Source organism: Schistocerca gregaria, chromosome 8 (assembly GCF_023897955.1).
Source record: "Schistocerca gregaria isolate iqSchGreg1 chromosome 8, iqSchGreg1.2, whole genome shotgun sequence".
Classification (NCBI taxonomy): domain Eukaryota; kingdom Metazoa; phylum Arthropoda; class Insecta; order Orthoptera; family Acrididae; genus Schistocerca; species Schistocerca gregaria.
The window spans coordinates 202,571,105-203,724,537 of NC_064927.1; the positions used below are offsets into that span (position 1 = coordinate 202,571,105).

General features: G+C 42.0%; 6 protein-coding genes and 1 pseudogene across 17 annotated transcripts; 3 read left to right on the forward strand and 4 right to left on the reverse strand.

Annotated features, from left to right (window-relative positions):
- The first annotated feature begins 657 nt into the window (after nt 1-657).
- On the forward strand, nt 658-75,798 carry LOC126284688 (WD repeat-containing protein WRAP73-like). Of its 2 annotated transcripts, XM_049983810.1 has the most exons (8): nt 744-996; nt 14,602-14,784; nt 19,641-19,820; nt 38,411-38,635; nt 47,013-47,142; nt 57,029-57,241; nt 66,520-66,695; nt 75,720-75,798. In XM_049983810.1, exons 1-8 carry the CDS (start codon nt 841-843, stop codon nt 75,753-75,755), a joined length of 1,299 nt encoding a protein of 432 aa, XP_049839767.1. In that variant the 5' UTR covers nt 744-840; the 3' UTR covers nt 75,756-75,798. The 2 variants fall into 2 exon arrangements, with proteins under 2 accessions (XP_049839766.1, XP_049839767.1); XM_049983809.1 differs by lacking the exon at nt 75,720-75,798 and having other exon boundaries at nt 658-996; nt 66,520-72,794.
- Nucleotides 75,799-107,966: 32,168 nt separating this feature from the next.
- On the reverse strand, nt 107,967-602,301 carry LOC126284441 (bicaudal D-related protein homolog). Its single transcript, XM_049983362.1, has 9 exons — nt 601,784-602,301; nt 149,248-149,463; nt 140,738-140,854; nt 135,949-136,095; nt 130,147-130,356; nt 128,297-128,437; nt 117,997-118,218; nt 114,060-114,317; nt 107,967-108,603 (listed from the first exon to the last, which is right to left on the reverse strand). Exons 1-9 carry the CDS (start codon nt 602,033-602,035, stop codon nt 108,448-108,450), a joined length of 1,719 nt encoding a protein of 572 aa, XP_049839319.1. The 5' UTR covers nt 602,036-602,301; the 3' UTR covers nt 107,967-108,447.
- Nucleotides 583,441-583,558, reverse strand: LOC126285512 (5S ribosomal RNA; annotated as a pseudogene).
- Nucleotides 602,302-656,480: 54,179 nt separating the features above from the next.
- On the reverse strand, nt 656,481-687,378 carry LOC126285000 (uncharacterized). Of its 6 annotated transcripts, none has more exons than XM_049984292.1 (9): nt 687,142-687,378; nt 686,530-686,650; nt 673,772-673,939; nt 667,223-667,585; nt 666,571-667,140; nt 665,766-665,893; nt 662,908-662,967; nt 661,259-661,743; nt 656,481-657,222 (listed from the first exon to the last, which is right to left on the reverse strand). In XM_049984292.1, coding segments are annotated over exons 1-9 (1,998 nt in total). In that variant the 5' UTR covers nt 687,244-687,378; the 3' UTR covers nt 656,481-657,221. The 6 variants fall into 6 exon arrangements, with proteins under 6 accessions (XP_049840249.1, XP_049840254.1, XP_049840251.1 ...); XM_049984297.1 differs by lacking the exon at nt 661,259-661,743 and adding an exon at nt 662,093-662,179 and having other exon boundaries at nt 687,142-687,320; XM_049984294.1 differs by lacking the exon at nt 673,772-673,939.
- A 54,556-nt stretch (nt 687,379-741,934) lies between these two features.
- Nucleotides 741,935-794,781, forward strand: LOC126285415 (tryptophan--tRNA ligase, mitochondrial). Of its 2 annotated transcripts, XM_049984776.1 has the most exons (8): nt 741,959-742,179; nt 742,374-742,420; nt 742,592-742,756; nt 755,293-755,391; nt 762,232-762,395; nt 762,505-762,626; nt 790,747-791,017; nt 794,216-794,781. In XM_049984776.1, exons 1-8 carry the CDS (start codon nt 742,056-742,058, stop codon nt 794,400-794,402), a joined length of 1,179 nt encoding a protein of 392 aa, XP_049840733.1. In that variant the 5' UTR covers nt 741,959-742,055; the 3' UTR covers nt 794,403-794,781. The 2 variants fall into 2 exon arrangements, with proteins under 2 accessions (XP_049840734.1, XP_049840733.1); XM_049984777.1 differs by lacking the exon at nt 742,374-742,420 and having other exon boundaries at nt 741,935-742,169.
- A 12,146-nt stretch (nt 794,782-806,927) lies between these two features.
- Nucleotides 806,928-821,416, reverse strand: LOC126285419 (ATP synthase subunit delta, mitochondrial). Its single transcript, XM_049984783.1, has 4 exons — nt 821,329-821,416; nt 821,080-821,223; nt 808,257-808,454; nt 806,928-807,245 (listed from the first exon to the last, which is right to left on the reverse strand). Exons 2-4 carry the CDS (start codon nt 821,200-821,202, stop codon nt 807,078-807,080), a joined length of 489 nt encoding a protein of 162 aa, XP_049840740.1. The 5' UTR covers nt 821,203-821,223; nt 821,329-821,416; the 3' UTR covers nt 806,928-807,077.
- On the forward strand, nt 821,374-987,720 carry LOC126285416 (inhibitor of nuclear factor kappa-B kinase subunit alpha-like). 5 transcript variants are annotated; one of them, XM_049984778.1, is made up of 17 exons: nt 821,384-821,446; nt 821,745-821,834; nt 844,399-844,523; nt 844,607-844,809; nt 856,010-856,168; nt 864,216-864,331; nt 886,347-886,445; nt 899,559-899,666; nt 912,586-912,712; nt 916,389-916,589; nt 928,743-928,957; nt 938,195-938,331; nt 950,926-951,100; nt 962,289-962,447; nt 973,715-973,859; nt 974,935-975,233; nt 985,909-987,720. In XM_049984778.1, exons 3-17 carry the CDS (start codon nt 844,409-844,411, stop codon nt 985,997-985,999), a joined length of 2,349 nt encoding a protein of 782 aa, XP_049840735.1. In that variant the 5' UTR covers nt 821,384-821,446; nt 821,745-821,834; nt 844,399-844,408; the 3' UTR covers nt 986,000-987,720. The 5 variants fall into 5 exon arrangements, with proteins under 5 accessions (XP_049840737.1, XP_049840735.1, XP_049840736.1 ...); XM_049984779.1 differs by having other exon boundaries at nt 821,745-821,822; XM_049984780.1 differs by lacking the exon at nt 821,745-821,834 and having other exon boundaries at nt 821,374-821,446.
- Nucleotides 987,721-1,153,433: the final 165,713 nt, after the last annotated feature.

Here is a 1,153,433-nt window from a genome sequence, read left to right on the forward strand (position 1 = left end):
CGTCACGGTTCACGCTAGTAAAACTCCGATAAAAAGCAACGAATTCACAGAACAAAACAAATACCGTAAGTATGCATTTGCCCGGGCTCGTAACCTGATGTCTTTAATTATGTTTGGCAGAAAATCACAGAGCGAAATACGGTAAATTGGAGTGAAAGTAACTTATTGCTCCTTTCTTTATTGCAACCAAAAGTTACACCGTAACCGTAACAACAAAACAAAAAATAAAAACAAAGATATAATTTTATGTCACGCAACACGGCCGCACACAGAATGAACATAAATATCTGGCGCATTCACACCACGAAAACTGAAAATGAAGCCACTAAAAAAGAAAGTCAATACAACATGCTCTGGTCTCGCGGTTCTAGGCGCGCAGTCCGGAACCGTGCGACTGCTAAGGTCGCAGGTTCGAATCCTGCCTCGGGCATGGATGTGTGTGACGTCCTTAGGTTAGTTAGGTTTAAGTAGTTCTAAGTTCTAGGGGACTAATGACCACAGCAGTTGAGTCCCATAGTGCTCAGAGCCATTTGAACCATTTTTTAACAACATGCTCACTGCTGTCAATAAACCACGACCATGAGAACGTCTCTCTCTCTCTCTCTCTCTCTCTGTAGAAAAATTAAAGCATAATTCCTGTTTTGAGCAATCGTCAGAAATAATTTGGCAAGAGAACAAACTTGTGACGCTCTAACTTACATCGAGAAGCCTGTGTTTTCCCGCACACGAACCAATCACTACTTCGTAAAGTGGCGGGACGGACATCCTTGTCAAAAGTTGTTTACAATTTGCTAGCCGAGTGTTTTGTAGTGTTGCTACCGATGTCAGCTGAAATTTGCCATGAGATTTTCTCAGACGTTTAGGACAAGTGGGTGGCATTGTCAATTGTCAACTAATGGGGGATTCATCGCTAGCGCACACCAACATCAGCTCGTAGTTAGAAGGTCAGAAACCGGCGAAATTGTTCAGTCCTTTACGTGTGATGACGCTATTGAGGTTAGTATGTGAGATGTTTTGTGCGATTTGCGTATTAATGTTAACTGTGACGAATAAAGTAGTAGAACTTTTCATCTTTTGTAGTCCTGTCTTCCTCAGTTGCGTCTATTATTACGGTACGTTGATAATATTTACTTTCTGACAGCAACTGAATGAAACACAATTTTAGTTTCGCTTTTATTTTCTGCAATGCATCTACAGTGGCAGGTTGCATGGATGATTTCCTACAAATTACGCTCATTTTGCATTTTTGGTGTTGTCATTGTTCTTCTTGTAAATGCCAATTTGCGGGTTTTCCCCCACATTTCACAGCACTATGTACTTGACACTTGTTTCGATGCAAGTGTCAAGTCTATATATGAGTCTATATTAAAAACAAGTTCCAGTACAGGTGAGCTCTAGAACGAGAAAACTACCAAAGAGAAACAATGAGTTTTTTATGGTTGGGTCCAGGGAATCTCCTTCGCCATCAGTGCCCGCTCCCAAAACCATCAAGCAGTTAGCATCATGTGTTTGTTAGCCAACGCCAAGTAAAAGAGTAATTCACACTTGAGGAGTTCACAAACAGATATGAAATTGCAGAACAATCAGTTTTAATAAATACCATGCTTTTTAAGAAATTATATTGATAATTTGAATATTCTTTTAGGAAAGAACAAAAACATTACATTGTATGTTAAAGAATTTTGGTTAAGTGAAGATCAGTTCGATTTGTATATACCACCTGGCTAACTTTGGTATTGCTAACAGCCTTTACACATGACCAGAATTTCTTTGGGTTCTGTGAAAGCTCACTTGATAATATTTTGCTACAGTAGTCACTGAAGGCATCGCACATTGCTGCCTTAACAGCCAAATTCATTTCATTCAGGATTTCTCTATCTATAGTCTATGCTTTGTTTTACACATGCAGTAATCTCTGTTTCTTTAGCAGTTTCTTTACAGTGACTGTATACCATGGAGGTTCCCTCCCATTATGAACTGTTCTACTGGATACATATCTGTCTACAAACGTGAGCCAGAGATCCCGTACATGTTCTTGACCTGTGCTGAAAGTTTCAAGTTTCTCATTTAGGTTCCTCTATTGCTACTGAGTCATAAGGATGCTATCTCTCCCCTATAACATTCTGAACACGTTTTGTCTGCATATGAATGGAAAGGGGTTCATTTAAGTAATATTATAAAATCAATTATAAAATTAAGCAGCTCAAAAGCAGAAGACATTTATGGTATATCTAATTTTGTTTTTAAAGAAAAGTAAGAGTCATACTAGCCTACTGTCTTTGTTTACTTATAAATTGGATATTTACTAGTGGTTGTTTTCCAGCATGTTTAAAAATAGCAATGAGCACACTTGTACACACAATCTTCTCCAGGACACAGTTAAATAGTATTGGTGATAATCCATCACTCTGTTGCCCACCTGTCTTGAGTTTAAATGGTTGGAACAGTTCTCCCATAAACTTCACTTCGGGGGTTATGCCTGTTAAGGTTTCTCTGATAATGTTTTTGACTCCAAATTCTCTGATGATCCTATCTAGGGTCTGTCTATTCACTGAGTCAAAGGCTTTTTGAAGTCAATGATGGATACCACTATATTTTTGCCATTCAGCAGTCGTGTTGGATTGTTGATTTCAAATTAAAAAGCTGTTCAACACAGGAGTGACCTGTTTGGACCTACCCTGTTATTCTCAAAGTTTTTATCTAGGATTCCTTCAATTCCATTCAGCAGTACTGTTGAGAAGATTTTGTAGGTGGGTGGGAGTAGTATCAAGCATCTGTAGGTTTTCACCTTTCTGATGGAGTGGGTGGATCAGTGCCATTTTCCATTCATCTGGCAGTTTTTCTGTCTCCCATTGCTGGAATATTCTGTGTAAATTGTCAATGATTCTCTGTTTTGCCCTTTTCAGCATTTCTACTGATATTGAGTCTTCTCTGATCGCCTTCTTGTGTTTGAGATATTTTAGGGCTTCTTCTATTTCTTCTTTTGTTGGTCGTGTATCGTCTTCTAGGTTCTCAGGAGGAGCCAAAAGTTCCAGTTTGGTGGCTGGAGATGGGCAGATGAGCAGCTCCTCGTTGTATCTGGCTTGTGTATTGCAATATTCTTGAGTGTTCAATCCAGTTTTGCCCTGTTCATTTCGGAAGCTTATGCTTGGCAGCTGGTATCCTTTGAGCTTGTCTTTGAAAGTTTGAGAGGAATCTCTTTTGTTATTTTTTGTGGAGTTGTTCTGAAAATTTTGTAATTTTGCATTCTCAAGTGATCATTTTACTCTGCGGAATATCCTTGCTGTTTCTTTTCTCTGTTTTCTGAATTGTTCCCAGTGTTCCGTATTTTCTGAACTTCTCCATCTTTATCATGTGTTGACTCTCTCTTCAAATGCTTTGTCACATTCATCATTCCACCAGATTGTCCACTTTGTCTTTTCCGGGCAGTGTGTTTTCTTTGTTGCTTCATTGGTCCCTGTATGGAAGTGTAGCCAGGTCTCTGTTCTAGAGGCGTGGTTTTCTTGTATGAAGTTATTTATAACGTCTTGATTGATGTTCGTTATATTTGGGGGGGGGGGGGGGGGAGGAGGGGTTTCTCTTTCGTTTTGGTGGGAGAAAACACATTTTAACTTTGGAGAGGTAGTGATCAGAGTCGAATTTACCATTTCTGATCACTTTAACATTCATCACTTCTCTATTGTTTGTCCTGATTATTGCTACACAATCTAATTGGAATTCTCTTAGGTTGGAATTTGGAGATAACCATGTCCTTGCTTTTCTTGGGAGTTTGCAAAAATGAGTTGACATTAGCTTCAACTGGAAAGTTTTTCAGTGTCCAGTGAGCCTTTCTCTGTTCTGATTTGTTCTCCTGTGTGCTGGATAGTCTCTCACTATGTCTCTATACTTTCCTTCTATCCTAATTTGTGTGTTGAAGTTCCCAGAAGGATTTTTATATAATTCAAAGGTATATGGAAGATTTCTCTTTCCAGCAGATCCCAGAAGTCATGTACAGGGTGATAATAATTAAAGTTACACTTTCAAAATACTGTACAAATAACACCACTGATCAGAATGACGCCAAATTGCAATGAAATAGTATTGGAGAAGGAGAAAAACGTATGGCCGAAGGAAAAAAATAGTGTGAAAATTGATCAGTGGATGGCACTGTATGCATCAGAGTATGTAAATGAAAACACCTCATGTGCACGACCTATTGAACTGGGTACACATCTTTTCCTCCTTTCACATCTGAAAAGTTCACCATGACTTTCTCAATGCAGGATCACGCTCTGCTTGTATAGCTGCATTACAAAAATGATGAGTGTGCACACATCACTCTGCAGAAGTTCCAGACACTGAAGTGTTTGAAAAGTGGCATTTGTCCGATGACTGCCGTGGGTCTAGAAAAAATGATACGGAAATTCGAAAAGACGGGTTCCTTTGTCTGCAACACGGGGGAAATCAATAATTCGACATCAGTGGAAGCAGTGGCCACAGCAGTGCAGGAGGAGATGAGTGGTGGTGGTGTGCAAACGTGTAGTGCATGGAGAATTGCCCAAACATTGGACATACCTGTGAGCATGGTGCGTAAAATCCTACGAAACATCCTCCTTTGCTTTCCATTCAAAATTACCTATGTGCACCAGTTGCTTCCTGACGACCTGCCAGCAAGAGAGACCTTTGCTTCAAAATTTCATGCTCACATTGAAGTGGCCAATGATTGGCCGTCGTAGATTTTGTGGACACATGAAGCCTACTGCTATGTCACAGGATATGTCAATGCATAGAACTTTGAATATGGGCGACGGAAAATCCACATGCACCAGTACCAGTTTATCCTGAAAAGATCACTGTATGGTGCGGGTTTACGACATCATTTATCATAGGGCCGTATTTTTTTTTTTTTTTTGAAGAGACAGGTGCTTCTGGTCCTGTTACCTATACCATCAGTGGTAAGCACTGTGAGTGTCTTTTACACAACCATGTCATTCCAGCTCTCCAACAGGGTGGATGTGATCATTTTTATTCAAGATGGCTCACTGCCGCACATTGCAAATCTGGTGAAGCAGCTGCTGAAGTGCCATTTCAGAAGTACTAGAATTATCAGCTGCCATTTCCCTACAGCCTGGCTGTCCTGATCACCTGATCGTAATCCGTGTGACTTCTGGCTGTGGGGCTATCTGAAAGATGTTGTGTTCTATGTTCTGACTTAGCTGCACTGAAGGCACGCCTTGCGCAACGCATTCTGAACGTGACCCTGGAAACGCTTTGGTCAGTCATGAAACATGCTGTTTCTCGATTTCAACTTATTGCAGAAAACATTGGATGGCATACTGAACATGTTTTGCGCCAACCACACAGAAATTAATAATCCGATTTGATTTTGATTTATACTTTTTATGTAGTTTTTGACCTCGGGGACAGTTAAAAACCAAAGTGATTGATGCTTTTTATGCAGTTTTTGGCGTCAGGACAATTAAATACTGATTTTTCCCATCCTATGTGATATGACCCCCCCATGAACCATAGACCTTGCCGTTGGTGGGGAGGCTTGCGTGCCTCAGCGATACAGATGGCCGTACCGTAGGTGCAACCGCAATGGAGGGGTATCTGTTGAGAGGCCAGACAAACATGTGGTTCCTGAAGAGGGGCAGCAGCCTTTTCAGTAGTTGCAGGGGCAACAGTCTGGATGATTGACTGATCTGGCCTTGTAACAATAACCAAAACACCTTGCTGTGCTGGTACTGCGAACGGCTGAAAGCAAGGGGAAACTACAGCCGTAATTTTTCCCGAGGACATGCAGCTTTACTGTATGATTAAATGATGATGGCGTCCTCTTGGGTAAAATATTCCGGAGGTAAAATAGTCCCCCATTCGGATCTCCGGGCGGGGACTACTCAGGAGGACATCGTTATCAGGAGAAAGAAAACTGGCGTTCTACGGATCGGAGCGTGGAATGTCAGATCCCTTAATCGGGCAGGTAGGTTAGAAAATTTAAAAAGGGAAATGGATAGGTTAAAGTTAGATATAGTGGGAATTAGTGAAGTTCGGTGGCAGGAGGAACAAGACTTCTGGTCAGGTGAATACAGGGTTATAAACACAAAATCAAATTGGGGTAATGCAGGAGTAGGTTTAATAATGAATAAAAAAATAGGAGTGCGGGTAAGCTACTACAAACACCATAGTGAACGCATTATTGTGGCCAAGATAGACACAAAGCCCATGCCTACTACAGTAGTACAAGTTTATATGCCAACTAGCTCTGCAGATGATGAAGAAATTGATGAAATGTATGATGAGATAAAAGAAATTATTCAGGTAGTGAAGGGAGACGAAAATTTAATAGTCATGGATGACTGGAATTCGTCAGTAGGAAAAGGGAGAGAAGGAAATATAGTAGGTGATTATGGATTGGGGCTAAGAAATGAAAGAGGAAGCTGTCTGGTAGAATTTTGCACAGAGCATAACTTAATCATAGCTAACACTTGGTTCAAGAATCATAAACAAAGGTTGTATACATGGAAGAATCCTGGAGATACTAAAAGGTATCAAATAGATTATATAATGGTAAGGCAGAGATTTAGGAATCAGGTTTTAAATTGTAGGACATTTCCAGGGGCAGATGTGGACTCCGACCACAATCTATTGGTTATGACCTGTAGGTTAAAACTGAAGAAACTGCAAAAAGGTGTGAATTTAAGGACATGGGATCTGGTTAAGCTGAAAGAACCAGAGGTTGTACAGAGTTTCAAGGAGAGCATAAGGGAACAATTGACAGGAATGGGGGAAAGAAACACAGTGGAAGAAGAATGGGTAGCTCTGAGGGATGAAGTCGTGAAGGCAGCAGAGGATAAAGTAGGTAAAAAGACGAGGGCTGCTAGAAATCCTTGGGTAACAGAAGAAATATTGAATTTAATTCATGAAAGGAGAAAATATAAAAATGCAGTAAATGAAGCAGGCAAAAAGGAATACAAACGTCTCAAAAATGAGATCGACAGGAAGTGCAAAATGGCTAAGCAGGGATGGCTAGAGGACAAATGTAAGGATGTAGAAGCTTATCTCACTAGGGGTAAGATAGATACTGCCTACAGGATAATTAAAGAGACCTTTGGAGAGAAGAGAACCACGTGTATGAATATCAAGAGCTCAGATGGCAACCCAGTTCTAAGCAAAGAAGGGAAGGCAGAAAGGTGGAAAGAGTATATAGAAGGTTTATACAAGGGCGATGTACTTGAGGACAATATTATGGAAATGGAAGAGGATGTAGATGAAGACGAATTGGGAGATAAGATACTGCGTGAGGAGTTTGACGGAGCACTGAAAGACCTGAATCGAAACAAGGCCCCCGGAGTAGACAACATTCCATTAGAACTACTGACGGCCAGTCATGACAAAACTCTACCAGCTGGTGAGCAAGATGTATGAGACAGGCGAAATACCCTCAGACTTCAAGAAGAATATAATAATTCCAATCCCAAAGAAAGCAGGTGCTGACAGATGTGAAAATTACCGAACTATCAGTTTAATTTGTCACAGCTGCAAAATACTAATGCGAATTCTTTACAGACGAATGGAAAAACTGGTATATGCGGACCTCGGGGAGGATCAGTTTGGATTCCGTAGAAATGTTGGAACACGTGAGGCGATACTGACCTTACGACTTATCTTAGAAGAAAGATTAAGAAAAGGCAAATCTAAGTTTCTAGCATTTGTAGACTTAGAGAAAGCTTTTGACAATGTTGACTGGAATACTCTCTTTCAAATTCTGAAGGTGGCAGGGGTAAAATACAGGGAGCGAAAGGCTATTTACAATTTGTACAGAAACCAGATGGCAGTTATTAGAGTCGAGGGGCATGAAAGGGAAGCAGTGGTTGGGAAAGGAGTGAGACAGGGTTGTAGCCTCTCCCCGATGTTATTTAATCTCTATATTGAGCAAGCCATAAAGGGAACAAAAGAAAAATTTGGAGTAGGTATTAAAATTCATGGAGAAGAAGTAAAAACTTTGAGGTTCGCCGATGACATTGTAATTCTGTCAGAGACGGCAAAGGACTTGGAGGAACAGTTGAACGGAATGGACAGTGTCTTGAAAGGAGGATATAAGATGAACATCAACAAAAGCAAAACAAGGATAATGGAATGCAGTCAAATTAAATTGGGTGATGCTGAGGGAATTAGATTAGGAAATGAGACACTTAAAGTAGTACAGGAGTTTTGCTATTTAGTAAGTAAAATAACTAATGATGGTCGAAGTAGAAAGGATATAAAATGTAGACTGGCAATGGCAAGGAAAGCGTTTCTGAAGAAGAGAAATTTGTTAACATCGAGTATTGATTTAAGAGCCAGGAAGTCCTTTCTGAAAGTATTTGTATCGAGTGTAGCCATGTATGGAAGTGAAACATGGACGATAACTAGTTTGGACAAGAAGAAAATAGAAGCTTTCGAAATGTGGTGCTACAGAAGAATGCTGAAGATAAGGTGGATAGATCACGTAACTAATGAGGAGGTATTGAGTAGGATTGGGGAGAAGAGAAGTTTGTGGCACAACTTGACTAGAAGAAGGGATCGGTTGGTAGGACATGTTTTGAGCCATCAAGGGATCACAAATTTAGCATTGGAGGGCAGCGTGGAGGGTAAAAATCGTAGAGGGAGACCAAGAGATGAATACACTAAGCAGATTCAGAAGGATGTAGGTTGCAGTAGGTACTGGGAGATGAGGAAGCTTGCACAGGATAGAGTGGCATGGAGAGCTGCATCAAACCAGTCTCAGGACTGAAGACAACAACAACAACATGTGATATGACCTTGCGTGATGGATGGGCTTACATAACTAACAGTATCACACCTGTACACCCACACACACTGAGTAGTAAAGTTTGTTTAACATCAAACGTACACCTTTGGCATTGTTGTATGATTCATTTGTCTATTAAATGATGATAATTATAGTGCCATCTAATGCTGCATTTTTTAACTTTTTAGTTTTCTTCTGCCATATGTTTGCCCTTTCTCTGATTATATTATGTTGCAATTTGACATCATTTTAACCAGTGGTGTTATTTCTACAGCAGTTTGAGAGTTTGACTTTAATTGTAATCACCATGTACTTTCTGTGGGTTCTTCTTGTTTTTGCACTTGATTGTCAGTATGAATAATCTCTCAGATTTTGATGAAAACTTTATGATGCTGTTCACTATGGCTTTGCTTATGTAAAAGGCAGTCCCCTGGAGAGGGGTGTTAATCATTATCTTTATTGCAGGCTTTCCTTTGACTATTCTATAGTGCTGTGTGTCTATGATGTGATTGTCCAGGAACCAGGTCTCTTGTACAGCGAGATCTGAATTTCTTGGTTATCCAGGAGCTTTTCCATTTTTTTTCTGTTTCCTGACTCAGAAGAGTGAATTTATGTTTATGGTCCCAATGAAGTATTTCTTCCTAAATTTCAGTTTGGAAAGTGTTTCAAAACACTCTGACACATGTCATATGCAGGTGGTGGGACTCCCCACTTGTAATGGTGGATTCCTTTTTCAAGTTCCTCTCATTTAGCAACATTTCCATTCTGCATATGAAATTGTTTTGTGTAGGTGGAGGAAATAAATTCCAAAGAAAGATCAGATTGTTGGTCCAAAGTGATTGTTTTTCGTAGTTTACTCCACTTGCTTGTTCCACTCTCTCACCTGTTGGGAACTGTTTTTTTATGAGGTCGTTACTTCTCCCCCTCCTCCTCCCTCATCTCTTGCAAATGGAGCTCCAGGCTAGGGACCGGCATAGCAGAGTTAAAATGTCTGTGTTACATTTTTTACCTTTTTTGTCATTGCCAATCTTACAATTGTTTGGGAACTAGTTTTGATTAATTTTATGACAGAAATTCTAGTACAGTATATGTTCAGTAATTTTTTTTCATTGTTTCATTATTGTCATGTAAGTTATATTGGATCTCTGTATAATTTGACACATTCCACATCCTTAAGATTCACAATTCATTCGCTCCCTTGCTCTACGGAACACTAAATAAATAAACAAAAGAGAGAAATAAGCATTATTTATATTTCCAAATGATTTATGTGACACAGCGCATCTGTTGTGTTCATGTTGTTCCAAACTTGAAACTGTTACTTTTGCTTTAATGGCTTGCTTGATCCACAAGATATTTTCTTTTGTTTTACGTGTCTATATCTGCAACAATTTTTGCTGTTCACTTAAGGGCCTCATTCTGTGTAATCTTCACAAGTAAAGGAGAGTACTCACCGAAAAGCAGAAGCATTGTCATTAACAGGTGCATGAAAAAAAGATAGAAAACTTGCTAGCTTTTGGACGCACGTGTGCGCGCGCAGACACACACACACACACACACACACACACACACACACACACACACCTATGCCCCCACTTGAGCCGACTGGACGTAAAGTGCCAGTGGTGCATTTGAGTGTGTGAACTATGATGGGGTGGGGGATTGTATCAGGTAGGTGGGGGAGAATCGGGCAGAGGGATGGGGAGTGAGTGGCTAGAAGCTTGCAGAAAGGCAACCAGTTTGCCAGCTAGGAATGCAGGAGTGAAGGTAGGTAAGTGCACATTCTAGACATGGGATGCACAGTTGTTGGAGCCAATGGGGAGTGATGTAAGCTGAAGGTGACATGGGGATGTGTACTGTTGGTGAGGGTGACAGGATGGAGGAAGAGAGAACTTGTTGGGTGAAAAGTGTGGAGACAGTGAGACATCTGAGGACCCTAGTCCAGCTGCCAAAATACAGCACTGTATATCCATATAAGTATATAGTTCTGGCAACACCGGCCATGACCTCCATCTTCTGTGCGGATGCACACATATTCCCCGAACTCTTACAGGACTTGGTAGGAATGTCTTCCACGAGTAATGAGTGTGTTGGGGTGGGACACTACGAATGTAGTGTGTGGAGGACCATATTCTCGTTCTCAGAACGCATTGAGGCTGTGGCCCGACAAAAATAAAATCTTAAAAAAATCAGATGTGCCCCTGAGAGTGTGTTCAGATCATTGGTGTTAATGTTGTACTTTAATGACATTGCAAACAATATTAACGGTAACCTCAAAATTACTGCAGATGACACCATTGCCTATAACAAAGTACTATCTGAAAGAAACTGCACAAATATTAAGTTGGATATTGAGATTTCCAAGTGATGCAAAGATTTGCATCTTATTTTAAATGTTCAGAAATGTAAAATTATGCACTTCACAAAATGAAGTATCCTATGATGACAATCAGAAGTTCACAATTGGAATTAGTCTACTCATACAAAAAACCTGGGTGTAACAGTTTATAAGGAAGTGGAACAGAGTAATCAAAAAGATCAGTTGTAGGTCAAGCGGGTGTCGGCTTTTAGCCATTGAAGGAATACTAGGGATGTGCAATCACTTTACAAAGGAGGCTGTTTGTGAAATACTCATATGACCTGTCCAGCGTTCCAGATCCATAGCAAACAGGACTAAAAGAAGATATTGAATATATATAAAGAAAGACAACAGGATTGGTCGCAGGTCTGTTTGAACCATAAGAAAAGCTTATGGAGGTTTTGAAGAAAATTAACTGGTGGTCACTTGAAGGTAGATGCAAACTATGTAATAAAAGCCTATTTACATATTTTCATGAGGCAACTTAAAGTAATGAGTCCAGGAGTATTCTACAACCACTAGCATGATGCTACTGTAGGTATTGCAAGGATAAGATTAAACTAATTACAGTTTGCACAGACACCTTTAAGAAATCCATCTTCTCTCATATGTTTGAATGAAATAGAAAGAAACACTATTTATTGATAAATGAGAAGTACTCTCTGCCATGCACTTCATAATAGTTTGCAGAGTACAATTGTGGGTGTAAATGATTACCTCCATTGAAATTGAATGTGGAAGGAAATTATGAAGTCTTTCTAAAGTCATTTAAGAGAATGCACCAGTGCATAAACCTACATCACTGTACTCCAGAAGCCACTGTACTGTGAGTGTGAGATAGTATGTACTTCGTCAGTCAGTCATCCCCCCTCCACCTCTTTTCCCCTTTTCCTGTTCTGTTTTTGAATGATGTTCAGGAAAAATGAATGATGGTAAGCCTCCATATCAGCTCAAATTTCAGTGATGATCCCCATGATAATCTTGCAATACATATGTACGAGGGGACTTTGAGCCCTCTTGGAATTTACACTCATGGTATTTTAACAGTAAACCTCTTAATGATGCACAGTGCCTCTCTTGTACCATCTGTCACTGAAATTTGGTGCTTGTTTAGGTGACATATAACAACTCTATAACTCTCACTTGGGATACATTTATGTATGATTGTTTCACCATGTTAGAACTTGGCAAGTCATTTGGAACTCCTAGAATGTGCTGAATATATTCACAAAGCTGGTCTGATACTTCCTAGGCTCATGATTTGTTCATTAGGTTACAGTGCAAGACCATCCTAGGAGTTATAATGTAGTGACTACTTGACTTTGTGGACAAACTTGGGAAACTGTTTTCCACAAGTTTGCTGTTTGTAGAATCTGTATTGATTCCTAAAGAGGAAATTTTTGTTCTTCAAAGAGGACATGAGCATAAAGTGTCCCTTAACTCTGAAAGAGTTAGATGGCAAACCTTTAGTTTGTGCATTTGTCAGATGACTTGTGTCTTTACCAATCATTGGAATGCTTTGTTGCTCCAGCTCTTTTGCATTAGCTATATTGAATTATTCTGGTGTTTCACCACCTTCAGTTATCTTTCCTTCAAGCCGTTTTAGATGACTTCCTATTCTGCAATCACTTCAAACATCGGTCTTTTCAGTGTGTATGCAATGTTCAAAAGGGGCTGTTTTAAACCCTTTTGCAGTGTCCCTTTTCTGGAAGAGGAATTCATTATTTCATCCTATTGTTCTCCCTCTCTCTGCCAGAATAAGTGAGTGACTGTATGGATGACACTGATTCATTTATTGACATTCCTTAACAGCAGAAGTCATAATTTTTTTCATTAAAGCAGCCATAAAATTTACACCTGTGACTCACCTGAGCATTTCCGTCTTTCACACCATTGCATGACGTGTAGATGTTTACAGCATATTGTACTATATTTTTCAACTGTATCCATAATACCCCACATCCTCATCATCAGAGATGTTTGATGTTGGTTGCTCAGATAATTTGCAACTGTTTTCTATTGCGCTGGTTAAGAAGGAATATTTTGTTGCCTATTGTAACATCCCTTTTGCTATTTGGTGTCATTGATGCTATAATATCCTTAGTGCCACATATCATGCTTATGGAATATTTACCTTAAAAACTGTATGCATATGACGGATACTATTTATGTATATGCTTTGTGTGGAGAGCCCACCTGAACTCTATTTAATAGGACTCTGCAATAATCCTGTCAATAGTGGAATCAAGAAATCTGCAGGTGAGATCATTGCATAATTGTCAGAGTTTCTCGTTCAAGCTCTCTACTTGATTCTGAACAGGAGAACAATGATTGTTCGTGGACAAGGTGCTGCAGATTAAGTCAAGAAGGGGGCTATGATGATTTGTAGAGGCAAGTGCTATGCCGGAGCCAAGGTAGCCCCCTAAGGGCTAGCAACCCATATTACACCACAGAGGCCAGGGTTGTCTATGTCCAAGACGTACCAAAAGCTCCATGGTAAACACTGGCTTTTTACATACAAGATAATGGAAACAGACATTCTAAGCACTACTTCCTGCAGGGGGAGCTCAGGACACAGCCTGCAGAAAGTATCAGTAAGCCAAAAATTGGCTGGTTACAGCTATTTAGGGGCTTTTACGTGTGTGTGTGTGTGTGTGTGTGTGTGTGTGTGTGTGTGTGTGTGTGTGTGTGTGTGTGTGTGTGTGTTAGTTACCACGAACCTTTGTGGAAAATTAGAAGTGACCTTTTGTTTGCCTCAATTCTCAATTAGGATACTTTTACTGGCATCATTATTGTTACCTTTCTTTCGTTTTTCAGTCATCAACCTTGTAAACTTACATAAATAAAAGCTGTGTTTGTGAAAAATTGCAAATTGTCAGTCACAACAGTAAGTACTTAGAATTTCAGTAATTTGCAAACACTGAGCTATTGTGTAAAAATGTTCCTCCATTAGGCTGAGATCTGCAATGCAAAAATTTTTGAAGAGTTACAATTTGTAGTGATAGTTTTATGTTCAGAACTAACAAAATGAGATTAAACAAGGCAGCATTTATCAAATTAGGAAGGTAGCAGTAGTATTGCTTCAAAGGACTGCTACAATGAAATGCAGTAATTCGGGATATCACCTGGTTAATTTGGATATTTTACTTCATTGTTGATGGACTGAAGTCACTGACTTACAACTGTATAGAACACACTATGCCAAAATGCATCCCTTTATGGCAACTTGATCAAATTTATTAACTAATTTCCATAATGTCATACATGAGAAAAATATGGATAGTATGAAATAGGATAGATTGCTACTAGATGTACCTATCTTTCACTCAATGCTTGATCTATATGGTTACCTGCAATCTATCTTATTTCATTTTGTAAGAAAAACTGTGGTGGATTGTATGTTTTTTCACTGGCAAATGTTTTACTTTCCAGTCCCATTGTTGATAAAGCTTTTTTTTTTTTTCTGCAGAAAATTGCATGGTCACCGGATTCTGAATACTTGCTGTGTGCACTCTACAAGAGATGCAGAGTGCAGATATTTTCCCTTACAGATTGTGACTGGAGGTGCAGAATAACAGAAGGCACAAGTGGCCTCATAGATGCTTTATGGTGTCCTGATAGCAGACACATTCTGACCATAGGTGAATTCTATGTAAGTTTTTCTATCCGTCTAGCTTCATAAAAAATTTTAATATTGCAATGTTCTGAATGAAGTGTGAATAATGACCAAGAGAGCCTATTTAGCTTTTAGCCGAAATACTAAATGTAAGAAGTATTCATGACTCCTAGGCTTTGTACATTAGAGTGTAGACACATGTGCGGTAGTGCTTCACTCAACAGACCTGATAAATAGATTGTTTTTATCTTGCCTGTCATGTAATGTATAATTTATTGTCAGTTTACAACATTATTGTAACTGAAGGAAATTAAGTATGTTGTGTCACAGAAATGAATCAGGATTTGAGCAGGCACTACAGTTGTATTCAGTACTTTAGAGTATACATTTTTGCTAGGAACTTACGGTACTAAAGACATATTGGCCTGTTCTTGCATAATTTAGAGTAGGATTAAAATTCCATTCCAGTATATTTATACTTTAGTGAAGGTAATGGCAAATAACAACTCTGTTTTGCATGAATTGTGATGTGTGTCACCGCAGTACAAAATATGAGAAGTATTTCTGTTGTCATCTTACATACAGAGATTAGACATATGCCTATTCAGTTTTCACAGACTTTATGTCCATCATTTCCTTGGTCAATGAATGTCGATCCCCTTTCTTTTGAGTAATTGTTCAAGATATTCTTGGAAAGTCTTTAATCTTCTATTCTATTCACATGTTTACATCTCTCTCTGTATTAAGATGTTTCCTCATGAACAGCATGTACATTTAACTCATTTCAAAATCAAACATAAACCAGGTGATATGATTGAAGTATAAAGCTAGATAATGTGCAAAGGGATATTCCCAGAAACTGGCACATGATTGTGAAGAAACTTCTTCACCTGTTGATGTGTATGAATCAACTTGTATTCATTTAGCTTTGAATGGAGTGTGATATGGAAATGAATCAATGTAATATGGAGACTGCCTTCTATCTGTGGCACTCTCTCCACTATTTTATGATAATGCAAGATGAGCTGCCCTTTTTTTAACTTTGTCAGTGGTCTTTCTTAGGCCTACCTGATGTGGATCCTGCACCACACAACAGTACACCAGAAGAAAGTGGACAAGCATAGTGTAAGTAATCTCTTTAGTGGCCCAGGAGACATTGATGTTCATTGTTTAACATTGAGCTATGTCAGTACACTAACAAGTGGACTTGTTACCTGGCCATCTCACTGGCAAAAATCTGTTGCCAGATCTAAAACAGAAGCAGAGTATGCAGCAGCATCTGACTTAACTGCTGAAATAATGTGGCCTTGCTCATTCTTACAGGAGATCAGTGTCAACATGGAGCAACTAGCTCAGATCTTTAAGGACAATCAGAGTACACTGCAGTTGTGGAAATAATAATGAACATCACAAAAGGACTAAATATATGGACATAAAGTTTCATTGTATTCACTAGAAGGCAAATGATAGTTCTATTCTTTTGTCCTATGTCAAGTCATATTAGTTGGCAAACATGGTTGCAAAAGTAGTTACCAATGAAAAGTACAAAATTATTTGTAGGTCATTATCAATTGTGTTTTGTTCTAATGATGTCAGAAATCTATACAATAATCATCTTTCAGCTGTGAAGACAAGTGCTGGTACGTTTCATTTCTTCATTGTATCAGAAGGTGTCAGACAGGGTTGTGTTCTGCTCCCTTCCTCCCCCAATCCCTCTCCATCAACTGTTCAACATCTATGCAGAACATGTCATTAGGAATGCTCTTTATGGTTAGACTTGAAGGCACCCCAATCACCTCAATTGGTTGTAGAACTATTAACAACCTGTGATTTGCTGATGGCAGCATGCTTTTAGCTAGCGGCTAAGATGGACTTGCCAAACCACTAACAAAAGTAAAGGATGTTAATCTATCTTGGATTAAACACCAATCTCAACAAGTCCAAACTCATGAAAGCTGATTAAGGAGCAAAGCTTCAACTTAAAGGGTGATTAAAGGAAATGGAAACCATGAATTCTTTCATCTATCTTGGATCAAGCATCTGCAATACAGGAATCAGTGAAGATAAGATGGCAGATTATGTTAGTGTGAGTGGGTATAAAGAAGCTTCCCAAGTTCTGTCAAAGAAGAACAGTACCAAACACCAAAAATGTTAAGCATTTTGAAACACACACATTTTACCATCTCTTTGATGGTTGCAAAATGTGGACCCTTAAGGCCAGAGATAAGCAGCATATTGATGCATTTGAGCTTTGGTACATGCTCAGGATGGTGTGTATAAAATGGACTGAAAGAAGAACAAATGTGTCTGTTATTGAGCACTCATTATTTTCAGGTGCTTTTCATCTCATGTCAATCATAGAGTTTTCTAACTCTTTAGCAGCATCGTGAGAAGAGATGGAGAAAATCTAGAAAATGTAATCGTGGAAGGGAATATCCAGTGCAATAGAGTGAGGGGAAGAGTAGTGAGTAGGGGATGTAACAAATTAAAATTATCTATGGTATACCCTGTCAGCAGGCTGTAATAAAAGCTGGTAACCATCTGGGATGGAGATGCCTGGTTCATGGGGTCACTACTTTTGGTAATTAGTATGATGACTTGCGATATTGATGATCAGTTGTGTGTTCTAAACAGCAAAAACGAGTGGAAGGATTATGTAGTAAGGCATGTTCTGCTGATTATCTTGTGATGTCTGTGTGCAGGTGGACAATATCCTTGTTAGTGCATCTGATATTTTTATATACTTCCTACCTCAAAATGACATGGGGTCACTACTTTCGGTAATTAGTATGATGACTTGCGATATTGATGATCAGTTGTGTGTTCTAAACAGCAAAAACGAGTGGAAGTATTATGTAGTAAGGCATGTTCTGCTGATTATCTTGTGATGTCTGTGTGCAGGTGGACAATATCCTTGTTAGTGCATCTGATATTTTTATATACTTCCTACCTCAAAATGACATATCTTCTTTTATTCCTTTAATTGAGTCACTTCTGCATCTTGCTTTTGAAGTGTATTTTTTCTTCTATTCAAATAATAAAATTTATTCATCCCAAAGTGAAATAACTTGAATACAGTCTGTTAAATATACTGAAAAACCTGATTTGATGGGCACTTGAAGATAGAAGACAATGGGCCCATTAAAGTTTGCTTACAAAGTTTGAGAATCAGTATTAAGTGAAGAATCAATAGAGATATTCTTCAGTCCCCTACTTGTCATTCTGGTAGGGTAAGGTAGGTAATGGTAAGATTGGGCTATTTCAGCTTGCTCAGAGCCCTTTAAGCAGTCATTCTTCCTGTGCTTCATACACTATTGAAGAAACTTAACACGTAGTACGTTGCTAAGTTTTCTCTGTCGTGTACTTCATTGGTTTGCAGTGTGTGTGTGTGTGTGTGTGTGTGTGTGTGTGTGTGTGTGTGTGTGTGTGTGTGTGTGTGTGTTGTTTGTTTGTGTTTGTGTTTGTGACTATAAAATGATGTAATGTAACATCCTGTGAAAGCGGAAAATGTAGAAATAGACTTATTGGACCAGTTTACATACTTACACAAGTCAGTAGTTGTATCTTTATGTTCAGGAGGCCACAGAATGCTCTTCTTTGTACGTACCTTGCTTACAAGAAATTTTCCAATAGTAGCATTACCATAAATGTTTCTGTACCTGCATTTTACACTCAGCAGAGATTTCTGTGACTGTGGTGTTATCAAAGATTACAGTCCTCTTTAGTGTCCTCATGTCTCTACTAGGACATTGCATTTATGTTTCACTATTGGATTTAGTGGACAGAGATATCCCATGAACCCTGGATGCTGCACTAGGTGCAGCAGATCTAGACAACCCAAGTGGGTTGGTATTGCCAACATAAATACAGTAATTAAGCAGGCATTTGCAACATACCCTTGCATTGAGATCGGTAACGTCTGACATGAAAGTAAATAAACACACCACATTTACAAATGTATTTGGGCTGCAGAAAAGTTCTGAGGCTATTGTAATACAAGTGTAAAGAAGACTGTGTATGTGGGTTGCAAATAAGTTGTAAAAAGAGTTCCTGAAGAGAGATGTTTGTACCAGAGTGTTCATGTTACTTTATCCATCCTGTGTGAGTGTAATTTAGACTACAACAATTGTTTTTGACAAATGTCTAAGCCACCCATCATTAATTAATTAAGCCCAATTCATTCATTCATTCATTATGTTCTGTAGGTCCCATTACGGAGGAGAATTTTCAAGGATTTGTAATGGGTTAAGGCACACGTAACAAAGTGGATCAGCTGTTACAAACAAGATTAAAAGTTAATCATCATTAAACTACTACAAATTGTTTTAATTACTTGAGCTAAGTTTATCATAAAAATTCATATGAAAAATGTTACCTCACAATTGCTCTAAAGAAGCAGTTTATCTCCTCTGCATCTCATAGTAACACATGTTTTGACCCATTTCATATTTATAGGGGCTGTTCTTTGTAAAGTGGTCTACAGATCACAGTATGTGAATGAACCCATTAGTATTGTTTTAAGAATTTGCTAACTGTGATTTGAAGTATGGTACAGTGATTAGGTTGGAGACTTCTGTAGTGACAAAGTTCATCAACTGAAAAATATCAACTAGTAAACAGAACAGTGGGATGACACGAAAAACACACAAAGTGGAGGCTCACAAATTAAATGTAGCCTTACAAATAGTGTATCTTCAAAACACAAAAATAATTGACTGATACTTGAATTTACTTTGGAATAATATGTACTGAAACTATCAAATACCGTACTCTAAAAATGGGTGTCTAGAATCATTGTGCACATAACACTGCAGGAGACTTTAAATGAGAAAACACTGTCATCAAAGGTATTTCTTGTGAATTAATTGTTAATTTAATGTTTCCATTTTCAGGCATGTGTCAGCATCTGGTCACTTGTAAACTGTTCTGTCTTGTATATACACAATCTAAAGTCGACAGCCTCTCCTGCTTTGTCATTTAGTCCTGATGGCAGTTACCTAGCAGTGATAGAAGACCATGGCTCCACAAGCAAGACTTCATTCTTTGACCCGGCAGCCTGGAAACTGATTAAGGTATGAATTTATTTATTTATGGGTGTCTGGTGTGCACACCCCACAGACACCATGATATTACTTAAGTGATAAATTTGATTACTAAAAGAAATTTGTAGAAGTACGTATAGAACACACAGTAGACAATAACTGATGATACCAACACATTCTGATAAAAGACACCTAATAAAATTCTGCTTATGGTGAGGGGAAAGGTGTGTGTGTGTGTGTGTGTGTGTGTGTGTGTGTGTGTGTGTGTGTGTGTGTGTGTGTGTGAGAGAGAGAGAGAGAGAGAGAGAGAGAGAGAGAGAGAGAGAGAACGTAGTAGAACAAGCACATGAAATTGTTCTGAAGTAATATTATGAAATCGTCGTCTGATTACACAATAGCTTCTTTAAGATAAAGGTTACAAATATGACCTACACTCCATCATATGGCACAGAAACTCTCTGTAGTATTAGACTCTCAGTAACGTCTGTGAATTACAATTTCCTAAAGTTCATGATAACTTCATAAGTTACTATATTTTCTGACACAAGAGTAGGTGTGGTGGAAGTGGGAAACATGTTTTGATTTACGTTATGAAGTTTCTGCAGTGGAAGCCATCCTTATGGTGGAAGTTAGGTATTAGGCCATATGTCTGATCTGCAAACCACAATCTATTGAGTTAAGCAGGTTACAGATTATGGCACTGGGAATGTCTCTCTGCTGTCACGTATCTTGCTATTCTTTTTCTTTCTGTGCATTACAGTTCCCATTTTAATTTTGGAGATGTAGTCAAATGCATTGACATCCGGGACAAGTAAATGCTCCTTGTCCTCATTCTATTGGAGACCTTGATGCTATGGTACCCAGATAAAGTTCATCAAACTTCCATAGCTCAGCAGCCCAGTCATCTTCTTCATTATGTTCATAAGACAAAATTTTTTCCTTCATTTCTGGGGCGTTAAATGCTAGTAGTACATTTAGGGCCGATTGTATAATCGTCGCAGAATAGAGATAAAGTTTAATCTTAGTTCAGATAGTGTTCCCAATCACATATTTGCTATGTTGTATGACTCTAAATTTGAATCAACTGAATCAACTAAAGTATTCATATAAATTACCATGAAATAAGCTCGTGATAATAAAACAAATTTACAACTGAAGTGGTATTTTCAACCTCTAGTATAATGCTCAGTTGCGGATGTTCGTCCAACAGGATTGTTTGTACTAAATTGGTTATCAACAAGAATATCACACTTTGACTGCAGAAATTAAACATGTGTCATAGAGGCACACTATTTATCATTGCTAAAATGGACAAAAATAAGTGGAGAAACGTGCATTCTTCAAACTCCCCCATAACACAAAGAGATCATAATAGTAAGATAACCATAAAGTAAATGGAAAGAAAGATTATAATGCTCAGTGTCAGGCCTATTCAGGCAGTGTGTTTTCAAATCAGTGTTGTCAGAATTATCTTTATAAATAATTTGTGGAGAATACATCATTTTGCAGCTGATAATTCATGGTCACTTGGCATTGGCCATTAGGTAGTGTGGCTGATTTGACTGTAAACACAAGCTGTTGATGATAGTGGCATTTCATCAGCATTAAATATTATCTGTCAAGGTGTTAAATGGCTTTTTTTGTAGACAAAAGTTGCAATAGTTCACAGGTTTTTAAAGAATTGTTATCACTACAGAAGTAGACATTTGTATTTTCTGCTTAGGAAGAGCTCTCATCACTCCAAATGTTGGTTTGACCATCACAGTGATTACTGGACACAATCATTTTTTAGGTGATCAGGGTATATACACCCTAGGACAACTGAGAAATCCGGGAAATACCCGGGAACTTTTTCATCCAGGAGAAAACTGGGAAAAACCCAGGAATTTTTCAGAATTCTGTGAATTTTTAACTGTTTTACTTTTGAGTTACATTTTTGTAATTTTGACTGGTAAGAACTGATACTCTAACAAATAATTTTACTTCAGCTCTCTACTGTAGAATGATACTGCAGCAATAAAACATAAATGAGAGAGACACACCAATGTAAAACTTACAGCAAAATGTCAAAGGCTTCAGGATGAATATTATGCAATGCTTCACAATAACTGCTTTTGATGAGTGTGACATCATAAAAGTTCAAACACATAGTGGGAAAATATTGAAAATGATAGTTTTCGGAAGTGGTACTTACAAAGTAAATTTCCTTTTATGCAAGATGAATTATGTTATGTGTGAAAATGTGCAATGAATTTCTTAAATCACAGAGTGATTGACTCTCATTCAAAACTTAACTCTTTCAGGCCAAGTAGATAAGAAATTTATGTCATCATTCAAAATTTTACTGGCACATTTGTGTTTGATATATCTTAACACTCGCAAAACAAAAAGAAGAAGAAGGAAACAGTATTATAGGGTGAAAGCTTAACTTTTCTTGTAGCTATACTACAAGTATATTAATTTAAACCATAAACTTTTCCAATTTGTGTATCCGTTCTACTTGACAGTGATGTAGCTATTGGCTGACTGCATCAGGTATTCTGTGTTCTGGATATCTGCTTTCACTTGTTAGCGAGATAATGTGATATGAGCTGTGATTGGCTGATAAAAGCAAATCACAATCTGGATTTCAATACTTTGGATACTAACATGCTGTGTTTGGTAGAATTTGTATTTATACTTCCGTAATATGAAAATATGCAGCATACACGTGACTACACATAAAAAATATTTTCTTCCTTTTCTTCCTTTTTTTTTTTTTTGCCCCTAATGTGCTGTGAAGTGGTGTATAAAACCTTTACCACTCAAGGAATTGATAAGTTTTACAGTTCTGAGGGATATTTTCACCCAGAAAAATGTGTATTTTCACCCAGGAAAAAGTGTATTTTTATCTGGTAAAAGTCCGGGAACTTTTTTCCTTTTCCGTGTATACACCCTGGATGATGTACTCTTGCCTCTGTTAGAACTCTGAACAGAACAGCACCCATCTGTGATACAACTCCAGATTTTTCTGATTAATAAACACTGCCCGAGGTAAAAGAAGTGATATGTGACAGGGGTGGCAGGAATGAGACCAACCAGGAATCGAAATCCAGACATTCGGACCTCTAGATCCAGTCTGTAACCATCGAGGCACAGCGGACCAACACATTGGCCAATGAAGATAACTTGTCATAAATGTACAAACTGTTTCTATTCATGCACATGCAGCTATAGCAATTTAAGCACGTTTGGTACGGATAGTAAAAATATGTAATTACTGCTTTTCAAACATAGAGAGCTTATTTGAAGAGGTGTTCAGTCATTATTGACTACTGCCAAGCTCCATGTACTTAACTGTTCACTGTTACTAAGTTTCTACCAGAGTTTGGAAACATACATTACAAAAGCTACTAAGTTACAATTAAAGTTACTTCAGAGGAATATATTAAGCATCATCATAGCTCTTGTTAAAAATAATGACTGTTACTCAATTGTAAATAAATTATGAACCCCATACTTTTAAAAAGGAAACAACCATTAATATCAATCAATAATTAAATACTTTGTCTACAGCCTCTTCTATGTCAGTGTACCTCAGCTGAACTGCTTCTTCATTTGCAATGAAAGTTGTTTTTCAATTTTTTTCTCCACCTTATTTGACCCTCACTGCTCTCAACACAATATCAGTGATACTGAAAAATCTATGAATGCACTGTTAGGTATGCCTGTATTATATTTAATAAAGAGGGTCTTGACTGTGGAAAGCAAACTGAGCATCTGTATATCTGATGAAGAATTTAGGGAAAATAATTCAGGACCCTGTTGAGCACACGAGATAATATATATTTTGTCTCTCAAAGCAAAAAAATTCCCTCCACATTCTCAAGTACCTACTTCTGTTTGCCCTTGGCCGACGCCTCCCTCCCCCCCCAATCTTCCCCCCCCCCCCTCCCCCGCCCCCTTCAGGAGGGTCACGGTTCTTTTGTGAGTACATGCGTGACGCCCATGATGCCCGGAGCTAATGCAGCCCATCTTTCCTTCCCGGGCTGCATTTCTGTTCCCATGCCTCTCCCGCCGCACCCTTGCTCCTTCCCCACTGCCTCCCACCTTTCCCAACTTGGTGTTCTTATGTTGACCTTGCTATCCACCTGGTTTCCTGTTGCACTTTTGTTCTCATTGCCGTTTCTCTGTCATCCTTTTTTGGCGTTTTTGGTCCCTCTTTGGGTTTTGACCTCCACTTCTAAATTTTTTGTCTGTAGTGTGAGCCATTTGGGGAAGAGCTCCTTCCCTAGCGTCTACAGTGTGGATTCCTCTCCCCTCTTCCTTCCGTGTTGTAGGCCCCTTCTGCTCCCTTAGATCACCAGCATGTGTAGCCAGTCTGTGGCGCAGTGCTGTTTTTTACCCATCTGGCTGAGCCACCTGACGACACAGGAATCGCACTTTCTAAGGTGTTGCCTTACCACGTATGCCTAGGAATCATTGCTTGTCATAGCAGAACTCCTGGCAATGGCTGCCCTGCCAGACGACCCTTGTTGTAACTGGGTGGCACCCATGGGAAGAGCACCTGATTGGAATGGATGGTATCAGGTTGAATGCTTTGTGCATGAAGTGTATCAAGCTCCAAAAATCTGGCCATTCTCCTACAGCTGTCCCCTTGAAGGTAGTGGATCATTGAATCTTGCTTTATATGACCCTGTGGCCTTCCCTTCCCTGGCTACACACTGGGAGGAGGGCCAGGCTTGCCAGCTTGGGGTGAAAGATTTTCTCTATTCTATTTTTTCACATCAGCATTGTTCATAACACTTGCTGAAAATGATAAACAAAAATATAAATGACAAGACTGCTCTTCACGGTGGATGGAGCTGTGTGAGGGCAAATGCTGTCATAATTGGCACCCAATGCTAGCAGCAGAAACTGCAAAATTTAGCTTCACCACACAATTTTCCTACACAAGCATGAAATGAAGGTTAATTTTGACATGTAGCCAATGACAGATTAAGAAAATAAGTTATGAGAATATTGCATGACAATGCACCATGTACCCAGTTGTTAATTAACAACACAACAGTTGACCAAAAAAGTATTGTAATAGAAGCTATTCATCTGCACAGATATCGATATTAATGTACAAATTTTTAAGTTAAGTGTTTTTCTTTCAGTTATTGCTCTAAGGGGAATAGGCAGGCCATTAGCTTTTTGATTTACAGAATATCTAATAATAAATCTATACTTAATCAAACAATGGAAAATCCAGGATAGAATGTAAAAATACGAGAGAAGGAAAGTTGCTACTCACCATATAACGGAGATGCTGAGTTGTGATAGGCCCAATAAAAAGATTCACACACTCATAGTTTTCGGCCATTGAGGCCTTAATGGGCTGAAAGCTATGAGTGTGTGAATCTTTTTATTGTGCCTATCGCGACTCAGCATCTCCACTATATGGTGAGTAGCAGCTTTCCTTCTCTCGTATTGTTAAATCAGTACTTAAATATACAACTCTAAAACTGACAATATATTTACAATTTGGTTTTGGTGGACCTTCTTTGTGGTGGCTGTGGACACCCACTCCATGAGCATGCCCCTGTGTCCTGCCATAGGTATGTAAATTGCCATGACCGTCACTCTTCACACTCAACAGATTGCCAGGCTTAAAAGAAATAAAAGAAGATGCAAGAGTATAAGTGTCTGGATCGTTTACCTTACACTGAGGCTCATCAGAAATTTGACCAACTTCATCCTGTGGTTATGAGTTTTACTTTTGCTTCTGTTACATTCTTTCCCTCTTCTCCCTCTTCCTTACCCCAGTCTCATCCCCCTCTTTTCTCCCTTGCCCCTTGTGGTTCCGACACCATTCCCTCCGGATGCCACTCCCACTCTCATGCCGAGAAAGTGCCCCCCTTCTTTGTAACCCGCAGAAAGTGCCCCCCTCCCCCCTCTTTGGCACGTACTGGTGATGGGGCTCTCTCCCAGGACCCCTGCCCTGGCGTGTCTCAGGCCAGAGTTCTGTTAACCACAACTCAACTATAGGACACACGGTCTGTGCGCCCCAAGGTCGCCCACTCTCTTTTGGTTCCAGATCTTGCAATAGCCCGCTCTTCCTCTGTGCCCTATCCTTCTCAATCTGTCAAAGAGAAGAAGAAGAAAAAACATAAGTGCCACGAACTAGGTCTCAGCAGTGCTCCAGAGATGCCATCTTCCACCTCGCAACCTGAGTCTGACGTCATTTATGGCTGTCATCCCATTGTCATTGGTAGTGATGGTAACCCAGTGACATGATTAGCTCCAGCCCATTTGCCTCCCATTTCGGTACACACTCCATGATTATTCAATAGAACTGTAATGGATACTTCAGCTACGTCCCAGAGTGGCAATCCCTTATTGCCTTTTACTCGACAGCTTGTGTCATTCTCCAGGGATCTCATTTAACTGACACTCACTCACCAATCCTTTGTGGGCTCCATGCTTTTTTCAGAATGGGGTCGGCCGTTTGAGCGCTTCCAGTGGCATCTGCACATTGGTCGGTACAGATATTGTTAGTACATGGATCCCAGTTGGTGCACCATTGGAAGCAGGGTCCACTTGAACTCTGCCTTCATGGTTTGAGGTCTCTACATCTGCCATCCTATCTACCCTCCTTCAGCAACTCCCCCCTGCCTTCTTCCTACTTGGAACTTTTAATGCCCGTCACTCTTTGTTGTGCAGTGCTTCTACATCTCATTGGTGGCTCCTCATTGGCAAGTTTCTTACGGACCATGACCTGTGCCTTATTAATAGTGGTTCCCCTACTCATTTTAGTGTGGCATATAGCACTTTTTCTACCATTGATCTTTCACTCTTTTCCTCTCCCCTTCTTCCTTCCTTACACTGGATGACACACATTGATCTCTGTGATGGGAACCACTTACCTTGATTCTCTCATTCCCTTCTGACCTCCCACTGATGTTACCCCACTGGGCTTTTCATCATGCTGATTGGCCTCTATATACCTTCCAAATCATGTTTCCACCTTATTTGTCTGGTTGTATTGATGAAGTCATCTGTGATCTGTCCAGTAAGATAATCTATGCTGCTGGCATTGCCATTACCCACTTGACAGGCCCCATGTGCCGTTGGCCAGTTCCATTGTGGAGCATATCCATTGCCACCACTATCCATGATTGTCGTCATGCCTTGCAACATGTTAAGAGGCACCCGTCCACCTCCAATATTATTATTTTTTAACTTCAGATCAGAACCTGTTGCTTAAGCAAACAGAACGAATAAGTGTGTTGGGAATGCTTTGTATCCTCTGTCGGTTTTTCTGTTTGTCGTCACGCACCCTCCGAGGTTGTCAACGGCAGTCTGCTGTTTTGGGTCTTGTCCTTCCAGGTGCCCTCTGTACAAATCCTTCAGTTCTCGTGGAATACCTCACTGCCTGTTTTGCAACAGCATTGGCGTCAGCCTCCAGTCCAATTGCCTTCCTCCTACTGAATTTGTTTCAGGGAATATGGATGTTTGCTCTAAACGAAATTGAGAATTGAATATGTCAACTTTTGCAGGCTTATTGTTATAGATGTTTAGGATATTTCTTATTTAAATAAAACAAAATACTTAAAACTGACTGCAAGGAAAAGTCTTTTTTTATGTTCACTATGGAGCTCCAACTGCTTTATATTCTTTTCCCACCAGCACACGGTTTGTGATGAAAGGAATAATTTTTTTCCATCCATTTTAGTGTAAGCTGCCCAAGGTATGCTTGTCTCTGCTTCCTTCTCCATGTCTGAAAGATGTGGAAATGAATGTAAATCAGGGACTGCATGTTATTCATGTGAGATTAGTTGCATGATTGCGGTATACTCATTGTTGCATATGTAATTTTCAAATAAAAATGTTATGAAAAAACGAACATGAATTAAATGCCATGATGGCACTAAAATTTATAATTGGAGTTCAGACACTTCCTGTACGTGTTTTAGAATATGATGCACAAGTGACAATAATTAATAAGTAGCAGACACAGTGTTGACTAAGTGACATCAGGAAGAAACAGATAGAAAAATATGTGGAATAATAAAATGTCAGTGAGGTGCAATGTGCAGCTTAGATGTGAGAAGGAAATGTCACCGGAGGTCACAGTGAATTCAAAGGTTTTCAGCAAGTGTAACACACTCATTGTTGAAAAGTTTTAATTTTGAACCAAATATTGTTTTTTTCTCAAAATGAAGACCCATATTATACTTTCTTGAGATTCTCACTACACGCAATAAAAAAGTAATGACACTTTCATTATATCATTACTTATAAAAGTAACTTAGTTCCAACTAAAGTTACTGTATGGAAATAACACTCCCATTACCCTTGAAATATAACTGTTACTAGTAATGGCATTACTGGTAATGGTTTCTCTGAAATGTCATTAAACTTTTCACATTTTAATTAAAAGTAGTCTCCAAGAATTCTTATGGGAGCAATCATTAACTGCACTCTTTGACTCAGTGACACGTACACCTGACATTCTCCTCAGTCTAACTTTCTATATCAAAAAAATTATACTGAACTTATCTTCTTTTCCTGAACTTATATTTGTACAAAAGGAAAGCTGTTCTTTTTTTAGTGTCACTAGGCTGTGAACTAATGATTGCATTTGAACATGATCTGCGACTTTCTGATAGGAAAGTTGATCCCAGTTCACAGTGAAATAATCTGAAATTAACATGTACACCATGCAGATTTCTGAATTCAGCTTGATCAAAGTTCATTAATTTCTGATCCATGATCAACAGCTTTATACAATTCACCTTTAATGGCTTACATATGATAGAGATTGTTCAGTCCCAGTGGCCTGATTAACTGGAAAGCTTGCATGAAGCCCACTGGCATATTCTGAGGCAATATGGACAAGATGCAGTATTGCCCACAAATTATTGATCAGTTATTTTTGACCTGTCAGTGAATATTTAAATGACGTTTTGCCATGGCATTTGCCTGGTTGTCATGAATATGTTGTTAATATTCAGCACTTCATATTTGAGGAGCAAATGAATATTGTACAAGAAGAGTAGCCCAGGAAAATGGCATTCCAAAGTGTTGATGTTTCTGATTAATAGCATAGGAGGGAAACATTTACTTTACAGCAGTACACTTTTGTTTTAGTGGAGAAATGATGATTGCTCTGGAGGTACTCCTGGGACTCGAAAGTATGGCTTCTCCACAATGTGAATTGACCTGCCAGAAACTTTCAATGAATGTGAGGTAGCATTCCTGCTGCAAAGCATTGTTTGAGGCAGGCTGTGGGTTAAAACAGGTATGGGCTGCCATACAGAGAATGTTTCTCATTTGTTCTGGCCCTGACAGATGACATATGATAAGGGTATACTGCTTCAGCCATAAGCTGTATCTTAATTTCAGGAACTGCACAGTTTAAGTTACTGACACTGTATGGTCACCTAACTTTATCCTTAGAACAAAGTGCTGCTCACATTTATGAGTAAATGCCAGTACTCTGAATGTGAAGGGCAATACTGTTAGCCTGCTTTTTTATAAGCCAGCTATCAGTGTGAATGCAGGTATACACCATCTGTATATTGTGGTACAAGGGCTATTCGTAAAGTAACCTCAGGTAGGCTATTAAAAATAAAGAAATACTTATTGATTCATTCTGCTCTCGTGGTTGAAAAAGGAAACATCAGAGATCATGTTGTTTCATTCAGCTGTCTCTGTCACAACAAAGATAAAAAGTCAGTTGTCAACTGCACAAGAAAAACGTTATTTGGTTCACTTTACCAGTTTCAACAGTTTAAACTCTCAATTTCTGGCCCCTCACAGGGACTAACCCCTCAATCCATTGAATTCTTACCCCACCCAAACCACGGACCCCCATCTTTTATCTTCTTCATAAGATCCTCAAACCCAATCACCCTAGTCGTCCAATAACTGCTGCCTTCAAAGCACCCACTGAATGTATATCTGCCTTAGTTGATCAACACCTGCAACTTGTGTACAAGTATTTTCCTCCTGTATAAAAGACACCAACCATTTTCTAGATCATCTGGAATGTTTTTCCAATCCACTACTACCACACACGTTTGTCACCATTGATGCCTCCTCCCATTACACTAACATCCCCCATGTATATGGTCTGTCTGCTGTTCCTCAGTCAGTGCCTCTTACAACATCCTTTCTGCTTACCTTAATCAACTTTATACTTATCAACTACTACTTTACCTTTGAGAGGCAGACATACAAACAGATTAGGGACACAGCCATGGGAACCAGGATGATTCCTTCCTATGCCAGCCTCTCCATGGGTAACTTAGAGGGGGCTTTCTTGGGTTCATAACATTTCAGTCCCTGGTGTGGATTAGATACATTGATGATGTCTGTGACAGGTGGACTCATGGTGAGGCTGACCTGTTAAATTCTTGGAATTTCTAAATGCACTCTCCCAGTTAAATTTCACACAGTCATATTCTGAGTCACAGGCCATTTTTCTTAATGTTGTTCTCATCCTCACCAAAGGTCAGCTACACACTTCTGTTCACATTAAACCTACTAACAAACAGCAGTACTTACATTTTGACAGGTGTCATCCTTTCCATGTCAGATGTTCCCATCCATACAGCCTTGGTATTCAAGGCAAACATATTTGTTCAGATGCACACTCTTTTCAGCAATACACCACCATTGTCACCCAGCCTTCAATGGAAGTAATCACCCCACAAGCCTAGCTCGAAAGCAGATTTCCCAGGTCATCACAGCCAATCCTGATACTGCTGATCCCTCCAAAAAAACAACCTCGGAGTACACCACATGTTACTCAGTATCATCCTAGTCTTCAATGTATTAATCAGCTACTTCAACCAGATTATGACTTTCTAAAATCACTGCCTGAAATGAGGTCCATTCTGTCTGACATTTTGCCCACCATGCTTAGAATAGCTTTTCATCACCCTCCCGATCTCTGCAATATCCTTGTACCCTATGCTCCTCCTGCACTCATTTCCTGACCCTATGACTCCTACCGTTGTGACTGCCCCACTGTAAGACTTGCCCTATGGACCTTCCTACTACCACCTATACCAGTTGTGTAACTAGTGAAACATATACTATCAAAGGGAGAGCCACATGTGAAATAACACACGTTCTGTACCAACTGTTATGTAAATACTGTTCAACCTTTTTCATCGACATGACTACTGTGAAGTTATCAGGACGAACGGGCGTAGGTAGAAGATGTGTATCAGCAACACACAATATCCTGTTGCAGAGCATGCTCTGACCTCGGTCATGACCTCGGTGCCTCTTTCACCATATGTGCCACCTGGATTCTTTCCCCAGTCACCATTTCCTCAGAACTTGGTAGGCAGTAACTGATGCTGTAACATGTTCTTGGTTCTTGCCACCCACCTGGCCTTCATTTACATAAATTTGTTTGGTCTCAGCATTTCTTTACAGTACCTGTTCCTTTCTTCAGTGCCTTTCAGTTTTCTACATCTTTCATTTTCTGACCTATCTTCTTTTTGCTGTCCTCCTCCCTCCTCTATCACGTAATGTGCACATAGCTCTACACTTGTATTAAATCATGCACAATGTTTTAGCAGTGATCTTTGTCTTGCATATTACCCTATCTTCCACCTTTAAGCTCTCAGGTTTTCCAATGTTGTCTGGTGCAGTCTTCAACAGTCAGTCATTCCTTCTCATTCTGTCTGGTAAGCTTCTCCTGACCTGTGGTTCTGGGTGACTTATCCGAACTCTGCCCATTTCCCTTAATCTCATCAGTCCTTTTCCTCCACCCCTCTTCCTCCCCCTTCAAGCCTTCTGCCAGAAGAAGGAGCCACTGGTTCCAAAAGTTGGCAACCTTAATAGCACTACTTGGTGAGTAGATTTTCTATCTATCCAATTACATTGTACATTAAGCAATTATGTTAAAAACAAATGAACAAAGATTGAACAGCAGAAATAAAACAAGTTTGTTAAAACAAATGTAAAGTAGTTAAGCTTGAAAGATACACCATACCTTTTTCTACAGAACCAACTATATAGAGGCTCATTGCTAAAAATATAATATCTATGATGAGTAGCAAATAATGAACTGTCAAATCGCAAATCGTACATTGTATGTGCGACAAAAGTCAATCGACATACTGGTAACATAACGGGCATTGAACACACCTATCTACAAAGTGGGAATGCTAGTGTACATATAACCTGTAATAGCAATGGGGGTGCATAGAAAGTAATTCTCTGTGATGCAGTCAAATTAAATTGTTTGAGAATCGACAGAGGATTGGGCAATTGTGCCCACTGAATTTTCCATCTGGTGTGTGACAGTATTCTGACATGGCCATATTGTCTGTTTTTAACCAGTTTTATTTCTGCCATATGACTTTTGTAAGTGCTGCAACTGAACAATGCACAGAATGACACTGAGGCATTTCCTTTGTATTATTTCAAGAATCACTTGATGCTCATATCCACGTGTTTCTATCTGAGATCCATTTTCTCTATGGGCTGCTGTTTAAAAATCTTGAAATGCTGATCTTGGAGCAACAGCCCAAGAATGTCATATATTTGGCTACGTATTGTAGGGATAGTGAAAAGTTTTCCTTGGAATGCTTGTAGAAGGTGCTGTTCCCAATGCATCTATGGCTAATTAATTTGTGAGGGAAAGTGTTATTTACCTCTCTTACTTGTGTCAAATTGTCTTCCCAGTCAGGTCTATAAATGCTTTATTTGCAAGCTCCTAACTGTCTAGAGGAGAGAAGGTGTGTCACAGTGATCAGGATGGGATAGTAATTGGGCCCCGTAGTGTCTTTCAGGACACACCAGATGCACAAGAGAGCAGATGGAAATAGGAACAGCTCAGTTTGTTTGATAATGTGAAGAACCATCTTGGTTGAAAATTTCAAGCTTTAGGTCTTCCATTAATGAAAGACTATCTAAACCATTTTGATCTGTTGCATAGCATCCCCATACTGTTGGAGGAGCATTATGATTAAATTACGCAAGATTGATGGATCCATGAAAATGTTTCATCCTGTGCATAATTTTTTATACAAAAATGATATTTATGCATGAAAAGTTTATGTGCTGCACACTGTTAAAATCCTGTAGGTCATAATTTCAGTAAACTATGAGCAATTTCTGTTTTAGATTCCAAGACTTACCAAGCGGGAAAGCGCCGGCAGACAGGCACATGAACAAAACACACAAACACACACACAGAATTACTAGCTTTCGCAACCGATGGTTGCTTCTTCAGGAAGGAGAGGGAAAGACGAAAGGATGTGGGTTTTAAGGGAGAGGGTAAGGAGTCATTCCAATCTCGGGAGCGGAAAGACTTCCCTTAGGGGAAAAAATGGACAGGTGTACACTTGCGCGCGCGCACACACACACACACACACACACACACACACACACACACACACACACACACACACATACATATCCATCCGCACATACACAGACACAAGCAGACATATTTAAAGGCATATTTGCTTGTGTCTGTGTATGTGCGGATGGATATGTATGTATGTGTGTGTGTGTGTGTGTGTGTGTGTGTGTGTGTGTGCGAGTGTACACCTGTCCATTTTTTCCTCTAAGGGAAGTCTTTCCGCTCCCGGGATTGGAATGACTCCTTACCCTCTCCCTTAAAACCCACATCCTTTCGTCTTTCCCTCTCCTTCCTGAAGAAGCAACCATCGGTTGCGAAAGCTAGTAATTCTGTGTGTGTGTTTGTGTGTTTTGTTCATGTGCCTGTCTGCCGGCGCTTTCCCGCTTGGTAAGTCTTGGAATCTTTGTTTTTAATATATTTTTTCCCATGTGGAAGTTTCTTTCTATTATATATATGATTTAAATAAAATAGAAAGAAACTTCCACATGGGAAAAATATATTAAAAACAAAGATTCCAAGACTTACCAAGCGGGAAAGCGCCGGTAGATAGGCACAATGAATAAAACACACAAACACACACACAGAATTTCGAGCTTTCGCAACCGGCGGCTGCTTCGTCAGGAAAGAGGAAAGGAGAAGGAAAGACGAAAGGATGTGGGCTCCAAGGGAGAGGGCAAGGAGCCACCCCAATCCCGGGAGCGGAAAGACCTATCATAGGGGGCGCGCGCACGAGTGTATACCTGTCCTTTTTTCCCCCTAGGGTTGGTCTTTCCGCTCCCAGGATTGGGGTGGCTCCTTGCCCTCTCCCTTGGAGCCCACATCCTTTCGTCTTTCCCTCTCCTTCCCTCTTTCCTTGCGGGGGGGGGGGGGGGGGGCGGCAGTCGGTCGCGAGGGCTAGAGGTTTTGTGTGTGTGTGTTTGTGTGTTGTTTTGTTGTGCCTGTCTGCTGGCACTTTTCCGCTTGGTGGGTCTTGGAGTCTTTGTTTTTAATATATTTTTCCCATGTGGAAGTTTCTTTCTATTTTATATAAAAAACAGGGATTCCAGGACTTGCCGGGCGAGGGGGCGCCAGTGGACGGGCACAGTAGGATGGCACGCAGGCACACGCGCAGGGTTTCTATCTTTCACGGCCGGCGGTTGCTTCTTCGGGGGGAGGGGGGGAGAGGGAGGGACGAAGGGATGTGGGTTTTGGGGGGGAGGGTGGGGAGTCGTTCCGGTCCCGGGGCGGAGGGGACTTGCCTTGGGGGGAGGGAGGGAGGGAGGGATGGGTGTGTGCTCGCGCACACGCACACATGTCCGTCCGTGCATGTGCAGACGCGGGCAGACATATTTAAGGGCTGTGTGTGTGTGTGTGTGTGTGTGTGTGTGTCTACCTGTCCGTTTTTCCCCCTAAGGTAAGTCTTTCTGCTCCCGGGATTGGAATGACTCCTTACCCTCTCCTATAAAACCCACATCCTTTTGTCTTTTCCTTTCCTTCCCTCTTTGCTGATGAAGCAACCGTGGGTTGCGAAAGCTTGAAATTTTGTGTGTGTGTTTGTGTGTTATTTTATTGTGCCTGTCTACCAGCACTTTCCCGCTTGGTTAGTCTTGGAATCTTTGTTTTTAATATATTTTTCCCATGTGGAAGTTTCTTTATATTTTATTTACATCATATATAAAGTTATAGAATTTGCTTCACCAAAGAAGAAGTTTTATATATACTGTATCACTGTTTCATAGTAAATGCATTCTCTTATATTTACGGAATAAGTCTTTATCAAAATATAGCCATAATCCAGCAATGTTATACATGACTAGTCACAAATAACTCGCACTAATTTCTGGTTATTTGCTAACAAAGTTCTTTTATATAAACTGGAAACACATGATTCAATTTTCTGTCTGACTACATGCTTTCTACTCTTTTTCTTAATCTGAGTTAAATTTTAGTTTGTAGTTAGTCAGATATCTAAATGTAAATCATGCTTTTTTCATTCCAACTTTTGTAATTATTGTAGCTTTCTTATAGATTTTCTTTTCGCGGAAGGAGAAAGATATTATTTTTGTTATTTGTATTCTTTCTGGGTAATAGTAGGTCAGACTGAGAAACAGAAGTTAATTATATTTTAGTGCTGTTAATGCACTTATAAATTTGTCTCTCCAGGCACACACTCATTGCTTCCAAGCTCCACTATGTTCCCCAGTGGTAGTAACTTGACATTTTCTAAACACAGTCTTTTATTGCCACCACTACTGTAGGCCTATCACTTACAGATTTCAGTAACAGATCTTGTCCATTTCAAGTGTTGGCGTCTATCTAACAATAATGGTTTGTGGATATTTGAAGGAGCATGTACATTAAGTTGAAATTAATGCTTTTCCCAGTTATTCTATAGTTCCACAATGCCACTGATGAAAGAGGTAATTTGATCATTTCTAGGTTGTGTTTAGTATTAATGGTTCAAACGGTCCGGTAAACAACAATAGTGACCTCTGTTACACCATCAAACTCTGAAATTTATACCACATGCTTATAGTTAAACTTTCCATATTTAACACATTATAACATGGAAACTAATTACCATACAGGTACCAACCTTGGTAGCATTAACGTCCGGAGTATGGGGTGCATGATTTCCATGTGTCACAATGCCACCATCTAGCTCCAACAATGACCACCACATGCTATTATCAGTCACTGTGATTCGTAGTCACAAAACGCACCCTGACCAGTTGCAGTTCACTTGATGGTGTGTGAACATGAGCCTGGACAAAAGGAGCAGGGCATTATTGGTGAAGCTCTGTTATCAAAACAACAGTAATGCTGCAACTGCACTTCAAGAATATCACCAGCTGAAAGGATTCTGGAAGGGACCTCTTTCTGCACCTTCTGTGCAGAGTATGAAGGAGAAGTTTCAAATCAACTGGAGAACTGGATGTTGCTCCAGGGAGAGGCCAGTGACCGGTTGCACCACAGGTGGTTGATGAAATCACTGTTGCTATGGCAGACAATGCTGCATGCAATTCCCGATCGTTAGGCAGCGCACGTGGTGTGTTCATGACAGTTGAACATCCTATGGTCCAGTGTATGGAAGGTGCGTTGATCTATTGTCAAACAGTACATGTACAAGATCCATATCATACAGCAGCATGTACCACAGGATGCACAGTGACTTGTTAACTTTGCTCTCCACTTTCTCACAAGGATTGAAGTTGATGAATGCTGGCCATAGACCATCCTATGGACAGCTGAAGCTCATTTTTCTCTGACAGGTGAGGTGAACATACAGAATTGCCGTGTGTGGGGATCTTCACCTCCAGGCACTGTGCATGAAGTTCTTCTGTATGACGAGCCTGTCACTGTGTGGTGAGGCTTGTGTCACAGTAAAGTATGGCTTCACAGCTACATTCATTATTGGCCCATTCTTCTGAGGACAGGTTGGCGCACAAGGACCAAAAACGTGCAGTGTAACTGGCCAGTGTTACTGCAATATGCTTTGCCAGCATGTCGTACCTGCCCTAGGGGAGAGACACACTGAACTCAACGTTTTTCGTGCAAGATGGGGCCCCATCACACATTGCTCATGAAGTTCACCTGCTTCTCTGAAACACGTTTGGTAATGATTGAATTATCAGCCACCTCATTTCCAAATGCTTGGCCAGCATGATCACCTGACCTCACTCCCTATGATTTCTACCTGGAAGACAGGGTTTACCAGGAGAATGTTTACACATGAGCTTATCTGAAGTGCAGCATATCAAGAGAGGCAGCCAGAATACCTATGGACATGCTTCGTTCTGCTGTGCAGAACTCAGGCCTGCACTAGCAGACTCTTTTGGACACTGATGGATGCTATATTGAGCCCCATTTGTAGCAGTAATGGTACCAGTATGGAAGGGTATGGTGTACTGTAGTAACCCATTAAAAGTGTTGAAATTTAAACTGGTTCTGCATTGTTTCTCTTCCCCAAGTCCTTGACATTAATGCTTCCAAGTTTCTTTGTCATACGGTAATTAGTTTCCATGTTATAATGTGTTAAATAGGGCAAGTGTAATTGTAACTACCCAGTGCTTTCTCAGCGCTCAATTCAAACACACTGCTGTTTTTTCCACACAAAAAAGAAACGGTAACTTCTCTCATTGGATAAGGGTCTGCCAATGCATAGCTGCCTTAAACTGGATAACAATTGTATATACTACCCACCAAAAACTATTCCCATTCAAACAGCTGTATCAGTGGTTTGAGACATTATTGATTCAGTGATCACTCTAGTTTTACTCAACTGAGAATTCATTTATCTGGATTGTCCTATACTATGATAGTGAAAGTCAGATCACTGTGTTCTGAAAAATGTGGACATTTCATCAGAAAAACCCTTATGGTTGAGACCGATCTATAGCTACAGAAGATAATACTAGAATGTTCTTCACAGAATCAGCAAGGAAAGGAATATATGGAAAACACAGACAAGAAGACGGGACAGGATGATAAGACATCTGTTAAGACATCTTGGAATAACTTCCATGGTACTAAAGGGAGCTTAAAAGGGGAAAAACTGTAGAGGATGACAGAGATTGGAATACATCCAGCAAATAATTGAGGATGTAGGTTGCAAGTGCTACTCTGAGGTGAAAAGGTCGACACATGAGAGGAATTTGTGATGGGCTGCATCAAACAAGTCAGAAAACTGATGACAGAAAAAAATAGTTGTGGTTGTGGTGATAGTAGTAGTAGTAGTAGTAGTAGTAGTAGTACAGCTGGAGCAGTATTTTCAGTCGTGAACAATTTACAGAACAGTTGTGGATGTCCCACTAGCAAGACTTTACATATCTGACTCACCCATTCTAGTGGAATCCCAGTCCAAACATAAGCTGACAAAAAAATAAGTTCTCTGTAATACCTGAACAACAAAGGGACACTGTTATTAATATTTTTAATAATAATCATATTGTAGGTAGTTGCTGTTTGTGTTTCAAACATTATTAGTATTTTATGTGATGTGACTATTACACTTGTGACAGTAAGTACTAAATTGTGGCCTGGCATGCACTTTGTACTTGACAGTGTTCATTCCCTTCTTGTCAGAGTGTTAACTCATCTGTGTTCATTTGTGGCAATCTGTCTAATGGCACCCACTCAACTTATACCCAATCTATAAATTTAGTGTGAAGTTGGTCTCTTGAGACCACAAAAACACTTAAGAAATTAGGTAGAAATATTGTTTTGCATATTTTGCTGAAGCAAAAATTATTATTTTTACTAATTTTTAAACAATGATTTTCAGCATGTCTCGTGCGATGGCTTTCTGGATGTTGGTGGAATGTCTTGGTCCCCTAATGGCTCAACATTATGTTTGTGGGACAAGAAGCTCCAACAGTGTTCTGTGAAACTGTTTTGCATGGAAACTGGGTCATGGATAGGCCAATATAAGCACAATTGTCTTGGTGTCAAAGTTGTTGCATGGTCACCATTAGGACAGCTTCTTGCCGTTGGCTGCTGGGATGGCACTGTAAGTATTATATAATAGCTGTTCCAAAAATTAATGTGTGGTTACTTCTAAGATAGCTACCTCCGACGTCTATTGGTTAAGGTTGTTTATGAAAGGGAAAGTTGTTACTCAACCATATACAAGGGTGGTTAGAAAAGTTCTCGGAATCACCACAAGTCAGCACTATCGCAACGAGTTGGTCACGTGATATTCATAGGACTGTTGCCTGTAAACATGTGCCACGTCAGTGCTCTTTTAAGGGAGCTGTGGTGGTGACGTGGCTCTGTTGTTGCTCCCACTTAGTGATTTGCGAAGATGGAAAAAATTGAGATTTGAGCAGTGATTAAGTAATTTGTAAAGAAAGGTATGAAAACAAAGGACCTTCATGCCGATTTACAGAATACACAGGGGGTCTCTGCTCCTTCATATTCAACTGTTGCCAAGTGGACAAACAAATTTAAATTTGGTCGGGAGAGCTTAGATGATGATCTGCACAGCGGTTGGGCAAGATGTGTCACTACCCCAGAAATCATTGCAAAAGTGCACAAAACGGTCATGGAGGATCGCCAATTAAAAGTGTGTAAATTACTCATGCTTGCCTGATGCAATCTGAAAGGGTATATCACATTTTAACTGAAGAACTGGAAATGAAAAAATTATCTGCAAGATGGGTGGCACGACTCTTGATGCTGGATCAAAAACACATGAGAATGGAAATATCAGAACAATGTTTGGCCCATTTTAGAAGAAACAAACAATTTTTTTTTTTTCACCGGTTTGTTATCAGAGATGAAACTTAGGTGGACCACTATACCCCAGAGACAAAACAACAGTCAAAGCGGTGCAAACATGCTAATTCCCCGCCACCAAAGAAAGCAAAGACAATTCCTTCGGTGGGAAAGGCCATGGCATCAGTGTTCTGGGATGTGAAGGAGATTCTGTTTGTAGATTATCTTCCCACTGGGCAAACAATTGCTGGAGAATACTATGCTAACCTCCTGGACAAATTGCAAAAAAAAAGGGGGGGGCAGGTTTATCAAGAGAGAAAGTCATCTTCCCTCAAGGCAGTGCCCATCCGCACACGTGTGTCCCCGTGGCAAAATTACATGAGCTAAGGTATGAATTGTTGCCACACCTGCCTTTTTCACCTGATATGACTCCATGAGACTTCCATATTTTCCCAAAACTGAAAATTTTTTTCTGGTGAGTTAAGATACACTTCAAACGAAGAATTGATAGCCGAAGTTGACAACTATTTTGCAGGCCTGGAGGAAACTCATTTTCAAGATGGGATCAAGGCACTGGAACATCGTTGGACCAAATGCATTAATTGACAAGGAGATTACATTGAAAAATAAAAAAAGGTTTCAGTGATGTAAGTACTTTTTTTCTATTCCATTCTGAGAACTTTTCAAACCACACTTGTAGCAGAGATGTTGAGTTGCAGATAGGCACAACAAATGGACTGTCACATATAAGCTTTCGCTCAATAAGGCCTTTGTCAAAAATGGACCGGGTATAGGGTTTACAGGGGCTGAGCGACAGCCACAGGCCTTTCACATCTAAGTCCAATGCTCTACTAGTGGTCTTTCTTGGTTGCACTAGGTCACTTGTCAACATAGTGCTCCAGCAGTGTAGTAAGTTCCTTCCCCTTTCATGTTCAGTGCTAAATTCTTAATCTCTCCAGTAAACTTATTGTCACCACAATAGCAGTTTATAGCAAGAATGGAGGACAATGTGGTCTTTGGAAATACAATTAATCTTACAGATCATAATGTCCATAAAAAGGCAGAATAAAAGTAAATTTATTCATAATTTAAACTATAATAAAAAAATAATGGTGTAGTAAATGGGTATAGGAAAGAGATGAAGGAGTAAAATGATCATATTAAAAATATTAGAGAGCAGAGAAGAAGAGTTTTGGAAGTGGTGAATGATTAATACTTTATAATTTTCCTTTTGCACTCAAAAGATGAACATTATTCTTCAGTCCAAACGTTTTCAATAAGTTATACATTACCAAAATATATTAGATTTGATTGTTATTAAATGTGTCCAAAGGAAAATACACTCAAGAAAACATTTTCTGACCGATACTTACCTTCAGGAGAAAAACTATTTCATTTTGCTGATACATATAGAAAAGTATGTATATTATTGCTATAAGACAAACCCAACTCATGGTTCATACTACCAGTTGCAGATAGCCTGTCTTATGGCTTCCAGGAGCAACAGAAATTTCATTTTCAATATTTCATATACTTATTGACTGAATTTAAATATTTAAATTGCTGTCATGATCTACTAATTAGCAGGTGTAATCTTACATTAAAGGTTTAACAAAATAAAAGTATTACAGTTGGAAGCTTCGTGTATATCTTGAAGTGACGTAACTGACGGCATGCAAATTACACCGACCATATTCATCAATGTTTGAGAATGACACCACTTAGTGACTTTGAACAAACTTTAAACATCTTCCAGTAATGTTCGGGCTTGCAGCCGGATCCTATCAACATTCTGACACGATATTTCGGATCAGATACATCCGGCCATCCTCAGGTGAGTAGACAAAATACTGAAGAGACCTGATGCAGTCATTGTATTTATAGCAAATTCTGCACTTGCGACATATACTGGCAGTTTACAGTGCATGCATTAGGAAATGACATGCGTGAGGCAGCCAAGTTGTGTGTGCTTCCCTCAGTGGTGAAGTAATAACAAACTAATTGCTGAGTATCGACTGAGCATGTCAATTCTGTTGTGACCGTATAATTTTAATAATAGGATTCCAATTTTTATCCAGCTGAAAGCCATTATCAAGATTTATTAAATTATCAGCAAGACGTTTTTTCCACAGATTCTTTGATTACAGAGTTCCAGAAGCTGAAAACCGGTGCTAAAATTGTAGTATTATTGTATTTCATTGAATGTCCCATGGAAATGCAATGTTCTGCCACTGCTGATTTCAAAGGTTGCTGCAGATGGGTGTGTCTTTCATGTTCTACACAGCATTCCTGGACCATTTGTGATGTCTGATGTATATATGCAGAACCACACTCACAGGGAATTTCATAAACACCCACCTTCCTCAATTGTTAATCTTTTTTAATGAATCCAATGGATCCGATGAAAGCCCTGCTCTTTGCTGGTGGGTAAATGTACTACATTCCTTCCATATGCTGGGATCGTGTCTTCTAAAATAGGCAGGTTGCTTAGGAATAATAATAATAATAATAATAAGAAGAAGAATGTCATTTTCCGTCCACCAGCAGAGGGCAGTGCCTTAGTTGGATCCGTTAAAGACTATTTACAGTTGAGGAAGGCGGGTGTTTATAAAATTTCCTGTGAATGTGGCTATGCAGATATACATCAGACAACATGAACGGTCTAGGAATGCTGTATAAAACATGAAAGACACATTTGTTTGCAGCAACCTTTAAAATCAGCAGTGGAAGGACATTGCATTTCCACTGGACATTCAATGGAAAACAATAATACCAAAGTTTTACCACTGGTTTCCAGCTTGTGGGACTCTGTAATTAAACAATCCATGAAAATACGGCTTGCTGATAATTTAATGACTTGTGATAACTGCCTTCAGCTGGATAAAAATCGGAATCCTGTTATTAAAATTATGCAGTCACAACGGACTCGACAAGTTCAGTTGATATTCAGCGATTAGTTTGTTGTTACTTAACCACTGAGGGCAGCACACACACCTTGGCTGCCTTGCACATGTCACCTCCTAATGCATATACCATGAACCGCCAGTACGATTCGCATGTGCCGAATTCGCTATAAATACCATGACTGCATCAGGTCTCTTCAGTACTTTGTCTACTCACCTGCGGATGGCCGGACGTCTCTGGGCCGAAATATCGTGGCAGAATGTTGATGGGATCTGGTTGCAAAACCCGAAAATTACTGGAAAAAGAAATATGCCGGGAAAATTTCAGAAGTCACAACTTTAAACATAATTTCAAATCATTACAAAACTTTTTATTGCTGACACTCCCCACAAAATGATGTAGTAAAAATGGTCCTCCTTAAATTTTTGCTGTTCTTGCAGTAAAACTTCAGTGTCGAACATGATGTTTTAATTTATTACTTTTTTGCTAACTATTTCTATTCACAAGACTTTAGCGGTCAGTAACTACATATACCGCTGAATATATTTGCAAAATTATATCACTGTACAAGACATAGTTCAGGAGATATGATCTCATAAATACTAGATGTGTGGAAAACTAGCTTTTGCTTAAAATGGAACTTCTGACAAACTTAAAAAATAATTTCAAATCTTTTCTAAACTTTTTCTCTCTTACATGCTAAATGTCAAATACCTGACACATTAACTTATTAATAATGTAATAATATGTTTCAAGGTCTTTCATAAATGAGAATTTGTATCTCTAAAGATGTATTTATTTAGCAAATAAATTAATTAAAGAACCAGGGGGGTTGCTGATACTACACTATATTAGAGAATAAGAGAGTTCAGGAGGGAATAAAAAAGGAAGGGCTGACTATTAAGATCCTAGGATGAGAGGGACTGTATCATGAAGAGAAGTGGAGAGAAGAATGAAGGGGATGGCTTCAGAGGGCATAGGAATCCAAAGGTAGTACACTGGTAAGGACTGTACCGGCTTCAGTCCAGATGATTCCTGTCAGTGTTCCAGTGTCTTTGGAAATTTGACCCCTAGGAGGCAAAATGGGAGGTGAAAATTTTTATGGAAACATTTTGTTATGAAAGCCTTTCTGAAGCTAAATCTCTGAAAATTTGTATTTGGCTTTTCAGCTAGAAATAAAAAATGTGGTTTTTCCTGTTGAAAATTCAACCCATAAGGGGTGAAATAGGGCATCAGTTTTTTTAGGAAGCTATTTCATTATATTAAAACATTTTTAAAGCTAAATCTATGAAAATTCGTATTTAACTTGTAAAGAAATATGTGTTAGGGGGTGAAGGTTTCCATAGAAATATCACCACAAAAACTCAAAAGGCAAGATTAACCCAGACCTCTGTCTTCAGCTACCAGAATTGGATTTGATCAGAAGTACCTTTGGAAAAGACCATGGTTCTATGACATTAATCAGAACGAAAAGTGTAGATGATGTTGCAATTTTTAAACAACATAAAAATTCAGTTTAAAAAAAATTGTGGCGCTTGTATAGTCTGCTTGAGCAAAGCGGTGGTGCTAAGTTTCATAACACATACTCCTTTACTAATACCATTGTTTATATTTAACCCCAATTTTCCACTAAAACAACAAAAATCATCATCAATGTATTGATAAAATTAAAACTACGAATTTCTGGCTTCTACTAATCTTTAGGAGGCAGAACATTTAACATTGTGAACAGACACATCTGAAAGTATATGACACTGTCCTACCTTTTGGAAATATTTTGGGGATGAGAAAGGGTTAGTATGAGAGGCACCCACATGCTTTGAGCACGAAGGGGGTAACATCAGAGTGTGAGTAGGCACTGAAGCTAGTACATTGGTAACCATTGTGCCAGCTACAACACAGTGTGAGGTAGAAAATAAGCGGCTGTGGAATTGGAGAAGGGGGGTGGGAGCAGGAAGGGAGAGGATGAAGAATAAAAGCAATAGAGAAAAAAATTGATTAAAAAAGACTTGAGAACCCAAATATAAATTTTCTTGCACTTAGTGTTAAAAACGTTCATAATGAAATATTTTCATAAAAATTTTCGTTCCCTATTTCACTTCCTTAGGGGTTGTATTTCTGAAAACATTGAAAAACTTTTTTTTAATTTCTTACCAAAAAGTCAAATACCAATTTTGACCAGTTTTCATAGATGTAGCTTTAAAAATGCTTTAGTAGTTCTTTAACGTGGTTTTATTTTCAAAGAAAACTTTCACCCACCATTTCACCCTCTAAGGGGCTAAATTTTCAAAACTGCTGAAACATGTATTTATTTATTTCTGGCAGAGAAACCAAACACACAATTTTCAAACAATGGAAAATCCAGGACAAAATGTAACAATGTTATGAAAACAAAAGTTGCCACTCAGCGTCTTCGCTATATGATAAGTGGCAACTTTCCTTTTCATAAACACAAAATTGTCGTATTCTCACTTCATAATTGCATTAATAACAACATTTTCCAGCTTCTTAGAGGTGGAATTTTGAGAAGTCCCTTCTTAAATGATGCCTGCAATATAAGATAAACACCCTCTCAAAATTCAAGTTTATGTCCCTAATGTTTAGGCTAGGTGGTGATAACTTAGTCAGTCAGCCAGTCATTTATATGTATAGAGATGAAATGTAGTCGAACCACCTTTGTTTTCCTCACTGTGCTGCCTGATAAATTTTAACAAAAAATGAACAAGTTTAAAAATAGACCTGAACATTAGTACTAGGATTTAAATAATACACAACAAATGTTTAAAAGATAATAGTACTATTAACAATACTCATAGATCCGATGTGTGTGTTTTTATTTAGGGGAGTTGAAGGTGACAGGCTGGATATGAATAAAAGTAAACTGAAGAGTAAAAGTGCTTTTGGAGAAAGTAAACTGGTTTTCCAAACTTAAGTTACATATGTCTAAAAAGGAAAGTGTATGAAGAGGTTTTCTTAAAACAGTGAAATATGGACTTTCAGTGTGAAAACATTAAAAACTTGAGGATTGATTACTGAACAATGAGACATATTTGTGGCAAATTACTTTGAGATACAGGATAACAAAGAAATGCATCAGGAAACAGGCTTGAATGGAAGACATAATTTGTTAATGAGTAGGTCAGCCACATAGCCAACTAAAAAGATAGTGTATCAACCAAGAAAGTTCTTTGCTGGATTTCAAGAAATAAGAAAAGGCAGAGGTGATAATCTGATAGAAGTGGGAATATGGGCTATTAGACTATCTGGAGAAGCAATATATATGCATGTAACTGAAGGCTAATGGATAGAAAAGGCTACAGGAGGCCTTCATACAGCTGTGGTTGCTGGCGGCAGTGACAGCTGGTGGGTAAAGACAACCACTCACTGCACAGGGTAAGTACTGACCAGTGGATGGGCACAAACAAAAAGTTAAGCCTGTTCATGTACAGAGGGTGAAAAGATAAAAGTTTTAATCTCAATAGTTCAAAGACTCATTACACAGAAGACACAGTAACGAATACATGATAGATACTGAGTGTTGTATTTGTTGATAGGGAATGTGTACTTTGCCATGTGTGATTCAACCTTTGATATTGTGGGTTTTGTCAGTGAAAAATCTGGTCAAAGGACATGCTTTGGGACAGGTTTTGCTGCAGTAGGAATACTGGTGTAATTATAGTAGTTAGGGGATATCAAAGGTTTCAGCTTAGTAGTAAATATTTGCAGTGTGATTAGAGATAACTGGGTTTTGTACCAAGACTAATCATATAATAGGGATGATCTCATTTTTAAGTCTGACTTGAGGAACCCTCCCATCTATTTAATGCTTTTCTTAGGTCTGTAACTTTGGTTCTGCTATTTGGCAATAGATGGCAGTAATGGTGAATGGTGGTCCAGGTGGTACCAGTGGGTTGTAAGTGTCTTACAGTTAGCTTAGGCATATGTAAACATAACACCATTTAAAAAAAATAGTAGAGTTGTGATTGCACCATAAAGTTATTCTCAATTGAATATGTCACTTTAAGAACCCAATTCTCGTCATTTGTAAGAAGTTTTAATTTTCTGCTTTAACTTGAAGAAATCTATGGCTGAGGCTCCTAAAATGCTGGGTAAAATATATGTTGAGGCACCTATTAGTGAAACAACAAGCAGAGAATGGTTTCAACACTTCAAGAATGGTCATTTTGGCATCAAAGACTGGCATGGCGGTGGAAGAGGTTTTTGAAGCTACTGTAACCAATAGAAACAATCAAAGGAATTTGTTATTAAAAGCAGTTGATGCATTTGGGCCAAACAGTGAAAGTGATAGATATGAAAAAGTGATTTTTCAGCATGACAATTCTTGATCTCATGTGGTAAATCCTGTCAAAACAGACATGGAAAATTTGGAATGGGAAGTTCTACCCCACCTGCCATATTTTCCAGACATTGCTCCCTCTGACTACCACTCTTTCTATCAGTGGCACACAGACCACCTGACCAGCACTTCTGGTCATATTAAAAAGTGCAAAATTGGATTGATTCATGGATCTCCTCAAAAGACACATAGTTCTACTGCCACAGGGTTCACATGCTACACAAAAGATAGGAGAAAGTAATTGCCAGTGATGGCTAGTAATTTGAATCATAGTTTTTTTGTAAGTTTTCACAATAAAGCTGTGAACTTTGAGAAAAATGGCAGAAACAAAGATATAGACCTAATAGTTCACCACACTTTATATTTTTATTCTAAATAGCAATTCTTATGGTTGGTTTGTATCTGACAGGTGCTGCTGTTGAATTATATAACATGGGAACCTCTTGTAGTGATCAAACATAGCAACGAGCTGAGTGACTCAGGCTGCGCCATTTACAGGCAACCAGTAGATAAGGAGAAAACTGATCTCAGCTATAGCAGTAAGTACATAGGAAATTTTCAATCTTTCATATTAAGTCACACTAGAATTGAAATAGTTAGCAGTAATTCAAAATCAAGGTCACAATGTTGCAAATTTAGACAGCGCTCAGGAAAACCCTAGGTCTGGACTTGAGCCCAATTCTGCTCATACATTTAATATCTCATGAAGATTTCTTAGTGCACGCACTGTACTGCTGAGTCTAAAACTGCAAAAGTCACTCATTCAGGATTGAGACAACCAGGGTATTCCATTTCCTTGCGCACATTGATGCTGCATAAAACATCTAACTCATCAACCCGTAGTCATTTCACTAAAAACCGGCACTAGCTCTCTCTCTCTCTCTCTCTCTCTCTCTCTCTCTCTCTCTCTCTCTCTCTCCCGCCACCTCCCCATCCACCTCCCTCTCTGCCCTCCCCTCCTCCCACCTCTCTCTCTCTCTCTCTCTCTCTCTCTCTCTCTCTCTCTGTGTGTGTGTGTGTGTGTGTGTGTGTGTGTGTGTGTGTGTGTGTGTGTGCACGCAATTCGGTTGAAGGCCTTTTTACCTTACCTGTTGTGACAGTCTCTTTGTTGTGCTTACCTGCAATTCAAAATCTCCAGTATATGATATCACTCCATCCTTTTCAAAATACTGTCAGATCTAAGCTACACATATGCTATAACCCTGAGGGGGTCTTTACCTTCTTAACAATTTCCTTCCATACTACCCTCTAGTTTACTTTCCTTCTCCATCGTCTTATTCTTAGGGCTATGATGTTTTCTTTCATTTTGTCCAGCCATCGTTTATGTAGTCTTCCTGTTAATCTTTTCCATGACAGTTTCCATTGGAAGACCTACTATGTGTCCGCCTCCTTTTGGATATGCCCCAGCCATGCTATTATTGTACTTTTAGTTAGCCTTATAATATCAGCTCCTTATATGAACCAATTCAGCTCGTAATTGGTCCTTTCTCTTCAGGTACCATTATTATTTACTTTATTAATATTAGCCTCTAGGCATTCAAAATCCTCCACATGCCAAAAATTTAAACCTGCTGCCAACCAGTTATTCTGGTCATTGTCTCCTGTTCTATTAACTTTCATATATTTAGTTTTCAATTCGTTAACTTCCTGTGGCCTAGGCTGTGTGGCTTCTTTCATTTCTATCACTTGACATCCTCCATCTGCTAATAACTGTAACATCATCGGCATATGCAGCCACCTGTGAGGTCCTTGTACCTATGTATTCAGATATGTGGAGTTTTTGGATCATTGCTTCTGAGATCAAATTGAAAATCATTGTGGAAAGAACATCATCATGTCTAATTCTTTATTGACATTGTAACAGTCGGTTAACTCCCCATTCACTCCTACCATTGCCTTGGAACCTGCTAAGATTGCCTTAAAAACTGAAATATATTTGGATGGTATGCCAAGACGTTTGATGTCTTCTAACATCTCTTCCTATTTAGACTATGAAATGCCTGCTTTGAAGTCCTTGTAGATATTGTAGAGTTGTATATTATATTAAGAAATGACTTCACTGTGCTATGGCTTGCATACATAGCTCAGGTTTCTGATCATTAAGTGAAATTGCCTTTCTTTACAATAAAGCATAACAAATTTATGCTACACATATGCTAAGGATTGATTAAAATGTTAATTATGGTACGATTACAACACACAATAAGTTCAGAAACCTGTTAATTATTTGATAGGTTCCAAATTGGGGCTAAATGCATTAAAACCAGCAAAATAGTTTGTATTACTGTAGCAATGTTTTATATGTATTTCATTTGGCTAAGGAAATCATTTTGAATTTTATTAATTTTAGATTTATTGAAGATTTGAAACATTGTCCATGGATCCTTCAGCAAACAAATGTTTTTATGTAAAAACATAATCTTTCCAACAAGTTTTGTGCTGAAGCAAATATGATAATCATTTATTACATATGGTAGCCTGCATTTGAAAAATGTCCTTTCCCAAGGCTGTGATTTTCCAAGCACATGGAATCTAGAGTGCATGACTCTTTCACAATACTGGACAAGAGTTCTGGTCAATTTCTGTATCTATAATAAATCTTTGTCATTGTGAAGGTAGTCTTCCTTCAAATAGCAATTCATTTCTATAATGGGAGTAGATGTGTGTCACTCAAATGTAATAACAAAAGTGGCATAATAAAACAAAAGTATTTATAACAGGCATATGAAAGAATTCTTAGATTTGTAGCCAGTGCTCTAAGGACACAATTATGTTATCCTAGAGCTACTGTGTGTACTTGTAGGTTTTTAGTGGTAATCTTCTGTGGAAACCTTTCCAAAAGCAAGAAATTTCCAATATTTTCTGAAATCTTTGCTTGTTTATTCTTTATTGTATAATCCGTTCTCATACAGCATTCATAAACGTATTGTATTTTGCTGGACCATAGTTCAAGTGCTCTTTCATCAAGACAATGCCTCTCTGCACATATAAATTTAAAATAAGTTCTTCTAGTTTCTTTCTCAGTTTTTAGGTTACCAGCTTGAATTGTTGAGGAATATGCCAGGGATTCATGTGAATAATAATCAACAATGTGTTTTGAAGAGTTTTGAAGCTGCTGATTATCTTATCCATTGACATCATCAATATTATCAGAAACAGCACTTGGTCTGATTAATATGCAGTTACCCCCTGCGGGTTCGGGGGCAAGAATAGGCCCGCGGTATTCCTGCCTATTGTAAGAGGCGACTAAAAGGAGTCTCAAACTTTTCGGCCTTATGTGATGGTCCTCTCTTGGGTTTGACCTCCAATTTTCAAAATTTCCGTTGTTAGTGCGTGCCATTTGGGGAAGGACACCTTACATGGTGTTTTTCTATTGGTCCATCGTACACCACCATCTTGCATGCTATCTATTGTCGTGTGGTGGGATTTACACCCCATGTCTTCTGGGTTGCCTCCTCCTCGTCTTGTGCGCAATCCCCTTCTTAGCGCCCACGACAACTGTGGACCCTTTCAGCACCTAAAATCTAGCATGGTAGCCAGTCCGTTGTGGTGGGGTCGTCATGTACCCTCTTGGTGGTAGCCCCCTGACCATGCAGGGATCGCACTACAGATGCCAGAGCTGTTTCCTCCCCATGCATGCCAAGGAGTATGTGCCCATCTTGTCTGGGGCACGGGGACTCCGGGCAACGGGATATCGGCCAGGTACCCGTTGCTTTGGCTGCTTGTTCGGAGGAGGTGGCATCTGGGCAGATGTGGCGCAATGAAGCGCAATAAATCTCACCAAGCTGGTGGTCGCACTGCCACCAGTGTCTCTAAGCGAGGCAGAATTGAATTTGATGCTGCGCAATATGACCCTCAGTCGTTCCCCTCATTGGCTGCGCCGTGGGAGGGACGCAGATGTAGTGCCAAGCCGGAGCCTTATGTACCACAATACCTTGTCTGCAGCAGGACTGATGGTGACTCCTTTCTTACGACAAAGCCTCTTTTTTTTGTGGAACACCTGGCGGGTAAGTTTGGGGAAATGGCGGGGTTGTCTAAAATGAGGAATGGATCCATCCTCCTCAAGACATCCTCCCCAGCTCAGTCACGGGCGTTGCTCTTGTGTGATAAGCTGGGAGACGTCCCTGTTACCGTCATTCCCCACAGTAGCTTAAATATGGTCCAAGGGATTATTTACCATTGCGACCTCTTGTTACAATCCGACGACGAGCTGAGAGCCGACTTGGAACGACGTGGTGTGCATTTTGTCCGTCGTGTACATAGACGACCCAAGACTAACGGGGTGGCCACCGGTGCCTTTATCTTGGCCTTCGAGGTTGCTGTATTGCCTGAGAAGGTCAAGGTAATGGTTTACCGTTGTGACGTCAAGCCATACGTCCCTCCCCGGATGCGGTGCTTCCAGTGCTGGAAGTTTGGGCATATGTCCTCCCGTTGCCCATCCAGCGCCACATGTCGAGATTGCGGACACCCCTCTCATCCCGATTCTCCATGTGCGCCTCCACCTGTCTGTGTCAACTGTGGGGAACACCACTCTCCGTGCTCGCCAGACTGCCCCATTCTTCATAAGGAGCGGAAGATAATGGAATTTAAGACCTTGGACCAGCTTACTTATCACGAGGCAAAAATGAAATTTGGAAGGTTGTATCCTGTCCCACTTCGAACATCTTATGCTGCAGCCACGTTATCGTCGCCCTCGCGGGCGGCAGTTGTCGCCTCATCTGTGCCACCTTCAGTGGGTCCTCGGGGCCATACATCTTTGTCTGCCCCCCTAGTGTCTGGGGGCAAGCCTTCCTCTGTTGCCCCCTTAGCAGTTGGGGTCAAACCCTCTTCTGTCACTCCCCCTGCGCATGCTTCGGGAGTGACATCTGCTCAAAAACCAGGGGGCTCGATCCCTCCCCCTCCCCCTCCTTCTCCGCCGGCATTGCCTCTGCCGGTTCCTCTCCCGCGGAAGGGGTCCCTCAGGGCCCTCCCTTCTTCCGTTTCTTCTCCTACCCAACCGGATGTCAGCCAGTGGCTGAAGGTTCCGCCACTTGCTGGTCGTAGGGCTTCTGCGTCGTCGTCAGCCTCCGACGCTCCTTCAGAGAAACTCTCCCAGCCCTCTAACCCAAAGGACAGATGCGAGAAGAAGGAACGGAACGTGTCCAAGAAGAAGGACATTCCGGCGGTTTCAGTACCGCCTGCTGTACATAGTTCTGGCTCTGGGGATGAGGTGAAGATCCTCGCCTCTGCCGCGGATCTTGCCCTCACGGAACCCTTGGAGGCCTCTCCTGTGGATGCAGCTGACTCTCGCCCGGTGTCGGCCGTTGGCTCTGAGGCGCCATCTGCCTCTTAGTCGCCTTCATGCCCTCCCAGTCCCTTCGTGCTTCCATTCTCCAGTGGAATTGCGGCGGTTATTCCCGCCACCTGCCTTAGCTCCGGATGCTTCTGAGTGTTTCCCCTGTTCTCTGCACTGCTCTTCAGGAAACTTGGTTTCCAGCAATGCGGACCCCCGCCCTTCTCGGTTATCGAGGATACTATAAGAACCGTGCTGCCTGTCAACGAGTGTCAGGTGGAGTTTGCTTCTTTGTTCACCACTCTGTCTGTAGCTCGCCAGTACCCCTTCTGACGCCTTTAGAGGCAGTCGCTGTCAGGATTGAGCTCTCGCCGGCTATTACTGCTTGCTCTGTTTACATTCCTCCGGATGGGGAGCTCCCCCGACATGTCTTGGCTGTGCTGCTGGCTCAACTACCGCCACCATTGCTGCTTCTGGGCGATTTCAATGCCTACAACCCTCTATGGGGTGGGACTGTCTCCGATGACCGTGGTTGTGCCGTGGAGCATGTGTTGGCTCAGCTCGACCTTAGCCTCTTGAACACCGGTGCTCCCACGCATTTCAGTGTGGCCCATGGCTCGTTCTCGGCCATCGATCTCTCTATTTGCAGCCCCGGACTTGTCCCATCCCTCCACTGGAGAGTGCATCCTGACCTGTGTGGTAGTGACCATTTTCCCGTCTATTTGTCACTGCCCCAGTGTTATTCTTCTGGGCACCTGCCCCGCTGGGCTCTCAACAGGGCTGACTGGCCAGCTTTTACTTCCGCTGCCACCATTGCTTCTCCCCCACAGGGTGACATTGACGAGGCGGTCCGTGCCTTGACCGTGTCAATTATTTCTGCGGCTGAGGCTGCCATCCCCCGCTCTTCTGGACTCCCTCGGAGGAAGGCTGTCCCCTGGTGGTCACCGGAGATTGCTGAGGCTATTTGCGACCGTAGGCAGGCTCTCCAGTGTCATAGGTGGCACCCGTCTCTGGAGACCCTCATTGCCTTTAAGAAGCTCCGTGCCTTGGCTCGTTGTCTTATTGCACGGCATAAGCAGGAGTGCTGGGAAAGGTTTGTTTCATCCTTGGGCTCCCGTGTCTCCCCGTCGCTCGTGTGGTCCCGCATCCGGTGGATTTCTGGATACCAGACCCCTATGGGTGTCCCTGGAATCTCCCTGGACGGCGCTGTCTGCACGGTCACTGCCGCCATTGCTGACCACCTTGCCACGCACTTTGCTACTAGGTCTGTGACTGCAACTTACGCTCCCCCCCCCCCCCCCTCCCGCCCCCCCCCCCCCCCCCCCCCCCCCGCCCCGTCTTTCGCTCTCTAAAGGAGCGCGCTGAGCGGATGCCGTTATCATTTGGCACGCGTCGTTCTGAAAAATACAATACTCCTTTCAGCGAGAGGGAATTCCTCACTGCCCTCGCCGATTGCCCTGATACAGCACCAGGACCGGACTGCATCCACGTGCAGATGCTGAAGCATCTCTCCAGGGACTGCCAGAGACACATCCTCACCATCTTTAACCGCATTTGGAGCGAGGGCATGTTCCCGTCGCAATGGCGAGAGGGTGTTATTGTCCCCATCTTGAAGCCCGGTGCAGACCCTCTGGCGGTGGACAGCTATCGTCCCATTACCCACACCAACGTTTTGTGCAAATTGCTCGAATGTATGGTGGGGCGGTGTTTGTGCTGGGTCCTTGAGTCGCGCGGTCTCCTCGCTCCATCCCAAGGTGGCTTCCGTCAGGGCCGGTCTGCTGCGGACAATTTGGTGCGGCTGGAATCTGCTATCCTTACGGCCTATGCCCGCCTACAGCATCTCATTGTTGTATTTTTTGATCTGTGGAAGGCATATGACACAACATGGAGGCATCACATACTTGCTACATTACGTGAGTGGGGTCTTTGTGGTCAGCTCCCAGCTTTTCTTCAAAACTTTTTACTGCGCCACTCTTTCCGGGTGCAAGTCGGTGCCGCCTCTAGTTCATCTTATATACAGGAAAATGGGGTCCCGCAGGGCTCGGTGTTGAGCGTTTCCTTATTTCTAGTGGCCATTAATGGTCTGGCTGCAGCCGTGGAGTCATCGGTGTCTCCTTCTTTGTATGCCGACGACTTCTGCATCTCATTTAGCTCAACGACTACGGGAGTCGCCGAACGCAGGCTGCAAGCAGCCATTCGCAAGGCAGCATCATGGGCTCAGACTAATGGATTTCAGTTCTCTGCAGCCAAGACTAGAGTTATGCACTTCTGCCGGCGTCGGACGGTCCACCCTCATCTGAAACTTTACCTCGATGGCCGCCTACTTGAAGTGGTGGACACTAGCTGCTTCTTAGGACTCGTCTTTGATGCCCGGCTCACATGGGTTCCTCATATTACTCAGCTGAAGCAAAAGTCCTGGCGGCACCTCAACGCCCTCCGCTGCCTGAGCCACGCGTCTTGGGGTGCAGATCGCTGCACGCTGTTGCAATTGTACAGAGCCCTTGTGCAGTCCAGGCTTGATTATGGGAGCCTGGCCTATGGGTCTGCCTCACCCTCCGTGTTGACGTTGTTGGACCCCATACACCACTGTGGGGTTCTGCTTGCAACTGGCGCTTTCTGTGCGAGCCCCGTGGATAGTCTGCTGGTGGAGGCCGGGGTTCCCCTGCTGCGGATTCGCCACCACCGACTGCTCGCCGGCTATGCTGTCCACGTGCATTGCTCACCGGGCCATCCCAATCATCGCCTGCTTTTCCCCACCAGGGTCCTCCCTATGTCTGACCGGCGACCTAGGTCTGGGCTTTCCATTCCTGTCCGCGTCCAGTCCCTGCTGTCGGAACTGGGGTCATTCCCTCTTCTGCCACCCTTCCGGGTCCGTGCACCCACGCCTCCTTGGTGTATGCCCCGTCCGTCCGTCCGTCCGCCTGGATTTGGCACGGGAACCCAAGGACTCGGTTTCGCCTGTGGCTATCCGTCGCCGTTTTCTTGCGCTCCTCGCCTCATTTTCAGGCTGTGAGCCTGTATGCACTGATGGTTCCCTGGTAGATGATCGTACTGCCTATGCTTTTGCTCACGCTGCCCATGTAGAACAGCGCTCCTTGCCGGCTGGCTGCAGTATTTTTACTGCAGAGCTGGTGGCCATATTGTGCACTCTTGAGCATATGCGTTCCTGCTCAGGTACGTCCATCGTCATCTGCAGTGACTCCCTGAGCAGCCTCCAGGCTATCGACCGCTGCTATACCTCTTCTTCTCTGGTATCCTTTATTCAGGATTCTGTTTTTGCCATTACCCGCTCTGGTCGTTCGGTGGTCTTTGTTTGGACGCCAGGTCACGTTGGCATCCCGGGGAACGAACATGTTGACAGGCTGGCCAAAGGGGTGATCGACGTCCCCGCTTCGGAGATCGGTCTCCCGGCTCGTGATCTGCAGCTGGCGTTGCGCCGTAAGGTGCTTGGGATGTGGCATGACGAGTGGCGTAGCCTGACATTGCCGAATAAACTGCGGGCTGTTAAGGAGACGACCGATGTGTGGCGGTCCTCCCTGCTGGCTTCTCTCAGGGTCTATCATCCTGTGTCGGCTCTGCATCGGCCATACCTACCTGACGCACGGACATCTTTTGCGTCGAGAAGTTCCCCCCCCTGTGTCAGTGTGGGTCCCGGTTGACGGTCGCCCACATTTTGTTGGGGTGCCCTGACTGCGCACTCTCCGGCAGTCTTTTAATCTCCCGGGCACGTTGCCTTTGGTTTTATGCGACGATGCCTCCATGGCTGACAACGTTTTAAATTTTAATCGTGGTAGTTCTTTTTATGCTTCCATTTAGGGAGGTCCTGCACCTTTCCCTTTCTGTGTCTCTTGTCCTCGAGTCTCTCATAATTGGTTGCAGATTTTAGTGTGTAGTCGGATGGTTGACTCTTTGGGGGGCGTCTCCTCTCTCTTGGGGTTTTACCTGCTCCGTAAATTTTCGTCTCGCCTGTTTTTGGAATGAGGGACTGATGACCTTAGCTGCTTAGTCCCCCTTAAACATCCCAACAACCACCACTAATATGCAGTTACCATACTTCTTCTGTGAATGAAACATATTGTTCAGTGCCTTCACTCCACATAGGTTACTTGCAGCAATTTTGAAAAATCACGTTTGGCCACAAATATCACAGTGCGTAATTTTGTAATTTTCATCTCGCATGGAAAAATATCTCCACAAATAATTAGATTTTGATCTTTTGTTCATGGTTGGCAAGCACATACAAGCTACACTCAAAATTGAATGTAAAATTTATATATTTCTCTTTCCTATATCACATTTCTATAACACATGAATACTGGCTTGTAGCCAAGAATGCGCAACACACTTTGAGCTGTAAATGTGTGACAGCTACCATATTGGAACTGACACTGCTTGTGCAGTGGATCAATTGTTAATTTTGCAATTCTCCACTATCAACTGTTACAGAAGGAAGAAAGATATTGCAGGCGTGTGAGTAACACCCAGCACAGGAGGATTCCGAAGGAGGGAACACACTGAAGCATGCAAATAACTCCCTGACAGTACATGCCTATCAGTACATGACACAGGACTCTGAGACTGCCTATTTCAGTAAGAAGGCATGAATGATATTAATTCATTTAAATTTAACAAGAAACTGGTGGGAGTAACAAAGACTTGCTTTTCTGTTGGTGAATCCTACCCCATTCAAAAATTAACAGGATCTATTATGGAATATAGTATTTGCTTAATAGATATGACTTAGTAACAAATATATTTCAGTAGCTGTGGGGAATATCACCCATCTGTAATATTTACCTTAACGACTCAAAAGCTATTCTTAGTAAATTTGATCTTCTAATTTTACAATAGGTACAGATGCATTAAAATATTTCACATCTAACAAGACCTTTCTCATAGGCAACTGTAGTATATTGACCATCTAAATCAAAGAATAAATTAATGTTTCATTTTTGTCATGTTTCTGTGCATTTTACAGTTAAAATTTATGTGCTTTGTATGCATATCATTTTTCATGTCTGTAATTGTCATTATTGGCTATTTTTGATCAAATTTCATCATTTAATCATCCCTCATTTTAATATGCGATGAAATTTTATGAATTCTATTGGTGAACTGCCTGTCACTACTACACTGTAATTGAATTGTTGCAGCTGAAGTAGTAAAATATCGCCCAGTGACAGTGATACCATTGGCCTGGGACAAGGGAGGTGACAGCTGGAAAAACCGGGGTGTCGGTGTGTTGAACTTCAGTAGCTGTGGCTCATGGCTGGTGACACGTGATGACAGCATGCCTGCTCTTGCATGGGTATGGGATTTGAATGGCTGCCTTGTCAGTGCTGTCATCCACAATGAGCCCATTACAGGTCAGTGAGATTTAACACCCTTCTGACACCTTTGTAAAAGTAGCAGGGGAAGAGGAAGACCAAGTCAGGTTATGAACAGTCAATCTTGGAGCTCTATCCCTGACATGTATCCCTCTAACTTCTGATTTATATCTCTTGTTCCCTGCCCCATTACAAGTACACGTGGGGAGGTACAATGGCATTTTTAGGCCACTCAACAATTTGTGTGCTGGACATGTCATTGTCATTGTGGAGAATGCATCCCTATTTGATTTGGGGAGCCTAACAGAGTTGTGCTGCTAGATCAAAGTTTTATTGCAAAATCCTGGAATCGTCATACCAAATGCCTGTTGTACACTTCAGAAAATAAGAGTATGTATAATCTGTCATTCATTCTTGAAACATGTTCAGCTGCAAGAAGTGTGTATGGCATGAGCGGCATGGACTCCCCAAAGGGCATGTTCAGCCACCTAATTGTGAAGGTTTTCCCTATACTTAATGCCATCAGGCACCTTTTTGTTGTGAAATGTGAGATGTGTATGAAAGTGTAACTGACTGAAGTGTGTGTGTGTGTGTGTGTGTGTGTGTGTGTGTGTGTGTGTGTGTGTGTAAATATGACGCGCGGATTTGAAGTGTTGCTGGCATTTGTGTTGTTAAGTGCGCGCAGGCGTGTGTGTGTGTGTGTGTGTGTGTGTGTGTGTGAAGAAAGGGGGGGAGAGAGAGAGAGAGAGAGAGAGAGAGAGACGTAGTGTTTAGTTTATGTTAAAAATGATGAGAGAAGGGAGAGGTTGAAAGCCTGTGCCGACCCGTAGCCTACTCCTTGTGGATAGCACAAAAGGGGGGCCAATGAACTTAATGTCCCTTTCCGACAGACGGATCACCATCAGTGGTGTCACATGCCCTCACTTCGTGAGAGACTGTTGACTTGTTCAGAATTTTATCCAACACATTGGTGCAAAGACTGATGATAAAGAACTTTATGTCACCACCTCTCCTCCCTTTGCTGGCCAAATAATGGCAGTGAAAATTTCATCCACCAAGGATTTGAACTGGCTCACACCCATATTGAGTGCCACTGCACAAATGTGTGTTAATGAAATTGGCCACTGAGGTGGATTTGACACACAATGACTACATTTGTGATATGTGAGCAGGACTGCTTAATCTACAAAGGAGAAATATCTTTAAGCAAGATCTAGCACCATATATAAACATACCAGGACATGTTCCCAGCATGACTGACCTTCTTGTAACTTGGATCATTATGAAAATATGAAAAGCAGTATACACCTTAATTTTCTTTTCTTTTTCTCATAATCCATTTTCTGTCCTCAAGACCTGTTCAGAATCATATCACAATGTACCATTCATGCAAGCATGATGTTAAATATGTAACACAAAAGTTGTCTTTGACTTTCCTGTGATATCACATATTCCAAGTATCCAGAGTAATGTAACACATTCACTGGAAAACACAAGAAAACACTGGTCATTCAGTCAATCATCTTCAGTTTAAGATTTGTGTACATACAATATACACTAATGAAGAGAGGGTAGAAATGTAAAAATGTAAATGTCATATGCCATATTTACTCGAATCTAAACCGCACTTTTTTTTCCGGTTTTTGTAATCCAAAATACCGCCTGCAGCTTAGAATCGAGTGCAAAGTAAGCCGAAGTTCTGAAAAAGGTTGGTAGGTGCCGCCACAACTAACTTCTGCTGTTGAATATATGTAGCGCTACACAGGCATGATTTGCAGGCACAAAGATAAATACTGGTGCCAAAACCTCTGCGTCAGTAAATACATTTAAAAAAAAAGTGCAAGACGAGCTTTTTTCTCTTCCCCGAGTTCCGACCTCTGCACTTTCATACATTATCCAACGAAATAAATATAAATTCCGTATTGTTCATCTTCGAATGTAGCAACATTTCAATGTGCTACAAAAATCCAAATGGCAATACTTTTTGGGATATTTGTCAATTTGGCCAATTTTTCTGAATTTTTTCCTATCTGTGAGAAGAGATGGTTGAAAATAGGAACTTTTATGAATTGTGAATCACATGCAGTGTTCTCTTCACCATAAGAATAATACAGACACAAACATTTTGCCATGTATTGTTTCGTGTTTGCTGCTATCTCATTTAAATCCTGTCTGTCTAATAAACTATGAAACTAGAGTGAGACAACAGCAAACACGAAAGAATATACATATCATATCATGTCATGTTTATATTCGTATTATTCTTATGTATAATAATGATACAGTCAGAAATGAAGCATAGCAATTGACTAGATTTTTAAATGTAAGACGACTCTAATTTCTGTGCAGAACGTTATGTACTAAAGAGGCGTCTGCAAAGATTTTCAAACGGAGAAAAATTTTCGTTAAACACATCTTCTATCGTACGTAGTCTATTATTTGGTTCTTGTTGATCATTATCAAAGAAAGCAGCAGTGTAAGTAACAACAAATAGCAGTCTCTTGCCATTGTTTCGCTAATGAGACAATTCCTCTCCTATTTTTTAATTCTAAGTGGCGGTAGCGTGCGCAAAAGCAAGCCACGCCACAAGCGGCGACAGACCGTAAACACTCATTATCACAATGCGGCAAACAGCGCATGACACAGTACAGTAATGCATTTTCAACTTAGAGTGATGTAAACACCTATAATAAAGAGAACGACACTTATCAGATCAAAGAAAAATAAGCAATCAATTCAAACCAGGCGAAGTGCGTGAAAAAGGAAGGGTACCCGTATAAATACGAATGGAGCGCCTGACGCATAGCAATGGCTACCTGGTAAAGCTTAACTGCTAAGCTTACAACTGAAACCAAACTACTATAGCTGTACCGTCATTCATTCGACCTAAATTGTCTCACATATTACAATGGACCAACTTTGTTTCGATTTGGAAGTGTGGCCTAAAACTTTTCTCTCCCCTTGAATTTCGAGTCTCAAATTTCAGGTGCGGCTTAGATACGGGAAACTTTTTTTCCTTGATTTTGAGTCTCATTTTTCAGGTGCGGCTTAGATTCGAGTAAATACGGTAGCATTCCTTCAGTACTGACTATGCAAATGTAGACAAGATGTGGCTCAAATTCAAAGATATAGTAGCAACAGCAATTGAGAGATTCATACCTCATAAATTGGTAAGAGATGGAACTGATCCCCCTTGGTACATAAAACAGGTCCAAATACTCTTGCAGAGGCAACGGAAAAAGCATGCGAAGTTCAGAAGAACGCGAAATCCTGAAGATTAGCTAAAATTTACAGACGCACGAAATTTGCCACAGACTTCAATGCGAGATGCCTTTAATAGGTTACACAATGAAACATTGTCTTGAAATTTGGTAGAAAATCTGAAGAAATTCTGGTCATATGTAAAGTACACAAGCGGCAAGACGCAGTCAATACCTTCGCTGCGCAGTGCTGATGGTACTGTTACCAACGATTGTGCTGCTAAAGTGGAGTTATTGAACACGGTTTTTCAAAATTCCTTCACCAGGGAAGACAAACAGAATATTCCAGAATTTGAAACACGAACAGCTGCTAGCATCAGTTTCTTAGAACTTAGGGGTTGCGAAGCAACTCAAATTGCTTGATACGGGCAAGACTTCGGTCCAGATTGTCTACCAATTAGGTTCCTTTCAGATTATGCTGATACAATAGCTTCCAACTTAGCAATCATATACAACCACTCGCTCACCAATTGATCTGTACCTACAGATTGGAAAATTGTGCAGGTCACACCGCCGTTTAAGAAGGGTAGTAGGAGTAATCCATCGAACTACAGACCTATATCATTGACATCGATTTGCAGTAGAGTTTTGGAGCATATACTGTATTCAAACATTATGAATCACCTTGAATGGAATGATCTATTGATACATAATCAGCATGGTTTCAGAAAACATCGTTCTTGTGCAATGCAGCTAGCTCTTTATTCGCACGAAGTAATGGCCGCTATCGACAGGGGATCTCAAGTTGATTCCTTATTTCTAGGTTTCCGGAAAGCTTTTGACACCGTTCCTCACAAGTGACTTCTAATCAAGCTGCGGGCCTTTGGGGTATCGTCTCAGTTGTGTGACTGGATTCGTGATTTCCTGTCAGGAAGGTCGTAGTTCGTAGTAATAGACGACAAATCATCGAGTAAAACTGAAGTGATATCAGGTGTTCCCCAGGACAGCGTGCTGGGACCTCTGCTATTCCTGATCTATATAAATGACCTGGGTGACAATCTGAGCAGTTCTCTTAGGTAGTTCGCAGATGATGCTGTAATTTACCGTCTAGTAAGGTCATCCAAAGACCAGTATCAGTTGCAAAGCGATTTTGAAAAGATTGCTGTATGGTGTGGCAGGTGGCAGTTGATGCTAAATAACGAAAAGTGTGAGGTGATCCACATGAGTTCCAAAAGAAATCCGTTGGAATTTGATTACTCGATAAATAGTACAATTCTCAAGGCTGTCAATTCAACTAAGTGCCTGGGTGTAAAAATTACGAACAACTTCAGTTGGAAAGGCCACATAGATAATATTGTGGGTAAGGCAAGCCAAAGGTTGCGTTTCATTGGCAGGACACTTAGAAGATGCAACGAGTCCACTAAAGAGACAACTTACACTATACTCGTTCGTCCTCTGTTAGAATATTGCTGCGCAGTGTGGGATCCTTACCAGGTGGGATTGACGGAGGACATCGAAAGGGTGCAAAAAAGGGCAGCTCGTTTTGTATTATCATGTAATAGGGGAGAGAGTGTGGCAGATATGATATGCGAGTTGGGATGGAAGTCATTACAGCAAAGACGTTTTTCGTCGCGGCAAGATCTTTTTACGAAATTTCAGTCACCAACTTTATCTTCCGAATGCGAAAATATTTTGTTGAGCCCAACCTACATAGGTAGAAATGATCATCAAAATAAAATAAGAGCAAGGTTTAGGTGTTCGTTTTTCCCGCACCCTGTTCGGGAGTGGAATGGTTGGGAGAAAGTATGATTGTGGTTCGATGAACCCTCTGCCAAGCACTTAAATGTGAATTGCAGAGTAATCATGTAGATGTAGCATTGTTGGCTGGGATATCTCACAGAACTGTCTTTCTCAAAGTGTTTTCTTCCTCTGTGCACATTGGCTCCTTCCAGTGGGGATATGTGAGAGCTGTGTCACGCATGCATTTGTAGGCTGTAGGCAAGTGTAATGAGAGTATCTGTAGTGTTGTGTTATGTTTATTGTTTGGCCATAAGGTAGAGGGGAGAGGATGAAACACAGTCTGGCACAGTCTTCTACTCTCGAATAGCACAAAGGGGGCTGCTGGGCTTAATATCCCATCCAATGGACTGAAAACCATCAACAGTGCCACATGCCCTCACTTCATGAGACACTGCAGAGAGTTTTGATATTTAATCCACAACACTAGTGCAAAGATTGGTGGTCAGGAACTTCACACCACCACCTCTGCACTCCTTGCTGGCCAAATACTGGCAGCGAAAATTTCCTTCACCTCAAGGATGCAAATCACCTTACCTGAACATTGAGTGCCCATTGTAGGTGTGCATTAGAGACCTCTGTTGTGAATGCGTGTAAGGTAAAAATGAAAATGCTGATCATCTATGGAGAATTAAGTTATTAAAACAATAATTGTGCTACTGTTTCCTTATTTACAATGTGGATTCATGTATTACAATACTGTGAACCATATGTTATGGATGAGAAAGACAGTCATTGATTAAAAACTGCACCATCATTAAGGTTTTTCTTTTCCTCCTGTATTGAAGTTGAAGGTAGGTGTTTGACTGTCAGTTGACTGAATGACTCTTAGTGTTAGTGGATGGGTGGTAAAGAAAAAGATAAACAAATGCAACATCCATACATCATACCTGCAAAACACTGGATACCAATACTTTGCTAGAATATGGTGAGACAGTGGATGTAGTTCTTGGTGAAAAAGAGAGCTATAATATGTAGAAAAAGTAATTTTGACACTGAAATGTTCAATCTACTTGTTTTTTTTTTTAATTTGTAAATACAAAAAAAGTTTAAATAATTTTTATTAAAATTTTTGTGATATCAGCTTCCATTCTGTTACACCCTCTTCAGTCCTCTTCTCCCAGATTTCCTTACCACAACTAGGAAAAAAAAGGAAAGGAAAGATTATGAAGGTTATATTATGTTGCTGGAGTATTTACAGACTACAGGTCTACAGGCTGAACTTAGTCAACATTCTGTCTATGACTCTGCAGTCTTTTGAAGCAAGAGAACATCAGAATGGGAAGACAGTTAACTAAGTTATTATTAGAAGCTACTGGAATGTTATTTCCTTCTTGCTGTTCAAGTAAGGGTGCCCTAGGATGCACATGAAAACCCTCTTCTGCTCTTGTCATCCAGTTTGACAAGTTCATTGTCTTAAAGCAGTTTTTCTACCTGTAATCAGTTATGCTCACATTTAACATATGTTATTTTAATTTGTCTATAATTGTAGAACTGTCTATATATTTTAAGGGATAGATATCGTACTGTGGAAGTACACTCATGAAAAAGTGAATTAAAAACACCAACTACTATCTTTTAGTGTGAGCCATAGCATAGCAAATTCTGCAGTTCCAACAAAGGCACTCTTTCATCATGGAAGTAATTGCAGCATGTAATTCCCTACCATCAACTATAGTTCGACAGAGTACAAGAACAATTAAGAGATTAACATTATTACATTGTCAGAATACAATACTTCCGTTGGACTTTGAAGAACAATAAACACAAACAAGGATCTTAGAATCATTGTGAAATTTACAATGCTCTGCTTCACTGTGTTACAAAATATTGACAACTATGGCATTAGAGAGGTGGCATTAAAGATCAAGCTATAAGGGCAGTGTACATAAAAGTAAAAATCACACCATTCCTTTGTGACAGGGCATTACAGCAACCCGTTGCAGAATTATTTAATGTCAGTGTTGTCATTTAATGTCAAAATTGACATTAAATAATTCCACAAACAAGAATTTTTTTTAAATTTTGAAATAAGTATATAAAAGTAATGAGAAGGCAGTAGGTGTACTAAATATGTTGGCAATATATCTCTAACTATTTGGTTACCTGTAAGTTTTTTGGGACTGTGCTTGACTTATACAGTAAGTTAGTAACTTGTTTCTGCTTATATTAATGTCATATGTTATTAACTTCATAGGACATTAATGCAGAGCAGAAGTTACTGACATTGTTTGATTAAAAATATCATACTATAAGAAATTAAAGTTCTTACTAGTGTCTGTAGCAAAGAATTTTGCAACTTATGTTTCATTTACTAATTATTCCTAGCTCTTTGTTATTGATTAACTGGTATTTGATACAGAAATTTATGCTCTTTATTTTACCCAAATGATGAGGAAACAAACTTACAGTTTAACATACAATTGACAGTGAGGTGAAGTTGGAGCACTACCTCAGGTTGGATGAGGTTGGTTTCTTGCTGAAGGAACCAATCTGGAATTAAACTAATTATTTAGGTAAATTGCAGGGAAATTTCTTCTGGGGCCAAATGAGAATGTAAAGCACTGCATACAGGGTAAGATTCCTTGTCTGATCTGTGGTACTGCTTGGCTTGGTCATGTTTTATCAGAGTTAAGTGATAATCCATTTGGAAACAGGAACTCTATAATTGTTGTAAAAAGTTTACTTACTTTGCATTCTGATGATGCATCATAAAAATTTATAAAAGAAATTCCAACAGATATGGTGTTTAACAATATACTGAGTGGCACTTTACAAATGGATCCACATAACTTGTATAAAATTAGTATCTTAATTTCTGAGGAAAAATAACCACAGTGCAGGAGAGAGTTCATAAACAAAACAGGATTTGAAAAATGTTTAACATTAAGGAAGCAAGAATAGGATTTGGAAATCACGTTACGGAGCTCAATAACTGTTGCTCAGTGTTTCATTGTTGATTTTATGATTAAAATGTGTGGAAATGGAACTTTAATAGGTTTCATTGAATATTAAGTAGTAGTTACAAGGAAGGTTGTAGTAATAACAAAATGTGATAATCTTTGATAAAACTCTGAAAACATTTCAGTAAGCCACTAAGTATACTAACAAACACAGTTACAGCAGATAGACTTCCATGTCTTATTGAGTCTATTGCTGATTTCAGTTAGTGTTCTATCCAACCCCCCTTTCTACAATAATCAGAGACAGGGTGACGTTGTTTTTTTTTTTTTTTTTTTTTTTTTTTTTTTTTTTTTTTTTTTTTTTCTTCTAAAGTGGGGAAATTTATTTTTCTCTAGCTAAAGAAGTATTGTTTTGTATCAAAAGGGAAAATTTTCTTCAGAATTCACTTGCAGTGACATGGAATTGATTGGTCAGTTCTGCATCTACACATCAAAAGTAGAGGAAAAATTGTTCCTAGCTTTCAGAACTATTTGTTTTGAAAAGAGGGAGAGGTTTTGGGAAGGAGGGACATGTCATTTAGAAATGAGTTTGAGAGGGACACATTGTACTGAGTGTTCAACAAATGTCCAGTAACTTGTTTCTCATATCCAGCATCAAATGTGTGCTTTATATATAATTCTGAAGTTTGTGACAGCTTTTCTTATTTACTGGCTTGCACCATACTGACATTTTAAATTAATCAATTTTTTTAAAAAAAAAATTGCCATATTGGCAACTAGAAGTAGATATTTGTAAATTAGATTAGATTAGATTAGATTTGACACTTCATCTAAGATGAATATAATTTATATATGTGTAAGTGATCATTGACTTAATAAATTGTTATATCAGCAAATTGAAGTAGTGGCTAAGTAGTGGACCTTTTTTCACAAAATGAGTGCAGTCCAAATTGTGGTGCAGCCATCCTTATTTAATTTTTCCTAGTTTCTGTGAATTGCTTTTATGTTCCACTATTCATAATTTATTTGGTATTTGAGTGTTCTGCTTGCCCATAAAAATTGTATGTTCCTGTTGTTTCCTATGTCATTTATTTGTTGATGAATGGTACTTAGATTAAGGTATAAAAGAAAGTATATTGAGACTTTGTCTCTTGAGAGTTGTTTGTTGCTTACTAGTCCCAATCAAAATACTTTGGGGCCCTCCTCTTCTAACTTTTATTGTTGAGGAGAAGACTTCAGAAGCTCATTGTGTGCTTGTTTACTTATAGTGTTTTGTGTCATAGAAAGGAATATCGTTTGTACTGCCCTCTCAGAAGACAGTCAATTTAACTGCTTATTCAACTTTTATTGTTTCTGATGTACCAGGTAATGTTTGATGCGAATTAATTTTACAAATGTTTCCTTCGTTGCATTTTAGGGATGATCTGGGATCCACAGAAAGCATGTTTGCTGTCAACTACTAACACTTCTACCATCACCATTCTAAATATCACTAAAGGAGCTAAATGCATGACAGTACCCAATGGATCAGCTCTTGGAGAAGTTTTAGTGAAGAGGATATTGTGTGACCCATTTGGGCGTTATGCTGTCCTTGTAGGTAGAACTCGATTTGTCATTCTCTATTCAAAGTAAATCATCAAGACACTTGGAGACTCCTTTGTACTGATGACTGTTTTGACTGAACCGTTAAAGTTCTATTGATTATCTGCATGATTTTGACAGTAGATGGCTTTTGATATTCTTGTTGTTAGGGATTTTATTTTACTGTTCAGTTTCAGTCGTTTAGTAAGGTGATACTGTTATTGATTTACTTAGTTTTATGGGTATCTCGCTTGCATGTTTTGGCTTGTTCATGCCTGTTTAAAAGATATACTACATTCTATTTACAAAGCAGTGTAGGCAATGTATGAGTCACTTCAACACATACATAGCAAATGAGTTGTTTGTGTTGTGTCATTGTTGTATATATTTTTTCTCCATGAATCATGAAACAGATGGTATTTACAAAATTCTGTACATATAACAGCAGTATTGCAATAACTGTACTCTGTTTTCAAAAAATAATTAATAAGGAAATTGATACCTCCTCTATTTAGTGTTAGATTGCAATACAGACGCCATCCCCTTCGTACATAATCTCTGATTCATAACATAAGCAGTATTGCACTACTAGAATTGCCACGTAAAATTATTTGAAAGAATACAAATATTTTTCAGTTTGATTCTCTCCCAGGACTGTATTTCATTTTTGTTTGTAATCAAGTACTTCATCTTACCCATCCTTTTTATGTGCTGTTCGTCGCTAATTTTAGTTATATTTTTTAGTTATATCTAACAAATGTTCAAAATTAAATTTTTTCAGGGTATTTTTAACATCACATTTTAGTGTTCTATATTTTTGTTTATGTGTAGTCATTGTGGTAAATGGTAGTACATTGGTTCATTTGAAATGATGATGTTTTTGTTGTGCATTTTTGGTAATAAGTTCCTATAACCTTAAATTACATCACTGATTTTATGTTAATAAACATCATTTTCTCACTAAATTAACAAGTAATAATCATTTTTCATTTCATACACTTTTATTAGAATTGTTTATATTACTGTATTCAATGAGGCACCTAGTTTAACTGTAAGGAATGTGAACCTTTGTTGGACATTTTATTCTTGCATTTTTATATTTATGACATTTTTGTTGATGCCTGAGATAAGCTGACTTTTACCTCGTGCATGTGTTTTATCATATTTCCTGGTATTAACAAGTGGACCACCCTGTTGCTAAACATGCCACCAAACATGATATCCTTCATTTCAGTGACTGCTTCACAGCCTGTGCCATATGGATCCTTCTCACCAACACCAGCTTTTCTGAGTTGTGCAGGTTGAAACTTTCCCTGCAAAACGTCCTACACGTGCGGAGTTGTGTGTGTGTGTGTGTGTGTGTGTGTGTGTGTGTGTGTGTGTGTGTGTGTGTGTGTGTGTGTGTTGTCTATTTTTGACATAGGCCTTAATGGCTGAAAGCTTTAATAGTGAGAGTTTTTTGTTGTGCCTATCTGCGACTCAGCATCGCCGCTATATGGTGAGTAGCAACTTTCCTTTTCATAATACTGTTATTGCCATCCTGGATTTTCCATTGTTTGATTCCTGGTATTTTCATTGAGATGTCTAGAAACCCTTCAGTTTTGGAGAACAATAGGGGAGCAAGTAATATTTGGATATATTTTATCACTATATTCACTGAATACACCATATCTATTTGTCAAACTAATATTTATATTTGATATGCTTCGAAATCTTACATTTCCACGCCTTACTAACTTTCTCAATTCCTTTCTTTGAGTGGATCCATGTTTCCATATCAAAAGCAAAATTTTGTTTTGCGCTCAACTCAAGATTACCTCATTTGTGATTTTTCCCAGATTTTTCACAATTTCTCATATCCAGTGACATCAATCCGCTTATTGGTATGCTCTAGTTATCTAATATTTTGAAAAATCTCTTCTGATAAAACTATGGTAATATTAGTGTTATAGTCCTTATTTTTTACTTTTACTCTTAATGATCTTCATTAACACTTAGAGGACTGAGTGTGAGTGTGGACGCTCAACTGGCTGGTACTGAGCAATTTCACAATTTTTCTGAATTTTCTACAGCAGATTCTATACCACAGAAAATAGATTGGTCTTTTGCATTTAACAACTATGTCCATTCCCTTCAGAGTACTGCAAAGAAATAAACATTTATGTTAGTGACAAGGGTTGTATATTAATTTGAGAGTATGCTGTTTTCACAGTGAAAAAAAATTTTTTTTAGGGTTTAGGGCCTCTAAGGGACATAGGAATGAAGTTGTTGGTTTTAAATGAATAACTGTTGAAATAGGAACTTTTATTTTATTAATAATTACACAGTTACATTGGCTTTTGTATGAAATATTTCGAAACATTTTGGAAAACAAAGCCCTGCGTCACAGGTTTCATAATAATATCGCATGTCTTTCCTTGAAACTTTAACATATCTGGCCTTGCTTGTTTCTGCGCATACTTTGCACCTTCTCTGAGGTCACTTAGACAATTTTGTGGGTGGAATTAATTGTGGAAAATGTCTTCCACTTGGTCTGTTGATGGGTGAACTATTCTGAGAAGTCCATGAGTCTAAGAGGCCACCTTTGTGAACCAAGTTCTCTGCTAACTCTGTAATGTATTCAACCAGATGTTTGCTTGTATTTCACAACATTTTGTACAAAAGTATGAATTTACAGTCATGAGCCTGAAAATGTGAAAGAAAACTTTTTTCCACCACTTTATTTGTTTTCGTTCAAAAGGATAGTACAACATTAGCTGGTCGCTATCATCCACACCAGCTTTTATACTATTGTAGTCCAAAACACAGTCTGGCTTCATTTTTTCCACCATTCCAATTTTAGTTTTTACACTGACATTTGTTGCCATCATTTTATGTTTTGTTGTCAAAAGAAAAACGTCTCTGTTGCCCTTCCATTTTACAAACAGTAAGTGATCTCGTCTGCGAAACGAAAGTTCACTTTTTTTTTCTTTTTTTTTTCTTTTTTTTTTTCTTTTCAGTTTCTGGCCAACAAGATCCTTTTCTATTTTTCTGCACAGTGCCAACTGCTTTAGTTCTTTTCCCCCACAAATAATCCAGTAAATCAGGGCTGGTGTAAAATCGGTCCATGTATAATCTGTGATCTTTATTGTGAAACGAATGACACAATCTGTCTACAATGTGTAAGATGCTGTTATCAGCATTAGACTGTTTCCCAGAATAAATTTCACAGTTAAGGACGTACCCACTTTCACATAGCATAAACAAATTTTACGCCATGTTTATTAGGCTTATTTTTCATATACACTCTAAAACTCAGTCTGCCACAAAAAGGGCAAATTCCTTCATCTATAGTAATGTTTTTGCCTGGCTTGTAAGCCTTTCCACTTTGGGTCACGCATCTGTCGAATATAAGTCTTACCTTATGAATAGGATCGTGACCTACCTGGTTTTTAGGAATGTATGTCACGTTATCTACGAGATGTAACATTAGTAGAATTGACAAAAATCTATCTCTTGGCAGACACTTTGCCGCAAATGAGGACTGCAACATGGGATTTGTTGACCAGTAGTCAGACACTTTGGTTTCTTGACTAGGCACATATGCAAAATAATACCAAAAAATTTATACAGTTCACTGAGTTTCACTGTTGTCCACTTATGCCACACTGACTGAGGCTTCAGTTTTCCTGTAGCACTTAGTGTCTCTATTGTCATTCTAGTGTAGCAGTTTGTCTCTCGTTTGATCAGTCTCACCAGTTCTTCATCTAAAAAGTACATGAAACAATCAAACACTGAGGAATGTTGGTCAATCCCATCGTGAATTCCACAGGATTCAGAAAAAAAAGGAAGCTGGGGAGTGATTGTATTGTCATCTGTCCACTGGCCATAAGAATATGGCAAATTGCAATGACCAGTTGTGTTTGTTGTGACAACGATGTCAACAGCATCATCTTCAAGTCTTCCTGAAAGTTCACCGTCCGAGGGATCATTTTCATCTATAAGAAAATTCGTAAAACTATCTTTTTTCTGATCAGGAATAAACCACATAATTACGGAACATTTGGACAAAAAATAGCTTACCATCACTAATGCCAAAATCTGCAATGTCTTCATCTAATTATGAACCACTATTGTTAAAAAAAAACTCTATTTCTTCGTCTCGCAAGACCATGACGAAAATAATGCGCAAAGCTATCAGCCGACAACCATCTAAAGTTTCAAACTACTGCGCGCCTGTTGTAAGTCGAGCGTGAGCGCGGCGAAGCAAATGACTCAAAATATACTCCTGTACCACCTCCAACAGTGACATATGCTGCCATATATAATTTTTTCTTGGTACTAGGATAAGCAGAGAGAACTTTTAAACCTACAGAATATGAAAGTAATGTGCTGGGAGTCATTAACATCGCTGATAATCGGCCGACGTAGGAGCTACGTCGATCGTCTTTTGGGGTACTGTCAGACCGAAGTAGGAGCTACATCGCTTGTCTCGAAAGTGTTAAATCTTGTGCAAAATCATATCTTTTGCACTGGATTTCCACTTAAATGTTTAAAATAAAACATTATTATGATAAGGATAGGTTGCTACTCACTGTGAAAATGACAAGTTGAGTTGCAGACAGACACCATGAAAAGATTATTACACATTGAGCTTTCAACTGAAGCCTCCTGTAGAAAAGAATCACACAAATCACTGAAGTAAGCACACCCAAAGCACACATGACTGCATTATCTGACCTCTCAGGGCCAGCCAGGGTGGCCGAGCGGTTCTAGGCGCTTCAGTTTGGAACCGCACGGCTGCTATGGTCGCAGGTTTGAATCCTGCCTCGGGCATGGATGTGTGTGATGCCCTTAGGTTAGTTAGGTTTAAGTGGTTCTAAGTTCTAGGGGACTAATGACATCCAATGTTAAGTCCCATAGTGCTCAGAGCCGTCTGACCTCTCAGGCCAAATTGCAACTGCTGCATAGGACAAAAACAGCAATCTGGTATGGGGCAGAGAAGTGGGAGGAATAGCATGGTAAGAGTGTGAGAAGAGAAGAGCGCTGTCTGGCTAACCATGCAGGGACTAGAAGATGGCAGGATAGGGGTACCAGGCACAGTGTCAGGAGGCTGGGATGGAAAAGGGGGGCAGCAGAGAGGGGAAGAGACTTTGTGACAAAGCAAGCTGGGATATTTTTACTTCCCTTTGTGTTTTGCCATCTGCCTCCTTAAATTCATTAGTTTTAATTAATTACCTTTAACATACAATCAAACAATGGAAAATCCAGGATGGAATGTAAGAATATTAGGGAAGGGACGTTGCTACTCGCCATATAGCAGCGATGCTGAGTCACGATAGGCACAACAAAAAGATTCACTCAATTAAAGCTTTCGGCCATTAAGGCCTTTGTCAGAAGTATGTATGAAATTGATTGTCTAATTTATTTCGGCTATGCCTAGTTAGTAACTTTTGTTATAAGGTGAAATCAGTTATTGTTTTGTAACTTAAATATTATTTTTATTTATTTTATTTATTTATTTATTTATTTATTTATTTAACCTGGCAAGATTAGGGCCATCAGGCCCTCTCTTACATCTAACCAGGTATTCTACTTATTTTACATTCATATGTTTTAGTAGGCATGTTAAACTACATCTAATACAAAAAGTGAAATACACAATTACAAAGGCACGTTTGGAAAAATACATACATATAGAGTTTATATTTGTAGATGATAAGTGCTGTTATAATTAGACATTATGAAAGAGACAGATTTTAGATAGGAGTGCTAGCAACAGGGAGACTGATGGTGAACGGAGGAGAACATAATTAAGGAAATATAAAGGAAAAGAAGATTGTGTGGCTAATAGAGATAGATGAAGAGGAAGAAGAAAAAGGACCAAGATAGGAGACACTAGCTTTTCTGTTTGCCAGAGAAGAGGATTGGCCTTGTACATTAATTTTGTGGAAAGCGTTATGAGGATGATAGTAGGAAATGTTTCAACTTCTTAAAAGCAGCAGGGGATTGAATTTTGCACAAGGTAAGGCACTGTTAGGATACCAAATAAGAGTGACATCGTGTTTTGATTATGATGGCATGAAAGGTGTTTAATCTCTGAAGCAAGGTACTGGGGTCCTTGCGCGACAAGGAGTCAGCGAAGTAGACGTAGAGTGTGGTAGTCACACAATTTGTCCAGCCGCAGCCACCCTAGCTGGGGGTATGAAGCACTAACATGATCATATCGGCAAATGTTGCAGGTATAACACACGCAGGCATTCATGGTTAGTTCTAGCCATCTTTTGTTTTCACTACTCATGACTTGTTGAATTACATCACAATAGTGGAGGTTCGGTAGAACGAGTGGTAGGACAAGCTAGCGTTTCAAGTTTGTGGAAATATGTTCCGAAACTTTTTGAGAGCATAGAGACAAGTGGACGTCTTCCAGCACACTGTGACTGTATTCTCTGCCCAGTTGAGATGCTCATTCAAATTTAGACCCAAGTTCTTAACTGTTTTCTGATATGGTATTGGAAAACCGTCGAGCAGAATAGGAGGGAGCCATTCGCGGAAATCTGAACTTATTAATTGCTGATGGGCTATTAAGATTACTTGTGTCTTTTTTGCGTTTAGTTTAAGCCCCAGGTTTTTCACTCGTGTCACTACTGAAGACAGATCATCATTCCTCTGAGTGATTGCAGTGTTTATATTTTCAGGTTCGATGCTCAGGTAGAGCTGGAGGTTGACTTATAAACAAATATAAATTCTTGATATGAATATAATAGAAAGAAACATTCCACATGGGAAAAATACATTAAAGAACAAAGATGCTGTGACTCACCAAACAAGAAAGCACTGGTAGACACACACACACACACACACACACACACACACACACACACACACACACACACACACAAATTTCAAGCTTTCGCAACCCACTGACACCAACCTATCAGAACTTGCCCTTCAATATATCCTCTCTTCGCATTACCCACCAGGCCTCAACCTCCGATAATTTCAAGTTGCCGCCCCTTGTACATCACTTGTCACTCAACAACATCTTTGCCTCTGTACTTCCACCTCGACTGACATCTCTGCCCCAACTCTTTGTCTGCCTGTGTCTGTATGTGTGCGGATGGATAAGTGTGTGTGTGCGCGAGTGTATACCTGTCCCTTCTGCCCCCTAAGGTAAGTCTTTCCTCTCCCGGGATTGCAATGACTCCTTACCCCTTCTCCCTTAAAACCTATATCCTTTTGTCTTTCCCTCTCCTTCCCTCTTTCCTGATGAAGCAACTGTGGATTGCGAAAGCTTGAAATTTGTGTGTGTGTTTGTGTGTTTTTTATTGTGTCCATCTATCAGCACTTTCTCGTTTGGTAAGTCACAGCATCTTTGTTTTTTCAAATATAAATTCTGTACTAATTATAAAAATTTGGAGGACAAAATACTAGTAATCTTAAAGTATCTATTTGGCTCTCTTTGAAAGCGTGTTAGTAAAACCAGCCCTTCATTAATTCCAAAGTAATTAACAGTTTTGTCAAAGCATTGTTTACATAACTATTTATTTTAATTTCATAATTTAAACAAATAATTCAGCCTAAACCTTGTGGTAGAAGAAACTGTTAAAAGGAACAATTTTTTTGGCATGTACAGTTGATTTAATGAATTAAGTTTTGATTGTAATTACTGTAAATTTAATTTCGAACAGTGTACAGTTTCAGTACCTATTATTGTGATGATATATAAGAGCCCGATTTTTGGTCATGAGATAGTCAGTCCATGGCAGAGTTTTAGACCAGGAACCTGTGTTGATTAGAACAACAACAGTGCATCAACTTAACAGTGTAATAAGTGTTACACAATAAGGCCCTGTGTTAAAATAGTAACAGTGTCTGCACCATGTGTACCTTTATATTCTTGAAGAACTGTGAACTTCTTGGTTAGGCTTTTACTGCTCGTAGATGTTCAATAGTAAACTATTGTAGCAGTATGTTCAGGTTTGCCTGCACACTATTAATGAGGCTTATCGAAACTTAAACAATAGTGCACTCGCCATATAACTGTGTATTATTAGGGGGTTGTGAACAGTGGAATTAAAGTACTGTGAAATGCAACTGTGCACTTGTTGGCTACATTATTTACAGTAGTCAATGTCGGAATCCACAACTGATTTTTCAGCCAGTGTAGCAATGCAGAACCACTACAACTGGTGGGTACATTGGCCCACAGCGAGGATGAGGGGACGTGAATCGGGAGGAGATGATAGGATAGAAACTGTTGGTGAAGTGTATGGGAACAGTAGGCTATCATAAGTTGAGGCCGAGATAGTTTTAGGTGCAGAGAATGTGTTGTAAGAATAACTTCCACCTGTGCATTTCAGAAAGGCTGGTGGTAGAGAATAGGATACAAATGGCTTGGGTTGTGAAGCAGCCATTGAAATCAAAGGTGTTATGTTCAGCTGCGTGTTGTGCCACAGGGTGGCCCACCTGTGAAAGCAATCGTGTCCTATATCAGCTCTGCTGTAGTCCAGCCCATTCCACTCACCCAGCACTTCCTTTCCCATTCCTGTCACAGGCTTATTCTGCCCTATCAGAGGCTGAGCTGCCTGTGAAAGCAGCCTTGTCATATACCAGCTCTGCTTCAATCATTCACCATGTGGGTGAATGTAATATTTGTAAAATAATTAACAGAAATGATTACAACATTGTTATTGATGTACAGTTCACTTAACTGTATTATTTTGACATGCTAACTATTTCAGGAAAATTGTAATAAATTATAAGGCCACATTCTGTAATCAATTTTGTGAAACCATTGAAATCATAACTGTAAATCCAATTAATGTCTGTTTAAACAATTCCTAATGTAATTTTGTAGTTGTTGGAAACTACATAAACACCCATGGCAGTAGTTGTATTACGTCAGTGTAATATTATTTGTACACTAAATCAATGTCAGTTTTGTCTGTATTGTGATTCAGTAAACTCACTTAAAAAATATAATGTCCATTTTACCTATGTTATTTCTTCGTTAACATGACATAAATTGCCTCATGTGTGTAAAACTTGATCCAGGTATTGTTTTGGGCGGAGGAACTGCAACAGACCTGAACTACATATCCCATTCAAATCATTGATGATCAGCAAGTTATGTAAGTAAAATGTACCCATGAAAACTGGTTGCGTTTTACAGTGATTGTGCTAATGGCTGTGTAATACGCTACAAACAAGAAGGAAGAAAAAGACTGATTTGCTATGTATCTCGACAACTTAACAAAGCGCCGGCCGTGGTGGTCTCGCGGTTCAGGCGCTCAGTCCGGAACCGCGCGACTGCTACAGTCGCAGGTTCGAATCTTGCCACGGGCATGGATGTGTGTGATGTCCTTAGGTTAGTTAGGTTTAATTAGTTCTAAGTTCTAGGGGACTGGTGACCATAGATGTTAAGTCCCATAGTGCTCAGAGCCATTTGAACTTAACAACGCATTAGTTAACTAGTGTACTACTGAGTAGGAGCTATTAGCTCTGGTATATGGTGTATATTATTTCATATGCTGTCTTTGTGGCAGTCATTTCACTTAAGTCTATGACCACGTGATAGTCCTAAGGCTTTCAGGCAGAGAAGACCCAAGTAGCTGATTGATAGAATGGGTACAGAAACTTAGTCAGGCAGTTATGAAATTCGGCAAACTACATCAAAATGCCGATGTATTAAGTAGGAAGGCTTTCATGCTGCAAATAGGTGAAGTGCTTGTAGCGGAGTTGGAAGAAACTCAAAGAAAATGTGAGGTATTCTGACAATTTGCCACCTAGCCGGAATATGTTTCTTAAAGACTGTGTTTTGTACCACAAAACTCTACAAGGAAACTAATTTGTTATGATGAAAACACCCCAGAAAACTGCAGTGTCTTGACAGTATTCAAGCTTATGATAGCGGGAACCTGGCTAGAATGCATGTGTGACCACTAAGTCTTGGTGGAAAAACTGACGGCAAGACATAGAGGAATCTATTTGCAGTAGAATTCACTTTGCAACAGACTAAGCATAGGATATCATCACAGCTGCTACTTGGAAGTTACCAGGCCATTTGAAATTGTTACTCTATAATACTTGGGTCCATTCCACAGCCCCAACTAAACAACGAAAATATATTATCAATGATTGACCATTCTTCACAGTATCTGTTTATGGTACCTACTGCTCACATTACAACAAAACCTGGGGCGAAGGTGTTCATTAAAAACTTGGTTCTGCCTTTTGCAAGTCCCAGTGAAGTTCTCACAGACCAAGGGCCAAATTTTGTGCCTTTGTTACTGTCCAAATTTCAAAACTATTGATAGTCAAAATGTGGTGGACAACATCTTTTCATCCTAAATCATAAGGAATAGCAGAATGAGTCACTAGAACTGTAACAAAGATACTTTTCTATATTATTAGTAAATCCCATACTGATTGGGGTAGGCTTCCTATATTGCTTGAATATTAATAAAACCAACAGACTGCAGGGACAGATTCCTGACTGGAGATGGAGAAAAAAGGTCCTATGAACATGTGTATGGAAATGCATTGTTGCCATGGCAGAAGGCACTGATGAGTTAAGGTTCCTCTGACTGTGTGCCATGATTTCCTTGTGTGTTGCAGACAGTGTGATTGGGACTGTGTACTGTAAACAACAGAATGTTCCAGTATTCATGTTGAGAACAAGCTGAGATGATGATTGCATAGGCCAAGCAGATTGAAACGGTCATGAGGTAACATAGCTAAGCCATCAGAAGTACCCTCACAGACACCAATCACATCACTCGATATTTTAAGCACAAGTTGTTGTCATTTAATGTTACTATGAATAAGTTTTATATGAGGTTGTATACTCATCGTTGCAGACAATCTGTCACAGCCGTAGTCCTGGTTTCTTAGACAGCTACTGTAAAATTTAACTATAAAGTTAAATGAATAATTAATCCAGTATAATGTTTCACTAGAGTACTTATTACGATCTCAAGGTAAGTCAAAGCATCTTGACAAAACTGAAATAAGTAGTAACATACTTACAGTAATGAAATGCTTTCTGACCAAATTCTCACAAAGTACTGACTCCCCATTCCAACATGGTTGACTAATATATTGTTACAAAGGGTTTTTTTAATAAAATTACAGTTTGTTATCCAAATATTAATGTCCAATTCCATCAGTTGCATTGGCACTTATAGCACAAATGCGTATAATGAACTATAACCATTTGATATTTTATAAATGTGAAAATACTCCAATGTGAAATATTAACAATACTTTGGATGTTTTTATTAATTAGAGAAGATTTATACTGAAGGTAACATTCCTACCATTTACAGGACCTACACTCTTCCATACAATTTCAGTGTACTAATTATCTTATTAGTAACTATTCCACAAGTGCATTTTTATCTACACCCCTATAGTATTTATGTCAGAAATTTTCTGTTTATGGTTGAAAATACTTTTTAAATCGGTTTTAATGGACTGTCATGACTCGCATTGCACACACACTGTCCATTTCTAGACACACATTCATAGTACCTTTTTTCCTCCTTTTTCAGTCAGTAATCCATCCCTATAGTTTGTCGGTTTTGTTAACGTTCATCCTGTATATTATCTCTGCCTACAACACTAGAATACATGAATCTACCAGCCACTACTCATACTTTGAAATTTGTGTATGTGAGGAAAATCGTAGATGATGTCACTGGATACTGACTCAGGTGAGGTGAGAAGATAAAAGCTAAATGGAAAATTGTGCAATAGAATAATGCAAAAGCAGCTGCCAGATGAATAGAAAGAAGTAATACCACCTTACAAACCAATTTACTGAGTCTTATAAGGGGCAGTCAAATGATAATGAGACAGATGGAAAAAAAGTAAACTGTTTATTATTTCAAGAGTAATTGCCATTACTATAAATATACATATTCTACTTTGAAACAAGACAGTCAATGTCTAAATGGAAAATTGTTTGCCATGTTTTTACACAGGCATGCCTCTCTTTGTCTGAAGTAAATAGACAGATATGGCTCTCATCCTTTGTTGTAACGTCAAGTTGAACACATACATTTCAAAACAACACAACACATGTAAGTTACCGAGCAAGTTGACAAAGCAAGACATGTGAACACGTTAACATTCAAATGAGCGGCCGCTGGCTGGCCAGCCGCTTAGGTGGCATGGCTGGCAGACAGCACCACATGTAGAGGACGCGCATAATTGCGCGGCGGCACTTTGAATGATCAGCGAGTCACAACATCCTTTAGGGTTCCAACAATGTTGAAAATGCATGGGGAGAGATTGGCACTGTATCAAAGGTGTGTAAGGGCTACCCCACAAAATTTCTGTAACATAGTCAAAACAATCTTGGTAACATGTAGATGAGCATATTGTTGGTAAGTTGTTTCTACTATGGTACAGAAGTTTCACTAGAAAGCACTTGTCCATCCTCTATACAGTTCCAATATCTCCACATGTGATTTCCATATTTTTGGAACCCTGAAGGAAGATCTATCCACTTTGCACAAAAAGGTGTGTGCCTAGATAACTACTTTTGACATAATAAACACTTCACTTTCTTTTTTTTTCATGTGTCTCATTCAGCTAACTGCCCCTTATATTAAGAAATCATGCAGTCAGAAATGGGAAAACTAACAAATCCTCTGCAACTTATGGACGATCATGTATTTTGCAATTAAGGTCTCCTGTCAATATTGAATTACAGCATCCCAATTGGAGCTTAATAGCTCATTGTCACTGTTAGGTCCTTCAGTCAAGTTGTAGCCTTTTTCACTGCAGAAGTGCATTGAATTATACAGTTTTGTTTGTGAACTAACACAGCTTCTCATAAGAAAAGACTTATTGTGAAATTCCTCTGTGATCTTTAGTTTAAACTCCAAAATATTGTACATGTTTGTGTATTTGTCAGGCACAGTTCTGCATTTTAATAACCACTTAGGATGTACTTGTGCTGCCTTTAGTATGGATAGAAACTGTGATTGCTCTGTTCTGATGCAAGTTGACTTGGTGACCCTCTGCTCACATTTCCAGGTGGTGCTGGCTTTGGTCACACAGGTCAAGGCTGTTGCCAATGGGCATCACTGTGAAGGCCCGGATGTGGGGTTCCTATGGATGTCTAGCACATTCCGATTGGTCCACTGTTGTGGCTGCCCCAGGTACTGCCTGCACTGAGGTTGACTCCTCACCTGTGCTCAGGTGTGAGTGATTCCAAGCTGTGACAGGCAGTGAAGGACTTCCCAGGGGGCCGGTTGGAGGACGTCCCCAGTTTATCTGATGTACAGGTTTTAGGCATTGACTGTGTCTGATAAACATCCTGATCCAGATGCAGTCACTTACCCTTTTTCAGGGGCTGCCTCTTGGCTTGCAAGATCTGGGCAGTCATAAAGATGGAACTACTGGTTGCTGGGAGCTCCAATGTTAAGCATGTAATGCGGTCCCTTAGGAATGCTGCTTCCAAGGAGAGGAAGGAATCCAGAGTGCACTCTGTGTGCATCAGGAGGAGTCATTAGAGATGTGGAACAGGTGCTTCCAGATGCCCTGAAGACAGAGGGTGCAGCGAACTGCAGCGACTCATGCCGATACTAACAGTGTGTGTAGCTTTGGATTGAAAGAGATTCTGTATTGTTTCAGGTGCTAGCTGAATTGGTAAAGACTGTCATCTCACATGCAAGATGAAAGCAAAGCTCAACCTCTGAAACATCGTCAACAGGATTGAGTGGAGGGACTGAATATGAGGCTCATGATTCTGCGGCCATGTAGGCTAAAGTTTCCTCTACTTGTGCCATATGGTGGTTGGTTCTGGGGTTCCACTTAATAGGTCAGGGGTCCACGACACATAGGTAGCAGTTACACGGATAGCAGGGGCTGTGTGGAGGGGACAAGGCAGTTTTTTTTAAGTTAGAGCATCTTGGGGAGAATGTAGATAGAGGTCGTCAGTCTAGAAGGGTGCAGGACAAACACAGAATGAGGGTAGACCTAACAAAAATCAGTACGGAAGTTGTAAACTGTTGTAGCTATTTTTGGAAAGAACCACATCTCCAAGTGCTAATAGAAAGCACAGAAGCTCACATCATTGTAGGTATGGAAAGCTAGCTAAAGCTGAAGATAAGTTCAGCAAAAATTTTTGCAAATGACCTTACTGTGTTTGGAAAAGATAGATGAATAAATGCAGTTGGTAGCAGAGTGCTAATTACTGTCAGAAGTAGATAGTTCATGTAAATTAGTGTGGGTAGAGATTATAGTTGACAACTCGAATAAATTAATAATTGGTTCCTTTTAATAACCCCCTCCACACACAGATTCAGATGATGCTATTGCCAAAGAGTTTAAAGTAAAAGAAAACTGGAGTCTCATTACAAGTAGATACACCAGTCATACAATTATAGTTGGTGGTGACAGTAATCTACCCTCAGTATGTTGGCAAAAATGCATGTTTTAAGTCGGACGGATCGTGACTACTAAGTTGTTGTAGCAAGACTGAATACCATAACATCAAAATCCACCAAAAATAAATGCTGAATATATCTATTTAGAAAAAGGAGCTGAATATTGGTTGACACCTAAGAGACAGTCTCCACTCCTTCCGGTCTATGTAAGCATAGACCAGATCTGCTTTAAGTGCGCAGTAATAGTACTGACAGTGACTATACCATATAATTTAATAAGAGATGGTACTGATCCCTTATTTTACACATAACAGCTCAGAATATTGTTGCAGAAGCAGCAGAAAAACATGTCAAATTTAAAAGAATGCAAAATCCCTAAGATTGGCAAAAATTTACAGAAGCTGAAAATTTAACATGATCGTCAATGTGAGCTGCTTTTAATAGTTTCCACAATGAGACACTATCTGAAAATCTGGCAGCAACACCCAAAGTCCCCCTGGTCATTTGTAAAGTACATCAGTGGTAAGATGCAATCAATACCTTCACTACATGATAGTAATGCCAATGTTACTGACAGCAGTGTCACAAAAGCAGTGTTATTAAACACAGTTTTCTGAAACTCCTTCACCTAAGAAGATAAAGTAAATATCCCAGAATTTGAATCCAGAACAACTGCCAACATGAGTAACTTAGAAGTGTAGCAAAGTGGCATAATCACTTAATATATGCAAGGCCTCTGGTCCAGATTTATACCAGTTATGTTCCTTTCAGAGTTTGCTGATACAATTGCTCCATACCTAGCAATCATATCCAACCACTTGCTCATCGAAAGATCTGTACCTGAAAACTGGGAAGGCACCTGTACCCAGGAAAGGAAATAGGATTAGAAGGATTAGGCTACTGTTTTTTTGAGTCATCAGTCTTCTGACAGTTTGATGCAGCCTGCCACAAATTCCTCTCCTGTGCCATCCTCTTCATCTCAGAGTAGCACTTGCAGCCCATGTCCTCAATTGCATGCTGGATGTATTCCAATCTCTGTCTTCCTCCACAGTTTATACTCTCTACAGCTCCCTCTAGTACCATGGAAATTATTCCGTAATATCTTAACAGATGTCCTGTTATCCTGTCCATTATTCCTGTCTGTGTTTTCCAAATATTCAAACAATGGAAAATCCAGGATGGAATGTAACAATATGAGAGAAGGAAAGCCAAATATTCCTTTCGTCTCCAATTCTATGCAGAACCTCCTCATTTCTTGCCTTATCAGTCCACCTAATTTTGACATTTGTCTTTAGCACCATATTTCAGATGCTTCAAATCTCTTCTATTCTGGTTTTTCCCCAGTCCATGTTTCACTACCATACAATGCTGTACTCCAAACCTACAGTTTCAGGAATTCCTTCCTCAAATTCAGGTATATGTTTGATACTAGTTGACTTCTTTTGGCCAGGAATGTTTTTATACTAGCACTAGTCTGCTTTTGATGTCCTCTTTGCTCTATCCATCATTGGTTATTTTCCTGCTTAGGTACTAGAATTCCGTATCCTTACCTAATCCATGACTACAAATCCTGATGTTAACAATATTATGAAAAGAAAAGTTGCTACCCATCATATAACGGAGATGCTTAGTTCCATGTAGGCTCAACAAAAAGACTGCCACAATATAAGCTTTTGGAGAATAAAGTCTTTGTTGAAAATAGACAGGAAGAGCGCGTCACACACACACACACACACACACACACACACACACGCTCAAATGCAACTTACACACACATGACTGCACACTCTAGCAGCTGAAGTGACACTTTAGCTGCCAGAGGGTGCAGTCGTGTGTGTGTGTGTGTGTGTGTGTGTGTGTGTGTGTGTGTGTGTGTGTGTGTGTGTGTCCGTCATCTATTTTTGACAAAGACCTTATTGGATGAAAGATCGGTTTTTGGAATGTACGGATGTTGAGAGAGGCAGGGAGGCTAAGACAGGTTGAAAAGAGATGGAGAACTACTGACTAGATATATTGGGACTAATTGAAGTTAGGTGGCCAAAATGTAGGGAATTCCAAACACAAAATGGTGGAGTGTTGCTGAATGCAGGTCAGACAGGTGAGGACGCGATGCATAGGAATGGTGTAGGGCTCTTACTATCTAAAAGCAATAAGAAGAGCTTACTGGAGTGGAAACCAGTGTCAGAACGGATAATAACCACCCGCTTTAAAACAAATGTGTGATATGTCACTGTAATTCAATGCTATGCACCTACTGAAATAGCTAAAGGAGAATTAAAAGGTGTATTTTATACAGAGCTTAACGGAGTCCTTAGACAAACAAATGCTAGGGACATAAAAATTTTAATGGGTGACTTGAACGCAAAAGTTGGTTCAGAAAATGAAGAGCTTGAACATATCATGGGCGTGCATGGAATGGGGATCAGGAATGTAAATGGTGAAATGTTGATAGATACATGCACTGAGCATGACCTAGTCATTGGAGGCACATTGTTTCCACATCGTAACTGCCATAAGATAACATGGGTTTTTCCAGACCATGTTACCGAAAATCAAATAGACCACATAGTTATAAGCCGCAAGTTCTGACACTCTCTGTTAGATGTCAGAAATAGATGAGGGGCAGACGTTGGAAGTGACCACTACCTAGTTTTGGCGAAATTCAGACTGAAGATAGTGGCAAATAGAACCAAGCTCAATCACAGGTGCAAGAAAATAGATGTGGCAAGATTAATAGGCCAACAGATCAAAGAAAAATTTGCCCTTGAACTACAAAACCGATTCCATGTCCTCTCTGAAGAAAACTTTATGGAAGAGGGAATTGAAACATGCTGGCAAAAAATCAAAGACAGTTATTTAGATGTGGGAGAAAAATCTTAGGATTTAAGGCACATCAAAGGAAGGAATGGATCTCTGATTCTACACAGAATGAAATCAGCCACAGGAAAGAACTAAAACTTAAGTTAAATTTTTGTAAGATAAGAGCGCAGAAGAGTGAAGCGCATAAAGAATACATGGAGGCAAACAAAAAAGTGAAAACATTGCTACGTTGAGATAAAAGGAAATGGATAGATGAGCAAGCAAAATTAGCAGAAGAGGCAGCAAGACAAGGAAATATGAAAGAGCTCTACAATATTACCAAACAGTTGTCAGACATGAAGAACCAGTTAAGAACAAGGATGGGGTGATGCTTACAACTCAACAGGCACAGCTATAGAGATGGGAGGAGCACTTCAAGGAACTGTTAAATTGTGAAGACAACCAAGAGGAACTAGTAAGAGATGTTCCAGAGGAAGTCGAAGAAGATCAAGACATAAATTTGCAGTGCCCCACAATGGACAAAATTAGGATTGCCTTGAAAACACTAAAAAATACAAAGGCTCCAGGCCTACACAACATAGCACTGGAGCTCTTAAAAGCTGATATTGAAAATACTGTTAAAATGCACCATCCTTTGCTGAAGCATATTTGGCTTGAAGAGAAATCTCCAAAGGAGTGGAAAAATGGTTTGGTGGTAAAGCTCCCAAAAAAGGGAAATTTGTCAGACTGTAACAACTGGCGTGGTATTACATTGTTGTCAGTGCCCAGTAAGGTCCCAACCAGAATTATTTTAAACAGAATTAAAGAATCCCTTGAAAAGTGACTGCATAAAGAACAGGCCGGTTTTAGGGCACAACACAGTTGTATTGATCTTATTAACACTCTTAGGATCATTTTAGAGCAAAGCAAAGAATTCCAAGCAACCATGTACCTGGCATTCATTGATTTTCAAAAGGCCTTCAATTCTGTGAAACATAAAGTGCTCTGGCAGGTATTGCGGAAGTATGGCATACCACAGAAGATCTTAAACATCATAAAATATCTATATGATGGCTACAAATGCAGCGTACTTCACAAGGGAAATATGACAGAGCCCATAAAAGTAACAGCTGGAGTCCGTCAGGGTTGCCTTTTGTCACCAACACTTTTTCTACTCATTCTAGACTCTGTTATGAGAAGAGTCACAGCAGGCAGGAGACGAGGAATCCAGTGGGGGATCCACAAACGTCTGGAGGATTTGGATTTTGCAGACGACATAATTTTACTAGCTCCAAGGCTGACTGATATGCAAGCTAAATTAAACTTGCTGAAAGAAGAAGCAGAGACTGCTGGCCTCAAGATAAATATAGGCAAAACAAAGGAAATGAGAGTAAATTCAGGGAACATGGAGGTGCCATAGTTAATAAGTGAGCAGTGGATGGAGACTGTCAACTCATTCCTGTATCTGGGTAGTATAGTGGCGGAAAATGGTGGAGCTGGAGATGACGTGAAAAACTGCATTAAAAGGCAAATGCTGCCTTCATACAACTGTATCCAATATGGAAAAATAGAAATATCATGTACAAAACAAAAATCCATATTTTTAATAAAAATGTGAAGGCTGTCCTGTATGCCAGTGAAAGCTACAAAATGGATAAAAAGATAACATCCCAGTTACAAAGCTTCATAAATAGATGTCTTCAACGCATCATGAATATCTGGTGGCCAGAAAAAATATGTAATGAGGAGCTCTGGTGAATAACAAACCAGATGCCTATAGAAGACCAGATACGAGAGAGAAAGTTGGGCTGGTTGGGGCACACCTTAAGAAAACCAGATGGAGCCATCGAGAAAAAGCATTGGAATGGCATCCCCAGGGAACAAGGAAGAGAGGAAGATCAAGGGGCACATGGTAGAGGACAGTGGAAGGGGAAGCAAAAAGAGTTGGCAAGACCTGGGCAGAGTTGAGGCAAATGGCCAAAGACAGAGACGGATGGCGAGTTCTCCTGGATGCCCTATGCCCCCATAAGGGCCAAAGGAATTAAGTCAAGTATTACATCTTTGATCATTTTAAATATAAAAGTGTTCCAAGGAAAGTCTTTCATTCTATGGTTTAGTTAAGTGCTAAAGTTGATGATAATGTGGGGGAGGGAGGGCAACAATGGCAGGGAGAGAGGTCAGGGGTACTAGCTAATATCTAATTGCACTCAGGGGTAACGGTCTCACACTCTCTCTCTCTCTCTCACACACACACACACACACACACACACACACACACACACACACACACACACACACACACACACTCCCTCATTGCTTCTTCGACATATACACCGAACACTGGGAAATGAAAGTTACATCCCTGTCTTATACCCTTCTTAATCTGAGCTCTTCATTCTTGGTCTTCCACTCTCATTATTCCCTCTTGGCTCTTGAATGAGTTTTATATCACCTATCTCTCTGTATCAATATTATGAGAAGGAAACTCACCATATTGCGGAGATGCTGAGTTGCAGATGGGCACAACAAAAAAGATTTTTATACTTCAAGTGTGAGGATTACGGGAACGTAGGATGTATTGCAGGGAAAGTTCCCACCTGCGCAGTTCAGAAAAGCTGATGTTGGTGGGAAGGATCCATATAGCACAGGCTGAGAAGCAGTCATTGAAATGAAGTATATCATGTTTGGCAGCATGTTCAGCAACAGGATGGACCACTTGTTTCTCGACCACAGTTTGTCGGTGGCCATTCATGCGGACAGACACCTTGTTGGTTGTCATATCTACACAGAATGCAGCAGAGTGGATGCAGCTTAGCTTGTAGACCACATGACAGGTTTCACAGGTAGCCTATGATAAGATAGGTGATGTTAGTGACCGGACTGGAGTAGGTGGTGGTGGGAGGATGTATGGGACAGGTCTTGCATCTAGGTCTATTACAGGGTATGAGCCATGACGTTTTTGTTTTTTTTATTTACTTCTCTCCTTTTCCACTCCTCCACCCCCCTTCCCTCACACCTCTCTGTCCAACCTGCAGCAATTCACTGTCCACCGTCCCCACTGTAATATCCCTCCCCTCCTCACCCCAGCCTCTTCCCTTCCCCAACCCAGTCGCCACTCCCATCATGCACTGGTGCTGGTGCTGCCGCAGTTTTGTTTCAGTTGCCTGAGACTGTAGTTGCGTGTGTGAGTTGCATTTGTCTGAGTGTGTGTGTACGTATGTGTGCCTGTTGTTGGCAAAGGCCATTGGCTGAAAGCTTTAAGTATGAAAATCTTTTTGTTGTGCCTATTTGCGACTAAGCATCTCCGATATGTGGTGAGTGGCAACTTTCCTTCTCATAATATTGTCGCATTCCGTCCTGGGTTTTTCATCTCTCTGTATAGTTTACCCTTAATTTCCTGAGAATTACAAACACCTTGCACCATTTGACTTAGTTGCATGCTTTTTGCAGGTTGACATATCCTAAGTGTGTGTCTTGATTTTTGTTTTTAGTCTTGTTTCCATTATATTGGAACATCAGAATTGTCTGTCTGGTGCCTTTACCTCAACTAAAAAAAACTGATCTCTTCTGCCTTATTTGATCTTAAGTCTTCCAAAGCTCTTTTAAATTCTGATTCTAATACTGGGTCCCCTCTAAATCAACTCCTTTTTCTTCTTCTATCACACCAGACAAATCCTCTCCTCATTGAGTCCTTCAATATACTATTTACACCTCTCTGCTGCATTTAACAGTGGAATTCCTGTTGCACTTGTAATGTTATCACCTTTGTTTTTAATTTCAGCAAAGGTTGTTTTGACTTTCCTACATGCTGAGTCAGTCATTTCAACAATCATTTCTTTTCTATTTCTTCACATTTTTCATTCAACCATTTCATCTTAGCTTCCCTACACTTCCTATTAATTTCATCCCTCAGCAACTTGTATTCCTGTATTCCTGAATTGCTCTGAACATTTTTGTACTTCCTTCTTTCATTGATCAACTGAAGTATTTCTTCTGTTAACCATGTTTTTCTTTCCAACTTCTGTGATTGCCCATTTTGGCATTGTCCATTCCTCTTCAACTGTACTGCCTATTGATCTATTCGTTGTTGCAGCATCTCCAGCCTTACAGTACTTCAAGCATATCTCCTCATTCCTTGGTACTTCTGTATCCCACTTGTCTGTGTATTGACTCATCCTGACTAATCCCTTAAACTTCAGCCTACTCTTCATCATTACTAAATGGTGATTTGAATCTACATCTGCTCCTGGGTATGCCTTACGATCCAGTATTTGATTTTGAAGTCTCTGTATGACTACATGTAATGTAACTGAATTCTTCCCATATCTCCTGGCCTTTTCTAAGTATACCTTTTCTTCCTGTGATTCTTGAACAGAGTATTCACTATCACTAGCTGAAATTTATTGCAGAACTCAATTAATTGTTCTCCTCTCTCATTCCTAGCACCAAGCCCATATTCTCCCATAACCCTCCCTTCTAGTCCTTCACCTACAGCCACATTCCTGTCCCTCATGGTTATCAGATTTTCATCTCCCATTACACCCTGCGTTACTCATTCAATATCCTCATATACTTTCTCTCTCTCTTCAACTTGTGACATCAGTATGTATGCCTGAACTGTTGTTGGTGTTGATTTGCTGTCGATTCTAATGAGAATAAACCAATCCATGAACTATTCACAGTAACACACTCTCTGCCCTACCTCCATATTCTTAATGAATTCTACTCCTGTTATACCATTTTCTGCTCCTGTTACTATTACCTTATACTCATCTGAACAGAAATGCTTGTCTTCTTTCCATTTTATTTTGCTGACCCTTACTATATGTAGATGAGCCTTTGCTGTTCCCTTTTCAGATTTTCTAGCCGCTCTACCATGTTCAAGCTTCAGACATAGAACATTTTCCTTTTGTTGCTTATTCAATCTTTTTCTTAAGGTCACCTCCCTCTTGGCAGTCTCCTCTCAGAGGTCTGAATGGGGAACTGTGTTGGAATATTTTGCCAATGGAGAGATCATTGTGACACTTTATCAATTACAAGCCACATGTCTTGTGGATACACAATATGTGGCTTGAATGCAGTGGATTTCATTGCCTTCTGCATCCTCATGCTGTTGATAACTGCTGATTCTTCTGCCTTTAGCAGCAGTTTCCCACCCCATGGGCAAGAGAGGGCCCTGAACCTCTGCTTCTCCACCCTCTTTGACAAGGCCATTGGCAAAATGAGGGTGACTTCTCACGCCAGATGTATTCAGCCGCCAATGCTGATTATTATTAAAAATTTAAGTGGGGGTGGAGTTTGAACCCAGGACTGAGGACGTTTTGATTACTAATCAGACACATCCTCTAGATCAGTAAATTACAGACCTATATCACTAACATCAATTTGCAGTAGGATTTTGAAACATAAATTGTGTTCAGACATTATAAATTGCCTCAAAGGAAACAATTTATTGCCAAATAGCCAACATGGATTCAGAAAATATAATTCTTGATAAACAACACTAGCTCTTTATTCTCTCAAAGCAATGAGTGCTATCAACAGTGGATGTCAAACTGATTTCATATTTATAGATTCCCAGAAAACTTTTGAAACTGTTCGTCACAGTCGACTTCTGATCAAATTGTGCACCTACCGAGTATTGTCTCAATTGTACGACGACTCATTATTCCCTGTCAGAAAGACTACAGTTCATAGTAATTGATGGAAAGTCATAGAGTAAAAGGGAAGTAAATATGTCATTCCCCAAGAAAGTATTAATAGGCCCTCTGCTGTTCTTAATATACATAAACAATTTAGGAGACAATCTGAGCAGCCCTCTTAGGTTGTTTTCAGATGTTGCTACACTTACTATATAGTAAAGTCATCAGATGATCAAAACTGATTGCAAAATTATGTAGAAAAGATATCTGTATGGTGCAAAAAGGTGCAGTTCACTCTAAAGAATGAAAAGTGTGAAATCATCAATATGAGTACTAAAAGAAATCTGCTACATTTCTTTTACATGGTAAATCACACTAATCTATGTGTGTGAATTCAAGTAAATACTGAGGGATTACAATTGTGAATAACATCAATTGAAGTGATCACATAATGTGAGGAAAGTGAACCAAAGACTCACACAGCACTTAGAACATGCAACAGGTCTACTAAGGAGACTGCCTACATTACACTTCCCCATTCTCTGCTGGACTGTTGCTGTGTAGCATGGAATCCACATCAGATAGTACTGACAGAGAATATTGTAAATGTTCAAAGAAGGGCAGCTCATTTTGTCTTACCAATAAATATGTGACAGAGTGCCATGGATATAATATGCAAACTGGAGTGGCTGTCATTAAAATGAAAATGTTTTTCATTGCAGCAGTATCTTTACATGAAATTTCAATCAACAATTTTCTCCTCTAGATGCACAAATCATAATAAAATAAGAGAAAGCATAGCTTGCATGGAAAGATTTAAGTTTTTGTTTTTCCCACACACTATTGGAGAATGGATTGATAGAGAAATAGCTGGAAGGTGATTTGATGAACCATCTTCTAGGCACTTGGCTGTGAACTACAGAGTAATCATGCAGATGCTTATGTAGATGTAATTGAAGCTGTAGTGGTTCCTATCAGTCCACTAAGTGTTAGCCCTGGCACTTCACAAAAGACTAAATTGCATAGAAGTTTCCATCTTCCACACTCTGCTGATACACTTTGCCCTCTAAACAAACGTTCGTATGAATTAATATCAGAATATTGTAAACTGGTGTTTGTTACTTCTTGCTAGTTTTCATGTTCATACGATTCCTGACTTTCTTTCTCTGTTTCTGCCTTCTTCACACTGTATCTTCCCTTTCCTTCTTATTGACACCTTTATAAGTCATTGACTTTGTATGCTCATATCTTTACTGTCAGCTTTGCTATAAATATTTGGCTGACTCTGCTATAGTTTTGAAACACCATCTAGCAGATGTAACAGCAAGGCTGAGAGTCTGTGCAGTATTGTATTGAAATGCTGTAATGATAAGATGCATTGACATCCTGAGATGAGGTGAGCATGTTGCATCTCACTACTCTAATAGCCATGCAAATGCACCAGAGAACTGAAGACTCCCTTTTTATTGCTTATACTTGCTTAGCATTTCACACATTATTGTGTTTTCTTTCTCAGTCAATTTTCCGCTCATCTGCTTGTTCAGACATTACATACATTTAAGAGCTCACTTTATGTTCTGTAAACAAGTGGAGAGATTAATCTACCCATTTTCCTGGGTCCTGAGTTCCATGGCTGTGGATAATATTACTTTAAGAAATACAGCAACTAGTTAACTTTTTTATATAACTTTATTTATATAAATACATGTTTCAGGCATCTGCATGTCATCAATTGGTGTAATACATCTTTAAATCATCAGATAGCACATCATCAAGGACACTGACTGCACTTTTGATGCTGCTGCTCTCCTATGCAAAGTAACAATTATTTTGTAAGTTGTAAATATACAATGTATTATGTGTTAGATGCACTACTTTCTATTCTGTTTTTACTGTTCCTATTTTCCACATTTACACAAAAACTTTTTCTTCGTGTGATGCACAAAACAGCTGTCAGCAACATGGTGAAGGCTGCACTATTTTTCTGCATCATACAAATGAAAAGCATTTGTGCCCTGCTTATAATACAGAATATAGGAATAATTACAACCAAAAAAGAAAGTAAATGCATTGTAAACGTACAATGCATGAAGTGTAGGAGATAAACAAACTTGTTACTTTGTGTGGGTCAGTTACAGCAGCCAACTAGCATTTCATAGTTTTAACAACATATTAGCTGAAGATAAGCAAAAGCTGAAAACATGTATTGGCATACATGAAAATACATAAAGTGGCTGATTGCTGTATTTTTAAAGTAAAACAAGTGGATTTTTGCAAATGATAAAATGGTGAAGCCTTAAGACATTGTATGCACTGATGTTAAGGTTGCTTAACATGTGACATATTACTGCTACCAGTTATTCGTTTACTCAGTTTAAATAAAAAGTCTTTAGAGGGATTCTGTTTAGGTTTTTACAGTAGTTTGGGAATTCCACTGCTGTTGCTGTGAGGAACTGCAATTCATTCTTCTGGTGTTGTAGTCACCGGGCATTAGGATATGAACCCCAATGCCAGTTTATTTTTTATGGGTGGGCTTCCATTTTATACAATTAACCAGTTCTCATTTCTGCCCAATGTTTCTCTCTTCAGCTTTGTGCTGTACAAAACCTATTTTTTCCCATATTTTCATACAAAGTACTTTGAGAAATCCAATTTATCAAACAAATGAGGTTTGAACCTGAGAAAAAAGTTGGGATTTGAATGCACTATCACTCAAAAAATACTCTACTTTTTCCCTCAGTCAGTACCAATGTTGCAAAATTGAAACATTAGGTATAAATTTTTTGAAGTTTGCTAAGAGCTTGTGCAAAATTCCCATTTGCTCCGATAGAAGACATATCTGCAGCAATGTTTCAAAATAGCATCCATAAATGATGTATGTTGGAGTCAGTGTGTCATCACTGAAATTCTCACTGCAGGAAAAGAAACTGTGGGGAATATTCACAAATATTTGTGTGAACTCTGTGGAGCATCTTCAGTCAACAGGAGTAAGTACCATTGGTTGGTGGACACAGGTGGTGACATCATCAGAAATCATTTCGATAGAGCTTCATGACTTACAGCAAGTGAGGAGACAATCCATATTTGTCATCCAACATGTTGCAGCCCGCTGATGCTCTCATTCACAAAAACTGATGCATTATGACTTGTCGGTTGGCACTGCTGCTGTCAATCAGCAATTATGTGTGTCCTTGGATACTGAGAGGTGTGCAAGATGTGTTCTGTCACAACACAGCCCAGAACCCATCACGTAACAGTGCTGGACAGTGTTATTCCATCTACCCTACAGTCTTGACCTAGTTCCCTCAGATTTCCATTTGTTTGGGCCATTAAAGGATAGCATTCATGGAAGGCATTTTGGGGAAATGAAGAGGTGGTTTGCGCAGTGAAGAAATGGCTCCCTAGCACCAAGACAAAATGCAGCTGCAGTCTGCAAGTTGTATGCAGAAAGGCACCTGGACAGAGATCATCCAACCTGCTGCACATTTGACAAACATCTACAAACAATTTCCTCCCCATAAACCTTGCCATTGGTGGGGAGGCTTGCATGCCTCAGCAATACAGGTAGCTGTACCGTAGGTGCAACCACAATGGAGGGGTATCTGTTGAGAGGCCAGACAAACATGTGGTTCCTGAAGAGGAGCAGCAGCCTTTTCGGTAGTTGCAGGGGCAACAGTCTGGATGATTGACTGATATGGCCTTGTAACATTAACCAAAATGGCCTTGCTGTGCTGATACTGCAAATGGCTGAAAGCAAGGGGGGTAACTACAGCCGTAATTTTTCCAAAGAGCATGCAGCTTTGCTGTATGGTTAAATGATGATGGCCTCCTTTTGGGCAAAATATTCCGGAGGTAAAATATTCCCCCATTCAGATCTCCGGGTGGGGACTACTCAGGAGGACATTGTTATTAGGAGAAAGAAAACTGGCGTTCTACAGGTCGGAGCGTGGAATGCCAGATCCCTTAATCGGGCAGGTAGGTTAGAAAATTTAAAAAGGGAAATGGATAGGTTAAAGTTAGATATAGTGGGAATTAGTGAAGTTCAGTGGCAGGAGGAACAAACCTTCTGGTCAGGTGAGTACAGGGTTATAAATACAAAATCAAATAGAGGTAAAGCAGGAGTAGGTTTAATAATGAATAAAAAAATATGAATGTGGGTAAGCTACTACAAACAGAATAGCAAATGCATTATTGTGGCTAAGATAGATACGAAGTCCACACCTACCACAGCAGTACAAGTTTATATGACAACTAGCTCCGCAGATGACGACAAGATTGATGAAATGTATGATGAGATAAAAGAAATTATTCAGGTAGTGAAGGGAGATGAAAATTTAATAGCCATGGGTGACTGGAAAAGGAAGAGAAGGAAACATAGTAGGTGAATATGGAACGGGGGTAAGAAATGAAGGAGGAAGCCGCCTGGTAGAATTATGCATAGAGCATAACTTAATCATAGCTAATACATGGTTCAAGAATCATGAAAGAAGGTTGTATACATGGAAGAAGCCTGGAGATACTAAAAGGTACCAGATAGATTATATAATGGTAAGACAGAGATTTAGTAACCAGGTTTTAAATTGTAAGACATTTCCAGGGGCAGATGTGGAACCTGACCACAATCTATTGGTTATGAACTGTAGATTAAAACCGAAGAAACTGCAAAAAGGTGGGAATTTAAGGAAATGGATAAACTGACAGAACCAGAGGTTGTAGAGAGTTTCAGGGAGAGCATTAGGCAACGATTGACAAGAATGGGGGAAAAAAATACAGTAGAAGAAGAATGGGTAGTTTTGAGAGATGAAATTCTGAAGGCAGCACAGGATCAAGTAGGCAAAAAGACGAGGGCCAATAGAAATCCTTGGGTAACAGTAGAGATACTGAATTCAATTGATGAAAGGAGGAAATACAAAAATGCAGTACATAAAGCAGGCAAAAAGGAATACAAACGTCTGAAAAATGAGATCGACAGGAAGTGCAAAATGGCTAAGCAGGAATAGCTAGAGGACAAATGTAAGTATATAAAGGCATATATCACTAGGGGTAAGATAGATACTGTCTACAGGAGAATTAAAGTGACCTTTGGAGAAAAGATAACCACTTGCATTAACATCAAGAGCTCAGGCGGAAACCCAGTTTTAAGCAAAGAAGGGAAAGCAGAAAGGTGGAAGGAGTATATAGAGGGTCTATACAAGGTTGATGTTCTTGAGGACAATACTATGGAAATGGAAGAGAATGTAGATGGAGATAAAATGGGAGATATGATACTGCATGAAGTGTTTGACACAGCACTGAAAGACCTAAGTTGAAACACAGCCCCGGGAGTAGACAACATTCCATTAGAACTACTAATAGCCTTGGTAGAGCCAGCCCTGACAAAACTCTACCATCTGGTGAGCAAGATGTATGAGACAGGCTAAATACCTTCAGACTTCAAGAAGAATATAATAATTCCAATCCCAAAGAAAGCAGGTGTTGACAGATGTGAAAATTACCAAACTATCAGTTTAATAAGTCACAGCTGCAAATTACTAACGCGAATTCTTTTCAGACGAATGGGAAAATTGGTAAAAGCCGACCTCGGGGCAGATTAATTTGGATTCTGGAGAAATGTAGCAACATGTGAGGCAAAACTGACGCTACACCTTCTCATAGAAGATAGGTTAAGGAAAGGCAAACCTACATTTATAGACTTTTAGACTTAGAGAAAGTCTGACTGGAATGCTGTCTTTCAAATTCTAGATGTGGCAGGGGTAACATAGAGGAAGCAAAAGGCTATTTACAATTAGTACAGAAACCAGTTGGCAGTTATGAATTGAGGGGCATGAAAGGGAAGCAGTGATTGATAAGGTAGTGAGACAGGGTTGTAGCCTATCTATCCACAATGTTATTCAATCCATATATTGAGCAAGCTGTAAAGGAAACAAAAGAAAAATTCAGAGTAGGAATTAAAATCCATGGAGAAGAAATAAAAACTTTGAGGTTTGCTGATGACATTGTAATTCTGTCAGAGACAGCAAAGGACCTGGAAGAGCAGCTGAAAGGAATGGACAGAATCTTGAAAACAGGATATAAGATGAACATCAACAAAAGCAAAATGATGATAACGGAATGTAGTTGAATTAAATCGGGTAATGCTGAGGGAATTAGATTAGGAAATAAGACACTTAAAGTAGTAAATGTGTTTTGCTGTGTGGGGAGCAAAGTAACTGATGATGGTTGAAGTAGAGAGGATATAAAATGTAGACTGGCAATGGCAAGGAAAGCGTTTCTGAAGAAGAGAAATTTGTTAATATCGAGTCTAGATGTGCCAGGAAGTCATTTCTGAAAGTATTTGTATGGAGTGTAGCCTTGTATGGAAGTGAAACATGGGCAATAAATAGTTTGGACAAGAAGATAATAGAAGATTTAGAAATGTGGTGCTGCAGAAGAATGATGAAGATTAGATAGGTAGATCACATAACTAATGAGGAGGTATTGAATAGAATTGAAGAGAAAAGAAATTTGTGGCACAACTTGACTAGAAGAAGGGATCAGTTGGTAGACATGTTCTGAGGCATCAAGGGATGACCAACTTAGTATTGGAGGGCAGCATGAAGGGTAAAAATCGCAGAGGGAGACCAAGAGATGAATACACTAAGCAGATTCAGAACGATGTAGGTTGCAGTAGGTACTGGGAGATGAAGAAGCTTACACAGGACAGAGTAGCATGGAGAGCTGCATCAAACCAGTCTCTGGACTGAAGATCACAACAACAACATACAAACAATTGTATGCAGCAGGTATGGTCATAACACAAAAATGTGTCTGTAAGAGATCCATCATAGGAAAAGCAGGTGCAGTTGCTGTGAGCCCTGCTGTGGCCGTGAACCCACATGAGTTCACTTGACATCGGCAGAGGGAGTGCAATGAGTCAAAGTAATGTAATGCGCATACTTCAGTGTCACAGATTTCACCCGTATCATGTGTCCTGCATCAGAAATTACATGGACATGACTTTAATAATCTAGTGAATTACTGTGAATGGGCATTAACAGAGAATGTATTGCAGTTCTGCCTGTTTACTGATGAAGCAGGTTTCTCAAACCATGATGCAATGAATTTACGAAACATGCATCACTGGTCAGTGGACAATCCTTGCTGGCTTTGACAGGTAGAGCAACAGTGACTGTGAAATGTAAAAATATGGTGCAGAGTAATTGGTGACCATCTCACTGGTCCTCACTTCATTGAAGGCACCCAAACAGCTGCAAAATACATCAAGTTTGTACAAAATGATCTGCTAACATTTCTAGAACATGTCCCACTGGAAACGCTTAGACGTATGTGGTATCAACATGATGGTACTCCTGCACATTCTGCAATGAATACTGGGCTGATCTTTGACAGAATGTTTGACAGGCGTTTCATAGGATGTGGTGGACACACAAACTGGCGAGCCTGTTCTCCTGACCTTACACATTTAGACTTCTTTCTGTGAGGTATGTTAGAGAGAGGATGTGAAACATTGTATTGAGGCAACCTGTGGCAACATTACACCAGATGTACTGCAACGTTTAAGACATTCATTATGCTGTAGATTGCAAACGTGTGCAGCAAATGATGGGCACCACTTTGGACATTTATTGGCCTGAATTTGTCAGGACACCCTATTTTACATTCTGTAATTGAAAACAAAAAATAAATTTGTAAGTTTAACTACATTCTCACATTAATGTACATCTTCTTCTAACAAATCAAGTGATGTACAGTATTCTTCAGAGAAAAAGACTAATAAAAATATTAACATGTGTACGTAACATGCTGTTCATGTCTCTTCTCTACCTACATTACATCACTGTTCTTTTTCTATCCCTAATTAATTCGGTTCTCTTCTACACACACGATTAAACTGCTGAGGAATTGCTCAAGTGTCAACTTTACTTTACAAATTACAAATGTAATTAACATTTTATAATGTAAGAAATTGTATTGTTTAAATATTTGTTTCCATTTTCAGTTTTGCTAAAAATAATAAGTTTCCATTTTAAAAAACGTAACTGTGTGTTGAAAATCATACTTCCGTGCATTTCTCAGTGGTTTGTATTAACGAATTACACCAGCCCCTCTCCTCACTTGAATTGTTTATTCAGTGTTTGTTGTGGTGTGGGAGTGTTTCCAGTGATAATATTAGGTGACTCACCCTGTATACGGATACACTGCACAAGGTTGAACTTTTTGTAATTGTGCTTGTAATTTTATATTATAAAAGCTAACTGGTACAGCTGCACCAATGGAAAATGCACTCAGCTTGGCTGATACTCATGCGAGGACAGAAAGTTGTTAGTTCATGCTGACAGCATGTGCTTAGTGTTGTACTGTCCCATTCATGGAATGTGCTCTGCTAACAGGGCAGCCATCTGTCTCACACTGGATGCTGACCAATATCTGGTATGGACCTCTTCAGCCAGCCTTTATCTGCTGGCAATGCTTTAACATTTTGAAAACACACAGCTGTACCAGGACTGACTCCATCAACTTGTAGGTACATGTAAATGTCGTGTGATGGGGGCCTCCCGTCGAGTAGACCGTTCGCTTGGTGCATGTCTTTTGATGTGACGCCACTTCAGCAACTTGTGTGTCAATGGGGATGATGATTAGGACAACACAATGCCCAGTCCCTGAGTGGAGAAAATCTCCGAACCAACTGGAAATTGAACCTGGGCCCTTACAATTGACATTCTGTCGTGCTGACTACTCAGCTGCCAGGGGGTGGACAACTTGTAGGTAACAGTATGCAACGATTTCTTCTACAATGATTTACTCAAGCTCTCTCTTGACACTGAACATTTTTGGATTCAGAGGTGCGACTGTAGGTTCTATTGATTGAGCCTGAGGAAGCACTAACTCTGAGCAAGCACTATACTCTGACAAATCAGTCTATATATTTTTCAAAAAATAAAAGAAGAATTGAGCCACACTTCAGAAGCCAACTTACTGTGAACACTTCTCTGTTGCATCACAGAGAATACTTGGTGCTCTTTGTTAACAAACTGGCTTGTATTGTGCTAATCAAGCCAAGAATTGCATTTTACATTACATGATTTTGAATTACTACTTCATGGTGCTAAATCTGTATTGCCAAAAATTTTGGTAGTATGCCCTCTTTACCCACCCAGGCCTCTTCCTTATGTATTTAAGGGAATTTAATGTGACTGACAGTGACACCTGTTTCTTTTATTACTTCTCAGAGTTCACAGTGCCTGGAAAAACCATGAATGTCTTGGTGGTTTTGATATGTGCAATTTTCATTGTAAAACTTGATGATCAAGTTATGTGTTATGTACATTTTGTCCTCAATTTGACTTTCATTAATATGGCTTGGCTTAGCTTAGCTTATCTACATGGGAAGATGGTTAGCTGTTAACTCCAAGTAATTGCCTTTCTCGAGGCATGTCACAGTACTTATGTTTGTGTGTATTTAAAATAGTAGTGTCATTGTGATGTTAGCAAACTGTTTTTCATGCCATTTTAAAAATATTTTTGCCAATTTAGCCTTGGTATGTGTGCTTGTTAGGGAATTAACATTTTTCTTTTAATCTCATTGTGTTTCAGCTCTTAGCCTTTGATGGATTCAGTTACCTGTATTTTGTAATTTAATTAAGACTATCAAAACATGCTGTTAGATTTTGTCACAAGTTAGGTTTTTGGATGTGGCGAAACTCATTAGCTTAACTGATATTTAATGTTCGAACTGAAGTATTGTATAACACAAAATGTTTCCATAATAAGTACACTCCTGGAAATGGAAAAAAGAACACATTGACACCGGTGTGTCAGACCAACCATACTTGCTCCAGACACTGCGAGAGGGCTGTACAAGCAATGATCACACGCACGGCACAGCGGACACACCAGGAACCGCGGTGTTGGCCGTCGAATGGCGCTAGCTATGCAGCATTTGTGCACCACCGCCGTCAGTGTCAGCCAGTTTGCCGTGGCATACGGAGCTCCATCGCAGTCTTTAACACTGGTAGCATGCCGCGACAGCGTGGACGTGAACCGTATGTGCAGTTGACGGACTTTGAGCGAGGGCGTATAGTATGCATGCGGGAGGCCGGGTGGACGTACTGCCGAATCGCTCAACACGTGAGGCGTGAGGTCTCCACAGTACATCGATGTTGTCGCCAGTGGTCGGCGGAAGGTGCACGTGCCCGTCGACCTGGGACCGGACCGCAGCGACGCACGGATGCACGCCAAGACCGTAGGATCCTACGCAGTGCCGTAGGGGACCGCACCGCCACTTCCCAGCAAATTAGGGACACTGTTGCTCCTGGGATATCAGCAAGGACCATTCGCAACCGTCTCCATGAAGCTGGGCTACGGTCCCGCATACCGTTAGGCCGTCTTCTGCTCACGCCCCAACATCGTGCAGCCCGCCTCCAGTGGTGTCGCGACAGGCGTGAATGGAGGGACGAATGGAGACGTGTCGTCTTCAGCAATGAGAGTCGCTTCTGCCTTGGTGCCAATGATGGTCGTATGCGTGTTTGGCACCACAATCAGGACTGCATACGACCGAGGCACACAGGGCCAACACCCGGCATCATGGTGTGGGGAGCGATCTCCTACACTGGCCGTACACCTCTGGTGATCGTCGAGGGGACACTGAATAGTGCACGGTACATCCAAACCGTCATCGAACCCATCGTTCTACCATTCCTAGACCGGCAAGGGAACTTGCTGTTCCAACAGGACAATGCATGTCCGCATGTATCCCGTGCCACCCAACGTGCTCTAGAAGGTGTAAGTCAACTACCCTGGCCAGCAAGATCTCCGGATCTGTCCCCCATTGAGCATGTTTGGGACTGGAGGAAGCGTCATTTCACGCGGTCTGCACGTCCAGCACGAACGCTGGTCCAACTGAGGTGCCAGGTGGAAATGGCATGGCAAGCCGTTCCACAGGACTACATCCAGCATCTCTACGATCGTCTCCATGGGAGAATAGCAGCCTGCATTGCTGCGAAAGGTGGATATACACTGTACTAGTGCCGACATTGTGCATGCTCTGTTGCCTGTGTCTATGTGCCTATGGTTCTGTCAGTGTGATCATGTGATGTATCTGACCCCAGGAATGTGTCAATAAAGTTTCCCCTTCCTGGGACAATGAATTCACGGTGTTCTTATTTCAATTTCCAGGAGTGTATATTCTTGCTCTTGTGGCATCAAGTTCACACATTCTGTAAGTGTGTTGCAGACAACCAACTATTCCTGTTGCTGACATCACTCAACTACTGTGGATGATAGAAAAATGGCTCTAAGCTCTATGGTACTTAACATCTTAGGTCATCAGTCCCCTAGACTTAGAACTACTTAAACCTAACTAACCTAAGGACTTCACACACATCCATGCCCAGGGCAGGATTCAAACCTGTGACCATAGCAGCTGCGTGCTTCCAGACTGAAGTGCTTAGAACCGCTCGACCACAGCGCTGGCTGTGGACGATAGCAACTACCTTCACCCCCACTTTTGCCCTCAACAATAACTACAATAGCAAGTCAGATCAGTAAACACACACACACACACACACACACACACACACACACACACACACAAGCATAATTCACACACGTGACTGCAGTTTCTAGCTGCTGTGTTCTATATTCATTCATAATTCAGTGTGCTCTACATGCCAAGTAAGAAAATTGCCCATTTGGGCATCTGACATTCTGCCATCTATGCCCTTGCTGTGTATAGCCAATAGGGATTTTGGAAGAGAAGTCACACGTTGACTGCTGCCAAAATCAACACCATCTATATTTTGTATATAAGACTAGGTTACACAGCAGGTTTTTGTTCAAAGCTCACATTTCAGTTACATTTGTGAGAACATCGTATTACATCTTATCTAAGGAGATGAAATGCCTATCATCAAGCATAGAATTCAACAGTTGCAGGATCATGGCCTACTGACTGCAGTTTATTTTTCTATGATACAGTTGCTCATGTTGGTTTGGAATAGAATTACTGTAAAAGTTTATTGTTAGGAGTTAATTACATTCTATTCTTGTCTGTGTAAGTTTGTAATTGGTTCCTCTCATGACACCCAATTTAAAAGATTTTACATGAAAGACATTTGAGGGTGTTGCAACAGTTTAAATTTGCATGATGTCCATGTATAGTTGTTAAGTCCCTCTGACAATCTAATATTTTTCATTCGGTTGATGTTAAAAAGATTAGTAGAAATTATATTATGGGATGTCAAAATTTTTGAAAAGTTGTCCTTACATAATATTGGTTCTGAGTTGAGTAGAAGGATTGAACCAGAGACTTCGAAGACTCTGTGGCAAATTAGGCTGTGACTTCCTGGACTTTTGCCATAGGGTTCCCCTAAGTGGATCATGTGTGTGCACTACACACCAAAAGCTGCTACTCAGGTAGCTGACTGTTTGTAGGGTGCCCACAAGAGTGCAGTGAAGCAGTGAAGTTCATAAAACATTAGGTACAGAAAGCTAGCTGAAACCTGAAATTGGTAGCAGTGAGATTTTTGGGAAAAATTTAAATGTTTATTGAAAGGATAGGTAACTGAGAAATGGAGGTGATGTATTTGTTGCAGTAGACAAGAAACTCAAATCCACCTAGATAGAAATTAAAACTGCATCTGAGATTGTGCAGGCAAGACTCAGTATCAGGGCCTAGGCATAAAATAATAAAACCCACCAGACTCATCTCCTGATGTAACCGAAAACTTTTAAGAGAAAACCTTGGTTCACTTGTACATAAGTTCCCCAATCATGCTGCAATCTTCAGTGGCGACTGTCATCAGTCAACAGTTAATTGGGAAAATTAAAGTCTTGTTAGTGATGGGCATGATAAAACATCCTGTGAAACTTTACTAAATGCCTTCCCTGAAAACTAACTAGAACAGAGAGACAGGAACTCCACTCATGATGGACACTTATTAGATCTAATGGCAACAAACAGACCTGATGTGTTTGAGGATGTCCACATGAAACTGGTATCTGTGACCATGACATAACATGGCAACAGTAATTACCAAAGTACAACTAAATATGTTCAGCAAAGTAGATAAAAAACTGAAAGTGTCATATTTCAATGAGGAACATGAAACATAGGCACAAAACAAATTTTAGGGCTATAGATGGAGACATGCTGAATGGAATGCATTTGGCTGTCGAGAGAGCAATGTGTGATGCCTTCAGTGACTACTATAGCAGAATATTGTCAAATTATCTTTCACAGAATCCAAAGAAATTCTGGTCATATGTAAAGGCTGTTAGTAGCACTAAAGTTAGTCTTCAGTCCCTAGCAAATGAGACAGAAACTGAAACTGAGGGTAAAAAGGAAAAGCCAGGAAAATTTGCCTAATTCAATCCTTGTACCACTGAAAAGAGGAATGAAACAAGTATCAGCATCAGTGGCACTGAGAAACAAATCATGGAATCCCTGTCAGATTCTGTACTGTATTTGCAGCTGAGTTATACTCTCTTATAACTATAGTCTAGCATAGATCTCTCAAACAAAAAACTGTTCCCAGTTCTTGGAAAAAGGCATGGGTCACACCTGCTTACAAGAAAGGTCGTAGAAGTGATCCACAAAACTACTGTCCAATACCCTTGACATTAATTTGTTGTAGAATCTTAGAACTTATTCTGAACTCAAACATAATCAGGTATGTTGCACAGAATGACCCCCCTCAGGGCCAACCAGCTTGGATTTGGGAAACAATGATCATGTGAAACCCAGCTCGCACTTTTCTCTCATGAAATCTTCAGATCAAAGCAATCAGCCAGATTCTGTATTTCTTTATTTCCAAAAAGTACCAAATATATGCTTATTGTCAAAAGTATGATCATATGGAGTATCAAGTGAAATTTTTGATTGAATTGAAGACGATTTGGTAGGGAGGATGCAGCATATTATCTTGGATGGAGAGTCATTGTCAGATGTAGAAGTAACTTTGGGTGTGCCCCAGAAAAGTGTGTTGGGACCCTTGCTGGACATGTTGTACATTAATGATCTTGCAGACAATATTAATAGCAAAACAGATTTTTTGCAGATGACACAGTTATCTATAATGAAGTACTATATGAAAGAAGCTGTACAAATATTCAATCAGATATTGATAATCTTTCAGAGTAGTGCAGAGATTGGCAACTGTTCAGAAATGTAAAATTTTGCACTTCACAAAACAAAAAAAGGAGATGCCTATGACTGTAATATCAATGTGTAACTGTTGGAATTGGCCAATTCATGCAGATACCTGGGTGTAACACTTTGCAGTGATATACGAAGACAGTAACTTGTTCTTGAAAGAACAGTTACTGTTGATGACCGTGCAGCTTTTCCCTGCAATAAGTGATGACTAACTGAAAACCTCAGCTGGTGACAGGTGTTGTTGATATACCTCGATGTGGACAGCTGAAAATGTGTGCCCCGACCAGGACTCGAACCCGGGATCTCCTGCTTACATGGCAGACGCTCTATCTATCTGAGCCACCGAGGACACAGATGAATAGCGCGACTGCAGGGACTTATCCCTTGCATGTTTCCCGTGAGACTCGCATTCCCAACTGTCCACAATTCTACATATGTATTGTACCTTATAGACATTTGCCCACTCACTCATTACTCGTGCACACTTTGGCGATTCCCGTAAGAGTCTGGGCAACCTGTGTGCATTCGCACAGATGAAGGTCAATGGCTAGGTAGCCTTTCTCTCTCTCCCTCTCTCACTCCCTCCCTCCCTCTCTCTCCCCCCCCCCCCCCCCCCCTTCCCCACTGTGTGGGTATGGGTGGGCAAATGTCTATAAGGTACAATACATATGTAGAATTGTGGACAGTTGGGAATGTGAGTCTCACGGGAAGTGTGCAAGGGATAAGTCCCTGCCGTCGCGCTATTCATCTGTGTCCTTGGTGGCTCAGATGGATAGAGCGTCTGCCATGTAAGCAGGAGATCCCGGGTTCGAGTCCTGGTCGGGGCACACATTTTCAGCTGTCCACATCGAGGTATATCAACAACACCTGTCACCAGCTGAGGTTTTCAGTTCGTCATCACTTTACAGGGATATGAAAAGGAATGATTACAAAGTTTCAGTCATTGATAAAGCTGTTGGTAGACTTTGGTTAAAAGTTACTCCTGTGACCAGTTCCAGAATATTGCTGAAGTGTGTGGGACCTTTACTAGGCAGGACTGACAGAATATATCAAAGGTTTGTTTTACCTATGGGAGAGTGCCACAAAGATACTGAAGGAACTGAACCAGAAGACTCTTGAAGATATATGTAAGCTATCCCACAGATGTCTGCTAACAAAATTTCAAGAACTAGCTTTAAATGGTGGCTCTAGGAATATACTACAAACCCCTACATACCACTCACATAGGGACTGTGGGAATAAGATTAGAATAATTATTATATGCACCAAGGCATTCATACAATCATTCTTCCTTCTCTCCATACATGAATGGAACAGGAAGGAACAATAATAACTGGTACAATGGGGTGTACTCTCTGCCATGTACTTCATAGTGGTTTTATAGGGTGGTGGTAAGTTCCTATGGGACCAAACTAACTTACACTAAGGACAACACACACACCCATGCCCAAGGGCGGACTCGAATCTCTGACGGGGGAAACTGCGTGAACCATGGCAAGGACCCTCAGACCACGCAGCTACCCTTAGCGGCATGGTGGTTTTCAGAATATAGATGTAGATGTAATACTGCAACATCACTCATGGATGCCAAGATAGGATTGGGAGAGGTTGCAGACAACAGCTGCTGGGAACACTTACAGATATTGATTTGGTGGTCTGTTTTCTTCGAGATAAAAAAATCTAAGATTTATTCCAGCTCTAACACCTGGACTTACAATAATTAGACAGGTGTTAATACTAGAGGTAAAAGCTGGCTGTTGTTTCCTACCCTTTCTAGAGAAAGTGAGATTTGTAGCTATGGTTCACCTTTACACTTTGGTACCTTATCATGAATGCCCTTTATAAATAACTTTACCCAGAGAAGATGGAACCCCACTTTACTGAAATATTCCCTAAGATCTCACATTCCAAATCCTTATGAACTTTCTTTCCAGAAGCTCAACTGGTGACATTTAAAGAGCAAATAATGAGTTGTAGGTGTTGACTCATTAAACTAAACATTAAGAAAACACAAAACTTCTATATAGAACTAAGACCAGCTATAGAGCAAAAGACTGCATTTTTACTCCCTTTATTGATTGCTGTAACATGGCATATGTGGTTAACACTAACTGTATTGATCAGTACCAAGTCAACCTGCATATTGGATATCACAATTGTGTGATGTACTTGTATGTTGTGCACATTGACTGATTTCTATATGCATGTTGTTACTTCTGCATAAATTGTAATTTGGCTTCTATTCAGTTTCTTTATGCAAATTAAAGAAAATTCTTGTAATTGTCAACATATCAATAATTGTGGAATCAAATCTTAACTTTTTCCACACCAGATGTTGTACATGGAACAGAATGCACTTCACACACAAAAACTGAAATTATTATACTAATTAAATAAAATGTTCAAAGTAATTAAACTGTAATCAAATCATGAGTTGAAAGTATCGTTAACGAAATTCTCATGAAACTGAAACATATTCTTGATTGAGATTATAACAACGAATTTCCTACAGCATACGGTAGTTCATGTTGTTTGTAACTTTTTGCAAAACTATAATATTTCATTTATGATTAGTCTGTATAATCTTTTCCGTAATAGAAGATGGACCCATTGAATAGAATATTTGCAATAAAATGTTCTGTAATGTATGCCTCACAAAATCTGTTCAGTTTACAGTATCTAAAATTTTATAACTATGATGTTAATTTCCAGAAATTTTGTGGCTAAAATTTATTAGTTATCTTAGCAAAACTATAGGTAGAATCAGTAAAAGTAATGTATTTTGTTGGAAAACTAACACTGCAAATATATACTTGGACTTACTCCGTAGATGTACATCGTAAGATGCTAAATAAATAAATAAATAAGTACATGTGATGACAGAGGGTATTTGAGATGACTTGGTAGAGAGCACATGCACAGTCTTTCTGAAGCTCAATTGATTTGTCTATCCCAGTGAGTGTAATTGTTCTGAAGAACAATGTAATTTTTTTCAATATATTGAAAATTAAGAATAAATATCTGGAGTATGTCATTTGGCAGTTAGAATGCTACATGCATATTCTAACATATGGAAATGAGCTCATGTACAAAAATTTCAACTGCAGTGGTGATACAGATGAGTTATTGGCTACTGGCAATTGTTTGAAAGTCCAAGTCGTCCAAGTCAAAATCAAAATTCTAGTAATTTCAAGCTTGGTGTATCTTGGTGGATCCTAAAATATGACTCAGGGTACTTAAACTGCCTTGTGTTCCTTTTGATTAACTAATGCTGTCACTTTAACTGTACAACATACTGCTCAAATGCAGGTGACCATTTGCAGCTAGTTCTTTAGGTTAAATACTAGTTACTAATTTAATTAAGTAATAATTTATGTATCCTGTCAATTGGGCTCAACTTCTATCATAAACCTGAGTTGTCTTTCAGAGCATTGTTGAACGTGTTGCACTTGGTGCAAAAGCTAACTTGCATGTAATACTAATAGGAATATAGTAAATTTTACTTTATGATGAGCTTGTTGAGGGCTGCAGTGGTTGTGAGTCATGCAGACAGCAAAAGTATTTGAGGTTATAGTCTACTTTTGAATGAGACTTTCTGGCCTCAGGAATCAGCAGTAACTCTGACAGGCCAAAAGATGATTACAGAGAATGTGCATTCCTCTCATCAATAATTTGTTAACACCAATATGTTGTTTAATCTGGCAAAAAAGTAACCAAACTGAAGCCCAATTGTTGAAGTAAGATGACAATTTTTGTCATATTTCATTGCTTCTTAAATCCATAAAAATCATAGTAGTAGTAGCTGGCTTGTATCCCATCTGTGGAATAGAATTGTGACTTAGTTAAAAACCAAGCAGAAGTGTTAATAGTTGTAGGTACTTTTCATTTGCAACGTAATTCAATGAGGTATCAGTTTTTCTAGGTTGTAAATGGGACTCTTAAGCCAAGTTTAATTTGTAGATGTATTAAATCTTTTAATGTTAAACATTTAAGGTAATTATTCGGGATAAATACTCTGATTGTGCACATACAGTTCATGTAATAGTCATAAACATGTACAAATGAGAAATTTAATAAAACAGTTTAATCAGATTTTTGCATACTTAACAAAGTTATAGTAATTGCACTTGTGGTACTTTAATAATCTAAGATTTTAAGAATCCAGATTATCTTAAATTTTTCACATTTTTTTGTACTCAATGCATTTTAGTTAGAATGTAATGGCTGTAAGCCACATTTAAACTGCATTTCTTTGATTGCATACCTTCAAATCTAAAATGTGATTTAAAACAATTTCATGAAAAAGTGAATTAAAATTAATTTATTTACATAAACTAGCATAATTCTATGCTAGATAATTTGATATACACACTAATTCTGCCTATTGCACACAGATAACATTATTAAATACATATTATTACATCATGTACAAAAATAATTTATATGGTACAGTAGTGTTCGTAAAATGTTTCAGCTTAAAAATAAAAGTGGAACCTTTTGGTACATGGTAAACTTTTTGTTATCAACGACAACTATACAATCTAAATCCAATCAACAACAAGTAAGTAACATTTTGTTTTATGTACAATGAAGAGATTTTGACTTTCCATGTTAAATAGAAACAGTTTTATTTTCTGATGCTGTGGTTTTGAGATCATTTTTGTATTTTTATTCACTTGCCAATAAACTATATAAATACATACAACAGTTAATTATACCATGGTTGGTGCTCAAGTTCATGCTTGCTGCATTGGACATATTCAGTAGGATAATCTTTAATTTTTGTCTCATCGCTGGAACAGACCAAAGAGACGACGAGAGGGTGCTCGCTTCTTGCTAGATGAACTGGCACTACTAGAACTGCTACTTTCATAATCGCTAGTGTTAGCTTGGTTTGTTAACTTATGTTTCATCTGCTCATCAAGTAATGCTTGCATATCCATCTGTAACAGAAAAACATGAGAATTACAATTTTCAGTAATTGGTTGTCCAAATGTAGTTATTTGCTTTTTTAAATTTTTTTTCTACAGAAGTCACAGTAACCAGTTCCCATACATTTTTTGCAGTCAATGTATTTATTGTAAGGGGAAAGATGATCATGCCAATAACAAGTTTTTTCGTGCTAACCTTGTACCTAAAATTGTTTTAATGAAAGTGTAATAATCTATTATTTTCACATGGAAATGTGTAAGAAACCAGAATTGTTTCTATTTTTTTACTATTGTGATACCCGCTCTTCCTTAACACAGCAACTCAGTGCGTCATTATTTATTAATGTTTGTATAATAGGTGACTCTTTTTATAAGCTGTCTGCATCAGATAACCAGAATTTAAAATTAACGACATAAAAATAGTCCAATGTTCATGGCATAAGTCCCTCATTAAAGTCATAATATATGTCACTGAAAATATGAATCCAACCACAGTATGTCCCATAAAAATCCAAATCACGCTAGTTCTATAGTGGGAAGAGATTTACAGCTGGAATACCACATCACATGCAGTTCCAGCATCTTAACTGTTGCATGTCATGAAACAGTAAAATGTTTTTGCCTTCTTGGGCTCTGTAATCACAGAAGCACTTAGTACAGTGTAACACTAGTTTCTCATCTGCAGTGTGCATGCATAGTTATAAAAAGTTTGCAAATAAATTTTTGTTGTAATTGTTGTCGTAGTCTTCAGACCAGAAACTGGCTTGATGCAGTGCTCCATGCTACTCTATCCTGCTCAAGCTTCTTAATCTCCAAGTAACTACTGCAACCTACATCCTTCTGAAACTATTTAGTGTATTCAGCTCTTGGTCTCCCACTACGATTTTTACCCTCTACACTGCCCTCCATTACTAAATTGGTGAACCCTTGTTGCCTCAGCACATGTCCTACGAACCAATCCCTTCTTCTAGTCAAGTTGTGCCACAAACTTCTCTTCTCCCAAATTCTATTCAGTACCTCCTCATTAGTTACGTGATCTACCCATTTAATCTTCAGCATTCTTCTATAGCACACATTTCAAAAGCTTCTATTCTCTTCTTGTCCTAACTATTTATTGTCCATATTTCACTTCCATACATGACTACACTCCATGCAAATACTTTGAGGAAAGGCTTGCTGACACTTAATTCTATATTCAATGTTAACAAATTTCTCTTCTCCAGAAACGCTTTCCTTGCCATTGCCAGTCTACATTTTATATCCTCTTTACTTTGACCATTATTTGTTATTTTGCTCCCCAAATAACAAAATTCATTTACTACTTTAAGTGCCTCATTTCCTAATCTAATTTCCTCAGCATCACCATATTTGACTACATTCCATTATCCCTGTTTTGCTTTTGCTGATATCCATCTTAATGAAATTTTGATTCTGGTGCTGAAAAAAATGTGTACCAGCCTTCCACCATGATAATAGTGGACAGCCACAGTCGGCAACAGCCAATTGCACTCATGTATTCAAAATATGTGACGTCATACAACTGCGTAGGAGCTGACAGAAACGGAATTTTGCTGTAGACAGTATCAACCCAGAGTGTGAATCTGACATTCAACAAACCTAAGATCCTCTCTGAAAATCAGGTTTTAAAGTAAAATCTCTTCACCATGGCATAATAACCTGGAATATTTTATAAATTGTAACAATTCCAGCCATGACAGTTTATTTGTAAAATGTAAATTTTTACATCGCTCATAAAATGTGCTACCAAACTTTAGGAAAAAAGCTATGTTTCTTCCCAGCAGAATTTTGGCAGTACTGCACAAATGCACTCTCAGCTTTGTGTGCAGGTGCTGGCTCTAACTCTAGTTATGTGCTGGGACAAATCAAACTTCAGGAAAGACATTATAGTTTGAGGAAGTTGCAAAAGCAAGGATGATACATATGACTGAAATTAACTTAATATGACAAATGAAAACACGAAATTCATAGGATAATGGAAATGTGTATGATCTTCAACTTTGAGAATTATTTTCTTGTTGGACTCCTGAATCTCATGGCATGAAATCAAGGAAGGTATGGATATGTTTCTGTGTAATTCCCTTCTACATGGAAAATCCAGGGTGGAATGTAACAGTATTATGAAAGGGATAGTTGCTACTCGCCATATAGTGCGGCTGCTGAGTCGCAGACAGCCACACCAAAAAGACTGACACAAAATAAGCTTTCAGCCAACAAGACCTTTGTCAAAAATAGACATCCCGATGCATACACACACACACACAAATGCAACTCACACATACATGACCACAGTCTCTGGTAGCTGAAGCCAGACTTTGAGCAGCAGCAGCAGCAGCAGTGCATGGTGGGGGACGCAACTGGGTGGGGGTAATGAGGCTGCGGTGGAGATGGGAAGAGAAAGTAGGGTAGCAGTGGGAGATGGTGAAGTGCTGCTGGGGGTGTGCAGGAGTTAGGTGGAGAGAGAGATAGTAAGGCAGCTGGGTGCAGTCGGGAAGCTAGACGGAGGGCAGGTGAGAGGGGCGGGTGAGAGAGACAGGGTGGGGGGGGGGGGGGGAGGGAGGGTTAACAGGAAAAGAGAGAAGTAAAGACTGGGTGCATTGGTAGCATAGAGGGGTGTGTAGTGCTGGAATGGGGACAGGGAAGGAGCTGGATGGGTGAGTAAAATGACAAAGTCAGGAGGGTTACAGGAATGTAGGATATATTGCACGGAGAGTTCCCATCTGTGCAAAGTTCAGAAAAGTTGGTGTTGGTGGGAAGGATGCATATGGCACATGTTGTGAAGCAGTCATTGAAATGAAGAATGTCATGTTGGGCAGCATGCTTAGCAACAGTGTGGTCCAGTTGTGTCTCGGCCACAGTTTTTCAGTGACCATTCACGCAGACAGACAGCTTGTTAGTTGTCACACCCACATAGAAGGCACCATTGTGACGTGTGTGTGTGTGTGTGTGTGTGTGTGTGTGTGTGTGTGTGTGTGTGTGTGTGTGTGTGTTTTATAAAGGCCTTCTTGTTTTATTTTGTGTCAGTCTTTTTGTTGTGGCTATCTGCGACTCAGCATCTCTGCTATGTGGTGAGTAGCAAATATCCTTTCCAAAATATTGTTACATCCCCTTTTCAATGGCTTGTATAAGAGAACATGAAGCATTGATAGTGACTATTGGAACTCCAAGCCAATGAACTATGCCAAATATATTTCTTGAAGAAAGGTGTGTGTATGTGTATTAAAATTTCACCCTTGTAGACTGAAGCTGGTTGCACCAGGAGCCAATTTCACATAAATCCCGCAACACCCTCACCACCTTCAAATCATTGTCCACTTAGTACTTCTTTAAGCATCCTAATCATATGAAAATCACAGGACGATAGGTCCAGGCATTAGGGAGGATGATGAAGCTGAGTCCACTACATTTCTTCAAGTTTTGAGACCCTTAGAGTTACAGTAAAGAGCCTGGAATTTGTAAGAGGGTGGCCTTTCACATCGGCTGGTCTTGTCTTTTGTGGCAATATGCATCCCTCGTCTGCCTCAACAGCTCACAGTAATAAGAAGCACTTGTTGTGCCTCGCTGGTGCAAAAATTCAAAACCATGCCAGTTGAAGGAAACAGTTAAAGACAGCCTTGTCAGCTGACACTTGAGCCTTGGCTTTCATTGGGGCTGACTCCCCTTTACTCGTGGTGTACCCATGTTTTGCCGCAAGTGATGATCTCAACTCAAAAATATGTCATACTATTTCACAAACCTTGCTGTGAGCCTCTGATAGACCTGCAAACTTCTCAACTTCTGATCTACAGTCAAAAGGTGAGGGACCCATCTGATGCAAACATTACAAACTTTAGAACATTTGTGATGATTGCTTGATAGCTCCCCCAACTTATTCCAACCTATTCCTCAATTTCATCCATCGATCTTCTTCAAGAACATCTTGGACTGTGGGATTTTATTGTCTGTTATGCTGGGCTGTGAGCAGCAATTGTGCTTCTTATTTCCCACTCGTTTTCACCCTTTCTGGTGCTCTTTATGTCAACACACAGCTACTTGACAGTGCCCAGACTGTGTAGTCGGTCTCTGAAAAATGTCCATTGCTTGCTTGAGCTCCTTCACTAGCAAGAAATTTTATAATTATTCATTCTGCAATGCAGGGAATGTTGAATGGTCAGCTCTGCCCCCCTTCTGATCCCTCTCCCTTCCAAGCTTTCTAGAAGTATCGGCCCAGTTCTGCCAAACATAGACACTCATAAACCAGATTTTTGTTCCTATTTGACTTACCCTTGTAGAAGCAGATAGTCATAAGTACTCAATCCAGTTTGCCACTCATTATGTCTGCCATGGGATTTGTGTGTCCACTGCAATCTTACGTATTTATAGTGTCTGGGCTGACCCTATGGCTAACATGTCACCAATGCCAGCCGCAGAAGACTGTGTCAAACTGTAAGCCCCTACACGTTCACACCTATTGCAGTCTGCCAGTGTAGTAGCAATGCTTTCTATGAAACGATGTGATATTGGATGGTTCAGTATCCCCTCATTGTTTTATATTGCGCTCCATCCACTGGTTCACATGTGTCACTGTTATACCAAAATACATGGTATGTGCTGGGGTTTCATGGGGCGCAAACATATTTCCTGCGGGCCAGTCATTCTACCCCATATGAACTCAGTAACATCACGATATCATCACAATTGATGTTGCGTGGTTGACAGGTTCTCCCTGTCATATTTCCACTTAATATGATCAGTGTTCACCTTTTCGGTCTCACAAAACTGGGTGCTGCAAATGCCTGCACATAAATCATATTTCTGCAGTGACAGGTACACTGTTCCACACAATCTCTAAGTTAGGATTCATTTTTGAATTTTCAGTTTTTTCCAAATATTGATATAGAATCTCTCGTTTCAACCTCTGGTGTCTGTGAAATTGAGTACCTGAATATGTTAAGTGCACTGTCTAGAAGAATATTAAAAATTTTATTTCTAATTTATTGTTCATTTACTTTTGTCTCATAATACTTCACTCATGTTGAAAATAGTGGATTGTATGCTAACAGTGGTGTGACACTGACTTGAAGGTTTCAGTGTAATGTGATCTTCGCCATTACCTACATCATCATCTTAACCCCAAATTTTCAAGGCCTCAGAGAAGCATTTGACATAGACAAGTTAGAAGTTAGCTTGATATTGGCGCTGAATAGATTAATTACAATAGCAAAGAAATCACAGCATATAGAGATACATCATTGAACCAAAAGAGAATTGGAAGCTGATAGGGAAAGATATTATGTGTGACACACACACACACACACACACACACACACACACACACACACACACACACACACACACAGAGAGAGAGAGAGAGAGAGAGAGAGAGAGAGAGAGAGAGAGAGAGAGAGAGAACAGGGTTTTGCCATATGTCTATACTGAAATATTTTGCTTTGTTGATATATAATACTTACCTGCCACTGCTCAAGTTGTTGGCTGAGTTCCACTTTCTGCTGAATGGCTTCCAAGAGTTGACTGTTAACCTGCATCACATCGATGCGAGTGCGGGCCAGTTCCACCTCAGTGGCATTCTTACGTGCAACTGCACCATCACGTACTTGCCATGCCTTATTTATAATTTCATCACGTGCCAGGTGTGTATTTTGCAGATCAAGTCTGGCCTGATCACGTTCCTCTTTTGCTGCTAGCAGTTCTGCTTCACGGACACTAAGCTGTAATAGAGTTTAATTTATTTCCTCAATACATTTTCTTATGAAAATGCATCCAGTATGCTAGTGTCAAAATTAAGGTTTCAGATACAGCATGTTGGTAAACTGAAAGTGAGCCACAGTGATGAGAGAAAGTGGCGTTTCACAGAAGAGCACCTCACCTGCCTGCCATACAGGATGACTAAGAATCACTTTGCTGTCTAACATAGCAGTGCATTGTATGGTAGTTTATATAGATTTTGTTAACATGTGTTTCTTGCATTAGTTACTAATTTCTGTATTATGTTTATTGTTAACACATTTAGGGCCAGTATAAGACAGTGAAGCAACCTGTAGTTGCTCCTTGTGATGTAGCTGGGTAGAGAGAGTGGAGACTTTCCTGCTCACACTTCAGTTTACTCACAAACTAAAATTATTTGATAATTCTGAAAAATATGAAAATTAACAGATATGTAATATTTACACGCTTCAGTCAAATTGTCAATAAATCTGTATTTTTAGTAAACTGTTGAAGGATACATAAACATTGGATGGTGTTATATGGCACTGGGTATTATATTAAATTGCACAAAAAAGCAATGTTGGTGTCTAAGAAATAGATGCTACATTAAGAAAAAAATATTGATCACTCTGTTTTGAAACAAATTCTGATTCAGTCACTACACCCCAATTTTCATCAAACATACTCATGCTCTCTCTCTCTCTCTCTCTCTCTCTCTCTCTCTCTCTCTCTCTCTCTCTCTCTCTCTCTGTCTCTGTGTGTGTGTGTGTGTGTGTGTGTGTGTGTGTGTGTGAGTGTGTGTGTGTGAGAGAGAGAGAGAGAGAGAGAGAGAGAAAATTCAGAAATACATACATTTCATTTTTTGTGAAAGAGAATATCTCTGTATCATGTGAAATCACAGGCTGTGTACTATTGTTAGTCTGGCTGCCACATATACCACTCAGATACATCATCATCATTTAAGACTGATTATACCTTTCAGTGTTCAGTCTGGAGCATAGTCCCCCTTATAAAATTCCCCCATGGTCCCCTATTCAGCACTAACATTGGTGCCTCTTCCGGTGTTAAGCCTATTACTTCAAAATCATTCTTAACCGGATCCAGGTACCTCCTCCTTGGTCTGCCCCGACTCCTCCTACCCTCTATTGCTGAACCGAAGAGTCTTTTGGGTAACCTTGCTTCTCCCATGCATGTAACATGACCCCACCATCTAAGCCTGTTCGCCCTGACTGCTAACATCTATAGATGCAGTTGCACCTAAAACACAGCTATCTATATTGTTGAGGCATGCAAGCCAACCTGATGTGGCAGATTCACAGTTCATGGAAGAAAGGGGGGAACATAAAAATGTAGCAAGTGAAGTGGCAAAAGGAAATAAAGACATCTTAAAAATTAAACTCGTAGAAAGTGGAACATGACCAAGCTGTAGAAGCATGTTGTGTACAGGAAAATTGGAAAAAAACCTGTGGAGAAGATAAAAGTTATGTTGAGCAATAGTACGCAAGAAAGCTGAGATCAACTTGGTGCATTGCTGAGATTGTGGCAGCTCTAAGTTTCTTACACTGTCTACCCCAAATCAGCTACAAATTTAAACATGTGTTCTTCCTGCATTGCTGTATAATTGCAATAATTAGTGTTTTGGTACTTGTTTCCTTCCTGATGTAGCAGTTTTAATGGTCAATAGTGCATATAGAAGTGGAAGCAACTCTAAGACAGTATTACATGAAGGAAAGAGGAAGTGGGTATTAGGTGAGCAAGATATATGACACTCTGAGAATAATTTGACACAGCAGCTTTATTAGGCAACTTTTCCTCAATTATAATAAGATTCTTGAGAGAACTGATCATGCCAAAATTGTTCTATCCTGGTCTGCAGGATACATAAGACAAATGAAATACCCTCAGGTTTCAAAAAGAATGAAATAGTGTTAATTCCAAAGCACAAAGATATATTACTGAACTATCAGTTTAATGATCAATGGTTGCAGAAGGCTAGATTGAACAGGTAGAAGCCGAGTTTAAAGAGAATGTTTCAGTTTTGTTGAAATGTAGTAATATATGAGGGAACACTTATCTCAGAAGATAAGACAAATATAGACTTATAGCTTTTGTACATTTAGAGAAAGCTTCTAACAACCCTTTACCATTGAACATCAATGCAAAGTCAGTCCTATTTGCAGATGACACTTCAGTGCTGACTGAAAAAAAATAGCTCTGCAGAAATCACTGACTGTGTTGTAAACACTTCAGATTCTCTGGAATCGGGTTTCCAATTAAATGGTCTGAAACTAAACATTACAAAAACACAACTCACACACTTCAAAACAAAATGATCTAAACCAAATCAGATCTATGTCCTACATAAAAATGAGAAAATAGAACCAGCAAGAACAGTGAAATTCTTAGGACTGAGCTTGTACAAAAACTTAAGCTGGCAGGCACACTCAGAATATTTAGTCAACAAACTAAGTAGCCTTTCTTTTACAATGGGAATATTACATGATGTAATAGACATGGACAGCCAAAAAATTGTGTACCATAATTACTCTGAATCTGTCATTTTTTGGGGTAATTCAAGTTATATGGTATGGATATTAAAACTTCAAAAAAGAATCATTAGGAAGATGTGTGCCGCACATCCAAGAACCTCATGTCTCCCATTGTTTAAAAAACTAAATATATTATCTGTCCTGTCACTATACATTTTTGAACTCCTAATTTTTCTGTACAGTAAACCTGAACTTTTCAAAGAATTTCACCTCAAGCACACTTACACAACTAGACAAAAACAAAATTTTATGCTCCCTCCACAACAATTAAAGCTATATTCTTTGACTCCTCAATACATTAGCATGAAAATATACAATTAGTTAAAGGGCTGTGATATTCTGAGCATGGAAATTGGTCATCTAAAGAAAAAGAGAGGAGGAAAAGACTGTAGGTGCATTGGTCTGATAGGAGGCATGTGTGGAGTGGGAGCAGGGAATGGGATATGGGACAGGGGCTAGTGAAGGTTGAGGCCAAGAGGGTTACAGAAATGAAGTATATGTTGTAGAGAGAGTTCCCACTTACACAGCTCAGAAAAGCTAATGTTGGTAGGTATAATACAGGTGGGAACTGTCTCTACAATACATCCTTTCTTACTCTCTGTCCTCCACCAACCTTCCCCCACACCAAAACTACACACCCCTTCCATCTCACCAATGCACCTACATACTAGTCTTTCCCCCTTCTCTACTTCTCTATTCCTCTCTCCTCCACTCTCCCTTCTCATTCCAACTTCTGCTCCCCCTCCCTACTTCCCTCCAGCACAACTTTCTGACACTGTATCTAGTGGCCCATCCTGTCCCCAACATGTCCCTGCACAGCTCCATACGCAGTACAGCCTCTTACCTCACCCCTACCTTGCTGCTACGCCTACCCATTCCCATCCGATGCCTTTTCCTTACCCCCATCACTCTCTCTAGCAGACTTCTGCTCACATCAGGTATAGTTAATCACAGTCTTGAAAAATAAAGATTTTAATTAGTGTGCAGTGGATTCATTATAGAACATTTTGGATGTCAAGTTGGTTATCATTGTCTTAGAATTATCTGAATTATTTTAGTACCAGTAACTGAAAATCATTTTTTACAACATACACATACTTTAATTTTTAACCAGTGTAACTGCCATACATACTTTACTCTTGAGTTGCAGCACCTCATCAGTTCGTTTTCGCAGGTCTTCGGTACGCTCTTGCAGCTGGCGCTCTGTCTTTTCAAGTGATTCACGGGTTCGGTGAAGCTCGACTTCCATCTCCAGTACACTGCCAGTACCACTGCTGCAGCTGGACTCTCGTCGTCCCCCTGGCTCGCAAAGTAATGTCATCAGCTCTGACATCGCACCAGATAACATTCCGGGCTGAAATATGACAATTTTTAGTTCACCAGAAGTAGTATTGGAAACAAAAATGAAACTTCTGAATTAATTCTTTAACATTGGCAGTAGGATCATTTGAAAGTTAAATACATGCATAAAATATAAAACTGCAAACCATGTCCAAATTTGAAGGTTGGAGATTACTTCTTGGAAGCTGCAGGCATGATAGCCTGCAAGCTAAACTGTAAATGATGATTGTATTTCAATTGAAATTATTAGAGCTGGAGGAGGCACAAAAATAAAATAAAATAACCCCATCACAAAATTGAAATTTTCTGGCTAAATAAAACTTTGGTTTGGAACATGAACATACAGTCTTGCCTATCACAGGCAATTCTCTTAGTGACAGCTATCCAGGCAGCCTCAAAACTTCACTTTCTCCAGTACTTCTCTCCTACCTTCCATATTCATAGATGCTGGTAAGAGTAACGTTCACAACAGACAAGGTTCCAAGTTCCAGTACCAGTCCAGTGCACAGTTTTATTCTACTTAAGTTTCAACAATGTGCACAGTACATTGCAAAGTGAAAATTTTATGCTATTTACAGAATGTTTGTTGAGGAGCACAATTCTTCAAAATTATTTCAGCCCAGTTTAAATTGTTACCATATAGGATAGACAGAAGACATCAAAGAGGTTCAAAGGAGGAAAGCTCACTTTGTATTATTGTGGAATAGGAGAGAGAGCATCAGAGGTAAGATATGTGAGTTTGGATGGCAGTCATCAAAACAAAACATTTTTCAGGTGCCAAGATCTTTGCACACAATTTCAATCTTTAACTTTGTTCTCTGAGTGCAAGAATATTTTGTTGAGTCCCACCTACATAAGGAGAAATGAGCATTGCAATAACATGAGGTAAATCAAATTTTACACTGAAAGATTTAGGTGTTTGTTTTTCCCACATACTATTCAAGAGTGAAATGGTTGAGAAATAGTCTGAAAGTGATTCTGTGAACCCTCTGCAAAGCACTTAAGTGTGAATTGCATCATAGCTATGTAGATGAGAACATTGCTGTAATTGTTATGCTTCCCAAGAAAGGAGTCTAACAAGTAAAAAAGAACTATAGAGTTACTACCTTCTTTTCTGTGATAAGCATCAATAACATCTTCACCAATTGAGCAGAAAAACTATCAATTTTCAATCAATCAAAGAAACAAATTGGCTTTTCAATTACTCACAGTCCAGTGGATCATGTTCAAGTAATGAAGAAATTACAGAACATCATAATGAGCATGCATTTCACCCTCAGTGTATGATCTAAAAAAAATCTAAGAAAGCTTTATAGTCAGTTTCAGCAAAAAACTGTAGTAACAGCTCTGGACACAACATATTGCTTCAAGTTGGTTTACTGGATGGTATACAAGGATCATTCAAAAGGTAAAGACCATTTTGAGCTTATGAGCCATACAATTCCACTTCCATCCTGACCACCAAGTCATAGACCTTCCTAATCATTAGTACCAATATGATGTTAACAAGCAGGAATGGTCATTGACTGTTTATTTGTTTGATTTTGAAATGTGCGACAAAATTAATGATATTCTAATATGGTTTCTGAATGAATAAAACATTCTTGGTTTTCCAGCCGCGTCAATTCAAATAAAATGCTCTAGCTTTCGATGGCCATCTCTGCCATCGTCGTCAGGAGGTCACTGACTGCTGGGGCTGTTAGGGTCTCTCGCTTATAAAGGCATGATGACATCATCAGCAGCCAATCAGATCGATCCAATGTGGCGGGTGCACGTAAGTCGACCCGGGCAGCTCGTGGCAGCACCGGTGACATCAGGTGACGCCACGTTTGAAACTGCTGCTCCCGCATTGCGCATCTGTCTCTGCTTTCTTTTGATGTCCAACGCCCATCCCCATGCCCTGCTGAGTGTGTACCCTGGTCTCTCAGACATAAGATACAGTTCGAAAATACAAAAGTGTTGACTCGTGCTTCTACATATTGGGGCTCCGTTATAAAGGAAGGGGCTGACATTCACTTAAACAACAACAATTTCAACAGAGACCAGGGATACACACTCAGCAGGGCATAGGGATGGGCGTTGGACATCGAAAGAAAGCAGAGACAGATGAGCGACGCAGGAGCGGCAGTTTCAAACGTGGCACCTGCCCCTGGCGCCACCTGACGTCACCGGTGCTGCCACGAGCTGCCCGGGTTGACTTACGCGCGCGCACCCCATTGGATCGATCTGATTGGCCGCGGATGATGTCATCATGCCTATATAAGTGAGAGACCCTAACAGCCCAGGCAGTCAGTGAACTTCTGACGATGATGGCAGAGATGGCCATCGAAAGCTTGAGCATTTTATTCGAATTGATGTGGTTGGAAAACCGAGAACGTTTTATTCATGTATGCCATCGCAAAAGACTCCGAGGACACATGGTTTCTGAAAGTCCATCCTATCAAAATTTACAGACCAATAATTGAATTTAATGGAAATATGATGAGTGAAGCTTCAGTTCTACAATGGTGCATCACATTTAACAGCAGATGAATGAATATTCATGTTGATGTGTGATAGGCCGACTTCCAGCAGTGCTTGACAAGGGCAAGACTTGAGCTTTTATGAAATTTCATGCTCAATTGTTTATCAAATTGTTAGTGGTGATGTGAGCTATAGAGAAGCGTATGCAAGGTAGGTTTCTCAATTTCTGACAGCAGTGCTTGACAAGGGCAAGACTTGAGCTTTCATGAAATTTCATGCTCAATTGTTTATCAAATTGTTAGTGGTGATGTGAGCTATAGAGAAGCGTATGCAAGGTAGGTTTCTCAATTTCTGACAGATGAGCACAAGAAACAACAAGTATCAGCTGCGTCGACTTTTCTGACTTGGTACGAAGATGATGATGACAACATGTTTTTGAACCACAGAGATTGATGAGACCTGGCTTTCACACAAAAATCTATAAACAAAGTGCCAGTCAATGGAGTGGCATAATTAATGATTCCAAAAACCAAGAAAAGCCATACGGTATCAAATGGGTGTCCCACTGATTGACTTTAGCCCAGAGCGGAGACCATAAATGCTGCTCCATTCAAAACAAACTGCGTGGATAGTTGTCCAGAGGTATTGTACTTCTTGATAATAACATTTGCCTGTATTCTGCTGCATTGGTGAAGGATTTGCTTTGGCAGTTTAAATAAGAAATTTTTCAACACCTTTCTTATATCCCCAATTTGGTCCCCTGTCATAAGCATCTTTTCCCTAAAACAAAATATTTTTTGTATGTAAAGTACTACAGATATTACAGTGAACTGAAGAGGACATTAATGATCATTTCAAAAACTTGGTGGTAATTGAGTATGCAGAAAGTATTGGAAAGCTTGTGGAACACCATGGCAAATGTTTAAATTTTGGGTGCATCTATGTAGAAAAATTGCTAAGATACCATAATATGTTTTCTTTCATTATCTCAAATAAAAATATCTGGACAAAACAAATATTCTTTACTTTTAGGATGACCTTTAACTCATTAATGCTAAAGTATCCATTAGGCTTCATCCAGATAGCATGAAATTCAGAATTTAAAGAGGAGTCAGGCATGATGATTCTATACCAGCTAACTGAGTCTCAGCAGAGCTAGAGGAAGTTTTGAAATTGTTAAAAGTGGGAAAATGAAGGAGGAGTAAAAAGTTAACGGAAGGTATGTGAAGTACCTTCATTTTTCTCTTTGTATTCTACTTTCACATTTAAACTTGCACAATTAATGGGGAAATTGTGACTGTATGCTTGGAAATGAAGTATAATCAGGTTAGTATAGTAAAGGACAATGGTGGAAAGTTAATATGTGCATATAAAGTCTTTACGGTAGCATATGAATAAAATACTGTAACAAGCTTTTCAAATACTGTTCAGAGAACTGTTGCACATTTCCAGAATGGGTTGGATTTTACATTTTTCACCATTATAGAAGTAAAAATAAATGTATTGTCCCTAAGTGTACATTCTTCTTTTATTGGTTTATGTATCTACTTATTCTGAAGCTTGGATGTGAACCATTTGTATGAGGTACATTCAAAAAGATATAAGCCAGAGGCCATAAAATGAATACCACTAAAAGGATTGTAATGATATTGTCTGCAAAGAAAGGCATGGTTCCTGTAAGAGTGCAGAGATGTCTCTAGTGAGACATGGGTGCGCAGCCACAAGATGCTAGAAACAGTGAAATGAAGGCTTCAAAAGAAGAGCTAGGGGTGTATCACATTTTGTGTGGTGGGGATCCTACATCTTCCACTGGAGACCTGATCATTTGGACTTGAGTTCGAAATGCTGAAACCATGTCTCGTCTCCACGTATCCTTCATGACAGGCATACTGCTGCAGATGTTCAGAGAGAGTTTCATTCAATATGCTTACTGTGCTGGTTGAAGACTCAAAGGCAGCCATTGAGTGATAACTATTGAAATATCAGTCATTGACGATGGCACAAATATTTTTGATGTTCAATCTTCACTCTGCAGCAATGCCTACAACCATCTGGTCTTGAATAACGACAGCCTCCAGTTTCTGGACAATGGCATTAGTAAAGCAGTGTGGCATTCCAGACTGCGCAACATCAGCCAATGACATCCATCCTTCACAGATTCATTTGTGCCATGCCTTGACCCTTCCAACAAAAGTGAAATGATTTCCATACATTTATGAAATCCTTCATTGAATTGTCATTCCCTGCACTACTTTTGCTATCAGGAAATGCACTGCATCCTTTTGCTCTTCTCCTGAAGCTTCCATTTCATTGTTTTCAGCAAGAATGAGTGCAGTGGATGCATATGGCCACTCTGTTATCACATGGGTACACACCTAAGTCCCTGTAATGGGGAGTGCTCTTATAGAGACCATACTTTTTTCCGCCGGCAGTGGCATTACAATCTTTTCAGTGGTTTTCATTTTACAGCTTCTGGCTTATTTATTTTTGACTGCATCTTCTTGTTGTTGTTGCTGTTGTTGTTGCTGTCATTGTCTTTAGTCCAAAGACTGGTTTGATTCAACTCACCACACTACTCTATCCTGTGCAAGCCTCTTCATCTCCAAGTAACTGTTACTACTTACATCTTCCTGAATGTGCACACTGTATTCATCTCTTGGCCTCCCTCTACAGTTTTTATCCCCCATGCTTCCCTCCAGCACTTAACTTGTGATTCCTTGATGCCTCAGTACATGTCTTACCATCCAATCCCTTCTTCTAATCAAGTTGTGCCACAAACTCCCCAATTCTATTCAGTACCTTCTCACTAGTTCCATGATCTACCCATCTAATCTTGAGCATTTATCTGCAGCACCACATTTCAAAGGCTTCTATTCTCTTCTTGTCTAAACTATTTATCGTCCATGTTTCACTTCCATACATGGCTACACTCCATACAAATACTATCAGAAACGACTTCCTGACACTTAAATCTATACTTGCTGTTAACAAATTTTTCTTCTTCAGAAACGCTTTCCTTGCCATTGTCAGTATACATTTTATATCATCTCTACTTCGACCATCATCAGTTATTTTGCTCCCCAAATAGCAAAAATCCTTCACTACTTTAAGTGTCTCATTTCCTAATCTAATTCCCTCAGCATCACTGGACGCAATTCGGCTACATTCCATTATCCTCGTTTTGCTTTTGTTGATGTTCAAGACACTGTCCATTACGTTCAGCTGCTCTTCCAAGTCCTTTGCTTTCTGACAGAATTACAATGTCATCAGCGAACTTCAAAGTTTTTATTTCTTCTCCATGGATTTTAATACCTACTCCAGACTATTCTTTTGTTTCCTGTACTACTTCCCCAATATACAGATTGAATAGCATCGGGGATAGGCTACAACCCTGCCTCACTCCCTTCCCAACCACTGCTTCCCTTTCATACCCCTCGACTCTTATAACTGCAATCTGGTTTCTGTACAAATTGTAAATAGCCTTTTGCTTCCTGTATTTTACACCCGTCACATTTAGAATTTGAAAGATAGCATTCCAGTCAACATTGTCAAAAGCTTTCTCTAAGTCTAAAATTCTGTAAATGTAGGTTTGCCTTTCCTTAACCTATTTACTATGAAAAGGTGTAGCATCAGTATTACCTCACATGTTGCTACATTTCTCCAGAATCCAAACTGATCTTCCCCGAGGTCACCTTATATCAGGTTTTCCATTTTTCTGTAAAGGATATATGTTAGTATTTTGGAACAGTAACTTATTAAACTGATATTTTGGTAATTGTCACATCTCTCACCACCTGCTTTCTTTGGGATTGGAATTATTATTTCTTCTTGAAGTGTGAGGATATTTCAGCTGTCTTGTACATCTTGTTCACTAGATGGAAGAGTTTTGGTATGGTTGGTTCTCCCAAGACTATCAGTAGCTCTAAAGGAAGGTTGTCTACTCCTGGGGCCTTTCTTTTGGCCTAAGCCTTTCAGTATTTTGTCAAATTCTTCATGCAATATCATATCTTTCTTCTCATCTATGTCCTCTTCCATTTCCATAAAACTGCCCTCAAGCACATGTCCCTTGCATAGACCCTCTATATACTCTTTCCACTTTTCAGCTTTCCCTTCTTTGCTTAGGAGTGGTATTCCATCTGAGCTCTTGATACTCATACTGGTGGTTCTCTTTTCTCAAAAAGTCTCTTTAACATTCCTGTAGGCAGTATCTATCTTACCCGTAGTGATATGTGCTTCTAATGCTTACATTTGTCCTGTAGCCATCCTTGCTTAGCCATTTTGCACGTCGTGGCAATCTCATTTTTTAGACATTTGTATTCTGTTTTGTCTGCTTCATTTATTAAATTTTTATATTTTCTCCTTTTATCGATTAAATTCAATATTTTTGTGTTACCCTAGGATTTCTTCTAGCCCTTGTCTTTTTACCTATTTGATCCTCTGCTGCCTTCACTATTTCATCTCTCAAAGCTACGCATTCTTCTTGTACCATATTCCTTTCCCCTGTTCTTGTCAATCATTTCCTAATGAAACTCTCTATGGCCTCTGGTTCTTTCAGTTTGTCCAGGTCCCATCTCCATAAAAGCCTGCCTTTTTGCAGTTTCTTCAGTTTTAATCTGCAGGTCATGACCTGTAAATTGTGGTCTGAGTCCACATCTACCCCCTGGAAATGTCTTACAATTTAAAACTTGGTTCTGAAATCTCTGTCTTACCATCACTTAATCAATCTAAAACCTTGAGGTGTCTTCCATTTATACAACCTTCTTTTGTGATTCTTAAACCAAGTGTTAGCTATGATTAAATTATGCTCTGTGCAAAATTCTACCAGTTGGCTTTCTCTTTCATTCCTTTCCTCCAGTCTATACTCACCTACTACTTTTTCTTCCTTTTCCTACTATCAAATTCCAGTCCCCTGTGACTATTAAATTTTCATCTCTCTTAACTATTTGAATAAGTTCTTTTATCTCATCATAAATTTCCTCAATCTCTTCCTCATTTGGAGAGTTATTTTACATATAAACATGTACTCCTGTGGCAGGTGTGGGCTACATTAATGCATTCACTATGCTGTTCGTATTTGCTTATTTGCATTCCTATAGGTTTTGTTCATTATTAAACCTACTCCTGCATTACCTCTCTTTGATTCTGTATTTATAATGCTATATTCACCAGACTAGAAGTCCTGTTCCTCCTGCCACTGAACTTCATTAATTTCCACTATATCTAACTTTAACTTATCCATTTCCCTTTTTAAATTTTCTAACCTACCTGCCAAATTAAGGGATCTGACATTCTATGCCACAATCCATAGGATGCCAGTTTTGTTTCTCCTGATAACAATGACTTCCTGGGTAGTCCCTGCCCAGAGATCCACGTGGGGGACTATTCTACCTCTGGAATATTTTACACAAGAGGACGTCACCATAATTTAGCCATATGGTAAAGTTGCATGCACTTGAGAAAATTTATGCCTGTAGTTTCCCCTTGCTTTCAACCATTCACAGCACCAGCTCAACAAGGCCATTCTGGCTGATGTTACAAGGCTAGATCAGTCAATCATGCTGACTGTTGCCCCTGCAACTACTAAAAAGGCTACTGCCCGTCTTGAGGAACCACACGTCTGTCTCATCCCTCAACAGATACCCCTCTGTTGTGGTTGCATCTCTGGTATGGCTATCTGTATCACTGAGGCACACGAGCCTCCCCACCAATGGCAATGTCCATGGTACATGGGGGAGGGACTGCACCTAATAATATTCTTTTCATACAGCAGTTTTCCTGTAGCTGGATAACTAAATATTAACAGTAGGAACATTGTGTTCCATTGTGTTTCTGTTAATTAAACAGAAGACGAATGTGAAGGTTTTGCTAAGTCAAATATAAACTTAGCAGCTGTTGTTAAGTTTGAAGTACATATGTGCTCTGCACACTTGTGGAGTGAATCAATATATTGAGAGGAGTTGTAGAGCTTATGCTGAGTTTCATCTGCTGGGTGCATTGCAATAAGAGCCCAAGTATTTGTCACATGTTACAGGGAGGGGTGGGACACCTGTCTTATGCTGTTATGGCTACAATATAATTTATTGTATGTTTACCACAATGTAAAGGTGTTTTCATCATACAAAAGAGCACTGTTATACACACTAAAAATTCATCAAGCAGCTTTTGCACCAAGATTTCAATCAGAAGTAAAATTTGGAAATGAGATTATCTCTTCTAATATTCTTTCTGAACAGATTTTTGTTACCGACTACATTGTAAAGTTGCATGCCGCTTCTCACACTTCCAATGCACTTTCATTACAGGTTCAATCTTATTCTTCTACATCCCTGAACTGCAAGATATGCTCCATCCATTCTTGTGACTCCAAATTTTCCAACATTATCATGGCAAAGATTACGGTACCCTTGAAACTGCACAATTGTTATAACACTTCATTTTCTCATTATATTTAGCACACTTGAGTGACACTACTTACAAAACATATAATTTATATTTGTTTAAATATGAGATACCATCAGTTTGTATGCATCATTAAACAATGAAGATAAGGAGAACAAAAGCATGCATTTGCTTAGTGAGTCTACATATAATTTGTCTTGCAATAATAGTGAAAATTGTGAGACAAAATTGCTGGACAGTGATTAAGTTCAGGAGAAATGTCAGTACTACTGATATATACACATAAACGAGTATTCTGAACAATAGTTCCTTCCTTGGGGAAGATAGAGTGATAGACTGAGGAAGGAAGAAAGATTAGGGTTTAATGTCTGGCCAGCAGATATAGACATAAGCTCAGAATGTTTCAAGAATGGAAAAGGAAATCAGCCATTCCCTTTCAAAGGAACCATGCTGGCATTTGCCTAGAATGATTTAGGAAAAATCATGGAATACAAATTTGGATGGCCAGACTCTGATTTGAACCACTGTCTTTCTGAACACACATCCACTTTGTGAATCACTGCACCACCTTGCTTGGTAGGAATACACTGGGGAAGGAAGGGCAGGATGGTAGGGACCTACCCCGTAATTAGAACAAGGAAGCAAAAGTTTGATTCCTCTCACCTTGAGGTCTGAGTGACAAGCCCTTCCTTTTAAACCCTCCGAATGGTATCCTCCTCTCCTCTCTGAGAAAGAAACTATGAGTTTAGAAAACCTGGATTGTGCATGTACTTTTATTTGTGACTATTGATATTATTGGCATTTGTCCTGAAGGCTTATACTGTCCAACAGACCTGTATCATAACTTTATATCTTTCTTAAGAGAATTCTCCTTTTGATATGATAGTGAAAAGTCCTGTTTGGAATGTATGTAATGATATAGAGGGCAGAACACCACTAGTTTGTCTTAAATGTTTCATGTGTCAAACAGGGTCATAAAAAATAGGTTTACAAACTTTAGTTTATGACACACACAGGAACAACACTTCAAAAGCCTAACCATTGTTATCAATTTTGTATATGCCTGTGTGATACTTGGCACTTTGTCATGAACACAAGTAGTATCCTGTCTGCTGTATAGTTGTGCGTTTCAATACATTGGCTAAGTCTCACTTTACAGAAAAAAAGAATGTTTAGGACAGAAAACCGAGTTACAAATAAACCTGTGCTATGTGTAAAATTGTTCTCACCTTTAAGATGTCAACTGGTATACTGTCCATGGGCAATGATTCAGGATCTGAAGTTATTGAGTCATTTCTTTTCCTGTCCCATTCTGCACATAGTCTCCTCAGTTGCAAATAAACTGAGAAAGCTTCTTCTTTAATTTTCACCTGAAACATAAAATATTTATACCATTAAGAACACTCCTATTATTGCTAATATATCATACAACAATGTACACTGACCAGCACACACACACTAGGTACGAGTTTGAATACACTTGTTTTACTTACTATCTGCTTATTATTTTTCACAATGCTATTACATTCAATGAACTGTATCAACTATGCTACTTATGTTTTGATCATTTTTATTGCTTTTGCCTCCCCATATCCTCAATCCACATTCATCTCTTGTAATTTTGTGATGACTCATTAAAACTTAACATAATTTCTTAATGGCCTTCTACAGATGAACAAAAATTGTAACATAGCATATAAAGAAACACATACTTTCCTGATAGCACAAAATTTTGTACAGTGCCCTTTAAGAGTTTGTGTACTGATTTTGATGACCAGAAGTTCAAATATGTCATAAGAAACTGTGGTTCTGCCTTGAGCAAACTTTTTTCTTGTTTTACTCCATCTTCAGTGAATTTTATTTAAACAATGTACAAAGAATTTATGCATTGTGAATTAGCAGTTTTTGAGAGTATAGTATTTACATTACTGTGAAGTATTGACAGAAATATTAACATGAAGAATGAATATATACTTTATTATTGATCACAAGTTTGTTTGGTATTTGCAGCACAGCTGTCATTACGGCTTTGGAATTATGTCATCTGCAGTTAGTAAGTGTTTATTATTTTTGAATGTAATTTTGCAAAAATGTTTTAGTCCTAGTATGATATTATCCATTTTTCAGATTTGTTTTTCCCCTTTTTCTATTGCTCTGTTGACACTTACTATTTTACTCTTTGACTAGAAGTTTTTAGGTTAAAGTAGTATTTTTCAAAGAAATGTGTTGAAATGTATACTGATTATGATTAGGCTTTATGAAATGTCGATTGGAGTGCGAAGCACACTATGATTTCATGAAACCTAATCACAATCAGCATATATCACAACACATTTTTCCAAAAAATGGTACTGTAACCTAAAAAACACTAGTTCAAGAGTAAAACCATGAATCTTTGTTTACCAATCAACATAATAGTAATGCAATATAAAAAGGGAGAAAAAATAAAACTGAAAAATCGATACCATCATATTATGCACAAAACAGTCAAGAAACTATGTTTAAAAAGTTGATAAATGCTTATTAATTAGAGATGAAATACTGAAAGCAATAATTATAGCAGTGCTGCAAATACCAAGTAGACTTATGAACACCAATATGTAATAATAAAGTATACATTTATTCTTCATGTTAATATTTCTGTCAATGATTATAGTAATGTAAATACTATAATCACAGAAACTGCTAAATATCGCAATGTATAAATTCTTTGTATGGTGTTCAACAGATGCTAAATGAAACCCACTGAAGATGGAGAAACTTCTCCAAAGCGTGAGTGGGTAGTAAAACAAGAAGGAATTATGTTTGCTCAAGGCAGAACCATATTTCCCAATAACATATTAGAAAGCAAGGAAAGAGCTTTGAGTAAAAAACAGAAGTTCGAAACTCACATGCAGTTTGTGACTTCTGTATCTCAGAAAAAGGTTATTTTAACTCCAAGAAAATCTTCTCTCTTGTGTCAGATGTTTGCAATATGAATACATTGTACCTAGATGATATGCTGTGACAATGAATATACAGATAATTGAAATCACCACTGAACTACAGCAATAAATACTCTGTTTTGAAATGTACCTACCGCATCTGGTGTAAGTGTTCCAAGGAGTGGTGATGCTTCTCCATTGGCTTCATTTTCACACTCCATTTCGGCAAGTAAGGAGCGATGGCCGGCAACTCCGGAGCTGTTATTTGAGGACGCTGCTGCTGTGGATGCGAGTGCTTCCAGTCTCTCACCAAGGGAGCCATTTGCTGTTCTGAGGTGATCAAGTTCCCGTTGTGCATTCCTAAGCTGTAACATGAATAAGGTTTCTTCATATCTTTTGTATCACTGTGCAACTTAAGATGAAGGAAGCTGGGATACTTTTACTTCCCCTCTTGTTTTGACATCTGCCTCCTTAAATTAGTTTCTTCACTTCTAACTAATTACCATTAATTTACATAAATATAATATGCATTTTTATAAAAGAGAAAGGTAGGCCCTCAGTTTTAAAGAGTATAACACCAGAACTAGTTTTGTGCTTAGTTTTGTCTATTTAACTGATTATCTAATTTATCTTGACTATTCATAGTTAATATCTTTCTTTATAGGGTGAAATCAGTAATTGTTTCATAAGTTAATTTCTATTGTTGACTTATAAACAAATATAAATTCTGTACTAATTGTAAGCATTTGCAAGGTGAAACACTGGCATTCTTTAAGTATTTATTTGACTCTAAGAGAAAACATGTTAGCAGAGCCAGCTCTTAATTAACTCCAAAGTAATCACCAGTTTTGTCCAAAGTATTGTTTGCATAACTATATCTGTTAATTTCTTCATTTAAACAAATAATTCAAGCTAACTCTTGTAGTAGAAGGAACTGTTAAAAAGACAGAATTTTTCAATGTATTCAGTTAATTGAATGAGTTGAGTTTTAATCGAGATTTCTGTAAATTAAACATCAAACAATGTATAGTTTCACTGCCTATTATTGTGAGGACATATAAGGGCCCAATTTTTGGTCCCGAGACAGTCAGTCCCCAGTCGAGTTTCAGATGAGAAACCTGTGTTGGTCAGAACAACAACAATGCATCAACTTAACTGTGAAATAAGTGTAATAGGATGTGTGTTAAAACAATGACAATATCTGTTCAATACATACTGTAATATTCTGCAAGACTTGTGAAATGTGTGGTTAGCTTTTTACTGCACATAGATATTCAACAGTAATATATGGTAGTGGTATGTTGATGTATATCTGGAAACTATTAATGAGACTTATCAAAAGTTAAACAATAGTGCACTGTCCATATTAACTGTGTACATTGGGGTGTTGTGAACAGTGAAAGTAAAGAACTGTGAAATGCAACTGTGCACCTGTTGGCTACATCATTTACAGTAGTCAGTATTGAACTTCCACACGCCATTTTTCAGCCAGTATCACAACTTAGTACGATGACACCAAGAACTATCAACGAAGAAATAAAGCAGGCAAATGTCCAGATTGTTGCACAGGTGATGACTAAATTATACAGTGAATAACTGGAAGTAAAGTAATTGTTCAGGAATAATCTTCACGTGATTATGTTTCAAAAATAGTTGATTGCAAATATTCAAACTAATTATTTCTCTGTGTTTTACTATCAATGCTTGAAAGGACAAGAGCAACCTAAAAAGAAAATTTTAAACATCAGCACTTACGATCAGAAGAAACGCCAGTATTGCCTATAGACATGCATGGAAGTACACAGCCTGTTCTACCTACTGGAACTAATAGTTCCTTCCTGGGAGAGGAGTGGATCAGGAAAGGTTAAAAAGAAATGACAGGTCACTCAGACCTGAGGGGATGTTTTGGCGCATTTATTGTGCAGTCCAGATCTCATGCCAAGTAACCCACATTCTCAAAATTGAGAATTTCCTTTTTTTGTAAGACTTATGCAGATGAAGACACAATTCAAGAGGCATTGATTAATTAGTTGTGAGAGGAGGCAGAAAACTTCAGAGTGGTTTGCAGGTGTAAAGTAACTAAATGTGGATGGAGTTAATATGAAAAGATGATGTTTCAGGTACATTTATGCACAGTTTTAGTTCTTTAGTTCCATTAAGATAGTAGCAAGAAATATCAATTGCTTTATGCAAGCTATATTATGTGAGGTCACATTACAAGGTGCTGAAGAACATATTACCTTATGGAAGAATGGTTCTTTCTGCTAAAGATATGGTCTCATTTAATTTTTGATGAAATAAGTTACACATTACAGCAGAGAGAATTCATTTTAACTGAGCACATTAAACATGCAAGTTACACCAAGAGTACCTTCATTGAAAAGTATGGCAAGGATGCATCAAAATAGTTCAGCACCGAATGGCTGTCCAAACTTCAGAAACTAAGAAATACATTGGAAATCCAAGGTAGGATGATGTTAGATAAAATGTGCATATGGGTGTATTTCCAATTTTTGTAGATGAAAAGGTTGGTAAAGTATGTTTACCGTCGTGGAGATGCCAGAGTGGCCTACTGCCAAGGGGTTGGCAAGTTTGGGAACAAAAGAGTTTCAAAACAAGAGCACTGCTATTCGACAGAGCGAACGATAGGCCTGGCTATAGTGCATTCTTGCTTGATCACATGACTAGGTACAACCACATTCCAGTTCAAAGGAGTGTGCATTGTTACCTCATAGTGCAAGTACAAAAAGTGATAACAGAAACTGTCATCATGAGCAGTTTTGGCAGGCTGCCATTAATATCTTTAAATTTATTGATGCTGAAAAGGAAGAAAGGGTTTCTGTGCAGGGCAGAAAAGTAATAGAATATACATGGAAAAATTAGCACTATGGTCTGCAAATTATGGCAGTAGGGAATTGATGCTTACAAATCAGCAACCTGTAATTTATGAGAATTGAGTGGCCTTTGTATAAATATTAAATGCCACATACCTTCATAAATCTAGTGAGGACTTGTCGAATCCAGGCCACACAGAATCATTGCTGTAATGTGTTTTTCAAGGAAGACCAGTGAACTGTTAGTCAGATGGTGCTAATGTTTTGCCTCATCAGTGCAAATTATGTGAAACTACAAGATGCATTCAATAAGTGATAAAACACATTAATTTTCTGAAAGCAGGAGGCTTTTATTCACGATTCCAATACTCCATATTATTCCCCACTCTTTTGGTTACAAAACCCTATTTTTCATCATAATCTTCATTCAGTGTGATGGTCTCCTGATGCCTTACTGAGGGGGTCTGTGTGCCCGCATGTTACCAGTCTTCTGGTCAATATCACAGCCACTGTCTTTCTGCACCAATAATCTCCCCCATCATCCATGTACTGCTTCCGGCCTTCATTGGGCCAAACAGATGAAGTCAGAGGTGCCAAGATCTGATAAGTATAATGGATGAGGAATAACAGCCCAATGAAGTTCTGTGAGCTCCTCTTGGGTGTGCAGACTTGTGTGAGGTCTTGCATTACTTGTGTTGCCATGGACAAGGAGAAGTTCATTTGCATTTTTGCAGTAATGAACATGCTAAAGTAATTTCTTCAATTTCCTGAGGGTAGCCCAGTAAACTTTAGAGTGGATCATTGCACCATTAGCGAAGATAAGAAACAGAATATTGTCTTCAGTGTACCAGAAGACTGTCACCATGACTTTACTGACTAAGGTTGCAGCTTTGACCTTTTTCTTTGGAGGAGAGGTGATGTGGTGCTACTCCACAGATTGCTTCCAGTTTGAAGTGATAAACCCACATTTCACCACCTGTGAAAATGTTTGACAAGAAATAGTCACAATAATCCTCTTAACACACAATCAACTTCACACAGATGGTCCTTCATTGCTCTTTACAGTCTTCCATTAGGCAGTGAGAAACCCAGTGGATACACATCATGTCCAGTTGAGCAGCAAGATGTTCGATTGCGATCAGTAGATCATCTCGGATGAGGTTGTCAACATGTTCCAACATTGCAGGAGTTACATCTGTGTGTTGACAGCCAGCATGCAGAAGATCAGAGAGATTTGTGTGATGTTGTTGTGATGATGACAGAGGCCTCACCCAATGATTCACTGTGCCTTCACCCACTTCCGGGTCTCAGTAAACAATCAAAGTGCCCATTAATCTGTGTGATGCTATAGTTTTCTCACGAAAGTAACTCAATGACATCTCTCTGCTTGGAGCGCAGCTCCATTACGGACGCCATTTTGAATGCTACATACGAGGGGGGACCCAAAAGAAACTGGATTGTTGTCCTAAAAAATGTATTGATGAACCTTTTTACAAAATTACTTCAGTCACCTCCAAAATACTCTCCATTACATGTGATGCACTTGTCAAGTCTCTTTTCCCACTGTTGGAAGCATGTTTGGAACTCTTCAAGTTTGATATTGTCCAGCGTCCTTTGTGAAGCTGTTTTTACTGCCTCCACGTCGTCATAATGCTCCCCTTTTAGCGCTTTATTCATTTGTGGAAATAGGAAAAAGTTGCACAGGGCTAGGTCTGGTGAATACGGAGCGTGGGGAATGACGGACCACCTCTGAGATGCCAAATAGTGGGTCACTCATAAGGCCGTATGTGCTGGAGTGGTGTTGTGATGCAGAAACCAGTCACCTGATTGCCAAAGTTCTGGGTGTTTCCTGCTCACATCCTCTCGCAGACACTGTAAAATATCCAAGTAAAAGTGCTGGTTAACAGTCTGACCAGGGGTACGAATTCCTGATGCACAATTCCAAGAACATCAAAAAAGACGGTGATGATCGTCTTCACATTTGACCTCACTTGCCTTGCTTTTTTTGGTCTGGGAGAGCTGGGAGCCCTCCACTGGCTTGATGCTTGCTTGGTTTCTGGCTCATACCCGTAACACCAACTCTCATCCCCTGTCATGACTTTGTTCAAGAAGTTTGGATCACATGCAATCTCTGTTTTCAAGCCCTGACACACATTCATGCGGATGGTTTTTTGCTCCTGTGTGAGAAAGCGCGGAACAAATTTAGCAGCAACACATCTCATGTGCAAATCCTCACTCAAAATCTGCTGGCACACGCTCCAACTGATTCCTGTCTCTGCTGAAATTTGCTCGATCGTTTGGCGAACATCCTCGTTGATCTTTCAGCGGACCTTTTCAATGTTCTCCTCATTTCGCGATGTGGAATGGCGTCCAGAATTAGCTTGGTTTTAGGCAGTCTGCATTTGTCTGCACCTGTCCGTACCAGTCTACAGTAGTCTGTACCAGTCTATAGTCAAGTTTAAAGTCTGCGCCTAATAAGATTATCATATTCCTGTACATAGCCATGAGGATAAATGTATAGACAATTTGTCAAGTATCAGAGATATGTGAGAATAAGATTAACATACCAAGACCAAAGGAACTTCAGATTGTCAATTGTAAACAGCATCCAGAATGAAGTTACGTAATATCTATGCTTTTTATTATTTTAATAAATGTGTGTGAAAATTAATCAAGTTCTGTTTAAAGTTGGTCACCGTCAATCTGCAACTCTAAGCATGCAAGTGGCATTTCTATCATCTGACCTAACGGCAGAAGATAAACACACCACGATAAGACCATGAGACATATTGCTGACACACGCCTACTTTGTTAGAGCGACAAGTCAAATAATCTGATGGTGTGTGTACCAAAGGTCTTACAGTATGCACACCACAGTGTGCTAGGAGTATTGTGAAACAAAAGTATTGGCCAGTGTTTGATTGCTATTATGCTGTGCATTGGCATATAGACGTGTACCGTGTGGCATCACTCCACTTGTAAGAACACTGTAGTGTATGTTGTTACTGTCTCCCCTACCTATTTTTGTGTGTATAAACGACGGTGCAACCATCGTCCCAGGCCACCAGTTCACTTTGTCAGGTGATATGAAATAAGCGAGTGGTGTATAGATTTGAAACTCACCTGCATCTCCTGGTCGCGCACCTGGTGCTCGAGCAGCACGACACGGTCTGTGGCGTCCTCCAGGGCTGCCCTGATGGCGTCCCGCTCCTCCAGCAGTGTGCGGATGCGCCGCTCCAGGTCGCTCTTCTTCTCTGACAGCAGCTGTACCTGTGGCCGTGGTTCATTATGAGTGTATTACGAGGGCAGCCAAATCATTTTTTACAGAAATAATGAAAAAATCTGTTTTTTGCACCGTCAACTGGGGCAGCTTTGCCAAATGGTTCAACTTTGCCAGTTTATGAAAATGATTGCTCACTGCTCTGCAAAACTGAAGGACGAGCTAGATAAAATAACATATTAACTATTGGGTGCAAATTAATGAAAGAGTGGGAGCATGTTGCCATAGGTCTTCCAGTCATGCACAGAAGATTGAACATCACAAGGTGTGACGTAAGAGTAACTGTAGTAGAAGGACAGGAAAAAGACAATTTGTATCAATCAGAGAGCCATTAAGGTGCAGTGTGGCAGTTTTTCTTCATTTCAATACGGTCTGAAGACAACATATGGATGACTTCACTCGGGAAAGAATGATTGGGAAACTGGAAGAACGATGAAGTGTGACGAGTGTAACCCTGTAGTATTGTTCATAGCATTGTTTCACGTGCATGGGAAGCATTCCAGACCACAGATACTCCCACACAAAGGAGAGGAAGTGGTTGACCTTGGTCAGCTACAGCAGTAGATAACTGCAACATTGTGCAATAGGCAAGAAGTGACCCACGTTCAACAGCAGGTGCAATTGCAGTCACATTTTACAGGACTGTGTTGGATGCTATCTCACACACTACAGTTGCACGGCAACTGAATGGGGGTGGTCACTTTGCCTGATGACCAGTATATTATGTTTTGTTGACACCCGCGTATCAGTGACACCGTTTGCAACAGTGCCAATAGCACAGAGACTGGACCAAAGAGAAGTGGGTTGCAGGCCCTTCTCAGATGAGAGCAGATTGAGTCTGGTTAGTGATTTTGGACTTAATCTCATATGGTGAGAAGTGGGAACAAGTAGTGCATACAGTAACATTGTCAAACATGATTGTTTGGTCATACAGGTGTTATCGTGTTTGGGAAGCATACTTTTGCATGAGTGTACTGTCCTCCAATTCTTTGAACACTGTACGCTCACTGGTCAATGTTATTGTGACTGTGTACTCCTACCCCATGTGTGTCTCTTCTGGGATGCATTCAGCCCTGACTTTGTTTTCATGGATGACAATGCATGACTGCATTGGAGGAGGAGTAGGTCTTGGAACGAGAGGATATTTGGTGTATTTATTGGCCCGTCCAACCCCCCAACTTAAATCCCACCGAGCACATGAGGGCTGTGTCGGGGGCGACGCATTGCAGAACCTCTGCATGGATCAACGAACGTCCAGCAGTTGTCAACTGCGGTACTGGAGCAATGGAAGGCCCTTCCGTAAGAACTCCGTAATAACCTTGTGGCCAGCATGGGAGCATGTTGCAAAACATGCATTTTTGTCTATGGTGATCACACTCTCTATTAAGAACCATGTCCTGGCCTTTATAAAGTCCAAGGAGCCATCATGGATCTCAGTGACTTCATTATAATTATTGTCTTTGGACAAAAGCGTCAGTCTTTCTGTCTCATTGCATGTATCTTTCAATTATCCTCTGACTATACTGTACAAGTTGCTAAAATGTAACGTCCAAGTTCCATTGAACTATGTTACTTCACAGTGTCACATCATGCAAAAGTCAGTTTCTTCCTTCAGTTTTACACACCAGTGTGTTTAGCGCTCTGTGAAGTCCCTGACCTAACCAATAGAAGCACCACTGTTCACATAACATGTAAAATACAGAGTGTTTATAAATGAATATCGGGGTTTTAACATTTTATAATATTTATTAGATTAAAGTTACAGTAATAAATGATATGTCAAACGAAAGAGCAACTCGAACAGTTTTACCAAGAACTTTATAAATGCTCATTTTGAGCACCATTTGTCACACGGCACACATCAAGTCTATGGCTGAGTTCTTCCCAAACATTGATAAGTGTGACTTCAGTGATTGTAGCACAGCTGCTTCAATCCGGTTTCTTAATTCAGGGAGTTCTGCTGATAGCGGAGGCACATACACATGATCCTTGATGAAGCCCCAAAGGAAAAAAGTCGCATGGCGTTAGGTCGGGTGAACGTGGAGGCCATGCAAAGCAAGCCCTGTCATTGGACGGGCCCCTTGCGGCCTTTCCAGTGCTTGGGTATAGTGAAGTTCAACCAATTGCGTACTTCGCTATGCCAGTGAACATTTATAAGGTTCTTGGTAAAACTGAGTTCCTCTTTCATTTGACATATTATTTATAACTGTAAGTTTAATGTAATAAATATTATAAAGTGTTAAAACCCCGATACTCATTTATAAACACCCTTTACATTTAATAACGCCATTTTGCATTATTTCGGTGTTGTCGCCTGTTTACAGTTCTTTATCAGTAGTTTTTTCTTTTAAGTTCGAGGCTTTTTTTGTCTACATAAGTGCCTTGCCTACTAATTCATATTTGAGTAAAAAATACTTGCTTTGCTTACTAGAGCATACAATTGCCTTTCAGAACTGCGTTGTAGATACTTATATCCATATTATGTTTCACATTATTCGGCAGTGTTGCACCATGATACTCAATAGAAACAAGACAAAATTCCAACTACGAATTTATAATTTTTTCCAGTATTTCTGTAAATCAACTCAGATTACTCATTTCTCATTTTATTTGACACGTTAAAATTTCAAGGTGGATCAGGACCAAGCTGAGAGACCTCGGGTACCATTGTAACAATATATTGCTCTGCAACTTATGTCTGTGCAGTGTTTAGTAACCAAATGAGCAGTGGAAAAGCAGCTGAAAGGTATACTATTTTGCTTGGAACCATTAAGAGACAACAGGGTGCCAGACTGCATTGAATAATGATGAGGAAGAAGAGACCCTCAAACCGGCCCTTGTCAGCACTGTGTAGAAGCTGAGTTCAAAGTATCTCTTTGAACAGCTAATGGAGGGAAACGGTTTTATTTCCATAACATGCCTGATGAAGATTTACACAATGTGCAAGAAATTATGTATATACTTGGCCTGTACAATGAAATCTAGGAAAGATCTGCCTTTTCTGACAAACATTCCAGAATTTTCTCTGAATTCTGAAGTGCCAATACTTATTTCACAATAAAGGGTACAGGTATTCAAAGTTTAAATAATCTCTTCTCTGACGTTGATTGTTTTAACACAGTTTGCAAAGTTGACCTGTTTTGAGGTAACTTACGCATCGCTGTTTGCAAATTTTTAATGTAAAAGTATTTTATTTATTTCTCTAGTTTCCAGAGACTGAAACTAGAGGTCAAGCCTAATGATTTATGACCATCTCAAAGCATTTTTTTTGGGAGGGGGGGGGGGGGTGGTATCAGTTTATACATCATCTATAAGAAAGAGAAAGATGTGGCTAAGCTGTTCTTGTTGACGGCGCAAACCATTTATTGTCTCTCAAAATATTTGTCTTTGCAACGTAAGATGCTTCTGAATTCATTCAGCCAATGCTGGAAACATTAATTTCCACCCATATTGATATGTCAAAGACATGGTTTTAGAAGGCTTTAATAGGCTCTTGGGACAGATGAAAATCTTTCCCCACTTATTATTTGCGTGACATAAGGAGAAAAATCTAAGTCATTACCGTAGGCAATACATTAGGTTAATATGGGCGGTTAAGCATTAATTCGAAGTTTTTCCCCGTCAAATAACTGACTGTTTCACAGGGTCTGTGACAGCTTGGACTGGCGTGATGATGAATGATATGACGTTTTCAATTTTTCCCCTGATTTCACCAATGACTTGGGGCAAACAAGCATTCAGACCTAACTGTATTTCGATCCTTTTAAGCAATGAAGGCCAAGAATTCTGCACTGCTCTCGCTTGTGTGCAGAATTCTGTCGCTGGCTGCCCACTGCTAAAGGAACGGCAGAGTGGTCCCAAGGAGGACAGAGCAAAGCCGAGGGACGCTAAGTCTAACATCGTAAGCACGCAACACATCATGCACACGTGTAGTTTTGCATGACGTGACTGAATCTACTTTAAAGGAATGGTCACCACGTGTCCAGTGTAATCAAATGAACAAGCAACCATTTTCCTTGAGAATGCTTCGTGGGCGAACCACATTCATTGGTTTCGGTTCATCTCCAAATACCGAAGAAGCTGGCTGTTAGCTTACTTTTTGGCTTGTGTAAATATGTACATGTTTCGTCTTCTGTTACGATGTACCACTTCGACGGTCGAATTTTTTGAGCATTTTCTTAAATCAGCTCCTTACGCGCTTGCTGCTTACAGCGCCATATTTTCACCTGGTGGCAAAAAGTGGAACTATTATTTTTCAGCATACTTTGCGAGCGCACCAATTAATGAACATACCTATGATCTTTTAGTGTTCTGCGACGTATACAGCCCGCACTGCAGCACTCGAAACTCCATCAGTTTAATTATAACCATGCATAATACAACGAAAAGGACTACGTGTGTCCACATTGCCTTTATCGAGTGTGCATACACTCCCATTCTTCCGTGTTTCAGTCACCTCATTGAAACTACATATGTACACTTTAATGCTGAATAAGAGAAGAACGTATGAAAACCAGCAACTTCGATTTTGGGAAAAATCGCTAAGCTTGTAGTTAGTTTTGAGATGCCACGAGGGTGGCATTCTGTCCAGTGAACTTTAGCGAATGTAAGTAGTCTCTGAGGAAGGCTTACCTCATCCCTGAGGACCTCGAGGCTGCTGACGTGGTCCTGGAGGCTGGACTTCTTCAGGTTGCACTGGTCTCGCAGGCCCTGTAGTTGTGACGTCAGCTGCTCCTCCGTCCTTGCAGACTGCACCAACACAGTTACACAACTCAGTTAACAGAAAGACTCAAACTATACGGCAATACACAGACAAGTAATTTGGAGTTTACAACAATTTTTTAAGCACGTTATTGAGGATTTTATGAAGGTGACAGTTAACTGCCTACTGCAATTACCAGTGCATAGTAATTTACGTTTCTAACTGAATTTTCACGGTGTCCGCACAATTTGTTTGTCTGCCTTCAGGGTGCAAAACAATAACTGTTTACGACGTACCACAGTACTACAGGGAACATTCGCACGAAAAATTTGATAAAAGAACTTTTGGTCCATCCAGCCAGGGAAAACCTCAAACTGTCCTACGAAAGGTCACCTAAGTTACAGCACATGCGCGCCGCGCGAAATTTTTAATCCCCTCCCGCCCCTTTTACGCCACTGGATTCGTCGAGCATACAAATTGTAAAACTGACGTTTGTGTAAATTTTAACTCACAATTTTGTGAATTCTAAAAACGCGAAACAACTTTTTTTTTTTCGCGGCCAGGTTACTACGAGCCAACTGTTCTTGTAAGTATTAAGTTTATATCGAAATGGAAACGTAATTACTTTTTGCATAACTTGTTCGAGAAGTCTTTTCTGTTTATTACCCACACAGGAAAGGTTAACATATTAACGTTAACGAAGGCTGGTGTCATAAGAGAGCGAAAGGATATTCAAAACCTCGCGTGGCATGCATGAGCAGTAGGTTAGGTGATTTTTGTAGTCCAATTTGAGGTGTCCCCTCTCCTCCCCCCTTTCATGGTAAGGTAGGTTGTGTGAAAGAGTCATAAACAAATAAAACCTAGAAGGTAGGCAAAGGAGAAGTATATCTTGGAAGAAGGATATAGAGAGTTGAAAAAAGCTTGCAGAAAGGCGACAGTGGTGATTCACAAAATCCAGTAGAAAAAAGTGGACATCGAGAAGTGTGTAGCAGATAGTTCTGTGAGAGGGCAGGTAAGTTGTTTGAAGTAAGAAGTGTTGATATTGCAAAAAATGAAAAAGATGGATGAAAGAAACGAGCTAGTGAGTAACGTGGATTTATGGAAGAACGAGAAATAAGAGGATTGATGATACACATGGCAAAATGCTGAGAGAGAATGCCTCAAGATGAGAGAAAAAAAGAGTAATAAATTCGATGAACGACGGGAGACAGGACGTGTAGAAATAGCAATTACGATGAATAAGAGGAATGTTTTGTTTTCCATCATCATCCTGGATTAATTTATCAAACCGCAGCATGATATATATGATCAAAGGAGCGAGGTGATCGCTCTACTGAACCGCAAGCCAGTAACAATCAACTTCTGTCTTTTTCATTCATGATGACGAAAATAAATGGCTAACAGATATAAAACATTACCTGGAGAGAGGGATAGTAGGGTTTAACGTCCAACCTACGACAAGGCCATCACATAATTTCTTATTTAAGTGTCTTCGTCACAGAGTTTTACTAGAACAGAATTGCCGATTTTGGCTATACAATAGCGATCTTCAGAATCTCTCATTCTGCTGTATTGCAACAAGTCATAAGTATGTAACAATGATCTGAATTCGAGGTGTGACACAGTTACATAAGAGACATGCGACCATTTTATACGCATAAACTTCATTTATTCACCTCTATGCCTCCTTTTTTTCCCTTTAATCGATATTGATATACCTAGCATTCACAAATTATATATACAGCCTGTGTAAATCAAGTGAGTACTACACTTTATTATCATTTTTTAAAATGCAAATTCATTTTGCAATGGTATATTTCAACTAGCACTTTGACAATAATTTGTCTTCATTCAGATTTTGGCACTATATAATTGCTTATAAAAACAGATTTTTTTTCTTCAAATTTCGCAATGTAGTTGCAAACGCATTTCCTTGTGCTTTTTGTCATTGTTATCTATTATTAAAATTGTATTTTTTATTACATACTGTATTATGTTATTCACTGTTTGTGAGTGTATGTAATAAACAAAGGTTGTCAGTGATCACCTACTTTCCCTTCCTCTTCCCATTCTTAATTGTAGCCGTACGAACTTTAATTTAGCAGTGCAGCTTAATAAGATTCAGTCTTTTGTAAAACGTAATGTTATGTATTTCCCTTTTTTCAGTAATACGACACATGAATCCTGTGGCACGTAACTTTCATTTGTTTTCTCCCCAGCCCTCATTCTTTATCTTAGATGTCGTTTTTATTTTTGTTGTCTTTAGTCTTGTTTTTGCTCTGTTGTTACAATTTATTTTAAAGTCTTTGGTATTTAACGTCGCCGGCCGCGGTGGCCGAGCGGTTCTAAGCGCTTCAGTCCGAAACCGCGCGACTGCTACGGTCGCACATTCGAATCCTGCCGCGGGCATGGATGTGTGTGATGTCCTTAGGTTATGTGTGACTGTAGGCGTTCCCGGAGTAAACTGTAGATGAAGGTTTGTCGGATCTCCAGTCTGGTGGTAGCGTTGATATCTCGCGACGTTTCGGGATGTGTCATACTGCCCATCTTCTGGCGAAGACCCGAGAAACGGCGAAGATGGGTAGTATGACACTTCCCGAAACGTCGCGAGATATTAACGCTACCACCCGGATGGATAGCCGAGAAACCTTCATCAACAGTTGTTAGGTTAGTTAGGTTTAAGTAGTTCTAAGTTCTAGGGGATTGATGATCTCAGATGTTAAGTCCCATAGTGCTCAGAGCCATTTGAAGCCATTTGCATAACGTCCTATTTGATATTCTTTGTTTTTGAATAATTTTACATCTATATTTGGCTTGTCGAAAGCGTTTAGCACTACCTTTTGCCACTATTCACGCCACGTGTTGGTCATGTTTGTTACATTGTAACATCATAGTCTCTCAGTTGTACTCTGATTGTTTCTGTACATGACACTATTCCATGTGTATAAAGCTCCCTACTCCCTTTGGCATGATATTTTAATATATGCTTTTCTTAGCTGTTGTCAGTTTTATTATTTGGTAATTACTAAAAATAAAAAGCTGTGTTCCTCATGACTTTTGTAACCTTCGTGCAGATATTCTGAAGACGAGTTTTGATTGGTATTATTGTTACATACTAACGATTTATTGCAGTGCAACAGGAGAGATACTGATGATGGTTATTCTGTTCAAAAATCTGCGATCAAGAGAATTCAATTAAAAAATTATGTACATCATATGATCGCTTTTCTCTAATTTTATGTCAAATTCTGTTCACGGTCATAGAAGAAGGGGCACAAGCTGGGATGGAAAAGAACCAATCGGCATTTACCATAATCGATTTAGGGAAACCGCAGAAAACAGATCTGGATGGCTGGTCGGGGATGTGAAACACCAATAGATGATTGGCGATCTGTTTCGTTAACCAGTGCATCATCCCAGACGATGGAACTTGATCGCTAAAGCAAATTAAGGATTTTTTTACCTAGCGTTTATCTTGCTGTAGAGGTTCAGCTGTTTTCATGCTCTGATAAATTTATTTTTATTTTGATTTAATGATCGGGAGCTCTTTCCGTCGCCACAGCAATTGTTAAGCGAAGGACGCCGTCTGTCCTAATTCTTGTAAGCTTTGCTCTGAATGTAGCACATTTTCTGAGGCTGGGTCTGGTTGGTTTGGGGTGCTGGGGGCGCAAGCGTGGAAGGGAAGGGTATTAGGGGATTAAACAATGATGTCATCATTTCTCCTGCGTGGGATAGTGCACTTGGAATAAATGGCATCAGCTCTAGAAACTGACTGGCTATCATGCTGGGCATTGGGTGATCTTCCTCACATCACCTGCAGTTCTGCGAAAATTTTTGAGAAGTAAACTCAGATCTGGGAAGCAAAAGTAACTTCATCGAAAGATTTTAAGATAGCAGCAGAGGAGAGGAATAAGTACTGCAATGGCTCGGGGCCAATGCTCGCCACCTACAAATTCATAGAAGGGTTGTGAGCTACCTAGAGGGAGGGGTGGGAGGGGGGGGGGGGGGGGTGCCGGGAGAGAGCTAGCGCACCATTTACCTACAGGAGAGTGCAAAACCACTGAAAACTATACTCAGGCTGGCGAATGTACCAAACTGATGGTCGCTTAACTGCTGGGCAGATTCGATACGACACTCATTTACAGCCTTATCCTGCAAGTGTGTGTGCCTAGTGATAAGCTCCACGATAAGGTCGCTGGGAAATAAAGTACTTCAACAATAATAATGAGGAAGTTATACATGTAATATCATAGCACACAACTGGCCATTAAAATTGCTACAGAAGAAGAAATGCAGATGGTAAACGGGTATTCATTGGACAAATATATTATACTAGAACTGACATGTAATTACGTTTTCACGCAGTTTGGATGCATAGATCCTGAGAAATCAGTACCCAGAACAACCACCTCTGGCCGGAATAACGGCCTTGATACGCCTGGGCATTGAGTCAAACAGAGCTTGGGTGGCGTGTACAGGAACACCTGCCCATGCAGCATCAAAACGGCACCACAGTTTATTAATAGTAGTGACTGACGTATTGTAACGAGCCAGTTGCTCGGCCACCATTGACCAGACGTTTTCGATTGGTGAGAAATCAGGAGAATGTGCTGGCCAGAGCAGCATTCGAACATTTTCTGTATTCAGAAAGGCCCGTACAGGACCTGCAACATGCGGTCGTGCATTACCTTGCTCAAATGTAGGGTTTCGCAGGGATCGAATGAAGGGTAGAGCCACGGCTCGTAACACATCTGAAATGTAACGTGCACTGTTGAAAGTGCCATCAGTGCGAACAAGAGGTGACCGAGATGTGTAACCAACGGCACCCCATACCATCACGCCGGATGATACGCCAGTACGGCGATGACGAATACACGCTTCCAATGTGCGTTCACCGCGATCTCGCCAAACACGAATGCGACCAGCATGATGCTGTAAACAGAACCTGGATTCATCCGAAAAAATGACGTTTTGCTATTCGTGCAACCAGGTTCGTAGTCGAGTACACCATCGCAGGCGCTCCTGTCTGTGATGCGGCGTCAAGGGTAGCCGCAGCCATGGTCTCCGAGCTGATAATCCATGCTGCTGCAAACGTCGTCAAACTGTTTGTGCATATGGTTGTTGTCTTGCAAACGTCCCCATCTGTTGACTCAGGGATCGAGACGTGGTTGCACGATCCGTTACAGCCATGCGGATAAGATGCCTGTCATCTCGACTGCTAGTGATACGAGGCCGTTGGGATGCAGCACGGAGTTCTGTATTACCCTCCTGAACCCATTAATTCCATATTCTGCTAACAGTCATTGGCTCTCGACCAACGCGAGCAGCAATGTCGCGATACGATAAACCGCAATCGCGATAGGCTACAATCCTACCTTTATCAAAGTCGGAAACGTGATGGTACGCATTTTTCCTCCTTACACGAGGCATTACAACAACGTTTCACCAGGCGACGCAAGTCAGCCGCTGTTTGTGTATGAGAAATCGGCTGGAAACTTCCGTCATGTCAGCACGTTGTAGGTGTCGCCACCGGCGCTAACCTTGTGTGAATGCTCTGAAAAGCTAATCATTTGCATATCACAGACTCTACTTCCTGTCGGTTAAATTTCGCGTCTGTAGCACGTCATCTTCGTGGTGTAGCATTTTTAATGGCCAGTAGTGTGTATTTACTGCAAAAAGAAAAGCTCAAAAATGTCATGGTAATGCGTTATAACACGGGAGTGATACCAGAGTGCCTCTATGCAGGTAAATACCTTCCATTGAATTACAAAGTGCTGAATGCTGAAGGGTTCCAAGACAGAACTGGTGGTAGGTGATCTGAGGAAAGAAAAAAAAAAACAGACAGGGGATAAAGACTAAATAAGTTGGAGGAGAAGAGGGAATGGGTAGGAACTGAAATTATCATGTGGTCCCTAGAAGGTCGAAATGGTAGGGGGAAAAAGAAAAAAAAGGAGGAGGAGGCTAAGTAGGCGTACAATAATGCCATAAAGCCCTCGGCACACGGACCGTGCATCCGAACGTTGAGCGTGCCGAGTTTCTGACGTCATAGCGTAGAATAGCACGTTCAGGAGTCTCTCCGAACGTGCAGAGCAATATCTGGCATGTCAGATATTCTGAGTGTGCGTGTGAGCGATGACCAATGAGATGGCACAACGCCACCTACGTCACACGCACGCCGTCTCCCTTCAGTACAGACTTGTGAGGCGTCATATTGGCATTCATTTCAAGTCTATATGTATATATGCCGTTTTTGAGCACCAAAAAATTGAGGATTACTGTAAAATCCGTTGTTACTTGTGTGATTCGTTCCAATAAAATAATGAGAAACATCGTATTCGTGGCAAAAGAATTATTGTAACTCTCGTATTATGAGAGTAGGCTATTTGAACGCAGCGACACACTGAAGATACACCCAAAACGCATTGTTCTTGGTACAATTAGTTATAATTAAATTTCAGTTAGTAACATAATTATCTACGATTAACGTTTTTAGCAAGGGGTAACACAATATGATTAAATACAAGAAGTGTCTTGTTTGTGTAGCAGTGCTCCGCGTCTTAACATTTCGAAATTTTTTTCCTAACATTGGCGTTTTTATTAGGCTCTGATCCTTTATTATTAGTTTGATATAAGTACAAGCTATAATATTTGATGTCATGTAAATATAAGTTCACCCTTTTTTTGAGGGGTGACTTTGTTCGATTGGCTTAATCTACAGGACAGCTTGCGCTACTTGTATAAAGGTATTTTGCTCATTTTTCCTTTACGCTTGGTAATTCATACGTTGCAGAGAGTCTGCGACTGGGTAGTAACGGTGATCAAGTAAGACTGACCTTGGGGTTTTACTAAAATGTGGGAATGATGAAATAATGTTTATCTTATGTGGAGAAGTATTTGAAATCTGTACCGCACTGTTTGTAATGGAGCTTTTATAAGCCTGTGTCCTTATTATTTGGACATGATACTTTCCTTTTCGTGGACGATGAAGGAAATGTGCGTTTTAATAGAGCTAACCTGGGAATTTGACGTGCGCCCGTTGATTAAACTGTGTTATTTACGAACTAGAAACATCCCTCAACTGCCGCGGGAGTGCGTTGCGATCGCGTATAACACGTTGGGGCCCACGTACGGTATGCACGAATCGCATCGTTCCTGAGCGTTCAGCAGCATGTTGAACTTGGCATGCTCAACGTTAACGTTCGACAGCACGGTACGTGTGCCGACGGCTTAAGATATGCAAAGGTCAGCACATTTCTCAAACTGGGGAACTATCAAGAATGGGGTTCCACAAGAGTCGGTCTTGGGTCCTTTCTCGTTCTTAATATATATTTATAACTTACCATTCTATATTCATGAAGAGGCAAAGTTAGTTCTCTTTGCTGATGATACAAGTATGGTAATCACACCTGACAAACAAGAATTAACTGATGAAATTGTCAGTAATGTCTTTCAGAAAATTACTAAGTGGTTCCTTGTAAACGGACTCTCACTGAATTTTGTTAAGACATAGTACATACAGTTCCGCACAGTAAATGGTATGACACCATTAATAAATATAGACCTTAATCAGAAGCATATAGTTAAGGTAGAATAATCAAAATTTTTAGGTGTGTCCATTGATGAGAGATTAAATTGGTAGAAACACATTGATGATCTGCTGAAACGTTTGAGGTCAGCTATTTATGCAATAAGGGTCATTGCAAACTTCGGTGATAAACATCTTAGTAAATTAGCCTGCTGCGCCTATTTTCACTCATTGCTTGCATATGGCGTCATATTTTGGGGTAATTCATCACTGAGGAATAAAGTATTCATTGCACAAAAGCGTGTAGTCAGAATAATAGCTGGAGTCCACCCAAGCTCATCTTGCAGACATTTATTTAAGGATCTAGGGATGTTCACAGTAGCTTCTCAGTATATATACACTCTTATGAAATTTGTTATTTACAACCAAACCCAATTCAAAAGTAGTAGCAGTGTGCATAACTACAATACTAGGAGAAAGGATGATCTTCACTATTCAAGATTAAATCTAACTTTGGCGCAGAAAGGGGTGAATTATACTGCCACTAAAGTCTTTGGTCACTTACCAAATAGTATCAAAAGTCTGACAGATAACCAACAAGTACTTAAGAAGAAATTAAAAGAATTTCTGAATGACAACTCCTTCTACTCCATACAAGAATTTTTAGATATAAATTAAGAAAAAATAAATAAATAATAAAAAGATGTTATATTAACTTAATTATGTTGTTAAATTAACTTAATTATGTCATGTATTGGAAAATTTGAGTCGTTCCACATCATTACGAAATATCGTATTCGTGATCCATGGAGCTAGTATTAATCTGCTCTAGTCTAAGGCTGAAGGGCGTGGTGCAAGTCTTCCAGCCGCAGACGTGGGGGAGACGGGATCGAGGGTGGTGGGTGTGCTCGCTACCTCCTTGAGCCTGGCGGCGAGGCGCAGGTTCTGCTCGGTGAGCTCCGCGACGAGCGCGGCCTTCTCGCGGTCGGTGCGGCGCAGCTCGGCCTCGCGCTCCGCCAGCTGGCGGGTGGCCGCCTGGAGGTCTGCCTGCAGCTCCAGCAGCCGGGACTCGGCCTCCGACCGCGCAGCCGCCAGCTGCCGCCGCAGCTCGTGCCGGTCCTGCTCCAGCCGCTGCAGCAACAAACACACAGACACATCAGCCTTCTGCTCTCTGCGAGGGCGCCGCACAAAATGGGAATATCTCAGGTGCAAAGCGGGGAGGGAGGTTGGGAAGGGGGTGGGGCACTTCCCCCTAATAATTATCCAAGGCTATCTCATTCTTATAAACTAGAGAAGGTTCGGTAGTTTTGGAATAGTACATAAATGACGTAGTAAATCGTATGATTACCGGTAGTATTCATTGCGCTGGTAGGGCAACAAACATAAACGAATGTGTGAAAGAGAACCAGGGAGCCAGTGATTTCACTCTGTTCGCTGATGACCTTGCTGTTTAGCACTCTCCACCATAAATCATCCACCATTCTCTCTGTTTTTTGTTTGTTTGTTCATTAGGCAACGGCCTTGCCTCAGTGGATACACCGATTCCCGTGAGAGCATCTAAGTTAAGCGCTGTCGGGCGTGGTCGGCACTTGCATGGGTGACCGTCCAGGCCGCCATGCGCTGTTGCCATTTTTCTGGGTGAACTCAGCCTCGACCGAATAGTAGCGGCTTCGGTCAAGAATATCATCTTACGACCGGGAAAGCGGTGTTCTGACCCCACGCGCCTCCTATCCGCATCCTCCACTGAGGATGACACGGCGGTCGGATGGTTCCGCTAGGCCACTCGTGGCCTGAAGACGTAGTTATTGTGTATTTTATATCCTTAATATATATATGTGATCAAAACATACGTTTTTCATATTAGGTGCATTGTGCTGCCACCTATTGCCAGGTAATCCACATCAGCGACCTCAGTAGTCATTAGACATCACGAGAGAGCAGAATGGGGGCTCCGCGGAACGCAAGGACTTCGAACATGGTCAGGTGATTGGGGTCACTTGTGTCATATGTCTGCAAGCGAGATTTCTGTGGTGTCACCGCCAGACACCACACTTGCCGCGGTCCGTTACTATACATCGGACCCGCGTGTCGCAACTATCAGTGATTGCAGAGCGAGCGCCGCCACACGGCAGGTCTAGTCTAGAGAGACTCCCTAGCACTCGCCCCAGTTGTACAGCCAACTTTGCTAGCGATGGTTCACTGTCTACATACGCTCTCGTTTGTAGAGACGACAGTTTAGCATAGCCTTCAGCTACGTCATTTGCTACGACCTAGCAAGCCGCCATATTCTTCAAGAATGTATTCGGAACAGATAACATTGTGAATCATGTACAGTCAAGAGCGACGTTCATCATTAATGGATTAAAGTTAAGTATGAAACTAATTACGTCCGTTTTCTGAATTCTAATTCCTTGTTATGTTCCAGACCTCTCGTCAGTATAGTTCTTCCCTCCTCACGCCAGCCTGCGTGAGCTAAAACGCGTTCATTTCGGCCTCCACTAGTAACACGGTGATGGCTCTTCTGCCAACACAACACAGTCATCCTTCTCTCTGTGAGGGCGGCGCAGCGCTGCGCAGAAAACTGCCACACAAAATGCGAAATCTCAGCTGCATAAGAATCCGCGTAGTGGGGCGGAAGTTGGGAAGGGGGTGAGGCACTTCCCCCTTATAACAATCCAAGGTTATCTCATTCTTATCAACTAGAGATGGTTCGTAGTTTTGGAACAGTACACAAATGACGTAGTATATCGTATGATTACTGGTACTATTCATTGTGCTGGTAGAGTAACAAACATAAATGAAAGCGCGAAAGACAACTAGGGAGCCAACGACTTCTCTCTGTTCGCTGTTGACCTTGCTGTTTAGCGCTCTCCACCATAAATCATCCATCACTCTATCTGTTTTTTGATTGTTTGTGTCGCACTTAATTAGAACTGCTCATCATTCTGAGGTAGTTCATTGTGTATCTACACTCCTGGAAATTGAAATAAGAACACCGTGAATTCATTGTCCCAGGAAGGGGAAACTTTATTGACACATTCCTGGGGTCAGATACATCACATGATCACACTGACAGAACCACAGGCACATAGACACAGGCAACAGAGCATGCACAATGTCGGCACTAGTACAGTGTATATCCACCTTTCGCAGCAATGCAGGCTGCTATTCTCCCATGGAGACGATCGTAGAGATGCTGGATGTAGTCCTGTGGAATGGCTTACCATGCCATTTCCACATGGCGCCTCAGTTGGACCAGCGTTCGTGCTGGACGTGCAGACCGCATGAGACGACGCTTCATTCAGTCCCAAACATGCTCAATGGGGGTCAGATCCGGAGATCTTGCTGGCCAGGGTAGTTGACTTACACCTTCTAGAGCACGTTGGGTGGCACGGGATACATGCGGACGTGCATTGTCCTGTTGGAACAGCAAGTTCCCTTGCCGGTCTAGGAATGGTAGAGCGATGGGTTCGATGACGGTTTGGATGTACAGTGCACTATTCAGTGTCCCCTCGACGATCACCAGAGGTGTACGGCCAGTATAGGAGATCGCTCCCCACACCATGATGCCGGGTGTTGGCCCTGTGTGCCTCGGTCGTATGCAGTCCTGATTGTGGCGCTCACCTGCACGGCGCCAAACACGCATACGACCATCATTGGCACCAATGCAGAAGCGACTCTCATCGCTGAAGACGACACGTCTCCATTCGTCCCTCCATTCACGCTTGTTGCGACACCACTGGAGGCGGGCTGCACGATGTTGGGGCGTGAGCGGAAGACGGCCTAACGGTGTGCGGGACCGTAGCCCAGCTTCATGGAGACGGTTGCGAATAGTTCTCACCGATACCCCAGGAGCAACAGTGTCCCTAATTTGCTGGGAAGTGGCGGTGCGGTCCCCTACGGCACTGCGTAGGATCCTACGGTCTTGGTGTGCATCCGTGCGTCGCTGCGGTCCGGTCCCAGGTCGACGGGCACGTGCACCTTCCGCCGACCACTGGCGACAACATCGATGTACTGTGGAGACCTCACGCCCCACGTGTTGAGCAATTCGGCGGTACGTCCACCCGGCCTCCCGCAAGCCCACTATACGCCCTCGCTCAAAGTCCGTCAACTTCACATACGGTTCACGTCCATGCTGTCGCGGCATGCTACCAGTGTTAAAGACTGCGATGGAGCTCCGTATGCCACGACAAACTGGCTGACACTGACGGCGGCGGTGCACAAATGCTGCGCAGCTAGCGCCATTCGACGGCCAACACCGCGGTTCCTGGTGTGTCCGCTGTGCCGTGCGTGTGATCATTGCTTGTACAGCCCTCTCGCAGTGTCCGGAGCAAGTATGGTGGGTCTGACACACCGGTGTCAATGTGTTCTTTTTTCCATTTCCAGGAGTGTATATCCTTAACATACCGGGTGGTCAAAAAGTCAGTATAAATTTGAAAACTGAGTAAATACGGGATAATGTATATAGAGAAGTACAAATTGACACACACGCTTGGAATGACATGGGGTTTTATTAGAACAAAAAAAATTTACAAAGGTTCAAAAAATGTCCGACATATGGCGCTTCAGCTGATCAGAATAGCAATAATTAGCATAACAAAGTAAGACAAAGCAAAGATGTTCTTTACAGGGAATGCTCAATATGACCACCAACATTCCTCAACAATAGCTGTAGTTGAGGAATAATGTTGTGAACAGCACTGTAAAGCACGTCCGGAGTTATGGTGAGGCATTGGCGTCGGATGTTGTCTTTCAGCATCCCTAGAGATGTCGGTCGATCACGATACACTTGCGACTTCAGGTAACCCCAAAGCCAATAATCACACGGACTGAAGTCTGGGGACCCGGGAGGCCAAGCATGACTAAAGTGGCGGCTGAGCACACGATCATCACCAAACGACGCGCGCAAGAGATCTTTCACGAGTCTAGCAATATGGGGTGTATTTTTGTTTCTAATAAAACCCCATGTCATTCCAAGCATGTGTGTCAATTTTTACCCCTCTATCTACATTATTAAGTTTTCAGATTTATAGTGACTTTTTGATCACGCGGTAGATATACTATGTGATCAAAAGTGTCCGGATACCACCATAAACATACGTTTTTCATATTAGGTGCATTATGCTGCCACCTATTGCCAGGTACTCCATATTAGCGACCTCAGTAGTCATTAGACATCATGAGAGAGCAGAATGGGGGGCTCCGCGGAACTCACAGACTTCGAACGTGATCAGGTGATCGGATGTCACTTGTGTCATACGTCTGCACGCGAGATTTCCACACTCCTAAACACCCCTAGGTCCACTGTTTCCGATGTGACGATTAAGTGAAAACGTGAAGGGACACGTACAGCACAAAAGCGTACAGGTTGACCTCGTCTATTGACACTCAGACACTGCCAACAGTTGAAGAGGGTCGCAGTGTGTAATAGGCAGACATCTATCCAGACCATCACACAGGCACTCCATACTGCACCAGGACCACAGCAAGTACTATGACAGTTAGGCGGGAGGTAAGAATATTTGAATTTCATGGCCGAGCGGCTGCTAATAAGCCACACATTACGCCGACAAATGCCAAACGAAACCTCCCTTGGTATAAGGAGCGTAAACATTGGACGATTGAACAATGGAAAAACGTTGTGTGGAGTGACGAATCACGGTAGACAATGTGGCGATCCGATGTCAGGGTGTGGGTATGGCGAATGCCCGGTGAATGCCATCTGCCAGCATGTGTAGTGCCAACAGTAAAATTCGGAGGCGGTAGGGTTATTGTGTGGCCGTGTTTCTCATGGAGGGGGCTTGCTCCCTTTGTTGTTTCGCGTGGCACTATCACAGCACAGGCCTACAGTGATGTTTTAAGCACCTTCTTACTACCCACTGTTGAAGAGGAATTTGGGGATGGTGATTCCATCTTTCAACATGATCGAGCACCTGTTCATAATGCTTGACCTGTGGCCGAGTGGTTACACGACAATAACATCCCTGTAATGGACTGACCTGCACAGAGTCCTGACCGGAATCCTATAGAACACCTTGTTCGTAACGCTGACTTCATTTTCAAGCCTCACTCGCCGACATCAATACCTCTCCTTAGCGCAGCACTCCGTGAAGAATGGGTTGCCATTTCCCAAGAAACCTGACTGAACGTAGGCCTTCGAGTGTGGAAGTCATCAAGGCTACGGGTGGGCCAACACCATATTGAATACCAGCATTACCACCACGAACTTGTAAGTCATTTTCAGCCAGGCGTCCGGATACTTTTGATCTCATAATATAATATAAATACACCAGTATATAGTGTCCGTTTCACTTAACAGCTATGAACACTTGCTCAGTAGAGGAGATGTGTTTCACATTAGCGAAGATAAACGAATGGTCATAGCTCCTCAGATAGGCAATTTAGAGTCCACGTTTATTGGACATTTTTTCTCGTTTTTGTCCACAGTACCGCCACTGAAAGTTACCAAATCTACACTCTTCGAAACAGAAGAATCACTACATGTATTCAACTGTCAGAGGTATCATAACGGTTTTCGTTTGTAACTTCCGACTCGTTCGTTTCCGGTACAGGTATCCTTATTTCAAAATAATACATTTATCGTTCTCCATCATCCTGGAAAGTCTGTAACATTACTGCGGAATCACCCCGTGTATACGTACATTTACAGACGCCCGCGCCTATAACTTCGACGCTCTGTAGTCTCGTTGGATGACGTTTCCGGACATGGGTTCCTACTCAAAATACGATGTACTCACTCACCTCTACGGGATTTTCCGACCACCCTGCATAGAAGTAATTAACTCTTAGGGGAGTGAGCACCTTGGCCACTTTTTCCGACCGGGCGCTACGTCGGTATTACTGGTTCACAGGTGAAACTATCAAACTGAAAGAAACAACAAGGAGCTACATTCGTAAGTCAAAAGAGGTTGGGTTAGATAGAGTAGCAATCAGTCGTACCCAATATAACCACAGGCGTTGCGTGCACCCACCCCATGGAGGGCACCCTGATCAACAGAGGTTGTTTAAACTCTGCTGTTGTAAAACAGCATTTCTCTGTGTTTGAGCGTGGGAGGAAGAATAATGTAAATGACTTACATCGTATCACACAGCTGAGAAACAGACAAGTTTTTACTAAAAAACAACGAACAAGCTTTCTCTGTCAAATTCACTGATAGCAATGGTAGTGTACAGGGTCTCCCAGAAACGTAATGACAAACTTCGAGGGTCTTAGAGGATGTTTTCCGAAAAATCGAGGTCTGGTACTCGTGTCCAGAAAAATCATCCAGCGACACTACATAGGTCTAAGTTATAGGCACCAGGCCCTGCCACTATGCCGCCCCTTTGGCAGCAAACATGACACTGCAAGGTGACGGACCATAGGCGGAACGTTTGGCAATATGGAGCAAATGGAGCTAGCTGCGTAGGCAGGCTACCGAATGCGATGCTGTGTTGCCTTAGTGCGTGACGGCTCCGGATGCAGTTTGTTATTATTCAGAATACAGAGAAATATTGCAGACGGAAATCGGTGTCCGAAACCGATCATCCACCGAGGAGGATTCGGACAGACAGCGAGAGAGAGAACAGACAACTAAGTGATCTTATATGGTTTCTGTTTTTACCGATCGACGTACGGAACCCCAAAAATGGCAGTGTTTGCTAAATGTCTCTCAATACGTTATTGGTGAATTATTACTATTGTTTTGCCTGTTTTAAAGGCATGAAAGGCGTTATGAGAATGTCTAAGATTTAGCCGATTTTGCGGTCTACTTACGGATCAGCCACACTGACTGCAGAGACCTACCAGGAACGAAAGGGGCTCCGTTTATTCCCGGGAAACTACACAGCAGTGCTGACGAAACCCGAGCTGCCAGTCGGCAGGGGACTGGGCGTGGTCGCCGGTCGCATCGCGTGGCAGTCAACACGCGCCTTCCGGGGGTGCCGGCTGCGCAATTACTCAGGGCGCGACGCGGGTGAGCCGAGGTGTGCCGGATCTCCCGCCCCCACGCTACTGACCTCGCCCGCACACAGCCAGCAAGGGCGGGTCACGTCCTCCCTGTCTCGCCAGAGCCCTTGGGACACAACGGCGCGCCCCTTTTCGATTGACCCGCCCTTGAATGGCGTTGCATTAAAGATGGGTATCCCATGAGTCCGGTGCAGTTAGTCTACGAAGCTGCCACGGGAAGCGCTCTTGCGGCAAATGACACAAGACTATCTCTTTAACTTGCGACGCCTCCGCTTGGCGGCGCGAGAGTGTTTGTAGGCGAAGTCAACCTGTAGCGGGAAGTGCAATTCTGCAAACCATCGTGAAGTGCATGGAAGAGAGAACGTCCCATTGCAAGAATTATTAGGGCTTTTCCCACTTACATTCACAGCGGAAACATGGGAAGCATGACTGTTAAAACGCCTCTGTGCCAGCTGTAATTAATCTGATACTGTCCTTACGGTCCATACAGGAGCGATACGTAGGGTTTGCACTACATTCCCAGATTAATAATTTAAAGCCGGGTCTTTAAACTTTGAAAGTTTCGAATTTCAGTTCTTTCAGCATTTCCGAAACACTCTCCCACAGGTCAAACAAACCTGTGACCATTCATGCAGCCCCTATCTATACACGTTCAATGTCCTCCGTTGGCCCTATTTGGTGCAGGTCCCACACACTTGAACAATATTGTAACATGGGTGGCACAAGTAATTGGTAGCAATCTCCGTTGTAGACTGATTGCCCTTCTCCAGTATTCTACCAATAAACAAAAGTCTGATACCTCCATTACATACGACTGAACCTCTGTGACGATTCCATTACATATCCCTACAAAGTGTTCCACTCAGGTATTTGTATGGAATAATAAATGCTATCTGTGGCTTGTTAATCTTATAGTCACAGGATACTACCTTTTTTCGTTTTATGAAACGCACAGTTTTACGTTTCTGATTATTATAGCAAGTCGCTAATATTTGCACCAGTTTGAAATCTTTATCCAGACCTGATTGAGTATTTGTGCAACTTCTTCCTTCTAGATAACTGCATCATCCGCAAAAATTCTGAGATTGCTATTAATACTGTTGGTTGGTTTAAGGGGGGAGCGGGGAGGGACTAAACTGCTTCCGCAAGAGTCCCAACACAAACTTACTTCTACATTTGTCGATCACTCTCCATCCAAGATAACCTGCTGCGTCCTCCATACCAAGCAATCCTCAATCCAGCCATGAATTTCGCTACCACACGATTGCACCTTTGACAATAAACGCAGATGTGGTCGTGGTTCAAATGCTCATCGGGAGTCGAGAAACACTGCAACTACCTGACTGCCTCGATCCAAAACTTTCATGTGAGGAAAGTGCGGCTAGGGTTGCATATGATCGGCGTTTTGGGAATTAATGTTGGTCGGCGAGGAGGAGGAAGCGATGTGAGATGCAGCGGCCTAGCGGTTGTAACAAGACATCGCTCTGACAAATGAAACCAAATCAGTAGTAGCTTTTTATTTGTTTCGTGGCTAAAGCGAATACCATTTCTATACATTTAATTTGTAGATGGTGAACAGTGTGGTGTGAAGCAGTGTATAAGTCGGACGAACGCCAGGAACAGTCGAATATTAACTATTTATTATAGTTTTCTTGACATTCCGAAAATAATCTGAATCGTGCAGATAAAGTTTCTTTTGTTTTATTTCGTATGTCCTGATGTCATTTCAATTTTTGCTACTGGTATATTCCTCGCTGAAGTTGGCAGACTCTAAGCTTTGAATATATACATATTCTTCAATGCGCCATTGTGGACCAAATACTGGGGGAATCCAGTAAACTTATTTCTGCACAATCTAAAACATCAAAAATCTGAAATACAATTTCACAACAGCTGATTTTCGAAAATGAAACACACGCCTGCTACCCTGATACAACACGTAACTGATTATCCCGTTTAGAAACACTACGAGCTGCCCATTATCAGATTTATATTCCTTGACCTTCATTTTCGATAATCAATAATTTGCCTTGAGGATGTCAATAAACTGTACTAAAATCAGTCTGTAAATATAAACCGTGTGGCCTGTATTACTACATACATATCTCACAAGACGAACATCGTGGTTCACATTAACAAATAACTTTCCGTGAAGAAGACATTTCTGTTGGACTTTGTCAGCAACAGAGATTATCTAACGTCACTGAATTTCTTGGCCGATCGGTTCTAGGCGCTACAGTCTGTAACCGCGCGACCGCTACGGTCGCAGGGTCGAATCCTGCCTCGGGCATGGATGTGTGTGATATCCTTAGGTTAGTTAGGTGTAAGTAGTTCTAAGTTCTAGGGAACTGATGACCACAGAAGTTAAGTCTAATAGTGCTCAGAGCCATTTTTGAACTGAAATTCCGCGCTCTGCTGAATGTCGCCCCACGAAACCTCGAGAAACGTGAACCGAGAAATACACTGAGGTTATAAATGTTACGGCATGCCTCCTTTTGCGCGGCATAGCGCAGTAACTCGACTTGTCATGGATTCAAAAAGTCGTTGGAAGTGCTATGCAGAAGTATTGTGCCAGGCTGCCTCTACAGCCGTCCATAATTGCAAAATTGTTGCTAATGCATGATTTGCGCGCAAACTGACCTCTCGATTACATCCCATAAATCTTCGACAAGATTCATGTCGGACAAGCTGCGTGGCCAGATCATTAGCTCGAATTGTTCAGAATGTTCTTCAAAACAATCGCGAACAATTGTAGCCCGATGACGAGGCGCTTTGTCATCCATAAAAATTGAATCGTTGTTTGGGAACATTAAATCCATGAATGGCTACAAACTGTTACAAGCAGTTGGACGTACCCAATCCATTCCATATAAACAGAGCACACATCATTATGGAGCCACACCAGCTTGCGCACAGAGCCTTATTCACAACTTGGAGCCATGGTTTCGTGGGGGCAGCGCCAAACTCTAACCCTGCTATCATATCTACCAACTTAAATCGGGATCGATGACCTCAGCAGTTTGGTCCCTTAGAAACACACACACACACACACACACACACACACACACACACACACACACACACACACACTACAAGTAACGCATACGTTCGGCGTACGTCCCACTTGATTTTTGCGGTTATTTCGCGCAGTCTTGTTTGTCTGTTAGCACTGACGACGCAATGCCAACGCTGCTGCTTTTGGTCGTTAAGTGAAGACCCTCGGCCACTGCGTTGTCCGTGGTGAGAGATAATGCCTGAAATGTGGTATTTCTCGGTACACTCTTGACACTGTGGATCTCGGAATACCAAATTACCTAACAACTTCCGGAATGGAATGTATTATGCTTCTAGATCAATCTACCATTCCGCATTCAATATCTGTTAATTTCTGTCGTGCGACCATAATCACGTCGGAAATCTTTTCACGTTAACCACCCAAATACAAATGATAGTTCCGCCGATGCACTGTCATTTTATACCTTGTGTAAGCAATACTACCGCCACCTACATATTACCATATCGCTATCCCATGACGGGGGTTTTGTCACTTCACTGCAGCTACCTGTGTTCATTAAGGAAGGACGCGAGTTAGATTATCCATCCTTTGTTTCATTCTTGCTGTCAGTATTCCACTGTCCGCCCCCGGTAGCTGAGTGGTCAGCGCGACAGACTCAATCCTAATGGCCCGGGTTCGATTCCCGGCTGGGTCGGAGATTTTCTCCGCTCAGGGACTGGATGTTGTGTTGTCGTAATCATCATCATTTCATCCCCATCGACGCGCAAGGCGCCAAATCAAAAGACCAGGCAAGCGGTCTACCCGACGGGAGGCCCACGTCACACCATGTTGTTGTTGTAGTATTCCATTGTGAATACCATTTTATGCGAAAAGATCTCACTGCACTATAATAGCCGTCAATGATGATTAAATTTTGGACTGCGTCGTTCAACGGAAAGGGAAGATTTTCGTTTAGCATCTAGTCAACGACAAGCTCATTAGAGATAGAGCACGAGCTCAGATTTGAAACCAGCCCGGAATTCACCTCAAGTTGTTTATGAAGGTGTTCGTACAACGAGTAAGTTCCGGAAAACCAGCAGTGCATAAGTTATTTTTCGGAATGTGCCCCAAGAAGAGCATATACTGCCTTAAGTTCATATAGCTGGCTGGCGGTCGCGTGTTTGTCGGCTATAGTCGCGGCCTCTGGTAAGTCGATATTTGGCTATCGATTGCAGGCCAGCGACCTCGGCGTGCATTTGCATGAAACTCGTTCGGTCACCCTCCGAGATGGCCAGTACTTACAATATGTTGAAACTACAGGCAACTGCAAAGGAGGAAGTCGCTTACGTCCTCACAATACCGACGCAGTTACGTAATTCGTTTGTTTAGCTAGTTTCCAGGACGGAATGTGCACCGCGCTCATTTGAGTCTATTTCGATAACAGTCACTGAACTGTAAATTAGTCGGCTAGTGAGGCATGCGACTGCCTTTCGAACACGAGTGGAACACAGTCACAGTAACATTCATTAACTTCGCACATTACTTATTTTAAAATTAACCGCCATATGAAAAAAAGTGTAATACACGTACATACTGCAAGAAGGCTGAATATGAGGCATCGCATCCGTGCCCAGAATTTGGCACACTCTGTATACCTTCTAATACCGGCCCCATATAGTTGAAATATGTTTATGGCCTCTTGACCAAGCTCCTACGACGTACATCGCACTATACAGTTGTCTTGATTGCCAGAAGCAAGTATTCAGGACGAAGTAAAAGAAACGCATTTGTAAAGTAGTTACTGTCACTTGGAAAGGAAAAAGAAATGGATATTGTGAGCAGTTCCGGAGAGTGAAGGCGTGCAGTAACTATAGTTAAAATTGTTTTCAGCGAGTAAAAGACGAAAACATGTCGGCGAATTGTAAAAATTTTCTATTTTCTGACTACTTTCACGACGGGTAAGGAACAACTTCCGTGCAAATGCAGGGAAATCACCACACCCAAAGAGCCATAGCTAAGAACAAACATGTGATAAACGAGCAGATATATTTCAATACAGACTCTCTAATAAACGTAATAAAAGAAAAACGACAAAAACATTCCATTCATTTGTACAGGATGCCATATTGAAAAATACACACACACACACACACACACACACACACACACACACACACACACACACACACAGAGAGAGAGAGAGAGAGAGAGAGAGAGAGAGAGAGAGAGAGAGAGAGAGCACAGACACCACAAAAACACTTTCAATAGCGGCACTTCTGTACAAGACTACATGCCAGAAAAACACCTCCAGAAAACATTTCATAATGGGTGTTAACAAAATTCTGTTTACCAGAAACATTTTTCTTGCAACTGACAGACTGCATTTTTTTGACCGATTTGAAACAAGTGGCACTCAGGCGTCAGATATCATTCGGGGACTTCTCTAACGCGCCGGTCGAATCACAGCGTATGCAGTGGTATTCTGCAACACATACAAACACGATGTTATTTTGTTCAACATGAATTTGTATCAGAACTTTTACATTGCGTGTCTCAAGCTGCGTGCCGACAAATCGTATGTTGAAGGAAGCTTACGCTGAAGTTCACCGACGGGAATTCTCTGAGTGGTGATATAAACCAAGAGAGTGAAAAGTTTCGTAGTTATGTGTAAGGAAGCTACAACCAATGTTGTCCTTCATCTGCAATGAAGACAGTTAAAGACATTAAATGTACATAATACATCAAAAAGGTAAGTTTTTAGGGATCCATCAAAACGGTTAATGCTATTTTGGTGTAGACATTTTTTTCCATCTGTGTGTGTCTGTCTGTTAGAATACTACTCAGGCTTGGGAAGTTTAAATTAAAGTTTTTTTAAATCACGTGTTAAAAACTCTGCTTAATAGATTTTCTAAATAAAATATGGCTTTACTAAAATGTTTAAATCAATGTAATTTTTCCAAATAAAGACATGGTTGGAGACTGTGGCTGTTACAAGAAATAAATTGTTGATGGTGTACGGCAGCCAGCCACAAATTCGTTCTACATTAATTTATTCAAAAAGCATCGTTACCGGTTTCGAATTTTTCCCATTTCATCAGCAGACGGTTTTTTCATGATTTCATAGAAAAAATTATACATTCGTTTGCTGTGAGTTGCCTTAGAATAAACAATAATTCATAGTTACAAGCTTATATCCAAAATGACTTCGCTACATATTTGCGATGGAATGCAACTTACGTAGAATGTCCATTTGGCGCATTTGTTTTTGCAGTATTCTTGCAATGAAACATTCTCAATGAGCACTTGCCCGCGAAAGTCGAAGGTCCCGAGTTCAGTCTCGGTCCGGCACACAGTTTTTATCTGCCAGGAAATTTCATTCTCAAGGATGTTTGTATTTTCACAGTCACAGACGTTGCACTGCATTGTAGACCACTTTCGTTCGGTGAAAAAACGAATTCTGAATGTGCATCACGTGTTCTGATTTACAATATACGAAAGTGGTGGTGGTTTGTGTTTAACATCGCGTCGACAACGAGGTCATTAGAGACGGAGCGCAAGCCCGGGTTAGGGAAGGATTGGGAAGGAAATCGGCCGTGCCCTTTCAAAGGAACCATCCCGGCATTTGCCTGAAGCGATTTAGGGAAATCACGGAAAACCTAAATCAGGATGGCCGGAGACGGGATTGAACCGTCGTCCTCCCGAATGCGAGTCCAGTGTGCTAACCACTGCATCACCTCGCTCGGTTACAATATACGAAAATGAATGCACAGTTTACAAAGTACATGAGTGTCAAAGATGCTGCAGTGCAGTGGTACAAAGATATGGCATATTTTGGAAAGGAAACGTAAATTACTGTTACGTTGGATTGAAAAAGTGTTTTACATTAAATCTAGGGCATTAACTGCAGACAGAAATGACAAATACTTGCTATTTTGTGAAACATTGAACTACAAACTTATTTTACATAACGACAGAGATACAAATGCGGACAAGAAATGCGTGAAATCTTTATGTGCTATTTGAACATCGATTATGATAATACATCAAAATTTTTTCAGTATTTAGTACCATAAATAATACTGACTTTTGTAGGTACATGTAATATTATAAGATTAGTTACTTCGTGGTCGTGAGGTAGCGTTCTCGCTTCCCGCGCCCGAGTTCCCGGGTTCGATTCCCGGCGGGGTCAGGGATTTTTCTCTGCCTCGTGATGGCTGGGTGTTGTGTGTTGTCCTTAGGTTAGTTAGGTTTAAGTAGTTCTAAGTTCTAGGGGACTGATGACCATAGGTGTTAAGTCCCATAGTGCTCAGAGCCATTTGAACCATTAGTTACTTGACCTGTAGACAAGTATACAAATATAATTTATATTGGAGCATACAAAGTATTTTCTCAAAGTTTTCAGGAAAGGAGAATTATCCAGTTCAGTCTGCTCATTAAGGATATTATCAGAGTTGGTGTTTTTGTGTGTCTATATCCTCTAACATATTTATAGTGGCTCCTTTTTCTACTAAATGTAATATTTTTATGTTGCTTTCAATGTCTGTTAGTGAATGGCTTTCTTCTGCAATGTCGGCTACAGATGTAGATTTATTCAAGTTTCCAAGCCTTAAGGCATCGAGATAAAGTACAAAGAACACCTTGGTGATTATCCTAGGGCAACTCATAGAAAACCAAAGTATAATTTGTTTCGATGAAATCACGAAAAAACCGTTTGACGATACATTGTGAAAAATTCGAGACGGGTACCGATACTTTTTCAATAAAGTAACCTAAAACCAATTTTTGGATTGTTGCTGTACACCATCAACATTTATGTTTTAATAAATGTTTAAAAAAATATATTTTTACGTATTTTTGACAGACTATGGGATAAACCTCACGTGACGGGGAGAGGGTGGCGGGGTGGGGAGGAGGCTGAGTACCATCAGATCTCAACAAACAGGAAATGAGGAAGCACAGGTTTTAAAGAAACTCCTCATGTAGTTACTGGTAGTTCCCTTTGAAGTCTCGAGATTGCATCTACATGTAGCGTGGTGTTGCATACGTATCAGGCGTTGGCTTCTTGCGTCCGTCCAGCAGAGGACTGCATAGGAAAATGAGCGCTCATATATACAGCTCAGAGCGGCTTAGATTTTAAAACTAATGCACATAGATTCATATGAGTCTGCGCAAAGACAAATCTACTGCGGTTCACATTAATAGATTAGTAGAATGGAAACAAAAACTGTAATAGAATTAGACTTTGGCTGTGGATGAGCAAATGATTTTGCTTTGAATAAGGTTCTTTACAGCCATAGAAACCTGAGGCCCATCCACACATCTACACCAACACATCGAAGGATTAAGATGATGTATATAGTTGTTCTCACTGGTATATTAGCTATCTCGGGGGTCAGATATTCAATCTGCCTAGGAAAACAATCATTACGACACCTGAGCTGCACAACAAAGCTTCTATACGCCAAGAAGCGTCTGGATGACCCGATAGTACCCACTCTGATTCCAAATCAGAGCTTGAATTACTGAAATACGTCTATAATTGACGAAACAATCATCCAGTGGCGTACGATATCACGAATCTGACAAGGCACGCTACTGGAAACCAAGGAGTTACCGCGTCAGGGGTACAAGCTTTCTGCAGCCTTCCTAGAAGGGAAACAGTAGACTATCTGGACAAAGGAGACACTTAAGACTGAGGGAGGGGATATACGAGAATCTCAGCTGCGGATCTCTGAACTGTTCTAAAACTAGTACCCAGAACGAAGTGGCAAGTCTCACCCAAATATAAAGGTAGATTCAAATGGTTCAAATGGCTCTGAGCTCTATAGGACTTACCATCTGAGGTCATCAGTCCCCTAGAACTTAGAACTACTTAAACCTAACTAGCCTAAGGACATCACACACATCCAAGCCCGAGGCAGGATTCGAACCTGCGACCGTAGCGGTCGCGAGTTTCCAGACTGAAGCGCCTAGAACCACTCGGCCACACCGGCCGGCTAAAGGTAGATGTTACGCCAATATAAACAGAGCCTGATGAATAAGTTCTGACACAAGAATCATCAGTACTCCAGAAAACTGAAGACAACTGTAATACGGTTTACTTTCACTCATGATTGCTACTGGGAACAGCCTCAACGAACAGGCTTGATGGCATTCCCAATATGTGACTGTGGTAAAGAAGAGAACAGTAGCAGCTTCTTCTTTGACTGTCCGAAAAAATACGAGACCACATGTGAACTACTACAGCATCCGATAAACGTGTCCTGCCCTCTGGCATCTTAGATAATCGCGCTACGCGTGAAAGGCTTTTTGTATTTTTTTTTAAATTGAACTACAACGTGAGGATGCAGAATGCAAAGGAAACCATTGCATTAATGACACACAACGTGTAGCTACAGAACACGTGTCAAGTAACTGAAAAATAAGTGTCATGACGATCTCCCCATTAGCAGACGATTCCGCATTAGTCATTATTCCACATCTGGGAGGGGGCTGTCAAGGGAGAGGCAATCATAAGAAAACTAATGAATAACTTACGAATACGTAACATTCTGCGATTCAGAACGTGGAATGTCAGAATATGAAACGTGGTAGGGAAGCCAGAAAACATGAGAAGGGAAACGCAAACGCTCAATGTAAATAGTGGGGCCAGTGAAGTGAAACGGAAAGATGTATTTCTGGGCGGACCAGTCTAGGGTAATATCAACGTCTGAAGAAAATGGTATAGCAATAGTAGGACTCATTTTTAACCGGAAGATAAGACACGCAGTGAATTACTGCGAACAATTTAGTGATGCTGTTGTTCTCATCGGAATAGACAGAAAACTAACGCTAACAACAATAGGTAAATTATGCAGATGGACATTGCAAGCAGAATATGGAGAGATATAGAAAGTATATGAGGATATTGAATGGGTGATCAGTTTGTAAAGGGAGACGAAAATCTAATAACCATGGAGGACTGGAACGCGGTAGAAGGGGAAGAAATATAAGACCGAATTATGGCAGAATGTGGGCTTCATAGTAGAAACGAGAGAGAAGTTAAGCTATTTGAATTACTGCAATACATTTCGGCTAGTAACAGCTAATAAATTGTCCAAAAATAACAAGAGGAAAAGGTATACTTGGAAAAGGCCCGGAGACTACGGAAGATTCCTGTTGGCCTACATTATGGCCAGACAAAATTCCGAAATGAAATGTTGGATTACAAGGAGTACCCAGGAGTAAGAATAGAGACGGGTCACAATTTAATAATGGGCTGAAGAGATTAGTCAGGAAGAATCAATACGGGAAGATGATGATGATGTGTGGTTTGTGGAGTGCTCAACTTCGTGGCCATCAGAGCCCATACAAAGTCCCATTTTTTACAGTGCCCAATTTTTGTACACACTCCAACCTAGCCACTATCACCAATGATGACGATGATGAAATGATGAGGACAGCACAAACACCCAGTCCCCGGGCAGAGAAAATCCCCAACCCGGTCGGGAATCGAACCCGAGACCCCGTGATCCAGAGGCAGCAACGCTAGCCACTAGACCACGAGCAATACGGAAAGATGTGGGACAATAAAGTACTGCTGAATGATGCAGTGAGTTTGGTTCTAAGGCAGTAAACATTGCGGTAATGAATACCACAGTAGACAGTTCATTTGAGAGGCACAGACATCTCTAAAAAGGGAAAGTACAGAACTAACGGAAAGAATACTTCACTTATTCGACTAGAAAAGAAAGTACAAAAATGTTTATTGGAGGAAACACTGGAATTCAGCAAAACTAGTCTCTTAAGTGCACGGAAGCCAACGGGAAAAGGTTGGTGGAAAATGGAAAAAATTAAAAAAGAAATAATCCTTGGGAGGAGTGACTCAGAAATAGAAAAGTCAAAACAATCTTAGGTGAAATCAAAGAGGAGGTTGGTTTCCTTTATCATTAAGACCGTAATAACAGTTCCACTGTTAAGCGTAGACGAGAGGGAGGACAGGTGGAAAGAGCGCACCGCAGGCCTCTGCGAGCCTGAGAACTTTTTCGTTGATGTGGTAGAAGAAGAAATGAGAGTCGATATGGAAGATAGAAGGGATCTAGTATTAGAGTCGGAATTGAACAGTGCTTTGGAAAGCTTGAGATCAAATGGGGCAGAAGAGATAGATAACATTCCTTCGGAGTTTCTAAGATCATCGAGAAAATGGTAACAATACGACTATTCAAGCCAGTGTGTAGAGCCTATAAGAATGGCGACATGCAATCAGACTTACCGGAAAATATCATTCACACAATCCCGAAGAATACAAGAGCAGGCAAGTGCGAGAACTATGGTACTATCATTGTAACGTCTCATGCATTCCAAGTCGCTGATCGGAAGAAGAAGAATGGAAAAGAAAATCGAGGATCTGTTAGAGGACGTCCAGTACGGCTTTAGGAAAGGTAAAGGAACCATACAGACATTTCTGAAGAATTTGATAATGGAAGGAAGACTTAATAAAAATCAAGATACCTTCACAGAATTTGTCGACCAAGGAAAAGAAATCGAAAATGTAAAATGGTGTAAGATATTCGCAGTTATCGTAAAAACAGGTATAAGTCATATGAAGAGGGGGGTAATATACAGTATGTACAAGGACCATGAGTGAATAATAAGAACGGAAGATCCAACAATGAGTTGCTCTGATTAAATACAGCGTACAACAGGGGCGTAGTCTTTCGCCTCTACTGTTCAACCTAGACATCGAAGTAGCAATGCCGGAAATAACAGAAAGGTTCTACAGCGGGATTAAAATTCGGAATGAAAGAATTAAAAGTAAAGGTGGTAACATTAAGAGTGCGACCGGAATTCAGTTGTTAAATTTAGAGGAGAGAGCGAATTGGTGGAAAGAGTAAACTGAAGGCCTCTATTAAAAGGAAGATTCATTTGATGAGATAGAAGAAGAAACAGGAGTCCATTTAGAAAGGGGATCCAGTATTAGAATCAGAATTTAAGAGAGCTTTGCAGTACGAAAGATCAAATAAGGCAGAAGGTGACGACAACATTCCATCAGAATTTGTAAAACCATTGGGGAAGTTGCAAATAAACGACTATTCACGTTAGTGTGTAGAATGTATGAGTCTGGCAATATACCGTCTGACTTTCGGAAAATGTCATCCACACAATTCCGAACATCGCAAGAGCTGACAAGTGCGAGAATTATCGCACAATTACATTAAATCTCATGCATACAAGTTACTGGCAAGAATAATATACAGAAGAATAGAAAAGGAAACTGAGTATGCGCTAGATGACGATGAGTTTGGCTTTAGGAAGGTAAAGGCACCAGAGAGGCAATTCTGACGTTGCGGTTGACAATGGAAGGAATGAAAAAGAAAGTTCAAGACACGTTCATAGGATTTGTCGAACTAGAAAAAGCGTTCGACGATGTAAAATGGAGCAAGATGTTCGAAATTCTGAGAAAACTAGGGGAAAGCTATAGGGAGAGATACAATATGCACAAGAGGCAAAAGGGAATAATTAGAGAGCACGACCAAGAACGAAATGCTCGGATTAAAAATGGTGTAAGGCAGAGATGTAGTCTTTCGCCCCTAGTGTTCAATCTGTACATCGAAGGAACAATGATGGAAATAAAAGAAAGGTTCAGGAGTGGAATTAAAATTCAAGATTAACGTGTATCGATGATAAGATTCTCTGACAACTTTGCTATCCTGAGTGAAAGTGAAGAAGCAGCACATGATCTGCTGAATGGAATGGACAGTCTAACGCGTACAGAATATGGATTGAGACTAAATTGAGGAAAGACGAAAGAATGAGAAGTAACAGAAATGAGAACAGCGAGAAACTCAACATTAGGACTGATGGTCACGAAGCAGATGAAGTTAAGGAATTCTGCTACCTAGGCAGCAAAATAACCAATGACGGACGGAGCAAGGAGGACATCAAAAGCAGACTATTACTGGCAAAAAGGGCAACTTCAAAGGGTCGTTCGCTTGATAGCTGTTTTCATTTACGTATTCTGACACATACAGCGTCATTTATTGATCAATTTTTCACACTACTTTGTTTCTTCTGCCATACGTTTTCCCACTTCCCCGATAATATCCCGTTGCAATTTGACGTCATTCTGACCAGTGGTGTTACTTCTACGGCGTTCTGAAAGTTTAATTATAATGTACCATGGAAGTCAGACCCTGATGTCTTAACAGATGTCCTGTCCATTCTCCTTGTCAGCGTTTTCCATACATTCCTTTCCTCTCCGATTCTGCGCAGAACCTCTTCATTCCTTACGTTATCAGTCCACCTAATTTTCAACATTCGCCAGTAGCACTACATCGAAAATTCTTCGATTCTCTTCTCTTCCGGTTTTCCCCACAGCCCATGTTTCACTACCATACACTGCTGTGCTTCAATCGTATATTATCAGAAATTTCTTCCTTAAATTAAGGCCAATGTTTGATACTAGGGAATGTTGACCCCTGTCATTTATGGTCCGTGGTAGACCACAGTTGCTTTGGCGCCAGCTTTGCCATGCACGGTACTTTAACTATGGCGAGACGCGGATAGTTAACAAACTCAGCTGTTTCGGAAATGCTTCCACTTTTCAGCTGGATACAAGACGCCAGATAAATAGTTCCGTTTCCGCATTCTGACAAAGGCGGCATTCTTTCTGTATCGCCCTACTACGCTTCCTGTATCCCACACTTCTAGTGCTACTACCTGGCGTCCGCGAGAGATTGTTCCACGTTGACGTCGAACATAGATGGTAGTTACATTAATGTGACTGGACCGTGTATGAGCCAGGGAAAAGCTAATTCCACATCGAATTGAAAAACAAAATATGCTAAAAATTGCGCCGGCGCTTCGTGCGTCGTTCACTTTTGAATACCGCAGATGCTCGCTGCAAAATCAGGAACGAAATAATGCACGACGCTCTCAATCAGTATTACACCATGCCTCGCATTTGGTAGGAATTTCCAAAGAGCGAGTTAAAGCTTAATGTTCTCGAGTGCCAGCAAGTCTTGTTTCACGATCTACATTGGATTTTCGAGACCACATAGTCCTCAGTCATGTAGCCATTCTGGTGTATTGAGAATGAGTCGGCACCAGAGTCACAACGCGAATTTAATACAATCTTTTTTCCTAGAAGGGAATATAAATAAAAACTACCAAACGAATCGAAGGTATGTCCTTGAGTTTTTAATATACAAAGGGAAATCAGTGAATCGGTATATCCTACCCAGGTAAATTCTGTTACTTTGTATTCAGAAGGGCCAACGGCCTTGCCGCAGTGGTAAAACCGGTTCCCGTCAGATCACCGGAGTTAAGCGCTGTCGGGCTGGGCTAGCACTTGGATGGGTGGCCGTCCAGTCCGCTGAACGCTGTTGGCAAGCGGGGTGCTCTCAGCCCACACGAGGCAAAGTGAGGAGGTACTTGGCAGAGAAGTAGCTGCTCCGGTCTCAGAAACTGGCCATATGCCCCTCCACATCCGCGTCCAGTGACGCCTATGGACTGAGGAGGACACGGCGGCCGGTCGGCACCGTTGGGCCTTCATGGTCTGTTTGGGAGTAGTTTAATTTTTTGTATTCATAAAGATAATATTGCGGCTGTTAATTCTGCCACTGATGTAAGCTACCAAAGATACATCTGTTGCTAACTTAAAAAAAAAAAAAAAAACTTAGTGTACTTCGAAAGTAACAGCGTCATCTACTGATTCTTTGGTGTATGACGCCTGATGGTTAAACATCTGAACTATTATGCTGAGCAGACGATGTTAGACAAAATAGCGTAGGATATCTTTTTTTCCGTGATCCGCTTTTGATGAAACAAATCCTACGCTCAAGTTACCAGAATTCGTCTAGTGGTTTTGAAGATTAGCGTGTTCAAACAAAAAGACAGAGAGGCAGGCAAGCAGGACTGTCTAACAGTTTTATTGTTAGTATCCGTTGTGTACGGGAAGCCTTGCAATTTCTTCCGATTGGTGACAGAAAAGCCGAAGAACGAACAAGAAGAGTGCAGACAGTAGGTTGCATGGCAGGTGGTTGGCCTAAGGCGGGACGAGTCACAGGTTTCGCCCACGGCAAGGAGGGACCGTGCAGCTAGTGGCACGACCCGCTAGAGCTCTCGGCCTCCGCAGCGTGATGCAAGCAGTGGGGCTGTTGTCCGGCTACTGGTCCGCCGCCAGCGCCCTTCTGCCCGTTCGCCTTGATCCCGCCCACGCACGTCACGAGTGTGGCCGTATGGCCAGCCCCGACACACACTCAACTCTGCCACGTCCTCAGAGCACTGTATCAAGCTGCGGAACCAAATAGGAACGAGACCCATTACTGTGCGATTACGCTACTGGCGATAAACGAATGAAAACAGTAAATGCGGTGCAAAAGTTTGAAAATCTTTCAAATGTTTTGCGAAATTAGTTGTTTAAAAGTAAAAAAATAAAATGTATTAAAGAAACATTTGACATGCCCTTCAATCATGGTTGAAATCATATATAGCAGATGAGCAGAATAAATGTTTCTCTAATCTATTTATTACTTTGAGACAATTTGACCTTTTATCCAAATGTTTTCTTTATGCCCGCATCTCGTGGTCGTGCGGTAGCGTTCTCGCTTCCCACGGCCGGGTTCTCGGGTTCGATTCCCGGCGGGGTCAGGGATTTTCTCTGCCTCGTGATGGCTGGGTGTTGTGTGATGTCCTTAGGTTAGTTAGGTTTAAGTAGTTCTAGGGGACTGATGACCATAGATGTTAAGTCCCATAGTGCTCAGAGCCATTCGGGTCTTCATGTTTCGTTCAGAAAGCGTGAAATATAATAGGCTATATTTAAATGTAGACTGGTATTCTGTTGTTATTAAGAGTAGTTAGGTCAACAGGAAGCAAATAGAATTCAATTTATATCTTAATCGGTTACATTATTTTCTCAACGTGAAAGGAAGAACTCCTCAATTTCTACACCTATAAACTTTGCAGGCGCAAAATATTTGGACCTTGAGCTTTTTGGCGCTTTTTTTACACAACTAGCAGCAGGTGTTCGTGAACTATTTCAATTTCCTTTCAAAATTACTAATTAACGTTTTCACAAAATCTTTTACATGGCTGCACGTTCAGAGACCGCGAATAGTTACAATTGAAAGAAAATCAGCCCTCGGTCACTATTTTTAACAAATTAACCTGGTTTCGACACTGCTAGGAGTGTCGTCCTCAGAATTTAAATCAAAGAATGAAATATATCCTATAGCATGGTCACAGAATTATGACTAAAAACGTATGATGGAGTATAAGTACGGAACCGTCGTGAAAGATTGGCAGTACTTATATGTAATTTACAAAATAATACATATGCCAAATGGGCATTAGTGACAAAGAGAGTTAAGATAAAGGAAACTGTGATGGCGAGCCACTAAGGGTGCAGTTTGCAAAACGTTTCACATAAAACTACTTGTAGCAAAAGCAGATGGCAGACTGATCTCCACTGGAATAATCTTAAGGAAATACAACTCATCACAAGTAGCTCAGATGCCGCTTGTAAGACTATCTTTACAAAGAGGCTGGATGAGAGACGAAAGGTTCAACGCACCCTCTTGCCCTAGAGGTGGAAAACGGAAGACACAGGAAGGATCAATGGAATCAGGATGCAGAAGGTCAAGCAGACCACTGCATTAAAGACAATGTATATCCACGGGGCATGTGGCCTGCAACTGTTGACATCTCCATCCGTAGAAGATTCCAGATTAGCCACCCATTTGGATCTCCAGTAGGGAACTGTAAAGTAGCAATTGACAATGAAAAAAAAAAAAAACCTCGACAACCAATAAAATGGGAACATACTACTAGTCACAGGGTGGAAAACCAGATATCTGAATGTGATAGAGAAGCTTGACAATCTGAAAAGGAAACTGCAAATGGTCAATCTAGATATAGTGGGGATCATTGAAATGAAATGGAGAGGAATGATAATTAAATGGACACCCTAGCTGCAAACAGGCGTTGATATACTCATTGGTGACATGTTGAAAATGTGTGCCCCGACCGAGACTCGAACCCGGGATCTCTTGTTTACATGGCGGACGCTCTATCCATCTGAGCCACCGAGGGCACAGAGGATAGTCCTCCTGCCGGGTCTTATTCCTTGCACGCTCCCCGTGAGACCCACATTGACAACTTGTCCGCACCACTACATTCGTAGTGCGCCTAATAGATGTTTGCCCATATAAGCAGAAGATCCCGGGTTCGAGTCCCGGTCGGGGCACACATTTTCAAGATGTCCCCAATGAAGCACACCAACGCCTATTTGCAGCTCGGGTGTCCATTTAATTATCATTACATTCTAGCTAAGCTGCATGGTCATCAACGATAACTGTTCTTTCGCGAACAGATACTACCTTAATATACAGGGTGTCCCAGCTATCTTGTCCACCCATAACAGCTATTGGAAAACGACTTTCACCGGTATCAATGTAGGGCTGGGGCCCATGAATGTACATATTTGGAAACATTCTAAAACGAAAGCATATGTGTTTTTCAACACAAACATTTTTTTTTTTTTTAAATGGACCTCCTATATTTTTTCTTCAGCAATCCACAGCATGACAAAGCACATACACAATGGCGTTGATTGCATCGCAATATTCCCATTACATCCCGAGATATTAAGATGCGAAGTTGACGCTTGAAACACCCGACATGCGCTGCTAGCGCACGTCCTGAGGCTCAGGCGTGAACCCCATGTTGCCCGTAATCGCGATGTGATTGACATGCGTAATCACACTTCCATACTTATCAAGAGGTCCGAAACGAATAATACGGTCTGTTGCTATTCTGCTGCGATTACGGGCAGCATGGGGTTCACGCCTGAGCCTCAGGACGTGCGCTAGCAGCGCATGTCGGGTGTTGCAAGCGTCAACTTCGCGTCTCAATATCTCGGGATGAAAATACTGTAGTGCCAAATTAACTTGTGTTTGCCTCCGAGCGCACGTGACCACGTGCAGTTGATCGTTTCAAGAAGGGTAAAATTTTGGGTCTGCGCGCAGTCAGGAAAATCCGGAGGGGGGAAGAACAGTCTGATGACGTGACGGAAAAGGAAGTCGAAGTGCAGGTCGTAGCAAATCCGGTATTAGTGTCCGATTTTAACAGAGCTTCTGTTCTGTTATGTTTGTGCAAACAGCCGTGCACAAATACGATAAAACAAAAGCACTTCATAACTGAAAAAAACAACATTAAATGTCTTATACCCTACCGGTTGAGAATGAGTCATCGCTAGAAACCGCTAGCAACAAATGAAACATAAAAAAAACAGTTTTGGTGGATTATTGTTACAACAATATGTACTTCATACTCAGGACTAGTTAGAAGCAGATTTGTGTACATTGTGTTTTACAATTAGTAGCGATAACTGACACGGATGGAAGTGTACGAAGAGAAGGAAGGAGGGGGGAGGACGCCAAATGATAAGTCACTTGCGTAGAAAAACTTCCTCGAACTGGCTCTGTTCACACTATCTATATCGTTCAACTGCTCTTCCAAGTCCTTTGAAGCCTCTGACATAATTGCAATATCATTAGTAAAAAAAAAGTCAAAGTTTTTATTTCTTCTGCTTGAACCCATATTTCCCCATTTCAAATTTCTCCTTGGTTTGCCCTTTTCACATTTCTCCTTGGCTTAGTTTAGTGCTTGCCCAATGTACAGACTGAGTAACAAGAGAGTAGCTTACAACCCTGTCTCACTCACTTCGTAACTACTGTCCTCCTACACCCTTCTACACTTTAACTGCAGTTTGGTTTCTGTACATATTTTATCATTGCTATTATCAAAATTTCAGAGAGCGTAGTCCAATCAACATTGTCATAAGCTTTCTCTAACTCTTCAAATGCTAGTAACGTAGATATGTCTTTCTTCAATTTATCTTCTAACGTATGACGTAGTGTCAGTATTGACTCACGTGTTCCAACAATTCTCCGGCGCCGGGCGCGGTGGTCTAGCGGTTCTAGGCGCTCAGTCCGGAACCGCGCTACTGCTACGGTCGCAGGTTCGAATCCTGCCTCGGGCATGGATGTTTGTGATGTCCTTAGGTTAGTTAGGTTTAAGCAGTTCTAAGTTCTAGGGGACTGATGACCACAGATGTTAAGTCCCATAGTGCTCAGAGCCATTTGAACCAATTCTTCGGTTTCCAAACTGATCTTCCACACAGACAACTGCTACCACCTTTTCCATTCTTTTGTAAATAATTCTTGACAATATTTTGTAACAATGAGTTATTATGATGCTTCGATGATATTCGCACCTGCCAGTACCTGCCTTATTTGAAACTGGAATTACTGTTTACTTCTTTAACCTTGCATGTATTTCATGTGTTTCACATGTCTTGCATAACATCTAGAATAGTTTTGCCAAGGCTGGCCCACTCAAGGATCTGAATAATTCTGAGGGAATGTCGTCTACTCCAATGGCGTTGTTTCCACTTAGCTTTTTTAGTGTTCTGTCAAATTCTTCCCACAGCATCGTATCTACTATCTCACCTTCATCTAAATTTTTCTCATAATACAGCCCCAATAGCCGTTATTTAGGTCTTATTTTTAGGCTACTAGTTTCGACTCTACGTTAAGTCATCTTCAGGCCTGCTTAAGTCTAGTAACCTTCGTGTTACAAAACCCAGAAGCACTGTAACTGGTCTCGAGAAGATTATTTCACACGGGCATGCGTGCTCCTTGGACCGCTGTCAGCAACTGCCAGCTACAGGAACTCATTCCCCTCTCGAATGTATTGCATCAAGTGATCGAGGCTCATTCCCATTCGTCCTTTTCTGAACATACAACCATTTGACATGATCTCTTCACCATGCACTGAATCTAGGCGTTCATGGATGACGGTCACCCCAGTTCTATGTGCCCATGCATACCGGATAATAGCATGCATATTCATTGGCGACAACGCTACGAAGTTGTCAGTATACGTCCATCATCTTGATGTGGACTCGAGAAACCTCGGGCATGACTATCTGCTACTGCTACTCTCTCTTCTGCTAAGCTATGTGCTTCAAATGGCTCTGAGCACTATGGGACTTAACTGCTGTGGTCATCAGTCCCCTAGAACTCAGAACTACTTAAACCTAACTAACCTAAGAACATCACACACATCCATGCCCGAGGCAGGATTCGAACCTGCGACCGTAGCGGTCACGCGGCTCCAGACCGCGCCCAGAGCCGCACGTCCAGAAGCTATGTGCATGTGACATTCCTCCTCTGCTGACACTGCTTCCGTCGTTGAACCAGCAACGAGTGTGGATTCGTATACTGATTGATTGTCTCACCTATTGTACTATCTTCTCTTTCAAATACAATGACAAAACTTACTTTCAGAATGTCCTTCGTACATGAGTTGAGTTCTACATCTAAGTGATTACTCTGCTATTCATTGTTAAGTGTCTGGCAGAGGGTTCAATGAACCACCTACAAGCTCTCTCTCTCTCTCTCTCTCTCTCTCTCTCTCTCTCTCTCTCTCTCTCTCTCTCTCTACCGTTCCACTCTCGAACAGAGCGCGGGAGAAACGAGCCCTTAAATTTTTCTGTGCGAGCCCAGATTTCTATTATTTTATCGTGATGATCATTTCTCCCTATGTTTTCGCAATCGGAGGAGAAAATTGGTGATTGAAATTTCATGAGAAGATACCGTCGCAACAAAAAACGCCTTTCTTTTAATGATTGTCACTCCAATTCACATATCATGTTTGTGGCACTATGTCCCCTATTTCGCGACAGTACAAAACGAGCCTCCCTTCTTTCAACTTTTTCCGGTAGGCTATAAGACCTGATGCAGATATCACACCGCACAGCAATACGCCAGAATAGGGCGGACAAGTGCGGTGTAAGCAGTCTCTTTAGTAGTAAGTGTTCTGCCAACGAATAGCAGTCTTTCATTTGCTCTACCCACGTCATCTATGTGATCGTTCCAATTTAGGTTACTTGTAATTGTAATCCCTAAATATTTACTTGAATTTACAGCCTTCAGATTTGTGTGACTTATTGCGCAGTCGAAATTTAGCGGATTTCTTTTAGTACTCCTGTGAATAACTTCGCGCTTTTCTTTATTCATGGTCAATTGCCACTTTCCGCACCACACAGACATCTTATATAAAACATTTTGCAATTCGTTTTTGTCATCTGATGACTTTACAAGACGGTAAATGACAGCATCATCTGCAAATAATCTAAGAGGGCTACTCAGATTGTCTCCTATGTCGTTAATATAGACAGGAACAATAGAGGGCCTATAAAACTTCCTTGGGGAACGCCGGATATTACTTCTGTTTAACTCTATGACTTTCCGTCTATTACTACGAACTGTGACCTTTCTGACAGAAAGTCACGAATCCAGTCACACAGCTGAGGCGATACACGGCAGGCTCGCAGTTTGGTAAGGAGACACTTGTGAGTAACGGTGTCGAAAGCCTTCCGGAAATCTAAAAATTTGGAATCAATTTGACATCCCCTGTCGATAGCACTCATTACTTCATGAGTATAAAGAGCTTGTTGTGTTTCACAAGAACGATGTTTCCTGAATCCGTGCTGACAATGTGTCAATAAATCGTTTTCTTCGTGGTAATTCATAATTTTCGAATACTGTATATGTTCCAAAACACTACTACAACTCGACGTTAGTGATATGGGCCTATAATTCAGCGGATTACTCCGATTTCACTTTTTGGGTATTGGTGCAGCTTGAGAAATTTTCCAGTCTTTAGGTACGTAACTTTCTGTGAGCGGGCGGTTGTATATAATTGCTAAATATGGAGCTATCGCTCTGAAAGGAACCTGACTGGACCGGCAGCCTTTCGTTTATTAAGTGATTTAAGCTGCTTTGCTACACCGAAGATATCTACTTCTATGTTTCTCATCTGGGCAGTTGTTCTTGATTGGAATTCTGGAATATTTACTGCGTCTTCTTTGGTGAAGGAGTTTCGGAAAACCGTGTTTAAGAACTATGCTTCAGCGGCACTTCAGCGTTGTTATCGCGCAGTGACATCTGTTTGTAGAAAATTTGTCGCTATTAACGGTACACCTTTGGACGTAACGGTAGTGTGACATAGTGGAGAACTGATGTGTACGTTGCGGCGGTGCGTGTTGTGAGCAGGGCAGAGCAACAGAGGGCGATGGCACCTCGGGACTTGGCAGGGCGTGCAGGCCGCCAGCAGGGAACTCACCGACGCGTTGCCATGGCGCCACGCCACAGAGGTAGCTCTTCATCTACCTGCTCTCGCGGCTGCAGCGCCACCCACCTGCAACAAACAAACACAGCCTCATCACTTCCACCCTGAACAGCGCCCTCACATGAAAGCAGCAATGCGCTAACTCAGCAGCAGAAACCATACCCTAGGAAAAAATGTAGGCTAGCGACTATGGCAGAGAGGTTCTAGGGGCTAGACCACGCGGCTGCTACGGTTGCAGGTTCAAATCCTGCCTCGGGCAGGGATGTGTGTGATGTCCTTAGGTTAGTTAGGTTTAAGTACTTCTAAGTTCTAGGGAACTGATGACCTTAGAAGTTAAGTCACATAGTGCTTACAGCCATTTGAACCATTTTTGAAAAAACTGTAGGCTTAGATTGGTACGCCAAACTGCAGATACTGAAAACAACAGCAGTGACAAGTTACTGAAACCATTTCTAATGAACTAAAAAGCAGACCACTAGCTGTTGCAAACGAAAATACAGATGTGAATCACTGCAGCATCTGTGGATGAGCCTACAAATCTTCTCAACAAGTTGTGAATATTGACGAAAAAAGTGCTCAATTTCTATTTATTGGCCGGCCGGTGTGGCCGAGCGGTTCTAGGCACTTCAGTCTGGAACCGCGCGACCGCTACGGTCGCAGGTTCGAATTCTGCCTCGGGCATGGATGTGTGTGATATCCTTAGGTTAGTTAGGTTTAAGTGGTTCTAAGTTCTAGGGGACTGTTGACCTCAGATGTTAAGTCCTATAGAGCTCAGAGCCATTTGAACCATATATTTATTGGTGACATACACTGAAGCGCCAAAGAAACTGGTATAGGCATCCATACTCAAATACAGAGATATGTAAACAGGCAGATTGTGGCGCTGCGGTCGGCAACGCCTATATTAGACAAGTGTCGGGCGCGGTTGTTAGATCGGTTACTGCTGCCACAATAGTAGGGTATCAAAATTTAAGTGAGTCTAAACGTGGTGTTATAGTCAGCGCACGAGCGATAGGACACAGCATCTCCGAGGTAACGATGAAATGGGGATTTTCCAGTACGACTATTTCACGAGTGTACCGTGAACGTTAGGAAACCAGTAAAACATCAAACCTCCAACATCGCTGCGGCCGGAAAAAGATCCTGCAAGAACGGGACCAACGGCGACTGAAGAGAATCGTTCAACGTCGACCATTAGTGTGGTACCATACAGGCCCTGCCAATACGGTGGCGTAAGGCTATCGCAATGAACGGAGATTATATCGAAAAATAGTGTTTGCAACCAAAAGAAAGGGAAATGATAGGATGTAAATTAGGTTTCTGAATAAAACTAACCTGCTTTCAGATATAAAACGTGTTGCGTTACTAAGTGAACGCCCTTCGTACTTCAGTATCCTGAAACGTCGTGTCGAATTGTACCAGGGACAAATTCAGTTGACAGAAAGGGCGGTAAAGTTCCATTTACTGATGGTAAAACTCACTCACTTTATCTTATGGGACCAAACTGCTGAGGTCATCAGCCCCTAAGCTTACACACTGCTTAATCTAACTGAAACTAGCTTACGCTAAGGACAACAAGACACGCCCATGCCCGGAGGAGGATCGAAGCTCCGACGGGAGGAGTCGCGCGAACCGTACAGGACGTCTGAGACCGCGCGGCTATACCGCGAGGCCCTATTCTGAAATGTCTGTGAAGTGGGAGTCTTCCTTTGAGAGCACTTGGTTAGGCTACATACTTGACATGCACAAGTTTTTACGTTCGACTCTCCTCAGATGGTGGATTTTTTTTCATTTTAAAATCTTTCTTCAAACAACTTTTATCATAATTTTTATTCAATTAATTAGTTTAAATGTATTCTTTTTTAACCTCTAATCCTTCCTCACATCATTTCAGTCCATATGTTAACAAATTAATTTGCTCTTCTTTTTTCTTCCCATCATTCGTTTCTCATTTAGAAACTTTGATCGTGTGATTTTATATTATTTTTATGTATTTGATTTAATTTTTTCCGTTCTATCATTTCGTATTTTCGTCCATGTTGTTGCATTCATTATTTCTGTTCTTCATGCTGCTTGAATTTCGTTTGAATCTTCATCTGCATTATTTTGTCCATAATCTATGTTTTGAATGTTTATACGACGACTACACTCCAAAAAAATATACGCCTTGCAACGAAAAACACATTTTTGACACCATTGCACATCCAGTGTAAATAGATTGTTTTTGTTTTTCTTATTTTCACTGATAGATCAGCATTTTCTAACGTTTACATTTTAAGACAGATAAATAAAGTAATTAAAATCCCATGCACAAAGATTCCAAGCTTTTTTTTTTTTCAAGACAAAATAAGAGCAAATGAAATAGCTAATATCATGATTAAAATGGCGTCACAAAAGATTAGAATTTTAAAAAATACATTTAAATCGATTAATTAAAAATAATTATAAAAATCATATTAATAGAGATTTAAAGATAAAAAATATTACACCTGACAATATTCTGGACGTTAGGTACGTACCTTAACCACTACGCCACAAAAGCGCTGTGTGTGCTGTCACATATTTTTCCCTGTATATTGTTCTTATTTTTAAGTCGGCGACTGTCGGACCGCACCATGGAAGCTCAAGAGCTGGACGGCAAGAAAATTTTTGAAAGTATAATTTACTCAAGTAAATTATTTGAAAATATTTTTCTTTAGATAACAGTACAATTGAGCGTCACCCTTGTGATTCTCATGGCATTTTACAAGTAATTGTTTGACTGATTTGATTATTTGACGGTTAGTAGGGAGATAAAATAAATAGTTGGTATGCTGTGCAGTGCACGAGAGGGCGCCGGAAAGCGAGTACGGGGTGGGGGGTGGGGGGGAGGGGGGCAGGGGGGGAGGGGGGCGGAGCATGCTCGCCGGCCGGCATAGCGTGTTACGTTGATCCACATAGAAGCTCTGCACATCCGACACCAACACAGGAATTGTATTTAAGGAAACGCGAAATTTCATAAAACGCTCTCTGAAGCTGGCAATCTATGAAGCCTCTTTTAATCGGAACAGGTATATTACTTTTAACACAATTTTTGTGCTCATAAGTCTTACGAAAGTATAATGCCACTGTACGAACCTTTGATGTGAATGACAATTTTACCTTTCGGGCGGATATACGGCAGCGACCTGTGACTTGGAAGCGTATTCTTTGCGGCGTGTCGACATACGCTTTGTTGACAGGGAAGCAGCTTCTTTTGGGTGTGTCAGCACGGGCTTTGTGCCTAGCGGTGGCATTTTTTTTTTTTTTTTATAAAAACGAATCTAAATAGAAGACACATATTAACACTTCGTCAGTAGTTGTTGCGATCGCGTGCGGAGCTGTTTCTCATTTGTTTTATTACTGTCGAGGCTTATAACATTTTTTGCATCGGTAAAGATACTAAAAAGCGTTGACAGTGGAGACAGGAAGTTTTTGCTTTGGTGGATTGAACAGAATCGTTTTAAGCTGCCTGATACGCCTGGAGGTGTCCCAGTTTGCCCCACATGCAAGAAAACTGACGCTCTTGTTGAAAGAGCCTATTTAAAGCCACACTACGAAACACCCAATCAGAAGTTGCATGCAGATTTTCCTTGAGAAAAACTTCTGGCTTCTTAAAACAAAAAAAAAAAAAAAAACAAAAAAACAAAAAAAACAAAAAAAACAAAAAAAAGCGGTCTTATTACATTGCTCTATGAGCTGGCAAGGAAAATCTGCCAAAGCAGCACTGCATGTGTTGGTTGGTTTAAAAGAGGCGGAAAGGGACCAAACTAAGAAGTCATCGGTCCCATTTCGTACGCTTAATAAACGCCAAAAGTCGTTTTTAAACTTAGACAGTAAAAAAAAAAGTGTTTTGGAAGCGACCGCGGCATTATTTGAAGAGAAAAAGGATGTTATCGCAATTCAAGGTATTCCATTGTCGGAAAGATGCAATACAAGAACAGAAATTTTGGCTGCTTAGAATAAAAGTATTTTGCTCGAACTTCTGCAGAAGGCGCCTTGCGACGCCATAACACTTGACAAATCAAGTGGCATTGCTGCTGAGGAACAAATTTCTACTTTCGTGCGTTTTTGGAAAGTAAAAGTAACACATTAAGGGAAGAACTGCTAGCAGCATTGCCGTTTAAAAGACAGATGGAGGAGATTTATTCAAGACTTTCGACATCTTCACGGCAAATAAAAGATTAATTACGACAAAACGTAGTCTTACAACTGACGAGGCCCTAGCAATGGTCGGCAAAGAAAGGGGACTGATAAAGAGAATCGATTGTAATCTGGGCTACTGTTTTGTCAGTGCATAATTCAGCAGGCAGCCCTTTGTGAAAAATCTGGTGCCACTATGAAAGAAGCAATGGATAGCTGATTAAGTTGATTAATGTTACGAGATCTTGTTCTGTTTTTCAGCACAGACACTTCACACAGTTTCCATGTGAGTATGAGCATTCTGACTTACTGCAGCACAACGATGTTCACTGGGTATGAAAAGGCGAATAAAAGATGTAGTAACCTAATTCTCAGACAACCAGGACACACAAAACGAATGGAAGCATCTGGAGTTCCTAGCAAACGAATGCAATACGTAAGCTGTAGCTTTCAAAATGGTTCAAATGGCTCTGAGCACAATGGGACTTCACATCTGAGGTCATCAGTCCCCTAGAACTTAGAACAACTAAAACCTAACTAACCTAAGGACATCACACACATCCATACTCGAGGCAGGATTCGAACCTGCGACCGTAGCGGTCGTGCTGTTCCAGACTGAAGCCTCTAGAACCGCTCGGCCAGCTGTAGCTTTCTGAATTATTTAAATGTGCTCAATACCGAGCGACAAGGGAATAGGAAATTAATGTGTTCTCTGGTACAGAACGTGTCTTCTTTCCGCAGCATGCTTGATATCTTTGAAAAATACATTGCTTTTAGAGAATTTATTCATTTTCCAACAATTCTTGAGTATAAAAATAATTCTGAAATAGACATAGCAGTATTTTCAAATTTTATATCAGAGCTTAGGGCGGAATTTACAGCAGGATTCCAAGACTTCGCAGAGAGAGAGAGAGAGAGAGAGAGAGAGAGAGAGAGAGAGAGAGAGAAAGAGAGAGAGAAGTTGTCGCGATTCTTAAACTCGCCTTTTGAAATTTCTCCAGCGGCAGAATCGGCTGATAAGGCTGCGAAGTTGTCCGCCTTTCAAATCCTTTACTCCAAATGAAGGTAATAGGCTTGTAGGAAGACATTTCCATGCAGACGTATAAAACGGCATCTCACGAAGATTTTGGAGTAAACATGTTCCAGAGAAACATGGAAATTGCAAAAAACTAGCATGATATGTTGAGTGCTACTGACAAGGGATTTCAGATCGATTCCGTATTTCCGGAAGGCTTTTGACACTGTACCACACAAGTAGCTTGTAGTGAAATTGCGTGCTTATGACATATCGTCTCAGATATGTGACTGGATTTGTCATTTTCTGTCAGAGATGTCACAGTTCGTATTAATTGACGGAAAATCATCGAGTACAACAGAAGTGATATCTAGTGTTCCCCAAGGTAGTGTTATAGGCCCTTTGCTGTTCCTTTATATATATATATACGAATTGAGAGACAATCTGAGCAGCCGTCTTCGGTTTTTTGCAGATTATGCTGCCGTTTATCGACTAAGAGTCATCAGAAGATCAAAACAAACTGCAAAACGATTTAGAAGAAATACTGGAATGGTGCAAAAAGTGGCAGTTGACCCTAAATAACGAAAAGTGTGAGGTCATCCACGTGAGTGCTAAAAGTAACTGAAACTTAGGTTACATGTTAAATCAGTATAATCTAAAAGCCGTAAATTCAACTAAATACCTAGGTATTACAATTACGAACAACTTAAATTGGAAGGAACACACAGAAAATGTTGTGGGGAAGGCTAACCAAAGACTGTGTTTTATTGGCAGGACACTTAGAAAATGTAACAGACCTAAGTAGACTGCCTACACTACGCTTGTCCGTCCTCTTTTAGAATAATGCTGCGCGGTTTGGGTTCAAAAATGGCTCTGAGCACTATGGGACTCAACTGCTGTGGTCATCAGTTGCCTAGAACTTAGAACTACTTAAACCTAACTAACCTAAGGACATCACACACACCCATGCCCGAGGCAGGATTCGAAGCTGCGACCGTAGCAGTCGCACGGTTCCGGACTGCGCGCCTAGAACCGCGAGACCACCGCGGCCGGCTCGCGGTGTGGGACCCTTACCAGATAGGACTGACAGAGTACATCGAAAAAGTTCAAAGGAAGGCAGCAAGTTTTGTATGATCGTGTACTATGGGAGAGAGTGTCAGAAATGATACAGGATTTGGGCTGGAAATCATTAAAAGAAAGGTGTTTTTCGTTGCGAGAGAATCTTCTCACGAAATTTCAATCACCAACTTTCTCCTCCGAATGAGAAAATATTTTGTTGACACCGACCTACATAGGGAGGAACGATCACCACTATAAAATAAAGGAAATCAAAGCACGTACGGAAAAATATAGGTGTTCATTCTTTCCGCACGTTATACGAGATTGGAATGAAAGATAATTGTGAAGGTGGTTTGATGAGCCTTCTGCCAGGCACTTACATGCGATTTTCAGAGTACCGATGTAGATGTACCTGGCCACAATGTTTGACTCCACGTAGATTTGGGAAACTTCACATCCAAAACTGAATTTTTGAAGAACTTATGTCGCCCAAGATTAACAGCCCCCACCTTGAAGACTCACTACACATAAGCCGCTCCCCGTGAGAACCTAACTTTAAAAAACTAGCTGAAGACGGCAAATTTAATATCTGCCACAGAAGTTTTATACCACTGCGGCTATCTATTGTATTTCATATTAGTTTATGTATCAAAATGAAAATTAAAATTAGTAAGGAATGAGAGTCGTTTTGGAACTCGATAAAAATTTCCAAAAGTATCAGGTCTCAACCTAAATTTACTTGCCGATCCTGCTGTACAATATCACGCGAAATTAACGATATTTTTAATCGTCGATTACCCGCATACAGCCCACCAGGGTGAATTTCTGTATCATCGTATATATGGTATCAAAACACTGATCCCGCACCTGCGGACCTCTCCTCGTGAGTCACCGAGCCTCACGAAACCAGCTCTAGTGACTGACATCAGCTGACGTGTGACAAGTCAACAACAGAAAAATTGAGTCACTTGATGTGATAACAATTTCATACGGCTCAACAGCATGGTGCAAGTCTTTCAACTGGACGGCGCTTTGGCAACTTACAGGTCCGTGAGCCAATGGCATCCACTGTGCCCTGGGTGTCAACCATCCAAGTACTCACCTGGGGCCGACGTAGCTTAACTTCGACGATCCAGCGAGATCCGGCATTGTAGGTCGTTGGCATCAATTGATGAAAACAAATTTTAGCAAAACTTATTGCTGTAGTTTCCTAAACAATTCTCACTCTATTTTCATTTTAATTTTAAAATTCAATTTTCTTTCATTCTCTCATGCTTGACCGGCTGTGTAGTCTGGAACAGCATCACGGTGAAGTGTGGGTGAGCCTCGATGCGGCACACCTGCTTGCACGTTTATTCGAGAGAGAATTTTCACTAACTAGATGTCGCCAATGTAAGCCCTTTTCACGCGCTTTAAACTCTCGGTGGCGACCACTTGTTGGACAACGGCAGAGGGTAGTAGTCCGTTTTCAAGGCTTTTGAATGTCTAAATTTATCCTTCCGCTAAAGCGACCTCGGAAAACTAGCGCAGGGCTTAGAAACCCTACGAGCAGCGAATGCAGCCACCTGTTGCTGCCGCTGCGACGGGATTTGTCGGTCACGTGTGGACGACGCAGCCGCAACAAAATTCACGTGACGCAGTACTCGCTGAAACCGAGCTTGTGTCTTATTTTAACTGTAATTATTTTTTTGTTTTCTAGAAAGCGTTAATTACATACGCATTGAACTGACAAAGTTAAGTGTAACAAATCAAAGACTTTATCATAATACAAGAACCAGTATTACTTTATTCTTACCACAAAACAGACTAGCAAAAACAAGCAGCAATCGTACTTACATGGCAATCAAAATGCATAACAACCCAAGTAAACGTGCCACAGGCATACCAGTCAGATCATTTAGGAAAGGTTACACAGTTCCTTGCTTGATAACCCATTTTACTCTTTAGAATATTTTTAATGTAAATACGTATTTTGTAATATTAATAAGTAAATGTACTGACGAAGTCCATTGCATATACAAATGCTGAACCCGAGTAATAAAGAATATGAATCTGAAAAACATGTACACAAGCACTACGTTTATTTTGAAAACTAACGAATGGTTACCTGATACGAGTAGTTGTAGGAGGCAATAAAAATACCGATACACAAAAACTAAAATCAGATAAATGCCTCTAATAGATACAGACACTACTTAGTCCTTCTCATTGGAATGGTCCACAGAACCTGCAGTGTCACTGGTCATGTTAATCTTGCATTTACTTCTGCTTCTACATGGATACTCTGCAAATCACACTCAAGAGCCTGCCAGAGGGTTCATCGAACCACCTTCACAATGATAGTCAATTATTCCACTCTCGAACAGTGCGCGGAAAACACGAACACCTGTATCTTTCCCTTGTATTTTATTATGATGATCGTTTCTCCCTATGCAGGTCGGCCTCAACAGAATATTTTTGCATCCAGAGGAGAAAACTGGTCATCGAAATTTCGTGAGAAGATCCCGCTGCCTTTGCTTTAATGATGTCCATGCCAAATCCTGTATCATGTCTGTGACACCCTCTCCGCTACTTCTCGATAATACAAAACATGACGCCCTTCTTTCAACTTTATCAATGTACTCCGTTAACCCTATCTGGTAAGGAATCCACACCACGCAGCAGTACTCCAAAAGAAGACGAAGAAGCGTAGTGTAGGCAGTCTCTTTAGTAGATCTGTTCCATCTTCTACGCATTCTCCACAACATTGTTTGTGTGATCTTTCCAATTTGAGTAGTTCGTAATTATAATACATAGGTATTTAGTTGAATTTACGGCCTTTGGTTTTGATTGATTTCCCGGGTAACCGAAGTTTAACGGATTCCTTTTAGCACTTATGTGGATGCCCTCACATTATTCATTGTTTAGGGTCAATTACCAATTGTTACATCTTACAGACTTTTTTTCAGTTTGTTATGATCTTCTGATGACGTTACTAGACGATGAACGACAGCATCATCTGCAAACAATCTACGACGGCTGCTCAGACTGTCTCCTAAATCGATAAGGATCAGCAGACGGCCTATAACAAATCCCTGGGAACGCCAGAAATCGCTTCAGTTTTACTCGATGACATTCCGTCTGTTAGTGACCTCTCTGCCAGGAAACCACGAAACTAATCGCGTAACTTACACGATATTCCATACGAACACAATTTAATTAGAAGCCACTTGTGAGGTACAGTGTCGAGAGCTTTCTGGAAATCTAGCAGTACGGAATCAATTTGAAATTACTTGTCGACAGCACTAAACACTTCGCCTGTGTAAAGAGCTAGTTGTGTGTCACAGATACGAGGTTTTCTAAATCCGTGTTGACAGTATGTCAATGGATATTTCTCTCCGAGGTAATTCATAATGTTCGAACAATACGTGTTCCAAAGTCTTGTTGCATATCGAAGTTAATGATATGGGGCAGTATTTTAGTGGATTACTCCTATTGCCTTCCTTGAATATTCGTGTGACCTGTGCAACTTTCCAGTATTTGGGTACGGATCTTCCGTCGAGCGATCTGTTGTATATGATTGTTAAGCGTGGAGCTATTGCATCAGCGTACTCTGCAAGAAACCTAATGGATATACAGAATGGACCAGAAGACATGCTTTTGTTAAGTGATTTAAGTTGCAACACTACTCCGAGGTTCTAAGTTACTCATGTTGGCAGTTGTTCTTGATTCGAATTCTGGAATATGTACTTCGTCTTCTTTGGTGAAGGAATATCGGAAGGCGGTGTTTAGTAACTTTGCTTTGGCAGCACTGTCAGCGAGAGTATTTCAATTGCTATGGGACACAGAAGGCATTGATTGTGTATTGTTGCTAGCGTATTTTACGTACGACCAGAAACTCTTTGGATTTTCTGCCAGGCTTCGAGACACAGTTCCATTTTTGGAAACTATTATAAGGATCTGTCATTGCAGCCCGCGCTAAATTTCGAGTTTCTGTAAAAGACCACTACCTCTGGAGTTTTGCGTTCTTTTAAATTTGGTATGCTTTTTTGTTGTTTCTGCAACAATGTTTTGTTAATTTATTTGGTATAAATCCCTCAATTTCTGTCGATACTATTTCTTTGAATTCTAGTCATAGCTGGTATACACATACTTTATTAATTTGGAAGGAGCGCAGACAGTCTGCCAAGAAGCCGTCAAGGGAATTTTTATTTGCTTTTTGAACAGGCATATATTCTTTTATTTTTGGAGGATTTGGAAGTAGTTGTATTCAGTCTGGCTACGACAGTCCTGTGTTCACTAAACCCTGTATCCGTTTTGATGCTCGTTTTTACCTCAGGGTTATTTGTTGCTAACAGGTCAAGCGTTTTTGCACAACCGTTTACTATTGGAGTGGGTGACCGGTTCCACATCTAGAATGACTCCACCCGGTATGCACACGGAGTGGTTCAAATGGCTCTGAACACTATGGGACTTAACTTCTGAGGTCATCATCCCCTAGAACTTAGAACTACTTAAACCTAACTAACCTAGGGACATCACACACATCCATGCCCGAGGCAGGACCGTAGCGGTCGCGCGGTTCCAGACTGTAGCGCCTAGAACCGCTCGGCCATCTCGGCCGGCCACACTGAGTGGACATTGCCTTTCTTTCCCTCCTTGGAAACTACGGGTATTTGCGTAAGGCGTCCCACAACGCGCCTGACGTTGTAATTGCCAACTACCAATAAACCCATACTCTGTGTTCGCGAGGGTGTTGCTGAGAGATTTCCTCTGAAACAGGACAAGCGTCTGCATCTGGCTAAGGGATACTGTCCACCACAGATAGCAGCTGGTATCTGTTTGTCAGAGTAACCAGGAGACCTCACGCTCGGCCAACCGGAAAGTGCTTTGTAGCCTGCCACGTCCCGAAGCAAACTCGACGAGAGCAGTACCTGGGCTGCCATCGGTGCAGACAGATCGGCGCACTAGTGGCTCGTGCTGGACGTCCACTGGATCCCTACGGCCGGCTCACAGCAGTGAAGCCCGTCCTTTGCAGTCTCAAGCTGAGTAACCGTAGCCAACACAGCTTGGAGCTGACAATGAAGTGTCACCAATTCGGCTCGTAGCCACGGTCGCTATCGACACTGAAGACCGTGGAAGACTACACTATAAAAAAAAACGAACAATCGAGTATCAACACGCGCTACGAAACTCTGCTGTAGACAGTGACGAAATCGCGAGAAGTGTCTGTAATAAATTAGATTAATATGCAGAGATCCAAAAATTAAACTACCAAGCACGGAGGTGAAACTCAGTACACTAATGGCCATTAAAATTGCTACACCAAGAAGAAATGCAAATGATTAACGGCTATTCATTGGAAAAAAAATTATACAAGAAGTGACATGTGATTACATTTTCACGCATTTTGGGTGCATAGATCCTGAGAAATCAGTAGCCAGAACAACCACCTCTGGCCGTAATAATGGGGCATTTATTCAAACAGAGCTTGGAAGGTGTACAGGTACAGCTGCCCATGCAGCTTCAACACGATACCACAGTTCATCAAGGGTAGTGACTGGCGTATTGTGACGAGCCAGTTGCTCGGCCACTATTGACCAGACGTTTTCAATTCGTGAGAGATCTGGAGAATGTGCTGGCCAGGGAAGCAGTTGAACATTTTCTGTATCCAGAAAGGCCCGTACAGGACGAGCAACATGCAGTCGTGCACTATCCTGCTGAAATGTACCGTTTCACAGGGATCGAATGGAGGGTAGAGCCCCGGGTGGTAACACATCTGAAATGTAACGTCCACTGTTCAAAGTGCCGTCAATGCGAACAAGAAGTGACACCCCATACCATCACGCCGGGTGATACGCCGTATGGCGATGACGAATACACGCTTCCAATGTGCGTTCACCGCGATCTCGCCAAACACGGATGCGACCATCATGATATTGTAAACAGAACCTGGATTCATCTGAAAAAATGACGTTTTGCCATTTGTGCACCCAGGTTCGTCGTTCAGTACACCGTCGCAGGCGCTCCTGCCTATGATGTAGCGTCAAGGGTAACCGCAGCCATGGTCTCCGAGCTGATAGTCTATGTTACTGCAAACGTCGTCGAACTGTTCATGCAGATGGTTGTTGTCTTGCAAACGTCCCCATATTTTGACTCAAGGATCGAGACGTGGCTGCACGATCCGTTGCAGCCATGCGCGTAAGATGCCTCTCATCTCGACTGCTAGTGATACGAAGCCGTTGAGATCCAGCACGGCGTTGCGTATTACCCTCCTGAACCCACCGAATCCATATTCTGCTAACAGTCATTGGATCTCGACCAACGCGAGCAGCAATGTCGCGATACGATAAACCGCAATCGCGATAGGCTACAATCCGACCTTTATCAAAGTCGGAAACGTGATGCTACGCATTTCTCCTCCTTACACGAGGCAAACAACGTTTCAGCAGGCAACGCCGGTCAACTGCTGTTTGTGTATGAGAAATCGCTTGGAAACTTTCCTCGTGTCAGCACGTTGTAGGTGTCGCCATAGGCGCCAAGCTTGTGTGAATACTCTGGAAAGCTAATCATTTTCATATCACAGCATCTTCTTCCTGTCGGTTAAATTTCGAGTCTGTAGCACGTCATCTTCGTAGTGTAGCAATTTTAATGGTCAGTAGTGTAATTTACTCCTGGTTAGGTACTAATAAAATTTCGCAAAATCTGTTACTTCCTTGCTGCTGTTACTGCTGGTGTTGCCGTTGTTGTTTACCAGCCGACAGCTGCTGCCTGACTCCCATAGTAGATCGCCTTCATTCCCACCTAATACATTTTTTGCACAGCCCTTCTTAAAGCCGTTCACAACTGAAGCATTGTATCTTCGTGTCCAAGCAGTCTCGATCCATTCCGCAGTTAGAGATAATTCATCAACTTCCCGGCAGGGGTCACAGCTCGACCACCTTGTAGTAACCAGCTGCTGTACAGCTACTTCAAATGACCTTTAAATGTCTTACTCACCACCACATCTAACACCTGTGGTTGCGAAGTTATGCCTCCTGGTATGACGATAAGATTTGTGTTTAATTTCAGGATTCTGCCTTCACTGCTGGTGTCAGATGTCTCTTGAAAATATCAAGGATCAACGACCCTCCCTAGTCTTTAGAAGAGCACAGGGCCTGCTGCTCCAGGCTGTACGGAGATGACCTATGATGAACTCGTTGCCCGTCCATCCTTTTCGTTGCAATGAAATATGACACAAGGGGGAGTTTTTCCTTTGGCACAGTTTTACGACCGAGGAAGACACAGGGTCGTATCTTTGTTCCTCCGCCAAGCACACACATCATCACGATGATTCGCTATTTCTCAGTGCCCGTAGAGCGAACCACTGCACTTTTAGCGCCTTTTTCTTCAGCAGTTATACTGGATGGTATCTCGAAGTAAACAGCGTTTCCGATTTCCTTTAAGTAGTAAGCATGTTCCTTTCTCAGTCTTACAACGTGTCGCTGACACCAGACGAACTTCTCATACAGGCGATGCCAGAAGCCTCTGAGCAAGACACCGTGTTCCTGTGCAAAGTCGCGTGCTTTATTTCGTATGACATCGCGGGAAACTGCCATTCGTCTTTCACGTCCCTAGCGCACAATTGCCTCTACTTCCATTTCAGTATTTTCGAAACGTCCACTCTGTGGCCAATGAGAGCATTCCTAATAGACTTCGCATTTTTTTCATACGTAGATGAAGTGTGCACGTTCATTACGAGTTGTCAGATTGTGACACACGCAATTTTATTTGTGAGTGTGAGACGGACGTCTTATGCGCACGTACAAAAAGGTGTGCATTATTCAGGAACTCACATTTTCAATACATTGCCAGCAGCCATAAAAAGCTTAACGACCAATGAAATTCAGTTTAAGAGAAGTCTAAAGGATTTATTGGCGGCCAACTCCTCCTACTCCATTGATGAATTTCTCAGTAGAAAATGGTCCAAATGGCTCTGAGCACTATGGGACTTGACAGCGGAGGTCATCAGTCCCCTAGAACTTAGAACTACTTAAACCTAACTAACGTAAGGACATCACACACATCCATGCCCGAGGCAGGATTCGAACCTGCGACCGTAGCGGTCGCGCGGTTCCAGACTGAAGCGCCTAGGACCGCTCAACCACTCCGGCCGGCTTCTCAGTAGAACCAACTGGTGTGTGTGTGTGTGTGTGTGTGTGTGTGTGTGTGTGTGTGTGTGTGTGTGTGTGAATAAAATCTAACTTCTGCACCATATCAGTGCAGTAAGGTGTTCATTGTAAATAAGTGTTATAGTAGTTCTATTACATGTTTATTACCTTATAAATAAAAGAAGACTTTTTATTTTAAATTCAGTGCATTAGTGTTTGTAAAATGATTCTTTCATATAGAGTTCATTAAAAAAAACGACGATCTTTCCACTTGGGACTTGTAGAACGGTACATTGGCTTATTTGATTTGTAAATATTTGTCATGTATTATTGTTTTTCTGACATGTACTACTACCTGCAGGACCTCCTCAGTACGGATCAATTGGAATGAAAGTAAATCTAATCTAATCGAGTGCTGCAGTGGTCTGCGAAGGAGACGGCCAGTGACTCATACACGGCAGGCCCTGTGGGGAAACCGGCTTCTCTTCTACGCGCCGACGGGCGCCGCCTCTTCGTTTGTAGCGATCGCTGCTGAGTCAGACGGTACTCCGTCGCGGAAGCAGAGAAACTTGTCGTCGGAGGAACTGTTAGCGTCGATGACATGCAACGTAACGGACAGACGGGTCGCACCACAGGTTGTACGTAGCGACTTTACGCAGTACTTGGAGAGGAAATCCGCCTTATCCAAGACACCTTTGCAGTATAGTTTTCACCCAGACATGATTCAGCACTTTTTGGGCTATCTTCGGTGGGTTTGTTTATTTTCCTTCTTCAGACTGGTTGCATGTTAACGTTTAAAGAAACTTCTGGTACAACATATCTTCATTTGTAAACTGAGCGATTATTGTGAAATCCTGAGTTGAGCCATTCTATCTTTTTTATTTACGATATGTAAGTTTCTAACTTTTTGTACATATAGAAATAAAGTGGACGTATGAATTTGTTTACATACTTCACATGGAGCTATTGGATCCGTATGCTAGTAGCTTTAGTATACTACGCAATCTACAAAACAACAAAGTTATTTTATTTTTCTGATTAACTGTATTTCCGAGAGAGACTCACCATGTGTCGTGTTGTTTGTCGTGACTCTTACTTTTATATTATGTGGTGTTTTTACATTTTTGTGTCGAGATAACACGCTTATTTCTTTTATTTTTTCGTTATACATTCACTTTATACAATTTCCTTCCAAGCTCAGAGATTTCACCGCCGATACTTGTTGTTGTGACTGTGTAACGTGTGTGTGTGTGTGTGTGTGTGTGTGTGGTGAGAGAGAGAGAGAGAGAGAGAGAGAGAGAGAGAGAGAGAGAGAGAGAGAGAGAGTTGTGGATAGGCATGTAGAGAAAATGGTGTGCATTATGGAGACAGGAATTTAGAGTCTGATCGCGAGCAAAGAGAGTTTTATTACACATTGATCTGTATTGTTTTAGTACTTTCTTTCTCTAGTCTATTGGTAGTTCTCTTCTATTGTCAATTTTTGGTATAGGCTGTTACTAATGTCTCGGTAAAGACGTACTACAATGGTCTCTTACATAAGTAGGAATTTCCCTCGTGTTTTCTTAGCAAGCACGGAAATGAGAAGGACTGCAACATTCACAAGATGATCATTCAGACAGTAAGTTACACTTCCCGTCTCGCGATACGACCACAGCGCAATGCGAGTGGCGCCCTGTCAGAAGAGAGTACATGTTCCCGGACTCCCGCACACACAGTTCCGCTGCGTTACCGCTAACAGGTCCGTCACAGTGTGCGAGTGAGATGGAGCGGCAACTGAAGAAAGTTGATGTAACCGGCATAATACGCTCCCGTGGGCAGGACGTCTACATTGTACACTAATTTACCGTCAAATTCTAGCCGTATATGGATCAAAAGCAATGCCGTGACCGGCCGTAGTAAAACGGTGTCAACAATTTGACCATGGCCGCACACATGTGTGAGATGCTGATTGCGAAGGAAGGCCATCGACCTCGGCCACAGACAACCATCTCCAGGCAATCGAGAAACGAGTTCGCAGCACTCTCAGACTTACCAACGGTGAAGATGGTGTCACAGCAGCTCTCGAATGGCTCCGTGAACGAGCAGCGTTTAATATCGTCGAGGAATTAAACGGTTAGGTATAACATCCCGAGCATTATTTATCAGATACTTAGTGTTTAAAAATATAAGGCGGTCAAAAAGTTTACGTTTGATGGTGCTACTCCGATGCAGGTATATGAGCATAGACATGTATCCAAGGGATTAGTGTGGCATTCACCACTGTCCGACGTGGGTGTCGTAAATGAGGAAAAATTAACTATGGCGACGTTATTACCAAATGCGTCCAAACAAGACCAACACGTTAATATTCGTCTCGGGTGTGCAGCCGGGTCATAACGTCATCTTGACACAATATTTCAGTTGTCCAACTGGCCGCCATCTTCAGGTGAGTGTGCTGGTACACGATCTCGCCGGAACTAACTTCTCAGCGCACGCGGCGGCCCCTATACAGGGTGTTACAAAAAGGTACGGCCAAACTTTCAGGAAACATTCCTCACACACAAATTAAGAAAAGATATTATGTGGGCATGTGTCCGGAAGCGCTTAATTTCCATGTTAGAGCTCATTTTAGTTTCGTCAGTATGTTCTTCCACCTACGGTCAATGGAGCACGTTATCATGATTTCATACGGGGTTCTCTACCTGTGCTGCTAGAACATGTGCCTTTAGAAGTACGACACAACATGTGGTTCATGCATGATGGAGCTCCTGCACATTTCAGTCGAAGTGTTCGTACGCTTCTTAACAAAAGATTCGGTGACCGATGGATTGGTAGAGGCGGACCAATTCCATGGCCTCCACGCTCTCCTGACCTCAACCCTCTTGACTTTCATTTATGGGGGCATTTGAAAGCTCTTGTCTTTGCAACCGCGGTGCCAAATGTAGAGACTCTTCGTGCTCGTATTGTGGACGGCTGTGATACAATACGCCATTCTCCAGGGCTGCATCAGGGATTCCATGCGACGGAGGGTGGATGCATGCATCCTCGCTAACGGAGAACATTTTGAACATTTCCTGTAACAAAGTGTTTGAAGTCAAGCCGATACGTTCTAGTAAGGTCATCCGAAGACCAGTATCAGTTGCAAAGCGATTTAGAAAAGATTGCTGTATGGTGTGTCAGGTGGCAGTTGACGCTAAATAACGAAAAGTGTGAGATGATCCACATGAGTTCCAAAAGAAATCAGTTGGAATTCGATTACTCGATAAATAGTACAATTCTCAAGGCTGTCAATTCAACTAAGTACCTGGGTGTTAAAATTACGAACAACTTCAGTTGGAAGGACCACATAGATAATATTGTCGGGAAGGCGAGCCAAAGGTTGCGTTTCATTGGCAGGACACTTAGAAGATGCAACAAGTCCACTAAAGAGACAGCTTACACTACACTCGTTCGTCCTCTGTTAGAATATTGCTGCACGGTGTGGGATCCTTACCAGGTGGGATTGACGAAGGACATCGAAAGGGTGCAAAAAAGGGCAGCTAGTTTTGTATTATCACGTTATAGGGGAGAGAGTGTGGCAGATATGATACACGAGTTGGGATGGAAGTCATTACAGCATAGACGTTTTTCGTCGCGGCGAGACCTTTTTACGAAATTTCAGTCACCAACTTTCTCTTCCGAATGCGAAAATATTCTGTTGAGCCCAACCTACATAGGTAGGAATGATCATCAAAATAAAATAAGAGAAATCAGAGCTCGAACAGAAAGGTTTAGGTGTTCGTTTTTCCCGCTCGCTGTTCGGGAGTGGAATAGTAGAGAGATAGTATGATTGTGGTTCGATGAACCCTCTGCCAAGCACTTAAATGTGAATTGCAGAGTAGTCATGTAGACGTAGATGTTGTGTATTTCCATTCCATGTTTAATGTGAATTGAAGAGAAGTAATAAAATGAGCTCTAACATGGAAAGAAAGCGTTTCCGGACACATGTCCACATAACATATTTCCTTTTTGTGTGTGTGAGGAATGTTTCCTGAAAGTTAGGCCGTATCTTTTTGTGACACCCTGTATAGGCCGCCGAATGTCCACAATACGTGCGCGAGAAGGTGCAGAAGCTGCACTCTAGCACATACAGCTCCACATACAGCGCCCCAGTGGTGGAAACAGGCGAAATCGAGATATGGCTATCAAAAATTAAAAATGTGACTGATGGCCTCAGAAGTTGTCGCATAGTGCTCAGAGCCATTAAAAATTATTCCGACGATCGAAACACAGACCGTTGTTTTTTAATGTCTGATAACACCGGGTTCCAAGTCTTACTTAAAAGGTAACGCTTCTCTCTATTAATAAGATTATCAGATAATCGAATCTCTATGGATTCTCTTAAAACACAGTCCCAATAGCTAGATGGAGGGGCAGACATTTGTGTCTCGTCGTACAGCATTCTATGTCCCTCGGTGAGACAGTGCACCGCCACTGCAGATTTCTCAGGCTGAAGCAACTGTGTGTGCCGCCGGCGCTCAACACATCGGTCCTGAATGGTCCGGATTGTCTGACCCACAGTGGCAAGGGATCTTGTACACACCGAGCGTCCTCAAACCCAAGTCATCCTTAACTAACAAGCGTTCTGCTCTTGGCAGGCGGACGAAAAATACTTTTGAAGTTAGTTCCGGAGAGATCGTATACCAGCACTCTCACCTGAAGATGGCGGCAAGTTGGACCGCTGCAATGATGTGTCAAGATGACGTTATAATCCGGCTGCACACCCGAGAAGAATATTATCAATTATTACGCCGGGAAAGCCTTAGTAGTCACAAGACCAACGTGCTGTTATTCTATTCTTTGTTGTTGAAGTGCAACCACCGGTAGACATTCATCGGAGAGTGAAGAATGTCTGTGCGGCAGCATATCTGTCGAATTGCGGGATTGCGCGCCGGCGATCTGGGAGGCCAGCCTCATCCATTGAGAACAAGTGGGAGACACTCGAGCACCCGTCCTGTAGTCCTAATGATCTCCCGGCATACGATTATTACGCTTCCGGACCCTTAAAAAACAGACCTTGAAGGCGTTAACGATTCCTACCGGACGATGATGTTCAGCAGGCAGTTACAGACTTCTCACGCAGCAAGACACGGTGTTTTATCAAACGGGTATGCGCATGGTACATCGGTGGAGTGATGCCTCAATGCTCACGGTGATTTTGCTTTATTGGCATAGCTGCTCTGGTGCTCTTCGAATGGAAAGTGTTTGATCGCCACTTATCGCCTCATGTAGCTGTGTAATTTTGAAGTTTAGTCCAGCGTTCAATAAAAGCTACATGGCCTGCCATAATAACGTGTAACGTAGTAGTAGTAGTAGCATAATTCATTCGTAGATCTCTTTTTACAAGTATATAGGATATTTACAAGTTTAGATCCGTTTAAAATAAGCAAATTCGTATACACTTATATTTACGGACTTCTAGTTAGAGACAATCATTAGATTTAACCAAAACTTTTTTTTTTACAAATAACTTATTAAATAATGTAATGCCACACTGTTCACTCTTTATCTCACTATCAGTCACTGCACACACTATAGACACATTGTTTCATAACACACACACATATATATATATATATATCCTGAAAATCTGACTCAGCATCCCTCCATAATGAGTGAGATGTTGAGCTCAGAAATAGATTAGAGGTGTTAGTATTGTGCTATGCATAGCTTGGAGGTAAGTATTTCTAGAAAGCAGAAAAGAAGGGGAAAATATAAAGTGAAGGTGTTATGAGGAATGTTGGATGTTTTATAATCGAGAAGATCCGGAAGTAGTGGTGTTGAAGGCTGATAGTAGTAGTAGTAGTAGTAGTAGTAGTAGTAGTTTTATTCATCCGTAGATCTCTTTTTACAAGGATATAGGACATGTCAAAGTATTTACAAGCTTAGATCAATTTACAACAAGCTAATTCGTATACACATATATTTACAGACTTCTAGTTAGAGACAATCATTAGATTTTACTCCTGGTATACAATAATTTATTTACAAATAACTCATTAAATAATGTAATGCCACACTATTCACTCATCTTTCACTATCAGTCACTGCACACACTATACACACATTGTTTCATAACACTTCACTCACTACATACACACACACACACACACACACACACACACACACACACAGGTGATCCTTGGGCCATTTTCTGTACTGCAAGTTCCCATTTGCTATCCTGAAAAACTGAGTCAGCATCCCTTCATAATGAGTGAGATGTTGAGCTCAGAAAGAGGAAGAGGTGTTAGTATTGTGCTATGCATAGCTTGAGGGGAGAGTGTCTCTAGAAAGGAAAAAAGAAGAAAAATAATAAAGTGAAGGTGTTATGTGGAATATTGGATGTTTTATAATCATTATTATTATTATTATTATTTATTTGTATAACTTTTTTTATCAAACCCCTACTCTGTTTTATCTAAGTAATCCTTCAATGTATAAAATGTATTGCATAACAGGTACTTTTCAGCTGCTTTTTTAAATAAGTGTATTTTTGCAATGTCTTTTATCTCTTTTGGTAATTTATTGTACTGTTTTATTCCTTGGTAGAAAATACTGTTTTGTGTTTTATGTTTATTTTTTCTAGGTAAATGTAAGTTGAGTCTCTCTCTTGCTGCATGGTCATGGACAGAGCTGTTTGTGCAGAATTACCAATTTATTTTTGATGTCTTCTCGCAGTTTTTAGTGGCTAAATAGTATACTCACGTTGGAGGCCAAATTTTTTTCGTTACGTTTGAGTCCGGAATCACCATCACTTACGTTTCAGTCCGGAATCACCGTCAAAATTTACATTTTGCTAGTACCTCTCCCCTACTTTCCACACTTCACAGAATGTTCCCCGCATACCACTCTGGATTGACATTACTGAGGATAGCTCAGTAGGTAATAGCATCATCCATGAACCGTTCTGGATTTTCCCCCCTTTGGTGCAACAGGCTTGACCAAAGCTAGTTTTTCACAAATCTCAGTATTTATGATGTCATATCTCCTGAAACATGTGTCGTACGATAACGTAACTTTTGCAGGTGCATTCTGTGACATGTGTGGACACTGTCTACAAAACGAGCTGTGAATGGAGTTAGTAGTGAGGAAATAAAATTAAAACTTCATCCCTGATGCTGAATCTTTACTCCAAGAACAGAGAAAATGTAGCAAGCGATAAACTTTTCTGCCTTTCTTCATTTGAGGCGGGTGTCAGTGAGAATATGTAAAAGTTTGAAATTATGTGTAAAGTTTGCAGGAAGTGTCTAAGTGCTGCCATTTTTACATACTGTACTAAAACGTCCTGGGTATTTTGCGCGTCGTGAGTTACGATGCCTCAAGATATATACTGTTTCTAACTCTAATATTAGACTTATTGCATTAAACCTTCAAGGTAAGGTTATACCTCTTAATGAGTAAATGGTGACAGCATCGTACGTTTTTAAATTCTGTCAATAATTGTAACAGACATTGAAAACTAAATTCGTTTTGCCCCTGGAAGCAGTTAAATAACATTTCCCTATATTACTACCCTCTTAAATGCCGGAGAGCGGAGAGACTTTAAATTCACTGGTGTCGGTGAACCCACCCGTTGAGACAGCTAGCAGTGATAAACTGAGAGACGACTACCGAAATAATTCTGCCGCACGCGATCCTGCAATGTAGGGAAATAATTGGGAAATTATCAGATCGCACAACTCCAAAATACGGTTGTGATGGGCAGAGCAAGTAAATTTGGAAACACTCTGCATAGTTTGTCGCGTTTATCATCAGTGTGAATATCCAGATTCAATTTAATCTCAAGGTACAAAACCAGAAGTTACGATAATCGTCGCCATGACAGTTGTTACTCGTAAACCTAAGGACAATATTGTATCTCAAGTTTTGGTGATGTGTAACGCAGTTGACTGAACCTGGAAGACGTCTTCTTCATCGTAAATTCATTGGTTTGCTCGATAACATGTAGTATCCTGGCCATATTTTCATTTCTTGATGCGAGCATCACCCTCGTTACTCCCCCCCCCCCCCCCCCTCCAGAACTTCCGGTACAGCTCCCTACAGCACCATGGAAATTATTCGCTGAGGTCTTAACACATATTCTGTCATCCCGTCCCTTCCTCTTGTTAATCGCTATCAAATTCCTCTCCTCTTCTACGGAGAACCTCTTCATTTCTTATCATCCATCGTAATCCATCTCCGTATGTTACTACGTTTCAAGTACTTCGATTCCCTTCTTTTCCAGTACGCAGTCCATGGTACACTTACATACAACACAGTACCTCGAACGTACAGTCCTCAATTTTCTTTTTGGCCTGGAATGCCCTCCTTCCTTGTGATAGTCTGCTCTTCATTTTCTCCTTGCTTCGTGGGTCACACACTATTTTGTTTCCATAGGGGAAAAATCCCTTAACGTCGTCTACACCGTGATCACCAATTGTGTTGGCAAACTCATTTCTGCTACTGCTCATTACTTCTTCACTATCTTTATATTGCTGATTACATTCAACAACTCTTAACTTTTCTTAATTTTCACAGACGACAGGAATATCGTCAGTGAGCCTTACCATCGTCTTGAATTTTAATCCTATTTCTGATCCTTTTTACGTTTCCCTCATTGCTTCTTCGATGTATACATTGAGAAGTATCCTTACATCCTTTTTAATCTGAACAGTCCTCTCTTTGGTGTTCCACTGTTGTTGTTCCCCCTTCGTCCTTATGCACGCCCTATATTGGGCTGTACAGTTCCTGATACCGAAGTTCGAAGCGACAAACTTGCAAGGACATTTTATGGAAACAAAATAAATGCATGAGCATTGTGTTAGAGGAGTTGTGACATTACAAACCTAATTTGGAGGAGTTGTTAAGACAATTTAGAGAAGCTTATCGAGAATGTGTGTTTATGCTAATGGCATAAGATGTGCTAATAGTTATGATTTTAGGCAGGGTCGGTATCGACTTCTGTGGCATACATATTAGAGCCTCTGTAAGTAAAAACCTTAAAAGTCATACCTCAGTCGCACTGCCGAAGGCCCTCCTAGGAAATTGTCTCATGGTTAAGGAGGCATCCAATATTATAAGGTAAAATGGTTAGGCTTACAGTTGTTGCAAAAAAGAAAATATAACTTTCTTTCTGTAGCTGTGTTAATAAGAACTGCGTCCACTGGAGATCTGGAAAGATTCATAGGTTGTGTGAAGTACTGTATTTCACAGGATGGCGTCATACTACCTATCCAGAGAGAAGCAGCAAGAAAAATGTAGTCCTGAAGGTGATGCAACGAGAACGGGGACAAGGAATTCGACATCATAGATACATATTTCACTTCCGACTGAACATTATCATCAGCTTTAGGCTCACTACCACTTACAAGAACACCTACATAAAATGAATTAGTCTGAAAAACAGTATTTCTGGCACCACATGTTTTTTCAATACTTGTCCAATCAATAACACTACTTACAGGAACGGATTTCTCCGGACGACTATGTGTCACAAAACGATATGAATTTTTAACCAGTATACTTCTTCCATGGAACACTAGTAGAATCAAATCCTTGAATAATAAATTTACCAAGCTTATTACTAATACACAATTTAACTTTCTCCATATTTCCTTATTCTATAAAAAAAAATTATGAGCACTTTTATCCAACGTTAGTCTTTCAACCGTAACATTAATACGATAAACATGTTTTCACATCGTTCATGATTACGTTATGATATTTATTAGCAAAGAAAATTAATTTAATCCTTAATATTATATTGCCTAACACTCACTTTTCTAAGAGCTTCAAGTTTTTTGAATCATTTATACTTAACTGTCTTTTTATATCAGCAAATTTTATGAAGGTATCTTGGTTTTTTGTAATACTGGTCCCCCTTAGCAATTGAGACGTTAGAATTGCCTCAATTCTTATTTCTGTTCTTCTTCTTCTTCTTCTTCTTCTTCAGTACGAAGATTGGTGTGATTGAGCTCTTCACTATAGTTTATCCTGTACGAACTTCTACCTGACTATTGCACCCTGCGTCCATTTGGACCTATTTACTGCATGCAAGCCTCTCATTATGATGTGACTTATCTAAAGATGCCTTCTTTCAGACAAGTTGTGTGATGAATTACTTTTCTTCCCAATGATATTCAGCACATCGCCATTAGTAATCGAATCTTCCTGTTTACACTCATGCTCATAAATTAAGGAAAATTGCAGAATGTGGTGCCACACAACGTGGCACTACACAAAACTGGCGCTAATAGCATAGGCAGATCTGTAAGTCCACGGTATTGGTGATGAGTAACCGTCCCGAAACATATCTCCTACAAAACGTCACTGTTTCCTGCGTATGTAACCCGACATGAATATGGGATATGATCACCATGCACATGTACACAGGCCGCACAACGCATACTCTGGATCAGGTGGTCGAACAAGTGTTGGGGTACAGCCTCCCATGCTTGCACCAGTGCCTGTCGGAGCTCCTGAAGTGTCCTAGGGATTTGAAGACGTGCAGCGATACGTCGACCGAGAGCGTCCCAGGCGTGCTCGGAGGGATATAGGTTTGTAGAACGGGCTGGCCACTCCATTCGCCTGGTATGTTCTGTTTCAAGGTACTCCTCCACAATGGCAGCTTCGTGGGGCCGTGCGTTATCATCATCAGGAGGAAGGTGGGACCCACTGCACCAGTGAAAAGACGGACATACAGGTGCAAAATGACCTCCGGATACACCTGACCTGTTACAGTTCCTCTGTCAAAGACATGCAGGGGTGTACGTGCACCAATCATAATCCCACACCACATCATCAATCCACGACCTCCATAGAGCTCCCTAGTTCACGCCAGGTGAAAACCCGGCGAGAATCACTGTTCAGTCTATAAGTGGACTCGTCCCTGAACATAACCTGGGATGACACCAAGCTTTAAGGGATCTCCTGCGACCAGCAGTCCGCGGAATGCACCTTGCAGATCACTGTGCGAATAAACCATGTCTGTTCAGTCATCTGTAGACTGTGTGTGTGGAGACAGCTGTTCCAGTGGCTACAGTAAGGTCCCGAGCAAGGCTACCTCCAGTACACCGTGGCAGTCTGCGGGAACCGATGGTCGGATATAGGTCTTCTTGTGGTGTTGTACACTTTGGACGTCCCGTACTGTAGCACCTGCAGAATGCTGGAATTGTTGACATAATCTTGAGATCACACTTCGCACACTTTGTGGCTCACGGAGGGCCCGTGCAACTTCCTGCTGTGTTTGACCAGCCTCCAATCGCCCTAGTATTCTAACCCTCATAACGACATCAATATGTGTTCTTTGAGCCATTTTCAAAACATAGTCACCATTAGCACGTCTGAAAACTTACTCGCTGCACCGTACTCTGACAAGAACAAACACACCCCTGTGTATGAGGACTGCTGCCAACGCCACCGTGCGACGACCGCAGGTCAAATGCACTGCATGGTCATACCCAGAGGTGACTTAAACCCGCAAACCGCCCACCACAGCGTTGTTTCACTATGTATCATCATTATTCTTAGTTTATGAGCATGAATGTAGTATTCAGTATTGCTCATTTCATTGGGCGCATTCAGCCCTTGTGAAGCAAACCTAGGAGCTACTGGACTGAGAAGTAGCGGCTCCGGTCTTTTAAACTGACATACGACCGGGAGAGCAGTGTGCTGACTACATGCTCCTCCATATCCAATGACGCCTGTGGGCTGAGGATGACACGGCGGCCGGTCGGTACCGTTGAGCCTTCCAAGGCCAGTTCGGACGAAGTTTAGTTTTTATTCCTTATTTCAAATGCTTCTTTTCTGACTGAATTACTTATCAGCTATTTTTACCTTTCATACAAGGCTGCACTCCAAATAAATACGTCCAGGAAGAGACTTCCTAAAGCTTCAGTGTAATTTCTGTGTTAACAAATTTCTCTTTTTCAGAAAATATTTTCTAGCTGTTGCCAGTCGGCATTCCATGTCCCCTCTGCTTCCGTCATCGTCACTTTCTTTTCTGCCGGAATAACGTGCCTGCTTTGAAAGGTGAAACCCCTAATCCTGAAACGCCTAGTTTAACCTTGATGGCTGCAGTACGAGTGTTTCGGCGCTGTCTACCTGCTTCGACAAACGAGACGCGTGCCTGCTCTCACAGCTTCCCGCCGCTGACAATAAATCCTGCGCGGTTTTCAGGAACTGTGAAAGAGAAAGCGAACCTCCTGCACGGCAGCGGCGTTGTGTGCATGCGAGGCTGCTTCCTGAACTTAATTGGACACGGTAGGGGAGGGGGAGGGGGTGCCGGTGGGGAGGGAGGGGGATGATTGACAGCGGCGGCGCCGCGTCCGGCCATTGTGGGCCACCGAGTCGAGACACGCGCTGCACTAATTGCGCCAGGTCTTAGCATCAGCGGGGTAAGGTAAGCAGGCTGTGCCACAACGGGACACGGGCTTTTCTGCTGCTCCTCGCTTCGTGAAGTTCGCACAGGAACTGCCTGCCCTGCGAGCACTTAACTGTGCGCACTTCCTGCCCTCCCGCTCTAGAAGTGAGACCCGTTACCACTGGCGAGGCACACTCACAATAACGCATTTGCCTTCAGTGAGGATGCACAGTGCTCCAGTGGGAATCCATAATTAGCGAGCATGGAGGGGGCTGTGGATAGCTGGCGCTAGGTAGGAGTGAGTCGGCCGGGCAGCGTACCGAGATAGGCCGGACATATGCGATCAACACTGTGTCCGGGTGGCGCAGTGGTTAACGCAAAAGCCTGCTAAGCAGGAGATACCGGATTCGAGTTCCAGTCCGCTGATTTCACATAAAGCCCCCCCCCCCCACCCATCCCCCTTCAATTTACACAATATTTGCCATAAGGGATTGGCTAAGCGATGACTGAAATTTCCAGCGATCATTTTTCAGTCTCAAATCACATTTTACGAATTCACAACCTGTGATTCCTCCGCTTTCTACCAACATTAGAACATTAACGCTGTTATTTATGATTGTTAATATTACACTGTGATTAGTCACAAGTAACAAATAAGAGACAGTGACTAATGGTATATCTGGATAGGTGAACTGTGTGAACACAACTGAAGTCATATGTTCTCGCCTCTAAAGGCGAATACCTGTCAGGAGCTAATGTTGTAATTTTCAGTAACTCAATGACCAAAATATCTGCAAATCCTGTTCCTCAGTTGTTAGTTCAAATGGCTCTGAGAACTGTGGGACTTAACATCTGTGGTCATCAGTCCTCTAGAACTTAGAACTACTTAAACCTAACTAACCTAAGGACATCACACACATCCATGCCCGAGGCAGGATTCGAACCTGCGACCGTAGCGGTCACGTGGATCCAGACTGAAGCGCCTAGAACGGCACGGCCACACCGGCCGGCCTCAGTTGTAACACGATAAACATAGTTTATGTAAGAAATGGACACTTGTGCACACAGAAAATATCCGCCAAACAAAACAGTCAGTAGCATGATTCACATTTGTTCTTCCTTCGGCTGTAGTTATGAAAAAGTGGGAAAATGTTAGTAGCATGATGCTGAGAATCACAGCATAATTTGCGACACAGTACAGTAAGACTTTTTGCGAAGAATACGGATTCAACTTCGTTACGTTCAAGTGTGTCTGAACTACACTCATGCTCCTAAATTAAATATAATGCTGTTACATGGTGAAACAACGCTATGGTGGGCGGTTTGCGGGTTTAAATCACCTCGGGGTATGACCATGCGGTAAATTTGACCTGCGGTTGTCGCACGGTGGCGCTGGCAGCAGTCCACATACGCAGAGGTTTGTTGGCGCATGTCAGAGTACGGTGCAGCGAGTAAGTATGCAGACGTTTTCAGACGTGCTAATGGTGATTGTGTGTCGAAAATGGCTCAAAGAACACATATTGATGGCATTATTAGGGGTAGAATACTAGGGCGACTGGAGGTTGGTCAAACACATTAGGTCGTAGCACGGGCCCTCCATGTGGCACAAAGGGCGATCTCAAGATTATGGCAACAATTCCACCTGGCAGGAAACGTGTCCAGGCGCTACAGTACGGAACGTCCACAGTGTACAATACCACAATAATCTTACCATCAGTGCCCGCAGACGGCCACCGACTACTGCAGGTAGCCTTGCTCGGGACCTTGCTTCAGCCACTGGAACAGTTGTCACCAGACACACATTCTACAGATGATTGAACAGACACGGTTTATTCCCCCGGAGACCTGCAATGTGCATTCCCCTGACCCCTGGTCACAGGAGAGCCCGTAAAGCCTGGTGTCAAGAACACAATACATGGTCTTTGGAACAGTGCTCCCAGGTTATGTTCACGGACGAGTCCAGATATAGTTGAACAGCAATTCTCGCCGGGTTTTCATCTGGTGTGAACCTGGAACCAGATACAAACCCCTTGAAAGGGACCTGTATGGAGGTCGTGGTTTGATGGTGCATCACGACTGGTGCACGTATACCCGTGATGTCTTTGACAGAGTAACTGTAACAGATAAAGTGGATCGGGGCGTCATTTTGCACCAGTATGTCCAACCTTTCAGGGGGGCAGTGGGTCCCACCTTTCTTCTGATGGATGATGATAACGCAAGGCCCCAGCGAGCTGCCATCGTAGAGGAGTACCTTGAAACAGAAAATATCAGGCGAATGGAGTGGCCTCCCTGTTCTCCAGACCTAAACCCCATCGAGCACGTCTGGGATGCTCTCTGTGGACGCATCGCTGCACGTCTACGAACCCCTAGGACACTTCAGGAGCTTCGACACGCACTGATGCAAGAATGGGAGGCTATACCTAAGCAGCTGCTCGACTAGCTGATCCAGAGTATGCCAACCCTTTGTGCGGCCTATGTACGTGTTCATGGTGATCATCTTCCATATTGATGTACATGCGCAGGAAACAGTGGCGTTTTGTAGCAAGTGTGTTTTGGGACGGTCTTCTCAACTTATCACCAATACCATGGACCAGATCTGTGTCGTGTGTGTTCCCTATGTGCCTATGCTATTGGCGCCAGTTTTGTGTAGTGCCACATTGTGTGGCACCATATTCTGCAACATCTTTAATTTATGAGTATGAGTGTATATTTTCAGTCAATTGATACAGAGACAATTCAAAACCGTCACCACTCACTGGACGTCTGGTTGCGGTGCTGGAGTGCAAATTTCATCTTTGGTCGCCTATGAACAACAGTCAGCATGGGTCACAACCAGGCGCCTGCTGCAGAGGTCCGTACATAGCACGTTCGTTGTCCACTCGTGGGGAAAACACTGTTGGTAGCCCCTTTGTTCATCCGGGCGGTAAGTTGCTCAACACTTTCAGGTCTATCCGCCCGTACAAATCTACGCAGCCGTCGCTCACCCCTCTAATCTATGGCCCTTGGTGCACCACAATTGCCTTGGATAGCGTCATTTTTCCATGCACGGTATACTTTAAACTCCCCGGCACATGAGTATAAATTTAGCCTTTTCGGAAATGCTTTCACCCTTAGGCAGAAAGCCAATAATCGTGCCCTTTTTGGAAGTCAGATAAATTGCTTCGTTTCGGTCACTGTTCTGTTTTCCGCTTCCCTCGCCCCCCGACACGTTTTATATACCCTCCACTGCTAGAACTGTCCCCAGCCGTCTGTGAGTGGTTACTGCACATTGAAGTCGAACACATACTGTGGTCACATTAATGTGATTGGACTGTGTATATGCATTTTGCTGAAGGCTTATATCGTGGCCATTTTCGACTACAGTGGTGGGTAATTTGACCAGTGCCATCGCAACAGCATCATATGTGCGTTGTACTGATTTCTGATTACATTTTACATGATATTTTACTGGATATTTTAAACAGTACCGGGCGGATGGAGGACAGCATTTTGAATTTTTTTCAACTGGGCCAAATGTGACTAAACAAAGTATTAAATAACGTAAATTACTTTTTTCAAAATCGTCACAACCGCTGAAAATATTGGATGATAGCTTTGTATATGAAAGGGTTTAGAAGTCACTCTGATCATTAGTATTATACAGTGAGATATGCGGCCCCGGTAGCTGCGTGGTCAGCGCGACAGAATGTCAATCATAAGGGTCCGGGTTCGATTCCCAGCTGGGTCGGAGATTTTCTCCGCTCAGAGACTGGGTGTTGTGTTGTCCTCATCATCATCATCATTTCATCCCCATCGAAGCTCAAGTCGCCTAAGCGGCATCAAATCGAAGGACCTGCACCAGGCGAATGGTTTACCCGACAGGTGGCCCCGGTCGCACGACATTTACAGTCAGATTCTGTGATAATGTCACAAATTTTCAGGGATGATGGAGGAGGGCAAATGTATCAATTTGAGATAAGAGATCGTGATCGGGAAACGACATAGTGGAAAGTTGTAAGCGAAAATCACTCTGACAACTTTGACACTCTTCTACTGCAGGATCTTTGTTTTCCGTATTTTGAGCACTTGTTCAGTAGAAGAGATGTATTTCGCACTGACATATGTAAACTAATGCTCATAGATCTTAAAGTATGCACTTCAGAGCCTATGCTTATCTGATTTTTTTTTCTTGTTTTGGTCCATGCTGCCCCCTTCCAAAATATAGAAAGCGAAGTGCTGACAGTAGAAGAGGTACACTGTCGGAGATAACAGAACTACTTTCGCTAAGAGCTCTCGACTCTATCATTTCCGGAGCAGGATCCGTTATCTCAAACTGATACATTTGCGCTTCTCTATCATCCCTGAAAGTATGTAACGTCACGGAATCTCCCTGCACGTGATATTTCCAGCTGACAATCTGTTATTGTGATAAACATTTTGGCCACTTTTCCCCACGATTGGTGTGGCTACTTTTATCGATTGGACACACTGTCGGCATTGGTGAGTCACAGACCACACTATCAAACCGAAAGAAACAAGGAGGAACTCATTTTGTAGACAAAAAGGCGTTGTTTAAACATTAATATTGTAAAAAAGTATTATTCTACGTATATGTGAGGTAACAAGAATGGTGTATATGGCTTACATCCAACCACTGCAAAATCAAACCGAACAAGGGTTTTCTGTAAAACACACAATAAGGACGGAGTCCATTAGAACTAGTCTGATCAATTCCCGGCAGGCAGCAGCATTGTTCGGGGCAAAGGTATGCATAAGCTACTTTTTCCACCCTGGCCACTTTGTCCCATCTCCCCCTTCCTCATCCGATGACACCGTGGCAGAGGTCCTGATTGGCCCATCACGGTCGGAATACTGAGCTGTTCTTTGCATTACTTTCTTTAAATACACGTCACGTATCTCATAACAACAAAAAACTGTTCCACTAAAAATAAATAAGTGCTTGTTATAATCAGGGACCCTTGCCGTTGGTGGGGAGGCATGCGTGCCTCGGCGATACAATAGCCGTACCGTAAGTGCAACCACAACGGAGGGGTATCTGTTGAGAGGCCAGACAAACGTGTAGTTCCTGAAGAAGGGCAGCAGCCCTTTCAGTAGTTGCAGGGCAACAGATGATTGACTGATCTGCACTTGTAATACTAACCAAAACAGTCTTGTTGACCTGGTACTGCGAACGACTGGAGGAAAGGGGGAACCATAACCGTAATTTTTCGCGAGCGCATGCAGTTCTACTTTATGGTTAAATGGTGATGACATCCCCTTGGTTAAAATATTCCGGAGGTAAAACAGTCCCCCATTCGGATCTCCGGGCAGGGACTACTCAGGAGGACGTCGTGATCAGGAGAAACAAAAATGGGATTCTTTGGATGGGAGCATGGAATGTCAGATCCCTTAATCGGGTAGGTAGGTTAGAAAATTTAAAAGGGAGATGGATACGTTAAAGTTGGACACAGTGGGAATTAGTGAAGTTCGGTGGTAGGAGGAACAAGACTTCTGGTCAGGTGAATGCAGGGTTATAAATACAATATCAAGTAGGGGTAATGCAGGAGTAGATTTAATAATGAATAAGAAAATAGGAGCGCGGGTAATCTACCATGAACAGCATAGTCAACGCATTATTTTAGCCAAGACAGACACTAAGCTCACACCTATCACAGTAATACAAGTACGAGATGCATTCAAGTTCTAAGGCCTCCGATTTCTTTTCTAATTAACTACTCACCCGAAATCGATGAAACTGGCGTTACTTCTCGACGTAATCGCCCTACAGACGTACACACTTTTCACAACGCTGACGCCATGATTCCATGGCAGCGCCGAAGGCTTCTTTAGGAGTCTGTTTTGACCACTGGAAAATTGCTGAGGCAATAGCAGCACGGCTGGTGAATGTGCGGCCACGGAGAGTGTCTTTCATTGTTGGAAAAAGCCAAAAGTCACTAGGAGCCAGGTCAGGTGGGTACGGAGCATGAGGAATCACTTCAAAGTTGTTATCACGAAGAAACTGTTTGTGTAACGTTAGCTCGATGTGCGGGTGCGTTGTCTTGGTGAAACAGCACACGCGCAGCCCTTTCCGGACGTTTTTGTTGCAGTGCAGGAAGGAATTTGTTCTTCAAAACATTTTCGTGGGGTGCACCTGTTACCGTAGTGCCCTCTGGAACGCAAAGGGTAAGGATTACGCCCTCGCTGTCCCAGAACATGGACACCATCATTTTTTCAGCACTGGCGGTTACCCGAAATTTTTTTGGTGGCGGTGAAAATCTGTGTGCTTCCATTGAGCTGACTGGCGCTTTGTTTCTGGATTGAAAAATGGCATCCACGTCTCATCTATTGTCACAACCGAAAAAAAGAAAGTCCCATTCATGCTGTCGTTGCGCGTCAACATTGCTTGGCAACATGCCACACGGGCAACCATGTGGTCGTCCGTCAGCATTCGTGGCACCACCTGGATGACACTTTTCGCATTTTCAGGTCGTCATGCAGAATTGTGTGCACAGAACCCACAGAAAAGCCAACTCTGGAGGCGATCTGTTCAACATTCATTCGGCGATCCCCCAAAACAATTCTCTCCACTTTCTCGATCATGTCGTCAGACCGGCTTGTACGAGCCCGAGGTTGTTTCGGTTTGTTGTCACACGATGTTCTGCCTTCATTAAACTGTCTCACCCACGAACGCACTTTCGACACATCCATAACTCCATCACCACATGTCTCCTTCAACTGTCGATGAATTTCAATTGGTTTCACACCACACAAATTCAGAAAACGAATGATTACGCGCTGTTCAAGTAAGGAAAACGTCGCCATTTTAAGTATTTAAAACAGTTGTCATTCTCGCCGCTGGCGGTAAAATTCCATCTGTCGTACGGTGCTGCCATCTCTGGGACGTATTGACAATGAACGCGGCCTCATTTTAAAACAATGCGCATGTTTCTATCTATTTCCAGTCTGAAGAAAAAAATCGGAGGCCTTAGAACTTGAATGCACCTCGTATATATGCCAACTAGCGCCGCAGATGATGGAGAGATTGAAGAAATGTATGATGAGATTATCAGATAGTGAAGGGAGACGAAAATTTAATAGTTATGGGGTACTTGAATACGTTAGTAGTAAAAGGAAGAAAAGGGGTAGTTGTAGGTGAATATGGAATGGGAGTAAGGAATGAAAGAGAAGACGCCTGGCAGAATTTTGTACAGCGAATAACTTAATCAAAGCTAACACTTGGTTTAAGGGTGTCAGGAAAGAAGGTTGCATACGTGGAAGAGGCCTCGAGGCTCTGGATGGTTTCAGATTGATTATGTAATGGTAAGACAGATTTCAGAACAAAGTATTAAATAGCAAGACATTTCCAGAAGCATGTGTGGACTCTGACCACAATTTACTAGTCATGACCTGCAGATTAAAACCGAAGAAACTGCAAAAAGAGTGAAAATCTCATTCTGAAAACATCCCCCAAGCTGTGGCTAAGCCGTGTCTCCACAATATCGTTTCTTCCAAGAGTGCTAGTTCTGCATGGTTCGCAGAAGAGCTTCTGTGAAGTTTGAAAGGTAGGAGACGGGATACTGGCAGAATTGAAGCTGTGAGGACAGGTCGTGGGCCGTACTTGGGTAGCACTTGCCCACGAAAAGCAATATTACTTTCACTTATTATTTTGTAAGTTGGTGAGGAAAGTATCTTATCTGAGACACGCTACTGAGTGTAAATACATCGCCTGTACGTTAAAAAATGGCTCTGAGCACTATGGGACTTAACTTTTTAGGTCTTCAGTCCCCTAGAAATTAGAACTACTTAAACCTAACTAACCTAAGGACAGCACACAACACCCAGCCATCACGAGGCAGAGAAAATCCCTGACCCCGCCGGGAATCGAACCCGGGGAACCCGGGCGTGGGAAGCGAGAACGCTACCGCACGACTACGAGATGCGGGCCTCGCCTCTACGTGCCAAGGGTAGTCGATTGAGGCACGAATGTAGCTCCTGTAACACAGGCTTAACGCACCGCACGTGGAGGCTGAAGTCGCAAAGAGCCGGAGGTGGGGGTGGGTAGAGGAGTAATGGAGCGGGGGCGATAGATGTGGGATAGGTGGGGTCGAGTTCTCAGAAAGCAACACTCCATTAGTTGCGGCCGGCGCCGGAGAAGCGCGCCATTACGCGATTCAATTAAGGGCGGACCGCTTCTCGGAAGTTGTAGCAGATAGCCCGCGGGTCGATCACAGCAGCGTGGGCCGAACTGCGGACACCACGCGACGGCAGTGCTGCGAAAGCCATCTGTGCGCTTCACACCTCTATGTCTGTTGACTCGTTCGATACCTTAACCCTGTGGTGCATGAATTTCACTGCAGTGGACACTTTTAATGGTCAATTCTCTGGCGTTTTCAATCGGTCACGAGTCTGAAAATGCATGCAGGACGCAAAACCAGTAGGGAGTGCCCACTGCAGTGAACTGTGTGCATTTCCAGCCTCAGGACTGACTGAAAATTCCAAAGAAGCGACCATTAACAGCTGTCCACTGTAGTGGACGCTTTGCGCCACAGGGTTAAGAAGGAAACCATTTAGGCAAATATTTCAGAACTGCTAAAGCACACCTGACAAGAAATAGTTACCCCACACTCCCAAGAGACGTCACACTAACACCGTGAAACTTAGTATAAACCCTCGATACTGGCTTTCATTTGGCGAGGAGCAGTTTCCACAAGTTTCTTCCAGGTGTGCTTTATCGAGATGGAGCACTCATTGGCTGTCAGATCTCATAACGCTACCAAACTGAGGGGTGTTGGCTGCTACGATTTGCCCACTGTTTCAAATAAACTGTTGCCCAAAATTAAAGCAACACACAGCCATTTCGCCGTCCTGTGTCTAATTCACGATCAGTCATACAAAATGTAAACAGATGTCCGTACGATCGTGTTCTGCATTGAAAATGGCATTCCGGTCAACGGACAACCACGCTAACGATGACGTCAGGCCACCTATAAAACGGGGTAATGTGTGCGAGATAGTCTCACGTCCAAAATCGCTGTGTACAGTCACAGACAGTGCAGAATGGCACAGAGGAGACACCTAAAAGACACTCTGCGGTGGAATATCATAGGAAGAATGGAAGTAGGTCACTCGCGAAAACTGATGTAGCCCGATGGTTTAATGTGAAATTTTTCGTTGTTTCATGGATTTGAAGACAGTTTACGCAGACCTAAACTTAATCCCGAAGAGCAGGGCAGGCCTGACCACGCGTGACATCAGAAAGAGAGAGATTACGACGCAAGATTACGACGGTACCGCCTTAGTACTGCACCGCGACCAGCATCCGACCTCGCAGCATCCACTGGACGTGTTGTGTCGAGGAAAACGGTGTAAAGAAGGCTTCGGCAGAGTGGCCTTTATTCTTCACAGAAGGGAACGTCTAGAGTGGAGTCGTTAACATGCCACTGGGCGGTCTAACATGGGACAGATGAGTCCTGATTTGGTCAGAAGGTCGATTCTCGACGGATTCGCATCTGGAGAGAACGTGGAACACAGTTCGAGACCCAAGCATTGTGGGATGAAACCCGTCTCGAGGATCCCTGATGGTGTGGACAGGAACGATGTTCAAATAACTTCCTGAAATTCAGCCAGGTAACATTTCCAGCGACCGCCGATATTTCGGCGGCAGAACACCCGCCATTTTCAAGGCAAATTGCAACGGACAGGCGACGTACATGCAAATTTAAAACTGCGGTTCTCGGACTGATGCAGGAAAGATAACACACACACTGAACACTAGTGCCAGCAAATATGACCAAAGTCAGAGACATCGATAGTCAGACTACGAACTCGCAGGTGAGGTAGCATTGACTCAGTCCCTCTGTTTTTTGACAAGGGAGAGAGCCTAATTCCAAACAGAGTTTAAACAAAAACCTCCATCCCTGTTAACAAGGTTGCTCGCTAATTTAGTCTCAACTGCCTCCTTAATAACACTGGACAGAGTCAATGCTATCTCACCTGCGAATTCGTAGTCTCACTATGGATATCTCTGACTCTGCTCATCTTTGGTGGCACTAGTGTTCAGTGTGTGTGTTATCTTTCCTGCATCAGCCCGAGAACCGAGGTTTTAAATTTGCATGTACGTCGCCTGTCCGTTGCAGTTTGCCTTGAAAATGGCGGGGTGTTCTCCCGCTGAAGTACCGGCGGTCGCTGAAAGTATTACCTGGCTGAATTCCAAGAAGTTATTTGAAAGTTGTATACGCCAGGAGAAACTGAGTTCTCACAGGGACCACTGTCACACTTCTTCATGAAATTGTACACGTGAATCGGCAAGATTTAACTGCTGCCAGATCTTGGGACCTCATGTGCGATTGCTGCGAGGTGCTGTGAGCCCAGACTTCGTACTTACGAAAGATAATGTTCGACGTCATAGAGCAGGGTCCTTGACGTTTTCTTGGAAACGGAAGATATTGCGCGTATGGCGTGACCTACTCGCTCTCCCGATTTGAATCCCATAGAGCGTGTCCGAGATGCACTAGGGAGACGGACTGAATCAAGTTGGCATCCACCATCCACTCTCCGAGACTTGCGGGCAACTCTGCAGGAAGAATGGGCATTATTGCATCAACATGAGATTGGTGACATCATTCACAGCATGTCCTGTCGTTGTCAGGTCCGTATTGCTGCAGAGGTAGTCACATACCATACTGAAGAAATTAAGCCATTGTCGGAATGTGTGTGCTAATCCGTGAAGTTGGAAAAAACTGCATGTTGCAGTTGTTTAAGGAATATATAACATAAACAAATTAAGGAATATATAATATAATTTGTTTCTGCTTTACTAACACCTGTTCATACTACACTCATGCTCATAAATTAAAGATAATCGGAGAATGTGGTGCCACACAACGTGGCACTACACAAAACTGGCGCTAATAGCATAGGCACATAGGGAGCACACACGACACAGATCTGTAATTCCACGGTATTGGTGATAACTTGAGAAAACCGTCCCGAAGCACATGTGCTACGTACAGAGGCCGCACAACGGGTTGGCACACTCTGGATCAGGTGGTCGAGCAGCTGCTGGGGTAGAGCCTCCCATTCTCGCACCAGTGCCTGTCGGAACTCCTGAAGTGTCCTATGGGTTCGAAGACGTGCACCGATATTTCGACAGAGTGTATCCCAGGCGTGCTCGATGGGGCTTAGGTCTGGAGAACAGGCAGGCCACTCCATTCGCCTGATATCTTCTGTTTCGAGGTACTCCTTCACGATGGCAGCTCGGTGGGGCCGTGCGTTATCATCCATCAGGAGGAAGGTGGGACCCACTGGACCCCTGAAAATGTGCACATATTGCAAAATGGCATCCCGATACACCTGACCTGTTACAGATCGTCGAAGACATGCAGGGGTATACGTGCACTAATCATAATCCCCACCCCACACCATCAAACCACGACCTCCATACAGGCCCCTTTGAAGGGCATTAAGGGGTTGGTATATGGTCCCTGGCTCACGCCAGATGAAAACCCGGCGAGAATCGCTGTGCAGACTGTACCTGGGCTCGTCCGTGAACATAACCTCTCACTGTTCCAATGAAGATGTACTTTGTTCTTGACACCAGGCTTTACGGGCTCCCCTGTGACCAGGGGCCAGTGGAATGCACCTTGCAGGTCTCCGGGGGAATAAACAAGGTCTGTTCAGTCGTCTGTAGGCATTGTGTCTGGAGACAACTGTTCCAGTGGCTGCGGTAAGGTCCCGAGCAAATCTACTTGTAGTACTCCGTGGCCGTCTGCGGGCACTGATGGTGAGATTCTTGTGGTGGTGTACACTGTGGACGTCCCGTACTGTAGCGCCTGGACACGTTTCCTGCCAGGTGGAATCGTTGCCATAATCTTCAGATCGCCCTATTTGGCACACGGAGGGTCCGTGCTACGACCTGCTGTGTTTGACCAGCCTCCAGTCGCCCTAGTATTCTACCCCTCTTAACGCCATCAATTTGTGTTCTTTGAGCCATTTTCAACACTCAGTCACCATTACCACGTCTGAAAACGTCTGCACACTTACGAGTACTCTCTGTACCATACTCTGACATGCACCAACACACCTCTGCGTATGTGGATTGCTGCCAGCGCCACCTACCGACGACCGCAGGTCAAATGCACCGCATGGTCACACTCCGAGGTGGTTTAAACCCGCAAACCGCCCACCAGAGCGTTGTTTCAACGTGTGTCAGCATTATCCTTAATTTATGAGCACATTGTATTTTGTGGCAAAATAAACGCAAATGTGTAAAATTTCCGTTTGTTGCTTTAATTTTGTACACTGTCTATGCGGGTGTCTTAGCGGGACAGCTGGTCGAATAGTGCAATATACAGACCTGTGGGACTTTTGGACGTGACAGTGGCGAGATGTTGGAATGCATGGGAACGTGAGGACAATGCCTCGTCGTCAAGGTTCAAGTCGACCACGTCCGACCACCAATAGCGGGATTGGTGTATGTTCATGAAGCACATCGTAACCCCTTCACATCTGAGGCTGTCCTCAGAGAACAGGTAATGGAGTCCCTACAACATTCTTCGTCGTCTCGCTACGCTGGTCGATGGTTAGCAGCAGCCAAGGCTGGGGGATTACCGTCGTTTCGTGGTCAGCAATGAATCGCGATTCTGCACTATACCAGATGACTATCGTCGAGTATGGCGGCGACCTACTGAGGGATCCCATATTGTTTTAATGCAGTGGTTCTCCACCTGAGGGTGATTACCCCATGAGGGATAAAATTAAATTTTCTGAGGGGTGAAAACTAAACGATACGATGTTGTTTCCGTCATGCAACTAAATTATTTTCAAAATATCACTACCATTATCACAATTTGTGAGACACTATTACTGATTATATAGTTAGGAATAATAACCTTTTTTCAGTTTGTAGCATTATTACGACGGAGGTTACAGGTTCCCACACAGTCCACCTACTACACACACATATGTTGTGCTTTGTCCCGTACGTCACTGATAAAAAAATGTGAGATATATGCGTAACAAATGCTAAATATCTCAAGAAAATGTTGCCTCCATATTGTACATAGCACCTGCAATAGTCCAGCAACTGCTTCATTACTTGCTTCGAAAAAGGCAAATGAATTATTTGACAGCACTACACAGCAGTAACTAAATAAGGGCTACTATAGTGCTATCATCATTATCATTATCATTATCATTATTATTATTATTATTATCATTATTATTACTGCCTCCATATTGTACATAGCACCTGCAATAGTCCAGCAACTGCTTCATTACTTGCTTCGAAAAAGGCAAATGAATTATTTGACAGCACTACACAGCAGTAACTAAATAAGGGCTACTATAGTGCTATCATCATTATCATTATCATTATCATTATTATTATCATTATTATTACTATTAGTGTCTGTAGTCGCACACAAAGCATTAACAGCCTGAAATCTTTCAATTTGTGCCAGTGCAGAAGTAAGGAGTGCACCAGTCACGTGATTACGAACAGCAAGTATAGTGCACACACTTTAACTTGATTGTAAATAAGGTTGCAGTATGCAGGTCAAGTAAGTCCCCCATTGGGGAGGAGTAATGCAGTAAGTACGTTTTGTAACAACCGTCTTCCTTCACAGTGGATAGTTTAGCTTTCTTTTCATACACACACATGAACTAAACATCATTCGTCTTTCATACTAATACCTGGGTTCGTACCGCCAAATTCTTTGTAAATTTGACTCGATTTTCCTATCACTGAAATAACATCACTTGAATTCTCAATCCGTGAAGTTTCATTGTGTTTCCTACTCTCCTTCTGGGTACTTCACTTTTTGTCAAGCAGTCTATTTTTGTATGTTTGATTTCGGTCTTATATTTGTGCTTCTCACATTTATTTTGCTTTTCCACCAAATAAATAAGTAAAATTTGTCCAACCGCACATGCATGTTAATAATTATTTACTCAAAATTAAAGGTACCCAGTGACAATTTTCGTCGTAGATAGGATTCAACGTAGGACATTTCTACGGAGTCCGGGAAGTAGGAACTGTACGCCATTTCATCAATCACTTCATCTTAATTTTCATTAACACGTTTGACAACTTCGTCACAAAATCTGTGTACTGTATTTGCAAGAGCGTTTCTACTTCGGCAATGTGCGTTTCGAAGTCACCATCAGCGCTTCTGCTCTTATTAAGGACGTTCATTAAGATGTCAAGATACTAGAAACGAGTTGACTTCTCATGGACCCCACAGTGGTTGTCAGAAATCTAAGTTTCATTGTTTTCATAACCCTCATCTGGCAGCGTTAGTTAGCTGTTTGAAATGGCTTCTATGTTGCAGCAACAATGAAATAAGAAATAAAGCTTTAGCTTTGCTTTAGACCAGAAAACTTCGGAAGTTTTTGGCCGCCCCCACCCCCCTCTAACTTTGTAACTTTGTTCTATGTGTTATCATACTTTACCTGTTTGTTTAGCATATTTTCTAGGAAAATGAGGACGGGCCTAGCATCTACCTAACCGAGCGTGGAAAACCGTGTAAGAACCATACTCATACTGGCCTGTGTAGCAGTAGTTAATCCGCCGTTTGGATTCTATCCCCCAACTCGCAAACTAGATCATTGTACAGTGACTCATACGAGCAGACCATTCTTCCATTCGAAGAATTACACCGCACGGATACTATATAACAGAGAAGCTACTTATGAAGGAGAAAAAGCAATAACACACATTACAACAGTAATTAGTGAAACATGAGCGCTGAATGTTGTTGTAAATTTAACAGCATTCCCTTCGTAGCGGTTTATTTTTCCTCAACAGTTCAAACTGTGTAGGTATTTCAGGAGATAATCTTCCTGGTGGTGGTAACGTTTCAGACAGCTGTGATGAGAAATGGAATTACGATCCGTGTGACATAAACAGGGAGTACTCGAGAGCAGGATCATCTGCAATGTATGCTCTGCGGGTAGCCTATGGAGTAGGCGAGTCCAGCTGCGGGAGGGTTATGCAGTGTTCAGTCAAAACTGTTTTTAAGCTTCGGCAGAGTCCCACTCTGTGTTGATCCCCATTGTCTGCATACACAAGTCAATACCTACTGTCTCTTAGTACATTCCAGTCTTCCTAACGCGTATGTGAGTACAGCGTCACGTGTTTTTGATATTAGTTAGCCTGCCGCACAATTCAAGATCGTCTTCTCACACTCTACCGAGTTTACAGTTTGCATTGTAGGAAGTTATCCATCTTTCGTTGTGTACAGTGTTAAGCGTTCGGGCAAGCTCCTATCAACGACCGTACTTACAGTATCTTTTACAAGTATCGGGCGCGTCCATTGTTATCGTAGAATCGAATAACTTTTCGCGTACTTCGCATCGTATGCTTATCAGCTATCTGACATTTGGCGTTCCATATTCTATGCGCAGACAGTAAACGTCCACGTTATCAGATGTATTCCCATATGCACTCTGCGTTCGCCTCTTATTTTGGCGAACAGCTGCCTATACTTTGTTCAAGGAAATTTAAGAATTTCCAAGGATAATTTTGCAGTCACCGTTGTTAAAACCTCTTTCTAAACCTACAAAACTCATAAATTTCAGTTTGTGTTTCTTGAAAATATGTAAGAGGGTGTGCTCAGAAGTAATACCTCTGAAAATTTTAGTCTGTTCTCAATATCGGGTGAGCTCTTACATATCATGTATATTACTCATTAGACATGCCCCCTTCGTTGACGCAAGCAGCATGCTTCTGCCCCAACAGGGCTTCAAATTGTAGCGTGTAACATGGCGGTGTGTAACGTAACTACGCCGAGGGCAACAAATCGCGACACCTAGAAGGACCTGCGCGGCATAAACGAAAGTTGGTAGGCGTGTTTCTACATCTGAAACTTGATGTCAGATTTCACGCCAGTCGCCTAAGAGTGCTATGAGGATGCAAATCAGGTTTGCTTTAAACACATGCTTTAACCGTCGTGAGCGTTAGTTACCTTCAGGATTGGACGTGGTGAGTCGATGTTAGTCAAGAATGCCTTTAAGGCGGCAAATTCGCCATTATTAAAACCTCACTGAGTTTGAACGAGGTCGTGGCTTACGAGAAGCTGGTTGGCTCTTCTGCGATATTGCAGAGAGACTTGGTAGGAATGTAGCCACTGTACATGACTGCTGGCAGTGGTGGTCGCGTGGAAGTGCGGTCGCAAGAAGACCGGGCTCCGAACGGACACGTGGCAGGGAAGACCACCGTGTTCGGCGTATGGCTCTGGCGAATCTTACTGCATTTGCAGCAGCAATTTGAGCAGCAGTTAGCACCACAACGAACTGCTATAAATCGACTACACCAAAAACAGCTCCGTGGAAGATGCCCTATAGCGTGCATTCCGCTGACCCCAAACCATCGGCATTTCAGACTTGTCTATTGAGAGCTGACTGCAGGGCACGGCGGAGGTCTGTTGTGTTTTCTGATGAGAGACGTTCTGCCTCGTTGCCAGTCACCGTTGTATGTTGGTGAGAAAGTTGCCAGTTGAGGGCCTGAAACCAACCAGTCTGCATGCTAGAGTCACGGAACCTACACTCGGAGATATGGTTTGGAGTGCGATTTTCTATGACAGCATGACTGCGAAATTGTACGTCAATCTGGCGATACGACCTGCTGTGCTGCTATTCATGAACACCATTCCAGGGCGTGTTTTCCAACAGGATAACGTTCTTCCACATACCGCTGTTGTAACACAACATGCTCTAGAGATTGTAGATATGTTGCCTTGGTCTGCTCGATTATCAGATCTGTCGTAAGGGGTACACATATGGGACATCATCGGACAACAACTCCAGCGTCATCCACAACCACCATTATTCGTCTCTGTATCGACCGACCAAGTGCAACAGGCATGGAACTCTATCTCACAAACTGATACCTGTACAACACAACGCATGCATCTTCATATGCTTGCATTACACATTCTGGCAGTTACACCGGTTATTAATGTACCAGCATCTCACATTTACAATGGCTCATATAGTGCGCACATAGCCCGTGATCTTACAATAATGTGGGGCCACAGTCATATTTCTTTAAAGTCAGTACCGCCATTAGACTGTTTTTTTTATTTGCAGTATTACATTTACACAATCATGATTTCGGCTTCAAAGTGCCATTATCAAGTGTTTTAACGTTATACAGTGAATAAGATGGCATACTGTCGTATTTAAAATACACTATACAATGTGTCTAATACGAAAGTTTGCCACCTTAGGCACTGTATAACATTAAAACACTTGATAATGGCACTTTGAAGCCGAAATCATCATCGTGTAAATGTAACACTGCAAATGAAAAACAGTCGAATGGCGGTATTGATTTTAAAGATAAATTCCCGAAATCTCATTAATCTTCACTGATAATTTTTTGGCGTTGCGTGGGAAACAGCGTGCTGTAATCGACTTTCTAAAAGAAAGAGTTCGTCCACACATGGAACAACCTCTCCTAAAACAGAACACATGCGAACACTGCGACATCTGCAGCAATCTGAAACCCTATGTTCTGTGTCATCAATCATCCTCCACACAGTCCCAACTTGGTCCCATTTGATTTTCATCTGTTTCCACAACTTCGAGGACTTCGCTTTGATAGCGATGATGCGGTGCAAGCAGAGGTGAGGTTGGGTCTGTGAATAAAGTCAAGCATTCTACTGTAACGGTGTCAAGAAACTGGTCTCATGATGGGAGGAACGTGTTCGCCACCTGCGTGACTACACTGAGGTAACAAAAGTCATGGTATGCATTGCAATACCGTGTCGGACCCCCGTTTGCCCGGTGTAGTGCAGCAACTCTACGTGGCAAGGACTCATTAAGCCGATGGACGTCTCCTGCACAAATATTGAGCTATGGTACCTCTACGGGCGTCCATAATTGAGAAAGTGTTTTCGCCGCAGGATGTTTTGCACGAATATTGCTCTCCATTATGTACCATTAATTGTCGGGGCGATATCGGTTGCGAAAATATTCGCTCGAACTGTCCAGAGTGTGCTTCAAACCAATCGCAACAATTGTGGCCCGGCGACTTGGGGCATTGTAATCGATAAAAATTCCATCGTTGTTTGGGAACAATATATGACTGGCTGAAAATCGTCTCCAAGTAGCCAAACATAACAACTCCCAGTCAATGATCGGTTTGGTTGGATCGGAGGACCCAGTCCATTCCATGTAAACACAGCCCACACCATTACGAAGCCACGCAGTGCCTTACTGAGAACTGGGGTCCAATGCTTCGTGGAGTCATCAGACCATACCAACTGAAATCCTCATCTGCTCAGCCCACAGTTTTCGAGTCGTGTAGGGTCTAAACGATTGGGTCACGAACGCGGGACAGGCGCTGCAAGGCGATGTCGTGCTATTAGCAGAGGCACTCACGTCGGACGTCTGCTTCCATAGCCTACCAACGCCAAATTTCGTCCCAATGTCGTAAACGGATACGTTCGTCGCACGTCCCACATTGATTTCTGGGACTATTTCGCGCAGTATTGCTTGTCTTTTAGCACGGACAATGCTACGTAAACGCCGCTGCGCTCTCTCTCTCTCTCTCTCTCTCTCTCTCTCTCTCTCTCTCTCTCCCTCTGTCGTTCACTGAAGGTCGCCGGCCCCTGCGCTGTGGTGGGAGGTATTGATTGACATCTGGTATTCTAGGCACACACTTGACACTTGGATCTCTGAAAACTGAATTTCCTAACGATTTTCGAAATGGAGTAGTCCCATACGTCTAGCCCCAACTACCATTCCCCGTCCAAGGTCTGTCAGTTCCCACGTACGTCGAAATCCTTTTCACATGATGACATGAATCACCTGGGTACAAAAGAAGCTCCACGAATGCACTGCCCATTTATACCTTGTGTACGCAATGTTTCCACCATTGTATATTCGCATGTCGTCCCATTACTTTTGTCATCTCAGAGTATGTTAAGAAATAAATGTAGAGTGTTACGTTCGTTTTATTTAGAAAGCTTTAAGGGTTTTCACATAAAGAGTCCTCATGAATTTTCATTGTTTGCTACCGTGTCTGATGTTGCAGTGTTAATGGCCTCCATTAGAGGAGGAGAGACATGGGTGGCCGCGCCAGCATCCCGTGGCCAGTGCACCGCAGAGAGCTGCTGGTCGGGCGACAGGCGGAGCCACAAGGCCGCGGCGCGAGGTCGCGGCAGCGGTGAGCGGTAGGTAGGCAGTCCCCCGGGACAGTACGGGCCACGCCCCGCTACCGCCAATCGATGTTTCGACCGTCGACCTCAAGGTCACGCCAGGTGACACTGCTCTGGAGTACACGGCCTTGTCTGGCGGCTAGCTGGCCTGCGTTCCAGCGAGAAGTCCGGCACTTTTTCTTTAAATAAGTTCCGGTTTTTTGAGCCACAAGAGTGTGTGACAAGTCCTTGGACCCAGACACCATCTGCCGTTTCTGAAAACAGCTCAAAATTGCGAGCGCAGATGGCGACTTCAATTTAATGGAGCTGGTCTTAGCAAAGCCAAAGTTGACGCGCATGCGCAGAGCAGACGACAGGACACTCAATACGCTCTTCACGATGTCTGAAGCTTATATCTGTAACTCCGTTTCCAGTTATGGAATATACATTCAAGTGTGGATCCAACAGGCGTCAGATCAGTGCGCTGTCTGGCTTTGCGAGCGCTTGGACGGCTGACCGTCTGGGTCTGCGCTGTTGGCAAGCGGGGCGCACTCAACCCTCGTGAGGGCAAAAATTGAGGAGCTACTCAAATGAGAAGTTGCGGCTCCTGTCACTGAAACTGACAATGATGGGGACAGCGGTGTGCTGACCCCAAGGTGTCCCCCTCACCCTTCCCCCCCAAAAAATCCGCATCCACTGACGCTTATCGTCTGACGATGACACGGCGGTCAGTCGGTACCGTTGGGCCTTCAGAGGACTGGACGGAGAGAATTATGTACATGTGATATTTTTTTATTGTGACGTAAGTTCCTTCTGGAGGTGGTGCCCTCGAAAATTCTGCTGCCCAAAGGAATTTCCGTCATTATCGCAAACCTCACATCCACATCACAGTGCTATTTTAAAGGAGTATAGTCGTCTGATAAAGAAGCTGTCGGTCATGAACCGTTAATGGGGCTACTTTTTGCTAATAAATAGCCTTATTAAGATGGCTGGTTGGTGTTTTATACTTTTACATATATTTGCCACCATGGCTTTTAATTGTGACTAATGCAGCCTCCTCTGCCTCTTTAATGTATGCCTGCATCCTTGCACAATTAGCTTATTCTACTGCTAAATGGTTTAGATAGATTCATGAATCAAAACTTATACGTGCTAATTACTATGTAACGGCCGCGCGGTTTGAGGCGTCCTATCACTGTTTGCGCGGCCCCTCTCGCCGGAGGTTCGAGTCCTCTCTCGAGCATGGATGGGTGTTTTGTTCTTAGCATACGTCAGTTTAAGTGGTGTGTAAGTCTAGAAACCGATGGCCTCAGCAGGTGACTCACAAGGAATGACTGGCATTTTTTTTACCATATTGCAGCCTTGTCAGCAGCTGCGATAGACTAAGATATTCGAAGATCCGCCTCAGTTGCGCAAATTTTCTGGTCCTTACGCAGGTTTCGCCTAGAATAACCTAGCCTTCTTCAGAAGCTTCAGAAGATGGCTAGATTATTCTAGCCGAAACCTGGGTAAAGACCAGAAAATTTGCGCAACTGAGGTGGATCTTGCAATATCTTAATGACTCTGGCATTTTTTTATATTTCCTAAGGTTAATTGTCAAATGTGGGAGTAAGTCTGACAGCAACATCGGTTGCTTTTGTTTTGTGTTATTCCTCGGCAAACTTCAAGTTTTATTTGGGGCGATAACTGCTTTACTATGAATGTTGTTTATTACGTAGCTCATATAGAGGGCGCCACTAAGCCGACCTTCATTATACAGTAGGCTTTATGAACTGTGACAGGACCGACTATGGGATGTTTTAAAATTCTGATATACTGGTATGTTATCTAATGTACAAGCGATATAGTTTATACCACGAGCTGTAATTTTTTATACCGCCGATTACGTTGTTCTTGTATTTTTTACCATTGATAATGGCTAGTTGCTTGCCAAAATGTAGATTTGCTTCTTGATTGCTGTTCTCGATCATTTTCGATCATTTTAAAAGTCATATCACAGAGTGCATTCCACGTTCCTAATGGAAGGTGATTTGATGAGGTCTTTTAATTCTTCTTCACCTTCAGTGAGGATAGCAGAGTCATCACCGAATCTTATAGTTGATATCCTATCATCCCACTCTTGAACCTTTCTTTTATTTCTGTCATTGCTTTTTATATGTATATACTGAATAGCAAGGCGAAAGACTGCATCACTGTCTTACACCCTTTTTAACATAACCTCACACAAAAGTCAAAAGAGGTTAGGTCTGGTGAAAGTGATGACCATGATGTTGGATCATATCCACCGAGCCATGTGCTGGGAAGGGTTTCGTCCAAGAATCCATCGATTCGTCCCAGCGTGTCCCAGCATACTCAGCACGCGTGGGACAACCATTTGGTGGTGCAAAGCTTGCAGTAGTGTGTATGCGAGGAAATGCAGCCACTCGTGTAAAACAGGCAGCACAGTGCTCTGACAGATGCATATTTATTTGCAAGCACGACCCTTCGATTTCTGTGGACGGTGCTGAAGTGCTGTATGCGCGGCATCATTTGTGTCGTCACCCACTCCAGGTCTGTCCATCTTGCCGTCTCATCAACCCTGTCATTCTCTTTAAACTTTTTCCTACCATTCTTCGACACACTTCCACATACGGCAGATCTCAGCCGTAGGCACTCCGGAAATGACACTGAACTGCAATAGACTGTGTTTCTTCTACATTAATGTTATAAATACGAAAGTAACGCTGTCTTCTACGTTTTCACGACTGAACCGCTTAAGCGATTTCAATTAAATTTGTTGTGGGGAGAGTTTGAAGGCTGAGAAATAACATAAGGCACTTTAGAATTCAAAAAAAAAAAGAAAGAATCAACCCCTAAGAGGGTGGAGAACGGAACACCTTTTTTACATTAGTAAAATTATTAAAATTGTTGCATGATGAATGTGTTGTACAGCTACTTCGGTAGTATGATATGTAGGTGCGCACTGCTGCCACGCCCCTCTGCACGCACCGTTTGGCCGTCACACGACGCGTGACGCACGACGTGAGTTGGAGGAGACACTTGGCTGAAACTGACGTAACTGCACGTGCAACAGCTTACCTGTTCACCGCTAATCATCATTACAAACCTACTGGTATGCGAGCGGATCTATGGGTAACAGTTATTGAAACCACAAAACACGATGCACTTTCTTTTTCATATACGCCACTATGACTGCAGCACGCCTAAATTAGGTTACGCTATCTCTAACAAAAGAGAGAGAGAGAGAGAGAGAGAGAGAGAGAGAGAGAGAGAGAGAGAGAGAGAGAAAAGGGATCACATGCCTTCAGACCATATGTAGGAGTGTATCCATAAATACCTCATGAATTAAGCTACCATTTGTCGCAAAGTGAAAAGTTGTACATAGTACAAATTGCTCCATTCTGCTCCGGCCTGATGCAGTAACAGTGGTTCCATGTTCCAAATAAAAGACAACCTCTGTGGCAATGTTTGTTGATTAACAACGCGCTTCGCGCTCTTCTTACCACATCATCAGATTTTCAAGAAGTGACAAGGTGTGTGTGTGTGTGTGTGTGTGTGTGTGTGTGTGTGTGTGTGTGTGTGTGTGTGTGTGTGACGAGAGAGAGAGAGAGAGAGAGAGAGAGACACATAGGTATCATCAGATCCATATCTTTTTAAAAATATTTATAAAATTCTAGGAGGCACATGATCTATGCTGCGACTATTAGAACTTATTTAAATATTTTTTCCCTTTGTACTATTTTTCTAGCCATTTAATCGCAGCGACGAGGTATGTGGTTCCTCTTGCTTACTGAATAGCCGGCCGCTGTGGCCGAGCAGTTCTAGGCGCTTCAGTCCGGAACCGCAGTGCTGCTAAGGTCGCAGGTACGAATCCTGCCTCGTGCATGGATGTGTGTGATGTCCTTAGGTTAGTTAGGTTTAAGTAGTTCTAAGTCTAGGGGGCTGATGACCTCAGTTGTTAAGTCCCATAGTGCTTAGAGCCATTTGAACCATTTTCTTTTTTTACTGAATACATGGCGCCAAATATCAGCAAGGTAGATAGTTGGTGTGATTTGCCACTCCGTAAAGGATGTAGAGAGTACTGATCTCTGTGCCACTTCAAACAGATTTTTAATTATAATTACAATAAAAACAATATACTGAATTGCTATTATTAACAATGTACATGCATCTAAACCAATGGACATGGAAAAAGTTTTGTAGGTTCAAAATGATAGCCATAGTACTCATACAGTATTATATTAATGGATGCTTCATATTGGCAAGAAGGCAGGACCCATTTCGTACCCTCTGGGTCCGTATCCTTCACTGCTTCCTAGCAATCAGTTTTCAAATAATTCTCAAAATTGAGCAGTTTTCATAACGACTTGGTCCTTAATCAGCTTGCAGCCATCAAAAATGTTTTATACTATCGCCTTTCTATGTACTTGAATTTTTTTTTAAGATTGACAGTGGTTAAGCTGCTAGCCGAAATCGAGATTTGCTACTTTAATAAAGCTTGAAAGGAACTTACGACTGATTACTGTTCTCCATCATTTTGATTGGAAGACCTATTGAATGGAATGAACAGTATAATATATACAAAATATGGATTGAGAGTAAACCAAAGAAAGTAATGAGAACTAGCAGAAATGGGAATACCGAGACTCATAACATCAAAACTGGTGATCACGAAGTTATGGAATTCTATATCTTGGAAGCAAAATAACTTATGATGGATGACGCAAGAATTATATGAAAAGCAGACAAAGAGGGCATTCTTAAAAATGGTTCAAATGGCTCTGAGCACTATGGGACTTAACAAAATGGCTCTGAGCACTATGCGACTTAACTTCTGTGGTCATCAGTCGCCTAGAACTTAGAACTAATTAAACCTAAGTAACCTAAGGACATCACACACATCCATGCCCGGGACTTAACATCTGAGGTCATCAGTCCCCTAGAACTTAGAACTACTTAAACCTAACTAACCTAAAGACATCACACACATCCATGCCCGAGACAGGATTCCAACCTGCGACCGTAGCGGTCACTCGGTTCTAGACTGAAGCGCCTAGAACCGCTCGACCACTACGGCGGTCGGGCATTCTTAGCCATGAGAAGTCTACTGATGCCAAACGTAGGAAGAACTTTCTGGATATATACGTTTGATATACATCGTTGTATGGTAGTGAATCTTGAACTGTAAGCAAACCGGAACAGAAGGGAATTGAGGCGTTTGAGAAGTGGTGCTACAGAAGAATGCTGAAAATTATGTAGATTGATAATGTAAGGAATGAGGTGGTTTTCCGTAGAATGGGAGAAGAAAGGAACGTCTGGAAAACACTGACACGAAGAAGAAACAGGATGATGGGAAATGTTTTAAGACACCACGGAATGACCTCCATGGTTCTAGAGGTAGCTCTAGATAGTAAAAACTGTAGAGGAAAACAGAGATTTGAATACATCGAATAAATAATTGAGGACGTCGGCTGAAAGAGCTACTCTGAGATTGAAACTTCTTTGTTTAAATGAGTGTGGCTGTACTTAAATTGCTGAATGACTAAGACCCACAATATCCTAGCGCAATGCAATCTGACTTCCAATAATTAATTCAAAAGAATGAACCCGACTAAAACGAAATCCTAACAATAACCTATACGTTTCATTAAGCACTCACCTCACAAAAATCTTCATTATGTGAACTACTGCAATACAGCGAGCGTCAATACCGCCAGCTAAATAAAAGATTCTAACTACTAAAGCCACTAACTACTAATAGGTATGTGGTTATCAAAGGAAAGATTTTGTTAAAAAACCAAATAATATATTTCTTTACCTCAATAATGTGACATCCAGTTCAGACACGAATATACACTCCTGGAAATTGAAATAAGAACACCGTGAATTCATTGTCCCAGGAAGGGGAAACTTTATTGACACATTCCTGGGGTCAGATACATCACATGATCACAATGACAGAACCACAGGCACATAGACACAGGCAACAGAGCATGCACAATGTCGGCACTAGTACAGTGTATATCCACCTTTCGCAGCAATGCATGCTGCTAGTCTCCCATGGAGACGATCGTAGAGATGCTGGATGTAGTCCTGTGGAACGGCTTGCCATGCCATTTCCACCTGGCGCCTCAGTTGAACCAGCGTTCGTGCTGGACGTGCAGACCGCGTGAGACGACGCTTCATCCAGTCCCAAACATGCTCAATGGGGGACAGATCCGGAGATCTTGCTGGCCAGGGTAGTTGACTTACATCTTCTAGAGCACGTTGGGTGGCACGGGATACACGCGGACGTGCATTGTCCTGTTGGAACAGCAAGTTCCCTTGCCGGTCTAGGAATGGTAGAACGATGGGTTCGATGACGGTTTGGATGTACCGTGCACTATTCAGTGTCCCGTCGACGATCACCAGAGGTGTACGGCCAGTGTAGGAGATCGCTCCCCACACCATGATGCCGGGTGTTGGCCCTGTGTGCCTCGGTCGTATCCAGTCCTGATTGTGGCGCTCACTTGCACGGCGCCAAACACGCATACGACCATCATTGGCAGCAAGGCAGAAGCGACTCTCATCGCTGAAGACGACACGTCTCCATTCGTCCCTCCATTCACGCCTGTCGCGACACCACTGGAGGCGGGCTGCACGATGTTGGGGCGTGAGCGGAAGACGGCCTAACGGTGTGCGGGACCGTAGCCCAGCTTCATGGAGACGGTTGCGAATGGTCCTCGCCGATACCCCAGGAGCGACAGTGTCCCTAATTTGCTGGGAAGTGGCGGTGCGGTCCCCTACGGCACTGCGTAGGATGCTGCGGTCTTGGCGTACATCCGTGCGTCGCTGCGGTCCGGTCCCAGGTCGACGGGCACGTGCACCTTCAGCCGACCACTGGCGACAACGTCGATGTACTGCGGAGACCTCACGCCCCACGCGTTGAGCAATTCGGCGGTACGTCCACCCGGCCTCGCGCATGCCCACTATACGCCCTCGCTCAAAGTCCGTCGACTGCACATACGGTTCACGTCCACGCTGTCGCGGCATGCTACCAGTGTTAAAGACTGCGATGGAGCTCCGTATGCCACGGCAAACTGGCTGACACTGACGGCGGAGGTGCACAAATGCTGCGCAGCTAGCGCCATTCGACGGCCAACACCGCGGTTCCTGGTGTGTCCGCTGTGCCGTGCGTGTGATCATTGCTTGCACAGCCCTCTTGCAGTGTCCGGAGCAAGTATGGTGGGTCTGACACACCGGTGTCAATGTATTCTTTTTTCCATTTCCAGGAGTGTAAATCGTCATTGACATCTAGTACAAAGGTATATAATCGTGAATAATATTCAATCTCCAAGTCGAACATGCACAGATCGTTAGCCTACGCTAACACTTCAGACCTATACCGTCCATGAATGTTAACTTCTCACATTTAACATCCATCACTGCTGGCTGTTCACCTCCAACTGCCCAACAGTACTGCCATCACTGCTGGCGACTAACCTCCAACTGCCCAACACTACTGGCGATTAACTTCCAACAACGAGTCCAACCAGCCACAGAGTCTCTTACAAAGAAAGCGCAGTCAGGGAACCAATGTAAAGCGCTACACAGAGCTGTCAACACAGAAGCAGCTCACTTACAAGATGAAGAGGTTGGCAGAGGAAAGAAATAAAAGAGTCTAACTACTGAAGCCGCATCAAACCAGACAGGAGACTAGTTAGTCAAAAGAAAAGAAATAAGTCAGGACAGAATGTTCAGTTCACCGGTTCCCGATGTACAGGCTCTTATGGCACTAATACAAGATACTGCAGAGGTGGTGACGGAAGAAGTGTTGCCAACGACATGGAGACAAACTGAATATAGCCTAGGCTCCCTACCGGCAACAAACGAAGCAAATATGGAAGTGTATCTATAAAAAAAATTTACTATTTAACCTACCATTTGTAACAAACTGCGTAGCTGTATCTAGCATAGTTCCTTAGAAATAAATCTCTGTAACCAGGGAAAGACTTTACGTTCACCCTGTGCTTTTTTATACCGCAAGAAGGCCCCCGAGGAGACACTGGCTCAGAGCCTGGTTAGCAAACACACTGCGTCCGGCTTATCTGCAGCGCCGCTACGCTCCTGCAACCACCGGCGGCTTACGAGTCGGAAGGAAAGCGGCCTCAGCGATTACGTCACTGGTGCTCCACACGGCACGGATGCGGGCGTATCAAGATGGGCGGGTCGTGCCCCGTGACGTACGTGTCCAACATCACGCCATTGTCTGCACACGCGCCTCTGTTTCGCGAAACTACCCCTCTTAGAGGGCCAGGCCTTTGTTGCACTGCCGGTACTCTACATATCAAGTTATCTAGCACAGGATTTACGGTAGGTCGCGCACGTTCTTTCTTGCCTCTCTCGCTTTACCTACTTCACTCCCTCTCCTCCGCACATCATACAAATATTTACTGTCCTACTCCTCCACCTCCTCCTCACCCTCTGTCTCTTTCCCCATGAAACTTCAGATCAATGCGCCAATCACCGCCAAATAAACGGTAGTGATTCTCTATATGACAGTGGTGCTCTTTTTGTCATTGTTCACGATATATTTAGTCCAAAGACAGGGTTCAACGAGCTCTCAGTTACAGTCTATACTGTGAAATTCTCTTCACCTCTACATCCTGCTTACTACTAAGCCTGCCTACTGTAAATCAAGCATCAGTCTGCCTCCACAATTTTTACCTCTCATCTTTCACAAACCTTCGTCCATTGATAAGAACTTATAGAGGCCGACCTAGGAGAAGATGAGTTCGGTTCCGAGAAATGTAGAATCACGCGACGCAGTACTTCCGTATGGCACGTCGTACAAGACAGACTGAAGAAAAGCAAACCCATGTTTATAGCATTTCTAGATTTAGAGAAAGCTTCTGAAAATGCTGACTGGACTACATTCTTAGAAATTCTGAAGGTAGAAACGAGTAAAATAGAGGGTACGGAAGATTGTTTACAACTTGTATAGCAACCATACTGCAATTATAAGTGTAGGTGTAAACTCCATGATCATATTGTGTGTGTATGTTGTGGTTGCCTAATGTCGTCTTTGCAATGGAATTTTCACGCCTACAAATGATTAATCGACCCTGCCATTGACAACATATACCTAGGGATTTCCATAGAACGAATTATCGTGTTATAGTTCACTTTTGTTTAGCAAATCAAACTAATAATTCATATTGGGATGTTACTAGAATGAATCGCAACTTGAATACTGTAAATGATTTATTCTCAAAAAAATACAGAGAGTGCAAACCATTGTGTAAATATTCAATGTCAGATTCTATCCTGATTGTAATTTCGAGAGTGGCAGAACATATGTTTGACTCTCTTTCGACCGCGCCTCCCTTAATTAAACGGACACAAAGTTGACTGATGCAGACTGTCAGTGAGAAACAGATGACCTACACCCTGCCTGGCACTTTCAGGTAAAGCCCACTGGTCAAGCAAATGGAACTCACACATCGACCGTGAGCTTCTCCTATCGGCCGAACAGAAGTCCACATATCACCTACTGACTACCCACTGCATAGATCATGAATCTGCAGTCAATCACCTGAAGCTTCTACTCTTTCAGAAGATTTTCTAGATGTTTCCATTTCCCCTTCTACACCCGTAGCACTGTCTACTAAATAAATGTGTATGTTTTTTGGTGGGAAGTGTGTTAGGCACTGTAAGAAGATTCCTTAGAGGTCAGCTCGTGACCCTGTGCATTGAAATGGTTCAAATGGCTCTGTGCACTATTGAACTTAACTTCTGAGGTCATCAGTCCCCTAGAACGTAGAACTACTTAAACCTAACTAACCTGAGGACATCACACACACTCATGCCCGAGGCAGGTTTCCAACCTGCGACTGCAGCGGCCGCACGGCTCAAAACTGTAGCGATCACGCTTCTATGAGCGACCCAAATCTCCATTTGTACTGGTGTCTACTCTCCATTGTGCTCCCACTGTATTGCCGTGATTCTCGCGTAGGGTGTATGCTGTTTCCTCTCGTCTTGCTATGGCAAGAAATGGTACAGTGCAGTGTCTGAGACACCGCATTGATTATCAACAGCTGCATCCAATTAAGAATGAAATCGCAAACTGCGGTTATAGTTCCACATGGACTCCTAATCTGGTACAAGTTTTAATTTCTTCTGAAACATTCTACAGCTGATGCGGAACCATAACCGCGATTTGCGAGTTTCTTTACATAATACCTGAGAATGGCCAAAGTAGAGAAGATATAAAATGTAGAGTGGCAAAGGTAAATAAACCATTTACGAAATTGAGAAATTAGTAGGCATTGAATATAAATGTAAATGTTAAGAAGTATTTTGTTTGGGGTGCAACCTTTTTCGGAAGTGGAACACGGACGATCAGTAACTCAGACAAAGAAGAGAATAGAAAGTTTTGAAAGAATGCTAAAGATTAGATGGGAAGATCGAATAAATAACGAAGTAGTAGTGAGTCACACTGTGGAGAAGTTGATGTCACAGTTTGACTAAGAGAAGGCAACAGTTGGTAGTAGATATCCTGAGGCATCAAATAATCATCAGTTTGGTAAAGTAGGGAAGTGTCGGGCGTAAAATATAAAGTGGCAGACCAAGGCTGCGCCGCAACAGGCAGATTCAAATTGATGTAGGTTACAGTAGCTACACAAAGATAAAGATGCCTGCACCGAATAGACTAGAGTGGAGGTACATAAAACTAGTCTTTGCTGAAGACCACAAAAGCAACTCTGAAGCCGGAGCTGGACGTGGGAGTATGTGTGAGGTGACCTGCCACTAGGGAGCGCCCGTGTTTTCTACCTGGTTCGCCCACCAGTTCTTCCTTAAGCACTCAGCCGTCTCACCTCTCTGTGACTCTGCTGACGGAGACGACACGAGAGCTTCGAGGTCTGCAACCTACGCCGCCAACACCAGGGGCACCAACCCACTGGCGCTTAGTAACACTCATGATATTTACTAAAAAAGTATAACAAATAATGTGAATTGCAGTGTTGTTCTTTGTAGGGTGACTGATGTGCGGAGTATCATCTATACACCCATCCACGAGTTAATGGCTAAATGGTTCAAATGGCTCTGAGCACTATGGGACTCAACTTCTGAGGTCATCAGTCCCCTAGAACTTAGAACTACCTAAACCTAACCGACCCAAGGACAGCACACACATCTATGCCCGAGGCAGGATTCGAATCTGCGACCGTAGTGGTCACGCGGTTCCAAACTGAAGCGCCTAGAACCGCACGGCCACACCGACCGGCATAGTGTAGCTGAATAAGGAGAATCAGCCCGCATTCGCGGAGTCAGATGGAAAACCGCCTAAAAACCATCCACAGACTGGCCGGCACACCGGACCTCGACAGAAGTCCGCCGGGAGGATTCGTGCCGGGGACCAGGCGCTCCTTCCCAATCCGGAAAGCCGTGCGTGAGACCGAACGGCTAACCGGACGGGCTGATGAAGTGTTAGAAGAATAATAATTCAACACCATTATATATGAGATCTCATATGGCTTGTCAAGTAACAACGTAAATAGATACGAGATCGATGATCGGAGTTTTAGTGTTACTACTTTGATGAGACTTCAGTAAACGATACTGACAATAGATTTCCGAACTAATAAAGGTTAGTAAATATGGTTAAAATGTCTCTGAGCACAATGGGACTTAACTTCCCCTAGAACTTAGAACTACTAGGATTCGAACCTGCGACCGTAGTGGTCGCACGGTTCCAGACTGAAGCGCCTAGAACCGCTCGGCCATCCCTGCCGGAGCTAGTAAATCCTCATAGCTAAAAAACGCAGAGGAACTTTGAGGAGTGTAATGACTATTTAGGTAGGAACGCGATGTGGTGTTTGTGACTCATAAAATAATCGCTAGCTGACTATGCAATACAAATACATTTTAAGTGACTTTGAGGAATGTTAAGCCAGGCGTGTGATTCACTTTACGTTTAAAAGGCGGCGTTAGTGTGTGATTAATAGATTGGTGGACAGGGACAACACCCGGAAATGAAAGATAACAAGTTGTGTGTTGACAGAGCCAGAGATATTAACGGAGATGCTATAATCGATTAACAACAATTTATATTGTTTTTAAAAAAATTCGCAATTACAGTCGACGAGTTTTAATACGAATTTTTCATCAAGGACTTTTTCTTACTGATTTATTCTCGAAAGGAATTGCATCCCACTGATATGAGGAATATGATTACGAAGTGGTCGAAGATTGCCTGTTTGTATCGAAAGCACGGATTCTCGTGTTATAAGACCACTCACGGCTAGTGACAACACGGTCTCAACATTATCTAATTAAGGTAGCACTATAAGTCCTTATCCATTAGGCAAATATGTCGCAAGTAAGAACGAAACGGAGACTACCTCTGGGAGGGTGAATAAAGCAAATTCTTTCAGTACCTACCAACAGCTCCACACACCGCAGAGGAAACTTGCCCAGAATTCACTCTAAAAGGATCGGTCCTTCGTTTGTAAGATACCTTCTCACATACACGGTGTCTCAAAAAAAGGTAGCAGTACTATACATCAAAGGCGACATTCAGGCCAAAATGAGCCGATGGTTACAATGCAATGGTTGGACTGTAGTGTTGCCTCCACACAGAAAGTTTTCCTTGATATGTTACGCACTATTATGATGAAGGCCGGTACCGTTTAGTCCGCAGAGCTTTCTTGTGTTCATAGAGATTAGACAACAATAGCACAATAAAGAAGTTTAGAATTATTAAACGGAAAAGCTTAGAGCATGATATTAAGAAGTATCCTTCCGCGATCAGTGTCAATTACATTAAATCCTTCTGAGTGTTGTGACAGAACAATTATATGATGTTTTTCGTATTAAAAGCGTTATTTCGTTATGAGAAAGCGAACAGAAAAGTTATCGAAACGTACCAAAACAATCAATATGGTGGTCGAGGAAAGGAGACGAGACAGGTGAGAATATTTTTCGAGGGCCTTTAGGTACAAGAAATTCAAATCTACTCTCCCGTTGAATATTTTTCTACTAGTTGAATTCAAATGTAATGGCGACAGTTAAGTGCTAATGCAGACGAATAAGATCTGTTTTATTTTTGACCTGCGTAAAAAAATATACATATACGATGTGTCAGATTAACAAGTGAGTTATTAACAAGTGAATTATACATATGCTCAAATTTGTGGAGATATTTATACGTTTGCGTATCTGTTGTTAACAATTTTCTTAGTACTAAAACTATTATATTTACGAGGAACTGTTATTCACACTGTTTTATACCGAAAAACTGACCATTCTTCCTTATTTAGATTGTGTATTATGTCATTATGTGAAAAGAATTGTAAGGGATTTTTTTTTTGGGGGGGGGGGGCTGGTGTGTCACTGTATGACTATATGACTACTGAACATGCTTCTCGTCCGTCGCAGGATTTCCAAAGCGTGGCGCCTAGTTCCTCTCGCGGCCAGAATCCGTGTAGTCTTAGTGATGTGTGGCGCTCAAGACAATTTAAACTACGTCTGGCTTCCCAGATTTAATAAAGAACTATTAGCGGACCCAAAATAATTCTTCATGCTGGTACTCAGTCAAAATAAGGGTCGCCAGATTCGCTTTGACCTGCGAGACAACGCTTAACTCTACTCCAAAGTCAATGATTAAATTACATAATCTTTTGAATAGGAACCTATATCCGGGAAGGTAAACGTACAGTTTCAGGGCAACTGCCGTTTGAGAACATGTTTGCTAGGTAGGTATGCAAAAGGGTAGTCACGGTTTGGCGGGAGGGGGGGGGGGTTTCGTCGGATCTGCTGATGTCATTTGACCCCTCTGACCTGGTTCGAATCGGGCATCATTCACTAGCTGTGACTGTGTTACAGCAACATGGCTGACTACACGTTTGCGGAATACACTGACATGATATTTCTGAATAGCGAAATCCTCGACAGCGAAAGAGCTGCTTCCTCGACAGTGAAAGAGCTGCTCGTCGCCTTTACCATGATCGTTATCCAGAACGTCCAACTACATCGCATACCCTTTTCGCCACAGTTACGCAACGGCTTCTAGAGAAGGCACTTTTACCGTCAGCAGCCGTGACTGTGGTGCTCCAAGGAGACGTCGCACACCCGACTTGGAAAAGGCATCACGTTGAAGAGAACCCGTCAACGAGTACAAGAGCAATTTCTCTGGCTATCAATGAGTGTAATTGTACAACAAGTAATTTACTGGGCCAAGCCCAATCAATTACCTGTAAATGCAATTGCATCACCAATTTATTTTCAGATGACTGAAGCAGGGAAATGATACGTTTCTGGACAGGAGTTCCAGTTCAAAATATCATCTACTCACCCTCCTTTAAGTCCTAGAAGTTTGTAATGAAAATTTCCAAACACCCTATGTAAGGGGCGCGGACAGCGTCAGACGTAGATGAACAACTAACTGAAGGGCACGGAGATGCTACGTGCTCCTGTGAGACAGCAATGTCAGCACCTGACAGAGTTGGAAACGACCTCATTGTAGGTCTCCATTTTAGCAGCTGATCGAATCTTGCAATATCTCGATTTGTTACGCCTTCGGAAGTGACGGTGGTCCGATATTTGACTAGTTGGGTACATGAAGACAGGCACACTCGTCGTCTAGGCTCAAGTTAACCAAATTTGCACACCGCAAGGGACGATTACCGTATTCTGCAGCAAGTACAGATCAGAGAGAGCCTACCGCGCAAAGCCCAGAGGGAAAAAAAAAGTCTACGGAAGGTCAATGAAGGCGAGATAAGGGACAATAAAAAGTAAGGGAGACAGGATAAATTGGCAAACAAGGTGCCCCATCTAGAAAGCAACCAGAAGCTCCCCCATTCACTTACCGCAGTTACTGCACTCAGGACCTGCCTAGGAAAGATTAGCAACACGGACACGGAAGGAGAAGCTGAGAGGCGAAAAATGAACAAGTATAACTGACCACACGAGAGGGGGGAAGACGAGCACATCCGGACAGCTGCAGCCCAGTCTGTGGAGGGGAGGCAACAGAGTCATAACAAGTAACAGACCACTCCAACATTCTGTCGTCCCAGGCCATTGGATGGAGACTAGTAGTTGGTTGGAGTTGTTTGGGGGAGGAGACCAGACAGCGAGGTCATTGGTCTCATCGGATTAGGGAAGGACGGGGAAGGAAGTCGGCAGTGCCCTTTCAAAGGAACCATCCCGGCATTTGCCTGGAGCGATTTAGGGAAATCACGGAAAACCTAAATCAGGATGACCCGACGCTGGATTGAACCGTCGTCATCCCGAATGCGAGTCCAGTGTGCTAGCCACTGTGCCATGTCGCTCGGTCGGAGACAAGTAGCAGCCAGACTAGGGAACTGCTGTAGAACGTGTACACTGCTGTTAGCACCACAATACCAACTGCTGCTTTTGCTGTGCTGCCATGGCCAGGAAGCATGGACTGCTAATGAAGAATGTCGTCGCGTTTTGTTCAGCGATGAATCGTGGTTCTGCCATATCCTGATTGATTGTTCTCACCGAAGATCACAGTGACCTGATGAGAGGTTCCATTCTTCCAATGTTTTGGAGAGGCAAGGCGGTGCTACTCCAGGCCTCATTGGGTGGGCACCCATGGGGAATGACTTCAAGTCACGGCTGGTAGTGATTGAGGAAACTCTGACGGCACAACTGTACATCATGGACATCCTGCGTCCTCACGTGTTGCCTCTCATGGAACGGTATTGTGGTGCCATTTTTCAAAACGAGAATGCTCGTCCACATATGACATGTGTCCTGTGAGATGTCTTCATGATGATGAGGTACTCCAGTGGCCATCAAGGTCTATAGATCTTTGCCTGGTAGACGTTAGACGTGTAGAACGAGATGGAACTTCAGTCAAATCGCAGTGCCATTGTCCAGGATGTGAAGGACCCCTTGCAACAGTTGTGGGCAAGCTAGCGTCACGAAAGGTGCAACACCTTTGTAATACCATTCTTAACTGAAACAGGAGCATGCGTCCATCCATGCCAGATGGGGGTGCAACAACTTCCTTATAAGTGGGCTCATACTGCCAAATACTTTGTATATCAGGTGATCACAAAGTCAGTATAAATTTGAAAACTTAATAAACCACGGAATAATGTAGATAGAGGGGTAAAAATTGACACACATGCTTTGAATGACATGTTGTTTTATTAGAACAAAAAAAAGGTCTGTTAGACGCGTGAAAGATCTCTTGCACGCGTCGTTTGGTGGTGATCGTGCGCTCAGCCGCCACTTTCGTCATGCTTGGCCTCCCAGGTCCTCAGACGTCAGTCCGTGCGATTATTGGCTTTGGGGTTACCTGAAGTCGCAAGTGTATCGTGATCGACCGACATCTCTAGGGGTGCTGAAAGACAACATCCGACGCCAATGCCTCACCATAGCTCCGGACATGCTTTACAGTGCTGTTCACAACAGCATTTCTCGACTACAGCTATAGTTGAGGAATGATGGTGGACATATTGAGCATTTCCTATAAAGAACATCATCTTTGCTTTGTCTTACTTTGTTATTCTAATTATTGCTATTCTGATTAGATGAAGCGCTATCTGTCGGACATTTTTTGAACGTTTGTATTTTTTTGGTTCTAATAAAACCTCAAGTCATTCGAAGCATGTGTATCAATTTGTTCCTCTCTTTCTACATTATTGTCTGTTATTCAGTTTTCAAATTTATACTGACTTTTTAATCACCCGGTATATGACTTGATATTGTAATCACTGAAATAACATCACATACTCCCTCAGCCCGGGAAGATTCTTTTTGTTTTCTCCTATCCTTCGCGTGCTTTATTTTTCTTGCTAGGCACAGTATGTAAGACACAACTGCCAGATTAACTATTAGTAAGTAGTCAAACCAAAAAACCCAAGTTTTAACTTTCTATGTTCTGTAACGCCAAAATGTAAAATCCTTAAAAACACCAAAACGCACTGCCGGGAAAAAATTAGTACACGTGGAAAGACGACGACGATTTTGATCCTTGGCAGCACATGACACCTGGGGGATAGTATATGTACGCATAATGGTTTCGACGTCGTTCACAAACAGATAGTGTAGTGGCATAGCCACGAGAGCGGCATATGTGCCTAACCTCCAATAGGAAATGCTCACAGCCATAAGGCTCAGTGCGGTGCAAACGTGTGCAGGCAACTATGCCACGGAAACGCACCCCAGCTTCCTACAGTCAATTGAGCGAGTTTTAAGGGGATCAAATGAAGGCCTTCCGAGTGGTGGGATGGTCCGTCCAGAGAACTGCTACACAAGTTGGACGTGGTGCGTCAGTTGTGCAACGGTGCTGATGTCACTTGTGACGTGAACATTCTCACACCCATAGTCCAGGTTCGGGACGCGCACGTAGTACAGACACCAGCCAGGATCGCCATATTGTAGGGGCAGCAGTGACAGAACGTAAAGCTACCACAGCACGCCTAAATGGTCTTAAGAGTCCAGACGTGTGAACACGAACTGTTGCAAACTGTGTATGTGGGATGCCTCTGTGTTGGCAGCGCTGTGTAGAGCTTTGCATTAGATCTCTGGCTGCGCTTTCTTTGTAAGAGACTCTGTGGCTGGTCGGATTCGTTGTTGGAAGTTAATCGCCAGTAGTGTTGGGCAGCTGGAAATTAGTCGCCAGCAGTGATGGAAGTACAGTTGGGCAGTTAGAGGTGAACAGCCAGAAGTGATGGATGTTAGATGTGAGAAGTTGCCATTGATGGAGGGTAGAGGTCTAAAGTGTTAGCGCAGGCTAACAATGTGTTCATGTTGGACTTGGAGACTGAATATTATTCATGATTATATACCTTTGTACTAGATGTCAATGGCGTTTTATGAATGAGTGTGAGGAGTGTGCGCTCATATGAAACTTCCTGGCAGATTAAAACTGTGTGCTGGACCTTTGCCTTCCGCGGGCAAGTGCTCTACCAACTGAGCTACCCAATCACGACTCACGCCCCGTCCTCACAACTTTAATTCCGCCAGTACCTCGTCTCCTTCCTTCCAAACTTCACAGAAGCTCTCCTGCGAACCTTGCAGAACCAGCACTCCTAGAAGAAAGGAAATTGCGGAGACATGGCTTAGCCACGGCCTGGGGGTTGTTTCTAAAATGAAATTGCTCAGTTGGTAGCTCAGATGGTAGAGCACTTGCCCGCGAAAGGCAAAGGTCCCGAGTTCGAATCTCGGTCCGGCACACAGTTTTAATCTGCCAGGAAGTTTCAATGGCGATTTATGTTTGTGTCAGGTCTGGATGTCACATTATTAAGGTAAAAAAATACATTATTTGATTTGGAACAAAATCTTTCCTTTGCTAACAACATGTTTTTTAGTAGTTAGTGGCTTTAGCAGTTAGAATCTTTTATTTAGCTGGCAGTATTGACGCTCGCTGTATTACTGTAGTTATTGTTAAGATTTCTTTTTAGTCGTGGCTACTATTTTGAATTAATTATTTGAAGTCAGGTTATCCCTTCTTTGATCAGTCGCACTGCGTTGCTCTAGAATATTGTGAGTCAGTGTTGACATGATAAGAATAAGTAAAGTAGGTTGACTTGCATTGAGTTTCACTCAGCAGTTCCAGGAAAATATTTAATAAAAATGTTTCATCTGTTTACTAGCAGTGAGACTACGGGCATACACGCCTCTAGCCCGACTTCCACTCAAGCCACAGCACCGACGTGCGTGGCTCCACTGGAGCCGTCACGGCATCTCTTGGAATGGCGCGTCGTGGTCTTGAGCGATGAAAGCAGATTCTGTCTGGACGCAAGCGATGGTCGTTCGTGCGTACGGCATCCAACTGCCGAGTTCTGTCTCGTAGTGTGCATTCATCCGGGACACAATGGCCCCAACCCAGGCCTTATCCGTTGGGGTGCAATAAGCTACAATTCTCTTCCATCTTTGGCGTTTCTGGACGGGATCCGTTCTTTTGCAGTTCATGCAACAGGAAGGTGATGTGTTGTTACAACAGGATAATGCTCGCCCACACACTGCCATGAAACCCAACGTGCTCTGCAAGACGTACAGCTATTTTCCTGGCCAGCACGATCTCTGGAGTGGTCTCCGGTCGAGCAAGTCTGGGCTATGATGGGACGAGAAGTGACTCGCGCTACTCGTCAGCCAACAGCTCTTACAGATCTACATGAGTAGCTCGTCGGAGTGGCGTAACGTATCTCAGGACTGTTTTCGACTCTGTACGATCGACTGGATCCGCCTGCATTGCTGCCCGTGGAGGTTACATCACGTACTAATATGGGCGTCCGAGCATGAGTCGATGCCTCGTACCTCAGGACCGCTTGTGCAACTGTTCTGTAAATGTAGTAATTTCATGTATTCCATATGTACTGTTGCAAGAATCAATCTTGGGTGAATTGGAGAGCATACTATTGTTTGTACTGCCAGTGTAACTGACGTGTCGGCCTTGCTTTCTTCGAGGGCCTGAAGATGGTCCCTGCAATGCGGTCGAAACGCTTGTCACTGTGTTACTTAAAAAAAAATTATATTATGATGCAGCGTCGCCCCAATTGGGATATTAACGAAATCGTCTCTAACCTTTCTACTTAGCCAGCTTGTCGGCAGATGCACCACTTGACTAAACACGGTCAGAATTTGAGAGACATAGGATGCCATCCCGTTTGACTGACGTGCGCTAGCGGCAGTTGTGGTGGCCGTGACGGAGCGCTCCCGGGGCCTTGGACGGGCATCGACCAGCGGTCTCCTGGAGACGCGCCCAAACATGGCCGCTGACGTCAGTCGCTGTACGAACCAGCACTTGCGTCGCAGTGGGCGCGACTTCCGCCAGTCACAGACGTCACGTACACCGCCTCTTGATGACAAGCTGCTGTTGGCCCACGGCCCTTTATCCTACCGCAGAGCACACTGCCTCTGCTGCAACACTTCTTTCATGAAGGACAGAAGGACGATTGGCTACAATTCCTTCCAACGCAAAGGTCGTCAGACACTGACAGTTCGCTCACCTTCACAAAAATTACAAAACAAATCGGCCGTCATCTTGTACTGGGACCAGAGAGACTGGACGGTGGATAATTGGACGCATGTCACCTGGTCGGAGGGGTCACGTTTCGGATTGCACATGTCAACGGCCGTGTCAGCATATGCCGTCACCCTTGCGAACGACTGCTAGAGACATGCTCCGCTGCACGAATGCAGGTCGGTGGCGGCACTGTAACGCTATCACTGACATTCACTAGGACTTCCATGGGACCTGTGGTAGTAATCGAAGGCACCGTGAAAGCTGTGGCCTGCGTCAAAATTATTGTGAGCCACATACGCTTGGACATGTGCTCCACCAAAACTACAGTTTGGTAGTCACAAAACAAAGGATGAAATAGTGAATGATGCTATACATGGGCTTAAACCATAAAGAAAACGCAGAAAAGCGGAAGTAGCAGAAGTCCATTAAAAAAAAAAGAAAAGCTTTTCTAGCCAGTCATCTGACTAATACATAGAGAATATCACCTCGAAAATTTTGGAAGCAAGTTGGACAGATCACAAAACCTTAAAACTCTATCCATATTCAGAATGAGATTTTCACTCTGCAGAGTTCGAGTCTCGGTCCGGCACACAGTTTTAATCTGCCAGGAAGTTTGTAACCATATTCGTTTGTGGGCAGATGTGCTGGGAAATCTGCCTGTTATCTGGTCTCGAAATAAAACAAAATCTAGTAAAACGTGGCGCACGGTGGTGTCTAAGCCCAATCATCACATACTGGAGGGTTCCCTCGCCAGAGCAAGAAGCCTCCTCGCGTTAGAGGGCGAAGATGAGTAAAGCCGTCGGCACACAGACCGTGCTGTCGAACGTCAACGCTGGGTGTACCAAGTTCAAAGTGCTGCTGAACGCTGACGAATAATGCGACTTGTGCATGTGGTACGCGGGCCCCAACGTGGTATATGCGATCGCAACGCACTCCAGCGGCAGTTGAGGGATGTTTCTAATTCGTATATCACACTGTTTACTCAACGGGCGAGCGTAAAATTGTTTACTCAACGGGCGCGCGTAAAATTCCCACGACAGCTCTAATAAAACGCACATTTCCTCCATCGTTCACGAAAAGGAAAGTACCATGTCCAGTCAATAAGGACACAGAGTTATAAAAGTTCCATTACAAACAGTGCGGTGCAAATTTGGATTACTTCTCCGTATAAGATAAACATTATTTCATCATTCCCACATTTTAGTAAAGCCCTAAGGTCAGTCTTACTTGATCACTGTTCCTCCCCAGTAGCAGAAGCTATGCAACATGTGAATTACGAAGCGTTAAAAAAAAGGGAGCTAAATATCTTTATACAAGTGGCGCAATCTGTCCTGTAGATTAAGCCAATCGAACAAAGTCACCCCTCAAAAAAAGGTGAACTTATATTTTCATAACATCAAATATTATAATATATACTTATATTAAACTTATAATAAAGTATCAGAACCTAAAAAAAACGCGAATGTTGGGGGAAAAAATTTAGAAGTGTCAAGACGCGAATCACCGCCACAACAAACAAATCAATTACGGTCAATGACCCTACCCTTTTTTTTTTTGTAGTCTCATTTTGTTCGTTTTCGTTAGTTGTATCTGCTCAGTGCGGACGTCGCAAGACACCCATTTCAGTTCGTAGTTGATCCATTATCTTTTTATTTTTTTTTTATTTTTTACAGAGGGAAACTAACCCTATGACCGAACACGCTGAGTTACCATGCCGGCATACTCACTACGCTAAACCAACAACACACGCTCTTTATGTAATCATATTGTCTTACCACTTACTGAGAACCTTAATCGTAGATAATTATGTTACTAATTGAAATTTAATTATAGGAAATTGTACCAAGAACAATGCGTTTTGGGTAGATATTCAGTGTGTCGCTGCCTTCAAATAGCCTACTCTCGTAATACGCAACATACAATAACGCTTTTGCCACGAATATGATGTTTCTCATTATTTTATTGGAACGAATCACACAGTTAACAACGTGTTTTCCAGTGATTCTCAATTTACTGGTACTCAGAAACGGCATATATACGTATAGGCTTGTTATGAATGCCAATATGGCGCCTCACAACTCTGTACTGAAGGGAGACGGCGTGAGTGTGACGTAGGTGGCGTTGTGCCATCTCATTGGTCAACGCTCAGACGCACGCTCAGAATATCTGACGTGCCAGATATTGCTCTGCACGTTCGGAAAGACTCCCGGACGTGCTATTCCACTCTATGACGTCAGAAACTCGGCACGCTCAACGCTCAACGTTCGAATGCACGGTCCGTGTGGCGACGGCTTAAGGAGGAGGACCTCGTCCCGCCTTCGTGACAAAGGAGGTACGCCATGGCCGCATTGTGCGCATTACTGGACGTAGCTTAACACCTGTCACTTCCAGCCTTTCATCAACCCCTGGACGTATGACTCTGTACCTCAATACCGAGCAATAGGATGCACTGCGGCGGCACATTGAACTAACTTAGAATTGTAACACGTCGTCTTGGCAGCTGCACCCGCCCTTCAGTCCCCGCAGTACCTATGTGCCGTGGTACCCAACAGACAGACAACACCTTCCCCAGCCTTTCTAGTTGGAGGAGGGCGTTGTGGATATTCTGGACTACATTTATCGGACGATGTTGGGTGTGTTACCCTGAGATGAAAATGTTGGCGCAGGACAGGAAGTCTTGGTGGCAGCGTCAAAACTGTCCAAATACTGACAACACCCCCCCCCCCCCCAAAAAAAAAACAACACTGACGCGCTACGATCGTAACATTGCAATTCTCAATTATTATGACACCCCCTGTTATGTTAATTTTATAAACTCAAAGCAAACCTGTTGGATTGGTGCACGAGTTCGTGGCGTCTTTCCATAATAAACACAACAGACACACCAAACAGACTTTAGCCACTATCAATAATACATTCTCTTCCACTATTTACAGCAGTCTCCCAGCGCTGGGGGTAAGTTCCATTCTGCGACTGTAGAAACCACGTTCGGAGCGCATTTTCATTCGGAAAGAAGTTCTGTGAAGATTGTTTGATAGAGAGCGGAAAAGGTTAAAATCTGAGGGCGCAAGATCAGGCGAATAAAGTGGGTGCGGAATGACTTAACATACGAGGGTCGCTCCAAAAGAAATGCACCCTATTTTTTCTTTCAAATCCATCTTTTATTCTACATGTTTGAAAGTTTTACAGTGTGTAGATACATCCTTTAGGAACAATATTTTCATTTCTCCACATAATTTCCATCCCTCTCAACGGCCTTATGCCATCTTAGAACCAGCACCTGTGTACCCGTACAGTAAAATTCTGGACCAACCTGTTGGAGCCACTGTTTGGCAGCGTGCACAAGGGAGTCATCATCTTCAAACCTTGTTCCACGAAGAGAGTTTTTCAGTTTCTCAAAGAGATGATAGTCACATGGAGCCAGCTCAGGACTGTAAGGCGTGTGTTTCAGCGTTGTCCATCCGAGTTTTGTGATCGCTTCCATGGTTTTTTGACTGACATGTGGCCGTGCATTGCCGTGCAACAGCAAAACATCCTGCTTTTGCCGATGTGGTCGAACACGACTCAGTCGAGCTTGAAGTTTCTTCAGTGTCATCACTTATGCATCAGAATTTATGGTGGTTCCACTTGGCATGATGTCCACAATCAAGCGTCCTTCGGAATCGAAAATCACCGTAGCCATAACTTTTCCAGCAGGTGTGGTTCTGAATATATTTTTTTTTCTTGGGTGAATTTACATGATGCCACTCCATTGATTGCCTCTTCGTCTCTGGTGAAAAATGATGGAGCCATATTTCATCACCTGTCACAATTCCTCCATGATATTCATCTCCACCATTCTCGTATTGTTCCAAAAGTTAGCTAAATTTTCTTGTTTCTTTGTGAGCCACTATCAACATCCTGGGAACTAACTTGGCACCAAACTTTTTTAACGCCAACACTTTCAGTATTCTGCAAACATTTTCTTTCCCTATCCCAACGTAGCGTGATAATTCGTTGACTGTGATGCATCTGTCAGCAGCCACCAATTTGTTAACTCTGTGCACATTGGAGTGTGTGCTGTACGAAGCCTGCCACTGCGAGGACAATCCTCAATACCGCCGTGCCCGCTTTCATCACGTAACCTGTTTGCCCAAGACTAACTGTACTGCGATCGACAGCAGCATCTCCATACACCATTTCCAACCTCTTGTGGATGTTTGCCACTGTCTCGTTTTCACAGCACAGGAATTCTATGACAGCACGTTGCTTCTGACGAACGTCAAGTGTAGCAGCCATCTTGAAGACATGCTGTGACGGCGCCACTCACGTGAAAAGGTTGAACTAAGTTTGAAAACAAGCGGGAAGAATGTATGTACACGCCGTAAAACTCTCACACATGCAGAATGAAAACTGTACTTTAACAAACATTGTGTGCATTTATTTTGGAGCGACCCTCATACCTCGTCTGCAGTGGTTTTTGTCACTCCAGCAGACTGTCGGTGGACGTTATCGTGGAGTAGCGTCACTTCACACTTCGTAGTTTTCGGACTGCGTCTGCAGGAATGCTCTGAAAAGTTAATCATTCTGCATATCACAGCATCTTCTTCCTGTCGGTTAAATTTCGCGTCTGTAGCACGTCATCTTCGTGGTGTAGCAATGTTAATGACCAGTGGTGTAATAGAATTGGTGAGTCTAACGCCTTGTTTGTGACACCTTCCGGTATCTTGTGCAGTGTTGACGCGAGTGAAGAATTATGTGATGCATTCCGGGGAGGCAAGCGGTCAGGAGCGGCGGCCGTGCCTCAGGCATCTCTGTTGAGGCACGCGCGACGGCCCTGCCAGAGATTAAGGGACCAGGAGATGGGCACGTACACCGGTAGAGCCCGCAGGCCACAGCTCGTGTCAGCTCGGCAGGTCGCCCAACACGATGTCGCCTTTTGATCGCCGTGTTTGTGGCTCATCTGTTAGGCGCTGAGCTCGGCTTTCTCCTGGCTTAAAGGAAAAGAGAAGCGATGACGAAGTCATTAGAGATGGTATCTCAAAGCAGTCTGCGGGATAAACTAGCTGACAACCACGTGTAATAGTTTAAGCGTTACGCCGCAATCTGTAACTTGCAATGGATAGGCAGTTACGAAGAGTCTCACCTACATCTTCATCCACTGGGGTTACACAGAAATATGGAAACACTGAGAGAAAAGCATGCTTGAATATAAATGAAGATGTTTCCCTAACCTGCCGGTTTCGCAGTTGTGTGTGACCACCAACGATACCTTTGCAATATCCTCAACACGTTGCAAATGTCAATCGTGGTCAGGGCCGTGTTCCATGTAATTGTGAGTGAATTATGTCGGGGATGAGTGAATTCGAAAGTGGCCACAGTGTTCGTACCCGATGCGTTTGATGCTTCAAGAGGCATCGTATCGAAGATTTATAACGGACACAGGGAAAGCGGAGAAACAACATCTGCTAAGTCACAATGCCGGAGAATGAGAGTATTGAATGACTGTGACAGGCAGTCGTCGAAGACAATTGTGACGAAAAATGAGAGGACGAAAGCCGCAAAAGTGAATGCAGAGCAGCATGTGGCACTCGCGAAGCCTGTCAGAAAAAAAAAGAAAAGAAAAGAAAGCTCCATAAGCTGAGAATTGCAGGGCGAGTTGGAATTTTTAAACCACTCATCAGTGGTGCAAATGCCCACAACAGGAAAACATGGTGCCGAAATCATAAAACCTCGACTGTGCACGTGATTTCCTTAGATCACTCCAGGCAAATGCCGGGATGGTTTCTTTGAAAGGGCACGGCCGACTTCCTTCACCATTCTTCCCGAATCCGACCTTGTGCTCCGTCTCTAATGACCTCGATGTCGACGGGACGTTAAACACTAATGTCCTCCTCCACTATGGAGGAATCGAAGAAAGTCGTTTAGTGGGATGAGTCTCGTTTCACTCTGTTTCCAACTTCTGGCGTAGTTAACACCCCAAGAGTGAACATTGTGGCTCCGCCGCCAAGGATTAAGTGATCATTTTGGCTCATCAGGTCCATCCCACGGTACAACGTTTGTGACTCATTAGTGATGCTGCATTCCAAGACGACAGTTCAAATAGTTCACATCGCCAGGACTGATTTTGTGAGCACAAGGAAGGGAAATGGAGAGGTGAGAAACATAAGAAGAATGAACAGGATGATAGAATATGTGTTAACTTCCGCAACACTTGAGGGAGTTGTAGACGGTAAAAACTTTAAGGGGAAACAGGGACTGGAATGCATATGTCGAGACCTGTCTTTAAGTTTTTGATACAGTAAGAAACACAATATCAAAATTTAGTAACTAACAAGGGAAAATCCCTATTGCACCCCTCTCAGATTTAGTGGTGAAATGGCCTAGTGGATAGCCGCTCAGAAAAACTGAACACAGATCAATCATGAAAACGGGAAGAAGGTGTACTGAACTGTGAAAAAAGAAGCGAAATAGAAACAGAACGGACCAAGATGTGCAACATGAAGCGAAGTGCAAGAACCGTGACATCGTGGTTGTGTGGTCACCCTGTTGGACTGCAAAGCGGGAGATGCGAGTTTAGTTACAATCTCTCTCGTGCCCCCGCCCCCCTCCCTCCTCCTCCTTTTTTTAAAGAAAATTATGAAATTTATCTTCCGGTTCCATTACAGTCGCAAGAAAATACGATGAACAGTGAAGGAGATCGTGATGCCGCATACAGCTCTCACAGAAAGAAAAACAACATATAAATCGGTGTGAACTATCTAACAACAAAGGAATCCGAGAGTCAAATCGTCCAAAACGGAACACAAGAACCATAACATGTGGTACTTGCTTGTATTGTATTGTATGTTAACCGGGGGCCTAGAAACGACGGAGAGGCTCCGTCCCCGCCGCAGCCGCAGTAGTCCACGACGACTACCGCAATCCACTTCACACCTCCGCCGCCCCACACCGAACCCAGGGTAATTGTGCGGTTCGGCCCCCGGTTGAACCCCGCCCCTAGGGAACGTCTCACACCAGACGAGTGTAACCCCTATGTTTGTGTGGTAATAGTGATGTACGCGTACGTGGAGAACTTGGTTGCGGAGCAATCGTCGACATAGTGTAGCTGAGGCGGAATAAGGGAAATGAGCCCGCATTCGCCGTAGCAGATGGAAAACCGCCTAAAAACCGTCCACAGACTGGCCGGCTCCCCGGACCTTGACACAAGTCCGCCGGGCGGTTTCGTAACGGGGACCAGGCGCTCCTTCCCGCCCGGAAAGCCGGCCTACTGAGCGGGCTACGTACTTGCTTAGAACAAACACGAGATATGTACGTCTGGTGGTCCCTTCCTTACACCTCGCTGGTGCAAACGGACACAAATTTGAGTACAGCGAACAGACACGTCAGTGACCGGACGAAAATTTCGTAATTTTGCAGAAAAAAAAAGGTCCGAGGGATATTCGAACACGGATCTTCCCCTCTGCTGTCCAACACCCTGACCACAGGGCCACAACGTATTGACTATTTATGTTAGCTCCATGATGCACATTTCCAGCTTGGACCGTGTTTTCATGCATGATGTGTGTTCAGTTTTTGAGGGCATATCTACTGGGTCATCGTACCACTAAATCCGAGGGGGATGCGATGGGGAGTTTCCTTTGTAAGACACACTGAAAATGTGTTTTTAATACTGAATTTGTCCAGGCAGATGGAGAAATGTAAACCCCTGCCACAGCCGTAACAGTGGAACACGGCGGGCACGCATCCTTGATTGACGGCACATCGATAAACAGATAAGGTGGCACTAAGCGATCCTAGTATCTAAAGTGAATGTCAGTTCCCGTTGATTTACATCTACATCGATGGCCCGCAAGCTACCGTACGGTGCATGGCGCAGGGTACCCTATACCACTACTGGTCATTTCCTTTCCTGTTCCACTCGCAAACAGAGCGAGGGAAAAACTGCTGTCTTTAAGCCTCCGTATGAGTCCTAATTTCTCGTCTCTCATCTCCGTGGTCCATACGGGCAGTGTACGTTTGCAGCAGTAAAATCATTCGGCAATCAGCTTCAAATGTCGGTTCTATAAATTTTCTAAATAGTTTTTGCAAAAACAGACATAATGTCTTATGGGATAACAGCAATCAGTGATTTTATAATGTTACTTAAAAACCGTCTTGATTGCAAATTTTTTTTTATTCATATGACCGGTTTCGGTTCATTCAGAACCATCTTCAGATCTGTTATTTCAGTTACAGGAGTAACCCGTCCAAATCCAGCAATTTTCACATGCTACGTCACATAGTGTTTCTCGCCTTCCCTCCAGGGATCCCCATTTGAGTTCCCGAAGCACCTCCGTACCATTTACGTTTTGTTCGAACCTACCGGTAACAAATCTAGCAGAGCCCCTCAGAATTGCTTCGATATCTTCCTTCAGTCCGACCGGTTATGGATCTCAAAAATTCAAGCAGTACTCAAGAATAGGTCGCACCAGTGTCCTGTGTGCAGCCTCCTTTACAGGTGAACCACTCTTTCATAAAATTCTCCCAAGAGATTAAATTCGACCATTCGCCTCAGTTCTCACATGCTCGTTTCATCTCATATCGCCCTGCAAACTTACTCCAAGATGTTTAAACGATCTCACTGTGCCAAGCGTGACACTAGTAATACTGTATCCGAAATTTACAGGTTTGATGTTCCAACTCATCCGCATCAGCTTACATTTTTCCACATGTAGGGCTAACTGCAATTCATCACACCAACTGGAAACTTTGTCTCAGCCTTCTAGCAGCTTCCTGCGGCCACTCAACTTCGTCACCTTACCGTACACCACGGCAAGATCAGCAAACAACCACAGATTGCTGCCCACCCTGTCCGCTCAATTCTTTATGTATATGCAGAACAACAGTGGACGTAACACACTTCCCTGATAGTTTCTGGCAATTGTTCACAGTTACTGTTCACTCGAATTTGCAACTCACTTAATATCCATAATAGTTAGCGGCTGCTTTTGTGATATCGCCAGTTGCTAACAATAGTGATAAAACTGAATTAATTACCTTGTGTTTTCTTCGTAGATGCATGCTAACAGCAATTGTCTTTGTGCAGGTCCAGAGTTTCACAGTAATGTGGAATCCAGTTAATGTTTTCAACCTTGTAAAGATAGAATATAAAGCAAGTCGTAAGCAATCGAAATCACCTATTTCTCCTAAAGACCTGCTTGTGTTTTATTTATAATTAATTTCTTGGACATTCATTCGAATGACGCCGACATTTCGTTACAAATTGTGGGAACATCAGAGAAAACACGGAATAATTTTATCGTTTCTGTAAATTGTTGTTCGGACGATGATTTTTGTACTAATTTAAGTCCAGAACAAAAAGAGAGAAACTTCGAAGCCCGCAGGAAACATGTACAGTAATAGCTTTCAGTGAGGAAGAAAACGCTATAAAGTTTTTAGTTAAACGAAGGAGATTGAAAACGCTTATATGTAAGCAGTGTGCAAAGCCGGTTTCGTTTCGTGAATTCTGAACAAGAACTGTGTCAATGGACTAACGATTTACACGAAGTATGAAATATGCCACAAAGTGAAACTCGCAAAAGTACGAAAAAAAATCGAAGCATTTAGATGTACTCGAGAGAGTCAATGCACAATTACCAAGGAGATCTATGAAACTGCGAGCTCTGCAATGCAAGTGAGATGAACATTAGTGGTTACTTCATCCATTTTGGGTTCAGTATTTCCTGCAGTGTAACATTACTGATTTCTAGACTTTTTCGACCAAGTTAAATATATTCAGGAAATTATACGGAAAAGGAAGTCGCAATATTACGAAGTTTACCTCAAGAAAACGTGGAGAGGAAGCTTCATTAATAGGCAGTACTACAGAGAAATTCGTGATGATGTGAAGACAAAATTTCTTGTTATCCCTTACAATGCTGCGTATAAATCCAATCAGTCACGTTTCGTGCAAACCACAATTTATCACTTCGAGAAAAAAAAAAAAAAAAAAAAAAGAGTCGATGAATGCTGTGACAGATTCAGTCCTGTCAGTGGGTTATTGTTTTCACAGCTTCATATCTGTCTTCAGAGACATCACGGCAAATTAAGACAAAAAAATTCCTATTTATTTTGAAGAATCTTGTAATTGACGTAGCAAAATCCGTGAATACTGAGAATGATTTTCAGTGTTACATCTGAAACGTCTTTTTATCATTTCCAGAAAACAATCCAGTGATTCTGGTTTGATTCTTGATCTGGATATAGCGACAGCTCTGTCTTTAAGAGGATGGCGAAAAGACTTACTATAATTCAGATTCCACGCAGAACTAATAGCGTAATTCAGCCTCTTCATTAATAAAAAATTAAAAGTCTGTAGCATTTTTCAGAAAATTGTCAGGCAATATAATTTCCGTTACCTCTTTGACATTTCAGAACTATCAGCGGAATAGTATAGTTAAAAAACAGAGCCAATTTTGCGTTATCAGTTTGCATCACCACATTTTTCGATTTTGATGAAATATGTCTGGTAATCTGCACAGTATGCAGAACAACGGCCGTAACCATGTCTCACTCCATTCTAGTTCTGTGTAAATAAAGTTAGAATTTAGTGTGAAATGCCTGAATGCATTAATTTTTCTTTTATCAGGTGTGTCTGGTGTAATGAAAATGTTTTTCTTCATCGAACAGACATTTCGCATTTTTGACGACTACAGAGAATAAAGAAGGAACTGTTTCATTGTCAGCAAAACATATATTGTTCAAAAATTATCATAAGAACTGTGCTACAGGAACTGTTATAAAGTATTTAATGCCAGCTACTTGAATTCTTGATCGATGAAGTCATCTGTAATGTAACATCATGCACCGCCTTGATATTATTTCCTCTGCTAGTAACATGTGTTAAGAATTACAACAGTTTAGCAGTCGATATGAACTGCAAGTTGTTCAAAAAACTGATGGTATGAAAAATTTTTGGTACGCTTTTAAGTGCTTAAAATTCGAGTATGTGCACTTAGCGCTATGTTCTCTTGTCACGGTCGTGTCTGCTTATTCGCCGACTCACGCGCTAGGCAGGCAGGACTGTACACAAACCGCTGGTACATGCGGTACTTCGTGCGCCAAAAATGGGTAACTTTAACATTATTTTTTTAAAAAATACACGTACTTGCAATGGCCGTAGCAGTCAAAATTTTGACAGTGTATTTCTTTCGCTGTATTCTTCCTGTGCGAAAAATTGCAGAGTATGTTTCGACATGTCGGATTGGACCATACCCTTGTGAGATGTAGAAAATAATTCGTGGCAGGTTGCATGCAACCAGCCGGAAGGATGATGAAACAAACAGAGATTTATCTGTAACGATTGTACCAGTCCGTATCACGTCACACTCCTACGAGATATGGGGCAGCAATGTGTGTGTGAATTATTACGATATCCGCGGTGATGTCTGCTTGACAAGGACTTAAAAATACTTGGAACAACAACAACAACTAGACTTGGTGAAGTTAGTGTCTTGTCACCAATTTACGTCACAGATGCATTACTCTTTCCCTTAAGTTCTTTGATTTTTCACATCGCTTTTCAGTATCAGCTCTGAAGCTTAAACGATGGATTGTAATCGAAATTAGTTCTCCACTAATCTTATAATCGGATACTGTCAGGTTCTCTCTGTTTCTTATAGGCGTTATCTTTAAAATATCGGCAGCTGTCATTCAATGCACCAAGGTAAATTTTCTTACCATCGCCCAGCGACTATACTGCCTTAAAAGACAACTGAGACTAAAGTCAAGGTAGCCGCGTGTTGCAGTCGCCCATCGTCTCATAGAATGTGATCTGATTTTGTCCACTATAAATGGATTTTTGAAAGCCTGCGAGTTTGAAAACAATGTGTTTGTTTATAAATAACTATCTCCTACCAGTCTTGATTTTCTTTTAGTCATGTTTTACACGTCGCGTTCCGGGAAATGATTCCCATTTTCAAGTGTGTATTTCTTTGTATTATGCCATTTTTTCGTAATGTTTTCGATGTGTAAGGTTCTGCTTTGTTTTGTTGACTTTACTGCATTATATAAAAACGCGAAATTTTTAGTTAGTTGTCGATTTTTGTATGTAGTTAGTGGCGAAATTTCTAAGAACTTGTACTTAGCGTTTTCTTATGTTCCACTTGTGCAGAGTCTCACCCATGTTAAACATCAAGTTATTTTGTATCTTCCTTGGTGATACAAAATGTTGACGATATTTCTAAATGATACCACCATTGCACAGAAGATATCGTGAGATGATTCAGTGCTAATGTGTTGTCTCGGTAGGGAAACCAAGTAGTAGTCAGAAGAAGCTCAAGGTTGTCTGTAAGTCAACAGCTCATGACTCACAGGTTGCGCCCGTCCTGGCTGCTTGCTTAGTGATTCGCACAACTGATGAAGGGAACAATTTGGAAGACCTTAAGTTCTTGCAGGTAGTATATGTCGAGTTTTGGAAACAAGCACTGGACATAACTTTAATGCTAGACATAGCACACTGTAAAATTACGTTTTAAGGAGGTCTTAATGTAATGGAAATGTAACAGCTGAATCACCTGTTAGTGTCCCGTTATTTTCAGTCGCTTGTAGTACCAACCCAGCAAGACCAAGTGCGTTAATGTTACATGAGCAGAGAAATCATCCAGAGGCCTGTTCCCCCACAACTACTGAAAAGGATGCTGTCCCTCTTCAGGAGCCATGAGTTGGTCTGGCGTCCTTACAAATAACGAACCCCCCCCTGCACTGTGGTTGCATCTACCGGACGCCTATCTGTACCGTTGATGCAATGCAATCAAGGCACACGACGTTGGTAGTGGATAGTGGGAGGGGAGAAGTGGGAGAATTAGAAGATTACAAACGTATTTTGCATTGCACTGAAGATATCCTACCTATATTACTAAACGACTAACACAGAAGCCAATACCAGTTATACGTTGCGTATTTCAGTATTTAGCATAATTATTGATGTTAAAAATGTAAAATGCTGTCATCATATACTCATTAAGAAGTACGCTCTTATGTTAAAAATGCAGTATTTGAGAATGAGATCACTAAGCGAATTCCAACAAACTTTTGTGGAACATTTTCTCGATGATACCACACACAAAACGATGAAAGGAAGAATAGTTTATCGATTAATACATTTTCGCTGTTCATGCAGTAAAATTTCTGCATCAGGCACGAGGTTTTCATTCGTTTCTTCTTTAATACTAACTACTAACTACAACATTTTTGTAACTGAACCTACGACCAGCTTAGAGACACGAGTGATGACACTTTCTGCAGGACCTAACCATCATTTTGTAGGACAATGCCCAAGCACGTTCAGTGCAAGTTGTTACTGATTTGCAACTTCCTGGCAGACTAAAACTGTGTGCCGGACCGAGACTCGAACTTTGCCTTTCGCGGGCAAGTGCTCTACCAACTGAACTACCCAAGCACCACTCACGCCCCGTCCTTCACGGCTTTACTTCTGCCAGTATCTTGTCTCCTACCTTCCAAACTTTACAGAAGCTCTCCTGCGAACCTTGCAGAAATGATATTGCGGAGACATGGCTTAGCCACAGCCTGGGGGATGTTTCCAGAATGCTCTGTTACTGATTTGTTTGACTGATGGGATTGCTAAGTGCTATATCACCTACTGCATTCCGCTGACTTGAGCCCTCGTGAGTTGAACTCGATTTCAAAACTGAAGGAAACACTTCACGGCCTTCGCTTCAGATCTGTTACAAATTCGTCGGGCAATAGACCGCGCCGCTCGAACTGTCAACAAAACTGGCGCTGCTAAGAGTATCCTACGACTTCCACATCGCTGGCGACTACTTTGATGGCCAGTAAAACTTTGAAACACGTATCTATTTTGTACGAGCTGTAAATAAATAGTTGCACTATTAAAATTCCAACCCTCGTACATGGGCATTCGGTTCTTTAAAGAATCGAAGGTTTGCTGTTCGGTAATGTGGGAGAAGTGAGGAATGACTCCGTCAGTTGTAAACAGGACACAGAGGAGCAAGACAGTCGAGGTAGTGCCGGGCCCAACCGGTCTAAACACAGGCGCAGCGTTATTAGCAGAGCAGCTGACTCGGCCGTGGCGCGGCGTGCTCGGCTCTTGACACGTACCGGGCGGGGGCTGCTCAGCAGTTCCGCAAATACAGGTGGCGGGGACACTGAGGGAGTGATTCACCTTAAGGGCACCCACGTCACGGCGCAGTTCTGACGGCTAACTCAGCATACGAGGGTTGCGACATAGGCACTTTACAATGAATATCTGCAATTGCGTGTTGCTTTTGGGCATGACAATCAGAACTGGGAGAGAAACCTATTCGGAAAGTAAGATCACGAGGCGTGATGGAAGAGTGCAAAGATATTGTGAGCAGAACACATTGTGGAACTAAGTATTGTACAACAATTCATTTAATTCAAGAAAGAACTTACGAGCAGAAGTCCAGTGTGGAAAGAACGCAAGGAGACATTAAATTGTTTAGGAATCGCTGATATATTAATTTGATAATAATTACAAATGAAACTTCCTGGCAGATTAAAACTGTGTGCCGGACCGAGACTCGAACTCGGGACCTTTGCCTTTCGCGGGATAGTGCTCTACCATCTGAGCTACCCAAGCACGACTCACGCCCCGTCCTCACAGCTTTACTTCTGCCAGTACCTCGTCTCCTACCTTCCAAACTTTACAGAAGCTCTCCTGCGATGTTTGGAAGGTAAGAGACGAGGTACTTGCTGAAGTAAAGGTGTGAGGAGGGGGCGTGCGTCGTTCATGGGTAGCTCAGTTGGTAGAGCACTTGCCCGCGAAAGGCAAAGGTCCCGAGTTCGAGTCTCGGTCCGGCACACAGTTTTAATCTGCCAGGAAGTTTCATATCAGCGCACACTCCGCTGCAGAGTGAAAGTCTCATTCTGGAAATTATTACAAATGTTAAGACAGTCGATATATCTTTGTTCCTTGCAGGTTAACGTACACGTCAATTTCGTTAGCCGCATCTGATTATTCAAAGAATTTTAAGTTTAGGAGTACATGTTAGCACCAGTGTTAACAAGAACGCGTGACGGACTATCGCGCTTGCGCTCTCGAGTTTATAGTCAGTTCCAGTACACTATCCGTTGCTGCCGTATTGCGGTCGCCAAGTTGGGCCGAGGTTGTATCCCAGATAAGTTTCTGCATTGTGACGTTGTATTACAGTTTTTAGTTTTTGACGTTGTCCATTATGGACAAATCGTAGTTCATTTTATTCTGAAGAAGGTTGGGTTATCCCAACTGAAACCTAGGTAAATCTAGGTAAACATTGCAACTGAGGCTGTTGTTAATTTAAAATTAATATTTATACAGTTGCTGACAGGGCTGCGAAATGTTGAAAATATTTTTAAAAAACCTGATATTTTGTCGTGGAAATGGTGGCTGTCTTTTACATTGTAGCCTTAATGTTTTCTATGGCGCAATCGAAAAATCTTTTATATCGTCAATCTATATCGAGATCAATTTGCATCCTCAGAACGCTTAAAAGCTATGTCGGATTGTGAATAATCAATGGCTTATTAGACTGTCAGGCTGAGAAAGCGTTACTCCGTGACCATCCGGTGTAGCTTTTAGTCGTTCTGATGATGGCTAATTGAAGCCGATACCAGACAACGACAGAAAATATTTTCTTTGACACGATCTCAAAAACGTTAATTACACAGCCACGAAATTACATATGTGGAATGTGGCAATATATCAATGTTAAGCTTTGGCAAGAGAGAAACAACAGAGTGCCCTTAAAATTTTGTTGTTACTAGTAAATACTTAAGATCAGCCGGGAAGATATCAGGGGACATCGAAAATATGTTACACAAGAAACTCCTATTGAATGCTTCACGGCAACATGACACTATTTTTCCACACCGTAAACAAATCTCTCTCTCAGAAACAAAAAAAAAAAAAAAAAAAAAAAAAAAAAAAAAACAAAAAACGGGACGTTCAACCAATTGTTCTATGCCTCCCCAACATAAAGGGATAAGTGCCTGCAGTCGCTATATCTCCTGTGCCTTCGGTGGTTCAGATAGATAGAACGTCTGCCATGTAAGCAGGAGATCCCGGGTTCGAGTCCCGGTCGGCGAACACATTTTCAACTGTCCCCGTTGATGTGTAACAACGCCTGTCGGCAGCGTAGAGTCTTGATTTAATTATCATTTCAAAAATCTACAAACTCGCAGGGCTATTTTTAAAACACAACAGTATAATTGGAACAATAACAAAAAGCTGCTCGGGGAAGGAATCGACGGGAACGTCCTAACACATCGTAAATAAGCGGGAATGAAGATTAGGCTTTAACGTGCAATCGCCATCGAGACCATTAGAGGAGGAGCACACGATCGTATTGGGATAAGAAATCTACCGAGTTCTTTCTCAAATAACCACCACCCAAATTACCTTCACCAATTTAGGGGGAACAACAGAAATCCTAAATCTGGATGATTGGACAAAGATTTGAACAGCTGACCTATGTGCGCGACCAGTGTTTCAGTACTATGCATCTCGATCGGTGGTGAATAGAGCATTGGAATGGCGGCCTGGTACACACCAATGTTAGGATCGAAGCAGGATTGAAAATGAGAGAGAGAGAGAGAGAGAGAGAGAGAGAGAGAGAGAGAGAGAGAGAGAGAGAGAGAGAGCGAGCGAGCCTGGAATGTCGTTGACTGGAGTAGAATTCTCTTCAGTGATGAGTCCCACTCCGAACTGAGTCTCGATGACCGGCTAAGACGTGTCTGGAAACGCCCTGGACAGCGGTAGGATAACAATCTGACTGTCGCCCGCCATAAGGCCTGACAGTCAGGAGTGATGGTCTGAGGTGCCCTTTCTTTTTGTAGGACGACTCCTTACAGCAAGATAATGCCTGTCCTCACACGGTGAGAGTTTGTACTGCTTGTGTTGGTGCTTGCCAAACCCTACCTTGGCCACCGGATCTTTCCCGAATTGAGAACGTTTGCAGCATTATGGGCAGCACCTGACAATTAGCTCGGGATTTTGAAAGTCTAACGCTCCAATGAACAATTTGTCATGATGTGCCTCAGGAGGACATCCAACAACTTTATCAATCAATGAAAAGCCTAATATCTTTCTTCATTAGGGCCAAAGACCAGTATTTATTGACTCGCCCAGTTTGTAAAGGTCTTTCTCTTTAATAAATCATCCAATTTTTCTGAAATTGCAATCATAGGTTTGTCTTCCTTTCCATTTTGACAACTCATTCATGGTCCGTCTTTATTTCCTTTATTTAGGCATTTAGTTTTTTGAATGTATTAGTATTTATTCTCCTTTCGAGTTCGAAACAATGACAGCCTAAATTTTTCTCGAGACACGAGTGAATTAAAGACATTAGCTGCCAGTGGGCATTGATTTATATAAATGGGGTAAGCTGAAAAGTAGTGTCAGATCAGTATTCGAACCCGGGTCTCCTCCTTACTAGGCAGACGCACTGACTCCTGCGCCATCCGGTCGCAGCCATTACCACATAGGCACGGACTGCCCTGGCTCGCCTCCTGTCAGACTCAAACTGTCAGCTCATAGCACACACTACTGATGTAGTGCTCCTGCTCATTAGCTGCATAACCCGCGGCGCCTCGCCTATTCCTCCGAGAGTTCGAGCTTGGTGTGCATCTGCACTGAAGCGATCATTGGCCGTCATCGCCGTAATTATATATGTGGTGTCTGTTCTTTCGGACACGACCGAAAGAACACACACCACGTGCATATTTAAATACGATGTTGGAGTGCTTGTGTTGTTCTGAAGTTCAAATGTTTCAAGTGGCTCTAAGCACCATGGGACTTAATATCTGAGGTTATCAGTCTCCTAGACTTAGAACTACTTAAACCTAACTAACCTAAGGACATCACACACATCCATGCCCGAGGCAGGATTCGAACCTGTGACCGTAGCAGCCGCGTGGTTCCTGACTGAAGCGCCTAGGACCGCTCGGTCATAGCGGCCGGGTGTTCTGAAGTACTACGCACGTATGTACTTCAGAACTACACAGGCATTGCAATGTCGTATTTAAATATGTCTGCAGGCACCAGGTAAGCACTTTCAATTAAAATGTCTACTCTTTATGGGAATATATATCATGTAGGCTGCAAATTGTAGACACATGGTTGATGGCATATGGTAGTTAGGGTGGGGCCGCAAGTCGTGTTCGGGTACTCTAATAGTAAGCGGGAATAGGGAAATCCACGTTCGAGTCCCGGTCCGACACAAATTTTCATTTTCGTCATTCCATTGTGATGTTTGTCCCTATTCACAAATGCGAATATGCGTGATGCTTATTTAAATGTGTGTATCCGCACTCACTCGATACTGTTTTCAGAATCTTTGTAAGCAGCATTTCCGGAATACTTGACGTCCGAGCGGCTTCCAGTTACGGTTTTTATTTTTATTTTGGTGTTTTCGTGACGCTCTCCCTACGGAAACTTCGAGAAGATCCGGAAGTAGTGGTGTTGAAGGCTGATAGTAGTAGTAGTAGTAGTAGTAGTAGTAGTAGTAGTAGTTTTATTCATCCGTAGATCTCTTTTTACAAGGATATAGGACATGTCAAAGTATTTACAAGCTTAGATCAATTTACAATAAGCTAATTCGTATACACATATATTTACAGACTTCTAGTTAGAAACAATCATTAGATTTTACTCCTGGTATACAATAATTTATTTACAAATAACTCATTAAATAATGTAATGCCACACTATTCACTCATATTTCACTATCAGTCACTGCACACACTATACACACATTGTTTCATAACACTTCACTCACTACATACACACACACACACACACACACACACACACACACACAGGTGATCCTTGGGCCATTTTCTGTACTGCAAGTTCCCATTTGCTATCCTGAAAAACTGAGTCAGCATCCCTCAATAATGAGTGAGATGTTGAGCTCAGAAAGAGGAAGAGGTGTTAGTATTGTGCTATGCATAGCTTGAGGGGAGAGTGTCTCTAGAAAGGAAAAAAGAAGAAAAATAATAAAGTGAAGGTGTTATGTGGAATATTGGATGTTTTATAATCATCATTATTATTATTATTTGTTTGTATAACATTTTTTTATCAAACCCCTACTCTGCTTTATCTAAGTAATCCTTCAATGTATAAAATGTATTGCATAACAGGTACTTTTTCGCTGCCTTCTTAAATAAGTGTATTTTTGAAATTTCTTTAATCTCTTTTGGTAATTTATTGTACAGTTTTATTCCTTGGTAGAAAATGCTGTTTTGAGTTTTACGTTTATTTTTTCTTGGTAAATGTAAGTTGAGTCTATCTCTTGTTGCATGGTCATGGACAGATCTGTTTGTGCAGTAATTGCCAATGTTACTTTTGATGTGTACAACTGACCGTTTTGTTACCTCGTGGGTTGTATTTAGAGAAGATGTATAGACTACTGAGTGACACCATGTACAGGAAGATTGATCACGACCCAACAGCACGTGTGCAACGGAAGACGTGTGCACTTTTAAACTCTTCGTCGTTAGCTCCAGAGACCATCAAGCGCTTAAGACCACATGGCAGCGTACCACCTAGACTGTATGGTCTTCCTAAAGTGCATAAAGAAGGTCTGCCTTTACGACCTGTAGTGAGTGATATTGATGCACCCACATATGATTTAGCCAAACATCTAGCTTCCTTGCCGAGACCATTTGTGGGCAAATGTTCACATCATATACGGAACTCTGCTGATTTTATCGATAGACTGGGGTCTCTCCACTTAAGTAGTTCGGATCTTCTAGTGAGTTTTGATGTAGTTTCCCTTTTCACAAAAGTACCTCTTGGGGATTCCTTGTTTCTAATTGGTCAACAGTTTGAATCGGACATCACTGCTTTGTTTCGACATGCTCTTTCCTCAACTTATTTTATGTTTAACCAGGAATTTTTTGAACAGTCTGACGGTGTCGCCATGGGCAGCCCTCTGTCCCCTCTGGTGGCTAACCTTTTCATGGAGGATTTTGAAGAGAGAGCACTTGAATCAGCGGTTTGTAAACCAACTGTTTTCTGGAGGTACGTCGATGATACTTTCATAGTCTGGCCCCACGGAGAAGAAAAGTTAATGGAGTTTTTTCATTATCTTAACTCCATCCATCAGAATATTCGATTTACCATGGAACTAGAGAAAGATGGTGTCCTTCCATTCCTGGATGTTCTGGTTAAACGGAAGAGTGACGGCTCGTTGGGACACACTGTTTACCGTAAGCCGACTCACACTGATTTGTACCTGCATTCTTCCAGTTGCCATCACCGATCCCAAACCATGAGTGTACTTAAAACCCTTGTGCACAGGGCACACACGGTGTCGGATGCAGAAAATTTGCCTAAGGAACTTGCACATTTAAGAACGGTGTTCAGGGACAATGGTTACTCGACCCGGCAAATTAATAGGGCCTTCGCAACTAGAGCCAGGAACCGGGAAGTGGATAAAGAAGAGAGTGCGCCCGCCAAGTTTCTAGCGTTTCTTCCCTTCGTTGGTAATATCTCTTTTAAAACAGCAAGGATTCTAAATACTTTTCATGTGAAAGTTGTTTTTCGTCCGCCTTCTAAGATTTCAGATTTGCTGGGTTCGGTGAAGGATGATCTGTTGCTGCGGAAGGCGGGAATTTACAAAATACCGTGTCAATGTGGTATGGCCTATATAGGACAGACAACACGTACTGTGGAAGAGCGTTGTACAGAACATCAACGTTGCACCCGTCTACTGCAACCCAGTAAATCTGCAATTGCGGAACATTGTATTTCTAACGGACATTCAATGGAGTACGACAAAACTTCGATTTTGGCCACAGCAACAACTTTTTGGGACTCCATTATTAAAGAAGCCGTTGAAATACGCAGTGCTGGAAATTTATTGAACCGGGACAGTGGTTACCAATTGAGTAATGCATGGAATCCCGTCATCACAGAAATTTTCTCGAGACGAAGACGCCAGAAGACATCGATACCTGCGGCCAGCGACAATACAGACGGCACCTGAGTTTCGCAGTTCCACCAGCGAGGGCGCTGTTGCTGGGCGGTGTGGTTCTTCTGTCTCCGCGACTGCAACGCATGCGCGGCAGTACTATCAGCGCACTACTTAAGACGGAACGGAGAACGTCTTCGTCAGTCCTCGTTCGGCTCACCTGAAGATGGCTGGCAGTTGTCCAGCCGAAATATCGTGCGAAGAAGTATATGACGACCGGCTGCAAGCCCGAAATCTATTTGAACAACTTCTGAATTAATCGCAATCACTAACCGCAAAGTTTACCGACAGCACTTCTATGCTGTAGCATCTTAAATTTGATATCTCTCGTCTGCCCTCACAATACACACAAAACCACATCTTCCAAAGAAGCCGCGCGCGAAAACACCATTTTTTTTCAGTGTGTCATCTCTCGGGTTCTATTGCTCACATGGATAAGTGGTCGACTGTTTTGGATAGCCCATGGCCTAGCGACCATTCGTACACCTATCAGCAGAATGGGCGTACTTCAGCTATCCTACACTACAGGGTCAAAATTTAAACATTACACACTTCCTCCAGTCCTCGCAAACTGAGCAAATCGGTTGGATCTTTCGCATTATGTGGGGCCTAGGGCCGGCCTTAGACGGCAAATAACAGCACTCTAGAAAGCCCAGAAAAACCATGATTTTTAGGTGCCAAAAGTACCTTTTGCGGAGATAACGATTTCTATAATATCTACTCCTAGTAAATAATTGAAATTTAAACCCTATGTTCTTACGATAGTGTTCTCGAGGAACCCTGAAACTTTTATCCATGATATTATACGTTGCCGAGATCCATACGTTCAAAATGCTAGTAATGTCCGGTCTGAGGTGTAAACATAGTTAATTTTACAACGTATGATGTGTTCTGGGGCCATCGAAAGGGTTATGAGGCCACCGAGCTAATTTTAATTGCTTTTTTTCATCAATAAAACTTTATAACGCGCTGTCTGTGTATAATTAGCACTTCACGCACATGTTGTCTTGACCTGGAAATTATTCGATCATGTCTCCTGCTGGTGCAGGTCCGCTACAAAAAATAATTTTGTCCTATAAAATTCTTTATACCTGCAAATCAAATACCGCACTTTTTGATATACTGTAGTTGTAACCCAAAAATGTTCATTTTTATTTGAAGTAGTGTAAAACGAATTTTCAGAGGATGACACACATTTCGTTATTTTTACTTATTTGAATGTCTGAAAGTATGTAAATACGCAGAAACACGTAAAAAATGTCAAAACTTTACTGGCCTACAGAATTCTTTCTACGTTAGTAGCACACCCTGCTGTAATTGGGGGGGAAAATGTAACTGGGGAAAAAAATGCAACCAACTGAAAATGCTCCTGTCAGAGCACAGAAAAGGCGAATATGCACCTGCTTAAAAGACTCAAAAAAATGGGAAACCAGTTGTCTCAGTTCTCATTTCCCCTTTCTCAACAAAACTGGGCATGCCAACATATTCGCGCTTTTTGTGCTGAAAGGCAGCATTAGAGAGAGTGACAGTAGCAAAGAAAGAGAGACGAGACATGATGGTGAGAGAGGAAAAGTGCCAGTGAAACAGAAAGAGATACATGAAGACAATGGAAGAGGAGTCAAAGAAAGAGGAGATGTGAGGATCAGTGAGAGGCAGTGGATAGATGGAGATAGTATCAGGGAGAGCAAAAGAGAGAGGAGACAGGGTAAATGAAAAAGAGAGATGAGTGGAGACTGTACATAGGCTTTGGGGGGAGGGGGGGGGGGGATTGGAGGGTCTAGATCCTCCCAGACTGGCGAACAAACACGAAAAAATTTGCCCACTTTTCCCTATCCCCTATACCCACGACTTACTGTTTTCAATTCTGGGCTTCAAAAACCCAAGCGAGCCGTCCCCAAGGACATGTGTGGAGAGTAGTCAATGATTGACGAAAAGAAATACAGCAGACTGTAAGTGAGAAAGACAGACATAACGGAAATTGAAAAGAAAAAGAATGGGGCAAAGAAAATGGCAGTGGGATACAGAAACGGTGAAAGTGGCAAAGAAGGGAGACAGCGATAAGGAAGAGCGAAGAAAGGGATGAAGACAGTGACGGTGGAAGAGACAGACAGAAGAAATCCCGAGAAAAAGAGGACGAGAATAGACTTATATAGACACTGCTAGTGAGAGAGAGAGAGAGAGAGAGAGAGAGAGAGAGAGAGAGAGAGAGAGATATGCTATGAAGGCTTCAGCGGGTTCAGCGGCTTCAGCATAAAGAGAGACCTTGCAAAAGGATTAAGTATTTTCTGTGTTAGAACAACGCAAATATGTTCGCATGTCACAATTTTTGTTGAGAAAGGTGGAATGAGAGTTGAGGCAGTTGATCCCACTTTTCTGTCAGAGTCTTTTAAAGAGGAGCAAATTCACCTCTGTCTCTACTTGTATTAAACACTATGTATAGCAGTATGCGTATTTGATAGGGTCTTGTTAAGCTGTAATCATGCTAATCGAGATGTGGCGATAACAGTAGGTGGTCTAAGGCGCTGCAGTCATGGACTGTGTGGCTGGTCCCGGCGGAGGTTCGAGTCCTCCCTCGGGCGCGTGTGTGTGTGTGTGTGTGTGTGTGTGTGTGTGTGTGTGTGTGTGTGTGTGTGTGAGATTAGGATAATTTAGGTTAAGTAGTGTGCAAGCTTAGGGACTGATGACCTTAGCAGTTAAGTCCCATACGATTTCACACACTTTTTTTTTTCACATAGTAGGTGACTGCCGTAAAGTGTGGCATCACAGAAGAGCCACGTAAAATTCATCGTATCAAAGGCAGATGCCGAACAGATTCGTGAGCGAATCATTAGGAAGTGCAGTTAACCTACGAAAGGAGTAGTTTACAAAACACTCGTTCGACCGATACTTTAATACTGCTCATCAGCATGGGACCCATATCAAAAAGGATTGACGGAGGAAATAGATACGTTAGAAAGAAGAGCAGCACGTTTCGTAACGGTTTCCTTCAATTAGCGCGAAATGGTCACTCGAGACGGTCATCCAACTCTAGTGGCAGGCACTACAAGAGAAGTTTTCTGCACCAGGGTGTGGTTTACTGTTAAAATCCCGAGAGCGTACAGTTCTAGAAGTGTCAACCAACATTATGATGGTGCCTGTGTGAGCGCGTCAAGAACAGACCATGAAGGTAAAATTAGATCCCCGCGTATCATTCGCGAATGTAACACGAAGTGCAAACGGAGGTGAGACGGGGATGACGATAATAGTGGTATACAAAGTACTCTCCATCACATACCCTAAGATGTCTTGCGCAATATGTAAATGTAATTTCCACACTATTTAGCACCTACATCAACTTGGCTGCATGCGCTCTTACGTGTTACGCTTCTATCCTTCCGTTTTAAGCTTCTAATGTGGCTTATCTCTGCCTATTCCATAATCACAGCAGAGTCACGTGCTTGCACCAGAAGAGTCCAGGGACAGTACTGCCAACAGTCATAGGGTCGAAGCAACACCATATTTTAAATGTGTAATAATTACGTACTTGGGAGTACATTTACGTCACACTCCCTTACATATAAGCAAGGAAGTGCGTTTGGTAAACTAAGTCATCTACACAGATGAAATATAATTCCACATTTTATAGTGGAGGCATCTCAGGTGCTTGGCTCAAAACACGTCCTGGAGCACCTTACGTAAGCGCAACACGCTACAGATGCTCCATGTGGCTCCAAGGTTGCAAGCTCACGCTTAGCAACACGCTAAATCGCCAACTGAACGCTCCTGCTTCGACGTACACGATCTGGAAAATTTCATCTACCTAAATCGACTGTCCGCCCTTGAAATGAAACACTTGATGTTACTTACTTCCAAGTTTACGTTGTCTGCAGTGTAAACGCGAAATGCAGCTCACCTGTGAACAAAATAAAGAGGAGTCAATTTCATACAATGGCAACATACAGACACGAGAGTTCTACGCTAAAATTTCAATTTCAGAGGACGATTGTATATACAATAGTTGAATCTCTACAGACGTAATACTTCTACTATTTCTCTATCAGAACTGCGACGAAGTTAGAATATTTCTCTTCTTTTTTTGTGATATAAAATCCATAGTTCGCGAAGTTTTCGTGTATCGGGGGACCACACCAGTTTCTACCAAGTCATGTGGGAGTGGGGAGCGTTTTTAATTGAACTATACCCAACCATACACTAATGTAAATTTGTGATAGCTGGACTAAGGGATCTGCAATTGATTTGTCTGCTTCCAACCACTAGATCAGCACTTCAGTTTGCAGAATTATATAATATGGCTGACACCCCACCCGTCAACCCAGTTAAACCAATGTGTTTCCGACCATTAACGACAGCATTCTGTGTTGCAGCAGGTGATGTGCCAATTCTCTGATACTGCGGAACAATATCAAGACTTGTGGCCTTCACATCCGGTCTGCTGGTTCGTATTTGTGAAGTTCCAGTGTTAATCGATGCTGGCTGATATTTTCTTAGTGCGAAGTGGTAAATAAAGTTTTAAAATTTTAAAAGTCGAGCCTGCTCTCTTGACAATTTATGAGAAGGATCTAGCTGCTGGATGTACAACATCTAGCATTTTACAGCTTGAATAATAGGTCATTATTACGAGGATAAGTAAAAAGTCCCCCCCCCCCCCACACACAATTAATTTATCACAATAATACAAAATTCACCACATCATCATCTTCCCACACAGCCAGCACGCTTTTCAGTGCACTTGGTCCATTGCTGCACAAGGTTTCCAGCGCCTGTTTTTAAAAGTTTGTTTAAGCGTTTCGGGCGTAGCCCATCACTAGAAATTCATATAAAAGGATGTGATTCACAGTATTGTGCGTAATATGAATCAACGTTAACATTATCAGTTATTTAGAGGGCGCAAATGAGAAGGGTGTGTGTGTGTGTGTGTGTGTGTGTGTGTGTGTGTGTGTGTGTGTGTGTGTGTGTGTGCGTGTGTGCGTGTGTGTGTGTGTGTGTGTGTGTGTGTGTGTGTGTGTTTTACTCGATTTGTTGGTGAATCAATGTGGACTGTTCAATGTGTCTACAGGGAATAATGTACTACTTACAGCAGTGTAACACAACTGTCTACTAAATCATTTATATAGGCTGCCGGTCGGTGTGGCCGAGTGGTTCGAGGCGCTTCAGTTCGGAACCGTGCGACTCTTACGGTCGCAGACTCGAATTCTACCTCGGGGATGGATGTGTGTGATGTCCTTAGGTTAGTTATGTTTAAGTAGTTCTAAGTTCTAGGGGACTGATGACCTCAGATGTTAAGTCCCAAAGTGCTCAGAGCCATTTATATAGGCTAGGGACAGCCAGAGTCAACAACGCTTCCCTGCGGAACGGCAGATTTCATCTTAGTCGATGACTTTCCGTCAGTTACTATGAGCTGTGGATGCCTACATAAATTTTTATGGTTCTTGCAGGACATGTAATTTTCTTTTTATCAAGAGCTGTCTAGAGATCGACTTTTCCAGCAGTGCTTTTCTAGAGCACATTCGGAATTGGGCTGGTGATATGTCAAAATCTAATGTTTGTGTCATGTTAAGCTGATGGATAACTTGGCCACAACAGTGTTTTTCTTCTGAAACACTTGGGTTATGATAAGTAAGTGAAGTGGAGTTGGCTGTGAGTGTCGGCGCCGTGTACCCAGAGCGGCGCGGCCGCCCGCTGGCCGCTACGTGACCGCCGGTGCGTCGGCGGCTGCGCCAGCACGCCCCCGCGACGGCCTTGTAAGGGCCACCACAGGACGAGCGGGCCTGGTAGCCAGCCGGCAAATCTGAACACAGCGAGGTCGACACCGCCGCACCTTGACGTAACCCACAGCTGTGCTCTTTCGCCTTTCCAAGCGTACACTGGGCAGTGCCGCCGAAGTTTCTCACGCCTGAGTTTGTGACGATACTGTACTCGTGCCTAACTCGGTAAAAACCGAACCTTTATAGAACCGCTTTCTCCGTCTTTCTGTCTGTCTCTCTCTCTCTGTCAGACTGTTAAAAACCATTTTTCTCAGTAACGGGTAGACGTAGCAAGTTGAAATTTATATCACATACTAGGGTCTACGGTCCTTTGGTGGTCTAAAACGTACAAGCTTCTGTGTCAATGCTGTCAAAAGATACGGTCATTTAGCTCACATATTTTAATACTCGCTAGTGGGTACTTTTCTTTGCCGGCCGCGGTGGCCGAGCGGTTCTAGGCGCTTCAGTCCACGAACGCGCGACTCCTACGGTCGCAGGTTCGAATCCTTCCTCGGGCATGGATGTGTGTGATGTCCTTAGTTAGGTTTAAGTAGTTCTGGGGACTGATGACCTCAGATGTTAAGTCCCGTAGTGCTCAGAGCGATTTGAACTTTTCGTTGGGCTAGAATCATGAAATTTGGTAATAAGGAAGGTTTCACAGATCAGAGAATAAAATCTGAATAATGAAAATTTGTAATTACATGAAATTTTTTTGCCATTTATTATCTATCTGTGTGTTCGTCCATCTGTTGAGATCTGTTTTTCTTAAGTACGGGTACATTTCCAGTTGAAATGTCTCACATCCTAAGGCCTACACTCCCTCGGCGATCTAAAAAGGGAAGTCAAAAGATATGGCCATTTATGTCACATATTTTTGATACTCGAAAACTCACTCTTCAAAACATATAAGGGAATTCCCGTTGGCCTAGAATCTTGAAATTTGCCAAGAAACAAAGCTAGTCTTAGAATATTTGTTTTACATACAAACTGAAACGCCATATCTTCATGCAGTGACCTCCCCCAGATGAGTCATGGTGGCTAAATTCCTTAACTTGTCGTATAAGCAATGTAGTCTTCCATGCCCGTTGACTGTTGCTAGTGCAACCCAGTCAGCATGATTGGAGAACTACTGATTATTATAATAATAGTCTCTTGCCTCTTGCCGACTTTACGTCACATTTATATTATTGAAATTAAAACAACCTCGAAAATCTTGGAATCCCTGCGACCGATATCTTGGCAGTATGAACGTAGATATCGAGCAAAAATGGTAGAGATTCTCGATTCCCGGAATGGATGAACTGTCTGTATGCGTAATCAAGATTGCACGGAACCTTCAGTAAAAAATGAAATGACCGTGTGGCATTGATGGCCGGGAGGCCCCATCTGCGGAAGTTCGGCTGCCGGGCAGCAAGTCTTTTTCCAGGTGACGTCACACTGGGCGACTTGCACGTCGGTGGTGATGAAATGATGGTGAGGACAACACGACACCCGCTCCACGAGCGGAGAAAATCTCCAACGCGGTCGGAAATCGAATCTGGGCCAGCTGCATGGCAGGCGGACACGTCACCACCCAGCTAAGTAGGCGGACGGAATTCTCAGTGCGCGACTCCTACTCGCACCTGCCCCCTTTTTTTAAGGCAAAAATGAAATGATATCTGAAAAATTACCTTCAGGAACGAGTTCACGAGGCGGTTATAATTAAAGTGGAGCCACTCATGGAGTTCTAGTGTGGGCTGCAATCATCGTATGGCAGCAAAACTTGGTAGACGTCTTAATGCCTTAATGCGGAACTGTACAGCATCTCGTCGACGTCTCCGGTTCTCGCATTGAACAAACTGTGTAAGCGACTATTAATAATAAATTAAACACAGTGCCTTTGTCACTAATCTTTTCTGCCCACGTCACATTCCTGATCCATTACATATGGAAACATTACTATGCATCTTCCTTCCACTCAAAGTGCCAGATCTGCATCCGGTGGCCAAAATTTGAACTTTTTTCCGAAGTAAATAGGTTCCGCCTTAACGCATAAGAATATCTACCAAGTTTCGATGCCATGTGACGACACACACTGGACCTCTATGAGTAGCAGCACATACATTTGCTTCATTGCAATTAAACTATTTTCTTTCGAGGAGCAGTAGACAACTTGTTTTTTAAATATAATTCCACCCCCTACGCAGAGCGAGCTGTTCGAGTAACAATCTATGCGGAGTCCAGTTAAATGGGAAGTGAGCTGGTAGGCGGGCAGAGGAAGTATTGCTTTACAACGAATGGAAAGCTCCCGAAGACATTGGCCAGAACAGGCGGAACTAAATGTAATTTAATTTTATTCTGCGACAATACAGGGTCTCCACATGAATTATGCCAGAGTTCCCAATGCAATTGAAAAAAAAACTGTGAGACATGGAGACGTGCAGTTTTAGGCATCGTATAAAGCAACTCAAAAAGTTTTATATAGATTTTTTTCTGAACGATTCCTTTCGCTTGGTTTTAGGTGCTAAATAATTACCAGAAATGACTACAATTCAAGAGGGAGCCCAATGTTAGTGGCTTTAAGCGGACACGAAACCATGCATTGCTGTCCAAAGAAATTTTGGATGTTAAGTTCAAAGGAAGCCAACAGATGTTCAGAGCATTAAGGCTTAGTAAGACGAGACACTAGCCGTTAACAATGTAATCAGACAGACAGATTCTAGCAGCAAATGTACATCTGATAAAGCGGTAGAGAAGACCAGAGAGATTTTTCTAGGAGCCCATCAAAGGCAGTTCGCCGAGCATGACGAGAGCTAGACATCCATCGCTCAACAGCTCGCAAGGTGCTGCATGAACGACTTGGCTTACACGCTTACAAAGTTCAAACTGCGAAAGCACCGAAGGGCAGTGACTTGCAGGCTTGCCACTGATTTGCTGTTGAGATGTCGGATAGATTCGGGCAAAACCACAACTATCTAGGAAATGCAGTTTTCTCTCACAAAGCAACCTTCCCCACCTGTGAGAAGGTTCCTCTGGACATTTGCGTCTAGCGTTCGGAGTACCCTCCCGTTTTTGGTGACATGTCAGAGATAGCGAAAAACTGAATGTGTGTTGTGCAGTGAAGAAAGACAGCAAAGTTGGACGATTTTTTTTCATCTAGAAAATAGTAACAGAAACCATTTATCTGGGCACACTTGAGTGATTTGCTGCCCTTCAGCCAGATTTGACCTTCGGGCAGAATGAAGTATTACTGCAGTGGAATTTAAATGACCGAGACTCCTTGGACCGAACACTACCTCAGCGATGGATAGGATATGATAGACCAACCAAGTGGTTATCGCGACCGCGATCTCCCGACATAGGCCTCTGAATTTCTTCCCTGCGGTTATTTGAAAGATATTGTGTATGCCTCGCCTTGGCAATCTCCAAATAAGAGTACTGGATGCAATAGCCTCCACCACCCCAGAGACACTTTTGCGCACATTGGCTGAGATAGTTTCGTCTAGACATTTTACTGGTTTCGAAGGGAACACACGTAGAAGTTTGTCCCGGCGGAGGTTCGAGTCCTCCCTCGGGGATGAGTGTGTGTGTGTGTGTGTGTGTGTGTGTGTGTGTGTGTGTGTGTGTGTGTGTTTGTCCTTAGGATAATTTAGGTTAAGTAGTGTGTAAGCTTAAGGACTGATGACCTTAGCAGTTAAGTCCCACAAGATTTCACACACACACACACACACACACACATATATATATATATATATATATATATATATATATATATATATATAAGTTTATCAATTTCTCGTACAAAATGTTTTGAGTTACTCTACATAACGCCGCAAACAACAAGTATCTATGTCTCAGGTTTATTATTTTTTTTAAAAATTGTATTTTGAAATCAGGGGCTGTTCATGTCGACGTTCTGTTTGTCCAAGAAAAGAAATGAAAGTTTTGGGTATGTGACATTCTATTTGTTGATAAGTGTACATTATACCAAGTCTATGAGCTTCCCCACATGTGCTGTGCACTTTCGTTGCTATTTATCACAGCGGATGCTAACAATGACGAACCTTCCTCTGTAAATGGGATGGGATTAAATATTGCATTATCGCGGCAGCCACGGTATACACAGATCCGAGAATGAAGAAGTTTACGAGTACAGTCGGGTTCTTGGAGTGTGCTGTGCAGCTACCAGCCGACTGCAACCGTAACATTTCTCTGTTCTCAGCTGTGTAAACGATTTCTGTTGCTGTTTCCATCCATATAACATATAAGGTTTGAGTCTCTTTCCATCCACCCCCCCCCCCCCCTTTTCCGCTGTTCCACCCGATGAAGTACGTAATGCAGTATTTCATTTGTACAAGAAATTATCTGTGTCGAATCCTTGTAGAACCGATGTTCCTCGCGTCTAGTCTCGTAGAGTGCATACATCCAAGACGCGCTGGCTCCACGTCAGGTCCTGCGGTCTGGGGTGCGATAAGGTACAGCTCTCGTTCACTGATGTTTCTGGAAGGGACGCTAACCAGCGCTCCGTACGTGCTGAATGTTGTCAGACCCGTTCTTTTGCCGTTCATGCAACACCAAGGTTACATGTTTTTCCAACAGGATGATACTTGCCCACTAACTGCCCATGAAACTCAAAGCGCTCTGCAAGACGTGTAGCAACTTCCCTGGCGAGCACTTGTGGGGTATGATGGGACGAGAAGTGGCTCCTGCGACTCGTCAACCAATAATTCTTATAGAACTACGTGAAAAGGTGGAACACGCGAGGAATAATGTACCCTAGGACAGCATTTGCCGTCTTTACGATCGATTGGATGCCAGAATCAGCGCCTGCATTGCCGCCCGTGAAGTCTACACCACGTACTAACGTGGGTGTATCAGCATGGGTCCATACATGGTACCTCAGAGCCGCTCTTGCTATTGATCTGTAACTGTAATCATTTCAGGTAATCCATATGTACGATTGCAACAATCAGTCTTGAGCGAACTGGAAACCTCTAAAAGGGTGTGCTAATTTTTTTTCCGGCAATGTAATTGAGCCGTGCGTGGCTCATGTTCCCGCCATCATTATTTTACACCCTGTTTATGTTTTCATTTAGTGTGCTTTTGGCCACTTAAAACTTAAAGGTTTAAGCTTTTTTTGAATTTTGGAAAATCAACTGTGGCCTTTCGGCCGCTTAAAGCCTTATTCATAAAATTTCCCCTTGAGGGACAAAAAAAAAAAGTTCAAATGGCTCTGAGCACTATGGGACTTAACTGCTGTGGTCATCAGTCCACTAGAACTTAGTACTACTTAAACCTAACTAACCTAAGGAAAGCACACACATCCATGCCCGAGGCAGGATTCGAACCTGCGACCGTAGCGGTCGCGCGGTTCCGGACTGTAGCGCCTAGAAACGCTCGGCCACATGGTCGGCCCTTGAGCGAAAACATTGCGGCCTTCTGCTTTAAAGTTTATGGTAATATATTTTAAAATTTTGAAATTTAATTGTGGCCTTCAGCCGTTGGTATTGCACCTTGTTTATGTTTGTTCTATCCATTTTTGCCTCGAGGCTTTCAGCCCCGTTGTGATATATACATATATATTTTAATTATATTATTTGGAATTTTAAAAATTTACAAAAATGAGATTGACAGGAAGTGCAAAATGGCTAAGCAGAGATGACTAAAGCACAAATGTAAGGATGTAGAAGCTTATCTCACTAGGGGTAAGATAGATACTGCCTACAGGAAAATTAAAGAGACCTTTGGAGAGAAGAGAACTATGTGTATGAATATCAAGAGCTCAGATGGCAACCCAGTTCTAAGCAAAGAAGGGTAGGCAGAAACGTGGAAGAAGTATATAGAAGGTGTATACAAGGGCGATGTACTTGAGGACAATATTATGGAAATGGAAGAGGATGTTAGATGAAGATGAAATGGGAGATACGATACTGCGTGAAGAATTTGACAGAGCACTGAAAGACCTGAGTCGAAACAAGGCGCCCGAAGTAGACAACATTCCATTAGAACTACTGATGGCCTTGGGAGAGCCAGTCATGACAAAACTCTACCAGCTGGTAAGCAAGATGTATGAGACAGGCAAAATACCCTCAGACTTCAAGAAAAATATAATAATACCAATCCCAAAGAAAGCAGGTGCTGACAGATGTGAAAATTACCGAACTATCTGTTTAATAAGTCACAGCTGCAAAATACTAATGCTAATTCTTGACAGACGAATGGAAAAACTGGTAGATGCGGACCTCGGGGAGGATCAGTTTGGATTCCGTAGAAATGTTGGAACACGTGAGGCAACACTGACCTTACGACTTATCTTAGAAGAAAGATTAAGGAAAGGCAAACTACGTTTGTATTATTTGTAGACTTAGAGAAAGCTTTTGACAATGTTGTCTGGAATACTCTCTTTCAAATTCTGAAAGTGTCAGGGGTAAAATACAGGGAGCGAAAGGCTATTTACAATTTGTACAGAAACCAGATGGCAGTTATTAGAGTCGAGGGGCATGAAAGGGAAGCAGTGGTTGGAAAGGGAGTGAGACAGTGTTGTAGCCTCTCCCCGATGTTATTCAATCTGTATATTGAGCAAGCAGTAAAGGAAACAAAAGAAAAATTTGGAGTAGGTATTAAAATTCATGGAGAAGAAATAAAAGCTTTGAGGTTCGCCGATGACATTGTAATTCTGTCAGAGACAGCAAAGGACTTGGAAGAGCAGTTGAACGGAATGCACAGTGTCTTGAAAGGAGGATATAAGATGAACATCAACAAAAGCAAAACGAGGATAATGGAATGTAGTCAAATTAAATCGGGTGATGCTGAGGGAATTAGATTAGGAAATGAGACACTTAAAGTAGTAAAGGAGTTTTGCTATTTAGGAAGTTAAATAACTGATGATGGTCGAAGTAGAGAGGATATAAAATGTAGACTGGCAATGGCCAAGAAAGCGTTTCTGAAGAAGAGAAATTTGTTAACATCGAATATAGATTTATGTATCAGGAAGTCGTTTCTGAAAGTGTTTGTTTGGAGTGTAGCCATGTATGGAATTGAAACATGTACGATAACTAGTTTGGACAAGAAGAGAATAGAAGCTTTCGAAATGTGGTGCTACAGAAGAATGCTGAAGATAAGGTGGATAGATCACGTAACTAATGAGGAGGCATTGAAAAGGATTGGGGAGAAGAGAAGTTTGTGGCACAACTTGACTAGAAGAAGGGATCGGTTGGTAGGACATGTTATGAGGCATCAAGGGATCACCAATTTAGTATTGGTGGGCAGCGTGGAGGGTAAAAATCGTAGAGGGAGACCAAGAGATGAATACACTAAACAGATTCAGAAGGATGTAGGTTGCAGTAGGTACTGGGAGGTGAAGAAGCTTGCACAGGATAGAGTAGCATGGAGAGCTGCATCAAACCAATCTCAGGACTGAAGACAACAACACAACAACAACTACGTGTCTTCAGTCACTTGAAATTTATCTTGTTGATATTAAAGATTTTTTGTTTGGAGGCCTTCAGCCGTGAAAGAATTGGATTTTGAAACTCGTAAAGGTTCGGCTATGTGCCATTTTGGTTTAAATGTGTTGTTAAATTACAATTTTGAAGTGAAACTGACCGCCACCTTATGTAGCCCTTTCCACAATCCTAATCACCTGTTCTGCTCAGAGGGTTTAGCAGGCGTTTCAGTAGTTTTTGGTTTGTGTTACAACAGCAGTAACACATCTATACATGCGACAATATCGAAGCCACCGTAGCGTTTCTCTTTCTGTATGTGAAGACTAATCTAAGAAACTACTGCAGGGATTTTAATACGGTTTTCATTACTAGGTAAACTAATTCAAGGGGAATGTTTTTGTATACACTTTAATATTGCTACGCCATACAAGTCGTTGCTTGTAGATACTTAGTGCAGTCAGGGCATCTCCGTGATCTTAACTGTAATTAGCAAAGCAGTGCGGCACTGTTGCACATAGTAAGGCTTTACATTTTCATGGCGACTCACAAGGGTATAGTCAGTTTGAAATGTGACCACTGTTTGGAAGAAGAAAACCTTTAGACTGCTCTTAGTACTGTACCAATCAGTTCACAACTTTAGGAGCCAATGCTCGTGTACCATTAACCGGGAGCGGATATAATGGTCAAGTATATGGTGGGTCTGCAGCCTCTGCTGACTGCTTGGAAGACTAACGAACAGCGCCAACGCCAACATTATCGCCGCAACGTTGCTGTCGCTAATCGAATGGTCGGTTAGCGTGGTATCTCTGGTCACCTCACTTAGTCTCACTTTGTCCTCCTTTTGTTACAGAACATGCATCAAAAATTCAAACAAGGATATTTAGGGTAACATTTTCCCGAGTTGTTTATCCAGGTCTTATTTGTTGCAAGGTTTCAAAACCTACGACAATAATACCTGTAGTAGTAAAATTTAATAATTCAAGCTTTTCCCTGATGCTATGTAAACAGAAGGTGAGAAGTTGGGACAGAAAAGGAAAGGAAAGTATTGATGTTAGTTGCATCGGGGCGCAATGAGGAAACAGCGGCGATCGAATGAAAATGGCAGCCGGACCGAGAATCGAACCCGGGAACTGTTTACTAGACAGTTCTGTTAACCCCTGCGCCACACGGACACAGTGTTTATCGCAATTACGCAAACTATCTCGTCACGCCTCCCAGCAAACCCACACCCCCAACTAGCGCCACTTATCAACAGTCCCAGCCCATATCCTCTATGCTCGCAACTTTGAGATTCCCCCAGGAGGTCCAACGTATATGTGGATCCGCACTGAAGGTGGTTGATTCATCGTACAGTTTCCCAAATGAATAATGAGTAGCAAATGTGTATTAAATCATAGGCCACCACAAACTACTACAACGGTATGGTAATATATATGCATGGGAAATTCGAGCAAGGATATTCAGGGCAACATTTCCCGAACTCTTTATCCAACTCTTATTTTATGCAGGGTTTCAAAACCTACAATAGTAATAACTGCAGTACTAAGATTCAATAATTAAGGCTTTTCCATGATGTTATGTAAACTGAATGTGTGTGTGTGTGTGTTACATAAAGGTTGGTCCATTGATAGTGACGGGGCCAAATATCTCACGAAATAAGCATCAAATGAAAAAAACTACAAACAACGAAACTCGTCTAGCTTGAAGGGAGAAACCAGATGGTTGGCCCGCTAGATGGCGCTGCCATAGGTCAAACGGATATCAACAGCGTTTTTTTTTTTTTTTTTAATAGGAACCCCCATTTTAATGACATATTCGTGTAGTACGTAAAGAAATATGAATGTTTTAGTTGGACCACTTTCTTCGTTTTGTGATAGATGGCGCCCGGTCACGATCAATGAAAAGTTGTGTGTGGGAGTCGTGCTGGCAAATATTATGTCTGTATCTATTCATCACTTTGTTTTGAATGAGTGACTTCTTAGATGAACTAAATTGTACTCTTTTTGATTGTCCCTGTGTGATAATTTAACAAATGTCACTGTACTAAAATTAATTTGCAACTATAGCGATATTCCCGGCTGCTTGAAAACTGAACGCTGGCTCCAATAAATTTTACGTACCTCTTAAAAAAATGGTTCAAATGTTTCTGAACACTATGGGACAACATCTGAGGTCATCAGTCCCCTAGAACTTATAACTACTTAAACCTAACTAAGGACAACACACATATCCATGTACGAGGCAGGATTCGAACCTGCGACCGTAGCAGTCGCGCTGTTGCAGACTGAAGCACCTAGAACAGCTCGGCCACTGCGGCCGATCACGTACTTCTTAAGAAAAGCTGGATAAGAGACTGGCCAGGAGAAAGGTTTACGGATCCGTACAACAAACAAAGACAGAACGTGTCACTTTCTGCAAGTTCCAGTTGCTGTGTGCCCGCGGATCTCGACTTATTACATCAGAATGATCTGTCAGTGTGTGAGGGTACATTTAATTAACCGAGCATTATTTCTCCATTGGTACACGATGGTGGAACTTCCCATGCAGGCTACGTGTTAAGAAACTAATCAATAAATATCAAACCGAGACAACTATCGTATCATACGTATCACGTAAGTGATTTCCAACCACGGGATATCAACGTTATTTTTTCCCCCTCCCTAATTTCTGAGAAAAGCATTACTACGTTTCTTCGATGAAATGAAAGCTGAAATCATACTCTTGGATGTCATGGTAGTGGTGATTTAGTATCTAGGGACATCTTAAGGAAAAGTGTGCTACACAGTTACGTTACCTAGATTGACGGTGGCTTTCTTTCGGTATTTGTTGGCGTGGCAGGATTTAACACACAAAAGCAGTCTTCCCTTCCGGAAGCCTACAGAGGATTTCCGTGGAAACAGTGTAGGCCCACACACTCGAGGAGCTCCATCATCACGTCTCGTTTGTGAGACAGGACGGCCGTTTACTCTGCCGAGGCGCGCCGCTACTGTTTAGCTAACCCGGGAGAAAAACTGGGCCAACTCGCACCGACAGCCCGGCAGGCCATAATAAACTGGCCCTATTTGACGGTCTATAAATGCCTTCCCACTTCTCTGCTGCCACAGTTTTATTCAGAGTGTAGAAAAGAAAGCCCTCACGACTCGAAGCTGTAATTAATGACTGAAAAGAAACTCTGCCTTTAGAAAAACACAAACTGCACTATATATTCAGATTTTTTCAACTAATACTGTAAAACCAATCACTTTAATAACGGTTGTCAGCAGGATTTTTTGAGTCCTTAGCCTTCTGACTGGTTTGACGCGGGCCTCCACGAATTCCTCTTCATCTGAGAGTAGTGCTTGCAAATTACGTTCTCAATTACTTGTCGGATGAATTCCAATTTCTGTCTTCCTCTGCAGCTTTTGCCCTTTATAGCTCCCTCTAGTTCAACGGAGGTTGTTCCCTTACGTCTTAACACATGCGCTATCAGCGTAAACCTCCTTCTTGTCAGTGCCCTCCATACCCTCCTTTCTTCGCCTTTCCTCAGAGAACCACCTTGTTCCTTATCAGTATTCTGTACCGCCACAACTCAAACGCTTCGATTCTCTTATGTTCCGGTTTTCTCACTGTCCAATACTCACTACCATACAATGATGTGCCCAAATGGACATTCTCAGAAATTTCTTTTTCAAATTAAGGTCTAGCCTATGTTTGATACTAGCAGATATCTCTTGTCCAGGAATGTCCTCTTTGCTTGTACTTGTCTGCTTTTTATGTTCCGTCTGCTTTGTCTGTCGTGTTTTGTTTTTGTTTCCAAGGTAGCAAAATTCCTTCACTTCGTTTGATTCGTGGTTCGTAATTTTGATATTAAGTTTATCGCTAATCTCAATTCCGCTACTCGTTATTTCTTTCGTCTGGCTGATCCCAAAATGAGTGTTCATTGGACTTTTCATTCTATTCAACAGGTCATGTAGTTCTTCTTCACTTTTAGTGAGGGTAGTGACAATGTTATCAGCGAATCTTATCATTAACATTTTTTCACCCTGAATTTTATTCCCTCTCTGCGAACCTCGTTTGATTTTTGTCATTGCTTTCTCCACTGAACGGTAGCTATCTGACACCATTCTTAATCCGAGCAATTCGTTCTTGGTCTCCCATTCTTATTGTTATTCTTGTACACGTTGTATATTACCGCGGCATTCCCTCTGGCTTACACCAGTTTTTCTGAAAATTTCAAACACTTGTCACCATTTCACATTCTGGAAATCTTTTTCTAAGCCGACAGATCCCATGAATGTATCTTGATTTTTCTTAACTCTTGCTTCCCATATCAGTCGGAACGTCAGAATTGCCTTCTCGTGCCTTTATCTTTCCTAAAGCCAAGCTCATCGTCATCTAACAGTTCCTCGATTTTCTTTTCCGGTCACCTACACACAATTTTCGTCAGCAACGTCATGCGGGAGACGTTAAACTGATTGTTAGACAATTCTCGCACCTACCTGCCTTTGCTATTTTTGAAATAGTATGGATTATATTTTTCCGAAAGTCCGATGGTACGTCGGCAGTCTCTTACATTCTATACACCCAATAATCGTTTTGTCGTCACTTTCCCCAATGATTTTAGAAATTCTGGTAGTGTGTTGCCTATACTTTCTTCCTTTATTTGATCGCAAGTTTTCCGTACATTTTTTTTAATTCTGACTCTAATTCTGGACCTCCTCTATGACTTCCACATCGACTCTATTCTCTTATATCCCGTCACTGGACAAGTCATCCCAGTCACAGAAGACTTCGAAGTACTCTTTCCACTTATCTGCATTCTTCTCTGCGTTAAACGGTGGGATTCCAATTGCACTCTTGAGCTTACGAGGACGGGATGGGCCTAACTATATGTTGTGGATACATGGGCCAGTCATAATTTTTCAATTATCACCTCGAAAATATCACACTGCGGCTATGACATGTGGTGATGGTGTTAGTACTCCTAGGCATGTTCACTTCGATGCGAGACCTTTTTCCCAGCAGTGGATGTCTTGGTAGAAACCTTGGTTCTACAAGACTGAATTTCGGTTATCCGGAAAATGCTCTAAAACAAAACTAACCCCTTCGTCGTTATGGAAAGGCTTGCCAAGCAATGTTTTCTCCCTCCGATGGAAGAGGAAGAAGTCACTGGGGGCCATTTCAGTAGAAAAATGCGAGTAAAACAAAATTCGATAGTCCAAAATGGCAGCATGTGAGAATGTAACATGCTTAGAAGGAGCTGAGGCGTTTCTTGAAGCACCTTCCGCCGACGCTTTGTCATCACAGCCTTCGGTAATCTCATCAGGAGATTCTGGCATGGTGCTAATGTGCCTGTTTGCTCCCATAGGAGCACTGTCTGTTTCAGCACCACATCATGGAGAGGCCCAATAAGCACTCAGCATCACGTCTGATGTTGCTTGAGTCTCCGTCTCTTTCGGTGGTGGTCAATCCACTTGTTTCTTGTGGTTGGCACCTTTATCTCAGGGTCATAGCGATACAGCCTGCTCTCGTCCATGGTGATTAAGTGCCTAAAGAAATGACGTTGATTGGGTTAGCAGAGCTGCAACAATTTGGGTGCTGTCTGGGTTCGGCGGTTTTTTTAATGGCTGTGATCAGCGACCTTTGTCAAAAGGTCTACATCTACATGATTACACTCTGCAATTCACAATTAAGTGCCTGACAGAAGGTTCACTGAACCGTCTTCAAGCTATTTCTCTACCGTCCAGCTAACAGCACGAGGGGAAAAACGATCAATTAAATCTTTCGTTGAGAGTTCTCTGAAATCTCTTATTTTATTGCGATGATCATTTCGCACTATGTAGGTGCCCGCCAACAAAACATTTTCACATTCAGAGGACAAAGTTGGTCATTGAAATTTCGTGAAAGGATCTCGCCAAACCGAAAAGAGCCTTAGATTTAATGATTGCTATCCCTATTCGCGTACCGTATCCGTGATACACCCTCCCCTACTTCGTGACAATACAAAAGTAGCTGTCCTCCTTTGAACTTCTCAGACGTCCTCTGTCACTCCCATCTGATGAAGATCCCACTCCGTGCACCAGAAGAGGACGTACAAGCGTAGTGTACGCTGTCTATTTAGTAGACCTGTTGCATTTTCTATGTATTCTGCGAATAAATCGCAGTATTTCGTTCGTTTTTCTCATAATATTGTGGATGTTATCTTCCCAAATTAAGTCCCTAAATATTTAGTTGAATTCATAGCCTATAGATGTGACTGATTTATCGTGTAACTGAAATTTAGGGCATTCCTTTAAGTACTCATGTGGATTACTTCATACTTTCTGTTGTTTAGAATCAATTGGCACTTTTAGAAGCATACAGGTATCTTTCCTAACCCATTTTCTAATTGATCTTGATCATGTGATGACTTTACAAGACGGTAAATTACAGCATCACCTGCGAAAAGTCTATCAATGGGAGAGTCGTGCAACATACTGAAACTGATTCGTGACTAATTTTCGCTTATTCCACTATCGCTTCGATTGTCGTATGCTGGCCTTCAACTTCTATTGGGATTTCCAGTCCTCCACCGACCTATGGTCTGCTGGGTTGTTATTCGTGATTCAGGATCCTTTAATCACATTTAAGGCGTCGGCACCATCTATGCAGTGAGTCATTTACTGGCGCGTTCTTACCGTACACATTCAAGAACTCAGTATGGTTTGCCTTTTCATATATAGAAAACAAATTACCACACGACACTAGACATGGGATCCACCACTTTGTTTGGTCTCCTGTAGCGTTGTATTGTGGTGATGTTGGCGGGAGTTTCGGTGTATACCAAGAAAGCACGTGTACACCTCCCAATGAGACAAATTTTTATTACATACCTTTATTTTTTAGAGGTGATAACTACAAACGTATGCGTAGCTGGGAGCGTAATTAATAAATCTTATACTGACTATCGAATTAGAGGAATAACACAACAATTACGCTGATTACAACATCAAGAGATATCTGGCGGTGCACAGATCTTGTAGTATAAGGGTGGGGAGGAATATTCTGCGTTATTGCATGTAGTTCTGAGGATGTTACAATAAGTTGGACTCATCAGGACAAAACGAAACCTGTAGAATGGGTCTCTGGTTATTCTCCAATAGCGGAGAAGGTACTAATGTGACGCGCGGGCTGAGCAACAAGAGGTGTTTCCACGTATTGAGATAAGAAGCAAAGGTTAGTTTGGTTACAAGCTCTACAATGGTATGCAAGCGGCGCCACGCAACGGAAGACAGTGTCCAGCGAGTGAGCGTTCCGGATGTATGCCATATGGCGAAGTCATGTGCAGGCAGCGTGGCGGTCCTGTCGCCAAGCTGCTATCAGACAGAGGCGCGGTTCCCCTACGTGCGTCTGTGGCACTATCAGCGGCGTTGATTATGCTATCGCGAGAGTTATCTCGCATTGGGCAGATCTTATCATATCACGTTGGGGCGGAACATATTGCTTCATTGCATGTACATCTCAGGGCGTTACAAAGCTTTTCCGACAAAAGCTCTGCTTAAATCTCAAGTTTAATGTTTATCCTTGGAGGAGATGTCTAAGTATTTTAATGTTCTAATATAGTTATTTTTAAGTTAAAAAATATTTTTGATTTCATCAGGTAGACGATCGGGCTCTTAGTTCAGATTATGGTGTTAAGATACACTGACCGAAAAAAAATATTATTAGCTCATTGAAATAGCACACTACTCGCTTTAGAACAAGTAGATGGCGTACAAATACTATAAGGTTGATAGGTGGCCCACTGTCGCTGGCTGCACGTCATGGCTGCGAAATGGTATTTATTTGCCAGTTGGTGGTATCGGATAGGTTTCCTGATTGGACGTGCTCACAACTTCACCGTAATGGTGCTCGATTTATTTGCGTATGAACTCGCACTGACAAGCATATTTACAATATACCACTCGCAGCCATTTATTGGGTTGGTGCATAAGTTCGTAGCGTTTTCCCGTAAGTTTAATAATGACAACAGATACACATCACAGAGACTTTAGTCATCAACAATACATTCTCCTTCACTATATTCAACAGTCTGCCAGTGCTGGAGTAACATTCCGATTCCGCGACTGCAGAAATCGGACTCGGTGCACCACTGCAGACTCCTAACTAAGGTACGAGCATATGGGATTGGTTACCAAGTACGTGAGTGGCTCGAAGACTTCTCAAGTAATAGAACCCAGTACGTTATCCTCGATGGTGAGTGTATCAACTGGAGTGCCCCAGGGAAGTGTGGTAGGTCCGCTGTTGTTTTCTATCTACATAAATGATCTTTTGGATAGGGTGGATAGCAATGTGCGGCTGTTTGCTGATGATGCTGTGGTGTACGGGAAGGTGTCGTCATTGTGTGACTGTAGGATGATACAAGATGACTTGGACAGGATTTGTGATTGGTGTAAAGAATGGCAGCTAACTCTAAATATAGATAAATGTAAATTAATGCAGATGAAAAGGAAAAAGAATCCCGTAATGTTTGAATACTCCATTAGCAGTGTAACGCTTGACACAGTCACGTCGATTAAATATGTGGGCGTAACATTGCACAGCGATATGAAGTGGGACAAGCATGTAACGGCAGTTGTGGGGAAAGCAGATAGTCATCTTCAGTTCATTGCTAGAATTTTGGGAAGATGTGGTTCACCTGTAAAGGAGACCGCTTATAAAACACTAATACGACCTATTCTTGAGTACTGCTCGAGAGTTTGGGATCCCTATTACGTCGGATTGAGGGAGGACATAGAAGCAACTGAGAGGCGGGCTGCTAGATTTGTTACTGGTAGGTTTGATCATCAAGCGAGTGTTACGGAAATGATTCAGGAACTCGGGTGGGAGTCTGTAGAGGAAAGGAGGCGTTCTTTTCGTGAATCGCTACTGAGGAAATTTAGAGAACCAGCATTTGAGGCTGACTGCAGTACAATTTTACTGCCGCCAACTTACATTTCGCGGAAAGACCACAAAGATAAGAGAGATTAGGGCTCGTACAGAGGCATATAGGCAGTCATTTTTCCCTCGTTCTGTTTGGGAGTGGAACAGGGAGAGAAGATGCTAGTTATGGTACGAGGTACCCTCCGCCACGCACCGTATGGTGGATTGCGGAGTATGTATGTAGATGCAGATGTAGAAATCACATGGTTCTGAAGTGAAGAACCATTCGAGCGTCGGAGCGCATTTTCATCCGGAAAGAAAGTTTCTTGACGGTTAAGGTGGGTGCGGAATGACTTCCCAACCCAACTTCTGTACAGCGTTTCTTGTCGGAATGCAGGCGGGCGTCACTTCACGCCGTCCAACTGGTCGTTGTTATTGGCCTGCGTCTGCAACAAATCTCAATTGCTGCCAATAAAGGTCAACAGCGATGGTTACACCTCAGGCAAGCAACTCTTAGTACATCACACCGTCGCTGTTCCACCAGACGCATTACTTTATCTTTGGTGGCTGCGCGCAGGTTTTTGTACGTGAAGTTGCTGCATTGCTTGGGCTCAACCTGTCCTTTCTTTCCCTCGTCACCAGTAACGATACAATGTGCGAATGGTCGGTGTTGTTCACGAGGCAGTTGAAACGAGCAAGCAGAGTTGCACATATGAGCACCAGCTGATTTTTGTGATTTTGGGTTAGAGTATGCTGTACCCACACATCCGATTTTTAAACCTTCACCACTGCTTGCAAAAGTTGCACAGTGGTGGAATGATCACAGTTCATCACATTTTTAGATCTCAAGTACATTGACGTGGGTCATTATGGATAATACGTTCAAACGATCAACAGCAAACCCCGAAGGTGGGGAGTCACTGATGTTAAAACGATCCCCCTTCAAACAATAAAACCGTTTTCTAGCTGTGCTCCCCAAACAAGGCACATATCTTTCTGGCTTCCTGCACTGCTGCACCGCCTCTATTGAACTCAACAGAATACTTCGGCTAAGCTCCTATTTCTCCACTCTGCACTCTATCTTCTAGCACCCTCAGTTAAACTGATTATCTTCAAATGACAACATGTAAGCTCAAATACCAACACTGAATTACAAATAAAAAGCGACAGTCGATAAATAAACCCATAGCAAACGGAATATCAAATAATCATAACCGATAGAGGGGCCCGCGAAGGAGAGTCACGCTTTGACAAAGCCAGTTTCAAACCCTACAGGAATCGCTGCTGCCAGTGAATGTTGATCTATCTTAATCACCTTCCGAGCGAACTTCGAAAAAGCATTGCAAAATGGTTCAAATGGCTCTGAGTACTATGCGACTTAACTTCTGGGGTCATCAGTCGCATAGAACTTGGAACTAATTAAACCTAACTAACCTAAGGACATCACACACATCCATGCCGGAGGCAGGATTCGAAACTGCGACCGTAGCGGTCGGCCGGTTCCAGACTGTAGCGCCTAGAACCGCACGGCCACTCCGGCCGGCAAAAAGCATTGCATGCAGCGGATATTTGGAAACAGGCACCTCGCAATACGCCACGGCTGACAGCAGTACATACAGCTACACGTGTTCAATGGACCAAACTAAACAAAGTTGCTGGCTAGCTGCCTGTAGTCAAGTCCGACAAATCATGCATTGCCTTTTTTCAAATACAATGCTTCTAGTGTTCAGTGTTGCAGGAAGGTGGTACGCACACCACTGTTGATACACAACGACATTTCAGTTGGTCCTGATACAAATAAACAAAATACGTATTAGTAAAGTAAAATGATAGCGAGAAAACTGACTGTTAAAATTAGCCCTGTGGCAGACTTAGTTTTGAAGAAAGGTTATGAGGAGTACAATCGAGTGAGATTATGAACCCTTGACTAAAGATAAGTACCACCATGCTTCCAGATGGAACAAGGAGATGTCATTTCATCAGAATCTAAATTTGAAAACTCACTGAATTTGAACTCTGTTTCACTGTGAAAGTTCCATTTGTTCCTGGATTTTTTTTTAAATTGTAGTTTACATTAATCAGTTTATTACTCGCTTGCACAACTGGTTTATATTATTTGTGACGTAAAAGTTTAAGAAATATTTGAATGTCACTCTCTCACTCACTGATTATTTGTGACAGAATAGCTTAACTCAACTTCGTACTGTTTGCTGTAAGTAAATACAACATATGAACATGAACGACTCTGTAAAAAAAATGTACTTCCACGAAACATTATTGCCTGTGTGTTTTACATTTCTGCCATACATAGTAGTTGATCGGCACTACGCACAAACTGTATATGCAGTGTCAGCACTGAACAAGATGGCGAAAATTATACCCCCGTACCGTTGCTCATCCCTGCGACGGTCCCCCCCCCCCCCCCCCAATTTCTAAAATTGTAAAGCGGTACGCAGTGAGAAAAATTCTAGGAACCCCTGGTCTACTGTATCGACAGCCCTTTTTGAGTCACCAGTCCTCTCCTGTGCCAACCTTCTCGTCTCAGAGCAGCACTTGCAACCCACGTCCTCTATTTGTTGGTTGTATTCGAATCTCTGCCTTCCTCTACAGTTTTTACCCTCTACAGCTCCCTTTTAATACCATGAAAGTTATTCCTTGACGTATTAACAGATGTCTTATCACCCTGTCCCTTCTTCTTGTGAATTTTTTCCCCATATTTCCCTTTCCTCGTCAACTCTAAGGAGAGCCTTCTCATGCCTTAAGTTATCAGTCCACGTAATTATCAACATTCGTCTGTAGCACCACATCTCAAATGCTTCGAGTCTTTTCTGTTCCGGTCCATGTTTCATTACCACACAATGCCGTGCTCCAGACGTACATTCTCAGAATTTTTCTCCTAAAATTAGGGACTATGTTTCATACGAGTAGATTTATCTTTGCCAAGAACGCCCTTTCTTCCAGGGCTCGTTTGCTTTTTATGTCCTCCTTTCTCCGTCAATCAAGGGTTTTTTGCTGCCCTGGTAGCAGAATTTCATAACTTAATCTACTTCGTAGTCGCCGGTTTTGATATTAAAGTCAGTGTGCGTGGAGAGTGCAGTTCAAGGTAAAGGTAGTTCTGTGATGTTTCGTGGATGATACCATGAATTGTGCTCACTCAATCACGTAAGCAGTTACCATGAATATGAGGCGGGATACTCATTCTAACTTTGTCGCTGAGCTTCTCCTTTCCCCTACACCTTCATTACGAAAGTGGCGAGGACAGTTAACCAAGATTGCAACAGCTGTGCTCTCAAGACTACACCCACACGTTTCTGGTTTCACGAATATTTAGGAACCTATTGCACCTCCACTTGCCCACTATATCATGCGATCTTAATCCCGTTCAAGAGACCATGGACTGTTTGGGGTAGTGGGTGAATCACAGCTATCAGTATTCCCTCCTGTATGTAACTCTACAATATCTAATCATCAATGAGTAGATTCCGCTGGATAGGGCATACCTGAAGAAACGTGTCTCTTACCCTCTTCTCTAGGCTAAAGGACGTATTACTTGCTACTAGCGTGATACCGCATGCGGGGACTAATTTTTTTGTTGAGTGTGCTTATATACAGGAGACAGACAAAAATATAGAAACATCAAGAACGCAACACATTGCCAAGCCTAATTCGGGGCAGGAAAACAATTCCTGCATGATGTCGTAGCATTCTTTCTACAAAATAGTGACAAGATCAGGTAACGACTGCGCAGGTCGATAACGACCACTCACCCTTCCCTCCAAAATAAACAACGGAGGCTCAATAATATTGAGATCTGGTGACTGTGGTAGCCAGGGGAAATGCGAGAATACATCAGTTCTGGACGATTCGAGCTGTGTGAACAGGGGCCTTGTCGCCATGGAACACAGCATCACCACTGGGGGACAGGCATTGTACCATGGGATGGACCTAATAAGTCGAAATGGACACACAATTATTGGCAGTAATGCGAACTTGCAAAGTAACCAGACGGGCCAAGTAATACCATCCTATGAGTACGCAAATTATCACCCTCCCCCCGTGTCATTCTTTCACTCTTGGGACTCGGCCAGACTTTGTAAACAGTGTGAAACAAGACTCATCTGACCAAATAACTTTCTTCCACTGCTCTGTAGTCTAGGTTATGTGGCTTCGGCACCATATTTTCCTGTTACTTGCATTTGGATCACTGGTGAGTGCTTTAGAAATTCCACCTCGCCCTGCAATTTCCAGCTTATGAAGCACCCTTCACGTTGTTTTGCTGCTAAGTTTCGCGAGAACGACATTCAGTACAGCAGTGACTTTTGCAGCTGTCGTGCTCTTATTTTTTGACGCCTTTTCATTGACCGTCCGTCACGACCACTGAACGTAAACTTTCCTCTGCGTCGTGACTTTCCCTTTCGCCACTATGACTCCTCGATTCGATGCCTCTTGAAACAGTAAACACTTTGCACTGTTGGTTACAGAAGCACCAATCACACGAGCACCATCAATTTGCCCACGTTAAAACTCAAGTATCTCAGACACAGAACTCTGTCCTGACGCGACTGACATTTGGAACGTATCGAGGGCACTGTACACTTACCGTTCGTGTTGAAATATAATTGCGCAACCTGCAGACTTGGCTGTCATCTGCATTTATGTTCAAGCATACATTTCTCACGGTGTTTTCATATTTTAGCTCAACCTCTGTAGGTTAGCATGTTAAGCGTAATGCAATCGCAACAGGGTGTTTTTATGAAGCATGTAACCCAAACCCTTTGTCTTAAATATTTAGAACCATGGAACGGAGTACCTGATGCTGAAGGAAATTTAATGGTTGCGCATCTTTTCGAAATGTTGTTAAGCTCGAGATCGCTTCCCCTGGCAGCCGTCCGGATTTCGCTCAGACTCCAAAGTCTCCTCACAGGCAGGAAAACAGCAGAGCTCCGCATTACAGCGGGTAGTCTGTCTTGCAGGCGGCGGAGTAGTAATGGGTGCCACCGCCTTCACGCATGAGTGCAGATCTTTAGTTCCGCACGCATCAAAAATACAACGCTGTACTTCCATCGTAACGAAAATGTTAATGAGAAAGGTGTTTTGAAACAGTCGTTGTAAAAGGTTGTCAACTATCGCTTTTGTAGGAATGATTTGTCTCTACCCGTTCCATTGCATTTTGCGTCTACAAGTGAAATTCTGTCTTAATCATAATATTTATCGTCTCGTATTTCACAACCAAGTTTCGACTAGTGGTCGGGTCTAGATCTATAATGGCAAAGGAAATCTAGTCAGAAAGTTAACGCTATTATTATGATAGCTAATAGTTAAACAACATAATTGGTATTGCCGTAGAAAGACAAAAATAAAAACCCATGACCCTGCGTATTAATAAACTTGTGAGGTAGTCATTTTTCTGCTGTTGAGACAAAGGTCATAGGTTGAGTGGCAACCGACTTAGTTTCTGTTTCATGTGCAAAAGAACAGAGCCTGTGGCAGCAGCAGCTTTACTATAACGAAAACCAGGAAAGAATATTAAGTCTGTATTTTTGCAAGCCCTTATTTACTGTGCTTCACTTATATAACGCTTTCCCTCGTGGGAAACAGTATGTGGCGTGACCGTAAATTTCTCGACAACTGTCTCCGCCACAGAGCTTTGAGAAATCAATAACGACTGCAGTCACCTCCTACAAATTTCATCACAATTACTTTCTGAAAAGTGGCAGTCAATACAATACACACCATTTAGCGAAGGAAGCAGCTACATCAGGAAATATAAGGTCCAACAGGGTGTGTGTGTGTGTGTGTGTGTGTGTGTGTGTGTGTGTGTGTGTGTGTGTGTGTGTGTGTGTGTGTGTGTCGGCTCCCGCGCACGCTTTTGACATGAAGGTCGGCCGTTATCAGTTATATCAAGTGCTGTCTTGATCGCTGCTGTTACTACCGTGTTTATCTGTTTTTTTCATCAGCTACAAAACAATCGATCCATACTTGCGGGAGGGCGCCGAGTCAGTTTTGTTTTTCGTGTAAGTTGTGTGCTTAAGACGTTACGTAACAAGGCAGAATAATACATTAACCTTGCTACGAGCTAACGCCAGCAGAACTAAGAAAATACAAACTAACGAGAAAATATTATTACTATTGTATAATGACACTTCAGCCTGATATATATGGAAGTGTTCGCACACGAAGTAATTCATTACATGAAAGAAAACTTAATGGTGACTTTTGCTTACAATGAAAGTTGTAATAACAGAAGTATCAGCAACAACCTGCTCAGTAAGGGTAAGATACAGTATACAACAGTGCAGCTTTTTACAGCAATTATCCACTTATGGTGAAAACAGTGAAGAGCAGCATATATTGAACGATATCTTCGTAACGAATCCAGTCTTCATCCAAGACAGAGCTATAATTTAAATCTTCATGGACGGGGCAAATAAAATCTGCGGGCCACGTTACATACAGGGTGAAAAGTATTTAAACCGACAAACTCTGGGAGGTTGTAGGGGACATCAAAACAAATATTTTCCCCTAATGTCATTTTTTCCTATGAGGATTATTTAAACCGGTGGAGGCATTATTACGCTCTTCACTTGTTAGAGGCCATATTACGCTCTTCAGTTGTGGGCAACTGCTGTCCACCAGTGTAGTAGTGCATTGTGTCTGTTTGCTAATTGAGCGATACACTTGGAGTTATTACACTGATATGGTTGGTGCTTACTACGTAGCGCACCACAACGGACGAGCTGCACAGCGGGTTAATCAACAACAATATCCTAATCGCCGTATCCCGCATCATACGACCTTTGCTGCTGTGTACCAACGTCTGCGTGAGACCGGGTCATTTAGCAGATTACATGGACAGGGATGCCGTCGCACTGTAAGAACGCTGCAATTTGAGGAAGCTGTCATGCAGCATGTGGAGCAGGATCCTTCAATCAGCTCTCGTGCGATTGCACGTTAACATGGGGACGAATCAGACGAATGTAAGAACAGTCCTTCGAGAGCAACTGTTACTTCCATTTCACTTACAGCGTGTCTACAACCTGGAACCAGTTGATTATCCACCCAGAGCACAGTTTTCACAGAGGTACCTGGAACAGTGTGAAATACATCCTTCATTTTCATCCTCTTTGTTGTTTACCGATGAAGCGGTTCTTCGTTAATGTGTGGGTCGGTGTTGTTGGGGACTGTTTAATTGGGCCGTGTCTGCTACCTAGGCCATTAAATGGCAGTCACTATTATAATTTTCTCGCCAGAGCATTGCCAGAATTTCTGGAAGACGTCCCGCTCCCTACAAGACAACACATGACGGGGCGCCGACACATTTCAGACGTTGTGTGTGTCGATTCCTGGACCGACGGTTCCCAGAAACGTGGATTGGCAGAGGTGGTCCTGTACCATGGCCTGCTCGATCCCCAGATATGTGGGGAGAGATGCGAAACCTTGTTTGCGCAACTCCCGTTGCATCAGAAGAGGATCTGGTTTCCCGGATAGTAGCAGCAGCAGGAACAATTCACGATACTCCTGGGGTTTTTGCGCGAGTCAGACAGAACATGATCCGACGGTGTAACCTATGTTTACGTGTCAATGGAGGCATTTTTGAAAATCTACTGTAATTGAAATTGGTTTGTGTTAACGTGTGGTCTCTTGGTCATAAAAAAATGGAAAAGTGTTTGTTGGTTTAATTAATTTGCCGCCAGATAAATCTTCCTCTACCGGTTTAAATACTCCTCATACGAAAAAATGACATTAGGGGAAAATATTTGTTATGATGTCCCTACAACCTCCCAGAGTTTGTTGTTTTAAATACTTTTTACCCTGTATAATAAGAGCTCAGTTACTTATGTCAGTTGTACTATAGCTATAACTAATGCGATACAACTGCCGCCAACGAGGAAAGTTTCTTCCCCTTTAGAGACATGGGTTATGACAACACTACAAAAGTTCTGCCAAAGCATGTGGTTAAAACGATTCTGAAGCCCACTAGCAAGATTAGTGAAATTCTTGCCTTTAGAAATGCACTATGTCAATCGTTGGAGATAGATGTGTATCAGAACTTCTGCAACTGTAACAAACTATATATTGTATATATTGGAGTTACGATAAAATCATTAGCAGTCGTTTAGCCACAAACAAGAGTAATTGTTCTGTTACACAACCACATTGACTGACAAAGAAAGTGAAGTACCTAGAAGTCATGGTAGGACGTCAATCTAAAGTTGCAATACTCTCTGATGGGTAGAACATACACCAGTGAGTATTAGTGTCGTTCGTGTTTAGTGTTGTTACTAGGTCTGGTGCGGTATATACACTGAAGTGTCGAAGAAACTGGTATAGAAATGCGTATTCAAACACAGAGATATGTAAACAGGCAGAATACAACGCTACGGTTGGCAACGCCTATATAAAACAACTGTTGTTAGATCGGTTACTGCTGCTACAATGGCAGCTTATCAAAAGTTAAATGAGTTTGATCGCGCGGTGTTACAGTCGGCGCACGAGAGATGGAACACACCATCTCCGAGGCACAGATGAAGTGGGGATTTTCACGTACGACCACTTCATGAGTGTACCGTGAATACCAGGAATCACATAAAACATCAGATCTTCGACATCGCTGCGGTCGGAAAAAGATCCTGCAAAAGCAGGACCAACGGCGACTGAAGAGAATCATTCAACGTGACAGAAGAGCGACCTTCCGAAAGTTGCTGGGCCATCAGGTGTCAGCATGCGAACCATTCAACGGAACGTCATTGATATGGGATTTCGGAGTCGAAGGGCCACTCGTATACCCTTGTTGGCTGCACGACACAAAGCTGTATGCCTCGCCTGGGCCAGTCAACAACGAAATTGCACTGATGATGACTGCAAAAATGTTGCCTGGTCGGACGAGTCTTGTTTCAAATTGTATCGAGTGGATGGACCTGTACGGGTATAGAGGCAACCTCATGAGTCCATGGACCCTGCATGACAGCAGGGGACTGTTCAAGCTGGTGGAGGCTCTGTAATGGTGTGGGGCGTGTGCAGCTGAAGCGATATGGGACCCCTGATACGTCTAGATACAACTCTGACAGGTGACACATACGTAAACATCCTGTCTGATCACTTGCATCCAGGACGTTGGCAATTTCAGGAGAACAAAGTGACATCCCACGCGTCCAAAATTGCTACAGAGCGGCTTTAGGAACACTCTTCAGTGTCAGTGGCCCTATGTCTGCATGGGAACACGAGAGCAAGCATGCTCGTTTTCAAGATTCCGGTCGGCCACGTCGGATCAGCATAAGACAAGATCGGCGTATTTTACACCAATCATATCACATCTGTGTCTACCTTTCGACAATAAATAGCAGTTCCTGCAATGTTCTGTGTTATCCCGCGCCATTGGTCGGAGACTAAAAGCAGTTGGACTGGAGAATTAACGTCCGATGCATAGACTGCCGTTAACGCCACAACAGAATCGGCTGCGTCTGGTTTCGTGACTGGGAAGAATGGCCTGCCAATAAATGGAGTTGCATTGTTTAGCAATGGATCGGTGTTCTTCACTACTCTGCATGACCGTCGTCGGCAAGTATGGTGGCGACGTGGGGGAGAGGTTGCATTCTTCCAGTGTTCTGGAGAGGAGAGAACACAGCGTTGTTACTCGTGGTGTCATGGTGTGGGGAGCTACAGGGTACGACTTCAGGCCACGTACGGTTGTGACTGAGGGAGCTCTGACGGCACAACTGTACGTTACGTCTGAAGCGATAGTATCGTGGTGACATTTTCAAAAGGACAATGCTCGTCCACACACGGCACGCGTATCTAAGAACCGTCCACGTAAAGGTGAGGTTCATAATCAATAAGATCCCTAAATCTGTCCCTGATAGAACATGTGCGGGAGCTGCTCCGATGCCAACTTGGTCCAGTGGCAGTGTACAGGATATGAAAGACCACCTGTGGGCCAGCCTGGCTCAGGAGAGGATACAGTGCCTCATGACATCTCTCACAATCGAACCAGCGGGGAATATCGAGGCCAGAACGACTGCAACATCATACTCATAAGTGGAGTCAATACTGTCAAGTTCCTTGCAAATTTGACCCGATTTTGTAATCACCGGAATAACATCACATACATTCTTAACCTGTGACGTTTCTTCGATGCTGCAATTTTTTGACAGGCAGTGTAGTAAGTCAGACGTAATAAGACATGCGTTGCAGTGTGGAGACCTCAAAGTAAAAATTCACATGACAAGCGTTTAAGACAACCAAGACAACGCTCTTGTATAAAGATGCAATAGAAATTTATTAACACTGTAATAATTTTACGACAAAAGGGACATCGAGTTACACAAAATATCGTTGCCGAATTGCAAGCGACTGTATATAATTGGGTTCATGCTGGCTTTGTGTGTGTAACCACTTTTCTAAAACAAAAAGAAGAAAAAAAGAAAAACAGTTGGCTGCACAGGAATTGGAAGTCAAGTAGCATGCGTTGAGAGAGCTTGGAGGAAAAAAAAGTGGGGGGGGGGGGGGCGAGGTGTGGTAACCTGAGAGAATATATTACATTACCAAACATAGCGGTCATTTTGAAGGCGCCATCTTGGATGCAAGTCTTAATTTTCCAATGGAAACAAGGTCTTTTGATATATCAATTAGATTGAGAGAAAAACGATGGCGTCTTTTGTCTGACCATAGCTTTATTCGTTCTCGACATATGCCTCATTTTGTGCAGAAAACGATAAATGGTAGCGTAAATACAGGGGCAATGCGCAAACTGTGCTGTCGAATATATTGTAACGTAGTTGTTATCCACTATGCTCATTCCTCTCACGGACTTTTTAGGCAACACATATTCCGGAATGTAATCACAGTCCGCTCCCTGAGGGGTGTAAGGTTGCTGATCTTATCACACACACACACACACACACACACACACACACACACAATTGATTTCGTATGTCACCACAGACAGAAATGTAATGGGCTTCAATCCCAAGAACTTGGAGGCCACACCGACGGACCTCTACAGCGTATTTATTAGTATCTCCGTGGAAACTGGATATTCCGGTATGGTCCGGGCAGCTTGCCTGTAATGAGACAGCGCACCATCCTGCTGATCGATTAACGTTCATTTCCCACTGGTCCGCGCCCCCCCCCCCCCACCAACACCACCACCTCTCTCTCTCTCTCTCTCTCTCTCTCTCTCTCTCTCTCTCTCACACACACACACAGCGCCACAGATTTGTTCAGTTAGTTTGGCTATCGGTTACCGCAACGGAGCAGCTCGGGTTGCACTCGGACCAGTCCGGCTAGCGTGCTGAGTGGTCGGTGCTGCAGCCCCTGGACCAGTTTTCACTGCGACATGGTGGCCCACTGCCGGCGGGGGCCACGACTAGTTAGTTCCTACCTGCTGGTCCGACACGCCCCTCAAGAGCTGTTTAGGCGTCTCCGGTTTCACAGTCCCCCTTCGCCAGAGGATTAACGCCCTCGCAACATTCTTCGGTGCCTTGCATTCCTGCACGCATATGCTCCTGTGTGATTGTGAACGAAACCTGCCATCCACAAGTTGAAAAGCTGGGCAGGGACCACATATACAAACATTCAGGAATTTGATGTGACTGCGTGGCAGCAAGGCGCTGTAGCAGTTCATCGACAGTATATACACCACATGTAAGTCTAGCAGGGCAGATTGAAAAGGATGGATGTTGTCTTTCTTAGATGTGTTGGTCGGATGGAAATCGTATGGACAACTTGGACATTCTGTGTATAGAAAAAAGCGCCCCCTCAAAGTGTGCCATCCCCGTGATATATGGCAACAAACCAGATGCCGCCCTCTAGACATGAAACCGAGAGGGCTGCGACCTTGCGACGATGATGGAGCCAGTCATAGAACTGGATTTTATCCGAATATGACGCGGCAAGCTAACCTTTTTATCCAAGGACACCGCCGCGAAAGACCTCGTGGCTATTCAGGATTTTTTCCTAGTAGATGCAGTCATTTTCACTCACCTGGAGACTTGTTCGTACAGCTTACTGCACAGTGTACTAACTTGAAAGTGAGCTGGAATCCGGGCGATTAACGATCGTGAGTCTGCTAACTGGGCACTCTGAGAGTGGTGTTTTGGCCGTTTTCCACACTCGCTTATGCAAAAGCTGGGCTGGTCTCCGACTCATAAGCAAACAGTTAAAAGTACTAGGAAATACAGAACTAAGTTTACACGATTCACATAGAGCAGCTAGGACTACTTCGGACAAGAACCACCTTGGCACCGAGATTAATCATCTGACAACGGAGTTCAGAAGGCGCACGTATGCAGTGCTTGATGATATGTCGACGTTCTCGGGGAAACCAAGACGAAATGCCGCTCAAGAAAGGAGCATTGCATTCTGCGATGTTACACCTAGCCCTAAACAAGCAAGGAACCAGGCCCGTCTTCTGGCCAGCCAGGAAAACTAAGAAATGTTGTGACCTGTTAAAGATAATCACGGCATGAGAGTATCAGGAAATTATAATGTTTCTCGTGAATGTACCAACAGTTACATGGGGCAGTCTGTACCGACTAATGTCCATCTATGAATGGAACATCAACGTTACCTTAAATACAGTACTTTTGAAACATGAGTGATGGCTGAGCATAGTCTTAAAATAAACACGGAATTATGTTTGAACTTAAGAGAATCCTGGCTCACGCTTCGCTTAGATCTAACGGGATTCTTTTGTTAGGGTAGGCGTGCAAATCATTCTTCAATAGAGACACTGGTTGTGCTCTTATCAATGGATGGAAGTGTACTCTTAATTGGGGAAGATCATAGAGGGGGATTCCTCGGTTTATCGCCTCGCCTGTTATGAGTAGTGGCGCTAATCCCTGAAAGTAGAGTGCAATGAGGGAACATACGTCCGCCTGCCCCTGCCACTTACCAGATTGCCTTGGAAAGACTAGCAACACGGACAGGGCAAGAGGGGCGTAGGGAGGCAAAAGATGAAAAACTCTTACAGACCACAGGAAAGAGAGGAAGAAGAGTAAAAGACTAGGTAGGGCAAGGACCGTGGTGGGCTACAAAGCCCAGACAACCCCAGCCTAGTTTGGGCACAGGAAGCAACAGAGTGTTTTCTCAAACCCTTAATGGGCCGATAAGGTTAAGTGGTCCTCGGCCAAAGAGTGGTAAAAGCCCACATGACGAATAAAACTTGAAACTAAGACGTTGAGGCATTGTCTCTTAGTACCAGGGGTAGCCAGTCAGGGCGGCTATGTTGGGACAGCCCAGCCAAAAATGGACCACAGTCAAACGGGAGCTACGGCGACAAGGGTGTGCGTCCTCGTGACAGAGGAGATGACAATGAGTCAGCAAAGAATGGCTGATGCAGAACCGGTAAAGGATAAATAGAGTTCTGCAAGGAGGACCTCCACGGATTCGTAGCCGCCTTTAATACCTGTAGTTAGTTTTATGACGTCAGACTGAGCCAGTCCGTATTCCAGGCACCTAAAACTTGACGGCATAATAGCTATCGAAGGTCTGTTTCCGGAATACTGATATCAATAGTCGGTTTACTGGTAGGCAAACTATCGGCGAGTTCATTCCCTGGGATCCTCACGTGGCCCAGGGACAAACGTCACTGAGCACCGACTCTGTTCAAGGGTATGCAGGGAATCCTGCATAGCGATGACCAAGGGACGGCGAGGATAGTACAGGCCCAGAGCTTGAAAACTGCTGAAGGAGTCGCCGCAGATGAGAGAGAACAGGAGAGCTGAAGAACACGAGAGATGGGGACCAACTTCGCAGTGAAAACGCAATACCCATCGAGCAAGGAGCGCAGCTCAGTATGTCCCATATGAGAATAAGCAAAGCCTACATGACAAGCAACCATTGAGCCATCAGTGCAACCTACTTCTATACCTCGGATGCGCCAAGGATGGAGAAAAATTGGAGGTGGATGGTTGAGTCTTTTGGATCTTGTGATAGGTCAAGATGAAGCTGTGTCTGAGGTGTAAATAAGTGGATCCAGAGGATAGCTGGAAGAGGAAACACTGAAGTTAAGAGAGGAGAGACCAGATGTGGATTGCAATTGCAAGCCCTGATCTAGGTAGGCATTGTGGGAGATGGACTATCATGTTTGGAAGAAGGAGATGGTAGTTTGGATGCTTAGGGGAGCTGTGATCATGGGTAGTATAATTGACAAGTTGTTGTTGGAAGGATCCCCACGAGTAAGCTGTTGACAGGACTAGGTCGAAAGGCTCCTGTCGCAAGTTGAACCCCACAGTGATTGTTGTGTTTGTTGAGGTAGTTCTGGTTGTAGGTAAATGGTATAAAATCGAGAGGTAGGTCGAAGAAGATAACTATAAGGTGTTGACATTGGGCAAAAGCTGTTTGGTTGGTAGGCTCTGGGTAAACCAGATTATTAGTAGTGGAAGAGCCTCTATGAAAACCACCATAGGACGGAACCAGAAGACACTGAGACTAATGGAGCCAACACAGCCTCTGGCTCACCATGTGTTCAAGCAACTTACAGACATCACTGGAGAAACTTATTGGGCAATAACTGCACACCTCTAGAGGATGCTTACTTGGTTTCAGTACTGAGACAATGATGCTTTCTTGACATTGCGATGGGAACTCGCTCTCGCTTGAGATGTGGTCAAAGATGGCAAAGATATGATGCTACAATCCCTCAGTAGGTGCTTCATCATTTGGTTGTGGATATGGTCCAGCCCTGGGACTGCACCAGAGCAGTGGGCTAGAACACTAACTTCTATTCACTGAATGGAGCGTTACATGGCTGCAGGTGGCACATAGTAAAAGATAATTGCTTTGGCACTAACCACTGTTATAAAAGACGGGTTGACAAGTCTCAGATACTGAGCATTGAGCATAGTGCAGAGCAAAATGTTCGGCGATGGTGTCTGGGTCAGTGCAGACAATCCCATTTAAGGTAAGGAGAGGTATGTGCTGATGAGTGAAGCACAATATTCTCAGCGTTCGTACTTCTGTCTTTTTATTAGGTGGCAGACCTGAGCGTGGAGCCACTTCAAGGCAAACAGATGTTCCATCAATGGGGGCCGCTTATGGCGTTGCAGAGCCTGCAAGGGCCTATGCGATTTCTGATTACCACCAACGTATGGCCTTCCCTTGAGGGATCACTAAATCAGCTGCTGAAAGAATGGCTGTAGTTGTATTCTGGACTGCCTCATCGATATCGCCATGTGGCAGGGAGCCGAGGTAGATAACAGAGGTGGAAGCACCCCATTCAGCATCGTTGAGAACCCATCTGGGCAGGCATCCAGGAGAGTGATGGTTAGGGATAGACAGGAAGTGATCACTACCACACAGGTCATCGTGGACCCTCCAGTGGATTGATGGGAGAAGACATGGGCTGAAAATGGAAAGGATAATGGCCGAGAAAGTTCTGTGCGCCACCCTGAAGTGTGTATGGGTAGCAGTAATCAAGAGGCAAAGGTCAAGTACCAGTAAATTTTCGAGGTCTTTTCAGCGGCCAGAGATCATGGTTCCATCCCGTAAAAGGTTATGGAGTTGAAATTACCCAAAATTAGGAAAGGTGGGGACAGCTGATAAACCAATGCAAACAGTGTGTTCTGAAACACTTCGCTATCAGAAGGGAGGTAAACGTTGCAGATGGTAATGTTCTGAAATGCCCTTACCCAAACAGCCACAGTCTCCAATGGTGTATTAAGAGGCATGAGTTCACTGTATAGTCTGTGTAGAACATATGTGCAAACTCCACTTCACACCTTGTCGTAGGTAGCACGATTCTTGTAATATCCCTGGTATCCATCAAGGGCCAAGGTTTGTGTGGCTGGAAACCAAGTCTCATGAAGGACAATGCAGAAGGCAGGGTAAGTGCTTAAAAGATGCCATAACTCGGTCAGGTGGCGGAAGAAACCTGTGAGATTCCACTGGAGAACAATGTTGTATATGTACATGGAGGCTATGAAGGGACCAAGGGAACAGGTTATGCCTCAGAGTCACCTGATGCCTTTGGTTGAAGTATTATGGCATCAATATACACAAGTTTCAGGTTCTTGTCTTTCCTCTCCTTAGAGGATTTTGATGATTTCAGCAGATTCTCTTTCGACGAATGATGATGACGACTGCAGAGGCCTGTAACCAGTAGCCTGTGGCTCCTTCAGCCGATGGCTGGTGTCCGATCACAGACCAGTGGAAACCTTGGAACAAAGTTTCCTGCAGGACCCCTTCCTTGTGAGGGAAGCTGGAGGAAGGTGATTTGTCCATGGCTGGGATGTGGGGACCAATGTCCATGGTGGGTGGGAAGCCATCGAACCCAAAGTAGGAGTAAGAGAAGCAGCAAGAGGGGAGCCCCAACATTCATGGTGAAAGGCATGGTTGACTGGCCCTGAGGGCCCACTGTAGGAAGTGTAACAGGCTGGAGTACTGTCCCCATAGGGGGCACGTCATTGTAGCTGTAGCATATGGCATTTTTTGACAAGCTGGGAGCAACTGCTCGTACTTCTTCTTGGCCTCTTGGTAAGTGAGTTCTTCCAGAATCTTGTATTCTTGTATTCTCTTCTCTCTCTGGAAAACAGTGTGATCTGGTGAGCACAGAGACAGATGCTTTCCACAGTTGAAGCAGATGGGAGAAGGAATACAAGGAGGGTTTGGCTGTAGTGCTTGTCCACAGTCTCGACAGGTGGGACTAGTCTTGCAATGTGAAGACCTTTTCAGGCAATGAGTCGTCCTTAAAGGCCAAGATGAAGGCACCCACAGCAACTCTATTGTCCTTTGGCCCCCTTGTATACAATGGACAAAGTGTACACCACATTGCTCCATTTGGTGCATAGCTGATCATCAGATTGTAAGAGCAGATCTCTGTGAAAAATGATGCTCTGAACCAAATTTAAATTAAATCCAGCCAGCTTGTTACAAGTGAGCGGAGCTTGTGACTGGGCAGAGGATGTTGTTTTGATCAACATCGACCCACTTTTCATTTTAGAGATGTCTTGTAAGTTTTCCACAAAGAATAAGAGCTTTGTGGCCAAGAAGGAATCACCTTCAGTCCTTGGACAAACTGTTGCAGGGAGTATAGCTCTGCTTGCCACTTAGTCCTACATTCCTCCCACAGCACAGCCAGGGAAAGGAATATTTTAGCATTGTATCTCTCTGTCCTTACATAGAGACTGTTGCAATCATATGGCCACCAGTGGGAGATAACTTCATCCACTACATTTGAGCCTCATCCACCATGGTACCACCCAATCTGAATAGGGGCTCTCCCCATGGCCACCATCCAGCCTCAGCGATGGCTACCTGGTCAGTAATCCATTGCTCAGCATCCCAATGTCCTAGTGAAGATGAGCACTTACTCCATGGCAGGCACCAAAAATGTGATCCCTGCATGTTCAGGGGGCTACCATTATGCAGGTGCTTGACAACCCCTCTTTCCCAAAACAGAATGGCTAGCATGCTGGATTTTGGATGTGTTACCTTATTAAAGGGGTGTACAGATGGGAAGGCACAAAGAAGGAGCATACACCGGATTGAGCGACCTTCCCTGCAAGATCTGCACCTCTGAAGAATTTTGAAAACTGGTGGCAGATCAAATGCAACAATGGGGGCCATGTGTTTGTTTAACGGAAAGTTGTGGAATACGCTGGAAATGTAAACTCAAGGTCCAGTCATAAACCAGGTCCAAACAGGGTCAGATCAAAGAAAACCATTTGATGGAGAGGAAGGAATAGTGGAAGTATAAGCTTGCAGCATAGAGAGGAAATAATACTGCAAATGCTGGGGCCCTGTGCTAGCCAAGCACATACTCACAAAAGAATTGTGAGCCCTTTAGGGGTTCTAGCCTTCTTACTTTAATTTCCACCTAGTAGTTCATATGTTATGTTTCTTTATCAATCTCGTCCCTAACTTTTACGTAACAGTTTGTTACTCCCTCTCGCGTTAAGTCTCGCGGAAAGAAATAATGGGAAAGTCAGACAAATTAAATGTCACTCTGAGCTTTACTATCACTTATTTCTCCCACACACCATTCATGAGTGGCACAGGAAAGAAAGGGGTATTATAATGGTACCAGAAGTACTCTCCACCACACTCCGCCAGGTAGTGTGCACAATGTGAATGACGATGTAGGTCAAATGAGAGAGAGTGCTTTGTCTACGGCCCTCTCTATCCACGTCTCTGGAGAAAGCAAGTGCAGTAATTCGCTTCGGAGTGAGCGGGAGGTCACCACACGTAGACCTGCCCTGTGACTCATAGTAGCGTCACCAACCGGATACTACGGCCAGCGCAGCCAACTCGCGGACGAGGACCCACGGATCGACATCACTGTGCGCCGAATTAAAGACCATCGTAAATTTCCCCTCGACATTCTTCGTAGAAAATGGTACAAATATCAACAGAATCTGAAGGCGTTGCAAAATTACGAGAAAATATGTTAAAACTGACAGTTGCTTGGGGTCCACAATCTGTGAAATAAATGTGGGAAAATTGTGAGAAAAGTAAGTGAAAGTTTCGAGAACGAAAAAGGAACAAAAATAGGTACATTCCATTCCGTATAATTGGGCGATAGAACGTTTCTGTATCTTCTACACTACGTCGATCACATTCTCTATCACTGGTCACGTTGCGATACACAGTCTCCGAAATGGCGATCGCCTACTTTTTTATTTTTTGTCATTCTGAAAATATACCAAAGACGAAAAATAGTTTGCGCTCTCAAACGCTCACATATTGCTGTATCACATTTGAATGTCCAATTATTTTCTTCCAATTCCTTTTTTCTTTTTTAATCAATCTGTCGATTTAGTTCTTCGTAATATATAACAATGCATTTCTATGCTTTTTGCGCGGTTGAAAATCAAACATTCTTGTTATACTACCAACAATCCATATTATTTTCTGCCCATGTTCATCTAGACTGGTGCTGTTACTTTAATATAGCCGTGTACATGTGTGCGATTACCTACTGAAAAGCGTGCCTTATCAAAACAATATTCTAAAATGATGTATAATGCAGACTGAAGCGACAAATGACAATTTGTACCAAGGGCGGGATTCAAACCTGGTGTCCTGCTCATTAAACAGATGCGTCTAACCACAACGCCAACCTGCCACAGTGGCTTTCAACAATTGCACGGACTACCCTCGCAGTTCTCCCTCCCAAAACCAAATTCTCATTCACGCCTCAGTCCACTTAGTATTTCCCCTAAACTCTAAAACCGTTGCAGAGGCTCTCGAACTGTATTGGGAAAGCACCTCAGCATCAAATGGAAAGGGGTAACCTGTCTGAGACATATATAGATGTTTGAGAGTTGAAAAGGACTATGAACCACACAGTTTCATTTGAATGTTCACGAACATCACACTCCTCCTTCAATACACTGTCCTAATTGTATTTACCACCGAAACTAGAACAATTGGATATCCAAATGTAATAGAGCCATTTGCAATTATTTAAATGAGCAAATCATAGTTCGCTTATGGTAGATTTTGGAATTTTCAGAATGGCGAATAACGTTCTTCCTGCGAGTGGCAATTCGAAGGCTACATTTTTGGACATGATCATTTGTAGAGGTGGTGGTTAATGGACTGTACAAGGTACAAAGCGTCAGATAGATGGTCGAAAAACGTTCAGGTGTCCGGAGATGTGAAATGGATCTCCCCATTTTTATTTTCTTACTAACCGACTCCTTGGACGATCATGTGACAAATGAAAGTTGCAACTGCAGATGTAATAACTTCATACACAGATGATACGGAATTTAGGATATTCAAAATTATGATATTTATACTAAATTCAGATTTCAAATCAAAAGCATTTTTTATGCCTCAGACACGTTTCAACTCTAATGCTTGATCTTCAGTTGATTACATGAACAGTTTTAAAATGTAGTTACTGTACATTTTAATACTGTTTATGTAATTACGTATACTCATACAGTATAAACTGTAGCTATTACTACGTTTTAGAACTGATCATATAATTATAGTGTCAGCTGAGTATACAGCATGTTGATGTTGCGGTCTTCAGTCCAGAGACTGGTTTGATGCAGCTCTACATACTACTCTATCCTGTGCAAGCTTCTTCATCTCCCAGTACCAACAACCTTCTGAATCTGTTTAGTGTATTCACCTCTTGGTCTCCCTCTACGATTTTTACCCTCCACACTGCCCACCAATGCTAAATTGGTGATCCCTTGATGCCTCAGAACATGTCCTACCAACCGATCCCTTCTTCTAGTCAAGTTGTGCCACAAACTCTTCTCCCCCAATTCCATTCAATACCTCCTCATTAGTTATGTGATCTACCCATCTATCCTTCAGCATTCTTCTGTAGCACCACATTTCGAAAGCTTCTATTCTCTTCTTGTCCAAACTATTTATCGTCCATGATTCACTTCCATACATGGCTACACTTCATACAAATACTTTCAGAAACGACTTCCTGACACTTAAATCTATACTCGATGTTAACAAATTTCTCTTCTTCAGAAACGCTTTCCTTGCCATTGACAGTCTAGATTTTATATCCTCTCTACTTCGACCATCATCAGTTATTTTGCTCCCCAAGTAGCAAAACTCATTTATTACTTTAAGCGTCTCATTTCCCTATCTAATTCCAACAGCATCATCCGATTTAATTCGACTACAGTCCATTATCCTCGTTTTGCTTTTGTTGATGTTCATCTTATATCCTCCTTTGAAGACACTATCCATTCCGTTCAACTGCTCTTCCAAGTCCTTTGCTGTCTCTGAAAGAATTACAATGTCATCAGCAAACCTCAAAGTTTTTATTTCTTCTCCATGGATTTTAATACCTACTCCGAATTTTTGTTTACTTTAGTGCTTGCTCAATATACAGATTGAATAACATCGGGGATAGGCTACAATCCTGTCTCACTCCCTTCCCAACCACTGCTCCCCTTTCATGCCCCTCGACTCTTATGACTGCCATCTGCTTTCTGTACAAATTGTAAATAGCCTTCGCTCCCTGTATTTTACCCCTGCCATCTTCAGAATTTGAGAGAGAGTATTCCAGTCAACATTGTAAAAAGCTTTTTCTAAGTCTACAAATGCTAGAAACGTAGTCGTAGGGTCATTATTCCCTCACGTGTTCCACCGTTTCTACGGAATCCAAATTGATCTTCCTCGAGGTCGGATTCTACCAGTTTTTCCATTCGTCTGTAAAGAATTCGTGTTAGTATTTTGCAGGCGTGGCTTATTAAACTGATAGTTCGGTAATTTTCACATCTGTCAACTCATGCTTTCCTTGAGATTGGAATTAGTAACAGCATATGAGTCGAAATTTGTCTGAAGCACAAAAAGTGAACACAAGTAACTGTGTTTCCAAAGGCACACCTCTAACAACATACTCTTGCTTCTGAAGCACAAGTGAAATCTGGACATAAGTAAGGAACACCATAATGTTTGTAACTGACACGTCAGCCATTTGAGGAAATGATCTGTGTGGCATTGTTGGCCGGGAGGCCCTATCCAGGGAAGTTCGACCGCCGGGTTGCAAGTATTGTTTCAGGTGACGCCACATTGGGCGCGACTTGCTCGTTGGCGATGATGATGATGATGATGATGACGACGACGACGACACAACATCCAGTCCACGAGTGGAAAAATCTCCAGATAGCCCGGGAGCCACACCCCAGCCCGCTGCTTGGTAGGCGCACACGTTACCACCTAGCTAAGCAGGCGGCAACCATTCAAGGAACACACAACTGAGAAGTGCGACCTCGGACAGGACAGGAGACGTAGTCCGGGGGAGAGCAGCGAAGGCTGGAGGAAGTAGGAAACTGTGGCACATGCCGCAGAAGCCGTGCTCGCAGGACGCAGTCGCCAAATGAACTGGACCGGAGTTGTGATTGGCCCGGAGCTGTTAATTGCCGCAGTTCTCTTAGTGGGTGAGACCCGTGCAGACCGGACTCACGCTTTCTACTCCGCCAAGGACGCGACTTCCTCCCGGAGCAGATCTCACGCAGCACAATGCCGCGGGCTGCTTCCCGAATTAAGAGCCACAACACAGCATTCATTCTTTGGTGAGACTCCCAAAACACTGACCGTACCCAAACAGGAGGAAAAGGTGTGGGGGGGGGGGGAGGGGGGGGGGGAGAGACAGATAATCGAGACTAAAACAGAAAATTGAGGAGTGTAGTACAGTATCCCAGCACCCATAAACAGCAACACAGGCTTTTCACAATTTTCTGTGCACTCAAGAGAGCTGTGAATCGGTTCTTCTTTTAGTGATGTTTGGCGTTCGCGCGCGCATTACACCTCTTACTCTGTCAAAGCCGTTGCTGTTTTTGCTACTAGTTGTGGTCTTCATTCTAAAGACTGATTCGATGATGCCTATCCTGTGACAGCCGTTTCTGCTTAACCTGCAACCTTCCTCTAGCAGAGTCTGTTTACTATGAGCAAACCTTGACCTTCATCCACAATTTTATCCCCTCTACACACACCATAGGTGTGGATGCTCTGGGGTTCGAGCACCGACATAAGACAATCTTGTGGATGCGGCGGCACCCACAAGATTTTCAGTTTGATAAAAACAAAAATATTTCTCACTTGAGATTATCAAAAAAATAAATAAGCAATTACAATGTTGACATGTAGGATAACATTTCAAACCTTTAAAACATATCTGTTTTTGTTTCAAATATGTTTATGCAAAGTCAACTAAGCAACACACTCTACCCTTCCTCACCTGCCTCTGGCTAAGTCAAAACAGTTCCCACAACAACAACAACAACAACAACAACAACAACAATAATAATAATAATAATACAAGTACAGTGCGGTTCTAATTAAACTTTCGCTACTTGAGCCGGAGTAGACGGAAAACTATTTATCGTATGTGTACCCGACTCTAGAAACGATGTCAGACTGTGCTCTGCAAGATTTGCTTGCTTGTAGTGTTCGTGTCATGTTTTGTTCTTAGGTCCCGGTATTCCTACGGCAACGCAGTGTTGAAACACAAACATCAGTGTGCAACAGTTGCAGTCAGTCAGTATGGGTTTGGGCAAGGTTAGAAGGCATTCACTAGTAATGTTGTTTTAACAAAACGCAGCAGTAGTGCTGTTGCTCTTGGCGAGTATCGACACGAGAGGAGAGGTCCTCTTTCCTCAGCGGGGTTAAAGGACATTATTTGGTTGGTTTGAGTTCTTTTGGGGGAGGAGACCAGACAGCGAGGTCATCGGTCTCATCGGATTAGTGAAGGACGCGGAAGGAAGTCGGCCGTGCCCTTTCACAGGAACCATCCCGACATTTACCTGGAGCGATTTAGGGAAATCACGGAAAACCTAAATCAAGATGGCCGGACGCGGGACTGAACCGTCTCCTCCCGGATGCGAATCCAGTGTGCTAGTCACTCCGCCACCTCGCTCTGTGGACATTATTTGAAAGCTCGAATTAGCTGGTGATTTGAGAACTGCTCCGGGAAAAGGCCGAAAGCAAGAGAATGCCACACTCAATGCGCGATCTTCAAGCAGTGCACGAGTTGTCACAACAGCTGGGCATTCAGTAGTTCAGGACGCATCAGAGCAATCTTTAGCGCGGTTCCAGGTTGTTGTGGACGGAGACGATCGTCACATTGAGCAGCGTTTGTAACCTGGAACATAAAAGTGGTACGCAGTTAACAAATCCCTCTTATACGGAATTTTTTGGAAATTTGTGGTAAGGACTTATGGGACCACACTGCTAAGGCCATCGGTCCCTAAGCCAACACACTACTGAATCTTAAACTAACTAACTCTATGGACAATATACACATCCATGCACGAGGGAGGATTCGAACCTCCGACGGCGGGAGCTGCACGGACCGTGACAAGGCGACTCAGACCGAACGGCTACCCCGCGGGGCTATACGGAAATTAAAACGTGTTTCTCCTTACGAATGTTTACACAATGTTTAATTGTCCTAGGATCAATCATTTGTCATGGGGGCCCTCCAAAACAGTGGAAGTTTAATTACAGTCGTCCTGTGTATTGTGAATGGAATCCCGTCTTTTCGGCTTGCTTTGATGTTTCCTTATAAGTGACTCACTAGAGTACGCCCACTCCACACGTCAGCAATTATTGTTTTAAAATAACTACTGCCGTCATTGAGCACTATTTAGGAATAAACTGACTAGGCAACCAGCTGTGACCTACTACGTCAATAGCTAACTTTTTCGTATTTTGTTTTAGTCAGATAAGAACAGCATGGTTTAGGATATCAGTGTAGCTATTTTTATGTAATCTGGACGATTATAGTTTTGTTTGTTCTCGGTGAGACATTGGCTCGCAAGACGCGACAGCCTAGCAAATTGGGAAGTCCTGATTTTCAGAAAAAAGGGGCGTTACCGTGTTAGTAGTTACAAATAGAAGAGGGTTCACTGACCCGAAGCGTTGAGCGAAAGATCTTCGCCGGGGAAAATTTTTCACAGTTTTAAAATGTGGCACAATTACTGGACGCGTGTGGAAAACTGAAACGTAATACTGACTTTTGCTCCTTTAGACTATTCCCAGTCAAATAGTGGGGTTGCTAGTCGATGTGGACAAATTCGTCAAACGTCTGCCGTCGTCATCAAAGGTGGATACCACTGATACCTAACGCATTAAAAAGCACGTTTATTCAGAAATTAAGGAATCCGAGAATGTCTGTCAGTTCCTATAGTACATTAGCAAATATCAAAAAATCGTCAAGCAGGTCCTGCCATGAAGGATGGAAAAAGGCATTACTTGGTTCAATTCTTTGTCGTAATAGATCCAAAGTGTTGTGTAGTGTGCGTAAAAACGCTTTTGATGCCAGTTAGTGCTGTTGTTGTTGTGGTCTTCAGTTCTGAGACTGGTTTGATGCAGATCTCCATGCTACTCTATCCTGTGCAAGCTTCTTCATCTCCCAGTACCTACTACAGCCTACATCCTTCTGAATCTGCTTAGTGTATTCATCTCTTGGTCTTCCTCTACGATTTTTACCTTCCACGCTACCCTCCATTACTAAATTGGTGATCCCTCGATGTCTCAGAACATGTCCTACCAAAAGATCCCTTCTTCTAGTCAAATTGTGCCACAAACTTCTCTTCTCCCCAATTCTATTCAATAACTCCTTCGTTGGCAAATGCATGGCAATCAATGGTATCTGTTCTTTCGGGAACAGATACTAATTCATATATAATTAAAATATGGCTACCCGCCCACTGACCTTCTTGTGTGAACGCATATGCTATGTCCCAAGTCGTACAGGATTTGGTAGATTAATCTGCCACGAGTAATGAGTGTGATGGGCAAACATCTATTAGGCGCAGTACGAATGTAGTGCTTGGACATGAAGTTGGGAATGTGGGTCTCACGGGGAGCGTGCAAGGGAAAAGTCCCTGCAGTCGCACTATCCTCTGTGCCGTCGGTGGCTCAGATGGTTGGTTGAAATGGCTCTGTGCACTATGGGACTCAACTGCTGTGGTCATCAGTCCCCTAGAACTTAGGTTTAAATAGTTCTAACTAAGTTAAGGACATCACACACATCCATGCCCGCGGCAGGATTCGAACCTGCGACCGTAGAAGTCGCACGGTTCCGGACTGTGCGCCTAGAACCGCGAGACCACCGCGGCCGGCGGTGGCTCAGATGGATAGAGCGTCTGCCATGTAAGCAGGTGATCCAGGGTTCGAGTCCCGGTAGGGCCACACATTTTCAACATGTCCCCGATGATGTATATCAACGCCTGTTTGCAGTTAGGGTGTCGATTTGAATATAATTTCATTCTAGAGAAGCTGCATTGTCATCAATGGTATCTGTTGTTCCGGGAACAGATACTAATTCATATATGACTCAATATCATTTGGAAGACATTCGCCAAAGGGACTTGCAGAATTTCAATCACTACAAAAAGGCAACGATGATGGTGTTATAGAATAGATTTCCAGACCGACTTTGCGACTATCCTGTCCCACAAGATGGTACGTGAGGATATCACTAAAATCGTTGGAAAGTAACTACGACGTTTTGTTTAGATCACTTATTTTTCTGAAAATATTAATTTCATATTTTACCGTGACTGAACAACTTCATTCTTGTTTTCAGAAGAAATTCTTGTCATACCGAAAAATCAGAACTTTGGTGGAAACTTCGTATACAAATTTAGCTTGACGAAAGGAAGTATATTTTGAGTTGTGAAATGAAATCATGAGAAAAGCGGAGGAAGTTAACGACCTCTCACAAATGTAGAAAATTTAGCATTAGCATCACAAATTGCAGCAGAAGATATAATCAGCTGCTGCTTTAATAAGTCTGTTGGAGTGTCTATCGTGGTGTGACGTTCGTGACTAATGAGATTCCTTCTGGAGTTCTGTGTGTCTGTCTTTGCTGTAGCCAGACGCCTCGCCCGCTCTTCGCCTGAGAGCAGGCGGACACACAAAAACATGGAGTCCCGCAGTGGCCAGCGGTCCACGCCAGAGTCGTATACCATACTGCACTGCACTGCAGCAGAGCTGTAAACTCGCCGCTCAGCTCTCCCGCCTCAATGGACACCCCACGCGGGCGCTCCCGGCGTTTCTCTGGCCTGGGAAGCTGGTTTTACACTTCGCCTTCTTTCAGACACAACACCTCTTATACCATCTCATCATAAATCCATCCACCTCTATATAAAAGCCTCCTCTAGACAATTTCTTCCATTACAGACTTCGTCTATACACATCCATGTTGCTGCTGAACTTTTTCCAATGCCACCTATCAATTTTCCTTTACGTCGTCGTCTTGGTTGTTTCTTAGGAGAGTAGTCTGAAAAGTTCTTCGGCCTAACAGTGAAAATGGAAATTTATGTATTCAAAAACCTTTTATTTCTGAACATAATATCCTGTAACGTTAATTCACTAAATCTTTGCAGTGCACTTCCAAAAGTACTGAAATAGCTTCTCCGTTGGAAGCTGTCAAGCAAGGAAGACTGAGTTTTGAGAAGTTGCGGAAGCCAAATATGTGGAACAGGTCTGATGTTCGAACACTTCACATTGCAGGTTACTCAAATTCTCCGGAGCAAAGGCACCTTTCTGAGCAATGGCGCTGTCTGCCTGAAAGACGATACTTCCCACTGCAAACCACGACTTTTATTCGAACTTTTATATCCAGATCAGTTGGTAGATTACAATAATATTCCATTGCACTTAATATAATAATTGAAATTTTATTTGAAATACTTTGAAATATTTATATATTTTACGTATGTGGAAAAGTCCACCTGCATATTTGTAACGCTGAATGATGCTATGTGGCAAGATAAGTAGCTACAATTTGTGCAGAACTGTTATGCAGTAAGAGTCCACTATCACCAGATATGTGGTTAATGCTCCACACTGTCCTATTAAAGAGGCTTTTGTTATCAATACAGATTAAGATATACCTTTAGATGTTGTTGAAACTCTAAGGTGCTGCAGTCATGGACTCTGCGGCTGGTCCCGCCGGAGGTTCGAGTCCTCCCTCGGGCGCGTGTGTGTGTGTGTGTGTGTGTGTGTGTGTGTGTGTGTGTGTGTGTGTGTGTGTGTGTGTGTGTGTGTGTGTGTTTGTCATTAGGATAATTTAGGTTAAGTAGTGTGTAAGCTTCGGGACTCATTACCTTAGCAGTGAAGTCCCATAAGATTTCACCCACATTTTTTTATTGTTGAAACTGAAGCAAATTATCATCCCTTTTGTTGATCCGAAGTGATTTGACTTTTTTTTGTCGTCCTGATCACTTGCAACCTGGAAAAGCATATTCCTCACTTTCAGACTATATGAACCACAGAATTTTATTGATGTTTCAGAGCCAAGAAAAAATATATTGTTCTCAAAAGTATGGAAAAATACGCGAAAAAGCAATTCAGGTATTTTCTATGTCAACTAATATGGCTCACCAGATCAGAAACACACAAAATTTGTTGTAAAAATTGCCCAAGACGCATACCACATTCAGCTACAAATGTATATGTTAACAGTGTTATCATAGAATTATGGCAACACAAAATGAAGTCAACAAAGACAAGCAGATGGAACAAAGAACATTGCACTGGTACAGTACTTGGTAAATGTCACCAAACATTTGGAAAAAAATTGCCCTTCCACATCACCCAAGTGGGCATTAACACAGTCATAACACCAGCAAAGAATCAAATCAATAGAATCTATATAGTCTGCTGTTAATGCACTGTACATACCAGGAGTCTTCGCTCAACTACAAAGGTAACTTTAAATCAGTGAGCAAAAAAACAGAGCTATTTACACATGGTTGACAGAGCTTAAGCATCACTTGTGACTTAGATAGCATAATAAATAAACAGTTGTAGAATAACAACTTGAGTGTGGAAGTCCTGTACAGATCAGAGAACCAGATGAACTTGTTCGTTACTGTATAATCGTCAAGGAAATCAAGACACTGTTCAAAAACGGTTCAAATGGTTCTGAGCACTATGGGACTTAACGTATATGGTCATCAGTCCCCTAGAACTTAGAACTACTTAAACCTAACTAACCTAAGGACACCACACAACACCCAGCCATCACGAGGGAGAGAAAATCGCTGACCCCGACGGGAATCGAACCCGGGAACCCGGGCGTGGGAAGCGAGAACGCTACCGCACGACCACGAGATGCGGGCAAGACACTGTCGATATATACTTCAATAAATGGGCTGTGCAAGCATTGCAACCTAAGGATCATGAAATGTTGAAAACCATACGTGGAACCTACACTGGCATAGAGTGACAGGAAACTGATAAAAAAAAAGCATTCTGCAGATTTTTGCTTTCTACTTTTTGATATAGTCAATTATCGCATTCTAAACCACCGATGCCGTGACATTTCCTGCTGGCGACGTAGACTTAGTTTCCTGTCGAGCCGAAGTAACACTTCTTTCCACCGTTTCGGCTGTTGTTTTGATTCTCGTGTGTAGCGCCGAATCCAAATCTCATCTGTCATAACATGCAGAAAATAACTTTTATCGTTACGATGATTCGCCAAACACTGATCGTAAATTGTCGCGTGTATTTGATTCAGATTCGCCATGCTCAGACGCGGTACCAATCTTGCACAAAGCTGTTCCACGTTCATTTCTTCATATCAAAATGTAGTCGACGTGTTCTTTCGAACTCATGCAGTCTCGCGAAATCATGCAGTCACGCACCGAGATCATAACATGCACTTTCTCGACGATTTTCGGACGCTATTCACGTGGAGCACCTTGTACTCTTTCGCGGCTCGTTTAAATTGGACAACCCATTGCTTCACGAACGCATCTGGTTCACAGACAGCTACCTACAGCCACCAACTATTCGACGGAATGACTTTCACCTTCAAACGAAGGCTAACGCAAGTCGCACCAATGTCTAAAAAAAATGTGATCTATGGGCAGGGCCGGAAACTTTGAAGGCCGCTCTCGAGTCCCTTGCGATCCAGCCGATAAACACCGTGGCCCATCTGCCGTGCATTCGCCTGGCTGCTTGCCGCGCCCAACTCAATTTCGTTTTCATCACATTCAAAATTACATCTTTAACTTCGCTCTGTTCCCTTACCTATTTTTCGTTTTCCTGGTTCTCTTAGTAATTAGCAACGCCTGTTGCTCTGAACGGTTTTCATGTAAAAGGCCTATTCTGACTGACGTAAGCCGGAACTGACAGAACATGCAGATCATAAACTTTCCGTGTCACGCGCATCAAACGCTTAATTTTGGAAGCACTATTTACTTTAACTGAAGTGCTCCAGTGCACTTTTACTCATAATTTATATCTTGTTTTCATCCAGTCACGTCTTCAACTACCTCAAACACAAGAGATCATTAAATAGTTCGCAAAGTTATTATGTACATGTGCTCGTTGCATAATACTTCAATCTCATTATAGTTGATTTTCATACCTTCATCCAAATGTGCTATGTTAAGTTACTCCTCTGCTGTTGAAGCTATCTTTGCTAGAGGCAGTCAGTACAATGTCATCAGTAAACCGCACGTATTTCTGGTGTGTTCCATCAACATATCCCGTTTCTTCTAAGTGCGATTAAACGATTTTCGTGATACGCAACCTCCATTCATAACTGTTATTTCAATTCTGAATTTCCCACTACTCTAACAAAGTCTCCAAATACTTACGTTCGATTTAATTTAGCCTTTTTTTTCTTATTTTTAGTACGCGCTATACAGCGAGTTTCTTCACTCGATCAAAATTTTCTCGGTATCATCGCGTTTTTATTTGTGGAGCCTCTCTCTCTCTCTCTCTCTCTCTCTCTCTCTCTCTCTCTCTCTCTCTCTGTGTGTGTGTGTGTGTGTGTGTGTGTGTGTGTGTGTGTGTGTGTGTGCGTGTGTTACAAATACTATTACCATGTATCTTCTTTTGATGGACATTATGTGCGATCTCGATCTTTTCCAAGTCTTTTAACTCCTGTATGAACCATAACCCACTCAATAAGTAAACGATGACTCGAGCTCATAACCTTTGCTATTTACGTCCGTAATGAGCCGTTAGGAAGAAAGAAATGTTTGGGTGAACAATGGATGCAGAGGCGCACATATTAAAGTTATCAAGAAACACTATTGAATGAAGTAATATCAGAGAGTTAACTCAGACATTCTGAGAATGTCTCTTGTATATTACACAAGTAAATATTCGGAAAAAGGATGCAAAAATGCGGCAAGCTTTGTCACCAGGAGGTGGTCATTTAACTACTTTTCGATTTTTGGAAACATGAATGCATCTTCGTTTAGCTAACATTACAATTATAAGTGAAACAGAGTAATTGGTAAATTCATTTCACAATTCCTTGGCTGCGGTGGCCAATCATACAGGGTGACAATTATTGAACTATATGAAATAAAATCGTCATAACTTCTGAACGGTTTGCGTAAGGACGTGCTAACTACACGGTTGGCCAGGGGGCACGATGGGAATTAATATGTGCATGCACGTCTGGTTTAACGACGAAGCCCACTTTCATTTGGATGAGTTTATCAATAAGCAAAACTGGCGCATTGGGGGAATGAGAATCGGCATTTCGTGATCGGGAAGTCTCTTCACCCTCAGCGGGTGACTGTGTGGTGTGCAATGTTCAGGAACGGAATAATCGGTGCGATATTCCTTGATGGCACGGTTACTACCGTACGGTACGTGAAGGTTTTGGAAGATGACTTCATCCCCGTTATTCAAAGTGACTCTGATTTCGACAATGTGTGGTTCATGCAAGACGGAGTTCGACTCCATCGGAGCAGGAGGGTGTTTCACGTCCTGAAGGAGCACTTTGGGGACCGCATTCTGGCGCTGGGGTACCCAGAGGCCACTGGCATGAGCCTCGATTGGCCCTGTCTTTACTATAGCCTTGTACGATGTTATTGCAGATGACAAGTTGTCTATTGTGTAGCAGTACAGGTACCAAAATAAATGGACAATAACATCATGTGTGGCATCATGTTGTAAACAACACAAATGTTAATATGTAACAACAATTTTACAGTTACAAATAAAAGTTTAACCCACTGACGACAGCACAAAAGTGCTGAGACATGTATGGTTGAAATAAAACAGAAAAGGTGTCTTGCATAAGGTGGAACTTCTCATCCCAGCTTGCGGAAGTTTACTTGCTTGTGGACACACGCCTCAGCGTTGAGCTGCGTGTTTCTTCCATTCAGAATTCTAGTGCCATTTTCATTTCTCCTCTCTTTCCTGTCCTGCACCCTTACACTGGAGTTCAGCAGAACAATAAGAAAGAAATAAGTTGTCCACGTGTAGGGCACTTTAGTGAGGTAATTTGCCGCTGCGTCAGAAACACGGTCGCGTCTGCGTAACGGGTGGCGAAAGTGGTCGCGAGGTAAGCCGGCTACGTTACGGACCTCTCCAAGGTAGACAAAGGAAACTGCGCAATCTTTTAGAATCTCTTTACCGTTGTAAACTAGCGTGGAAAATCACATCCAAAGGACAAAGAAAATTGCAAATTAACCGTCCTTGCCTTTATAAAAGGCGTTTGTTTCCACAGTCTCGTAAAATTACCTCTGTCACCTCCATGGACATTGAAATTTTCTTCAAACGCAAAGCAGTTATTACGTTGCAACGACTTTAGGTTTCGTATCGTGGTTCTCAAACAATTATTTGAAGAAATACTGCCCGGTTATTATAGTCATAGTCGCTATTCGAGGCAAAACCGAAACATTGCTATCAATGGAAAACTTCATAATAAAAACCATGTACTATCCGTCGAATAGCGTTTCTATTTTGTCAATGTACACTTTAAAGACACATCATCTGGGCTTCACTTCTTATGTCAGCTCATTCAGTATTATGTTAAAACTACAGAAAATCGAATCTGTGGATGTTATAGAGCGTTCGTAATTGCCATTTGCGAAATTATGGCGGAACATATACAAAATTACAGATGAATATGTATACAATGTTTGTTAAAACTTTTTACATATTTATTCCTGTGTGAAAGTCACATGATTGTTAAATAACTCACTTATGTTTGTATCCTGTAATACTAATTCTCATGTTTAATTTCAACTATTTACAACAATAAATAATATTGCATGCTGTCACAGGCACTCCAAAACGTTTCGTCATGTAGTATCGACTCTGACATTCACATAGTGAAAGTAGTCTGATTTGTATATTCGTAATACTTGTGAAAGTGGTCGTTTCATTTTCGCACGGTTTTTGTTCGTATGAAGGTAGCAGACAGAAGTGGCGATGATGTTGCTATTTTAGAGAATACTCAGGATGATGTAGAGATTACTGCTAAGAGAGCGAAAGCATAATCTGAATATTATCTACGCAGTGATATAAGTCACACTCAGTGTGAATTTGGCGATGAAGAAGAAAGTAATGGTTTCCAGTCTATGACATGGAAATGACAGGTTTATCATGATGGCAGCCTTATCGTCCCTGCATTCAGTTCAACGACAGGGATAAGCACTTGTTCAAAGTGCTGGCCCAAATAGGACCAGTTTACTGACCAAGCGACACAAGCGAACACTTGGGACGTCAGGCTGAAAAGGGGCGCCAGAGGTGTCCAAGTGCACCAGGAGGTGAAGGAGGCGTTCCAGTTGTTGTCGCCACATAACCATCCATTACTGCACTTATCTCTACAATGACTAACGATTTCTGTCAAACACCAGTGGACCACCTCGTGAATTCTAACAAGACTGTACTACTCGCTGCTCCAGTTCTACTGTATCTACGAGATTGTTGATGGTTGAGGTCAGGTGATATTGGAGGCTTAGGTACAGGCTGTGTTCCAGCTATGCATCTTGCATCAGCCTGGAACGTAAGACGTCGTTTTTTTATTAGCAGCAAAATGTACCAATGCCCCATCATGCTTGTACCAAATTCAGTATTGTGCGAGCTGGGTAGACTGTGGGTAAAATTTGACGTTTCATGTACAGGACACTACTTGATACTAGGGTCAATAGTGATTTGTAATCAAACACCTGCCGTAATCTCGCAAACAGGTATTTTGAGCCAATGTTTGCTGGTTGATTATTCCTTCTATTACTGCATAGTTTCGCATGTTCAGTTTTTCCTATTAATTGTAATCCGTCATATATATATATATATATATATATATATATATATATATATATATATATATATATAACAACTGCATAGTTTCGCATGTTCAGTTTTTCCTATTAATTGTAATCCGTCATATATATATATATATATATATATATATATATATATATATATATATATATATATATAAAACAAACGTTTTATTTTAATGTTTATAGTTACATCCGCTATATACAGGGTGTCCCAGCTATCTTGTCCACCCAAAATATCTCTGGAACAATAACAGCTATTGGCAAACGACTTTCACCGGTATCAATGTAGGGCTGGGGCCCCTCGGAAACGTTCTAAAACGAAAGCATATGTGTTTTTTAACACAAACTTATGTTTTTTTAAATGGACCTCCTATATTTTTTCCTTCAGCAATCCATAGCATGACAAAGCACATACACAATGGCGTTGATTCCATCGCAATATTCCCATTACATCCCGAGATATTGAGACGCGAAGTTGACGCTTGAAACACCCGACATGCGCTGCTAGCGCACGTCCTGAGGCTCAGGCGTGAACCCCATGCTGCCCGTAATCGCAGCAGGATAGCAGCAGACCGTATTACTCGTTTCGGACCTCCTGACAAGTATGGAAATGTGATTACGCATGTCAATCACATCGCGATTACGGGCAGCATGTGGTTCACGCCTGAGCCTCAGGACGTGCGCTAGCAGCGCATGTCGGATGTTTCAACCGTCAACTTCGCGTCTTAATATCTCGGGATGTAATGGGAATATTGCGATGCAATCAACGCCATTGTGTATGTGCTTTGTCATGCTATGGATTGCTGAAGAAAAAATATAGGAGGTCCATTTAAAAAAAAACATAAGTTTGTGTTAAAAAACACATCTGCTTTCGTTTTAGAATGTTTCCAAATATGTACATTCATGGGCCCCAGCCCTCCATTGATACCGGTGAAAGTCGTTTTCCAATAGCTGTTATTGTTCCAGAGATATTTTGGGTGGACAAGATAGCTGGGATACCCTGTATCTGAAACATTTGTATGCGTGTATATCAAGAATCTTCTTCCAAACCCCAACATCGATTTCAGCCAAATACACTATAAAAAAGCAGGCCTCGCAGGTATCTGAGCTGTGGGGTTTCTAAATTCCTAGCTCCTACAGGAGCGGATAAATGGGCAAAAAGTGTTTTTCTCAGCTAATGGAATATAGGCTGATCTGCACAACAGGCAGAATGGCATCAGCCTGCCCAATCAATTTGTTTATCAAGGCAGCCCACATGTCAGGGGCAAAAAACAGTTTCCATACCCTGACATGTAGACTGCCCTGTATGATATGTATGTATGTATGTAGTAGTCGTAGTATTGGCATGCTTTATTGACCCACTAATGAGCACGGCTGGGGTAGACTGACATGGATAGAGGGGATGAGCAGAGTGAGAGGGAGGAGAGGGAGAGCAGGGTAGAGCCATAAGGCAGATGGAAGGCGTAGAGGGGTAGAGGACAGGTGGAAAAGGAAGAGGGGGAGAGGGTGATGGAGGCAGAGAAAGAGGAAGGAGTACATGATGAGACTGGGGGGGGAAGGACGATGACTACTGTAAGACAGGGAGACGAGCAGATGAAGTACACAGATAGATGTGGGAGTATAAGGTAGCCAGAGGGAAGAAGAGGTGGATGGAAAGAGAGGAAGGGAGGAGAGTGTTCAATATGTATGTTGAACATACATAAGCCACAGGGCAAAGGCTAGCAAGTATAAATGTTGTGTGGCTTACAGTTTAGTGCAAACATTTTCGTTTGATGCCATTTCACTGATAGGCGTGTCAGCTTAAACTAGTGCTGTCATCAGTAATTGAACCCAGTTCCACTGTGTTAAAAAGCTTTTACTCTACGTCTGAGATACAGATGGGATAATTATAAAGTGTGTACAAGGAGGAATGTTCAATATTCAGGGGTATGATAAGAGCAATCATTCAAAGCAGAAAAATTTTAGTAAACAAGGGTTCTAAAATACCTGTTTTAAAAGCTATGAACTTCGGTGGAAGTGATGTTCTCCACAGAAGCGAGAAAGAAAAAAGTGCTCATAGCTCGTAAGCTATGCATTTCAGAGCCCATGTTTACTAGATATTTTCGCACTCAAGTGGTCGTTCGTGTCATATCCCTGAATATTGACCATGCCTCCTGGGACATTCTGTATTTATGACATTGGTAAAATGAGTGAAAGTCCAAGCAAGGCAAGTACTTTGGGATGAAGGGAGGGGGAAAGGGCGTCAAATGTTACATCGTGTGAAAAAAATGTTCTTGAACCAGCTTCTTGCCCGACGATGGAAGTCAAATATTTCCAGCTCCTGTTACGTAAGACCTTATCCGAGAAATCGTGTTCGCTCCACTAACAAAACATTCATAGGGACAACGACGGAAAGGTGTTCCATATGCAGAAAGTCTCTGTTAGGCGTAATATCGTAGCTGTAAACTGAAAGGTGGTAACAGGTCAGGTGACTGGCTAGATCGAACCCCATCCTCAGAGGATCTTTTTGCTCGTTTCAGATTTTTGCGGACACATCTGCCAAAAAGGAACGGTGACTGAGGGAGAGGGCGGTTTGGGGGGAAAAAAAAACAGAGTGCTAGAGACAGGTGTTTCCGGGTGGCAGGATAGGGCAGCTTCCGGCACGGGCACGTCACGCCCACCCAGGCAGAGAGCGAGGTAACCGAATACACGCAGCCGGCGTCGCGCGTGCGTGGGTGGATGGTGAGGGAGGGGGGGGGGGGGGGGTCCCCGGCAGTCAGCACCTACCCGCAGCCGGCAGGGAGCTCCTCGCGGGACCACCGTGACGTTACGGGGGAGGGCGCGCGCCACGGAAGTGTTCCGCCGTCAAAGCGGCGGACGTGCGTAATGCTCCCCGAAGTTCCGGTTAAATCGCTTTCCGGTATTCCACAGAATACGTCTCTGGAACAGGCCACCACCATAGACTAACAAATACAGTCGTGACACTTCTGTTCACGGTTATTACACACTGCGGCAACAGCACTCCAAGAGCGTAGAAAGCAACACTTATGAAACGATATCGTAGAATTGCGAATAGTATTGCTTATATAGATTTGTAACATAGTTTTTACAATAGGGGACGCATGCAGTGCCATAAAAATGGGCAATAACTAAAAACTGTCTTTAGTTTCGTGAGGGCCCTGGGAGCTATGAAAAGCTACATCGCAAGACAATTTATTTACGATTCTCTTGTGACCTACAGACATTTACTGAAGAATGTCGTTTCCTTTTAAGTACCAAAGAATGGTTAGTAAGCAGCACAAGGCCAGACCTTTCGCAGGAAGACATCGTATATTAACAACGTGAAGTTTTCTTCACTACACTCGCAGTCAAATCAGTGAATGTGGACCGTAAGGAACTTTTATGTAATACCTACATTATCTAAAGTACTCGATATGCCACCGCAACTGTAACTGAAAGGAAAACCAAACACTCGTGATAATAAGACTTCAAAAATAATAAAACTGTTTCCCAACACCGATTTCAAAATTATTGGCACATCTGAGACTCACATGCTAAGACTCTTCTAGACATTCGAATCTGAAATAAAAGCAATTACATGTACAAAAACATTCGTGCATTAGATTACACACAATAATGTTACATGTTAAGGAAAGTGCCTAGTATAATAGGAACAGAAAATAAGAGAAATACATGCTTCTCATGCATGAAATGTGTGTTTATATTCTCTTACTTTCAGAGGAGTAACACACAGTTATACACATATCCGAAAGTATTTCTTCATCATTAACTTGTAACTTATGTCACTAAATCTGGGAGATTTGTCTATTTTTAAATCTATACCATGATCATTCGCGTCTCTTGACAATTTATTAATGCTTGGAGCGCAAAAGTATAACGACTATTTCGTATAATGTAAAAAAATAATTAAAAAGAAACATTAATATTACATCTGGCATTCTAGCCGCAAGGGACGTTCCAACTGTCAGACGGTAGCTATGTTCACAGCAGTGAGTATCCCGCCTGTGTGTATTAGAGTATGACACCACACTCACTGGTCTTATATCTATACAAAAATCATAATGTGTGTATGTATGTATGTATGTATGTATGTATGTAGGTAGGTAGGTAGGTATATTGGTAATAATTAAAGTGCAGCTACTCACAGAGGTAACTATCATATGACACCAAAATCTGCTAGATATTCTGATGCGTTAATGTGGAACCGATTTACGCTGGGAATGATTAGTTCCAATTTTGGCCACTAGGTGGAAATGTGGCGCTGTAAATGCAAGAATGATTGCTAAATGGAGGATTATGTGAACACGTTTTACATCATTGATTACTGCGTACGCTAGAGGAGCACTTCAGAGACTATGATTGTATTAGCATGACGATCTGAACCTAATGGAACACTTTTGGGATGAGATAGAGCGTCTAATTTGCTTCAGACTTCAGCGTCCAACATCATTACCGTATCTGGTTTCGTGTCATGAGGCGAATGAGCTGCCATTCCTCCACAGTCATTAAGACATCTCATCGAAAGTTCCCCAGTACAGTTCAAGCGGCAGTAATGACGAAGGGTGGACATATCCCATGTTAAAGTCTACTGATAGGTGTCCAAATACTTCAGACAGTGTATGCATGTTACTTATAATCCGTCTTGACTGCAAAAATGTTTATGACCGGTTTCGGTTCCTCTATAAGCGTCTTCAAATCTGCAATTTCGGTTACAGGAGTAACCCGTCCACACACAGCAACCTTCACATTCTGCGTCACATGCAGACCTGAAGATGGTTCTACAGGAACCGAAACCGGTCATGTGAACAAACATTTTTGCTATCAAGGCGGATTATTGTATAACCACATAACATTGTATAAACAGTGATTGCGGTATCCCTTCAGACATTATATCTGTTTTTGCAAAGTGTATGTATCATCGGTGTAATATGTATGTATATATCTAGGTATCATCCACATCTCCTCCTAAACCACAGAATCTATTTCAGCTTACTTTCGTAAACATCACTTACTAAAACTTCCTCGCAGATTGAAAGAGTGTGCCGGACCGGGCCGCAAACGGGAGACTACTGCCTACTCAGCTATCCATGCGCTAATATTTAACATGTTTGATTTTTTATTGGATTTATTTAATTCCTCTTACGAACATTTTAATGTAAACAGCGACAAGCACGCTTGGACGCTCTTCTAAACACATACTGTCGATATTTCTTTGCTGGAAACAATGAAAAGCCGCCGACAATCGAAGATCATATGCACTGCGCAGCCGTACTTCCCGCCAGACAGTCGTGCGCAAGCGAACCTGCTGTTCACGAGTACCCTTCACTCCTCGCGCACGGTAACGCAAACGTAAAATGTCGATACTGTAGTACACCGACTTACATAACTTTGTATCAGTTATGTTCGTTAAGATTTTTTTAGCTGCTCATGGTTTTATTTGAATCTGCCAATGTACTGTCGACAGAATGTACATGATGTCCGGGGGCATATTCCGATTTCAACCACATGTTCGGGGTTTTCCAAATCTCTGCCCGGTGTCGGCAGTATCAGTGATGCCAATCAAATATTAATGTAGCACCCTCACGATTAGAGCCAAGAACGCATTTTAACTATTTTTATTAGGCCGCTTCATTGTCTGTTCGGTACAAATTTTGCAATTGACTTTAAACTAAGTTCCCGATGAGATAGTGTCTTGAAATTTCCAGCACAGCTCAGAACTGGATGACAATGCAATATTTACTCGCTTTCTTGTCTGTTTTGTGACGGAGGGTACTTTCTGTACCGGTGCTATTTCCCCCCTTTTCCTGTTCTAGTTCCGAATATTTCGTGGTGAAAACAGTTACTGGTAAGTCCTCGTGTGAACTTGACTCTATGTAATTTTCGCCTTCGAGGTCTTTTCGTGAGATAATCGTAGGAATGTATTGGTTGATTAGGGTGAACAGAAATTGAAATAATTCTGAAATTTGCCACTCATCTCTCTTGGCATCTCGTGAAACGTTTGAAAAATTTGACACACACACACACACACACACACACACACACACACACAACTAAAAAGCGGAAAAAACTAAATAATAAGATTTTTAATATAACACGTTTCTAAAACATACAAAATTATTTCCGCTATTCCCAGAGACAGACAGTACTGAAAAGTATGTTTGTGAATTTTTAATAGCTATGAAAATTCCTGTAGAATTTAAAGCCAAAAAGTGGACTTCATGCGAAAAATAACTGATGAATGAATGGTTCAAATCCTTACTATTACCTGTTGCAGGACTATCTTCATCGGGTTAGGAATCTGTATGGAGCTAACAGAAATTATTTTTTAGCTTTTAGACCGTTTTAAAAAGAAACTGCTACGTTAAAAAAACTTAATTTAAACAATTAATAAGGTTGGCTTGCAAAGTTCTTTTGAGGAAACGGAATTCATGTGTATACTCCTAAACATACAGAATTTCACCTCAAAATATGATCGGATAAACAGAGTTCCACATTTTAAACACCAGGGAGAAATTTTGGAACCTTCTGGACTAGAAAAACAAATCTCAAGAAACTCGAGCACAGGAACTAAAGAGAGCCTACGGTCGAACTCACCAACTTTACAACAAAAAGTCCATGTCCATGCATGCAAAAATCAGGCGCTACAGCACTATCATTAAACCCGAGGTGCTAAACGGAAAAGAAACCTTGTCACTCCATAACAAGATGCTACTACAAAATCTACAAAAAGAAGAACGAAAGATCATTAGGAAAATCCTTGGACCACGAAAAACTGAAGCTGGATATAGACTGCAAACCAACAAAACTACAGAGAAAATTTCAAATATTGCAGCTGACACTAGAGAAAGACGCGTAAGTTTCTGTAGACACATACACAGACTCCGTGAGTATAAACTCACACACCAGGAACTCACAGTCACTGAAAACCTTAACGGTATGACATGGGCCGAACAAGTACGAAGAGACCGTAACATCTACAGAAGCAAAATAGACAAGTGGGAAGTCCAGCCAGAGACAAGAGCCAGTAAGACCGGTACAAAGTGGACGGATGAAAGAAAGAAAGCCATGAGCGTGAAAATGAAGGTCTCGTGGAAAAACCGCAGGAGGAACTGTACATCCAAAAAGGGACTACTACGTGTTTTATAATTATTATTGCCCGCATCTCGTGGTCGTTCGGTAGCGTTCTCGCTTCCCGCGCCCGGCTTCCCGATTCCCGGCGGGGTCAGGGATTTTCTCTGCCTCGTGATGACTGGGTGTTGTGTGATGTCCTTATGTTAGTTAGGTTTTAGTAGTTCTAAGTTCTAGGGGACTGATGACCATAGATGTTAAGTCCCATAGTGCTCAGAACCATAACCATTATTACTCTCTTTTAGGATAACATGCTAATAATTATTTCAATATTCGCACCCTTTTATGAAAGATCGTATCTTTTTAACAAATGACCTTTTCATTAAAGAATACCCCACTTCAAAAATTTACCATCTGTAACCCTACTTATCGGTACTATTCCAACTGATAAAAGATGTTTTTCTATTGAAAAATTGAGCACCGGGGATGAGGGGCCTTAGTATGTGCTACACGGATAAACCACTTCTGCACTCGGCATCATAATCTTTCGATCTCTGTTCCGCCGTGCCACATCCATTAGGGCAAACGTCAAATTATTCCCCATTAGATGGACGGGGCGTCCGCAGCTGATAGTGCCGCGGGCGCTCGTGTCCGCGGCAGCCGGCGCAGTTCGAGACAGCAGGCGGCATAACGCGCGCACATCCGCGAATCGAAACCGCTGGTTACGTCAGAGAGTCGGCCACGTCTCGCCTGTCCTTCAGAAGCCGCTGCAAGGAGAGCGGCGCCCCGCGCCAAATCCGGAAAGCACGCCCGGCAACTCCCCGGCAGCCAATAGCCAGTGTCAGTGATATCACCAGGCTCACACATCTACAGACGACGCAGCGCAGATACTGGGTGCGATAAGGCGTGCTAGTTATCCCATCTTACCGTGATAAAGAACGCAAAGCTGCGGTTGTATCGTATCGGTCTGTCTAGATACGTTTTCGTCGATGTGTGACTAACGATAGCCTACTGAGATAATATTCACTTTGTGCACTCGCTGCAGCCGTAAAAGAGACAGTCACTAACAGCTACCATCAATATTACGAAATGGATTCACGTTCTGCGAATATACATAGATGTCAGCTGTTTGTGACACCCGTAAATTTTGTACCAGACCGGGACCCAAACCCCGTGTACCCTGTGCGGTCGCCATAACCCCTTCGGCTATCCGTGAACTTCTCCAGAATCGACCCAAATCTCCGTATGTCACATTGTCCACAACACATTTCGTGATACACACATACGTAGGGACGAATACTTTACTGTCATTTTAGCCCGTCGAGGCATGTATACAGGGTGGTCATGTGCCCCTATGTGTGAATTTTATGCAACCAGCAACACCCTCAAAAACCATGGACACTATTTTCATATTCTCTCGCTCGTTACGTGCAAACTATTCGTTCTACAGAAAAAATAAGCAGGACCTTTTTGTAGGAAATTTAAAGCAGTTAAATTTCTTGCTGGGACACGTTTTCGCAGGAACCCATGATCTTCGAGTTATTTAAGAACAACGCGTTTGCAGGTCACTTTTGTATGTTTTTCTTGAATAATTCAGGCACTAGTAAAAATGTATACCGGTACAAAATTTAGCGACATTAAATTTGCTACAAAAAGGATCATGTTCATTTTTTTTTTTTTTTGCAGGACTAATACGTTGTTCGTAGCGATGGAGAGGATATGGAAATATCGCTTGTGGTTTTTTAAGGTGTGCGGCTGCGCGAAATCCATACGTAGGGGCAGCTGAATCACCCTTTAGTCAATTGCGATTACAATGTCTGTGCCTGTACAGCGTACGTATCTTTACATTACAATGGCCTTCAGACATGCATGACGATTACAGTTGTTGTAAACAGGTATTAACAAATGGATTCGCATCTTATTAATAGGTATACGCGTCAGCTACTTGCGAACCATGAAAATGCGTGTATGTCTGAAGTGCACTGTGATCATTGATATAGACTTGCCATAAATTGCAGTAAGTCTCTCTCTCTCTCTCTCTCTCTCTCTCTCTGCCTGTCTCTCTCCGACAGCTTTGCTCCTATTTAAAGACCACAGGGATAAGTCTACGCGAACAGATTTTAGAGAAGAGCCATTTAAAATGGTTCAAATGGCTCTGAGCACTATGGGACTTAACTTCTGAGGTCATCAGTCCCCTAGAACTTAGAACTACTTAAACCTAACTAACCTAAGGACATCACACAACACCCAGTCATCACGAGGCAGAGAAAATCCCTGACCCCGGCGGAAATCGAACCCGGGAACCCGGGCGCGGGAAGCGAGAACGCTACCGCACAACCACGAGCTGCGGACAAGAGCCATTTCAAAACTGAAAAGAATTCATTCAGCAATATTCTTCCGCCTGAAACCTTATTTTATTTTCAGGACACAATCAATGGAGTAATTGTACTGTACACCTTTTTTGTTATAAAAATGCTTGTATAACACCAAAAAATGCAAACGATATCTGACATGACTTACTCAGGGACAAATGATAATTTGTGTACAAGAGCGGCACCTATGCTACTTTATTTACTTTCAAAAATAAACTTTTTTCTCGAAAACTCTACTCTTCATCATATTTCTCTTCTGTCAACTTTAGAAACTGAAACTAAAACATATCGAAGACTGCTTACACAACACTCGTGCGATTCGTCCTGGAATAGTGCTTAAATGTGTAGGAACCTATACCACATAAAACTAATGGGGGATATTCAATGTATTCACGGAAGGGCGACTCGATTGGTAGCAAGTTTATCTGATCCATGGGACGGCGTCACAGCAACACTGAAAGAAATGAACTGACAGACGAAGATACGCCTAAAATATCCCGCGAAGGCCTACTTGGTAAGTTTCAAGAATCATCTTTAAAAAATGAATCTATAAATGTACATACTAAAAACCCCTAGGTATTGCTTCCGCACGGATCGTGCAGATAAGATTACTCTGATTACGGCGGGCACAGAGTTGTTTAACCTATCTTTCTTCCCGTGCTGCCGGCCTATGTACCAGAGTGGTTCTAGGCGCTTCAGTCTGGAACCGCGCGACCGCTATGGGCGCAGGTTCGAATCCTGCCTCGGGCATGGATATGTGTGATGTCCTTAGATTAGTTAGGTTTAAGTAGTTCTAAGTTATAGGGGACTGATGACGTCAGATGTTAAGTCAAATAGTGCTCATAGGCATTTGAACAACTTCCCGTGCTTTATATGTGTATGGAACAGACGAAAACCCTACTAATTTATAAAATGGATCATACCCCCCTATCATGCATTCCGCCGTGGTCCGCAGAGTATATATTGTAGATGTATCTCTAAGTTGTCGAACAACTTTCATTTTATGAATATCTATTGTCTGGAAATCTGGATACAAAGTTCACAGATAGGATGCACTGCTTAATTAGGCCGAAACCATTTGTACGTTCTTGTACCTTATTTCAACATCCAGCAACAGTTGGAGTAACTGCATTACTTACCTATCACGTACTACTACTATCACTACTAGATTTCCTGCTGCCTTTATCCCACAGTTTTCGCAGGTTAGGCAAGGTTACGAACGGATTTGTTAGGTTTACGTAGCTCTAAGTCTCGAGCTGTACCCGTGGTCTAGGGGTAGCATCTTTCATTCAAACTCAAAACGTCTTCGGTCCCGCGTTCGATCCCCGCCACTGCCTAAATTTTGATAAATAATCAGAACTGGCGGCCGAAGACTTCCGGCATAAGGAATCAGCCTCATTCTGCCAACGGCCTTGTCAAAGAGGGCAGAGGAGCGGATAGAGGTTCAGGGCACTCTCTTGTCCTAGGGGTGGGAAATTGCCCCTAAAGGCGGAAGAATCAGCAATGATCAACGACATGAGGATGCAGAAGGCAATGGAGACCACTGCTAAAGACATGCAACTTGTATCCACAGGACATGTGGCCTGTAGTTGAAGAAGTGTCATAATTATCTCTCCATCGGCAAAAGATTCCGGAATAGTCCCCATTCGGATCTCCGGGAGGGGACTGCCAAGGGGGAGGTTACCATGAGAAAAAGATTGAATAATCAACGAAAGGTTAATGTTTTACGAGTCGGGGCGTGGAATGTCAGAAGCTTGAACGTAGTAGGGAAACTAGAAAATCTGAAAAGGGAAAAGCAAAGGCTCAATCTAGATATAGTAGGGGTCAGTGAAGTGAAGTGGAAGGAAGACAAGGATTTTTTGGTCAGATGAGTATCGGGTAATATCAACAGCTGCAGAAAATGGTATAACAGGTGTAGGATTCGTTATGAATAGGAAGGTAGGGCAGAGGGTGTGTTACTGTGAACAGTTCAGTGACCGGGTTGTTCTAATCAGAAACGACAGCAGACCAACACCGATAACGATAGCTCAGGTATACATGCCGACGTCGCAAGCTGAAGATGAACAGATAGAGAAAGTGTAAGAGGATATTGAAAGGGTAATGCAGTATGTAAAGGGGGACGAAAATCTAATAGACATGGGCGACTAGAATGCAGTTTTAGGGGAAGGAGTAGAAGAAAAGGTTACAGGAGAATATGGGCTTGGGACAAGGAATGAAAGAGGAGAAAGACTAATTGAGTTCTGTAACAAGTTTCAGCTAGTAACAGCGAATACCCTGTTCAAGAATCACAAGAGGAGGAGGTATACTTGGAAAAGGCCGGGAGATACGGGAAGATTTCAATTAGATTACATCATGGTCAGACAGAGATTCCGAAATCAGATACTGGATTGTAAGGCATACCCAGGAGCAGATATAGACTCAGATCACAATATAGTAGTGATGAAGAGTAGGCTGAAGTTCAAGACATTAGTCAGGAAGAATCAATACGCTAAGAAGTGGGATACGGAAGTTCTGAGGAATGACGAGATACGTTTGAAGTTCTCTAACGCTATAGATACAGCAATAAGGAATAGTGCAGTAGGCAACACAGTTGAAGAGGAATGGACGTCTCTAAAAAGGGCCATCACAGAAGTTGGGAAGGAAAACATAGGTACAAAGAAGGTAGCTGCGAAGAAACCATGGGTAACAGAGGAAATACTTCAGTTGATTGATAAAAGGAGGAAGTACAAGCATGTTCCGGGAAAATCAGGAATACAGAAATACAAGTCGCTGAGGAATGAAATAAATAGAACGTGCAGGGAAGCTAAGACGAATTGGCTGCAGGGAAAATGTGAAGACATGGAAAAAGATATGATTGTCGGAAGGACAAACTCAGCATATAGGAAAGTCAAAACAACCTTTGGTGACATTAAAAGCAACGGTGGTAACATTAAGAGTGCAACGGGAATTCCACTGTTAAATGCAGGGGAGAGAGCACATAGGTGGAAAGAATACATTGAAAGCCTCTATGAGGGTGAAGATTTGTCTGATGTGATAGAAGAAACAGGAGTCGATTTAGAAGAGATAGCGGATCCAGTATTAGAATCGGAATATAAAAGAGCTTTGGAGGACTTACGGTCAAATAAGGCAGAAGGAATAGATAACATTCCATCAGAATTTCTAAAATCATTAGGTGAAGTGGCAACGAAACGACTATTCACTTTGGTGTGTAGAATATATGAGTCTGGCGACATACCATCTGACTTTCGGAAAAGCATCATCCACACAATTCCGAAGACGGCAAGAGCTGACAAGTGCGAGAATTATCGCACAATCAGCTTAACAGCTCATGCATCGAAGCTGCTTACAAGAATAATATAAAGAAGAATGGAAAAGAAAATTGAGAATGCGCTAGGTGACGATCAGTTTGGCTTTAGGAAAAGTAAAGGCACGAGAGAGGAAATTCTGACGTTACGGCTAATAATGGAAGCAAGGCTAAAGAAAAATCAAGACACGTTCATAGGATTTGTCGACCTGGAAAAAGCGTTCGACAATATAAAATGGTGCAAGCTCTTCAAGATTCTGAAAAATGTAGGGGTGAGCTATAGGGAGATACGGGTCATATACAATATGTACAACAACCAAGAGGGAATAATAAGAGTGGACGATCAAGAACGAAGTGCTCGTATTAAGAAGGGAGTAAGACAAGGCTGTAGCCTTTCGCCCCTACTCTTCATTCTGTACATCGAGGAAGCAATGATGGAAATAAAAGAAAGGTTCAGGTCTGGAATTAAAATACAAGGTGAAAGGATATCAATGATACGATCCGCTGATGACATTGCCATCCTGAGTGAAAGTGAAGAAGAATTAATTGATCTGCTGAACGGAATGAACAGTCTAATGAGTACACAGTATGGTTTGAGAATAAATCGGAAAAAAGGTAATGAGAAGTAGTAGAAATGAGAACAGCGAGAAACTTAACATCAGGATTGATGGTCACGAAGTCAATGAAGTTAAGGAATTCTGCTACCTAGGCAGTAAAATAACCAATGACGATCGGAGCAAGGAGGACATCAAAAGCAGACTCGCTATGGCAAAAAAGGCATTTCTGGCCAAGAGAAGTCTACTAATATCAAATACCGGCCTTAATTTGAGGAAGAAATTTCTGAGGATGTACGTCTGGAGTACAGCATTGTATGGTAGTGAAACATGGACTGTGGAAAAACCGGAACAGAAGAGAATCGAAGCATTTGTGATGTGGTGCTATAGACGAATGTTGAAAATTAGGTGGACTGATAAGGTAAGGAATGAGGAGGTTCTACGCAGAATCGGAGAGGAGAGGAATATGTGGAAAACACTGATGAGGAGAAGGGACAGGATGATAGGACATCTGCTAAGACATGAGGGAATGACTTCCATGGTACTAGAGGGAACTGTAGAGGGCAAAAACTGTAGAGGAAGACAGAGATTGGAATACGTCAAGCAAATAAGTGAGGACGTAGGTTGCAAGTGCTACTCTGAGATGAAGAGGTTAGCACAGGAAAGGAATTCGTGGCGGGCCGCATCAAACCAGTCAGTAGACTGATGACCAAAAAAAAGCTGAAGGGGTGGCCAGAAGCCCTTCCTACCGTCACCCCGTACCCCCCGGGAAGGAATCAGTGTAACCCAGCTGCCTGCGTCTAGTGTAAACCGTCAAATAGTGCGAACGTGTTTCAAATGTCTGCGAGTCGTGTAACTGAGGCGGTACGTGAGGACCAGCCCGTTATTCACCTAGGGTGATGTGGAAACCGCCTGAAAGCCACATCCAGGCTGGCCGGCACACCGGACCTCGCCGTTAAACCGCCGGGGGGATTCTGTCCGGGGCCGGCGGGTCTACCCGAGTCCAGGAAGCAGCGCATTAACTTACCTATCATGTACAACAGCAAGATAATTTCAAGGGTTCAGAATTCAGATAAACAACTCCATTCTCACTGATTAAGGTGCCTCAAGCGGATAAATTATGCGTTGGTGGAAGAACTGTAGAGCAGACGAAGTAGTCATACAATGCTTATTTGCTACATGACAATACGCGATACAAAATTATTCTTATAATGTATGCATGGAGTAACACCGTACCAATTATCACAATAAACAATGGTCTTTTGCATTTGGCTTGTACCGAGAAATTGTTCATGTTTCACACATAAAACAATCTGTACTACGTGTTATTCTACACGTGTCAGCGTGAATTGATTAACACAATTAAGTTGCGGTGTCTTATTAGAAGTACGTTTATTTTTGCCATACATTGCCTTTCAGTGGGTGTGGCTCTGTAGGTCACGTGTGTTAGGTTGGGTTGTATGTGAGATTACGAATGATCCATCGTCTCCCTGTAAATCGCGACTCATATGTAATCTACTTGTACTCCGGACCGTGATTGCTTACGTACACAAAGCTTTAGAGTATCTCCATTTGGAAACAATAATAACCGTGTATTTCTTGAGATTATTAGCTACTCCTTAAACACCTGGCTGAATCGAAATGCTTTACTCACAGATACGGAATGCTGTCGAGTTCACCGTTGCAATTAAGATAGCGATCTGCTCCCAGTCCGGCGCGCTCTCTTACATTTCTGTGATTTATCGTGTAACCGAAATTTAGCGGTTTCCTTAGATATACCAGAAACGAAACGTGGTTCGGATGCCAAGATAAACTGTAAGTTTATTTTTGGTATTCAGGGAAGGTGGTGTGAAGCTTTATATTTTCATTGGATGTGTGATATTTCATACTTGTACGCTAAACATTTTTCGAACAGAAGTTGCAGATAGTCGAAAAGTTACACCACTGAAGCTTTCCGTGATCTTTGATTGTCAATAGCATTGTTCTTGCTGCAGCCTCTCTAAGAGAAAGATAGTGAAGGAGTCGCGTGTTGGCAATGGCACTAAACTGTCTGAAATAGCTTTCAGAGAACATAGAAAAGGATAAAGAGAATGATGAACTGTGGAATATGATTGGTAAAGATTAATTTGACAAGAGGAGCTATATGGTAATATTGATGCTGCACTGCTTGCTTGCTCGTGGACCCGCCAGGTTAGCCGAGAGCGCTAATGCGCTGCTTCCTGGAGTCGGGTAGGCACACCAGCGCCGCATCGAATCCGCCCGGCGGATTACCGAGGTCGGTCGGTGTGCCGGCCACCCTGGATGTGGTTTTTAGGCGGTTTTCCACATCCCGCTAGGTGAATACCGGGCTGGTCCCCACATTCCGCCTCAGTTACACGACTCGCAGACATCTGAACACGTTCGCACTATTCCATGCTTTACACTCGACACAGACAGCAGGGGTACACTAATTCCGTTCCGGGGGAGGGGGGGGGGGGGGGGGGGGTACGGGGTGGCGGCACGAAGGGCATCCGGCACTCCTTAACACTAACCTTGCCAAATCCGTTCCTAACAATGCCGACTCTGCGGCAGCGCGGGACATGGCACCAGTGAAAGAAAGAAGAAAGAACTGCTTGCTTGCACGTGGTTATATGTGTGAATAACGGAAGGTTTTTATGGAAATTTTCTTTATTGGTTTGGGTTGGTTAGTTCATTGTTCAGGCAAAAATAAGTGAAATTACCAGTAGACTTTGCCTGTACTCAGAAGATATAGTTTTAACACCTTTTTACCATTTTCAGTAATTGATTTCATGACAGCTAAAATTTCGTTAAAGGATATTTCTTTCGTAAAATCATTGTATCTGTTCAGGAACGGCTATCAGTTTTTGCAATACAGTGTTTCAAAGTTCAGATTATTCTGAATCATGTAGTATGTTTAAATTGCATCGTCGTTTCCTCACGAAAGAATTTCATTTTTTCTGATTATGCATGTCGCCACATTGCTCTTTGTGGAGAACAGTAATACTGAAGCAAGAGCTGCTCAAAATAGATGCACGTCATTGCATTGCACTGCGCAAGGCGGTTTCTTTTCCTTTAGCTTGGCTGCTACAGCTGCGAAGCATATTTTATGTTCATCACTTCCGGCAGTACCGAGGGTCCGTTGCTACAGGTAAACTTGTTAGTTCCAGTCAGAATACAGTTAAGCACTGTTTTTCGAAATTATTATCGGGTACATTTTAGGTAAGGATTAGTTCAGGTTTCATTTGATACACAGACCGATTTCGCAGTGTAGCGTTATATTCGCGTGTGCGTTATTCTGTGTTTGGAATTTTGCGTACGTATATTCATAGAGAGTTTTCATAGAAAAATTTTTGATATTTTTCTGTCAATATTTGATTAGTAACTTTATAGAGCATTTTTATTTGTTAGCTTTGTTGACAGATGTGAAAATTATCGAACAATCAGTTTAATTTGTCACAGCTGCAAAATACTAATGCGAATTCTTTACAGACGAATGGAAAAACTGGTAGATGCGGACCTCGGGGAGGATCAGTTTGGATTCCGTAGAAATGTTGGAACACGTGAGGCAATACTGACCTTACGACTTATCTTAGAAGAAAGATTAAGGAAAGGCAAACCTACGTTTCTAGCATTTGTAGACTTAGAGAAAGCTTTTGACAATGTTGACTGGAATACTCACTTTCAAATTCAAAAGGTGGCAGGGGTAAAATACAGGGAGCGAAAGGCTATTTACAATTTGTACAGAAACCAGATGGCAGTCATAAGAGTCGAGGGACATGAAAGGGAAGCAGTGGTTGGGAAGGGAGTAAGACAGGGTTGCAGCACCTCCCCGATGTTATTCAATCTGTATATTGAGCAAGCAGTAAAGGAAACAAAAGAAAAATTCGGAGTTGGTATTAAAATCCATGGAGAAGAAATAAAAACTTTGAGGTTCGCCGATGACATTGTAATTCTGTCAGAGACAGCAAAGGACTTGGAAGAGCAGTTGAACGGAATGGACAGTGTCTTGGAAGGAGGATATAAGATGAACATCAACAAAAGCAAAACGAGAATAATGGAATGTAGTCGAATTAAGTCGGGTGATGCTGAGGGAATTAGATTAGGAAATGAGACACTTAAAGTAGTAAAGGAGTTTTGCTATTTGGGGAGTAAAATAACTGATGATTGTCGAAGTAGAGAGGATATAAGACGTAGACTGGCAATGGCAACGAACGCGTTACTGAAGAAGAAAAATTTATTAACATCGAGTATAGATTTAATTGTCAGGAAGTCATTTCTGAAAGTATTTGTATGGAGTGTAGCCATGTATGGAAGTGAAACATGTACGATAAATAGTTTGGACAAGAAGAGAATAGAAGCTTTTGAAATATGGTGCTACAGAAGAATGCTGAAGATTAGATGGGTAGATCACATAACTAATGAGGAAGTATTGAATAGGATTGGGGAAAAGAGAAGTTTGTGGCACAACTTGACCAGAAGAAGGGATCGGTTGGTAGGACATGTTCTGCGGCATCAAGGGATCACCAGTTTAGTAGTATTGGAGGGCAGCGTGGAGGGTAAAAATCGTAGAGGAAGACCAAGAGATGAATACACTAAGAAGATTCAAAAGGATGTAGGTTGCAGTAGGTACTGGGAGATGAAGAAGCTTGCACAGGATAGAGTAGCATGGAGAGCTGCATCAAACCAGTCTCAGGACTGAAGACCACAACAACAACAACAACAAGCTTTGTGTATCTTAATTGCAAGTGACGTATAGTGACGTCAGGCATTGTAACCGTGCTCACTCTCCTGCAGAATAAGTAGGTTCACAGACAGCTTATTTAGTTTAAAATTGTGGATTTACAATTAATTTCGCTGAAATTAATTAACAAACAGTTGTACAATTTCAATTTGGCTACTTATTTATCAGACAGCGTCTTCGTAACTACACCACTTGCATTGTTTAGGATTACAACACAGATACACGCGTTATAAAGAACAGCAGTTCAGCTTACTCCACTTTCAGTTAACAAGATTAAACACGGAAATGTTACAAGGTTCCTGACACCAAGTCATCGAAATAGCGTCCAGTTCAAAGAACTCGCAAACATAGCTCTTGGGGCTCTCAGTCAGTCATACCATACGAATTTACCATTCAATTTGCGAGAAGATCGTGTTAGTCCTCGTGTGAGCCTGTGAAAGAAGCACGTGTCGAACCAGACATCACGGGGATTGTGGCCTATCGAGTCGGCAGTTTATCTTTCCGCGATATTCTGTCCCCGTTGCTCGAGATATCATGCGGAGTTGGAATCGTCGGGCTCGAATGCGCCAGGCTCAGCACTGTGCAGGCATCCAATGGCTTCGACGACTAGCGCCCGAGAGGGCAGGCGTATCGACATATGTAAAAGTGATATCCGCAGTACTACAGAGAAGTGTGATAGGACTGCTGCTGTTTACAGTATATTTATGATCTAGTAGAAGGCGTCGGACGCTCTTTAAAGCTACTCGCAGATGATGCAGTTGTCTATACCAAAGTACAAACGCCAGAAGATAGTAAGAATTTTCAGAATCACCTGCAGAGAATTGATGATTGATGCAGCCTATGGCAGTTGATCCAGAACGTAAATAAATGTAATATATTGCGCATAAATACGAAAAGAAATCCACTACTGTCGAGCTACACTGTTGATGACAGGTGGAGACAGCGTGTGCCGTAAAATATCTAGGCGTAAATATCCGCAGAGACCGTAAGTGGAATGACCACTTAAAACAGATAGAGGAAAAAGCAGACACCAGACTCTGATTCATCCGAAGAATCGTAAGGAAATGTAACCTGTGCACGGAAGGAGTGGCTTATAAGGTGCTTGTTCACCCCATTCTTGAGTATTCATCTATCTGGTATCCCTATCAGGTAGGACTGATAGAGGAGATAGAGAAGATCCAACGAAGCGCGGCGCGTTACTCAAAAATGGTTCAAATGGCTCTGAGCAGTATGGGACTTAAAATCTGAGGTCATCAGTCCCCTAGAACTTAGAACTACTTAAACCTAAGTAACCTAAGGACATCGCAAACATCCATGCCCGAGGCAGGATTCGCTAGGTAATTTTATCAACAGCACAACACGTACGTCACACAGGGTTGTTCGTGACCGTTTTGTTACAAAAGATGACTTTCAGCGGCTGGTTTGCTACGCGGTTGTTGAGGTGGAAAGCTGTTCAGTTTCTGTAGGGTTAGGGAACAATCACCGACTTTTGTAACAATTACCGATTTTTGTAACAATCACCAAGTAGTCTCAAGTCTTATGTGAACACATTTTCTCCATCCTCTATGTGATTGCTCCGGATGCAATAGCAGTATCGAGTGCATAGCATAACTTCTTGGATACAGTTCCTGGCCTGTCACTTACATGCAGGTTGAACAACAGTGGGCCGGGACACATCCTTGAGATATGACTTGCTCGTTTTGTCATTAGGATAGAGTCGGAAATACCGGTTTTTCAACGTGTTGGACAACAGTGTTGTTAGCATTAAGCAAGGTACAGTTTACTTCAGCTTCAGCGTTAGTCCATTTAGCCGCACTCCATCATAAGCAGCAGTTACATCTCAAACACTACCGACTTTTTAGTCCTTTCTGGAAACCTTACAAATCTACGTAGACAGAAGCCGAACCAGATCTCGTATCTTTCCTGGCTACAACCTGCAGCAACTTTCCAATGGCACTTTTAAGAACCCTATGGTGTCACCGCCAGACACCACACTTGCTAGGTGGTAGCCTTTAAATCGGCCGCGGTCCGTTAGCGTACGTCGGACCCGCGTGTCGCCACTATCAGTGATTGCAGACCGAGCGCCGCCACACGGCAGGTGAGGTCTAGAGAGACTCCCTAGCACTCGCCCTTGTTGTACAGCCGACTTTGCTAGCGATGGTTCTACATACGCTCTCATTTGCAGAGAGGACAGTTTAGCATAGCCTTCAGCTACGTCATTTGCTACGACCTAGCAAGGCGCCATATTCAGTTACTATAATTACTTTGTACTCGGAACAGACAATATTGTGAATCATGTACCGTCAAGAGCGACGTTCATCATTAATGGATTAAAGTTGTGGTCAGTATAGTTCTTCCCTCCTCACGCCAGTTTGCGCGAGCTAAAACGCGTGCACTTCGGCCTCCACTCGTAACACGGTGTTGGCTCTTCTGCTAACACAAAAAAAAACCAACATCCATAAAACCTATAGGTGAAAGAAGCGGTAAGCGACAAAATCATACGACCACCGGGGAATCGAACCCCTGGTCTGCGGCTATGTAGTCCGGCACTTAGGCAGAGGGCCAGCGAGCCACAGCGATATCAGCAAATAGCTGTCCGGCGGCCCTTCTCCGGCGGAAAATGTCCTTCCAAAATTTTGCCACGGCAGCTGAGCGGCCTTGTGCTGCAGCTGGCCAGGCAGGGTGACGGTGATGGCTGGTACGGGCGCGGCCTTGCCACGGCCGGCGGACGCCTCCGCAAGGCGGCCTGAGTCAGCGGCCGGTGCCCGGCGTCCACGTCCGCGTCCAGCGCCGCAGCCTCTGAGGCAACAGCAGCGCTGACTCAGCCGCCTTTCACCGCAGCTGCCGTCTGCGCGTCCAGGTGCGCGCCCTTACCGTCACGGCGATCCCGAGTTCTGCAATCTGGCCACAGCAACTCGTTCCGCCATTGAGACAGCAGTGTAGAATGGAAACATTGCCCCTATTCCTCTATCTATGTTCTATACATTCTTCTAACTTCTTATGTTAAGCGAGGGAGCGAAAAGCTATTTACAGTTTGAACAGAAACTAGATGGCAGCTATAAGAGTCGAGGGACATCAAAGGGAAGCATTGGTTGGGAAGGGAGTGAGACAGGGTTGTAGCTTCTCCCGGATGTTGTTCAATCTGTATATTGAGGAAGGAGTAAAGGAAACAATAGAAAAATTCGGAGTAGGTATTAAAATCCATGGAGAAGAAATAAAAACTTTGAGGTTCGCCGATGACATTGTAATTCTGTCAGAGACAGCGAAGGACTTGGAAGAGCAGTTGAACGGAATGGACAGTGTCTTGAAAGGAGGATATAAGATGAACACCAACAAAAGCAAAACAAGGGTAATGGAATGCTGTTGAATTAAGTCGGGTGATGCTGAGGGAATTAGATTAGGAAATGGGACACTTACAGTAGTAAAGGAGTTTTGCTATTTGGGGACCGAAGTAACTAATGATTGTCGAAGTAGAGAGGATATAAGACGTAGACTGGCAATAGCAACGAAAGCGTTTCTAAAGAAGAAAAATTTATTAACATCGAGTATAGATTTAAGTGTCAGGAAGTCATTTCTGAAAGTATTTGCATGGAATGTAGCCATGTATGAAAGTGAAACATGTACGATAAATAGTTTGGACAAGAAGAGAATAGCTTTCGAAATGTGGTGGTACAGTAGAATGCCGAAGATTAGATGGTTAGATCACATAACTAATGAGGGGGTATTGAATAGCATTGCGGAGAAGAGGAGTTTGTGGCACAACTTGACTAGAACAAGGGATCGGTTGGTAGGACATGTTCTGAGGCATCAAGGGATCACCAATTTAGTAGTATTGGAGGGCAGCGTGGAGGGTAAAAATCGTAGAGGAAGAACAAGAGATGAGCACACTAAGAAGATTCAAAAGGATGTAGGTTGCAGTAGGTACTGGGAGATGAAGAAGCTTGCACAGGATAGAGTAGCATGGAGAGCTGCATCAAACCAGTCTCAGGACTGAAGACCACAACAACAACATGTTCATCTATCCTGTATCTGTAGACACGGTCCAGTCACATTAACATGCAATAACCACTCACAGCTGACAGCTTTAGTAATGGAGGATATATGAAGCGTGTCGGGAAGACCGGGAAAACAATGCATTCGATGTCGTAATATGGAAACACAGTGACTTATCTGACGTCCAGAAGGGCATCATCATTGGCTTCAGGGCCAATGCTGGAAGAATTTCTGAAACGGATAGGTTTGTCAACTGTTGACGTGCTGCCGTGAATGGCAAAGTAGCGCTATACAAAACCGGAGACGAGGCAACTGTGACGCACCATGGGCCATGGATGACGGGGGTGAACGAGGGCTGCAGAGACGTGTACGGGCGAACAGACAGGCTGAGCAACTGAATACCCAAATGAACCAAGGGGTTACCAGTCGTGTCTCCTCATCGGCCGTTCAGCGAAAGTTGCTGCGTATGAGCCTCCGCAGTAGGCTTGGCCACTGTTTCTATGTTTCGATACAGTGTATCGATACGTGGAACTGTTTCAGTGTTTCGGAACGGCTGTGGTTCACTGTTTCGAAGCAGTGGTGTTTCATTCCGCCCCTGTCTCGGGTAACCGGACCCGATTCGATCTCGAGCCAGACACAGAAACTGTATCGTTGTTTCAAAATAAGGCTGTTTCAGTCCACCTGTGCTTGGAACGGACTAGTTGTATCGAAACAGTGATGTTTCATTCCGCTGTGTCGGACGAGATTCGCGCTCGGCACAGGTACTGAAACACAACTTACAACTTCTGGATCATTTTCAAGACAAGCGATAGCATGAAGCTTAAGATATCCGAAAATAAAGCTTTGTTTCTAGCTGACTGCCCTATTCCGAAATGGCGCAACATCTGATTTTATAAACACTAACCAAACAATAAAACAACGCATACTATTCACATTCAAAGTAATAAATATGTGAAAATCATTCAGTTAAATTACACTTTTTTTGTAACATACGCTTCTCTGTTCATGTACAGTAATCATATTAAGAAACGCAAGTAAGCCTACAACATTTTGAATAAAAAAAGGCGTAGAGTGATAGTTATTAGACATATACATAAATGTTATGTAAGTATAATTTCAAGCAATCTGTTTGACATATCACTGGTAGTGTAATGGTGAACGGTGAGGGCTGGGAAGTATGGTGAATTTATAGTAACGGTTCGAAACACCTTGAAAGACAAAAATTTTTTCTGTTATATTTTGTTATTTGTTCGAATTATTTGGCGTTATTTGTGAGTCTACAGTCACTGTGCCTATTATCCACAATGATTCCCTTTGTGTGCATGGAAATTAGCAGGATGGGTATATTACCCATACTAACGGAATGTGGGAATCCCAGTAGCATATCCGTTGTTTCTGCTGTTTGCTCCCCATCTCCAGTTCCGTTCGTGGCGGTTCTTCTGTTTTCAGCTATGGCTGTCCTCAGCCAATTGAAAAGTATGAAAGTCACACGACAAGAAAGCAGCGCATTTGCTGCGGGAAATACGAAACTGCCAAGATGCCTAAGTGATAGTTTCATACTTTCTGCGATATGATTAGCGCTCTCGCACCTCATTTGTGTTTATATGGACATACTTATACAGTAGACATTCAAGATGATAATATGTGTACGTTTATTAGATTACAGAACACAAACTGTTTCACTGTTTCGAAACATTGTATCGAAACATTACATTGTACTGTTTCATTTGTTTCGAAACAGTTACGTGTTTCAGTTTGCCCATCTCTACTCCGCAGCATGGGGACCTAGTTCATGCACTCTTGCTGACTGCAATTCATCGAAATAGCGTCCAGTTGAAAGAACTTGCAAACGTACCTCTTGGGGATACTCCATGTCAGTCATACCATACGAATTTACCTTTTAAACTGCGAGAAGATCGTGTTAGTCTTCGTATGAGACTGTGAAAGCAGAACGTGTCCAAATCAAACATCGCGAGGATCGTGGTCTATCGAGTCGGCAGTTTATCGTTCGGCGATTTTGTGGCGCCGTCGCTGTAGATGTCATGCGGACTTGGAAGCGGCGGGCTCAAGTGTGTCATACTCAACACTATGTAAGATCTCAGAGGCTTCGTCGACTATCGCCCGATCGATACGGGAGGCATATCGATGGCCCGACCGTGCAGCTACGTCACACACCAGGAATTTGCACCCCAGTACCGCAGCTGGAAGTACACTACGTGGCGACGGGCGGCCTTTTCGGATAATCACGTTTTTTGATTCATCGGATAGATGACTTCTCGTCTGCGGTGTGAAATGTCTGAAACCAAAGCGGACCAGGCCAGAGGAGGGAACCTTATGGTCAGGAGAAAGTTTTCGTGGCATTCGCTGGTTGAACCCGTCATTCTCGTAGGCGCAGTGGATCCACACAAGTATACATCTATCCCACGTCTACCCCTACATGCAGTTTGTTTTGCCTTCGGCATGATGGCATCTACCAGCATGTCAGTACGATGTGTCGCACAGCTCGCAGTGTACCTGAGTGGTTCGAAGAGCACCAGGATTAGTTTACCATGGTCGACTGGCGATCAGGATCCCCTGATTTAAACCCAACCGATAATTTGTTGAACCACTTCCTCATCCGAGAAACGCATCGCAGCTGGCCACGGTTCAAATGGCTCTGAGCACTATGCGACTTAGCATCTGTGGTCATCAGTCCCCTAGAACTTAGAACTACTTAAACCTAACTAACCTAAGGGCATCACACACATCCATGCCCGAGGCAGGATTCGAACCTGCGACCGTAGCAGTCGCGCAGTTCCGGACTGAGCGCCTAGAACCGCGAGACCACCGCGGCCGGCGCTGGCCACGGCAATGGAGTCGACGTGGCTCCACATCTCTGTCAGGACCTTTCTAAACCTCATTGTCGCCGTCTGCACGTCTCGCAATGGTCCGCGCTGAGGAAGATGATCATTCAGGCTTCTGACAGGTGGTCGCTATAATGTGACTGTACAATATCTTTAATGTGACTGGACAATGTTGTAAGACATATCGCTGACGTCGCGGTCTCCCTCTGCTGCGATGTCAAGGGAAGCTGCGAAAATGGCAGCCATGCCGACAGTCCGCGGTGCCACAGGCGCCTTGCTGCAGACGATCCCATTTCCTGGTATGTGACACAGCTGCACGGTCAAGCGATCGATCTACGTCTGCATCACACTCCACAAGCCATCTAACGCTGTGTGGTGGAGGGTATTTTCGGTACCACTATCTGATCACTCCAACCCTGTTCCACGCGCGAATAGTGCGTGGGAAGAATGATTGTCGGTAAGCCTCTGTATTGGCTCTAATTGCTCGAATTTTCTCCTAGTGACCAACACGCGGGATGTGTGTGGGGGGAAATAATATGTTGTCCGACTCCTCTTGAAAAGTGCTGTCCCGAAATTGCAATAGTAAAACTCTCTGCGATGCACAACGCCTTTCTTGTAACGTCTGCCAGTGGAGTTTGTTTGGCATCTCAATAACGTGCCGCCGGCCGGTGTGGTCGAGCGGTTCGAGGCGCTTCAGTCTGGAACCTCCTGAATGGAGAACTACTGATTATTATAATAATAGTCTCTTGCCTCCTGCCTACTTTATGTCACATTTATATTATTGAAATGAAAACATTCTCGAAAATCTTGGAATCTCTGCCACCGATATCTTGGTAGTATCAATGTAGATATCGAGCAAAAATCGTCGAGATTCTCGATGCCCCGAATGGACGAACTGTCTGTACGTGTTTGTACGGAACCCTTAGTAAATAATGAAACGATCGTGTGGCATTGATGGCGGGGAGGCCCCATCCGGAGAAGTTCGGCTGCCGGGCAGTAAGTGTAATTTCAGGTGACGTCACACTGGGCGACTTGTGCGTCTGTGGTGATGAAATGGTGGTGAGCCTTTTGACTGTGAGAGTCCCACAGGATCCGATGATAAAGTGTCGTACTCATCGGATCTTGTGGGACTCTCACAGTCAAAAGGCTGCATTTTGACGACGACACGTACCCATGTGAGATAGTTTTATATTCTGACAGGATGTAACTTTTGCAGTGTTACTTGAAATGGCCATAAGGCCGAAACTGCAATAGTGATCATAAATATTTTATACAGTCAACGTCGATTATGATGTCTCTTCAGAAACATGAGCTTTTGATGAAGTCCTCAAAGCCTGTCATTACCAAAATATAGAAAAACAGGTAGCACATTTAATTGTATAGTTCGACCTTAACTGTTGAAGTTTCACACAAACGTGCATCGACACGGTTAAGGCGTATAGCACATACGGTTGGAGAAATTATAGAGAACATTTCTCGTGGAGAACAGCGGTTTTTCTTAGTACTTTAAAATGAACATAAACAGTCTCTACCGCAAGAAACCTTTATTTTCTGAAGTCTGAATGGGTCAGTAATTGACCGAAACCGGTAACCACAAAAATAAAGGTTTTTGCGGTCCAGACTATTTATGTTCATTTTATACCACACGGTTACGGTGGTCATTGCTTGTATGGAACTTCAACAGTGAAGGTCAAACTGCACAATTAATGGTGCTACCTGTTTTTCAGCATTTTGGTAATGATAATCTTTGATGCCTACACCAAAGTCTCATGTATTTGTATCTAAAATGTTATGTATTCCTTTATATAGAAGCTATTTGTTCTTGAATGTTGTTCGCTTAGAACCGACTTTTATACGACTTTTGGTTTCTGTAAAAAATTATAATGTAATGCCTGTGGTTTGTTTGTTTGTCATAGTCCGTCAGATGATGGGTTAAACCTGAAAAGCATCATGACAGTTGACAAATTTAGAGAAAACAGCAATGTTTTTACCCGCAACTGCAGATTTTTTGAATTCCTTCCAGTAATTATTAATTGTAGGTCGTTATATTTAACAGATTTGTAGTAGTGATTTTATTCTAATATTTCCATTTGTGTATACATCTTTAAAAAGCCTTATCAGAAGTATATGTACTAAACTCATCTAACAGATGATACAGTTTCTGGGACCCACTTATGAGCCAATAGTTCAATATTTCTTACGGTGAAAGTATTTATGAAATGTAGTAGTCATTCTAAAGACCTTTGTGTTCTTATAAACATAACTGGATACAACTTAACAAGAGCTTAACAGATTCAGAGCACCTCATGTTTCACTTGCATTGTGCATAATGCAAATCCTTGTCTGTTCCACTTGAAAGCCTTTAGTAATCATACTGATTAGCACAGCAGTTTCATGGTCATTTCTCTATTAATGCCTTCCAATTGTACAATGTTATAACCACCTCATCTCCAATTTAGATGTCCTCCTCCCACATTATGTGGTAGTGTGTAATAAACGTTATTTTTCTTGATTTTAAACAGACTGCGTACGTTAGTGAGAGTTTGTGCCAAGAAATTTTAAGCTTTCATCTATGTTGCTCATGAATAACTTCTTTACAAATACGTGCTAGAGTGTTCAGTTGTTTCGCATCCGATATACAAAACAGATTCTAGTTTAAAGTAAAGCCATACACAGCGGCTCATTTTCTTGATTAACAGTATATTTACCTGGAGTCATTTTATCTAATGAGGCTGGGTACAGTTTCAGTCACACAACTACAGTTTCAGTTTACAACCACAATAATGTTAGTTCGACCTCCGTAAAATTAACTGCTGCTCCTTGTCAAAACATGATCTTTCTGGTGACGGAAAATAGTCTGACACGTGCTATGTAGCTAGGTGTATGAAGTTAACGACACTAACAAGCGTAAACGTCGACCCGTTTTATGTTAATTAGTTCTTTTAATAAACTCGAAGCACGCAACTATATGTTACCGATATCTTTTCTCCATATTTAACCTACGAAAGTGAAGCACCCGGAAGACATGGTGCACACATTGTACTTACGTTCAGGGTCAGCTGCCAGAGACTGCACCATTCATATATCTTCTGTAGGTCATTCTGCTAATCAAGCTGTCTTCTAGCGTTGATTCTTTCTTATAGAAACCACATCTTCTGCGAATAGTCTGAAAGAGCCGATGTTTTCTCGTAGATCATTTATATGCTAATTTTAGCACCAGCAGATGTCCCCCTCGAAAATAATAAAATTTGGATTCTATACATTTTTTCGAGTAATTCTGGTTAGTCAACATCCTGTATACAGAGCAGAGCAGTCGAAAGTGCCCCCATGACAGACCAGTAATCTTAGGACAATGAAACTTCGTGGAAACATTTGTAAGGACATGCAGAAGATAAATAACGAATAAACTATAGGAAGAAACACATTATAATTTCCACGTGAGAAGGTAACATTTGTTAAGCCCAATGTAATGACAGCCGGCATCCACGACAGCATAGAGCCGCACTAGAGATTAACCTATCACTGTCCGAAACAACGGTGGACCATGGAATGTTAAGCTGTCGTGACACAGCTTGTGCACTGCTTGCAGATCGCACGTTGCGTCCAGCGTTCTCAGCCATGATAACAGAAACTTCTTCAACAATTTGTTGCGCAAGCCGCGCAGGATTAGCAGAGCGGTCTATGGCGCTGCAGTCATGGACTGTGCGGCTGGTCCTGGCGGAGGTTCGAGTCCTCCCTCGGGCATGTGTGTGTGTGTGTGTGTGTGTGTGTGTGTGTGTGTGTGTGTGTGTGTGTGTGTGTGTGTGTGTGTGTATGTGTGTGTGTTTGTCCTTAGGATACTTTAGGTTAAGTAGTGTTTAAGCTTAGGGGCTGATGACCTTAGCAGTTAAGTCCCATAACATTTCACACACATCTGAACATTTTTTTGTTGCGCAACTGTCCGTCGGCTTCCCCCAGAAGCAATCACTCGTTAATTCCAACTTCCAAGTTCTACTATTGTTTTGATAAAACAGTTTTATCAGTAAACCTCTGCTCACCTGGTCAACAAGACCCATGCTGACTTTCTACAAATGTAGAGCACATTGATGCTCGTATTTCATTCTCACATAGCGGTACCAGTACCGGCGCCTAAGGGCAAATCATGACACCAACACTATTAACAAGGCAAATCCTGTAGCGAACAGTTCGATCCTCATTCCTATAAAGTTACGTACCCATACTGGCTCAAGTAACGAAAGTTTCATTATAAGGGGTAATCAAAGAGTTTCTGCTCGGATGCCGTACACTCCAGAATCAGCCTGCCAGTCAGGCAAAATAGCCGTGCGCGTTGAAGCAATCATCCAACCGAAGCACCAGGTTGAAAATAGCCCTTTTGTACAGCACCACGTCCTGCTGCGTGAGGAAGTCACTAAACACCTGCTGCACAGCCTCGTCCAACAGGAATCCTCGGCCCTTCAAGGACTTTAAAGGACCAGCGGCGTAATAATCGCATGAGGAGAGATAAGCACTATAGGACAAGGGCACGATTGTCTCCCACTTCAATTGGCGTAGCTCCTCCGTTACGGCATTTGCGATTTGGGAATGTGCGTTATTATGAACAGCAACATACCTAGTAGCACAACAATAGTTTTCGACGGACATTTTGCCCCGTACACATTCTTCATTCTCCGATCGATGTGTACTGGTGTTTTTCCTTCGGCACCCTAGGTAATAGTAACAGCACCTTTGTCCTACCTGGTTGCATTTGGTAACAACGTCGCTACAGTTGACATATCAGCATGTATCAGACGTACGACGGAAAGACCCGAATGCTGCACTAATCCCTTGCCTACATCAACGCAGGTTTGGCCTTGTTACTATAGATTTGGCGATGTTAGTGTGAGAGGGTGGCCGGATGCCCTCCCTGTCGCCACCCCGTACCCCTCGTGACAGAATTAGTGTACCCCAGCTGTCTGCGTCTACTGTTAGCCACGAAGTAGTGCGAACTTATTCAGATGTCTGCGAGGTGTGTAACTGAGGCGGGACATGGGGACCAGCCCTGTATTCACCTAGTGGGATGTGAAAAACCGCCTAAAAACAACATCGAGGCTGGCTGACACATTGGCCTTCGTCGTCAATCCGAATCCCTTGCCTACATGTCTGTGCTTATATACCCGCATAGAAGTCGCGCTACGTTGCATATAAGCTGCAGCAACACCCTCAAACGGAAACTTTTTGATCGTCCAATATATACCAACTTGTAATTTTCATTGTATTATTAGAAGGAATCTTTTAGCATTGGAAGATGGTCCTTGGACGAATAAATAAATAAGATGCCGCGAGTGCCTTAGGTTGCATTATGAGCCTCTCAATGTCGTCTTATGAACTTACACAGTTCATGGTCTCTCTGCGAATGCGGAAGTTTAAACTGGCGACCCCTTGGTGCTATTAGAGAGCAAGGCAGGCGCACTGGTTAAGAAGCTGGTGTCGATCCTGGAGTAAGCAAGTTGCGACAGTCCTTCCAGCCAGCTATGAAGGTGAATCCTATGTTTGAACGCCACGAGTTCATTATCCACCACTTACGACTTTCTCATTGTCATAACAAAAAAAAACTCCTAACCATGAAATGCGAATGTCCGCACGAAGATTTCAGTCCTGCTGTTCCGTGACAGTAGCGCCACCCTCCTATGGCGTCAGCTCACTCGTGTGCTGGTGCTGCTGCTCTGGCCGTGCGGTTCTGGCGCTGCAGTCTGGAACCGCGAGACCGCTACGGTCGTAAGTTCGAATCCTGCCTCGGGTATGGATGTGTGTGGTGTCCTTAGGTTAGTTACGTGTAACTAGTTCTAAGTTCTAGGGGACTAATGACCTCAGAAGTTGAGTCCCATAGTGCTCAGAGCCATTTGAACCATTTTTTTGCTGCTGCTCACGGTGTCCAGGAGGGACCAGCGTGTGACATACTGCACAGATCTCAGCAGGAACCCCGGGAGAGCCTTTTGCAAAAGGCGACAGATGTGATTCCATATGGCACGCGTATCAGGACCACGCAACACGCCGAAGCGACAGCTGGCACTTGCAAGAAAGCCGAGGAAACGGTCCGTAAAGCTGCAGACTCATTGCTAAGTAACAACGTGCTCACACACCTGCTCCTAGTGCCTCGTTATGCCTCTGCCTTAAGTTCTCCTGCTGTGGGAGCACTAAGGTTGCAGCATATGTGAGTTTCTCATGCTGTAATACTGCTCCACTGCCATGAATATGACTCAAGAAAACACTGTCTCACTATTGACCGATAATCAAGATACTTTGTACAGCCGTGTAACCAAGAAGCTGAACGGCGAATATGTAACAGAAACGCAAGTAACATTGTTGTGCCCTAGGAAGCGCAAGAGGACCTCTGATGTTCTCATTAGGCATAAACGATTTATCAAATACGGTCAAGCAGCACTGAAAAATTGAAGCCTCGGCAATCGTAAGGAAATGCATTTGAACAAAATTTCCATTAATGTAATAAACGGAAGCTCCCTTAGATGGCTCATCTGTTCGAGTTAGTGTCCATTCCATAGTGAAAGAAATCCTCAGCGCCTGAGTTAGGGGTAAGTGGTGAACTCTGACGCCTGTCACACTGTTCACGTGTTTAGAGGTAACAGACTGAAGCGCCAAAGAAACGTATAGGCATGCGTATTCAAACACAGAGCATGTAAATAGGCAGAATACGCTGCTGCGGTTGGCGACGCCTGTGTAAGACAAAAAGTGTCTGGCGCAGTTCTTAGATCTGTTACTGCTGCCGCCGTGGCAGGTTATCAATATTTAAGTGAGTTCGATCGCGGTGTTATAGTCGGCGCACGAGCGATGTGACACAGCATCTCCGAGGTAGCGATAAAGTAGGGATTTTCCTGTAAGACTGTTCCATGAGTGTACAGTGAATGTCACGAATCCGGTAAAACATCACATCTGCGACATCGCTGTGGCCGGAAAGAGATCCAGCAAGAACGAGACCAACGATGACTGAAGAGAATCGTTCAACGTGCAACCCTTCCGCAGATTGCTGCAGACTTCAATGCTGGGCGATCAAGAAGTGTCAGCGTGCGAACCATTCAACGGAACATCACCGATAGCGGCTTTCGGAGCCGGCGGCTGCACGACACAAAGCTTTACGCCTCGCCTGGGCCCGTCAACACCGACATTTGACTGGTGATGACTGGAAACATATTGCCTGGTCGGACGACTCTCGTTTAAAATCGTATCGAACGAATGGACGTGTACGGATATCAAGACAACCTCATATATCCATGGACACTACATGTCAGCAGCGTAATGTTCAAGCTGGTGGAGACTCTAATGGTATGGGGGTGTGCAGTTGGAGTAATATGGCACCCCTGATTCGTCTATATACGACTCTTATAGGCGATACGTACGTAAGCAGCGTGTCTGATCACCTGAATCTATTCGCGTCCATGGTGCTTTCCGACGGAGTTTGGCAATTTCAACAGGAGACTGCGACACCCCACACGTCCGCAATTGCTACAGACTGGCTCCAGGAACATTCTTCTGAGATTAAAAACTTATGCTGGACACCAATCTCCCCAGATATGAACATTATTGAGCGTATCTGAGATGCCTTGCAACGTGCTGTTCAGAAGAGATCTTCAACTGAAACGTCCCCTTAGAAAAATTATACATGGCTGTGCTTAAACAGACACACAATATTTTTTAGCGCAACGCAATCTGACTTTTAATAATCCCTACAAAAGAATGGCCCTGACTAACATTAACCTATACCTTTCACAAATCACTTACCTCACAAAAATCTTCCTTACTCAAGATACTGCAATACAGCGAGCGCCACTACTGCCAGCTAAATAAAAGATTCAAACTACGGAAGGCACTAACTACTGATGGGCATAGTTAGCAAATGAAAGATTTTAATAGAGAGCAAACAATGTATTTACCTTAATAGTCATAATGTATGTAGCAGTTCATGACATCCAGTCTTACAAATGTACTGTTTCTGATGGACACACCTCCAGATTATCCATTCTCAAAAATCCGCCATCTCACTTCCCCACATCCACCACTGCTGGCGGCTCGCCTCCAACTGCGCAACGCTACGTGCTGTTAACAGCCGACAGCCCAACACTACAATAGCGAATATTACAACAATGCCACCCAGCCACAGACTGCACACAGCACAGCCAGTGATTTTCATGCTAGAGATGGGTCGAACTCGTTCATTCCTGTGAACTACTTCATTCATTTCACTCTTTGCCGTGAAGCGTTCAAATGAAGTAGTTCATTCATGAAACTCGGAAGGCAGGCGAAGTTGCCCAGTTCGCCGCTCAGCCGCGGCTACGCTCGCTTCGCCTCGCTGGTACAATAGAGCTTCGCAACACTCCATAATTTTACCAACAGATGGCCGAACTATGCAGTAACGCGCACGCAACGTTTTACGCTCTTAGAGCGTCTGAGTTAACTTAAATAGAGCATGGTCGAAGGGGACAAAGGAAAGATAAACAGAGAAGCCTCTCACATATAAAGAAGGTATTACATTTAATCTTGCTCGACGTTTTCTCATGAAGCACCCAAAAAAGTCTTTATCTGCCAAATGAAACAAACTAGGGCTGCCAACGAAATGCAGTACAATTTTATGTTCCTTTTTAAATTTAATCCAAAATAGAATTAGTATGTTTACAAAGTCTATATAAATATATGTTAAGTAATTATCAGAAGTTTTCCTGTTCATTTTATTTTTGTTGAGAATAACAACTCTCCAGATTCAAAACGTAAACTGTCACATGTACTCATTGGTACGATTTCAGGTAAAATCCCTCTGTAAGTGTTATTAACAAACCTTTTATTTTCATGTTGGCTCTGCGTGCTCACACAGCCAGCCTCTTCGTTTGTATCTTTAATATTCATTTGTCTGCAAGCACTGCCAACGGTAGGCTACCCGTAGACGCGAAGTTTAACTGCAGAAATAGTCACTGCAGGAAGCAGCTGACGCTGCCTTCCCCTCGCTCCTCACGTCCATAACCCCTCGTAAGCCTGTCGATCCCCACAAACACCGCGCGATTCGTCGACAGGCAGTAGAGGGAGGACTGAAGTGAAGGGAGTATGAGTGACGCAGCGCCGATGTAGTGGGAGGCGGGAAGAGAGTAAGTCAACTAGAAAAAAATGTGGAGTGTGCTATCTGTGAAGAGTTTGAAGTACCAGTTCATTGAAATAGAGTGGTTAGTTCACACTTCACTGGAGCGAAGCGTTTATTTGAACGACTCATTCACGAGCTCCCCATCACTATTTCATACAGAGCGCTACGTGGCGTTACCAATATAAAAACCTAAACAGCCTACTTACACAACCCCTCGTACCCTGCAGGATTCATGGTGTTAGTTCCCTCCAGCACGACTTCAGACATTAATAGACTCCATTCCACGTCAAGTTGCAGCACTTAACATGCTGACGGCTGCCCTGCACGATATTAGACAGGGGTACCAGTTTCTTTGGCTCTTCAGTGTATTACGAGGCGATATCAAATTACATGAAGTAATTATTAGGGAATGGATTCAAATGGCTCTGACCACTATGGGACTTAACTTCTGAGATCATCAGTCCCCTAGAACTTAGAACTACTTAAACCTAACTAACCTAAGGACATCACACACAACCATGCCCGAGGCAGGATTCGAACCTGCGACCGCAGCGGGCGCGCGGTTCCAGACTGTAGCGTCTAGAAGCGCTCGGCCACTCTGGCCGGCCTATGGAATGGAAGACTTCGATTTGTTATGCGGCAGCAAGGAAAGTGAGATGCATCTGTAAACGAAATCTCATACATGATGCTACTGCCAACAATTCTAGAGTGCAAATCTAGCACTTTCAGTTTTTATAAAGTAGGCATGAAGTAGAGTTAAAACAAATTCAAAGGCGATTCAGTAACTGTAATGCACTGTACAATGGAGTGACACGAAGTATTTGAGAAACAAAAGTTTTGCATCGAATGAGGGAGTGTGTGCAAAAGCACAAGTTACCAAGATTTACTTGGATTCAAAAATTACAAAGTGGATACACACACACACTTTTAACGTACCACAAATGCCCATTCCCATTTGAACCTGCTTAGTATACTGAAGCCGTAATCCCTATGTACAATGCTTGCCCCTAATTTCTTTCCATTATCAAAATGAGGATCGATTGATACCTCAGGATTTGTCCCATTAACTGATTCAGTGTGAAACAGCGTGAAATGACTGAGGGAAGGCCACGATGGAGGTTTGTAGTATCAGGGGTCCCACAATAATCAGTATTGGGCTCATTACTTTTCTCACTGGATGTTAATGATGTGTCAACTATTTTCTACCACTGCAGATATCACCTACACGCTGACTACCTTCCGTTATATTTAAGTGCAGGTCCAACACTTATGCATAGCCATCCAGCTTGTAAATACTGATTTACTTGTCTCATCTGAGTGGGTGCAGAGGATAGGGTTGAAACTCAAACCAACTAAAATGCAAGCAGTCTTAGTCGCTCACAAAAATCGTATTACCACACAGTTCAGAGAATCTCTTCCCTCTTTAATATTAAATGGCACCTTTTCCTCTTCTACGAGGAACTTGGGGTTGGTTCTGGACCATGGAGTGAAAACACAATTCCAGTCTATAAGGTGTCAGCGACACTTCATTCTCTACGAAAATATAAGAAAAGCATCCCTTTAGAGCTTAAAAAGAAGCTCGTGGGGTCACTAACACTCCCCATATTGATGCTTTTCTCCAACCACTTTCGTGCGGAAGCTCACACCGGCTAGAACTGGCGATGAATGCTTTTGTGCGATACATCTGTGACGTACGCTAATTCGAGCATATCACTCCTGCCTACGAACTTATCATGGCTGCGTGTCGATAGGCGTGGAGACTATCATACGTCGTGTCCTTATCGTCTTCTCAATCATTGCACTGCCCCTAATTTAACCTCAACTCTTACATTACTAACTCAGCAGCATAGCAGAAATATTCGTTCTCAACAAAGTAAAATACTCTCTGTACCATCATGTAACACTGCCATGTTCTCTTAATCATTTTCTGAACCAGTGACCCGACTTTGGAAGAAGGTTCATTAAAAAAAAATCAGAGAAATTAAATTCCTCCCAAACTTCAAAAGATAGCTAATGGTCCACCATGTACCACTAATCCATCTCTCCCATATACTACTCTTTCAGTTCACTTTCGTCAATACACGCTCCCCCATAACATTTCCCTCCTCCTTCTTAGCAGAGCTCTAAACTGAACTGTACCATTCTTAATGCCCTTTACTATTATTAACAATATTATTGTCAGTTATTATTATTGTCAATTATTATTATTGTCAATTATTACTATTGTTATTATTATTTCCAATTATTATTTTCATTCTTAGTGTCAATTTGTAATGTTATCTGTGCCTCACGGCCCTTTTTTTTAACTAATTTGTGCCTGATTTTATTCTGAGAAGCCCAGTAATGTACTTAAACACTGTAAATGTAATTCAAAAAGTACTCGAAGTGAAGTGAAGCGCAGCTGGATTGCAAGAAACTCTTTAGCGCGCAATCCCCGCAACGATAGTAGTTGTGAATCTTTGAGTATGGACTATAAAAAAAGACGATTTATTATTATTAAAAAAAAAGAATGTTAATCTGTATCTTGTGGAAAGGGGCCATGTTGCTAGGCCGTCGCTCAGAACATATTGTTACATTTAATGAAAATTGATATTTCAGTGAGTGAATTATGTGTAAGAGTTGCCAAAACATTTATGTACAGAAATTTGCTGGAAGTGAAGAATAAGAATATCTTGTTTGTGGAAAACTTCATTGTCGTCGCCTTCCATCAATCGGCAGAATTGTAAGTGTACAAAGTTCACTAAAATACGGGAAAAGAAATGCATTCTCTATAGTTTTCATTCAATAAGTAACAACCTCTCATAGTTTCTAAATTACAGTAATTGGATTATGTTTTTGTACAATTTTGATGTAGCAGGACGTGTAGTTTGAAGGAAGTTTGTGTGCCAAGCAATCTCCTTTTCTCATGAAAAGCAGATTGCTGTTCGATCTTATTTACTTACAACAGTGGTCCCTTAGGTATGAAAAGCTAAGAAAACTTGGGCTCAAAGCTATCAGCAGCACGGCCCAGTAACTAACAGAGTCGTATTTTAAACCTTAAAGGAAAATAACTTCCTCGAAATTATAATACGTCACCAACTTGTGCAGAAGCTGATCATTCAAGGTGGTAGCAACCAAAATTCAGGTAGCAGTTACGACTTAAAGTAAAAATCTCAATAAAAAAATCAATCTCTCTCTCTCTCTCTCTCTCTCTCTCTCTCTCTCTCTCTCTCCAAACACACATATTATATTCATATTATTAAGATAAAAGTCATTTTATAAATTATTATTTTCGTTATTAGCGTCTCTTTCTTTTTTCCTGTGAATTTTTTAATATCTGTAGTATGTGTTGTTCCTGGTTCAATGTAAGAGAAGCCCTTAAGGATACAATCAGGTTAGGCTAAATAAGCAATAAAGAAACGAATATAAGGTGTTTCCAATAGTAAGCGGTATCTGTGACGACTTTACACCCTTAACAAAGAAAAGCTTCGGTCGTTCGCGGCTGGAACGAGGGATAAGAGTTTTTTTATTTGCAGGATATTTCCTCCACTTGACTTTATATTGCTGTTATGATTCAAGCCTTACTAATATTCTATCAAAGTTACTTTTAAGACCATGTTCACTACACATGCAACTGCTATGTTGATGTTCATTCTGTGGCTCAATAATTCTATGGCTGGAAAACATGTTTCCTACCTGTTGCCATACATTTCGGTAATTTTGTGCTTATGTACAAGCTGGGACACCCAGTTCAATGGATCTTGGCGGTGACCTCACTCAATAAAATATAATTATACCCGACATTTTTGTACTTGATAATGGCCAAAGGCCGAAATCATGATATTCATATAAAATGTACACAAAATTTCCTGGCAGATTAAAACTGTGTGCGCGACCGAGACTCGAAATCCGGGACCTTTGCCTTTCGCGGGCAAGTGCTCTACGAACTGAGCTACCGAAGCACGACTCACGCCCCGCCCTCACAGCTTTAGTCTCAGTCCGGCACACAGTTTTAATCTGCCAGGAAGTTTCATATCAACGCACACTCCGCTGCAGAGTGAAAATCTCATTCTAAAATACACACGTTTGTACGGCTAAATGGCAGAAATATCATTAAAACATTGACACACGATTGTGGTCCAAAAATATTAAAAGATTACGGAATCATACTGGCTTTCAAATAAAGCATTTTAAGGAAATCATAGCCTGAACTGGACAGTATGATGAGGATTTTAAAAGTCGCCTTCCGAATACTCGGTCGCTGCCGTGAACCAATGAACCAGTTCGCTCGCAGAGTAACCCGTTTGAAGCTTGCGCAGCGCCGATTTCGCCGCTAGTACAAACTGGACCCAGTAATTAGATTCGGCACATAGGAACGAGAGAAAGAGAGATCAGTTTGTCCCCGTAGGTCGTGATTTGGGGCACTTCCGCGGCGTAGGGACGAAGCGAGAGGGCGGAGAGGCGAGACTTCCGCAACGGCCGCTGCCCGCCGCCAGTTGGGGTTTCTCTTGACGCAACGGTGATCACTCGGCAGCGGCGGCCGCGGCCGTTGCAGAAGCTGGCCGAACAGCTGGCAGGCCGCACTGACGCAACTCCAGGCGGAACTGTCGCGGCGGCAGCCTCGGCTGCAACCTCACTGCTGCACCTGTACGCCGCACGTCACCTTACGGTGGGGCGCGGAAGGTACTACAAGTAACGGAGCTATTGATAAAATATCGATATTTCCTCCGGATAGTATCAATACACATTGGCGATAGTTACGTCCGATATATCGATATCAAAATGGCAATATCGACTGCGGGTACTTTTATTATATATTATTTTCTTCACAGTTTTTCAAAAATGGTTCAAATGGTTCTGAGTACTATGGGACTTAACTTCTGAGGTCATCAGTCACCTAGAACTACTTAAACCTTACTAATCTAAGAACATCACACAAATCCAGGCCCGAGGCAGGATTCGAACCCGCGACCGTAGCAGTCGCGCGGTTTCAGACTGTTGCGCCTAGAACCGCTCTGCCACCCCGGCCGGCTCACAATTTTTGATAAATATTTCAAATTGTCGTGTTGAAGTTGTAGTAGGACATAATTTCACTTTCACTGTGTGAAGGAGTATCATTACGTTTTGAGCTTTCATCACGTCCTGTGACTGTGTCAAGCAAGTATGGGTGGCATAAAAGAAGTAGTCCGATTGCACTTGGGGGACGCGGGAGGCAGTGTAAAGGGAATAACAATATTTCCAATGTAAAGAAATAGCATTAAAGAATAACTTTTAACGCAATAGTGTACTATTTTGTCACATCGTCATCCTTCAAAAACAGCTGCTGAAAACGATGAACAAAAATCTAAACGACAAGATTGGCCTTTGACACGTGTGGGGGGAAATGCTGACGTAATCGTTAAACTAAGGACATCACACACATCCATGCCCGAGGCAGGATTCGAACCTGCGACCTTAGCAGCAGCAGCAGCAGCAGCACGATTCCGAACTGAAGCGCCTAGAAGCGCTCGGCCACCACGGCCGGCTCGCTTTTTTCACTGACGAGTCTTTTAGTAGCTGGCAACAAAAGAGCACTGGCAAATTTTTCCAAATTTAAGGGGCATTTTTCGGTCGCTTATCGGCGTAAACGTTTATAATTTGCTCTTGATCATGTTCCCTTCATTGGTGGAAGCATTCACATGTGACCTCGTGGCACGGGAGGGGGGGGGGGGGGGTACAGACGGGGGCGGTGAGTTGTGCCTTCTTTACGTTTATGCTTGCAGCCTGAAGCCGTCACCACAATTAATTTTGCTCCGGATTTTAAGAATCTCTGTCTCATAAACTGTATAGTTAAGAGTCAACTGGTACATTGAGTGACATTCTTTGGTGATGAGTATCGCTTCTGCTTCTGGCCGACAGATCGGCGGGGTCGATCAAAAAGTTTCCCTTTTACGGCGTTGCTGCAGCGTATACACAAGGTAGCCCGACTCCGGTATTAACGCACCGACATGTAGGCAAGGGATTCGTGTGACATTCGTCCAAACAGGAATAACGTGCCGATGTTGTTTTCGTAGCTGCCGAAGGACAAACACTGGTACACATCCATCGGAGAATGAATTATGCTTATCCGACAGCAACTCTATCGAAAACCATAGATTTGAGACGATTCGCCAAGAAAACCTGCAACAAAGATTGGCGCTGCTTTACGATAACGCATGTCCCCCACGACGCAATGCCGTAACGCAGAAGTTGCGTCAACTCAAGTGGGACGCACACTAGCACACGCCCTACAGTGTTCATCTCTCCGCATGCGATTGCCACGGTTTCGTTCCCTTACAAAAAGTCTTGAAGAGTCGACGATTTCTGTAGGACGAGAATGTGCTGCTGGCAGTTAAGGACTTCTTCAATCATTAGAACACGTTATTTTACGAAACGGGTATCTTCAACCAGATTCGTGCGGGGACACGATTGCCTCAGTGCTCTCGGCCATTTTGCCTGATTTCCATACTGATCCTGGAGTGTATGGCCCCTTATAATTGTCATGGGAAGGATAGAATGTTTGATAGTATTTGACAGGAAAAGGCAAACCCTGTTGTTCTACTCTTCGTTTCCACGGAATCAGAAGACTTACTGCAGTAGGATAATGCAACATCCCATACTTCTGCTCACACCACATCGAAAGAGTCCCCGATCGGACTTACCGACAGCTGATTTGTCATCCTTAGAGCAACTCTGGAATTGGATGGAAAGATGAATAGTTTCATAGCAAACTTTCTGAACTGACAGAGTATGTGTTCCAGGTATGCGAAATAATTCCTCAAGATGACATTCGGAGACCGTTTGGTTACGAGCCATTAAGAATATAATAGCGTAATCGCGACGGTGGGAGTCACACCTGATCAAATGGGTCAAATGGCTCTCAACACTATGGGACTTAACATCTGAGGACGTCAATCCACTAGAACTTAGAACTACTTACACCTAACTAACTTAAGGACATCACACACATCCATGCCCGGGGCATAATTCGAACCTGCGACCGTAGCGGTCGAGCGGTCTTAGACTGAAGCGCCTAGAACCGCTCGGCCACAACTGCCGGCCAGTCACACCTGATACTTGTAGTGACGAGAGATAGCAATTCCGAATGGCATGAAAGTTTGATCACGTAGCACTCGTTATGTTTGGTAAATGTCGAAATGGTATTTCGTGTCGCAACACCTCCCGTTGTATTCAGCGTATTTACGAACTCTAAAACGATTCTGACTCACGACGAATTTATTTCACTAGCGAAGGCAGGAGGCAGTTTATCGTTATAGCAAGTGAGTTATTTGTGTCCCGGCGTCGACGGGGCACTTAAATCGTAATAACAGACGTGGCGAAGACGCTTACACGTGTTCGCGTGTTGGTGGTGTTTTCCACTGCGGACGCAGGGGCGCCGGCCTCTGCTCGCAGCCTGCGGCGAGCCGCGACTCCTGCAATGCGGCAGGCGGCCCACAACGCAGCCTCCTTGGAGTCAGCCTTGCGTGTCCGCCGCCAGCCAAGTCCCGCCACACAGTCAAAGCCTCCATCAAAAGCTGCCGCTGCCGACAAACCGAGCCTACACGCAGGAACCTCTCCCCGAACCCTGCAGCTTTTTGCTCTCACCTATCGATGTCCACTGTCGGCACAAAGCAGTAAATACACTACTGGCCATTAAAATTGCTACACCACCAAGATGACGTGCTACATATGCGAGATTTATCCGACAGGAAGAAGATGCTGTGATATGCAAATGATTAGCTTTTCAGAGCATTCACACAATGTTGGCGCCGGTGGCGACACCTACAACGTGCTGACATGAGGAAAGTTTCCAACCGATTTCTCATATACAAACAGCAGTTGACCAGCATTGTCTGGTGAAACGTTGTTGTGGTGCCTCGTGTAAGGAGGAGAAATGCGTACCATCACGTTTCCGACTTTGATAAAAGTCGGATTGTAGCCTACCGCGATTGCGGTTTACCCTATCGTATCGCGACATTGCTGCTCGCGTTGGTCGACATCCAATGACTGTTAGCAGAATATGCAATCGGTTGGTTCAGGAGTGTAATACGGAACGCAGTGCTGGATCCTAACGGCCTCGTATCACTAGCAGTCGAGATGACAGACATCTTTTCCGCATGACTGTAACGGATCGTGCAGCCACGTCTCGATCCCTGAGTCAACGGATGGGGACGTGTGCAAGACGACAACCATCTGCACGAACAGTTCGACGACGTTTGCAGTAGCACGGACTATCAGCTCTGAGACCATGGCTGCGGTTATCCTTGACGCTGCACCACAGACAGGAGCGCCTGCGATGGTGTACTCAACGACGAACCTGGGTGTACGAATGGCAAAACGTCAGTTTCTCGGATGAATCCAGGTTCTGCTTACAGCATCATGATGGTCGCATCCGTGTTTGGCGACATCGCGGTGAACGCACATTGGTGGCGTGTATTCGTCATCGCCATACTGGCATATCACCCGACGTGATGGTATGGGGTGCCATTGGTTACACATCTCGGCCACCTCTTGTTCGCACTGACGGCACTTCGAACAGTGGACGTTACATTTCAGATGTGTTACGACCCGTGGCTCTACCCTTCATTCGATCCCTGCGAAACCCTACATTTCAGCAGGATAATGCACGGCCGCATGTTGAAGGTCCTGTACGGGCCTTTCTGGATACAGAAAATGTTCGACTGCTGCTCTGGTCAGCACATTCTCCAGATCTCTCACCAACTAAAAACGTCTGGTCAATCGTGGCCGAGCAACTGGCTCGTCACAATACGCCAGTCATTACTCTTGATGAACTGTGGTATCGTGTTGAAGCTGAATGGGCAGCTGTACCTGTACACGCCATCCAAACTCAATGCTCAGGCGTATCAACGCCGTTATTACGGCCAGAGGTGGTTATTCTGGGTACTGATTTCTCAGGATCTATGCACCCAAATTGCGTGAAAATGTAATAACATGTCAGTTCTGTGTGTGTGAAATCTGCTGGGACTTAACTGCTAAGGTCATCAGTCCCTAAGCTTGCACACTACTTAATCTAAATTATCCTAAGGACAAACATACACACCCATGCCCCAGGTAGGATTCGAACCTCCGCCGGGAGCAGCCGCACAGTCCATGACTGCAGACCGTTCGACTAATCCCGTGCGGGACATGTCAGTTCTAGTATAATATATTTGTCCAATGAATGCCCGTTTATCATCTGCATTTCTTCCTGGTGTAGCAATTTTAATGGCCAGTAGTGTACAATCATAGTTCCATGCCCTCACAGCCCATGTTTACAGCAATGTTTCCGCTAATGGTAACTCATCTCGGAAAAACTAAAAATACTCTGAGAACCTACACGTATCAAAACTTGGTACTACATTTGAAATCATAGTTACTTCGATATTACAGCACAACTAAGTCTGTAAAATTAATGTTTCGAAAGCAATATAATGTTGCTTTTGTTGTATAATATACTTCATAATGCAATAAGATACTAATGAAACTTAACAACTTAAAGGCTACTCTAGGTACTGTGAACATGAAAGCAGTCGAAATAATTTGGTGATTAGTACGAAATTTAGTACTGTTGGAGTTAGTTGCCTATAAACCATATTTACTAAAATTTTTATAAAAGTAACTTTTGCCAAAATTTTAGTAATGTCAAGTTTGTACAAAGCGATATGTTACTCAAATTTTATAAATTCGTAAGTTTTACTGTAAGTTTATTTTGGCTAATATTTCAATAATAGGTTGGAATATCGCAACTGTTATTAATTCGTACAGTGTCTTTGAAAGTCTTTGCCTCACACGTCTAGGGGTCACAGATCAAGTCATAGGGAACAACTTTTGTTAGAGACAGAATGTTCTTCCCAGCAACTTAGGCAACTTTTTATTGCATTTGCCAGCCCTGTCACGACAAGATTTCACCTACCCAGCAGCGTCTATAACAATGTCCCCAGCATCTGCTTACTACGTACACAAATAAATTGACTGTGATTTTCATCAAGAAAAAACTCAAGAATTAATGTCTCTAAGTGGAGAAAATATTTTAGAAGCGATCCAGGAACTTCAATTATAACCCTTTCAGACTGAGTAGTTGATGGGTCATAGGCAACAGGCCATAACTAGGGCGCCTAGTGTCACCCGGAAGCGACAACGAGCATTTTCTCTCAAACAAAGGCCTTCCCCATGATGTGATCTACCATCCTCAGACGTCTGATGCAAAGACTTTGAAACACACAGTATTGGCAATGGGGGCGACGCTCGTTGGGGGACAGTTGAGTTAGGCGATTTTTGTCTGCAGTGAGTCCATGTCAAGTCCTCTTAAAGGTTTGAATCATGCACATATAATGTGAAAAGTTGGCTTGAAAAGAGGAAACACACTGCAAAAATGCAGATAAAACAGCCCACTGTTGTTCCCCTTCTAACTAATTTGGTGGGGAGCATGAACGAGATCTCACACGCATGAATTCCCAGGCTAACTTTCTGCAGAGAGCACGTATTTTCAGCAAATATTCCATGAACGTATCCGAAAGAAGGGACACCATACATTTATCAATGAGGTGCAACAACCAAAAATCTGTTCCTTGAGTGCAAGCTTACGCCGTGCCCCATCTCTTGCAGGAACCCGAAATGGGTGGATGAACCTACAGGCTGGGAATTTGGGCTGGATGTGGAGCATGCAAGGAATTTTCACCTGTTACAACTGATTCATTTCAATGCCCAAATGAGGCTAACTTCTCTCTGTCTGCCCCCATCCCCATACCCCTCCCGCCGCCCACAAAGACACACACATACGTTTGCAGCCAGTTATCATGATGCGACTCTGGAGATAAGTATCTCGAATGTAAATATCTGTTACAATTTGTGTTTGTAATACGTTTCAAAAGTAGCAGGAGCAAAATACAAATTTATTGGAGTTTTCTTTCTAACGCATTTTAGTTTGTCGAGGATTGTTACAGTGTAGGGAATGAAACTTATTCTGGATGAAAAGGAAGGTGAGCATTATTTCTCAGTTAACATTTGACATCCAAATTTCGTAGATGAGTTTTTACCCACTTTTACACAATATCAGTTGAACCTGGGAATAATGCACTATTTTTCGTTCCGGAGCAGTTTGTTGAAAATTTAGAAAGTTAGATGAGGCACGCGGCACTTTACGACACGCAATGTGACGCAGTTATTCGAGGTGAAAAAGTTAGATACCACACCCTGGACTCTGTCGACTGAATTCAGTACAGCACGAAGTCTACAACAAGGGCGCAGGCGCTCGGTGATTAGGAGTTGAGCAGGCACGCACTGTTAACAGCGAGATTAGGCGCGTCCCGAGCTCACATTTTGCTGCCCGCAGCGGGCGTTCGTATTACGCTCGCCTGGCTGCAACACGAAGCCGGGAGGCTCCTTCCGACGCGCCGTTGGCGATTCTCGGGCCTAGAAGGACTTCCTGTAGCTCGCCTCTTCCGAATACACGAACGCAAATAGAGACTGTCACAACATGCAGCATCGGTCTGACATTTAACAAATGTTATGGACCTATTCATCACATAACCGATATTAAGTGGTTAAGCTTTCATTACATTCCGAACTGATAACCATTGTGAATATCAGTACCGGTGTCATCCCCACACAGGCACGAATGTATCTTGTACATCTAGTGGCGTGGAAGCAGTCCCTGAACGTCAGATTGAGGAATTTCTCGATACGCCCGAAACACTTGATGCGTCGTTTGTTGGAGACGGGTGGCTGATACGAAATCGCGTCCCAGGAATGTTCTATGCGAGTACCATGAGGCTTTTCGAGAACGATGCTGTTGCAGATAAAGAAGTCGCTACATTAGAAAATTGTATAGAAAGGTGGTAACACCTGCAGAGAATAGACGCTTGGTGCAGAGGCTGTTAGTTGAAACTCAACGTAAACAAATGGAACGTACTGCGTAAGACATTGTAAGATTATACGATTGTAGAACAATACTGGAACGTCATATCTAGACGTAGGCGTACAGAGCGATGTGAAGCGAAAGGATCACACAAAACTAACGCGGCTGCTACAGTCGCAGGTTCGAATCATGCCTCGAGCATGGATGTGTGTGATGTCCTTGGGTTAGTTAAGTTTACGTAGTTCTAAGTCTAGGGGGACTCATGACCCCAGATGTTAAGTCCCAGACGGCTGGTGTGGCCGAGCGGTTCTAGGAGCATCAGTCTGGAACCGCGCGACCGCTACGATCGCAGGTTCGAATCCTGCCTCGGGCATGGATGTGTGAGATGCCTTAGGTTAGTTAGGTTTAAGTAGTTCTAAGTTCTAGGGGAATAGCGCTCAGAGCCATTTGAACATAAAACTATGCGCGGGAAAGAAAGATACCGGAAGGAGATTCGTTGAAAGCATCATCAGGAAATGTAATTCGCCCACAAGAGAGAGAAATTACGAAACCCGCTTTCGTCTAATGCTTTAATATTGGCTGCCACTGTGGGATCAGTGCCGGAAAGGACTCAGAGACAAGAGAGAGAAATTACGAAACCGGTGTTCGTCTAATGCTTTAATACTAGCTGCCAGTCTGGGATCCATACCGGAAAGGACTGAGAGGGAAAGTGGAGAAGATCCGAAGAAGGGCACCGCGTTTCGTTACAGTTTCCTTTAGTAAGCACGGAAGCGTCACAAGAGATGCTCAGTCAACTCGGGGGGAAGACGCTGCGAGAGAGGCGTTCTGCATCACGGTGAGAGAGCGTGTGTTCCTAGGAGAATCAAGCAATATATTGCCTCCTCCTACTATATTACTTCCTCCTACGCATATCTAACGGAAGGACCGAGAACGTAAAATTTAAAGAAATTGGAGGTCACACGGAGAATTACCACCAATCATTCTTCTCGCTAACCATCCGAACTCTAGGAGCAGTAGGGGGAAATGACAGTACTCCACAAAATACCCTCCGGCACTCACCGTAAGCCGGCTTGCAGCTTATGGACGTACATGGGTGAGGGATGAGGGGTCTGAGCGGGCCAGTAATCGAGCTGTACATTACTGAGCGAGTTTGTGTCGTGAACCACAGCAAAGGGTCTCGCGATATCCTGCTGATACTTGCATATGTTTTTTCTGTCACACATCATACGTTAAACACACTTGTCGCGTTCCTCCCACGTTGTCGTAGAAGGAATGTCAATAATCAGGGGTGTGGTACAAACGATTATTCTAAGCTAAAAGTGTCTGGTAACATGGCTTCTAAGATGCATGCCTTAAAACCAATCAGTACTTTGTCTTCGATACTGTGAAATACATCTCTTCTACTGCAAGCCTTTGCTTTCCATATATTGAGAGGAAGTAGTATGGACCAAAACAAGAAAAAATGTCCGGTAAAAATGGGGTGTAAAGGGCGCACATTAAGAGCTGTAAACACTTGTTATCTTCGCTACTACAAAACACATCTGCTGAAGGGGAGCTCATAGCTCAAGGTAGGGCAGAGGGTGTGTTACCTCTTTAAGGTACGCATTTCAGAGCCCACGTTTACTGGACTTTTTTTTTGTTGCATGTAATGATCGTTCCTGTCATATCCCTAAATACCCACCATTTCTCTTAGGACACGCACATAATTCAGCTGCCTATTAGAGTATTCATTGTAGCAATAGCAGTGTCTTAGCATACAACGTTGTGTTAGAATTATATCGAACTCTGCGCTATTTTTATAAATCTGCGATTCACTGCTTCAGACGAAAACTCTTTTGTAAAACTACACATTAAATTATACGTAATATATTTTGTTCTAACGTAACGTAACACGCACTTACGGGGACTACGTAAAACTGCTAGAAACTATTCGCCCTCTCCATATCGGTCTTTTAATTTTCATTTACTATCTCTCCTTTCTTCCTGCGGTTCAACATCATACGTCTTACGTTTCACACATTTTTGGAAAAACCTTTGAAGCAACTGATATAGGTCAGTTGATGTTTCAATTGCTATTAATCTATTAAAACATCTATAAATGTGCATCGATAACACATTTAATACTTTGCCTCAACAAAATATAATTTTAGTTTCATAATCCTCTGACGAAATGGATTCTTTTGACGTACAACGCAATTGATTTTTATTTCGGCATTTTACTAGCGTTTTTTATTTTTCTGTGTTTCTAGTGCTTCCAGGCCCCTTTCAGTCCGGCCCAATCACTATATTATAACTAAGATTTGTGCGCAGACGGAACCATAAATTAGACGCACTGAATTACCCATATAATTGCTTAAAATTACATGAAATTTAATTTTATTCATAAGACACTTCGTAATTCTGACATAGGGCTTGTTTGACATCATAGGAATGACTTCACAAGGCATCAGATTACAAGGAACAGCCTCGGCTGAACGTAGGCAGTTGTGTGGACAATTTTGGAGTGTTCGGTTCCTTAGGCCAGTGATTCAGAATTTTCGTTTTATCAGATAATATATTTGCAGCAGTGGCTAAGCAAGTGCAACGTGCCTCTGTCTTTGAACAATAAAAACAAACATTACTCAAAGTATGTGCTTGCTGTTCGTAAGGCCAAGGTCAGCTCAGTGATAAAATGGACTTTTGCACCTGCAACACAGAATAACCAACTACAACAAGATAAGTATATTCGCGCGAGATGTGGATTTGAGAAACTACTATAGGGGCGTCGCTTTTCGAAAACCAAACAATGAAACACAGACAGATCTCAACCGCCCCAGTATCTGTATCTGTATCACGGAGCTGGATCGAGGAAGGTTCAAAGTTTTGACACAGCTGCACTGTTCGTCGTTTGTAACAACATGGCTATTACACTAAAAAAGAAATAATTTTGCAAACTTCCAGCATGCTCGAGTAGCTGAGGGTCAGCAACTTTTTTCAATCAGTACAACGAAAAACCAAGCAACGTTGCAAATTTCACTTTTTTATTCACTCGATAACTGGTTTCGGGCTGGGACCCATTTTGAAGTCATTTAACTGTGTTGCGACGATTTGAAAATGGGTCCTGGCCCGAAAATTGTCATCGAGTGAATAAAAAAGTAAAATTTGCAACTTTGGCTCTTTGTTCGTTGTACTGAAATCATTTGGTGTATTTGGAATTAGCTCGAAGTCAATCTACTGTTGAAGTGGCGCTTGCATGCCGCGTCAGCACAAGCAGATTTGTGACTGACATAAAAAATTCTTGGAAGCTGGTTGCATGCTCAAAGGGAAGAGTAGTGGTTGACTACGCACTTCTGCAGAAAACGTCGAGGAAATCCAAGACGCGTTCACACGGAGCCCTCGCAAGTCCACAAGACGGGCAGGTCAGGAACTCAAAGAACGGTATGTCGTGTTCTGAAACGACGCCTACAGCTGGGTCCCGACAACCATAAAAGAAGGTTGGCCTTTCAGTTTCCAGCATATAGCAGAGAACGCTTGTTTCGAACGGCTCATCTTTCGGAGGAATCAACGTCTCATCTACCGGGTAAAGTAAATCGCTATAATGTAAGAATTTGGGGGTCACAAAGTTCTGGAGTCATGTCGGACATAAAAAAGACCCACTGAAACTGTGTTTTGTGTCGATTTCTGGTTACCAAGTTTATAGACCTTTCTCTTTTGCGAAGGGAACTGTGACAGGAATAGCATACTTGGACATGCAGCAAAATTGGTTCTCTGCTCAACCTCACGAAGATTTGAATGACTTCATATTTATGCATGATGGCGCTTCACCTAAGTTTCACCTTGAGGTTCGGCTTAGCAGTCTAGGGTTTTTAAGTTCTGTGATGTGTCTGGACTCTGGCCTAAACTTTTAGGCTGGAGGTTTTAGTGTACTGCAGAGTGGCTGACTCCTCCCCTTTTTTCCTTGCGGTCAACCAGCCACTTCCATGTGCTACATTGTTTTAGCTTCCTCTATCATTTTCTTCCTGTGTTGTTCATGCTTTACTGCTGACGCTCTGCTTCATCCCACGCTTTGGTGTGGATGAGCACATGTTTTCAACGATTGTTACCCATGTTTTCTGTTCCGTTTTATATTCCTATTCAGGGATTTTTCTTGACACCCGTCTCACTGTGTTACTGAACGGGCGCTGAAGACCTCGCTGGCGTGCGCCCAAAACCCCTCTACTACTACTACTACTACTACTACTACTACTACTACTACTGTCACGCCAGTAATGTGCATCGAGCGAATCTTTGCAATTTAGTGAACGCAGTGAGCGCGATGGAGTAGAACAGCTGGACAGTACGGCTGTAGGTGGGAGGCTGCTCTAGCCCATGTTGGGATCCCGGCGAATGAACGTAGCCAAACAGGCTACGAGTATACCAAATGTGGAGATTGGCCTGCCAGAGACTAATCTACGATCGACCTTCCGCCCCAAAGTTTTCGCGATGTGACATACTGAAGGGCGCACCCAAAGTACACGAAATAAACTACCTGTTATCGAGAAGACAAGGAACGCTTGGCGGTCACCCATGCAAGCCACCCGCAGCGGCTCCGTTGTCCTTCACTGGTTCCGCATCGGCCACATTTGGCTGCGGCTCCTATATGACTGTTGTCCACATCTTGTTGTTGCACTGGACATTTTTCGTGTGTTGCAGAGTGGCTGACTTATCGTCATTTATTCTTATGGCCAGAATGCCCAGACCGTTTGCTCTATGGTTTTAATACCTTCCCCTGCTTTTGCTTCTGGTGTACGTTTTCCCCTTTTTGCGTTTGGCCCCTCATGACCACGCTGGTTAGCGCCCGTAAACCTCAAACCACACACACACACACACACACACACACACACACACACACACAACGTTGGAAGAGAAGAGGCGGACGGCAAGATCTTGTTCATTGCTTTCGGCCGCCAAAGTCACCAGAATTTCTTCTGTGGAGGTACATAAAAGACAGTCCTTGTCCCACCTATGGCAGCTGCTCTTTAAGAGCTGAGAAATCGTTGAAGCTGTTGATTCAACAAACTAGGACCTGTAGAATGAAATGGACTACCGTTCCAATGTTTCTCGAGAAACGTATGGTGTTCATGTTAAGTGTGCGGTATTGTGTTTGTCAAAACATTAAGCCTTGAACCTTCTTCTATCCAATGACACGCGTAATGTGTTTCTATCTTTCATAGTTTGTCCTGGTTGAAACCTTATTTCCTTTTGGGTCACCCTGTAAAACAGTACCAGGTATATATTCTGAATGTCAGGTTTTTTTTTCCTGTTTGCTTTAATTGACCTTATTTGCCGCTTAAGAAATGTCACGGACTACAGTGAGGAACTCGTACTTTGAAGCAAGCCGCCGGTGAACCGTGTTCTGCCATCTGTAATTGGCTGCACACAGTGACAAAGGAGAGAAGCGTGCACAGGTGGGAATGCGCAGGCGCCGCTCCTTTCTCTGGGCCGGCCTTGGAATCCACGGTAGCGCTCTGGGCGGGTGCTCACCCAGCAGGCGGGTTATACAGAGAGCGCCATGCGTCACAACAGCCGGCTGTTTCGCTAGAGGCGGGTGACGTCAGCGCGGCGCCTAGTTAGCGTGTCGACACCAAACAACGGGAAAACCTCTGTAACAAGAGGCGCGCCTCAAAAAGTCTACCATCTCGCTTCCGAAATGGAGGCGTCAAAGCCTTTCACTACAGGTAAACTAACTACTGTCCAGCCACATTAATCTGAGCACTTCCAATGTTCGACGTCAAAATGTAGTAATGATTCATAGACAGCAGGTGGCAGCGTTAACGGTGGAGTGTGTAGGAGGGGGGGGAGGGGGGGGGGCGGAAAACAGTGCAGTCGTTGTCGCAGTGTGGAAATGGAGCGATTTATCTCACGTCCAAACAAGCACGACCATTGGCTTTCGGGCCAAGGGTGGAAGCATTTCCGAAACGGCTAAGTTTGTATACTGATCGCCGTGGTTAAAGATACCCTGCACGGCAAAATGGCAGTATCCAAAACCGGTGTGTGGCACCATGGGCCATAGATGCCAGTGGTGAACGACGGCTTCAGACACGTATGCGGGCGAATTGTCGTATCGGTAGCTATAATGCCACGGCGTAGCTGCAAGTGCTAAGGTTGGCACTACGACACCGACACCGACGAAGCGCCCTCTAGCCGGCGCTGTGCAGCTCTACGAGCGCCACTCGGGATTCAGCCCATTTGATTCCGAGCCGACGACCAAGCAACATTGTTTCTATTTCATAGTGGGCGAGACACTACAGATGTTATATATGATGACAGTAACTGTTCTCGAAAGAACAGAATACTGTTGATGACCGTACAAGGGATAAGTCCCTGCAGTCGCGCTATTCATCTGTGTCCTCGGTGGCTCAGATAGATAGAGCGTCTGCCATGTAAGCAGGAGATCCCCGGTTCGAGTCCCGGTCGTGACACACATTTTAGGCTGTCTACATCGAGGTATATCAACACCTGTCGGCAGCTGAGGGTTTCAGTTAGGCATCATTTACTACAGATTTCGCCTTTGTAACTTCTAGCCGATGTTAAATTTGATTGACATCCGGTTTCGCACCTACGTGCTCTTCAGTGCAAAGTTATGTATTCATATTCTTCCTAAAGTAAAGGTGATTTAAATTCACATGCAATACCGAAGCATTTCGCCTTTTTTCTGCTCCTACTAACTTCCTACATTAGACCTACCCTTCAGTTTACAGAAGCAGACCCACACGCCGCCTTTCCAGGCGGGATACAAAACGAATAGACGTGCAGCTGTTGAGTAGCTGACCGTCCAGATGAACCATGGGGATACCAACAGTCTCCCCTCAACGACATTTCAGCGGACGTTGCTTCGTATGGGCGTCCACTGCCTGGTGATGCACCAATGCTGACTGCTGCTCATCGGCGACGATGTCTGGAATTTGTACCCCAGTGCCACAACTCGACGTCAACTGAGTGGCAAAAGGTGACCCTTCCACATGAATAATTTTTATACTTCATTGGACTGATAGCCGTTGGCGTGTACAGCCCTGCAACAATTCTCGGAAGTTTCCAGACCATAGAACGGAACGTTATGGTTTCGGGAATGTTTTCATGGCATTCCCTCGGTGATCTCGTCATTCTGGAAGGCACAACGGATCAACCCATATACGTATCTATCATTGGAGACCATATTGACCCCTATATGCACTTTTTTATTTCCTTCAGCATGATGAAGTGTCACACAGTTCTCAGTGTACGTGTGTAGTTCGAATGGCACTAGGATTTTTCCGTACTTCCCTGGCCACCAAACACCCCGCATTTAAACCCAATGGAAAATCTGTGGAACCATCTCGATCGCGTAGTTCGCACCATTGATCCTCAACTGAGAAGTCTGGAGCAGCAGACCACGGCACTGGAGTCGGCATGGATCCACGTCTCAGTCAGTGCCTTCCAGAACCTCACTGACACTCTTCCTGCACGTTCGTGCTCCAAAAGGAGTTCATTCAGGCGTTTGACACGTGGTGAAATTAATGTGACTGGACTGTATATCAGAATTAAGTACCAGTAAAAGGAAAGTAAAGGAGCGATCACAGTGCTTTGCCAGGCACGGTCCTATTGGAGGTACCTTCTTCAGACCAGACGGGGTGAGGTTGACGCTACAGTTTAGAGAGGACTCCGAATATGCTGCAGCTCGGCATTTTCCACATTAACAGACATTCATAGGGATGAAGGTATAAATAACAGATCACATTCCTAGAACTGGCCATGGATTAATCCGAGACCTTTGGATCCGTAGTCAGTTACTTTACCACTGAAATATCGCATAATAGGACATGACTTGAAAATACAAACTGCTGTAATCTTTCATATTATTAGAACACTGGCGTGTAAAAGGACGAAGCTAACTTGTGTGTGATGTGTCACTGCCAAGTTCGGCACCAAAACACTCCGAAAGTATGGCTAAACGACATCCTAAATTTTGACGGTTTTGTACGGATTTACCCTCTATGCATAACGACGCCTGGATTAAGCAGACTAAATTCCATGCGAGAAACAGGCCTACCGCCATAGCTCCAGCCTATCCAACGGGTTGACTTCGTTTACAACAGTGGTCGTCAAACTTTGCACTTCGTGAAATATTCGGGTGGGCCACGGTTATCAGCGATATTTTCCAATAATATGCATCTAGCAACTAACTGCCGACTCCGAAAATGCCCATCAGCGTCAAGAGCATCTTAAGCGTAACAAGCAAAAATACTTACAGGGTCGATAAAATTTTAAAATGTGCTACTTTTGACTGATATTGGTTAATCCGGCAGTGTGCTAAGTGAGAGAGAGTGGGGGGAGGGGGAATGTTTTGTTTGTCTTCCAGTACGACTCGAACCGATCAACTCCTACGACATAAATTTTGACATGGAAGTAATATGGATTCTTGAATGTGCATTACGGAGGTGGTTAGTTCAATGAACATTAATTAAGACTGTTCAAACAATAATGCAGTGTGTAAAGGTAAAATGACATTCAATACATTTAGCAAACATTTGTTGCCACACTGCATAATACATTTAAGTACAGCTAATTATCCAATTACATAGAAAACACGATAACACTTCCCCAGATAGTTATCCAACTGCCATGCGCCTGTGTTTCCCTAGATTTGTCCTAGTTTACTGGGCGTCCGGAGACGTCTTTGAGTGGGGGGGGGGGGGGGGGGGGGGGGCGGCGGGTGGTATCTAATATCTAATTTCTTCTCTCTCTCTCTCTCTCTCTCTCTCTCTCTCTCTCTCTCCCTCTCCCTCTCCGATTTACGTAAATTTGTTTCAGTTACATTGTTTAAGATTTTTTAACTTTTAACTTTTTTTTATTTATAACTCTTACCCATGTCTTGTCCCTGAAGGCGTGCTATACTCACGCTGTTAAGAGCCCTAAAACCCTCAATAGCAACAGCCTAATCCTTTTCCAGATGCGAAAAGCCAAAGCACAAATTCATATTTAATAGCAATTTGCAAAACAATTATCCTTTGTTAAAAAGAGGAGATCATGACTGGAAAGTAATCTGGACAATTTGAACCAGTTCAGTTAAAAATAAGGTACTCACGGGACGCAGTGAAACTGGAGAGTTACCGTCGGCAGACTGCATGTGTACAGGAAAATAATCCGATCTGACGGAAAAGTTTAGGATTTTTTAAGTCTTTGTCCGGAGTTGGCAATTTAAGTGACGGCAAGCCTAAGCAATTACAGCGCCACAATTTTGAGGTCACAGAGGGTGGCACAAATTTGATTCTGAACGGAGCCGATTTTTAACGGTGAGTACTTGGGGGCGGGAAGCCGACTTATAGCGTCCCTACTATGTCTAGAGTATTGGGGACTCGAAACATACTAATTTCTGTAGGTTACAAAATAATTATAAGATCCCACATATCGGGCTCCAGGTGTGGCTCCACATTGTCAGTGCTGGCTCTAGCGGAACTGTTTGACGACCACTGGTTCACAACATTTGTACATACGTGAATCCGAGTAAGACTGATTCAGCAAGCAACCTCGAGTCTTCGGCGTTATTTGAGAGCCTGGTGCGGTGCCGAGGGCACAGCGACCAGACAGGGGTGGCTACAGGTAAAGACCGGAGCTGACTTCCGGCCGCCGCAACTGCAGCCGGCTGGGTAGAACGCTTCATTGGACGCCCTTTGTTTTAATTTCTTTCCCGGCTTTTACCCCCACCAAAAAGCCAGCGGCAGCTAACCGAGTACGGTGCGTTGCCCTCTGTACTCTGGGAACGCAACCGCTCTAAAGCGATTTCATGAGTAACTGTGCTGATTTCACTCACTGTTCTACACTGAAGCATCAAAGAAACTGTTTTAGGCATACATCCTCAAATACAGAAACATGTAAAAAAAGGCAGAATACGGCGATGTGGTCGGCAACACATATATAAGTTTCTGGCGTAGTTGCTAGATCGGTTACTGCTGCTACAGTGGCAAGTTATCAAGATTTAAGCGAGTTTGAACGTGGTATTACAGTTGGCGCACGAGCGATTCGATACACCAAAAATTAAAACCAAGCAGGAATAAAACTGGGTAAAAGAAAACAAATCGGGTTGCATATGCAGACAATGTTGTTCTAATAAGTGGTACTACAGTGGTAGTACATGACTTGCATTTCATGAGAAGTCTGACAGAAATATTGCAAGGAAAACAGGTTTACACATTAATGAAGAGAAAACTGACTACACGGTCGTGAGAAAGGCACTTAATAATGGTATCCCATTGATAGTTAATAAAGTAACTATGAAAAAAATATACGCGTGTAAATATTTGGGATATATTTTTAGGGAGCAGTAAAGAATAGAAATAAAGGCAAGGACCGATCACGAAACATGCTGTGCGGTAGAACAGTTTCAAGAAGTTTTAAAATCTGATTTTACCACAGTGTAATTCTCCTTAGCTCTATATGGCACTGAAACATTTACATTACTCAAAAGAGACGAACAAAAACTGCTAGCCTTCGGGAGAAAGACATTAAAGGAAAATATTCGGTCCCAAAAGGGACGCCAATCACAGGAATGGTGGATATTGAAAGACCAGAACAGGTAGACCTATACTCACAAGCTGATATTGACCGAAGCATGGAGGAAAGAAGACTGGCGTGAGGAGAACACGTAATTACGATAGAAGAAGAAACTCTGACGCAAAAATCACTCTCAGGAACCCAGGAGGGCAGCAGAGGCAAAGGAAGGCCACGAAATGGATGGAAGTATGATATCAATAGGGATACGGAGGCAGTGGACCTAAAAAGAGCGGCCTACAAAAGCCAGGAAGAGAAATCACTGGAGGAGGAATGAGGAGAACGCATATGGTCTCACAAACCACAGCGACAATTAGGAAGAAAGATAGACGAGAATTTACTTACGTGAATAGGATAGGTGTAAAGTTTCAAATGAACGGTTTGAAAATAATGTGAAATTAGTGTCCATTGAAAGTAATTTTCGGAACTGACATTAAGCATGCTTTTTCACTTCTCTCGAAAAGAGCACTGGAGATCCGCCCTCGTCTGGAGTGCTGGTGTGCGGTGTGTGATCTGCAGCAGATAGGATTGACAGAGGACATCGAACAAGTTCACAGAAGGGCAGCTCGTTTCATATTACCACGGATTAGGGAGGAGAGTGACAAGGACATGATACGATGAATTATCGTGGCAAGCATTAAAACAAAAGAGTTTTCCTTTGCAGCAGGATATTCTCTTGAAACTTCAGTCACTAATTTTCTCCCCCGGTTGCGATAATATTCTGTTGGCGCCTACCTACGTAGGGAGACATGATTATCATGATAACCTAACTGAAATTGAAGCTCACACAGATAGATTTAAGTGCTCGGTTTTCCCGCGTGATGTTCGAGAGTGAAATGGTAGAGAAATAGCTTGGAGGTGGTTCGATGAGCCCTTTGCCAGGCACGTAATAGTGAATTGCAGAGTGATTATGTAGATGTACTCCAGTGATGATACTCCTGGCGGAAAGATACTACAGGCGCCTTGGTCAACGTAATTCTACATTCAGCAAGAATCATCGAACTTGCGCGCTGGCTTAGAAGAGACCGCACGAAAGGGGAACGTCACAAGAAAGTGTATTCCAAAGCTGCCTTAGTTAATAAGTACGAGAAATATAATGACCGAGCGTTCTTTTTCAAAAAATTTCAGCTTCGTAGTACAAAACGGTGCCTTTATGGCGACGCAACAATTTATGGCTTTGTTCTAGGTGTAACTTTGTGGGTTAAAAGAATGGCAAGGTGAGGTTTAGTGCAAGAATTGATTCTGAGTCCAACCGACGATGTTGGCGCAAAGCTATAAATAAGAATTTCACGAGAGCTCCTTCTGCAACGTGCCGCGCAATCTTCCGACCTACAGCTTGGCGAGGAAACTGTGCTCTGAATCGGATATTTGCCGAAGTCTACCATGGAGGCAGCACGCTACCATAGAAGCCAGGCGACCCTTAGAGCTCTAACAAAGAGTGCAACACAGCGGAAGGAGAAACTGGGTGTAACATGCCAGTGACGGGCTCACCCGTTATATCTGGGAAGAAACTACTGCTGTTTTTACTGCTGTAGAAGCTGTTACGTCAGTTCACAGCATTGTTCATTTTCACATACCAGAGGAGTAGTAAGTAGTAGTATTTGTAGTAGTAGTAAAGGACTCAATGGCAGGGACTGTAGTAGAAACATTTCAATATTAAAACTTTTTTTTTTGTCATCAGTCTACTGACTGGTTTGATGCGGCCCGCCACGAATTCCTTTCCTGTGCTAACCTCTTCATCTCAGAGTAGCACTTGCAACCTACGTCCTCAATTATTTGCTTGACGTATTCCAATCTCTGTTTTCCTCTACAGTTTTTGCCCTCTACAGTTCCCTCTAGTACCATGGAAGTCATTCCCTCATGTCTTAGCAGATGTCCCATCATCCTGTCCCTTCTCCTTATCAGTATTTTCCACATATTCCTTCCCTCTCCGATTCTGCGTAGAACCTCCTCATTCCTTACCTTATCAGTCCACCAAATTTTCAACATTCGTCTATAGCACCACATCTCAAATGCTTCGATTCTCTTCTGTTTCGGTTTTCCCAAAGTCCATGTATCACTACCATACAATGCTGTACTCCAGACGTACATCCTCAGAAATTTCTTCCTCAAATTAAGGCCGGTATTTGATATTAGTAGACTTCTCTTGGCCAGAAATGCCTTTTTTTGCCACAGCGAGTCTGCTTTTGATGTCCTCCTTGCTCCGTCCGTCATTGGTTATTTTACTGCCTAGGTAGCAGAATTCCTTAACTTCATTGACTTTGTGACCATCAATCCTGATGTTAAGTTTCTCGCTGTTTTCATTTCTACTACTTCTCATTACCTTCGTCTTTCTCCGATTTACTCTCAAACCATACTGTGTACTCATTAGACTGTTCATTCCGTTCAGCAGATCATTTAATTCTTCTTCACTTTCACTCAGGATAGCAATGTCATCAGCGAATCGTATCATTGATATCCTTTCAGCTTGTATTTTAATTCCACTCCTGAACCTTTCTTTTATTTCCATCATTGCTTCCTCGATGTACAGATTGAAGAGTAGGGGCGAAAGGTTACAGCCTTGTCTTACTCCCTTCTTAATACGAGCCCTTCGTTCTTGATCGTCCACTCTTATTATTCCCTCTTGGTTGTTGTACATATTGTAAACGATCCGTCTCTCCCTATAGCTTACCCCCACTTGTTTCAGAATCTCGAACAGCTTGCACCATTTTATATTGTCGAACGCTTTTTCCAGGTCGACAAATCCTATGAACGTGTCTTGATTTTTCTTTAGGCTTGCTTCCATTATTAGCCGTAACGTCAGAATTTCCTCTCTCGTGCCTTTACTTTTCCTAAAGCCAAACTGGTCGTCACCTAGCGCATTCTCAATTTTCTTTTCCATTCTTCTATATATTATTCTTGTAAGCAGCTTCGATGCATGAGCTGCTAAGCTGATTGTGCGATAATTCTCGCACTTGTCAGCTCTTGCAGTCTTCGGAATTGCGTGGATGATGCTTTTCCGAAAGTCAGATGGTATGTCGCCAGACTCATATATTCTACACAGCAACGTGAATAGTCGTTTTGTTGCCACTTCCCCTAATGATTTTAGAAATTCTGATGGAATGTTATCTATCCCTTCTGCCTTATTTGACCGTAAGTCCTCCAAAGCTCTTTTATATTCCGATTCTAATACTGGATCCCCTATCTCTTCTAAATCGACTCCTGTTTCTTCTTCTATCACATCAGACTAATCCTCACCCTCATAGAGGGTTTCAATGTATTCTTTCCACCTATCTGCTCTCTTCTCTGCATTTAACAGTGGAATTCCCGTTGCGCTCTTAATGTTACCACCGTTGCTTTTAATGTCACCAAAGGTTGTTTTGACTTTCCTATATGCTGAGTCCTTCCTTCCGACAATCATATCTTTTTCGATGTCTTCACATTTTCCCTGCAGCCATTTCGTCTTAGCTTCCCTGCACTTCCTATTTATTTCATTCCTCAGCGACTTGTATTTCTGTATTCCTGATTTTCCCGGAACATGTTTGTACTTCCTCCTTTCATCAATCAACTGAAGTATTTCATCTGTTACCCATGGTTTCTTCGCAGCTACCAACTTTGTACCTACAGCTACAAATAGCATTCATTTCTATCATTCGCACTCGAAATCATTCAGCCAGACATTCTCAGCCATCCGTACTTTAAAACTGTACCTGCCCTGAACTCTAGTAACGGATAAGTTAACAAGGACAAGGCTAAAACACTAAATTACGGTAGTGTTGTCGGCTGATTGTTTACATAATAACTGGGCGAGTCATGACCCTTGTAAGATCTTAAATTCTCGCTCAGTATCATTTAAAAAATAGATCAAGTATTTCGCAAAATGTTAAGATAAGTATCACAAACTCGTCTCTTCTTTAGCTAAAGTCAAGGACAGTCCGTTAGTAACCTCGTTGACACACCTCGACACGATATAAAACAAATTGTGGGCACAAAAATTTGTAGGACACAAGCACCGTACATTCATAGTTATAGGACAGAGACTGTGAATTCCCATCGCGCCTGTCGCTTGACGTCAACGCTACAGCCAGATGGTTCGTAGAGTTATCCAACGACACACATGCTAAGTAGGTCCTAAACCTAGGTTTCTTATCTCAAATTGATGCCTTTGTCGTCGTTCATCAGCACAGATAATTCGCATAATCATTCCAAAAAATTTGTATTATCATCATTATCGTCGTCGTCATCCACCTCATCATCATAATCCTCCTGCTCCTTCTCCTCAACAACAACAACAACAACGTCATAGTCAACATCGAAAATTTGTATTGTCAGTATGACAATTCACCGTTACCATGGTAAACTCCTCTATCGTTATTAAATGGTTCAAATGGCTCTGAGCACTGTGGGACTCAACTGCTGTGGTCATTAGTCCCCTAGAACTTAGAACTACTTAAACCTAACTAACCTAAGGACATCACACACATCCATGCCCGAGGCAGGATTCGAACCTGCGACCGTAGCAGTCGCACGGTTCCGGACTGCGCGCCTAGAACCGCGAGACCACCGCGGCCGGCCTCTATCATTATTACAAAAACATTCTGTTCTTGGATCGTCTCTTGTTACTATTTACTAGCATCTGTTACAGAAAGTATATAGCAAATAAAGCGATTTAACCTGTGCTTCAGGGATGTTCTGAGATTATATTTTTCTACTTTTCAACGAAAACTAGGTAGCACTGTATATTTACGACAGCAAAAGTTGTGGGTCCGACTGGGTGACTATAAAAAAGATGTGAAAGCTCTTATCCAAAATGATGAAGCATAATGCATAATATGCATTTATTTTCAGGAAATGCAGGCTCTAATAAACATAGTTCAGAGGAGATAAAGAGAGATTTTTTTGTGTGGCAAAAATGTCGCAGGTGGTCCGTTTCGCTGCTAGGGATCCATGGAGGTTTTAACACCAGTGATGTTCAGGGATGGTGTTGAGACTACCGTATAATGAAAATTGTCTTAGAGATATTGCTGACCTTTGGATTTCCTTTTGTGAATGTGGACGAAGCGTTTCGTGTGCAAGACATCAAACAACATTGCAGTACAGCTGGTTGCCCACTTCGCTAAAACTGCAGCAGTTATTCGTGAATTTTTTTTTTTATCGTGTTTGTCTATCGCCCCACTCTGATTCTCTCAAGTCTTCGAATTGTCATGTATAAAGTAATTTTTCACGCATATCAATGTTTATGAGCTGAACTATGTGCCACCCGATGATTTAATTTCTCCGGTACATTTAATGGCACATGCTAATACTGTCTGCAAATTTGTGAATAGAGCTAGTAGTACAGGAGTAATAAATTTTAATACCAGGCACGATGCCTAAGTTTCGCTGCATGGAGAACGAAACTGTAGTAAACGCTGCACTTCATTGCTTTCTGTTTTTGTAGAGCTTATCAGTGAGGAAAAGTTTGCAGGTTATGCTTGTTGGAAATCGCTAAGTGCTCTCATTCTGAAGTACTGGATGAATATAGACAGGGTAATTTGCACGCCATAGGGTACGCAGCGTCAATACATACACACTGTTTCTAACTGTATTACTTGTCTTCTTATACTTTTAATGGAAGGTTACATCTCTTTAAGAGTAGATTACGACTGCATTTAAAATTTTTGAATTCCGTCAATGATTTTATGAAATACTAAAAATCAAACGTTCGTTGCCCCTGCAAGCCGTTGGTTAGGCAACCAGCGACTATCACGTTGCTCTTTAGCAATATTCGTAGATTCGCACTCAAATGCCTTGTGCATTAATGTAAACGGATGAAATTTTCAGCGACCTCTCTAAAACAATATTCACCACATGATGTTTGGAACACCGTCTCTGGACATAACTAGCATCAAAACTTCATGGACGCATAGCGGGGAAACAATGCAACTATAGAATTTTTATCAGATAAAAAAATGTTTATTTTTCCTTCTGTAAACATTGGAAAATTTTGCAATTTTTTCATTTTTTTTCTACACCATGAACATTGACCACCTACCAAATGTATTACCACTGTTTTTAAGCTGTTAAAATTTGTTTAGCGCAACGAGTGATCTGTATCAATAATCGTCGAATCGACAAATAGTTGACCAAGTGCTTTTGGATTTGCTGTCAAACGTAGCACTCATGCACGCGCGACTGCTCCAAGTCGGCCACTAGTAGCTTCTTCCGATCGTGGGTATGAATTACTTAAGTGGTAGCCTGAGAAGGTGTTACGATCTGTATACGGGACTGGAACAATCAATGTCATCTCGGAGAAGGAAGAACGAGCGTCCACGCGATCATCAGAGCAGCTTCACAGTAGGAGCTTGTAAGGAGGATGTTTAGGTTTTTTTTATTGGTAACGCCACATAGCGCTCTGTATGAAAAATCACTGGCTGTGCTGTGTGCAGTCAGTGGCTGGTTGGCATTGTTGTAATACTCGCCATTGTAGTGTTGGGCTGTTGGCTGTTAACAGCGTGTAGCGTTGCGGCAGTTGGAGGTGAGCCAGCAGTGGTGGATGTGGGGGAAAGAGATGGCGGAGTTTTGAAATTTGTAAGACTGGATGTCATGAACTGCTACATATATTATGACTATTAAGGTAAATACATTGTTTGCTCTCTATTAAAATCTTTCATTTGCTAACTATGCCCATCAGTAGTTAGTGCCTTCCGTAGTTTGAATCTTTTATTTAGCTGGCAGTAGTGGCGCTCGCTGTATTGCAGTATCTTGAGTAAGGAAGATTTTTGTGATGTAAGTGATTTGTGAAAGGTATAGGTTAATGTTAGTCAGGGCCATTCTTTTGTAGGGATTATTGAAAGTCAGATTGCGTTGCGCTAAAAAAATGTTGTGTGTCAGTTTAAGCACAGCCTTGTATAATTTTTCTAAGGGAACATTTCAAGCTGAACTATTCGTGGTCACCTCCAGAGCCGCCTCAGAGCGTGCCTGTGGAGCTGTACGTGAGCTCGTCTCTCGGAACAGTTCCAGTTCTTCGGGAAAGCCGTGTGACTGCCCAGAGTGCGTTCCACCACGGCGGCGGTGTTGGGATGTGGAAAGCCGCCCGAAGAAAATAAAACACCGCGGGTACACAGGGGTCGGTGGGGTCGGACGGGACGCGGAACACGCCCCGGGGACAACTTGGCGTGCGCCACACTGCAATCCAGGTTAACTACCTAGCACTTCTAGACTCCACTTTCAATTGGGAGCAACCAGTTTTTCTTCTGGATGCTGTCTAAAAACCTGGCAGGAACGTCTGCCCTCGTGGGGAGTATGCGGCTATTACACTACGTTCTTGGAAAATTCTAGGCCGTGGGTCAAGGCCAGGCTTAATGGAAGAGTGATTCTGCAGAACAGAAAGAATTTTCGCGTTGTTAGCAAATGTCTGTAACACTGTGCTCGTTAGCTGGAAAAGCTGAAGTAATGTGTTCCTATTATTTTTTCATTCGTTGTCCCCAAGTAAGAAGAGCATTTGATCTTATGTAGCACTTGTTTTTTCTTTACCTCCCTCTGTGTTTCGGGTTCTTTGGCTTCCTTTCCTCGACCCATCCCGAAATTTTTCAGGTAATTATATATGAGTGTTTTGTGCAGCACATAGTGTTCCAGTAGGAAAGTTCACTATTCAAGGATACGACAGGAAAGCTTATTCGGAGCAAAACGGTCTAGTAAACATAGGTTCTAAAATGCGTAGCTTAAGAGATCGTTTCTTCATCTTCATTACTGTGAAAGAAATCTCTTCTATTTCAAGCTCTGTGCTTTCCACATTTTGAGATTTGGTAGTACGAACCACAACAAGGGAAAAATTGTCCTGTAAACATGCATGGCCTCCGAAGTGTGTGCCTTATGGGTTATGAGCATTTGTTGATTTGTTTATCTTCAATACTGTGAATACATCTCACAGCTATTAGGCATGTGCTAAAGATAACGTGTTTACGAGACAATTTTTTGTTGTTTTGGTGATACTACGTCCTCCTAGAATATGAAAAGCAAAGAGCTTAGAGTACAAGATATTTGTCTCACAGTATGGAGGATAAAAAAGTTCTCATAGCTCTTAAGGTACGTATTTTAGGCGTTTACTTTACTTCTTTGCCACGAATGATCGTTCCTCTCATATCACTGATCATTCCTCCCGGTGTACGCTGTATATCTGATTTTTGAGACCGTCTACGACTCTTATTTATGCAGCTATGCAGTGTCACCACTTGTCACTAATTTCTGCTAGTAGCTTCATCGTGATCTCAGTGACTGAGCGATGTACGACTGAAAATTCAAGCCTGTGTCACTTTCAGGACAGGAAGCAGTAGGGTATATATTTTAGTAAGGCCACATCTCTCAAGTGCATGTTGTCGCCAGATCGGCAATTGACTCTCTAGGAGTTTGGGGCTTAGCTACGACTATGTTAATACATCTTCCCCAAATATTTCGACATAGACAAACTGACGAGCATATATATGAATGGATACTGCTCAATGTTTCATTGACGAATCTGACCCACTGTCAGCCTTTTCAACTACCATCATCAAACAGAATGAGACACGCTACTGTAATGAGCAGGGTGGGAAAATCATACGGCTATAGTGTTCAACTTCCAAGAATGTGTGATGGCATTGCTTCGATCAATCCGGAGGAAGGAAGAACATAAAAACACCCGCTAGCTATTTCCAGAAAGTTCGTAAAGGCAGACTAAAGGGTACTGTCGCCAGTGGACTTTAAAGGCCAGTCAAGATATATTGATTTGACCAAGTGTTTTATTTGTTTTGTAATGCATTTCAGCACATTCTTTAGATGCTATAAAGTCTTTCACATAATTAGTATCACAGGCTTCTAGGGGGTGGGGAGGGGCTTCGTAGATAATGTTTTCATAGGGAACCATGTCCAGAAGTTTACCATTCAAATACAAGTTTGAAGATCGGGTATCCAACTTCACTGTGCGGTGTGTAACGGTAGAAGTATACAACATATGTATCGAGAACGTTTTCCGTGTCGCCTTGTCCGTCACACAGCATTTTCGTCCGACTAAACCGTCGGCTGAGGAGTTACTATGTTCGCAACTAAGATGGTTGACTGGTGCTCCACGGACGCGCACCAGGGCTGTGGACCACGTGTATGAAAGCGTGCGTCGCTGGTACATGTTGTGCATCCGACGGCAGTGTCGCTATATGTAGCAGCATGAGGTCTGAAACTGCTCAGATCTTCAAAAGTATTTTACATCCAAACGGTTGTTGTTGTTGTGGTCTTCAGTCCTGAGACTGGTTTAATGAAGCTCTCCATGCTATTATTCTATCCTCTGCAAGCCTCTTCATCTCCCAGTACCTACTGCAACCTACATCCTTCTGAATCTTCTTAGTGTATTCATCTCTTGGTCTCCCTCTACGATTTTTACCCTCCACGCTGCCCTCCAATACTAAATTGGTGATTTCTTGCTGCCTCAGAACATGTCCTACCAACCGAGCTCGTCTTCTAGTCAAATTGTGCCAAAAGCTTCTCCCCAATCCTATTCAGTACTTCCTCATTAGTTATGTGATCTACCCATCTAATCTTCAACATTCTTCTGTAGCACCACATTACGAAAGCTTCTATTCTCTTCTTGTCCAAACTATTTATCGTCCATGTTTCACTTCCATACATGGCTACACTCAATACAAATACTTTCAGAAACGACTTCCTGGCACTTAAATCTATACTCGATGTTAACAAATTTCTCTTCTTCAGAAATGCTTTCCTTGCCATTGCCAGTCTACATTTGATATCCTCTCTATTCATCAGTTATTTTGCCCCCCCCCCCCCCAAATAGCAAAACTCCTTTACTACTTTAAGTGTCTCATTTCCTAATCTAATTCCCTCAGCATCACCCGACTTAATTCTACTACATTCTATTTTCCTCGTTTTGCTTTTGTTGATGTTCATCTTACATTCTCCTTTCAAGACACTATTAATTCCGTTCAACTGCTCTTCCAAGTCCTTTGTTGTCTCTGACAGAATTACAATGTCATCGGTGAACCTCAAAGTTTTTATTTCTTCTCCATGTATTTTAATACCTACTCCGAACTTTTCTTTTGTTTCCTTGCTCAATTTCCAAATGTGAGTTGCTCATCGGAACTATACCTACCGCGTTTCCTCTACAACCTCTAGCAGCCTGCTACAGGACTTTTGAAACACCCCGTACATGGACGTTATATCCCGAACTAATTAACGCAGATTTAATAGACGATGCCTCATTTCATTACCTGCGATTGTGCATGCAAATTCCACTCTCTCCACTGAAACATGATGAAGTCATCAGCCAATGGTAACTCGGCTACTGGATAATGCGGTCGCATCAGAACAGCATCACTTAGCTACAGGATTACTGGTCCCTCATTTACTGTTGAGTTCTTTTAATTCTGTCAACTGCTGTACCAAGAATGTTGTTTTTGTCTGTACAAAAGAATGTTTCTTTTGCTGGTTTTCTGTTTCCTCGGTTCCACATGCAGTGTAATACACCACCTCTCAGAGAGGATCTGGTTGTGATGGATATAGTAGCTGCAGGTTTTTACGTTTTCATACATTATACTTTCCAGCAGCGTTATGTAACGTGCCCGTGTGTTTTTATTTTTTCAGATGTGTTTCATATCATACTTTCATGATTTAGCTGCATCACTGATTTGCTCATTGTGCATGATGTACTTTTCAGCAGTGTTATGTAAAGTGTTCGCGTGCTTTCACTTCTTCAGTAGCGAATTTATTTTGTGAACTTCATGTTGTTGCTAAATCATCGATTTACTTCTTATGATTGTTGCAGTCGCAATGTAGACAGTGTATTTGTGATACCCCTTCGAATCACGTACCGAGGGAGATCGCTACGCCAGACTTAGGAACGGGGTTCATTCCGTGTTCGGCTGTCCTGATTTCGATTTTCCATGGCTTTCCCAATCTGCTAATAGGAATGCTGGGATGGTTCCTTCGATTAGGCCATGGGCGACTTCGTGCCCTATTCTAACAGACGACAGAGTTTGTGATCGAAACCTTGTATTCAGAATAGTAACGAGGGAAATAGGACACTTTCATCCATGGTTGACGTCACTAAAATTTTCATTCGCCACGAAATGAAATTAATCGCTGAGTGTCGACTCATGAATCAAGTCTCTTTTACGCTTTGGTATACACAGTAACACCCTGATGCAGCGTTTAGGTTGCCGGCACCAGTCAACGCTTAGGATATTAAAATGAAACTGAATACCAGATTAAAGGATACAACGGTCAACTGAGACTTGAAACGCGGTCGCGGTAGCGTGTAAGTGAAGGGCGTTACGGGCAGAGAAAGGAGCGTCACGAATCGATTACTGCGACTCGATTAGATAGTAGCGTAGAAAGGGCTCTGACCAGCCTTTCAATACGTGACGAATTCCATCTTGTCTGGTAAGATTCTCTGTGAAACGTACGCCACTTATGTTCGTTCTGGCTTTACGAATATTTCTGTACGTCTGTTTTGGACTACCGCCATGTTTCTCTTCTACAGTTGTCACCTAACCAGTGTTATAGTCACTCGTTTCGGCTTATGCGTAAAATGAGTCACACGTCGCTATCCGCTACGAAACGCAGAAGAACATACAGCAGAAAAGCAAACAGACGTAGTCTGGTCTCCAGTGAAAAATTGGCGTAGAGAGGGGCTAGTAGATTCACACGAGTCGTGCCGCGGTAGCTAACAAACCCGCTGTAAAAGGCCTCTTAATTGATATATTTCTCCCGTATGATGCAGACGAACGATAACACACTTCAAAAGACTTTAGTATATTCTGCATCCATGGACTTTTCACGGTTACAGAGTACGACAGCAGAAACAGTGTCAACTACAATTCATAATGTTTGTGTTATCAATAAGAAGAAATAAGGTCAAGTACAGTCTAGCCGGAATAAACTTCCAAAAATGAAAATTTGTTTAATTTTGTAGGTAGAATTGTCCTGACCCTTGAAGGCGAGTTACTGACTAAAGGTTACAAATATGCTCAGAAATAACTCTACAACATGACAACCTTACTCAAGTTTGCACAAGAAATTTTTCAATAACTCCTGCAGCAGATGCACCTAAAACATGACTGCAACAGACAGGTAAACGCTCTTAGAAAGTTAAAAAAAATTGGACGATAGTGAAGTATTGGTAGACAAAGGGGCGGATGGTGGATGGTGTGGGGAGGAGGGGGGGGGGGGTTGTAATTCAAACACCCCTATGCTTGAAGATAATACAGATTATATGAAGAACATGGAAAACTTCTTTAAAGTAGTGAAACTTCAGAAGCTGAGTAAGTACACCACGAAGGCATTCAGTGAAGAAGTACGACGCCTTGTTAATAAAGGCATTTTCTGAGTCTGAAGTAAGAGCTACAAATTCTTTTGCGTTCTTTCTTTTTGATTTGTATAAATATGCACAACAACAACTACAACGACGACGACGACGACGACGACGACGACAACAACAACAACAACTTTGCCAGTTATGCTAGACAATTTCAGTAATAACGTCAAACTTAGGTCGCAATAATAAATAATTACTGAAACAGTAACAATTTTTTTTCTGAAATTATGTTTCACGAATACCCTCAGTCAAACCAATAAAAAATATTCGGAGTTCATCATATAAAACAATCATACGTGATATGTTAATGCCGAGCTCATGCCAGCAGTGATGCCCTAGAAATAGATGCAGCACAAATTCAAGACTGCTCTGTCTGGAATTCCAAGGTGCGGAAAAAACAGTGATTTACAGAAAATGTAACTGCGGCAAACGTCCATGAGTCTTTTTTTTAAAAAAATAGGGAGTCAAGGTGTACGGAACAAACTTTTTACACATTTTTCTCATTCTAGAGAATACCTTTAGTGATTTTGCTTCATTGTGATTCGTGACGACTACGTTGACGCACTATAGCACTTCTTAACACATCCTTTGTTTACAGTAGTTAGTTCAAGTTGTCATCATACAGTGTGAGCCCAGTGGTTGACAACTGCACATCTTGGTCTGTGTAAACTGCTTGGCATGGCAATGAAGCAATAATAATAGTTGTATACCATGACTACAACAAGCTACAAAGGACCTCGGGACAACCCAGACAGGAAACAGACTATTACTTAGCCTAGGCGGAGAATGGGGTTCCAGAAAGAATCAGGAATGAGGTGGACTGAAGAAAGACAATAGCCCACGGAGAAGGAGTGACAGACATACGAAATTTCAGAAAAACTAATCGAAAAGCACCTCGTTATATAATACGGCCCATGTGCAAATATTATTATTATTACATATTTTTTTTACGAAAAGTGAGAGTTATATTTCTGTTGAGGGTCTCCACCGTGGTACATTTTTAAAGTTTCTTATAGTAAAATAAGTAATATGTAATTTTCGACTTGGAAACGTTGAAGGATACGTTGAGCCACGTGACTGAAAGGAATGTCTTTCATAGAAGACTTCGTTTTCATTCCTTCGAGTAAAGTGTTTTCAGTGAACGCGTTCGATTGAGAAGTGTACGTGCCGGTAGCGTAGTTGGAGAGAGAAATTAAGAACGGTGACTGTGGTACCTTCTGTATGGAAATAGTGGGTACCCTGGGTAACAGCAAGTAGAACAGATGAATTTAGGAAACTCGTTCAGAGAACAGTCGAGCGAAACAATAAAAATCTAGAAATCAGAAACCTTTGTATCATGGGTGTTTAATCAGTTTGTGCAGATGGTGTGGACTGAATTGCCGAAAGAACGGTGGCAGTAAAGATGAGCTCGGGACGTAAGAGACCTTTACGCAAGCGATGGCTGATTTCATCCGACGGCAGTCGATGACATCATCGTATCTCTGACTACGGCTTGAGGTCATGTCAGATAGGGTAAGAACATTTTCAATCTTCAGGGCTGTAATTTCGGTCAATTATTGTTTGGTGCTGGGTGAGAGCACTTCGTTCTCATCAATTTGTTTGTAACACGGGACACAAAAAAGTTCACTAATGAAATGCTGAGAAAGATGTTTTGTGAATATTTGGAGCTCTAAGAGCCAATCTAGAGTTCAGAAAGTGCTGATCTTATAGACTGTACAGCAAAAAAAGAAATATTAGTGTCTGGTGCCCGGCGAGAACGAGGGAATCAGAGACGGAGCACAAGCTAGCATTACGAAAGATTGGGGAGGGAAATTGGCCGTACTCTTCTGAGAGTAACCGGGAAAACTGAAATCTGGTTGGTCGGACGAGAATTTGAATCGTCCTCCTCCGGAATTTGAGAGTCCAGTGCACAAAATCACTGCACCATTTCGTTCGGTGTCTGTGTCGCAATAAGAAGACTAAAGATACTGTAAAAATACCGCACTTTGGAGGGCGGATTAACACGTATTCAGAGTTAATTGTATCCAAAGTTATTTGTGCTGAATAGCTAAAGCAAGAAGATTTATTCAACGACGATCAGACATCTGAAAAAGTCGCGTAAGACGTGGGACAGCTCTAAACTGCGAACCTCCAAGAGACACTGATAGTCCTTAGTCATATGATTTATCCTCACACGGCATATGACCATCTATTCCTGAGTATTTGTAAGTCACCATCTTCTCTCCTTAACCCGATTTTATCTTCATTATTGCTTGAAAGTAGAATACATGTTTCAGACGTTAGATTCATTTTCAACAGTCTCGGCAGCAAAAGCACGAAATTTCAATAATATTGCTTCAATTACATCACTATGTCAATATGTGCTCCACTGTACATGATGCCTATAAATATGTTGGCACAATTATACAGCTGAAAAAATATAATTAACATTTTTACACCTGCAATCGAGACAATTGAAAATGGATTCAAAGCGTCATACGTACTGTACCTTGAAGTAAAAATGAAGCTAAATAATTTGTGCGGAGGTGAAAATATGCAGTAAATATTTGGCATAGAACATCAAAGATATTTCTGCAAATCAGCAAGAAGATAATCAGTATTAACGTTCCCATCCAGGGACGCGCAGCAAAATCCCATGCCCTCATTCTCGAAGACACTGTGCACTCGAGATTTTGCGGATAGTATGACGATTAGAAATGGTGCGTAAAGAACACTCTTCCGCTTTCCCGTTGAGGAAATTTTCTTCCACCACGATTCTAACCGGTTACCAACCGGTCGGGCGGTACCAGTTTTCGTCTAAGGACACTGGTACTGAGAGAAGAAACATCGATTACTGTAACACGTGGAAGAACCTTTCAAATTTCACATCGCGTGTGTGCCTAGATGATAAGGAGTGCAAATCAAGCTCAAGAGTCTTATTTTTTACAAGAACTGAGCCGAAATCAAACCAAAGTATATAGGTTTCAGATTTAGAGCACGATACTAGCGTACAGCCTATTGCGTCACCACCTGCACACCTTCCGGTGGCAAAACGCTGACGAAAGTTTCTTCCATCACAAAGATTCGAACAAGTTACCCTCAGGTCGGGCGATTAATAATTTCATATGTCAACGCTCTCAGTAACTGAGACGGAAGTTTCTCTACGTAGAAAAACTGACTGTTGGAACACGCTAGTAAACGTCTCAGATTTCGAATCGGATATGTGCCTAATTAATAAAGTTTGCAGGGCAAGCTCAGGAATCGTAAAGATTTTAGGCGCGGACCGGAAAGCAAACAATCCGTAATGGTGTGAAAAGTGTTCTGCAACAGGATCAAATCCAGTGTCGGTTCTAAGAGAAGGGGGCGGGGGAACTGTAGATTGTTACTTTATCCTGCCCAACCCTAAAAAACTTTGTCACTCACACTTTTAACGTGCCATAAATACCTATAATTTTAATAATAAAATGTGTAAAATGTTTTAATATGATAATAACGCTTTAAAATCAATACCAAGTGCACTGTTTTTCTTCTAATGCACTTTTTTTTCTAGTTTTTTGCTTGTGGGCCATCGTCAGGAAACATTATAGCCTAAAACTAGTTTGAAATAAACAAAAAATTAGTGGAACAAGAACAGCATACTTATTATTCAACTTAAATATGGAATTGTTCTAATGTAAAGTAACAGAAGAATCCATAAATAATAACAATCCTTAGTACATCACTTTACCCTAACATCCGCGTACATGTGCGATGCAGATAATATCTTCTCCTCCTCCTCCTCCTCCTCCTCCTCCTCCTCCTCCTCCTGCCTCCCTCCCCCCCCCCCTTCCATGGGTTAGGTGATTCCTCCTGTTCCGGTCAACAAGGCCCACCTACCCCTTCAGCAGTCTTCCCCCCTCCCCCCCCCCCTCCCCCTCGTCTTGTCAATGTAGGTCTGCAGTCGAAAATTTGTTTCGAAAATCTATTTTATACATTCTCTCTACATGCTCCCACCATCTGTTTTTGTTTGGATCTATTTTCTTGTGCGCTGTAATGTCATTTCTAATGTCTTCGTTTCTGAAGTGATCCTCTGTTGGATACTAACACCACTGAGAAATCTCATTTCCATCGACTAGATCATGCATGGGAACCCTAGTTTCAGATCCATATTGTTCCGGCGTAAAGTCAAGCCCCGGCACACCGGGCAAGAACGTTAGATCATAGAGGGATGCGATGAAGACGTCAGCCAATATTACGCTGACCGACCCCTCTCTAGGACAACACCGAGACAGCTGCGGCCTTTAGGCGAAGAGAACATATTCGCCTCATCGCCTGCCGCAGCCCAGTTAAGGAGTAGCCGTCTTACGAGCTCTACAGCAGCAACTTACAAACCGTATCATTTCACTTGCATTATGAATTGTATATACTGAAGAGATTTCTTATTTGTCTGTCACCATTTGCTTGCGACACTTTATTGTAAATTCTTAAAGTTAAGTATTGTCACAGTAATACGATTTGCTTGAATTGTTGTCTAGCGATCCGAGAAAGCAGGTTTCCTAGGCACGCCATTTCGACGAGTAGGCAGGGCACAACACATACCATATTTGTATTTGTTCCACAGACTGCGTAATATATTAGGATAGTGTTTTCAATTTTACTGCCGAAATTTTGCCCTGTGTAACATGAGGGAGACTAAAAGTGGGTCACCTGTTCCAGTATTACATTCTTCATTATAATTTTGAACTTATAGGCGACTTCCCCTTCAATGATACAACCGTTCGTGTGGTTCTAGGAGCTTCAGTCTGGAACCGGGTGACCGCTACGGTCGCAGGTTCGAATCCTGCCTCGGGCATGGATGTGTGTGATGTCCTTAGGTTAGTTAGGTTTAAATAGTTCTAAGTTTATGGGAACTGATGACCATAGATGTTAAGTCCCATGTGCTCAGAGTCACTTTGAACACAACCTTTGTTTTGGTAGTGGAGATGCTCATTAGAAACCAACAAATTAAGGTGACAACCCGCAATTTGAAAATTATCTTGATTTTCTTAAGTTGTTATTTGATCGTCTGGCTGTAGTAAAATATTTCCCTCTGTTGATCTTTATTCCGAGGGTGATATTTCCAATCCCCAACTAGCTCATTTATGCAGATGTTGAATAGATTTGAAGACAGGGCACGTCCTTGTCTAACTCCCTGTGCTATTATGATTAATTGCATGGACAAGTTATGTGCATCACCGATTGTAATTTTTGACTCTTTGCAAACAGCTTTTACAGCCTAATTTGATGCGCTGGGAAACCTCTTTCTGCGTAATAAGTATCCACTGACTTTGTCGAAAGCTTTCTCGTAATCTAAAAACCCCATGTGCGTCTGTAAGTTAAATTCTATTCTTTTCTCTACCAGTTGTTTTAGACTGAAAGTACCATCAATGCAGGATAATCCTTTGCCGAAACCTACTTGTTGTAATAAAATTTAAGAACTACAATATCAAAACTTGTCACAACTTTACGAAGTCATAATCGAAACAATACAAAACAAAAGTGTGTGCTCACCATTGAAAGTACTTCACTTAGCACTACGATTGTGAACACAAATACCGAGACGATGGCTTTGCCAGCGGGAATGGTGTTTGTTAATTCAGTCCTTCCACCCACGTTCAGGGAAGTCTCGCTGTTATTTTTCCATTTTAGCGGAGGGTCTCACTCTTTCCCTCTTCTTCCTTGACGCAACTTTCTGTGGTTTCTGGCTGGGGTCACGAATAGTCTCTCATTTCTCACTGATAGCGGCTAAAGTCAGCTAATGAATGTGAGACTATATGGATTCAATGTTTCTGGTCAGGCTGCAAGCACATCCAAGTGGGCAAACCCTCAGGCAAGCAAAAATATCGTCCATTTAACGTAGCTTGTGACTTCTAGAATTCCTTCCCGTTTACGAGACATTTAATTTTCATGCCACACAATTATCTGAAAGTTCGCTACGAACTTTGGAACTTGATATACGAAAAAATATAAACGCATCTACTTTCTTTTTCGGAGGAGGATGTTATGATGCACACGTTGCCCGACTTCCTTGGATACCTGCTCGGCCGCAAGCATGGCAAAACCAAAAGCGTCAGAATTGGGCCATTCGATCTTCAGATAAGGTAACACAGCAGTGATGCTCCATTAAATCACAAGGAGGTCGATTATTGTTCGGAGAACAAAGGATGCTGGTGAATGCTATCGCGAGTGGAAGCTGCCCCAGAGTGGCAGATAGGCGGCAGGAAGGTAGCACCCGTAGCAGGTCTTGTGATGTGCGATGGTGGTCAGGAAGCGTGGGGTAGCAGCACTCGTTGACTGCTTCCCCGGGAACCGGTCTTCCCACAGACGCCCCCGTGGCTCCCGGGGGATACAGGGTCACAGCCCGGGGTCACTGACCGCGGGGGCGACATCACAGCGGATCTGTCCAAAAAGCCACTGCCGCCTCTGCGCCGTGGGCGAGTGTGAGCTAATAGCCGGTGTGGGCAGCCGTCTACCTGTTATTTGCAAGGCCATCATTCGAGGAAGCAGATATCTATGCAGGCTGAAGGAACGAGCTAGAGAACTTAGGCTAAAGTCCCTTTTTAGAGTAAATTTCTTGAAGCAATCGATCTTTCTAGGCAAGTAAACTAAGTCGCCCCTGGCGTATTATTCCTGTAATGAGGTTCGCTTGTCACGAGTGGTCGTTTTTATGAAGGAAGCTTAGGCTTTAATGTCCCCCCCACAACGCGGTCATCTACGTCTACAGCGGTCGCAGGATCGAATCCTGTCTCGGGCATGGATATCTGCGATGTCCTTAGGTTAGTTAGGTTTAAGTAGTTCTAAGTGGTAGGAGACTGATGACGTCAGATGTTAAGCCCCATAGCCATTTGCTCCATTTTTTTGTTGATAAAATATCGATTTTTCTCCAGAAGATAGACACATATAACAGCGATATTTTCTTCCCCGATGTATTTGAAACTACACTTCTGAAATTGTAGTAGAACATGATTTTACTTCCACTGTGTGAAGAAGCCTTAGAACATAGTTTCTGAGCTTTCATCACGTCCTGTCTTTCTCTTTGACTGGGTGAAACAAGTAAAGGTGGCACAAAAGAAGAAGTCAGATTGCACTGGCGGGAATGGGGTGGAGGGGGTGGAGGGGGCGGAGGGGGCGGTGTGAAAGGAATAACAAGATTTCCGATGTCAGGAAAATCAATGTTTTAGGCAAGTAATGTGCTATTTCTTCACACTGGCATTCTTTAAAATAGTTCAAATGACTCTGAGAACTATGGAACTTGACAGCTGAGGTCATCAGTTCCCATAGACTTAGAACTACTTAAACCTAACTAACCTAAGGACAGCACACAAATCCATGCCCGAGGCAGGATTCGAATCTGCGACCGTAGCAGCAGCGTGGTTCAGGACTGAAGCGCCTAGAACCTCTCAGCCACAACAGCCGGCAAAAATAGTTGCTGAAACTGATGAACAAAAATCTAAATGACAAGATTGATCTTTGCGGTGGGTATAAAAGGCTGACGTAACCGGCGCTCGGCGGTACCAACAGGAACTGCAATGTTTAACTTCACCATGCAATTTCCTAGATAAGCGTGAAACAAGATAGTTTCGACATGTAGTCAATGACAAATTAAGAAAATAAGGTACGAGAGGTTAACTAGAATGAAATATTGCATTACAATGCACCATGTACACAGTTGTTAATTAACAACACAATTGTCGACCAAAATATATTGTAATACGAGCTTTTTTAACTAACAAAGTCCCATTATTAACTTACAAATTTTCAAATTAAGTATTTTTCTTTCAATTCTTGCTCTAGGCTGCTAACTTGATGTATAGAATACCTAATAACAATGCAGTACTTAAACATACAACTCTAATATTCACAATTTGCAGCCTCTCTTTAGAGGTAACTATGTCGATATTATTTCCTTCGGTTTATCGATAATTTCTGTCGATATATGGAGGGAACGCAACGACTTTTCTTAAATATCGATTCCCGGATTCCCGATATTTTAAAAGATATCAACAGTCCTAGCAGGACGGTTTGCGCACCACGGTGACTTCGCCCCTCTCCTGTCGCTTATAGTCGAGGAGGACGATTGCTGACGCTTCTAGTGTAAGTACGCTCTGAGCAAAAGCTCGGACCGTTTCTAGGATGGGGAAGGAAATCGGCTGTGCCTTTTCCAAGCATCGTCCAGGAATTTGGGTAGAGTGGTTTAGGGAAATCACAGACAATCTAAATCTGGCCAGTACGAACCGTCGTCCTCCCGAATGTGAGTCCAATGTGCTAACCAACGCTCGGCGGTTTTTGTTTACTCGTCGGTGCGAAACTGTGTGTGCTGTGACAGCTGTATGCTCTGCAAGTGTGATTACGTGGGGCCCTCTTCCTTACATCATTAATACAATATCATTAACACAATAGAACTGGTAACAGTTTATGAATAATCAGATGCATAGTGCACGTTCTTGATAAATCCGGCACCCTTCTGCAACGGAAAAAACAGCAAAAGTGTCGTGCAAATACTACAAAATGTTTATTTGTCCGTGAAAATAAATCCACACATACACATTAAACAATATTCATAAAGCCCTACATCACGTCTTTTCAAATTACCTTTTGTGTCTTGTTTCCTTTGTAATTGGTAAATAATTGTCAAAATTATTTTTCTCCACCAATGCATCTGACTGTTTCGATGTTGAAATAATTTTCGTTAAAAACTATCATCTGTTTACGTTCTTATTTACGCGCAGTATCGGCATTTTCTTTGTCCAGGCACCACGAAACATAAATAATGTTTCGTTTTAATATATTTGATCTCTTTAGTCGGAGTGCTTGTGGCTTGAAGACTTCTTAAATAACAGAAGCCATTATGTTGTCATCGACAGCCAATGTTAGAGACAAGGGTATCGTCAGGAGTGCCCCAGGGAAGTGTGATAGCAGTGCTGCTGTTCTCTATATACATAAATGATTTGGCGGGCAGGGTGGCAGCAGTCTGCGGTTGTTTGCTAATGATACCGTGGTGTGCGATAAGTGTCTAAGTTGAGTGACTGCAGGAAGATACGAGAAAACTTAGACAAAGTTTCCATTTGGTGTGATGAATGGTAGCCCTCCCTAAATGTAGCCAGCCCGGATATCCGCGCGGTCTGACGCGCTGCTTCCAGAGCGGGAAGGCGTGCCTGTCCCCAGCACGAGTCCGCCCGGCGGATTAGTGCCGAGGTTCGGTGTGCCGGCCAGCCTGTGGACAGTTTTTAAGGCGGTTTTCCATCTGCCTCGACGAATGCGGGCTGGTTCCCCTTACTCCGCCTCAGTTGCACTGTGTCGGCAATTGATGCACAAACACTGTCTCCGTACCCGTGTACCACAATTACACTGCCACGCAAACATTTGGGGCTACACTCGTCTGGTATGAGACGTTCCCGAGGGTGAGGGGTCCTAACCGCAAAATAACCCTGGGTTCGGTGTGGAGCGGCGGTGGGGTGAGTGGACTGCATGGCCTGTTGTGGGGTTGTGAACCACTGACAGCTACGGCTGGACGAAGCCTCTCTGTTGTTTCTAGTTCCCCGGTTTAAATACACAATGCACAATCCCTAAACGTGGAAAAATGTAAGTTGATGCCGACGAGTAGGAACATCAAACCTGTCATACTACACTCCTGGAAATGGAAAAAAGAACACATTGACACCGGTGTGTCAGACCCACCATACTTGCTCCGGACACTGCGAGACGGCTGTCCAAGCAATGATCACACGCACGGCACAGCGGACACACCAGGAACCGCGGTGTTGGCCGTCGAATGGCGCTAGCTGCGCAGCATTTGTGCACCGCCGCCGTCAGTGTCAGCCAGTTTGCCGTGGCATACGGAGCTCCACCGCAGTCTTTAACACTGGTAGCATGCCGCGACAGCGTGGACGTGAACCGTATGTGCAGTTGACGGACTTTGAGCGAGGGCGTATAGTGGGCATGCGGGAGGCCGGGTGGACGTACCGCCGAATTGCTCAACACGTGGGGCGTGAGGTCTCCACAGTACATCGATGTTGTCGCCAGTGGTCGGCGGAAGGTGCACTTCGCAACCGTCTCCATGAAGCTGGGCTACGGTCCCGCACACCGTTAGGCCGTCTTCCGCTCACGCCCCAACATCGTCCTGCCCGCCTCCAGTGGTGGCGCGACAGGCGTGAATGGAGGGACGAATGGAGACGTGTCGTCTTCAGCGATGAGAGTCGCTTCTGCCTTGGTGCCAATGATGGTCGTATGCGTGTTTGGCGCCGTGCAGGTGAGCGCCACAATCAGGACTGCATACGACCGAGGCACACAGGGCCAACACCCGGCATCATGGTGTGAGGAGCGATCTCCTACACTGGCCGTACACCTCTGGTGATCGTCGAGGGGACACTGAATAGTGCACGGTACATCCAAACCGTCATCGAATCCATCGTTCTACCATTCCTAGACCGGCAAGGGAACTTGCTGTTCCAACAGGACAATGCACGTCCGCATGTATCCCGTGCCACCCAACGTGCTCTAGAAGGTGTAAGTCAACTACCCTGGCCAGCAAGATCTCCGGATCTGTCCCCCATTGAGCATGTTTGGGACTGGATGAAGCGTCGTCTCACGCGGTCTGCACGTCCAGCACGAACGCTGGTCCAACTGAGGCGCCAGGTGGAAATGGCATGGCAAGCCGTTCCACAGGACTACATCCAGCATCTCTACGATCGTCTCCATAGTAGCAGCCTGCATTGCTGCGAAAGGTGGATATACACTGTACTAGTGCCGACATTGTGCATGCTCTGTTGCCTGTATCTATGTGCCTGTAGTTCTGTCAGTGTGATCATGTGATGTATCTGACCCCAGGAATGTGTCAATAAAGTTTCCCCTCCCTGGGACAATGAATTCACGGTTTTCTTATTTCAATTTCCAGGAGTGTAGTATACTGGTGTCGTGCTTGACACAGTCAAGTCATTTAAATGTCTGGGCGTAAAGTTGCAAAGCGATACGAGGCGGAACGAGCATGTGAGAACCGTGGTAGGGGAGGCGAATGGTCGATTTCGGTTTACTGGGAGAATTTTACGTAGTGGTTCACCTGTAAAGGAGACCGCAGTACAGGACGCTGGTGCGATCTGTTCTTGAGTACTGCTCAATTGTTTGGGATCCGTACGAGGTAGGATTGAAGGTAAGCATCGAAACAATTCAGAGGCGCTCTGCTAGATTTGTTACCGGTAGGTTCGAACAACACGTGTTACGGAGATGCTTCGGGAACTCAAATGCGTGTCACTGCAGCGAAGTCAATGTAAGTTTCGAGAAACTCTATTGGGAAAATTAAGACAACCGAAATCTGAAGCTGACTGCCGAACGATTCCACTGCCGCCAACATACATCGCGCGTAAGAATCACGAAGATAAGATACAAGAAATTAGTGCTCGTGGGAGGCATATAGCTCTATCTGCAAGTGGAACAGGAAACGAATCGATAAGTGGAGGTAAAAGGTACCCTCCGCCATGCACCGTACGGTGCATTGCGGAGTGTCGGTCGATGTAGATGTAGACTTGTCTGATGACGCGATAAAAGAAAAAAACAATATCGACTGGGAAGATATAGAGATCCAGTATTAGAATCAGAATTGGACGACTTAAGAACAAGTAAAGCAGAAGGGATAGATAACATTCCACCGGAATTTCTGAAGTAACTGAGGCAGAGACAACAAAACAATTATTCAAGTGAGTGCGTATAATCTGTGAGACAGGTGGCATACCATCAGAAATTCGCGAAGATATCATCCACACTATTTTGGAGGTAGCAATAGCCGACTAATGCGTAAATTACCACACAATCAGCTTAACAGCCCATGCATTCAAGTTACTGACAAGAATAATATACAGAAGAATGGAAAAGAAAATTAGGGATGTGTTAGATGACGACCAGTTTGACCTTAGGCAAGATAAAGGCACAAGAGAGGTAGCCCTGACGTTGCGGTTGACAGTGGAGGAAAGACTGAAGAAAAATTAAAACACGTTCTGAGGATTTGTCGAACTGGAAAAATGGTTCGACAATGTCAAATGCTGCAAGATGTTCGAAATTCTGAGAAAACATAGGGGTAAGCTACAGGGAAAGTTAGGTAATATACAATATGTACAAGAACCAAGAGGCAACAATAAGAATGGAAGACCAAGTACGAAATGCTCACATTAAAAAGGGTGTAACGCAGGGATGTGATCTTTCGCCCGTATTATTCCGTTTATAAATCGAAGAAGCAATGACGGAAATAAAAGAAAGGTTCAAGAGTCAAGGTGAAAGGATATCAGTAATACGATTCACTGATGACATTGCTGTCCTCACTGTAAGTGAAGAAGAATTACAGGATCTGTTGAATCTGTCTAATGGGTACAGAATACGGTTTGATAACAAATAAAAGAAAGCTGAAAGTAATGAGCAGCAGAAATAAGAAGAGCGAAAAACCTAACATCGTAATTGGAGATCACGAAGTAGACGAAAGAATTCTGCTACCTAGGGAGCAAAATAACCCATGATAGACGGTGCGAGGAGGAGGAAAAAGAAGACTAACACTGGCAGAAAGGGCATTTATGGCAAACAGAAGTCTGCTAGACGTTAATTTGAGGCAGAAATTTCCGAGAATGAACGTTTGGATCACAGCGTTGTCTGGTAGTGAAACTTGGACTGTGAGAAAACTGGAACAGAGGAGAATCGAACCATTTGAGGTGTGTCGCTACAGACGAATGTTTAGAATTAAGTTTGCTGATAAGGTAAGGAACGACGAGGCACTGCGCACAATTGGCGAGGAAAGAGGTTTATGGAAAACACTGACAAGAAGAAGGGACAGGAAGTTAGGACATCTGTTAAGATAATAGGGAACAACTTCCGTGGTACTAGAGGGAGCGGTAGAGTAAAAACTATAGAGGAAGACACGCTTGGGACACATCCAGCAAATAACTGAGGACTTAGGTTCAACTGCTAAAGACGGTCAAAGACTTTTATTCCACCCACATCTGCGGTTGTACATGCAACTTCTTTACTTTTCGTGTGTAGTCCGATGATCTGAATGTGAACTTGACAGCAGCGAAACTGGCATTAAGTCTTTCTACCGTTCCGTGAACTGTAAAAATTGCATTAAGTGGCAAACCGCATGTTGGCTTTCGTCTCGGGATCTCGGGCCGACAATGGCTAAATGTTTTTTTTAAAGTGACAATAGATGAATCTTCGACAAAGCCAGACACTTAAGCTAGCGAAACGTCGGAAAAATCACTTAACAAATGTCGACTGAAGATCCCGAAATGAAAGCCACGAGAGAATACCTCAACAAGGGGCTACCAAAGCATAAGTAGTTTTGTCCTAACGTGTTCGAGGAAACTGAACTTCTGATACGCCCGGTGAAAACGACCCAACATTGCTTTCAGTCCGCACATAAAGCAGTATGACTGTAGATTACGACAACTCTGTAACTGCACCAAAGGCTTTTGTAATGTTTCAGCATTCATCACTCAAGCGTGAACACGTCAGTCTCTTGCACAGTACAACTGCCTATAATCTCTCTCTCGTTTTACGCATATGAATGTGTACTGTTTCATTATGCAGCGAAATTGCATTGGCAAAGCAACGAGTTGCGGCTTTTACTGTTTACAGCCTTCCGCTGCCCTCCTACATCACTTAACGCGAATGCCTGTGTACGACCCGCAGCGAAAGCATTGCTTAGTACTTCAACGCTTGTCTCGCAGCTTCCTGGACTTCCGGTTCCTTGTTTTTTGTTTTATTTTTTTTAATTTATTTGCTTTTGGCTTTAACCATATAAGCAGAGAAGTGAGTGAGTACAGATCTGGCGTGCAATACCATATATACAACATAGACATTAGAAATTACGTTAATTCATGATAAGCTTCGTATATTCCTTTCTCGGTTTGTGCCTGCTGCTTCCGGGACGTTACTCCTCAAAATATCGAACACACTATATTACTTTGTACACTTCAAGATTTTACTTATAACTGAGTCAATGGCCATGAAATTATTTTTCTGGTTTGGTTTTTCTCTTATGCATTTTATTTTCATGTTGTATACTAAGATGTTTTTTTCAAACATTACATGCTGTGATTAATTTTATTACTGTAATAAATTATAACACCTAATTATATTGTTTTCCCTTAATTCTGTGGCTTAATGCAAGCACCAACGTCAATTTTTCATTAATTTGAGATTCGTTAAGTAATCATCTAAGAAAGTTACCATGTTTTATATGTAGGAATAACCGAAGTCTAACACTAACAATAGGATATGGCTTGTGGAAAACCCATGTCATATCATAAACACGGAAGCACTTTATACAACAGACGTATACACTGCTGAAGGATGTTTTACGTCTCCACTGCTAGAGCTTCCAGGGCCAACTTTGGTTAATGCAATGCTAAAATGCGCTTAGTTATTCCGTGACTTCATCTCTGACTGACATTATATAAACGGTGAATATTGACAGGAGGACGTACATCAGAAATTCTTTAAGTGAACAATGTGATAAGTCAAAAATTTTAAGTTTTTGTTGAGAGTGTTATGAATCATATTAACATAATCCCAAAAGCTGTGAGCTACTTCAATTTAGCTTTATTAGATTGGGAACATCTGGTCTAAAAATATGTTATTTCAGAGAGAGGTGTTAATTTTTCTGGTGATAGTTCCCATAAGAGCACACATTAAGCTACTACAGCTGACACGTCTATATCTTGTACATCTTAAAGTAATGTAACTCGGGAGTCGAGCGCAGAACATCTGCACGACATAAATGCATCTGAAACTTATTTCTCCTGATTCATTGTTTTCAGAAATGTGTCCCAACTTCATGTTCCGATTCTTCTCATTTTGCAGTTCTGGCTTCCGACAACAGACAAGGTAAGAGAAAACGTGTTATTGAAAGTAATGGCAATGCTGAGAATAGGTTAACAGCTGGTAGAACAGCACGACGCAATTCTCAGTGAAGAAAGTACACAATAACGCGAACATCTGACGTAGAAAAACTGGGTCATAATGTTCGAAAAACAGCCAGGATACAAGGGAAGCAATAAATGCTGATAAAAGGAGTACAACATCAGGATAAACAAGTGGACTAATACACGTAGCACTAAATTTTGCCAATTTTCAGTTGAAATCTGCTGCTCCTTGCATGAGAATCCACGGTTATGTTACCGGACCGAGCGATATCGTGCAGTGGTTAGCATACCAGACTCGCATTCGAGAGGATGGCAGTTCGGATCCCCGTCTGGTCGTCTTAAGTTTTCCGTGTTTCCCTAAACCGATTAAAGCAAATACCAGAAAGGTTTGCACGAAAGGGACACGAGCGTTTTCCTTATATATTTCCTAGTACCAAGGTCCATATTTTGTTGCTAGAAAAACATAAACGAAGTTGTGTTAACAAAGTCTCCAATCGGTAAATAATCAAGTCAAATAGACCCATCGTCCGACAGCATAATTTTCTACCGCCTTCCCAACGGAGAATACCTAAAAGAAGCTGGTAAGTTCCACTGCATAGTCTACCGGCATGTTTTGGGCAGGAAATTGAAGCGAAGGGCAACCCTCAAACTAAATGACATTATGCGGGTCCGACGGACCGTATCTGGGACCTCCGGGGCCAGCAAGGATTATTACGCCTTAGAGGCCAGCGGAAAGGAAGTCCTGGGACGCGTCAACGCGCAGTGCTCCCGCCAGAGGCAGCAGCCGAAAGAGCGAGCGGATACCTGCTGCTGGGAAATGAGGGCAGTTGGCATTAAGTGCCGGCCTCCGTACGGAGTTTTTATCACACATGACGACGACTCGTGTTATATGTGAGTCTGCTCAGTGGGCCGAATCTCATACTAATGATTTTTCTGTCAGTTGCAAGAGCGGTGCTGACCCAAGAAGGAGTTGAAACTAAAGAATCATGGAATCGGATGGACATATGCAGGGAGGTAGGAATAGAGGCAGTTATTTTTATATATGGTTCAACATCGATCGAACTATATTACTTGGCAGTGAAAGATCATGTGAAAGGTACTTTTGTCTTTCACTTCTGCACACCAGGGAACATGCTCGCGCATCAACAAACACAGCCAAAACCTCGAAATAAAAAAGTACTTTATTTTAAATTTGATGTTACATGTACCTAATTTAATTCATTATTGAATACACGCGTTTTGATGCGGTGAGCAACTGTCGATAAAAACATTTTGTTTATTATCAGAAATTATGATTGAATAAATAAATTATGAATAATCCGCCTCGATTGCGAAAATTCCCGGTGTTTACCCAGGTTTCAACGTGGATAACCACGCCTTCTTCAGAACAAAATAATAAACAGCTTGCCTAAATGGGCATAGTCAATTTCTAAAATGAACACCCACAACGGCAGGTCCCCATAAAATATATTAACATTACACGGTACATCCGTACCAAGTCAATAACACTCAATTAACTTGGTACGGATGTACCGTGTAATGTTAATATATTTTATGGGGACCTGCCGTTGTGGGTGTTCATTTTAGAAATTGACTATGCCCATTTAGGCAAGCTGTTTTTTATTTTGTTCTGAAGAAGGCGTGGTTATCCACGTTGAAACCTGGGTAAACACCGGGAATTTTCGCAATCGAGGCGGATTATTCATAATTTATTTAGATAATTACGATTGCTGACGCGCTGCAATGCTGAAAGTTCTTATGATTGAATACTTGTTACATTGAAGTGGCAAAGAAACTCGTACAGTTTCCAGAATGACATTTTCACTCTTCAGCGGAGTGTGCGCTGATATGAAACTTCCTGGCAGATTAAAACTGTGTGCCGGACCGAGACTCGAACTCAGAGTAAAAATGTCATTCTGGAAACATCCCCCAGGCTATGGCTAAGCCATGTCTTCGCAACATCATTTCTTTCAGGAGTGATAGTTCTGCAAGGTTCGCAGGAGAGCTTCTTTAAAGTTTGGAAGGTAGAAGACGAGGTACTGGCAGAAGTAAAGCTGTGAGGACGGGGCGTGAGTCGTGCTTGGGTAGCTCATTTGGTAGAGCACCTGCCCGCGAAAGGCAAAGGTCCCGATTTCGAGTCTCGGTCCGGCACACAGTTTTAATCTGCCAGGAAGTTTCAAACTGGTATAGGCATGCGTATTCAAATACAGAGGTATGTAAACAGGCAGAATACGGCGTTCCGGTCGGCAACGCCTATGTAAGACAACAAGTGCCTGACGCAGTTCTTATGTCAGTTACTGCTGCTACAATGGCAGGTTATCAAGATTTGATGGCGTGGTGTTACAGTCGGAGCAGGAGCGATGGGACCAGCATCTCAGACGTAGCGATGTAGTGTGGATTTTGCCGTACGACCAGTTCACTAGTGAACCGTGAATATCAGGTATCAGGTAAACGATCACATTTTCAACATCGCTGTGGCCGCAGAAAGCCGACTGAACAGAATTGTTCAACCCTTATGCAAATTGCTGCAGATTTCAATCCTGGGCTATCGAACCATGATCGATATGGGCTTGCGGTGCCGAACGCCCACTCGTGTACTCTTCATGACCGCACGACACAAAGCTTTACCCCCCCCCCCCCCCTCCTCGCCTTGGCCCGTCAACATAGACATTGGACAGCTGATGACTGGAAACATGTTGAGTGGTCGGACGAGTCTCGTTTCAAATTGTATCGAGGGGATGGACGTGTACGGTTATGGAGACAACCTCATGAATCCACGGGCCCTGCATGTCAGCAGGGGACTGTTAAAGCTAGTGGAGGCTCTGTAATGGTCTGGACGTGTGCAGTTGGACTGTTATGGGATCCCAGAAACGTCTAGATACCACTCTGACAGGTGACACGTACGTAAGCATCCTGTCTGATCACCTGCATCCATTCATGTTCTCGGTGCATTCCGACGGACTTAGACAATTCCAGCAGGACAATGCGGCAATCCGCACGTCCAGAATTATTGCTCCAGAGTGGCTCCAGGAACACTCTTCTCAGTTGAAACACTTCCGCTGACAACCGAACTCCGCAGAGGTAGCATTATTGAACATATCTGGGACGCCTTCCAAGTGCTATTCAAAAGTCATCTCCACCCCCTCGTACTCTTACGGATTTATGGACAGCCCTGCAGGATTCATGATGTCAGTTCGCTCCAGCACTACTTCAGACATCAGTCGAATGCATTGCACGTCGTGTTGCTGCACTTTTCCGTGCTCACGGGGGCCGTACACGACATTAGGCAGGTGTACCAGTTTCTTCAGTGTATATTTCCATTTCAAGATAAATATAGATTTCTTAAAATTAAAAGTGAAAATAACTACCATTGGCGGGAATCGAACAAACGGGCTCACAAATTCCAGACTTTTACGCATCGCATATAGCTATCAGCGTCTGTATTAATTTGCTGGAAATCTTTTGTATGTCCGGGCATCAACTAAGTAAGCTTCGCTGGTGAGTTTTTCGACATTTTTCCTTTTGATAATTGCTTTATACTGGTTTAGGAAATTATTGTGCAGACACTGACCTTCAGTTGCTGTAAGTATGAAAAAAATGTGGAGACACTGACCTTCAGTTGCTGTAAGTATGAAAAAATGTAAGAAGGCAAGTCGATGAGGTCTCCTTTTAACCTTGGACTGACCTACCCAGACATATTGTGAGACTGAACAGCCCGCAGAAGCCACTGTGTTCCGCTGACGATCGGGGACACAGCGCCCTGTACGCAACTTTACTTTTACCCCATGTACACAGAGGGTTGGTTGTACATAGCAATTTTCTGTATCCAAACGAAATTAAGAAGGATGTTGAGAATCTGGTTTACGATTTCTAAGTAAAAAAATATCGAACTATGTTAGTACTAAGGATGGTGCAAACATTTTTTGAGCAGTTTATATCACTTCTGATACTTTGACTGAAAAGAACTACAAAATCACAAGATGATCATAACTGGCCAACAGCTCTCAGTGTCTAATGTGTGGCCAGCCAAGTTCATTCTCGTTACCCTGAGGAAAACTAACTAGTACAAGACAGACCACCGTTTGTAAACTTCCATACTGGCACACTTCAGGAAGTCTAGATCGCATGCATGAGAAAATATGTAGTAGTGTGTGTGTGTTCGTGGTGGAGTGAAGGGAGAGTAGCAATTTTTGACTGCCGGCGCCGCAGCTGGCCAACAAAAGCGTCAGAGCGAGACCACGTATTGCTTCCATAACCGGTCCGCCCCGCCTCGGCTTACGCAACCCAAATCGTAACACGACCCTGCGACTGGAGGCCGCTTTGGCGCTGCTGAAGCAGGTCTTTGCTGGAGACTTTTCAAAATAAGAACTTTCTAACCAGTTCTCGTATCTTTCTCTTATTGTGATTCTACAGAGTAAAACGACGTCGTCATAACGCTGCAGATGTGTGCGGGTACTTCGAAGTAATGCTCTACTTTGAAGAGGAAGCTATTGACTGGTATCTCAGAAATAAAGTTACCGAGAAATAAGTCCTACCATTTAATTTACATCTCGGAAAATAATTTCTGTCATAAATAATGTTTTGGGATGTAGGATTCCATTGTGAGCAGAAAGAGCGTAATTCCCTGAATAACCGATATCTCCCGAAAATGGCAAGGAAATATCAGTCACGAGGACACATTCTCTCTCTCTCTCTCTCTCTCTCTCTCTCTCTCTCTCTCTCTCTCTCTCTCTCTGTGTGTGTGTGTGTGTGTGTGTGTGTGTGTGTGTGTGTGTGTGTGTGTGTGTGTGTGTGTGTCATCCCATTTTGTTTCTACCATTCGAACCATTCGAGATTTAGGTTGTGTAGCCAGTTTGATGTAGACGACAGTGCTTTTTCTCTACCTTTAATGACCTAGTTATAAACAATATAACGTCTGTACACTAACAATACAGTTAGTCGAATCATTTCTTGAAATAAGAACGTTGCTGTTACAAAGAATGTAGCAACCAGTCGCGGGAAGATTATTTATCGTGTTTCAAATCGATTTCGACTGATAGTCGTCATAGCTGCATTTTTCTAACCGATACATGCCGTAAGTAGATGTACTGTCCTTGGTAGATTTCTATCATGACTTCATGATAGAAATCTGCCAAGGACAGTACTTCTACTTATGTATCGGTTAGAAAAATGAAGCGATGATGACTGAAATCTGTCGAAATCTATTTGCAACAAGATACATTATGTTTCCGCGACTGGTTGCTACAGTCCTTATAATTTTATATTCCATGGTAGCTGCACAGAAAGGGAACCTTATGGAGCCCAACATTCAAATGTTGCTGTTGTTGTCTTCAGTCCGAAGACTGGTTTGATGCAGCTCTCCATGTTACTATACTCCGTGCGAGCTTCTTCATCTCCAGTATCTACTGCAACGTACATCATCCGAATCTGCTTACTGCAGGCATTACTTGGTCTCTCTCTACGATTTTTACCATCTACACTCTTCTCCAGAAATAATTTGGTGATCCCTTAATGTCTCATAATGCGTCCTCTCAACTCATCATTTCCTTTGGTGAAGCTGTGTCACAAATTTGTCTCCAAAATTCTGTTCAGTACCATCACATTCGTTATGTGATCTACCCATCTCCTCTACAACATTCCTCTGTAGCACCACATTTCGAAAGCTTCTATTCTCTTTTTGTCTAAACTGTTTATCGTTCATGTTTCTCTTCCATACATGGCTACACTCCAGACAATACTTTCAGAAAAGACTTCCTCACACTTAAATCTATACTCGACGTTAACAAATTTCTTCTCTTCAGAAACGCTTTCCTTGCCATAGCCAGTCTCATTCGGCAATCATAAGTTATTTTGCTGACCAAATAGCAAAACTCATCAATTACTTTGCGTGTCTCGTTTCCTAATCCGATTCCCTTAGCATCACCTGATGTAATTCGGCTATTTCCCAATATCCTCGTTTTCCTTTTCTTGATGTTCATCTTATACCCACCATTTAAGGCACTGTCCATTACGTTCAGCTGCTCCTTCAAGTCTTTTGCTGTCTCTGGCAGAAATACAATTTCATTGGAAAACCTCAAAGTTTTTATTTCTTCTCCCTTAACTTTAATCTATAATCCAAATTTTTCTTTGGTTTCCTTCTCTGTTTATTCGATGTACAGATTGAATAATATCAGGAAACGCTACAACCCTGTCTCACTTCCTTCTCAACCACTGCTTCCCTTTCATACCACTCGGCTGTTAACTGCCGTCTCGTGTCCATATAAGTTTTAAATTGCCTTTCGTTCTCCATATTTTAACCCTGCTATCCTCAGAATTTCAAAGAGAGGATTCCACTCAACACTGCCAAAAGCTTCCTCTAAGTCTACAAATGCTATAAACGTAGCTTTGCTTTTCATTAACCTATCTTCTAAGAGAAGTCGTAGGATCAGTATTGCCTCGCGTGCTCCAATATTTCTCCGGAATCTTCCTTGAGATCGGCTTCTACCTGTTTTTCCATAATTTTTCATTTTGATATTCATACAGCATACAAGAATAATCGTCATAAAGATTTAGTCACTTACCTTGGTCCAGAAAGGTGTTCATTATGCGGAAATGACAGAGTTTCAGTAACTTTCCGACAGTTACGCGAAGTTTAACTGCTAATGAAGTTCAGTTTAAGATGAGCCTAAAGCGCTTAATAGTACGCAACAAGTTCTGCCGCACTGACAAACTTCTTACTACGTTCGACTGCTGTGTATGTATGATTAATAATATTCGGTAGGGAGCTGTTTACGTAAAATCTGGCTTCTCTTCTTTAGTGCAATAATGAGACAAATGTAGATACGATTTGTACACTTATATTCTCTTTGATGACGGGTAGCTACAGCAGCCTTGTATTTATCACATGTACCCCAGTGTATTATACGTATGATCGTTTTGCATCAAACTTCTTATTACCTCTAAAATAAAATGTTAAATTTTTCTTTTTACTTGTTATACTGTCATAAGGACCATTTCACTTAGGATCTGCGGGAGACTTATGAACATGTTGTTGTTGTTGTTGTTGTTGTTGTTGTTGTTGTCTTCAGTCCTGAGACTGGTTTGATGCAGATCTACATGTTACTCATCCTGTGCAAGCTGCCTCATCTCCCAGTACCTACTGCAACCTACATCCTTCTGAATCTGCTTATTGTATTCATCTCTTGGTCTCCCTCTACGATTTTTACCCTCCATGCTACCCTCCAATACTAAATTGCTGATCCCTTGATGCCTCAAAACATGTCCTACCAACCGATCCCTTCTTCTTGTCAAGTTGTCCCACAAACTTCTCTTCTCCCCAACCCTATTCAATACCTCCTCATTAGTTATGTGATCTGCCCATCTAATCTTCAGCATTCTTCTGTAGCACCATATTTCGAAAACTTCTATCCTCTTCTTGTCCAAACTATTTATCGTCCATGTTTCACTTCCATACATGGATACACTCCATACAAATACTTTCAGAAATGACTTCCTGACAATTAAATCTATACTCGATGTTAACAAATTTCTCTTCTTCAGAAACGCTTTCCTTGCCATTGCCAGTCTACATTTTATATCCTCTCTACTTTGACCATCATCCTTTACTGCTTTAAGTGTCTCATTTCCTAATCTACTTCCCTCAGAATCACCCGACTTAATTCGACTACATTCCATTATCCTCGTTTTGCTTTTGGCGTATTAACATATATGTTCGTTTTCTAAATATGTATTCTTATTTTATGACATGTTTTCGGCCAGAGGGGTGAATCTGGCCCGTCTGACCGGTTAGCCTGCCTGTTTGGATAAAAAGACATAACACACAGATGATATATTCGTTCGTAGGTCAAATAATAACAGTACCTCTTTTAGACACAGTGTACACAAAGACAGACTGGAGAAAACGAATAAATCTCTAGTTGACTCGTTACTAAGGTCTGCACACAATCTCATAACTAAACATAAAGTAAACATTGATATATATAAACTGTTGTAAACTAAAAGTAAACAGCACAGAGTTTCCAGAGAAAAAACAGCGCTCCTGGTGGCCGGTGCGGAACTAATTTGACTGGCCGGTGCGGAACTAATTTGACAGAGCGTGATCGAACACTCGCGTGCCTCATTGTATAGAACTTCTGGCCGTGGTCGCTACATATTCTACATCCTTCATGATCCCCTCACTACGCATAATCTAATAAAAATTTTCTTGCGTCAAAAGAGGTGCTATGACTCAGGTGTGTAAAACGAGTGAACGAGCAAGCATTTAGCAGCTTGAATCTGCTCACCGTTAAGCTGCCATTTACCGGGCGAGCTGACGCATTCGCGGAGACCTTGACTCGTGTTCAGCACGAGGTGAGCGTGTGCGGCAAACACTTCTTTCTTCTTCAATGAATTGTACGAAACTCAGAACTGCCACAATAAATATAGCAAATACAGCCTTCAAATCTAGGCACCACCGAAATTTACAACAGAATTAAGTGATAAAAGAAAACCTATCTGCAAAAGCGGCAGCAACCACAACGCGTCATAGCACTTGTTTCCACAACACATCGTGAAAGCTCTCGCTGTCTAAAAATCTAATATTGCTACATATTCTCTATATATGTAGTGTGTTAGCAGTGAAATTTGTAGCAGAGCAATATTCGCTAAGATGTATTTAATATTTTCCTTAAGTTTGACAGCTAAGTCAGCGATGTTATATGATTACGTAGTGCCTTATTCATCTATGGAGTCGTGCGTGATTGTAGTAAATTCTGTGCTAATGTTCGTTGCTGTTGTCTTTGCCTATCAATTAGTTTTATCTGTTATTGTGTTCTACAATTTTTATAAAACTCTCAATGTAATTTTTCTGTGTTATGTCGGTTTGTTCGTTAAGAGTTATGTGCACTAACAACTCCATATGGTTTTAGGTAACTAACAATGGCCATGGAGACGAAATAAGCTTTTTTTTGTCATCGGTCTACTGACTGGTTTGATGCGGCCCGCCACGAATTCCTTTCCTGTGCTAACCTCTTCATCTCAGAGTAGCACTTGCAACCTACGTCCTCAATTATTTGCTTGACGTATTCCAATCTCTGTCTTCCTCTATAGTTTTTGCCCTCTACAGCTCCCTCTAGTACCATGGAAGTCATTCCCTCATGTCTTAGCAGATGTCCTATCACCCTGTCCCTTCTCCTTATCAGTATTTTCCACATATTCCTTCCCTCTCCGATTCTGCGTAGAACCTCCTCATTCCTTACCTTATCAGTCCACCTAATTTTCAACATTCGTCTATAGCACCACATCTCAAATGCTTCGATTCTCTTCTGTTCCGGTTTTCCCACAGTCCATGTTTCACTACCATGCAATGCTGTACTCCAGACGTACATCCTCAGAAATTTCTTCCTCAAATTAAGGCCGGTATTTGATATTAGTAGACTTCTCTTGGCCAGAAATGCCTTTTTTTGCCATAGCGAGTCTGCTTTTGATGTCCTCCTTGCTCCGTCCGTCATTGGTCACTTTACTGCCTAGGTAGCAGAATTCCTTAACTTCGTGACCATCAATCCTGATGTTAAGTTTCTCGCTTCTCTCATTTCTACTACTTCTCATTACCTTCTTTCTCCGATTTACTCTCAAACCAATAAGCTTATAGCACCAGAAACTAATATCTGAACAAAAAGTCTGAGTATAACAGCGTTTGGCTTACTATACATATAACTACAAATGCATTAACTTTTACCTTTACTCGAAGTACAGTACTTTGTTATAAGTGTACTTTAACAGGTCTCCGCTAGATGGCTGATGGAAGTAGTCGAATCGATTGAAACCGAATGCCATTATCTGGTACTGACTTTTCCGGCAGCTATCAGCTTTAGGTAACAAGACGACACTGCGATCGATGACTCTAACATGTCAGTAAGTAAGATGTCAAAGACAGTTTTGCACATTTGCGCAATCATTAACTCAACGTGTCACTACTGAATTAGTACAGTGGCAGGTATTTAAATCAGCGAGTACCTGTCGGTGTCATTCGGCTTCTGTCGATTCAGGTTCTCCCATAAGCCACCTTACCGAAGCTATCCTTGGAGTCGTGACGATATCAATACAAGTCGTGAAACATAGGTGATCCGACGCAAACCCACATGTCTTAGTGCAGCCACACTTCAAAATCGCTTCTCTGTAAATGTGAGAGGTGGTACGACAGATAAAGAGTTGATTGGGTCTAATGTGCAGAAAATGAGCTGGCAACATTATTGTAATAGGTTCCTTCGGTTACAAGGATTGGTAAGTTATTCCAAAATCACAACGAACCTGCATGTGTCAGGTGACACATACTACGTGATCAAAAGTCTCCGGACACCTCCATAAACATATGTTTTTCGTATTAGGTGTACTGTGCTGCCACCTACTGCATGGTAATCTATTTCAGCGACCTCAGTAGTCATTAGACATCGTGAGGCAGCAGAATGGGGCGCTTCGCGGAACTCATGGACTTCGAACATAGTCACGTGATTGGGTGATATTTGTGTCATACGTTTGTACGCGAGATTTTCACACTTCGGAGCATTCCTAGGTCCACGGTTTCCAATGTGGTAGTGAAGTGGAAACGTGAAGGGACACGTACAGCACAAAAGCGTAAAGGCCGACTTTTGGCTGTCGGCTGTCAGAGCCCGCCGACAGTTGACGAGGGTCGTAATGTGTAATAGGTAGACATCTATCCAGACCATCGTACAGGAATTCCAAACTGCATCAGGATCGAACGCAAGTACTATGACAGTCAGGCGGGAGGTGAGAAAACGTGGATTTCATGGTCGAGCGGCTGCTCATAAGCCACATATCAAGCCAGTAAATGTCAAACGACGCCTCGATTGGTGTAAGGAGCGTAAGCATTGAACGATTGAACAGTGGAAAAACGTGAAAGAGTGACGAATAACGGTACACAATGTGGCGATCCGATGGCAGGGTGAGGGTATGGCGAATGCCCGATGAACGTCATGTGCGTGCGTGTAAAGTGCCACCAGTAAAATTCGAATTCGGAGGAAAAGTAACTGGAATCACTCAACAGAGGTAAGTCCACTGGACCTGACGGGATACCAATTCGATTCTACACAGAGTACGCGAAAGAACTTGCCTCCCTTCTAACAGCCGTGTACCACAAGTCTCTAGAGGAACGGAAGGTTCCAAATGATTGAAAAAGAGCACAGGTAGGCCCAGTCTTCAAGAAGGGTCGTCGAGCAGATGTGCAAAACTATAGACCTATATGTCTGACGTCGATCTGTTGTAGAATTTTAGAACACGTTTTCTGCTCGAGTATCATGTCGTTTTTGGAAATCCAGAATCTACTCTGTAGGAATCAACATGGATTCCGGAAACAGCGATCATGTGGGACCCAACTCGCTTTATTTTTTCATGAGACCCAGAAAATATTATATACAGGCTCCCAGGTAGATGCCATTTTCCTTGATTTCCAGAAGGCGTTCGATACAGTTCCGCACTGTCGCCTGATAAACAAAGTAAGAGCCTACGGAATATCAGACCAGCTGTGTCGCTGGATTGAAGAGCTTTTAGCAAACAGAACACAGCATGTTGTTATCAATGGAGAGACGTCTACAGACGTTAAAGTAACCTCTGGCGTGCCACAGGAGAGTGTTATGGGACTATATATATATATATATATATATATATATATATATATATATATATAGAGAGAGAGAGAGAGAGAGAGAGAGAGAGAGAGAGAGAGAGAGAGAGAGAGAGAGAAATGACCTAGTAGATAGTGTCGGAAGTTCCATGCGGCTTCTCGCGGATGATGCTGTAGTATGCAGAGAAGTTGCAACATTAGAAAATTGTAGCGAAATGCAGGAAGATCTGCAGCGGATAGGCACTTGGTGCAGAGAGTGGCAACTGACCCTTAACATAGACAAATGTAATGTATTGCGAATACATAGAAAGAAGGATCTTTTATTGTATGATTATATGATAGCGGAACAAACGCTGGTAGCAGTTACGTGCAAAATATCTGGGAGTATGCGTGCGGAACGATTTGAAGTGGAATGATCATATAAAATTAATTGTTGGTAAGGCGGGTACCAGGTTGAGATTCATTGGGAGAGTCCTTAGAAAATGTAGTCCATCAACAAAGGAGGTGGCTTACAAAACACTCGTTCGACCTATACTTGAGTATTGCTCATCAGTGTGGGATCCGTACCAGATTGGGTTGACGGAGGAGATAGAGAAGGTCCAAAGAAGAGCGGCGCGTTTCGTCACAGGTTTATTTGGTAAGCGCGATAGCGTTACGGAGATGTTTAGCAAACTCAAGTGGCAGACTCTGCGAGAGAGGCACTCTGAATCGCGGTGTAGCTTGCTGTTCAGGTTTCGAGAGGGTGCATTTCTGGATGATTTATCGAATATATTGCTTCCCCCTACTTATACCTCCCGAGGAGATCACGAATGTAAAATTAGAGAGATTAGAGCGCGCAAGGAGGCTTTCAGACAGTCGTTATTCCCGCGAACCATACGCGACTGGAACAGGAAAGGGAGGTAATGACAGTGGCAAGTAAAGTGCCCTCCGCCACACAGCGTTGGGTGGCTTGCGGAATATAAATGTAGATGTAGGTGTTACGGTGTGGTCGTGTTTTTCATGGAGGGGGCTTGCACCCCTTGTTGTTTTGCGTGGCACTATCACAGCACAGGCCTACATTGATATTTTATGCACCTTCTTGCTTCCCACTGTTGAAGAGCAATTCGGGGACGGCGATTGCATCTTTCAACACGATCGAGTACCTGTGCATAATGCACGACAATAACATCCCTTTTGACAATTTTTCGACCGTGACTATCTCGAGAAATATGTAAAGTTTTTTTTTAAATTACCGCTACCAAAACTTTGTCAACTATTGTATTATTTATTTAGCGACGTGTTTCGAGGGAATACCTCATCTTCAGACTAAATGGCATTACAAAAACAACTTTACAATAAGGTCATACTGGTGTTACATAGTCTTTTCGTAAATGCTGTGGTCATCCTGTGGAAGAATAGAAAACTTAGTAAGAGGGGATGTCACTTTGGAAGCTGGACTGATGTTTGTACTAAAATGTTTTTCAACGGTCACTCACTTTGTTCTTCTGGCGCGGCAGTCTCGTTGTGATGCGCTGAGGCATTTACATTTCCACGGCTCTCTTGGTCACTGTTCACAAATTGTCACTAACATAGCAGTAAATTGGAACCACGATCACAAACAGTTCTGTAGTGCAGTAGACAGGTCGATGTGTGTGTGTGTGTGTGTGTGTGTGTGTGTGTGTGTGTGTGTGTGTGTGTGTGTTCTGCAAGTCTTGTTATCGTATTACAGATGTAGATTGACGAAATACATTATATACTGAGCACCTGTTGCAATATTACTGAACAAATGAAATAAACTATTTATTTAACATATTTATAAGCTATTGCTGGGGCTAGAGTCAAAGAACTGTCATGTTATGAATCTTTTATTCTAAGAGGACTGTAGTGAAATTGGAAAAATTGAAGTCTGTCATTTCATTCAGGATCTCGTTATTCCCCAAGAGAACTCAGCTTCGGGAACGAAGACTAGCTGACGGTTTACTTGACGTACTTCTCATTACAACCTGCGACATCGTCGCGAAAAAACAGTGACCCGTATATGTAATAAGTTTCCTTTAATTAACATCAATGGTCACAAACTTTTTGTTAACAGATTACAGGTTTCGGTCTTTAATGACCATCATCAGATCTGTTTCATAAAAACAAAGTGCTAATGTACTGCAGCCATAGTGGCATCGTCAAATGTTAACAAAAAGTTTGTGACCATTGACGTAAATTAAAGGAAACTTACTTCCCATCATTCACACCCTGTTTCGGAGCTGTTCCTGTACTCTGAAACAGGTCACTTCTTCTGCCCTGTATAGTCGACATGCATACTCTCTTTTGGCTGCTTGTGAGAGGAACAACTAGGGATAGCTTGCCCCCACGGTGCTCTCTGCAAACTCTCGCCGCAATCACAGCAGCGGGCGGGCGCACGCCTCGGCCCGTATCCCGCTGCCTAGACCTACATGCAAGGCCTCCGCGGAGGCCTTGGGCAGCCAGCAGCCAGCAGCCAGCAGCAGGAACCACAGATTCGTCCTTTCGCTGCCGTAGCTCTGGCGCTCTTGCCAACCGGCACCCAACGTAGCTGACTCGCCCACGCTTCTGTATTTACATGGTCGAGCAATCAAGCGAATTATGCTACAACATACCGGGTGATCAAAAAGTCAGTATAAATTTGAAAACTGAGTAAATCACGGATTAATGTAGATAGCGGGGTACAAATTGACACGCATGCTTGGAATGACATGGGGTTTTATTAGAGCCAAACAAATACAAAAGTTCAAAAATCTCCTACAGATGGGGCTTCATCTGATCAGAATACCAATAATTAGCATAACAAAGTAAGACAGAGCAAAAATGATGTTCTTTACAGGAAATGCTCATTATGTCCACCATCATTTCTCAACAATAGCTGTAGTCGAGGAATAATGTTGGGAACAACACTGTAAAGCACGTCCGGAATTATGGTGAGGCATTGGCGTCGGATGTTGTCTTTCAGCATCCCTAGAGATGTCGGTCGATCACGATACACTTGTGAGTTCAGGTAACCCCACAGCCAATAAAAGCACGGACTGAGGTCTGGGGACCTGCGAGGCCAAACATGGCGGCTGAGCATTCGATCATCACCAAACGACGCGCGCAAGAGATCTTTCACGCGTCTAGCAATATGGGGTGGAGCGCCATCCTGCATAAACATCGTACGTTCCCGCAGGTGTTTTTCAGCCAAGCTGGGGACGATGCGATTCTGTAACATATCGGCGTACCTCTCACCCGTCACGGTAGCAGTTACAAAACCAGAATCACGTATTTCCGCGAAGAAAAAAGTCCCGATAACGTAGATGTGGTAAATTCAAACCATACAGTGACTTTCTCGTCGTGCAATGTAGTTTCCACGACAGTTCAGTGTTGTCCCCTAATTCTGCAGTTGTGGGCGTTGACAGACCTCGGAGCTTGAAATGAACGTCGTCGGTCCATAACACGTTACTCAACCAATCGTCATCTTCCGCCATCTTTTGAAACGCCCACACCGGAAATGCGCTCCACTTCATTAAATCGCCAGGTAACAGTTCATGATGCCGATGGATTTTGTACGGATAGCATCGGAGGGTACGCCTAAGTGCCAACCAAACAGTAGTGTATGGAATGCCGGTGCAACGTGCGACTGCACGAGCGCTGACTTCCCCGTGCATAGACGAACCCGCTACAGTCTCCGTTTCTTCCTGAACTGTCTGAGCAGCATTACGCCTTGTGCTCGGTCGGCCACTACGGAGTCTATCGTCTAAACAACCCGTGGCTTCGAACTTCGAAATCATCCTCGCCACAGCTGCATTTGCCAACGGACCTTTACCCGTTCGAATCCCCTTCCTATGGCGATAGTATCGTAACGCTGAACTAGCACATTCCCCATTCTGATAATACAGCTTCACTAAAAGAGCCTTTTCAGGTAAGGTCAACATGCTGCGACTGCTGGCGCATCTGATTCTCTCTCTCGTTACAGCTCCTTTTATACACGATTGTCATGCGCAGTCACTGACGTTTTGCTGTCCAGCGCCATCTGTCGGACATTTTGTGAACTTTTTTTTTTGTTCCAATAAAACCCCATGTCTTTCCAAGCATTGTGTCAATTTTTACCTCTCTATCTACATTATTCCGTGGTTTATTAAGTTTTCAAATTTATACTGGCTTCTTGATCACCCAGTACTTCTTTTCCCTACTGAATTCCACGAATCTAAATCCACTCTTAGTCGTCCTTACAAGGGACGTGTATCTCGTCTTGAAGCACAACAGACGTCGTCGCCCTCGTGGTTGCTGCACACTCATCTCTGAAACGAGCTGCTACATCAAATGCTACGTGATCCTTATCGAGGTATGAGACCGCGGTGCACTCCGCTCTCAGTTTACTGTGTAACTAGCCTCTTTGCGTGTTTGTATGTTGGCAGCGCTACAGACGGTGTTAATATCGCTGACAGCTCTCTGCGCCCTCGGCAAGAGATTCTGTTGGACGGACTAGCGAGCGGATAGAGAAGGGCTTGGACATGATTTTTTAGTGGGGAGTCAGTGTTGGTAGGACATGCATTCTAAAATGATGATGGATGTAGTTGGTAATGTTTGGGTAGTGGAAATATTGACAACTATATAATTTTTGTAACTCGATGTCACATGAATAAAGTAATATCTTCCAAATATATCGTTTGCTCTTCAACAAAATCTTCCTTTTGCCAACGTAGTGCCTCCTACTAGTTAGAATCTTTTTATTTAGCTGGCTACAGTTGCTGCTTGCTATAATTGATGTAGTTCGTGTTATGGAGATTTTCTGCGAGGTAAGTGACTTATGAAAAAGTATGGGTTATTGTTAGTATTTCTATCAATTCAGGGCCATTCTTTTGTGTTAGTTATTTGAAGCCATGTTATCGCTGTATAGCAGTCAGATTGGATTGGACTTGTATATTGTGGGTAATAAATGAAGAGGTTAAGTTTGAGTTGTCTTTGTCATGGAAAATTCCGTAGATCACTGTTTAAATGGCAAAAATAAGTAAAGAGACAGCAATTTCACCCGTAGTTTCACCTACTCAGTAATTTCAAGTGAATCTGGAAAGGAAATTGATTGTTTGCTGCCTGTCAAGTGTAGTGGTTCAGTCTAGCAAGTGTTCTGTTATTTTAGGCTTGTGTGCATTCAAAAAGCTAGTCAGGAGCGCAATAGCTAGAGAAAATTAAGAACTGAAAAAACAACGAATTGCTCGGATTAGAAAGTGTATAAGACAGAGTCAGAGCTTTTCGCCCAACTTTTCAATCTGAATATTGAAGCAACAATAACGGCAATAAAAGAATTAAGATTCAGAGTGAGAGGATATCGATGAGAACATTCGCTGATGACGTTGCTATCCTGACAGTGTGACGAAGAACTGCAGCAGCTGTTGAATAGAATAAACGGTCTAATAAGCGCACACTATAGGTTGAGAGTAAACCGAAGAAAAGACGAAAGTAACGTGGAGTAGAAGAAATTACCATCAAAACTGGGAACCACGAAGAAGGTGAAGTGAAGGAATTCTGCTACCTTGAAAGCAAAACAACACATGACAGAGGAAGCAAGGACATAAAACAAACAGTTTGGCACAGGTAAAGAGAGCTTTCCTGACCAAAAGAAGTAAGTCTGTTCTGTCGAACATATCCAACAGAATTGTCCCCACTCAAATATACGCATTTCTGTAACAGCGTCACGGCTTCTTGACGCTTGTTTCAGTGCTGATACACTAATATCGTCTTAACTTCTTCGGGGATCAATAATTTGCAAGTAGGCAGTTAATGGAGGAGAAAATTTGCAGTGCAGCGTGCGATAAGTTGGAATTTTGGATCGGCCAGGGACCGTGTCCCGTTGCCCCAAGCGGTTAAGGCAAGTGCTCGTAAGAAGTGGTAAATTCGAGTTCGACACCCGGTCCGGCACAACTTTTCAACTTTCGGCGTTGCATTTCCATAGTGCCCTGTGTGACTGGAAATCACTGGTTTCCCACCCATCCGTTCCTTTCCTTCCCATTCCTCTATTTCAAATACGAAAGAAGTCTATTGATATCAGACATTTCTGAGAATGCAATTTTGCAGCACACCTTTTATAGAAGGTATCATCGACTGCGGGAAAACCAGAGAAGAACGGAGTCGAAGCGTTTGAGATGCGGTGCTATAAGAGGAAGTTGAAAATTTGGTGGACGGACAAGATAGGAAATGAGGTGTCTCTTTGTAGGTTCCGCGAGAAGAGGAATACGCGGGGATCATTGACAAGAAGAAGGGACAAGACGATAGGACATCGGTTAAGACATCACGGAATAACTTCCATGGTAATATTATAGGATCTTTGCTGTTCCTTGTCTATATTAACGATTTTGGAGACAATCTGAGCAACCGTCTTCGGTTGTTTGCAAATGACGCTGTCGTTTATCGACTAATAAAGTCATCAGAAGACCAAAACAAACTGCAAAACGATTTATAAAAGATATATGAATGGTGCGAAAAGTGGCAGTTGACCCTAAGTAAAGAAAAGTGTAAGGTCATCCACGTGAGTACTAAAAGGAACGCAAACTTCTGTTACACGATAAATCACTCTAATGTAAAAGACGTAAATTCAATTAAATACCTAGGTATTACAATTACAAACAACTTAAATTGGAAGGAACACACAGAAAATGTTGTGGGTAAGGCTAACCAAAGACTGCGTTTCATTGGCGGACACTTAGAAAATTTAACAGGTCTACTAAGGAGACTGCCTACACTACGCTTGTCCGTCCTCTCTTAGAAAACTGCTGCGCCGTGTGGGATCCTTACCAGATAGGACTGACGGAGTACATCGAAAACCCTCAAAGAAAGGCACCACGTTTTCTATTATCGCGAAGTACGGGAGAGAGTGTCACAGAAATGATACAGGATTTGGGCTGGACGTCATTAAAAGTAAGGCGTTTTTCGTTGCGACGGAATCTTCCCACGAAATTCCAATCTCCGAATGCGAAAATATTTTGTTGGCACCGACCTACACAGGGAGGAACGATCACCAAGATAAAATAAGGGAAATCAGAGTTCATAAGGAAAGATATAGGTGTTCATTCTTTCCGCGCGCTGTACAAGATTGGAATAATAGAGAATTGTGAAAGTGGTTCGATGAATCCTGTGCCACGCACTTGAATCTGATTTGTAGAGTATGCATGTAGATGTAGATGTAATAGAGGGAACTGTAGAGCGTAAAAACTGTAGGGAAGACAGAGATTGGAGCACATCGGAGACATAATTGAAGACGCAGGGTGGAAGGGGTACTCTGAAATAGCTCTGAGCACTATGGGACTCAACTGCTGTGGTCATCAGTCCCCTAGAACTTAGAACTACTTAAACCTAACTAACCTAAGAACATCACACACATCCATGCCTGAGGCAGGATTCGAACCTGCGACCGTAGCAGTCGCACGGTTCCGGACTGCGCGCCTAGAACCGCGAGACCACCGCGGCCGGCAGGGGTACTCTGATATGATGAAGTTGGTACAGGAGAGGAATTCGTAGCGGGCCGCATAAAACCAGTCAAAAGGCTAACGTTGTTGGTTATACACGCCTTACCGCGGTTTGCAGTGTTTGACTAGGTGTCAAATCAGCCACTAGCTCCTAGTGACCATGGGACGTGAACGTAGCAAAACTCTAGCCATAGCGTGCAAAAAGCAAACATGAGCATGCAAGGCCTTCGTATTGTCAGGGCATCCGCAAAACTCGCTACAAAATGGCGCAGCATCCGGCGCCAGAGGCCGCTGGCCTCCGATGCGATCCGCTTCGGAAGCTTTGCCAGGGGCATCGCTCTGCAATACGAGTCACGTGACCAGCCAGCTGGCGACTGCTCGTCTGTCTTACCACTTCCTAATACTCCTTATTACAACAAAATACGAGCAAAATGTTAAAAAGCTCTGTTCATGATATGTGTGTCGGAGGCAACCAATATGTTAATCAAAATATCCACGGGTGTACTGCCGGTCTATAGTGCCCGTTGGACACTATAGACCGGCAGTACACCCGTGGATATTTTGATTATCAAATACGCCGGGAGAAACTCAAGAATCACAACCAATATGTTGTTCACATTCCCAGCTACAGTAAAACACCATCTATTCGGTTTTTCATACTATGTCCACGACGAATACCTTAAGGCCTGGCACTGATAGTGTGGTAGATGACATTAAATTTCCGGGACTCTCATCGAACACATGTATTCATTATACCCTGTTTGATCGGTGACTCTCTCCAGCAATGTTTTCAAAGACATTTCCATAATCAACGGCAAAAGTTGAACACATCTATCTTTACGATCACAATAATATCCCGTGCCGAAACCTGTGACACACTTAACATACTTTAGTTGCTTAATGACGTATGGGTTAGTAATTTCCAACTACGTAGTTCAAGCACAAAGGATTCTCTATCTTTACGCATCTGACGCTGGACTTCCGACGTGTCCTCTGTTTTTTTTACACGTTATGATTGCTAATGCTGCAGATTTACTCAGATGAGTAGGAGCTACAAAATACTGATCTTATATTGACGGCTTTAGTTTGTTATCTGGTCCATTTTCCATATGTTTCCGGAATCATCCCTGGCGAACGAGGAATGATTTGTAACCATGATTGCTTGATACGGTGCAGTACATCTTAGTACCCAAGAGCGAAAAAAAAAGAGAACAAAGACAGCTTCAGAGCTTTTTTCCGCCAGACAGACTTCGGATAAAGCAGCTTACGTCACGTCGCGCTACTGTTCCACATCAATCCGGATGGTCCTTCCCACATATCTAATCAAATTGGTCGTTAGAGTTTGTGTTGAAATGCGCAGCTTTCTCAGTTTTACGATGACGGTTAGGAAGTTTTCGGAGACCATTAAATTTTACTCCGCATAATACAGTACTGTAGAACAGCATTAGCGAGATTTTCGTTTTTATTTCTGGTCCAGCATCTTGCCTATGCCTCTGCATGTTTCTCCACTTTCTCCTCCATTTCAGAAACGCTTATGACTGGGCTTAGCCGCTCTGTCCGCATATTCCAGCTTTCTTCTTCTTCTTCTTCTTCTTCTTCTTCTTCTTCTTCGTTAGCGAACCTACATCGCCACATTATTTTCATTCTCCCTGTCCCTCGAGTTCACTCCCACCTACCTGTTCTATATTTTTCCTTGTCACGCTTGCTTTTCCCTTTAACTCTTCTGCTGATTTTTACTATTCCTTCTTTCTCTTTCTCTGATTAACCTAATTCTGGTTTTTATTTTATTCTTTCCAAACCGTTGTGATGCCTTTCTAGTAGCATATTACCGCTACTTGCTGGCAGATATTATAAACGCGGATCTGATAATGCCCAGATGACTGACATAATCATAAATATTTTCATCGTCATTGTTATCAGCATCGTGATTTTTATTATTAATTCAATTATTTATATATATAATATAAGAAACGGTATTAATAGAGCACAGTGGTATTTTATACGCAAAGAAAACTTTGAAAAAGATTCCGGGGTAAATTTTGTAGATGGCTTAGAAGTGCTAAAAACGATGTACAACTTACTTAAGCATAACAGTAAATAAATGTAGGACCAGAGTATTGCAGAGGAACTTAAATGAAAACAACAAACGGCAAAACGTTGAAATTAGGGCAGAGACAATGAAACAAGTGAAGAATTCTGGTGTATAGGAAGCAAAACGATATATTAGAGATAGGCAAAACACATTATCATAGGTGTAGAAACCATTCTTCAGGAAAATAAATCTTCCGGTGCCAAGCACTCGCATGTCTTTTTCAGAAGAACTTTCTGAAATTATGTACTTGAATTGAAGCAGTAAATAAGGATCTACTTTGGACCATGGCAAACCCACAAACAGAAAATCTGCTGTATCAAGAGCTTGATTTTTGTACAGACGGCCAAAGGAAATGAGAGATTCAAGCAGGAAACTAAAGAAAGAGGTAGAAAACGTTTAGTAGGAGACGCATGTAAAACGTCGTCCAAAAACAGCAAATACGTCAACAAAGACAGCAATACATTACATTGCTATTAGAGGAGTAACTGATAACAGTGCTGATGTTTCAAGCAGCAGATGCCCAAAAATGAAGGCGTTAGTTTGAGACAGAAATAACTGCACTGTAGCAAACAAATTAATAATGACAAAAAATTATAAATTGTTTCTTCATTTGTGTGGCCATATTGTCGGTAGTTGCTTTACAATTCTTGAGGGTATTTTTATTCTGTCGTTGTAACTGCTAAAATGCGTATTTTTTTTCGCCAGACGCGTTTTACTTTGTTGAGGTAAACCATTATCAGTGGTCTGTAATTAATGTACTTACATGTTCATTTGCTTTAAGAACGAAAAGCAGTTCGTTAAGAATATGTTGATTTGTACTTACGGTGATTTTCGCTTGATTTCTCGCTTACATCACGAAATGCTGTCTGCTAGCACACCGTTGTTTTTCTGCGTTATACACTGATAATTTTGGTCTAATTTGAAGATGTTCTGCAGCACTATGCATTTCTTACTGTTGTCTGCGCTACGTATGATCTGCGGAATGGCAACGGCAACACACATGTCACCAAACATGCAGTTTTCAGCTTTTGCAGATATCCTGTACACTTTTTATACGTTATATGTATTCCCCTTGGGCATATACCGTCAAGTGTTAGTGGAACTAGAACAAGACGCTAACGTGCCTCCCGAGATCGAAGGCGACAAACTGAGCTTCCGTCGAGATGCACAGTTAATGTATCATTCCTATTATTTGCTGTATTTAGTGGAATATGTGACTAGTACTGCGTTGTATTTTCTGCAGATCGACTAATGAAATTTTAAAACTCACCGTCCTCACGACCGTCAGCATTATACTGCGCCCTTACCTGAAACAAAATTATCTCAAATTACAATCGCATTGTAATATGACAGTCATATAACACTAATCTGTTACGAGTAATGAAAACACTAATTGTGGAGTCTACTTTTTAATTCATCGCTGCTGTCTATAGCTTGGCCAGCAATCACCCTTTACATCTCGTTGACATCGATTTTATTCGGTTGTACAGTTTGCTTCAAGTTCTTTGTCGTGAGGTAAACCACTTGTTTATGGCAGTCTGGTATTCATACCTGCAACTCACTATCAGCTGAAGAAGTTTGTAGCTGACGCCCATCCTGCGCCATGAGTACATACTTATACGTTTCTTAGAAATCGTATAACGCATTATGTGATAAGTGCGTGTGCATTGCAATGACGTGCTTACTATTAAGAAAAAATGGAAAACGGCAACTCCAGCGCCGGCGTCTAACGTAGAGCTCTGGAAGAGCACCTGAGACCAACTTCCCCGTCCGACGTGCCATCACCAACAGTGTCATATGCGTTCACCCCATGAGGTACTGTGACTCCCGTTCACAGGCCCTGCAAGCCCACAGGTACGGACCGACCGCCTCTCCAAATGGCGCCACTGGAAGCGGTATGGAGGGATATGAGGCGAGTACAGCGCTCTCCAGGCCGTTGTCAGTTTTCGTGACCCGAAGTCCCCACCACTAGGATGTTTGGAATTTAACAGCAGAGCAGTGGTTCGAATTCAGCCGATCAAGGAGATTATGCGATTTCATCTACTCCTAAAATCACAAAAATACTCTAGGGCCCTCGTACTGGTGATTGTCCAAAAGTTATGAACATCCTTTTGTTTCCAGAATGAGATTTTCACTCTGCAGCGGAGTGTGCGCTGATATGAAACTTCCTGGCAGATTAAAACTGTGTGCCCGACCGAGACTCGAACTCGGGACCTTTGCCTTTCGCGGGCAAGTGCTCTACCATCTGAGCTACCGAAGCACGACCCACGCCCGGTACTCACAGCCTTACTTCTGCCAGTATCTCGTCTCCCACCTTCCAAACTTTACAGAAGCTCTTCTGCGAACCTTGCAGAACTAGCACTCCTGAAAGAAAGGATATAGCGGAGACATGGCTTAGCCACAGCCTGGGGGATGTTTCCAGAATGAGATTTTCACTCTGCAGCGGAGTGTGCGCTGATATGAAACTTCCTGGCAGATTAAAACTGTGTGCCCGACCGAGACTCGAACTCGGGACCTTTGCCTTTCGCGGGCAAGTGCTCTACCATCTGAGCTACCGAAGCACGACCCACGCCCGGTACTCACAGCCTTACTTCTGCCAGTATCTCGTCTCCCACCTTCCAAACTTTACAGAAGCTCTTCTGCGAACCTTGCAGAACTAGCACTCCTGAAAGAAAGGATATAGCGGAGACATGGCTTAGCCACAGCCTGGGGGATGTTTCCAGAATGAGATTTTCACTCTGCAGCGGAGTGTGCGCTGATATGAAACTTCCTGGCAGATTAAAACTGTGTGCCCGACCGAGACTCGAACTCGGGACCTTTGCCTTTCGCGGGCAAGTGCTCTACCATCTGAGCTACCGAAGCACGACCCACGCCCGGTACTCACAGCCTTACTTCTGCCAGTATCTCGTCTCCCACCTTCCAAACTTTACAGAAGCTCTTCTGCGAACCTTGCAGAACTAGCACTCCTGAAAGAAAGGATATAGCGGAGACATGGCTTAGCCACAGCCTGGGGGATGTTTCCAGAATGAGATTTTCACTCTGCAGCGGAGTGTGCGCTGATATGAAACTTCCTGGCAGATTAAAACTGTGTGCCCGACCGAGACTCGAACTCGGGACCTTTGCCTTTCGCGGGCAAGTGCTCTACCATCTGAGCTACCGAAGCACGACCCACGCCCGGTACTCACAGCCTTACTTCTGCCAGTATCTCGTCTCCCACCTTCCAAACTTTACAGAAGCTCTTCTGCGAACCTTGCAGAACTAGCACTCCTGAAAGAAAGGATATAGCGGAGACATGGCTTAGCCACAGCCTGGGGGATGTTTCCAGAATGAGATTTTCACTCTGCAGCGGAGTGTGCGCTGATATAAAACTTCCTGGCAGATTAAAACTGTGTGCCCGACCGAGACTCGAACTCGGGACCTTTGCCTTTCGCGGGCAAGTGCTCTACCATCTGAGCTACCGAAGCACGACCCACGCCCGGTACTCACAGCCTTACTTCTGCCAGTATCTCGTCTCCCACCTTCCAAACTTTACAGAAGCTCTTCTGCGAACCTTGCAGAACTAGCACTCCTGAAAGAAAGGATATAGCGGAGACATGGCTTAGCCACAGCCTGGGGGATGTTTCCAGAATGAGATTTTCACTCTGCAGCGGAGTGTGCGCTGATATGAAACTTCCTGGCAGATTAAAACTGTGTGCCCGACCGAGACTCGAACTCGGGACCTTTGCCTTTCGCGGGCAAGTGCTCTACCATCTGAGCTACCGAAGCACGACCCACGCCCGGTACTCACAGCCTTACTTCTGCCAGTATCTCGTCTCCCACCTTCCAAACTTTACAGAAGCTCTTCTGCGAACCTTGCAGAACTAGCACTCCTTTTGTTTCATCGCCGAGTATTCAAGACGTACATATCAGTCTGCTGTACAGTTAGAACTTTTTCAGCTAAACACCAGCGGGGAAGACTGGAGCAGACGGGTTTGGGAATTGGTAAAATATAGGACTTTTTTTTACTGCCTCAACACTGTTCCAGTCAAACACGTGTTAAGACAGTAAGTGTCAACGTGTAAGTCTGATGAAGTATATAATAAAAATGTAAATGTCGTGTGACTAGGGCCTCCCGTCGGGTAGACCGTTTGCCGGGTGTAAGTCTTTCGATTTGACGCCACTTCGACGACTTGCGCGTCGATGCGGATGAAATGATGATGATTAGTACAACACAACAACCAGCCCCTGGGCGGAGAAAATCTCCGAACCAGACGGGAATCGAACCCGGGCCATTGGGACTGACATTCTTTTTTTCTCATTTTGTTCATTGTTGATCGTTGTGGTTGGTCGTTGCGGACGTCACATGACATCCGTCCAAGTTCGTTTGTTGATCCTTCCACTCAGTTTTTTTTAACTACAGAGGCCAACCGGCTCTCTGGCCGAACACGCTGAGATACCGTGCGGGCTACTACTTGGCTACCGGGGGCGGGCACGTCTATAATGAAAATGATAGATCCACTCACTATACACAGGAGACGCCGAGTTGCAGACAGGCGCAACCAAGAGATTACTATACATTTTAGCTATCGGCCAAAAGCCTTTCTTCTAAAGCAGAAAACACATTCACACAAGCACAACCCTCCCTCCTCCCCCTCGGCCACACACACACACACACACACACAAACACACACACACACACACAAACACAACTGTCTCTGGGCGCTGTGGCACTGATCGTGTGTGTGTGTGTGTGTGTGTGTGTGTGTGTGTGTGTGTGTGTGTGTGTGTGTGTTGTTACGTGAACGTTTAGAAGTAGGAATTTGGGCCTAAAGATAAAATGCTAGCGTGTGTGTGTGTGTGTGTGTGTGTGTGTGTGTGTGTGTGTGTGTGTGTGTGTGTGTGTGTGTGTGTGTTGCTACGTGAACGTTTAGAAGTAGGAATTTTGGCCGAAAGCTAAAATGCTTAATGTATATCAATCTTTTCGTTGCGCCTGTCTGCGGCTCAACGTCTCCATACTGCGAGCGTCAGTCTATCCTTTTTCATAATACTGCTGTTATTCCATATTGAACTTACATATGTACTTGTGCATGATTTATAAAAGACGATGTTCAAATAGTGTGACCTTCTTGGGGGTATTTTTGAAATTTAGACTTCTTAAAATCTTATTTTAACGCATTTCGAGCATTTTAAATGCACAAATACAATTTTTTTTACGTCGCTTCAACAGCAGCAAAAGCTATTTCGTACCATATCTCAAAATATGCAACTCTGATTTTTTTTTCTTTTATCAGAGGTACCGTTTAGCGTATCGGTGGGTACCGTCCAAATCTAGCACTTTTATGTAAGTACGTGTACTGAACAACATTACATCAGCATTTATAATAAAAGTAAGTCCGGGAACCATTTGCTTCCCTATTCAACATATGAAAACGTACAGTCATACCAGCTTTATGGCTAAGCACGTAAATTACAAAGTGATAGAATCCTCTCATTCGATTTTATCATCCTTCTGGATGCCTAAGTAGTGATAAATAATTTGACAACAAATGTATCGATAGCAGCTGCATCATTGCCTCCCAGGTCACCCAAATTCACCCGTTGACTTTTTTGGGTTGGATGTTTAAAAGCTATAATGTGTTCCATCCCTATTGATAGTGTCGATGAGCTCCGAAGGCGTTGTGGATGGCTGCCAACGCATCTGGAACACACACTGGATTTTTGTACGTGTCCGGGCATCGATGAGACGTTCTGAACCCTGCCTTCGTATGAACGTTAACCAAGTGGAACACCTGCGAGTTTTTTGTCCTCATATACACACTTACAGTTTGGATCCTTGGCGACTTTGTTAGAAGTCCGCAATGCGTCGTATCGGGGGATTCTTCTCCGCAATAGAGGTTCCTGGAATAAAGGAAGTATTGATAGGAACTGGAAGATGGGAGATCAGAGTTTGGAGCTATTCTGTAACATGTTTCTGATGAATGGGTTTAGCTTTCACAATGTGTTCAGCAGCGCTACAACGCAGCCATATTTAATACATACGCGATGCGGAAAGTAACTCTTTGTTGATAATTTATTGCATTTTTTTTAGTTATGGAATTATTTGGACGACGTATAGGTCTAACTAAGGCAGTGCAAGCCATATGACCTTACACCACAAACATAGGAAAATTCTTCTGCTCTTAAAGACAGAAAGGCAGATACTTGCATCCCTGGACGAATTCTGTCTTTCACAAACATATCTAAATGACTTCTGCCGGAAGTGACTGGAATCGATGTATTGCCTCCAAACCGTTCCACAGAGAAACATTTTAGGACTAACTGTTTAATTTGTAACTTACAAGACAAAATTAATTATTTCCGTAATCACAAAACTAAATGCACAAAATTCAACTCCACTACAATAAAATTCATATTCTTTCACAGAACTTCCTAGAATATAATAATGAACCTGTTGTACACTTGTTTTTTTTTTATTATCTGCGGATCATTAAGGTATTTTCCTCTGCGTTCATGTCCACTCGTTATCGAAGTGCAGTACCACTACACCACACGAAATATAAATTACAGCAATTAATATTATTGATACTGAAGCATTAACCGGTGTTTCGGCAACTTGACACCCGAGTTTTAAAAATTCTGGTGTGTAATTAGAAAAAAAGGTGGGTTCAATGGTTAAATAATGACCCTTGGGAACAATCTTTGGGACAATCATTACCTTTTACACCTGGAATAGCCTAAGCTATTACCCGCTTATGTACAAAGAGCCTGGTATTTTTAGATTTGCAGGAAAAATGCCAAGCCCAGTTGTTCCGTTATCGGCTCATTTTCTAGAACAAAGGAAACTTACCGGAGCCGTAGTAGCTACCCGCTGCAGACAGCTTGGAAGAAGACAATGAAAATTCATACGACAATCCCTCCAAGGGTCCGTAGACACGGCTATAATCCCAATTATTTTTGTTATGTGGATTACTTACCACTATTTCTAATGGATGCTACAATCGCTCTTTCCACACAGCTTTCATTTTTTGTAAAGACCATAAGATGCTGCAGCTATTACTTCACTATCATTCAGCAGGGGGATTAGACACTAAAAGTATTAGGAATGCGGAAGCAGAAGTTTCCTGTTAACGTGCTATGAAAATGTCAACATTCAGTTTTCCATGCAATATTTTAACCACCTATCTGGGAGCCTTGATTGTCAAATATCTTAACGCTTTAAATCGGCATGACGGATGAATCCCATTCATGGATTCCCCCCGTTTTCAGTGGGTTCGACTGATATATACATCCGCAGCTATTAGTGGCTTGCAGCTAATGGGAATGACGAGTAGCAAGTCGGCTGCTATTATAATGGTGTTACTTGTAGTTAATATTTCCTCCTCTAGATGGTACCTAGTCAGCCATGACAGGATATAATCGATCAGTAATAATGTATTTCATTTTTTATACTGGTAGGGACACAATTTATCTTTAAAAGAATATAACTTCTCGAATTGCTTTGCAGTTTGCTCATGATTTGCCTCTGAATGAATACATAAGTTTTCGGCACTATGCGGAAAAACAAAAAGTAGTTCCCTGACTTAATGTAAAATTACAAACTGCAGAAGCGCGAATACTAAAGGCGTACAGAAATAATCAGATACTGCCGAAATGGAAGGACACGAGAGGCTACGTGACGCTCAGCACGTTCCACAACGATACATTCCAAGACGTAAATTCAAAGGCCGGCATTCTATTTTCTTATTGAAATACCAAGATTATAGGTTACCCTTGAGCTAATAAGAGGCAAGCAGTTCTCTGGTGAATATTGGCATGTGCCCATAACAGCGATCGAGCAGCCAGCGTTGCAGCAGAGCAGGAGACCGTACGTAGCCGGTCTACGAGGTGTAGTGCTTATGTCACGCTAAAGCGCTCTTTAAGTTCTGTTATGGCGCAGATGCAGGTCGCTGATAAGGACAGCTCACACACTGTAACAGCATGTGCTCATACAGCGCGCTGCGACGTCGTGTTAGCCTTAAGCTTCACTATCAAAATACTGAGTTATGGTTCATCAGTCACAACACCCTCAGCTTCCCGTATAAAATTTACGCCGCCTTCTTCCTCTCTGACATCCTACTGCATTTCAGCATTTTGGGACAAGTCGGCACTACCAGCAAGCTTTTTTACGGAATACTACAGTAGTCAGTAAAGAAAATATAGAAACTGACGAGAACATAAAGTAATTATAGTTCAACATATGCATTTTATTGTGAGTGCTAGATGGAAAGTGAAATCCCACGCCTAATAAGAGCAAAAAGACTAACCACTATTTCTTATAGCAGACTGCGTTTAAGACATAAACTAAACTAAAAGAGAATCTTGCTCGCGTTGGAGGTTACTGCTGACAATTTTTTCCGTGTTTGCAATTTAAAATTTGGGATTTTTTAAAGCTCTGCCTTAAGCAAAAAACAATTTTGTTCATTTTATCTACCCAGACATGTTTCGACTCATATGTGTTATTTGTTTTGGTTCAACACTATTTTAATTACATTGCTAGTGAAAACACATTTTTTCAGATTAGCTATTCTGTGTCCTTTTTAGTATTTTTGACAGCATGTGATTTTTTCGTTCTGTTGTTTGTATCTGGTGTCTCACCCTTCCTACTGCTATTCTGTACGCCGTTTTTTCTATAATTTTACTCTCACCTTTTCTCTACACTTATATTTCTTATAAAACGCGACTTGAGGCAACATTTACGTCTTCATACGCACTTTTGTGAAAATACGTGTGTAGAAAGGAGGTTACAGTGAAATTACATAAAAAATTGTGTGAAAACAGTGTACACAATAACAGTAGAAATACATATCAACCAGAGATACACAACACAACGAAAAATGTGATGTGCTGTCAAATGCCAAAGAAGGTACAGAAGAACTGGTCTGTAAAACTGCACCTTCATTTATAGCAATATAATTTTCAGAAATAAATTTGACCCAAAACAGACACACAGCTGTCGAAACATTTCTGGGGACATAAAAGTAACTACACTACTGGCCATTAAAATTGCTACACCAAGAAGAAATGCAGATGATAAACGGGTATTCATTGGATAAATATATTGTACTAGAACTGACATGTGATTACATTTTCACGCAATTTGAATGTACAGATCCTGAGAAATCGGCACCTAGAACAACCACGTCTGGCCGGAATAACGGCCTCGATACGCCTGGGCATTGAGTCAAACAGAGCTAGGGTGGCGTGTACAGGTACACCTGCCCATGCAGCTTCAAAACGACACCACAGTTTATTAACAGTAGTGACTGGCGTATTGTAACGAGCCAGTTGCTCGGCCACCATTGACCAGACGTTTTCGATTGGTGAGAAATCAGGAGAATGTGCTGGCCAGGGCAGCATTCGAACATTTTCTGTATTCAGAAAGGCCCGTACAGGACCTGCAACATGCGGTCGTGCATTACCCTGCTCAAATGTAGGGTTTCGCAGAGGTGACCGGGACGTGTAACCAATGGCATCCCATACCATCACGCTGTGTGGTATGCCAGTATGGCGATGACAAATACACGCTTCCAATTTGCGTTCATCGCGATGTCGCCAAACACGGATGCGACCATCATGATGCTGTAAACAGAACCTGGATTCATCCGAAAAAATGACGTTTTGCCATCCGTGCACCCAGGTTCGTCATTGAGTACATCATCGCAGGCGCTCCTGTCTGTGATGCAGCGTCAGGGGTAATCGCAGCCATGGTCTCCGAGCTGATAATCCATGCTGGTGCAAACGTCGTCGAACTGTTCGTGCAGATGGTCGTTGTCTTGCAGACGTCCCCATCTGTTGACTCAGGGACCGAGACGTGACTGCACGATCCACTACAGCCATGCGGATAAGATGCCTGTCATCTCGACTACTAGAGATACGAGGCCGTTGGGATCCAGCATGGCGCTCCGTATTACCCTCCTGAACCCACCGATTCCATATTCTGCTAACAGTTAGTGGATCTCGACCAAGCAGCAATGTCGCGCTGCGATAAACCGCAATCGCGATAGCTTACAACCAGACCTTTATCAAAGTCGGAAACGTGATGGTACGCATTTCTCCTCCTCGTGTCAGCACCTTGTAGGTGTCGCCACCGGCGCCAACCTTGTGTGAATGCTCTGAAAAGCTAATTATTTGCGTATCACAGCATCTTCTTCCTGTCAGTTAAATTTCGGATCTGTAGCACGTCATCTGCGTGGTGTAGTAATTTTAATGGCCAGTAGTGTATCAGTAATTGTCTTTTTGTAATAATTCTCATGATTGATTGTCTAGCGAACCGAGTAGGCAGGATCCCTAGACACAACACTGATATTTTCAATGAGCTAGCTTCTTTGGTTGCTTTTGTCCTACCCTTGCCTTATCCGTTATGGAAAATTGTTCCATTTAATATTTGAATCACTATCTGATCAAGTAGATGTACCGAGCAGATCCTCTTTCATGAATGATCAACATGCGTTGAACCATAGAAGGTAGCGGAAGCGTTTGTTTATTCGGCACCTTAACACACACCATCAGATAACGGTCTCCAAACAGATTCATTGTGCTTTAAAAATGAGAGGTCAGTCGAACAACAAATATAACAACAAAAAAGTAATGCAAACTTTCGACTTCTATTGATCAATGCCGCATTAAATAGCAGTGTGTGCATACTTTTTGTCAGAAAATGTATCATATGAATTATTTTATTCGACACTCAGGCGTAATGCATATACTAAGTAACTATTTTTTTTCTGTTTAGCTCAAGAGTTTTAGAGCTCTATTTGAACTGAAAACTCTACAACAATCCGAAACTGTTCTCTAGTATGACTGGCTAATAACATTATGTTGAATGCAGCTCACGGTTCGACTCGAACTTCTGCCTCACTCAGCTCCACTTTCCACTGCCTGCGTCGCCTGACAGCATGCAAGTCTAGCCTTTCTAGTCGCTATCTAGTAGGGCAAATTATGGATTAGCCACGGATCAATATAAGCCACCCTGTGGTTAGCAACGCAATTTCTCTATGGCCTCTGACTACAGGAGGCCGGAGATCTGCACCAAGCTGTATCACTGCGGTAGCTATGCGGCTGGCGAAAGCAGATTTCGAGATTGAGAGAAAGCGTTAGAGATCCGACGACGCATGAATCGATAGTCTTGTACTGAGCACATAACACCGAAGGGACGCCTGAAGATTTCGATACTGTACTCGTAGACGATAGGACCTAAGTTCAAACAGCCGTCAGTAAATACGGTTTTACGGATTTCGACGGCTTCGGTAAACGAGTAAAGTTGATTATCGGAATACTTGCCTTACAAATGCCACAGCCGACTTCTCCACCTAATTCTTCGCCAACTGAGCTACCCGCCTCTCTACAGTCAACAGACATCGACTTCTAACCTTCTTGGCGATTTATCTCTGATCAGAAGATGGTGACGAAAGATTAATGTACACAGACTTACACAGCGACGACGGTCTGTAATCCAGGCTTTAAATGGAGTGTAAACATTACTTTCGTACGTGCGTTGAAGATTTCTTTTATTCCGCGTCATTTTTTTTTTCAGTTACATACTACCGTACCTGATCGTAAAAGTTACGAAATCCAGAAACACGAGGTGCACACTAACTTCATCGACAAAATTCCGGACGTTGTTCATGCATATTTTCCGAGTATTTCCGGATAAGGTGTCTGTTGTCTGCAGTGGCTCGTTACAGAGTAATAATGTAATTATAATTGAATTCACTTTGTTATCTCAATGTTCAAATGTGTGTGTGTGTGTGTAATCTTATGGGACTTAACTGCTAAGATCATCAGTCCCTAAGCTTACACACTGCTTAACCTAAATCACCCTAGGGACAAACACACACACACCCACGCCCGAGGGAGGACTCGAACCTCCGCCGGCACCAGCCGCACAGTCCATGACTGCAGCCACGTAGACCGCTGGGCTAATCCCGCGCGGCATTATTTCTGTGAAATTTTCTTTTCGCTCTTTTGTATATTATTCTTATAAACAACTTGGATGCATGAGCTGTTAAGCTGATTGTGCGAAAATTTCGCACTCGACAGCTCTCGCCGTCTTCGAAATTGTATGGATAATGCTCTTCCCAAAGTGAGATGGTATGTTGCCAACTCTTACATTCTACACACCAATGTCATTGCTCATTTTGTTACCACTATCCCGCAGATATTTCGAATTTAATACAGATACTAATATAAACGGCGATAAGAAATCAAACGAAATGTAACTGCTCTGTAACGAGCCACCGGTGACCACCGGTTCCCTATAACAAAATACTCAGAATGTATTTCTGAACAGCTTCTGAGATTTTGTTGGTGAGTTTGAGATTCATCCTGTATACAAGATGTATTTGGACGAGTTAACAACATTTCATATGATGTCACAGAAGAAAATCGGCTCACTGATGAAGCCTTCTAGTTTTCTACAAAAATGTGCTACTGGAAATAAGCAGAATTGTATAGCCCGTGCATAATGGGCCTCCAACACATATTGTTCGAGATATACGGCCCAGCATCTATCAAGACATGTGACGTAAAAACTAGTTCCCTGTCCAGCATTCTGTACACATCGTTGGCTTTTCATGACGGGACATCTGAAAGAACTGGATTTATGCAACAACCATTCCGACTGTAGATATACTTCATCAGTGTGTCTCGGTAACCTTCAAAATCTTTCGATACGATGCGAAGTTCTTGATAATTCCACATTTAATAAGGAAGTTAGAATTGTAAACCAATGGTATCACCTAAGTAACGCCTTTTGAATAACAAATAATTTCAAAAATATGCTGACATGGCTTTTTTTCCTGTACTGTTGTCAGAAACCAGATCTAAAGTTTGGCAAAGCATTTTCATACTCATTGTAAAATGTAACGCACGTAACGAGTTTCATAGGATGGACCCCTTCGCAATGAATGATGATGTTTGGTTTGCGGGTCGCTCAACTGCACGGTCATCAGCGCCCGTACAAAAAAATGAAATGATCGTACGGCATTGTTGACCGGGAGACCCCATGCGGGGTGTTTGGTCGCCGGAATTGCAAGTCCTTTTTAGCTGACGCCACTTTGGCGACTTGCGAGTCTATGATGATGAAAGACACACAACACCCAGTCATCTTGAGGTAGAGAAAATCCCAAACCCCGCCGAGAATCGAACCTGGGACCCCGTGCGCGGGACGCGAGAACGCTACCGCAAGACCACTGAAATGCGGACAGCGTCGGTACAAAGTTCCAGTTCTTACACAGTCCACTTTTGACACAATTCAAACCAGCCACTGTCACGAAAGATTATGATTAAATGATGGACAACACAAACACCGTGGCAATGGAAACAAGTCGGTAGTGTACCCAATTTCTATTGATTTCATGGTATGATAGCTGAGTAGCGGCGTTAGATGCTAGGCCACAAGTTAAAGTTGGAAAGTACTGAAGTTGTTCCTTGGCTTAAAGCTATGTTGCAAAATAATGACATTATTGGAGAAGCGTGTCTGCTGCGTGGTATAGAACATTAGTAACGGACACCAGCAACTAGCAAGAAAATATGCTTTTCCTTCTGTTGAACAAAAAGTGAAACGCCACCCTTGAGCAGTAGTGTGGTGCAGGTGTGTTGTGTCCACACACAATGTGGCTGACACAGGACCTGGAGGGGGGACAATAGGGGGGTTCAGGTGGAGGGCAGCGCCAGCTGCCCTAAACCCGCGGAGCCCTGGTGATCACTCAGGCGGAAAATACGGAGCGGCCACTTTGGTGTAGGACGCACGCATCTCGTCTGCGCCTCGGTGTAACGAAGTATACTAACAGAGGGTGTGTTTGGCCTCCCTCGCGGATAATTAACGCTCCCACAACATCATTCCAATCCGAAGATTTCTTTCCGCTGGACACTTACGCGATGGTGATTTCGCTTGTCGTTGCTGCCGACAGATAACACCGTCTGGACTACTTTCGCATTTACAATACTAGTATATATAAAACTTCCAACTACAATTTTTTTCTGTGATTCGATTTTGATTAAATAAAACCTGTACGGTGCCCTAAGCTATGCTCAATTTATTTTCGAAAAGCCCACGACAATTCGTGTTTGAAAAGGCAGGGCAGTTTTACAGTTTTATTGGCGCAAATTAAATATTTTTTTCACGATTTATTCACAAATTTAGCAGCAGCTTTTCGTAAAATATTTCAATTTCCTTTCAGATCAGTAAGTTTGTCTCAGTTACCCTGATTACTTTGAAGCAATTAAACCTAACATTTTTTGTTGCAAAACTAGACCTCATGGTGTTAAATTTGGTACCCCATTTGCACATTGTGTAATATCTTCTCGCTCTCCTCAAACATTTGACCAAAAGCACTGCTCTCAAACAGACAGGGAAATAAATGAAACTTATTTGTATGAATTAACTCCAGCCAAGTGCCTAACTTTCATCCAACACTGGATGGCCCCATGCCCTGCTCTGAGACCTCCCTTTGCCGAACAAGTCTACGCTCACTAATTCGCGGCACTCGCCGACGTAACAGCAGGAAGTTACTTAGGCAGAATTGCACGCCCGCGCCCCTGAATGCACTTCGGTTTCTCCCAGTCTTCCGTAATGGACTAAGTAACTTTGTTGTTCACCTGTTCCCAGGTTTAGAAATTCACAACGAAAGCATCAGTTCCATCCTAGAGAACACACGACTCCATTTCGTGAGCTCCAGGCGGACCACTAATTATTTCATATTTAGTCTTTCGGTCGCTCCGAATTAGGAGCAGAATATAAGCATATTCATTGGTCGTTTTATGTTCCCGCTTATAGTTCTTATGTCGGGGCTGCTTCCGATTGTACTTTCAGAAATATCTCTCCACAGTTGCTGGAAAACACGGGCTGTAACGCGGAGAATACTCGCTCTTAAAATCAGTGTAGTCAGCTCCGACAACCACTCATTTAAGAGGATTAGCGAAAGACCGGTGTATCACGTCCTGATCAAACAAAAAGCTCCTTCCCCCTGAAAGTGGACACTGGCCGTGCGGCCACAGTACTGCACAGGACTAGTATACACGACGCGGCTCGGATATTACTACGGTGAAGATTCTGTAATGATTGTTTTTGTTAACTCTGTATGTGCTGAGTTTGAGCATCCGACTAGAGAAATTTAAATGCCAGATTCTGTGAATATTAACTGTCGATACGAATATCTAAAATTGCGTCACTACCTCAATAATATCGGTACGTATTCACATTTTTTCTCTCGAACACCATAAAAATGGAAAAATGAAAGTAATGGTATGCGTTCATGCATCATCTTGAATATGAGAACAAATGGAAGTGTGTAGAGGACAAATACTCCAAAAACGAACAAAATGTAAACCACGATATAAAATTTATGCTATACGTACGTGGAACTATCACTGTCTTCACTGAAAGCGTTCCTTTGAGACAAAAAAAAACAAAACTCATTGACAATTAGTTCTACGTTAAAGCTTAAAGCACTGGTTTCGACTGCATCGAGAAATATTAGGAAGCAATTCGAGTTTAAAATCGATACTTCAATCACTTAACAATACTGGTGTATGTTGCGGAAATGTAATGTATGAATTATAGTCTGGGAATTGTATATAATTTTACTAGTCTTATTTGCCCGTGTTCTTCGTAGATAGTGCTTTCACTTTACATCTCTCTAAACTGAAAACGAAAGTTATTACTCTTTACGGGCCATTCCGTTACCGATGCTCTGATACTTTTTACGGTACTATGATAATGTCAGATACTTAATAGATGCCGACAGCGTAGGTATCGAAACGAAGTATTGATACTATCTCATATCACTAATATTCGAACATAGCTATACCAGACATTATATAGGTCGCATGTAGCAATATGGTAATGTAATGAAACATCAAGCGTAGTAGTATATCTGAAGTTTTACACGTCCGCAAATAAAAAAGCTTTGAGGAAGGAGGCAAAGTAGGTTGGGGGGAGAGAGAGGGAGGGGAGGGAGGGAAGGGAGGTGGAGAGGGAGAGGGGGGAGGGGAGGGGAGGGAGGGAATGGAGGTGGAGAGGGAGAGAGGAAGAGCGTGAATGAATCTTATACTGCTTGCCTGGTCAAAATTATACTACACACTTTATGACGATGAACTGAGCAGACTGAAAAACGAGAAGAATTGAAATCACTGCTTTATTCAACTATATTTATTAACATCATTATGAACAGTTGTGTTTTTCTAGAACTAAACAAAACTTTGAGATTCACATCCATACAAAAATCATTATTTCAGTTTTAAAAAGAATACACTGTGACTACAGGTAAAGCGGTTTGTTAAGCAAATGAAAGATAAGAAAAGGGCTGTACCAATCATGCAAATTTGACGTATATTTCATTCAAACACAATACTTTTCCAAATAATCAACCTTAAAACAGAAGTTTTATATGATCTCATCCAATAATTGCTTTGTACCTACATTTCATATTAATGTAGCATCTGCATCTACATTTAGATTATTATTCTGGAATTCACACTTTAAATGCCTGGCAGGAAGTTCACCGCATCACCTTCAAACTATTTCTCTACTGTTCCATTCTCGAACAGAGAGAGGGAAAAACGAACACTTAAGTCTGTCTGTGCGAATTCTGATCGCTGTTATTTTACGATTATCATTTCTTTCTTGTAGACGGGTGTCAACGAAACATTTTCGCGTAAGGAGCAGAAAGTGGAATACTGAAATTTCATGAAAAGATATTGCCGCGTCGAGCAACGCCATTATTATATAGATTTCCACGCAACTCGTGGGTCATATTCGTGACACTTACTCTCGCATTAAAGAATAGTACAAAACTAGCTGCCTTCTTGCAACTTACGACATCTTCATAACTTTGAAACTATCACTTTCAGCAGAGAGTGTACCTAAAATGTTGATCATATATTCTAAAATGAAGGTTCGAAACCTGTTTGATCAATTTCTTTTGATAATGATCTTTACCGACCGCTATTTGTGGTCGTATGTGGCAGGCACTTTCTAAACGGAACATCTTTGACGTTTCTCGCATCACGCCAGCTGCCCAGCACAGTCACAGGCAACAGAAACAGTGACTGGCCTCGATGGTGACGTCATTCTTGCCGTTCCCTTATAACCTTCTGACACCGCGAATCCGGTAACTGCAAAGAAATCCTGGAATCTGTCCTGCCCTTTGGCAGACTCTATGGCGGGCAGATCTGTCTGAACTACGCCGAGGACGATGATAAATGAGGTTTATTCCCACAATCAATGGGGTTTTGCGAGTAATATGCGAGAGCCATTTAATAAATAACGTACGTATTATTAAATAGGAGAATACCTTCTAATTTTTAGAACATTCAGTTAATATACATATTTTTTGTTTATTTCAATCCTTATTTTTTTGACACTATGACGATAATGCATTCATTTATCCCAAGGGAATCATAAGCAATTATCATTTGATGTGGATCTTCAGGTTTTGGCCGCGCAAAAACTGTTCCATTAAGTTTCGAAACTTAATGGAACAATTATCATTTGTTTGATCTTTGATTCACCTCGATGAATTCAATTATGTTTGCGGATAACACGGACCCCTCCACTCGCTCTACTGCGATTTCAACTCCGTCTCTTGGACAAATGTCATCAGTTGGGGCGGTTTGAAGCAAGACACCTTGACCTATAACGTCATATCTTTGGTGCAGGATGGTCACCGTGTTTAGGCGTTTGCTATTCTGTTCAACACCATAGATGCAACGGACCAATCGCGCAGAAATTTTTCTCCTGTTCCACATGTTAGTGGGAATACGGAATACTGATGTATGGAATTCCCGTAGCTTCACAGATGTCCTCACATGTAGCACGACGAACCTCTTCGCTGTATATAAACCCATTCATCAGTTGATGTCGCCGTTTTGAAGGCTACATATACAACAAACCTATCGGAACTTCATGAAACTATAGGGGCTGAAGCGAGGAAATTCCACGGTGTTCCACTACAAATTCCGCATCTTTTTCGGCCGAAAGCGGCCGAGAAAAAAAAAGTGTCGCATTAGTTATTGAACGCCCCTCGATGTTTATCCTCTCCTGCGGCTGCATGTATCCTGATGTATCAACAGTCGTGGGTAAGCTGCGCCCACTGATAAGAAAGCATAATCTTCACCTGTCGGCAATGTTTCGTGGTTTATCGGTGTCGTTCGCGCTTTGTGCGCACTGGACGCGGCAGGTTAGTAGCATTTGTGAGAGATAAGTGCGTCATTGTGTGTGTCATAGCACATAGGATGTTCAGTAAGAGATTAATTGGTCGTGTCAGAATTGTGAAGCCTCAATGTCAAAGAACTTCTCGAACTTCGTGGCATGCAGGCATTTTTCAAACATATATTTTCGATTGGTTGTTCGTCTAGCAAGCGAAATATTAAAAAGTAATCTTGTAACCCGTAATTGACTATTCTGACTTACTGTCTTCATATCCCACGTCACCTTCCGTTCCCAATTCAATTTTATTCAAATGAAATCATGCCCTTCCAGGGACCTTACCCAGTCTCAAACATCTTTTATGTACACTGATCAGCCAGAGTATTATGACCACCTACCTAAGAGGTAATATGTCTACCTTCTGGGCTGATAACAGAGGCGACGCGTGGCCTTGGTGGGTCGCACATCTGCACCACAAGTCACCAAATATCCGCAAATCCCGGGATGGAGCGTTGATCTCTGACACCACGTTCAACCACATCCCAGATTTGTTCGATCGGATTCAGACCTGCGAGCTGGTGAGTCAGCACATCAACTGGAAGTAGCCACTGTGTTCCTCGAACCACTTCTGGCCTCGGCACATTATCTTATTGAAAAATGTCACTGCTCTCGGTAAACATGGTTCTCCTAACCGGGTGTACGTGGTCGGCAACCAGCGTACGATACTCCTTGGCCGTCGTGGTGCTTGCACGAGCTGCAATGAATCCACAGATATCCGTGTGAAGGTTCCCAGAGCATAACAGAGCTGCCGCCAGCTTATCTCAGTGCCACAGCACAGGTGTCAAGGAACTGTTTCCCTGAAAGACTACGGATTCGCGACCTCCCATCGCCATGATGGAAGACGGTATGGGGATTCATCAGACCATGCAACGCTCTTCCATTTCGCCAACGTACAGTGCCAATGTTTGCGTGCCCATTTCAGTTGTAGTTACTGATGTCGTGGTGTTAAAGATGGCACATGTAAGAGTCGTCGGCTACGGAGTCCCATAGTTGGTACTGTTTGGTGCACTGTACTTGTTAGTACTAGGATTAACGTCTGATGTTAGTTCAGCTGCGCGGCTCCGCTCCGCCCCCCTCCCCCGCTCCGCCACCCCCCCCCCCCCCCCCCCTGGGAGGATCGAGTCCTCTATCGGGCACGGATGTGTGTTTTGTCCTTAGCGTAAGTTAGTTGAAGTTAGATTAAGTAGAGTGTAAGCTTAGGGACCGATGACCTCAGAAGCTCCGTATCATAAGATATTACTATCAAATTTCCAAAATTTTGATGTTAGTTCCGCCAAAATGCGTCGCCTGTCCTGTTTTATCAGTCTGCCTAGCCTACGAATCGGACATATCTAATAAGGGATGACCACTCAATACCGTGACGTCTGAACGTGGTCTGACCTTGGTTTCGTCACGTGTTGGAGACACCCACCACAGTACTCCTCGAACACCCAAGTCGTGCAGTTTCCGAAATGCTCTTGAAGCCTCCAGGCTATCACAATCTACCCTCGGTCAAACTGAGACAGATCATGCAGCTCCCCCATTCTTCACACGGTCAGCACGGTCACTGATATTACATGCACCGTGCGTGTCTGACTAGCAGTCATTCCTCTCCAGCTGACGTTACTGTCACATAGACGGGTTTACATCGATAGTAGGTCAGTGGTCATAGTGTTCTGGTTGATCAGTGTATATATGCAGACTGAAACGACGAATGAGAATTTTCATTGGTGGCTTCAATCAGCATATACACATATTAGACTTAAAAAGGACTCTGGAAGCATATAGTTCCATTTAATATCTACCAGTATTGGGGAGAGCGGCGGGGAAGGGACGGGTGTGATAGGAAGGTTAACTTCGTGCTGACAGGTCGCGAAAGGGAAGCATTTAGTGCGAGGCGTTGTACTCAAGCGTTCGCCTTTGCGGCCACTTTCACTGTTTCTGGCAGCGCACATGGCCACTTACATGGGACAAAGAAACCACCCGGCGCTCTGTCACTCTCTGCAGCGAGCAGCGAAAGTCCCGCTCCCCGGCGGAAACCTCTCAAGCCCACACTTAAACTTGGTTACGGCCTCAGCATTTTTCGTATGACTCTGTTCCGGCGGTTGTTTTCTCTCAGCGCTGCTCTCCAGTTAACGCGTCAACTACCGGTAAGACTGAAGAATTTACGGCGAGAGATTGCGACTGTTTTTGCTTAGACCAATCCAGCGAAAAGAGCCTAGGGAGAGTCTTTAATCTGCCGGGCGGATTCGATCCGTGCCTGACTCACCTCTCCCTCGCTGATATCGCACTGTGCGTTGCGCTATAACTTCAGGCATATACTGAGAACTAACAATCAATCAAAAGGTCTGTAGTTATTTCATGCAGTACAATGGAAGAACACACATTGGCAATGCGTCTATGAAAGTATTATGAGGTTTCTTCAGTGACAGTTTATCTCAGTTCTGTGAACTGCTTACCTACACGACTAATGCTTTGAATTTTCCAAGCCTGTTCGAATTCGAAGTACGCCACATCCCACAGTCAAGGGAACTGGCAGTAGTGTACACTATCTGATCAAAAGTACAGGGACACCTTGTACTGGACATTAATACGGGGTGTGCCCACCCTTCGCCTTCGACGGCTTGATCTCTACTGAGTCTGGGGGATTAGCAGGCCAGTCTTCCTCAAGAGCCGAAACCAGAGAAGGTAACTATGTCAGACGCTGGCGGCTGGAGTGAAATCTACGTTCTACATAGAAGGGGTACATGGAATGTATTTGTTGTGAATATGGACGACGCGTTAGTTTTGGCTATCCGAACACGCTTCATGGCCACACACACACACTTCCAAATGTCGCCAATTTGCACTCGTACATCCCCTGCATGGGAATATATATAGATGGTATCTGTTCTTTCGGACATTTCCGAAAGAACAGGTACCCCTCACTGACCATTTGACCATCTTGTTCTGTGCGGATGCACCAACAGTGCCCGAACTCTTACGGGAATCGGGAAAAAGCTCGGTGTCCTCGGAGGCTCAGATGGATAGAGCGTCTGCTATGTAAGCAGGAGGTCCCGGGTTCGAGTTCCGGTCGGGGCACACATTTTCAACTGTGCCCGTTGACTTATATCAACGCCTGTGTGCAGCTAGGGGTATTCATTTCATTGTAATATACATATCGGATGTACGAATTCTGGTTGTCGACATACAGGTGACAACGTATGGATTTTTGGGTCTGGTGGTGAAGCGTGCTCGAATAGCCTAATGGTAAGGCTACCACTACCACTAGCGATAAGAGGGAAATTTGGATTCGAGTCCCGGCCCATTATACAGCTTTCATCCATATTCGTAACTGCGAATACATTTCACGTATTTCATTATGGCTGTAGTCGTTGCAGCATCTGTTTCTTCGGATGTGAGCGCAACATCATATGTAACAAAGGTTTTCCATTGCGTCGGGGCGAGACAGTCCATTTTAGGAACATTATTGTCCACAAAGCATTGCCTAACAGATGCTGATTTACAACAGGGTGTCATGCTGACACAACCAACCATCGTCTCCAAACTGTTCCTCTGGTGTACGCAATACATAGTGATGTAAAATGGTTCATATCCTTCCGCATTTAGCGGTTTCTTAAGAGCAATAAGGGGACCACACCCTAAAGACGAATTACATGCCCATACTGTAACAACACTTTTTCCATACTTCATTGTTGGCATGACACAAACTTCTCGTGGCATTTTCCAAACCCAAACCCTTTCATCGGACTGCCACAGAGTACAGCGTGATTCACCTCCCCAAATCACTCCTTTCTAGTCATGCACTGACCAGTGTCATCGCTCTTTACACCATGTCCAGCATCTCTTAGTATTAACTACAAAAACGAGTAGCTTTCGCGGAGCTGCTGAACCTGTCTAGTCCATTCATTTTAAACTCTCTACTACGCACTGTCATTGTGTTAGCTGGATTGATGGTAGTAATTTGAAACTCAAAGGTGATTCCTTCCACTCCTTTAGGGCTATCTTTTGCAGCATCCTGCGTAACGCTCGTCGGTGTCAGTACATGAGGTGTGCTTGGTCTTTGTTCAGCTGACGTTGTTCCTTCCCGTAACCACTTCACAATGATGCGCTGTTTTACGAGGGTTGAAATGCCCCTAGTGGACCTGGTAGTCAGGTGACATCTAACGAATAGTCTACGTTCGATATTATTGAGCTCTCATAACCGACCAGTTTTGCTGTTACTGTTTCTATACTGAGAATACGATATTCTCCGCCTCCTTTTACATTGTTGGATCGGCCTTTCGTGACGTCCAATGTTTAGTGCTGCATGCCATATGGACATAGAGGTGTATGGATACTTCTGAACCGACACTGTACTACGAGATGTTTTCAATTACAGGGTAGTTTCGCCCTGCTCTTTGAGCAGATCCTACTGATTTGATCAGTCTGAAGTGTTTAACAACACGACTGTTTTATTGGACTTGTTTCAAAAACCGCTCCCACCTCGTCCAGTTAAGCTAAAACCGACACGCTACCTACCACAGCCCGAGCAACAGGCCGTAATGTATGCAGCGCTCGGAGCCTTCCTCCCCAGCATTGGTTCCCGCGCAGCATCGCGAGATGTGAATGTCCAGCTACATTGTTTTCGCCGTGTTTACTGTGGAACGCTCGGCCTGCGGGCTGGCCGCTGAGATGTCGATGTTGGGGGAAGCGGCGGTTCCACACCGCTGCGCCAGGAGCGCCGCTCCGGAAGGAGAAAGTCTCTGACCGGGCAGCTACAGTTACGCAGCGCTGCATTCCGCGGGCTGAAGTAACGTCCGGATTAACGCAAACACCAACAGCGGCGGCAGCAGCAAAGCAGGACTGCCTCAACCCCGTCCGGCTTTCTCGTTCTGCAGCCGTATCTCTACTTGATGGCCCGTTGAGCGTCACGTGCCTTATTTGCCTGAACTCGTCTTTCCTGTCCGGATAACTTTCCTCGCAAGCGGAAACGAGTGCCGTTTCGAGTCCGGAGAATGTTTTCGCCATCTCATATTTCGTGTCAGCCCTAAGAGAGATGCCTCTTTCAAACAACCCGGTTGTGTATGTCCGTGTACGGTATCACCTGCTTTATCCTCATTTCACTTTTTATCTGCAACTAAAATCTGCTCTGCAATTTTGTTTATCACTATGTTTCGTATGATGTATTTCTGCCACAACGTCCACTTTCTTATGACTCAAACGAACTGTTTGCTTATGAAGAAAATCGCGTGTGCAATGTCTCTTAAGAAGCGATGTGTGTGAAACTGGACAAAAAGTGTTGAAATTTTTTCCCCACCAGATGGTTCTACAACTCGTTAAAAATATTATCTTCGGTTTTCAGACTTAAATCGTGCTACAAATGATGTAAAATCCATCTTGTTTCAACCAATTCACAATGCCACGCCCCCTTTCCTACACGACTCTGTCCTTGTTTGAGATATTTTATTGTTTTCTGTCTTTAGACAAAACATGTGTGAAGTATGAGATTATGAGGCCATTTACGATGCTATTAATTACGACTTATTAAAGACATCCACTCGTGCTAGAACACAAAATCCGAATGAAATCTTTTGTAGGCCCATTTAGAAGAAATGGCCCAAAAACAATATTTTGCACATGTACTGCCCTTAAAATTGCGTCATGTGGTGCTTGCCTGGCGTTCAGTGATGGTAACCCTGGAAGAATCACGATCCTTATAAGACCAGAATCTGGCGCAGGTTGCTTCACTGAAAACCAGTTGAAAAAGATTGATGTGCGTATCGCTAGTTCGGAAATATTAGTGAACGACATTGCCAGAGGGCATGCCACAAGGATCAGATTAGAAGAAAAGAGCTACACAAAGACCAGAGAGACCAAATGTTGGCTACGGTATGCATTAAAGTACTTGTTTCTGACATAAATGCTAATAATTTCCGCGCGGGATTAGCCGATCGGTCTATGGGACTGTGTGGCTGGTCCCGGCGGAGGTTCGAGTCCTCCCTCGGGTATGGATGTATGTGTTTGTCCTTAGGATAATTTAGGTTAAGTGGTGTGTAAGCTTAGGGACTGATGACTTTAGCAGTCCCATAAGATTTCACACACATTTGAACTTTATTTTTGCTAGTAATTTTTTCCGCATTTGTCTTAACCACCCTTTTTATGCATTTAAGAGATACTTTTTGCTGAACCACTGCACATAATTTGTTACAGACTTTTTACATTGTGTGCATTGTGTATTCAAGGGGGACAGAGAAAAGACGGAGAGGCTTCGTCCCCGTCGTAGCCCTCAGTGGTTCACAGCCCCACAACGGTCTACAGCAGTCCACCCACCCGACCGCCACCACACACCGAACCCAGGGGTTATTGTGCGGTTCGCGCCCCAGTGGCACTGTCTTGCGAGCGACATGCGGCTTCTAAGAAATCAGTTTGTTGTAAGAAGTCAAGCTGCTGGAGGGCGGCAACTGTTCGTTCAGCATGTAAAGAAAGACAGGCGTCACTTTTTCTTGCCGAAGACGAAATTTTTCGTGAATTGGAGCAAGATTTAGTTGACAATGAAAGTGAGGATGAGTTTGTCGACGACTCAGTTGACGATCCTGACTTTTTCGCAAGAAGAATTGAATCATAACTCAAATGAATATTTCTCGTTTTGATTTCGTAAAACTTTCGTTAATACTTTGCGTTCCTTTGTGATCTTTTTTTCATTTTCTGAAGTATGAAACACTTTTTTTATTTGTTCCAGGTAAACGGGAGAGGCTGGAAAAAAAAAAAAAGACACCACATACCAGTGTAGCAAGGGCAAGGCAGCTAATTGCAGACAACCATGTTTTAAAGTGTATCACACATTATATTATACTACGTCAAAAACGTGCAACAATTCATAATTATAGTTTCAGGTTGTAAGTTTTCAAGTATTTAGAGTAGAACAGTGGACTGGAATGGTAAATAAAAACTATTCTGGCCTTAAATGTAACCGTAGGCTTCCGCGGCCGTTGTCAATGTCAATAAAATTCTTCTGGGTTAGAGACCGCAGAAGAATTTTATTGACATATTCTGGCTTTGATAAACTTTTGTATTGTTTGCAATAGGGGGAGAGGGAGAGAGAGAGAGAGAGAGGGGGGGGGGAGAATACTGATTTTATATGGGTGCTTACAAAGTGATATTGAGCTATTTCTGAACAGAAAGTGCAGCAGACAGCGCAAAAGTAGAGATAAAAATAAACTGCACAAAACAGACTGCAGATACACAAAGATCGCATGCATAGATTACATATATACTTACAGTTTCGGTATAAATATTTGAGAAACATATTTCCTAGAGAAACACACACTACTATTCTAATTTTGTATATTTTATTTCTGTTATTCCTAACACTTTAATTAATATTTTTAGGAAAAGAAACTGCAGTTCCTTTCGGAATTCTGTTTCCTTTGTTTGTAGACAGTGCAGTTTGTTCTTTGGATACTGTTTTCAAGACATTGGGATAGCTTAACATCTTCATTAGACTACTGGTAGCATGATCTCCTTAAACACACTAACGACGCACCAAGTCAAAAGCGCTCATTGGCACAGAAAATCTCCAGTTAGTATCCATAATCTTTAACTAAGATAGAAGACTACGGTAATGTTACACTAAGGTGCGTCATCAGGCGGTTGACGACTGGCATGCCAGGAAACAGAAGATATGCTGTTAAAGTCTTTGTTACAATTCTATGATCAAGAAGGTACGCTACGCAACAAAAATTCCTGTTGAAGTGCGGTATGAGATACTGCGTAGACAATCAACATCCGTATTCAATTAATAATTAACTCGCAATTTGCGTTTATGGTTCCTCATCAGCTGTAGAACACAACAGAACAAATGAAAATTGCAGTATTTCATTTCATATCAAGGCAATGACGAGCGTCACGGTAATACAGTGCGAGCACAATGGAGTGAAGACGGCCCAAAAAATGTGGATTTCAGCCACACCTGGAACAGTACTCGGGCAGCCAAAGTAGTTAAGGTGACCCTCACGACAAGCCACGAAATCCGGGTTCTTGACTCAGTCCGGCATAAATTTTAATTTGTACTGAAATATTTTACGCGGAACCGTAATTGCAATTTGCGAGTTCATTCTTAGCAGTTCCTGCACAGGTAACTCTTGATTCGTAATAAAGTGATCGCAAAGAACGTTCTCAGAATTATTGCTCCCTGAGGCTAGTGCCCCCGGGGAACCATGGCCCTTTTACGTTTCGTCGTTTAGCGCTCTGTTAGCGCTTCCCCAGCTCACGACACTGCCGTCGCTATCTACGAGCGCTTAGAAATGAGTCAGACTCGTTCAAGTGGTTACATATCTCGAGCAATATGTAAAAATCAAGTGGTTATTACGTAACATAATGTGCTACACCTGTGTAGGATCGAGCGAGGTGGCGCAGTGGTTAGCATACTGGACTCGCATTCGGAAGGACTACTGTTCAATCCTTATTTAGGTTTTTGGTGAGTTCCCTAAATCGCTCCAGGCAAATGCTGGGATGATTCCTTTGAAAGGACACGGCCGACTTCCTTCCCTGTCCTTCCCTAATCCGAAGAGACCAGTGGCCTCCCAGTTTGGTCTCTTCCCCCACAATCCAACCCACCCTGTGTAGGAGATATTCAGAAAATACACGTATAATGTTTTCAATGAAAACACCTATGAACATCAAAGATTGTGGCATGTTCCAGAGAATAGATCAGAGTATTTCGGTGTTAATTGGTTCATATATGGTTATTTATAAATCACAATAAATTCTGCAACTATTTTGTCAGACTAGCAAGAGTAATGTCCGATGACGTTCGTGTCGCAAAAAGTACTTAAACTATCGAATGTTATAGCACTATATGATTTTAGCTTTTTTGAATGATAAAAAGTGATGTTTGTAACAGCACCACACAGTTCGTGTTACGAGTAAATACAAAAACTGGCCATAGCGATAAACAGCCACGAAAATAATTTATGTGCGGTGCACTGAATAGTCTTCTGATTTAAAATATAGGAAACTGCGTATGATATTTGATCTGGCTATCACAATATCCTGAAAGTTATTTCATACCACTGTCAATCGACATTCCTCTTCCGAGTAACGAGAACGAAGGGAAACGATTAAAATTTTGCAACGAAATAGTAAAGTAAACTAAACTAAGAAAAATTTGTCGCGAATATATGGCGTCTATCTACAGAAGCCAGTTCCTAAGAACGGCTTTGAGATACCGACTTACCAGCGGCAGTGAATAAAGAAAACTGAAAATTGACACAGTAAGTAGACAGACCGAGAGGAGAGAGAGGGCTGATCTAGTTGAAATAGACACGTTATTTTTAGTATTCAAATGAAAATATTGATAACGGTGATCTTATGGTGGTAATATCCTGATGGACAATTATTTGGTAAAGAACAAGCCGCCAATTTGTAAACATGCTGTCGATTGTAGTGAATTTAACACGCCGTTCTTGAGTGTAATTAGCTAGCCGCATCTCAAGATTACCTAACACACCATAAGTCCCTCACTTCACATCCTCATGTTTAATAGGTACAGTATGAAGATTCGTGACTAACTACGGTCGAACAAATAGTTATAAGGGGGCTTAAAAGACTACTATTATGGCACACCATGTAGCTTTTATTGAATGCTGCAGTACACTATTTTTGTCTCTGTAAGCATCGAATGGTTCAAATGGCTGTGAGAACTATGGGACTTAACTTCTGAGGTCATCAGTCCCGTAGAACTATTTTAACCTAACCAATCTAAGGACATCACACACATCCATGCCGAGGCAGGATTCGAACCTACGACCGTAGAGGTCGTGCGGTTCCAAACTGTAGCGCCTAGAACCGCTCGGCCACTCCGGTGGGCCCTGTAAGCATCGGTCGGAACATTCTATCAATCGTTCAACTCCCGGGAGATAGAAATCCGCTCTCGGTCATGGAACCAATCGATAACCGCTGCGTGAAAGACCTCTTCATAGGCTTTGTTTTAATTTTTCATGCCTCTATTCTTCACGACGTTGTACCTTTTGCCATAAACTCGATGTACACAACTCCACGGTCGAGGAATATGGTGACTATGACCTTTCCTGGTGACGGCACCACTTTGCATTTCTTCCGCGGAGACGAGGGGTGTCTCCATTCAATAGACGCTCTTTTGTTGCAGATGAGTAATGATGTCTCATCGCCTGTAATGATGCTGCTTAGGAAATCAGTGTCTTTCACGGAGTTACGCTCAAATCCAGAGACACCATAAAGCGCATTTGTATACAGTGGCTGCGGAACTCTGCGTAAGTACAGTTTGGTTCAAGTGGTTCAAATGGCTCTGAGCACTATGGGACCTAACGCCTGAGGTCATCAGTCCCCTAGAACTTAGAACTACTTAAACCTAACTAACCTAAGGACATCACACAACACTCAGTCATCACGAGGCAGAGAAAATCCCTGACCCCGCCGGGAATCGAACCCGGGAACCCGGGCGTGGGAAGCGAGAACGCTACCGCACTACCATGCGTGAGTACAGTTTCCTACACTGCAGACGACGGAATGGGCACTGCCAATTGAGATTCACATCTGCTGACGCATGAACAACACCCGCGATAATGACTTTGCGATTGCTGTGCCTAAGTTTCTGATTTGCCTGGACATTACCGACTGCTATCGATGACAGTCTTCCTTCCCGCTCAGCTTCATCCACTTCTGTATGGATTTGATGATCAAATTGGCACCAATTCATCACATTGTATATGGTCCATATGCCATTAGAATTTCAGAGTGAATCTGCGTGAAAGTTATCCGATTTGTCCACACTGTTGCGTGTACTTCAACTTCGGAGTGTGTTATCATTTGCTGCGCCATTTCACTTGTACCTGTCATCGTACTGTATCTACAGGAAACCTGGAATATACTTCTCCTTCCTCACACTGCATCAGTCTTCTTGCGCAATGGTCTTAGCTTGGGATTGCACGTGTAACTTACTTCCTGAAGCCCCGGCGTATATGATTCTAGCCTACACCTACGTATGAGTCATTTGACAGGTCTGACACAGAACGGTAATTATCAGTAAAGCTAGACGCCCCTCCCTCACCTTGCTGATTACGCTGCTTGTCACCCACCCACAGAGCAGCGTGCATTAAGTCGGCTCAGGTTGTCAGCGTCAGCTTATCGTATCGCAGGTGACGCAGCGGGTGGACAGGTAAACGACTGAACCATCGTCGCCGATAGCGAGCTACAGTGCAAAGTCAAGGACCTTTCAAGGGCACGGTCTCTTGCATATGTTGAGCCACGTCAGCCAAGTCTGTTCCCAGGATCGAAAGAATTTTCGTGCGACACACTCTTATCCACGGAGCTGTGTGTTTCTACGTCAACATCAATACATCTGCAAATGAATGAGGCATTGTTCGTCGCTGTGTAGTGCACGTCACCAATTACTTCGTACCATTGCCAGAATGAATCACTCACTCACTCTACAGTGGACCACTAGTGCCGTAAGATATGCAGGAGAGCTCCTGGGAAATTGTAATGTGAGGCTGTGACGGAGGATACTGAGTCGCACCTGAAAATTTGTATCAACAGTGCGCGACAATACTCCTTAAACACTGAGGGAAGGAGCCAGAGGACTCTCAACAACGATCTTCCGAATGTGGCGACCGCTAGTCTTAATACGGCCCATATATATCAGTCCACCTACATCTACATACTCTGCAAGTCACATTTAAGTGTCTGGCAGAAGGTTCATCGAACAACCTTCACAATTCTGCATTACTCCAGTCTCGTATAGCGCGCGGAAAGAATGAACACCTATATCTTTCCGTACGAGCTATGATTTCCCTTATTTTATCTTTGTGATCGTTCCTCCCTATGTAGGTCGGTGTCAACAAAATATTTTCACATTCGGAGGAGAAAGTTGGTTATTGAAATTTCGTGAGAAGATTCCGTCGCAACGAAAATTGCCTTTCTTTAAATGATTTCCTGCCCAAATCCTGCATCATTTCTGTGACACTCTCTCCCATACTTCGCGGTAATAGAAAACGTGGTGCCTTTCTTTGAGCTTTTTCGATGTACTCCGTCAGTCCTATCTGGTAAGGATTCCACACCGCGCAGCAGTATCTTAAAAGAAGACGGACAAGCGTCGTGTAGGCAGTCTCCTTAGTAGACCTGTTAAATTTTCTAAGTGTCCGCCAATGAAACGCAGTCTTTGGTTAGCCTTACCCACAAAATTTTCTGTGTGTTCCTTCCAATTTAAGTTGTTTGTAATTGTAATATCTAGGTATTTAGTTGAATTTACAGCTTTTAGATTAGACTGATTTATCGTGTCACCGAAGATTAACGAGTTCCTTTTAGCGCTCATGTGGATGACCTTATACTTTTCGTTATTTAGGATCAACTGCCAGTTTTCGCTCCATTCAGATATCTTTTCTAAATCTGTTTTGTAGTTTGTTTTGATCTTCTGATGACTTTATTAGTCGATAAACGACAGAGTCATCTGCAAACAACCGAAGACGGCTGCTCAGATTGTCTCCAAAATCGTTTATATAGATAAGGAACAGCAAAGTGCCTATAACACTACCTTGGGGAACACCAGATGACTTTCCGTCAGTTACTACGAACTGTGACCTGTCTGACAGGACATCACAAATCCACTCACATAACTGAGAAGATATTCCATAAGCACGCAATTTCATACGAGCCGCTTATGTGGTACAGTGTCAAAAGCCTTACCGAAATCCAGAAATACGGAATCGATCTGAAATCCCATGTCAATAGCACAATACTTCATATGAATAGAAAGGTAGCTGTGTTTCACAGGAACTATGTTTTATAAGCTCATGTTGACTGTGTGTCAATAGACCGTTTCATTCGAGGTAATTCATAATATTCGCTGCATATCGACTTTAACGATATGGGCCTGTAATTTAGTGGATTACTCCTACTTCCTTTCTTTAATATTGGTGTGACCTGTGCAACTTTCCAGTCATTGGGGACGGATTTTTCATCGAGCGAAAGGTTGTAATGATTGTTAAGTATGCAGCTAATGCATCAGCATACTCCGAAAAGAACCTAATAGGTATACAGTCTGGACTAGAAGACTTGGTTTTATTAAGTGATTTAAGTTGTTTCACTACACCGAGGATATTTACTTCTACGTCACTCATGTTGGCAACTGTTCTCGATTCGAATTCTGGAGTATTTACTTCGTCTTCTTTTGTGAAGGCATTTCGGAAGGCCGAATTTAGAAACACTGCTTTGGCAGCAATGTCTTCGATAATATCTCCATTGCTATCGTGCAGAGAAGGCGTTGCTTGTTTCTTGCCGCTAACATAATTCACATACGACTAGAATCTCTTGGGATTTTCTGCCAGGTTTCGAGACAAAGTTTCGATGTGGAAAGTGGTATAAGCATCTCGTATTGAAGTCCGCGCTAAATTTCGAGCTTCTGTAAAAGTTCGCCAATCTTGGGTATTTTGCGTCTGCTTAAATTTAGCATGTTTGTTTCGTTGTTTCTGCAACAGTGTTCTAAACAGTTTTGTGTACCACGGAGGATCAGCTCCGTCGTTTGTTAATTTATTTGCTATAAATCTCTCAATTGCTGCCGACACTATTTCTTTGAATTTAAGCCACATCTGGTCTACATTTATATTATTAATTTGGATTGAATGTAGATCTAGAAGGCTAAGTTTAAAGATATATTTCCATTTACTAAGCAAGAAAAAAGCTACATAGGAGAGCCAACGTTATGGCAGTTCTTAGAAAGCGTCTGTCAACAATTAATCCAACTCGCTCCCAAGCATCCTACGACAGTCAAATACGCTCACACAAATTGCTCAGGACTTTGGAGAAACGCCCAGACAAATAGTTTATTCACGGATAATATAGCTACTTTGCTAGACGTCACCACTAGACCCTCCTCAACTCAGGCTGAGAAACATAAAATTAAACTGACGCCCTACACTTTACGTGACATGTGCAATGTGGAAGCGCATACCCCACTCATACATCTATGCAAGAGAACTATCGCCATTTGAAACTAAGTCAGAAAAATTCACTGTATCATCACGAACAGTCCTAAATATTATAACGGTGGCCCAAGTTCCCCGGACGCTAAACACCATGCTTTTGCCTGGCTTCTCGGTCATTTGACATTTTTAGTCGCCAAACTCCAGAGCTCTGACATACTGAGATTCATTGACTCTTTTGTCTTTGCAACTCTGTATCCCATATTTCATCTAGTATCTATATATTGACAGTAAGCACACAAATATCTATGTGTCATCTTAGAGACGAGTTAAGATCTGAAAAATAATGAAGACTTCGCGTGCAAAACTACAGCGCAGTCACCTGATGGAAGAAATTACAAAGAAAACAATCCTGAAATAATTGTATTGGCTATTTTTATTTACGCCAATACACGTTTCGGGCTTACACCCAAATGCAGTTGGGTAATACAAACTTGAATCTTCAGTTAGCACAGACAGCACTTTGGATGATGCAGTTGGCCTGTACAAAATTAACAATTTTGTACAGCTATTATACTTCAGGAGTTATATATTTACGATACATTACTGGTTAGGTGTACTTACTTTAAAATTTACACTATTTTGAGACTATATGTCACTACTTATGAGAATGTAATAGAAATAAGAGTATTCTTTGGTGTAAAGAGACTTTTTTAATAAAGGCAAATTTGTGGCGTATTATTCAAAGAATGGCTCTGAGCACTAAGGGACTCAACTGCTGTGGTCATTAGTCCCCTAGAACGTAGAACTACTTAAACCTAACTAACCTAAGGACATCACACACATCCATGCCCGAGGCAGGATTCGAACCTGCGACCGTAGCAGTCGCACGGTTCCGGACTGCACGCCTAGAACAGCGAGACCACCGCGGCCGGCTACCACGCGTATTATTCGTCTTACTTTTATTATGTAACAAAACCTGGGACTTATCACTTTCATCTACAACAAATTAGAGAACACAATACTCATCATTAACGTAAGTTTCACACGTGCAGCTTTTCTGTAATTCAGGTGAAATTATTATTTACGGTAATGTATATTCTGTGGCAAGTGCAATTCTAGTGTTCACATCTAAAACCAGTTACAGCAATATATCAATGTTGCATTTCTGCCTATTTCGGTCAGAGAGAGAGAGAAAAAGAGAGAGAGAGCTCAGTTGATAGAACACTTGAAAAGGAAAGGTAAAGAAGCCAGAGCCGAGTCCCGGTCCAGAACACGTTTTTAATCTTGTCAGGACGTTTCAGATAACAGTAGTTTGTTCAGATTTAGACTAAATTTCTTTCTGGTCTTGATACCTCTTCTAAAAGGGCAGTCAAATGAAAACGAGACAGATGTAAAAAGCAAGTACACTGTTTATTACTTCAAAAGTATCGCCGTAACTGTTAATACATCTATCCCACTGTGAGACAAGACGGTTGTTTACAGATTCCTAGACAAGCGGACTAAGAGGTGCACAATCATGGATCCATAAGCAACTGCAAACCTATGAAACTTCCTGGCAGATTAAAACTGTGTGCCGGACCGAGACTCGAACTCGGGATCTTTGCTTTTCGAGGGGAAGTGCTCTACCATCTGACCTACCGAAGCACGACTCACGCCCCGTCCTCACAGCTTTACTTCTGCCAGTACCTCATCTCCTATCTTCTAAACTTAACAGAAGCTCTCCTGCTAACCTTGGAGAACTAGCACGCCTGAAAGAAAGGATATTTCGCAGATATGGCTTAGCCACAGCCTGGGGGATGTTTCCAGAATGAGATTTTCGCTCTGCAGCCGAGTGTGCGCTGATATGAAGCTGCAAACCTTTTTTCATGAAGGCATTGACCGTCTTGTCTCAGAGTGGGGTAAATGTGTTAACTGTTACGCCGATTACTTCTGGAATAATGAACAGTTTCCTTCCAATTTGCCATCAGTCTCGTTTTCATTTGACTGCCCCTTGTATGTACAGAGGACTCCTAGAAGAGAAGTACGTTGTAAATGACATATGAAAATGACCTGCACATAGTCATATAAAAATACATTTAAAAAATATATATTCAATTTCTTATTGGTCGCACGATTCATACAACAATGTTCATAGTAGTGTGGTCTATAGAATAAAAAAAAAAAGTGGTCAAATGGCTCTGAGCACTATGGGACTTAACTGCTGAGGTCATCAGTCCCCTAGAACTTCGAACTACTTAAGCGTAACTAACCTAAGGACATCACACACATCCATGCCTGAGGCAGGATTCGAACCTGCGACCGTAGCAGCCGCGCGGTTCCAGACTCAAGCGCCTAGAACCGCTCGGCCACTCCGGCCGGCGTCGATAGAACACGTAAAAAACTAAAATCAGTTAAGTAGTATGGAAGGAGATACGTACAAGAAGAGAAACACTGAATCGAAGTGTCCTCTAGTATTTAACGACCGGCACCCCTACCTAAGCTGGCTGGCTGCGTGTTCCTGGTGCCTCATGCAGGACAGCGCGGCAACACCCAGAATTAGTCGTTCTCGGCTTGCTGGCCACATTGCGAAAATCCGAGAAAGTGTCGCGTCGCGCTGGACCGCCTGTTTGGGCGCTATGCCTCACTGAACGGTGTTGTCTACCGCAGTCTTGCTGGATTAAGGCTACCCTACTTCATAACTACTACGCAATTATACGTATTAACTAAGTACTCACACCGAGACTATGCTAACGAAATCGTTTCATATTTCAAGCAAGCAGTAGTGCGACATTCGGGGCGCCAAACAAAGTTATTCGGGACATCTGCTTCTACATACATATTCCGCATGCAACCGTGCGGTGCGTGGCGGAGGTTACACTGTACCACTACTAGTGATTTCCTTTCCTGTTCCACTCGCAAATAGAGCGAGTGAAAAACGACTGTCTATGTGTCTCCGTATGAGCCCTAATTTCTCGTATTTATCTTCGCGCTCCTTACGCGGAACGTTAGCCGGCATCGGTGAAATCGTTATGCAGTCGGCTTCAGATGCTGGTTCTCTAAATTTTCTCAACAGTGGTCGTCGAAAAGAACGTAGCCTTGCCCCTGGTATTCCCATTTGAGTTTACGAAGCATCTCCGCAGTACTGGCGAGTCTTGAAACTTATCGTAAACAAATCTCGCAGATCGCCTCTGAACTGCTTCGAGTCTTCGTTTAATCCAACCTGTTGCGGATCCCAAACGTTCGAGCAGTATACTCAAGAACACGTTGCGCTAGGGTCCTATGCGCCTTCTACTTTACAGATGAACATACTTCCCCAAAATGCTTCCAATAAACCGAAGCCGACCACTCGCCTTTCCTAGCACAATATTCACACGTTCGTTCATTTCATTCGCTTTTCAACTTTACGTCTAGATAATTAAATGCCGTGTCTGCGTCAGGGAGCACACTACTAGTGCTGTATCCGAACATCACGGTTTTGTTTCTCCCACTCATTCGCATTAACTTTACACTTTTCTATATTTAGAGCTAGCTGCCATTCATCAGAAAAACTCGAAGTTTTGTGTAAGTCATCTTGTATCCTCCTACAGTCAAACTTCGACATCTTCCGGAACATCACAGTATAATTATCAAACAACCGCCGACTGCCGCCCACCCTAGCGGCCAGATCATTTGTGTATAACGATAAATAATAGCGGTCCTACCACACTTCCCTGGGGCGCTGTTCTGGACATGTCTGGTTTAGCGCACTTTCCAGTTCTGGACTCATTTCCTGTAGACCCTTCATCACATTCATGTGCAGCGGTATTCATCTTTTAGATTTCAAGTCAAAGATTTTGCGTATCGTACATTACGGAATCAATCATTACATGCATAAAATCCAACTACGCTTCTGCGCATTTGTTCGCATTTTTTCGTATATTAAAACACTTTTTTTTACCATGTAGATAACGTAGACTTCTGTCCAGTATATGGTGTATATCTCTGTCTGTAGCTCAGAACATCTAACAGAGAGAGATCTGCCACTTCCGCTTACGTGCGATGGGTGAAACGATGAACGGTCTTCCGCGGTGAAACACTTTCTAAAGATTGAATTCCGTATTTCGGCTTCACTCTGTCGTCTTCTGTCTCGGCGGCAAAATGGTCAATGAGCGACTGAATAGATGATTTCAATTTGCTTACTGAGTTTTCGTAAGACTTCTACTTCTTAAGATTTTTAATCGTATTATTTGGGAAAATTTTACTTTCAAATTCTTTGAATACTTCTCGGATTGCTTTTCTTACGCTCTTTTTGGCTTCGTTCAGCTCTTGATTGTCATCTAGGCTTAAATTGAAGATGAAGCTCTCTATCCTCTCGTACCAACTTTCTGCGCTGGATATTGAACAACGGTGGGTCTTTTCCGTACCTCACATATGTTGGAGGTAAAAAGGAGAAGCTATTCAAATGAATCTGCCAGGAAACAACCACAGTGGGTAAGTAAAGCTCTCGTTAACACGGCAGTAATGCTCGATAGTTCTGCAAGGCATTTTAGTCCAATTACAGCCAAAAGGAAGAATGCCGATAAAGGTTTAACTTGTCATTGGCCACAAGCTCGGATTGGTCGGGAGTACGGGGAAAGAAGTTTGCAGTGCCCCTGTTAAAAAAAAATCTCTCTTTAGCGATTTAAGAAAACAGTGCAAAACTTGACTGTGGACTGTCCGATACTGTCCTCCCGAACAACCTGAGGCGACTTGTCACTGTCCGTGCGATTCCCCCCCGTCGGAGGTTCGAGTCCTCACTCGGGCATGGGCGTGTATGTTGTCCATAGCGTAAGTTCGTTTAAGTTCGGTTAAGTAGTGTGTAGGCTTAGGGACAGATGACCTCAGCAGTTTGGTCTCATAATACCTTAACACAAATTTCCAAATTTCCGTGTCTTATTACTGCGAAACCTCGCAAGGTTGTAAGTATGTAGAAATAGAGAAAAGTGCGCAACATAGAACTATATGTAGCGCGTCTTCGATAAAGTTACAACAATCGTAATTCATAGACAGGGGATTTATAAAATAATTGCAAGGAATACAGTAATGGATATCTCTGAGATACCAGATCGATCATCTTTGTAGTGATGAAATGGGAAATTCTTTAAAAAATAGTTTTTTCTAAGTAAAGTAGACTGGGTCCATCAGGGGCAGTTGATATGGACAAACACATAACCGACGATAAAATCATTTGTTACGTTATTTTATATTATACACATATTTTGTATCAGAATTTAAAAAAACGTTCTTTTCATGGCACAAAAAGGCTAATACGTCCTGGGTAGAGCTAGGAACGTTAAAAAGAGGGAACTAGCTTTTAGACTATCCTGGCAGCTTCAAAGACATTTAAATCAAAACGTCTTGATATATTCGCGCCTTTTTACTAGATAGTTTTAGTATGTATCTCATGTAACATAATGCATAGTGTCAAGCAAAGTAACACAATCGCGCCTTTTTACTAGTTAGTTTTAGTATGTATCTCATGTAACATAATGCATAGTGTCAAGCAAAGTAACAAGATACATGATGTCTTGTTCGATACACCCGTGGATCACATTTGAATCGTCTCTCCAGTCCCGAGTTGTTTAAGCGTTCCTGTTTTTGCAAGTAAAGTCAGAAAGGGGGTGAATGTTTTTTGCATGTAAAACCCGAAAGGTGTACATATAAATGGAGCCATTAGATGAGCATTAATTTCGGCACACTTAACATCTTTGCCGTAAGGAATTAATCGATTCGCACAGTTTGCCTGTGCGCTAGCTCCAGTTCGTCGTCCACTTCTTGATTAATATACTGTAACATAGATACAGTAAGACAGCTGTTCGAGTGGCAGCTGCTCCAGTCTAAACCAAAAACTTCTACTCCTTGTTCCTAGCTCAGCTAAAATAGGAACGGAACACTAATACACTCACAAACCGCAATTCTGCGCGCTGCATTTTCAGACAATTGTTACAGCGTTTTCGCGCTGTAAGGATTATTCGCGTTAATACGAGTATCTCTTGCGAAATTCTAAACCTAGCTTTCAAAAACTCGTTTACGGTAGAGGACTGCAGCACCATTCCCCCATTCAATTATCGAACAAACGTAAGGATGGCTGACATAGTGTTTAGTGTATCTGGGATTCTAAAACAGTTAAGATCCTTAGACGCCAGGAAGGCATCTGGCCCAGACAGTATCCCCGTAAGATTTTATGTTCACTATGTTACAAACATAGCACCATTCTTGTCCATCATCTATCAGAGATCATTGGAACAGTGGAAAGTTCCACGGGAATGGAAGAAGGCCCAGGTCATAGCAACCTATAAAAAGGGTAAAAAATCAGATGCACATAAATACAGGGCAATTTCACTGACATCGATTTGTTGTAGAATCATAGAACATATTTTGTGTTCAGACATAATGACGTTTCTAGACTCTGAGAAGCTCATCTGCAGAAACCAGCACGGTTTTAGGAAACAGCGGTCATGCGAGACACAGCTGGCCCTCTTTGCGCATGATTTACAACAGGCTCTTGATACCGGCTTCCAGGTTGATGCCATATTTCTCGACTTTCGAAAGGCGTTCGACTGAGTTCCGCACTGTCGCTTGCTCCAGGAAGTTCGCGCTTACGGACTATCCGATGGCATATGCGGTTGGATAGAAAGTTTTCTAACATACAGGAAACAGTATGTCGTCCTAAGCGGAGTGACTTGAACAGAAACAAGAGTGCCAGAGCAGCGTAATAGGTCCTCTGCTTTTTACGATTTACATAAACGATCTGGTTGATGGTACTGACAGCGGCATTAGACTGTTTGCCGATGATGCTGTGGTCTAGAAGAAAGTAGTATCACACGAAAGTTGTGAACAAATCAAGGATGATTTGCAGAAAATCCCCATTAATGTATCAGTACAAAATAAATGGCCAGTCTTTGGAAGCGATAACATCCGTCAAGTATCTGGGTGTGACTATTCGAAATGATCTCAAATGGAATGATCAGATTACACAAGTAACGGGTAGGCGAACTCCAGATTGTGGTATATTGGCAGAATCCTGAAGCGATGCAGTCCTTCAGCAAAGGAAATAGCTTACAATACGTTAGTTCGTCCAGTATTATTGTTCACCTGTATGGGACCCTTACCAGTCAGATCTGGTTCAAGAGATTGAGAAGGTCCAAAGAAGAGCGACAGGATTCGTGACTGGCTCATTTAGCCATCGCGAGAGCGTTAAAAATCTCATAGAAAGTTTGAAGTGGGACACACTTGCAGACAGACGGCGCGCTAAACAGAAGAGGCTCACTAAATTCCGAAATCCGATCTTCACCGAGGATGTAGAGCTTATACAATTACCACCAACTTTCAAATCGCACAGTGATCACCACTCAAAGATAAAGGAAATTAAGAGCTCGTACTGAGGCGTTCAGTCGTTTTTCCCCTAGCGCGATTTGCGAGTGGAATAGGGATATGACTGTGGCGCGAATTGTACACTCCGCCACATACCGTTTGCTGGCTAGCGGATGTAGATGTATTCTTCTGTGGTCGCACTCAACGCTTTTGTCAACGCCCGTGTTGAAAGATAGTTCAATTATTGTCACAGGCGCCCTGAACTGTTTTGAAAAAAGCCCCGGAAGTGACAGAATAAAAAATTGGAGAAAAAAAACTGTGACTGCTTCGGTGTACGCGTCAGCCAGCTGCGGTTTGGCTCGCAGAAGCGGGCACATCTGTATCGCTATGAAGTGCGGGAGGCAGTGGACTGGCGCCTCGTGTCACGTGACGGGGGCAGCGAGTGTGTGTGTGTGTGTGTGTGTGTGTGTGTGTGGCGGTGACACGTGTGGGGTGGACGCAGCTGGCGCGCTGCCGGAAGCAAACAGCGCTCTGTGCACCTGGGATGTGCGCACCGGTGTCGCAGCAGCCCTGCCTCTGCCTCTGTCTCTCAAACGCCCCCGCCTCACGTCCTCGCAAACGCCATAGCGTGGCGCCTAACCCCACTGGTGACCGCGGTAGAGGCCCACGCGCTCTCAACCACAGTTTACATCAATGTCCACATAAACTGTTTAATTGCTGTACTACTGATAAACTACCGCCCAATAAGTGTTCATAAGTTCATTGCAAACTGTAAGCACGAATAATCAGCCGTCTTAAGGGGGCTAGGACGTCAAACGGGCCGACTTGGAGCTGGAGATGCATCACAGGACATTTTAATTTCCACCGTCTATACTTTTACAAATAAATTCATAAAACTTTGTCAACATGACCAGGAAGGATTCAGAATTCACACTCATAGGAATGGAAGTTCGGAAACATGAAGAAATGATTTTTTTTTACATGTGATATTTCATCACTTTTTCCCTTACTAATGGAAGTATTTGTTGCTATAAGTACACTTTTCTTCATAAGCAAGAGAGATTCTTCAATGAATTTTGCACAGCATACAAACCATACTTAAAGGTGTATGAAACTCTAGAATTTTCCAAATATATTAAAAACTATGCTAAAAATTGAGATAATTAACTATAAAATTTATGTTTTTTCTAAACATGAAGTTTAAAATACAACAGACCATTCGTTTTTTCATAAATTAAATAAATTCTAGAGTTTCATACAGTTGTAAGTATGGTAAGTTTGCTGTGCAAAATTAATCGAAGAATCTCTCTAACTTATGAAGAAAAGTGTGCTTATTGCAAAAAATGCAGCCTTTAGTAAGTTAAAAAATGATGAAATTTCGCAAGTAAAAAAAATTATTTTGTTGTTTTCGAACTTCCACTGCAATGAGTGTCAATCCTGAATCCTTCCTGGTGTTGCTGACAAAGTTTTATGAATTTATTTGTAAAATTATAGACACCGAACATTAAAATGTCCTGTGATACCTCTCATGCCCCAAGTCGGCCCGTTTGACGTCCTACCCCCTCCCCCCTTAAAATCACAGGCCACTCACTACTTTTGATCGAGAACGAGTTTACGACGAGTTCTTGTAGTAACAATATTACTGTTATAAGACAAAAACTACAAAAAGGAGGGAGTAATATAAAAACACACGTAGATTTTATAGACTACGAGGATGCTTTCGACTGGATCAGCTGACATATATTATGGAGTATTTTAGAAAAACGAGGTTGCAGTTCCCCCCCACCCCCTTCAAGCATTTAATATAAATTATTAAAGTACTATATCCAGGTGTGAGACAACAGTGTAGCTTATCCCCACTTGTTTAGTATCTGTATTGACAATAATATTTGTCAACATAAAACCTAGGACAATACATGACCTGGACTAGATATGCTAAGATTTTATGTTTTTATTAGCAATACTTAGATTATGACTTTTAAACGAAAAGGCGCTGCACGTTCCAAAATAGTGTTAAGTAGTCATGTTTTAGAATAAGTTTCCAGTGTTAACTTCCTAGGTTGTGACTCAAGCTATGAGCTTGAAAATGACATACATAACAAAATTAAATAAATATCGCATAATGTAGAACACTAGACAGCAAACTTGCGGAAAGGGACAAAAGTAAAATTTGATCAATTAATAGCTACACCTGTTTCGACATATGGCTCAGTGATGGACAATAAAGAACCAGACGAAATGTTTATACAGGCCACTGAAATAAAATTTGTAAGACGCACGAAAGGTTACAGTCTGAGTGTTCGGATGAGAAACGAAAACGTGAGAGTTGAGTTGGTCATTTACTCAGTTACGGATTTGGTTCAAATGGCTCTGAGCACTATGGGACTTAACTACTGTGGTCATCAGTCCCCTAGAACTTAGAACTACTTAAACCTAACTAACCTAAGGACATCACACACATCCATGCCCGAGGCAGGATTCGAACCTGCGACCGTAGCAGTCGCGCGGTTCCGGACTGCGCGCCTAGAACCGCGAGGCCACCGCGGCCGGCAGTTACGGCTTTAATAAAACAAAATAATGTAAAATGACTTTAACATATCGATAGGATGCCAGGAGAAAGAACAAGGAAACTAACACTGAACTATAAACCAGAAGTAAAAGGACATCTTGGAATACCACGGAAGAGATGGGTATACTGAGATCGAAACAGGCGAGGAGCCTCATCCGTGAACTGGAGAAGAATAAGAAGAAAAAGAAAATGTCTCGCCTCAGTCAGTCATCTAGGCAAATGTTGACGGCTACCCTGTTTTGATGCAGCCATCGCCTCTCCGTTCATGACCGATTTTGTAAGTGTGGCAGGGAACATTGGCTGCTTCCCTCGCATTTTAGAACACAATTATTCCACACACAGAACTACTTGCCTAGCACATGGACAAATGAGCAAATGTATCTACACCTACATCCATACTCCGCAAGCACCTGACGGTGTGTGGCAGAGAGAACCTTGAGTACCTCTATCGGTTCTCCCTTCTATTCCAGTCTCTCATTGCTCGTGGAAAGAAAGATTGTCGGTGTGCCTCTGTGTGGGCTCTAATCTCTCTGATTTTACCCTCATGGTCTCTTCGCAAGATATACGTAGGACGGAGCAATATACTGCTTGACTCCTCGGTGAAGGTATGTTCTCGAAACTTCAACAAAAGCCCGTACCGAGCTACTGAGCGTCTCTCTTGCAAAGTCTTCCACTGGAGTTTATTTATAATCTCCTTAACGCTTTCGCGATTACTAAATGATCCTGTAACAAAGCGCGCTTCTCTCCGTTGGATTTTCTCTATCTCCACTATCAAACCTATCTGGTACGGATCCCACACCGGTGAGCAGTATTCAAGCAGTGGGCCTAAAGTGCATTGTAACCTACTTCCTTTGTTTTCGGACTACATTTCCTTCAAGCGAGAAGTGTAAAGTTGTCATTAGAATGTACCCCTTAACAGACACAGTGAAAGAGGAGCAGTGTTTTTAAAATGATAAAACCAGTTACCAGTATAAACATGCCTACCCGAGGCGCTTGCCCGAATATTTAAGAAAGTAATATGCTTTAGGTCGGAGTTATGAATTCCAAGCGAATGCCAACAAACTGTTAAGTACGTATAAAAAGTTTAGCATTACAGAGACAACCGACAGCTGCCGTTGCGGAGAGCTGCGGTGGAAAATCACGTTGGGGAGCATGTACTGGCTCTTTTCTGAGTCCGCACCAAGCACACGAAAAAAACACCTTTGTCGTGCTTCACGTTGAGAATCGAGTCAGCAATTTTTCAAGCCGTTATCCTTCAAGCGAGAAGTGCAGCGTTGTTGTTGTTGTTGTTGTTGTTGTTGTTGTTGTCTTCAGTCCTGAGACTGGTTTGATGCAGCTCTCCATGCTACTCTATCCTGTGCAAGCTGATTCATCTCCCAGTACCTACTGCAACCTACATCCCTCTGAATCTGCTTAGTGTATTCATCTCTTGGTCTCCCTCTACGATTTTTATCTTCCACGCTGTCCTCCAAAACTAAATTGGTGATTCCCTTGATGCCTCAGAACATGTCCTACCAACCGATCCCTCCTCCTGGTCAAGTTGTGCCACAAACTCCTGTTCTCCCTAATTCTATTCAATACCTCCTCATTAGTTATGTGATCTACCCATCTAATCTGCAGCATTCTTCTCTAGCACCACATTTCGAAAGCCTCTATTCTCTTCTTGACGAAACTATTTATCGTTCATGTTTCACTTCCATACATGGCTACATTCCATGCAAATACTTTCAGAAATGACTTCCTGACACTTAAATCTATACTAGATGTTAACGAATTTCTCTTCTTCAGAAACGCTTTCCTTACCATTGCCAGTCTACATTTTATATCCTCTCTACTTCGACCATCATCAGTTTTTTTGCTCCCCAAATAGCAAAACTCCTTTACCACTTTAAGCGTCTCTTTTCCCAATCGAATTCCCTCAGCATCACCCGACTTAATTCGACTACATTCCATTATTCTCGTTTTGCCTTTGTTAATGTTCATCTTATATCCTCCTTTAAAGACACTGACCATTCCGTTCAGCTGCTCTTCCAAGTCCTTTGCGGTCTCTGGCAGTATTGCAAAGTCATCGGCGAACCTCAAAGTTTTTATTTCTTCTCCATGGATTTTAATACCTACTCCGAATTTTTCTTTTGTTTCCTTGTTGGTCTATAAGCAAACTCAGCAATAGGGCTTTGATCTCAACAGCATCAGTCACAGTATCAGTACGTTTACAAAATGAGCATGTTTTCACGCGACATGAGACAGGCAGCAGAAAGACCGGGGCGCGTACGAGACGGCGCTCTTCGGTTAGTGCTAGGCTCTCCCCGGTCCGTGACATTGCACCTGCTGTGACGTCACGCGCCACGGACCACAGCGCGGTCCCGCCCACGCACGGCGCGGGAGAGGCGCCAACGGCAGTGCCGTCACACTGACTTTCCCCACACTGGCAGGCGGCAGCAGAATACGCAAGCGCACACAGGTAGTGAAGCAAAACCGTCGCGATAAACATACGCCGATCAGGAACCCATGACCATGAACGCCAAACAGGCGATCTTATATACAGAGGAATCCAAAAAAAAATGTATCCACTGTTTAAAAGTCCATAACTGTCAAATTAATTGACGGAGTTGTCTCATCTTTGGTAGTGTAACAGTTTGTAGTTCCGGCAATCGTCACACAAGCATTGTATTGCGTTGTTTTGTTTTGTCAGATGACAGTCGCCAGATAGTGTTTTGTCCTTAGTTGCACCTAGTTACTCGATTGAGCATGGCTGGCACAGGGCTTACATTCGATGAAAGGAAGTCAGTTTCGAAGTAGTATTTTAAGTACGCAAACATTAATGAGTTTCAACGGTAATGGCGAAATGAGTATCAAACAGAGCCACCGACACGTTTAACGATTCGTCGCATTCGAGACAAACTTGAAGCCGAAGGCTATGTTAAAAATGTACACAAACAACCATCTGGACGACCTGTAACAGTAACAAGTCCAGCTAACTCTCGTCGTGAGTTACAACAATTCACTCGCTCACCACGGAAGTCTGTGAGAATACATTTTACTCTCGTTAATGGAATTTTATTTATGAGAACTTACAAAAAAATGTCAATGACGTATTGGTCCACCTCTGGCCCTTATGGAAGCAATTACTGTACTTATAATTGATTAATAAATTAACACATTGAAAAATATAAGCTTATCAAATGGTTCAGTAACAACTGTATACTATAAACAGTGATCCAAGCATAGCCACTCCACTGGTCGTTGAGAAGAACAGTTACGTTGTAAGACGTGTGTATTTCTATTGTTTATTGTCAAATCACAATTTATGAATGATGTTTATATTTTATTAATAGGATTAAGTAGGAATAAATAATATTTGTCATGTTGGAAATAATTGTGGTAGCAGGGAATGTCTGCACCAAAGTATCGTTGACAAGAGAGACCGTAAATTGATATAATTTTAAAAAGGGCGGGAGAGACCGCGTATGGATATATTTTAAGAAAAGAGCGGGAAAGACCGCGCATTGATACATTTTGTAATTGTAGCAGATATTGTCTGCACCAGAAAGCATTGTTGGCAGGAGAGACCGCACTTTAGCGTTCATAGGAAGTCAATAGTAAGCGAGAAGTGAAGCGAGTCGATAGCAGGTCTGAAGCGAGAGGTTGAGAGGAGCGGTGTGCCTGCCAGCCACCAGCTATGATTTACAAGAGATTATAAACGGATGTACAGAGGCATCAGCCAACTATTATAATAAGAGGAACTAATACTATTGAGTTAATATTTTTGAGAAACTCAAGACTACTGAAGGTATGTTTGCGCATTGATAGTTGTAAGATTATTGTAAAAAGTAAGTCCCATTTGAACGTTTGTAAAATTCAGAATATAATTAACTTTTGCCAGCAATATTGCATTTCTAATTATAATACATCCCAAAAACCATCAACGTAAAACTGTGCAAAATTTTATTGTTGTCAAGAAAAAGTTTAACTATGAAGTACGTAACTTCAGTCAAATTAATAAAAGAATAACGTCAGCTTTGCTATTAAAGAATAACGTCAACTTTGGTAATAAATACAGCCACTTATTATGACAGCCCACCAGCAGCTAATAGAGTATATATAGTAAAAGAGAGTAAGTATATTCATGTCGCAGTTCGATGTAGCAGTCAGATGGCGATCCAGTAACAGTAAAAATGGTAAGGAACAGTTTTGGGTTATTGCAGGTAACGACTGAGGGCCACGACGACGACACATTCTATGTTTCGTCGAAATAATCAAAAAATCACTTTCAATTAGCAGCAATTAAATTTGTATGCGAAGATAGAGAAAGAGAATTAATTTCAAAGGGAAGATTTAATTTGTTATTATTAAGTAAGAGATAGAAATCCTAAGGAAAGGTTTCATAGTTTATTGTAAAAGGAAAGGTTATCATTAACAGAAGAGGTATAGAGGAGACGGGAAGGTTTCAACGTGGCCTTAGTGACAGTCCGTTTCCGGCGCACTTCCGCGCTGCTTTAGGGAGAGTCCCGGCAGCGACCACAAAGAAACAATGGAGGGCGCCGGGGCGCGCGACAGCGGCACTGCACGGAGAGGGTGGCGCCGGTTACGCAAGCAACGGAAGGAACTGGCGCTGTCGGGAGAAACCAGCGGACACAGTTTACACGCACTGGGCTTCCGAATTCCCACGTCAGCCAGCCTTTCTCATCCCCCACACCGGTGCAGGCTGCCTCTGTTCTCCCACAACGGCCCGTTAACACCGTCTGTGGTGGGATTCTGCTACAGGATACACCTTTATGGGTCGGCTATTCCAATGTGCCGTGCTAGCTCGACAGCCTGTCATATTGTTCCATCGAGGAAAATGTGAACCCCAACCCCGGATAAGAGACCTGTGTCTCGGCCACTGCACTATCTACATGCGTATAGTGAACGCAAAGTATCGTTTTGAAAAATTTCACGTTGCGGTCTTGATCCGCTGGTAAAATTGTTCATTTACAAAGCAGTATCTGACGTCTGCCCATCATCACATTCCTATATACCAATAAAATGATACATAAATAGCATTACAGGCTTAAATTGTCACGAATCTGTTAACTGACGTACATGTTAACGACAAAATATACGCAATAAAAGTCACGTACTCTCATCAAAGTATTCACAGCATCATTTTAGGAGAAATATAAAATGAGTATCGTCAGGTGAACAAACCATGAATCATAATCTTTACTTCGTGTGGCATCACAGTCTTATAGAATTTCTTGAAAGAATTTCCACCATTTGGCTGTTAACTGTTCATTTATTTTACAGACTCCCGATTTCGGCTTTGCATACATTCTGAATGCGTGTTAAAATATTAGGGCAGACATACATCAACATTTTAACATGTATTTCAGAATGGCTGCAGAGCCGAAATCATGATTGTGTAAAATAAATGAACAGGCAAATGGTGGAAACTTCTTTTAAAAAACATGAATTATCCATTGAAAACAAAACATAGTGAACTGACTAATTATGATAGTCACATACCGTAAAAACGTAAATAGTTCACATTTATGCAGAGTTACCCGTTATCATATCGTTACAAAGTAAGTCGTTGATCTATAAAAAATATTCTAGATAGTGTACTGATCCATGTAATCGGCGTGAACGCTGTGAAGAGATTAATGCCACACACAGTTCATCGCTGTTTACTGATAGAAGTACGGACGGTCACAGAGGCCTACATATATCGACAATGACAAGTATTTTACTACTAACTATCTGTGTGTCACCTATTACGCTAAGTACATTGGAAAGTACACATAGAAAATGTTGTGGGGAAGGTAAACCAAAGGGTGCGTTTTATTGACAGGACACTTAGAAAATGTAACTGGCCTACTAAGGAGACTGCCTACACTAGGCTCGTGCGTCCTTTCGTAGAATACTGCTGCGCAGTGTAGGATCCTAACCAGATGGACTGACGGAGTAAATCGAAAAAGTTCAAAGAAAAGCAGCACGTTTTGTATTATAGCGAAATATGGGAGAGAGTGTCACCGAAATGATACAGGATTTAGGCTGGGAATCATTAAAAGAAAGGCGTTTATCGTTGCGACGGAACCTTCAAGAAATTCCAATCACCAACTTTCACCTTCGAATGCGAAAATATTTCGTTGACACCGACCTACTTAGGGAGGAACGATCACCACGATAAAATAAGGGAAATCAGAGCACGTACGGAAAGATATAGGTGTTCATTCTTCCCGCGTGCTATACGGAATTGGAATAATAGAGAATTGCGAAGGTGGTTCGATGAACCCTCTGCCAGGCACTTAAATGTGATTTGCGGAGTATCCATGTAGATGTAGATGTACATGTGACAGTCCTAAAAGATGTTACTACATGTTGCATCTAATAGCACGTGAGTTAATGTCACAGCCCTGGTGACAGAAAACAAAATGATAGAAGCAATGGCTTAGATGTATTAAGCACTAGTGTGAAACGAGCTAGAGTCACATTTATATTTACAATGCTTCCATCGTGCTGTAAGTTTTATGAGACGTATCATACAGATACATAAAATATACGCCTAGCCAAATTGTCTAAGTATATTACAGAATAACAAACGTAATTATAGCAGCAATTATCGCAAGCAAGGGAACCAATCAGTGGAAACTTGTGGATTCAAAAATGCTAAGAAAAAGTCGAATACACGACCATGACTTGCGGAAGGTGACGCTGAGTGCTTTTTGGGACTATCCTCGCAGGATCGTATTACTGAAAACCCATGGTAAGGCGACCGTTCGCGATTAGAGGGAAATTCGGTTTCGAGTCCCTGTACGGCTCAAATTTTCAATGTCGTCATTCTATTACACAGCTGATGGTTGTCCATATTCGCAACTACGAATACATTAAATATGTTGAAACCACTCAATTCATAAATAACCACCTTCCGGCGGGTGGGCAAACGGAGAAGAGTGGTAGTATGACCGCAAAACAAAGCGGCTGGTAACCTCACCAGAAAACAAGTAAATGAAACAGGCGCTGTCATGGAGCCAAATCACCTGTTTCAACATATTTAATGTATTCGTAGTTGCGAATATGGACAACCATCAGCTGTGTAATAGGATGACGACCTAAATGGTTCAAATGGCTCTGAGCACTATGGGACTTAACATCTATGGTCATCAGTCCGCTAGAACTTAGAACTACGTAAACCTAACTAACCTAAGGACATCACACAACACCCAGCCACCACGAGGCAGAGAAAATCCCTGACCCCGCCGGGAATCGAACCCGGGAAGCCGGGCGTGGGAAGCGAGTACGCTACCGCACGACCACGAGATGCGGGCAGTCGGTGACCTCGTTGCGTCTATACACACGTTTTGCAATAACAGCATTCATTTTTTTTTCTTTTTAAGACAGGAAATTAACGAAATACATTTGATTTAGACACTCTCAATCGCAAAATATAGTGCCGCCAGGTTGCAGTTCAACTTAAGCTTTAAATAGCCTTATTCACCGTAAATTCACGAAATATACATGTACAATATTACACAGATACAGTATTTCACATGAACTGTTGATTATTCTTCTCAGTTTGGAACTATCATACTTTTAAGTTAAAGTGGTTGAGGATCTGCAATCATTCTCAACAAGACACTTGCAGCTGATGCTTTTCTGGGCTCTCAAATTTGCTTCAGACCACCCTACCACACCTGCTGCGAGAAATGGCACCCAGTGCCTTCTTCCTCTCTCACCTCAAACGAAGGGACCGTTGCGCAGCAGACATTTTCAGGATGACAACAGGTGATTTTCGACGTGTAATGGTTCTTGAACAAGCAAAATATAGACTTCTACAATCATGGTCTCTGCAAAGTCATTCACAGGTCGGAGAAATGAGTCGCACAGACACGAGAATAAGAGACGAGTAAACCAATCGCCATGCCCTCCCGGCTAGCCGCGCAGTCTAACACGCTGCTTCCCGAGCGAGAAGGCGTATCGGTCCCCTGCACGAATCCACCCGGCGAATTAGTGTCGAGGTCCGGTGTGCCGGCCAGCCTGTGGATGGTTTTCGAGCCGGTTTTCCATCTGCCTCGGCGAATGCGGGATGGTTCCCCTTATTCCGCCTCAATTACATTATGTCGGCAATTGCTGCACGAATACTCTCTCAACGTACGCGTACACCATAATTACTTTACCACACAAGCGCTTAGGGCTACACTCGTGTCTGATATGAGACGTTCCCGGGTGGGGGGGGGGGGGGGGGCTGTCCTCTGGGGGCCGAACCGCGCAATAAACCTGGGTTCGGTGTGGGACGGTACTCAGGTGGGTGGACTGCTGTGGCCTGTTGGGTTGTGAACCACTGAGGGCTATGGCGTGGCGAAGCTTCTCCGTCGCCCCCAGTTTAAAGCCTAGTTTACACGACGACACTAGGTTGCAGGCAATTCCGCTACGGGCCACTGCGTATGCGAGCCGCGCGTTTGCGCAACTCGTTGGTGAAACTGAACACTTTCGGCGTGTTCTAACTTTGGCGCCACTAGTTGCACGAGTTTTGAGGTTATGTATGTTCGTAGAGTGTAGACAAACTGAACTACGTAGCGGGGAACGGAGAATAATGTTAGCTTCTTGGATATCTATGCTTTGCATAGGTGCTTGTGGGATTTCAGTGATGCTGATTACAGAAATAAACAACATATTGCTGCCGCTGAGACCGTCATGTGCGATCATAACAAAGATGGTTTGACATTATCTGAGCTGCAGGGCACAATTTATTGAGTTAGGAGCTCATATACAACTGAGTTAAGAAAAGTACAAGCAAGAGTAATTCTAGCTGTGAGAATGCTCTCGACTACTAGACTAAAACTTCATCGTTTGGATTTGGCCAACACTTTGTTACGGAATATTGTTGACAGGAGGGGAGGCTATACAAATTCAAGAAGCTGCATTCTTTATTCAATATTCATCTATTTAAGACGTCTCTGCTGTCCTCCCCACTCAAATATGTTTGAATTTTGAAATATTGCCACTGTACAGATCTATCTTCAAGAGAGTAGTTTGCTAACCCTTCTCCTCTTAATGCAGCCTGCTTCGAATAATTATTGTAGCTAGTGTTAATAATAATATTTGCTTTTAATGAAAAAGCGTCATTACTAACTAGAGCTGTAACTGATAGCATACCGAATGTTTTCGATTGTAATGCAAGCAATATGATACACAATTTCAATTCCGGCGACAGAGCTTCATGCATTACAGTACCGTTATTCCTTATGGCATAATTAGCTCTAGTTAGCAGAAACGAGAACAGTTCTGGTGACATTCTAAGATAATTAAAAGAACTTCTTAAAATCATCCGTTATAAATTACAATACTCGCCATTAAAATTACTACACCAAGAAAAAATGCAAATAATAACGGGTAATCATTGGACAAATATATTGTACTAGACCTGACACGTGATTACAGGTACAGCTGCCCACGCAGCTTCAACACGAAAGCACAGTACATCAGGAGTAGTGACTGGCGTATTGTGACGAGCCAGTTCCTCGGCCACCATTGACCGAACATTTTCAATTGGTGAGAGATGTGGAGAATGCGCTGCCAGGGCAGCAGTTGAACATTTTCTGTATCCAGAAAGGCCCGTACAGGACCTGCAACATGCGGTGTGCATTATCCTGCTGAAATGTAGGGTTTCGCAGGGATCGAATGGAGCGTAGATCCGCGGGTCGTAACACATATGAAATGTAACGCGAACTGTTCACAGTGCTGTCAATGCAAACAAGAGGTGACCGAGACGTGTTACCAATGGTACCCCATACCATCACGCCGAGGGATACGCCAGTATGGCGATTACGAATACACGCTTCCAATGTGCGTTCACTGCGATGTCACCAAAGACGGATGCGACCGATGCTGTAAACAGAACCTGGATTCATCTGAAAAAATGACGTATTTATGCACCCAGGTTCGCCGTCGAGTACACCATCGCAGGAAATTTTCCTCATGTCAGCACGTTGTAGGTGTCGCCACCGTTGCCAACCTTGTGTAAATGCTCTGAAAAGCTAATCATTTTCATATCACCGCATCTTCTTCCTGTCGGTTAAATTTCGCGTCTGTAGCACGTCATCTTGGTGGTGGAGCAATTTTAATGGCCAGTAGTGTACGAAACCACTTCCACGCAACGAGAGGCACAACCCAATGGCGTCGTGGAAACTAGGCTTAATACACAAACCAATCACCATGGTTCATGGTCGCATTTTGATTGTTGTGAGATGGTAGTTAAAACTCCATAATTACGCCTCACATTTGCCTCCGAGCTCCACGTCTGGCATCACGGACTGAGCAGAGGGTTAGAGCTTTAGTGCTCCGCAGTCTGCACTCGCCCGCATTCCCACAGTCTGTTGTCGGTTCGCGGCGCGCCGTGCAGTGCCTTCCGGCAGCGCAGCCCGCTCGACACGGCGCACTTGTCCGTGTCAGCAGCGCGGACGGACAATGCCACGCGGGGCTGACGGTATAAACAGGAGCAGCCCAGCCAAGGACACTTCCTGCGAAGGTCCGGCCCGCACCCCAAACACGACCGCACCACCCAGCACGCCTGAGTCCAGTGGCTAAAAATACACTGACCGGCGCCCCGACTGCGTGGAGGTGTGTCGCTGGTCAGTTGAACCGTGCATCGTGATGTGTCATTTTACGGATTATTTAAAATATTTCTTGTTGTTTGTTGTTTTTTGTTGTTCTGGGTGCGTTACGGACCAGCTAAGGACTGCTTTGAATCCACTAAGTTCTGCCATGAGCAAGCACAAATTATTCTCGTTTGACAGCCAAACATGCTTCGGTGAAGTTTCACCATCGTCAGTGTCTTCATTTATTTTCCCTCAAGTAGTATGTGAAACGTCCCCTTAGAAAAATTATACATGACTGTGCTTAAACTGACACACAATGTTTTTTAGCGCAACGCAATCTGACTTTCAATAATCCCTACAAGGGAATGGCCCTGACTAAATTAACCTATACGTTTTACAAATCACTTACCTCACAAAAATCTTCGTTACTCGAACTACTGCAATACAGCGAGCACCAATACTGCCAGCTAAATACAAGATTCAAACTACTGAAGGCACTAACTACTGATAGGCATAGTTAGCAGAAGAAAGATTTTGATAGAGAACAAACAATGTATTTACCTTAATAATGTTCAAAAGTCATAATATATATAGCAGTTCATGACATCCAGTCTTACAAATGTACTGTTTCTGATCGACACATGTCCAGATCATACGCTCCCAAAACTCCGCCATCTCTCTCCCCACATCCACTACTGCTGGCGGCTCACCTCCAACTGCCCAACGCTACGCGCTGTTAACAGCCAACTGCCCAACAATACAATGGCGAATATTCCAACAACAATGCCAACGAGCCACAGAGTGCACACAGCACAGCCAGTGATTTTCAAACAGAGCGCTACGTGGCCGTTCCCAATATAAAATCTATACAGCCTACTTACAACCGGGGACCTAGAAACGACGGAGAGGCTCCGTCCCCGCCGCAGCCGCAGTGGTCCACAACCCTACGACGACTATCGCGGTCCACTTCACCCCTCCGCCGCCCCACACCGAACCCAGAGTTACTGTGCGGTTCGGCCCCCGGTGGACACCATAGGGAACGTCTCACACCAGACGAGTGTAGCCCCTATGTTTGCGTGGTAGAGTAATGGTGGTGTACGCGTACGTGGAGAATTTCTTTGCGCAGCAATCGCCGACATAGTGTAACTTAGGCGGAATAAGGGGAACCGGCCCGCATTCGCCGAGGCAGATGGAAAACCGTCTAAAAACCCATCCACAAACTGGCCGGTTCACCGGACCTTGACACAAATCCGCCGGGCCGATTCGTGTCGGGGACCAGGCGCTCCTTTCCGCCCGGAAAGCCGTGCGTTAGACCGCACGGCCAACTGTTCGGGCCACAGGTGATAGTTTGCTCCGGTTTGTCACCTGCAATTAAAAAGGATTTTTCGGTATTATGTTACGCTCACTTAGCAAAAATGTTAGCCCCAAAATGAAATCCCATATTGATCTTTCTCAGTTTGATAATGCCAGATTATAGTACTACTGTCATTGTATTGTAGTCTGCTATCAACACTGATTTGTTGTTTCGTTTGTTACACTAAAGAAACAGTTTTCGAAAATGTTTTGGGACTGCCTATTTAAAGTGAGTGTACTTACTTTTTGGTGATTCTGCTTTAATGCTTTTACAGGGTGTGGAAAGTATGGTTTGTAACATGTACTGTCACTGTTTATCAGATATTCATTTGTTCTCCACCTTGCATTGGGTATTCTGGACGGCAAATACGATTCTGGACAGCGATTCCGAAATTTGTAATGACTGTGTGTGTGTGTGTGTGTCCTGATCTGACAATCGTTTCAGCGCTGAGGACGGGGATCCATTCAAGAGCGCTATGTACTCATTTATTATTTCTTTCCTTTTTCTGTGGCTTTTTGTATACGGTAATTTACTTCTGTCAGAAGTTCCCCGTGAAGAGCGCTGTCCGCATTTGAGAATTTTTAGATAGGTGTTCCTGCATCACCGTTCTAGGCAAGGTCCTAGTGAAAATATCCGAATGAATTTTCAGTCTAGGAAGGAGCGTACGCCTATATGAAACTTCCTGGTAGATTAAATCTGTGTGCAGGACTGAGACTCGAACTCTACCGGCCGAGCTAGACAAGCACGACTGACGACCTGTCCTCACAGTCTTTACTTTCGCCAGAACCTCGTATTAGGAAGGTAGGAGGTACTGGCGGAAGTTTCTGTTAGTCTGTGACTCATACTTGGGTGTAAAATAAGAATAGCTTCTGTCTGCTCAGGAGAGAACAGCAATCAAAATAATTATAATTACGAAGCAATCACAGCCAAAAAGAGTGTTGTAGCTGCAAGATGAATAACTCTAAGTTAACTTTATGGTTTCGTCAGTATGCCTTCAGCTGTCCAGCGTTCTTTGTTTCCTCTTCTGCCGACAATCTATTGAGAACTGTTTCATCTGAGAAACGTCTCCTCCTCTTATTCTTGTTTCTATGCTTTGTTCTGCATTCAATTTCTTGCTTATTTATGCCAATTTCTCATAGGTCTCCGAGCGCTTTCCTAAGCTAGTTGGGCTTGCCTTTTTATTTTTCAAAATGCTGTGCGCTTTTTCTGTCAGCCTCTTAGGGTTCATTCTGTGGATATACCCATACAACATTCATTTTCATTTCCTACATTAATGTATAACTTCGGCTTTACATCTGCAATTCTGGCCGGATTACTGTCTTACAACCAAGTTTTTACATTTCTAGACCGATTTTCTATTATAAATATCTTCTGTCGAGTCTAATTCAACGTTTATCTTGCTTAATCTTGCTCTCAAAGTTTCTTTTCTCTCACCATTAGGCACAGTTCTTATTTACAGGTAAGTTTATAATACAGAAAAAATATCGAGTTCTCAAGCAGAGGTAACACAGGGATCTCTTTACAAAGGGTAAACTTTAAATTTCCAATAGAAAACCTTGCGCTAAATTATAACAGTAGACCAGATGAGTTTTTTAAACTTTCTTTTAAATTTAGTTTTGCAAAACGTCGGAAATTTTATATCATTAGGGCAGAGATCATAGATTTTGGTGGCAGTAATATTTAACGACTCTTCGAAAGGAAGTTAGTTTTACTCAAGAGTAACGGAAGTCATTTCTTAAGCTGAGCATTTTCCTCTCGGTCTTCGCTTCTTTTTGTTCCCTACGGTTATTGTAGATACTGTGTAGTATCAATTTTTACTTGTACGTTATATCTAAGCTGCTGCTATTCTCTAATATAGTGAACCATTTTACGCTGTCGTGGCCATTTTCTAAGTCCACAAATCCTATGAAGGTGTCTTGATTTTTCTAAAGTCTTTCCTGTATTTGCGAGCAACTGGCTCCCTGGTGCCTCTCCTTTTCGTAAAGACAAACTGATTGTCATCTATAACATCCCCCAGTTTCTTTTACATTCTTCTGCATATAATTCTGATCAGCAACTTGGAAGTACGAGCAGCCAACAAGGTCGTGCGATAGTTCTCGCAATTTTCTGCCCTTGCTATCTTCGGGGTTATGCGGGTAAATTACTTCCCGAAGTTCCATGGTACGTCTTTAGTCACACAGATTCCACAACTTGAAGAATCGATGACTGCTTGCCATCATCCAATAAATTAGAAGCTTCGAAAGAATTATGTCTGTTCGTTTGCCCTTGTTTGATCGCAAGTGTCCAGAAGCTTTTCATAGGATTGCAACGGCAGAAAGAACACCCAAGTGGAAGAGAAGTTGTGAGATGAGTGAACACACGGAAACTAAGCCATTCCGCAGAAGGACGCCCGCAAACTATGCACTACAGTAATATTACTAAGCCATCAGATGCGATTTTTACCAACAGATTTGTCATAGGAATAATATATATATATATATATATATATATATATATATATAGTTTTTTACGAAAGATAAAGAAATTTACTTGCTGTTAGGATTTGTATCATCATAACCGTTCATACATAGTTCCATTGTTTGTGAGTCGTTTTTCACTTTTCGTAAATATTCATACACAGTTTAGTCCTGTGTGGTATATTGTGGAGAATTTGTGCCCATCAACGGCAACTACAGGTTACATTCAAAACAGGTTTCACCACAACACCCTGGATTATAATAAACTTTACACCATATACGGGGCATACACTTTATAGGGGGCAGTTTTCTCCTGAGTCTGCGTTATTTTCGCTGGAAAAGTCCCAAGCCTCTGGACTGCCTTGTTTTGGCGTCCCTTACCACTGTACATGTGGAAAACTGCTCAGCCACACTGAGCCTGAATATTGTTGATATCATTATCTTGGGTGCTGAATTCAGTATGTGGAAAATTACGCTTGCATTTAGCATTGACTTTATTTATAATTTTGTTATTTCCCTTGAAATATCTTCTCTTACGTAGGCAGCGCTCCGTTGCGTTGGCACACGTTTCTTGCGTCAACAAACTTCGTTGCACGATGCCAGTTTCATCTGTAGTCCAAAACTCTACCGTTTTCAATACTTGATAATGACGCTTGTAATGTCATAAGCTGCACCATTACTCAAATTACTACCATCATTGTCCTCCAAAAAGCGCCGATTTCTGGCTGCCTCTGCTTCCTAGTGGTGGTAAGCCCGTATTAGTGCCTAAATTTCTGGAACGTTCAACTAACGGGATGCACAATTATCTCAGAAAATAGAGAGCTACAGAAAAGTCGCGTGTTGCGTTTAAAGGACTGTGACGGGTGTAACCGTCATTGTACGCGAATGGGTAGACGTATGCGGTGAGTCAGACCGTCCCACGGCACAGCGACGAGCCCTCCGGCTACTGGGACGGGAGCTTCGCCAACCCACGGTCCCAAAAGATTGTTCCCACAAAGCAGAGCAGGCCAGCAGGGCCGGAAGAGCTCCAACACGCCACAGCACAGTTCTCACCGCTGCGTTGCGACTGGATTCTATTTAAAACGATTATTATGTCTTCGAACGTCGGAACGCGACGAGACACAGAAAAATAAAATCCGGAGACAGCGCAAAAATTACCCAAGCATAGTCCAATACGCAGGGATTGAGTACAGGGGAGCAGTTGCAGAATTCCTGCATCCTAGTGAAAATAAGCTAAAGTCCTTCCGTACAGGCCTTGGAAGGGCCAACGGTACCGACCGGCCGCCGTGTCATCTTCAGCCCACAGGCGTCACTGGATGTGGATATGGAGGAGCATGTGGTCAGCACACCGCTCTCCCAGCCCAGCCGTAGGTCAGTTTCCAAGACCGGAGCCGCTACTCCTCAGTTTGCCTCACAAAGGCTGATTGCACCCCCCCCCCCCCCCCCCCCCCTGCCAAAAGCGCTCGGCAGACCGGATGGTCACCCATCCATGTGCTAGCCCAGCCTGACAGCGCTTAACTTCGGTGATCTGACGGAAACTGGTGTTACCATTGTGGCAAGGCCATTGGCCCATAGTGAAAATACTCGCTGTGCAGAGTAATTGTGCTAGCAGGGCTGCACATAGAACATTGGAACTCGCGACTGATACCTTCAGCTGATTTCATGCAATTATATACACCGTCAATGCACGAGGGTCCCTGCCCGTCAGTACACGAGTTCGGTCTGGTCTTGGTTTAGTTTGGTTGTTCCTTCGGGTTTCCACTTTACAGTCACATCATCAACAATCGGGGTGGACAGGTATAGAAGTACTGCAATGTCCCTCCTAGATTCGTTACTCACGTAACATGCAATAACTACTCCACGTTCGAAGCCACTGAGTTTTCCTGATCGACTCACTCTGCTGTTACTGCTTCTCAACTGACAACACAATGCTTCCCGCCTCCTTTTATACTGGCAGCCCCACCTCGCGTGACATCCAGTGGACAATTATGTTATACATAGGAGTTTTTCCGGATAGTACATATTGTATAAATGAAAAAATAGGGAGGACGATTAGAACGCAAACATCATATCGACAGAGTGAAGGAAGAAGATAGCTAAACAAGCAATCAGATACGTAGGAGGAGCGAGGAAGACGTGGCTTCAGTGAAGATGGAATAGGCTATAAAACCTATTCTGTCAAGTGAAAAAGAATTGGAAGAAAAGGGAAGTAATAGGTTTCCTTTAATTTACGTCTATGGTCACAAAGTTTTTTGTTAACAGATTACCGGTTTCTGTCTTTAATGACCGTCATCAGATCTGTTTCATAAAAACAAAGTTCTAATGTAATCAGGTACGGCATTGTGAAATGCTCATTATGCTGCAAAACTATAACAATAAAAGAATATTATCCGTAAATTATTTAACATCAGTTTTAAAAATTAGTCTAGATGACAGTTCCTTAGAATGAAAGGTAATCTTTACTACTGCTTACAGTGAATGAAGCGTCACTGCTAGCCCTCCGGCAGCAACGCAGTTTCTTATACAGTACTGGCAATTAAAATTGCTAGACCAAGAAGAAATGCAGATCATAACGGGTATTCATTGGACAAATATATTATACTAGAACTGAAAAGTGATTACATTTTCACGCAATTTGTGTGCATAGATCCTGAGAAATCAGTACCCAGAATAACCACCTCTGGCTGTAATAACGGCCTTGGTACGCCTGGGCATTGAGTCAAACAGAGCTTGGATGGCGTGTACAGGTACAGCTGCCCATGCAGCTTCAACACGATACCACAGTTCAAGAGTAGTGACTGGGGTATTGTGACGGTCCAGTTGCTCGGCCACCATTGACCAGACGTTTTCAACTGGTGACAGATCTGGAGAATGTGCTGGCCAGGGCAGCAGTCGAACATTTTCTGCATCCAGAAAGGCCCGTACAGGACCTGCAACATGCGGTCGTCCATTATCCTGCTGGAATGTAGCGTTTCGCAGGGATAGAATTAAGGGTAGATCCGCGGGTCGTAACACATCTGAAATGTAACGCGCACTGTTCAAAGTGCCGTGAATGCAAACAAGAGGTGACCGAGACGTGTAACCAATGGATACGCCAGTATGGCGATGACGACTACACGCTTCCAATGTGCGTTCACCGCGATGTCACCAAACAGGGATGCCACCATCACGATGCTGTAAACAGAACCTGGATTCATCAGAAAAAACGACGTTTTGCCATTTATGCACCCAGGTTCGTCGTTGAGTACACCATCGCAGGCGCTCCTGTCTGTGATGCAGCATCAAGGGTAACTGCAGCCACGGTCTCTGAGCTGATAGTCCAAGCTGCTGCAATCGTCGCCGAACTGTTCATGCAGATGGTTGTCGTCTTGCACACGTCCCCATCTGTTACTCAGGGATCGAGACGTGGCTGCACGATCCGTTACAGCCATACGTATAATATGCCTGTCATCTCGACTGCTAGTGATATGAGGCCGTTGGGATCCAGCACGGCGTTCCGTATTACCCTCCTTAATCCACCGATTCCATATTCTGCTAACAGTCATTGGATCTGGACCAACGCGAGCAGCAATGTCGCGATACGATAAACCGCATTCGCGACAGGCTATAATTCGACCTTTATCAAAGTCGGAAACGAGATGGTATGCATTTCTCCTCCTTACACGAGGCATCACAACAACGTTTCACCAGGCAACGCCGGTCAACTGCTGCTCGTCGATGAGAAATTGGTTTTAAGCGTTTCCCCACGTCACCACGTTGTAGGTGTCGCAACCGACGCCAACCTTGTGTGCATTCTCTGAAAAGCAAAACATTTGCATATCACAGCATTTTCTTCCCGTCGGTTAAATTTCGCGTCTATAGCAGGTCATCTTCGTGGTGTAGCAATTTTAATGGCCAGTACTGTATTTTGCGCTGATGCGCATTAAAAAAGCAACCCGACGTCGACGAAAAATTCGGCAGTTTGTGCCCTGTCGCAGTCTCCAGATGATTACGTCTAATGATGCAAAGGTGTTTAATCGAGGACAGAGAGGAAAAACAGCGAGTTTGGGCGGCTTAGAAAGCGGCGCTGATGTCTTCGGCGTCGCTTCGGCTGGTGGCCGGTCGCTTTCGGTTTCTGCGCCCGCGCTGCGTGAATTAGCCGGCTGTGTGGGGGCAGCCTGCGAGGTTAGGCACAGCCAAAACTTCGGCTAATATGGATTGCTACAGAGACAGATTTCTGCAGGTGATTTCCAACGATTGTTGAGTCCATGTCACCTCGAATTGCTGCACTACGCAGGACAAAAGGAGATCAGACACGATATTAGGAGATTTCCCATGTCATTTGTCAACTCCGCGTAGCGTGTTTTGCTCTGCTAACGTGTTGTGGAGTCTAATTCCGTTTTACGACTGCCAGCTAGCGCGCGGTAATGCGCTCTCGTTTCGCATTATTTTTTCAGCGCGGTAACCGTTACTACGAGACGGATCTGCGCTGCGGCGGCGTGCGTAGCAGGGCCGCCGAGGCGCAGGCGCGGCTGCGAAACAAAGGTGCTCTGCCGACTGCTGGCTGCATTGCCCGAGGGCATAACGGGGGGCGGCACGTCTCAGCGAAGCGGACCGCCGCTTCTCCGTATCCCAGCGCGGCGTGCAATCGCGAGCAGAGCGCGCTAGCGGGATGCAGGCAACGCATCCCAGTCGTGGCAGTGCTAAAGGCCCGTACGAAATCCTTGTAAGTATACGGGGCCGGACATAAATAAGCTCACGTAGTGAGAGCTGGGTTAGTGGGCATCTGACCGAGTACAGTTTTCCTCCAAACCATACGTCAGAAATCCTCCGTAGTAGGACAACAGAGACAAAACGATAGCCAGGCAGTAACCAGCACACAGAAGTATGGGCACTTACCCTGTTCGTTTCCCCCGTATCGTATGCGACACCCGGTACTAACCGGTAACTTTCGTACGCGCGAATGTGTGTGTGTGTGTGTGTGTGTGTGTGTGTGTGTGTGTGTGTGTGTGTGTGTGTGTGTGTGTGAATACCTAAGGGACCAAACTGCTGAGGTCATCGGTCCCTAGACTCACACACTACTTAAACTAACTTATGCTAATAACAACACACACGCCCGTGCCCTAGGGAGGAATCGAACCTCCGGCGGTGGAGGCAACTTTTGTCTGCGCACAGAACCTGTGCAGTTCAAATGGCTCTGAGCACTATGGGACTTAACATCTGTGGTCATCATTCCCCTAGAACTTAGAACTACTTAAACCTAACTAACCTAAGGACATCACACAACACCAAGTCATCACGAGGCAAAGAAAATCCCTGACCCCGCCGGGAATCGAACCCGGGAACCGAACCTGTGCAGTACTTAAGACACACATGCTAGTAGTTTGCTCATCTTCCACGAGCTGTCACTGCTCACCAAATCAAGTTTCAGCGTTCTGAGTGGTCAGTTATTCAAGTCAAATATTATTTACGTAATGTCCATAGTGGAACAATACCAAAACAATGTTGAGAATCTCTTAAATGTGAGTTTTTAGTCATTTATCCACTTCCTGACTGACTTGAATCGATGGTACCTTACTGTCAACAGACTGTTAATGGTATATTAGCCTCTTGTAACACCAAGATCGCACTTTGCAACATTTTGTCGTATGAGTTTCACGTGTGTCCTGTATTTGACACAGTGGATTTGTATTTTGTAAAAAGTTTGCTCATTTGCAAATACTCATCAGTAATTTGTTATCAATTTTATGACATTTTACTATTTTTGAGAGCTAATATGTGAGATAGCAAGAACAATAAATAACAATAACAAAAATAATAAGAGAACAACAACCTCGGTGAAGGGAAAATAAGTAAAATTTTTCCTTACTGTCAGAGCATGAGAAACGTCATGAGCAGCAAAAGCCATTCGACTTTGATGGAAATCTGTCAGAACCCGATGAAATATCAAGCAAGCATCAGGGTGATGTCTTTGTCCCACCCCAAACAAAATCTGTAGTTTTGTTGTCTGATGACGACTCATACGTGACGGATCCCCAATTACGCCTGCTACGACGACGAAGCAAAGCTCCCAGGGGTCACTCAGATGGGTTTGAGCCCATGCCACCTCCTCCAGCTTTTGAAGACATAGTTTGGGAAGAAGTGGACGAACAACCAAACAAATACTTCCGAAAATAGAGCAGATCTTTCTGTTCTCCACATGTACAAACCAGATGTCATTCACACGTACTGGCAAATCACTAAACACAACAGCCCAAGAAATAAACGTATTTTTTAAATATCTAGTAAGAAGTCATATATTTGCTATCCTAGAGTGTACATAACATCCTTTGTATCAAAGCGTAACTATTTTACCATGCGCAGCGATGTAATTAAATAATTTATGTTGACTAGTTTCCTTTCCATTATAAGTTTACAAAATATAAAGTCAGTGTATTACCCAAGTCCAGTGCTATAACTTCTTGGCCTTTAATGTCAGTGAGCCGTATACGACACTTTTTTTTCTTTGGAAAACAATTCTTTTGAAAACAATTACATTTTCTTAATTTTCTCATTGATCAAATGATGAAAGGTAACAGAAATATTAGATGGATAAACATATTATTCTGATAGAGTACCTGTAGTGGTCAAACTAAACCCACCACCTAATACCTCTCACGCCAAAGAACATAATTAGTTGAAGATAATGTATTTAGGTGAACAGTCAAATGTAATTCATCGAACTGCATGGTTTTCGAAAGCCTGCAACTACTTCTTTAACGATTTAAATAATAGGACACTGAACCAGCTAGATTTTTCACACACAGCACGACGCCCTTCAGGAATTTAATCCCATTTTCAGCTGTCACAATTTATGTTGGTACTGTACAGTATCTGATCAAAATTATACAGACACCTGTAAGTGTGCGTATGAAGGCTTGAACGCTACCGGGAACACGTTCAGTGAGGTGTCAGTCTGTGGAGGAATGAAAGACCTTTCCTCCTCCAAAGCCGGAACCGGAGAAGTTAGTGATGTTACATGGAGTGAAGTCGACTTTCTGACTCATACCAAAAGCATACCATTGAGTTCAAGGCTGGACTCTGGACAGGCCAGCACAGTTCAGGACTGTTGTTGTCAACAAACCACTGCTCCGCGGATGGTGCTTTGTGACAGTGTTCACTAGCATGCCGATGTAAACAATCGTCGTCGTCGAACGGTTCCTTCACTGTAGTCAGTACACAATGCTCTAAAATGCAGCCACATCATTCCACATTTAACGCATTCTTAAGTACGATCAACGGACACATGCCAACCACGAAAAAAATCCCCATAACGCAACATAAAGTCTTCTGTACTTCACTGTGGGCACTACATATGATGTCAGGTAACGTTCTCCAAGTACTCGCCAACACTAACTTACGTGGGTGCTGCAAAAACTGAAGCGCGCCATCAAGTCCAAACGCCCAGGAATGTTGACGGGCGGCATCATTATGTTGCAGAATAATAGTCGGCCACATATTGCCAAGCTTATTTCGACTACGCTTTATAAGCTTCGGTGAGAAGCTCTCATACATCCTCCATACAGTCACCATCCCTAGATGTCCATATTTTTTGGAGCCCAGACGTAAGACGTTCGTGGCCGTCGAGTTGCCTTGAACAAGGGGGTGCACGCCTGGTTATAGCTACCGTTCCGTAAGCAACCGCAAACATTTTTCCTTAAACACAGTGACCGTCATCTCTCACGGTAGGGTTAAATGTATTAACAGTTATGGCGATTACTTTTGAAATAATAAACAGTTTATTACTTTTTTCCATCTCTCTCGTTTTCATTTGACTGTTACTCATAGCAAAAATTTGAAAAATGTTTTCAAATGAATGTTCAGATATGACTAACTAACACTCTTCGATAACGGTAAAATCTACACGGAAGTACAACATTGCCACTTTGGACGAAATGTTACTTTCACTTTTGAGCAAGAGACAGTCAGTCTGCTATATACTACGGACTGTCTGCATAGAAATAACAAAGAGTGCTCTTCGAATTCGGCAAGATAAATTACACTCCTCACAGGTTTTCTAAAGAACAAAACGTGGCACGAAAAGACATGATGCATTTCTGAAACGAAACGCAACGTTTGACAATAAGAGAAATGAAGTAATAAGCACCAATAGGATAACAGGTTCAATCGAGAATATGCACTGAAATATCTTCACAGCCTAGAAGGATTTTCCACCAAATAGTAAGTAAGACAAAAATGCAAATGGAAATGGAGGTTTACGATAACCAGCGACGTAACTACAGTTTGGTTCTTGAGGGGAGGGTCACGAAATTGTGACTTCTTTGTACATCGCTGCAATGCAGCATTTAATTTCAGAAAAATACAGAATTTGAAAGGCGCACGTTCAAAAATTACAGAAGTTCACATGCCATGCAATCAATTTAAGAATTATAATAGGATCAAACACTACTCAGACATCAGTGTAGTTTTATGCATGGTAGCATCGGTGTGAAATTTGACGCTACTTACGTTCCAGTTGCGTTCTTCGCCTCATGAATACGAAATGTTACTCACCTGGAACAAAGAAACAACTGTTGTCAATATGTAATTCGTGACTAAGAAAAGAAGTCAATAATTTAAAATAGTCAACACTGAATTTAAGGTAAAGAAAGTAACTACAGTGCATCATATCACCTATAACACAGAACATTATTTATTTATTTATTTAGTGTGTGAAAGGTTTCACAGTTTTTTTCACAGATTTTCGTCTATTTAACATATGAGAATTTTGCATGGAATCAACTGCACTGCATGGAAAATGTTATAACAGTCAGCTAATTATCATAATCACGCGAAACCTGTCTCAAGTATTTTGCAATCTCTCAAAAATGTTTTCATTTGAAACACGGAAGTATAGCTCAAACTCGGTGTTTAAGCTTTCCTGTTAGCCTTAACCTGAACAAAAACTATATTACGATAAATTGTAGAAATTACATAGTGTAAAATTTTAAGATGCTGTTCAATTCATACTTCACTAGCGGCCTAACCCAGCTTCGCTTGAGTAGCGGTAAGTATCTACATTAGGACGATTTTTCTGGCGTAGCGTTTATTTTCTTTACGGATCACTGAACAGAGTTACGGTTAAAATTCAGAGAACGACGTTTGGTAACTTTAATATCACATTCATATAACGAACGATTTAAGCAGAGCACGCCAGGTAAATTCTCAGGATACCCTTTAAACATTAGCTCCATAACAGAAAATCTGTTCTTATCTCTGATACATCTTGCATCACAGGTAGTTTAGGAAGTTGAGATATAATTTATGTAATAGATTATCGATTATGGGGCAAAGTTGATCGCAACACATTACAAGAGACTATTCGACCCTAACGTAACACCATATTGCGTAGATTCTATTCTTGTTATATACACGACGTGTTTCTAACATTAACACAACATTGCTGACTGTTGGCCGAAACGTCCTGAAACTGTACTTTCATATCTGTCTAAGAAGACACAATTCGTATGTTGTAACCAGATGAATTCACAAACCCATGTTTTGCTACCAGAAATTGAGGATCTGTATCAAGAAAAGTTCGCGAAAGGATAATAGGTTTCATGGGGGACCGACTCTTTTTGGCGAATTACAAAATGTATCACACACGGACAGAGGAATCCACTGCGCAATATCGAAATTCAACTAAACGTCGTTTTCAAATAATAGGGCCTTCAGCTAATCATAGGGAACAACACGTAACGTTTTACATCTATAACTGGATCGCAAACACATTAGGTAAATTAATATTAACGCAATATTTATAAGATGTTTCGTTATAAATAAAATTGGAGAAATGGCAGTTACGGGAAAGCTAAGACCAGTTTTGGAATCGGAATCAGCATAACAAATGTCTTAAGGTGATACATTTTACACAACATTTTATAATCATTTTAAATTTCGTGGAAGTTACAGTTATTTTAATTTACTAAAATGGCAGAACGATTTGTGGATAAAATAGACGACTCAAATAGTATTACTATCACACTTGTATATATTTCAAATTGATTTAATTCGCAAATGACTATCTTTTGTGTTGAAAGTATTATTAATTATAATACTGCTTGTCACCAGACAGCTTACTTCTTCTATGAAGTATATATTTATAGTTTATTTTTGTGATCTCACATCCGCTACTTTGGTGGGAAGAGGCATGTCTATATATACACTTCTGAGAGACGTGAAAAGTAATTTATTGTGAGATGTCATTGGGGTAGGTCGCGAGACTTACCATTCGTTTAGTTTTTGTGATTGTCTGCCAAAATTAACTCCTCTGGAACAAACACGACGGGCGCTTTATAACTGTGTCAAGTGTGATTTCTGTGGAAGGTGTTTACCAATAAAACAAGTATTTTGAATTAACGTTTCTGCCTATTTATTAATACATGGAAGATAGAACAAGGAGTCACATGGACCAATCTCCTGGAATGGTCTTCATCCAGTATTACTCACTACTATAATTCGTTGCTGTATATGGATTTTTGGCAGCATTTTATTTGTGTGTGTTCAGATTTTAATTGGTTTTAGACATTCGCCGATAGAAAACGACACAAAATCGACAGTAGCTCGCACGGCTCAGGCACTACATTTGGGCAACCTTATACCTATCGCTGCTCAGTGGCTATCACATCTTTTCACTGCGGCAAGTGACTTTAGTTCATCATACTTACGGCATTTTGCTGAAAATATTTAGAAACTATTTACACAAACGTTCCTTCTGAATCAGCATATCACTGGAAACCGTATCAAAATCCCTACAGTAGTTTCTGAGCTTAGTCCGAACTTACAGATGGAAACTAATTTGTATATGTATAGATAGAACATTGGTAAAGGGAAGAAAAATAAGGAGGGGGAGACAGAAGACAAATTGTGCAATACAACAAAGAAGAAATTGACCAGAAGTTTAAGGTGTTACATGACATCTCTACAATTTATAAAAGCAGTGGAACCTATCCACAAAAATGCCCAGAAATACAATTTTTTTAGTTTTAAAGCACAATTCGAAAATTTTACAGCCACAATTGCTGTAGGTATCTAGGACACTAAAGCCATATATGGATGCTATAGCGTCCATACATCTATTTCATATATTGAGTGAATATCTGAAACACATTAATGGCAGAACGATTTGTGTATGGAATAGATGACTCAGATATTGTTAGTAAACACTTGCTTCCACACTAAGCACATAAAGAAGAGAGAACAAATCCAGTGCTTGAATGTATGCGAAATTAGATTTGGTTACATTGATATTTACACGTAAATTTGGGTATGAGCAATACAGTGATACAGATTGTATAACGGTACATGATTCTATTATATGTAACACAGCTTCATGGACTTACAACAATTAAATTTCTAGTTTTATTTAAATGTGACACACACGAATTTAACTACTGCCCAGTAACACTGAATACCATATCACTGTGCCCTGTGCATAGGCCAGCCATCCATAGAGTGGTCTAGAAGCTGCAGCTCCAAACCCGTCACATTATTTCACGGCAGCCCTTCTGAAGTTACCCAGTGTATAAGATTTCTATGACCACTTACTGCAAGTTTCTACTGGTCCCCAACCACTAGCAATCCCAGGCCATTCCATTTGCCATAATTTTGACTGTAGGGTTGCACAACAGCTTGGAGGACGCTGTCGTGATACTGCATAGCCCTCAAAATTACCCTTTTAAATGGCATCCATTATGTGATACTGACACATAATCTGTCCCACCTCCATTCTGAACCTGTGATACTGTATCACTGTGAAAGAAAGCCCCCCCCCCCCCCCCCCTCCCACGAAACGCGTCCCCTGCGGAGGGCAGCCCCCGCTGTGGGCGCTCCGCTGTGAAAAGTCGAGCTCGTATTAAGAATTCTATCAAATAAACTATTAAATTATTCTCATCGATATAGTTATCGTTTTTGTACTTCTTTAGTCCACGGCTGCAGCTCTTCAGTTTCATATAAGGGGATTTGAAAGATTTCAGTAACAAACAAATTCTAAATGTTTATTATTACCATCCAGCACAAAATAGAAACTTATTGCGCCCTTTCAGTATGATGGTAATCAGTGTTGCCATCATACTACCAAACAGAATCAGAGATACAGTATATCATTTGGGACTGACAATCCAAATAACCACAAGCTGCTATGGTCGTCAATAGTCACTGCTGCAGTTCACTGAAACACTCTCCAGAACTGCGCACTGCCGGGTGAATCAGTTTCTTTTATTACGACATGTGGTGATACACTGAGAGGAGTGATGTTATCTCAGACGTATTATTACTGGTGAACGAGACTCGCAGACAAAAGTTATATGATAAATAAGAAAATGGCATAAACAACACTACGCTCTGTGCTATAACACACACACACACACACACACACACACACACACACACACACACACACACACACACACGTGCACAGAACTAATTTTTTGTGGGTCACCATCCTCATAGAAGGATGATGGCCTAGAAATAAATTAATATGGAGTCAATGCCCCAGTTATAGGGAGATTTCCATTGTTTGTACGGGATATGTTGGAACTGACAAGCCCCTCCCATTTACCTACATTGGGATCCCCAGCCACCCTCCCTACCCCCATTCAGTTTGTCTAACAATTGGCTGAACAGAAATGCGACGCTTAAAAATAAAAGTCCAATAGAAATGTACAAATATTGTGCGTTGGTTTTATTTATATTTTGCATATGGTGACTAAGTAGAAAGACCACATACGCTTTCAGCAGGAGGCAGTGGAAATAAGCATTGCATGTATCACCCTTCTATCCAAGAGATGCGAAGTCTACCTAAGAACCGAGATATTAACAGTTCAGTTTGTTGTAAGAGACGGTGTACCGCGAACTTTTTTTTTTCCAAGCTGTCCCGCAACGTACGCAAAGTATTTAAGGAAGAGTCAAAACTAACTGCAACCAACTGACACCTACCGTATAATGAAATGTGAATCGATACCAGTGATTTCCAGTACTTGACGATTTAGATGGTTCAAATGGCTCTGAACGCTATGCGACTTAACTTCTGAGGTCATCAGTCGCCTAGAACTTAGCACTAATTAAACCCAACTAAGGACGTCACACACATCCATGCCCGAGGCACCATTCGAACCTGCGACCGTAGCGGTAGCTCGATTCCAGACTGTAGCGCCTACAGCCGCACTAACGATTTAGATTTCAATTTCCTATATTAAATAGCATGCGCAGCCAAATGAGAAGTCAGTACGGAAGCAAGCTCGACTCTATGGAGAATGAGGGAAGCGCGGTAGGGCCATAAACTGCAGGGAGCCGGGCCCCCAGCCCCTTTCGCAGAATTGCCTCTCGCCTACGTGTGAAGGAACCCGCCAGGCAGGTATAGAGTCGGGCAAGGCTGGGTTCGGAAAAAAAAAATGGTCGAAAATCACAAGAATTGTCATTCAAGCAATCGGAAATTACACGACACCGAAAAAGGCAGAGCACGGAGTTTTCATTACCGGAAGCGCTCTTCAGACAGCCAGTTGCCAGGCTGGCGTTCTGATGGGAAGACTTGAGTGGGGAGGCTTCTCCATGGGCAGCCTTAACTCTTAGACTCGTCCTGGACGAGAATCTTTCATCTGGTTGAGTGGAAATTAGTCGCAGACACAAGAGGTGTTGTCGTTTCAAAGCCAGTGATTAATTTTGCAGCCACATCAGCGGACACTTCAGTTTATATGGTGAGTTCCAGCCCCAACAGCAAAGCGAACTGTAGAGAAAGACGAATCGTTTATAATGACATTCAGTATAATCACGCTTCATTCTGAAACGTCTTTGCAGTTAAGATTCGACATGCTTTGAGCGCTGGCAACAAACCGATGAAGTAAATACGCTCAAGAGCCAAAGAAACTGGTATAGCTGCTTAATGTCGTGTAGTGTCCCAGCTGCCAGGCAGAAGTGCCGGAACACAAAGTGGCATGGATTCGACTGTCTGAAGTAGTGCTGGAGGCAACTGACTCCATGAACACTGTAGGGTTGTCCATAGATCCGTAAGGACGAAGATTTCTTCTGAACAGGACGTTGCAAGGCACCCCAGATATGCTCAATAATGCTAACGTGTGGGGACTCTAGTGGGCAGCGGAAGTGTAAACACTCAGAAGAGTGGTCCTGGAGACACTCTGTAGTAATTCTGGACGTTTGGGGTGTCGCATTGTCCTGCTGGAACTGCCCGTCGGAATGCACAGTGGACATGAATGAAGGCAGGTGATCAGATAGGATTCTTACATGTGTACATATCAAGTTGTATCTAGACGTATCCGGGTCCCATATCAGTCCAACTCCACATAATTACAGAGCCTCCAGCAGCTTGAACAGTCCCCTGCTGATATGGAGGGCCCATGGATTCATGGGGCTGTTTCCATACCTGTACACGTCCATGCGCTCGCTACAATTTGAAACGAGACTCGTTCGACCAGGCACATGTTTCCGATCATCAACAGACCAGTGTCGGTGTTGACGGGCCCAGGCGAGGCGTAAAGCTTTGTGTCGTACAGTCTTCAAGCGTACACGAGGGAGCCTTCGGCTCCGGAAGCCCGTATCGATGGTGTTTCGTTGAATGGTTCGCACGCTGACACGTTTTGATGGCCCAGCACTGAAATATGCAGCAATCTAAGGAAGTGTTGCACTTCTGTCACGTTGAACGATTATCCTCAATAGTCGTTGGTCCCGTTCGCACAGGGTATTTTTCCAACCCCAGCGATGTCGGAAATTTGATGTTTTATCGGATTCCTGATATTCACGGTACACTCGTGAAATGGTCGTACGGGAAAATGCCTACTTCATCGCTACCTCGGAGAGGCTGTGTCGTATCGTTCGTGCGCCGACTACAACACCGCGTTCAAACTCACATAAATCTTGATAACCTGCCATTGTAGCAGTAGTAATCGACCGAACAGCTGCGACAGACACTTGTCTTATACAGACGTTGCCGATCGCAGTGCTGTATTCTACCTTTTTACATATTTCTGTGTCTGAATACGAATGCCTATACCATTTTCATTGGCACTTCAGTGTATGATTAATAACACTGATCTTAAAAGAAACGAATAATTTGGGGAATTGTACGTTGTAACTGAAACTATCTTATACACTGGTGTGCAAATCTTAGGAACGAAAGTGAATTTCGCAAGATGTGTTATCGCTGAGTTGACATAGCTTAATGAAACTTGGACCATACATTGGAAGGCGTGTTATAGTATGGTAAGACCACCATAAATCGCGATGTCTTCAGTGTAATTATTGTGTCTGAACAAAACTGTCATTTCTGATCTGTCATTGCCTATTTCTTTTAGATACCTTCTCTACTACAATGCTACGGACCAATTTTCATTCAGGTAGTGAAACATCAAGCGAAAGTTATTTTAATGAAATGAGACTGTAAGATTCCAGACATCTTTTCAAGCTATATACATCATTAGAAATTTACTTCCGTGTTTACCTTTTACTCTTCGGTGTATTACGTAAGCGCCAACTTTTATTACGCTTCTACTTAGGTTATGATAAACATAAATGTTCACCGTCTGGAACAAAACCATTTGTTATAGATGCAGTGTACGTAAATCGACTGTAAACTGATCTTCGAATCACAAAAAGCGCGGAGAATTCAACAAATTACGTCACGGCACGCGAGTCAGAAGGGTGGTACGAACTTTTTTCTTTTTTTTTCTTCTTTTTTTTTTGAGCATTTCGGGAGTACTGCGGTACGTCGAACGTTGCGACAGCTCCTGGATAAATGTTGACGCTAGAAGTCTTTGCTACTGGCCTGGGTTGTTCTTACTGGTGGCCTCGCAGACGGATTTCAGAGCGGGTGGCAGCCGTGTTGCAAGGCGGCGAGCGCTGTGTGTCCGAATGCTTTCAAAGGACGGCGGCCAGTGGCCAGGCCAGCCCGGACTTGCCTCACACCGTGGCTCGCCGGCCACCGGAGAAACACACTCGCAATTATTTTGCAATTTCGCGGCTGTAACGGCGGCAGCAGACTGTATCCGCAGCAAGCTTGCCACAGCCACATTGCGTCAGCTGTCGCAACGCCAGGAGATGCGCTGCCCACTGAGAACATATCACTGGCGAGGAAAAGAGGGCAACCCGCTGCACCCTGCCACTGTCATCACATTACATTCTGTTCCACCAGCTGCACTGCCGCACCAGAAACTTCCTCTCAGGCTTCGCAGCCTCTCAGGGCAGCACTGCAGTTCCGCACAGGGAAACTTGCCCCCCAATCTTGGACGTAGGTACAGGCATGCATCTAGCATTCGGTTCCATTTTTCCAAGCCTTCTTGCCCCACTTTAAAAGTATCGCAGATCCACATAATTTTAATAGTAACTGTAAAGTATGAAAAATATTTTAATATAATAGTAATAATAAAAGCAATAATCTTTAAATGCCGAAATTAGACATTACAAAACAGTAATTAAACCATCAATGTTATATGCCAGCGAAACCTTGGAATTAAACAGGAAAACTGACATAGAAAATCTACAGAAAGAAGAAAGAAAAATAATTACGAAAATTTTGGGAACGAGATGGACAGACAATGGATATAGACTACAGAAAACGTCCAAAATTGAATACTTTAACGAACACAGACTGCCAAAAAGAATAGTAAAATACGTGGATTCCCTCGCTAATGGAGAAGAATGGACGCAAAACTGTTAAAAAAGACTTGGAATTAGCCAAAATCATCAAAGAAGCAATAGATGTAAGAAACAGTTTTAGAATACAAGTAGAAAAATGGGAGGCTAAGCCAGAGACAAAACCCCGAAGAACCAGAACAAAATGGGGCGAAGGAAGGACTAAATTCTCTCAAACAATGAAAAACTGGTGCGCAAATAAAAAGAATTAGAAGAACTAGAAGAAAGGAAAATGAACCAGCTTTACTTAGCGTCTTCCACTCTAGGACTTTGAGAATAATAATAATAATAATAATAATAATAATAATAATGTAAATGTCCCGTGACTAGAGCGCCCGTCGGGTAGACCGTTCGCCTGGTGCAAGTCTTTCGATTTGATTTGACTTCACTTCGTCGACTTGAGCGTCGATGGGGGTGAAATGATGATGTTAGGACAACACACCACCGAGTCTCTGAACAGAGAAAATCTCCGACCCAGTCGGGAATCGAACCTGGGCCCGTAAGATTGACAGACTGTCGCGCTGACCGCTCAGCTACCGGAGGCGGACATAATAATAATAATAATAACAATAATAACAATAATAATAATAACATTCACATCTAACTAAATTATTTAACAGTTACATTGCAGACCCATACACAGTCCCTGATACACTTACACAAGGAATAACTTATCTGAAACCTAAAGATCAAGCAGACACAGCAAACCCAGTTAAATATCGCCCCATAACATGCCTACCAACAATATACAAAATATTAACTTCAGTCATTACAAAGAAATTAATGACATATACAACGCAGAACAAAATTATAAATGAAGAACAAAAAGACTGCTGCAAAGGAGCACGAGGATGTAAAGAGCAACTGATAATAGATGCAGAGGTGACATATCGAGCTAAAACTAAACAAAGCTCGCTACACTACGCATACATTGATTACCAAACAGCTTTTGATAGTGTTCCCCACTCATGGTTACTACAAATATTGGAAATATACAAAATAGATCCTAAATTGATACAGTTCCTAAACATAGTAATGAAAAATTGGAAAACCACACTTAATATCCAAACAAATTCAAATAATATCACATCACAGCCAATACAGATTAAGCGCGGAATATACCAAGGAGACTCATTAAGTCCTTTCTGGTTCTGCCTTGCTCTGAACCCTCTATCCAAAATGCTGAATAATACAAATTATGGATTTAATATTACTGGAACATACCCACACAAAATCACACATTTGCTATACATGGATGATCTAAAACTACTGGCAGCAACAAATCAACACCTCAACCAATTACTAAAGATAACAGAAGTATTCAGCAATGATATAAATTTGGCTTTTGCAGCAGACAAATGTAAGAAAAATAGCATATTCAAGGGAAAACACACCAAACAAGTAGATTACATATTGGATAACCACAGCGACTGCATAGAAGCGGTGGAAAAAGCAGTTGCCTATAAATGTCTAGGATACAGACAAAAAATAGGAATAGATAATACAAATATTAAAGAAGATCTAAAAGAAAAATACAGACAAAGACTAACAAAAATACTGAAAACGGAATTGACAGCAAGAAACAAGACAAAAGCTATAAATACTTGTGCTATACCAATATTGACTTACTCATTTGGAGTAGTGAAATGGTGTAACACAGACCTAGAAGCACTCAATACACGTACACGATCACAATGCCACAAATATAGAATACATCACATACATTCAGCAACAGAAAGATTCACGTTAAGCAGCAACGAAGGACGAAGGGAATTTATAGACATAAAATACCTACATTATGGACAGGTAGACAATTTAAGGAAATTCTTTATAGAACGAGCAGAAACTAGCAAAATACACAAAGCAATCACTCATATAAATGCATCGGCTACACCATTGCAATTTCATGACCACTTCTACAACCCTTTAGATCACATAACATCAACAGATACGAAGTAAGTAAATTGGAAAAAGAAAACACTACATGGCAAGCACCCGTATCATTTAACACAGCCACACATCGATCAAGACGCATCCAACACATGGCTAAGATAAGGCAATATATACAATGAGACGGAAGGATTCATGATTGCAATACAGGATCAAACAATAAACACCAGATATTACAGCAAGCATATTATTAAAGATCCCAATACCACAACAGATAAATGCAGACTTTGCAAACAAAAAATAGAAACAGCAGATCACATCACAAGCGGATGTACAATACTAGCAAATACAGAATACTCCAGAAGACATGACAATGTAGCAAAAATAATACAACAACAACTTGCCATACAACATAAACTAATAAAACAACACGTTCTCACGTACAAGTATGCACCACAAAATGTACTGGAGAATGATGAATACAAATTATACTGGAACAGAACCATTATAACAGATAAAACAACACCACATAACAAACCTGACATCATACTCACCAATAAAAAATAAAAAAAAAGAAATCAACACAACTAATCGAAATATCCACACCCAATACAACAAATATACAGAAGAAAACAGGAGAAAGAATTGAAAAATACATCCAATACTGTTTTTTTCTAGTATTGTACATCCGCTTGTTATGCGATCCACTGTTTCTATTTATTGTTTGCAAAGTCTGCATTTATCTGTTGTGGTATTGGGATCTTTAATAATATGCTTGTTGTAATATCTGGTGTTTATTGTTTGATCCTGTAATGCAATCATGAATCCTTCCATCTCACTGTATATATCGCCATTTCTTAGCCATGTGTTGAATGCGTCTTGATCGATGTGTGGCTGTGTTAGATGATACGGGTGCTTGCCATGTAGTGTTTTCTTTTTCCAATTTACTTACTTCGTATCTGTTGATGTTATGTGATCTAAAGTGTTGTAGAAGTGGTCATGAAATTGCAGTGGTGCAGCCAATATATTTATATGAGTGATTGCTTTGTGTTTTTCTAGTTTCTGCTCGTTCTAGAAATAATTTTCTTAAATTGTCTATCTGTCCATAATGTAGGTTTTTTATGTCGATCAATCCCCTTCCTCCTTCCTTTGTGCTGCTGAATGTATGTGATGTATTCTATATTTGTGGCATTGTCATTGTGTGAGTGTATTGAGTGCTTCTAGGTCTGTGTTACTCCATTTCACTACTCCAAATGAGTAGTATAGCTTTTGTCTTGTTTCTTGCTGTCAATTCTGTTTTCAGTATTTTTGTTAGTCTTTGTCTATATTTCCTTTTAGTTCTTCATTAAAATTTGTATTATCTATTTCTTTTTTTGTCTTTATCCTAGATATTTATAGGCATTTGTTTTTTTTCCATCGCTTCTATGCAGTCACTGTGGTTATCCAATGTATAATCCGTAATAATAATAATAATAATAATAATAATAATAATTTATTATTATTATTATTATTATTATTATTATTATTATTATTATTATTATTCTCTTTGAAATATCTTTGGGACAAGAAGTCAACAATAGCCTGGATTCAAGAAGTTAGGAAAGATTTGGAAAGAAACAACATAAGTGAAAGAGATGCAACAGAAAGAGAGAGTTTCAAGCGGAAAGTGTTAAAAATGGAATGATTCCAAGGCAGGAGGGAGTAGAAGACAGGCTCAAAATGGTGGATACATAGTGAAAAGATGAAAGAATACTGGAGGAAAAAGAAAGAACAACAAAAAAGGAAGCATTGAAATTAGTGCGTGGTCCTTAGATGATCCAAACGAAGAAAGAAAAGAAGAACAACGATATGTAAATAATAAAATGAGTACAGGAATAAGCATCGTGAGCGGTGAGAGTTTGGCAGGAGTGGGGGAGTGGCTAGCGACCCCCGGCCCGTCAGCGTGGCCGCCACGCTTGTTGGGACCTGCGCGCTGCATCTAGTCGCGCCGACTGCAGGTTAGAGTGGAGGGGACCGAATGGCGACTCCCCTAACCTTGGGCCGCCTGCCTCCCTTGTCCTCGCCCGAGGACAAAGGCTCGGCTTGTACTTTCACTTCCACACCGCCTCCGCCACCAAAGCGCCCCTACAACTGCCTTCAACGAACGCGAGGGTAGCTTTTAAAATCCTTTTGATTTTTCTGCGGGAACCTGGTAGATACGCCATATATGATACACTCCATAATGATCTTCGAAAAGAGTACAACAAATACAGCACTTCCTCCATAGGAGATAACTGCTTTCACGAAAGGTGGGTCATGCACCGACAAGGTGTTTATCGCATAACAATTGAGACAGGATAGAAAAGAATATAACAAGAAACATACATGGCATTTATAGACTATATGAAGACGTCTGCCCCAAAGGCAACTCACCTGTAGCGTTATAGAAGACAGCGGAATCACCCCTCTGTATAATACTCGTATTAAAGTACACAGAGTATTTCACAATTTCTGTTACAGGATTCTTGGGGGCACAGAGAGGAGTTAGCTGATAATGCTTTGAAAGGGAACTCATATCCGTAATTGTTCCGTTTGTATACCGAGTAAGTCTGAAGATCGAATCAATTTCAAATCTCACCTTTCAGGGTACTCACACAGGCTGAGAAGAGAGCATGCTGTCAGTCCTGTTGTAATTATTTATTTACTCTTTATTTGTTTTTTTAATTGCTTATTTAGCCTCATCATATAAGGGTCTTGAAGTCCTCCCTCACATCTGACCAGGAGCAGCACATGCCAAAGATATTACAATACCTTCGTAATAATAATAATAATAATAATAATAATTGACTAATAACGATAACTATAATAATGATAATAACAGTCAAGGACCTTTAGAATAAGATAACCTTAGCACATTTGAAGCTGTGCTTAGTATTATCAGAGTCGAAGTGAATAAAGGACGAAGAGAGGATTGAGATGACAGTGACAATCGCTCTTAGGAAGGAACAGGATATAAATAGAGAACTCTGGCCACAAGAGTCACACAGAAAAGTTCTGTGGGAGATGGACTAACGAAAATGAGCTGCACAGAATGAAGGAGAGGTGGCTATTGGGATAGGTTATGGACCTTTAGGTGTCTTTTGAAGTTCGGAAGGAATTTTATTTCTCTGATATTTTGACGAAGATGGTTCCAAATCGGGTTTGTTGATGCAGCAAATGATTTAGGAAACATAGGAGTGCTATGTGATGGTACAGAGAGAATTTTAATTTATTGAAAATGAGCATTTTTGCTGTGCTGCTGAGATAGTAGAGCAAAGTTCAAGACAGATAAGAGGGAGAGCAATGATTGAGAAGACGGTAGAGCAAATGTAGTGTCTACGTGCATCGGCACAGTTATGACAACTGTTCGTAGGCTGTTGTGATGGTCGAAAAAGTGTACGCTACAAATGCATCGTACATAAACATTCATCCCCAGTTCCAACACGTGTGATCTTTGACATCACATGCCACCTTCGTACGTCAACAACAAGGTCTTCGGGTAAATGACACGTCACACTACCGACTTCGAAGAGGACGTAGAAAACCCGACGACGATGGAAACACGGGCTTCTATATGGCACACGATTCAGATCTTATTGTGTTCGCTGGACATACCGTGAAGCGGGAGATTTCAAAGCTATCCGAACTTCAAACTTTTTTTTAAAAAAAAGAAAAAAAGACATCCGAACGGTACGTTTCGAGAACACACCGTCTACTACTTGGTTCTGATATATAAAAGAATTTACAAACGCAGTAATCCCGTAAAAGCTGTATATATTAACAATGCATTTCAGTGTACACTGTGCGACTGGTCCCGGCGGGCATGGGAGTGTATGTTTGTCCTTAGGATACTTCAGGATAAGTAGTGTGTAAGCTTAGGGACTGATGACCTTAGCAGCTAAGTCCCATAAGATTTCACACACATTTGAACATTTTTTTCAGTGCACAACCTACCATGATAAAAACGCCCTGAAATTCGATTATCGTGGTAGAATACAATAGCGCCAGTGTCTTTCTATGCACTAATGGTTTACCTGCATACTGCAACGTAATTTGCTGCGGCGACAGTGACATCGGTGGCGCTCGGATCTATCGTTGTAAACAGAGGCGCATTCTTCAACGATACGGCTGCACGTCACGCCTCTTCCTTCCACCCCGAAACTGTTGGGCCCGTTTTCCGCAGTTGGCTTCAGAGGATCTGGCATGGGTCCTGCCAGGTTGCCAACCCAACTGGTGTTGAGGCTTGTTTCCCCCATAGGCCGACAAAAGTATTTATCTCTGTCGAGTTTCCTGGTAAGGTCGGCTTTACGCGAGGCCCGAGACTGACATTATTGCTGTCTTAGCCGCGTTTTTATTTGGTTGGTTGGTTTTTGGGGAAGGAGACCATACAGCGTGGTCATCGGTCTCATCGTGTTAGGGAAGGATGGGGAAGGAAATCGGCCGTGCCCTTTCAGAGGAACCATACCGGCATTTGCCTGGAGTGAAATCACGGAAAACCTAAATCAGGATGGCCGGACGAGGGAGCGTTTTTATTTATTCCGTTATTTATTTACTTTTGGCGTTCAAAATTTGGCCAGTTAAGTGAGTAATTATAGATTTCGCATACAATACACCATACAACATCATATATTCAGCGTAGGCCTCAGAAATTACATTGGTACCACTTAAACTTCATAGTACACTTTGTATATTCACACATTCAACACTCCGTACATCACAACTTTTCGCGCTGGATCCTTGAGTCAGTGTGGGTATGGCTGCACTTTCATCCTATAAAGATGTGAAGGACAAAGCTGTAACCCAGCCAGATGGTTTGACGTCTAGATAGCTTTATTTGGGAGAACCAGGTTTTCCGCAGAATGCTCGGTTGTATTGCGCCATATCATCTTCCTTTGGACTGTCGAGATATCTCTATGTCTATGACCACTCGGAATGGACTTTTTGCTGTACGCTAGCAACAAAATCTGTATGTAGAAGGCACATATTACTGTATGTGTGATCGCCGCTCACACGGCGGTTAGTGCTGGAGCCCCATTACCTGCTCCTCCAGGTTTTACAGTGTGCTCCTTGAATCCATGATCATAAGGATGTTGTCGAACATATTTTCCGCATGTCGAGCGTCTTAATTGCAAGAATTTCGGCAGTGAAGAAGGTGGTTGCCGTCGAAAGCTTAAACATAGCCCAATATAGTGGGTCCTCGCAGAAGTAAGCAAAACCGGTGCCCTATATAGTTTTGGAGCTGTCAGTGAATATTTTGATCAATGACGGCCACGTTGATGCAATCAGATGACTTCGCCGTGTTCGAACGTTCTCTTTCTCACTTCCTGCCCCAAGAAGCGGTCATTGTACAGCACTCCCCCCATCACGCGACCATGAGCTACGATGTGTCGCCAAATATACGCCATTCTGCTCTTCTGCTCCCTCGTTCACGTCACTGACATTTTAAAAGTGTGTCTACAGATGCTTAACATTGCTCCAGTATCCCAAGTCCAGCTCGGTGATGACGGATCAAAATATTCTTGTCACTAAAATGACGCGCTAAGGGCAACTATTGATCTTATTCACACACGCTTGACCAAAATTTTTAATGATTTGTCGCTGCATGATATTCAGATGGTGGAAGAGATAATCGATTAGGAGCTTCACGAAAGAAACCTACCATTCAATGGTTTGTAACTGCTTTAGAAAGCATGCTAGGAAGTTAATCACCGCAGCCTGTCTACAAACTGCAACTCCGTGTTTCAGAGTTTGTATCATTATCGTATTTCGGTGTCCTCTTCATAACTAGATCACACGTGTCTCTCAACTTAAACTGGTGAGTCATGCTGACAAATTGCGCGCGACTCTGTAAGCCACGCTCTCGAGACGTCAGACGTAACGCCTCTGAACACGTTAGACACAAGTGGGTCGTGTGTTACGGCAGAAGAGGCTACCGCGTAGTGTAGGGCAATAACGGACACTTGTTGTGCAAATCCGTAGACAGGTGAGCCCTATATGTTACAGTTCTGGGTCATACTGGACCTCTCCCTGCTACCTACTGTGCCCTGCAGACGACAGTGTAGTGACTTGGGTGCTGTTTTAAAAAGTGGCAAATAATCAGACGAACAGTGCTCTTATATACGGCTTCGTGGGATTAAGCTTGTGCAATCCATCCAGCCAAAAATATCACTGCGAATACGTTCGTCAAATTCTGGGAAAGTTGGGCGTCTTACAAGCTCCGCGTTCCGGGTCTGAGTTCCATAAGGTGTCTACCGAGGACGCGATGTGTGGGCTACTGCGTCAGTACTGCGCCCTCGACTTCCCATCCAAGTCGCTCCTCAACTGACATCACGAGTCAGAATACACCCAGTTCTAGGCCTCTCACAAGGGAAAGTCGCTGGCAGTTGTGAAGATTACAATTGCATCCTATCATACATTTTTTTTATTATTTGTAGAAGTCAGAAATGGAACTGAAATATTTGTTTATTTGTGTTTTCCTGTTTAAAACACTTCTCCCAGTACCGAGATAATCGCCAAAAAGGTTTATTTAACTTTAAGTATTCTTGCACGTCTACGACAACATTTCCTTTACTTGAATAGTGTTAGACATCTATAGGGTGATTTATAACTCCACCGACAAACTTTACCAGGTTGTAGTGCGGATCGAAACAAGAAAACTTTCTAGTATACTTGGGTTCTAAGATGTATACTTCATAGCTGTGAGCACTTGTCAGCAGAAAAGATGTGCTTCATAGTATCGAAGATGAACAAGAGCTCATAACTCTTAAGGTATGCACTTAACAGCGCATGTTTAGTGGAACTTGGTATGAATACCTGTGTCTTCTCCTCCATCTTATCAACATACACTGTGCACCAATGCGATTTTGATCTTAACGATTTCGTCTGGGCAACATGGCAGATATAATCGTTCGCATTAGAGAAAAATTCATTCGGTCACACTCCATAGTTCAGCCAGTTTGTCGAAGTCCTTCTCAGTAGCAGGAACCCGACTCTGGAATAACCTCCTCCAGTACGTTAGAGAAGTGAATGACATCTCCAGCTTGAGAAGACATTTAACGACATAGCTACTAAAGGAACAGTAACGATTACCATTATACCCGTATGCAGTCGTTACCCTTGTACTTCCTTCTTTCCAACCAGATCTTCCTCATTTCCAAGTATTCTTAACTGGTGCAGTCTCCTTAGACTTCTTATCCTCATAGCCGGCTGTATCATAAAATATATATTTTGTACACCTGAAAATTCATTTTATATTTGCCACTATCATTATTGTTATCATAATAATAATAATAATAATAATAATAATAATAATAATAATAATAATAATAATAATAATAATAACCATTATAGCTGTTGTTACTATTATTGTTACTATTATTATTATTATTATTATTATTATGCGTGGCAGCAGCAGCAGCAGCAATGGTACAACTACTTCCACTATCAACTTTATTAGCTCATAGTCACTATTATTTATCCACATTGTCACTATACTATCATATTAAAATTTTCATTTCTTAGGTAGCTATATTGTAAAAAAGATACTGCATATTTGAAACGATGGTCCAATGAAGAAAAGGTCTAATGGCCCTAATCAGATCCGGTTAAATACCTGCTTAGCTGGGTGGTAACGTGTTTGCCTCCCATGCACTGCTCAGAATCGATTCCCGGCCGGGTTGGATATTTTCTCCGCTCGGTGACTGGGTGTTGTGTTGTCATCATCATCATTTCATCCACCGCAAGTCGCCGAATGTGGCGCCGAATCAAGTCAGACTTGCTCTTGGCGACTGAACCCGACTGGGACATCCCGGCCAACGATGCCATACGATCATTTATTTTCACCTACATGCATACTCCGCAATCGACAATACGACGCGTCAAGGAGGTTACCGCGTACGACCGCTAGTCATTTCCTTTCCTGTGGCACTCGCAAGTAGAGAGAGGGAAAATCGACTATACAGGGTGTTACAAAAAAACTTTCAGGAAACATTCCTCACACACAAATGAAGAGAAGATGTTATGTGGACATGTGTCCGGAAACGCTTCCTTTCCATGTTAGAGCTCATTTTAGTTTCGTCAGTATGTACTACTTCCTCGATTCACCGCCAGTTGCCCCAATTGAAGGAAGGTAATGTTGACCTCGGTGCTTGTGTTGACATGCGACTCATTGCTCTACAGCACAGCATCAAGCATATCAGTACGTAGCATCAACAGGTTAGTGTTCATCACGAACGTGGTTTTGCAGTCAGTGCAATGTTTACAAATGCGGAGTTGGCAGATGCCCATTTGATGTATGGATTAGCACGGGGCAATAGCCGTGGCGCGGTACGATCGAGACAGATTTCCACAACGAAGGTGCCCCGACAAGAAGACGTTCGAAGCAATTGATCGGCGTCTTAGGGAGCACGGAACATTTCAACCTATGACTTGCGACTGGGGAAGACCTAGATCGAAGAGGACACCTGCAATGGACGAGGCAATTCTTCGTGCAGTTTACGATAACCCTAAAGTCAGCGTCAGAGAAGTTGCTGCTGTACAAGGTAACGTTGACCACGTCACTGTATGGAGAGTGCTACGGGAGAATCAGTTGTTTCCGTACCGTGTACAGCAGCTGATTGGCCTCCACGGGTATACTTCTGCGAATGGTTCATCCAACGTCAATCGTCATTTCAGTGCAAATGTTCTCTTTAGGATGAGGCTTCATTCCAACGTGATCAAATTGTAAATTTTCACAATCAACATGTGTGGGCTGACGAGAATCCGCACGCGATTGTGCAATCACGTCATCAACACAGATTTCCTGTGAACGTTTGGGCAGGCATTGTTGGTGATGTCTTGATTGGGCTCCATGTTCTTCCACCTACGCTTAATGGAGCACGTTATCGTGATTTCATACAGGATACTCTACCTGTGCTGCTAGAATATGTGCCTTTACAAGTACGACAGAACATGTGGTTCATGCACGATGGAGCTCCAGCACATTTCAGTCAAAGTGTTCGTACGCTTCTCAGCAACAGATTCGGTGGCAGATGGATTGGTAGAGGCGGACCAATTCCATGGCCTCCACGCTCTCCTGACTTCAACCCTCTTGACTTTCATTTATGGGGGCATTTGAAAGCTCTTGTCTATGCAACCCCGGTACCAAATGTAGAGACTCTTCGTGCTCGTATTGTGGACGGCTGTGATACAATACGCCATTCTCCAGGGCTGCATCAGCGCATCAGGGATTCCATGCGACAGAGGGTGGATGCATGTATCCTCGCTAATGGAGGACATTTGGAACATTTCCTGTAACAAAGTGTTTGAAGTCACGCTGGTGTGTTTCCATTTCATGATTAATGTGATTTGAAGAGAAGTAATAAAATGAGCTCTAACATGGAAAGTAAGTGTTTCCGTACACATGTCCACATAACATATTTTCTTTCTTTGTGTGTGAGGAATGCTTCCTGAAAGTTTGGCCGTACCTCTTTGTAACACCCTGTATATATGCCTCGGTATAGGCCCTGATTTATCATATCTGATCTTTGTGATCTGTACCCGAAATGTATGTCACAGCAGTCAGCTTAAAGTCTGGTTCTCGAAATCTTCCCAGTAGTGTTCCTCGAAAAGAATGTCGCCTTCCATCCAAGAATTCCCATTTGAGTTCCCGACGCACCACTATAATATTAGCGTATTCATCGAACCTGCCGGCAAGAAATCTAGCAAGCCATCTCTGGATTGCTTCGTTGTCCTCCTTTAATCCGCCCTGACACGGATCACAAGCATTCGAGTAGTACTCAAGGACAGCTCGCACTATTGTCCTACATGAGGTCTCCCTTACGGATGAACCAAACTTTCCCAAAATTCCCGCAGTAAACCGAAACCGACCATTTGCTTCCCCTATCGCACTGCTCGTTCCATTTCATATCGCTTTTAAACGTTACAACCAGGTATTTAAATGTGATTGCGTCAAACAGGACACTGCTAATGCTGTATCATAACATTACGGGTTTATTTTTCGTACTCATCCGCATTAATGTAACAGACCTACACTACGCTTGTCCGTCCTCTTAGAATACTGCTGCGCGGTGTCGGACCCTTACCAGATAGGACTCGCGGAGTACATTGAAAAAGTTCAAAGAATGGCAGCACGTTTTGTATTATCGTGAAATATGGAAGAGAGTGTCACGAACTTAGAACTACGTAAACCTAACTAACCTAAGGACATCACACAACACCCAGTCCTCACGAGGCAGAGAAAATCCCTGACCCCGCCGGGAATCGAACCCGGCGCGGGAAGCGAGAACGCTACCGCACGACAACGCGCTGTGGACTAGTGGCAACTATTTATTCACAACCGATACAAAAGAGTTACATTTTTGCACCCGAATACACCTGTTGTAGCTGGGATTCACAGTCATAATTTTTTTTTATTTTTTATTTTCAAGGACACCATCTTTACGCAATACTGCAATAAAAACTTATACCAGTCAGTGGTGTAAAGATGATATCCTTCAAAAATTTTTTGCACCTGTTACTGTCCTTTAAAGTAGTCACCGGCGTTGTGTATAACCCGTTGCCAGCAATGTGGAAGTCATAGTATACCGTTAGGAGAGACTGTGTCGTTGATGGCACGAATGGAGCGGTCTACTGCCTGTCGAATCTCTGGAACAGTTCTGAAGCAATTGCCATGAAGTGGTTCCTTCATGTTCGGAATCAAATCAAAGTCACAAGGATTTAAGTCCCCACTACCATAGACCGAACAGAGCAGCCACGGCTTGCGCTCTATGCGCCCGCGCATTGTCATGCAAAATGATGGGTGGGTTGCGCAGAAAGTGTCACCGCTTCTTTCGCAAAGCTGGTCGCAGGTGATGCTCCAAAAACAAATAGTAATACTGTTCATTGACTGTCTGCCGTGGAGGAACGTACTGCGTTAGGTTAACACCATCACAGTGGTACACGAAAATCACCGTAACTGTCACCATACAGGTCATGATACAGGATTTGGGCTGGAAATCATTAAAATAAAGGCGTTTTTCGTTGCGACGGAATCTTCTCACGAAATTCCAATCACCAACTTTCTCCTCCGAATGCGAAAATATTTGGTTGACACCGTGTAAGTAGGCTATTTAGGTTTTTTTATTGGTAACGCCGCCGCCACGTAGCGCTTTGTATGAAAATCACTGGCTGTGCCGTGTGAAGTCTGTGGCTGGTTGGCATTGTTGCAATACTCGCCATTGTAGTGTTGGGCAGCGGCAGCTGGATGCTAACAGCGCGTAGCGTTGCGCAGTTGGAGGTGAGCCGCCAGCAGTGGTGGACGTGGGGAGAGAGATGGCGGAGTTTTGTAATTTGTAAGACTGGATGTCATGAATTATCATATATATTTTGACTATTAAGGTAAATACACTGTTTGTTCTCTATTAAAATCTTTCATTTGCTAACTATACCTATCAGTAGTTAGTGCCTTCCGTAGTTTGAATCTTTTATTTAGCTGGCAGTAGTGGTGCTCGCTGTATTGCAGTAGTTCGAGTAACGAAGATTTTTTGTGAGGTAAGTGATTTGTGAAAGGTATAGGTTAATGTTAGTCAGGGCCATTCTTTTGTAGGGATTATTGAAAGTCAGATTGCGTTGCGCTAAAAATATTGTGTGTCAGTTTAAGCACAGTCGTGTATAATTTTTCTAAGGGGCGTTTCAACCGACCTACATAGGGAGGAACGATCACCACGATAAAATAAGGGAAATCAGAGCTCGTACGGAAAGATATTTTGATGCACCCCCTGCCAGGCATTTTACCGTGATTTGCAGAGTATCCAGTTACATGTAAAACTTATATTTTTCTACATTTAGAACTAGCTGCCATTCATCACACCAACAAGAGATTTTGTCTAAGTCATCCTGTATCCTTCTACAGTGACTCATCTTGGTACCTTACCTCACATCAAGCATCATCAGGGAACAACGGAAGGTTACTGACCACGTTCGCCAAATAATAAATAAATAAACAAATAATTTTTTTCTTGTTTCGGTCCACACTACCATTTATGAAAGTTGGTTGGTCGAGTTCTGGACCCAAATTGCTAGTTCACCCTGCATGATGCTGAATTTACCTCACGAGGGCGACTGTAAACATCGCAGCTATCGATTTATATACGTGTCCAAACGACGCGTTTTCTTTGTTCCTCAAATGAACATTAGAAATATTATTTGGCCACTGTTGGCGAGAGCGTTTGTTTCCACCGCCCGCGCTCGTGTGACAGTGGAGTCTGGGAGGAGAGAAAGGCGTTGGGGAAGCTGAGGGGTGCGTGCTGCAGAGGAGAAAGGCGCGCTGCGCGGCCGAGCGTCGCCGAGCCGGCGACGTGGCCGCCGCTCCAAACAGCCGGCCCTCCATCAGTTCCACCAGCGCCACGGCCGGACAAGACGGCCGCCACGACGCATCCCGCGCGGGCGCCGTGTCTCGCTCCAGTTACCTCGGCGAACGCATGCTCCCCGGCGAACGACAAATAAAAGCACGAGGACTTTGAGAAGGAAAAGAATGGCCCGGACACCTACACCGCTAGATATTCAAATTGCAACGACAGCTAGGATAACAATTAACGTAAGTTAACTTATAATGGGTATACTGTAGAAGAGGCCCGTTCAGCTATCTGCTCGTGCGAGCTCGGGCACGTTCACTGTATAGGTACATAGTGTTAAGCCCCGACACGATGCGATAAAAGTTATTACCGATGACAAAACACTAGCGCGGCAACTGAAGCGTCGGCAAAGATGTATTACGCTACGCCGGAAGGCGAGTGACAAATGATGGAAACTCCACGCAATTTTTTTGTCTATTTATTAGATAGACCGTCTTTAGTTCTCGTGGAGAGACGACGTATTCCTGTGAGAAGTGTGTGACGTACATTGTGTTGCCTGAATAATAATCTTTACGGAAGTATGAAGTGTGAGAGTTTCTTTTTAGTACAAAACTACGAAAGTTTTCTCTTCTTCCGCGCATTATGCTAATGTCATGCCACTGTAGCTCGCTGCATCTAAAGAGGAAGTCCGATTAAAGTCAATATTGTACTCACGGTCTAAAATGATAACTAATTATGGCGGAAGAAGAAGCATATAACCATACTGTGTAAATCTCAACAGCATAGAGAATACAGGAATCGATGTAAGTTAAAAGTCAAAGACAATTCATTCGCTGCAAATTCATAAAAATCAAATACGTCAATAGTAGAATTAATTTGTTAATATATATATATATATATATATATATATATATATATATATATATATCACGCCGCAGCTTTGAGCGAACAGCGGTTGGTTGGTATGGGGGAGAGGACCCACGAGGTCATCGATCCCATCGTTTTAGGGAAGGGTGGCGAAGGAAGTCGGGCGTGCTCTTTCAAGGGAACCATCCCGGCATTTGCCTGAACCGATTTAGGAAAATCACGAAAACCTAAATCAGGATAACCCGAACGCGGGTTTGAATCGTCGTCGTCCTCCCGAATCCGAGTCCGGTGGGCCAACCACTGCGTCACCTCGCTTGGTCGAACTGTCAGAACTCGGCGATTAATGATAGGGGAATCGCAACAAGATATCCCGGCACAAGATATGAGCGTCTTCTGCGCACCGCTAATACACTGAAGCGCTAAAGAAAAGAGGCACGCGTATTCAAATACAGATAGATGTAAGCAGCTAGAATACGGCGCTGCGGTCGGCAACGCCTATACAAGACAAGTGTCTGGGGCAGTTGTTAGATCGGTTACTGCTGCTACAATGGCAGTTTATCAAGATTTAATTGAGTTTGAAAAAAATGGTTCAAATGGCTATGAGCACTATGGGACTTAACATCTATGGTCATCAGTCCCCTAGAACTTAGAACTACTTAAACCTAACTAACCTAAGGACAGCACACAACACCCAGCCATCATGAGGCAGAGAAAATCCCTGACCCCGCCGGGAATCGAACCCGGGAACCCGGGCGTGGGAAGCGAGAACGCTACCGCACGACCACGAGATGCGGGCTAAGTGAGTTTGAACATGCTAGTATAGTCAGCGCAGGAGGGATGGGGCACAGCATCTCCGAGGTAGCGAAGAAGTGGGGATTTTCCCGTACGACCATTTCACGAATGTACCTTGAATTTCAGGAATCTGGTGAAACACCAGCTCTCCGACATCGCTGCGGCCGAAAAAGATTCTGCAAGAAAGGGGCCAGCGACGACTGAAGAGAATCTTTCAACGTGACAGAAGTGCAACCCTTCCACAAACTGCTGCAGATTTAATACTGGACGATCAAGAAGTATCAGCGCGCGAACCACTCAGCGAATCATCGATGTGGGTGGGCTATCGGAGCCGAAGACCCATTCGTGTACCCTTGATGACTGCACGACACAAAGCTTTACGCCTCGCCTGGGCCCATCAACACAGACATTGGACTGTTGATGACTGATGTTGCCGGATCGGACGAGTTTTCATTCAAATTGTATCGAGCGGATCACATCACATCACAGCACGTACACGCATACATTAAGCCAAGACCCACGGTAAAAGGGACATTACTGTTTCAGCAATGCTATGCGCTTCTTCTGTCATGTGTTTGTTGCTCGTTTCTGTCGGTATTGTCATTAATAGCAGCGCTGATCGCTCTTGTCCATTTCATATTCTAAGCCAATGCAGATTTTACGGATAAAAATCACTTTAAAAAAAATTCTGCGTTACTGCTATGGCTAACTGATATTTCGGTTTTTTACTGGGTTATTAGTAAAAAACTACACCCCTTATAAGAAATTTCTTTGCGTGGTCATCCTGTTACAACAGAGTCCAAAGAAATACCGAAAACATTGGTTTTAACCGATCGGTTTTTCCCGTCCCTGTCCTGTACTGACTTGATATAAATTGATAGTGATGTGTCTAACCATCGTTTTTAACTTCTTAACCCCAACATAATGATACTTTTCATCGATCTCAAAAAAGCTGCTCTCCACTTTAAGCATTGCGCTATAAAGTGTATACTCTTGCGTGTAAAACTGCGGCTATTTAACATACCGTCATTCCTCTGAAGATATCGCGCAGTTTGCAGTACCACTGTGGCACGTAATGACGTCTGACAGCCATATTCTACCGCGAGCGCTCACTACCCAGGCGGCGAGCGAGCATGAGCGCTCCTGCTTGCCTAGTCGCATCCTGAACACGCCTGCTGTAGAGCATAGAACGAAGAATACATGGTTAAACTAGTAGGTGCATAGAGAGTATACAGGGAAGAAAATTTGGCAGATTCGAAGAACGTGGCGGCCGGAATGTGAAACCGAAGCACTCAGCCTTTATCGTTGACATCAATCTATTGCAGAATTATGGAACACGTTTTACGCTCAAGAATTACGAACTTTTAGAAGAACGAAAATCTCTTCTGTAAGAATTAAGATGGATTCCGCAACAGAGATCCATAGCGCTGTAGGCAACGGCGCCTTGACTTCAGGAAGGCATTTGAATCCGTCTCGCACTGCAGTTCAGTCTAGAGGCCCAAATATGCGACTGAACAGCGGTACGATACCAACCTGACTATCGCCCTCCATACTGCCCGGTAATCAATCATGATTGTCCGGATACCATTTCAAAAATAATGGTGCAAATGGCTCTGAGCACTATGGGACTTAACATCTGAGGTCATCAGTCCCCTAGAACTTAAAACTACTTAAACCTAACCTAAGGACATCACACATATCCATGCCCGAGGCAGGAATCGAACTTGCGAACATAGCGGTCGCACGGTTCCAAACTGAAGCGCCTAGAACCGCTCGGCCACAACGAGGCGGCTCATAACATTTCATAGCAATATCTAGTACGTCGACGATATTCTACGCCACGTTTTGTTGCTCTTCATGGCAAGAGTTTATACTGATTGTCGTTATGCTTACCAAACTTACCTTGATTAGCGAGGTCGCCGGATTTCTCCCTAACTGAGAACGTTTGGAGAATTATGGGCGGGGCCCTCAATCCAGCTCGGATTTTGACGACCTAACGCGCCGATTGGACAGAACTTCACACGATATCCCCAAGGAGGACGTCAAACAATTCTGTCAATCAATGCCAAGCTGAATAACTGCTCGGACAAGAGTCAGTGGTACACCAATGCGTTATTGACTTGCGGAATTTGTGAAGCTCTTTTGAACAAATCATGCAATTTTTCTGAAATTGCGATCATTTGTTTGTCTGTAAATATGCATGAAATCTACCTATTTCAGGCCCATTCTGATAATTCCTTCGTGATGCTTGTTTTATGGCGAAATATGGGAGAGAGTCGTCTATATATTAAGCAAGTTGGGTGGTAATAGTTAAAACAAAGGCGCTTTTCGTTGCGCCGAGATCTTTTCGCGAAATTTCAATCAGCAACTTTGTCCTCTACAGCCCATTGTGAAATGATAATTAAATCAACAACCTAAGCTGTCGGCAGGTGTTGATATACACCACTACGAATGTAGTGTGTGGACATTAAGTTGGGTCTCATAGGAGGCGTGCAAGGGATAAATCCCTGCAGTCGCACTATTCTCTGTGCCCTCGGTGGCTCAGATGGACAGAGCGTCAGTCATGTGCGCAGGAGATCCCGCGTTCGAGTCCCGGTCGGGGCACACATTTTCAACTGTCCCTATTGATGTATATCAACGCCAGTCGACAGTTTATGGTCTTGATTTAATCATCATTTCATTCTAAGAGAGCTGCATGTCCGAAAGAACCGACACCATCTTCATATAGAATTGTCGCTGACGCACATAGGCATAAATGATGAAACCTTCCCGTCTCCTCTATATCTCTTTTGTTACTCAACCTTCCCTTCTACAGTAACCTATGAAGCCTTCCCTTAGGATTTCTATCTCTTGCTTAATAACAACAAATGAAATCTTCCCTTTGAAATTAATTATCTTCCTCAATCTTTGCATATAAATTTAAATTCTGCTTATTAAGTCATTTGCTGATTATTTAGACGAAACACTGAATATGTCGCCGTCGTGGCCCTCAGTCGTTACCTGCAATAACCCAAAACTGTTTCATACCTTTTTGTTGTTACTGGATCGCCATTTGAGTGCTACATCGAACTGCGACATCAATATATTTACTCCGTTTTACTATACTGTTAGTTGTTGGTGGGCTGTGATAATAAGTGGCTGTATTTATTACCAAAGCTGACGTTATTCTTTAATTAATTTGACTGAAGTTACGTAATTCATGGTTAAACTTTTTCTTGACAACAATAAAATTTTGCAAAGTTTTACGTTGATGGTTTTTGGGTTGTATTATAATTAGAAATGCAATATTGCTGGCAAAAGTTAATTATATTCTGAATTAAATGATTTTACAAACGTTCAAACGGGACTTACTTTTTACAGTAATCTTACGACTAGCATTGCGCAAACATACCTTCAGTAGTCTTGAGTCTCTCAAAAAAAAATTCAATAATATTAGTTCCTCTTATAGTTAGTTGGTGGCTGGCAGACATACCGGTCCTCTCAACCTCGCGCTTCAGATCTGCTATCGACTCGCTTCACTTCTCGCTTACTACTGACTTCCTATGAACGCTAAAGTGCGGTCTCTCCCGCCAACAATGCTTTCTGGTGCAGACAATCCCTGCTACCATTACAAAATGTATCAACGCGCGGTCTTTCCCGCTCTTTTCTTAAAATGTATCCATACGCGGTCTTTCCCGCCCTTTTTAAAATTATATCAATGTGCGGTCTCTCTTGCCAACAATACTTTTGTGCAGACATTCCCTGCTACCACAATTATTTCCAACGTGACAAATATTAATTATTCCTACTTAATCCTATTAATAAAATACAAATATCTTACATAAATTGTGGTATGACAAGTGATAATATAAATATACACGTCTTACAATGATAATCATAATGAAGTACGACAGATCAGAGCGCGTACAGAAAGATTTAAGTGTTCATTTGTCCCACGCGGTTTCAAGTTAGTGGAAGGGTAGAGAAATAGTCTGCAGGTCGTACGACGAACACACTGTCAGGCACGTCAGTGTGAACAGCGGAGCAGTCATGTAGGTGCACGTGCACCATTACGGTGGGCGCGGCTTTGTTGTGGTCGCTTCTCGCGCAAGTACTGGTCTGCCCCGCTCTGTTTGGGAAGGCACACGGCTGGGGAGGCGCAGGACGATGCTGCTCCCCCACTACCTGTGCCGGCGCCAGAGCGCCGTGACGGCGCCCGCTCAATGTGGCACCAGTGGCCGGACCCAGTAGCACTGGCCACGGGCCATTCGCAGGTCACCGCTCGCGGCGCGACAACGTCTCCCGTACAAGTCCGTCCAGGATCAAACACGGTCACATCGTACTTCCAGTTTAATAATCTACATCTATTTAAAACTGTCATCAGCCCCGAGGATTATTTCAGCGCCAGAGTACTTGACTAAGCACACTCCTATTCGTATGGACATGAAAGACATTTTATTTTACGAGGTGCATTCGTGTTCTAAGGCCTCCGATTTTTTTTTTCTGATTAACTACTCACCCGAAATCGGTGAAACTGGCGTTACGTCTCGACGCAATAGCCCTGCAGACGTACACTTTTTTCACAACGCTGACGCCATGATTCCATGGCAGCGCCGAAGGCTTCTTTAGGAGTCTGTTTTGACCACTGGAAAATCGCTGAGGCAATAGCAGCACGGCTGGTGAATGTCCGGCCACGGAGAGTGTCTTTCCTTGTTGGAAAAAGCCAAAAGTCAATAGGAGCCAGGTCAGGTGAGTAGGGAGCATGAGGAATCACTTCAAAGTTGTTATCACGAAGAAACTGTTGCGTAACGATAGCTCGATGTGCGGGTGCGTTGTCTTGGTGAAACAGCACACGCGCAGGGTTTCCCGAACGTTTTTGTTGCAGTGCAGGAAGGAATTTGTTCTCCAAAACATTTTCGTGAGATACACCTGTTACCGTAGTGCCCATTGGAACGCAATTGGTAAGGATTACGTCCTCGCTGTCCCAGAACATGGACACCATCATTTTTTCAGCACTGGCGGTTACCCGAAATTTTTTTGGTGGCGGTGAATCTGTGTGCTTCCATTGAGCTGACTGGTGCTTTGTTTCTAAATTGAAAAATGGCATCCACGTCTCATCCATTGTCACAACCGACGATAAGAAAGTCCCATTCGTGCTGTCGTTGCGCGTCAACATTGCTTGGCAACATACCACACGGGCAGCCATGTGGTCGTCCGTCAGCATTCGTGGCACCCACCTGATGACACTTTTCGCGTTTTCAGGTCGTCATGCAGGATTGTGTGCACAGAACCCACAGACATGCCAACTCTGGAGGCGATCTGTTCAACAGTCATTCGGCGATCCCCCAAAACAATTCTCTCCATTTTCTCGATCATGTCGTCAAACCGGCTTGTGCGAGCCCGAGGTTGTTTCGGTTTGTTGTCACACGATGTTCTGCCTTCATTAAACGGATGCACCCACGAACGCACTTTCAACACATCCATAAATCCATCACCACATGTCTCCTTCACCTGTCGATGAATTTCAATTGGTTTCACACCACGCAAATTCAGAAAACGAATGATTGCACGTTGTTCAAGTAAGGAAAACGTCGCCATTTTAATTATTTAAAATAGTTCTCATTCTCGCCGCTGGCGGTAAAATTCCATCTGCCGTACGGTGCTGCCATCTTTGGGACGTATAGACAATAAACGCGGCCTCATTTTAAAACAATGCTCATTTTTCTCTCTCTTTCCAGTCCGGAGAAAAAAATTCGGAGGCCTTAGAACTTGAATGAACCTCGTATATCCACATTCGGTGTTATTTTTTGTCTGTATCGGTGAGATTTGTTTGCCAATCTGTAAGACTTATCGCAAAATTAGATGCTACTATTTTATCTGCCAGAGCGAGCCATTTCTTGCCATATCCAGTGTTTCTTTGCCCAGAAGCATTGCCCCCATGTGACTCTCGCATCACTGAAAAGATGAGGGAAATGAATATTAGTGTTAGTGGTGTTGACAAACAGCTGAGATCGTTAAAATTGAACAAAGGTCCAGTGCTCGGTGTATACTGAACTTGCGGCTGAGTTAGCCCCACTTTATAATTTATCGTGGATCTCTCGAACAAAAAACCGTTCCCAGTTCTTACAAAAAGGCACAGATCACACCCGTCTACAAGAAAGGTAGGAGAAGTGATCCACAAAACTACCGTCCAATATCCTTGACATCGATTTGTTGTAAAATCTAATAACACATTCTGAGCTCAAACATAATGAGGTATCATGAACAGAATGACCTCCTCAGTGCCAACCAGCATGGATTCAGAAAAGATCGATCATGTCAAACCCAACTCACACATTGTCACATGACATACTGAAAGATTTGGATCAAGGCAATCAGGCAGATGCAGTACTTCTTGATTTCCAAAAAGCATTTTACTCAGTACCACATCTACGCTTGTTGTCAAAAGTACGATCATATGAGCTATCAAGTGTTTTTCGTGGGGAGGACAAAGTATGTTATCGTGGACGGAGAGTCGTCGTCAGATGTAAGTAATTACGGGGTGTGCCCGATGGAAGTGTGTTGGAACCCTTGCTGTTCAGGTCGTATATTAATGACCATGCACAGAATATTAAGAGGAAAATCAGGTGTTTTGCAGATGATACAGTTATATGTAATGACGTACAATCTGAAAGGAGCTGCATAAATATTCAACCGCGGAAAGGCCGCGCGGTTTGAGGCGCCATATCATGATCGCGCGGCCCCTCCCGCCGGAGGTTCGAGTCCTCCCTCGGGCATGGTTGTGTGTGTTGTTCTTAGCATACGTTAGTTTAAGCAGTGTGTAAGTCTAGTGACCGATGATCTCAGCAGTTTAGTCCCTCAGGAACTCACACACATTTGAACATTTTCTTGATAAGATTTCAAAGTGGCACAAAAGTTGGCAACGTGCTTCAAATGTTCGGAAATGTGAAACTGTGCACTTCACAAAGCTATAAACCATAGTAGTCTATTACTATAATACGAATGACTCACAGATGGAATCGGCCAACTCGTACCTGGGTGTAACACTTTGTAGGGATATGAAATAGCCTCAGTTATGAGTAAAGCAAGTGGTAGATTTCAGTTTAATGGTAGAAAACTGTGCAGTCAGCCTACAAAAGGAGATTGCTTACAGAATGACAGCAGGAACGGTCACAGGTTTGTAAGACCCGCAGGAGAGTGTCAGATGCTGAAGAAACTCAACTGGCAGACGAAGATAGATGTAAAAAAATTCCAAGAAAGCATACTTATGAATTTTCAAGAACGACGTTAAAATGATGATTCTGAGAATAGACTGTCGGCCGTTGTGGTCGACCGGCTCTAGGCGCTACAGTCTGAAACCGCGCGACCGCTATGGTCGCAGGTTCGAATCCTGACTCGGGCATGGTTGATTGTGATGTCCTGAGGTTACTTAGGTTTAAGTAGTCCTAAGTTCTAGGGGACTGATGACCTCCCATAGTGCTCAGAGCCATTTGAACCATTTGGGGATATACTATAACCTATTTATCGCTCACAGAATGATCGTGAGGTTAATATTAGACCAACTGGAGTATACACACATTCTTCCAAAGCTCAATAAGTGAAAGGTAGAAACACTAATAAAGGGTACAATGGGACGCACCTCTGCTGTGCGTTTCACAGTGGTTTGCGGAGTATAGATGAAAGTGCACTCCTGGAAGTGGAAAAAAGAACACATTGACACCGGTGTGTCAGACCCACCATACTTGCTCCGGACACTGCGAGAGGGCTGTACAAGCAATGATCACACGCACGGCACAGCGGACACACCAGGAACCGCGGTGTTGGCCGTCGAATGGCGCTAGCTGCGCAGCATTTGTGCACCGCCGCCGTCAGTGTCAGCCAGTTTGCCGTGGCATACGGAGCTCCATCGCAGTCTTTAACACTGGTAGCATACCGCGACAGCGTGGACGTGAACCGTATGTGCAGTTGACGGACTTTGAGCGAGGGCGTATAGTGGGCATGCGGGAGGCCGGGTGGACGTACCGCCGAATTGCTCAACACGTGGGGCTTGAGGTCTCCACAGTACATCGATGTTGTCGCCAGTGGTCGGCGGAAGGTGCACGTGCCCGTCGACCTGGGACCGTACCGAAGCGACGCACGGATGCACGCCAAGACCGTAGGATCCTACGCAGTGCCGTAGGGGACCGCACCGCCACTTCCCAGCAAATTAGGGACACTGTTGCTCCTGGGGTATCGGCGAGGACCATTCGCAACCGTCTCCATGAAGCTGGGCTACGGTCCCGCACACCGTTAGGCCGCCTTCCGCTCACGCCCCAACATCGTGCAGCCCGCCTCCAGTGGTGTCGCGACAGGCGTGAATGGAGGGACGAATGGAGACGTGTCGTCTTCAGCGATGAGAGTCTCTTCTGCCTTGGTGCCAATGATGGTCGTATGCTTGTTTGGCGCCGTGCAGGTGAGCGCCACAATCAGGACTGCATACGACCGAGGCACACAGGGCCAACACCCGGCATCATGGTGTGGGGAGCGATCTCCTACACTGGCCGTACACCTCTGGTGATCGTCGAGGGGACACTGAATAGTGCACGTTACATCCAAACCGTCATCGAACCCATCGTTCTACCATTCCTAGACCGGCAAGGAAACTTGCTGTTCCAACAGGACAATGCACGTCCGCATGTATCCCGTGCCACCCAACGTGCTCTAGAAGGTGTAAGTCAACTACCCTGGCCAGCAAGATCTCCGGATCTGTCCCCCATTGAGCATGTTTGGGACTGGATGAAGCGTCGTCTCACGCGGTCTGCACGTCCAGCACGAACGCTGGTCCAACTGAGGCGCCAGGTGGAAATGGCATGGCAAGCCGTTCCACAGGACTACATCCAGCATCTCTACGATCGTCTCCATGGGAGAATAGCAGCCTGCATTGCTGCGAAAGGTGGATATACACTGTACTAGTGCCGACATTGTGCATGCTCTGTTGCCTGTGTCTATGTGCCTGTGGTTCTGTCAGTGTGATCATGTGATGTATCTGACCCCAGGAATGTGTCAATAAAGTTTCCCCTTCCTGGGACAATGAATTCACGGTGTTCTTATTTCAATTTCCAGGAGTGTATATATGTACATGTAGGCTGCAGTGGCACGAGCAGGGGAAGTTGTATCCGCTACACGGATGCAATTTCCTGTTCTCCCTTCAGAGCACAGCATTGAATCACGTCCCGTAATTTCGCTCCTAGACAGCGCTGCCCCTCTTACGCATGCAGCGGGCGACACGTTCTGAAAAACTCGCCCGCGCACTTGCGAGACCAGTGAGGAATACCGCCGCGTCACGCGCTATTCAGACTGAAGTGTGCTAGTGCGAGCCACCGAACACTGAAGGGTCGCCAGACTACATCCGGAGTCTGATCTGTGTGGGTCATCCCGAGCCGCGCTAACCCATTTTTTTAAACAACTTTTATTGATACCTTATGAACTGTACATAGCGAGTTCAACATTTGAAATTTTTGTGCAGTGAGAGTTTTGCTTCCCGTCGACAGCACGGTCATTGGAATGGTTCAAATGGCTCTGAGCACTATGGGACTCAACTGCTGTGGTCATCAGTCCCCTAGAACTTAGAACTACTTAAACCTAACTAACCTAAGGACATCACACACATCCATGCCCGAGGCAGGATTCGAACCTGCGACCGTAGCAGTCGCACGGTTCCGGACTGCGCGCCTAGAACCGCGAGACCACCGCGACCGGCACGGTCATTGGAGACAGGGTAATGATTTGATACAGTAATGGCATAAAAGAATACAAAATAGTAATTCACAAAAAAGAAGAAGTCTATTTTTACTCATAAGAAGTCTTTCACGTTCCATATACATGATCTTTGCCCAGAGACGGTATTTTCAGCTGGGGAGCTGACTGCGAGCAGGAAGGAAGGATGCTTCGGCCGTCGGCTGTTTCAGCTTTCTGTCCAGGCCTTGTCACGACGTGTTGATGTGTTTCGATGCTGAATGGAGTCCGCCGGTCTAGTGTTCTTACAAAGCTTACTGCAGGCGTGGTTGCTATTATCTCTCATAATTTTTAAAGGTTGTGTCTAACGTATTTAAAAGGTGGTTGTTGAAGATTTCTATGTACACTTTAAGAAAACAAAAAGCGAGGCACTGCGAAGTAATTGGTGCCAAATTGATATTGATACAGGTATTGACGGAAAATGCAAAATAGCAACCTTTGGCGGCTGATCGCTGAATGTGTTGCCCTGGAGCACAATTTCACCGCAGAGCCGGCAAGGATAGTAAACAGCAGATATGTCGATACCAGGCCAAAAAGTCTTTGCGAATTTCATTCCATGTACTCAGCTGGACATTAACTATGCCTTGTAGAAAGGCGCATGAACAACAAACGCAGATGTTTAATGAAACCCGACACTAGTGGATTAATGGGTGCGCATATGAGATTAAGTCTTGGAAAGATTTATTTGTGTTATAAAGTGTGCGTCATTTACGACGACGGCCGACTTTATGTTCGTTCTGCGCATCTGAAGTCACAAAACAGTCAGCCAATGAACAGAGAACGACGTTGCCAGAGTTCGACTGCAGTGCAGAGCACAGACGAGTGTGTTCAGTTTTAGGAACGTTCAGTCATAAATAAAGTAACTGAACAAAAGCAATATCTTGATAGCAGACTTTCTTTTATAGAAAGTTCGGAAAAAGCATTCTTTATACCAATTGCTTTATATTCTATTAATTAATTAAACCAAACAAGCAATAAGCCTCATATTTCAGGCGATAGCAAGGAAAGTTGTTTGTATCGTTCTCACTAACCGCTTTTTCGCAATAAAGAACAGCGGTAATTGTTTATTTCCTATTGTACTTCGACGAAACGTAATTCATAATCATACCAACCGTGTTTGTCAGTACTTTGTGTGATATGTTAAAGTCCTCCGGGAGATCTATTGAATGACGAGCTGCGCTAGCGTAATGGTTGAAGTGTATTACTGCTAGGCGAAAGGTTCTGAGTTCAAACCTTGTTCGGCGCTTAATACTATCTTTATTTAAAAAAAATATCGAAGTGTCTTGCTTCATGAATTTTATTCGTTTGAATGTAATTTTTTGAAATTTCTAGTGACACCTAAAATAGATCATATGGAAAGTATACGCTATGGACTTTTACCTATGCAAACTCTTCAAAATTTCGTGCAATGGTTTACTACATCTAATGCTGCACAATAACTGCGTTGAACATCTAAAGAAAATTAAGTCATTTATGGGTGGAAGGTATTAGTCAAGACGATGTGCAAAAATCAAATTTTTGGGCCAAATAGTTTTTGTGAAATCGAATGAAAAAAGGTGTCAAAGCAATCGAAACACCATGTGTCTGCACAGACAAGCAGTGCAATGATGACAAAATCGTGCACAGCGCGGAATGCGGGGAGAATGTCTCTGTAGCTGCGAAAGGGTTAATGCGGCCGTGGTGGCCTTACTTCATAAACTGCGCGCTCCCCCCTAAAGTTTGCTAACTATACTATGGCGCTGTTTCTCTTGTCGCGTACAACTGGCAACGCAGCAATCTCCCGCGTCTGGGTGGGCATGCGCGAACCGTCAAGATAAAAGAATTGAACTATAGTGTCTCATAAAACTGATTTTTTTCCCGCAGCTCCTGGTCCAGTGGTTAACGTTGCTGCCTCTGGATCGTGGCGTCCCGGCTTCGATTCCCGGCCGGGTTGGAGATTTTGTCTGTCCGGGGACTGGGTGTTAGTGTTGTCCTCATCGTTTCACCCTCATCATCACCATCATTCATGACAGTGGCTCGATTGGACTGTGTAAAACTTTGTAGGGTGCTGATGACCGCGCAGTTGAGCGCCCCAAAAACCAATCATCATCATCAAACTGATTTTCATTTTTCAGTTAACACTCCAAGTAACTTGGTGTTGTTAACTTTTCCTTCTGAATCTGGAGCGAACCCTGAGCTCCGTTGGCGCCGAGGACGGGTTAACGGTACGGCTCAGGGCGGCTTGCTGAAAGCGACCCCCTGGTGTCAGTCTGGGAATTGCGGCCCTGGGAGCACGTCAGCGACCGCAGGTGGATCAGACGGTGTGTATTGTGAATCGGCGCCACGAAACAGCCTTCGCTTCGGCGAACGATGTGGCGGTTCGTCTGAAGTTAGGCGTCCACTGTGTGCCGACTTCGCCCCGGCTAAGATCTGCCGACAATGAGTATTCTACCGAAAGAGGCCAAAACAGAGTAGGGGTGTGGGAAGTGCTGGGAGTGTGAGGAACGCGCCTCTCGCCCAGCCTTTGTGCTTTCTCGCCGATTCTGTAGTGAGACTAGATATTTAACAGAAGTCACAGATTAGTCAACAGTTCTGTGACGTCAAATGAACGTCGGTGATCTGGTTAACAGTTTTGTGGAGGAAGAATAATGGCAAGGCAGCTAGGAACAAAAATTGCAGACCAATATCCGTAACATCGGTTTGCTACAGAATCCTTTGTTAGAATATAATAAATTTTCTTGAGACGGGTAATCTTATGTCTACGAATCAGCGTTGTTTTGCAAAGAATCGCTCGCATCTCGTGGTCGTGCGGTAGCGTTCTCGCTTCCCACGCCCGGGTTCCCGGGTTCGATTCCCGGTGGGGTCAGGGATTTTCTCTACCTCGTAATGGCTGGGTGTTGTGTGATGTCCTTAGGTTAGTTAGGTTTAAGTAGTTCTAAGTTCTAGGGGACTGATGACCTAAGATGTTAAGCCCCATAGTGCTCAGAGCCATTTTTTTGCAAAGAATCGCTCGCGCGAAACTCTTCTTGCCCTTTTCTCACATGATATACTGCGTACTATGCATGAAGGGCAATGTTGTTGTTGTTGTTGTTGTTGTTGTCTTCAGTCCTGAGACTGGTTTGATGCAGCTCTCCATGCTACCCTATCCTGTGCAAGCTTCATCATCTCCCAGTACCTACTGCAACCTACATCCTTCTCAATCTGCTAAGTGTATTAATCTCTTGGTCTCCCTCTACCATTTTTACCCTCCACACTGCCCTCCAATGCTAAATTGGTGATCCATTGATGCCTCAGAACATGTCCTACCAACCGGTTCCTTCTTCTTGTCAAGTTGTGCCACAAACTCCTCCCCAATTATATTCAATACCTTCTCATTAGTTATGTGATCTACCCATCTAATCTTCAGCATTCTTCTGTAGCACCTCATTTCGAAAGCTTCTATGCTCTTCTTGTCCAAACTATTTATCGTCCATGTTTCACTTCCATACATGGCTACACGCCACACTAATACTTTCAGAAACGACTTCCTGACATTTTAATCTATATCGATGTTAACAAATTTTTCTTCTTCAGAAACGCTTTCCTGGCGTTTGCCAGTCTACATTTTATATCCTCTATACTTCGACTATCATCAGTTATTTTGCTCCCCAAATAGCAAAACTACTTTACTACTTTCAGTGTCTCATTTCCTAATCTAATTCCCTCAGCATCACCCAACTTAATTCGACTACATTCCATTATCCTCGTTTTGCTTTTGTTGATGTTCATCTTATATCCTCCCATTAAGACACTATCCATTCCGTTCAACTGCTCTTCCAAGTCCTTTGCTGTCTCTGACAGAATTACAATGTCATCGGCGAACCTCAAAGTTTTTATTTCTTCTTCATGGATTTTAATACCTGCTCCGAATTTTTCTTTTGTTACCTTTACTGCTTGCTCCATATACAGATTGAATAACATCGGGGAGAGACTACAACCCTGTCTCACTCCCTTCCCAACCCCTGCCTCCCTTTCATGTCCCTCGACTCTAATAACTGCCATCTGGTTTCTGTACAAATTGTAAATAGCCTTTCGCTCCCTGTATTTTACCGCTGCCACCTTTAGAATTTGAAAGAGAGTATTCCAGTCAACATTGTCAAAAGCTTTCTCTAAGTCTACAAATGCTAGAAACGTAGGTTTGCCTTTCTCCTAAGATAAGTCGTAGGGTCAGTATTGCCTCACGTGTTCCAATATTTTTACGGAATCCAAACTGATCTTCCCCGAGGTCGGCTTCTACCAGATTTTCCATTCGTCTCTAAAGAATTCGCGCTAGTATTTTGCAGCTGTGAAGGGCAATAGGGTAATTCTATATTTCCGGAAAGCGTTCGAGACCGTACCCCACAGCATGATGTTACACGGTACGACCACATGGAGTAGCTTCACAGATGTAATGGCTTGAGGACTTGTTTAGCAACACGACCCAAAATGTTGTTCTAAACGGCGAGTGTTAATCAGAGGCAAGGGTATCGGCAGAATTGCCCCATCGAAGTGTGTTAGAACCGCTATTATTCTCTGATTACATAAATGATGTGGCAGAGGGGTGGGGCACCAATCTGCGGCTGTTTGCTGACGATTCTGTGGTGTACGGTAAGATGTCTGAGTGGAATAACTGTTGGAGGATACAAGATGACTTAGACAAAATTTCTAATTGGTGTGATGAGTGCCAGCTCGCTCTAAATGTAAAAACTGTTTGTTAATATGAATGAGTAGGAAAAACAAACCCATTATGTTCGGATACAGCATTAGTAGTGTCCTACCTGACACAGCCACATCTTTTTAAATATCTAGGCACAACGTTGCAAAGCGATATGAAATGTTAGGGAAAGCGAATGGTCGACAGCGGTTTATGGGGAGAATTTGGCAAAGTGTGGTCCGTCTGTAAAGCAGACCGAATAGGCTATAGGAAGCTGGTGCGACCTGTTCTTGAGTACCGCTCGACTGCTTGGAATCCGCATCAGGACGGATTAAAGGAAGATATCGAAGCAATTCAGAGACGGGCTGCTAGATTTGTTACTGGTGGTTCTAACAACACGCAAGTGTTACGGATATGCTTCAGAAACTCATATGGGAATCCCTGGAGTGAAGCCGATTTTTTTTTTCGAGGAACGCTATTCAGAAAATTTATGGAACCGCCGTTTGAAGCTGACTGCAGAACGATTCTACAGCGTCCAATACACACTGCACGCAAGGACCACGAAGATAACATATGACAAATTAGGGCTCATATGGAGGCATGTAGAGAGTCGTTTTTTCCTCGTTCTATTTGGGGGTGGAATAGAAAAGGAAATAACTAGTAGTAATATGGGGTACCCCCTCCCCCGGCCCGCGACGTACCTATGTTGACGTAGACGTAGAACAGTCGATTCTGGGGCTCCGGAGGATAGCTTCGTAAGGATCGCAGCTAGGCAAATCGTAGGAGACTTTGTCGTGTGCAGCGATGGGTCGTTTTCCGTCGGCAGACCTCAGTGGCAGATCATTGCAAGTGCTGTACTGGTTCGCAGCGTGTCACCTCGACATAGCTGAACTCACGTGGAAACACGAATCATGGCGAGCATGAATGCAGCACCGTCATGTTGGATATTGGATATCAGAATTATATTAGTAGTTAGCATGCGTATGGGCAGTCCATCAGCGGACGCTCTTTATCACTTCATATAACAGGCGGTCAACCACTGGAGGCGACTGACAGACGAGACAACCAGCAGGTACGACGATAGAACAAGCGAGCAGCTAATTCCCTCCTCCTCCTGCAACTTCGCCACGCAGCAGTTTCTGGCGATACTTGACGTTCAGCATTGTGAAGTAACGATTTTAAATTATTCACGTTTTGTGATTAAGTTTCCACAAGTTTATTTTTGTAGTAACAAACCAGCTAATTAAAATTTGCATCTGACTTATTCCATTAGCGAATAATTCCCTGATCATTTGCAATAAATTCAACAGTAAGGTTGTGATTCCCCCACCTACAGTTTCAATGCTAGGGCTACTATCTTTTTTGCGTTATTACATCCGTTGTGCATATCTCACCAACATTGGACCGTAAGGTTGTATCTGGATTAGAACTAGGTCCGATTCAGTAACCTTACCAACCCACACAACATTGTCAGCTATATCTATACACCGTAACTCATTTTAAGGTGTGCGGCAGAGGGTACCTCTAGTACCACTATCATTTTCCCCGTTTATCTTATCCATTCGCAAATGGTGTGTTGGAGAAACGCCTGTCGATGAACTGTAATTTCTCTGATTCTCTCCCCGTGGTCATTTCACGAGAGCCGACCGTTGTGGCCGAGCGGTTCTAGGCGCTTCAGTCTGGAACTGCACGACCGCTACGGTCGCAGGTTCGAATCCTGCCTCGGGCATGGATGTGTGTGATGTCCTTAGGTTAGTTAGGTTTAAGTAGTTCTAAGTTCTAGGGGACTTATGACCTCAGATGTTAAGTCGCATAGTGCTTAGAGCCATTTGAGCCATTTCGCGACACGTATGTTGCAGGGAGTAATATGCTGCTCAACTATTCTTCGAATATATTCTGTAGGAATTTCAGCAGTAATCTTCTCCCTGATGCATAAAGCCTCTATGTTGTGACTGCCACTGGAGTTTGTTGAGAATTTCCGTAACGCTCTTGCACTCATAAAACTATCCTCCCTTGAAGTTTCTATCTCTCTTCCGTTAATCCTACTTGGTAATGGTTCCAGATTGATGAGCACAACTGGACGAAAGTTCTGCAAGCCACTTATTTCGCGGATGAGCTATATTTTCCTTAAGACTCTTCCAGTGACTGTCAGTCTGGCATCTGCTTTTCATAAAATTTCTTTTATGTGATCATTCTATGAGTATTTTATGTCGTTCCGGATGGTTACTCCCAGGTATTTTATCGTTGTTACTGTTAACAGTGATTTTTCATCAGTGGGTCAGTGTTATAGCAGTCGATTTCTTCACCTAGTTACGGGCATTGTGTTACATTTATTTTCGTCCACAGGCAAATGCCAGCTCTTGCACCAATCATTGGTCCTCGACAGGTGATTCTGCATTTCGCCACAGCCTTATGGTACTGCAACCTTGCTGCAGACAATAGCATCACTTTAAAAAGCCTCATACAAATTCCAACGCTATCCACTGGATACATGTACTAAACAGTAACAAGCCTGGAACACTTCCTTGGGGTACTCCAGAAATTACCATTACATTTGTCGGTTTGTTCTCTTTGAGAATAACGTGTTGAGTTCTCGCTCTTACACCTAAATCCGGTCATAAATCTGGTCGTATACTCGATAAGGCCGTACTGGGTGGTTGTAATTAAAGTGCAGCTACTTATAGAGGTCCAGTGTGGGCTTTAATTATCGTATGGCAGCGAAACTTGGTAGATTTTCTATTGCGGTAATACACAACTGATTTACGCTGGAAAGAGTAATTCCAATGTTGGCCACCAGGTACAAATCTGGCGCTGTGAATGCAAAAATATAGAAATGTTTCCATATTTAATGGATTAGTAACGGGACGTAGGTAGAAAACGCCAAGCAAGTCATAATTTTATTATTAATCACCGTCTACAGAATTTGTTCGATATGAGCACAGGAGACGTCGAGGAGATGCTGTACAGAGCCAGATTTGCATATGGCGGGCAAACTTGGAATAATTTTTTCCCCCAGCGTCAATCCGTTCCGCATTAACGCATTGGCGTATCTACCAAATTTCGCTGCAAAGTACGTCAATGAGGTACTGTATAGAATGCCTTAGAGAACTCAAGGAACAACGTGGGCTGCTTTGTCTACGGCCCTCTGTCTTTCACGGGCGATCAGAGCGCGCCGTATTCCGCAACATCTCTGTTTCCGAAATCCTTATTTGTTTTTATAGAGGAGATACTCGTTCTCCAGAAACTTCACAATGCGTGAGCACACAACATGTTCCGCTTTTCCGTAACAGTCCGTAGAAGTTGCGTCTCCAAGAGAAGTCAGTGTGCCGTGGTCTCGCTTACAGATCCGCGAGCCACAGTCCGCCGTTCGGTGTTGGACCTTCCGGTGTGGTTACTTGGTAGGCAGACTTCCAGGTTCGCTGCTGGTAGTACTCGTATACCGTGGCGGGCGGCGTGTGGCGCTTATTCTGGGACTCTTATTACCTCGCGATTCTCTACAGGCTGTCTCCCCTCCCTTTGCCGTAGCTGACGGCTTTACGGGCTCCGCTTATCGCCTCACCAGCTCCCCGCAGCGACTGACGCGCTTTCCATTCCTACACAACGTGTGTTGCTGTCTCTCGCTGCACCAGGCTACCTTCTACAAAACACTTCTACATCCGCAGCTACCATGGCCCAACCGTACGCCGTGCTTGCAATGTACCCCCCCTCCCTCCCTCCCTCCAACTCTCTCTCTCTCTCTCTCTCTCTCTCTCTCTCTCTCTCTCTCTCTCTCTCTCTCTCTCTCAAAGGTTTGGTGCGGTTCCACGCGACTTCCTTTTCACGTCAGCGTAGCACTTGTACCAAACATACTAAATTATTCGTTGACTATATTCCAATCTCTCTATTTGGGCAGCATAATAACTGATGATGGCCAAAGCAGAAATTTTGTATTATTCACTGCTCAAAAGACGTAACTCTCGGCGTCTGCCATACTCCACTGAGCAATAATGGAGGTCTGGATATGTTACCAAATTATACGTCTCTCATTCCCAAGTTACGTACTCCTCAAAACATCGTAACTTCATCGACCGATTACATATAAAGAGCTGAAATGTCTGACAGGTATCGGAAACAACCATTCATTCTGTCACCCTGGGTACTTTTCGTAGGATTATGAGAGCGTCAGTAACGTGTCTGCCCTCCGCGAGCGTCTATAACTGCCGGACACCTACATGGCGTGCCCCGTGTAAGTCTACAGAGGTCAGTCACCTTGTGCTATCCGATCCAATTCTACAATGAGAGCCCGTGGAGAGAGTCCAATTCTCCCGCAGTCCAATCTTGTCACTAACGATGATGATGAAATGAAGAGGACAATACAAATACCCAGTCCCCAGGCAGAGAAAATCCCCAACACGGCCCAGAATCGAACCTGGGACCCTGTGATCCATCTGTCAAGCGTACCCCACATATCCACGATGCGGTTTAAATCGGGACTCACCGCCGGCCATTCCATCACTTCAATGTCCAGGTTTCACAAGACATCCCTGCTTACATCGCCACAGACGCTCTGGAATCAGTGATTCATGGCCACCACCGTATTCAGCAGCCACCTCTTGGTCCAACAGGATCTGTTCGACTTAAGTCTGGCGGTAAAGCGACCGTTAACAACGACAAAAACTGTCAACACTGAAGCCTTTCCACTTCATCACGAAACCTTGGAAATCTATCGTTTCCCTAGGCTACACTTGGCAAGTATCACTCACCACGTGTCTCCGCACACGAACACGGCCATCACCTTGCGTCAGAGTGTATCTGGACTCGTCTGTGAAAAACACGTTTCGCCAAAGACGAAGTTGCCAGTTGGCTCGTGAACGGCAGTACTGAAGGCGAGCTGCAAGATGTTGACGGAGATCTCACGTTTCTAATCCGAGCACCGAATTATGGACATTGTCTTATTAGCATTTCTCCAATATCAACAATCAACGGTAGGGTAAGGTTGGTTCAATTTCTCTTTGGATATTGGCAACAGGCGCATCCTAGCAGTCATTCAGCGTACCCCGCGTTGCCAAAAAACGTCGCAGTGAGTTAATAATATTGATTAAATTCTGCAGCCAGCATTGGGAAGTACGAGCAATCCACACCATTTTGTCGTGTTCACAGTACAAAATTACGTGCTGTGCACGAAGACTAGGTGGTGTTAGGCGATGCCATGCGATTTGCCTTAAATGAGTTTTTTCTAATCATGGAAAAATTTAAATAACTCTTTTCGTTATACTTTTCCTAATAATTTGTGTTTTGAAACTCATTCGAATGTGTTTCCTTTCCCTTCGAAGGAGAGATTGTACTTTTAGCTTTCTTGGTTTTCTAATACGTGTTATTCGGTTTCAGATACCAATGAAAATACCTAATAATACGAAAGTATTGACACTTACTTAGACGTGTCAGTATTTAACAGCCATTACACTACAACTGCCTAGCCCAATGAGGGAACCAGCCGCCTTGATTTTTATTTTCCAAATATTTTATCAACAATGAATATTTGTGACTTCTGTGTTTGTGTCTACTATAGTGAAATTCAAAAGACAATGTTCAAGTTACGCTGAAAATAAAGTATTCAAAACAATATCCAAGGATTTTATTACACATTTTCTTTACGTGGCAACCTTCCCCTATCTTACGGATTTCTGTCGGCTGGTTACCAACTATTCTTCAGTCCTCCCCGAGGCAGAAGAAAACAGCAGAATGAAGTTGCTACGACTATAAGACGTGTACTCATATCAGCGAGGTGATCAATAATGGTTTGTTACTGGAACGCTGCGTCGTCAGAAATATGGCCCTAGCTGCCGGCCATGCCGAGGGGCCATAGCTCGGGGTGTAGGAGGAAGTCGTCAGAGCAAGATTAATTTTTAAAAATGTGTGACATTACTCGCCGCCGAGAGCCAGCATGGAATGCAGCGCCTTTCCCCGCAGCGAAATAATTTCCGCCAAGAGATGAACGCGCAGCCGCGAAATGATTTAAACTCAAATTCTTCACAGAAATAATATAATTTGATGGTTATTGGTTGAATAATCTCCTTAATACGGAAGTCCCAATTAGAATCTAAGTTGCTGTTGCGGATTGTAGTCGAGCTGGATGTCGATCGAATACAACTACAGAAGCAAGTATGAATGCTATAACTTTCACAATTCTGATAGTAATTTTATTTCCCTTTTAATGACTGGTGATGGACCAAAACGGTAATGATGACAGTAACTGTGGCAGTTGTAGCAGTGGTCACAATCTTTGGCAGTTTACTGCAATGATGACTGCTGCAGGCATTTGTAGTGGCCACGAACAGTGTCGACGTTAACTTTTAAACTGCCTTTCACGACAGTAGGACTTAAGAGCAGTAATAATCTCAATCTCGAAACCGAAAGCGCCGGAGCATATCTCACACTACTAATGAACGCAGTTTGTGGGAACGTGAGAGCAAGGAAACCAGCCATGCACCAACAACACCGGTTGACGGAAAGGATGTGAACACTTGTGTAACAATAGTATTCGAAGAAAACCTGACGTTTACTTCTGCTCTTTGTTTTAGGTATTGTTAAAGCGTATTGCTAGTGGCCGAGGATGTACATACATCAACCTCTAGGCAACAGTGATAACTGTTGTATTCGAACACGAGTAAATATGTTATCTCAAAGTCTAGAAAAGATATTATTCGGGAGGGGGGCCACGAAAGTATTTGGTTTACTGGTGTCCGGAATATCTGTGTGTCTGTTGTAATGACAAGCTACAAGGGTTGGACATAAATACGAAAATACCGTGACAAATGCTTGTTTGAACACACACTGAATAGCTAAAGAAACTGGTACACCTGCCTAATATCGTGTAGGACCCCCGCGGTCACGCAGAAATGCTCGACACGACATCGCATGGAGTCGACTTATGTCTGAAGTAGTGTTGGAAGGAAATTACACCATGAATCCAGCACGGTTGTCCACAAAAAAAGAGTACGAGGGGGTGGATATCTCTTCAGAACAGCAAATTGCAAGACATCCCAGAATCCTCAATAACGTTCGTGTCTGGGGAGTCTGGTGGCCAGCGGAAGTGTTTAAACTCAGAAGTGTGTTCCTGGAGCCACTCTGTAACATTCTGGACGTGTGGGGTGTCGTACTGTCCTGCTGGAATTGCCCAGTACCGTCGGAATGCACAATGGACATAAATGGATGAAAGTGATCAGACAGGGTGCTTACGGCCGTGTCACCTGTCAGAGTCGTATCTAGACGAATCGTGGGTCCCAAATCACTCCAATTGCACACGCCCCGCACCATTACAAAGCCTGAACAGTCCGTTGCTGACATGCAGGGTCCATGGATTCATGAGGTTGTCTCCATATCCGTATACATCCATCCGCTCAATACAATTTGAAACGAGACTCCTCCGACCAGGCAAATGGTGCTTTTGTATTTGACCAGGAACGGCGCCTGTGCCATTTACCCAATACGTCGCAAGTTTCAGAACGGTGTTCTGTGTAGTTGTGTAGGAGCTAAGTGAATTAATCGTGGAGAAACTGTTGTGGCTCGTATCACGAATGCTTCAAAACCGAGGTAGCGGAAGTGCTTGGCGTTTCAAAAGGCATTATGTATCGAAAGTTTAAACGGTAGACAGGGAAAGCGGAAATACGTCATCCTCAAAATCGAACCGGTGAAAGCGTGTGTTGAATGATCGTGATGGATGGTCATTCCAAGAGGACTGTGACATAACATAAGACGACGACAGACAGAAAACACTGCAGAACTGCGTACCATTTCAGCATCAAAACAACACGAAGAGAATTCCATAAGCAAGGAATTGCTTGACGAGCTGCACTAAGACACTTGACTTTGGGGAAACTGTGGGTAACTGAAAGCAGAAAAGACTATCTGAGCGAAGGTAACTGGACGGTCCTATGGAAAGCCGAATTGACCACTACATGTGGCGGGAGGCGCACACGTCCGTATAAAACGATGCGGGGAGTACTGCGTTGTCAGTAGGGAAGTGGTGAGAGCAGTCTGGATCAGACAGGGTCTGAATGACTTCGAACGTACACTACATACTGGACATCACCTGAGTAACAAATCCATCTGGGACACTTCAACCCTTCTAAAGCTGGACAAGTTGTTGGGGTTGTGATTGTGAAGCGGAAGAGCGAAGGAAGAACTGCAGTTATACCGAGACCAGGCAAACTTCGTGTACTGACGTAAGAGGTAGTCAAGCACTGTGGGGGATAGTTGTAAAAAAACGACATGAAAGCGTAAGGAATCACCCATGAATTCCAAAGTGCTACAAGCAGTGCGGCTAGTACAGTGAGTGTGCGTAGGGAGTTAAAGAGGACAGGATACAATGATCGAGCAACTCCTCATAAGTCACACATTTCTGTAGTCAGCAGTAAGCGACGCTCGAGATGGTGTAAAGAGCGAAAACACTGGACAGTAGATAGCTGGAAACCAGTGACTGGAGTGGTGAATCACGGTTCACCCCGTGGCAATCCGATGGGTTTGGCGAATGCGTGGAGAACATTACCTGCCATTTGTAGTACCAACAGTGAACTAGATAGAAGGTAGTATTATGGTATCGAGGTGTTTTTCGTGGTTAGGGTGTGGGCCCCTTACTCGCTTAAGAAAGTGGTATATTGGGAAGTGTATGGCCAGATTTTACAGCACACGCAGTAGAGGAACAGTTCGGAGACGATACTCATAGTATCAGCATAACAGTACATAAAGCAACATTCCTGTAACGGTTTGGCGTGGCTAGAATCCTGACCCTAACCTAATGAAACACCTTTGCGATGTTTTCGGGCGTTAATTTTGCTTCCGAACCCAGCGTCTGCCACCACTACTTTCTCTTGAAACGTCCCCTTAGAAAAATTAAGAATGACTGCGCTGGTAAACCTCTACGTTATTTGAGTTTTAAACAGCTGAGGAAAATTGAACGTACTCAGACATTTCTCTCTTTACTTACTCTGATCAACACTGAACTGACACACAATATTTTTAGCGTAACGCAATCTGTCTTACAAAGAATGGCCCTGACTAACAATAACCTATACCTTTCATGAATCACTTATCTCATAAAAATCTTCGTTACTCGAACTACTGCAATACAGCGAGCGTCAATACTGGCAGCTAAACAAAATATTCTAACTACTGAAGGCACTAACTACTGGTATGCATAGTTAGCAAATGAAAGATTTTGATGAGAAAAAACAATGTATTTACCTTAATAGTGTTCAAAAGTATATATATATTGAGCCGTGGAAAAAAATTCTGTTTTGAAGAGCGCGCCGCAGCGCGTAGTGTGAAGCAGTCGCCCTCCGCTTCTGGCGGTGGCGCCGCTGTGGCAATCGCAGCTTTGGTGTCTCCCTCTGGTGGGAAGCGGGAAAGGTTGGCTGTTCACGTGCATTTAAACGGCGCTATGAGCTCGCCAGTTTGGGTCAGTCTTTCGTCCCCAGTTTGCTGGTCTGTCTCTCGTCCGCATTTGTTGGGCACTTAGTGTCTGTCTGTCGTTCGGGTCAACCTTTAAAGCCGGCAAAATGGGAGACTTTCCTCTCCGCCAGTAAGAGAACTCAGCGAGTGGTCGCCCGGTCGAGGGTTAGTTCCTGTATCTGAGTCTGCGCGTTAGGCCGCCACACTGCTCGAGTTGCTCAGGCAATGGTTATTGGCGGTTGGATCGATCGGTTGATCGGTCGCGCACTGGGACACAAGATGACTTGTCCGTCTTGAGCGTCGGCGCATGTGAGGTCGCCACGTGAGTCCAGTGGGCCGCGGCGCATAGCGGAGGGCGGCTGGTTCACACTACGCGCTGCGGTGCGCTCTTCCAAGTCTTACAAATTTCCTTTTTCTGATGGACGCACGTCCAGATCGTCCGCTCTCAAAACTCTGCCATAGCTCTACCCACAGCCACCACTGCTGGCGGCTCACATCCAACCGCGCAACGCTACGCGCTGTTCACATGCAACTGCCCAGCACTACAATAGTGAATATTCCAGCAATGCAATCCAGCCACAGACTGCACACAGCACAGCCAGTGATTTTCATACAGAGCGCTACGTGGTGTTACCAACATAAAAGCCTAAATAGCCTACTTACACTCTTCTTTCGGCTCTTGAGCAATGAAATGAAATGATCGAATGGCATGGTTGGCCGGGAGGCCCCATGCGGGGAAGTTCGGCCGCCGTATTGCAAGTCCTTTTTAGTTGACGCCACTTCGGCGACTTGCGAGTCAATGATGATGAAATGATGATGAAGAACACACAACACCCAGTCATCACAAGGCAGAGAAAATCCCTGACCCCGCCGGGAATCAATCCCGGGACCCCGCGCACCGTAAGCGAGAACGCTACCGCAAGACCACGAGCTGCGGACTCTTGTGCAATAATGGGCTGCTATTGCTCCACAGACATTCAGGCATGTTACTGAATACGTCCCCAGCAGAGTCCGAGCCGACATAAATGCAAAGGATGGTCACATCCCATGTTAATGTCAGGTACTAATGTCCAGATATTTTGGATCATCTGGTGTATGTAAGTAAGACCCACCACCACCACCAACTTTCAGGGTTTCAAATTGTGTCGTTTAGAGCTTTTAAAAAGCTTTATGGGTACTCCTCTTAATAGGAGATAGCAGTGTTGCAGTCGTCATTCAGGCTCGTAACTGACACGCGCTGGAAGGACCATCTAATTCCCTTCACGAATGGTGCGAGAGCTGGTGGATTTTGCACGTGTGGGTGACGTCTGGGCACTGGGACGCAGGCGGGCCGGGTACGGTGCCAGGAGCGGAGGCTGTCGTGACCGCCGGTGCGGCCGTGCCTCTCCGTTCCTGGCGGCCATCGATCGGCCCACCCCACAGCGCGGCGCGGCACACCACCCACTGTGCTGCCTCGGCCTGCTACATAAAACACACGCAGCGCGCGAGGCCCCAGCCGGGCCGGACCGCCACGCGCCGTCTCCGCTTCCCGAGGAACTGCGCCACGGGCCACAGGCGGGGCTACATAGCCCTGTCAATGAAGACCAAGAAATATTTGTGTTCCATCCTTGTAATAGATGGCCCGCTTGAGTGACCGAGCGGCTCTAGGCGCTACAGTCTGGAACCGCGTGACCGTTACGGTCGCAGGTTCCAATCCTGCCTCGGGCATGGATGTGTGTGATGTCCTTGGGTTAGTTAAGTTTAAGTAGTTCTACGTTCTAGGCGACTGGTAACCTTAGACGTTAAGTTCCATAGTGCTCAGAGCGTTTTATTTTTATTATTATTATTATTATTTTTTTTTTTTTTTTGTAATAGATGGTTAGAAGGACATCGGTTGTTCAATATGAAACGAAAATTAAAATACCTGCAGCTGCCTCTTTTGCATTTAATTCATTTAGGCTTGCTCTTCCATTACACCATATTTTGGTCACTGACCAAAGTAAACTAGGAGGAATCCAATTTCGTGTGCAAGCACAACAGGAGCCAATATTACACTACTGGCCATTAAAATTGCTACACCACCAAGATGACATGTTACAGACGCGAAATTTAACCAAAAGGAAGAAGATGCTGTGATATGCAAATGATTAGATTTCCAGAGCATTCACACAAGGTTGGCGCCGGTGGCGACACCTACAACGTGCTGACACGAGGAAACTTTCCAACCGATTTCTCATACACAAACGGCATTTGACCGGCATTGTCTGGTGAAACGTTGTTGTGGTGCCTCGTGTAAGGAGGAGAAATGCGTACCACTTTATAAAGGTCGGATTGTAGCCTATCGCGATTGCGGTTTACCCTATCGCGACATTGCTGCTCGCGTTGGTCGACATCCAATGACTGTTAGCAGAATATGGAATCGGTGGGTTCAGGAGGGTGATACGGAACGCAGTGCTGGATCCTAACGGCCTCGTATCACTAGCAGTCGAGATGACAGGAATCTTATATGCATGACTGTAACGGATCGTGCAGCCACGTCTCGATCCCTGAGTCAACAGACGGGGACGTTTGCAAGACAACAACCATCTGCACGGACAGTTCGACGACGTTTGTAGTAGCATAGACTATCAGCTCGGAGACCATGGCTGCGGTTACCCTGACGCTTCATCACAGACAGGAGTGCCTGCGATGGTGTGCTCAAGGGTGCACGAATGGCAAACGTCATTTTTTTCGGATGAATGAAGATTCTGTTTACAGCATCATTATGGTCCCATCGGTGTTTGGCGACATCGCGGTGAACGCACATTGGAAGCGTGTATTCGTCATCGCCATACTGGCATATCACCAGACGTGATGGTACGGGGTGCCATTGGTTACACGTCTCGGTCACTTCTTGTTCGCATTGACGGCACTTTGAACAGTGGACGTAACATTTCAGATGTGTTACGACCTGTGGCTTTACCCTTCATTCGATCCCTGCGAAACCCTACATTTCAGCAGGATAATGCACAACCGCATGTTGAAGGTCCTGTACGGGCCTTTCTGGATACAGAAAATGTTCAACTGCTTACCTGGCCAGCACATTCTCCAGATCTCTCACGAATTGAAAACGTCTGGTCAATAGTGGCCGAGCAACTGGCTCGTCACAATACGCCAGTCACTACTCTTGATGAACTGTGGTATAGTGTTGAAGCAGCATGGTCAGCTGTACCTATACACGCCATCCAAGCTCTGACTCAATGCTCAGGTGTATCAAGGCCGTTATTACGGCCAGAGGTGGTTGTTCTGGGTACTGACTGCTCAGGATCTATGCACCCCAATTACGTGAAAATGTAATCTCATGTCAGTTGTAGTATAATATATTTGTCCAATGAATACCCGTTTATCATCTGCATTTCTTCTTGGTGTAGCAATTTTAACGGCCAGTAGTGTAAATAACAGGTGCCCATAGATTTGCTGTTTACACCACAATATCGCTTCGTTCATCAACCGGCGACTATCAAGACAACTGTAATCAGTCGATGAAAGAAGGCGTAGTGTGACGTTAATAACAAATCTATGGACACCGATATTGGATTCCTCCCAATTTACGTTGGTCAAGGGACCTGAAGGTAGTGTAATGGAACGTTGAAACTGGTTGTGTAAATAAATTAAATGAAAAGGAGATGATTGCAGGTGCCTTGATTTCCATTTCAAGGCGGAATGGGGGAAAATTTGTGTAGTATTTTTGTACAGTAGTAGCAGGGAGTGCCATGAACAGCATGCTAAAAATCCTGACTGCTCCAATGTGAGGGCGAGCGAGGGCGTTTAAAGATCACTCTTTCATGAATCTTCCTGGGAGATTAATACTGTTTGCTGCACCGAGACTCCAAGTCTAGACATTTACATTTTGCGGACATCTGCGCTGCGGAGTGAGAGCTAGGAAGCACGAATCACAACCGGTCCTTATAACTTTACTTCCGCCAGAGCCTCATCTCGTACCCTCCAAACGACAGAACCTCTCCTGTGAAATTTGCAGTACTGGCACCACTGCATGAAAGGATATTGCGGTGACGGCTTAGCCACAACCTGTGACGGAGGGGTTTTCAGAAAGCAGGAGTGAAGTACGGGCGAAAATAAAGCTGTGAGGACGGGTCGTGTTTCGTGCTTGGCTAGCTCATTCGGTAGAGGACGTGCCCGCAAAAAGCACGGTCCAGCACACAGTTTTAATATGTCAGGAAATTTCACATCAGCGCACACTTCACTGCACAGTCAATGTTACATGCTGGAACTTTGTGTGTTTCTTGAGTAACTCGAAAACCGAATCTTGTAAAGAAAATGTTTCCCAATAAAAACTGAAGTTACATTATATTTCCTATAAAATGTCCAGATTCGTTTTTTTTTTCTGTAGGACTAATAGTTTCTGCATTGCGGGGGATGGAAAATTAGCAGATTATTAAAAATAGTGTATTAATGTTTACTGTTGAATGAAGTGCGTTAGGAAGTATTAAAAGCGTGTACCACGCCTAAGCGCCGTATTAAGGAATAAATTGTGTTCTGCGTGCGTAACAGGATGGAGGGGGCGGGGGTGGGTTGTGGAAGTGCGAGGGAAGTCAGGTCACACGAGTGTGGTCATGCGCTTTCCTGCTCCATTGGTCCGGAAACTGAACAGCGCGCGGGTTGTTGCCCGCCTTATCCACTCCACCACGCCCGCCACGCCACAAGAAGCAACAGCAGTGTGTTTCACGGAGCTATGCCGATGCTCCGCAGCGTGCCTAATGAATCGCTGGCGACGCAGTGTGCGGACATGCCCGACTTGCGATTGTTGTCCACCAAGTGCATTGACACTACATGGAATGCGGATATGAATTATTAATAATTCTAACGCAAGAAACTCGTACACTGTTCTACACTCTTAGAGGGGAAACTGATTCTTAGTCACACTGTACGGCAGCCGTAGCGTTCTTCCGGGAAATGGAACTTCCCCTACAAGAGCGCTGCTAGTTCCACATTTTGCAATCCTTCTATACCTCCCCAACATTTCCTGTCCAATTCTCTTATGTGAGTATACAGAATAACTGCACTGAGGTGAACTCATTATCCGTCTGAAGTAGGACGGAACACGTAATAGGTACTGACTAGGGGCAAGTGTTCCCGGAACCACTTGGGGTGAAATCTCAAAAATGTTTCGCCGCTCATCAAGAAACTAATATGAGTTTCACAGAAGAAAGTGCCTTAAACTGGACTCACATTCAAAGATAAACCCCGTTGTCTATTGGCTCTGCGTTGTTTAGACTTCTACCATTTTGTAGCGGAGCACAGAAATCGCTCGCTTCACTCGTTACGTATCATTTCGACATTACGTGTTTCGACAGTGGAAGAAGTTTTTAAATTGTGCTACATTTTCGTTACTTCTCTTACAGATTGGCAGACATGACAGTCAACCTATTTATGTCCTTCAATAGTAAGATTTAACGTTAATATTTATCATCAAACCATTTCATTTATTGGTTAGCAAAATATAGGTTGTAGTTGCGTAACATGTACCCCCTAGAGCAGCTTAAACCAGACCCCAACTTCTCCATGCTCAAAGTCTGCCTGTGTAACTACACACACTTATTCTCTTGGAATTTTGTCGCAGATTCGAAAAGGATAACGGGAAATTTTAATCACAGGAAGAGGTGTTCTTCTAAAACGACTAACTACATGCAAGATTTTACGTACAAAGCTGGGGTGCTATTCCAATATAAGAGAGCCCCGGCAACACTGGCGTTTTAAGAAGGAGAAAATCAAGACGGACTGAGGAGTGAATTGGAATTTGTGTTAGGGAACGCACTGGACTGGGGTAATCTGCCAGGGTGGTGCAGTCGATAGCGTATCTGCTTAGTAAGCAGGTGGCCCGGATTTAAGTCGCGGCTTTGGCACAAATTTTAATTCATTACACCAGCTTCTATCCTTCTCAGAGCTACTTTGCAGTTCAGAAGATCATGGGTTGGAAGGAGGCCAGTAAACATTTTAATGTTCCAAAAACAACACTTGAAGTTGTCCAATATGAAGCACAGTACACCTGTCGAAGCAGCAAAAACAAAAACAGTAGCGTTTTGTCGAACATCGTCACATGCGATGAAAAATGGGTTCGTTACCCAAGCGGAAACAAACGGCAATCCATTGAGTGCCACCATACATCGTCTCCTCCAAAGAAAAAGTTGAAAGCCGCACCTTCAGCTGCTAAAGTCATGGATGGCGACGGTCTCCTGTAGCCCTGAAAGAGGTATCCTGTTTGACGTCCTCCATCATGGTGCAACGATCAGCTATTGTGCTACCCTCAGGAAACTGAGCATGGTTGCTAAATTTCAGTGTGCCTGTCGTATAAAAAATTTTTTAAAAATGCAAACGAAGTACAGATGGGTAGTTCGCGAACGAACGGGTGCAAAGGAACGGTTCACCAAGATGAACGAGGGGACCGAAGAACGAATTCCAAGGAACGATCGGTTCATAGTTCACTTCTGTCGCGGCGGTCTACTTTAGTTCCCGGGAACGAGGAACGATCGGTTCATAGTTCACTAGTTCACTTCGGTCGCGGCGGTCACTTCGGCAGTTCTCGTTCCAGCCTCGGTCGCGGGCTCATCTGTCTCGGTCTCCCTCGGCGGCATCGTCGTTCTTCGCATGACCACCTGTCTCAGTTCCACTGCCGACTGCTCCTAGTTAGTTCAGTATCCAGTTGGTCGTTTCGTTCACTGCGCTCCTCCATCTCACATGTGTTCCAAACTGTTCTTGCACTTGGTTCTGGCTATTCAGCGTCCACGATCGGTAATTAAAAAGTATTTTATAGTCACGTAAATTACATAAAAATTACGTTGTATGTAATAGGCACGTCTTTTCATGTAACAAAACGGCATATCAGCTGACTTCATTATATCGATGAACAGGAGAAGACATACTTATAACAAGGCAAGTTTTTTTAATTTCTTAATTTTTAGTGTAAGAAAATTCATATAAAACGATTTTTGTGTATCTTTCATATACAAAACATTACATTTAGAAATGCTTTAATTATCTTTTAGTTTGGTTGGCTCAATGGTTCAAATGGCTCTGAGCACTATGGGACTTAACATCTGTCATCAGTCCTCTAGAACTTAGAATTACTTAAACGTAACTAACATAAGGACATCACACACATCCATGCCCGAGGCAGGATTCGAACCTGCGACCGTAGCGGTCGAGCGGTTCCAGACTGAAGCGCCTAGAACCGCTCGGCCATACCGGCCGGCTAGTTTGATTTGTTTCCAATTTGCATTACCTGCTAGTTCGGTTTCTTTGGAAGAAAAGAAAAGTGTGTTGTGGATCATTTTGGCTCAATAGGAAAAGCAATGCCTTTCCATTTGAAAAGACATAGATTGCCATAAAATCGTAATTAGTAATTATCTCAAAAACATTTGTTCAGAAGGAGCTTTCAAACCAAAAACTTTAATACTGCGAACTTTATTATTATTATTATTATTATTATTATTATTATTGCTGCATTAACTTTAATAATGCAAAATAAAAACCTAATATTTACTAAGCGTTTGAAGCAAGTATGATGAGAAAACCACATTTTATTTTAGGCTTCCATAAAGTCTACTTTGCCTACGAACTCAGATACAACGTGAAGTATATATAGGGTGCAAACGATTATTGTGTCAACGTAGCATAACTATGTAGTGGATGTCGAAACGAAGAATTTTATACAAGACACTTGTGGTCTATTAAGTTGGGAAACAGCCACCAACAGCCCATGCGCGTCGCCGAGATTTTCATGTTCTCTTCCCCAGCTCTCTACACATCGTCATTGATTGTTTCGCCACTGTTGCTTGCATTAGCTTGTTATTTCTTCACTGTCTAAATATTATATGTTTGTCTGTTTGTTGTATCTGCTCGTAACGGGCAACACATCGTCCGCAATTGGCGAGCAGTCTCCACTCGGGGCCGGTTTTCCGTGCGCCACCCTATATTACTTCCCTGCGGTCAGCCACACAACGCTACAGTTGGCTAAACGTGGGGTTCTGCAGAATCACAGAAATTACTTCTAAAAGTGTGTAATAATACTGTAATAAATAAAAATTCTATACTCCAGGGGGGAGGCAAGTCCCCCTCTTGGTGCCTTCCATCCTTCAGTCACCTACACTACTAGTTTTCAGTTTTTCATAAGAACCATATACCAAGCACACATGAACGGTGAACGAGTAAAAATGAACGGTTCCCAAAAAAGAACTATCAGCAGTGAAATAGTTCCCAAGGATGAACGAGTTTGCCCATCTCTAAAACGATGTTCTCCTTCTCCATGCCAACGCAAGGCTTCACCCAAGACTGTGTACACGAGAGGAGTCCACAAAATTCATTGGACTGTTCTTCCTCATCTACTCCACAGCACGGATTTCGCACCTTCTCACTTCCATCTATTTGGCCCAATGAACGATGAACTCCTCGGGAAGCAGTACGTGGATGATGGGGAGGTTAGTGATGCAGCAAGACGTTGGCTCCGACGCCGACCAGTGAAATGGTAGCATTCGGTGGCTTAAGGCCATCACACTGAACTGAGATTAAGTTGAAAAATAGGGTTTTGTAGCCAAATGAGTGGCGATTAATGTGGTGCATTGGAATCCTCAATACACCTCAATGCTTTCAGAAAAAAATGCGTTGCATTACTTGCTGAACGCTCCTCGTAGTATCAGAATCAAAGAAATACCATCGGTAGACTTCGTTAATGTGCTCAAAGTAAAATACTTAAAGATGTCATAACAAAACTTGCGTGATTAAATTTCAACGCTGATGAGAAATGAATGAATAAAAGAAGATCCGTTCAACATTTCAAAACATCGACTGTTATTTGCTCGCGAAAATACACAAAAACAAGTAAAACATTAGTAGAAGGCAGTACATTGAGCTCTTTATGCCGGCCCCTAGAACTACTTAAACCTAACTAACCTAAGGGCATCACACACATCCATGCCCGAGGCAGGATTCGAACCTGCGACCGTAGCAGTAGCGCGGTTCCGGACTGAAGCGCCTAGAAGCGCTAGACCACCGCGGCCGGCATACCAGGACATTGATGCCAAGTCTGATGATCAGAAATTTCACGCAACCACCCCTACTCTCGTTGCCGGTCAAATACTGGCAGAGAAAAGTTTTTTTTTCCACTACCAGTATTCGAACTGGTTTACCCCGGGTCGAGTGCCACCGCACAAGCCGGCGTTAGCGACCTCCTTTGTCATCTTCATTGTTCTCGGCATATCATTCCTTCAATCTCATTGGTTGAATCCTTCACTCAGGGTGTTTTTAACAGAGGGCAGGCAGCCCTCCCTCTGACCGAACACGCTTGCCGACAACGACCTCACCCACGGAGGCGTGAGCGAGCGAGTGAGTGTGTGTGTGTGTGTGTGTGTGTGTGTGTGTGTGTGTGTGTGAGAGAGAGAGAGAGAGAGAGAGAGAGAGAGAGAGACTGGAAAATTTGTTCGACTTGGTAAAACTTTAGGCTTCACCCAATTTGTTATTTCGTGACTCCAGCCACACATTCTCCCAGTGACATAACTTTTTCGTCTTCAACAGCGGTGTAATAGCACACAAGGGGACAGCACGGGGCAATAATTACATTCCTTGCATGTGTCCCTAGCTGCCGTGGCAGCTCGCTCATTTCCCAGTATTGCGACATCGCCCGGTACCCAGCAGAATGATACTGCGTTCCTTTGACATTGTAGTATGCTCTTTCAGATTGACAAAGTGTTCCGACAGACTTGTAAGCTGCATCTTCAGAGATGCAACGCTAATTCTGTTTGCCTCCGCGTGGCGAAATAAGCAAGTAATTTATGGTAGTGAGCCTATTGCTGCCAGCCTGCAATACAGGAATCACGGATATCCTCATGCCAACGTAGGAGTGATATACGGCTTGAAGGGAAAAAAAAAAACCAAGAGAAAGAGGAGTCGCAGACCGAAACGTGGCGTCTTTAGCGCCGCCACAATGCTCGACGCAGACGTGTTTACAAACACAGCGCCGGGCATTAAACCCGACTGTTCTGTTCTTCCGTGTCAGCCATCCGCGCTGCTCTGCTATCTGTATACAGCGCGCGCTCCGTCTGGATCTCAACAGGTCTACTTTAAGGCGGTCGGCTGTTCCTCTTCGTCTCCTCTGAGAAACAGCCTGTCAGGTCCTGTTGCCTAATTACGAGTAGCTTCACACTCCATCGACTAGCAGTGTTATTTCAAGACGAAAATCGTAGGACGCGACAACGTTTTGTTTAGATCGCTGGTGCAGAGAGTGGATGAAATCACGGTCATTACGGTCTCGTTACTAAACACTGCTTTGTTGGAGACCACGTTGTTCCCTAGAGAGAAAATCTGTTTTATTTTCGACGCTCCTCTAAAACAGAATTTAGTGGTGACTGCTGCTTAACAGAATGCTATACGTTGAGGGGATAACAGGCATGGGATAGCGATATGCACATATACAGAGCGCGTTAGTATCGCGTACACGTGGTACAAAGTGACACTGCACTGGCAGAGCTGTTTTTATACTCAAGTTATTCATGTAAAAAGGTTTCCGATGAGACTATTGTCGCATGACGGAAAATAAAGGAGGAAACAATATTAGGAGGTTCAAAAGAATGGTTCAAATTGCTCACAGCACTATGGGACTTAACATCTGAGGTCGTCAATCCCCTTAGAACTACACTACTGGCCATTAAAATTGCTACACCACGAAGATGACGTGCTACAGACGCGAAATTTAACCGACAGGAAGAAGATGATGTGATATGCAAATGACTAGCTTTTCAGAGCATTCACACAAGGTTGGCGCCGGTGACGACACCTACAACGTGTTGACATGAGGAAAGTTTCCAACCGATTTTTCATACACAAACAGCAGTTGACGGCGGTACCTGGTGAAACGTTGTTGTGATGTGTCGTGTAAGGAGGAAAATGCGTACCATCACGTTTCTGACTTTGATAAAGGTCGGATTGTAGCCTATCGCAATTTCGGCTTATCGTATCGCGACATTGGTTCTCGCGTTGAGCGAGAGCCAATAACTGTTAGCAGAATATGGAATCGGTGGATTCAGGAGGGTAATACGGAACGCCGTGCTGGATCTCGACGGCCTCGTATCACTAGCAGTCGAGATGACAGGCATCTTATCCGCATGGCTGTAGCGGATCGTGCAGCCACGTCTCGATCCCTGAGTCAACAAATGGGGAGATTTGCAAGACAACAACCATCTGCCCAAACAGTTCGACGACGTTTGCAGCAGCATGGACTATCAGCTCGGAGACCATGGCTGCGGTTAGCCTTGACGCTGCATCACAGACAGGAGCGCCTGCGATGGTGTACTCAAGGACGAACCTGGGTGCACGAATGGCAAACGTCATTTTTTTTTTTTTGGATGAATGAAGATTCTGTTTACAGCATCATTATGGTCCCATCCGTGTTTGGCGACATCGCGGTGAACGCACATTGAAAGCGTGTATACGCCATCGCCATACTGGCGTATCACCCGGCGTGACGGTATGGGGTGCCATAGGTTACACGTCTCGGTCACCTCTTGTTCGCATTGACGGCCCTTTGAACAGTGGACGTTACATTTCAGATATGTTACGACCTGTAGTTCTACCCTTCATTCTATTCCTGTGAAACGCTACATTTCAGCATAATATTGCACGAACGCATGTTGCAGGTCCTGTACGGGCCTTTCTGGCTTCAGAAAATGTTCGACTGCTTCCCTGGCCAGCACATTCTCCAGATCTCTCACCAACTGAAAACGTCTGGTCAATGGTGGCCGAGCAACTCGCTCGTCGCAATACACCAGTCACTACTCTTGATGAACTGTGGTATCGTGTTGTAGGTGCATGGGCAGTTGTATCTGTACACTCCACCCAAGCCACTCAATGTCCAGGCCTATCAAACGGTTCAAATGGCTCTGAGCACCATGGGACTTAACTTCTGAGGTCATGAGTCCCCTAGAACTTAGAACTACTTAAACCTAACTACCGTAAGGACATCACACACACCAATGCCCGAGGCAGGATTCGAACCTGCGACCGTAACTGTCGCGCGGTTCCGACTGATGCGCCTAGAACCGCCGCCCACGACGGCCAGCGGCGGTTCAAAAATCCAATTTTTTTTATTATTGCATAAATCGTTAGCTTAACTATCCGTGATTACGCTGTCACAATTTCAAAGCGAAATTCGCATTCGCTTAGGTTTTATGAGAATAGGACCGAGTGCACAGAAGGAAATTCTTCCAATACATGAAGATTTATCAAGGGTTGAATTACTGGGGAGATGTTTAAGTGGCCAAACACAAAATGCGAATGAAAGTTTTAATTCCCCTATTTGGCGATTATCTCCTAAACACTTGCACTCCGGACTAACAGTCGTTGAATTGGCATCGTATTTAGCAGCGGGTTTATTCAATGAAGGAAATTCATGCTTGCTGATGATCGTGAACGAGGCAGAATTGTAGCAAGCACGCAAAGCTTCAATTATGCCGAACAAATGGATAACAAGCGCGTGAGCCGGCAGAATCGACGCAGTTCGTAGGAATCGAAGGAAGGTCGGAAAGCTCGGAAAGCACTGCTGCAAGCACAAAACGAAGCTTATGAGGAAGACGAAGGATTACTGTATGATGCTGGAATCGCAGATTAATCGGTAAGCATTTTACGTTGTTGTTAGCTTCCTTGAATTTCTAGTTTCCGGGAATTTATTTTTCCAAACGCATTTATCTCGAAATGACTTTCCACATTTTCGTGCAGTCTAGCTCAAAAAGTATAAAACCGATCATTATGAAAATTGATAGTATGATTCTCTGTAAAATTATGAATTATATGAACCAACTTGTGAGGGGATTTTAAGGGTATTTTTCTTTGCTTAATTAGAGAAAAAATCGTGAAAATCGAAGTAAATTGTTCCAACGCCCCAAAAATTTTTAATTTTCGTAATTTTCGCCTGCGTTGAGGTCCATAGAGAAATTAAGTTATTAATGTAAAATCAAAACCTTTTTGATTTCAGCTGAAAATCGGAATGGCTATACTGCATGCAATTGGAGAACTATACTCACAATCTTCAGCTGACATCACACCTTAACCTTGATATTTTTGGCTGTAATTATTCAAAAAAAATTCACAGAAACTATTCGAAATATGAATGAAACGATCTCAAAATCTGATTTAATTCTAATTATTTCTTCCCACCCAAAAAAACTCCCAGTGTCAAACAGTCCCCTAATGTGGTTTCCCCCCTTAACAGACTATGAACGCCGAATGGCGTATTCCGTTTCGGAAATTCAGTGTTCCGAGATGCACGGTGTCAAGAGTGAGCCGAGAATACGAAATTTCAGGCATTACCTCTCCACTCGGACAACGCAATGGCCGACGGCCTCCACTTAACGACCGAGAACAGCGGCAATTGTGTAGGGTTTTCAGTGCCAACAGAAAAGCAACACTACGTGAGATAGCCCCAGAAATCAATTTGCTACGTACGAGGAACGTATCATTTATGACAGTGCGGGGAAATTTGGCGTTAATACGGTATGGCAGCAGCCGGCCGACGGGATTGCCTTTGCTGACAACACAATACCGGCAGCAGCGGCTCTCCTGGGCTCGTGACCATGTCGGTTTTTCTAAGGATGCCATACCATTGCGGGTAGTGGTGACTGTTGGGGCCCCAAGTCCTTCTCAGCCTGGAGTTGATTTATGCATTTGGGGCACCATTTATTGATTTCATGGGGGAGTCCCGCCTACTTGGTTGTTAATGTTGTGCTGGCTCATGCCATTTTATAGTCAGATTTTCCTAAATCTATGTGATGGAATTCCTCATCCCGGTATTCACCTTATAACTGGGGGAAATCACCAAAAACCCAGTCGGGATGGCGCTGGATCTGATCTCTTCTAATTTAGGTTTCTAGTCTGTTTGATATTCTAGTGATAGTTGTATTATATCTGATCTATGTGAGTTTCTCATTTAGGTTTCTAGTATAATTGATATTCTACTGATATATGGATTATATCTTCTGTTTATGGACTTGTGTTCTACATTAAGGATTGCGCCTGCGCTATATTGACTGTGTATGTTTGTATCTTATAGTTTGTTTTCCATAACTCTATTCCTAAACTCTAGTGTGTGAGGAGGTTGGTCGGGGAGAAGACGCGATCGATTGTTGCACTTCACTGATATGATTGGAGAGGATAGGGAAAAGTTGTGTGGTGCACTTCACTTCACTGGATTCTTTTTTTCTGATTTTTTCGATAAGCTCCTTATTGTTAGGGAACGTTCTTTGGCTTGCATGTGCGATGAAGTCTGAGGGTAAGGGTATCTGAATTGGGTAATTCTAAACTTATAGATTGGTCTGCAGATTAGGTCTTTCATGATCCCTTCTCTACCTACTCTGTTCCAGCCGTATTTGGCACATACTGAGCCTATCTAAAATAGGACGTGTGTTGGTGCCCCCATAGACTACATCGTTTGCTTTGGTGTAGTGCAGCTTCCCTGCTAGTCTCGGGTTTAGGCGGTCAAATGTGGCAGTTCTGTCGTACTGTGCTTTGGAGGCTGTCCACAGGCAGGCACCATACTCAAGGATTGGTCTGAGGTATGTTCTATAGGTATGTATTACTGCGTCTGGGCTAGTACCCCCGAATTTGGAGCTGATTAGTTTCACCAGGTTCATCCTTTGTTTGGATTTGCTTATAATGTTCGAACCCTAGACGACTGGAAAACCGTGAAACCGTCCCTGATCAGATCAGTCCCAATTTCAGTTGGTAAGAGCTGGTAAGTTTAGAATGTGCCGCAGACCCCACGAAACTAAGGACCCAAGTTGTCAACAAGGCACTATGCAAGCTGTAGGTGCTCCATAACGGAGTGCGCTCGGCTCTGGTCCAACTGAACAGATTTTTGACTGGAAATGGTTATATTCGGCTACCTGAAGACCATTTGCAGCCAGTCATGGACTTCATGTTTCCAAACGACGACGGAATTTTTATGGATGGCGGTGCTTCATGTCACTGGGACAACTGTTCGTGATTGGTTCGAAGAACATTCTGGACAATTCGAGGGAATGATTTGGCCACCCAGATCGACCTAAATGAACCTAACCGAACATGTATGGGAAATAATCGAGAGGACAGTTCGTACACAATTTTCTGCATCGGCAACACTTTCGCAGCAATGGACGACTATAGAGGCGGCACGGCTCAATATTCCTGCAGGGGACTTCCAGTGCCTTGTTGAGTCCATGCACTACGCCGGGCATAAGGAAGTCCGATATGGTATTAGGAGATATCCCATGACATTTGCAACCTCGGTGTACTTACTGCACACTCATTCTACAGGTCCGATTGTATATACAGGCTGATCAAAAAGTCAGCATAAATTTGAAAACTGAATAAATCACGGAATAATGTAGATAGAGAGGTACAAATTGACACACATGCTTGGAATGACATGAGGTTTTATTAGAACAAAAAAAATACAAAAGTTCAAAAAAGTCCGACAGCAATCATTAGCATAACAAAGTAAGACAAAGCAAAGATGATGTTCTTTACAGGAAATCGTCAATACGACCACCATCATTCCTCAACAATAGCTGTAGTAGAGAAATAATGTGAACAGCACTGTAAAGCATGTCCGGAGTTATGGTGTATCATTGGCGTTGGATGTTGTCTTTCAGCATCCGTAGAGATGTCTGTCGGTCACGATACACTTGCGACTTCAGGTAACCCCAAAGCCAATAATCGCACGGACTGAGGTCTGGGGATCTGGGAGGCCAAGCATGACGAAAGAGGAGGCTGAGCACACGATTATCACCAAACGACGCGCATCTGCCGGACTTTTTGTCAACTTTTTTTGTTCTAATAAAAGCCCATGTCATTCCAAGCATGAGTGTCAATTTTTACCCCTCTATATACATTATTCCGTGGTTTATTAAGTTTTCAAATTTATACTGACTTTTTGATCACCTGGTATTTTCGACGCATCGTGAATAGATTGGAGCAATATAACTAGCAACTATCTAGCTAGACCGACAATTCTAGGTTTCCAATCGCCAGTGCTCTCAGCAACGTTAGGAAGAAACTATGAAATACCAAGACACTGATGCACGTTCTCCACTAGCTCTTCATCTTTACAAATTTCTATGGTCTCCCATTACTCGACGACGCAACTGGTCTTCTTCTGTTTGGACGTCAAAGTCCAAATCACCGAATGCCAGCATCACCAGCCGTTGACATAACGAAACATTACAATCCAATCATGAGGTAACACGCAGCCAACGCAACGACCTTCTATGTCTGAGTTAATAAAGCAGGCCCTTACACGAGCTAATTGTGTATAAACTGCTATCTAAATATGGTATTCCTTTTGTAACAGATTAAAAGTTGTGCATCTGGGCATTCTTGGTTTTGTAACTAAGAAAATTCCTTTCCTCTCTCTTTATATTCATTGATTGACAGTTGCTATGGAACGTTAACCATCACTGAGTCATACTAGACAGCTATTTACATTACCAGTTTTAGTTACCAAATTATTTTGTTTCGTAATTTAAAACTGACAGATAGAGACTGTTTGTGTGTAGTACCACAAATCATTAAATACTTTTATTTTAAGTCACATTCCAGCCCAACAGTATCAAAAAATGATTTACTGTTTCGATCAAGTGAAAAACTGCTACTGAAAAGCTGGAGGAACTGTCGTTAATCGTCATAATTACGCATTGTGCAGCTGGCTGGTCAAGTCAAGGGACATGCCTGGGACGATTTTTCGATTTAAAACTCGCTATTGTTGAATTTATGAATGGAAAAGGAGTGCAGGAACGAAAATTATAACATACAGAATGGGTTACAGACGTTGTTTTTTAGGTAGACTTGACTGCTCACTGCTCACTGCTCACAGTAAGCCATCACAAGGTATCTTTCCTGTTTTATGGGGATGCATTTAAAAATAAAATCGCTGGTAGAAGGGACATATTCAAGGGGGTCCATAGCTGTGACAAGCGGAGAGGGAGGGGGGGGGGGGAGGGGAGGGTTACCCTCCTAGCTCTCACAGAAAGAAAAAAGTATAAGAATTACAAGGACAATTTTATAAACGTTTTGAGGACACTGTCAATGTTACATCTGTTTGCGAGACCGTCTGCTCTTTCAGTTTAAAGCGCACCTTTCCGCGTGCAAATGTAAATGACTGACGTTCAAATCAATTCCAGTTTTAATGACAATATTTTTACGTTAAAACAGTCCAGGGCATCTACATTGCTTTTCTCAGATAGAGTATCCAAGTCTCCATAGTAAGTGCTACAATATTTCGATCTACATATTTGTGTGAAAGACATTTTTTCCTACTGAGAAACTAAATAAGTTACGATTACGTGGCAACCTGAATGCAAAAATCTGTGAAATGGTCTGTGTCTGTCCGTATGCTGACAATTTGTACCAGATAAAAATTATGTCTTCAGCGCGCCCCAAATAATTAAATAATACAGAAAATTTGCTTTGTTGCGATCTACGTTGCTAAGACGTGTGAAATATAAAATCAATTCGTATGCAGTGCGACTTCACTGCCACTTAAATGCGGTGCATTAGCACTTTACCCCTCTTGCCCTCCTCGCACTCTCACATATGGTATGGTGGTTGGGGAAGTGTGAAGTGAGGCTGCGCGCTTTGGCACTCGTGCCAGGGCACGGTCCAAGACAAGAAATCTTGGCCGCCCCTGATTGACAGCATCACTTCGTCGTCTGTCTGTCAATCCGTCCATCTGTTAAGACCCCTTTTCCTCAGGAATGGGTAGACGGGTCAAGTTGAAATTTATGTCACATACTAAGGTCTAGGCTCCCTTGGTGGTGTAAATCACTGTAGTCAAAAATACGACAATTTATGTCATATATTTTGCACCTAGAATCGTGAAATTTGGCAGCAAGCAATGTTTCACAATAGAAATAAACGAAAAATCAAAACAATTGTAATTTTGCAATTATATCACACAATAATATTTATTTTGTTATTTATTATGTCTAATTCAAATTGAAAACACACTCCAAAGTCTTGGAATTCCCGGAACCGATAACAGGCCAAAAATGCCGAGATTCCCGATTCTCGGGATGGATGAGCTGTCTATGTACATAATTAAGTTTGTATGGAACCCTCAGAGCGGAAGCCCTACTCGCCCCAGGATTTTTTAAAAAGTGGTATTACATCAGTTTTGACTAATAAATTCTAATACAACATTTTCAACAAAACGAACTTAGGCCATCTCTTGCATACACGGTCAAGTATACTTTTAAAGTTAGATTTGCAACCTTCGTTTTATTACAGCGTTATGGTCGTATTGTTGTTGTTGTTGTTGTCTTCAGTCCTGAGACTGGTTTGATGCAGCTCTCCATGCTACTCTATCCTGTGCAAGCTGCTTCATCTCCCAGTACCTACTGCAACCTACATCCTTCTGAATCTGCTTAGTGTACTCATCTCTCGGTCTCCCTCTACGATTTTTACCCTCCATGCTGCCCTCCAATGCTAAATTTGTGATCCCTTGATGCCTCAAAACATGTCCTACCAACCGATCCCTTCTTCTAGTCAAGTTGTGCCACAAACTTCTCTTCTCCCCAATCCTATTCAATACCTCCTCATTAGTTACGTGATCTATCCACCTTATCTTCAGTATTCTTCTGTAGCACCTCATTTCGAAAGCTTCTATTCTCTTCTTGTCCAAACTAGTTATCGTCCATGTTTCACTTCCATACATGGCTACACTCCAAACAAATACTTTCAGAAACGACTTCCTGATACATAGATCTATATTCGATGTTAACAAATTTCTCTTCTTCAGAAACGCTTTCCTTGCCATTGCCAGTCTACATTTTATATCCTCTCTACTTCGACCATCATCAGTTATTTTACTTCCTAAATAGCAAAACTCCTTTACTACTTTAAGTGTCTCATTTCCTAATCTAATTCCCTCAGCATCACCCGATTTAATTTGACTACATTCCATTATCCTCGTTTTGCTTTTGTTAATGTTCATCTTATATCCTCCTTTCAAGACACTGTCAATTCCGTTCAACTGCTCTTCCAAGTCCTTTGCCGTCTCTGACAGAATTACAATGTCATCGGCGAACCTCAAAGTTTTTACTTCGTCTCCATGAATTTTAATACCTACTCCAAATTTTTCTTTTGTTTCCTTTACTGCTTGCTCAATATACAGATTGAATAACATCGGGGAGAGGCTACAACCCTGTCTCACTCCTTTCCCAACCACTGCTTCCCTTTCATGCCCCTCGACTCTTATTGCTGCGTTATGGTCAGGTTGGAATAATTACAGCATTCTCCTTCCCATATTCCATCTGCTTAATGAAACAGGGAAAGGTACTCTGTCCTAAACTCTTTTTAATATTTTTCAGAGCAGAAATATAGTTACGAAGACAGTAGTGGACAGCATTCTAAGAAAAGGACATTTTCTGAACTTCTTTTATCGGAAAATCAGATCATAACAGACATTCACATCCGGTTACAGAATGTCTACGGACACCGGGCAGATGATAAAAGCACGGTAGGTCGCTGCCAGACGTGGAAGTCGACAGCACAACAAGAAATCTGTCTCCCACACGCAGGTGGACCGCATACAACTGTGATGTGTACATTGTTGCAAGGTGCGGACACTTTTTCCAGGTGGTCGACGAATGACAGCCAGGGAACTCCGTGGACAACTTAACATCTTTGTCGGTAGTACTGACACAGTTGCCCACCAGTTGGCGTATTCAAAGGTTTCTGCCCTTTGGGTTCCTCGAGGCCTAATTAAACAGCACAGCAAAGAAGGAACTTGCTTGTTCATTATGAGGCTGAAGGTGATTTCCTATCAAATAGTATTACAGGCGATGAAACATGATTTCACCATTCTGACCTTGAAACAAAAAGGCTATCCATGGCCTCTCGCCCCACAACCTCTCCTTCAGAACAGTACCCTTAGCCGGTACAGCCGTCCCTACAGACTTCTCAGACTCTGAACTGGTTTTCTATTAGACTTCAAGCGACCAATTCCGATCTCTATTGTGAGAAGTTGAAGAAACGATTACAGCTTGATTGTGGCCACAAAAATGCAGACGCACTTCTCCACGATAACGCAATGTCACACAAGTCTAAACATCCCAGAGGAGATCGCAAAAATTCGGTGTATTGTTCTTCTCCATTCGCTGTACAATCCTGACCTCGCACCTTCTAGCTTCCAGCTCTTCCGCCCACTAAAGGCTGGACTGTTCGGGAAGCACTACAGCAATGATGGGGAAGTTATTGTTGCATTGAAAAATAGGATTTCACAGTCAAAGAATTTGGGAACAATATGATGTATTTAAATCATGAATGAAACTATCCTCCTTTGAGAAAGAAAAACTGTGATTTATTAGCTCCTGAATGACTCTCATATAAATCTCACCAACGAAGTATGGCACCACGTATCAGTAAGATACGGTTAAATGTTTCAGAACGCAATGCCTTCCGTATTATGGGTTTGCTCCTTGTCGCGTATCTGATCGTTCCTGCTTCCTTCTGCTGCCACAGACAAGTGAAATCGCCCGTAGATTCGTGCGAATGTTGTTCTCCCAGCGAAGCGCTGCACTTTACGAGGAAACCAGACAGAGAGGCGCTCGCTTTCGATACGCCACTAATTGCTTTCAACTAGCGCTGGAAAGCGTGGAACATACCCACACATTTTTTAGGAATAACGAGCCCCGATCTCACTGTTTCAGCTCCCTCGGAAGAGAATAAACGCATCGTCTCTTATGTGAAGCGCCTTTGTTCTAAAGATCAGTACTGCGGGAAGTGACCTCGCAAAGGAAAACCGTCGCTGGGGCTGATGTAGCAGAGTCGTAGTTAGGTTCCGGTATCCTTAATGAAAGTAGCCGACTCGGTTCCCGGAAAATAAATTGGTCATTGTGTCGACTGGGAAGGGGAGACGGTGGCCTCAAATTCGTGATCCATATACCATAAAAGGAAGAAAAGTCAGAGGTTAAGTGTATCGTTGACAACGAGGTCATTAAATTTGGTTATGATTATGATGATATTTATGATTAGCGTAAATTTAAAAAGACTTCATATCATAGTTATTAGTCCCTTCCTTCTCACATGTTATTTGAAGATGCAGGTGCAAGACCGTTCTTACTACCGATAGGTAGTAAGAACGGTATAATGCGTGTTACATTGGCTAGGAAAATCGTGAATGAAAGTGATACAAAATAGTTGCCATAAGGAAAAAATTGATATCATTGTGTAAAAACGATGAAAATCTGCACTGTAGGTTATACATGCAACGTTCAACGATGGAAATGAAATATAGTATTATACTCTCCGACAAAAAAATGTGAATTTCCCAGGAGAGAAGGAAATGAAATGGAAGGTTCGTGATGTTATTTCAATGATTGCAAAATCGAGTCAAATTTGTAAAAAACTTAGCAGTATGAGCCCAATGTTGTTACAACCCCACTGGCGCTGATGATCGCGCTGCTTCCGGTGGGAAGGTGTCAAAGCCGTTGTGTCTTCGGAGGCCAGCTGACCCTCAACAACTGACTGGTCCTTCATATCCTGGACGCTGGTGCTGGGATGGAGTTGACTTCCGAGCTTCTCCCACGCATTTTCCATCCAGGATAGACATGGGGATCTTGCTGGTCACGGGAGTACCTCAGCGTCACGCAGATATTTCATAGAGATACGGACTTTGTGCAAACGAGCGTTGTCCGGTTGAAAATTGACACTAGTTTACTGTCGTGTGAGAGGGAAAACGGAGTAAACAGTAAGTCCGTTACGTACTGTTGTGTTGCAAGATTTCCATCAGTAACTACCAGTCCTGGCCAGAAGTCACACCGGATGGCTTCCCACACCATGACACAAGGATTAACACCGCTGGGGCTTTCCAAAAATAGTGGAAGACAATGACTCAGGTCGCCACCATACTCGCCGACAATAGTCATCCCATCGATTCACCAATAAACACAATACAACAGCCATCAGCAGTCCATGCTTCCCAGTCATGGCACGACTCCAAATGCAGCCGTTTGTGTTCCGGGATGGTAATTCTCTAGGTTGGCTACTGCTAGTCTGACCATCGATACGGAATGAAAAGCTGTTGCAATGAATCCATTACTTGATCTCAGATGGCAGCGCAGATGTGAAGGAGTTACAATGTGGCTGTACGGCGATCCTCACTTGTGGTGGACAGACGTAGTCCACCGGAACATTCGCAACCAGTACGCCTTCCTTCACGTTACCATGGAGTCCAACAATGGATCATTATCACATCCGAATACCCAACAAATCTGCGCACTGCAGGATTTGATCAGCCAGATAAATGGAGACCCACTGTGAGGCTCATTCCAAACACCGTCAGGTGCTGATTGTGTTATTTGATACAAGTATGCGTCATCCTCATGTCATCAACTGCAGTCATTCAAAACGTGACGCTGTTCAGGCTCCTTATATAACCTTCCAGGTCTGGTAACACTATTGCCCTCTGGTGGCCGCCTACCTGTTGCAGACAATTGGAATTCTCCATCATTTACATACCTGCCGAGGGTTTATATGTGTGCGAGTACACGTTGGCTTCCAACCATGTCTTCTGGGTGCTTGATTTCTATTTTTATTACGTCTATTGCGACCTGCCAGGTCAGTCGAGAGCCCTAAGGCCCTACTTCCTGGACTTGGGTAGGCGCGCCGGCCACAGATAGAATCCGCTCAGCGGATTACGGACAAAGATTGGTGTGCCGGCCAGCTTGGTTTTTAGGCGGTTTTCCGCATCGCACTAGGTGAAAACCGGGCTTGTCCCCAGGTCCCACCTCAGTTACACAAGTCGCCAACATCTGAACACGTTCCCACTATTCCATGGATCATACTAGATGCAGACGGGTATAGTTCTGGGGGAAGGGGGGGGGGGGGGTGTAACGGGATGGCGATAGGAAGGGCATCCGGTTGCCTCTTAAATTAACTTTGCCAAATCCGACCCTAATCATACCGACTCGGCGAAACCGCGGGACAAAGGCACATGCAAAAGAAGAAGACATCTATTTCAGATGTTTTGTAAAAATCTGATTGTAGTCCTAGCTTCATCACACATTTGTCAAAAAACTTTGACAGTGTAATATGAAGCTAAGCCGGTGCTGGTAAGGGAGGAGGGAAGGACGGTACAAGGAAGGAGGGGGAGGAGGACGGGAGAAAGGGGACTCAGTAGCGCCCGTAGGGTTCAGAAATGGCTCTGAACACTATGGGACTTAACATCTAAGGTTGGTTGGTTGGTTGGTTGGTTGGTTGGTTGGGGAAGGAGACCAGACAGCGTGGTCATCGGTCTCATCGGATTAGGGAAGGATGTGGAAGGAAGTCGGCCGTGCCCTTTCAGAGGAACCATCCCGGCATTTGCCTAGAGTGATTTAGGGAAATCACGGAAAACCTAAATCAGGATGGCCGGACGCGGGATTGAACCGTCGTCCTCCCGAATGCGAGTCCAGTGTCTAACCACTGCGCCACCTCGCTCGGTAACATCTAAGGTCATCTGTCCCCTAGAACTTAGAACCACTTAGACCTAACTAACCTAAGGACATCACACACATCCATGCCCGAGGCAGGATTCGAACCAGCGACCGTAGCGGTCCCCCGGTTCCAGACCGAAGGGCCTAGAACCGCTCGGCCACTCCCGGCCGTAGGGAAATGATGGCGAGAGACCTCGTATACCTTTGAACACCGCTCTACTCCCGCTGCTAGTCTATTGTTTTAACTAGCGTGCCACTTCACTCGGCCGTACACTCAACGAAACCAGGCGCTGTCGAGGCCGTAACAATGTGTGGTTGTGTGTGTGTGTGTGTGTGTGTGTGTGTGTGTGTGTGTGTGTGTTTTGTCCGTGGCCCAGTCTCGCCGTCTGGGAGCAGTGAGGCAACGGCCCAGCTACTGCAGGATCTGTTGCTGCGTGGAACTTCGCTGACCCTGTTAGCGGGTAGAAGACGTTTGTTAGGTTCACCCTCAATTGCTGTGGCAGACTGGAGTCGAGGCCGCGGTCGAAGATTATAGGCAGTTGTCGTGCCAATGGCTGAGGGTCTTCCCCGGTCGCTATCGTTGTGGTTCTCCTCTCGTTACCTACAACGGTAGAACGGTAACCAAGGATCCGTTTAGCTTCAGGCTTTCTTCTTTCTTGTTACAACTACAGACCTATATCACTGACGTCGGTTTGCAGTAGGGTTTTGGAGCATATAATGTAATCAAACATTATGAATCACCTCGAAGGGAACGATCTATTGATACGTATTCAGCACGGTTTCAGAAAACATCGTTTTTGTGCAACGCAGATAGCTCTTTATTCGAATGAAGTAATGGCCGCTATCGACAGGGGATCTCAAGTTGATTCCATATTTCTAGATTTGCGGTAAGATTTTGACACGCAAATCATCGAGTAAAACTGAAGTGATATCAGGTGTTCCCCAAGGAAGCGTCCTGGGACCTCTGCTGTTCCTGATCTATCTAAATGACCTAGGTGACAATATGAGCAGTTCTCTTAGGTTGTTCGCAGATGATGCTGTAATTTACCGTCTAGTAAGGTCATCAGAAGACCAGTATCAGTTGCAAAGCGATTTTGAAAAGATTGCTGTATGGTGTGGCAGGTGGCAATTGACGCCAAATAACGAAAAGTATGAGGTGATCCACATGAGTTCCAAAAGAAATCCGTTGGAATTCGATTACTCGATAAATAGTACAATTTTCAAGGCTGTCAATTCAACTAAGTGCCTGGGTGTAAAAATTACGAACAACTTCAGTTGGAAAGACCACATAGATAATATTGTGGGGAAGGCGAGCCAAAGGTTGCGTTTCATTGGCAGGACACTTAGAAGATGCAACAAGTCCACTAAAGAGACAGCTTACACTACACTCGTTCGTCCTCTGTTAGAATATTGCTGCGCGGTGTGGGATCCTTACCAGGTGGGATTGACGGAGGACATCGAAAGGGTGCAAAAAAAGGGCAGCTCGTTTTGTATTATCATGTAATAGGGGAGATAGTGTGGCAGATATGATACGCGAGTTGGGGTGGAAGTCATTAAAAAGACGTTTCTCGTCGCGGTGAGATCTATTCAGGAAATTTCAGTCACCAACTTTCTCTTCCGAATGCGAAAATATTTTGTTGAGCCCAACCTACATAGGTAGGAATGATCATCAAAATAAAATAATAGAAATCAGAGATCGAACAGAAAGGTTTAAGTGTTCGTTTTTCCCGCGCGCTGTTCGGGAGTGGAATGGAAGAGAGACAGTATGATTGTGGTTCGATTAACCCTCTGCCAAGCACTTAAATGTGAATTGCAGAGTAATCATGTAGATGTAGATGCTGTCCTGTTCGTGAACTTCTACGGCTTCACCGATTAAATGGACATGGTAGTTCTTCTCCACAGCGAGAACCTGCGTGTCGGCGAACACAAACAGTATTAGATGTTGGGACAGGAGGAGAAATTTACATATATGTACATATTCCGCAAGCCTCCATGGGGTGCGTGCCCGAGGAAATATTGTACCACTGCTCATTTCCGTTTCTGTTCCAAGTGCAAATAAAGCGAGGGAAAATTCCTCTGTACGAGCCCTGATCTCTAATCTTGGTGGTCCTTATACGAAATGTACGTTTACCTTCAAATTTCGATTCTCTAAATTTTCTCAATAGCCTTCCTGGAAAAAGAAGGTCGTCTTCTCTTCAGGGATTCTTATTTGAGTTCCCGAAGCATCTCCCTAATACTTGTGTGTTGATAGAACCTGTCGGAAACAAATTCAGCAGTCCGCCTTTGAATTGCTTCGACGTCTTCCTTCAATCCGACCTGGTATGGATCGTAAGCACTCTAGCAGTACTTGAGAATGGGTCGCACTAATATTCCGTGTGTGGTCTCCTTTACAGAGGAACAACACATTCCTAAAACTCTCTCGATAAACCGAAGTTGGACATTTGCTTCCCCCACTACAAACCTTAATACCCTAACATTACGGGATTGTTGTCCGTAATCATCTGCATTAACTTACATTATTCTACATTTAGAGCTACTTTTCAGTCATCCCACCAACTAGAAATTGTGTCTGACACCTCTTGTGTCCTCATACAGTACCGAACGACGATACCTTCCCAGAAATCACGGCATTATCAGCAAAGAGCCAAGCATTGCTGCTCACTCAAACCATCAGATGATTTATGTACGTAGAGAATAACGGCGGTCCTATCACACTTTCCTAGGGTACTCCTGTCGATACCCTTGGCTCTGAGCACTATGGGACTTAAAAGCTATGGTCACCAGTCCCCGGCGATACCCTTGTCTGTGATGAACATTCGCCGTCTAGGACAACATACCAGGTCCTATTACTTACTTCTCATATCTGTTAACGTACTCCGTATGCTAGTACCTTCATTAACAGTCTGCAGTGCAGCACCGTGTTAAATGTTTTCACGGAAATCTGCTTGTTGCACTTCACCCATAGTTCGCAGGATACTGGTCATGGTGGATCACACGACCTGCGAGATCGACGGCGTCATAAATTCTCGCTGCGGACAAGAGGTGCCACTTTCTTTTGTCCGAGGAGGCCATAGAAATTCACAAGCATGACAGCAGTTTTAACACGAAAGAAGAAAGCCCCAAGGTTAAATTTTCTAGATTCCCGTCTTCCATTACATGATCGTGACTGGTAGCTAGGGGAGAACCGCAGCAATAATTACCGAAGAAAGGCCTTCAGACACTTGCACAACAGGTATACAAGGAGTTCAAAAATCGGCGGCAAAACGTCAGGAATGAATTCCTCACTTTATAAAAAGAAAAATTGTCGGGTAAACTCGGGCTGTAAAATGTATACCTTAAGAGTTATGATCTCATCGTCTTCTATACGGTGAAACGAATCTCTCTTACAGCAAACGCTTTGTTTTCCATACGTGGGAGGAGGTAGTACGGACCAAAAGAAGAAAAAAGCGTCCAGTAAAATGAATACCTTACGAACTATGAGAGATATATTTCAAAATAGAACAAGTGCTCATAGCTCCTCAGGTAATCATTTTAGAGCCCATACTTGCTACACTTTTTTTTCTTCTTGTTAGATGAAAAAATCCGTTCCTGAAATTTTGCTGTACGTGATCTTCGGTCACGGACTGCAGGCCGCCATCAACCTTGAAGGGGGAAAATCTTCTACAATGCCGACCCTCTGAGTTAACAAAGTGTCAGAAAAACGAATGTAACCTGAAGACGGTGAGACGAAAGCCAACGGGTAATATGTCATTGTTGTTGGTGTTCATGGTGAAGAGCCATTAAAGACGAGATCTTGTGATGATAGCATGGAATTTCCAATGTTTGGAAAAGAAAAAAGTGTAGGAGCACAGACTCAGTGACAAGATAATTGCTATGAGTGTGTGAAAGAAAAAAATGGAATGATTGAAATGTACATGTTGTGATAGGGCTGCGTTTTAAAGTTGCCAACAGTGAATACGCAACATTCAGCTCCTCAGTTGTTATTCGAGACTTGTTACAAGGCGCCGAGTTGGACCATGTTCCTGCCAATAAATCTGAACGCACGGTCTCGCAGAGATCTTTAGGAGCAAAACAGATGATGAATGGGAAAGAGGAGGAGTGGGTGGCAAAAGTCTCTGGTCTGTGGCTGCGCAAGTCATGAGGCGACACTTTCACCTTAGTGTTATTTTCCGTACAGTCACTGCGGGACTGTATTCTGCCGCGTGTAGCTGCAATGACATCGGCCTTTCCTGTGGTGTACCTGGCCTGTCACTGTCACACCGGTGTGTTAGGATACCGTTCCGTGGTGTTGGTAGCAAGCAGCAAGACGGCCCTAGCAAGGTGCGCTTCTTTGACTGCAACGGCCCTGCCGCAGGTCCACGGGGCCAGGAATAGGCGCAGATAGGCGGCCGCTACCAGCACACCAGGAGCAGCCCTCAGTGTTCACCGAAGCAGGCGGCGGAAGGCGGAATCTACACTGGTATGGAATGTAATTTTGCTGTGTCACTGCCAATTAACACAGCTCGGTGAAATTTGCTCCATACATAGAACTGCTTCAGTATAATACAGAAAGTAACTGAAAGAAACACGCAATGACACTTTTATTCGATAATTATACTAAGGTCATCGTGATTTACGAAGGTCCCCCGGACATTACAAACGGCGGAACATGATTCTTAATAGAGCGTGTGATCACCACGTTCGCCATTGCATGCCACAAAACGGGTTCCCACTTTGGCCACGAGGTTCGACTTCTTATGATAAGTTACATTCCTCACCAGTACGACTGACAACTGGTGGATGGTAACGTCTCCCCTGCGCTCCCACACGCGCTCGAAGAGATTTACACCACTGGCCATTAAAATTGCTGCAGCAAGAAAAAATGCAGATGATAAACGGTTATTCTTTGGACAAATATACTAGAACTGACATGTGATTACATTTTCACGCAATTTGGGTACGTAGATCCTGAGAAATCAGTACCCAGAGCAAATACCTCTGGCCGTAATTACGGCCTTGATACGTCTGAGCATTAACAGAGCTTGGATGGCGTAGGCAGGTACAGCTGCCCATGCAGCTTCAACACGATACCACAGTTTATCAAGAGTAGTGACTGGCGTATTGTGACGAGCGAGTTGCTCGGCCACCATTTGACCAGACGTTTTCAGTTGGTGAGAGATCTGGAGAATGTGTTGGCCACGCCAGCAGTCGAACATTTTCTGTATCCAGAAAGGCCCATATAGGACCTGCAACATGCGGTCGTGCATTATCCTGCTGAAATGTAGGGTTTCGCAGGGATCGAATGGAGGGTAGAGCCACGGGTAGTAACACATCTGAAATGTAACGCCCACTGTTCGAAGTGTCGTCAATGCGAACACCCCATACCATCACGCCGGGTGATACGCCAGTATGGCGATGACGAGTACACGCTTTCAATGTGCGTTCACCGCGATGTCGCCAAACATGGATGCGACCATCATGATACTGCAAACAGAACCTGAATTCATCCTAAAAATGACGTACGTTTTGCCATTCGTGCACCCAGATTCGTCGGTGAGTACACCACCGCAGGCGCTCCTGTCTGTGATGCAGCATCAAGGGTAACCGCAGCCACGGTCTCTGAGCTGATAGTCCAAGCTGTTGCAATCGTCGTCGAACTGTTCGTGCAGATGGTTGTTGTCTTGCAAACGTCCCCATCTGTTGACTCAGGGATCGAGACGTGGCTGCACGATCCATTACAGGCATGCGGATAAGATGCCTGTCATCTCGACTGCTAGTGATACGAGGCCGTTGGGATCCAGCACGGCGTTCCGTATTACCCTCCTGAACTCACCGATTCTATATTCTGCGAACAGTCATTGGATCTCGACCAACGCGAGCAGCAATGTCGCGATAGGATAAATCGCAATCGCGATAGGCTACAATCTGACCTGATGGTACGCATTTCCTCCTTACACGAGGCATCAGAACAACGTTTCACCAGGCAACGCCGGTCAACTGCTGTTTGTGTTGGAAACTTTCCGGATGTCAGAACGTTGTAGGTGTCGCCACCGGCGCCAACCTTGTGTGAATGCTCTGAAAATCTAATAATTTGCATATCACAGCATCTTCTTCCTGTCCGTTAAATTTCGCGTCTGTAGCACGTCATCTTCGTGGCGTAGCTTTTTTAATGGCCAATAGTGTAGATAGAACTGCTACAGTATAATACAGAAAATAACTGAAAGAAACTAGCAATGACAGTTTTATTCAATAATTATACTATGGTCATCGTGGTTTATGATGGTCCCCTGGACACTACAAACGACTAACATGGTTCTTAATAGAGCGTGTGACCACCACGTTCGCCATTGCATGCTACGAAACGTGCTCCCACGTTCGTTCGTAAGGTGTTCTCGTGATAAGGAGTTCCATTCCTCACCCTCAAGACTGACAACTGCTGGATGGTAACGTTTCCCCTACCCATGCGCTCGAAGAGATTTAAGTCGGGGGAACAGGCACCGATATCCTCTCGTTCCAAGATTGTCTGCACCGGCGCAGTTCAATGCGCTCCTGAACTGTCCTCCATAATGAAGTCAGGGTCGAATACATCGCCGGAAAGGCGCACACGGGGAAGAAGATAGTGTGGCAATAACGTCGACCAGTGAGCGTACCGTGTATAAAGATTTGGAGATCAGTGCGCCCTTGCAAAACGGTGCCTCCACACGCCATAGTGCTTGGACCACCAGAACGATCACGTTTGACCATGTTCCTGGATGCATTAAGTGTTCCCACTTCTCGCCACTCGAGGGTACATCCGGAATCGCCACTTTCACTGAATCTGCTCTCATCCCAGAAAAGAATACGGCTCCACTGTAGTTGATCCAGACCCTATGTTCTTGATATTATCGGAAACGGTACCGTCGATGAGCAATTGTCAACGGAACACAATGTATTGGTTGTGACATTCAAGGACGCCGCATGTAAAGGTTGATGAGCGTGGACGGGTTACTCCTGTAACCGACATTGCAGATCTGAAGATGATTCTAGAGGAACCGAAACCGGTCATGCGAATAAATATTTTGCAATCAAGACGGATTATAAGTAACGATCTGTGACTGTTGATGAAACCTGAATCCATAATTACGCACTAGAGTCACACCGGCAGTCAAAACAATGGACAAAGGCTGATGAAAGTGCACCGAAGAAGGCAAAGATCATTTCGTCAATTGGTAAGGTGATAGCCACTGCCGGCCGGGGTGGCCTAGCGGTTCTAGGCATTACAGTCCGGAGCATCGCGACCGCTATGGACGCAGGTTCGAATCCTGCCACGGGCGTCGATGTGTGGCCTTATGTTAGTTCGGTTTAAGTAGTTCTAAGTTCTAGGGGACTGATGACCTAAGAAGTTAAGTCCCATTGTGCTCAGTGCCATTTGGACCATTTCTGACAGCAAACTGTTTTTTGGAATTTCCAAGGAATAATGTCCATAGATTACTTGGAGAAAGGCAGATTCGTAACTGGACCCTATCATGCTTGATTATTCGATCGCTTGAAAATTTCATTGGCTGAAAAAAGACCAGAGGTTGGCAAGCAAAAATGTGCTCTTTTACTAGGATAATGCACCATCCGTCAGCGACAGCAACGATGAAACAGCACGAATTGGGCTTTGAATTGGTTCTTTGTCCATCCTATTCAGCAGACTTAGCCCCTAGTGATTTCTCCCCGTTCCCCAACTTGAATCTTTGGCTTCCTGGAAAAAAAAACATGAAATGAGAAAGTGATACTTGCAGTCGACGAGTATTTTGCAGAGTTTGACAAAACCTATTTTTTCGATGGGATGAAAAATCTGGACGATCGCTAGACAGAATGTGTATAAATCTCAAATGAGACTATGTTAAGGAGTATGATGAATTGTTTACGAAACAAACATTTTTACTAGCCTTTTTTTACCAGATTTATCAAACCACCCTCGTATATAACTATGCTTTATATACCCCACGTGTACTAACTAGAGCGTTCTTTGTTTCGGCGAGTGCAAAGAACGGGAAGGAAAGAAAGAGGTTAGCACTGGCAACAAAGCGTGAAACAGGAGATGCGCGTAGGATAGAACAGGACAACGACCCTCACGGCGAGACGGCGCGGTCGTGGGTCGTGACGCTGCGGTCGTGTTCGGCCAGCGGGCCGCCTGTTGCTGTCGCCGATGCAAGGATTGTTCTGCTCGCATCACCATACCGTTCCAGTTGTACGGTGACCTCATCCTCGAAGCACTCAATTGCCACCTAACATTTTTATTACTGCACTAACGATTAAAATTCCTTGTATGTAAACCAGCTACAGTGCCTGGCGATGCCCGGGATGTTTAATATCTGCCACACAGAGCGGCTGGCCCGAGCCTTGTTGACATTCATTGAGAATGCAATCCGCATGATAAACTGCAGTGTATTTAAATCCAAAGTCATATTTAAATCACTGGGTCTCAAGGAAATGCGACGAATGAATACGTCTTCATAAAAATCAGGTTCTAGGCTTCTGACTTTTGCAAATGTAGACCAATTTCAAACCAGAAGTTTACAAATTAAAGTAATATATCTGTAATGCACAATCTACGCAAAATCTTACTGTAAAATACCGGGTGATCAAAAAGTTTTAATAAATTTGAAAACTGAATAAATCACGGAATAATGTAGATAGAGAGGTACAAATTGACACACATGCTTGGAATGACATGGGGTTTTATTAGAACAAAAAAAAAAAAATACAAAGGTTCATTAAATGTCTGACAGATGGCGATTCATCTGATCAGAATAGCAATAATTAGCATAACAAAGCAAAGATTATGTTCTTTACAGGAAATCCTCAATATGTCCACCATCATTCCTTAACGGTAGCTGTAGTCGAGGAATGATGTGAACAGCACTGCAATGCATGTCCGGAGTTATGGTGAGGCATTGGCGTCGGATGTTGTCTTTCAGCGTCCGTAGAGATGTCGGTCGATCACGATACACTTGCGACTTCAGGTAACCCCAAAGCCAATAATCGCACGGACTGAGGTCTGGGGACCTGGGAGGCCAAGCATGACGAAAGTGGCGGCTGAGCACGCGATCATCACCAAACGACGCGCTCAAGAGATCTTTCACGCGTCTAGCAACACGTTGTTTTTTTCATTTGTTCTAATAAAACCCCCAAACCCCGTGCCATTCCAAGTATGTGTGTCAATTTTTACCTCTCTAACTCCATTATTCCGTGGTTTATGAAGTTTTCAAATTTATGCTGACTTTTTGATCACCCGGTACATAGTTCTATCATTTCAATGCACTTAATTTTGAGTCTAAAAATACGTGCGTATGTGTAATGAATTAATATTTTAGATATTTATTAATATTTTGTACAATTTAAATCTATATTTACAGTCAGCAGAGGTGAAAAAGCCCGTAATTACTTAAAAAGACATACCGCTTTAGGTGTTTCTACATTGCAACCTGCGAAACTTTTGTTTCACGAAAACATAATGAAAGTATTTACAGTGAGCAAACGTATTACCTCCAAGACGGATTGTATTGTATTGAACTGTGGTTCTAGAAATGACGGAGAGGCTTCGTCCCCGTGGTAGCCTCAGTGGTACGGAACCCCCCCCCCCCTCCCCCCCCCCCCGTCACACACACACACACACACACACACACACACACACACACACACACACACACCGAACCCAGAGTTATTGTGCGATTCGGTTCCCATTTGACATCCCCCCCTCCCCCCTACCACGGGAACGTCTCACACCAGACGAGTGTAACCCCAATATTTACGTGGTAGAGTAATAAGGGGAACCAGCCTGCATTCACCTAGGCAGTTGGAAAACCGCCTAAAAAACCATCCACAGACTGGCTGGCACACCGGACCTCGACACTAACCGCCGGGCGGATTCGTACGGTTCCCGCCCGCAAAGCAGTGCGGTAGACCGTACGACTAACCGGGCGGGCTCCAAGGTAGATACTGTCGCTGTAATTTATTAACGCTATAGGAATTAGCCAATTTACCATGATGTATTTCATTTGTTAGGCGTTTAATTATTCGTTCACTTTTTCATTGTGTCATCTGAATGTAGAAATTTGAAGTAAGTCACTGAAGTACTTTTCGAAATATTTGGTAACAACATTTCCCCTTTATGTTTATTTATATATTGTGTACATAAAAAAATATTATAGCCTATGTCCGCTCAAAGGTTCACTAGGAGATCGTGTAGAAAGTTCTTGGCCAATTTACTTAAAAAATTATGAGGCGGATGATAGTAGCTCAGGGGGCGTGCGTGCAACTTACTGAGAAAACTAACATCTGGAACAGAATGTCGAGGGCGCAAGAAAGACGCAAGTATTTAATGAAACAAGAACAGAAGTGATATCAATGTTCGACATAGGATCTAACATCAGTAATCTCTAGATTGTGCGATCGGTTCTAGTTTTCAAGATTAACAGACTAATCATCTTCCCATACATCGTCATCCTGGAAGAAGTAAGGCACCCAGGCAGGGCCCACCGGTAAGTGACAGGTAAAACAGAGCACGTTATCAGCATGTTCCGCAAATCGTCTCTTCCAAGCGTAACAGACAGATGACTTTTTTTTTTTTACCACGAAGACTATGGGAGTCAGTGCTGAAAAATAAATATTGCGTGGCGCAGTTTCTCTCGTATACGCCCTGCTTCAAGACTGCTTGTGTCGCAGTTATAGTCATATGTTATTGGACACTTTTTTTGAGTTGTCAAGGCTGTACGCCTGGTTGGATAGGAAGGAGTTGAAGTTTGTGATGTCTGAAGATGGGTGTAATCCAGAAAAATTTTTTAATAAAAGAGTCAACTGAACATCTCATGACTTTATTGCGATTGTACAGCACTGGTTGCCAATTATTAACATAAAAATGATCGCAGGCCTCAGACGGGATTTTATGTCATCATACATATTGCACATGAAACACAAATTGTACCACTCGTCCTGGAAGTAAGGATTTCAAATCGCGTTCGGGAAGCGCCTCAACAGCGTACCTGCGTTGGGTGTACCCTCAGACAGTATTCAACACTTATACGATGGAGAAGTCGGAACTCTATATTCACAATCACGCTACGGTGGCTGGCTCCCACGTCAAAATCTACTTCTATACGAGAGCGAAATATCCCAGGTGCGACTCAGAACTGAATCTCAGACCTTCCGGTGATATCTCGCAAGTTTGAACCCTACCATCGTCTGTTAGGGAGGCGGCCAGCACAACGTCTGACTACATCGCAACCACCTGGCATCCGCTTTAAAAGCAAGATTGCTGGTTCTGCAACAAATAAGCAACAGCTTGATTCAGCTTGGACTGAAGGCACCCTATCAAGTTTCAGGAGGACCTCGTGTTGAGCCGATAGCTCTGGATCCAGTGACGGAAAACAAGACATGTCAAAATCATGAAGCAGTTCCGACACGAAGCGGGAAGCGGTTCAAATTCCAGCCGGAAGAGAATATCGTAAACCGGAAATAGAATGTCCTTCATAAAAAAGAAAAAAATACTGATTTTTATCTGAATCTAATATGGGAATATCGTGTGCGTCAGAGTAACAAGGCCACGTGTGTTTTCGGCTTCCTCACAAATCAGGGCCAGCATTCCGATCGTAAATTGCAGACCAACGACAAGAATACCTCAGCACGCTCCTCTGTGGCGAACACAAAACTCCCTAGTCTTCGCGTGACTTTTTTTTATTTCAAAAAAAGACGAGGCACAGAAAAATTATGGCCACGTTAGACGACGGAGAATCACAAGAGTTCTAACTGCCATAAATTCAGTGCAGATGTATGTAGAGACGTAATGGCCCGGACGGCCGAGCGAGTCGAGATTTCAAAATACGATAAAAGTAACATTTAAAGTCTTGCCAGCTCAGACGACATCACCCTGCCACAAGGAATGGAGTCTCACGTTTTCAGCATATACATGAGGTTCATCAGATAGGATCAAGCACCACTCTTAAGATTGTTCACTGACGAAGCAGATGGGAAGGGGAAATTTTGTATTCTGCTGTAAAAATGTGTTCAAGCAGGGGGATACTGCCATACCAATGCTTCATCACAGTACGAACTCACAAATGACAGACAGCGATTTAGCACCCCTGCTATTTGAACACAATTAAACGTTGACTTCTTAAAGCGAACAAGGCCCCAGACCCTGATGGGATTGCAATAAAATTTTATCTTAAAATATGCCGCAGAATTAGCTCCTTACCCAGTCCATATTCAGCAAGAATCTCATCCACAGTGAATAGCTTTGTGCGACTGCAAAACAGCACAGGTTATTCGTGTTTGCAAAACGGGAAAACGAACGAATGCACGGAACTGCGGACGACTAGTATCTCTTGCAAGATCCTAGAGCTTATTCTAAGGTAAGATATTAGGCTGTTTTCTCGAGGAAAGGACAAGTCACTCAAAAGGACCAGCGCGGATTAAGGAAAAATCTCTCGTGTGACACACAGTTTGCTTTAGTTACACACGATGACTCGCTAACAACAGGCGCAGGCAGTCAGGTAGATTCCGCCTTCTTACATTTCCGAGAAGCGTTCGCCATTACACTACGCTTCGCCAGTAAGAACAAACAGAATATGTTCGCAAATATGTGATTGGCTCGAAGAATATTTTGACTAACACGACCCATTTCTTTGTACTGGATGGCGAATTTTCCATAGAACCGCGAGTACGGTCGGATATGCCACAAAGGAGCCTAACAGAATCCAAAATATTACGGAAATATAGGGTCTCCCAAAAGCCAGTTAACATTAGAAAATTCAATACTTCACGGAATAATGTAAGTAACAGGTTAAAACTGACACTCATGCTTGAAACCACTTGGGTTTCTTTTTAAACCAAAAACACGTGCACAAAATGACTAACAGATGGCGCTTCATATGATACAAACGCAATAATCAGCATAACAATTGATTTTTATATGAGACGACGTTCTTTCTAACACATGCTTAACATGTTAGGCATCATTGATCGACAGTACCTGTAGTCGAGGGATATCGTTGTGGTCACTCTTAATGAGGTCAGACGATCGCGGCAGACTTGTGACTTCAGGTAACCCCACAACCAATAATCACATCGACTGAGGCCTGGGGAGCTGGGAGGCCAAGCATGAAGGAAATGGCGACTCAGCACGCGATCCTCACCAAGCGATGTGCGCTAGAGACCTTACACACATGAAGCACTGTGGGGCGGAGCGCCATCCTGCATAAGAGACGTACCTTCCAGCAGGTGTTTGTCAGCAAAGCTATGGATGTTGCGATTCTGCAACACATCGGCTTATCTCGAACCGATCACGCTCATGCTGAACAGTGTAGAGAAGCTCAGTGGTTAGCAAACTGGACTCGCATTCGGGAGGACGATGGCACAACCTCACGTCTGGCCATCCTGATTCATGGTTTCCGTGATTTCCCTAAATCGCTTAAGGCACATGCGGGACGGTTCCTTCAAAAGGGCACGGTCGCTTTCCTTCCCCATCCTTCATTAAGCCGACCTTGCACTGCGCCCCTAATGACATCGTTCTCGACGGGACGTTAACACAAAATCTGCTCCTCTTTTTCGGTCTCAATAAAACTCCATGTCATATCAGGCACGTGTGTCAAGTTTTACCTCTCTACCTATGTGATTCCGTGTATTAGCGCATTTTCAAATGTTAACGGATTTTTGGGTCATCCTCTGCAGAAACGACTTATCGGTCAGGAGCATCTGCCTTGTAAGACTGTTCGCTGATGATGCTGTCTGTACAGGAAAGTGTCATCGCTGTAGGATCGTAAGCAATTGTAGAAAACGTGGACAGAAATTTCGCTTAGTGAAGCCTCTCCTTAAATTTGAAAAAAAAAGTAGAATAATGGCTAATAACAAAGACAAAGAACCCGATAGTATCTGTTTATAGGACTGGGGGGTGGACACCTTGGTCATTTCACATCATATTAATACTGAAGGATAATAATAATAAAAAGGAAAAGCACTTCATAATGTTCTGTAAAATTATATTTATTTGGTCACGAACCGGCTTCTGAAGCCATCTTCAGGTGACAACTGAATGTCGCAGACGCAGATAAACAAGATGTGCGACTTACACAGATATTCTGTGTACAGAAGATACAACAATGACATTGTTTACATAAGAACAATTACACTTTTTGTCACATAGAAATACTTACATCAATTAAAAAAGGGGGTGAACAAAGTTGTTCTTATGTAAAGATATATTTAACAACTGGTGAGAAACAAGATGAACTCGCATTTTGAATCTAGTATTTTTAACGAAAACTTAATTTAACAAAGGGGAAAATGGAAACATCAATTAATACTAAGCTGGCATTCTGTGTTGTGTGTTTGTTGATTTCCAATAGGGTAATCTTTCTGCTTCCCAAGACAGAATGTGAAACTTCACATTCTAAATTGTATTAATCGTTTGTAGTTACAAGATTATCAGCAAAGGTTGGTCTTTCTTTCTTTCTTAATCTCCAGCTTCTCTAATGTTCACCTAGTCTAACTGAGAACTCTGCCTCACTAGCCAATATACATTTTTCCACACTGCTGTTGATTTTATACACACCACTCTGAGCCAAGGGTTCCCATTTGTCTTTACTGTTGAATAAAAACTTCGATATGCTTATTGGTATTATAAAATACAGTTCTGGAGTTGCAAGACTAACTTTTATGCACGGTTGTCAGAAACGTTGCCAATAAAATGGGATTTGACACCAGGTTTTGTAACTAATGGTTGATTGCTGTTGACCAGCATACAGAAATGATGTACTTTATGCAATTTCGTTTTCGTAGTATATTGTCAAAAATCAAATGGTGTAAATGGTCATGAGCACTGTGGGACTTAACATCGGTCATCAGTCACCTAGACTTAGAACTACTTAAACCTAACTAACCTAAGGACATCACACACATCCATGCCCGAGGCAGGATGCGAACCTGCGACAGTACCGGTCGCGCGGTTCCAGACTGAAGCGCCTAGAACTGCTCGGTAACAGCGACCGGCAGTATATTGTCAATCAGACACTGCTGGAAGCGATATGTTTGATGATCTGTAGTTCTCAGAATGAGATTTTCACTCTGCAGCGGATGAAAAGTTGCATGTTTATGGCTCTATGGATGCTGGAATCATCACGGAATTACCATATCAGTAGCTAAGTCTTTTTCTGTGTATGCTAAGTAAGTGTCTTTGTGCACTAATATCTATATTAAAATCTACGAAATTGATAGAGGACCCTCCCATCTCTAGTGTAAACTGAATCTTCTTATGTTGTAAGTTTAAATTCTGTACTAATGTATCTAATTTTCTTGAGGCCTGAGAAGCCGAATGCCGATCCGTGAGCAAGTAAGTATAATTTTGCAGAACGTTGGAAAGCGTTTTTCCTTCAATGTTATCATATCATGCCACGTACTGAAGAAACCAGTTCAAGAAGTCTGATGAAAGAGTTAATTTGTGTCAGAAGGGTTCTCAGAAAGTATAGCGCATCTTTTAAGAAAACAGCACACACGAGACTACATAAACTAAGAAACTAATTCTAGAGTGTTGCGTGTGGAGTCCTTATCAGTATGGTATCACAACATTACGACGGATAAATAACGAATTCAGAGACGCCCTGCTGGAAGTGGCTATTATAATCCATAAGAAAGTATAACAAAAATTATCGGGGAACTGCAATGGGAATCTCTGGAACAATGGAGATGATGTTTTCGTGGAACTCTATTGGGTGTCAGGCGAGGAAATTTCAAGCTATTGAAACTGTTCTTAGCGGTCTTGGAAAGGGAACGAATGGGACATACCAGACCCACATCCGTTCTGCTGCTGACACTGTTCTGTTTACCTCTAGCGCACGGGAAGCCTTATTAAACGAGGCTTTAAATATATTACTGGCCATTAAAATTGCTACACCAAGAAGAAATGCAGATGGTAAACGGGTATCCATTGGACAAATATATTATACTACAACTGACATGTGATTACAATTTCACGCAATTTGGGTGCTTCGATCCTGAGAAATCAGTACCCACAACAACCACCTCTGGCCGTAATAACGGCCTTGATACGCCTGGGCATTGAGTCAAACAGACCTTGGATGCCGTGTACAGGTACAGCTGCCCATGCAGCTTCAACACGATAACACAGTTCCATAAAGAGTAGTGACTGGCATATTTTGACGAGACAGTTCTCGGTCACCATTGACCAGACGTTTTCAGTTGGTGAGAGATCTGGAAAATGTGCTGTCCAGGGCAGCAGTCGAACATTTTCTGTATCCAGAAAGGCCCATACAGGACCTGCAACATGCGGTGTTGCATTATCCTGCTGAAATGTTGGGTTTCGCAGGGATCGAATGAAGGGTAGCGCCACGGGTCGTAACACATCTGAAATGTAATGTCCACTGTTCAAATTTCCGTCAATGCGAACAAGAGGTGACCGAGACGTGTAACCAGTGGCATCCCATACCATCATGCCAGGTGATACGCCAGTATGGCGATGACGAATACATGCATCCAGTGTGCGTTCACCGCGATGTCGCCAAACACGGATGCGACCATCATGATGCTGTAAACAGAACCTGGATTCATCCGAAAAAAATGACGTTTTGCCATTCGTGCACCCAGGGTTCGTCGTTGAGTACTCCATCGCACGCGCTCCTGTCTGTGATGCAGCGTCAAGGGTAACCGCAGCCATGGTCTCCGAGCTGCTGCAAATGTCGTAGAACTGTTTGTGCAGATGTTTGTTGTCGTGCGAACGCCACCATCTGTTGACTCAGAGATCGAGACGTGGCTGCACGATCCGTTACAGCCGTGTGGATAAGATGCCTGTCATCTCGACTGCTAGTGATACGAGGCCGTTGGGATCCAGCACGGCGTTCCGTATTACCCTCCTGAACCAACCGATTCCATATTCTGCTAACAGTTATTGGATCTCGACCAACGCGAGCAGCAATGTCGCGATACGACAAACCGCAATCGCGATAGGTACAATCCGACCTTTATCAAAATCGGAAACGTGATGGTACGCATTTAATCTCCTTACACGAGGCATCATAACAACGTTTCACCAGGTAGCGCCGGTCAACTTCTGTTTGTGTATGCGAAATCGGTTGGAAACTTTCCCCCTGTCAGCACGTTGTAGATGTCGCCACCGGCGCCAACCTTGTGTGAATGCTTTGAAAAGCTAATCATTATCATATCACAGCATCTTCTTCCTGTCGGTTAAATTTCGCGTCCGTAGCACGTCATCTTCGTGGTGTAGCAATTTTGATGACCAGTAGTGTAAAAGGAAGGACGGAATATTCAGAGTTTAACGTTTCATAGACGACAGGGTCATCGGAGAACAAACATGGGTTAGGAAATGACTGGGAAGCAAATCGGCCACACACTTTCAAAGAAACCGCCTCAAGTGATTCAGGCAAATCACGGAAATGTGAATGGACGAGCGGGATTTTGAACTGGCATGCTCCCGAATACAGCTCAATGTCAAACTGCGCCAGCTCGCGCGGTAAGCAACGGCTTCATGAAAGCAGCTTCGGTGCTGGAGGCAGGGTGGGGGGTTCGCCGCGAGCTTCAATGAAGTCATGTGCCGGCCTCAGCGTAGCTACCAGCAGTCCAGGAGCGCCACCAAGACCTTGATCTTGGTAGAGGAGTCGAACGAAGTGTGTCTCACAACAAAGGGGTGCAGGCGGGGGAAAGGGGAGGGGGACGTAGGGGCAAAGGGGGGGGGGGGTAGAGGCGGCCCTACAAGATGTATGGATGCCAACTTCCCTTGGGGAGTAAACACCTATAAGAAAATCAGGCACGTTGGAAACCCGTAATATGGCATCCCCACTATCCAACTACACCTGTGCAGCCATGCAAAATCAGAAATTGCTCGCAAGCTACGTAACAACAGTAACAGCAGCAGGAGGACGGAGACCAGCTTTACGAACCGGGGAAAGGAAAATGACTTTTGTATAGCGGAATTTGTAAAGACCGCCATGCAAAAATAAATAAATAAATAAATAAAATAAAAATAAAAAATCTAGACTTTCTCCAGTAGTGGGCGCGAAATGGTGGAGATGATGGTTGGTAAATATGACGACGATGGTGATGGTGACCACTTGCGGTGGAACATCTCAGGCGATTCGCATTTATTGTGTAAAGCACAATTCGTTGGTGGAAGCATTCATTTACACAGGATAATGATGCAGAATGACTATTCTGCTCATCGATTTCCTATCTTGGGGTGAAATGGTGATTGCCGCGAAACTGCGAGAAATGAGAACAAGATCCACCGGATACTTAGTGTTCTTTTCGTTGATCCACGATAATTCTCCATTAGAACCGATCTAGTGTTATGCAACAACTTATACGTAAATAATGTCCATTTCTTGCTACTACAGGAATTTCTATCTGGTAAACGTTTGTACAACCAACGAGAGGAAGTCAAATAGCAGATCTCTGTGACACAGCAATCAACAGCATGAGAACTAATTTGCAGTAGTTTGTGCGTTAGTTCCAGCAATTGCTTGTGTTTATACCCTGAGAGAAATTTGTTTTCTGGATAATTATTACCGCATTTCTACCTGGAAACATTGACGGATCGACTAGGCCACTACACCACGTTTTTGCCCGCACAGTGTATAATGAGGTGGGAGTCCGCCGTCAGACGTAAATGCTTTCCCAGAGCGACTCTTCTGCCGCCAAGTCGACAGAAGAGACGTCCAATTAGCCGTCTAATGTTACGCTCTGATCAGCCGTAAGGCAGCAGGAATTTCCTGTTTGTGCTTGCATGGGAATTAGTCCAGTACGGTGTGCGGGCAGGCCAACATCAAACTGCCACAGTAGTTTGTAGCTTCAGTATTTCCTATAGATGGCAGCCACTTCTAACGGGAAACAGCTGCATGTAGTTTGGGGCCCCACAGGTAGGCACGTAGTTCTGAAGAGGACGAACCGACAGTAGCGAATGCAGAACTCTGCTTACCTCAGGGAAGTATTACATGACAGTACTGATCTAGCAGACGATGTTCGCAGCTTCTCAGGATGCTCGCTGACAATTGAAAAGTGAAAATTTCGTAATAACAGAGAGATTCATTTCTAAACATAAGTGAAAAACGTGATACGACGCTGTCCCTCCCTCACTGAAGGCGAAATGAACATTGATCACAATGGAGACCTTAACAGACGTTATCTCGGTGATATCGTTCCAAAAGGTATCAAATATCGTTAAAGAAGTACATCATTCTCCTTTAAACAAACATATATTTCTGTTAACATTTACAGTTATTTCCCAGATGCTACCTCAATTGTGCACTACCATACAGATAGGAAGAAATTCGTTCTTTTGCAACCGAATCTTTTATTTGTGCTTAGCAAACACGTTTCGCCTATTTACACCGGGCATTATCGTTGGTCTATAATTATTTAATTATAGACGATTTGTTAGAAAGTATGTAGTAATTTTTGGCAGCTTATTTATCTAACTGTTTAGAAATGTGCAATTTTAATTTTTACACTTAGATTCATTTTTATGTCCTTACTTTTTATGTATCTGTGTTTCCCTGTGCATAGCTTGTGCATGCAGTACAGATTTCCAAATGATGTGTTACATTTAAAGATTTTACTGCACATAACTTACTTAGGAGCATTGTGCATGTAATCAAGACCATGCGGTGTGTGCAGCAGGATAATTAATATGCGGTTAAATGTTCCAACGTGACCTTTCAATTGGAAACCTGTACTATGAGCCTTTGCTAAATACAGAAACACGCATATACAGGGTGTTACAAAAATGTACGGCCAAAGTTTCAGGAAACACTCCTCACACCCAAAGAAATGAAATATGTTATGTGGACATATGTCCGGAAACGCTTACTTTCCATGTTAGGGCTCATTTTATTACTTCTCTTCAAACCACATTAATCACGGAATGGAAACACACAGTAACAGAACGTACCAGCGTGACTTCAAACACTTTGTTACAGGAAATGTTCAAAATGTCCTCCGTTATCGAGGATACATGCATCCACCCTCCGTCGTATGGAATCCCTGATGCGCTGATGCAGCCCTGGAGAATGGCGTATTGTATCACAGCCGTCCACAATACGAGCACGAAGAATCTCTACATTTGGTACTGGGGTTGCGTAGACAAGAGCTTTCAAATTCCCCCCATAAATGAAAGTCAAGAGGGTTGAAGTCAGGAGAGCGTGGAGGCCATGGAATTGGTCTACCAATCCATCGGTCACCGAATGTGTTGTTGAGAAGCGTACGAACACTTCGACTAAAATGTGCAGGAGCTCCATCGTGGATGAACCATATGTTGTGTCGTACTTGTAAAGGCACATTTTCTAGCAGCACAGGTAGAGTATCCCGTATGAAATCACGATAACGTGCTCCATTGAGCGTAGGTGGAAGAACATGGGGCCCAATCAAGACATCACCAACAAAGCCTGCCCAAACGTTCACAGTAGGTCTGTGTTGATGACGTGATTGCACAACTGCGTGCGGTTCTCGTCAGCCCACACATGTTGATTGTGAAAATTTATAATTTGATCACGTTGGAATGAAGCCTCATCCCTAAAGAGAACATTTGCGCAGAAAAGAGGATTGACACATTGTTGGATGAACCATTCGCAGAAGTGTACCCGTGGAGGCCAATCAGCTGCTGATAGTGCCTGCACACGCTGTACATGGTTCGGAAACAACTGGTTCTCCCGTAGCACTCTCCATACAGTGACGTGGTCAACGTCACCTTGTACAGCAGCAACTTCTCTGACGCTGACATTAGGGTTATCGTCAACTGCACGAAGAATTGCCTCGTCCATTGCAGGTGTCCTCGTCGTTCTAGGTCTTCCCCAATCGCGAGTCACAGGCTGGAATGTTCCGTGCTCCCTAAGACGCCGATCAATTGCTTCGAACGTCTTCCTGTCGGGACACCTTCGCTCTGGAAATCTGTCTCGATACAAACGTACCGCGCCACGGCTATTGCCCCGTGCTAATCCATACATCAAATGGGCATCTGCCAACTCCGCATTTGTAAACATTGCACTGACTGCAAAATCACGTTCGTGATGAACACTAACCTGTTGATGCTACGTACTGATGCGGTTGATGCTAGTACTGCAGAGCAATGAGTCCCATGTCAACACAAGCACCGAAGTCAACATTACCTTCCTTCAATTGGGCCAACTGGCGGTGAATCGAGGACGTACAGTACATACTGACGAAACTAAAATGAGCTCTAACATGGAAATTAAGCGTTTCCGGACACATCTTCACATAACATCTTTTTTTTTTTTATTTGTGTGTAAGGAATGTTTCCTGAAAGTTTGGCCGTACCTTTTTGTAACACACTGTATATGAGACGGACATAAAAATTATTGCAAATGTAAAAAAAACGCAACCATATATTTGTAAATAGTTAGATGTATGCACTCCGTCTTCAGGCCACGAGTGGCCCATCAGGACAATCCGACCGCCTTGTCATCCTCAGGTGAGGATGTGGATAGGAGGGTCGTGTGGTCAGCACACCGCTTTCCCGGTGGTTCTGGTGGTTTTCTTTGACCGGAGCCGCTACTATTCGGTCGAGTAGCTACTGCGTTGGCATCACGAGGCTGAGTGCACCCTGAAAAATGGCAACAGCTCATGGCGGCCCTGATGGTCACCCATCCAAGTGCCAGCCACGCCCGACAGCGCTTAACCTCGGTGATCTGACTGGAACCGGTGTATTCACTGCGGCAAGGCCGTTGCCAGTTAGATATATGAGCTGTAAAGAATCACAACATTTCTCCTACCAAAATATGTGTATGAACAGTTTTCTTTGTATCATACTCAACTGAAGACGCGTAACACGGATAGTAAAAATAGGTTTGGTAGACACAAATAAAACGTACAGTTCCAACAGATGGTTTTTTTTCTTATCTATGTGATGAAACATAATTGTTTCAGCGTCTCGGTTCATAAAGATACAAGTGTAAACGCAGGCTTCCGGGGACGTTGTCACAGTCAATAAAATTCTTCTGGGTTTGAGGCCGCATTGCCATCTGTAAAATTCCGACTTTTCGGCGACTGTTACAAGGCGCCTTCACCAGGGTGTATTGCTAACTGCTGTGACAATGTGTCCTCACACCGAGAAGAATTTTATTGACAAAGATACAAGTGTCTACATTTGCTCCTCTGCATGTTACCATTCGCTAGAAATGTTGTTTTGATACATGCAAACGTTTACGAAATATCTGGAATGTCCAAATCACATGTTTCACCTAGTACAACAATGACTGTGCCGAGGTCGATACACCGGTTCCCATGAGATCTGTTGTGTGCTGTCCTTAGGTTAGTTAGGTTTAAGTAGTTCTAAGTTCTAGGGCACTGATGACCGTAGCTGTTAAGTCCCATAGTGCTCAGAGCCATTTGAACCATTTGAACCCATGAGATCACGGATGGAAGCACTTGGGGGGGGGGGGGGGGGGGCAGGCGAGGGTATGGCCAGTACTTAGATGGGAACCGTTCGTGTAGCCGCGCCATGTTGAGAATTTTCGCTTTTCCTTTACGGCAGAGGGGGGCGGAAGTCGTGGTGGCGTGAAGTCTCAGTTCACCCGTTTCAGCCGTCTTTGCGCCAATGTCCTGGATTCAGTTGTAAACCGCTCCGGAGTGTCTCGTGCAATGAAGGCATGCGACACTGTTTATGGTGATCCGTCCGTCGGATTAGGATGTTACCCCCTTGGTTCTTTTCCAGAGAAGTAGGCTATGTGATGGGATATTCACCCTCTCCCATGTCTCATCATTTCCATCACGAATACGATACTACAGCACACACACACACACACACACACACACACACACACACACACACACACACACACACACAAACACACACACACACACACATTACAGTTGGCTCGGGAGGAAGAATAGCTTCGCTTAGAAGAGCGAAGCACTTTCCTCAAACTGGGGAACAATCAAGAATGGGGTTCCACAAGGGTCGGTCTTGGGTCCTTTGTTGTTCTTAATATATATTAATGACTTACCATTCTATATTCATGAAGAGGCAAAGTTAGTTCTCTTTGCTGATGATACAAGTATAGTAATCACACCAGACAAATTGTCAATAATGTCTTTCAGAAAATTACTAAGTGGTTCCTTGTAAACAGGCTCTCACTGAATTCTGATAAGACACAGTACATACAGTTCCGTACAGTAAATGGTATGACGCCATTAATAAATATAGACCTTAATCAGAAGCATATAACTAAGGTAGAATATTCAAAATTTTTAGGTGTGTCCATTGATGAGAGACTACATTGGTAGGAACACATTGATGATCTGCTGAAACGTTTGAGTTCAGCTACTTATGCCATAAGGGTCATTGCAAATTTCGGTGATAAACATCTTAGTAAATTAGCTTACTACGCCTATTTTCACTCATTGCTTGCATATGACATATTTTGGGGTAATTCATCACTGAGGAATAAAGTATTTCTTGCACAAAAGCGTGTAATCAGAATAATAGCTGGAGTCCACCCAAGCTCATCCTGCAGACATTTATTTAAGGATCTAGGGATATTCACAGTAGCTTCTCAGTATATGAACTCTCTTATGAAATTTGTTAATAACAACCGAACCCAATTCAAAAGTAATAGCAGTGTGCATAACTACAATACTAGGAGAAAGGATGATCTTCACTATTCAAGATTAAATCTAACTTTGGCACAAATAGGGGTGAATTATATTGCCACTAAAGTCTTTGGTCACTTACCAAATAGTATCAAAAGTCTGACATATAACCAACAAGTATTTAAGAAGAAATTAAAAGAATATCTGAATGACAACTCCTTCTACTCCATACAAGAATTTTTAGATATAAATTAAGAAAAAATAAATAAATAATAAAAAGATGTTATATTAACTTAATTATGTTGTTAAATTAACTTAATTATGTCATGTATTGGAAAATTTTACTCGTTCCACATCATTACGAAATATCGTATTCATGATCCATGGAACTAGTATTAATCTAATCTAATCTACTATAATGGTAAGACAGAGATTTAGGAACCAGGTTTTAAGTTGTAAGACATTTCCAGGGGCAGATGTGGACTCTGACCACAATCTATTGGTTATGACCTGTAGATTAAAACTGAAGAAACTGCAAAAATGTGGGGAATTAAGGAGATGGGACCTGGATAAACTGAAAGAACCAGAGGTTGTACAGAGTTTCAGGGAGAGGATAAGGGAACAATTGACAGGAATAGGGGAAAGAAATACAGTAGAAGAAGAATGGGTAGCTCTGAGGGATGAAGTAGTGAAGGCAGCAGAGGATAAAGTAGGTACAAAGACGAGGGCTGCTAGAAATCCTTGGGTAACAGAAGAAATATTGAATTTAATTGATGAAAGGAGAAAATATAAAAATGCAGTAAATGAAGCAGGCAAAAAGGAATACAAACGTCTCAAAAATGAGATCGACAGGAAGTGCAAAATGGCTAAGCAGGGATGGCTACACGACAAATGTAAGGGTGTAGAGGCTTATTTCACTAGGGGTAAGATAGATACTGCCTACAGGAAAATTAAAGAGACCTTTGGAGAAAAGAGAACCACTTGTATGAATACCAAGAGCTCAGATGGCAACCCAGTTCTAAGCAAAGAAGGGAAGGCAGAAAGGTGGAAGGAGTATATAGAAGGTTTATACAAGGGCGATGTACTTGAGGACAATATTATGGAAATGGAAGAGGATGTAGATGAAGACGAAATGGGAGATACGATACTGCGTGAAGAGTTTGACAGAGCACTGAAAGACCTGAGTCGAAACAAGGCCCCCGGAGTAGACAACATTCCATTAGAACTACTGACGGCCTTGGGAGAACCAGTCCTGACAAAACTCTACGAGCTGGTGAGCAAGATGTATGAGACAGGCGAAATACCCTCAGACTTCAAGAAGAATATAATAATTCCAATCCCAAAGAAAGCAGGTGCTGACAGATGTGAAAATTACCGAACTATCAGTTTAATAAGCCACGGCTGCAAAATACTAACGCGAATTCTTTACAGACGAATGGAAAAACTGGTAGATGCAGACCTCGGGGAGGATCAGTTTGGATTCCGTCGAAATGTTGGAACACGTGAGGCAATACTGACCTTACGACTTACCTTAGAAGAAAGATTAAGAAAAGGCAAACCTACGTTTCTAGCATTTGTAGACTTAGAGAAAGCTTTTGACAATGTTGACTGGAATACTCTTTTTCAAATTCTAAAGGTGGCAGGGGTAAAATACAGGGAGCGAAAGGCTATTTATAATTTGTACAGAAACCAGATGGCAGTAATAAGAGTCGAGGGGCATGAAAGGGAAGCAGTGGTTGGGAAAGGAGTGAGACAGGGTTGTAGCCTCTCCCCGATGTTATTCAATCTGTAATCTGTATATTGAGCAAGCAGTAAAGGAAACAAAAGAAAAATTTGGAGTAGGTATTAAAATTCATGGAGACGAAGTAAAAACTTTGAGGTTCGCCGATGACATTGTAATTCTGTCAGAGACGGCAAAGGACTTGGAAGAGCAGTTGAACGGAATGGACAGTGTCTTGAAAGGAGGATATAAGATGAACATTAACAAAAGCAAAACGAGGATAATGGAATGTAGTCAAATTAAATCGGGTGATGCTGAGGGAATTAGATTAGGAAATGAGACACTTAAAGTAGTAAAGGAGTTTTGCTATTTAGGAAGTAAAATAACTGAAGATGGTCGAAGTAGAGAGGATATAAAATGTAGACTGGCAATGGCAAGGAAAGCGTTTCTGAAGAAGAGAAGTTTGTTAACATCGAATATAGATTTATGTATCAGGAAGTCGTTTCTGAAAGTATTTGTTTGGAGTGTAGCCATGTATGGAAGTGAAACATAGACGATAACTAGTTTGGACAAGAAGAGAATAGAAGCTTTCGAAATGTGGTGCTACAGAAGAATACTGAAGATAAGGTGGATAGATCACGTAACTAATGAGGTATTGAATAGGATTGGGGAGAAGAGAAGTTTGTGGCACAACTTGACTAGAAGAAGGGATCGGTTGGTAGGACATGTTTTGAGGCATCAAGGGATCACAAATTTAGCATTGGAGGGCAGCGTTGAGGGTAAAAATCGTAGAGGGAGACCGAGAGATCAGTACACTAAGCAGATTCAGAAGGATGTAGGTTGCAGTAGGTACTGGGAGATGAAGCAGCTTGCACAGGATAGAGTAGCATGGAGAGCTGCATCAAACCAGTCTCAGGACTGAAGACAACAACTACAACAATCTACTTCCAGCACGGACTCGTCAGTGTATGTCACCTGAGTAACATATCCATTAACGGCATTTCAAACCTTCTAAAGCAGCGCAGGACAAGTGTTCGTTATGTGAGTGTGAAGTACACATGCAGGCAATATCCAAAACAGAATCACGACGATGCACACCTCGTATACTTATGGACAGGGACCATTGAGAATTTCTGAGGGTGGCTGCAAAAATAAAAAAATCATGAACTGAGTGGAAGGGATCACTCGTGAGATCCACAGGGCTGTCAGTAGTCCAGCTAGTACAATGACTATGTGTAGGTAGTTAAAATGAATGGTGTACAATGGTAGATCGTAAGTCACATTTCAGTAGGAAATGCTAACCGACGCTCGAGCTGGTCTAAAGAGCCAAGCCACGGGACTGAAAATGATTGATTTAGAGTAATTAATAAAGCTGTACCGCGTGGTAACACGATAGAAGGATTTGGGATTGGCAATGCCTGTAGTACTTTAACTGACACCATGCGTACTGCCAAAAGCGAAGTAAGGAGGATGTGGTTTTACAGTGTGGGTTTGTTTTTTGTTGTTAGTGTATGGTCTCCTTATTGCGCTTAAGGGGGATATGCTTCAGAAGGATATGGCGAAATTTTACAGCGCACCACGTACGGTAGAGGAAAGATGATTGCATCAGGACGACAGCGCATCGTGTCATAAAACAGCATCCGTAAAGTAATGGACTGTGGACAGCAACATTCCTTAAATGGACTGAACGACTTAAATACCTCTGGGATGAGTTTGAAAGTAGACTTCGCTCCAAACCACAGCGATCATCATTACTGCTTTCTCCGGCTTCGGTTCTTTAGCAAGATCGGGTTGCCATTGCTCCACAGACAGAACCTCACTGAAAGTGTCCCAAGCAGCGTTTAAGCCGCCATGAAGACGAAGGGTGTGCACACATCCCATATTAATGCCCACTAATAGGTGTCTGGGTACTTTTGATGAGATAGTTTATCTGCATGGCACATTTGACTGTACATAGTGATTTCGCGTAGTCAGACTAGTGTTGCGAAAGATATTTCCGACTAAAAACTGATAAAAATCAAAGCCAGAGATGACGCAAAACTTTTTTTTAGCAATTTGCATGAATGCATGCATTACATCATTCCTTAAGGGATCCACCTGCGAATGAAACAGAGGGGGGGGGGGGGGGGGGGGACCAGCATAATTCTTATTCACTGCTCCACATTGCGTGGCAACTTGCACAGTTCAGATACGGCAAGTAAACTTTCCTCTACTCAAGAGCGACAGAGCCAAAAAGTTCCCACCACGCGAACCAGCAATTATCCGCCGCACTTGCTGCTTTTCGGGCCATTCTGGCACCTCGTCTCGCTAAGTTGTCAAGGTAATGCACGCGAACCGAAGCAGCTTCGATTTTCGGGATTACTACGCGACGAAAAAGCAGTGCCATCTGCCACTTCTGCCTACACATCGATAACAAAGATAAGCTGTACTCCGGTGCCCATATCTGTCCGGTGCTTAGAGGAGATAAGATAACAAAAGGTGACGCATATGGAAAATTATAATTTATGGTTTTTAACTGTTTAGTCACCTGACTGAAATGTAATTGTCTTTTGGTCTCATGCGAGTTATGCACTACTTGTGCGGTTGTAGCGCTCGGCTGTACTTTTATAACTTTGAAGCAGTTCTTCGAAGGCGATGATACTTTTCGCCACGTACATCGCTGTCTCTAATCACCTGTCTTCTCTTGAGAAATTTTGACTCGATATGCGAAGTCTCATAATGAGATGGTTAGATCGATGTCGAGTTTACAAATTCATCGCCATAACAGATTCACCACATCTCTCTATTATGTATTTTTTCGGCTTCTTTATCTGTTGAACACCCGGGAATATTATTTCTGGAAAGCAGCAAAGGGAGACCACATGTTTTTGCAGCCATACATATTTTTTCACGTGTTAAACGAGGAAACTTCAAAAGGTAAGGTACATGTTTTTGTAGCAGGCCAAGTAACTTTTACTGAATGCTACACTGTATTTCAACATGACCTAGGTACAGTATTTTTCACATAGTCCGCAACACACTGTAAACAACGGTCGAAACGTTCTATCAATTGTCCAATCCCTTAGAGATAGAAATCCGCTCCATGGTCACGGAGCCATTCGTTAACCGCTGCGTGAACATTCATATCGTCGGAAAATCTGCGGTTGCTGCGTCTCAGTTCCTCGATTGCCTGAACATTGGACACCTGTTCTCGATGTCAATAGACTTCCTGATTAGTATCAGCCACGTCTGGGTAGCCGTTGTTAAATTACTGGCACCATATCACTGTAGCTGCTCGCGACATCGAATTTGGTGGCATACACGGCCAGAATTTCACTGTGAATTTCTGTTCAATTTAGACGTATTGACCAGAAGAACCGTTCTGTCCCACATCTTTAACTATGGAGTACATTTCTAGTTGCCACGCCATTTCACGCGCAAATTATGATGCACGTGTGATCCGTACCGCAGTAAAATGGCATCTGCAGGAACCTCAGAACATGAAGTTGGACTTTAGGTCGCAGTGACAGGAAATAATTAACTGGTCCTGAAGAACAAATTATCTACATAATTCTACCCTTAATTACTCTTATTTTCTCAATGAAATGTAATTAAAATAAATAATCAGAAATAGTATATAGATACATTCAACTTCAGCGTGATGATGCCAGGGAATACCGTGCTGTCACAGATTGAGAACGACTTTCGCTTAGGCTTTGAGTAAGATAAATATATCTCCGAGCTGAGCAGACGTCACGGAGTGTCCGTCGCGAGTTGTCAATTAGCAGAGCAGTTTGGAGATGGGAGGCAAATCGCCTCGTATTATGTATAACTGTAACTGTACGTTCTCTTCTGAAGTTAATGTTAAAAGTGAAATGCTAAGTGAGTTACAGAAGAGAAAAATGCCTATCAGAAATTATTTCCAGTTGTGTCCCGAAAGAACCTTACAGAAAAAGCATTCTCCAACAAGGAAATGAAGTCCATATAACTGCACTTCTATACAGGATCCGACGAATAATTCATACGTCATCGCCTCTTAGACGAAATAAGAATTGCTCTGAGCACTATGGGACTTAGCATCTGATATCAAGTCTCCTAGAACTTAGAACTACTTAAACCCAACTAACCTAAGGACATCACACACATCCAATGTCCGAGGCAGGATTCGAACCTGCAACCGAGACAAAATAAGAGATGCCATGTACTGTCATAACTGATTAGCAACACTTCTAACAGTAGAGAACAGTTCTGTGTAAAAATAAATGCTCTATAGGAAGCCGGATTAATTATGCGGCGATTGCGAACTAAATAATCGTGGTGTAGGACAGTATCCAAAGCCATCACAACTTCCGATTCAACATATTTAAGTAAAGATGCATACTCTAATTTATATAATCGAAGAATATCTCTTTATTACCCATCTTTTATAATATAATTACATTTTTGTTAGATCCTGCTACAAAATGTACTCTCTTCTGACAATGCGCCGCCCTTGTTGCGCAATGATCTGAGGTTGGGACTTTGGTAATGTACTTTTTGAAGTATCCTCTTATTAGCAATTCGGATGCTTAGAACTACGAATATGTGCTACTTAACTGGCGAGCAGTAACTGACCTCAAACGTAAAGGAGAACTAAGTAGTTAATAAAAGGGCATTCCGTCAGGAAAAGGTGAACCGTCAAAAGTTGAGCACAAAGTCATGGGGGATCACCACTTAACATATGGCGATGGCTAAAAACACAGTGCACAGTACGCAACCGAGCTAAAATGACCACCTCGCACCGAGAGGGCCGAGAAGAGGTCGGCAAAGCCACTTTGAGAGGTATCTGTGAAGGGAAAACCAGAGCAACACCACTTGACTTGAACTTTATTCCAGATCACGTGCATTCCTTCGTGCTCGATATATTCCCCGATGGCGACAGAATCTTCCAACAGGATAACTGTTCACGTCGAAACGCCAAAATCGGGCTACTGTGGTTTGAGGAGCATGACAGTGAACTCACCTTGACGCCTTGGCCAACAAATTCGCAAGATCTGAACCCAACGGAACATATGTGGGGCAGTATCGAACGCCGGTTCCGCGTCTGCTACAACCACCGGCTCGTCATTTACTGGCATTGAGTGACCTGTGTGTAGACGTCTGGTGCTAGATACATTCACAAACGTCCCGGGAAGTTGTTGAATGCATGCTGCGCAGAATCGCTACTGTATTCCATTCCAAAGTTGCACCGACATGTTATGAACCAGGTGCCCATAACGTTCTGGCTCCTTTTGCATATCCCTCTGAAGGCGTTCTAATGTTCTTACGCTCTCATTACTCTTCCGCGAGATTCGCTGAAGTGACAAACGTGATGGGAACCCACTAATATCGTGTCGGACCTCCTTTTACCCGGCATAGGATAACAGCTCAACGTGGCATGGACTCAACAAGTCAGAAGTCCCCTGCAGAAACACTGAGCTATGCTGCCTCTGAACACGTCCATAATAGCGAAAGTGTTCCCGGTGCACTAAATGACTTCCTGGTTGTGTCCCATAGATGTTCGACGGGATTCATGTCGGGCGATTTGTGCGGCCAAATAATTCGCTCGAACTGTCCAGAATGTTCCTCAAACCAATCGCGGACAACTGTGGGCCGCTGACATCCCACAGTGTCATCCATAAAAATTCCATCGTTCTTTGGGAACACGAACTCCATGAATGGCTGCAAATGGCCTCCAAAAATAGCCGTCCCCAATGATCGGTTCAATTGGACCAGAGGACCTAGTCCATTTTACGTAAACACACATTACGGAACCACCACCAGCTCGCACAATGCGTTGTGACAAGGTGGATGAATGGTTTTGCGGAGTCTGCATCAAACTCGAACCATATCACCAGCTCTTACCAATTTCCAATCGTCTTGGGTGCAACCGTTAAATTCACGAGCCCTGAGACGCTGCAGTCGATGTTGTGATGTTACCAAAGACACTTGCGTCGATCGTTTGCTGCCATAGCCCATTAACGCTAAATTTCACACACCGTCCTAACGGATACGTTTGTCGTACCTCCCACATAGATGTATGCGATTATTTAACGCCGTGTAGCTTGTCTTTTAGTCCTGACTACTCTACGCAAATGACGCTGCTCTGTGTTATGTCTGAAATCTGGTATTCTCAGCACAATCTTGACATTGCGGATCTCGGAATGTTCTAACGATTTCCGAAACGGAGTGTCCTATGCGTCTGCCTTCAACTACCGCAGCTCGTGGTCTTGCGGTAGCGTTCTCGCTTCCCGCGGACGGGGGTCCCGGGATCGATTCCCGGCGGGGTCAGGATTTTTCCTGCCTCGAGATGACAGGCTGTTGTTGCGTTGTATTCAAAATCATCATCATCATCATTCTTCCCCATTATGGTCGGAAGAAGGCAGTGGCAAACCACCTCCGCTGCGACCTTGCCTAGTCGGCGCTGCGGGTCTCCCGCATCATTCGCTACGCTCCTCGGAGTATGGGACCTCCTCATCATATTCATCCAACTACCATTTCGAGTTCCAGGTCTGTCAATTCTCGTCGTGCGGTCATAATCACTTCGGAAATCTTTCCACATGCATCACCTGAGTACAAACGACAGCTCCGCCATGTTCTGCCCTTTTATAGCTTCTGTATGCGATACTACCGCTATCTGTGTATGTGCAAATCAGTATCCCATGTTTTTTGTCACCTCAGTGTGTACTATGATAGCAGCAGAATTGTGACAGCCACCTTAACTACTGGTTCACCAAATTTACCCAACAGGCTTTCTCGAGATAAAGGTTATGCAAGCATCGCTGTCACCCTGTAATAGTGCTATAGCGATCTGTTCCGATTCTAGCAAAGCGCCTCTGGATTTGTTTCACGTCTACTGTCATGTCCACTCGATAATGACTCCACACGACGGAGGGCGAGTACAAAATTGGACGGACTACCTTCTCGCATGTAATCAGGTGCACTGCATCTTGGGAGAATCCTTGCAAAAAAATATCCACGTCATTTGAGTTCTTTACCTGCTACAAATTTCACGTGTTCGTCTAATTTTATACTTGACTAACAAGGAGATAGCGGCTATTCCACATCACCGATCTCGTCCAAACTTAGGTCGAGCTGTTCTAGGCGCATCAGTCTGGAACCGCGCTGCTGCTACGGTCGCAGATTCGAATCCTGTCTCGGGCATGGATGTGTGTGATGTCCTTAGGTTAGTTAGGATTTTTAAGTCTAGGGGACTGATGACCTCAGATGCTAAGTCCCATAGTGCTTAGAGCAATTTGAACCATTTTCCGTCCAAACTTAAGGTGTACGCAGGGATTAGTCAGAAGTGAAAGCGATCAGAGTGGGACCTCCACATAGCCAAGCGTTTAGAAGACATCGCATTTCTGGGGCGGGCAGGAAATGGCATGAGCCATTTATGTTAGCTTCCAGGTAGCAGTTGGCGCCGCGGAAGTTTATAGAACGGTAATCCGAGGTTCGCGGCGTAGAGTACGTACGTGGTAATCATTATTTTCAATTTTTAGTTTACTTACACTGCAGATAAATGCAATTATGCTCAATACACTATGTGATCAAAAGTACCCGGACACCCCCAAAACATACGTTTTTCGTATTAGATGCATTGTGCTGCCACCTAATGACATCAGTAGCCAGTCTTTAGACATCGTGAGAGGCAGAATGGGGCGCTCCCCGGAACTCACGGACTTTGAACGTGGTCAGGTGTTTGGATGTCACTTGTGTGATACGTCTATACGCGAGATTTCCACACTTCTAAACATTCCTAGGTCCACTGAATCTGATGAGAGAGTGATGTCGAAATGTGAAGGGACACATACAGCAAAAAGTATACATGCCGATCTCGTCTGTTGACTGATTCTGCTGAGAGTTGAATAGCGTCGTAATGTGTAAAAGGCAGACATCTGTCCAGAACATCACATAGGAATTCCAAACTGCATCATCAGGATCCACTGCAAGTACTATGACAGTTAGGCAGGAGGTGAGAAAACTGCTGCTGCTGATATGCCACCCATCACGCCGCTAATTGCCAAACGACGCCTCGCTTGGTGTAAGGAGCGTAAACATTGGACGATTGAACAGTGGAAAAACGTTGTTTAGAGTGACGAATCGCGGTACACAATATGAAAATCCGATGGCAAGATGTGGGTACGGCGAATGCCCGGTGAACGTCATCTGGCAGCGTGTCTAGTGACAACAGTAAAATTCGGAGGCAGTGGTGCTATGGTGTAGTCGTGTTTTTCATGGAGGGGGCTTGCACTCGTTGTTGTTTTGCGTGGCACTATCTCATCACCTTCTGGCTTCCCACAGTTGAAGAGCAATTCAGGGATGGCGACTGCATCTTTCAGCACGATCGAGCACCAGTCCATAATGCACGGCCTGTGGCGGAGCGGTTACACGACAATAACATCCCTGTAATGGACTGGCCTGCACAGAGTCCTCATCTGAATCCTATATAACACCTTTTGGATGTTTTGGGCCTCCTACTTCGTCCAGGCCTCACCGACCGACATTGATACCAATCCTCAGTGCTGCACTCCGTGAAGAATGGGCTGCCATTCCCCAGGAAACCTTCCAGCACCTGATTGAACGTATGCCTGCGCGAGTGGCAAAGCTAAGGGTGGGTCAACACCACACTGAATTGCAGCATTATCGATGGAGGGCGGCACGAACTTGTCATTTTCAGCCAGGTGTCCGGGTACTTTTGATCACATAGTGTATATTGCAAATATTAACATATTCACAAGAGGCTTGAAAACGAAAGGCAAAAGAAAAATCGTTGTTGCAAATAAATTTGCTATAAAGCATTGTACTTAACAGCGTTCACGAGGACTCTGCAAATAACATTTCAAGTAGGGATTGCAATTAAAGCGCGCAGAACTTCGTATTCAGTTATTTTCGTTTTAATAATGCATAAGAATACATTTCATGGCACATCACGAGCTATCGTCGCCAATATCTGGCGAAACTTTTCGTTGTGTGCTGTTTGCAGTGAAACCGTGCGATGAGAGAGACCCTTATGAATGTAAACCAGCTATGTTTTCCTGTATCAAATTTAAAAGAACCACGTAACTGTAAAAGTGCGGCTTTTATAACGTGTGCAAGATGCCGAGAAAATTACTGCTTACCAAGATTTTACGATGAATATTACAGCAGCCCGTGTAAATCATAAATTTCAAAATTATAAGAAAGTGGAATTTTACTTACGAATTTCTAGTGTATGCGCTACAATCCCGTCATGGAAATTCATTTACAATTCCAAGTTTACCTTTGCATATCTTTTCCATGCCTTTTACGAAAAATGTTAATGTGTCGATGTACCTGCAGTGTAACGTAAAAACTGAAAATAGAAAAAGTTTCCACGCAAGGACTCGACCCCGTGACCCTAGGATTACAGTTTCGCAATCCAACCGCTCCCTGGCTACGACGCTAACAAAATGGCCATGCTTCGCCCAACATGCCCCAAAGATGCTATTTTCTTTCTTAACCCTTGGCTTTCTGGAGCTCCCTCTCTTGACACCATGCATATAATACTACAAGTTTGGGCGAAATAGACGATGAAAAGTAGGTGTCCTACCCTTGTAAGTCACAAGCGTGCGAGAGGTACGGCGCAATGACCAACAGGCGGTGAAATATGCAATCTTGTAAAGATAAGCTGCTCATAATGTTGTCAAATAATTAATGACTTGAAATCAGCGCCATACAGATCATTAAGGTCTGGAGTCAACCTTCAATCATTTCGATAAGTACTAAATAATCTGTGAAAATGTGTTATCCAATAAAAAAAAAAGAGCAAGACGAAACTCCTAGTTACACACTATGAAGATACGTGCGAGTTTCAAAGTTGTCACCTGTCTGGGCTTACGCAAGCGTATTTCTGATAATGGAACAATGTGGTTGCTGCTGACTACAGGGGGTTTACGAGACCAAATGAGTCATCATATCACATAAAATCTCTCGATGTGACTGTAAGATGACATGAAACGAAGCACACAATTTTCTTTATTATTGTCGTCGTCACCGGTGTGTGAGCGTCCAAATCGTCGTCAGTGGTTGATGACGATGGCCCCACTGCTGACTGTTTCTCTCTCTCTCTCTCTCTCTCTCTCTCTCTCTCTCTCTCTCTCTCTCTCTCCTTTACCCTACAACAAATAACATAGGCCATGTCCTTGACTGAAAGACTGATCACTGCGCACTCCAAACCGCTAAGGATGGAGACCTGAAATTTGGAGAGGCTGTTCATCTTGTACTATAGGTGTAGTTTAAAAAGGGATTTTTTCGAAATTCTTCCCCTAAGGGGATGAAAAGTTTTTTTGTAGCTATGCCACCAATAAAGCTGGCTTAAAAGTCAAAAATGGTGTTTAGTTTCTCGGTCAGAGATAAAAAAGGTATTTTAGCAATTTTGGAAATGTAGCTCCTATGGAGCTGAAATAACGGGTGAAACTATCTTTTAAATTAATCATTATTAATGTAAAAATGAAGTACTTTAAAGCTATGTCTATGAAAAACGGCATTTGACTTCTGTGTTACAAACAACAAAATACGTTTCAGTGTTTTTGCAAATTCATCTCATAAGAGTGTAAAATTGGGGTTGAAAATTTTTATAGAATATTTCGTTATCAAAGCAATTTCGAACCTAAATCTATGCAGATATGTATTTGCTTCTCTATTAGAAATAAACAATATGTCCTCCATAGTTTCTGGAAATTCATCCCCTAAGAGGGCGAAATAGGGGATCAAAATTCTTAAGAAAATATTTCGTTATGTTAAAAAGGTAAATCTACGAAAATTGAGGCTTCACTTCTCGGTTAGATGTAAAGAAATACGTGTTAGGGGATGAAAGTTTCCATGGCAATATCGCCAAAGGAAAACAACAGGCATCGTACACAAAAACCTTGGATTCCACCTACCAGAATCTCTTCATGGCCGAAAGTACATTCGGAAAAGAAAGTTTGGATGATGTTGCAATTTGTGAACATAAAAATTCAAGTAAAGAAAAACAAAAAAAATTGTGCAGATCATACAGTCTACGCAATCGAAGCAGTGGGCGCTAAGCTAGTATAATATTAGCGTGAACAGTTGCCTGCAGATGAAGCTGTCGGTTCGAAACAAGTATCGGCGTTAGTTGTAACAGCACCACTAACAGTCACTGGTTGCTGTTTTCTTCTGCGCCCGAATCAATTTGTATATTATATACAGCCACAAAGTTTTCGACAAAACTGCAGGGAGAAATTTTCTGTTCCACGCGTCGAGAATACTGTGTACCACGTTTTGTGACAACACAGGCACAGAAATACTGCCTTAGGTTTTGAACTACTATAACTCTTTTACAACAAAAACCACAACCAATATCGTTTAATTTTGGGACTCCCGAGTCAAGCACAGCTTGGCCATCCACTAACGCATGTTTAGAGGACTTCCTCAGTGACTTGGCATCTGCACTAAGTCCAGGGGCGCTCAAAAGAGTACCACAACGCAATAGCATTGAAAACGCATTTTACGAAAAGAAAAACGGCACTTGGAACGGTTTTCATTATCATTGTCCGTTTGCTTTTTATATGACAGTATGACTGAACTGCTGACACCGTCAACTGCTTAACTTCGAACGACAGAAGTTCTTCCATTAATAGATCAAAATGGTACTGCAGCCATTGTAGACTTGGCCGGGTGGCCACTGGCCAGGTGTACCAGGATAAAAAACGTTATTAAAACACAGAAGGTTCGAGTGCGGTACTGCTTCTCTGGCTTATCCTTCTCCATCGAAATTTTGACTGTGATGACAGACTAATGATTAGTGCCTAGTTTATAGGTTGGACGGTGACAGTTTAATAATAAGTTGCCGAAGCCCACAAATGTAAATACGAAATGAAGGCTGTGGTAACAATCTGATCTGCAGTGTAGCCCGATCTCTATCTTCGATTCACATTCAACGTTTCTTTCGTTGTAAGTAATATATTGCAAGATAAATTCAGAAAAACTCTGTTACACAATGGACAAATTTCGGACGAGTGCTTTTATGCATGTGTGTGTATATACACACACACACACACACACACACAAAGAGAGAGAGAGAGAGAGAGAGAGAGAGAGAGAGAGTATAGAAAAACAACACTATGACTATACCCATTACTTAATAAACACACCCACTGAAATAGGAAGATCCAAATCAGCAAACAATACCAGGCAAGGTAATTCCTTAAGGTACGGATTAATTAGCGCTAAAGGCTTTATACGCTGTTCAAATATAAAATACTAGAAGACAGCAAGCATGAAGCATTACTTTATAACGGAGTATCGTGGTTTGAGGATTAATCGATTAAACATATGTAATATTTATGAATTTTCTTTACTTTCTTTTTCGTTATTTATTTGAGGGTACAAGAGCTGCAGCGATAGCTGTGTGCTGAGAACACGTCAGATATATGCGAGAGAGAAACACGCAGTTCAGCTGGCGATCAACGGTGCCTTCTTCCTATCCTGGCAGAATTAACATTGCGACACCAAGCTCACTCAAAGGCTCCAGCCCGCGATTTTAGAGCACGCTTACAAACTATCGATGCAGCAAAGTGCAGCGTTGTCAGAATCTCTTGCGGCAGCTGTGCTTCAGGGAACAATTGAAGCACGTCTACAGTTCTTAATGGCTAGCCAACGCACCGCACGAATACATTAAGCCATTAATGTTCCCGCCATAGTAACGCAGTCGGAGAGCGAAACGAGAAAATTCCGCTTCCGTTCCGTAGTCACTGCCTCGTATTTTATTCGTGTCCGCTTCATTACAACGAGAGTATTTGCTACACGGTACTTCATAAGTACGTCGCAGATCATTTAAAATACCAACCGTAATTCCAAGCTGTCATTCTATAAATGGCAACATTATTCCAATAACTGGCTTAATCTTTAACTCTTATTTACATGTTACTGGTGTTTCAGTAGTCGGGACATATTCAAACACTTAAACTGAAGCCAGTTCCGTCCGTACATATGTTCGTACAAATTGCAAAGCGCTCTACTATAGCTTCTATTTTACTGACGTTGCGGTATCTCTACATCTCTGTATGGACGTAATTCAGCTGACTAAACGAACTGGCAAACTAGTCTGTGAGACTTTGTCAACTTATATTTTCAGAGGTTAGTCGCTGGATATTATCCAATAAAACGTCGTGCCAGACATAACAAAGATCATCATATGTTTCCCATATGAAATACGATTTCCAATGTATTCATGGGACAATATAGACGCTTCACGTGCGAACTATAATTAACAAATTAAACTCTGAAAGATAACTGTTGATAATATGCAAAAACTGTCATAAGAATAAATCACATATGACGACTCGGTTCTTTAAATAAGCACACATACGGTGCGTCTGTGAAGTACCGTGAATGATCTAAGAAAATGAAGGAAACAAGACTTACAAACAAAACAGCCAATCAGGATTAGTTACAACCATTTCCGACATAGCTTGTAAAACTGTTGGAAACTGTCAGCAGACGCTTCTTGTGTAGTCACCCGAAGCGCACTGGTCATGCATTATTGGATATCTGCATCATTACAGGAGATGAGACACAGTGCTGAAGATAAAATCCGGAGAACAATAGGCAGTAATTGGCATGGTGTTGTTCGTCTTCCCTGCCTCCCAAAAAGTGTCGGCTGATGTTAATGGACTTTTTTTCGACAGCAAGAGCTTCTTGATCCATCATGAATTCCTGTTTATCCGAGAGAGGTGGAGAGACGAACACCATGTCACTGTTTGTCGCTTGCTCCCCGTGTCGTATTGGAAGCACGAGGCCTCAACCTCCCTGTAATGATGCGTATAATCAACAACGCGTCACCAACGGCTTTCGAGCGATTCCACAAACAGCACTTGTTTACAGTTTCCAACAGCCTTGCAGCCTATATCACAAGTGTGGTGTACCTAACAGTGATTATTATGGTTTTGTTTTTTTTTTAACTCTTGTTTCCTCTTTTTCTGAGATCATTCACGTAACTTCCCAGATGCACTTTGTATATACAGTACGAGCCAGACAAACATTCAGATGTGGCAGTCTGGACCAAAACAATAAAATAATGTCCAGTAAACATGGGCTCTAAAATGCATGCGTTAAGAGGTATGAGCACTTATTCAGTGGAATATACGTGTTTCACAGTAGCGAATGTGAACAAGTGCTGACAAATTGTTAAGTATGCATTTTATGGTCCATATTTATTAGGCATTTTTCCTTTTTTTTTATCCACACTAGCACTTCCTAAAATACGGAAAGCAGAGAGCTTTCAGTAGATGATTGTGTGTCAGGCAGTGAAGATGAGTAAGTGGCTCATCACCTTCTACATATCCATGAAGACGTAGTAAGGAATGCAGTTACGCCAACGCCCCCTTCACCACAGAAACACTATCTAAGAATAGCTGGCAATTGTTCTAGAGGCCTTATGGCCTGATTCAAAGTAGTGTGCTAAGAATACAAATCTAGGTGTATTGGTGGCAATTCGACCAACAGTACACCTCCATTTCATGTCTGCTATTAGCCCATAGTGGTAGAACAGCGAGACAGCTCGGTCGTCGAGTTGTTTACGTCGGAAATGGTTCCCTTTTCCGAAGAAACTTCCAAAACATACACGTCACTGCACGCACACAGCGGCAGGCACGCACTCACCTCTAGATTCTGCGAGTACTCCTCTGCGATGCGCTCGTTCTGCTTGCTGAGCTCTTCGTTCTTTTCCAGCAGCGCCTTGCCCAGCTCGGCGGCTAGGATGAGGTCCTTTTCCTTTTGCTGTAGTTGCGTGTAAACGTCCTGTTCCTCGTCGTCGGCCGCCGACGCGGCCTCCAGGCTACGAGCCTCCATCTCGTAAATGTAGTCCTCGAGCGCGTACTTGGGTTTCATCTTATCCTGCAGCATCACTAGCATGCGCCCTTCGTTCCTTAAATCTCACCGCAACGCGAAGCAGTAGTGCCCGTGGCGGCGCGCCGATACGGTACGCGTGTTCACGGAGGCAGACATCGGGGCTGTCTGCCAGCAGCGACACTACACGACTCGACAGCTGAGAGCACTTCACGCGCGCGGAAGAGAGCGCGTTCGAGGGACGTAACGCGGCACGCGCTCACCGGTGACAGCCAGTGCACTACTGAGCTCTGTTGTTTGGCCGCACTCCGAGTGCGCTGCCACCTGGTGGGCAGTTCGCGAAGCTTTAGCGACGCGGCATACCTAGTGCCACCTGCCGACACCGTGCGAAAGCCGATTGCAGGTGAGTGTCTACCCGCGCAACATCTCTAGTTAGCACGGTATGTGATTAGGACCAAGTTTTTGGAAAACTCAAGGCAATTGGCGCTATTGGTTGTATATTAAGGCTCCAGCACACAATCAAACCATTTGTCAAACCTTACTGTATTTGTCTAACAGTGTACTCTCCTGTTTGATGTGTTTGTCAAGCATAAATAGTGTTGGTGAAAATTTTTGAAACTCCGCCAAGGCGGCAGACGTTGTGCCGGTGTTCCACTGCATAATTATGTTTAGTGAAAGATAGTTTTATTACAATGTATTTCACTTTATCGTGAGTTTCCACAATTGTTGAAACTAGGGTCAAGGAAAAATCAAAACAGCACTGATAATTGCCAAAATGGTATTGGTGTCGCATCTTTCCCAGCCGCAGGAAAAGGAGAAAAATCAATATCCTACGCGTAACTTATAAGTAGGAGTGCAATGAAATAAAAAAATGAAGTTCCCTGTTTCCCCCACGGATGATGTGGGCTACATGTTTCTTCGTTGTGGTGTTTCAATGAACTGTCATTTAGAGGACCAAGTAAAAGGGAATAAATTTACACATTCTTGTGTCTTGTTTTTCTATGTAATGGCGACTAACTCTAAACAAGTTATTGAAAGTTTCACTGCTCATCCACAAAAATGTTCTGAGTGTAACATTTCTCTCCCTTTTTAAACAAATCCCAGGACCCATCATCTTGTTTATTACCTCTTTATTAAACATAGTGCCACAGTCAACCTTAGAAATGCTTCATCTGCGTTTGTAACCATTCCTACTAGTGTCAAAATACAGAATACTCGATAAACGTGTGCTTCAAAAGTAAGGTTGAATTGACAAATTGGCTCTATTATTTCTTCACGAAGGAAATTGACAAACTTTGTTGGTACGTGTACGGGTTTGTTTGACACATCCGTGGCCAAATATCAGCAAATAAGTTTGCTCTTTTACGAGGACCTTACGTAGCGTTTTCTTCTTTATTAAACACAGTGCCAAAGCAACGCCACCTACAGTCCTGTCAACGCAGACTCCAAGCGGCAGGACGTCATCACGTTTGGTCCGTTGATTTGCGAGTTGCCATCATTGTATTGTTTGTTTTTGTTTGTGCAACCGTTTTCGAAGTGTGAAATGTTTTATTGTCTATAGCGTGTCATATTGTTCCCAATTCCTTAAAAATGATCATTGCCTAACTGCAGAGCGACTTACACAAATGGCTCAAAGGTCAGTGTCTTTTAGAAGGCGAAGTAGAAAAGCAGGTGTGGATTCGAGGCATCTGCAGAGATGATTTTAAGCCAACGAGTAATCCCCGTGCAAGTAATATGATTATCCTTAAAAATCTTATAGCATCCGTAGTTCGTTAATATGATTTTAATAATCTCTAACTGTAAAACAGACTGCGAAATAATGTTATGACATTTTTATCATCTACGTCTGTGAACTGCATTTTCACTAGCAGGATATGGAAAGACAAACTAGTTTGTATGAAAGTAAAACTGGAAGGCTGTTAACGGCACCCTTATTGAAACCTAGGTTGCTTAAAGGTAAGTCATTTTGATATTTAGCAAGCATTCCAATAGAAAATAATTGAATAATCTATAGAATTTAGCTAGGTTATTAAATTAGATCTGTTTTGTCTGAGCACATTGTTTAAACTGTTCCTACGGAAAGTATTACGAACTTCTTTTGTTACCGTAACTGTACCGTCAGAGTTTCCTAAATGTCTATGGTATATGTAAAAAACTACAGCCAGGAAGGAGGATCCAGAAAGTAGAAGAACGGGAAAAGAAAATGAACAGCTAGCTTCTGCACTTCCAGATAACGAGGAAACACTGTCTGAAGCTCGTAGGAAATATCCCGTTCGAGGCGTTAATGAACAAAAAATGAAACCAAATTCCGAAACATTGCAGCCTGATTGGTTTATTGTGCACAAAGAAAAAGTGCTATTGTTTATAACTATAATTGAGGAACTTCAGCCAAGAATGATGTGCTGCGTCAGTACTAGTGAAGATTTGGCTTTATCACTGTGCGGAACGTTATCAAGTGATACAGTTGACTAATTAAACTAAACCGTGTTGTTTCACTGGATTGCTGATTTGACAAGCGTATATATAATTCTTGTGGATTCACTGAGTTTCACTCTTACGTCAGCATCTGGCTCAGGAGTCAACTAAAGAATGGTATACATCTCGCCGACTTTGACGAATGACGACATATTTTAGTCATAGATATTAATTTGTTTATGTTCGAGCTATAAATGACCGTGTTATTATCTTCTGTGGCGAAGCGTCATAATCATAAACAGAAATAAATGAGGAGGTCAGCTGAAGAATAGGTTACTAGTACCAGCAAGAGAAAGAGAGCGACGTACGTAATACTGCCATCCTGTACCTCGGCCGAGCTACGAAGGATGTATCTCATTCTACAATTGACCTTTATAGGTCAGCTTACGTAAAGGATCCAAATTTTTCGTTTGTCGCTATTTTCGCCTTCGCCAGTGCTAGTATCAGGTGACCTGTTTAAGTCAACTGAAGTACATTATCCAATTTTACCTGTGTCGCTCTTTTCGCCTTCGCTAGTACTAGTATCCCATTCTTCAGTTGATCTAAGTACGTCAACTGAAGTACAGGATAGAAATTATACGTTTGTCGATTTTTCCGTCTTCACTAGGAATAGTATCGTATTCTTCAATCCACACTAGTACTAGCGAAGGCGAAAAAACCGACATACGTAAAATGACAATGTTACGCACGTTGCGTTTTTTGCTTGCGCTACCACTAGTATCCTATCCTCCAGTTGTTCTACAGGGTGTTACAAAAAGGTACGGCCAAACTTTCATGAAACATTCCTCACACACAAAGAAAGAAAATATGTTATGTGGACATGTGTCTGGAAACGCTTACTTTCCATGTTAGAGTTCATTTTATTACTTCTCTTCAAATCACATTAATCATGGAATGGAAACACACAGCAACAGAACGTACCAGCGTGATTTCAAGCACTTTGTTACAGGAAATGTTCAAGATGTCCTCCGTTAGCGAGGATACATGCATCCACCCTCCGTCGTATGGAATCCCTGATGCGCTGATGCAGCCCTGTAGAATGGCGTATTGTATTACAGCCGTCCACAATACGAGAACGAAACATTTGGTACTGGGGTTGCGTAGACAAGAGCTTTCAAATGCCCCCATAAATGAAAGTCAAGAGGGTTGAAGTCAGGAGAGCGTGGAGGCCATGGAATTGGTCCGCCTCTACCAATCCATTGGTCACCGAATCTGTTGTTGAGAAGCGTACGAACACTTCGACTGAAATGTGCAGGAGCTCCGTCGTACATGAACCACATGTTGTGTCGTACTTGTTAAGGCACATGTTATAGCAAAACAGGTAGAGTATCCCGTATGAAATTATGATAACGGTCTCCCTTGAGCGCAGGTGGAAGAACATGGGGCCCAATCAAGACATCACCAACAATGCCTGCCCAAACGTTCACAGAAAATCTGTCGCATCTCAACACAAGCACCGAAGTCAACATTACCTTCCATCAATTGGGCCAACTGGCGGTGAATCGAGGAAGTATAGTACATACTGACGAAACTAAAATGAGCTCTAACATGGACATTAAGCGTTTCCGGACACATGTCCACAAACATCAGGAATGTTTCCTGAAAGTTTGGCCGTACCTTTTTGTAACACCCTCTGTATTGGTCAACTCAAGAATATGATACTAACTTTTCTGCAGTGAAAAAAGTGATAGACGTAACATTACTTTCGAAATATGGATGTACATGATATATGTCCATGATCTGTTTTCTTTGTTCTACAATCGTTTGTTTCTCAACATTGATCCATGCTTTTAAATCTTTGCAATGCATGATCTGTGGAATCATGCGACGTCATTGGTGAAAGCCGACATTCTTCAGTATTTCCCATCCATCTGCAAGCATGTACTTGGTCGGCGTCACGATTCGAAAGCCACTCACGTTCCGGGCTCCGGGCTCTGACAGGTCAGCCACTCGGAGTCTCCACCAACAGTTCCGCAAGGACCCCGCCACGCCTGCCGCTCCTGCTGCCACCAAGGGGTTGTGCCGTCCTCCCTGTGAGCCATGTCTATCACTGAACCTCCGCCACAGTGACTTCCAATGTGACTGTCTGCAGACTCGTAGCCTCGTGGGCCCATGTCATTACGGCGCCTTGCTGCGCAACTGTGGACTGCCTGTGGACTCCCAGTCTCACAGGGCTGTATGAAGATGCTGTCTGTTCTTTCAGACATGTCCGAAAGGATACCACCGCAGACCACGTCGCTCGCTTAGAATGAAATGATAATTAAATCGTGACCCTGTCGACAAACGTTGATATACATCAACGGGGACAGTTGCAAATGTGTGCCCCGACCGGAACTAGAACCCGGGATCTCTGCCTTACATGGCAGACGTTCTATCAATCTGAGCCACCGAGGACACAGAGCACAGTGCTACTGCAGGGATTTACCCCTTGCACGCTCCCCGTGAGACTCACATTTCCAGCTTAATGTCCACACACTACATTCATACATTCCCTGCCCATTACACTCATTACTCGCGGCGTATAATCTGACCGAGTCCCGTAAGAGTTCGGCCAATGCGTGTGCACCCAGCACAGAAGAAGAAGGTCAATGGCCGGTTAGCCTTAACTATACTACTGGCCATTAAAATTGCTACACCACGAAGATGACGTGCTACAGACGCGAAATTTAACCGACAACAAGAAGATGCTGTGTAATGCAAATCATTAGCTTTTCAGAGCATTCACACAAGGTTGCTACACCACGAAGATGACGTGCTACAGACGCGAAATTTAACCGACAACAAGAAGATGCTGTGATATGCATTCATTAGCTTTTCAGAGCTGGCGCCGGTGGCGATATCTACAACGTGCTGACACGAGGAAAGGTTCCAACCGATTTCTCATACACAAACAGCAGTTGACCGGCGTTGCCTGCTGAAACGTTGTTGTGATGCCTCGCGTAAGGAGGAGAAATACCTGTCATCACGATTCCGACTTTGATAAAGGTCGGTTTGTAGCCTGTCGCGATTGCGGTTTATTGTATCGCGACATTGCTGTTCGCGTTGGTCGAGATCCAGTGACTGTTCGCAGAATATGGAATCGGTGAGTTCAGGAGGGTAATACGGAACTCCGTGCTGGATCGCAATGGCCTCGTATCATTAGCAGTCGAGGTGACAGGCATCTTATCCGCATGGCTGTAACGGGTCGTGCAGCCATGTCTCGATCCCTGAGTCAACAAATGGGGACATTTGCAAGACAACAACCATCTGCCCGAACAGTTCGATGACGTTTGCAGCAGCGTGGACTATCAGCTCGGGGACCATGGCTGCGGTTACCCTTCATGTTGCTCACAGACTGGAGCGCCTACGATGGTGTGCTCAACGACGAACCTGGGTGCACGAATGGCAAAACGTCATTTTTTCGGATGAATCCAGGTTCTGTTTACAGCATCATGATGGTTGCATCTGTGTTTGCCGACATCGCGGTGAACACACATTGGAAGCCTGTATTCGTCATCGCCATACTGGCGTATCACCCGGAGTGATGGTATGGGGTGCCATTGGTTACATGTCTTGATAAAAAAAATGGTTCAAATAGCTATGAGTAGTATGGGATTTAACATCTGTGGTCATAAGTCCTCTAGAACTTAGAACTACTTAAACCTAACTAAGGACATCACAGAAATCCGTGCCCGAGCCAGGATTCGAACCTGCGACCGTAGCAGTCGCGCGGTTCCGGACTGAGCGCCTAGAACCGCGAGACGTCTCGGTCACCTCTTGTTCGCATTGACGGCATTTGAAAAGTGGACGTTACATTTCTGATGTGTTACGACCTGTGGCTCTACCCTTCATTCGATCCCTGCGAAACCCTACATTTCAGCAGGATAATGCACGACCGCATGTTGCACGTCCTGTACGTGCCTTTCTGGATACAGAAAATGTTCAACTGCTGCCCTGGCCGGCAAGTTCTCCAGATATCTCAACAATTGAAAACGTCTGGTCAATGGTGGCCAAGCAACTGGCTCGTCACAATTTGTCTGTCACTACTCATGATGAACTATGGTATCGTGTTGAAGCTGCATGGGCAGCTGTACCTGTACATGCCATCCAAGCTCTCTTTGATTCAATGCCCAGGCGTATCAAAGCCGTTATTACGGCCAGAGGTGGTTGTTCTGGGTACTGATTTCTCAGGATCTATGCACACAAATTGCGTGAAAGTGTACTCACATGTCAGTTCTAGTATAACATATTTGTCCAATGATTACCCGTTTATCATCTGCATTTATTCTTGGTGTAGCAATGTTAATGGCCATTAGTCTATATGAGTATGGTATTCTCTTTCGGACATGTCCGAAAGAACAGATACCAGTGTTGATCATGGTGCTCTCTTAGACTGAATTTAATCAAGACCCTAATCTGGCGACAGGCTACCCGGCCATTGACCTGCTTCTTGTGTGCTGGATGCACACGCATTGCCCGAACTCTTACAGGACTGTGTAAGATTGTCTGGCGCGAGTAATGAGTGTAATGGGCAGGTGCACTACGAATGTAGTGTGTGGACATTAAGTTGGGAATGTGGGTCTCACGGGGAGCGTGCAAGGGGTAAATCCCTGCAGTTGCACTATCCTCTGGTCCTTCTGTGGCTCAGATGGATAGAGCGTCTGCCACGTAAGCAGGAGATCCCAGGTTCGAGTCCCGGTAGGGGCACACATTCTCAACTGTCCCTGTTGATGCATATCAACGCCCGTCGACAGCTTAGGGTCTTGATTTAATTATCATTTCACAGGACTGTTGTGGTTGCTAATCTTCTCTGTTCCTCAAGAAATTGCTGTTCTCAAGTTGTGTAGAAATTCATTCTCAGAAGCTGTGTTTAGTCTGGTTCTTGTAATAAACAATTGTTATTTGAAGGAATGGCTTCCACTACGCTCAGCCACACCACTCAGCAGAGTATGCTACACTGGCGACGAGGTAAAAGGTTTCCCGTGGTTTTCTAGTGCTCTTATCTCGTCCGACATATTACGTTGGTGACGAGTCTGTTTCTCACGCCTGTTGTAGTGCTTTTTGACTACAGCAATGTGGTTGTTTCCTACTCCTACCGTCCGTCATGTTACACTGACGGAAAAAAAAATCGCAGCATCAAGAAGGAGTTGTGTGACATAAACGAAAGTTGGTAAGCGTGCTTCTACGTCTGAAATATGATGCCTGTTCAGATTTCGCACCAGTCGCATGAGAATGGCGCTAGTAGTGCCACTATGGGGCTGCAAATCGGGTTTCCTCGAAATATACGCTATAATGGTCATAAGCAGAAGTGTGGGCCGATAAGGGAGGAAGAAGGCTCGAGAATACGCTACGATGCCGAATTGCAAGAGTTAATACAACACAGTAACATTTGTGAAATCACGCGAATACGATGGCTATGACACTTGGAGAGAATGGCAGAGGATAGAATTCCAAAGAAAATGATGAAAGGTAGGCGAAAAGGGAGACCAAGAAGAAGATGGATCGACGAGGTAATAATGGATATCACCAGTATGGGCGTCTGGGGGTGGAAAAGAGCAGCAAATAACCGAGAGGAGTGGGGGAAGATTGTTGAAGAAGCCAAGGCTCGCCAAGGGCTGTAGCACAACTGAAGAAGAAGAAGGGTATCATTTATTGGTGGAACGGTTAGGTATGCGTTTTGAGAGATAATTGTTTTCGTTCGCGCCGAGTGTGTACTGAATTTTTGGTTACTGATAGATAACCTCTAACACAGAGTGAGATTGTTCCTCAACAGCATTTTTCCCTACGGTGATCGAGTGAGTGTGTTTCTGAAGTGTCTGGACTGTCCCTCAATGAATTTTGTATGTGAAAGACAGCTACTTCGAGTCGGGTTGTGATGTAACACGCGGCACTCAGTTTGTTTTTCGCAGAGTTCTACTGCGGCAGTCCTGCCGCTCTCAGCGCAGCCCTTGTGTGTGACGACATCAGCCGACGGCCCTGTCCTGTAGCCCTATTCTGTATCTTACACAATACTCGGTTCCCAACCTTAGCCTCGGTAATGACGTCATTTTCGGTCCGATAATCGAAGCTGCTATTCTGTGCGCTACTGAGGCCTATTAACGACAGGGCTGCCTGCCACTTTTTCGTCTGCTGCACTGAGAGTTGGAGATGTATCAGTAAGGCCATTCATTCGGTTCGATGTGTTTTGTAGCAGAGATAATGTTATTTTAGAAATACACTACTGGCCATTAAAATTGCTGCACCAAAAAGAAATGCAGATGATAAACGGATATTCATTGAACAAATATATTACAACTGACATGTGATTACGTGTTCACGCAATTTGATTGCATAGCTCCTGAAAAATCAGTACCCAGAACAACCATCCCTGGCCGCAATAACGGCCTTTATACGCCTGGACATTGAGTCAATCAGAGCTCGGATGGCGTGTACAGGCACAGCTGCCCATGCAGCTTCAACACGATACCACAGTTCATAAAGAGTAGTGACTGGCGTATTGTGACGAGCCAGTGGCTCGGCTACCATTGACCAGACGTTTTCAGTTAGTGAGAGATCTGGAGAATGTGCTGGACAGGGCAGCAGTCGAACATTTTCTGTATCCAGAAAGGCCCGTACAGGACCTGCAACATGCGGTCGTGCATTATCCTTCTGAAATGTAGGGTTTCGCAGGGATCGAATGAAGGGTAGAGCTGCGGGTCGTAACACATCTGAAATGTAACGTCCACTTTTCAAAGTGCTGTCAATGCGAACAAGAGGTGACCGAGACGTCTCGCGGTTCTAGGCGTTCAGTCCAGAACCGCGCGACTGCTACGGTCGCAGGTTCGAATCCTGGCTCGGGCATGGATTTCTGTGATGTCCTTAGTTAGGTTTAAGTAGTTCTAAGTTCTAGAGGACTTATGACCACAGATGTTAAATCCCATAGTACTCATAGCCATTTGAACCATTTTTTGACCAAGACGTGTAACCAATGGCACCCCATACCATCACTCCGGGTGATACGCCAGTATGGCGATGACGAATACACGCTTCCAATGTGCGTTAACCGCGGTGTCGCCAAACACGGATGCAACCATCATGATGCTGTAAACAGAACCTGGATTCATCTGAAAAGATGACTTTTGCCATTCGTGCACCCAGGTTCGTCGTTGAATACACCATTGCAGGCGCTCCTGTCTGTGATGCAGCGTTACAGGTAACCGCAGCCATGGTCTCCGAGCTGAGAGTCCATGCTGCTGCAAACGTCGTCGATCTGTTCGTGCAGATATTTGTTGTCTTGCAAACGTCCCCATCTGTTGACTCATTGATCAAGTCGTGGCTGTACGACCCGTTACAGCCATGCGGATAAGATGCCTGTCATTTCGGCTGCTAGTGATACGAGATCATTGGGATCCAGCACGGTGTTCTGTATTACCCTCCTGAACCCACCGATTCCATAGTCTGCTAACAGTCATTGGATTCTTCTTACATGAGGCATCACAACAACGTTTCACCAGGCATCGCCGGTCAACTGCTGTTTGTGTATGAGGAATCGGTTGGAAACGTTCCTCATGGTAGTACGTTGTAGGTGTCGCCACCGGCGCCAACCTTGTGAGAATGTTCTGAAAAGCTAATCATTTACATATCACAGCATCTTATTCCTGTTGGTTAAATTTCGCTTCTGTAGTACGTCATCTTCGTGGTGTAGCAATTTTAATGGCCATTAGTGATTAGGTTTTATTGAAGAATCACCAGAACACATCTGAGTGGAAAGTGAGTTCATGAAAGTTGTTTTGCATGTATTTCAGTCAAGAATCATGGAAGTGGACGTGAAGCACACAGTACTGTTATGAAGGAACCAAGAATGACGAAGGCGGACAAGGCTGCTCGAGAAAATGCCGTGCCATTTGGTAACATAATCTGCAGGACGAGGCAAAGCCATTTGAAATGCATGAGATCAACTTTGTGGTATGGTACGGACTGACTCCAGTGGCAGGTCATAATTTGGTTGGGGAACTGTGGCCGAACACTAGAGCCCATCAAAGAGCTACAGCCATCTCTTTGCACCTGGCTACATTTGTTTAGAAAGCCCTGAAATGACTAAATGTGTTGAACAGTTCTTAACAGTCACAAAATGCAATGGTTATTGTTTTCTTAACTTCTTGGGACATTTGTTTTTATCAAAAGTGAATAGTGTCTGATAATTCATCTGCCATAAATCAGGCAAGTCTCTCAATGTGCTATGATCAAGTTGTGACAGCTATCAAAGCACTTGCAGTTTTGAGGGCTCGTGTTCCCTTTTCTGAGGCATAAGAACATGAGTTTCTTATTACATGAAGATATTATATGGGTTGTACCTCCGTCATGATGAATAGTGCTTCCTTAGGTTAAAAGTTATTGCGTTCATGCAGCCTAATTGCTGGTTTTGTTTCGAGTGTAGCACACATACATATGTAGTGGCAATTCCGGCCACCGAATGTAACAGCGACACCATATGTAGCGGGAAGAGGTAGAAGGCACCGTATTAAGACTCGTCTGAGCTTTCCAAATGATTTATTGTTTCCAACTACAGCGCCCGTGTTCCCCTCGATCTGTGTCACTGGGTCCCGCAATGCCGAGAACACCACTTCGCCGTCTGCAAAACGGCTTGGCGTGGAATGGCTGCCTCAGTGACCTGTGCACGCACTGCTGTGTGTCAGCCTTGTACGGCATCAGAGTTGCGGCGTCGCCAGGATGCCATCAGTTGACTAAGTGGTCTGCGTCCTTGTTGACTCAGCACTATTCGGTGTGAGCCGCAGGTGGCTAGCTGCATGCTTCTCGCCAGTGTGGCTAAACTCGCGGCGACAAGCACCAGCGATCCGGAGTCTGAATCTGAGGCCCTCGCCTCAGGATGCCTCTGGCGTGTGTGGGAAGCCAGGACTACTGCCCACGGTAGCGAGCGGTGGAGCGGCCCGCCGCTGGCTGGCTACGGACCCTGCATCGGTCCCAGAGGGTCGAACCGGCGAACCGCCGTGGACTGGAATGCTGGTGCCCCATCTGCTGCTGCGTGTAGCTGGTGGTGTGACATGTCCCGCTGTCCAGGAGAGCTGCCACACTTGGTGGTGGTTAGTGTTTAACGTCCCATCGACAACGAGGTCATTAGAGACGGAGCGCAAGCTCGGGTTAGGGAAGGGTGGGGAAGGAAATTGTCCGTGCCTTTTCAAAGGAACCATCCCAGCATTTGCCTGAAACGATTTAGGGAAACCACGGAAAACCTAAATCAGGATGGCCAGAGACGGGATTGAACCGTCGTCCTCCCGAATGCGAGTCCAGTGTGCTAACCACTGTGCCACCTCGCTCGGTGCCACACTTGAATGCATCTCATTAGAAAGCCGCGCCTATTTATACGCAGCTGTGCACCTCTGTTTTGCCATACACACCGCTTCACATCACATACTCGTAACATGCTACGTTGGCAAGAGGGCCCCTTCTGCCTGTGATTTGTGACATGCAAAACTGCTACGTATACTCTTTCAGCAATTTGACGGCCCTGTGGCCCCTATTCTATTTCGCAACTGGTGGTATGTGTTTCTCACTGTAATCCGACCCACACCTGGCTGTAACTTGCGCTCGGAATATTGCGAAAAACTAACTTTCCCTTTCCTAAATGGTGGTGCCGCTACACATAACAAACACATAATGGCAATATGCAAAACCATTTCAGTGTAACTGGGATGTGGATGTACTAACCTCCTCATTTTCTTCTATCATTTCCACTTATATGACCAACACTATTCACTGAAAACTCACTTTTCGAAAACAATAATGGAAATAGCGCACCTGGTACTTGTTTCAGCTAGCGTCTGTGGGTGCTCGGTGCTACGTGCACTGTGGCAGACTGTGCTGGGTCATCGAGTGTGTGTGCCTGCGGCTGCGCTCACACGTCTTCGATTGGCTGGCGCGAGGAAAGACGGCAACACGGCACAGACGGCAACATGGCACAGACCCACCTCGTTTCCTCGGGAGCTGAACCAGCTCGCTACAACACAGCTTACAGACTTGCGCAGAGGCTCGATTGCGGTAATCCTATGGCTCAGTGTGTTGACATAACGAACTGGTTGGCGGAACAACCGAACAATAGAGAACAGGGCTGCTGTTGGCGCCAATTGTTAGCGTCGACGTCGGTGCATTCTTCAGTCTTTCTCGCCACCAGCTGGCGCTGGTGTCGACAGATCTGGCGACGGCAAAGGGCCGGCCATAACAGAGATGGTGGCGAGAAGACTGTCATGTCAGTGTGTTCGTCGTCCATCCTGCCAGGAGCTCTGTTCTGTACGGTTTGGTCTGTGTAATATTTATGCCTTTGCAGACATCATATTCGGTTATAAGAAGCTCTCTTAAGAGCAGTTGAGAAGGCAGCTGTAGTAAGATGATGTAATGTGGTGTGAGGTACAAATGGCAGATGGTTTGTTAGTTACAGGTATCGTGGGAAAGACCGCCTAAATTTTAGTCCTTCTCTGCAATTGGCTCATGCTTTCAGAAGTTGCGCGCCAAAATGGTAATCTTCTGTTATTAATATTAGACAAACTACACAGTGTATTTACATGCATGTCATACCTAAAGTATGTCTCAGTAGCATGCTATCATTCCATTATTTCACAAGTACTAATAACCAGTAGGATAATAAACAACTGCAAAACGAAATGGCAGACGAATCACTTAGGTGATCTTCGGATCGCGCCTAACTTGGATGGCAGGCAAAGTGGTTCAGCTGTAAGATGACAAGTTGTTCGCCACGGTATCAGTTAAGACTTAATTTGCAATGTCTTGTTTGTAAACAGAGCTCGTTCGGCAGTCTTGGAGGATGGAGATGTTATCCACCATGGTTAAAACTTAGTTAGCAATGTCTAGTGTGTAACATCAGAGACAGTTCGGCAGGGTCGGAAGACAGTCATGTAGTTGAGAACAGTGTGATGCCAGCTACGGAAATATGCAGTTCATTAATTTGTTGAAGAATAGAAATCATTTGTGACTCTGAAACGGAATCTATTTGTACAGTTTCTAGTGTTCTGCTAATAAAAAGCTAGTGGCTTCCGGTATAAACAAACTGACTGAAAATTTAATTGTTTCTAAAATAACAGTTCCTCGCCAAGAGTTTCTTACACCCTCGAGATTACGGATTTACGACCTACGTGCTGTTTTCTGTGCAGGGGACAACTACTATAGAAGACTACAAGCTTAGCCGTGCAAGGCTCGCGTTTATCCTGTTTATTTGTAACCGTAGGCTTCCGCGGCCGTTGTCAAAGTCAATAAAATTCTTCTGGGTTACAGACCGCATTGTCATTTATAAAATTCCAAAGTTTCGGCGTCTGTTGCAAGACGCATTCCTCAGGGTGTGTTGCTAACTGCTGAATGAGCGGAAGTGTGGGTAGATATATACTATGGAAGAGTGTTGTGATTGGATGTGAGGATGAGGAGGAAGGGTACTAGGAGTTCATTTTATTGGCGTTTGCATTGCGTCTTGTTATTGGCGGAAATAGGCGTTTTCCATTGGAGTTTCCTTTACTGCCTGCCATTGGTGGAAATCGGCGAATAGGAGACTTAGCGGCGACTGCAGTGTAGCGTTGTTTACACAGAGCGCTGACGCGGCCTAGTCGATACTAGGCAGTTAGTAAACAACGCTACGCTGCAGTCGCCGCTAAGTCTCCTATTCGCCGATTTCCTTCAATGGCAGGCAGTAAAGGAAACTCCAATGGAAAACGCCTACTTCCGCCAATAACAAGACGCAATGCAAACACCAATAAAATGAACTCCTAGTACCCTTCCTCCTCATCCTCACATCCAATCACAACACTCTTCCATAGTATATATGTACCCACACTTGCGCTCATTCAGCAGTTAGCAACACACCCTGAGGAAGACGTCTTGCAACAGACGCCGAAACGTTGGAATTTTATAAATGACAATGCGGTCTCTAACACAGAAAAATTTTATTGACATATCCTATTTATTGTTTGTCATCTTCTATTACGGTACTGCCGCCTCGTTTTCTTCTTCCATTTACTGGCGTCACTAACTTCCTGCTTTAGTTACTCGTGAGTTGCAGCAGCAGCGTGTATGGATAAGTGCACTGTCGTACCATCTCTGGAGTGACCGATAGTATTTCCGGGCCGTCGTGTGTCCGGCAGTCAGTTGGGGACGGACCAGCAATGCAGTCGGGACGCAGCAGCAGTGAAGTCTGAGGATGGAGCGCCGGTGGGGCGCCGACAGCCAGTGCTCACCGACTGCTGGCGACACACGTGAAACGTCCGACCGGGGGAGATTGGAGCGGGACACCCGTTGGTTGGTCGTTCGGTTTGCTGTCTCATCGGCCGACGTATATTTGGTCCTTTCACCGTTTCCAGGCCTGGGCAGTTGGTCGGTTGGGATGCAGCAGCGAGGAAATCTCCACAGCGCGTACTTTGGCCGGGCCCGATGGAGGTCTCTACGCGGTGTCTGAGTGTGTGGTGCTGTTCCCCTTGCTACGAGGTTCATGGCTCGCCGATCCTGGACATTAAGATGTACTTTGGAGTTCGTTATCGGTTGTCCAGATATTCCCGTGAACCACAACGTGTGTTTTCAAGTGGCAAATTTTAGCCACCCTCCGGTGGAGTTTTAACTGTATTTGGTTTTTTGAATTGAAGTGCACCAGCGGAATTTTCTGCCTTGTGGCCGTTAACGTTCCAGTTACCTGCCCTGGCCATTGATGTAAATTCAGGCAGTGTATTTTCCTCGTCATGTTGTCGCTGTCCAGCACGGTGTGTAGTTTGACAGCTCAATGTATAACTGGTTGTGGGCGCCAATACCTTCTACGTTGTGCTGGCCGGGTGAAGCGGAGGTTATCTTGTCGGTGGGTCTGCTGACTGTCTGTTTGTTGAGTTGTCGTTGGTCGTCAATGGTTGGGCCGACTGCCTGTCTCACCTAAGTGAGCGTTAGTGTTTGAGTTGCAGACCAACCCTCGGAACTTCTGAACGCCCTTGGGTGTACTGCCCTTTTTGTTGTTTGTACTCGTATGACTTCTAGCCGATTTTAAGGTTGTTTTGCCCTTAAGGCGTCAGATGGTTTGGGCATTCAGCCTAATTGAAGAACTGTTTTACATAAAGCCTTTGGCATTTTAAAAATTAATGTTATTAAGTGTGGGCCTTCAGCCGATTTTGAATTTGAGTTGTTTGCTCTTAAAGTGTCAGATTCTTTGCGCCTTCAACGTAATTAAGGAATTGTTTTAAGATAAGCCTTTACCTTTTAAATTTCTGGTTTTGGTTGAGCTTTAAGTTATTGACTTTCAGCCGTTTTTAAATTCAAGTGGTCTTGTCCTTAAGGCATGAGATTGTACGGCGCATTCAGCTGCTAATTAAGTTCCAAAACTAAATCTGTTTTTCTTTTTTTTTTAATTTCTTGGCTCTTGTAATGTTTGATCAAATACAAGGTCGTATGTTCGAGTGTACCTGACAGCCGCTTATTTTGGCCCCTTTCCACAACTTAAACTACCTGTTCTGTCCTAGCGGGTTTAGTAGGGAGTCTCACAGGTTGCTGAACATTTGTTAGAGCTTAAGCATTCCACTCAGGGGGGTGGAAGGAAATCGGTACCTCTTGTGTACTGCAATCTTAGTACAAATGAGATCAGTGACATGTCGCCTGGTAACACAGAGGAGGTATGAAGAAAAGAAATTTTTTGAGGGAGGAAGTTTGTAATACATACACTTACATCCCTTCTCTCCCTCACTCTCTTTTCCAACTTGCCGTATCTGTCTGCAGATCAGTTCGTTAGGCGAGCGCACCGAGCGTAAGGGTTACTGCAACCAAGCCTCCGTGCAATTCCGTAAGCCGTTCAACAGCGACTCGGTGCGGCTCCTGAGGAATCGAGATGGCCTCGTGCCGCGCTGCCGAGTTTCCTCTCGTCATCCAATCAAAGACAAGTAAGCACAGCTACCGTTTGCTCACCCGACGGCTACGCGCCAGGCACAGCGCACCACAGAAGCATCCAGCCGACGCAGCTACCAGACATGCTATTCCCTTGATCGTTTTCGACTTCAGGTGCATTGGGAGTCCTCACAATTTCGTTAGTTCACCGTGAGACGCTTGGCTCACTCATGGCAGCTGAATTGTCAGCCCCTAACCCCTCTTGACCAGATGCTTGTCCCAACAAGTTAAGAGATGGCAAAGCCTTGAAAGAAACAAATAACTATTGCATATGATGACTGATAAGAATTGTTGAACTGATTTAGTCATTTCAGGACTTGCTAAACAAATGATGGCTGTAGTTCATTCATGGGCTCTCATGTGTGGACACATTTCCTCAACCAAATTACAGGCCACTTCCCGCCTCAATCTGTACCCCACCACAAAGCTGCTCTCAGGCATTTCAAAGGGGTTCGTCTCATCCCGAATGTTAAGGGGAGGTTTACTACCTTTTGGTTCAAAAATCTATTTTTTAAAATTGTATTTTCGTATCCATAAAAGTATTCAGAATCCACCCCTGAACGGTTTTTCCGAATACGGAACGGAAATGTTCGTTATTCGTGATTGATCAAAAAAATGCACCCTCCTGAAATCGACGTTTTTCACGCACCAGTTTTTTTTTTTTCGCGAATTTCGACTTGTAGTGGCGAAAAATTATTCAATGTGCTTGCCCATGACATAAAGTGATCAAGGAGCTTACGACGTACTACGACTTGGCAATCCGACGGCATTCCAATTCGGTGAAACAGATGAAGAAGGCAATTTCGGCAACGTATTTCCATAAGTGTTCGACGGATGACCACCCACAACACCAAAATTGTCCAGCTGGGGAAACAAGTTGGTGCAAGTGGGTCATTGCAGAGGCTACCGGACATCTGGACAAATATCAACACGACCAGACGGTCTCTAAACAAGTTCAAAAAGTGATTCATCCGATCTACGAGACCCTTTCGGAGTACGAGTTATATTCTACCGGTGCTTGGGAAGAAACACACAAAATTCAAATGAAACTTTGAACGCGTGCGTTGGAAATTAGCCCCCAAGCATTTGCATTCTGGTGCGAAGACTGTGGAGATTGCGATTTTCCTTTCAGTGAGCAGCTTCAACTAAGGGTATTCAGCAATTCTGAAGACCATGACAACTATGGACGTCACCCTGGGACTCTGTTCGACGCAGTTCGCCAAGCATTCGGACTACCACAGGATTCAAGCGGCCGAAAATTGCTTGTCACCGGCCGTACGAGCGGCTCTGGAGCAGCGCAGGATGGCCCAGATCGAGCAGAACGCCCTCTATGAGGACGAGGAAGGACTAGTTTATGGCCCCGGAATATCAGATTGAACGTAAGTTGCATAATATTGCGTTTATATGTAGTCAAAACATGAAACGCGTTGTCCCGAAACGACTTTCTTTTTATCGCGCTGTACCGGAACTTCAAACCTACTGAACCGATTGGCATGATTCTTTGTTTCCGACGAAGCTAACTAAATTGTCTAGGAGTTGTACCCCTTTTATTCCGATCCATCAACTATAAACATTTTTACTTGGCCGACGACGCCGAAAAATCGATGACAAAAACCCTATTTTTTTTCGAATGGCAGTCATTTTGTTTCCTATGGTCCAAACAACTTAAGCGAGGTACAACTCCTAAAGAATCTTATATACTTCGCTAACGTCAACTCAATTTTGATTTCAGACGAGCCGCCTGACCTGTGACATACCGCGCGTGGATGTCTACATCGAAATTTTGTTTCGTTCCGACGGCACTTCCGCCTTTGCTCTTCGACATTTCCGGTCGAAAAAATTCCAATTTGTAGAGGAAATATCAATAAACATTTTGACCAAATTCGACATTGATATCTATAACACATCCCGGGAAAAAATTATCAAAGAAGATGCTTTTTTCGGGCCAAAGATAGGAAACCTCCCCTTAAGTTGCGAAATGGCGCCGCATTTGCTGCATCTGCCTTGCCCAGCTTCATCGCTCTTGCTTTCTTCCTGGTGGTGGTGGTGGTGGTGGTGGTAAGTTCCTAAGGGACCCGTCTGCTAAGATCATCGGGCCCTGGACTTCCACACAACTTAATCTAACTTAAACTAACTTACGCCAAGGACAACACACACACACCCATGCCCGAGGGAGGACTCGAACCCCCGATAGGGCGAGCCGCGCGAACCGTGGCAAGGCGCTCCTGACCTCGTGGCTACCCCGCGTGGCCCTTCTTCCTAACAGCACTGTGAGTACTGTCTACTTCCACGATTCCCGGCTGAAATGCTCGTGTAATAACATTCATAAACTCACTTTCCACTTGGATGTGTCCCAGTGATTCTTCAACAAAACCTAATCACTAAATCCAAAACTAAAAATCACTCAATATTTCTAATATAGCGTAATATCTCCGTAAACAAAGCACACTGAACTGGAGGCCAGTCGCCAGTCCCCACGCAGTCACGGCGTGCTTGTTCTGTTAGGATTAATTTTTGTGCTGTTCACAGTGTTGCTAACTGTCCCATGTATCCCGCGAAAACCCGTATTTTCACCTAATTTGGACGAAAACCCGGTGTCTCGCATTTTTGAGATATGTCCCGTATTTTCAGAATTCCCGCCATGTAATCTTTTAAATTAGCTGATGACTGCTTTGATGCTCTTTCTCACTTCCTTTCCTATGGTTTCCTCCCCACTCCCATTGATAAATTTTGGCTCGCCAATGTGACTTCCGTTCGGTGTTGCGCTGGACCGATAAATCTCGATACGTGACGAAGGTATTCCTGTTTCACTGGCGCTCAGTCGTTATAGTTGTATTCTGACAGGACAGTGTGTATTCGTTAGGCATTGAAATATTTTGTAAAAAGTTAAAGATGAGTGTTGCTGGTATGAAGCCCACCCGGTTAGCCTGCGGTATGACGCACTGCTTTACAGATTGGGAAGGAGCGCCTGTCCCAGGCACGAATCCGCTCGGTGGACTTGTGTCGAGGTCCGGTGAGCCGGCCACTCTGTGAATGGTTTTCAGGAGGTTTTCCATCGCGGGCGACAGCTGTGCAAACAAGTTCTCCACGTACGCGTACACCACCATTCCACCATTACTCTGCCATACAAACACAGGGGTTACTCTCGTCTGGTGTGACACGTTACCTGCGAGGGGGGGGGGGGGGGGGGGGGGGGGAGGTCCACCGGGGGCCGAACTGCACAATAACCCTGAAAGAGTGCTTCGGTGTGGGGCGGCGGAGGGGTGAAGTGGACTGCGGTAGTCGTCGTGGGGTTGTGGGCCCCTGCGGCGGGGACGGGGCTTCTCCGTTGTTTCCAGGTCCCCGGTTAACATCCAATACGATACGATGCTGGTGTGTATGGTGGAGAAGAAAATTCGCTAAGGAAGAAAGTAAAGGAGTTACAATGTTGAGACAAAACATTATGACCACTGCCCACAGCGATGTTGTATGCTAGCTGGTTTCACTGAGTGCACATGACGCGCTAAGAGAAGTATATGACCGGAGCTGAGTCGAATGCGGTACTTTTCTAGCGACGATAAGTGGCGCTAATGCGGAAATCTGCCGACTTAAGTGACTATAACAAGAAGGAGATTGCTGCGGCCCAGTGCCTGGACGCGAGCATCTCGGAAACGGCGAAGCTGGTGGTCTGCTCGCATGCCACTCTCGTGAGCGTCTATGGAAAGTGGCTGAAGAACGCTGAAGTAACGACTAGGAGACAAGAAGTTGGACGCCCATATCTCATCACAGAACGTAGGTAATGGAGGCTTGCCCGCTCTCTAAAGGAGGATAGGCGGCGATCCGTGGCCGATCTTAACGACGGAGTACTGTACCGGCGCAAGCACAAGCGTTTTGGAACACACCGTTCAGTGCACAGTTTTTGAACGTGGTGTTCCCATGTTGACCCAAGAACGACGTTAGTTGTGATTCCAATGGGCACGGGATCATCGAGATTGGACCACGCATCAATGAAATCGTGTCGCCTGGCCGGATGAATCCCGTTTATTGCTAAGGTAGGTCGATGGTCGTGTCCAGATACGCCGTCATCCAGACGAACGGCTGCTCGAAACATGCAACGCGCCATGAGCCCAGACCGGTAGGAGCCACATTATACACTACTGGCCATTAAAATTGTTACACCAGGGAGATGACATGCTACAGACGCGAAATTTAACCGACAGGAAAAAGATGCTGTCATATGCAACTGATTAGCTTTTCAGAGCATTCACACAAGGTTGGCGCCGGTGGCGACACCTACAACGTGCTGACATGAGGAAAGTTTCCAACCGATTTCTCAACACAAACAGCAGTTGACCGGCGTTGCCTGGTGAAACGTTGTTGTGATGCCTCGTGTAAGGAGGAGAAATGCCTACCATCACGTTTCCGACTTTGATAAAGGTCGGATTGTACCTATCGCGATTGCGGTTTGTCGTATCGCGACATTGCTGCTCGCGTTGGTCGAGATCCAATAACTGTTAGCAGAATATGGAATCGGTTGGTTCAGGAGGGTAATACGGAACGCCGTGCTGGATCTCAACGGCCTCGTATCACTAGCAGTCGAGATGACAGGCATCTTATCCGCATGGCTGTAACGGATCGTGCAGCCACGTCTCGATCTCTGAGTCAACAGATGGCGGCGTTCGCAAGACAACAAACATCTGCACGAACAGTTCTACGACTTCTGCAGCAGCTCGGAGACCATGGCTGCGGTTACCCTTGACACTGCATCACAGACAGGAGCGCGTGCGATGGTGTACTCAACGACGAACCTGGGTGCACGAATGGCAAAACGTCATTTTTTCGAATGAATCCAGGTTCTGTTTACAGCATCATGATGGTCGCATCCGTGTTTGACGACATCGCGGTGAACGCACATTGGAAGCGTGTACTCGTCATCGCCATACTGGCGTATCACCCGGGGTGGTGGTATGGGGTGCCATTGGTTACACGTCTCGGTCACCTCTTGTTCGCATTGACGGCACTTTGAACAGTGGACGTTACATTTCAGATGTGTTACGACCCGTGGCTCTACCCTCCATTCGATCCTCGCGAAACCCTACATTTCAGCAGGATAATCCACGACCCCATGTTGCAGGTCCTGTACGGGCCTTTCTGGATACAGAAAATGTTCGACTGCTGCCCTGGCCAGTACATTCTCCAGGTCTCTCACCAATTGAAAACGTCTGGTCAATGGTGGCCAAGCAACTGGCTCGTCACAATTCGTCTGTCACTACTCATGTTGAGCTGTGGTATCGTGTTGAAGCTGCATGAGCAGCTGTACCTGTACATGTATCCAAGCTCTGTTTGACTCAGTGCCCAGGTGTATCAAGGCCTTTATTACGGCCAGAGGTGGTTGTTCTGGGTACTGATTTCTCAGGATCTGTGCACCAAAATTGCGTGAATATGTAATCACATGTCAGTTCTAGTATAATACATTTGTCCAAAAAATACCCGTTTATCATCTGCATTTCTTCTTGGTAGCAATTTTAATGGCCAGTAGTGTTTTATGGGGGAAATTCACTTGGTCTTCCATGGGACCTGTGGTAGTAATCGAAGGCAGCAAGACAGCTGTGGGTTACGTGAACATTATTAGGGACCACCTGTAGCCTTTTATGCAGCTGTTTAAGAAATTAGGTAAAAATTCGCTTGATACCTTCCTGAGAGACTCCGACCTGACTACGTAAGCGTAGACCAGATGGAAATTGAGAGATGTATACACAAAAAAATTAATAAGAGGTGTACTGATCCACCATGGTACGCAAAACAGGTCAGAACACTATTGCAGAAGCAACGAAAAAAGCATGCTAAATTTAAAAGATTGGAGAAGTTTTACAGATGCTCAAAATTTAGCTCGAACGTCAATGCGAGATGCTTTTAATAGTTTCCACAACGGAACTCCGTCTCGAAATCTAGCAGAAAACCCGAAGAGATTCTGATCGTATGTAAAGTACAAAAGTACGTTTATGACTACACAAGATAACTATGGTGATGTCACTGATGACTGCCACTACAGCAGAGTTACTAAACACGATTTTCCGCCATTCCTTTACAAAAGAAGACGAATTAAATATTCCAGAATTTGAATCAAGAACAACTGCCAATTTGAGTAACTTAGAAGTAGATATCCTCGTTGTAGCGAAGCAGCTTAAAACACTTAAGTAAGGCAAGGCTTCCGTTCTAGATTCCATGGCAGTCAGATTCCTTTCAGAGTATGTTGATACAAAAGCTCCATATTTAGAAAACATATACAGCTGCTCACTTGTAGAAAGATCTGTACCCAAAGACTGGAATGTTGCACAAGTCACACCATACCCGAGAAAGGAAAGAGAGTAATCCGCTGGATTACAGATCATATCAGTAACGTCGATTCGCAGTGGCGTTTTGGGACATATATTGGGCTCGAACATTATGAATCACCTCGAAGAAGACGATTTATTGACGAATAGTCAACACGGATTCAGAAAATATCGTTCTTGTGAAACACAACTAGCTCTTTATTCTCGCGAAGAGATGAGTGCTATCGATAGGGGATGTCAAATTGATTCCATATTTTTAGATTTCCAGAAGGCTTTGGACACCGTTCCTCATAAGCAACTTCTAACTGAACTGCGTGCCTATGGAGTATCGTCTCAGTTGTTTGACGGGATTCGCAATTTCCCGTTAGAGAGATCACAGTTCGTAATAATTGACAGAAAGTTATCAAGTAAAAGAGCAGTAATATTTGGCGTTCCCCAAGGAAGTGTTATAGATCCTCTGCTGTTCTTGATCATCATAAACGATTTAGGAGACAAGCAGATGATGCTATCATTTACAGACATGTAAAATCATCAGAGGATCAAAATGAATTGCAAAATGATCTAGACAAGACATTTGTATGGTGCAAAACGCTGCAATTGACTCTAAATCATGGAAAGTGAGCAGTCATCCACAAGAGCACTAAAAAGAATCTGCTGTATTTCAATTACACTATAAATCACACAAACGTAAAGGCTGTAAACTCAACTAAATACTTAGGGATTACGATTACGAATAACTTACATTGGAACGATCACATAGATAGTGTTCTGGCGAAAGCAAACCAAAGAATGCGATATTTGGCAGAACACTTAGAAAATATAAGTGGTCTACTAAAGAGACTGCTTATGCTACGCTTGTCCGCCTCTTCTGGAGTATTACTGTGCGCTGTGGGATCCACATCAAATAGTAGTGACGAAGGACATCGAAAAAGTGCAAAGAATGGCAGCTCGTTCGTTTCGTATTATCGTGAAATAAGGGAGAGTGCTTCACGGATATGATACTCGGATTGTGGTGACAGCCATTAAAACAAAGACATTTTTCGCTGCGGCAGGATCTTCTCATGAAATTTCAATCACCAAATTTAGAATTTGAAAATATTTTGTTGGCTCTCACCTACATAGGGAGAAATTACCCCTATAATAGCTGGCCGGAGTGTCCGAGCGGTTCTAGGCGCTTCAGTCTGGAACCGCGCAACAGATACGGTAGCAGGTTCGAATCCTGCCTCGGGCATGGATGTGTGTGATGTCCTTAGCTTAGTTAGGTTTAAGTAGTTCTAAGTTCTAGGGGACTGATGACCTCAGTTGTGAAGTCCCATAGTGCGCAGAGCCATTTGAACCATTTGATCCCTGTAATAAAATAAATCAGAGTTCACACGGAAAGATTTAAGTGGTCGTTCTTCTCGTGCCCTGTTGTAGAGTGGAACGGTAGAGAAGTAGTTTAAAGGTGGTTTGATGAACCTCTACCAGCCACTTAATTGTGAATTTCAATGTAATCATGCAACTGTATATGTTAGATTTGTTGTGCCTCCTCCGTAGGGCAATGCACTCCTCGGAGATGGTTGAGCCATCTCTTAGAGGAACATGCGATATACAGGATGAGCCTGGCCAGTGTGAGCGTGTGAGACAGAACATACTACGGCGCATGCGGTGAGGCACAAGGAAACCATTTTCAACACATACTGTAACTGGCTGCGCAGTCTCTGTAACAATGTATGATTGAATAAATGGTCTCTCGCATGGAAACCGTGCATTTCCGAACATAAGTTCATTACACTTTTTTGGTCCGTATCCTAGCATCGATCAGTCCCTAGAGTTTGTACGCTGTGGAAAAAAAATCAGCGTACATAGAGACTTGGGGCGTCCTGATCTCCTCAGAAAATGTCTTCATAGGTGTACCCACAATCAAGATGAGGCGTTCAACAACGTCATAAGGACTTGTGTACTTAAGAACATATTTATCGGCATAAAAACTTTGAAATGGGGAGTTAGTGATTCGTTATTTTATTCAATGAAGGTCATGTGGGTAGGTTAAAGGTCATGAAAAGGCGTGGCATAGTTCCTAATGTTAACACCATCCGAGATCTTCAGCTTTTGGGCAAATTGCAAGGAAGCAAGGCTAAGTATGCAGCTGAATTTAATACAAGCGAGGGTGGCAAGAAGAAGAAAGCTTCTAGATGAAGAAGGAGAACCAGATGATGGCCCTGATTACTCTGCCGGTCATTTTTGATAACAGATTAAGATATATTTGTGAATTTTCATAATACATTATTTTAATCGGATTTTCTGCCATTTCACATTTTTAGTGTTACGTGTAACTTTATCTCACAAACCACTAAACCAATAACGTTCAGATTTTCAGAAATACTATAAAACAGTTAAAAGAGGCCACCGAACTAGAATAATGCCAAGAACCGGCTTATATCCTCTGAATCAGGAAACTTTAAGCTACGTTTTTCCAAATAAAAATGGTTAACGGTAAGAAATTCTTGAATAAGATACAAAAAAAGAAACATTGGCTCTAGTTCAATGAGTTGGGTTGTTTTTGGGTAGGAGACCAAACAGAGAGGTCATTGGTCTCATCGGAGTAGGGAAGGAAGTCGGCCGTACCCTTTCAAAGGAACCATCCCGGCATTTACGTGGCGCGATTTAAGGAAATCACGGAACACCTAAATCAGGATGGCCGGACGCGGGATTGAACTGTCGTCCTGCCGAATGCGAATCCAGCGTGCTAACCACTGCGCTACCTCACTCGGTCTAGTTCAGTGAGCTAACAATATATGCTGAAAACAGCTGCCAAGTTATATGTATAATAGATCCAGAGAAAAAGGTATATAAAGTCAGCAAATTTAACACTGACTGCCAGATCAACAAACAGTATTGAATCAAAATTGCAAACATGACAGCACTGAAGACCGAGTTTGAAAACCGATTGTCAGATTTCAAGGCAATGAAACCTCTTCAACCTTTCATAGCCAACTAAAAGGGAAAAAAATAGACGTGGAAGATATTTAAAGTACAATGAGTGCTCCTATCTCTTATAGTGAGACTGAGCTTGAAAAGGCACTCAAAATGACATTCTCTTGACATTAGAATAGAATGAAGAAACTTTCAGAAATTTGTGAGTGTAAAAACCTATCCTAAAATTGTAAAAGTGGTATTGTAATTATTTTAAGCAGTTCGTTTACATGAGGTACCGTTTCCGCCGATGTAGAAATAAAAGGACTGACCCTCATCTTTTATACTACGTAAGGTTGGCTCTGACAAATTGTTTAGCAGATTATAATAAACGTAGCAATGACATGAAAAGCCAAGAATCACAGTAAAGTTTTTTCAACATTTATGATGTATATTTTAATTTTTTTCACATGTGCAACATCTTGAAAATTGAATAGTAGGCTTACAGATTTTGATGGAGACAAAATTACTTTTTATGTTTCTTGAGTAATTAAAAGGGTTAGTTTAGGCTTTGGTGTTGTTTTGTTCTTAAACAAATGGACTTAAGTGCATATAGTAGATCCCAAGCCTAAAAAGATTGAGCTCTCATGCGCTAGAAGTTGATCGATCTGACGAAATTTATAAACAGATGCTGATTTCAACACAGATTCAACATCTGTAACTCATATTTCGATTTAAATTTCTTACAGCGATATTAGAGTAACGAATATTACTACCCATTTTTCACTTCCTCTGTAATTCATTGTGAAAATGAAATACAAGATGTACAACTTTGCTTCCGCCGTTTCTCGGTAGGTGGCGACAAACGGTAAGTAGCGCGCAGAACAACAAGAAAAGTAACGGTCGAAAGAAACAGATCGCAGAAGTCAGGAAGTTAGCTTGGACCTCGGTCAACATAACCTCATTCAAACATCAGTCGATTTGTGTCTGCATCATATAGTTGTTCTTGATTGAAAACGTCATCTTACGAGCCTAATTCTTGTGATTTGCGGGAGGTGTTACTGTGTCTCACCGAATGCTCTCAAGTACGTATGGTAAGGACGCTATTAGTGAAAGAACGTGTCGTGAGTAGTTTCAACGCTTCAACAATGGTGAGTTTAACGTCGTAGACCGGCTTATTGGTGGAAGAGAGAATGTTTTCGAAGATGCAGAATTGGAGACATTGCTGAGTGAAGACTCGCGTCAAACTCAAGAAGAATGGCACGATTAGTGGGAGTGATACAGCAAGCCATTTCAAAACGTCTCAAGGCTATGGGCATGATTCAGAAAGAAGGAACTTGGGGTCCCGTGTGAGTTGAAACCAAGAGACGTTGAACGGCGTTTGTGTGTTTGTGAACAGTAGCTTCAGAGGGAAAAACGGAAGGGATTTCTGCATCGCATTGTGACCCGGGACAAAAAATGGGTTCATTGCGATAACCTTAAACGCAAAAAAAAACATGGGGCTATCCCGGCCATGATTCCACGTCGACGGCCAAACCGAAGATTCACGGCTCCAAGATCATGCTCTGCATTTGGTGGAGCCATCATGCTCTGCATTTGGTGGGACCAGCTCGGCGTTCGAGTACTATGAGGTGTTAAAACCAAGTGAAACAATCACAGGTATTCGTTCTCGAACGCAGTTAATACGTTTGAATAGAGCATTAAAAGACAAACGGCCGCAATACAGCGAAAGTCAGGATAAAGTGATTTTGCAGCACGATAGCACTCGACCCCCGTTGCAAAAGAGGTCACAACATACTTGAAAACGTTAAAATGGGAAGTCGTACCCCACCCGCCGTATTCTCCAGACATTGCTCCCTCTGACTATCACCTGTTTAGATCAATGGTGCATTGTATGGCTGACCAACACTTCCGATCTCATGAAGAACTCACTAATTAGATCGATTCGTGGATCGCTTCAAAAGAGGAACAATTTTTTCGACACAGTATCCGTACACTGCCCGGAAGAAGGGAGAAAGTAGTTTCCAGCGATGAAAAATACTTTGAATGATACACGTGTAACCAATTTGTTTCATTAAAACCTCAAATGTTCAGAAAAATGTTGTACACCTTGTATGTTTCTAACACATCTTTGTTTACGTCATTTCACAATAAACACAGGCATTTAATGTCAAAGTGAAACGATACGTGCTACCCTAACAGAATCAAACCTATTCTACTTTCTGTCAAAAATGGTACTGAGCTGCCTATAAAACGATACACTATCTCTTACTTCGTTAATCTGCTATCTACGTTATACGATAGATGAGCTTACAGCCTCACTATACTAATTTGGTTTCTTGACCCTATAATATGCTCGTTTTCTGTGTCTTACCTCAGGAAGTCCCAAACTTCTCGATAGCCCTCCTCACCATGTGTTGTATACGTGTGTGTTTTCTGGTTGTATACATATATTGATTTCCTCTACCTCTTCTTTATTGTATTATCTGGCTTGGATTTATTGAACAATTTGGTGTAAATATAAAATCATATGTGCAAAGGAATCACAATAATATAAGTAGCGCGAACAGCGACTGTAAATTATTTTGTAAGTTTAACAGCCGGCCGCGGTGGTCTCGCGGTTCTAGGCGCGCAGTCCGGAACCGTGCGACTGCTACGGTCGCAGGTTCGAATCCTGCCTCGGGCGTGGATGTGTGTGATGTCCTTAGGTTAGTTAGGTTTAAGTAGTTCTAAGTTCTAGGGGACTAATGACCACAGCAGTTGAGTCCCATAGTGCTCAGAGCCATTTGAACCATTTTTTGTAAGTTTAACATAGGTTCAAAGCATATAGCTAATGAATCGTGACATGCCACATAAACAAGAAAACTCAACAGAAGGAGATTAGAATGATTACGCAATCACGGACAAAACACCTAATTCCATAAACACACATTACCGTCTCGTATAAAGCGAAAAAGGACTTTGTGTCTTTGAGGATTTTCTTGACAAATTAAAATAGGACCACTTGTTGGAAGAGACCTCCTTAAGTGTCGTAAGAACTGGCAGTAAACGGTGTTTCTGTGCTACGCAGAAACTGCAGAAAAGCAACAAGTGGCTTATATCTTCTTCTTATTATTATTTATTCTGACAGTCGCAGGAAGGGTATCTTGGAGGTCTATCTGATGTAAATGGTACGGAATCGAACTGTGGTTGGTAGGAATTCGTATCAAGGTAAATGTCAGTTTACTGTCCGCCAGTAATTTTCGAAACTAGGGGAAGCTTTTACGGTGAAGAGCCAAAGTAACTGGTACACCTGCCTAATATCGTGTAGGACCCCCGCGAGAACGTAGAAGTGCCGTAATATGACGTGGCATGGACTCGACTAATGTCTGAAGTAGTGCTGGAGTGAACTTGCATCATGAATCCTGCGGGGCTGCCCATAAATCCGTAAAAGTACGAGGAGGTGGAGATCTCTTCTGAACAGCACGTTACAAAGTATCCCAGATATATTCAATAACGTTCGTGTCTGGGCAGTTTGGTGGCTAGCGGTAGTGTTTAAATTCAGAAGAGCGTTCCTGGAGCCAATCTGTAGCAATTCAGGGCGTGGGGATATCGCATTGTCCTGCTGGAATTGCCCAATTCCGTCGGAGTGCACAATGGACATGAATGAAGGCAGGTGATAAGACAGGATGCTTATGTACGAGTCACCTGTCGTATCTAGACATATCAGAGGCCCCATAGCGCTCCAACTGCTCACCGCCCACACCATTATAGAGCCTCCACCAGCTTGAACAGTCCCCTGCTGACATGCAGGATGCATGGATTCATGAGGTTGTCTCCAAACCCGTACACGTCCATCCTCTCGATGCAATTTGAAACGAGACTCGACCGACCAGGCAACATGCCATAAAGGGTTCATGAGTGAGCGTGGGCATTCGGCTCTGAAAGCTCATATAGATGATGTTTCGTTGAATCGTTCGCACGCTGAAATCTGCAGCAATTTACGGAAGGCTTGCACTTCTATCACGTTGAAAGATTTTCTTCAGCCGTCGCTGGTCCCGTTCTTACAGGATCTTTTCCTGGCCGCAGCAATGTCGGAATTTAATGTTTTACCGACTTCCTGTATTCACCGTACACTCATGAAATGATCGTATCACCACTTCATTGCTACCTCGGACATGCTGTATCCCACCGCTCGTGAGCCGACTATAACACCGCGTTCAAACTCATTTAAATCTTGGTAACCTGACATTGTAGCAGCAGTAACCGATCCAACAGATGCGCCACACACTTGTTGTATTATATAGGCGTTGCTGACCGCAGTGCAGTATTCTGTCTGTTTACAGACTGTATTTGAATACGCATGGACATACCAGTTTCTTTGGCGCTACAGTATAATGGTTAAATCTCACTGTAGTATTGATCTTTATGGCCCAATCTTCCTCGCCCAGCTGCAGCATCCATAACTTGAAGTTGGACGATAATAGACCAACGTTCATTACATGGCCATGAAACACTGGCCTCTTTCGCCAACTGAACAATCTTCTACACGAACTGCGGTCCGTAGAAGAGAAATTCTCACATCTCTTCGTTCATTTATAATTCTCGTACGATTTGCAGTATTTGAATAGTCAGCCGGCCAGGGTGGCCGAGCGGTTCTTAGCGCTACACTCTTGAACCGCACGAGCGCTACGGTCGCAGGTTCGTATCCTGCCTCGGGCATGGATGTTTGTGATGACCTTCGGTTAGTTAGGTTTAAGTAGTTCTAAGTTCTAGGGGACTGATGACCTCAGAAGGTAAGTCCCATAGTGCTCAGAGCCATTTGAACCATTTATTTTAATAGTTAGTTTATTGTTTGATTTTCGGTTTTCAGTAGTTTGCAATAGGTTTTTTGAGTGTGACACTATCAACTACTGGAGCCCTGCATGAACAAATCTGAGAGCCTCTCGAATCGCTAAGGCGTATGGGGACAGACGAAATTGTTTGGAATATTTCAGTTCGGACATAAGAAATGCGCATCCTACTACTGGAGTCTCTTAATATCAAGAGCCGTAAGTATACACACGAACGAAGTGTGATTGATCATGATAATGTAAGCACTGAAACTTGAACTGATTGTGGTGAAGCAATTTTTCATAAAACTGTAGTATCGAAGTTATCCAAATGTCGTCTGAATGGAATAGCAAGTGGGACTACGTAGCTACATGTCTAAACCCAGAGGTCGATAGTACGCACGGAGTCTAATACTGCACTAGTATAGGGCCACGTTCTGCATTTCCGATGTAGACCATATGAGCGGAAGAGTATCTCTAAGGTAGTCCTCTTGACGATGATGATGGTTTGTGGGGTGCTCAAAATCGTGGCCATCAGCGTTCATACAAGTTCCAAATGTTTCCCTTTCCATTCTCGGCACTTCCCGAATTATGAGATAATGAGGACAACACAAAACCCAGTCTGTGGATGGAGAAAATACCCGTCCCGGCCGGGAATCGAAACCATGAGCATTAGACCACGAGCTGTGGACACAGTCCCGACATTGTATGGAGTCGAACGATTCTTACATATGCAACGTGAACATTAGTGGAGCCGACAAACTGGAAGGACGGATTTCTCACTGGAAATGAAGGGAAAAAGGTCCTATGAACATGGGTCCGGAAAAGCATAATTGTCATGGTAGATGGAGCTGACGGATGACATTTCCTCTGATCACCTGCCATGTATTTGTTGTGTGTTGTAGGCTGTGTGATTGACGCAGCGTGTTGTAAGCAGCATAATAGTTATTCACGTCGGGAACAAGCCAAGATGCTATTTGTGTAAGGCCAAGTCGATGGGAACGGTCGAGAGGCAGCACTGCTATACCAAAAGAAATACGCTAACAAACCAACCACATCACACATTTCAAGCCCATTTTGGGCGTTTTTTAGATCGCCGGTCCTTTCAGGAAAACGAACGTGCGGGCAGGCGGCGGACTGTGCGTACACCAGATTTGGAGGACTGTGTTCTACAGGACACTGAGACGTGCCTTAGCACTAACCAGCTCCACTATGTTTACATGCGACACATCTTCCGAAAGACGAAAACCAAATTTCGGAAACTTTTCCGCTGTCGTGTTTACACATTAAGTCTGAAGCGGATTTGTTAGCCCAGTTAAATATGGCGCCTGGAAAGCAGCTGATATAGTTTATGACTTAGTCAGCACAATCGCTATTTCTCTTCAATAAGGCGAGCTGTAAATATCAACAGTCTAATATTCCTACTTATCCTTCATTCCGACCTTATTAGCCGAAAATTTTGTAAAGCCAACAAAACCTGAGAGCCCCTGCACGTTTCAATACCGGTTGCGTTTACACGGGAGCGAAAATCCATTGCGGGATTGGAAAACCGGCAACCAGAAGCGCATTTCCAGAATCGATTTTGACGTATTTACATGACCATCCAGAAGCGGTACTGTTAATCTGGTTTATGAAATTCGGTTTTGGGAACCCCATGTAAACGGGGTGACCATGTGCTTTCTTTCAACCATTCTTTCCGTTTCTGCAAGCTTCCGGCAAGTTTCAGAATCTGTTTGAAGAACGGTGTTTTTCACAGTATTAAAATTACTGGGAAATAAAAGTAATTCGGCTTGCTTTCAGTAATTTCAACTACAATGTGTGTACAGTATGCTATGAAATGGTAATATATCCTACGCTAACAAGTAAGTGGTTATTTATCTCTTCACAACAATACTGCAAAACTTTTTTCCGGTTTACATTCAGCAACGACTTATATTTCCACGATCACGAGATAAACACAGGAGGAAGAAGAGAGTGAAGGAAGTGTTGTTGTTGTTGTTGTTGTTGTTGTTGTTGTTGTCTTCAGTCCAGAGACTGGTTTGATGCAGCTCTCCATGCTACTCTATTCTGTCAAGCTTCTTCATCTCCCAGTACCTACTACAACCTACATCCTTCTGAATTTGTTTAGTGTATTCATCTCTTGGTCTCCCTCTACGATTTTTACCTTCCACGCTGCCCTCCAATACTAAATTGGTGATCCCTTGATGCCTCAGACATGTCTGCCAACTGATCCCTTCTAGTCAAGTTGTGCCACAAATTTCTTTTCTCTCCAATTCTATTCAGTACCTCCTCATTAGTTATGTGATCTACCCATCTAATCTTCATCATTCTTCTGCAGCACCACATTTCTAAATCTTCTATTATCTTCTTGTCCAAACTATTTATAGCCCATGTTTCACTTCCATACAAGGCTACACTCCATACAAATACTTTCAGAAATGATTTCCTGATACATCTATACTCGATATTAACAAATTTCTCTTCTTTAGAAACGCTTTCCTTGCCATTGCCAGTCTACATTTTATATCCTCTCTACTTCGACTATCATCAGTTATTTTGTTCCCCAAATAGCAAAACTCATTTACTACGTTAAGCATCTCATTTCCTAATCTAATTCCTGCAGCATCACCCGGTTTAATTTGACTACATCCCATTATCCTCTTTTTGCTTTTGTTGATGTTCATCTTAAATCCTCCTTTCAAGACACTGTCCATTCCGCTCAGCTGCTCTTCCAGGCCCTTTGCTGTCTCTGATAGAATTACAATGTCGTCGGCAAACCTCAAAGTTTTTATTTCTTCTCCATTGATTTTAATTCCTACTCCGAATTTTTCTTTTGATTCCTTTACTGCTTGCTCAATATACAGGTTGAACAACATTGTGGATAGGCTACAGCCCTGTCTCACTCCCTTCCCAACCACTGCTTCCCTTTCATGCCCATTGAATCTTATAACTGCCATCTGGTTTCTGTACAAATTGTAAACAGTCTTTCGCTCCCTGTATTTTACCTCTGCCCTGCCTCTTTAGTCTCTTTTCAGAGACTAACTTTATTGGTATTGATAACAATGTGCGACCACATCGAACTGCACAGGTGGAGCAGCTCTTGGAATGAGAGAATAGTCGGCGGATGGACTGGTATGCTCGATCCCCCGAATTGCATCAAGCACATGTAACATGCATTGGGGAGATATATTGCAGCACCAACAACCATCCAACAGTTGTTGACCATGTTTATGGAGAACTGCCGTAAGAACTCCTTACCAACTTTATGGTCAGCATGGGAGCACGCTGTGTAGCATGCATCACCATTTGTGGTGAACACAAACCTGATTAAGAACTATGTCCCATCTTACGTAATGCCCAAGAGACTATCATAAATGGCACTGACTTCAGTGTAATTACTGTTTTTGAATAAAAGCGTAGTTCCTGTTCATCTCAGTGTATGCTTCCTGTTATTTTCTGTATTATACCGTATCAGACCTTCATATGTACGGTGCCAAGTTGTACTGAGCTGTTATTTGGCAGTTATGCACAATGTGAGAGTCTTTCCATTTTGCTCATCATTGTAGTATGGATTTAAGTGCAGGTAAATATTTTATGTTAAACAAACCATTATTGAATAGAGAGGTTAAACAAACCATTATTGAATAGAGAAAGAATAGCATTTAGGGATTTTTTATATTATTAGTACACTTGCTGCTAGTCAGTATGAACTAAAATGTCTGTTGGGTAGATGGAGTTTTGGGGAGGGGTGGTTTCACTTGCCACTTATTGTTTATGTCCATTACTCTGCCCTCTGTGCAAGAAGGAAATACTTAAGATGTGATCAACTCCCCTATTGCTTACGTTTGGCTGCAATCTTTTATGTGGACATGACTCTTACAGATGTGTATTGTGGATAGCCACAGCCCTGGGCCAATATTAACACTATATAATGGGACATCAAATGTAAATAGCAGACATCAACTCAACTCACCAGGCTGTTTACACATTATCAGGGTACACCAGCATTGCCAATACACAGCTTGCAGATCAGAGTAAACAGCACTGCAGTGGCAGGCACTACTTTCCTACACAAAATCACATGTCCACCAAACACCATGCCAGTATCTATCCCCTGGTTGGAATTAGACCACTGCCTTGCCATTCTGTAGTCAGTGCACTCTTCAGGCTCGACACAGGGCCATCAAATGAAGTCATTGCCATCGCCATAGTCACCTGCCATTGAAAGCTCTCTGGACAGCTGGCCTCGAGTACCATGCTCCATTGGATCTATCTTGGCCACTGCCAAGCTCATTGTTGTCTCAACTGTCCCCTAGCCCAGCGCCTGCTTGGAAGCTATCGCTAATCATAAAAATGCAATCAATCTGCTCTTCACCAACTATGGCTCTTGTCATTGTGAGCCATTCCAGGCAACATCAGGAATTGACCTTTCAGTTTATAATCAAGTAGTGTCAACAGAAACCGTGTGCCGGCTGCTGGTGGCCGAATGGTTCTAGGCGCTTCAGTCTGGAACCGCTCAACTGCTCCGGTCGTAGGTTCGAATCCTGCTCGGGCTTGGATGTGTGTGATGTCCTTAGGTTAGTTAGATTTAAGTGCCATAGTGCTCAGAGCCAGAAACTGTGTACTGAGTTCTTTTTCTCAGTTAATAAACAAACAGCTGCTACCTGTGCATTGCAGCTGTCACCTTTCACACTCCTTGGCCACAGGCACCAAATCCCTCTGGTCCCTACTGTGACAGGTTGGCTGATGTGTGGTACTGTAGGTGCAACCCCACTTCATGGGTACCCTGTGGTAAGGCATGGCTGATACGGTTTGTGAGGAGGGGCACAATTTTTTCAGTAATTGCAGGGGAAACTGCCTGGATGAGTGTCCTCAGTCTTGAGCCTATATTTTGCGAATTAAAAGTTTACATCTGCTCAAAATAAGTGTAAAATACTAAATTTTTTTAAAAAAATTGTTGTGATTCGCCATATTATTTGGGATCATATATTTCACATCAGAACTCTGAAGTTTTTTGTTCTTGTAATATATTTTCAGGGATTGATTTCATGGATTTTATTTAGAAACTGACTACTTAAATACAGAGGTACTACAAAACATTTTATTATTACATCTGAAAATACAATTTGAAACTTTGTCACACCAGGGGACTTCTAAAACTTAAGATGCATATTATTATAGCAGTAACATTTACCAAATACTGCAGTACACCTTAAAGTGACGGAGATAGGTGCAACTATTTTTCAACATAGTAACCAAATCCTAGTAAACAATCATCATAACATTCTACCAATCGTTCAGTCCTTGATATCGACGATAGAAATCTGCTCTCAGTCTTGTAGTCAAGAATATCTGTGTGAATCTCTTAATCACTGGAAACTGTGATTGGTGCAAATATTTTCGTCATTTGTCTGTACATTGTGGCCTGTGGTTGTTGATGACAGCCTTCTTGGCGTCCATCAACACTCCCCCCCCCACCCCCCTCCCCAGGCGGACTCGCCGCTCTCTTTGGCGGGTCCGTGCTTTGCTGCCAAAGAGTCCCAGCCTTTGCTGCATCTTTTCCTTTCTGTGCTGCATGTATATCCTCTTGCAATTTGTTTTTTCCTCTCGCTAGGGGAGTGTGGCTAGGATGTTTTTGGGAATCTTCCATGCTGTTTTTCGTTCCATTTTCCTTTCTTCATTCACCTGCACCTACCCTTCCTCCACTTTGGCGTTTGAGGCTCCTCCTTGTGCAGTCCTGAAGGCTGGGCCACACATCTGACACATAACAGGTGACTAGTTAACACATAATTCTCAGGCCAACAGGTAGGGTTCGCACGTAACTCCTGGTACAGGCCAGGCCCAGGGGGGGTTATAGCTTGCTACCTTCCTAAATTGCCAATTGGTCCCTATGTCAGGTGTTTGGGAGCTGTGACCTGAGGCGTGAACAATCATCTAAGGCATCTGTGCCCCCTTGTGAAGGGGCCCCATTTAGAAGGAGCACGCCATCAGAGATGCTGGCAGCCGCGGGGGATTTCCTCACAATGAGCCAATCATCATCTTTGCAGACCACGTCTACCAAACGTAAACGGAATGAAGCTCTCGATTCAAAGACCCTCCCAGTTGCACCACAGTTCCTCATGGTTTACATACTGAAGACAGTCAGCCCTTCACAATGGTAAATCCGTTTATTAATCAAAAATGTGTTGCAGCAATTGCCGCCGCTGTGAAGTCCTGCTCTCGTTTACAGAATGGCACTTTGCTTTTGGAGACTACTTCCGATGCTCAAGCACTACAACTGCTTGCCGCTTTGCTTCTCCATGGCTATCCTGTTTGTGTCGAGGCCCATAGAACTATGAACTCTTCCTGTGATGTTATTTTCATTAGGCAGCTCGATGGTGTCACTGACACATAAATTCAAACACATCTCTCTGGTCAAAGTGTCATTTCCGTCCATCGGGCAATGAAAAAGGTAAATGCCTTCTTAGTGCCCACCCACACTCAATTTCTCACCTTTGATAGAGTGGTGCTTCTGTCCAATATGAAAGCAGGCTTTGACGTTACCACAGTCTGACCATACATTCCGAACATCGTGTGCTGCTACCAGTGTCATCATGTAATGTCTTGTTGAGACCCGGCCAAATGTGTAACTTGTAGTAAGGATGTGCATGAGGGGCGATTGTCCGCCTCCTCCCCACTGTATCAACTGCAATGGTGACCACGCTGATGCCTCTCTAGATTGTCCCATGTATTTCGAAGAGTGGGCCATCCAGGAGATCTAGGTGAAGGAAAAAGTACCTTACCCAGTCGCTCATAAGTTATTGGCTAGTCACAAACTCTGTGTTCTACCACCTGGCACTCACAGTGCTGCTCTTGCTACATCTTGCTGCGTGAAGGATATGGTCACTCAGACATGCAACCTCAAATTTAGCTCTGGGGTTGTGAAATTGCTGTGTCATGGTAGCATCGCCATCCCCTCGCTCAGTTGTGCAACAAACCATTAAACTCTCGCTTCATGGGGTGAAATCACCAGCTACACTACCAGGCGGCCAGAAAGGACAGAAGGAATACTCTCATGAAGACTTTCTATGTCCCTCCAGCCAACCAACACCTGAGTCTCCTTCTGCTAACCGGAAAGGGTTGATGTAGTCCAGCAAAGGCAAATGGTATTCTTCTTCACAGACTCGAAGATCCTCTTCAACAGTGTAACCATGTGATGTCCACGCCTGGCTGACCTCCATGTTGCTGGTGCACGCCACCAACTGTTCTTCTGTGCTGGACTCCGAAGGCCAATAGCAGAACAAAGCTGACGCTTCTGTAGACTTTGTGGAGCAGCATCCTTCTGCCTCTGTGCCCTGTAGCAGGAAGTCTTCACAGGCTGGCACTTTGCAGCCGTCTAGGTGACACCCCTTCATTTTTTCCTCATCATGACTATTCTCCCATGAAACATCGTCCTACAATGGCAAACTGCATTCTTTATAAACTGTTGCCTGCATAGTGTCGTCGTTTTCTTTGGGATAGCAAAAAATTAGCTGGATTTCATTCACTTGTTCTTTTAAGAGTTCCACTCCCTCTTCCATCATGTAGTCCAACCTCCAACGGCTCTCTGGGAACAAGATTCATTACCAGTTTCCAACATGACAGTAGCAGACAATGTCATAGTGGACCTTATTGCTATCTCCATCACCTTGGGTCTCCATTTCGCGGAAATTTTGAGCTCCTCCCAGTGTCACCCTGCCTTTCTCCATTGGAAACAAGTGGAGGAGGCTCGGGCAATACCCTTTTCTTCTCAGAATTGTGAGTGCTACAATACCGCTTTTACTACGAGGGAGCTAGATAATGCTCTCACTTCATCCCAATCCTTCGCCCCCAGGACCAGACTATGTTCACATTCAGATGTTGCAGCACCTTTGTCTTGAGGGCGAACACTTTCTGCTTCATATGTACAACCACATCTAGGCAAAGGGCACGTTTCCCACATGATGACGTGAAGCCACCATACTCATACCTGAGTTCAGTAAGGGCTACTGCCCCATTTCTCTCACCCATTGTGTTTGAAAGGTGATGGAATGTATGATTAATGTGTGGCTACTATGGTGCCTCAAGTCTTGCAGTTCACTAACAACTGCACAGTGTGCATTTTGAGTGTGCCATTCTGCAATTGACCCTCTCATTACTTGATCTACCGAAGTCACAAATGGTTTTCTGTGGAAATTCCAGACTGTAGCCGTGTTTTTCGATTTGGAGAAAGCATATTACACCTGGTGGACTGGTATCCATGCTCTGTACATGTGGGGCTTCCGTGACCACATGCCCCCTGAGGAATTTTTAAAACACCGAGTTTTCAAGATACATGTGGGTTCTGCCTTGCAGACACCTTTATCCAGGAATACGGTGTGCCTCGGGGTTCTGTCCTGAACAACATCCTCTTTGCTATCGCCATTAACCCTATAATGGGCTGTCTCCTACCTGGCATTTTCGGCTCTCTTTTCGTTGACGATTTCGCCATGTATTGAAGTTCTCTATGGCCCTGTCTCATTGAGCAGCGTCTTCAGCGATGTCAAGATCGTCTTTACTAATGGAGCATTCCGTACAACGGCTCTTCCAAGTCCTTTGCTGTCTCTGACAGAATTGCAATGTCATCGGTGAGCCTCAGTTTTTATTTTTTCTCTGTTGATTTTAATACCTACTCAGAACTTTTCTTTTGTTTCCTTTACTGCTTTCTCAATATACAGATTGAATAGCATCGGGGAGAGGCTACAACCCTGTCTCACTCCCTTCCCAACCACTACTTTCCTTTCATACCCCTGGACTATTATAACTGCCATCTGCTTTCTGTATAAATTGTAAATAGCCTTTCGCTCCCTGTATTTTACTCCTGCCACCTTTAGAATATGAAAGAGAGTATTCCAGTCAACATTGTCAAAAGCTTTCTCTAAGTCTACAAATGCTAGAAACGTAGGTTTGCCTTTCCTTAATCTAGCTTCTAAGATAAGTTGTAGGGTCAGTATTGCCTCACATGTTCCAACATTTCTACGGAATCCAAACTGATCTTCCCTGAGGTCGACTTCTACCAGTTTTTCCATTTGTCTGTAAAGAATTCGTGTTAGCATTTTGCAGCTGTGACTTATTAAACTGATACTTTGGTAATTTTCACATCTGTCAACACCTGCTTTCTTTGGGATTGGAATTATTATATTCTTCTTGAAGTCTGAGGGAATTTCGCCTGTCTCATGCATCTTGCTCACCAGATGGTAGAGTTTTGTCAGGACTGGCTCTCCCAAGGCTATCAGTAGCTCTACTGGTATGTTGCCAACTCCCGGGGCCTTGTTTCAACTTAGGTCTCTCAGTGCTCTGTCAAACTCTTCACGCAGTATTGTATCTCCCATTTTGTCTTCATCTACATCCTCTTCCATATCCACAATATTGTCCTCAAGAACATCGCTCATGTATATCCCTCTATATACTCCTTCCACCTTTCTGCTTTCCCTTCCTTGCTTAGAACTGGGTTTCCATCTGAGCTCTTGATGTTCATACAAGTGGTTCTCTTATCTCCAAAGCTCTCTTTAATTTTACTGTAGGCAGTATCTATCTTACCCCTAGTGATATGCCCCTATACATCCTTACATTTGTCCTCTAACCATCCCTGCTTAGCCATTTTTCACTTCTGTTTGTTCTCATTTTTGAGACGTTTGTATTCCTTTTTGCCTGCTTCACTTACTGCATTTTTGTATTTTCTCCTTTCATCAATTAAATTCAGTATCTCTTCTGTTACCCATGGATTTCTATTAGCCCTTGTCTTTTTACCTACTTGATCCTCTGCTGCCTTCACTATTTCATCCCTCAAAGTTACCCTTCTTCATCTACTGTATTTCTTTCCCCCATTCCTGTCAATTGTTCCCAGTGATATTACCATGTTGAAAGACTTTGAGGTCAGTACGTCCCTGCAACATTGTTTCCCCACACCATAACGCACATCTGGACAATCTAAATGATCAGGTTCAACAATGTTCTTCGGTGCATTGTATCTCCCCAAGTCTTGCCAAATGAGAGTAGGTTCAGAATCAGTACTCACAAGGGAATGGTCCAATCAGATATGTAAAAACATGACCCCAGATTCTCTATACACGAAGAATACACCAAAAGAAAGACACTGTCAAAATTTCAGCTGCTATGACACATTACTAGACTTAAAATGTTGAAAAGTGCCAAATTTGCAGCTCAACAGGCGTTTGCAAAAATGTATATCCCTAACTGAACTGTGGCAGATTGTGCACACGCAACATTGTGAGCACACATATCCCTAGCTAACAGTGCATCGGTAAACAGATAACATGATTTGATGTGATACGGTTATACATTCAACAAAAATAAACATCATGTGCCGAATAACATTAAATTCCACCAGAAGGTAGAAAATCTGACCAACATAATGTTCACACCCACAAAAATGAACATACTAAACAGAGGAATCAAATTTAACACACAACCACACACTGGGAGCAGTATGATTAAAAACAATATTGCAAATTTTGCCATATCATGAAAACACAACTTTCCTTGCAAAATTAGTACAAACACAAATAAAACGAGAAAGTAGGATCAATTTACAAATGAAGGACAGTAATAAAATTGTCAAATTAATAACAAGCTTTAAGAACATAGTGCATCACAATGTAAAACCATATAAAGCCAATGCATTGTCAATTATGTTAATAAGATATTACAATAGAAACTATCGGATAAAATAATATTAAAGCTATCTATCTATGGGACCCAACTAACAAATTTCATGCTCAAGCAAAGAAAACACTAGGAAGATGTTACTTCATATTCACAGAAAATGACGTAAGATATTCCATAATAATGAAATCAACACCACCATCGCTGCATGCCTAGCCCAAGATACATAAACAACAAGTCCCGATTCATACCGTTGTTAACATGGTTAATAGCACACCACATGCACTTAGTAAAAAAACTGAACACACTCCTCAAGGAATATTACACATCTGACAAAGAACACACTAAGAAAAGTTGTTATGATATTATCAACAAAATTAAAAATACATAAACAGCAGAAAACGGAAGACTATCACGTGATACACCTAACATGAATACAAACATTCCAGTACAATACTATAGAAATCACTGAAAACAACCTTATCCAACATTAGAAAATCACTCAAGCAGAGGTTTATGAAATAACTGAACTCCTACAATTAATCACTGCCTACAATTACTTCTCATTCTGGAACAAAATATATCACCCTGAAAATGGGGGTAGCGATGGGTTTGTGCCTAGCAGGTACATTAGCTGATTTTGTTGTTAACACTTCAGAAGCAAATCTTATTTAAGAAGTTCAGTCAAATAGCCGAAAAAATCCTTTATTACTACAGACATGTAGATGATATAATAATCCTGTTTGAGAGCATAACAGAAGAGAGTACATCATGCGTTCACGACTAAACAGTTTACACCAAGAAATTAATATCATTATAGAGAGAGAAAAAATTAAGAGTATCAACATATTGGATTTAAAAATATCAAACAAGAAATCTGAACACACGTTTGATTTTTTTTTTTCGTTTTGTAGTGTGATCTGAAGGATAACTGGATAATACTTTGGAAACTCTGAAAATCTTAGACACAGCAGAAAGGAATGAGGAAGCGCTACCTTGTAAATTGCAGGCTGGGTTATTTCCGAGGATGTTTTACTCTGAATAGTGTATCTCCTCACAAACTTTCCGCACTAAATGACAAAAGACTAAAATATGGTTGGTTGGCATTCGGAAGAATCTGTAGAGAGGAAGAATATCCTGTGGTTTTGAGAATATGATTCGCCTACTGAGCTATGAAGGAGAGGAGCCAAGCTTTGACGGGAAGCCAGCGGTGGAGAGAAGCGGTCTTCCATTTTGAGCACCCAAGTTTGAGTCGCTCAGTATCAGCTTTTGTAGGTATAGATGGACTTGCTGTCTTTACTCCCAAGAGATTTTATAGTTAGGACGATTAGGCACTGTACTGTTGCAAACTAGTACGATTCTGGACTTTGCCTCTGAGTAGTCAAGTATGCAGCGTTCAGTGATTGAGAGCACTTCTTCTGTCTATACTCTCATAGAGACATTATCTGAATTCCGTCCTTGTGGCCGGAAATTTGTGTTTTTTGTCTGTAAAACACAGAGAAGACAGTATTAGATTATAATGGTCACAGGACTGACTTCTGCCATCCTAGTGTTTGAAAGAGTTTTATTTTGTGGCTGGGATCCTTCCATAGCTGCAGACACGTACAAGAACCATCACTCAGACACACCAGATTCAGTACACACATATTGCTAACTCCTTCGGTTTATTAAACAGCTGTGATCATGTAAATTTTATTTCCACTGAGGCTGCACACCACTGTAGATGATCTTTGAAAGTAGTGCCTTCTAGTGTTTGGTACGTAGATGATATCGGTCGTCTCGTGTTATTTATATTAGATCGTGTAGCCCTAAGAGTGGCGGATTTGGGCAATTGATCAATTGTATTAGTTAAGAAATTCATTTGTATCTCTTTATGTCCATTGGACATTGATATATAAACGTTTGTAATATAAAGGGGTTTTAATCTACAATAAGTGTTCAAGTGGAAACAGCATTTTTCATTTGGTAGTTACTAGTTCCCTTAATCATCCATTTATGTTTGTGCTGTAATTTATATGTTAAAGAGCAAGGAGGAGATAATTACCATTAACAGATACTAAGATCTGCTTCAGGGGGTAGTCAAACAGGGCCAAATTTTCATTTTCACGTTCAGTATTTCCATTGCGCACATTCATTTTACACTCGCCTGGAGTACCATCTTCGAAACACTTCAGAAGAAAAATACATTGCACAAGTTACAGAAAGGTAAAATCGTGGATGTGGTGGAAGAAATTTAAATTTGCACCCGCCTAAAAGTCCAACCACAGTTTTAAGTCACTAAAAATACCTGCAAAATGGGAAATTCCTAGACAACTTTACAACAGACGTATGGCGAAGCATTACTGAAACACAGAATGTATAGATACTGCTAAACTCATTAACAAATGAGCAAAGGATCACACAACCATGAAAGATGTCATGAAAGGTTCTCATTTTTAATGGTTTTCAGTACTCTCTGATTAGAGTACAATGATCAACTTTACGTGTAAGAACTTTATAACAACTATTAAAAGATATGCCCTGCTCCCACAATAACAGAACAAATATGAACCATATATATATATATATATATATATATATATATATATATATATATATATATATATATATATATATATAAAAAACAAAGCGGAAAGACTTCCCGGGATTGGAATGACTCCTTACCCTCTCCCTTAAAACCCACATCCTTTCATTTTTCCTTCTCCTTCCCTCTTTCCTGACGAAGCAACTGCCAGTTGCGAAAGCTCGTAATTCTGTGTGTGTGTTTGTGTGTTTTGTTCATGTGCCTGTCTGCCGGCGCTCTCCCGCTTGGTAAGTCTTGGAATCTTTGTTTTTAATATATTTTTCCCATGTGGAAGTTTCTTTCTGTTTTTTATATAAAACATAAAGAAATATATATATATAAAACAGAAAGAAACTTCCACATGGCCACATGGGAAAAATATATTAAAAACAAAGATTCCAAGACTTACCAAGCGGGAGAGCGCCGGCAGACAGGCACATGAACAAAACACACAAACACACACACAGAATTACGAGCTTTCGCAACTGGCAGTTGCTTCGTCAGGAAAGAGGGAAGGAGAGGGAAAAATGAAAGGATGTGGGTTTTAAGGGAGAGGGTAAGGAGTCATTCCAATCCCGGGAGCGGAAAGACTTCCCTTAGGGGAAAAAAAGGACAGGTGTACACTTGCACACACACACACACACATATCCACCCGCACATACACAGACACAAGCAGACATATTAAAAGGCAAAGAGTTAAGGGCAGAGATGTCAGTCGAGGCGGAAGTACAGAGGCAAAGAAGTTGTTGAAAGACAGGTGAGGTATGAGCGGCGGCAACTTGAAATTAGCGGAGGTTGAGGCCTGGCGGATATCGAGAAGAGAGGATATACTGAAGGGCGAGTTCCCATCTCCGGAGTTCGGATAGGTTGGTGTTGGTGGGAAGTATCTAGATAACTCGGACGGTGTAACACTGTGCCAAGATGTGCTGGCCGTGCATCAAGGCATGTTTAGCCACAGGGTGATCCTCATTACCAACAAACACTGTCTGCCTGTGTCCATTCATGCGAATGGACAGTTTGTTGCTGGTCATTCCCACATAGAAAGCATCACAGTGCAGGCAGGTCAGTTGGTAAATCACGTGGGTGCTTTCACATGTGGCTCTCCCTTTGATCGTGTACACCTTCCGGGTTACAGGACTGGAGTAGGTGGTGGTGGGAGGGTGCATAGGACAGGTTTTACACCGGGGGCGGTTGCAAGGGTAGGAGCCAGAGGGTGACCTGCCTGCACTGTGATGCTTTCTATGTGGGAATGACCAGCAACAAACTGTCCATTCGCATGAATGGACACAGGCAGACAGTGTTTGTCGGTAATGAGGATCACCCTGTGGCTAAACATGCCTTGATGCACGGCCAGCACATCTTGGCACAGTGTTACACCGTCCGAGTTATCTGGATACTTCCCACCAACACCAACCTATCCGAACTCCGGAGATGGGAACTCGCCCTTCAGTATATCCTCTCTTCTCGATATCCGCCAGGCCTCAACCTCCGCTAATTTCAAGTTGCCGCCGCTCATACCTCACCTGTCTTTCAACAACTTCTTTGCCTCTGTACTTCCGCCTCGACTGACATCTCTGCCCTTAACTCTTTGCCTTTTAATATGTCTGCTTGTGTCTGTGTATGTGCGGGTGGATGTGTGTGTGTGTGTGTGTGTGTGTGTGTGTGTGTGTGTGTGTGTGTGTGTGTGTGTGTGTGTGTGTGTGTGTGTGTGTGTGCGCGCGCAAGTGTACACCTGTCCTTTTTTTCCCCTAAGGGAAGTCTTTCCGCTCCCGGGATTGGAATGACTCCTTACCCTCTCCCTTAAAACCCACATCCTTTCATTTTTCCCTCTCCTTCCCTCTTTCCTGACGAAGCAACTGCCAGTTGCGAAAGCTCGTAATTCTGTGTGTGTGTTTGTGTGTTTTGTTCATGTGCCTGTCTGCCGGCGCTTTCCCGCTTGGTAAGTCTTGGAATCTTTGTTTTTAATATATATATATATATATATATATATATATATATATATATATATATATATATATGCTTTGCAACAGCTACTCAAAAGTAATATGCTCCTAAAATAGCGAATAACTATTTCTAATTTATTTTGTGCCAATTCTTAGGATCGAGGACGTACAAGACATAATATACAAGTAGAGAAACATCCAGAAAGTTATACTTTTCCTAGTATATCTTGGGATATAATCTGTACCTATTTTAAATTCCTAAGTGTTACTAATCCATTCAATGCATAATGGTTCTATTTTAGATACCTGAAAATGTCCTAAGGCCGACATTGTACATCAAATGGCAGCTGAAGGCATCACAAAATCTTTCAAAAAAAATTCATCACAGCTGGGGACCGTATCACAACGAAGATAATAAATTATTAACCTACCAAATTATGGAAAAATAGGAAGGAATAATTCTTTTAAATTTCACTCAAAATAGTTTCTAAACAGTTGCAGAAATTAATTCATTGCTTCTATTGGACTCTGTCTAGACATAATGATACCTTTAGCTTTCAGAACGACAACGTAAAGAATTAATGCAACACAGAGTCCACCATTAACGACCAGTGAGTTCCAATAAAGAATTTTTCCAACAACAGAAAGTATTTTTAAGAAATATGTCAGACAATATAATTTCTGATAGCTCTGTGTCATATGTTTAGTCAGTTGAGCATTACCAGTTTACATCAGCACTCTTCGTGTACTGCTTCAAATATGATTGGTTTACACCACAGTAAGCAGGGCAATGACCAGGGCCATTTCCTACTCTACTGCAGTTCTGTCTCTATAAAACTAGTATTTACAATGACATGCCCAAAAGCATTAATTTTTCTTTCATCAAGCATTCCTGGTGCAAGGAAAATGTCTGTTTTCATTATTCAAATGACACTTCACTGAATTGTGACAACTGTGGGGAATAAACAAGGAACTGTTTCATTGTTTTAAAATACATTCCTCAAAAATCATCATAACAACAATGCTGCAGTAATTTAATAAAATGATGTGTATTTATGAAATATTTCATTCCAATTAATTACAGTCATAACTGGCAGAAGTCACCTTTGGAAAGCAGTGCTTGTGGTTAGGAATGCTTCTGCATGTGAAACAATGGTGTAGTTGTTGTGACATTGATGACAACCACCATAACCTACAGAATTAGTTTTATATACGGGGGATGCCCTGTTGTTAAAGGAATAATAATCAGATGAATAATGCTCCCATTGGAGCACAAAAAATGACAAATACCCTCCTCTCTCAAAGAGTGGCAAAACTGGGTACCAACTGCCTCAAACTTGCCAAGAATTTTGGCATGCACACTTACTTCTGCTTTTTGGTGCTGAGCACTAGCACCACTGGGACACAAAGATATGTGTGCGATTGTTCACATGGGAAAAATATATTAAAAACAAAGATTCCAAGAATTACCAAGCGGGAAAGCGCCGGTAGACAGGCACAATAAAATGACACACAAAATTTCTAGCTTTCGCAACCAACGGTTGCTTCTTCAGGAAAAAGGGAAGGAGAGGGAAAGACGAAAGGATGTCATCCTTTCACATTTTTTGTGCTCTGCCAAGAGCATTTTTCAGCTGGTTTTGTTAAATAACTCGTTTACACAACCCCAGTGCCAAATGTAGATACTCTTTGTGCTCGTATTGTGGACAGCTGTGATACAATACGCCATTCTCCAAGGCTGCATCAGGGATTCCATGCGACGGAGGGTGGATGCATGTATTATCGATAAAGGATGACATTTTGAACATTTCCTGTAACAAAGTGTTTCAAGTCACACTGGTACGTTCTGCTGCTGTGTGTTTCCATTCCATGATTAATGTGATTTGAAGAGAAGTAATAAAATTACCTCTAACATGGAAAGTAAGTGTTTCCGGACACATAACATAGAGAGAGAGAGAGAGAGAGAGAGAGAGAGAGAGAGAGAGAGAGAGACTGAATATGGAGATTTCATTTACAAAGAGACTGGTGAATGTGGAATGAGGTGGCTGGTGCTCTTTTTTGTTAGCCTTTTAACCCCGTAATCCAATGGCTTGGGTGGGAGGAGTGGTAGGTAGCTTTATGCCCACCCTTTGCAGATACTGTAATCTAGTCAATTACTTTAAAATTTTGAAAGGTTACTTATGTTTGTAGTGAATTTTTCTATCAGACTCCATAAATGTTTTAAATTTTTCGGTTAAAATGAACCCAGAAATAAGTCTCTGTAGTAGGGGCCACTTCTCTAATGAATGTCACTTTCAATATTTCCATATAGAGGACCTTATACATCAATAGCTAGTTTAAAAAAAGACTTAGGAAAAACAATGAATATTGCATTTTTAAGGGTGGCATTAAAGAACCCCTCCCTTAGTAGTACCGTTATTGCAAGTGTGTTAATACTGCTAGGTGTGTGCTGAAAGATTTTCATTTTCCAGACACTATTAACATCACCTCTTTGAAAAGTATATTGCTAATCTAAGTCAACAACTATTACTACACTTTGTTTACCTTTTTTTATCAGTATGAAGTAACCTCCTTGGTAAACCACATTATGGAAAATTCGTTGGTATTGCTAGATTTAATAATGAACGTATTAACATTTTTGTGCTCTGCTATGAGCATTTTTCAGCTGGTTTTGTTAAATAATTGGTTAGCTAGAGGTCAAATAATAAAATTAAACACATTTTGGAGTTTATTGTGGCACTAAATTGCAGAGTCAATCAGAAATATAACATCGAAATGTATTTCCAAAGATAACAGAGGTCCAGTCACAGTGTCTTCAAATTTGAATGTGCTGGTTCACTCCATATCTACATACCCTCAGAGATAATACAGGCTAGCTGCTTGGCAGCACTGCAATAGCAAAGTTGTAGAAAAACTGAAGTTACACAACTCCTTGTCTTTGATAACATGAAGCTACTGTCTGGTACACTGCACCTAGTTGCTGCAAACCCACCTGCCTTTTTTTTTTTGCAGATAACTGTTAAGACCATCAATGAAATGATCATGTTGGACTTTGCAATTATAAGAGCTGCCATCGAGCAATGTTGCTTTGAACTACCTTTTCATCCTACCAAACAAAAGCCACATTCTCTTAACATTACAAACATATTTGAATAAGATTTAAACTGGAAAAGTAACATCCATTTGAGCAGCACAGACAAACCCACTGAAGAGAAAGCCTACATTACACTTGTCCATCCTCTGCTGGAATATCGCTGCATGGTGTTGGATCCTTACCAGGCAGGACTGATGGAGGACATCAAAAAAGTGCAAAGAAGAGCAGCTTGTTTCGTGTTATCGCACAATAGGGAGGAAGAGAGTCACCGATACGACATGCGAGTTGGGGTGGCAGTCACTGAAACAAAGGCTTTTTTTGCGGCGAGATCTATTTACGAAACTTTTATCACCAACTATCTCTTCCAAATGCGTAAATATTTTGTTGACCCCCACCTATGCAGGGAGAAATGATAATCACAATTAAATAAGGGAAATCAGAGCTCGAACGGAAAGATTAAGGTGTTCCTTTTTCCTAGGCCCCATTTGAGAGTGGAATGGTGTAGTAGTAATAGTAGTAGTAAAATGGTTTGATGAACCCTCTGCCAGGCACTGTGAATTGCAGAGTAGCCATGTAGATTTAGATGTACTGCAGAGTGAATAAACTAGAACTGCAAAGGCATTTAGACTGCTTCAACTGCACTAGACACCAGGTCTCTACAGAGTTATTACCAGAAATGGCAGTGTACTTTCAAATGATGAATCAACTATTCATGTTGAAAATGGGTCTTACAATCTATATCCCCTGTGCAAACTATCTTAAAATTCTTTTCTTGATAAAAATGTCAACATGACGAAAAACTTTTTTGATGCCAGTTCACAAAGATTTTATACACCCTCATGATAGCCGCGTCAGGTCTGTACATTTCCACATGCACTGCCAATTGTGACAGGAATATGTATCCATATACACACCACCTTATGGTGCATGGCCAAGTGTTTCTGTACTACCATAACATATTTCCTTTGCTGTTCCCCTTGCAAACAGAGAGGGAAAAGCGGCTGTCTAGATGTCTCCGTGCCCAGATTTACCTTTGTGGCCCTTATGCGAATCATATGTTGGCACCTAAAAAGTCATTCTGCAGACAGCTTCAAATGCTCGTTATAAATTTTCTCAGCAGTGTTCCATAAAAAGAACGTCTTTCCTCCAGTGATTTCCGTTTGAATTCATGAAGCACCTGCAATGCTTACATGATGAACAAACCTACTACACACACAATCTAGCAGTATTGTTTCGACATCTTCCTATAATCCAATCTGGTGGAGATCTCTGGCACTCTAGCAGTATAAAATTTAATTTCCATTCCAATTTGTCCATGTATTGTAATGTGCTAGAACTCCAACAGCTACAATTCCAATTTCTTTGCGCAGAGGGGAGATAAAGTGACGTAAAGGTATTTTTAGTTAAATTCTGTTCGTAATTTTTCAGTATTTCTAAAGCACTGGAACATCACCACCAAAAAAATACATTTAGTTTCAAACTTCTGAAGTATTAAGAAAGACTAGGGTTTAAAACCCAATCAATGACTAGGGTGTGGTACAAGCTTAAATATGTAAGTATTGGGAATGAAGTAGCCATTTTATTTTCTAGGAAAACTGGCATTTGCCTTCTTTGATATAGGGAAACCAATGACACCCTAAATAATGACAGTGATATGCAAGGTATGTTCAAAAAATTCCAGTACTTTGCCCACAAAATTGCCCCCCCCCCCCACTTACCTTTTATTGTGCTTGGTGTCCTTCAAAATACTCTCATGCACAACCAATATATCACTCCCAATGCCGTTACCATTTCTGGAAACAGTCTTTGTACACCTCTTGCTGGATTGCATAAAGAACCGTCTGAATTTTCTTTTATATCATCTATCATCACAAATATTCATCCCTTCAATGGAGTTTTCAACATTGGAAATGAAAAAGTCCACGGTGGCCAAAATGGAGAGTACGGAGAATGAGGCAGCACGGTGATTTCATTTTTTTGGTACAAATTCATGATGAACTAATCCTTCACAGCCAAAGAAAAGTATCAGCATGGCTTTGACATTTGACCTGACAAGGTTTGTTTTGGTCTTTGAGAACTTTTCCCGACTCATTGTGAAGACTGAACCTCAGTCTCAACGTTATATAACACAGACCCACATCTCCTCTCTTAAGGAGGGCCTCTAGCTCCTCTGTGTGAACCATAAACTCTTCACAGATTGCAAGGCTAAGGTCATTTTCGCCTTGATTCATGAGCTGTGGTACAAACTTGGCATAAACATGATGCATTCAAACATGGTGCCAAGATTTCATGACATGATCCAACTGAAATGTTACACTCTTCTGCAATCTCTGGCAGTCAGTCTTCAATTGGCACACACAATGTCATTGAAGTTCCTGATATCAGTGTAGTTGGTGGACGTCGAAGGGCGTCCTGAACAAGGGTCATCTTTAACTGCGGTCCGGCCATTTTTAAATCATGTGAATCATTTGTAACACCAAGTACAGTTTGCACTAATCGTTTTTCCTGCATCAGTTGATGTGTGAAGCTTTTCTTCAGTTTCGCATAAAATTTAATGTAGATGCATTGCTCCTCTAACTCTGCTATCTTGACACTCTTAAACTGTTTGACATAGTCTACTCAATACAGCACTGCACAATGACAGGCATACAACAATAAAATTTCTGGCAGTTACACATTAAAGAATATGCATAGATGCCAACTGTATTTTTTCTCCAACACACCACTGATACGGAAATATGAATGTTCTGGAATCTTTTGAAAGGACCTCATAGGGATTGAACTGTGTTCAAAACAACTGTGCCCTAAGCCTTACTACTGCACCATTTCACCCTGTTTGGTTGGCTTGGGGTGGGGTGGGGGAGGGGACCAAACAGCAAGATCAATCCCATAGAATTAGGGAAGGATGGGCAAGAACCTGGTAGTGTTCTTTTGAAGGAACTATCCCGGCATTTGCCGGGAAATCAAAGAAAACTTGAATCAGGGTGGCGGACACAGGTTTGAACAGTCCTGAATACAACAGTGTACGAAACAATGTGCCACCTCACTCAGTTTTCACTCTGCAACAATACAATCACTGTTAATTCTACATACTACAAACTGGCAGAATTTTTATGGCTAGTCTTTATAAATCTTTCCCATCTAATAAGCAAGGTGGCATAGTGGTTAAGAGAAGCATCATTCGGGAGGATGGCAGCTCAAATCTCCGTCTGGTCATTCAGATTTATAATTTCCACAATTTGCAAAATGCAATTGCTGTGTAGGTCCTTTCAAATGCCTTGGCCAATTTTCGGCCCCATTTCAAGCTTATGCTCCACCTCTAATGACATTCCAACTGCTGGAATATTTAACCCTAGCCTTCCTTCAACCACAGACTGGAGGCAACTGAAATCAATTATGAGACTGAATATAAACATCATCTGCCAATAAGATCTAGTGTTTATTGCAAAAAAACAATTTTTGTTACAGTCTTTTCTTTATTTATAAGGTAAGATTGTTACTGTAGAATTGAATTTTGCATAGAGGGTAAGTATGTACATCAAATGGTGTGGAGGTCACCATAACAGCAATTCACATTCCAGGAGACCTTTGTACAGTGCAACACTATACACAAGTAACTGCACTTTGCAAATACCAATTCACCATGTGCTGAAGACCTGACGACATTGGGCAGCAGATAATGGCAGACACTGGCCGCCGATTGATGCAGAGGTAAGGACTTGACAATTCCCAAGTTAACACTATAGGATTCATATTAATCTGGTGTTTAACACCTTTGTCATTGTGAGGAGAGTGAAAATCTATGTGGAACATTCCCTAAAGATTGTTTTGAGTGTATTCTGAGATGAATGAAAATTTCTCTTACTATGTCATAGCCAACCCATACTCCCATTTTACAATCCTGAATCTGCATTGCCAATTCCACCTATATGGCGTACTTTACAACTCAATGTCACGTGAGGTACGCAGTTGGGTATATGCCAACTAAATGAGTTGGTGATAAAGGCACTTTGAAACTGTGGTTACACAGAGAATGTGGTTACACAGAGAATGTGGTTACACAGAGAATGTGGTTAAAGACTTGGCAAATGTGCTGAGAAATAAGGAAGACGATGCATCAGTATCACCTTAGCCCTTATCCTTATAAGTAATAGCAATTTGAAATAAATACTCTTAATATCTTCAAAAGCCAAGGATACACATACTCTTGTGCTTTAGTTTGTATTTATTTAATTGCAATCATAAGCACATGGTCTCAATTTGTAGTAAATCTTTATTCAACTTTCAAGTTAAGTCCAACTTTAGGATTAACTTTCCTTCACGAAATTCAACCTATTTTCCTGAATATGGTGCTGTCTAAGTTTTGCTTCCATCATGACTTCAAAATGGTTTACAATGAACTTCTTGCAATTACTGAATTTTCACGAGTCAAGTTTCTACACTGCTGTGAGCTTTAACCAGATTCTCGTTCAACGCAGCTGCCCACATTATTATATCTCGTGCATGTCTCTTTGCAAAGCTATAACAACTTACACTTACTGATCATATTATGTTACGAAAAAACAAAATGCAAACTACCTTAGTTCTGTTCATTACAGATCTGAATTGTTTGCTCCCCTCATTTTTTGAAAGTAAGCTGTTAACAGTGCACACTAAACATTTACACACGCACGATTTCCACACAGCTGTAGAAACCGTGAACCTTTGATACAAGTGTTTTTGCTTAGAAATAATTTGGAGCTGTCAACCAATTGGACTTTTCTTCATTCCAAATGAAGACTTCCACTTTAAAAAAGCTGGGATGGTGTAACATAAATTCATGGACACAAAATGCCACAAGCAAATAATGGGATTAATTTAAAGTTGCCTATAGAACATATCAACAAAAATAACTTTTGAAAATATAATGTAAATGGACAGATACAAAATCTATCCACCAACCAGAGGCAGGAGAAAAAGGATAGTAAAGCTTCTGGAGACTACTACTACTGGCTGAAGGGTTGGAGGGGAAAGAAGAGAGCAGAAGGAAAATGCAGAGAGATGAAAAAGTCACCTAGATCCTCAGGTCTCCTGAGATCTAAAAGGAGAGATGTGAAAACCTGAGAGTAAAGGCAGAAAAAGTAATAAGCACAAAACATTCCTTTCTTCATTCAGTTTTGTCCCATCTTCCCCTCCAGCAGTCTGCACTTAGCTTTCCACTCTTCTTAACTCTTGCACGAGGTTTGGTCAGTAATCTTCAACTTCCTTATTATCCTATATTCCTCAAGTTCTGAGGTTTTCAAATCTCATCCATTACAGTCCTCAACTATCAGTCTTTCCTTCTCATACCACACAGTACATTTCCCCAGACCTGGGGTTCTGGGCAACTTCCCTAACCACTTCCCAAATCTAGCCAGTCTCCCATTCAATCCTCCCGACAGGAGTCACTTGCTCTGAAAGCTTCCAAATTTACTGAATATTTGTAAATGTTTTCTCCTGCTGCCATTTGGTGAGGAGACACTTTATCTACCCAATTACACTAAGTCAACAGAATGACAAATTCAAGGCAAGCCCAAGGAGAAATTGCAACCTTATTACCAGCTCAACAAAATGTTGATCATGAAGCTCCACATTTCACCCACTTGTTTCATAGGTATCTCGTAATGACCCACAACAGGTTACTAATCACTGTCACAATAATCAATGCTTCAACTGTTTGCCTTAGTAACTGTTGCATTTTATAAACTTAAGTAATTAAGCTGTGTGACATACATGAAACAACAAACAATACTTTAAAAAAGGGCATCTAATCCCTCAACTAAGTTGGTTTAGTATTCAATGTCTTCAGTGTTTTCACTAAATAGTCTATTGTTTAAAATTCAAGAGAATCAACAAACACGAGGTATATTTCCACAAGTTTTACAGGCTGTAATGGAAATGAGATTTACACTGCCCAGATAGTACGACATGAAACAAAGAAATGGTTAATATTTTGTGGTGTCAAAACTAATTTGTACTCTATGGAATAATGATAATTTAAAAACTTTTCACTGCTCTCATTCACAAAACTGGAGACTATTTAAATAATAGTCTTTCATTTTTTAAAAAAAACAATGAAAAATCAGCACCATCACACACTTCATGAAGGTTATTTGTTATTACAAAACAGCAAATATTATGTGCCATTTAAGAGCAAGGATACTCTCTGGTTCATTTACAATGAATTAACATGCTAAATCTGTTTACAGTAGCAATATAGTTTTAAAATAATGTATTAATGCACCAGTCTTCTCTCCATTTACGATTTATATACAAAAGAACCACCACAAGCAGTACAAACTTCACAGCACACACACTCGCTCTTGTTTCACTCATAATAAAATAATTTTTAAAGAACAGTAACACAGTGAAGTTTCAATAAATTCATTCCTGAAATCAGGAACATAATCACTTTGCATTCCACACAATGCACTATCAGTCCTCAAACTTTATAGAGTTAACAGCAACCGAGATCTGTCCTCCACGGTATGAACCACGTTTTTTCTTCGTTTTCTCATGTCTAAATGATTTTCCTCTCGTGAACTTCAGATCTTGGTATGCACGTTCACCCCATGAACCTCTTGCTCCTCTCTGAAATTTTAAAAAATTTTAGTTTTGCTGCACACAAATTTGCACTAAATTTGCTAACCAATTATTCTGAATCTGAACTGTAAAGAATTAAGTTTATTCAAATCTATATATTTACTTATATTCCTCCACGAATCACTGACAAGCTCGGAGCATATTATCTACAAACCACGTAATTTGGAAACATTCTATGATTACTAAGAATGTTATCTTATAGCATCTCTTCTTCACTCAAAGGTTTGCCAATCCAGAAAATTAAGCAACTATTAACTAGAGGGGCTAGAAAAACGAGTGAGGATAAGAAAATAATAAGCACAATATTCTGAGTGTTGTTTTAGAGAGGAGGCTGAAGTCAAATTTTCCAGCAACAAAATCTGGAGGATCACTGGATCTAGAGTAACCAGTAATAAGAGAGCAATCTTAAGGCTTTGCAAACCCATTCAAGTAAGTCCCTAAAACTAACCTCTTATCAGAACAGAACAGTTTAGTGCTACCAACTGCTTCTGAACAGCATTAATGGTCACACCATGCAGTAAATAGGTAAAATTCATCCGCTCAAATTGGTTTATACACTTACATAACAATTTTCAACATATATACGGGGTGTATGTAAAGTCTGGGAACACTCCATTACTTATTGCACAAGAACCAAACATTGTACAGATATACATATGTAGTCATTTGGAAGAGAAACCCTGAAAGTTTTTATTTTCGTGTATACCGCCACAGTGTGGTTTGGTAATTTGCCGATAGTCAGCGCTAGCTGCAAACATGGCGAGTTCAGGCGCGGAGCGAGCCTTCTGTGTGCTTGAGTTCAAGAAAAACAAGTGTGCTATAGCTGTTCACTGGATGTTTAGAACTAAGTATGGTAAGAAGCCACCAACAACGACACATTCATGTACCACCTCTACCACATGATGTAGTAGAGCTTCAAGAGACTACAGGAAGTGACTGTCACAGTCGACAATGCCATGCTGGGACAGGTATGCCAAGAATTCAATTACAGTATTGACATCTGCCTGGTTAACATATCAAATGTTTTTTTTTACTAATGTCTCTGCCACCATTGCTGATTTCATTATTCCAATTTCACCAATTCATTTATTATATTGATGTACAAATTTGAAATGTCTAAAAAATAATACCACCACAGTAAATACTAGGAATTCAACTCAGTTGCCCCAGGACTCCAAACAGACCATATGTTTAGCACAACCATGCTGAAAGAAGGCAATGAATTCTGCTGAAACTACATCCTACAGGGTTAGTCAGAAGAAAAGGCACATGCTTTCAGCGATGACATTATTGGTGATTCTGGACAGAAGAACTTCAAATTAACATATGCCCTTTTCTTAACTGTATCAGACATATAGCCGTTTGAAAAGAAACCACAGGCATCAGTCACATGTGATGTTTCACCAGCTTTCACAGGTGAATACGACCGAAGTGACAGTGATCATCCACAGGTTTTGCAAAGGGAATTCCAGAGCCAGTTCAGAAATCATCTTTTCCTAATCACAGAGTTCTGGATAGCAAGGTGTAGCAGATTACACGAGTAGTATGCTTCCCAGCGTACATGTATCTGAATGTCGGGTCCAACAGGATCTTAGTGAATTTGATAACATTCTTGCACTAGTAGAACAGTCCAACTGTCAGTCCTAGAACAACACCTGTGCAGCTAAAAGCTCAGAAAATTAAGAGGAAATACATTCATATGACTTATTCACAATCAAATATCATTGTCCCTCAGAGCATGTACATTTCCTCCTGGCCCACCATTTATAATTTTTCAAACTGGCAAAATAATTCAGAATCCATAAATACTGACTGGACTGGGAAAGCAACATCTGAAATGTGGTGTGCAGCCTGCATTTGTAAAACTTGTTCTTGAAATACATGTCTCAAGACAGTCAAATATTTCATTTATAACAGATACTCTACTTTTCTCAATACAGTAAAACATATTCATTGCCTAATAAAGCAAATAGTAAATGTGACAATTTGTATCTCATACTGATGCCACAGACCATCTGTAGTAGCCCACTCCTCTCTCACGTTACACAATTTTATACATCACAGCATAACAAAAAATCTGAAAGTCACTATACTTGTCATTCCCAAAGGGAATATGACAAATATTTTCAAAGTTGATGCAATGAATACAATTAAACAAGTCATGTTTATGGAAGCAATTCACATGTGCTGTATCATGTCCAACAGAAAACAGATACTTTAGCAACAAGTACGTTCCACTAGTTTATTGTAAACTGTTGAATACTGTCAAAGACAAAACCAGTGTGGAACAAAAGTATTAAATTAGAATCATGATTAAAATTCTGTTTCACTGGAGTACCAACAAGATGTGACATCCATTCATTTCAATCCATATGCATCCCCCGATGAGATAGTACAAATTAATGTTGTTCACTGAAAGTTACATTGAATACACTTTATTTACCCGATTAGACGAGGTTTTTATTACTAACTTCATCACTCAAAAAATACTGGGCAGTCATTCACATATCAAATCATTGCTGCTGACACCAATATTTACACTGTTTAATAGATGATTATAGGGTCATCTTACATTTACAGGTGAAGCTTTGGCCATTGAGGTTTTCTACAAATTTATTTTGAAGAATTTTAAAGTGTAGCAGGGTTTGGCAAATAATACTTTCATTCGAATAGGTTCAAGATTTCCTGATATGCATAAGCGTTCAATACAGTATCAATTTTGCTCTATCATGTGACATTCGACTCACAGTGCTAGTGCAATGCATAGTTGAGAAACTATGAATTAACCACTACATTACTTGATTCTGAATCCCAGTCAACATTTTATTTGCTTCTGAGAAACAAACAATTTATCAACTGGGCTGCAAATGAGAAATTTGGTCATTAATCATGTAAGAATGCTGGGGAAACCATTACAAGATGGTGACATTCAAATGAAATCAGAAAGAAAATTAATAAAGAATTAAATGCCTAACAACTAAAAATCAATCAGCAATCATCATCGTAAGAATAGATAATGGCGAAAGGACCCGCTGTGGAGATAATACAGAGACAGACAGCATTAGATTGCAGAACAAGTGAAATCTGGAGAACTGTACTGAATCACAATTGGGATCTATTTACATACTAGTTGCTGTTATATACGACCATTCTTAGAAGATATTGCCATCCACATTTCACTGTTGCTCAAGTACAGCACTCCAGATGGGCTGGAAGGGGTACAGTGACACCATCTTGGCTGAGAAGTTTTAACTACAATCAGTGTGGTGAGGGAGAGTGTTGCACAAGCAGCAAATTTCGCTGTGCTGCCAACCATGGGAATCTACACTGTATTTGGGCTTTTAACAAATGCCTACACATTTAAACTGCAGTTTGCCTGAATCCATTTATAATCTGAATTGAACTGACTGTAAAATAGGGCAAACACTCAACAATAGCACACATTTTTGCAGGAAATTGTAAAAGTCTACTTGGAAGATAGTGGCATACTTAAGGGTTTTGTGCACCAATGTTGTTGATGCTCATTGTGAGGTATGATGGGAACGAAGAGAGGCTGAGTGAGTTGCTGGTTCTACACAGCCAGTGAGAGAGTTCTGGGCAGACAATATATATTTGGAGACAAGAGACATTGTAATCATCTCTTATCAGTTGATAAACGAAATCGACAATGAAGACATACATTTTACAGTTACCTTATTAGGGTGATACCACAGGTGACAGCACAACTAAACAAAAAGGTAGTGAGGATAAAAATTGAGTTAAACTATTTTTATTTATTCCTCCTTGTATTGTTAAAATATGGATGATCAGTAAATGGCAAAGTTTAGAATATGTGTAACGTAAACTTTTTAGGCAGAGACCTTACTTAGGTCAATGAAAGTTTGTAATACTGAGTAGTCAGAGTATGTGAAACTTATTTCTCCCAAGCAGCCTCTTAAAGAAAGTGACTCATCTTATATTCAGGGTCATCTTAGACTATTAAATACGTTAATTTACAACCAAAATTAAGGTGAAATTTACTCACCAGTCATCAGCATTGTCAAATTTAATTTTCTTATTCTCCTGCTGACCTCCAAATGAGTCTCTCTTCTGGAAATTTCCTTGTCCTCCCCTACCACCACCAAATCCTCCCCTGCCTCTCCCTCCTCTATCACCACCACGACCACCTCTAAATCCACCTCTCCTGTCACCATCACCCCAACTCTTGCGGAAACCTCCTTTCTCGCCGTCACCATCACCATCCCCATCTCCCCAGCTTTTACGGAAGCCACCACCTCCACCGAACGAATTCCTATTTCCTCCACCTCTGCCACCCCAACCACCTCTTCCACCTCTGTCACCACCAAAACCACCTCTACCACCTCTTCCTCCTCTGTCACCTCCACGACCTCCTCTGAAACCAAAACCACCTCTGTTCCCTCTAAAGTTCCCACCACCACCGCGTCCACCAAACGAACCACGACGATCTTCCCAGAATTTTTTCTGCCCGCCCTCATCTTCATCTTCATCCTGGACAAAAGAGAACAAAAAGTTAGACTTGCCACAAGACAACGTGCACAATGGGAGACGATCTGCAGCATGTGTAGATACCTGTAAACAAGGAGGCGAAAATTACAACTACAATGCCATGTTCATGAAACTTTTGTAACAATATTAAAGATCTACAGAGAAACAGGCCTGACCCATGGCTGGCTTTCACTGCAACAAACTGTTGCTGGCTCTGACACTTTGAAACAATCTGAAAGACTAATAAATACTAAGGCAACAAATATATGAACTGCCATTTTTAACTAATCATCTCCCTTGTGACACTTGTCTTGCTTCAGTCTGTCAGACAGCCAGTATTTCCATTCTTTACCTTTGCGTCAAATGAATTGTTTCTCAGCCGTGGGTCAATTTCAACCTCGTCTGAACGAATTCTCCGAAAAGGTGATGACCTGCGTCCCTGCAATGGCACCAACCCAAAATACTGACTAATTAATACATGGACATGGCTTTGCTTTTAATATAAACATCACGGCATTACAGATCAACTGTTCCAGAGCTACCATGAAGCAAAACTGAAGTAAATGTGTACAAAGGTGGTGATGAACAATCTCCATCCAAAAGCATTGACAAAACTGCACATTAACTACATACCAACATTTACTACTAATTAAAAATATTTGCATACTGCAAAAAAGTTACACATTTATATTTCTACATTTTATTCTTCTGAGATAGTAGCATATCACTTATCTACAACTTAAAAATCCAACAATGGAAAAGCCAGGATGGAATTTAACAATATTACAAAAAGGAAAGTTACTACTCACTATATAGTGGAGATGCTCAAATACAGATAGGCCCAACAAAAAGACAGTCACAAATTAGCTTTTGGTCAGTATAGCCTTCATCAAAAATAGGCAGCATGTGTGAGCTGTGTTTGCACGTGTATCTATTTTTGACAAAGGCCATACTGGATAAAAAGCTAATTTGTGACAGCCTTTTTGTTGCTCCTACATGCAACAAGGCCTTCTCTGCTATATGATGAGTTTTCATAACATTAGTAAAAAATCTGATAACCATTAAAATTTTAACACTGTCTTTGCAGAATTACTTCCTCACACTGAAAACAGAATTTAAATGTGTAAGTGTATTCTGTATATTGTATAAAAAATCTATATGGCTTACCTTTTCACCATTCATGGTTTCACCTTTGACAAAATTGTTGTAGTTGTTTGCAGGCTTCTTCTGAAGAAAAAAAGAAAAAAAAAAGCTTTAATGGTGCACACACAGAGAGAGGGAGAGAGTGTGCGCGAGAGTTCACACAGTTCACTGGAAGCAATGTCTATGATTCCCTGATTTTAACACTACTGGAACTGAGAATTCATGTGCGAAAACCACATGCACAACAAATCTATACACTGACAGCTCTGCCATCCAGATATTTCCATAAGTATATGGTCTGTGTCACTGGGAGACAAAGGTTCAGCCCAAGTTCACTGACAAACATTCAGCCCAAGCTCATTAACAGACATTTGGTCAATGACAGCTTTAGACCCAAATGAATAAGAGACTAAACAAAAGAACATCCTTGTCTCAATGTGAAATGAGGGATAACTGAATCCTATTTTTTTTAGCAGGCAATTCCACAAGAACCCAGAAATGGAATGTCAGTTCCATGATGGACTTTAACATGTGCACGTTGTCTTTATGTAGAGTTGTCAAATTTACAGGCCTCTCTTCAAACGCAACCTGCAAGGGGCTATCACTTAATTTCCAACAAGCAGCTACAACAATTATTTTCAACAGAATGCTAAATGACTTCCAATATTTACAGGGAATGGCAACAACAAGAATACTCTGAACACAGATTGCTATTAAACAAATTTGAACCTGATCCTAGATTTTCACTATTTATATAGAATTCAATTCGTTTACAGCCTTTTATACCTCCAGATACCTTTCTTCCTCACAGGTACAATTCAAATCCCTTTCATTTCCAACCTCAACTTTTCTGGGCTTTCTACTATTTACATATATTTAACACATGTAACGAACAACCTTACAATTTATGACCAAAAAATCTGACTTTTTTTGCAAGAGAGAGAACTGCCCTTCTTTTGTCTACAGTTTTGTAAGAGTATAGACTGTCAATAGCAAAGTATCCAACATGACACTTTCAAAAAATTTCTGTAATTTTCCTACATCAAATATTTGACTACCACACACGAAATTGTGTTGCAACAATTATACATCATGAAAATTTATTAGGGAGCCTTACTAAAATTTGTTGTGTAATTGTTAAATGTGTAGTGTACAAAAACACTACAAAAACCTCCGACAGGTGCTCATTACTATGTTGAACAAAACTAACCACAGTATCTAGCTTTGGCTTTAATTACCATAAAAGAAACAGTCATGGCTAAATGAATGATTCAATTGTTTGGTTGTAAATGGAATGGAAATCTTATTAGTCACAAGTGCAATACACAAAACAAATGTACACACGAGAGAAGGGACTCAAGAATACTTCACATTTATAAAGCCATATGTTAAGCAAACAACATTTTGAAAATTCCATTCAATGCAATCAATTTTATCAATCCATTTGCTCCTAGTCTATGCAAAATACCAAAATGAGGAGTAACTGACAATTCAATATCAATGTGGAGGAAGCAGGTCATCAGTACCAGGAAAAGTTTGCTCTTTTAATTTTGGGTCTCTGGGTCAAACAAATCATTGCTGACTCATCTATCAAAGCAGAGATCTAGGGACTCCTCCCTTTGTGCCAACAGGGAAGAGATTTTGAAATATAGTTCCAATGCAGACTAGGGTATACCTTCCAGCAATTTGCTCAAACATGGTTATCAATAACTCAGGAAATATTTTTGCTCAACAGTTACAAGACTGAAAATTTTTACAATTTTCATTAATACCCACATTTGATGGTGCAGCAGAGAACCTAACCTGAAATACACTCAGAACAGACAAGAATGGCACAGAGTTTACATAAGACCTTGGGGACATCAGCGACATAGTGGAATACTGCAGAACAGATGACACACAAAGAGCACCGAAGGAAAATAGATGAGTGTATGAAGATGGTATCTATTCTTTCGGACATGCTTGATTACCATTGGTAATCTTGCAGTTCTTGAATTAAATTACAATGAAATCCAGACCATTAGCTGCTTACAGGCATTGATAAATATTAATGGGCACAGTTGAAAATGTTTGCCACGAGTGGGACTCAAAGTCGAGATCCACTCTTACATGGCAGATGCTCTATCCAACTGAGCAATCGAGGACACAGTGGATAGTGCGATTGCAGGAACTTATCTCTGGCACACTCCCCGTGAGACCCACACTTCCAACTTACTGTCCACAGACTAAATTTGTAGTGCCTCTGCCAACTATACTCTTTACTCATGGCAGTCAATCTACCAATTCCCATAAGAGTTCAAGCAATGTGAGTGCTTCTGCATTGCTTAAACTCTTACGGGAATTTGTAGACTGACTGCTGCGAGTGAGGAGTATAGTTGGCAGAGGCACTACAAATTTATTGTGTGGACAGTAAGTTGGAAATGTGGGTCTCACAGGGAGCTTGCCAGTGGTAAGTCCCTGCAGTCGCACTATCCACTGTGTCCTCGATGGCTGTCAGTGTGTCTACGATGTAAGCAGGAGATCCTGGGTTCGAGTCTAGGGGCACACATTTTCAACTGTCCCCTTTGACATTTATCAACACCTGTAAACAGCTTATGATCTGGGTTTCATTGTGGTTTCAATAGATGAGTGAGGTGGAAGGAAATAGAGGCGGCCTTCAGTCATCAATATAAGGATAATACATTAACTGGGTGTTTCACATAAAACATGTTACTTGCAATCACAGCCTCACTGAATTTCTTCTTTTGGTCTCCTGTACATCATTTTAACAAGCTACTCAGGGTAACTGAAAATGTTACATTCTTATAACCAAAGCATCAGCTTCGCCAAGCAATGCATATGGATTTCCATTTGTTTTCTGCATATTACATTGACAAACTCACCTTGGGTTGTTCATTATCTTCATCATCATCATCGTCGTCATCGTCATCATCATCGTCCTCCTCCTCTTCCTCAGGATGGGGTCGCTTGACACCCCCTTGTGCTTGTTTCACTGCAGGTGATGGTTTTGCTACAATTAAGAAATGACGTTAATTTTTCTATAAAAGTGTAGTGCAGAAAAAGTTGAAATTAATTATTACAATGCATGAACAGTAGTATAAAAAGGATCCACACTACTACACTATTTCAAATGCCATGCGAACAGATTTTTACAAGACACATAGGTGGCAGAGTGTTAATACATTACATGAGTAATTAAAAAATTAGATCATATAATGACAACATAATGCATTTAAGAAAGAAAGCCTAAAACAGACAATTATTAAAACTGACGAGTCATCTTTTGATGAAGTAGTATTCAGTCTACTCAACATTTTGCCTGTGCTACAGACATTTGAGTTCACTATAGATTTAACTCATAATGAATACAATTTAAACTAGTAGATCGAAGCTCACAGCGATGCCTTCTATGTTTAGAAGGAAGAAAAAGACTGCGAAAATATTATGTAGTAAACAAGGTATGAAGGAAATTCATGTTTAATTGTGATGGAAAGCAATGATACACACTAAACAATTATCACTGGCTTTCTGTAATAGACATTTTATGGGCTTAATAATCTGACCAATTTCCAAACAGGGAAATAATATCATAAAATAATCTTTGTTAAACACATGCATACAGAGTTCATATAACTAAAATCATCTGCATTTGCATACACTATGCCAACAATAATGAGATTAAAGCACCTGGTTTATCCTCTGAACTGTCAGAGTCGTCATCAGAAGACTCCTCTGCAGCAGCAGCCTTCTTTGGTGGTGGTTTGGTAACATTTTTCTGCATTGTTGGTCTGGCTGGCACCTTTGCTGGTTCATCTTCATCTGAACTGTCAGAGTCATCTGAGCTCTCCTCTGCCTTGGCCTGCTTGGGTGTTTGTGAGGTCTTCCCAGGTGGTATTTTTGCTATTTGAAGTGGCTGAGGAGTTTTCTTAGCTGGAGGCTCATCGTCAGAACTGTCATCAGAGTCGTCAGAACTTTCATCATCAGCAGCAGCAGCAGGTTTCACTGCTGCTTGTTTCGATTTCTTGACTACTGGTGTACTTTTCTGTGCTACAAGCTTAGTTTTCATCGTCTGTGGGGCTTCTTCATCTGAACTATCATCTGAATCTTCTGAGGAACTCTCCTGAGCTGGAGTGACAGGTTTCTTTGCAGATACTGCCTTCTGAGGAGTTTTGGCACCCGCCTGTACAGGTGTCTTCATCCCCTTCTTCTGAGCTGCCAATTGGGGTTTCGGTTTTACCGTAACATCGTCTTCAGAACCTAATGCAGAGAATTTTTCAGGAATATTAGCATTCAAAGACATCAAACAACAATAATAAAACATAGCAAAAACATTACTCACTATCATCAGAATCAGAACTAGATTCTTCTTTTGCTTGCGGCTTTGCAGCTACTTTTTGAGGAACATTTGCTTTTGGCTTCACTACAGCAGTCTTTGACGGCTCTTCCTCCGATGACTCTTCTTCACTGCTATCTTCCTGAGGTTGAGCTGGCTTCTTCTGCACAACTGCCTTTGCAACAGCAGGTTGCTTCTGTTGATTTTTCTGCTGCTTTTGATTCTGCACTGGCACTTTAGCTGCAGGTTTGGTCTTTGGCTGTTCATCTTCAGACGATGAATCGTCACTGCTGCTTTCTTCAGCTACAGCTTGCTTTTTCTGGTTTGCCTTTGCGACAGGAGTTTTCAACTGTGGAGACTTTGCAGGAACTAGAACAATATTAACAATTTACAGTTAAGGCTAATATGAAATAGAAAAACCAACAAGAAAGCAGAAGTTCCCTTACATTTCAAAGTAACATTGCTGGTGACTGTTACAAATAAGTTCAATTCATTAATTGAGTCACACAGGACAAACTCCAGGGTTTGATTGCAAAGGCAATAATTCCCATCTTAACAACATATTACAACTATCTTAAATCGCAATGAGGTCCACATTGAAGTGCAGGACCCCAACAGTTCGGAATGTTTCACAGTTGCATCTCATCACAACCACCCCAATAACACCTCCAGTAATACCATACTCTAAAGCTGCATTCTGAAAAACTTACTATCTACTCTTAACCCCAGAAGCCTTAAATTCTTTACAGCTGGAACTATTGGACCAATTTAACCTAAACATTTTACACATGACTTAATGGAAAAATGACAGACACTCTTTGCACCCCAGAACTGATGGTGTGTGCAACTTAAAATAAATGAAAATGACCAATATTGCTCACAGGTCATGCTAAATCAAACATTCACTAGAACTCTATAGTACAGCCATTTGATACAAACCACAAAAAGCTTCCTCACTTTTGAACAGCAGATGTTTACCTGCTATTATATCATAGGTGAATAATTGTTGTTGTAGATATCCCATTTGCCCAGAAGCATCAAGCCACAGCAAATTCAAGAACATTAAATAAGACAAAACTTGTATAAACAAAAAAGTGCAAGCTCTCTGAACATACTGACAAGGACTGATCCTTACAATCTTTCATGATGAAGGGAAAAATCCAATCCACACCATCTAGTGTTGCAGAAGTGGGCAACACTGGCAGCCAACATGGGAGGGATCGAGTTACCTCCAGGGTAAGAAGTCTTCCTCTACCAAGTGACAATGGCCTTCCACAGAAGATAAGAATGGAGAAGTGCAAAGCACTCTTGCCCTTGAGATGAAAAACTGTCCCTCAAGGCAGAAGTGCCAATGAAAACAGGCATAGACATACAGGATTAATAATCTTTTAAGTATTTTGTATTAGCTGAAAAACTGCTAATGCTGCTAACAAGGAAACCCTTTCCAACTGGGGAGTAAGATGGGAACTCAAATATGGAAAACTACATGTGGTATCCAATACACAGTTACCATGGGGAGCACGAGCAAATCATCAGATTCTGAAGAACTTGCACAAACAGGATGGAGAGAGCCTGAGCTTTTTGAAAACAGGCAGAACAAAAATGAGCAGAAAAATTCACTTCTGAAAACTGGAAAGCTTCTACAGAGGATATTCTTACCAAACAACATACTCATTACAGCAATACAAGAAATAAAATTTACAGACGAACATGCCACTAAAGGAGGAAGCTACAGAATTTTCAAAGGAAGAGTAGGGGAAAGGTTTTATGAAAAACAGCCCACATTTTGAAACTGCTTTCATTGTCAACTGCAAAATTTTAGATTCCATTAGAGATTCCCAGTCACTTAATGGAAGACTATCCATGCCATCCTTTACACACACCAATCAACCACACTAATAAAACAAACAGAAGACAGAAATTTTGGGAAGAACTAAGAAATTACTGCCAAAATTCCAAAGAAACTCACTATAATACAGCCACAAGCTTTAGTGCACAATTGGGCAGAGAGAAAAACCAGATGCATTGTTGGGAACTACCCACATTACAAATGGACAAAAATGCCGAAACACTAATAGGACTCTGCAGAGAACCAATCCTGTAATTAAATTCACTGCTTTTAGGCATCTCCCCAGAAAACAGCAAGCTCTCAAAACCCAAATTTAGATGAATTTCAAATATATCCAAATAATCCTCCCAAGAAATCTAGACTATTAAGATAATAAGGAATTTATGTTTCATCCTGGATAAATAGTTGTTAGAATTTAAGTAAAATTCCAACAAATGAATACGAAGTGATAAGCCAAACCCAGGACTCAAAAATAACATTGAAAAACTCAAACAATGAAGTAACTTTTGCAATAAACTGGAAACAAAAAATCCTGAAAATTGCAAACAAAATTTTGTTTGAAGATCAAAATAAAAGTCTCTTCTTGAAAACCAAAAGCCATGTGTAGTGAAATTTCTGATGTCATTAAACATCCACAACACAAAATGCATGGCTAAAATGGAATAAAGCCAAGAATGTGCAGAACTGGATAAGATTCCTTGAAACAAGGGAGTAAACAGAAGCAAGGAATACCAAGACCAATTATGGTAAAATCAGTGACTGCAAAATGAATACAAGAAATTTTTACAACACTTTAAAAGGAAATTAAATATCAACACAGTTACTGAAGAAATAAATCTTTAAAACAGATTCTCCAATAAAAGTCAATAATAATGTAACAGAACAAAGGATCTAAAAAACTTATCAGCTCTGTCAAATTCAGGAGAACCTTTGACTAAGCTGATACAAAGTCCTGTGTGAAAAAATTCAATGAACAACACAGCTTATATAGTAAAACCACACCTCTAATTATGTAAACACTACCAAGTGTCATGTCTCTTCCCACTGTTCTTTAATTGTGTTCTTGGGGGGGGGGGGGGGGGGGGGGGTGTATGAATTATGACCAACAATTTAAAAGATACTGATGCATATGAAACGTCCAGAACCTGAAAATATCTGAGCACAATATCAGAAGAACAAACATTTTCCATAATGTGTACACCTAAAAATACAGGCTTCTTTCAATTATTATAGTTAAGTTTTATTCACAACCTACTTTTTGAAAATACATAGGTGTATAAGATGGAGCCTAACTTGAAAATATGAATATGATATTTGTTGTGAAAATTCACATTTACTACAAATACAAAATTTTTGTTACATTTGACTGAAAAATTAAAAATGGAATTTGATGTAGGAAATCATTAAAAACAATATTTTCAATAGGGAAAAAACTACAAGTTGCAAATATTTTACCCTTCATTCGATAACTAGTTTCAGGCCAAGATCCATTTTCAAGTCAACATAAAAAGTCTAAAATGGTTAATTCTGAAGCTGTCAAAAATATGTATGTTTATAGTGTGTACAAATAACTATGCACCCATGTGGAGTTGTTAGTCTCCCACAGGGCACCTCCCCAGGTGGTGGATAGGGGAATGTTCACTTGATATGGTGGACACCGAGGAAATAAAATACCAGGACAGACCAAAACTAGCGAACTGCTGCCTTGTAGCAAGAAGTAGGGTCTCCAAGGCTAAGGGAACAAAACACTGGGGGGGGATTGCCCATCCTCCAGTAGAGCTTGGACATAGGGTTGACAGCCCACTGTAAAAACACCTGTTACAAAACTTCAACAAAAGCCAGATGGATAAAGAATGCCTGACAACACAGGCTAGGCTGTTGAGGACAGACAATTATGGAAAGAAAAAATATATAGTGTAAATTGGATTTATTCATCAGTACTGACATTGATATCACTATACCACTGGAACTCAAAGTGATGCTAGACCAAATAATGAACCTGAAGCTAAGCATCATAGCATTACAAGTAGTAAGATGGACCATGAGTGGAGTCCTAGTAAAGAAAGTAGCAAACATTATATAGCTCTAGTGAAAGGAAACGAGTTTGGACAGGATTTGTGGTGCATTATCAACTAAAGTGCTTAGTACTGGATTCAACCCCATAAACCCAACATTATCAACACTTAGGATAACAGGGAAATTCTCTAATTACTCCATAATTAGCCCCCACATACCAACTGCAGAATCTGAGAATGAGAAGAAAGAAGCTTTCTACAAATCTCTAGAAAGAGCACATGATGAATGCCCACGGCACAATACAAAAAATACTCACCAAAGACCTAAATTCCCAGATGTGTACGAAAAGATCTATAGATCAATAATCGACACCTATAGTAAACATGTCTTAGCAATGACAATGGGGCGAAGCTGATACCATCTGTTATATCTAGAAACATGGTGGTAGGCTCAACATTGTTCCCACACATGGACAGCACAAGATGGGAATACAATAGATAGACCATGTACTTAATTGATGCATGACAAGTCAGACTTATTGGATGAAAGGAGTTGAAGTCCAAATATAGACACAGATTACTTCCTAACTTAGGTACAGGGGAGCACAAGAATATCCACTCCAGTGAAATGAACCTGGCAAAGGACACAGAAATACAACAGCTTTAGAATAATAATAATAATAATAATAATAATAATAATGAGAGGGTAATTCAGACCCAAGAAAACACTGGAGAATGTAACACTAAAGATCAATAGGAAAGATAAAAAAGACAGTGCAGACGGCAACAAGCAAGATACTTGGGAACAGCATAATGCAAACAAGCACCTTGTGGTTCGATACAGAATGTGGGACAGTAACAAACAAACAAAATGAAGAATACAGATGGACATTACAACCATGTTGTCCCCTGAGGATAATGAAAAAATATAAAGAAAAACAGAATTGAAAAAGGATCCACCACAGGAAAAAAGAGGGAGTGGATGAAGGCAAATATTGAAGAAATGGAGCTTCTGAAGTGCAAACAAGGCAAAGAAATCTTATAGGTACATGAATAAGGCACAAATTAGAAATGTACATCCTGAAACTGGTTAAACTAGTATGGGAGGAAAAGGAAGTGCCTCAAACAAGGACAGTGGGGATTATATACCCTATATATAAGGAGACCAGATGGAATGTGGTAACTATAGAGATATTAGTATGGGATATGGGGCTGTAGCAATGTGGATTTATCCCTGGTATGTCAACTATAGACCGATATTTACCCCAAGACAAATTCTGGAAAAATTCTGGGGCCGGAACATTGTTTTTATGTATTTTAAAGTAGCGTACAATAGTATACACAGAACCAACGTATCTACCTCTGGTGGCTTGAGTATTCCGGGGCAGGAGCCTGATGAGGTTAGTAAGAATGACAATGAAAGAAACACAAGACTGCATAAAAACTACAGGAATGTTGCCCAATAATGTGGAAATTAAAAATAGAGTACAACAAGGTCATGTGCTGGCATGCCGCCTATTCAACGCCACCTTGGAGAAGCTGAGGAGAGAAGCAAATATCTTGAATAGGATAATGATTTTTCATAAATCTATGCAGATACTGGCCTAAGCAAATGACAATGTAGGGAAAAAACAAAAAAGACCAGTAGGAACATTGCACTAAATATTAATGAGCAGAAAACTAAATAGCTAGCAGCTGGCAAAGTGCACAGGGAGAACATGCCAGCCAAAATAACCGATTGACAGTTATACCTTTGAAAAAGTCTAGCATTTCAAGGACCTCGATTCTATTGCAACCAGCTAATGATACGTCTTGGTGATGACTATGAAGATGGTTTCAGTGTTGATTTCCGCAACAGTGACGATGGGAGCTCAATGAAACCACCATTGTCACTGTAAGCTGGTGAGTGAAAAGCTATGAATATCTTGTTTATTGCATTACTGTCAAAATCTAGAGCAAGACATTAATACCTCGGTTATTATTTATATTGTAAACTATAAATCATACTGTTTCAAGGTACCTGCCATAATCAAATGCTTATTTCCAGTACTTCTTTGCTCAGTTACCAAAAGTGTGTGCTTTGTTATACTGATGTCTACAGTATTATGCGGTTGTTTATTTGCTGTCATTGTGGTAGTAACTCAAAAATGATTTGCAATTGCCCAGCAAGTTACATTTACGAAGTGGAACAGAAAGCCAATGGCCTGCAGTGTGTATAGAGGTGGTTGTTACATCATTCCCATTAACATGTGATTCTTAGTGTCACACAAAAACATGTAGCACAGAAAAATGCAATAAAAACAAATCAACAATTACATTATTGGTCACATGCAGTATTAGCAACTAACAAGTTATAGCTTAAGGCAGCAGAGCAATAGGACAGCATTAGAAGACTGTAAGCTAATTTTCTAGTTGTTGCCCTGTACACAACTATAATTGACTGACTATAGTCAATGTAAAGTAGAAATGTCAAAAACTAAACAACACTATTTATCATTAGAATTCTCACTTCGAAATTGTTTTAGAATGTTGAGATTAGCATACCATTATACTTTATACAATAAATTACATTTATTTATACATACAAGCATCTGGGATATAAGAAACTGCTGGTATACCTAACATTGGCAAGATAGTGAATTTTGAAGAAGGAAGAAGATTATCAAAATTTGATTATCTTCTAACAGATACCTTTGGGCAGAGGTGCTTCATCACTGTCATCGCTGTCTTCACTGCTGCTGCTCTCTTTTTTTGCTTGCACTGAGGCCTTTGGTGTTACTGGAGCAGCAGTCTTTGCCTTCTGATTTACATTAGTTTTGACAGTTGCAACTTTGGCCGCAGGAGTGTCATCACTATCTTCTATAAATGAGAGTTAACGTTAACTCAACTTGAGCAACGTTCTTGGGGTACATACTACTAATATTTAGCAAAATTTTGAAGCACATGTCAGTCGGATAAAAGGTACAAATGATAATACAAAGACAAATTAATGCCTTGACAATTAAAACTTAGTTCCATTTGGCCCTATTTATGTTACTCTTTCAAGATCAATCATATTAACATATAGATTCGTCGTATACTGGGACGATACGGTGTGACCAAGATAAAAGAGGCCTCATGTTATATTGAATTTGGTATTTGAAGCCGAGTGGTGTTATTTCTTAACACTAGGGCAACACTCGAGAGGTCACATATTGTCACGTTGCGTTGTCAATAGTTCTGCAAAACACTTTTCAGTGAAACAGAGATAATTGTTGCAACTCTTTGGATGTGAATTATTGAAAATGCTACACAAAAGGTTCATGATAGAATACCCCAGAGAGAGCGGCTCCTGCAAAAAGTGTTGTGCAGAAATTGATCACAGATTTTAGAGCAAAAGGTTCAGTCAGTAATGCCAAATGTAAAACGTCGCCAACAGCCCATGCGTCATTCGCTAAAACGGCCGGTAACTAGACGGCAAACACAAACGAGAACGTAAGGGGTTAAAGAAAGGGCATACCAAGAGGAAATGGAAATGGCAGACTGTCAAAGGTTGAGCGCAGAGAGTACAAATTGGTGGGACAGCACCACTTACATGGCAATAGCTAAAAAAGTGCCCATTGTGCAACCTAGCTAAAATGATCTCATGGTGAGAAGGATGACAGGAAGTTGTCCAAGTTGTTAGGAGAGGCTTAATAAACTGGAGCTTGTTCCTTTGTGAAGGGAGGACCAGTGGTGATGCTGAAGGGACACCACCTCCTGACAGATGGCAATACAGATCATTTGGGGGGGATATAAGAATTAGTGGGCTGGAGCCTTGGCATCATCAGCCACCTTGTTTCCTGTCAGACCAGTGTGAGCAGGAACCAACATAAACATAACACTGGCCCTATAAAGAGTGAGCAAGTGTCAGCTTTCTTGGACCCACTGCACTACAGGATGGACAATGTACAGCACACACAGGTTTTGAATGGCACAGAGTCTAAGCAGGTAACAACTGAAAAGTCTGCCTCGATGTACTGCGTGGCCTGATACAAGGCTACACGCTCTGATGTAAATACTGAGCAGTGTGACAGAAGCCAATACTTACAAACGTCTGTGCCAATGACCAAAGCAAACCTGAAACCTTCAATGTACACCACGGTACTATTGTGAAGTTCCATGCAAACGTCTAAACTGAAGGCAATAGAGTGAGGCTGGAATGAAAGCAAAGATTAACACAGGTCATCTCACAAAGCCAAGGTGGTGCAGGGATCACACCCATGGTGAAAGTTGCATGTAGCGTTAAGTTGCTTCAGCAAGCACCAAAAGCAAACTCCAGGAGATAAGAGAAGAGGGACACGCCCCATACTAGCGATCAACAGTCATCGAGAAAGGAGCCATAGGATGGGAGGCCATGCATGACACATAAATGACATGCATGTATGTGCTGAGGAGAGAGTCACGGCAGTAGGGCAGCCATGGCTCGACAACTTCTGAATACACACTCAACAGGACCAGTGTAAAAGGAGCCAGTGGTGAAATGGATGCCACAAAGGTGGATAGTATTGGGATGGCATAAAAAGGGACAGATATGCAGATGCATAAACAAAATACACAGTCTTGTTTCAAACAGACAAGGGACTGGTACATACAGAGGAGGGTGAAGTGATCTGCTCCCCAGGAAGTACCACTGAGGTCACATAGGACATCAAGAAACTGCATACAGCAGGCTGCCAGGTAAGACATGTGGGAGGACCAACAAAGTTTCCTCGTAGTTTCAACAGACTAAAGAACAACAGGCCCAAGAGGTAAAGACAGTGGGAAAAACCCATTGCGCTGCCAAAAATTCATAGAAACTGTTTTGTCAGTGGAAAAACAAAAGCCACTGTTGATGCTCCATGAGTGAAGGCAATCGAGACATCACTGAAGATGACGCACCATGAGACAAGTCCAAGAAAAACTGCAATAAAAGGCAAAATCGTCAATGAAAATGGAGCCAGAGATGTCGGCAGGAGACAGGCCATTATAGGAAACCATGAGGCACATTGTTTTCCTGCACAAAGGTGTCCAACATACCTTCAAAGCTCTGTCTTTTCAAAAATTCCTGAAGGAAACTGGGCAGAATGCCACGAGACCCCTCACATGTAGAGAGTACAGAGGACTCATTCTCGCAGGCTTTCACCAAATCGGGGAGGGGGGGGGGGGGGGCACAGTGTGGGATTTCCACAAAACATCAGTCATGACATGGGTGGTCAAAGTGACGAGATCGTCAACAGCAGAACGGCACATTCGAAATCCTCACTGTGCAGTGGTTAGTATATTGCGAGACTCAAGCCACCCTAACAGCAGGGTATGAATCAAACTCCATCACCTTGCAAACAACTGGTGAGAGAAATGGGGCAGTAGCTAGGAGGAAGGTGTTTTGTCCTTACCGGGCTTAGGTATGGGCACGACAGTGGCTTCACGCCAGCATCTGGGAAACCTGCCCTCTTCCCAGATGCAGATGTACATATTAAGCAGAAAGTGCTTGCCTGCAAGAGAAAGATGCTGCAACATCTGATTGTTAGTGTAAGGCACTGGGATGAAGTGACAGCATGAACTAACACCCTTATAGTAAAGGTGGCATATAGTACTCAGTCTGAGAAGATAAGGGCATTACCTATGTCTCGTTTCCGATACAGGAGGGCTGAGTGATAGTGGGAGAAGCTTTAAATCCCTGCAAAATGCTGGCCCAAGATATTGGAATGGCAATAAGGTGCACAATGACATCACCTGCTACTGTCGGACTGTGGATCTTTGTCCCAGAAAGCCTTAAGAGATTGGCCCACACGACAGATAGGGAGTGGAACTTTTGAAAGCCTTAAGAGATTGGCCCACACGACAGATAGGGAGTGGAACTTTTGAAAGTGCTATTGAATGAAATACAGCCAGCTTTCTTGTTACCTCTAAGTATATGACGACACTGTGCATGCAACAGTTCATAATGAATGTGATCTGTCATCATAAGAAGACTGTTAAAAACATGGAGAGCACACCTGTCCTGGTGACATCAATTGACAGAGCAGCCCACTCAGATTCATGGGACAATCTCAACACGAAGTGGCATTGTCACCAATGCAGTTGGGTACAGCAGGGAGAAGGTGGTGGACAATCCCCCATGTGCACATCCCTGCCACAGGTTACACATTTGGCCATGTGTTGATAAGGCCTTTAGTGTAGTTGAAATGATGACACTGGTATCAGGGCTGGAATGTATGGCTGGACTGAGATTACTTCTTAGTCTACCTTATCTTTGACAGAAGCACCATACATAAGAGAAGGAGGGCGTGGGGACACTAAGGATGTACCTACCTTTTTTGTCACCCGATGGATGGCAATGACACCCTGACCAGAGATATATGTTTGGATTTCTGTCTCACTTGGACCATCAAGCAGCCTAGTGTAAAATAGCACCATGGGAAGCATTCTGAGTTCTGTGGGCATCAACACAAACAGGGTATCCGTGGAGAAGCAAAGAGGCAAGCAGTTTTTGTGCTCGAGAATCAGAAGTAGTCTCGAAAATCAAAGAGCCATTACATGAACGAGAGCAGGATTTTATAGGGCCAGCGACTGAATTAACAACTTTCTGAATATGAAACAGATTTACCATTGCAAAGGACTTACTGTCTTCAGTATGTAAAACCACAAGGACATGCAATGCAGCTGGGAAGGTCTTTGAATTGAGAGCTTCATTCCATTTGGGAAATGTGGACTGTGAAGGTGGTGATTGGCTCACTACAAGAAAATCTCCCACGGGTGCCAGTGCCTCTGATGGTGCACTCGTCCAACTGGGCCTTCGGTGATTACTCATACCTCAGGTCACACCACCTGAACACCTGACAGAGGTACTATTCAGCAAATTAGCAGCTCAGGATTTCGCCTCTCCCTGGGTCTGGCCTGTACCGGGGGGTACATGCAAACCCCAACTGTCCACCCGTGGCTTGGAATTGTGTGTGAACCAGTCATCTGTCACGCATCAGATGCAGGGCCAGCTGTCAGGAGCACACAGGCAGGAAGAACAGAAAGAACCTCAAACGCTGAGGCAGAGGAAGGAAAGGAGAAGACAAAAGAAAAAAGGAAAATTGAACAATAAGCAGTATCGAGACTGTTCTTAAGTCAGCTACGGAAAATGCGGAACACATTCCCCAGACTTGTTACTGGGGAGGGAAAAAGAAATAGCAAGATAATAGACATGCAGCACAGAAAGGGAAAGATACCGCACAGGCTGGGGCTGCGTGGTAGCCAAACACAAACCGCCCCCTGGAAGGCCTGAATCAGTAGGAGCCACAGCCATTCCAGGGTAATTAAACCAGTAGTGTATAGTCACATACATAAAAGCAATTTAAGTGGATACTGCTGTAGTTTTCTTCACGTAGTTTCTCTGGGAAAACACTAATACTGCACTGCCTGTTTGCCTTTACATTACTCTTAATTGAGAAGCAGTCACATTTTCAAAATTTGGTATGTGAGCCATATTAAGTTATGCAACTTTTTGAAGACCTTGTCCCAACTCAAATTTAATGACACGAAAAAAGCTACAGCAACTGCACACACTACTCCACCCAATTTAATCACCCACTAACATTATCCATTCTGAACAAACATGCCACCAAAAAATGATGTAAGTGTACTTAAGTCTTATGTGCACTTAACACAAATACTATCACAGCAGAACCACTATCATTTGTACATGATATACATATTGTAATTTTCACAAACACAAAGTCAGTCCCACCACATTAACTCTGGTTAAATGAATCAATCATAGCAACTTTCAACAAGTGATTGGCTGAAAGTGCAGGGTATCCTGATTGCATCACTTGTCACAGGTAAGTACAATTACACCAGGCAAAATCCGGCAACTCACTTATCTCAATCTGACACTTTATGGTTTCAATTGCTGTGCACATCTACACAACCGCAATGTCACCTACAGTGATTGGTAATACAATCACAAACGTCATTTTGAGAAATATTTACTTGGCACACTGTAATGTGGAAGCTCTAATGCGGGTGGGCAACCATACTGTTGAAAATATCTATCTGCAAGCATCACAACTGCCTTTGTGAACAGAGAAAAGGTTAATCCACTGAAGCAAACTGCAGACAAACTGCTGAATTGTCTAAAATTGCAGCTTAAGAAAACTTCCACATTGGGACTGAATTCTGCTTGTCAGGTGCCACCAATGTCAAAAACACATACTAAAAAAAGTTCAAATGGCTGAGCACTATGGGACTCAACTGCTGTGGTTATCAGTCCCCTAGAACTTAGAACTACTTAAACCTAACTAACCTAAAGACATCACACACACCCATGCCCAAGGCAGGATTCGAACCTGCGACCGTAGCAGTCGCACAGTTCCGGACAGCACGCCTCAAACCGCGAGACCACCGCGGCCGGCAACGACATACTACAATCATTCACAAAAATCATTTTGACAATAGTTAATAATTACAGCAAATTACAACTGAAGTAACAACTGGAAAAAACAAATGTGCACTTAACCAGTCAGTTGTGAGCAACAGGGTTTAATAATGGATGTGCAGCCATAGTGTACATTTGCCACAAATCACAATGCAGTAACCTCCCTATATCAGGTGTTCAAAACATTCTCCAGAATGTTTTGAAAAATAAATGTGTGCAAAGTTTGTACTGCACACCTGAACTCCCAAACAAAAATGATGCGAAATCGGGAAATTCTTCTCAGGCAAAAATCATGATTAACAAGACTTATCGACAGAAACCTACCATAAAATGAAAGTGCAGAAATTAACACGAAGAATCAATAGTTTGCCAACAACTTACATCCACGCCAATGCGACACGTAAGTTGAACAGTACTACGAATAATGCTCCTGACAGTTTTACATGGTTGTACAAATGCTCTGTGCTTTGTACTCTCGTACAACATCCGAGGTATGAAAAACCACCATCTTAACTTTTTTCTACTTTATGTCAATGCAGTCTGAGCTTTTTTGATTGACAAACTATGCTAGCATCACAAAGATGCTCCAGCAAATCACATGCAGTACGAAGTCAGTCAGCCTTCATTTTTATCTATTTATGAAGTGTTTGTCATCTATAATGGTCTAGCAGCCAGTTAAGTCACTACAGATGTAGAACATTCTTAAAGAGCAGAGGTTAGCAATCAAAACTTGAAAGTGCTCATGCAGAACAGAATGAAATTTGTGACAAAATGAAGAAGGGATACAACAAACAGTATATTACTTGTTTTGATTTTTAGCATTACTAAACTTAGCAGATTGGTTCAGAACCAGACTGAAGGCTACATTAACCTATGAAGCACATCCCTGTCCTAATGGTGGGTATTTCCATTAGAGAGCTGCATTATGAAAATGGCAAACTCTGGCATTGGAGCAAAAAGCTAGTGCCTTCTCAGTGAATTAGGCCTACTCCACACCTACACAAGCCGTATGTCATGATCATAAAAAAATTACAGCAGGAGCTCAAGGCCCCAGAAGATGCAGTCTCGCAGCAATACAATTATTATAAACTGCAATGATGAAGTCCTCTCCCTACTACAGTAACAACATGAAGTTAAAGACCCCATTACCTAATACATGTTTTTTGAATTTATCCTTCAGTTTTTGTTCATATAACAAAATGTAAAATGGTACTGACAACGTATGTTAAGAGTCATTTGTTACCACAATCTTCGATCCACGTTACGAGATGTGGACCTGTCAAATATAGGTACTGAAGGCTGGACATGAGAACTAAGGAGAGGTGTGAAAGGGTAACTCCCTAAAACTAGGAAATTAAGTCCGACATGACAAAACCTTAAAAGTTGTAGGGTGAAGTGCGGTAAGTGTAACCACGTTTTGGCATAGTTCAACTTGGACACCAAATTGCCAACTTGTTATTGAAGACATGATTTTGAGATTTCTCATGCTTGAAGTTTGACTTATTGACTTCTAAACAATCTACATTTTGCTTTTGAAAAAGAAATTATATGGTCAATTAATTGTTTTCAAAATTTTGTGTTGTGAGGTTACACTTGCCCCATGGTTTGGGGCAAGTGTAACCCCGCATCGTTGTACCCATACAGAGCATCGTAAAAGAGACTTGGGGTAAGTGACCTGATTACCCAATTTTTACTGAATTTGAGGATTTTTAAATTATTAAAATATCTTAAATTTTACTCAAGGCATGAACTTTTTTGCACACACCTCTTTGTATATTATGAAATACACAGAATGTTAGCTAAACAAAAAAATAAGTGTTAGCCTAAACCATAAAACACAAACAGAATGCTTCATAGATTTATTTTTGTTTTAGCCATGTAATTGATTAGTTTAAATTCTACAAAAGTAATATTTTTTCTTTAGTAGACAATTTAACAGAAATAATAAAATATCTAGTATCAAGAGGAAAGAAAAATTCACTTTATAAGTTCACTTTCTATTATTTTTCATGGTAATTGAACTAAAGTTCTTGGCAATTTGTGTTTAACGCTAAACTTCCCTAATTCAACTTATTATATTCACACTTAGCCCCTAACTATTATTTAGTCACTGAATGTTGTATGAATCAAATTTAACGCCAAATGTCAGGTCTCCCCTGCGACAAAGTAGGCTCAGGCAGCACTGAAATGACATCAGAATGGAACTTCAGTCTCATCTCTTCTATCAGGCCAGTAGAATGTGGTGCCATGCTTTGTCTTTTTGCATCTGAGGAAAATCACTTCTGGATCTCCTAAATCACTAATTTTGCTAACTTGGTCAAAATTAACTTTCTTACATTTTGTTGCGAAAACGACCAGAACATAGTTTCCAACTGTAATTTTATCTTTGGCTTCAAAAAAGTTTGCCTCTTTTTCTTCTTCAGTTTATTATTTCTTTCCTGATATTGTCCAGTGTTGTTATGGTCCCATTTTCTTAATCACTACTTATTAAAGATAGGCCTCCTTCAGTTTCACTTTCTTCACTTGTTGATTCAACTTCCAGTCTTTTTTTCTTTTTACCCACAGGAACAATCAGGGATTTTTTTCCACAACATTCCGAGATGCTATTTCGAATAAAGTAACAGCACTGTTTGGAAGATTTACTTTTCATTACCAAGCTCTTGTCAATAGTACTTTTTCGTTTTGCTTTCTCCTTATTATTCTTGTTTCCTTTAAAATCTTTTCAGCTCCTGGTGCAATCCTTTTTTTCTTTGTTTTACCAGTGGGACTACACTGTCAGACTGTGTCATATTTTATAAAAGGAAACTTGGTTTAAAAATATAGTAGACTTAAACAAAAAATAAACTATCACACAAACCATTTGTAGACACTCCGTTGTCGCAAAACACTGTTCCTGTACTGTAATGTACTGTGCTGAAAGTCTTAGTAGGCCTACAAATCCAGCACATCAAGTATTCTGGTATGTACAGGAAGGCCAGTTTAGGTGATCTAGTGTGATAGCTATAACAAGGTTACAACTTAAATAAATAAATCTGTTCCAGTAAGTTTGTTTGGGGCAAGTGTAACCCCTCCTGATTACACCAGCCTGTTGGTTACACTTGCCCCACATGGGAAAAAAATTGGGTAAAGTGTAACCATGTCTGGCATATCAAGAGCTTTATCAGTAGAGTAAAATGAATCTCTTATTTGAAATTGTCATGCAAAAGTTAGTTTGTAACCAAAAAATTGTGCAGTTATCTTTAAAACTGTAAAAAGGACAGACCAAATTCTGAGCATGTCACTCACTCACATAGTGAAAATGTAGACGTCAATTCAAGTCCAAAATTAATTACCAATTTATGTCAGATTTGACAACTTATGGTGAAATATAACAAAGAAAGGAGTAAATATGTGTGATGGTCAGAGGTAAAAATACAGCTTCTTTAAGGCATCATAAGCTGTGGTTACACTCACCCCACTTCACCCTACTACATTCATTTGATTAATAGAGGGAAAATCTGTCATTAAACAAGCTGCTACCCTCACATGTGAAAAGACTAAAATGAGGCACATTGTGACCTATACACCACAGGTACCTTTTCCTTCATGCATCTCTGTACTTTTTGGTTTGCCCTACAGTACAGTACAAGCTTTGTACATAATGTAATATATTGGGAACAAAAAATTAAATCTAATGATTGCACAAGCCTCCCTATTCTTGTTCCACACAACTGAATACTAGCATGAGCATACATAACCAAAATTCGATCAAATGACAAGCTTGCTTGTACCATCCTGTTGCTTGCACACATACTACACACTCTAGCATGCTTGGGCAAACACACTTGTCAAGCATGCAGCTACATGTGTAGCAGCCTTAAGAAGAGCCTCATCCCATCTGCATGGCTGCTGCAAGTATGGTGACAGCTTACTGATTACTGGGTCACCACAACATGCCCCATCGGTTGTTACATCCATTAGTTTGTTTCCCTTGATACCCATGTGCCTAACACTCAGCAAAAAGGTACTTCCTTCCACAGCTTTTGTGAGTGGAGACAATTATCTTTGATAGTTATTGTCACTGCAGTGATAATATCTAGTGTATCAGGATCAATAGGAACTCCATGTGTTACACACTGGGAAGAAATACAATAGCCATGTTATCCAACATCACATGGATTTTCAGTAGTCTTATTCCAAGCACACTTAAATAAAAAATCCTAAACTATTCATAGATGTACACTATGCATTAACAAAACTTTCCAGAAGGACTACTACATAAGACAGCTTTTCTGAGTACCACCAGTTTTAGTGCATTAAATCTGGCACAGACATCAGATCACTCGTATCCACAAACTGTCTCCCTTAACATTGTACAAAGTAAAACCACCACTTATGAACTGCAGTTTGCAATATACGCCCTATTTGTCCACAATGCGCAGTGAAAGTCTAGAATGGGGCCAGTGGCATACTTACGTGTTTCATGCAGGAATGCTGTGAAATTTTTCCATGAGGTATGACTGAAGAAAGGAAGGTGTCAGCTATTTGATTTACACAGCCAATGAGAGAGCAACAGGCTGCCAAGTGGTTTTCATGTAGTACATTCATAAAAAAGATTGCTGTAAACAAGGCTTAAAGTTTAATTACTTCTTGTTTGAGTCACAGCTGTCTATTTTGTGCTAGTGTCTACAAACTACGGACAGTGGCACAACTTTTATATTTTCCAAAATAACAATGGGTAACTGATTTGGGGAAGGGAACCAGTGCTGTCAATGGTCCCATCAGATTAGGGAAGAATGTGAAAGGAAGTCAGCTGTGCCCTTTCAAAGGAACCATCCTGGCTTTTGCTTGAACTGTAAGAAACAACTTCTCTAGTCTGTGTTGATACGCAATTTATCTGCATGAGCACAGCCAGTTGCTCAGTTATGATATGTGGATCAATGTTTATTAGTAAAGGAATAAGTCAATTATTAGCTGCAATTTAGTTATATTTTTGTTTATTTTGGTAGTACTGTAGTTTTATGTTGATGACACATGCTTTGCTTAGTTGGTGTTATATCTTTGCAATTTTCAAGCTGCTGGGTTATTTTGTTATCACTGCCATGCTGTTAATGATGGCTGCTCTGTTGTCTATTTGCACCAACAAAGAGCAATATTCAGTTATTCATTTTTTGTGGTTGGAAGGCACATCAGGCCAAAATTTATCTAAGACTTTCAGCACAGTACATTACAGTACAGGAACAGTGTTTTGCGACAACGGAGTGTCTACAAATGGTTTGAAAAATTCTGAAATGGTCCCACAAGTGTTATGCACGATGGAGGAGCCGGACGACCATTTACCGCCACAAGTGAAGAAACCATCGAGCATTCACACAAAATAATTCTCTTAGATTATTAGTTATTGACGAAGTGGCACATCATCTGCAAATTATTCACAGCCCTGCCTAAGAAATTATTCGCAAGTCTTGGGTATAATAAACTATGTGTAAGATAAGTCACAAAACAACTCACACAATTGCTTAAAACACACTTGGACATCAGCAAAAATCATTTTGACCACTATGGTAACAAAGGCGACAAGTTCTCAGACAGGATCTTTGCTGGTGACAAAACATGAATCCATCATTATAAGCCAGAGAGTAAACAGAGTATGGAATGGAAACATCCAAATTTGCCGTGCAAGAAAAACTTCAGGCCCCAACCGTCCGCAGGAAAACTGATGCTTACAACTTTTTGTAAAGCATTGGGGCCAGCACTGGAAAATTATGGGGAAAGGGACACAGCAAAAAACAGTGTACATTACAGAGATGCTTACTGCAAGGCCAAAGCCTACAATCCGAAGCAAAAGCCGAGGATTGCTGTCAAGTGGCATGTTGTTGCACAATGTCCTGTCTGCATACTGCTGCCCACATTGCTGAAACATTCCAGAAACTAATTTTAAGAATTCCTCATCCTCCATATAGTCCCGATCTTGCCCCTTCTGACTCACTTGTTTGGCCCACTCAAACAGGCATTAAACGGGCTGTCGATTTGCCTTGGATGAAGCAGTGAAAGGTGCGGTGCATTCCTAGCTTGCAGCTCAACCGAGAACCTTCTTTTATGAGGGCATCACAAGGCTACACTACAATGATGGACCAAGTGTATTGAAACGTAATGGACTATGTCAAAAAATGATGAACTTGTGTGTTTCCTATTTGATCACAATAAAATTTTGTAACTACTTAGTAGGTAACTGACTGACCATCATATATTGAACATGGACTTACTAAAACTAAATACCTTTCTCCTACAACTTAATTAAAAATCCCTGATCCACCTGAAGTGCCAGCATTTGCTGCATATCTAGAAGATTCCATCCACACAAACCTTTGACTCAAGAGTTATTTCACCACCCAATCTGTTAGACCTCAAGTATCTGCAATCCACCAATGAGACATATACTAATGACAATATAGCCATGCAGAACTAAATCAATTAAATCAGTCCACGTTATAGCACCTGGTGTCAAAGTATTTCTCCCAAAACATACTAAAACAGCAAACAAGAAATAAGTTTCAATTTCGGCATTACAAATAGAATGCATCTGTTCTTGCCTCTCGCTAGTTATGTGAAACAACAATCTCAAGCACCACACAAAACTGATGCGTTGCCAACTTATGAGCAACATATGCACCAGAGTGACTTCTGTTCCTGATCTAGACTTAAGTCCAATCATCATGTGCAGAAAAGAAACCTGTGTGCCACCTACCTCAAGAGTCAAACATGGTGGAAATAAACATGGTGCACGGGTGGGGAAATTAGCACGGAAATACTAACATTTCACCACAACTGCCAATCCAGAATGACAAAGATATATATAATATTTAAGATTAGTGGGCATAAACTTCAAAATAGCAACAATCTGAATGACTTGCATGTCTCAGTAACAGATTCATATAAACTATCATGACTAAAAACTGAATAAATTCACGAAAACACTACAAATTTATTCAAGCATTATAAAACATCTCAACATCAACCTTTTCGACGAACATTCGTGACTCACCTGAGGTCGAGTCTGATGATTCTTCTACGTCACCATTCTTCAAAACAATCTTTTTCGAGGACTTTGTGTTATAAAATTTCACAATCTCTTTCAATGATGGCCAACCTGGAGAAACAGGGCTCTGAAAGGGCAATTAGAAACCATAATTAAATTTTAAAAAAATGAAAAAGTCATACATACAACTGTGTTTACCTCTCACGTAACTACACGTGTGCAACATGCTGCAATGTTTGTTTGCAATTAAATGGTGTGTAAAACCTAACACTTAGCACTGATATATTCTTTGTCATATTTATTTGGCACAGGAATACCAAAAACTGCAAATGACGCTATGTTTACACATAAAATTGAACTGAACAGCCGGCTTCACAACTTATGCAGCTACACAAATATTAAAAAATATACATATATATATATATATATACATACACTTCGCTCATGCATTAATCATAATGTTGTTGATAATAAACAGAAGCCATAGTCAATTACAACGTAATTGGCAGGTGCCGTACCACGTGCTTCCAACAAGAAAATAACACGATCGATAATTAACGCAAAGTTTCAAAAGTCTGCTTATTAATAACCATAGTAGCAGACAAGAACAATACTTACAGGCTTTGCTTTCTTTTGATACACCGCGGCTAGAGATGGGCAAGTTGATAATAAATGCTGATGCACAAGAGAATTTACAACACTCTCCTCCACTGCCGCCATTTTGAACCGAAAGAGCGAGCAACGCGTTACCTCCACTACGAACACTGTGCAAGCAATGATTGTCGGTAGCGGAGAATGCCGTGCACAGCGATAACATATACCATGTGTGTATGCAATACGCAAAGATAATAAAACCAGAATGGGGAAATCACGTGTACACCGATTGCTGATTTTTACTTATCAATCCTAAACGTAATTCACGATGATTTAAATTACCTTGCTTTGAATAACGATTTTTTAATTAGGATGCATGTGTAAAAACATACAAACGCAAAGCAACACACAGGAGAGCAAATATATTAAAGAAACAGGGAATGCATTTTCCTTACAGAGCGAGAGACTCAGTCCAATCACATTTACAAATAACGTAAAAACAAGATAAATACCAAGGAACAGGAACATACCAATCAGAATGCCGAGAATCTGGAGATGACAGGTAGGAATTTCAAAACAGTATAAAGAACGTAAAAGAAGCTGCAAATATGAAAATAGCCATTCTATCTCCGCCGAACACATGGTAAAACACAAAATATAGACACAAATCATCAAGCATGGAAAAAGACACGAAAGTTATTGGAGAGAATAATCACAACAACAAACTGCTGACATTACTAAAGAACTTCCACATACAAAGAGCAATGGAATAGAAAGTACAGTCTTAGTGACAAAATCCATGTAAGAAATAACTCTCTGATTATGTTAGCCATTTATTTGTTTATTAATTTATTTACTTTTTTTGCTTCTTGGCCATCAAGCTGAAGACTTTTGCAAATGTCATACATAGGTTGAGCAGGTAACATAGATAACACTTACATACAGTAGTGGTACATACATTCATCTTAATGTTACAATTATACTACATGTTACAACATTGGGTAAGTAGAATAGTATTAGCTGAGTGAATATAAACATTTATTTACTAAGAAGGCTTTTAACTCCCTGTGGAACAGTTTTGATTCACAGGTTTTGAAAGCATGTGGCAGCTTGTTGAACCTTATCTGCCCATTAATATAAGGACTATTCTCAGTTATTTTTCATTTTGTCATCTGCCTGAAGTAGTTACCGTTAATTCTAGTATCATAATTATATGTATCACTGCACTTACATACTTTGTTTTTACTATTTAGAAAAAAAAGAAGTTTTTACAAATACAATGAATGTTTATGTTGGACAAGGTTTTCATGGCAGGACTCGCTGGACTTAAGTTCATGCATCAATCTAATGACTCTTTTGCTTAATATTAATATTCTGTTCTGGTGCAGGTCTGCCACACAACCTCACATTTCGGTACCATAATTAAGAAATGGATAAACTGTTCGATAGAAAACAATTTTTAGTATTTGACTTGGGGCTATTTTTGCCCTCCGACTTACCAGATACTAGCTACTGCTTATTTTCTTACATACAGAAGTAATGTGGTTTACCAAACAGAGATTTTTCTCCAGGTGGACACCAAGAAATTCAGTCTTATACTGCTGATGTAATACCATAAATATTTTTCATTTCAGCCTCATGAGAATCAGTTGCTTTAAATGTTAGTAGCTGAGATTACTGATGCTGTTGTTTAGATCCAGGTGTAGAAAAAACGTGGTTACTTCCGTCACATATTTAGCATCAGCTGAGTACAATGTCTCAAAAGTCTTTTCATAAAACGAGAGGCAGGTGTCATAAGCATAGGTTACTAGATGTGAGTTGAAGGGTTGCATCATGTCACTGACATAAACCAGAAGAGAAAGAGACCAAGGGTCAATCCCTGTGATACCCCCTGGATTACTCTATCTCTAGAGGATGGGAAATCTATTACCTTATTGTCTATTTTACAAGAAAGTTTAGTACACTGTTTGCCATTTGTTGAGTAAATGGTCAATAATTGCACTTTTAATCAGCATGTGTGTTCTGACATGTGCAGACAAAATGACATAGTCCTCTTATAGGACAATGAAAGATTATTTTACTTGCTAAATTACGCCCAGTCATAAGAATGCGAGAGATAATTATTTTTACAGAGCCACAGTCGTCAGGAGGAGGTTTTCCCGATATTTCGCTCACTATCGAATGTCGGAGATTGACACTGCAAACGTATAACTTAACTGTAAGTACAGTGATAAAATACATGTGGCTGGTTTCCAAGACGATTCTGTCTGGCGTTTAAGGAGCGTGTATCGGTGACGGCCGGTGTATCTGAAAAATTGATATTTCCGCCTTATGGTGGAAACCATCCTGCATGGAGAAGCCAACTGGGGAACAGGAATGCAGCTGACGTAACACTGCCGCCCTCTAGGTGGGTGAATATGTATTGGGCAGTCATTGTGATCGCATGTGTTCTCCTTGGAAATTTGAGAAGACTCAATATGGGTGTGTGTTTGCGCTGGACAGTTATTCCCTCCCTTTTAAATTGCCCAGATGACTGGTGCTACGCATTTCCTGTCATTATGTGATTGAGAGAACATCGATTGTGGTGTATGTTGTGTGCATCTAGATGGTGAAAGACAGCTGGAAGAGACTTTGCGGGTCCTCTCTTGACATGAGAAACATCTTAGTTGACTTTGTAAGGTGGAAGCATGATTTGAAATCTGTTATATCTCTGGCATCGGTATTCACTAGTGGAGCTACCAGTTTCCTCTATTTCTTTCGGGTTGTCACGTAAAAATCTTCGCTGATGAGATAAGTTTCTAGTTACTCCGTGGTTTGCAGCAAGTTCCACCTGGGAGCACCTCGCTAAAGTATCAGGTTTCTAGAGAAGAATTTCCACTCTTAATCTTTAGAATTATACTGCGAAAGCGATACTGCTACGCAAGCGATATTGCAATGTGCTCGAAATCGAGAACTTTGTGGTAAATGGTATATACATGAGAGTCTGGTGGTCGATAGCTGTATGCATACATTCAGGATGCAGAAGTGATGATTTTTTTATGGTGCAGGACATGAATTATGTGTTTACTACATTGATACGGTAGGTGGTATTATAGCCCGGTTGGAGATCGGTAACATGCTGAAATATTCAAGCTTTCCTCGACAGTAGCAGAACAATGTAATTGAGCAAGTGTCTTTGGTGGTAGTCTCCTTATTTAATGATCTGTAGATCACTTTTGCAGGGTTTAACTATCAGTGCTATGTGACTGCTGCATCTTTTTTTTCGATCTGTAGAAAATAAAAAAAATGTTCAACTGTGTGTGAAATCTTATGGAGCTTAACTTCTATGTCCCTAGCTTACACACTACTAAACCTAAATTGTCCTAAGGACAAACACACACACCAAGGCCCGAGGTGTAGAAAATAGTTTTGCTGCTGAATGTCTCATAATTGCTCTGTCTGCAGAAAAATACAGTGCTCCCACACTGGGAGCAGCAGCAGTTTGGTGGGTAAATTCAGTAAGAGCCAATAAGAATGTTCGATGCATAAGACATTCTTTATACGGAACACAGAAGTCTCTACAGACTGGTTCAAACAAAATGGGGGCAAGGTATATACAGAAAATTCACTGACGTCTGAGAGTAAGTCCAAGCAGTCCGTCCACCTCTGGCGAGATGCTGTCCCTCAACTGCCATTGTGGCCTTAGAGCATCTCCAGACCAGTAGCTGTAGGAGGTCGAAAATTCCAGCCATTTTTCTCGTGTGTAGGGCAGCACTACGAATTCTGTTTGTGTAATTGATCTGATTTTCCCGTCTGTGCTTAGACACTAGTTTGTGCTTCGAGAGATAAGGAAAATAACGTCCCTGACCCCAGCAGCAGCAAATATTAAACTAAACCCACTCACCGTTTCAGAAAAGTAATGAACATCACAGCAGCTGTAGGACTCAAAAGTTTCTCTCTCTCTCTCTCTCTCTCTCACTCTCTGGCAGAGCCTTCAGACAAACAGCTAAAACTCGAAAAATGGATATGTTCGAGGATGGCGGTACACATCGCAAAATTGGCGCAAATTACCGTGCAGCGATCTTTCTTGAAAGTGCATGTAAAGACATATTCAGTTCAATTTAGTAATTCCTGAAGCAGTCTGTGCTCAAATACAAATGTATTTCCCACAAAAGCGCACGAAGTGTCTCATGGACAGTTTCAAAAAAGTGATGCGATCTTTTTAAATTCCGTTTTCAAGTGTGGCGGTGATGGTAAACGTGTAATTGTTAAGTATTCTTGCGTCTTCTGAATAGCTGTCTCTCTTTCTCTCATTTAGTTCCTGTGACATCTTTAAGTTATATATACGTGACAATATTCTGCAACACCAGACATAATAACTCCTGAGGCAGATCGTGTTCAATGACAAAGTGTATCCGTGCGCTTGCGATGGGAAGGAGGAAGGCCGGGTATACCAAATGCGACAGGAAGTGCTTAGCGTGTGGCCCTGTGGCTATTGCGTGGCCGTGCCATGAGCCAGAGCCGAGATTCTTGGAGAAGGCAGAAGTACTTTACCTCTCTTCCAGTGAAGTGCGGATATACTAGGGTGAACATTTGCTCTTGTGCTTTGGAAGACTGGATGATTGGACTTTTATCAAATGATCTGTAGCACGCGCATTTGTCAGTAGAGTTGCAAAGCGTAACTTAGCCCCATCCTGCTGCATCTTCATTATTTCATGGAACGTATTCGTCTTCACCAAATATCATTACTATCGACACAGTCCTTTACATGCATGGTCACAACTAATATACTCTTCCTTCTCCAGGACAGACATCTCATCCATTGAACATAGTGAACAAACGTCTGTGCTCCCAGTCTTACATCCAATAGCTCAGATATACTAAGTCCTTTTCCTGCCAATTTCCAAATCGGTGAAGGTAGGGGAGGGGCTGGGAGGGAGGGGCTTGGGAAGGGGAAAGGTGAGGATGTTAGGTTCCAGCCAAAATTCTAACCTCCCACCATGACGTCACAGCGATGTTGCCATATCTATAGCCATCGTGAATGCGTCATCTTGAATAAATCTGTCAAAAATGCAGAGTAGGGCTATACATACTTTGCCCTAGTACTTCGGTCCACAGGACAAATTTCAGCGGCAAGCGAATAGCCTGCCACAACCTCAAAGTTTATTTTATTCACTCAGAAATTCGTAAGGGAAAAAATTATGTTATGATATGTTGCAACCTGTGTTCCAAAAATAAGAGACTGATCAAAATGGTCTAGACATAGGCAGCTTAAAAGAAAATAGCTTTTGCACATAAATTTACTTTGCGAGTTGCTGGGCAAACCCAACGGCTGGTGTAATTATTTGCAGGTGGTTTTAGAAACATGTATTTTTCTTATAACGCTAATAACCCCTTGGAGATGATTGTCATTTATAGTGCCTGTTTGAGGTACTTACGGATTGGTGTCCTCTGAAATCGGTCGTGTGTAAAGGGTCAGATCACTGATGATGCTGTGTACATATCACCCGCTATTTTTTTGTTGGGAGATTCCTGTTGGCAGATCTGGGGCGAGATGAAAGTTGCAGAGGAACTCTGTGCCTAAGATTGATTCACAAATATTTGTGACCAAAAACTGCCACAAAAATTTATGACAATGACCAAGGTTTACACTATGTGTGATAATTTCATAAAGTTTGATTGGAAAGCATACACAGCTCATACTTCGATGGCCAGCGTAGGCAGGTCCATTGGTAGACTCTTCCTGAGAATCGTGTTTGCTTCTGAGGCTATGTTAATGAGAAAGTATTATTTGTTACGGTATCCAGCACAAAGAGTCACTCAGGATTTGGGCAAAACTGGTCTGGCCCAAATAGCTGTGGGTGGCGTCACTCTGTGCTGCGATCTGGATCGTATCTTGCGTTTTGGGTGGTTGCACAGTGAAGAGTAGTTACGCAGAGTGTTGGTAAAGCAAGTGTGGAACCAACACACCTGGGATCACTTCGGTACACCTGTCAGTGGCATGTTGTCACTAGGCAAAGGCATGTTTCTTGTGCCTGGACGGAGTTAGAGTAATTTACATGAAAGCAGATTTCATTGCTTTTTTCGTATGAATTAAGCCGAAAGTGCAGAAGACAGGGAAGTTCTTGAATTTTACTACATTCTGTAAACACAATAATGAACTCAAGCAATCTAGTTTGGTTCACAGAATGTTGGCATAATTCTATATACTTTGTGCCAATAAAATTAAGAACAAATTATCCTATTGTTGTTAAGCGATGCTTCCCCATATATCATGAAGGCCGGCAAAGTAGTAGAAGTATTTTAGCATAGACTAACATGTTTAGCCCATGCACTATACTGTATAGCTGAAACAGTACGTCTAAAATACGATAACGTGAATATGTTTATATCCTCTACAATCAAGGTAAAGACATGCATAAAATAGAAGGGTTTGATAGTTTTGATATTGTTAATGAAATCATATGCTGACTTTTTTCCGCATTGAAGATATTCTTGATAGAACTTGTCCATGTCATCGCATTTAGAAATATACTGCAATATATAGCTTTGAGACTAAAACCTGTTATAACCAGATGGGGTATCTGAATAAATGTTTTCGTGTTTTACTGTGATAATTTTGATGACAATAAGTCGGTAACAGACTGCAAATTCTCACAGGTTTATTGGAGTTAACATGTGTTTGCTTTATTCTACTGTAAAACTTTTAAGACATCTGCCACCTAATTGTTTTGTTTTTCAGTTTTCGCTCGTAGATACTTTCTAAGGCAATAGTGTAGCTTGCATTTGGCGTTCAAGAAAACAGATCTGGAGCAAGATCTGATTTATATTAAATCACATTTTGCGCATTTGCCTAGATCTCAGCTCTCCAGATGTTTGAGGAAAATCATCAGGATAACTGGATGGATATGAGTTGGCATGCCAAGCAACCATTTCCACTCCATCAGATCACAGTTCCTCTTTGTTCCCTTTATTAACTGAAATTCTCCTTTGATCGATTCCTCCCATTCCAAGTTATCTATCGCTTACAGTGATGCTGAAACTTCCCTCTGTTGTTTAGTAGCAATGTCATTTAATGAAGTGATAACTGTGATTTCATTCGAGCTGCTGTGTTCCTTTAAAGGTTTCTATGAAAAGCAGTCAGCATCCTCACATTTTTGGATACCACTGTGATGTCATACTCCTGAAGCCTCAGTGCCTGTCTTGCTAGTTGATCCGATGAGTCCATCAGGCAAGTTAACCAGCATAGAGAATGATACTCCATCGTAGTAGTGAATGGATTGACAAATAAATACGGCCAGAATTTGTTGAGGGCCCAAAGAACTAGAAGGCATTCTTTCTTGATTGTAGATTAGAGTCTCTCAGATCTGGAGAGTACCTTGGAAGCATAAGCTATCATGTTATTAGCACCTTCCTGAATTTAAACCAGAACTGCACTTATCCCACAGCTGCTGGCATCAGGCAAAGCTGTCTCGACATACTCGGCTGGAGAGTATAATGCCCCAAAATTGAAAAGTAGTGTGAGTGGTATACGTATGTGGCCTTACATACGTAAGTCGCCTCAACCTGTTATTAAAGCGTCAATTTCGATGTAGAAAAAAAGGGGTTGTTAATTTTATTTGTATTTCCTTCTGAAAATGTTGTCAACATTACGTTGTAGAAATAGCATATACAGCGGAGCCTGTCGCGGCCAGAGATGTCACACAACCGCGACGATAGCAGCAGTGTGGTGCATGGCAAAGATATCGACTGATGCGCAGCTGGCCGCTATTTGAAGAGGAACGAAAGCATCTAATAATGAAAGTTGTGAAAAAGAGACGATTAATGTGACATGTTTGTTTGTTCAAAAATTCTGTTTCTTAGTTTTGTCTCTTGTTTCAAGTGGAGTTACCGTTGAGACCTCGTGTAGAGAGTTACATTTGAGACATCAGGGAGTTAGTCAGCATTGAGGCCACAGGGTAACGTCAGTCAGTTCGTGACACTCGTAAAGTGTAAGTTGGAGTTGGCGCTCGAGTGATTTAATATCGGATTTGGGCTTCTGCATTTATTAATTGAACCCGTGATGGGGTTATAGCCTATATGGGAAGTTATATGTAATTATTGTGCGAGGTGTATTGTTCGCAATCGGTAGTGGGATGTGCTTTGAAAGAGTAACACGCTAAGAGATTGGTTTTTCTCGCGTTTTCATGTGATTAGTGATAGTGTAAAGTTTGGTCGAGCTAACCTTGGAGTTACTCGCAATCACGCGTTCCATATCTGGTGCTAAGGGGAGGTTATTTTCAGTTTTGATTCTGTGTATTTGGTATCGCCTTCACTCGAAGACTTTGTGAGTGGTTTAATAAGGGTAAGCACAAAGATACATGTGCCGTTGCCGCTTCTGTTATAAGGATTTGTTAAACCTTTGGCGTGAGTGTGCGACTGTATTGGTTGTAATTGTGGGGAAGTCCTAAGGTAATATAATCCCCAGCTGAAAGAACTCTCAAATTGAAGTGCGGCCTGTGATTGTCATGTAATTATTGTGATAACGGACGTCCTAGTTTGATTAACGTAAATGAGAGAACCAATCTGTGTCAGATACTATGAGACACGCGCGAATTGATGTAATAGTAATTTTCCATCCGACGAAACTGACAGATCCAAGACCTGTTAACTCAGTAGATCACGAGACTTGTCTCTTTGAAATTGTGAGTGGTGAGTGTTTTAAATTTGGTATAGAGGAGCCGCGTATGTCAGTGCCTGAAGAGGGAGAGATTTGCTTTGATTTGAGTGAATAATAATGGTACTATAAAGTGGGAGTGACACTTAGGTGTTTTGTTTCTTTTTTTACTAGCTTCCGCTTAGTGGGGAAGTAGTTCACCACCAGCGCTCACGCCTGACGAAACTTTGTGGTGACATTGAAAATTAAGAAAATGGCTAAATAAAATAATGCTCAGGCCTTGTGCATGATAAAGGCAAAATTGGTGTCTCGTGTTATCATTTCTCCCCATATAACGTAACTTTAAAATACCCTAACATAATCTTTGAATCTCAAAAAATAAAAAGGTTAAAGATTACACCGCGAACCAAATGGTGAAGTCATAGAGGTAAGAATACCTCCATGGGAAAAGTACAAGCAGGGCAAAGAATATTAAAGTGAAAGCTAAGTCACACTGAGATATGTTACGGTAATTACGTGACGTTCGGCGTAAAGTATATGAAAGAGGTTTTTGTCTGACTCTGGAAAGTATGGGGAATTAATAAACTGTGAAGGTTGTACCATAAATCATTATCATTGATAGAGTGTAAATAGCATTATCCATTGCGTGTGTTCGTAAAAAGAAATAAGCAAGCATAGAGCTGTAGTGCAGTGACTGTATAGGATTAATAATCTCTGACTAGCAACGATCAGTCAACACGTAAATTATATCACTGGCGTGCTCTTACGAAAATTAAACTAACTGTAACTGGTAGCTAAGAAAGTTCAGTCTAGATTGATTGCTTCAGTGGGGATTTATTAAAAGGAACGCTTAAACTCCACGTTGGATACTTTCAAGATGGGAAAAAGATAAGATCAATCCTAAGTATCAGCGTTGGAGTGCTGGGTTACGTAAGCAAGTTTTCCGACCACGTTGCAGTGATGTGTGGCAATTCGCAATGAGTTGGGTTTAATTGACTTAAGTAGCGCATCCTAATTAGACTTGTAGTTTCTGCTTGATTCCATCGACTAGTAGATTACTTTTGGTGTTAGCTTGCTGGTCGAACGTGACCAGTCAGATACGTTAGCTAAAATTTTCAATCGGGAGCTAACACTAGCCGATAAAACCAGAACCCGTTTGTACTAGTGCTGGTCCAGTTGCATCTTCGGCGGTATCTATTGTGTGAGTGGTAAGCATTTGATTAAACTTTCCTTCCTCAACTACTTGCAGATAGCTGACACAGTACACGGCGTTGCGGAACTCTATGGTGTCGCTACGCCTTTTAATACGCTTGTCATCTCTGTGTATCAGTGCCATCCCACCCAGGGTTGATGCACTGATAAATAGTAGTCGCTTTAGCAGGTGCTGTTGGCTAGCGCAGTAAATATAGTTTAGCAGACACACAACCGCCGAAGTGCAATACAAGAGGATGTCGCACGTCGTTAAGAACAAAGAAATATCTTTCTTGTGCTTCGTCTTAGGAAAAAAACTGGAGTCCCCTCGCAATAGTTCTTGTAAGAGATCTGTCTTGGTCCTTTATGAACTGCTATTAGTGCAAACACATGAAGAAAGACTTCTTATCTCATGAATGTGCCAAGGGGTCGGAAAAATTTTTACTGCTCTTGTTTCCTCTGGATTGGGACGGATTACATCACCATTAACTAGATGCCGCAAGATCTTTATGTCTTGGGTGACAAAGAGACACTTTTTTGGATTAAGTCAGAGGCCTGAATCAGAACCTGCTTCAACAAGGTTGTCAGACAGCTTAGTTGTTCTTCAAATGTCTCCAAAACATGACAGTGTTATCCAGATAACAAAGACACAAGTCGTTTGTTTAAGATGTCAAAGGACGAGTTGTACATCACACTGTCGAAGGTGACTGGGTATTTAAATAGTTCAAATGGTATAAATCTAGGAGGCCATTAGGAGTTACGAAGCCATTCTTTTCCTGGTTAGTGTCGTCAGCCTCAATTTGCCAGTAGCTGTCTGATTGATTATAACTGGGAAATACCTTATACAAATATACAAATCCATATTAGAGAGTGTGGTTCTGTATGGAACGGAGACCTGGACAATTAACATGAAGCACGTTAAAAAATTTCAAGCTCTAGAGATGGACTTTTGGAGAAGATCGGCAAGAATCTCCAGGACAGAAAAGATAAGGAACACCGAAGTAATAAGGAGAATGGAAATAAACGAAAGAATACATGACGTAATGGATAGGAAGAAATTACAGTGGTACAGGCATGTACGACGAATGGAGAAAACCAGAATACCAGAATTGATACTGTAGTAGGAACCGGAGGGGAGAAGAAGAAGTGGACGCCCTATGACCACCTGGATCCAAAATGTACAGCACACAATGAGGAGAATGGGCGCAGAGGAAGAAGACACACAAGATCGATCACCTGGAGAAATATTTTGAGAATATAGTTTAAGAACGGTTATTGTTTGTATTGTAATTTCCAAGTAAATTATTATGTTGGAGATAAGCCTATGTAATAAGGAAAAGCTCAAAATAATAATAAAAATACCTTGCACTTTTCAAGCAGTTTAGGATAGTGTCAAAGTTAGCAATGGGTAGACATCTGTTTTGATGATTTTGTTCAGTGATTGGTAGTCGATGGCGGAATGCCACGTTCCATCCTTATTCTTTAGAAGGACCACAAGAGAATTTTCAATGATGTCTCTTTTGCAGCATCTTTTTCATTTCCTTCCAGATTATCTGCATTTCAGCTGGCGACTCCCTATATTAGCGCTGCTAATTTGTGAGTAATCTCCAGTGTTGATAACGTTGGGTCTCTCTCTAATCCACTCCAGATTTGGAAGCATGCAAAAGTTGACTCAGAATGGCTAATACTCGCTGACATTGTTCCCAAATTAGGCCTGATCCTATTGGGATTTCGATGGTGGCTTCCTCCCCTGCATTTTCTTCCTTTTTAGAGAATCACGGTTCTTCATCGATGGCACTACACTGCTCTTCCTGGACTGGTTTTGCTGTTCATACACACACACCTTTAGGGATGTATTTTGGCTGCTTGTGATAATTAGCGATCCAAAGTTCTCCTTGACCAATAGCAATACTTATGACCATCACTGGCGTGTAGATTTCTTTTGTGAGCTTGAGTTGCTTTTCCACAGTTGTACTAAGCATCCAAATTGACGAATTGATCTCATCTCAGTGATAGAAGGATGACAACGTCTTCAATGGTAAACAAGCCCCTCCTTCCTCAGCAATCTTTGTTAAGCATGCTTGTTGGAATAGCTTCATCAATGTACTTTGATTTTCCACAGTCTATGACTGCTTGTGATGTCAGCAAGAAGTTCCACCCAAGAACAAGATTATGACTAAATCCTGTTAAATCACAAATTCGAAAGGCTGTGTTCTGTAATTGATATTTATTGTTGTAGCACATGTTCCTGCTGGCAGGACATATTTCTCACTTATGACTTTCAGTTCTATCACTTTCGTGTAACACAGCATAGTCATCTTTAGCTGGCAACAATAATCATTCGATATTACAGAAAAGGAAGCTCCTGAGTCGATTAGCACCCAGACAAGTTGGCCCTCTATGATAATGTTAGTTAGATTACATAACATCTTGGTGACCGTCCTGCATAGAGGATTTTGATCTGTGGCAGCCTCATCCCTGTAAGTGATCTCATTTGTTTTCCTGAATTTGTTGGTTAGGCTAGCAGGAATTACCTCTGCACAGTGACAGGGAATGGCTACAACACGTTCGGGTGCGACTTCGTCCTGCATATGGCAATGGGCTTCCTGCCACAGGTCGACAATAATCTTCTGCAGTTGACTGCTGTGAGGGGAACTTTTGTGATGTTCGATGTCTGACAACACAGTAGTCATTCAACACTTGTTCCTCTTTCTGCAGTCGCATAAGATGTTTCCAGGTCATCCACAGTAGAAAAATAACACTGTGTTGTCCTCTGTATTTGGAATATCTATCCATCTGTTGGGTGTTGATCTTAGCATGGCAGTTGATTGTACCTGTACTGACCAGAGTATTGGTGCAAGGACACTAAGAGCACACTCTGCATTGTTGCCAGATGTATCCAAGATGCCGGCAATGACATTATCCAAGATGAAGACCTGTAGACTTATCAACAGTGCATGATGTAATCCAAGATGGCGGCGATGACGTCATCCAAGGTGGCGGATTTTGGCTGGACGATAACTCGATCTGGCTATGTCCAATAACCTGACCCCCTCCCCCAGAAAAATGGCGGGAAGTTCAAATTCCAACAGGATATTGTATCACAAAACAGTTATCCCTACTTATCTAAGAAAATCGCGAGAAGATAGGTCACTTGGGCTATCTCCAAACACTTAAATCACTTGACTGTCACCTCATCCGAGGAACTGGTGTGAAGTTTGAATTTTGGTTTGATGATAGGTCAATTGGGCTAACCTAAAAAAATGGTGGGAAAGAAAGGGCAGTTGGGCCACCTCCACTAACCTAAATCACCTGACCGCCACCTCTTCCTAGGGATTCACGGGAAAAGTGCTCGACCTGTTCTGGACATAAGTAATTATTATTTTGCATGCACCAGTCTTTATTTAAACAATAAGATGCACTACCACCATCCAGTGTGGTCGCCAACTGACCTAGTACATGCAACTACAGCCAGAGGGCGCACTCATCTGTGGCGTAACACAAGATGTCCGCCATGTCGTCAGCTGATGATGCAAGAACCGTTATCCAAGCTGGCGGGAAACAGTGTACTCGCCACAAAGTCTGGACCTAGTACACAGTACCACCACCAGAGAGCGCTGACGTCCATACTGTGCTGTAATACTAGCTGGTGAAGAAAATGGTGGCAGCCAGTGTCTCTACAAAGGGATCTAGAGTCAAACTGACAGTGTACTCGCCACAGAGTCTGGACCTAGTACACAGTACTGCCACCAGAAAGTACTGTCATTCCTACTGTGACATAATCCAGAATAGTGGTCTGGAGGAGGAAACCGGCTCCAAAAAGACTCAGCCTGCGCTGAGCTGCTAGAGAGACTAAGGAAGGAGTGTACTTAATTTATTATGGAACAGTCGCCATGAGGTCTGGAGTCCAAATGGCATAGTACGCAATACTGTCACCAGAGGACGCCGTCGTCCATTACGTGACGTAACCAAAGATCGCGGTCTGGAGTGGTGGAAAATGTTGGGTAAAGGACTCAGCCTGTGCTGGACATAAGTATTTATTTGCAACCAGTGTTTCCACCAAGAGATCTTGAGTCCAACTGACATAGTACACACTACTGCCACCAGACAGTGCTCTCACCCATGACATAACCCAAGATGACTGTCTGGAGGGGAAAATCACTCAGCCTGCGATGGGCTGCTGGAGAGAGTAAGGAAGGAGTGTACTTTATTTATTTCGGACCATTTTATTTAGGGACAGATTTTGAGAGATAGTATATTTATCACACTGACACAAAACACTCGCCCTGATCTGCTTGGGGTCACAATACAAAATAATGCTAGAGACATGTTCGCTAATTGAAACTGTCAAAATAATGCATTCCACATCCTACACACATGCAAACTACTACAAGGAAATAATTTCAGTACACAGCACACAGACCTGCAAATTTCTCCTAAATAATGCAGCACACTGATGTGTAGACATGCTCAGTACACGTAAACTGTCCAAATAATGCATAGCACAGCCTACAGACCTGTAAACTACTCCCAAATAACACTCTGCTGCACACGCTAACAACTCCTAAAATACCGAAAAAATTTCAGTACAGACCTGCAAACTGCTACTAAATAATGCAGTACACTGATGTGCAGATGGGAAGTCAACTCGTAAACTGTTAAACTGTCCAAATAACACATAGCACAGCCTACAGACCTGCTAGCAAAATAATACAACAGTCACGCAATCAACATACGCAGACACCGCCTGCCACCACGTGTCCACTGGACAGCACAGGAGGCTACCAGCAGCCCCACGAAGTGACGCAGCCATCAGCTGTCAAACAACGCACAGGCCCGCAAGTATGAGGCGGCGACATCCCTTTCATACTTGAAACTTGAGAAATTCCTCTCGAAATACGTGGCCACCTAGGCACCATTGCTGACGCGACTGGATGGGAGCGAAGACCTATTCGCAGAGAGCGCCGACGCCGTGAGCCACCACCGAATGCAAGCCAGTGCGAGCCACCACTCTTACGCTGCTGCTACCTGCAGCGCGCAGGTGAAAGAAGCTTCTATTTTCGGGTATTTGGTTAGAGTTCTCCGAGTGATATACTGATGTCACAAAAGTACAACATGCGCTCACGCCAGCCCTATATGTGAGACACCTCTGGCAGCACATGTGTTTTACTATTGCTGATGCAATACATTGGGATACTGATTTCACCAAATGGCATGGGGTACATTGTTTCTAGAGCGACATGCAAGACGTGTCTAACCATGCTTGACTGGCCAGCGTGACTGATGCAACACTGCGCAGTGCACCCACGTAGCTACATATCATCGCAAGTGCATCTAACTAGGTTCTTAATGTTATACTCAAACCACATCACCATCTAAAATAAGAACCGAGTCGACCTCTCGGAAATTGTATAGTCTCCCAAAAATAACTAACGCTCGCTTTCTTGATGTCTCATCTTGTATGCATGGAAATTCTTGCCCTAGCAGAACCTGTTTACGAAAATAGGAGATAATAACACTGAATGCAGTTTCCTTCGCGATCCTTATGTGGTACCCCGTCCATCACGTGTTACCCTTCCTGCTCTCAACATACGCAAACGTTCTCACTGCTATGTAGAGACTCCTGTATCCCAGCACAAAAGAATATCTTGTGAATGGATAGAGCATTATGATTGGCTCTTATCGAACTTACCCTCCGATTTACTCATGCTGCCGGTGTGGAAGCACCATCCACCTTTTCTTTCTTTCTGCAAATGGGACTTTCAGAGGCAAAAAACTATTTTACACAGATCGATGTACAGCATCGCCAATTGAACCCTGCAATGTGCTACTACACATCACCACCTACCATCTCGATATATTAAACATACATTTCATATCCTGTGCCAAACAAAGTTATATATACCCCTGGCAGCACTACAGATTTCCCTTTGAGGTCGGCGGCAACCCACGCCCGTCAGGTGACCTGAATGCCCTCAGCAGACCGAAGTCACTCTCAGAACAGTCAGAACAGTCCCACAAATTCGGGCGCGCTTCCTCTCAGCGCAAATGGATTACTTTTTCTGGTCCGGACCTAACCGCTTGCTTGCTTGCTTTTCTACACGCTTCTCCGAAATCGGGGATACCGCGAACAGACGTATTTTCACATGGTTTGCGATAATATTATATCATTTTCACAGTACTTCTCGCTATCAACTACATGGCAGCATCCTACCGATCGCTCGTGCGACATAATTCCCAAGAAACTTCCTGGCAGATTAAAATTGTGTGCCAGACCGAGGTAATAACTCGGGACCTTTGCCTTTCGCGGGCAAGTTCCCTACCATCTAAGCTACCCAAGCACGACTCACCAACGTCCTCACACTTTTTACTTCTGCCAGTACCTCGTCTCCTACCTTCCAAACTTTACAGAAACTCTCCTGCGTACCTTTTCGATTCAAGCACATACCTGCGTTGAATCTTGGCGCTCTCATATCTCGAAACGAGTCACCTTTCTTGAATCTGTCTGCTATAATAAAATTCCAACATGGTTTAGGTCAGCCCCTACGCATCTTGCAACCGATCCCATTTCTACAGCTTAGTGCATGTAATCGTTCCAATGTAAGTGAGAATTGAGCAGAAGACGGAGAAAGCCATATCCACCACCTTCTGCAACCCCTGTAGAAACAGAACAACCTGAGTTAGCACAACAGGACCGTCTTTTGACCATACGGTGGAAATACATGCATTGTAGTGAGTCTCCAAACCTGATACAGATAATACAGTCCAGAGAGGATCTGAGTCCATTCACATCTATCAGTCCAACATGCTATCATCATTATTCTGTTCCATCTAGCAGAGAAAAATTACGAAATGTAAAAGCTCCACTAACTTCTTCTGATACATAACTCACATGCACACAGATGTTGGTGTGATGACGTGTAGCTGCGGAGGAGGGGAAGGGGTGTTCCATTGCAGATAGAGATATGTCGCAATGTTTTTCAGAACAGCATTCCTCCTAGCACTCCTAACAGCCCGTCCATCATTAAATATTCATGTCAGACTGCTGCTGCTGCTGTCAGTGTGGGATGATCCCATTAAATATACATCACTCGATCTACTGCAGAGGCCAGTTTAAGGTTTCATCACCTGTATTGTAGGAGGATTATTGTACATGACAGACGATACTGTCAATCGCAAGAGACGCCTCCTGTGGCCCTGTCCCGTTGTCTGAAGCATTATTTGTTTCTGCTGTAGCACGCTTTGTACATCACCATACATTTTGTTTTTCTGCCACCACTTCGAGGTCTGTGTCAGCTTCTAAACTGGCAACAAGACACTCTGATCCACGGCCTTTGGCAGAAAACTAGACGTCGCACCATACAAATCATGTTAGTACTGAGGCTGCCATTACACGCCGCACACACAGAATCACTGGATGATTTTAAATAAAAGAGAGTTACAACATAAGCAAATTGGGGGAGTTTTTGCAGCACAGTGGATGGTTTCCAAACTACAGCCTGAAAGTGAATCATGAGCTCTATATTTAAATTCGCCTGTCATAGTTATGGTATAGCTAAGCTCTCTACGTTCCATTTCGACTGATTCATCATATCATGTAGAAGATCTTTGTTTCGGTTCTGTCCACCCCAGAAAGTGCTAAGCTATCACGAAAACATTTTCTCCAACTGAAACAAGCGATATCAGTCAATCATTATGTGGTAACCAACAGCGTGATAGTGCACGAATGGGATGGAAAAGGCACCTTTGATGTGCTCTAATAATATCACAGTTGATAGAGCGAACAATTTTACAGTAATTTTAATACCGACCAATGATGTGGCAGCATGTTGCTCAATTTCAGTATCATAGCTGAAGCATCCCTTCTCCACTTTGCGAGTATTATTGCGAACATGGATAGATGACTGTACAGTATGTCCATCCATTGTTAATTTTCGAACACATACGCCTCCAAAGTGTATGAGACAATGGTCTACATATTCCTAACATCTCGAGCATATTGCTTAATTTGCGATGTATTTCTCTGCGTATGGGAGTCACAGAGCATTCTCGCTGTCTTAGGGTAAAAGTAGAGAGTGAAAGACCCTTCTCATAGTGTCACTGACCAGCCCTCCCTACAGCACCTTATCGATTTAATCTGCAACCGACCAGAAGAAGACCGCTACATTCCACGTCCCGCAAATGAATGCAGCTTGTCGAGTCCACACCCATCCAAGTGCACAAGATTTCTCGAGATGCGCCCATCTCGAGGAGGTTAGCACTCCTTATTGATGTATAGTAACAGATTTGAATGTGTCATGTTGGAATAGCAGAAAATTAAGAAGAACAAGAATCGGATGATTTTTATGCATGATGGAGCACCAGACAGACAGAGTTGGAAGCATCTTTACGTTAATCAACCAAACTATTAATTTTAAAGTATAATTCCAGAGTCTAGGTTCAGGACATGGAAGGTAGTAGTAAAAGAGAACATAAACACACGCACCCCTAAGGGTACAATGTTCTGCTCTTGAAACGGGATATATCTTATAGATCGCTTGCGTTTTCGATCTGTCAGTCGTATGGAATGTAGCGCTGTTAATATTCCAATGTAAGCAATATATTTCAAGCACGTGACATACATCCTTCTTCCCGGTTTCTCTACAATAAACTATGTTATCGAACAGTAAAACGCAAAAACTGCTACCGTAAAACGTTTGCTCTGCGTGTTACGAGTACAATATAGCTTTCCGGAGACACATAGCGTCCACTGTTCACATCTGATCACAGTTCAGAATTTATACGATACCTACATCAGCCCTATATATAATGATAGTTAGTACTGGGGGATACCTCTAGCAAGGAAACAGATAAGTGCATAGCAGCAGCGTCCGACATGTAAAAATTAAAAGCAACTAACGTATGTCTACATCTACATCGACCCGTTTGTCCCCAGATCGGTCTGCCGCTTTGGTTGCCCCTGTTTTTGCCCGCAGTGGGGCTGAGCCCTCGCCTGTGGTTGATTGGGAGGTCGTTCCAAGGCGTGGCAGGCAGCGTAAGGCGTCCCCGGAGGCTGATCAGAAAGCCTCCCCGGTGCGTCTGACAAACCGGTTTCACGCACTGTCTCTGGCTGAGCCAGATGCAGCTGCCTGCCCTGTTTCAGAGGATCATTCTCAGCCTTCAAGGTCCGGGCAATCACAGAGGGTGAGCTTACTGGTAGTTGGGAGCTCCAATGTTAGGCGCGTAATGGGGCCCCTTAGGGATACGGCGGCTAAGGAGGGGAAGAAATCCAGTGTGCACCCCGTGTGCATTCTGGGAGGAGTCATTCCTGATGTGGAAAGGGTCCTTCCGGATGCCATGAAGAGCACAGGGTGCAGCCAGCTGCAGGTGGTGGCACATGTCGGCACTAATGACGTGTGTCGCTTTGGATCTGAGGAAATTCTCTCTAGATTCCAGCGGCTATCTGATTTGGTGAAGGCTGCCGGTCTTGCTTACGAGATGAAGGCAGAGCTCACCATCTGCAGCATCGTCGACAGAACCGACTGCGGACCTTTGGTGCAGAGCCGGGTGGAGGGTCTGAATCAGAGGCTCAGACGGTTTTGCGACTGTGTTGGCTGCAGATTCCTTGACTTGAGCCATAGGGTGGTGGGGTTTCGGTTTCTGCTGAATAGGTCAGGAGTTCACTACACTCAGCTGGCGGCTACACGGGTAGCGGAGGCTGTGTGGCGTGGACTGGGCGGTTTTTTAGGTTAGAAGGCCTCGGGAAAGTACGAGGTGGGCTGCAATGTTAAAGGGTGCGTGGCAAATACAGGACGTGCTTGGATCAAGGAACAGTCGGAATTATAGTTGTAAATTGTTTTAGTTGCGCTGGAAAAGTCCCTGAGCTTCAAGCGCTAATAGAAAGCACAGAAGCTGATATCTTTATAGGCACAGAAAGCTGGCTAAATCCTGAAATAAGTTCTGCAGAAATTTTTACGAAGTCTCAGACGGTGTTCAGGAACTCCGATGATACAGTTGCGGAACAGTCCAGAGAAAGTTTGAGTCTCGTAACAAATAAATACCCCACTCATACGGTTATAGTTGATGGGGACTTCAACCTACCCTCGGTATGTTGGCAAAAATACTTGTTCAAAACCGGTGGTAGGCAGAAAACATCTTCCGAGATTGTCCTAAATGCTTTCTCCGAAAATTATTTCGAGCAGTTAGTCCACGAACCCACGCGAATTGTAAATGGTTGCGAAAACATACTTGACCTCTTAGCCACAAATAATCCAGAGCTGATAGGGAGCATCATGACTGATACAGGGATTAGTGATCACAAGGTCGATGTAGCTAGGTTCAATACAGTTTCTTCCAAATCCATTAGAAACAAACGCAAAATCATTTTATTTAAAAAAGCGGATAAAGTGTCACTAGAAACCTTCCTAAAAGACAATTTCCATTCCTTCCGAACTGACTATGCAAATGTAGACGAGATGTGGCTCAAATTCAAAGATATAGTAGCTACAGCAATTGAGAGATTCATACCTCATAAATTGGTAAGAGATGGAACGGATCGCCCGTGATACACAAGAAAGGTCCGAACGCTGTTGCAGAGGCTACGGAAAAAGCATGCGAAGTTCAGAAGAACGCGAAACCCCAAAGATGGGCTAAAATTTACAGACGCGCGAAATTTGGCACGGACTTCGATGCGAGATGCCTTTAATAGGTTCCACAACGAAACATTGTCTCGAAATTTGGTAGAAAATCCGAAGAAATTCTGGTCGTATGTAAAGTACACAAGCGGCAAGATGCAGTCAATACCTTCGCTGCGCAGTGCCGATGGTACTGTTACCGACGACTGTGCCGCTAAAGCGGAGTTATTGAACGCAGTTTTCCGAAATTCCTTCACCAGGGAAGACGAATGGAATATTCCAGAATTTGAAACACAAACATCTGCTAGCATGAGTTTCTTAGAAGTAGATACCTTAGGGGTTGCGAAGCAACTCAAATCGCTTGATGCGGGCAAGTCTTCAGGTCCAGATTGTATACCGATCACGTTCCTTTCAGATTACGCTGATACTATAGCTCCCTACTTAGCACTCATATACAACCGCTCGCTCGCCGATATATGTGTACCTACAGATTGGAAAATTGTGCAGGTCGTACCAGTGTTTAAGAAGGGTAGTAGGAGTAATCCATTTAACTACAGACCTATACCATTGACGTCGGTTTGCAGTAGGGTTTTGGAGCATACTGTATTCAAACATTATGAATCACCTCGAAGGGAACGATCTATTGATACGTAATCAGCATGGCTTCAGAAAACGTCGCTCTTGTGCAACACAGTTAACTCTTTATTCGCACGAAGTAATGGCTGCTATTGACAGGGGATCTCAAGTTGATTCCTTATTTCTAGATTTCCGGAAAGCTTTTGACACCGTTCCTCGCAAGTGACTTCTAATCAAGCTGCGGGCCTATGGGATATCGTCTTAGTTGTGCGGCTGGATACGTGATTTCCTGTCAGGAAGGTCGAACGAGTGTAGTTTAAGCTGTCTCTTTAGTGGACTTGTCGCATCTTCTAAGTGTCCTGCCAATGAAACGCAACCTTTGGCTCGCCTTCCCCACAATATTATCTATGTGGTCCTTCTCTCTCAAATTGTTCGTAATTTTTACGCTCAGGCACTTAGTTGAATTGACAGCCTTGAGAATTGTACTATTTATCGAGTAATCGAATTCCAATGGATTTCTTTTGGAACTCATGTGGATCACCTCACACTTTTCGTTATTTAGCGCCAACTGCTACCTGCCACACCATACAGCAACCTTTTCTAAATCGCTTTCCAACTGATACTGGTCTTCAGATGACCTTACTAGACGGTAAATTACAGCATCATCTGGGAACAACCTAAGAGAACTGCTCATATTGTCACCTAGGTCATTTATATAGATCAGGAACAGCAGAGGTCCCATGACGCTTGCCTGGGGAACATCCGGTATCACTTCAGTTTTACTCGATGATTTGCCGTCTATTACTACGAACTGCGACCTTCCTGACAGGAAATCACGAATCCAGTCGCACAACTGAGACGATAATCCATAGGCCCGCAGCTTGATTAGAAGTCGCTTGTGAGGAACGGTGTCAAAAGATTTCCGGAAATCTAGAAACACGGAATCAACTTGAGATCCCCTGTCGATAACAGCCATTACTTCATACGAATAAAGAGCTAGCTGTGTTGCACAAGAACGATGTTTTCTGAAATCATGCTGATTACGTATCAATAGATCGTTCCCTTCGAGGTGTTTCATAATATTTGAATACAGTATATGCTCCAAAAACCTACTGCAAACCGACGTCAATGATATAGGTCTGTAGTTCGATGGAATTCTCTTACTACCCTTCTTAAATACTGGTGCGACCTGCGCAATTTTCCAATCTGTAGGTACAGATCTATCGGTGAGCGAGCGGTTGTATATAATTGCTAAACAGGGAGCTATTGTATCAGCGTAATCTGAAAGGAACCTGATCGGTATACAATCTGGACCTAAAGACTTGTCCGTATCAAGCGATCTGAGTTGCTTCGCAACCCCTAAGGTATCTAATTCTAAGAAACTCATGCTAGCAGCTGTTTGTGTTTCAAATTCTGGAATATCCCATTCGTCTTCCTTGGTGAAGGAATTTCGGAAAACTGCGTTCAATAACTCCGCTTTTGCGGCACAGTCGTCGGTAACAGTACCATCGGCACTGTGCAGTGACGATATTGACTGCGTCTTGCCGCTTGTGTACTTTACATACGACCAGAATTTCTTCGGATTTTCTACCAAATTTCGAGACAATGTTTCGTTGTGGAACCTATTAAAGGCATCTCGCATCGAAGTCCGTGCCAAATTTCGCGCGTCTGTAAATTTTTGTCCATCTTCGGGGTTTCGCGTTCTTCTGAACTTCGCATGCTTTTTCCGTTGCCTCTGCAACAGCGTTCGGACCTTTTTTGTGTACCATGGGGGATCAGCTCCATCACTTACCGATTTATGAGGTATGAATCTCTCAATTGCTGTGGCTACTATATCTTTGAATTTGAGCTACATTTGCAAAGTCAGTTCGGAAGGAATGGAGATTGTCTCTTAGGAAGGCTTCTAGTGACACTTTATGGGATTTTTTAAATAAAATTATTTTGCGTTTGTTTCTGGTGGATTTGGAAGAAACGGCATTGAGCCTAGCTATAACGCCCTTGTGATCACTAATCCCTGTATCAGTCATGGTGCTCTCTATTAGCTCTGGATTGTTTGTGGCTGAGAGGTCAAGAGTGTTATCGCAACCATTTACAGTTCGTGTGGGTTCATGGACTAACTGCTCGAAATAATTTTTGGAGAAAGCATTTAGGACAATCTCGGAAGATGTTTTCTGCCTACCACCGGTTTTGAACAAGTATTTTTGCCAACATATCGAGGGAAGGTTGAAGTTCCCACCAACTATAACCGTACGAGTGGGATATTTATTTGTTAGGAGACTCAAATTTTCTCTGAACTATTCAGCAACTATATCATCGGAGTCTGGGGGTCGGTAGAAGGAGCCAATTATTAACTTCGTTCGGCTGTTAAGAATAACCTCCACCCATACCAATTCACACGGAGTATCTACTTCGACTTCACTATAAGATAAACCACTACTGACAGACACAAACACTCCACCACCAATTCTGCCTAATCTATGTTTCCTGAACGCCGTCTGAGACTTCGTAAAAATTTCTGCAGAACTTATTTCAGGCTTCAGCCAGTTTTCTGTACCTCTAACGATTTCAGCTTCTGTGGTTTCTATTAGCGCTTGAAGCTCGGGGACTTTTCCAGCACAACTACAATTCCGACTGTCCTTGATCCAAGCACATCCTGTATTTGCCATGCAGCCTTTAAGATTGTAGCCCACCCCGTACCTTCCCGAGGCCTTCTAACCTGTCACGCAAATGTATACACGGGGATGGCAGTAACTCACAAGCATCTATCGCTAACTTAGTTATGAAGCTGAAGGCTCGATTTTACACCAAGATGCGACAGGGGGATGGAGTACGTAGCATAAATCAAAGTTCGTTTAGAAGAAAGTGTCACGTTTCATCACACATGAGATGGAAGTCCTCTAATGACCGACCGGTTTACCATTAACGATCACAAATAGACAGTACTTAAAATCACATACAGAAGACGTGGCTGTACACGAGTCGAACGCAAGTTATGTCACGTGGCTGATGCATCCTGACAAAATAGTGGAAAAATTGACCTATAGCAACTTCTCTCTCTCTGGAATGCAACATCAGTCTACTATTAAATCATACCTCGTTACAGCTTCATCTCAATCGATCACCCAGTTCACTCTCTGTTAACACAGATTCAAGTAAGTTTAGAGGCGGATGGTTCTCTGTCTTCAAGAAAAACGTCAAATACAGCAGACAATACGCATGCATAACTGTCACCTCAATAGACATACAGTATAATGCTTCATCAACGGAGAAAAAATTGACTGCTTCCCTGTTTCCCTTCACTTCCTCAATTTCCCCGCATTTCGGTGTATATTCGGGCAATTGATACTTATTCCCCGTCATTTTTCACAAATCTATCGATTTTTGTATGTGAGTTCTACCAATGCGATATTGACATAACCTTACGTTCTGTGTTTTATAACTGCATGTAAATGTAGCACAGCTGACAACACCAACCAAAATGCGTAATATAGCACTGTACTCGATTGTATCGATACACCTCCACATTTGGAGAGCGTTTGCTCTGTTTTCTGTAAGTCTGTTTATATGCATGTGTTACGGAAGGCTCCCAAGACGTGTAGTAGACCCGAGTTAGCGTTCGAGTGTGGCTCCGCCGCACATTATATATGGAGCAATGCTGGGATCTGGATCCACAATATGCCGTGCAGGGATTAGGTTTGAAGATGGATCCACCATGCACAATGTATGAGGTGGTGTTGTGATGCAGTTCCACAACATACCAGATCCGAGTTAGTGTTTGGGTATGGATCTGTCTCAGGCTATATAACTGGACCAATGTTCGGAGGTGGATCCTTCAAACGTCACACCTACGACAGGGTTCACAGGTGAACCAACCATGCGTTATGACTGAACACGTATTCTGTGGTCGAAAATTGGTCCACCAGTGAACGGGACTGGGTCCTGGGAGCCGTCCCCGACACACGCACATACATAGATATACAGAAGACAGAGCAAACGCTGTCCAAATGTGGAGGTGACTGGATACAATCGACTACAATGCTATACTACGCATTTGCGGTAGGTGTTGGTAGCTGTGCTACATTTACATGCAATTTTAGAACACAGAATGAGAGGTTATGTCATGATTGCATGTATAGAACTGACAAAAAAATCGATAGAATTGCGGATAATGACAGGGAATAGGTATAAATTGACTGAATATACATCGAAATGCAGGGAAATTGAGCAAGTACTTGCGTATCTTCTAATTTGCGCAGAACAATTTGTACATGGGGACAAGTATGCAGCAGCAATGGGAATCCAAGAAAACGTCGACTTGGAAGCAAAGGGAATCAGGGAAAGCGTTAATTTTTTCTCCATCGAGGTAGCATTATACTGTATGTCTATTGAGGTGACAGTTATACATGTGGATTGTCTACTGTATTTGACGTTTTTCTTTAAGACAGAGAACCATCCACCTCTAAACTTACTTGCATCTGTGTTAAAGGATAACAGAGAGTGGACTGGGTGATCGATTGAGATGTAGCTGTAATGAGGTACGATTTAATGGTAGACTGATAATGCATTCAAGAGAGGGAGAAGTTGCTATAGGTCAATTCTTCCACTGTTCTGTCAGGATGCATCAACCACGTGACATAACCTGCATTCGACTCGTATATAGGCACATCTTCTGTATGCAATTTAAAGCACTGTGTACTTGCGATCGTTAATGGTAAACCTGTGGGTCATCAAAGGACTCCCACCTCATGTATGATGAAACGTGACACTTTCTTCTAAACGAACTTTGATTTATGCTATGTACTCCATCCCCCTGTCGCATCTTGGGTGTAAAATCGAGCCTTCAGCTTCATAACTAAGTTAGCGATAGATGCTTGTGAGTTACTGCCATCCCCGTGTATACATTTGCCTGACACATGTGGTCTTTACAGAGTTAGTGGCTGAATGACTTGTAATTTTCATAAGTTCGACGCTGCTGTTATGCGTCTATCTGTTTCCTTGCTAAAGGTATCCCCCATTACTAACGATCATTTTATATGGGGCTGATGGAGGCATCGTATAATTTATGAACTGTGATTGGATGTGAACAGTGGACACGATACATCTCTGGAAAGCTATATTGTGCTTGTATCACGCAGAGCAAATGCTTTACAGAAGTAGTTTTTTCGTTTTACTGTTCGATAATACAGTTTATCGTAGGGAGACCAGTAAGAAGGATGTATGTCATGTGCTTGAAGTATACTTCGTACAATGGAATATTAACAGTGCTCTCCTTTCCATACGACTGATAAGTTGGAAACGCAAGCGATTTAACATTATAGCCCATTTTAAGTGCAGAACGTTGTAGCCTTAGGAGTGCATGTGTTTATATTCTCTCTTACTAATATCTTCCAGGTCCTGATCCTAGACTGTGGAATAACACGTTAAAATTAATAGCTTGGTTGATCAGCGTAAAAATGCTTCGAACTCTGTCCATCTTGAGCTCCATCATGAATAAAATCATCCGTTTCTTGTTCTTCTTAACTGTCTGCTATTACAACATGACACTTTCAAATCTGTTACTATACATCAATAAGGAGTGCTAACCTCAACGACATGGGCGCATCTCGAAAAATCTTGTGCACTTGGATGGGTGAGGACTCGGCAAACTGCATTCATTCGCGAGACGTGAAAGGAAGCAGTCTTCTAGTTGGTAGTTGCAGATGAAATCGATAACGGCACTGCAGGACAGGTTGATCAATGACAATGTGACGGAGCCTTACACTCTCCAATTTTACCCTAAGACAGCGAGAATGCTCTGTGACAACCATACGCAGTGAAACAGATCGCAAATTAAATACTTTGCTCGAGATGTTAGAAATTTGTAGAGCACTGTCTCTTACACTTTGATGGCGTATGTATTCGAGAGTTAACAATGAATGGACGTACTGCACAATCATCTATTCATGTTTTCAATGATAATCGCAAAGTGGAAAAGGGATGCTTCAGCTATGATACTAAAATTGAGCAACATGCTGCCACATCATTGGTCGGTATTACAATTACTGTAAAATTGTTCGCACTATCAACTGTGATACTCATTATTAGAGCACATCAAAGGTGCCTTTTCCATCCCATTCGTGCACTGTCACGCTGTTGGTTACCACATAATGATTGACTGATATCGCTTGTTTCAGTTGAAGAAAAAGTATTGGCAGATGGATAGCACCTTCTGCGGTGGATAGCACCAAAACAGTGATCGCGTACATGACTGCAATATGATGTCGAAATGGAACGTAGAGTCCTTAGCTATTCCATGACTACGACAGATGAGTTTAGATGTAGAGCTCATGAATCACTTTCGGATTGTAGTTTGGAAACCATCCACAGTGCTGCAAAAACTCCCCCAATTTGCTTATGTTGTAACTCTCTTTTATTTAAAATCATCCAGTGATTCTGTGTGTGCGGCGTGTTATGGCAGCCTCAGTACTAACATGATTTGTATGGTGCGACGTCTAGTTTTCTGCGAAAGGCCGTGGATCAGAGCGTCTTGTTGTCAGTTTAGAAGCTGACACAGACCTCGAAGTCGTGGCAGAAAAACGAAATGTATGGTGATGTACAAAGCGTGCTACAGCAGAAACAAATAATGCTTCAGACAACGGGACAGGGCCACAGGAAGCGTCTCTTGCGATTGACAGTATCGTCTGTCATATACAATCATCCTCCTACAATACAGGTGGTGAAACCTTAAACTGGCCTCTGCAGTGCATCGAGAGCTGTATATTTAATGGGATCGTCGCACATCGACAGCAGCAGCAGTTTGAAAGGGAAATTTAGTAACGGACGTACTGTTCCATTAGGAATGCTACGAGGAATGCTATTCTGGGAAGGATTGCGATATCTCTCTATTCGCACTGGACTCCCGCAACAGCTATGCTCATCGCTCCAGCATCTGTGTCTGGGTGAGTTCTATATCGGAAGTTAGTGGAGTTTTTATAATTCATAATTTTTCTGTCTTGGATTGTAGAGAATAATGATGATAACATGTTGGGCTCATAGATTTGATTGGACACGGATCTGCTTTGGACTGTAGTATCTGCACCAGGTTTGGAGATGCACCACAATGCGTGAGTTTGTTGTACTAACTCAGTTTGTTCTGTTTCTACAAGGGTTGCAGAAGGTGGTGGATATGGCTTTCTCCATCTTCTGCTCAGTTCTGCCTTAAATTGGAACGATTGCATGCGCTAAGCTTTAGAAATGGTATCAGTTGCAAGATGCACAGGGGCTGACTAAAACCATGCTGGAATTTTACTGTAGCACACAGATTCGAGAAAGGTGACTCGTTTCGAGATATGAGAGTGCCAGAAATGTGATTGAGTAGTGGCTGTAATCATTAAAAGTCTTGTCAATAGGATATGAGGCAGGTATGTGCTTGAACGAGAAGATTTGATTCAAAATCATAGACATCATTTCTAGCAGATAGCGTAACACTAGAGATCTGAAAGCTAGTGTACATTTCTTACGACCTCAATCCAAACACTTTCTACTATTGTTTGTGACCCTTCTCAGTCATCATTCGACTCAGTGGATATATCGCAGAACCTCCTATAAGTATCGAGACAGAGTACGTTACAAATACTAGAAAAATATCTAGCAGTGTGAGGGAGTTGCAGATAGCGGTTCCATACCATGTTCCTTAGCTGAAACACTTTAAAAATTCATCGATTTTATCATGAGGTTGCATCGTGGGCTACATGTAAGCAGGCAGCTGGTATGATAATATACACTCCAGCGATCACCGTCTCGGTATTTGTCTGGCAATAAACCACCTCATTCAGAGGTAATGTCGTACCTCAATGTATAAAGCAAGCATAGCTTTTAACATGGATACTTGTGTGCACCTGTAGAACCAAGGTTACTTGTGACAGCGATATACAGTAGCTGTTGCGATCGGGTTTTTAACATATGAGAAGGTTACGGCTCTCTTTCTAAGACACAGTGGTATCACTCGCAAGAAAAACTTATGAGACATGTCCATCCTTTGATGATTTTCTCTCAGTATTATGTTGTATCATAGGCAATGAGTTATTGACAAAGTATTATACTTAGTAGTAGTAGGGGATGTGTGATAGGTTCACCTTGAGCATCCGGCTGATAAAGTATGTGTTTGTGTTCCGACATGTGCAAAGGCGATGAGTGTGGAATACAGTGTAAGCAGAGGGAAGAGTATGTCAAGTCACAAGAATGGTAGAGATATTTCTATTACCAGAGCTACGGCTGTCAGCAAGATGTATTTCTGATACCTCGCTCACTGTCAAATGTCATTCAACTGAAATAGAAATCGTAACATTAAATTGTAAGTACAATGATAAAACATATATGGGACAGGTTTTCTAGGATGATTCTGTCTATGTGTGGCCTGTTGTGGGAGTGATTCACGTTTCCAGCTAACAACTGGATCCGTCCGAATGCAAAGGTCTGTTGGAATGCAGGAATGGAGCTGAGTTAACTGCGTCATCCTTTAGATCGCAGAATAGCGAAATAATACGTAGTATGTGTTAGATAGCTTTTGTGGTCACGTGTAAATTAGAGAAGATTCAATATGGACTTGTATTTGCGCTGATACATTGTTCCCGCCCATGTTAATTGTTTGGGTCATTGCTACTGCATATTTCTCGCCTTTATTTAGTTGAGGGAACATGGATTGTGGTGTGTGCATCTAGCAGGTGAAAGAGACGTTTGCTTGTTCTCTAGACGTGAGAAACATATTATTTCACATATCAAATTATAGGGATGATGAGGAAACTGTTACATCACTGACATCGGTATTGGAAATATCGGTAGTGGAAATATCAGTTTGCTCTCTTTTCCTTTTGTCGAGTTTTTTTCACGTAAATGTCCTCGCACATGGGGTAAGTTTCTAGTTACTCAGTGGTCTAGAGCACACTCCATCTCGATGAAATTTGGGGTTTGTAGAGAAATAATTTCCAGTCTATATCTTGGGAATTATGAACACGAGCGATCAGTAGGATGCTGCCGTGTGGCTGATATCGAGAAGTACTGTGAAAATGATATAATATTATCGCAAACCATGCTATAATACACCTGTTCTCGGTATCCCCGAGTTTGGAGATAGGTGTACAAAAGCAAGCAAGCAATAAGATCCGGACCAGAAACAGTAACGCGTTTGTGTTGAGGGAAAGCAAACCCGAAATCGTGGAACTGTTCTGAGAGTGACTTCAGTCCACTGAGGGCATTCTGATCACCCATTGGGCGTGGATGAAAACCACCATCGAAGGGAAATATCTAGTGGTGCGAGGGCATATACAGCGCTGTCTGTCTTTGCAGTAAATGTACGAGTGATGTAAAAGGGATGCTTTTGTATGGCGCAGGGTACGAATTGTATTTACTACGTCGACATGGTAGGTGGTGATATATTGCTGGCTTGGAGATCGGTTTCATGCTCTAATATTCAAGCTATTGTTTTCTGGAGAAAAGCAGTGTAATTGAGTAAGAGTTTCTCCATATTTGACGATATGTAAAGGCACATTGCAGGGTTTAACTGTCGATGCAATAGTCGATCTGTGTAAAATAGTTTTTTGCCTCTGAAAGTCCCATCTGCAGAAAGAAAGAAAAGGTGGATGGTGCTTCCACACCGGCAGCATGAGTAAATCGGAGGGTAAGTTCGATAAGAGCCAATCATAATGCTCTATTCCTTCACAAGATATTCTTTTTTGCTGTGATGCAGGAGTCTCTACATAACAGTGGGAACGTTTGGTCGTGTTGAGAGCGGGAAGGGTAACACGTCATGGACAGGGTACCATGTTAGGACCGCTAGAAAGACTGCATTCAATGTTATTACCTCCTATTTTCGTAAACAAGTTCTGTTAGGGCAAGAATTTCCATGCATACAAGCTGAGGCATCAAGAAAGCGAGCGTTAGTTATTTCTGGGAGACTATACAATTTCCGAGAAGTCGACTCGGTTCTTATTTTAGGTAGCGATGTGGTATGAGTATAACATTAAGAACCTTGTTAGATGCACTTGCGATGGTTTGTAGCTACGTGGGTGCACTGTGCAGTGTTGCATCAGTCACGCTGGCCAGTCAAGCATGGTTAGACACGTCTTGCATGTCGCTCTAGAAACAATGTACCCCGTGCCATTTGGTGAAATCAGTATCCCAATGTATTGCATCAGCAATAGTAAAACACATGTGCTGCCAGAGGTGTCTCACATATAGGGCTGGCGTGAGCGCATGTTGTACTTTTGTGACATCAGTATATCACTCGGAGAACTCTGACCAAATACCCGAAAATAGAAGCTTCTTTCACCTGCGCGCTGCAGGTAGCAGCAGCGTGAGAGTGGTGGCTCGCACTGGCTTGCATTCGGTGGTGGCTCACGGCGTCGGCGCGCTCTGTGAATAGGTCTTCGCTCCCATCCAGTCGCGTCAGCAATGGTGCCTAGGTGGCCACGTATTTCGAGAGGAATTTCTCAAGTTTCAAGTATGAAAGGGATGTCGCCGCCTCACACTTGCGGGCCTGTGCGTTGTTTGACAGCTGATGGCTGCGTCACTTCGTGGGGCTGCTGGTAGCCTCCTGTGCTGTCCAATGGACACGTGGTGGCGGCCGGTGTCTGTGTACATTGTATTATTTTGCTAGCAGGTCTGTAGGCAGCGCTATGTGTTATTTGGACAGTTTAACAGTTTACGAGTTGAATTAGTGTCTGCACATCAGTGTACTGCATTATTTAGGAGCACTTTGCAGGCCTGTACTGAAATTATTTCGGTATTTTAGAAGTTGTTTGCGTGTCTGCTGAGTGTTATTTGGGAGTGGTTTACAGGTCTATAGGCTGTGCTCTGCATTATTTGGACAGTTTATGAGTACTGAGCGTGTCTACACATCAGTGTGCTGCATTATTTAGGAGCAATTTGCAGGTCTGTGTGCTGTGTACTGAAAGTATTTCATTGTAGTAGTTTGGATGTGTGTAGGCTGTGGAATGCATTATTTTGACAGTTTACAATTAGCAAGCGTGTCTGTAGCATTATTTGCAAGTCATTTGCAGGTCTGCAGACTTTGTATTGTGACCCTAAGCACATCAGGTCGAGTGTTTTGTGTCAGTGTGATAAATAAACTATCTCTCAAAATCTGTCCCTAAATAAAATGTTCCAAAATAAATAAGTACACGCCTTCCTTACTCTCTTCAGCACCCCAGCACAGGCTGAGTCATTCCCCCCCCCCCCCCCTCCCCAGACTGTCATCTTGGGTTATTCATGGATGAGAGCACTGTCTAGTGGCAGTAGTGTGTACTAGGTCAGTTGGACTCAAGATCTCATGGTGGGGACACTGCTTGCAAAATAAACAATTATGTCCAGCACAGGCAGAGTCCTTTTCTCAAAATTTTCTCCCACCCCAGACCGCAACCTTGGGTTATGTCGCGTAATAGACTACAGGGCCCTTTGGTGATAGCACTGCGTACTAGGTCACACAATATCATTCCTGAAATGGACTGACTTGCCACCTAGGTGCTGTTAAGGTCCTTCCACTCACAATGATCTGTCTGTGCAAATGTCTCTGCACATCACATCTGCAAAGATGTGTAGTTATGTGTGAAAATGAGATATTAATTATGCCCAAATCTGGAAGTCGAAGTTGGGGGTTTGAGTGAAATTACTCAAATTTATGGGTACCAACCACATTTGCGCAGACAAAGCATAGCAGAAGATCGTTGCAAATCTTCTGACACATGAAACGTGTCTGCGTCAGCCATTTGATTAGTTTAGTGTTTTTTGTCTTTGTGTGCACACTGAACTTTAAAGTGGCAGATTCACGCGAGTGCCCCGTAGAGATCCTTGTTAAATTTACTTAAATATAGGAGTCACACACGTTTGTGGACAATTGCGAGTAAGGAGTACAGTGGTGGAGGTTAGAAGGCAGATACTTATAATTCTTTAACAGAGAAATTACGAGAGTTCGATCCTGTGTATGTGAGAGTGATTCTCATAGTGTGTTGTATAATGTTTTTCACTACTTGGACCAATCTATGGCCTATGTGAAAAGTGAAAGCAATGTTTCTTGTACATACTATATTATTTACTCTGACAATGGCCGATGTGTACATGAGCAAAGTGCAAGGACCTTTGATTTTCTTGGTTATTTTGGTGATGAGTTTACTCAACCTTCCCAACAACAAGGCAATGTTCCACATACTATTTCCATCCTATGCAACTTGCGTCATCAGATTTTACCGATTCACCTGCACAGGCACTTCTCAGTGACATTCGCTTGCAACCCCATGTGGGGACCAGCAGGTTGGGCTATACGAGAAGGTTGTAGATTTAACACCTGCACTACAAGTGGTCAAAGGATTTTGTTCACCACCTCACTGAGATCAACCATAAAATTTTGGTGGAATGGGTCTAGAAAATTTTGCACCACCACCATACCAAACAGAATACCCAGCATCATAGTTCACAGCCATTAACTTCACTCCAGAGGGCCACAGCATATTTGACAACACTTCTAAGTTTGCTGTTTTACTGAGCAACACAGGAGAGCATGCCCACATTATCAATGCCATCATAATAGTACCCCTGACAATCGATAGATGTGATGCAGCCAAAAAGGTGTAGCTACCCTCACTGACAAAAATAGTGGAGCATCAGTTGCGACAGGTGATTTACAAAGATGCACAGGACAACAGAACGCCTTCTCAGCTTTCGAGACATCCCCATATGTCTATTAACTCATCGTTCATGTCAGACCTTGCATTTTAGATGCTATGGCTCATTAAACTGCCGCCGCAATTCCAAATAGCAATAATCTCACATGAAAATGAAACAATAAAATGCAGATTATTTCTGGCTGACAGACATTTTGCGGTTCTGCAACAACTACAATATGCAAATACCGGTATGCCGGATAACAGTGGTCGCCATCAGAGCATTCCTGAAGCATGAATCCAGTAGCAGCTGTGGGGAGCTGACACGACCCAAGTGGTTAAGAATTTGTAGATCAGTGATACTACTAGCATGAAATGTTGCCCACAGCTGATCGCAGCTGATGAGATTCGAGTGATCCCACATACACACGAAAGTGAGACTGCTTGCCTCTACCATGAGGATACTGACCTTCATCCACCCACAAGTAGCATGCCCTTGCCTAGTGACAACATTCCACTGACAGGTGTACCGAAGTGATCCCTGCTGTGTTGGTTCCACACTTGCTTTGCCAACACTCCGCATAACTGCTCTGCACTGTGCAACCTCCCAAAACGCAAGATACAATCCAGATTGCAGCACACATTAACGCCACCCATAGTTGTTTGTGCCGGACCAGTTACGCCCAGATCCTGAGTGACAGCAGTAGACTCTTTGTCCAGGATACCATAACAAATAACACTTTATCACTGACATAGCCTCAGAAGCAAACACCACTCTCAGGAAGAATCCGCCAATGGAGCTGCCTACACTGGCCATTCATCTATGAGCTCTGTATGCTCTCCAATCGAACTTTATGGAATTATCATACATAGTATAAACTTTGACCATCACGATAGATTTTCATGCCAGTTTTTGGTCACAAATATTTGTGAATCAATCTTAGGCACAGAGATCCTCTGCAACTTTCATCTCGCCCCAGATCTGCCAACAGGAATCTCCCAACAAAAAAATAGCGCATGATATGTACACAGCATCATCAGTGATCTGACCCTTTAGACATGACCGATTTCAGAGGACACCAATCCGTAAGTACCTCCAACAGGCACTACAGATGACAATCATCTACAAGGGGTTATTAGCGTTATAAGATAATTTCATGTTTCCAAAACCACCTGCAAGCAATTACACCAGCCAAGGGTTTGCCCAGCAACTTGCGAAGTAAATTTATGTGCATAAGCTACTTTCTTTTAAGCTGTCTTTGTCTAGACCATTTTGATCAGTCTCTTATTTTGGGAACACAGGTTTCAAACATATCATAACATAATTTTTTCCATTACGAATTTTTGAATGAATAAAAGAAACATTGAGGTTGTGACAGGCTATTCGCTTGCTGCTGAAATTTGTTCTGTGGACTGAAGTACTACGGCAAAGTGTGTATAGCCACACCCTGCATTTTTACAGATTTGTTCAAGATGACGGATTCACGATGGCTATAGATACAGCAACGTCGCTGTGACATCATGGTGGAATGTTAGAATTTTGGAGAGGGAACCTAACATCCTCCACTTCCCCCTTCCCGCGCCCCATCCCCTCCCCAACCCCTCCCTTCCCTTACCCGACCTGGAAATTGGCGGGAAAAGGACCTGGAGATGCTCTAAGACAACAATGGCGTATGAGGGACAGCATCCCGCCAGAAGTGGATGGTCTTCCTGGATCTGTCCCTGAACACTCGAACAAAGAAGATATCACATTACTCTCAGACGTCACTGAATTTTCTGTATATACCTTGCCCCCATTTTGTTTGAACCAGTCTGTAGAGGCTCCTATGCACGGCTCTTACTGAATTTACCCTCCAAACTGCTGCTGCTGCCACTGTATTTTTCTGCAGACAGAGCAATTACGAGACTTTCAGCAGCATAACTATTTTCTACAGAACGAAAAAAAAGATGCAGCAGTCACATAGCACTGATAGCTAAACCCTGCAAAAGTGATCTACAGATCATGAAATAAAGAGACTACCACCAAAGACACTTGCTCAATTACATTGTTCTGCTACTGTCGAGGAAAGCTTGAATATTTCATCATGCTACCGATCTCCAAACGGGCTATAATACCACCATACAAAATCATCACTTCTGCGTCCTGCATATATGCATACAGCTATCGACCACCAGACTCTCATGGATATGCCATTTACTACGAACACAGATCGATCTAAAAAAAAGAAAAAAAAAAGACTTGCAGTAGTTCTCGATATCAAGTGTGGTGTCGCCGCCAGACACCACACTTGCTAGGTGGTAGCCTTTAAATCGGGCGCGGTCCGGTAGTATACGTCGGACCCGCGTGTCGCCACTATCAGTGATTGCAGACCGAGCGCCGCCACACGGCAGGTCTAGAGAGACTTCCTAGCACACTCCCCAGTTGTACAGCCGACTTTGCCAGCGATGGTTCACTGACAAAATACGCTCTCATTTGCCGAGAAGATAGTTTAGCATAGCCTTGAGCTACGTTATTTGCTACGACCTAGCAAGGCGCGATGTTCAGTTACTATTGATATAGTCAATCATGTATCGACAAGAGCGACGTTCACCATTTATGGATTAAAGTTAAGTATTCCACCAGCTACGTCCGTTGTTTCTAAATTCTAATTTCCTTGTCCTGTTCCAGACCTCACGCCAGCCTGCGTGAGCTAAATCGCGTGCCTTTCGGCCTCCTCTAGTAACACGGTGTTGGCTCTCCTGCCAACCACAACATCAAGCACATTGCAATATCGCTTGCATAGCAGTAAAGCTTTCACAGTATAATTCTAAAGAGTGAGAGTGGAAATTTCTCTAGAAACCTAAAACTTTAGCGGTGTGCTCCGAGGTAGAACATGCTGCAAATCACTGAGTAACTAGAAACTTAACTCATCTGCGAAGATTTTTACGTGACAACCCGAAAGAAATAGAGGAAGCTGGTAGCTCCACTAGTGAATACCGATGTCAGTTATATAACAGATTTCAAATCATCCTTCCACCTTACAAAGTCAACTAAGGTGTTTACATGTTGAGAGAACCAGCAAACGTCTCTTCCAGCTGTCTTTCACCATCTAGATGCACACAACATACACCACAATCGATATTCTCTCAATCACATAATGGCGGGAAATGTGTAGCAGCAGTCATCCGGACAATTTAAATGGGAGGGAATAACTGTCTAGCGCAAACACACACCCATACTGAATCTTCTCAAATTTTGCAAGGAGAACACATGCGACAAAGAGGACTGCCCAATACATACTGAGTATTAGATCGCTATTCACCCGCCTAGAGGGCGACAGTGTTAGGTCAGCGACATTTCTGTTCCCCAGCTGGCTTCTCCATGCAGGATGGTTTCCACCATAAGCCAGAAATATCATTTTTCAGACACACTGGCCATCACCGATAGCGCTCCTCAAACGCCAGACAGAATCGTCTTGGGAACCAGCCACATGTATTTTATCACTGTACTTACAGTTGTTGTTGTTGTTGTGGTCTTCAGTCCTGAGACTGGTTTGATGCAGCTCTCCATGCTACTCTATCCTGTGCAAGCTTCTTCATCTCACAGTACCTACTGCAACCTACATTCTTCTGAATCTGCTTAGTGCATTCATCTCTTGGTCTCCCTCTACGATTTTAACCCTCCACGCTGCGCTCCAATGCTAAATTTGTGATCTCTTGATGCCTCAGAACATGTCCTACCAACCGATCCCTTCTTCTGATCAAGTTGTGCCACAAGCTCCTCTTCTCCCCAATCCTATTCAATACCTCCTCATTAGTTATGTGATCTACCCATCTAATCTTCAGCATTCTTCTGTAGCACCACATTTCGAATGCTTCTATTCTCTTCTTGTCCAAACTATTTATCGTCCATGTTTCACTTCCATACACGGCTTACAGTTAAGCAGTGTCAATCTGCGATATTCGATAGTGAGCAAAGTATTGGAAATACCCCCTCCTGACGACTGCGGCTCTGTAAAGATAATTATCTTTAGCATTCTTATGACTGGACATAACTTACCACGTAAAAAAGTCTTTCATTCCCCTACGACAGGACTTAGTCATTTTCTTTGCACATGCCAGAACATGCATACTTTATTAGCTCGCTGATCACAGCAAATCTATCACATATCCCCTACTAAGAACAATACTTCGCCAGTAACTGTATGCTGGTGATACCAAAGCATACTGAGTGAAAATCTGTGATGGATGGATATGTCTCATTTGTTTTTCTTGTAAGTCGCATCAGGGTTTCTTACAAAGTGAGAGCAATTAAGAAAACACAATTGCAACGGTTATGTTACTGTCACAAGCAGTGTTGGTTCTACCAATGCAGACAAGTATCGCTAACAATATCCATGTTAAATACTATACAGGCTTTATAAATAGAGGTATGGTATTGCTTCTGAATGAGGTGCGTATTGCCATACATTAAATAAATAAATAAGTCATCTTCCACACAAAAACCGCTAATATATTCGGTGATCGCCGAAACGCGGGGTGCACGTCGGTGGTGGTGTAAGCTCGCAATAAAATCACTGAATTTAGAAAATGATTCGGTTAAAGAACGTGGTATGAAGCAATTCTTTGCAACTCCCTCATGCCGCCCCTAATGTTCCTCCAGTACTTGTAACTCATTCTATCTCTGTGCCATGTATGAGATTCTGTAATATATCCACTGGGTGGATGGTTGATGGTTGATTGAGAATGATTACATGCAGTAGATGTTGTAGTATGTGATGAATCACTTAAAAAAAAGCAATGCTACTTTGACGTCGTAAGAAATGTATACTGGCTTTTCAGATCTATAGCCCTACGCTTTCAGGTAGGAATGCTAACTGCAATTTTAATCAAGTCTTTCTATTCAACCACATACCTGCTATGGATCCTATGGAAACGGCTTTTACTGATTACAGCCACCAGTGAATCATATTCAAGGGACTTTCATACCTCGAACCTAGTCACTTTTTTCGAAACTATCTGCTACAGTAAAACTCCAAAGTTGCTTTTTTACCGTCCTTGTGCATCTTGTAACTGTTCCTCAGACTCTGGCCCGCCATCCCTGCAGCTTTATGCATGTGATCGTTCCAATTTAAAATAGAACTAAGCGGATTTCAGAGAGGTCTATGCCTACCACGTTCTGCAATCCACGTAGAAACTGGGTAAGCTCAGTTAATGAGACAGGACTGCCTCTTGACCAGCCAATGGAAATGGGAACATGTTGTCATAACTCCACAATGCATTCACAGCTGTTTTGTCTCCACAACATTCTCTCTAACATCGTTATTTTGTACCATCCAACAAAGAATAAAATACTACAAACTATAAGAAATCCGCTAACATAATCTAACGGAGAAGTCAATAAGATTATACCACATCCCTGTCTTCTGATATATACATGGATCCTATGGAAACGGCTTTTACTGATTACCATCTGCTTGCTGGCACTGAGCATATATGCTGAAGACCTTTAAATATTACAAGTATTAATCCACTCAGTCACCTGCACAGACCAGTGCAAAATGTCATTGCCTGTACTTTAGGAGGAGGACCATATCCCACAGACTATACCATCAGTCGCAAGAGAGGGTCCCTATGGTGCTGTTTGACAATTTGTTCTTTTTTTCTGCTGTAACACATCCAAGCAATGTATAACACACCTTTGTACAGCACCATACGTTTTGTTTTCTCCGCAACTTCGAGGTCTGTGTCAGGTTCTAAACTGACATTAGCATATTTCGATTCAGTGGCTCTCACAGAAAGGTAGACACTGCATGGTGTAAATGATGTTGCTGCTGCTCCCACACCACACACCCTAGATGATTTTAAATAAATGCAAGTCACAATATGGAGAAAATGAAAGAGATTTGTGGCGTTGTGGAGCGTTTCCAAACAGGTGTCCGAAGGTGACTGACGGCCTCTACATTTAAACTCATCTTTCACAGTGACGGGATAGCTGATGGCTCAGTGTTCCATTTCGATTGATTCCTCATATTGCAGTCATGTATGCGATCACTGTTTCGGTACTAGCCAACCCCAGAAGATGTTGCCCCTCCACCAAGACTCTTTCTCCACCTCAAACAAGTGATGTCAGTCAATCATTATGTGGTAATCAACAGCGTACCAGTGGACGAATGGGTTCGAAAAGACTCCGTCTATGTACTGTAATAATTAGCATGACAGTTGATAGTGCAATCAACTTTAGCAGTTTTACCATGTTTTGAACACTGCCCAATGACGCAAGAGCATGCTTTCCAATTTCCGTATCATTACTCAAGCGCCACTCCACCACTTTGCGAGACCATATACTAGATAGCAAATGTTCTGGTGTAGATAGCTCACTGTGCAGTACGTCCATTCATTGGTAAACCTCGAACATATACAGCAGAGTATACAAAACTGCGATCTACATACGTAATTTACGATCTTTTCCTATGTTAATGGTGGTTACAGAGCAGTCTCGCACTTTTAGGATCAAGTTAGAGGTTGAAAGATCTCCTCAAATCGTCTTTCACCAACTCTCCACTCAACACCGTCACTGGTTTAACTTGCAGCTGTCCAGAAGTAGACGACTACATTCCACGTCTTGTCAAGAAACAGAGCGAGCCAGGTCTGTAACTGCTGTTCCGCATCAATCTTACTCACGGTGTAAGTAGGCTGTTTAGGTTTTCTTATTGGTAACGCCGCTTAGCGTTCGGTATGAAAAATCACTGGCTGTGCTGTGCGCAGTGTGTGTTTAGTTTGCATTGTTGTCTGCCATTGTAGTGTTGAGCAGAGGCAGCTGGATGCTAACAGCTCGTAGCGTTGCGCAGTTGGAGGTGAGCCGCCAGCAGTGGTGGACGTGGGGAGAGAGATGGCGGAGTTTTGAAATTTGTAAGAATTGGTGTCATGAACTGCTATATATATTATGACTAGTGAGGTAAATACATTGTTTGTTCTCTATTAAAATCTTTCATTTGCTAACTGTGCCTATCAGTAGTTAGTGACTTCCGTAGTTTGAATCTTTTAGTTAGCTGGCAGTAGTGGTGCTCGCTGTATTGCAGTAGTTCGAGTAACGAAGATTTTTGTGAGGTAAGTGATTTGTGAAAGGTATAGGTTAATGTTAGTCAGGGCCATTCTTTTGTAAGGATTATTGAAAGTCAGATTGCGTTGCGCTAAAAATATTGTGTGTCAGTTTAAGTACAGTCTTGTATAATTTTTCTAAGGGGACGTTTCAACGGTACCTGTCCAAGTACACAAGATTTCTCCAGTTGCACCCATATTGAGTAGGTTAACACCCATTAACTGTGTATAGTAGATATGAAAACGTTCTGATGTAATAGCAAGGATGTAAGAAGAACAAACTGGTGGTTTTATGCATGATGGAGCTCCAGAGAGACAGTGTTTCTCTATGATAAACTATGGTGACAAACAGTAACATGAAAAAACTACTTCCTTAAAACCTCGATACTTTGTGATAGACGCACAATATAGCATTGCAGAGGTGCATAGCACCCACAGTTCACATCTGATCAGGGTTCAGAGATTATACCAAGCTCGCATCAATCCTATAAAATGCTCGTTAGTAACAGAGAATGCCTCTCACCAGGAAACAGCCAAACACATACTAGCGAAGTTTGACATGTGAAATTACATGTTATGCCACCACTAACTCCATAAACAGAACATCTGTCAAGCAGATGTGTACATGGGGATTGCAGTACCTCACAAACAAATCACGATAGTCATGAAACTGAAGACTCGATTTTATGCCCAAGATACTGCAAGGGAATGGAGTACGTCGCATAAATTGTCGTTTGTCTAGAGGAATATGCCAAAACAGGATGGACATGTTTCATCATCATCATCATCATCATCACACATGGGATGGAAGACCTCTGATGACTGAGAGGTTATCTGTTAACGATCGCAAGTAAATGCTGCTCTAAGTCACTCACAGAGCATGCAGTTGTATACGAGTCAAACACAGGCTATGCCACACAACTGATGCAACCCGACAGAACCATGGAAAAAAATGGTTAAATGACCTGCAGCAAAATCTCCCTCTCTCTCCAGAATGCATCATCAGTCTACCATTGTATCATACCTCATTAAAACACTGTCTCAACCGATCACTCCATCCACTTTCCGTCATCCTTCAATGCAGCTGCAAATAAGTTTAGAGGCAGATGGTTTTCTTTTTTCTAGGAAAGCATGAAAGAGAAGAGTCAAATTGCGTGTGTCACTATTACCTCGATAGATATAAAGTAGAATGTTGCCATACAGCAACTATTTGTTAGCTTACACCGTAAGGCTGTGATATGTGAAGAGTGCAGAGAACTGTTTGTTAGGATTTAAAACATCTAATCAGTCCTGCATAGGGTCAGACATGCAATTCATTCTATAATAGTACATTGCAGTCAGTCCAGCTCATAACACAATGTTCCTTAGTTGTGGACACGTAGCGTCCCACTGTCTGGCGGCCTGCAACACCTTTTATTTTTGTAAGCGGGGTGGGGGAGGGGTGGTTGTGGAGCTGTTTGGTGGAACAGCGAGGTCATCAGTCCCATCGCCCATCGGATTGGGAAAGGACATGGAAGGAAGTCGGCTGTGCCCTTGCAAAGGGATCATCCTGGCATTTGTCTGGAGCGATTTAGGGAAATCACGGAAAAATCTAAATCAAGATGGCCAGACACAGGATTGAAGCGTCGTACTCCCGAATGCGAGTCCAGTGTGCTGACCACTGCGCCACCTCGCTCGGTCACTGGTAAGGATGCGAGCTCGCGCCGGCGCTACTCCTAGGCACACTTCCTGTCTCTCGGGGAATACCTCAGCCTTCCTTCTTTGTGACCAGTTGGCAGCACACCTGAAGCGACTCTGCCCTCCTCTCTGCACCATACGCGATACACAGCCATATAGAAAACAAAGCAAACGCACTGTAACTGCGTTCGAGAACAGAGTGCTACCGTATACTGTCCAACCAGAAAAATTGTGCATCCGTGCAAGGTGTTGACAACTGTACTATGACATTTAAAAGCAATTTTAGAATACATGAAACATAGTTATGTCATAATGGCATCTGCCGGCCGGTGTGGCCGTGCGGTTCTAGGCGCTTCAGTCTGGAAACGCGTGACCGCTACGATCGCACGTTTGAATCGTTCCTCGGGCATGGATGTGTGTGATGTCCTTAGGTTAGATAGGTTTAAGTAGTTCTAAGTTCTAGGGGGCTGATGACCACAGATGTTAAGTCCCATAGTGCTCAGAGCCATATGAACCATTTTCTTCATAATGGCATCGGCATAAGTGATATACAATTATGCAAAAATAAAATTGACGGAAAATACGCCGAAATGCGTGAGTAAATGCAAGTCTGCTACTTGGTGCAGGACAATTCTCGTATGTGGCTGCAAGCTGAAGTCATGCATGAGATGGAATGCGCTACAGTATTGGAGAAATATGTAGTGGCGGCATGAGGGAGTTGCAATTACTGGCTTCATACCATGTTCCTAAATTGAATCACTTTCTTACTAGCTTATGCCACCAGAGGCGTGCACGCTGTGCTTTCAGCCTGTGAATACACGCCCCAGTGATCACTATCTACACTCCTGGAAATTGAAATAAGAACACCGTGAATTCATTGTCCCAGGAAGGGGAAACTTTATTGACACATTCCTGGGGTCAGATACATCACATGATCACACTGACAGAACCACAGGCACATAGACACAGGCAACAGAGCAAGCACAATGTCGGCACTAGTACAGTGTATATCCACCTTTCGCAGCAATGCAGGCTGCTATTCTCCCATGGAGACGATCGCAGAGATGCTGGATGTAGTCCTGTGGAACGCCTTGCCATGCCATTTCCACCTGGTGCCTCAGTTGGACCAGCGTTCGTGCTGGACGTGCAGACCGCGTGAGACGACGCTTCATCCAGTCCCAAACATGCTCAATGGGGGACAGATCCAGAGATCTTGCTGGCCAGGGTAGTTGACTTACACCTTCTAGAGCACGTTGGGTGGCACGGGATACATGCGGACGTGCATTGTCCTGTTGGAACAGCAAGTTCCCTTGCCTGTCTAGGAATGGTAGAACGATGGGTTCGATGACGGTTTGGATGTACCGTGCACTATTCAGTATCCCCTCGACGATCACCAGAGGTGTACGGCCAGTGTAGGAGATCGCTCCCCACAGCATGATGCCGGGTGTTGGCCCTGTGTGCTTCGGTCGTATGCAGTCCTGATTGTGGCGCTCACCTGCACGGCGCCAAACACGCATACGACCATCATTGGCACCAAGACAGAAGCGACTCTCATCGCTGAAGACGACACGTCTCCATTCGTCCCTCCATTCACGCCTGTCGCGACACCACTGGAGGCGGGCTGCACGATGTTGGGGCGTGAGCGGGAGACGGCCTAACGGTGTGCGGGACCGTAGCCCAGCTTCATGGAGACGGTTGCGAATGGTCCTCGCCGATACCCCAGGAGCAACAGTGTCCCTAATTTGCTGGGAAGTGGCGGTGCGGTCCCCTACGGCACTGCGTAGGATCCTACGGTCTTGGCGTGCATCCGTGCGTCGCTGCGGTCCGGTCCCAGGTCGACGGGCACGTGCACCTTCCGCCGACTACTGGCGACAACATCGATGTACTGTGGAGACCTCACGCCCTACGTGTTGAGTAATTCGGCGGTACGTCCACCGGGCCTCCCGGATGCCCACTATACGCCCTCGCTCAAAGTACGTCAACTGCACATACGGTTCACGTCCACGCTGTCGCGGCATGCTACCAGTGTTAAAGACTGCGATGGAGCTCCGTACGCCACGGCAAACTGGCTGACACTGACGGCGGCGGTGCACAAATGCTGCGCAGCTAGCGCCATTCGACGGCCAACACCGCGGTTCCTGGTGTGTCCGCTGTGCCGTGCGTGTGATCATTGCTTGTACAGCCCTCTCGCAGTGTGCGGAGCAAGTGTGGTGGGTCTGACACACCGGTGTCAATGTGTTCTTTTTTCCGTTTCCAGGAGTGTATATTCAATGACACAATATTTATGTGGAAGATCACTTCATTAGGAAGCAATATAATATCTCGATCTATAATGCATGTGCAGTTTTTAGATGGATATTACTAGTGATACTTGTCTGTACCGGTAGAACCAAGACTGCTTGTGACAGTAGCATGGTTACTGCAATCGTGTTTTCTTAGTAGCTCTTCGCTCTTACGTCTTTATTCTTAAGACGCACTGGTACACAAGAGACGTATGTGAGGTCCTGCCCACTCGTCGCCCATAGGGTGCCTAAGGGATTCTGCGTTCTCGAATGTTATACAACAGTTCCAGCAAATAACATTAGTAGCTAGTAGTTTTATTTCAATACAGCAGATTGACAACACTTAATGGTGTCATCAGCGATGGGCGACATGCAAACAATCAGAGTCGTTTGCTGTATACAAAGTCCATGTAAGCGATTGTAATGGCTCACACATCACTGCTATTGTAACACTCTCCTGCCGAGGCTGGCAGGAATGGCACTTATTTTCATTTTGGCCGAGGAGTCTTCGGTCGTGATGCGTTCCTAATCACCATACCATTGGCCGAATTTGTTAAACCTCCTTCTCTTCTCCTGGGTTCTTCTTCTTCTTCTACATCTACATCTACATCTACATCTACATGACTACTCTGCAATTCACATTTAAGTGCTTGGCAGAGGGTTCATCGAACCACAATCATACTATCTCTCTACTATTCCACTCCCGAACAGCGAGCGGGAAAAACGAACACCTAAACCTTTCTGTTCGATCTCTGATTTCTATTATTTTATTTTGATGATCATTCCTACCTATGTAGGTTGGGCTCAACAAAATATTTTCGCATTCGGAAGAGAAAGTTGGTGACTGAAATTTCGTAAAAAGCTCTCGCCGCGACGAAAAACGTCTATGCTGTAATGACTTCCATCCCAACTCGTGTATCATATCTGCCACACTCTCTCCTCTATAACGCGATAATACAAAACGAGCTGCCCTTCTTTGCACCCTCTCGATGTCCTCCGTCAATCCCACCTGGTAAGGATCCCACACCGCGCAGCAATATTCTAACAGAGGACGAACGAGTGTAGTGTAAGCTGTCTCTTTAGTGGACTTGTTGCATCTTCTAAGTGTCCTGCCAATGAAACGCAACCTTTGGCTCGCCTTCCCGACAATATTATCTATGTGGTCCTTCCAACTGAAGTTGTTCGTAATTTTAACACCCAGGTACTTAGTTGAATTGACAGCCTTGAGAATTGTACTATTTATCGAGTAATCGAATTCCAACGGAGTTCTTTTGGAACTCATGTGGATCATCTCACACTTTTCGTTATTTAGCGTCAACTGCCACCTGACACACCATACAGCAATCTTTTCTAAATCGCTATGCAGCTGATACTGGTCTTCGGATGACCTTACTAGACGGTAAATTACAGCATCATCTGCGAACAGTCTAAGAGAACTGCTCAGATTGTCACCCAGGTCATTTATATAGATCAGGAACAGTAGAGGTCCCAGGACGCTTCCCTGGGGAACACCTGATATCACTTCAGTTTTACTCGATGATTTGCCGTCTATTACTACGAACTGCGACCTTCCTGACAGGAAATCACGAATCCAGTCGCACAACTGAGACGATACCCCATAGCTCCGCAGCTTGATTAGAAGTCGCTTGTGAGGAACGGTGTCAAAAGCTTTCCGGAAATCTAGAAATACGGAATCAACTTGAGGTCCCCTGTCGATAGCGGCCATTACTTCGTGCGAATAAAGAGCTAGCTGTGTTGCACAAGAGCGATGTTTTCTGAAGCCATGCTGATTACGTGTCAATAGATCGTTCTCTTCGAGGTGATTCATAATGTTTGAATACAGTATATGCTCCAAAACCCTACTGCAAACCGACGTCAATGATATAGGTCTGTAGTTAAATGGATTACTCCTACTACCCTTCTTGAACACTGGTGCGACCTGCGCAATTTTCCAATCTGTAGGTACAGATCTATCGGTGAGCGAGCGGTTGTATATGAGTGCTAAGTAGGGAGCTATAGTATCAGCGTAATCTGAAAGGAACCTAATCGGTATACAATCTGGACCTGAAGACTTGCCCGTATCAAGCGATTTGAGTTGCTTCGCAACCCCTAAGGTATCTACTTCTAAGAAACTCATGCTAGCAGATGTTCGTGTTTCAAATTCTGGAATATTTCATTCGTCTTCCCTGGTGAAGGAATTTCGGAAAACTGCGTTCAATAACTCCGCTTTAGCGGCACAGTCGTCGATAACAGTACCATCGGCACTGCGCAGCGAAGGTATTGATGCGTCTTGCCGCTTGTGTACTTTACATACGACCAGAATTTCTTCGGATTTTCTACCAAATTTCGAGACAATGTTTCGTTGTGGAACCTATTAAAGGCATCTCGCATCGAAGTACGTGCCAAATTTCGCGCGTCTGTAAATTTTAGCCCATCTTCAGGATTTCGCGTTCTTCTGAACTTCGCATGCTTTTTCCGTTGCCTCTGCAACAGCGTTCGGACCTTTTTTGTGTACCACGGGGGATCCGTTCCATCTCTTACCAATTTATGAGGTATAAATATCTCAATTGCTGTTGCTACTATATCTTTGAATTTGAGCCACATCTCGTCTACATTCGCATAGTCAGTTCGGAAGGAATGGAAATTGTCTTTTAGGAAGGCTTCTAGTGGCACTTTATCCGCTTTTTTAAATAAAATTATTTTGCGTTTGTTTCTGATGGATTTGGAAGAAATGGTATTGAGCCTAGCTACAATGACCTTGTGATCACTAATCCCTGTATCAGTCATGATGCTCTCTATCAGCTCTGGATTGTTTGTGGCCAAGAGGTCAAGTGTGTTTTCGCAACCATTTACAATTCGCGTGGGTTCTTGGACTAACTGCTCGAAATAATTTTCGGAGAATGCATTTAGGACAATCTCGGAAGACGTTTTCTGCCTACCACCGGTTTTGAACAAGTATTTTTGCCAACATACCGAGGGTAGGTTGAAGTCCCCACCAACTATAACCGTATGAGTGGGGTATTTATTTGTTACGAGACTCAAACTTTCTCTGAAGTGTTCCGCAACTGTATCATCGGAGTCTGGGGGTCGGTAGAAGGAGCCAATTATTAACTTAATTCGGCTGTTAAGTATAACCTCCACCCACACCAATTCGCACGGAGTATCTACTTCGACTTCACTACAAGATAAACCACTACTGACAGACACCAAAACTCCACCAGCACTTGTCGATACGCTGGAACAACATATTCATCTGCCGCGGATTTTCACTCAATATTGTTTAGTATCACCAGCATTCAGTTATTGGCGAAGTATTATACTTAGTAGGGGACATGTGATAGAGTCACAGTGATCAGCAGGATTATAAAGTATGTGTGTGTTTCGACATACGCAAAGAAAATGACCATGTCCTGTCGTAGGGAAAGTACGGAATTGACTTGGAAAACTGCGATAGCCATAAGGATAATGAAATATTTCTTTACGTGGTCAGCATAAGGATTGTGTAGATATTTATGTTTCCAGAACCACAGCCATTAGCAGGAGGTATTTCCGATACTTCGCTCATTTTGAACGTCGTCAGATTGAGACCACAAACATATTACTTAACTATAAGTACAGTGATGAAATATATGTGGCTGGTTTCCTAGGACAATTCTGCCTGGCGTGCGACGAGCGAGTACTGGCGGTGGCCTGAACGATTGACATTACTGGCTTGTGGTGGGAACCACCCCACCTGGACAAGCCAGCTGGTGTACAGGAATGTAGCTGACGTAACACTGTCGCCCTCTATACGTGTGAGTAGCGAACTAGTACTCAATATGTTTTGGGCAGCCTTCGTGATCACGTGTGTTGTCCATTGAAATGTTTGAAGATTCACTGCAGGCATGCGTTTGTGCTGGACAGTTATTTCCTCACATGTAAACTGTCCGGTTGGCTGCTTCTACATATTTCCCCTCATTATTTGATTGAGAGAATAACGGTTGTGGTGTGTGTTGTGTGCATCTAGGTGGCAAAAGACTGCTGGAATAGGTGTTTCCTGCTTCTCAAGACATGAGAAACACCTTAGTTGACTTTGTAAGGTGGAAGGATGATTTGGAATCTGTTATATCACTGAGATCGGTATTCACGAGTGAAACTACCAGTATTCTCTATTTCTTTCGAGTTTTCACATAGAGATCTTCGCAGACGAGATTAAGTTTCTAGTTACTCAATGGTTTGCAGCATGTTCCACCTTGCTGCACCTCGCTAAAGTTTCGAGTTTCTATAGAAATAATTTCCATTCTTTATCTTCTAATTATACTGTGGAAGCGATACTGCTATGTAATCGATATCGCTATGTGCTTGACATCCAGAACTATCGCGTAAATGGTATGATATTCTGGCAAACCATGTGAAAATATGTGTTCTTGTAATCCTAGAGTATGGAGATAGGAGTGGAAAGCATGCCGGTAAGCAAGCAAGCAGGTCGTAGCCGGAAACAGTAACGTCTTTCTGCCGACGAGAACTAGCCAAGCCTTTAGAACAGTTCAGAAAGTGACAGCTGTCCTGGAGGGCGCCCCGATCGCGTGTCAGACCAGCGTTTGTTCAGGGGCAGTTGACTCTTGACGGTTGTCCATGGTGCATGACCGACCGATCTCACGGGAAATATCTATTACTTGAGGACTATATACAGCGGTTGTGCCACTTTTTTCTTTTAAATCTGTCTGTCTTCGTGGTAAATGTACGAGAGGCTGATGGTTGACTACTATATACAGGATGCAAAAGTGATGTTTTTGTATGGTACAGGATACGAATTGTATGTTTACTACATCGATATGGTATGTGGTGATATAGCCCAGTTGGAGATCGGTTTCACGCTGAAATATTCAATCTTTCCTCGGCTGTAGCAGAGCAGTGTCACTGAGGTAGTGACTTTTTCTGATGATGTACGCAGCCCCTGTCTGAGGATACGCTGCGCCCACTCGCCTGCGCCGTCTGGAGCTCATACTGAACAAAATACTCAAAATCGTAAGCAGCGTTCCGCGCTACGCACGCATCGCGGACCTTCACCGGGAATACCGGCTAGATACCATCTTGCAGGTATTCCAAAAACTCTCCAAACTACTGTACAATAACACGAGAGACTCGCGCAACCCGTTTATCCTTTCTCTGGGTAACTACGACCACAACCATAGATGGAAGCATAACAGACCAAAGACACTATTGGCTAGGAACTAAACATTTATGGTCCTTAGCACGCTAACACGACAGTACCGGCGAGCCCCTGCAACGCAGCTACTACTGGTAACCCCAGATGTTCGACCAGGCAACCGCAGGGAAACCGCACTGTACACAGCACGCAAACCAACCACACACACCCCCTACACTGTCTATGAGCTGATCTATGACCGATCGCCCACTAATGTACAACGACCTTTAAGTGTTGCAGGGACGCAGCAACTGCAACAAGCCCCGCAACGAGCTCCAGCAACGATGCACGATACGTCGCATTAACATAACCACACCTTGCATGCACTGTTGCAGATAGCAAGCCGCTACCGCCCTTTCTACCCGTCCTACTGTCGCAGAGGTTTTTTTTTCCCTTGGCGCTTGCCTTGGCACTCTTTTTCCTCTGCCCTTACAACCGCTACCCTTCGATTGCTTTCGTCCACTTTCTATCTCCTGATGGACCATGTTAATGAGTAATCTTACCAAGACGCATGGACAACATCACAGCCCGCATCCTGTGACTCCTGATTCAAAAACTAACATGTTATACGGAGGTGACAGTAGAACTTTTGGTTCAGTCACCACGTTGGTGTAGGCGTGAATTGGAACCATCCTTTTTGTCAGTGCAATATTAGTGCTGTACCTTGTTTTCGATCTGAAGAAAAATTTGGCAGACAGTGCTGCACATCGGCAGCAGCAGCGGTTTCGTGGGTAAATTCAATAAGAGCCAATCAGAATGCTCCATTCACAAAGCGGAGCATAGAAGCCTCTACATATTAGTTCGAACAAGGCAGGAGAAAGGTATCTACGAAAAAGTTCTGTGACGTCTGAGAGTAATGTGATATCTTCTTTGTTCGAGTGTTCAGACACGTCCAAATAGGCCATCCACCTCTGGCAGGATGCTGTCCCTCATCTGCTATTGTGGCCTTAGAGCGTCTCCATGCCAGCACCTGTAGGAAATCGAAAATTCCGGGCATTTTTCTTCTCTGTAGGGCAGTGCTTCGAATTCTATTTGAGTAATTGTTCTGATTTTCCTATCTGTGCTTAGACACTGGTGTGTGCTTCGAGAAGTGAGGAAAATAACGTCTCAGACTCCAGCAGCAGCAAATATTGAACTAAGTCCACTCATCATTTCGAAAAAAGTGATGAACATCACGACAGCTGTAGGACTCAGAAGTTTTTCCTCTCTCTCTGGAAGTTGCTTCAAACAAGCAGCTGAAACCCCAAAATGTGGTAAGCATCCTATTTTTAGAGCTGCAGAGATATTTATTTTGGCTTCCAAATATCATGGTTTTGGCTTGTAAAATCAGATATTGCAGCTGTGTCCGACAAAAGTGCATAAAGTGTCTCAGGGGCGGTTTCACAAGTGTGTTCAACTGTGGCGTTGGTGGTATAATATTCTGCAACACCAGATGTAACACCTGAAACAGATCTTCTTCAATGACAAAGGGTATCTGTGCCCAGGGGATGGGAAGGAAGACGGCCACTGGGAGTCCTTTTCCCGCCAATTTCCAGATGGGTGAGGGGCGGGGAAGGGAGGGGATGAGGAGGGGCATGGACTGGGAAGAGTGAGAGGGGAGAGGGATCGGTGTTAGGTTAGTGGAGATAGCCCACTGGACCTATTTTCCCACTGAAATTTGATCTTCAATGACATGTCACTGCGATGTTGCTACATCTATGTCTTCTATCTTGCATCCGTCATCTTGAATAAATTTGGCAACAATGCAGAGTGGAGCCATACACAGTTTGCCGTAGTACTGACTGAAAGATGGGAGGCAAGCAATAGACTGCTAATTGTTTTAGCACACCACTTTTACAGCGATTTATTGCATGCACAGACATCAACATCTGTATCTGTATCTCTACTCTGGGAACCACTGTGAAGTACATGGCAGAGGGTATGTCCCAACTGTACCAGTATTTTTTCATTTCATTTATGTATGGAAAGCCTGAAAAACGGTTGTTTAAATACCTCTGTGTGTGCTTTAATTAAACTAATCTTGTCCTCACAATCCCTATGGGAGCGATAAATAATGTTTGTAGTATATTCCTAGAGACATCATTTAAAGCCAGCCAGTTCTTGAAAGTTTGTCAGCAGGCTTTTTTTGGGATGGTTTCTATCTATCTTCAAGACTGTGCCAGTTCAGTTTTTTCAACATTTCAGTGACACTCTCCCATGTGTCAAATAAATCCGTGACTATTCATGTTGCCCTTCTCTGTATACAAGTATGTTCAATATTCCCTGCTAGTCCTATCTGATATGGGTCCCAAACTTTTGAGCAATATTCTAGGGTGGATTATATGAGTGATTTGTAAGCAATCGCCGGGCATGGTGGCTGAGCGGTTCACTCCAGAACCGCGCGACTGCTACATCCGCAGGTTCAAATCCTTCCTTGGGCACGGATGTGTGTGATGTCCTTAGGTTAGTTAGATTTAAGTAGTTCTAAGTTCTACGGGACTGATGACCTCAGATGTTAAGTCCCATCGTGATCAAAGCCATTTGAACCATTTTTTGGTAAGCAATCGCCTTTATAGACTGACTGCATTTCCCTAGAATTCTACTGAAGTCTGGTGCCTGCTTTCTTCACGACTGAGCCCATGCGACCATTACATTGAGGTATGACACTATTGTGTCTCTGTGAGGTTTGCTGAAAATATAAACCTTTCTGCTGGCTTTAGTTTCCCATTGTGTTGTTGTATTACTTGTAACTATAACTGTCTCACAGTCGCTGATACCAGTTTCGATGTGGATGTCCTTAAAGACGTTAGATCTGTTTGTTGCCATTAGATGTAATATATATTTCCATCGTGAGTGGGGTTTTGAACTATCTGTTCTTCAGAGAAAGCATTTAGTAGCATTTCAAAAGAGCCTTTTCACGTCCACTACTAACAAACCTATAATTATCCCAGTTGATTGCTGGATGCATGAAGTCTCCTCGAATGATTACAGAATTGTTAGGGAACTTTCTCTGAAGATTTTGGCTGCATCAGAAGGAGAATCTGGTATTGATAGAAGGACCCTATTATAATTTTAGGCCCACCTTTGATTCTGAGTCATGCCCAAAAACTCTCACACGCAGCTTCAAGTTCTGTCTCAGTGAATTTGAGTTTCTTGTCTACTGCAACAAATACACTATTTCTGTTTCCTGTTTTCTTATCGGTTTTGGGATATGCTTAAATGCTCCCCAAAGATTTCACTGTCGTCTTGAGGTTTTAGCCAGCTTTCTCTGGCTAATTTTAAGTGAGCATCAGTGCCTACTAGGAGAACTTGAAACATTGGCACTTCGTCGTGAATGCTTCATCAATTAGGATCCTACTCTGATCCATCTAGGTTTCCCACAGCTACCATCATCAGGATTGGACAGAGAGTCACCTAACCTGAAAAACCCTTGTGTGCACTCCACAGTCAGATACTTGGCTAGTTGCCTCTGATGTGTAGTACACACCTTATCTATTTTGGCGAACCCTACAATTCTCAACTCTATGGTGCAAGTATGAGAAGTCACAGCCTATCTTATCACAGAATCATCAGAGTTTCTGATTCAAGCATTCCACTTGACTGAAAATCAGGGAGCCACTGTATGTTCGTGAAATAATGCTGCAGGTTATGAGCTTCGTTAAAGCTCTGTGAGTAAGACTGGTAATGTAACCCTCTCTGCTAGTTGCTGCAATGATTCAAGTATAGGCTTGGAACCCAGACATTCCAACATGTGCCACAATCTGTAGTTGGCTGTACCATGTTGCGTTAATGGCTGCCTGAATAGCCTCTTCAACATGGTGAATGAGGACTCCAGGCACACACACTGAGTGCAGTTGGTGTTTTGTCTCATCCCTTGCCTCTTTTCTCCTAAGGAGGACCATTATTCGCCATACATGGAACTACCGATGATTAATAAAGCACCACCCTTTTGTGGTTGCCCTCTCTTGACATATGACAAAGCAGGCTTTCTCAAAACAGGTGAAGAGAGTCCCACTGGCTCAGTTTCAGTTTCAGTGAAAGACAGCACTACGAACTTGTATGTTAGAGGGATCAGTATAACACTCTGAGTCCTCCCTGGTAGCTGTCTACTCTGTAGAGGACGCCTAGATCCACCAGTTACACGTCACTTACAGTGAGATGGATGGGTAATGATCGGGCCGTTATTTTCTGCACAAGAGACGGTATCCTTACAAGAGGACAATACTTAACGGTTCTTTGTACATCTGCTGCACGACTCTTGGTAGCCATCCCAAAATACTCTTCACAGTAGTTGCCAACCAATTGACAGCAGTCAGGGCAATTTCCAGCTACTTACGAATTGTAACCAACTCATCCGCTGCCTGAGAACTGCAAACACAGTGAGGCTGCATTACGCGTGGTACAGTAGTTTACAGAACAGTAAACACGTTATGACTAGTGCAATGTTTCACAGAATGTTAATCAAGTAACTTTATACTAAACTTTCTGATGCTCTTTTAATTCATGAGTTTGATATGTTACAAATATTGTCAGTGTTCTGTTGGAATTTAGGTAATTTATAGTCAAAATCGAGGTATCCAGGAGGACAACTAAAAATTTGGTGCAAGTTTTACTACTTCTCTGATGCGTTTTTCAAGTTATGGTTGCTAAGAAAGTTCAACAGTAGTGTTAATTTACGATAAATACAGACAATATACACTCCTATTAAAAGAGAGAACTAGCGTGACACGATGCGCCACTTATTCATATTTGCACAGAGATCTGCGCAAAGAGATCGTTGCGTGTGGACGCGCCTTTACAGTGATTTATTGCATGCATAGACATATGTGCAAATATCTGCGCTGACAGATCGTTGCGGGTGTATGGGAATGACTCGTGCGAGTCGGGGTCGAAGCAAACGATCGACTGCAGGTGATATCTCTTGTGATCAGCCACTCTTATGAATGTTCTATCGATTAATCGACTGTGTAATTATTTCGAGAGTATCCGTGCTTTCCGCAAGTGGCGGCGGGTTGTGTGTGTTGAAGTGGAAGTAGCTGTGTAGCAAAAGACGGGACACAAAGTAAAGGCAATGTTATTTAGATAATGATTCTGACGAGAAATTTTGTGTTTAAATTGATATGTTTTCGTTCGTACACTGTCACAGTTGACAAGGGGCAGTTTTACTTTACGCAGTGCAGGTTATTTGCTTCCAAAAAGGCGCGTAAGGGTATTTATTACCGTATTTTTTGTAGCATGCTATAGTATATAATGTATTGTTTCAGCAATACGTTGTACATAGCGCAAGAATTTCCATCTGTGGTGACGTGTAAACACAAACACATGTGCACGATTAATACATGCTGTGAAAAATTAACCGGTTTGTGACACATTGTTTCGATATTTAGAAAAAAAATGTTACAGATAAGAAGACAATGATAAAGCAGTGGAAACAGAAGAATTTGGTAACGGTAACATATGGAGCAGCATTTTCTCTCCAACAGTTGAGATGGACCAGCGATGTTAAATGACCAGTATTACGTTTGAGAATTGTATGAGACACTGGGCCACTAGCGCTTGAACTGTTGTGCTGATCTGTCATTTCCAGCTATCCATTAAGATTCCTGTGACGTTTGTTTTAGGAGCCAGAATGCCCAGAGCAGCGAGTATTTTCTGGAATACAACCAACTGGTGCAATCCACTTGGGGAATTATTTTGGTGCTATTCAGAAATGGGTTGAACTTCAAGATGGGGGCTGGAAAACTATATTTAGCATTGTAGATCACCACGCGATGACTATCCCTCAAGTAAGTACTGAAGCTGTTTTTTTTTGTGTCTATATTTGCAATGTAGTGTGGCATGTTGGCTGGGTAAATGAAATGTCGTGTGACGAGGGCCTCCCGTCGGGTGGACCGTTCGCCTGGTGCAAGTCTTTCGATTTGACGCCACTTCGGCGACTTGCGCGTCGATGGGGATGAAATGATAATGATTAGGACAAAACACAACACCCAGTCCCTGAGCGGAGAAAATCTCCTACCCAGCCGGGAATCGAACCCGGGCCCTTTGGATTGACAGTCTGTCGCGCTGACCACTCAGCTACCGGGGGCGGACGATGGCTGGGTGACTAATTGTCAGTCATCATACTGCTCCTACAGATTTTTTTTTTGGTCACCTCCCCCTCCCCCCTCCAACTTTGGCTGTGATTTGCGTAAGTTTGAAGCGGAATAACTGAACATTGTGGTACCACCCTTCAGTTTTGATCAGTAACTGCAAGAAACCTATATTTCGAGCTCTATAGTGTTTCAAACATGACGTCATGCATTACAAATTCGAACAAAAAATAAAACAACAATGTGAATTTGGGCAGGTCAAACTAAGAACATGTCAATACTTATTATGAAGACATTCATAAACATATATGTACTCAAAAATCAAACGCAGTCCTCAATAATAAAGAAAAACTCTGGTCTTGGTAATTTCACTTGATCTATATAGAAGGCAGTACATGGTACCATGAACAAACACATTGTGCTAAGACCTGGTACTGTAAATTTCTCTTGACCTATACAGCACAAATTAACTCCATGATACCATAAAACCACAAACAACTCTACAAATCTCATATCAAACACTTCATTTGACCCACATAACTAATGGAGTATGTGATACTGCAACACCTGAACTTAGCCTTGCACCTTATATCAAAAGCCTAACCACATTAAATTAGGCAGAACAAACTACCTACCATCCCAGCATAATTACATACAACTGACAGCACAATCCGAAAATTCTTAAAAAAATTGAATTCACACAAATTTTGAAATACGAGAGACACTTAGATTTGCACATAAACACTCATACCTTACATATCAGATATGCTTACTTCACTTACTGGTCTGAGATGGAATGACTTTGGTCAATCCCATATCCTCTTACAAAACATGACTCTTCATGTACTGTTAGCAATTAGACCAAGCAATTGCAGGAATTTAGTGATGATCAACATTTCATCCCCCATTGCAGAATTCAGTGACCTACTCTTGAACTTTGTTGCCATATCCGTAACTAACAAAAAGTGAGACATGAAGTTAGATAAAAAACACATTGTACTAATAATTCTGAAATTGAAACCATACCTATTGACCAAAACTGCCAACATACAAATAGATCAGTAACAAAGCGCCACACCAAGTGAGGTGGTGCAGTAGTTAGCACACTGGACTCGCATTTGGTAGGACGATGGGTCAAGCCCATGTCCGGTCATCCTGATTTAGGTTTTGTGTGATTTCCCTAAATTGCTTCTGCAAATGCCAGGATGGTTCCTTTGAAGTGGCAGAGCTGACTTCCTTCCCCATCCTTCCTTGATCTGATGGGGCCGATGACCTCTGTTTGGTCCCTTCCCCCAAATCAAGCAATCAAACTGCCACAGATATGGCCAGTATTAATCTTACAATCAGTGCTGAAGCAGTACAGTGCAGTAAATCTCAAACCATGTACAAACGAAAACAGTGCAAACTAAAGAGTGTCACTCAACACTCCAACATATCCTCAGGAAACATGATCCATTTCAAATGTGCTGCACGACCATGCTGTGATATAACACAACACAGTTATGTTATGGGTCAAAGCAGGCGAGTATTACTATAAACTTAGGGTGGCCCTGAAAATTGTGTGGGGACTGTCTTCTTATTAAATTGTCAGTCCACAACTCCCTGACTAAGTCAATTAACACACAGGAAGAATGCAAGTGTGCCCCCCACCAAAAAACGCATTCATGTTTTGCAAATTCAGTTAGTTTGCGCATGTTGTGATAGGTGAGATCATACATGTGCAGCAAATAGAGAGAGAACAGAACACTAGCAATATTTGTATCTTTCTATTTTGTTTTGAAACCTAGGTGCAGTAATGAACTGACAACAAGTTGGGCAAACGCGCGGCGCCTGTGCAGTGGCCAGTAGCGCAGTTGCCAGTAACCTAGTGTCGTTGTGTAAAGACTAGTTTACACGTCGATATTAGTTTGCAGGCAACTGCGCTACTGGCCACTGCGCATGTGTGCCGCGCATTTGCGCAACTCATTGGTGAAACTAAACACTTTCAAGGTGTTGCAACTTTGGCAACACTAGTTGCAGGAGGTTTTGGGATTGTGCGTGTTCGTAGATTGTAGACAAACTGAAATATGAAGTGTGGAACGGGGAATAATGTTCGCTTTTTGGATATCGAACAAGCGTACTGTAACCTGCTTCCTTTGTTTTCGGATTGCATTTCCTTAGGATTCTTCCAATGAATCTGTCTGGCATCTGCTTTACCGACGATTAACTTTATATGATCATTCCATTTTAAATCACTCCTAATGCTTACTCTCAGATAATTTATGGAATTAACTGCTTCTAGTTGCTGACCTGCTATATTGTAGCTAAATGATAAGGGATCTATCTTTCTATGTATTCGCAGCACATTACACTTGTCTACATTGAGATTCAATTGCCATTCCCTGCACCATGCGTCAATTCGCTGCAGATCCTCCTGCATTTCAGTACAATTTCCTATTGTTACAACCTCTCGATACACCACAGCATCGTCCGCAAAAAGCCTCATTGAACTTCCGATGTCATCCACAAGGTCATTTATGTATATTGTGAATAGCAACGGTCCTACGACACTCCCCTGCTGCACACCTGAAGCCACTCTTACTTCGGAAGACTTCTCTCCATTGAGAATGACATGCTGTGTTCTGTTATCTAGGAACTCCTCAACCCAATCACACAATTGGTCTGATAGTCCATTTGCTCTTACTTTGTTCATTAAACGACTGTGGGGAACTGTATCGAACGCCTTGCGGAACTCGAGAAACACGGCATCTACGTTTGAACCCGTGTCTATGGCCCTCTGAGTCTTGTGGACGAATAGCGCGAGCTGGATTTCACACGACCGTCTTTTTCGAAACCCATGCTGATTCCTACAGACTAGATTTCTAGTCTCCAGCAATATTGTTGACTGGAGGGAAAACTATACAAATTCAAGAAGCTGCATTCTGTATTCATTATTCATCTATTTAAAACGTCGCTGCAGTGCTCCTTATTCACATATATCAGAATTATGAAATATTGCTCCTGTTCAGATCTATCTTCAGGAGAGCAGCCTGATTCGAATAATTATTGCTGTTAATGTTAATAATTATTACTGTTAATGTTAATAACTGTTGGTGTGAATGAAAAAGTGTCATCACCAACTAAAACTGCATCTTATAGCATGACTAGTGTTCTAGATTTTAATGCACGCAATGTGATATGTAATATCAGCTCTGGCGAAAGTGCTTCATGCATTATTTCAACAAGGGTGCTGAACAACGGAGCTGACGTCTTTTCTTCATCCAGTCACGAATCATAACATGTTTCATATTTTTTTCTTATACAGCGATTCCACGCAAAAAGCTTTAACTTCATCACAACTTGTGCTACGTGCAGCTGCCAAAACTTTCATTTCAGACACAACTCAGGGACCCACAAAACAACGAAACTGAAATGTATACTGGTGTCGCCGTATCTACAGTCATATACGAAACCATTTGATTGCAACTCATTCCATGGAGTGAGTGGTGCAACCCAATGTCGTCATATAAACTAGAAATTACTTGAAATGTATGACGAATTTCTTAAATCACAGAGCGTTTGAGTCTCATTTAAAAATCAACTCTTTGAGGACAAGCCATTTCGAAGAATTTCGAGCCCAGATCAGACATTTGTCGTTATTAAACATTTTACTGGCACATTTGTGTGATGTATCTTAAAGCGTAACGCACGCAAAAAGAACAACATTATATGTGCAAGCTTAACTTGTCTTGCAGCTTATTAATCTATAGGTAGTGGTGAGCAAGTGAGTTAATTATGACGATAAATAATCACTCGCACTCACATCAGTTACTATGAATACTTTTACCCTCACAGCGTATACACAATGCGTGTAGCATGAGCACATACTACAGAGAACTTATCTGGCTTATGTATGTTGTTCTCGCTGTGTTAGGAAAGCGATATTATTAGGGGATGAGCCAGTGGTTGTAGATCCCCACAAATCTTTGAGACCAATATCATATGTGAAAACTTTGCTTTTCTTGTAGCAACAATATGTATATTAATGTAAACCATTAACTTTTTCTATTTGTGTGTTCGCTCTACTTAACAGTGATGCTATTGGCTGAGTAACGCACGTGTTGTGTACTCCGAATATCTGCTGTAATCGTCTGGCGAAATCACGTGACATGAACTATGACTGGCTTACAAAAGAGCATCGTAGTCTCGATTTTAATGCTTCAGAAAGTAACATGCGGTGTTTGGTTGAATTCGGATGTATACTTTTGTACTATGGAAATATACAGCGTACATGTTGTTGTACGTCAAAGATCTTTCCAAAATGTGATTTTTATTTTTTTTTCCCTGAGTTTCATTTTCTAAAGTGCTGAGAAATTCGATGCCAGTGTATAAAACCATGGCCATTCAAAGCATTGATAACTTGTACAGTTGCGAGAGAAAGTATGCTGTCACTTAGCACGGGAGAAAATATATTTTGTAACAAGTAAATCAGGGAATTTTTTTCCTTGTCTGTGTATACACCCTGGACCACATCTGGCAATAATACAGGCCTGACAAACGTTGGGGCATGTTGTGAATGATGTCCTCAATCTCATGTTGAGGCAGTAACACCCATTCCTTCTGCAGCACTGCTTGCAAGTCTTGGAGAGTGGTTGGTGGATGCTGACGAGATGCAGCCTTTGTCACTAGTGTATCCGACATGCTCTGTGGGATTCAGATTGGCAGAGCGAGCAGGCTGTACCATGCATGCAGTATATTCTGTTTTCAAGAAAACATCAACCACACTTGCTCTGTGAGGTTGAGCATTATCATCCATAAATACAAAATCTGGGCCCACAGCACCTCGCAACTACTGCACAAGGTCCCAAGATCTCGTCGTGATACCTAACAGAAGTTAAACCTTGCCGATTTAACTGTACAGTTTCATGAAGATATGTTTGAGTAGTTAACATAATCCCTGCCCACACCATTTGGAATCATCCTCGATATCGGTCTTTCCACGATGGTTGGGTCCTGGAATCATGTTCTACAATCCCTTCAGATGCAAATCCATTGAGAGTCATTGTCCTGACCAAATCAGGACTCATTTGTGTAAAAGAATATTGACTCACTGTTTGAGGTACACAAGCAGTAGGTCTCCAACAATAAAGATCACTCTGCCAAAGCCTTCTGTACACCGTTTGCCTCACTACAACACATCCAATGGATGCTTTGAGGTCAGTTGCCAGTTGCCATGCAATACTGAAGTGGTATTGTCATTCACTTACATCCAAATAATGGTTTTCTCTTTCTGATGTTACAAATGATCAGCCCTGCCCTGGTCTTAAGATACAATTTCGAGCTCTCTAAACTGTTGCCACATCTGGTAAACAACAGAACGATTCACATTAAGCCATTGGGCGACATCAGTTTGTGACTGTCCTGCTTCCATTCCTCCCATGGCCTTCTTCTCTGTGCCACACTGCACCACCTGTGACTGTGTGCACAGTGATAGTGAATGTGGGACTTTCCAGCAAGCACTATCACATTTGAGAGGTGCCCATCATCATTGTTGGTATGGTCGTCCATTGGTGAGAATGCCATGTACCATATGAGAGTGCCATGTACCATGCCGAACATGATTGTATGGACATCTGTTGACAGTTTGTATGATTGTCTCGTGAATTAGACACAGAATGGGCAAACAGAGGCTTGTTGCTTTAATTTTGGACACCAGTGTAGTGTGATTTATCACATGTCGACTCCAGTGCTTGAAGATCTAATCCTTGAGAGGGTTGTGTGTTTCTTGTGACTGGGGTTCAATACGTTGTAATGAAAGTGTGAGACATGTACACAGTACTTTTGAGAAGTTATATCTTAGGCAGTCTTGTGTGTTATGTTTTATTATGTTCTGCTGGTGAAGGCTGGCTGTGTGTGTGTGTGTGTGTGTGTGTGTGTGTGTGTGTGTGTGTGTGTGTAAGTAAGTGGTTGTCATTTTTTCTTTGATGTGTGTGGGTGGGGGAGTTGTATTTGTGTTTACAGGATTCAGAATGAAGGTCTGAGCATAACTTTGCTATGTTTTGTGCTATTGTGTAGAAATATGTTGTGTATTTGTACTTGGTGTCCTGTTTGCTCTGTGGTTTTTTGTCAGTAGATCCTCCATGTTAGATATTTTGTGGAGGATGTAATTGCCATATCTTGCTCTTAGTTTGGCCATTCACGTTTTCAGGTGTTCAATTCCAATAATTTGGTAGATGTTGTGTAGTGGTTGGTAGCTTTATTCTGCACAGCAATCTTCTCTTGGTTTTGTGCTGTTTTTCTGCAATGTTTGCTTGTATTCCTCCCAGAGGGGTGACTGCATACTCTAGTACAAATATCATGTATATTTTCCCCCCAGGGGCTCAGCATTTGGTTGCTGGGTATGGGCTTGGTGACCCTGGGTTCCTGAACTGGGGACTGGTAAGGGCCACAGGTCCTCTGTTGCCATAAGTTCCGGGCGTACTTCAGTAACGCCTCTGAGGTGCAGTGGTGGAATGTTGTGAGTTTTGGAGAATGGGGGGGTCTTGGCTTCACCGCCTGGACCATGAGGAACGTATACACCTCCCAAAAAGAAGTCTCAGAATCATAGTAACAGGGCATTAGTGTGCCATAGCACTTTCATTGTAATCAAGAGAACACCTGGAACCTTTGAAAAAGTCTCCCCTTTCTATATTTACAAGACATTCAAAGGTATTGGTGGGTCCCTAAAAAGTGTCAAACGACTTCAAAATGGAATACTTCTAGTTTGAAACTGCTAAGTAAACAAAGTATCTAAAGCTTCTGGGATGTAAGGCATTCAGTGGCTACCCAGTCAAGGCTGAGTTGCATACTATCCTTAACTTTAGTTGGTTCGTGGTTACCTGCTCCGATATAATGGGAGTGGACCGTGTAGAGTTTCAGGAAGAATGGAAAAATATGGGCATCACAGAAGTGCAGAACTATATGAAATGAGTCGATGGTAAATTGGACAAATCTGCAACATTTATTGTAACCTTTAGTACTCAAGAATTACCTGAACATATTCTTTCAGGGTACATCTGTCTTAAGGTTCACCTGTGTGTTCCTAACCCAATGCGATGCTTCAAATGACAAAGATTTGGCCACACTATTATGGGAGGGCTATGTGTGGCAATTGTGGAGGCTCAGCTCAAGAATCAGGAAGTTCTTGTACACTTCCTCTGAAATGTGTACACTGCTACAGGGATCACCCAGTGTCGAGCAGAATGTGGGATGTTTCAATGAAGAAAGGAAAATTCAGGAGTTGAAAGTCAAGAGAGACACATCCTTTGGTGCAGCTTAAAAAAAGCTCTCAAAGCTATGCTCCTTCTTTTGCATCAGCCCTTAAGATGCCAATCACTAAGCGTGATGCCTCCACACAAACTCAGACCACAAATTTAGTACGAGCATGTGCACTTGTCGGTGTATGGAGGGAAAATGCTAAACTTCAAACAAAAAACATTTGGAAGCCATCAGCGGTGGTCTTACCACCTAAGCCACATACCATTGCCCACCATTAGAAGTCTACAAAGCCACGTGCTCAAACCAAGCAAGAAACTCGTCTCATAAACAAGGAAAACTGTCCTTCAGAAAGGAATTCCAAGTTGAAAAAAGTGGTAGTTAACCTTTGAATCAGTGAGCTCTCTCCCTCTCAGATTGGGACCATGCTCATGAGGATATGGACTTCCAGTCAGAAGATATGGAGAGCCGGGAACTGGATAACATTCTCCTTGACCTCCCCGGTTCATCACCACCTCCAAGGTTGGAACGGCTACTTCGATCTGGTGCAGGGTCACACATTGGTGTGGTTCCTGTTGATTCACTCTGTAGGTGGGACTATACTAGACATGGCCTACACCTCAACAAGAAAGGTAAGGGTAAACTGGGTGGGGGGGGGGGGGGGCGGCGCTATCAAGTACGGGGTCCCACAGGATTCGGTTTTAGGTCCTTTACTGTTCTTGATATACTTACCATTCCGCATTGATGAAGATGCAAAGTTAGTTCTTTTTGCTCATGATAAAAGTATAGTAATAACATCCAAAAACCAAGAACTAAGTGATGTAATTGTAAATGATGTTTATCACAAAATTATTAAGTGGTTCTCAGCAAATGGACTCTCTTTAAATTTTGATAAAACACAGTATATACAGTTCTGTACAGTAAATGGCACAACTCCAGTAATAAATATAGAAGTCTGTAGCTAAGGTAGAATTTTCAAAATTTTTAGGTGTGTTCATTGATGAGAGGTTAAACTGGAAGCAACACATTGACGGTCTGCTGAAACGTCTGAGTTCAACTATGTATACTATTAGGGTTATTGCAAATTTTTGTGATAAGAATCTCAGTAAAATAACTTATTATGCCTACTTTCATTCACTGCTTTCATATTGCATCAGATTCTGGGGTAATTCATCGTTGAGTAGAAAAGTATTCATTGCTCAAAAACGTGTAATCAGAATAATTACTGGGGCCCACTCATGGTCATCCTGCAGACATCTATTTAAGGATCTAGGGATCCTCACAGTAACCTCACTTATGAAATTTGTTGTTAATAATCCAACGCAGTTCAAAACTAATAGCAGTGTGCATAGCTATAACGCCAGGAGAAAGGATGATCTTCACTATGCAGGGTTAAATCTGACTTTGGCACAGAAAGGGGTAAATTTTGCTGCCACAAAAGTCTTTGGTCACCTACCAAACAGCATCAAAAGCCTGACAGATAGCCAACTAACATTTAAAAATATATTAAAAGAATTTCTAGATGACAACTCCTTCTACTCATTGGCTGAATTTTTAGACATAAATTAAGGGAAAAAAAATTTAAACATTAGTGTCATTCAATATTCTGTGTAATGTAATATCTTGTACAGACATCTTTTATTAACCTGACACATTCCACATCATTACGAAGTGTCGTATTCATGATCTATGGAACAAGTATTAATCTAATCTAATCTCTAATCAAGGGAGAAAGAAAAGACCAACCATTGTGAACCAGTGGCCCCCCACAGGGATTTCTGTGTTGCAGTGGAATTTAAATGGATACCACTCACATTTGGAAGAATTACAGCTCCTGGCCCAGGAGGAACCATTCTGCATCTGCTTACAAGATACTCATTTTAAAGTCACTGACACACCTTCATTACAGGGTTACCACCTCTACAGCAAGGACAATATTAATAGAGACAGGGCTAAAAGTGAAGTGGCTGTTTCAATTGATGTCAGATGCCACTCCTCTCCCGTCCCTCTTACCATGACCTTAACAAGCAATTGCCATGAAAGTTCTAGCACTTTTAACGTCACAGTGTGTTCTTTGCATCTTCCAACTAATGATTCTTTGGATGTAGATGCACTGACAGACCTGTTCTGGGCACTCCCACGCCCATTTCTCCTTGTGGAGGATTTCAGTGCACTCGGTGTGCTATGAGGCTCAACTACCAGTTGCTCCAGGGGTCAGATGATTGAGCGACTTGTCCATTCTGAGGATATCTGCCTTCTGTTCTCGGGTTGGATGACACACTTTTCCACGTCCTTAGGGTCTTTTTTGGCCATTGACCTTTGTTTTTGTTCCCCAGCTATTGCAGACTCAGTTCAGTGGGAAGTGGCTACAAATTTACATTCTAGTGACCACTTCCCAGCATGGACCAGTCTGCTGACTTGGACAGTGGCTGACAACAGATTGCAAAGATGGATGATACAAAGGGCAAATTGGTTGCAGTACTGCCGACAGGCTATTTTATTTATGCACAGCAGACATTGGCTCATATCACTTCCAAGATCCAACAGGCTGCTACAGAGTCCATTCCCTGGTTTAGTAACCACCTCAGACGAGGTCCTGTACCTTGGTGGAATGACAACTGTCAATTGGCAATCAGGGCCAGACGAACAGCTCTGCGGAACTTAAACACCGTCCAACTACAGAAAACCTTGATGCCTTCAAATCTGAAAGAGCATATGCGAGGCAAGTGATAAAAGAATGGAAGATGGCTTCCTAGAAGAAATTCACAACTTCCATTAATCAATCCACTTCCATTGTGCAAATTTGGGACTCAGTATGGCAGATTTCAGGCAAGGGCAGCCCACGTAAATCAAGTAATGGGGTCTTGGTGGGCATACCAGAGGACATGGCTCAGGTTTTAACTGGCCATTTTTTTTTTACTGTCACTATGTCATCCAGACAAGCTCCTGCTTTTCACGTGTTCCATAGGACTGTGAAGATGAGGAGCCCCATTTCTTCTCGCATAATGAGAAAGTCTACAACCTTCCTGTCTCCACGTGGGAACTGGAGTCAACTTTGTCTGCAACCAGAGACACTGCTCCAGGACCTGATGAGATCCATTATCCCGTGCTTCATCATCTGTTAACTGAAGTGAAAGTACAGCTCCTCTATTGTTTCAATCAGATCTGCTTTGATGGACAGTACCCCACGACTTGGAAGGAGACAATATTAATTCCATTGTGGAAACTGGGCGAGGTTTGTGGTGTGTCACTTTCAGTTCAGCATATTTTGGCAACATGTGTCCTATATACTGATATTAGGCAGCCCTCAGCTTCTATGGAGATCTGCCTACCATCTTCAATGCTGGTTTCAGTGTTAGAAGAGTGCTAGAATTTTGTGAACTGTCAGGCTTCATCCCTAAATTTGTGGGGGAGGTAGACTTTTAATACATTATAAACTGCTCTGCATGTGGGGACAGCCTTTGTCCCCACCCCTTAGACTGGCATGCTGAATTTCTTTAGTGTGCTGATAGCCATTATGTTGAGCGGCCCTCACCTCAAATCATCATCATCATCATCATCATCATATATATTTTATATGTGTGTATTGCAGTTTGATCATTACATCCTTGAAGATGGCCTTGGATTTGTCTTGTCAGGTTTTGTCTCAATCTGCTTTTGTTGAGTAGATAGGTCAGGTGGTTCTCCCAGTTGAGATGTTTATCTAGAAACGCCACTAAGTGTCTAGTGTATTGTTTACTCTAAGTTGGACATTCCACAGTGTAAGGTGTATGTCATTGTTTTTCTGATGTCATTTCTTGGTAAGGTGTCTGCATCTGAACAGGACTGTGTTTTATTGAACTGGTCAGTTGTGCCACTTTGTCATCCAGCTTTTGAGTTGTGTAAGGTATATTCTCATCTTTCTTTGTATAGTTGTTGTCCTTGTTTGTGCTGCAGCCCACTATTTATAGGCACTATGTATTGTGATTACAGTGCCATCTGTTGGGAGCTTTTTGAACTATTTTGAAACTTCAGTATAACTTCTTACAGCTTTCACAACAACTATACGATTTGTTGCACTCTGTTGATCGGTTTTCGAGGTATTTAATTTTCAAATTGGGGCTCTTTCACTGGACACCCTATAGATGGAATAATGTCACTGGAGCACTGCTTAATGAAGAATTGCCTATTACTGTTAGAGGAGGTAATATTAAAAAAACTAAAATATTATGGAAAAAATTGTAATTTTCACTGTCAGGTCTAGAGCCTTTTAGACCACCTTTGTAAACATAATCAGTCTGGTTCCTTACTGAAAAAAATGTAGCTACTTCTCCACATTTATTTAGTGAACAGTTCCATTACTGTAAGGGTTTAATATTCTAACTCTTGTTCTCCAATTATTGAGTGTTCATTCACTAGATGCTGTTATCATGGCAATGATTTTCGAGAGCTCTCCAAGTAGTTTGCATAAAGTAAGGGAAAGGCAACCACTCACCTGCAATGCACCAATGCGTAGTGCACAGAAACATGTAACAGAAGACAGTATTCACATTAGCTTACAAAGTCTTGCCCTGTCTCCAATAAAAGTGCATGTATTCATACCCACAAACACCCTCATACACATACACTTGCTGCTGCTGTGGGGTGTGTGTTGGTATCATGTGGTTGTGCATGTGAATGTGTGTACTCACTCAGTAGATTGTTTTCTGTTATGTGTTTGTGTGCCAAGCATTGGTGTGCTGTAGGTGAATGTTTGCCTGCCTCTAATTTCATTTTTCCATCCCAAAATTTCCATTAGTTTTGTACGTTTACAAGTGGCTTCATATTTTCACTAATATTTATTATTTGAGATATCATGCTTTGATGTTACTGGCTGTAAAACTATGAATTTTTATGTTACACCAAACCTGTAACTTTAGTGGAGGCACTTAAATCACATACCGGTACTTGTTTAATACAATTATCTTTATTTGCCAAATTAAGGTGATGATTTTTTTAATTTAATTTAATTTTTTTAACAGGACCCCAAGAAACTGCATAGTAATATAATGGAGTTAACAGCCACCCTACTGGCTTGTGGAATAGACCCAAAAAGGAGTATTCTTTTCCAGCAATCCATGGTAAGGTATAGACTTTATTGTTCTTTGCATGTACCAAAGAAGATTCTGCTTATAGTTTTGCTTGATGCGCTTACTGCAGTTTTGAAAGACTTGATTACAAAGTTGATGAATTATGGCCCAATGTAGTTTCAAGGAAAATTATAATTAAATCTTACCACGCTGATGTTTATAAAAAAGTTTTGATTTTAATAGTACCATGCCATTTCCATCAAGAATTATGCTTTTGTGATGTAACACAGTCACGTGATGCCACAAATAGGTCTTTTACAACTACAGGTTGGATTAATAAAAGAGATAGATAAAATCCAAGTTTGTCGTGAGATTGTGTAGGGAACATGAGAAGCAGATGCTATGAAAGAGGTGTATATCACAGAGAGGTTTACTGTTGGAATTATGAGAGTGTAGGTTCCAAGAAGAGTTGGGAAACATATTTCCTCCCTCATATATCTCACAAAATGAACAAAAGTAGTAAATCAGAGAAATTAGAGTTCATTGAAGGTTCATTGACAGTTATTCTTCCCTCACTCCGTTTGGGAATGGAACAGAGAAGGTGGAAGCGATAGCGGTACCAAAAGTATCCTCTGCTACACTGTAAGGTGTCTTGCAGAGTGTATGTTGATGTAGAATTTTCTATGATGTGAAGAATTTCATAATTTCTTAATGTATGTTTACGTGACTTTTTACTACAGGTAAGTTGAAAACTTTAATCAATTACTTATAGTTCTGTTGTGCTGTCATGTGATTATCATGGTTTATATAGTCAAAACCCATGGCCAGATCAAAAAATATTCAAACTTATGGTTATTTTTTATCACTTGTGTATATATCTTGTCTGATAAAGAGTTAGTCTGATTGACACTCCTTTTGGAAATTGAAACTGTTTCTCACTGAGTGTTTATAAATTGTATTTTACATGACCTTAGTCTGGTTTTTGTAAATTCTAGTAGTAATGATTTGGATTGAGAGCTTTTTGCTACTTTTTATATCTGTTTTTATGAAGAGACTTAATAACAGAATATTTAAGTATATCTGTGATGCTACCATTGTGAAACTGCAGTATTGATTTGCTAATTAGTGATACAGGAAGATTTCATATAGCCACACAATTAAATGATGATGCTTTCATTTTTGTTCTCAAGACTGCTTTGATGTACTCTGTGCTACTCTATCCTGTGCAAGCCTCTTGATTTCTGCATTAACAGTTGCAATCTACATTAATTTGAACCTGCTTACTGTAGTCAAACCTTGGTCCCCTATACAATTTTAACCCCCCCCCCCCCCCCAAAAAAAAAAAATCCCATTTCCCTCCACTACCACACTGCCTAATCCTTGGTACCTTAAGATGCTTCCTAAGAGTTGATCCTTCATTCACTCAAACTCTGTCATAAAGCTTTTTCTCCCCAATTTAATTCTGTACCTCTTCGTTAGCTTCCAGTCTATCACATTCCCAAATATTTCATGGATGTGACTACTACTCATGATTATTATGCATTTATTTAATTGTAAATTAATGGATCTTTCTGCCTATTTATACATTAGATTTGTTTATATTGGAGGCAATTGCCAATTCCTGCACCAAGAATTGATACTCTGTAGTTCTTCTTGTCTTTTGCTACAATTTTCTAACATTGCAACTTCTCTGTATATGATGATATAATCCACGAAAAGTCTCATGGGACCTCTGACATTATCCACTGTGCTGTTTATAAATGTTGTGAAAAGTAATGGTGCTATGACATTTGCCTGGTGTACACCTGAAAGAAATTATTTTTACATCTGAAGATTCCTCTCCATTGATTACAACATGCTATGTTCTGTTTGCTGGAATATTTCCAGCCCAATCATACAGTTGTACTGACATTTCATAATTCTTATTTTGTTCATTAGGTAGTGTGGAACTGTATCAAACATCTCCTGGAACTTAAAACGCAGATTCAATGTGGACACGAGTATCTATTGCCTTGTGGGTCTCGTGAATGGACAAAGCGAGATGGGTTTTACTTGATTGTTGTTTGCAGAATCTGTGTTGAATTCTTACAGCAAAATTTTTGTTTCCAGAAATATCATAGTATACTAGCTTAAAATGTGTTCTGAAATTCTACAGCTAACTGACATCAGCAATATAGGGCTCTAGTTAAGCGCATTTGTTTAACAACCCTTCTTGAAAATGGAAACGGCCTGCGCATTTTTCCCAGTCACTAGGAATGCTTTCCTCCTCTAGGGACCTAAGTAGACTGCTGTTAGAAGGGGAGCAAGTGCGTTTGTATACTATTATGTAGAATCATATAAGCATCCATCAGATCCAGCTGCCTTCCTTCAGTTGATGGATTTTAGTTGATTTCACATCCCACAGTCACTTATTTCAGTATGTGATATTGACATTTGTGAGGCTATTGAAAGGAGGAACTACAGTACAATATTTCTCAGATAAATTATTTTGGAAGAATGAGCTAATATTTTGACCTTCTCTCTTTCATCCTCTATTTCATGTGATTATGGTCACTTGGCATCTGGAGAGATGCCTTTCACTGATTTAATGTAAAGCAGAAATGTTTTCTATCAGATCACTGGATAATTCACTTTTGAACTCATTAAATGCTTCATGCATTGCTCTCCTTAATCTAATTTTGGTTCAATCAGTTTTTGTACTCATTGAGGACAAACGTTTTGAAACAAGGTACTCTGTCACAGTTTGTAATTCAGTTTATATCCCTTTCTCATAAAAATAACACTTTATAGTTTATATAAACACAAAAGTAAGCAACTAAATGTGTGACTGAAACTTGAGACCACACTGTCAAAAGTGCTGTAAGTTTGAATGAGTATTTATGTAAGCCACCTAAGTGTTGGCTCAAGAACCTTTATAATGCCTATTGTACATTAATCGTTACATACTAGGCACTAGTGATGTTATGACTGGTAATACAGCTGTGAGAGGAAAATATTGCAAAATTCAATTAGCTGGAAGTACCTGTCTTAGTTATGGAATTTTTTCTAATGAAACAATTGGAAGCTCAATGAAATTACCTTAAATTGTGTTGCCTTGGTAACATGCATTGTTAAAACGTGATGTGTATGAGGTCTGTTCGAAAAATTCCGGAACTTTGTCCACACAATTTTTTTACACTTGCCTTTTATTTATTGTGAAACAAATACTAACAAAGAAATAAAGGGGCTGGCCAGTACTTACCTCAGCTCAGTACAGCCGATAGTTACACAAAACAGAACAGAAAATTTACATTCCTAGCTTTCGGAACTTTGTTCCTTCATCAGGAAGGAGAGATGGGAAAAAAGGGAAGAAGGGAAAGTGGATTCAGTTACTCACAACCCAGGTTATGAAGCAACAGGGAAAGGTAAACAGGGAGGGTAGCAAGGATGGAGGCATGGTTGTCAGAGGGAAGCCAAAGATATGCTACTGTAAGTACTGTGCCAGCTTCAAACCAAAGAGGATGCATACAGAAGTAAAGAGGTGTATAGTATAAAGATAAACACAACTATGTAGGATGAAAAGATGCGTGAATGGCTAAAGAGGAGAGGGAAAAAGGAGGACTGAAGAGTAAATGGGAGTGAGGTTGGTTAACAAAGTTTCAGTCCAGGGGGATGGCGGGATGAAAGGATGTGTTGGAGCGCAAGTTCCCCTCTCCGCAGTTTCGAGGTACTGGTGTTGGGTGGGAGAAGCCAAATGGCACGTACGTTGTAGTAGGTTCCCAGGTCCCTAGAATTATGCTGGATGGCATGCCCTGCTACTGGGTATTGAACATCTCCTAGGCGGACAGAACTGTAGTCTGTGAGAAAGCCACTCCAGTACTTGTTCAGTAGAGCCAACTGGCTATGTACATATCATTGACAGGTTCTAGATGTATAAATATGTTGCCAATCCAGTATAGCAGATGGCTGATAATTATATTTTTTAGTCAGACAGCGAGTGGAGAAAACGGCATTCCCCCATACTGAAAGAGATATATTGTGTGCTTTGAACAGGTTCATTCTACTGGCTACAGGTTGTCTCTAGAGTCCTTGTAATGATACAGAACTATATTATGTGTTAGTAGAGGGAGCAAGGTAACAATTTGAGAAAAGTCTGTAATGTACTCCTTTGCTCAGCTTCATTTTTAGGTGGAGATAATTTGCTGGATCACACAAGAGCTATGAAATGTAAAAAAAAGCTGTGCTTTGACAGTGCAGCTGCAAAAGAAGCAGCCAGACATGATTGAAAAAAATGGATGAAAATCTTTGTCATTACTGCAACTGGTACTCGGACAAATATTGCTTAAGCTAAAATACAAAATATGTGTGAGTGCTGTTGAGATTTCTGCAACAATACAGTAACATTTTAGTAGCTTTCTTCATATATTATCTCTGTTTTACATTTAGTGATACGGCGCTTGATAACAGCTTCATCCAGTACAATACATGTAATGTCCTACAAGGAATTTCAAATCAACTCTGTGCAGACATTTAACAGAATACTCGAAGTGAAGCTACACCATGTGCCAAATATCTTCACTGAACATATTCTTTGTAGGTTTCATATCTGAGTATATTTTGTGGTCCTGAAAGATATGTCAAAAATGTAAAGCCATGTAGATGGAACCTAAATAAGCAGATTTCGTACAGGAAAGTGTGTATGGTAGTGACACATCACAGTGCTAACTTGTAAAGCAATATGAATCACAAGAAATTAAAAAGGCATGTGAAAACAAAAGCTTGTACATCACAAATTTATTAATAATTTACAAGAGGTGCTCGAAGGAGCTGCCACCAACAGCGATACACAATTCACAATGACAGTGCATAGATCGGCCTACATAAAGAAAAATGTCAGCCATGCTGAACACATGTCCAGCAGCAACAAACATGTGCGCAACTAGATCTGCTTCAGATGTGATGGGACTCTCGTACAACAGGCATCTTATATGACCCCACAAGAAAAAATCCATACAGGTTAAATTGGAAGAACATGGTGGCCAGGGAACTGGACTGCCCCGTCCTGTCCACTGCTGACCGTAGACACTGTCAGGTAATTCCTGACATTTTGACTAAGTACCTCCTGTAGGAAGATTATGTATGTGTGGCCAGTTAAACAACTCAATAGAATGTATGGTCTACTAACTTATTCTGTACAATGCCTTCCCAAACATTAATGGAAAATCTCTCTTGTTAGGCACATGTTATTGTGCCATGTGGGTTACCATGAGCCCACAGGTAAGAATTATGGAGGTTTAACATACATGACTGCGTAAAGGAATCCTCATCAGTAAATAAAATAACTGCAGGGAAGGTTTCACCGACTGCAGTCTGCTGTAGGTACCAAGGAGCAAAGTTGAGACATGGAAGTTAATCATCATGGATTATTGCTTGCACTCACTGTAAATGATATGGATGCATCCAGAATGAATTTGAATGGTAGGAGACGAGGTACTGGCAGAATTGAAGCTTTAAGGACAGGTCGTGAGTCGTGCTTGGGTAGCTCAGATGGTAGAGCACTCGCCCGTGAAAGGCAAAGGTCCTGAGTTAGTCTCGGTGTCCGGCACACAGTTTTAATCTGCCAGGAAGTTTAATATGGGTGCATTCAGTCTTCATATAAAGTCCTCAAACACTTTGATGGCTCACACCCAATGCCGTCCCACAGCTCTTGAGCTTGTCAGAGGATTATTCTTTACTATGTTTGGTAGTATTCTTCCTTCCACTGCAGGAGTTCTGCAGTATCTTCCAATGCCAGTTCCACTCCTGGAAGCATAAAATGATCCACTTGTGCGTAACTCCCAATGAAGATGCTCAAATGTTCAGTATTCCGGCTGATTCCTATCTGGGTGCATCCTTTGAGCAGCTAATTCATTTCCTCGTGTAGTTCCTTACATGAAATACATGTTGGCCAGCTCCGCATTGGTGAAACAATGCGTGCTGCTAGAGATCTGTGTGGGAAATGATGAATCCAGCTAGCAAAGTGCTTTTATGTGCCGCAGTCATAAGCACACTACCGGTTCAAGGCAGCATTATCTCCCCCTCTCCCCCTCTCCCCCTCTCCCCCTCTCCCCCTCTCCCCCTCTCCCCCTCTCCCCCTCTCCCCCTCTCCCCCTCTCCCCCTCTCCCCCTCTCCCCCTCTCCCCCTCTCCCCCTCTCCCCCTCTCCCCCTCTCCCCCTCTCCCCCTCTCCCCCTCTCCCCCTCTCCCCCTCTCCCCCTCTCCCCCTCTCCCCCTCTCCCCCTCTCCCCCTCTCCCCCTCTCCCCCTCTCCCCCTCTCCCCCTCTCCCCCTCTCCCCCTCTCCCCCTCTCCCCCTCTCCCCCTCTCCCCCTCTCCCCCTCTGCCCCTCTGCCCCTCTGCCCCTCTGCCCCTCTGCCCCTCTGCCCCTCTGCCCCTCTGCCCCTCTGCCCCTCTGCCCCTCTGCCCCTCTGCCCCTCTGCCCCTCTCACCCTCTCACACACACACACACACACACATTTCTGTATGATATCTGCTACCTGTCATTAAATTTTTGACACATAGCTTACGCCCACCCTGTATATAACAACAGGCACAGTATGTCAACATGATTCGAGTCTTTAGTGAAAAAGAGTCAACAGAGAAAATTTAGTGTTTGAAGGAGGTGTGGCTATATTGGCCTATACCAGAGACTGAATGTTATATGTGGTAATTTCCACTTACAGTGAACTTAATCCAAAGTGAAACCTTCAAGAAAGAACTAAAGCTAACTGACACTCTGATAATCACAAAAATTCAAATTTTAAAGTGTTTTCATCTTTTATGTTCTGGATTATTATCACTATCATACCATGTTTTGAACTACAGTAGCGATTGTTGTTTACAGTCAAGAAGAATGAGATATTTCTGATTTGTCAGGTTCCAAGGCACTGTGAGCTTTTGTGGGTTATCAGCTGCAATGCAACTGTTGCACGGTTGGCACATTTTCCTCAGTATAAGGAAAAGTCAGCTTCACTTCAAGAAGTTCCTGTGGGGCTGTACACTTATCCCTTGCTGCAGACTGCTGACATCCTCCTTTATAAGTAAGTGTGTTACCAATTTCTTTTTTAAGCAATGCATGAATGAGTTAAATAGTAAAATAGTAAAAGTTTATTTCTGAAACCTGGAACGTCATTATTTTCCCTTTTTAAGGGCAACTCATGTACCAGTGGGAGAAGATCAGGTGCAACATTTACAGCTGACCCAACATCTAGCACAACGGTTTAACAAACGCTATGGCTCCACGTTTCCCATACCACAAGTTATCCTTACAGGCAAGTAAATAGTTGTGTATGAGAGCTTCGCCAATATTTCAGGTTTGTATCTTCTTTGTGTACTGTTGCAACTCTCCAGGTGTAGCAAATTCTGCGAACAAAATTTGCTGAATAGTTCACATTCTTCCAGTTAAAAACTAATTCAGCAACATGCTGAGTATTGATGTAAATAATGTTTTATTTGGAAATCTGTGTCTCAGATTGTCTTCAAACCAACAGATTAAAATCATCAAAAAGTTCCAGGAGAAAAGTGGGAAAGGGGTTAATTCATATGAGATGCTGCTCAAAGTATCTGAGAATTTCATTTTAAAAATTGGAAAACTATTCTTAGGTTCTAATGACCTAGGTCACATCGGGCATGTATGCAACAATCCCAGTGTTGTTTCCATTTTTGGAGGTCCTTCTGGAAGTCCACAGAGTTAAAGGTGTTCAGGACCTGTTGGGATACCTCTTGGATATCTTCAACAAAGTCAAAACATTGCCCTTTCAATGTGATTTTCATCTTTGGGAGCAGGTAGAAGTTACACAGGGCTAGCTGTGGCTAGCAGGGAGGGTGGGGGACCATTGCTTGTTGTATTTGGTGTGGAATTCCTTCACAACAAGCAAGGTGTGTGCAGGTGCGTTGTCATGGTGCACCAACCTGTCTTTCTTTTCCACAACTCTGGCCATTTGTGCTGAATATTTTCCATCAGTCGCCTCAAAACTTCACAGTAAAACTGCCTGTTGACAGTCTGACCAGGCGGGACAAACTCCTTGAGCACTATTGCCGAATGTTGAAAAAACTGATCAGCATTGACTTCACATTGCCACGAACTTGTCAAGCTTTGAAACTTCCTGGCAGATTAAAACTGTGTGCCAGACTGAGACTCGAACTCGGGACCTTTGCCTTTTTCAGGCAAGTGCTCTACCATCTGAGCTACTCAAGCACAACTCACGCCCCATCCTCACAGCCTTACTTCTGCCAGTGCCTCATATCCTACCAGTGGGAGGAGCTTTTTTCAACCTTGAAGTGTGATGATTCCTGCTTTGTTTCAGGGTCATAACTGTAGACCCAAGATTCAGCATGTGTGACAAGTTTGGATAAAAATTTTGGACACTCTCGAACACTTTATTGCACCTTACGCATGGTTGAATTCGGAAGTTTCTTGGTCAATGCTGAGAAGCTGAGGGGCGAACTTCACTGCAATTTCTCTCATGTTCAGTTCAAATTGACTAGAATTTGTTGACACGTACCTTAAGCCTTTTGCGAATTGTACTTCTTCAGTCTTTTTGCATCACCCCATGCACTTTCATGATTATTTCTGGTGTTGTGCATGTTGATAGTCGACCAGAATGTTTCTAATCTTCCATTGATTCTTGGCCACCCTTGAAGTGCATAAACCGTTCAAATGTTCTTGCTTGGCTCAGAGCACTCTCACCAAATGCCTCTGTCAACATGCGGTGCGTTTCAGATGCAGTTTTCTTCAACTTCAAACAGAATTTGATGCAAATCCATCGGTTCTTCATGTTATCCATTTCACAATTTGCGGAAGCACTGAAACACATGCTAATGAGGTGCGCTGCATCTCACAACTACATACACCAAAGGTGATGTAACATTGTGCCACAGTAGCTAAGATGTGTACTTAGACACATCTGGCAGCGGAACATCGTACTACTACTGGTCTGACCGAGTACAGTGGAATTCTACATCTACATCTACATACATACTCCGCAATCCACCATATGGTGCGTGGCGGAGGGTACCTCATACCACAACTACCACCTTCTCTCCCTGTTACACTTCCAAACAGAACGAGGGAAAAATGACTGCCTATATGCCTCTGTACGAGCCCCAATCTCTCTTATCTTATCTTTGTGGTCTTTCTGCGAAATGTAAGTTGGCAGCAGTAAAATTGTACTGCAGCCAGCCTCAAATGCCGGTTCTCTAAATTTCCTCAGTAGTGATTCACGATAAGAGCGCCTCCTTTCCTCTAGATACTCCCACCCGAGTTCCTGAAGCATTTCCGTAACTCTCGCATGATGATCAAACATACCAGTAACAAATCTAGCAGCCCACCTCAGAATTGCTTCTATGTCCTCCCTCAATCCGACCTGATGGGGATCCCAAATGCTCGAGCAGTACTCAAGAATAGGTCGTATTAGTGTTTTATAAGCGGTCTCCTTTACAGATGAACCACATCTTCCCAGAATTCTACCAATGAAATGAAGATGACTATCTGCCTTCCCCACAACTGCCATTACATGCTTGTCCCACTTCATATCGCTCTGCAATGTTACGCCCAAATATTTGACCTGACTGTGTCAAGCACTACACTACTAATGGAGTATTCAAACATTACGGGATTCTTTTTCCTTTTCATCTGCATTAATTTACATTTATCTATATTTAGAATTAGCTGCCATTCTTTACACCAATCACAAATCCTATCCAAGTCATCTTGTATCTACCTTCAGTCACTCAATGATGACACCTTCCCGTACACCACAGCATCATCGGCAAACAGCCGCATGTTGATATCCACCCTATCCATAAGATCATTTATGTATATTAAAAACAAAGATTTCAAGACTTACCAAGCGGGAAAGCGCCGGTAGATAGGCACAATGAATAAAACACACACACACACACACACACACACACACACACACACACACACAGAGAATTTCAGCTTTCGCAACCGGTGGCTGCTTCGTCCGATCCGGTTGCGAAAGCTCAAATTCTGTGTGTGTGTGTGTGTGTGTGTGTGTGTGTGTGTGTGTGTGTGTGTGTGTGTGTTTGTGTTTTATTCATTGTGGCTATCTACCGGCGCTTTCCCACCTGGTAAGTCTTGGAATCTTTGTTTTTAATATATTTTTCCCATTTGGAAGTTTCTTTCTATTTTATTTAGATCATTTATGTAGATAGAAAACAACAGCAGACCTACCACACTTCCCTGGGGCACTCCAGATGATACCATCACCTCCGATGAACACTCACCATCGAGGACAATGTACTGGGTTCTATTACTTAAGAAGTCTTTGAGCCACTCACATACTTGGGAACCAATCCCGTATGCTCGTACCTTAGTTAGGAGTCTACAGTGGGGCACCGATCCAAATGCTTTCCTGAAGTCAAGGAATATGGCATCCGTCTGATACCCTTCATCCATGGTTCGCAAGATATCATGTGAAAAAAGGGCGAGTTGCGTTTTGCAGGAACGATGCTTTCTAAAGCCATGCTGATGCATGGACAGCAACTTCTCTGTCTCAAGGAAATTCATTATATTCAAACTGAGAATATGTTGGAGAATCCTGCAAAAACCGATGTTAAGGATATTGGTCTGTTATTTTGAGGATCCATCCTTCTACCTTTCTTATATACAGGCGTCACCTGCGCTTTTTTTCCAGTCGCTTGGGACTTTACATTGGGCAAGAGATTCGCAATAAATGCAAGCTAAGTGAGGAGCCAATGCAGTAGAGTACTCTCTGTAAAACCGAATTGGAATCCCATCAGGACCTGGCAATTTATTTATTTTCAACCCATTCAGCTGCTTCACAACCCCAGGGATGTCTATAACTTCGTCCTCCATACGGGAATCTGTAAGAGACTCAAACGGCAGTATGTTTGTACGATCCTCCAGCGTGAAAGATTTCTCAAATGCTAAATTTAAAATTTCAGCTTTCGTTTTGCTGTCTTCCGTTGCCAGGCCATACTGATCAGTGAGTGACTGGATGGCAGCCTTCGACTCGCTTACCAGAATTTCCTTGGGTTTTCAGCAAGATCTTTTGCTAAGGTATGATGGTGGTAGTGGTTGAATGCTTTGTGCATCGCTCTTTTTACAGCAGCACGAATCTCTACTAACTTTTGGCTGTCCTCATTCTCCTGATCTTTCTTGCGAGTGCAACTGTCTTTGCTTCCTGAGCATTCTCCGACTTGCGCTGTTAAACCACCGTGGGTATTTTCCGGCCGTAACCCACTTTTTCGGCACTTACTTCTCAGATATTTTGGGTAGCACCTCGTACATTATAATCAAAAAGTCGTGCGCACAACAGGAAACAAATAAAAATTGATGTGTAAACTACATACATATACCATTGTTTATAATGCAACCACAACATAGGTTAGAAATAACAAGTCTGTTCACAACACATATGAAAAATCAACTTTTTTAAAATTATGTGTCGAGCACTTTGTATAGCATGTGTATAGAGATATTAAGCGATGCTGTATTTTCCTATTTGAAACTTTCATCACATATGTACTGTATTTAGGTACACCAAAGAAAACAAATCTGTATGCAATATATGTCTATGAGGATGCAGGATGTCCAGGACACATTGTTGTGCTGTTAGTTCCATCAACCACTACCAACAGTGACATGGAGTCATAACAAAGTGGTTCCAATACCATGATCCCAGGAGTAAGACTGCTGCATCTCTCCAAAACTTCGGAAGAATGGGACTTCTCCCCTGGTCATCACCAGAGTCACCAATGATGGTTGTCCAGGGTAGTGCCAAACTGTGATTTATTACATGCAATTGATGTCATTCATCAGCAGTCTGTGCTTCCTGGTCAGAGTACCACTCCAAACTCAGCTGTTTGTGTTGTGACATTAATTGCCGCCTATTCATGGGAAAGCAATTCTGTAGTCCAGCTGTGGCTGACCAATGATGTTGGGTAACACAGCAGGCCAGAGAGTGCATAACTTGTTCTTGAATGATAGGCACAGATGTGAAGGGGTTACGATGTTACAATGTCCTTGGTGCACAATACAGCAATCCTCCATTTTTGTGGTTAGAGTAGGTCGAATGAAAGCTTGAAGAAGAATTTACCTGCCCTCCTATTATCATGTTGCCCAACATCAGGCCACGATTCAACCAGCCAGTGAAATGAACACTCACAAACACTGGCAGGTGCTGATAATGCTGTCTCGCACTAGTATGCAGCATCTCCGTGTCCTTCAGTGATCACTTGCGGCAGGGCGGGTCTCTGTTACTCGCCGTTCATCATACTGTTCAATACAAAAGTTCCACCTGCCTCAGTATGGCTGGAGATCACCAGCCTGTGTCTCTGCATACATATGTACTGTGCTGATGATGTAAAAGCAGTGTTGAAGAAAACACCATCAATACTTATGTCGCAAAGTCCACGTAAACTCTGGTTGCAAGCTATCCTGTAAATTCTTATAATACTTTTTGGGTGGAAAGTGGTTGCTTTGTTCTCTCAGTAAAATGTCAAAATTCTGAAACGAGTCTTTTAGTCCATTTCAGTAAAAAAATAAAAATATCTGCCATCAGCCCACATCCCTGTCCTCAGTTCACAGTTCATGCTACCCAGTACACACGCAAGACAGCCAGAAATGTACTTAAGTCCAACCTGAAGAACTGTATGATTTCACAGTCAATACTCTACCACTATATCTGAGTTTCACAGTCAGTCCTTTTCAGTGGATTTCTATTAAAGAAATTTTTAGCCAAATATTCCATATAAGGATACGAAACATGCCACGCGGAACGTTACAAAGGCTGAAAGTTCACACGCGTTTATCTTTCCAACAAAACAATCCTAGAACTTACAAACTTCACAAAACTGTCTGTAGATGCAAGTGCCTCTACAGCAATACAATAGGGACGCGAAATTCCAATAACTTCTTCATTTTACACATTATGCAGGCAGACACGTTCAACGTGACATGCACATTCAATAGCTACGCAGCGACTCCTGAATGCTGCTCCTTTCACAGCCTATAACTGCCTGGAAGTGTGCGGGAACTGCTAAACACTAGTTGATCAACATGATCAGCCAATCAGAACAATTGTTAAACTTCATTCTCGCACAAAAACTGTCCTACACCAATCACTATTCCCAGTTGCATTCACGTCATTTCAATATGCAGATATCAATATAATGTTTAACAAAACCAAATGAAAGGAAAACTAATACTGGAAAAAATTTAGAAAATGATCTAAATTTTAAACCGATATTCTGGCTGCCTTTCTACAAAAGCAAGTACACTTAGACATACGTCATCAGCAAAGTGGGCTCAAATACAACAACAGTACAAATAGATATTAATTAAATAATAATCTTTTCTGGATTTTATATTATGAAAATGAAAAGTAGTTAACATTTGTAATATGAAAATCGAAATAAATTAATATGACATTTTGTGAACTCCAGTAATGATTTCAAATGATACTAAAAGACAAACTGTTGTTATTCCTAACTGAGTTTTTTAGTCTAAGTGTCAGTTTGGGGTGTTTTAGGTAATTTCTTCTAACTCTGACACTATGACAGACATAAGGCTGAAATTTTTATTCCATATGAATATGTTGTGGAATGAATGAGAATGAGTGAGAGTGTGTAAGTGGAACATACGTAGAAATTCAATTTTATATAATACATTATGCAAATTATAGTGTGGTAAAGATATTTGAGAGAGAGAGACAGATGCTGAGAGAGAGAGAGAGAGAGAGAGAGAGAGAGAGAGAGAGAGAGAGAGAGAGAGAGAGAGAGAGAGAGAGATGCCGAGAGAGAGAGAGAGACAGATGCTGAGAGAGAGAGAGAGAGAGAGAGAGAGAGAGAGAGAGAGATGCCGAGAGAGAGAGAGAGAGAGGTAGAGAGAGAGAGGTAGAGAGAGAGAGGTAGAGAGAGAGAGGTAGAGAGAGAGAGAGAGAGAGAGAGGTAGAGAGAGAGAGAGAGAGAGAGAGAGAGAGAGAGAGAGAGAGAGAGAGGTGTAGAGAGAGAGAGAGATATGTGGAGAGAGGGGGGGGGGAGAGAGAGAGAGAGAGAGAGAGAGAGAGAGAGAGAGAGAGAGAGAGAGAGAATGGGGAGGGAGGGGTTACAGTTATGTGGAAAATGTGATACTTGAGAGAGACGATGGTAGTATTTGGGAGTAGGGGCAGCAAAAAGTTTTATATAACAAAGTGTGTTTGGTATTTTTTTTTCCCCACAGGCTATTGATATTTGTATAAAATTATTCTGTTCTAGTGATCATTTCTGGTAGAAGCTATTGTTAGTTTAAAGAATTTTTAAATCTGCTTCTGTGTTGTTGGATGGTCATTTTGTGATATTAAGTGATCAGCTATTACTCCTAGCTTAAAAACTTTTTTTAAATACTCTTAATTGAAGATAAACTTATGGAATTTAAACAATGATGCCATAACAAGTATTCCAATAACAAATTTCATAAGAAGCAGTCAAATAAAGAAGAAATCATACACCTAACAGTCAGAATGTGAAAGAAAGAAATAAAGAAAAACATTTAGTATCCAGTCAATAGCCCCAGTCATTTGCTGACAACCCTGTAGCTGCAAAGTTTGATCTGGTTTTGATCTTTTCTTCCTACACAATAGCTACACGAGACCAAAATGCGCTGTTTCCTCCCTCAGATTGCAGTGATGTGAAACACACTACTCACAGATTGGAAAGAGACAAGACTGCTGGAGAAGACTCCATATAGCATCTGAAGAACCAACAGATACATAAAACCACTGAAAACCTATGAGAGAAAAGAGAACCTACAGGTTGTCTGGAAGTTAGTCTTCATTTATCCTTCTTTGTAAGTCAGGAAATATCACAGAAATGAATAATTATCATGGCATCTTAATACTCCAAGTAATGTACAAGATCTTGTCGCTATTCATTTCAAAACAACTATAAAAAAAAGTCAAAAATTATTTCCCTTCCTAGATTTTAAAAAGGAATACAACACCATGGTCTGATACACTACTTGACATACTGACAGAAGTAGTGGTTGTTGGAAAACTACTAGGGATTATAAAGAGCAACTCAGACTAACACGAAGTCCAAAACAAAATACCTTGGGTGTTTCTCTAAAGCATTTGAAATAACAGCAGCAATCTGACATGGAGAGAGACTCTCACCATTCTTGTTCAACTCGTATCTGAAAAAAAAAAAAAAAAAAAAAAAAAAAAATACAATAATGGTGCAAGTAATTAAAATTCACATATTTAAATATTTAAAGACTGGGACTAAAAGGAATGGTGGGAAAACTGACCATTTAGCTTTTGCAGATGATATAGTCATAAAAAAAAGAAGATTTTGAAAAAGCAACAAGACAAATTAAAGTACTGAAAGAAGTACTAGAGCAAGCTGTCTAGCAAATAACTTCTGGAAAAAAAAAACATTAGTAATATCAGATGTCAAGGAAAATACAAGCTAGTTAAACACAAGATTCAGAGCAATAAAATATGGGAACAGCTCTAAATACCTGGACGCATGGATGTACCCAAAGTGCTACATAAATAAGTCTTGGAAGCAAGAGCAGAAACACGGGAGTAGTTTTCCAAATGACACAAAACATTTACAACAAAAACTGCTTCTCCATAAACACTACGATTCATCATTACAGCTCTGTCTTATTTTCTCCGAGATATGTTTACTAATGGTTAAGGGCCCCATGGCTGGGGGCCAGCGTTGGTGCAGTTCTCAGGCAAAGAAAAAAATAATCTAGTTAAGTGTCTTTCTCTCAAGAAAATGATTTAAAAGTCAGTATTATGTATGTTTTTAACTGGTTCATAACTCTATCTTTTTTACAGCTACTTCCAGAATATTGGAAATATTCCATACCTCCAGGCCTAGGCCAATCCTCCTCCCCTTACAAACTGTTGCATGAGCATCCTCGCTATTGGTGTTAGAAAGAAATTATAACATAAAATAAATTCTAAGATAGAAGAAATTACAGACACAATGCACAAATGCAATGTTCAGTTTTATGGCCACATGATTCAAAATGGATGAAATGCATCTTCAATATCTTTGAATCAAAACTGAAAACAAGGATACCTTGGTACATGAAACCAAATGTGGACCTAGAAGAAGTGGGAATATAATTGGAAGACATGCAAAAATGAAACACTTTCAGAACTGCTCTGGTGGCATCTGGGTGGTACTTCATTCATCCAAAAATGATTCAAACAAAAATTTAAAAAAAACGAAAACAAATGTTATAATGGTTGTAAGCTTGCTTACCACAGTTCTTGGATGGACGACTACTGAAATAAATAGAATAATTTATACATTTTTTAAGGTGCAATAACTCATCAGTGGGGACTACTTTCTTTGAAACTAGAGTCTAGTAAGACAGTGATCACATACATAAATAAATCCTTCATTATGAGGTATGCCACATATGCCCACATATGGCCTTAGTGAGCACAGGAAAATAATCATAATCTATGCTTACTTATAGTAGTTCATGGAAGCCTACTGTAGTTTTACAACTCTACTGACAAGTATTTACACTCCACCAAGATAGGTGCCAAAACTTTTTGTCATACTCTGACACTAACTAGATGTGTCACTGTTGTAAACAATGCAGCTTGTGGAATGGCAAATCGACACCAAGTCAATGGCCAAAAACGCTGTAGGGAGCTAATGGTATAACTGCAGGCAACATAAGCCCCGATCAGTTCCAACCAGCAAAGCTCAAAATGCCTAACACAACAACATGAAATCAGTTTCAAACTCCTGGTCCAGAAAGGGAAGTAACAGTTATATTCAAGAATTGGTGTAACAAGGAATTCAGTGATGAGACAAACTGCCAAACCGCCTGCCAGGCTGAGTGTTTATTACCTATGGAAGACTAATTGCCATCCCCATCACTTTCTGGGCTCACAGCTGCCAACAGTGCAAGTACATACTGAACAAACAACATTGCTGCTACTCTCTGAGTGTGTATCCATATTGCTGGAGTGACAGGATGTTACACAAGTGTCGCTCTTCACATTTCCTGCGCGACGCCTCTGCCTGTCATCTGAGCAGCACGCAGCCAAAGGTGTGTTTACTATGAATGCTGCACCAGTTATCAGGTCCCCACGGATGTTGTGTTTTCTCCAGGGTCCTCTTTGGCCACTTACTTGCAACTCCTGTGATATGAACAGGTTTTGGTTGGAATGTTTGTACATCAGATTTTACTTTAGCCTATGGTATTCTAGTAATATCATTGTTTGTGTCTGTATCTGCTCCTCCTGAGCTGATTTGCATCTTGTAATATGCCTACATTAGTATAAACACAAAAATTTCCTTAACAAGCCAGCTGCTATAAGTAAATACAGGCTGCAAAAAAAGAAGAAGAAAAAAAAGTTAAGCAGCCAGAAGAAATGGTCAGGTGTTAATGTAATTTCATACTTGTACACACCATTGGTAGTAAGTAAATGATTAAGAGTTGCAAATCTCATCAGTGAGACATAACAACCATCAAAATGCATGGACCTAGTAAGATATATATATAAGAGGTGTGGACAGTGTCAGATATTGAGTGTGTAACAATGTGAGTCAATACGCGATACATGAATATTCTGTTGACAACGGGAGAATAAACAAGGCGCCTACGTGGACGCGCAGTTTTGCTTGCGGCTTCCGTCAGAGGTCGCTGGGGCGGCCGATGGCAGCGCAGAGCAGTGGCGGCAGCCTCTGCGCGTGCGCCGAAGTATTTGGTTCTTCATCCTGTAGGTGGCGTTACTGTCCTTCCAGCTATCAGTTGATATCGTCGCTATTGGCCATCGAATTTGGCGCCTCAACGCATGCGCACTTCCTGCCTAAACTGGCATAAATAGGGGGCCCCGGTCCTTGCCTTAGCAGTGTGTTCGTCGCACCTGAAGATGTCGGCCAGTTGCGCTGACGAAAATTGTGGAGTTTTCACTATGACATCCGGCGTCTCATCCGAGAACCATATATACAACATGTCCGTCGGGAAAGCCTCAAGCAACACAATACGTGATAACTTTACTGCAGTAAGTTACTTTGCAGAACAGCCCATAGCATTGGAGCCATTGGCTGTGAAGGAGACAGCCAGTTGTTTCTTAGCAATGACTTGTTCGCACCTGTCACTATGCTTGCTGTGGGAAGCAGTATCTGTGTCACTTCGAGCGACTGAATATTCAAACCCTTAAGAATCTAAATAAACTATATAAAATATTATTTAATATTGTTCAAAGTCGATATATGGCATCTCTCTCTCCACCCCCCGCCCCCCCGTCTCTCTCTCTCTCTCTCTCTCTCTCTCTCTCTCTCTCTCTCTCTCCCCCTCTCCCTCCCCCCCCTCTCCCTCTCCCTCTCCCTCTCCCTCCCCCTCCACCCTCCACCTTCCCACCTCTCCCTACTCCCACCATGCTATTTTCTTCTTCTTCTTCTTCTTCCTTTTTTTTTTTTTTTTTTTTTTTTTTTTTTTTACACAAGCTTCATATAGTTTTTTAAATTCCTTGCAATGTTCTTTTAACGTGAGGAGTGGTGTGTTCCAATAAATTAATTCTCTCTTGTGCAATAAACCGAAAAGTACTGAATGTGTCAAATCCAAATTTATTCACCAGTTCTATTTGTGACCCCACCAAACTATGAATGTTTTGTACCACTTGTAACTGGCTTTATTTCTGAACACACTATTGGTATCTGTATTTGCTATACAAAGTCAATTGGTGGCCAGACTGACAACTGTGGTGAACCTCATTTGTAATATATTTCCATTTTGATTAATAACACCGTTGTACTGATATCTACTTGAAATGATTCTGAGTGCTTATTGGTATAGAGCCACTGGCTTCTTAAAGTCGTATTGGATCCAGTATTACACCAGGCTTTCAGTGTGTTTACTTCTAGTGCAACAGCTACCTCACTCAATGGGATTCCATTGTCGTTTTGTTACAGACACTCACTAAGTGGCTCAATAGGCTGCATTAAGAAAGTGGCAGTGTTTTCATGTGCATCTAGTAAACTGCTGTGGACAGGAACACAGACTGTGCAGAGTTGTTTATGATTCTCACTGCTTGCGTGTGGAGTCTGCACTTGATTTTGTAGTGAGCATGCTACATTCCATGGCAGCTGAGCACCTGTCAGTCGAGTCGGAAGTACAGAGGCAGCATCTCTGCCCAAACTCTTTGCCTTTACGTATGTCTGTGTGTGTGTGTGTGTGTGTGTGTGTGTGTGTGTGTGTGTGTGTGTGTGTGTGTGTGTGTGTGTGTGTGTGTCATTGAGTTGAGCGAGCAAGCGAGTGTATACGTGTCCTTTTTTCCCCCTAAGGTAAGTCTTTCTGCTCCCGGGATTGGAATGACTCCTTACCCTCTCCATTAAAACCCACATCCTTTCATCTTTCCCTCTCCTTCCCTCTTTCCTGATGAAGCAACCATGGGTTGCGAAAGCATGAATTTTGTGTGTGTGTGTTTGCATTTGTTTGTGTCTCTATCAACATACCAATGCTTTTGTTTGGTAAGTTACATCGTCTTTGTTTTCAGATATACGTAATTAGACTGTTATTTTCTTTTAATCCGTTGAAGATTTTCATTCTCATATATTGGGGAGTCAGAGCAAATCATTTTCATCAACATACAATAAGCACAAAATTAAGTATTGGGTATATGGGGGGGGGGGGGGGGGGGGGGGAGGGGGAGTTCTTGGAAAAGTATGTTGCACATTATTATGACAGGCAAGTAACTTTTACTGAATGCTGCACTACACTTCAAAGTGACACAGACATGTGAGATTGTTATTTGACATAGTCTCTGTAAATCGTGCTTGGAATGTTCTGCCAGTCCTATTCCATGATGATAGAAATCTACTCTTTGGTCATGGAAACATTCAAGAACCAATATGTGAACATCTTCATCATTGAAAAATCTGTTTCCCCCCACCAAATGTTCTTTCAGCTTGATGAAAATATTGAAATTGCATGGTTGAAGATCTGGAATTCCTGATTGACACAACCCAGTCTGACATTTTTTTGCACAATAATTGTAGTGCACCCGAATACTTCAGTCTTCGAGTATATTTCCAGTTGCTGTGCCCCTTCACTCTCACATTGTGATGCACTTGTTACCTGTACCACAGCAGAACTGTCTCTGCAGGACACCCCGAACTTGTCAGACAATGTACTACTCTTTTTGTGCAATGGTCTTAGAGTGGGACAACATATGTAACTTACTTTCTGAAGTCCCTACATATTCGCTTTACAAATGCAAAGCTACGTAATGTACTGGACAGGTACACAAATATGCGTATTTTGGTTTAAGTTCTTTTACAGGCATAATCCTACATATGTGACTGATTCACTTACGTTATTCCCTTATTTTTATGACTTATTTTAATTTCCTAGATTTTTGATTCCTTGTTCCTGAGTTTTACCATATTAATAGTGTGTGATATTGATTGATATTAGTGACCATATTTTGTTCTTTTTGTCTCTGTCTAAAATACAGTTGTTGAATCTTAAACAGTTGGCAAACCTCTTACAGTCAACTGTGAACCAACAGTATTTCTCTTAGTATGTTCATAATACAATTAGTTGAACACATATTATGTACCACACTTTGTGACAGTTTTATGCAGACTCTGGTGATATTTTGGGGAAAAAAAAGTACGTACAACAACACACAAACTACAGTTTTCTTTTCCTTCTTCCATTGTCACTACATCTCGGGATGGGACTTGGCCCCCTCAAGAATTTTCTGCCATTCCTCTTTGGACTTCACCGTGGACCTCCAGTTACGGCAACAGACTCTGGCAGCATTCTCTCCGGCCTCATCGCTCCATCTCAACCTAGGTCGTCCTCTTGCTCTTCCTCTTCCAGGTTCACTGCAGCAGGCTTTCCCCGCATGATCTGTCTCATTGAGTTGCATTATATGTACAGCCCATCTCAGTCTCCACAGCTTTATAAACTTGACCACATCATCCTCCTTGTAGCAGTCAAAAGTTAGCCATTTCTTCACCTTTTCCAGATCCCATTTTCATATATTGGTCCAAAAAATCCTCCTCAGTATACTTGTTTTGTGTGATCTCAGTTTGTTTTCACCCTACTTTGTAATTGTACATGTTTCTGAGCCATAAGTAAGTACTGGGTATGTCAGTGTTTTGTTAAGTCGGCACTTAGTCCCTCGTGATATAAGCCTGGATTTAAAATGTCACAACATTCCAAAGTAGCATCGATTAGAAGCCCTTATGCGAGCCATAATTTCAGGAAAGGTGGTGCCATTTGCTTTATTTTTGACCTCAAATAGGTGAAACATTCCACTCACTCAAATGTCATTCCATCAAGGGTTATTGTGAGCTGTAATGGTTGGTTAGTGCCATTTTACATATACTTTGTCTTTCCTTCATTAATACTCAGGCCCATCTTCTCTGCATTCAGTTTTAGAGCTGAAAATGCACTTTGTAGATCTCTAAGTGTACTGCTCATTAAATCCAAGTCATCTGCGCATCCCAGCAATTGTACAGACTTGTAGTAGATAGTTCCTCTTGTCTGGATACCCAATTCATGTACCACTTTTTCAAGTGCCAGGTTGAAAAGTGGGCAGGAAAGCCCATCTTCTTGCCTTAGCCCAGTTCAAGTGGTAAACTGAGGTGATAGCCTTGACTGCACTCGCACGGTACACTGGGGATACTTTAGGGTGATCTCTATTAAACGCACCAATTTTCCAGCCACTCTAAATTCCCACATGGCCTCATAAAGTTTGGCCTGGTTTATTGTATCATATACAGATTTAAAGTCAATGAAAAAATGGTGCACACTAACATTGAATTAATTGGTCTTTTCCACTGTTTGTCAGACAGTAAATACCTGGTTTATAGTTGACTTTCCTGGTCTGCATCCCGCATTGATAGCTTCCAATATTATCTTCTTTTGTAGGTGAAAGTCAACTAAACAGGATATTTGATAGTACTTCAAAAGTTTTATGCCTCTGTAGTTGCTGAATTCAAATAGATCTCCTTTCTTATACAGCAGATGCACTGTCCCTATATTCCATTCTTCTGGTAACTCTTCCTTTTCCCAGATGAGGCACACAATCTTGTAGATCCTATGATTTAGCTCCACTCCTTCAGCTTTCAGTAGTTCAGATGTTATTGTCAGTCCCTGGTATGTTATTGTTCTTCAATCAGGCAACTGCTTTGTTCACTTCTTCTTGGGAAGGGGGAGATACTATGGCATCATCTTCTGGAGCGACTGGGATATCTTCAATGGAGGACTCTGAAGTATCCAAAAGTTCACTGAAATACTTTACCCAACTCTCCAATACCTCTTGGTCATTGGTTAGTTGTGTCTCGTTTTTACTTTTACACAGGTTGAAGTGCTGCTTCAATGCTCTTCTTTCATTATTAATTTTCTGATAAAATTTTCTAACTTCATTTGTTTTTCCAATTGTCTCCAGTTCTTTAGTCTTTCTTTCCCATTCCCTTTTCTTTCTCCAATGCAGTTTCTTCTCTTCTTTCCTTTTATCTTGATTCTTTTGTACTTCCAAACGAGTATATGATTTCTCAAGAATTTTCCTGTATGCCAGATTTTTCTCCTGACTTATTCACTTACATTCTTCATCAAACCAGGAATTCTTCAGTTGTTTTCCTTCTTTCCCTAGCACTTCTACTGCTGCTTTAATGACAGCATTCCTGCAAATGTTCCATTCCTGATCCAGATTATCACTTACACTAGGGGTGTATAATGCAAGATTCTCAGCGACCTTCTCAGAGCACGTTTTAGAGATGTCTTCATTTTTTAACTGTGATACCATATACTTACTTTGAGGTGTTTCTTTGACTTTTCTTCCATTGGTTATTCAAGCTCTTAGTTTCACAATTACAGAGTAGTGGTCTGAATCGACATTAACTCCTCTGTAAGTTCATACATCTAGTAAGTTTGAGGAATGCCTGTCATCAATAATTACACGATCAATTTCGTTGCAGGTACACTGATCAGGGGTACACCATGTTGCTTAAGTACCCATATGTATGGGAACATAGTGCTACCTACAGCCATGTTATGTGACAATGCAAACTGAATGACTCTGCGGCCATTGTTATTTGTGTATTCATGGAGTCTGTGCTTTCCTGTTGCTGGGATGTAATTTTCTTCTTTACCCATCTGTGCATTGAGGTCTCCAATAATTATTTTAGTGTCGTACACACGACATCTGTCGTAAGTTCTCTCGAGGCTCTCAAAGAAGGTGTCTTAATCCTGGTCATCTGATACTTCTGTGGGTGCATGTACATTGATGAATGAGTAGTCTGAGAATCAGGTCTTCAATCTCATATGTGAGATCCTAGATGTTATTCCAGTGAATCCATTCACTAAGTATGTAAATTTTTGTCTTACTGTGAACCCTGTACCAAATTCATGGTGGCTCACTGCACCATGGTAGAAAATTATCCAGTTTCGTATATCAAGCACTCCATGTCCAGTCCATCGTATTTCCTGTAGGGCAGTTATGCCTGCCTTGATTTTATTGAATTGATCTAGCAGTGACCTCAGGGTCCCCACCCTGTGCAGCAATTGTATGTTCCAGGTTCCAATAAACACATCATTTTTTCATTTTTGTTTGCCTTTAACAGTACCATGTCGTCGTCCATAAATCCGTTCAGCTTCTTTGCTCTGAGGTTTCTGCACAAGAATTTTTTTTACAGGAAGGGGTTCATAGCTGCTTGCCCAACCCCCAACTTGGAGGACCAGGATTTGTATGAGGTTTACTCCTTTAGGGAAGCTGGCGTCACTACGCCTATAGAGCCCTCCCTGCACTATGTTGTGAGACACACTTTGTCTGGCTCCTTTGTCAAGACCACTCCAGCTACCACAGGGCCCCAGCCTTTTCAGCACTTTTTCCCTTCCATGCTGCATGTCTATCCTCAGGCTACTGATTTGAAGACTCTTCCCGCTGTACCGCGGTTCTTTGTGGTATCACATACTGAAGATGGTCAGTCCTTCACAACAGTCAGTCTGTTAATTATTCAAAAAGGTGTTGATGCCATTGCTGGCCCTGTGAAACCCTGCTCTCATTTACGGCATGGCACTTTGATTTTGGAGACGGCTTCTGATGCTCAAGCACAACTACTACTTGCTGCGTCACTTCTCCACAGCTACCCTGTTCATGTCGAGGCACATAGAACCTTGAATTCTTCCTGTGGTGTAATTTACACCAAACTACTTTATGGTCTAACCAAGGCTGAAATACAATCTTACCTCTCTGATCAGGGTGTCATTGTCGTTCATCGTGTCATGACAAAGGTTGATTACTCCTTGTGCCCGTCTGCACTCTTTTCCTCACCTTTGATAGGATGGTGCTGCCAGCCAAGATTACAGCAGGCTACGAAATCATCACACTCTGGCTGTACATTCCGAATCAGATGCACTGTTACCAGTGTCATTGGTACAATGACACTAGAACATCTTGTCGACACCCTGGCCAAATGCGTAATATGAGGCAGGGCTGCACACGAGGGCAAATGTCTGCCTCCTCCCCACTGTATCAACTGCAAGGAAAGCCTCGTCCCGGGATTGTCCCATGTATCTACACGAGTGGGCTGTTCAAGAGATTTGGGTAAAGGAAAAAGTGCCTTACCCAGTAGCTTGCAAGTTACTCGCTAGCGGAAAACCCTGTGTTCCCCCGTCTGGCACTTATAGTTCAGTTCTTGTTATGCCTCGCTCCATGAAGGTCATGGCTACGCAGACATGCGACCTCAAATTTGGCTCTGAGGTTGTGAAATTGCCCAGTGTCAAGGTAGCAACACCCTCCCTCCGTCCAGAGGGAGTACTCCCAAGATGACTTCCTCTGTCCCTCCAGCCAACCAACACCCAAGTCTTCCTCTAAGCAGAAGGGCTCAAAGAAGTCCACTAAAGACAAACCGTCTTCCCCATTCACCAACTTGAAGATTCTGCTTAACAGTGTTGCCATGTTGTTGCTTAGCCCAGCCAGCCTTTGTCTCACCAGTGGGCACCACCAACCATTTTTCGGCGTTGGGCTCCACTGACTGACTGCACAAGCACACCAGTGCTTGTCTTGACCCCATGGAACAGGATCCTTCTGCATCTGTGCCCTGTTGCAGTGACTCTCCACCGGCTCTCCCTCGGCAGACACTGAGTTGACACCCCTACATCTCTTCCTCCTCATGACTGTCCTCCAATGGTATTTTTGCGGTCTTCAGTTCCACAAAGAGGATTTATGGCTGCTTCTAGCATCGCAGCACCCCTTGTACTTTGCCTTCAGGAAACGAAATTGTGCCCTCAAGACCGCTTTGAGGTTCATGCTGCTTATACAGGATGACCTTCATAGTCAGTCCATCTCCCTGACTACCCGTCTTCACGCTGTTGCCGTTCGCCTCTTCCTTCCCCACCTGACTTCCTCCCTCTGTACCTCCGTCCTACGATGTCACCAGGGCCAACTTCATTCAGCTTCTTGGGCAGCTACCTCCACTGTTTTTGCTACTCGGTGACTTTAATGCGCGTCATCCCCTTTGGGGTTCTCCCAGGACCTGCCAGAGAGGTGCCCTCTTGAGCGACATTCTTAACCAACTCAACCTCTTCTGCCTCAACACTGGTGCACCCACTTTCCTTTCTGACTTGCCGCACACCTATTCCCCTTTTGCACTGCCCAGCATGCCCATCATTCTTTCTGACGCCTAGCGACCATTTCCTGTGTGCTCTCCATCTGCTGACTCCTACCCCATCCACATGAATGCCAAAATGGCAGCTTACTAAGGCTGGCTGGCAGCTTTACTCCTCCCTAGCGACCTTTGCAGAACGAGATTTCCTCAGTTGTGATAACCAAGTGGACCATCTTACAAACGTTATCCTTACTGCTGCTGAACGTTCCATTCCTCGCACTTCCTCTTTACCACGTTGTGTCCCAGTCCCTTGGTGGACTGAGGCATGCTGCGACGCAATTCGTGGATGGAGACGTGCTCTTCACGTTTTTAACCACCACCCTACGCTAGAAAACTGCATTCATTATAAACAGATTCGTCAAAGTGTCGTCGAGTTCTTTGGGATAGCAAAAGAGCTAGTTGGATTTCATTCACTAGTTCCTTTAACAGTTCCATACCTTCCTCTGTTGCGTGGGCAAACCTCTGATGGCTCTCTGGTACCAAGATCCATTCTCCCATTTCCAGCCAATGTCAGTGTGGATCCTGTTGCTATCTCCAATACTTTGGTCCGCCATTTTGCTGAAGTTTCGAGCTCTTCTCACTATCACCTTGCCTTTATCCATAGAAAATGAGTGGAGGAGGCCCAGGCAATACCCTTCTCTTCTCCGAATCGTGAGTTCTACAATGCTGCCTTCACTATGAGAGAACTAGATCATGCTCTCAGCTCATCCCGGTCCTCTGCCTCAGGGCCAAACGCTATCCACATTCAGATGTTGCAGCACATCTCTCTTGCGGGCAAGTGCTTTCTGCTTAACACATACAACTGCATCTGGGCTGAGGGCACATTTCCTTGGTACTGGTGTGAAGCCATGGTCATACCCATACCTAAGCCCGGTAAGGATAAAAACCTTCCTTTTAGTTACTGCCCCATCTCTCTTACCAGCTGCATTTGCAAGGTGATGGAATGCATTATTCATGCCCAGCTGGTATGGTGGCTTGAATCTCGCCATTTACTCATGAATGCGCAGTCTGGATTTTGTGTGCGGCATTGACCATCTCGTTACTTTGTTCACTCATGCCGTGAATGGTTTTCTGTGGAAATCCCAGACTATGGCCGTGTTTTTCGACATGGAGAAGGCCTACAACACCTGCTGGAGAACTGGTATCCTCCATACTCTTCACACTTGGGGCTCCCGTGGGCCCCTGCCCAGTTTTCTTCGGGCATTTTTACAAGACCAAGTTTTCAAAGTGTGTGTGGGTTCTGCTTTGTTGGATATCTTTATTCAGGAAAATGGTGTGCCTTTATTCAGGAAAATGGTGTGCCTCAGGGTTCCGTCCTGAGCGTCATCCTATTTGCTATCGCCATTAACCCTATCATGGCCTGTCTCCTGCCAGGCATCTGCTGCTCCCTTTTTGTTGATGATTTTGCCATCTGTTGTGGTTATCCATGGACCTGTCTCACTGAGCAGTGTCTTCAGCACTGTCTTGATTTTCTTCACTCCTGGAGCATCGCCAACGGCTTTTGATTTTTTCAATGACAAAACCATCGGTATGAATTTCTGGTGGGGCAAATGGTTTTTCCCACCATCTCTACCCCCTGTGGGTTCGGGGGTAAGAATAGGCCCACGGTATTCCTGCCTGTCGTAAGAGGCGACTAAAAGGAGTCTCAAACGTTTTGGCCTTGTGAGATGGTCCCCTAACGGGTTTGACCTCCATCCTTCTAAATTTTCCGAAGAGCGAGCCGATTGGGGAAGGGTGCCTTACAAGGAGCGATGTGTCCATCATGCATTACCATCTCTAGCCAGGTTTGTCGTCATCGCTTAGCAGTCCCACTCACCTACCATCTCTTGGGCGTGGATTTGTTCTTGGGTGCAGTTTATTGCAGTCTGCTATGCTGTGTCGCTTTATGCGCCAATGACGATATTGGACTACATCACCTGAAATCCAGCACGGTAGCCAGTCCGTTGTGGTGGGGCCGCCATGTACCCTGTTGGTTGTAGCCCCCTGACTACACAGGGATCGCTCTGCTGATGCCAGCGCCGTTAACTCCCCACGTATGCCAAGGAGTAGATGCCTATCTCCTTGGGGCATTGGGACTCCCGGCAATGGCCATCCTGCCAGGTGGTCGTTGCTGAGGCTGGGTGGCGCCCGTGGGGAGGGCCCTTGGTCGGAGTAGGTGGCATCAGGGCGGATGACCCGCAATGAAGCGTGGTACATCATCTCTTGCTGGCAGCCAGCCGCCAGCAGTCTCTAAGCGTTCCAGGGCTCAATACAACGCAACTACATATGACCCCAAATCGTTCCCCTCCCTGGCTACACCATGGGAGGAACGAAAGACTAAGGATGCCAGCGCACCATACTCGCCCCGCTACCTGGTGTGTACGAGAGCTGATGGTGAATCCTTTACATCCATGAAGCCTCAGTTCTTCGTCGAGCACTTAGAGGACAAGTTCAGGGAGGTGGAGGGCTTGTCCAAAATGCGCTCGGGCTCGGTTTTGATCAAATCGGCGTCCTCCGCCCAGTCCCGCCGGTTACTCGATTGTAACAAGCTGGGGGATGTTCCGGCTACAATCACGCCCCATAAGAGTCTTAATATGGTCCAGGGCATAATATTCCATCGGGACCTTCTATTGCAGTCCGATGACGAGCTTCGCGCCAATTTAGAGCGGCGAGGTGTTCACTTCATCCGGCGCGTACATCGTGGTCCAAGGGATAAGCAGGTTGCCACCGGTGCCTTCATCTTGGCCTTCGAGGGTGATACCTTACCTGAGAAGGTCAAGGTGATGGTCTATCGTTGTGACGTCAAGCCATATATCCCTCCCCCGATGTGGTGCTTTAAGTGCTGGAAGTTCGGGCATATGTCTTCCCGCTGTGCTTCCAGCCTCACATGTCGAGATTGTGGACGCCCATCACATACCAATACTCCATGTGCTCCGCCTCCCATCTGTGTAAACTGCGGAGAGCACCACTCGCCTTGCTCGCCGGACTGCAGGATCTTCCTGAAAGAGCGCAAAATCGTGGAGTATAAGACCCTGGACCGCCTGACATACACTGAGGCCAGGCAGAAGTTCGAACGCCTCCATCCTGTTTGAATGACTGCCTCTTACGCCGCGGCTACTACTGTTATGGCCCCATGAGCTCTCCCTCAGACTGCCACCTCTCAGAGCCGGAATGCTACACCTGCCCCCTTGATGGTGGAGGCACTTCACTCCCTGCTGCTCCTGCACTACCTGCCTCAGGAGTAGCAACCCCCCAACCATCGGGGACATCAGTCCCCACTTCTAAGCTGGGGAAGCCTCAAACTTCCCCGGCTCGAATAGCACGGAAAGGGTCCCTTGGGTCCCTTCCTTCCCAGGTTTCCGCCTCTGGGAAGGGTGACGTCAGCCAATGGAAGAAAAGCAGACCAGCGGCTGGTCGCAGGGCTTCCCGCTCCTCCTCCGTCCCGGAGACTGACTCACTGGAGCCCTCCCAGCCAATGAAACCCAAGGACCAGCGAGACAAGACGAAGAAGAAGACCTCTAAGGCCAAGGACCACGCGGTGGCATCCACCCCACTGCTCCCTACAGGCTCTGCGTCTGAGGATAAGGTGGAGATCCGGGCGTCTGCTGAGGACCTGGATCTCGCCGGACCCTCGGACACCATGGGAGCAGATTGTACTGGTCCTCCATCGGTGGCAGCAGGTGACCCAGTGGCGTGATCTGCCTCCTCGGCCCCTTCACGCCTTTTTCGGACATGGACAAAGCGATACTCCAGTGGAACTGCAGCGCTTTTTTCCACCACCTTGCTGAGCTTCGCCAACTCATCAGCAGTCACCCTTTCCTCTGCATTGCCCTACAGGAAACTTGGTTTCCGGCAATGCGGACCCCTGCCCTACGTGGGTATCGGGGTTATTACAAGAACCGGGCAGCTTATGAGAGGGTATCTGGTGGAGTCTGCGTCTACATCCTTAACTCTGTCTACAGCGAATGTGTACCTCTTCACACACCTTTAGAGGCTGTCGCTGTCAGCCTATTACTGTCTGCAGTTTGTATCTTCCGCCAGATGGTGATGTCTCGTGTCATGTGTTGGCTGCATTGATAGCACAACTGCCTCCTCCTTTTGTGTTACTGGGTGAATTTAACGCCCATAACCCCCTGTGGGGTAGCGCCGCGATTACTGGCCGGGGTAGAGATGTCGAGACACTTCTCTCTCGTAGCTTGACCTCTGCCTCTTAAACACGGGAGAGCCGACACATTTCAGTGTAGTCCATGGCACATTTTCGGCCATCGACCTTCCTATCTGCAGCCCCGAACTTTCACCATCCATCCACTGGAGTGTCCATGACGACTTATGTGGTAGTGACCATTTCCCCATCTTTCTGTCTCTACCACAGCGTCACTCCTCTGAACGCCCCTCCAGATGGGCTCTGAATAAGGCTGATTGGGGCTTGTTCTCCTCTCTCGCCACTATCGCACCTCCTTCCCCTGTTCCCCTGTCACCATTGATGCGGTGGTTCAGTCGGTCACCACCGGCATCGTTTCTGCGGCGGCATCTGCGATTCCCTGTTCATCCAGGTCCCCTCGGCGGAGGACTGTGCCTTGGTGGGCGCCCGAGATCGCAGAGGCGATTAGAGATCGCCGGCGGGCTCTTCAACGCCATAAGCGGCACCCGTCCTTGGAGAACCTCATCGTTTTTAAACAGCTCCGTGCCCATGCCCGCCGCCGTATTCGCCAACGGAAGTAGGAGTGCTGGGAACGGTATGTTTCCACCATTGGCGTCCGTACCTCTGCATCGCAGGTTTGGGCTAAGATTAGGCGACTCCATGGCTATCGGCCGCCTGTCTCTGTCCCTGGGCTTTCGCTGAATGGAGTGGTGTGTACTGACTCCGACACGATTGCGGACCGGTTAGCAGCGCATTTTGCTCAGTGTTCCGCATCTACGAATTACCCACTGGCCTTCCGCTCCCAGAAAGAGCGGTTGGAAAGTTGGAGGCTTTCCTTTCACACGCGCCACGCGGAGTCGTACAATGCTCCTTTCAGCGACTGGGAATTCCAGAGTGCCCTATCTGCATGCCCTGATACGACTCCTGGGCCAGACCGCATCCACAGCCAGATGCTGAAACACCTCTCTGTGACTTGCCAGCGACGCCTCCTAGATGTTTTCAACCGCATCTGGGTTGAGGGTGTGTTCCCGTCTCAATGGCGAGAAAGCATCGTCCTCCCCGTGTTGAAACCTGGCAAGAACCCGCTGGAGGTGGACAGCTACCGCCCCATAAGCCTCACCAACGTTCTTTGCAAGTTGCTAGAACGTATGGTGAGCCGGAGGTTGAGTTGGCTCCTCGAGTCTCGAGGCCTTTCTGGCTCCGTCTCAGGGTGGGTTCCGTAAAGGCCGCTCTGCCGTCGATAATCTGGTCTCCCTAGAGTCTGCCGTCCGTACAGCCTTTGCACGCCGCCAACATCTGGTTGCCGTCTTCTTCGACATGCGGAAGGCGTACGATACGACTTGGCGATATCACATCCTGGCCACACTTCATGGGTGGGGTCTTAGGGGCCCGCTCCCGATTTTTATTCAGAATTTTCTGTCGTCTCGTTCCTTCCGCGTGCAAGTTGCTGCGTCCCATAGTTCCTCCCGGGTCCAGGAGAACGGGGTCCCACAGGGGTCTGTCCTCAGTGTCTCCCTGTTTTTAATTGCGATCAATGGGCTCGCTGAGGCGGTGAGATCGTCCGTCGCAGCTTCGTTGTATGCAGACGACTTCTGCCTCTACTACAGCTCCACTGGCATTGCAGTTGCTGAGCGCCAGCTGCAGGGCGCTATCCGCAAGGCACAGTCGTGAGCTGTAGCGCACGGCTTCCAGTTTTCGGCCGCTAAGACCTGCGTTATGCATTTCTGCCGGCGTCGCACGGTTCACCCTGAGCCACGCCTTTACCTTGACGGTGAACCTCTTGCTGTGGTAGAGACGCATCGGTTCTTGGGACTGGTATTTGATGCCCGGTTGACTTGGCTGCCTCATATTAGGCAGCTTAAACAAACATGCTTGCGGCATTTAAACGCTCTCCGTTGCCTTAGCCACACCGGATGGGGTGCCGATCGGTCCACCCTTCTCCGGCTGTATCAAGCGCTGATCCAGTCCCGCCTTGATTATGGGTGTGTGGCTTATGGTTCGGCATCGCCATCAGCGTTGCAATTGCTGGATCCCATCCATCACTGCGGGATCCGACTCGCCACAGGAGCATTTCGGACAAGCCCTGTTGACAGCTTACTTGTGGAGGCTGGTGTTCCTCCATTGCGGATCCGGCGCGACCGACTTCTGGCCGCTTATGCTGCCCACGTTTGTAGCTTGCCAGGGCATCCCAACTACCGTCTCCTGTTCCCGCACTCGATCGTCCATCTTCCAGACAGGTGGCCCCGGTCAGGGTTTACGATCGCGGTTCGCATCCGGGCTCTACTGTGTGGGATTGAAATTTTTCCTCTCCCGCCTGTTTTCCGGGCCAATCTCCGTCTGCCCCCTTGGTGTGTGCGCCGACCATGCATTCAGCTGGATTTGGCACAGGGTCCGAAAGCCTCGGTCCCTCCTCCGGCCCTCCGCCGCCGCTTTGTTTCTCTCCTTGCCGAGTTTCCCGGATCTGCCGTGGCCTATACCGACGGTTCGATGGTCGCTGGTCGCACTGGTTACCCTCTTACTCTAGAGGATCATTGTGAGCAACGGTCGCTGGCACCCGGGAACAGTGTATCCACTGCCGAGTTGGTTGCCATCTATCGCGCCCTAGAGTATATCCGCTCCCGCTCAGGTGAGTCCTTTGTCATCTGTAGTGACTCCCTGAGTGGTTTACGAGCTCTTGACCAGTGCTTTCCTCGTTCCCGTCTGGTGATGGCCATCCACGAGTCGCTCCATGCTCTTGCCCGTTGCGGCCGCTCCGTGGTCTTTGTTTGGACCCCAGGTCATGTCGGCATCCCGGGCAATGAGCGGGTTGACACGCTGGCTAAACAGGCGGTGAGTTCACCGGCTCTGGAACTCGGCCTTATGGAGTGTGATCTCCTGTCGCTTTTGCGCCGGAAAATGCTTGGTGCCTGGGGTGACGAGTGGCGCACCCTGCCCATGCCCAACAAACTTCGGGCGGTGAAGGAGACGACCGGTGTGTGACGCTCCTCCATGCGGGCCTCTCGGAAGGACTCTGTCGTCCTCTGCCGGCTGCGCGTTGGCCACACGTGGCTGACGCACGGCCATTTGTTGCGCCGGGAGGACCCACCGCTATGTCGCTGCGGGGCAGCTCTGACGGTGGTCCACATTTTGGTGGACTGCCCGCTTTTAACAGGACTCAGGCAGACGTTTGCGCTGCCTGATACCCTCCCTGCCCTTTTATGTGATGACGTTGCTATGGCGGACCTCGTGTTGAGTTTTATTCGGGCAGGGGGTTTTTATCGTATGATTTGAGTGTTTGTCCTTTTATTTCCTGTATTGACTTGGGCCTTTGGCTTGTGGTTTTAAACTGTGGGTTTTAATGTCATTTGGTGGTTGGCTTTTCGTTATTTTCATGGTCGGCCAACCACCTTCACACTCGGTGTGATTTTAGTTCCGTTTGTCTGGTCTTTGTCTGTCTTTCTTATATTGTGTCGTCCCTTGTCTCAGTTCTCCGTTTTTAACGACTGACAGTTTTATTTATTTATTTATTTTTTTTTTTCGTGTGATTTTATCGTGGAACAAGGGACCGATGACCTTAGCAGTCTGGTCCCTTCAATCCCACACCCAACCAACCACCATCTCTACATCTTGGGCCTGTTACCTTTCCACTAATTGACACTACAAAATTCCTGGGTCTCATGCTCAATAGGAAACACTCTTGGTCCTCCCATGTCTCTTACCTGGCAGCCCGCTGTATACAGTCCCTCAGTGTCCTCAATGGTACTTCTTGGGGTGCCGAGGAACCACTCTCTTCAGTTTGTACCAGTCCCTTGTCTGTTCGAAACTCGATTATGGGTGTTTTTTGTACCTGCATGCCCAACCTTTTTATGCCGTCTCAACACTATCCATCATTGTGGCATCCATTTGGCTATGGGTACCTTTTACACCAGCCCGGTTGATAGTCTGTACTAAAGCTGCTAAACCACCACTGTCCTACTGCTGTGACTTCCTCCTCAGCAGGTATGCATGCCGTTTGTCTGCCATGCGTGGCCACCCTTCCTATGCCTCCTCCTTTAATGATTCCTTAGATAGTCAGCATGGGGCTCGTCCCTCTTCCCTGTTACCTCCTGGCATCTGATTTCACCACTTGCTATGGCAGCTTAACTTCACGATACCTGCAACTTTCCCTGTGGGTGTGAACCTTTCACTACCTTGGCTTCGTGAAGTGGTCCATGTTAACCTTGGCCTTCATTTGCTTCCTAAGGACACTACTCCAGCCTCGGTCTATTGCCTCCAGTTTCATGACATTCGCATGGAACTTAGCAATAGTACCTTTGTATACAGTGATGGCTTTCGGACTGACTGTGGGGTCGGGTGTGAATTCGTCATTGGCACCCGTGTCTTTTGATATTGGCTTCCGTGCCACTCCTCAGTCTTTACAGCCGAGCTTTTTGCCTTGTATCATGCCACGGAGTACATCTGGCAACACAGCCTTCCCAATAATAACCTCTGCTCAGACTCACTCAGCGCCCTCCAAATTCTCTGTGCTTTGTACACTGCTCATCCCTTAGTGCACTTGATGGAGCCAATGTCACATTTCTGTGGGTCCGTGGTCATTTCGGTCTGCCAGGAAATGAGGCTGCTGATGTTGCTGCCAAGGCTGCAGTCTTACCTCAGCCCGCGAGTACCTATATTCCGTCCAGTGATATCTGCATTGCTGTCTGTCAGGCGGTGGTGTCCCTTTGTTGTCACCAATGGTCCTCCCTTCACAGGAATAAGCTTCGGCTTATTAAGCCTCTTCCGGCACCTCAGACAATCCCCTCTTGGCCTACCGCTGGGAGGAGATTATTTTAATTCAGCTGTGTATTGGGCACTGCCTTTTTAGCCATCGTCATTTGCTCAATAGCGCTGCCCTAGCACTTTGTACACATTGCGCCCAAATTTTAACTGTCCACCACTACCTGCAGGAATGACCTTTTTTAAATAACTTACGTTCCATCTTGGGTTTGCCATCTGGTTTATCAGCTGTTTTAGCATTTGATGCGTGGGCTGTCGCCCGTGTTTTACTTTTTATCCAGCAAAGCAATATGGTGAAGACCATTTAATTTTTAGTTTTGGATCTAATTTTTTAAAGCCCTTTTTCCACGTATGTTGTTTAGATGTCTCCTGTTCTTTCCATTGGGACTGATGTATAGTTATTTCCCTTGCCTGTGTGTTTGCGTTCTATAGCTTTGACTTGGGCGCATATGACCTTAGTTGTTTTTTGCACCCTAAAACAAAAGAAACAAGACCACTCTGGCTTGGGTGACCCTGCCAGTAGCTATGCTAATGCCGACACAACTCTTGACTTCATCGAAGTTGCAAACTCTCCCACCCGTCACTGAAGGTACCTTTGATAAGGTGGTGTCCCCTGGGAAGGACAGTTTTCTTTTCCACTTAACAAAATATTTGCATCTATACCTCTAATGCCCTGCAAATTTTCCTTATCCTGTTCTGCCCTCCTCATGATCTAAGCATTTTTTTTTTACCCACACAGCAGAGTCATAATATTTTGACTGGTAAGTCCATTTGATATTTTTCATAAAGTGAGTTCAAAATTATAAAACATATTGTTTCATCAGGAACAGCTTATGTTGTTCAGATTCAGTAACTGTAAAATGTGATCTTTAAATGTGTACTAGGTGGGAGCAGCAGCAAAATTCGTAGCTTGCGCAATCCATCATCCAAAATGTCAAAGTCTGAGGTAGATGTGCGTGGCCGCTTGCAGTTATCTGACCCTCCAGAGGTGCTGAGAGACAAGGTGCGGAAGGCAGTCACAGATTGCACCTCAGCCGTAACATTTGAGCCAGAATCTCGTCCTGGTGTGGCCAACCTCATAGTGATGCACAGCCTGTCATCAGGAAAGTCTCCAGAAGAAATTTGCTTAGCAGCTCAAGGACTTGATACTGGAAGGTAAGCAGAGGGCTGACTCTGGTGCAATACATGGAGAAAAGCTCATATAATATGAACTGTAACAATGTTGAAACAAAAGAGATGACAGTTGTATGGACCATTAAGTCTTGTGATAATTTTTTGGTCTCATGACAGTGACTGAATTCGATTTCTGGGCATTTTATTGATCAGAATTGCACAGATAATGTATCTTTTGATGTTACAGCAAGCATAAGCAATAATGGCTCCACAGTTCACAAAATATAAAAGATCAGAGAAAGGAATGACAGCTCAGTTATACCGTCGAAGTCACTTCACCTTTCAACCTACAAACATTTGAGCCTTGGCCTCTCTCAACAATATTTACTCCCCATATGCAGCTTGTAGTTTCTAAAAATTGTCAGTGCCAGAATGAACCTTTTCAAACCCTCCATCCCAGTCATAAAAATCATAAGTTTTGATCTTTGAATACTCGTGACAAAATCTATGGCAAATCATTTTTTACAAAATACTAATCTGAAATTCATATTAAAAACAAAGATTCCAAGACTTACCAAGCGGGAAAGCGCCGGCAGACAGGCACATTAACAAAACACACAAACACACACACAGAATTACTAGCTTTCGCAACCGATGGTTGCTTCTTCAGGAAGGAGAGGGAAAGACGAAAGGATGTGGGTTTTAAGGGAGAGGGTAAGGAGTCATTCCAATCCCGGGAGCGGAAAGACTTCCCTTAGGGGAAAAAAAGGACAGGTGTACACTCGCACACACATACACACACATATCCATCCGCACATACACAGACACAAGCAGACATATTTAAAGGCAAAGAGTAAGGGCAGAGATGTCAGTCGAGGCGGAAGTACAGAGGCAAAGAAGTTGTTGAAAGACAGGTGAGGTTGTGTCTGTGTATGTGCGGATGGATATGTGTGTGCGAGTGTACACCTGTCCTTTTTTTCCCCTAAGGGAAGTCTTTCCGCTCCCGGGATTGGAATGACTCCTTACCCTCTCCCTTAAAACCCACATCCTTTCGTCTTTCCCTCTCCTTCCTGAAGAAGCAACCATCGGTTGCGAAAGCTAGTAATTCTGTGTGTGTGTTTGTGTGTTTTGTTAATGTGCCTGTCTGCCGGTGCTTTCCCGCTTGGTAAGTCTTGGAATCTTTGTTTTTAATATATTTTTCCCATGTGGAAGTTTCTTTCTATTTTATTTACATCATCATTAATCTGAAATTCAGATTTTTAAGCATAATTTCTTATAATCAAAACGATACAACCATGTGTAGACTTTTTCCATTGAGTTAAAAAAATTCCCTGAGAGGTGCTGGAATGTCATTCCAGCTGAAATTAAGCCTGTCCCACAAGTCCAAACATTACGAAATTAACTATACCTTCATGCCGTAGAATGAGTACCATCAATTTACCCCTTCTTTTAGTCAGTTTGTGCTATTTCCTCTCTGTTAGATTCAATACATCTTGATTCATTATTTAGTACACCCATCTAATCTTCTGCACTCTTCTGTAACATTGCATTCCAAAAGGTTCTGTTCTCTTGTTGTCTCAAGTACTTCGCTGTCCCTGGAAAAATTAAATTCCATCGGCAAACACTAAAGTTCCTTTTTTTTTCCTTTCTGAAAATTAATTCCTTTTCCACATTACTCCTTGATTTCATTTACTGCTGGCTCTTTATACAAATTAAATAGCAATCAGATCAGGTACTAATGCGCCTCACTCCTTTCTGAACCATTCCTTCCCCTTCATGTCTTTTGAATCCTAGAACAACAGTCTGGTTTCTGTGTAATTTGTAGATAACATTTTACTCATTTTATTTTAACTCTAGTAACATCAGTATTAAAGAGTGTATTCCCATCAGCATGCCAAGAGGTAGAATGAATTTTCACTCTGTAGCAGTATGTCAATGTAAAAAACCTTTACAAAATCTAGAGGTGCAATAAATCAGAATTTCTTTTTCTTTAACCAATCTTTTATTTATGTTGTGTTCTTGGAATTGCTGTGTGTGTTTCTACACTTCTTCTGAACCCAAAGTATTCTTCCCCCAGGTCTACTGCAGCCTGTTGTTGCAATATTCTGTAGGTAACTGGTGTTAGTATTTTGCAACCATGTCTCATTAAGCTAATGGTTCAGTCACCTGTATCATATATCCTGGATGCCAGTGTGGCAGTTTTGTTGTCATTCGTTCACCCACCAAACTTAATTAATTATTTGATTCATTCACTTACATTTTATGTTATGTGTATCCTGCCGTATGATGAAAGAGAGCTTTCATGGATGTTGAACAAGTGAAATTATGAATTAACAGAGAGAAGCAACCATTGCAGACTATTTCTATGAAGATACAAACAATTACAACTAGTGCTAAATACTCACATTGATAACTGTGGGTATTTCTTTTGGTTAATATACTAGAAGGAAAAAAGCTACAGTTAAATATAAAAAAACTACTAATAGTCCAGAGGGAATGTTGTTTACTCCAGGTGTATTATTTCAGTTTAGGTTTCTCAGTGTTCTGTTAAATTTTCGCATTGCTACACTACCCCTCTCCCTCCCCTTCTCCACAAAGTCTTCATCCAGTTCTTATCTTTCCGTAATATTAACTTCAAAGTTGTTCTCCCTTTGTGTAGTAGTTCTATATATTCCTTCCAGTGTACCATTCTTTGTGCTTAATACTGGCTTACCATATGAGATATGCATACAGGTGCTTTTCTTTTCTACAAAATTTCTTTAATTTTCCCCATATGAAATTATTACCTCTAGTCATTTATACTTCACCACTTTGTTCTTCTGTCACTCATTTTTTAGCATGTGATATTCCTTTTGCCTGCATTATTTTTTCCTCATTTATGTTTCCTTCTTCCATTAACTAACTTTATTATCTTACGTATTGCAGAATGATTTCTGCTTGGTCTTAGCTTTTCTTCTACCAACTTCACCACCTTTCATCTCTGGAAGCTACCTATCCATCTTCTGTTGTATTCCTTTACTTTGTATCTGTTAGTCATTGTCTGATGCTTCCTTTGAGACAAGTTCACCATTATTGTGATGTGGTTTGACAGCACTATAGTAATGTTATGTAAGGCACTGATGAAATTAGGAATTTATAGTTGTACTCCACCAACATTTTGCACCTTAAATGTGTGTTACAGTATATTTAGAAATTAAAAGAGACTGAAATCGCATTAACAATATTATTTACTGTTGTCAGGTACAAAATGGTAGTCGCTGATGCAATAATAAACAAACTTCAACCCATTCGTGAAAAGATTTTGCATTACATGTCCAGACAAAATGAACTAACAGAAATCCTGGAAGAAGGGTCACAGAAAGCCGCAGCTATAGCTGAAGTGACATGGAATGAAGTAAGAAGTAAAATTGGTATTAAAATTTCATAATATCACTGGAAGTTGTGGCATGATACGTAAATGCAGACTTCTTTGAAGTGTAACAGTAAAAAAGAATGCTAAGAATTGATAGTGAAAGGGTCATATTTCAAAAATTATGGGCATTCTTTATTGTCGAGGAAATTCATCTCTCCCCATATAATGCTTCTACCTTAATTACTATATTTAAGTAAATATCAGGTTTTAAACTTGTACATTTTTTATTGCCTTTATGTGTTTAAGCTCCCAAGTTTTCAAAATGTGTTACACTTTTACCTATTAATATGTTTTGCAAATTATGTACTATCAGATGTATGTAAAATTGACTGTACCAGCAGGAAGAGACATATTGCTACATAAATAAAATTTTTGCCACAGTAAAGAAAGAAAATGTGTAGTGCTACTTTCCTCTGAAGTAAATCCTGTGATTTTCCTCTGTTAATCATATTTTCTTATGCATATATTTTTTGTAGTGAGATAGTAGACTTCAAAGCTAATTGGATGCAAAGGAATACTGCAGTCCGTTGGGACTTCATAGTGATTTGTAACAAAAAATGAGAATGAAAGATCTTGAATTAAATGAAAACAATGGTATAAGCAAACATGAATATTTATTATTAAATTGAGGAAGCGAAAGATAAAGAAAATAGGCTCGTAAAATAGAAGTGTAACAATGTTGCTCAGATGTGAAATTCGTGTTTTCTAGAGGCCAAAGATATAGCACTCACAAGCATTATTTTCCTTCCCCTCCTTTGGGAAACGTGTCTGGGATGGTTTGGAAATGTGTTCTGCATATCCAGTAGTTGATACCAGAACAGCCTCTTCGTTATTCTTCACTACTTTTTTCTTTCTCCATTCCCTGTGTCTTATTTTCCTCCCCTTTGGCGTTTGAGATTCCTCTTTTTCATCTTCCATCCTCTGCACTCGTGAAGGCCAGCCCACACATCTGACATGTAATGCATAATTCCCAGCCCCACTTTGACTGGTAGGGTTCGCACGTTCGCCCTGGTAAAGAACAGCCCCAGGGATGGATGATTGTCTGAGCTGCTACCTTCCTAAACTGCCAATTGGTCGCTCTGATAGGTGTGACCTGAGGTGTGAACAATCACCTAAGGCAGGTGCGCCCCCTTCTGGGACGGGTCCTCAGTTGGAAGGACCGCACAATTGGAGATGCTGGCAATTGTGGGGGATCTTCTCGCACTGAGTCAATCATCATATTTCAATCAATGTCTACCAAATGTAAACAGAAAGAGGCTAATGATTCAAAGAAACCGGGCACCAAAGACTGTGCAGTTAAGTGCCCCACAAACCAAACATCATCATTCAAAGAAACCTCCCAGCTTCACCACAGTTTTTTCTGGTCTGATTTACTGAACACGGTCAGTCCTTCACTGCGATAAATCTGTTTATTATTCAGAAAGGTGTTGCAGTTGGTGGCCCTGCTCTCGTTTACAAAATGACACTTTGCTTTTGGAGATTACTTCTGATTTTCAAGAAAAAAACTGCTTGCAACTTCACTTTTACAGATAATCCTGTTCATGTCGAGGCCCATCAAACACTTAATTCTTCCCGTGGTGTTATTTGCACTAGACTGCACCGCACTCTTTGTCTCATTTTTGATAGAATGGTGTTTCTGTCAAAGATCAAAGCAGGCTATGAAGTTATCACAGTCGGACCATTCACTCTGAACCTGATGGGCTGCTACCAGTGTCATCATTACAACCACACTTGAATGTCCTGATGACACCCAGCCAAATGTGTAAACCAGTGGTAGGGATGCCCACGATGGCGATTGTCAGCCTCCCCTCAGTATCAACTGCAATAGCAACAATGCTGCCTCCTCCCAAGATTGTCCCGTGTATCTCTGTGAGTGGGTTGTCCAGAAGATCCAGGTGAAAGAAAAAATTCCTTACCTGGTCGCTTCTAAGTTGTTGGCTAGTCAGAAACGGTGCATTCTGCCATCTGGCACTTACAGTACTGTTCTTGCTGCATCTTGCTCCATGAAGGACATGGCCTCGCAACCATGCAGTCTCAAATTCGGCACTGTGGTTGTGAAATTGTCCAATGTCATGGTACCACCTCCGTCTCCTCGTCCAGCTGTGCAACAAACCACCAAACCTTCGCCTTGTGGGGCGAAGTCACCTTCTACACAACCATCAGGCTGGAAAGGACAGAAGGAATAGTCCCGTTAAGACTTCCTATGTCCTTCCAGCTAACAAACATCTCAGTCTTCCTCTGCCAACCGGAAAGGCTTCAAGAAACCAAACAAAGGCAAATGGTCTTCTCCTTTGCTGACTCGGAGTTCCTCTTCAATGGTGTCACCATGTGATACCCTCGGATGGCCAATCTCCTCCTGCCCTGAACTCTGCAGACAGACAGAAAGAGAAAGCTGATGCTTCTTTAGACATGGATCAGGATCATCCAGCCTCTGTGTCATGTAGCTGTGAGTCTTCGAAGGCTGCCACTCGGCAGCTGTCGAGATGACACCCCTTCATTTTTTGCCTCTTCCCCTTTCCTCATTATGACTCTCTTCCAATGGATCATTCGCAGCCTTCGATCCCACAAAGAGGACTTACGGCTGCTCATAGAATCGCAGTGTCCACTTGTTCTCTGCCTCACGACCACTTTGCGTTCTCACAACCACTTTGAGCTCTCACATTGTAGTGTCAAAAATTTGTTCCGAGCGAACATTTGTTTTAGGATAGCTAGCTGCATGTAACTTCAGGGGCTGACATGTGCCGGCCTAACCGGAAGACACACGCGCATCTGTCACTACCTGCCATGGGAAAGATATCCAAGGTCTCTTATTGGACGCGACATTCACCACCTATAAATGGTATTAAACATTATTCGATCATTTTCAAAATCGGTACACTACCTTTTGACATTCAGGAGAATATTGTATCCAAATTTCTGAGATAGAAAAAATTGCTAAAAAGTAAAAAACCAACATTTAGGAAACTAAATTCAGTTAGGAAATATAATAGTTGGTCTTTTGGTATAACTGGAAAACATAAGCAGAACTCTCAGTGTGCAGAATTGATTAATTGAGATTTTCATATTAAAATTTTGATTTTTATATTACAAAAATGAAAAATAATTAGACAAAATTATTATTGGTGTCTAATATTGTTGTGGGACTATATGTGAGTGAATGATAGTGTGGGACATTCGTTGAATTTTAATGTTGCTTTATATACCGTCTTAAGTAACCTGCAAGAGCTATGCAAGCCTGTTGTGGGAAAATGTTCATAGGGAATTTACCCACTTTGCTGATGACACATGTCTAGGTATGATTGCTATTGTAAGAGAGCAGCCAGAAAGTCAGACGGAGTCAAATCTATATCTAAAAGAAAATTTTCAGAATTATTCTCTTTTAGTTTTCGTTTATTAAACATTAGTTTAATATTTGTATGTCAGAATGATGCAAATGCGTCAGTGTATAAGGATTGGTGCAGGCCAGTTTTGGTGTAAGTATGATCATGATCGAGCATTCTGATTGGCAGTCAGTATGATGAGCCAATAAGAATTGAGATGGTTCCTGCTCATTACCTGATATTTTACTAGGAATGAGGCTGCAGGAGGAGTCTCTCTCGCTAGGTTTGAACGTGGATGGCCATGTTACTAGTGCGAGTCAAAATAATTGTTACAATGAAGGAATATTGAGTTCCTAGCGTTTGATACGTGACGTGACGAACACTGATGTAGTTACGGACAGTTTGTGAAGTTTGGAAGTTTTAGAACTGTATTGTTGGAATGATATTCACATGTGAAAATTTGCCCTTCATAGTATCCATGTGCCATGTTTCAGTATTCAACCACTGAGCATTTTTTGGCGAGCAATTTCTTTCTTTTAGAAATCCACAAGAAGAACTGAATGTAATAACTCGAATTAGTGGTGAAATTAATGACTGTGAAAATGTTGTTCAATTCGGGTCAGATTTCTGGCTACTGTGCGTGAGTTGTGAATGGGAAGGTAATAGCCAATGGTTTAACTGTGGACTGAATAGTACAGTTTCTTTGTCTATATGGACAAAATAAAGCTTTTGTGTGGAAATTTCGGACATTATTTTTCAAAAGCTGATCCATTTTCTTACTGCTGCTCGATAAACTTTTTAATTACAGTTTTTCTACAAAACTTTATTTCATTACGAGAGTTGCACGGCCTCAGTAATAGTAGATATTAGATGATGTTTTTTGTATCAATGCTGTTCTGACATCTTGTAAGTATCGATGTTGCCGAGTGAAGAGACATCGAGCAGACGCCGTTCTGAGGTAGGTGAATTTCTAATTTGCAGCCTGCGCACACACAAGACATTTTCAAACCCTGCCATGCCGCTACATTTCTTCCCAGTCCACTTTCTTTCCCCTAGATGGCATCCCATCTTATGGGGGAGTCACGTTGCTCATCCAGGATTAAGTTTGTAGTCAAGTTATCTCCTTGACAACCCAGCTTCAAGCGGTTGCAGTCCCATTTTTCTTCCCAACTTGACCTTTTCCTTTTGTACTGTTTACATCCCCTCGTCATTCAGTGTCACCAAGACAGACTTATTGAGCAACTCCTCCATCCCTTTCTGCTGCTCGGTGACTTTACTGCACACTGTCCCCTTTTGGTCTTACCCAGAACCTGTAAGATAGGTGTCCAGTTGGCTGATCTCAACCACATCTGTCTTAACACAGGAGCACCTGCATTCCTTTCCAACTCCACTCACACCTATTCCTATTTGCACCTCTCCTTCTGCACTGCCCAGCTTGCCCGTCATCTCAAGTGGTATGTTCTCTGAGACATGTACTTGAGCAACCACTTCCTGTGTGCAATCCGATTGCTGACTCCTACCCCACCTATGTGTACTAACAAATGGCTTTCTGAGGCCAACTGGAGGCTTTACTCATTTGACGAATGTCATTTCCCTAGCTGTGATGACCAGGTAAAATATCATACAAAATGTTATTCTTATTGCCACAGAACATTAAGTTCCTCACATTTTCTCTTTGCTGCGCTGTATCCGTGTTGCTTGGTGGACTGGGGCACGCTGCGATGAAATTTGCACGCAGAGAAGCGCTCTCTGTGTTTTTAACCATCATCCTCCGATGGCCAATGGCATTTGTTACAAACAGCTGTGTGTACAGTGTCGTCGAGTTCTCTGGGATAGCAGAAAAGCTAGGTGGAGTTCCTTCAACAGTTCCACACCATCTTCTGTCGTGTGGGCCAATCTCCGATGGCTATCTGGGACCAAGATCCATTCTCCATTTCCAGCTTGACAGTAGCAGATGATGTCATAGTGGACTAACACCTTGGGACCACTATTTTGTGGAGATTTCCAGCTCTGTCACCATGCCTTCACCCATTGGAAACGAATGGAGGAAACTCATGCGATACCATCTCTACTCTGAGGAAGGTAGATCCTCCTCTTACTTCATACCGATCCTCCAACCCAGGGCCGGAAAATGTGCACATTCCGATGTTGCAGAACCTTTCTCTTGCAGGCAGCCATTTTCTCACTCATATATACAATCGCATGTGGACAGAGGCGTTTCCCAGATGCTGGTGTGAAGCCATTGTCATACTCATACCTAAGCCCGGCAAGGACGAACACCTTCCTTCTAGTTATCACCCCATTTCTCTCACCAGCTGTGTTTGCAAGGTGACTGAATGTATGATTCATGCCTGGCTGGTATGGTGGCTCGAGTCTCACAATTTACTAACCACTGCACAGTGTGAATTTCGAGCACGCCGTTCTGCAGTTGACCGTCTCGTCACTCTGTTAACACATCACGAATGGTTTCCTGTGGAGATACCAGACTGTTGCCATGTTTTTCAATTTGGAGAAAGCTTATGACACCTGTTGGAGTGCTCGTATCCTCCGTACTCTGTACACGTGGGGCTTCTGTGGCCACATGCCCCGTTTCCTTCAGGGATTCTTAAGACTGAGCTTTCAAGGTTCATGATGGGTTCTGCCTTGTTGGACACATTTATCCAGTAAAATGATCTGCCTTAGAGTTCCGTCCTGAGCGTCATCCTCTTTGGTATCACTATTAACCCTATTATGGCCTGTCTCGCGCTGGCCATCTCTGGCTCCCTCTTCATTGAGGAGTTTGCCATCTATTGCATTCTCCACGGAGTTATCTCCTTGAGCGACGTTTTCAGCAATGTCTTCAGCATTGACGATGGGTTTCACTTTTCCACCGATGAAACCATTTGTATAAAAACTCTGGTGGAGTAGTTAGTTTCTTCCACTATCTTTTCATCTTGGACTTGTTGATCTTCTGTTCATAAAAACTACAAAATTCCTGGGTCTCATGCTCGATAAGAAACTGTGGTCCCTCAGTGGTACTTCCTGGGGAGAGGATTGGACCACCCTCCCCTGTCCATTCGAAACTAGACTATGGGTGTTTCATTTATGCATCTGCATGCCTGTCCCTCTTACACTATCTCATTGCTATCCACCATTGTGTCATCCATTTTGCCACTGCTGCCCTTTGCACTAGTCCGGTTGAGAGTCTGTATGCTGAAGTTGCCAAAACTACCGCTGTCAGAGCACTGTGACTTTCTGCTTGGCAAATACACATGCTGTTTATTTGTTATGGCTGGCCACATATCCTACATCCCCTTCTCTAATGACTCCTGTGATTGCCAGTATGTAGCGTCTCTCTTTTCTGTTACATCTTTGAGTCCAGTCTTGGCTCTTGCTCCAGCAGCTTAACTTCAAGCTACCTGCCACTTTCGTAATGGATGCGAACCGTTCACCACCTTGGCCTTCATTTGCTTCCTAAAGACATTACGCCAGCTTTGTTCTATCATCATAGTTTCATGACTTTCACAATAGTATCTTTGTGTACACTGATGGCTCTCGGACTGACCATGGTGTTGGGTATTCGTTTGTCATTGGCACTGACGTTTTTCTGTATTGGCTTCTGGAACACTGTTCAGTATTTACAGCAGAGTTTGTTCTTTATCAGGCTGCACAGTACATCCGGCAACACAGGCTTTTCAATTGTCACCTTCTCCGACTTCCTTAATGCCCTTCAGAGCCTCAGTGTGCTGTACACCATCCATCCCTTTGTGCAATGGGAACAGGAAAGTTGTCAACTGCTCACTCTTGGTGGAACCATTGTGATGTTTATGTGGGTTCCTGGTCACATTCGTCTGACTGGAAATGAGGCAGCTGACGCTGCTGCCAAGGCTGCAATCCTCATACCTTGGGCCCACTAATTCTTCCACCACATCGTCTGTCAGCAGGTGATGTCACTTAGGCATCACCACTGGCCCTACCTTCATGGGAACAAGCTCCGGGGAATTAAGCCTCTCTCAGCAGCTTGGATGACCGGCCAATTGTGCCCCACTGAAAGCTGTTCTCAAAACACGGGACGAGTTGGTTGGCGTTTGTAAGCAGCTGGAAATCACCTTGATTACTGTCAAATTATTGGCAGCTACTGTGAATTGGTGTGTTGGAAGAGCTTTTGAAAGTCGTGTACTTGTGATACCTCTACCAGAGATACCTCAGGAACAATCCTTGTCTCCTGTGCAGAAAGTACTGGATCTGTCGTTACTCATCCACTGCAACTGGTGTTAGTGCTAGATGTAGGGTAAAGTGTGGATGGAGACCAGGGAAGATTTAGTTCGTTGTACCGATGCCCCTAACCAACAACTTTGAGGTGCTGTCTTTCACTGAAACAATCTGAGCCAGTGGGACTCACTTTGCCTGTGTTGTCTGATGCCATTGAGGAAACAAATGCCTGTCATCTGGGCTCTGGGGTCATTCCAGCAACTGACAGAGATGGTTGAGAAGACTAGCCTTGCACATGGGGTTCTAATGAAGCTCAAAATTTGCAGCATTGTCCCCAGAACTGATGGTGGCCCTATGGTTCCGAGTTGAGTGGAAGGACTGAACCAGAGACTTTGTATGTTCTGACAAGCTAGGCTACAATGTCCTGGGCTTGTGCCATAGGGTTGAGAACTATAGTGTCCCCCTAAATAGGTAAAGTGTGCACTACACATCAGCCACTGCTACTCTGCTAGCTGAACCCAAGGTTTTTTTTAGATTCGGCGACTCCATCTAATCCAGATAACGATAACTGTAGAAAACCCAGAAACATCAGTGTAAAATCTAAAGAAATGCCTCCTACAGGTGAGAGTATTGAAATCCTACTGGTAAACTGCCAAAGCATTCACCACAAATTGGCAGTTTGATGCGTTCATGAAAATCGGTGAAGCTAACAGCATACTAGGTACAGTAAGCTGGCTGAAAGTGGAAATTGATAGCAATGAGATTTCTTGGGAAAAATTTAAGTGTATATTTGTTGAAATAGATAAGAAACTCAAATCCATTGAGATAGAAGCTGAAGTTGCATGTGAGATTGTTCGGGCAAGACTCCCTATCAGGGCGGGCATAAGATAACTGGAGACTTCTATCACCCACCAGACTCTTCTCCTGATGTAACCTCAGTTCACTTGTAAGTTCTCCAATCATACTATAATCATCAGTGGTAACTTCAATCCTCCAACAATTTGGAAAATTACAGTTTTGTTAGTGGTGGGCATGATAAGACATGGGGTGAAACATTACTAAATGCATTCTTTAGAACACATAGTTAGGAACCTCATTCATGACGGAAATATACCTGATGTGTCTGAAGATGTCCACATTCGAACAGATATCAGCAAACATCACGCGGTTATGGCAACAAGGATTGAAAAGAAAAAGATATGTATGTTCTATAAACAACAAAAAAAATTATCTTTCACAGAACCCAAAATGTTCTGGACAAATGTAAAGGCCTTTAACAGCACCAAATTTAGTGTGAGTGACACAGGAACTGAAATTGAGGACAGGAAAGCAAGAGGATATGCTTGACTACATTTTCAAATGTTTCTTTGCTAAGGGAAAGCAGGAGAATTGCCTAATTAAGACCCTGTACCATTGAAAAGATGAATGAAGTAAGTATTTTTAGATGTGTTGAGAAACAATTGAAATCATTGAAATTCAACAAAGCTCCAGGTCCCCATGGAATCCGTCAGATTCTATACTGAATTTGTAGCTGAGTTAGCTCCTCTAAGTATAATTTAAAGTAGTTCAACACAGATCACACCAAACAAGGACAGCAAGTGTGACAAAACTACTGTCCAATATCCTTGACATAGATTTGTTGTAAAATCTTAGAACATATTCTGCGCTAAAACCTAAGGAGGTATCTTGAACAGAATTATCACCTCAATGCCAACCAACATTGACTTTTTGAAATCCATCATATAAAACTCACTTTTCTCACTGAAAGCTTTTGATCAAGACAATCGGTAGGTGCCGTATCGAGTGAAATTTGTGACTGGATTGAGGACTTTGTAGGGAGGACACATGTTATGTAGAGTCATTGTCGGATGTAGAAATAGCTTCAGATGCGCCTCAGGGAAGTGTTTTGGGACCCTCGCTGTTCATTTTGTATATTAATGACCTAGCGGACAATGTTAACAGTAAAATCAAGCTTTTTCTATAATTAAGCAGTATCTGAATGAAGCTGCATAAATATTGAGTTGTCTTGATAAGATTTGAAAGTGGTACAGAGATTGGCAAATTGCTTTAAATGTTCAGAAATGTAAAATTTTCCACTTCACAAAACTCTCATCACTTATTGATAGAATATTGGTGAAGTGCAATCCATCTACAAAGGAGATTTCTTACAACTGGATTTAGAACATTACTCAAAGTGTGTGGGACCCATACCAGATAGGACTAACAGGGGGTTTTAACACACAATTGATTTTATTTTTTAATCTGTGAGAGTGTGTCACAGAGATACTGGAAGACTAAGATCAGGGTTGCCAAAGTTTCCCCATGTGAAGTTCCCTTATATTTCCAGACCAATTTTAGTGTTTTTCTGACAAATTTTGAGATCTCCAGGGCGAGTTGAGACAAGCTGACAATTTGTCTTTGCAACTACAGTACAACAAACAATTGTGCCAGCAAGGAAATATATAATGAAAAAAACCCTTGCATTTCCTGATGTAAGCAAAAAATCTTAAGTACTAACATCAACAGCTTTTGTAATGAACTGTTTATAGATGGAGAAAGCAAGCCAAATGGTGTGTGTGTTTCATGAAGACCACTGACATTTCAATAAAACAACACACATTTGTTGACAATATGAATTTCCTTGGAGTCCCAAGAAATTTAAAGTACCTTAACTGATTTCATTAATAACTTCAGGAAAAAGTAGGCTTCTTGAAAGAAGTGTTTAAGGGAGGGAAGACTTGTTTAAACCAACACTAGGCGACCACCAATAAAATGTTGGTTCTATGTTCATTGTATATTACCCACTGTGTTTTATCTTGTTTTACAGGTATTGTGATTTTTCTTTCAGGAAATATGCGAGTACATAGTGTGCAAACAGCCAGTGACTGGATTTTCTACTTGTCATCCATACTTTCTAAAATACAAACTACTTTTGAAGAGGCAAAATGAACTAGAACAAATAAAATGTCTATAAAACACCACAATGTACTTGGGGCGAGACAGTTGCAATTCCTGAAATCCATCACCCATGGCCTCTGGCCTGCTGAGGAGTGCAACAGTCCTGGATCATGAATAAACTCTGAAAATCCAGTGCATTATGCCACACACAGACCCAGCCGGCAGATCAGTGAGACTGCATCTAACGGGCAGGGCCTGCACATTAGTGGGAACCGAGTAGCTTCAGATCAGCAGGCTTGATCCATTACAGATGACCTCAGAAACAGCCTCTGGTTTTGGCCGGTCGTGGAAATCCACTCATGTGGCCAACTATTCATGAGCCACAGACAGCATATTGATGAAGTGAGACCATGGTGATCAGTTCGTGCAACTGATAACTTGTTCAAGTACTCAGATGATAGGTAGCAACTCACCATAAAGATGATTGCTTAACTGCAGACAGGTCCACTCAGATGATAGGTAGCAACTCACCATAAAAGATGATTGCTTAACTGCAGACAGGTCCATAGAAAAGGCAAACACACACACACACACACACACACACACACACACACACAGCCGTAGCTTTTGTCAGAAAATGGCATCAACACATACTCCCTGAGACAACTTATGCACACATGACCTATCTCCAGCTGTTGCGTCTACATAGTCTGAGAATCAGGTCCAAACAAATGACTCCTCATGCCTCCCTCACTCTTGCTGGCCAACAGCAAGTGGTGGCAGCAGCTACTGCAAGCTGAGTGGTAGGAAGGGGAGAAGCAGCATACGTACTCAGCTGCATCCAGCCAGTGACAATGCACTACACCTCAGTATAGAAACCATGTCATCTACTGAGACAAAAAAAACAAGATTTTTCCAGTGTGTTTTTTTTCTTTTTCAAATTTGCCTAACTTGTTTGAAGTTCGATTTCCAGAACCTTTGGCAACCATAAAGAATGAAAAAGTTTCAAGAACTGGCTTTAAATTATTGCTCTAGGAAAGCATTCATTCAATCAATCATTCACCCCCCCCCCCCCCCCCCCACTGCATACATGAATGGAACAGGAAGAAATCCCAATAACTGGTACAACATGATGTGCCCTCTGCCCTGCACCTCACAATATTTTGCAGAGTGTAGAAGTAGAAGTTAAAGCACACAATTTGAGTATAAAAAAATCACATGCATTGTATTTAAGGACAGACAGCTGATGGTGTTACAGTACTAGCTAAACTGCACCTTCAGTAAAGGCTTTTTCTCTTCATGAAAATGCCCATCCAGACATGGCTTCAGAAATAAGAGGCATCACACACATTTGGGAACAACTTCCACTCTGTATATAGCCTGGATTTAGCACCTAGTGGTTCCCACTTCATCCTGCACTTTTGTCAACTGCTACAAGCAAAGTGATGTTACTTTTCACCAACAGGCCACAGCATCAGGTGTGAGGCTCTGCTGTACTTGCTATCAGCCTCATTGCCTTTTACTCAGTTGACATGAATGAACACATCAAAAACATTCAAATTAGGTTGAAAATTAAGGTGTAGACTTTTACGTAACAAACTGCATATTAAAAATGCTCATTTTTAACAAAACTGAAGCTCACATCTTGGCCATTTACAGCACATTGTCTCCGTAGTTCATGGGTGCAAGGGCACCTGTTGTAAGAAGCATTTTTCAACACAGCCATTAAATTACAAATGCATAGCAATAGTATCTTCTGCTACAGATTTTGCTATTACAGTTCAAGTTTCAACATAAATTACAATCCTTTATGTTACTCTGCAACGGCCAGTAACAATATGAAACTGTTGCTTTTTTTCACAGAACATAATTTTTACTTTATTTACAACAAACTTTGGGGATTTACTGAAGAATGAATGGTACCATGTATATACAAACAATGTATAAAAACTGACATAACTATTCATCTGTAAAAAATGGAACAGAAAGTGATTGCCCTGACAACTAGCAGATTGCTTATTGCAGATATTATCTGGTAAAACTGAAATTAATTTTTCACAATGAACTGCAGTAATTTTGCCCGAGGCAGCCATTTTGGTTTGGAAAATTTGTACATTGTACAGCAGCAACCTTGACAAGAGTGACAACTTTTTATTATTAACATTTAACATTTTTCAGGAAGTACATGTGGCGTCCACATACAATGTTACACTGATTCATGTACAAGAAACCTAAACAAATAATATTCAGCTACAGTCCTTTGTACTGCATTTATGTATATCTAACTGACAGCCTTTGACAATGCTTCTGCAACTTCAACCGCAATTGCTGCTTCTGCTTTGGCACGATCATCTGCTGCTGCTGATAGTTCTGACTGTGCTTTCGTTACAATATCACGAATGGCACTAGGGTCCAAATTCTCCACTGGGTGAGCCTCTTCTGCCAGGACCTAGAAGAAATTTTCATGGTGTAATAAACAAAACAAAGCAATATGGTGCATTACCAAACAAAAGGACCACAAGACTATAATTCTTTTGTAAAACATTTAACACCACCTATATGGAACATTGCTAACTGGTTTGACATACAATATACACATAGCTTTAAAGAAATTTCTTAGAGAAGATCCTAAAAAAAGAAAAAAGAAAGAAATCCAGGAAGGTAAGAATCAGCAATGCTTTCTCTGATCTTTCCAGAATAAATATTGCCTAACTTAGTACATAGTTTATATATCTAAAAACAAAGATGATGTGACTTACCAAACCGAAGCGCTGGCAGGTCGATAGACACACACACACACAAACAAACATACACACAAAATTCAAGCTTTCGCAACCAATGGTTGCTTCTTCAGGAAAGAGGGAAGGAGAGGGAAAGACGGAAGGATGTGGGTTTTAAGGGAGAAGGTAGTCTTTCCCTCTTTCCTGAAGAAGTAACCATTGGTTGCGAAAGCTTGAATTTTGTGTGTATGTTTGTTTGTTTATGTGTCTATCGACCTGCCAGCACTTCTGTTTGGCAAGTCACATCATCTTCGTTTTTTGATATATTTTTCCCATGTGGAATGTTTCCCTCTATTAGATTCATAACATTAATTAGGTACATTGTTTAGAACATTCAGAAGTACTAAACTTCCATGGAATGAATACAACAACAAAATGGTGATAGTGCATTGCTGTGGCCTACAAAATATGTATTGCATCAGCTGTTGCAATAGCAATGTTTAAGAAAACTTGACTTTGGACTACGTAAATAACATTTTTCTTGGCCATTTTGGTCCACTGTCAGTTAAACTCTGCCCACTGACACCTATAAATATTTATGGTTATTGTGCATATAGTCTGTAATCTTAATCCTAGAAATCAAATATAATCACTTAAGATACACACTCCACATACTAGGTTTTGGTTACTCAAGAAACAAACTTTTTAAAATACATTGAATACCTTGTAGATGATATTACCTGAACAGATGAATCCTCATTAATACTTATAGTGCCACTGGAGACAAATATTTTTTTACTACTTCCATCATTTTCAAAAACTGTAACAATTCCTGGCTGCAGGACAGCCAGAGTAGGGACATGACGTGGTAGAATACCAAATGTACCACTGAATGATGGCACGTCTACTTGACGTACACTCGCGTTTTCATAAAAAACCTGTAGGACAGAACATAATGAATAACATTGTTTGATGTATGACTGGAATATGAACGACACTTAAGTTTTCCAAAACGTCAATGTCGAGGCAAAGATGATCAAAATTTACTAAAGATTATACAGAAATTACCTGCATTACAGAGATTATTCACCACAGTGAAAAGCTCTTCCTGTTCTACAGGCTTAGCCTCTAATCAGTATGGTATATACTAAGAAAGCCTAAATATCTGAGGAACACATGCATATGTACATATTCAATGGGCTTGTGTGGTAAATGGACCAGACAAGCAGTGATATCAATCATCTTATGAAGAGTACCTGAGCATTGATCCTCACATCTGGCCAGGACTTTTCCTGCTATTTCTAAAATGTGGAGTAGGCAGTACATAGGATAGAAAGCCTACCTCAGGCCTATGTTGCAGATGCTGTCAGATTGCACTTAATATGAAGAGAATATGTTGCACCCAATGTTATCCAAACCATTACATTTAGCAGTACTCTATTCAACAATGCAGAATGCCAGATGCAGTCACCATAATGGAATTTACCACACATTCCACTATCAATATAGCAACAGTTTGAAGTGTGAATCATTTCAAAATATTACATTTTACCATACCAATGACATTTACATGTTCATCGTAATTTGCGATTTCCAGAGCTGTCACAATGGCAGAGACAGCATATGGCATTTCTCTTGGAGTGGCTACCAATTCTTGGATAATGACCTTTTTAAGTGCTTGCAGTGTTGTGGGATGATGTTTGTACACTAGAGCCTTTAAATGTCCCCAAAGGAAAAAATTAAGGCAATAAATCAGGTGACCTTGAGGGCCCATGTGATGTCTTCTTGCAAAGAAGCAAGGTGACCAGGAACTAACTCTCACAACATTTCCATAGGACACTAAGAAGTGTGAGATGTTGCTCCGACTTGCTGGAACCGCACTTCTTGATCTTCACGATCTGCAATAAACTTCTTTAGCCTAGGTTGGAGGAAAGTCTCTTGCATGCGACAATAACAGTTTGAATTAACCATTACTGTGTGGCCACCTTCTTTGAAAAAATACAATCCCCACAAAAACATTCAGCAATGGCACACCAAACTGTCACATGAGGGCTGTGTAGTGGTCACTGATTAATTTAACGAGGGTTTTCCGCAGCCCTGTAGTGTTTGTTTACAGTTCCTGAAAAGTGGAAAGGGGCCTCATCTGAAGAAATAAAGTGCCAGGTGGAATGTGTTTAAGAATTTCTTCGCAGTCAGCTCCGCGAGTTTCAAAATCTCTTTCATTTAATTTCTGGGTAACCATCATTTTGAAGGGGTGCATATGAAGGTCTCTATGAAGAATTCTTCTTACACTCCTATCAGATAATCCCAGGGCAGCTGCATGTTTAAATGCTGAATGCATTGGTGATTGTGGCACCAACACACTACATGTGCCACATTTCCCAGCATTGTTGCAGTCTAAGGACTGCCAGTAGCTTTTCTTTTCAGTGCTGAATCTTTGACACTCACAGCTGAATAGTTTTGGTATCTGGGACATGATCATGTCAGCCAATTTCAAATCATCTCAAACACTTGCAGAGTACTAATCACAGAACCACCATTACAAATAAATTCCTCCACAACAAATGTACACTCCTCACCAAGCCATGCCATGCCATGGAGCACATTGAAAATGACACGTACACCACTTTCAAAGAAAACACACTCCACATTAGTAACCTCACTACATCTCACCACCGGCTACGTCAAATGAGGGAAGTTTTATTGCTGGACCCTGTATTTGTGGCAACATATGCCAAGTCTCATCACTAGCGAAAAAGAAAGACATCAGCTAGTATTAAAAAATTAATTTTAATACACCATATGCAGATCTCTGGCCACATATTACTCAGGATGATGTCATCTTCAGAAGAAAAAACTGGCATTATAAGGACTGCAGCATAGAATGCTGGATCACATAATAGTGAACATATGTTAGAGACTTTAAACAAGGAAGGACTGAGGTTGAAGTTGGATACAGTGAGAATTGGTGAAGTTTGGTGGCAGGTGGAACAGGACTTCTGGTCAGCTGATTACAGCATTACTAATACAAAATCAAATTTGAGTGAAGCAGGAGTAGATTTAATAATGAATCAGAAAACTGAAATCAGGGTAAGCTACTATGAACAGCATAGTGAAGGATTACTGCAGCCAAATTGGACATGGGCAACGTCCATCACAGCAGTACAAGTTCTTATGCCAACCACTTCAGCAGATGAAGATTGAAGAAATTATTCATCTAGCTGAGGGAGACAATTTAATTGTGATGGAAGATTGGGATTCAATAGTAGGAAAAGAAGGAAAACTTGTAGGTGATTGTAGACTGGGGGAAAGGAATGAAAGAGGAAGCCGCTACATAGAATTTTGCCATAGACCATAATTTAATCATAGCTAACACTTGGTTTGAGAATCATGAAAGACAGTTTTATACTTGGAAGAGATCTGGAGATACCAGAAGGTTTCAGAATGATTATATAACAGTAAGAATGAGATTTCAGAGCCAGAATTGAAACTGGAAGACATTTCCAGGGGCAGAAGTGAACTTCAACCAAAATTTATTGTTTATGAACTCTAAATTTTAACTAATGAAACTGCAGAAAGGTAGGAAATTAAGGAGATGGGACTTTAAGAGTCTCAAAGGGAGCATTAGGCAAGGATTGACTAGAATGGGGGAAAGAAGAGAGATGAAACAGCGAGACCAGCAGAGGGGATCAAATAGGTAAAAAGACAAATCTAGCAGAAATCCTTGGCTATCACAGTAGATATTGAAATTAATTGATGAAAGGAGAAAATATAAAAATGTACCAAACAAAAGGGAATACAAACATCTAAAAAATGAGACTGACAGGAAATGCAAAATGGCTAAGCAAAAATGGCTAGAGGACAAATGTAATCATATATAGAACCACAGTGTATTTCACTAGCAGACAGATATACACTGCTTACAGGAAAATTAGAGAGACCTTGGAGAAAAGAGAAGAAGCTATATGGATATCAAGAACTTTTATGGAAAACCAGTACTAAGCAAAGAAAGTAAAGCTGACAAGCAGAAGGAGTATATAGAGGGGTCTATACAAGGCAGTAGAATAGAAAAGAATCTTTATTGTCATATGTCATGTTATATAAAATCATTTGATTGAAATATTGGTGATTCATCATTGAAAATGCCCACCTAAGTATACCTCCGAACAAGGTACATTAAAATAAAGCATATGGATGCTTCCAGAGGCACATTACAACATAAAAAGATAATTACATTTCTTCCAGTTTCTTGCAATTTCCACAGTGGTTTAAAATCATTTGTTTTAAGTATTTTTCATGTTTGTTTCTCTAGTTTATAAATATGGACATACTTGAAAGAGCACATATTTTCATAAAAGTAGTACATATTTATACATCTAGACATTTAGATACATAGTTTATAAGTATGGACACACATAAAAAGAACACATACCTCCATTAAAAGGAAACATAAGCATACACACAGAACAATTTAGAAGAGACAGGAAAACAAAACATATGTAACATCTCCTAACTTGTCTTCCTCATTTTATAAAATCATCCACATTGTAGTAGCATTTGCTTTTTAAATATTTTTCAATGTTTACACCTGTAGGTTCTAGCTTACAGTCTTTCAACTTTGAACACTTTTATTGTTAAGCTTCAAAGCTGTGTAATATGGAGTATTTTCAAAAAATGTTAGTTTGTGGCAAGGTAACATGTAATCTTGTTTGTGCATTGTTTCATAAGCACGTGTAAAAGAAATTCCCTCAAAAAAAGAGGTGGGTTTTCAGACTCAAAGATAAATGTCAGTAGTCAAGGCTTACAAATAAAGGTTTGCATGGAACAAACAATAGACAGTCATAGCTCTGATAATTTTTTTCTGCAGTTTGAACACTTTGAGAAGACATCCTTCAACTCCCCAAAAAATGATGCCGTATCTTACAACTGATATAAAATATGCACTATACACAATTTTCCTAACAGCTAAGTCAGTTACTTTATTTAGAACCCTCACTCTGTAAACAAAACTATTTAACCGCTGCAGTAAGCAATCCACATGAACAGTCCATGACGGGTATTTGTTTATAGCCACTCCCAGAAATTTAACAGATTCAGTTCTATGCGTTCATACCTTAACAGTGTTATATATTCAACAGTTAGTTTGTCCTGAAGTGTACAATTTGTGTTTTTGTTAGATTTAGTTTAATAGCATTATTATTTATCCAATTTTCTAGTCTTTGAAGAAAATTTCGTTTTCTGTGCTAATTCTTAAGTGTTTTTGCAGCAAACTACTGCTACTGAGACATCTCCATACACAAAGTTACCTTACCCGGCACGTCATTTATATAATATAGAAATAGTAATAGGCCTAGTATGGACCCCTGGGGGACATCTGCTTACATTCCCTTCCAACTAGAGCAAGCTTTTTAACCCTTATGTTGTAAAACAACCCTCTGTTTCCTATTTTTGTGAATTAACTTAAAGATTTTTCATGGAAGCCATAAGGAGCTAATTTAAGGAGCAGCTGCTTATGGTTTACCATATCAAATGCCTGATTGAGGTCACAGAACACAATGGATACACTCTCCCTGTTATCGAGGCATTTGGTTATTTTAGAGATTAGTTCATTAATAGCATGCACAGTGCTTCGGCCCTTCCTAAATCCACACTGATTAATAAGAATAATTTTATGTTTTTTATTATATTTTCTAGTTGGTTACACCCTACTTGGTAAAATATTTTAGAAATAATTGGTAGTATTCATAACGGGCAAAAATTTCCTATTCCTGTTGTCTGCCCTTTCTGTAGATAGGTCTAACTTCCACAGACTTCAGCCTGTCCAGAAAGCAGCCCTCATCAAACAATTTATTTATTATGTGACAGAGTTGGGGTGCAATATTATGACATCCTGCCTTTATTATTTTTGTTTGATTTCATCCCAGCCCACAGATTTGAATTTTTTTTAGGAATTTTATAATATTAGCCACTTCTTAGCAGGATACATGGGTGAATTTGAATTCTACTGATCTGGGCCACATTACATTGAGACTTGTGTGTGGAGGAGGGAGATCATCAATTTTGTTAGAATTTATGAAATACCTGTTGAATTTTTCAGAAACATCGTCTGGAGTTTGTAATCATTTCCACATCTATTTCTAATTTATGACTAATTTGTCTTTTTTTCAGCACCCATTTCAGTCCTGATAATCTGCCATACAGTTTTTGATTTATTTGTGGCATCTGGTGTGTATTTACTGTTTGCCATTTGTTTTGCCTATTTAACTACTCTACCAAATATTCTTTTGTATTTGTTTACATAGCTGACAAACTCTACATCATGGTTGTTCTTTGCTTCCATACACAGTTTCATCTTTCTAATACTAGAGATCCCAATGCCTTCAGTTATCCATGATGTTTTTTTCTTTTCTTTCAGTTTTTGTCACCCGCCGTTATGAGGGGGAAGCATTCATTGAAAACACTCATGAATTTTTATACAAAAGTATTGTAGCTTGTGTTTACTGTGTACCGCCTGCTAGCCAACCAGGATGTTTCATTTAGTCTTGAGACAAATGTATTCACATTGTGTTGGCTGAAGTTCCTGACTCATTTCACTGTTACATTTTATCTCAATTTGGCAATGAGATGAACTTGAAGGCAGTATTACAGAAAGGGAAGAGACTTAGATGAAGATGAGATGGTACATATGATATTATGAGACTAATTTGTCAGAGGACTCAAAAACCAAAGTCTAAACAACGTTGCTGGAGTAGACGACATTATGTCAGAATTATTGATGCTTTGGGAGAGGCAGCCATGACAAAACTCTTCCATCAGATGTGCTAGATGTATGAGACAGGAAAATACTCTCAGACTTCAAGAAGAACGTAGTTTAATTCCAATTCCAAAGAAAGCAGGTGCTGACAGGTGTCAATATTACTGAACTATAAGTCATAGTTGCAATATATATGAACATGAATCCTTTACTGAAGAATGGGAAAACTGGTAGGTGACCTCAGGGAAGATCAGTGTGGATTCTGGACAAATGTTACGAAAACACGAGCCAATGCTGGTCCTATGACTTCTCTCAGAAGATAGGTTAAGGAAAGGCAAATCTATGTTTTTGCCAATTGTAGATGTAGAGAAAGGTTTTTAAATGTTGGCTGGAATACTCACTTGAAATTCTGAAGGAAGCAGTGATAAAATCCAGGGAGCAAAAGGCTATTTTATTTACAACTTCTACAATAACAAGATGACTGTCATAAGAGTTGAGGGGCATGAAAGGGAAGCAGTGGTTGAGAAGGGAGTGAGACAGGATGTAGCCTTTTATCGCTGTTATTCAATCTGTCTACTGAGCATGCAACAAAGAAAACCAAACATAATTTGGAGTCGGTATTAAAATTCAGGGAGAAGAAATAAAAACTTTCAGGTTTGCTGATGATACTGTTATTCTGTCAGAGATAGCGAAAGAACTTGGAAGAGCAGCTGAGTGGGATGGACAGTGTCTTAGAAAGAGGATTTAGAATGATCAATGCATGCAAAACAAGGACAATAGATCACAGTCTGATTAAATCAGAGGGAATTACAATACTAAATGGGACATGTGAATTAGTAAATGAGATTATTTATTTGGTAAGTAGAATAATGGATGATAGCAAAAGTAGAGAAGAGTTAAAATGTAGACTGGCAATGCCAATGAAAGTGTCTCTGGAGAAGAGAAATTTTTTAACGGCAAATACTGATTTAAGAGACAGGAAGTCTTTTCTGAAAGACTTTGTTTGTAATGTAGCCAGGTATGAAAGTGAAACAATGATGGTAAACAGTTTAAGCAAGAAGAGAATTGAGACTTTTCAAATGTGGTACTACAGGAGAATACTGACAATTATATGGATAGGTCATGTAACTAATGAAGTAGTTCTGAACAGAATTGAGGGGAAAAAAATTGTGGTACAACCTGACTAGAAGAAGGGATCAGTTGACAGACACATTCTGAGACAGCAAGGGATAACCAATTTAGTATTGGTGGGAATTGTGAAGGGTAAAACTTTTAGAGCGAGGCCAAGAGATAAATGAAGTAACCAAATTCAGAAGAATGTAAGTTGCAGTAGTTTTCTGGAGATGAAGAGGCTTACCCAGGATGTACTAGCATAAAGAGCTGCATCAAACAAGCCTTTGGACTGAACACGACAAAGACACATTAGTAGTATGCTTTATGATAGCCAACTGTGGGAGGATGAGGGGGAGGAGGCATGGTGGAGATAAATATAGTGTTACACGTGAGTTTAAAACAATCCCAAAACAGAAATTACGCACTAGAAGCAGTGGAAGAACAGTTCATGAAAAGTTTCCCTGAGGATCTACGGGATGTCTTCTCTAAAGAATATAGGCTAGCACAAACAGTGTGCAATCATACCAATATAATAAGAGCCCATAAGGAGGCTCATAACACTAAAGCTCATGGAGTAATTACATCTCTTATTTAACTGTGCATCATTGCTATATACATTTTCTAGCCTGTGCAGACGACATTTTAAGTTTCTTGTTTCCATAAACAAATCATCCCCCCCCCCCAATCTTACACACACACACACACACACACACACACACACACACACACACACACACACACACACACACACAGACACAGACACAGACACAGACACAGACACACAGACACACACACACACAATGAAAGGATCTAGTATTTAGAGTTAACTGGCTAGGGGGATGTAGTACTCTTTAGACACATTGCACATGTTTCACTAAATTGTAACTTTCATTATCACAAACAATGACTGGTAGTGAGTGGTATACTTTACAGCACAAATATCTATTCAGTGGCAACAGGTGTAGTTTGTATTAGCACTAAAGTAATATCAACCTCCCTTATCCCTTCTGCTACCGAGATTATTTTACACCGTCCAGTTACCAAGGTGGGTAATATAATTGCCCCGGGTCAACATTAAGAAATTTTTTGCTATTATAGGTTGTACACTCAAAATAATTAACAATGTCTATTATTAATGTAAACTAGTCATATATTAAAGATCTGAAGCAATCATTATTAGTTTATTGTTCAAACAAACAGAATTTAGGTTCCATGGTGTATGTTCACATTGCTGACAGAATAGAAAATCACAAGTTTATATCTTTCAATGACTTCATCTAACACTGAGAACATTTAGCAACAATTCTCTTCAATGGTTTGCCACACTTTTTTTCCTCATTTTATGCACATTAATCTAATTTTAGTCTTTATTTCCAGATACAACTCTAATCCTTACTTCCAACAGAATGTGTCTTCTTTACTTCAATTCCAATAGCTTCAAAACCTTTTACAAATGCTGTACATGGTCCAAGGAGATTTCTTTGCTTGTTCTCCCAAGTGCAGTTTCGCTAACTTGAAGGTAATGCCTGCTCCTGGAATCTTTCTGCCAGTCTGGGTATTTTTGTGACCACAAAATACACACATTTAGAGCTGTGATGTTCATTTCCATGAATATTCAGTACAGCCAATCATTTGTTGTATGTACACAGCCGTATTGTTTTGTCATCATATCTTCCATCTACTACCCCTTTAGTCCCATTTTAGTGAGAAATTATGGCAGCTGTTTTCTTCTTCTTCTTCTCCTCAAACAGGCTCATTTTGGTGATGGGCTGAAATGAAAACAACACTTCTTTTTCTTTGGAACATGTGAGCCAATGGTCATCTTTTCTGTAAATCCAAATAATGAAGATTTTTCCTCTTGTTCCACTAAGCAAAAACACTTCTTTCTCTCTTGTTTGCTCCAAGAGTTCCAACTTAAGTTTTAATCCAACAATTTTTCCAATTAGCACTATAGAAGTAAAAGTTATCTGTAGCGATTCCCCTTTCGGACTGAAAATTTCGTCTAACCATACCCAACACACCACATTGCCCTGGATTTACTTCTCTCTGGTTGTCCATGCCGGTATATAACTTTAGATTGCATACATATCGATTTTTAGCACCTGGACATACCAATGTTTTTTCTCCATACTCCCCTGTTTTCTCTACTCAAAATTGGCAGTTGCCTGTCTTACATCAACAGTTATGTACTCACTAAATTACATCCATGTGATGCCTCTAGCACTGTGTGCAACTGCAGATGTACAGGAATAAAAGTGCACTCACAAAGATCTGTGGAAAGAATGCATGTACTTCTCACAACACGTTGCCTCATTGTGCAAGCAACATGCTATGAATCCCCTTCTTTGGTTGGAACTGTGTGCCAAGTTTATTGTAATGAAAAGGCGATAGGGAAAAAAAAACCCACCAAATAGGCTGTAGGTAAAGAAGTAACAGAGGTATAAGAAACACGAAGTGACAATTTTATGTCTGCAAATTTCAAAGTAGATCACAGCGAGAGTTAAGACTTTCTGCTTGGAAAACTGCAGCGATATAGCTGGCAATAAAATTTCATTAGCTAGTAAATGGTGACATACCAGTTTGAACTATTTATTCTCATTTCAAAACAAAGTATTTCAGTGATTATTCCTGAAAGTGAGAAATATTGAAGGGAGAATCTTAGTCATTATGTGAAGGTTAATTAACTTTCACTTCACTTCATCTTTTGTATTTTATTTGTTTACAGGATTTTAATAATAAAACACGACATGTAGATAAACATTCTTGTACTCGACAAATTTGGGAATTTAATTGGTATCCGAATCAATTAGAACAGGCATTATATTTTTCAATTTTGTACTTTTTTGCATCATCAATGTACTTCATTTCAATTTTAGTAGTTTTTTGAGGAGCTAAACATATCCCATCACTTCTTTTATTCAACTGTCAGGCTCCCCAAGTGTTGAGCTTTGAAGTTGCAATAGCATAAATATTTGCCACTGTTTTCACACACGCTTACAATTTTTGTCGTATTTTTCTCACTTTTTCTATTTATAAATTTGTGATAGCTTACATTTCAGAAAAAAACAATTTGAGACCTTTTCTATACTACGTAATGCTCAGGGCAACATATCTCTAATCTTCAGAAGAGTCACTTCATATGACTTTTGTTTGTAAATATCTAAAAAGCTTAAGCATTCTTCTGTGCTTCCTTTGGAATCAACAGACATTATTGCTCACAATTTGCTTCACAATATAACCTCAACATGCTACACATCAAACACACATCCATGGGCCTCAGCTACATGTTGTCTGCTAAAAAGCAGAAAGATTCCCACTGTAGGCAGGTGGCAATGCACTTCACACATGGCCTCCATTTCCACAAAATTAGACATGCACAAAAGCAGATGCACAGTCACAATATCTGAAATATATGTACATGTGGAAGTTGAACACAAAAAAGGCATCATGTGGATGCACCTTTACAATGTAATTATACATGTGTGGTCTCAAAAAAGTCTCTTATTCCATAAAACCTGTCAATTTTACCTCTGATTCTGATGTAATGAGTTCTCAGGGGTGACACTGACCCTCTAAATATTGTCACCAAATTTCCGTATAGATATATACGCCTAAATAGCGTGTAAAACAGTTTAATTTATAATCATTGTTTACAAATTAAGACTCTGGCACCAATGAATTTAAATTAATAGTTAGTCCTGTACAGATTGTTGTTATAAGCATTCGGTTTCTAGATAAGTTTGAGACTGGGTTTGTGTTTTAACTGCAAAGATTGGACACGACAGACTGTAACTTTATTACAAAGCGAAGTTAAAGAATAAAGTAAAGTCATAACTAAAAAGAACTGCACTCCCTAAAACTTACCAAAGGTCTCCAAGGTGCAACACAGTACTTAGATGTCATTAGGGAAACAATGGAAGAAGTGATCTTGTTAATTAAAAAGAAGCTGTACTCCCTAAACCCCAGGTGAACAGGATATGTACGAGAAGGAAGCTGTAGCTGAATCACTGGTTTATTATTTAAAGTCTCTATGTGAAAAGAAAAACCAATAGTCCTTCAAACACAAAAAGAAAGAAAATTTGTGAGACCCCTGGTGGTGGTAAGGTCCTATGGGACCAAACTGTTGAGATCATTGGTCCCTAGGCTTCACACTATAACTTACACTACAGACAAAAAACACACACACACACACACACACACACACACACACACACACACACACACACACACGCACGCACGCACACACACACACACACACACAAACCTCCGATGTGGAGAGCCACGCGAACCGTGGCAAGGTGCCTCAAGCCGTGCGGCTACCCCGCGCAATTGTTACCCCCTGGTAAACCAGTTTTAGCTGTTCGTGCATTGAACATTGGTCCAGAATCATTACAAAGATGAAATTAAAATGCGGTTGCACTACACAAAAAGCTCAAATGGTGTGCAGTTACATATAATACAAACTATTGTTCTCCTAGATGTTCCAACTCATTCACAGTTAATGAACTTCCAAAGGACAAGAAAAATCTCTTCTGAAAATGCAATAATTACTGGCAAGAAGAAGAGCTTGATGTAATGAAATTGCCAGAGACTCTGGAAACTGATGAAAGTGATTCTGATCCTCCAGATAAGCCTGTTGTAGAAGATTTGCTGCTCACTAAGTACAAGTGGCAGTATCTTTTTCGAAAGGACTTTATTATGTAATTGGGGATAACATTGGAAAGCATCCTTTTCACTGAGTGTTATTCAAAAAGTTGTAATATAGGAAAAGGTGGTTGAAGTAATATGGCTTCACTTCACTGACTCAATGAAAACTACAATTGTTCCACAAGAACATGGTACATTATGGTCCCATTCTGTTATGTGATTGGCATGCTGATGGGTGAAACCTACCTACAGGCTGACAGGCAAAGAATTCTGTATAAATTTCCAGCAAGGATTTTACTAAAAGTTTTTTTCCTGTGGTTTTAAATAAAGGAGTGATAATTATATTCATGGAAACAAACGTGTTTTTCACTGATGCGTAGCTTATCAACAATTGACATCCAGTTTTCAATGGGGACCAATGAGATCCCTTTACATGGGTTATACTCATACGGCACTACATTAACATTTATCCCAGGATCATTGTGCACATGATTATAGTAAAAACAAATCTGAGGGGTCAATCTATGTTACCCAACATCATGGGGTAACATTGACCCCTTCCATTTTTTTCCTACTATCTCAAAAAGTATAACACACTATTCACTGTCAGTGTTTGTGTAGAAATAAGGTAAATAATACAATAAACGAACAAAATTTGCATATGCAAGAGATTCTACAAAAGTATAAAAAAATGGGTCATTCTTATCCCCTATGGCGGTGAGATGGGTAATTCTGTTGGTAGCTGTAGATTAATATGCTCTATAGTATTCTTCCCCGAAAAAAATAAATATGCATTTTGCTACAAATGCAACGTTAGATTGCTGAAATTTAACTGCATCATAAGTGCTCTACAAGGAGCAATAATGGATGCATATAGCGGTACCTACTAAACAATTCTGAACAGGGAAAAAGACATACTTCTAGGTCCGCAGAAAATATTAATTTTCATTTTCTTGCGATTATCTTTATACTTATCTTTTCCCTAGATGTTGCATGAAATCAAATTGAATACTTAAAATTTATTGTGTCTACATACTTCAAAAAGTTACCTGGTTTGATGCAGCGAACGTAAATGACATTTCATCGGCATACCCTCTAGATGAGGATATTAAGGGTGCTGTGCGGGACAACAGTCTGCTAGCAGGCCGAAATGAGCGACTAATTGCAGCCATATTTCTTCGTTGATTCAAGGGCTGGAAATAATTAATAGAACATTACACGTAGACACAAATGCATATAAATCAACAGGCCTTGTGACGAGGAATTATAGTACAATTCACCACTTTTAATTTACAAACCAGAAATCAGGCAAGTAGACCCTTCAGGTCAATTCAAAGATTCTTACTCGAAGGTCAGCCTTCGATAATAGAGCACCTATGGTTGAAGAGGCCAGCACTCGTTTTGTCGTTCCTTTTGGTAAAAAGTGACTCGACCTTTAGTGTATTTGTGTATATTAATAAGTAATAGTTACCTTACCAGTCGTCTGAAGACTTCGGTCTAACTTAATTCATTAGCTCTGTTACAGTTTTTGCCTCGTAACTGATGATATTCGGATGATAAAACATTTGGATCATGCAGTGTTAAAAAAAATATATTTTTAAATATGATATTAATGCAGCGTTTAAGATGCAGTTTATATCTAATGTCCAACTATTAATTTTGACTGTTTACTTAATACTGAAAGAAGTTTAGTACCACCAAAATGTCTTTTCAGTAAGATCTTAGATGGATGAGGAAGAATGCGCTTCCTGAGCCACAGGTGACAGTAGTGGGAGGAAGGTTATTGTTTAAGGTATTGTTACTAGTAAGTGTTATTGTGTAGATATTTTGTTATGTTAAATGTCATGCGAATAACTTATTTTATTTGCTTGCGTTGTCAGCAGTAGATTAATTATGTTTTGTTTTCGCCGTAATCGAATGCTTTGCAATGAAGTGCCAAAATCCTCCACCGCTGGCTTAATATTTTTAACATAGTTCCAAAGCAGTCTAGTAACTATACTTGGAAAGCACTGCTGTCTGTCTGTTAGAGGATTGTATTCCGAAATAAAATGTTTCCATTAATCATAAATCGACGAAATAATTACTACAAGTCGCAAACGAAAGAGGAAAATGTGTTATTGTTGTCAGTGCCGTGCAATCAGTGAGATACGTCAGCTTACTTCACCAGTCAGAATTATTGTGTACTTTATGAATATTAAGAAATAAAATTGTAGACACGTTAACTATGTGATTTATTTAGCTTAGTTTATTAAACGGCCATATAGGAAAAAATATCCCATACGAAGAATTGCTGATCAACATCACATAACCATGTAAAATCTAGGATGTCATATTATTTCAGGGATAGAGTGCCACTCACCACATAGAGGAGATATTGATCTGCAGACAGGCCTGTCTGAAACTTATGTGGTGAGTTGCAATCTATCCTTTCCAAAATATTATCATGTACGGTAACGATAGGGGGTGTGACGGGTCATTTAACATTTCAAAAAAAAGAAAATCTACATTATTTCCCATTTGGCGCTTTTCATAGTATATTGGTGTTGTGCATTCCAGCAGAATGCAACCATCTGTACCCTCGTGTTTGGAAGTAAAATTGTTTGAGACTGGGGAAGCCCAAAAACATTGTTGATATGGTGGTCAAATATGTTGGTAGATACTTCTCAGTTTAAACTCATAAGAAATGTAATCAGAGTTGTCCTATGTATTGGGTGAAACAAAACGAAGTTTACTTCCAAACAAAAAAAAAAAAATAATAATTTCTTTCACACATGCACAGTCTAGGGGTGACAGTGTACAATGAATTAGGGCCAAAAACAAATTTACCAATGTAGCCAGATATTCTAAAAGTAAGGCTACAGAAGATTATTTGGGAGAAATGATACTAATTGGTGGAAGAATTCATAAAAAATGAAATAATTATTAGTATTAGGATGCATAAGTTATTTATGTTTATGGCAAAGTTTTTACCACAGTTTTGATGTGTCTCTTGTACCTGAATCAAATGATTTAAATTATGTATGTTATGGATCTAATAAACCATAATTCACAAATCAGTTTTTAAATTACATCTTCATAGAGCTTATTTATCATCAACTTTTCAGATGCCTTGCCATTAGCAACACAGATAGCATTGCCACGTCTGGATCACAGGGTCCCTGGTTCGATTCCCAACTGAGTTGGGAGATTTTCTCTGCCCAGGAACTGGGTGTTTTGTGTTGTCTTCATCATTTTAGTCTCCTCCTCCTCCTCCTCCTCCTCCTCCTCCTCCTCCTCCTCCTCCTCCTCCTCCCCCCCCCCCCCCCCCTCCTCATCATCATCGTCATCATTTGTGACAGTGGCTAGATTGGACTGTGAACAAATTGGGACTTTGGAAGGGTGCTGATGACCGCACAGTTGAGCACCCTCACAAACCAATAATCTTCACCACGAATGCAACCCTAAATCTTTATGTGTACTCATTCAACTATTCTCATTAGGTACATAAGTCACAGCTCTCCCTTTTCACAAAGAAAAAGGAGGAAAACCTTTGTAAATGGGTGGCTGAACCTACCCTCGAGGATCTACCAAGCAGTAGTAGCATACATTAGCAAATGCAATAAACCTTTAATATTTAATTGGTGGGATCCCATATACTAGTCACCAAACATGTTTCATCAGTTGATGGTAATGTTCAGTACTAATGTAAAGAGAAGATGCTGTTACTAATTAGAAGTGCATGTGTAATTTAATTTTCTTTTATTTCTGTCACATTCCTCAAAGAATTCTCAGCCATGGAGATTACCAGTTTCAGCTATGCAATAGCCATCTTCAGAACATCTTATTCTGCTGCATTGCAACAAATTCTAAACATGTAAAAATAGCACTGTTGTTACTTTTAGATGTTTGTAATTTGTTGCAGTGCAGCAGATTGATAGACTCTGAAGGTGCCTATTGAATAGTCAAACTCATAATCTTGTCCAAAAGTGTTTGTGAAGAAGATTGTTATTAAAATTATGTTTTTGGTTGATAATACAAAAAAAAAAAAAAAAAAAAAAAAAAATATTGATGGTGTACTTTTATGACCGTTCCCTAGCTGGCCATTTTATGTAAGATTTTACTGAACCATAACACTATACAGGTTTCAGTGTTCCAAATATAGGTATCAAATGATCAGTCAACATAAACGCAATGAGTAAAAAATGAATTTAATCCCTTTGAGCCTTTCCATGTGCAAATAACAAGTAATAAATTCAGATGGAATTATTTCAAAAACAGTCGAGACATGCAGCACCCCAGATCTGAACTATGTTGATCTGGCTGATCAACAAATGAAGACTAATGTGCTTCAAAAGTATGTCATAGAAAGTTGTATTGTGTGTTTAAACACCTCATGTAGACGTAGAATGTCTAGACACCTGCCTTTCCATAGCATGACAGTAAGAGAGAGCTCATACCATCAATTCAGGATGGGATACTTGTGGGAAGACTACTGAAACTTAGGAAGACCTAGAAGTAGCGACTACTTCACATCAAATATTCGCCACATTTCTACTGCTTGCAATTCTCTCTAATTTTGTTGACAGTTCCAACAAAATTGGTAACATGATAGATCTGCTTTTTATGTAATTAGAAAATTTTTCTGTAATTAAAAATGAACCTCAAGCCAAGAACAATAGAAAATATTAGGTTTTAATCACCTGCACTGTTTAACAGACTACACAGAATCTGGATTGACTGATTTTTTATTTATTTTCCCTGAACTTTCCTTTATCAATATTTTTCTTAAGGCTCACCCATTGGTCAATAGCACACTAATGTACCTGCCATTTAATACATGGTATGTCAAAATCTATCTCAAACAGAATATTGGACATAATTTGAATCGGTCCTTGTATCCCTAAAATTGCCAGTTGGTAGTGAAGGAGCAGTGTAATCCAACTGTGACAACAGTAATCAGATCGGATACCTAAATGGATATGACCAAAATTAGAAAGATGTGAAGTAATTTTCTTTGAAAAACCAAGAAACAACATTAATAATAGATAAAAATGAAGTATTCCATATCAGTCATTAGGAACAGCTGTACTGTATGAGCCATGGACATTACCATTGGTGGGGTGGCTCATGTGACTCAGCGGTACAGATAGCCATGCCATCAGTGCATCCACAATAGAGAGATATCTATTGACAGGCCAGACAAACTGGTGGGTAGCAGCAGCCTTTTCAGTAATTGGAGGGTCAACAGTCTGCATGATAGACAAATCAGGCCTTGTAGAACACCTGGAAGCAAGGGAAAGTACGTCCATAAATTTTCTGAAGGCATGCAGCTCTATTGTATGGTTAAATGGTGGTGGCATCACCTAGCCAGAGTCTGCTCAGGAAGGTGTCATCATAAGGAGAAACAAAACCAGCATTCTACATGTCGGTGCAAGGAATGTTAGATCCCTTAATTGGCTAGGTGGGTTAGATAATTTAAAAAGTGAAATGGATAGTTTGAAGTTAGATATTGTGAGTGGGAACTAGTGAAGTTCGGCAGCAGGAGGAACAGGACTTCTAATCAGATGAAATACTGAGTTGTAAATACAAAATGTGACAGGGGTAATGGAGGAGTAGGTTTAATAATGAGTAAGAAAATAGGAATGTGGGTAAGCTATGAACAGCATAACAATAGCCAAAAATCAAACAATGGAAAATCCAGGGTGGAATGTAACAATATTATGAGAAGGAAAGTTGCCACTCACTATACAGGTTGTCTCACTTAACTCTGCCTCCTCAAATATCTATGGAACAACAATAGGCATTCAAAAACAGTTTTCACCAGCATTAACGTAAGGTAGGGGCTTAGGAAACCCATACACAATCAATAGCAAGAAAAATCACAAAAATCGTGGCATTGGTTGCATCACAATACGTCAATTACAGACCGAGAAATTGCGCAGTGAAGTTGACGCTTGAAATAAATGAAGCGCACAGCGAGCACACGTCCTGAGCCTCAAGCGTGCACCTCATGCCGCCGGTAATCTTGATGTGATTGATGTCTGTGTCAGTGGAGTGTTAATGTGTGGTGTGGCATTGTATGACAACACATCATTGGCACATATTTCATTGATGGCATTCCTCAAGGGGGATAGTTTATCCTCTTCTTGGGGTGTACCTTACTTGAACCGGTCAACCGCTTACAATGTGTCAAATAATTTGGTATCAGAATGATGGATGTCCTGTGCATAATGTTTATTGTTGCAAAATGACAACTAGATGTACAATTAGTGGTAATACACTTTGTTTCACGTTTCTAACCCCCTAAAATTCTGAAATATGTGGCTCATATGGGATAGTAACGTTGTCACAGTTTCTGACATAAAGCACCACATGTAGTACTATGCTCAGAGCAGGGGTTGCCTGCACTGGCGCCTGTATCCTACCATAAACATACCCAATATCACCATGGCATGCTCTACCTTCAGTATACAAGTGTCTCCTAATCTGGTCTGCTGAACTGCTCTCATACTGTTAACGTAATTCGCATACATTGCCACGTTAAAACCTGTTTTCTTGTGGCTTGTTACATTTGCCATCGTCTAGTCGATTGCTGGCCTTCAGTAATGAAGAAAAACTAGATATTATTTTGATTTATGGAGAATGTCACAGAAATGCAACTGCAGCTGTGACACTATGCTGAATGCTACCCAGACCGGCGGTGCCTGTCACGTTGAACTATTGGCAACATCTGCAAGATACTCACAGAAACAGGATGCTGGGCTTCTACAAAATGTCAACGCACCACGCCAGCGACTGGCAATGGAAACAGAATTGCTGTTCTGGTTGCTTTAGTGCCCGATCCTTGGGTGGGTGTAAGAGAAATTGCGCAAGGTGTCAGAATAAGCCACAGTAGTGAGTGCAGAATCTTACATCGGCATTGGTTTCATACTTTCCATTTCTCACTGCACCAAGAACTGTTTGGGAATGACTTTGAAACCCGCGTTGCATTCTGTTGTTTTGCGCTTCAGCAGTTGCAAGGTAATCCAGTATTCCTAAGAAATACGTTGTTTACGGACAAGGCTTCATTTAGAAATCGTAGTACTGTGAATATACGGAACATGCACTACTGGTCCGTGCAAAATCCCCACTGGATTCGCAAAGTTGCTCATCAACGACAATGGAGTGTCAATGTTTGGTGCGGTATGATTGCTAAATGTATTGTAGGACCCTATTTTTACCGTGGAACATTGAATGAACAGCACTGTGCATCATTTCTTCAACATACACTAGCACTCCTCATGGAGGATCTAGGATTGGAAACTTGTCTATCAGTGTGGTTCTAACATGATGGATGTCCCACAAACAATGCAAAAGTTGCCAAAAATGTTCTAGATGCGATATTTCCAAATGGACGGATGGGGCAGGCAGGGAGGTACTCTGCAATGACCAGCACGGTTCCCTGACTTGACGCCATTAGACTTCTTTCTCTGGGGCAAAGTGAGACACCGTGTGTATCAAGAACCCCCAATGACGGTGAAGGATATGCAACATTGTATTACTGCGGCATGTGCAGCAATATCTGTAAAAATTCTACAATCTGTGCATCACTCATGCATTACTCATATGCAAACATGTATTGATGCAAGTGAAGGGCACTTCAAACATATGTTGACGTGACACAGTTTGACTGGTCTAGATGTGGGTGTATTTTCTATGCTGGATGTAATGCAGTTTCTGTGGGCGACAGAGCACTAGTAAATGTGTTTAGCAAAGTGAATTCAAGTGTGTTATCTCTAATTGTAGTTCTAGTTGTCATTTTGTTAGAATAAACATACATTTACAAGTTGAAAAACGTAACTTTGCATTGGACGTGTTACTTGTTTATTTTTGTGAATTGTGCATACCTTCCCATTGTGTGAGTCCCTTACACAGCCAGCATGAGGTGCACGGTTGAGTCTCAGGACATGTGCTATCTGTGTGTTTCATTTATTTCAAGCATCAACTTTGCTTCGGAATTTCTTGGGATATAACTGATGTCCATGAACCATGGACCTTGCCGTTGGTGGGGAGGCTAGCGTGCCTCAGCGATACAGATAGCCGTACCGTAAGTACAACCACAACGGAGGGGTTATCTGTTGAGAGGCCAGGCAAACGTGTGGTTCCTGATGAGGGGCAGAAGTCTTTTCAGTAGTTGCAAGGGCAGCAATCTGGATGATTTACTGATCTGGCCTTGTAACAATAACCAAAACGGCCTTGCTGTGCTGGTACTGCAAACGGCTGAAAGCAAGGGGAAACTATGGCCGTAATTTTTTCCGAGGGTATGCAGCTTTACTGTATGATTAAATGATGATGGCGTCCTCTTGGGTAAAATATTCCGGAGGTAAAATAGTCCCCCATTCGGATCTCCGGGCGGGGACTACTCAAGAGGATGTTGTTATCAGGAGAAAGAAAACTGGCGTTCTACGGATCGGAGTGTGGAATGTCAGATCCCTTAATTGGGCAGGTAGGTTAGAAAATTTAAAAAGGGAAATGGATAGGTTAAAGTTAGATATAGTGGGAATTAGTGAAGCTCAGTGGTAGGACGAACAAGACTTCTGGTCAGGTGACTACAGGGTTATAAACACAAAATTAAATAGGGTTAATGCAGGAGTATGTTTAATAATGAATAGGAAAATAGGAATGCGGGTAAGCTACTACAAACAGCATATTGAGTGCATTATTGTGGCCAAGATAGATATGAAGCCCACACCTACTACAGTAGTACAAGTCTATATGCCAACTAACTCTGCAGATGACGAAGAAATTGAAGAAATGTATGATGAAATAAAAGAAATTAATCAGATAGTGAAGGGAGACGAAAATTTAATAGTCATGGGTGACTGGAATTCGAGTGTAGGAAAAGGGAGAGAAGGAAACGTAGTAGGTGAATATGGATTGGGGCTAAGAAATGAAAGAGGAAGCCGCCTGGTAGAATTTTGGACAGAGCTCAACTTAATCATAGCTAACACTTGGTTTAAGAATCATGAAAGAAGGTTGTATACATGGAAGAACCCTGGAGATACTAAAAAGTATCAGATAGATTATATAATGGTAAGACAGACATTTAGGAACCAGGTTTTAAATTGTAAGACATTTCCAGGGCACTCTGACCACAATCTATTGGTTATGACCTGTAGATTAAAACTGAAGAAACTGCAAAATGGTGGAAATTTAAGGAGATGAGACCTGGATAACCTGAAAGAAGCAGAGGTTGTACAGAGTTTCAGGGAGAGCATAAGGGAAAAATTGAAAGAAATGGGGGAAACAAATACAGTAGAAGAAGAATGGGTAGCTTTGAGGGATGAAGTAGTGAAGGCGGCAGAGGAGAAAGTAGGTAAAAAGACGAGGGCTAGTAGAAATCCTTGGGTAACAGAAGAAATATTGAATTTAATTGATAAAAGGAGAAAATATAAAAATTCAGTAAATGAAGCAGGCAAAAAGGAATACAAACGTTTCAAAAATGAGATCGACAGGAAGTGTAAAACGGCTAAGCAGGGATGGCTAAAGGACAAATGTAAGGATGTAGAGGCTTATCTCACTAGGGGTAAGATAGATACTGCCTACAGGAAAATTAAAGAGACCTTTGGAGAAAAGAGAACCACTTGTATGAACATCAAGAGCTCAGATGGAAACCCAGTTCTGAGCAAAGAAGGGAAAGCAGAAAGGTGGAAGGAGTATATAGAGGGTCTATACAAGTGCGATGTACTTGAGGACAATATTATGGAAATGGAAGAGGATGTTAGATGAAGATGAAATGGGAGATACGATACTGCATGAAGAATTTGACAGAGCACTGAAAGACCTGAGTCGAAACAAGGCTCCCGGAGTAGACAACATTCCATTGGAACTACTGATGGCCTTGGGAGAGCCAGTCCTGACCAAACTCTGGTGGGCAAGATGTATGAAACAGGCGAAATACCCTCAGACTTCAAGAAAAATATAATAATTCCAATCCCAAAGAAAGCAGGTATTGACAGATGTGAAAATTACCGAACTATCAGTTTAATAAGCCACAGCTGCAAAATACTAATGCAAATTCCTTACAGACGAATGGAAAAACCAGTAGAAGCCGACCTCGAGGAAGATCAGTTTGGATTCCGTAGAAATACAGGAACACGTGAGGCAATACTGACCCTACAACTTATCTTAGAAGAAAGATTAAGGAAATGCAAACCTACGTATCTAGCATTTGTAGACTTACAGAGAAAGCTTTTGACAATGTTGACTGGAATACTCTCTTTCAAATTCTGAAAGTGGCAGGGGTAAAATACAGGGAGCGAAAGGCTATTTACAATTTGTACAGAAACCAGATGGCAGTTATAAGAGTCGAGGGGCATGAAAGGGAGGCAGTGGTTGGGAAGGGAGTGAGACAGGGTTGTAGCCTATCTCCGATGTTATTCAATCTGTATATTTAGCAAGCAGTAAAGGAAACAAAAGAAAATTTCGAAGTAGGTATTAAAGTCCATGGAGTAGAAATAAAAACTGACATTGTAATTCTGTCAGAGACAGCAAAGGACTTGGAAGAGCAGTTGAATGGAATGGACAGTGTCTTGAAAGGAGGATATAAGGTGAATATCAACAAAAGCAAAACGAGGATAATGGAATGTAGTCGAATTAAGTCGTGTGATGCTGAGGGAATTAGATTAGGAAATGAGACCCTTAAAGTAGTAAAGGAGTTTTGCTATTTGGGGAGCAAAATAGCTGATGGTGGCTGAAGTAGAGAGGATATAAAATGTAGACTGGCAATGGCAAGGAAAGCGTTTCTGAAGAAGAGAAATTTGCTAACATCGAGTATTGATTTAAGTGTGAGGAAGTCATTTCTGAAAGTATTTGTATGGAATGTAGTCATGTGTGGAAGTGAAACATGGACGATAAATAGTTTGGACAAGAAGAGAATGGACACTTTCGAAATGTGGTGCTACAGAAGAATGCTGAAGATTAGATGGGTAGATCACATAACTAATGAGGAAGTATTGGATAGGATTGGGGAGAAGAGAAGTTTGTGGCACAACTTGACCAGAAGAAGGGATCGGTTGGTAGGACATGTTCTGAGGCATCAATGGATGACCAATTTAGTATTGGAGAGGAGCATGGAGGGTAAAAATCGTAGAGGGAGACCAAGAGGTGAATACACTAAACAGATTCAGAAGGATGTAGGTACTGGGAGATGAAGCAGCTTGCACAGGATAGAGTAGCATGGAGAGCTGCATCAAACCAGTCTCAGGACTGAAAACCACAACAACAACTGATGTATAGTGATGCTACTAGCGCCATGATTTTTGTGATTTTTCATGCTATTGATTACATACGAAACAATAGAGGGTGACCATTTAAAAATACATAAGTTTGTGTTGAAAATAGTATTTGTTTAGGTTTTAAAATTTTGCACAATATTTGGTTTCCTAAGCCCCTGCTCGACGTTCATGCTGGTGAAAATCGTTTTTGAATATCTATTATTGTTCCAGAGGTATTTGAGATGGAAGAGTTAGGTGAGACACCCTGTATAGTGGAGGTGCTGAGTCGCAGATAGGCACAACAAAAAGACTCTTACAATTTCACAATTAAAGCTTTCAGCCATCTTTGGTCAGCATGTGCTTGATGACCAGTGGGCCCCATCCCTCACAGCACCACTTTTCTTTCTACGTTGCTTGTCTCCTCTTCTCCTGTCCTTTTTCCCCTCTCTTGGGGAGATGTCTCATGCCTCCATGGGCTCTTGCAGCTCATTTGCATTGGTTTGCTTGTAGGCATATTCTCTCTTGTACTGCCGTTTCCCTGCACTGCTCTTTTCCTGTACTGCTGTTTCCCTGTACTGCCCTTTCCTTGTTTCACTCTTTCCTTGTTCCACTCTTTCCTTGTTCCACTCTTTCCTTGTTTCACTCTTTCCTTGTTTCACTCTTTCCTTGTTTCACTCTTTCCTTGTTTCACTCTTTCCCTATTTAGCTCTTTCCCTGTTCAGTTTTTTCCCTGTTCCGCTCTTTCCATGTTCCTTTCTTTCCTTGTTCTGCTCTCTTTTTCCTCCACTGTGTCATTTGAGGCCATTCTTTCTTTCTTCCTTTCCTTCTTATCTTTTCTTCTCCTCCCTGTGTGGGCCTGATGGCCACCCATGTGTTTGATGCATAGCAGGAGACTTAGTAATGGATAATTCCCAGCCCCAGGTTGGCATGTAGGGCCCACACGTACCCTCTGGTACAGGCCAGGCCTGGGTAGGGGAGATTGCCTGAGTCGTTACCTTCCTTCTCTGCCGATTGGTCCCTCCGTCTGTCATTCAGGAGATGTGACCTAGGGTGACGACAATCACCTAAGGGGGGGGGGGGGGGCTTCCCTTTGTAGGACTCTTGGCTGGAAGGAGCGCGCCATCGGAGATGCTGGCAATAATTGGGGACTTCTTTCGAATGACTGATTTTCCTTCTCTTTCTTCAAGTGTTTCACTTGAAAGAAAGTGGAATGAGGCTCCTGCCTCAATGTCTCTTCCTGTTGCCCCTCAATATCTAGTGGTCTCATGTTTAGACGAAAACCAGACTTTTGCTACTGTTAACCCCTTTGTTATACAGAAAGGTGTGGATGGCATCACCGGTCCTGTGAAGTCATGCTCTTGTCTCCGCAGTGGAACTCTGCTTTTGGAAATTGATAGTGCTCTCCAGGCCCAGAAACTACTCAAGACCCAAATCCTCCATGAATATGCTATAAAAGTGGAGGCTCACAGGACACTTAACTCGTCCCACGGTGTTATCTGCACCAGGCTTTTGGTTGGTTTGACGGAGGATGAAACAACTTAACTATCAATCGGATCAGGACGTTACTGCTATTCATAGGGTTATGAAGAAGGAAGCTGCTGATCTGGTGCCGAATCACATGTTGTTCTTGACTTTCAGTCGGTTAACAGTTCCTACCAAGATGAAGACAGGTTTTGACGTCATCTCTGTGCACCCTTACATTCCCAATCCGTTTAGATGTTATAAATGCCACCAGTTCAGCCATACTAGCATGTCATGTAAAAACCAGCCAAATGTGTCACTTGTAGCAGAGATGCACACGAGGGCGCTTGTCCACCTCCTTCCCCCTGCTGCGACAATTGTAATGGAGCACATGCTGCTTTTTGTCATTTGTGTCCCGACTCTGTAGAAGAGTGAGCTGTTCAGGAGATAAGGGTGAAGGTAAGGGTACTTATACCTGTTGCCTGGAAACTGTTGGAAAGCCGTGAACCAAATGTCCCTTCACCTGGAAGCTACAGCACCGTGTTGGCCTCTCCCCATCCCACAAATAACATGCCTACGCAAACTTGTGACTTACAGTTCAGTTCAATGGTGGCAAAGTCACCTCGCCTTAAAGCTGACACTCCTTCTCCCGCATCCTGGGCTGTAGATTCTGCTACCTGCTCTTCGCCCTCACCGGCGAAGCCAGTGAACCGTCAGTTCAAAAAGGATTATTCCTGGGAAGATTTCTTGCATACCTTGAGTTCGCAGCCATCTGGCTCTTCTGCAAATCGCTAAAAGTCAAAACCATCATCCAAAGGCAAACAGTTGTTCCCCTCTCTGACTCGTCTGTCCTTATCAACTGACCGACACCGGGGAAGCTCCGTTGATACTGCTGAGTTGATGGACGAAGATCCTCCACCTGTGGATTCCAGTGGCTGTCCTCCCCTCGATGGCTCGCCCTAAGCTGCCATCGAGGCGAGTATTTCTTATTCATTCTCCAGTGTTCCTAACTTGTATGGCCCTTTTACAATGGAGTATCCGTGGCCTTCGGTCTAACAGGGCAGACCTCCAGTTGCTCCTGCGATCACAATGTCTGCTCGTAGTCTTGTCTCCAAGAAACCAAGCTACGTCCTCAAGACCATTTTGCTCTTTCCCATTTTATTTCACTATGGATGGACTTTCCCCCTACGGCGGGGATTCCTGCTCATGGTGGGGTCTAGCTGCTTCTATCTACATCTACATGACTACTCTGCAATTCACATTTAAGTGCTTGGCAGAGGGTTCATCGAACCACAATTATACTATCTCTCTACTATTCCACTCCCGAACAGCGAGCGGGAAAAACGAACACCTAAACCTTTCTGTTCGAGCTCTGATTTCTCTTATTTTATTTTGATGATCATTCCTACCTATGTAGGTTGGGCTCAACAAAATATTTTCGCATTCGGAAGAGAAAGTTGGTGACTGAAATTTCGTAAAAAGGTCTCGCCGCGACGAAAAACGTCTATGCTTTAATGACTTCCATCCCAACTCGTGTATCATATCTGCCACACTCTCTCCCCTATAACGTGATAATACAAAACGAGGTGATGTTTGTCATTGTCCTATCCCCTTGCACACACACCTGCAAGCAGTTGCTGCCTGTGTCTTCCTTCCCGAATTTACCTCTTTCCTCTGCACCATTTATATCCCTTCGTATTCTGCTGTCACCAGGGCGGGCTTGATGCAGCTTGTTGCTCAGCTTCCTCCATCCTTTCTGCTCCTCAGTGACACCAATGCCCATCATCCTCTTTGGGACTTCCCTGTTGCCTGCCTGAGAGGTTCTCTTGTGGCGGATCTTCTTAATCATCTTAATCTTGTGTGCCTTCAACACCAGCGAAGTCACATTTCTCTCTGATTCCACGCACACTTATTCCCACTTAGTCCTCTCAATCTGCTCTGCCCAGTTCACTCGACATCTCGAGTGGTGTGCTCTCTCTGATATTTACTCAAGTGACCACTTCCCTTGTGTGACTTGCCTGTACAGTCCTACCCCGCCACAGCGGCCCGTTCATTAGAAATTCTCTCTTACTGACTGGAGTCACTAATTTTCCTTGTCAGTCCTTGACAAACGGCCGTTTCCCAGCTGTGATCAGGTCGAGAACCTCGTGAACGTTATTCTCTCGGCTGCTGAATCCTCTATCCCTCATACTAAAACTTCTCCCCATCGGATCCCAGTCCCTCGGTGTACTGTGGTGTGCGGCGACGCGATTAGTGCTCGATGACGTGTGCTTCGTGTCTTTCATCGTCATCCGACATTAACGAACTGCATCTACTACAAGCACTACCTGCGCAGTGCCATTGCACTATCAAGGAAAGCAAGAAAGCTTGCTGGGTTTCCTTTACCAGCTCGTTCTACAGTTTTACTCCGTCCTCTCCTGTTTGGGGTGGCCTGCGCTGGCTTTCCGGGACTACTGCCCACTCCTGGATCATTGGTCTGACTGTGGCGGGAAACGTCATAATCAACCCTGTAGATGTTTCCAATGCTTTGGGCTGGTACTTGGTGGAGATTTCAAGCTCCACCCACTACCATCCTTCCTTCCTTCCTTGGAAACAGGTGGAGGCGGCTCGTGCAATCTCTTTTCTCTCTTTGAATCGAGAATGCTGCAATACTCCTTTTACTATGAGGGAGCTCGAGTGTGCTCTCTCCTCATCCAGGTCTTCTGCTCCTGGGCCCAATACAATCTATGTCCTCACACTGCAGAATTTTCTTCCTGCGGGAAAACACTTTCTCCTCGATACCTACAACCTCATTTGGACTGACGGTGTTATTTCCTATGCTTTGGCGTGAAGATACTATTGTTCCCCTACCTAAGCCTGGTAAAGATAAATCTCTTCCTTCCAGCTATCGTCAATTTCCCTTACCATAAGCGTTTGTAAGGTGACGGAACGCATGGTCAGTGGTCGATTAGTGTGGTGGCTGGAGTCACACCATCTTCTCACCAATGCTCATTGTGGATTTCGAAAGTGCCGTTCAGCGGTTGATCATCTCTTCACCCTGTTGACTTACATTACGAATAATTTTCTGCAGAAGTATGAAACAGTGTACGTGTTCTTTGATTTGGATAAAGCCTATGATACCTGTTAGCGGACAGGCATTCTATGCACACCTGAGGTGTTCGCGGTCGTCTTCCCACTTTCATCTGGGAATTTTTAACAGACCAAGTTTTCTGGGTACGTGTGGGTTCCTTCTCATCCCACACCTTTTTAAGGGAGAATAGGGTGCCTCAGGGCTCCATACTGAGTGTTGCCCTCTTCGTCATAGTCATCAACCCAATTATGGACTGCCTTCCAGCTGGCGTTTCCATCTTTCTTTTCGTTGATGATTGCTATTTATTGCAGCTCCCAGTGGACGTGTCTCCTACAACGCTGTCATCAACATTGTCTGGACTGTTCTATTCGTGGAGTCTCACAAATGGTTTCTGCTTTTCTGCTACCAAATCAGTTTGTGTCATCTTCTGGCATACGAGGCGTTTATTCCTCCGTCCTTACGACTGGGCCAAAATGCTCTCCCGTTCATGGACGCAACGAATTTCTTACGGCTTACAATCAACAGGAAACTCAGTTGGTCTCCTCATGCGTCCTACCTGGCTGCACGTTGCACCCGGTCCCTCAATGTCCTTCGTGTAATGAGTGCTACCTCTTGGGGAGCTGGCCGGACTGTCCTTCTTTGCCTCTATCGATCTCTTGTCCGCTCCAAGTTGGATTATGGATGCATTGTTTACTCCTCTGCACAGCCGTCTGTCTTATGTCGCCTAAATAGAATCCACCGTTTGGGGATCCGTCTCGCCACTGGTGCCTTTCGTATTAGCCCAGTTGAGAGTCTATACGCAGAAGCCAGTGAACTACCACTGTTATCCCGGCATGACATCCTACTTAGTAGGTATGCGTGTCGTCTTTCTTCCATGCCAGGCCACCAACCTCGATGGCATTCTTGACTGCCAATACAAGATGTATGTTTCTTCTCTGCGGCCTCCCGGCATCCACTTTCATCACCTGCAGCTGTGTTTCACACTTTCTGCCACTTTCTGAATGGGTGAGAGCCCTTCACCACCTTGGCTTCAGGCACAGGTTTATGTTTATTTTGACCTCAGCTCGTTCGCGAAGGATTCAACTCCCGAGCTGACCTGTCGCTGCAAATTTCTCGAACTTCACTCACAACTTGCTGATAGCATATTTTTGTACACTGATGGTTCCAAGTCCGCCCACAGTGTTGACTGTGCTTTTGTTGTCGGGGACTATAAGTTTCAATACAGGCTTCTTGACCAGTGCACAATTTTTACCGCAGAGCTTTTTGCCCTCTATCTGGCTGTTCACTATGTCTGGAGGCACCAGCTCTCTCGCTTTGTGATACACCCTGACTCCCTCAGTGCCCTTCAGAGTTTGGATGATCCAGATCCAGTCCACCCCTTCGTTTGACGGATCCAGGACTGCCTCCACTTGTTCCCAGATGGGGGAGCCCAAGTGATGTTCATGTGTGTTCCTGGCCATGTTTGTGTGCCTGGGAATGACGTTGCTGATGCTGCAGCCAAGGCCGCAGTCCATTTCGGTCAGCTTGCCTCTTGCTGTGTTCCCTCATGAGATATTCGTAAATTTCTCTCTCTCTGTATCACGTCACTTTGGCATGACAATTGGTGCTCCCTTCATGGGAACAAACTCAGAGAAGTCAAACCTCTCCCAATGGCCTTGTCGACTTCCTCCTGGCTGTCTCGCTGTGAGGAAGCAATGTTAACTCGGTTGCGAATAGGGCACTGCCGCTTTAGTCACCGCCACTCGTTGAGTGGCAACCCTGCACCCAGCTGCCCATTCTGTAGCAAGCCATTAACAGTCAGACATTTCCTGATCCTCTGCCTCTATTTTAGCCACTTATGTCTCAGAGTTGGGCTGCCACTTGCTTTGTCGGACATTTTAGTGGATGACGTGCGAGCTGTGGCGCACGTTTAAGATTCTTAAAAAGCAGTAATATGTCAAAAGAGATTTGATTTTACCTGGTGACTTCGGTGTCTTGTCAACATCTTCTGGATACTCCTCCGTAACGTCTTGATGTTTTATGTTTGTTTTTTCTTCATTTCTGCATTGGATCTCGAAACGGTTTTTGTTACCCTCACGTCCCAGTATAGAACTACTGGGTGCTTATGACCTTAGATGTTTTGCGCCCAAAAAAAGATTGCAGTCTTAAGTGACTCAGTCTCAGCGACTCAGCATCTCCGCTATATTGTGAGTAGCAACTTTCCTTCACATAATATTACTATTGTAGCCAAGATAGCCACGAAGTCCATCCCTACCACAGTAGCACAAGCTCTGCATATCGTGAAGAGATTGACGAAATGTATGAGGAGATAAAATTATTCAGACAGTTGATGGAGACAAAAATTTAATTGTGATTGGGGTCTGGAATTCAATGGTAGGAAAAGGAAGACAAGGAAGAATAGTAGGTGAACATGGACAGGGGGCAAAGGGATGAAAGAGGTGGTAACCTTCTAGAATTTTGCACAGAGCATAATTTAATCATTGCTAAAACTTTATTTAAGAATCATGAAAGAAGATTCGATACATGGAAGAGATCTGGAGACTCCAGAATGTTTCAGATTGATTATACAGGGTGATTCAAAAGAATATTTATCAACTGATATGGCACATTGGATATGCAACAAGGATTAATAATCACCATAGGAATTGTGGATCATAAAGGCCATCTGGGGCTACTAAATGGAATTGCGTTATTTAGTTATGTGTTACAAATTGATGACAACAACAGGAGATGCTCAAAGTTTCGAGTTTTGTCCCATTGAGACATGCCTGACATCAGTGCTGCATTGAATGGCTCACCCTCTCTTAAGATACGTGGTGTACCCTGAAGACTTCCTGCCAAGTAGGTACTCCAGCGATGTAACAAGTATTTCGTACACAAGGCCCTTCAAATTCCCTCACAGCAAAAAATCAATTGGTGACAACCGGATGATTGTGGTGGCCAAGTGACAGGTTCACTGTGACCAATTCAGCGGCTGCAATGGTTGCCCTCACTTGTCTACTGAAATGAGTGGGGCTCTTTCATTCTGAAATTGAATACGGCAATGAACAAACATGGGAACATCATTCAACGTGTCCAGCAGAACCTCTCAGAGGAATATGAGATACATGTGGGAACATAACTCAGCATTTCCGGCAGAAACTTTCGCAGGAAATTGTGACAGATAAGGCCCAATGAAACAGTCTCTTACGATGCCAGTCTATACATTAAGGGTAAATTTGCATTGTGAGGCATGTATATGTCTAGCTTGTGGGTTCACATCCACCCATATATACAGGTTGTGAACGTTCATCACACCCTCGATTGAGAACACAGCCTCATTGGTGGAGAGGATGCTCATTGCGAAGCCTCGGTCATGTGACTATGGCACTCTCTCATCGCGTTTGCGAGCCCTGGTTCTTGTGTGATTGCTGATGCTTCTTGTATACCTGATGTGCCATGTCAGTTTGTAAATGTTTTTTTGAATCACCCTGCATAATTGTAAGACTGAGATTTTGGAACGAGATTTTAAACTGTAAGCCATTTCCAGTGACCAATGCGGAATCTGCCTACAATTCTTGATTAAAACTGAAGTATTTGAAAAGAAGTAGAAAATTAAGATGATGGGGCATAGATATGTTGAAAGAATGTGGGGTTATTGAGAGTTTGCGGGAGCATTAGGCAATGATTGACTAGAACAGGGCAAAGGAATGGGTAGCTTTGAGAGATGAAATAGTGAAGGAAGCAAAGAATCAAATAGGTAAAGAGATACGGCCTAGTAGAAATCCTTGGCTATCACAGCAGATATTGAATGTAATTGACGAAAGGAGAAAATATGAAAATGTAACAAATGAACCAAGCAAAAGGGAATACAAACATCTAAAAAGTGAGATTGACAGGAAGTGCAAAATGGCTAAGCAGGAGTGGCTGGAGGACAAATGTAAGGCTATATAAGCATAGTGTATTTTACTAGTGGACAGATACGTACTGTCTACAGGAAAATTAAAGCAACTTTAGAGAAAAGAGAAGCAGCTATATGAATGTCAAGAGCTCATATGGAAAACCAGTACTAAGCAAAGAAGGTAGAGGTGGAAGGTGTATATAGAGAGGGTCTGTACGAAGGATATGAACTTGAAGGCAGTATTATAGAAAGGGAAGAGACTAAGATGGAGATGAGATTGGAGGTGTGATACTGCGAAGAGAATTTGACAAAGAACTGAAGGACCTCAGTTAAAACAAGGCCACTAGAGTAGATGACATTCTGCCAGAAATACTAATAACCTTGGGAAAGCCAGCCATGTCAAAACTATTCTGTCTGTTGTGCGAGATGTATGAGACAGCCGAAATATCCTCAGACATCAAGAAGAATGTAATAATTACAATTCCACAGAATGCAGGTCCTACAGGTATGGATATTAGCAAACACTTAGTTACATAAGTAATGGATAAATCAGTATAGAAGAATGGGAAAACTGGCAGAAACTGACATTGGAGAAGGTCAATTTGGATCCAAGAGAACATTAGGAACATACAAGGCAGTACTGACTGTATGACTTCTCTTAGAAGGTAGGTTAAGAAAAGGCAAACCAATGTTTAGGTAGCAGTAGAAAGTTTTTGACAGTGCTGACTGGAATATTGTCTTTGAGTTTCTGAAGGTAGCAGTGGTTAAACACTGGGAGTGAAAGGCCATTTACGACTTGTACAATAACCAGACAAGAATTATAAGAGTTGAGAGGGCATGAAAGGGAAGCAGTGGTTGAGAAGCGAGTGAGGCAGGATTGTAGCCTCTTATCACTATTGTTCAATCTGTACAGTGAACAAAATAAGTTAATCGGATAGATTTTTTTATCTATCCAATTAAATTATTTTATCAAAAATTGATTGTTTTGTTGTTATATACATTGAGCAAGCAATAAAAGGTACCAACAGAAATTTTGGAGTAGGCATTAAAATTCAGGGAGAAGAAACAAAAACTGTGAGGTTTGCTGATGACATTGTAATTCTGTCACAGGCAGCAAAGGACTTGGAAGAGCAGGAACGGAATGGACGGTGTCTTTAAAGGAGGGTATAAGATGAGCAAAAGCAAAACAAGTATAATGGAATGTAGTCAAATTAAATCAGGTGATGCTAAGAGAATTAAATTAGGAAATGAGATACTAGTTGAGTTTTGTTATTTGGGCAACAAAATAACTGACAATGACCAAAGTAGAGAGGATATAAAATGAAGACTGGCAATGGCAAGAAATGTGTTGCTGAAGAAGAGAAATTTGTTTGCATTGAATACATATTTAAATGTTAACAAGTCTTAACTGAAAGTATTTGTCTAGAGAGTAGCCATGTGTGAAGTGAAACATTTACGATAAATAGCTTAGGCAAGAAGAGAATAGAAACTTTCGAAATGTGGTTCTACAGAATAATGCTGAAGATTAGATGGGTATGTCACATAACTAATGAGGAGGTACTAAATAGAATTGGAAAGGGAAGAAATTTGTGACTCGACTTGACTAAAGGAAAGTATCTATTGATAGAAGACATTTTGATACATTAAGGGAGTACCAGTTTATTATTGGAGGGGTGTGTTGGTTGTAAAAGTCCTAGAGGGAGACCACGAGATGAATGCAGTAACCAGATTCAGAGGGATATAGTTTGCAGTAGTTATTCGGAGATAAAGAGGCTGGCACAGGATGGAGTAGTGTGGAGACCTGCATCTCTGGACTGAAGACTATAACAGAAACACTGGCTGTCTGGGAGAGAAAATCAAGTGACTGTCTAGTAACAGACTCCTGTGTCAACAGTTCAAAAGGAGGTGCCACTCTCAAAAGTATTCAGATTCCTGTTCCAAGAATTTCAGTTCAATCACTGAATAGAAAGAACACGTACTGTGCTGTCATGTTCTTCATATCTCAGTATGTACAGACAAAAACAAAAATCCTGATAAAACTATAGCTAATAAAAGGCTCTCATTACTATATCAAATCTAGGCGCTTCAGTCTGGAAACGCGTGGCCGCTATCGCAGGTTCGAATCCTGCCTCAGGCATGGATGTGGGTGATGTCTTTAGGTTAGTTATGTTTAAGTAGTTATAAGTTCTAGGGGACTGATGACTTCAGATATTAAGTCCCACAGTGTGCAAAGCCATTTGAACCATTTGTACTATATCAGAATTTAAGTTGATATGTTAATACGGACAGACAAAGACAGTAGTAAACTACTGGAAATAATGCATGCTGTTGTATTTTTTTTAAAAAAGTAACTGCACTGTAGTAACATTGCAAGTATTAGGTGACAAATTTAGTGAACTATAATATAAAAATAAAGACGGTGTGACATGGAAGTTTCGGTCAGTCCAGCAGAAGGGGTTGAGGCGACTACTCATGATAAGTGGGTAATCTGGTTTTACATCCTGGTCTGATGCAAATTTTCATAAGTCATTATCGGATAGCAGATCTGTATCTAAAACAGCTGATGTCAAGAAATTCACAGTCAGTGAACTACTTGTGAAATATTTCATGTCTGTTGTCTCAGACATGCATTTATGAACTGTAGTGAAACTCAAGCAAGTCTGATGGAAATACATAATGTGGGCCTTTCTGAAACATTTTCCATTGGATTTAGAAGATAAGAGACTTCTGTAGCAAAATTTACAGTAGATCTGTATTTTCAAATTTTGTTCCAAATCCACCTGCCTATCCCCTTCCCTGCTCCCAGTCCAGCTCTACACAGTATTCTATTCTGCCAACATATCCACTAGCCTTTTTCCCCTCCTCTACTCACCCCCCACCCCCCATCCCCACCCACTCTTCATACCTCCTGACTGCATCCAGCAACCTGACCCTGTTCCCACCATGTCCCTGCACGTTCCCACAAGCAGCACTGCATCTTTCCCCATCCCTACCATGCCATCCAGCCCCCTTCCATGCCCCATGCTGCCTTCTTACCCAACAACCCACACTAGATTGCTGTTCCCATTATGCACAGTCGCAGTTCACCATATGACTGCAGTGGCCAGAGACAGTGGTCATGGGAATATGATCTGTTTTTGTGTGAACGTATGTCTGTTTTCTGTTTTGTAAGAAGGCCTTTCTGGCAAAAGGTTTAATGTATAGCAGTCTTTTCTTTGTACCTGTCTGCAACTGGACATGTCCTCTTTATGGTGATCAGCAGTGTATGCTTTTCATAATATTGTCATTATAACGTATATTAGTGACATACATAACTTTCTCTCAAGTTTTGTTGCTGTCAGGCAGATACCAGTACCTCACTCAGAGATACAAATAAAATGTGTATCATAATTTTCAAAATAAATGCCATTCATTGGCAGCATATGTATTAACTATAGCTGTATTAAGTTCTACAGATGTGAAAACTCGAAATCCTCCTCATTTTTAGTTTGTCGCAAGGAACATCTTAACTCATCAGTAAGGATGGGTAGACCATGAAGCAGTTTAATGCCTGCAGCAATTGCTTGGTAAAAATCTTGGTCATACTGGATTGCTACAGTGCTTGACTCGCGTCATATCGTATTGAAAGATCACAGTTATTATCCATGGAACATACAAATAACCAACAAAATTAACATGGTGCATGTGATTCCTGCAAATGCTACCAGGAGTAAGAAAAATTTCCAAGCAGAAATGTGTTGTGACCTGGACAACTGTGAGGCTACAGATATTAGTTTTATGGGTAGCATTGTCTTTGTGAACAAAATACAGTGTTGTCACTATCAATTGTAGTTCAGAAGATAGTCCATTCCATGACACAATCTAAGTTACCCACAGCAAAAAAGTTTCAGATATAATTAGAATGTGAATTTGCGTTGTGTTATGTTATAAGCATGAAGAGATTGTTTTTAGATTCCTGGAGCATATAAAAACAGAGCAGTATAGCACTTTCTATATCATGAGATAAAAAATTTTGGTAGACTGCCCTACTACATCCATCACATTGTTTGAATTTGACTTCTCCAGACTTCCACCTCTTTGGTCTTGTGTAAGACATACTATATAACAATTTTTTTTAGTTTTGCAAGAAACTGATTGCCCTCTGCCCATTCAGAATTTTAGGAGCACAACATACGAACACCAGTTTATTGGTGGATAAAGTATTCAACAAATTTACACGGACTAGACATTTATTTAGTATAGAAAAAGTAACACATACCCTCTATCTGACCATTTTACAGATTAAAAAGTGTATGAAAAGACCATATTTATGGTCTTTTCCTCTTTATCATATTTATTGTCTTCATGTGAAATAAATTTACATTTGTTTGACGACACAACCTGTATGATGATGACTGTGTGAGATGGTGCAGTGAATAGGACATTTGGCTTGCATTTGGGAGGACAACAGTTCAAATCTCTGTCCCACCATCCAGGTTTAGGTTTCCCATGGTTTCCATAAATCGCTTAAAGGTAAATGCCGGGATGATTCCTTTGAAATTGCATGACTGATTTCCTTTCCCATCCTTCACGAATCTAAGCTTGTGCTCCATCTCTAATGATCTTGTTGATGGGACATTACACCCTAATCTTCCTTGCTTTCAGTATAATGATTTATGCTGCACACATTTGTGTGTTACCAATACATATAATCCACTCTCAGCTTCATACTTTTGTGTTACAGGCCTTCCATAATGGAAACAGAAGATCCTTCGGAACTTGGGGACTGGTTGAAGCAGCGAGTGTTGGGAAGCGGTGGGTTTGGTGTTGTAACATTATGGAAGAATAAACAAACGGGTGAAACAATAGGTACGGCAACAGAAATCATGTCAGATATCACTGTCAAATTTTTGTGAAGATGGACGCTATTGATACCTTGTGTGTGTTAACAGCCTTGAAGAAATGTCGTTCAGGTACTGACAGTATCATGACGCCAAAACATAAAGAAAGATGGACAAAAGAAGTGGAAATAATGCAGCGACTTTCACATCCCAATGTTGTCAAGGCAATTCAAGTTCCATGGGAACTTTCTATTCTTCGCTCTGAGCTGCCATTGTTGTGTATGGAATTCTGCTCAAAAGGTGACCTTAGACAGGTTAGCAGTATAGATAATTTACAAAAATCTTCAGACATTAGTAATGTTAATAATTTGGCATGACCATAGAAACTGAGTTTGCATGCAGTGAAAATAGTGCTTGTTTTAATACCTAATTATTCTAGGTTTCTTTTGCATTATCATTAGATTACATTAATTTTATCTATTTCTTTAATACATCTACGCCAATCGCAAGATTAATATTGATATTCTGCAAAACAGCAGAACTGTTGATCTCATTAGGAGTAGGATTGTCCAATCAACTTGTGATTCCTGAAAGTCCATATCCTAGTACAGATGGGCTGCATGTACACAAGATAAGGCACATTTGTATGCACTTGTTGAATATAACCAATGGATTTTTATTCACAGTACGGCCAACAGGATATTAAGCACTAACAATAAAAATAAAAAATAAGGTAGCAGGGAAGAACTAGACTACCTTAGCATCGGGACTTCTTGTGGGACAATCTTTGCTTAGTGTTTCTCTCCAGTAGTCTACTACTCCACTTTTCCATGCTGTTTTTGATTTGCATTTAGGTAAGTTACAGCTACAATTTATTCAACTTTAACAACAAACACCAGCTGCCTAAGATTGAGAGGTCCAATTAACTTTTATCAGTGAACCCAGTATGTGTAAATTACAATTGAGAAAATGTGCAAGTAATGGAACAATGTATCACACCGCATGTGATTGATGCATCTCAGAATTGGCACTAAAGTTGATAGCAATTTTGTAAATAATATGATCAATCACTGTAAACAACACCACATGAAAGTCAAAACTGGGTTCACAGTGGGCCAACAGTAAGCCAATCTTCTGAGTGATGCTATACCTAAAGAGAAATGCTCACCTATGTATGTGGTGCCAGGCTCCTTGAAGGAGTTGTCTCTCAGACAGTGAAGTGTGAAGAATTACTGTTAAAATTCAAAATGTGTGCAGTCCAGTACAAGTCAAGAAGCGTATTAGTTCCTCCCACAACAACCTCTTTAATGATCATAACAGTAAAATTAGACAAATCTTCTCTTTTTTCCCCGTGTACCATCCATAAAGTGGGTAGATAAGGAGTAAAATTATAATGGTTTGCTGTCTGCCACAACCTACACACTCTTCCATGGATTGTAGAGTACTCATTTAGATGTTCATGAGCTACAGAGGTCAGTAGCAGTAACATCTAAAAAATTGGTGGAGTTTTGTTGATGCAAAATTTTGGTAAGACTACAATAAAACTTGTATAGAAACTCAGTTCACTCTCTTTAGCTGCTCTTGGAATCATTGCAAAACTTTGTATTACAAAAGATACCAGGATGGTATAATTTGTATGTTTTCAGTCTGTTGTGATATACAGAATAATACAGGGTTATTCTAAATGATGGACCCATTTTCAAAACTTCATTTTTATTAAAGTACAAATCCAAAATGACCAAGCTTTATACTAATGAAAAGAGGAAGTTTCAAAGTTTTTTCGTAATGTTTGATATCAGTTTAATAGATTTAACAATTTGTAATCGATTAGTTTTTAATAATTATTTAAAAATTAGAGATGTGATGTTATAAATGTTCAATGTGGCCACCATTGATTCCACTGCAAACATTGATACGGTAGCCAAACTCATCCCACACACTTGAAAGCGTATCTGCTGTTACTGAGTGCACAGCAGCAGTGATCTGGTTCTGCAGATCATTCAGAGTGGTTGGTAGATGCGGGATGTAAACAGCTTCATTCATGTAACCCCATAAGAAATAGTTGCAGGGCATGAGATCAGGAGATCTCGGTGGCCAGAAGTGCAGAGCCACGTCCTCAAGTCCCTTGCGACTGATCCTGTGCTGAGGAAGGGTCATTCAAACAGCTTTGTACATCACAATGCTAATGGGGTGGAGCTCCATCCTGTTGGAAAATGAAAATTTCCATAACTTGAGGGAGCAGCCATTGTTCCAGTATGTCCAGATACGTGATTCCCGTTACAGTTCTTTCTGCAAAGAAACCTGGTCCATAAACCTTTATACAGGATACGGCATAGAACATGTTGATCTTCAGTGAGTCTCTTTTGTGTAGCAATGGTGAATGTGGATTTTCCAAATCCCATATGTGAACATCATGTCTGTTGAGGGGACCGATGACCTCACAAGTTAAGTCCCATAGTGCTCAGAGCCAGCCATTTTTTGTGTCTGTTGAGTTTTCCACTAAGGTGAAACGTTGCTTCATTGATAAAAATTACACGCTGTAGAAATGCGTCATCCTCTATCTTTGCTAGCACATAACCGCAAAATGCGAGACGCTTCTCTTTGTCATTGGGGTTGTTAGCATGCACGTATTGTAATCCGTAGGGCATGTACAGCAAACACCATCTCGGAACTCTCCATACAGTTGGTTGGGGTGTTCCAAGTTCTCAACTGGCTCTATTGATAGATTTACTGGAACAAAACTTTCTTGAATCCATCTGAAATTATTCACTGATAAACGCGATTGGCCTGTGCTTTTTCCTTTGTACACAGTCCCAGTCTGTTTGAACTGCTTAAATCAATGCCTAATGTTTCTGCGAGTTGGTGGTTGAATACTGAATTTGGTACGAAATGCCCACTGCACTTCAATTTGCGACTCACTTTTCAGAAACTTAAAAATGCAGAAAACCTTGTGCTCCATAGTCACCATCTCACTCACAGCTAACAGTGAAATGGAACGACGGCCCTATTGTCACGTGAACTCTACTGGCCACTTCTGAAACCATCACTGCCTGCCTGCCAAAACCTTTGAAATTTCCTCTTTTCATTGGTATGGAGCTTGTTCATTTTGGATTTGTTCTTGAATACATATGAATTGTGGAAATTGGGCCATCATTTAGAATAACCCTGTATTTTCAAGTTCCATCACTTACTGCCCAAAATAAAGTTTTTTATTACAGAAGAGTAGCATAGCTCTTAAACTTTACAATTGATAGTGAGTCTACATCGGAAAGTTGCATGACAACAATATGTTTAAAGCAGAATTTAAAATATTATATACATATATCTAAAAACAAAGATGATGTGACTTACCAAACAAAAGCGCTGGCAGGTCGATAGACACACAAACATACACACAAAATTTGAGCTTTCGCAACCGGCAGTTGCTTCGTCAGGAAAGAGGGAAGGAGAGGGGAAGGTGAAAGGATGTGGGTTTTAAGGGAGACGGTAAGGAGTCATTCCAATACCGGGACCGGAAAGACTTACCTTATGGGGAAAAAGGATAGGTATACACTCGCACACATACACACACACATCCATCCGCACATACATAGACACAAGCAGACATTTGTAAAGGCAAAGAGTTTGGGTAGAGATGTCAGTCGAGGCGGAAGTACATAGGCAATGAAGTTGTTGAAAGACAGGTGAGGTATGAGCGGCGACAACTTGAAATTAGCGGAGGTTGAGGCCTGGCGGATATCGAGAAGGGAGGATATACTGAAGGGCAAGTTCCCATCTCCGGAGTTCTGACAGGTTGGTGTTAGTGGGAAGTATCCATATAACTCGGACGGTGTAACACTGTGCCAAGATGTGCTGGCCGTGCACCAAGGCATGTTTAGCCACAGGGTGATCCTCATTACCAACAAACACTGTCTGCCTGTGTCCATTCATGCGAATGGACAGTTTGTTGCTGGTCATTCCCACATAGAAAGCTTCACAGTGTAGGCAGGTCAGTTGGTAAATCACGTGGGTGCTTTCACACGTGGCTCTGCCTTTGATTGTGTACACCTTCCGGGTTACAGGACTGGAGTAGGTGGTGGTGGGAGGGTGAATGGGACAGGTTTTACACCGGGGGCAGTTACAAGGGTAGGAACCAGAGGGTAGGGAAGGTGGTTTGGGAATTTCATAGGGATGAACTAAGAGGTTACGAAGGTTAGGTGGACGGCGGAAAGACACTCTTGGTGGCGTGGGGAGGATTTCATGAAGGATGGATCTCATTTCAGGGCAGGATTTGAGGAAGTCGTATCCCTGCTGGAGAGCCACATTCATAGTCTGATCCAGTCCCGGAAAGTATCCTGTCACAAGTGGGGCACTTTTGTGGTTCTTCTGTGGGAGGTTCTGGGTTTGAGGGGATGAGAAAGTGGATCTGGTTATTTGCTTCTGTACCAGATCGGGAGGGTAGTTGCAGGACGCGAAATCTGTGTTCAGGTTGTTGGTGTAATGGTTCAAGGATTCCGGACTGGAGCAGATTCGTTTGCCACGAAGACCTAGGCTGTAGGGAAGGGACCGTTTGATGTGGAATGGGTGGCAGCTGTCATAATGGAGGTACTGTTGCTTGTTGGTGGGTTTGATGTGGACGGATGTATGAAGCTGGCCGTTGGACAGATGGAGGTCGACATCAAGGAAAGTGGCATGGGTTTTGGAGTAGGACCAGGTGAATCTGATGAAACCAAAGGAGTTGAGGTTGAAGAGGAAATTCTGGAGTTCTTCTTCACTGTGAGTCTAGATCATGAAGATGTCATCAATAAATCAGTACCAAACTCTGGGTTGGCAGGCCTGGGTAACCAAGAAGGTTTCCTCTAAGCGACCCATGAATAGGTTTGCGTACGAGGGGGACATCTTGGTACCCATGGCTGTTCCCTTTAATTGTTGGTATGTCTGGCCTTCAAAAGTGAAGAAGTTGTGGGTGAGGATGAAGCTGGCTAAGGTAAAGAGGTTTTAGGTAGGGTGGCAGGTGATTGGCGTGAAAGGAAGTGCTCCGTTGCAGCGAGGCCCTGGACGTGCGGGATATTTGTGTATAAGGAAGTGGCATCAATGGTAACAAGGATGGTTTCCGGGGGTAACACATTGGGTAAGGATTTCAGGCGTTCGAGAAATTGGTTGGTGCCTTTGATGAAGGATGGGAGACTGCATGTAATGGGTTGATCTACGTAGGCAGAGATACGTTCTGTGGGACCAGCTACAATGAGGCGGCCGGGATGATTGGGTTTGTGAATTTTAGGTAGAAGGTAGAAGGTAGGGGTACGGGGTGTCAGTGAGATCAGGATGTTGATGGAGTCAGGTGAAAGGTTTTGTAGGGGGCCTAAGGTTCTGAGGATTCCTTGAAGCTCTGCCTGGACATCAGGAATGGGATTACCTTGGCAAACTTTGTATGTGGTGTTGTCTGAAAGCTGACGCAGTCCCTCAGCCACATACTCTCGACGATCAAGTACCACGGTCGTGGAACCCTTGTCCGCTGGAAGAATGACGATGGATCGGTCAGCCCTCAGATCACGGATAGCTTGGGCTTCAGCAGTGGTGATGTTGGGAGTAGGATTAAGGTTTTTTAAGAAGGATTGAGAGGCAAGGCTGGAAGTCAGAAATTCCTGGAAGGTTTGGAGAGGGTGATTTTGAGGAAGAGGAGGTGGGTCCCGCTGTGACGGAGGATGGAACTGTTCCAGGCAGGGTTCAATTTGGATAATGTCTTGGGGAGTTGGATCATTAGGAGTACGATAAGGATCATTTCTCTTCGTGGCAAAGTGATATTTCCAGCAGAGAGTACGAGTGTAGGACAGTAAATCTTTGACGAGGGCTGTTTGGTTGAATCTGGGAGTGGGGCTGAAGGTGAGGCCTTTGGATAGGACAGAGGTTTCGGATTGGGAGAGAGGGTTGGAGGAAAGGTTAACTACTGAATTAGGGTTTTGTGGTTCCAGATTGTGTTTTTGTTGGAATTTTGAGGGAGTGGAGCTGGAATTGGAAGATTGAGTAGATGGGAGAGACTGGGTTTGTGTGCAATGAGAGGAGGTTGAGGTTTGCTGGAAAGGTTGTGAAGGGTAAGTGAGTTGCCCTTCCGGAGGTGGGAAATCAGGAGATACGATAGTTTTTTGAGGTGGAGGGTGGCATGCTGTTCTAATTTGCGGTTGGCCTGTAGGAGGATGCTCTGAACAGCCGATGTGGATGTGGGAGAGGTTTTATTAAGGATAGGAGTTGAAGGGTGTGTTCATTGGCTGAGTTGATGTGTTGGTGAAGGATTAGGTGGGTGAGGGCAATGGATTGTTCAATTTGGAACTGGTATAGGGACTGATGGAAAGAAGGTTTGCAGCCAGAGATGGGAACTTTAAGTGTGAGGCCTTTGGGGGTAATACCAAATGTCAGACAAGCCTGAGAAAATAAAATATGAGAGCGTAATCTGGCTAGGGCAAAGGCATGTTTTTGGAGGGAATGTAAGTAAAACTTAATGGGGTCATTGTGGGGGTGTTGTGAGGGTGACATGGTATTAGAAGGTGGAAAGTGTAACATGAGGCTGAAATGAAAATGAAAATAGAAATATATGGGGAGAGATAAAGGTGAACTAGAAAGCAACTGGTGATCTGGTGTGAAAAAAGGCAAAAAAGTGTTTGTTAAAACTTGGCTATGTTGATCCTATGGTGAACTTGGGTTGGTAGACAATGATGTGCATAAAGGTAAGGTGGTTGTGTTGCCGCCAAAACACGTTAAAGGATGGAGAAATTTGGGGAAATTTTGAAAATACTACGTGTAAATGTATTAAAAACGAGTGGTTTTGTGGTGGCAGATTAAGAAAATGGGGCTAACAATTGTCTGACGAAGAAATAATGACGTTAAAACTTGTGGGAAGCGTCTAAAAATGATCAGTGACGTGGGAAAAACGGAAATGGAAATAAAGCAAAAGTTATTAGAACTAGCCGAAATGGTTGTTTCATAGGTGAAAGGAACTGTTTGAGAACTAGAAACGGTTCATAGTATAGTAGCGGTAGTGTTGAAAGCGGATATTTTATTTTTTTATTTTTTTTATTTTTTTATGGTTTGGAAGTGGGTTACGTATTATTGAGTATATATGGGCGGGATAAAATTGTATAGTAGATTTCGGTAAAAAGGAGAAGGTGAATACAAAGTGAAACTACTGGCAAAAACAGAAAGAGAAAATAAGACAACAGAAAAGATTTCGAAATGCAATAACAAACGTAATTGTTGGGTTCAAATTAATGTATGAATATAATAGAGGAAAACATTCCACGTGGGAAAAATATATCTAAAAACAAAGATGATGTGACTTACCAAACAAAAGCGCTGGCAGGTCGATAGACACACAAACGAACATATAAAATTCGAGCTTTCACAACCAGTGGTTGCTTCATCAGGAAAGAGGGAAGGAGAGGGAAAGATGAAAGGATGTGGGTTTTAAGGGAGAGGGTAAGGAGTCATTCCAATCCCGGGAGCGGAAAGACTTACCTTAGGGGGAAAAAAGGATAGTTATACACTCTCGCGCGCAGGCCCCCCCCTCCCCCCCCCCCACCCCCCCACACACACACACATACACACACAGGTATGAGCGGCGGCAACTTGAAATTAGACATCCTTTAGAAGTTTGTTTAAGAACTGATTGCAATTCAGAAACAACAGTAACATTTGTAGATATAGTAAAGGCAAAATGACTTACAGTATTTGTCACTCAGCCTTTATGTGACACAGAAAAAAATGAGATATTCAGTTATAAAATCTTGGACCACTGATATCAAATGTGAAGGGTTTCACAGTAAGTTAAAACACAACCTGAAATCACTTCTATTTAAAACACATTGTACTCTAATAGAGGAATTTATAAATGTGCAGTAATTTAAAAATTTAAGTTTGCTTAAGATTAATGCAAAAGGGTCATGTTTTTCACTGAAAAAGTGTATTTCATGATGGGTAGTTAAAAAATTTTAATTATCTTCTTGAAAAAATCTAGCTGTTATTATGAAACATGATGATGACATTGTCCATATGTGTGTGTTCATCATTCAGTGCGACACATTTTTTCCATTGATGGGTGACTGGGCAGAGACCTTGGTTGCAGAAGCCTGTATCTTGGCTGCTAAGGAAAAGTTTCACATCAAAATTCACTTTGTCGTCATTGTGTAAGTGACAGCCATGCAATGCTGAAAGCTGAGGAAAGAAGGAGGTGTCACGTAATGCAGTGTCAGGAGATGATTGGCAAAGGTGGATGAGGGGGCGGGTGAGTTTAATAGGCAAAAAAAATTATTATAATAAAAAAAAAAAAACAGTAGCATATGCAACTGGAGTGTCCTGTGTGGAACAAATTGGGACATTATCATAGAGTAGAAACACCTCCTGGACAGCTTTCCATAATTCTTTGGCTTGATAATCTCCTGTAACCTCATCAGCGGATTTTGGTAGTATGGTCCTGACAGTTTTCCCTCTTACAAGCATAATCTGTTAGCTCTGCACCATAGCAATACCAAAAAACCCTCAGCATAAAACCTATGATGGTTGGGTCTTTGCCTATTTCAGTATTGGTGAGTCTATATGTTTTTACTGCTTGCTTTGATCCTTTGCCTTGGGGTCATACTTATATATGCAGGATGATCAGGCTGCTAAAGATGTCATCTAAATTCACTGGACACAGCTGGAACAGTTGTGCTGCTGCTTTGTTCTGGCAGACATTTAGAAAATCTATGAGCAGTTGTGAACCGAGTGAGCAGCTATCTCTGCCATGTTCTAGTTGCTGAAAACCAGTTCATGATTGCTTCACACATTTTCTGCTACCACCTTGATTACAATATGCTGGTCTTCAAGTACTAGGACATCAACTTCCTTTGGGCTTATTGATTCTTCACAGAGATAGTCTGGCACTGCATTGCTAGTTATTCAGATTTGTTTCATCACATGGGAAGTACCTACACCACCTATCCACTCTGTCGTTTGATAGTATATTGTTGCTGTACACTTACACCAACACAACATGGACTGTTGCAGCATTGTGTCCCTTATGCAGAAAATGAATGACTGAATGTTACTGAACTTTACCAATGGGCTGCACTTTGGCTTCTCTATTAATGTGCTGTGGTTCAGGGATTTAATAAATGTCCACCAGGCCTGCAGACATTTACCTTCAAAAACACAAAAATTAATTATGTAAATTTGAAACTTTACAATTGTCCCTTATAATTGTTAACTGATTTGTTCCACATCATTACGACAGATCACAATTATGATCCATGGAACCAGTTTCAGTAAAGGTATTGTAATCTTTTTGGTGGTGCAGCTGCACTGAACTGAAAGTATGCAATATGCTTGCACATGACATTTGTAGTAACTGTTTCCTCATTCATATGATTGGAGTGTATAATCTGCCACAGTTATGTTTATGAATATAATAGAGGGAAACATTCCACGTGGGAAAAATATATCTAAAAACAGAGATGATGTGACTTACCAAACGAAAGCGCTGGCAGGTCGATAGACACACAAACAAACACAAACATACACACAAAATTCAAGCTTTCACAACCCATGGTTGCTTCATCAGGAAAGAGGGAAGGAGCGGGAAAGACGAAAGGATGTGGGTTTTAAGGGAGAGGGTAAGGAGTCATTCCAATCCCGGGAGTGGAAAGACTTACCTTAGAGCGCGCAAGCGCGCGCGCGCACACACACACACACACACACACACACACACACACACACGAGCAGACATTTGTAAAGGCAAAGAGTTTGGGCAGAGATGTCAGTCGAGGCGGAAGTACAGAGGCAAAGATGTTGTTGAAAGACAGGTGAGGTATGAGCGGCGGCAACTTGAAATTAGCGGAGGATGAGGCCTGGCGGATAACGAGAAGAGAGGATATACTGAAGGGCAAGTTCCCATCTCCGGAGTTTTGACAGATTGGTGTTAGTGGGAAGTATCCATATAACTCGGACGGTGTAACACTGTGCCAAGATGTGCTGGCCGTGCACCAAGGCATGTTTAGCCACAGGGTGATCCTCATTACCAACAAATACTGTCTGCCTGTGTCCATTCATGCGAATGGACAGTTTGGTATATACATTTGAGAGGATGTTGATTCAAATCCCTGTTCAACCACGCAGATTATATTTTCTGTAGTTTCCTTAAATTGCTTAAGATGAAAGTGCCTGTTGGAGGAGAAACCAATTGTGTGATGTGATGGGAACCACATGCGGAAGGGGAGAAACCCAGGAGAGGATGCAGGCTGAACATTGAACCACCCAGTTGGGATACAACAGACAGAGAAACTAATGAGCCACAGTGCTGCAGAACACAAGGAAATAGACAAAAAGGCATAGTAGCCAAAAGTAAACAGCCAACAATAATCACTGGAGGCCTGAATGTCTGGTAGAATGACAAGAATGGGTACATGAACTCAGACGAATGTGGCACAGGAGAAAGAAATGTTTACTTCACCATCACTCAGTACCCTGTTGTATGAAATTGCATGCTACGAGAAAAGAGATGTGTCTAGCTAGCCAACACCAACACCAATAGAACTTTATTGCGTACACAGAGAATACACAATAACGTAGGTTCTGAATAGCAGCTGAGCAGATTTTGAATGGCTGTGTCTGAAAGATTGCTCTGATCTGATGAGAAATTTGACTACTCAGTTCCAGTTCATGAAGGTACAGTTTGTGAGAACACAGTGTGTCACAGTAGGGAAACACTGCCATAGACAGAGACCATATCAGCCACACTATCAATATCTTTGTTTTGACTGACAAACACTGCACTATGATGACTAGAAATTGTTGAAGATCAATGTTGAACTCGCAAATTGAAATTAGGTCTCTCTCACTCGCAAACTAACTGGTGAGATGGTGGGTGGTGTCTTCTAAAACCGTCCAGCAGAGGAACACTGGGAAGTTGTGCTGGCATCACGTGGCCTATGAAAGCGGGCTAGTGCAGGCAACAGTGGCACAGTGTTGTCTCCACAGCAGCTAATGCAGGCAAGATGAACCACATTTGAGTTGTAGGTGTCTCAACAGGGTGGCAATGCATGGCACTCTGTTGTATGGCTATTCGGTGGATCATAAAGTGCCACAAATTTCTTTCCTACAGAGAAGGTGGCAGAGTCATCTCATCGTGTAGTCGGCAGCTGTGATGTAGGCAACATCTGAGTGTGTGGCAGTTCCTTTGAAAGGGCATGCACAGTTTCCCTTTGTGTCCTTCCCCAATCTGCTCTTGTGCTCAGGAGTAGAGTTCTCAAAGTAACCTACAGGAAGCAAGTTCATAGGCTTTTGTAGCTGGAGTTGGTTTCAAAAAAAATCTTCTGGTAAATGAAGGTCACCTCATTGCCATGATGAGGGCAACCACCTACTATAACCAAAACATTGCTACATCATTTTTACAAGATGTGCTCTACTGCCCAGAAAAATTTTATTGTACTACACAGGAATTTGCATTTTTATGTCATTTCAGAGAAAACGTGTTTTTGCCACACTAATATCATTTTACTTCCAATGCAGGTTTTAAATAAAAGGGAAAACTGTTGTGGGCTGAATGAAGCTGATGTCCGTGCTCTCATTTCTGATGTGAAGAGTGCAATACAGTACCTTCACACCATGAAGATTACACACCGAGATTTGAAACCAGAGAATATCGTACTTCAACAAAAGGAAAAAAAGGTATGCAGATGAACTGGAAAAAAATCTTAATATGTTTTATTTGAAGCTGGTTAGAAGTGTGAAAATTTGTGAAAAGTTTGTCTTAAATAATAAAAATTGACACACACTTACTCATATTCAAATGTACTTTTTGTCTCAGGAAGTAAAGATGTTACAGGTAAAATTTCATATGTGCCTGAGACTTTAAACTTCAGGAAGCAGCCTTAACACAATACCAAATTTCAAAACTTTCTGTACACTCTTCTTGACAGTGCCAAAAAGACAATACAAGTTATCAGCAACATGTAGAGATGTCCTGTAGTCTGCATAAAAGTAAATCTAATTAAAATCTCACACCACAGACTCTACAAGCAGCCAAGTCCTTACTCCAGAGATTGTGCCATGAGACAATTTTGCATTTCTAACTTTTTAAAGTTACCTTTTTTTTACCATCTGAGCAGCTAACATTGTGCTCCCCAAAGATAGGCCATTGGTTTGATGAAACTTGTTATGTTGTGCCTCTGATGATTTCATTCCTCTTCAATTCATGCTTTCTGTGTTCAGCAGTGAGGTTATAATGTACAGTGATGGGGCAGTTTACCACAGTGCACCTTCTCTATCGGTGGTCTAGTTTCCTCATTGCCCAAGATTCTCTTCTGACCTTGTTTCCAGTGATGGGGCACTTATTTGTCTTATTACTGTGAAATGAGGATGATGTCCTGCATGTATTCAATAATTTTATCTCTTACACACTTCTTTCTTGTAGTGTTTACTGCGCTCGTGTAGTTGGAGCAGATGAGATACTTATTCCTCTTACAAGTCCTCTTCTGCTTCAGTACATGGAAAATCATGTGTAGCACAGTGTCATAGGTAATAAAATTGACTGGAAGGTGGATCCCAAAGGCACAACCAGGAAATATTATGAAGCAATTGTAGCACCTAATGAAATATGCATATGTGAACTCAATAGTAAAAATACACTTTTCATTTATAACAGAGAAATATTATTTGCTTGAAACTGAGGCAAGGAGTGTGAGAAAACACTGGTGACATTCATTGCTTCTGTTAACATTTTGATGTTGATGAACAGCCAAACCTCGTATAGGTACACACTGGAAAGCTAGAGCACAGTGTTCTGTATCATAGCGTTCCCTTATACTAACAGTCGAGCCACATCTGCAAACATTCATTTCAGTCCTGTTACTGATATATGCAGAAGCATGACCACCTGTAAAAGCTGCTAGGCCATGTATTAGATTTTCTACAACAGCTGCACAGTTTTTTCATTTGACTTTAGTAACCGACGGCAGTCCACCTGTTTGAGTGGTCACTGCCAAACTGTGGCCAAATGGCTAATCACCCAGTAGGTAGAGCATGCCGTTTACTATATGTTAAAATTTTATTGCTGTTTCACAGCCTGTGCTAGTGAAGATAATACAAAAGCTCTGTTACGGTAGCAGTGAAGCTGCATGTATCAATGGACATCACTTATTTTCACTCCCAAATTTCCTTGCTGGTGAATCACTGTTATATTAAACTCCAGTAAAAAGTAATACTGCTCTCAACCCAAACTGTAGTATGAAATTCTACTTTGTTAGGCATGATCCAGTTGTAGATGTGTCCTTGCCTTTCCTTGACTTTTGGGTGACCTACGTTTTTTGCCAGAACTTTGAACCACTGCAGAACTGTGCATTTTTGACTTTAACAGATAACTGCCAGATATGAAAGAAGTGACAGAAAAAAAGTATATCAACTGAGTATTAAACGCCAAACCTTTATATTTGCAGACTGACAACCATTTAATCACTGAGCCACATAAATTTCATTATCAAATCTGAAATTTCAGACGGACTATTTACTGTGAAAACCCCATATGATGATGATCTGCAGTCTGATGTTAGTTTATATTTCATACCTACTGTTCAACTATGAACAGCACAGCTTTACATCAGCAACAAAATTCAAGATTTGATTTCACGATTCATTAAAAATCAATAATAGCAGTGGTATGAACAACATGTACAAAAACAAGACGTGTATTGGAGTAGTAAGTAGAAAGTAACAGCTGTAATGCATAGATTTATAAGAAATAGACTGAGTTTTTGCACAATTTGTTATAGAGGGATTATATTGTAAGTCATCAATTGTTATATACAGCGATTAAACTTTGGAAATTTATCGTCATTTTACACGGCAAAATATGTGTTGATTTTAATGCAAGAATTGCTTGGGCATTACAAGATGACAACTTCCGTAATTAATAAGCTTCTGTGAATTGTTATACTGCTATAACAAAGTTACTGCAGTAATAATAATAATAATAATAATAATAATAATACAACCATTATTTCTGTTTAACAATAGCTAAGAAAGTTAATAATAATTGGAACAGAGAGTTGCATGCCAAACCTAAAATCAGAAGTTAGCATTAACAACCTAAGAAAATCGAGGGCGTACATAAAGTCCGGGAACACTTTCAGTTATTTATTGCACAAGAACCAAACATTGTACAGATATCATACACATGTTATTTTGAAGAGAAAGTTTTTGTTTCATGTATACCGCCACATCGTAGTTTGGTAATTTGCTGATAGTCAGCACTAGTTACAAACATGGTGAGTTCAGGTGCGGAGCAAGCTTTCTATGTGTTGGAGTTTGACAAAACAAGTGTGCTACAGCTGTTCAATGGATGTTTAGAACCAAGTACGGTAAGAAGTCACCAAAAAGAAGGCCATTTACCACTGGCACAACAAATTCGTTATGACAGGTACAAATTAGTTACGATGGGTTGCTTGTGCCTGACAAAGAGAAGCAGATGTCCCATAGTGAGTGAAGTGAATGTGGCACACGTACAAGAGACTTTCATAAGGAGTCCAAAGAAATCGGTGTGTTGCAGTTCCCATGAACTCCGAATGGCTCCAATGATAGTGTGGAAAGTCCTGCGACAGAAGCTGTCTATGAAACCATTCCCATTCAAGCTAGTGCAGAAGCTCAATGACGAGGACAAAGACAAGTGTTTTGAGTTTTGTTTGCAGTTACAACAATTGAATGAGGATGCAGTTGGAATTGTTGATCGCTTAATTTTTAGCGATGAAGCCTCCCCCCCCCCCCCCTCGCACGCTAATGGGAAAGTGAATGGGGTAAAAAAAAAAGCGAATGCATTGTTTTTGTGCCTTGTCAAGTCGAAAACTGTACAGGTCATTCTCCTTCACCGAGAACACTGTCACTGGATATTCCTACATGGACATGTTGCAATGGCTGATGCTTCAAATGCAATCAGACTCTCCATTCATCTTTCAGCAGGATGGGGCAACACCCCATTTTTGTCGTGAAGTTCGTGGGTACCTGAACACGGAGCTGCCGTATCGATGGATCAGCCGTGCCACAGAACGGGACAGCTGTTTTATGAAATGGCCACCCAATAACCACATCTCGCTCCATGTGACTTTTTCCAGTGGGGACACATTAAAGATCTAGTGTATGTACTGCCTCTACCACGTGATGTACAAGAGCTCTGGGAGAGAATACGAGAAGCAACTGCCACAGTCGACTATGCCATGCTGGGATGGGTATGGCAAGAATTTGATTAACATTTTGACATCTGCCGAGTCACTCATTGTTCGCATATCAAATATTCATAAAAATACTTTCAGAGTTTCTCTTCAAAATGCAATACGTATGACATCTGTACAGTGTTTAGTTATTTTGCAATAAATAAGTGTTCCCAGACTTCATGTAACCCTGTACACAAAACACTTTGCATCACTGTGGTTCCCAAAACTCCTGAAGATAGACGTTGACTGTGAATATTGTATCACAGACACAGTCCCTTTGACTGTTCAGAGATGTCACTAAACCGGCCCAAAGATGTAAACAACCATGCATGAGCAGCAACTGTTACATGGTCCAACAGCCTATCAGTTCCAGTCATTCCACCAGGAAGGGCGTACACGGCTTGGTGTTGCCTGTAGTTCAACCATGCGAAGATGGTCAATACTGCTCTCAACAAGGGAAGTGTTCAGGCGTCTCAGAGTGAACCAAAGCGATGCCGTTCAGACATGGAGAAGATGAAGAGAGACAGGAACTGTTGATGACCTGCCTCGCTCAGGCCACCCAAGGGCTACTACTGCAGTGAGTGACCGCTACCTACGGATTATGGCTTGGAGGAACCCTGACAGCAACACCACCATACTGAATGGTGCTTTTTATGCAGCCACAGGGCACTGTGTCACGACTCAAACTGTGCGCAATAGGCTGCATGATGCACAACTTCACTCCCGTCGTCTGTGGTGAGGTCCACCTTTGCAACCACGACACCATGCAGCGCAGTACAGATGGGCCCAACAACATGCTGCATGGACCACTCAGGATTGGCATCATGTTCTCTTAACTGATGAGTGTCGCATATGTCTGCAACCAGACAATTGTTGGAGAGTATAAGTTCTGGACCTCTCAGAACCAAGATGATGCAAAACTTTTTTTGATGAGTGTATAATACTAAGTAGTTTTTTTTAAAATGTCAGTTCCAATAAAATTTAATAGGAGCCAACTTGGTCAGGCTGAACGCCTTAGACACACTGTCCAGTGAATGCAACAAGGTAGAGGTTCCCTGATACTTTGGGGTGGCACTATGTGGGGCCGATGTAGGCTCCTGGTGGTCATGGACATAACAGCTGTATGAAACATGAATGCCATTCTCTGAATGATAGTGCAACAATATCGGCAGCATATTGGCGCATTTGTCTTAATGTATGACCGTTCGTGCCCCCATATTGCACATCTTGTGAATGACTTCCTTCAGGATAACGACATCGCTCGACTTACGCGGCCAGCATGTTCTCCAGACATGAACACTATCAAACATGCCTGGGATAGATTGAAAAGGGTTGTTTATGGACAATTTGACCCACCAACCACTCTGAGGGATCTATGCTGAATTGCCGTTGAGGATAGGAACAATCTGGACCAACAGTGACGTGATGAACTTGTGGATAGTATGCCATGACAGATACAGGCATGCATCAGTGCAAGAGGATGTGCTACTGGGTATTAGGGGTACCGGTGTGTTCAGCAGTCTGGACCACCACCTGAAGGTCTTATTGTGTGGTAGTACTACATGCAACATGTGGTTTTCATGAGTAATAAAAAGGGCAGAAATGATGTTTATGTTGATCTATATTCCAATTTTCTGTATAGGTTCCGGAGCTCTCAGATCCAATGTGATGCAAAACTTTTTTTGATGTGTGTATAACACTCAGCACTTTTTTTAAGGTGTCAGTTCCAATAAAATTTAACAGATTGCTTAAGATGCTTGGGAAATACAGGGTGTCTCATGAAAGATGCTTGGGAGAGGTCCATGCATCACATGGCATGGCACGGGCTCCTGTCACCGCATCCGCTGGCTGCTGCCGCGTCCGAGTCTTGGACACTAATCTACCAGTTATCAGCTGTGTGTGCACTTCCCTGACTTAAGCACAAACAATGTTGCAATTTGATTAACTTAAGCGTACCTTTATTTACTGTAGGTGCTCAGGGAGATGTCTCTCTGTGGTAAGAGCAACCTGAAATCTCCTGAACACATTAGTAAACACTCGACAAATTCTTATCATGTATCAATGGAGCACCTGAATGTTACTGGATGTGTAAACCAAAATGTGAGATCGTTTACACAGTTACTTTCACACTGCATGGCACAAACTGTAAAGTACATGCTGAAAAAAGAAACGGATATTAATTATATTGATCTGTAAATGATACATTCAAGATGTTACATTTAAGATATTCCCGAGAATCAGAAATTTTTTAGAAGATTTTTGGATGTTTTTGTCATGTATGCATATAGGAAGAACAGTGTGTTTCCCACCATTTTGTATAGGACGGCTCATTGATCTTACTAGTGATATAAGAAACATGAGGGAGACACACATGTTGACTCTTGGACTGAACCAAGATGTCACATAGACATACCATTTCCACATTCCACTGCAGTTCCAAACTGTTCTGGTCAATACAGGTTACAAAAATACCCTTTACAGCCGTACATTGAGGTAGATGGGAACTCATCATACAATAATACCGAAGAAGGAAACAAAGAAAACTTGCTTGTGAATATTGGCTTCAAAAGTTTAAAATGTCCTATGTGCCTTATAATGCATTAAAGCGTCTGGCATGTTACATTGCTTTCAAATGCATGTTCATTGACAGTTCACAAAGAGATAAAACGTTAAGCTGTATGTTTGCTGCAAAAGATTGGATTGCTGTGATTTTGTTAAGGCAGTCTGTCATCTCCATTGCCTGACTGGCAGACTCAGTGGCAGAAGTTGGAAAAGTTTTCTCCAATTTCCAAAGAGAAATAATTTCCAAGTGCAAAAAGATGATGGAAGCACTGTCATTCATCATGCAATCTCATTTCAACAAAAAATGACATTTCCCCATCTGAGGACAAGAATTTGTGATAATTATTATAAATAGTAAAGATACACAACTGAGAGGGATGCTAAAGCTGACTGTTCAGTTTTATTCTATTTGATCTGTTTCTATTTTTAGCCCTGAACTGTGTAATGCTTTCAAATTCAGCAATTAGCAGTGATTTGAAAATGCACCAGAGCGGAGAGCATGATTTCTTCATTATCCATGCAAGAAATTACCCAGGAACAATGTTGCAGTCACCACTTAGTGTGTAGGACACTGCAGTCCACCCAGTGACATCAAGGAATGCTGGGAAATGTTAGCATATTAGCCTGTGTATGACCTATCTGTTAAATTTCTACCTACCTTGGGCATCCTGATAGTTGCTGCACAATGCATTTACTATCTTATGAAGTCGGATGTTAACAGTAAATCACAGTCACATTTGTGAACATAAAATCTTCTTTAAATTGTGCTCCACAGCTTTTATATGTTGATCATTTTCTTCATGTAGGGTACCTCAGCCATGTATTTATTAAGGATAATTTGAAGTTTTCCACCTCAGTAATTTTTTCACAAGTATTTAATTAATTACATCATGAACGATTGGCCAGTTTGTGCCATACAGTCCATTTTTGAGTGTGGTAGGTTAGAAGTGTTGTACAGTTGTCCTGTTATGAAATGGTGGATGTAGCTGATAGGAAAGTGAGCACATAATGTGCAATCATCCAGAAAGCTTACTGTAATAATAGTCATCTTTGTAACTAATGTTACGCTGTAGGACACTACATATGTTCCCTTCTGTTATTCAACAACAAGATGACTATTACTGGACACACAAAGCTTTCTGGTTTTAATTCTGGCACATGCTATGCGCTCACTTTCAGACCAGCTATATGACGTCGTAACTGTAGAATACTTCAATACCTACTGCACTTGAAAACAAATTGTAAGGCCAAAATTGACCAATCGTGCAAAATGTAATAAAGTGAATATTTGGGATAAACAGGTGATGTAAAAAAACTCCAAAAATGCCCTTAAACTTCTATATGTTGAATGAAAGACAGTTTCTATATACCAATAAAATACTGTTAAATAAAAAAAAGTCTGCTGCAATTAGGATTTTGTGTTGAGATCTGGCAGACTTTCCAGCTCAAATTGGTATGCTGTACCTTAAAAAATTCACTGCTTTTGTCAGTTGTCCAAATACGGACTTAAAGATTAGGAATTAATTATGGTTTACTTGTTTAAGATCATTTTTTCTGTGATTTTCCAATTGAGAGGAAAGCAACTATAATACTGAGAATACTTTAACTATGGCACAAGTATGGTGATGGAATTTTAACAATTTGCCCAGTAAGTTTAGGGTGGTTGCAGTATACTATTCTGTTGGAAATTCAAAAAGAAGTGTCACATTTAAAAACTCTCTCTGCATGATTGTGCTAGTAAATAAGTGGCAATATTTTGTTACATTTGTGATGTTGCATTTCGTGTTATTTATTGGCCTGGTGAAGGTAAATCCATTATATGATTGTTAGGTTAATCAGTCGGAAAGTGTGTGTTTAGTCCAACCTGAAGCAAGTGTAATTGGGTCTCGTTATTGCTACTGCTTTATTATTATTATTATTATTATTATTATTATTATTATGTCCTTTTTCAGATTGTGTACAAGCTGATTGACTTGGGGTATGCCAAAGAGCTTGAACAAAGCAGCTTATGTACTTCTTTTGTTGGCACCCTACAGTATCTGGCCCCTGAGCTCTTCACAAACAAGCCGTAAGTTTTTTTCTAGATACACTGCAGTTCTTTTGTGTACAGGTCAAAACTTTTTGCTACATGCTAACATTAGTATTATAATTTTCCAGCTTTTGTAGTGTCAGACATTTATTTATAGATTTCTGTTTTCTAAATTTGTGTCATGTGTGAGGGTTCAAATAAAGGTTGCTTTCAAAATATGTGTAATAACTGTATGGCATCACTTATTAGACAGTAAAACTTTTGTGCTCTGCAGTCAGTGAGTGCCAAAACAGTCATCTACATCTGTACTGTGAGGTGAATCGGAGAGGCTATGCTCTTTTGTATCAGCTGTTCTTGTTTCTTCATGTTCGATTCACATTTGGAGTGCATGAAGAATTTTGTTCCTATGATACTTATGTGAGTGATACATAGTGGGTTGTTATATATTCCTAGAGTCGTCATTTAAAGCCAGTTCTTGAAATTTTGTTAGTAGACTTTCTTGGGATAGTTTATGTCTATCTTTGAGTCTGTCAGTTCAGTTTCCTCAGCATCTCTGCGACTCTCTCCCATGGATCAAACAAACCTTTGACCATTTGTGTTTCCCTTCTCTGTATATGTTCAATATCCCTTATTAAACCTATATGGTATGAGTCCCACACACTTGACCAGTATTCTAGAATGGGTCACAAGAGAGATGTGTAAGCGATTTCCTTTATAGACGAATAGCACTTCCGTAGTATTCTACCAATAAAGTGAAATCTACCACCTACTTTATCTGCGACTAAGCCTTTGTGGCCATTCCATTTCATATTCCTACAAAGTGTTACAGCCAGGTATTTGTAAGAGTTGGATGCTTCCTGCATTTCATTGATATTATAGTCATAGGAGGCTTTTTTTGTGAAATGCACACTTTTACATTTCTGAACACTTAAAGCATGTTGCCAATTCTTGTCCCACTTTGGAATGTCATTGAGACATGTCTGAATATTTATGCAGCTTCTTCCAGGGAGCGCTTCATTATAGACAAGTTTATCATCTGTAAAAAACCCGAGTTTACTATTAATATTGTGTGCAAGGTCATTAATATACAACACGAACAGCAAGAGTTCCAAAACACTTCTTTGGGGCACACCTGAAGTTCTGAAGTTCCGTCTACATCTGAACCTCCATCCAAGATAACATGTTGCGTCCTCCCTAACAAAAGAATCCTCAATCCAGTCACAAATTTCACTTGGTACCCCATATTATTGTACTTTTGACACTAAGCATAGACGTAGTACTGAGTCAAATGCTGTTCAGAAATCAAGAAATACTACAACTACCTGACTGCCTTTATCAAAAGCTTTCAGTACGTCATGTAAGAAAAGTGTGAGATGGGTTTCCCATGATTGTTTTTTTAAATCCGTGCTGATTGGCATACTTGAGCTTGGGATATGTTTTAAGATTATACAAAAAATGGTTGTCAAACATATTGGGCGGTAGTTCTGTGCATCTCTTTACTACCTTTTTGTGTGATCTGTGCTTTCTTTGAACTACTGGGCATGGCTTTTTGCTTGAGGGATCTATGATAGCTTATAATTATGAGAGGGGCTAACTGAGCTATAAATTCAGTATAAAGTCTGGTAGGATACATTGGGCCCTGGAGATTTGTTCAGTTTTAATTATTTCAGCTTTGTCTCAACACACTTGTTTCACTTATACCTTGGTCAGCTGAACATTATGACCACCTACCAATATCCTATATGTCTACCTTTGTCATGAATAACAGCAGTGACACATATTGGCATGAGAACAATAAGGCCTTGGTAAGTCACTGGAGGGAGTTGGCACCACATCTGCTCACATAAGTCATCTAATTCCTGTAAATTCGAGGTGGGGCGGGGTGATAAGCTCTGACGCCACATTTGTGTACATTTAAGATGATTCAATCAGGTTCAGATCTGGTGAGTTGGGAGACTAGAACATCAGTTGAAAATCACCACTGTGTTCCTCGAACCATTTCAATGCATTCCTGGCCTTGGCACATTGCCTTGTTGAATAATGCCATTGCCATCAGGAAATGTGATCATCGTGGTCTGTATCCAGTGCACAATACTTCTTGGCATTCATGCTGCCTTGCACGAACTCCACTGGACCCATGGATGGCCACTTGAATGTTCCCCAGAGCATAATGGAGCTGCCACCAGCTTGTCTCTGTCCCACAGTAAGGGTGTCAAGAAGCTGTTCCCTTGGAAGACAATGGATTTGTGTGCTCCCATCAGCGTGGTGAAGAAGGTATCAGGATTCTTCAGACCATGCAGCGCTCTGCCACTGTACCAACATCCAGTGCTCATTGCAGTCATAGCCGATGTCTTTGGTGTTAACATTGGAACATGCATAGATTGTCAACCAAGGGGGCCCATCGTTAGGAGTGCTCAGTACGCTGTGTATTGAGACACACTTGTACTGTGCCCAGCTTTAAAGTCTGATGTTAGTTGTGCAACAGTTGTCCTACTTTACCAGTCTGCCCAGCATGTGACGTCCGCCATCTGTAATGAGGGACAGTTTCCCAACCCCGTGACGTCTGGACATGGTTTCACTTTGGTTTCTCTACATGCTGACGATACTCACCACAGCACTCCTGAACACTTGAAAAGTTGTGTAGTAGTCCGAAATGTTTGTGCTGAGCCTCCAGACAAACACAGTGTGCCCTCAGTCAAACTCAGATAGCTCACCTGCCTTCCCCATTCTAATCGTGGAAAGCACGCTCATTGATACTACAGGCACTGTGCTTGTGTCTAACTAGCAGTTATTCCTTGCCAGGTGACGCTGCTATTTCTTGGAGGTGTTTATATAATAAGTAGATGAATGGTCATTATGTTCTGGTTGATCAGTGTATTTTCAGTTGTTGTTGTTGGTGTTGTTCTTGTTGTCATAGTCTAAAGACTGGTTTTGTACTGCTGTGTCTTGAACTGTGTGTGATGAAGCAAGCTGAGACATTTTTACTTCCCCTCTTGTTTTGCCATCTGCCTCCTTAACTTCATTTTTTTCCACTTTTAACTAATTAACATTAACATACTTGAGTATAATCTGCATCTTCATAAAAGAGAGAAATTGGCCCTCAGTATTAAAGAACAGAACACCAAATCTAATTTTTTGCTTAGTTTTAGGTATGTAATTGATTTTCTAATTTATTTCGACTATTCCTCCTTAGTATCTTTTGTTATAGGATGAAATCAGTTATTGTTTCGTAACTTAAATTCTATTGTTCACGTGTAAACAAAAATAAATTATGTACTAATTATAAACATTTGAAGGAACAACTAATAGTATTCTTAAAGAATCTATTTGGCTCTATTTGAAAACATGTTAGCAAAACCAGCCCTTTATTAACTCCAAAGTAATTAACAGTTTTGTCAGAAGTATTGCTTGCATAATGATGTTTGTTAATTTCATCATTTAAACAAGTAATTCAGCTTAACTCCTGTAGTAGAAGAAACTGTTGAAAAGAACCAATTTTTTGATGTATTCAGTTAATCGAATGAGTTAAATTTCAATTGTAATTTCTGTAAATTTAACTTCAAACTATGTGTAGTTACAGTACCTATTATTGTGAGGATATATAATGTCCCGGTTTTTGGAGTCGAGACAGTCAGTCCATGTATGAGTTTCAGATGAGAAACCTATATTGGTTAGAACAACAACAATGCTTCAACTTAACTGTGAAATAAATGTTTCACTATTAGGTCGTTCATTAAAACAATGACTGTGTCTGCTCCATATGTACCTTTCTATTCTTCTAGATCTGTGAACTTTGTGGTTAGGTTTTTACTGCTCGTAGATGTTCAACAGGAAACTGTTGTAGCAGTATGTGGATGTTTGCCTGCAACCTATTAATGAGGTGTATCAAAAGTTAAACAATAGTGCACTGGCTATATATAACCTTGTATTATTGGAGGATTGTAAACAGTGAAAGTAAACTACTCTGAAATGCAAGTGTGCACCAGTCGGCTACATCATTTACAGTAGACAGTACAGCACTTCCACTCCCTATTTTTTTCAGCCAGTACATCGACACCAAGGACAAGAAACGAAGAAACAAAGCAAGGAAAATTGTCACAAATTCTCTTCATCTCTGAATAACTACTGCAAGCTACATCTTTTTGAATCTGTGTACTGTATATATTTATTTACTTCCCCACACTATCCTCCAGAACTAAACGGGGGATCCCTTGACATCTCAGAATGTGTCCTGTCAGCTGTTCTTTTAGTAAAGTTGTGCGACATATTTCTTTTCTACCCAGTTCTGTTCAGTATCTCCTTATTAGTTAAGATGTACCCATGTTTTTTTTCCATAGCTAATCTACCTTCTATAGCCTCTTTATCGTGACCATTATCAGTTATTTTGTTGCCCAAAATAGCAAAACTGATGTATTACTCTAAGTGTCACATTTCCTAATCTACGAGGGTCAGTCAAAAAGTAATGCCTCCTATTTTTTTTTCTACGTTTAATTGTCAGGAAATTTAAATGCAATTACATAGGTTGAAAACCACAACATTGAGGATCATTTTGTCATTTTTCAATGTAATCTCCGCCCATCTCTACAGTTTTGGTCCATCTTTGAACAAGGGCATGTATCCCAGCACGGTAAAAATCACAGCTCTGCTTCCTAAGCCTTTGACGCACGGATGTTTTGACGGCCTCCTCATCTTCAAAATGAATCCCACGATGAGCTTCTTTTAGTGGCCCGAACAGATGGAAGTCTGATGGTGCCAGGTCAGGGCTGTATGGGGGATGAGGCAAAACTTCCCATCCAATTTTGACAATCTCGTCAGAGGTGTGACACCTGGTGTGTGGTCTTGCATTGTCATGCAAAAGAGGAACATCTGCCATTGATTTTGTTGGGCGAACTCGCTGAAGACGGGCTTTAAGTTTTTTGAGGGTTGTGATGTATTGAACAGAATTTATTGTGCATCCCTGCTCCAAAAAATCAACCAGAATCACACCCTCTGTATCCCAGAAAACTGTTGCCATAACTTTCCCTGCCGATCGCACAGTTTTGAATTTTTTCTTCCTCGGCGAGCTTGTGTGACGCCACTCCATTGACTGCCTCTTTGATTCGGGTTCAAAAAAATGCACCCATGTTTCGTCCCCGGTCTCAATTTTTTTCAGAAACTCATCTCCCTCCAAACGGAAGTGCTGCAAGTGTTGGGAGGCTATTGTTTTCCTTGCCTCTTTATTCTGATCGGTTAACATTCTTGGAACCCACCGTGCACAAACTTTTGAGTACCCCAATTGTTTAATAATCGTGATCACACTGCCTTTACTAAGAGAAATAATGCGACACACTTCATCTGCAGTCACCCGACGGTCACCACGAATGATGTCATCAACTTGCTGAACGTTGTGTGGAGTCACTGCACTCACCGGCCTGCCGCTCCGCTTTTCGTCAGTCAACGGTGTTTGCCCTTCAGCTTCCTTACAACGACGAACCCATCGTCTAACAGTGCTGACATCCACTGTCACAACACCATACACCTTCTTCAGTCTTTCATGAATGCGTATGGGCGTTTCACCTTCTGCATTCAAGAATTCAATCACACAACGCTGTCTCAAACGAACATCGATGTCGGCCATCTTACAAACTTCTGCTGTGCTGCCACCTGTTGACACAGAAAGTTACTACTGCAGTGGATTGCAGAAGAAGGTTTGAGGAATGGCGCCAAATTCAAATTTTTCACTTAACTTAATTTTTTTAAGTAGAAAAAAAAATGGGAGGCATTACTTTTTGACCGACCCTCGTAATTCCCCTAGCTTTAGCTAATTTAATTCGACTAAATTCCATTATCCTTGTGTTCCTTTTGTTGATGTTCATCAGGGATAGGCTACAACTCTGTCTCACTAACTACTCAACCACTGCTTCTCTTTCAAGCACACCAACTCATATAATTGCCTTCTGGTTTCTGTACAAGTTGTAAATTGCCTTTCACTCTTTGTGTTTTACCCCTGCTACCTTTAGAATGTCAAAGACAGTATTCCAGTCAACATTGCAAAAGCTTTCTTTAAGTCTGCAAATGCTATAAATGTAGATTTGCCTTTCCATAACCTATCTCTAGGAGATGCTGAGGGATCAGTATTGCCTCGCACGTTCCTACATATGTCTAGAATTGAAACTGATCTTCCCGGAAGTCAGCTTCTACCAGCTTTTCCATTCTTATGTAAAGAATTTGTGTTAGCATCTCACAACCATGACTTATTGATCTGATTGTTCGGTAATATTCACACCTGTGAGCATCTGCTTTCTTTGGAATTGGAGTTATTGAATTCTTCTTAAAGTCCGAGGGTATTTCACTGGTCACATGTATCTTGCACACCAGGTGGATATCAGTAGTTCTGATAGAATGTTGTCTTGCCCAAAGGTCTTTTTTTTTTTTTTTTTTTTGAAGTAGATCTTTCAGTGCTCTGTCAAGTTCTTCTCACAGTATCATATATCCCAGCTCTTCTTCATCTATGTGTCCTTCTCTTTCTTCAAGTTCATTTCCATTGTATAGCCCCCCTGTGTACTCCATCCATCTTTCAGGTTTCCCTTTGCTTAATACTGGTTTTCCATCTTAGCTCTTTTATGTTAATATGGTTGTTTCCCTTTTTTCCACAGGCTTCTTTAATTGTCTTATAGGTGGTATCTATCTTTCCTCTAATTATATATGCTTCTAAATTCTTACATTTGTCCTCTAGCCATTCATGCTTAGCCATTTTACACTTTCTGTCAGTCGCAATTTTTAGACGTTGTATTCCCTTTTGCCTACTTCATTCACGGCATTTTTATATTTTGTCCTTTCATCAGTTAAATCCACTAACTTTGGTGATACTCAAGGATATCTATGCCTCCTGTTTTTACGTAGTGGAACCTCTGCTGCCAAAACTATTCATCTCTCAAAACTACCCATTTGTCTTCTACTGTATTCCTTGCTCCCGTTTCAGTCAATCCTTGACTAATGCTCCCTCTGAAACTCTCAACCACCTCTCATTTTTTCAATTTATCTGTTCTCATATCCTTACTTTCACACATTTTTGTTGTTTTTTCAGTTACAATCTACAGTTCATAACCAATAAATTGTGGTTAGAGTCCACATCTGCCACTGGAAATGTCTTACAGTTTAAAACATAGTTTCAAAATCTCTGTCTTGCTGTTACGTAATCAATCTGAAACTGTCCAATGTCTCCAGGTCTCTTCTACGAATGCAGCCTTCTTTCTTAAACCTTTCTGTGGTAACAAGGATTAAATTGGGGCAATTTTCTTGTGTTTTCCTTTGTAAAGGAACATTTGAAAATGGAGTTAAGCACTTTAGCTTCTGCTTTGCTACCTTCACAAGTGATTGGACATGAACCTTGGTGCCACTAACAGGCTTTACACACAACCATAATTTCTTTGGATATTGTGAAAGATAATTTGACAGTATTCTGCTATGGTAGTCATTGAAGGCTCCACACACTGCTCTCTTGACAGCCAAATACATTTCATTCAGCATATCTCTATCTAAAGCCCTATGCTTTCTTTTACACCTATTATACAGTAGTTTCTGTTTCTTTAGAAGTTTCTTTATAGTGACTGTATACCATGCAGGGTCCGTCCCATTATGAACTGTTCTACTGGGAACATATCTACATTGTATATAGTCAACTACCCTTTAAACTTGAGCCATAGTTTCTCTGTGTGCTCATGTCCTGTGCTGAAAGTTTTTAGTTCTCATTGAGATATGACTCTACCACTTTTTGTCTGCTTTACTGAACATATATATTTTTCTACTTGTTTTAGTTGTCCTTTGTATTTTGATAAACATCAGTCCCTGTTAGGCTGGTTCCTTTGAAAAAGCATTAGTGATTTCATGCTTCCCTCTTTTTCCAGTCTAAGCTTGGGCTCCATGTATAATGATGTTGCTATCAGTGTAATCATGTCTGTGTTGTGCATGAAATTCATATTGATATGACCATAAATGAAAAGAGCAATTAAACAAACTTCTGTTGTAGATCTCCATAACCTATGATGATACATTCATAAGTCTGTAAACCTGGCACTTGCTTTAACTAAACTATGTGAAGCAGTACAGTTATGAGAACACTGGGCTTGTTCTTGGGAGTAACAAGATACAGATTACCATTTAGCCATCCAGATACAGGCTTTTGCCAAATCATACACTATGAAGATGTAGGCATTTTTAATTTTTTTTTTAAAATGTGGCCATGCATACATTTTCCATTCTTCTCAAATATTGACCCGATGCAACTGTTTGTGAGGTCTCACCACACCAGTCCCACAGAAACTCATCTTTTCTTTATTAAACGATGATACAACCTTTTGCTTTCTCAACAACGCTAACTTATTGACTATATATGGAGGGACAAATGTGATCAATTTGTATGTGATTATGTAATAATTCATTGCTAATATTGTTTGGATACATGCCCAAGTTTTTAGTTTGAGATGTTCATTGTAGTTCAGTAATTACCTGTGAAACGCAACTGTGCATCTGTCGGCTGTATCATTTACTGTAGTCAGTGTCGAAATTACAAACCCCATTTTTCAGCCAGTGTAGCTACACAATGCATCGATACCGACGACAATCAACAAAGAAATAAAGCAGGTGAATGTCACAAGTGTGTAGCTAGTAGGTAGGAGATGTGTTGTATTATTACTGCTTAGTTTTCAAAGACGAGAAAAATCGGCTTAGTTGCAAAACTGTAAAGCATTAACAGAAATGAAAATCAGGTGTCTGTATTGTTGAGAATGATTTAGAGGTTCACTTGTTTCTTTGATTAATAATACAATGAATTTATTTTAATGTCCCAAGACCGCTACAAGGAACAAACTGTATATTACAGTTGTGTTGTTGTTGTTGTTGTTGTTGTTGTTGTTGTGTTCAGTCCAGAGACTGATTTGATGCTCTATCGTGTGCAAGCTTCTTCATCTCCAAGTAACTATTGCAACCTACATCCTTCTGATTCTGTGTAGTGTATTTGTCTCTTGGTCTCCCTCTATGATTTTTACCCTCCACGCTGCCCTCCAATACTAAATTGGTGATCCCTTGATGCCTCAGAACATGTCCTACCAACCGGTCCCTTCTTCTAGTCAAGTTGTGACACAAACTCCTCTTCTCCCCAATTCTGTTCAATACCTCCTCATTAGTTACGTGGTCTACACATCTAATCTTCAGCATCCTTCTGTAGCACCACATTTCAAAGCTTCTATTCTTTTCTTGCATGAACTAGTTATCGTCCATGTCTCATTTCCATACATGGCTACACTCCATACAAATAGTTTCAGAAAAGACTTCCTGACACTTAAATATATATTCGATGTTAACAAATTTCTGTTCTTCAGAAACGCTTTCCTTGCCATTGCTAGTCTACATTTTGTATCCTCTCTTCTTCGACCATCATCAGTTATTTTGTTCCCCAAATAGGAAAAGTCATCTACTACTTTAAGTATCTCATTTCCTAATCTAATTCCTTCAGCATCATCTGATTTAATTACTAACATTTCATGATCCTCATTTTGCTTTTGTTGATATTCATCGTAGATCCTCCTTTCAAGACACTGTCCATTCCATTCAACTATTTTTCTATGTCCTTTGCTGTGAAAGACAGAATTACAGTGTCATTGGGAAACCTCAAAGTTTGGATATTAATTCCTACTCCACATTTTTCTTTTGTTTCCATTACTGCTTGCTCAATATACAGATTGAATAACATCGGGGAGAGGCTACAACCTTGTCACACTCTCTTCCCAACCACTGCTTCCCTTGACTCTTACGACTGCCATCTGGTTTCTGTACAAATTGTGAATAGTCTTTGCTCCCTGTATTGGATCCCTGCCATCTTCAGAATTTAAAAGAGAGCATTCCAATCAACATTGTCAAAAGCCTTCTCTAAATCTACAAATGCTAGAAATGTAGGTTTACCTTTCCTTAGTCTATCTTCTGAGTTAAGTCGTAGGGTCAGTATTGCCTCACGTGTTCCATTATTTCTACAGAATCCAAACTGATCCTCTCCAAGACCAGCTCTGTCCAGTTTTTCCATTCGACTGTAAAGAATTTGTGTTAGTATTTTGCAGCCGTGACTTATTAAACTCATAGTTTGGTCATTTTCACACCTGTCTACACCTCCTTTCTTGGAAATTGGAATTAGTATATTCTTCTTGAAGTCTGAGGGTATTTTGCCTGTCTCATACATCCTGCTCACCAGATGGTAGTTTTTTGTCAGGGCTGGCTCTCCCAAGGCTATGGTGTCTACTCTTCGGGCCTTGTTTCGACTTAGCTTTTTCAGTTCTCTGTCAAATTCTTCACGCAGTGTCGAATCTCCCATTTCATCTTCATCTACATCCTCTTCTATTTCTGTAATATCACACCCAAGTACATCGCCCTTGTGTAGACTCTCTGTATACTCCTTCCTCCTTTCAGCTTTCCCTTCTTCGCTTAAAACTATTTCTCCATCTGAGCTCTTGATGTTCATACAGGTGGTTCTCTTTTCTCCAAAAGTCTCTTTAATTTTTGTGAAGTCAGTACCTATCTTACCCCCTAATGATATATGCCTCTACATCCTTACATTTGTCATCTGGCCATCATTGTTTAGCCATTTTGTACTTCCTATCAATCTCATTTTTGAAACATTTGTATTCTCTTTTTCTTACTTCATTTACTGCATTTTTATATTTTCTTCTTTCGCCAACTAAGTTCAATATCTATTCTGTTGCCCATGGATTTCTGCTAGCCCTCATCTTTTTACCTACTTGATACTCTGCTGCCTATACAATTATATCTTTCAAAGCTACCCATTCTTCTTCTACTGTATTTCTTTCCCCCGTTCTTCTCAACGATTCCCTAATGGTCTCTCTGAAACTCTCTACAATGTCTGGTTCTTTAAGTTTACCCGGATCCTATCTCCTTAAATTCCCATCCCACGTTTTTGCACTTTCTTCACTTTTAATATACAGTTCATAACCAATAGATTGTGGTCAGAGTTCCCATCTGCCTCTGGAAATGTCTTACAATTTAAAACCTGGTTCCTAAATCTCTGTCTTGCCATTATATAATCTATCTGAAACTTTCCAGTGCCTCCAGGCCCCCTTCCACATATATAACCTTCTTTCATGATTCTTCAACCAAGTGTTAGCTATGATTAAGTTATATTCTGTGCAAAATTCTACCAGCCGGCTTCCTCTTTAATTCCTTATCCCCATTCCATATTTGCCTATTACTTTTCCTTCTTTTCCTTTTCCTACTATTGAATTCTAGTCCCCCATGAATATTAAATTATCGTCTCCCTTCACTATCTGAATAATTTCTTTTAACACATCATACATTTCTTCAATCTCTTCGTCGTCTGTAGACCTAGTTGTGATATAAACTTTTACTACTGTGGTAGACATGGGCTTAGTGTCTACAATAATGCGTTCACTATGCTGTTCATAGTAGCTTACCCGCCCTCCTATTTTTTTATTCATAACTAAACCTACTCCTGCATTACCTCTATTTGATTTTATATTTATAACTCTGTATTCACCTGACCATAAGTCTTTTTCCTCCTGCCACCAAACTTCACTAATTCCCACTATATCTAGTTTTAACCTACTCATTTCCCTTTTTAAATTTTCTAACCTACCTTCTTTATTAAAGAATCTGATGTTCTATGTACCGATATGTATGATGCCAGTTTTCTTTCTCCTTGTTACGATGTCCTTCTAAGTAGTCTCTGCCCGGAGATCCAAATGAGGGACTATTTTATCTCCAGAATATTTTACCCAAGAGGACGCCATTATTATTTAACCAAAAAGTAAAGCTGCATGCCCTTGGGAAAAGTTACAGCTGTAGTTTCCCCTTGCTTTCAGCCATTTGCAGTACTAGCACAGCAAGAACATTTTGGTTAATGTTACAAGGCCAGATCAGTCAATCATCCAGACTGTTGCCCCTGCAACTACTGAAGGGGCTGCTGCCTCTCTTCAGGAACCACACGTTTGTCTGGCCTCTCAACAGATACCCCTCCATTGTGGTTGCATCTACAGTATGGCTATCTGTATTGCTGAGGAACGCAAGCCTCCCCACCAGCAGCAAGGTCCATTGTTCACGAGGTGGGGGGAGGGGGGGGGGGGGGGCAATATTATAATTTTTTTTGGCTCATCAGTCTTCTGACTGGTTTTATGCGGCCTCCCATGTATTCCTGTCCTGTGCTAACCTCTTCATCTCAGAGTAGCACTTGCAACCTATGTCCTCAATTACTTGCTGGTGTCTTCTAATCTTTGTCTTCCTCTACAGTTTTTGCCCTCTGTAGCTCCTTCTAATACCATGGAAGTCATTCCCCCATGTCCTAACAGGTGTCCTATGATCCTGTCCGTTCTCCTTATCAGTGTTTTCCACATGTTCCATTCCTCTCCGATACTGTGCAGAAGCTCATCATTTCTTACCTTATCAGTCCACCTAATTTTCAAAACTCATCTGTAGCACATCATCTCAAATGCTTCTTCGATTCTATTCTGTTCCGGGTTTCCCACAGTCCATGTTTCACTACCATACAGTGCTGTATTCCAGACGTACATTCTTAGAAATTTCTTCCTCAAATTAAGGCCGATATTTGATATTAGTAGACTATTCTTGGTCAGGAATGGCCGTTTTGCCATTGCTAATCTACTTTTGATGTCCTCCTTGCTCTGTCCGTCATTGGTTATTTTACTGCCTAGGTGGCAGAATTCCTTAACTTCATCTACTTCGTGACCATCAATCCTGATGTTAAGTTTCTCACTGTTCTCATTTCTATTACTTCTCATTACCTTTGTCTTTCTTCTATTTACTCTCAATCCATACTCTGTACTCATTAGATTGTTCATTCCATTCAGCAGATAATGTAATTCTTCTTCACTTTCATTCAAGATAGCAATGTCATCAGCGAATTGTATCATTGATATCCTTTCACTTTGTATTTTAATTCGACTCCTGAACCTTTCTTTTATTTCCACCATTGCTTCCTTGATGTACAGATTGAACAGTAGGGGGGTGAAAGGCTACATCCTTGTCTTACATCCTTTTTAATTCCAGCACGTCATTCTTGGTCGTCCACCCTTATTATTACCTCTTGGCTGTTGTACATATTGTATATGACCCATCTCTCCCTATAGCTTACCCCTACTTTTTGCAGAATTTCGAACATCTTGCACCATTTTACGTTGTCAAATGCTTTTTCCAGGTCGACAAATCTATGAACGTGCTTCCATTATTAACCACAATGTCAGAATTGCCTCTCTTGTGCCTTTACCTTTCCTAAAGTCAAACTGATCGTCATCTAGTACCTCCTCAATTTTCTTTTCCATTCTTCTGTATATTATTCTTGTAAGCAACTTGGATGCATGAGCTGTTAAGCTGATTGTGCGATAATTCTCGCACTTGTCAGCTCATGCCGTCTTTGGAATTGTGTGGATGATGTTTTTCCGAAAGGCAGATGGTATGTCGTCAGACTCATACATTCTACACACCAACATGAATACTTGTTGCTACTTCCCACAATGATTTGAGAAATTCTGATGGAATGTTATCTATCCCTTCTGCCTTATTTGATCGTAAGTCCTCTAAAGCTCTTTTAAATTCTGATTCCAATACTGGATCCCCATATCTCTTTTAAATGGACTCTAGTTTCTTCTTCTATCACATCAGACAAATCTTCCCCCCTCATAGAGGCTTTCAGTGTATTCTTTCCACTTATCCACCGTCTCCTCTGCATTTAACAGGGGAATTCCTGTTGCACTCTTAATGTTATCACCCTTGCTTTTAATGGCAACTTTCCTGTACGCTGAGTCTGTCCCTTTGACAGTAATTTCTGTTTTGATGTCTTCACATTTTCCTGCAGCCAATTTGTCTTAGCTTTTCTGAACTTCCTATTTATTTCATTTCTCAGCAACTTGTATTTCTGTATTCCTGATTTTCCCAGAACATTTTTGTACTTCCTCCTCTCATTGAACAATTGAAATATTTCTTCTGTTATCCATGGTTTCTTCGCAGTTACCTTCTTTGTACCTATGTTTTCCTTTCCAACTTCTGTGATGGTCCATTTTAGAGATGACTATTCCTCTTCAACTGTACTGCCTACTGCGCTATTCCTTATTGCTGTATCTATAGCGTTAGAGAACTTCAAACGTATCTCGTCATTCCTTAGTACATCCATATCCCACTTCTTTGTGTATTGATTCTTCCTGACTAATGTCTTAAACTTCAGCCTACTCTTCATCACTACTATTTTGTTATCTGAGTCTATATATCTGCTCCTGGGTACACCTTACAAGCCAGTATCTGATTTTGGAATCTCTGTCTGACCATGATGTAATGCAATTGAAACCTTCCCGTATCACCCAGCCCTTTTCAAGTTTACCTCCTCCTCTTGTGATTCTTGAACAGAGTGTACGCTATTACTAGCTGAAAGTTGTTACAGAATTCAATTAGTCTTCCTCCTCTCTCATCCCTTATCCCAAGCCCTGTAACCTTTTCTTCTACTCCTACCCTTACAACTGCATTCCAGTCCCCCATGACTATTAGATTTTCATCCCCCTTTACATACTGTATTACACTTTCAATGTTATCATACACTTTCTCTATCTCTTCATCCTCAGCTTGCGATGTCGGCATGTATACTTGAATTATCGTTGTCGGTGTTGGCTTGTTGTTAATTCTGGTAGGAACAATCCTGTCACTGAACTGTTTACAGTAACACTCTCTCTGCTCTACCTTCCTATTCATAACGAATCCTACTCCCGTTGTACCATTTTCTGCTGCTGTTGATATTACCCTATACTCACCTGATAAAAAATCCATATCTTCTTTCCACTGCACTTCACTGACCCCTACTATATCTAGATTGAGCCTTTGCATTTCCCTTTTCAGATTTTCTAGCTGCCCTACCATGTTCAAGCTTCTGACATTCCATGCCCCGACTCGTAGAACATTATCCTTCTGTTGATTATTCAATCTTTTTCTCATAGTAACTTCCCCTTTGGCAGTCCCCTCCCAGAGATCCGAATGGGGGACTACTCCGGAATCTCTTGCCATTGGAGAGATCATCATGACATGTCTTCGATTACAGGCCACATGTCCTGTGGATACATGTTACGTGTCTGTAATGCAGTGGTTTCCATTGCCTTCTGTATCCTCATGCCATTGATCATTGCTGATTCTTCCGTCTTTAGGGGCTGTTTCCCACCCCTAGGACAAGAGTGGCCTGAACCTCTGTCCGCTCCTCTGCCCTCTTTGACAACGCCGTTGGCAGAATGAGGGTGACGTCTTATGCCAGAAGTCTTCAGCCGCCAATGCTGATTATTAATCAAAATTTAAGCAGCGACAGGATTTGAACCTGGGACCGAAGACAATTTTATTATAACCACGGGTAACAACATATATTACAGTTATGTGAGTGAAAATAGAAGTGTAGGAGTTTTTTGAAATTAGTGAGCTACAATGCCACTTAAAGATGAAGATACAAGGATTATGTTGTTTTGGTGGTGTTGTGATAGTGCCACGACTTTTAACAGTGCCGCCACGACAGTACGCACAAACGGCGATAGAGGCGCTCCGCAAATCGGATGAGCGCGGGAGCGCCACCTAGCTACGAACGGCACCGGCCGCATGTCACGGCACAGCAGTCGAATACGAGAGACAGAGTTGTAATCATGTGGCCAGCTATTGTTTCTAAGAGAGTGTGTGAAAATCCACGCAATTATTGTGATTAAAGGTTATAACACTTTTTGGCGACGAGGTCGGGATATTTTCACTGCTTTGTGGATTTGCGTGTTCGTGACGGGGCAGACATGGAACAGCTTATGCAAGCGCTCATTGAACAACAAACACAGCTGACGGCAGCGATTCAGGCGTTGTCGACGTCGCTTACTCTTCGTCTGTCTTCCTCTTCTCCGCCTCCATTCCCTCCTTACGACGAGGCCGCTGAAGACTGGGAGGATTATGAGAAGCGTTTGCGGCAACACTTCTTGGCTTTCGGCGTTGTCGACGCTCCTATGTGTAAGTCGTTATTTCTATCTTGGATTTCCCCTCGAATCTATCAGCTGCTATCTCAGTTAGCCCCTCTGCGGGAACCAGCCTCCCTGTCCTTCCAAGAAATGTGTGACTTATTGTCTGCCTATTATCGAAAAAACACCCACGTCGTTGCCGCCCGCGTGGCGTTCTACCAGTGTCGTAAACAGCCCCATCAATCTTACCGGGCTTGGGCGGTGGAACTACACGGCCTGAGTAGGAAATGTCAGTTTGTCACGGACACTCATCACGAGTCTTATGCTGATTCAATGGTTAGGGATGCTATTCTACGGCTTGCTCCTGATAAAGAAGTTCGGCAACGTGCCCTACAACTGCCAAACCCGTCGTTGTCGGAAGTTCTAAGCATCGCTCAATCCTTTGAAGTGTCTCACGCTGCTGGCGCGCAAATAGACGCGTGGTGTGATGTAGGCGCTGTACAGTCAACTCTCGACAAGGACAATTTGCCTGTTGCACAGGAGAACGAAGATGTGGCGGCGGTTCACTCGCGTAAACAACGTCGCGTTGGGCCGCAACGCTCGCAGCGAAACCAGCAACCACAGAAGCTGGTTCGTTCCGCGCTTCCTTCTTGCCCCCGTTGTTTCGTACAGCACGACAGGGCAGCGTGTCCAAAACGTTGGGCCACGTGTAATTCATGTAGGAAAAAAGGCCACATTGCTTCTGTGTGTCAGTCCCATAAAGTTCCTGTCGACGAGGACGAGGCGTCGGACATGGATGTTCACTGTGTGCTTTCTCAAACAAATAAGTTGTTTGTTACTGTTCGTGTTCTGAATAAAGACATCCGCATGCAAGTGGACACTGGCTCTGCAGTAACTCTCATTAATTCTCGCACGTATTTGGCGTTGGGCTCCCCTCCTTTGTCTCCAGTTACGCGCAATCTGAGGACTTATAATCAGCAGAAAATTCCTATCATGGGCCAGTTTGATGCTTCCACTGCCTACAAGTCTGTTGTTCGGCCCCTCACGTTTTATGTGGTGGATCATGCGGGCACTGAAAACCTGTTCGGTTATGATGCTTTCCAGTTGTTCGGGTTCTCCATTGATGATGATGTGCACCTCATATTTGAGGACATTCCGTATCAACAGCTGGATGGATTGTGTTGTGAATTTTCGTCCGTGTTCTCTGCTGGTCTGGGTTGTGCCAAGGATTTTGCAGCCCACATTACTCTTAAACCTACGGCTCGCCCTAAGTTTTTCCGGGCACGCCCTATTCCGGTGGCGTTGCGTGCACCTGTCAAGGCTGAGCTAGACAGGTTAACAGCTTCAGGGATTCTCCTTCCGGTTACCTCCAGCGAATGGGCATCGCCGATCGTGGTGGTTTCTAAACCAAACGGGAGTCTGCGATTGTGTGGTGACTTTAAAGCCACTGTCAACGCTCAGAGCCTCATTGACACTTATCCTCTTCCTCGTCCTGAGGAGTTGTTTACCAAGCTCGCTGGGGGCCAGTTCTTTTCCAAACTTGACTTATCGGAGGCGTACCATCAGTTGCCGTTGGACGCTCCTTCCAAGGAATTTCTCGTTATCAACACTCCTTGTGGGTTGTATCAGTACCAGCGATTACCATTTGGCGTCGCTAGCGCACCGGCCATTTTTCAGCGGTTTTTGGAACAGCTCACGGCTTCCGTTCCCGGCTGCATAAACTATCTGGATGACATTGTTGTCACGGGAGCCTCCACTGCGGAGCACCTTCGTAATTTACGTTCACTGTTTCGGGTTCTGCATTCGGCAGGGTTGAGGTGCAATCTGGACAAGTCACAGTTCTTCCAACCCTCCATTGAGTATCTTGGTTTCCACTTGTCCCGTGAGGGCATACGCCCTCTCCGTAAGCACGTTGCGGCCATTAACGCTCGACCCCGGCCGTCTACGGTCAAAGAACTTCAAGCGTTTCTCGGCAAGATTGCTTATTATCACAAATTCATTCCATCCGCAGCAGCGGTAGCTTATCCTCTGCATCAGCTGTTACGCAAAAACGTCCCCTTCTGTTGGTCCGACGGGTGTGAGCAGGCTTTTGTCCGCCTGAAGGCTCATTTGCAGTCGGCGCCTTGTCTTGCCACGTTCCGTCCGGGTCAGCACTTGGTTCTGGCGACTGACGCGTCACAGTATGGCCTAGGGGCTGTTCTCGCCCATCGGTATGAGGATGGGTCGGAACGACCCATTGCCTATGCTTCCAAGACCCTCAACGAGGCGCAACGGCGTTACTCTCAAATCGAAAAGGAGGCGCTCGCTATCATTTATGCTCTAAAAAAGTTCAGCGGTTTTTTGTATGGTTCTAAGTTTCACCTCACCACCGACCACAAACCGCTGGTCTCTCTGTTCAGCCCCTCGGCGTCACTTCCGGATAAGGCAGCTCACCGCCTGCAACGTTGGGCCTTATACTTGTCTCGTTTTCATTATGAGATTCACTATCGCCCCACGGCCCAGCACTCCAACGCTGATGCATTGTCGCGATTGCCGATGGGCCCCGACCCTGTTTTCGATCGTGATGAACTCCTCTGTTTCCACATTGATGAGGAAGAACGTCGTGCGGTCGAGGGCTTTCCACTTACAGGTTCGCAGGTCGCATCAGCTACTGCGCGGGACCCGGTCCTGCGTCGGGTGATCGGTTTTGTTCAATGAGGTTGGCCGGACAGGACCAGGGGCCGGGCATCGGATCCCCTTCGCAACTACCATGCCTTGCGCCTTCGTCTGTCTGTTCGTGATGGTGTTGTTCTTCTGGCCACGGATGGCGCATCTCCACGGGTCGTGGTGCCAGCCTCTCTTCGCAAAGAGGTTCTCCAACTGTTGCACGGAGGCCATTGGGGTATTTCTCGGACTAAGTCCCTGGCCCGCAGGCATGTTTATTGGCCCGGCATTGATTCGGACATCGTCCATATGGTTGCTGCATGTGGCCAGTGTGCTCAACAACTGGCGGCACCTCGTACAATGCCCTCTCCGTGGCCTGATCCGGCTCAGCCATGGGAACGTGTGCACGCCGACTTCGCTGGCCCCTTCCTCGGTACTTATTGGCTACTGTTGATTGACGCCTTCTCGAAGTTTCCATTTGTTGTTAGATGTCCGTCGCCCACCACTGCGGCGACGACGCTGGCTTTGTCCAAAATCTTTGCGCTAGAAGGTCTTCCATCCACGATCGTCACGGACAATGGCCCTCAGTTCTCTTCGCAGGCCTTCCGTGATTTTTGTACTGGACAAGGGATTCATCATGTTACCGCACCTCCCTTCCATCCGCAATCGAATGGGGAGGTCGAGCGCCTTGTCCGCACTTTCAAATGCCAGATGAAAAAATTCCTTAGTGATTTTTCCACAGATGACGCCCTGCTGCAATTTCTGAGTTCTTATCGCTTCACGCCTCTGGGTGATCGCAGCCCTGCTGAACTCTTGCATGGCCGCCAACCGCGCACTCTACTGCACCTGCTTCACCCTGTCAGGCCTTGTACTGTGTCCCCTAGTGCAGGAAAATACTCGGTGGGCGCCGACATGTGGGCACGAGGGTATGGATCTCGCCCTAAATGGATTCCAGGGGTGGTCAAGGCTCTTCGCGGCCGCCGGCTTTGTGAAATCCGTACGGGCGACGGCACGGTTGTTCGCCATTACGACCAGATGCGCCCACGAGCGGTGGCCACGCCTGTGCCACCGCCCCATCCTTCGCCTCCACCAGCTCGAGACGCCAGTCCTGTCGCTGCTGCCGATCTACCGTCCGTGTTGATGCAGCCGCCGTCGCTCCCGCTTCCAAGTACTCCGGAACCGGCCCCAGTCGCGACGCCGCCTTCTCTGGGACCCATCTCGCTGGAGCACACTCCCAGGTCAATGACACCTATGGATGCTGCTCCGGAGTTTTCACCCATCATCTCATCCAGGAGGCACGTTCCACGCACGAGCTTCCGTCCTGGACATTTTCGACCATACTCCCGTGTCTCTGCGCGGGATCTCCTCGGGGCCTCACAAGAGGCCATGGATGTCTCTGCGCTGTCCATGTCTCCAAGGAAGTGAGTGTTCATTTTTTTCAAGGGGGGAAAAGTGTTGTGATAGTGCCACGACATTTAACAGTGCTGCCACGACAGTACGCACAAACGGCGATAGAGGCGCTCCGCAAATCGGATGAGCGCGGGAGCGCCACCTAGCTACGAACGGCACCGGCCGCATGTCACGGCACAGCAGTCGAATACGAGAGACAGAGTTGTAATCATGTGGCCAACTATTGTTTCTAAGAGAGTGTGTGAAAATCCACGCAATTATTGTGATTAAAGGTTATAACAGGTGGTGCTTTTATGTTTTCTTGGGCTATGTGTTAGCTTCACACTGTTGTTGATAGATTGAGATGCTGTGCAGTACAGCTTTTACTTCTGTAGTAGATTTGAAGCTTAAGGTAGAACAGCTGAGAGTCACGAATAGTGGTGAAGTAGTTAATTTGTTCAGGATTTAGACTACTCAAGGGGGTGAGTGTACAAGGAGTAGCTTGTATAAAACTGATCCATTATACTTACATGTAGCTTTTTGGAATGTGATTAAAAGTGTGATACAAGTAAAATTAAACAATGTTGTATAAAGCAAGTCTGTACTCTACCTGACTATTGCTGGTAAGGAGTGTACAATGTTTGCTATTATTGAAGGTGGAGGAGGTTATGTAATGGAGTCACTATTATTGAAACAATGTTTCATCATATTCCAGATGAATAATTTTTGTAGTGTGTTGTTTCGTCCTCAGATGTGTTAGTCTTTAAAATGTACTGTATGGCATTAAGATGAAAAACAGTTAACTTAGGGAATAAACTGACCCGTAAAGTTATGCTGACATTGTGCTTAAGTGCAGCTGTTAAAATTTGTCTGTATGAACACTTTGAAGCGAAGTATAGCAAATTAAGGATAACAGGAAAACATTTCAAATTTATCGTTATTGGTCAATGAAATTGATGGTAATTTGGTACTTTGACAGACTTGCTTATGAAGTGTGATATGTAACACACAATCTTGCAAGACTAGACTGTGAACCAGATTGGGATCATATCTGTGCATAGTATTAATGACGACTGACCAGACCTAGTTCTTCATAAAGATAAAATACTCACTGTCGTAACATGAAAATACAAAGAATAAAAGTATTCATGATTTGCAGTCAGGTGAACTACTTGATTTTCCCTTACACCTTACGGTAAAAGACAGTATGATGCCAGGAATGATATCAGGTTCATAGAATAATAATTGCTAGTTCATGTAATAGGTGAATGTTCTTTCTGTAGTAATTTGAGTAATACTAGGGAGGGGGAACAGGGTTGCAGGGGGGGGGGGGGGCAGATTGAATATACTGATTTACAGTAGCAGTAAGTGCAAAACATGTGAGGTAGGGCATTGATAACCAAATTACAGCGTCAGTCTTCCTTAGCATTATTACAAAACATTGCAAGTGTGATGGTTGGTAATTTTTGCTACCGACTCTATGCAACTGAGAAAGAAATGTCAAAGCAGGCCACTTATTACCAATAACTGGAAGAAAGGTTGGTATTTACTCTCTGGTTCTCAGCAATTGGAAAATTCTCGCTGTTTAGGACTATGGTTGATAAAGATACATTCACAATACACAGTCATTAACGTAATGGCTGTTATAGGCTTAGTATGACACACTGCTTGATTATTATCAGAAAATAATTTGTGTACAATGTGTATCTTTTGCTGCAGCATTAGAATAAACTTTTTTTAAAGTCAGGGATAATTTATTTACATCAATTAATTCAAAACAAGTGATGGGTTACAACAATTCTTCAAATATAACATGTACGTAACAAATACTGTATACTTCACGGAGTGCAGTGTATAGATCTTGTGCAGTGTTGGCTCATATATTATTTGTACAATAACAGTTTCTCATCCAGCTAAAGTAAATATCTAACAGATATGGTGTGTAAATGTAAAAACAACATTTTCTGTCATTTACAGTACTAATGCAGGCCTCAGAGCAAAATTAAAAAGAACAGATTAAATGAATCAAATGTGTTGTTTTGTTATAGCTATACCAGCTCAGTGGACTACTGGAGTCTAGGTCTTCTTTCTCATGAAGTGATTACAGGAGTAAGACCCTTCTTACCTAACATGACTCCAGCTGCATGGTAAGTCAATTGAGTATATATAAATCAACAATGAAAGGGATTTTGTGTGTGTGTGTGTATAAGTAAATGCCTTTAAATATGTCTGCTTGTGTCTGTGTATGTGCGGATGGATATGTGTGTGTGTGTGTGTGTGTGTGTGCGAGTGTACATCTGTCCTTTTTTCCCCTAAGGGAAGTCTTTCCGCTCCCGGGATTGGAATGACTCCTTACCCTCTCCCTTAAAACCCACATCCTTTCATTTTTCCCTCTCCTTCCTTCCTTCCTTCCTGACGAAGCAACTGCCAGTTGCGAAAGCTCGTAATTCTGTGTGTGTGTTTGTGTGTTTTGTTCATGTGCCTGTCTGCCGGCGCTTGCCCGCTTGGTAAGTCTTGGAATCTTTGTTTTTAATATAAGTAAATGAAAGTTATGATTTCATGTGCTTGACAGTATTATGATTTTCTTATAATGTACACATTGTCGTCTGAGCAGCAGCATTCCACTGGGAGTTAAAATGTGTCCTTAAACTCTCTGTGTTAGTCACGTGCCAGGATGAAGGTAATGCTTGCTACACCTGTGGTATTCAAATAAGTTTCACATGCCCCTTGGCTTGTGCCAAATTGCAAACATGTCTGAAAGTCAGATTACCTTCAATTCGGAAAGCGGTTGTACTCAGCAACTGTTATGTTGCCTTGTAAATTATGGATTGCAGCAATCAGTCGCTCTTTTTAAATTTTATTATTCAGATCTAGATTACTGCTATAAGCTAGTCATTCTCAATGCACTATTAATTTAACTCAATGCATGTAAGTCCCTGATGGATCAACAGGGACTTACATGCATTGAGCGAAAACAATAGTGCGTTGAGAATGGCTAGCTTCTAGCCGAAATCTAGATCTGCGTAATAAAATTTAAAAAGGACGACTGATTGCTGCAATCTATAATTTACAGGTCAGAAAGTCTTCTGGTTCTGGTGGGGAATGCATTCAATTTTCTGAACTGGGGCTAGTGAGCACCACCACCTGTCCCTTATCATCATAAACTCTGGACAGGCATCAGCTAGTACCAAGTACGAGGGTAATCCCTAAAGTAAGGTCTCCTATTTTTTTTATAAGTACAGAACTCTGTTTGTGTGGCAGTTGGTCAGACTGTTATGAAGAGTGCTTCATGTGCTGTGTATAAACATGCGCACGCCGCCCTGCGGGGCTCAGTTCTGGCTCGGCAGCCGTTGAGAATGGAGTTCCCGTTGGATGCCAAGTGCGAATTGCGCGCATATATTCGGTTTTTTAATGCAAAGGGGAGTGCGCCAATTGAAATCCATTGCCAATTGACAGAAGTGTATGGTGAGTCGTGCATGGATATCAAAAATGTTCGTAAGTGGTGTAGAGAGTTTGCAACTGGCCAGACCGAATTTCACGACGAACAAAGGAGTAGGAGACCGTCAGTTTCTGAGGAGACAGTGTTGAATGTTAAGCAAAGCATGTGTGAAGATCGGCAGATCACCGTGGATGATCTCTGCACATTGGTTCCTGAGGTTTCCCGAAGCACCGCTCACAGAATTTTAACGGAAACATTGAACTACCTGTGCACAAGATGGGTGCCACACATGCTGACTGAGGACCACACGTGGGAAGAAGTTGATGCTTCGTGCGCATTTCTTCACCGCCATGTAGCCAAACAGGACAACTTTCTGCACTCAATTGTCACGGGTGATGAAACCTGGGCATACCACTTTACACCTGAGACCAAGCAACAATCCTGCCAGTTCATAACTTTCTGAACAGCATGGCGGCAAGGTGGTATGACATGGGCATACAAAAACTGCGACAGTGTCTACAAAAATGCATCGACAGAAATGGTGATTATTTCCAAAAATAGCGAAATGTTCAAGCTGTAAACTGATGTAAACCATTGTAGAAATAAACAGTTCTATGTACTTATAAAAAATAGGAGACCTTACTTTTGGGATTACCCTCGTAGTGTGACATTGGAACATTGTGTTTCACAGGAAACGGATTTCTGACAAGAGTAAAAACCTCTTTGAAAATGCTTTGACCTCAAGGCATGTTATGCATGAATTAGATGGATGGTTGTTGGGGTGAAGTAGTCATGGGAATGCAAGCCACCTTTCAGTTATGTTAAGCTTAGTTACTAGTGAAGCAAACACAAGCGAGTGAGCATCCTTTTTGGTGCCAGTATGCAAGCGCAAATGAATAGCATTCTGTCATGTTTGGTTCGCATTCGTAGGTACTCACTTATGTTCAGTTAGTTATCAGTCTCTCAGTAAACCATCAAAGGAAGTTTGCACATACCATGCGTTGGTGCTCTCTTTAATTTCAACATCACTGAGAGAATTGATTTTCACAGTCTGCTGTTTTGTGCACAAATTAAATTTGCTGTTGAATAAGTTGCATGACCAATGGAATATAAGAAGAGAATGTAATATTGCTGGTAGATGAATGTAGATATCATAGACACATGTGGGGTCCAAGGGGACCACAGCACCAAGTGCCAAACAAACTGAAATATGCTTGCTAAGAAACTGGTAAAGCATTCAAATATTCAAATGGGGACAGGGGAAAGACAAATTCATTAATTGCTCCTTTCTCGCTGGAACAGAATGAGGAGGTTTATGCTTTTGTGTCTCTTTTTATTAAAAAAGAACACCACAGAAAATTTCATTCAAAGCCAACAAATGTGAATATGTATTTATTATGTTGATTAATGCAAAATTAAAAACAGCCAGAGACATCAGAGAGGTCTGGCTTCCAAACAAGTGTATACACAAGTGAATTTAGTCAGCGGTTACCTTATCTTCTCGCCTCGAACACCAGAGTCGCTATTCTCATGGCTTACATTGATAATTGCTGCAATTACGTCTCTCTCTCTCTCTCTCTCTCTCTCTCTCTCTCTCTCTCTCTCTCTCTCTCTCTCTGTCTTTCTCTCACCCCCCCCCCCCCCCCCCCACACACACACACAATTAATTGTACTATATTTACACTATCTTCCTTATACATACTTTAATAAAATACCAAGTGCTACACATGTGTCACTGAAACGATCAGGAACTATTTTACATATAGTAGCTATTGAAGTACTCATGTTACTGTCTCCAGTTGTCTAGAAACGGAGAATAAATCCTAATCTTTCTTCAGGCTGTATTGCTCGGTAATTTGCAAAATAATGGGAATACACAGCACTCTGCCCGGGCTGTACCACGTTGTCAACAGTGAATCTTCTAACACATGAAGAACTGAACCATTGAGTGAATGGGCAGAGAGAGAGAGAGAGAGAGAGAGAGAGAGACAAACAACTACCTGGTTGTGGTGGCAGAATATTAGCAGGTCTGGCTTCCAAACAAGTGCATACACAAGTGAATTGAGTCAGCAGTTATGCCCCTGCGGGTCTGGGGCTTAGAATATGCCCGAGGTATTCCTGCCTGTCGTAAGAGGTGACTAAAAGGAGTCTCTCACATTTCGGTCTTTATATGATGGTCCCCTTTCTGGTTTGACCACCATTTTTCCAAATTTTCCTGAAGAGCGAGCCAATTGGGGAAGGGCACCTTATGGTGCGTTGTGTCCATCATGCACTGAGACCTCTTGCATCCTTCGTCGACGTGAATCTGCACTTCCGCTCATTCTTCAGCTGTTGGGCGAGGTCACCTTCCTGGGTGCGTTTTCTTTCATCCACTGTGCAGTATCATTTTCTGTGCTGATGATGATAATGGACTTGTTTGCTTGGTTGTACCTGATATCCAGCACGGTTACCAGCCCATTGTGGTAGGGCTGCTACATAAACTGTTGCTTGTAGCCCCCTGACCACACAGGGATCATTCTGCTGATGTCTGCACCGTAAACTCCCTACATATGCCAAGGAGTGGATGCACATCACCTTGGGGCATCGGGACTCTTGGCAATATCCATCCTACCAGGTGGCCTTTGCTACAGGTGGGTGGCGCGCATGGGGAGGGCCCATGGTCAGAGTGGGTGGCATCAGGGCGGATGATGCGCAGTGAAGCGTATCACATCATCACTTACTGGTGATCACACACCAGCAGTCTCTAAGTGTTCCAAGTCACAGTACAGTGCAAGGAGGTACAATCCTAAATCATCCTCCTTCCTGGCCACACCATGGGAGGAATACCAGGCTAAGGATGGCAGCGAAGCTTATTTGTCCCCTACCTTGTATGCAAGAGAGCTTCTTTGTTTCAATGAAGCCTCAGATTTTTGTTGAGCATTTGGAGGACAAGTTTGGGCAGGTGGAGGGCTTCTCAAAAATGCGGTCGGGATCAGCCTTGATAAAAACGACATCCTCTGCCCAGTCACGGGCATTACTCGCTTGTGACACACTGGGGGATGTTTCCGTTACCATCACACTGCATAATAGCTTAAATATGGTCCAGGGTATTAGATTCCACAAGGACCTCCTTTTGCAGTCTGATGATGAGCTGTGCGCTGACTTAGAGCACTGTGGTGTTTGTTTTGTCCGGCATGTCCATAGGGGTCCAAGGTATAATCAGGTTGCCACCGGTGTCTTCATCTTGGCCTTTGAGGATGACACATTACCCGAGAAGGTCAAGGTGATGGTCTAGTGCTGTGATGTCAAGCCACATATCTCTCCCCCAATGCAATGCTTTAAGTGCAGAAAGTTTGGCCACATATCGCCCCTCTGTACTTCCAGCGTCACATTGTGGACGTCCTTTACATCCCAGTACTCCATGTGCCCCGCCTCCCATCTGTGTCAACTACAGAGAGCATCATTCCTCATGCTCACCGATTACAAGATTTTACAGCAAGAAGGAAAATCATGGAATATAAGACCCTGGACCGGCTGACCTATACTGATGCTGTGAGGAAATTTGAGCACCTTCATCCTGTGGCTATGACCACCTCTTACACTGCTGCTACGAGAACAGTTGTAGCCCCTTCAGTCCCATGAATTCCTGTCTGCTGTCAGAGCCGGAAGACTACACCTGCCCCTTTGAGGTGGGGGGCATTTTCCCTTCCTGTTGCTCCCACACCATCTACCTAGGGGGCACTGCCCCCCCTTACCCCCCCCCCCCCCCCCTACCACTTCTCAGCTGGAGAAGCACAAGTCTTCTTCAGTTCCTTTTGCTAGGAAGGGGTCACTCCCTTCCCAGGTTTCTGCTAGTGGGAAAGATGACACCCGCCAGTGCCTGAAGTGCCCAAAAGCAGCTGGTCATAGGGCTTCATGATCATCCTCAGTCCCTGAAACTGAATCAGTGAAGCCCTCCCAGCCAGAGAAACCCATGGAGCAGTGAGAGAAACCCAAAAAGAAGACCCCCAAGACCAAGGGAATTGTGGTGGCACCCACACCACCGCTACCTGCAAGCACTTTGTCTGAGAACCTAGATCTCGCCGGGCCCTCAGACACAATGGATATAGACTGCTCAGGAAATAGGTCGTTGGCGGCAGGTGACTCTGAGACATATACTGCTGTTCTATGCCTTCCCAGCCTCAAGATCATATTATTCTCCAGTGGAATTGCGCCGGTTCCTTGCATCACGTGGGTGAGCTACGGCAGTTGTTAAGCTTTACACCTGCTTTCTACATTGCCCTCCAGGAAACGTGGTTCGCAGCAATGAGGACACCTGCCCTTTGCAGCTACTGGGGATATTACAAGAACTGTTAGTGAATATAATTGTGTCTCAGGTGGAGTTTGCGTCTATGTCCTGAATTCAGTATGTAGTGATCCTGTGCCCCTTCCAATACCTCTTGAAGCTGTGGTTGTCAGGATACGGACGATGCAGGAAATAACTGTCTGCAATGTATATCTTCCTCCAGATGGTGCAGTACCCCTGAATGCATTGGCTGCACTGATTGCTCAACTCCCTAAACCTTTCCTACTTCAGGAGATTTTAATGCTCATAACCCCTTGTGGGGTGGCATCATGCTTACTGGCCGAGGCAGAGAAACTTTACTGCCTCTTAAATACTGGGGCCGCCACACATTTCAATGTGGCTCATGCTAGTTATTTGGCCATTGATTTATCACTTTGCAGCCCAGGACCTCTCCCATGTATCCACTAGAGAGCACATGACAACCTGTGTGGTAGTGACCACTTCCTCATCTTCCTATCACTCCCCCGGTGTCATGCCCACAGACGCCTAACCGGATGGGCTTTCAACAAGACATACTGGGAAGCCTTCACTTCTGCTATCACTGTTGAATCTCCCCCACATTGTAACACTCATGTTCTGGTTGAGCAGGTAACTACAACGATCGTTTCTGTAATGAAAAATGTGATCCCTCATTCTTTGGTGTGCCCCCGGCTAAAGTTTGTACCTTGGTGGTCGCTGGAAGTCACTGAGGCAATTGAAGAGCGTCAGTGAGCTCTACAGTGGCACCCTTCCCTAGAGCATCTAATAGCTTTTAAACAGCTCTGTGCCTGTGTTTGCCAGCTTATAAAACGGTGGAAACAGGAGTGTTGGGAGAGGTATGTCTCGACCATTGGGTTCCATATGCCACCTTCCCAAGTCTGCATGAAGATCAGACGTGTTTTCGGGTACCAGACCCCAATAGGTGTCCCTGGAATTACCATTGATAGTGTGTTATCTGCCAACACACACGATTGCTGAGCACTATGCTCAAGCCTCTGCATTGGAGAATTACTCCTCCAGCCTTTCGCATTCTCGGACAGTGGAAGTAAGGGAAAGTCCTCTCGTTCACACATGTCTCGGTGAACCCTATAATGACCCATTTACAGAATGAGAGCTCCTCAGTGCTCTTGCACATTGCCCCGACACAGCTCCTGGTTCTGATCAGATCCACAATCAGATGCTTAAATATCTCTGATCTGACTACAAGAAACATGTCATATTCAACCGGATCTGGTGCAATGGCGTCTTTCCATCGCAATGGCAGTAGAGCACCATCATTCCAGTGCTCAGACCTGGCAAAAACATGCGTGTTATGGATAGCTATCTGCCCATCAGCCTCACCAATGTACTTTGTAAGCTATTAGAACGTATGGTTTGTTGGTGTCTAGGTTGTCCTGGAGTCACGTGGCCTTGTGGCTCCATGTCAGGGTGGTTACCAACCAGGGTCACTCTGCCATTGATAATCATGTGTCCCCCGAGTCTGCCATCCGAACAGCCTTTTCCAGATGTCAGTACGTTGTTACCGTCTTTTTTGATTTACGAAAAGTGTATGACACCACCTGGCGACATCATATCCTTGCCACATTATATGAATGGGGTCTCAGAGGCCCTCTCCCGATTTTTATCCAAAATTTCCTGTTGCTTCGTGCTTTCCATGTCCACGGTTTCCAGTTTTTGGTCGCAGAGTCGTGCATTACGCACTTCTGTTAGCATCGTACCATTCATCCGAAACCAGAACTTTACCTTAATGACGGTCCACTCACTGTAGTGGAGACATATCGATTCTTAGGATTGGTTTTCTACACCCGATTGACTTGGTTTCCTCACCTTTGTCAGTTTAAGTGGAAGTGCTGGCAGCACCTCAATACCCTCCACTGCCTGGGCAACACCAAGTGGGGTGCAGATTGCTCTACACTGCTGCAGTTCTACAGAGACCTTGTTCAATCCCGCCTTGACTATGGGAATGTGGTTTATGGTTCAGTGGCACCCTCAGCATTTTGTTTACTTGACCCAGCACACCACTGTGGCATTCGACTTGTGACTGGAAATTTTAGGGTGGGTCCGGTGACCAGCGTTTTGGTGGAGGCTGGGGTCCCTCCGTGGAAGTTTAGGCATGCACAAATGCTCGCCAGTTACGTTTCACACATTTGTAGTTCTCCTGTATATCCAAATTACCGTCTCCTTTTCCCACCCACGACAGATCATCTCCCACATCAGCGGCCCAGATCAGAGCTTACAATTGCAGTTCGCGTCCGATCCCTTTTGTCCGAACTGGAGTCCTTGCCTTTACCACTTATACCTGAGGTCCATTCACATACACGTCCATAGTGTACACCCAGCCCATGGCTTTGCCTGGACCTTTCACATGGTCCTAAGGACTCAGTTAACCCCGCAGCTCTCCGCTGCCACTTCCTGTCGATTCTTGACCTTTACGGAGGCCATAAAGTGGTTTACACTGTCTGCTCAATGGCTGACGGTCACGTCGGCTTCGCGTATGTCCATGGAGGACATATTGAACAGCATTCCTTGCCAGATGGTTGCATTGTTTTCACTGCTGAGCTGGTGGCTATACCTCGTGCTCTTGAGCACGTTCATTCATGCCCTTGGAAGTCGTTTCTTCTGTGTACTGACTCCTTGGGCAGCCTACAAGCTATCGACCAGTTCTACCCTCATCATCCTTTGGTAGCAACCGTCCAGGAGTCCATCTATGCCCTGGAACAGTTCAGTCATTCAGTGGTGTTTGTCTGGACCCAAAGTCACATCAGAATCCTAGGCAATGAACTTGCCGACAGGCTGGCCAAACAGGCTACGTGGAAACCACTTATGGAGATTGGCTTCTCTGAACCTGACCTGCATTCTGTCTTACACCACAAGGTTTTTCAGCTTTGCGAGACGGAATGGCATAACAGTGTGCACAACAAACTGTGTGTCATTAAGGAGACTATGAGTGTGTGGAAGTCTTCCATGTGGATCTGTCACAGAGAATCAGTTGTCCTCTGCCGGCCTTGCATTGGCCATATGTGGCTAAAGCATGGTTACTTCCTCCATAAGGAGGACTAACCTCGGTGTCACTGTGGCTCACAAATGATGGTCATCCATCTCTTGCTAGACTGCCTACTTTTAACTGCTCTGCGGCGAAATTTTAACTTTCCCAGCACTCTACCTTCGGTGATGGGTGACAGTGCCTCAACAGCAGCTTTAGTTTTACATTTTATTCACGGGGGTGGATTTTAGAATTTGATCTAAGTTTTCACGCATGTCCTTTGTCCCTCTGTGTCTTCCACCCTAGGCAAAAATTGGAATGGATATCTTGAGAAGCTGCACAGTCCATCCGGTTTGAATAATGGCAACAACACTGTGCAACCCTGGGCTGTGACTTGGGGCTACTGATACTTCTGTTAGGATTAAACAATGATACAGAGGCTTAATGGTACATGACCAAGTGAAATTAGGAGCCATAAAGGAAAATGTGGCCTTTTTTTTAAAAGGTGAAAGCAATCAGTTGTTCTGATCTGTTTGGATTTCTGTGGGATAGTAAGGTGCCAGTCTGAACTGTGATGCATTTGTAGCCAATATTAAGCTTTACTTTGCATCAAAGGTAGAAAAGTAAGGGGAGGAGCATAAACAATGTTTTAGCTACAGAAATGCATGAGGACAGGTGTCTGACCAAATGAGTTTCACTTTTTTCTTACAAAGCTGATTTCGAGGGTGTGAGATGCCCAGCGCATTTGGTATAAATTTGCTACATTAGTTCATCTTGCCAAGGAATGACTGCAGCTCCTTCAAGTTTTGAGGGAGGAGCAACTGCGGCAATGTGATGATTGAATCGTTAAATGCCCTCCTTGTGTAATACATTGATACTGGGAGCAAGAAAGTCCACTTTTCCAGCCTGTAGTACTGACCACTGTCCTCCAGTGCCTGAAACACTCTAATCTTTGCAAATGTTCCTCCCTGATGGCACATGTGACAGTTAACCATCCAGATAAGTTGCACACTTTGGGATATGGTGAAGACTCTGCTCTTAAGATTGCTGGAAAACTCCTGGGGCTGATGCAGCACCAAAAGGCAACCTGGTTGTAGAGGCCAAGCTGCATATTAATAATGAGCAACTGCTGTGACTCAGCATTGAGTGTAAACTCCAGACAGACATCTCTCAAATCAGTCTCCAAAGAATAGCATCCACCAGCCAATCTCACCCTTAACTCCTCAGTGCAAGGGACTGCATGAAGTCCACTTCACTCTGGGTATTAATTGTGGCTTTAAAATTGATGCACAACTGAATTGTGACATTTGGCTTTTTATCTGCCACAAACAGCATTGCCCACAGACTTGATGCTAAAGGGGAAATAACCACAAATTGCTGTAGCCAGTCTAGTTCAGTTTTAACTACATCTCTCATAGCAAATGGAAGAGAGCAAACATGGTGAAACTTAGGGGTCTCAGATGGCTTAAGCTGAATACAGGCCAGCCAATCTCTTGCTTTATCCGATGTTGGCTCAAACAACTGTTTATGTGACTGTAGAAGTGACTCAAGGTCGTGAAAAGGAATGACTGGTGAAACTAAATTAACATGATCAACTGTTTGGAAACCAAATACTGTAGAGTACTCAGTCCAAAAATGTTTGAAGCTGAAGTGGAATCGACCACTGATGATGTTACCTGGCACTCCACATTCTTATATTTTGCTACCAGTTAACCTCCCAACTGTATTCATTGATGACTGTTAATTGCTCAGCTCATGATATGTAATCAAACTGATTAATAAGGCCACAACCACAGTACCAAGCTGCAGCTCAACTGAGCATCCCAAAGTAGACCATTGCAGCGCAGGCTTATGAGCCATTTGACAGAAAGTGAACTTGTGTAAAGCATGTAACAGACAGTTGGTCAATATTGCGAACATTACACTGCATAGCAACGAGGGCAAGTCCTATAACCTAAGGGACTCCTGACACCAAGGAGGGATGACGATCACTGTCTGCCGTACTGGAACGGGAATTGTGATGACCACTGCAACTTTGTGTGAAGGCCAGTCCAATGGCAGCGAAAGTTTGTTCCCAATATCTACCTTACAAGTTGCTAAATAGAGTGGCAGGGAGATTGTGTTTGGCCAAGGAACGGTGACCCTAGCATATTTCAAAGTATAGACTCGTGAACTGGAGGAAATATAATGCATCCTGCCTGGTCCGCACCAAATTGTCAATGGCGAGTGTTCTAACGTCTGAAGAACTAAACCAATCGAAATGGTACACAAGCCAGAAACATGAATAGCACATGTAATATGTCGAGAGAGAGAGAGAGAGAGAGAGAGAGAGAGAGAGAGAGAGAGAGAGAGAGAGACCTGTATTCTAGAAACAGTCACACAAGTGATTTGTAAGGAATCTCCGTTGTAGACTGATTGCACTTGCTCAGTATTCTACCAATAACCCGAAATCCATCACCTGCTTTACCCACAAGTGGGAGCCTATGTGATCATTCCATTTCAAATTCCTGCAAAGTGCTACATCCACATATTTGTATGAGTTGGCCGATTCCAACAGGGACTTGTCGATATTACAGTTGTAGGAAACTACATGTCTTCATTCTGTGAAGTGCACAGTTCTACTTTTCTGAACATTTAAAGCAAGTTGCCAATTTGTGCACCACTTTGAAATCTTATCAAGATCAAACTGAATATTTGTGCAAAATAATTTACTTGGATTGATAAGAAATCTACTCACAAAGTGGCGCCAAAACACATACATAAATGAAGGTTGTACTTAGCCAAGCTTTCAGAGCCAGTGACTCCGTCTTCGGGCAGAAAGGTTGAAGAGGAAGAAAGGAGGATGAAGGAAAATGACTTGAGAGGTCTAGAAAAAGGGGTAGATTTTGGGAAAGTCACCCAGGACCACGGGCCAGGTGAGACTTACTACACGGGAAGAGAATCCTTTTCTTTTAGTCCCATGTGGTAAGTCTCCCCTGAATCACATTTCTGGATGACTTTCCCAAATTCTACCCTTTTCCCAGACCTCTCTAGTCCTTTTCCTTCACCCCTCTTCCTTCCCCTTCAACTCCACTGCCTGAAGGAGGAGGCACTGGCTCCGAAAGCTTGTCTAATTGCAACCTTCATTTATGTGTGTGTTCTATCATCGCTTGGTGAGAAGATTCTTTTAATCTACCCAATTAAATTATTTTGTCAAAAATTGATGTTTTCGATGAATCTTGATGCAACTTCTTTCAGACAGCACTTCATTATAGATAACTACATCACCTGCAAAAAGCTCGAGGTTACTATTAATATCATTTTGAAGATCATTAACATTCAACATGCACAACAAGGGTTCCACAACACTTCTCTAGGGTATTCCTGAAGTTCCTTCTACATCAGACGACGACTCTCCATCCAAGATAACACACTGCGTCCTCCCTATCAAAATGTCCTCAATCCAGTCCCAGATTTCACTCCTGAGCGAGGTGGCGCAATGGCTAGGACATTGAAGTTGCATTCGGGGGGTGGATGGTTCAAAACCATCTGGCCATCCTGATTAGGGTTTTCCGTGATTTCCTTAAAATTGCTTTAGGCAAATGCTGGGATGATTCCTTTGAAAAGGCAAGGCTGACTTCCTTCCCCATCCTTCCCTAATCCGATGGTATCAATGATCTCAGTGTTGGGTCTCCTCTCCCAAATCTACAAACAAACTAACCCACCAAAGTTTCATTTGATATCCCATATGATTGTTCTTCTGACAACACGCATAGACATGGTACTGACTCAAATGCTCTTCAGAAATCAAGAAATACTTCTATCTGACTGCCTTTATCCAGAGCTTTCAGTATGTCATGTGAGAAGAATGCGAGTTGGGTTTCACATGGTCGATGTTTGCGGGATCCCTGCTGGTTGACATTGAGGAAGTCTTTCTGTTTGAGATACCTCATTATGTTTGAGCTCAGAATATGTTCTAAGATTCTACGACCAACTCATGTCAAGGTTATTGGACAGTAGGGTTGTGGATCACTTCTACTATCTTTATTGTAGATGAGTGTGACCTCTGCTTTTTTCCAAGGACTGGGCACAGTTTTTTGTTTGAGGAATCAATTATAGGTAATAGTTAAAATGAGGGCTAACTCAGCCTCAAATTCAGTATTGAATGTGACAGGGATCCCATCAAGCCCTGGAGCTTTCTTCAATTTTAATGATTTCAGCTATTTCTCAACACCACTGATGGCAATATTTATTTCATTATCTTTTCAGTGGTGCTAGGATTAAATTGGGGCAGTTCTCCTAAGTCTTCCTTTATAAATGTCCTCTATCAGTCCTACCTGGTAAGGGTCTCATACTGTGCAGCAATACAATTTCTCATTTCTTTTAGCTCATTGCACAACTGCTAATGTATAAGACTGTAGATAATGTGCCATGTTACTTCAAGACAATGGTCCACATGTATCAAGTGAATACAAGAATTGTGTTTATGTAAGGTAATGCGTATTTTGTACTTCTGTGGCTATGGTAATTATGTATTATGTGTCACCCATTTTCAGGATGTCTCATGTACGAAACAAGTCATCTGATGACATCTGTGCATATCAAGCTCCTGATGGAAGTATTGTTTTTTCCAAGGAACTTTATGATCAGAACCATATCTCACTGTAAGTAAGAGTCTGCTTTACTGTCTGTGTGTGACTTAGGCAAGTGTATGAAATATCATCAAGATTTATTTTACATTAACTCTTGAGTGCTTGTGCCATTTTTCGTGACTCGTGTGGGTGTGTGGCGCACATTGTACACATGTGAAGAATGTGATCTTCATGTTAGCAAGGTAAACATGTATGAGCAATCACTGTTTAATATTAGTTTAATTAAACAATGATGAAATAAACTTATATTATAAGAGCTAAATCACTGTTTAGCTACGCAATAATAAAATAAACTTTCATTATATCACTCCGACACCACATACAAGTGCCGCCCCATGATAACGACACACTTGAATGATTCAACAGCGCATTTGTATCAGATCACAGCCAGCTGCTTATTCGATAGTTAATTAACTCACAGCTACCTAATTTGGAATTGTGCTACTAGCTCAGAAGCTGGGTCATTTTCTTGCACAGATTGTAAATATTTTCTCATGTAACTCACAGTTTATGTGATATTACAGCTGCTCCTTTGGCTGTATGACAGTACAACTTAGCAATTTGGTAGCTGAAGCAATATTGAAGGGATAGGTAAGGCATCACATTTGTAAAGCATCAATGGATTGGTAAAAAACAGTGTTATTCGTGGTTGGCACACTTTATACAAAGGCATGCCCGCTCAAGGATTAATATATTATACATAACCATATATGTAATTAAAGAATAGAAACCACTCACTTTACTCAAGTGCACGGAAGTTTGTTACGGAGAAGTGGTGTAATGATAACTCCCACCGGAGCCACTTTGAGAGCTCCAAATGCATCCTTCCTTTCATGCCAGAGTGAAGTGCATTCGGGGGAATAGTAGTATAATTCAAGCGGCAAGGCCACATCATCTTATTGTTCTAAAACTCATTGCTGCCAACAATGTTGTGCATCCTGTCATTGAAGCAAAAAGGAAAGACACGATGACACATCTCCTTTACATCCCTCCAGTGCACCACGCTTTCTTCAACCAACTGACAACTGCAAGTTCAGCTCAGGAATCTGGACTAGGACATGTTGACCTTTCAGCAGGGGAAGATGATGGGGATGGTGAAATCGTTCCATTATAAAGCCTCTTGAAATAACAGCATCGTGAGAATTACATTTAAAGAAATTCTGACATTTAAAAACAACAATTTATGTATAATTCGTAGATGAACACAGTGCTGAACTATTAAGACAGACTAGACTCAGTAGGTGACGTTCTTGTAATTGATAACAATAATGCAATTATTTTACTCAATTTGAGAAAGAAAAGTGTGTAATAGAAGCAATAAGTGCTGACTCACATTTATAGTATCACATTATGTTTTATAAATAAATTGCAATTATGGAGATTAAAAGACAGTGTATTCCTTCTCAGGTATTAAACTTCACCAAAATGTTTATTAGAAGAGTGATATAGCTCTTGAGTTACACCACCTTAATTTTGACTATGAGTAAATTTTTGAGAGGGGAAATGATACTCCAACTTTTAGGGCCTATAAAAAGAAACTAAAAGTACAAATAACTAAAATGTCTGTGGTAAATGTAATTAGATTATTTAATTTGTACATTTCATCAATTTAATCATGAATTATTGTAAATGATGTATTTATATTAAATGAAATGCAAAACTCTTTCATTCCTCAGAAGGGTGAAAAATTTAGTTATACCACTTTGACTCTCAGTGGCTCATATGTAATTATATAGTTAAATAGATTGGGACTCACCACATAGAGGAGGCCTTAAGTCACAGACAGGCACAGTGAAAAAGGATGCTTGATATTTAAGTTATTGAGTTATTGGACAAAGTCCTCCTCCTGACATAGAGAACACACACACACACACACACACACACACACACACACACACACACACACACACACACGCATGCGCACGTGCGGCCACTGTCGCTGGGCACCAAGGCCTGAGTACGACTGTGCCTGATGTGGCTCATCATTAATGGATGCAATTACGATGGGTGGCTAGACTATGTGGAAGGGAGTTACTGGTTTTGAACGGGTTGAAGCTGTCAGAGTGCAGGTAGTGTTATTGGTTATTAGGTTCAATGTGGCTGGAGATGCTGATGTAGCAATCATTGAGGAAGGCAGCTTGTTGGGGTGAGGAGGACCAGGTGATGCAAATTGGGAAGAAGGTATTGTGATTTTGGAGATTCCTCTAGATGACCCATGAATAGGTTGGCATAGGATGCCATGTGGATTCCCATTGCTGTACCACAGATTTGTTTATAGTGATGGATGGACTTTCCATTATTTAATTATGTAGTATTACATGTAATTTCATAGTATTACACTGAGGTGACAAAAGTACATTTACAGATGGCAGTAGTATCATGCACACAAGACATAAAAGTGCAGTGCATTGGTGGAGCTGTCATTTTTACTCAGATGTTCAGAAGGATGTAGGCTGCAGTGCATACTGGGAGATGAAGAAGCTTGCACATGATAGAGTACCGTGGAGAGCTGCATCAAACCAGTCTCAGGACTGAAGACCACAACAACAACAACAGATTCGCTTGAAGAGGTGTCTGATTATGGCCACACTAAGGGAGTTAACAGACTGTGAATGCAGTATGGGAGTTGAAGCTAGATGCATTGGGCATTCCATTTCTGAAATGGTTAGAGAATTCATTATTCCCAGATCTACAGTGTCAAGTGTGTGTCAAGAATACCACATTTCAGGCGTCATCTCTCACCATGGACAGTGCAATGACTGGCAGTCTTCACTTAACTGAGAACAGCGGCGTTCGCATAGAGTTGTCAGTGCTAATAGACAAGCAATACTGCATGAAATATCTGCCGAAATCAATGTGGAATGCACAACCACCATATCTGGTAGGACATTGCGGCAAAATTTGACAGTAATGGGCTATGGCAGCAGACGTCTGACGTGAGTGCCTTTACTAACAGCGCATCACCTGCAGCACCTCTCCTGAGCGTGTGACCATATCGGTTGGACCTTAGATGACTGGAAAACCATGACCTGGTCAAATGAGTCCCGGTTTCAGTCTGTAAGAACCGATGGTAGGGTGCAGACTCCACATGACTGTGGAGCCAAGTTGTCAACAAGGTACTATGCAAGGTGGTAGTGGCTCCAGAATGGTGTGGGCTGTTTTTAAGTGTAATGGACTGGGTCCTCTGGACTAACTGAAATGATCATTGACTGGAAATGATTATGTTCAGCTTCTTGGAGACATTGGAGAACATTCTGGACAGTTCGAGTGAATAATTTGGCCATCCAGATCACCCACCACGAATCCCATCAAGCATTTACGGGACATAACAAAAAGATCATTTTGTGCACAAAATCCTGCAACACTTTTGCAGTTGTGGACAGCTCAGTATTTCTGCAGGGGACTTAGGATGACTTGTTGAGTCCATGCTATGTTTAGTTGCTGCACTACGCTGGATGAAAGAAGGTCCAATAAGATATTTCCACTTCAGTCAACCATTTTTTGTTTTATTATTTACTGAGACGTGACTGGCATACATGCCTTATGTCTTCTACTTAGAATGGAACACTTCACTCATGTTGTTGTTGTTGTTTTCAGTCCTGAGACTGGTTTGATGCAGCTCTCCATGCTACTTTATCCTGTGCAAGCTTCTTCAACTCCCAGTACGTACTGCAACCTACATCCTTCTGAATCTGCTTAGTGTATTCATCTCTTGGTCTCCCTCTATGATTTTTACCCTCCACGCTGCCCCCCAATACTAAATTGGTGATCCCTTGATGCCTCAGAACATGTCCTACCAACCGATCCCTTCTTCTGGTCAAGTTGTGCCACAAACTTCGCTTCTCCCCAATCCTATTCAATACTTCCTCATTAGTTTTGTGATCTACCCATCTAATCTTCAGCATTCTTCTGTAGCACCACATTTCGAAAGCTTCCATTATCTTCTTGTCCAAACTATTTATTGTCCATGTTTCACTTCCATACATGGCTACACTCCATACAAATACTTTCAGAAATGACTTCCTGACACTTAAATCTATACTCGATGTTAACAAATTTCTCTTCTTCAGAAACGCTTTCCTTGCCATTGCCAGTCTACATTTTATATCCACTCTACTTCGACCATCATCAGTTATTTTGCTCCCCAAATAGCAAAACTCCTTTACTACTTTAAGTGTCTCATTTCCTAATCTAATTCCCTCAGCATCACACGACTTAATTCGACTACATTCCATTATTCTCGTTTTGCTTTTTTGATGTTCATCTTATACCCTCCTTTCAAGACACTGTCCATTCCGTTCAACTGCTCTTCCAAGTCCTTTGCTGTCTCTGACAGAATTACAATGTAATCGGCGAACCTCAAAGTTTTTATTTCTTCTCCATGGACTTTAATACCTACTCCGAAATTTTCTTTTGTTTCCTTTACTGCTTGCTCAATATACAGATTGAATAACATCAGAGATAGGCTACAACCCTGTCTCACTCCCTTCCCAACCACTGCCTCCCTTTCATGCCTCTCGACTCTTATAACTGCCATCTGGTTTCTGTACAAATTGTAAATAGCCTTTCGCTCCCTGTATTTTACCCCTACCACCTTTAGAATTTGAAAGAGAGTATTCCAGCCAACATTGTCAAAAGCTTTCTCTAAGTCTACAAATGCTAGAAACGTAGGTTTGCCTTTCCTTAATCTTTCTTCTAGGATAAGTCGTAAGGTCAGTATTGCCTCACGTGTTCCTGTATTTCTACGGAATCCAAACTTATCTTCCTCGAGGTCGGCTTCTACTGGTTTTTCCATTCGTCTGTAAAGAATTTGCATTAGTATTTTGCAGCTGTGACTTATTAAACTGATTGTTCGCTAATTTTCACATCTGTCAACAGCTGCTTTCTTTGGGATTAGAATTATTATATTCTTCTTGAAGTCTGAGGGTATTTCGCCTGTTTCATACATCTTGCTCACCAGATGGTACAGTTTCGTCAGGACTGGTTGTCCCAAGGCCGTCAGTAGTTCCAATGGAATGTTGTCTACTCCGGAGGCCTTGTTTCGACTCAGGTCTTTCAGTGCTCTGTCAAACTCTTCACGCAGTATCGTATCTCCCATTTCATCTTCATCTACATCCTCTTCCATTTCCATAATATTGTCCTGAAGTACATCGCCCTTGTATAGACCCTTTATATACTCCTTCACCTTTCTGCTTTTCCTTCTTTGCTTAGAACTGGATTTCCATCTGAGCTCTTGATATTCATACAAGTGGTTCTCTTTTCTCCAAAGGTCTCTTTAATTTTCCTGTAGGCAGTATCTATCTTAACCCCTAGTGAGATAAGCCTCTACATCCTTACATTTATCCTCTAGCCAGCCCTGCTTAGCCATTTTGCACTTCCTGTCGATCTCATTTGTGAGACGTCTGTATTCCTTTTTGCCTGCTTCAGTTACTGAATTTTTATATTTTCTCCTTTTATCAATTAAATTCAATATTTCTTCTGTTACCCAAGGATTTCTACTAGCCCTAGTCTTTTTACTTATTTGATCCTCTGCTGCCTTCACTACTTCATCCCTCAAAGTTACCCATTCTTCTTCTACTGTATTTGTTTCCCCTGTTTCTGTCAATTGTTCCCTTATGCTCTCCCTGAAACTCTCTACAAACTCTGGTTTAGTCAGTTTATCCAGGTCCCATCTCCTTAAATTACCACATTTTTGCAGTTTCTTCAGTTTCATAACCAATAGATTGTGGTCAGAGTCCACATCTGCCCCTGAAAATGTCTTACAATTTAAAACCTGGTTTCTAAATCTCTGTCTTACCATTATATAATCTATCTGATATCTTTTAGTATCTCCAGGGTTCTTCCATGTATACAACCTCCTTTCATGATTCTGAAACCAAGTGTTAGCTATACTTCACTCGTAACAACAAATTAAAAATATGATCCACACATATATGACGCACGCGCGCCCACACACACACACACACACACACACACACACACACACACACACAGTGAGAGAGGGAGTAACACCCTGTGTGGATAACAATGTTACAATATACAAATGAAACTTTTAACAGTTTAATTTTGCCCTTTTGTGGCCAGGTACATTTTCTTTGATGGATATGCATGCTTATTTTCTTTGATTACCCTCTGATGGCAGATTTGCTAGTGTGTGTTTTACTGTATCACAGAAAGAAATCCATAGTGGGTACAAATAAATGTACGAGGGTCATTCAATAATTAGAGAGTTAAATTGGTCTCGGGAAAAGCTGTTAGTAGGACAAGTTTGGTACTTTCATGGCTTTAAGTCGGCACCACTGGGATGAGCCCTGATCAGCTGATGTATGAATATTATTTTGTTTATAACCTCAAAAATTAATTACAAGATGGCGAGTCCGCATGAAACATCCACATTAGTTGCAAAATGTTCTATTATTTGTTTTTTTTACTTGCTGAAGGCGAGGAACTATTGAAAATATACTGTAGTATTTCTAAAGTTTATGGTGAAGGTTGTATCAATCGTGCAATTTTTGACAAGTGGGTAGAGCAGTTCAAAAATTGTCATGACTCAGTGACTGATGACCACCGTTCTGGCCAAACAATTGCAGTTTCAACTCCCTCACTTGAAAGTCGAATTGATGAAATTATTCGTGCTGACCGCCATGTGACTGTGGAAATGATAGTTTATAAGGTTCAAAGTTAGTACTGCTACTGTTCATAACATTATCTGTAACAATCTGAAGCACCACAAAACATGTGCAAGATGAGTCTCAAAGGTGTTGACGCAGCTACACAAGGAAACGAGGTTGAGAATGAGCACAGAGCTAAAAGAACATTGTGAAACAGGTGAGCACTTCCTCAACAAAATTTTAACTTGTGATGAAACTTGGGCTCACTATTATGAGCCAGAATCAAAAACACAAAGCATGGAATGGAAGTACACCAATTCGCCTGTCAAGACAAAATTCAAAACCCAAGAATCAACAGGAAAAGTCATGTAGACTGTGTTTTGGGGTGCTGAAGGTCCAGTTTTTTGTGATTATCCCAAAGAGCAGCGTACAATGAACATCCAGTACTACTCGGATTTGCTTTGAAATAAAGTGAAGCCAGTCATGAGAGAGACGACATGGATCTCAGAGAAGAGGTGTGGTTCTCCAGCAAGACAATGTGTGTCTTCATATTGCTCAGCTAACCCATAAAACCATCGACAAAATGGGATGAGAAGTACTGCCTCGTCCCCCTTACAGTCCTGATGTAGCCCCTAGTGGTTTCCACTTGTTTGGTGCACTGAAGGAGGCATTCTGTGGCAAGAGGTTCTAGGACAACTAAGATGTGGAAAAGTTTGTGGGAGATTGGTTTAGACATCAAGATAGAGAGTTCTTTGCAGCTGGAGTAAAAAAGCTTGTAGCCTGTTGGAACAAGTGCATAAATGTTCGAGCGGATTATGTTGAAAGGTAGGAAAAGTATTGATTTGTAAAAGTAGATGCTTTTTTCTCTAGACCAATTTGACTCTTTAATTATTGAATGACCCTTGTATGAATGGTTATGCAGATATCTTAATATGTTGTTTAATTTGTTAACATACTCTTTAAAGTTAATGTGACTTACCAAACGAAAGTGCTGGCAGGTTGATAGATACACAAACATACACACAAAATTCAAGCTTTCACAACCAACAGTTTCTTCATCAGGAAAGAGGGAAGGAGAGGGAAAGGCGAAAGGGTGTAGGTTTTAAGGGAGAGGGTAAGGAGTCATTCCAATCCCGGGAGTGGAAAGACTTACCTTAGGGGGAAAAAAAAGACATCTGCTTGTGACTGTGTCTGTGCGGAAGGATAAGTGTGTACCTGTCCTTTTTTTCCCTCCTAAGGTAAGTCTTTCCGCTCCCGGAATTGGAATGACTCCTTACCCTCTCCCTTAAAACCCACATCCTTTCGTCTTTCCCTCTCCTTCCCTCTTTCCAGATGAAGCAACCGTTGGTTGCAAAAGCTTGAATTTTGTGTGTATGTTTGTGTTTGTTTGTGTGTCTATCAACCTGCCAGCGCTCTTGTTTGGTAAGTCACATCATCTTTGCTTTTAGATATATTTTTCCCACGTGGAATGTTTCCCTCTATTATATTCTTTAATTAAGTTCATTGAAATGTTGTTATAACCACTAGAATTTTTTGATTTTAAAGATTTTATGGTGGGTCTTACTTTTACTGATGTAGTAAGGGTCATAATCATGTTACTTAAGTTATTTGTAATGACTGCTCTGAGATATTTCATGGCAGCATCTACTGAACCTGACAATCCCATCTTTTCAGTAACAGTTATGAAATGCTTGCTGAAAAGTTTTGTAATGCTGCACACATCTGTTACCATTGCAGCAATTTACTCTTAATGCTATCTGCTGCACCTGTTGTTTTGTTCTACCAGTTTTCTTCACTACATCCCATATTGTCCTTGTTTTGTAACATTATGTGATTTTATCTTGTAATGAGCTATAGAATCTACGTATGAGCTGTTTCTGACTGATGTTACAGTTTCCCTTTTGTTTTACTACATATTATTACTCCTTGAGCAATCCATGATTTCTTTGTAGATTTTGGTCTAATCTGGGTTAGTATTGGGGAAACATATTCAAATGAGGTAAGGACTTTGTTAATCAGTATTGTATTTTTCCTTCATGCAATGAGCACTGTATTTCACTCCAGTTCATGTCTTTGAAGAGTGTTCTAAAATAAAAAGCATTTCATGGTGAAAGCATTTCATGGTGAGACAGGCCATTGACTTAAATTTATGACAAACCCAAGTGAATGTAGCTACTACTCCTTTCTTCATTTCTGATCTACTGTTTGGCCATGGTAACTTGACAATTTCGCTAGTGCTGCCAGAACCGGAGGGAAATTGGCACTACTTGAAATATATTCATTTGTCTCCAAGTGCTGCCAACATCAAGGTGGCCCTAGACGTGAAGTATTATGAAAGGCTTTTGTCCACTAACAAGTAACTTCCATGACCACTTGCTGAGGTGTTTACATTAGAATAAAAATTTACACAAGTTTACTTTTTCTGGTCACTAGAGCAAATTTATTTCAGGAACTTGGTACACGTACTTGTTGCAGAAGTGTAGTTATCCTTAAAAATCACTGAAGTCACCACTGTTGTTGCATTATTATTAATGAATAAAAGTCGTGACAAAACAAACACACACACACACACACACGTTAAAGGAGTCATATATTGATGTTACTACGAAACAATATCCAATTACCGAAAACCAGAGGAGTTACTTAGATTGAAAACTTTGAGATGTCGTATGCAAATTTCAAACATCTCATGTCTATTTTATAATCAAATGTTCACCAACGAGAAACAAAAATGTGGTACAGTATTTCACCAAGAGACGGTGTTTTAATTACTCTTCGATTTTTGCAAGCGTTTTTTATTACATTGTATCACAAATGTAATGTATTTATGTTTTCGGTAACATTAAAAACTCAGCTAAAATTTAAAGACACTGTGTTCTGTCATTCTACTGTCCCTTTTCGAGAAACAAACTGATGTGTAAATTTTTTCATACTTCCTTTACTGGTGGTGCAAATTGTGTGTGTTTAGGGGTTCCAATTGTATGTTTGTTTCAGCTTATCTGTCTTTATGTGATTTTCCTTTTTGGCACTGGTATTTTTGCATCAGTACTGAACACAGACAACTTCTGTAAGTCTGAGAAAACTTCCTTGAAATGACAAATTCAATAAGTACTTGCAGCATGATGCAAGAAACTAGAATGAATTTTTATGCTGCAACAGAGTTTGTGCTCATTTGAAACTTCCTGACAAACTAAACCTGTGTGCTGGACCGAGACTCGGAACCTGGGAACCCTTTCTGGCACACAGTATTAGTTTGTTGGAAAGTTTCATATGCAAGAAACTGTTTTTCACTAACTTGTTTGCAAACTTCTTGAAATTGATGCAACTAGTGGACATGGATGGATGGAAGGAGGGAGCATTCGCAGATATGGTGGTTTCTAATATTTCAATCAAATCTATGATACTATGGTTAATGCACAGTACCACAGCAGGAAGTTTGACAGAATGTTTAATAAATATGATTTGAGGATTATGATGTTAGAATGATTGCGAGACAGGCAAATAAACTGCAATGACTCAATGAGGAAGGCTGGACTGTTATCAGTAATATAGGAAAACAAATCAGCCATGAAAATGTATGTTGTGGATAAAACTGCTGAGAGCAGAGGCTGCAAAGTTGTCCGTTTACTGTCCCACAACTATGATCTAAATCCAGGAGAATTGGCATGTGCCAAAATAAAACAATTTCAGGAAGAAAAATGTCACTAATAATATGTCTAAGGAAGAAGTATTGCAGATGGCCATTGACGACGTTATCATCAATACAGTACCACGCCCTCAAGCAATGGTGGTGGTGGTGGTTTTGCCGGTGGTGGCGGTGGCGATGATGATGATGATGATGATGATGATGATGATGATGATGATGATCTTGAATCAAACACAAATAGCAGTGACCTTTAATGAACAGCATTTTGGGAGTTCTTTCAGGCACATTTCATTACACTTTGTAAACATTACTGCTGTAATGTGTTTCATAAACGCAATGTCCTAAGAGACTCCAAAAATATGTTTTTGACTTTCATTGTCATAAGTTGTACATTCATCTACTTTCATTTTTCATTATTTTTGATAAATAAATAACATAAAAGTTGTTGACAAATTAGATGCTTTCCGATCTGATGGAAGTGTCACTTAAGCGAGCAGTATTTCTGTGAGTGCTGCCTCTGACTTCGTGTTAAGCACAAAATGTGGGTAGTTGTGCCAGCACTGCTATAAACAGCTGACAGTACCTTCCCATCAACACTCCTCTCCCCACTGCAGCCGTAATGTAGGAGCACAGCCAGTGCACTAATCATCAACTTATGGGCAAACAGTACTAAAGTGAGATGCTAATCTAAATCTTGTAACATGTAACACATCTGTACCAGTGGTCACGTAGTATTCAAGGAGGCAGATTGTCATCTGGATTTGATGATTAATTCATCAATGCATATAAGTATTTCATTGATTTTACTACTTAATTTTTGAATATTGTAATGCAATTAAGATAGCTGGCATTTCATATTGACTGAGATAAAAGTGGGTGGAAATAAAATTTTTTGCTGATTGCCAATTTTCTGCTAATAGCCGAGACAGTTTACCTTTCCCTTTTGTGTTGTGATGAAGGCTGTGCATAGTGTAACTCCATCTACTAACAGAATCTACAAGAATAGCACCTATATGTGACTCTGAGTGTGGCATAAGCAGTCGTCCCGACTCCAGATTAACTCTTCTGACTGTGGAGCTCAAATGTGGTTTATCGTGATGTCTCAGAACGGACACAAACTGAACATTGCTACGTTTTGATGTTGATACAATCTTTACCAGGTCACATTCTATATTGTATCCAGGATCTCCACCAGTACTGTTGACCCGCCCACCTGCTATAATAACAGTATCTTTCTTGGTGAAGTCATTACAAAGTAATCCTAAACTTCTCTCAACTTCCTTGATCAGCACCAGGTTTCAAAAATATTGGTGACTTGGTATTCTGATCTTAGTTTAACCTGAAAAAGTTGGTCTACGCCTCTAGCATGGGAACTACCAAACACTGACACTTATTTCTCTATAGTGACTTTCTATATTCTTACTTTTCAGTTTACTGCTGAATGTTTTTTTGTACCCTTTCTGTACATTCTGGTACCTGAAGCTCATAAGTCCTCTACTGAAGTAACAGATCAGTCTCATTTTTCACATTCACAACAAAGCTGAATGAAAGCTTATTCCATCTATTACTGTTTCCACATCTCAGCTCTTTTTACCCTTTTCCCTTCTAAACTTGTCCAGATCTTGCTGAATTCAGCCTGAAGGGCAGCAATTTTCTCCTCAAGTTCCACTATCTTCCTACCTCTACTACATATCCTACAAAACTACTGAAGAGTCTCATTCACTTCCCCAGTTGCTGTGCTAGTGCAGGCACCCGAATGTAAGAAAACAAGAACATCCATCACACCAAGTCCCAGAGCTAACAATTCTACGGCAAGTCAGGCACTTTTCACTCATGGTAAAAATAATATTTTGGTAAGAATAAGTCATTAAGTAACTGATAAAAAGAAAATGTGTTTACAAAAACTTGACTCTTAAGCAGTTCTATCTACACAATCTACTAATGCAAGGTTTCTGAATCAAACAACTTAAATTGTTTGCTACATTTCAGAAGTGAATAATGAAGGGATATGCTCTGCTTAAATTTCTGCAAAGAAAAAAAAAAAAAAGAATTATACAAAATTCTCTAAGTTTTCTGCACCTAAATGTAAACAAAAATATCATTATTGCCTGACTTAATGATCTTTTTACATTCTTTTAGAATAATATGAAAAATAAAACTGAAATCTTTATCAGTAAGCTTGAAAAGAACACTAACACACATATTTAATCTATAGTAAATTAACTGTTATAATCTTAATAACTTATATTTATAAGAGTGTGAAAATTCCATGTAGATAATATATTTGATATTCTCAATGTAGGAAAAGATAGATAGCTACTTACCGTAAATATGACCCACAGTATCCATCAGAAAAAGAAAGAGAATCACACACTATTCATTCACACACACATGACTTGCAGCTCCAGCAGCGAGGACCAAAATGCATTCGCATTGTCGGAGTTGGTGGTCATGTGTGCATGAGATGTCCTTGCTTGTGTGAATGAATGACATGTTTTTCTCTTTGTTTTTCTGGTGAAGGATGTGGCTGGAAACTTATGTGTAAGTATCTTGTAATTGTGCCTGTCTGCAACTTAATGTGTCATATTTACAGTAAGTAGTAATCTATATTTTCCTACATTGTTAATGTTCCAACTTGGAGTGTTTGATATCTGATATTCATTCTTTCCTACAGAGCCTTGAAACATGATATGGAACGATGGTTAAAACTTGCTTTGGAATGGGATCCAAAGAAACGTGGTAGAGGACCAGGTGATAAAGTTATCATCTTTGATATGCTTGACGAAATTCTCAGTAAGAAGGTGAGTTTCTTCTTTACTTAGTGACGACTTGTATCATAAAAAGGAGGAGATTGTGAATGAATGATGGCATAAATAAATATTACCCTAGAGAAGGGAGCCAAGAAGTTATATTTACCAATTGTCAGGTGAGAATATGAGGACAAACGGAAGATTTCTGGTCCTAGCACAGAAATGGCATTGATGTCACAGATGCAGTTGGATAATGTCCTTGAGAATCTCAAATATTTTGGCAGGTGAATACACTGTCTTTTTAAAGGCACAAATATGGCAAGAGATTGCTCTGAATGATTACATTTTTACTTTTAAAATGATTCAGTGTTTATTGGGAATTGTTTAAAATGATACCTGGCTGTATTGCAGTAAGATGTTAATACGTTTGATAACTAATGAAAAGCCCAAGTTTCACAAGAATAGTTTAGTTTACAGTTTTTTAAAATAGTCAATTAGCGTGTGTTTATTTCAAACAAATCAACTGGAGTACTCCATTATAGTAAAAATTCTTTACTGGAAATATATCCACAGTTGCCGAAAGTTAATAACAAGTCTGCCTCTTCATTTTTAACAGTTAAGAAACGGGCAGGTGAATTCAAACTGATACACACAAGGGATATTACAAAACTAAGTCATAAATGAAAACATTTAGAAAATGTGTGTTATGTCATTGGCTTAGCAAGAGTTTGTGTGTGAAGTATCTGATGCTATAGATGTATCAAAAAAATGAATGTGGTATATCATGCACGATTTACTATAAGAAAGTTTTGTGCAAAATGGGTGAAACTTGTATTGAGTGCCGATAGAAGGCAAGTAACAATTTGTCCATTTTATTTGGACTGTTGAGCTCCGTGGCCGTGGATAATGATATTTCACTGAAAAAATACGGCAACCAGCCACTTTTTAATGCGATTTTTATTTACGCCAATATGCATTTTGGGTTTGCACCCATCTTCAGCTGGCAAATTACATGGATCTTCAGTTATCACAGTAGTACAATCTCGACAGCAGTTTGGATGCTGCAGCAGGCCTGTGCAAAAGCAACGACTCCAATCACTTAGTTCAATTTTGCGACTTTAAAGACACACACTATCAGCTGTAGGCAAGTAGGCAAGTAAAAATTAATTTTTCAACAATGGGTTGATACTTTTAAAATTATAATCCAACTGATTTTGCATGCAAGTTTGTTTCTGTGGGTGAGAGAGAGGTCCATCACATCACACCAAAAGCAAAATGGTGATCAGACCAGTATATCTTATCAGCATCATCTGGAAGTGAGGCCCTTTTAATAAATTTGCCACCCAATGTAATTTATGCCATATACGAGAGAAAGGCACAAAAATTATTGCAATTGTGCAGCAAGTATCTCATTTATTTGTATCTTATTCTTATTGATGCTAGATGTGAAAAAATAACATTATGTGAATAAATTCAGTTTAGGAAAGTTTTCTTGAATATTAAACTTTGCTGATGACATCTTCCTGCTCTTATATAGCAAAAACAAAGATTCCAAGACTTACCAAGCGGGAAAGCGCCAGAAGACAGGCACAATAAAATAACACACAAACACACACACAAAATTTCTAGATTTCGCAACCAACGATTGCAACCGTTGGTTGCGAAATCTAGAAATTTTGTGTGTGTGTTTGTGTTATTTTATTGTGCCTGTCTACCGGCGCTTTCCCGCTTGGTAAGTCTTGGAATCTTTGTTTTTAATATATTTTTCCCATGTGGAAGTTTCTTTCTATTTTATTTGCTCTTATGTAGCTTCAGACATGCATGTGAAACTACAGTATTACAGATAATGTTCTTATGGATATAGCGTCTGGCAACTAAGCTTTTTCTATCTTGTCATATTGTTCCCTTAATGTATCCTCTTATTATTTTTTGGAAACTATCTTAAAGTTCTCAAATGGTGTTCTTTGATCATTTACGCAAATTATCCAGTGTGTCGTCTTTACGGTGAGTAGCAATCCATCCTTTTCGTAATATTGTTGATATTCGTGCCTAGGCATTCCATTGTTTGTTATATACTTCTTATTCTTGTTATATACGTAATTTTCTGCAAATCTGTTTTCGAATCTCTCATGCCATCTGTGGGCTGTTGAAAAATTGATCTTATAGTATTATCAGTGTGCAAATGCCCTGGGGAAAATGTGGGGGAAAAAACCGGGAATTTTTCATTATATTGGTTTTTTGTCAAAGTTCTGTGATTTTTAACTGGTGGGAACTGAAACTCTAACAAAGAATTCAACTTTGGCTCACTACTGCAGAATAAAACTGCATCAGTAAAACATAAACAAGAGAATAACATCAAAATAAAAATTTAGTTGCAAAGAAAATGCACTATTTACAACAACAAAACACAGCACACATACAAGCCTTTGCCAATAGCGAAATGTGTGAAAGGCTTTAGGATGAAGAGTGCAATACTTCCTAACACAAACTACTTTTGGTGAGAGTGACATCACATCTGTTTATATTTCTAAGAGGTCGCGAGAAAATATTGTGAATGGTTGTTTGAGAAGCGTTACTTTCAAAGTAGCATTCCTTTTATGAGAGACAAATTATGTTATATGTGAGAGTGTGTGATGAATTTTGGAAATTGTGTGGTGTGTGACTCTTTGATGTGTGACTCTTTCAAAACTTAACACTTTAAGGAGCAGCCACTTAGAAAAATTTCAGGCCTAAAAGACCAGCCATTTAAGCCATCATTTAAAATTTTATGGGCATATTCGAATTTGATGTACGTTAAAGGGCAATATGCGCTAAAAATGACCAAGCTTCAAGGCTAGTTTTTCATATTTTTTTTAAGTTCTTTCATAAATTCAAAACTGTGCAATATTGATGGCAAAAAGTATAATTATCCTTTCAAAATAGAAGTGTAAGGTGAGTTATTTGAGCAATTTCATGCGTAATCGGCTTTTCTATGGAAAGGTCAAAGTGCTAGACAGAACATGTATTCAGTCAGTTACACAAGAAATGTTCTGTACACAGCAGTGAAAATTACAATCATATTTGTCTGAAATATTCAAATGCTGCAATTTAAGTAGTGCTCTTAGGATCCTGCCTAACCACACACTGGGGGAAGGAAAAAAAAAAAAATAAAATATGATGACTTGTATATTATGTGAAATTTCAGCTTTTCTTAGTGAAAAATATCAACATTTCGCAAAGAAAAAATACATATTATTGCGCCATATATTCCCAAATTTATAGTTCACTGCCAGGCCACACGGAGTGCTACTATGGTTTCTGTTTGCATGTTGTAATGTGCTGTATTCGGTGAATTCGTATTTATACTTTTGTAGTACCAAAACATTCAGTTAACATGTTGCCACACATTAAAGATGTTTCCAAAATCGTGGCCAAACAGTAGCTTTTTATGGAATGAATTTGTGTCATGCACATAACACTTACAATGTATTATTATACGGTGTTACTAAAATGTGGTTCGCAGTAGTGACTTAATTCATGTCCATTGCTACAGAAGTGACTCAGCATTAGCAATGTTTGGAGGAAGATGACCCTTTCATAGTATTGTTTAATTCTTTAATGAAACCTGTTTATTAACACATTTAATTACTGTGATTTGTTGCTAACACAAGTGATTTACAACAAAAATTTGTAAAGTTATATTTAATATAAAATACCACACCTAATATCCACATCTTTGTGTCCACAGATTGTGCAGTTGTTTGTAGTGCCATTGTATTTGCACTGCAGTTATGTGGTAGACAGTTCAACAGCACTCTCAACATTACAAGTGTGGCTTGAACGAGATACTGCATTAGCTGTGAATGATCAGGAGTTGCTTTTACCATCAGGCAAACCACCTGAGCCAGATGCTGGGGCCATGCAGTGCTGGAATCAGAAGTGTATTGAGGTACTGATCACTTGCTCTTTGTATACTTTTCTGGTTGGTTGCTATTAGTTTTTGAATGGCCTGATGCATATACAGCTCTTTGTGTTACAATTTTAGGATTTCATTAGAGTTATGTTCAGCATTCATGGGGTTACTTTTGATATAATAGAATGCTGCCGGTAATATTAAGTCCTTAATTATTGTCATTTCTCATCTGTAAGTGCAACATGAGTCATAGGAAACTGCAGAAGGTAGTTGTAGAGCCAATCAAGTTCTTTACAAGCAAATGTGTAATGAGGATTGATAATAACAAGTTCATTCTATTCATTTTTAAAGCAGCATGAAAACAAAGATTATATGGTATTGCAAACAGTAAATTTTATTTTGTTTGATATGGTATCGATTGGTTAAAAGTTTTCCTCTAATTTTGAGATGGGGATTCCTATTATTATCCAGAATGAATCTTACAGTCATTAATACTGTGTATTTACCTAAGGACATAAGTAAAATTTTTATGAACTATCTAAAAAATTAATTAATTAGGCGTTTTCTGGAATCAATAAGAATGCCAGTTTGCAACATAAATTGATCAGCTCAGAGATTTGGCCATTCTCTCCAAAAAGAAGTCTTTGACATGTTTACCCCGCCACTAATGCAATTCCTGTAATACTTCATTACCCCTAGAAAGTAAGTGACTGCTAAAGCACATTACCAAGTGAGGTGGAGCAGTTTGTGCACTGGAAACACATTTGGGAGGACAACGATTCAAATTCCAATCTGGCCGTGGAGATTTAAGATTTCCATGACTTCTCTCAATCATTTAAGGCAAATGTTGGGATGATCCCTCTGAAAAAGGCATGGCTAATATCCTTTCCCATACTTTCCTAAACCCCCCCATGAACCATGGGCCTTGCCGTTGATTATAGATAGATTATATAATGGTAAGACAGAGATTTAGGTTTTAATTTGTAAGACATTTCCAGGGGCAGATGTGGACTCTGACAACAATCTATTGGTTATGAACCGTAGATTAAAACTGAAGAAACTGCAAAAAGGTGGGAATTTAAGGAGATGGGACCTGGATAAACTGACCAAACCAGAGTTTGTAGAGAGTTTCAGGGAGAGCATAAGGGAACAATTGACAGGAATGGGGGAAAGAAATACAGTAGAAGAAGAATGGGTAGCTTTGAGGGATGAAGTAGTGAAGGCAGCAGAGGATCAAGGAGGTAAAAAGACAAGGGCTAGTAGAAGTCCTTGGGTAACAGAAGAAATATTAAATTTTATTGATGAAAGGAGAAAACATAAAAACGCAGTAAATGAAGCAGGCAAAAAGGAATACAAACGTCTCAAAAATGAGATCGACAGGAAGTGCAAAATGGCTAAGAAGGCTGGCTAGAGGATAAATGTAAGGATGTGGAGGCTTATCTCACTAGGGGCAAGATGATACTGCCTACAGGAAAATTAAAGAGACCTTTGGAGAAAAGAGAACCACTTTTATGAATATCAAGAGCTCAGATGGAAATCCAGTTCTAAGCAAAGAAGGGAAAGCAGAAAGGTGGAAGGAGTATATGGAGGGTCTATACAAGGCGATGTACGTGAGGACAATATTATGGAAATGGAAGAGGATGTTAGATGAAGATGAAATGGGAGATATGATACTGCGTGAAGAGTTTGACAGAGCACTGAAAGACCTGAGTCGAAACAAGGCCCCGGGAGTAGACAACATTCCATTAGAACTACTGACGGGCTTGGGGAGCCAGTCCTGACACAAAACTACCATCTGGTGAGCAAGATGTATGATACAGGTGTAATACCCTTAGACTTCAAGAAGAATACAATAATTCCAATACCAAAGAAAGCAGGTGTTGACAAATGTGAAAATTACCGAACAATCAGTTTAATAAGCCACAGCTGCAAAATACTAATGTGAATTCTTTACAGACAAATGGAAAAACTGGTAGAAGCCGACCTCAGGGAAGATCAGTTTGGATTCTGTAGAAAGGTTGGAACACATTGTAGGGAAGCAGCCTACTCACGTCGTATAAAATTCATATCAGACTTTCCATTGTGTGCCAGCCAGTCCGCTGTAACTAGCTCTGACATCATAAATGTTGCGCAATACTTTAAAAATCAAGTAAATAACCTGAAATGTTGCTAGCATGTCAGGAGTAATACTATATCATTAAGTGTTGAATATCAGTTCAATAACTTTAACCACTTTCGAAATTTAGATGTTTTTCTGTAAAAATAATTGGCGCAGCAGAAAAGAGCTAGAAACTTAAAAATTCATATTTAGATTCCGTTTACACAATAATTTAGTAGAAACAGTGTTCTGGATCCCACAAATTAAAATTTTAGTTGAAATTCATAATTTTCTGGTTTTTGTCTTAAATACTAAGAAAGCAAGATAGATTAAGTAGGTGAATAAATAAAACTAGGAAAGCTAGGATGTTTAAAGTTAAGTAGAAGGGAGATCTGCTATATTCATAAAGATGTGAGAAGTATCAACTAAATAACTATAAAACTATAGCGATAGCCTATCTGCAAAGGGCAAGTTCAGAGCTCGTCTACTGCGTGTAGTGTAATTAAATTAATTCTCTCGCCCAAAATATTGTACTTGGCCACGTCAGACTTTTATTATGATTACTTACCTGTGTGCTGATTGCACATTTAAATTGAGAGCTTCAATGGCCATCAGCAAAGGAAGCAATGATTTATTTAATAACTTGAAGTGGTGCATTACTAGCCCAGCGGCTAGTCGGGAGAGCCGATTTAATCAGGCGTTCCCTTAGCCATTCGCACCGCGGCTTTATATATAAGAATGCTGCGCGAGAGAGGAAAGGCCCCAGTTCTCTCCAGACGCTGATCAGCGCACCATCTGTACCGGGAGTCGCATCGCATCGGTATCATTGCTATAAACAGCCTCGTATGCCATAATAAGTTACTCGGGATACGCCTAACCATGAAATCATTTTTGAGTGAAGTGTTAATTCTGGGATGACTTTAATTATCTATATTCAGTTTGTGTATGTCATATTTTCACGTGCCACCGCGGGACAGACATTCTACCATTATTTAGCGTGGTGTTTGATGAACATTATCATCAAATTATAGCGAGCATTCACTTAAACATTTAATTGGAACAGTTATAGTTGCGTCAGCACATTAGACTCTGAACTGCTCTGGTAGTTGGATTGTGTGGATTCTTTTTGGTTTGTGACTTTCAGAATATAGTGAACATTTTTGGAAGAATCGTTTTTGATTATGAATCTCAGACAATCTCCTAATTCCTCAGAGCTGTAAACTGTCTATAAGTGTATTTCTCAGTTGAAATGGGCACTAGGAATTCTAATTACAGGCTTCACGTTTTGTTAATCACTTTCTGGTTGCCAATATTGTAGTTAGAGAGCCAGTGTTGAGAACGGCAAACAATATCATTAAATAAATCATAGGAACATTTAATAACAACAAAATTCCACCCACCGCTCCACACATGGTGCATCGTTGGGAGAGACATTTCCACATTACATTTCATTCAACAATTATTTCCACCCGCCGCCCCACATATGGTGCATCGGCCGGGAAGGACACTCCACGTCATTCATTTATTTCTAACAATAAATTTCCACCCGCCGCCCCACATATGGTGCATCGGCCGGGAAAGACATTCCACATTCGTTTATTTCTAACAACAAAATTCCACCCGCCGCCCCACATATGGTGCATCGGCCGGGAAGGACACTCCATATCATTAATTTATTTCTAACAATAAATTTCCACCCGCTGCCCCACAACGTGAGGCAATACTGACCTTACAACTTACTTTAGAAGAAAGGTTAAGGAAAGCAAACCTACATATCTAGCATTTGTAGACTTAGAGAAAGCTTTTGACAATGTTGACTGGAATACTCTCTTTCAAATTCTAAAGCTGGCAGGGGTAAAATACAGGGAGCGAAAAGCTATTTACAATTTGTACAGAAACCAGGTGGCAGTTATAAGAGTCGAGGGACATGAAAGGGAAGCAGCGGTTGGAAGGAAGTGAGACAGGGTTGTAGCCTATCCCCGATGTTATTCAATTTGTATATTGAGCAAGCAGTAAAGGAAACAAAAGAAAAATTCTGAGTAGGTATTAAAATCCACGGAGAAGAAATAAAAACTTTGAGGTTCTCCGATGACATTGTAAGAGACAGCATAGGGCTTGAAAGAGCAGTTGGATGGAATGGACAGTGTCTTGAAAGGAGGATATAAGATGAACATCAACAAAAGCAAAATGAGGATAATGGAATGTAGTCTAATTAAGTCGGGTGATGCTGAGGGAATTGGATTATTAAATGAGACACTTAAAGTAGTAAAGGAGATTTGCTATTTGGGGAGCAAAATAACTGATGATGGTCGGAGTAGAGAGGATATAAAATGTAGACTGGCAATGGCAAGGAAAGCGTTTCTGAAGAAGAGAAATTTGTTAAAATCGAGTATAGATTTAAGTGTCAGGAAGTCTTTTCTGAAGGTATTTGTGTGGAGTGTAGCCATGTATGGAAGTGAAACATGGACGATAAATAGTTTGGACAAGAAGTGAATAGAAGGTTTTGAAATGTGGTGCTACTGAAGAATGCTGAAGATTAGATGGGTAGATCACATAACTAATGAGGAGGTATTGAATAGAATTGGGGAGAAGGAGTTTGCGGCACAACTTGACAAGAAGAAGGGACCGTTTTTAAGTAATTGTATCTACAAAAGAAAAAAGTCAGGATATCAATATTTCCTCTCCAAAGGGTTCTTTCCATTCAGGAATCAACTTGCCATGGGGAATGTTATGTCAATTGTGTAGTATGAACCCTGTGAAGGATGATTTTATATTTCTGTCACTAAAAATTTTCCAAAATGGAAATAAAACCCCAGAAATACAATCCCACTCACCCTTGGATACAGAGTCTGTGAGGTTCATTCAGATGAAAGAGACTTCTTAGTTCATGGAAGACAACACTAGGAAAATTCTAAGCACAGAGCCATGACCATTAATGCGTAAGTATGAGTCTACATCAGATTTTTATGTCCAAAACTGTGGTTGTTCAGCTGCAACACTCCAGTGATAATAATGAAAGACAGAAATTACACACAGATGTATCAAAGACATATTAAAAGACTGTTCTGAGCATCAGAGTAAAAACTACAATGATACCTCTCTCCTTGCCCCCCCCCCCCCCGTCCCCCAGTTACCTGTAGCGAACCTTTCCAGTAGTTAAATCCACACTAATAGTTATTGATGTTTCTTATTCCATTGAATAAGATAATTTTTCTATTTCTTAATATCGATGAACTGTTATCACAGGCATGTGTGTGCCAACACTCTATTGAGCAATAGCTTAACTCATTCTTTGTCCCCAGCTCCCTCTCCTTTTCTCCCACATCCTCCCTCTTTTCACTTCCTTCCCCCTCCCCTCCCACTCCTCACTTACCCTCTCTTCCCACCCCCCTTACCCCCTCCTCTCCAACCCCTCTTACCTCCTCCTCTCCCACCCCTCCCTTACCTCCTCCTCCTCCTCCTGCTCCTCCTCATCCTCCACCCTTACCTCCTCCCCTCCCTTCCCTCTCCCCTCCCTTCCCTCCTCCCAACGCTTCCCTCCTCCCAACGCTTCCCTCCTCCCAACGCTTCCCTCCTCCCAACACTTCCCTCCTCCCAACCCTTCCCTCCTCCCCTCCCTCCATCCTCCCCTCCCTCCCCTCCTGCACTCCCATCCTCCCCTCCCTCCCCTCCTGCGCTCCCTCCCCTCCTGCGCTCCCTCCCCTCCTGCGCTCCCTCCCCTCCTGCGCTCCCTCCCCTCCTGCGCTCCCTCCCCTCCTGCGCTCCCTCCCCTCCTGCGCTCCCTCCCTTCCTCCCATCACTCCCTTCCTCCCCTCACTCCCTTCCTCCCCTCCCGCCCTCCTTCCTCCCCTCCCTCCCCTTCCACCCTCCTTCCTCCCCTCCCTCCCTCCTACCCTCCCTTCCCTCAATCCCCTTGCCGGCCCTCCCCTCCCTCCTTCCCACCCCCCTCCACCTTTCGCACTCCCTCCTCTCCTTTGCCTTCCCTCCCCCTTTCCCTCCCTCCCCTCCCCTCCCCTTCCCACCCCTCTTCTCCTCTCCTCTCACTTTCCTCCCTCCCTTCTCTCCTCCATCCCTTCCCTCCCTCCTTTCCCACCCTTCCCTCCCTCCCTTCCCTCCTCTCCCCCTTTCCTTCCCTCTCCCCTCCCCTCCCCCTTCCCTCCTCTACATCCCTTTCCTCCCTCCCTTCTCTCCTCCATCCCTTCCCTCCCTCCCTCCTTCCCCTCCCTCCTTCCCCTCCCTCCCCTCCCTCCCTCCCCTCCCTCCCACCCCCACCCCTCCTCCCCTCCCCTACACTTCCCATCCTGTACCCCACCCCTCCCCCTCCCCTCCCTTTCCATCTGCACCTTTCCCTTCCCTCCTGCCCTCCCTTCCCTCCTGCCCTCCCTTCCCTCCTGCCCTCCCTTCCCTCCTGCCCTCCCTTCCCTCCTGCCCTCCCTTCCCTCCTGCCCTCACTTCCCTCCTGCCCTCACTTCCCTCCTGCCCTCACTTCCCTCCTGCCCTCACTTCCCTCCTGCCCTCACTTCCCTCCTGCCCTCCTCACCCTCCCCTCCCTTCCCTCCTCCTTTACATTTAAAATTACATGCTCTAAGAGATATTTTCAAATCATTATTGGTTATCAAGATACAAAATTATCAGTTGTATTGCACGTGATATATCCAACATATTCACATACATGTTTAATTTAAATGAAATTATGTTGGTACTTCAGTGCACATTTTGAACTCTTTTGTTGTATAAAATGCTTTTTCTGCAAACCATTTCTGTGTAGTGTAGTGATACATTGTTTGCTGCCTGTCAACATGTTAACTAGTTTAACTCCCCATGTACATAACTGTCTTGAGTCTTCTTAGATCTATCAAGTAGGAGGTTCATCTGCTGTTGTAAATGTATGTTATGTTGATGAACAGATTGTCATATTTTCTGACTGTATTATTTTGCTTTTGTTTTTATTAGACAGTTTGGTATAATGAAAGGCATAATTGTGGTATTTTTAGTTTTTTGAAATGTTGTCTACAGTACTCATTACTTATGTCTCCACAATACATCTGATTGACTTCTTTTGCCAAATGAAAACTCTTTTGTTGTAAGGAAGGGAGATGTCGAGTGGGTGTGTAAAAAGGCATAGCATGCATTTAATCAATGGCTTATTACTAATGTAAGACCTTAGTTTAACTAAAATATATGTAACAAATGCTGTATTAGAACGGATATAATCCATGAGACTCTTCCATCTTAATTTTGAGTCATGATGTATCCCAAGAAGTTTAGCTGAAACAGTGACATTTCCATGATCTTTAATGGAATGGCAGAAGAGAGAAGAGTTCTTGTGATTAATATGAATTTTATTGATTTGAAACCACTTACAGGCTGCTCTGAGATGTACATCTACATCGATACTCTGCAAATCATGTTTAAGTATCTGGCAGAGGATTCATCGAACCACCTTCACAATTCTCTATTATTCCAATCTCATATAGCATGTGTAAAGAACGAACACCCATATCTTTCCGTATAAATTCTCCCCTTATTTTGTCATGGTGATCATGTCTCCCTATGTAGGTTGGTGTTAACAAATTTTTTTTTCATTCGGAGGAGAAAGTTTGTTATTGGAATTTTGTGAGAAGATTGCTCAGCAGCGAAAAATGCCTTTGTTTGAATGATGTCCATCCTATGTCCTGTATCATTTCAGTGACACTGTTCCGTATTTTGCGATAATACAAAATGTGCTGCCCTTCTTTGAACTCTAGTCATTCCAATCTGGTAAGGATCCCACACCGCGCAGCAGTATTTAGTTGAATTTACAGCCTTTAGATTTGACTGATTTATCGTGTAACCAAAGTTTAACAGATTCCTTTTATCAGTCATGTGGATGACCTCACACTTCTCATAATGTAGGGTCAATTACCAATTTTCACACCATACAGATATATCTTTTCTGATTTGTTTTGATCTTCTGTTTACTTTACTAGTCAGTAAATCACAGTGTTTTCTGCAAACAACCTAAGGCTGCTGCTCAGATTGTATCCCAAATTGTTTATATTGATAAGGAACTGCAAAAGGCCTATAATACTTCTGTTTTATTCAGTGACTTTCTGTAAGTTACTACAAACTGTGACCTCTCTTACAGGAAATCTTGAATCCAGTCACATAACAGAGATGATATTCCATAAGCAGGCAATTTCACTACAAGCTGCTTGTGTAGCACGGTGTCAAAAGCTTTCCAGAAATCCAGAAATATCGAATAAATTTGAGAGCCCTTGTCAAAAGCACTCAGCACTCAATGAAAGTAAAGAGCTAGTTGTGTTTCACAAGAATGATGCTTTTAAATCCATGTTGACTGTGTCAGTGGACAGTTTTCTTCAAGGTAATTCATAATCTTCAAACACAAAATATGTTTCCAAAATCCTGCTGCATATTGACATTAATGATACGGGCCTGTAATTTAGTGGATTACTCCTACTAGCTTCCTTGAATATTGGCGTGACCTGTGCAACGTTCCATTCTTTGGGTACACATCTTTCATAGAGAGAACGGTTGTATATGATTGTTAAGTATGGAACTATTGCATCAGCACACACTGAAAGGAACCTAATTGGTATACAGTCTGGGCCAGAAGGCTTGCTTTTATTAAGTGGTTTAAGTTGCTTCACTACTCTGAAGATATCTACTTCTATGTTACTCATGTTGGCAGCTGTTCTTGATTCAGTTTCTGGAATAGTTACTTCATCATCTTTTGTGGATGCATTTTGGAAGATTGTGTTTAGTAACTCTGCTTTGGCAGCACTACCTTTGATAGTATCTCCATTGCTATCATGGAGAGAAGGCATTGATTGTGTCTTGACACTAGCAAACTTCACATATGACCAGAATCTTTTTGGATTTTCTAGCAGGTTTGGAGATAAAGTTTCATTATGGGAACTATTATAAGCATCATAAATTGAAGTCTGTGCTAAATTTTGAGCTTCTGCAAAAGACTGCCAATCTTAGACATTTTGCATCTGTTTAAATTTGGTATGTTTTTTTCTTTGTTTCTGCTACTGTGTTCTGACCCGTTTTGTGTATCAAGGAGGATCAGCTCCGTCGTTTGTTAATTCATTCAGTATAAATCTCTCAATTGCTGCCTATACTATATCTTTGAATTCAAGCCGCATCTGGTCTACACGTATATTGTTAATTTGAAAGGAGTGGAGATTGTCTCTCAGGAAGGCGTCAAGTGAATTTTTACCTGATTTTTTGAATAGGTATATTTTTCATTTATTTAAGGAGGATTTGGGGGTTACAATATTCAGTTTCGCTATGACAACTCTGTGTCAGTTTTGATGGTTGTTATTAACAAGGATTATTTGTTGCTTAGAGGTCAAGTGTGTTTTCACAACCATTTACTATTCGTGGGGGCTCATGAACTAACTGCTCGAAATGATTTTCAGAGAATGCGTTCAGCACAATTTTGGATGATGTTTTATGTGTACCTCTGGAATTAAACATGTATTTTCGCCAACATGTTGAGAGTAAATTAAAGTCACCACCAACTACAATCGTATGAGTCAGGTATGTGTTTGAAATTAGACTCAGTTTTTCTTTGAACCTTTCAGTAATTGTATTATCTGAATTGGAAAGTCGGTAAAAGGATCCAATTATTATTTTATTCTGGTTGCCAACAATGATCTCTGTTGATACTAACTCACAGGAACTATCTGTTCAATTTTGCGACAAGATAAACTACTACTAACAGCAACAAACACGCCACCGCCTACCGTGTTTAGCCTATCCTTTCGGAACACCATTAGGATCTTCGCAAAAATTTGGCTGAGGTTATCGCTGGCTTTAGCCAGCTTTCAGTGCCTATAACGATACGAGCATTAGTGGTTTCTATTAGCACTTGGATTTCTGGGACTTTCCCAACACAGCTATGACAGTTTACAACTGTTATATAGATAGTTACTGTATCTACATTCTATTCTGTGTTCGGCCTGCACTCTTTGTGGTTGAGCCCCTTTTTGTGTTTTCCCAAGACCCTCTAACATAACAAACTGCCCACTCCACACCCCACAGCCCCTGCTACCCTTGTAGCTGCCTCCTGCACGTAGTGGACTCCTGACCTATTCAGTGGAACCCAACCATCCTACGGTGCAAGTCGAGGAATATGCAGCCTACACGATCACAGAACCATCTGAGCCTCAGATTCAGACCCTCCACTCTGCTCTGTACCAGAGGTCTGCAGTTGGTCCTATTGACTATGCTGCAAATGGTCAGCTCTACTTTCATCTCGCAAGCAAGACTGGCAGCCTTCACCAATTCTGTTAGCCTTTCCAAACCAGAGAGAATCTCTTCGGATCCAAAGTGACGCATGTCATTGTATACAACCTCTATTTTCCTGCTGTAATGCTCCTAAGTCTTTCTCAGCTGCAACGAAAGTAGTATCATGTCGGTTGAGTGCGTATTCACACACCATAAAATTGGACAAATCATTTACATCTCTGTACATAAATTGCTTACTCATATCTGTATACAGAGACTAATCTCTAGAGGTGCTGTAGAAATTTTGTTCCAGTTTTGACTAATAGATAAGCCGATGCGCAGGTAAGCTTTTTGTGTATAATTTATAAACATTTTGTACAAATTGTCTGAATTATAAAGAATTAAATGAAAGTTGTGAAAATAATTCCGCGCAGGTAAGCTTTTTGTGTATAATTTATAAAAATTTTGTACAAATTGTCTGAATTATAAAGAATTAAATTAAAGTTGTGAAAATAATGCCATTGCTACTACTCGAGAATGCAGCATGTGGGATCTTATTCACAATTGGTTGCTTTGGTGGTCTAGTGGAAGAGAATGTGGCTGAGAACTTAAAGGTTGCGGCATCGAATCCAGGCTGGATCACATTTTTTTCACTCTGGCTTTTAACTGACCATTCACCACTCAATGATGGGGAAAGACACATTTCGAAATATAACAATTTCAGACAGCCAATCTCTGCTTCCCTCAGATTTGCCATCACAATCCACACACTCTTAATTCACTGGAAATTCTTTGAATAATGAGCAGTAAGTTACTCAACTTTGAACTATCTTAAAAAATATAAGCTGCGATGTAACACTTAAAACTTGAAATAATCAAATAATTTTAATCAATAATTTTCTGCAATCGTATGAGAACAATTGGACAGCGATAAAAAAAGTACAAATCCAGAATATGTGTTTTATTTCAAAAAAATTTGCTACAAGTAAAATGTTTTGTACACACACACACACACACACACACACACACACACACACACACACACACACACACAGAGAGAGAGAGAGAGAGAGAGAGAGAGAGAGAGAGAGAGAGAATTGCATACAATATTTACATTGGTTGTAAACATATTACTTGCGTAATAATATGCTCCAGTCATTGCCATGATGTGTTACCCTAAATACTTAATATTTTTCTCTGAAATTTGTTCATAACTCTGCACATTGGCTCACAAACTAAATACTCTATGCCACACAACATCTGACTGGATATACTTAATGCTACCTGTGCAAATTTAGGCCGGGTCACTGTTATGTTATGAAGAGTAAAGGTCCGAACACAGAAGCCTGCAACACACACTGCATGATACCCAATATGTCTAATCTGATATTGGTGCACTGCAAAGTTTGTTTTCTATTGCTCAGGCAGAACCTTATCATCTGAGCATCTAAAACCAATGCAGTAGAGTTTCTATAGAAAAATTCTAAGGCTGACAGAGGCAAATTCCTTGTTGCGATCCACAAACACAAGCATAAGCATAACATTAACAAATAATCTCAATTCAAATGACAGTAGTATAAATTAATCACTATTTTCAGCTGCTTTTACTGTTGAGAAGCTGGTCGTGAAGCCATATTGTGAGTCACTAAGAATATTATTTATTTACACAGACCGACTGTAAGACTGTTTTGGAGCCATATGAAATGCTCCACAAAATTCGAGGGTATAGGTACAAGAGAGATTGGATGGACAAGACTTGTCACCTTTTTCGCACAGAGGATTAATTAGAAATGTAGAAGCTATGACACAAAACGCTTTCCTGGATTGTCTCATGTTTCTTAAAATTTCTACAGGATGGGACACCAATGCTGCTGGTTTTCAGAAAGGGTGAGCTGACGTTACCACAGGTTGGACCAAGAATTCCATGGACAGTGCAACAGATGTTGCAGGAGCCACGCACCAAACTGGAATACGTTCATCTCCGCCGTGCATGGGCACATGCAAGTTTTTTCTTACGCCAAGAAGCAGACTTATATCATACACTTGTTGCAGCATTTCAAACGAAGATGTGAGCATCGTACTGTAAACGTGTGTCGTGTGAGTGAGGGATCAATGCTGTTCATATCTTTCTGTGTATAAATGTGACAGAGCTGTCACTTCTGATTTTTGGTTGAGTTTTGCCAGTGTGCAATAGCTCATGAAAGCATGCTTTTACAGTGATATCTGTTAATAAAACATTCTCGGGTTTCGAGCCGCATTAAGTGGTTTACTGCCCACGAGCTTTCGACAGAGATCTCCTTTGCCATTGTCAAGTAGATGACTGTCGTGTGGTTGTCATTGCCATGCTTATGTAGCCGTGCCATCGCTCGTGATGTCGCTGGTGTGGTAATGTTTTGACCGCGCAACCGCCGGGCCCACTTCAACTCCCTCAACACTGGATCCCACGCTGTACTCAGCTGCCATCCACCATCTCTGTTGAAGGTGTTGTCAGAAATTCTAATCTCTATGGCCTCATTTATCATGCTATCCCAGAACCCATTAGTTTGTTTAATAATAGATGTTTCATTGAATGCAATTTGGTATATGTTTTACAGAGCACGTTCTGCTACAGCTGACTTTTCGGGATAGCGCAGACGGTAACATCTTTCATGTTCTATGCGGAACTGTTCAGTAGTGCAAACAGTCTGGCCAACATAGAACTGCCCACATCCACATGGTATCTTGTAAATTCCTGGCATTCTGAGCCCTACATTGTTTTTCACAGATTTCATTAGTTGCTGGATCTTTGCTGAAGGCCTGAATATTGTGTCTATTTTATGCCTCATCAGGAGCCAACTAATCTTCCCTGTTTTCGAACCACAAAACGGTCAGAATGCAACCTGCTTGAGTCTTCGTCAGAGGTATTTTTCCTTTGAGGCTTGGATGACACTGCTTGTGAGATCTGTTTGTTGTTGTAACAGTTTTCCTTAAAAAGTCTGCGTAAGTGGCTCAATTCTCTTGGCAAGTTTTCAGTATATGACACGGTTTCAGCTTGATGTACTAAGGTCCTCAGAACTGACTGTTTCTGTGCTGGGTGCAGATACCAATCCATGTGAGTGTGCTTCCAGTAAATGCTATGAACTAGAGACCCATTGGATTTACAGCAGACAAGCACATGCATGGAACCCTCCTTTTCTACTTCCATTCTGAAGTTGATGTGGTCGTGGATGCTGTTGAGGTGCTCCAGGAACTCTTCTAACTTGTTTTGTCCATGTGTCCAAATGATAAAGGTATCGTCGATGCAGCTACAAAAACAGCTCGGCTTTGCAGGAGCTGTGTCCAAGGCGATGTCTTTGAAATGCTCCATAAAGAGGTTGGCTACTATTGGAGCTAATGGACTTCCCATAACTACACTGTCAGTTTGGTTAAAATATTCTCCATCATGTAAGATATATGGCGATGGCAGAGTGTGCTTAAATAAATCCACAATGGTGTCATCAAAGAGCTGGGACAGCAAGTCAATAGAATCTTTGATGGAGACACATGTGAATAAGAAACCACATCGAAGCTAACGATAATATCCCCTTCAGCAAGTTACAGACCTTTAATCCGACTGATGAAGTCTGCTGTATTCTTTATATGGTGTCCACAATGTCCAACGTGTGTAGAGAGGAAGCTCTCCAGATGTTTAGCAAGTTTATAGGTTGGTGATCTGATGGTACTCACTGGCAGTCTCAACAGTGTGTCCTTCTTATGCACCTTTGGCAGACCATGGAAGGTGGGTCATCTTCGTGCCTTGGGGAAGAGTTTATTCTCTTCCAGTGATGACCGTTTGAGAAGCTCTGACGTCTTCCTCACTATTCTGAATGTTGGATTCCGATGTAATTTTTGGTATGTGTCTTCCTCCAACATCCATCTGATTTTTGTGTCATAGTCGGTTTGTTCCATTAAGATGGCAGCATTTCCCTTGTCAGCTGGTAGGACGACTGTGAGAGGATCATTCTAGAGAGTGCAGAGGCCACTGTGTTCAGCTCTAGTCATGTTTGAAGCTGGTGGTTTGGATTTTAGAATAATATGGCTCGTTTCTCTACAAGTTTCCTCAGCCACATCACTTGGAAACTTACGAACTGCTTGTTCAACAGTACTCACTTAAGAAGGGACTTAACTTTGCTCCTTCGCTTGGAGCATCCCCTTCACTGAAATATTGAATGATATTGAATAAGTGGTTCGTAAGTTTCCAAGTGATGTAGCTGTGGAAATATGCAGAGAAACGAGCCATGTTCTTCTAAAATCCAAACCAGCTTCAAACGTGACTAGAGCTGAACACAATGGCCTCCGCACTATCTAGAATGATCCTCTCACGGTCGTCCTACCAGCTGACAAGGGAAATGCTGTCTTCTTTATGGAACAAACCGACTATGACACAAAAATCAGGTGGATGTTTGAGGAAGACACATACCAAAAATTACCTCAGGACCCAACATCCAGAATAGTGAGGAAGACTTCAGAGCTTCTTAAATGGTCGTTGCTGGGAGAGAATACTATTAAGTACCTCCTCCTCAAAGCACCAAGACTGCCCATGTTCTATGATCTGCCGAAGAAGCATAAGAAGAACACACCGTTGAGGCCGATAGTGAGTACCATCAGATTGCCGACTTATAAATTTTGCTAAACATCTGGCCAGCCTCATCTCTACACACGTTGGACATTGTGGACACCATATAAAGAATACGGTGGACTTCATCAGTCGGATTAAAGATCTGCAACTTGCTGAAGGGGATACTATGGCTAGCTTTGATGTTGTTTCTTCATTCACATGTGTCTCCATTACAGACTAATTGACTTGCTGTCCCAGCTCTTTGATGACACCATCATGGATTTATTTAAGCACACTCTGACGTCGTCATATTTCTTACATTATGGAGAACATTTAAGCAACTGATGGCATGGCGATGGGAAGTCCATTAGCTCCAGTAGTAGCCAACCTCTTTCTGGAGAATTTCGAAGACATTGCCTTGAACACGGCTCCTGCAAAGCCGAGCTGTTTTTATCGCTATGTCAACGATAATTTCGTCATTTGGCCACATGGACAAGAAAAGTTAGAAGAGTTTTTGGAGCACCTCAACAGCATCCACGACCACATCAACTTCACAATGGAAGTAGAGGAGGAGAATTCTCTGCCGTTCTTGTACATGCTTGTCCTCCATAAACACAATGGGTCTCTAGGTCATAGTGTTTAATGCAAGCTTACCCACACGGATCGGTACCTGCACCCCACCAGCTTCCATCTCCCAGCACAGAAACAGTCACTTCTCAGGACCTTAGTACATCGAGCTGAAACCCTTTCAGACGTCAAAAACTTGCCGAGAGAATTGAGCCACATACACAGAGTATTTAAGGACAACGGTTACAACAACAAACAGATCTCACAAGCAGTGTCATCCAAGCCTCAATGATAGAAGACCTCTGAAGAAGATATCAAGCAGGTTGCATTTTTACCATTTTGTGGTTCAACAACAGGGCTCCTGAAGAGGCATAAAATAGACACAATCTTCAGGCCTCCGGCAAAGATCCAGCAACTAATGAAATCCGTGAAAGACGATGCAGGCCTCAGAACGCCAGGAATTTATAAGATACCATTTGGATGTGGACAATTCAATGTCGGCCAGACTGTTTGCACCATTGAACAGTGCCTCATAGAACATGAAAGCTGTTACTGTCTGCGCTATCCCAAAAAGTCAGCTGTAGCAGAACATGCTCTGGAAAAAGGACACCGAATTGCATTCAATGAGACCTCTATTATAAACAAACTAATGGCTTCTGGGATAACGTGATAAACGAGGCCATAGATATTAGAAGGTGGATTGCAGCTGAGTGAAAAGGGGGGGGGGGGGGGGGGAAGGGAGAGTTACGGTGTTGAGGAAGCTGAAGTGAGCCCGGCAGTTGCGCGGCCAAAACGTTACCATATATGGTGCGGGACTGAGTAACAGTGATGTCACGAGCGAAGCCGCGGCTATATGAGCACGGCAGTGACAACCACACGACAGTCATCTACTTGACAATGGCAGAGGAGACCTCTGCCGAAAGCTCGTGGGCAGTAAACTGCTGGACCCGGCTTGAAACCCGAAAATGTTTTATTAATGTGCAGTAGTGTTATAAATCTAGCTCTGTGAACAAATTTTGTTGATTGAGAAGATATGAATATAATTATGTATATAATACTAGAAATCTCAGCTTTTAGATGAGACTACTACTTTAGAGTGCATGGAAAAACACACACACACACACACACACACACACACACACACACACACACACACACAACTGTCGGTGACGTATTTGGCTGTTTAGAGAACATGGGTGTTTGCTACATTTCTCATATACTATATTTGTAGTGTGTCTTTCTTCAGCTTCCTACACTGCTCTTTGTGTAGGTGCCCACCACTACCCGTGGGTGCAACTTCTTCCACACCAACAAAATTTCCTCACACCTTCCTACCCTACACCCCATCACTGAGCTGAAAAACTTGACAGTTTGAGAGCATATCTATAACATTGTATGTTGACTGCAACTACATGAAACAAAATATTTGTGACCAAACAGTTTCAAAATTCTTTGGTACCACTGTTATGTTTGCACTTGTATCCAGTTGAGCAATGAGTGCTAACATCTGGATTTATGTGATGCTTTGCGTAAATTGAGTCAATTTTTATTGCTATTAGTGTAATAAATGTTGATAACCAGAATTTGCTTGTCAAAGGGAAGAAAATTGAAAGTGCTTTATCTCTCCTTACGTTGGCAAATAAATACCAGTTTGGGGGGGGGGGGGGAGGAAGCATTATTATGATTGCTATTTTATTCAACAATTTTCTAAAATAGTACGGGCAGACCAGTTTTTTGTTTTCCTATCTTGTGCTTGAGCTTGCACCATTCCACTTTATTCATCTGCAAAAAAGCCCCCCCCCTCCCCCCCCCCCCCCCTCTCTCTCTCTCTCTCTCTCTCTCTCTCTCTCTCTCTCTCTCTCTCTCTCTCTCTCTCTCTCTCATGTGTTAAGTGGGAACTTCACTAGTGAGTGAGGTGACTTGTTGTGGCATAATCTTTGGGAGTGGCTGTGGACTTCTCCTACGCCCAACTAACCTTCTCCACCAGGTAGCAGGGACATTTTATTGCATCTTCTTCTTAAACATTAAAAAGTTTGAATTAACACAAAATAAAATATTTTAAACTGCAAGAAGACAAAATGGTTGGGCTGTACTTTCCTTCTGGAATAGAAAGTTTGAGTACTGCTAAGAAAAACACATGAAAGCACAAAACTGTCCTAATTTACAGAACTATTCCTTCCTACCCTCAGGAGGAAAGAGGAATACAGTGATGAAGTGTAGCTTCTTAACACACTATATATGTTAGGATGTTCCACTCAAACACCATTTGTTGTTGTTGTTGTTGTTGTTGTGGTCTTCAGTCCTGAGACTGGTTTGATGCAGCTTTCCATGCTACTCTATCCTGTGCAAGCTTCTTCAACTCCCAGAACCTACTGCAACCTACATCCTACTGAATCTGCTTAGTGTATTCATCTCTTGGTTTCCCGCTACGATTTTTACCCTCCACGCTGCCCTCCAATACGAAATTGGTGATCCCTTGATGTCTCAGAACATGTCCTACCAACCGATCCCTTCTTCTGGTCAAGTTGTGCGACAAACTTCTCTCCCCCCCCCAATCCGATTCAATACTTCCTCATTAGTTATGTGATCTACCCATCTAATCTTCAGCATTCTTCTGTAGCACCACATTTCGAAAGCTTCTATTCTCTTCTTGTCCAAACTATTTATCGTCCATGATTCACTTCCATACATGGTTACACTCCATACAAATACGTTCAGAAATGACTTCCTGACACTTAAATCTATACTCGATGTTAACAAATTTCTCTTCTTCAGAAACGCTTTCCTTCCCATTGCCAGTCTACATTTTATATCCTCTCTACTTCGACCATCGTCAGTTATTTTGCTCCCCAAATAGCAAAACTCCCTTACTACTTTAAGTGTCTCGCTCCCTAATCTAATTCCCTCAGCATCACCTGACTTAATTTGACTACATTCCATTATCCTCATTTTGCTTTTGTTGATGTTCATCTTATATCCTCCTTTCAAGACACTATCCATTCCATTCAACTGCTCTTCCAACTCCTTTGCTGTCTCTGACAGAATTGTAATGTCATCGGCGAACCTCAAAGTTTTTATTTCTTCTCCATGTATTTTAATACCTACTCCAAATTTTTCTTTTGTTTCCTTCACTGCTTGCTAAATATACAGATTGAATAACATCGGGGAGAGACTACAGCCCTGTCTCACTCCTTTCCCAACCACTGCTTCCCTTTCATGTCCCTCGACTCTTATAACTGCCATCTGGTTTCTGTACAAATTGTAAATAGCCTTTCGCTCCCTGTATTTTACCCCTGCCACTTTCAGAATTTGAAAGAGAGTATTCCAGTCAACATTGTCAAAAGCTTTCTCTAAGTCTACAAATGCTAGAAACGTAGGTTTGCCCTTCCTTAATCTAGCTTCTAAGATAAGTCGTAGGGTCAGTATTGCCTCACGTGTTTCAACATTTCTATGGAATCCAAATTGATCATCCCCGAGGTCGGCTTCTACTAGTTTTTCCATTCGTCTGTAAAGAATTCGCGTTAGTATTTTGCAGCTGTGACTTATTAAACTGATAGTTCGGTAATTTTCACATCTGTAAACACCTGCTTTCTTCGGGATTGGTATTATTATATTCTTCTTGAAGTCTGAGGGTATTTCGCCTGTTTCATACATCTTGCTCACCAGATGGTACAGTTTCGTCAGGACTGGCTGTCCCAAGGCCGTCAGTAGTTCCAATGGAATGTTGTCTACTCCGGAGGCCTTGTTTCGACTCAGGTCTTTCAGTGCTCTGTCAAACTCTTCACGCAGTATCGTATCTCCCATTTCATATTCATCTACATACTCTTCCATTTCCACAATACTGTCCTCAAGTACATGACTCTTGTATAGACCCTCTATATACTCCTTCCACCTTTCTGCCTTCCCTTCTTTGCTTAGAACTGGGTTTCCGTCTGAGCACTTGATATTCATACAAGTTGTCCTCTTTTCTCCAAAGGTCTCTTTAATTTTCCTGTAGGCAGTATCTATCTTACCCCTAGTGAGATAAGCCTCTACATCCTTACATTTGTCCTCTAGCCATCCCTGCTTAGCCATTTTGCACTTCCTGTCGATCTCATTTTTGAGACGTCTGTATTCCTTTTTGCCTGCTTCATTTACTGCATTTTTATATTTTCTCCTTTCATCAATTAAATTCAATATTTCTTCTGTTACCCAAGGATTTCTACTAGCCCTTGTCTTTTTACCTACTTGATCCTCTGCTGCCTTCACTACTTCATCCCTCAAAGCTACCCATTCTTCTTCTATTGTATTTCTTTCCCCCATTTCTTTCAACTGTTCCCTTATGCTCTCCCTGAAACTCTCTACAAACTCTGGTTTAGTCAGTTTATCCAGGTCCCATCTCCTTAAATTCCCACCTTTTTGCAGTTTCTTCAGTTTTAATCTACAGGTCATAACCAATAGATTGTGGTCAGAGTCCACATCTGCCCCTGGAAATGTCTTACCATTTAAAACCTGGTTCCTAAATCTCTGTCATACCATTATATAATCTATCTGAAACCTGTCAGTATCTCCAGGCTTTTTCCGTGTATACAACCTCCTTTTATGATTCTTGAACCAAGTGTTACCTATGATTAAGTTGTGCTCTGTGCAAAATTCTACCAGGCGGCTTCCTCTTTCATTTCTTAGCCCCAATCCATATTCACCTACTACGTTTCCTTCTCTCCCTTTTCCTACACTCGAATTCCAGTCACCCATGACTATTAAATTTTCGTCACCCTTCACTATCGGAATAATTTCTTTTATTTGATCATACATTTATTCAATTTCTTTGTCATCTGCAGAGCTAGTTGGCATATAAACTTGTACTACTGTAGTAGGTGTGGGCTTCGTATCTATCTTGGCCACAATAATGAGTTCACTGTGTTGTTTGTAGTAGCTTACGTGCATTCCTATTTTCCTATTCATTATTAAACCTACTCCTGCATTACGCCTATTTGATTTTGTGTTTATAACCCTGTAGTCACCTGACCAGAAGTCTTGTTCCTCCTGCCACCGAACTTCACTAATTCCTACTATATCTAACTTTAACCTATCCATTTCCCTTTTTAAATTTTCTAACCTACCTGCCCGATTAAGGGATCTGACAATCCACACTCCGATCCGTAGAACGCCAGTTTTCTTTCTCCTGATAACGACATCCTCTTGAGTAGTCCCCACCCGGAGATCCGAATGGGGGACTATTTTACCTCCGGAATATTTTACCCAAGAGGACGCCATCATCATTTAATCATACAGTAAAGCTGCATGCCCTCAGGAAAAATTATTGCTGTAGTTTCCCCTTGCTTTCAGCCGTTTGCAGTACCAGCACAGCAAGGTGTTTTGGCTGATGTTACAAGGCCAGATCAGTCAATCATCCAGACTGTTGCCCCTGCAACTACTGAAAAGGCTGCTGCCCCTCTTCAGGAACCACACGTTTGTCTGGCCTCTCAACAGATACCCCTCCGTTGTGGTTGCACCTACGGTACGGCTATCTGTATCGCTGAGGCACGCAAGCCTCCCCACCAACGGCAAGGTCCATGGTTCATGGTTAAAAACACAAAATACCAGACAGACTTGTGGACACTAATATATAATAATAAGACAATAAATAAAACCCACTGAAAATGGAGACACTTCTGTGAAAGGTGTATGGGTAGTAAAACAAGAAACATTGCATTTGCTCAAGGGAGAACCATGCTTCTGTATTATATGCCAAACTAAAGTGATTTAATTGTGAATTCTATTCTGACCCCAGACGAACCCATTAATTTTATTATTTCTTTTTTTTTTTTTTTTTTCCCCAGACTTTGCAGTGAGTGGTTCAGCTATATTTTATCCTGTCCTCTTGTCATTTTTCTCATAAGACACAGGATTAACAGTAAACTAAATTAGGGGGAACACACTTATTTCGGTCATTATAACAGTTTTATGCAAGTGTTGTTCATGCCCATCCTCCCTGTGTTCCTTGTACGGCCATGTTCGCCATTCACCATTCTGCCAGAACACTTCATGGTCACAGCTACCTGATAAGCCAAGTGTTGCCTACCCACAAAGAGCAATAATTACTTTGTGATTTATATTGTGTTATATTTTCAATTGAGAAAATTTCAGTGCACCTCAATTGCATTTTTTTTCCTTCTGCAGGAAACATGTTGAAGAACTGGGGAATATGGTCACAGAAAACTTGAAAGATGCAGTGACAAGCTTACAGAGGGTTGAAGCACAAATGGACATTGTGCATAGTAGCCTCAAGCTGGATGAAGAGAAGGCTGCAGGCAGAGGTGAGAGATACTGAAATATTATTTTACAGGCATCAGATTGTACAACACTGATATTGTTTTCTATTATATGTATCTTGTGCAAATACTGAGATAAATGTTTTATTGAACATTGTTATATGCAAGAGCCAGAACTTTGTACATCCTGTGCTACTAACTGGCAAGTATCAACACTTTGAATATGTGCTGCACATTTTATAAATATGTGTCACACATTTTCTGTTTGCAGTTGCCCCATTTGTAGAGATATAATTAGTTTTGTAAGAAATAGGTGTTTGAAAGAGTATTACATATCCTTGGAGGAGATAGTGCTGCTCAAAATTAGAGAAACCTCCTGTAAATTTATATCCAGAAATAAATACTTCAGATGTGGGCACTTTTGTCCTGTGATAGTCACCTGTCTGTCGATGCTGTAGGAGCTACCCAATGTAGTTACTATTCATTTTTCATTCTACCTCTCATAAAATCAAGAACTCTTACAAAAATATTTAGCAGCTCTCTGATTTGGTCACATGCATGGGACATACTCTCCTGTAATGTATGTACATTACCAATGGGTGTGGAGTACATCAGCACCTTTAAATGTCTCCATCGCCAGAAACCTAAGAGATTAAGGTCAGGTGATTGTTACTGGACCTTCCTGACCAGTTGATTGTTCATTAAAAATTATGTTAGCAGTGGTCCTGTGAGATTTAGAAAAAGGGGTAGTGCCCTATTGTGATAAACCATACCCATTTCCTTTCGGTAAGGTTAATGTTCTCCAGTAATGCCCATAATTTGTCAAGTAGAAATTGGTGACAAACAGCACCTGTTAATTTGCCCAGTAGTACATGAGTCTGTCATCCACAATTTCTGTCCAAACGTTGATGCTGAAGTGAATTTGGTGCCTCTTTTGCCCAGTTGTTCGATATTTTGTAATGACCTGCTGAACATTTTTTTGAATGGATGTCATTTGGCATATGTGATGTGTCTGTTAATTAAAGCTGTTGCCTAAATCATACTGGAGTACCATGTCTACCATTTTCCACATGAAATAATAGGACTCCATTCCACTGTGTACAATGTTCACACTGCAATAGAGTATCGATTATCAAATGAACTGGAGAACTTTGATGTTCAGAAAACCAATTGATTCGGATAATCTACTATGTACTTCTATTAACCAATCAACCAGTAATTACATATATTTATAATTACATGAATATCTTTTATTATTACAAAGGCAAGTACAGTAGGAATGTGTGCAGTTCACTCTAATAAGCGAAAACATGTAATACATATGCATTTTGCATATACAGTACATATATATGGAATTCATGCTTGCAAAAACCCTTAGTTCTGGTCTGTCCAAGCAAGCCTACCGACTTACGAGCAGATGAGCCACACACTTTTTTTTGGGGGGAGGGGGGCAGGTATCTGATACTGGTCACTTCCTCTTTGAGCTTCAAATCATTGCAAGGAAGGTTCTGAGCATGTAAATGTTTCACCTGCAGCCAATATTATTTTCACCTTCATTTTCTGGATCATTAGTTACTGAGTTGCTGGTGGCATCAGCTTTTTCAGTGACGAAGTTTATGATTCCATTTTCCTGATTGATTTGGTGCCCTGGATCTGCAGCATTGACACTCATCCAGTCTTTGAATGTCTTCTTCTTCACATTCATGCACTTGTGTTCTTTGAGCATATTGATCGTTCTGGACATATCATTCTGTACATGCATTTCAACTGGACTTAGAAAACTTTCTTCCATACCAAAATTTTATTCCACTTATTTTTCAAATTCTGTTCCTTTACGCTCTCCTGTGGTGCTCCTGTCATGTAGGAAGCACCTTTCAAATCAATATTTTTATGATTTCGTAACAGACTTCCTTCTCCTTCTAAAAATAAATTACATAAACAATTCTTTTTTGTAATACCTTTTGAAAGTCTCAATAATAACTTGATCCATGGGCTGTAATAAGGAGATTATGTTAGGTGGAGGAAACACCACTTTTATGAGCTCATCATTTTTGTTTAAGATGTCACATGATGGATGAGTTGGTGTGTTGTCAAGGATTAGTAATCTCTTCTCCCTTTTGCAGTTTATTAAGTGACAAGCCTTTACAAAAAATACAGAAACTTCCTTCAACTCTTCCATGAAAATTGTACTATGCGTACAGATTCTCTTTCGCGATGTGTAAGGTATAGGCATCACAGACGTATTAATGTGTTTGGAACAATGCGGTTTCTTTCTTTTGCCAATGACAAGCACAGGCGGTTGGTGGCTACCAGTGGTATTGTGACAGCCTAAATTAGTAATATGGTCTTCGCTTCTTTTAGGACCAGATACTGCTAATTCATGACATGAAGCAAGTTTTTTTCTTGGCAAAGTTTTCCAGTTGAATCCGGTTTCAATGGCATTGTAAACTCTTCAGAGAGCATAATCGTCTTACCGCAATACACCCCTTAATTTGATTTTGAAAGAGTGCTGTGTGTAGACTTAGTGTTTTAACAAACCTGTTCTTGCTTTAAAGTGATCTGCTGACAAAAGTGCGTCACAGTCTCGATTTCAATGCTTTACAAACTAATGTGCTGTGTTTGGTGGAATGCGTATGTATACTTTCATAATACAAATATATTCAGCATCAAAACCCGTAATTTTTTAGCTGGGCTTCATTTCCTAAAGTGCTGGTCTGCACCATTGTATAAAATCTTTGCCATTCAAAGGATTGGCAAGTTATACAGCTCCGAGGGAAGGTATACTGTCACGTAACATGGAAAAAGTGTGTTTCCACATGGGAATATGTGTACACTCAACCAGGAAAGTGTGTATTTTCATCCTGGAAAAAATATTTTTTTAAGCAAGAAATCCAGGAAATTTGGGAACTTTTTTTTTTTCCTTTATCTGTATCTACATCTGTCTCGCGTGTGTATATAAAATTTGTGATGCACTCTCTCTCTCTCTCTCTCTCTCTCTCTCTCTCTCTCTCTCTCTTTCTCTCTCTCTCTCTCTCTCTTTCTCTCTCTCTTTAGATCCATAATTGTCAGCTTACCAACCTTGTACTTGTTAGATAACTTGGTTGCAGATTCATCTTCCACTAACCTATTATTAATCTTAGGTTTATCTTTCATAGAAATGCAACATATTTACATTTAGGGGTTTTACATTGCAAGGTTACTATGTGTAATCAAGGTGACTTAAGGATACAGGGTACTTATAAATGGCGGGGGAAAAAAAATAAAAAAAAATAAAAATAAAATAAAATAAAAATAAAAAAAATGACTTTAGAATTTAATATAGTCTTTCCTGATTATATTTATATATTCATTATAGGGGTTCAAATGAAAAATGACCTATATATACCAAATTTTAAAGTTACAGTCATGTATGCCACCACACACCCCTTTATTTCTGTTACAGAAACCAGTATTATTTCGAAAATTAATGAGTTCAATGTTTATGGTGATACCTTGGTAACAAAACTGGAGTGTTGTGGACATGTGCAAAAGAGGATGGGTGCTAGATTGAGGAAGCTACAAAGAGAAACGAAAGGAAAGTTGCTATCTCATGGAAAAATCTCTGTCTGGCCAAGGGAGATTGACAGAAATGGAAATAGATCTTCTTCAGAGTTGTAATGGACTGGTCATTAGATGAACTGCACCTGTGAATGATGTTACAGCAATGATAAAAGATGTATGGGCCACCTACTTTCATAAGTTGTACACAGATGACCACCCTATTCACAGACTTTGCCCCTAGGAGCAGATTCTTGGTGTGATTACCAAAAAGCAAAAGAAAGTGATAAAATATACCATCATAAGCATTCTCTTCCTGAGCCTGTTATGAATGAAATAAAGTCAATTTTTAGAGACCTGAGTGATCCTGCTTTGCTTAGTAAATGTCTTCATGGGGGCACTCAGAATAAAAAATGGAAGTTTCAAGCATTGTATATGGGAAAGATTACCCAAGAATGTTTTTGTAGAACTAAATACATTAAAAGTTGGTGTACTAGGTGCAGTGATATGTTTCAATGATGGAGTGATAGGAGGGTTGGAAGTTCTGAGAAATTTAGGCATAAAATGTGACTCTAATATGGAAGATCAATTGCTTGCATGTGACAGACAATGGGTGCATGAAGCTGAAAGATTCACTCTTCAAGTTACCAAAGAAGCAAGAAGCGCTAAAAGGAATACCAAGATGAAGCTTGAAGAAACGCTGCAGGATGAAGACTATGCTAGACATCTTGCAAAGATGACATGTTTTGTCACGGACAGTTGAGTCCGCATGAGAGTGTTATGGAGATGCTCAACAAACATTTGTGGCAGACACTACAAGAGGGGCATTGCGTATTGTGGAGAAGTTTAGTATTAAAATTCCATAAGCGTACATTCTGGGAAGAGGCAGTACTATTATTAAGACTTCCTGTGTATGTCTCATGGATTGATGATAAGGAGAAAATCCAAGAAATTGGACCTGGTACGGAGATTTACCAACTATCATTCACCAAAGGACCTTCCCATGAGTCACAGCATGCTCCAGCGAAGTCAAGGCTGTGCAGCATGCTCCAGCGAAGTCAAGGCTGTGCTGATGCTAGCTAGCTGCTGGCAGGGTCACTCAAGCTGGACAGGCCTCAACGGAGAAGCTAGACGAATTTCTCACATAGGGTAGAGAGGGCTCTATAGGCAAAGGGGAAGTCAACCTCCTCAGTGGGGTAAACCAAAGAGAAAATCCTAGCTCTCTAGATTGGGGATTGGGCATAGGCTAACAAATGCACCCCATAAAGTAGAATTGTTGCAGATGCCACACATTGGCCTAGGAAGGATATGGATTACACGATAGTGCAAAGAAAAATATTAACAAGATGGAAAACAGATATCATGATAGCCACTTGGAAGTGAGAACACTTAAGAGACCTGACAAACTGCAAGAAATTAGAGGAGAAATGGGTATGTATTGAGTGAAAATAGCTGCACTGCAACAAATACGATGGAAAGGACAGGGAATGATTGCACTGGGGAAACACATATGGAAAGAATACAGGCCATCACAGTACTGGCTGTCTTATGCATAGCTCAGTGAAGGCAAAAATAATAAGTGTCAGAGATATTACTAACAGGTTGTGTTCTTTGATAGTTAGGAGAAAATTTTTCAATGTTATGATGATACATGCCTGTCCCCCATAGAAGAATCAGATGAAGATGAGAAGGATGCATTTTACTTCAAACTGGAGGAGTAAATCAGCAAAATTTAAAGGCATAATGCAAAAATCGGAAAAGAAGTAGTATATAGAAACATAATAAGAAAAGAAAGCTTGCATGTTGTCAGTAATGATAAAGGCCTTAGGCTGATAGACCTTGCCAACGGTACAGAGATTATAGTAAAAAGCGCGTGGCATGCAAGGAGAGAGGTTAAGAAATGCACCTGGACATCACCAGATGAAGTTATGAGAAACCAGAAAGACCATGTAATTTTATATAAACAGTGCACATCAGACATTATGGAAGTCAGTAGCTGTATAAGGGCAAATGGAGACACAAATCATTAATTAATGCGGGCCAGATACAGACAGAAGATAGTTATGGTGAGAAACAAAAAGAGTATTTAACTTGCATATTCAGGTGTTGGCATACACTGATAACCTAGCATTAATTGCAATGTATATCAGGGAATTGAAGGATAATTGTGCTACATTGGGAGGAGCAACACGGAATTTAGGGCTGTAAGTTAATATAGGTAAAACAAAGTATATGATGAAGGGAGATTCTTGTGCAGTAGAAGAAAGATTTCAATAAATACAAATGGGAGGAGAGTACCAAAGAGAGGAAATGTTAAAATACCTTACCTCAATAATGACAGAAGATAACAGAACAGTAGCAGAAATGCAAGAAAGGGTAGCAAGTGCAAACTGATGTTGTTATTCCTCGCAGAATGTATTCAAGTCCAAAAATGTTAGTAGGAATACAAAAACCCAAATATATTTGACTATATTTAGACCTATAACAATGTATGGATCAGAAGGCTCATTTATGGCCACAAGAGAGGAAGGCTGGTTATTGAGATGGGAAAGGAAATTCTGAGAAAGGTATTTGGGCTAGTGAAAGAGCAAGGAAGCTGGAGAATAAGGTCAAATGCAGAACTAAAGACGCTTTAAGGACAGATGAATATTGTAGTGAAAAGTGAGCAAGGAAGAATAAGGTGGGCTAGACATGCACAGAGAATGCTAGAACCTCGAAGTGTTAAGAAAGTGTTTGTAGGAAACCTTAAAGGGAGAAGGAGAAGAGGAAGATCCAGAAAAAGTTGGCTTGAAGATATGGAGGAGGACCTCAAAATAATGAGAATCAGGAACTGGAGAAGGAAAGCAGGAGGCAACGAAGAATGGGGGCAGGTTACAAAGGAGGTCAAGGTTTTGCCATGACTGTAGTGTCCACCTGTAAGCAAGCAAGCAAGTAAGTATTCACACATGAAGCAGGGAAGGCGACCCTATAGTAGTACCAGAAGTACCTCCACTACACATCATAGGATGGCTTGTTGAGTGTAAATGTAGATATATATGTAGATATGATAGTTTGTAAAGGATGTTTTTTCTTCAAGGAACATTTTGCTGTTACTACTAGTTGTGTAATCGGAAACTGTGAGAAGTGTGTATTTAGAGTCAAGTTGATATTAAGAGTCCAGTATTTGAAGTGGTAGGCAATACAAAGCATTGACTGTCAATTTTGCAAGGATTAGGCTGAACATATCTTTTGCATTTTCAAATGCACCATGTGTTGTTAATAATTAGTTCCACCTAAAAAGTATTGCTTTTGCTTATTGCAGTTATATTCTTATCTTTGAATTTAACCAACATATAATGTGGAATAACCCAAAATGATGTCCTAGAAGGTTGCACACAGGTATTTCATTTGCATCACAGTGAGTGCCCATACTGTACCTGCCTGCTACTACTTGTGGCACTCAGTCTGATCATTACTTTTGTAATTTTTCCTCTGTCAGTTGGTCCCAGAATGATGAGACGAGTGTAAGTCATTAACAGTCCCTTCAGATCTATTCAGAAGCTTTTGTTGTATAATAGCATGGTATTCCCAAAGCAGTCACCTAGCTGTTGAATTAATGTTGTGATAAGACTTGTGACAAAAAGCCTTTTAAAAATTTTATTACTTAATATTACTCTGGTAGTTTTCAGCTCGTTAGAAGGGGCTTGGGGCCAGTGGTAGAAAGAAACAGAAGTGACAAAGTGTACAGGTTCTACAGTGGAATCTAATCTCTGATAGCAGTGGGAACTGTTTATTTAGGAGATGAGTGCTTTACCACTAACTTAACGAAATGCTGCTGTGTTAAATATTTTATCGACAAATCAGGTAGATATTTTGCAGTGTGAGAGATGAGCTTAGTTGTACCTAATTCATGGATAACTTTCTGGACTCAAAGAATTATATTTGTGAAACTTCCTGGCAAATTAAAACTGTGTGCCGGACCGAGACTTGAACTCGGGACCTTTGTCTTTCACGGGCAAGTGCTCTTCCAACTGAGCTACCCAAACATGACTCACACCCCATCCTCACAGCTTTACTTCTGCCAGTACTTTGTCTCCTACCTCCCAAACTTTACAGAAGCTCTCCTGCGAACCTTGCAGAACTAGCATTCCTGAAAGAAAGGATATTGCGGAGACATGGCTTAACCACAGCCTTGGGGATGTTTCCAGAACGAGATTTTCACTCTGCAGCGGAGTGTGCTCTGATATGAAACTTCCTGGCAGATTAAAACTGTGTGCCGGACCAAGACTTGAACTCGGGACCTACCTTGGTAGAGTGAAAATATCATTCTGGAAAGTTTCCAGATATTTCCTGTGATGTAGGGAAGTGCAACTACACTAACAGCATCAAGACTGCATTTCTGTAGCTGAGCTCTTGCTTGAGTGAGTTGGATAGTTCACATTACTGAAGACTCACATGCTACGAACGAACTCTTGAGCAGAGGTGGCAACCAGCCAAGATCTCTGGCACAAAATTTTTGTAGCAAAACTGCTATTACTATAGTGTCAGTTAATTGTATAAATTGAGATACAGACAGACTACAATATTAAAAAAAAATTTTCTTTCGCCATAAATTCTTTAGAAACTGCCACATCATGTTGCCAGCTTGTGCAAACAGGCACTTTAAACTATGACAGCTCTCACATGTCCTTAACTCCCCCCCTTTTTCTAAGAAGTCTAAAACTGAATTATTGCAAAGTTCTGACAGTGCAATCCAGTAGTTAACCCAAAGGCCTTCGAAACTGTGATAGGTATGTGGAAGAAGTGTTGAAAATTCGCACTAATTTGCTATACTGTCTGATAACTGAGGTTTCTCCTACATTGTTGCTGAAATTGTTCTGAAGCAATAGTAATAATTAAAAATTAGTGAAGTGACCAACATTTTCTGTGTGTTTGATGAAGACACCATTCATATAATGAAAGGAAGAGATTGTAGTCATTACATTATAAAAATGTGTGTGTTTTCCATACTACTCCTAAACCACTGGGCTGATTTCAACCAAATTTGGTACGCATATACTTTACTGTCAGGCGAAAATTGCTGGTGGCCGGTCTAAGAACCACCTATATATCAAAGGGGTGGGGATGAACTGAAAGCATAGACTGCAATGCATGAACGCCCAGACTTCATTCATCTAGTATTTGAGAATGAAGGTAGTTAGTGACAATTAATTTCAAACTTTTACGAAATTTTTTCTCGCTGGCAATCCCAACAAAATGAAGAAAGGAAAATTTTTATCGCTTACTACTTTTTCACTGCTCATGCAGTAAAAGTACTGTATGAGACATGATGTTATAATTTATTACTTCTTTACTTTTTTTTTTTTTTTTTGGTCATCAGTCTACTGACTGGTTTGATGCGGCCCGCCATGAATTCCTTTCCTGTGCTAACCTCTTCATCTCAGAGTAGCACTTGCAACCTACATCCTCAATTATTTGCTTGACGTATTCCAATCTCTGTCTTCCTCTACAGTTTCTGCCCTCTACAGCTCCCTCTAGTACCATGGAAGTCATTCCCTCATGTCTTAGCAGATGTCCTATCATCCTGTCCCTTCTCCTTAACAGTGTTTTCCACATATTCCTTTCCTCTCTGATTCTGTGTAGAATTTCCTCATTCCTTACCTTATCAGTCCACCTAATTTTCAACATTCGTCTATAGCACCACATCTCAAATGCTTCGATTCTCTTCTGTTTCGGTTTTCCCAAAGTCCATGTTTCACTACCATACAATGCTGTACTCCAGACGTACATCCTCAGAAATTTCTTCCTCAAATTAAGGCCGGTATTTGATATTAGTAGACTTCTCTTGGCCAGAAATGCCTTTTTTGCCATAGCGAGTCTGCTTTTGATGTCCTCCTTGCTCCGTCCGTCATTGATTATTTTACTGCCTAGGTAGCAGAATTCCTTAACTTCATTGACTTCGTGACCATCAATCCTGATGTTAAGTTTCTCGCTGTTCTCATTTCTACTACTTCTCATTACCTTCGTCTTTCTCCGATTTACTCTCAAACCATACTGTGTACTCATTAGACTGTTCATTCCGTTCAGCAGATCATTTAATTCTTCTTCACTTTCACTCATGATAGCAATGTCATCAGCGAATCGTATCATTGATATCCTTTCACCTTGTATTTTAATTCCACTCCTGAACCTTTCTTTTATTTCCATAATTGCTTCCTCGATGTACAGATTGAAGAGTAGGGGCGAAAGGCTACAGCCTTGTCTTACTCCCTTCTTAATACAGCCACTTCGTTCTTGATCGTCCACTCTTATTATGCCCTCTTGGTTGTTGTACATATTGTATATGACCCGTCTCTCCCTATAGCTTACCTCTACTTTTTTCAGAATCTCGAACAGCTTGCACCATTTTATATTGTCGACAAATCCTATGAACGTGTCTTGATTTTTCTTTAGCCTTGCTTCCATCATTAGCTGCAACATCAGAATTGCCTCTCTCGTGCCTTTACTTTTCCTAAAGCCAAACTGATCGTCACCTAGCGCATTCTCAATTTTCTTTTCCATTCTTCGGTATATTATTCTTGTAAGCAGCTTCGATGCATGAGTTGTTAAGCTGATTGTGCGATAATTCTCGCACTTGTCAGCTCTTGCCGTCTTTGGAATTGTGTGGATGATGCGTTTCCGAAAGTCAGATGGTATGTCGCCAGACTCATATATTCTACACACCAACGTGAATAGTCGTTTTGTTGCCACTTCCCCTAATGATTTTAGAAATTCTGATGGAATGTTATCTATCCCTTCTGCCTTATTTGACCGTAAGTCCTCCAAAGCTCTTTTAAATTCCTATTCTAATACTGGATCCCCTATCTCTTCTAAATCGACTCCTGTTTCTTCTTCTATCACATCAGACAAATCTTCCCCCTCATAGAGGCTTTCAATGTATTCTTTCCACCTATCTGCTCTCTCCTCTGCATTTTACAGTGGAATTCCTGTTGCACTCTTAATGTTACCACCGTTGCTTTTAATGTCACGAATGGTCGTTTTGATTTTCCTGTATGCTGAGTCTGTCCTTCCGACAATCATATCTTTTTCGATGTCTTCACATTTTTCCTGCAGCCATTTTGTCTTAGCTTCCCTGCACTTCCTATTTATTTCATTCCTCAGCGACTTGTATTTCTGTATTCCTGATTTTCCCGGAACATGTTTGTACTTCCTCCTTTCATCGATCAATTGAAGTATTTCTTCTGTTACCCATGGTTTCTTCGCACCCTTTTTACCTATGTTTTCCTTCCCAACTTCTGTGATGGCCTTTTTTAGAGATGTTCATTCCTCTTCAACTGTACTGCCTACTGCGCTATTCCTTATTGCTGTATCTATAGCGTTAGAGAACTTCAAACGTATGTCATCATTCCTTAGAACTTCCGTATCCCACTTCTTAGCGTATTGATTCTTCCTGACTAATGTCTTGAACTTCAGCCTACTCTTCATCACTACTATATTGTGATCTGAGTCTATATCTGCTCCTGGGTACGCCTTACAATCCAGTATCTGATTTCGGAATCTCTGTCTGACCATGATGTAATCTAATTGAAATCTTCCCGTATCTCTCGGCCTTTTCCAAGTATACTGCCTCCTCTTGTGATTCTTGAACAGGGTATTCGCTGTTACTAGCTGAAACATGTTACAGAACTCAATTAGTCTTTCTCCTCTTTCATTCCTTGTCCCAAGCCCATATTCTCCTGTAACCTTTTCTTCTACTCCTTCCCCTAAAACTGCATTCTAGTCGCCCATGTCTATTAGATTTTCGTCCCCCTTTACATACTGCATTACCCTTTCAATATCCTCATACACTTTCTCTATCTGTTCATCCTCAGCTTGCAACGTCGGCATGTATACCTGAACTATCGTTGTCGGTGTTGGCCTGCTGTCGATTCTGATTAGAACAACCCGGTCACTGAACTGATCACAGTAACACACCCTCTGCCCTACCTTCCTATTCATAACGAATCCTACACCTGTTATACCATTTTCTGCTGCTGTTGATATTACCCGATACTCATCTGTCCAGAAATCCTTGTCTTCCTTCCACTTCACTTCACTGACCTCTACTATATCTAGATTGAGCCTTTGCATTTCCCTTTTCAGATTTTCTAGTTTCCCTACCACGTTCAAGCTTCTGACATTCCATGCCCCGACTCGTAGAACATTATCCTTTCGTTGATTATTCAATCTGTTTTTAATGGTAACCTCCTCCTTGGCAGTCCCCTCCCGGAGATCCGAATGGGGACTATTCTGGAATCTTTTGCCAATGGAGAGATCATCATGACACTTCTTCAACTACAGGCCACATGTCCTGTGGATACACGTTACATGTCTTTAATACAGTGGTTTCCATTGCCTTCTGCATCCTCATGTTGTTGATCATTGCTGATTCTTCCGCCTTTAGGGGCAATTTCCCACCCCTACGACAAGAGAGTGCCCTGAACCTCTATCCGCTCCTCTGCCCTCTTTGACAAGGCCGTTGGCAGAATGAGGCTGACTTCTTATGCCGGAAGTCTTCGGCCGCCAATGCTGATTATTTATCAAAATTTAGGTAGTGGCGGGGATCGAACCCAGGACTGAAGACGTTTTGATTATGAATCAAAGACGCCACCCCTAGACCACGGGTACCCTTTACTGCTAACTGTATTCATGACACATTTTGCAGGCAGTATGCACACACGCCACTTAATTTAAGTGAAATTATATCATTATACAACACACAGTTCAGGGTATACGCTGTCATAAACAATGAGATGCGTGAAAAACTGCCACTTTGTGCATGATGTTTAAATTTATTCCTTAATTGGTATTAATTCCATTTGCAACACATTGTGCAGACTGTATTCACATATGCCATTGAACGTACCTACAAAATTATATCAATGTACGACATACAGTTGAGGAGATATGATGTCATGAGCATTAAGCAGAAGGCCAGACATTGCATGGTACAGGAGTGGATGCACAGCTGTAAGTAAATACCTAGGCGGCACCAGGCTTCTGTTCTAGTATTTAATGAGACAAAATCATAAATTGATAACTAGCTAATTTTTTTTTTTTTTTTTTTTTTTTTGCTTACTTTAGTTATTGGCTCAGTAATGCATCGTTGGTCCAGGGGTTTTGAGCAAATAAAATCACGAGTGGAAACACTACATGATGTATTGCTGCAGGATTTGAAGACCAGGAGTGAAAGAACTTCATCAAAGCTTCTGAAGTTACAAGAAGAACCAAATCCACCATGGCAGGATATGGAAATGCTGTGAGTAATGACATTGTTTTTCTTTCTCTCTCTCTAACATTTCTTTCTCTCTTTCTCCTTTTTATTGCATTTGGCATTTAAGGAACCTTCTTCTACAGTTTTCATGTATGAACGCTGTGGTGTAGCTAACTGATAGTAACAGGTAGAATTTTTAAAATGGGACATGGTGAACACACAAACTCAAGTGAAAATAACCTTTCAGCTTTCAGCACATATCTCAGAGAGAACAAAACACTTCACTGAAAGTACTGACAGAAGTCTTGCTATTTTGCATAATGTCTCCAAAGGTCAATTTTAGAAGAAATACAGATCTTCATTCACATGACTAAGCACCCAGAACACATACTAAATGAATAAACAGAATTGTGCAGCAAACAGTTTATGGAAATGTCCGAAAGCACAGGAATCGGTATGTGAAAGGCACTCCATTCTGCATTAATCACTAAATACACAACCAAAAATGATTCACAGAAACCTTCAACAGCACCATAATCAGCATATGAATTGCCCTCTATCCTACCTTAATCACTCACAAAATATGAGACTGCGAACTATACACTGAAAATAATATTATCGTCTATAGATTCCATTAAAAATGATTGAAACAGTATGCTTTCTCTTAAATAGTGTTGGAAAGGAAATGAAAATTTATTATGTAACCATGATGTGATGAAACACTGTCACGCACTGAAAATAGTGATACTAATACAATCACTGAGTACTGAATATATCAGAGATTATATGAGACCTTATAACAAATTTCTTTGTATCAACATCAGTCAGAATTACAATAACACCTAGAATAAATAAACCAGCGAGACACAAAGTGTAAGCCAACAAGTAAAAATTCGCCATTATATATACAATACTGTTGTCATATGGATCTCATAATGCGTAATAATAAATGTGCCACAATTATGAAAAAAATTTATGTATTATGCACAGCATTAACATAATACTGAAAGATATAACCATAACTGTGACATCCTCTAACATAGATATGAGATACTTTTATATGTGATATTTGTCTACATCAACTATATCTTAAACACAAATATATAAGTAGTTAACATATGAATCATTTCATCACTGAGATCTTTATGATTCACATTCTATGCATCTAATTATAACAAATGCTTTTGTCTGTAATAGATGCCTTGTGATAATGGACAAAGCTCAAAACTAGTCAGCCACTAAATAAATGGCAGTTTTGGTGTTCTGTGCATTCCCATTGTGCCACAGTCAGAGCAGACTGTCCTGTACAAATAAGAGAGTCCCACCTGTAAATTATGTAATGTCATGGTATTGTTTTGTATGTTTGTGCAGGATGTGTATAAGACAGGACAATTTATGCAGAATTTTCGTACAAGAAGTGGTGTGATTAAAGACAACCAGTCACCAAATAGATAAGCTTTGTGATGTTGATAGGCATTCAGATGTTCAATTGGAACTTACAGCTCAGTTTATAAACTCACACATGGGCTGTGAAGTTGGGCATTCTCATGATGCTTTGGCATATTTTCTGAAACTGATGTGAAAACACACCGCTGCACCAAGAGTGTTTTTAATAATTTGTTGAAAAGGTTTGAACCAAACACGTGAACTGTAGACTTCCATCCTTTGGGAACTGAAAACCCAAGTACTACTTGTGTAGACAATTTTGTGAAAGCATCTCTGTTCATTGTGAAGACACTGTAACACCACAAAAGAGAATAAAAAGATTTTGTATTACAGTGCTTCCTGTGCTCGTCACTTGCACTTACTTCTCAAAGTGTAAAGCTAAACATGTGTTGTCAGTTGAACTAAACACCTCCTGAAGCATCAAGGAATAGTTAGGTTAGTAATGGAGGGAATAAAAATTGTACAGGGAGAGCAGAGATTAACTACAAAAAGTAGATTTAAGTGGATGTCAGCAGTTGCAATATTTGTGCAGAAATTAAGAGACTTGAAGGGAATGAACTGGTGTGGAGAGCTGCATGAAACCAATCTTTGTACTGAAGACCACAACAACTTAAAACTTTCCTGAAACATTTAAATAAAATAAGTTTGTTTTACATTATGGACAGAGTAAACTCCTTTTACTATCTAACAGGATTCTGGAATAAGTACATAAAAGATTCACCTAGCGAACTATGTTGGAGAAAACCTGTAAAATATGAGGATATATTCTTTTTTGCCAACTATACATTACACATCCTGTAAACTTCTGTAGGCCTAAAGAGCAAGATTCGAGTGTTATACCTCGTTTACACCAGAATGAATGGAAGTAAACATGAGCAAACAAACATTCACAAACAGTTCAGTAATGTTCAATAAATTCACCTGTATTTGAGAACTAATATTTATAGTGGAGGGAACTCGCTTCAGGGTGCCCTCAATACAACAATTAAACACTGGTTATAGCTACAGTGAAACTGTGATATTCAGTTGGGATTATTTGTCATACTTTGTGTCAATTTGAATGGATACTCAACTGGTATACTTACGGTTGTTGGCTGCTTTAGTGTACCCTCAATGTGTTGGCAAAAATACACTATCTAATCAAAAGTAACTATATGCTTTCACCCATAGGTGGGGAGACCATTTCAGCAGTGTTATTGTCCACAAATCATTGCTTCACAGGTGCTGCTTTGTGACAATGTGCATTGCCATACTAACACAGTCAGTCATAATCTCTAACCTGTTCCTCTACTTTACGCAGTACACAGCTGTAAAATGTGTCCATATCCTTACACAATTAGCATTTTCTTCAGCACAATGAGGGCACTACAGCCTAATCATGAAGAATGCCCCCATGGCGTTAACAACACCTCCTCCATAATTCGCTGTTAGCACTGCCCATGATGCTAGGTAACATTCTCCAGACATTTGCCAAATCTAGACCTTCCATTGGTTTGCTGCAGTGTATAGTGTGATTTATCACTCCAAATCACTCGTTTCCAGTCATCCACTGACCAGTGGCATCACTCTTAAGACCGCCTTAGGCATTGATTAGCAACTACAGATATTGCGGTTTATGAGGAGCTGGTCAACTATTGTACCCCAATTTTATAAACTCTTTAAACATAGTCATTGTCCCTGCTGAACTGCTGGAAGCTCTTTGGAACTCTCATGTAATGCCATCCACTGCTTTTGTGTGGTTTTTTACAACCGCCTCCACAGTGCTAGATAGTCCCTGTCCACCAGTACCTGAGGTCTGCCTGAATTTGGTGTAGCTATGGTTGTTTTTCCATGTTTCCTCTTCACAGTGACATCACAAACAGTTGGCTTGGGCAGCTATAGAAGGTGTTAAATGTGGTGTCACCGCCAGACACCACACTTGCTAGGTGGTAGCCTTTAAATCAGCCGCGGTCCGGTAGTATATGTTGGACCCGCGTGTCGCCACTATCAGTGATTGCAGACCGAGCGCCGCCACACGGCAGGTCTAGAGATACTTCCTAACACTCAGCCCAGTTGTACAGCCGACTTTGCTAGCGATGGTTCATAGACTTCTATGCTCTCAAATGCCGAGACGATAGTTAGCATAGCCTTCAGCTACATTATTTGCTACGACCTAGCAAGGCGCCATTATCAGTTACGATTGATACTGTGAATCATGTAATGTCAAGAGCGACATCATCATTAATGGATTAAAGTTAAGTATTCCACCAGCTACGTCCGTTTTTCTCAATTCTAATTCCCTTGTCATGTTCCAGACCTCACGCCAGCCTGCGTGAGCTAAAACGCGTGCATTTCGGCTTCCTTAAGTAACACGGGGTTGGCTCTCCTGCCAACCACAACATTAAATGTCCATGATGCATTTGTTACTCATTGTCACTCTTAACCAACCATTCTGCTGTTGCTGCTTCTCTACTGACAATATAATACTCCCAACATCATTTCATTTGCTGGTGCTTCCATCTCTAGTGACACCTAGTAGTCAATTCCACGTTCTGTAGCGGCGTCCAGATACTTTTGATTAAGTAGTGTACATAAAATGTCAGGCGAATTGCTGGATATCAGTAAACGGCTGCCAAAATATTTTGGTGCAGAGTATTCTGGCCATCTTATGGTGTATACGGATGAGAATACCCTGAGCTCTGTTTAAAATAGCACTGGTGCATGTGTGATGTCCCAGTTTGTCACTGCACATGCTTTGCTAGAGCTCATGTTAGTCTGCTTCAGTTCTGTGCAGCACATGGTAAAATCACAGAATGACACCAATTACATACATCACAGAGTATTTCTGTAACAACATTCCACGCATTATATAACTGGAAACTCCATCCTGTGTCCATTCATGCGAATGGACAGTTTGTTGCTGGTCGTTCCCACATAGAATGCGTCACAGTGTAGGCAGGTCAGTTGGTAAATCACGTGGGTGCTTTCACATGTGGCTCTGCCTTTGATCGTGTACACCTTCCAGGTTACAGAACTGGAGTAGGTGGTGGTGGGAGGGTGCATGGGACAGGTTTTACACCAGGGGCGGTTACAAGGCTAGGAACCAGAGGGTAGGGAAGGTGGTTTAGGGATTTCATAGGGATGAACCAAGAGGTTACGAAGGTTAGGTGGACGGCGGAAAGACACTCTTGGTGGAGTGGGGAGGATTTAATGAAGGATGGATCTCATTTCGGGGCAGGATTCGAGGAAGTAGTATCCCTGCTGGAGAGCCACATTCAGAGTCTGATCCAGTCCTGGGAAGTATCCTGTCACAAGTGGGGCACTTTTAGGGTTCTTCTGTGAGAGGTTCTGGGTTTGAGGGGACGAGGAAGTGGCTCTGGTTATTTGCTTCTGTACCAGGTCGGGAGGGTAGTTGTGGGATGTGAAAGCTGTTTTCAGGTTTTTTGTGTAATGGTTCAGGGATTCAGGACTGGAGCAAATTCGTTTGCTACGAAGGCCTAGGCTGTAGGGAAGGGATCATTTGATATGGAATGGGTGGCAGCTGTCATAATGGAGGTACTGTTGCTTGTTGGTGGGTTTGATGTGGACGGATGTGTGAAGCTGGCCATGGGACAGATTGAGGTCAACGTCAAGGAAAGTGGCATGGGATTTGGAGTAGGACGAGGTGAATCTGATGGAACCAAAGGAGTTCAGGTTGGAGAGGAAATTCTGGAGTTCTTCTTCACTGTGAGTCCAGATCATGAAGATGTCATCAATAAATCTGTACCAAACTTTAGGTTGGCAGGCCTGGGTAACCAAGAAGGCTTCCTCTAAGCGACCCATAAATAGGTTGCCATACGAGGGGCCCATCCTGGTACCCATGGCTGTTCCCTTTAATTGTTGGTATGTCTGGCCTTCGAAAGTGAAGTAGTTGTGGGTCAGGATGAAGCTGGCTAAGGTAATGAGGAAAGAGGTTTTAGGTAGGGTGGCAGGTGATTGGCGTGAAAGGAAGTGCTCCATCGCAGCGAGGCCCTGGTCATGCGGAATATTTGTGTATAAGGAAGTGGCATCAATGGTTACAAGGTTGGTTTCCGGGGGTAACAGATTGGGTAAGGATTCCAGGCGTTCGAGAAAGTGGTTGGTGTCTTTGATGAAGGATGGGAGATTGCATGTAATGGGTTGAAGGTGTTGATCTACCTAGGCAGAGATACATTCTGTGGGCGCTTGGTAACCAGCTACAATGGGGCGGCCGGGATGATTGGGTTTTTGAATTGTAGGAAGAAGGTAGAATCTTGGTGCACGGCCAACACATCTTGGCACAGTGTTACACCGTCCGGGTTATCTGGATACTTCCCACTAACACCAACCTGTCAGAACTACGGAGATGGGAACTTGCCCTTCAGTATATCCTCTCTTCTCGTTATCCGCCAGGCCTCAACCTCCGCTAATTTCAAGTTGCCGCCACTCATACTTCACCTGTCTTTCAACATCATCTTTGCCTGTGTACTTCCGTCTCTACTGACATCTCTGCCCAAACTCTGTCTTTACAAATGTCTGCTTGTGTCTGTGTATGTGCGGATGGATATGTGTGTGTGTGTGTGTGTGTGTGTGTGTGTGTGTGTGTGTGTGTGTGTGTGCGCGTGTGCGAGTGTATACCTGTCCTTTTTTCCCCTTAATGTCTTTCCGCTCCTTGGATTGGAATGACTCCTTACCCTCTCCCTTAAAACCCACATCCTTTCGTCTTTCCCTCTTTCCTGAAGAAGCAACCGTTGGTTGCGAAAGCTTGAATTTTGTGTGTTCGTTTGTGTATCTATCGACCTGCCAGCGCTTTTGTTTGGTAAGTCACATCAACTTTGTTTTTAGATATATTTTTCCCACGTGGAATGTTCCTCTATGTGTGCATGCTTTCAATCTCTCTTTTCAGGATGTTTTTCTGCCATTAAACTAGCCTATTGAGTGCACAGTTATCCATAGTGTGTAATGCACTGCCACTCCTCAAATTCACATCTGTATGGTGAGAACAACACCCTAACACAGGTGTTGCTGAGCGAGTCTATGAGACTATGAGACTTCATAGTACTATCAGACTAGTGGACATGTTCGAGGGCAGTTCTACCTATGCAGTTTAGAGAAAATTGTGGTGAGGGGGCTAAGGTATCCAAATAGCACGGGGTGCTCTAACACTACCTCACTTGGATTACGGAAGCCTGGCCTATAATTTGGCAGGTCTTATGACAAAACATCATCTAGTTGAACATTGTGGGGCCAGACCTGCAACTGGCAGCTGGTGGATGGGTCCTGTAGACTGTCTTCTGACAGAAGGCAGACATCCCCTTAGAGATTCGACAGCTACAACTATTACTTAACTCTGCTGTCCAACAGCTTGTCTTCAAACACCCTTCAGACCAACATACTCCTGATGTCTGCTCCTCTACAACACAGACATGTGACTCTTTATCACAATAATTCTCATAACACACCAACTTGGAGAGTCCCTTGCCCACAACTTCACCTAAATCTGTGCCCCAGGCTGAAATAAATTACTAACCCATCTATTCTATGGTGACTGTTTTATTCAACAGTGAATGAATTACAGAGTTGGGAAATAATTTGTCGATAAATCGTGTGTTGATGGCCAAATGGGCTGTGCCCCTGCACACACAGGTGACAATGAACAGCAGTCCCTACAGAAATGTATTGTGTTTACTGCACAACCATTTGCCATTATGTGAGCTCTTACATACATCTACATCTGATAACATGAGTCTTACCTAATTTGCAGTGATGGACTGAGCAGTTTACAAGCTATAATTCAGTGCTACCCCCACACCCACAAGTTTTGATCTCCAAAACACTGGAAGGCTGATCCTATTTATCTGTGTCCTTAGCCAAGACAGAATCCCAAGAAATTAACTCGCAGATTATTTGGCCAAGAGGACTACCAAAAAGAACAGCCTAGAATTAAAGATACCAGCCTCATACTTATGAAAAATACTATCACAACAGCTTCTAGGGCCATGGAAAATACTTGGGGCATGCGAAATCCAAAGGGCAAGCAATTTTACCAGTAAAGCCCAAAAGTGATGGGAGCTCTAAGAAATAAGTCAATGAGGCAAAAATACTGGCCCCTTGACAACCTCAATAACAACTACTCTTCTGGATGCAGAATGGGATATAAGTCCATGGCACACTGTATGTTGGCCGTTTGTTTAAAATTGCAGGAAAGACATGTGGCGCTGTTTGGTCGGTGAATCACCAGCAGAGGAGTGGCCTACAGATGAGACAAAATTGGAGAAATGATGCTGAACTCGTGCCAACATCAGAACTTGACTTTTCATATGTCAAAGTGAATAGGGCAAGGCGAACAAAATTTAGGTACTGGTAACAGCTTAATGGAGACATAGGCTTTAAAATTTTCTGCCTGGTCCAAGGTATTTTCAAACAGCTGGTCATATTACCACAGCAAAGAGTATACATCTTGAAAGGATTGGAATGCAAAAATGTGAAAGGCCAACAGTTAATTTACTATTAACAACACGAGCTACTTTTCCACATTCTTATAATCTGCTGACATGGAGAACTGCCCCTGCAATGGAATATGCTGTTTACTATAGGACTGTCCAAGAGCCCTTATGTGTCTAGGTTAATTAGCCTGACCATTGCTCTCATGTCTACCTTAAACTTATTGTTACATTCCATCCTGGATTTTCCATTGTTTGATTAAACTTAGTTGACTGCTCATTCACAACCAAAGTAAGTGTAATATGCTGGGTGATACGTGGGGAGTGTTGGAGACTGCATCTGAGTCCAGGTAAAGCACTGGGGCCTCTCATGAATGTCTTGCAGTATACTGACTGTCACAAACTGATGCCAAATGGTCTTCTTTCTGGCTTACCCCATACATGCTGTCAACTATGCATGGACAATCCTATCTAATATGCACATCAAGTGAATACTGGGGCAGGACTACTGAATTGCCTGTGGTGTGTAAACAGATATGGAGAAAGAGTGCAGTCAATGTCTTCGACTTACTTGCACTGACTGAGCTTACTGAGGGCAAAGCTGGACATCAGCATGATGTCGCCATATATGAATTGTCAAAGGCACCATCACATGGCAGCTCAGCAGAGGGCACAATGGTCTTACCAATACCTCAGGTCGCAGGAGAATGTTCACCAAACTTATCTAACTTTGCCACTTGCAAGTTGGTGGAAAGGACATCCTGTGCCACTGCCATATGTTCATGTGATCTGGGCAACTTTCACTAAGAAGAGTCAGACAAGGCCAGTTCCCAATTTGGACTCAGGGTCGAGTGCTGACCAGATGATCATATCCCTAATTAGCAAGTTTGCATATGAGGCAGTACATTGGGACACTCAAACAAGACCCCTGCTTGAGGGACATTGCAGGTCAGTGGCCCAGGCTGCATACATCTTCCCGGGTCACTTGCGGTTCTGGGTAAACTGCAACGTGCACCAACTACATAGGTTTGATGCCCAAATTACTGCATGAGCAGGTGATGGAGGTCACAGCCTTTGTAAAGGGCTTCAAATTTTGGACAATTTTGTAAAACCTTGCACTTGTGCGCAACAACAAGGCAACCATGTAGGTTGAATTGATGATAAGCCCTACCTGCCCCTACAGGAAGAATCGGCACAGTTAAGTCTTCCTCCTTTCCATAGACTCATCAAAACTGGCAAATGATGTAGGAGGTGGTCGAGAGAAGGCTTCTGTTTAGGTTTTTGGCCTGCTGCCAGTGTGGCATGAGAACAAATCAGTTCTGCATTCTGTTTGAGCAGCTCATGCAGCTGCTCCAGCCTGATGTTCTTGCTTCTGGAGTTGTAACTGTTCCTGTCAGCACTGTGTAAGTACCAGGTCCTTGGTGGCCATAAATTAATACCATGAAAAAAATAAAAATGTCACATGCATAAGAACATTATCAGTCTCCTGTTTTGTATTTGCGCAGGCATGATAAGGTCGCAAAACCATCCTGTTGACTTGCACAAATGTCACAATTGTAGCCGATGGTGGTTGTTTGGAAAAAGGGGCTGGATCATGGAAGACGAAAAACTCGATGTATGGGTCACTCTATGGGGGAGCAGTGTGTCCAAATACAACATAGAGACTGGCACAGAGAAAAGCACAGAACTTGACCACCACAGATGACCAGAACAACTAACATATGGAACCAAGAGCATGGTGCAGTATGAAAGACAGGTCTGTGTTAGTCGATCTCAGTGTAAGAAGTGACTGGCACGATTTATCTCCACCAATGAGTAAACATTTTAGTCAGTGGTGCTGTCCATACGAGTCTCTGTGTACATTGTCTGTGGTAGCTTTTCATACAATTCTGCTGCGAGACCCACGACAGCTTGTGTGTCCTGTTATATGTCCACAGATGGAATACTAATATGTCCAAGCAGTCAACATAGTTTTAGACTTTATCTGACAGTGTGACTTAACCGTATTTGAAGATCAGGCAATGTAACCTTGTTGGTCACCTCCTGAGGGGCTTCCCCATGGCTGGTGATTTGGTTTGACACCACCCTTTAATTTGTTTATTCTTCTAACCCTCCCCCCCCTCAGTTTTATTAAGAGTGTTACTTTATTTACTCATACTATTACAATATCTCAAGTCCTTTATAATTAAATGTGGCCCGAAGGTGGGATGCAGAAAGATATCATCTCATCACTTGGTATTTCCCTGAGGACATCGACGTGTTTTCAGCTAGCCTACTTCCCCCATCTCAGGATACTTTTATCTTTCTTTTATAGCTGGGTGTATCCACTGATTCTATTTTTGCATCCCAAATGAACATCTAATGGTAGTTCTGGCTGTTTATCTCATTTACTTAAGAATAATTTTATTGCTTTGACACTCCCAGGATAGAGGAACCAATGAAATGGTAGTTTTGTCCCTAAAACTCATTAATGAATAAATCCGTATAGCACAACATTGTTCATTGTTGTTGGCCATACTGACCAGCATGCTTCGTCACTGTGTTTGTTTGATGTGTCCACACTCACAGGTTCATGGTGGCAATTCATAGTTGTGGATATTTTGTTTTTCTACAGGGAGCCTTAGAGGACCAAAAATTATGTTGGAAGACAGATTTTAATTTGTACATTAAGTAACTTATGATTTTGTGTGTAAGTACTACTGTGAGAGGATGAGATTGACAGGAGAGAAAAGCGTGGCAGGTTGCATCGAACCAGTCATAAGACTAAAAGAGTTTGCTTGTGTGGTTAGTATGTGTGGTTGAATCCAGGAATGTGAGAGGTTGTTGCATGAGATAAATGTTTGATAATCAGTCATTAAAACATCCCCCTCCCTCACACACACACACACACACACACACACACACACACACACACACACACACACACACACACACTTTCAGCTGCAAAATATAAAGTTACCATTCGAAAATTGCTGGCAGAAAATGTAATGAAAGAGATAGAGAGATACTGCAGTTTCTCACAAAACAGAGGGGGAGGGGAACATACAAATTTATGGGGAAATAAATTATTTTGAAGTTGAAAGGTCCATTCTTCCTGAGATCGCCTCCATGCAGCTATTTATGTAGTAGCATGACAATAACATCCTTCGCTGTTTTGTCACCTCATTTCTGTGAATAAAATGCATATTTTTTTTTACAGGTTAGCCATTGTAGCAAACATAAGCCTTGACTCATCAGTTCTCTTTGTTTTTGTTATTAAAAACATTTCAGTTATTCACATTACTGCGAATCTTTTCAGTGCTTTCTCTGTATTTCATTTTATATTTTGTTCATGGAATGTCATGTTTATAGTGCTTTTTCGGTTACAGATCAGAAAGTGGACTGAAGTGTTATGATCAGCTTCGTCGACGTTCAAGAGAAAGCAGGCAACAGAAATCAGATTGTATTGAAATGCTCAAGATTGTCTACAGCTGTTTAAAACGAAGAGATGCTTTGTTAAGAGACAAGGCATTTTCTGAACAGTTAACGTAAGTTTGCAAACAATGTAAAACAGATATGCGAGTCATGTTTATGAGAGTAAATCAGTAATACTGTCAGACTCTTGAAATTGTTTCGTTCTGAGTCCTCCATTTAAAAAAATAAAAAGAAAAAATTGTAGGGTTAAATAGCTACATTACAAGGGGAACTATTGAAACTTTAATTTCTTCATCCTGACAGTGGAGTTGGATTTCACAGAGGTATATTGGGAGAGAGGTGAGGGCAATAAACATTTAGCTGTTTTCTCTCATTTGCACCACCCTGTCAGGCACTTAAATGTGATTTGCAGAGCATCCATGTAAGTAACCAGATGCAGAACAAAACACACAGTTTTGCCGTCAGATACTTCTGGACAGAAATAAAGAAGCATAATATTATTAAATGTTATTTTTGATGTAAGTAATTTAACCCTCGAATGGGCACACCTGTGTGTAAAGTGTGCCAACCACGTGTAACATTGTCTTGTACTGTTCCATTGTTGTTTTACAATTGTGACCCTGTACTTATACCTTTCTTATTGCTTCAACTAATTTTGTCATCATGTCCAAGTGACCAGTAGTAATGTAAAATAAACAACGGGCTAGGTGAGAAAAAATTTATGATCTGTGCAGTGAAATATCAGATTCCGAGGTAGCTGTACGAGCCCATAATGAGGCAGTTGTCTGCAACGTAATTGGTATTCAAATAAGCGTTTTGGTGGGATCTGATGCAACTGTGCTGTGTAATGCTCTGAGTGGGTCATTACTATGAGGTAACATTTGTCTGCAGCAACAGAATGATACAATGAAAGTTTATTTTATTAGTGTTTAATTGAACGGTGATTTAGCTGATACAATATAAGTTTATTGTATCATTGTTTAATTAAACAATAATTAAACTCTGATTTTGGTCATACATGTTTACCTTGGTAGCATAAAGATGGCTATTCACTACATGTGTACAAAGTACGCCACATGCTCTCTCATGTTATGAAAATTGACATGGCCGAACAAGAGTTATACATCCATCTGTTTTATAAAAAATTGAATATATTTTTGTAAGCAATTAGTATATTGTTTGCTGTGTAACTCATACATTCGACTTAATGTAGCCAAAATAAAATGTTAGAGACTTTGTTATTTGCTCAGTGCTAGTTCATGATTTATTAGATATCCAAAATAAGCATTAGTTATTAGACGAACACAGTAACTGTTTTAGATGATTTGTGTTACATAATACAATTTATGTCATAACTTCAAGGAAACAGTTGCAATAGTACATAAATCTCAGTTACTTATAAAATTTATCAGTTAATGATACGGTACAGATTTGAAGATGATATACTCCTCTGAAGGAATTCTTTGAGACTACAGACTTGTTTAATAATAATAATAAAAAAAACCTCTTCCCGTGCCATTTGGAAGGACCTTGCTTTTAAACTTCTTAATGACATTGGTTGTTTTGATCCCCACATAACAGGAGCTGTTATCTGCAACTTTTGTGTTATGCTTTGCCAGGTGATATTCCCAAGTTAGATTTACAAATGTGTAATGATAGTTATTTCTTTCTCATAGACATTTGTTTACTTAAGTCATTATAAATCTGACTGCATCCACTCTCCATTGCCTTGTTTTGACGGACAATTGCTCTGTTCATATGTTGGGCTGTAGCCTATCACCATACTTCAATTCCATACGTGTAATATGGAAACATTATTGCAAAATATATCATACACCTGTGTTCATAGTTGAAAACTTGTGATGATGTCCTTATTGTATTAGCTGAGTTTCATAATTTTTGGTACAAAAATCAGTGTGAAACTTGTATGAGAAGTAGATGTCTACCATCCCACCATGAAATCTGTTTCCTCCAATTTTACATTGCCTGACAAAAACATTAAACAACCAGTAGGTGGGGTCAAATGTCAATTTAAGTTTGTACACTTGCACACCATCTGGAGTTATGTAATTGATTAGAGTTGCAAATCTCTGTACAGTAGAATTGTTTGTGTTTAGTGTTGCTACCAGATCTAGTCATGTCGGCATCCCGGGCAATGAGCGGGTTGACACGCTGGCTAAACAGGCAGTGAGTTCACCGGCTCTGGAACTCGGCCTTATGGAGCGTGATCTCCTGTCGCTTTTGCGCCAGAAAGTGCTTGGTGCCTGGGGTGACGAGTGGCGCACCCTGCCCACGCCCAACAAACTTCGGGCGGTGAAGGAGACGACCGGTGTGTGGCGCTCCTCCATGCGGGCCTCTCGGAAGGACTCTGTCGTCCTCTGCCGGCTGCGCGTTGGCCACACGTGGCTGACGCACGGCCATTTGTTGCGCCGGGAGGACCCACCGCTATGTCGCTGCGGGGCAGCTCTGACGGTGGTCCACATTTTGGTGGACTGCCCGCTTTTAACAGGACTCAGGCAGACGTTTGCGCTGCCTGATACCCTCCCTGCCCTTTTATGGGATGACGTTGCTATGGCGGACCTCGTGTTGAGTTTTATTCGGGCAGGGGGTTTTTATCGTATGATTTGAGTGTTTGTCCTTTTATTTCCTGTATTGACTTGGGCCTTTGGCCTGTGGTTTTAAACTGTGGGTTTTAATGTCATTTGGTGGTTGGCTTTTCCTTATTTTCATGGTCGGCCAACCACCTTCACACTCGGTGTGATTTTAGTTCCGTTTGTCTGGTCTTTGTCTGTCTTTCTTGTATTGTGTCGTCCCTTGTCTCAGTTCTCCGTTTTTTAACGACTGACAGTTTTATTTCGTGTGATTTTTATCGTGGAACAAGGGACCGATGACCTTAGCAGTCTGGTCCCTTCAATCCCACACCCAACCAACCAACCAACCAGATCTAGTGGGGTATATAAGGCATGCGAGCAGTGTGAGGTGTTGAGTGGTTACAGTGAAGGATACAGAGGTGCTGCTTACTTGTGTTAGAAAACATTACTGTTATCTGACAGACTTTAAAGAGGGCCTCATGGTAGGTCTCCATTTGGCTGGCTGGTTGAATCAGACAATATCCAGATTTGTGGGGCATTTAGATGTGACAGTGGCTATTGTTCGACCACACGGGATGTGGTGACAATTATACACATTATCAAGGTTCCTGTCAACTATGTCTGACTGCTTCAAGGGAGGATTGCTGTATTGTGCATCAAGCACATCATAACTCCTTCACATTGGCACTGCCATCCACTAACCAATAATGAACTTCTTGTAACATTCTGCATCATCCTGCACAATTGATTGGAGACTACTAGCAGCCAGACTAGGGAATTATGGTTCAATGCACAGGTTGATGTTAACACTACAACAAAAAGGCTGCATTTGGAACGGTATCATCACCGAGAAGCATGGACTGCTGATGAATAATGTTATATTCTGTTCAGTGATGAATCGTGGCTCTGCAATACCACAGATGGCCATCACGGTAAGCATGGGGATGATCTTGTGAGAGGTCCATTCATCTAGTGTTTTGGAGAGAGTCAACAGTGGCAGTGTTTCTCCTGATGTCATCATATGGAAAACCATCAGCTATGTCTTCAGGTTACAGCTGATAGTGACTGAGGTAACTCATAGCACATTGGTACCGAGTGTCTGCAATGTCTCTCTAAAGTGGCAAGATCCTTGTGTCTTGTCTTGCGCAATTGAAAGGTTGGCAGCACATGCAAGTCTTGCGCGATTGAAAGGTTGGCAGCACATGCAAGTCTTGCCTGCAGTGATAGTGACAATGTACTATGTGTGTTACAGCTGTTAGTTGTGTTATTGTCTAGTTCTTGTCTATGCTAAGTGTGGTGAGACTGCATACTCTTGCAGAGAGAGTGTTTTTAGTAGAAGAGGTTTTCTGTGCACGAGGAAGCATTACGGAGCATGTGAAGCGGCAATTTATTTTGTGTGTTCCTGCTTCAAGGTGTCGACATTGTAGGCGATTTTATTTGCAAATTCCAGACAACAGGTTCAGTTAATTATAAACCATGACCCGGTATACCCACAATTTTAGCAGAATGGAAGCTTGACAACATTTAGGACATTATGTTATGGAGTCCAGCAAAGACAGTGAGGAGCTTATCTCAAGAGGCAAAGGTCTCTTGTAGGACAGCACATAAGGCTGTAACCAAAGAACTGGGGATGTACCCATATAAAATTATAAAATTACGGCTGTGCAGCTATTACATTATATGGACCATTCAGAACAAACAGTTATTGTGAATGGTTTCAGGGATTTGTCAACTGACAAGTCGCTGTTTTAAATAAAACCTTTTTCACTTACAAGGCTTGGTTTCACCTATCTGGCAACATTAATTCCCAGAATTCATGAATTGGGTCATCAGAAAATCCATGTGTCTTAAGAAAAACACCCTTCACACAGAGAGAATCAGAGTGTGGGTTGCCATAATGCTACTGCAAATTATAGGTCCAATCATGTTCCTTACTACTGTCACTTCGGATGTTATTGTTGGCAGATAATTTATCTATTTATTGCCCTACTAAATGAAAACGAGATCAGTTGTTCATGTTTCCAACAAGACAATGCTACTGCTCATACAGCACACCAGTCCCTTTAACTTTTAGAAAACATCTTTGGCATCAGAGTAATTAAGAAAGGTTTCTGACCTCCGTGCTCACCTGACCTCCGTGCTCACCGGATCTGTCTCCACTTGACTATTTCCTCTGAGGTCAGCTGTCGAAATAACCAAAAGACAATAGATGAACTGAAGACAACAATAATTCATTGCCTACATTCAACTATACATCAAACATTTCCAACACCTACTGTGATATTGGTGAGTACAATGTATTTGATTGTAATTATTACAGATAATTTATTTCCATAGGTTTAATTGTGATAAGTTAGAATCCCAACACAACTGCAGCAGCTAGCCCCACAAGGTGAGACACTTGGTGCTTGGTGCTGCAGAGTGACTTTGTGGACACGCTGTATGTTACAGACATTTTGTGTTCTCATGTGTTACCTCTGATGCGATTTTATAGTAGTGCAATTTTCCATTAGGACAATGCTTGTCCACACACGGTACATCTCTATAAGGTGTCTGTGTGATGTTGAGGTGATCCCATCGCCGGCAAGATTCCCAGATATGTCCCCGACAGAATGTGTGTGATGTTAGCTTGGATGTCACTCTGTCTGATTGCCAGAATTTAGGTTATCAAAGACCAGTTACAACAGTTGTGTAGCTTGCCTCAGGAGTGGATTCAACGGCTCTGTGACACACTTCCTAATTGAAACAGAGCACACATCCAGACCAGATGAGGGGCAAAATCATGATGATGAAAGGGCCCATACTGCAAAATTATGTGTAAATTTGACTCAGTATTCTAATCACTGAAATAACAACACATACTCTGAAACTCTTTGAGTTTCATTTTGTTTTCTGCTCTCCTTCTGTGTGGTTCAAATTTTTTTTTTTCAGGGAGCACTGCTCTGTGTAGTGATTAGATACAACACACCATTGCACGTCTAGTGGTTTAAGTGAAGTACATTAAAAATGAAACTTCCTGGCAGATTAAAACTGTGTGCCCGACCGAGACTCGAACTCGGGACCTTTGCCTTTCGCGGGCAAGAGCTCTACCATCTGAGCTACCGAAGCACGACTCACGCCCGGTACTCACAGCTTTACTTCTGCCAGTATCTGTCTCCTACCTTCCAAACTTTACAGAACTCTCCTGCGAAAAATGCAGAACTATCACTCCTGAGAGAAAGGATATTGCGGAGACATGGCCTAGCCACAGCCTGGGGGATGTTTCCAGAATGATCTGCCAGGAAGTTTCATATCAGCGCACACTCCGCTGCAGAGTGAAAATCTCATTCTGGATACATTAAAAATACTTGTATTTTACTAATGTGTAGGCTATTACTAGCAAAGTGATTTCTCAAGACAATTAAGGCACCAAAACAATTAATTACCAAATCATCCTCATTTAATTGCCAGCTAACAGTATTGTTGTATCATCTATATTGTTAAATAGTGTGCTGTTTTGCACTGTGGGTAGATCACACAATAAACATCCAGAACAAATCTTTGAACACATCATACATTACAGTAGCAAAACTAGAAATATACTTTTTAATAACATAAATATCTTTGTGTTGAATTATCACAATCCTATATCTGCATTGTAGATGTAATTGTAATAGACATTTCACTCTTTCTCTGATACTATAAGGAACTCGGTGTGTGAATGAATGAATCTGGTTTATTAACTAGCAGTTTATTAGAAACTGGGCCAGATGTATGTGACAGGTCTAGGAACAAACATGCCACTCTTTCATTGCCATGTAAATCCGTTAAAACTGGATGTATTAGATATATAAAGCAGATGAAGTTGTTGTTTCCCCTAATACTTTTTCTTTGATAAAAATGTTTCATTGCAATGATTGCAAGCACTTAGGCAGTTTGCAGTGTTGTCACTGCTGCATTTGTTGTACAATGGTTCGACTTTAGTTAAAATTAATTGATGTGGGAATCTAGCTTTATTTAAACTTACATTAAATAAGTAAACTAGAAAACGCAATGAGTGAATGATTGAAATATTTTAAAATAATGGAGGTAATTTTATCCCATCCATATAGACTTTATTCTGTGTTTTATTTATGAGTGTAAAATAGTTTTTGTTGATTGTGTTCCACAGCTTTTATAAATCATAGAAATGACATTATGTAATATGTGAAGGTGCTGCACAAATTATTTTGTATTGTACAACCACTTTTTTTCACACATTTTCCAGTACAAATTTTTGTTAGTAGCAGGAGTTGCATAACAAACCATATAACAAATGTTAAAATATAATATTTGTAAATAATTTTTTCATCCAAAGGTAGATGACTGGAGTCTCAAATAAAATATAGCAAAAGAAATAATATGTAGAATAACTTCATGTCTTAACATAATGTCGTTTCTGTGATTTGTGATTCTCTATTTCACCTCATATTTTTGCATCTGTTCTGGCTTTCAGTAGATGCCAAAAGAACGGGGTTCATGCATAAGATACCTGAATTGATAAATGTTTATTAAAAGCATTATTAATTGTATAAGGGTCTACAACATTTATGTTTTCACTGTTGTGTTGTAAAAATTTTCCCGGTGAATTAAATGTTTGGAAAGAGTTCGGCATTGCAGCCAGTTGTCATACCCTTTATTCCACAATATTTCAACTGAACACTTGCCAGTCATCTTCAGGTGAGCCATCGAAGACTGACACAGATGTTATCCGCTCCACCTTATATAGCATGCTGATAGTATTGCTGCACATGCATCAGAGTCACAGTGACAGAAGGACTACACCACCCAGTGGCAGCGCACTTGCTAGTGAAATTGCAAGAATCAGCTGTATTCAATGTTGCCACTTGCTGCAGTTATCGGACTATTCTGGCGTCTTCGTCTGGAGCAAATCTCAGAGATGACGGGATTCCACGCATTATCCAGCTGATAGCCGCTGTTGCGGTTCATTAGATTTTTCCGCAATGTGTATTTCAATGGATTGTCTTATAACAAAGTCCCAAAAAGGTGTTGTGGCAAAAATTAATGTCTTGTGGTACTCTATTGAATGTCCATTGGAGTTATAATGTTCTGCAACAGCAGATTGCTGGGTTGCAGAAGGTGAGTGCAATGTTTATGTTCTATAATGTTCTTCCACTGTGCGTGTTTTTGTCCTATATAGGCCCTACCACACTGGCAAGGTATTTTGTAAATTCATGCCTTCCACAATAACAAATTATCCTTCACTGATCTCAGCAGGTCCGAAATCTTAGGTGATGGGTGTAAAATCACTTTCACCTGGAACTTATTAAGGATTATTGCTATTTTGTAGGAAATATTTCCAATGGAGGGTGACCACAAAGGATGATCCCTCAAAAACGCATGTTTTGAATGTATAATTTTTGGTCATAGCATGACAGAAAACAGCTCGATTGCCTAGTACCCACAAACCAATTTCAGTTTTTTACTGAGTTTTTACTTGCTGTTACACATCTGTGATTTTATAAAACTGATGAATTCCATTGCCACAAATTATTGCATGAACATCATATTGTAAATTTAATTTCCTAAGCTTAAACAGATTTTGTCCAAAGTAGCGATTTTTAATTGTATATGCCAATTAAGTGTGCTTTTGCTCGTATTTTGAGGGTTTTAACATTTTTCTCAATTCAGATTTTTCCTCAGTTGTGCATTTTTTAAGTCTGGACTGCACGAAAATGTAAAACAGTGGATTCACTGTATTTATCTGCAGTCTGTCCTTTCTGGACACAGCAACACTGCAAATGCAGCAATTTGTGTTGTGGTGTTAATGGCAGCCTACTCATGGGACGGTAATTTCCTAGTCTGGCGGGTGGTAATCTCCGAGCAGTGATGCAGGATGACAGGGATTGTTACTGGAAGGCCATTACTTGTCAGATTCAGATACAGATGTGAAGGGGTTAAAATGTGATTTGTGTACAATACAGCAGTCTTCGCTTGTGGTGGTCGGATGTGGTCAACCAAATTCTTAACTAGAATGCTTGTCATCACATTCCCATGCAGTTGTACACTGGGCTACTGCTGCCTTCAGGTGCCTCACAAATCTGGAAACTACACAATTTGACCGACTGTCCAAATGAAGACCGCTTTCCAACTCTGTCATGTGCTCATAACGTTGTCTCTCACAAGTATGTGGCGTCTCAGTGTTGTCTACAGTGATCACTCAACATCTGATGCTGTTGACATTCCTATATACTCTACCAGGCCTGGTAACAACATTAAACATGAACAGCAGTAATGCACTCTTGTGGCAATTTCCTATTTTCACGGAGAATTGCAGCTCTAATCATTTATGTACCCAAAGATTGTGTGTACATGTCTGAAGTTACATTGACAACTGACTGTGTCTTCTTGGTGCTTCACTTTATTTGTCAGGCAGTGTAGTTTATAAACTGAACCAGTGTATATTAGAGTTCCCTATAGTTTACAATTCTGCAGATATTGACAAATGTATTACTTAATGTTTCAGAACCTAATATATGAAAATGTGCATAATTGCTTGCTAAACATTTATCATTTAAAAAGTATTTCGGTTGGTGGATATTGCTTCAAGCCACCTGACCCATTTCTTAATATTGCATAGATTTAAGTTTATACTTACCAATCTCTTATTTGTGAATCCAGTTATTAAGAGTTTCTGTTTTGGATAGAACTTGCTGGCTGGTTGAATCAAATTTAGTGTTCCACTGAAAATATCTTCCACATTATTGTTTCAAGCAAAATTCATTCCAACATAAATGAAGACAGTATTTTTGTGCAGGTTGTGCCCTCACAGATCTTAGCTACATTTCCAGAGAAGATTACATCACATGCAATAAAAATTTTGTTAATAGTGATATGTTAATTTACAGCTGTTGAAATAGAAAAGGAAACTTTGAATAAACAACAAAAATATATTTAGTCAATCAATAAAACTCTGAATTATCAAATTGACAAAGATGCTTCAATAAAATCTGCTTGGTTTACAAGTCATGTAACCATTCAAAGCAAAGACAGATGTGTTACACTTGTAGTGAGGCAGGAGCAGTAGTTCCAAACGTGGCGGCACCTGCCCCTCATGCCATGTGATGTCAGTTGATCCTGTAGTGGGACAGAGCTGTGCATGGGTCACTCTGTGCCTTTCTCGAAGATTCTCGATGCTACTATTGCATCTATATGAGCAAAAAACTGTGCCAACCCCAACAGTCAGTGGTTTTAACTCTTGATGATGATGTGGAGACAACTATCAAAAGCTCGAGTGACGTTTGGGTTGTAATCTGAGAAGATTTTGTTGAGGAAATTTGCACCAAATCATATTTATGAACTGGAGTAGTCAAGGAAGAGTTGCAGTGGGTGGAAAATTAGGCACTGTAAAAACTCATGCTTGTTGAATAGAGTGTGTGTGTGTGTGTGTGTGTGTGTGTGTGTGTGTGTGTGTGTGTTGGTCAGAAAGAAAAGCAGACAGATAATGGTGAAATGAAAATTCTTACCACCAGCTTGGAAGCTTTTACTGCATGTTGTTTAGAAAATAGCATACTTCAAACTGAAATAATTGATTGAATGATTACTGTAAGAAGATTATCACAGCTTCCTGAAACTCAGTGTACAAAGTAATACACTTGAATTATATAATTAATCATGTAATGGAACATTATTATCAAGTTAAAAGTCACAAGAGTTTTTTTTTTTTTTTTTTTTTTTTTTTTTTTTTTTTTTAAATAACTGGTCATGCCGGTAAATGAAATTCTCTCCCCCCCCCCCCCCCCCCCCCCCGGTCAAACAAAAAGATCACTAATACAGCTACACAACACTAAACATGAAAGTAAACAGATTAAGCTGTAACCTGTGTGTACTGTTTTTGGGTTTGGTGAAATAAGAAATCAGTGAAGAAGCTATAATTCATTGGTAAAATGGTTCTTATTTTAGAACCATTTTTATTGAATTATTCACAAGTTTTGGAAAATATATGCTTACTGATAATGTATAAGTGCAGTCATAATTACTCATAAGGAAATATTATATAATTAAAATTCATGGCTAAAGTAAGAAATGTTTTTATTGAATTATTCACAATTTTTAGAAAACATGATATTGCACATGCACAGTAATAATGACCTCTAAGGAAATATAATGTAATTATTCTATTTATTGGAATGATACATGTAATTTTAGGTTATAGATTTCATTGGCAAAGGAATAAGGATGAAGAAGTTTGATGGAAATACTGTAATGATGTAATGTGAAATGAAAACAGAAACTAGAATTTACAAGAAAGGAAACAGAATAGACTAGACAAAAATGGCACACTGTGAGAAATCGGTCAGTTCAAGGTACAAGAAGATAGTACTGTATTAAGAGGTGGCTGTGGCATGAGATTATGCAAAAGTTGTTAGAATGAAATAATTCACAACATACTAGAAGTATTTCATTTCTGTACATTGGGTGTAGCAATCAAATTGAAATGTGGATACAGTAATTTAAAAGGGTGTGCAATAAACATAGCCAAATTTTGTCTACCTTCATTCCATGAGCTAAATCTCTTTATTGTCTTTCATATAAGTAGCAGAATCTTCAAACAAGCTTACACACTTTAAAATGCACCAAAATACTTTCTTCCATGCTGAATTATCTTGTCTTTTCTTACTAATTTTTTACATTTGAAACATTGTGAATTGCTTTTCTTAAATTGGCAATTTTATTTCTTATTGTATTTAATTAATAGAAATTATTTATATGTTAATTAATCATCATTATAATTATCATTATTCTCTCAGATTACTTGCTGTTCTTCAAAAAGATCTTGAGATGCTCGACAATCCCATCAACAGAGCAATTGAATTAATAGAAAAAGTCAGTGTTGAACTGAAAGAGGAACAACTGAAGAGACAAAATGACATTTGGAGGTCTGTAATGGGACTGGTAAGTCACTGTTTCACAGATTTTACTAACATTTTTTTCTGTAGCTGATTTGAAATTATTGTCTGGAAAACACACACACACACACACACACACACACGGCGTGGGGAAGGGGGGGGGGGGGGAGAGAGAGAGAGAGAGAGAGAGAGAGAGAGAGAGAGAGAAGCCAAATTGGAATGTTGTCTGTGAGAGATGAAAACTGTAAAGGAAAAACTGCTTCCTCTTTCCCGTGCCATTTACCTAACAAGCTTACTGTGCTGAAAACTCACACCTCCCTCCTCTTGCCTTGCAAAAGGAAGATAAGAACACCTGTGGCAGTTTGACACTGCACCTTTAATTATAAAATGTTATATGGTTGTCATGAGTAGAAATCATTCTTTCCTGCTTCTTTTTTCCTTCTTCTTTTTGTGATAACAGTGAAGGAATGAACCACCTAATGTGAGTATTCTTAAGCACAGATTCTACATGATATCATGGGCAACAAGATATGCTGTGTAAGATCTTTCGGAGACCAAGTTGCAAGTTACCCCTTGTAATGTAGTGCGAGTGCAGTTTTCCTGATGGACATGCAAGTGTCTCCACATAAGAACAGTTTGTGGTCTTTGACATTAAGTATTCATACACTAAAAATGAATGAGGCTACTCAAGTGCTACAGCGTAGCTGATAGAGTTAAACATTTCAGCTACGTTGGTAGTGGGTTGTGCTGATTAGAAAGAAATTACATGACTTAATTGATTTAGTACTAGTTTGAGTTAATATCCCATATAGTCACTCCTTTCATACAAACACCCACCATTTTATTGAATAGGTTTCTGGATAAACAAGGGAATATGAATGCTGTATTTACTTTCTGTAGGTTAATTGCACCACCAAAAGTGATGCCCATAGAGAATAGTCCCCTGAAGTGCATAAAGTAGTTGGACAATGCAAATGCTGTGCTTGTTTGAAGCCCTTACAGAGTTTTCTTTACCTGTTAACCACTTGCTCATAAAAATGATGCTCTTTAGTGCTTTTAAACATCAGAAGAAATGATTGTTATTTGTTTATAATATGTTTGTTTTCTTCCTTGCATTGCAGGATGCTACACAGAATTCTGTCGGTCATGTTTCACCATCTCCAAGTCTGTACTTGGATGAGTTGAAAGAGCTTCAAGTTCCTGAACTGACTGTGACTGATTTCAAGATTGGCAGTTTCATGCCAGATCGCAACCTTGCAGATGGAAATCTTAGCAGAACTCACTCAAGAGAGGAAACCCCAACTCCAAATGAAGTGAGAGTCTCCCGAGAGTCATCACCACATCTTGCGGGCAGAGTGTCGCCATTTGCTGTCTCAGATGCTACAACTATTGTTCAAGATAATTTTGAGCTCAGGTTCAGGTGGGAACCATTAGCAAAAAAACATTTTCCTTTAACTTCAACTTCATATTTCCTTTTGGTGCTTTCTTTTTTGTGTCTGTGAGGTATAACTCTTGTTTTGTGATATACACTAACATCTGGAAGTTCAGAATAATTGGGACAAGAAGTAAATGGAAAGCAAAAATGTGAGTAATGACAGATGAGAAAGATGTTCTCCAAACAGGAATTGTGGTTTCTGTAGGGAAGAAGTGCTTCCTGACTTTAGCAGCAAATGTTGCAAAGACAAGGAAAAGCATTAGATATTAATAATGCCTGTCATGTTTGTAGTTTCGTTATATTCTGTGCATAGTCTCTTGATGAAGCAAGCAGTTTAATGCAGCAGAAGTACCATTTGGAGGGTTGAACACTCAGACTACGTACAGCAGGTGAGATGCAGACCACAGTTTCGGAAGTGTTGAATGCATCACAAATTGTCATTTTTAGTCTTTAGCTACAATTCTGAGGGACAAGAAAATTGCATTGTACGCCAGTACATGGTCAACTAAGAGCACAGTAGGAACAGTATCTGATCTTCGCTGCTCAAAAGATGTAAATAACATATGCAAGTCAGTTGTCTTGCAGGGCTTACAGCTACATCCGAAGTTGAAGTTTCCAACAAACTGTATTTTGTCAGGAGTGTGTTGTCAGAAGCTCAGAGCATTTGATCTATATGTTAAACATCAGGCAGTAGTGTGTCCTCCCCATGTGGCTGTGCAATGATTGACTTGTTTGTTGTGGAGTCCACAAGGTTAAAATTTGACCATATACAAGTGGAGCAATATAACAGATAAATTCCACATCAGTTTTCAGAACAGTTGTCATTCTGCTTTTGTTAGGAAATAAAATGGTATCTGGCAGAATCTCAAGAACGTAGTGGAAAATCAATTTGTTACTGATGGTGGGATCCTCATGTGGGAAGGCATCGTGTAGGAAAGGGCTTTGTTGGAGTTGGGAGTTGGTTGTAGGAATATTTTTATTGCTCAGATTTAGAGAGGTGATATCTTCCAAATATTTGTGACTTTTCAGTGGTATTGTTTGGTTGGACTTCCTTTCCATTGACAATAATGCCCATCTACGTTGAACTGTTGTAGTGGATTAATTTTGCAAAGATAAAAGTATCCAGCACACTGACTGATTGATTAGATCTTCAGATCTGAACCCTATAGAGCGTGTCCAGGATGCAGTGGGGGCACCTCCTACCAGATCTTTGTCAGGACTGGGATTGATTGTTTGTAGAGCTGTTGAGTTACCTCATAAAGAGCATGCCCCATCACTTCCAGTTATATGATGTTAGTTTTGCGTAATTGTAATCATGCACTGTTGAATTAGCAATAGCTACTGAGTTGAAGAGAGAGCACTCATATTGTCATAGTAAACGGAATAATTCTGTAGAATAAATGACTGAGAGGCAGGCTGTGGAATTTCAGCCCTTTTGCACAAGCCAAGTTGTGAATATGTCCTATACAAGGGTGCATATCAACTCTGATATCATGCAATCACTCGATTTTTCAAATGAAAGCATGTTAAGGGCGTACCTTGAATAATTCGATTTGGGAAAACTTCCACCACCAGAGTTAGCTGCTACAGGAAACAACGTGCTGATGTTAGGGTTCTGTCAACTATCACAGATTGTAATAGCATTTTAAAATGACCACAGTACAGCAAATCATTTGCCAGTACTCAAAGCTGGACAACAACTACAACTGATGAGGAAACATACCAGTCAGAAACACGACATTGTTGCATGGTACAGGAGGCCCTGAACTGTATATGTACCTCTGCTCTATGCACATACCCGTATACAAATTCGAATAGGCACAAGAACATTTCCATTCGTGGCTGGACCTATCGAAAAGTTTGCCTGAATTAATTAATTCTGATACAGGTTGGTACATTAAATAACAGGGAATAACAGGGTATCAGCTTGCTGTGAACACTGTGAAGCGATGCATCCTGTGGACACCAGTCTGGCAGGGCTGAAGATAGTCTTGTGTGAAGGCTGTTTACATTGGATGACAGGTGAACATCCTGATACTTCTGTCACCATTTATCCCTGGCAAAACATTCAGGTACCTAATCCGTGGTCATGTGCATCTGTTTTTTGCCCTGTAGTTATCTGCAGGGTACCTGTTCCTTCAGCACACCTCTCATCTTGTTGCCAGATTCAAGTGAAATCGTAATTCGGTTTTATAGAGAGTACTCTGCGGCATTGATCCCTTATGTAGCTTGCATTTATCATGAATTTCTTTTGCAGTGCAAATGTGACTAGAAAAAGCACACGTGACTCCCAGGTACAAGAAGTGCAAAACAAACCTACACAGTTTTACAGACCTGTATCCTTAACTTCATTTTGCTGCAGATTTTTTTTGAAAATTCTAAACTGAAGTATAATAAATTATCTTGAAAGAGGAACACTTCTAACTACTAATCAGAGCAAATTTAGAAAGCATTGCTCATACGTAAATAACTTGCTCTTTTCTTGCACAATATGCTGCAAACCATGAATGGAAGGCAACAGGCATATTCCCTATTCCTAGAGTTCTGGAAAACATTTCCCACACTACCTCGCTGCAGACTGCAAACAAAGGTGCAAGTAAATGGTGTAGGTTCTCAGATATGTGGCTCAAAGACTTTTTAAGTAACAAAACCAAATACGTTCCCTGAATGGTGACTGTTCAACAGAGAAAAGGGTGTTGTCAGAAATGCCCATGGAAGTTGATTGGACTGCTCTTGGTCTCTATATACATAAACAGTTTGATGACTGGTATGGTGTGTGGAAAAGTGTCATCATTGAGTGACTGTGTGAGGATACCGGCTGCCTTAGACAAAACTGCTATTAATTGTGATGAGTCACTGGCAGTTTGCTCTAAATGTGGAACTGTGTAAATTAATGCAGGTGCATAGGAAAAACAATCACATAGTGTTCAAATATTGTATTAATCGTGTACTGCATGACACAGTCACTCCTATTAAGTATATAACCATAAACTTGCAAAACAATGTGAAATAGAAAAAGCACATAAGGCTGGTAGTAGGGAAGGCAAGCAACTGACCTCAGTTAATTGGCAAAATTCTAGGAGAATGTAGCACATGTTTAAAGGAGATCGCATATAGAAAACTTGTGCAACCAATTCTACTTGCATGTTTGGTATCCCCAACAGGTCAGATTAAAAAGAGAAATATTGAAGCATCTTAGAGGCGTGCTACTAGATTTGTTACCGGTAGATTTGGTCAACATACAAATATAATGGAATTGTTATGGAAACTCAAATGGAAATCCCTGGAGGAAAGATGAAATTCTTTTCATGAAACACTATTCAAAAATTCGTTTTGTAAATGAACACTGCCTTTCTTGCTGCATAAAAATATTTTATTTCTTCCAGACATGTTTCGCCTTTTACTTTCAGGCATCTTCCGTGCAGTCTAGAATGATGTTTTGTTTTGATGTGTGATATTTGTAGATTGTAAAACAGTTCACATGTTCCTTTATGTAAATAAGTGATTACTTACAGTTCTTCGTGTTTTTGGTTGGTATCTGCATTTCCTTTCATCTAGTCGCATGCTGGAGGCTGCACCAAAACTTCAGTTATGAAACATAAGCATATTTTCAGGTTATGAACTTTTTTCTTGACAATTTTTGTACTGTTTGCCCTTAGTGCAATGGAAAACTATTAGTCTTCTGTCACTAGTTGTAGTTTACAAGGTCAAACAATATGAAAATTGTGAAGGAAAAGTTTGTAACATGAAAACATGCCTATGTTTCATAGGTGAAGTTCTAGTGCGACCTCCAGCATGTGAATAGATGAGAGAAAATGCAAATGCCAACCAAAAATTTGAAGAACTGTAAGTAATCACTTATTTGTGAAAAAAAATTGGAATTGTTTTATTATCTGCAAATATTACATGACAAAACGAAACTGTATCATTCTAGATTCCACTGAAGACATCTTAAAGTAAAAAAGTGAAATGCATCTGCAAGAAATAAAATATATTGCAGCAAGGAAGCTAGTTTTTATTTACGAAACGAATATTTCTGTGCGTGATGCTGATGATGCCCAAGTGAACAAACTTACTATTGAAAAAGTTTGGAGAACCAGCATTTGTGACTGACTAAAGAACGATTATACTGCCATCAGCATACTTGTACATCTCGTGTGAAGACCACAAAGACAAAATAAGAGAAATCAGAGCTTGTATATTTTTATTAATGCTTCCCTTATTGCATTTGGAAATGGAACAGATAAGGGAATGACTAGCATTGGTACAACATACTCTCTCCCATACACTATGTTGTGACTTTTGGAGGGTGTACATAAATGTAAAGAATCATTCCAATAAGGTTTGGTGGACAATCCACAGGCACAGGAAAGTGATAGTTTGGCTACCCATATGCAACTGACTTCAGTCCTGGGATGTCTTAAGGTGAGAGTGTTCATGTCTCAGCTCTGATGGGTCTTCTGGGTCTTGTGTAATCTACTATCACAGTATATCAGTGCTACTAGACAGGGGTACTCATGATTGCATTTCCCTTACTAAGTGTTGTAATGCAAGAGGTAAATACACTTTTGTTATTTTTTTTAAGGTAAACCTTTAACATTCTGCCCTTGATTCAACACAACTCTTGCACACAAATATAGGCACTGTACGATTTGTATTTATGTGTTTTGTTACGTGAACTCTATTTCATGTAGAGTATGACTAATGTGAAAAGTAATATTGCTCACTCCGAGGGCGAGGAGAGGGGCACTTGTTACAGGAAACAGACTGACTGACAGCAACATGTAAAAGTAGAGTGCAACAGACAGAAAGGAAACAAAAGACCAGCGTGTGTTTCTGTTGCAGGTCTGGATGCATATATTTGCATGTTATTTAGTTTTGTCCTTACTTATCTAATTCAGTGACAACATCACTTACCAATCATCATTCGAGTTAATTATAAAGCGTTTGAAAATTCCAATACTTAAAAACAGTAACTTAAAGTTAGTCATTTCAGATAACGTATGATTCCACCAAGTTCGTACTTACAGTAGTACTTTCCTGTAATTTATTTGCTCTAATACAGTAAATGCTGCTGTTTTGATGAACTATGTGTGGTACTTTGCACAGTGCTGACATAAAGCAAATATCACATGTATAAGAAGTACAAAAAAATGTATTTGTGAAGTTTGTAAAGGTAGAAAGGTATGTAATGTTAGTTAAGAGCCTTAATTTTGGTCACTTGTAGCCCAAACGAGAAGTTTTTGTAGGATCAACTTTTTGAAATCATCTGTACGATGATGTAGGTTAAAGTCCCTAAATTTCTTACCCTCCAGACATTCACCCTGGCTGGCCCTCATTAGTGAGGAACCGATGAAAAAAATTTTGTAATTTCACATGATCCTTTTCAGCTGTAAAAGAGGGATCTGTAACAGACTCCTTGTGCAGTAGAATGGTTCCAAATGTATATTGAAAAACAGTATTTTCACACACACTCATTAAAAGATCACAATCTACAATTTGGAAATACGCTGAACATCCATTTCCAAAAGTCAGGTATAGGATAAGCTGCTCAACTTATAGCTGTGGACCGTGTAGGGGTGATGGCAACAAGTATGAGATTGCTGCTGAGGGCGAAGTACATTGGGGACTTTGTGGGCCCCGAGGCCACTATGATAGCCATGAAGACCTCAGCAGAACCCTGAAATGTCATCCCACACATGCTGATCAGCTGACACTGCAGGTAATTATAAACGAAAGTGACAGAGTACTTAGAAAGAAAATAAAACTCGAACAAAGACTTGAAGAATTTAGATGGATTGTGGACTATAGACGCTCTGTGAGCAGAAATCCATAGGTTGCCAGTTCCAGTTCAGCCCAGAGGAAATACTTCTACAGCTGTAGCTCGGAAGGTCAGCTGATACACAAGTTAACGATTGTTGTTAGCGCGAAATTCTCCTTCACTGTATTGAATCTTCTCCTGGGTGACAGTCAACGCAAGGAGGAGCCCAAAGCCTTTACATGCCATGAAACGATTATGATTTTTCATAGAGACAAAGTGAGTAATATACAAATGATTGAATATTACTTCTGTAACTAGTTATATTTTGGTCACGATATAGTTTAAATGTATGTTTTGGATTACTGAAAGTTTTCTAATGTGTGGTATTTTACTGTAATCTGTAGTGACAAATACCAAACTTAAAAAAAAGTTAAGGTGGTGACCTCACATTCAAGATGATATAGAATCAAATCTCTTGAGGTGTGTTGAATTCTTTTTTATTTTTACATTTTATCAAAATGACTTTGATCAAAAATTTTATTCAGTTAATTGCATTAATTGTAATTTTTTAAATTTCTGTTGATTTGTCACATCATTTTAATCACCATATTAACTTTTACAATTGCTTTCATTTTTCCTTCCTATTATTCTTTTTGCAATTGGGTTCTTTGTGTGCATGAATTTAATTATTTTTATTTATCTATCATAATATTTAAACATTTGAGAGTGCTGATGTATAGATTAAAAAACAAAACATGAAATAATCTATTTACATTGATTGTGCAGTTGTGTCAAAATTGTATTTTTCATTAGAAGGTGTATCTCTTTTTGGATGGTTGATGTTGTTAAAACATTAGACTATTAATTCTTATTCCACTGTGGACAAAGTAACACAGATGAAGCTTTAAATGAAACAAAGGTTTATAAATAAAATGAGATTCAAGCAAAAAGAGAAAACAAAATAATGAATGCAATAACATGGACAAAAATATAGGATGATAAAACAGAAGACATTAAATTGCAGTTAATACATGAACCATAAACAGTGGACGTTGCTGTTGGTATGGTGCCTCACCGATACAGATAGCTATACTATAGGTGCAACCATGACGGAGTGGTATCTGTTGAGAGGCCAGACAAACGTTTGTTTCCTGTAGCCTGGCAGCAGCCTTTTCAGTAGTTGCAGGGGCAACAGTCTCAGTGATTTGACTGACCTGGCCTTGTAACCTTAACCAAAATGGCCTTGCTGTGCTTGTACTGCGAACGGCTGAAAGCAAGGGGAAACTACAGCCATAGTTTCTCCCAAGGGCATGCAGCTTTACTGTATAGTTAAATGACGGTGGCGTCCTCTTGGGTAAAATATTCTGGAGGTAAAATAGTCCCCCATTCGGATCTCTGGGTGAGGACTACTCAAGTGAATGTTGTTATCAGGAGAAACAAAATTGGCGTTATAAGGATTGGAGTGTGGAATGTCAGATCTCTTAATCAGGCGGTACGTTAGAAAATTTAAAAAGAGAAATGGGTAGGTTAAAGTTAGATGTAGTTCGAATTACTGAAGTTTAGTGGCAGGAGGAACAAGACTTCTGGTCAGGTGGACACGAGATCATAAACAAAATTAAATAGGGGTAATGCAGGAGTAGGTTTAACAATAAGTAAAAAAAAATAGGAGCACTAGTAAGCTTCTACGAACAGCATAGTGAATGCAATATTGTAACCTAGATAGGCAGGAAGCCCCCTCTACCACAGTAATACTAGTTTGTATGACAACTGGCTCCACAGAAGATGAAGAGATTGAAGAAATGTATGATGAGCTAAAAGAAATTATGCAGACAGTGAAGGGAGATGAAAATTTAATAGTCACGGGTGACTGGAATTCAATAGTAGGAAAAGGAAGAGAAGGAAATATGGTAGGTGAATATGGAATGGGATAACGAATGAAAGAGGAAGCCGCCTGGTAGAATTTTTCTCTGAGCATAACTTAATCATTGGTAACACTTAGTTTAAGAATCATGAAAGAAAGTTGTATACATGGTAGAGGCCTGGAGACACTGGAAGGTTTCAGATAGATTATACAATGCCAAGACCGAGATTTAGGAACCAGGTTTTAAATTGTAAGACATTTCCAGGGGCCTGACCTCAATCTGTTGGTTATGAATTGTAGAATAAAACTGAAGAAACTGCAAAAAGGTGGGAATTTAAGGAGATGGGATCTGGATAAAATGAAAGAACCAGAGGTTGTAGAGAGTTTCAGAGAGAGCATTAGGGAACAATTGACAAGAACAGGGGAAAGAAATACAGTAGAAGAAGAATGGGTAGCTTTGAGAGACGAAATAATAAAGGCAGCAGAAGATCAAGTAGGTAAAAAGATGAGGGCTAGTAGAAGCCCTTGGGTACCAGAAGAAATATTGATGAAAAAAGAAAATATAAATTGCAGTAAATGATGCAGGCAAAAAGGAATACAAACATCTCAAAAATGAGTTCGACAGGAAGTGTAAAATGGCTAAGCAGGGATGGCTAAGAGGACAAATGTAAGGATGTTGAGGCATAAATCACTAGGGGTAAGATAGGTACTGCCTACAGGAAAATGAAAGAGACCTTTGGTGAAAAGAGAACTATTTGTATGAATATCAAGAGTTCAGATGGAAAACACGTTCTAAGGAAAGAATGGAGTAAATAGAGGTTCTGTACAAGGGTGAAAATAGAAAGGAGTGTACAGAGGGTCTGTACAAGGGTGATGTACTTGAGGGCAATACTATGGAAATGGAAGAGGACTTGGGTGAAGATAAAATGGGAGATATGATACCGTGTGAAGAATTTGACAAAGCACTGGAAGACCTAAGTTGAAACAAGGCCCCGGGAGTAGACAACATTCCATTGGAACTACTGATAGTCTTGGGAGACAGCCCTGACAGAACTCTACCATCTGTTGAGCAAGATGTATGAGACAGGTGAAATACCCTCAGACTTCAAGAATAATATAATAATTCCAATCCCAAAGAAAGCAGGTGGTGACAGGTATGAAAATTACTGAGCTATCAGTTTAATAAGTCACGGCTGTAAAATACTAAGACGAATTCTTCACAGATGGCTGGAAAAACTGCTAGAAGCCGACCTTGGGGAAGATCAGATAGATTCCATAGAAATGTTGGAACATGTGAGGCAATACTTACCTTACAATGTAGCTTAGAGGATAGATTAAGGAAAGGTAAACCTACTTTTCTAGCATTTGTTGAGAAAGCTATTGAAAATGTTGACTGGAATACTCTCTTCCAAATTCTGAAGGTGGCATGGGTCAAATACAGGGAGCAAAAGGCTATTTACAATTTTCACAGAAACCAGATGACAGTCAAGAGTTGAGGGGCATGAAAGGGAAGCAGTGGTTGGGAAGGGCGTGTGACAAGGTTGTAGCCTGTCCCCGATGTTATTCAATCTCTACACTGAGTAAGCAGTAAAAGAAACAAAAGAAAAATTTGGAGTAAGAATTAAAATCTATGGAGAAGAAATAAAAACTTTGAGGTTTGCTGATGACATTGTAATTCTGTCAGAGACAGCAAAGGACCTGGAAGAGCAGTTGAATGGAATGGACAGTGTGTTGAAAGGAGGATATAAGATGAACATCAACAACAGTGAAATGAGGATAATGGAATGTAGTTTTACTAAATCATGTGATGCTGAGGAAATTGGATTATGAATTGAGAGACTTCAAGTAGTAGATGAGTTTTGTTATTTAGGGAGCAAAATAACTGAAGGTGGTCAAAGTAGAGAGGATATAAAATGTAGACTGGCAATGGCAAGGAAAGCTTTTTTGATGAACAGAAATTTGTTAACATCGAATATAGATTTAGGCATCAGGAATTCTTTTCTGAAAGTACTTGTATGGAGTGTAACCATGTATGGACGTGAAACGTGGATGATAAATAGTTTAGACAGAAAGAGAATAGAAGCTTTCGAAATGTGGTGATACAGAAGAATGTTGAAGATTAGATGGGTAGATCATGATGCGGAGGTACTGAATAGAATTGGTGGGAAGAGGAATTTGTGCCACAACTTGACTAGAAAAACTAAAGCTTTCAGTTATATGAATGTGTGGTGCCCAAAAGAACAGACACCACAATTCATATAGTAGAAGAGAGAGACTGAATGGAAATCATTGCACTTGCCTGCACACAACCAGGATAGCTGGCTTATGATTGTTGGTAGGACATGTTCTGGGGCATCAAGGGATCACCAATTTAGTATTGGAGGGCAGTGTTGAGGGTAAAAATTATAGAGGGAGACCAAGAGATGAATACACTAAGCAGATTCAGAAGGATGTAGGGTGCAGTAGTTACTTGGAGATGAAGAAGCTTGCACAGGATCGAGTAGCATGGAGAGGTGCATCAAACCAGTCTCTGAACTGAAGACCACAACAAAAACAACAACAACGACAACATAAAAATAATTACAATCACATGCACAGAAATTCCAAATGGAAAAAGAGTGGTAGCAAGAAAAAATGAAAAACTGTAAAAGTTAATATGTTGATTAAAATGATGCAACAAAGCAGTAGAAATTAAAAAAATACATTTAATAAAATTAACTGAATAAAAACTATGGTCAAAGTAATTTCAACAGAGATGTAAAAATAATGAAAATTCAATACTCTTGACGTGGTTTGAACCTACAACCTCTTGTGCGTGAGGCCAGTATCTTAATCATTATGCTTTATTTTTGTTGGTTGCTTGGAAGTGGGTGACCACTAGGGTGAATAACTGCATGGTGTGGAACTTGGGACCTTAACCTACTTCACTTTATAGATGATTTTAAAATGTCAATCCCACCACTAGGGACCTCTCCTTGTTAATGCCATCATTGTTTTGCAGAACAGTTTTGTTTAACACTTTCATTTTATTTTTTCAGGACAGAAGAGCTGTTAAATCAAAGTTTTCAACAAATTCGCAGTATAATGGGCGATTTCATGTCAATGGATTGGACTCATTTGGAACAATGAAGATGGCTGTGCTGGAGTGTAATGTAATTTCTCTCTCTCTCTCTCTCTCTCTCTCTCTCTCTCTCTCTCTCTCTCTCTTTGTGTGTGTGTGTGTGTGTGTGTGTGTGTGTGCGTGCGTGCGTGCGTGCGTGCGTGCGTGCGTGCGCCCGCACATGGTGAATGCCTGATTCTGTGGTATAAGTTCACATTTCTTATTACACATTAAAATTCATTAATATTTGAGGAGTACAGCATAATGAGGTATGTAATCCTCAATTGTTACCTGTGTGGGTGATTTAGTTTCTGGTGCAGAAGACTATAAGTGTCATGAACTACAATTCACGTAATTTAAAGCAAGACTGGAGAAGGAGTCACTATGTTGTATCATACCGTCTGTGGCCTACAATCACACTTGTTTGCTCAGGCGTAGAGCTTTACACCCGTGTCATGCTAGAAAAAAACCCATCAACCATTTTTTTTTTTCAATTTACACAATACTGAACACTTTTTTGATGAGAATGTAACAATAAAGATGTGGAGAAATGACAGATCGCAAAATTACTGTCATGTGTTGACACGGCAAGAATTGAAATGTTTGTGTATTGCTAAACAATTTTTATTTGTTGTGACTGAAGCTATATCTTTGCGTGAATTGAAGTGTATTTGTTATACATTGGTTTATATTTTATATTCTATTTTATGTGCTTAGATTTCTAACAATAGTTATTTCTTGATGAACAGAGAGAATATTGGTTATATTAAAGACTGAATGCACATTTATAGAGTTTGTGGTGAAAAGTGAGTCTCACTTCATTGTATTTACACATGAAAGATGTTTTTAAGAGTTTGTTCCTCTTTGTTATTCACAAGCAAAAATAAGGGATGTGTGGATCATTTATCTCAGAAAACTATTTTGAAAGAAAATATATATTTTTAGATTAAATTTTAGGCCTAGTAATAGCAATTTTTTACAAAGTTACATCTTGAAGAAATGAAATACTTTCTATGCATTTACTGTAATCTTTAAAAGGCATCTATTTGACAAAGTCAGCTACAGTTTCTTAGAGTACATCTGATTGTTAGTTACTGTGGGGAAATAACAAAAACTATTTTTCTTTAGTCTTCAGTTTTAAAGCCAGATGGGAGTTTAGGGAACTCAAGAAAAAAGTCATTGCAATAGTTGTATAAAACTAGGTAGAAAGGAGAGGAAACAGTAATTAACAAATATAGCAATTACAAAATACATTGTAATACAGTTTTTATGTGTCATTATTGGCTTATGTTCAGTAATATTTCTTTGTCCCAATTTCATATGTAATTTTGAATATTTTATTGACTTTTACTGGTTATCACCTACCTTGTTTATGAGTATTGTCATTTGTTTAAAAATTTTATGATGTATTATTACATTTCCTGTTTGTGAAAGGGCTGTTGTATTTATCATGTTGTGTAGTTGTGCAATATTTATCATTCTGTGTAGTTGTGCAATATTTTATGAGAGCGAGGACAACCAAATGTTATATTGTTAACTGAAGACTCATTCATTTCTTTGACTGTTTATCTGATTATGCATGTGAATTGCTACCTTACCATGGATATACTATCTTTTACCATGGATATACTATGTTTTTTAGACACAGTCAAATGAGATACTCAGTCTCTCTTTACTTTTTGTCTCTCTATTGTGAGTTACTCCAATTCATTTAAATACAAAGCAAATAAATCATATTTTATGAAACCAATTTTACGTCACATGTTATTGATGTCTGCCATTATAATTGCATATGCTTCTGCAGCCAAAACCAGCTGACACAGAGGTTTTTTTGAGTATAGTACTGCATCATGTTGTTGTTGTTGTTGTTGTTGTCTTCAGTCCAGTGACTGGTTTGATGCAGCTCTCCATGCTACTGTATCCTATGCAAGCTTCCTCATTTCCAAGTAATTACTTTACCCTACATCCTTCTGAATCTGCTTAGTGTATTTGTCTCTTGGTCTCCTTCTATGATTTTTATCTTCCACACTGCCCTCCAATACTAAATTGGTGATCCCTTGATGCCTCGCAACATATCCTACGATCCAATCCATACTTTTAGACAAGTTGCGCCACAAATTCCTCTTCTCCCCAATTCTATTCAGTACCTTCTCATTAGTTACCTGATCTACCCATCTAATCTTCAACATTCTTCTGTATCACCTCATTTTGAAAGCTTCTATTCTCTTCTTGTCTAAACTATTTATTGTCCATGTTTCATTTCCATACATGGCTACACTCCATACAAATACTTTCAGAAACGGCTTCCTGACGCTTAAATCTATACTCAATGTTAACAAATTTCTGTTCTTCAGAAATGATATTTCTTGCCATTGCCAGTCTACATTTTATATCCTCTCTACTTTGACCATCATCAGTTATTTTGCTCCCCAAATAGCAAAACTCATCTACTACTTTAAGTGTCTCGTTTTCTAATCTAATTCCCTCAGCATCACCTGGTTTAGTTAGACTACATTCCATAATCTTCGTTTTGCTTTTGTTGATGTTCATCTTATATCCTCCTTTCAAGACACTGACAATTCTGTTCAACTGCTCTTCCTGGTCCTTTGCTGCCTGTGACAATTACAATGTCATCGGCAAACCTCAAAGTTTTTATTTCTTGTCCATGGATTTTAATTCCTACTCCAAATTTTTCATTTTCTTTACTGCTTGCTCAATAGAGATCATATGCGTCAATACTGGCGAAACCAGGTTTTCGGCTGTGGTCACAGTGGTCCCCTCCTGGGTCTACTGGTGTGTTGTAACTGTACAAAGTCACTTATATTTTATCATTACAGCTCATTAAGCATGATATTATGTCACAATTTTAAAAATAACATTGTTGTTATTGGTCTCTTTAAGGTGGAAGGACTTGGAACTCTCTTGTAATAGGTTACTGTACTGGAGGGAGTGGGACTCTGCTGTTATTTATTGCTTCTTCCATAGTATGCCATGATTAGTGGTTATCAGTGAATGGGGTGTAGGCTCCTGTTTTCCTCCTGCTGGAGGCAGGCTGTTTGGCTGTAGTTATTCACCTGTAGTGCTCATGTCTCATATTATGGTCGTCCCCTGTTGGTCCCTAGGGCTCGCAACAAGGTTGGGGTAAGCCTGAGTTCCTAGTCTTTGTTTGTGTTGTTAGGGTGATATAGTATTCACATTGATATTCCACCTTGCGCACACATGCAGTGTGTAAAAGACCTACTTTGGCCATAGTGGAGCCTAGCACACCCTGGATCTTCTGGCCAGCCAGGCACCAACCTGGCGAAGGTGATTACCAACCCTGTCTTCGAAATTTTTCATGTAGGGTAAACATGCTGCTGGGTGCAGTTTGTCAATTTTTTGCCTGTCTTGCTTTGTTGTCATGGCTGTGTGGATTGATTTGTAGTTGTAATCATTGGCCAAGAATATGTTTGGTTATGTGGCCATCTTCCGCAGCAGCTGTTAACACCTTGAGCTGACTGCAATGTAATTAAAAAGAATTACACCAGATGTGTTTCAGTTTTATTCTAAAGCATTTTCTGTGGCATTCAGTAAATTGGATACATACATTTGTACATTTATTTTTCATTCTTTTAGCTTAAAAATAGTGTTTTCTTTATGAAGTTAGTCCGTAAGCTACTTACGGTGTTTCTTTCCATAGTCTGCACCTTCCCCTCTTGCTAGCAGTGGCTGATGTCAACAGGCTTCATTGGCCAAGAACGTTGAACACAGCCTTTTGAGCATGTGTTATGTTTTGATCCTTACTTAGATGCTGCACATGGATAGTCAGAGAGTAGGTAACTCAGTTCATCTGCGCTGGATGGTGGTTGGACACCTGTCAGAATGTCTAAGCTTCTAATACACTCTGTACCCTGGTGTACCCTCTGCTGTTCCATTCACTTCCACGTATGGTGATGGAATTCTCATTCTTCTCTACTTCAAGCATAAACTACATCTTTGGATGCATTTTATTCAGATGTTTGTGAAACCTCTCTACCTCTGTTTCACTACGAGGCTATACAGCAAATGTATTGGACACATATCTGAGCTAGCATCTTGGGCACAAAGGAGCAGAACAAAGTGCTTTTTCTTTGAAGGCCTCCATGAACATGACTGCTGCTAATGAAGATAGGGGAGACCCCCCAATTGCTGCTCATTGTGTCTGCTCATATTATTTTCCTTGCCATTTGAAAAATGTTGAAGAAAAACATAGTTAAGGTCGTTGCTCATGTCTGGCAGGACATGCATTTGTAGTATGTGAACAGTTTCATCCTTTGCCACATTTGTGAAATGTGACTTTAAGTCAAAGCTGACCGCGATGTCCGTGGATGAAATTGTTTCTCCCTTTATGTGTCGAGTTCTTAACATAGAGTAGGTTTTTCCAACTAGAGGTCATAACTTGCACGCTACATACTTAGCAAATTGTAATTGTAATATGGCCTCATGGTGAAACGGAGCTACACAAGTTTCATGAATATTTGAATAAAATGCACATCAATATATAGCTCATCCTCAAGGTAAAGAAGAAAGGAACAGTTCTATTCTTAGATGTGGAACTATATAGGAGAATGGATGGTGTGCTAGGACACACAGTATATTGGAAGCTTACACATACAGGCAGGTATTTGCACACCCAGTCCATCCATCACCCAGTGCAGGAGAATTCAGCTAGGCTATCCACATGCAGCATCCAAGTAATGCTCAAAACGTAACACAAGTTCTTGGCCAGTGGTTACAACCATATATCGATCCACCCAGCCATGACAATGAAAAAAACAAAATCAGGGTAAGCAGGAAATCTAAAAACTATTCTAAAGTATTCTTTGGTGAGATTAGTAGGCCAGTAGCCATATTCATATGAGAACATGAGTGCTACTTCTGTCTAGGGCAACACAGAAAATCTGCAGTGGCAGGTAGGTTTGCTCCATCCTGGCTGCCCCCTCCCACCCCCCTCCCCACCCTGGATACCAACAGGCCGCACCAATAACAGAAGTTGCAAGTGCTACCAGTGAATAACTGTCACTGTGCAGCCTGCATCCAGCAGGAGGAAAACAGCAGCCCACACCTTGTTTGCCAATGTCCACCAATCATGGTTCACAATGCAAGAAGCAATAGATAACAACAGATCCCCATTCCTTCCATTGTATTAACCTATTATGATAAAGTTCCCACTCCTCCTTCCTCAAGAGACCAATTATGATGACAATAAATTTTTTTAAAAAAAATAGTGATGCAATGCCATGTTCATTGAGCAATAATGACAACACAGCTGAAACACACCAGTGGACCCAGGAGGAGGTCACTGTAACTGAGGCCAAAACATTGGTTTCCACAACAGAGGTTTCTATATTTTGGTGCTGTACAATACTCATAAAACTTTTGTTAGTTTGTCACTCATTATATATAAAATGCAGCTGAAATTAGAAAGTTTGCTTATCTTCTTCTATTTTGAGATATAAACCAGGAGTAGTTATCCTTTTTGCCTACTGTCCACATTTGTACATATGTTACTAGTAAAGTTTTCTGACCATCCACCAGTTCCACAGTAATGGTGATTTATAAAGTAGGGCAGTAATTTTACTTTATAAAATTGATAAAGCAGAGTCATAGCAAATTAAAGTGTACGGTTACCTATCATATACTTAATGTATAAATTTTATGAAAACCTAATGTGAAAATGTTTTTAAAATCCCTATGCTGACAACTCACCATAAAACCTGCAATGCCCACTAGTGGGCTGTAGTACTGGGTTGACTACCACTGATCTAAACACAAATGTTAACAGAGTGTATAAGCCCCAGGAAAAACTTGGAAATTTTTTCATCTGGGAGAAAACCAGAAAAACAGGATTTTTTTTATAATTTTGAATTGAATTTTTGTAATTTTGGCTTGTAAGAAATGCTACTCTGACAAAATAATTTTACTTTAGCCTACTACAGAAGAATAATACTGCAGTAGTAAAACATAAATGAGAGAAAAACACGAAAATAAAACTTAAGTTGTGGAGAAAATGCGCCATTTACAACAAAAAACACAGTGTGCATATTAGTGTCCACCTACAGCAAAATATGTCAAAGGCTTTTATATGAAGACTGTGCAGTATTGCTTTTGATGAGCATGATGTAACAATTGTCTACATTTATAACAGATTAAGGGGAAGTATTGTGAATGGCGGTTTGAAAAGTGTTACTTTCAAAGTAAATTGTAAGCTAGGTTACGTGTGAGAACGAGAATCAAACACTACATGATTCAAGAAATTGTAAAGCAGTTAACTTTTATTCAAATCTTAACACTTTCAGAACCAACTACTTAATAAAAAATTCAGGCCTCAAAGACTAGACATTTATGTTATTTAAAATTTTACTGGCACATTTGTGTTTGATATATCTTAAAGGTAACACACACAAAGAAGACCAACATTATATCTGAAAGCGTAGCTTATCTTGTAGCTATACTATATGTACATTAATTTAAACCATAAACTTTTCCTATTTGTGTGTTCACACCACTTAACAGTGTTACTGCTATTGGTTGGTTTCATCACATGTCCTGTATTCCGAATGTCTTGTGCCATTTGCTGGCGCAATAATGCGCATCACAATCTCGATTTCAGTGCTTTGGAAACTAACGCGTTGTGTATGGTGGAATTCATATATGTACTCTTGTAATAGTAAAATATGCAATTTACATGTTGCTGTGCACCAAAGATCTTTCCAAAACACTTTTTTTTTTTTTTTTTTTTTTTTTCCTTAAGCACCTGATGTTCCACACCTGTGTATAAAATCTTTACCATTCACACCAGGACATTGTACAACAGTGTATAAAACCTTTACCATTCAAAGGATTAATAAGTTTTACATTTCTGAGGGAAAGTGTACTGTCACTTAAATATCATCAACCGGGAAAAAGTTTATTTTTAACCGAAAAATTTGGGAATGTTTTTCCTTATCCATGCGTGCACTCTCTGTTAATATCTGCCATACTAACTGATAATTTTGTTAGAAAACATGTTTCACTATGGTCATTAAACATTGTCTTATGACCAAATCTTGAGGAAGATGCACTGAAGACAGACAGTTACCATTTATGTAGTGCAATATTGGCATGAATTCAACTGTATGTGCTTGCATATGATGCATTCATTGAGAGAGAACTCTTGGAAGCTATTCAAAGTGGTAACTAGTCTTCTATTACATTTCACTGATCCTGAATCCTCTGGGAATAAACTTTAATTAATTCCTGTCTTCCAGCTGCTTATGCCATCACCACAGCTCTTTCATTATTACCTTCATTTCACATTTGGAGTCAGCACTTCCATCTCCTGGCTTCAGCTCACCATAATTTTCATCATCCTTGATGTATTATTTGTTTTTACTAATCTCAGTGATTTCTCCATACCTTGTTCCACATCCTTGGAACCTCCTTACACAATCCCCTTTCTCATTTCATACCTACATCTGTAACCTGCAAGCCACCGTATGGCATATGGTGGAGAGCACATAGTATCAAGTATCACTTCCCCCTTTCCTTTATTATTCTCAGGAAGTAAGACTGTCAGTAATCCTCCTCATGGTCCCGAATTAATATAATTTTGGCATTTCACTCGTTATATGAGATGTATATTTGAGGAAGTAAAGTGTTTCTAGATTAGTTTTGGATTGTTACCTCAGATGCAGGTAAGCCTGTGCAGTTCTTTGAGCATTTCTGTGGTAAACTTATGCTGACAAATCAATGATGTATCTTGGATTTCTCCTTCCAATCTTTTCCGTCTCTTCCATTTATCCGTCTTGTTTCATGCATCAGTTACACTTCTTTAGTAATCTTCCATTAGATCTGATACTGTCCTGTGTTTTTCCACCTTTCATCACTCCAGAAAGAAACTCATTGATACTTGAACATTGTGATTGATTTCAGTAACTACCGTAATCCCCAACCACATGCTCAAATGTTGTTGGATCTTTTCACTTATTTATGCACATTATGTTTATTTTTGTTTAGTTAGCTGCCAGTCTTTCCATTAGGCACTGATTATATGTAGATGTCTGAATTCCTTAAAAAGTTTCTAAGAATATCACAACACTGTATGGTATACAATTGTCACCTGTGAATAACCTCATACAGATACAGATGTTATCAACCAGGTAATTTATCTATATGGTGAACAGCAGCAGTTCCGTCGCACCATCTTGCTTGTTACGTGTGTCCCAATTAAGAATGACCAACTGTTTTCTAGGAAGTCAACTGGCTATCTTTTTGGATGTTCTGTAAATATTTTAGGAGGGGACAATCATCGCGCATCCACCCGGCACCACATAGGGACACATGTGTTTGTCTATTGGTGCTCTAGCTTGTGAAAAGATGTACTCTGAAGGCTAGCAAGTTTTCTTTTGTGTGTGTGTGTGTGTGTGTGTGTGTGTGTGTGTGTGTGTGTGTGTGCGCGCGCGCGCGCGCCTGTGGATGGCTCAATGCTTCTGCCTTTTGGTGAGTGGTCTCACTTATTTCTTAAGTATCTTAATCCTACCAGAACTTTCCTACTATTATTTTTGGGTATTCTGTGTGAACATGTTTTGTTTACTACTTGACTGTGTGGAACTATATGAGGAGACTACTTGAACACAATACAGGGATTCTGCACTTGCTTACTTATTCTTTTCTTCAATCCCAACTCCATTCCCTCTCCCACTCTTCCCGTCCCCCCCCCCCCCCTCCCCACACACACACACGCTCACACATACAGTCTTTGTTTCCTGTTATAGACAATCCATTGCCTGCATTCATTGGTCTTCTTTCTAGACTTTAACTTTTCACCATCTGCCTCTGATACTGTTCATAGGATTTATGGTAACAGAACGCGCAAAATGCATAAGAATGAAATGAAAAGTAAAGTCAGTTTACTAGTTAGAATATTGGGATTTAGAGTTAAGATAGACGTGCTTTTGTTTATTTGAAAGAGCTGTCAATTTCCGGACAGAAATAGAGCATGTGTATATCTGAATCCCTTTATAGAAGTTACATATAAGTTCTTCTACACTTCAGAAAATATTGATGAGGAGCTGCCATATATTTGTGTCTGGTCTGGGTCAGATGCAGAAGATTTAGGATCACTTTCTAAAGATTTCACCAAAGAAGATTCCATTTGTAGTGGATGAGCTTGATAGTAGTATTGACAGAAATCCTGAGTGTTATATATACTTTTTCCCAATAAAATGACATCAGCACTGAGACATGCCAATGTTAAATTTGTATGTTTTCTAAGCTACTATGATTCATGTCACTTGAACTCTTCTGCCAGAATAGTTAACGTTGGAGTGGTAATGGCTTGTTACGTCAGGTCCAGGGCCACACATTATTGTGATTCCTATTTAGTCTAGCAGTAGATGGGACAAACTAGGTATGATGTTCACTTCCACAGAAGATGGAAAGTAAACTGCCTAAGATAATAGCAGAAGACCAAAGGGTGTAAGGCATTTTCATAGTGGTAAAATATCAGTGATTACAGGTGTCAGGGCAGCACCTTTTTCAAGGTAGTGAATTTTAAGGTGGTTTTAAGACTGAACCAAAAATTCAATTCGAGAAATAAAGTAAACAGCATAGATCTGGTATACTGCACTGCTAGAAACAGCTATTAGTTGAAAATTTTCGACAATTGCCAGAAAAATTCATTTCCACCCCATTATACATCAGTCAGTTAGAGGTGCCAGCTGTCCTTATTCCGTCATAATACAGAAGGACCGATGAGTAAAATTAATGAGCTACTTATTTGCATTGATGTATTAGAGTCACAAAATCCAGTTGATATAATTTGCCTCTCTGATATAAACGTGTTGTCTTGCAGGATTTAGGTTAGCATATCATTTCTGTAGCTAGAATCAGTGAAAGGAGGTGGTGCCACATCCATCAGGAATTATCATAAATTTTAAAACATACGTATAAATATATTTGCTCGGAGCAGCTTTTATACATATAAAAGTGCATCAGAAGTATATGTATTTATTTTTATCTATCTATTGTTAGACAGTGTGCATTGTATGGCTGTTGTCTGAATGTGTAGATTGGTTAGGTATACCCAAGTACATACAGTTTAAATATATTACCTAGCAAAGCAAACTGAAGACCTGGCCAGGGTGGCAACATCATGTTGTTTATGCTTGCGACGCAGGGAGGGAATGCAGTAATGTCATGCAGTCCAGCATTCTCACAAATGGAGCTACATCACATGCTACACATCTGAACACAAATGCCTTAAATAGCACTAAAATTAAACACTGATACTACTCTGACAGTTTCACTTTGCCAGCATTTATTCACAGTATTATTTGTATCAACAAACCACCAATCATTTGAATTCCTGTGCTTCATTTTCTGGAAAAAAATCTAATGCAGTTTGTCTTAAAAACGATGTTGTCTCGTTTGTATATAATAAATCATTTATTCTGTCACATTTTAAAAAACAAATTTTATAGAAAGAATAAAGCATGTCATCTTAGGAAAGTGGGTGAGATGAATTTAGTTACCATCTACTAAAATGGTAGTGGTTTTATAGTGATGAGATAGCTGGGGGCTTCCAGTGTTAGACTGACATGTTCGGGTCTAGGGTTCCATAAAAGTTTTCTGCACATATTTGCCCCATTTTTATGCATTCATGCATTTGTTAGTGCAATGGGGAATTTCTGTTGGTGCTGTGATTGCAAAGAGAAATTTGTGAAAAGATGAAGAATTATTTTTCATATGGCCAATTCTGTAGCCATAAAACAGTACAGGAAACACGTTGTAGTAGTGTGGATTAGCACCAGGAGTACAAATCTATACAGTGAATTTGGACTGGGTTAGAGAAGTTACCTGAAGAATAAGTATGATGACTGCTCAGAAATAACTTTAGAATGGGACAGTGATGATGAGATTTTGCAGAAATGACCATCAGAAGGAACAGGGATAAGAAAGTGAGGCACAAACTGAATTATTTTGAATATTGTGATGCAGATAGAATACTGCAATGCATAGGAATTCCAGGACATTCGATCCACTTACCATCTTAGAGGTATACAACTGACAACACAGCGGACCAGCAAATTGGCCTGCACATTATGTCAGTATGTGACAACACTCTGAGAGTGACTCGTCGGTGCAACACCGCGCTAACTAGCAGAGTGTGCCGTCTCCTCCAGACAGCAAAACAACTTTGTGTGAGAAAGCTGCAAATACATAGGCCCAATCTACCAGCAGCAAAGTTCAACAAAGGGGTCATCAAAGAGTTTGGGGACAGAGTGCAGCAGACCTGTGTGTCAGGTCTCACAGCCTTCTCCAGCCAGCTGCAGGCTGTGCTCCTCACTGTCGGAAGTTCAACGCCATTGGGCCATGAAATTCATAGAAGCCTTTGTCTAGCCACCACCAGCTGCACTAAGCGTAGTCACTCTGGCTTGCAAGAAATCTGCATTAGCTACATCAGGTGCTACTGAGCATCGTGTCCATGTGCTGCCTGCTGGCAGCACGCATGACCTTCTGAAACATCTGTGTCCGTGCACCAATATGAAGATACCATGCATCAATAACAGGTTTGCACTTACTTGTTTGAGTGTGTGCACCTGTACCTGCTTTAACTCTATGTTGCTGGGCTGCCTTTGCCTTTGACAGATTTGTATAGTCACCACCAGCTTACCAGACCCACAGTGTCCAGGTAGGAGAGCAGCCATGGGGTCCTGATAACTGTAAGAAATTCTCCCCTACCTCACAGTAATGTATGGTTTTCACATGAAGCATACATTACTGCAGAGTTTATACCTAGATTTTGTCTGTAGAAGGAAAGTGGATTTAATCTTGAATGAAAATTTCACTCTGCAGTGTAGTGTGCACTGATGTGTAACTTTCTGGCAGATTAAAACTGGGTACTGGACTGAAACTCGAACTCTGGACCTTTGCATTTTGTGGACAGTTGGTCTATGTAATGAACTATCCAAACATGACACATGACCTGTCCTCACAGCTTTTTTTTTTTTTTGCGCCAGTACCTCATCTCCTACCTTTCAAACTTCGCAGAAGTTCTTTGAAACTTGCAAGACTAGCACTCCTGGAATGAATCTTTTTCGGTCTTGTAAAGGCAAAGGCGGATAATTTGATAAGTGAGTCTGCGCTTGTTTCTCATAGCATAATTCTGTTGTTTATCGTATTTGTATTATGTTGCTACACTATTTCCATAGTTCATCTTTTACCAGTAAACCCTCTGCCCACTCTCCACCCATGTATAAAATAGTTTCAAATGTGAAACGGTTTGAAATTATGTGTAAAGTTTGTTGAAAGTAAGAGCTCTCATTCTGAAACACGAGTCTGAGTAATGTCATGTCTTACACTGCACCAAGACATACTCACAGTTTCTTACTATAATACTGTTCTTACTGTGTTAAAGGTTTAACTTAAGAGTATACTTTTAAATGAGTAGTTTATGGCAGCATTTAAATTTTTAAATTCAGTTGATAGTTATACGAAATTTTGAAAATCAAATTTTTGTTGCCACTGGAAGCCATCAGTTAGGTGATCTACAGTGGGGACCACGTACTGAGAACCAGGCTAGCAGTTTAGTAATGTAGATTAGCAAAAACAATGCAAAATAGACCTAGCAGTACTGAAAAAAACTTCCTCTCTGGTATGGATGGAACACACCAATTGGTTTTCTCCTCCCCCTGATGCTAGGTGTAGTTTCTAATGTTCCCAGAGTGACATACTATTAGCAGAAAATATTATCATTAGTACTGGAAAAATCTGCCTTCCATCTAGCATAATTTCGATCACTTTCTGGTTATAGTTATCACTTTAGTAAGAACTGCTCTGAGAGTTGAAAAATATCGAGCCACTGTGTAATGAGGGTCCAATATCACAGTGATAATTTTTATGATTGTATGGTTACGTCTTTACGGTGAGACAAAAAACATATATCATAAATTCAGTTCTGAGAGAGTATTCTGTGGGTCAAGCCATTGTATGAATTCCTGTTTCAAGCAAATTAATCTGCACAGAACTGACTCGTACTTTCAAACCACTATGTCTATAGTATAGTAGTACATTAAGATGTTAGCACCTAAGATGTGGAAAATGGTTTGTGTGATTAATGTTTCCCCAAAGATGAATAAGGATTAAAATATGGTATCAGAAAATAAGAATGGAAAAATTGCATTCCAAAGAATATTTCGAAGTGTGCTGAAAAAATTGTACAGAAGAATGTTGTGATAGGCAGCAGGGGCATAAGTACAGTCATGAGGGCCAGGAGCAAGTACACAGTATGTCCCAGAAGGAATGGTCAGCATTCAGGAATACAATAGAAACAACCATTTGATACAAAAAAGTGTAGTAAACATGTGTTTTAAAATGCATACCACAGGTGAAATGAGCACCTCATCTTTGATACTGTGAAATAAATTTCTTCTACTATAAGCTCTTTGCTTTCAATATCTTGAGAGGTGGTAGGAAAAAGTCCAGTAAACATGGGATCTAATGTGCATACCTGCTATACCAGCTATGAGCACTTGTTTGTCTTTGCTACTGGAAACACACCTTTTCTACCAAACAAGTGCTCATAACTCTTCAAGTGTGCACTGTAGAACCCATGTTTACTAGACTTTTTTTTCTTGTTTTGATTCCTACTAACACCTCCAAAAATATGGAAAACAAAGAGCTTGCAATAAAAGAGATCGCCCCCCCCCCCCCCTCTCTCTCTCTCTCTCTCTCTCTCTCTCTCTCTCTCTCTCTCTCTCTCTCTCTCTATCCCTCTATCTCTATCCCTCTATCTCTCTCTCTCTCTCTCTCTCTCGCTCTCTAAAACACACACACACACACAACATTACACCATTACCACAGATGCTCTCCTCTCACTTGCATCAAACCTAAATAAGAAAGAAAAACTTTGAAAAAAGACTGTTTTATGTAAAGTAATTTGATGAAGTAAAATGTAATCTTAACAGTTTCTCACTGATTCAACCATGCATGAAACAACTATTTGTCCCTGAATCATTGTACGTAACTAATAATGCACACTACCCAATGTACATCCCAGTTAAATTCAAAGCCCAACTGTTTCTTATGAGAACCTTGATTTCACTAGTAAAAATATCTTCATATGTTGTAAGTAAAAATCATAAAAACTAATTAATTAAAAACCTAAATAATGTCACAAGAAGTGAAATATCTAAGAAGAATGAATAGATAATTTCAAAGAAGTTTGAATATCAGTGTAAAAATGTAGATGGCTAATGAAACGTATTTGCTTAGTGATCTAAATTCTTGCATTACTCAAGTGAATTTTTCTCATTCTTGTGTGTGCAAAAAGATACATAATTACACTGTATCTGGCCTACATTCATGGACTTCATTAGATTGGGAAGTGTGTCATAAAGCTGTTGTAGCCTTTCGTGAGCCAATTTTCCTACTTGGGTAGTAGACAGCAGCACATTGATAGATAACACTTTTATAGACAAAGATAGGTTTAAAAACATAAATTCTTGTCCTGTTGAGAATGGGCTTTCTGATCATGATGCTCAGCTAGTTACAGTATATGACATAGCTCCATTCAGTAATTCAAAAGTACCCCTCAAAGTTGTGCGTTCAATTAATGACACAACAATTAGAAATTTCAGAGAAAATCTTCAGCAGTTAGACTGGGATGAGGTGTACAAGGAACCTGATGCTAATTTAAAATATAACTTATTTCATGATATACTTGTAAGAGAATTTGAAAACTGTTTCCCCAAGAAAGTAGTTAAATCTAATTATAAGAAACCATGCAAAAAACCCTGGCTTACTAAAGGAATAAAAATATCTTGTAACCACAAAAGGGAACTGTATCGAACAACAAGAAAGAGTAATGACCCAAAAACAGCCAATTGCTATAAAAACTACTGTGCTACATTAAGAAAGGTTATTATAAAGTCCAGAAGCATGTACGTCAATGTCTGAGATTAATACCTCTTATAACAAAATCAAAACAATTTGGAATATTATTACAAGGGAGACAGGACAATCAAGAGTACAGGATGCCGGCATCACCATCAAAGCGAATGGAAACTTGATAAACAACAAGCCTGAAGTCGAAAACATTTTGAATAATCATTTTTTAAGTGTTGTAGAGAAAAAAGGATTTAAATGTTCATTAGATGAAGCAAGGCAGTCCTGAAATTAGGACACTCTCAAGAATAAAAGCTCACATGGAATTGATGGCATTTCCAGCAGGATAATAAAAGCTTGTTTCCAAGAAAAAGTGGGATTCTTAGCCACATATGTAATAGTTCTCTGAAGCAGAGCATTTTCCCAGATAGACTGAAGTATGCCATTGTTAAACCACTGCGTAAAAAAGGGGATAGGAGTGATGTCAACAACTACCGCCCAATCTCTCTTCTGACTGCCTTATCCAAAATTCTTGAAAAAGTAATGTATTGTAGAGTGGCTTCACACCTTTGTAAAAATAAAGTTTTAACAAAATGTCAGTTTGGTTTCTCTCAACAGAAAATGCTATATATACTTTCACTAATGAAATATTAAATGCTCTGAGTAACCGGAAGTCACCCGTTGGGATTTTTTTGATCTATCAAAGGCTTTTGATTGCATAAATCATGGAATACTTCTAGATAAGCTCAAGTACTGTGGTATGAATGTGACAGTGCTCAAATGGTTTCAATCATACCTAACTGGAAGAGTGCAGAAAGTTGAAATAAACAGTTTACATAATATGCAAAAACTGGTCATTTATCAAACGGGGAACAATCAAGAATGGGGTGCCGCAAGGTTCGGTCTTGGGTCCTCTGCTGTTCTTAATACGTATTAATGACTTGCCATTCTACATTCACGAAGATGCAAAGCTTTTACTTTTTGTTGATGATACAAGTATAGCTATCACACCCGACAGACAAGAATTAACTGGTGAAATTGTAAACAATGTTTTTCAGAAAATCATTAAGTGGTTCTCTGCTAATGGGCTCTCATTAAACTTTGACAAAACACAGTATATACAGTTCCACACAGTAAATGGAATGACCCAATTAATAAATATAGACTTCGATCAGAAATCAGTAGCTAAGGTAGAATATTCAAAATTTCTAGGTGTATGCATTGATGAGGGGTTGAACTGGAAAAAAAAACACACTGAGGATCTGCTGAAACGTTTGAGTTCAGCTACTTATGCTATTAGGGTCATTGCAAATTTTGGTGATATACACCTGAGTAAATTAGCTTACCACGCCTATTTTCATTCACTGCTTTCGTATGGCATCATATTCTGGCGTAACTCATCACTGAGTAAAAGAGTGTTCATTGCACAAAAGCGTGAAATAAGAATAACTGCTGGAGCTCATCCAAGATCATCCCGCAGACACTTATTTAAAGAGCTAGAAATCTTCACTGTAGCCTCACAAAATATATATACACTTAGAAATTTGTTATTAACAATCCAAACGAATTCAAAAGTAATAGCAATGTACATGGCTACAACACTAGGAGAAAGGATGATCTTCACTACTCTAGGTTAAATCTAACTTTGGCTCAGAACAGGGTACATTATGCTGCCACAAAAGTCTTTGGTCACTTACCTAATAGCATCAAAAGTCTGACAGATAGCCATATAGCATTTAAAAGGGAATTAAAAGAATTTCTTAATGGCAACTGCTTCTACTCAGTAGATGAATTTTTGGGTATAGTAAGTGGGTTATTACCCAACGCCACGCAAAATAAATAAATAATAATAATAATAATATTGAGTGTCATGTAATATTTTGTCTAATGTAATATCTTGTATAGACACCTTTTTATTAATCTGACACATTCCACATCATTACGAAGTGTCGTAGTCATGATCTATGGAACAAGTACTAATCTAATCTCTAATCTAATATAAGCTGCCCGACAACTGTTGTAACCGGTCCTTGATATTCTGGATATTGACACGGGAGGAGAGTTGATGTCTGAGCTGGACCCACAAAATGGGGACAGAGATCTTTGGATCTTGCTGACCATGGAAGTGCTTCAGTTTTGTGCAGACAGGTCATAGAGACCCATGCCACATGTGGATGAGCACAGTACTTTGACAAATGTCACCACGATACTGTCACATGAGACCTAAAGCGTGAGGCTGCAGGAAGTTTGTGATGTATTGATGTGCTGCAAGAGTTCCTCAATCGCTACCAGCCCTAACCCGAAATCATGAGGCCCAGATATAGGTGGCGGTAGGCAATTTCAGGGCGGCGCCAAATTCATATTCTTGAAGAAAAAACCGTGTTTCACAAAACGCCTAGCATCCACATGATTTTGAAACGCATCCATGTTGGTTTTTGAACTTTTTTAAACACATTCTAAGTTGATTTGTGAATGAATCATAAGTTAATTTTTGAATGCGTGCTTAGTGTGGGCTTACGTGATGTCTCTTTCAATGGAATCCGCGTCGCATTTAGAAATAAAAAAAACTTTCCTGCGGACAAAAGATGACGAGGCCATACGAGCTGAGCCGAATAAACCTGAACGGGTGATTGGCAATCGCTGTTTGTTTTTGTGGTTGATTGGGTACGCGCATGGTCCGCTTTGTTATGATTACTAATGAAATCCACTACCAGAGTGGAAATAAACGACTAACAGGAATAACAAGAAAGATTACATCTGAGTCTTCTCGATGTTCTAAGGGCCATTTGTACAGTCCCCGGTTAGCAGCCGCTGTAAGTTCTATTCTCGGAGTAGCGCCGAGCGTTGTACGAACAAGTAATATGCCTAAACGTAAACGCGGGAGAATTAAACTGGTGATTCTGGCAGTGTTAGTGAAGTTAACTGGAGAATAAGCTTTGATAATGGTGGGAATAGTGACGGAATTACTGATAAGATTGTTAGAAGAAGGAAGGAGAACAAACGGCGAAATAACACAATTTATATAGAAGAATATAACGATTCCAATATTACGTATTACTACTTGTCGGTCTCATGCTTGAGAAACTGGGGCGTATGAATGAAATCTGAACTATTTCCTAACATAAAACCCTTTGCTTGTATTATACCTAATGGACATTTGATATTGGTACTACCTGAATGATATTCTGTCGTGTTGTCTATGTAAATGAGGTAGATAAAAATTGCTTGTTTGGCGTGTGTTGCAATTGCTTTAATAATAGGGGTAGGGAAGGTCCCATACTCCGAGGAACGTAGGGGACGATGCGGGAGACCCGTACTAAGCAAGGTTCTAGTGGAGGTGGTTCGCCGTTGCCTTCCTCCGACCGTAATGGGGAAGGATGATGATGTAGACGGCACAACAGTCATCTCGAGGCAGGAAAAATCCCTGACCTCGCCTGGAATCGAATCCTGGACCGTGCGCGGGAAGCGAGAACGCTAACCGCAAGACCACGAGCTGTTCTAATGGAAAGGCTTATTTCTTTTTATCTAGCAGACAGTGAGAAAACATTTAATCAAATCGAGAAACCACACCAGTCTCAGGTATTATTCGTATTAACAGCTTTTTCAGTATTAGACAGTGATGTTTTGATTTTTCATGCAGCAAAACGTTTAACGAACTTTGCTGAGGTAATAGAGTTTTTCGCAGAAAGGAAAGCATGGCGTGTAAACCTCTGGAAAAATTAGAGAGAAAAAAATTTTTGGGACCCAAGGATTGAAGAAATGTGTACTATTTTGCTTCTCTCTTTTTCCCGGTTACATATAATTCCACCCAGCATTAATTGTGAGGGTACTTTTTAATTTTTATTTATTTTTATAAAGGAGAGGGGAAAGGATGTCTAACCCGCCGATTGGGAGAAGGAGAGGCACCATTGGACATTTTAATTTCCGCTATCCTGGATACAGGTTTGTTGGCTTCCATTACAACATATATACGTTTGTATACGGCAGAACGAAATACAGTAATGTGTGATAGAAGAATGCTATTTGAAGAGGCGTGATACTGCGCTTTGTCACAACGTAAGATCAAATAACATGTCTTACTTTGCCTCGAACATGTATGCTTTTACATCAAACTCTTCAGAAAGATGTATGCTACGAAATGAGCATATTTTTGAAAAAAAAAAACAATTTAAACAAAAAATTTTGTGTTCTATCTCGAACGCTCAAGAGAGGAGTGGGAGGGAGAGCGCCACTATCAAGTTTTTGCCCCCGTTCGGAAGTATCGTAGATCCGGGATTGGAAATTATACCAGATGGTTCCGCACAGCACGATCACAAGAGTAACACAACAAAGGGTGTATACGTCCCGGGACAATAGGTAAAAACCCTGTAATTTTTTCCTACAGGAGAAATCCGCGGAAAACCCGGTAATTTGTTTAGACTGCCGGGAATTTTTCATTATTTTAGTTTTCAGTTCAGTTTTTAGTATTTTGACTGTTAAGAACAGATAACTCTTAACAAAGAATTTTACTTTGACCCGCAACTGCAGCATTAAACTTAAACGGGAGAGTAACACCAAGATGAAACTTGAACTGTAAAGAAAATGCACCATGTAGAACAACAAACAGCAAAATTCGTTAAATACTTAGGCAATACTTCGTAAAATCAAACTGCTTTCAGTGCGTCTTTTCGTGGGTTGCGTTTAGATGAACGTGACGTCACAACTCTTTACATTCCTAACGCCGCGGAAAAACGTTGCGAATGTCGTTTTGAGAAGCGTTACTTTCAAAGTAAATTTCCTTTTACGCAATTGAATTATGTCATGTATGAGAATGTGCGATGAGTTTATAAAATCACGGAGCGTTAGACGCTCAGTCAAAACTTACCACTGAGGACCATCCACTTAGAAAAATTTCGGGTCCATGAGACAAGTCATTTATACCATTATTTAAAATTTTCTGGTACATTTGTGGTTGGTATATCTTAAAGTACAACACGCCCTAAAGAAGACCAAGTTTCGGAGTTAGTTTTATATTTATTTTAGTTCTTGCATAGATCACAAATTATGCAATAACGATGGCAAAAAGCATAATTGACCATAAAAAATGTGCGAAGTGAGTTTTGGAGTAATTTTACTCTAAAGTGACTGTTCTATGGAAAAGTCGAAGCGCTCGATGGAACATGTATTCAAACAGGTAACTTACGAAAGGTTCTCTGCACCGCAGTCAGATTTATAATAGTGCCTGTCAAAAACATTCAGCTGGTGCAGTTTAAGCTGTGTTTTTAGGACCCTGTCTAATCACACTGTCGGAAAAAAACGGCAAAAAGTTTTTGACGGGGAATGTTATATGTGTAAACTTACCTTTTCTTGTAGCTATGCTGGAAAACTTTTTCGTTTTGTGTGTTCTCGCTACGTAACTGTGATGTTGCTATTGGCTGACTACATCGCGTGTCCTATGCTCTGAATATCTGATGTCACTGGCTGATGAGATCACCTGACATGAGCGATGTTTAGCTGACATAAGCGAATCGCAGTCTCGATTTCAGTGCCTCGGAAGCTACCGTGCTGTATTTGGTGGAATTCCTGTTTGTACCTTAGCAATGCCAAAACATGCAGTGTAAGACGCATCAAAGATCTTTACAAAATGCGTTGGTTTTTGCTAAGTTTCGTTTCCGAAAGCGCTGGGACCTTTTATGCTGATGTATAAAACCTTCACCACTTAAAGGATTGATAAGTTTTACAGCGCTAAGGGAAGTATTTTGTCTTTTAACGCGGAAAAAATGAACATTCCTCAGGGGGTAGTACACACATCAAAAAAAAAATTGCATCGCCTCGGTTCCGAGAGTTCCGGAACCTGTACAGAAAATAGGAATACAGATCAGCATAAACATCATTTCCGCCCTTTTTATTGCTCGTGAAAACCACACATTGCATGTTGTATCACCATACAGCGAGACCTTCAGAGACGGTGGTCCAGATTACTGTACACACCGGTACCTCTTATACCTAGTAGCACGTACTCTTGCATTGATGCATGCCTGTATTAGCCGTGGCATACTTCCACAACTTATCAAGGCACTCTTGGTCCAGATTGTCCCTCTCCTCAACGGCAATTCGGCGTAGGTCCCTCAGAATGGTTGGTGGGTCACGTCGTCCATAAACAGCCCTTTTCAGTCTACCCCAGGCATGTTCGCTAGGGTTCATGTCAGGAGAACATGCTGGCCACACTATTGGACCGAAGTCGTTATCCTGAAAGAAGTCATTCACAAGATGCGCACGATGGGGGCGCGAATTGTCGTCCATGAAGACGAATGCCTCGCCAATATTCTACTGATATGTTTGCACTGTCGGTCGGAGGATGGCATTCACGTATCGTACAGCCGTTACGGCTCCTTCCGTGACCACCAGCGGCGTACGTCGGTCCCACATAATGCCACCCCAAAACAGCAGAGAACTTCCACCTTGCTGAACTCGCTGGACAGTGTGTCTAAGGCGTTCAGCCTCACCGCCTTTACTCTAAACACGTCTCGGACGATTGTCTGGTTGAAGGCATATGCGATACTCATCGGTGAACAGAACGTGATGCCAATCCTGAGCGGTCCATTCGGCATGTTGTTGGGCCCAAATGTTCCGCAATGCATGGCGTCGTGGTTGCAAAGATGGACTTTGCTATGGATGTGGGAGTGAAGTTGCGCATTATGCAGCCTATTGCACACAGTTTGTCCTGTGGCTGCGCGAAAAGCATTATTCAACATGATGGCGTTGCTGTCAGGGTTCCTCCGACGCAAAATTGGTAGTTAGCGGTCATCCACTGCAGTAGTAATCCTTGGGCGGTGTGAGCGAGGCATGTTATCGACAGTTCCTGTCTCTCTGTATCTCCTCAATGTCCGAACAACATTGCTTTGGTTCACTCCGAGACGTCTGGACACTTCCCTTGTTGAGAGCTCTTCCTGTTACAAAGTAACAATGCGGACGCAATCGAACCGCGGTAATGACCGTCTAGGCATGGCTGAACTACAGACAACACGAGCCGTGTACCTCCTTCCTTGTGGAATGACTGGAACTGATCGGCTGTCGGACCCCCTCCGTCTAAAAGACACTGCTCAGGCATGGTTGTTTACGTCTTTGGGAGGGTTTAGTGGCGTCCCTGAACAGTCAAAGGGACTGTGTCTGTGATACAATATCCACAGTCAACGTCTTTCTTCAGGAGTTCTGGGAACCGGGGTGATGCAAAACTTTTTTTGATGTGTGTACATATCCATCCAGGAAATAGTTAATCGAAAAATCCGGGATTTTTTTTCCTTGTCCGCATATACACCGTGACCATAGTACCTCTTCCCAGGATAGCACCATACTCACCAACTATAGTCACTCGTGGTAGCGCCGAACTGTGATTCATTGTATCGTCGTGGAGTTAACAACAGCCTACATATAGGACTAAAGTATCCTAGTCCCGTTGCTGCTAGTCTATGACCGATGATGGGGGGACGACACTGGGGAGCGATTATGATTTGCTTGTTACACAATACAGCGATCCTGCCTTATGGTCGTCAGACGTCATTGGTCGTATCCTTGATGATGAATATGACTGCCCTCAAGGTACTATACAGTTCAAGTTCAAGTCACTATCACATTCAAATAGCCTGCAAATATGGAAGCTGCACGATTCGAGCAGCTGGCTAATAATAATCATAAATGGGCCCCCACAATGAGGCCTGCTTCATATTCATGACGCTGCCTCGCATCATCAGTACACGTCGTCCCCATGTCTTTCACAGCCACGACTCAACAACTGAAGCTATTCACACCTCCTTATATACCTTACCAGACCTCGTAACAACACTTAACGCTTTCTGTTGGCCGTTCTACGTGTTAAAGAGAATTGCAACTCGGGTCATTTAAATGCCCACCGACGGTGCGCACATGCACGCAGTTACATTGCCATCCGGCTGTCTTCTGCGTGCTTCACTTTATTTGTTATGCAGTGTTATTTGCAGACAGGGTAACCATTTCTGATTCATTGTACAAAGTAAGTGTTGAAAAAGGAAATGTTATTTTGGAAAAAACAATGCTCCGCTTTTGCAGTTCCCGTAGATTCTGTTACGTACGTCAGCACGGCTTTAAAGAAACTTATTGTCAACATTAGTTTCGCTGGAATGGGATGAGAAATGTCACGACAAAACAATACTGTAAAGTTTATTAATTGCTTCGTTTTTAAGATCTTCATCACATGTGGTAGAAAGGAAAAAGGGTTATATTGCTATATATGCGCCTATAACGCATTTCATTCCTTAAAACCAAGTAATCAGAAAAGCCGACTAAATGATTGGTTTTGGAATTCATTCTGAAGTTTTTCTTTAATATAAAGAAATTCATTCACCCGATCGATTTTTACCAGAATTTTCCGCTTTCTTTTGGCTGACCGGGACCCGGGGCAACACCCCTGGATGTCCAAGCCTAGTTACGCCCCTCATAGGCTGCATTTTGAAGGCGTGGGTTTAAGGGGATGATTACTCCACTGAAGCAACTATCTCTCTCTCTCTCTCTCTCTCTCTCTCTCTCTCTCTCTCTCTCTCTCTCTCTCTTTCTCTCTCTCTCAGCTGCAACAAGAAATATGTACACATTTGTGATGCGCAAGTTCTCCCAATTGTTGTACATCACTATAAAAATATTGACAAGTTAGTGTAGTGGTGCGCCACATCTTGTGACCGTCGGAATACGCGGACGAGGTTGATTAGTTGTATTACACTGCGTAAATAAATATTGTTTATGTTATTTTGCATGGTAATTAGTGAATGATCAGTTTTTCATCTGAGCAGTGAGTATTTCAAACTTAGTTATTTTAATCCATAAAAATAAGCCAAATGTATAAAATATATTTTGAAAACGGGTACATTGTTGCATAAATATTGCAACTAAATTTATTTAAATGTCATCTAAGAGCATTACGTCACGAAGAAAAATTCTCCTTCGTCCAGAAAAAAAATTCAAGTCTGAAGGGGATAAGAACATATTATGTACTGTGTATCTAGCGGCGCTTTAGGTACCAACCTCAGAGGACAATCACCACTTTTATAAGGTTTCCATGCAGGACATAAAATATTTCGTAGCCTTCCAATTGGGGGCGCCAAGCTGTGAGAAGTGCAAGATTTGTGTACATTTGTATCATACTTAGCAGTGAAAACCGACACAGGTGAGATGTACGCCGGATAGGGGGAGGCGAAGGTCGGGTGGGGGGGAGGGGGCAGCAGCAAATGTACATCGCTTGTGTGGAAAAATGTTCTCAGACCTGCCTCGTGTGTATTCAAATTAGGAACTTCGACGGATTTTTCCTTCAGGTTACAATCTTCGGCATTTGGTTTACATGCATAAAATGTTAGTGGTTAAGACGTTATCTAACTGCTTGCAATCATTACCGTGATTCTCCTTTTCTTTCTCTGGAGCTGATATGAAATGATCATATGGCATTATTGGTTCAAATGGCTCTGAGCACTATGGGACTTAACATCTTAGGCCATCAGTCCCCTAGAACTACTTAAACCTAACTAACCTAAGGACAACACACACATCCATGCCCGAGGTAGGATTTGAACCTGCGACCGTACCAGTAGCGTGGTTCCGGACTGAAGCGCACAGAACCGCTCGGCCACCGAGGCCGGCGATTGTGTGTCTCACTAACCTCATCACTATTTCACAAGACTTTGTTGCTGGTTACATACAGGGTGTTTCAAAAATGACCGGTATATTTGAAACGGCAATACAAACTAAACGAGCAGCGATAGAAATACACCGTTTGTTGCAATATGCTTGGGACAACAGTACATTTTCAGGCAGACAAACTTTCGAAATTACAGTAGTTACAATTGTCAACAACAGATGGCGCTGCGGTCTGGTAAACACTACAGTACGATATTTTCCACATATCCACCATGCGTAGCAATAATATGGCGTAGTCTCTGAATGAAATTACCCGAAACCTTTGACAACGTGTCTGGCGGAATGGCTTCACATGCAGATGAGATGTACTGCTTCAGCTGTTCAATTGTTTCTGGATTCTGGCGGTACACCTGGTCTTTCAAGTGTCCCCACAGAAAGAAGTCACAGGGGTTCATGTCTGACGAATAGGGAGGCCAATCCACGTCGCCTCCTGTATGTTTCGGATAGCCCAAAGCAATCACACGATCATCGAAATACTCATTCAGGAAATGAAAGACGTCGGCCGTGCGATGTGGCCGGGCACCATCTTGCATAAACCACGAGGTGTTCGCAGTGTCGTCTAAGGCAGTTTGTACCGCCACAAATTCACGAAGAATGTCCAGATAGCGTGATGCAGTAATCGTTTCGGATCTGAAAACTGGGCCAATGATTCCTTTGGAAGAAATGGCGGCCCAGACCAGTACTTTTTGAGGATGCAGGGACGATGGGACTGCAACATGGGGCTTTTTGGTTCCCCATATGCGCCAGTTCTGTTTATTGACGAAGCCGTCCAGGTAAAAATAAGCTTCGTCAGTAAACCAAATGCTGCCCACATGCATATCGCCATCATCAATCCTGTGCACTATATCGTTAGCGAATGTCTCTCGTGCAGCAATGGTAGTGGCGCTGAGGGGTTCCCGTGTTTGAATTTTGAATGGATACAGGTGTAAACTCTGGCGCATGAGACGATACGTGGACGTTGGCGTCATTTGGACCGCTGCTGCAACACGCCGAATGGAAACCCGAGGCCGCTGTTGGATCACCTGCTGCACTAGCTGTGCATTGCCCTCTGTGGTTGCCATACGCGGTCGCCCTACCTTTCCAGCATGTTCATCCGTCACGTTCCGAGTCCGTTGAAATTTTTCAAACAGATCCTTTATTGTATCGCTTTTAGGTCCTTTGGTTACATTAAACCTCCGTTGAAAACTTCGTCTTGTTGCAACAACACTGTGTTCTAGGCGGTGGAATTCCAACACCAGAAAAATCCTCTGTTCTAAGGAATAGACCATGTTGTCCACAGCACACTTGCACGTTGTGAACAGCACACGCTTACAGCAGAAAGACGACGTACAGAATGGCGCACCCACAGACTGCGTTGTCTTCTATATCTTTCACATCACTTGCAACGCCATCTGTTGTTGAAAATTGTAACTACTGTAATTTCGAAAGTTTGTCCACCTGAAAATGTACTGTTGTCCCAAGCATATTGCAACAAACGGTGTATTTCTATCGCTGCTCGTTTAGTTTTTATTGCAGTTTCAAATATACCAGTCATTTTTGAAACACCCTGTAAGTTACAAATATAATATTTTTTTGTTAGCCAGTTTCGGATGCGAAAAATGCTGAATTTGTTGTGGGACATCGTGGAATGTTCCCGCTTCAGCCGCTATAGTTTCATAGAGTTCTCATGGGCGGCGTCGCTGTATGTAGCCTTCAAAATGGCGTCTCTAACGATAATGCGTTCCAGTCAGGGAGCTCTCGTTAAGTTTTTTTTGGCGGAAAACGAGAGCATCGTAAATATTCATATGTGCTTGCAGAGTGTCTACAGAGACCTGGCAATGAAGAAAAGCACGATGAGGCATTATGCGAGGCTTCTTACATCATCTTAACGTCGTTGGACAAACCTATCCCATTCCCACCGACCGGCCGCACACTGCTATGACTCCTGCAATGTTGGAGCGTGCAGATATTCTCATTCGAGGTGATCGACGTATTACAATCAAACCCCCTCACTGTTCAACTGGACGTCTATGTTGGCAGTGCTGACACACTTTTCCAAGGTGTACAGCTGCTGGGTTCATGGCCGCCCAATAGAAGATCATAAACAGCAACGAAGAACTATCTATGCGGAATTGCTTGCGCGTTCCAATACTGATCGCGACAATTTTTTGTCGAACATGGTCACAATGATAAAACATGGTTTTATCACTTCGAAACGGAGACAAATGACAATGCATGGAGTGGCGCCACATCACCTCTCCTCTGAAGAAAAAGTTCAAAGGTGCACCCTCAACTGGTAAAGTGATGTAGATAGTCTTCTGGGACTCTGAAGAGGTTATTCTGTTTGATGTCCTCCATCATGGTGCAGCAAACAACTCTGAATAGTTTTGTGATACTCCCAGGAAGTTGAAGAAACGACTTCAGCATGTTCGTCGCATGCAAAACAAACTTCTCCATGCTAGCACAAGGCCTCTCAAAAGTCTGCGCACCTAAGAGGAGCTCACAAAACTTCATTGGAATGTTTTTCGTAGTCCACCCTCCTGCCTGGATTTCGAACCTTCCCACTTACAACTATTTGGTTCAGTGAAGGATACAGTCCGCGGGAGGCAGTGCATCGATGACGAGATTATCAGTACAACAATGCGTTGGCTCCAACGTCAACCAGTTGAGGCCGTCGCATTGAACGGAGATGATGTTGAAAAATAGGGTTTTGTATCTGAATGGGTGGGGAATAATATGGTGTATTGAAATCCTGAATAAAACCCAACTGATTTCGGAAAAAAATGTGTTGTATTACGTATTGAATGCCCCTCATACCAGCAGTAACGCCTGGAAAAGTGTGGCGGAGATTACAGCTTGTGAAACGAATGTATGGATAATATTTTTCTCACATAGTCCACCCACAACACACTCAGTTTGTACTGTGTGCATATGGCAGTAAAATTAATACAGGCACTGAGGTGACAAAAGTCATGGGTAGCGATATACACATATTGTGATGGGAGTAGTATCGTGTACACAAGGTATAGAAGGGCAGCGCATTGGCGGAGCTGTCGTCTGTACTCAGGTGATTGATGTGAAAAGGTTTCCGACGTGATTATAGCCGCACAACGCGAATTAACATGCTTTGAATGCGAAGTGGAGCTAGACACCTGGGACATACCATTTCTGAAATCGTTAGGGAATTCAATATTCCGAGATACACTGTGTCAAGAGTGAGCCGAGAATGTCGCAATTCAGGCATTACCTCTCAAAACGGATAACGTAGTGGCCGACGAGGTACACTTAACGACCAAGAGCAGTGGCAAGAGAGGAACTGATTAGGGCAGCACAAACACCCAGCCCCTGAGCGAAAAAAGTCTCCAACCTACCCGAGAATCGAAGCCAGGACCCCTCGCTCTAGAGCAGTGGTTTGCTGTAGAGCTGTCTGTACTAACCGGCAAGGACCACAGAAATCAGTGTGGGACTTATGACGAATGTATCTGTTAGGAGAGTGCGGCGAAATTTGGCGTTAATGGGATATGGTAGCAGATGACCGAGCGAGTGCCTTTGTTGTTACTCGACATCGTCTGCAGCGGCTCTCTCAGGCTCGTGACCATACCGGTTGGACCCTAGACGACTGGAAAACCATGGCTTGATCAGATGAGTCCTGATTTCAATTGTTAAGAGCTGATGGAAGAGTTCGAGTGTGACACAGACCCCACGAATCCATGGACCCAAGTTGTCAACAAGGTATTGTGCAAGCTGGTGATGGCTCCAAAATAGTGTGGGCTGTGTTTACATAGAATGTACTGGTTCCTCTGCTCCAACTCAACCGATCATTCACTGGGAATGTTCATGTTTGGATACTGGAAAACCATTCAACTATGGTATTTTTATGGATGACAACGCCTCATGCCACTGGGCCACAATTGTTAAGAGCTGATGGAAGAGTTCGAGTGTGACACAGACCCCACGAATCCATGGACCCAAGTTGTCAACAAGGTATTGTGCAAGCTGGTGATGGTTCCAGAATAGTGTGGGCTGTGTTTACATAGAATGTACTGGTTCCTCTGCTCCAACTCAACCGATCATTGACTGGGAATGTTCATGTTTGGATACTGGAAAACCATTCAACTATGGTATTTTTATGGATGACAACGCCTCATGCCACTGGGCCACAATTGTTCGTGATTGGTTCGAAGGACATTCTGGACAGTTCGAGCGAATGATTTAACCACCCAGGCTGCCCAACATGAATACCGTCGGATATTTATGGAACATAATCGAGAGGTCAGTTCGCGCACAAAATCCTGCACCGGCAGCACTTTCGCTATTATGGACGGCTTTAGAGGCAAAATGGCTCAGTGTTTCTGTAAAAGACTTCCAACAACTTGTTGAGTCCATGCCACAGCGAGCTGCTGAACAACGCTGTGCAAAAGGACGTCCGACACGATATTAGGAGGTACCCCATGACTTTTGTCACTTCATTGTATACGTCGTATATGCTAAATATAAAAATGGCTTCTCCAAGTTACAGGTAGTTCTCACAAAGGACCAGAAATTGCTGCATTGTTCCCTTTGCAGTAGGTAAACAAACTAGTTGAAGGCACAATACAACAGTAACCACGTAATAACTGTTACACTCCTGTAGCGCCTGTACGTTGTTATTATTATTATTATTAGTGGTATAAGTAAGACACGAAGAACTGGAAGCCTGATGTGTTCCAATTTCTGCCTGTTCAGAAGTTAGCAGTCCAGCAGTCAAGACATTTACAAATAATGTGTAGTTCACGCATTTTAACTTGGTTTGGGGTGCAGATTGTGGGTGAGATTTTAAGTGGGTGTGCAGAGTGTAGGGGAAACAGGCTTCGCTAGGGACAGGGCTGATGCAGACGAAAAAGTGTCTACTTTCAGAATGGATAGTTAGCTTGCTTTCTTTACTCCGAAGGAGTTGCAGTGAGAATTGCTTCATTGTTCTATATATTAAAAAAAACTGTTGATAGGAATATGCCATATGAGTTGGACACAGGTATGCAGTTGGGAACCAACTACCATATTTCAGATTTCTGTTTCTCTGCTGTAAACTGTGATGGAATATGTGCAGTATGTCATACAAAACAGAACCAACTCCATTCCGTAATGTGCTGCTCTCTAGAGAGGCCTGAACCAACTACCAGTTCCTGTATATATGGGGCAGTGATTTATCATATGGAACCAAATCCATGTAAGAATGTCACACTTCTGATTTCTTAGAGCCGGCCGGGGTGGTCGAGCGGTTCTAGGCGCTACAGTCTGGAACCGCGCGACCGCTGCGGTCGCAGGTTCGAATCTTGCCTCGGGCATGGACGTGTGTGATGTCTTTTGGTTAGTTAGGATAAAGTAGTTCTAAGTTCTAGGGGACTCAGAAGTTAAGTCCCATAGTGCTAAGAGCAATTTTTTTGATTTATTATATGTTGGAGTTAAAACATACATAATTAACAGGAAATTACAAGGAGTGCATTTTCTTGTATGTCATTGTTTAAAAAGACATGTCGTTATATAGATATGCTATCCAGAGGAAAGCCTTTCGGGCCTTTGTGCCCTGGTACAAAACACTGAAAATAGCCATTTTGAGCTTAATACGAGGGGTGTCCAGGAAGTACCGATCGATCGCGAAATGGAAACGACTGGGAAAATCCGGTGAAGCTTTGCACAGGTGTGTTGGGCAGTGTCCCTAGTATGACCCCATCACGTCGCTCTTCTCATCTCTGAGCTCACAGTGAGCGCGTAAAGATGTCTAGAAAATAGTGTCTCCCGCCAAGTACGAGTACCTAGTGAGAAATTTCGCCTGAAGCTATGCAGCCAACATTACATAACTCGTGCGGTTTCTTCTTCAAGACAATTCTCAGCCGCATTCTGCAAGGTTAATGAAGATGCTCCTGTACCGTTTTCAATTGGAAATGTTTGATTACCCACAATACAGACCGTAATTGTCTCCCTCTGAGTTTCATCTCTGCTCACATGCTCTATGAAGACAACATTTTGACACAGATAACGAGCTGTAGGCCACCGTAGAGAATTGGCGGAAAGCACTGGCGGCCTTCTATGATGACTGTATGGGAAAGTCGGTACAACGCTACACAAATGTCTAAGTCAGAACGGCGACTACGTAGAGAAGTAGCTGGAAGGTGTAGCTAACTGTTACAAGTAAACATTTCTGATTTTCACTGTGGTTTCCATTTCGCGATCAATCGGAACTTACTTTCTGGACAGCCCTCATATGAGCATGTTGTATTTTAAACATATAATGGTTATTAGCGCCTGTATTATATAACATTTTAATTAATAACATTAATCAATAAGTTATCTTAAACAGTAAATAAATTATTATAAGCCATTGTTGTTGTGGTCTTCAGTCCAGTGACTGGTTTGATGCAGCTCTCCATGCTACTCTATCCTGTGCAAGCTTCCTCATTTCCAAGTAATTACTGTACCCTACATCCTTCTGAATCTGCTTAGTGTATTTGTCTCTTGGTCTCCTTCTATGATTTTTATCTTCCACACTGCCCTCCAATACTAAATTGGTGATCCTTCGATGTCTCAGAACATGTCCTACCAACCGATCCCTTCTTCTAGTCAAGTTGTGCCAAAAGCTCCTCTTCTCCCCAATTCTATTCAATACCTCCTTATTACTTATGTGATCCACCCATCTAATCTTCAGCATTCTTCTGTAGCACCACATTTCGAAGCTTCCATTCTCTTCTTGTCTAAACTATTTATCGTCCACGTTTCACTTCCATACATGGCTACACTCCATACAAATACTTTCAGACACGACTTTCTGACATTTAAATCTATACTCGATGTTAACAAATTTTTCTTCTTCAGAAACGCTTTCCTTGCCTTTGCCGTTCTACATTTTATATCCTCTCTACTTCGACCATAATCAGTTATTTTGCTCCCCAAATAGCAAATCTCATTTCCTAAACTAATTCCCTCAGCATCACTCGACTTAATTCGACTAAATTCCATTATCCTCGTTTTGCTTTTGTTGATGATCATCTGATATCCCGCTTTCAACACACTGTCCATTCCGTTCAACTGCTCTTTCAAGTCCTTTGCTGTCTCTGACAGAATTACAATGTCATCGGCGAACCTCAAAGTTTTTATTTCTTCTCCATGGATTTTAATGCCTACCCCGAACTTTTTTTTTGTTTCCTTTATTGCTTGCTCAATATACAGATTGAATAACATCGGGGATAGGCTACAACCCTGTCTCACTCCCTTCTCAACTACTGCTTCCCCTTCATACCAGTCGACTCTTATAACTGCCATCTGGTTTCTGTACAAATTGTAAATAGCCTTTCGCTCCCTGTATTTTAACCCTGCCACCTTCAGAATTTGAAAGAGAGTGTTCTAATCAACATTGTCAAAAGCTTTCTCTAAGTCTAAAAATGCTAGAAATGTAGGTTTGCCTTTCCTTAATCGTTCTTCTAAGATAAGTCGTAGTGTCAGTATTGCCTCACGTGTTCCAACATTTTTACGGAATCCAAACTGATCTTCCCCGAGGTCGGCTTCTATCAGTTTTTCGTCTGTAAAGAATTCGCGTTAGTATTTTGCTTATTAAACTGATAGTTCGGTAATTTTCACATCTGTCAACACCTGCTTTCTTTGGGATTGGAATTATTATATTCTTCTTGAAGTCTGAGGGTATTTCGCCTGTCTCATACATCTTGCTCACCAGATGGTCGAGTTTTGTCAGGACTGGCTCTCCCAAGGCCGTCAGTAGTTCCAATGAAATGTAGTCTACTCCGGGGGCCTTGTTTCGACTCAGGTCTTTCAGTGCTCTGTCAAACTCTTCACGCAGTATCGTATCTCCCATTTCATCTTCATCTACATCCTCTTCCATTTCCATAATATTGTCCTCAAGTGCATCGTCCTTGTATAGTCCCTCTACATACTCCTTCCACCTTTCTGCTTTCCCTTCGTGGCTTAGAACTGGGTTTCCATCAAAGCTCTTGCTATTCATGCAAGTGGTTTCCTTTCTCCAAAGGTTCAAATGGTTCTGGGCACTATGCGACTTAACTTCTGTGGTCATCAGTCGCCTAGAACGTAGAACTAATTAAACCTAACTAACCTAAGGACTTCACACACATCCATGCCCGTGGCAGGATTCGAACCTGCGACCGTAGCGGTCGCCCGGCTCCATGCTGCAGCGCCTAGAACAGCACGGCCACTGCGGCCGGCCTTTCTCCAAAAGTCACTTTAATTTTCCTGTAGGCAGTATCTATCTTACCCCTAGTGAGATAAGCCTCTACATCATACATTTCATCGATTTCTTCGTCATCTGCAGAGCTAGTTGGCATATAAACTTGTACTACTGTAAGAGACATGGGCTTCGTATCTATCTTGGCCACAATAATGCGTTCACTATGCTGTTCGTAGTAGCTTACCCGCACTCCTATTTTTTATTCATTATTAGACCTACTCCTGCATTACCCCTATTTGATTTTGTATATATAACCCTGTATTCACCTGAGCAAAAGTCTTGTTCCTCCCGCCACCGAACTTCACTAATTCCACTATATCTAACTTTAACCTATCCATTTCCCTTTTTAAATTTTCTAACCTACCTGCCCGATTAAGGGATCTGACATTCCCCGCTCCGATCCATAGAACGCCAGTTTTTTTTCTCCTGATAACGACGTCCTCTTGAGTAGTCCCCGCCCGGAGATCCGAATGGGGGACTATTTTACCTCCGGAATATTTTACCCAAGAGGACACCATCGTCATTTAATCATGCTGTAAAGCTGCATGCCCTCGGGAAAAATTACGGCTGTAGTTTCCCCTTGCTTTCAGCCGTTCGCAATACCAGAACAGCAAGGCCATTTTGGTTAGTGTTACAAGGCCAGATCAGTCAATCATCCAGACTGTTGCCCCTGCAACTACTGAAAAGGCTGCTGCCCCTCTTCAGGAACCACACATTTGTCTGGCCTCACAACAGATACCCCTCCGTTGTGGTTGCACCTACGGTACGGCTATGGGTATCGTTGAGGCACGCAAGCCTTCCCACCAACGACAACGTCCATGGTTCATAGGGCCATAGAATATTTCAGTTTGTAGGCCTGCGTCATTGTACACTTACATCACTCTCACGCAACAGGCCAGAAAAAAACACCGTATTGAAATCCATAGGATGGCAAAGAAAAACTTTGGAAGCACTTCGCAGTTAGGAAAACCGTATTCAATAGAATGTAAGACATACACAACAATAAATTTAATTGGCCGTAACTTCTTCAAATAAGAAAAATCAAGGAGAAACCTTATGAACCTTCATGAACAAGAACTTTGATGATAATAGGGTAATTGTGACAGGTAGCGGAAATTTTTCTACACCCTATAAAGGAACAGTCACGGAATTCAAGAACATCCGCTATGGATAAAATTCACTAACCTTTATGGCCAAACGATAAACCAGTATCACTGCCAAAATTTCAGGACATAAAATCGATAGCGTATTTCATGCCAGGTAGTGCCAGACAGTTTTATGAAAACTTAACTTCAGATTCCGACATTGTGGGTGATCATGATGATGATGCAATTGATGATAAACTTGTTTTCACTTTGGAATATTCAAGCATGTTAGCATGTAAAAGAATCATATGAGAGTAATATATTTATATGATTAAGAATACTAATAATTATGTTATCTTCAGTGTTGAAGTATCTACTGTCATAAAATTGTATAAAAACAATTAAATAGTAGTGATCTGATATAATGTTTCAACCATTTTTGTATTATTTCTTCATTTTGCTGCTCTTACATAGACATTGTGACTAAAAATGGGTCAGACATGAATTCTGAAGTGTAGCTATTTCAGTTAAATAATAAGTGTTGCATCATCTTCCTTCTTTCCAAGTAAAAACTACAGGAACCAATTTCGTATGAATTTTATTTGTTTAAAGTTGTGCTACAACAACTCTAGCTCAAAATGTAAAATTTGGAGCTGGTTCCATATTGCATAGCCGCGTCCAACTGGCACACTGGCTCATTAGTTCGTAGTTTATTAACTAAATATCATTTTTCTTTTGTCATTTTAAAAATAAAAGTGTTCAAAGAAAATTGGCTTTTATACAAATGCTAATTAGCCACTGACGCTGATGCCGAGGATAATGCAGCTGTGGCGAGGGGAGAGCGGTCTCAGAAAGGCTAGGAACCACTGATCTAGAGGCCGAGAGACACTAACCATATTGAAATTTCACTTAAGAGGACAACTATAAATTCTGGTAGGCATAAATTTATCGTAAGAAGTTGTGCAGACTCTATGCGAGAGTGTCTGCACAGTAAACTGAAGTGTCTTTTCCGCGTTAATTAAAACTGAACTCCGCCCTAACAGACCATGAAGGCCCTGCGGTACCGACCGGCCACCGTGTCATCCTCAACACACAGGCGTCACTAAATGCGGATATGGTCAGCAGACGGCTCTCCCGGCCGTATGACAGTTTAAGAGACAGAAGCCGCTGCATATCACTCTAGTAGCTCCTCAGTTTGCCTCACAAGGGTTGAATTTACCCTGCTTGCCAACAGCACCCGGCAGACCGGAGGGTCACCCATCCAAGCGCTAGCCCAGCTCGACAGCGCTTAACTTCGATGAGCTGACGGGAACCGGTGTTACTACTGCGGCAAGGCCGTTGGCTTTCTATGTTGATTGGCTGTGCTATATATATATTCAGCTCTTTCACTTTTTTCGTGTCATATTTATTCTATGATTTAGTGGACTTTTGTGCACAAAATGTGCCAGATAAGTGAGTATCATCTGAGTTTGGCAACAAAGGATGTCCCAGAAGGAATGGTAAATATTCAGGGATATCACAGGAATGATAATTAGAAGCAAAAACGCTTATTAAACACGGCCTCTAAAATGCATACTGTAACAGTTATGAGGTATTGCTCTGTATAAGAGTTGCGTTTCACGCTAGCGAAGACGGACAAATGTTCATAGCTCTGAAGGTATACACTTTAGAGCCTATCTATACTCGAAATTTATTCTTGTTTTGGGCCATACTATGGAAAACAAAGAGTTTGGAGTAGAAGGGACTTGTTTTCACGGCATCGAAGACGAAACAGTGCTCACAGCTGTTAATGTACGTACGAGCCGAGTTTTTTTTTTAAAGTAAGTACCACTTTGAAATCAAAAAGTGTCGTCTAACTGCCGTCTGCTTCACGTCTGCTGTGCAGCGAGCTACGTTGATTTAAGTATTATCTGTATTTGTCTTACATGTCACTTCTTCTTCCCTGTGTTTTTGCTTTTAGGAAACTTTAATTGTCGAGAGCTAGTAATAGTGTCCCATAGATTTCGTGTTTATTTTGAATACAGTCAGAGAGTCCCTTTAGTCAGCCACAGTACCAGTAGTGCTAGTGTTTGTTTTCAATACAGTCCAGTGCTATTTTCATTGTTTTCTACAAGAAGTGCCTAGTAACCACAGTTTAGTCAACTATTAGCCGCCTTTAGTGAATTAACAGTCGGTTAAAAGTTGATTAACTCTCTACAGTAAATTGATTTCTTAGGATGGATAGGATGTGTGACTGCCGTGTACGGACGCAGGAGGAGCTGGCCACTGTTCGCGAACAGCTGAAAAAGTTCATGGCCGCGGTCAGCCGTCTTCAGGCTGCTGCCTCGGAGTGTAGCGGCAGTGGGGAGTCTGGTACGTCGCATGGTACACCCCAGGTGTTACATGCTTCACCCACTGTCCCTGCTGTCGAGATATCTTCGCGGGTACCGGGCGCGGTTGGGCCACCCTCTCCCCAAGGGCGTTCGCGTTCGCGGCGTTCGCGGCGCACGAGGCGGAGGGTAAATGTGGAGGCTGGCCGTGTGGCATCGCCAGCTCTGCCTGTGAGTGGACATGTGGCCGCTCCTTCAGCGAGGTCCGAGCAGGCACACGGGGGGAGGTGTTTATTAGTTTTTGGGAGCTCCAACGTTAGGCGGGTGAGGGAGCCCCTTAGGGAAATAGCGGAAAGGTCGGGGAAGAAGACCAGTGTTCACTCTGTCTGCTTGCCGGGGGGTCTCATCCGAGATGTGGAGAGCACTGGGTGCACCCGATTGCAAATTGTTGCTCATGTCGGCACCAATTACTCTTGCCGTCTGGGTTCAGAGGTCATCCTCAGTTCGTACAGGCGGTTGGCGGAGTTGGTGAAGGCAGAAAGCCTCGCTCGCGGGGTGGAATCTATTTGTAGTATCGTTCCCAGAACCGATCGTGGTCCTCTGGTTTGGAGCCGAGTAGAAGGCTTAAACCAGAGACTCAGACGATTCTGCAGAGATCTGGGGTGCAAATTTCTCGACCTCCGCTATCGGGTGGAGAAATGTAGGGTCCCCCTGAATAGGTCAGGCGTGCACTACAAGGGTAGCGGAGTACGTGTGGAGTGCACATGTGGGTTTTTTAGATTAGAGAATTCCCTTCCTAGGCCCGACAAGGAGCCTCCTGAGACACGGCAAGGTAGGAGTAGGCAAAATGCAACAGGGAATAACAATATTAATATGCTAATAGTAAATTGCAGGAGCGTCTATAGAAAGGTCCCAGAACTGCTCTCATTAATAAACGGTCACAATGCCCACATAGTACTAGGGACAAAAAGTTGGCTGAAAGCAGATGTAAACAGTAATGAAATTATAAACTCAGATTGGGATGTATTCCGCAGAGACAGGCTGGACAGTGAATGGGGAGTGTTTATAGCGATAAGAAGTGCAATGGTATCGAAGGAAATTGACGGAGATCCGAAATGTGAAATAATTTGGGTGAAGGTCACGGTTAAAGCAGGCTCAGACATGATAATTGGATGTCTCTATAGCCCCCATGGCTTAGCAGCTTTTGTGGCTGAGCACCTGAACGATAATTTGGAAAAAATTTCGAGTAGATTTCCCCACCATGTTATAGTTCTGGGTGGAGATTTTAATTTGCCGAGTATAGACTGGGAGACTCAAACGTTCATAACGGGTGGCAGGAACAAAGAATGCAGTATAATTTTTTAAAGTGCTTTATCTGAAAACTACCTTGAGCAGTTAAACAGAGAACCGACTCGTGGCGAAAACATATTAGACCTTCTGGTGACAAACAGACCCGAACTATTTGAAACAGTTAACGCAGAACAGAGAATCAGCGATCATAAAGCGGTTACTGCAACGATGATTTTAACCGTAAATAGGAATATTAAAAAAGGTAGGAAGATTTTTCTGTTTAGCAAAAGTGACAAAAAGCAGATTTCAGAGTACCTGACGGCTCAACACAAAAGTTTTGTTTTAAGTACAGATAGTGTTGAGGATCAGTGGACAAAGTTCAAAACAATCGTACAATATGCGTTAGATGAGTAGTGCCAAGCAAGATCCTAAGAGATGGAAGAGAGCCACCGTGGTATAACAATCGAGTTAGAAAACTGCTGCGGAATCAAAGGGAACTTCACAGCAAACATAAACATAGCCAACGCCTTGCAGATAAACAAAAATTACGCGAAGCGAAATGTAGTGTTAGGATGGCTATGCGAGAGGCGTTCAAAGAATTCGAAAGTAAAGTTCTATGTACTGACTTGGCAGAAAACCGTAAGAAATTTTGGTCTTATGTCAAAGCGGTAGGTGGATCAAAACAAAATGTCCAGACACTCTGTGACCAAAATGGTACTGAAACAGAGGATGACAAACTAAAGGCCGAACGAAATACGAAATGTCTTTTTCCAAAGCTGTTCCACAGAGGTAGACTGTACTGTAGTTCCTTCTCTAGATTGTCGCACAGATAACAAAATGGTAGATATCGAAATAGACGACAGAGGCATAGAGAAACAATTAAAATCGCTCAAAAGAGGAAAGGCCGCTGGACCTGATGGGATACCAGTTAGATTTTACAGAGTACGCGAAGGAACTTACCCCCCTTCTTGCAGCGGTGTACCATAGGTCTCTACAAGAGCGTAGTGTTCCAAAGGATTGGAAAAGGGCACAGGTCATCCCCGTTTTCAAGAAGGGACGTCGAACAGATGTGCAGAACTATAGACCTATATGTCCAACGTCGATCAGTTGTAGAATTTTGGAACACGTATTATGTTCGAGTATAAAAACTTTCCTGGAAACTAGAAATCTACTCTGTAGGAATCAGCATGGGTTTCGAAAAAGACGATCGTGTGAAACCCAGCTCGCGCTATTCGTCCACGACACTCAGAGGGCCATAGACACGGGTTCCCAGGTAGATGCCGTGTTTCTTGACTTCCGTAAGGCGTTCGATACAGTTCCCCACAGTCGTTTTATGAACAAAGTAAGAGCATATGGACTATCAGACCAATTGTGTGATTGGATTGAAGAGTTCCTAGATAACAGAGTGCAGCATGTCATTCTGAATGGAGAGAAGTCTTCCGAAGTAACAGTGATTTCAGGTGTACCGCAGGGGAGTGTCATAGGACCGTTGCTATTCACATTATACGTAAATGACCTTGTGGATGACATCGGAAGTTCACTGAGGCTTTTTGCGGATGATGCTGTGGTATATCGAGAGGTTGCAACAATCGAAAATTGTACTGAAATACACGAGGATCTGCAGCGAATTTACGCATGGTGCAGGGAATGGCAATTGAATCTCAATTTAGACAAGTGTAATGTAGTGCGAATACATAGAAAGAAAGATCCCGTATCATTTAGTTACAATATAGCAGTTCAGCAACTGGAAGCAGTTAATTCCATAAATTATCTGGGAGTAGGTATTAGGAGTGATTTAAAATGGAATGATCATATAAAGTTGATCGTCGGTAAAGCAGATGCGAGACTGAGATTCATTGGAAGAATCCTAAGAAAATACAATCCGAAAACAAAGGAAGTAGATTACAGTACGCTTGTTCGCCCACTGCTTGAATACTGGTCAGCAGTGTGGGATCCGTACCAGATAGGATTGATAGAAGAGATAGAGAAGATCCAACGGAGAGCAGCGCGCTTCGTTACAGGATCATTTAGTAATCGCGAAAGCGTTACGGAGATGATAGACAAACTCCAGTAGAAGACTCTGCAGGAGAGGCGCTCAGTAGCTCGGTACGGGCTTTTGTTGAAGTTTCGAGAACATACCTTCACCGAGAAGTCAAGCAGTACATTGCTCCCTCCTATATATATCTCGCGAAGAGACCATGAGGATAAAATCAGAGAGATTAGAGCCCACACAGAGGCATACCGACAATCCTTCTTTCCACGAACAATACGAGGCTGGAATAGAAGGGAGTACCAATAGAGGTACTCAAGTTACCCTCCGCCACACACCGTCAGGTGGCTTGCGGAGTATGGATGAAGATGTAAAAAAAGACGTGCGAAGATATCTCAATAATTTTATTTTTACATGAAAGCCTGTACCTTAATTTACTTTTCTACATAATTTCCCTCGATATTGAGGCACTTGTCATAACATTGTACCAGTTTTTGAATACCCTCCTCATAGTAGTCTGCCGCCTGACTTGTTAACCACTGCATCGCAACTGTTTTAACTTCGTCATCGTCTTCAAGATGCTGACCGCCCAGGTGTTTCTTCAAGTGCAGGAAGAGATGGAAGTCAATGGGCGCAAGATCGGGGCTGTACGGAGGATGATCTAGAGTTTCCCACCGAAAATATGTGATGAGATCTTTGGTCTGATTCGCCACATTGTCTTGCAGCGAAACGATGCCCTTGCTCAACTTCCATGGACTGTTGCTTCTATTCTGGTGTGACGTAGCAATTTGGCTTAAGAAATCATCACAGTCGTTGTGGTACCGCTCAGGGAAAGTCAATGCGCTGTCTAAACGTTTGGTTTTGTGCACATCTGTCAACATTTTCGGTACCCAACGTGCGCACAATTTTCGCTAATTCAAGTTCTAATGGCTGTGAGCACTATGGGACTTAACTTCTAAGGTCATCAGTCCTCTAGAACTTAGAACTACTTCAACCTAACTAAACTAAGGACATCACACACATCCATGCCCGAGGCAGGATTCGAACTTGCGACCGTAGCAGTCACGCGGTACCAGATTGTGGCGCCTAGAACCGCTCGGCCACTCCGGCCGGCTGATAATTCAAGTGCTCGGTCGCAATGCCATAAAAAACACTAAGATAAACATTAGGAAAGTCATCCCGCAAGGAGGAAATCGTAAAGCGTCTGTTTTCTCTTACATTATTGTCCACTTCCTGTACCAAACTTCCATTAATGACCGATGGACGCCCACTCCGTTGTTCATCATGCACATTTGTGAGCTCATCTTTAAATGCTCTGACCCACTTCCTTACCATCCCATCACTCATAACGTATTCACCGTAAACTGCACAGATCTCGCGATGAATATCGATCACTTTTAGGCCTTTAGCACTAAGAAATCTTATGACAGCCCGTACTTCACAGTCGGCGGGACTGACTATTGTCAGAGGCATCTTAAACACAGTATACAACGTAAACAAGGAAGAATCAGACTGTAATGGCGTCAGTGCGTATATTGAGGTACAGGCTTTCATGTAAAAATAAAATTATTGAGATATCTTAGCACGTCTTTTTTTAATTTCAAAACGGTACCTGCTTAAAAAACACGCCTCGTATTTACAGGAATAAAGTTTAAGGTTGTGGGGAAAGAAAGCTCGCCAGCGCACAGTTGTGCAGTGGTGCTCGACCCCAAGGGTAAGCATGTTCGAATACTGGTGGCGGAAATAAATTTCATTGCCAGTGTTTGGCCGGCAAGGAGAGAGGTGGTAGCTTAAAGTTCCCGATCAGCAGACTTTGCGCAAATGTACCGGTTCAAATACTAAACGTCTGCGCCGTGTTTCATGAAGTGAAGGCATGTGACACTGTAGACGGTAATCTGTCCGTCGGCACGGCCGGCTACATATACGGCCGAGGTGCGTCAGTTGGTGACGATGAGCTTGGCGGCTTTGGTGCTACGCTACTAGCCATTAAAATTGCTAAACCAAGAAGAAATGCAGATGACAAACGGGTATTCATTGGACAAATATATTATACTAGAACTCACATGTGATTACATTATCACGCAATTTGGGTGCATAGATCCTGAGAAATCAGTACCCAGAACAACCACCTCTGGCCATAATAACGGCCTTGATACACCTGGGCATTGAGTCAGAGCTTGGATGGCGTGTACAGGTACAGCTGCCCATGCAGCTTCAAAACGATACCACAGTTCATCAAGAGTAGTGACTGACGCATTGTTACGAGCCAGTTGCTCGGCCACCACTGACCAGACGTTTTCATTTGGTGAGAGATCTCGAGAATGTGCTGGGCAGCACAGCAGTCGAACACTTTCTGTATCCAGAAAGGCCCGTACAGGACCTGCAACATGACGTCGTACATTATCCTGCTGAAATGTAGGGTTTCGCAGGGGTCGAATGAAGGGTAAAGCCACAGGTCGTAACACATCTGAAACGTAACGTCCACTGTCAAAAGTGCCGTCAATGCGAACAAGAGGTGACCGAGACGTGTAACCAATGGCACCTCATACCATCACGCCGGGTGATACGCCAGTATGGCGATGACGAATACAAGCTTCCAATGTGCGTTCGCTGCGATGTCGCCAAACACTGATGCGACCATCATGATGCTGTAAACAGAACCTGGATTCATCCGAAAACATGACGTTTTCCCGTTCGTGCATCCAGGTTCGTCATTGAGTGCACCATCGCAGGCGCTCCTATCTGTGATGCAGTGTCAAGGGTAACCGCAGCCACGGTCTCTGAGCTGACAGTCCATGCTGCTGCAAACGTCGTCGAACTGTTCGTGCAGACGGTTGTTGTCTTGTAAACGTCCCCATCTGTCGACTTAGGGATCGAGACGTGGCTGCACGATCCGTTAGAGCCATGCGGAAAAGAAGTCTGTCATCTCGACTGCTAGTGATACGAGGCCGTTGGGATCCAGCACGGCGTTCCGTATTACCCTCCTGAACCTACCGATTCCATATTCTGCTAACAGTCATTGGATCTCGACCAACGAGAGCAGCAATGTTGCGATACGGTAAACCGCAATCGCAATAGGGTACAATCCGACCTTTATCAAAGTCGGAAACGTGATGGTACGCATTTCTCCTCCTCACACGAGGCATCACAACAACGTTTCACCAGGCAACTCCGGTCAACTGTTGTTTGTGTATGAGAAATCGTTTGGAAACTTTCCTCGTGTCAGCACGTTGTAGGTGTCGCTACCGGCGCCAACCTTGTTTGAATGCTCTGAAAAGCTAGTCATTTGCATATCACAGCATCTTCTTCCCGTCGCTTAAATTTCGCGTCTGTAGCACGCCATCTTCGTGGTGTAGCAATTTTAATGGCCAGTAGTGTAAGTGACTCGCCGAGGTCCGTCGGATGGTGTCGTTAAGCTTGGCGGCTCCCTTGGTGCTATTTGCCGCCACCGGGTCTCACCTATCTCTCATCATCAGCATCATCATCACGGCGAGGGGCGTTTAGGTCTTTTCTATGTTTTTTTTTATTATTGCCTACAATTCACACACACTACATACATGTAGTACTATAAAAAGTTGTAATGGAGCATGTTAATAACATCACTCCATACATCGAACATTTTAAAACGTGAATGAAACCTATAGAAGTCTGGAAATGCAGTGCGTCTGATTGTTCACTTGAGAGCTATAAAATCCACGTTATCGATCGTCGCGGTGTGAAACACTCGATTGTCGGCATCGGCGCCCACAATGCCAGAGCGCGGGCGGCAGTCGTTTGGTGTTCTAGTGGCGGATACTTCCGCGACGAGGTCAGAACGGTATTGTTCGCCTCACTGAAACCTGCCAGCCGGCCATCGGCGACCAGCTATGTGGAACGTGCCGGATCTGCGCCCTGTGGCTCACTTTTGTTGCCGATGCTTCTGGCCGCTGGATATCGACAATAGTGTGTTGCGGCCGGCTCTGGCGGAGTTCCCGTGATCACTCTCGGAAAAAGGAGTACGCTCTGTGAGTCAGATACTGATATCACCGAGTGAAAATTTTTCTCGTGTTAGTCGCGAACGTTGTGAAATGTCTAATACGTAGATTTTTGCACTAGTGCTAACACATACATACACACACACACACACACACACACACACACACACACACACACACACACAAAACAAACTATAAGACGTTATTGTTTTAGAAGCTGCCTGTTGAGATGGGAAACAGCTTCCTTTTTCTGGAATAGTAGCGCTGGAATAACACATCTGATTCCCCTACAAATATCATGCTGCATCCTGATTCGGGTTCATAAGCAAAAGAGCGACCACAGTTACGGGGATCCGCGGAGAAAGTACCTAAAGGATGTCCCCTCCCCCTCATACTTGCTGCCTCACCCCACTCTACTCTTAACTAAAAAAAAGAAAGGCTAAAATAAAATGTTGTTGTTGTTTTGTTGTGGTCTTCAGTCCTGAGACTGGTATGATACACCTCTCCGTGCTACTCCATCCTGTGCAAGCTTCTTCATCTTTCAGTACCCACTGCAACCTACATCCTTCTGAATCTGTTTAGTGTATTCATCTCTTGGTCTCCCTCTACCATTTTTACCCTCCACGCTGTCCTACAATACTAAATTGGTGATCCCTTGATGCCTCAGAACATGTCCTACCAACCGATCCCTTCTTCTAGTCAAGTTGTGCCACAAACTCCTCTTCTCCCCAATTCTATTCAATACCTCCTCATTAGTTACGTGATCTACCCATCTAATTTTCAGCACTCTTCTCTAGAACCCTTTCGAACGCTTCTATTCTCTTCTTATCATCCATGTTTCACTTCCATACATGGCTACACTCCATACAAATAATACATTCAGAAACGACTTCCTGACACTTAAATATATACTCGATGTTAACAAATTTTTCTCCTTCAGAAACGCTTTCCTTGCCATTGCCATTCTACATTTTATATCCTCTCTACTTCGACCATCATCAGTTATTTTGCTATCCAAATAGGAAAGCTCATTTACTACTTTAAGTGTCTCATTTCCTAATCTAATTCCCTCAGCATCACACGACTTAATTCGACTACATTCAATTATCCTCGTTTTGCTTTTGTTGATGTTCATCTGATATCCCGCTTTCAACACAATGTCCATTCCGTTCAACTGCTCTTCCAAGTCCTTTGCTGTCTCTGACAGAATTACAATGTCATCGGCGAACCTCAAAGTTTTTATTTCTTCTCCGTGGATTTTAATACCTACTCCGAATTTATCTTTTGTTTCCTTTACTGCTTGCTCAATATACAGATTGAATAACATTATGGAGAGGCTACAAATCTGTCTCACTCCCTTCCCAACCACTACTTCCCTTTCGTGCTCCTCGACTTTTATAACTGCCATCTGGTTCCTGTAATAATTGTAAATAGCCTTCTCTCCCTGTATTTTACCCCTGCCACCTTCAGAATTTGAAAGAGAGTATTCTAATCAACACTGTCAAAACCTTTCTCTAAGTCTACATATGCTATAAACGTAGGTTTGCCTTTCCTTAATCTTTCTTCTAAGATAAGTCGTAGAGTCAGTATTGCCTCACGTGTTCCAGTATTTCTACGGAATCCAAACTGATCCTCCCCGAGTTTTTCCATTCGTCTGTAAAGATTGTATTTTGCAACTGTGACTTATTAAACTGATAGTTCGGTAATTTTCACATCTGTCGAAACCTGCTTTCTTTGGAATTGGAATTATTATATTCTTCTTGAAGTCTGAAGGAGTTTCGCCTGTCTCATGCATCTTGCTCAACAGATGGTAGAGTTTTGTCAGGACTGGCTCCCCAAGGCTGCCAATAGGTCTAATGGAATGTTGTCTACTCCGGGGGTCTTGTTTCTACTCAGGTCTTTCAGTGCTCTGTCAAACTCTTCAAGCAGAATCGTATCTCCCATTTCATCTTCATCTACATCCTCTTCCATTTCCATAATATTGTCCTCAAGTACATCGCCCTTGTATAGACCCTCTACGTACTCCTTCCACCTTTCTGCTTTTCTTTCTTTGCTTAGAACTGTGTTTCCATCTGAGCTCTTGATACTCATACAAGTGGTTTTCTTTTATCCAAAGGTCTCTTTAATTTTCCTGTAGGCAATAATAAAAAAAACATAGAAAATACCTAAACGCCCCTCTCCCTCCACTTGAGCCAAGAAGTTAAATAAGTAACAAAAACGTAAAACAATTTAGTTATTAGATTTGAAGTACATTGGTAAAACGAAAAATAATTTAACAGTTTTCCCCTCATTTATCTCTGCACGAAAACCTATTCGTTCTTCATTTTCCAATCTTCTGATGCGGCCCATCACTCTTCTGTGGCAATCTGCTCATCTCAGAGTAGCACTTGCAAGCTGCATACTCAATTATTTGCTGGATGTATTCCAGTCTCTGTCTACCTCTACAGTTTTCAACGTCTACAGCTCCCTCTTACCATAGAAGTTATCCTTTATGTGTTAACATATATCCTACCATCCTGCCTCTTCTTCTTGTCTTTGTTTTCCATATACTCCTTTCCTCGCCGGTTCTATTAAGAACCTCCCATCAAATCTTCAACATTCTTCTGTAGCACCGTATCTGAAACGCTTTGAGTCTCTTCTTTTCCGGTTTTCCCACAGGCTATGTTCCACTACCATTGAATGCTGTGCTCCAAACGGACGTTCTCACACATTTCTTTCCCAAATTAAGGCCTGTGTTTGGTACTAGTAGACTTCTCTTAGCCAGAAATACGTTTTTTACGACCGATAATCTGCTTTTTACGTCCATCATGGATTATTTTGCTGCCTAGGTAGCAGAATTCTTTAACTCCGTCTACTTCGTGATCACCAATCCTGGTGTTAAGTTTCTCGCTGTTCTCATTTCTGCTACATCTGATTACTTCCGTCTTTCTTCACTTAATCTTCAATCCATATTCTGTACTCATTGGACTGTTAATACCATTCAGTAGGTCGTGTATTTCTTCTTCACTTTCGCTGAGGACAGCAATGTCACCAGCGAATCTTATCATTGACATCCTTTCACCTTGAATTTTAATTCCACTCTTGAACCTTTCTTTCATTTCCGTGATTGTTTCTTCGATGTATAGATGGAACAATAGGGGCGAAAGACTACGTCCCTGTCGTACACGCTTTGTAGTCCGAGCATGTCGTTCTTGGTATCCACTTTTATTGTTCCCGCTTGGCTCTTGTAGGTATTGTATATAACCTTCTTTCAGTACAGCTGGCCACTATTTTTCTGAGAATTTTGACCGTCTTGCACCACTTTACTCTGTCGAACGCTTTTTCTAAGTCGACAACGGGTATGAACGTCTCTTAACTTTCCTTTAGTCTTTTTTCCATTGTCAAATGCAACGCCAAAACTGCCTCACTGGTGCCTTTGCCTTTCCTAAAGCCAAACTGATCGCCATCTGACACATCCTTAATTTTCTTTTCCATTTTTCTGTATATTATTCTTGTCAGCAACTTGGATGCATGAGCTTTTAAGCTGATCGTGCGATAATTCTCGCACCTGCGGCTCTTACAATCTTCGCAATTGTGTGGATGATGTTTTTCCGAAAGTCAGATGGTATATCGTCAGGCATGTACATTCTACACAGAAACGTGAATAATCGTTCAGTTGCCACTTTCCACAATGGTTTTCGAAATTATGATGGAATGTTGTCGATCTCCTCCGCTTTATTCGATCGTGAGTCTTCCAATGCGATTTTAAATTCTGATTTTAATACTGGATCACCTCTCTTTTCTATATCAACTCTTGTTTCTTGTTCTATCATCAGCGAAGTTCTCTCCCTCATACAGGCCTTCAATGTACTCTTTCCACCTATCCGCACTCTCCTCCATGGGATTCCATTAATGTTACCACCTTTGCTTTTAATTTCACCGAAGGTTATTTTGACCTTTCTATATTCTGAGTCAGTCCTTCCGACAATCTCTTCTTATTCACTTTTTTCACATTTTTCACGCAGCCGTTTCACCTTTCTTCCCTTCACTTCCTATTTATTTCATTCCTAAATGACATTAATTTTTGCATTCCTGAAATTTCCTGACTGTTTTTGTACTTCGTCTTTCGTCGATCAACTGAAGTGTACTTTCTGTTACGTATGGTTTCTTCGGAGTTACCTTCTTTGTAGTTACGTTTTTCTTTCCAGCTTCTGTGACGCCCTTTTTAGAGATGTACATTAGTCCTCACATCTCAGCAAAGAAAAATACTGCCCACCATACAACACAAATTTTAATTAGAATTTGAAGCCATTTTGACTATTTTTCGATCGTGACTGTCTCAAAAAATATTTATAGGTGTTTTAAATTACCGCTACCAGTCACAAACTTTGTCAACTATTGTAATACTTTTTTATTTAGCGACATGTTTCGAGGGTTATACCTCATCTTCAGGCTAAATGGTATTACAAAAACAACTTTACAGTAAGGTCATACTGATGTTACATAGTGTTTTCGTAAATGCTGCGGTCATCTTTGTTCTTATAAGAACTAAACTGCTTTTTCGAACCTGTATTTAACTAGTAAGACAATATTCTTACGTTCAAAGCAGACAAAAAGTTAATTCAGCTCTACATATCCTTAGTTTAATAAATACAGCAACAACTCTCTGGTGCGAAAGCTTTTACCGTTTGACAGCTATTGCGACACTAGCGCTCCTCACAGTGAGAAAGCAGACATTCGCGTGCGCTGTAAGAATAATGTTCGTTTTTAGTTATTTTCTGCTTTGTTAAGGGAACAGTTGTTACATTTTTGCGTTCCATGCATTTGTGAGTTACCAAGATACATGAACTATCGTGAAATACATGTACAGACAGCCGATTCACATTGATTCATTGACATAAGCTGCAACTTATTCATAAAGAAATGCGTTCGAATATGTCTGTATTTGCAGCTTATCCCGTTGAAAGCAAGATGATATAAGCACATTTCATGCATGAGATGCATATATTTCGGTGCTGTTGTCTGTTGTTATCATCATAGGCACTTTCTTTGATATTTAAAATATTTTTATGCAACCAATGATTCGCCCTTCTTCACACTTCACTCGACTTTCTAATACACAAATGTTTTTGTGAATGTAATTACTTTTGCTTCAGAAGCGAATGTGTTGAAGATTCTTGTCGTTTGTGGCTCAGATTTAGCAGCAATTATGGAATTGGTTTCTCCTGTGGTGTGAAATATTTTTATTGCTTTTTACGATATGCTATCAAGTTTGTTTTTCCCTTCAGCTACAGTTGTGTTGGCTTGATGCGTTAAATAATAGATGTATTTCCTACGTTCCACATTCACTGATTTGGCTGAAAATGTAGCGAACAACACAGATATACGACGTCTTTCCATAAAAGTTCAGGTGTTCTGGTATTCGCTAGTGATTTTTTGTTATTAAAGCAAACGACATTACTCAGTAAATGCCTGTACAAGAGAGCCTTAAATAAACTGTCCTAAAATGCACGATTTCGTATCTCCCAGTGTGCTTGACACACTAAGAAATCTCAAATGTGGTGTAATTTTTTACTTATTGTCGACTTTTGTGGCACTACATACATTCCCTATTGTAAGAATTATGTTACAAATCAGTATAAACGTTAGTATTCGCACTCATCCGATATCGTATTAACAAATATCGCTTGCTGCTCGCTTGGGCGCTGATATAGCTGGGGATAACAATATTAAGACGGAGTGTCTCGACTGTTGTGTTAGTGTGTGGAATAACGCCACAGAAGTGAAATAATATCAAAGATTATATTAAAAGAGAAAAGGGAAACAAGTAGATGATTTCCAAGAAGAACATTAGTGTCATCACTCATGTAAAAATGCAAACTGCTAGCGGAAATGATGCGCTTGGTGACGGAAATTCTTGCCTTACTTAAATGAGTTTTTCCTCGTTGATGCATGTGCAAAACGGTCCACTATTTTAGAAAAATCAATGTTTGGTGCTCTTTCATTTCCTAACACATATATCTAGATCTTCGCCTATACTCTGTAAATCGCTGTACTCTGCGTGGCAGCCGGCCAGAGTGGCCGAGCGGTTCTAGGCGCTACGGTCGCAGGATCGAATCCTGCCTCGGGCATGGATGTGTGTGATGTCCTTAGGTTAGTTAGGTTTAAGTAGTTCTAAGTTCTAGGGGACTGGTGACCTCAGAAGTTAAGTCCCATAGTGCTCAGAGCCATTTGAACACTGCGTGGCACCGCATATTTTTCATCTAACCATACGTTAATGTCTGTTTCTACCATATTCCCGGATAGAGCATGGCAGAATGATTGCTTACGCGCATCTGAGCGCGAGCTGCTGTTTGCCTAATTTTACTTCACGATCTGCACATAAATTAGAGCTGAAGAGCATTGTGCGCTAAAAGATGGGCGTTGGAGTTTTCCAAGCATAATATTGCGAGCTGTATGGTGTCTTTCTTCGAATGCCTGAGTGTTGCTATTTTTCAACATTTGTGTTGGACCCTCGCCAATCAAACAGGCCCTTGATCATACGTGTCCCCCTTCTCCTGTAGACAGGCTAAATAACCGACTGCGATTCAACGTAGAACTAAGTATTTTTTAGAAACTTTTTCTACATCTACATCTACATGGATACTCTGAAAATCACATTTACGTGCCTGGCAGAGGGTTCACCCAACCACCTCCACAATTCTCTATTATTCCAATCTCGTATAGCGCTCGGAAAGAATGAACACCAATATCTTTCCATACGAGCACTGATTTCTCTTATTTTATCGTAGTGATAGTTCCTCCCTATGTAGGTCGGTGTCAACAAAATATTTTCGCATTCGTAGGAGAAAGTTGGTGATTGGAATTTCGTGAGAAGACTCCGTCGCAACGAAAAACGCCTTTCTTTTAATGATTTCCTGCCCAAATCCTGTATCATTTCTGTGACACTCTCTCCCATATTTCGCAGTAATAGAAAACGTGGTGCCTTTCTTTGAGCTTTTCCGGTGTACTCCGTCAATCCTATCTGGTAAGGATCCCACACCGCGCAGCAGTATTCTAAAAAAGGACGGAGAAGCGTAGTGTAGGCAGCCTCTTTAGTAGGTCTGTTACATTTTCTAAGCGTCCTGCAGTCTTTGGTAAGCTTTCCCCACAACATTTTCCGTGTGTTCCTTCAATTTAAGTTGTTCGTAATTGTAATACCTAAGTATTTAGTTGAATTTACGGGTTTTAGATTAGACTGATGTATCGTGTAACCGACGTTTAACGAGTTCCATTTAGCACTCATGTGGATGACCTCACACTTTTCGTTATTTAGGGTCATCTGCCACTTTTCGCACCATTCAGATATCTTTTCTAAATCGTTTTGCAGTTTGTTTTGATCTTCTGATGACTTTACTAGTCGATAAACGATAGCGTCATCTGAAAACAACCGAAGACGGCTGCTCAGATTGTCTCCCAAATCGTCTGTATAGATAAGGAACAACAAAGGGCCTGTAACAGTACCTTGGGGAACGCCAGAAATCACTTCTGTTTCATTCGGTGACTTTCCGTTAATTACTACGAACTGTGACCTCTCTGACAGGAAATCACAAATCTAGTCACATAACTGAGACGATATTCCATAAGCACACAATTTCACTACGAGCCGCTTGTGTGGCTCCGTGCCAAAAGCCTTCCGGAAATCCAAAAATACGGAATCGATGTGAAATCCCTTGATAAGAGCACTCAGCACTTCAGGTGAAAAAGAGCTAGTTGTGTTTCATAGGAACGATGTTTTCTAAACCCATGTTGACAGTGTGTCAATAGTCCGTTTTCTTCGAGGTAATTCATAATGTTCGAATACAATATATATTCCAAATCCTGCTTAGCTTTGAAAAAGAGCGCTCAGTTTTTGTAAGAGTCCATCGTTCTGTAAATACAAAACGACGACTGTGCTTCCGTCTGGTAATTCGATACCAGCTCTGCTAAGTCCTGTATGCCAGAAATTTGTTTTGTATTTGCATTTTAAATGAGCTCTCCTGCGTAGGAAAGTGGTCAGCGCGGCTGACTTCCATGCGGCGTAGCCGGGTCGATTCCCGGTACTGTCAGGGATTTTCCCAGCAGGAGGAATCACTCATAAGTTTCAAAGTGCTGTCAACAGCCCAACTAGCACAGTGACTGTGCACAGAGAGTTAAAAAAATTCTTGGGTGCAATTGTTGAAACGCTCCTCATAGCCGACCGAGGTGGCCGAGCGGTTCTAGGCGCTACAGTCTGGAACTGCGCGACCGCTACGGTCGCAGGTTCGAATCCTGCCTCGGGCATGGGTGTTTGTGATGTCCTTAGGTTAGTTTGGTTTAAGTCCCATAGTGCTCAGAGCCAGCTCCTCATAAGCGACACATTTCTGAAGTGAATGGTAAGCGACGCTTGAGGTGATGGTAAGAGCGGATCCACTAGACAGCGGATGACTAGAAATGAGTGATACTGAGGGATGAATCACGCTATACCATGTAACAATGCGACAGAAGGGTTTGGGTTTGATGAATGCCTGGAGAACGTTGCCTGCTGTCATATGTAGTGCCAACAGTGAAGTAGGAGGAGCGGCAAGAGGGCATTTTTCGTGATTAGGTTGTGGTCCCCTCATTGCGGTTAAGAAAACGCTAAATGTGGAGGGAAAAGAACATATTTAACAGCAATGTATACTGCATGCAACAGAGGAACAATTTCGGGACGATGTCTGTATCAGCATGACAAGGCACATTGTCAAAAAACAGCATCGGTGAGGTAATGGCTTGTGAACAACAAAATTCCTGAAACTGACTGGCTTGCCCAGAGTGCCGATCTAAATACAATGTAACACCTTTGGGATGAGACAGAACGTTGACTTCATTCCAGACCCCAGGGTCCAAAATCACTACCTTCTCTGGTTTCGGGTGTTGAGGAAGACTGGCTGCCAGTCCTGCATAGACATTCAGTCATTTCACTGAAAGGGTCCTCAGCAGGGATCGAAGTCTTAAAAGCGAGGGGTGGACACACCCCATTCTGATGTCCACTAATAGGTGTCTAGAGACTTTTGATGTCCACCCCTGGAAGCTGAGTGGTCAGCGCGACGGAATGTCAAACCTAACGGCCCCGGTCTGATTCCTAGCTGGGTCGGAGATTTTCTCCGCTGAGGTACTGGGTGTTGTGTTGTCCATATCATCATCATTTCATCCCCATCGACACGCAAGTCGCCGAAGTGGCGTCAACTCGAAAGACTTGCACTAGGCGAACGGTCTACCCGACGAGAGGCCCTAGCCACACGACATTTCCATTTCAGAGACTTTTGATCAGATAGTGTGCTTTACGTGAGTGTGCTTGCTTTGTCTCGTAGATCTTACTAACGTCTGGATGTGGGACGCCTCGTAAACCTCTGTGAGCTGTGGGTATCGGTCAGTAGATACGGAATTCAGTTTCGGGTTGGGGAAAGAAATCTGCTGTGTTCTTTCAAACGAACCATTTCGGCATACACGTTCAGCAGTTTAGGGAAATCGCGTAGAATCTAGACACAGATGGCTGGACAGGCATTTAAAATACCTCAAGTACATGTCCGGTGTCTTGCCATTTCGCCGCCTCAGTCATTACGTGTTTGGTATATTGCTGCTACCAGTTGTTTGGTGGATGTCTGTAATTCAGTTGCTCGCGAGAGTATAAATCCAGGCGTTTTTCAGTTAAATTCCAATCCTCTTATATTTCCCTCTGCAAAGCATCAGTGAAATACAATTTTGAATGTATACGGGAATGATCATGGTGCTAAAGACAAAAAGCAAGAAACTGAATTGCATCCTGATGAGAGAATACCTAAGATCCGAGCAGTATGGGAGGGTGGTGGTCGTAAGCGGAATCCTGTATTAGTTTTGTGGACGGGAGAGTGTTGGGGGAAACGAAGTTTGGTTTCTTACAAAATAAAATTAAAAACAATTGAAAAAGTAATTAATTATCTCCACACGTGCTAATGCTTTATAAGAGATACCCACACCCACTTCCATATCTGCAGACATCGAATGACAGTGCACAGTAGCATTCATCAGGAGTACAGTTAGAATACTACTGGCCAAGCATGATGAAAAACCTGTTTGTTGATTTGTGAAGATCTCAACGATAGGACTCCACCAACAAACATCGTCCACAGCAACAAGTGATTGTAATACATTCGTCGCTATTCACAGAAATCACTTACATGCCAGACAGCCCACAAAAGCTTAATAGCAGCCAGAAGCCAGACTGACAGTCTCATCGCAAATTCATGGAAAGTTAACCATATCGAAGAGAAGTATCCTTACTGAAACTGGAAATTTTTTTCTTATGTAGGACAATGTTGACAATTCCACGATAATTTCTAGTGTGACAGTACTATGGTACGACACAGTAAACGAGGTAGCCCCCACAGATGAAAAACTATATAACATACATCACAAGCCACAACCATAATACGAAAAGGAAAAGTGTCACCTTGTGGCAACGTTAGCACATACTTTCATCTGTAATGATTTCAGTCGCCTATGGAAGTGTACTGGGGAAGAAAATTGGCAATCATTAATCGGACATCTCAGACGTTGGTGATGGTCGGAGATGTAAAACCCGACGGGAAATTATACCCTACTACAAAGAACAGTAGTTACACCTCGATAGTCTGTCTGTATATTTATTATGAGATAACAAAAAAGAGCCAACACTATTGCAATATATCACTCACATCTTGGAGGATCACCAGCGTATAGTCAAACATCCTAAATGCCATAACTGGTTTCTAAAATTTTTAGTTATTTTATCACCCCAAGAAACCCGTAAAGCCAAATGAGAATGTCATGATAATTTAAAGTAAGGAACAGTGTTATCCTGACAGGTACGACAACTTTGACAATAATATAACACCTTAAAGTTTTGATAAACACCAATTTCAATAATTACTGAGTATATCATGATATAAAGCTAGAAAGAAAGAAGAGTTATTTTAATTAGCTACCAAACATCTTAGTAATAACTGCAAATCAGTACGACGAAAGTTAAGCCCAAAGTAATATGTCGGTCAGAGATAACACTTATTGTGAAACAGAGTTGTAAACGCGGCGAAAAGGAAATTAAATGAGTCTACAATGCTCGATCATGGAAAAGTTAGTCGCTTGCTAACTTGCTTGCTATCAAGCCGAGAGAGGGCACCGTTTGTTACAGTACTACAAACGGAACACTACGAGATTGTTTTTATTAAAAATAGTAATATTGTTTTTAGAGATGCGCGGACTTTGTTCTCAGTTGTTCTGACTTGAGAACTTGAACTGAAGTGATTTTCTGATAGTGTACGATGAGTTAATGAACTTTAATTATTGGAGATATTATTGTTGGACTCAACCTTCATCAAAGCGAACAGTTACAACGAAGAATGGACGTAGTATCGAAGACTGCTATACCTGATTAGCGTGGAGTAGGAAACATTAATACGACCACACGAAGATAGTACTAATACGCCTCTTATAAAAGTTGTCGTAAATGTCACGATCACCGAACTGAAAAGAATCGTAATTGATCTGATCCATCGGTGTGCGTGTGGTTTGTTGGTTATAAACTAACTGCTAAGAAGGAACAATAAAATTGTTCGTCAGTAATGGAAATCTCGCGTGTTGGCTCCATTATTAATTGAGCTGTGTGATAGTTGATGATCAAAATTAATTAACTGTGAACATTTTAATTGAAAGAGTAACTTGATGAACATTGAGCATTGAAAGGAGTGTTTTGCCGAAATAATATCACGACGCACGAAAGCAAGATAGCATTATAGATTATCTCTGGACTTGCGTCGTGCCGTAGTGAACAATTCTGCCTAGCAACGTAACAACAACTACTGATACTGAACCGCAAATGAATTTTTGCTCGCGTCAGTGGTGTGAAACGACGCTGGTGATGAATGATTCACACAATACTGCAATATCTAACTAACCGGGCATAGCAAATCATCATAAAACCATAACATAGCAAATCATCCTAAAACCATAACAGGCAATTAAAATCAGCAGTTCGCATCGCTGAGAAGACTGTGCGGACTCGCAAACGGACTTACATACATTACGCGAGAAACAATTTTCTTTAGAGATTTTCAGGTGCTGTCCCACGTTATCCGACGGGGACAACCATCACTGCGAGTCACGTCTCCATTCCGCCGACCGAGCTGTATCTGTAGCGGCTCAACATCAACAGCAACAGCAAAAAAGGGAGAGGGGACGTCACATGTTTTATCACAAGAAGTAAATTATGGTTTTGCTATTACTTATCACAAGAAGCATGGGTTCTTTCCATAAGAACTGAATTATGGACTTTATTTCACAGATTCATAAGAACTATTTCAATGTTAGTTTCTAACTTATTTCTTCATTAAAACAGCAAGAAGTATGTATAATATGCACGGTTATGTGCATAAAGCAACAGTGCTTCAAATAAGGAGTGGGTTAGGGAGCACTCGTCATTATCCATTTATCATCTGATTATCATAAAAAGAATTTTAATTTGGAAAAGTATAATGGATTTATTTGATAGGAACAACGAAGAAACTTTCTAAAGAGATGCCTTCAGAAGTAAAAGAAAGAAATAAATAACCAAAAAAACTAAAAAGGTGTCTCATAAATCAAAGAATAAAGCCCATCTATGAAGAAGTAATGGTCTGGTTTAAGAAATAAAAGTATTTAGTTAATTTTTTGAAGAAGGATTTAGTTCATTGAGGAAAATGTGAATAAAGCTGAAGGAAGCTGGCCAATGAAGGTATTGTCTGGCAAGTGCAAGAACAGGCTGTAGGGATGGAGGGTGGCTAATAAATAAATAAATAAATAAATGCTTTCACACCTCTGTGTGGGGATGCTCGACTAGGAGGTGGGATATTTTACTGCCAGTATTTGACCAACAATGGGGGAAGAAGTGGTGGCAGAGGTGTTTGCACCAATTTGCTGGATTAAATTCCACATCTGCCTGCAGTGTCCCATGAAGTGAGTGTATATGACACTGTTGGTGTTCCATTATTGGATGGGGAAGTTAATGCTCAACAGCTCCCTTGGCGCTTTTTGAGTGGTCTGGGCAATGTGCTGGCACTGAATTTCACCATCTCCCTTCTCTCATCATCATTACTGCCACAATACAACACCAACATAATACCACACTATACTCACATTCATTACACTCACCTACACTCAACAAAAACATATAACTTGTAAATGGGCAAGCTGAGCACACACGGACACAAAATACTGAGCAAACAATATTGTCTACATAAAAATCAACATCCCACATACTACATTCATTGGTACAAATAAACAAAAAATATTAATAATCGAACAAAAATGTTAAAATGGATAGCTTAAAAGACTAATAACTCAAAAGAAATGAACAAGCTGGCAGCAGCAAATTTCAATTGAACCAAAAATTCTAGATCATGAAATTGATTATGATTATTTTCAAGTTTCTAACCTTATATCCCAGTTTAATATTTACATCTTCAAAAAATTGAAAATTGCTACCATTAATTTTTTCAAGTACTTGTTTGGCAAAATAGCTCTAAACTTATTATCAACCTCCATACAAATTCATTCACCATACCTAGTTTTTTAATATTCAGATACAGCAATGTAATATAAATTATTTACTTCTGCTGCACTTACCTTTTTGAACAAATTAGAACTGAAACTTCCTGGTAGATTAAAACTGTGTGCAGACCCAGACTCAAACTTGGGAAGGTAGGAGACGAGGTACTGGCAGAAGAAAAGCTGTGAGGATGGGGCATGAGTCGTGCTTGGGTAGCTCAGTTGGTAGAGCACTTGCCCGCAAAAGGCGAAGCTCCCGAGTTCGAGTTGCCATCTGCACACAGGTTTGGTAATCTGCCAGGAAGTTTCGCTGAAGAGTGAAAAAATTAGAATTGTTTGCATTATTGAGCTGCTTCAGTAGAGTCTTTTCCTATATAGATTAAAAATTTATTATTTCCACTCAAAATTCTATACTGAGCTTCATATATTAAATTTTTCTTGACATGCATGACTATTTAGGCAAGTGTGTCATTTGGATCTTTAACATGGAACGTGACACACAGTTAACATAATTTTCAATAACAATGAAGGGACTTATATTGGCATCACTATTCAATTGTGTGACCCTCCTATGATCTAGCAAAGCGTCATATGCTTTCAGATAATTATTTGGTAAATCTAGATACCACATTTCTTGAGGAAAAACTTCATTTCTTCTATTCTCTTTATAGATGTTCCGTAATTTGATGTGATCAAACAAGGAAGAGTGAATAAACTGATAAATCTTCCTTTTTACCTGGAAAACAACAAAAATTAAATAAGGCATATCAGAGTCTGCAGAAATGTAGTAATTTGTGACATCTAGATCAAAATTTATCATTCCATTCAGTACTGCAATCTCTGTGGTTTGTGGGTCAAAAAGAGATTTGGAAATCTTCCAATTTTTTAGTATTTCTTGCTCTAGTCCTAGTGAATAGTTTGGTTCATACCAAACCACAGGAACACCGATTTCTATTTACTCCACAGCAATTTTGCTTTCATTAGGGAGTGTGGTCACATCTTCATTGCCAGTTTGATTTTGGGCAGCCAATCGAAAAATGTCATCTTCAGTACTTGAAGACAATTTAAAAATTATAGTTAAATCTCTTCCCAAATAATTTCTTTATAATCTTCGAAAATCCACCAAATATTTCTGAAAGATAAAGTACTTTGCTTTTCTTCCTTTTTATCTTCCCATTATTGAGAATATGCCTGTTCACAGATAACTCATTGGCTAGAGTCAGTCAGTTGCATAAGGACAGATGAAGGAATAAAAGGCTGTTTCAATCTAGACAAAATATTATTTCATTTCTTTGTAGTGATAAACTTGAGCAACTTGGTCACATAGTTGTCAGTTACTTTTTATTGGGTTTTCCATCATATGTTGGATATGCTGTACCATTAGCTCCAGTAATACTAAAGTTCATGTACAATTGAGCCTGATTAGGACAACTCCATCTCCAGTATTTATATTAATCTCTGAGGTATTGCTGAGAAGATTTAGATTATTTTTAGTCTTTTCATTTATAGGGAAAAGGTAAAACAGACAGTTCTCTACTCTGTTCATTATTTATTAAAGATAAAAATTTATTAAAACATTTCTAAAATAACTGTTACAGTAGCACTACTGAAGTCAATCAGATAATAATTTTCATTGTTTACAGTTATTCCTACATCCTGAATAGGATCAAAAATTCGAATATATACTGAATAATGTGGTTCATAAAGTATTGGTCCACCAACTTTACCATTAGGCTTGAATGAAGTAGTAATATGTGTTTCTCCAGGTAAGTGATGATTGTGCTTCACAAACAACCCATCAACCAAATTAAAATTTGTATTAATGAATTCAAATGGAATAAATTTAGGAATATCATTAGTAACAGCCTTCTCATTAGCTTCAATAGTTTGACTACTAAATCCAAGCGTGCTCCCAGTACCATTATTTATGTCCATATATAAAGTAACATCGTTCCCATTAATAACTCTGTTTAAAATTTTATGTGCTGTAATGTGAATATTCGGCTTCTTTGTATTAATAAATATTTCCAATAAATATGTAACTGAAAGGCTTTTTTGTATGAATAAATAATCGCAATATTTTCAAACTATAGTGATGTACTGGAATTTCTGTGTTTCTCGATCACAATATAATTTATTATTTTTGTGTAGTATTTGGAGTTAGAAATTTTCTATAAAAACCAACAAGTGCAACATTATTAAAACTTTCTTGTGTAGCTGCAACCAATCTTTTTCTGAGAACAGATGACTTACTAATCAATTGAACTCATTTATTGAAAACTGATTGGGAACCTAAAATATGAATTCCAGAGAAGAATTCAAAATTTTTTTTGATATGCGATTTTAGTTCATATTGGTTGTGGAAAAAAGATATAAATGATTGACAGTTATATTCTGGCACCAGGATAGCTGAACTGGAATAAAGTTAGTCCCTTGTAGGTTTGTTCAAAAAGTTTAGATCAATACTTGGATTTTCTAAAAATGAGCAAAAAACTGAAGATAGAAATAATAAAAAATGTCGCTACTTTTATTGAAGATATTAATGACATTATTCCACTAAACAAACGTGAGGATAATTCAGTCATTTGAATTGATGATTTCATTCTTGAAAATCGGGATGTTGTTAGAGAATATTTTACTACAGATGGACATAAAGGAATAGACTGTTTTATTTAGCTCACACATATTCAAAAATATGAAAACAATTATTAAGGGGTAATCTAAATTTTAAAATATTTTTAGACATGATGACACAAATTTGAGTCACGAATTCCTCTCCTGTGCTAGCCTCTTCATCTCAGGGTGACACTTGCAACCTACATCCTCAATTATTTGCTGGATGTATTCCAATCTCTGTCTTCCTCTACAGTTTTTGCCCTCTACAGCTTCCTGTAGAACCATTGAAGTCATCTCCTGATGTCTTAATAGGTGTCCTACTATCCTGTCCCTTCTCCTTATCAGTGTTTTCCACGTATTCCTTAAATCTCCGATTCGGTGCAGCACCTCCTCATTCTTTACCTTATCAGTCCACCTAATATTCAACATTCGTCTGTAGCACCACACATCAAATGCTTCGATTCTCTTCTGTTCCGATTTTCCCACAGTCCATGTTTCACTACCATACAATGCTATACTTCAGACATATATTCTCAGAAATTTCTTCCTCAAATTAAGGCTGATATTTGATATCAGTAGATATCTCTTAGCCCTTTTTGCCATTGCTAGTCTGCTTTCGATGTCCTCCTTGCTCTCTCTGTCATTGGTTATTTTACTGCCTAGGTAGCAGAATTCCTTAACTTCATCCATGTTGTGACCATCATTCCCAATGTTAAGTTTCTCGCTGTTCTCATTTCTATTACTTCTCATTATCTTTGTCTTTCTTTGATTTAGCCTCAATCCATACTCTGAACTCATTAGACTGTTCATTCTGTTCAGCAGGTCATGTAATTCTTCTGGACTTTCACTCCTGATAACAATGTCATCAGCAAATCATATCATTGATATCCTTTCATCTTGAATTTTAATTCCACTCCTTAACCTTTCTTTTATTTTCATCATTGACTCCTTGATGTACATATTGAAGAGTAGGGGCGAAAGGCTACATCCTTGTCTCAAACCCTTTTTAATACGAGTGCTTCATTCTTGGCTGTACACTCTTATTATTCCCTCTTGGCTATTGTACATGTTGTATATGACCTGTCTCGCCATGTAGCTTACCCCTACTTTTTTCAGAATTTCGAACATCTTGCACCATTTTACATTGTCAAACGCTTTTTACAGGTCGACAAATCCTATGAACGTGTCTTATTTTTCCGAAGTCTTGCTTCCATTATTTACCTCAACATCTGAATTGTCTCTCTCATACCTTTACTCTTCTGTATATTGTTCTTGTAAGCAACTTGGATGCATGGGCTGTTAATAAGCTGATGGTGCAGTAATTCACGCAATTGTCAGCTGTTGCTGTCTTCGGAATTGTGTGTATGATGCTTTTCCAAAAGTCAGATGGTATGTCGCCAGGCTCATACATTCTACACACCAATGTGAATAGTCGTTTGTTGCCACTTCCCCAATTATTTTGGAAATTCTGAGGATTAAAACCTGCTGGAACATATTAATTTGTTGCTAATTTATCAGTGAAATTTGATTGAGAGAAATTAAAAATTGCTGATGAAATATATGAAGGTGCAAATGGACTGATGGTTCTTTTAACTAAAAATATGGAAGATATGAATACAAAATTTCTTGCTGTTGATTTATCAAATTATATGTATATTTTGTACCATTCAGGAGCATTATACTTTGAACAGAAGCCAAATAAAATAAAGTCATGTACATGCACTAAATATAATTGGTAAAAGGAACTGTTTATGCCTATTTCCCAAAATTAGAAATAGATTTAGAATCATGTTTCAGGTATGGGTTGATAAAGAAATATATAGAAAAAGCAATCGAATATGTTTGAATGAATGGAGTTAGAGATTTAGTCGACAGATTAACAATAATTAATAGTGAAAAATTATCTGGAAATAAAAATTCTTATAATAAAAATATTGGAATAATGCCAATGTTAACAAATAAATTATCAACAATCTAAAAGGAATTCCATATCCGATCTTAATTTTGAACAATTTAGCAAGTACATATTGGGAAATGAAAAGTGTGTGAAGGTATTATTAAACTAGGCTTTTAATATATTACCAATACCAGAGATGCATCTGCCAGGTTACACATACTGTGGACCTTTTACCAAACTAGATGAAACGCTAGCATGTGGCGATAAAGGCAAAGCTTGCAAAAAATGTGAAATTGCATATAGGGGTAAAGAGATTTATAAAAAAGACATGGGGCAGATAAAGAATTCTACTAGCTGAAGGAATGCATCTTTCTGAAACACCAATTGGAGAAAAATTAGCCACTACAGCATTTAGAGGAATAATGAATGGAAATATAAAATAAGGAATGAATATTGATCGTAACAGATGTGGATTATCAAATCCTTTTAAAATTTTTGATTTATATAAGTACATGGTGTCAGCACTGATTATACTTCTCCCCAGTGGTGAAACTAAACCAAAATCAATTAAAATTAAAGTCAATAATGATCAGTTATATAATACTAATTATTTTTAACTCAAACTCAAAAAAGAAAGAGAGATAGAAATGAAGTTTTAAAACTGGTGGCAATTTACGAATAATTTTAGGTATTCCTGCTATAAAAAGTTTTTGACTATCTAACAAAAAGAAAGAAGGTTCAAGACTAACAAAACATGGAGGATTTCTTCCTTTATTACTGGCAGCACTATCAAATCTAGGAACTATTGGTTCACTAGCTGGTGGAGCAGCTGGTATTGTAAAAGCAATGGAGAAGAAAAAAGATGATGCAGAATTGGAAGAACAAAAAGAGGCATAATTTAGCAATGGATAAGAAAGGAACAGAAACAGAAAAATTTTCAAAAAATAATCTGTATGTATCCTAATGCATTGAGTAGTTTTGATGTAGTAAAACCTGCTAAAAATTTAATGTTAAACACTTTTGTTGTTTTTTATGATTGATGAATTGACTAGTAAACCAGAAAATATTGAAGTAGCGGTAATTAATTTTAATACATCATATCATATTGGAAAAAGGCTGGTTCAGCAGCTGCAAAATCAATGTGAAAAACATTGAAAAAATAAACTTAGAAAAATAAAAGAAGAATTGAAATCAAAAACATAAGATTTTTAATCAAATATTAAAAAGAAATAAATTCAATAACAAGAAATTAGTTAAGGAGTTCAATAACAATCTAACTTATGTTTGAAATATGCATAAAGATTTAAAATCATAAGTAGATGCAAAAATAGAGAATGTAAATACGCAATTTCAAAATGAAGTAACATTTTCAAAGCATCTAAAAGTTATATTGATTTTAAAGATAGAAGACTAATCGATATAAAAGATCCTCTAAATGGTTATGATGCAGGTACTAAACAACACTTAGAGAGTGAATTAACGAAGCTGAGTACTCGTGTATTTTAACACAATTCCATAATATCCTGTCACTACAAAACATCTCAATGAAAAAGTTATGCAGATTCATCAAGATAACTATACCACTACAACATATCTTGATGAAAAGATGAGAAGTATGAATACAACTCTTACATTCGTGTTTCATGAGTGTAATAGACTAGAAAATACAGTAAATGATAGACAAATAATTGAATTTGCTTTTTCAACTGAAAAAAACAAGGAATGCACAAGTTTGAATACAATTTCGAGCTTAGAAGAATTATTGTTATTAGTAAGGGTGTAAACAAATATTTGAAATTTGATGATTTGGTATTACAGTAAATGTATATGATAAGCTATATGAAGCATATAATAACAATCTATCAATAATGTTACACAAATCAGATTAAAAGATACAGTTACAGTTGTGTCAGTACATGTGAAGTTAATTATATTTGATGAAATAATTTGAACTGGAATAAATTTGTAATCTATATAAATGCATAATCATATCTGGTTCTTGAAGGGCAGAAAATTTACTGAACCACATGCTACTCACAGAATAACAACTAAAAATGGTGCACAGAGGATTGAAGGTCTTTGCACAATATTGCAGGGCTAAAAAGAGTCAGTTTCTTAAAAATTCTGTAGGTGATGGGACACACCCAGAAGTGTGCTTCAGCAGTTGCTCTCTAAACATTCATGAAGAAATTATTAATGATCTATACAAACCAATGAGAAAAATTATAAAAGAAGGAATGTTGTTTGTTTTGTAAAGATGGTGAGGGTTTGATAATCAAAAGTTGTCAAAATTGTAATAAAGAAACTTGTTATGCTATAATAAAGGAGACTTAAAACATTATTATGTTTTTAATGCTGAGAATGTTATAAAATAATTACAGGAAAACAGTTTAAATGTATTGAAAAGGGAATTCCAAAGAGGTTTCCTGGTACCTATGCGACAAGATGCATGTGATTTGATTATGAAGCTCAAGAAGAAAGTGGTATACACATTCCAAATCTCATAGTGGTTCACAATTTTAATGGTGATACTATTTGTAAATTATGAATTTTGTAGGTGGATGTTATCTGTTAAACATCAGAATTATACATTAATGGTTCATTATGCTAAAGGCTGTGAGAGGATGAGTCACTCTCTGACTATCCTCCATATTTAAAGCTACTCCTTATGTCTATTTTACATCCAAGGCATCGAATTTGTGGGACAATGGGAAGTGCTCAGCATGAACAGGCACTGTGGGATCTTTATGGTGGTTCTTCTTGAATAGTATTTACTTGTTTTAAGAACAAGCAGGCAGTTTGGACATTAGGGAAAGGAACATCCAGAAACACTTACCAGTGATAGAATGGTGCTCCCAAAATTTTTCACACTGGTGTGCAGATAAGGCATTTGGCTGAAGAGGCAGAAAAACTGCCTACCTGGATCTACCTGTTAGACACTTCTAGCCACAGCAGGGGCAGAGGCAAGAGAGAAATCTAGTTCATAGGGCCAATGCATTTCGATAGTAGCATGAATGGCCTTTGTGAACAGGGATGGCGACAATTAAAAGTTTACAAGGTTCCAAGTTCACCATCGACCAGATGCTCTGTCTGGAGAGTTCTTTGGGAAGATTAGGCTCTTTGAAACAAAATTAGAAGGAAAACAACAATTACGGTGGTCTGAAATCATCTATGTTGAGACACAAAAGCACTTTTCGTAGTTTAGCCGAGACCCACTGTAATGTTTGGGACCTCCAGATCATCATCTCCATGATAAATTTGTTGTTCACTTTAGAGAAATATGGAAGCTCAAACCACATTGCCTGAAGTGGCTGTGGGGAAACAACAAGTCAGGCGCACGATGTCTTCTCCTCTCTGGATGGGAATTTGCGAGTCAGGGATTGGCTGCTTCTCCTGAAAAGTGAAGAATATTATTCACTCTGATCAGGATTTTCCGATGGGTAGAGCGGACGAGTTAGAGGGGAGACATGGAGCTCATGGAATCCTGTGATTGGCTCAAAACCCTCGTGAGGAAGGTAGCAGGAGTGCTTCTGTGGAGGTTACTAAGGTTTGATGGAAACGGAGGAGAGGAGAAGCTTGTTCTTCAGCTTGGTCTTCTCATTCAGACTCCAGTCTGGAGAGGATCTGGTACTGACTGTTGTCATGAGTGAGTTTCACTTAGGACACTTGTCCTGAGGACGACTTCACACTAGCTCTAGTGTTAACTGGGGAGCATATGGTGAGGATCAACAGTTTAGACCTCAGACAACTCGCTGTGCCAAGTGCAATCTTACTCACAACAGGTCTGCTGCACTGACGTTTGATCTCATTGTGTACACTGCTGTTAAATCAAATTATTCTATGGTATGACCAGCAAACAGGAGTGTCACTCGCTGCAATCTGCCGAGATTTCAGGACTTCATTAGAAAGTAATTGCGATTCGTCTAACAGATCGCTAGCAGTAGCATTATATGTTTCGTGTCTGCAGTAACGAATTATAGGCGCCACACATTGGTGCTATGCAGATGCTTGAACTATGACCATCACCTGAGACAGCGCTACACATCAAAAAAGGGCTATAGTATTTCTGCTCCAGATTGTTAGTGCAAACAGAGTCAGTCTTGCCACTTGTTCCTATCTGCACCAAAGTAGTATAACTTATCCATCAAAGTCTATTCAGTGTTAGATAATGTTAGATTGCACTATCCATGTTTAGAGCCAGAGTAAAAAGTTCAATGAGACAAACCTTAGTCTTTGCCAACCAGTCATCACCCAGTGGAGTGTCAACTATTTGTTGTATCTATCTATGTTGCCAACAGATATGTTTTATTTTTTATCATGCTAACAAGTGTTTTTTGTCCCTTTATTTTAATCAATAAACTTGTGCCATAACTTTTATAAAAATCAATCACTTGTTGATACATTAATCACATAACAACAATTAATTTAAATAATCACAAGGCCACCATTTCATTAATATTATTTTACCATTCAACTGCATATAGATTTTGATAGATGTGCTAATTGCAAATGCACAAATGCAACCTAATGACAACAAACACAGTCAAAAGAAAAAATCAATTTGGCAGACAAATGGGTCAGGTAGTCATGTCAGAGGATTACTAGTTCCAGTGACTGCTGTCAAGGTGTAAACTCATAGTCGCCTGTAGCCTGTTAAAACAGACTGGAAGTTCAGTGTACTCTTGCAAGGTTTCTATTAACAGTTCATTCTGAAGTACTGTGTTGAAATTACAATAGAAACATATGCTATCTACACAGGAACTAATTTGATGTCATCAGAGATAAAGCATTTAGAACTAAAAATTATGGACAGCAATAACTTTCTCCAGTGCTCACTTTGTAGATTTCCAGAAACATTTGATTCGAAAGAATTAAAGAGAGGTTACTTCACACATTTATTCAATTCATGGTAAAATGAAAATTACATAGGACTGATTGCTGATATTGTGTTGATATTATGAATCCAAAAAGTAGGGAAATATTTTTCAAATGGCATAGTCAAAAGTTAAAGAAAATTAAATGTTCAAGATGAATAAAGAAATTGATGAATATTGTAGTTATTATGTAGATATATAAATAAGATGTTGTTTAGAACTAGGAAGACAATTCCTAGAAATAGATAATATAGAACACATTCTGTTATTTAATAGTTGCTGGAGTTTGTATGTTTAGAACTAGGAAAACAATTCCTAGAAATAGCTAATATAGACCCATTCTGTTATTTAATAGTTGCTGGAGTTTGTATGGCTACATAAAGGAAGAATTGCTGTATTGCAAAAAGAACAAAAATTAAATTATAGTAAAGAATTCACAGCATGGTTAAATAGTTTAAAAAATAAGAATACTCAGTAAGCTCTTAATGGTATTGAAGTGATATAGCATGTAGATGACTTTCATAATGAAGCCAATATGTTTATCAATATCATGGTTGGCTTAGGCATAGCTCTATAAAAGTTGACACTTAACGACAAAAATAAAGAAACAATGGATGACCTATATGAAAAGACTTTGATAAGTAATAACGAAACACAAAGCGCTAGATATAATTTATTGGAGATGTGGGAATGTGATTGGCTTAAATCAGCAGTGTATAAAACAGATAAAATATTAAAACTTTTATCTGAAGTTGCTGAATCATTGAATCCAAGAGATACTTTTTATGGTGGTCAAACTAAGACAATAAAATTAAGAGCTGAAGTAGATGGTGTTAGTATAAAAATAAAATTATGGGTGTATGTAGCCTTTCTCCAAATGTGTAATATTATGGTTATTAAAGTGTGTGACACACTACAAAAATATATAGTATCAAGATATTATACTAAGAATGCTATGGCTTTATAGTGTAAAGTAATGGCACCTGGAGGTCTGTATCATCCTGTTTTGTCAGCATGAATAAATATTTATAAAAATGAAAAACTGTTATTTCCTTTTTGTGTCAATTATGAAGAAGAGAAAATAAATAAATGTGATCACAGCTATGATGAAAAATGTTTGATTGGAATTTGGACCACTGATAAAGTAAATGAAGCTATAGAGAAAGTGTATGAAATTTTAGGTGTCTATCAAGTATGGGATTTTGATATACGAGCAACACGTTGTTTAAAAATTGTGTGAAAGACTTTGTGAAAAAATCAGAAACCACTTCCAATTATTTTGAACCTAATTAGCCCTATACAAAATATGTGAAAAAATGAGTGTTTCCTTAAAGGGAAAACGATCTGTTGCAAAGATCTGTCTGGATTCATTATGGCGAAAATTTTGACGACATAAAGTTATGAGTAAAACAGAGTATGTGACAGATTTACAATAATTTTAATGAGAATATGGTAGATATGAAGCACAATTTTCAAGGATTCTTATGTAGAAACAATGCAGCTACAATCTGCCAGGAAGTTTCATATCAGCGGACACTCTGCTGCAGAGTGAAAATCTCATTCTGGAAACATCCCCCAGGCTGTGGCTAAGCCATATCTCCACAGTATCCTTTCTTTCAGGAGTGCTAGTTCTGCAAGGTTCGCAGGAGAGCTTCTGTAAAATTTGGGAGGTAGGAGACGAGATACTGGCAGAAATAAAGCTGTGAGGACCGGGTGTGAGTCGTGCTTTGGTAGCTCAGATGGTAGAACACTTCCCCGCGAAAGGCAAAGGTCCCGAGTTCGAGTCTCGGTCGGGCACACAGTTTTAATCTGCTATGAAGTTTCATATCAGCTCACACTCCCCTGCAGGGTGAAAATCTCATTCTGACTTTTCTATTTCTTCCCATATTTCTATGTCAGTTTCCTCAATTGTCTCCTTTTCTTCATATGTCTTATGCTTCATACTTCTCAAATGACATTTAATTGAAGATAGTTTAAAATGATATTTGAAAATATTAAATTTAACTTGTTTCTCTTTCGCTTTATTATTTCTATCAACAAAAATATTTTGGGTAAATTTAAATTCGTCCCACATATTAGTTATATTCATCCTAATCTAGAATAAAATATTAATCTTTAGAAATGGAGGCTCTACTGAAGAAGTTCAATAATGCAAACGGTTCTAATTTGTTTAAAAACATTAGTGAGTCATAAGAAAGCAAGGTAAGGGACGTGGTACTGGCAGCATTAAAGCTGTGAGGATGGCAAATGAGTCGTGCTTGAATAGCTCATACAGTAGAGCACTTGCCCGCAAAAGGCTAAGGTCCCAAATTCGAGTCTCGATCTGTCACACAGTTTTAACGTGCCAGGAAGATTCATATCACCGCACACTCTGCTGCAGAGAGAAAATTTGCATCTGGAAACATCCTCAAGGCTGTGGCTAAGCCATGTCTCTGCAGAATACTTTCTTCCAGGAGTGCTAGTGCTGCAAGGTTCACAGGAGAGCTTCTGTGATGTTTGGAAGGTAGGAGACGAGGTACAGGCAGAAGTAAAGCTCTGAAGACGGTCGTGAGTCGTGCTTGGGTATTTCAGATGGTAGAGCACTTGCCTGCGAAAAGCATAGGTCCCAAGTTCGAGTCTCAGTCTGACACACAGTTTTAATTGCCAGGAAATTTCATATCAACGCACACACTGCTGCAGAGTGAAAATCTCTTTCTGAATACAAGTAAATAATTTATATTACATTACTGACTCTGAATATTTAAAAACTAGATATGATGAAAAAATTTTAATGGAGCTTGATAATGAGTTCAAAATAATTTTGCCAAACAGGTACTTGAAATTAATTACTGATTGAGATTTTCAATTTTTTGAAAATGATAATATTATACTCAGATACTTCAGAGACTGAAGAAATTTAAAAATAATGATAACGAATTTCAGGATGTAGAATTCTTGGTTTAATTGAAATTGGCTGCTGCTGTCTGGTTCATTAGTTTTTTTGAGTTAATAGTTTTTTAAGCTATCCATTTTTAATATAATTTTTGTTCAATAATTAATCTTTTATTGTTAATGTGTAAAATGTATGTAATATGTAAGATGCTGACTTTTATGTAGACGATATTGTTTGCTCAGTAATATGTGTCCTATTGTGTTCAGCCTGCCCACTTAGTACTCTCATACTATACAACTCCCACAAAAAATGTTTATGTGGGGTTCCAAAAACCGGGATACATAAACCGATTTCTCATTACCGCTTCTGGTTGCTCGCTCAAAAGCACCAATATCGATACCGGAAATGCTTTTTTAACTGACGGATTTCTTCTTCCATAACCGATTTTGGCTCCCACGTAAACACAACCGTTTCTGAAACGTGCTTGGGTTGTCAGGTTATGGCTTGCTTTCTTAAAATGTTCGTCTAATCTGAACGGAGTGACTTTTTGAGCAGTGGAGGAGAAACAGGAATATTAGACTGAGCATGAAGATGTCTACCTCAGACATTTAAATGAAGAGAAATAGCCACAGTCTTGGTTAAATCCGATATCGGAAACACTGATTTCCTTAGGCCATTTGTGTAAGAGAACTGACGATCGGAAAACTGATATTTGACTAGTCTAGCTAAACTGCTTCAGGTCTTAACGTATAAACACCACAGCAAAAATAATTTCCGAAACTCGGTTTCTGTCTTCCGGAAGTTGTGTCTCATAAACACAACAACATAGCTAGGAGGAAAGGGGCTACTTTGCGCGGAAGGAGAACACACTTTCCGACATGCCGCTAAACCTATCCAGCAGGATATCAAAGTCAAGAATACCACACGACATTTAAATTTTTGCGTAGGTACCTATTACGTAAAATGTACTTAACTGATAAAGAATAATTTGTGTAGGATTTGTACAAATTATTTTTACTCTCTAAACTTTCAGATACATGCGAATACTTTCTGTTATACATTCGAGAGTTTAGTATTTGAAATATTGGCTGGTAACACTAGTAATAAAGAAAAATCATCAGTAGCTACAATGCTACTGGCAGCCTTCAGGAAGTTCCATCTCGCAGTTGCAAGGGTAACAGCAGTGAGCGCCGAAAAAGTTACGGATTTCACGAGAAATGGCTTATCCAGCCAGTATCCATCACATGTTCTAGGTTTCTTCATACTGATAACGGGCAGGATGGGTATTCCTTGCGGGTGTTGTGGTAAGGAGAGGTAGCTGTTCTTCATAGCTCCTCAGGAAATCTAATGTAAGTTGTTTAAAGAACCACAGTAAAAAGTGATGTTGATGAAGCATCTTCTTTTACACCACGGGCGTCATTTTAACACGATGGATAGACGAATGTTTGGTCGTTTCTTCATTAGTCGAAGGGCGCATCTTACGCGCGTTAAGAACTGTCATATCTAAAGTGTCCCGCTGGCCGAGCGGTTCTAGGCACTTCAGTCTGGAACCACGCGGCTGCTACGGCGGTCGCAGGTTCGAATCCTGCCTCAGGCATGGATGTGTGTGATGTACTTAGGTTAGTTAGGTTTAAGTAGTTCTGCGTCTAGGGGACTGATGACCTCAGATGTCCCATAGTGCTTGGAGCCATTTGAACCATTTGAATCTAAAGTGTTCCATTTGAAAGCAATAATATGAAAGTAACGGAAAAATAAACTAAATAAGAGGAGGTGTCACTGTACCAGTGTCGCCTGTGGAATAGTGGTGCTTGCTGTGAAGTTTTTTTTTTTTTTTGCATTAAGTAACTTACTCTCCTGACTCTCACGGATAACCGTGCGACTTAGCACGCCGCTTCCGGGATTTGGGGAGGCCCGCCGCTTCCCGATCGAATCCGCCCGGCGGATCTTGGATGCGGCTTTTAGGCGGTTTCCCGCATCCGACTAGGAGAATACTGAGCAGGTAATCACGATCCGCCTCAGTTACACGATTCGCCAATATTTCGAACACGGTTCTCACTCTTTCACATGGGATAACACTACGCACGGACAGATGGGGTACAAAAGAAGTTACGTCCCGAGTTGAGCGCGTGGGGTGGGGAGAGGGGGGGGGGGGGGCAGGTAAGTCATTCGGCCACCCTCTACCACTAACATGGACCAAGTGAATGACACGGAATAACGCTAAGAGAAAGAACATGGAGAAGAGGCAACTTACCTTCGTGTCCCTCGCTGCAGCGCGCGTGGTTCTCCGACAGCGCGGTCCGTGGCTGTTCGCGTGGGTAACTACGGTATATGCGTTTTCGTTCGGGCAGGCAGCAATGCCAGACGCGGTGAGTGTTATCGGGAGAACGTTCACCCGCGACGTCATGCGACATTGGAGATAGAGGGGAACCCCGAGTACCACACGTGTTTAATCCGTCGTGCAACGGATACCGGCATATAAAGTCAAGTACAGCACTCTCGCTGGAGATCGTAGTTAACCTTTCACCATCCGTCCCTTTCATCATCAGTATTTATTGCATTAACGGGCCTTAAAAGCCTACAGCAGGAAAAACAAAAGAAATGACTAAAAAAATCAGTACACCATAAAAGATTATAAAAGAACACATTACAAAGAGCACTGTAAAAAATGGCCAAGTGCGAGTTGGATTTGTGTAGACAGTTTACCCATTCCGGGAAAGGAAGGTCTCGGCGATTTTTGCCTGTTATCGACACTGATGTAAGAAAAAAATGGCTCTGAGCACTATGGGAACATCTGACGTCATCAGTGCCCTAGAACTTAAAACTACTTAAACCTAACGAACCTAAGGACATCACACACATCCTTGCCCGAGGCAGGATTCGAACCTGCGAGCGTAGCAGTAGGGCGGTTCCGGACTGAAGCGCCTAGAATCGCTCGGCCACAGCGGCCGGCGATACTGGTAAGATACCGGTCCCAGGTATTCGACGATTTCCGAGAATGCTTTAATTTTAAGTTTGAAGTCGCATAACAAATGAGAAAAGTGATATTTTCCCTATGATATGATTACAAATTAACAATTTTACGATTTTTCTCTTTATTTGTACGATTCCTTATTTCTTGCCCAATTTCATAATTCTACATTAAGCGAAAATGCTCTATAGGTGTTAATGAGTGAGTTTGCGACATATGTGACATAAAGGGCCGTATGTTTAGGTTGCAATGACTTAGAACGTAACGTTTATAATACCGCCAAGGGACCATAGACCTTAACGCGTGGTGTACTAAAATATAGCATTTTTATGATACTTCGACCTGCTCCTGAGGAAAGCAGACGAAAGCACAGACAGACAGTTAACAAATGAAAAAAGGATTACGTGTGACATTATTAAAAATCCGCAATTTTCAGATTTTTTCCTTTGATTGAAGAGCGAAACTTTGCGTCTTGCCTAATTTCGTTATCTAGACGAACGGAAAGTACACTATAGATTTCGATGACTGAGTTTTCAAGTATCGAAATATGTGACATCGAATGCCGTACCTTTTTTCCCGCTTTGGCTTAAAAGTCAACACGTTTTATATTGCGAAGAGACCATAAAACTTAGTAAGTGACATAAATTTCGACTTCACACTTCTACCCGTTTCTGAGACGGATAGACAGACAGTCTGGTGAACAACAAAACAATTTTTTCGTGTGATATAAACATAAATTAATAATTTTCGGATTTTGTTCATTTTGTTATTCAATTGCCAGTCTCTAGCTTCATCTTTCACCGCGACTTGCTTCACTTGTTTGAGAAATCTCGATCCTTTCATCGCGTCGTTGGACGTCCACTTGTTCGTTTCCCAGCAGGTTGAAATATTTTACGGTAACATGTGGCCGCAGTAGTGTTGTATTCGATACCGCTGCAATGTGACTGCAATATACAGCAATATTGCGGTATAGACAGGCAAAGTTGTTGACGTTGCAGGTAGTTGCCCACGTTTGGACGAGGTGTCGTCGATGTTGCCCATTAGGAGTTGAGCATATTTCGTATGGCAGGGCCACATATATCTCTGTCCTTGTTTGTAAATGCTTCTCTCTAGCTTTTGTTTCCAACTTCTCTCACCGATAGTACTGTAGTCATTTATCTGATGGTAAAATATTGTTTCGCTTCTACTCGAAAGTTGGCGCGCGACCCTTAAGTTCATTTGTTTTGTTTGTTGTCTACAGCAGTTGAGAAGTGGACGAACGAGAGACATAAATGGGATACATCTACGACCATAGCTATGGGACGTAGAAAGCAATGTATGCAAGGATCACGCTCTACAAATGGACAGTTTACAAGCTGTTGCCGATGAGCACGGAGTTACACTTCGTGACGCATACAAAAAATTCCAAAGTCATCACACCTATGCTAAATGTGAACAAAAAAGTTGCATAGCAAGAGTGGAAGAGCGAATATCACAGGAAGGTACATTAACAACAGGTAGGCATTAGAACAAACACTTAATTTTTACAAACTAAATTGCATAAAAATTCTCACATGTGATTAAAAGGAAATTACAGCTACATCGCTCAAGTAAAAACATTAAAACCACGATTAAAACATTTTCCGCCTGAATACATAACAGGTATAGTCAAAACTTCAAAACGATATATAACTATGTTACTAAGGGCACTACAGTGGTATAGGACACGAGAGAGCGGGCCGTAGCAAATGACGACGTGAACATGATACAGCTCTCGTAATCTAGTAGCAGAATTTACAAAGGTTTCACAAAATCTATACTAAATTAATATAACAGTGATTGACAAATTAACAGGATGTAAATCGTAGAAGCAAGCGAGAGGAAAACAGTATTTAAGGGCCTAACAGGGAAGCGGATAAGAAACATTAGCTATCAGACATTTAAGTAACGGCTTTAAGCTCTAAAGAGATTCGGGTCGTGTGCAAAGTATACGAGTGCCAAGACTCAATCAATACCTCCACTGCCGGAGATCAATGGTAATATTATCGTTGGCTGCACCACTAAAGTGAAGTTGTTAAACACAGTTTTCCGAAATTCAAAATGGTTCAAATGGCTCTGAGTACTATGGGATTTACCATCGATGGTCATCAGTCCCCTAGAACTTACATCTACTTAAACCTAACTAACCTAATGACATCACACAACACCCAGTCATCACGAGGCAGAGAAAATCTCTGAGCCCACCGGGAATCGAACCCGGGAGAACGGGCGCGGGAAGCGAGAACGCTACCGCACGACCACAAGCTGCGGACTTTCCGAAATTCCTTCAACAAAGAAGATGAAGTAAACATTCCAGAATTCGAATCGGGAACAACTATCAATATGAGTAACTTAGAAGCAGCTTAAAGTATTTGATAAAGGCAAGTCTTCTAGTCCAAATAGCGAACTAGCTAGGTTTCTTTCAGAGTATGCTGATACAACAGCCCTATTCTCAGCAATCATATACAACCTCTCGCTCGACGAAAGACCCGTACCAAAACAATGGAAAGTTGCATAGGTCACGCCAATAGTCAAGAAAGAAAATAGGAGTAATCAGCTGAACTATATAACCATATCACTAACGTCGATTTGCAGTAGGATTTTGGAATATATGTTGTATTTGATCATTATGAATTACCTCGAAGGTAATCGTCTACCGACGCACAGTCGGCACGGATTCAGAAAATGTCGTTCTTGTGAAACACAACTAGCTCTTTATTCGCTCGTAGTAATTATTGATGTCGACAGGGGATCTCAAATCGATTCCATATTTTTGAATTTCCAGAAAGTTTTAGAGATAATTCCTCACAAGAGGCTTCTAAAGAAATTGTGTACCTGTAGAGTATCGCTTGTGTTGTGTAACTGGATCCGAGATTTACTCTCAGAAAGGATACTGGAAGTAGTAATCGACGAAAGATATCGAGTAAACAGAAGTGATATCCTTGGTTCCCTAAGGAAGTGTTATAGTCCCTTTGATTTTCCTGATCTATATAAATGATTTAGGAGATAATCTGAGCTTCATTCTTAGATTATTTGCGGGTAATGGTGTCATATGCTGTCTAGCAAAATCATCAGAAGATCAAAAACAATTGCAAAATGACCTAGACGCGCTATCTCAAAAGTGCGAAAGTCGGCAATTGTCTCTCAATAAGGAAACGTGAGAGGTCCTTAACATGAGACCAAAAAGAGATCCGTTAAATTTCGATTACACGATAAATCACACAAATTTAAAGGCTGTCAGTACGGCTAAATACCTAAGAATTACAATTACGAAAAACTTATTTTCGAACCATCACATAGACAATGTTGTTGGGAAGGCAACCTAAACTACGTTTCATTGGCAGAAGACTTAGAATACGCAACAGCTCTGCTAAGGAGACTGCCTACACTACTCCTGTTTGTTCTCTGCTATTGTATTGATGAACTGTACGGGATCCTTAACAGATAGGATTGACGGAGGACATCGAAAAAGTTCAGATAAGGGCAGCTCGTGCTGTATTATCGCGAATTAGGGGAGGGAGTGTCACGGACATGATAAGCGAGTTGGGATGGCAATCATTAAAGCAAAGGTGTTTTTCGTCGCGGCGGGATCTTTTCGCGAAATTTCGATCACCAAATTTCTCTTCTGAATGTGAAAATATGTTATTTGCGCCGTTCTACATACAGAGAAATTATTATCATAATAAAATAAGAGAAATCAGAGCGCATACAGAAAGATTTAAGCCGGCCCGAGTGGCCGAGCGGTTCTAGGCGCTACAGTCTGGAACCGCGCGACCGCTACGGTCGCAGTTTCGAACCCTGCGTCGGGCATGGATGTGTGTGATGTCCTTAGGTTAGTTAGGTTTAAGTAGTTCTAAGTTCTAGGGGACTCATGACCTCAGAAGTTAAGTCCCAAGTGTTCAGAGCCATTTGAACCATTTGAAAGATTTAAATGTTTATTTTTCCCAGGCGCTACTGGGGTTTGGTAGAGAAATAGTCTGGTGGTGGTTCGAACAACCCTCTGCCAGACTCTTAAGAGTAAACAGTAGAGCAGTCATGTAGATGTACAGGACCTGCATAGTGACGTTCATTTAGAGACCGAGCGTTCCATATTCTATTGAGTATGATGGCCCAAACACCTGCTTAATAGCTTGTTTGACCATCTTTGGATCGAAATACATCACTTATTCAGTTTGTTGGTAGATTACAGGAGCTATATGGCATTAGGGTTCTACACAAAGGTCATCTAAATCGAGTAAATAAGTGGCCGCTGATTTGCGTCGCGGTGATGGCGCCCGATAGCGACCCAGATGAGTTCCATAGGATTTACATCAAGCGAATTTGGTCGCCGAGACATCAATGTTGGTTCACTATAATGCCCCTCAAATCACTGTGCCACGGTTCTGACTCTGAGACACGGATAATTATACTGCTGAAAGATGACATGAAGGGATGCAGGTGGTTCGCAGCTGACAGCGCATCTACTATTACTACCACAAGTCCCATGTAAGAGCAGGAGAATGTGTCCCATAGCATAATACTGCTCCCACCAGAAGCGTCCGTGGTACGCTGGACGTTTCGAGCCGCCGTTCACCTCCATGACAGCGTTTGTGGAAACGACCCGCGACCCAAAATGTGTGATTCACACGACGAGCCGACACGTGTCCATTGAGCGACGATCGAATGCCGGTGGTTCTGTGTCCGCTGCAATCGTAACTGACAATGTCGTTGGGTCAACATGTGAACATGTAGGGGTAGTCTGCTGCGGAGCTTCATGTTTAACTATGTACGATGAACGGTGTGTGCCAAAACAGTTGTGCGTGCACCAGAATTGTGCTCTTTCGGCAGAGATGCCATAGATCGCCATCTATCCTCCTTTACTAAGCAGACAAGCCTCCGGACCCCACGTTCTGTGGACGTCCAACCATTTGGCGACTAGAGATACTTTCACTGTCCTATCTCTTTCCGTAGATGCTCACGTGAACATTCGCCCAGATTCACCGTTTTCGATATATTCGTTCACAGATTCTGCATAATAATGATCTACTCTTTGTCAAAGTCGGTTATCTGAACGGATTTTTCCATTTGCAGCCCATATCTTCCCTAGGATGATCCCCGTCCGTGTCCGCTCCGCTTACATACTTTTGTTTCAGCGTCATGTGCCCGTAATGCAACGAGGGGGTGTCCAACGTCGGGATGAGCAGTGGCCATAATGTTTTGGCTGATCAGTGTAATCAGTTAATTGAGCTTTGGTCTTTCCCTGGCATTCTGACTACGAAGAGCATTAGATCTGTGAGCTATTTGAAGCAGGTCTGATAACGCTTCAGAGTGAAAGCGGCGCATCCACCCCAAGCTGCTTCCTCCTTTCACCTGAAATAGTTTTTAGTCTAATTTTTTAAAAAAAGTAAAAGAAAACACTGCTCTAATAGAATACACAGAAAGATCTGCCGGACGACAAACAACAGATGAAAATGAATGAGGACATTCTTACTGCTACCACCTTTTTTCTAGAACATCTGCAATAGTAAGGCATGCTTTGTTATCTGAAATTTTGTCATGCATGTTTCCGTGTTTATAAGCAGCAACTTTTCAGCTGTCCATTTTCCAGATTGCGGTCTTTGTTCATATTATTTTCTACGTCTCAAATCTCTGATTGTAGATGTATCGCATTTTATGAAATTCATACTTCTGTCATTGTTCTGGTGAGCAAAAATAAAATATTAACGTAAAAATTGGATTCTTATTTTACACTTACCTCAATAAAATCATTCAGATCTTCTGCCAAAGCATTGCACAGTTGTGATACCAAGAGAATTAGTGATGAATAGTGCTCTTTAAACAGGAACATTAAACTTTTGTACCAAACACCAGGGGCTGGAAACTGAAGGGCAATAGCCAGTCGTGTTGTAATTGGTATACACTCTATGGCATTTGTATTGATTTCACCAATTCTAACACCAATTGCTTCTACGGGTATTCGAAAATGTGTTTCGTCATTCTGGTAAGATTCTAGACAAGTTGTGTATCCAACAGCAGCTCACGAGTTAAATTTTCTGAAGTATTCCGCTTGCTTACAAAGTAACTCATCGACATAGCCATATTTCTCTTGTTATTTCTAACTTTATTCTTCGTATGATGTGAAAGCGGTAGAGAGCTCTTATTACACTACTGGCCATTAAAATTGCTACACCACGACGATGACGTGCTACAGGCGCGAAGTTTCGCTACCGGAAGAAGATACTGTGATATGTAAATGATTAGCTTTTCAGAGCATTCACACAAGGTTGGCGCCGGTGGCGACACCTACAACGTGCTGACACGAGGAAAGTTTCCAACCTATTTCTCATACACAAACAGCAGTTGACCGGAGTTGCCTGGTGAAACGTTGGTGTGATGCCTCGTGTAAGGAGGAGAAATGCGTACCATCAGGTTTCCGACTTTGATAAAGGTCGGATTGTACCCTATCGCGATTGCGGTTTATCGTATCGCGACATTGTTGCTCGCGTTGCCCGAGTCCAATGACTGTTAGCAGAATATGGAATCGTTGGGTTCAGGACGGTAATAGGGAACACCGTGCTGGATATCAACGGTCTCGTATCACTGGAAGTCGAGATGACAGGCATCTTATCCGCATGGCTCTAACGGATCGTGCAGCCACGTCGCGATCCCTGAGTCAACAGATGGGGACGTCTGCAAGACAACTATCTGCGCGAACAATTCGACAACGTTTGCAGCAGCATGGACTATCAGCGATGACACCGTGGCTGCGGTTACCCTTGACGCTGCATCACAGACAGGAGCGCCTGCGGTGGTGTACTCAACGACGAACCTAGGTGCACGAATGGCAAAACGTCATTTTTTCGGATGAATCCAGGTTCTGTTTACAGCATCATGATGGTCGCATCCGCGTTTGGCGACATCGCGGTGAACGCACATTGGAAGCGTGCATTCGTCATCGCCGTTGTACTGGCGTATCACTTCGCTTGATGGTATGGGGTGCCATAGGTTACACGTCTCGGTCACCTCTTGTTTGCATTGACGGCACTTTGAACAGTGGACGTTACATTTCAGATGTGTTACGACCCGTGGCTCTACCCTTCATTCGATCCCTGCGAAACCCTACATTTCAGCAGGATAATGCACGACTGCATGTCGCAGGTCCTGTACGGGCCTTTCTGGATACAGCACATTCTCCAGATCTCTCACCAACTGAAAACGTCTGGTCAATGGTGGCCGAGCAACTGGCTCGTCACAATACGCGTCATTACTCTTGATGAACTGTGGTATCGTGTTGAAGCTGCATGGGCAGCTGTACCTGTACACGCCATCCAAGCTCTGTTTGAGTCAATGCTCAGGCGTATCAAGGCCGTTATTACGGCCAGAGGTGGGTGTTCTGGGTACTGATTTCTCAGGATCTATGCACTCAAATTGCGTGAAAATGTAATCACATGTCAGTTCTAGTATAATATATTTGCCCAATGAATAACCGTTTATCATCTGCATTTCTTCTTGGTGTAGCAATTTTAATGGCCAGTATTGTACTTTCACTAGCTCGTTTTCGTCCATTTTGTGGCCATAGTGGCCCGGAAATGTATTGCCCAAATAACGCCAGGGAACAGGGGGCAACGATGCTGCTGATATCGGCTGTAATACGCACTGCCAGAAATGTTGCCGAATAACATTTTCTGGCTATATTGTCGGGAAAATACCTTATCCCTTTAAGTGACAACTGTGAATACACATAGAAAAGTCGCACCATGAAGGAATTATGTGTATAAGACGGAACTCGGTAGACGTGATGTGCAGGCACAGGCAAACAAATGACCATGACTGCATAAAAACTGGATGATTTTCTCAAGAGGAAGAGCTTCACAAATTGAGCAAGTCAGTAGCGCAGTGGACCATCTCTTTTCGTTACGGAAGCAGGTATTCGGCTTGGCAATGATTATTGAATGTTATCCTGGGAGAGATCGTTCTAAATTGTGTTCAATTGGCGCGTTAGATCGTCAAATTCCCGACCTGGTTAGAGGATCCTGCCCTTAATGCCCCAAACGTTCTGTCGGAGAGAGATGCGGCGACTTCTACATCTGCATCTACATTTTTACTCCACAAGCCACACAACAGTGTGTGGCGGAGGGCACTTTACGTGCCACTGTCATTACCTCCCTCTCTTTTTCCAGTCGCGTATGGTTCGCGGGAAGAACGACTGCCGGAAAGCCTCCGTGCGCGCTCTAATCTCTCTAATTTTACATTCGTGATCTCCTCGGGAGGTATAGGTAGGGGGAAGCAATATATTCGATACCTCATCCAGAAACGCACCCTCTCGAGACCTGGACAGCAAGCTACACCGCGATGCAGAGTCTGCTACTTGAGTTTGCTAAACATCTCCGTAACGCTATCACGCTTACCAAATAACCCTGTGACGAAACGCGCCACTCTTCTTTGGATCTTCTCTATCTCCTCTGTCATCCCGACCTGGTACGGATCCCACACTGATAAGCAATACTCAAGTATAGGTCGAACAAGTGTTTTCTAAGCCACCTCCTTTGTTGATGGACTACATTTTCTAAGGACTCTCCCAATGAATCTCAACCTGGCACCAGTCTTACCAACAATTAATTTTATATGGTCATTCCACTTCAAATCGTTCCGCACGCATGCTCTCAGACATTTTACAGAAGTAACTGCTACCAGTGTTTGTTCCGCTATCATATAATCATACAATAAAGGATTCTTCTTTCTATGTATCCACAATACATTACATTTGTCTATGTTAAGGGTCAGTTGCCACTCCCTGCACCAAGTGCCTATCCGCTGCAGATCTTCTGCATTTCGTTGCAATTTTCTAATGCTGCAACTTCTCTGTATACTACAGCATCATACGCGAAAAGCCGCATGGAACTTCCTACGCTATCTATTATGTCATTTATATATATTGTGAAAAGCAATGGTGCCATAACACTCCCCTGTGGCACTGACCAAGGTAGGGTTTGGCAAGCTCGAGGACAAGCAGCAGACATTCTCGCCCTGTGCTTGCGGGCATTATCTTGCTGAAATGTAAGCCTACGACGGCTTATCATGAAGGGCAACAAAACTAGGCGTAGAATGTGGTCGACGTAGTGCTGTGCTGTAAGGGTGTAGCGGATGACAACCAAAGGGCTTCTCCTATGAAAAAGAATGGCACCCCGAGACCATCACTCTTGGTGCATGCATATCTGAAGGTACACGCACTGTGGGGATTACAGCCGCCATGAAATACATGAAATCTATTCTCAGTTGCGAATATAGATAACCATCAGCTGTGTAATGGAATGACGACGATAATAGCTTGTGCTTACTGCGCTAAATGGGAAATCCGGGGTCGAGTCCCGGTCTGGCACAAATTTTCTTTGTCATCCCATTACACAGCTAATGGTTATCCATGTTCCCAACTGAGAATACATTTCATGTATCACTTCTGGTTGTCGGACCGTATGGCAGGTGAGAGTCAAGCTGCTATCCCACCGCTGTCTGGAGTGTCTCCAGACACGTCTACCCTGATCATCGCGACTCAGTTCAAAGGAGATCTTATCACTGAAGAGAACTGTACTCCAATCAGTGAGATTCCAGGACGGAGACGTGTCTGGAGTGGTAGGGTACCAAGGTGACTGTCGCCCACCATACTGTCCGACAACCAGAAATGACGGTGTGGGGTGTCATTCCTTTTCTAGCAGGAGCCCTTTGGTTGTCATCCGCAGCATCCTTACAGAACAGCGGTACGTCGTCGATACTCTAGGCCCTGTTTTGTTGTCAATTCCTGGCAAGCCACCCTGGACTTACATTTCATGAAGCTAACGCCCTCCTGCACGCAATGAGAGTTTCTACCTCTTGTCTTTGTGCTTACAAAACCCTTCCGTGGCCAGCGAGGGCGCCAGATCTTTCCTCATCTGGGAATGACTAGAGCATTATGGGCAGGGTCCTCCAACCAGGTCAGGATTTTGACAATCTAAAGCGCCAGTTGGACAGAATTTGGTACGATATCTCAGGAGACATCCAACAACTCTATCAATCAATGTCAAGCTTAATACCTGCTTGTATGAGGGCCAGAAGTGGACCAGTGGAAGCAAACCATGTGTGTGCGCCGGGACCTACCCCAGTTCACTGCTAAAGTGCGCGTCATTTACGATGGCGGCCGACTTTAGGTTCGTTCTGCGCATCTGACGTCACAAAACACAGTCAGCCAATGAACAGAAAACGACGTTGCCAGAGCTCAACTGCAGTGCAGAGCACGGACGAGTGTCTTCAGTTTTAGAAACGTTCAGTCATAAATAAAGTAATTGAACAAAAGCGATGTCTTGATAGCAGACTTTCTACAAACGAAAGTTTGGAAAAAGCATTCTTTATACCAAATGCTTCATATTCTATTAATTAATTAAACCAAACAAGCAATAAGCCTCCTAATTCAGGTGATAGCAAGGAAATTCATTCTCACCAACCGCTCTTTAGCAATAAAGAACAGCAGTAATTGTTTATTTCCTATTGTACTTCGAGGAAACGTGAGTTATTCATTATCATACCAACAGTGTTTGTCCGTATTTTGTGTCATTGTTTAAAGTACCCCAAGAACTCTATTTAATGAGGAGCAATGTTAGTGTAATGGTTAACGTGCTTGGCTGCTAAGCGAAAAGTTCAGATTTCAAATCTTGTTTGGTGCTTAATATTTCATTATTTAAAAACAACATCGAAGTGTCTTGCTTCATGAATTTTATTCGTTTGAATGTAATTTTTTGAAATTTCTAGTGGCAACTAAAATCGATCATATGGGAAGTATACGCTGTGGACTTTTACCTCTGCAAACTCTTCAAAATTTCGTGCAATGGTTTACTACATTTAATGCTGCACAATAACTGCGTTGAACATCGAAACAAAATTAAGTCATTTATGGCGGGAAGGTATCATTCAAGAAGATGTGAAAAAATCAAATTTTTGGGCCAAATAGTTTTTGTGAAATCGAGTGATAAGTGTGTCAAAGCAGTTGGAACACCATGTGTCTGCACAGGCGAGCAGTACAGTGACGAGAAAAACGCGCACAGCGTGGAATGCGGGGAGGACGTTTCTGAAACAGCGAAAGGGTTAATGCGGCCGTGATGGCTTTACTTCATAAACTGCGCGCTCCCCCTGAACGTAAGTTTGCGAACTGTACTATACTATGGCGCCGCTTCTCTTGGCGCGTACAACTGGCAACGCAGCAATCTCCCGCGTCTGGGCGGGCATCCGCGAGCCGCCAAGATAAAAGAATTGAACTACAGTAGCGCCACGTCACCTTAAAGCGTCTGCATGTAGCGCACAAGTATTGTACCACAATTTAGTATGAAATTAAAAATCTAAATTTATGTTTAAAACTTTGTAAAATTATAGTTTAGTGTAATAATGTTCCAAATACCAAGTCTTGATGTTCTAAACTTAGTAGTTTATGGAAAAAATACCGTTTTATGAGAAAAATCAGAGGCGCTAAATAATGACGTTAGGAAGCCAGAATTTGGTCAGAAGGTGCAGTTAGAAGTTATAAATAAGTGATGTTGGTTTCCAAAACCATAAAACAAAAATTAACGCCGGAATCCAGCTTTTTCGGAAAAATAAAAACTAATTTTGTAACTAAAATGTACCTAAGTGTTGTAGATTAAGTTCTTGAAATTTTAATGAGGATTTTGGTTCAACCAGATGATCAAATATATCAAATAATAGAACTACACCAAGTTTAAGACTTGTAACATAAATAGCAACTGATATAAGTCTTAGCAAAGGTATGGTTTAGAGGTAACAATCTATCGTTAGTTCCACTAAATAAATTCTATTGAGCAAAGTTTTCATTCTAGCGAGCAGAAACTTTCTAAGTGCTTTCAAACTGCTTATCTGCATACTAGCAAAAATTAAGAAGTTTCTGAAGTAATTGGTAACTATATTATTAAAGATTATGTGCCCGAGATAGCGGTCGTTTGTAGACTGCCGCCGTATGCAAATAGACAGAGACAACAGATGTTTTCCCGGCAGTCCGCACCGGCACCGGCACCTTATAAATACAGCCCCTGAAGCAGTAGTAAGGTCCACTTCGCTCTCAGACACTGTGAGGTCCACGCCAGTTAAACGTCTGGTCGCGCTCTGCCTCGGATGACGTCAGAGCTGAGTTGCGACAAGCGCGTATTTGGCAGTGAAAACGGATAGTGAACTCGTGAGGACTGTGTACCGTCCTGGATCGTTCAGATTTCGATAAAATAACTTATTGTGCCGTCCGTGTGAAATTTAATTCCGCGTGGCAAGTGGTGAATTTATTTCCACTTTTATGGCGAGCATTAATTTTTTAATATTTATTGTGAACTTTCAATTGAGTGTTGTTAGTCAGGGCGAAAAACAATCTGGTAGGAAGTTACCGTAGAGGTCGGCTCTGATCTGCTAGAGGTGCTGTTAGATTAGAAAGACTTGTTTTCAATTGAACATCACGCAATTTTAAGTGTTGTTTGTGAGAAACTTTAATTAAATTAAATCTTGATTGGAATTTTTGCTGAAGTCATAGTTCTGATCCCGCAAAGAAATGGGAAACAGACGCTTCTCTTTCAGTGGGCTGGACCGGAATGTGGCCGTGCAGACTGGAAACTAAGGCCAGTATGTTTCCCTTCGCTTTCTGGCTGACCACAAAATTAGTTGACAGGCTCAGGTGATTAAAGGCGGCATCAAAACTTTAAACGAGTGAAAGGAACTTACTCGCCACCCCACACAGCGCGTTATCGACTTCTTCAATTTGTAAATCTCCTTCTCTTGAATAAATCACCCAATCTTTCTGAAATTGTACTAATTTGTTCCTCTGTACATGTACATCACATGTACCGAATTCCGTCTCATTCGGGTAGTTCCACTGCGGTGTTTTTTTAGTCTTACAGTGTTCATACCACGGATAAATAAGCGGATTTATCATGTACGAGGGATATTCAATAATTAAGGAGACTTTTCCTACTTATCAACATAATCCCCATCAGTATTTACACTCTTGCCCCAACGAAATGGTTCAAATGGCTCTGAGCACTGTGGGGCTTAACTTCTGAGGTCATCAGTCCCCTAGAACTTAGAACTACTTAAACCTAACTACCCTAAGGACATCACACACATCCATGCCCGAGGCAGGATTCGAACTTGCGACCGGACAGGTCGCGCGGTTCCAGACTGTAGCGCCGGAACCGTTCGGCCACCCTGGCTGGCTGTCCCAACGAAGAACTAGTATTTTATACCTGACACAAGGAAGTCTTTGTATTATTCTCTGACCCTCATTCACGCAATTTCTTTGACCTCCTCGTTGTTCCTGAACTTTTATCTACGTAATGCCTCCTTGAGCGGATCAAACAAGGAAGCCAAATATGGACTGTAGGGATAATGGTTTAGTTCCCCCCAACCTATTTTATTGGATCAGGTGGGCGGCGTGAAGACGAGCATTTCCGTGCAGTAATATCACGCCTTCTCTTTGAGGTTTTTTCTCATTGCTGGATTGTCTTTGTTCATTAGCATTTCTGCGGAATAGGCACTGTTCATTGTACGCTGATCTCCCAAAAAACGGCCCAGACGACTCTTTTCGCTGATGTTTACGTTTTGAATTTTTTTCAGATAGGTGAGCTGGTATGCTTCCATCTCTTGCTTTGTCTTTTGGATTCCGGCTCTAAATAGTGAGTTCAAGTTTCATTATGCATTAAAATCTTTTTTACGAAGGGGTTACCTTCCGTTTCATAGCATATGTGTACCCTTGGAGTCTCGTTTCCTTCCGGTGCTTTTTGCAAGATCCACCTTGCACTTGTTCTGCTGTACTTGAGTTCGTTACTGATAACGCTATGAACTGCGCCCACACGTATTTGCAACTGGTTTTTCTGTATGTTCAACTGTAACACTTCGGTCTTCACAAATTATATACGAATTTTTACAGTACATACAGCTTACACTATGCTGTAAAATTATTCGATAAAAGCGTTTAACCAGTTATTTACTTTCAGAAAACAAAAACAAAAATACCAGAACACTGAAAAGCGTTCAAGTAATCGGGAAACTTCGAACGGATATGACATCTAAATGGATGCAATATTGAGGTTACAACCATTCAGTTCTCAGATCATCCCAGTGATACCAACCTGAAGTCATGAAAGTATAAATCTCCTCCTACAAACTGTTTGAATTCTACACACATCAAAAAAAGTTTTGTACCACCTCGGTTCCGAGAGTTCCGGAACCGCTACAGAAAATTGGAATAGAGATCAACGTAAACATCATTTCCGCCATTTTTATTGCTCATGAAAACCACACATTATATGCTTTACCACCATACCGCGAGGCGGTGGTCCAGATTGCTGTACACACTGGTGCCTCTAATATGACCTCTTGCATTGATGCATGCCTGTATTAATCGTGGCATACTATCCACAAGTTCATCAAGGCACTGTTGGTCCAGATTGTCCCACTCCTCAACGGCGATACGGAGTAGATCCCTCAGAGTGGTTGATGGGTCACGTCGTTCATAAACAGCCCTTTTCAATCTATCCCAGGCATGTACGATAGGATTCATGTCTGGAGAACATGCTGGCCACTTTAATCGAGCGATGTCGTTATCCTGAAGGATGGGGGCGCGATTGTCGTATATGAAGACGAATACCACGCTAATATGCTGCCGATATGGTTGCACTGTCGGTCGGAGGATGGCATTCACGTGTCGTACAGCCGCTACGACACCTTCCATGACCACCAGTGGCGTACGTCGGCCCCACATAATGCCATCCCAAAACAAGATGGAACCTCCACCTTGCTGCACTCGCTGGACAGTGTGGGTAAGGCGTTCGCCTTGAAACGTCCCCTTGGAAAAATTATACACGACTGTGCTTAAACTGACACACAATAGTTTTTAGCGCAACGCAGTCTGACTTTCAATAATCCCTACAAGAGAATGGCCCTGACTAACATTAACCTATATGTTTCACAAATCACTTACCTCACAAAAATCTTCGTTACTCGAACTACTGCAATACAGCGAGTGCCAATACTGCCAGCTAACAAAAAGATTCAAACTACGGAAGTCACTAACTACTGATAGGCACAGTTAGCAAATGAAAGATTTTAATAGAGAACAAATAATGTATTTACTTTTATAGTCATAATATATATATCAGTTCATGACACCAATTCTTACAAATTTCAAAACTCCGCCATCTCTCTCCCCACGTCCACCACCGCTGGTGGCTCACCTCCAACTGCGCAACGCTACGCGCTGTTAGCATCCAGCTGCCGCTGCCCGACACTACAATGGCAGACAACAATGCAAACTAGCCACAGACTGCACACAGCACAGCCAGTGATTTTTCATACAGAGCGCTATGTGGCGTTACCAATAAGAAAACCTAAACAGCCTAGTTACAGCCTGACCGGGTTGCCTCCAAACACGTCTCTGACGATTGTCTGGTTGAAGACATATGCGACACTCATTGGTGAAGAGAACGTTATGCCAGTCCTGACCCGTCTTTTCGGCATGTTGTTGGGCTCATCTATACCACGCTTGATGGTGTCGTGTTTGCAAAGATAGGTCTCGCCATGGAAGTTGGGACTGAAGTTGGGCGTCATACAGACTATTGCACACAGTTAGAGTCGTAATACGACGCCCTGTCGCTGCACGAAAAGCATCATTCAACACGGTGGCGTTGCTGTCAGGGTTCCTCCGAGCCATAATCCGTAGGTAGCCGTCATCCACTGCTGCGAGGCATGTCCCCCATCGCTTTGGTTCATTCCGAGACGCCTGGACACTTACTTGTTGAGAGCCCTTCCTGTTACAAAGTAACAATGCGGGCGCGATCGAACAGCGGTATTGTCCGTCTAGGCATGGTTGAACTACAGACAACACGAGCCGTGTGCCTCCTTCCTGGTGGAATGACTGGTACTGATCGGCTGTCGGACCCCCTCCGTCTAATAGGCGCTGCTAATGGATGGGTGTTTACATTGAAACGTCCCCTTAGAACAATTATATAAGAATGGTCTATGTGAAACGTCCTCTTTGAACTATTATACACGACTGTGCTTAAACTGACACACAATATCTTTAGCGCAACGCAATCTGACTTCCAAAAATCCCTACGAAAGAATGGCCCTGACTAGCATTAACCTATACGTTTCACAAATCACTTACCTCACAAAAGTCTTCGTTACTCAAGCTACTGCAATACAGCGAGCGCCACTACTGCCAGCTAAATAAAAGATTCAAACTACGGAAGGCACTAACTACTGATAGGCACAGTTAGCAAATGAAAGATTTTCATAGAGAACAAACAATGTATTTACCTTTATAGTTATAATATATATATCAGTTCATGACATCCAGTCTTACAAATTACAAAACTCCGCCATCTCTCTCCCCACGTCCACCACTGCTGGCGGCTCACCTCCAACTGCGTAACGCTACGCGCTGTTAGCATCCAGCTGCCGCTGCCCAACACTACAATGGCAGACAACAATGCAAACTAGCCACAGACTGCACACGGCACAGCCAGTGATTTTTATACAGAGCGCTATGTGGCGTTACCAATAAGAAAACCTAAACAGCCTACTTACATAGCCCCTATGCTCCCCACAAAAAATTTACAAATTGTTTTGGGCAGTGGCCAATACAGATTTGAAAAATTTTTTTCATAGTTACAATAACAAAGATATCAAATGCACACACTTATTGATACAATGTTGGTCAGAGGCTAAAATTCTCTCACAGTCCATAAAGACAGTCCTGATCGTTCATCACAGTAAAATTGCAGTTTTTTTTTCAAAGTCTGAGCAATAAAAGATATTGCACTTGGAAGTAGTGGATTTCTAAGCAGTCTTGAAGAAGTAGTGTTGTCCTTCCAACGAAAGACAGTGCTGACTCTTGACATGCAGACAGGTAATCGGCCACAACAGAGCAAACCCACTGTAGTCCTGGTAGAGATTACGGTATTGGTGGGCCACCAGAGGTGCAGACCCACTGCAGTCCTTGTAGAAATAATGGTATTGGTGGGTCATCAAAGGTGTAGACCCACTGTATTCCTTGTAGAGATGGCCAGCAGCCATCTGTTGCGAATGTGCAGGTGCACAATCACCCTCGAAGAGTCTTGCGAAGAATATAGCAAGTCCATAAACCACCACTTGTCCAATCACAAAGAATTTGTTTGAAATGTCCTTAGAACCAGCAATGTTGTTATCCAGTCCCTTGCTGAATTATTAACACACGTGCAAACACTATCAGTCCCTACTTCTCACATATTGTCCATATACTATGACCAACAGAAACATGTGCAGTGAAATGTAATTTACAAGTTACTTAATTTGATGAACTGGTGTCAATTACAATTTTATAACATAAGAATACAATAACAAAGGTACAAAATACATCATTAAAGAACAAAACAATACAGATAACATTTGTAGTAGTACAGGCTTTACAAAAGAATCGAAATAACAAATACATCAGTGTTGCAAAAATTATGACACAAGTACATACATAAAAGATCAGAATAACTTTTGAAACATCAACTTCACACATGAGCATTAGAACAAAACAGAATAAATAATGTGTAAACATCTTTACGAAGTTTCTATGAAACAGCACACAGAGACAGGAAGAAAACAAATACAGAAGGGTGCACAAACACATAGTGGGATAACACAAGGAAAGGACAGGGTTTGTTTTACTGCAGTATTTTGCATAGAGATCTCCCTTAGTTCATCATTATTTCCAAAAAGTCCTATCTAATCCTCCTTTCTGTATTCTGTTCACATCCTCTTTCAAAAATAGTTTTTCTCCATTGTTCACTATATTTTGGCCAAACCATTTTCTTAAAGCTTCTCATTGCTTTTCTTCCAATTCATCATTGTTAGTTTCTTATATAGTCTACCCCCTCTTAAGCTAACTTAAATCTACTGAGCTCAGATACTAAACTAAGGGACGAGGCAATGCAGCTGCACAAAAGAATTAATACAAACAGCAATGACACAAAATAATGCAAAGCAAGCAGCAGTAAATGTAATAACTTATATCTAAACATGAAAAAACCCACAAGCAGAAAAAATAGTATACTAAAGACAACAATGCAGATAAGGGAAAGTTATAATCACATCTTAATGTCTATGCAATTAAAGTGGTGCACCACAACTTATTCTATTAAATAAATTACCAAGTACTTGAAAAGAAAATTATGTATGCAGTTCCTGTTACTAGTCCCTTCTTATTGTTCTTTCCTTTCCAAGTGCTCCTTTTTTTTTTTTTTTTTTGAAGAATGTGGATCATAAAATTATTATTTAACAGATCTGTTGACAGAAAGTTTTCACATTAGCAAATGCATTTCATTTTATTTTATAAAACCAATGCTGTAACACAGCTGGAAAACAGATATCAAATGAAATAAGCAACTATGGACAAAGCATAAAAATATCATTCAATAGTCATGTGACATTTCATAAGTTAGTAGAATTCTCTCAACTCTCGTAGAAAGACGTTTGTTATAATCAGGTGTCAGATGTAAGTATCTTTCTCACTAATGAGCGTGTCGTATTTGCGGTGCTTTCTATAAAGGAATGTCAATAGCGAGGATAATGGCCTCCCTTTTTTTTTTTACCTGTGCCTCTGAAACGCACAAACTAATGGCTTTCTTTTGTCAGGTGGTTGTCGCGCAGCTGGGTGCCCACGACGCATTACGTGCAGGTGGTGACTTAACTGTCTTAACGAAATATTTACGACACCAGTTTCCGCTACAGTGGCAGCCTCATGTAAAAAATTTCACAGGTCAAGAATTTGCGTTACACATCTGTAGAAACAAAATTCTATTAATATAACAGTGTCCAAAAATTTTTGGCGGCCTTGTGATACATTCACGCGTATACACACATTTCATAACTCTTAAAGTACGATTCTTGGTTTCCAACATCCTTTTTCACAAACCAGAGTCCCTAACCACTACTCATTATTCCTTACCTTATTACACATATGTATATTCGTCGACACTTCTTCAATATGTCATCAGAACAGATACGTAGCATAACCAAATAACTCATATAGCATCAGCTTAAGCATACTTCAGCAGCATAATTCACATCGTCGTCGTAATAATAACATCATAACACCACAGTCAAATTCTCAAAATCTCCGTAGCTTCCTCCAATAATTTCAAAACCTAAAAAAAAATCTCTGCTCGTGTCAAAAGTGTCATCTGCCTCAAACGTACTTTAAAAATCGTGATCCCATACCAAATACATCATTCAAAGCTCTCATAGTATCACAATAGTTCCGAAAAAATTTGAACATTTCACAAAGTACAGACAAAATACAATTTCATAAGTTTGAAGTTATCCAACGGAGTAATTACGTAACCATCTGTCACTGATGTAGTAAAATAAATGTTTGTCTCTCTCAGTTAAATAACGAGATAGCTGTGTAATTTATGTGTTAGAGAAATATGGTACCGATGTGTAAAGTTGTATAAGCAAATACCATATTAGCTAGGGCTCCTTGTGCTTGCCAAACACATGGTACACAAAGTAGGCGTGTACCCCCCTGAGGATTAATGTAATTATATCCTCAGGTGTTACAGATTACAGCAATGGAATGAAATGTATCACGAAAAACTTTCTTTGTAATTCAAATATGTTGAAAAATAAATAGTTTAATGCGTGTCCTGTAGCGCTAAATGTGCGTCTTGCTGTAAGACAATCTCTGTGGAAGTGTCGTAGTTATTTTCCTCCGAAAGCTACGTTCTGCAGAAGTCAATGTACTTACCTCATGATAAACGAAATTGAAATGCTTTGCGTATAGATATCTTAGTTATTACGCTTATTGGCGTGATAAAGTAAGTACTGTACTGTACGTATTGTTGTGCTACAGAAAAGGCTGTCTCATTGTAGCTATACCACAAACGTCACTACTAAAACATGTTTTACTTTCCAGAAAAATTCAGAAAAACTGTGCAGATATAAAACAGATAAACTGCAAAAGCAACATTGTAAATTGTCACTCATTAGTAGCGTCGTGACAAAATCATGTAGCTGTCACATAAACTAACCACTGTGTCATCTGGTATCTCACAAAAGTACTTTAAATCCAGAATGTATTTTCAAGTAAACCAAAATGTTGCATTAAAATCTCATTAGCAATACTGGTAAATGTTCTAAGTATGTCAGCCTTATAGTCGTTACGTAATCGTGCAACTAACAAGCAAGAATGTACACGCACAATAACACTGTGACGTCTCTTCACTATAACAATGCATTCGTAATTTCTGTTTAAATAAGTTCTCTTGGTTCTTGACTGGATATTTAACTTCAAAACATTGTTGCATGTTAACAGTTTCTCAGTGTGACAAAGCATACTAGAAATGTGAAGTGAAATGTTTTATGGCAAAGACAAAGTTAAAAAGCAGATTATCTCTTAATAAACGGTTTTACATGTAAAATGTGGTGTAAACCTTTACTGTTCCTAGTACGCAGACTGTCAACTGAAAAGCAATTATCATGTGGTTACGTCGGTAAGGAACACTGGAATTCTGCTCAAGGTTAGCTTATGTTATTTTTCTCTGAGCCAGCCGGCGCACGCGGCTGCCTGCGGTGCGGGTCATTGTCTGTCTCGTTGTTGGCGCGCGCCGTTATTGGGATTAGGAGACCTAACTTCTACAAATTCACCTTGTCGAGAGGGCCCTGCCCTGTTTGAAGCTCGCCAGTTCTGATGGAATGCAGGTCTGTTGTTTTGTCGGTAGTTTACATAGTTTCATTCCTGTCGGTCACGTGGTGGAGAATTTCCCCCTGAATCGCAACTGCGCGCTGGACCGTTGCGTCTTAAGTTATTCTGTCTCCCTTGAGAATAATTATTTTGGTTTTCATATTGTCTGTGTCTCTGATTGTCTCTGTGATAGTCATTACCGCGGAGAGGTGATCTTTCCCTGTAATTATTACTACTCTGCCAACGGTTGTCATACGGTTGGTGTCTGTTTTGGTCACGATTTACGTTGTACGAATAGCCTTGTCGTGTATTATTTCTGTCATCGCGGAATTGTGACAGGTGTGACCTGTAATTGTTGTGCTCCTGTTTGCGCGTTCCGCGATTGTCAGTGTCAATTTCCAGTTCTTGTAACAGTCCCTGAAAGGCTTCAATGTCGTCTTTGCATCGTACTGCTAAAATAATCTGTCGTAAATGTTTAGGTAATTTGATTAAGCAAATGCGGATGAGTTCTGAGGGGCTGTATGGGTTTGAAAGATACTGATTCTTATGTAACATGTCTTCGAAATATTTGACAAGACTGGAAAATTCAGATTGTTCGAAATGTTTCTTCATTATGATGTTATGTTTTACTCGGTCTTGTGTAGCTTGAGACCAATATGCTGAGAGGAAGGCATGATAAAATTCTCCTTCACTGTGACAATCGTGAATGGCCGATCGCATTCTTACAGCTGGTTCATTCTCCAAGTAGCCACACATAAATTCTAATCTGTGCTCTAGTGACCAGTTGGGAGGAAAACAATGAGAGAATTGATGGAGCCACGCTTGTGGATGAATGTCGTTGGCAGAATTCTTAAATGTTTTGAATTTACGTGTAGTAATGAACAGCTGATAGTCAAAATCATCGTGTCGGCGGGTCGCATATCGGTCATTGTTACGTCGTTTCGGCGGTTCCATCTCAAAATTCGGTGTACTTTGCCAATTACTTTCATGATTTCCGAAATGCCCTGTGTTATTATTTTGTGGTTTTTCTGTATTGCTATGTCCCTCTTCCCATACTGGGGCGCGAGTGTCCTCTGAAATATGTAATTCTTCTATTACTTGAGCCAACTGATCTTGTACTTCCCGCATTTCTCTTTTGTACTGTGTGTTGATTTGATTTTGATTCTGTTTGAATTTTCTAATTTGTTCATACTCTTCAGTGTCAGTGAAGGCTACAGGTTTTGTGTCATTCAGATCATCATCTACCTTCGTAGATAAGTTAGTGAACTGATCTGAAAGTTCGGCTACTTTATCCGACAGTGAAATTATTCCCTCTGTGTGTCTTTCTGAACCAATTTTCAGAGTATCTACTGTGTCCTTTAAGTTCGCTTGAGTTTTTGCAAGTTGCGTAACCGAATCGGTAGATGCAACCGAGTCAATTTTAGCTTGCAAGGTCTCATGATTTTCATGAACAATAGTTTGCAGTTCTTTTATGGCTGCTTCGTGATTCTGTAATGCATTTTCATGCCGTGAAAAAATAGGTTGAAAATGCTCACAAATTTGTATTTTTACGTCATTACAGATTTTTTGGCATTTCGATTCAATGTTATGTAACTCAGTAGTTAAATCGTCACGTGTTTGTTCAAGTGTGGTGTCTAACTTTCGAAGATTTTGTTCCATTGTGTCTAACTTTTGAAGATTTTGTTCCATTGTGTCTAACTTTTGAAGATTTTGTTCCATTGTGTCTAACTGTTGCTGTGTTTGTCTCTGGTTTTGTTTCATTTGTTGCATTAATTGCAATAATAATGTATTAGTGTCTGGAATCTGACCATCTATGCTTTTCGGCAGTGCATTTGCACCGGCAACATTCACAGTTTGACAAGCAGAAAATGTGTCTCGGCTTATTTGAGAAAACGGTGAGGACGCAAAACCTGAATGAACAGTATTTGCAAGATTGTGTCCTGTCATATCGGATTCCTGACGCGAGCTGTTGCCGACCGATCGATCGATAATGCTTCCCTGTTCACTAACTGTTTCACTTCCTACACCATTATTTGAAGCCCGCTCCATTTCCCTATGCACTATTACCAAATTACTACTTCGAACATTTGTGAATTCATTACACTGTGGCGCTAACACATTGCTTTCGTCTTCACTGTCATTTCTCAGTTTACTTTGTAGCCTAGTATTACGTTTTTCACACGCCATTATTGTCACAATTTTTCACACGACAACACAGAAAAGCACAATTTGAAAAGCAAAAATAAGAGAACACATTAACATAGCACTGAAAATAATATCTAGTTAATTGCAAGCACAGCTGCGAAATACTTCGTGCAAAACTACATGCATGCCACAACTATTTTACTGTACAACAATGAAAGACTGCAACTACAAAGGAAATTCTCTCTATGATTACGCGCTAGCATTAACCAAAAGCTACACTAATTACACAAACTACAAGAAAAAATCAGAAGATTCCAGTGAGGTATCCTGGCAGGGTCGCCATATGAAATGTCCCCTTAGAACAATTATATAAGACTGGTCTATGTGAAACGTCCTCTTTGAACAATTATACACGACTGTGCTTAAACTGACACACAATATCTTTAGCGCAACGCAATCTGACTTCCAAAAATCCCTACGAAAGAATGGCCCTGACTAGCATTAACCTATACGTTTCACAAATCACTTACCTCACAAAAATCTTCGTTACTCAAGCTACTGCAATACAGCAAGCGCCACTACTGCCAGCTAAATAAAAGATTCAAACTACGGAAGGCACTAACTACTGATAGGCACAGTTAGCAAATGAAAGATTTTCATAGAGAACAAACAATGTATTTACCTTTATAGTCATAATATATATATCAGTTCATGACATCCAGTCTTACAAATTACAAAACTCCGCCATCTCTCTCCCCACGTCCACCACTGCTGGCGGCTCACCTCCAACTGCGCAACGCTACGCGCTGTTAGCATCCAGCTGCCGCTGCCCAACACTACAGTGGCAGACAACAATGCAAACTAGCCACAGACTGCACACGGCACAGCCAGTGATTTTTATACAGAGCGCTATGTGGCGTTACCAATAAGAAAACCTAAACAGCCTACTTACAACATCTTTGGGCGTGTTTAGTGTCATATCTGAACAGGTAAAGGGACTGTGTCTGTGGTATAATTTCCACAATCAACGTATATCTTCAGGAGTTGTGGGAATCGGGGTGACGCAAAACTTTTTTTGATGAGTGTATTTTATCCACTTGTGTTTTCGTAACTATTTCTGAAAATTAATGGTACAATTTTAGTGAAATTTATGGGATTGCATTAATGTAAAGAAATATGTATGTTCCAATAGAGTTGCTTGAACTCCTGTAGTAAAAGGCAACTGGAAACAAAAGGAAACGATAACCGAGAACTATGCCAAGAACCACCAACTATTCTCGCTCTGCTCTCGAGTGCTGGCTACCACTAGCCGATCCAAAATGTGACCCTGGCGTTCTTGTTTTCGGACGCGGTTTTTGAATGCTTGGCATCAGTTCTTGAGAACGCCGAGAAGACGTTGGAATCGAGAACTTCTTAGTTCTCGGTTCTCAAATTGGCCAACACTGCTTTGCGTTTTTTAAGTGCTGTTTCAAACGACTATCTTTGTGCAGCCATCTAATTACTGAGTCTTTCTTCCTTTTAAGCCATTCTCATTATTTCAGGTGGACATACGTTAGTTACAAAGTTGTCTACAGTTTATTCAGAACTACCTGGTCTAGGGATCTCTGTGATCTGGATCAGGAGTGCAGACGTATACCTCTTAACAAACAACGAATTAATTTTTTCGAGGTGATAATTATAATTTTGTGGCTGCGCCTCGTAAATGCTCAAACTCCTAACTGGCAGCAAAATAAGTCAAGAGGAAAAGATATAAACGGATAAATTTACGTCACAGATGGGGAAGGTGTAATATTTCAACCATAGAGATATTCATGCGGCAAGGCATGCTAAATCATTGATGGCCGTGCCGCTTTTAGATTGTAACTACGTTACGACCCCTCGATAAGCAGCTTTGCGTGTTTCGTTGCACTGTCACCGAGATTGTAGCACACTGCGTCCGCCTCAAGTACGCAACAGTGAAAATCGATGCTTTTCCGCACTACCTGTAGAACTACTGATTTGAACAACATGGTCTCCAGTATTCAGTCGGTAGCTGAAACATATGCCGATGATGTTACTGGACAAGTGATGAGTCATCCTCAGCAGACATCGCGCTAATGTTAACACAGCCTGGCCTCAATTCGACGAAGAACAGCTTTCATAAGTTTCATCAGGTATGCCATATGCAACGAAAGACGTTAATGATTACACGCCGTGGATACGAACCGATACGTTTCACCTACTGTTTCAAATACTCTCAGATATTTTACTTGAGATTATGTTTGGGTGATTTATTGGAGCAGTTGAAGTGTGACATAGCGCCTGAGTTCAATCCTGGTGGCATCTTGGAAGACAGGAGTGTCTACAGTTTACTCATCATGAGGATGTAGAGGCCGGAAGCTGTGGCCGAGCGGTTCTAGGCGCTTCAGTCCGGAACCACGCGGCTGCTACGGCCGCATGTTCGAATCCTGCCTCGGGCATGGATGTGTGTGATGTCCTTAGGTTAGTTAGGTTTAAGTAGTTCTAAGTTCTAGGGGACTGATGACCACAGCTGTTAAGTCCCGTAGTGCTCAGAGCCATTTGAACCATTTTTGAGGATGTAGGCGAAAGGGCAATATTTGGTCATCTAGTGTATGAAATAAACACTCTGATTCGTGGAATTACATTTTCCTGGAGACACACTGAGTCTCAACTGTAACTTCGACCAGGATTGAAGTTGAAGAAATAAATTACAATTTGTGCTGAGGCTACGACTTAAATCCAGGTTTTCTGCTCACTAGGCAGATTCGTTGCCCACTACACTACCCTGCCAGTGAGGCTGACAGAGTTGCACAGACTACCCTCGTCCAATGCCCTTCCTAACACTTTAGTTCACGCCTCAGCCCATCTTGATTTTTCCCTTCTTAAATCGCTAGTATTACCGAGGCTCCCTGGTATTGGAATAGCACTTCAGCTTTGTACTAGAGATGGATCGTTCGCGAACTAATGGGTCCAAAGGAACGGTTCACCAAGATGAAGGGAAGAGCGAGGAACGAATTCTAAGGAGCGGTCTTTCATAGTTCACTTCGGTCTCGGCTTTCTACTTGAAGTCCACGGGAAACGCTCGGTCTCGTTCCCGCAACGGCACGTCGGCCTCCGTCCCGTTCCCGTCTGTCTCGGTCTCGGTCTCCCTCGACGAGACACATCCTTCTTCGCCTGGTCCACTGCCGACTGCTCCTTGTTAGAGTTTATGTTCGTTTATTCGCTGCGCACGCCCATTCTATATCTATTTCAAACATTTTTTGGACATCTGGTACTTTTCCTATTCTATTCAGCGCCCACGACCAGTAATTAAAATATATTTTATAATTACGTAAATTACATAAAAATTACGTGGTATGTAATACATACATCTTTTCAGGTAACAAAAGGACATAACAGCTGACTTCAGCAGAAGACATACTTATAAATAGGCAATTTTTTTTATTACACATGCAAAGGATGTCAGCACAGCACACACGAGTGGCCATTTTCCGTCTTTTTTTGATGCAAGGTAAAACAACATGTTCATTGTTACGGAAGGCAGACCGACTTACGACCGAATGAAGCCCGTGCTCCATAACCGAGTGTCTGGTGTCACATTTTGTAAAGAGAATACGATAACTTCTACTCTATTATTTCAGTGGTACAGGGTGGCGGACGAAAAATCGGTCCAGGGTACCAGACTGCTCATTGTCGCCCAACAATCGTCATCTATTGTTTCGAAGTTGTTGTTTGGATTACCTTATTTATTTCTTTACTACCTAATTATTACATGTTTATCTGTTCTACTCGTAGCGGTCAACAAATCGTGCGTAATTAGCGAGCAGTCTACTCGGGCCGGTTTCTCGTGCACCAACTTATATTATTTCACTGCGATCAGCCACATGACGCTACAATTGGCTAAACGAGAGGTTTTTACAGAATCACGAAAATTACTTTTACAAGATTTTTGTAATGAATAAAAATTCTGGGCTTCAGGGGGGAGGCAAGTGCCCCCTCTTGCAGCTTCCATCTTCGGTCACCTATGCTACTGATTTTCAATTTTTCATAAGAACAATATACCATGCGTATATGACCGGTGAACGAGGAAAAATGAACAACTCCCGAAAAAGAGCGATCAAGAGTGAACTACACTCCTGGAAATGGAAAAAAGAACACATTGACACCGGTGTGTCAGACCCACCATACTTGCTCCGGACACTGCGAGAGGGCTGTACAAGCAATGATCACACGCACGGCACAGCGGACACACCAGGAACCGCGGTGTTGGCCGTCTAATGGCGCTAGCTGCGCAGCATTTGTGCACCGCCGCCGTCAGTGTCAGCCAGTTTGCCGTGGCATACGGAGCTCCATCGCAGTCTTTAACACTGGTAGCATGCCGCGACAGCATGGACGTGAACCGTATGTGCAGTTGACGGACTTTGAGCGAGGGCGTATAGTGGGCATGCGGGAGGCCGGGTGGACGTACCGCCGAATTGCTCAACACGTGTGGCGTGAGGTCTCCACAGTACATCGATGTTGTCGCCAGTGGTTGGCAGAAGGTGCGCGTGCCCGTCGACCTGGGACCGGACCGCAGCGACGCACGGATGCACGCCAAGACTGTAGGATCCTACGCAGTGCCGTAGGGGACCGCACCGCCACTTCCCAGCAAATCAGGGACACTGTTGCTCCTGGGGTATCGGCGAGGACCATTCGCAACCGTCTCCATGAAGCTGGGCTACGGTCCCACACACCGTTAGGCCGTCTTCCGCTCACGCCCCAACATCGTGCAGTCCGCCTCCAGTGGTGTCTCGACAGGCGTGAATGGAGGGACGAATGGAGACGTGTCGTCTTCAGCGATGAGAGTCGCTTGTGCCTTGGTGCCAATGATGGTCGTATGCGTGTTTGGCGCCGTGGAGGTGAGCGCTACAATCAGGACTGCATACGACCGAGGCACACAGGGCCAACACCCGGCATCATGGTGTGGGGAGCGATCTCCTACACTGGCCGTACACCTCTGGTGATCGTCGAGGGGATACTGAATAGTGCACGGTACATCCAAATCGTCATCGAACCCATCGTTCTACCATTCCTAGACCGGCAAGGGAACTTGCTGTTCCAACAGGACAATGCACGTCCGCATGTATCCCGTGCCACCCAACGTGCTCTAGAAGGTGTAAGTCAACTACCCTGGCCAGCAAGATCTCCGGATCTGTCCCCCATTGAGCATGTTTGGGACTGGATGAAGCGTCGTCTCATGCGTTCTGCACGTCCAGCACGAACGCTGGTCCAACTGAGGCGCCAGGTGAAAATGGCATGGCAAGCTGTTCCACATGACTACATCCAGCATCTTCCCGATCGTCTCCATGGGAGAATAGCAGCCTGCATTGCTGCGAAAGGTGGTTATACACTGTACTAGTGCCGACATTGTGCATGCTCTGTTGCCTGTGTCTATGTGCCTGTGGTTCTGTCAGTGTGATCATGTGATGTATCTGACCCCAGGAATGTGTCAATAAAGTTTCCCCTTCCTGGGACAATGAATTCACGGTGTTCTTATTTCAATTTGCAGGAGTGTAGTTTCCAAGGATGAACGAGTTTGCCCATCTGTATGTAATGGGGAAAATCTGCCTATATCTCAGGCGTAGGTGATCTACTGACATGATGGATTTCAATTTGTCTGGAGACATACTGAGTCTGAACTTTATCTTCGATAAACTTGTATTCGATAACAATGTGCCTAGTAAGTAGGAGACCCGTGTTCAAGTCCTGGTCTTGGCACGAATTTTAATTCATTTCTTCAGGTTCTACTTTGCTACACGTCCATAGTAGACTGAATTGTGGGTCCAGTCGTGGTACCAAAACGTCACAAAAAGACTTCCACCTGAAGTACTTTTTCCATACACACTGGGTCTTAGGTGCAGTTGACGTCTTGACTTAACTGAAACAATGCAAAATACTACACAGATGAAGATGTGCAGGTCTGTATTTTCCTGTGAGCAATGGCGTTTTGCTAAGTAACCGATTCTAGATGTCCATTGCATGCAGTTCACTTTGCAATGCTCGTACGGAAACTGTTAAAGATAAATGTTCGTTCACTGACAGTAAAGCACGTTTGAAAGCACCTCATCGACAAGTCATGACATTCGTCTCCAGTCTCTGCCTGATAGGACATTTTTATGAACACTATTCTTACATCGTATTACGTAGCTGCGAGTAGTACACCGTTCCTTGAAGACACTTTACGAGGGGCTTTTGTTAAGTCCGTGCAGAGTCGGAGAGATGGCACCACCGGCATCCATCGAGGTCATGTTTAGTTAGTAGCATCTTTGGAAAGAACGCACACCAAGTTTCAGCCATATGGGTGTTTGGCATTCGTGTGAATCAAGGAAGTCGAGTGATTGTCAAAAAATGGACGAAAAAATATTTCATGTGGTGATCAAATATTACTTTATGAAAGGGAAAACGCCTCAGCAGTCTAAAGAGCAGTTTGATAAACATAATGGTGACTCTGCACCTTCGATTAGAACAGTTTGTCAGTGGTTTCAAAATTTTCGGAGTGGCACAAGTGATGCTGAACGTTCTGGACGCCCTGTGGAGGTTACGACTCCAGAAATCATTTATAAAACCCATGATATGGTGATGGATGACAGAAGAGTTAAGGTGCGTGAGTGCGACATTTCATTCAGTATTCCATTGCGGCAGTTTTCGGTTGGCACAACTCTCTTGAGTTCGGCAGAACAGTCCGTCAGCACTGTTTAAACTTCGCTATTTGTTCGTGATGTGAACGACGTTCTGAAGTCCAGTGGCCGCGTGCACAAAAAGAAGCAGTCCCAGACCTGTCATTGCAATTCTTTAAAATGGATGGGAATGACAGAAGAGAGGGCCGAGAATTCTCAATTCACATAAGCGACAGGTACCGCGTTTTTGCTAAGAAACGAAATTACAATACCTTTCAGAAAGAATTTAAAGACTTAGTTGCCAATGAAAGAGCAAAAAAATTACAACGATCGACTGGCGGGATTCGTTGTTCTGTACGTCAAAAAGCACTTTGTGCTATAGTTGCAGACCAAGAGCACGTGAAGAAATTAGTGGTACGAAAAGTAAAATTACTGAAGTCGCACTCATTATTTCATTTTCAGTTGCAAAAGTATTCAGTGAAGCTGTACAAAGAGTATGGAGACATACAGGGTGTCCCACTGAAACCTCCCTGATTTAAAGGACTCAGGAGAGAAAAATCACAGAAGATACGACAGTGAAAAATGCACCAGATTGTAGAGCATCTCAAGGAATTTATATTCCCGAGTTAGAAGTGCCAAGTGTCGCCGCCAGAGTGCAGCATAGTGGCATGAAGAAAAAACGGAGACTCCACAGCAGCGCGAGCACGCAGTAATGTGGTTTGCAGAAACAAAATCACCGATTACTGCGCTGAGGAATTATCGTGGTGTGTATGAATGTGATCTACCTGAAGAGACAGTGGAGGACATCTGACAAACGTTTCCCCGAAGCCCACGTAAGTCAATTCGTCAAGCATCTAGGCAACTTGATGTACCTGCATCGTGTAGTTCACCAGCGTCTTCGTATGTGTGCTTACAAAGTTCAAATTCTGCAACATCTGACGCCAAACGACAAACCACACTGACAACAATTTGCTTTGGATATGCTGCAGCGTAGTGATATAGATGCCAGCTTCCTGGAAAGACGTTTATTCTCAGATAAGGCAACCTTTCATCTGTCAGGAAGGGTTAATTGGCATAATGTTCCGATTTGGGGTTCACAAAATCCGCATGTTGTCATTGAACACGTTCGTGACCGCCCTAAACATACGCTTGGTGCGGGCTAATGCACGACAGAATTGTTGCACCGTGCTTCAGTGTATCTGGACATGTTGGAGCACTTTGTGTACCCTCAGATACAGTACTCGCAACCCAACATCATTTTTCAAGAAGATGGAGATCCGCCGCATTGTTCGCAAGTTCCTGGGTAGAAAATTTCCCTATCGTTGGATCCGACGCGGAGAACCCATTGTCTGGCCACCACGTTCACCGGACATCATGCTGCTTGATTTCTTAATGTGGGGATTCGTGAAGGACAGAGTGTATGCGACCAAAGTGGGCGATATTCCTACGTTGCGACATCGTATCACTAATGTAATTGCAACAATAACAGAGGAAATGTTACAAAGAACAGGGCAAGAAACTGAATGTAGACTCGATATCCTTCGTGCTACAAATGATTCACATGTAGAGGTGTATTGATTATAAATAAATAAATTCTCTGAAATGCTGTACAATGTGGTGCATTTTTCATTGTCTTAACTACTGTTTTTGTTTCTTTGAAATCAGGGAGGTTTGAGTGGAACACCTTGTATATTACTCCAAAGTACGTTGGCTGATCCAGGAGGCATTCCTGGAACTATTATTCGATTTAAAACACGCTATTGTTAAATTTATGAAGGAAAAAAGAAGGGAAGGAGCGTATGGTAGTACGTCTGGTACTGAGTGCAGAATTCGCATTTTAAGTTGACCTGTCTGCAAACTGCCCACAGTGCAAGGTAACTTATTTCTGATTTGATTAGGATGCATTTAAAAATAACATCGCGTTGTAGAAGGGACGCATCCTGAAAAAAACAATCCCTGAGCTCGCTGGCATTAAAGAAAATGCGAGGTTTGATGAATTCATTGTTACCTCAAAAGAATTAAAAGGGTAGTTTTTTAAACATTTTGAGGTCACTGTTGATCTCACAACTGTTTTGTTTACGAGCTGTTTCCGTGACAGTTTGTCATTTCAGTTGAAAGCATCCCTATGCATGCTCAGATGTAATTGCTGACCTGTACGGCAATTACAGTTGTCATGACAAAAATTTTTACGTTAAATTGCTACAGGACGACTACATTGTTTTCCTCAAGTGGAGTTTCCCAGCCTCCATAACGATTTTTCGAAAGTGCTACAATCTTTCGATCTTTAGATTTGTGTGAAAGATCATTTTTCAAGAATGCAGTCACAATTACACGGTAAGCTGAGTGAGACAGTATGTGAAATGATCTGCATCTGTCCGTTTGCTGACAGTTTGTACCATACAAAAATTATATGATGCCTTCAGCGCACTAAAAATAATCCAATAATACACTCCTGGAAATGGAAAAAAGAACACATTGACACTGGTGTTTCAGACCCACCATACTTGCTCCGGACACTGTGAGAGGGCTGTACAAGCAATGATCACACGCACGGCACAGCGGACACACCAGGAACCGCGGTGTTGGCCGTTGAGTGGCGCTAGCTGCGCAGCATTTGTGCACCGCCGCCGTCAGTGTCAGCCAGTTTGCCGTGGCATACGGAGCTCCATCGCAGTCTTTAACACTGGTAGCATGCCGCGACAGCATGGACGTGAACCGTATGTGCAGTTGACGGACTTTGAGCGAGGGCGTATAGTGGGCATGCGGGAGGCCGGGTGGACGTACCGCCGAATTGCTCAACACATGGGGCGTGAGGTCTCCACAGTACATCGATGTTGTCGTCAGTGGTCGGCGGAAGGTGCACGTGCCCGTCGACCTGGGACCGGACGGCAGCGACGCACGGATGCACGCCAAGACTGTAGGATCCTACGCAGTGCCGTAGGGGACCGCACCGCCACTTCCCAGCAAATTAGGGACACTGTTGCTCCTGGGGTATCGGCGAGGACCATTCACAACCGTCTCCATGAAGCTGGGCTACGGTCCCGCGCACCGTTAGGCCGTCTTCCGCTCACGCCCCAACATCGTGCAGCCCGCCTCCAGTGGTGTCGCGACAGGCGTGAATGGAGGGACGAATAGAGACGTGTCGTCTTCAGCGATGAGAGTCGCTTCTGCCTTGGTGCTAATGATGGTCGTATGCGTGTTTGGCGCCGTGGAGGTGAGCGCCACAATCAGGACTGCATACGACCGAGGCACACAGGGCCAACACCCGGCATCATGGTGTGGGGAGCGATCTCCTACACTGGCTGTACACCTCTGGTGATCGTCGAGGGGACACTGAATAGTGCACGGTACATCCAAACCGTCATCGGACGCATCGTTCTACCATTCCTAGACCGGCAAGGGAACTTGCTGTTCCAACAGTACAATGCACGTCCGCGTGTATCCCGTGCCACCCAACGTGCTCTAGAAGGTGTAAGTCAACTACCCTGGCCAGCAAGATCTCCGGATCTGTCCCCCATTGAGCATGTTTGGGACTGGATGAAGCGTCGTCTCTCGCGGTCTGCACGTCCAGCACGAACGCTGGTCCAACTGAGGCGCCAGGTGGAAATGGCATGGCAAGCCGTTCCACAGGACTACATCCAGCATCTCTACGATCGTCTCCATGGGGGAATAGCAGCCTGCATTGCTGCGAAAGGTGGATATACACTGTACTAGTGCCGACATTGTGCGTGCTCTGTTGCCTGTGTCTATGTGCCTGTGGTTCTGTCAGTGTGATCATGTGATGTATCTGACCCCAGGAATGTGTCAATAAAGTTTCCCCTTCCTGGGACACTGAATTCACGGTGTTCTTATTTCAATTTCCGGGAGTGTAATGAAAATTTGTTTAGTTTGTGATCTATATTGTTGAAAAGTGTGAAATAAAAATCCAAGTTGTATGCAGTATGACAGGACTTCCATTTAAATGTGTCGTAGTTTCCCCCTCTTCCCATTCCTCGCCCTCAGACAGCGTGAGGTGGTGGTGGGGGAAATGTGCCAGCCAGGGTGATGGCTTTGGCTCTTCGGCCCCATGCGCGGCCTGCGAGCTGTAATCTTGTCCGACCCTGCGTTATACAGTCCGCACAGGTACAGCAAAATAATGGGGAACTTCAGCCACTGTGTAGTTATGGGTGTGTCAAAACAAGATAGCCCCTTTGTGCCATTCTGTGACATCACCACTCTGACCCATCTTGTTGTTGTTGTGGTCTTCAGTCCAGAGAGTGGTTTGATGCAGCTATCCATGCTGTTCTATCCTGTGCAAGCTTCTTCATCTCCTAGTACCTACTGCAACCTACATCCTTCTGAATCTGTTTAGTGTATTCATCTCTTGGTCTCTCTCTACGATTTTTACCCTTCACATTGACCTCCAATACTAAATTGGTGATCCCTTGATGCCCCAGAACACATGTCCTACCAACCAATCTCTTCTTCTAGTCAAGTTGCGTCACAAAGTTCTCTTCTCCTCAATTCTATTCAATATCTCCTCATTAGTTATGTGATCTACCCATCTAATCTTCAGCATTCTTCAGTAGAATCACATTTCGAAAGCTTCTGTTCTCTTCTTGCCCAAACTATTTAACTTCCTGACACTTAAATCTATACTCGATGTTAACTAATTCCTTCTCTTCAAAAACGCTTTCGTTGCCATTGCCAGTCACATTTTATATCCTCTCTACTTCGACAATGATCAGTTATTTTGCTCCCAAATAGTAAAACTCTTTTACTACTTTAAGTGTCTCATTTCCTAATCTAATTCCCTCAGCATCACCCGATTTAATTCGACTACATTCCATTATCCTCATTTTGCTTTTATTGATGTTCATCTTATATCCTCCTTTGAAGACACTGTCAATTCCGTTCAGCTCCTCTTTCAAGCTCATCGGCGAACCTCAATGTTTTTATTTCTTCTCCATGGATTTTAATTCCTACTCCGAATTTTTCTTTTGTTTCCTTTACAGCTTGTTCAATATACAGATTGAATAACATTGGGGAGAGGCTAAAATGCTGCCTCACTCCCTTCCCAACAACTGCTTCCTTTCCATGTCCCTCGACTCTTGCAACTGCCATCTGGTTTCGGAACAAATTGTAAAAAGCCTTTCGCTCCCTGTATTTTACCCCTGCCACCTTCAGAATTTGAAAGAGAGTATTCCAGTCAATATTGTCAAAAGCTTTCTCTGAGTCTACAAATGCTAGAAACGCAGGTTTGCCTTTCCTTAATCTATTTTCTAAGATAAGTCGTACTGTCAATAGTGCCTCACGTGTTCCAACATTTCTGCGGAATCCAAACTGATCTTACCCGATGTCGCCTTCTACCAACCAGTTTTTCCATTCGTCCGTAAAGAATTCGTGTTAGTATTTTGCAGCCGTGACTTATTAAACTGATAGTTCGGTAATTTTCATATCTGTCAACTCCTGCTCTCGTCGGCATTGGCATTATTATATTCTTCTTGAAGTCTGACGGTATTTTACCTGTCTCATATATCTTGCTCACCAAATGGTGGAGTTTTGTCAGAGCTGGCTCTCCCAAGGCTGTCAGTAGTTGTAATGGAATGTTGTCTACTCCCGGGGCCTTGTTTCGACTTATTTGCTCAGAACTGGGTATCCATTTGAGCTCTTGATATTCATGCAAGTTGTTCTCTTTTCTCCAAAGGTCTCTTTAATTTTCCTGTTGGCAGTATCTATCTTACCCCTAGTGATGTACACCTCTACATCCTTACATTTGTCCTCTAGCCATCCCTGCTTAGCCATTTTGCACTTCCTGTCGATCTCATTTTTGAGACGTTTGTATTCCTGTTTGCTTGCTTCATTTTTTGCATTTCTGTATTTTCTCCTTTCATCGGTTAAATTCAATATATCTTCTGTTAGCCAAGGATTTCTATTAGCCCTCTTCTTTTTATCAACTTGATCCTCTGCTACTTTCACTATTTCATCTCTCAAAGCTACGCTATTCTTGTAAATCGTTCCCTAATCCTCTCCCTGAAACTCTCTACAACCTCTGGTTCGATTAGTTTATCCAGGTCCCATCTCCTTAATTTCCCACCTTTTTGCAGTTTCTTCAGTTTTAATCCACAGCGCATAACCAATAGATTGTGGTCAGAGTCCACATCTGCCTCTGTAAATGTCTTACAATTTAAAACCTGGTTCCTAAATCTCTGTCTTACCATTATATACTCTATCTGACACCTTCCCGCATTTCCAGGCTTCTTCCATGTATACAACCTGCTTTCATGATTCTTGAACCAAGTATTAGCTATGATTATGCTCTGTGCAAAATTCTACCAGGCGGCTTCCTCTTTCATTCCTTACATATATTCCATATTCACCAAACTGCGCTAATTCCGAACAAACGACTGCCACTCATGGACCATTTCACCGCCATGACTCATGACACTACTGTGAACACCTGGTAGCAGACCTACGCCATGTGTAGCTTTCCAAAGCAACCCATCTGTTCTTTCAAGCGAATGTTTAATATCTTATCCAATGAGATAGTGAAAAATAATCCAGTTGCAACAAGTGCTTCGACATGCAGCATTCGTCAGCTGTGAGAAATCAATCTGTACAGCAGTTCAGACAGAAGGCAACAAGAAACTGAGGATTGCAAGTACGTTAGTACCTAAAAAAGTATAAATACTGAAAGGAACGCTCAAACAAATTAAAATATACTGAACTGTTGAAATGCTGGTAAAATTGACTGAGAGTCCAATTTGTCACATTAGCTGTTTTATTGTATTCGCTCAGAGACTCATACAACCGGGTTCATACCATGCAGCCACACCCTCATGTTTATTTCCACTTAAAAATTTTTATACCAAGTCTATAAGAAGAATACTTAACACCACAAAAATTAAAACCATGGAATTAACAAACAAGAGGCATAAGCGACTATCATGAATTACTTATGAAGTCTAATGACCCAGGTTATCTAAGCAGCTTCATGCATGTTGGAAGGTGGCGCACGAAATGTGTTACCAATTGTTTCTTTCACAATTTTCGTCGCACATTAGATATCCCGCTGGGATCTCCACAGCAGTACCAGCAGAGCTTGGAAAAACAAATGAGTTACGAAATGACGTGTAATTCACGATACTGTCGCTAGGAGACTAGTTAGCGGCAATGGCTTACAATGGAAGACTGACGACACAGCAACGATCGGCAGTTGTGTTACTTTTTCATGAAACGAAAAGCCTTGTTGTGACTCAGAGGCGTTTTTGACAACAGTTTAACGCACGATCGGTCCCTTGCAAGAAGACCATCCACAGGTTGTACGATAAATTTGTACAGGAAGGAACAGTATTGGAAGCGAAGCGACCTCGGCCTAAGCCTGTTTGTTCGCGGGAGAATATTGAAGCAGTACGAGTTGCTGTACAGAGAAGTCCCGGGAAATCGTGCAGAAAGGCAGCAGTGCAACTCGGAATATCCAGACGCTCCGTTCAACGCATTCGTAAAAGTGACCTCCATATATACCCATACAAGATGGCCTGTGCACAGAAGCTCACTGAAGAACACAAGCAGCAGAGACTACTGTTTGCTCAGTGGGCGGAGGATACGGAAGAAACTCTCAACAACGTTTAGTTTTCAGACGTGGCGCAGTTTCATTTAGGCGGTGTGGTTAACAAACATAATGCACCCTTTTGGGCCACTGAAAACCCACAAGTGCTTCGTGAACGACAACATTATGCTCCAAGGATTACAGCGTGGGCAGCAATTTCCAGTCACGGACTTATTGGACCCTTTTTCTTTAAAGAAACTGTGAGCAACGAGCATTATTTGAGCATGCTTCGCGATAGCTTCATTCCACAGCTTCTTGCTACTGCCTTTCTCTTCAACACGCAGTGGTTCTGCAAGATGGAGCAAGGCCACATACTGCAAACACTGTGTTGGAGTTTTTACACGATCATTTCGACATGCGGATCATTTCACTCATGTTTCCAGGTCGCTTCAATGACGGACAAAATTGGTCCCCCAATAGTCCAGACTTCAATCCATGTGACTTTTTTCTTTGGGGGTACCGAAAGGAAAAAATTTTCCCGAAACGTCTACGTGATTTAATGGAACTCAGAAGACTTCTTCTTTAAGCTTGCAGTGAAATTACGGAAGACATGTGCCGTAGGGTAATCACTAACTTCAGTGTTCGTTTGAAGGAAGTTAGGAAACGAAATGCTGGACATATTGTGCATGTGCTGAGTTAGAACAAATCTCCATGGACGGCTCTTCATTGTAGTATATGTCCCTTTCAGATTGTATTGACAATAAAGTTTATATTCAAAAACAAAATGGTAACACATTTCGTGCGCCACCCTGTACAAGGAGGACTCTACTGACGCAACCACCAACGGAAGTCAGATTTAATAAAGCCAATTGTCACTGATGACGTACAGGTACACTGATGGCCCAAAACATTTTGATCACCTGCTTAATAGCTTGTTTGATCGTCTTTGGAACGAAATACATCACTGATTCTGCGTATCAGGGATCCGACAGTTTGTTGGTAGGTTTGTGGATGCATGTGACATTAAATGTCACCGCACAGCGCACGTAATTCGCGTAAATAACGGGCCGCTGAGATGTGTACGTGGTGATGGTACCCGATAGCAGTCCAGATGGGTTGTATAGTATTTACATCAGGCGAATTTGGTCACCGAGACATCAACATTAGTTCACTATAATTTTCCACAAAAAACTGTAGCACGGTTCTGGCTCCGGGCCGTGGACTGTTATGCTGTTGAAGGATGACATCCCCTTAGGGGAAAACATCAAACATGAAGGGATGCAAGTGGTTCACAGTTGTCAACGTGTCTTCGATTAGTACCACAGGTCCCATGCAAGCGCAGGAGAACGTCTCCCATAGCATAGCCTGCGCCCGTGGCGTGCTGCACATTTCGTCCCACCATTCACCTCGATGACGGCGTTTGTGGAGACGACCGTTGGCCTAATGGGACAAAAATGTGATTCTGCCGAAGAGTCGATACGTCCCCATTGATCAACGTTCGAATCTCTATGGTCCCGTACCCACTACTATCGTAATTGACGATGTCGCTGGATCAGCATGTGGACTCATAAGGTTGGCCTGCTGCGGAACTCCATGTTCAATAATGTACCATGAACAGTTGAGCTCTTTTGCGTGCACCAACATTGTGCTCTTTCAGCAGAAATGCCACAGATCACCATCCTTGTTTAGTGAGCAGACATCCCTCCGAACCCCACGTTTTGTGAAAATCGTAATCGTCTAACCATTTAGCGCGTAGTGATAGTTTCACTGTCCTACCTTTGCCGTAGATGCTCACGACAGTAGCACGTGAACATTCGCCCGCTTCGCCGTTTCCAGGATACTCATTCACAAGCTCTCCGTAATAATAAACTGTCCTTGGTTGAAGTCGCTTTTCTCAATGGATTTCCCCATTTGCAGCCCGTATCTTCGCTAGGGTGACTCCCGTCCGTGTCTGCTCCGCTTACATACTTTTGTTACCGCGTCACGTGCCTGCAACGTCACCAAGCGCTTCCAACGTCGCGGAGGGGAGAGGTCATAATGTTTTGGGTGTTCACCGTATATTTGGAGAATGCCAGACATCCCTAAAATAAAAGTGTTATAGAAGGAATGGTGATGAAGGTCCAACAGTGACTATAATAGGCCCAAATGAAAGAATAATTAAAACAAAAATGTCGGACTCACATGTGGAAATGTGAAACGATCTAGAGTGTTATCAGAACACTTAGATGACAGAAGATAGTACACCTGCGTCTATCGCCTCCATTTGGACACCACCTATAATACATCATCAGAAATGGTGGGTGTGTTAATAAAAGAGACGAAATTTTTCATCATCCTAAATAACACGAAGGAAATTTGATCTAAGGAAGGTACTTCCCAGAAAGTGGTGCTGTACATGTGTGTACGGTAAGAAGATTCATTGTGCATAGCAGTAAGGCCGTCAGATTGGCTTCCGGATTTAAAGGACGACATCGCCCAGGGACGAACATGCGGAACTCAGGTAACTCCTGAACACTAAACGGTGTAAACCGGCTCGGTTAACGGATTGAAAGAGTTCCAGGCATTTTTGTTTGTAAAAAAAGTAATAACAAATATTTTTCGTTGCCCTGTGGAATGTATTGTGGGAGCTGAAACCCAAATTTGATATCGGGTTAGTTGCATGATTCCCGCCACAAACGGTACAGGGAACGATTGGTTCAAATGGCTCAGAGCACTATGGGACTTAACTTCTGAGGTCATCAGTCCCCTAGAACTTAGAACTACTTAAACCTAACTCTTTGTCTCCCTCTACGATTTTTACCCTCCACGCTGTCCTCCAATACTAAATTTGTGATCCCTTGATGCCTCAGAACATGCCTACCAACCGGTCCCTTCTTCTTGTCCAGATGTACCACAAACTCCTCTTCTCCCCAATTCTCTTCAATACCTCCTCGTTAGTTACGTGATCTACCCATCTAATCTTCAGCATTCTTCTGTAGCACCAGATTTCGAAAGCTTCTATTCTCTTCTTGTCCAAACTATTTATCGTCCATGTTTCACTTTCATACATGGCTACACTCCATACAAATATTTTCAGAACCGACTTCCTGACACTTAAATCTATACTCGATGTTAACAAATTTCTATTCTTCAGAAACGCTTTCCTTCACATTGCCAGTCTACATTCTATATCCTCTCTACTTCGACCATCATCAGTTATTTTGCTCCCCAAATAGCAAAGCTCCTTTACTACTTTAAGTGTCTCATTTCCTAATCTTATTCTCTCAGCATCACCCGACATAATTCGACTACATTCCATGATCCTCGTTTTGCTTTTGTTGATTTTCATCTTATATCATCCTTTCCAGACACTGTCCATTCCGTTCAACCGCTCTTCCAAGTTCTTTGCTGTCTCTGACAGAATTACAATGTCATCGGCGAACCTCAAAGTTTTTATTCATTCTCCATGGATTTTAACACCTACTCTGAATTTTTCTTTTGTTTCCTTTACTGCTTGCTCAATTTACAGATTGAATAACATCGGGGAGAGGCTACAACGCTGTCCCACTCCCTTCCCAACCACTGCTTCCCTTTCATGTCCCTCGACTCTTATAACTGCCATCTGGTTTCTGTACAAATTGTAAATAGCCTTTCGCTCCCTGTATTTTACCCCTGCCACCTTTAGAATTTGAAAGAGAATATTCCAGTCAACATTGACAAAAGCTTTCTCTAGGTCTACAAATGCTAGAAACGTAGGTTTGCCTTTCCTTAATGTTTCTTCTAAGATAAGGCGTAAGGTCAGTATTGGCTCACGTGTTCCAACATTCTTACGGAATCCAAACTGATCTTCCCCGATGTCGACTTCTATCAGCATTCGTCTGTTAAGAATTCGCGTTAGTATTTTGCAGCTGTGACTTATTAAACTGATAGTTCGGTAATTTTCACATCTGTCAACACCTGCTTTCTTTGGGATTGGAATTATTATATTCTTCTTGAAGTCTGAGGGTATTTTGCCCGTCACATACATCTTGCTCACCAGATGGTAGAGTTTTGTCATGAATGGCCCTCCCAAGGCCGTCAGTAGTTCTAATGGAATGTTGTCTACTCCCAGGGCCTTGTTTCGACTTGGGTCTTTCAGTGCTCTGTCAAACTCTTCACGCAGTATCGTATCTCCCATTTCATCTTCATCTACATCCTCTTCCAGTTGCATAATATTGTCCTCAAGTACATCGCCCTTGTATAGACCCTCTATATACTCCTTCCACCTTTCTGCTTTCCCTTATTTGCTTAGAACTGGGTTTCCATCTGAGTTCTTGATATTCATACAAGTGGTTCTCTTTTCTCTAAAGGTCTCTTTAATTTTCCTGTAGGCAGTATCTACCTCACCCCTCGTGAGATAAGCCTCTACATCCTCACATTTGTCCTCTAGCCATCCCTGCTTAGCAGCTTTGCACTTCCTGTCGATCTCATTTTTGAGACGTTTGTATTCCTTTTTGCCTGCTTCATTTACTGCATTTTTATTCTTTCATCATTAAATTCAATACATCTTCTGTTAGCCAAGGATTTCTACTAGCCCTCGTCTTTTTACCTACTTGATCGTTTGCTGCCTTCACTATTTCATTCCTCAAAGCTACCCATTCTACTGTATTTCTTTCCCCCATTCCTGTCAATTGCTCCCTAATGCTCTCCCTGAAACTCTGTACAACATCTGGTTTAGTCAGTTTATCCAGGTCCCATCTCCTTAAATTCCCACCTTTTCGCACTTGCTTCAGTTTTAATCTACAGTTCATAACCAAAAAGCACAAAAAAGGTGGTCTTCGAGCAGTATGTCCTTGCCGTGCTAACTTATTGCTGTGAAACACGGATTATAAACTAGTTTTTCATAAAATGGAATGTATACAGCCTTCTTTCATGATTATTGAACCAAGTGTTAGCTATGATTAATTTATTCTCTGCGCAAAATTCTACGAGACAGCTTCCTCTTTCATTTCTTACCCCCAATCCGTATTCACCTACTATGTTTCCTTCTCTCCCTTTTCCTACTCTTGCTATGTATGCGCTTTAAATTCAGATCAGATAACGACAGCAAGCTCCTGTCCCAACTGGCCATCGCGATATCAAAAATTCTTATTCAGCGATCTTGGCTTGTTTTCATCGGCTCAACGGGTCTGTCGCCGCACACAGCGCGCGTAACCTAGTTATCACAGAGTTGCCAAAAAGTGAGCCTTAACATGAATCTGTCCAAAACAAACGCTATGCACAAGACCTGGATAACTGCAAGACAAATAATGTCGGACAATAACCTTCTAAAAATTTTAATGAATATGTTTATGTGGGACAGTTAACTGACATCCAAGCAGACCTATAACTTGAAATTTATCGCCAAGTCAAGCTAGACAAAAGGACTTATGGAAGAAACACAGCCTTTTTCTAGTCTAATATTCCAAAAAGCACAAAAAGGTGGTCTTCGATCAGTATGTCCTTGCCGTGCTAACTTATTGCTGTGAAACACCAATTATAAACTAGTTTTTCATAAAATGGAAATGGTAGAATATATCGCACGAATAAATTACGTATGCTGGACAAAGATAATAATAGAGTGGAGCCCCGCAGAAAGACGGAGACCACGAGGCAGAAAAAAAGGTTCAAATGGTTTTGAGCACTATGGGACTTAACTTCTGAGGTCATCAGTCCCCAAGATCTACTTAAACCTAACTAGTGTAAGGACATCACACACATCCATGCCCGAGGCAGGATTCGAGGCAGACACCGAGATCGCTGGGATAAAGAACTGAAGGAAGTTGAGGGGAAACAGCAACTGAAGTTGTATTTGCCTTGCGGCTAAGTTCACAGAATTTTTTTTTCTCTTTTCTGCAGCAGCGTGTGAATTGTGCTGACGCAACGAAATGCAATGATAAATTTAGCGTCGAGTTGTGCCGAGCGCGGTTTATTTGAAATTCATGTTGTCATTGCGCGCCATCAAGCACGCAAAACTACTCACGACACTACGTTTGTGTTCGCGTCCCTTTGGTGAACTGTTAACGCGTAACGTTCAGGTGGAGAGTAGCGCCTGTTCTCTTGCAGAAGTCACCAGGTGCGGTCTTCACACGTGTCGTGTAAAGTCTCTCCCGCTGCTGTATGTAGTAATACTTCGCAAATTTTCAACGAAAAAGCAGCTGCTCTTCTACGTCACAGAATGGAGTTCCGTGTGACCTTCAAACCGTTATACAGGTTGTGGCAAGCGTGTGGGTTGGCACCTCTCTCAGAGACATGCTGCAAAAATCGAAAAAACAATCTATGCTGGAAACTGATGACCCCCTCCTTTTTGTGGCTTCTGGCATTTCTCTCCTCTATAGCAAAGTTTCTATACCTCCCTAAGCTGCCAAATATAGCCACGTTCGTGGATACAGGTGCAAGCTGCTTAGGGTCAGTTAGTATTCTCTTGACGTTGGGACTGTGCACCGCAAGCGGTCTGGACAACCTACGATGTTTTTCCGTAGAGCTGAAATGTGTGGATCTCCATCTGTCAACAAAGGACAAAAGAAAGTGGAAGCTAATGGGCGGCTTCCTCCTGGTTGTGAACTGCGCAGCTATAGCAGGAATACTGCTCACCTTGCATCCGAGCTGTGTTGGACGCACTTGGTACTTCTTTTTTGTCTTCCGTTTGTGCTTCGACTCACTGATAACGCTACAATTCGTCCTGATGGTGCTGGAAGTATGGACCAGGCTCAGTACACTCAACACCACTCTCCTGGAGGAACTTCCAGTGATCCTCTTGTCGCCACCAGTGGGGCACTCTTGGTCACCTCCAGGGCATGGAAGACTACGCCAGCTGCTGGTGGCCCATATGACTCTACGCCGCGCTGCTGAATGTCTCCAGAAACACTTTGGGCTTCCAGTGGCTGCCTTCTTAACATATACGATGTGTGCCACCATGTCCACTGCATACCAAACACTCCTAGAGGTGCTAGAAAGATCTCGGCATTCCCAACTGCGCATCTGCACCTCAACTAGTTCGATCGTGTACTTCGCCTATAGCTGGGTCAAGCTGTCCACCATGGCGCTGGCGTGTTCGGCGATGAAGGACACTGACGCAGCCACCGGCGTGATCCTCCTTAAGGCGTCAGTGTCGCGTGGAAGGCGCTGCCCGGACTTGGGAGACTTCCTGCGGTGGACCACTTACGGACCGCCGCTCTGCTTCAGCGCCGCTGGATTCTGTACTATCGACCGTTCCCTGCTGCTCAGTGCACTGGCCATTATTATCACTTACCTCGTCATCCTGGGCCAGCTTACCCCAGCTGAATGAGCATAACATTCTTTATATCTAAGAAATTGGTATTTCTAAGATGATTTTTTTCGTAGGTAATTTCTATTACCCTAATGTGTACCTTTATCTGGGGAAGACTGCACACTAGAAAAAAAGCATCTAACTAGACAATAATGCACCAGATAATCTTGTGCGAAGAATGATATTTTGTAGTCAGAGGATATGGCTGGCTAAATTGTTGAGACTATTTTTGCGTGATACAGTCACAAAATTATTAATAACGTTAACTTCTGTCATTCTACACTAAATATCCTCATACTCTTGAAAGCAGCAAATTATGAAAACAATGATAGGTAATAACTAATTTTTAATTTGCTGTATGACAAAGCATTACTACACTAATTGCCCATCTCTGAATGTTATGTCTGCATCAAAGTATACACCATACAGGCAGATGGCTCCTAACATTTTTAGAATGGGCGTATTATTGTTTTGTTTTTAATTTCAGTTTAAGACCGAAAGTATAAATAGATTTTAGTCAAACACTGGAGAGTGAGTTATTAACATATTAATGACTAGTTAAAGAATTTAATGGTAATTTATAATAAAGTAAGAAAGTAATAATAAAGTAAGAAAGTTAATTGCTTTTAATTACTTTATTAATAAATAATAACTATAATCAGTACATTTTTGTCCATAATACACATTTTTTTTTAGCAACGAAAGTAGTTGTAGCAGTGTCACTATGTTCCTGCAGCTGGCACGTCTAGCCCATTTATGTTTATTGATAGCAAACGTGAAAGTACGTGCAACTATATAATTACGAAATATAAATAACAAATATTGACTTCCAAGCTGGACAGTGTAATAAATCCATCACCACATAAACAATTAATTACGCAACTTTACAATCACTGTTGTTTTACTCAATTATCTTCGGGTAAAGTTCACCTAAAATAAATAAAGTGCTTATACAGCAAGAGTGAACAGTAAGAATATTTTGTAAAGCGAATAACTGTACATCTTGCTGGAGCCTTTTCAAGGATCTTGGAATTTTTACACTCACTACCGAATAATGTACTCCTTAACGATTTTGTTGATGACGCTAAAAATCAGTTTCAGCTAAAGATTGATCTGGAAAATCACGACACAAGATACAAAATTAATTTTCATGAGGACTTTGCCTGCTTGTCTGGAGTTCAGAACTGAGTTACGTACTAAGGTGCAAAGAAATTTTGCAAGCTGCCATCTAACATACAGAGAGTAATTGGTATTCTCTACAAACTGGAAAAAGTAAAAAAATAAAAACATTCGTTACGATCCAGTCTCTTAATAAATTGTCTGATTTTCGAGCATTCTGTTAGCTACATGACACGTAGCGGTTTTCACTATAGAGCTGCATAACAGGTTGTAATGTACTTACAAATATAGGTAACTATTTTCTTTTGACAAATACCTATGCAATCTTTACTAGTAATAAAACTGCAATCATTGTGTCTTGTCTCCAGAATGAGATTTTCACTCTGCAGCGGAGTGTGCGCTGATATGAAACTTCCCGGCAGATTAAAACTGTGTGCCGGACCGAGACTCGAACTCGGGATCTTTGCCTTTCGCGGGCAAATGCTCTGCCATCTGAACTACCCAAACACGACTCACGTCCAGGTCCTCACAGCTTCACTTCTGCCAGTACCTGGCAGACTGTGGCTAAGCCATGTCTCTGCAATATCCTTTCTTTCGGGAGTGCTAGTTCTGCAAGGTTCTCAGGAGAGCTTCTGTAAGTTTGGAAGGTAGGAGACGAGGTACTGGCAGAAATGAAGCTGTGAGGAGGAGGCGGGAGTCGTGCTTGGGTAGCTCAGATGGCAGAGCACTTGCCCGCGAAAGGAAAACGTCCTGAGTTCGAGTCTCGGTCTGGCACGCAAATTTAATCTGCCAGGAAGTTTCATTGTGTCTGTCTGTTTGTCTACTCGAACATGCGAATGTCCAAAACAACTTAACGAATAACCTTGGCATTTCACAGGTACCTCGAGCGTAGCTCAGGGCAGCAAATAGACTTTCTAATATTCTGGGTGGTGTCTGTTTGTTCTATATTGTGTCTCCCTACCACTTTCGCGCAACGACGCTCTGAGCGTGTTTTTTAGGGAATTGACTAGTTTGAACCTGGGACCTGTTGCTGGAAAGGAGACGCCAGACCACACATGACATGTAGAATTCAGAAGAGTTCAGTGAGACTAGCGATGATATAACCAAATACTTAATGATTTCAGCGTCAGCTCCACTGCACTCCCTGTAAAAGAATCTTAATACTAACTAAATTTAGTGGAAGGGGTTCAAGGCTTTCTTATTTTTAGTTAGCTGGTAAAATAACGTCGAAAAAGCAGTTAAGTTTACCACTGGAAATTTTATTCTACTCACAAAACATTGTTTATAAATTGCACTATTGATAAAAGGAAATGTTTCAATGCAGGATGGTAGAAACCAATTGCGTTCAACAAAAATGTGAACGAATATTCCCTGAGTGGGTTTCCAAGTTCTACAATGGATCGAAGGATGACCTATGCCATATCACATCTATAATCTAGGTTTAAATTAGGTTTCACAAGAGAGAAAACTATCAAAATAGTCTACAGTGACCCTCAATTATCTTTAATTACTTATCTAACTTGTCGTAAATTACAGTGGCTGATGTGGCTTCTTAATAATTATATAACAGAGAAATCGTCGCGTTTCAATTTTTACTTCAAGTGGCAAATGTGAACACAATGAACATTAATTTTCGATCGACACTAGTATTACGCACAAAGTGGGTGTAACAGATGAGACTTCTGCAGTTCTGAGTGAAACCTTATGCGCTGTTATGCGGCATTGCGTGCGTTCATTACCTCGTCATTGGTTAGGCAGCTTCAGGGGGCAGCGGCCGGCGCAGCAGCCATCCAGCTCGCCGTCTCGGAACTAACTCCTCTCCTAACGTATCCTAACTGCCGTTTACCGAAGTTGGTTTTAAAAAAACTATCTGGCTGTGTTTTCATCTGAGCAATCAGGGTCTCAATGTTAACCTTAAGCTCCACGTACAAAAATTCTGTCTATCCAATGAGAAACGTTATATTTTTCGTGGTGGGGCAATATTTTTTTAAGTTTGCAACGTAACAGAGACGCGAAAAAGTCTGGAGGGCTCTAGCTTTTAACATGGGCTGGGGGGTGCTCCTTGACGTAACAGAGACGCGAAAAAGTCTCACGCTAAAACTTGCAGCTGGCGTTGTCCTAGTGGTTAGCTGGCGACGTGGGTGTCCAGTCCGTCCCTTATCGTAGGGCCTTCTAGCTTAACACGGTTCTGCTCTCGGCTTCTGTTCTCGTTTCTCCCCATGGAACTGCGTCTGTCTCATGGTGGGAAGGTATGACATGCATTTAGGCATTCTTGTGTTAGTCTGTGGTATTCCATTTGCTCACTCATTACTCGTATTACTTTGGTTAATTTAATGTCACGATTTATTCGGAGCTATGTGACATACTACTGGATTTGCTCATCATGACAGGGTTTTTATGGAAGGTGTTGGATTTGCCTTGGAGGAAAAAGATATCGTAATTTAACGTTTTACCTAAAACCGTCGAGCGTGTGTGTGTGTGTGTATCTGTCTGAAGATGCCAATCTCCAAAACTACTAGACGATGTCATGGGGTTTTGAAATTTAACTTGAGCGTAGCTTCAGCAGCGTAATGGCTTTATTTAATTAAAATCGGATGACGAGGAAAAGATATCGTAGTTTCAGTAGTATCTGGAATCGCTGCGTCTGCCTATTTGTCTGTCTGAACATGCTATTATCCAAGATTACAAGACGAATTTTTGTGGGGCTTTCGCAAATAACGTTGGGACAAAACATAGGCTTTATTTCATCAAAATTGGGTCACGAAGAAAAAGAAGCGTAACTCAAAGTTTCATAATGCGAAAGTGTATTAGTCTGTTCCCTTTTCGCGACCAAACTACTGAACCTATTTTGATGCACTTCGGTAAAGAAATAGCTTGGACGCTGAAGAAGAACATAGACTACTTTCTAAAGTGTATAGGAGAACATATTTGTTATATTGAAGAATATTACGTGAATTAGGGAGGAATATTTACTCTTTATGATAATTAATATTCAGTGTGTTTAATATGTATTTCCTCTACACAATAACGCAATACGCGTGAAAGTAACTCTGTTAAGTTTTCCCGACTAAATCACAGAACGTACTTCGATGGTATTGAATAGCCTGAACCCAGCAGAAGAGCAAGGGCTACTTGAGAAAGCAAAATAGAAAAGTCAGCACATAGAAGTGGGAAGTATACGATGTTGTCATCAGTGAACATAAACCATGCTAAAAATTGTTGAATATGTTGCATAATGCACACATTGTATAAATGTACAGCTACTTGTAAGCACAATTCAGAGATACACGCTTCTGCCCAAGCCTGGCCACATGTGCTGCTTGGTAGCAACACTGTATACATGCTGAGTCGTCATGCATTGGGGTAGCTGGTGGGGGAAAGGGTGGAGCGCACTCGCTACGCTTACCCGGTAACAGCTAGACAATGAAATATTAATCTACCGGCATGAGATAAACAACACCCACTTAGTACATCTAAAGGGGAAACAGCTTCTTTCGAATTAGAAACTTTATTTCTAATTGTAATGTTCTTTAAAATTCATTATTGAAATGATTAAGTGATTGCCTGAACTGGGAACGCTTACGAAACGAGGTATTGTGTAGCATGTTGTAACTGCAAGTGGCGTGCTTACTCTGTTTTATTGTTAGCAAAAATTTACACGAACGGATTGGGCATTGCAACTCCCAATACCAATAAAGAAGTACAGTTACTGCAAAATACATTCAGCCCATTAGATAATGAATCCTCTGACCCTGTTCAAAACTGATAACTTTGGTCTCTGTACAGATAACAAATGAATAAAATTGTGTTTCCTCTAAAGCGGCAACAATGTATCGCATTATATTCTGCTCTGTCATGAGGAAGAATAATATATACTGGCTACAGGTTCAGTGGGTGCAATGCTGGTCGTAATACTTTGAAATATACATGAAATTCTTTTGGCTGATGAATGAAAACATTTAAGAAAAACTGAAAGTTTAAAAAAAAAAAACATAACGTGGACAGGGAGGCGGTAGTCATTTGGGTAAATTACTGACACCGAATTTTTCAATAGTGCAGTTGCGTTCGAAATTAAGTTTCGCTTTTCAAAACCTGTGACAATTGAAATTACATTACTCAGAAAAATTACATCCCTATTACTAAATGAAAATCTGTCTTTGCTGACGTAGCCATAAACTATGAGATTTGTACAGCAAGTATTATTTAACATAACTAATGAAGACAAATTATCAAATTGCATATACGCGTGTTAACAAATCTTATAAACATTACACAGTGAAATATCTCACTAATCTATACATCAAATCTGTTTACATACATTCTGGGGTTACTAAACATAGAAATCACCGTTACCAATTATCGGTCAATTCATTTACACTATCACGCTGACAAAAGGAAAGTAATAACAAATTAATTTATTTACCTTAACTGCAAGAAGACTTGTGCTTCCACATTTATACTCATAATAATACATGTAGTCGTAAGGCTTCTTTGCAATAGAAATTCAGTAATCCTTTCTTGTCACAATTAAATTTACATTTCAATATTTAACTTTACATTCTATTATAAAATCACTCATCATTTTTAAATACCCGTTTCTTCAGCCGATTGCCTCACGTGGAAGAATCTAATTCCATGGTTATGCAATGTATAAAATTGTTTGAATTTTTGTCACTCCACCCATATTTTTGCGTGACATTGACAGAATCTACCCATGTTATGGCAAAAAGGGAATGCTTCCCGTAGAATACACATCAAATGGACGTTCTCAGACGACAACGTCGACGACGAGTGAGGTAAGCCGTTTCCTTTGTAATTACAACTATTTTAGTAACCCTCTTCTTTTGTTGTTTCTGTAGTGGCTGCTATAAACATGCTCTGAACGCCCGCCACCACAGTCGCGTGATCGATTTAGAATCGCATGTTCGATATGTATACAGCCCGCGGCTTCCATAGGCAAACATTCTTGGAAATTATCCTATTTTCCGTGCAGTGAAGCACAAAATATTGGCATGAGAAAATTCCTACAATACAATCTAACACTTGGTGGCTTTATAGAGCACACCACAAAAAAACTGCCTGCTGCATCCTCTTTCGCTCACCGCTTCACAACCACTGATGTACGCCAAGCACGCTCTTACTCCAACTCTACAGTCTCAGACCCCAAGCAGTATCTTTGGCTCTGCGGTGGTGCAAATTCAGCGATCCGTTTTAAAGAGCCCATCAGAAACATACATCATTTACAATATAATACTTTGATTTTAGTTTACATTGGCATCATTACAATATTCGGGTGCCACATGTAAGTGAACCACAGTAGACTCCTTCCATAACTTTTTTTCGTTACATTCACCTGCCTGCAACCTGATAGCATAAAGCAATGATTACAGTGTACTAACTAAGTTTCTATCTAAATCTGCTGGACGTGTTTGTTGTTGCGTTCTCAGAAACGTCATTGGTGACGCCCACCATCGGGTGACCTACCATGCTAAAGGTTGCCTGCCCAACGTTGTGAACCCTGGTGTACTTCGTTTTATGTGCGGAAGTGCTGGCTGGCATTTTTGTTATCCAGAAAAGCTCAGTGGTGGCTAACGGCACCGCTGGTGTGGCTGCCCAAATGTAATTTGGCTGTCTTAAGTTAACGACTATGGTGGTTAGAGTCTCGTTGACTGCTATATTTAATTGGAGCTCAGTTTTGGAACAAGTTTTAATAAGTTTTATTTCCTGTTTTCATAAATGTGCGCGGCTGTTTATGCAAACGGAAAATAATTTTACCTTATTGAGGCTTAAAGTGATTCACGTCACTGCACTATTTTTATATGATTGGAGAATTGAATATTACAAATTTGTTTTACTGTCATGTCTTCCATAAATTATTGTAATTACATTTCGTAATTGGTGAAGGAATAGTGGAGTGAAATGTTCTTCCTTCCCTTTAACAGTCATTTTTGAAATTAAAGCGTAGCGTGTTTTGAATAAAAGTATCACATCAACCTCAAACTAGCGCTTCCTCTCACTTAAATTATAACAGTGTCATACGTCCACACTTCATAACAGCACCTTTACATCTTTATCTCCATCTTCATCTGCGCCAATACTCTTCAAACCATTGTGAGGCGCACGGCAGTGGGTACTTCCGACTGATCCAGCACTATATTCCTACCTCCCTTTCCACTCACGTATCGATTGCGGAAACAACAACTGTCTAAACGCCTCTGTACATGCTGTTATTAATCTATCTTATCCTTCCGATACATATGGGATTTGTACTATGTGCCTTGAGTTATCATTTAAAGAGGCTTCTTGAAACATTGTAAGTCGCCTTTTTTGTGATAGTTTGAGTCTATCTTGAAGTGTCTACCAGTTCAATTTCTTCAGCACCTCCGTAACACTCACCCACGAGTCAAACAAAATTGTCCTGCTGGTATTCTCTGTATATGTTCAACATCCCTTGTTAGTCGTACTTGGTTCTTACCCCACTCACTTGAGTAAAACTCTAAGATGGGTTGCGCAAGCGTTTTGTAACCAATCTGCTTTGCAGATTCACTGCTTTTCCCTAATACTCTACCAATAAGCGGGATGGTACCAGCTTCTTTACCTAACAATGGGTCTATGTGGTTATTCCATTACATATAGGTACAAATGTTGAGGCGCAGGCAGTTCTATGAGTCGATCAATTCTATTTGCACTTCGTTGATGTTGCTGTTATAGGAAACTACATGCTTTTCTTTTGCAAGGTATCATTCTGCTTCATCCCTAGCAAGAAATTTCAATCCTATTACAAATTTAACTCCTGAAGCCTTTCGTGCTTGACGTGTCCTCTCTGACGGGGATGGCATCTTCCCACGGCATAAATGATTGTGTCACAATGTCATAGTCGTTCTACAGTTGCTTTAGGAGTGTGACTGAAACGCCCTGCTAAACACACAGGATAGGGCAGGTGGTTTAAGTTGTGGAAAGGGGCCAAAATAAGCGGCTGTGAGTTACATTCGAACATACAACCTTTTATTTGATCCAACATTACAAGAGCCAAGAAATAAAAAAAAACAGATTTAGTTTTGGAACTTAATTAGCAGCTGAGTGCGCTGTACGATCTCATGCCTTAAGGGCAAGACCACTTTTAATTATAAAACGGCTGAAAGCCAATAACTTAAAGCACAACCAAAATCAGAAATTTAAAAGGCAAAACCTTATCTTAAAACAGTTTCTTAATTAGGCTAAATGACCCAAGAATCTGACACTTTTAGAGCAAACTACTTAAATTCAAAATCGGCCGCAGGCCCAACACTTAAGACTCAATAAAATTAATTTTAAAATTGCCGAATGCTTTATATAAATCAGTTCTTAAATTAGGCTGAAGGCTCAAACCATCTGACGCCTCAAGGGCAAAACAAGTTTAATCTAAGAATCGGCTAGAAGCCACACAAGAACAAACAACAAGAAAAGGCAGTACACCCAAGGGTGCTCAGAAGTTCTGAGGGTCTGCCTGGAACTCAAACACTGACGCTCGTTTAGGTGAGACAGGCAGTTGGCCCAACCATTGTCGATCCGACGACAACCGAACCGACAGACAGTCAACGGACCCACCGACAAGATAACCTCCGCTTCACCCGACCAGCACACAACAGGGAGTTCAGTGGAACAACATAGAAGGTCTTGGTGCCCACAACCAATTATACATTGAGCTGTCAAACTACACAGCATGCTGGACAGTGATAACATGACGAGGAAAATACACTGCCTGAGTTTACGTCAACAGCCAGGGCAGGTAACCGGAATGTTAGCGGCCACAAGGCAGAAGATTCTGCTGCTGCACTTCATTCAAATAACCAAGTACAGTTAAACTCCACCAGAGGATGGCTAAAATTTGCCAACTTGAAAACACACATTGTTGCTTGTGGGAATATCCCAACAGCCGACAATGAACTACAAACGACACAATGTGAACAGTAGTGACTTGCTGGTAGATTGAGTCAAAACTCAACTTTCATGTCCAGGGTCGGTGAGCCATGAACCTTATAGCAATGGGAACATTCCGACACTGCATACAGGCTGCCAAGAGGCTCGGCCAAACTATGCGCCGCAAAGATTTCCTCACTGCTCCACCCGAACCGATCAACTTCCAGGCCAGGAAACAGTGTAAGAACCAACTATACGTCGGCCAGTGAGACGACCAACCGAACGACGTACCAACAGTCGTCCCGCTCCGCTCTCCCTCCGTCGCACAGTTCATGGGTGTCGCCAGCGGTCGCCGAGCATTGGCTGTCGGCTTCTCACCAGCGCTCAGTCCCCGACTTCACTGCTGCTGCGTCCCGACTGCACTGCTAGTCAGTATCCAACTGACTGCCAGACACACGACGACCCAGAAATACTATCGGTCACTCCAGAGATTGTACGACAGTGCACTTATCCATACGCGCTGCTGTTGCTCCTCACAGGCAAGTAAGGCAGGAAGTTAGTGACGCCAGTAAATGGAATAAGAAAACGAGGCGGCAGTACCCTAATAGTAAGACGAAGGGAGGTAAAGAAACAGCATCAAATTTCTGTCCAATTTTAGAAAAAGTAATGTACAATCTGCTTTATAACGATCATATCTAAAATAACATACTGTCAAAGTCACAGTTTGGATTCCTAAAGCGTTCTGATATTGAGAAGGCTATCTACACTTACAGTGAAAGTGTGCTTAATTCATTAGACAAAAAATTGCAGGCAACTGGTATATTTTGTGATCTGTCAAAGGCATTTGACTGTGTAAATCACAATATCCTTTTAAATAAATTAAAATATTATAGTGTAACAGGAAATGCTGCAAAATGGTTCAAATCTTATATCTCTGGCAGGAAACAAGGGAACTAATTACATATGAGCCCCACAAGGTTCCATTTTTAGGGCCTTTACTTTTTCTTGTGTATATCAGTAACCTTACATCAGTAACATTATCAGATGCCAAGTTCGTTTTGTTTGCTGGTGATACAAGCATTACAATAAATAGCAAATCAATTGTAGTCTTAGAAAGATGGGCTAGTAAAATACTTGTGGACCTTAATCACTGGTTCCTACCCAATTATTTGTCACTAAAGTTTGAAAAAAAGCCACTACATGCAGTTCAGAACTTGTAAGGGGTATCCCACGAGTATATGCCTAACATACAATGACAAGCAGATAGAAGAAGTGCACAATGTTAAATTCTTGGGATTACAGCTCGATAATAAACTACTGGGAGGAGCACACCACAGAACTGCTGAAGCATCTTAACAAATCTCTATTTGCAATGCGAATTGTGTCAGATATAGGGGATATAAAAATGAAAAAGCTGGCATACTATTTTATTTATTTATTTATTTATTTATTTATTTAACCTGATGAGATTAGGACCATCAGGCCCTCTCTTACATTGGACCAGTGTTCCACACATGCAGCATTTCACACAGCAGAGTTACATCATGACCATAGTTTAAATGAGAATATTTGCTTACTCTAGTGACAATATGAATAAAGAGTAGTGACTAAGACCTAATAAAGTAAATGTGGCAGTATTTTTATAACAGGTGCGAAACATACAGATTATGATAAAAGCAATAATAATAACAGTAAAAAATGTAATGATAAACATGACTAAGACTTAATAAATTAAATGCTGGCAGTATTTTTACAGGTTGTGCTATACATACAGATTATGATAAAAGCAATAATAAGCAATAATAATAACAGTAAAAAAATCAAATAATAATGACAAACATGAGAAGGATTGGCAATAGTAATGAAGGTTTGTGCAGATGTACATAATATCTTGGTGTGTAAAGTAGATGTTTACTAGTTTAGCGTGTTTTGGGGAATGGAGATTTAAGGAGGGGGATAGAGGGATGTAATGAGGTGAAGTGCATTCATGTACAGAGGAAGGCATTAATGTTGCTTAAGTAGATACGTCATTAACTGTTTTTTGAAGCTGGACATGTTTTTAAGTTCTCTAACATAACGAGGGAGGTTATTTCAGAGTCGGGTTCCCGCTACTGTAAAGGACTTGGAGAAGGTGACTGAGCAATGCAGTAGAACGGAGAGGATTTTATTACAATGGGAACGTGTGTTTCTGTCATGTTGTTCCGACATGAGCGTTAGGGATGAGGAGAGATATGAGGGACAGTTTACATTTATAAGGCAGTAGACGAGACAGAGCGTATGGAAATCTCTGCGTTTGTCTGCACGCAGCCAGGACAATTTTGCATATGCTGGTGAAATGTGATCAAAAAGTCGAACATCACAGATATATCGGACGCAGGCATTCATGACCAGTTCTAGACGTCGGGAATTTTCCTGAGAGAGGCCTTGTAGGATAATATCGCTGTAGTCAATGATTGGGAGTATAAGCGTTTGTACTAATTTCTTTTTCAGATCGAAAGGGAAGAGTTTTTTATATTTTTGTAGGACATGAAGAGATGCTGATGCTTTTTTGCACACTGCAGTTACGTGCTCTGTCCAATTTAGATTTTCATCTATTATTACTCCCAAACTCTTTGCTGAGGGAGAGAAGTTAATATTTGTTCCATTTAGGATAAGAGGTGGTAAGGATTCCTGATGTTTTGGGCTAATGAGCTTAGAGTGACCAACAAGTACCGCTTGGGTTTTAGATGGGTTTAGTTTTGGACCTATGTCCTGTGCCCATTTTGACAGTGCATCGAGGTCAGTATTGAAATTTTCAATAGCTTTCTTGAGATTGCTTGGTTTCGCACTTACATACAACTGAAGGTCATCAGCATACATATGGTATTTGCAATACATCAGAACCGATGACACATCGTTGACATACAGAGAGAACAGTATAGGACCTAATACTGAGCCTTGGGGAACGCCTGACACTACCTGCTGCCATTGTGATTTTATATTCCCAGATAGGACGCATTGCTGACGAGACGTCATGTATGAGCAAAACCATTGTACTGCACTTGGTGAGAAATTTAGACCGCTAAGTTTGGCCAGTAAGATGTCGAAGTCGACAGTATCAGATGCTTTGCTGAAATCTAAAAAACAAATGATAGTCGCTTCTTGTCTGTCCATGGCAAGTTTCAGGTCATCTGTCACCTTTATCAGAGCAGATGTTGTGCTTCGATGTTTACGGAAACCTGATTGGTATTCGTCTAGTAGGTTGTTAGTAGTGAGGTAGATGGTGAGCTGGTCATGAACTATATATTCTAAGGCCTTTGATAGTGCAGGAAGAAGGCATATGGGGCGGTAGTCAGAGGGTGCTGTGGCTATGTCCTTTTTAGGCAGTGGCTTAATTTGTCCCAGTTTCCAAGCCTCAGGGAAAACACTTGTGATTAATGAATCGTTGAAAATGTCTGTTATAGAGGGCAGTAGTTGGTCAATAATAAGTTTTACCATCTGGATAGTGATACCATCATGTCCAGTTGATGCTGATCTAATCCGCATTATGGCTTTCTTGACAGTACTGCAAGCTGACGGTACAATTTTGGTTGCAGGTAACGTGAAGAATCGGTTTAGTTCTTCAGCTGGGTCCATGTGATTTTCTGCAACTTTTATTTTGCCTAAATCCAGATTACGAAGATTTTTCCATAGGATAGCTGGTCTACATCTATTGTCAGCTAATGTACGGGCATGTCTGAGCTTAGCGTTTCTCACCGCTTGACTGACTTTGTTTCGTTTCTGCTTGTATACAGCATGATTTTCAGGTGTAGGGTGTATCTTGTATGCTTGATGTGCAGCATCTCTGAGATTCATGAGCTGTTTTAGTTCATCAGTCAGCCAGGGTGCAGGTTGCCTTTTTACTTTTCTGGTCTTTATTGGAGCATATTTGTCATACAGTTGAGTAATTTTGTTGGTGAAATCCTGGAGTTTGTCGTTTATGTCCATGAGGGGAGTAGAGGTCATCCCCCAAACTACATGCTTACTTTCATTCCATAATGTCGTATGGGATTATTTTTTGGGGAAATTCATCAAGCCAAGCTAAAGTTTTCCAGGCACAAAAACGTGCAGTAAGAGTTATATGTGGTGTGGACTCAAGAACATCCTGCAGAAGCCTGTTTAGGGAACTAGGGATACTAACTACTGCCTATTCCTTAATGAATTTTGTCATTAAAAATATATCACTTTTTCAAACCAACAGATCAATTAATGGAATTAATACTAGAAATAAGAATAATCTTCACAAGGATTTAAAGTCACTTAGTCTTGTACAAAAAGGTGTCCATTATTCAGGAACACACATTTTCAATAACTTGCCAGCAGCCATAAAAAGCTTAACACCCAATTAAATTCAGTTTAAGAGAAACCTAAAGGATTTATTGATGGCCAACTCCTTCTACTCCATGATGAATTTCTCCATAAAACCAACTAATATAACTTCTGCACAATTTCAGTGCAGTAATGTGTTCATTGTAAATGTGTGTGTGTGTGTGTAAACAAATACAATCTAACTTTTGCACCATTTCTCTGCAGTAATGTGTGCATGGTATTATAGTAGTTGTATCACACGTTTATTACTTTATAAATAAATAAAAAACTTTTTATTTTAAATTCAGTGCTCAGTATTTGTAAAATGACTCTTTCATATAGTGTTCATTAAAAAATGACGATCATTCCACTTGGGACCTGTGGAACGGTACATTAACTTATTGGTTTTAGTTGTAAATATTGGTCATGTATTGTTGTTTTCTGACATGTCCTACATCATGGAGGACATCCTCAGTATGGATCAATTGGAATGAAAGTGAATCTAATCTAATCTATCAGAAAGCTCAGTGACTGCAATCTCACATTGCTGTCTTGGCCACCATGTTCACATGATCTCAATCTGACGGACCACATCTGGAGAGCTATCTGGCGCCAGCTCTGCACTCACAAACCTCTGGCCCATAATTTACGGGAACTGTTTAATATCTACTTAGAAATCTGCGACAAATCTCGAGAAATCCAATGAGAACTTCTCGAATCCATGCCACAACAAACGTGCTATTAAGCAAGTGGTCATAATGTTTTGATTTGTCATCGTATGTTAAGTTCATTTTTTGTATAATTAATCATTGTATGGGTTGCATCTTTTTGATTCAAAGATTTGAAATTAAATAATCATGTGATCAATTCTAATGTATGCATTAAGTTAAATGAAGTTAGAGAATAATCGCAAAACACATTTTTACTTGGATACCAATAATTTCCGGTTGATGCTTAAAATTTGAACTGGAAAATGAATTGATGGAGAAAATCCTGTTGGATGTCAACAGAAATGACCAGTAACAAACGTCTCTGATTAACATTTCTCAAAGTGAAGAATTAGGAAATAATTCTTAAGAATGCTCATTAAACTTTGATACAATTTATAACACCATTTTTGCTTAACAAAGTCCACATCTATTTGTTAACAGAATTAGTGCGATATTTTCATTTGTTTTATTTTCAATGTCAGTGGCATAATAAAGGTCAAATAAAATGTGTTTTAAAAGCCTCCGTAAAATTGGGCAAATTCGTGACTGAGGTATTACTGTGTGACAAAAGCGTGCTCAGCTTTTTGTTCTTATATACTGTAATTCCGCTCAACATTCAATGCATAGCTGCCGCAAGTTCTTGCAGTGTACTGCCATTAGTAATGGAAGCTACAGGTAAGTGCATTACACCTGAGCTGGTCACAAACTCATTTTGTTTTGGGTGGAAAAACGTGTTTGTAGATTTCTTGTAAATTTTATGCCATTGGCGACAACTTTGAGGAACTGAAGGTAAGTAGATATAAATAAGTTATATGTGTGAATAGTTCTGTATAAGTGTCAAATCTCACAAACATTTTCTTCAGCCTTTGGAAAGTGAAAAAAGTTATTTTAGAGATCATAGAGGTAACTTTGTGTCAGAACATATACCTGCAGAAACAAATGTGACAATTGTAGAAAACAAGTCTCACTGATAAAATGGTGGACATTTGCGAATGGATTAGTGAAAAAGACAAAGTTTTATTTCGCCTTATAAGATATGATATAAGATAAGATATGATATACAGCTGCTCAGAATATTGTAAGTAAGTGTCTAACACTTCAAACTAATTATATTGTTTAGACGATATTGTGTTAAATGTAATTTGGTGACCTGTTTTTTTCTCATAAGGTTCCATCAAACATATGTGTAAATAAGGGTGTAAAGTTTTGTTTAGTTACCTTGTTTAATACAGTTTACTTTTTTCCAGCCTTATTTTGTTTCAGTGAGGAAAAATTGATAAATTTTGTAACAAATATTTTTCTCTGTATTGATAAAAGGAAACTCATAAAACTGGTCGAATTTGTAATGAAGTTCTAACTGTATGTCATAAAGAAACACTTCATCGGCCCACCTTCTGACAGATGAATGTAACTCTACTTTCCCTGTCCTAGACTTCAAGTCACACTGTCGTCCTTAGATCGTGTGAGTAACTTAGTAAGAATTAATATTCCATGTTTCGAATACCTTGCTGCACGTGGAAGCTCTATTTCTATCAAAATTAAACGACAAAGGTTATAAAATTCCATATAAGTGGAATATAAGTCACAGTACATATTTGTATAAGGTTATGTAAAGTGCTCCAAGCTGCAATGTTATGACCCCTTTGTTTGTTTAAGCAGCATAATTATTTTTCGCTATGCAAATTATAAGTAACGTTTTCTCACTATCGAAATTGCTTCTCCACTAAGTATCACACATGACCTTCATGACCATGTGGCATTCACTTGTAAATAATCATCTTCAAGATTTTGGCTCCAGAGATGAGATATTTTCCTTAATTTTAGACGTTAATGCAGCTATGCCTAATGTTGGTAAATCACGCCAGGTTTTGTCAGAAGAGAAGAATATGCCATTAAAGAACCACACACTTCAACTTCCCACTATATTCATTGAGTAAAAATGTAAAAGCACAGTATTTACATAGTGACTTACCACTACTTAACAGATATATTAATGAAATATTATTCTTAATTTCATACAATAATCGAGGTAAGCCTGGTGCTGAACACAAAAGAACTCGCCAGGTTTTGGCAGAGGAGAGCAGGATGTGACTCAAGAAGCATGCACTTCAGCTTCCCATCTGACCTGTTTCTTAGAGACGGGGACAACCATTCGAAAGGAAGGCAGACGAACACATTGAAACCAATGCCAAAGTATCTGTGAAACTACAAAAGTGGAGAATAAAAAGGTTATTTCAGTGAGGGAGACAATAATAATAACAATAATAATAATTATTATTATTACTATTATTGTTATTATGAAGAAGAAGAAGAAGCAGAGTGGGTAATGATTATGAAGAAGAAGAAGATGATGATGATTATGATGACTTCATGATTCGAAGATGGTCTCCAACAACAAATCGCCAGCAGATATCAGTCTGAATGAACTGGTAGAGTGATTAGCATTTCTGCTGGCTTTAAAAGTGGATAAACGATAAATCGCATGTTAATGAAATACTACCTAATGAAGCTGGACAAACATCGATTATTGCTTGGGGGTGCAAAAAAATAAGGTGCAAGACTCGCAAGTTGCATAAATTATGATAATATTAAGTCTTACCTAGTAGACTGAGCAAGATGGCGGCTGAATCTCAGCTGTAGATTAGATCTGCAGTAGTGTTCTAGATGAATTAAATGTTGTGTGTACTTTAATAAGTGATACAAACAACTTAGATATGAGAAACTTAATTTGAATCTTCATTGTGCTTGCAAAGAGGGCAAAATCTAATGTATAGTACAATTTTATTTTGCTCGAATTTTTGTAGAGATCCATAATTATGCTTGCCTGTTAAGATAAGCAACCTGCATGTGTGTCTATGTGATTTTCTTCTTGATAAATAATTTTACTTACTTTCGAGGTATCGACTCAGCCACCTTCTATGAAGAGGTCTCCTCTCTATCACCATCTTTGCTCATCTTGTGAGCGTGTGTAAACAAAGCATGTGGTTCTGCGTTTTAAGTGATACATTTTAATAAAACACCTTCCTCTTTCCTAAAATCAAGTGATAAAACGGCTCTCCCTCTTTGAGTAGCTCCAATAATTTGTAATAACTGCCATCGATTATAATTTTATAGCGATATATTATCTTGACTCATCTCCTAAATTGGTGGTGAAAAGCGTTGGTTGGGCGATGTCAGTAAGCAACATCAGACTGAGCACACTTTATATACACTCCTGGAAATTGAAATAAGAACACCGTGAATTCATTGTCCCAGGAAGGGGAAACTTTATTGACACATTCCTTGGGTCAGATACATCACATGATCACACTGACAGAAACACAGGCACATAGACACAGGCAACAGAGCATGCACAATGTCGGCACTAGTACAGTGTATATCCACCTTTCGCAGCAACGCAGGCTGCTATTCTCCCATGGAGACGATCGTAGAGATGCTGGATGTAGTCCTGTGGAACGGCTTGCCATGCCATTTCCACCTGGCGCCTCAGTTGGACACGCGTTCGTGCTGGACGTGCAGACCGCGTGAGATGACGCTTCATCCAGTCCCAAACATGCTCAATGGGGGACAGATCCGGAGATCTTGCTGGCCAGGGTAGTTGACTTACACCTTCTAGAGCACGTTGGGTGGCACGGGATACATGCGGACGTGCATTGTCCTGTTGGAAGAGCAAGATCCCTTGCCGGTCTAGCAATGGTAGAACGATGGGTTCGATGACGGTTTGGATGTACCGTGCACTATTCAGTGTCCCCTCGACGATCACCAGAGGTGTACGACCAGTGTAGGAGATCGCTCCCCACACCATAATGCCGGGTGTTATCCCTGTGTGCCTCGGTCGTATGCAGTCCTGATTGTGGCGCTCACCTGCACGGCGCCAAACACGCATACGACCATCATTGGCACCAAGGCAGAAGCGACTCTCATCGCTGAAGACGACACGTCTCTATTCGTCCCTCCATTCACCCCTGTCGCGACACCACTGGAGGCGGGCTGCACGATGTTGGGGCGTGAGCGGAAGACGGCCTAACGGTGTGTGGGACCGTAGCCCAGTTTCATGGAGACGGTTGCGAATACCCCAGGAGCAACAGTGTCCCTAATTTGCTGGGAAGTGTTGAGCAATTCGGCGGTACGTCCACCCGGCCTCCCGCATGCCCACTATACGCCATCGCTCAAAGTCCGTCAACTGCACATACGGTTCACGTCCACGCTGTCGCGGCATGCTACCAGTGTTAAAGACTGCGATGGAGCTCCGTATGCCACGGCAAACTGGCTGACACTGACGGCGGCGGTGCACAAATGCTGCGCAGCTAGCGCCATTCGACGGCCAACACCGCGGTTCTGGTGTGTCCGCTGTGCCGTGCGTGTGATCATTGCTTGTACAGCCCTCTCGCAGTGTCCGGAGCAAGTATGGTGGGTCTGACACACCGGTGTCAATGTGTTCTTTTTTCCATTTCCAGGAGTGTAGTTATTAGTAACTTTAATGGATAAAGATAACCTATACTTTGTCACACGCGAGTGCAGCGAACTCTTGACACATGCATATGTTTACGGTAAGATTGAAACTAACAGTTAGAGCAGCACAATCTATTTGCAAAATTATAACAGATACCGAAACACACTATTACTCTCAGAGCTTACAGAAACTGAATGGTTTTTTATAACATTATTATTACTGTTCACTGCAGAATCATTAATTGGATTTACTATTTAAAATGAAAGTTAATTGGAATCCACTAACAGGTTGCTTCTCACTATCATTTGAATAAAGAAATAATGTTTTTCATAATTAGTGGTTTTCCCATTACTTGTTACCTAGCATTAACACAATAGACAAATTTTGGATGCTGTTATATTATTAATATGCGCTTCCACTATACAAGAGAGACAAACAGCAAACATGAGTATATAACGTTACACACAGCAGTTTTCCACCTTTACTACATTGATAGACAAAATTAACATATATGTAAGATACTGACTCACCTTCTGTGATTTACAACAGACAGTAATGAGATCATTTATGAAGCAAAACTTTATAAGCCTCAGTCTTAAGAACTCTTAATTTGAAGTTGGCAACAACACATTAATAAGCAGTTTTACTAGGGCAATTATTTTTAGCAAGCATCATTAACTTTAACTTTCTTTTTACTATGTTCAAGAGGCATTAATTAGCAAAAACACTGGTCTTTAATGTTATTTCAGTAGGGACACTCGGTAATCACTTTAGTTCAAACAGAGAGGAACCTGAGAAGTGTTATGATAAGGAGAAAAATCAAGGTAGGTACATAAATTCAGTTGTAAATTACTTTATATTTGACCACACTAACACATCCATTTAGCTGATCCTTCACTGTACATTATTATAGTACTCCTTTACAGTGATTGCGCATTGTGGTGGCAACTGCAAGTCGGTTGGCGGATTTGCAGACAGAATTGCTGGACTCTGGCCTTTCGTGGTGGCGATGATGAATACCAATTCCAGAGTCGTTCCAGCTATTTATCCATCCATCCGAGGCATTGGAAAATAGCAGAAAAAATCCTCTCTCGGAACCAGCACAATATGAATCTTTTACATGGCAATGCACAGTTTGGTAGCTCGTCCCCGACTGGTGGCTCGCCCCAACTGGTAGCTCGTCCCGACTGACTCTTGTTCCACCTTTTCCACCTAAGCCAACCACAATTTGCGCGCGCTACACAGTTCCGTTCCCGAGGGGAACCACTACACCTTTTACATACAACCTAACTAAGAACCCTAAGTGAGGATCAGCAGTTTACATAACAGCAAATAAATACAATAAATAAAACAGAACATTTGCACATATTGACATTTCTACCAAAAATTATTCACACAAAATTACAATTATATACAGTAAGTTTTGTTCCCTCCAAATGGTACAAAGAATTTAAATGACAGATACACTACTTTGCGTAGAACCAAACCATGACATCAAAGTTTGTACAAAGAAAGGAGTATACAATTCTGTGTTATCTATTCACTCAAACATATTTACAGAAGGGTAACGATGTAATATTAAATGAAACAAAAGCAAAATAAATCACTGGAGTATTAGAGCTATGGTGTTACAAGCTCATTGGTGGTAGCATAGATTCGACAAGTTCTTTGTAGGTTTCTTAAGATTTGCGACAGGTGTCCATGTAGAGGTCATGCTGTTCCTATACATTATGGGCTGATGGTTTGTCGGCATGGAGCTGGCGCCCAGTAGGACCCCAGATCGGTGATTTAGGCGACCAAGACATCAGCCTGAGTGCATTCTCACCTTCCTAAAATAGCTGTAGCACGATGTGACCTTGTGACACAGTCAGTTATTCTGTGGGTAAATGGTATCGCCGTCAGATAATCACTTTGAAACCGGTGATGGATTACTACAAAAGAAGAAGTTATAACCTTTGTATACTTCAAAAAAGCTTAGTATTGTATTCACAGATTTTTAGTGATGAAGATACTAAGGAATTTTGGACGCCATCCCAAATTAATAAAAATGATACTATTCACTCCAAAAAACATCAGATCTGAACTAAAGTTCAGAGGAGAAATATCTGGGCCGTTTACTATTAACACTAGGTCACGATGGAGAGGTAGTTTATCATCATTATTATTTTAGCTGTTGTCTGGAGTACGTGGTGATAGAATGCTACAAGCAAATCCTTAAAAACAGGAGATTTGGAACCAAGAAAGGTCAAATAAAGTTAATTATTTTGGATTCGCAGATGACGTAGAGTAACTAACTAATAACAACCAAAAACCCTGAAATCAAATTTCAAGATACCAAAACAAAGACAAAAAATAGGAATCCAGATGTCATTCGAGAAGAATGAGGTATTGGTTGCAAATTCACTGGTAATCAACCATATAACAGCAAATAACAGGAAAATAAAAACACAAAAACAGTTTAAATACCTGGGTGAAATTATAAAATACAACTTGGACGAGAAACATGCGTGACAAGAAAGAACTAAAAAAATGTTAAAAGCTCAGGCATTAATATGGTCTACATACGATAAAGAAGACTATCAGTAAAAACTAAATTAAAACATTACGAGACGATGGTTTGGCCAAAGGTGACATAGGGAAACTCTTTGCAAAGTCACTCAGAAAAACAAAATAGACAAAATCCTAGAAGTGGGGAGAAGAATAGCTAGAAAACGCACAATAAGAAATATAAAAAACATGGACAATAACAGATGGTGTCAAATGAATAGATGCACAGTGAAGTGGAGCCATTACAGATACTATACAGAAGAAAAGGACCTCTCTTTTTTGTCACATTATGAGGATACCAAAAACCAGGTTACCAAGAAAACCAAGAGGAACTTTGGAACATGAATCAACAAGTAGAACAGATGAAGGAAATAATAGAGGATATGATAGAGCTAACATCAGTCCTGAACAATTAGCCAAACAAAACAGAAGATTTAAAGACACTGAAAAACATAAAAATAAGATCCGAATCAGTAACTGACAAAAGAGATGCAATTAGAAGTGCATTTACAGATGGGAAACGACAAAAAAAACGAAAGTTACTGGACAATTGACTCAGAAAGAACGCCTACTTAAGAAGGTGACCCCAAAAGTCATTGACTGAAGTGGCCCAATGATGGTATAAAAGAAGAAAGTCTATATTAACAAAGTTGTCCACATTTATAAATAACATTCTTCTCAAAATGGACAACAAAAGTTACAGACATGCTAAATATGTGTACGACACGCAGTTGGATATGTCTTGAAGCAAGCTATAGAATGATCAAGTTTATAATGTTGATGAACAAATACACAAATTCTTATAAATAATTAATGGAATATTTTAAAATGTAACGGCACAGCAAAGGTTTCTCTGTATGTATACTAAAGTGTGTCGCCAGATAAATTCTTTATCCTATTATCTCATTGTCCTGATGTTATTTAAGGGGAGTTGTAGCGCCCAAAATGACAAAATTGGACATTTTTACTTTTACCCAAATTATGAAAAGATGGATGTTTATGCTTAATTTGGTGTTGGTTTTATTGAAATATTCGATTATTTTCTATTGTAAATAAATATTTGTAAATAATCATGCAATGACATTTCCGAGTATTTTGTTTTCCATCCTTTCGCATATTGGCATTTTTCTCTGGAACTATGTAGTCTAGAAGGCTGTGGTTTCTTTTGTTTTATAGAGAACTGTCCATTTTATAAGTTGCCTACACTTTCATTACTTCGCAATAAACTCTTTGAACTGTACATTTGTTTGTATTTGACAACAGTTATCGACAAGCCGCGTTTTAGTTTCTGTGTTTCCTGTGATAGCTTTCGTCATGACTAAACCAAAAGCAGTGTTTTAAAAAAATACGAAACAAAGGAAACAGATACTACAGAACAAATATAGCAACAGTAAAAAGAGTGGTTAGCGCCGAAGGGCGTGGTAATTTGTTTGTAAGTAGTGACAGTCCTTCTACTCCTCTGAGTGCTTCCAAGAAAAAATTGCTGGGTAATGGTGTAAAATACAACACAGCTTCAGACAGTGAAACAAACTGCAATATCATTATTAATCTCCATATACTTATTTCAGCTTTGTGTGAAACAATGTGTTGTCGTATATGTGGAGGGGAAATTGAAATTCCTGAAAAGCTATCTCAACGCAATGGTCTGCTGTGCAGTTTACAAATAATGTGTTTGAACTGTAAAAGCGAAAAGACTTTCAAGACTTTAGAAGTAAGTGTAAAGAATGGACTGTTGGACACTAATCTAAGATGCTTCTATGGACTTAGATGCAAGACAAAAGGCCAGTACGCTGGTAAAGTTCTTTGTGGCTTGCTGAACCTCCCTAGTCCCCCTACAAAATCTATCAAATACAACTTCATAGTAAGAAGTAGTGTCAAGGCGTGTGCTATGGAGTCAATGACTACAGCAGCAGAGCAGGCTGTAGTAGAAATTGGTAGTTCTGACACAGGAATATAATTCGACGCATCCTGGCAAAAAAGAGGTTTCCAGTCAAAGAATTCATGTGCATCTATTATCAGCATAGACAATGGGATAGTGTTGTGTGTTGATGTGTTGACCATGTACTGTCAGGGTTGTAGGCAAGCAGGCAAGAGTACTGAAAAGCAAACTAAGCATGAAATGAATTGTCAGAGAAACTGTGAAGGAACTATTGGAGGGTGGAGGATACTTCCGCAGTGAAAATGTTCCAACTTTCCCAGCCTGACCGTGCTGTTCGCTACTTGAGTTTTCTTGGGGATGGAGACTCACGATCGTATAAGGCAGTGGTGGAGAGTAAACCCTATGGTGATTTCTCAATTACAAAACTAGAGTGCATTAAGCATGTGCAAAAGAGGATAAGCACGAGACTACGTAGACTCAAACAGCAGATGGGAAGTACCAAGTTATCTGATGGTCTAAATGTAAGACGTTGACTGACTGATAAACTAATTGATCAGATTACACAATATTATGGCAGGGCTATTAGAAGTAACAGAGATAATTTAGATAGTATGAAGAGAGCTGTTTGTGCAATTTATTTTCACAAGCTGTCTACAGATGCTGAACCAATACACAACCAGTGTTCCACTGAATGGTGTAAATATTTGAAGGCAAAAGAGGAGGGTGAAGTTGACACTTTTTCGCACAAAATTACTATACCAAATGCTGTTATGCTTGCCATGAAACTGAGTTTCGGGATTTTGCGCAACCAGAGCTGCTGAAAAAATGTCTCAAGGGCAAAACGTAAAGTGCGAATGAATAATTTAACAGTGTTGTATGGTCAACGATACCAAAAAATGTGTTTTTTGGAAGATCAGTCTTTGAACTTGGTGTTTTAGATGCTGTTCTTACTTTTAATGATGGCTGTTCTGGAAGACTACAGGTTTTGGAATATCTTGACATTCCTAAAGGTTACAACACCAATAAAAGTGTGATGGACCATCTGCGAATCATGAAGGCAGAGATAGCAACAAACAATATGTCAAAAGAAGCCAGATCCAAGAGAAGGAGGGCAGCACTGGGTGTGGAAGATGAAGGAGGAGATGAGGACTACCATCTAGGAGGATTGTACCATATTTTTTATGTATCGGTTGGCTGTATATTAAAATTTTACCTTGAAATGAAATTTTCTCAACATGACATTTTCCAGTATAAAAGTCCCTTTTTCTCAGAAACTTCTGAATCTACAGCAATGAATTGTTTACCACATAACATAGATAGTACAATGATGTTTAGTAGTATTTACTGTAATAGTTAAAAGTCAGGAAATTAAAATTGTGAAAATTTACACCAAAAATTCCGACGTGATTATGGTCGCACTACTCGAGTTAACAGACCTTGAACGCAAATTGCAGTTGGAGCTAGGCCCATGGGACATTCCATTTGGGAAATCGTTACGGAATTCAGTATTCCGAGATCCACAGTGTAAAGAGTGTATCAAGAGCACCAAATTTCAAGTATTATCTCTCACCACGCAGTCGCCAACGGCCTTCACTTAACGACCGAGAACAGTGACGTTTGTGTAGAGTTGTCCCCTAAGAGACAAGCAGCTATACCCGCACACCCACCGTCGTCGCGACTGCGCAGATATCGCTTCACCGTTTCCCCCCAACATCGGAGCTGATCTCGAAAGTTTGTGTATATATTGTCCTGGCTAGTTAAGAACCATTCCCTGCCGTGTGGGTCGGGTATAAAAATCTCTGAATCACGTTGTGAATTTAAGTGAACTAGCAGTTGGAAATCGATGTCGTTTTCTGTTTCCAGAGATATTTTATACCCTTTGAACCACGACGGACCCAAAGACAGTGATTATATTTATTACTCAGGTAACATAGCAATCGGGTTCCAGTCTATTTTTTTCTAATTTTTGTTTCCCAAATAATTTGATTTAGTTACCTTTGTAGTCAATATGCCTTCGTTAAATCCTATTATCTGTTTGTAACAGGTTGATCAGCTTTTCTCAACAATACTTGAATATTCACAGATATAATTGTCTATGTACTAGCTGATTTTTGGGGTTTAGAAAACACGAAGAAAGTCTCGTATATATTCTGTTTTATTGAGACAAATCACTTCAGAAATTAATGAAAGATAACACGGGGAATCAATGAAGAAGAGTTGATCCATGTGTGCATCGTTTCGGTATAATAACAGTCAGTCCGTACCACATTCCTTCGCGTTCCTATCATCAAAGATATGATTTCCCATGACTGTCCTTTACCATTAATATTTGATAAATCATAAATATGTCTCTCGCTTTACGATGTCTAAGCTTAATTCTCACAACACGATATTAATTACAAGTTCGAGTTCTTTCAATGTCTGTTCAGCACAAATATAATCTTTTCACGGGCACTATACCTCACAACTCGTTTATTACCACAATCGCCTTGATAACGATCGGCAAAGATTTTAGTATGATAAGGCCCATATATTTTCTGTCGCAATATCTCAAAATAATCTATTAGCCACCACTCCAGTGTCTTATCCAGTTATCAGAATGATATTTATTTAGGTTTATAATCCCTAACTTCCGGCTATCACGGAAGACTGCAACATGCACCATTGAAAACAAAGACTCAAGAGAGCTAACAATTCTGCGCATTGGTTTATATACGAGGCGTGTTTTTTTAAGTAAGTACCGTTTTGAAATAAAAAAGATGTGCTAAGATATCTTAATAATTTTATTTTTACTTGAAAGCGTGTACCTTAATCTACTTCTCTACATAATTTCCGTCAATATTGAGGCACTTGTCATAACGTTGTACCGGTTTTTGACTGATTCGCCACATGCGGACGGGCATTGTCTTGCAGCAAAATGACGCTCTTGCTCAACTTAAATGGACTGTTGCTCTGATTCTGGTGTGACATAGGCCACCCATGTTTCATCGCCCCTAACAATTTGGCTTAAGAAATCATCACCGTCGTTGTGGTACCGCTCAAGGAAAGTCAATGCACTGTCTAAACGCTTGTTTTGCACACATCCGTCAACATTTACGGTACCCCACGTGCGCACAATTTTCGGTAATTCAAGTGCTCGGTCACAATGCCATAAAAAACACTACGAGAAACATTAGGAAAGTCATCCCGCTAGGAGGAAATCGAAAGGCGTCTGTTTTCTCTCACCTCATTGTCCACTTCCTGCACCAAACTTTCATTAACGACCGAAGGACGCCCACTCCGTTGTTCATCATGCACATTTGTGCTGCCGTCTTTAAATGCTCTCATCCACTTTCTTACCATTCCATCACTCAATGTTTTCACCGTAAACAGCACAGATCTCAAGATGAATATCGATCGCTTTTAGGCCTTTAGCACTAAGAAATCTTATAACAGCCCGTACTTCACAGTCGGCGGGACTGACGATTATCGGAGGCATCTTAAATAGTACACAACGTAAACAAGGAAGAATCAGACTGTAATGGAGTCAGTGCGTAGATTAAGGACAGGCTTTCGTGTAAAAATAAGTCTATTGAGATATCTTAGCACGTCTTTTTTAAATTTCAAAACGGCACTTACTTAAAAAACACGCCTCGTATTATATTCAAAACAAAACGCAGCTCTGTTATGTTTTCCTTGGATTCCCTTTATACTACTTTACGTTATTCTATTTCAGATATCTACTCTTTGTAAAATTTTAACTAACTGTTACTTCGCAATACAACTACCGTTTTTTGGCTCTTGGGTCATTTCGTATTACAGATTTTAATTTAATATTCGTTTCTGAATACACACTCTCTAAAGAGCGGTTACGCAGCACAGCGTTAAATACCCGCAGAAATCAATGTGGGGAGAACGTATTTGTTAGGAAAATGCGGTGAAATTTGGCGTTAATTGGCTATGGCAGCAGACGACTAACGACAGTGCTTTTACTAACAGCACGAGGTCGTCTGCAGCGCCTCTCCTGGGCTCTTGACCTTATCGCTTGGGCACTAGGCGACTGGAAAATCGTGGCCTTGTCAGATGAGTTCCAACTTCTGTTGGAAAGAGCTGATGATCAAGTTGGAATGTGGCACAGATCCCACTAAGCCATGAGGCCAGGTTGTGAACAAGGCATTGTGCACACTGGTGGCGGCTCCATAATGGTGTCTGCTGCGTTTGCATGGAATTGACTGGGTATTCAGTTATTTTCTGCTACTTGGAGACCATTTGCAGCCATTCATGGACTCCATGTTCCCAAACAACGATGGAATTTTTATGGATGGCAAGGTGCCAAGTCATCAGGCCACATTTGTTCGCGATTGGTTTAAAGAACATTTTGGCCAATTCGAGTGAATGATTTAGCCATCCAGATTGCCCGACATGAATCCTATCGAACATTTATGGGACATAATCGAGAGGTCAGTTCGTGCACGAAATCATGTACCGGCAACACTTTCGTAATTACGAGCGGCTGTAGATGCAGCACGGCTTAATATTTCTGAAGGGGACTTCCAACAATTTTTTTACAGCATGCTAGATCGAGTTGCTGCACTATACCTGGCTTAGGACGTCCAACATAATATTAGGAGGGAATTCCAGACTTTTGTCACCTCAGAGACCATTTTTAAATCACGCTCCTCATGGACACATTTCTGCGGCTGCCTATCAATTGAAGAAAGCACTTAGCGCTAAACAAACGTTCGGAAAAAACTGAGGCAAAAACATGAAAAAGGCTGTGCTGTAGAGTGGTCGAGTGCACTGTTTAATGGAAGTGGAATTCTGGTTTTGTATTCTATGTCTAGGGAAAAATATAAATATCCATACTGGAATCATACTGCTAATATTCAACACTGCATATGCATTGATGAGGGAAGCATTACGGCTACAGCCTATCGCCCGACTGAATGCGGCTTGGCGGCGTTGCGGGCACGTGTCTTAGTAGGGAAAGTACGTGAACGGTGGAGGGACGAATGGGGAATCATAAACGTCTCTGACAAAGGACAGAGCATCACGAAAACGCCCGAGCTGTTCGGAAGATGGCAAGCTACTGTTGCGAGCGTCTATGGAGACTGATAGAACGACGCTGAGATGAAGCATAGTTGTCAAGGTTTTAGGCGTCCAAGCCTCGTCAGAGACCATGGAGGTCGGTTCTTGCCTGCTCTGTGAAACGGAATGGGCGGTTTCTCCGGATGATCCCCCGACAGAGTGCAACGCTGCTACTGGCACAAATGTTTCGGAGCACATCAGTGTGTGCACGTGGGACTTCGCAGCAGGCGACCGTTTCGTGTTGATCCAACGACAACATCTGTTACGACTGCAGTGGGGACAGGATCATCGAGGTTGATCCGTGAATCAACGGAAATGTGTCCCCCCTAGAAACGCACAACAGCAGCGATGCTGCCTGGCTTGGATGCTGAATGCTTTGGCAAATTTCTTGACGTATGTGTCACCAAATGTGTGCGCACGCGTCGCTCACTAGCCTTAAATTACGGGTCAGTGGTTTGTGGGCGTTCGGCAGCGTCCCAGAAGCGTCCCATCGTGTTCTGATCAGGCGAATCTGGAGGCAAACCACTTCAGAACGATTCTCTTCTTGTGACACCTACAGCTATGCTGTTGGGAAAAGCCGCAGCCTTCAAAGAAGATATCAAGTATGAAGGGCCGCATGTGGCCCGCAATCCTCGCTTAGTCCACAGCTCTCATGGTACTAGAGATCGCATGGAGGTTGTAACGCCGCAAATGCATATCCTCCTATTTTCACCTATTGTACTATAAATTTTTTCCTTATTTTGTTACCCGAAGATATTTCTGTGTCTTTATATATTGTAATTGTTTTACTATATATATATATATATATATATATATATATATATATATATATATATATATATATATGCATTTATGTCGATGTATAATTGGTTTGTTTTGTAAATATTATTTGTATTTTTACGCTGGGTCTTGCCTAGGGAAAACTATGCTATCGAACGATTACATCGATAGGTCGTATGGAGAACCAAAGTGTTTAGGATCTTTGGTAGTGTGAACTCCGCCGCATGGAGCGTGGGCAGAGAGGGTCTGGCTGGAGTAGGGCGGTGGAGCAGGTGTGTTGTGTGACGCTCCTGCGAGTTGCCGCGCTTTCGGGGTTTGGCAGTATGTAATCGCTCGACTTGCTATGATAGTTTCTGACATGGTGTTGCGGACAGGAAGCATTAGGTGGCGCACATCAAGAGACCGTTTCGCCTGGTGACCGTGCCGAGAAGAAGGCGCGCCAACATCCAGCTTCTACAACAGCGACAGCCGTCAATGAGTGCCTGTCGCCGCCTCCTCGACCGATGACTTAAACCTTCAATCAACCAACAAGGAAGACTGGAAGCACGTAAAGTTTTGGAACTGTATGGCAGACCTCAACTTTTAAAATTGTTCCACTTTTCTCACAAAATTGCAGCAACTTCTCATGAACCTTTGTTGCTCATTGTCCCAATTGCATCACCAAGCAGGGTCCCTTCCTTTTCCGGAATGAACTCGAGTGTCATTGAAATTCATACGCCAACATTAAAGTAATATCATTCCATTTCACTGCTTTAATTTCAAAGTTCAGTTAAAGTATGCATGTCTGGCTACAATATTTAGTTTACACAAGCAGAAATTAAGAGTACGAGTTTAGTTACCATATTTTAGCTTACCTGTGACTGCAGCTCAACTTGGTACGTACAAAATTTTACTCTTGTTAATTGTTCAGAATGATTTAATTCAAGTTCTAAGTTAAATCTCTTATTTCTAAATTGCGTAGATTCAAGTAGCTTTTGAAATGATTGTTGAGGTAGCCCAAGACTAACCTATTTCACTGAATTTCGTAGTGCTTCAGAAACAAAGCTCACTATTAATTTCAGTCACTAAATCAACTTTCAATTTTCCTGTTTTATTAATTCTTTTGCTAAATTAAGTCAGAGTGTAGCGAAATTTATTACTTCTGACAAACATTCAATTTTCACACAACACATGTCACCCTTCAGTTGCTACGCTTTTAGTGCTAATTATGTGTGCAATAACCTTTCTTTTTCAGTTACTATAGTAATTTTCCATAGGACTGGTGACCATAATTTTCCCCAAATCTCAAATATCGAATTACCGCTAGTTAATTGTTAACGTAACGACCGCAAATTTACTTTCTTTATTAACTTTACCTTCTTTTCATAACTAATTTTCACCAATTTCATTTGCATTTTTCCTTTCATTTAGATGTAACCCTTTCCTCCCTCTTTACCGACATATTAACTTCGGTGACGATTGCTTTTCCCAAATTTCTATTAGGTGCACGCGGTTTAATTTTTCACTGTCATTAAGGTCGATAAGTGAGGGGGTGGTTACAAGGTCCAGGTGAATGTCCCCCATAACGCAGGTTTTGAGTACTTATTTGCCTGTGTGATGGTGTATCCGGTAACGACCATCGACCCGGTGTAACAAGAAATGTGATTCATCCGACCAGGCAACACGTTTCCATTGATTAAGGATGTTGTCGGGTCAACTCGGGAAACAGGAGGTGTGGTCAATAAGTAACGGGAATTTTCGTTTTTCTTAAAGTATCTTTATTTATTCATCAACATCAACTCTGTCCCCTTCAAAGTATTCCCCTTCAGATTTAATACACATGTTCCAGCGCTTTTCCCAATCTCTGAAGCATTTCTGAACCTCACTTTTCTTTACGGTGTTCTGCTCCTTCAGCGACACAGTTTTACCTCATCAGTGGTTCCAAAATATGTCCTTCCATGGTTCTCTTCAACTTTGGGCACAGAAATAAGTAGCATGTGGTCATGTCCGGCGAATAAGTTGTGTGAGGCAACATAACCGTTTTGTTTTTTTGCCAAAAAATCACGAACAGGCATCGAGGACTGAACGGGAGCATTACCGTGACGCAACTTCAGCGAGTGGTTTTGGCACAATACTTGTCGTTTCCTTCGGAGTGATTCACGCAAACGGTGCATAATTTCCAGGTAGTATTCCTTGTTGACGTACGACCATATGGCAGGAACTCATGATACACAATCCCATTCTAATCTAAGAAAATGGTGAGAAAAACCTTCACAGGTGAACGAAATTGTCGATTTTTTTTTTTTGTCTTGACTCATCAAGTAGTTTCCATTGAGACGATTCGGCTATGGTTTCGACGTCATATCCGTATATCCATGTTTCGAAACCTGTCATAACCTACCTTAGAAGTCCTGGATCTTTGTCGAGTTCATTCAGCAATTTCTGAACCATGTCTCCGCGACGTTGCTTTTGGGCCAAATTCAACAATTTTGGAACGAGCTTTGCCCAAAACATCCGAAAAAACTTATTGACGTGTGCTAAAGGATATGCCGTCATCACCAGAAACCTCTCTGATGCTGATTCGGTGATTTTCCAGAACCATTTTCTTTACTTCTTCCACATTTTCGTCAGTAATTGATGTTGTATGTCATCCAGGGCGCTTGTCGTCTTCCATTTCTTCTCGAACCTCTATGAAACGTTTATATCACTTTTAAACTCTTGTATTACTCATAGCAGAATCGCCAAACGCCACTGTCAACATTTAGGATGCGGTGCTGCCCTTTATTCCATTTTCCAAGCAAAATTTAATGCCAATTCTTTGATCCATGTTTTTCATAGTCAAAAATTTGTCGAGTACTCGAAAACACATGTAACCTATCCGACTATCAACAATAAACTAAATATCCAAAATAGTTTAAAATGCAAAAATACATCGCTAACATGTGTACCAACCGATTAAAATTTTTTTGTTAAATCGGACGTGTAAAGCCTGCGAAATTAAAAAATTCACGTTAGTTTTTGATATGACCTCATACCTAGGGGTCGTCAACTATGGAAAGCTACGTTCAACAATGTCTGCTGAACGACGTGCTCTGAACCACTTGCGCCATCCTTAGATGCCTGCTACAGATCGACGCCTGTTCTACTTCACATATCGGGCAAACTTCGGACCTCACGTTCACTTTGTTGAAAACGAATGAGATATCACAAACAGAATTATCTCTTGGGTGCCAACTCGCAATTTTCGCACAAGACATCATGAAAGCTATGGACCAATGCAGTTAGGTAGAGTTTAGTAAAGCATCTGGGTCAGTATCACGCCTATGCTGGTGATCGAAAATGTATTTCAGTGGGTTATCAAGCAAAATTTATGAGAGGATTGAAAAATTTTTTAGGAAGGAGGAGACAGCATGTTATATTGGATGGAGAGTCATCGACAGATGTAGAAGCAGCTTCAGTTATGCCCTAGGGAAATTTGTTGCAACCTTTGCTGTTAGTATTATATATTAATGACCTTTGAGACAATATTAACATCAAACTCAGTCATTTCGCAGATGATGCAGTTATCTGCAATCAAGTTATCTGTAGAAGGTCCACAAATATTCAATCGGAACTTGATAAGATGTCAGAGTGATGTGAAGATTGGTAACTTCCTCTAAATGTTCAGAAATCTAAAATTCTGAACTTTACAAAGCTAAAGAAACTATTCTCTTCTGACTGCAAAATCTATGAGTCACAAATGGAATCGGTCAACTGATAAAAACATTTGGGTGTCACCGTTCAGAGCGATATGATATGGAAATGTCACAAAGGGTGTGTCGTACATAAAGAAGACGTGAGATTCCAGTTCATTGGTAGAACACAAGTGAAATGCAGCAAGTCTAAAAAGGAGATAGTTTAGCACTTCCCTAGCTTACAACATTGCTCAAGTGTATGAACAGCATACCAAATAGGATACTGTAGTATACAGAGAAGGGTAGAACAATTGGTCAGAGTTTGATCTGAATGTGTCATGAGGATGTTGAAGAAACTGGACTAACAGACACTCGAAACGCAACTATCCTGAGAAACCCTACTTACAAAGTTTGAGCCACCACGCTGTTACATAACAAATCCATATGTATGGTTTACATCAACAAACACTGATGAATTCCACTGGCTGCAGTCCATTCCAGTAGTTTAATCTCAGGGTTCCCTTGTGCTAAAGGGGTCGTGTTCCATGTAATAAGTCAAAGCATGTCTCTATAAATTACAATTATCATTTAAACACAGTTTACATACACAGTCACAGTTATCAGCAGTCCTCGCTCATGTTCGTACAATGTTTCGAACCTAACTCGGGTTGACAATTACAAAAAGTAAAGTACTGGAAGTCTACCTCAACATCAGATCACACAAAAACGAAAAAGAATGTTTTCAAGGTCTAACGACCTACCTCACCATCTGATCATACAAAGCTTCTATGCCATCTCTTAAGGTTAGATTAGATTTACTTTCATTCCAATTGAGCCATAGTGAGGAGGTCCTCCAAGATGTGGAACATGTCAGAAAAACAATAATACAGGACAGATATTTACAACAGAAACAAATAAGCTAATGTACCTTCTACAGATCCCAAGTAGAATGATCGTCATTTTTTTAAAGAACACTATATGCAAGAATCATTTCACATATACTAATGCACTAAATTTAAAATAAAAACGGTTTTTTATGAGGTAATAAACATGTAATAGTACTACTACAATACTTATTTACAATGAACACATTACTGCACAGAAATGGTGGAGAAGTTATATATATATTGCTGGTCATACTGAGAAATTCATCAATGGAGTAGAAGGAGTTGGCCACCAATAAATCCTTTAGGCTTATCTTTAACTGAATTTCATTTGTTGTTAAGCTTTTTATGACTGCTGGCAAGTTATTGAAAATGTGTGTTCCTGAATAATGCACTCCTTTTTGTACATGAGCAAGTGACTTTAAATCCTTGTGAAGATTATTCTTATTTCTAGTATTGATTCCATGAACTGAGCTGTTGATTTGAAAAAGTGATATATTTTTAATGACAAATTTCATTGTAGAATAACTATATTGCAAAGCAGTATTTTGTATCCCTTGTTCCCTAAACAGGCTTCTGCAGGATGTTCTTGAGTTCACACCACATAAAACTCTTACTACACGTTTTTGTGCACGGAAAACTTGGCTTCATGAATCACCCCAAAAAATAATCCCATATGATATTATGGAACGAAAGTAAGCTTAGTATGCCAGCTTTTTCAATTTTATATCCCCTATGTTTGACACAATTCGCATTGCAAATAGAGATTCAGCAGTTCTGTGGTGTGCTCCTCCCAGTTGAATTTATTATCAAACTGTAATCCCAAGAATTTAACACTGTCCACTTCTTCTATCTGCTTGTCATCATATGTTAGGCATATACTCGTGGAACATCCCTTACAAGTTCTGAACTGCATGTAGTGGCTTTTTTCAAAGTTTAGTGACAAAGAATTCGCTAGGAACCAGTGATTAATGTCCACAAATATTTTACTAGCCCATCTTTCTAAGACTACAATTGATTTGCTATTTATTGCAATGTTTGTATCATCAGCAAAACGAACTTTGCATTTGATAATGTTACTGATGAAAGGTTACTGATATATACAGTACAAGAAAAAGTAAGGGCCCTAAAATGGAACCTTGTGGGACTCACATGTAATTAGTTCCCGGTTGTATGATGCCTGATAGCTTAATACATGTCTCTTTCCTAATAACACCCTTTGTTTCCTGCCAGAGATACAGGATTTGATCCATTTTGCAGCATTTCCTGTTACAGCATAGTATTCTAATTTACTTAAAAGGATACTGTAATTTGTACAGTCAAATGCCTTTGACAGATCAAAAGATATACCAATTGCTTGCAATGAATTAAGCACATTTTCACTGTAAGTGTAGATAACTGTATGTAAGCATGTCTCTCTCCACTAGTTTAAGAGATGCAAGGCCACAAAACATAAGTATAAATATGTGCTTCATAGTGGAATTAAGCTTCCTGGCTGTTTTAATTTATATTAATTTATACATAAAAGTGTATGTCCTTTGAATAATACATTAATTGTAATATATATTAGAGCCACAGCAGCAATATTTGAGCAGCCTATTCCTTCCACCTTCCACCCAACTTAGCAATATAAAATAACAGCAACTTTTGAAATTTAAAACGAGAGGGAAATTATGTGTAAAATGTCTCGTCTCGATGAAACTTTTGTGCTGGTTCCAAAACTGGTCTTAGTTTTTACAAAACTGTGATATTTCCGAAGTTATATAGAGAATAAAAAATTATGGTTAATATTCTGTTAATATTAATTCATCTGATGCATTTGGATTATAGTTACATGTGTGAAACATGATATTTGTTCCCTAGCATCAGTTGAGTGAACATTAGTTTTAAAACAGCCGTTTAATTGAATTTTGATATTGTATCACAATTTCTCTCTGTGATACGTGACACAATTATTTTGGAGTTTGGTAAATTGTTCTCTCATGAAACCTATTAACCAGTTATGATAGTCATCATAAATCCTCAGTTCACGGCTGCAAAATATCATCAATTTATGGTTGCAGAATATTTGTTAATGAAATTAACTAGTTGCAACAGTCGAAATATTGACTTCTTACGTGAATCCTAAAATACAGTTTCAGAAGGATTGTATGGTAGGCCTACCTATGGAATCTTCAAGTATTGAGCAATGTAATGTTGTTGTTATTATCGTGTCTTATGTATAGTATATACAAAATATCAATATAGGTTAGGGTCAACGACATTGTTACTAGTGGCCGTGGTCGACTTTCCTTTAATAATCGATAGTCGGCAGTGAAATCATATCACAAGACATGAGGCTTGAGTGTATAACACCTTGTCACCAGCTCATGGTTTCTCCGTCCTTCAACCACTTTCAGTAGATGCTGATGACAGCAAGACACGACCAGCTGATTACTTTCGAGGATTCCGCAATGCTGGTTTCCCAGGCAGGGGGCCATAACGATCTGGCCTTTGAAGAAGTCGCTCATGTCAGCTTGTTTCTGCTCGGCTTGTATATGAGGGTGGTTTGATATGTCTAAGAAAAAGTAAGAAATATATTTGTTTTGTAAACAACTCACCTTACTTTTCGAGATAGTCTCCCTTAGAGTCCTCCATGTTTTTCATCGCATCCGAAAAATAGCCTATTTCATACTCCTCAAAATACTCGTTGCCTACTACTATCACCTCCTCAGCTGATGAAAATTTCTTTCCAGCAAGCCAACATCACAAGTTAGCGATCAGGAAGAAGTCACTTGGGGGCTAATTCTGGTGAATGGGGTGGATGAGGAACGTATTCAAAGTCCAGTTAATGTATTTTGCCGTTCTTATCGCTGATGTGTGGGATGGTGCATTATTCTGGTGAAAGAGCAATTTTTTGCGTGACAACCTAGGTCTTTTTCCAGCAAGCATATTACAAACAATCCAAAAATGAAGCACAATAGTATTCAGTTATGGTTCCGCCTTTTTCCAAGTAATCTATGAGGATTATTTCTTGGAAATCTCTAAAACAGTGACCATCACCTTACCAGCTGATAAAACGGCCTTTATCTTCTTCGGAGAACTTAACGCAAACCTCCACTCATTGTTCTGATTGGCGTTTTGACTCTGGTGTGTAACGTTCGATACTGGTTTAATCAGCAGTCATAAAGTGAACGGTCCAAGCTCAACAAGTGCAATAGTGAGAGAAGTTGAACAGTCGTGTTCAGGTGGTCACGGTGCTGGAATGTAAACCAATGAGCCATGTTGGAAACTCAATCGTGCCTTTTAATTTTTTTGTCACAACATTGTGAACTGTCCGCCCATTCATTGAAATGTTTGTTCTTTTTCTGTAGTCTTGGCAGTTGTCGTACTATGCGCTGGTTATAGAATATGAATCATGTAGTAAGAATACGTTACCGTCGCAAGTAAATGAGATGAATAGTGAGAGCTGGCGAGATACCACATAGACGACTCACAGAAATGAAAACAACAAATAAACGGGTGTGAACTATGTTACAACAAAGGAATTCAAGAATCGAAACTTCCAAATCGGAACACAACTTCAAAAACGTTAAAAACATATGTTTTGACACAGCACAGGAAAACTGTGTGATTGTGAAACACTTGCGCTCATGTTTTTCAGCTTATGTGACAAACTATTATGTTTTCATCATTTCCTTGGGAGTGATGCCATTCACATTCATAGGAACACCTAAACCGGACAAGGAGGCATATCTCACTCACTCGCCAGGCGTACAAATTAGCTGTGTCGATAAGACATTCCTATCATATGACACACGTACTGTCACTAATGCTGTGTATTGTGGCGATACCTGTAAGACACCGCTAGCCCACGCCTCTCGCGGTGTGCGTTTAACCCCATTTAAATGACGCGCCAAGCGCGCGCCCAGCGGCTGTACAATTAATTAAATAATCGGCGTGCTAATCACAGTTGAAATCTCTGGTCCAGAGGGACGTGAAGAGGCTGTGGTCCAGAGAGAGAGTAGAGTCAGTCGAGTCTTGTTCAGTCTTAAGAGTCAGTCGAGCTAGAAAGTGTCTTGTGAAACGATCATTCTGTGGATAATATTAGTGTGATGATTTCTTTTATATGTGTTGTGTTGTCTTCTTCGATGAGTAAAAAAAAAATATAGGTAAAATAAATTTTTGTGATGTCCATCAATAAGTTCATTCCAGTAAAAATAGAACCACTTCCCTTCACCTATATTCACCCTTTTTTTTTTTTAATTCCGGACATCACAGTATGAGACACCGGACGTGTTTTCCGGAGGATCGGTTGACTTGTCGCCTTGTCATCAAATGTTTGCGGTTCCCATTCGAGGGCCACTTCCTTTCGGCTGCTAATAGAGTAGTTGTACAGAATCAACAGTCACTAAAGGTCCCTACCTTACACCTCGCTGTTGCAAACGGACGTTGCACCCGCTTGGCACTCCAATGCCGTGATCACTTAACCACGACGCCGTTGCTGGTTGCGTTGCTCTATGTTGCATTTCTTGTTCTTAGACCGTTCGCTGTCTATTTTTGTTTTCATAGTTCAGAACATCTTCTTCCTGTTTTCATGCTTGATCTGTGTTGTTTTTGACTGGCTGTTCACTGAGCTCTCTTACCACTAAATATAAAGTGAGTGCAGTGGGGAATTTCCCTTGCTACTTATACTAAGTTGCTATTGATTATCTCGTATTTGTAGCTTAATGTGTATTTGATTACAGTGGTATTTCTAATGAAAAACAGTTGCCTCCATCTATAAGTACTACGTACATTACAACCCATCATTCAGCTCTACAACGAACACTGCTACTATTAGCTGACGGAAACCTTGAAGTTAGATAATTTGTTGGAAGAATGTATCATGAGGAATGTTTCTAATTTGCTTTTCAGCTGGTGCGAATATCCAATTTCTTGTTCTGTGTTATATGGGTGCTTCTTGAATACCTTTGCACCTGTTTTCATAACTCAACTCCGAACTCTAGGCGAGGACCCAAAGTTCACGAGAAAATTATTCTTTGTCCTGTATTATGATTTTGCGCATCACAGTTCAGCTGAAACTGATTTTTATCGTCAGAAACAAAAAACTATAAAGGAGTAAACGTTTTCAACAGTGACTCAAAGAATTCCAAGGTTCTTAACACTTAGAGTGCCGTGCCCGAAATATTACTTTGTTGAAACTTCCTGGCAGCTTAAAACTGTGTGGCGAACCGAGACCCGAACTCAGGACTTTTGCCTTTCGTGTACAAGTGCTCTACCAACTGAGCAACCCAAGCACGACTCACAACCCGTCCTCACAGCCTTAATTCTGCCAGTACTTCGTCTGCTACCTTCCAAATTTCACAGAAGCTCTCCTGCGAACCACGCAGAACTAGCGCTCCTGGAAGACTGGGTATTGCGGAGACATGGCTTAGCCACACCTTGGGGCTAGGTTTCTGGAATGAAATTTTCACTCTACAGCGGAGTGTGCGCCGATATGAAACTTCGTGGCAGATTAAAACTGTTTGCCAGACCGAGCCTCGAACTCGGAACCTTTGCCTTTAGCGGGCATGTGCTCTACCAACTACTGGCGGAATTAAGGCTGTGAGAAGAGGGCGCGAGTCGTTCTTGGGTAGCTCAATTGGTAGAGCACTTGCCCGCGAAAGGCAAAGGTCCCGAGTTCTAGTCTCGGTACACAGTTTTAATCAGCCAGGAAGTTTCATATCAGCGCACACTCCGCTGCAGAGTGAAAATTTCATCCTATTACTTTGTTGTCGACGATGCGAATAATGCCACACCCGTAAAATTACGTTCACTGCTTCTTAGCGAGAACTGCTGCACCCGCAGTCAATTTCCAACTCGTGAGCGTAGTATTACTATTGCGAAATTTCTCAGAAGGGAAACAAACACTTGCACAGGATGGGGCAAATAAAAGTGGCCCAGAGAACATAGTTCCAGGGTACAAAGAAAGACAGCAGAAGAAATGAAATACAGCAGACTGTAGCAGATGTTGAAAGTGACCACCATTCATCTCTTGGCACTTTTTGGCCCCGACCAGCAAACTAATGAAAGCTGATCAAAGTTGGACTGCTGGAATTGCTGCATCCGAAATGTTCTGCTGCAGTTCTTGACGACTGCGAGGGTTGTTACGATACACCTCAGACTTGAGGGCTCCCCACACAAAGCACACACTGACAGACCAGATAACCTGGGTGGCCAGCCAGGGTCGCAACCAGGTGGGTTACTCGTCCGCATGATCAACGTGATATGCCGGTCTCTTACGACAGGCGTCGGTTTGTTTTGGTGCGGATCTGAAGCATTTACTGGTGAACTGCAGCCACATTTTCTGGTAAGAGGGCACGTTTAGGAATGTCTTTTGACTTGTTTTAAACAGATCCTGTCTGACGCCATTTTCAGACTAAGCGCTGCATGGCACTCTTTGCCGGCTGTCTGACACCATTAAACTTCTCAGCATACAACTGATCACACCGTTTCCATGCCTTTGTTGTCACGCAACTTTCCACAACGAACACCCGCTGCTCCACTATGAAAACCATCGTCCCCTTTGCACTGCTCCACTCAAACACTTCCACAACCTGCAGTACGTTCCGAATCGATGTGGATCACGTGGCAGGCGTACAAGTGGTGAGCGCGTCACTGACAGTGAAACCACAATGCCAGGGCCTTCAGGTTTCTGAAGCGTTCGCAGACGTCCAGTGGAAGCAGGAGAAAACGTGCGAGACAGGCACGATCTCTGTATGTAAAAACAGAAACTCTGCCATTTGTACAAATAAATAGTCTATAACATAAAAAACCTTTTTTTCTACCCGAAACGTCTTTTTTAGTTTCAATTGTGGTGTTGAAAGGTTACAAAGCAAGAAACCATAAGTGACACGTGTTTGAAGAGGAAATAATAAGCTTTATTCCTATCTAAGAAAAACATATTTATCATCATTCCCGAATCTGTACCATAGAGACAAAGCACTGTGAAAATGGCCGGCGGTGAGTGAAGGAGAGTGAGAAAATGGGTTGGCACTATGGTAAGTAGATTTGCACTTTTATGACTGGTACTCAGAGTGTTAGAAAGCCTCCTGCAAGATGTACAGTTACCTAGTTTATGTAATATTCTTAATGCTCGCACCTGTTCTACAAACGCTTTGTTTATTTTGAGTTCTCTGTGCGAGAAGATGATTGCATAATACAGAAGTGTGTGTAAAAATGCAAAATAGGCTAATATTTGGTGTCGGATCTACACTAATGCTCATAAATTAAGGATAATGCTGATACATGTTGAAACGACGCTCTAATGGGCAGTTTGCGGGTTTAAATCACCTCGGAGTATGACCATGCGGTGCATTTGACCTACGGTCGTCGCACGGTGTCGCTGGCAGCAGTCCACATACGCAGAGGTGTGTTGGAGCATGTCAGAATACGTTGCCACGAGTAAGTGTGCACCCGTATACAAACGTGTTAATGGTAACTGTCTGTGGAAAATGGCTCAAAGAACACATATCGATGACGTTATGAGGGGTAGAATACTACGGCGATAGGAGGCTGGTCAAACACAGCAGGTCATAGCACGGTCCCTCCGTGTGCCAAAAAGTGTGATCTCAGCACAGGAGACATGAAACGTGTCCAGCACTACAGTACGGGACGTCCACAGTGTACAACACCAAAAAGAAGACTGGTATCTCACCATCAGTGCCCGCAGACGGCCATGGAGTACTGCAGGTAGCCTTGCTCGGGACTTTACCTCATCCAGTGGAACAGTTATCTCCAGACACACAGTGTACAGACGACTGAACAGGGGTGGTTTATTCGCCCAGAAACCTGCAAGCTGCAATCCACTGACCCGTGGTCACAGGAGAGCCAGTAACGCCTGGTGTGAAGAACAAAGCACATGGTCATTGGAAGAGTGGTCACAGGTTATGTTCAAGGACGAGTCCAGGTATAGTCTGAACAGTGATTTTCGCAGGGTTTTCATATGGTGTGAACCAGGAACCAGATACCAACCCCTTAATGTCCTTGAAAGGGACCTGTATGGAGGTCGTGGTTTGATGGTGTGGGGTGGATTATGATTGGTGCACGTACATCCCTGCATATCTTTGACAGAGGAACTGTAACAGGTCTGGTGTATCGGGACGTCATTTTTGTACCAGTATGTCCTCGTTTTCAGTGGGTCCCACCTTTCCCCTGATGGATGATAACCCACGGTCTCATGGAGCTGCCGTCGTGGAGGAGTTCCTTTAAACAGAAGATATCAGGCGAATGGAGTGTCCTGCTTGTTCTCCAGACCTAAACCCCATCGAGCAAGTCTGGGATGCTCTCGGTCGACGTATCGCTGCATGTCTTCAAACCCCTAGGACACTTCAGGAGCTCTGACAGGTACTGTTGCAAGAATGGGAGGCTATACCCCAGCAGCTGCTCGACCATCTGATCCAGAGTATGCCAACCCGTTTGTGAGGCCTGTGTACGTGTTCATGGTGATCATATCACATATTGATGTCGGGGTACATGTGCAGAAAACAGTGGCGTTTTGTAGCACATGTGTTTCTGGACGGTTTTCTCAACTTATCACCAATACCGTGGACTTACAGATCTGTGTCGTGTGTTTTCCTATGTGCCTATGCTATTAGCGCCAGTTTTGTGTAGTGGCACGTTGTGTGGCACCACATTCTGCAATTATCCTTAATTTATGAGCATGAGTGTGCAATACTATCCAGCTTGGAAGTTTATATTTTTAATTATATAGTTGCACATAGCTGTGGCATCTGCAATCAATAAAAATAAATAGGTTAACCCGCCTCCATGATCGAGGGCGCTAACGCACGATTGTGCATTGGCCCTCGACCCGAGGATAATCCAGTTCGAATCCTGGTGGTGGAAAAAGTTGTCACTGTCAGTCTTTGGGCAGTAAGGGGACGAGGGGTGGCAGATGGCGGTGTCAAGTTCCTGATCACCAGACTATGTGCCAATGTCTTGATTTAACTAACAAAATCTCTGCAGTGTCTCATAAAAGTGATGTCATGGGACTCTGTTGATGGTGATCCATCCGTCGCATGGGAACGTTAATCTTGGCGGCCCCGTTGGTGCTATTCACAAGACGTAGGCTGTGTACCGGCGCCTGGTTTCACCATCTCTCTTATCTCATCATCATCATCACAATTATTATCATCATACAAGACAAACATTACACTACACTACACACACACGCACACAAAATACATACATGAAGTATTACAAATAGTGTGTAATCGAGCATTTTGTAAATAAACAAACAAACAAAAAACAGATTAGTTCTGCCGACTGCAGGAACATAATTAAAGTGTATCATAACTGATTTCATTTCCACAATAAATTATTATTTTGGACCACAAATATATTGGTTATAGTTATACTTAAGTAATTAAAGGCAATGAACTTTCTGAATTTATTAACAAATTACTATTTCATATATTAAGTTATTAATAAGTTACTTAATAACTTACTCTTCGATACTGGAACCAAATGCATTTCATACTTTTCCATCTGACTTTGAAATTAAAAAGAAAACCACACTACGGCCATTCTATAAATGTTAAAAGTTACTTTCAGGGTTATAAGTAGTGGAGAGTGCCAAATCATGAAATCCTTCTCAGATTTTCGCCTCTAGTCAGCCCTGTAATAGAAGCTTAATACAATTTCTTATTCCATTTTTAAATAATGTCATTCAGTTTTTATGTGCAGGAGTCTTTTTCTGAAATTACAAAAAATACTGCAGAAAATTCAGTTTTCTTTTCCGAAAGTCAAAACATGTTCCAAGGTACATCATGACCCTGTTCCTAGGAACAAATATTCTAATGAAATTTAAAATATGCTAACGAGAAAAAGTTGTCAATGCTGTATTTAATCGTGTACCTGTTATATTATTACTCTGAGACTCAGAAATAATCAGTAAGTAAAATCAGATTAAGCAGAAGATGATGAAAAACCAGTTACAAGTCAAACAGAAGCTATAGGAAAATAACACAAATATCCATTTTCAAGACATGTCAAGTTGATAAGGCATTAAAAAAACTCAGTTCCTTTCCGACTGTCACATGTTCCATGGCAAAAGATCGTATACTGCATCAAGATGCAAGACGGTGTGCGAGGAACGAAGTAAGGCTTAAATGTCCACAAGTTGTATAAATAGTTCTAAAAATGGGTAGCATTTTATTCGCTACAGAATTCTGTAACTGACGAATCCGTACATATTACAAAAATTTATATGTGTATGTTCTTGTCCTAGGGGTGGGAAATTGTCCCTAAAGGCGGAAGAATCAGCAATGATCAACGACATGAGGATGCAGAAGGCAATGGAAACCACTGCATTAAAGACATTTAACGTGTATCCAAAGGAAATGTGGCCTGTAGTTGAAGAAGTGTCATGATGATCTCTCCATTGGCAAAAGATTCCGGAATAGTCCCCCATTCGGATCTCTGGGAGCGGACTGCCAAGGGGGAGATTACCATGAGAAAAAGATTGAATAATCAACGAAAGGATAATGTTCTACGAGTCGGGGCGTGGAATGTCAGAAGCTTGAACGTGGTAGGAAAACTAGAAAATCTGAAAAGGGAAATGCAAAGGCTCAATCTAGATATAGTAGGGGTCAGTGAAGTGAAGTGGAAGGTAGACAAGGAATTCTGGTCAGATGAGTATTGGGTAATATCAACAGCAGCAGAAAATGGTATAACAGGTGTAGGATTCATTATGAATAGGAAGGTAGGGCAGAGGGTGTGTTACTGTGATCAGTTCAGTGACCGGGTTGTTCTAATCAGAATCGACAGCAGACCAACACCGACAACGATAGTTCAGGTATACATGCCGACGTCGCAAGCTGAGGATGAACAGATATAGAAAGTGTATGAGGATATTGAAACGGTAATGCAGTATGTAAAGGGGGACGAAAATCTAATAGACATGGGCGACTAGAATGCAGTTTTAGGGGAAGGAGTAGAAGAAAAGGTTACAGGAGATTATGGGCTTGGGACAAGGAATGAAAGAGGAGAAAGACTAATTGAGTTCTGTAACAAGTTTCAGCTAGTAACAGCGAATACCCTGTTCAAGAATCACAAGAGGAGGCGGTATACTTGGAAAAGGCCGGGAGATACGGGAAGATTTCAATTAGATTACATCATGGTCAGACAGAGATTCCGAAATCAGATACTGGATTGTAAGGCGTACCCAGGAGCAGATATAGACTCAGATCACAATATAGTAGTGATGAAGAGTAGGCTGAAGTTCAAGACATTAGTCAGGAAGAATCAATACGCTAAGAAGTGGGTGCGGAAGTTCTAAGGAATGATGAGATACGTTTGAAGTTCTCTAACGCTATAGATACAGCAATAAGGAATAGCGCAGTAGGCAGTACAGTTGAAGAGGAATGAACATCTCTAAAAAAGGCCATCACAGAAGTTGGGAAGGAAAACATAGGTACAAAGGGTGCGAAGAAACCATGGGTAACAGAAGAAATACTTCAATTGATCGATGAAAGGAGGAAGTACAAACATGTTCCGGTAAAATCAGGAATACAGAAATACAAGTCGCTGAGGAATGAAATAAATAGGAAGTGCAGGGAAGCTAAGACGAAATGGCTGCAGGAAAAATGTGAAGACATCGAAAAAGATATGATTGTCGGAAGGACAGACTCAGCATACAGGAAAGTCAAAACAACCTTTGGTGACATTAAAAGCAACGGTGGTAACATTAAGAGTGCAACGGTAATTCCACTGTTAAATGCAGAGGAGAAAGCAGATAGGTGGAAAGAATACATTGAAAGCCTCTATGAGGGTGAAGATTTGTCTGATGTGATAGAAGAAGAAACAGGAGTCGATTTAGAAGAGAGAGGGGATCCAGTATTAGAATCGGAATTTAAAAGTGCTTTGGAGGATTTACGGTCAAATAAGGTAGAAGGGATAGATAACATTCCATCATAATTTCTAAAAGCATTCGGGGAAGTGGCAACAAAACGACTATTCACGTTGGTGTGTAGAATATATGAGTCTGGCGACATACCATCTGACTTTCGGAAAAGCATCATCCACACAATTCCGAAGACGGCAAGAGCTGACAAGTGCGAGAATTATCGCACAATCAGCTTAACAGCTCATGCATCGAAGATGCTTACAAGAATAATATACAAAAGAATGGAAAAGAAAATTGAGAATGCGCTAGGTGACGATCAGTTTGGCTTTAGGAAAAGTAAAGGCACGAGAGAGGCAATTCTGACGTTACGGCTAATAATGGAAGCAAGGCTAAAGAAAAATTAAGACACGTTCATAGGATTTGTCGACCTGGAAAAAGCGTTTGACAATATAAAATGGTGCAAGCTGTTCAAGATTCTGAAAAAAGTAGGGGTGAGCTATAGGGAGAGACGGGTCATATACAATATGTACAACAACCAAGAGGGAATAATAAGAGTGGACGATCAAGAACGAAGTGGCCGTATTAAGAAGGGTGTAAGACAAGGCTGTAGCCTTTCGCCCCTACTCTTCAATCTGTACATCGAGGAAGCAATGATGGAAATAAAAGAAAGGTTCAGGAGTGGAATTAAAATACAAGGTGAAAGGATATCAATGATACGATTCGCTGATGACATTGCTATCCTGAGTGAAAGTGAAGAAGAATTAAATGATCTGCTGAACGGAATGAACAGTCTAATGAGTACACAGTATGGTTTGAGAGTAAATCGGAGAAAGACGAAGGTAATGAGAAGTAGTGGAAATGAGAACAGCGAGAAACTTAACATCAGGATTGATGGTCACGAAGTCAATTAAGTTAAGGAATTCTGCTACCTAGGCAGTAAAATAACCAATGACGGACGGAGCAAGGAGGACATCAAAAGCACACTCGCTATGGCAAAAAAGGCATTTCTGGCCAAGAGAAGTCTACTAATATCAAATACCGGCCTTAATTTGAGGAAAAAATTTCTGAGGATGTACGTCTGGAGTACAGCATTGTATGGTAGTGAAACATGGACTGTGGGAAAACCGGAACAGAAGAGAATCGAAGCATTTGAGATGTGGTGCTATAGACGAATGTTGAGAATTAGGTGGACTGATAAGGTAAGGAATGAGGAGGTTCTACGCAGAATCGGAGAGGAAAGGAATATGTGGAAAACACTGATAAGGAGAAGGGACAGGATGATAGGACATCTGCTAAGACATGAGGGAACGACTTCCATGGTACTAGAGGGAGCTGTAGAGGGCAAAAACTGTAGAGGAAGACAGAGATTGGAATACGTCAAGCAAATAATTGAGGACGTAGGTTGCAAGTGCTACTCTGAGATGAAGAGGTTAGCACAGGAAAGGAATTCGTGGCGGGCCGCATCAAACCAGTCAGTAGACTGATGACCAAAAAAAAAAAAAAGTTTATATGTTCCGCATCTCCTCCTAAACCACTGGACCGATTTCAACCAAACTTGGCACACATATCCCGTACTGTCAGAGAATAATCGCCGTTGGGGTACGAACGACCTATGTGTATAGCTTAGGAGATATGAGGTCATAAACAATGAGATGCGTGAAGAACTGCCGCGTTATGCATGACGTTTGAATTTATTGCTTCTTTGCTACTAGCTCTATACGCAACAAATTTTGCAGACAGTATTCACAGACGGCGCTGAATATATCTAGAAAATCATATCATTGTGTGACACATAGATCACGAGATATGATGTCATATACACTGAGATGTGTGAAAACTGCCTCATTATGCGTGAGGTTATTAGTCCTTTGGTACTAACTCTATTAGTAACATATTTCTATTTCGAAGACAGTATCCTCATTTGCCACTGAATGTACCTACAGAAGTATATCTTATCATTGTACAACACATAGTTCAAGAGATGTAACGTCATAAACACCGAGATGGATGGGAAAACACCGAATCGTGCATTAAGCTTTAGTATATATTTATTCTTTACTACCAAGACACCTCTACAGTCGACTTAATTTAAGGAATTCCCTGACTCCTGGCAGCGCTTTTGACAGCTTTCAGCTGCGTAGCGCAAATGGCTGTAGGCGAAAGCACTGTCTGTCTACACAGCTATGAAGAGACGTTGCCATAGAGACATATACAACATAACATTGTAGACACGCGAAGGTGCTGCGTCCAGCGTGCAGACAGATCTGTTAAGATATTTTCGTGTGCTGCAATACAAAACATTACTGCTCTGGTTGTCCAACGGCTAATATTCTGTCTGTAGCAAGGTAGTGAAGACTGATGTACCTTGTCGATAGAGACACCTAGGAAAACATGATGTTTTTATGTCGGTACTTAACTCTAGTGAGTGAATAGAAATACATGTAGGAATGCCCACTAGAGACTGCCATAAACAGCTCTGACATTTTCTACAAAAAAAATGGTTCAAATGGCTCTGAGCACTATGGGACTCAACTGCTGTGGTCATCAGTCCCCTAGAACGTAGAACTACTTAAACCTAACTAACCTAAGGACATCACACACATCCATGCCCGAGGCAGGATTCGAACCTGCGACCGTAGCAGTCTCACGGTTCCGAACTGCGGGCCTAGAACAGCGAGACCACCGCGGCCGGACCATTTTCTACAATTTTTTGTTGTTAGAGATAATGCTGTGTCTTGTGCAGGATTTGTAAATATATCGCGTGCTACACATTTAAGTGCTGTATAATATATTGAAGCTATTTGGAATACTTTTGTCAATTTTCTATTAGTAACGAAAACAATGTAGTCGAATTAAGTCGGGTGATGCTGAAGGAATTAGATTGGGAAATCGGTTAAAGTAGTAGATGAGTTTTGCTATTTGGGGAGCAAAATAACTGATGATGGTCGAAGTAGAGAGGATATAAAATGTAGACTGGCAATGCCAAGGAAAGCGTTTCTGAGGAAGAGAAATTTGTTAACATCGAGTATAGATTTAAGTGTCAGGAAGTCGTTTCTGAAAGTATTTTTATGGCGTTTGGCCATGTATATAAGTGAAACGTGGACGGTAAATAGTTTGGACAAGAAGAGAATAGAAGCTTTCGAAATATGGTGCTACAGAAGAATACTGAAGATTAGATGGGTAGATCACATAACTAATGAGGAGGTATTGAATAGAATTAGAGAGAAGAGAAATTTGTGGCACAACTTGACTAGAAGAAGGGATTGGTTGGTAGGACATGTTCTGAGGCATCAAGGGACCACCAATTTAGTATTGGAGGGCACCGTGGAGGGTAAAAATCGTAGAGGGAGACCAAGAGATGAATACACTAAGCAGATTCAGAATGACGTAGGTTGCAGTAGGTACTGGGAGATGAAGAAGCTTGCACAGGGTAGAGTAGCATGGAGAGCTACATCAGACCATTCTCTGGGCTGAAGACCACAGCAACAACAAAGAAAACAAAAATTAACTATGTTTGTAGGTTAATAACGAAAAAAAATTACTTTCATATATTTTGTGGGAGGCAACGGACTTGCCACAGTGGATACATCGGTTCCCGTGAGATCACCGAAGTTAAGCGCTGTCGGTTGTGGCCGGCACTTGGATGGGTGACCATACAGCCCCCATGCGCTGTTGCCATTTTTCGGGGTGCACTCAGCCTCGTGATGCCAACTGAGGGGCTAATCGACCGAATAGTAGCGGCTCCCGTCAAAGAAAACCATCATAACGACCGGGAGAGCGGTGTGCTGACCACACGCCCCTCCTCTCCGCATCCTCAGCTGAGGATGATATGGCGGTCGGATGGTCCCGACGGGCCACTTGTGGCCTGAAGATGGAATTTTGTGGGAATACCTTTGGAATTGATTTTATGTATTCAGACCAGCGGCGAGTGATAATTTATACCAAGGCCGGGAATCGAATCCGGTTCTCCTGCTTACCCAGGCAGGTGAGTTAGCCACCAAGCCACCTTCGCTCAGCGGTTCACACAACTGCACGGATAGCTCTGGTACGCCTCCCTCCTCGATCCAAATCCTCAGTAGCCCCAGTATACTTTACATTCCTTTTGAAAGTGTTTCATACATTTACTGGCTTTCAGGCGGTTGCTGCACAATAGAGTAACAGAGTGTCTACCAAAAAATGAACTTATTAACATACATTTGTTAGATATACGAAAAATTAAGTTGGTGCCTATTCAGCTGGGATGAGATGACCTAGGATGACTGCGAGGTGCCGGGGTGGAGAAGAGTCTGTACCTCTTTAATTCAGACGAATAGCATGTGAACGAGACATGCTCTCGACCCCCTCCTTATCTACCAACTAATTAATAATGCGCGCAACGGTAACGGAAGGAAATGATGGTGGAAACCTGCTAGTTGGTAAAATAAGGAGCGCACACTTACAATAATTTAATAAAAATCGTAATCTACTCAAAAAAGAGAACATTATCATAATAAACAACAGGAAATGGGATTCTGCCTATATCTACGAAATGAGACGCGGATTAAATATTACAGTGAGATTTAATATACAGCAGGACATAAATGAACATGGTTGTCGACACACACAGTAAGTTAAAGGATAGGGTACACTGAAATGTTATGAGAATAAGAGTTGGCTCAAGAACAAGCGGCTCCTACTCTCTGTGATGCAATAGATTGACGATAATGACTGGAGGTCCTAATGAATCAAATATTAATCTCCTGGCTATATAGCAGTGTCGCAGTTGGTAGTGAGAGCTCAAATGGGATCACATGGAGAAACAAGCAAGGTGGACTTGTAGCAAAGCGAGCGCGCGTACTGCTGAGGGATTCGTTGTAAAATTGATAAGGTCCTACAATGCCGGAGCCGCAAAATACTGTACCAGTACTGAAATCTGCAGCACGTCGTTTGTAGGCAGCGTCCAGATGATGTAGGCGCCGACTTCTGCCGTGCAGCAACTCTGTGTCAACCCCTGGCCGCGAAGGCTTTCTGAGAATTCTAAGTTCTTCCGAAAACGAGCGACCAAGTCGCAAGACCGTCCGACTTCGAGGAAGATCAGATCCCGAATCCCCTCGAAAAACTGCGAATCAGCATTCAGTTCTGATTCCAAAATTCTCCCACACTGTCTCAGAACATCGTTCACGCCAATAGCGACCGTTCCCTCCAATTTCGTGCAGGGATTTATGACGTCAACTTGCCTCAGTTTAAGTTGACCAGTCATGCCTCTGCTATTCAGCTGAGGGCACTGAACTTGCCATTTGAGCGTGTACAAAAACAACCTGCCTAGACCACCGGCCACCCGGCGCCAGACAGACACTCCTAGCGGGGCACAGCCCACAAGTATTCTCAGAAACATGAGGTCAATGCAGTCAGTCAGTGCCAGAAATTTTCGTTCCGGACGCGCCGGAACGGTAAACACATAAACTGCGGCGACACTAAGACGTCTCGCAGGTTGTTTCGCGCTGCATATAATAGGCGAAACTCGACCGACGTCAGTCATTCCACCAGGAGCTTAAGCCTATTGTACGAACCCCACAGAATTCAGGGAAGTGCAACCCCCAACCGGAAATTCCGTGTGCCGCGTCCTCCGATGCTTGCATCGCACAGGCCACACATGCAACTAAACAAACATGCATGGGTATCAAGTGAAAAGTATTTTTTGAGCTCTCAGTACAAATACTCTCATTACAATAACCTTATTCGGTCTGTTACTAC

What these genes read in the sequence shown, in the direction of transcription:
- LOC126284688 (XM_049983809.1), top strand. Translation starts at nt 841, where the DNA reads ATGAGATTTTCTCAGACGTTTAGGACAAGTGGGTGGCATTGTCAATTG. An exon ending in TTGGCTGCTGGGATGGCACT is followed by an intron (nt 38,636 to 47,012) that starts GTAAGTATTATA and finishes TGTATCTGACAG; the next exon opens with GTGCTGCTGTTGAATTATAT. An exon ending in AACTGATCTCAGCTATAGCA is followed by an intron (nt 47,143 to 57,028) that starts GTAAGTACATAG and finishes GAATTGTTGCAG; the next exon opens with CTGAAGTAGTAAAATATCGC.
- LOC126284441 (XM_049983362.1), bottom strand. Translation starts at nt 602,035, where the DNA reads ATGCTAGTGATGCTGCAGGATAAGATGAAACCCAAGTACGCGCTCGAG. An exon ending in TCGCCGCCAGGCTCAAGGAG is followed by an intron (nt 140,855 to 149,247) that starts GTAGCGAGCACA and finishes GTGTTGGTGCAG; the next exon opens with TCTGCAAGGACGGAGGAGCA. An exon ending in TACCAGTTGACATCTTAAAG is followed by an intron (nt 118,219 to 128,296) that starts GTGAGAACAATT and finishes GTCATATTTCAG; the next exon opens with CCCGGAATGTTATCTGGTGC.
- LOC126285000 (XM_049984292.1), bottom strand. Translation starts at nt 687,243, where the DNA reads ATGGCGGCAGTGGAGGAGAGTGTTGTAAATTCTCTTGTGCATCAGCAT. An exon ending in TGAAGCACCTCTGCCCAAAG is followed by an intron (nt 667,586 to 673,771) that starts GTATCTGTTAGA and finishes ATATTGTTCTAG; the next exon opens with TTCCTGCAAAGTCTCCACAG. An exon ending in TAGTTCTGATTCTGATGATA is followed by an intron (nt 667,141 to 667,222) that starts GTGAGTAATGTT and finishes TCTCTGCATTAG; the next exon opens with GTTCTGAAGACGATGTTACG.
- LOC126285415 (XM_049984776.1), top strand. Translation starts at nt 742,056, where the DNA reads ATGATTCTGACGAGAAATTTTGTGTTTAAATTGATATGTTTTCGTTCG. An exon ending in AACAGAAGAATTTGGTAACG is followed by an intron (nt 742,421 to 742,591) that starts GTAACATATGGA and finishes CGTTTGTTTTAG; the next exon opens with GAGCCAGAATGCCCAGAGCA. An exon ending in ACCACAAGTTATCCTTACAG is followed by an intron (nt 762,627 to 790,746) that starts GCAAGTAAATAG and finishes AATGTGTACTAG; the next exon opens with GTGGGAGCAGCAGCAAAATT.
- LOC126285419 (XM_049984783.1), bottom strand. Translation starts at nt 821,202, where the DNA reads ATGGCTGCAATTAGTCGCTCATTTCGGCCTGCTAGCAGACTGTTGTCC. An exon ending in CGTTCGCTGCATCAAACCAG is followed by an intron (nt 808,455 to 821,079) that starts GTAACTTTTTGA and finishes TCTGTCCTACAG; the next exon opens with GTTTTTTATGAAAACGCGAG. An exon ending in ATGAGGATTCATCTGTTCAG is followed by an intron (nt 807,246 to 808,256) that starts GTAATATCATCT and finishes AATTTCTTCTAG; the next exon opens with GTCCTGGCAGAAGAGGCTCA.
- LOC126285416 (XM_049984780.1), top strand. Translation starts at nt 844,409, where the DNA reads ATGGAAACAGAAGATCCTTCGGAACTTGGGGACTGGTTGAAGCAGCGA. An exon ending in TGGCAGGATATGGAAATGCT is followed by an intron (nt 951,101 to 962,288) that starts GTGAGTAATGAC and finishes TTTCGGTTACAG; the next exon opens with ATCAGAAAGTGGACTGAAGT. An exon ending in AATTTTGAGCTCAGGTTCAG is followed by an intron (nt 975,234 to 985,908) that starts GTGGGAACCATT and finishes TTATTTTTTCAG; the next exon opens with GACAGAAGAGCTGTTAAATC.